We start from the raw sequence: 1,153,433 nt of genomic DNA, 5'->3' as shown, positions 1-1,153,433 counted from the left end.
AATCCATGGAGGCCCACATTCTGGATGTCAGACGAGTGTTGCAACGGTTACGAGAGAACAAGCTGTTCGGTAAGCTTGAGAAATGCGAATTTCACCGATCCCAGGTAACCTTCTTAGGTTACATCATTTCCGCTGAGGGGTTCTCCATGGATCCTGAGAAGGTTTCGGCTGTCTTACAGTGGCCCCAGCCCAGTGGTCTTCGTGCCCTGCAGCGCTTTTTGGGCTTCGCCAATTATTATCGGAAGTTCATCAGGGACTTTTCCATGCTAGCCAAGCCTCTCACGGATCTGACCAGGAAGGGCAGTAATCCCCAGGTCTGGCCGCTCGAGGCCATCCGAGCTTTTGAGGCTCTAAAGTCCGCCTTTGTGTCGGCTCCGATTCTGTCGCATCCCAACCCTGGGTTGCCTTTTGTCCTCGAGGTGGACGCGTCTGAGACGGGAGTAGGCGCCCTTCTGTCTCAGCGTAGAACACCAGAGGGTCCTCTGCTTCCTTGTGGGTTTTACTCCCGGAAACTGTCTTCCGCGGAGTGCAACTATCAGATTGGTGACAGGGAGTTATTAGCCATCGTGCAGGCCCTTAAAGAATGGAGGCACTTGCTCGAGGGCTCGGTGGTTCCGGTTCTCATCCTGACGGACCACAAGAATGTGACCTACCTCTCTGAGGCCAAGAGATTGACACCACGTCAGGCCAGATGGGCTCTGTTCTTGTCATGTTTTAATTACGTGGTCTCCTACCTACCCGGTTCCAAGAACATCAGAGCGGATGCCTTATCACGGCAGTACTCCGAGCTGTCCGGGGAGGAGTCGATTCCGACTTCGGTCATACCTCCGAATCAGATCCTGGCCGCCATTCGCACCAGCCTGACCTCTCCCCTGGGTGAGCAGATTTTGGCGGCTCAATCTGGTGCTCCCTCTGGGAGACCCAACGGCAGATGTTTTGTGCCTGAGGAGTTGCGCACTCGGTTGTTGCGAACCTACCATAACTCCAAGGCCGCGGGGCATCCTGGAAAGAATCAGCTGTCCTGGGCTGTTTCACGTCTGTTCTGGTGGCCTTCTCTACGTTCCGACATCGCCGCATATGTAGCGGCATGCTCCGTTTGTGCCCAGAGTAAGTCCCCTCGGCACCGTCCGTTGGGCCTTTTGCAACCCATAGCCACCGGGGAGCGTCCATGGTCACACCTGGGGATGGATTTCATTGTGGACCTCCCTGCATCCCGAGGCCATACGGTCATTCTCATGATTGTGGATCGGTTTTCCAAAATGTGCCACTGTGTTCCTCTCAAGAAGTTACCCTCTGCACAAGAGTTGGCCACGATTTTTGCCAGGGAGGTCTTCCGGTTGCACGGTTTGCCCAAGGAGATTGTGTCGGATCGGGGGAGTCAGTTTGTGTCCAGGTTCTGGCGCTCCTTTTGCTCCCAGTTGGGGATTCATCTCTCTTTCTCCTCGGCCTACCACCCTCAGTTCAATGGGGCCGCAGAACGATCCAATCAGGCCTTGGAGCAATTCCTTCGTTGCTATGTCTCCGATCACCAAGACAATTGGGTTGACCTCCTGCCTTGGGCTGAGTTTGCCAGGAACACGGCGGTGAACTCTTCCTCTGGGACGTCTCCCTTCATGGCCAATTATGGGTTCCAACCTGCCGTGTTACCGGAGGTATTCTCTCCCCAGGATATTCCGGCTGTGGAGGATCACCTTTCCGTCCTACGTGCTTCTTGGGTACAGATCCAGAGGTCCCTTGAGGTCTCTGCGCAGCGCCAGAGACTCCAGGCTGATCGCAGACGAGCGCCCGCTCCTTCCTACCAGGTCGGAGACCGCGTATGGTTGTCCACCCGCAACCTCAACCTTCGAGTGCCCACTCCCAAGCTGGCGCCTCGCTTTGTTGGTCCCTTCCGAGTGCTTCGCAGGGTAAACCCGGTAGCCTATGCCCTTGCGCTTCCTCCTGGCATGCGGATCTCCAACGTGTTTCATGTCTCCCTGTTGAAGCCACTGGTGTGTAATCGTTTCACTTCCTCGGTTCCTCGGCCTCGTCCGGTCCAAGTGGGCAATCGTGAGGAGTATGAGGTGAGCAATATCCTGGACTCACGCCTGGTCCGCGGTCGGGTGCAGTTTTTGGTCCATTGGCGTGGTTATGGTCCAGAGGAGCGTTCCTGGGTTCCCTCCGCAGATGTCCATGCTCCTGCCTTGCTCCGAGCCTTCCACGCACGCTTCCCTCAGAAACCGTTCTTCACTCCGCGGAGGAGGGGCCCTTGAGGGGGAGGTACTGTCATGGTCTTACCTTCTTGCTGCTCTCCTTCGTTTGACATGTGCTGGCGGCCATCTTGGTTTCTGGGTTTCTTGTAGCCTCCCACCCTGCGGCTTCTCCTTCCCACTGGGAGGAGCTGGATGCCTAGCTCATATATATAGGAGGTCTGTGGCTTCAGTTCCTTGCTTGGTCCTCCTGTGTTCACATGCTTCTAAGACTGCTGCTGCTTCTGGTTCCTGATCCTGGCTTCGTCTGACTACCCTGCTGGTTCCTGATCCAGGCTTCGTCTGACTACCCTGCTGGTTCCTGATCCTGGCTTCGTCTGACTACCCTTCTGGTTCCTGACCTCTGGCTTCGCAAGACCCTGCTTCGGTTTAGCCATCCGTTTGGACTTTTGCCTTACAGCTGGATTTTCAATAAAGCCTTCTTATTTCCACTTATCTCTTGTTGTACGTCTGGTTCATGGTTCCTTGACAAGTACAGGGAGGACGGACAGAACAGGCTGTGGTAATGTGTTGCTGTGGTAATGGAGGCTGCATACAAATGCTGCTGCTCGTTAGCCACACGCCACCCTCCTCTCATGTCTCCTCGTTATCTCCATTCCCAGAGAGATTCACCTGTATTCAGAATCATGATCCCTGACAAGCAGAGCAGAGAGGAGGATGAGGCAGCACTATGGCTCATTGTGGTGAAGTAACTTGTCCTGCTGTGTGATTAGGACAGGTTTTGTGTGTACAATAGGATGGCGGACATTTTATTTCTCCTAATGCTTGCTCCCTAGACAAAACAAGACATTCTAAGTAATGAAAGGTATTTGTGAATATATTTATTATAAAATAATATTTAAAGGGGTTGTCCGGATTCAGAGCTGAACCCGGACATACCCTTACTTTCACCCAGGCAGCCCCCCTGAGGCTAGCATTGGAGCAGTGCTCCCTTGCCCTGGGCTAGATCGCGCAGGGCACAGGCTCTTTTGTTTTCAATAACACACGGCCGAGCGGAAGCTTCCGCCTGGCAGTGTGTTCGGTGACGTCACCGGCTCTGATGGGCAGGTTTTAGCGCTGCCCTAGCCGTTTTACTGGCTAGGGCAGCGCTAAATCCCACTCATCAGTTCCGGTGACATCACCGGGGTTCCTGGCAGCCCCATGGAGAGCCCGGTACATCACCAGATCTCCAAAAAATGCCTTTGCCCTGCACGATTTAGCGCAGGTCAAAGGAGAGCATCGGAGCATAAACTGGGGGTCAGGGGGTCTGCCTGGGTGAAAATGGTGGTATGTCCGGGTTCAGCTCTGAACCTGGACAGCCCCTTTAAGTATTTTCATTTTTTTAATTCCTGGAGAACCCCTTTAAGGGCCTTGTCCGGTTTTCACACTAACAATAGTAAATCCAGATGCAAATAGTTCTATAAACTTTACTTTAACATAATTACATTGTGATACAGCATAAAATCCACACTACATACCTCCCAACTTTTTGGACAGTCAAAGGGGGACACTTGGTTTATTGTGTAAAAGTCCAGTTTCCCTGAATATAGAGATTTCAAAAAATGAATGAAATAATGAAAGAATATACATTGTTGGGTAGGAACCAGACAAACACTTACTTGATCAATATTGTAAATGTAACAATGGAAATCTATACCTCAGATCAAAAAGAGGGACATTTAAGGAGAAAAGAGGGACAGAGAGACTTGGATCCAAAATAGGGACTTTCCCTCCAAAAGAAGGACATTTGGGAGGTCTGCAACTTATCTATGCTACAGTTATATCTATTTCGTCTTTTACTGTTGATAACTGGCCTCTATTTCATGACTGAGAGGTTGTCACAGCCCTGCTCCCTGTTACTGACATCACTGAAAATATTACAACACAATAATGATATAAATACACGGTGATCAAACACGACACTCACACACCTTATTACTACAATGACGGTATACATGTTATTCCATCTATTTCTGCTGACAGCCAACCTCTATATCAGGGGTTGCCAACCTGTGGCTCTTGAGCCACATGCGGCTCTTTGCTTCTTCAAGGGTTTCTACCACTTGGATTTCACATAATTAGGTGTCAGACACTAGCGCTCCGCTAGTGTCTGCTCTGCCAAACTATCCTGCTATAATAGATTTTGGGGCAGCCGTTTACCTAAAAAAAGAACTTTTATTAATATGCTAATGACCCTCTAGGTGCTATGGGGGCGTCATTAGCACCTAGAGGATCGGTCTACCTTCTCGAAGGTAGACCGATCCTCTAGGTGCTAATGATGCCCCCATAGCACCTAGAGGGTCATTAGCATATTAATAAAAGTTCTTTTTTTAGGTAAACGGCTGCCCCAAAATCTATTATAGCAGGATAGTTTGGCAGAGCAGACACTAGCGGAGCGCTAGTGTCTGACACCTAATTATGTGAAATCCAAGTGGTAGAAACCCTTTCAAGTGCAGCTCTAGCTGTGGACCCGGAAACAGTCAGGTGGCTCCCTCTCCACCCCATGCTCAGATCTCTTTTCCTGATCGGCACTGTTGCTACTTTGCAGCTCCAGCTCACTCTCCACTACGTCGTGATGCACACAGTGTGAGAACGTAGTACGTGGAGACACGCACTATGACCTGACGTTGTGCTCATCAGGTCACAGTGAAGAGCGTGTCAGACCTGCAGAGTTGCAGGTTCCCGAGCAGGAGCCCAGTGCCTGATCAGGAGAGGGAAGAGATTTTTTTTAATTATAGAACTGAGCAAGGTGGTTTGAGCTAAGCATGGGAGGTTCTGATCTGAGCATGGGGGGGGGGGGTCTGATCTGGGCAATAGGGGTCTGATCTGAGCATTGGGGGGGTCCTGATCTGGGTAATTAGGGTCTGATCTAAGTATGGGAGGGTCTGATCTGAGCATGGGGGGAGGTCATGATCAGGGCAATTGGGGTCTGATCTGAGCATGGGGGGTCCTGATCTCAGCATGGAGGGGTCCTGATCTGAGCAATGGGGGTCAGATCTGAGCAATGGGGGTCAAATCTGAGCATGGGGGAGATCTGAGCATGGGGGTTCAGATTTAAACATGGGGGTTCAGATTTAAACATGGGGGTTCAGATTTGAGCATGGAGGGTCTTGTTTGAGCATGGGGGGCAGATCTGAGAAGGGGGAGATCTGAGCATTGGGGGGGGGATCTGAGCACTGAGGGTCTGATTTAGAGGTCTGATGAGGTTTGGGGATCTTATTTTAGGTCAGATGAGGATTGGGGATCTGATTTAGGAGTCTGATTTGAGGTCTGATGAAAAATATATTTTTTCTTTTTTTTCTCTGCGAATGAAAAATAAGAAAACATATTTTTAGCAGACCTCAGATCAGATGAAAAATATTTTTTTTTCCTCTTATTTTTCTTTGTTAAGACCTAGGTGCATCTTGTAGGGCGAAAAATACGGTGACTCGTGTAAATTAGCTTGTGGCTTCTATTTTTTTGGGCTCTTTGTGTTGGCCACCCCTGCCCTATATCATGTCTGAGAGGTTGTTACAGTCTCCTGTTGCCGTCATCACTGAACATACTACAATAGTGACAAATGGTGATCAAACATGAGATCTGCATACCTTATAATGCATTAACATTTACTTTAGGATTGAGGAAAGATATGGACAATGAGCAATGTTATCTTCTTTCTCATCTCTTATATAAATAACTACAGTGGAGGAAATAATTATTTGACCCCTCACTGATTTTGTAAGTTTGTCCAATGACAAAGAAATGAAAAGTCTCAGAACAGTATCATTTCAATGGTAGGTTTATTGTAACAGTGGCAGATAGCACATCAAAAGGAAAATCGAAAAAATAACTTTAAATAAAAGATAGCAACTGATTTGCATTTCATTGAGTGAAATAAGTATTTGAACCCTCTAACAAAAAAAGACTTAATACTTGGTGGAAAAACCCTTGTTTGCAAGCACAGAGGTCAAACGTTTCTTGTAATTGATGACCAAGTTTGCGCACATTTTAGGAGGAATGTTGGTCCACTCCTCTTTGCAGATCATCTCTAAATCCCTAAGGTTTCGAGGCTGTCTCTGTGCAACTCTGAGCTTGAGCTCCCTCCATAGGTTTTCGATTGGATTAAGGTCCGGAGACTGACTAGGCCACTCCATGACCTTAATGTGCTTCTTCTTGAGCCACTCCTTTGTTGCCTTTGCTGTATGTTTTGGGTCATTGTCGTGCTGGAACACCCATCCACGACCCATTTTCAGTTTCCTGGCAGAGGGAAGGAGGTTGTCGCTCAGGATTTCACGATACATGGCTCCGTCCATTTTCCCGTTTATGCGAATAAGTTGTCCTGTGCCCTTAGCAGAAAAACACCCCCAAAGCAAAATGTTTCCACCCCCATGCTTGACGGTGGGGACGGTGTTTTGGGGGTCATAGGCAGCATTTTTCTTCCTCCAAACACAGCGAGTTGAGTTAATGCCAAAGAGCTCTATTTTGGTCTCATCAGACCACAGCACCTTCTCCCAGTCACTCTCTGAATCATTCAGGTGTTCATTGGCAAACTTCAGACGGGCCTGCACATGTGCCTTCCTGAGCAGGGGGACCTTGCGAGCCCTGCAGGATTTTAATCCATTGCGGTGTAATGTGTTTCCAATGGTTTTCTTGGTGACTGTGGTCCCTGCTAATTTGAGGTCATTAACTAACTCCTCCCGTGTAGTTCTAGGATGCTTTTTCACCTTTCTCAGAACCATTGACACCCCACGAGGTGAGATCTTGCGTGGAGCCCCAGAGCGAGGTCGATTGATGGTCATTTTGTGCTCCTTCCATTTTCGAACAATCGCACCAACAGTTGTCACCTTCTCTCCCAGCTTCTTGCTAATGGTTTTGTAGCCCATTCCAGCCTTGTGCAGGTCTACAATTTTGTCTCTGACATCCTTGGACAGCTCTTTGGTCTTTCCCATGTTGGAGAGTTTGGAGTCTGCTTGATTGATTGATTCTGTGGACAGGTGTCTTTTATACAGGTGACTAGTTAAGACAGGTGTCCTTAATGAGGGTGACTAATTGAGTAGAAGTGTCTAACCACTCTGTGGGAGCCAGAACTCTTAATGGTTGGTAGGGGTTCAAATACTTATTTCACTCAATGAAATGCAAATCAGTTGCTATCTTTTATTTAAAGTTATTTTTTCGATTTTCCTTTTGATGTGCTATCTGCCACTGTTACAATAAACCTACCATTGAAATGATACTGTTCTGAGACTTTTCATTTCTTTGTCATTGGACAAACTTACAAAATCAGTGAGGGGTCAAATAATTATTTCCTCCACTGTATTTGTCAAAGTGTCTTTAAGTTAATGCCCCAAGAATCTTGATTTCTTTTGAAGGGTCACATAGGGAAAAAAAATGCTGCTCTTCCTGCTAAATGGAGACCAGCAACCACAGCCCTGTTACGGGAATATACTTGCATTGTTTAAAAAATATATGCAAACTTTGATATTGTTCATATTTATCAGCTTATGTGTACATCTATAGCTGTCTGGTAACACCATCATACACAAGAAAATTACTATAATACTGCTCCCTATGTACAAGAACATCATTAACTTATATAATACTGCTTCCTATTTAGAAAGAATGTTCATATAGTTACTATAACACTGCAACTATATACAAGAACATAACTACTATAATACTGCCCCTATGTAGAAAAATCGAATTACTATAATACTGCCATATATACCCAAGAATATAACTAACGATCCTGCTGATTAAAATGATACCTTTTTGGCAAAGCGGCATGACGTAGGGGTGCGTGCCGCGCTCCTCCTCCTTCCGCCACTCCCCCCTCTCTCCCTGCCTCCCCCATTTTGATGTGGAACGCAAAGCCCAGCTGTGACCTGCCGGGAGCATCTGTCTGTGGTATGCCGGGAGTTGCCCTCTGTGGAGCGTAGTAGCACTGGTGTGAAAGTTGGAGCCGGTGTGGGCCCTGAAGACGCATACCCTTACCCCGCCTAGCCGCAAAGAGACAGAGCCCGTGGTTTGGACCGGCTGAAGTATAGTCGCTCACCTCTGGTAGGTGACAGGAGTTGGTGGGGCTCCTGTGGTCCTGACGTGTAGGCGCTGCTGCGCTTTTTCCCCTCTTGACCCTGCGGTGGATGCTGGTGAATAGCCTAGTCGCGGATGTCGGTGGAGTCTGGATGCTGTGAGTCTGTGGAGTCGAAATCCCTCTGTGTGCTTGAGAGGGGATGAGATCACAGATGAAGACCTTCTGCGCCACCTGCGATTCTTAGGTGCCTCTGTGTGTATGCCTGGACGGATCTGCCCTCTGAATAAATATCATGCACTGGGAGGATTCTAGCTGGGCGACTTGACAATCTTGTCTGCTTGTCTGCTGGGTGGAACAGGCCTATTTGGGGGCTCCATCTGGAGGACAGGATCGTGAGGTCGGAAGAGGCCTCTGCTTGATCCACCGCAGATGATCTATGTGTCAAACTCTTATGTAGCAAGATCTTTAGATCTACAGTGGCTTTTGCCTGTAGCCTCCTGTGCTATTTGAACCAGACTGCCATTTGGGGTTAAATGAGCCCTCCGCCTGTATAGTGTGACCTTAAGTTTGTATAGCTGCGGGAAGGTGTTCATATACAGCAGAATATTTGCCTGTTTCTGCCCTAGCCAATATGTACCCTGTTTCTATGCTTTCCTTCTATATGTATTCAGCTTTTTTGATTGCCAGGTATCATATTCACTTGTGTTAAATCTATGTGTGGGACATTCATGTCTCTATGACTACGAAGTAAGCTGTCTGGGTCTTATAGTTAATGTGGGGTATTTCCCTTGCCAATCCGGACTACTAGTGGATCTGGTATTGGGAATCCTTCTGTGTGTCATATTGCCAGGCTCTAATATTGGTTTTCCCCCATGTGAATTGTTTGTACGGGGCCCCCTAAAATGCCGCCTAAGTACCGTAAATCAGGAGGGATGTCCTCCCGAAAGATGATCGGGGGGAAGCCCCCAGGCTTGCTTAGACAAATTTTTGAAGTCCCCTCCACCTAAAACTAGGGGAGGTATGCAAAGATCTGTTCTACAGGTTGAGCAGGGAGTGGTTAATATGGACCGGGCAGAGTTGGGTACTATAAAGACCAGCACGTCCCAGAGCGAAGGTTTTGAGAGTATTAATAAAAAACTTTCGGATATATTGGGAGTAGTAAATGTTATTAACACCTCCGTCGCAGAGATGGCCTTGCCCCTTTCAGCAGTACAAGGTGATATCACGATAATCAGAGATGAGATGGCTAAACTAAGACTGAAGGTGAAGGAACTGGAATCTACAGTTGACTCTGCCACTTCAGAGAATAGTCTATTAAAATAGAGATTAGAAGAGGTAGATGCAGACCATTTCTGGCTTAGAAGGAAAGTGATAGATTTGGAGGTTAGGCCTCGTAGATACAACTTGCGACTGGTAGGTTTTCCAGAAGGGGCAGAACAGGATAACCCTGCAAATTTTATCTAAAAATAGTTGGTTGATAATCTAGGGCCAGATCATGATGCATCTACTTTTTGCGTGGAAAGGGCCCACAGAATCCCCTCTAAAAAGCTTCCTCCAGGGGCTCCTCCTAGGGCAATTCTGGCGAAACTAGTTTGCTCAAAGGACCAGGACTGGGTACTTAGACGTAAAAGAGAAGTATTAAAGATATACTTTGATGGTAATCTGATATCAATATATCCAGATTCTTCACGAGAGACCCAAATTATAAGAAGATCCTTTTTTGATGTAAAAAAAAGATTAGATGCAGCTAAGATTAAGTACTCAATGCTATACCCAGCCAAATTGAGGGTGGTACACAATGATTTGGTCAGTTTTTTTTCTACACAGGCGGAGGCTGTTCAATGGCTGGACTCGGTGGGGTTATAAAGAAAATATTGTTGTGGGGAGGAGGGAGGCTAAGGGGAGAAGTGGCTTGGGGGGAGGTTTGGTGGATTGAAAAAGGTTGATGGGTCATGTGTTTTTCCTTATCAACCATGGAGGGAGCATTTTGGGGGTGGGCATAAGGGAAGGATTGGCTGTCGTCACTCGCTTTTCAGGTTTATGTGTTTCTCTCCTAGATGGGGGACCGGGATAATCAGTTATTTACTGCCTATGTCACGTAATATTCTATTCTGGAATGTGAGGGTTGGGAGACAGGGTGAAGAGGACGGTGGTGTTTGATCAGGTGGCCCGTCATTTGCCGGCAATTGTTGTATTATTAGAAACCCATGCAACAGTAGACAGGCTCTATACATTGAAAAGAAAATCGGCTTCTTTTGAATATCATGCTTACTTCTCCTCTTATGCAAGAGGGCAGGGGAGGGCTGGCAGCCTTTGTCCTGGGGGGCAAATCAATTCAAGTGGCCCATTTTTAGCCCCAGCCATTATTAAAAGCCCCTTTACATATAATAGGCCACTCCCATCAAACACTGTACAAAAAAAAGCCCCTTTAGAGCCCTGTGAGACAGTGACAGGTCTCACGCAGGTTGGAGGCAAGGAAGGGGTGGATAGTGTGGTCCACACCCCTATTCCACCACAGGTGAGACAAGCTGGATGGTAGTAAGGCTGGCATAAAGCACCTCCCAGGGTGTCAGAAGGGGGGGAAGTGTGTTACCTGTAGACATAGGCCTGGAGGCTCTGTCTGTGTGGTCTCAGCTGGGCAAGGCTGAGGGACCCCAAGGCTGGGAGATAGCCTGGAGTTGGGGAATGCAGCGACGCCTGGGAGGGTCGCAGGGCCATAGTCAGGCAGACTACTGAGCCCCAATCCCCCACAAGAAACAGTGGACTAAAGACAGTGGGCATACTGTGCTCTGTACAGCCAGGAGGCTGTGGGACATTGGCTGACAAAGCCGCACGAGTTCACAGGGTGTGAACTGTGACCTAGGTGAGTCAGGAAACTCTGTGTTAGTTAGAGCCAGGCCGGGCAAGTGTTTATTATTTTATGTGGATGTGACATGTGTTTAGGTGAAGCTGCAACTTCATGATGACCTGCATTGGTTTGAGTGTGTGAAATAAGCACGAGTTTGGACATTATATCCGTGTCTGGTAAAGTAACCTGTGAGAATGACCCCCTGAGAAGAGCTAACCCCCCACTGCCCCCAGATGCCCCATAGTGCTCCTCTCCCCATGGTGCCCCCCATAATGTGCCAGTAATGAATGCCCCCATAGTGCCCCCCCAAAAATGGGCAAGAAATAAATGCCCCCAGAGTGCCACCACTAAAAAAAGGGGCTGTAAGAAATGCCAGATGCCTCCATAGTGCCAGCTCCCCCCCGCAAAGAAAAAAAAAACAAAAAACACTAATACTTACCTCCATCAGCAGTGATGAGATGCAGGGCTCTTCCGGCCTGTGTCCCCCGCTGTGTGCTGCCTGGCTCAGGCAGCGCGATGATAATGACGTTATCGCGCCGCCTGAGCCGGCCTCTGATAGGCTGCAGGCATTAGTGCCTGTGGCCTATCGGAAGAACAAGGAAGGGAGACACCTCTCCTTCCCCTGCCCTGCCACAGCACAGCCATCTGTATCGCTGTCCTGAGGACAGAGATACAGATGAATATGGAGATGAGCGCTTCCACAATGGAAGGGCAAATCTCCTACTGCCCCCCCCCAGCCGCCGGAAACTAGAACCAGGGCTGCGCTGCCTGTGGTGATTGGCGGTGCGGCCCAGCAGCCATTTTTAACATGCTTTAAGACGGCCTGGGGGGCAATTGGCTCCCTGCCCCCTTTCCCAGCCCTCCCCTGCAAGAGGGGTTAGTGTCTATATTCACAGTGGGATGGAATTTCTTCCGGTAGATAACATGATTGATAAAGAAGGGAGATTTGTCTTCTTGCATGGGTATTGGAAAGAGCAGGAGATTATATTGGCGTTCATCTATATTCCTCCACCATATAAATCAACAGTTTTTTCTCTATTATCTAAATATCTAGCCACAAAAAATCCTTGTCCGTTACTAGTAGCCGGAGACTTTAATTCTGTTCCTGATCCTGAGTTGGATCGTTTTTCTACCTCTTCTGGGCAAGGTCAGACTGGATCTCCTTTGAGTTCTGTTTGACAGGAGCTGGCGCTGGTTGATATCTGGCGCCACGTCTATGGCAACAAGATAATTTTCTCTTGCTTTAGCCAGTCCTATGGGTCAATGTCCTGTATTGATCTGGCTTTTGCAAGTCGTGATATGTGTCATCAAATTGTGAAAATGAAGTACGAACCACATAGAATATCAGATCATTCCCCAGTCCTGATCTCGTTCAGAGAGGTGGATTCTCCAGCCCCAGGCAGAACCTTTAAATTGAATTTGCACTGGTTTGATGTGATAGGGGAGCAAGGTTGGATAGACCATGATATACAGGAATTCTGGGGCTTCAGTGTAGGCTCGACACATATTCATTATGTGTGGGATGCATTGAAGGCCCATATAAGGGGCATATATTTCTCTAAAATTAACCGGTATAGATTTGAACTTCATCAAAAGGAACAACAGCTGACAGAGACAATTAGGAGATTACAGGGTGTATTGGTTGCTCACCATAATGAGCAAAATATAACCCAGTTAAAAGAGGCCAATTCACAGCTTAAGATACTTTTATATAGCAAAGCTCAACATAAGCTTCTCTTCCAGGCTCAAAATCGCTTCTGCGAATCGGGTAAAACAGTTCTTGGCACGGTTGGTTGCTAATCAGAGAGAGGCTACTAGTATAAGTGAGATTAGGAATTCAAAAGGTAATAGGGTGAGATCCCCAGAGATGATTAGGGAGGAATTTGTGAAATACTACTCTTAGCTCTATCAGTTGGACATTACGCTTAGTCAGGATGATATGGATCAATATTTACAACAACTAGGGCTTCCCCAGCTAGATCTACAGGATAGGGAAATGTTGGATCGCCCTATTGATTTGGAGGAGTTGCGAATCGATACTTCCATTACTGAAATATAATTCATCCTCTGGCCCTGATGGTTTGCCGTTTGAACTTTATAGGTACCATGCTAAATCACTCCTTCCAATTTTTTTGCGGGTCTTGAATGAATCCTGTGTATCGGTTCTTTGCCCCCATCATTTAGAGAGGCAGTGATTACCTTGGTTTTGAAAAAGGATAAAGATAGATGCGATATGGGATCATATAGACCCATATCGCTCTTAAATACAGATTACAAGATCTTTGCAAAAATATTGGCTAATCGCTTGAAAAGGGTCATAGCCTCTCTGGTACATTACAATCAGACGGGATTCATTCCGGGCCGACAAATACAGATGAGTCTCTATAGGGTGTATTTGAATCTCTCTGTTGGTGGTAGTATAGACCACTCCATACTGTGTTTAGATGCCGCAAAGGCGTTTGACAGGATGGAGTGGTCATTTTTGTGGTCTACTATGTCTCATTTTGGATTGGGGACTGTATTCATAGAGATGACCCAAATGTTATATGAACAGCCATTAGCATGTATAAACATTAACGACATTGGTTCTTCCCCCATTATGATGCGGCGAGGGATGAGACAGGGATGCCCTCTCTCCCCCCTTCTTTTTGCCCTATTGATTGAACCATTGGCTTGTAAGATCCGTTTAGATAACAGCATAGACGGCTTTGGGGTGGCAGGAGTGAGCGATAAAATAAGCCTTTATGCCGATGACGTTATTTTGTTTTTGGACCAGGGATGGAAAATCCTCCCTTATGTGATGGCAGTAATAGAGGAGTTTGGTAGATTTTCGGGCTATTTGATTATTTGGTCAAAGTCATCGCTCCTCCCGCTGAACCGCAAGGTGGTAGATGCGGGGAGTGGAGTAAGGGTCCTTGCTCCTAATGAAACCCTGGACTTTTTGGGGATTAAGATTGGGGCTCCCATAAAGAGGTTTCATGAGATTAATTTAGTCCCGGTTTTGAATAAAGTTAAGTCTAAAATATGCGCTTGGCAGAAACTGATATTGGCACAGACGGATCAAATAGCGCTGGTTAAGATGATTATCCTACTTATTGTGTTGTACCCGATGTGTGCGTCCCCTGTTTGGATCGATGATATTTTTTTTTATAGACTGGAAACTCTTATTAACGATCTAATATGGGGAAGGAAGAGGGTGAGGATAAAACAAAGATATCTATGGCTGTCGGAATCAGATGGTGGGCTATCATTCCCTTTCTTTCAAGGATATTATTTATGTGCACAGGTTCAGCGTTGTTGTAATTTTACAGACAGTCTATTAGCACAATATTTGTCGCAGGTTTTGGAAAAACCAATAGAGAATATCTTTATATGTTTGGAATCTGGTTATTTGGGGGTGAGGGAGTCCCTATTGATTCTTTGGACCCTACAAATGGTTTGGAATAAGCTTAAGAGGATTTTGAAAGTCTCCTACTCCTTTGCTTTCACCCCTTTGTGGGAGAACAGGAATTTGATGGAATTCTTTAAAATCACAGATTTTGTTTATTGGTTACGTAGGGGGGTGGTTGATGTGTGTCATCTTTTTGCATGTGCACACTTTAAATCTCTTTCTGATTATAATTTCACTGAATAACCAAATAAAGGTTTTATTTGTCCACGGGAGAATGTATTCTTTGATTACTGTTATGCCCAGACAGATAAGAAGGTTAAGATAGCTATTTTATATGGTAAACTTCGAACAGCACTGCCAACTGTAATTCTATTTAAAAGCTCAAGTAAATGGGAGCAAGAGCTGCATTGCTCACCACTACAATGGTCTAGTATATATAGGAATGTAAGAAAGGCTACATTTTCTAATGCCCATAGATTAATCCAATTCAAGATCCTCCATCGGTTGTACTATACGCCAAAAACCCAAGCGAAATTTTCCCAAAATAAAGGCCGAGACTGTTGCTGCCCAAAATGTGGATATGTGAAAGCGGATTTCAGGCATTTATTTTGGGAATGTAGTTAAATAAAAAGGTATTGGGAACAAGTTTTTGTAGCTCTACAAAAGGAGTCCTCTTCGACATAAAGCCCTTGGGATGGTGACAGTGTTGCTGGGAGATTATGCTCTAGATATGGAAGTTCCGTCCCGGATCAGACAGATCTGGATGAGAGGTTTGATGGTGGCAAAAGTTATTTTAATTAGATATTGGTGTTTTGTCTCCCCACCTTTGTTAAATGAATGGATTCTGTACCTTCAACAAATTAAAGTTTATGAGGATATAGAAAGGAAACAGAGAGCGGCACGTAGGATTGCTCAGATATAGTTACTAGTGAAACTGTGTGGGTTTTTATTAGAGTTGAAGTGACGCCAATTGGGGGGGAAGGGGTGGGTGGTTATAGTTTTATTGTGTGTAGTAATTGTGAATTTACAGTCCTATTTATAATCTCTGTAGGATTTTGTGATATGTTATAGGATAGTTGACTATTGTTTTATAGTGGCTATCCTGTATTGGCTGTTTTTTCTATTATAATATGTGTTGGTTTGTATTACGAAAACAAAAAAATAAAAATAAAAAAAGAATATAACTACTATAAAAATGTCCTCTATGTACAAGAATATAACTACATGGTGGCCCACGAAAAAGTAGCTTGTCTCCAGTATCTCCAAATCAAACTGTCTAATAGTAAATCTGTCTTAGTTGTCCATAGCAACCAATCAGAGCCCAGCTTTCATTTTTTCTGAGCCCTGTAGGAACTAAAAGCTGAACTCTGATTGGTTGCTATAGGCAACTAAGACTGATTTACTATTAGGCAGCTTGATTTGGAGATATTGGAGGTGGACTACTTTTTCGTGGGACATCTTGTACTATAATACTATGTCCCAGTATATAGCATATAATACTGTGCCTGTGTATAAGAATATAACTACTATAATACTGCTCCAATGTACAAGAATATAATTACTATAATACTGCCCCCGCATACAAGAATATATCTATTATACTACCCCCTATGTACTAGAATATAACTACTATAATACTGCTCCTACAGTATGTACAAGAATATAACTAGTATAATACTGCTCCTATGTATAACAGAATAACTACTATAATACTGCTCCTTATGTATAACAATATAAGAATTATAATACTGCTCCTATGTATAGCAATAAAACGACTATAATACTGCTCCTTATGTATAAGAATATAACTACTATAATACTGCTCCTATGTATAACAATAAAACTACTATAATACTGCTTCTTATGTATAAGAATATAACTACTATAATACTGCTCCTATGAATAACAATATAAGTACTATAATACAGTCCCTATGTACAAGAATATAACTAGTATAATACTGTCCTCTATGTATAAGAATATAACTACTATAACACAGTCCCTATGTACAAGAATGTAACTACTATAATACTGCCCCCTATGTACAAGAATATAACTACTATAATACTGCCACTACGGATGTAGCAGAGTTCACACATGCTTTATGAAACATGTTATCTAAACTAAATGCAACTAAATGCGTTAAGCAATTGCTTTTCAATGGCTTTTGTTTAAAGATAACACAATGAATTAAGAAATTTGAGTTAAGAGTGTGTGTGTTACCCCTGCTTCATCTGTATGTACAAGAATATAACTACTATAATATTGTCCCTATGTACAAGAGCAGATCCTCCTTCTGTGTAATGATTGTCACCCGTCCTCCCAGTTCTCCTAGCAGGGACTCAAATATTACAAGGGAGGGAGGAGCAGAGCGGCAGGGAATCAGAAGACTCTATTCTGTATCTTCAAGGACTACTAGGACCTGGGGACAGGAGGCTGCACATAACTCAAGGTAATTCTAGATATTGGTGGTTATTACATTAGTAATGATGATTACTGATGGGGATATTGTATTTTTTCTATTCTTCTGGATTGTAGCACATGATTAATAAAAGATGATCTTCCTGCACAAATTAAATGCTTGCATCAGAAATGTGGAAAATGAGAAAACCTGTATTTTTCATGAGACCCAACTAAAGCAAAGTCAACTAAAGCAAAGTTCACAGGACTGGTCTTATCTGTTAGGCTAGAACTACGCCCAAGCTTTTTATTGTACGACTGTTCTTCTATAGAGTAATCCAAATTTTAATGTATAATTCCCAAAATATTTTTTTATATCACTCACACAGGGATTCACTTGTTAGCAGTGATTTTGAAGATTTAGAGATTTTTAAGTTATGAAAAGAGCAAGAGATGAATGGGGAGATTTATTATGGCTGTACGACAATTTTCTGACATTTAGCAGTCTCAAATTTTGTTGAAATTGCCGTTGTACAACAGAATCTGCGACTTTTTAGCCTTTTCTGATCCCATTACCACTTTACCAAAAAAGTGGTCAGCGAGTGGGTGGAAGGAGGTGAGCTGCAGGTGGAAACGCTGCAGTCCGACTGATTTAGGGCCCATGCCCACAAACGTAAGGGCTCCGTGCCCGTGCTGCGGGCATGGGCACCGACCATGGGGCAACCACGTGCGGATTGCAGACCCACTTGAATGGGGTCCATGAGCCGCATCCGATGGTCCGCACTGCAAAAAAGGTAGTGAATGCACAACTTTTTTTACAGTGCAGAGGCACGACCAGAAACACCACGGTAGCACTCCGTAGTGCTTCCATGGGGTTCCGTTCAAGTGAAGTGGTGACCCGTGTGTTGCGGTCCACAGCACGGGCACGGAGCCCTTACGTTCGTGGGCATGAGCCCTTAACAACACATGTGCCAGAAGGGTGTATGTTACACCTGAAATCTACATCAGTTTCTGGCTGGCGTAGATGTGAGTCTGGCGCACGGACAGCAGGAGATGCAACAGATTAATTAAGTAGCGGTGTTAATAAATCTCCCACAAAATGTCCAAGTGTAGCCCCAGCTTTATAAGGGCTCATGCACAGAACCGTATGTATTTTGCGGTCCCCAAAATAAGGATCTGCAAAAAATACGGATGATATCCGTGTGCATTCCGTATTTTGCGGACCGGAACAGCTGGCCCCTAATAGAACAGTACTATCTTTGTCAGTAATATGGACAATAATAGGACATGTTCTATTTTTTGGCGGAACAGAAATACGGACACACAGAAACAGAATGCACACGGAGTAACTTCCTTTTTTTGCGGACCCATTGAAATGAATGGTTCCGCATACGGTCCGCAAAAAAACCTGAATGGACATGGAAAGGAAATACGTTTGTGTGCATGAGCCCTAAGGGTCTAAAAATCTAGATATTTATTTAGTTTGTAAGCTTTCCTGGAATATTTTGTTGTAAAATCAATTAAAAAAAATCATTAAAATGGAAACAACTATTTTCAGAACTGGTGATAAAACCCAAAACACTGAAGATTTAATGAAAGCAATGTACTATAGTTACATACAGTGGATATAAAAAGTCTACACACCCTTGTTAAAATGTCAGGTTTCTGTGATGTAAAAAAATGAGACAAAGAAAAATAATTTCAGAACTTTTTCCACCGTTTAATGTGATCTATAAACTGTACAACTCAATTGAAAAACAAACTGAAATCTTTTAAGTAGAGGGAAGAAAAAATATAAAACTAAAATAATATGGTTGCATAAGTGTGCACACCCTTAAACTAATACTTTGTTGAAGCACCTTTTGATTTTATTACAGCACTCAGTCTTTTTGGGTATGAGTCTATCAGCATGGCACATTTTGACTTGGAAAGATTTGCCCACTCTTATTGGCAAAAACACTCCAAATCTGTCAGATTGCGAGGGCATCTCCTGTGCACAGCCCTCTTCAGATCACCCCACAGATTTTCAATCGGATTCAGGTCTGGACTCTGGCTGGGCCATTCCAAATTTTTAATCTTCTTCTGGAGAAGTCATTCCTTTGTTGATTTGGATGTATGCTTTGGGTCTTTGTCATGTTGAAAGATGAAGTTCCTCTTCATGTTCAGCTTTCTAGCAGAAGCCTGAAGGGTTTGTGCCAATATTGTCTGGTATTTGGAACGGTTCATAATTCCCTCTAGCTTAACTAAGGCCCCAGTTCCAGCTGAAGAAAAACAGCCCCAAAGCATGATGCTGCCACCACCATGCTTCACTGTGGGTATGGTGTTCTTTTGGTGATGTGCAGTGTTGTTTTTGCGCCAAACATATCTTTTGGAATTATGGCCAAAAAGTTCAACCTTTTCCCACATGCTTTTGGGAGACTTCAGATGTGTTTTTGCAAAATGTAGCCTGGCTTGGATATTTTTCTTCGTAAGAAAAGGCTTTCGGCTTGCCACTCTACCCCATAGCCCAGACATATGAAGCATACGGGAGATTGTTGTCACATGTACCACACAGCCAGTACTTGCCAGATATTCCTGCCGCTCCTTTACTGTTGCTGTAGGCCACTTGGTAGCCTCCCAGACCAGTTTTCTTCTCGTCTTTTCATCAATTTTGGAGGGACGTCCAGTTCTTGGTAATGTCACTGTTGTGCCATATTTTCTCCACTTGATGATGACTGTCTTCACTGTGTTCCATGGTATATCTGTAAATTTTTATTTTTATAAAAGTAAATATTGCTTTACAAACATTTGGAGTTAATTCACTCCTATCAAATCAAATAGTATTAATATTATTAGGCAAAACCGTAACATAATAATACAGTTATCAGGGAAGGAAAGGGAAGAGTGGAAAATAAAAAGATGGGGGGGGGGGGGGGAGGTGAGAAAGGTAAAGGGGGTACCAGTCAAAATATTCATTTGTGAATTATTACAATAAATGATAACACTTTAAAAAAATGTTTTGTACATTTTAACCTATCAACTTGAGAGTAATTGAGAAACTTTCTCTGGAATCAAATATTCCAACCAAGCGCTCCATATAGCCTTATATTTTTGCAAATTTTGCGCAACAGTCCATTTTAGTCTTTCAAAGTTCTGTATTTTCCAGATTTCCAGTAACTATTCTTTGACTGTCGGTGGGTCTTCTTGCAACCATTTCATGGTATAAGGATTTTTGCAGCATTTAGGAAATGTATACACAATTCGAATTATATGTCCGCATGACCAATATCAAATATGTAAAACAGTATCAATTTTTCTGTGAATTTGGACTTTGTTTTAAATACCTCTTTAACTATTTTATTTATTGCTTCCCAAAACGGGGTAATGCGTGGGCATCTAAACCAGATGTGTGTGTAATTACCCATACTTGGCATACGTTGGTAAAATTGTTAAAGGAAAACAAACAGTTAGGGAAAACCCCTGTAGGAGATGTTTTTAGAAACAATACCCTTATTCCCCTAGAAGACCTTCGTAGATTGTTTGGACGTAGGGTGAGCTCTCTCAAAAAACATGCAACATGGTCTAAGCTGCTGATTAAATGTTTTAGCGAGCAGATTGAACCTGTAGAGGATAACCTTTTGGCCTCCTTGTTGCACAAAAATACAATAGGAGATCGCCTAGTGTCCAAATGCTATAAAGTGGTCAATAAAACAGATAACTTGCCCTCGTATATAGAGAAATGGAACAAGGAACTTAATTCCCAATTCAATAATACAGAAACAGCACACATTTTGAAAAAATCCCTTACTATCTCTAAATCTTAGCTCTATCAGGAAATGCAATATAAAATAACAACTCGCTGGTATAAAACTCCGGCCCTAATGCATAGGATCAATCAGGAGATATCTGATTGTTGCTGGAGATGTAAGAGAGATACGGGTTCCATGGTATATCTAATGCCTTGGAAATTCTTTTGTACCCTTCTCCTGACTGATACCTTTTAACAATGAGATCCCTCTGATGCTTTGGAAGCTCTCTGTGGACCATGGCTTTTGCTGTGGGATGCGACTAAGAAAATTTCAGGAAAGACCAACTAGAGCAGCAGAACTTTATTTGGGGTTAATCAGAGGCACTTTAAATGATGGCCGGTGTATGCTGACTCCTATTTAACATGATTTTGAATGTGATTACCTAATTCTGAATACAGCTACATCCCCAGTTATACACTTATGCAACCGCATTATTTTTTTTTTTATTATTTTTTTTCTTCCCTCCACCTAAAAGATTTCAGTTTGTTTATCAATTGAGTTGCACAGTTTATAGGTCACATTAAAGGTGGAAAAAGTTCTGAAATGATTTACCTTTGTCTTATTTTACAGCACAGAAACCTGACATTTTAACAGGGGTTTGTAGACTTTTTATATCCACTGTATATATGCTAAGGCTGATTTCAGCCTGTAATTGTGGGAGGCGCGAAGACCCCATAAATTCTCCCCTGGACTGTCCATCCAGACGGGCATCTGTCGTGCCCCCCTCCCCCACCCCTTTTCTCTACCAGTTCTCCTCTGGGTATGCCCCATTATAGGCCTACCCACGTTCGTGGCCAAGGGCACAATTCAGGCCATTCAGTCAGCCAGACAGCAGGAGGATAGTCAATTTGTCTCTGTCATGCTCAAGTTCCATTTCCGCAGCCACGACAAATATATATACACTGTAGTAATGTGTACAGTGCTGGAAGACGTGTATATCCCACCCAGATACCTCAGCTGGGTGAGATAACTAAAATCCAGAAAGCTGCAGTGGTTTCAGCAAAGTGTAGCTTGCTGAGACAGTTTTGTCTAGATTTTGTCCTGGGATGGATTTTATTAGAACCGGTGGATAGGTTTGGTAGTGGGATCTGCCAGTCCACACCCTTCCAGTACATGTATTGTCTTTAGCTGAGGAGACCGCAGTTGAGGCCTGCTGTTGTAATCACGGAGGAATAAAACAACCCTCTGTGTATGACTGTGAGAGAGAGAATTTGGAAACGGAAACCTGCAGAGGCTCTGTGTGGTCTCAGCCAGGATGGCTGAGGGGCCACCAGGCTGTGTGAAAGCCTGAAGTTTGGGGGGCCCAGCGACGCTTGCGGAAAGAGGGTCGCACGGTCAGAGTCGGGAGGACTTCTGGACCATAATCCCCCAAAGGTACTGGTGTCTGACTTCATTATTAGGTTTCCATATTAGGTGCCCTATATAACACTAGTCTTTATAAGGTCTCCTGGGTTTCTAGGTTTTTAAAAGTGCCTGATAGATTGAAACACTGAATTAAAAATATGGTCACTCCATGGAACCTGAATACTGTTCTTACAAGTTTGTCAGATTCTCCAGCCTCTAGACTCCCTGACTAATAAGTGGCTTACTCTTAAGACCATTTTCTTAGTGGCAATATCCTCTGCGAGAAGAGTTTGTGAGCTTCAGGCTTTATCTATCCAGGAGCCCTTACTTAGAGTGTTTGAAGACAAGCTCATATTCAAGTTAGATCCCAAATGTATTTATACAGTTTTCCAGCCCAAATAAGGGTAAAAAAGCTGCAAAAAGCTCTATATCTCGCTGGATTAGGTGTGCCATAGAGGCCTATATAGGCTCCGGTAAAGAAGCTCCTCCATCCCTCAGAGCTCATTCAGTAAGATCTGTGTCTACTTCCTGGGCTGAGAGAGAGTCTGCGTCTTTAGAACAAATTTGCCACTTGGAAGAGGGCTCACACCTTCACCAAGCAATAAGCATTATAGGGTTGATGCATTTGCCAATAAGGACATGGCCTTTGGACGCAAGGTCCTAGGTGCTGTTGTCCCCCCCTAAAGTTTACTTTGTTAGTTCTCAGATTGTGCTGTCATGGAGTATTACACTCTCCTGTAATCCGGTTTCCTGAAAGTCTCCATTACAGCACATATATTCCAACCCTTTTTTGATAATTTTACTTTTATTTCTATTCTACCCCTTTTATCCTGGTTTAGTTGAAATACACTGGCGATGAGGGGAAGGGGTGGGCTGTGTTTTTTTCTGTCCTATCAGAGGAAGTCAATCTCAGGTTGTGCTGTCATGGAGATTTCCAGGAAACTGGACTACCGGTGAGTGTATGACATATATATATATATATATATATGTTTACCATATTTTTCACCCTATAAGGCGCACTGGTCCTATAAGACGCACCTAGGTTTTTGAGGAGGAAAATAAGAAAAAAATTATTTTTAACCAAAAGGTGTGCTTTTGGTGGGTTTTGAACTAATGGTGGTCTGTGGATGACACTATTATGGGGGATCTGTGGATGACGCACTGTTATTGAGGGGATCTGTGGATGGCACTGTTATGAGGGGATCTGTGGATGGCACTGTTATGGGGGGATCTGTGGATGGCACTGTTATGGGGGGGATCTGTGGATGGCACTGTTATGGGGGGTGATCTTTGGATAGCACTGTTATGGGGGGATCTGTGGATGGCACTGTTATGGGGGGTGGATCTATGGATGGCACTGCTATATATGTGTCACCCACAGATCCCCCACCCCATAACAGTGCCATCCACATATCCCCCACCCCATAATAGTGGCATCCACAGATGCCCTAATATACCATAGCTAAACCTGTGGGAGGGGGGAGGGAGGAGGGGACGGTGTCCCAGTTTAAAATACTCCTATATAGTGCCCGCAGAAGATACTCACATAGTGCTCCTCCCCATCCTATATAATGCCCCCATAGTGCTCTTCCATGTCCTATATTAGTGCCCCAGCAGATGCCCCCATAGTGCTCCTCCCCTGTCCCTATAGTGCCCTTCATAATGTGGCAGTATAAAATGCCCTTATAGACTGCCCCACATAGATGCCCCCATAATGCATCACTCCCCCCTTCCCCATAGTGGCACCAAAATGGGTGCCAGTATTAAATGCCCCTATAGTGCTCTTCCCCCCCTTCTCCATAGTGCCCCCCCATAATGTGCCAGTATATAGGGCCCCCATTAGATGCCCCCATAGTGCTCCTCCCCCCTTCTCCATAGTGCTCCCCCCATAATGTGCCAGTATATAGGGCCCCACCCCCTTCTTACCATACTGTACTAAAAATAATTAAAACAATAAACACTTATACTTACCTCCATGACACTGTGATGCAGGCATCTTACGGCCTGTGTACGGCTCAGGCGGCGCGATGTTGTCATTGCGCCGCCTGCACCAGCCTCTGATAGGCTACAGGCGCTAGGCCTGCAGCCTATTAGAGAAACGGGCAAGGGAGACGCCTCTCCCCTGCCCCACACCGTTCAGCAGATGAATATAGAGATGAGCACATCCACAATGGAAGCGCTCATCTCTCTCTGCCGCCGGAATGGTCAGTCCGCCCCTGGCTCTCACTATATTCTCAATTGTCCCGTTGCCCACCCCTTGGATCCGCCAATGCCTAGTGCTGACAGGACAAGCGATAATGTCAGATGCAGGAGGCAGAGCTCAGCAGAGAAGAGGGGATGAAGGACCTGCGATGACCTCACCATCATGTGATCAGAACAGGAGGCGGAGCTCAGCAGTGCAGTAACCTAATGAAGAAGACCAGCCATGCATGTGAAGAAGTATGGATTCAATGTAAGTGCCAGGGAAATGCTGGGAGTTGTAGTCCTCCCCTATTATACCTCCTTTTATGTAATATCAGAGTACATTACAAGAGGAGGTATGAGGACAGTACTAAAACTCCCAGCATGTCCAGGCCATTGTATAATATCAGGGTACATTACAACACCCTGGATATGCTGGGAGTTCTATACCTACTCTTATAATGTACTCTGATATTACATAACTGCTTCGACATGCTGGGAGTTGTAGTCTTCTCTTATACCTCCTCTTGTAATGTTCTCTGATATTAAATAACAATGGCTTAGACATGTTGGCAGTTATAGTCCTCTTCTGTTATACCTCCCGCAGTAATGTACTCTGAATTAGGCCTCATGCACACGGCCGTTGCCCGGCCGTAGCCGTATTGCGACCCGCAAACACTTGAATGGGTCGGCAGTCTGGAGCTGCGGTGAGAAGCGGAGGCACGGAACCCCACGGAAGCACTACGGAGTGATTCCGTGGTGTTTCTGTCCATGCCTCTGCACCGCAAGAAAATATAACCTGTTCTATTTTTTTGTGGTGCGGATGGATCACAGACCCAATGCATGGAAAGGCCATGTGCATGAGGCCTTAGGGCCGGGATGATGGATAGGGGAGGGTAGTCATCTGCCTAGGCTGCCACTTTGCTACCTATAAAGGGGGGTGCGCTCATAGCGGTCCACCTTCACAAGCCTCAGGCTGCTACTCCTCAAGCTTGTGAGGCATTAGAACAGAGCAAGAAGCTGAAATTACATCACTACAACCTCCTGTTCTGCATCTCGCATGATCACATGTGAGAGCAGGAGTGGTGATGTCCCTGGGGCCGCATGCATCAGGACTCAGCAACACAAGCAACAGATAAAACTGTGGTCTGCATAGCAGAAAATGGCGGGGGGACGGGAGGGAGGCAGTCTTTGTTTTTTTATACTGCTGGGGGCACTAGGGATGGGGGCACCAGGGATGGGTGAAGGAGATCATTATATATACTTGGCACTACTGGGGAGGAATGGAGGAGCATTATATACATACTGGCACTGCGGTGGAACATTATATATATATTGGCACTATAGAGGGAAGCATTATATATTGGAACTAGGGGGACATTAGAGCCACTGGGAGCATTATGGTTATATATTATTACTACTAGAGTACCGTAGGGGAGTTATTATTATTTGACGCTATATGTAGGGCATTGCTACGAATGGGGGCTATCTTGGGCAGTATTATCACTATTAGGGGCACCATTGCTAATGAGGGCAGCCTGGGTGTATAGTATAGTATAGTGTTTGTGGACATGGGGGGGAGCACAACAGGCACAGTATTGGGGGTAGCTTTAAGAGGTTCTCTGGGTTTTTTCATATTGATGACCTATATTTAGGATAGGTCATCAATAATAGATCGGCAGGTCAGAATAGGAAAGTTGAGATGAGTACTGGGGGCAATAAAAGGAGCATTACATCTACTTGGTGCACTATGTATGTGTGTGGGTGCTCTGTTAAGTACTGAGGGTACTAAAAGGGGCATTATACCTGGTGGGGAGCTTCTATAACTACAATGGGGCACTACATGAAACAGCATTTTACCTATTGGAGGCACTAGAGGGGCCAATATACCGTAACTACTGGGACACTACAGAGGGCATTATAACTACTGGAGCATTACATGAGGCATTGTAACTACTGGGGCATCACAGGGTTCATTATAACTACTAGGGGCACTACAGAAAGGCATTATAACAACTGAGGAACTACAGGGGGCACTATACCTAATAGGGAACTACAGGAGGACATTACAACTACTAGGGCACCACAGGAGGGCATTATAACTACTGGGACACTGTAATATAACAATTGGGGCACTATTGGGGGAGGTTTTAACTACTGGGGCACTAGGGGGCATTATAACTGTAACAGACCGTTTCAGCAGACAAGGGGTTAAAATCCGTTTAGGCGATATGCCCCTTTCCGAGAGACAGGCACAGCTACTGCAGAACACCAACCTCCCGAACTGGATACAAAATAGCACTCCAAACTGGAACCTCGCAAATAGCTGCCAGCAGACGAACAGGAAAAGCATTCAGTCAGCTTACACTCCTGGCAATCAGTCTCCAACAGCATACAGGGAATCCCCCCAATAACTAGACAAGGCTCCGTCTTGAGGGTCAAACAGTGGTCTGTGAGCTAAAATGGCCGCTATCTATTGTTCTCACCATGTGCTTCATCCAAGCAAGTAAGGCAAAGGATGCAATCCAGGGAAAGAGGGCTCCGTCCCAAGTGCCTTAAGACCCAATAACTTAAGGGACCATAATCCCAGGGCAGGAGGCTGGTAAACAGCCCCCTCCAAAACACAGTGGCGAGGTTGGTTTCGCCACACATCTCCCCCCCAGGGAAGACTAACCAGACACCTGACCTCACGCCGGTCGGTACCTGAGTTAGTCTGGCAGCCCACCCACAACCCAATACTGGACCTGTTGAATTTTGGGGCCTGGCTCTGTTCTGTAGGTCCCCAGCTGTTGAGTGTGCATCTGCTACTCCTTGCTTTGTGGTTCTCCAGCTTGGAGCTGTAGGTACTTGGTGGGCAGAGGCCGACTGTGCTCTGCCCAGATGCCAGCTCTTCCGCTGGGGTGAGGGGGGTACAAGCCAGTCCTGTAACAAGGGGGTTGGTGGAGCAGAGGCCAGCCGGCTCTCTGCCCTGATGCCAGCTCTTCCGCTGGGAAGGGATCAGTGGGTATTGCAGGCTCATCCCCTGCCCCCAGAACTCGGTTGGGAAGTAGCTGGGAAGGGGAGGGCTCGCTTACCTCCTCCTCCTGGTATCCCTGCGGAGATGGCTGGAGATCTGGTTGTTTGAGGGGGAGACCGACTGTCTCCTCTTTGGCTAAACAGCCCTGTTGCTGGGGGACAGGACCGACTGTCCCTACCCCCTGTGCTGTGAGTGCAGAGACCACGGTCCCATCTGCACAGTTGTGGGGCTTACTGTCTCCCTCTGGTACGTTAAGCTGCCGCTGGGGAATGGAGACTAGGCTCCCAATTCCCAAAAAATCATGCTGCTGCTAAGGGACAGGACCGTCTGTCTCTGCCCCCTGTAACTCCGCCTGCCGCTGGGGAATGGAGACTCGGCTCCCAATTCCCTGTACATCACACGGCCGCTGGGGAATGGAGACTAGGCTCCCAATTCCCCAAAAATCATGCTGCTGCTGGGGGGCAGGAACAACTACCTCTGCCCCCTGTAACTCAGCCTGCCGCTGGGGAGGGAGGCCGCTGCTCTCCCCTCCCTGCACTTCACACTGCCGTGGGGAATGGAGACTGGGCTCCCACTGTCCCGCAACCGTAACTTCCGATGGAGGTCCACCCAACGTGGCAGCTGACCGTCACCTTCTGCCCGGTATAGTAGGGTCTTAGACACTAGACTCCTCACGAACTTCACGTATTTCTCAGCTGGATTGGGTCCGAAGAAGTTCAGCCGCAACCACATCATACGGTCAAATTCCTCCACAGAGTATCTGTACTCCACTGCTGGTTCCATCCTGGTGCTTTTAGGGTCACTGTACTGAGACATGCATTGCCCTTAAATTGTAGAATCCACAGAAATGGTGTCTCCTGTAGCTGTCCTTCTGGCTGTAGGAACGATCCCGCTGCTTGCCACCAATGTAACGGTCCGTTTCAGCAGACAAGGGGTTAAAATCCGTTTAGGCGATATGCCCCTTTCCAAGAGACAGGCACAGCTACTGCAGAACACCAACCTCCCGAACTGGATACAAAATAGCACTCCAAACTGGAACCTCGCAAATAGCTGTCAGCAGACGAACAGGAAAAGCGTATCAGTCAGCTTACACTCCTGGCAATCAGTCTCTAACAGCATACATGGAATCCCCCCAATAACGAGACAAGGCTCCGTCTTGAGGGTCAGCAGTGCTCTGTGAGCTAAAATGGCCGCTATCTATTGTTCTCACCATGTGCTTCATCCAAGCAAGTAAGGCAAAGGATCCAGGGAAAGAGGGCTCCGTCCCAAGTGCCTTAAGACCCAATAACTTAAGGGACCATAATCCCAGGGCAGGAGGCTGGTAAACAGCCCCCTCCAAAACACCGTGGCGAGGTTGGTTTCGCCACAATAACCACTGTGGCACTATAAGGGGCATTATAGCTGGGGTCCTATAGGGGACATTATAACTTCTCAGGGGTACAATAAAGGGGCCTTAATACTACTGGGGACGCTACACTACTTATTAATGCTAGGGGCACTACAGAGAGACATTACTACTTGGTGCACCATGGTGGACATTAGAGATGGCCTTGCTGTTCGCCCGGCGGTCGTTATGTGGCGGAATTTGCTCGTTCGCTATTCACCGAATGGGCGAACATATGGCGATATTCGCGCACGCCATATTCTTTAACATTGTGAAGAACTTTGACCCATGAGACATCCGTCAGGTGGTACAGGAGAGCCAGTTGAGACATTTCAGCAAATGGACATATCTCCTACCTTATATATAAACCTGATCTTGCCGCCATTTAACATTCAGTCTTTTGCCAGTGTATGGAGAGGTTGCTGTGTGGAGCAGGGACAGACTGTTAGGGACACAAATCGCTAGCTAATAGGGTCACAAAAGTCCTTTTAAGGACTAGTATAGGTGTCCTATCAATAGTTGTGACTTACTGAGGGGTGTAATATACTTATAATCTACTTTTTAACATAGAAAGTATAGTATAGTGCAATTGTATTGTTCAGCAGTTGTGTGCGGTTCTGCTGCGATACTGCAGATACACAAACGCTAAACGCTATTGGAACAAATCATTTCTACTGGTGTTATTTACCAGTATCCCCCCCCCCCAAAAAAACTGATTGAGGCAGGGGTGTTATATACCAATAATATACTTTCTATATAGTGCATTTAGGTAATGCAGCATTTGTTTGCAGTTTTGCTGCGTGACCGCATCTACACAGAGTGACAAACGCTATTGGAACCAATAATTTCTACTGGTGTGATATACCAGTTGCCCCCCCAAAAAAACTGAATGAAGCAGGGGTGTTATATACCAATAATATACTTTCTATATAGTGCATTTAGGTAGTGCAGCATTAGGTGAAGGTGACGAATCCGATGATGACTTGTCGATGGACGTCATGTGGGTGCCCACAAGAGAGGAAGAGGAGGGGAGTTCAGAGGGAGAGAGGGAGCAGCAGATAGGGAGAAGAAGCAGGCAGAACTTACAGTGCACAGGAGGCAAAAAGCAGACTGCTAATGTATCTGGAACGAGCCATGCACAGTCACATCTGAAGCTCCCAGGACGCCGGCACATGGCTCCGCAGTGTGGGCTTTTTTTAACCTGTCCGCTGCTGACAATAGTGTTGCCATCTGCAGCCTGTGCTGTCAATGCATAAGTCGCGATAAGCCCAAAACTCACCTAGGGACTACCGCCTTAAGAAGGCACCTGGCCTCCCATCACTGAGCCCAGTAGGAGCAACACTGTCAGAACCCACAAAGCCACACTCCCGGCGATCCCCGTCTTGCCTCATCTCCTTCTCCTCTCTCCTCCCAGTTGTCCTTCACTCCACCTTCCACTGTGCCATCATCGCGTTCATCTGGGCAGGCAGGCTTCCTTGCCCCAAATGTTAGAGTGAAAAAAGATGATGACGCCAGATAACCCTCTTGCCCAACGGCTGACCGCTGGGTTGTCAGAACTGCTAGCCCGCCAACTACTGCCATATAAACTGGTGGACTCGGAAAATGTGTGGCCATTTGAACACTGCAATGGAAGGTCCCCGGAAGGAAATATTTCTCCCAGAAGGGCATCCCAGAGCTACATGGCCACGTTCAGCGGCAAGTGAATGTATCTCTGGCATACAAGGTAGGTGCCAAGATACATCTGACCACAGACACGTGGTCTAGCAAACACGGGCAGGGAAGGTACATAACTTTTACTGCCCATTGGGTGAACCTTCTGACGGCTGTCAAGCATGCAACCCGTGGCAACCGTGTAGATTTGGTGTTACCGCCACGGATTGCATGCAGGCCTGCCTCTTCTTCTCCTCCTCCTACTCCATCCTCCGTCTCCTCCTCGGCTGACTCCTCCTTTTCTGCTGCTACCGTCTATTCCGCTGCGCCCCCCAAGATCCCAGAACCTATTCGACGTGCCTGGTGAGACGTTGCCATGCTGTGCTGCTTCTGTTGTGCCTGGAAGCCAAGAGCCACACCGGTCCAGCACTCCTTTTAGCTTTGCGGTCACAGGCCGATCAGTGGCTAACCCCTCTCAATTTGACAGTTGGTAAAGTGGTGTGAGACAATGGTGCCAATCTGCTATGCGCACTGAAACAGGGCTAAAAAGAGACACGGGCCGTGCATGGCACACGTCCTGGACTTAGTCGTGCATCGATTCATTGCCAAATACCCCTGGTCTAGGACGTCTTGCGGCAGTCCAGGAAAATCTCTGGTCATTTTAGAAGATCTTACATGGCCATGGCTCGCCTTGCTGACATTCAGCGGTGACACCACCTGCCTGTCAGACGTCTGATGGAACTCCACCTTGTATATGCTTGATAGGCTTCTCCAGCAGAAACGTGCAGTTATCGACTACCTGTACGAACTCTGCGGCAGGACAGGTTCTGGGGAGATTGTTTTTTTTTTTCACCGCGCCAGTGGTTGCTCATGCGCGACATATGCATTTTTTTATTAGACTCTGCAGGATACAAAAACGTGGATGCTGCACATTTGTATACATCAAACCGATAGGAAATAAAAAATCTCTAGGCTCCAGCAGGGCACATTTTTGAGAGTTTCCCTTTAAGACGCATAAAAATGTCCCCTGATTAAAATACATATTTTTTGTGGGAATTTTGGCCAATGATTCCCCTCTGGTATATCACTGTCCATGTTGTGGGACTATTTGTGTACTTCTAGTAAGTGTTTGCTGGCTGCAAATATGAGCTGAAAGTTTTTCAGGGGGCCCGCCGCGAACTTGCGGTTCGCAAACATTTGATCGCGTTCACGCGATCGCATTCGCAAACCGTCCCGGCCGATGTTCGTCCATCACCAGTGGACATTATTATTAGCCACAATATGGAGGGCACTACTACTAATAGGGGCACTCTTGGGGATATTATTACTAATGAGGGAACTCTGGGAGAGAATTATAGCAGTTGGTGGAACTTTTATATTACTATTAATTTCTGCTTTATAGTATTTGGGAAACACTGCGGGCACAGTATTTAGAGTAGCAACAGGATAATACTGTTGGGCACTAGGGTGGGCAGGATGATAGAAAAGTGAGGAACCTAAGATGACTGTGTGCCTAACTCTGCAGAGTCGTCATGGGCCGAATGAGAAGAGGAAAGAGAATGTCTACCTTAGAGGAGACATCACCTGTGAGACACTGGATGAATAGGTATGTGGTGCTGTATAGTCCTGTATGTTTGGCAGTGCTGAATGTAATATCCATCCAGTATGTAAATTATGTCTTTAGTGCAAGGACGTGTTCATGGGGATGGTTCCTTCCGGAATTTATCAACTATGCTTTGGGGCTTGGGCCCTAGACTATTTGAGACCCTAGTAACGCCCTTCTTTGCCAGAGATGAAAGAATTGCCTAATTTGCCTCTTCTTGCTGGATAGAGTAGTGATGACCAGACTGGGTGTTTATCCCATCAAAGATCAGCACAGGTGTAATTTCCCTTCCCCCTACTCCTCTTGGTATCTCACAGCAGGGGAGAATAGTGAGCTCAGGGGCAGGGGCGCACCACCAATGAGACGAGGTAAAGCCAGGTAGGGGCAAGAGTAGGGCAGCGGAAGGGCCATGGGTAATGAGCGCTTCCATTGTGGAAACGCTCCTCTCTACTAGGGTTGTTGTGATGCCAAAATTTTGATTCGATTTCGATACCATAAAAAAGTATCTCGATACTCGATACCATTCGATAACATGCGGAAAAAATAGGAGATTTTTAAAATATTTTAATAGTTTGGACTTTTCGGACGTGGCGATATGTAATATGTTTATTTATTTATTGTTTATATATTTTATATGTAAAATTCAGAAAGGGGTGATTTATACTTAATAATTTGGTATTTTTATAAAACTTTTTTCTTTTTATTTAATAACTATTTCCCCCCTTATGAGCTAGAACCTGGGATTTTTTCATCCATTGTCCTATTCACCCTAATAGAGATCTCACACTCTCCCTGCTGCCCTGTGCATAGTACACACAGCAGTAGGGAGCTTACCATGGCAGCCAGGGCTTTAGTAGCGTGCTGGCTGCCATGGTAACCGATCGGAGCACCAGGATTACACTGCTGGGGCTCCGATCAGAAGCTGCCACTGCAACACCAATGAGGAGGAGGGGAGGGGACCCTGTGGCCACTGCCCCCAATGATTTTAATACTGGGGGGCTGAGGGGGGCGCACTGCGCCACCAATGATAATAAACCTTTAATACAGGAGGCGGGTACCGGTAGCAGAATCACATAGCTGGGACCGCACCTGAGGGGTTAACTGCCACTGATCGCGGCTATGTGATTCTGATGCCAGCACCTGTATTTGTATTAAACGTTAACTTTCATTGGTGGTGCAGTGTGCCCGCCTTCACCCCTCTTTCTTCTTATTTGCAGCAATATTGGCAGCTCTGTATTAAGGTCCATTCACACGTCCGTGGTGTGCTGCGGACCCGCAAATTGTGGATTCGCAACACACCCGGTCGGCACCCCCTATAGAAATGCCAATTCTTGTCACAACACACCCGGTCTGCAAAATTGTGGAACGGGTGCGGACCATTTTGCGGACGTGTGTATGAACCCTTACCCTGTATGTTTTGTAGCTCTGTATGTAATGTTTTCCAAGTATGTCTTTAACAGTAGGAGGGGGAAGGAGGGAAGGGATAAGGTTAAGAAATTGGCATTGGGAGCCACCGTTTCAGTTTTTACCTCAGGCAGCAGAAAGGCTAGGTTCACCCCTGCTCAGGCGAGATTATATCTCCTATTGACTCCTTCTTGAGGTGAGGTATTGTGGCATTCAGAATAGAAGCAAAGTATAGTAAACCTTGTATGAAATGCCTTTACCCTGATGATTCCTGCACCAACAATGTTACTAACCGCAATGACTGCAGATGACCTTTAAGTAGCCTGACCCCTTTGTCTCTGAAATATCATAAGGTAAGGATGTGTGGAAAAAATGATATGACTAGTGACAAAAATATGACTTTTCTTCACAACCTGCTCCTTTCACATTCCTTAATGCCAGTTCTTCCCCTTTTGAAAGGTGTTCTGTTCTATGTGGCTGACTGAATGCTTCTTTGTGCTTGACCTCACTTGCTCAACTCCACCATTCTGACAATCTCCAACTTGACTGCTATTGTCTATACACTCACGAATGTAAAAACTAAACTACTTTAGTGACATCACAATAAAAGGCAGGGGCAGAACAGCTCCCATACAGCCAAACAAGCAGCAACGGCCGTTTCGCGCTCTCGCACTTCTTCAGGCCACCACAAGACCATCTCCCCACCCACTGGCACCTCCTGGTGCGACCACAACTCTTGCAAAATACTGCACCAAGGAGCAACACTGGATCTCGGCTCTCTAATGGACATTACAGACACAGCACCTAGACACTGACAGATTCCTTATGCCCAGATTTACTAACAATTCTGTGCTTAGAATCTATCTAAAAAAGTGGTGCAAATTGGCACTATTTTAGCACAATTTGGTGCAATTAGAGTTTTAACACTTTTTCTCCGACATGCTTGACCAGGGGCTGGGCTTAGCGGAAAGAGGGGAGCTTTACAGGAAAAAGGTGTGGTCTATGATGGATCATTTTGCACCAAACTTGCATCATCATTTTGGTGTGAAATTCTGTTTTGCAGTACGCCAACCATTAGCTGGTATAGAGTCAGAGAACAGTGTCTGTCCCTGCACCACATGTATCCTCCAGCCCGAGCCCCTGTGATAAATCTGCTGCAGGTCTAGACAACCGGTCTAAACTTACGCCATCTACAGGATTAGTAAATCTGCCTCACAGCACAAGTCCTTATACCTCTATAGAGCATTAACTACACAGTATAGCATTCAATCAGACTGGAGGTATTGTACAAGGATACTAGGAAGGGAATTTATCATTCTCCATATGCCATATGTTTTCTGGCAAAAAAAAAGGTCTGCCCTCATCACTTTCCGAAAAAGGGTTCTTGATTGGGGGGGGGGGGGGGGTTGGCGAGACTGAAAACTATGGCAGCTCAGAGTTGACTGCTGACTGCTGTAGGATGAGGCCATAAGTTAAGCGAATCCTCCAGCAGTGCAAGGGATGTAAAGACCCCCCAAATGTGCTGGACATCGTCCCTTTTCTTAGAAGCAATACACTGGTAGATTAAAGGGCCGGTGCAATAATATAACCATTAACATAAGTAACAGCATTATTCACATAGGCACTTCTTAGCTTTTATAGAGGAATGCAATATATAACATACACAATAGGCTTGTGCAAATTTCACACAAATTAGCCAACATTTTATTGCATGCAAGTTTTCTACATTACAAAGAAATGAATAATGGGCTTCCTATTTCCTTTTCAGCAGAACTGGTTCCTGACCTTGGTTTTCGGCAGAAGTGTCAGACTGGTTATCCTCATTTGGCTTATATTAGTCAGAAACTCGGCAATAAGGTGCTGCAGACGTCAAAGAATAAACACTTGCACCTTCCACAACTCACTTCATACATACCTGCAGTTTGCCACTTCCTTAAAGTAACATTCCCCACATAGAAAACATTGGGTCTATGGTCAACAAATGTAAACTCCTGGACCTTGTATTATATATTTGTAATGTTATTTACAGTAGGGTTGTCACAATACCAAAATTTGGACTTTTGATACCAAGAAAATGGTCACAATACTAATACCAAATTGATACCACACATAAGAATAAATGAATAATAAAAAAATATATATAATAACTAAACACACAATAAAATACTCACACATTTACCACATGGTACTGGGCAACATTGCATTTAGTTTTTTTGGGCAAAGTATCGCTTGCCCATTATATGAGGACGTGCTTGATGGGGTTACATACTATTAATGTGAGGTACATGGAAGTCTAAATTGATAAAAACCCATGTGCCTCCCATTAGGATTAACCCCATCAATTACCTCCTCACATAATGGACAAAATGGGGTTAATATGCGAGATACATAATTGAGCTACTTACTAGTCATGTGAGGCACATGGTTTTATCAATTTTGACCTCGATATACCTCATTTTATTAGTAAATTACCTCATAATGTGCTTTACATTAACCCCATGTTGCCCACTATGTAAGGAGGTACATGAGGGGGTTACTTACTATTAGGCTATATTTACACGACGGCGCCGTGCTTTGCAAATGGCAGATCCGCAAAACACGGGTGTCGGACGCGTGCTTTCTGCAATTTGTGGAACAGAATGGGCCGCCCATGATAGAAATGCCTATTCTTGTCCGCAAAACGGACATGTTCAAATTTTTTTGAGAGGCTGCGGAGCAGAGCAACGGTTGTGGACAGCACACTGAGTGCTGGGGCATCTTTTGTGGCCCCATTGTGGACCCAAACAGTCATGTGAATGAGGCCTTACTGTGAGTAACAAGGAGGTACTGAAGTTATAACACCTGTGCCTTACATTAATAATAAGTGGCCCAATCATTACTCTCACATAATAGCAACACCAATGTTCCTTTATGCTGCTGGCAGGCCATGGTGCAGATCACAGTGACACTGCCCCTCACACTCTGCCCTCAGCCTGCTTTGGTGGTGCAGTGGCCGCCAGCTTCACAGTCTGTCCCTGACTCCCCTCCCCTCAGCTTTCTATTGCTGGTGGTGTTAGTGGTCGGCTGCGTCACAGTGGGAACAGCGGGGGGACCCACTCCTTCTTTCCCCATTGTGCAGCCGCTGACAAGAACATGGTATGCGCCGTACTGTGTGCCCAACATGTACTCTGATAGGACTTATTGTGCAGCTTAGTAATGAAAACCAGGTAATCCCAGTATCAAACCGAACTGGGTATCGAAGTATCGAAAAACTATTGAAACTTCGATATCCGGTGCAAGACTAACTTTTGGTTACAGACAGCTTGGCGGTTACTGGCACATATCTTGGTGGATTGTCTGGTATTTGTAGTAAGGTCCCTGATGGGCACTCTGCTTGATGGCTACAGGTAATGGGACACAGCTTGGTAGTTCAGTCTGTTAAAGCCATACTCACAGTATATGATGAACTCTTTGGCCTGGCACTGTCACAGTCTCTATTCACACCTTCAGGCTCTGGAGGCACATCTACCATGCGCCTCAGTACAGTAACACACTGGAAGTGGTCCACAAGCACTTGCAGGACACACAGGGCCTTCACTGGTCAGGAAGCACCCCCCCTGGCAGCAACAGTCTGACAGGGATAAGGCTCCACAAATTGCTCTGCAGGATCAGGGTTTTGCCATGGCAGCGACAAACACTGGCAGGGCCCAATTCCTCTCCACAAATCTTCTCTGCTGTCAGCTGCCATGGCAGCCTCAGAAATGAACAGGATCATGTGGCACGCCAAACACCTCATTATATAGTTCAACTCCACCTTATCATAGAGCCCATGTGGTGCAAAGCTCCCATGTCCACACATACAGTAGATCTAAAAAGTCTACACACCCCTATTATAATGTCAGGTTTCTGTGATGCAAAGAAATGAGACAAAGATAAATCCTTTCAGATCTTTTTCCACCTTTAATGTGACCTATAAACTGTACAACTCAATTGAAAAACAAACTGGAAGAAAAGAAAAAAAAACTAAATTAATATAGTTGCATAAGTGTGCACACCCTATTATAACAGGGGATGTAGCTGTGTTCAGAATTAAGCAATCACATTTAAAATCATGCTAAATAGGAGTCAGCATACACCGGCCATCATTTCAAGTGCCTCTGATTAACCCCAAATAAAGTTCAGCTGCTTTAGTTGGTCTTTCCTGAAATTTTCTTAGTCGCATCCCACAGCAAAAGCCATGGTCCACAGAGAGCTTCCAAAGAATCAGAGGGATCTCATTGTTAAAAGGTATCAGTCAGGAGAAGGGTACAAAAGAATTTCCAAGGCATTAGATATACCATGGAACACAGTGAAGACAGTCATTATCAAGTGGAGAAAATATGGCACAACAGTGACATTACCAAGAACTGGACGTCCCTCCAAAATTGATGATAAGACGAGAAGAAAACTGGTCTGGGAGGCTACCAAGAGGCCTACAGCAACAGTAAAGGAGCTGCAGGAATATCTGGCAAGTACTGGCTGTGTGGTACATGTGACAACAATCTCCCGTATTCTCCATATGTCTGGGCTATGGGGTAGAGTGGCAAGACGAAAGCCTTTTCTTATGAAGAAAAACATCCAAGCCAGGCTACATTTTGCAAAAACACATCTGAAGTCTCCCAAAAGCATGTGGGAAAAGGTGTTATGGTCTGATGAAACCATGGTTGAACTTTTTGTCCATAATTCCAAAAGATATGTTTGGTGCAAAAACAACACTGCACATCACCAAAAGAACACCATACCCACAGTGAAGCATGGTGGTGGCAGCATCATGCCAAGGGCCTGTTTTTCTTCAGCTGGAACTGGGGCCTTAGTTAACCGCCTCCGGACCGCCTAACGCAGATGTGCGGTCCGGAGGCGGCAGCGCTGCGCACAACGACGCATATACGCGTCATCTCGCGAGATGCGAGATGACGCGATATGCGGCCCGCGCATGCGCAGTTCGCGCCGGCATTTCGAAGAGGACCATTTCGTCATCAGCTTGCCAGCCAATGATCGCGGCTGGCAAGCTGATGATTTTCAAAAAAGCCAATCACAGAGCCATATATCAGATCATATTTGTAAATATGATCTGTTATATGGCTGCCTGCTCCTCTGCTGGTTCTTTTCGTCGGTTGGATGCAGCAGAGGAGCAGGCTTCACAGTGAGTACACCAAACACTACACTTTAGCCCCAGATCCCCCCCCTGAACCCCAATTAACCCTTTGATCACCCCTTTGTCAATCACTAGTGAAAGGAAAAAAGTGATCAGTGTAAACTGTCACTTTTTTTTCCTCACTGGTATTGACCGTTAGGTTTTAGGTATAGTTTAGGCCCCTTGGTTAGGTAGTTAGCGATCAGTTAGCGCCCAGCCCACCGCACCGCAGTCCGTTACTCGCTGATTAGCGTATCGCTAATCAGCATTTGTACTTTTATAGTATCTGGAAGTGATCAAAACTGATCACGGTCAGATCTATAATAGTACTAGTGTCACTTTAGTTCGCCCTCCACCCAAAACGCAGTGTTTGCCCGATCAGGCCTGATCGGTCGCCCACACGTGCGTTCGCCCACGCCCGCCCCACCGCAGTGACACAATCACTGCACAATCACTTTACACGCACTGCGGCGATAAAAAAAATCTGTTTTGATATTTTTTATCAACCGCAGCGGCCTCCGGTACTTCGCTAGCCTCCCCTTTGTAAGACAGGCTTGCTTTTTTTTTCTTGGGTAGTCTCAGGGAATACCCCTAAATTTAGTTGCCCACATGTCTAACAGGGGGTATTCTTCTGAAGAGGCCTACAGGCTTCTGACCCAGTCGGATGAGGAGTGGGAACCCTCATCTGATGAATCCAGCGGGTCAGAATACGAACCTGTAGAAAGCAGTGGCTCTCTGACCCAAAGTTCGGACGAGGAGGCTGAGGTCCCTGATACCACCAGGCGTACCCGGCCCCGTGTCGCTAGACCACAGGTTGCGCAGGATCCGCTTCAAGAGCAGCAGAGTGGGGCTGGTGCTGTCGGATTACGTGGTGAGGCATACACCAGCAGCCCAGCCCTCCCTGGACCTAGTACCAGCGCTGCCGTACAACCTGGTGAAGTAGCGAGCACCAGAAGGGCAGTTGAAGCTGGTACGGTGGCACGTGCAGTAGTGACCCCGTCGCAGCCACCGCAAAGACGTGCCCGTAGAGCCCCTAGAATCCCAGAGGTGCTGGCAAACCCTGATTGGCAGTCCCCAACTTCAGCCGCACCTGTAGTTTTCTCTTTCACTGCCCAGTCTGGAGTTCGGGTTGAGACAGCTCAGATCGGTTCGGCCCTGGGATTTTTTGAGCTGTTCTTGACTGCGGAGCTTTTAGACATAGTTGTGGCCGAAACAAACAGGTATGCCACACAATTTATCACCGCTAACCCGGGAAGCTTTTATGCCCAGCCTTTCCGGGTGGAAACCAGTCCGAGTTTCCGAAATTAAAACTTTTCTGGGCCTCCTCCTCAACATGGGCCTGACAAAAAAGCATGAATTGCGGTCATATTGGTCCACGAACCCGATTCATCACATGCCCATGTTCTCTGCTGCTATGTCCAGGGCACGTTTTGAGGCCATCCTGCGTTTCCTGCACTTTAGTGACAACACCGCCTCCTGTCCCAGGGGCCACCCTGCTTTTGACCGGCTCCACAAAATTTGGCCCCTCATAGACCATTTCAACCAGAAATTTGCAGATATTTATACCCCAGAGCAAAACATCTGCGTAGACGAGTCCCTGATACATTTTACCGGGCGCCTTGGCTTCAAACAATACATCCCAAGCAAGCGCGCCCGGTATGGGGTCAAATTGTATAAGCTCTGGGAAAGGGCCACAGGCTATACCCACAAATTTCGGATCTATGAGGGAAAAGATCAGACCCTGGAGCCGGTCGGTTGCCCTGACTACCTGGGGAGCAGTGGGAAGACAGTTTGGGACTTGGTGTCACCCTTATTCGGCAAGGGGTACCATCTTTATGTGGACAATTTTTACACAAGTGTGGCCCTCTTTAGGCATTTGTTTCTAGAACGGATTGGCACCTGTGGTACCGCGCGAACTAGTCGCGCGGGCTTCCCCCAACGGCTCGTTACCACCCGTCTTGCAAGGGGGCAGAGGGCCGCACTGTGTAACGAAGAACTGCTCGCGGTGAAATGGAGAGACAAGCGTGACGTTTACATGCTCTCCTCCATTCACGCAGACACGACAATACAAATTGAGCGAGCAACCCGTGTCATTGAAAAGCCCCTCTCAGTCCACGACTATAATTTGCTCATGGGAGGGGTGGACTTCAATGACCAGATGTTGTCTCCGTATTTAGTTTCCCGCAGAACCAGACGCTGGTATAAGAAGGTGTCTGTATATTTAATTCTATTGGCTCTGTACAATAGTTTTGTTCTCTACAGTAAGGCTGGGAGAACTGGATCCTTCCTCAAATTTCAGGAAGAGATCATCGAGAACCTCCTGTACCCAGGAGGTTCCGTGGCCCCATCCACCAGTGTAGTTAGCCGTCTACACGAGCGACATTTCCCCAATGTCGTTCCTGGTACCTCAACCCAACCGTCACCCCGAAAAAGATGTCGTGTCTGTAGCAGGAGTGGAATAAGGCGTGACACCCGCTATTTCTGTCCTGACTGTCCTGACCACCCTGCCCTATGCTTTGGAGAGTGTGTCCGGAAGTACCACTCACAGGTACACTATTAGCATAGGGATCATCTCACCAGGACAGGCACACAGGGCTTTTAGGGCCCATTCACTCACTGCTGCTGCAAACGTCTCCTTTCACATGGGACAAAGTGCATAACGCACTTCGCCACATCTTTGGGCGATTTGCGCTTTGCACATTGACCCATGGGGAAGGAGAGGTTTGTTCTATAAAGGTAAAAAAAAAAAAAAAAAAAAACACCAGTAAGCAAAAAGGTTAATGTTCAGTTAAAAAAGTTAAAGTTTATATGTTCTGTTGCAAAGTTAATAAAATTATTGCGTTGCGGCCTGTTTTTTTTTTTTTTTTTTTTTTTTTTTACCTTCCAGGTGGACCAACCGATCGACCAGCTGCAGCACCGATGTGCATTCTGACAGAAGCATTGCGCTGCTGTCAGATTACACGCAAGTCGGTGTATGCGGCGCTGCAAGACGGGATTTTCTCCTCTGCAGTAACAGATATGTTTGCCGAGGCATACGAGCTGAGGAGGAGGGGGCGTTCCTATGCTTTGGCAAACACTTTGTATATATATAAAAAAAAAAAAAAAAAATCCCGGCAATGATTTATTCATCCACATCGATTGATGTGAATGGAGAAATCTGGTTTGCCAGGGCATACGAGCTAAGTGGGTATGGATGTAGGGCGGAGCTCCTATGTCCTGGCAGACGCCTTTCCCCTCCATTTTTTTTTTTTGGCAGAGATTTTTTCATCCACATTGATCGATGCGAATGAAGAAATCTGTGCCGTTCATTTTTTTCTTTCAGCCCAAAAAAATCTCATTACCTGTATGCTCAATATAAGGAGAATAGCAGAAACTCCTAATGCTGGCCATACATGTAATGATTGCGGAGACCCTCAAATGCCAGGGCAGTACAAACACCCCACAACTGACCCCATTTTGGAAAGAAGACACCCCAAGGTATTTGCTGAGGGGCATATTGAGTCCATGAAAGATTTAAATTTTTGTCCTAAGTTAGCGGAAAGTGAGACTTTGTGAGAAAAAACAAAAAAAAAAAACAATTTCCGCTAACTTATGCGAATTTTTTTTTTTCTATGAACTTGCCAGGCCCCTCATTGGATACCTTGGGGTGTCTTCTTTCCAAAGTGGGGTCACATGTGGGGTATTTATACTGCCCTGGCTTTTTAGGGGCCCTAAAGCGTGAGAAGAAGCCTGGGATCCAAATGTCTAAAAATGCCCTCCTAAAAGGAATTTGGGCACCTTTGCGCATCTAGGCTGCAAAAAAGTGTCACACATCTGGTATCGCCGTACTCAGGAGAAGTTGGGGAATGTGTTTTGGGGTGAATATTTACATATACCCATGCTGGGTGAGATAAACATCTTGATCAAATGCCAACTTTGTATAAAAAAATTGGAAAAGTTGTCTTTTGCCAGGATATTTCTCTCACCCAGCATGGGTATATGTAAAATGACACCCAAAACACATTCCCCAACTTCTCCTGAGTACGGCGATACCAGATGTGTGACACTTTTTTGCAGCTAAGGTCGGCAAAGGGGCACATATTCCAAAGAGCACCTTTCGGATTTCGCAGGCCATTTTTTACACATTTTGATTGCAAAGTACTTCTCACACATTTGGGCCCCTAAATTGCCAGGGCAGTATAACTACCCCACAAGTGACCCCATTTTGGAAAGAAGACACCCCAAGGTATTCCGTGAGGGGCATGGCGAGTTCCTAGAATTTTTTATTTTTTGTCGCAAGTTAGTGGAATATGAGACTTTGTAAGGAAAAAAGAGAAAAAAAAAAATCATCATTTTCCGCTAACTTGTGACAAAAATAAATAAATTCTAGGAACTCGCAGTGCCCCTCACGGAATACCTTGGGGTGTCTCCTTTCCAAAATGGGGTCACTTGTGGCGTAGTTATACTGCCCTGGCAATTTAGGGGCCCAAATGTGTGAGAAGTACTTTGCAATCAAAATGTGTAAAAAATGACCGGTGAAATCCGAAAGGTGCACTTTGGAATATGTGCCCCTTTGCCCACCTTGGCAGCAAAAAAGTGTCACACATCTGGTATCGCCGTACTCAGGAGAAGTTGGGGAATGTGTTTTGGGTGTCATTTTACATATACCCATGCTGGGTGAGAGAAATATCCTGGCAAAAGACAACTTTTCCAATTTTTTTATACAAAGTTGGCATTTGATCAAGATGTTTATCTCACCCAGCATGGGTATATGTAAATATTCACCCCAAAACACATTCCCCAACTTCTCCTGAGTACGGCGATACCAGATGTGTGACACTTTTTTGCAGCTAAGGTCGGCAAAGGGGCACATATTCCAAAGAGCACCTTTCGGATTTCGCAGGCCATTTTTTACACATTTTGATTGCAAAGTACTTCTCACACATTTGGGCCCCTAAATTGCCAGGGCAGTATAACTACCCCACAAGTGACCCCATTTTGGAAAGAAGACACCCCAAGGTATTCTGTGAGGGGCATGGTGAGTTCCTAGAATTTTTTATTTTTTGTCGCAAGTTAGTGGAATATGAGACTTTGTAAGAAAAAATAAAAATAAATAAATCATCATCATTTTCCGCTAACTTGTGACAAAAAATAAAAAGTTCTATGAACTCACTATGCCCATCAGCGAATACCTTAGGGTGTCTACTTTCCGAAATGGGGTCATTTGTGGGGTTTTTCTACTGTTTGGGCATTGTAGAACCTCAGGAATTATGACAGGTGCTCAGAAAGTCAGAGCTGTTTCAAAAAGCGGAAATTCACATTTTTGTACCATAGTTTGTAAATGCTATAACTTTTACCCAAACCATTTTTTTTTTGCCCAAACATTTTTTTTTTATCAAAGACATGTAGAACAATAAATTTGGTGAAAAATTTATATATGGATGTCGTTTTTTTTTGCAAAATTTTACAGCTGAAAGTGAAAAATTTCATTTTTTTGCAAAAAAATCGTTACATTTTGATTAATAACAAAAAAAGTAAAAATGTCAGCAGCAATAAAATACCACCAAATGAAAGCTCCATTAGTGAGAAGAAAAGGAGGTAAAATTCATTTGGGTGGTAAGTTGCATGACCGAGCGATAAACGGTGAAAGGAGTGTAGTGCCGAAGTGTAAAAAGTGCTCTGGTCATGAAGGGGGTTTCAGCTAGCGGGGCTGAAGTGGTTAAGCTAGAGGGAATTATGAACAGTTCCAAATACCAGACAATATTGGCACAAACCCTTCAGGCTTCTGCTAGAAAGCTGAACATGAAGAGGAACTTCCTCTTTAAGCATGACAACGACCCAAAGCATACATCCAAATCAACAAAGGAATGGCTTCACCAGAAGAAGATTAAAGTTTTGGAATGGCCCAGCCAGAGCCCAGACCTGAATCCGATTGAAAATCTGTGGGGTGATCTGAAGAGGGCTGCGCACAGGAGATGCCCTCGCAATCAGTCAGATTTGGAGTGTTTTTGCCAAGAAGAGTGGGCAAATCTTTCCAAGTCAAAATGTGCCATGCTGATAGACTCATACCCAAAAAGACTGAGTGCTGTAATAAAATCAAAAGGTGCTTCAACAAAGTATTAGTTTAAGGGTGTGCACACTTATGCAACCATATTATTTTAGTTTTATATGTTTTCTTCCCTCTACCTAAAAGATTTCAGTTTGTTTTTCAATTGAGTTCTACAGTTTATAGGTCACATTAAAGGTTGAAAAAGTTCTGTAATGATTTATCTTTGTCAAATCTATTTACATCACAGAAACCTGACATTTTAACAGGTTTCTGTGAAGTAGACTTTTTATATCCACTATACAGTATGCCATCATTCACCATGCCCGCAGCATACAGCGAAAACCTAACAAACATTTTAAACTCACAATGCATGCAAGACATAGGTATGTTAAAGGGATTGTCTCATGACAGCAACTCTTCCCTATTCCTATGGTATAAGGAAATAAGTGTAGGACATAGGTCGGTGTCATGGGACAACTACTTTAACAGGAATAGCATTGCAACTATAACTTTACTGGCATGTTACAGTTTAAGTGCACTTCTTTGCAAGGGGTGCTGGTCCGTACTGTAGTAAATCATCTCCTTCCAAATCTGCTACATGGAAACTGTGAACAAGCTGCTGTTGCCTGATATGTAATTTGTATTATGTATTACTATGCATATTTACTATATTATTTTTACTATTTAGTACTTTGTTAGAAGCATTCTATCTGGTCAGGTTTTAGCCCTTTAGTGTAAACAACGCTTCCACTTACTGCCAGCAAACAGAGATCATACAGAGTACTTTAGGAAGTTGAAAGCGTGTTCATTGATAGTACTTTTTTATTCCTCTTTCTTTACTTCAGATTGAACAAGCCCTTCATAGATCTAATACAGAAGACTTATGATGTTACACTATTACATTTTATCTTTCCTCGGTCTTTACCTGTTTTTCATTTCTTTTTCGTTTAGGTTTTGTGGATGATTGCATCATTTTGTTTCAATGAGATATTAATTCTATCAATGAGAAAGTTCAACCAGTAACCATGAAAAACTCTGCAAGAAAACATATTTCTGGTGAGTCCAAATGAGGGCATGTTACCCTGCAAATAAGAACATCTCTCATCAGCAATCACCGTGAACTGTTTTCTTCCTCTATCATCCAGATTGTGGAATTTCATAGTTAAGGCGGCCATTTTTTTTTATCAAGTATTGAGCTATCACTTAGTCACTGGGTCACCCAGGCTTCATAGAAATGTGCAGCCTTGAATCTCTCTATCACCTCCTTCAACACAGCACTGCATGCCCCATTATGTGATCTTTCTGAATTTCATTATAAATTATTTGCAGAGAAAGTAAATTGCTGATCCTCTGCATTTAACCCCAACATGAGTGATACTGCTGATCCTCTGCATTTAACCCCAACATGAGTGATACTGCTGATCCTCTGCATTTAACCCCAACATGAGTGATACTGCTGACCCTCTGCATCTAACCTTAACATGAGTGATACTGCTGATCCTCTGCATCTAACCCCAACATGAGTGATACTGCTGATCATCTGCATCTAACCCCAACATGAGTGATACTGCTGATCATCTGCATCTAACCCTAGCATGAGTGATACTGCTGATCCTCTGCATCTAACCCTAACATGAATGATACTGCTGATCCTCTGCATCTAGCCCCAACATGAGTGATACTGCTGATCCTCTGCATCTAACCCCAACATGAGTGATACTGCTGATCATCTGCATCTAACCCCAACATGAGTGATACTGCTGATCATCTGCATCTAACCCCAACATGAGTGATACTGCTGATCCTCTGCATCTAACCCCAACATGAGTGATACTGCTGATCATCTGCATCTAACCCTAGCACGAGTGATACTGCTGATCCTCCGCATCTAACCCCAACATGAGTGATACTGCTGAACCAATGTATCTGAACCTGTCATGAGTGATACTGCTGATCCTCTGCATCTAGCCCCAACATGAGTGATACTGCTGATCATCTGCATCTAACCCTAGCATGAGTGATACTGCTGATCATCTGCATCTAACCCCAACATGAGTGATACTGCTGATCATCTGCATCTAACCCCAACATGAGTGATACTGCTGATCATCTGCATCTAACCCTAGCACGAGTGATACTGCTGATCCTCCGCATCTAACCCCAACATGAGTGATACTGCTGAACCAATGTATCTGAACCTGTCATGAGTGATACTGCTGATCCTCTGCATCTAGCCCCAACATGAGTGATACTGCTGATCATCTGCATCTAACCCTAGCATGAGTGATACTGCTGATCATCTGCATCTAACCCCAACATGAGTGATACTGCTGATCATCTGCATCTAACCCCAACATGAGTGATACTGCTTATCCTTGGCATCTAACCCCAACATGAGTGATACTGCTGATCATCTGCATCTAACCCCAACATGAGTGATACTGCTGATCCTCTGCATCTAACCCCAACATGAGTGATACTGCTGATCATCTGCATCTAACCCCAACATGAGTGATACTGCTGATCATCTGCATCTAACCCTAGCACGAGTGATACTGCTGATCCTCCGCATCTAACCCCAACATGAGTGATACTGCTTATCCTTGGCATCTAACCCCAACATGAGTGATACTGCTGATCATCTGCATCTAACCCCAACATGAGTGATACTGCTTATCCTTGGCATCTAACCCCAACATGAGTGATACTGCTGATCATCTGCATCTAACCCCAACATGAGTGATACTGCTGATCATCTGCATCTAACCCCAACATGAGTGATACTGCTGATCATCTGCATCTAACCCTAGCACGAGTGATACTGCTGATCCTCCGCATCTAACCCCAACATGAGTGATACTGCTGAACCAATGTATCTGAACCTGTCATGAGTGATACCGCTGATCCTCTGCATCTAGCCCCAACATGAGTGATACTGCTGATCATCTGCATCTAACCCTAGCATGAGTGATACTGCTGATCATCTGCATCTAACCCCAACATGAGTGATACTGCTGATCATCTGCATCTAACCCCAACATGAGTGATACTGCTGATCATCTGCATCTAACCCTAGCACGAGTGATACTGCTGATCCTCCGCATCTAACCCCAACATGAGTGATACTGCTGAACCAATGTATCTGAACCTGTCATGAGTGATACTGCTGATCCTCTGCATCTAGCCCCAACATGAGTGATACTGCTGATCATCTGCATCTAACCCTAGCATGAGTGATACTGCTGATCATCTGCATCTAACCCCAACATGAGTGATACTGCTGATCATCTGCATCTAACCCCAACATGAGTGATACTGCTGATCATCTGCATCTAACCCTAGCACGAGTGATACTGCTGATCCTCCGCATCTAACCCCAACATGAGTGATACTGCTGAACCAATGTATCTGAACCTGTCATGAGTGATACTGCTGATCCTCTGCATCTAGCCCCAACATGAGTGATACTGCTGATCATCTGCATCTAACCCTAGCATGAGTGATACTGCTGAACCAATGTATCTGAACCTGTCATGAGTGATACTGCTGATCCTCTGCATCTAGCCCCAACATGAGTGATACTGCTGATCATCTGCATCTAACCCCAACATGAGTGATACTGCTGATCATCTGCATCTAACCCTAGCATGAGTGATACTGCTGATCATCTGCATCTAACCCCAACATGAGTGATACTGCTGATCATCTGCATCTAACCCCAACATGAGTGATACTGCTGATCATCTGCATCTAACCCCAACATGAGTGATACTGCTGATCATCTGCATCTAACCCCAACATGAGTGATACTGCTGATCATCTGCATCTAACCCTAACATGAGTGATACTGCTGATCATCTGCATCTAAGCCCATCCTGTGTAATATGAGACAACCGCATATCTTGATGTGCTGACTGACATGCTGTGTTCTTCATTGCAGGAAAGATGATCTTGGAGCTTTGTGCTTCTGTGGTTATATTTATCGGAATTACTTTATATACAAGCACAGATTATTACACGTACAGGTAAAAAAGAATTTTTTTATTTATCTGATAAACTGAACATTAATAAAGTATAAAAGACAATAACATTCTTACCAACATTGCTAAATTTGGGACCTTGAAGCCCAGCTGGCACCCCTGCCGATCATCACCCCAGCTCGTACAAGAGCTGTGTTCTCTTCTCTGTTTAAGTGAATAGGACAGAGATGTCCCTCTGAAGTGAATAAGGATGGAGGTTGTAATTACAGTTGCCCGCTGCTGAAATGTCAAGAGGATAGATCATCTACATTACAAAAGCAGACGACCCCTATAACAGCCCATTCCCTTTACTGACATCACTGAATATAGGGTGGGTTCACAGTCACACTAGCGTTAGGAATTCTGTTATGGATTTCCGTTATAACATGGTTATAACGGAATCCATAAGGACAGACATGTAAGGACAGATATGTTCTTCTGCCTATAAACTTGTATTCCTTTTGCTTTCCGTCCTAATAGAAGTCTATGAGAATCAAAACGGAGCCGTCTGGGTCCCATTATGCAAGACAGAAAACAAAGTCCTGTTGATAGGACTTTGTTTTCCATCTTGCATAACGGGACCCAGACGGATCCATTATGCTTTCCCATAGACTTCTATTAGAATGGAAAACAAACGGAATGCCTTTTAAAGGCTTCCATTTTGCATTTTGTTATAACGGAAAGCCATAACGGAATCCCTAACGCTAGTGTGAACCCACCCTAAGTGATATAATTACATCGTGATCACATGTCCATGACATCCCCACTCCTTATCCTACAGTAAAATGTATTCTATCTTTTACTGCTGACAACCAGCCTCACAGACAATTAACGATAAAATGAGAAAACAAGCAAAAACACAAACGTTCTTATCAGTGGTGTACATAGTAGAAGTAAGAGCCCCATAGCAAGGATCAAACCAGGCCCGCCACACAGGACAGAAGGGTTTCTGCCTAAATTATTTTCCAATAACCCATGGGCCATTTTTCCACTGCCTCATTTTCTAAAAATGGTTCCTTTAGAACAGGAATGGCCAACCTGCGGCTCTCCAGCTGCTGTAAAACTACAACTCCCACCATGCCCTATTGTAGGCTGATAGCTGTAGGCAGTCTGGGCATGCTGGGAGTTGTAGTTTTGCAACAGCTGGAGAGCTTAAAGTTGGCCAGCCCTGCTTTAGAGGGTTTCACCTCTAGTAGAAGAGAAGATAATCCTAACTAAGATTGCGCCCACTCTGGCCCTGGGCCCCATAGCAGTCGCATGGTCTGCCGCTATGGTTGTTACTGTACGCCCCTGGTTCTTGTTTTAACACTAAACAAAAGAAGATGTGTGGACATTTCTCCGAAGCAAATTCCCACGATTAAAGGGATTGTCTGGTTTTCTGATATTGATTATCTATCCCATTTACTTGTAATTACACTGCACAATGTCAACAGCATGCAGGTAAATATTGAAGAGGACGCAGCGCTTGCATGAGTGCTGCGGCCCCTTCGAAAAGATGATTGGTTGGGGTGCCAGGAACTGGACCCACAGCGATCTCACATTGATGACCTACCATGGAGATTGGTCATCAATATCAAAAAACCACACAACCCTTTTAACACCTCAAATCTTTATCATATATGTTCTTTAAAGCGTTCCTGATGTTCCCTTTCACTGTACTAAAAGACAGATATTAATTGCCAGACATCATCTTACAATCCGGAGAAAGTATACACACACTGTGTTGATAATATACAGGGTACTTTTACTACATCAGAATTGCAGGAAACTGGCTATACAGAGCAACAGTCATGCATCGTATAGACCTTTTTGGTAAATAAACACTCAGATATGAAATGTTCCATGGTCTCCATCTCCTAACCATGCTCTTCTTATGGATAAGACCTATCAAAAGTGGTTTTGACTAGAGTTGAGCGGACACCTGGATGTTCGGGTTCGGCAGGTTCGGCCGAACTTGAAAAAAAAGTTCGGGTCCCGACCGAACTTGACCCTGAACCCCATTGAAGTCAATGGGGACCTGAACTTTTGGGCACTAAAATGGCTCTAAAATAGTCCTGGAAAGGGCTAGAGGGCTGCAAAAGGCATCAAAATGCGCTTAAGAGCATGACAACTGTTCTGCAATAGGGAAATGACTTGAAATAACATAAAATACAGAAAAATTAAAAATAACAATCTGGATCTAGTAGTAGAAGGTTGAGGAGGCGTGGATGGGTGGATGTGGCGGTGTAGGTTGACGTGGCAGTGTAGGTTGACGTGGCAGTGTAGGTGGAAGCGGCGGTGAAGGAGGAATAGGTAGCCAACACTGATTTGTGTTATTTTTTATTTTTTAATTGGGGTATCCCCAAAAATATTGGGACATATAACAAAATAAAACTAAGAATAAGTGCACTTGAGTACAAGAATGGATGGTTGAGGCTGGTATAAATGTCTATTCTGCACAAGGTACGGACAAGTCCTGTGGGATCCATGCGTGGTTCATTTTAATAAACGTAAGCTTGTCCACATTGGCTGCGGCCTGTGAGAATGCTCTCTGCCGTGCTAAACACACGTTCACACTATACACTGGCTGCAGGGCAGGTCAGCACCTCCAAGGCTGACAAAGATTTTCCACATTTGGGCCATGCTAACCCTGCCTTCTCAGGTGCTGGCGGTGCCCCAGCTGCATTGGCAACCTCTTCCTCCTCCTCTGCCTTCGCCTTGTGCTTCCACTGTGCCCCCGCTGTCAGGTGGGAATGCTATCATCAGCGTGCGCTTTTAGTCGCACATCTTCCGATCAGTAACAGATGTTTTCACTAAATTTAGTTCCCCGTCAGCAATGCAGAGCAGGGGTTCATTCACGGCAAAAGGGGGTTCATGTCACCCAGCAATACAACAGAGGATTTTGAGAGATTTAGGCCCCTGTCAGCAATGCAGAGCAGGGGTTCATTCACGGCTCTGCAAACAAATGTGGATGGGGAAATAACTTAAAATGAAATAAAATAACGAAAAATTGAAAATTATTAACCTGCAACTCAGAGAAGGAGGTGAATATGGAGTCGGAGGTTGAGGAGGCGGTGAATGTGGTATTGTAGGTGGAGGCAACAATGGAGGAGGAACGGATAGCTAACAATGTTTTTTTTATTTTTTATTGGGTTAGGTAGCCCCCAAAATATTGGGACAAATAAAAAAAAAAGAAAACAAAGAATCATTGCACTTGACTTGAGTACAAGAATGTATGTTTGATGGTGGTATAAATGTCTATTCTGCACAAGGTACGGACAAGTCTTGTGGGATCCAGGCCTGGTTCATTTTAATGAACGTGAGCTTGTCCACGTTGGCTGTGGACAGGCGGCGGCGTCTGTCTGTAATGACGCCTCCTGCCGTGCTAAATACACGTTCAGAGAGTACACTGGCTGCAGAGCAGGCCAGCACCTCCAAGGCATACAGGGCAAGCTCTGGCCATGTGGACAATTTGGAGACCCAGAAGTTGAATGGGGCAGAACCACCAGTCAGTACGTGTAGGCGTGTGCACAGGTACTGTTCAACCATGTTGTTCAAATGCTGCCTCCTGCTAACACACTCCATATCAGCAATTGGTGCCGGTTGTTACGGCGAGGTGACAAAGCTTTTCCACATGTCGGCCATGCTAACCCTTCCTTTTGAGGTGCTGGCGCTGACACAGCTGCGTTGGCGATCTCTTCCTCCTCCCCTGCCTTTGCATTGTGCTTCCACTTGTCCCCCGGCGCCAGTCGGGAATACTCTCAGGAGCGCGTCTACCAGCGTGCGCCTGTAGTCGCGCATCTTCCTATAACGCTCCAGTGAGGGAATTAAGGATGGCATATTGTCTTTGTAATGGGGATCCATCAGGGTGGCCACCCAGTAGTCAGCACACGTTAAAATGTGAGCATCTTTGCTGTCGTTGCGCAGGCACTGCAGCATGTAGTCGCTCATGTGTGCCAGGCTGCCCAGAGGTAAGGACAAGCTGTCCTCTGTGGGAGGTGTATCGTCTGTGTCCTCCGTATTCCCCCAGCCACGCACCAGTAATGGGCCCGAGCTGCGTTGGAAACCACCCCGCTGTGAACATGTTTCATCCCCATCCTCGTCCTCCTCGTCCTCCAGTAGTGGGCCCTGGCTGGCCAAGTTTGTACCTGGCCTCTGCTGTTGCAAAAATCCTCTTTCTGAGCCACTTTTAAAAGACTGGCCTGAAAGTGTTAGAGATGACCCCTCTTCCTCCTCCTCGTCCTGGGCCACATCCTCTTCCGTCATCGCCCTAAGTGTTTTCTCAAGGAGACATAGAAGTGGTATTGTAACGCTGATAATGGCGTAATTGCCACTGGCCATGTTGGTGGAGTACTCGAAACAGCGCAACAGGGCACACAGGTCTCGCATGGAGGCCCAGTCATTGGTGGTGAAGTGGTGCTGTTCCGCAGTGCGACTGACCCATGCGTGCTGCAGCTGAAACTCCACTATGGCCTGCTGCTGCTCGCACAGTCTCTCCAGCACGTGCAAGGTGGAGTTCGACCTGGTGGGCACGTCGCATATGAGGTGGTGAGCGGGAAGGCCGAAGTTAAGCTGTAGCGCAGACAGCCGAGCAGCAGCATGATGAGAACGCCGGAAGCGCATATGCACCAGGCAAGTGATGTGCGTCAAACCAGCTAGTCCCAGAGCTGCAACGAGATTTTGCCCATTATCGCACACCACCAGGCCGGGCTTGAGGCCCACTGGCAGCAACCACTCGTCGGTCTGTTGTTCTCTACCCCACCACAACTCCTGCACGGTGTGGGGCCTGTCCCCCAAACACATCAGTTTCAGAACGGCCTGCTGACTTTTACCCCTTTCTGTGCTGAAGTTGGTGGTGAAGGTCTGTCTCTGACCAGATGAAGAGGTGGTAGAAGAGGAGGAGGAAGGCGAGTAGGAAGAGGAGGAAACAGGAGGCAAAGAATGATGCCCTGCAATCCTTGGCGGCGGAAGGACGTGCGCCAAACAGCTCTCCGCCTGGGGCACAGCTGCCACTACATTTACCCAGTGTGCAGTTAGGGAGATATAGCGTCCTTGGCCATGCTTACTGGTCCACGTATCTGTGGTTAGGTGGACCTTGCCACAGATGGCGGTGCGCAGTGCACACTTGATTTTATCAGATACTTGGTTGTGCAGGGAAGGCACGGCTCTCTTGGAGAAGTAGTGCCGGCTGGGAACAACATACTGTGGGACAGCAAGCGACATGAGCTGTTTGAAGCTGTCTGTGTCCACCAGCCTAAATGACAGCATTTCATAGGCCAGCAGTTTAGAAATGCTGGCATTCAGGGCCAGGGATCGAGGGTGGCTAGGTGGGAATTTACGCTTTCTCTCAAATGTTTAAGTATGTTAAAAATAATTAACCGCAGGTATAAACCCTGATGTAGGGTATTGCACTCAATTTATTTTTTTACTCTATATGACAGCGGTATTTGTGGCCTAAATGTGACTGTATTCGATGTACGTTAAATCCAAAATGATCAGTATATGAACACATGGTTTATTTAGGCCGCAGTAAACGAATTGCCGTATTTGTGGCCAAAATGTGACAGTCACCTATGCACGTCTAATCAAAGATAACCAGTATATGAAAAAAAGATTTTTTTTAAACGCAGTAACCTAATGGCCATATTTGTGGCCTAAATGTGACAGTCACTTATGCACGTGTAATCAAAGATGACCAGTATATGAATTTTTTTTAAGCACAGTCAGCAAAAAAGCTGTATTTCTGGACTCGCAGACATGCAGATAGTGCTGCACCAGCATGACTGCATAAAATGGCTGCCGACTAGGTATTCATAGTGACAAACTGAAGTGAAAAAAAAAAAAAGCGTTTTCAACAGAAATTGGCTCAGTGCAGGCTTAGAAAAACTGTGCACTGCACCCGCAAAACACATTGGATTGATATCGCTGAGTTATAAGGCAGTTCTTAGTATTTACCCCTGATCTGTCCCTGACAGCAGCAGCATCCTCTCCCTACACTAAGAATAGCAGAGTGACGTGCAGCGCTACGTGACTCAGCCTTATATAGAGGCTGGGTCACATTTTGCATTGGCCAATCACAGCCATGCCAATAGTAGGCATGGCCGTGATGGCTTCTAAGGGCACACAGTTAAACGCTTTTTGATTGGAAAAGCAGCTTTTCAAAAAGTGCCATAAAAATCGCCGAACACGAACCCGAACTTTTACGTAAATGTTCGGGTTCGGGTCCGGGTCCCAAAAAAGCGAAAGTTCGGTACGAACCCGAACTTTACAGTTCGGGTTCGCTCAACTCTAGTTTTGACCTTATCATAGTACTTCACATACAGTGGTGCTTGAACATTTGAAGTCCTTTAGAATTTTCAATATTTCTGCATAAATTCGACCTAAGACTACATCATATTTCCACACAAGTCCTAAAAGTAGATAACAAATGAGTTAAAATATTAGACTTTTATTCACATGTCTGTGAGTAGTAAAAGTATGTGAACCTTTGCTTTCAGTATCTGGTGCAGCAATAACTGCAACTAAATCCCTGCACATTGACTTGGAGAAATTTTAGCCCGTTCCTCCCTACAAAACATAACTGTTATGATGGTGGGTTTCCTCCTATAAACTGCTACCTTCAGGTCCTTCTGCAACATTTCTATTGGATTAAAGGGATTCTGTCATGACATTTTAGACCTATAACCTAAACATATGGCCAGGTCCGTCCAAATAGCATGAATCCGAAACTGTACTTATTAAATGTGCCTGTGTCTCTATTAGCACATAAAACTGGTTTTTATAACCTGTAATTCACCTACCAAAGGTGCCCAAGGGGACGTCGCTTCATACAGGGTGCCCGGCTGCAGCCATCTCCGTCTGGTGCCCAGCGCCGCCTTCCCAGTTGAAATCGCTGCCTTCCTCACCTCAGCCCCGCCTCCACAATCTTCCGGTCCCTCTGCCAGATCCCGCGAGTGCGCACTAGGCATAACCTGAGGGACCAGACGATTGCGGAGACGGGGCTGAGGTGAGGAAGGCGGCACTATATACAGGGAGGGCGGCGATTTCTAATGGGAAGGCGGCGCTTGGCACCAGAAGGAGATGGCTGCAGCCGGGCACCCTGTATGAAGCGACGTCCCCTTGGGCACCTTAGGTAGGTGAATGACAGGTTATAAAAACCAGTTTTATGTTCTAATAGAGACACAGGCACATTTAATAAGTACAGTTTCGGATTCATGCTATTTGGACGGACCTGGCCATATGTTTAGGTTATAGGCCTAAAATGTCATGACAGAATCCCTTTAAGGTCAGGGCTTTGACTTGGCCATTACAAAACGTTATTCTTTTTTAACCATTCTTTGGTAGAACGACATTTGGCCGTTGTCTTGCTGCATGACCCATGTTGAGATACAGCCCAATGAAGGATGTTCTGACATTTCTCTTTAAAATTTGCTGGTATAATTCAGAATTTAATGTGCCATTAATGATTGTCTTGGCCCAGATGCAGCAAAACAGGCCCATGATACTACGTCTACCATGTTTTACAGATGATGAGATTAGGTTTTTATGCTGGAATGCATCGTTTTCCTTTCTCCAAACATAACACTTCTCATTTAAACCAGAAAGTTCTATTTTGGTATCATCCAACCATAAAACATTGTTCCAATAGCCTCCTGGCTTGTCCATGTGACCTGTATCAAACTGCAAATGGGCCTCATTGTTCTTTTTGGAGAGTAGTTGTTTTCTCCTTGCAATTCTGCCATGCACATCATTGTTGTTCAGTGTCCTCCTAATGGTGGGCTCATGAACATTAATGTGAGAAAGGCTTTTAGTTGCTTAGAGGTAACTTTGGGTTTCTTTGTGACTTCACAAACTATTGCATTCTTCCTTTTTGGAGTGATTTTCGATGGTCGATCATTCCTGGAGATGGTAATAGTGGTCTTGGATTTCCTCCATTTGTACATAATCTGACTATGGATTGGTGGAGTTCAAATTATTTGAAGATGGTCTTGTACCCTTTCCCAGCCTGATATGAAATCAACAATGCTTCAGAAATATTCTTTGCTTGTGCTAAAATCAAAGAAGAGCTTCGGGCCTCCGTCTGTATGGCACAAGTAGAGGATCTTTCTTTTAACAATATTCATTATTTTCCTCCAAAATAAATAAAGTATTGGTGAGCCTTGGAACCAGACTATCTGGCATTAGAAAGTCCACCCTCATAAAGCTAAAGGCAACAGAAACCAATTGATGAGAATGATCTTCTCTTGGAATGAGAATTTCCACAAAAGCCATGTGTATTACTCCCAATTTATTTTCCCTTATCACCACCACCAAACACAACTATCAGGATCTTAATTTTATCTACCACTATATTGAAAGGCAAGGAAAGTGTTTCTCTTCTCACCTGTTCACGTGGCCTCACTATTCTTTGTTTCCCACTGAATTGGACACTTGTTCATAGGCTGCTACCATCTGCTACACCACCTCACAACCACAAGGAGATGTAATTAAGAACATGACTTCATTCACATAAGCACAAAGCTTTGCCTCCTCCATATCACTGCCCAAATTGGCCGTCACACCAGCCACAGCATTAGTCATCTGAACTTTCTTCAAAATTGGGTCTAGCCTGAACACATAAAGCAGAGAACTAAAGGAAAAAACCCTGGCATACTCCAGACAAATCAGGGCATCTTTGTACAAGATATAAATCCACTCTCCAAATGCATCCAGATATATAAATATGTGTGAGTCAGTCTGTCCAAGGCTTTACTCTGTTAATGCCCATGAGGGCCTTACTGTCGGCCATGACTTCTCTTATCAGCAGGTGTTAGTCCTTATTAGTGTGTCATCTTTCACCGTACCTCTGATTAACAGTAATTAAATAACGCACTATGTCACTAATAAGCTGATAATATAGAATCTTAGCCAAGACTGAGCATGACTGTGACTAACCTAACCTCCTAGTAGAAAAATGTAATTATATAATTTCCCAGGATCAGGGCACGTAGTTCACTGTGTCACGGTTTGCTGTACGTACTCGCTTTGGTAGCTCCGGCATACTGACTGCCGTGGATTCCATGTAGGTTGGTTGCTAGGATCTAAGTGTAGTTGTGGCTTCCAGTGTACGAACTATGGCTTTTATTGGTCTCCCTGTGCCTTCACTGTTTAGTTATTTATTGTCACGATTTATGGCTGCCCTTTCATAGTACTGGCTTTGGTGGATTACGTGCTTGACGGTTATTTGTTTGGGCGTGCTGGCTGCAGTATATGTGATCTGTGAGTGAACTACTCCCTGCTGTGGTTCTTATTACTCCTGGGTGTGTCTGCTAGGTGGTCAGATGACCTCGTTACGCTGCTATATTATCCTGTGTGCTGTGGGTTTGAGGTCAGTCTGTCTTTAGCTTGACCTGCGATTATTCCTATTTGCCCTGTCTGTGCGGTCACCTAGTGAAACATCAAGGTCACCTTGTCTTAGTCCCTGCTTGATGTTTCCTAGAATTCTTGTTTCTGCCTGTTATATCTTGTTGTACAGCTCTGTCTATTTTCCCATGGACTAACTTGGGGAACAGGTATCTGCTAGTCCGATTCTTTGTCTATGTTTGTGTCACACTCGTGATAGGTGGTAGAAGATCTGAAAGACTGCCTGCACATCAGTGATCTGAGAGCTTCTTTTGGTTTCACTTTGTCTATGTGTTCCTGGGATGTCCACACCTCTTTTTCAGGTGTAGATCATGTGACCATTATTACTCCCTTCTTAGTCTGGCTTTACCCATCACTCCTTGCAGTTGTGGTTCGTTTGGATCTTGGCTGAGTTCCTGCTTTCCGTTTACCCGGAGTTAAGTGTCTTTCCTTTTTGTATTGTGTTTATTTCCCTGTCTCTTGGTGCCAGACCTGAGGCAGACTCTTGTTCCTTCAGCTGGGAAGGAACAGGTCACCTGTGGCCCAATCACTATCTTCAGGGCCTTCTATGTTTAGCCAGGCTTAGATTCCTGTGGATGAACAGTCCTACCATGGGGGTCTGTTAATTCTGTTAGCAGTCAGGGCTTTGGTTGGGATTTATTAGGCGATGACCTTCCCCCTTTCCCTAGTTTTCAGGCCTGGTACCTTCTCCCTCCCTTTTGTGTTTGGTGTGGAGTTCCCCTCCCACACCACGCCGTGACAGTTTGGCCTTTGTTGAGAGCGCTTCTGGGTTCTCTAGAGGGAGGACCAGTGGCATAGCTATCGGGGAGGCAGGGGAAGCAACTGATTCTGGGTCTGAGCTCAGTAGGAACCCGGGAGCAGTAGCAGGGGTGTGGCCAGCAGGGCCATATTTCTAATAATTGAATGTTTTTTCATTTATTTTAATATTTTCCCTGACTGAGGGGAGGTGGGGGCTGTAACGTTGCATACTTAAACAAGAGGAGAGGGGAGAGAGGAATTCTCCTACCTCTCCTCTGCTGCACTGTGTTATCTGATTGGTGGAGCAGTAGTGAATGGAAGCTGCTTCTCCACCAATCATTTCAAGTAACAAACAGAGCCCGCTCCCAGACGACAAGAAGCACCATGTGGACCCTTGATGTGACCGAATGCCTGGCTGCCCCAACTGCCCTCCCGGCCAGCCGACCGCCTCTCTTGCCTGCCTGCCTCTCATGTAGCGCTGCTGACCTACTGCTCTGCCTGTAACAGACAGTCAAGAAGCTGGAGCAACCATGAGCAATCAGCGCTGTCTGTACTGTGCCCGTCGCCCTGTACTGTGCCACCTGCCCTGTGCCCCTGCTCTGTACTGTGCGCCCTGCCCTGTACTGTGCCACCTACCCTGTGCCCCTGCTCTGGACTGTGCGCCCCGCCCTGTACTGTGCCCCCTGCCCTGTACTGTGCCCCTTCCCTTGTACTGTGGCCACTGCTCTGTATTGTGCCCTGTGTCCCCTGCCCTGTACTGTGCCCCCTGCCCTGTACTGTGCCCCATAAACCAAGCCGTGTGTATCATACCTCCCAACCGCCCCGGATCCAGCGGGACAGTTCCGGATTGTAGTGGCTGTCCCGATACAGGGGAGGTATGCCCCGCATTCTGGCATAGGAAGCTTTCCATAGGAAGCAGAGACGGTTGCCTGTGTATTATGATGAAGCAGAGAGCTGGCATTGTCTCCCTGCTTTATCATTCTTCCCCCCTTCCCCCCTGCCGGCTCTCCACACTTCATATCTGTGTGTGTGTGGGGGGGGGGGGGGGGGGCAGCCTCAGCTCTGCCTTCTCCACAGACCAGAGCAGCCAATGTCCTGCTGCTGCTAGGAACAAGGTAAGTGTGTGGTGTTTACTTTTTTTTAACTTTCTGTGAAGGGCACATAACTGGACATACTACTGGGGGCATAGGCTGTACTTTCTGCAGATCCTGTCTGGCTTTCTTCAAGGCCTGTACTCCTAATAGCTGGCTTTATCCTTGGATAGGGAAACCTCCTCTGGTATAAATCCTCTTGCTGACAATAAACTTCTGCCCCTCAGCTTTCCACTTGGCTGGATAGGATTAGCACTGCTCTGTTCTTTGCAAGGTGCAGGATAACTTCAGGAGGACACTTCTTCTCCTGGACTCAGGTTGGGAACCTGGACTATCTAGCTGCATGTTAGAAGCTGATACTCAGCTACTACCTGACTAAAGTGAACACTGGCCTCTAACACACTCTCCCTGGACTGGACCTGTCTATATATACTAGGGGGTTCTCTATCTCCCTCTACAGCTTAGGAGGAGAAACTACACCCCTAGCAGGCCTGGTACACAGGAAATAACATGAAAATATACATTACAATGCAATACAAAATACCATGACCATGTTCCAATATTAATTATGTTCCAATATTAATTATACCAGCACACAAGGTTGTGTGTGCAGCAGTATATAGTCACACCTAAATTAAAGCAGAGTTATTTCAGTGAATGAGAATTATTAAAACATAGCGTTTACTAAGTCAATTAAAATATATATAGATACCACTGGGTGAGAGACAACAAATTACATGTACCTCCACTAATAATTATCTCACGTTGAAGTAGATAAATGGGTGGGTCTTACCACGTCTTGTGGATACCACGGCTAGTGGAGGGCGGTCCAGGTAATAGATGATGACCGGAACCTGCGTGACCAAGGGCACTCCTATTAAACCCTATTGTGTCTTTCCTACCTATATATAGGGCTGGGGACTACTCTGGACACCTGCCTAGCACACATGGAGCACCCGCCCCGACAGGGGCGACCCCATACCGAACCTTTCCCTCAGTATGGGCCTAGTACTATACTTAACCCTAATTACAAAGCCCTACATGCCATGTTTTGGTCTTGCTTTCCAGACCTCATCAGGGGACTTCAACGAAGTATTCAGGGATAGCTAGAAATAAATTACAAACATACACTAAATTTAGGTCACATAAACTACTGAGTACTCACTATTAATAAGTTTGATGGAGACTCAGATTACTTACTGAAAGAAGAAGGTCGTTTTTTACATGAGAATTGTCTGTTCTCATACACTTTGCTAGTACTGTACTACACAGAGAACTACAAAGACCTCACATGTAATACAAAAGCCTTCTTTATTATGTAATCTCCAAAAAGACATACAATATATAAATATACAAAGTAATAATGGAAAAGCAGCGTAGATCAACGCTGTGAGAATGATGGCCCCACCGAGCTCTAGGTCCATATATATTACCGGTATATTAATTCATCACACTTAAAAATATATAACTGGTAAAACTGAATCGCTCCCTAACACCAGTGCTGTATTAAGAAATAGCGTCAAATTCCAATCCCTAACACCATATTATCATAAACATCAATTTCCTTTGGGGAAATAATAAAACAAAACTGCAATAGTAATGATCCAGAAATCCAGATGGCCTTCCTAGTTAGAATAATGCCGGAGGGCATAGAATAAGAGGGATGGGAATTGGGAAAGCACTGGAGTAAATGAGACATACAGACCTGGAGCCAGGAGGGGCAGAAAAACCCCGACGTACGTTTCGCCTTGCTTCCTCTGGGGGAGTATGCTTATATATTTACTTATATATAAGTGTGATGAATTAATCTGTATGAATTAATATAATATATATAGACCTAGAGCTTGGTGGCGCCATCATTCTCACAGCGTTGATCTACACTGCTTTTCCAATATTACTTTGTATATTTATGTATTGTATGTTTTTTTGGAGATGACATAATAAAGAAGGATTTTGCATTACATGTGTGGTCTTTGTAGTTCTGTTTGGTACTGTACTACACTGCGGTTTTTCCACATGGGAATCCACATTTAAAAAAAAAAAAGTGCGTATTCTGCAACGTGTGCAAGTGGTCTTATAGTCATACTTTTACCCATGCAGTCCAGCATTCTTTTACATTCATACATTTGTAGCAAACATCAAACGAACCTACACTACGATAATATGGCAGCATACGTATGCTATTTGTGTAGTGCACCGCTCATTTACAGTACATTAGATCAGCTGTATTACACAAGTAGCATAGTGTGCTGTGGCCAGGAAAAATATTTGTTTTCCACACTGAACATTTGTTTAATACCTGATACATGTGTACCTGTATAACTGCTGGCACTCTTTTTCGTGTACCCTGAGTCTGTCAGGATCCTTTAAGCAACTTACAAAACACATACAAGGACCATGTGAGGGGCTGGTGGGAGATACAGATGCTGGATACATACATTAGGAACAAAATCGTACCAAGGGGACTATGTATTCCATTTTTACCTACATCCAGGGTTCAGTCGCCAGAATTCAGTAAAAAATAGGAAAAATAATCGATAGATAGTTCACTGCGTCTTATGACATTACTTCTGGAGGAGGAGGAGAGAGTGATCCACGAGAAAAACACTTGTCTACTTTAGGAACAGATTGCAGCAACTAAAAAGTTCTCAGAAAATCCTGATTTTGCCGGCAAAGAGTTAATATTACAACAGACCAATGAGCGATTTACGTCTCAGCTTAAAGCATGGAAACACTCTCGATATTTCAGGGATACATCCAACTTTAAGGAAGGTTGTATCCTTTACTTTGGGGCAAAAACTATGAGAATACTTGAAGGGGAGACAGAACCCTCTTCCTCGGAAGGGGCGATTAAATCTGAGGGCCCCTCTCATTCAGGAGCTCAATTCCTCATTTTTTCATCTGTGAGGGAGAGATCAAGAGGGTATGGAGGCAGAAGTACAGAAGACCACGTCAATGGGGAAGAGGGGGGGTTAGGTGCACCCCCGGGAACTTATGCACTCAGGGACAGGAAGAATCCATAGAACGACAGCACCACGGTAGTGAAAGGGGTTTTGAGCAAAAAGGTGAAATAATTCAGGAGACCAGATACTCCGACGACCTACAGATCATCAATCTATCTGACAGACCCCTGAATCCCCTAGAGATGCAGGTGCTTAAGAAGGGACTTTCGTTTGTCCCCAGATGTGCATTCAACCTCTTCAATTGGGTCAAGGATTTGACCCTATTTGTAAGAAAGTTGAAATGGAAAAAGTTTTTTGCCATGCACGATAAACAACATTGCTTGGAAATGGGCAATGGCCCAGAGGAATTGCAGGGTGTACGCCTTCTGGTGGATTTGATGGAGGAGGGGAAGAGAGATCCTGGTGAAGGACTCTTCACAGATTTGAAACTCCCATCCACCAAGAATCCACCAATGGGGGACAATACACCAATGGATATACAAACCGGATTCCAAAAAAGTTGGGACACTATACAAATCGTGAATAAAAACTAAATGCAATGATGTGGAGGTGCCAACTTCTAATTTTTTATTCAGAATAGAACATAAATCACGGAACAAAAGTTTAAACTGAGAAAATGTACCATTTTAAGGGAAAAATATGTTGAATCAGAATTTCATGGTGTCAACAAATCCCCAAAAGTTGGGACAAGGCCATTTTCACCACTGTGTGGCATCTCCCCTTCTTCTTACAACACTCAACAGACGTCTGGGGACCGAGGAGACCAGTTCTCAGTTAGAAATAGGAATGCTCTCCCATTCTTGTCTAATACAGGCCTCTAACTGTTCAATCGTCTTGGGCCTTCTTTGTTGCACCTTCCTCTTTATGATGCGCCAAATGTTCTCTATAGGTGAAAGATCTGGACTGCAGACTGGCCATTTCAGTACCCGGATCCTTCTCCTACGCAGCCATGATGTTGTGATTGATGCAGAATGTGGTCTGGCATTATCTTGTTGAAAAATGCAGGGTCTTCCCTGAAAGAGATGACGTCTGGATGGGAGCATATGTTGTTCTAGAACCTGAATATATTTTTCTGCATTGATGGTGCCTTTCCAGACATGCAAGCTGCCCATGCCACACGCACTCATGCAACCCCATACCATCAGAGATGCAGGCTTCTGAACTGAGCGTTGATAACAACTTGGTTGTCCTTGTCCTCTTTGGTCCGGATGACATGGCGTCCCAGATTTCCAAAAAGAACTTTGAATCGTGACTCGTCTGACCACAGAACAGTTTTCCATTTTGCCACACTCCATTTTAAATGATCCCTGGCCCAGTGAAAACGCCTGAGCTTGTGGATCTTGCTTAGAAATGGCTTCTTCTTTGCACTGTAGCGTTTCAGCTGGCAACGGCGGATGGCACGGTGGATTGTGTTCACTGACAATGGTTTCTGGAAGTATTCCTGAGCCCATTCTGTGATTTCCTTTACAGTAGCATTCCTGTTTGTGGTGCAGTGTCGTTTAAGGGCCCGGAGATCACGGGCATCCAGTATGGTTTTACGGCCTTGACCCTTACGCACAGAGATTGTTCCAGATTCTCTAAATCTTCGGATTATGTTATGCACAGTTGATGATGATAGATGCAAAGTCTTTGCAATTTTTCGCTGGGTAACACCTTTCTGATATTGCTCCACTATCTTTCTGCGCAACATTGTGGGAATTGGTGATCCTCTACCCATCTTGGCTTCTGAGAGACACTGCCACTCTGAGAAGCTCTTTTTATACCCAATCATGTTGCCAATTGACCTAATTAGTGTTAATTGGTCTTCCAGCTCTTCGTTATGCTCAAATTTTCTTTTTCCAGCCTCTTATTGCTACTTGTCCCAACTTTTTTGGGATTTGTTGACATCGTGAAAATTTGAATCAACGTATTTTTCCTTTAAAATGATACATTTACTCAGATTAAACGTTTGATCTGTCATCTACGTTCTATTTCAAATAAAATATTGACATTTGCCATCTCCACATCATTGCATTCAGTTTTTATTCACAATTTGTTTAGTGTCCCAACTTTTTTGGAATCCGGTTTGTATTTCTAAAGGATGTTACAGATCAACTACAGATGTTGGAAGGTCGGAGACTAGGTGGGTCCAATCTATTTAGAATGGAGATGGAGGCTTTACTATCCCTTGAGCTCGACCCCTCTATTGTCATTAAACCAGCTGACAAGGGGGTGAATATCGCGATCATGGGTTGGGAACAATACAGGGAGATGTGTCTCAACATTCTAATGGACAATCAGTGCTATAGGATCCTTGACACCAACCCCACTGATAGATTTCAAATTAAATTGAGAAATATTCTAGCAACGGTCTATGAGAACAAACTTATCTGCCAGGTGGAATTTTCCTTCTTACTCCAGAAACATCCGGTGGTCCCATGCTTTTATAGTCTTCCCAAAGACCACAAAAGACTCTCCCCTCTCAAGAAGAGACCAATTGTTTCTGGGATAAGGAGCCTTACACAGGGTGTGAGCACATATGTGGATAAAATCCTGCGGCCCTTTGTGCTGGCTCTCCCATCTTATGTGAGGGATTTGATGGACGTGATCACAAAGTTAGAGGGCATACGAGTTGATGGCCACACCATGCTGGCCAGTCTGGATGTTGAGGGGCTTCACAGCTCCATACCCCAGGACAAAAGATGTGGGGCTGTAGCAACCTTTTTACGTGAACGGGGCACACATTTATGGCGACACAACAAATTTGTGTTGAAGTTACTTCAGTTCATTTTGGAACATAATGTATTCCTCTTTGATCGTCGCATGTACCACCAGCTCAGGGGGATGGCAATGGGGGGGCCCCTGTGCACCTACCTTTGCCAAACTTTACCTGGCCTGGTGGGAACGATAGGTGGTTTTCGTTGATGATGGAAATAGATGGGCCAGGCATATTAACTTAATGTGCTGATATTGTGGTCAGGGAGCACTATGGAGTTCAACAGTTTCGTGAAGGATCTGAACAAAAATGATCTGGGACTGTACTTTACATTTGAGATCCACAAAGACTAGATCACCTTCCTAGACCTGACCATTTTTAGGGATCTGAATGGTAACTTATGCACACGGCTGTTTAGAAAAGAGACCGCCACTAATAGCCTTTTACAATGGGAGAGCTGCCACCTTATGGCCCTGTAAAAAGGCATTCCCAAAGGGCAATATTTGAGACTGCATCGCAAATGTTCTAGGGTGGCGGACTATCGGGTGGCAGCAAATGATCTATAAAACCGTTTCAAGAACAGAGGTTACCCACAACAGGTTCTAGCGGGGGCATATCAGCACTCACTAGCAGTAAACAGTGACACACAGTTGGAACCGAAGATCAAAGTGTGTGATGACAAATTCAATCAGACTTGTATCGTTGCCACTTTTGATGAGGCACATGGGAACATATGTGAAGTTCTCACTTGTTATTGGTGCATTTTAAAATCTGACCCCGATGTGGGGCATCTTTTGGATGTCACCCCGGCAATCACATATCGCCGCGGCCGCAACCTCAGGGATAGGTTGGTCCACAGCTTCCAACAATCCGCTCAAACAACGACCTGGCTCAATCAACAACCTATGGGCACTTTTTGCTGTGGAGGTTGCATGGCATGTGAGGCTATTGGACCGGGTAATAGCTTCATCAGCACAGTGACACAGAGAAGGTTTGCTATCAAATCATTCATCAACTGCAAAACCAGAGGGGTCGTTTATCTGGCCACATGTGTGTGCGGCCTACAGTATGTAGGCAAGGCGATCCGGGAATTCCGGCGAGGAATTGGGGAACACCTCAATGACATCCAGAAAGGCTCGAATACCCCCATTGCACGCCATGTGACTTTGACTCATGACAGTAATATGGATGTCATAAAGTTTCAAGGGATAGAGGTGATTAGAAGATCTCCTAGAGGGGGCGACTATGACAAAAAAGTGTTACAAAAAGAGGTCCTGAGGGCCTTAATGAACACATCTCATACAAGTGTTTTGTATGAGTCTGACCATTGGGTGGGAGATAGCATGGCCAGTATATTTAATATCGGGGACCCCTATTTCTCCCACGGATTTCTTGTTGGTCGTATTCAGATGGCTCTCCCCTCTGTCACACTCATTTGCCCTGCATGAAATGACATTCATTCTTTGTCACTAGTGACCCCCTCTTTTCTGTCACATTCATTTCCCCTGTGTCCAGAGAGATGTATCACGAAATGATATTCATTTTTGGTCACTAATGACCCCCTTGATATCTGAAGTACAATTGAGTTTATGCACTGGTGTGGGGATGATAAATATATTTTTCTATGTCCGCACACACAATACATCCATCTTGGGAGGTACGGATCCCTTACCCACAGTTTCACACACAGTATAGTATGTGTGTGGTTATGTGGGGCGGATCGATGCTATTTAGCTATGTCTATGCGCACACATACTATGTGCGCTTGATCCTCTTACCTATATATGCATGTCGCCTCATAGATGCCGATATCACTCAAAATCGCCACAATATCCCTGCTGCTCTATGGGGTGACAAGAGCGTCTGAGCCGCGCCTTCAGCTTCTCCATTCGCCCACACAGGAGCTGGATCCACCTTACGGGGATTTACTTTCTTTATTTAAACAGCGTAATTTGGCAGCCATCCTAGCACCGATGCCGCCGCCTTAACACACTAGGCGGACTGTGTTGTATGTTTGTCTGTATTTAGTTTAGCGATCCTTAGCTCCTGATGAGCCCTGCGGAGAAACGAGTAGAGCTATTGATAGGATCAGGGAATACAGACTCAGTGAACTCTATATATAGCATGTATAGGGGGCTTAGCCGCTTTAATTGCTGGCAGTAGTGAAGGTGTCTGAGCATATAGAGGGGGGGATGGGGTATGCACATCCAGAGTGGTAGAAAACTAGACCACTATTAAATGGTGCTCATGTTGGAGCCCCCGATCTCTGGCTCAGCATACTCCTGCAAATAGTGTTTACTGGCCAAACAATACACAGTAGCTACTGGCCCTCCATCTGTCAGCAGACGTGTATAGTGCAGGGCCAGTTGTACAGCTACATTGTGTCTTTGTGCGCGGTGTATAAAATATCTATACTGCAACGCACAACACATTGGAGCCATTGGTACATGTCAGAAGGCACTACAGCAGGCAGACAGGGGAGCTGGATTCAGCATTTGGCTACAATGCGTAAGGCTCCTTTCACACGGGCGAGATTTCCGCACGGGTGCAATGCGTGAGGTGAACGCATTGCACCCGCACTAAATCCGGACACATTCACTTTTGTGGGGCTGTGCACATGAGCGGTGATTTTCACGCATCACTTGTGCGTTGTGTGAAAATCGCAGCAAGCTCTATATTGTGCGTTTTTCGCACGCAGGTCCCATAGACGTGAATGGGGCTGCGTGAAAATCAAGCAAGTGCAGATGCGGTGCGATTTTCAGGCATGGTTGCTAGGTGACGATCGGGAAGGGAACCTGATCTTTATTATTTTCCCTTATAACATGGTTATAATGGAAAATAATAGCATTCTTCATACAGAATGCTTAGTAAAATAGTGATGGAGGTGTTAAAAAAATAATAATAATAATTTAACTCATGTTAATCCACTTGTTCGCGCAGCCCGGCTTCTCTTCTGTCTTCTTCTTTGAGGAGAAAGACCTGTGGTGATGTCACTGGGCTCATCACATGCTCCTTCACATGATCCATCACTATGGTGATGGGCCATGTGAAGAGCGCAGTGATTTCACCATAGGTCCTTTTCCTCACAGATGAAGACAGAAGAGAAGCCGGGCTGCGCAAACAAGTGGATTAAGGTGAGTTGCTTTTTTTTTTTAACCCCTTCATCCTTATTTTACTAAGCATTCTGTATGAAGAATATGAAGGAAAATAATAAAATCTATACAACACCTAACCCAAACCCGAACTTCTGTGAAGAAGTCCGGGTTCGGGTCTGGGTACCAAACATGTTGATTTTTCTCACGTGCGTGCAAAACGCATTAAAACGCTTTGCACTCGCAGGGAAAAAAATCACGCATTTTCCCGCAACGCACCCACATCTGTTCCCTCACGTCACTCGCAACGCCCGTGTGAACCCAGCCTAAATGTTTGTAGGTCAATAGCAATCTTTTTTTCTTTTTCTTTCTTTGATTTGGATGTGTCAAAAAAAAGTTAGTTTTAATCTAGCTATTCAACATTTCTTCAGGCAGTGAATACTTCTATTAGTGATACGTAAATTCCATTATCGTTTGTGTCAGTGATTTTATTTTAAAATAAGCCCAAAAAAATTCAGAAACTCTATTTCTGACTTTTTAAAGCATAATTTAGGATTACAAGTCTTATATCCTGTTTTAAAGGTTGTCACCGCCCCGCCCCTTTACTAACCTCATTGAATATTATATAATAGTAATATAATTGCATTGTGAGCAAGTGTTCATGAGATGTTTTGAGACGATTATCTTCCAGCCATGTTGCCTTGTACTATTCTGTTTTACTAAATTTACATAGCAAAACCTGGTATTCATAGAATACACAAATACAGATATTATTATTCATTATTAAAGTGCCATTCATTCCATGGCGCTGTACATATGATAAGGGGTGTACATATATAATTTTAAAAAAAGTACAATAAGCATGAACAAAACGAGTTACAAACTGGTACAGAAGGAGATAGGACCCTGCCTGCAAAGGGCTTACAATCTACAAGGGAAGGGAGAGATATAACAAAACTATGGAGTATACAGGTTTGGATTTCTATTTACATTGTCGCCTCTCCTTTCAGTACGTCATATAAGGATATCCGAGCTGCATGCATGCCAGGAAACGTCGCAACCAAAGCAGCTGCCGTAATCCCCAAGTAAGTATCTACAATACTACTACTCATCATACCAATGGCTCTACAATCTTCCATGATGAAGGTACAGCATATACAGTGCCTTGAAAAAGTATTCACACCCCTTGACCTTTTCCACATTACACCCACAAACGTAAATGTATTTGATTGGGATTTTATGTGATAGACCAACACAAAGTATCAAGTATGTGTAAAGAAAAAAAAATTATACTTGGTCTTTAAAAATGTTAATAAATAAAAATCTGAAAATTGTGGCGTGCATTTAATAATCCAGTGTGACCAATTGCCTTTAGCAGTCACCTAATTAGTAGTGTAATTAGTGTAATTTATTTTCAGTTTAACCACAGCTGTTCTGCGAAGGCCTCAGAGGTTTGTTAGTGAACATTAGTGATCAGCATCATGAAAACCAAGGAACACAACAGACAGGTCACAGATAAAGTTGTAGAGAAGTGAAAAGCATGGTTAGGTAATAAAAAAAAATATCCCAAGCTCTGAACATTTCACAGAGCCCTGTTTAATCCATCATCCGAAAATGGATGCAGTATGGCACAATTGAAAATCTACCATGATATGGTTGTCCACCTAAACTGACAGCCCAGAACACTAATTAGAGAAGCAGCTATGAGTCCCATGGTCACTCCGAGGGAGCTGCAGATAGCCACAGCTCAGATGGGAGAATCTGTCCATAGGACAACCTTTAACTGTTTACTCCTCAAATCTGACCTTTATGGAAGAGTGACAAGAAGAAAGACATTTTTGAAACCAAGCCATAAGAAGTACCATTTGCTGTGTCCCCTACATGGCTTGTGGCAAACTATAAACATATGGAAGAAAGTGGTCTGGTCAGATGGGACTAAAGCTAAACTTTTTGACCTAAATTCAAAACACTATGTGTGTGTTTTTTAAACTAACACTGCACATCACCCTGAACACAAGGGAGGCTGCATATTAGAACAGTCTGAACTGGAAAGAGGTTTCTTTAATTCTTTGACTTACAGTGTACTATACACAATTATAGCGTGATGGTGGCTCATTATCCTGGCTTTTTTCTAACAAGTTTGTACAGCCACTAGCTGGAGTTCCAGGTGCAGATGCCACCATCTGATCGATGGGGCACTTTCACCAGAGTTCAGAGGCGCTTATTTTTTCGACTGACCTATTGACAGTCTTCTCAATCACTTTCTCTCTACTGGACTTCCTTTAGGGTGCTGTTACTTGCTTTCAGAATTTTGTTCTGCTACCAGGAGATCACCACATTGGCAACAGCAACTCTTCTGGTGGGAGACAACGAACCCTGCCGCTAACATGTGCCTATGTCACAGCATTATAAGATGTGAATATCGGTAGTTATGTATATTTTGGATAATAGAAGCAAATGTGTTAGCACATAACCCTTTTTGGTTATTTAAGGCTACTTTCACACTGGCGTTTTGGTTTCCGTTTCTGAGATCCGTTTCAGGGCTCCCACAAGCGGTCCAAAACGCATTACTTTTGACCTAATGCATTCTGAATGGATAAGGATCCTTTCAGAATGCATCAGTTTGCCTCCGTTCCGCCTCAATTCCGCTCTGGAGGCGAACACTAAAACGCTGGTTGCAGCGTTTTGGTGTCCGCCTGACGATGCGGAAGCAAACAGATCCGTCCTGACTTACAATGTTAGTCAATGGGGACGGACCCGTTTTTTTAACTGGACACAAGATGGCACAATGAAAACTGATCCTTCCCCCATTGACTTTCAATAGTCTTTAGGACGGATCCGTTTTGGCTATGTTAAAGATAATGCAAATGGATCCATTCTGAACGGATGCATGCGGTTGTATGATCGCGAGGATCCGTCTGTGCAGATCCATGACGGATCCGCACCAAACGCGAGTGTGAAAGTAGCCTAACTCCCAAACATTTTCATTTGTGACATTTGCTATCGGTAAAGCGTTTAGCGGTTTTATTGTGACGTTAAAGAATATGTTTTATGAATAAGTGCTGATAGATGGAGCAGGTATCTATAGATAATCTTATAGATTGTGCTCACACTTATAGACTTGCCGCCTAGGGCTTGCACTGCAAGTAGACAGGGTTCCAGTTAGGGCTCACTGTCCGTGTATTCTTTCCTGAACAACTTTGTGGAGAATGGTGGTATAGATGGTGTTCAGCAGTAGAAGAGAGGAGCTGATGGAGGGTGATCAGCTTTCTGCATATTGAATGTGCGGACATATTGGTCAGCATTGGTTGACATGCTGAGATGTTGGTCTGCATTCCGTACATGACAAGTGCTGAGTTGTTGAAGGCTAAAGATGCTGAGGTGTTGGTCATCATGTTGGAGAAGAGAAAGCGCACTACTGATAGATGTTATTCATGATGATCGGCTTCCTAGAGAGGAGGAGGATCTGATAGTTGGTACTCAAGAATTAAAGGGAACCTGTCATCAACCTTATGCTGCCCATACTAACGGCAGAATTAAGTAGAGACAGGTGAGTTGATTTCAGCGGTCTGTCATTTAAAAGTTAAAAGTAAGTGGTTGCCGAGAACCAAAATCACAGACTGGGCCTGGAAAAGAGTTCCCGGCCAGCTGAAAAGAGTCCTGGTTATTCATGAATTCCTGCTCTCCCGCCCACCTGCTGATGACTGACAGGCTTCTACCTAGTTTTCTCTAGGAGAGAACTGCCAATCATCAGCAGATGGGCAGGAGAGCAGGAGATTAGGAATAACTCTGACTCTTCTCAGGTGGATGTGACTCTTTTCAAGGCCTGGGCTGCAATGATTATGATGCTGGTTCTCAGCAACCACTGACTTTTAGCTCATGAGTGACACACCGCTGACATCAGCATTTCTGTCACAAATTTATGGTGCCCTCAGTTAGGTCAGCATAAGGCCTCATGCCCGGCGGCCGTGGCCATATTGCAGCCCACAAACAGCAGGTCGTCAATCCACGGCCACCGGCCATGTGCACCCCGCATCACGGATGCGGACCCATTCACTTGAATGGGTCCTCAATTCCAGAGATGCGGAATGGAGTCACGGATCACCGGAAGCACTATGGAGTGCTTCCGTGGTGTTTCTTTCCGTGGCAATTGCGGTCCCCAATGCACGGAACAGCTGCACAATGGCCGTGTGCATGAGGCCTAAGCTAGGATTTGGAAAAAAATAATGAGATGAATATAACTATATTCTATATCTGATATACATACATGTTGTTCTGCTGAATGGTACGGTGTATGAATGATGAGATATTGTGCTCAGGCCATTAATGTGATTTGTTGACTGGCCCATGAGAATTCCTCCATAATTTCCTGCTAGATGACGCTCTTTGCTTAGCTGAATCAGGAAATGGAAGGTCCGACATGTGAAGGGTCTGTGCATTGCAGCAGTATGCAGTGGCGTGTCTAGGGTGTTTGGCACCCGGCGGCGGGTCCTTTCTTTGGCCCCCGCCCAATACTTAAAAAATATATATGCCCTCTTTGTGCCCCCTTCAGAGTAATAATCCCCATTGCGCCCCCTTCAGAGTAATAATCCCCATTGTGCCCCCTCCACAGTAATAATCCCCATTGTGCCCCCTCCACAGTAATAATCCCCCTTGTGTCCCTTTCACAGTAATAATCCCCCTTGTGTCCCTTTCACAGTAATAATCCCCCTTGTGTCCCTTTCATAGTAATAATCCCCCTTGTGCCCCCTTTATAGTAATAATACCTACTGTGCCCCCTTCATAGTAATAATGCCCATTGTGCCCCCTTCATAGTAGTAATGCCCTCTGTGACCCCTCCATAGTAGAAATCCCCATTGTGCCCCTTCACAGTAATAATGCCCTGTGTGCCCCCTTCACAGTAATAATGCCCTCTGGCTCTGTGCCCCCTCCATAGTAGAAATGCTCATTGTGCCCCCTTCACATTAGTAATGCCCTTTGGCCCCCTCAATAGTAGTAATGCCCTCTGTGCCCCCTCCATAGTACTAAAGTCCTCTGTGCCCCTTCATAGTAATAAAGCCCTCTGTTCCCCCTCTGTCTTAAAAAAAAAAACGAAAAAAACCACAGTAACTACTCAGATTGCGATGCAGCACTGTATGGGCGGAGCTTAGGCAGATTTCCAGGCTGCAGGTTCCGCCCACACAGGTCAGCAACGCAATCTGTGCCTGCAGGCTGAATGGTGGAGCAGGGAGAGGTCTTCCTGCTTCACCATTCAGAGCGCCGCGGGCCTGAAGAGGGGGAGGAGCCAGGGGAGCTAAGCGGTAAGTGACAGGACCACAGCTCCCAGCACTCCAGCAATGAGCGCTTCCATCTGTATTGACGGAAGCACTCATTGCTTCTGGCACCCCTCTGAGAGCTCGCACCCAGATCGGACCGCCCCCTTCCCCTTCCTCCTACTTAGTACGCCACTCGCAGAGAAAGATAAAGCAGGGGATCCCAGTTTGCCTGCCAGCTTACCCCAAAACCTGCTGGAGCTATGAGGAAGATCGAATATTGTCTGGATGCAAATTTACTCAAGTAAAGCTGTTAAACTCAACTTATTCTCCACCTCCTACAACTCTCTCCTTTCTGGCTTTACTTGAGTAAACTTGCATCCAGACAATATCCAATCTTCCTCATAGCTCCAGCAGGTTTTGAGGTAAACTGGCAGGCAAACTGGGATCCCTTTCTTTATCTTTCTCTGCTGTGCTAGACTCTGCTTTATTCTGGTAGCTGGACTTTAGGACTGTTATGGTACCTTTTGAACTTTGGATGTTGACCTCCTCGTGATACTCTGTCTGTATCTGTAAGGAGTCATGGTGCTCTATGAGCTGCTTCCCTTCACGGGGTGGCCATTCCCCTCACTGCACCATCTTGTCCCACTGCACCACTAGTCCCTTGGTAGGAAGCAGGACTAGCCCACTTCTGCCAAACAGAGGGGAGAATGGCATAGTACATGGACAGTACATGAACATAACAGTTACATAGCAATATTATGAATGCACAGTGTAGGAGGACCCAGATTATACTATTGTTAGGCATTAGAGACAGTAGCAGGGTGGAAGTGTCCGCTCAGGGGTACTACACCTGTGAACATGGGACCATCACAGATGCCTTCAGCTGTGAAGTGCTCATAGGTACAAATCTGCTGACAGACGCCCTTTAATCCATTAAACGTGATGCTGCCACTAACAAGTTGTCCCAGATAGAAAAACATGGTGGCTTTCTTCCAAAGTTTGCAAAACATACATCCATGCGTTATATCTGGCATTGCAGCTCAGGTCTATTGACGTTAATAAGACAGAGGTGCAGTACTACACACAACCTGTGGAAGGGGTGGCACTGTTTTTGAAAGGAAGCAGCCATGTTTTTTTTTATATTCCTGGACATCCCCACCTTCAAATTATAAGTTGGGTGCTGCTACCCCCTTACATGCTGGTTGCAGATGACTAATTTTGGTACCAGCTATGATATTATTAGACTGTAAATGCTATAGATGGGTACTCTTTAGTATTGCTATGTGTGCACTAAATACTTCACTGATGTTACCAGGATCCTGATCCTCTTTCCCCTCTTCTCATTTATTTCAGTTACTCAAGAAATCACAGCGTCTTCCTGCAGCTCAGTGACTATTTCTGGACAAAGACTTCGTCTTTGTATGCTTTGCCATATGGCACCAAAGGAAGTGGTAAGTTACTGGTTTAGGAATGAATTCCCCAACATCAATGCATTATCCGCAAAAAGGGAAAATACTCATGGGTCTTTAAGGCTGGGTTCACATCACATTTTTCCCATGCCTCAGACTGATGCCATACAGTGGCATCCGTGCACCATAATTCAATTGTAAAAAAAAAAAGAAAGTACACTTTTTTTTTACCTCACTGTGATGCCTTTTTGTATCCTTTTTTGTAATGGATACGTCAAATGAAGGCATAAACGTCATGTGAACCCACCACTACCCTATTCCCACCATTCATGAGCTAAACTTTGTCCAGCATCTCTCATTTTATAACACTGGCACGGTAGTATAATATAGACACTGTATTAACCGCCTCCGGACCGCATAACGCAGATCTGTGGTCCGGAGGCAGCAGCTCTGCGCAGAGTGACGCATATACGCGTCATCTCGCGAGAGCCGTGACTTCCTGTGAACACGCGCACACAGGCGCGCGCGTTCACAGGAACGGAAGGTAAGAGACAGGATCTCCAGCCTGCCAGCGGCGATCGTTCGCTGGCAGGCTGGAGATGTGATTTTTTCAACCCCTAACAGGTATATTAGACGCTGTTTTGATAACAGCGTCTAATATACCTGCTACCTGGTCCTCTGGTGGTCCCTTTTGTTTAGATCGACCACCAGAGGACACAGGCAGCTCTGTAAAGTACCACAAAACACTACACTACACCCCCCCGTCACTTATTAACCCCTTATGAACCCCTGATCACCCCATATAGACTCCCTGATCACCCCCCTGTGATTGATCACCCCCTGTCATTGATCACCCCCCTGTCATTGATCACCCCCCTGTAAGGCTCCATTCAGACGTCCATATGATTTTTACGGATCCACGAATACATGGATCGGATCCGCAAAACACATACAGACGTCTGAATGGAGCCTTACAGGGGGGTGATCATCAATGACAGGGGGGTGATCACCTCATATACACTCCCTGATCACCCCCTGTCATTGATCACCCCCCTGTCATTGATCACCCCCCTGTCAGGCTCCGTTCAGACGTCCGTATGATTTTTACGGATCCACAGATACATGGATCGGATCCGCAAAACACATACGGACGTCTGAATGGAGCCTTACAGGGGGGTGATCAATGACAGGCGGGTGATCACCCATATAGATTCCCTGATCACCCCCCTGTCATTGATCACCCCCCTGTCAGGCTCCGTTCAGACGTCCGTATGATTTTTACGGATCCACGGATACATGGATCGGATCCGCAAAACACATACGGACGTCTGAATGGAGCCTTACAGGGGGGTGATCAATGACAGGGGGGTGATCACCTCATATACACTCCCTGATAACCCCCTGTCATTGATCACCCCCCTGTCATTGATCACCCCCCTTTCATTGATCACCCCCCTGTAAGGCTCCATTCAGACGTCCATATGATTTTTACGGATCCACGGATACATGGATCGGATCCGCAAAACACATACGGACGTCTGAATGGAGCCTTACAGGGGGGTGATCAATGACAAGGGGGTGATCTCCTCATATACACTCCCTGATCACCCCCTGTCATTGATCACCCCCCTGTCAGGCTCCGTTCAGACGTCCGTATGATTTTTACGGATCCACGGATACATGGATCGGATCCGCAAAACACATACGGACGTCTGAATGGAGCCTTACAGGGGGGTGATCAATGACAGGGGGGTGATCACCCCATACAGACTCCCTGATCACCCCCTGTAAGGCTCCATTTAGACATATTTTTGGGCACAAGTTAGCGGAAATAGATATTTTATTTTTACTTTATTTTTCTTACAAAGTCTCATATTCCACTATCTTGTGTCAAAAAATAAAATCACACATGAACTCACCATACCCCTCACGGAATCCAAATGCATAACATTTTTTATTTTCATAATATTTTCATAAAATTCGATGAACTCTCCAGGCCCCTCATTGAATACCTTGGGGTGTCTTCTTTAAAAAGTGGGGTCACATGTGGGGTATTTATACTGCCCTGGCTTTTTAGAGGCCCAAAAGCGTGAGAAGAAGTCTGGGATCCAAATGTCTCGAAATGCCCGCCTAAAAGGAATTTGGGCCGCTTTGTGCATCTAGGCTGCAAAAAAGTGTCACACATCTGGTATCGCCGTACTCAGGAGAAGTTGGGCAATGTGTTTTGGGGTGTTATTTTACATATACCCATGCTGGGTAAGAGAAATATCTTGGTCAAATGCCAACTTTGTATAAAAAAATGGGAAAAGTTGTGTTTTGCCAAGATATTTCTCTCACCCAGCATGGGTATATGTAAAATGACACCCCAAAACACATTCCCCAACTTCTCCTGAGTACGGCGATACCACATGTGTGACACTTTTTTGCCGCCTAGGTGGGCAAAGGGGCACACATTCCAAAGAGCACCTTTAGGATTTCACAGGTCATTTTTTACACATTTTGATTTCAAACTACTTCGCACACATTAGGGCCCCTAGAATGCCAGGGCAGTATAACTACCCCACAAGTGACCCCATTTTGGAAATAAGACACCTCAGGGTATTCCGTGAGGGGCACTGGCGAGTTCCTAGAATTTTTTATTTTTTGTCACAAGTTAGTGAAATATGAGACTTTGTAAGAAAAAATTAAAATAAAAAATAAATCATCATTTTCCGCTAACTTGTGACAAAAAATTTAAAGTTCTATGAACTCACTATGCCCATCAGTGAATACCTTAGGGTGTCTACTTTCTGAAATGGGGTCATTTGTGGGGTGTTTGTACTGTCTGGGCATTGTAGAACCTCAGGAAACATGACAGGTGCTCAGAAAGTCAGAGATGTTTCAAAAAGCGGAAATTCACATTTTTGTACCATAGTTTGTAAACGCTATAACTTTTACCCAAACCATTTTTTTTTACCGAAACATTTTTTTTTAATCAAAGGCATGTAGAACAATACATTTTGTGAAAAATTTATATATGGATGTCGTTTTTTTTGCAAAATTTTACAACTTAAAGTGAAAAATGTCATTTTTTTGCAAAAAAATCGTTACATTTTGATTAATAACAAAAAAGTAAAAATGTCAGCAGCAATGAAATACCACCAAATGAAAGCTCTATTAGTGAGGTAACTACATGTTCCCGCGCTACTGCTGCCTCCTCCTTTTCTAACTGAAGAGGAGGACTGAGCGCAGCAGTGCACAGCACAGGCAGAGGTAATGCTGCAGTCTGATGGAGAGAAGGGCCCCTCTGCTAATGTCCCCCGGCCCCATAAATCTCACTGCTGTGCAGGTGGAAGAAGGAGACAGAGCAGTCCCTGTTCATGAAATCCTAATGTATTCCTCACATCCCGCCCCAAAGCAGTCACCCTGACACCGCCACAGTAATAAGGGGGGGCCGCTAATATTTATTAAACCGGACACACTCTTTGACAAGAGGCATTCTGGGGCGGTAAGGTCTGTTTCCCACAAGGAAAAGTCACTTTGTGGGGTTTGTCACGTATGGAGACCAGGATACCGGTCCTATATGTGGACGGGATGCAAGCAGCAGAGCTGAGCTTCTTAGAGTAGCAGAGCCGAGCTTGTTAAATGCAGTAGGGCTAAGCTTGTTAGATGCAGCATTATAAATCATGATAACGCCCTGCGCTCCTGCAAGTCCAGAGCGGAGGATCACACTCACACACGGAGCGTGATTCCCGCAATGGACTCGCTCGTATGAAACAGCCCTAACTGATGAAAATAACTGACCGTATAACTAAAGTGTGAACTTGTCCTTATTGGGACACTATATTGTAGAATTATGAAGTCTTGCATGGTCCTGTCATTTGCCACCACGTACTGGTATTATTTGAGAATCACTGTTTGCTCAATCGATACTTATTATTATTTTTTTCTACTAATGTTATACTCACGTTAAACTTATGAAGACTGAGGTTGATTATTTTACAAAATATTTTAATACTAAATTGCATTTGTTTTAATATGCATATATTGATTGTGTTATCCCTTTATTTAGAGGAGCTGATAATGCAGGCGCTAGCCCGCACCAATCATTATCACATACCCCAGGAGATTGACAGGTAAAGCCGCTTCACACTGATGAACAATGTTTTGGGCACAGTCCCTGTACTGCGCTGTGGAATATGTTGCTTCTATGTGAATAACAGGAAATAAATTAATCTGCAATTTTCCTTGGGATCAGTAAAGTGTATCATATGGTAATCCATACAGAAACTCTCTATTTGTATATTGTCTAGTCTTGTTCGCCCCCTAGTGATCACTCTGAGAAGTGACCATGAGGAGCTTACAGGAAATGCTGTGCCTAATGTCCTCTATATGTATACATACTCATACACCAAATATTCTTATCTTACATATTACATAGAGGATGCACACTGCAGCCAAAAGCAAAGGCTATTACAATCCAGTCTGATAATCCATTAATTTACATTTACGTTTGTATTCTATTTCTGTCTGTATTCAGGCTGCAGTGTCGTCGCTGTGTTGTGGTGGGGAATGGATACCGCATGAAAAACAGCTCCTTGGGTGAGATCATTGATAAATATGACGTAGTCATCCGGTGAGTGGATATTTATACGGGGTCTCTTCTGGCTCTGCTTCTTTCATGCCATCATGGATCTTGGAGAATTTAAAATGCAGGCTTGGTAGTTGAGCGGACTTGGGGTGTCTCTATCCCAATTTTTGTTCTAGATGGATATAAACACCCTTGCTTCTATGTGGACTTCTTGCTTCTGATGCTTCTAGGCCCTGGCTCTGGATAGAAACAGTCCCCCCCCCCCCCCCCTTCTAACTTCAATTTTTCAGCCGTACTGCCATGTTACTGGGAGCGGAAGATTGATCAAACTGGTGTAAAGTAGAACTGGCAACCAATCAGATTCCACCTTTCATTTTTCACGACTCCTTTGGAAAAAGAAAGGTGTAATCTGATTGGTTGCTGTTGGTAACTTAACTAGTTTGATAAATCTCTCCCTTTGTTTCTTCCTTGACAAACAGAGCAGAATGGTATTTGTATTGGTTGCTCGGCAGTGAACAGAGGATCACTTTGCGGAGATCTGGCTGTGAGAGAATGACTGAGCATGTGTGACCACCTGCCCTAACGTCACTAAGTACCATTCATTCTGCTATACAATTTGAACACCAGATGGTGCCATACTATGTTAGTCAATGTAGCTCTTCACTAGATCGTTTTTTGACAGCATCAAAACGGCAAACAATGTTGTTATCGTTAATGACCTAAATTGGATTTACACATGCTGGGTTAAAGCCGTATGTCGGGAAGGAAGTGTTTGCCGCTCGTTCAGTGGAGGTGAAGCACTGCATTTTACATGCAGCTATCACCTCCACAGTATGAGAATGAGCAGTTGCTATTGTGATCGTTCGTCCTCATGCAGCAGCATTGTTTCTGGGCAGCAGATCGCTGTTTAGGCTTCATGCACACGACCGTTTGCCTGTGCGGCGGACTGCAAATTGCGGTCCGTAATGCATGGGCACCGACCGTGTGCCCAAGGTCTGTGGACTAGGACCGATTCACTTGAACGCACCGCAACGCACTGTTTCGGATCCATTTAAGTAAATGTTTGCGGGCGGCAGTAGAGGCACGGACCTGCTCCAGTCGTGCGCAAGAGACCTAATTCAGCATTACATACTGTAACTATAACATCCAATGATGCGTCCTCTGATGTAGAAGTTCTCTTCAGACTTTAATAACTTCTTTCAGCCGTGTCTCATTTGACACACAGACATCTTAGATTCTGTACTTTTCGATCATCCTCCCCGCTTCCTGCAGTGCCCCCAGTATTACAATGCCCCTCTGTAGTGGTAGAATATATAATGGCCCCTCTGTAGTGGTAGTATATATAATGTCCCTCCTTTATTGATTATATATAAATGCCCCTCTGCATTGATAGTATACTTAATGACCACCTGTGATATATAATGGGCCCCCCTATATATTGGTTCTATATATATAATAGCCCCTCTGTATTGGTATTGTATATAATGGCCCCAAGTGATATCTACTGCCCCCTTTATATTGGTAGCATATATTTTGGCCCCTTGTGATCTATAATGGCCCCTCTGTATTGGTAGTATATTTAATGGTCTCCTCTCTATAGTATACATAATGGCTCCCCTCTGTAGCATGTATAATGGTCCTATCTGTAGCATATATAATATATATAATGCCCCCCTCCTTTGTAGTATATATAAAGGCCACCCTCTGTGGTATAGATAAGGACTCCTCTGTAGTACATATATGCTGTAGTGCCCCCAGTACTGCCAGCATACATAAATAAATAAATAGATACTTAACTCTGTTCTGCTCTCTGCCACCATCTGAGATGCAGGCCACAGGCTCTTTCTACCTGTGCCAGTCTCCTGTGCCCCACAGTAAACTGCTGTCCCCTTCAGAGGCAGGTCGACTGCCACCTGAGACAAGATACTCATCTCTCCTCATGGCAGAAGCGGGCCTGAATGAACATGATATTTTGAGCGACAACCTCATTAACCTTTGGGCAACCAAACTCTTCTTTAGTTAACCTCCCTGGCGGTATGATTATGTCAGGAATTTTGTACCAAAAGTGGTACAATTGTTTGCATGAAATTTGGTGTTATGTATTGTAGGCCTGCAATTCTTAGTAATTACTTACTTAAACCTGACCAAACATGACTTTAGTAGACATCCCAGATGTGATAAAGTTTCAAAACAAAATCATGAATTATAATCTAATAAATAATATCATTTTATTTAATAATGTAATAAAAATAATGAAATTTGTCAAACACAGAAAATTCAATGTGACAAACTTTGAAACATGGGACTGCACAAAGTCCGACGTCACAATCAGGACAATGGAACCTGGTTTCTTTTCGGACTTTCTTTCTATTGCCATCTCTCTTTGAGCAGCAAACCACGCACATCCTGGTAGGTGCTGACTTTTTTGTGGTTGGCGGGATGAAGTCGATAAAGTGACGACCAGCCAGGCATTCTGGGTTGACAATGTCAACAGCACGACGTCCAGGTCTGTTCACAGCTACTGATGGCGTCTGGTGGTTGACAAAAATCCGCTCAACCACCTTCCATATAAAGTCAGAATGAACAAGAGGCGTGTCACTCTTTGCTCTGTGCAGGATATATGCATTCCAAAGGCATTGTTCCAGAAGATGCCTGAAGATCTTATAATATTATTTTTTTTGCTGTTTGCGCATAGCTGGATAAAATGTCATTGCCTGATCGGCTCTGTCGACCCCTCCCATGGTGTTATTATAGTCTATCACGACTTGCGGCTTCAGCACATCTTTCCCACCTTTTGTGTGGACCATGGCAGTAGAGCTATTGTGCACAGTACTCATGAGACACACGTCCTTCTTGCCCCTCTGCCAGGCAACCATTTCTCCGGTTTTGAGTTTTTTCTTGGCAAACATAGATGGCATGTCACGTCGATTAGGCCTAACGGTACCATATGCATCAGTCTTGTTTTGTAGCAAAACCTCATACAGTTCCGGAGACGTGTAGAAATTGTCCGTGGTCACACAATATCCTTGGTTCAGCAATGGCTCCAGCAGTGTAAGGACAGATGATGTGGCCATCCCATAGCCGCTGTACCTGGGGTTGAACGTCGTGCCTTTACCGGTATAAATGACCGAATTCCAGATGTACCCAGTGGATGACTTGCACAGCATGTAGGATTTGATGCCAAACCGCGCTCTTTTGGATGCAATGTACTGTATCCAGCTTAGGCGTCCCTTGTAGGCCATCAAACTTTCAACTACGCTGACGTCCCTTTCTGGCATGTAGGTCCGCTGGAAATTGGTCACAATAATTTGCCATACCTCCCAGATTTTTTTTTTTGTTTGGGCGCAGGATGCGTGGCCTCATCAAATTCTTCATTGTTTGTGAAGTGGAAATACTTCATGATGAGGGAAAACCAGTATTCTGACATCACGGTGCAGAAAAATGGAGTGGCCAGTAACTTATTGGTGGTCCAGTACCATTTCTGGAGCGGTTTCCCCATCACCCCCTGAAGAATGATGAGTCCCAGAACCTGCCACATACTCTCTTTGGTCACCGGTTCCCACTTTCTGCTTCTGGAAAATGTGGCATGCAGCGTAGTAGATTGGTGCTCTTGGTAGTGATTTGTCTCCGTGACAATTTTTTCAATTACCTCCTCAGTGAGGAATAATTGCAGGTATGCCAGAGGGTTGTCACGCTCAACATCTACCTTCATCCCAGGTGATCCAGTGAACAGGAATCTTGGGGGCGCTATCTGGTCCGTATCGCAGTCAATAGGGCACCAAGTGTGCACATGGCTGAGGTCAGGTGCAGGATCATCGCCGTTGTCACTTGCTAGATCAGTGTCAGTGTCAGATGACAAATCTCCCCACGACTCACTATCGCTCAGTTCTGCGAGCACCTCCGTGTCACTGTCACTGTCACTCAACTGGTCCAAAACCGCTTTTGAAGTAAAGTTGCGCTTTTTTGATGCCATGGTATCAATTTATTTCATGGGCACAAATTACAGTAAAATGGCAGGCAAGGGGAACTGTACAGTAATCACATGTCAGATCTGAGGTTATACAGTGTAATCCTCTCAGATTACAATGTATAACCTATTTTCTGTGTGTGTGTCACTTTTAGTGTTTATTAATTTTTTTTATTTGCCGCCTAGTTCCGCCCCAATGCGCAGCTGCTGCTCGCAGGGAACGGAACCAGGAAGTCAGATGCGCTCTCGCCGGCGCTCACAGCAGTGGACATCGCCGGATCGCCGGCAGAAGGTGAGGGGGGACTCTGCAATGTTACCCCGAGCGTGACTCGGGCTTACCGCTCCTGGCAGCGAAAATTAACCCTGAGTCACGCTCGGGAATACCGCCAAGGAGGTTAATCAATGGCACAGACATTTGTTTTATTAACTTCCTTAATGGTGTTTTATGGGAGTAAAATACAGTATTGACCTATCCTTAGGATAGTTGGGGGTATGACTTTCAGCACTCCTGCCGATCTTCTATTAGAAGAGGTGCTCCAGTGAATGCTGTGGCCCATTGACATCACGTTCATCAGTCTTAGACCTTAGACATAGCTCAGTCTCATGCAAGTGAATGGGTCTAGGCTGCAATTCTAAGCACGGCCACTATAAAATGAACAGCCCTGTACTTGGCAAGCTGTGAGGAGACGGCAGTGTGGAAGAGAGCAACCACAGCCACTTCAAAAGGCTGGTCAGTGGTGGTGTCGGGAGGTGGACCCTATGATCAGAATAGGTTATCAATATTCTAATCCTGGAAAACCCCTTTAAGGACATATGCAGTACCCCAGGTCTGAGTACTTGTATGTATGGAATTGACAGAGTTAACTAACTCTGACACAGCCCTTGCAGGAGGCTGAGGTGTGGACTGTTTAGATCCGCCCCCATCTCAGTTCAGAGTAGTCTAGTCTAGACTAGTGTTTGGAGAGAATCGCCTTCTCTGAAGACCTCATCATTTCTACAGTACTCGAGAGGGAGCGAGAGAGAGGGAGTTCCAGGATTAGGGATGAGCGAACTTCATATTTTGAAGTTAGGGTATATGCTGTATTGCGTCATGGATTCCGTTACCACGGAGCATAACGCAATTCCACGATGGAATGCATAACATAATGCCTTTAGTGGCATTCCGTTATTCATTCCGTTATAATAGAAGTCTATGGCCAGCATAATGGATCTGTCCGATTTTCGTTATGTTGGAGTCCTCTTCGTTATGTTGGAATCCTCTTGCAGAGAGAGACAGTACCACTCCCATCCTCTGTTTCAACTCACCAGGGGCTTGCGCCACATACTACTAAATCACTTAGTCTTTTATCATGGTGTTTCCTGCTCTTTTTATGAATCGCGATATTTGCCAAAACCTCATGAAATAATTAGTTCCACAAGGTATACTGTTCTATAGAACCCAGGTGTTAGACAATAAGATATTCTTTATTTAACCATCATTTAAGTTTTTGGGGGGAATTTTAAAATTGATAACCTATCCTCAGGAACCTATAGGTTCCTATACACTTGTATAGGAATGAGCCATCCCATAGAAGTGAATGGAACCGCTGTAATTACACCTGCTTGCCGTTGTAAAGGAAAGGAAGGCAGTGCTCACATGGAGCGTGGCCTTCTCTTCAAACAGCTGATCGACGGGGGTGCCAGGTATCGGACCCCCGCCGATCTGATATTGATGACCTGTTCCTGGAAGAATGCAGTGTCCCAGGAAGGAAGGGGGATTGTGTTCATATTAAAGGAATGTGGACTCACGTGGACTGTCATCCTAATGCTATATTGTAGATAAAGTAGATCTGATGAGTTGACCACTGTTGCTGGGGAAGGCTTCATACCCAAAAGTTGTGGCGCTAGTTCATTTATGTCAATGGAAAGAGTAGCCACTGACAAAGTGGTAAAAAGTGGTACTGCTATTAACAAAAAATGAATGCACAATTTATAGTAATTTTCAAGAGGAATCATCCCTTTGTTGTACCCGTTACATGTTCTATTCTTTATATTTTAATTGGAGATCATATCATTCATCACATTAACTGTATCATAATTACGATCTCTTGTCTACTTCTCATTATTCTAATCTATACAATTTCCTCATAGGTTGAACAATGGCCCGGTTCATAATTATGAGAAAGATGTGGGCAGTAAGACCACACTACGCTTGTTTTACCCAGAATCTGCGCACTTCAACTTGCAATTGGAAAATAATCCAGAGACTCTAATGGTGCTGGTGCCATTCAAGGGTCCAGATCTTAAATGGCTGAAAGCGATCCTGAATGATGAGAAGAGGGTATGTTGTTCTTGAGAGCTCTGTGGGGTTTAATACACAGCTGCAGCACCACAATGTCCCATCATTGACCTGCTACATGGTTGCTGTGTGGGTGCTATATTGACATAAGGGATATCATATATATATATATATATATATATATACTGTGTATGTATATATATATATATATATATATATATAAAATGTAGCTTGGTGCTGTCTTACTCTTGTGGCAGCGGCTTATCTCCCCGAGAAGAAAAGGATCAGACATTTGAACCCTCCCCCCCTACCCCGATCTGCTCTCTGGGAAGAGTCAAGAGGCCCTCATAAACATTAGATGGTCATCCAGTCTCACTGAAATTGGTGGGTTTGGTGAACATACTGTAGAAGCCAACATTTATGGCCAGGTTAATGGGGTTCTTGTACAGGATGCCATCGCCATTGACCTGCTGATTGGCATACTAGGAGAATAGGATACTTCCTGTGATAGCTGAGCTGTGTGTGTAGGTGGGGAGGGGGTGCAGGAAGTCTAGCAATAAAGTACACACAATGGCCACTTTATTACAGACACCAATCTAGTATGTTCTTCCTCCATTACATCATTCTCTATATACTCTCAACATTGTTGCAAAAGAAAATACCACAAGGTCAGTGGCCCCAGCTAGTCTAGCACCAGAGAAAATGCCCCATGTGAAGTTGTTCTGATAGCTCAATTTTTCCATTTTAATGTGTATTCACACTGAAAATGATCTAAGGAAATCTTGCTCACTTTATTTTGTGCTGAACACATGTTATTTCCATACAGGGAAAATCCAATCTTGAAGTTGCAGGAGAATCTATGTTTTTATTCATACGCAAATGAGCATGTTGGAACAAGGGGAAGGGCTGAATCCTTGGAGCACTGCTTTTGTAACTCCCTCATGCTCTGAACACTCCCCCCCCTTGATTTACAGGGCTAGACACCAGCATGCTGAGGGCAGAGCTGTGTCCTAGCATGTACATACCATATACACTTCTTTCTATAGCCTTACTATATTGAGAAGAGAACAGATTTCTGTGCTTAGAAAGCTAATACATATTACTGGTTTATTCACAGACAATATGTGATTATAAAGACACTAGTAAAAATCAGCTTTCTAAGTGTAGAAACAAAACATTAATCCCTATATGGTAAGACTATATCCTGGTAGTAAGTGGTCAGCCTTGCATGTAGAGATCCTACAGTCGTGGCCAAAAGTTTTGAGAATTACATAAATATTGGAAATTGGAAAAGTTGCTGCTTAAGTTTTTATAATAGCAATTTGCATATACTCCAGAATGTTATGAAGAGTGATCAGATGAATTGCATAGTCCTTCTTTGCCATTAAAATGTACTTAATCCCAAAAAATACTTTCCACTGCATTTCATTGCTGTCATTAAAGGACCTGCTGAGATCATTGCAGTAATCGTCTTGTTAACTCAGGTGAGAATGTTGACGAGCACAAGGCTGGAGATCATTATGTCAGGCTGATTGGGTTAAAATGGCAGACTTGACCTGTTAAAAGGAGTTTGATGCTTGAAATCATTGTTCTTCCATTGTTAACCATGGTGACCTGCAAAGAAACGCGTGCAGCCATCATTGCATTGCATAAAAATGGCTTCACAGGCAAGGATATTGTGGCTACTAAGATTGCACCTCAATCAACAATTTATAGGATCATCAAGAACTTCAAGGAGAGAGGTTCAATTCTTGTTAAGAAGGCTTCAAGGCGTCCAAGAAAGTCCAGCAAGCGCCAGGATCGTCTCCTAAAGAGGATTCAGCTGTGGGATCGGAGTGCCACAAGTGCAGAGCTAGCTCAGGAATGGCAGCAGGCAGGTGTGAGCGCATCTGCACGCACAGTGAGGCGAAGACTTTTGGAAGATGGCCTGCTGTCAAGAAGGGCAGCAAAGAAGCCACTTCTCTCCCAAAAAAACATCAGGGACAGATGTCATGGAACCATGAACCGGACGTACAACAAGAGATAAGTGGAAATAAGAAGGCTTTATTGAAAATCAAGCTGTAAGGCAAAAGTCCAAACGGATGGCTAAACCGAAGCAGGGTCTTGCGAAGCCAGAGGTCAGGAACCAGAAGGGTAGTCAGACGAAGCCTGGATCGGGAACCAGCAGGGTAGTCAGATGAAGCCTGGATCAGGAACCAGCAGGGTAGTCAGCCGAAGCCAGGATCAGGAACCAGAAGCAGCAGCAGTCTTAGAAGCATGTGAACACAGGAGGACCAAGCAAGGAACTGAAGCCACAGACCTCCTATATATATGAGCTAGGCATCCAGCTCCTCCCAGTGGGAAGGAGAAGCCGCAGGGTGGGAGGCTACAAGAAACCCAGAAACCAAGATGGCCGCCAGCACATGTCAAACGAAGGAGAGCAGCAGGAAGGTAAGACCATGACAGTACCTCCCCCTCAAGGGCCCCTCCTCCGCGGAGTAAAGAACGGTTTCTGAGGGAAGCGTGCGTGGAAGGCTCGGAGCAAGGCAGGAGCATGGACATCTGCGGAAGGAACCCAGGAACGCTCCTCTGGACCATAACCACGCCAATGAACCAAAAACTGCACCCGACCGCGGACCAGGCGTGAGTCCAGGATATTGCTCACCTCATACTCCTCACGATTGCCCACTTGGACCGGACGAGGCCGAGGAACCGAGGAAGTGAAACGATTACACACCAGTGGCTTCAAGAGGGAGACATGAAACACGTTGGAGATCCGCATGCCAGGAGGAAGCGCAAGGGCATAGGCTACCGGGTTTACCCTGCGAAGCACTCGGAAGGGACCAACAAAGCGAGGCGCCAGCTTGGGAGTGGGCACTCGAAGGTTGAGGTTGCGGGTGGACAACCATACGTGGTCTCCGACCTGGTAGGAAGGAGCGGGCGCTCGTCTGCGATCAGCCTGGAGTCTCTGGCGCTGCGCAGAGACCTCAAGGGACCTCTGGATCTGTACCCAAGAAGCACGTAGGACGGAAAGGTGATCCTCCACAGCCAGAATATCCTGGGGAGAGAATACCTCCGGTAACACGGCAGGTTGGAACCCATAATTGGCCATGAAGGGAGACGTCCCAGAGGAAGAGTTCACCGCCGTGTTCCTGGCAAACTCAGCCCAAGGCAGGAGGTCAACCCAATTGTCTTGGTGATCGGAGACATAGCAACGAAGGAATTGCTCCAAGGCCTGATTGGATCGTTCTGCGGCCCCATTGGACTGAGGGTGGTAGGCCGAGGAGAAAGAGAGTTGAATCCCCAACTGGGAGCAAAAGGCGCGCCAGAACCTGGACACAAACTGACTCCCCCGATCCGACACAATCTCCTTGGGCAAACCGTGCAACCGGAAGACCTCCCTGGCAAAAATCGTGGCCAACTCTTGTGCAGAGGGTAACTTCTTGAGAGGAACACAGTGGCACATTTTGGAAAACCGATCCACAATCATGAGAATGACCGTATGGCCTCGGGATGCAGGGAGGTCCACAATGAAATCCATCCCCAGGTGTGACCATGGACGCTCCCCGGTGGCTATGGGTTGCAAAAGGCCCAACGTAAGGTGCCGAGGGGACTTACTCTGGGCACAAACGGAGCATGCCGCTACATATGCGGCGATGTCGGAACGTAGAGAAGGCCACCAGAACAGACGTGAAACAGCCCAGGACAACTGATTCTTTCCAGGATGCCCCGCGGCCTTGGAGTTATGGTAGGTTCGCAACAACCGAGTGCGCAACTCCTCAGGCACAAAACATCTGCCGTTGGGTCTCCCAGAGGGAGCACCAGATTGAGCCGCCAAAATCTGCTCACCCAGGGGAGAGGTCAGGCTGGTGCGAATGGCGGCCAGGATCTGATTCGGAGGTATGACCGAAGTCGGAATCGACTCCTCCCCGGACAGCTCGGAGTACTGCCGTGATAAGGCATCCGCTCTGATGTTCTTGGAACCGGGTAGGTAGGAGACCACGTAATTAAAACGTGACAAGAACAGAGCCCATCTGGCCTGACGTGGTGTCAATCTCTTGGCCTCAGAGAGGTAGGTCAGATTCTTGTGGTCCGTCAGGATGAGAACCGGAACCACCGAGCCCTCGAGCAAGTGCCTCCATTCTTTAAGGGCCTGCACGATGGCCAATAACTCCCTGTCACCAATCTGATAGTTGCACTCCGCGGAAGACAGTTTCCGGGAGTAAAACCCACAAGGAAGCAGAGGACCCTCTGGTGTTCTACGCTGAGACAGAAGGGCGCCTACTCCCGTCTCAGACGCGTCCACCTCGAGGACAAAGGGCAAACCAGGGTTGGGATGCGACCGAATCGGAGCCGACACAAAGGCGGACTTTAGAGCCTCAAAAGCTCGGATGGCCTCGAGCGGCCAGACCTGGGGATTACTGCCCTTCCTGGTCAGATCCGTGAGAGGCTTGGCTCTAATGTCATGGAACCATGAACCGGACGTACAACAAGAGATAAGTGGAAATAAGAAGGCTTTATTGAAAATCAAGCTGTAAGGCAAAAGTCCAAACGGATGGCTAAACCGAAGCAGGGTCTTGCGAAGCCAGAGGTCAGGAACCAGAAGGGTAGTCAGACGAAGCCTGGATCGGGACCCAGCAGGGTAGTCAGATGAAGCCTGGATCAGGAACCAGCAAAGTCATATTCTCCGATGAAGCCTCTTTCCGATTGTTTAGGGCATCAGGAAAAAGGCTTGTCCAGAGAAGAAAAGGTGAGCGATACCATCAGTCCTGTGTCATGCCAACAGTAAAGCATCCTGAGACCATTCATGTGTGGGGTTGCTTCTCATCCAAGGGAATGGGCTCACTCACAATTTTGCCCAAAAACACAGCCATGAATAAAGAATGGTAGCAAAACACCCTCCAACAGCAACTTCTTCCAACAATCCAACAACAGTTTGGTGAAGAACAATGCATTTTCCAGCACGATGGAGCACCGTGCCATAAGGCAAAAGTGATAACTAAGTGGCTCGGGGACCAAAACGTTGACATTTTGGGTCCATGGCCTGGAAACTCCCCACATCTTAATCCCATTGAGAACTTGTGGTCAATCCTCAAGAGGCGGGTGGACAAACAAAAACCCACTAATTCTGACAAACTCCAAGAAGTGATTATGAAAGAATGGGTTGCTATCAGTCAGGAATTGGCCCAGAAGTTGATTGAGAACATGCCCAGTCGAATTGCAGAGGTCCTGAAAAAGAAGGGCCAACACTGCAAATACTGACTCTTTGCATAAATGTCATGTAATTGTCGATAAAAGCCTTTGAAACTTATGAAGTGCATGTAATTATATTTCACTACATCACAGAAACAACTGAAACAAAGATCTAAAAGCAGTTTAGCAGCAAACTTTGTGAAAACTAATATTTGTCTCATTCTCAAAAACTTTTTGGCCACGACTGTAGACGCTTTCCACCTGACCTCCATCTAGACTACACAGCAGCACTATACTACAGCAGTGAGAGAAATCTTTGGCTATTGTAATTAAAGGGGTATTCCCATCTGAGACAATGGGGGCATATCGCTAGGATATGCCTCCATTGTCTAATAGGTGCGGGCCCCACCTCTGGGAGAACGGAGCGGGGAAGGGGATGGCAGGAGGACCCTGGATTTCACCAGGTCCGGCCACTACCAAGCGCTCGCTCCATAGTAAGGAATGGGAGCGCACACGCTTGCGCGGCCACTGCTCCCATTTATTTCTATGGGGCCGAAGGAAATAGCCGAGCCAGCTGGCTAGGCTATTTTTGGCGGCCCCATGGAAATGAATGGAGGACTGCTGCACACGTGCAGTGCCCTCTCCACAACTTTCGGCCTCAGTTCTCAATGTAGGTGCGGGACCTATCAGACAATAACCTTTAATGTGCAGGTTTTCCTGTGAAGAGGATGCCAAGGGGAGGAAGCAGGACAATGCTTAGCTATTGCTAATGTAGCACCCCTTTGGGCAGCCATGTGTTGGAAGAGTTTATGATGGTTCTCACCTCAGTATGACGAAGTGCCTCCACCCAAATATAGGCTAGCAGGAGGGTCTTCCTCTTCTGCCAGGGGCCGGCTTGGGAAAACCCTGTCTAGCTCAGTACACGCTCACCCCAGGAAGGAGTTAACTGATAATCAGATTTATTTGGGAAAGCGTGAACAATGGTGAAGAACATAAAGTTAATTCAATAAAAGGAACAAAGTACAGATTGCAGTTCTGTCTAAGGAAAAACCCTGGTGGGCTATCTATAATGGTCAACAGTAATGGTGGTCACACAATCCTTTGGAAGATAAAGACAGTATACACTTCCCAGCTATCTACTTCTAGCACTTAGCTTACTATACCCTACTGTCTAGCAATTAACCCAGGCCGAACGTTGAGGCCCAGTTGCAGAAAACGTGGGCGCACTAATGTTGGTGCACTTACGATTGTCCTGCCCGGGGACCAGCTGGGGGCTGCAGCATTCAGAAGCTTGGATGGCAGTGCAGTTGGGGGCAAGATCCTCCTGGGATGCAGGCTTGGCTGTAGCAGTAATGCAGCAGCTGAGCTGGAAACAGGAGCTGTCAGGGCTGTGCTGTAAGTTTAATACAGCAGCTGAGCTTTCTCTTCTTATACAGGAATCACAGGAACTGTCAGGACGGTGCTGTAATGTCTGCACAGAAGCAGGGCACACTTCTATGGAGATCTCTGTCACTCCATCGCCTGCCCATGCTGCTGTCTCTAAGAAGGCTGCTCTTCTTCTAACTTCCTTAGCCTTTTCCCCTGGTTCCCCTGCTATTGGCTGCAGGGAGGAGCAAGTGTTCATGGGATTTGTAGTCCACTTCACCCTGCTTTCTCTCCAAGGAATAATCACCAAAAAATTAAACGGACTTTCGTATATATGAAAATCCAAAAGACTTTATTATAAATATATATGAACAATACATACATGCATGATAAAAGACGGCAGCACAAGGCAGGACACACAGATGAGGAGCAGGACCCAAGGAGAGGCCGGGAGATCAGTGCACAACAATAACAACAGGGAAAAAAAAGAATGCTAGCTAAAAAAGCATACCTCAAAACCTCATGACAGCAACGCCCCAAACAAAGTGCAAAGGAGGCAATTGTAGAGATTGCAACTCCTTCTGTTTTTGTGTGGGAGGTTTGGGTGGCCTTGGGCTCCCTCATTGTGGCATTGGCCCCTGGACAGTCGCCCAGAATGCCCATATTATGATCTACCATTGGGCGGGGGGTTTGACTTGCGACATCATCATTGATCAGCTTATCGGGAGTAGATTTAGTGCCGAAAGTAGGTTCTGGAACTACATAGCTCCGTCCATTGTGTAGTGGAAAGAGTTGGTTACTACCAGCTTCATCCGCTACCATGGGCATCCGCAGGGGGGGGCAAGTGCCCCCCCTCCTGGGGCCCTGAAAATCTGTGAACTGAGTTCTGCCTCTGCTCTGCAGCTGCTGCACTGCGCAGCGCCGCAGAGTGAGGAGCGGTATCTATCAGGAGCATGCACGCGCCCTGACGAATCACCAGGGCCGTGCGCGCACGGCAGTACGAAGCTCAGCCCAACTTCCGGGCGGGAAAGACATTGCGGAGCCGGAGCAAGAAGAAGAGCCGCCCGCAGTGTGCCGGCCGCTTCAGGACTCCACAACCACAGGCAGCCTGAATGAATGAGCGAGAGCGACACTAACACAGTGAGTGACAGTCAGTGTCACAGACCAGTCAGTATGACAATACTCCCTGAGTGTTAGGTGTGGGGTGACCAGGAGGTATATGAAGGGGCAATACTGCCTGGTATTATATGGACAGCAGATATGGCATCCTCTGGGCAGTACTGTCTATGGTCAATTCGACCTTCGCAAGCACCCTGACTGCCACCTGCTTGGCTATCAGTGAGTGACAGTCAGTCAGTGTCACAGTGTGACTACTGAGTCACTCCCTGACCCTGAGTGTTAGGTGTGGGGTGAGTCACTGATAGCCAAGCAGCAGGCAGGGAAGTGCCATGAGAGCCAGGCCAAGCAGGTGGCAGACAGGGTGCTGGTGAAGGATGACCATAGACAGTACTGCCCAGAGGATGCCATCTCTGCTGTCCATATACCAGGCAGTATTGCCCCTGCAGTTTCTACATTTTTTATTCGGTTATAGTGCCTTGATCATGGGTGTATGACTAATGTGGTGCATAGAATAATGTTTACATGAAAGGCACACTATAGTCACCAGGTCCAGAACAACTACAGCTTATTATATTAGTTCTGGTGAGTATAATCAGCCCCTTCAAGCTTTTTGCAGTAAACCCTGTGTTTTCAGAGAAAATCCAGTGTTTACACTACTGCCTAGGAATACATCCAGTGACCACTCCTCATATGGCAGCTACAGGTACTTCCTCTGCAGACTGGAATAAAAGTACGATTTTATTATATATCGGGGCAAGGAGGGAGAGGGGAGGCAGAGGGAGCTATAGAACCAGGGATACAACTTTGTATTACTGGCACTTATAATATACAAAAATTTCTGCGGACGCCCATGTCCGCTACATAATGGATAGAGCTGTGTAGTCCTGGTGCATATGTCCAGTGATGGAGGTACTGGCAGACAAATGATTATGGAGGGGGTGCAAAGTGTCTGACCCCCAGCTAATTTTATATTTATGGTCATACATTGTCTATCCTGAGGAAAGGCCATCGAATTATAACCCCAGAAACCCCCCAAAAAGCTCAAATCTATAATTTGACTCTTGTCTGTGCGTTCTCCATTCATTAGCAGATGGCAGAAAGCATTACATACACAATATAAGTAGAAGATCCAAATAAAGAGATGAGTGGGAGGCAATGGCCCATGCTCTATCAATTTATGATTCTGTTGACATTTCCATATGTTTTGTGGCTTAAAGAGAACCTGTCAAAACAAAAAACGTGTAATTTATACATCTGAAACTGCTATTTCTGACTTCAGTTGTACATGGGGGCTACGTTATCAGTGATTGATGGCCTTCTATATTCAGTCACTGATAATTGAACATGGAGGGCTGATGTAAGTTCATAAAAAGCAGAGATATGAATTTATAAATGATTACTTTTACTGAATCTTTTCACTCAAAACCTTATATATAAATCTGCTCAGCTTCTCCTGCTCTATAACACACTGCCTGCAGACTGCTTTGCATTTCATGGTGACAGGTCCCCTTCAAAATCTTCTATCCTTGCAGATTAAAACGGGTTTCTGGAGAAGACCACCATTAATCTGGAAAGTGAAGCCCGAGAACATCCGAGTCCTGAACCCGTACTTCATGAACGTTGCCGCTACAAAACTCATGTCACACAGTGATAAAACCAAGAAGATTTCTATAGTAAGTGCATGACATTCGGGGGTATAAGAAGTTTCCTGGTGTGAGGGGTGTTCACTGATCTCCTTTGATTGCAGAAACCTACCACTGGCCTGATGGCCATCTCTTTTGCTATTCACTTTTGTGACCTGGTTCATATCGCAGGATTTGGATATCCAGCACCAAGTAATAAAACACAGCCCATACACTACTACGATAAAACGACCATAAAGCACATGGCAGTAAGTGTCTATCTCTATCTTATAGAAACTAATCTCATAGATAAACCTTCAGTGTGTCCTGTCACCTAGTGATGGAGATCCCTAACCTAATCTCACTATAGCTGGTCATACAGTATACAAAGTAGCTCACCACTTTATTTAGTTCTGCGTTACTCTCCATAGGGGCAGTATTATAGTAGCTATATTCTTGTACATAGGGGCGGTATTATAGTAGTTATGTATATTCTTGTACATAGAGACAGTGCTATAGTAGTTACTTTCTGGTACACAGGGACAGGGTCATAGAAGTTACATTGCTGTACATAGGACCAGTCTTATAGTAGTATTTTTGTACATAGAGGGCAGTATTATAGTAGTTATATTCTTGTACATAGAGGGCAGTATTATAGTAGCTATATTCTTGTACATAGGGGCGGTATTATAGTAGCTATGTATATTCTTGTACATAGAGACAGTGCTATAGTAGTTACTTTCTGGTACACAGGGACAGGGTCATAGAAGTTACATTGCTGTACATAGGACCAGTCTTATAGTAGTATTTTTGTACATAGAGGGCAGTATTATAGTAGTTATATTCTTGTACATAGATGCAGTATTGTCGTAGTTATATTCATGTGCATAGCAGCAGTATTATAGTAGTTATATTCTTGTACATAGCAGCAGCATTATAGTAGTTATATTATTTTACATAGAGGACAGTATTATAGCAGTTATATTATTGTCCATAGGGTCAGTGTTACAGTAGTTATATTCTTATAGATAGGGGCAGTAGTATAGTAGTTATATTCTTCTACATAGAGGCAGTATTATTGCAGTTATATTCTTGTACATAAGAAGTAGTATTATAGGAGTTATATTCTGGTACATAGGGGGCAGTATCAAAGTAGTTATATTCTTGTACATAGGGGCAGTAACATAGGAGTTATATTCTTGTACATAGGCATTAGTATTATAGTAGTTATATTCTTGTACAAAGAGGGCAGTATTATAGCAGTTAAATTCTTGTACTTAGAGGCAGTATTATAGTATTTATATTCTTGTACATAGGGGCAGTATTAAAGTAGTCCAATTCTAGTACATAAGGTAAAATTATAGTGGTTATACTCTTGTACATAGGAGCAGTATAAGGTCAAGCTCATGCTTCAGTTATTTTCTTCAGCTATTGTGAGCCAAAACCAGGTTCGGGTGAAAAGCACAAAACAAGTGAATAGCTTTCTATTATACCTTATCTCTGAATAGGTTTCACTGCTGATTTTGGCTCACAATAACTGATGGAAATAAGTGACTAAATAACTGAAGTGTAAACACAGCGTTATAGTGGTAATATTCTTGTGTCTAGGAAGCAGTATTATAGTGGTTGTATAAAGTACTTGTACATAGAGGGAAGTATTATAGTAGCTATATTCTTGAACATAGGGGCAGTATTATAGCAATTATTTTATGGACATTGGCATTATTATAGTAGTTATATATTTTTTTAGATGGGGCAGTATTATAGAAGTAATAAGTTAGTAAGTTAATAAGGGGAAGTTGTATATTAGTTATATTATTGTACATACACTGTAGGAGGCAGCATTATAGTAGTTCTATTTGTGTACATAGGGGTAATATTGTAGTTTTATTCTTGTATATAAGGGTATTACATTTCTGTACATTGGAGCAGTATCATATTAGTTATACTTCTGTATATACTGTAAGTGGTCGTTCTATAGTAGTTACAGTGTATTATTGTACATAGGAGCAATATTGTAGTAGTTATATTATTGTGATTTAATTGGGGGTGTTATTATTATTCTTTTTCATAGGGGCAAAATAATGATAGTTATATTCCAATCGGTATTATATTAGTTATATTCTTATACATAGGGGCAGTATTATAGTCTTTCCATTCTTGTATATTGGGATGAATGTAATGCTGTCTAATTTGTTCTTGTAAATATTTTACCAGGTATCAGGACATAAGGTTCCCATTGAAGCCGTTGTAATAAAAAATCTTCTTCAACACAACATCATTCAAAGTCTGACTTACTTCTGAGGTTGTGGATATAAGGATTGATTCAACAATACCAGACGGGAAGGAATTGGCTTCTACCTTTTTTTTTTTTTTTTGCCTTCCTCTGGATCAACTTGCAAGATAACAGGCCGAACTGGATGGACAAGTGTCTTTTTTTTGGCCTTGTATACTATGTTACTATGTATCATAATCATAACTCATTCATGAACCATGCTGATAAATATTCCATGTTCAAAAGGTCTTAAAAACCACTGATTTAGCCACAGTCAGTTTTTTCTTTATAATGGACGGTGGATTGTCCATTCAGAAGTTTCTTACACCAACTGTTTCTGAACAGCAACGACGGCCATGTTAATAATCACTCAGCTTTCCTAGGCTCAGATCACATAATTTTTAAGAAAGAGACAAAAGAGGATGCCTCGGGATTGGCGCAGGGTCCCTCTCCCAACCAATCAGAGCTGAGCTCTGACTGTGCATATGCTGTTTAGATACTGAAGGCTAGTGTTTGATCTCTGAATGTCTGTTGTAACAACAATCAAAATGTATTGCTCCACCATTGCAAATTTCACACAGGCCTTATTAAAGGGCGTCTGTCAGCAGATTTGTACCTATGAAACTGGCTGACCTGTAGCATGTGTGCATGGCAGCTGAAGGCATCTGTGTTGGTCCCATGTTCATATGTGCCGGCATTGCTGAGAAAAAATGATGTTTTAATATATGGAAATGAGCCTCCAAGAGGCTCTGCTGTCTCTGCAACTGCTGTGTGAGAGAAAGGTTTTTATATAAAATGTGTAAATCCTGTATTACTTATTCTTAACCACTAGAGGGCAGCTAATTAGCTATGTGAGCCTCATGTACATTCTCTTTGTTCTAAAATCACTGTGGGAGGGAGGATGAAAGTTAGTTTGCAAAATTTAAATGTACCAATAAACTCAGGGATGAAGTTGGTGAATAACTCCCATCTAGTTAAGGAGCCAATTACCTTTTTCTCAAGTAACACCAGTTTTTTCTACCGAGGGGATATGATAGAAACTTTTAAATACATAAAGGGAATCAACTCGGTAAAGGAGGAGAGCATATTTAAAAGAAGAAAAACTACCACAAGAGGACACAGTTTTAAATTAGAGGGGCAAAGGTTTAAAAGTAATATAAGGAAGTATTACTTTACTGAGAGGGTAGTGGATGCATGGAATAGCCTTCCTGCAGAAGTGGTAGCTGCAAATACAGTGAAGGAGTTTAAGCATGCATGGGATAGGCATAAGGCCATCCTTCATATAAGATAGGGCCGGGGCTATTCATAGGATTCAGATATATTGGGCAGACTAGATGGGCCAAATGGTTCTTATCTGCCGACACATTCTATGTTTCTATGTTTCTACCTCATACCTACTATATAAGTGAATGTATCCTTAATAAAGTGGGAGATGAGAAGTTCTTTCTATGAAACCAACTCGTGTCCTGGTCTCATTGTGAAAGTTAGGAGTTCTCATACTTAGGCCCCCTTCACACGGGCGAGTTTTCAGCGCGGGTGCAATGCGTGAGTTGAACGCATTGCACCCACACTGAATCCGGACCCATTCATTTCTATGGGGCTGTGCACATGAGCGGTGATTTTCATGCATCACTTGTGCGTTGCGTGAAAATCGCAGCAAGCTCTATTTTGTGCATTTTTCACGCAGTGCAGGCCCCGTACAAGTGAATGGGCTGCGTCAAAATCGCAAGCATCCGCAAGCAAGTGCGGATGCGGTGCGATTTCCACACACGGTTGCTAGGAGACAATCGGGATGGGGACCGGATCATTATTATTTTCCCTTATAACATGGTTAAAAGGGAAAATAATAGCATTCTGAATACAGAATGCTAAGTAAATTAGCGATGGAGGGGTTAAAAAAATAATAATAATAATTTAACTCACCTTAATCCACTTCTGTCTTCATCTGTCATCAATAGGACCTTTGATGACGTCACTACGCTCATCACATGGTCCATCACATGATCCATCACCATTCTTCTGTGAAGAAGTTCAGGTCTGAGTACCACAGTCAGTTTTGTATCATGCGCATGCAAAACACATTGCACCCGCGCAATTAAAACTGAACAACGGAACGCAATCGCAGTCAAAACTGACTGAAATTGGGTACCTACTCGCGCGGGTTTGCCGCAACGCATCCTGACCTTATCCGGACACGCTCGTGTGAAAGAGGTCTTATACTTCTAATTGATTTGGCACCATACAAAGAAGAGGAAAATTGCTGGAGTTGCGATGACAGCTGCGCTCCCTGCACTTTGATTGACAGGGCCAGGTAGTGAAAACGTCATCACGCCAACACCTGTCAATCAAAATGCAGAGGGCGCAACAGCTGCAGAAAAAGTGGAGCCTCTACCGTAAGTGTAATGGCAATGCCCCCGTTGCTCCTAGATGCTCATTTGCATGTATTTCAACTTAATTTTTCTCAGCAATGCGGGCACATATGAACATGGGACCAGCACAGATGTCTTCAGCTGCCACGCGTACATGCAACAGGTCAGCAAGTTTCTACTGACAAATGCCCTTTAACACAGTCAGTGTTTGGTCAGTGATTTTCTTCATTGATTTTAGGCCAAATCCAGGTGTGGGTCAAATACACAGAAGAGGTAGAAATCTTTCCTTTCAGACCTGAGCGTTCGCGATGGAGCAGCTCTGTATGCGCGATTGTACCGGCGTTTGCATCTCGCATACAGAGACAAGCGAACGCCCATTGTCGCGCGTTCCCGGAAGTCTATGTACGGGAACGTGCGACAAGACGCCCCAAAGAAGCTCATGTACTTCTTGGGGCGTCGGGCGTTTTACAGCGCGATCGTACGCGCTGTAAAACGCTCAGGTGAGAACCATTCCCATAGGGAATCATTGGATCTTGCCTGTTGAGCATTTTACAGCGCGTAGGAACGCGCTGTAAAATGCTAAGGTCTGAACCCAGCCTTATGCTTTCTTTGTGAAGGCTCCACTTCTGGTTTTGGCTAACAAGCACTGATGGAAATCACTGACCAAACACTGAAATTTGATTAAGGGAGCTGGTGTAGATTTAAGCAAATCGCACAGGCCAAGGCCGGCACCTCTACATAATTTAGGCGCATTAAACACCAGTGCAGGGTTATTAAGATCGGCGTCTAAATGATCCCAACTGTTTGTTTTTTTCCCCTCCCAATTGGTAGGAGATGCTCTGGGAATTTTCAGGCTAGCAGTGGGCATGGAATACAGATGACGGACAAAAAACAGGCACACTGACCAAACACGGACATGTGAAAGAGGTCTAAGGGCTTACAGAAGTTGAGATAAAATGCAGGTCTAGGAAGTTCAACCTTTCTCATTTATAAGATGTAATGTTAGTCAAAATGTGTAACTTGAGCGTTGGCGTTTAGCAGATTTGTTGCAGACATTTCTGCATCTGAAAATCTGTTCACTTCTGAGTAGGATGGTTTCTGCCGCAGATGCATTGGTTTCTACAAGTCTCCTTCTGATGAATTAGACAGTTGCAGAAATGTCTTCAGCAAATCTGCTGTGCGTCACCATACCTTTATTCTACATATTTCAATGGGTAACCTCACCCCGCATGCTTGCCTGCCTTAATTCCTCCTCTTTTTGTATCTTGTTTACCTGTACAGTCATTGATATTTTAACAAAATGTGCACCTGTATCTCTGATTCTTTATTTTCGTAGTCAAAAATGAAAAAGTGTGGTTGTCACCAATTGGCACACATTTTTTGCATCCTTAAATTTTAATAGTGTGTGACTCTAAAATCAAGAACATACCCTGTGATCCCTCCATTTTTACCATAAAAGGAGCCATGTCCCTGATTTTGTTTTAAGCTAGCCTGTACTGTAGAATATTTTAGGTCCTGATCATTCATCACGTAACATATTCCCCTAATTCTTGACAAGGGATCCATGGGATCAGAGGATGATGGGTGTGAATTCCTTGTTCTTCTGTCATTATATTCATTCAGCATTATGTTTAGGCCTTTTTGGAGGTGGAGTTCTTCAATGATATAAATGGTAAAAAGTATAAATCTGAAGGTGTCGGCCCTTTAAAGAGTGATGAGGGGCAAGTTGCAGACAGCGATTAGGAGATTCTCAGCGATTCTCTCCGGTATGAGAATGTCCTGTTCAGTTGACAATGAATGGGGACAAAACGGAAGCGTTTTTTTACCGGTATTGAATCCCTATGACAGATCTCAATTCCAGAAAATATTAACGCTAGTGTGAAAGTAGCCTAAACTGTGTAAAGTAATTAAAGGGGTTTTCCCATCTCAGACAATGGGGGCATATCACTAGGATATGCCCTCATTGTCTGATAGGTGCGGGTCCCACCGCTGGGACCCGCACCTATATCGAGAACGGAGCCCCGAAAGTGAAGGAGGGCACACTGCGCATGCGCAGCCGCCCTCCATTCATTTCTATGGGGCCGACGAAAATAGACTAGCACTGGCTCGGCTATTTCCGTCGGCCTCATAGAAATTAATGGGAGCATGGGCTGCGCAGTACGCTCTCATTCACTTCTATGAGACAGGCGGGGATTAGCACTTGATGGTGCACGGACCCCGGGAAATCTGGGGTCCTCCAGCCACAGCGCTTCCCGCTCCATTCTCGATATACTGTAGGTGCGGGTTCCAGCAGTGGGACCCGCACCTATCAGGAAATGGGGGCATATGCTAGCAATATGCCCCCATTGTCTATGATGGGAATACCCCTTTAACATGGAAGAGGACTGTATACTGCTACAGATGGATCTGGATAGATTGGAGGCTTGGGCAGAGAACTGACAAATGTAAGGTAATGCACATGGGAAGGAATAATGCAAGTCCCCTGGACATACTAAATGGTAAAACACTGGGTAACACTGACATGGAAAAGGACTTAGGAATTTTAGTGAACAGCAAACTAAGCTGTAGAAACCAGTGTTTCTGGGTTGCATCAAAAGGGCATAGATGCCTGTGATGAGAACATAGTCCTACCACTTTAGAAATCACTAGTCAGACCACACATGGAGTACTGTGTACAGTTCTGGGCTCCAGTGAACAAGACAGATATAGCAGAGCTGGAGAGGGTTCAGAGGAGGGCAACTAAAGTAATAACTGGAATGGGTGGACTACAGTACCCAGAAAGATTATCAAAATTAAAGTTATTCACTTTAGAGAAAAGACAACTAAGGAGAGATCTAATATTTATGTATAAATATATCAGGGGTCAGTACAGAGATCTATTTATCCCCAGGATTGTGGTGCTCTCTGCCTGAGGAGGTGGTGATGGTGAACTTGCTAAAATAGTTCAAGAGGGGCCTGGATGTATTTCTGGAGGGTAATAATATTACAATAATGTCTAAAGTAGTTTTGCATGTGGGGGGCACTCCAATATCTAGAGTTGTGTATGATGATGAAGAAATATTTTGGTACACTGTATATTTATTTATTAAGAAACTAAATTAAACTAAATAAAAAGTGATGTGCGCATATAATCAAAGAATACTATTGCAATTGTTATTATTTGGATGGTTAGTTTAGGATAGAAAAAACAAAAACAGATATAAGGACAAGAATAAAAATTATAAAAATTGTAAAGTGGAAAAAGTCATTTCAAGAAGTGTCCGCTTCATAGGTATTTTCATCCACTGCTGTCTGTGAGGTAATAGTCTTTTGATTTAAATTCAGTAGATGGCGCTATTACTCTCAAATTAGAGAGCATAAAGCGATCGGAGTGATATAACATCCAATCAAAGTATTAGTTCATATTCATCATTGGTTGTTTGGTATTAGTTCATATTAGTCAATGATTGTTTGGTATTATATTATACAGTCCTCCTATATCAGCAAAATTAATTGATTGTCTCGTCAGCCGATCACCGCCTAAACAGCAGGGAAGCACTGTATTAAGGTCAGATATGTAGAAAATATGTTAGTAGTTATGTCCAATATTCCTATGTCTGCCGTTAAATATGTTGCTGCCAATAAATGCACTTGTATCCAAAAGGAAAATAATAGATACTTTGTATATGGACTTGGATTTTTCAATCTCTTTGTTGTTACATTACCCGTCCCGTAGATGCTGAATGGATCGGAAGTTGTCTGCAGCAATGTGTGCTGGTTTTCTCTGCTGTGCTCACAAGCTCCTGACGTGGGTTCAGCGGTATCTTGTCCCCCGAATGGATGCAGAAGTCCCGGGCTGTTTGTTTCCTTGGTGCGTACAGTTGACGGATTGGATGTGGAATCCTGTAGAATTGTCAAAGTTGCTTAAATATATAAAGCATGTACAGTATATTGTTAGCAACCTATTTTGTTCAATGGAGGGATCAAGCCTTTCCAAAGCACTATCTTTGGAAACTGTTTGGCTTTTGCTGAGGTAGTCTATCTCCTTAGCATGACATTCATGTTGTATCGTGCAAATTATTATGTTCTTGGACTTTTCCAGATTGGGAGCAGTAAAGGCATGTTTGCAGTGATGCCAACCTTTGCAGGGCTTCTGTCTCACATGTAATGTCTGAGTTGTATGAATTACACAGGCTATAGCACAAAAGAGCAACATTCAGGTGGAGAAACTGTTGAAACAAGATTTGAGTTGGTGGTCCGAAGTCACTGTATGTAGAGTAGATACTTGAGGTCGAATTTCTTCATCTGTATCTGGGTCTACCAGTTTGAATGTGTCGGATCCGATGTTGCAAGTCGTTAAGCGGTACAGGAATGCAGGACCCTTAAACAATGTTGTGTCCTTAAGGTGGCTCGGTGTGACGGATCTAGTTGTGTGGTATGCAGGATTATGCTGTGTGGGCACGTAGTGCCACTGTTCAGGACAAGTGGATCTCCTAATCCTTAGTACCCGATTGCAGACATAGACGTAAAAGCGTCTGGTTTTGTTGCATTCTATCCTAGGACTACCTTGCTGTCCATGTAAAACTCGACTTCCTCGATTTCCAGGTTCATTTCAGAAGTTATAAGTTCAGCCACCTGCACTGCAAGCACAGCAGTGCAGAGTTCCAGTCTTGGTATCGTGTGTTTGCGGAGTGGCATTTGCCTTGACTTAAGCATCGCAGAAGATATATAGTCTTTGCATCTTGACTTCAGTAGATGGCATGGAAGCATATGGTTGTGCTACATGAAGGCTGGTGAAAGCTTCTCAGTAGTATGATTAAGTGGTGAAAATGATTAGTGCCCCCCTATTTTTGACTGTGGTATCTTATGTACCCCCCCATATATTGTTCCTAGAGTCGCCACTGGTGTGAAGGGCTTTTCTTCCTTGCTAATTTGGAAGGTGAATGTGTCTACCTTTAATTCCCAGAGCAAACCAAGGCTCCTCTGTATGGGAAGGGAGTCAGTGCTAAGATCCAAGTCCTTTAGATCATTTGAATGGTCTTGGGGTGAGAAGGCCTCCATTAACACACAGCCGTTCGTGGGTGTGGATTTCAAGCAGTCGTCCATGTAGAAATCTTTTTCCACAAAGGATCTGACATCTGACCCATACTTTGCTTCACCCTCTCGGTCTGAATGCCTGAGACCATAGATAGCGACTGCAGGGGAAAGACCATTTCTGAAGATGTGCACTCTCATTCAGTACTCTACAATGTCTTCTTTGGGGTCGTTGTTGCGGTACCAGAAGAAGCTCAAGTAGTTTCTATATTCTTCCTCAGCCATAAATGCTACAGATCTCTGCGGAAGCGTAGAAGTACCTCTAGAAGCCTGTTGTTGAGGTCTGGACCAGACAGTAAGACATCATTTAGCGAGACGCCTTCGCACTGGTGCTCGAGTCAAATACTACTATATCTGCCCTGGTTTTTTAGGATGATACAGGCCAAATATAGGTAAGTACCTACCAACACTCCTCAGAGTCTTGAAGCGCATGTGCCATTTCTGCATGGTTGTTCTGGAATATTCTTTCCATGAAAGTAAAGAAATGCTCTTTCATCCCTGGTGTCCTCTGAAGTTTGTGCTTGAGGGAGATGAATGGACTGTAGACAAGTTCTTTGTTGTTAGGTAAGCGTTGTCTCCGGGGTTTAAACGGTAAAGGTGCGACACAGCTTTTTGACTTGTCTTTTACTATTCCTTGATCCATGATATCCAAGAACAGCCTGTCTTCTATTGACATTGCAACCCCGTTGTCTTCTCTTGTCCTGTGGAAAACTGTGCACTTCACAGGAGGTATCTGCGATAGGACAAGTCACAGGAGCACTGTGTGGCAATTCTTTTATCAGGAAACTGATGTGACATGGCTGGAATAGGGAAGGACGTCCATTTTCAAGTGTGTTGGTGAGCATACTATTGATCTAGGTTGGCTTGTGTGTTCCTCCTAGACAGACGTCTCCTATGATGACCCATCCTAGGTCAAGTCTTTGGGCATATGGAGCATTCTGGGGACTGTTAATCTGTCCTCTAGCCTTATGAACTCGCAGAATGTCTCTTCCAAGGAGTAAGACTATCGGGGCTTCTGGGTCCAGTTCTGGTATTAGGTGAGCTATACGCCTCAGGCGAGGGTGGTATGCGGCTTCCTCTGGTGTAGGTATCTCAGACCATTTGTCAGGAATGTAATTGCACTCCAGTATGGTTGTCAGTGACAAGCAGCTTTCCTCCCTGCCGTCTCAATGGTACCTGCACATGTCCTTAAGGAGTAGGGAGAACTTGGCCTTATGAAGTTGAAGGTGTCGAAGTAGGTGGATTTAGCTAAAGACCTGTTGCTTTGGTCATCTAAGATTGCATATACCTTGATCGCCTTATCTCGGTGACCGCCCGGATACACTCTGACAAGGCAGATTTTAGAGCAGGACTTCCCTCCTGCGAGTCCTTTACAGATCTCAGTACAGTGAGAAGTGACTACTGCGGTGTCTACATCAGTGTCTATCTGCTTCCCGTGATGCTCCTCTGCTTGGGGTGATACCTGAGAGGGTGGTCCAGGGTGTAAAGCCATGTTATGTTCTGTGCTACTGCATTCTGTGCATGTCACACTGACCTTACAGTTCCTGGCGAAGTGTGATGTTGTAGTGCAGCACCTGAAGCAGATGTTTTCTTTCAGGAAATCTTTGCCGTCTTCTAAAGACTTCTCCCTGAAGACTCTGCATTTTAGTAGATAATGTGGTTTCTTGTGCAGGGGGCATTCTTTGGTAAGATCTTTGAGTTTGTTCTCTTCTTCAGAAGACTTAAATTACTTATAAGGAGATCCTGTGGAGGCAATGTTAGTTTTGTGGACTGCCACTGGTATTTTATGAGGTTTGACATGGAACATGACAATGTAAAGTCAAAACTGGGATCGTTTCTGATCCTTGCCTGTTGAGTAACAAAGTCTACAAACACCACAACGGGGGAAAATGGTACATTATGAACCTTATAATGAAAACCAGCAATCCACTTCTCCTGTAGGTTGTTACAAGGGAGTTTTTGGACAATCGGGTTGACACCTCTGGCGGTGTCCAGGAATACTAGCCCTGGCAGATCTCCTTCTGCCTGAGCAACCTGTGCCTTTATTAACAAGTTGCTAAGTTCCCTGAGCTTCTGGTGACCCCTACCCACTATCCTGGGAAAATTATTAATTCTCTTAAATAAAGCATTTTCTATAGCTTCTATTGACCCATAACACTCATCAAGTCTTTCCCACACCATCTTTAGGCCTTTGCCCAGATAGTTTGTTAATGTATTTGATTCTTTTGGCATGTTCAGCAGACTCGCTTATAAGCCACTTTACCAAGAGATCTAACTCCTCACTATAGGAAAGAGCTGTCTGTTATGGTGTTTTGGAAGGAGGCTCGTCATGCCCTGTAGTTCTCGGGGCGATCAGTGAACTTTATAAGTCCTTTCGTAACCAGCTCCCGTTTAGCATAGAACTTAGCGAAGTCCATGGTGGCCTGGTTAGCACCAATACAACCTGGTGTGTTGTTGTTATGCTGCGTGTGTGGTGTATCACCATACCTTTTAGGGGTTTCTGGCTTAGGGAAGTCTGTATAATACCGTTCTGACGTGAAGAGTGTCCCTTTAAGTCGAAGCAAAGGTTGTAGCTTTCGTTCTGTAGAGCAGTAGTTATGGTCAGCATGGTATTGTTGCACACCGTCCTGCAGGAGGTACTGTGGTTCAAAGTAGCATCTTTGACACTTTGTATAAGCTGGCTGATATGCTGCATCATAATTGTCATCTGTTTTAGGATGCTGATGGACATATTCTGAGACGTGCTGGATCTTGTTGACCTAGGTCTGGCCGAAGTACTTTGCTTTCTCGGATCCGGGGGAACTCCAAGGATTCTAGGAACTCTGCTTTGGCCACTGCCTTTGCAGCTTCTTTCTCTATGATAAAAAAATTTTTAGCGACGCATGCAGGCAAGCTGTCTCTTCTTCCAGTAACGCTTTCTATTTTTCCTTTAACGTTTGTAGACATGCTGTCTCTTCAACCAGTGATGTTTGCAGGCGTGCTCTCTCTTTTTCCTTTGACGCTCTCTCTTTCTTTAGTTGCATCTCTTGTGCAGCAAAGGAATACCTTACATTTGCAGCCCCAGCTTCTGCACGGACGAGAGCAGCCTTTTCTCTTATTGAGGACTTGATAGAGCAGCTTGCTCGTGACCTGGTCCTCTATGATCATGCCTAGCTAGCGGACACTGTGTGCCTTTCCTGGCTGTTTAATGTCTCTGTAAAGACTCAGTCTGGGTAGGGACGGACTTCAGCGTGGTCTGGATCTTGCTGCACTTGCTGGGGTTTGCACCCTCACTTCTTGTGACTGTATGGCAACCGCTGCAATCTTGTACACAGGACGGTGTGTGTGATGGCGGCTTCGTGTAGTCAGATCCACTATCGCTGCTGACTAGCATTTGTTTTACTGTTCTGTCTTCATACACGTTCACACAGTGTGCAGTCTGACATTGAGTATAAACCATTCCTGTCTTCCAAATAAGAGGACTGTTTTCTGTAGTCTAACTTGTTTATTGGTCAACAGGATTGTGAATTGGTAAAACTACAAGAATACAAATGGCTTGTGTAAGTAAAACTTACAGAATACTGTAGCATGTACAGTAATACATTAACAGAGAAAGCACATGTCCAAAATGGCTGCCTATACATAGATTGCATGGCTAGCTAACAGAAATAACTCCCCGAGTGACACTTATACCTAGCTAAACAGCTCTGCATAACATAATGTCCCTGAAACAAGGTAGATCTCACTCACCAGATATACATGCACAAAGATGGAGTTTAAGAAGGAGAACTGCAAGGAACAGCTCTGCTGATGTCCTGTGGTCTGTATGTAGACTGAAGACTGGGGCTTCTCCTTCCCAGAATGCCTAGCACCTCCCACAAAGCAATAATCTATATCCACAAGAAAACAAAGGTGCAATACATTTTTACCACTGGTAGATGTTGCTGTTACCTAACTAATAACTACAGGAATACAGAAATTGCAGCAAAATGAATTATAAATGAAATAGGTGTGAACTGAAATGAATATCTCTCTGCTGGAGGCACAACATGGTCCCTCGATAGGGAAGGAGCAGATGTAATGTGATAGAAGATCTGGTCCCTGATATAGATGGAGCAGCTGTAATGTGTATGAAGATTGAAGATCTGGTCCCCCTGATAGAGAAGGAGCATCTGTAATGTGATGGAAGATCTGATCTAGAGCAGATGTAATGTGATAGAAGATATGGTCCCTGATAGTGATAAACCAGCTGTAATGTGATAGATCTGGTCCCTCGAAAGAGAAGGAGCAGATGTAATGTGATAGATCTGGTCCCTGTTAGAGAAGGAGTAGCAGTAATGTGATAGAAGATCTGACCCATGATAGGGGAGCAGATGTAATGTGATAGAAGGTATGGTTCCTTATATTGAATGGGCAGCTGTAATGTGATAGAAGATCTGACCCCCTCATAGAGAAGGAGCAGCTGTAATGTGATAGAACATTTGGTCTCTGATAGAGAAGGAGCAGCTGTAATGTGATAGAACATTTGGTCTCTGATAGAGAAGGAGCAGCTGTAATGTGATAGAAAATCTGCCCCTGATAGAGAAGGAGTAGCTGTAATGTAATAGAGGATATGGTCCCTTAATAAAGAAGGAGCATATGGAATGTGATCAAAGATGTGATCTCCGATAAAGCAGTAGCTGATGGAATGGGATAGAAGATGTGGTCGCTGATAGAGAAGTACGGTATCTGCTATCATCTCATTGTTGATCTGAGTCTCAGAAGAGAAGGAGTACCTGTCATTTGATGGATCATGGCAGAACCACTGTATGAGACCAATAAGGCAAATTACTGTACCTTACCCTAGCTAAAGCAGGGGAGAAAGTTGTACTCTGATTTTCTGTATCTTAATTCTAGCCCTCTCTTATTCCCAACTGAACCCTAATTTCAGACTCCAGCATCTGAGGGAAGGATAATGAGTTTCCTTTAATCTGGCTGGATATAAAGTGAAATTGAAACAACCAGCAAAAATATTATCACATCCACTCCCCCTACCCATCAAGGTCTTACATGCAATTACAGTATTACCCCTTGCAGTGCCAACTATTCCTGTGAATCAGCAGTAACCTTGTGTGGTCAAGTGTTTGCCTGTCCCATTAGTTTGGATGCAATATATTGATTGTAAATCTGGAAATATTCTCTGATGATGGATTGTATCCAAGCTGGGACTGTGCAGTCTAATTACCGCTGTTTTATTTGAGGTTTTAATTGGGTGATTTCAGCTGTCGGGGACCTGGCATATTCAATCATGTTTGTCACAGTCGAGGGGCGCAGTAGACTTTGACTTATGATATTTTGTTAGTTGTGGTATATGTTGAAGCCATTTAATAGCCCAGTGAGAGCCTTCTTTCCCGGAGCATTCACAGTGCAGCCTCCATTATTAAACACATATTTCGGTGGCTGACAGCGCATTAAAATTTGTGGCCTCCATTATCCGATCACAAACTGATCTCTAAACATATATCTTATTTCCTATACCACACATTTCCCTTACATGCGGTCAGGTCCATAAATATTCGGACATCAACGCAATTCTAATATTTTTTGGCTCTATGCACCACCACAAAATGGATTTGAAATGAAACAAACAAGATGTGCTTTAAATTCATCTTTAATTTGAGGATTTACATCCAAATCAGGTGAACGGTGTAAGAATTACCACAGTTTGCATATGTGCCTCCCACTTGTTAAGGAAGCAAAAGTAATGGGACAGAATAATAATCATAAATTAGACTTTCACTTTTTAATACTTGGTTGCAAATCCTTAGCAGTCAATTACAGCCTGAAGTCTGGAACGCATAGACATCACCAGACGCTGGGTTTTATCCCTGGTGATGCTCTGCCAGGCCTCTACTGCTACTGTCTTCAGTTCCTGCTTGTTCTTGGGGCATTTTCCCTTCAGTTTTGTCTTCAGAAAGTGAAATGCATGCTCAATCGGATTCAGGTCAGGTGATTGACTTGGCCATTCCATAACATTCCACTTCTTTCCCTTAAAAAACTCTTTGGTTGCTTTTGCAGTATGCTTTGGGTCATTGTCCATCTGCAATGTGAAGCTCCGTCCAATGAATTCTGAAGCATTTGGCTGAATATGAGCAGATAATATTGCCCGAAACACTTCAGAATTCATCCTTCTGCTTTTGTCAGCAGTCACATCATCAATAAATACAAGAGAACCAGTTCCATTGGCAGCCATACATGCCCACGCCATGACACTACCACCACCATGCTTTACTGATGAGGTGGTATGCTTAGGATCATGAGCAGATCCTTTCCTTCGCCATACTCTTCTCTTCCCATCACTCTGGTACAAGTTGATCTTGGTCTCATCTGTCCATAGGATGTTGTTCCAGAACTGTGAAGGCTTTTTTTAGATGTCGTTTTTGACGCTCACCAATGGTTTACATCTTGTTGTGAACCCTCTGTATTCACTCTGGTGAAGTCTTCTCTTGATTGTTGACTTTTACACAAATACACCTACCTCCTGGAGAGTGTTCTTGATCTGGCCAACTGTTGTGAAGGGTATTTTCTTCACCAGGGAAATAATTCTTCGGTCATCCACCACAGTTGTTTTCTGTGTTCTTCCGGGTCTTTTGGTGTTGCTGAGCTCACCGATGCGTTACTTCTTTTTTAGAATGTTACAAACAGTTGTTTTGGCCAGGCCTAGTGTTTTTGCTATCTCTCTGATGGGTTTGTTGTGTTTTTTCAGCCTAATGATGGCTTGCTTCACTGATAGTGACAGCTCTTTGGATCTCATCTTGAAAGTTGACAGCAACAGATTCCAAATGCAAATAGCACACTTCAAATGAACTCTGGACCTTGTATCTACTTATTGTAATTGGGATAATGAGGGAATAACACACACTTGGCCATGGAACAGCCGAGAAGCCAATTGTCCCATTACTTTTGGTCCCTTAACAGGTGGGAGGCACATATGCAAACTGTTGTAATTCCTACACCGTTCACCTGATTTGGATGTAAATACCCTCAAATTAAAGCTGACAGTCTGCAGTTAAAGCACATCTAGTTCGTTTCATGTCAAATCCATTGTTGTGGTGTATAGAGCCAAAAATCTTAGAATTGTGTTGATGTCCCAATATTTATGGACCTGACTGTATATGAGAATGTATGGTGCGCGCCGGAGCACATCCTCTGTTACGTCTTCATATCGGAACATAAGACGGGTGTCACCGGCCATTTGGTACTTGTCTCCATTTGTGATCTCTCAGTCCCAACATAAAAAAATGTGACCTCTTGCTCTGCTCCGAGCTCTGATAAGAGACACAAGAAAAGTACCATTCTCTCCCAGAAGATTTTATGGTGATTATCTACTGCTGCAACCTGCCACCCTTTCCAGAGATTTCCGCAAGTATTTTTAGATACTGATATATTTCCTACAAACCGGATTCCAAAAAAGTTTGGACACTAAACAAATTGTGAATAAAAACTGAATGCAATGATGTGAAGATGGCAAATGTCAATATTTTATTTGTAATAGAACGTAGATGACAGATCAAACGTTTAATCCGAGTAAATGTATCATTTTAAAGGAAAAATACGTTGATTCAAATTTTCACGGTGTCAACAAATCCCCAAAAAGTTGGGACAAGTAGCAATAAGAGGCTGGAAAAAGTAAATTTGAGCATAACGAAGAGCTGGAAGACTAATTAACACTAATTAGGTCAATTGGCAACATGATTGGGTATAAAAAGAGCTTCTCAGAGTGGAAGTGTTGTCTCTCAGAATCCAAGATGGGTAGAGGATCACCAATTCCCACAATGTTGCGCAGAAAGATAGTGGAGCAATATCAGAAAGGTGTTACCCAGCGAAAAATTGCAAAGACTTTGCATCTATCATCATCAACTGTGCATAACATCATCCGAAGATTCAGAGAATCTGGAACAATCTCTGTGCGTAAGGGTCAAGGCCGTAAGGCCATACTGGATGCCCGTGATCTCCGGGCCCATAAACGACATTGCAGCACAAACAGGAATGCTACTGTAAAGGAAAGCACAGAATGGGCTCAGGAATACTTCCAGAAACCATTGTCAGTGAACACAATCCACCGTGCCATCCGCCGTTGCCAGCTGAAACTCTACAGTGCAAAGAAGAAGTCATTTCTAAGCAAGATCCACAAGCTCAGGCGTTTTCACTGGGCCAGGGATCATTTAAAATGGAGTGTGGCAAAATTGAAGACTGTTCTGTGGTCAGACGAGTCACGATTCAAAGTTCTTTTTGGAAATCTGGGACGCCATGTCATCCGGACCAAAGAGGACAAGGATAACCCAAGTTGTTATCAACGCTCAGTTCAGAAGCCTGCATCTCTGATGGTATGGGGTTGCATGAGTGCGTGTGGCATGGGCAGCTTGCATGTCTGGAAAGGCACCATCAATGCAGAAAAATATATTCAGGTTCTAGAACAACATCTGCTCCCATCCAGACGTCATCTCTTTCAGGGAAGACCCTGCATTTTTCAACAAGATAATGCAAGACCACATTCTGCATCAATCACAACATCATGGCTGCGTAGGAGAAGGATCCGGGTACTGAAATGGCCAGTCTGCAGTCCAGATCTTTCACCTATAGAGAACATTTGGCGCATCATAAAGAGGAAGGTGCAACAAAGAAGGCCCAAGACGATTGAACAGTTAGAGGCCTGTATTAGACAAGAATGGGAGAGCATTCCTATTTCTAAACTTGAGAAACTGGTCTCCTCGGTCCCCAGACGTCTGTTGAGTGTTGTAAGAAGAAGGGGAGATGCCACACAGTGGTGAAAATGGCCTTGTCCCAACTTTTTGGGGATTTGTTGACACCATAAAATTCTGATTCAACATATTTTTCCCTTAAAATGGTACATTTTCTCAGTTTAAACTTTTGTTCCGTGATTTATGTTCTATTCTGAATAAAATATTAGAAGTTGGCACCTCCACATCATTGCATTCAGTTTTTATTCACGATTTGTATAGTGTCCCAACTTTTTTGGAATCCGGTTTGTAGAATGTATCTTTGTGTCTCTGGGGTGAAATTATGAGATCATGTGACACTCAAAATCTTTCTAATGAATCTCTGCCACTTTGGAGCAAACACAAGTGAAGCTTCTAGAATGTTCTTTGGGCAAAGGTTAAATGTGGGTGACGCTTTCATCTACCGTAAATAATGCCACCGAGTTACATTCAGCGCTGTCTAACAAGCCATATCCCGTAATAGACTCTTTGATTTATCTACCCCACTCAAACTTCTGCCATTAGATTTTAGATGTGACCTAAACAATCAATAATAGCATTTGTGGAGCAGAAATATCAATACATTAATAGAAAATGGAAGCTCCAGAGAGAGCATAAAACTACAACTGGAGACTTAGTTTAATAATTATATTTTCCTGGGGAAAATGATCCCAAATAATTTATAGAACCAAAATTATAGGGTGTATAGAGTCAGTATTATAGTAGTTACAATATATTCTTGTGCATAAGTGGCAGTATTATAGTAGTTATATTATTGTACATAGGGACAGTATTATAGTAGTTATATTCTTGTACATAGGAACAGTATTATAGTAGTTATATTCTTGTACATAGGAACAGTATTATAGTAGTTATATTCTTGTTCATAGGGACAGTATTATAGTAGTTATATTCTTGTACATAGGAGCAGTATTATAGTAGTTATATTCTTGTACATAGGGACAGTATTATAGTAGTTATATTCTTGAACATAGAAGGCAGTATTATAGTAGATATATTCTTGCACACAGGAGCAGTATTATAGTAGTTATATTCTTCTACATAGGGGACAGTATAATAATAGTTATATTCTTGTACAGAAGGGCAGTATTATAGTACTTATATTCTTGTGTATAGGGGGCAGTATTAAATTAGGTATATTTTTGTACATTGAGGCCTTATAGTAGGTATACCTTTGTACATAAGAGACAGTATTTTAGTAGTTATATCCTTGTACATAGAGGCAGTATTATAGCAGTTATATTCTTGTGCATAGCGGGCAATCTTATAGTAGTTTTACACACACGGGCAAACTTGTTGGTACCCTTCCATAAAAAAAATAAAAACCCACAATAATAACTGAAACAACTCTAATCTGACAAAAGTAATAATAAAAAAAAATGACTGAAAATCAGCTAATGAAAATAAGACATTGCTTTTGAATAATAGTTCAACAGAGTAATTTGTAAATCAAACTAATAATACTGGTCTGCACAAAAATAATAGTACCCTTACTTAATGTTTTGTGGCACAAACTTTTGAGGCAATCACTGCAATCAAGCGATTTCTGTAACTCTCAATTAGACTTCTGCACCTGTCCACAGGTATTTTGACCGACTCCTCGTGAGCAATCTGCTCCAGGTGTCTCAGGTTTGAAGGGTGCTTTCTCCAGACTGTATGTTTCAGCTCCTTCTACAGATGTTCAATAGGATTTAGATCAGGGCTCATAGAAGGCCACTTCAGAATAGTCCAATGCTTTGCTTTGCTTTTAGCAATTCTTGGATGACCAATGACCTCCGACTGAGACCAAGCTTTCTGACAATGGGCAGCACATTTCGCTCCAGAATGCCTAGATAGTATTGAGATTTCTTTGTACCCTGCACAGATTCAAGATGCAGATGCAGCCCCAAAACATAACAGTAGGTACAATGTTCTTTTCTTTGTATGCTTTATTTTTGTATCTGTGAACATAAAGCTGATCTGACTTGCCCAAAATTTCCAGTTTTGTCTCATCTGCCCAAAGGACATTCTCCCAGGAGCTTTGTGGCTTGTTATTATGCATTTTAGCTAATTCCGGTATCGCTTTTTTATTATTTGCTTTCAACAGTGGTTTCTTCCCCTGTTGTCTTCCATTAAATCCCCTTTTTCTAAGACAGCAATGGATGGTGTGATCGGAAACTGATCCTCCGTGACCTTGGAGTTCACCTCTAATTTATTTGGAAGTTGTTCTGGGCTCATTGGTTACCATTCGTATTATCCGTCTCTTCAATTTGTTATCAGTTTTCCCCTTGTGGCCATTTCCAGGGAGGTTGGCTACAGTCCCATAGATCTTAAACCTCTGAATAATATGTGCAACGGTAGTAACGGGAACAGCAAGCCGTTTGGAGATTGTCTTATAGCCTTTACCTTTAACATGTTTTCTATAAAAAAATTTACTAATTTCCTGAGACAACTCTCTCCTTAGCTTTCTTTGGTCCATGTTCAGTGTGGTAGACACCATGATACCAAACACAGTGACTACTTTTCATCCTTTAAACAGGCAGACTGTTACCACCAGACATCTGAGAAGCTCTGACAGACGTCTAGAACCTCCTCCTTGAGGTTCCTTTGTTTTGCTTTCATTTTCTCATCTTGTTAGCCTCTCTCAGCTGTCATGTAGTTGCACTGATTGCATACCTTTAAATCCTTTTCCCATAGTGCATCACTTTGCGGTTTATACAGCTTCCTGGAGTGTGTGCATGCTGCTCCTACTTCTGAGTCTTCTACAAGATAAGTTTTGTTCATTTATTTGTGTCTTTCTGTTTGCTGGATCCCAGGTGACCCTGACTCCCTCCGTATCTAGAGTAGGGAGCCGGTGGTCGTGTCCCCTCACTATTATAGGGTGTTCAGGTGTTATACAGTCGAGTTATGAGGATATGCGATCATCTACCATTGGGATTTTCGCATAGGCTGAGCAGTCAGGGAGAGAGCCAGGTCTGATGCAGGGCTCTCCCTTTTTGTTCCTTAGTTTTGGATCCAGTCAGTCGTATATTCATTTTGTGTTTTCTAGTTTCCTGCACACCTTCCGTGACATTATAAACCGCCAAAACCGTCTCAAGCATGGATCCGGTTTCACTTTTGACTGAACGCATGCAGGGTCTTTCATTGGAGGTAGCAGATCTCCGTAAGACTCTTTCTCAGTTTCAAGTGACCAGTTCAGCTTGCTCCATTTTCGCCTACTTCCCCATTCCTCTGGTGATGAGGAACGGAGGGTGGGGATCATCATATCGCTGCTCAGGGATAACGCTCAGTCCTGGGCCCTTTTGCTGCCGGTGGGGGCACGGCCCCTCCGTTCAGTGGATGAATTCTTTTTAGCCCTGGGTCAGATATATGATGATCCGGATCGTGTTGCTCTGGCTGAGTCTAGACTACGTCTTTTATGTCAGGGTAAACAATCCGCAGAGATATACTGTTCAGAATTTCGAGAGATGGGCAGCTGATACTGGTTGGAATGATGCTGCACTCCGAAGTCAATTTTGCCATGGTCTTTCAGAGGGATTGAAAGATGCATTTGCCTTTCATGAGAGGCCTACCTCCTTGGACTCTGCCTTGTCTCGGGCCGTTCGTATTGACAGGCGTCTTAGAGAGAGAGGAGAGATCACTCCTTCCTGTCATACTCAATCCCAGGACAGTGCGGCGGTCTCATTCTGTGCACAGGGGTCTCAGTCGCTGTCAACCCCTTATGAGCAGGAGCCCATGCAGCTGGGTTTGATTGCCTCTAACAATAGAAGATTCAGCCCTCATGGGAAGGTTTGTTTCTGTTGTGGAGGTATAAATCATTTGGCAAATGTTTGTCCCTCTAGGAGATTCAGGCAGTTTTTTGAAAGTAATAAAGAAACAAAAAGGAAAAAATCCTTTAAAAATGTTCCATATGTTACCATTGGCAAGGTTGATGCGGAAATTGAAGGTTTTCCGTTTGCTTGTAGTTCCCGTTTTGTCCTACCTGCCAGGGTGGCGCTAGAGAGCAAGAACATTTTTTGTGAGATTTTTGTAGATAGTGGAGCAGCTGTCAATCTCATTGATAATCAATTTGCTATAACTCATGGTTTCCAGGTATGCACTTTGGGAAAGGATATACCTGCTTTTGCTATTGATTCCGCTCCACTTTCTCAGAAATCATTAAAGGGCATAGTTCACAATATCCGTTTGATTGTGAGTGATGCTCATGTTGAGGATGTGTCATGTTTCGTCCTTAGCGGGTTGCCTACTCCTCTAGTGTTGGGGCTACCCTGGCTCACTAAACATAACCCCACCATTGATTGGCAAGCGAGGCAAATAAATGGTTGGAGTGACTTTTGCAGAGAGAATTGCCTCACGACATCTGTTTCTGAGGTTTCTACTAAGACTGTACCATCTTTTCTCTCTGAATTTTCGGATGTCTTCTCTGAGAGTGGTGTTCAGGACTTGCCCCCGCACAGGGAGTACGATTGCCCTATTAATCTCATCCCAGGCGCCAAGCTGCCTAAATCTCGTTTATACAATCTCTCCCAACCTGAAAGGGTCGCTATGCGTGCTTATATCTCTGAGAGTCTGAGAAAGGGACACATACGACCCTCGAAGTCACCTGTTGCCGCTGGTTTTTTCTTTGTTAAGAAAAAAGATGGTTCTTTAAGACCATGTCTGGATTTCAGGGAGCTGAACAGTATCACAATTCGTGACCCTTATCCGCTTCCTTTGATCCCGGACCTGTTTAACCAGATTGTTGGGGCTAAAGTTTTTTCCAAGTTGGATCTAAGAGGGGCATACAACCTGGTCAGGGTCAGAGAAGGAGACAAATGGAAGACGGCCTTCAATACCCCTGAGGGCCATTTTGAGAATTTGGTTATGCCTTTTGGTTTGATGAATGCTCCAGCCGTCTTTCAGCATTTTGTGAACAGCATTTTTTATCATTTAATGGGGAAATTTGTATTAGTGTATCTGGATGACATTTTGATTTTTTCTCCTGATTTCAAAACTCATAGGGAACACTTACGTCAGGTCTTGCTCATCCTGTGGGAGAATAAATTGTACGCTAAACTGGAGAAATGTGTGTTTGCAGTTCCAGAAATTCAATTTCTGGGGTTTCTTCTCTCCGCTTCTGGTTTTCGCATGGACCCCGAGAAGGTCCGCGCTGTGCTTGAATGGGAGCTTCCTGAGAATCAGAAGGCGCTGATGCGTTTTTTGGGCTTTGCCAATTATTACAGGAAGTTTATTTTGAATTATTCCTCTGTTGTTAAACCACTCACTGATATGACTAGAAAGGGGGTAGATTTTTCCTCCTGGTCGGTAGAGGCGCGTAAGGCCTTTTCTAATATCAAGGAGAGTTTTGCTTCCGCTCCCATCTTGGTACAACCTGATATTTCTCTACCCTTCATAGTTGAGGTTGATGCTTCTGAGGTGGGTGTGGGTGCGGTCTTGTCTCAGGGTCCCTCTCCCGCCAAATGGCGACCGTGTGCCTTTTTCTCGAAGAAACTTTCCTCCGCAGAGAGAAATTACGATGTGGGAGATAGGGAGTTGTTGGCCATCAAATTGGCTTTTGAGGAATGGTGCCATTGGCTAGAGGGAGCCAGACACCCTATTACCGTGTTTACTGACCATAAGAATCTGGCCTACTTGGAGTCAGCCAAGCGTCTGAACCCGAGACAGGCCAGATGGTCTTTGTTCTTTTCCAGGTTTAATTTTGTTGTCACGTTCCGCCCTGGGGTTAAGAATGTGAAGGCGGATGCCCTGTCATGTTGTTTTCTGGGAGGTGGGAATTTTGAAGACCCGGGTCCCATTTTGGCTGAAGGTGTGGTGGTCTCTGCTCTTTATCCTGAATTAGAGGCAGAGGTTCAGGTAGCCCAGTCAGAGGCTCCTGATCTTTGTCCTCCTGGGAGGTTATTTGTGCCTCTCGCTTTAAGACACAAGATTTTTAAGGAACACCACGATACTGTCCTTGCTGGGCACCCGGGGGCAAGAGCCACAGTGGATCTCATCGCTCGGAGATTCTGGTGGCCGGCGCTTCGTAAGTTGTTTCAGGGTTTTGTGGCAGCCTGCGAGACCTGTGCTTGTGCCAAAGTCCCTCATTCACGGCCATCAGGTCCTCTCCTTCCCTTACCCATTCCTTCCCATCCTTGGACACATTTGTCCATGGACTTCATTACAGACCTGCCTCGTTCCTCGGGGAAGACTGTGATTCTGGTGGTGGACTGTTTTAGCAAAATGGTGCATTTCATCCCTTTTCCTGGCTTGCCCAATGCTAAGACGCTTGCGCAGGCATTTATTGATCACATTGTCAAATTGCATGGTATTCCTTCAGACATAGTCTCTGATAGGGGCACGCAGTTTGTTTCCAGATTCTGGAAGGCTTTCTGTTCTCGCTTGGGGGTTCGGTTGTCATTCTCTTCTGCTTTCCACCCGCAGTCGAATGGCCAGACAGAGCACGTCAATCAGAATCTGGAGACATATCTGAGCTGTTTTGTGGCGGAGAATCAGGAGGATTGGTGTTCTTTTTTGTCTCTTGCTGAGTTTGCTTTAAATAACCGTCGTCAGGAGTCCTCTGATAAGTCACCATTTTTTGGTGCATATGGGTTTCATCCGCAGTTTGGGACATTCTCGGGAGAGGGGTCTTCTGGTTTACCTGATGAGGACAGATTCTCCTCGTCGTTGTCATCTATTTGGCAAAAGATTCAGGATAATCTAAAGAGCATGAGTGAGAGATATAAGCGTGTGGCGGATAAGAGACGTGTGCCTGGTCCGGACCTGAATGTTGGTGATCTGGTTTGGTTGTCTACTAAGAATATCAAATTGAAGGTTCCCTCCTGGAAGTTGGGTCCTAAGTTTATTGGGCCTTACAAAATCTTGTCCGTCATCAATCCTGTTGCCTACCGTCTTGATCTTCCTCAGACTTGGAAGATCCATAATGTTTTTCATAAGTCCTTATTAAAACCTTATGTCCAACCCATTGTACTCTCGTCTTTGCCACCTCCTCCGATTGTGGTTGATGGTAATCTTGAATTTCAGGTCTCTAGGATTGTGGATTCTCGTGTTGTCCGCGGTTCTCTCCAGTACCTCGTTCATTGGGAGGGTTATGGTCCTGAGGAGAGGATGTGGGTCCCAGTGACGGACATTAAGGCCACTCGTCTCATCAGGGCTTTCCATAGGTCCCATCCTGAGAAGGTGGGCTCTGAGTGTCCGGAGTCCACTCGTAGAAGGAGGAGTACTGTCACCACCAGACATCTGAGAAGCTCTGACAGACGTCTAGAACCTCCTCCTTGAGGTTCCTTTGTTTTTGCTTTCATTTTCTCATCTAGTTAGCCTCTCTCAGCTGTCATGTAGTTGCACTGATTGCATCCCTTTAAATCCTTTTCCCATAGTGCATCACTTTGCGGTTTATACAGCTTCCTGGAGTGTGTGCATGCTGCTCCTACTTCTGAGTCTTCTACAAGATAAGTTTTGTTCATTTATTTGTGTCTTTCTGTTTGCTGGATCCCATGTGACCCTGACTCCCTCCGTATCTAGAGTAGGGAGCCGGTGGTCGTGTCCCCTCACTATTATAGGGTGTTCAGGTGTTATACAGTCGAGGTACGAGGATATGCGATCATCTACCATTGGGATTTTCGCATAGGCTGAGCAGTCAGGGAGAGAGCCAGGTCTGATGCAGGGCTCTCCCTTTTTGTTCCTTAGTTTTGGATCCAGTCAGTCGTATATTCATTTTGTGTTTTCTAGTTTCCTGCACACCTTCCAGTGACACAGACTGGCTGATGACAAGTTTGAAGACACCTGTGATGCTAATTACAGGACACATCATAGTTTAACATATCCCTATGGTCAAATTATTTTCTAGGAGTTCCATTATTTTTGTCCAGGCCAGTTTCATTATTTTATTATAATTTTTTTTTTTATTATACTGTTAAAGTATAACTCGTATTTTTTATTTTTTTTTGGGAGTATTGGATTGTGGTGTTTAATATCTCCTTGTTGGCCCTATTTCAACTTTTCACTGTGGATCCGATAAACAACAACACACATATACGTAAATAACAAAATATTTTATTAATTCATCACATAAAGGACAAAAACCGTAGACATCAACTAAATAAATAAATAGCAGCAATAAAGTGGCGACACTGCAAGTCAGCGCCCCACCAAGGTTACAGTGCGGGTGTATCCCTCAAGCGCACGTCACTTACTAGCCTGTGCCAACCACATGGTTAAACGAGAACATTGTTCTCATACACCGGCCAGGTAGAGACGTGGGCTTGAAATAACAATATAATAATTGCCATGCTAGCTGTAATAAGAATATGAAATGGATGCAGTGTGTGGAAAATCACCCAAACAACAGCACCATAACATGCAAAGTGCATCCAACATATGACACTAAACTGCCAGCATGGAAAATACATATAAGATCAGGTAAAGGGGAACCAACCTTGAGACCCTGGTGAGCGCACCCCTGACGCGCGTTTCGCTCAGCTTCTTCAGAAGGAGCATGAACTGCTCCAATGCTCAAGTCAGGGGGGCTGCCTGGGTGAAAATGGGGTTATTTCAGTGACCATTGTGAGTTTTTCTTTCTTTAATGGAAGGGTACCAACAATTTTGTTCACGTGTGTATTTGTGTACATTGAGGCAGTATTATAGTAGTTACAGTATATTTTTGTACATAGCAGCAGTGTTATTATAATTATATTCTTGTTCATGGGGAGCAGAATTATGGTAATTTTCCAGGCATGGATATTTTCTTATTATTTCGTGTCTTTTTGCTAAAATTTTTTTGCTTTTGCTTGAGCTACGAGACAGCTCTCTAGACAAATAACCACATATTTTTGGAGGACGGTAGATGTTTATCCTATATTTCCTTAGTACATGCTGAAAAACTGGTCACAGGACATTACTGCAGACATTTTTTCTGTGGCTAGACATTTCAACACTAGTTTGATGTCGCTTTTGTGTGGTTAGAAGGTCAAGCATAGTATTTTCGCCTCTTACCCTCTTAATTATCTAGTAAGCATGGAGCTTCCTGCATGGAATCATAAGAGCCACCACTGTTCTGTGCCCAGCCAGTATTCTAATCTCTGTTTAATTTTGCAATTAATTAAAATGACACTAACCTTTAGCTTTAGGGTCAAAGCAAGGCGAGACTTTGGCAGATTTACATCTCAGACATTCTAAATTTACCAACTCTTATTACTAGCAATGAGGAAGGGAAAATCACAAAGAACATACACAATATGCAGCTGCATGGGTACCTTAAAGGGGTTATCCGAGTTATGGGAAAAAAAAATTAAAACCTCATAAAATTCATCAGGGCATACATATACATTGGTTAAGCTTGATTTCTTAAGAGAAAAAACCCATACTTACACCTTTTCATGGTTCTGTTATTGCTGTGTTTACATGCTGAGGGGGCGTGTAACAACAATGCCTGAGCTCTCCCTAATGAATATTTGTGGGCGTGAACAATCTGACCTTCCCCTCACCCTGCTCTGCACAACCTAAGTTTGATCATCTCCCAGCTCACACAGGCAGATCTTCCTGTCACATTGCAGATACAGCTACGGCTCTGATACAGCTATGGCTCTATCTATAAGATGGACATATAGCTGTATCTAAGCTATAGGTGTATCTAAACTATAGGTGTATCTAAGCTATCTTGGATGCAGATATAGCTTAGATATAGCTATAGCTTAGATATAGCTATAGCTATATCTATATGATGGACAATTATTTCCTTTTTTTTCCCCGGGGGGCGGGGGGGGGGTATTAACAGTGTAATGGGGACTTGTTGAGGGGGCCAGGGCTGTAATAACGATCCCCAGATGTGGGAGGGGAACGTGTAAACTGGCCCATGTGAGGGAAAGAGCCAGAATCATACCCTGCTGCTGGTGCTGCTAGAGAAAATCTATCAGCACTTTGGTAAGTATCGCGCATAAGCGATCTCTGACAATCGCCGAGGCTGTGTGAGGAGAGAGGGGCGGGCACCAAAGGCTCTGGCGTCTCGTTTACAGGGCCGGGCCACTCCATCAAGCAGAGAGAAGCTTGTAAACAAGACGCCAGTGCCTGAGCAGGTTGGTGACGTTGAGGGTCACATGACCCAAATGTGAACTAGCTAAACAGAGCAAAATATCTAATGTCAGTGATTTACTAAATAGTTTAATATAATACTATAAGAGTTTATTAGCATAAATGTCTTTAACTCGGATAAACCCCTTTAAAGGTAAGGGGACACTACCACCATAGAGGAGAATTACTACAAACCCTGCTGTCAATTAGGTCTCACTCACACTGGTGTATTTTAATCAGTATTTTGCATTAGTTTTTCTAGGTCCAATCCAATCCAGGAATGGAACCTACAAAGAAAAAGCCTAATGGAAAACTTTTAGTCTTCTGTGTAGTTTTCATTCGTGTTTTTGCTTAGACACCAGAATGAGGGAGGGGATCATGTGTGCTCTCCCCATCTGTAGTTCTGTTCCGCAGGCCCTGCAAAAAAGTAAGAGTATGTCCTATTCTTGTCTGCAATCACAGACAAGAATAGGCATTTCTATGATAGGGCTGGCTGTGTGCGTTCCGCAAAAAGTAGAACGGCCGATACCCGTGTTTTGTGGACCGTAAAACACGGTGTGAATGGGCCCTAAGATGTACTGCGCATGAGCCGAGGTTGAATTAAATGGTGTAGGCACAAGGTTACAGGGCCATGCGAGGGGGCGCATTGGACGCTTGGCTCTCTGAATTAAGTGGAGGGGAAGTTGTCTTGTAGAGGAGCTAATGTGCACCAACCAGCGAGGACAGGCCCTCAGTGCACTTGAGCCCTAATTTGCATATGGTTTAAAATTTTGATTTTTCTTGAATGCTGTACCAGGCTGGGGGCAATAAAGGTAGGGTTTCAATCAGCTAGGGCAAACCTACCAGACATTATTCCTGGTTTTAAAGGGTTGATCTTGCTGACAGATGCCCTTTACAACTAATATATAAGCATTACTCATCTCACTGACCCCCAGCCACTGGTCTTCTGATACAACTGTCCACTTCCTTGTCCTGGTGTGATACAGGGAATTGGCTGCAGTTGACCACTGGCCACAATGTTATTGGCTGAGTGGAGATTTCCAGCCATTTCCTGATCCTGCAACAAAAAACACAACTTTATTTTTATTTATATTATTTATTGCCATAAGTGGACGTTGAACTAAGCAAAATCAAACACATATATGTATAAAAGGCTAATACTCTAGTGGCTGAGTGCTCTCCTATAGTACAACTATTCATTAAATGAATCCAGACCGCAGAGCTGGAGATGAATCAACATACATTCATAGTGATGAAACAATATAAACCACCAAGCCTTATCCAATGAATAAAAAATTACAAGTAGATATGAATATCTAAAGCAAGAGTCCATTCATCCAGACATGCCTAATCACAATATGGATCATTAAACTTTTCAGAGCAGTGATTAGCAGACTCTGGTTTGCATTATTTCATTGTTATGAATGAATGTTCATTGATATTTCACCCCTGTGGTCTGGATTCATCCATCCTCATAGCTGTTAAATAATATGTGAAATATAATATGTATAAAGGCTTTATTGCACTACACACTAACACCATCTATTGTGATACACAAGGGTGATGGCAGGTCTGTATGGGAACGTCAAGACCTATATTTGAAGTCTCCATATATGACAATGTAGAAGCACATACATTAGTAAGATACACCTTCTATGGTATAAGTGACTGACGGAGACAGACAAGGGGGTCGTCTTCTCACTCTCTGTTGGGGGTTACTGCTGAAGAAGATGGAAAAGACACATGGAGCCTGAGAAGGAGGTTCCTACCCTTCAGAAAGGATACTTTAAGGACATTCATATTCATTAATGGACAATAGTCTAAGACTTTTCCTAAACTATTTTTGTAAGTAATCAACTTTTATGAAGATCGAAAATAAATCGCATTATAAATTTTTTATATAATGCATACACTATATTTGATGAGGATTACCAAACCAGTTATACCGTATTTTTCACCCCATAAGACGCACTTTCCCCTGCGTCTTATGGGGCGAATGCTTCCATTTGACATCGCAGCCTGCGTTGTATGAGCGGGGAGAGAGGAGGGGCTGGAGTCCAGCAACTTGTGGCGGGGCCCGTTGCAGTCACTGTACTCTTACACCGGGCTCACCACAGTATTTCTAAACATTAATCCTTAACCTGTTAATAAGTTTAACTAAAGCTGTGCTCTCCGCTGTATCAGTACTGTACTTAGTAACAAGCTTCCATAGCAGGCAGAGCAGACGGCAGCAGTAACGTCACACACTGACGTCGCGCAGCTGCTTCTCCCACTTTGCAGGCGGAGCAGGTGTGCAATGTCAGTGAGTGAATTTACTGCTGCCATCCGCTCTGCCTGCTATGGAAGCTTGTTAGTAAGTACAGTACTGATACAGGGGAGAGTGCAGTTTTAGTTAAACTTACTAAGAGGTTAAAGATTAATATTTATAAATACTGCGGTGAGCGGCGGGCCGGTGTATTGGGGGACACTGTTATGAGGGGGATCTGTGGATGACACATATATAGTAGTGTCATCCACAGATCCCCCTCATAACAGTGCCATCCACAGATCCCCCACCCCATAACAGTGCCATCCACAGATCCAGCACCCCATAACAGTGCCATCCACAGATGCCCTCCCTATAACAGTGCCATCCACCGATGCCCCTCCCCATAACAGTGCCATCCATAGATCCCCCATAACAGTGCCATCCACAGATCCCCCATAATAGTGTGGGCAGCACGCTGGCTCAGTGGTTAGCACTGGTGCCTTGCAGCGCTGGGGTCCTAGGTTCAAATCTGACCAAGGGCAACATCTGCATGGAGTTTGTATGTTCTCCCCGTGTTTGCGTGGGTTTCCTCCCACACTGGGTGGGTACTCCGGTTTCCTCCCACACTCCAAAGACATACTGATAGAGACCTTAGATTGTGAGCCCCATTGGGGACAGTTGGATGATAAAATCTGTAAAGCGCTGCGGAATTAGTAGCGCTATATAAGTGTGTATAATAAATAAAATGCACAGACCACCATTAGTTCAAAACCCACCAAAAGCAGACCTTTTGGTTAAAAATATATATTTTTTCTTATTTTCTAGGTGCATCTTATAGGCCAGTGCTTCTTATAGGGTGAAAAATGCAGTATTTTTCATATACATATTTATATTACATTTGGTGAGCCACCATACCGTATATTTAAGCTTGAAAGGTGGGAAGAGTGAACTCAAAAATAATTTTCAAGCATTAATAAGGCGGAGAATCTAAAAAGAATCTTCTGAAGGAGGACAACAAATGCCAGACATACCAAGACATGCTGATGACAGAAGCCCAGCCTTATATCTACTAGTGTTGAACGCGAATATTCAAATATCTAATTTTGTTAGCGAATATCGGCAATTCGCGAATATTTTGAATATAGTGCTATAAATTCGATATTTCGAATATTAGTTTTTTTTTATTGTTATATTTTTTTCTTTACCACTTCCCTAAAGTAGTTATTACCTGTCCTTAGGATTCCTGGCTTCCTGGCTGCTCCAGTCAGTGCCCGTTGCCGCTTCTGCCGACTTCCGTGCTCATGGAGCGTCTCCATACTAGAATGTACTGTCGGATTTGAGAATTACGTTGAAATCGCAATTTGATTAATTCAAGTTATAATAATCGAATTGCAATTTCAACTTAGCACTGCTATATTCCATATTCGTTAACTTCGTTAATTCTAGCAAGCTGACCCATTAGAAACACAGCTCTAAGTTGAAATCGCAATTTGATTATTAACTTGAATTAATCGCATTGCGACTTCAACTTGGACCTGGTTTACTATGGTTGGCTTGGTAGAATTCACGAATATGGCGAATGTATTCGTCATATTCCTCAAAACGAAGATAAAGTATTCTCCATCTTCGTTTTAGCTACCTATTCGTCAACTTCGCTAATTCTAGCAATCAAATAGGAAAGTTGACTATAGAGACAGCTAAGTTTAATTTGCTATGCGATTATATTACTTAGCTTTTTTTTTATAAATAGAATAATTATAATAATTATCAATTATTATAATTATTCTATTTATATAAAAAAAGCTAAGTAATATAATCGCATAGCGAATTAAACTTAGCTGTCTCTATAGTCAACTTTCCTATTTGATTGCTAGAATTAGCGAAGTTGACGAATATGGAGCTAAAACAAAAATGGAGAATACTTCGTTATCTTCATTTTGAGGAATATGACGAATACATTCGTTATCTTCACTAATTCTAGATATCAAACCAATAGGAAAGTAGCCTTAAGTTACAATCGCAATATGTGATTATTTAAATCGCATAATAATCGCGATAACTAGAAAAATGACGAATAGTGAACAGTTAGTTCTGCAAACAATATGGTTTAGTTTATATGCAGAATGTGAACAGGAAAACAAGACTATAGACTGTAAGCGTAATTTAGTCAGTAAAGAGAAAGAGAAAATAAGGAATATTGTCCATATGGTGAAGGTCTTTCACAGATTAGTGTCAGATCCATATATAATTGTACCAGTGAAGTTCCAACCACAGATGCTGTGATCTGTAAAGATGCAACAACTGAGGGTGTAATTTGCAATAAAGTAGAGGAAATTAGGAATAATGATGATTTTAGAACTCAGAGTGAGATGAAACACATATGTATGATCTCTGCTGAAGGAAAGGCCAATATAACAAGAGAAGACATTGAAGGTGACTTTGTGTTAGTAGACAATGACAATTCTATACACCAGCAGACATTGCATATTAAAGAGGCCAGCTTACAATTAAAATTGCAGAAGCAATTCATGAAAATATGCTAAGAAATTCGCACATATGATGCAAACCTCCATGTGTGCAGGAGTTCTGAGATTTCTGAGAGCCACACAGACAGATTTGAATTATCAATAGAACTAAGGAATTGATTATTTAGATTGTGGCTTCCTGCTAATTTTTCTAGGAGTCCAGTAATGAAACAGGTTGATGATAATTAGTCAAACAAGTGGGTTTTTCATAGTGATGTTCAAAGATTAAAAGAGCTGATTTGGTGCACTAGAAGTGACAGCATGCCCACATATGAAATGCTAAAGGAATTAAAAATTTGCAGAAAGGAATCCACATTTGGATTTATGTCCATGTTTAAACGGACATACAAAGCAGTTATTGAGAATGCCAAACCTTCACATATCATCCACATGTTTGTCAGGAAGTTAAAATTTTTTAGAGCCTTCTATATTAGTGTTGGCATCAGAGAAACAAACATTATTTCAGACTGGAAAGTTTCTGGACATTATGAGGAAACACATGAAGCAGAACATGTCTCTATCACATATAAGTGTAGAGAGAACACCGGTAGATGTAAATGATAGCCAGAACCTGACCTAAGAAGACTCAAATATCATATACATATAAAAGAAGCAAATATACTCATTATGAGGAATGTAGAAAGTTACATGTAATGTTTAGACCCTATTATATAATAAAACCAGTCACACACACAAATACACAGATACCGACTGTAACTGAACATAACTCTCAGTGTCAGCGATCTACAAATAGACCAACTCCACAGCAGGATCTACAGAGGGAAAAAGGTCAGAATTCTAAGGCAGATAATAGTCTAGAGACCAAAGGTAAAAACATTCAAAACCAGATGGGTTTTAAATGTGATTATCCTGTCATTATTGATGAAAAATGTAAGAAAATGCAGTCAATGGATTTCTTAAAGGAATTAAGAGATTTTGACATTTCTAAACCAGTCACATTGAGCAGGATATTCCAGGATCTCATCAACAAAGAAGTTATAAGAAGAGGTTAAGGCATTGGCTAGACATAAGTCTATTGGGGACAGACATATTGGTACTGGTTTTGGCCTGGATAAGGATAAGATTTTGTTTTTAATCATTAAAATTAGCTAAATAAAAGTTCTGATTAACTATAAGACAATGTATGGCATAATTTTTATATGGTATACATAAGTATACAGAGGAATGTGATACTTATTGTAAGATCAGCACATTGTAGGATAAAACATGTATTTGGATTATGGCTCCACCCTCTCTTCTTACTTTTTTACAAGGACATGTTGAGGTTGGTTCCTTATATATACAGTATGTTAAGGCAACAAGAAATAAAGTTTTAGTAGTTGTAATTCTACGGTAAAGAAGACAAAAGCTATAATTGTAGAAGTAATAGGATCCTATTCTCTTGTCTTGAGCCTGAAGACATTCCCCTCTCTATACCAGGGGAGGTCAGAGAATAGAATAATACTATTTTTGTATATTCTTTATACAGATAATATTGCTGGGAAATAAGTTTCTGTTGTATCTAATGTTGTTTTCTACTTTGATATTTTCTCCAGTAGAAATTTTCTTGAGAAGCAGTATTTGACCGAAATCGAATTTTCCTTCCTTGGCAATTTTCTCCACATTACTAAATAACTTTCATAATTGCATGGAATATCTAGTAATCAAACTGTTAATCTATGTAGCAATGTTTGACTAATAGAATAACACTAAATGTAAAGATAAAACTAACATTGTGCATGAGCATGGTTCTTCTTGTGTTTAGCCATGTTGAGAAAGCAGGTGGTTAGTTGATGGACAGGAGCACATGATGACATTTGTGATCCTTTGTCTAAGAATAGTTTAATGGTATGTCTATGTTTATGGAAAGGCCTAATTCTAGGAATTCAAGGATCTTAAGTTTATGCAAAATACAAAATAATTGTTTATTTGTGGTTGTTAAAGGAGATATTAATTATTGATATTTATGCAAATCTCGATAATTAATATTCATAAATAGGCGTAATCGTCTTGTGATGACTCCGCCTATTTATGCCTTAATAAATAACAAATCACTGCTGATTGACTTACGCTAATCACTAACTACCCTAACTGCATGCGCCTTACTGACTACCACTAGTTAATCACACGCTACACAATAGGTATAAATGACAAAGTATTTATTAATCTTACAGAATACACAAGTAATACAGTGCCAACAATATTCTACCTCTACGGCGGTGATTCCTTGCAATTATAAAGGATTTATAATGTTTATAACTATATATATCTATAACAAATGGATAGATATATATTGTTATAACAATACACCATAATATAGATACATACACTAATACAATATACTAACACGGTTCTAACTACACTACACAGCACAATCCCAAATTCCACCCCACATAGTATTCATACACACAAATATCAATAACCCACCCGCCTTACTAATCACTGTCCCTACGGGGTAAAAGGGGTTACTTTCAGATACTGCTGGGGTAAGCAGGACGGGTAAGAGACACCGGAGAGCAGGGGATGTGAACGCAGGGGATGTGAACGCAGGGGATATGAAGACTTGGGACAGGGGAAGGTAAGGGTAACCAGGGGCACAGGGGATTAGGGTATTGTATGGGGGGCAGTAAAGGTATGGGGGGGAATAGGGGAACCAAGGGACTAATGGGGGAAAATAAGGGAGAGATGATATAGGGTAGGAGAATTCTATAGGGTTAGGAGGGTGTATAGGGGGGTAGATAGGGTATAGGAGGGTGATCGTTGGTGGTATATGGGGGTAGATAGGGTATAGGAGGGCAATATATGCGTCTGATCGTTGGTGGTATAGGGGGGGTGATACTTATGATTTCTTGCTCGTTGTCCAGGGGGGGCTCGTTTGTCCAGGGATGATTCTTCAGCTGGGGTGGTCGTCCTGACTACCCCAGCATAGCGCTGCCGGACTATTTAAGTCCAGCAGCGCTCGCTCCCGAGGCCGCCTGTCCCGCGGCGCGCATGCGCACCGCCGGCCCGAACACGTGGGCCGGCCCGCGCCTCCCAGAGCGCGCTTCTAGGCGGAGGATTCCTTTGATCCTCCGCCTGTAGTCCTCTGCATACCTTGCGGTGCGATAATTATCGCGCCGGAGGTATGCAGATAACAGAGGGAGGGATGTTTGTTTCCCTCTCTCTGTTATGTTAACTATCCCCAGCAGCTGGGGATAGTTAAATACCAAAAGGCATCGGATCTCTATTGATCCTATGCCTTTTGATGTCACCAGAGGCTGGACATGATTGTCCAGCCATCTGGTGACCTTCCTCACCCCCCGCAGGGATGCAGGAGGAGGGGGGGGGGGGTCACATATTGTCTGATACTATATGTGTATGGATGCTTGGGGCACATCCATACACATATATATCTATATCCATATATATCTATCTATATACATATACCTAGTGAGGGGGGGAATCATACGTATATTCATTGATGTTTGGGGCACATCCATGAATATACACCTACACACAGGGCACAAACATTAAGCCCATCAATACATATATCTATACATATACACGGAGATGTAGGCCGAAAAGGGGCCTATATACATCTCCGTGCATATCTATAGATCCCACCTGGACGAGCCTATGGACAAGGGCTAATATATATGTATATATGTCAAGGCATATATACATATATATTTAAATATGACACTTCCCTCAACAATCCCCCTGTTGTCGGGAATACGACAATAAACATTTTGGGGGAAGGGTTGGGAGGCATTTGCCTCCTCAATCGTACCCTTGGTGACAGTTCAGGGAGGACTAAAGTAATCTGACTCTTAGATACCTAGACATCACTCATCGTGTATAACATCTCCATCCTGCCTCTCATCAAAAGGTCTCCATCCACCGAATACACCATCTTCTTCTCCTTGGATAACTTTCTTGGTATCTTATGATCTTCAGGTGACAGCCACTCCCAACGTAGTTTATGCCTGACTCCGGAATGGCTTCACCCTTGCAGTCTTTTGATCACTCCACTCAGCGACCGTGTATGGTCTTTTCTTTCTCTTTGCCAGTGTTGCTTTCCCGGCGTCAGTCCCCCGCAATGTCAGTGCCAGTCCTTTGGTGTCAGTCACTCCCAATGATTCTGGAATGACTTTACCCTTATGTAGCACCTCCTTCTGGGGTACTGACGGCCGTAGGTTGGCCTTTTAACACAATTACGAATTATCTTGATTGAAGACTTAGTTGTTCGAGAGGTTCTCCCATGGACAGATACGTAGATATTTATAAGGCAGGACAGAATTTCTGGTGAGAGGTGATGTCATAGTACCTAAATTCTAACTGCGGGAAGGAACCCCGCACTACCACCATTCAGTCCAACCCTTACAAAAAGTCACCATTGTCGATGTTAAAGTGGCAAATGCTTTGGTAATGAGGGGCCTGACCCTAGGGAATCTACTCTTCCCCACTCACACAAACAGGTCCCATCCCTCCCAATACAGCCTAATTCAATTTAGTGTGTACCCATAGAGGCTCCAGCAACCTGGCCTATCTCTCTACCCCTCCAAAGATGCCGGTAGTTAACAGACTTCCGTGTCATTGGGAAATGACTATAGGATGCAAGTGCGCGTTCAACCATAATGTAGTATGGCTGTCGCACAATTGCACCCAGAGCCTCCACGGGCACACAAGGAACTCACATGCTTATCATCAATATGAATCTATACACAGTATAACGGTTACAGGGTGGCCTAGGATACATCCCGAGCCCTTATACGAAACTCTACTATATTACAACACATATATATGTATATATATATATATATATATATATATACACACACACACACACACACATACACAATGTTATGAGGTTACAGAATGTCCATACAGTCTCTGGCTTCAGGACTTTGTTGGAGCTAAGTCCTGAGCCTCCTACGATTGACTTCATGAAGCTCTGTCTGGTTCTGGTTTAGTTGGTCCGCAAGTCTCTTGACCCTCCTGTAGATTAGACACAGTCCCGTGTACATGATGATTACCAGAACCAGAAGAACTATCACCGGGTGTATCAATAGGTTAAAGAAGGATGTTGCCTTGGGACTGTAGCCGAACAGACTTTCCCACCAGGAAACTTTGGAGTCCTTGTCCAAGGCGGTAGTGATTGCCGTTATTTTGTTCTTGTCGTGCGTCAGTTGGATGGTGGCCCGTTTCTCAGTTTCTCGAAGGTTCTAAAGTATCTCGTCTTCTCGGCTGAAGTCTAGCAGGAGGTGTTTGAGTTCTATCCCAAAGCCAAGAGGAATCCTCTGGAGCCTCACCGGAACGTCAGGGCGGATGTCGAGTCTCTTCTCTGGGGTGATTGGTGTCCTTCCTTGTAGCTCTGCGACATCTAAACCTAGGACGGGACTAAGGGTGCAATACGCTCCAGGGAGGAGTTCTCCTCTCTCGGTGCAATTAGTCCCATAAATGGTGTAAGACATATTTTGCCTCTGGTACCAGCACCAATACCCTTGTCCCAAGTATTTAGGGGAGGAGGGCATTGGGCTGGCCTTCATCTCACAGGACCCCTCGGTGCTCCAACACTGGTGTCTTAGCACCCGATCCTGACTACCTTGACAGAGGATGGCATCCTCTTTCTTCCAGCATCCCTCTGTGTCTAACAGATAAGGATGGCCTCCCTCATAGGTTAGAACGCCCGAGGGGAGCTGTGGATGAAGCACCGTCTGGTTATTTATGACAATCCCTAGGTTAAGTGCACTGTAACCCTGTCTAAGATGACCAGACACAGGAGCCAATGATGACGCAGTGCAAGTGAGATTACTACAGCCGTGCCACTGTACTACCCACCAGTTGGTGTGATTGGCTGCAAAAGGAGATATAAGAGGACTTACCCGTTGGCGGAGGTTAAATGGAAAGTGGCCGCCGTACAATGATGATACAATAGGTTTAAGGTTGCCCGAGAGTTCACTTTGGACTTGCGTACACGCCAGAGCGAGCTGAGCTCTATCCTGTTCCTCCAAGAGACCCACAACTAACCTTCTAAACGTCTCCCGTAATGCAGAAGATAGAGAGGTAGTGGCATCTATGTGCGAATGCTGCAAACCCTCTAAGACGTGGTTTACATCAAGCTGGGTCTCAAATCCTTCTCCGGCGTGTCGCGCAACATCCCCAAGTTTACCTCTCAGGACTTCCATGTCCATAGTGTTCAGGGCGCCCACTCCCAATGCACCTCCGCCTAGTCCCATGGCTATCAGATCTCTTCTTCCCCTATGATTCCTGTGTATGAGATCGTCCTTTCTTACCTCTTGCCCCGCCTCTATCCAACCTCTTATCATGTCAATTTGGTTCCTCACAAACTCCCCACATCTGTGATCCCATTGGTTGACTCGGAAGTCATCTACGGAAATTCTCCAAGTAAATAGGACGAATTTTGTCCCCGTGATGATCTTCCATGGGGATGACAGTTGAGGAGCTATAGGATCTGCCAATTGATGGATAGGGGCGTTGCAAGAGTCTAAATGCATTTTTACAGGTTGGAGACCTGTTGCTTCATAGGGGATCCTCACCACGGTTACACAAACTTGCCCTCTACCTTTGAACGGATACCATTGGTCACTTTCTCCAACCTGTAGCACTAGTTTTCCTACGGGTTTGAATTTAGACAGATAGACCCATTGTGTAAATGTCCAGCACCCTTCATCTACTGCCTCGCAAAAAGGCCATCTAAACGAACCATCTATATTGATGTCAAAGTTAATATCCCTGCCACTGGGGTCTTTCCAATCGGAAGACACATACCTACCCCGGTATTCCTCATTCATAGGGGTACCGTCCATCCATACATCCACTGTAGGGGTATCCACCCCATTGCACACCAAATCCCAACTCCAGGGATTAGTGTCCAAGGTTACCATCTGGGTATCTTGTTCCCAGTGGGCATAGGTGACGAAATAATATCCCGTCACCTCCTGAACACAATTGTCTCTCATGATGGTGATCATAAAAGATCGTATGGATGGAGATCCCTTTAACTGAGCATACCTGAGATCCTTGGCATCTGTCCGTACTTTTAAAATGGTGGCTCGGTAAAAGCCTTCCAGTTTTACCGGACCACTCTGGTCATTCCATAGGGCCTGGCCAGAGTTACTGCAGTTTAACTTTAGCATCATTATACTGGTTCGTATGTAATCTGTGGACACATGTCCCTGAACATAACTGGATTCCCTAGTGATAATCATCTGGGAATCTCTTAACATACAATAAGCTTTTAGGGTGCCCTTTACCGGAATGGGTCCTTACCCTCAGCCCATCTTGGCTATCCCTCCTTATGAAGGTAGCTTTAAGGATATACCAGCCACTATACTCTGCACCTGTGACATCCTCGGGACTCAGAACCCCCTCCTTGGTACACAATACTGTGGTAGTGTTGGCTTCCACTTGTTTGTAAGGATGCAGGTGAGGGTTCCTAGACACCCATCTTAAGGATCTCATAGGAGTAGGGTCAGAGTCCCGAAAATGTCTGAATTCTTTGAGGCAGAGGGCATGTAAATCATGTTGTATGGCAGACACATTCTCCACAGGGGTATAATGTTGAATTACACCTTGGGCGAAACTCTCCCTCTGGAAACCATACAGATACCACTGTCCTGGTGTAAAGGAAAAGTTCTCGTATGGTTTCAGGATTTTGCCCTCCAAACATTCCACCATTAAAAGGCCGGGTTTATTCATAGATATGTCAGCCATATCATTATTAACTCCCAGGCCCTCCCCCGAAGAGGTTGAGCCTGCCATCATCATGCTTACCACCAGTGCCACAAGTTGGGGATATGCCATGTTCAGAGGATTTCTATATCTTTTCAGGCTAGTCGTAACCTTGGTGAGTCTCCCTCCCGTGATCTGTTAATTCAATGTGTATGTAATTAGTTTCATGGATCCACCCTCGACCCACCAAACCCCCCCCCCCCCCCGTTTACCCAACTGTGTGAGGGTTATGTTATTGAATTGGGGAGGCTCGGGTGGCCTTGGCCTGGTCGATATGGATCCATAAAACTCCCTGTCGCCTACGTGACTTTTTCTTGGTTGTCATCGGCCTTTGCACCTTTAGCATGGTGTCACCCATTACTTCAAGGACCTGATAGGGTCCTTCCCAGTTTGCATCCCAGGGGCCGGCCCGACGGAAGATTTTCACCATCACCAGCTCTCCTACAGAGGGCATTGGTGTTTCCCCCTGTAGATACGGTCTGTGTAGCCGTATTGCTGCATGAGGCAATAACTCCTTCAGGTTTAGTTGTACCTGTTGGAGAAACAGGTCTCTGGCGATGGCGTTCTTCACTGGTTCTGACACCAGGGGTTCATTGGGCAGGCATAAGGGCATTTTGCGTCCGGTCATTAGTTCGAACGGGGTGATACCGGTACTGGTAGCCTCGGTAGCTCGGATTCCCATTAGCACGGCTGGCAGAGAGGTTACCCATGAGGAACCTTTCTCCAGTAGTGCTTTAGAAAGTCGTGTTTTTATGGTCCGGTTCATCCGCTCCACGATGCCCGCTGACTGAGGGTGGTAAGGCACATGAAACCTTTGCTTTATGTCTAAAAGACCACAAAGCGCTTTCATTACCTTACCCGTGAAATGGGTCCCTCTGTCTGACTCTATCAATCTGGGGATACCCCATCGTGACAGAACCTGTTCCCAGAGAACACGGGCAGTGGTTGTAGCCGAATCGTTAACCGTGGGGATGGCTTCTACCCATTTAGAGAAAACATCCACTACCACCAGTGCGTAACGATAGTTACGACTTCCTGTTGGTAAAGGTCCTATAAAATCTATTTGTAGTGCGGACCATGGACCATCTGCAGGAGGAACTCGCTGCAACACCTGGCTTCAGGGCTGACGCCCTTGGGTTAACCTGAGCACATACCAGGCACTGTTGTGTTACTTCCTCTACTGTGTTGGACATTCCCGGCCAGTATAATTTGTCTCTCAGGAGAGACAAGAGTTTATCCCGGCCCAGGTGTCCAAACAGTTGGTGGTTCAATCTGGTCAGTTCTGCTTGCAGATGCTGTGGAACCACGGGAAGAGGAAGCTGTTGTGTACCGGCATCATAACACAGGATCCCTTGCTGTCTTGACCAGGGATGCTGTGGAGATGTGAGGTGTGTCATTAGAAGAGGGTCTTTTGCTTGTTCCTCCTCAAATGACACCGGGCCTTTACTCAGGTTGGTACGAACTGCAATCTGGTAGGCCGGTAGCGGCTCAGTGTCTGTTTCCTGAAGGATCCCAGATACTGCCGCTAGTTTGGCCAATTCATCCGCCTTGTTGTTACCTAGCGTCAAAGGCTCATCCCCTTTCTGATGCGCAGGGATTTTTATGATGGCTGCTTCCGCCGGGTGTGCCATGCCCCATTCCCAAAGTTCTTTCAGGACCGACAAATGAGCCAGAGGTTTGTTTTGGCTATCCACAAATCCTCGTCTTTTCCATGTGTCCAGGTGCAGGGTGAGAGAACGAACTACATATGAACTGTCGCTATATATAGTTCGTTTCCCTGGGGGTTGGAGAAATAAGGCTTTCTTGACTGCCTCCAGTTCCGCCCGCTGTGCCGACATGTGACCTGGTAACTTGACAAGATTCTGGGTACCTGTGGTCTCATCCAGCACAGCAAAACCTGTGACATAGGTCCCATCCATGAAAAATCGAGAGCCATCAACAAAGATGGCTCTGTCTTCTGGATGTTTATCGGTCCTGAAAATTTGTGGCGCGTTGATGTGCGCTGGTTGGCCACAGTCATGTTCGGTGCCAGTTAGGTTCAGTAACTGGGACAGAACATACTTGGCTTTGTGGTTCACCTGTAGAATCCGGCCACTGAGATCCATAATCCACCTCCCAAATCTCTGTTGGGAGACTCCAGGGAGTGTATCACGGAGCAGGAGGGCCAATGGAGAGTGTGGAGTCTGCAAAGTGAGGGGCCTGAAGCCTACAATATGCTCAGTGGTTTTGACGGCATAGTGTATGGCTGCCAGTTGTTTGGCACACTCATCGAACCCTCGTTCAACAGGCGAAAGTAACCTGGAGAAGTATCCCAGCGGTCTAGTGTCATACCCTATCTGCTGTAGGAGGACCGCTGAGATAGACTCCGTCCCTGCATGCGCCTGTATGGCTATTTCCCCTTCAGGATGGGGGGTAGCCAATACAGGGGCAGAGGAGAGGTCCCTTTTCAAAGTAGAAAAGGCCTCTTCCTGTGTATCAGACCAACCTTTGATTGAAGGGTCTTCTCCTCTGAGGAGTTCATAGAGGGGTTTTGCTTTGGCAGCAAAATCCTCTATGAACTCCCTCATGAAATTAGCAACTCCCAGGAATTTTCTTAAATCCTGTAGAGTGCCCGGCCTAGGTAACTTTACCATGGCTTCCACTCTGGCTGCCACGATTCCTTTGGCTCCAAAAGAAATTTGGACTCCAAGAAAAGTCACCTCCGTTCTGGCCAAATTTGCCTTGTGAGGACTCAGCTTGAGTCCTGACTTGGCCAGGAGTCCCAATAGCTTTTAACAGAACCAAGTGTTCTTCTATGGTTTCTGTTTGTAAGAGCAGGTCATCCACGTATTGCAGAAGGCATCCTGGCCGTGAAAATACACTCAGAACGGCCGCCAATGCCTGGTGAAAATACGTGGGACTACTGTGGAATCCCTGGGGGAGTACACCGAACATGTACTGTTTGTCCCCTACTGTAAAGGCAAATTTGTACCTACAGTTTTCAGTGAGTTCAATAGAGAAGAACCCATTGGCAACATCTATGGTTGAGAATATGCGACTTTTGCCGCTTATTCTGGCCATGATGTCGGGAGTCTGTGCCACCACTGGAGCGGACATTGGGGTGTACTTGTTGAGGACCCGGAGATCTATGGTGAGCCTCCATGCATTGGTGTCCTTTTTCTTTACTGGCCAGAGGGCATTGTTGCATTTAGAATTGCCCTCTATGATCACCCCCTTAGTTTTCAATTCTTGGACAGTGTCCAAAATTGAATGGGTGGCTTCTGGCGGAAAGCGGTATTGGCGTTGAGGTGGAGGGTCGGGACCTTGTATGTCCACCTGAACTCCAATCAGTCTGCCACAATCGTTTTTTCCCTGGGCCCACAGATCAGGGTACTCATACACAATAGGCTCAAGATCTGGATTATGCGAGATCTCAGGCCATTTGTGTTCAAGTACTTCAGTAGAGTCATCTACTGTTGGCAATGGTGGTCCCAGAAACTGGCGTTGGATGACAAACACCTTGGATTGTCTGGGACCCTTCCATACAATACTATTTGCCAGATCTAGGATCCACCCATTTTGTGTCATTACGTCGGTTCCAATAATGTTGTCAGAACCGGGGTAATACCACATGGGGATCCTAAGGGTCGTGTGAGTGGTAATCTGGACAATTACTTCTTCTATTCTGTGGGCCTTCACCCCCCCTTGTTGGTGATCAAATCCGATCACCACACACTGAGGGCTGTTGGGATGTAAATCATGTTTGACATTGGTAATGGAAATTTCCGCACCAGTGTCAAGCATGATTTCGGCGTCCTGATTTTTGATTTTGGCTTTTATGTGGGGTCTCCCTGAAGAATCCAGTATGATAGGACATACTGGCGCCAGTTCTTTAGGGATCCCTGATCTTCAATCAATTTCTACCAGACTCCCAGTAGGTACCTGTGAGGTACATACTGCCACTTGTGGGTTCTTGTTATGGACCCTTAGTGTGGATTCCAGGGATTCCACACTCCTTACCGAACGCTCAGGGTCATTCACAACAGCCACACGTTTTGGTGTCTGGCCCTGTGAATGTCCCAGATATTCCCCCACTGGTTTGGCATAATTAGGTTTCATCTTGAAACCGTTATTATTGCCCGTTCTCTCAGGATTTGTCCGGTTATTACGTGACCATTGTGGACAATTCCTCTTTATGTGCCCGTATTGTAAACATAGGAAGCATCGAATGCTTCCTATCCTTTCCAATGGCGGGGCCGTGGGGCGAATAGTTGAATTACCCTTTGTGTGCTGTACCCGATCATCTTGAGATATATCAGGTACAGGCGCACGCTCCGTCACTTTGACGAATTTCTTATTGAGCAGTGTATCCTGTCTGCACTGCTCAATAATCATAGCAGCATCTGTGAGGGATGGTTCCCTGGCTGCGCTCAACCGGATTGCCGTATCAAGGTATGGGAATTTCTCCACAAACATACGTATCATACCCTGTGGAATTCCGACACCGTGATCCTTTGTAACCCTTCTATACATGGCTTCAAACCGACTACACATAGACAAAGGTTCGTCATGTATAGTGGGTTTGAACTTGGACAGGATATCTGGAGTGACGTCCCAATGGCCCGTTGCCAGTCTCATGAGTATGGCGAGACGTTCCTCCTTGTCATAAAACTGTCCATTCATGGGTTGTGTCCTCCCCGTTACCTCATACCTTTGGTTTAGGTGTGTAGGTAACCATAACTTGAATAACTCCATGCGATATTCGTGAGCCACTGAATACTTGTTACAGTGACCCTCGAAGATATCACATGAAGTAAACGGATCTACAATGGGATCATATTTTGGGATCTCCTTGCAAATCCGTAACAGGAAGTTTATCCTTTCCATACTGGAATGGTTAGGATAAAAATCTTCCTGTCTTTCCGGACGCGTTGGCGGACTGGAAGTGGTAAATGGCCAACCACTTTCCTCTCTCCAATCGTTGTCCTGTTCCTGGAATCGGTTGCTACCCCTATTCTCCCTGGGTGTTTGGGTAAAAGGTAGCGTCCGTTCCACCTGTCCCCTGGTGTCTACTGCCTCGGGTGTTTGATCCGTGGAAGATATTGGCGCTGTCGCCGCTGTCTCCCCATGTGCCTTTTCCGAAACACAAACCTGTTTCGTGGGCAACATGCTGTTAGTACCAGGCCGTGACAGATTCGAGATGACCTGCTGCAAATCCGCAATGGTTTGCGTTTTTGCAGCCAGGTCCTCTCGAAGTTGAACAATCATGCTATCCATAGATACCGTATTGTTCCTGAACTGATTTATCTCAGTGTACAGTCTGAGCAGTTCCTTGTCCATGTCAGAGTAGAAACTCTCCTTGTCCGAGAGTCTAGACTCTAACACGCATATCTCCCTGCCCCTCTCGGCCGTACACTGGGACTTCTCTTGTAGTTGTGTTTGTAATGTGTGCAGCTGTTTAATGTTTTCAACACAACAATTGCAGTGAAAGTTTGCCATGTTGGAAACTTCCTCTGCCTTTGCTGTGCTGTTAAGTGTTTCTAGATGTTCTGGCTTCCAAATGATATCCTCAAAGGTGTGAACCAATTTGGCTAGCATTTGGAGTCGTTTTTTTGTTTTTTTGAACACATTACGATTAATGCTGAGTTTATCGTGAGCGTATGCCTGGTCCAATAAAGTGGACCATAGCAGCTCAGTGGATTTGTAAGTGGTGGGGATGATGGGGTTGTATGTGCTATGTTTGCTGAGGTGTTGCAGTGTGGTGAAGTTCATACTCACTTTTTGACGAGAGGCCATCTTCATTGGTGTCGTTGATACTGTGTTGCTGCGTGGAGGAGGTCCTTCAATATTCGGAACGCCTTCTCCCGTTCAGCCAGACGACTTCTGTTTCAACGATGATTGTTCTCTCTTCAGTGGTGTATGTGATGACTTCTCTCCAGTTGGCGTGTAAGGGAATCAGAAAATATTAGTACACAAAGATCAGGAAAGATTTTAGATTCTCTGCTGTAGAGTTTGCTCTGTGTCCGGTTCTGATCGAGAAAAACCCGCTCTACCTGTCCGAACCTGCAGGCTATGGACGCTCAGATCCACTGACCACTTCCTTCCCACCTGATTAGTTCACAGCGTAAGCGATTTTTCCGTTCCAAAACCAACCACAGATACAAACTCACAGCAGTGGGCCTGGCTCGCCAATGTTAAAAGAGATATTAATTATTGATATTTATGCAAATCTCGATAATTAATATTCATAAATAGGCGTAATCGTCTTGTGATGACTCCGCCTATTTATGCCTTAATGAATAACAAATCACTGCTGATTGACTTACGCTAATCACTAACTACCCTAACTGCATGCGCCTTACTGACTACCACTAGTTAATCACACGCTACACAATAGGTATAAATGACAAAGTATTTATTAATCTTACAGAATACACAAGTAATACAGTGCCAACAATATTCTACCTCTACGGCGGTGATTCCTTGCAATTATAAAGGATTTATGATGTTTATAACTATATATATCTATAACAAATGGATAGATATATATTGTTATAACAATACACCATAATATAGATACATACACTAATACAATATACTAACACGGTTCTAACTACACAGCACAATCCCAAATTCCACCCCACATAGTATTCATACACACAAATATCAGTAACCCACCCGCCTTACTAATCACTGTCCCTACGGGGTAAAAGGGGTTACTTTCAGATACTGCTGGGGTAAGCAGGACGGGTAAGAGACACCGGAGAGCAGGGGATGTGAACGCAGGGGATGTGAACGCAGGGGATGTGAACGCAGGGGATATGAAGACTTGGGACAGGGGAAGGTAAGGGTAACCAGGGGCACAGGGGATTAGGGTATTGTATGGGGGGCAGTAAAGGTATGGGGGGGAATAGGGGAACCAAGGGACTAATGGGGGAAAATAAGGGAGAGATGATATAGGGTAGGAGAATTCTATAGGGTTAGGAGGGTGTATAGGGGGGTAGATAGGGTATAGGAGGGTGATCGTTGGTGGTATAGGGGGTAGATAGGGTATAGGAGGGCAATATATGCGTCTGATCGTTGGTGGTATAGGGGGGGTGATACTTATGATTTCTTGCTCGTTGTCCAGGGGGGGCTCGTTTGTCCAGGGATGATTCTTCAGCTGGGGTGGTCGCCCTGACTACCCCAGCGTAGCGCTGCCGGACTATTTAAGTCCAGCAGCGCTCGCTCCTGAGGCCGCCCGTCCCGCGGTGCGCATGCGCGCCGCCGGCCCAAACACGTGGGCCGGCGCGGTGATATGACGTCGGCCCGCGCCTCCCAGAGCGCGCTTCTAGGCGGAGGATTCCTTTGATCCTCCGCCTGTAGTCCTCTGCATACCTTGCGGTGCGATAATTATCGCGCCGGAGGTATGCAGATAACAGAGGGAGGGATGTTTGTTTCCCTCTCTCTGTTATGTTAACTATCCCCAGCAGCTGGGGATAGTTAAATACCAAAAGGCATCGGATCTCTATTGATCCTATGCCTTTTGATGTCACCAGAGGCTGGACATGATTGTCCAGCCATCTGGTGACCTTCCTCATCCCCTGCAGGGATGCAGAAGGAGGGGGGGGGGGGGGTCACATATTGTCTGATACTATATGTGTATGGATGCTTGGGGCACATCCATACACATATATATCTATATCCATATATAGCTATCTATATACATATACCTAGTGAGGGGGGGGGGAATCATACGTATATTAATTGATGTTTGGGGCACATCCATGAATATACACCTACACACAGGGCACAAACATTAAGCCCATCAATACATATATCTATACATATACACGGAGATGTAGGCCGAAAAGGGGCCTATATACATCTCCGTGCATATCTATAGATCCCACCTGGACGAGCCTATGGACAAGGGCTAATATATATGTATATATGTCAAGGCATATATACATATATATTTAAATATGACACTTCCCTCAACAGTGGTCCACAAATGAAGTATTTCAGGTTTATAACTGAAATGTATTTTATAATGCGCATTACAAAATAATATATACATATGGGTTAAATTATATCATTTTATTAATTGAAGTTAATTGGCTACATGAGAGTGTGATGGTGTAAGAGTGATGTTAGCAGCTGCTGTGCCATGTGAATAGGTGCCATATTGTGTATGTATGAATGCTATTTTAAGACTGAGCATACAATATTTTTAAAAATGAATGAACAATACGCAGTTAAAAGAGGTCATATTACTTATAATGACATGTCAGATATATTGTCGGATTATACAACATATTTCATTATCTGCTACTTGTGATACAAAAGCTAAAAGCTTTGCTAAAGGACTAAGTTCATTTCGTAGGATTAGCGACAATCATGCTTAGAGTGTGAAAACCTTCATACGAGGCTATTATCAAAATTGTTCTCCAAATTCCTTATCATGTTCTACCAAGTTATAACTGGTGAGAAAGAAGGGGAATGATAAAGAAGTCACAGCTGTTCAGAGTGAGTTACATGACTCTTCTGAAGAAGACCAAGGGATTCCTGATATGTCTGAAGGTCAAAATCTGCACCCAACAAAGTTGTGTTACCACAAGTTGTCAGAAGTGATAGATCTTGTACATGAACATCATTGGGATAATATGATATAATTCAATTTAAGGGCTGCACATCATCTACATACAGTTCTATCAATCCTATCATAGACTTTGTGAGTCAAATTTAAGATGGATAAGTGATACTATAGTATCAACACCATAATGAGACCAGAGGAATATGATGAAGAGAAGAAGATGCCTAATAAGAGATTAGTTCTTAAATCTATTTCGTTGGTATTCAATCACAGTTTACCATAAATTACCATATGTTCAGCAAATATTATTTTGGCAAATAAATATTTTAAGGACAATTAATTTATAAAGAAGAATGATGAGTCCAAGGAAATTGTAAACATTTTAGTTTGTGGGATCGAAAATAAATATGTCACCCTCAACATAGAAACATAGAATGTGTCGGCAGATAAGAACCATTTGGCCCATCTAGTCAGCCCAATATATCTGAATCCTATGAATAGTCCCTGGCCCTATCTTATATGAAGGATAGCCTTATGCCTATCCCATGCATGCTTAAACTCCTCCACTGTATTTGCCGCTACCACTTCTGCAGGAAGGCTATTCCATGCATCCACTACTCTCTCAGTAAAGTAATACTTCCTTATATTACTTTTAAACCTTTGCCCCTCTAATTTAAAACTGTGTCCTCTTGTGGTAGTTTTTCTTTTTTTAAATATGCTCTCCTCCTTTACCGAGTTGATTCCCTTTATGTATTTAAAAGTTTCTATCATATCCCCTCTGTCTCTTCTTTCTTCCAAGCTATACATATTAAGGTCTTTTAACCTTTCCTGGTAAGTTTTATCCTGCAATCCATGGACCAGTTTAGTAGCTCTTCTCTGAACTCTCTCTAGAGTATCTATATCCTTCTGGAGATATGGCCTCCAGTACTGCGCACAATACTCCAAGTGAGGTCTCACCAGTGTTCTGTACAGCGGCATAAGCACTTCACTCTTTCTACTGCTTATACCTCTCCCTATACATCCAAGCATTCTGCTGGCATTTCGTGCTGCTTTATTACATTGTCTTCCCACCTTTAAGTCTTCTGAAATAATTACTCCTAAATCCCTTTCCTCAGATACTGAGGTCAGGACTGTGTCAAATATTCTATATTCTGCCCTTGGGTTTTTACGCCCCAGGTGCATTATCTTGCACTTATCCACATTAAATTTCAGTTGCCAGAGTTCTGACCATTCTTCTAGTTTTCCTAAATCCTTTTCCATTTGGCGTTTCCCTCCAGGAACATCAACCCTGTTACATATCTTTGTGTCATCAGCAAAAAGACAAACCTTACCATCGAGGCCTTTTGCAATATCACTTATGAAGATATTAAACAAAATTGGTCCCAGTACAGATCCCTGTGGAATCCCACTGGTAACATGACCTTGTTTTGAATGTTCTCCATTGACTACAACCCTCTGTTGTCTGTCACTCAGCCACTGCCTAATCCACTCAACAATATGGGAGTCCATGCTCAATGACTGCAGTTTATTGATAAGTCTTCTATGTGGGACAGTGTCAAAAGCCTTACTAAAATCTAGATATGCGATGTCTACTGCACCTCCACCGTCTATTATTTTAGTCACCCAGTCAAAAAAATCTATAAGATTTGTTTGACATGATCTCCCTGAAGTAAACCCATGCTGTTTTTCATCTTGCAATCCATGGGATTTTAGATGTTCCACAATCCTATCCTTTAATAGGGTTTCCATTAATTTGCCTACTATTGATGTCAGACTCACTGGTCTATAGTTGCTCGATTCCTCCCTACTACCTTTCTTGTGAATGGGCACGACATTTGCCAATTTCCAATCTTCCGGGACGACTCCTGTTACTAATGATTGGTTAAATAAATCTGTTAACGGTTTTGCCAGCTCACCACTAAGCTCTTTTAATAATTTTGGGTGTATCTCATCAGACCCCTGTGACTTATTTGTCTTCACTTTAGACAGCAAACTTAGAACATCTTCCTCTGTAAAGACACATGCAAACGATTTAATAGTCATCCTTTCTAGTGGAGGTCCTTCTTTTTCTTTTGTAAAAACTGAACAGAAGTATTCATTAAGGCAGTCGGCTAGCCCTTTATTCTCTTCTACATACCTTCCGTCCTTTATTTTTTATTTAGTTATTCCTTGTTTTAATTTCCTTTTTTCATTTATATATCTGAAGAATGTCTTATCCCCTTTTTTCATAGACTGAGCTAGTTTTTCTTCTGCCTGAGCTTTAGAAGTTCTTATAACTTGCTTGGCCTCTTTCTGCCTAATCTTGTAGATTTCCTTATCTTCATTGCTCTGTTTTTTTTTATAATTATAAAAAGCTAGCTTTTTATTTTTAATGATTTGGGTCACTTCTGCTGAGTACCACAGTGGTCTCTTCCTTTTTATGCTTTTACTGACAAGTCTAATGCAATTTTCTGTTGCCTTCAATAATGCACCTTTTAAGTAGTCCCATTTCTCCTGGACTCCATGTAATCCGTTCCAGTCTGATAAGGACTCATTTATGACTAATTTCATTTTTGAAAAGTCTGTTTTTCTAAAATCTAAAACTTTTGTTTTTGTGTGGTGGGACTCTTTCACAGTTCTTATATTAAACCACACTGACTGGTGATCACTAGATCCCAAGGTTTCGCCTACAATGACATCATATACCGAATCCCCATTTGTGAATATCAAATCCAAAATGGCCTCCCTCCGGGTTGGCTCCTCAACCATTTGTTGTAGGGATAACCCCAGTAGGGAATTTAGAATATCTGTACTCCTGGTAGAACTTGCTATTTTGGTTTTCCAGTTTATATCTGGAAGATTGAAATCTCCCATAATGATAACTTCTCCTTTCATTGTCATTTTAGCTATTTCTTCAACTAGTAGATCATCTAGTTCTTTAACTTGATCAGGTGGTCTATATATCACACCTACACGAGTTACTGCATGATTAGCAAACTGCAACGTAACCCAAACTGACTCTATGTTGGCCTCACCAACTTGTATTAGGTTAGATTTAATGCTATCTTTCACATACAGGGCCACTCCTCCTCCTTTCTTGCCTTCTCTGTCTCTTCTGTATAAAGAGTACCCTGGTATGGTTATGTCCCAGTCATTTCTTTCATTAAACCATGTCTCCGTAACAGCCACTAAATCTACATTCTCAGATGCCATTATTGACCCAAGTTCATTGATTTTTTTACCTAAACTGCGAGCATTTGTAGAGAGGACTCGGAGCTTATCATTTCTTACCCTCTGTGCTTCTGACCTGTTCTGGCATTGTTTCGGGGGGCAATTGGACTCTTTTATTTTCACTCTTTTGCCCCCCCTTCCTAGTTTAAATACTCTTTCGCAAATTCTTGGAGTTGTTCACTAAGTACATTTGTTCCTTTGAGAGAAAGATGCAAACCATCTTTTTTGTACAGTTCCTTTCTATTCCAAGTAGAGCTATTATGAGAAACAAAGCCAAATCCTTGCTCTTGACACCATTTACCAAGCCATATGTTGAACTCCTTTATGTGCCTCTGCCTATCATTCTGAACATTATGCACAGGCAGAACTTCAGAAAATGAAATGGTGGATGCAAAATCCTGTACGTCATTACCAAGTGTGATAAAAGATTTTTTCACCTCTGACACTTCATTGCAAGCCAGGTCATTTGTCCCTAGATGGACAAGAACATCCACGTCCCCTTCCTGCTTTGCTTGCTTAACAATATTAATAATACGTCTTCTATCTCTTCTAGCAGTAGCCCCAGGGAGACATCTCACAAAACCATTTTCTTTAAGCTCCACACTTCTTATGATTGAATCACCCAGCAACAGCTGCTTCCTTTGAGACTTCACTTTATCTTTTTTGTCCTTGGCTGCAGTCTTGCATACATTAGACATAGGAGTCAATGGTTTCTCACCCTCTGTGCTTGAGTCCATATCCATGTTGTCCTTACATTCTGAGAGTGCTGCAAATGAATTTTGGAGAATCACCGACTGTGAGGAGGAAATGTTAAATAATATGTGATATAATATTAATTATTTAATATAAAGGCTTTATTGCACTACATACTGACACCATCTATAGTGATACACAAGGGTGATGGGAGGTCTGTATGGGAACGTCAAGACCTATATTTAAAGTCTCCATATATGACAATGTAGAAGCGTAGTGTCCCACTACGTAAGGGTGAGCACTACTAAGGGTCATGTTGCCCCCACCTCCTGTGGGAGATTGGTATTTTGTATTGCATTATAGTGTGTGTTGTCATGTTGTCTCCTGTGTACCAGGCCTGTTAGGGGTGTCGTTCCTCTTCCTAGGCAGTAGAGGAAGCTAGGGAACCCCCTAGTATATGTAGTTAGGCCAGACAGGAAAGAGTCAGTCCAGTCTAGTCCAGGAGGCTGAGGAGTGCAGTCTAGCCTACCTTAAGTGCTGAGCAAGTAAAGCTCAGAAGTTAATCCAGGGGAAGAAGTTGCCTCCTGAAGATATCTAGCATTTTGCAGAGTACAGAGCAGAGCCAAATTTATCCAGCCAAGTAGAAAGCTGAAGGGCAGAAGGATATTTACAGCAAGGGGATTTATACCAGAGGAAGGTTTCCCTACCCAAAGATAAAGCCAGCAATAGGGCATACGGGCCTTGGAGAAAGCCAGACAGGAGCAGAAGAAAATACAGCCTGATCTGTGAGTGTTATTCCCTCTGAGTATCTTGCAAAAACTTTGCCTGCCATTATTGTAAAGCCTGCCTGTTATAAAGACCCTGCATATGAAACCAACTGAAAACCTGTTTCTAGTTGAACTGTTCAGTAAAAAAGAGTTCTGGTTCACTACAACTGTGTGTACCTCAATTATTCCTACAATAAATCGGTGTGCCACCGTTACCGGCACTGGTGTCACGAACTATAAGGGATCTTGCCACCGGCACACTAAACTTACAACACCCAGGGCACCTCACCTACCACCAGGGCTGGTCCCTATACCCAGAGAGTGCCCCAGAGGATCTATGTGCCAGCCTCTCCATCACTGCTGTACGCCTGCCCAGGGTATGTTAAAAACTGTGAGTACCAATAGCAACCCTCGGTCTGTTAACTGTCCCCTGTGACCTCACCATCGCTCACCCTGCAGGACTGGCGTATTGCAGAAGCACATACATTAGTAAGATACGCCTGTATCTATGGTATAAATGACTGACGGAGACAGACAAGGGGGTTGTCTTCTCACTCTCACTCTGTTGGGGGTTACTGCTGAAGAAGATGGAAGACACATGGAGCCTGAGAAGAAGGTTCCTATCCTTCAGAAAGGCTACTTTAAGGACATTCATATTCATGCATGGACAATAGACTAAGACTTTTCCTAAACTATTTTTGTAAGTAATCAACTTTTATGAAGAGCGAAAATAAATCATATTAATATTTGTTCCTTACTCCAAATAACGCATACACTATATTTGGAGAGGATTACCAAACCAGTTGTTATATTTTTCATATACATATTTATATTACAATAGCTTCACTAATCACCAAAATAACACCACCTGGAAGAAGGTGGAACTGTGCTCAAACCCACAACAAACAAACTATCAGATCGAGTCACGTGCAGCAATTCTGACAGATCTTCTCAAACCACCCACAGGGCAGGGCGTGACAGTACCCCTCATTCTACGGGTGACCTCCGGACACTGAGGCCCAACTCTATCCGGGTGTGCCCTGTGAAAGGCGTTTACGATGCGGCTAGCGTTAACATCGGTAGCCGGAACCCACATTCTTTCCTCGGGACCATATCCCTCCAATGCACCAGGTACTTAAGGGAACCCCTAAGAACACGAGAGTCGAGAATCATAGAGATCTGAAAATCCAGATTACCATCAACCAAAACAGGAGGAGGAGGCAAAGGAGATGGGTCCGCAGGTTCTACAAACTTTTTCAACAAGGACCTATGAAATACATCATGGATCTTCCAGGCCTGCCATGGATCTTCCAGTCCTGCGAAAGTTCCAGGCCTGACGAGACGCCACCGGATTGACAATGGCCGCAATTTTGTAAGGACCAATAAATCTTGGACCCAATTTCCAAGAGGGTACCTTCAGCTTAATATTCTTAGTGGACAACCACACCAAATCACCCACACACAGGTCCGGACCAGTCATACATCTCCTGTCAGCCATCCTTTTATATCCTTCACCCATATTTTTCAAATTGACTTTAATCTTCCGCCAGGTAGATGACAAAGAGGAAGAGAAGCTCTCCTCCTCCGGTATCCCAGAAGATATGGTCCTAGAAAAAGTACTAAACTGAGGGTGAAAACCATACGCGCCAAAAAATGGCGAATTATCAGTTGACTCCTGCCTGCGGTTATTCAAGGCAAACTCCACTAAAGACAAGAACAATGACCACTCATCCTGATCCTCAGCGACAAAACACCTCAAATATGTCTCCAGGCTTTGGTTAGTGTGCTCTGTTTGACCATTCGACTGAGGATGAAAGGCCGAAGAGAAAGATAACTGAATACCCAGGCGAAAACAAAACGCCCTCCAAAACCTGGAAACAAATTGCGTCCCCCTATCAGCCACCACATCAGAGGGAACGCCATGTAGTTTCACAATGTTATCAATAAAAACCTGAGCAAGGGTTTTTGCATTGGGCAAACCTGATAATGGTACAAAGTGAGCCATCTTGTTAAAGCGGTCCACTTGTACCCAATTTCACCGTTTTCCCAGAAGAACTTGTCAAATCAGTAATAAAGTTCATGGACAAATGCAACCAAGGACGAGACAGGATGGACAAAGGAAGAAGAGATCCCAATGGTCGCGTGTGAGCCACCTTTGCGCGAGCACAGGTCTCACAAGCTGCTACATAACCTTCAACATCTTTATGCAACCCAGGCCACCAGAATTTCCAGGAAATAAGATCTACCGTGGATCTACTTCCAGGATGTCCCGCAAGGACAGTATCATGATGTTCCTTGAACACTTTGTATCGCAGTTCAGAGGGAACAAAGAACTTGCCTGGAGGACAAGAATCAGGTGCCTCCTCTTGGGCCCCCAACACTTCCGTCTCCAGCTCGGGGTAAAGGGCGGAAACCACCACATCAGCTAAAATTGGAGAGGGATCATCCGAATCCCCCCCCCCCCCCCAGGAAAGCTATGTGACAACGCATCAGCCTTGACATTTTTAACCCCCGGGCGATAGGTGACAACAAAATTGAACCTAGTAAAAAACAATGACTATCTAGCCTGCCTAGGATTCAAACGCTTAGCAGATTGCAGGTAAGCCAGATTTTTATGGTCAGTAAATACCATAATCGGATGAGTAGCCCCTTCCAGCCAATGACGCCACTCTTCAAAGGCCAGTTTGATGGCCAACAACTCTCTATTCCCCACATCATAATTTATTTCGGCGGCCGAGAGTTTCTTGGACAAAAAAGCACACGGACACCACTTGCTGGGAGAGGGACCCTGCGACAAGACTGCTCCGACACCTACTTCTGATGCATAAACCTCCACAATATAGGGTTGAGACACATCAGGCTGCATAAGAATGGGAGCAGAAGCAAAACATTTCTTAATAGCAGAAAAGCCCTGCAATGCCTCCTCCGACCAGACAGAGAAGTCAGCGCCCTTCCTAATCATATCTGTCAGAGGTTTGACAATGGTGGAATAATTCAGGATGAATTTTCTGTAGTAATTTGTAAATCCTTAAAACCGCATCAGGGCTTTCTGATTCTCCGGCCGATCCCATTCCAGTACCGCACAGACCTTTTCGGGATTCATACGAAAACCGGAGGCAGAAAGCAAGTACCCCAAAAACGGCAGCCCCTGAACAGCAAACACACATTTTTCCAACTTAGCATACAATTTATTCTCCCGAAGTATCGATAACACTTGTCTCAAATGATCCTGATGGGTCTTCATATTGGGAGAATAAATAAGTATGTCATCGAGTTAAATAACCACAAACTTCCCCACCAAATGATGAACGATGTCGTTGATAAAAAGCTGAAAGACTTCAGGGGCATTAGTTAAACCAAAGGGCATGACTAAATTCTCGACGTGTCCCTCAGGGGTATTGAAGGCTTTCTTCCATTCATCCCCTTCCCTGATTCTGATCAGATTATAAACTCCTCTTAAATCCAACTTAGAAAACACATTGGCACCGACAACCTGATCAAATAGATCTGAAATCAAATGAAGGGGATAAACGTCCTGGACAGTAATGAGATTCAGTTCCCGGAAATCTAGGCACTGTCTAAGGGATCCATCTTTCTTCTTTACAAAAAAGAAGCCAGCGGCCATAGGAGACTTAGATGGTCTAATATGACCCTTTGCCAAACTCTCGGTAATATACTCCAGCATAGCTACTATTTCGGGTTGAGAAATATTATATAACCGAGACTTAGCTCCGGGGATAAGGTTGACCGGGACAATCATACTCTCGGTGAGGGGGCAACTCCTGAGCGCCACCCTCCGAGAATACGTCCGAAAAATCGTAAAGAAACTGAGGCAACACCATAGTGGACATCCCCTGAAATAGAGGCATTAAGACAGTTGTTCATACAAAATTCACTCCAATTACAAATTTGTCTAGTTTGCCAGTCAATAGTAGGGTTATGTTTTATCAACCATGGTAAACCCAGAACCATCGGAGCGGGCAAACCTTTCATAATAAAACAATAAATAAACTCAACATGAGAATCACCCACCCTCAAATGAATATCCTGAACAATATGAGTTAGACTTCTTTGCAAGAAAGGGGCGGAATCTATAGCAGCCAAAGACATGACCGCCACCAAAGAACCTGGGTTTTCATGAAAAGGGCACCTTTTAATCTCTAAGATAGCCCCTGACAGAACTGACTGCGGAGTGCAGGGTCATTCCACTCTGAGTCAGTCACCCACCTTCTAAATTCAGAACAATAAGACTCAGCGGTACGTTCTCCCTGGCACAAACTGCGCAACCTAGATTCAGCCATTAAAACCCAGTCTGGGTCATCATAAATCAGACCCAGGGCTCCGAAAAATTCATCCACCGACCGGAGGGACTGTGAACCGGTTGGCAGAGAAAAAGCCCAAGACTGAGCGTCGCCCTTTAGCAGAAAGATAATCATCCCTACCTTTTGTTTTTCATCTCCAGATGAAATTGGCCGCAGACGAAAATAAAATTTGCAGGATTCCCTGAACCGAACAGTTATCACTTCCCCGGAAAACCTATCAGGGAGAGCGACCTTAGGTTCAAGGCTGGACTGACTCCCACCAGTAGAGCCATGCAGCAGAAAATTCTGACACAGTGCAACTGAATTACGGAGGTCAGCTACCTCCCAAGTTAATTCCTGCATGCGATCAGCCAAAGCATCCATTTTGCACAGAACAAGGGAAACAAAATGACGGTAGTGGCAGGTTATAATGTCACGATAGGTAGGGAAGGGAACAGCAGACTGAAAGACAAACTAAACAACAGGCTAGGCCCCACAAGCTAGGGAAAAACAAGGTCACCTCCTAGTAATCCCTGACACACTTTCCCTAGGCTGCTAAGCCCATGTGCATACCTCATTGGTAGATATAGACATGTCCCCGTGCCGAAGACTATAACACACTAAACAGACCCTCAGCAATTGGGAAAAAGAGTAAGAGACACCCAGGTCCTTCTACCACTGAAGGCGCTAGCATCGCCACTAGAGGCCTAGACCAAACAGAAACCAAAAGGGAAAAGAGAAGGGAAAAGACTTATCTGATACAAGAATAAGGAGCAGACGATCCACCAAGCATCCAAAGCTCACACAAGGTAGAACTATAACCTGCAAAGGCTATAGGGAAAAAGTGAGGTACAAATAGCTTAACTAATCACCAAAAGAACACCACCTGGAAGAAGGTGGAACTGTGCTTAAAGCCACAACCGACAAAGTATCAGATTGAGTCATGTGCAGCAATTGTGACAGATCTCCTCAAACCATCCACAGGGCAGGGCGTGACAACATGATGCAAGGGGAGTAGGTTACCACTGTGGCCTGTGATTGACTGCAGCAGTCACATTTCCCTACATAGACAGATGTTGCTCTCAGCATGGCAGGTAGAGAAAAAGCCAGCCCAGTAGTGTTAGACACTGAACCCAGAGGTGGGGACCAGGTAATGTAAGCTCTCCACCACCACTCTGAGAGGTCTGTTTTAGAGCTTATGCACATGGCTGTAGTTTTGGCTTTTTTGTGGATCAGACCGGATGCGGACCCATTCATCACTATGGGGCTTTAAAAGATGTGTACAGCACACAACCCCCCAAAAAATAGAACATTACTTATTCTTGTCTGTTTTGTGGACAAAGATAGGATGTTTCTGTAGGAGTAATGCGTCAGTGGAGTAGAAGATCGGACCTTTTTTTCGGCGCTGAAGCAGATGGACTCAGGACCAGCTGGTCCTGAGTCCATCAGCTTCAGCGCTGAAAAAAAAGGTCTGATCTTCTACTCCACTGACACATCTACTCATCCCAGAAACTGCAACCCACGGTGAAGGGCAAGGACCTGGCTGCAGCAGCAGATTTTTCCCGAACGCTGAACAGGATTTTTTCAGCAAAGCGAAGTATAGGCGTTGTGACTCTTCACAACCCTAAAGGGTAAGGGCAATCTACGTAAAATCACTATCGCCATAGATTACGGTATCACACACACGGCGCTGCCTCCGCTTTTTCTCTCTCTCCTTCTGTAGGAGTAATAAAAGAAATGGCGGCATGCACTTGGCCAGAATTCGTGTTTTGCGGTTCCGCAATTTAAGGCCATGTGCATGAGCCTTTACTCTTGGATAACCCCTTTAATGCCTTCTGGAATCTCATAGTTGCTTCTGGCTTCTCTCAACATCAGATTCTTTGGGCTTTGTGTGAACAATGGGCTTCAGTGGAGGGAAACACCTGCAGTAAACCACCCACGGGGTTCCTTGAAAGGGGTGTAATCCACCTGTTCCCCCAGGTGCAGATTATGCATATGCTCGGGTAGGTAGCTCCTCTTGGCAGAGCAATGGCTTATAAGGTGTTTCTTAGCAGTACCATCATCTCAGAGTAACCCATAACTCTTTTCTATGAAAAAAAACAACACATAGTTTTGGTACCGTTTTCAATCAATGCAGCTATAGTATTTACAGGTGAATCACATTTATTTAATATACTACACCTGTACCATCCACAACAGGGCCAGGATGAGGTATTTCAGTGTCCTAGGCAGAGCAGTCACATTGCATCCAGCATACCGGCCCTTCCTTTATAATTTAAAGTGACCTTACTTTCTAATTGTAGTTTCAATATATATTTATATCTATTATGCTCCCTCCATAGCTCCAGTATAAAATGCTCCTCCACCACCCCCTTCTCATAGTGCCAGTATATATGCCTCCCATAGTGCATGGTATAGATCTATAACTTTCCCGTAATACCAGAAGATAATGATTCCACTGGAGTGCCAGTATATACTGTAACATCCCTCCATGCCCTCTGTAGCTCCATTTACATATAATGCTTCCCCTCTTGGTGCCCCCAGTAGATGATGACCCCCATCTTTAGTGCCAGTTATTTATTATTCTCCCCCTTGGTGCCCCCAGTTGATGATGCGCCCCTCCTTAGTGTCAGGTATATATAATGATCCCCCCCTTGGTGCCCTCAGTAGATGATGACCCCCCTTTTTAGTGCCAGTTATATATAATGTTCCCCCTCTTTGGTCCCCCCAGATAATGACCCATTTTTTTAATACCAGTTGTATATAATGCCCCCTTTAGTGGCTCCAGTAGACGATGATCCCCCTTTAGTGGCAGTTATATATATTGATCCCCCATTGGTGACCCCAGTAGATAATAACCCCCTTTTAAGTGCCAGTTATACATAATGCCTCCCCCTTGGTGCCCCTAGTAGATGATGCCCCCCTCTTTAGTGCCAGGTATATAATACTTTTCCCCTTGATGACCCAGTAGATGATAACCCCCGTTTTAAAACCAATTGCATATACTGCTCCCCCTCTTTGGTGCCTCCAGTAAATGAAGACCCACCTTTTAGTGCCAGTTAAATATAATGCTGCCCATCCTTGATGCCCCCAGTAGATGATGACCCCCAATTTAGTGCCAGTTATACATAATGCCCCCCTTGGTGCCCCCAGTAGATAATGGTGTTCTCACCTCACTCCCATTCCCCCACCCCTGTCTGCGATGCAGGTCACAGCTTGAGCAGTAGCTTGTGTTGCCCTGTCCCGATGACATCACTGCTCCTGCACCAGGTCTTGCATGCAAGACCCAGCATAGGAGGTCACAGTCATATCTCTTGCATCAGTCTACTGCCTCATAGGCTTCTGGCCTAGCCTGCCGCCTCTGAGGCCCATGATTGTGCCCCCCCCTTCCCCATCATAGGTAGCGAGGTGGTGCCTAAGGTGGGAGCCTATTTGTTGTCCCGACCCTGATCCACAACCTTTGAAAATTTTGTCAAAATGTATTTGTCGTGATGAGGTTTTACCAATCGCTAAGTGTGAATATATCCTTAGGATATCTGCATATGTTGTGTATTTGTATATAGAGAGTCTACATAAAATCCAAATCAAAACCACATTAAAATATGCACATAAATCCACAGTGTTTATCATGGTTTTGGTGCGGTTTTTAGGCAGTTATTGTAGATTTTGGTGCAGATTCTCTGTTTATGTTAACAATTCCATTGAATTCTATGGGGAAAACCACTTTATATGAGGTGTGGAATCGCACAAACAGTTGACTTGCTACGGATTTGAAAATCTGCACAGCAGGTTAATTTCAGCACATAATACGCAAAATGTACATGAGATTTGGCAATTCTAATTCACTTTGCTGGTACTGAATTACGCAGCGTTTTTTCCACAACAAAAGTTGGTTACCAAGATGCTTTAAAAATCCGCTGCAGATACCACGCCAGAAATTGCCACGGTCTCTGCAGCGTTTGTTCACTTTGCTGTGGACTGGTTTGCAGATTAATGGAGCTAAACTGCGAGTGGACACTTGTCTCAGTTCCTAGCAATGTCTGTCCTCACACTGTGCCAAGAAAGCCATGTCTGCCAGATTTAAACTGCCAGCCCACGAACTGCAGCGCTGTTGAAAACAATAAGAGGCAGGCACCGCAAATGAAATATTGGCATGGGATATGCGCCAAAATTCCGCTAGAAAATTCCACCATGTGAACGGGCCCTTAGGACATGTAACAAAGGACTGCAGTGTGACATCTTGTCCAGTAGATGGTGCGAGAACACAAGAGAAGGGCTGTGGCCAGAGAAGCAGGTCTGGGAGGTGGAACCAGGCAGTGCTGGGAGGAAGGAGGAGGAAAGTGACAGCAGTAAGAGGCTTGAGCAAGAGAAGAGTGTGTTGTGCTGTGGTGCTCCTCACACAGAATGGGGCCTATTAGGGCTCCGGAGTAAGGAGTACAAAGGAACCGCTGAGGGCCCCAATGTAAAAGACAGACAGCCAGCAGGTCAGGTCTTAGAACACACATGGACAGAAAGGGAGTCTCCCGGCCCACAGGCACACCGCTGAAGAATGACCGTCACTGCCTGGTAGGCCTTATGCAGCAAAAGCCTCAGGGTCTGCCATGTATGGAAGCCCTGAGGCTGGGTCTCACAGGCACACTGTCAGCATGAAGCTGACAGTTTCAATGTAGTGCAATACAGCATGAATTGTACTACGTTGAAACAGGTATGTTGGAGTCCCTGTACAGAGACAAAAATAAAAAGTGAAAAACAAAACTTTAAAAAAAAGTGCTTAATAAAAAAAATACTGCCCCTTCATCAATAGATTTTTAATAACAAATAAAATTTATAAAAATAGACATATTAGATATCACCACGTCTGTAACAAGTGGCTCTATAAAAAATATCACATGACCTACCCCATTAAAAAAAAAAAAAAAAAAAGTGCCAAAACAGCTATTTTTTTGTCACCTTGCCCCAAAAAAATGTAATATTGAACGTTCAAAAAATCTGACATATAAAATGGTACCAATAAAAACATCACTTCTTACAGCAAAAAAAGAGCCTCTACAAAAGACGATCGGCAGAAAAATAAAAAATATATGGCTTTCAGAAAATGGAGACACAAAAACATGATTTTTTTAAAAAAATGCTTTTTATTTTGTAGAACTCAAATAAGTAAAATAAAAAATCAACATATTATGTATCTCTGCGTCCATAACGACCTGCTCTATCAAAATATCACAATAACCAATCAATAACCAAATATTTAAAACAGTGCCAAAACAACCATTTTTTGGTTACCTTGTCTCGCAAAAAGCATAATATCAAGCAATCAAAAATCATATGTACCCCAAAATAGTACCACTAAAACTATCACTTTTTGGGGGTTTCTACTATAGGGGTGCATTAGGGGGTCTTCAAATGCACCTTCATAAATTTTTGTGGAACACCTAGTTAGTGCAGTGGTAGGACCCCTTTGTGCCGGCATACATACATAAATCCTCTGGGTAGCCATCTTATATACTTCTGGCATATGTAAAAAAACAGTGAACTCTCATCTTCCTGAAGCCTGGGTCACCTATGATATAGATGGACACTTTTATTACCACTACTCTGTGAGGCCGGCTATAAAAGGTCATAAAGGCTATACCAGGCCCAGCTCATCCTGTTCTTTAAGATAAGATCAGCTCGCTGTCAAGCCTGGCTGGAGCGTGACGTCATTAATTTCCAGGTCTGGTTTGAGGAGAGCTAATAGCCCTTAATTAGCTCTGGGCATAAAACCAGTCCACTTTCATATTTCATTTATGAATCAACTTATGCCCTTTCTGACACCAGATCCAGGCTCTACAGAGTATTGTTAATTGGGTATCAAATATGACTAAAGGATGTGATTCTGTAGCTGACCTATGGGTGGTAGAAGAACTACAGGTCCCAGCATTACCGTGTGTGGTCTCATTCTGTATGTAAATAAATAAGGATCGCAAATATGTATTCTGTATAAAAATATGCCGATGTATCAGGGAGATACGAGCTTAAGTATAATCCTCATTGTAGGAACTGAACTTTGATGGGGTCATAAAACACTTGGAGGCCAATCCCTAGGCTTCACAGTCACTCTGCTGCCATTGGCTGACAGGAGTAAGTCTCCTGCCCATGGGAGAGTTCATAAAATTCTCACCATGGGCAGGAACATCACCAGACACTTAATTGGAAATTGACGGCATATCCCTGTATCAGAAAAACTTTGAGGGTCTCCCCTGATACATACTGAAAAGGGGTTTGCAAGGATTCAAAAAGGACATATGAACGACCATCTGAAACCCTCCAGAGAAACTAAGTATTCTTTCATCTTTTTCCCTTTCATTTGAACTGTCGTGATTATTTATATTGTTATTATTATTCTGTAGATTTATAGTCATTTTCATTAGATTTGTATGCACTGCTTTTTACCGCTTATTAAAGATTATAAAATCTAAATGGCCAAGTCTTCCATATTCTAAGCTGCTGAACAACGTACCTTGCCTTTGAAGAGACGTTACCAGGTAGTTAGTTAAATTGCATTTAGGAATTGTAGCTGGGGGTGATTGACTGCGGTTGGTCAGTAAGTGATATCCGGTTCATCCACTGATCTATGTGATAGTGAATTACCCGGATAGTCGGCTCGTAGACCTGGAACCCACGTGGTGGCAGTTACCGAAGTGTAGTGGGGGGTGTTAGCCGAATGGTAATACCCCGGTCACGTGAGGTCTCTGTGTGTGCACAGACTCCGTCACAGACCACTACGTCACAGCTGTGGGACCCGGAGCGATCGGATCTATAGTTTGTGACACCCTTGCCATGCTGAGTGACCGTGACGTGGTGCATGATGGGCTCCGATATCTTCCTGGCAGGAATATATTGACAAAAGTCTCAGCTTTTATTATCTGCTTGTATGACCAGTGTGGGGGTTAGCTCACTAGTAGGGGGCACAGCAGTCAGAGACAGTGACACAATGGCACAGTTCACACAGGGGTTGCCTGTTTTCTTTATTTTCGTCCACAAACAAAATATAAGGCCTTTACATTCAGGCAAAGATACAAAATAAATTCCTGCTCGGCTGAGCACTAACTAAACATAAAATGACCCTTTCTATACGGGCGGCCTACTACCAGCCACACGACACAATTCAAAATAAACTCAGTGTCCTTTTGTTGCTTTAGCAGACTTCAGCAGCAATGGTGAAAGCCAGTCAGTTCAACCAGTCCCCACCCAGACATGCTCATAGTGCAAACCTTTATAGCCCAGAAACGAGCTGAGATCCATCATCTGGCTGAGAGCTCTATATGAAACCCGTTCTGGACAGGAAGGGAATGAGGAGCCCCACTACCAACCTGCAACCTCATTCCATTAAATCCAGGCCCGACAACACCATTTACCAAAGTCCTCAGCAAACTGTTTTGCTAAGGCAGACCAGCTTTTCCTGGATTTCTGATATCTCACCCAGTTTCCTAGTTGAGATATCCACCTCCTGTAGCATAGTACATGGTATATGAAAGAAACCTAGGGGAAATATAACGATTCGCTACTACTTTTCCAGTCACTCTCTCACATACCCTCCCCCTTTGTTCGAACCTGTGGGGCCGAACACTTTTACTCACCAAACAGTGTGTTCTGGATAGGGCATCGGCATTCCCTTGCAGTTTGCCTGACCTGTGCTCAACCAAAAATTTAAAGTTTTGTAAAGTCAGAAACCACCTTGTGACTCTCGCGTTTTTCTCCTTGGCCTGACTCATCCATGTAAGGGGGGAATGATCTGTCACCAACCTGAACTGTCGACCCAACAAGTAATATCTTAGAGTCTCTAGAGCCCATTTAATTGCCAGACATTCCCGTTCAACAATACTATAATTTTTCTCCGCAGGAGTAAGTTTTCTACTCAAGTATGTCACGGGGTGTTCTTCTCCCCCAACCTCCTGTGACAGGACTGCCCCTAAACCAACATCAGAGGCATCAGTCTGTACAGTAAACACCTTTTTGAAATCTGGGGTCATCAACACTGGTTGTCTACAAAGGGCCGACTTTAACTCCTGAAATGCACTCTCAGCTTCTGTGCTCCATTTTACCATGGCCGACTTACTTCCCTTAGTGAGGTCTGTCAAGGGTACTGCTACACTAGCAAAGTTTGGGATAAACCTACGGTAATACCCCACAATTCCCAAAAAGGCTCTCACTTGTTTTTTGGTTAAGGGCCTGGGCCAATCTTGGATGGCTTCTACCTTATTCACTTGAGGTTTTATTACACCTCTCCCAATTATATACCCTAGATAACGTGCTTCCTCAAGACCTAAAGCACACTTCTTAGGGTTTGCTGTTAACCTGGCTGCCCGGAGGGAATCCAACACCGCCTGCACTTTTGGTAAATGACTTTCCCAGTCATCACTAAAAATGATGATATCATCTAAATAAGCCGAAGCATATCTACGATGAGGTTTAAGGATGACATCCATTAACCTTTGGAAGGTTGCTGGAGCCCCATGTAACCCGAAGGGCATGGTGACATACTGAAAAAGGCCTTCTGGAACAACAAAAGCAGTTTTTTCTTTAGCACTGTCAGTAAGGGGCACTTGCCAGTACCCCTTGGTTAGGTCAAGGGTAGAGAAATACCTTGCATGGCCAAGTCTCTCAATTAATTCATCTACTCTTGGCATTGGGTATGCGTCAAACTTTGACACTTCATTTAATTTTCGGAAATCATTACAGAACCTCACTGTACCATCTGGCTTTGGGATTAGGACTATGGGATTGGACCACTCACTTTGTGACTCTTCAATCACCCCGAGTTCTAACATATTTTTTACTTCTTCAGATATAGCTTGTCTCCGAGCTTCAGGTACCCTATATGGTTTCAAGTGAACTCGTACCTGTGGCTCAGTGACTATGTCATGTTTGATAACTGAAGTGCGCCCAGGCAAATCTGAGAACACATCAGTGTTTCTTGAGACAAATTCTTTTGTCTCCTGCATTTGAAACTTGGACAAGGATTCTGAAATATGCACACCTACAGTATTATTACAAGAATGTTTATCTTATTTGCAGACAACTCTGGGGCAACACTGCAAGGGGAACTCACTGCTGACAGAGTCTCTGTCCTTCCAGGGTTTGAGCAAATTTATATGATACAGCTGTTCAGGCTTTCTTTTACCAGGCTGGTAAACTTTATAATTTACCTCTCCCACTTTTTCTATTACCTCGTATGGCCCTTGCCACTTAGCCAGGAATTTACTTTCTACAGTGGGCACTAGCACCAACACTCGGTCACCAGGGTTAAAGGTTCTAACTTTAGCTGACCGGTTGTAGACACAACTTTGTGCCTTCTGAGCCTGCTCTAAGTGTTCTTTGACGATGGGCATGACAGCAGCTATTCTGTCTTGCATGAGAGCAATATGCTCTATTACACTTCGGTAAGGGGTGGGTTCTTGTTCCCAAGTTTCCTTAGCAATGTCAAGGAGACCACGTGGGTGTCTGCCATATAAGAGCTCAAATGGGGAGAAACCTGTTGAGGACTGCGGTACTTCCCGAACTGCAAACATCAAATAAGGTAACAAACAATCCCAGTCCCTTCCATCCTTGCTAACCACTTTTTTTAACATGCCCTTCAGTGTCTTGTTAAATCTTTCAACTAGACCATCAGTTTGAGGGTGATAAACGGAAGTACGCAGGTGTTTAATCTTCAAGAGCTTACACATTTCTTTAGTGACCTTGGACATGAAAGGAGTCCCCTGATCCGTAAGGATCTCCTTTGGTATGCCTGTGCGAGAAAACATGTAAAAAAGCTCTTTGGCAATAAGCTTAGCAGAGGTGTTTCGTAAAGGCACTGCCTCAGGATAACGTGTGGCGTAATCTAACACCACAAGTATATGTTGATGTCCCCGTGCAGACTTTACAACAGGGCCTACCAAATCCATGGCCACCCTTTCAAATGGTACTTCTATAATTGGCAAGGGGACCAGAGGACTTCTAAAATGTGACACAGGAGAGGTTAGTTGACACTCTGGGCAGGATTCACAAAACCTCTGTACCTCAGAAAAAAATCCCTGGCCAAAAGAAACGCTGGAGGATGCGTTCTCTGGTCTTTTCAGACCCAAGATGACCTCCCAGCACATGCTTGTGTGCTAGATCCAATACCAGTCTGCGATATGGTTGGGGCACCACCAGTTGCTCAACAATTACCCCACGTATTTTATCTACCCGGTATAATAGATCCTGGTTAACAGCCATATGGGGAAACTCACCATCAGCACCTGGATACTGTGGTACACCATTTACCACCTTCACATTTTCCCTTGATCGTGTCAAAGTGGGGTCTCTGAGCTGAGCAGACCCAAAATTGTCACGAGACACCTCTAAATTAGGCATATCAGGAACCTCCCCCACATCTTCAGTATCACCAGCTAGAACGGCTAGAGGAAAATTATCAACTTTGTCAGTGGTCACCCCTACTGTGGGAACCTCAGAATCTGGGTCATATGGTTCAGGGGTTACCTCAATACATACATTATCAGTCAGATTTTCTCCACAGGTTACATTTCTGCTCTGCCACAAGTCCCAGAACAGGGGAAAGTCTCTTCCCAGTATCACACTATGCATTAGTGATTTAACCACACCCACTTCATGACATGAAACACCACAGGGAGTTTCTATTGTGACCCGAGCAGTTGGGTACTCTCTGGTTTCTCCATGTATGCATAGTACCCCAACAGTATGTCCACTGTATGTCCCAAGATTTACCAGAGAGCCGTGTACCAAGGTCACCAAGCTCCCAGAGTCCAACAGCGCCTCAGCTGTACAACCTCCTATGGACACAGTACACATTTGAGGTTCTAACTTAGACACAGTTTCTGCAGAATACACGGGCTGTGCAAACAGAGAAATACGTCTGGACATATTGCAATCCATTGGCTCAGTTGTGAGGGGGCAATTAGCAACCACATGTCCAAATTCATGACACCGCCAGCACTGTACACGGTACTGTTCCCCATTTTGGGACCCTGGCCTGGACCTCCAGGTCCCAGCGGAACGTGGCCCAGCTGGCTCCCCCTTTAAGCCATCTCCCCTTAAAGCATTTCTCACATCTCTAGCAATTGGTACAGTCTTACCAGTAGACTTCAGGGACCTGCTGTCCCTGGGGCTGGCATACCTGGACGACGCTTGGAGTATGTCCTCTGTAGCACTGTACTGCTCCACGAGACTCACCAATTGGTCAGCCGTTGTAGGTCCTCCTTGTCCAATCCAGCGCTGGATCTTGGGGGGTACTGACCTGATGAACTTATCCAGGACAACTCTCTCTACAATTTGACCTGGGGTACATTCCTCAGGCTGCAGCCATTTTCTCACAAGATGGATCAGATCGTGCATCTGTGAACGGGGTGGCAAGCTCTCAGAGAAAGTCCAGTTGTGCACACGGCCTGCACGCACATGCATGTTTACTCCAAGTCGAGCCAGTACCTCACCCTTAAGTTTTGCATAATTTCTCGCATCTGGCTCACCCAAATCATAGTAGGCCTTCTGCGGTTCCCCAGTTAAGAAAGGCGCCACCACATCCGCCCACTGGTCGACTGATAACTTTTCACGCTCTGCTACTCTCTCAAAGACCATGAGATAGGTTTCCACATCATCTGTGGGCGTCATCTTTTGGAGTGAACTTTGTACCGCAGCCCGTGCTGTTGGTAACGCTCCCCGGCTTCCTGACACGGCAGCATTTTCACCGGTAAGTCGCAAAGCCGCCATTGCCTCACTCAGCACCTCCATTTTCTCCATTAATTGGCGATTCATCTCATCCTGCCTGGCCTGTGCCTGGTGATGTCGTTTGTCAGACTGTGCAAAGTTTTGCTGCTGCAACATCAGCTGTTGCTGTTGAAGGATGGCTTGTCCAAACTGTTTGCCAAAGTCCTCCATTACACCAGACGTGAAGTGAACTGGCAGGTCTGTGCAACAAACTTTTTAGGCGTTTGTCTCTTTAAGACTGCATTTTTGGATCCAACTGCCCGCATCCGACACCATATGTGGGGGTTAGCTCACTAGTAGGGGGCACAGCAGTCAGAGACAGTGACACAATGGCACAGTTCACACAGGGGTTGCCTGTTTTCTTTATTTTCGTCCACAAACAAAATATAAGGCCTTTACATTCAGGCAAAGATACAAAATAAATTCCTGCTCGGCTGAGCACTAACTAAACATAAAATGACCCTTTCTATACGGGCGGCCTACTACCAGCCACACGACACAATTCAAAATAAACTCACAGTGTCCTTTTGTTGCTTTAGCAGACTTCAGCAGCAATGGTGAAAGCCAGTCAGTTCAACCAGTCCCCACCCAGACATGCTCATAGTGCAAACCTTTATAGCCCAGAAACGAGCTGAGATCCATCACCTGGCTGAGAGCTCTATATGAAACCCGTTCTGGACAGGAAGGGAATGAGGAGCCCCACTACCAACCTGCATCCTCATTCCATTAAATCCAGGCCCGACAACACCATTTACCAAAGTCCTCAGCAAACTGTTTTGCTAAGGCAGACCAGCTTTTCCTGGATTTCTGATATCTCACCCAGTTTCCTAGTTGAGATATCCACCTCCTGTAGCATAGTACATGGTATATGAAAGAAACCTAGGGGAAATATAACGATTCGCTACTACTTTTCCAGCCACTCTCTCACACTAGCTAGTATAATCAGTGGTATATCTGTTTGGTGTTTTTTTCAGTGATTTATATGATTGTATTTTCATCCGCACAATGCTCCTGTCTGTGTAGGATGTTTTTGTGGTGCATGTGGACCGCGCTGGCATCCTCCTTTGTATGCATTACTTGCTCGGGATGGTCGTTTGCTGCGGTCCACATGCGGTGGGATTGCTCCCCCAATGATAAACACGCTACAGTGTTTGGGGTTTGAGCAGCTCCCCCACACTTGCCACGGTATTTTGTGGTTCACATGCGGTGGGACTGCTCGCCTAATGAAAGACACGCTACAGTGTTTGTGGTTGAGACAGTTCCCCCATATTGGCCACTATATTTTTCTATCTGGCAATTGAACATTCTGTTACACCTGGAAACCTCCATCACATGGTCTGATATGGGTGTGGCTTACTGTCTGGCTGTGTTCACATTGCATTAGCTGACCTGCTATGCGGTTGTGTGGAAGCTTGGCTGTGAGCTGGATTTCATCACCTTCAGACCGTGTTCACACCATAGTTAGTGCAGTGGTAGGACCCCTTGCCATGCTGAGTGACCGTGACGTGGTGCATGATGGGCTCCGATATCTTCCTGACAGGAATATATTGGCAAAAGTCTCAGCTTTTATTATCTGCTTGTATGACCAGCTAGTATAGTCAGTGGTATATCTGTTTGGTGTTTTTTTCAGTGATTTATAACACCTAAAGGGTTAACAAAGTTTGTAAAATCCCATTTGACAGCTGTAGTTTATAAAATGGGTTGTTTTCTGTTATGTAAGCGCCACAAAGTGACTTCATAACTTAATTGTTCCTTTTAAAAGGCGGATTTTGGAAATTTTCTTAAAATTTTTATAAATGACATCTAAAATTCTAATCCAACATCCCCAAAAAATAAATTGAGATTTGCAAAATTATGTGAACACAAAGTGGACATATGGGACGTGTAAAGTAATAACAATTTTATGAGGTACCACTGTCTTAAAAGCAGTGAAATAGAAATTTAGAAAATGATGAATTTTTCCACATTTTCTGTGGCTTGGATAAGTAAAAGTATTAACACATAGTGGTAATAGTCCTTAAGGTGAAAAATGGCTTGGTCCTGAAGGAGTTAAAGCCAGTGGAGTTGTGTTGTTCACCAGTGTGCAATGTTACAGGCACAGCTACACAGGACAGAGTTGTACAGCGATTCTACAGCAGAAATTCTACTGCAGATTTGTTACAGTGTTTGCTGTAGATCTACTGGATTCCACCATGTGCTGTACATTGTAAATCTGCAGCATAAATTGACTTACTGCTCATTTAAAATGATACTGTGGATACATTTCAGGCAGTTTTTCGCAGTGCATAGATAAGATTTCTTAAATTCTCATCCACCTTCCTGGTACTCAGGGGCGTAGCTAAAAGCTCATAGGCCCTGGTGCAAGAGTTCAGCTTGGGCCCCTGTCCCTCAGTGCTTGTTGGCAAGGGGCAGGGAAGCACATAGCCTTCCTGCTGCCTGAGGCAAACATTGAAAGGGCACCTCCTCATGCCAAATTCTTGACCTAACCCCTTCCCTACAGGCAGAGGTGTAAATTGACCAGTATGCACTTTCTATAATGCCAGTGTCTTATGTGGCACAAGGGTCTTTGGGCCCCTCAGGATCCTGGGCCCGGTAGCAGCTGCTACCTCTGCACCCCCTATAGCTACGCCCCTGCTGGTTCTGTAAAACCTTTGCGGCACATAGTTTAGCTATTGTCCCATAGCGTAAAGTCTTGTCATACAGGTTATCGCCACTTAGTGGCGCCAATATCCTACTGATCAAAGCAAAGATTACTATGAAATCCAATAAAGCGTTTCCTCTGTGTAAGGGAATATTTCTTAATTGCTGCTGGTTTAACTTGAGTGTCTCAGACCCTTATGATCCAGTTTCCTGCAGAAATTAATCATTTTAACGTTAAATAATCACTGGTGCCATAAAAGTTTACAGCACAAAAGACTCTGGGTCATTGGTATCACAGGTCAGACAGGTAGAATGCATCTTATCACTGGGTACAGTAAGCGGCAGTGCCCTAAAATAAGATCACTGACGAAAGGAAGATGGGATCATTAAAGGGGTTGTCCAGCACAGCCTGCTGTAACCGTTATAAAAAAAAAAAAACTCATCCTCTACCTGTGCAGTAAGCTCGCTCTGGAGAGGAGTGCAGTGTCCCAGGGGGTCAGTAGAGTATGCTGGGCTTTGTAGTGCAGATCGACTCACTAACCTGGGATCCACTGTCAGTCTTCAATGGGGCAAATACTGGAACAGGCAGGTATTTAAGAGTTCGTGACGCCAGTGTCAATTAAACGGTGACACGCCGTGTAGGATATTGTAGAAGAACGAAGCAAGCACAGGATAGCCAACAAAAACTGGAACTTTACTGAATATCAGTTATAATCATACATGGACGCAGTTGGAAGCGCCGTTCCATGAAAGACAGTTGGTTTTCCATAAGAATACAGGTGGTTCTTGGAATTACAGAATGGCCGGTCTTAGCAATGTATAATACAGAGTGTTGATTGCAGGAGATGCAGTACAGGCGGCTTGCACACTATTCCTGACTGGTCCTGACACATGTGACTTTCTCTCCAAGGTCTAATGCCCTTTATCTGGCGTACCCTTGAAGCTGTCCTTATCTAGTACCTCCTCTGTTATCTTGAGTACCTCTTGCTTTATCTGATCGGCCTCTGTGGTATTCTGTGTCTTGGCTGATGGCTTGCTTATGCTGTCTCAGCTAAACGGATGACGACTCAGGAGGGGAACCTTTTCCTTGGATCCGGAACCCGGTTACAGGGCCTTTACTACCCTCTCCTAGTCGGCAGGCTTCAGGCCTGCTCTGCTCTCACAGGCCCATAGCCTGGCCTTCACTCAGACACAGGATCATTTCTGACCTCTGCTCCCACTGTCTGACTCCTACTACTACTTCCTGACTGGGCCTTATATATCCTAGTGACCCAGAGCTGGAACTACACCCTAGCCGGCCTGCACATGCACGTTTCACAGTAACAGGAAAATACATAGCAGTACATTGACAAGATATTCTATACCAACCTCCCCTTAAATACAGGGGGAACGACAATACCCAAGTGACCCTTCTGTAGTGACGGGGTATTACTCTCCCGTACACTACATACCCCGCTGCTTTAAGCTGAGTACGACCTCGTACTCCATCAGGGCCCGCCCAACTGGAATCATGACCTGAAATAGAGAAAGACACATGCATGCATACATATATGTCAATTACACTCTTATCAGACCCAATTGGCAAAGGTGAAGTCTGGTGACAAGGGGCGTCGTTCTCTTCTTCTCAGGATAGTGAGTGGAACGGGGGCGCTGACCTGGCACAGCGGATGTTTAAAGAACCAGGATAGTCCATGACAATAAATAAGTCCATAATAAAATTAACCTCTCAGAGGCTTGCACATAGGAAGTCCATCTCTGGGCACATAGACGTGAATAAAAAAAAACGGTTATTAAATACAGTCAGCAGCACATATATAAAATGACAATACAGGACTCTGACAATACCAGGGCCAAGTTATCCTGGCAAGTCCTGCTTACCCTTTAAAATAGTGCTGACATAAAAATGTCTTTTCAACCTGAAATGGGGGTAAAAAGGGAAAATTTGTGCAAAAACTTCAAGGCACAACTGGGATTATAGCAGCAAACCGGATGTCCCAAACAAAACAAAGGCAGCTGGAAGCAGTGGTATACAATGGCACTATTATTTGGTTAGAATGCCACCGGCCGTGTGTAACTGGCAGCGAGCTTCACCAGCTCTGCCAACCGGAGGGACAAAACGGCCATTAGGGAGATGGACATGAGGAAAGGAGTACTCACAGGCGAGTGTCAAATTCTTCCTCTGATGACGAGTCGATGTACGGAACTTGCAACAACTGCTCTGGCAAGGCCGGCCACATCTGGAAACCATCTCCTCTGACGATCTTTAGAGGGGGAGGCTTGTCCTTCATGGCCTCCATTTCGGCCTCCGTCCTAGGAAACGGGAACCACCGCACGCCTCCTGCGCACCCGAGGTCCGCCACCCAATACACCCTCTTGCGTAGGGCCTCTAGTTCAGCTTTGGTGCAGGTGGTCGGAGCTACCGGAGGTTCAGGGACAGTGGCCTCTGGGGTAACGGTGGCAGCTGCTGCTTGACGTCGGGCCTCCGCACATTCTTCTGCCCGCCGGCAGCTGTCCTGCCGCTCTCTCTCCTCCTCTCGCCTTACCGCATCCGGAGGGGGATATCGTTCCTCCAGCCCCTGCAGCACGATGGGCTCCCAGAAGACATCGGGACTTAGGTAAGACTGGCTATGCAGGTGGGTGGTTCGGGCCGATTCCACTTTTACTCCCTCTGGCTCACCCGGATCTGTCCCCTCTTTCTCAGGGTCCCAGGTCTCAGCCGGCGCCTTCGGGCGAGTGACTGCGGTAGCGTAGGGGCCCCGTAGACTTTCGGCGGGGGTATACTCTACGATCTCTCCCATAGTCAAATTATGGAGATGCTCCGGGAGGTAGTGCCGCTTCACCGATCGCCGGTTCACATAAAAGTCCCGGCCAGTTCCCAACTCCTGGATGAACCCGTAGCCTTTTTCTTTGTCAAAGGACACCACGATCCCGCGGCGCCTTTCTAGTTGGGGCTTACCCGGAAAGGAGTCTCCTTGGATGGACTTGGCCATTTCTTCAAACCGCTTTTTCCGGCTGGTGTTCCTTTTAGCCACCGCGGCTCTCAATTCGTCCATGATAGCCGGCCATTCTGCGTGCCGGCGACGGATCGGTGGGGACTGAGGACGAGTGATACTCAAGTCCATGGCCTGGGCCCAGGGGGTGGCCGTCCAGGCTAGAGGGTCCCACGGCCCCAACTCGGGAAAGTCCGGAGGAGTGGCGCCCCACTCGCACGTGGCATCGAACTCCGGCTCTTCCGCGTACGCCATCTCTTCACTCACTGGGTGCAGAGTCGACACTGACTCCTCCCACACACTGGGCCGGTCTACCTCCATCTGAGGCCCGCCTCCCAGGCGTAACTCACCAAGGAACTCAGCCACGTCATCACTCCTCAAGGTGGGTGGCGCTCCAGGGCAATCGTCTCCTCCTTCTTCTTGGAAGGTTTCGGCGCCAAATATTCGCGCCTCTGCACATCCTGATGGCGCAGTAAAAAGCCTCATGGCGTCGGCGGCCATTTTAGATGTCCTGATGCTGCAATTCACTGACAGCAAGCAGGATGATGAAAAGTCCAATAAAACACAGTCCACAAATGCAATTTTCTCTCTGGGGGTAGCGCAACACAGTACAGCGCCTCTGATTCCTCCCAGGCACAATTGTAATCCACAGGGTTAGAAATAAAGGTTACAGTCTTTGCAATACGGTGGTGAAATAGTTAAAGCACACAGTTCACACTTCTCTGCACTGTAGAAGTATGCGGATCCTGTTCGTGACGCCAAAAAGAGCGATGCAGTGTCCCAGGGGGTCAGTAGAGTATGCTGGGCTTTGTAGTGCAGATCGACTCACTAACCTGGGATCCACTGTCGTCTTCAATGGGGCAAATACTGGAACAGGCAGGTATTTAAGAGTTCGTGACGCCAGTGTCAATTAAACGGTGACACCCCGTGTAGGATATTGTAGAAGAACGAAGCAAGCACAGGATAGCCAACAAAAACTGGAACTTTACTGAATATCAGTTATAATCATACATGGACGCAGTTGGAAGCGCCGTTCCATGAAAGACAGTTGGTTTTCCATAAGAATACAGGTGGTTCTTGGAATTACAGAATGGCCGGTCTTAGCAATGTATAATACAGAGTGTTGATTGCAGGAGATGCAGTACAGGCGGCTTGCACACTATTCCTGACTGGTCCTGACACATGTGACTTTCTCTCCAAGGTCTAATGCCCTTTATCTGGCGTACCCTTGAAGCTGTCCTTATCTAGTACCTCCTCTGTTATCTTGAGTACCTCTTGCTTTATCTGATCGGCCTCTGTGGTATTCTGTGTCTTGGCTGATGGCTTGCTTATGCTGTCTCAGCTAAACGGATGACGACTCAGGAGGGGAACCTTTTCCTTGGATCCGGAACCCGGTTACAGGGCCTTTACTACCCTCTCCTAGTCGGCAGGCTTCAGGCCTGCTCTGCTCTCACAGGCCCATAGCCTGGCCTTCACTCAGACACAGGATCATTTCTGACCTCTGCTCCCACTGTCTGACTCCTACTACTACTTCCTGACTGGGCCTTATATATCCTAGGGTTCCCTAGCTCCCTCTAGTGACCCAGAGCTGGAACTACACCCTAGCCGGCCTGCACATGCACGTTTCACAGTAACAGGAAAATACATAGCAGTACATTGACAAGATATTCTATACCAACCTCCCCTTAAATACAGGGGGAACGACAATACCCAAGTGACCCTTCTGTAGTGACGGGGTATTACTCTCCCGTACACTACAGGAGGAGGGTGATCGTGCTGGTGGTGGCAATGATAGGAGTAGTAGTATTCACTCTGTCACTGCCTGGGCTGTGCAGTGATAGGAGAGGAGCTCCCCTCAGGGGCCGGGCACACCCTGGTTTTGGGGCTTATGTCTGCTGATAGGAGGGGTGCCTTGGTGTAGGTGGGTTTTGGGGTGCAAAGCAGAGGTCCTGAGCGGTCAGTAATGCAGGTATTGATGTATGCAATGATGAGGCTGGTTTCAGGGGTAACAGATGGACCGTTGTACTGTAAATTTCAGCAGTTCACAAATACACGTGCTGGCAGATATAGGCACAGTTCTTATCGTACCCATTGTGTAGGCAGCTTTCCTATAGCTGTGTACTGTATAGGGGGTGTAAACAGTAGAACGTTCCTTCCAATTTTCTTTACAGATAACCTGTGCAATACTCCCAATTAGGCCAAGGGGTGCAACCATTCTCTTACACTCTCTCAGCAAGTGACCCAGCATAGACATGCACTTAGGGACAAATGACCGCTGAGGACAGTCATTGACTGCAGTGGCGCATGGTACCCCTTCCATACGGACGTTTGCAGGACGGGGACTTTGCAATGACCCAGCCGATCAATGCTAAAAGTTAATTGTTTTTCAAAAGGTAAAAATTTTAAAACTCTGGAAAGGTCATCAGTATCTGATCAGTGGGGGTCGACACCCGAGACCTCCACCGATCAGCTGTTTGAGAAGGCACCGGCAGTCCTGTGAGTACCACGGTCTAAGGGTGCATTCACACAACCCTAATTCTGGGTCCGCATCCCTTCCACAATTTTGTGGAACGGTGGAGGACCCATTCATTTCAATGGGGCAGCAAAAGATGCAGGCAGCACTCTGTGTGCTGTCTGCATCCGTTGTTCCGTTCCGCGGCCCTGCGAAAAATATAAAGCATGTCCTATTCTTGTCTGCAATCGTGGACAAGAATAGGCATTTTCTATATAGCGCTGGCCATGTGTGGTCCGCAATTTGTGGACCGTATGGTCGTGTGAATGCACACTTAGGGCTCATGCACACCACGTGTGCCAGCCGGGCTCATATTGAATGGGCCTGCAATTCGGAACGCATGGTGCGAAGCAGAGATGAGGAACCTAATGGAAGCACTACGGTGCGCTTCCATGGTTTTCTGTCCATGCCTCTGCACCACAAAAAAATACATGTTCTATTCTTTTGCAGTGCGGACAGATCATGGACCCATTCCAGTTGAATAGGTCTACATCTGTCTGCGGAAACCGCGTGGATGTTGCCTGTGCATTGAGGACCGCAAACTGCAGTCTGCAATGCATGGAACGCCCAAGCAACGGCTATGTGCATGAGGCGTTACGGTGATATGAACTCCCCCTTGCTCCATCAACACCTGAACTCAGAGATCAAGTAGAGCTTAACCCTTAACTCTGCTCTCTACCTAGAAAAAACATCTCTGAGGGTCCTGGTTAAGGGCTTATGCACACGACCGTATTTATTTTGCGGTCCGCAAAAAACATCTCTGTAAAAAATACGGATGACATCCGTGTGCATTCCGTATTTTGCGGAACGGAAAAGCTGGCCCCTAATAGAACAGTCCTATTCTTGTCCGTAATACGGACAATAAATAGGAAATGTTCTATTTTGTTGCGGAATGGACGGAATACACACGGAATAACTTCCGTTTTTTGCGGGCCCATTGAAATGATGAATGGTTTCTCATACGGTCTGCAAAAAAAACGTAACGGACACGGAAAGAAAATACATTCGTGTGCATGAGCCCTCACAGGCATGTTTTCAGCTTCAGCAATACACATTAAAGCCACGGTGCAGAATATTCAGTGCAGGCAGGAATCAGGGCTGCAAGGCTGGATGAAGGCCTGGCATGACTGGGGCTTGGAGGGAGAGGATTCGGGGTTACGAAGAGTTAAGGAGGAAGGATAGTGATGGAAGGGATGGAGGTGTGGCTAAGGGCATAAAAGGGATAGCAAGGGTGGGAAAAGGGGCCATTTTGTGAGGACAGTAGTGTGGCAGCAGCCCGTGTCTGAGCTGCTGCAGTACCTCTTTTGGTGGTTCTTGTCCCACGATGTCCGAGGTGGAAGCGCTCCTGGCACAGCTCCGTGCGGCAGCGGAGAGCAGGGAATCTGGATGGCTGCAGGCTACCGTTCAAGGTCTGGGGAGGCTGCTGCTTCAGCTCACCCCTCCAGCCGGCCGCGGAGGACAAGGTCTTCAGCGCGCCTAAGTCCAGAAATGACCCCGAGGGTCCGGCGCCGGTTAAGGAGCCTCTCTGTGGACCCTCCAGCACAAGCTGCGGTGAATACCAGGGCTTCCAGGCAGTCGCGTGCTGGGAGGAATCCTGTGGTCCGGCGGGAACCTAGGAGGGGGGTGCGGGACCCCCCCCCTCCTCTGATGCAGGCAGCGTGGGATCTGGATCTGGAGCTGGTTCAGCAGGGGGATCGGGCCCCGGTCTCCCTGCCCAGCGTGGGAGAGGAGGGTAGACTGCATCTGCTGGTCGGCGGGGTCCTGTGTGTTGCCCTGTGCTGGTTCCCTTACCGGAGCAGCGTAGCGCTGGCTTCAGGTCGGCTCTCGATGGTGAAGGAAGGGCGACATCTGGTGGCAGAGCTGCTAAAATGCAGGCTCTTGGCGCACCAGGGAGTAGCGGATAAGGACGGCGAAAAAGGAAGGGACGGGGCAAAGGAGAAGGAAGAGGAGGAGCCGCGTTTAGATGACTCAGCAAAAGGGGAGGTTTATGTGTGCTTTGAGGGGCCGCTGGGGACACACTTGAAGCACGAAGTTAGGGAAAAAATTTGGAAAGGGGAGTATGTGGATATATTTTTTTGCTGCTTCCCCTGGAGCGATTTAATTTGGACCGGGATAGGCGGGATTATAGGAAAAAGGAGGAGGAGGATAAGCGGCGTTCTCGTTTGATTCCGCTGACTTTTTCAAACTGGTTACAGGCTTTTGTGATCTTGGCCAGTGTTATCGGGGAGAAAGCGCAGGACAATTCTTTGGCACTTTTCTGTGATCTGGATGCAATAGGCAAGGCGTACCCAGTGTATGGGGGTTTGGGGTGGTTAAGGTACGATTAGCAGTTCAGGCAGCGGAAGGCGGTCCAGTCTAGTATGCGCTGGGACCATAAAGACATTGGTCTGTGGATGCGGGTTATGACTCTGGCCAGGGCTGGGCAGCTCTTTCCGGGGGGCTCCGGGGGTTCGGGGCAATCGGAGCGCTCGGCGGCCTCAGTTAAGGGACTCTGTTTTTTGTTCAATGAGGGGGGATGCAAGTACTGGGACAAGTGCAACATCCCGGAGTATGTTACCAAACTCTTTCTCCCTGCTACAACATGTCAGGTGTATATGTATTGTCATCTTGTGTAATCTAACATTGCATTTTCCATGTATTTTCTATACCTGTTTCATATATCATGCTGTAATTTCTCTGTACACCAGCAGGTGACGGCAATGTGTGATCAGGTAAATAGCCAGTTTAGTATACCTAGACTGGAATAGTTCATTCCGGTCTAGTCTCCCCTGTGTGAGCAGAAGTGGGCGGTTCCCATGTCCTGTCTCATGAGGAGGAGAAGGAAGTTAAAGGGGTATTCCCATCTTGCTACTTCATCCTCAATTGCTGCCAGCTCTGCAGATAAGGCTGGGCGGGCTTAGGCAGCTAGAGTGAAGGCCGGCCACGCTTCCTTATGACATCACGCTGAGAGCTGAGTACTGCGTGCTCGTTCATGTGAAGAGTATGACTCATCAGTCTGCAGTGTCTGAGGGGAATGGTCACTCAGAGAGCCATGTGAAGTGAGCTCAGTGTACAGTTTTACACATAAAATATCTGTCTGATCTTTTACAAACCCATTCTGTGCATCAAAAACTATAATTCCATATTATACATTAGCCCAAAAGCTTGACCAACCCCCACCCACCAGCACTGATGCAGATTTGTTTCCATTACAGCTGTGCTCCAGTTGTGTATAAACCTCACACTATGTATCTTTATAGATGCACATACAGCTCAGCTACATGTGTCTTCTCCAGTGTCTGAAAAGCTTCATATACAGCTCTGCTACATCTGTCTGTTTATCTCTTCAACCAGCACTGTGTCAGAACAGCCGCATATTCAGCTCTGCTACATCTGTTTCTCTCTTCAAACAGCACTGTATCAGAACAGCCGCATATTCAGCTCTACTACATCTGTTTCTCTCTTCGAACAGCACTGTCTTAGAACAGCCGCATATTCAGCTCTACTACATCTGTTTCTCTCTTCAAACAGCACTGTATCAGAACAGCCGCATATTCAGCTCTACTACATCTGTTTCTCTCTTCAAACAGCACTGTATCAGAACAGCCGTATATTCAGCTCTACTACATCTGTTTCTCTCTTCAAACAGCACTATATCAGAACAGCCGCATATTCAGCTCTACTACATCTGTTTCTCTCTTCAAACAGCACTGTATCAGAACAGCCACATATTCAGCTCTACTACATCTGTTTCGCTCTTCAAACAGCACTGTATCAGAACAGCCGCATATTCAGCTCTACTACATCTGTTTCCTCTTCAAACAGCACTGTGTCAGAACACCCGCATATTCAGCTCTGCTACATCTGTTTCTCTTTCACCAGCATTGATGCTGACCTGCGACATATACAGCTCTGCTTCATCTGTGTCTCTTTCACCAGCATTGATTCTAAACCGCCACATACACATCTCTGCTAACTCCGTCTATTTCCTTCACCATTAGTACTGTGGCTGAACAGCCGCTTATTCAGCTCTGCTACATCTGATTCTATCTTTCACATGCATTGATTCTAAACCGCCACATACACATCTCAGCTAATTCCGTCTATTTCCTTCACCATTAGTACTGTGGCTGAACAGCGCTTATTCAGCTCTGCTACATCTAAATCTATCTTTCACCAACATTGATTCTAAACCGCCACATACACATCTCTGCTAATTCCGTCTATTTCCTTCACCATTAGTACTGTGGCTGAACAGCCGCTCATTCAGCTCTGCTACATCTGAATCTATCTTTCACATGCATTGATTCTAAACCGCCACATACACATCTCAGCTAATTCCATCTATTTCCTTCACCATTAGTACTGTGGCTGAACAGCGCTTATTCAGCTCTGCTACATCTAAATCTATCTTTCACCCGCATTGATTCTAAACCGCCACATACACATCTCTGCTAAATCTGTCTATTTCCTTCACCATTAGTACTGTGGCTGAACAGCCGCTTATTCAGCACTGCTACATCTGATTCTATCTTTCACATGCATTGATTCTAAACCACCACATACACATCTCTTCTAACTCCGTCTATTTCCTTCACCATTAGTACTGTGGCTGAACAGCCGCTTATTGTTGCCAGCAGTTTTTGTTCACATATTTTTTTTTTTATACTTTTCTTTTAGTCATTTTTTTCCAGTAGGAAAGTTTATGGGAAAAGGCTTGAAAAAAATGGCATGGAAAAAAACGCACCAAAAGTTTTAAAAATGCCTCCCCCCCCAACCCAAATAAAAAATTAAAAAAACCTGTTTCTGAGCAGTTGCCTCATAGAACATTATTATCAGAGTGGCTCCTTTAATACCAGCACAGAACCGGGTGGCATCATTGTGCCCTTCATCGTCTAGCGAGTGCTGTTTAGGGCAGCCTGTATTCTGTAAATGGCCGGCAGGACGGCTCTGCCAGCTGCTCTGCTATTACTCCTCCACCCTTATTATACAAGGAAATTGCTTAGAATGCAATCCCCTAATCTGTAGTTGGATCCCATGGCGAGGATCCTGCGGCCTCCCCTATACACAGCGTTCAGCCTATAGCCGCACTGTTTGGCCCGATTAATTATTACTGGTTCTAGTCTTCACTGGCGTGTCGGCGGTTAAAGGGTTTCTACCACCTCATTTGGACCTATGTCTGCTCTACCTAACCATGCTATTCTTTGTGTGTAGCCGTTACACTAAAAAAACAACTTTTATTGCTATGCAAATAAGCCTCTAGGTGCTATGGGGGTGTCTTTTCAGCACCTAGAGGCTCCGTCTACTCACCCTGTATTCCGCCCCGCTCGTCCGTCAAGCCCGCCCATCTCCTTTAGATTGCCAGCCTCCATCTCATTCATTCGCTGAATTCTCGCGCCTGCGCCGTGTGCGTCTGTATTCTGCGCAGGCCCAGTGACTGAATGCTCCCTGCTCCGGCATCTCCACTGTGTCTGCGCCGTCTGTTCCTCGGAGCACTCTGACGTAATCGGCGCAGTGGAGATGTCGGCGCAGGGAGCGTTCAGGCAGTCACTGCGCCTGCGCTGAATACAGACTCACACGGCGCAGGCGCGAGAATTCGGCGAATGAATGAGATGGAGGCTGGCAATCTAAAGGAGATGGGCGGGCTTGACTGACGAGCGGGGCGGAATACAGAGGTCTTAGAATAGCATGGTTAGGTAGAGCAGACACTAGCAGGTCCAAATGAGGTGGTAGAAACCCTTTAAGGGGTTAAACTTCACTTTTATAATCCTTATTGGGGGGGGGGGGATCTTGCTGCATTGACTGAGTTCGCTATCTGTACGGAGGTCTTATAAATATAAACAGTCCATTACTCACAGCCTCTCTTGCCCATTATCATGATTGTTTGTCAGTGACACCTTTGTTTCAGGGTCAAAATCCTGGACTGTGGCAGCAGCGGCAGCAGCACGACTTCTCTCCCCGGGATCTCCTCTCTGCACTACCCTCCCCCGCCTCTCCGGCTCAGCTGCCAGCTGCTGTCACCCCGATACAAAGTTCATAGTTATAAACAGCAGCGCACCCCCGATCTCTTCACCACTCACAGAGGACATCAGGGCTGCGCTGCTGAACGCTGCCAATAGATCACAAAGCCCCTGCTCCTCCGCTAATTTTCCTCAATTCTCTCCCCTGAAGAAAGATGGGGAGCGCATGCTTGGCTCTGTAGCAGACGTGCGCGCTCTCGTGGGAATGATCGGCTGCCTGGGTGAAAAGTAAGTGCGGTCTGCGCAAGCGCGGCACATAGATGCGGCCGTGGAGCTGTGGCCGTATCTATGGGTTGCCAAGTGTAAACAATGGATAGGTGGGAAGGCAATTTAGCTAAATGGGTGCATTATAAATAATAGAAGCAATTTAGAAAAATGAAGTATGGGACCAGTGTAAACATTTGAAACCTGATCATGAAGATGAGAATACCCCTTTAAGTTAGTGTACCAGCCCCCCTGCTAGGGGTAGGCTGTGTTAGTAGGAGCTCCCAGACCAGGGATCCCAACCTAGGATCCAGCCTCGGCTGAGGCCAAGATCACTCTTCCCATCCTGAGTCATCTACCTCAGCTGGTGACAACCAAGCAACACCTCCAGAACTACAGATCTCCAAGAAGAATCATTCCCTGCGAGCAGTCCTGTGAGTACTAATCCAGAGTCCAGGAGAAGCCAAATTCCTCCTCAGCTAGTCAGGCCCATACCAAGCAGAAGACAGACAGAGCAGAAGATAAATACCTGCCAGATTCTCCAGGCATATAGTATAGGAGCAGAAGAGATATTAATCCCTGCCATACATTGCCAATACCTGCTGGGACCTAAAGACTATTGCTGTAACTCATATGGATTGCTGTTGCCATCCAGTAAAGATAAATTGGATTATATCTCCTGTCTGGATCTCATTCATTCCTCAATTACTCCTATTAACAACACTAATTTTATTGCAAGTGAGCCAGGATCCAGGAGTCCAGCAGTACCAAGGTAGGAGACACCGTTGATACTACCATATCTGCTATACAGAGACTTTATACACCTCTGGCATTCCTTACCTGGTACGTGAGTTATAACATCTTAAAGGGCCCTGCTACAGTACCTGTGCAAGCTGCAATTGGCGTCACGAACAAACTATAAACTTATACACATATCTATCCTGACCCACTGCATTATACTAGTGTCCTGCTCATTGCACAAGTGCAAGTTCAAGCATGAGTGTTCCTTTTGCGGGGGAAACCACGGAGCACCACGGTGCTTCAGGGGACGCAGGGGTAAGAGTGGGGGTGATGCGGCTGGAAAAGGGGCGGACACCAATACGGGTAACTGAGATGGAGCGTTTTCTAAATGAATACCCTGATGTGGAGGCGGCAAAGTTTTTGCTTGCTGGTTTTCGGGAGGGTTTTCCAATACCGTATATGTTGAGGGGGTTGGTGGGTCTGGGGGAAAAAATTAACGTTCTGTGGCAGAACTTCCTGGAGAGGTGACCGAAAAACTGCGGAAAGAGGTGGAGTTAGGTTGCATGGCAGGGCCCTTTCGGGACTTGCCGATGCATGAATTTGCTGGAGGCTCCGTTGGGGGTCGTACCTAAGAGGGAGCCAAATAAATTTCGCCTTATACATCACCTTTCTTTCCCAAAAGGGAGCTCGGTTAATGATGCGATCACGCCGGAATTGTGTTTGGTTGTATATACGTCGTTTGATGAGGCTGTTTGTTGGGTCAGGTTGTATGGGCAGGAGGCGCTGTTGGCCGAGGTTGACATTGAGGCGGCGTTTCATCTTTTGCCGGTACACCCGGAGTGTCAGCACTTGTTGGGGTGTTTCTGAGATGGGGGTATTTTGTTGACCGGTGTTTGCCGATAGGGTGTTCGGTTTCGTGAGCTTATTTTGAAAAGTTCAGTACTTTTCTTGAGTGGGTTGTACTCGAGCGGTCAGGTTGGGGTTCTAGCATTCATTATTTGGATGATTTTTTGTTTATCGGGCCGCCATGTTCTAATGGCTGCTCAGTGATGTTGTATTCTTTTGAAGCCATGTCTCGCCTTTTCGGTGTTCCTTTGGCGTCTGGAAAGACGGAGGGCCTGACAACACGGTTCATTTTTTGGGGATAGTCATTGACACGGTGGCTATAGAATGCAGGTTGCCTGAGGATAAACTTGTGGATTTGCGGCGGGAGGTGTCTGTGGCTTGCGGCAAACGCAAAATGCGGCTCTGCAAGTTGCAGTCCCTATTGGGCAAGCTCAACTTTGCGTGTCGCATAATGCCCATGGGGCAGATTTTTTGTAGAAAATTGGCTAGGGCGACGCGGGAGTGCGGTCTCCCCACCATTTTGATCGGGTTACCCGTAAGTTGCAGGATGACTTGACGGTGTGGGTGTCTTTTTTGGAGACGTATAACGGGCGGTCCTTGTGGATGGCGGACGGAGTGTCGGCAGCAGATTTAGACTTGTTTACTGATGCGGCTGGGGGCCGGGGTTTTGGGGCGTATCTGGGGGGCCGTTGGTGTGTGGGGGAATGGCCGGAAGGATGGAAGGAGGAGGGCTTGTTGACAAACTTGGTGTTACTGGAACTTTTCCCCATTGTGGTGGCGGTGTCCATTTGGGGTGGAATCTTTCGGGACTGGAAGGTATGTTTTTATTGCGATAATACGGGGGTGGTTGAGGCCATTAATCGCAATTCCGCTTCGTCGCTACCGGTTGTGCGGTTGCTTCACTATTTAACGTTGGGTTGCCTATCCTTGAACGCGTGGGTGGTGGCGTCTCATGTACCGGGTTAGTAACTCAATTGCGGATGCTTTGTCTTATTTCCAGTGGGATCGTTTTCGTGCATTGGCACCGGAGGCGGAGACAGAGGGGGCCAGCTTTTCACCGGAACTGTGAAATCTGCCATTCGGTCGGTTGAGGATCTGGTGAGGGGTTCTCTGGCGGCAGAGACCTGGGCGGCGTATGAATGGGCGTGGGCCCTGTGGGAGGTCTGGAGGCGGCGTTTGCAGGATTGTGGGTTGGAGGATAGCGCATTGATGTTGCTTTGGGTGGGGCACTGTAGGGAGGAGGGGTGGTCGCATTCCAGGTTGACTAAGTTTATGGCGGGTGTGGCTTTTGGTTGTCGGAGTCAGGGGGTGGGGGTTGTGACAAAGTCTTTTTGGGTTGCGCAAGCTTTACGGGGTTGGAGGAGGCGTACATCCGAGGTGGATCTGTTGGGTCAGTTGGGGGGGGTTGTATTTTGGAGGGGGAGGTTAGGCTGTTTTAGCTGGCTTTTTCGCTCGCCTTTTTTGGGGCCTTGAGGATCGGGGAGTCGGTTAGTCCGAGTAAGGGGCGGGCTGGGGGCCTTTGTGGGCAGGATGTGGAATTATTTGATGACCGATTGGAATTTTACATTAGACGGTCAAAAACGGACCAGCTGGGTCAGGGTTGTTGGGTGGTGTTGTTCCAAGTAGAGAGATCGGTCGCGTGCCCGGTTCAATGCCTCAGGTAGTTTTGGGGATGGGGTTGGATAGGGAGAGCGGGCCCTTTATTAGTTCATGGAGACGAGTCTTATCTTTCTCGTTTCCAGTTTATAGCGGTCCTGCAATCTTGCTTGCTGGGCTTGGATAAGGATCCCTCTTTGTATGGGGGACACTCTTTTCGGATCAGGGCGGCCACGGAGGATGCCATGAGGGAGTTGGGTGATGATGTTATTCGGCGCATTGGCTGTTGGGAGTCTATTCGATTTCGGTCATATGTGAGGCCTGCATGGGTATAAGGAACTTGCAGGAGGGGGGAAGGCTGGGGACAGGTGGCGGTGTTTGGTTGACGTTTTTCTTTGTTTCTTGTAGGTGTTCCACCGTGCTTGGTTTGGATTATGGGGCACTCTTACGTGTTCTGGGGAGCATTGCGAGCAGCAGTCAGGCCGGAGGGGAGACAGTTGTCATTTTTCGAGAGAGGTGGCGGTGATTCATTGGATTGGGATGCGAGGGATGCTGTGGAGTCGGGTTCTTCCTGAGTTTCACAGCTTTGCATGGTTGGATAGGCCTCCTGGTGTTTTGGTGTTACATGTAGGGGGAAATGATTTGGGGCGCGCCCCTTCAGGGAGTTAGCGGTGGACATTAAGTTTGACTTGCTACGATTGTTGGCGCAATATCCGCGACTGGTGACGGTTTGGTCGGATATTTGCTGCACCATCATTGGAGGAAGGCGAGGTCTGTGTAGCGGCTGAATAAGGTGCGAATTAAGGTGAACAGGGCAGTTGGTAGGTTTGTGGCGCGTAACAGTGGCATTGTTGTTCGGCATAGGGAGCTGGAGTCCGGTGAGGGGGGGCGTTTTGGAGGAGCGATGGGGTGCACTTGAACGGAGTGGAGATTGATCTCTGGTGTTCTGGTTTGCAGGACGGCATTGAATTAGCGCTGCGGGTGTGGCGGGACACAAGTAGGTGAGGTGTTCACCTTCTTGAGTCGTGGGCGGTGGTGGGTCCTTGGAGTTGGTGGTTATGTTGGCTCTGGCGTGGTGGGGAGGGAGTCAAAGGAGGCTCTGGACTCCCCAGGTACTGGTTTAAGGTGTGATATGGCGGGTAGCGGCCCAAGTTGGTTGCCCTTGGTTACCGGTTCCTGCCTCTGAGCTGGCGTTTATCGGCTAGCGGTAATTTAACTGAGGGCAAGGCCAGTTATCCATCATTTATGAGGCTCCAAGGACCCTCCCCGTGTTGGCATTTATGGGTTCTTGATAAGGTTTTAGGGCGGTGCCTTCAGGTGGGAAGGCCAAGGGTTAAGTTATGTATTTATGATATTTATTTGTATTTATGTTATTAATAAAAGGCTGCTGTGGCCATATAATCCACTTGCTGAGTCTGTCATTATTGGGGGGGGGGGTGAGTGTGGTTTAAGAGGTAAGCGACTTTACAATACGCCGGTCAAGTGCAGGCCGGAATCAGGGCTGCAAGGCTGGATGGAAGCCTGGCATGACTGGGGCTTGGAGGGAGAGGATTCGGGGTTACGAAGGGTTAAGGAGGAAGGATAGTGATGGAAGGGATGGAGGTGTGGCTAAGGGCATAAAAGGGATAGCAAGGGCGGGAAAAGGGGCCATTTTGTGAGGACAGCAGTGTGGCAGCAGCCCCCGTCCACCCACCCACCCCTTTGTTTTTATTTTGGCTGCTGTTTGCCTGGGTTAGGTGGGGGTCCTCGAGTGTTTCTTAGTGTTGGTGTAAGGCCGGGGGGTTGCGAGTGGATTACGGGTGGTCCGGCAGTGATTAGAGGGTGAGCTTTGTCATAGCGGCCTGGGGCGGTGGTGGGTCCTTGGAGTTGGTGGTTATGGTGGCTCTGGCATGGTGGGGAGGGAGCCAAAGGTGGCTCTGGACTCCCCAGGTACTGGTTTAAGGTGTGATATGGTGGGTAGCGGCCCAAGTTGGTTGCCCTTGGTTACCATTTCCTGCCTCTGAGCTGGCGTTTATCGGCTAGAGGTGATTTAACTGATGGCGAGGCCAGTTATCCGTCATTTATGGGGCTCCAAGGACCCTCCCTGTGTTGGCATTCATGGGTTCTTGGTAAGGTTTTAAGGCGGGGCCTTCAGGTGGGAAGGCCAAGGGTTAAGTTATGTATTTATTATATTTATTTGCATTTATGTTATTAATAAAAGGCTGCTGTGGCCATATAATCCACTTGCTGAGTCTGTCATTATTGGAAGGGGGGGAGTGTAGTTTAAGAGGTAAGCGACTCGACAATACGCCGGTCATGCAAATAAAGGCAAAACAGTGCAAAACCTAAGAAATAGGTTAACTTAAAGTCCACTTTCTGGCCAGCAGTGTCTAGTGGCACACTACAATGCTACATTATTGGAATTTTCATATAATTGGTTTTGGGTCTTTCTGTGCAGACAGCAGTCGTTGTGGCACTTCGTCCTAATTTCGCAGTCAGTCTCTACATATTCACAGGTATGATTGAACTTCCCGCTCTCCTCTCAGCAGTGTTTCCCAGAATAGACTTTTATTAGACACTGATGCAGCAAGAATGGATTTCATTAAGGCTGCAATATGGTCATTAATGTGTAATTCAGCGCATTATTAAAACTCAGTTAACCTCATTGTTGGCCAGAGAAGTCACCTTCCACCGGAGCTGGAAGTCACAAGGTTGGTCCATGATGCTAATATTTAATGGAGTCTGAGCTTCAATTCTGAGCAGAACGGTTAAAACATCAATTTACTGTTAATTGTATAATTAAGTGAAATCAACTCAACTTGCATAAAAGTCTGGACCTTACTTATTCCATCTACTACCAACTACAAACTTTCTGTAAAGCTGCTACGTGGCCTAACCTTGTTGCACCAGTATCCAGATAGGAGCATCGTGACCCATTACATAGACACAGCACCGTTCGGCATCCTAAACCTGGAACTAGTAGAGCCTCCGAGGCTTGCTGCATATATTCACTATATAAATAATTATGAGGATCTTAGCACGTATTTTGATCAAAACATATCAGCCCATCTGGCCAGACTAGGTGACCTATTATACAGCGTCAGGTTGATGTTCATTGGTCCTACCAGGGCAATAGGGGTACGTTCACATGACCGAATGTGTTTTGTGTTCTGCAAATTGTGGATCTACAAAGCACAGATACTGACAAAATACGGAACTCATACAGCCAGCCCTGTGATAGAAATGCCTATTCTTGTCCGCAATTGCTTTTAGATACTTTTCTTAACATTGCACATGAAGTAATTATTATCAAGAGCTAATTGGATACTTGTAATTCTGGATATTGGTTTTAGGGTCAACTTCAGTTGAGATCGTCTTCTGCTTAGGGGACCTGTTTCATTAGTGGTCCATTATTGTATCACAGCTTGGTTCCTTTGGAGGTTCCTCTTGTAATCTGATGGGCCAGCCTGGACCTGCTCTGGGCATTGAGATAAATTACACACCTTTGGTACCATATTTTGTGCCCCAAAAAACGCACTCCCCCCGTCTTATGGGGCAAATACTAATGAGCTTCCCAGGCTCTGTACTCACCGCTTCCTGCTATTCTACCGTCGGCTGTGTTGTGACTGCGCAAAGTGTGAGGGCGCTCTGTGACGACGCGCTGTATGCGTCGGGTCACAGCACAGCCGACGGCAGGTAGAAGAGAGAGTTGGATCCTGGGAGGCGACGGCGTCTGGAGCAGGAGAGGTAAGTTGATTTTAGGTCTGATTGGGGGTCATTCACATTGGGGTCTAAGCTGAGGTCTGATTGGGGGTCTGATCTGAGGTCTTATTGGGGTCTTATTAACATTGGGGGTCTGATTGGGGCTGTGTGCAGAGGTCTGATTAACATTGGGGATCCACACGGGGCTATGATCTGAGGTCTGATTAAAATTAGTGGCCTGATTGCTGGTCTGATCTGAGGCCTAATGAAAAATACTTTTTTCTTATTGTGCTCCTCTACAACCTGGTAATTTGGGAAAATTGCTAGTGCTGCAAGCCCTAGAGGAGTGGAAGCAGAGGAAGGGCTGATGGCTCTGGCTGCAATAATCATTCACACTGGCAATCCTCACACCAATGCTCCCTGGAGCCAGGGCAGTGATAGAAGAGGGCACCCTTTCTTCCTTTCTTCCCTCAGGGCACAGCCTGTCATGGTCTTACCTCCTTGCTGTCCTCCTTCGTTTGACATGTGCTGGCGGCCATCTTGGTTTCTGGGTTTCTTGTAGCCTCCCACCCTGCGGCTCCTCCTTCCCACTGGGAGGAGCTGGATGCCTAGCTCATATATATAGGAGGTCTGTGGCTTCAGTTCCTTGCTTGGTCCTCCTGTGCTCACATGCTTCTAAGACTGCTGCTGCTTCTGGTTCCTGATCCTGGCTTTGTCTGACTACCCTGCTGATTCCTGATCCTGGCTTCGTCTGACTACCCTGCTGATTCCTGATCCTGGCTTCGTCTGACTACCCTTCTGGTTCCTGATCCCTGGTTTCGCAAGACCCTGCTTCGGTTTAGCCATCCGTTTGGACTTTTGCCTTACAGCTTTATTTTCAATAAAGCCTTCTTATTTCCACTCATCTCTTGTTGTACGTCTGGTTCATGGTTCCATGACATTAGGACCAAGCCATGAATTCTGACGGTACAGGGCCATCCTCGCTACCTACGCTGGTTGCCAGACTTGATCAGCAGGATCACCTGTTGGGTCGGTTCGCTGTGGCGTTGCAAACCCTGCTTGAACGCACGGCTCATTTAGCTTCCGTTGCCGATGAGTCAGTTGTCGCTCCTGGGCCCGCTCCTACTGCCGCTCCGGTTGTTGCGCCAGAGTCTACCCCGACACCTGTTGCTGCGCCTGCGGTGTTTCGGGGTATGACCGGTTCTGCCCCCCTTCCACAGCGCTTTGGGGGAGAGCCAACTCAGTGCCGAGGTTTCCTTAACCAGGTGGGCATTTACTTCGAGTTGCTGCCACATGCCTTTCCTACTGAGAGATCAAAGGTGGGCTTCTTGATCTCGCTGCTCTCGGACAAGGCCTTGGCCTGGGCCAGCCCTTTATGGGAGAACAACAATCCGGTGGTTGCCGAGTTTTCTGGTTTTGTTGCTTCTCTTCGGAAGGTATTCGATGTGCCGGCTCGTGCTGCCTCTGCTGCGAAGCTCCTTATGTCCATCAGACAGGGTTCACGATCCGTAGCTGAATACGCCATTGAGTTTCGTACCCTGGCAGCAGAGGTGGGCTGGAATAATGAGGCTCTGGTCGCTGCTTTCTCTCATGGTCTCTCGGATGCCTTGAAGGATGAGGTTGCAGCTAAGGACCTACCAGTGGAGCTCGAGTCTCTTATTTCTTTCCTGATTTTGATTGACACCAGACTCAGGGAGAGACCTTCCTTTAAGGAGAGCCTGCGGAGGCCTTCTAACAGATTGGCGCCTACGTTTGCTGTCCCACCCGTGCCTCCCTCTCCTCCCACGCCTCCTGGGGATGACTTGTCTGGGGGTGAACCCATGCAGCTGGGGTTTGCTCGCCTGTCCGAGGGGGAGAGGGTACTCCGGAGACGCGAGGGCCGATGCATGTACTGTGGTCTCGGTGGGCATTTTCGGTTGGCATGCCCGAACCGTCCGGGAAACGCTCGCACCTGAGATCCTGTCGGGGGCAGATCTTGGGTGGAGTCTCCTCGTCCCCGGTTTCCCGTGTTGACAAACCACTGATTACTGTTGTCCTCTCCTGGGTCGGGGGCTCGGTGACGACCCAGGCGTTGGTGGACTCTGGTGCTGGTGGTTTGTTCATTGATAGTGTGTTCGCTGCCGCCAATTCCATTCCTCTGCAGCCTCGAGGTTCCCCACTGGCTCTTGAGGCGATAGACGGCAGACCCCTTCTGCCGCCACACGTGACTCATGAGACCCTTCCAGTGGGGATGGCCATTGGTGCCGTTCACAGAGAGTCGGTCTGTCTCCAGGTTATTTCGTCTCCACACTACTCGGTGGTCTTGGGGTACCCCTGGCTCCAGAAGCATAATCCGACTTTCGATTGGAAATCGGCCGAGATCCTCTCGTGGTCACCGCAGTGTGGGGCTAGTTGCATCCATGGGCCTGTCAAGTTGCTGTGTACTTCCTCGGACTCTCTGTTGCCTCCTGAATACGAGGAGTACCGGGATGTATTCGATAAGGTGCGTGCGGTTGCCCTACCTCCGCACCGCCCATACGATTGTGCCATAGAGTTACAATCTGGTGCCGTTCCGCCTCGTGGCAAAGTCTATCCACTGTCGGTAGCGGAGAATGAGGCCATGGAGGAGTACGTGAGGGAGGCGCTTTCACGCGGACACATTCGCAAATCCTCGTCCCCGGCAGGGGCTGGATTTTTCTTTGTGAAAAAGAAGGGCGGTGAGTTGAGGCCTTGCATCGATTACAGGGGTCTCAATCGCATCACGATCAAGAACGCTTACCCGATACCCTTGATTTCCGAGCTGTTCGATCGCCTCAAAGGGGCCACAGTCTTTACCAAACTCGACCTGAGGGCGGCATATAACCTGGTAAGGATCAAGGCGGGCGATGAGTGGAAGACCGCGTTTAACACCAGGACCGGTCATTATGAATCCTTGGTTATGCCCTTTGGGTTGTGCAATGCGCCCGCAGTCTTCCAGGAATTCATCAACGATGTTTTCCGTGACCTGTTGCAGCAGTGTGTGGTGGTCTATTTGGATGACATCTTGGTATATTCTGAATCCATGGAGGCCCACATTCTGGATGTCAGACGAGTGTTGCAACGGTTACGAGAGAACAAGCTGTTCGGTAAGCTTGAGAAATGCGAATTTCACCGATCCCAGGTAACCTTCTTAGGTTACATCATTTCCGCTGAGGGGTTCTCCATGGATCCTGAGAAGGTTTCGGCTGTCTTACAGTGGCCCCAGCCCAGTGGTCTTCGTGCCCTGCAGCGCTTTTTGGGCTTCGCCAATTATTATCGGAAGTTCATCAGGGACTTTTCCATGCTAGCCAAGCCTCTCACGGATCTGACCAAGAAGGGCAGTAATCCCCAGGTCTGGCCGCCCGAGGCCATCCGAGCTTTTGAGGCTCTAAAGTCCGCCTTTGTGTCGGCTCCGATTCTGTCGCATCCCAACCCTGGGTTGCCGTTTGTCCTCGAGGTGGACGCGTCTGAGACGGGAGTAGGCGCCCTCCTGTCTCAGCGTAGAACACCAGAGGGTCCTCTGCTTCCTTGTGGGTTTTACTCCCGGAAACTGTCTTCCGCGGAGTGCAACTACCAGATTGGTGACAGGGAGTTATTGGCCATCGTGCAGGCCCTTAAAGAATGGAGGCACTTGCTCAAGGGCTCGGTGGTTCCGGTTCTCATCCTGACGGACCACAAGAATCTGACCTACCTCTCTGAGGCCAAGAGATTGACACCACGTCAGGCCAGATGGGCTCTGTTCTTGTCACGTTTTAATTACGTGGTCTCCTACCTACCCGGTTCCAAGAACATCAGAGCGGATGCCTTATCACGGCAGTACTCCGAGCTGTCCGGGGAGGAGTCGATTCCGACGTCGGTCATACCTCCGAATCAGATCCTGGCCGCCATTCGCACCAGCCTGACCTCTCCCCTGGGTGAGCAGATTTTGGCGGCTCAATCTGGTGCTCCCTCTGGGAGACCCAACGGCAGGTGTTTTGTGCCTGAGGAGTTGCGCACTCGGTTGTTGCGAACCTACCATAACTCCAAGGCCGCGGGGCATCCTGGAAAGAATCAGCTGTCCTGGGCTGTTTCACGTCTGTTCTGGTGGCCTTCTCTACGTTCCGACATCGCCGCATATGTAGCGGCATGCTCCGTTTGTGCCCAGAGTAAGTCCCCTCGGCACCTTCCGTTGGGCCTTTTGCAACCCATAGCCACCGGGGAGCGTCCATGGTCACACCTGGGGATGGATTTCATTGTGGACCTCCCTGCATCCCGAGGCCATACGGTCATTCTCATGATAGTGGATCGGTTTTCCAAAATGTGCCACTGTGTTCCTCTTAAGAAGTTACCCTCTGCACAAGAGTTGGCCTCGATTTTTGCCAGGGAGGTCTTCCGGTTGCACGGTTTGCCCAAGGAGATTGTGTCGGATCGGGGGAGTCAGTTTGTGTCCAGGTTCTGGCGCGCCTTTTGCTCCCAGTTGGGGATTCATCTCTCTTTCTCCTCGGCCTACCACCCTCAGTCCAATGGGGCCGCAGAACGATCCAATCAGGCCTTGGAGCAATTCCTTCGTTGCTATGTCTCCGATCACCAAGACAATTGGGTTGACCTCCTGCCTTGGGCTGAGTTTGCCAGGAACACGGCGGTGAACTCTTCCTCTGGGACGTCTCCCTTCATGGCCAATTATGGGTTCCAACCTGCCGTGTTACCGGAGGTATTCTCTCCCCAGGATATTCCGGCTGTGGAGGATCACCTTTCCGTCCTACGTGCTTCTTGGGTACAGATCCAGAGGTCCCTTGAGGTCTCTGCGCAGCGCCAGAGACTCCAGGCTGATCGCAGACGAGCGCCCGCTCCTTCCTACCAGGTCGGAGACCGCGTATGGTTGTCCACCCGCAACCTCAACCTTCGAGTGCCCACTCCCAAGCTGGCGCCTCGCTTTGTTGGTCCCTTCCGAGTGCTTCGCAGGGTAAACCCGGTAGCCTATGCCCTTGCGCTTCCTCCTGGCATGCGGATCTCCAACGTGTTTCATGTCTCCCTGTTGAAGCCACTGGTGTGTAATCGTTTCACTTCCTCGATTCCTCGGCCTCGTCCGGTCCAAGTGGGCAATCGTGAGGAGTATGAGGTGAGCAATATCCTGGACTCACGCCTGGTCCGCGGCCGGGTGCAGTTTTTGGTCCATTGGCGTGGTTATGGTCCAGAGGAGCGTTCCTGGGTTCCCTCCGCAGATGTCCATGCTCCTGCCTTGCTCCGAGCCTTCCACGCACGCTTCCCTCAGAAACCGTTCCCTACTCCGCGGAGGAGGGGCCCTTGAGGGGGAGGTACTGTCATGGTCTTACCTCCTTGCTGTCCTCCTTCGTTTGACATGTGCTGGCGGCCATCTTGGTTTCTGGGTTTCTTGTAGCCTCCCACCCTGCGGCTCCTCCTTCCCACTGGGAGGAGCTGGATGCCTAGCTCATATATATAGGAGGTCTGTGGCTTCAGTTCCTTGCTTGGTCCTCCTGTGCTCACATGCTTCTAAGACTGCTGCTGCTTCTGGTTCCTGATCCTGGCTTTGTCTGACTACCCTGCTGATTCCTGATCCTGGCTTCGTCTGACTACCCTGCTGATTCCTGATCCTGGCTTCGTCTGACAACCCTTCTGGTTCCTGATCCCTGGTTTCGCAAGACCCTGCTTCGGTTTAGCCATCCGTTTGGACTTTTGCCTTACAGCTTTATTTTCAATAAAGCCTTCTTATTTCCACTCATCTCTTGTTGTACGTCTGGTTCATGGTTCCATGACACAGCCTAAGGTTGGGGCTCCTGTCTGATCGTAGTTGGGGTTGCACTTGGTGCAACAGCATGCTTCCACAGCATGCACCATCCAGCTCTGATTTTCCCTCAAGATTTATTCACTCAAGTGAGTGGGTCTGCAAGAAAAACGGCCAGGCCGCAGGGATCATCTGTGAGTGTTCTGATAAAAATGCTTCCATGTTCAGAGATTAGAACGCAAACTAGTTTAACATCACTTCAACATCTGAACAAGTCCCAACTCTTGCTAGGTGTATGGCCACTTTTACTCTGTCTGGGACATTTATCAATAATGGCGTAATGTGCACCAAAAAATACTGACATTACAAATGAAAAGTGGTGCTTTGTTTCACCTCATATATCAAAAGGCACACGCCACTTTTAAAATGAGACTTTTTAAATATGAACTTGATTATCCGCCTATTTCCCTTGATTTGTGACATTTCATAGACAATAGCAATAAAATGTTACCTTTTTAAACCAAAATGTGCCATTTCAGCCACTTGCGACTTTTAAAGCAGCCATAAATGCTTATTTTTACACAAAACACCACCAGATAAGCTGGCTTAATTGTCTGCAACAATTTGAGCCATTTCTGCAGATAAGAAGATGATAAATGAGGCATAATATGCACCAATTTGATAGCCCTGTCCACATTGACATGTATAACTTATTTCTGGTGTGATGCATTCTTTATGGTGAAAATTCTGGAGAATACAGTTAAGAATATTTGGCACAAATCAAAACCACATTCTTTTTAATGCATTTTACGCCATAATTCTGTCCCGCAGTGTCCTCTGTGTCTTCCTTTTTAGTTTTTAGGTATACTGAGGAGCTTTACTGCTTTGGTGTCAGTGTGTGGATTATGGAATGGATTGCTCAATGATAGACAGAGAAATCCTCTCTGATACCTGGAGTTGGCAATGTGCATATGGGTGATATACTGGCTTCATCTTTCTCTTCATCTGACTGCTCTGATGTCTCCTTATCACTTACATTTTCTTATTTTAACTAGAAGTCAGGGGACCATAGCCTTATACTGCCTTCCTTACTATTACATACATATTCCTTACTATTACATTAACTGTAGTCAAGCAGTGTGTGTGGGGGGGGGGGGGGGGTTAACACTTCTTGTAGCTACTATAAACAAAAGTTAATAATAAGGAGACACTAGAAGCTTCAATAAAGTAAAATAATCAACATAAATCATGCAAAGTGCTATGCCCCCTCCTTCCTGTTGCCCTAGGCACATGCCCTCATATGCCTTGTTGTAACTATGGCCCCGACCACTAGAGGTGTTTAGCTGTGTGTTTAGATTACATGCAAGCACAGCTGTTCTGCTATATATGTAGAGAGAGGCGGGGAAGGGGGGTCAGCAGGAACAATTGTTAGCCAAATGACTGCTAAAATGTATCGCCAGCTAAAGGCTATGGAGACCTTCAACGGAAATTATTTTAATGATTGCATTCTACTTATTCTGTGCTAAAAAATATATATATATTTGTGTTTATTAAAAAACTTCAGCCTCTTTCCCAAAATTATGATGCAATCTGTGTATTTGCAGAGCAGCAGGGTTCTGTTTTCATTGAATCCTGTCATCTGATGGCTCAAGTGAAACTCTTATCTGTGATCTCCTGAAGCTCATAAACACTTAAGCCATATTCTTATTGATGTGATGTATGAGCTGTCAAGAGTTCAAAGAATAGGGCTAAAGACTGAGCAGACAGCTCTGATGGATTAGAGGACTCAGGCTAAATAGAAACTGAGAGTTTGCAGATACACTTTCAATTAATACATTTAATAAATTAGCCCAATATGAGTAGACTGCAATAATAAAACAATGCCACAAACTTGTCCATGGCATTTAACATTTCTAGTCTGTCTAATGATTCTCTACACTTTTCTATGATTGTCTGGCATTAGCTCACATTGACACCACATTAAGTACCTACCATATAGAAACACAACTGCTTTTGGGGCCCATGGTCAGAGGGGACCCAGCACTGAACTGATTCTGCTTCTTCCCTTCTCATGGTCATAGAGTAGAATGGTGAAATTCTGATTACCTGCAGCCTCCACTAGGGGGAGCTCACTGCATTCAGATGTCTACAATGAACCCGCTATTAGCTGTATAAATCTCCTAGTGGAAGAGTAGCTTCTTTAGTTGGCAGTTGAGTACATGGTCTACTCCTCATCTTTTCCATCTGTTGCTGCTATTCACAGACGTCATTTGAATCTTGCTCATGAAAACATGTAGAACAGAAATGTAGGAATTTTCTTTTTATTTCCTATATGTTTTTCTAAAGTTTTCCAGAGCTTAGCAGTCCCATGACTATGTACCTTTGTAGGAGATGGAGTGTGACACCTATCTGGTGGTATGAGAAAATAGGTATCACAGAAATCCCAGACAGTCTTACATTGTGGAAACCATACTGTAATGGTACGGTAACTACAGAGAGCACAGATTTTTCCCAGTATACTGGGCTGAGGGTGGTCACTGTAGTCGTGCAGAGTGCAGAGCAGGTCAGCAATAATTTCATAATGGTATTCTAGTAGAGGACACCAGGGGATGGGGAGCCGCTTCTATTTTTGCAACCGCTCCAGTTCAGGCCATTTATCTCCCAGACAACATTGAGATGAGTCCGGTCGGAGCTCGCTATACCCAGAGGCAAATTGTTAACGAGGCGGAGAATGAAAGCGTAGGGACAAGTGACCATTAACTCTCATGGTGAGAGGACGCCTTCATCATGAATGTCTGGAACATTCCTTACCCTGAGGTTATCTTTACTTTATTTCATTCTACTTTTGCAAGATTACAGGATATTCAGGATAAAACAGATGCTATACCATCGTAATTCCAGATTTAGGTCTGATTCAGACGACTGTGACTTCTGTCCATGTGCCCTCTAGAGTACTCCCACATAGCAGAGAGACATTGCACACTTTGGTCCGTGCCTAAATCTGGCCCAAGGAAATTTTCAATAATTTCTAATATTACCAGGATACAGTAGAAGATGAAAGTAAAACTCCACCTTAAAACATTAGTATATTATGGAACTGCACTTTGAGTAATCCTCCTTTATGGGTCTATTACATCCTCAGCATTTTGTGTTTGGACAGTGCAGATGATGAGTTCACTTACATAGAAAAGGATTAAATTACTAGTATGAAGTAATCAGTCCTCATGGAATTCCAAATCACTCCCTTAGGCCAGGATATAAGTGATCTGATGTTGCAGGGTATGAAAGTACAGATGTAGCTAGCGCAAGCTTATTGCTATGGCTTAGTTTAAAAGGGTTTTCCGAGAATTAAAAACTGACGACTTGTCCTCTGCATAGGTCATGAAAATCTGTTTGAGAAGGCACTGGCACTTGTTTGAGCACAGCGGCCTTCTCTGCTACTTGGTCACCTCTCTTACCAAGGTCCTTTTTCCTCGATTACTTAGTTTGGTGGGGTGGCTAGCTCTTCGAAGAGTGCTGGTTGCTTCATCCTAGTTGCTTCTTCCATTTAAGAATTATGAAGGCCACACTGCTCTTGGGCCTCCCCACAATCTGGTCTGTGAGCTCTAAAGGCAGTTCTTTCTTCCTCATGGCATGATTTTTGCTCTGATATGCATTGTCACCTGTGAGACATTACACAGACAGGGCTGTTTCTGTCCAAATCATGTCCAGTCAACTGAATTTACCACAGGTGGATCCAAACAAGATGTAGAACCATCTCGCAGATTAAATTGGAGGCCCCCCCCCAGAGCTAAATGTCATGTGTCCATGGAAAACATTAGTTTTTCTTTTTGAATACATTTTTGAATACATTTTTAATAAAATTTCAAAAATTCTGTTTTCACCTTCTAATTATGGGGTATTGAGTGTAGATTGAGTGTAGATTTTTTTATTTTTTATTTTAGCATTAGGCTGCGACATAACTAAATGTTAAAAAAGTTAAAGGGTGTGAAGACGTTAAAGGGTGTGAAAGCGGCTGCATTATATATATCTACTGTTAGCTTCTAACATTTTTTGTGTGATTTTCATTGTAACAATTTGTGTTATACTGATATCACGTTGTTGCTACTGCACTTGACTTCACTAGTAGTGAAGTGAATAAGATTTTACCGATCAATGTGATATCCTATATGATTGTAGGCAGGGGCGTTGCTAGGCTAAAACATTTGGGGCCTGGGCCCCTGATGTTTTGTCCCAGGCCCCGAATGTACTGCCTGCCAGGCAGATACAACAGTATTGCTGTTCTTAGGACGGCAATACAATTAAATATAATGCACTGCAAGATCTGAGGGACCTGTGATGACATCACAGGTCACGTGATCAGTGCAGAGGGCAGGGGTTGAGAAGGACCTGCGATGATGTCACCATCATGTGACCAGTGCAGGAGAGGCCCGCAGTGAAGAGGAGAAGTCCTGGGGAAGAAGTTGTAGTGATGTCTGCTACATGAGGAGAAGTAAGTGAAGGGAGAAGCAGAGCAATGCTGGGAGTTGTGGCTATTTGGGAGGGATGTTATCATGAGACTAAATGTTCAGGAGTGAAGTTATTTACATGGGGCTGTTTATTGATGGTGGCTGGGGGAGGGAGTGATTTACATGGGACTGTATGTTGGATAAGGCTGGAGAGGGGGTGATGTTATTAACATGGGACTGTATAGTGATGGCGGCTAAGGGAGTGATGTTATTTACATGGTACTGTATATTGATGGCGGCTGTGAGAAGGAGTGATGTTATTTACATGGGACTGTATGTTGAAGGCGGCTGTGGGAGGGGGTGATGCTATTTACATGGGACTGTATGTTGAAGGCTGGCTGTGGGAGGGAGTAATGTTATTTACATAGGACTGTATATTGATGGTGGCTGGGGAGGGAGTGATGTTTACATGGGACTGTATGTTGATGGTGGTTGTGAGAGGGAGTGATGTTATTTACATGGGACTGTATGTAGATGGTGGCTATGGGAGGGGGTGATGTTATTTACATGGGACTGTATGTTGGAGGAGGCTGGGGAGGGGGCAATTTTATTTACATGAGGCTGTATGTTGAAGGTGGCTGGGGAGGGGGTGATGTTATTTACATGGGACTGTATATTGGAGGGGGCTGTAGACAGAGAGGGATGGTATTTACATGGGACTGTATATTGGAGGGGGCTGGAGAGATGGTGTGGTGTTATTTACATAGGACTGTATGGTGGAGGGGCTGAGGAATTACAATTTGTGAGGACACTAAGAGGAGAAATATAACTACAGGGGGTACTGCAGGGGAGAGCATTATAACAGGAGGGGGCAATATACAGTTGCAAGAAAAAGTATGTGAACCCTGTGGAATTATATACATTTGTGCACAAATTGGTCATAAAATGTGATTTGATCTTCATCCAAGTCACAACAATAGACAAGCACAGTCTGCTTAAACTAATAACACACAAAGAATTAAATGTTACCATGTTTTTATTGAACACACCATGTAAACATTCACAGTGCAGGTGGAAAAAGTATGTGAACCCTTGGATTTAATAACTGGTTGAACCTCCTTTGGCAGCAATAACTTCAACCAAACGTTTCCTGTAGTTGCAGATCAGACGTGCACAACGGTCAGGAGTAATTCTTGACCATTCCTCTTTACAGAACTGTTTCGGTTCAGCAATATTCTTGGGATGTCTGGTGTGAATAACTTTCTTGAGGTCATGCCACAGCATCTCAATCGGGTTGAGATCAGGACTCTGACTAGGCCACTCCAGAAGGCGTATTTTCTTCTGTTTAAGCCATTCTGTTGATTTACTTCTATGCTTTGGCTCGTTGTCCTGTTGCAACACCCATCTTCTGTTGAGCTTCAGCTGGTGGACAAATGGCCTTAAGTTCTCCTGCAAAATGTCTTGATAAACTTGGGAATTCATTTGTGCGAGGCATCATTCAGATCAGGCAATGCTTCTTGTGAAATCAAACCCAGAACTGGTGTGTGTTTCTTATAGGGCAGGGCAGCTGTAACCAACACCTCCAATCTCATCTCATTGATTGGACTCCAGTTGGCTGACTCCTCACTCCTATTAGCTTTTTGAGATGTCATTAGTCTAGGGGTTCACATACTTTTCCCACCTGCACTGTGAATGTTTACATGGTGTGTTCAATAAAAACATGGTAACATTTAATTCTTTGTGTGTTATTAGTTTAAGCAGACTGTGATTGTCTATTGTTGTGATGTAGATGAAGATCAGATCACATTTTATGACCAATTTGTGCAGAAATCCATATCCTTCGAAAAGGGTTTACATACTTTTTCTTGCAACTGTAAATACTGGGGGCACTGTGGGGACATTTTAAATCCAGGGAAATTAGTTTTTATTACTACTGGGGGCTCTATAGGAGGGACTTATAGATCCTCCTTATTTCTACAAAGAGCACTATGGGGGCCTTATTACTACTGAGGGGTCTGTGAGGGCTTTATTAATACTGGAGGGCTCTTCTACTAATTAGGGGCACTCTTGGGGAGCATTATCACTGTTGGGGGCACAGTAGGGGGCAATATTACTAATGAGGACACTCTAGAAGGGAATTACTATTGGTGGGACTATGAGGAGCACTATGCTATGGGGGGGGGGGGATATCTGTACAGCACAAATTTTTCTTCAGGATAGTATTTGGGGGTATTGAGTAGCACAGTGAGCAGCAGGATAACACTGTGGGGACTCCAGGTTGGGGGATGATAATTAAAATGTGAGGAAGCTAAGATGTCTGTGTGTCACACTCTGCAGAGACTAGGTGCAGCTGAAAGAAGTTATCTGGACCGATTGGAGAAGATGATGACAGAGAAGATCTACATCAGAGGAGACGTCACCTGGAGGCACCGGATGTGACAGGTATGTGCTGCTGTTTAGCGAGTACAGCAAAATGCAGTGTGCGAGGGAAGGGTCGACTTAGGCTACTTTCACACTAGAGGTAACCTTCTCCGTCAGGCTGTTCTAGCGGGTGAGTGGACATCCGGTGGCACCGTGCACAAGCGGTAGCGCGGATCCGGCAGGCTGCTCATCTGCCAGAACAGTATGAAAGTAGTCTTAGAGAACTGGGCCATATTCATTGGGGCTTGGGCCCCGGATCCTTTGAGACCCTAGCAATGCCCCTGATTGTAGGCTATGGTATTCTACATGATCCTGACATACTGACAGGACTTTTCATTACACTGACGGTTGTTTGCAGACTGTTGCAAAATAGTGTTAAAAGAATACAATAAAAATGCGATGAAATTTGAGGGGTAGGCATACCCATATTATAGTAAGGCCTAATGCACACAGCCCAATTAAATGGGTCCGCGGAAGGTGTTACTTTTTTTGCTGTGCAAACAGATCACGGATCCATTCAACTTGAATGGGTCTAGATCCATCTACGGCAGCCGTACAGATAGAGCCCGTGCATTGAGGGCCAAAAATTGTGGTCCCCAATGCACGGAACGGATGGGCAATGGCCGTGTGAATGAGGCCTGAGCCTGTATACAGTAAACTCTTAAAAAGACCACTTGAAGGAGAAAAGAAACCATGGCACAGAGGGCAACATCAGGTGTAACTGCAAAGGAGCAGAGAGAGGAAGGATGAAAACAGTGGCCCAGATTTACTAATGTAACTTCTCCAAATAGTTGTGCCGCAAGATGGTGCAATTTGGCACATCTAAGGTTTCTACACTTTTTTCAACATACTTGACAAGTGGCCTTAGTAAAACGTTGGGAGAGCTTTGTGGGAAAGAGGGAAGAGCCTTGGATGTTACATTTAACACCAACACTTTGGTGCAATTCTGGTGTAAAATCTGTCTTAAATGAAGCCAACCAATAGTTGGCATAGTCTGTCCTTGCACCACATGTATTCTCCTAGCCTGGTGCAGGTCCAGACAGCTTGTCCAAGCTTACACCATCTTTACCATTAGTAAATCTGGACCAATGTGTCTGTGTTTTTGAAGGTTACTTATAAATTATTTTGGTAGCCTTTTCTATGACCTTCTGATAATCCAGCACCTATCAGGTCCTACTGATGATGGATTTATGGTCTTTTGTGATACATACGTGTAATAAGCTTCCAAGTGACTGAACCAGGAACATAGAATGATGACATAGCAGTTGTTGTTGTTGTAATTGTCTTTGTTCCTATTGACTTGTGATCACATGACTGAACACCGCTGCTGCGGCAATAAGTACATTCGAGACTGCGTGACAACAGCGACTGGCTGTCCTGTGCTCGGACAAAGATTTATTAAAAGATATGTATATATAGATATCCAACAAACATGGCCAACCCCACTATGACACACACATTGCCTATTTTATTGAAGGATAACACATAACACTCCATTACCATTCCACATTTTGTGCTCTGGTCATCATGGAATGGTTTTATCCAGAGATAATGTGACCTGGCCCATGGTCAGCACCCATCGCGGTACCCATCAACACCCTCAGATCAGTTTATACCACTTCATCATGAGTAGAAACAATGTATGAACAGTATAAAATAACCATATAAACTATAAGTGCGTGATGTCTCTCATGTGAAGGGTCCTTGATAGATGTGGAGAAGAGACAAAATGGGAACCGATGACTCCAGTCCTTATAGTCCCTGAAACTGGAGATTTTTTTAAATTTTTTTTTTAAATAAACCATGACAAAATTAAAGAAGTTAATACAAAAAAAATATCAAAATCTGCTCCATTGTTTCCTACAGCCACATCCCCTGACGTGGGGGAATTTTCCTACAAAGTTCTAGGGCATAATGGGGATGGGTACCATTTATAAGAGATTTAATCAACTACTAATTGTAGCATTTTATATATATATATATATTTATATGCTGGGCGATACACGGAATAGATTGGGACTTTCCCTTGTCATGAATAGGCAGCTTATGGCTACATGAACTGGTGGCGTCCCCCTCCAGGGTCATTGTGTCCTCTCCTACCCTGCCATTATCCGCATTTATCATCAGCATTGTGCTTACTAATGGCTAGATTCCTGCTTCATGTTGTGCCGCAGCTCCACACATGACTGGAAGCTTGGCGTTTTTTTGACATTTTTGTTTTTCTGGGGATAGAGTCTATAAAACAGTTAATTCCCACCCACCTAAAGAATAGAAGCATGGCTTGTTGTACTCCATAGAACAAAGTGCTTTGTACAGTATGGAGATCCTCCTCTCTCCTTTTTTTCATATAAATATAAAACTAGATAAATATCTCAAGAGGCTCCACACAACTCTTATATCCTGGCTTCAGAATGTCCGAAGTCCTTCCCATAAGCCTTAACTACTGCTGAACGTCCTTCTCCTCCTACCTCCAATGCATTTCACATAAGGCCCATGGTCACACATGTGTCTGCATTCTCCTCTGAAGTGGCCGGCTCGGGTCTGAGTTTTGAGAGGACGACTGGGAGTAGTGGGACGAGGAAGCAGACGCTTTGCTGGACTTGTCGAACTGAACATAGCCATCTTGCTTCCCGCTGCTGCTGACACTGCTGTCACATTGAGTGTCCAGGAAGGAGCTGCTGTCGCTCATTGAGCCCCTCTGGAACTCACGTTCACAAAGCTCGATGGAACTGCTGCCCATGCCGAGGACAAAGCGCTGACTGTAATCGTACAGGCGGTTCTGGCCGCTCAGTGTGCTGTAGATGTTGGTGAAGGACATGCCTGTAGGCACCCGCTGCTTATTTGCTGGTCGTACATCTGGTTGGCAGTTGGATAAGGAGATGGTTGGGGTTGAGTGGTGGTCCTTGAAGGTGTTGACGCTGTAGTAGCCGTTGGTTGGGTCCTGTGGAGGAAGAGAAGCTGTCATTTCAGGATCGATAATACATCATTTAGAGGCAGCACATTCAGTGTGTATCACCTGCTGCGGTGATATTGTGGGTTTTGCACACTAGATGAATACACCCTCAGAATTAACGTCATTTATCTAATTAGTTTCATGGATTTTAGTAGCAAATTTTCAATACACTGACATTTTCAGTGGACATTTTACATTGCAGGGGTCACTTGTAATGAGCTGAGCCACTGGAAGGGTGTCCTTTTGGGTTACAGAAAGCAGAGATCTTAAACTGCGAGGGATTGATACTTGAAGTGTATTGGAATACTGTAAAGATTTGCATCATACAGTGGATTTAAATAATAAAACTGAACTATAAAGACAATCCGCAGGGACCAGCGGTATCCAGCATATCCACCGTTTCGTACAATGGTTACGCTTCTGCAAATTTGTAATATGTTATGGCACAAATTTACTGATATATCTTTCTAAAAAGTGGCGCAATTTGGCTAACTAGACTGACTATAACTTTTTCTGACTCATTCGAAAAAGGCCCAGGTTTAGCTTAAAGGGAAAGAGGCATAGCCTCTCATAGTAAGGCATTATTCACACGTCAGTGATTTCCATCAGTGATTGTGAGCCAAATCCAAGTTTGGAGCCTTCACCGACATAAGGAATAAGGGAAAGATCTTCTTCTGTGCTGTGTTTAGAGCCGCACCTGGTTTTGGCTCACAATCACTGATGGAAATCACTGACCGAATACTGACAGTGTGAATAAGGCCTAAGCACCAAATGTATCATCCAGCATGAGTCCCTGTGACAAATCTGGTGCAGGTTTAGACAACTGTTCTAGGTTAACACCACCTATAGGATTAGTAGTCTGCCTCATGTGTTCTTCACCATTTTGTATATCTATGCTTGCTGTCAGTGAATAAGCACACTATTTACATTCAGAGGTGTCAAATTTGTTACGATGTATCCAGGTAGACAATTCTATGTGAACTACTGTAAATACATCAGCAAAATTGTCTTTCCTGTCCTGATAGTTGCTACAATGTATCAGTGCAGGTAGAATGTATCAATTTGGAGTTTGTCACCTCTACTGACATGTCTGTTTTAGGGCTCCTTCACACTTGCGGAAGGACGGATCCGGCAGGCTGGTCTCCCTGTCGGATACGTCCTTCCGCTGTTTAGCCGAGCCGCCGGACCGCCGCTCCGTCCCCATTGCACGGCGGTGCACAGCGAAAGCCGCCGGACTAAAAAGTCCTGCATGTCCGACTTTTTAATCAGGCGGCTTTCGCCGTGCACCGCCGTGCTGCGCCAGAGCTCAGCCCCCGTCCCCATTATAGTCAATGGGGATGGAGCGCCGGTCCGGCGATACGGCGAAACAGCGGAAGGACGGATCCGACAGGGAGACCAGCCTGCCGGATCCGTCCTGCCGCAAGTGTGAAGAAGCCCTTAGTAAATACATGTATTCTCCATGTAATAACAATTCTGGAGCATATATTCTTATGACTGATGTGCCATTCCTTTATTATTTCTACTAGAAGTTATGAATGAATCGTCAACAGCTTGCAGTAAAGGTACAGATGGGTGTTACCAGTTGGGGGTGTGTCCCTGCACAGTCTGACACCAGTAGCACTGATTGGACAGAGTCAGACACACCCGCTACTGGTAACACCCAGCAGTAACTTTATTGCAGACTGCTGACAATTTATTTGTAAACTTCTAGCAGGAATAATACAGGAATGGCACAACATATAGTCACAAGAACAGATGCTCCAGCATTGTTATTACACGGGGAATGCAAGTACCGTAGTTACTAAAACTGACATGTCAGGAGTGGTGACAGGTAGGGGTGAGCGAATTGTGCTTTGGATCCAAGATTCAAAGTCGATTTGTTCCCCAACTTTGTTTTAATAATGTACGGAGACCTGTCTCCATACAGCATTAAAATGTATGGTTTCCGCGGAGGTAAACTTTGTTAAGTCCGAAGTCTCACGAGATTTCAGTGAAGAACTTCTTCCTTCGATTCTACAACTTTAAAAACATTTTAAGGCCTCATGCACACAGCGGGTCGGCAATCCACGGCCGCCGGCCGCGTGCACCACGCATCATGGATGTGGACCCATTCACTTGACTGGGTCAGCATCTCTGGAGATGCGGAACGGAGTCACGGAACAGAACAACAGAAGCACTACGGAGTGTTTCTTTCCGTTGTTCCGCACCGCAAATAAATATGACATGTCATTTTTTTTGCAGTGCGGACAGACCACGGACCCATTTAAGTTGAATGGGTCCGGCCCGCTCCACGGATGTTGCAATTGCAGTTCCCAATGCATGGGACGGCCGCACAACGGACTAAAACAGGTCTCCTTACAGCATTAAAATGAAGTTGGGGAATTAATCGAGTTCCAATCCTGGATCTGAAGCGCAATTCGCTCAACCCTAGTGACATGTCCTCTTTAAGCTCAAAAATGATTGTCTAGATACAATTGTAACCAAACCTCAGCTGTGAAAAGTATTAGATTAGGATAGTTTTTAGTCTCTGGGCGTAAATAGGAATGTTCTAATTCAATGGCAGCATGCAGAGACCTTGAAAACTGAAACATGCTAAGTGGACTTCATTTATCAAAGCTGTCAAAAAGAAAAACTTTTTTAGGCCTTAGAAACCAATCAGAGCCCAAGTTTAATTTCTTAAATTGCTCCGGTAAAATGAACGATGTGCTGTGATTGGCTTCCATGGGCTACAACAATAGCTTTATTTTTTTACAGTTTTAATAAATTTGTCCCACAGAAGAAATCTGCAAAATGCTGTAAATGTCATAGACTATCCCAAATCTGTCTCAGTCGCAATTAAAATGTTATAAGATTGGAACCTGCCGTGAATAGGAGAGGAGCAGTCAGTGACTGGAGCGTCCATTGTGCTTAATTAACAGAATGGGTGAAGGATCCTGAACAGATCAAGACCAGAGATGTAGAGACACAAAAAGCTCTAGAATCGCATGTCGGCCCGAGTCCCGCGAGAGCGTCTGCTGCAGTTGCTATGGAAACCACTTTGATTAAATATAACACTAATTCATTTTTTGGAGGAGATGACATTAATTATGCTTTAAACCATGTCTCTCATCTGTATGTAAATAACACCGACTGAGGGGGGAGCGGTAGGAAACTGTCACAGGGGTGATGAGGAGTAACCCGAACTTTTAATTCTGCAAAACTGAAAATGTGTCTGAGACAGATGGAGATAATGTAATATAATCTACAATATGTGTCGTGCCCGCTGACTTCTATTTATGGGGGGGAAGCTTAGCACATGATGATGAGGCTTTACAGGAAAGGGGGCATATATGGCTGAAAACCTGTCCTGACCTAATAATAATAATAAAATGTATTTATATAGCGCCACCATATTCCGCAGCGCTTTACAAACTCATAGGGTTCATGTACGAAACAAAACTAACTGACTAATATGCAACTGAAACACTCGCAAGAGCTTACAATCTATGAGGAATTGGGGGTGACACATAAGGTAGTTGATTGTGATAAGTAGAATGTGAGACATTATTGAACTGACAGGAGTGGTGCCGGCCGATCTGCTTCGGGTTTGGGACTATTAGAGGATCGATTTTAGGCCAGAGGAGTTGGTGGGGGGAGGTTTAGTCTGGGAAAAGTCATTTTAGGTAGCTTGATAAGCCTGCCTGAAAAGATGTGTTTTTAGGGCACGTTTGAAGGTGGAGAAGTTGTGAATTGACCTAGTGTTCCAGGGCAGAGTATTCCAGAGAGTAGGTGTAGCTCGAGAAAAGTCTTGAAGACGGGAGTGAGAGGTACGAGTAGGGTGGTAGATGGAGCGGAGAGCACGAGTAGGGTGGTAGATGGAGTGGAGAGCACGAGTAGGGTGGTAGATGGAGTGGAGAGCACGAGTAGGGTGGTAGATGGAGTGGAGAGCACGAGTAGGGTGGTAGATGGAGTGGAGAGCACGAGTAGGGTGGTAGATGGAGTGGAGAGCACAAGTAGGGTGGTAGATGGAGTGGAGAGCACGAGTAGGGTGGTAGATGGAGTGGAGAGCACGAGTAGGGTGGTAGATGGAGCGGAGAACACAAGTAGGGTGGTAGATGGAGTGGAGAGCACGAGTAGGGTAGTAGATGAACCTAGATGTTCTCACAGCCAGAGGCAGAATAGGTATTTCTGGAGCCCCATGCAAAGCTATGTTTAGGGAGGGGGGGGGGGCATGTTGCATTGGTAAGCCACTCCCTATAGCAATGCTAAGCTCCACCCCATAACACCATTAATATGGTGATCCCTTACGTTTCCCCCACACAGTATAATGCTGTCTTATGTATCCCTCACCCAGCATGACGCCCCCTATGTGCCCCTCAGACAATATGATGTCTCCTTTTGTACCTCCAACACAGTATGGTGCCCCCTCGTGTGTCTCTAACACAGTATGGTGCCCTAATGGGCACCCAGCACAATTTGGTGTCCCTTTTTAATGTCTCCAAAATGAACACTCACCTAGCCCATGTTCCCATGATGAACGGAACAGATCCCTCACTGCAGATCTGCTCTGGTCTGTCTGGCGGGTGCGATATAGTCACCTTATCGTGCCGGCTGGCGCCACGCCCCCAGGGTGTATGGAGGAGCAGGGAGATGACTGCTCCCTCCTTCAACACTATAATCAACTGTATTGATTTCCTGGGGAAGCGGATACAGCTGAAACATGGAGCCACTGCTGAGGAAACCTGGCTACCAGGGGGCAAAGAGGTCCCCCTGTGATCTCTGGGGCCCCATGCAATTGCATTCCACTTGCATCCAGTCTAGATAATGTTTTGTGAGCTCCGGAGCTTGCACCATTCCTCCATTGCCTTAAACTCTGAAGACAGCAGAGAGATTTGTGCTGATGTATTTAGCACACAGAGAATGATCTAGACTGGATACAACTGTAACAACCCCTCAGCTGGGAAAAGTAGTGGGACAGGATGGCTTTATACCATCTGGCTAGAAATAATGACAGCAATCCGAGATCTTGAAAATGGTGACAAATTGAAACTGAAATGACATCAATCAGCTGCAGAAGTGTTCGTTGTACAGTTATTCAGCTTTATAACTTATATAAACACCAGTCTATAATAATTCGGGCCTTCGGAGTTTTGCTCACGCCCCTTTAGCACCTTCTTTTCCTTACTGCATATTATTTGAGAGATGCTATTCCTCCGGTGACGAACCCCCTCCCTCATGGTGACCTCTTAGCTTTCTACACTATGTGTTATTACTGTTTCTGCTTGGAAGGATATAACCGGCAGGACCTTTGTCGTGATTTATCGGCGCAGTCTCTTAATTGGTTGGTAAAGTGTCGGGCCGGTGATCCGGAGCGGCTGGAATATAAGCACAGCACATGTTACTGTGTGAAGGTCGGCCAGAGGGCTGTGCTGTAAAATAGCCTACATCTTATGTCAAGTGGTTTGGAGGCAGAATACTGCGCCGTAATGTGTGGTCAAGGCTGGAAATATCATTAGGAAACAGATTGTTCTCCTGGTAACTCTGTGACGCGTCAATGGAGAGTCGCCACAATGGGAGGATGATAGGGGGGCTATTGTGCGGGTTAGCGAAGGCTACAGATATTACTGCATCAGAACACAGTCACCCTGCAGTCTAATCGGGTTCATTTATCATTCTGGAATACGCCTAAATTAAGCGTATTTCAGGCACAGAATGCAGCGCTAAAACTAGTTGCTCTGCGTTTTGCAACTAAGGACCAGTCACGCCAGATCTAAATAAGTAGGAAGGGAAAGGGGACGGTCCGGTAGGCCTATCTGATTTGCCATTCAGGCGTAGAAAAAAGTCTAAATGTAAGATAGCTCGGAAGCTGTATTAGGGCTCATGCACACGACCGTATGTATTTTGCGGTCTGCAAAACACGGATCCGCTAAAAATACAGATGATGTCTGGAACAGCTGGTCCCTAACAGAACAGTCCTTTCCTTTTCCGTTATGCGGACAATAATAGGACATGTTCTATTTTTTTGGGCTGAATGGACATGCGGACATACGGAAGCTGAATGCACACGAAGTAACTTCCATTTTTGTTTGCGGACCCATTGAAATTAATGGTTCCGCATACGGTCCGCAAAAAAAACGGAACAGACATGGAAAGCTGGCGCCTCTTCATCACTTCGGAGGATCCTCCACCAGCTATAGGACTTCATTAAGACTGGTGTCTAAAATGCCAGTGTTAATAAATGTGCCCCTAAGTGCACTCCATGTGCCAAGATCTACAGCTACTACACCCGGTTTTACTGCCATTTTACGCTGGGGTGACACTGTCTGTAGGACTGGTGAAAACAATTTTTTTGTTCCCTGTTATTAGCAATTTCCAATTCAGAGGAAACTTAAAGGGGTTTTCCAACTGTTTTAAACTGATGATCTCAGGATAGGTCATCAGTGTCTAAATGGTGGGGGTCTGACACTCAGCACCCCCACCGATCAGCTGTTTGAAGAGGTCGCTGCACTCTCGTAAGTGTTGCATCATCGGTCACATGCGCTAGTGTGATGGCTAACCTCTGGCGCTCCAGCTGTGGTAAAACTACGACTCCCAAGATGTACACTTGCTTAGCTGTTCTAAGAACTCTATAAAAATGAACGGAGCATGCTGGGAGTCGTGGTTTCACCACAGTTGGAGTCCTGCATGTTAGCCATCACTGGGCCTAGCGTCAGCTCAGTCCCATTCAAGTGAATGAGGCTGGGCGTGATACTAAGCATAGCTGCTATCCAGTTAGGGGCTGTGCTTGGTAAGCGCCGCAGCCTCTTCAAACAGCTGATAGGCGGGGGTGCAAGGAGTTGGACCGCCACCAATAACATACTATCTGCGGATAGGATAGGTCATCAATACTAAACTCTCAGTAAACCCCCTTAATTATGGCACAATGGAAAGTGCTGTCTGGGCTTCAGCCTCTGGATCTAAACCAGAATGCATCCAGTCAATGGGCGAGACTTATCAAAACTGGTGGAAAGAAAAATGGGCTCAGTTGTCCATAGCGACCAATCAGATTCCGCCTTTCATTTTTGAAAGGAGCGCTGAAATATGAAAGGTAAAATCTGATTGGTTGCTATGGGCAACTAAGCCAGTTATACTTTACACCAGTTTTGATAAATCTCCCTCAAAGACTTGAGGCAGAGATCTCTAGGATCACCCACAATGCTTTGCACAATACACAGAGCTCCCCCGTTCATGTCTTACCTTCTGAAATTCCTTTTCTTCTTCCTTTAAGACCTCAAGCTGCTTGAGAACGGAGTCCTGTTGGAAGTCTCCTCTGTCAATCTGTAGGAGAAGGATAAAGCAACTATTTAGACCGTGCTCCCTCCAGATCCTACCGGGCGGAAATAACCTCCACAGACGTGGCCGAGAGGTGGAATAGATTCTGGGCGTCAGTGGAGCGCCCTAGTGTCATCACATTATACAGGTGTACCCCAGTTTCCGGGCCCTACCTGCTTAGTTAGGCATCCTACTATTTTGGCATGCCCTTGTTGCCCTCTCTGGGGTGCAGTTACGGTATATCCTTTCTGTAGAGGTCTATGATGGGGCTGTTCTTTCTGGTGCAAAGGTGGCCACACCGACCACTAAAACCCTGCATGCACAGAAGTGCTGGGTACTGTATAGCTAAGGGTTAACTCCTCTGCCCCTCTAATGTCAGTAGAAATCAGATATGGTAATATACATTTTGTACTGGACACCACTGGGGCTGCGGAGGTTTTGCCGCATGGAAATGTTACTCATGATTGCTATTGATTCTCCAGTGCCATTCTCCTTGCTATGCCCCAGGGACTGAGCGGAGATTTAAGAGGGGGAGGGGAAGCACCCGCTGCAAGTGTCCTGTCCACAGATCGCAGAATATGAATCAGAGGAATTAATGGAAGGGCGGCGAGATTCAGGGCACATGTGCAGAGCCTGCGGCACGCTATTTCTTCCTGTTGTCGTGAACGGAGGGATATGTTTATGGAACCGGTCTCCGAATGTCTTCTATGAGACAGGTTTCATGCAAATATCAAATGCACTACATGCCATGGGGCAAATTTACAGATCCTGTAGATGGTGTCTAGACCTGCACCAGATCTATCACAGGGGCTCAGGCTGGATGATAAATGTGGTGCAGGGATAGACACCTTACTCTGACTCTATACCAACTATTGTATTGTGGGTCAGAGGCTATATTTCCCACAAACTCCTCCATAACACCATAAGGCCCCATGCACACGGCCGTGTTTCACAGCCGTGTGCGGGCCGTGGAACCGCGGCCTGGATCCCTCCTGAGAGCAGGAGCGCACGGCGTCACTGGTTGCTATGACGCCGTGCGCTCCCTGCTGCCGGCACAGTACAGTAATACACTGGTATGATCTATACCAGTGTATTACTGTACTGTGTCGGCAGCAGGGAGCGCACGGCGTCATAGCAACCAGTGACCAATGCCTGTAATAAAGTCTACAGATGTAGGAGACTGCAGGTAACATTTACCACATTACCTGTACTCAGAGAGTTATCACTGTGTTATCTGTAGTGTTAAATAGGACTGCAGGTGACATCTACTACATTATCTGTACTCAGAGAGTTATCACTGTGTTATGTTGTGTTACATAGGACTGCAGGTGACTTTTACTACATTATCTGTACTCAGAGAATTATCACTGTGTTATCTGTAGTGTTACATAGGACTGCAGGTGACATCTACTACATTATCTGTACTCAGAGAGTTATCACTGTGTTATCTGTTGTGTTACATAGGACTGCAGGTGACCTCTACTACATTATCTGTACTCAGAGAGTTATCATTGTGTTGTCTGTAGTGTTACATAGGACTGCAGGCATCATTTACCACATTACCTGTACTCAGAGAGTTATCATTGTGCTATCTGTGGTGTTACATAGGACTGCAGGTAACATCTACTACATTATCTGTACTCAGAGAGTTATCACTGTGTTATCTGTTGTGCTACATAGGACTGCAGGTAACATCTACTACATTATCTGTACTCAGAGAGTTATCACTGTGTTATCTGTTGTGCTACATAGGACTGCAGGTGACATCTACTACATTATCTGTACTCAGAGAGTTATCACGGTGTTATCTGTTGTGCTACATAGGACTGCAGGTGACATCTACTGCATTATCTGTACTCAGAGTTATGATTGTGTTGAGAAAAATGATGTTTTAATATATGCAAATAAACCTCTAGGAGCAACAGGGGCGTTGCCATTACACCGAGAGGCCCTGCTCACTCTGCAACTGCAGTGCTGTCTGTACTTGGACCAAACATGATGATGTCTTCACTGCCGGGTACAAATCTGATGACAGATGCCCTTTAAGGCTGCCCCCTATCTCTCCCAGCAGCAGCCTACGGTAACAATGTACTGCATAGACTTCACTAATTGGATCCTGGTATCTGGAAGCCTCTGACTCCAGTTATTAGGAGACCATCCCCGTGTCGATCACTTTATGTTGCAGCACGGAGCATTGCTCCCTGATGGATGTGACGTTGAGAACAGGCCGCTGTCACCTCTCGGCAATTAGGATAAACAATGTTTTGTTTTCTTCCTGATCTAGCGAACTGCGATTGTGTTTAATTAAAGTAACGGAGTGAATCTTAAAACGTAGAGCAGAATGTATCCCGCAATGGTTGCGGCACCTGCCCAGAGTCTGCAGTACCACGGGGGAGGGGATCCAATTATTAAAATCCAGTGTTTGTTTTTTTGTGAATTTATTAGTCAATTTCTAAGTAAAGAACAGAAGACGTGAAGCATGACCAAGCAACAGATAGTACAATGCTCACACAAGACAGCTGAACAGACGGATGTAGCAGAGCTGAGTTAGAGCATTAGGCACATATAACAGTGAGATAACTAAATGGTCACTCATGTTTCACACAACTTTGCATAAATCAAAAGTACAGTACAGACAAATATAAGATACGTTGTAATAGATCTCAACTATATGCCTTTTATTCCACTTATCAGCGCTCCCACTTTCCTAAACTAAGGCTACATTCACACGAACGTATGAATGAGTCTGGATATTTTCTGCAATTTTGCGTAACGGGTGCGGACCCATTCATTTCTATGGGGCTGCAAAAGATGCATATAACACACTGTGCTGTCCGCATCCGTTGCTTGTGCTGCGCCCCTGCAAAAAAAATAGAACATGTCCTATTCTTGTCCACAATTGCGGATAGGAACAGGCATTTTCTATGATAACTGCGACATGTGTGGTCCGCAAATTTCAGAACACACATGGGCCGGTATCCGTGTTTTGTGGATTTGCAAAACACAACGTCCGTGTGAATGTAGCCTAACCCTGGGTTCACACCTGAGCGTTCTGAAAGGAGCGCTCTGTATGCGCGATTGTACCGGCGTTTACAATCGCGCATACAGAGACAAGCGAAAGCCCATTGTTGCGCGTTCCCGAAAGTCTATGTATGGGACCGCACGACAAAACCCCCCAAGGAAGCTCAAGAACTTTTTTGAGCGTAGGGCGTTTTTTAGCGCGTTCAAACGCGCTGTAAAACGCTCAACTGTGAACCAGGGCCATAGGGAAGCATTGGTTTTCATGTGTTGAGCGTTTTACAGCGCGTTTGAACGCTCTGTAAAACGCTCAGGTGTGAACCCAGCGTAAGGGTCCTCTTACACAGGGAGTAAATGAGCATTGATGGATGATATACAAGTGCTATAGGTTGGGGCTACATGGCAACATGTGTTGTGCGACAGCAAGTCACAGAAAAGTCGCATGACAAGAAAATATGACTTATCCGCATTATTTTCCGTGATTTTTCTTTTATAAATGTAGCCATGCACATCCGCATATTCATTTATTACATCATGCAGGATGTTTTGTATCTTTTTCTGTGATTTTTTATTAGTTTTTAGCATACTCTTGAAGGAGTGACACCTTCAAGTGTGAATAGTCTTCTATTTTACCTTAGGAGTAGCTTTTCTAACATTCCCCCCCCCCCCCCACCTATTCCACAGGTAGGTAAAGCTATAACCAGTAGAAAGAGAGAGCGTATGAACCCTCTGCATAGAGCGCTACCTAGACCACATTTGGAAGACCTCCCCTACAAAAAGACACGGTGCAAAAACAGGCTACAAAAATGGTGGAAGGTCTGAAGAATAAAACATATCAAGTGAGACTTCATTAACTTATTCTGTATATCCTTGAAGAAAGAAGGGAAAGAGGGAACACGATCAAAACCTTAAGATATGTTAAAGGAATAAATAAGGTTCAAGAGGAAATTTTTTTATAAAAAAAAAATTAACACAAGAACAAGGGGCACAATCTAAATATAGATGGAGGAAGAGCTTGACCAATTTCAAAATATTTTTACACCGAAAGAGGAACAAAGTACCAGCAGATGTATTTGGGAAATCTACAGTAAGTGAATCTAAACATGCCTGGGATAAACATACGTCTATCCTAAGATAAGTAATAGTATAAGGACAGACTAGATGGACCATGGGGTCTTTTTCTGTCATCAATATTCTATGTTTCTAAAAACTTCAATCTTGGTTTCATCAGACAGTCTGAGAGTCTTTTATGTAATTTCATGTGTCTTTTACTGAGGAGAGGCTTCGTTCTGGCCACTCTGCCATAACTCCTAGCTGGGTGGAGTGCTGCAATGATGGTTGACCTTCTGGAAGTTTCTCCCACATAGGTTCTTTGTAGCTCAGCCAGCGTGACCATTCGGTTCTTGGTCACCTCTGTTACCAAGGCCCTTCTTGCCTGATTACTTAGGTGCTCTTAGGAACTTTCAGTGCAGCAAAAATGTGTGTACCCTTCTCCAGATCTGTGCCTTCCCACAATCCTGTCTCTAAGCTCTACAGGCAGTTTTTTCCTCCTCATGGCTTGGTTTTTGCTCTGATATTCATTGTCAGCTGTGAGACCTTAAAAAGACGGGGCTGTATCTTTCCAAATAATGCACATTCAGCTGAATTTACCACCCGACATCACACCACACACTATATAGGTAATAGAGGCTGTAGATAGCACAAACAAGTTTGTGGGGGAGAGTTTACACAGACTGTATCAGTATAGAGCGAAGGCCAAGCACCAATGGCGAACTCGTGGGGATATTGTGTATGATTTTACAGAAGAGAGGGTTGATCATACTCTCCTGTGCACAAAAGGGAGGAGATTCTTCATGGGCTAAAAGTTATCACACACTCTTCGGCACAAGAGAGAGCAGATCCTTCATGGACTGTAGGAGAAATTAGTCCAGGACTGGTACTTTGCTGATACATGAGAGCTTGAGAAGACAACATCATCCTGGACACACAGACCTAGCATGTATTACTTGGAGGGGCACAAGCACAAAAGTAAAGCCTGAAACTAGGAGCCGGTTCCAAATTTAATACATTTAATACCAGAAGGTCTGAAAATAAATGAAGGAATGAAGACTGCAGACTGAAACAGTGCAACTGTTTTTAGGGTAATTATTAACATATGCAAAAATATTTTTTTCCATGTCAAGTCCACAGCCTTTAAAGGTTTTGTCCGGGTTCACAATATTGATGGACAGGAGTTGGACCCTCACAATCTAATGTTGATGGTCTATTCTGACTTTCCCTTTAAGATGGAAAAAAAAAGAGATTTTTAAATATTAGTGGGGAAAGCCCTATGGTGTAACACTGGGTAAGGAAATGGGGGTGTTATGTAGAGACCCTCCCTAGTGGTCACAGTGCCATCGTGCAGCCCTCTAATCCCAGAGTGTTGTGCTGGCTCATTGGCTATGCAGGTCGTGCAGCTTCAGCGCCGACAATGTCAGGCTCCTCTGTTATCACAGATTGGAAAAGTGATTAAAACTATAGATAAGCTACAAATTCATCTGCAGTCTTTCTGGAACGAGCACTCATGCTGTGATGGCAATCTTGGCAGGAGAGGGACAGGTACCAGGATTACAGCACAGGGCTACAGCACAGGAGCGACAGTTCAGTCTCCTCTGTGCATTAATTTCTTGGTTCTTGAAACTTTTTGTTGAGGCAGAACTTTTTCATCAAGGCCAAATACAAAATGAGTGATGAGCTGGCAGCAGAGCCATAGTGCTGCGCCAAGAGCACATCACCTAGCAGTGCCCTCAGACATTACCCACGTAATTAGGAGACTTGCAGGCACAATACTATAGGATCATGGATACAACTGGAGGATGTGATGCATTATAGCGGGCGACCTCATAGTTGGGTGTATGAGAAGATCCTGGTAATAACAAGAGGACAAGGAGCCAATAACCTGCATAGAGTACAAACCGAATTCCAAAAAAGTTGGGACACTAAACTAATTGTGAATAAAAACTGAATGCAATGATGTGGAGATGGCAAATGTCAATATTTTATTTGTAATAGAACGTAGATGACAGATCAAACGTTTAATCCGAGTAAATGTATCATTTTAAAGGAAAAATACGTTGATTCAAATTTTCACGGTGTCAACAAATCGCCAAAAAGTTGGGACAAGTAGCAATAAGAGGCTGGGAAAAGTAAATTTGAGCATAACGAAGAGCTGGAAGACCAATTAACACTAATTAGGTCAATTGGCAACATGATTGGGTATAAAAAGAGCTTCTCAGAGTGGCAGTGTCTCTCAGAAGCCAAGATGGGTAGAGGATCATCAATTCCCACAATGTTGCGCAGAAAGATAGTGGAGCAATATCAGAAAGGTGTTACCCAGCGAAAAATTGCAAAGACTTTGCATCTATCATCATCAACTGTGCATAACATCATCCGAAGATTCAGAGAATCTGGAACAATCTCTGTGCGTAAGGGTCAAGGCCGTAAAACCATACTGGATGCCCGTGATCTCCGGGCCCTTAAACGACACTGCACCACAAACAGGAATGCTACTGTAAAGGAAATCACAGAATGGGCTCAGGAATACTTCCAGAAACCATTGTCAGTGAACACAATCCACCGTGCCATCCGCCGTTGCCAGCTGAAACTCTACAGTGCAAAGAAGAAGCCATTTCTAAGCAAGATCCACAAGCTCAGGCGTTTTCACTGGGCCAGGGATCATTTAAAATGGAGTGTGGCAAAATGGAAGACTGTTCTGTGGTCAGACGAGTCACGATTCGAAGTTCTTTTTGGAAATCTGGGACGCCATGTCATCCGGACCAAAGAGGACAAGGACAACCCAAGTTGTTATCAATGCTCAGTTCAGAAGCCTGCATCTCTGATGGTATGGGGTTGCATGAGTGCGTGTGGCATGGGCAGCTTGCATGTCTGGAAAGGCACCATCAATGCAGAAAAATATATTCAGGTTCTAGAACAACATATGCTCCCATCCAGACGTCATCTCTTTCAGGGAAGACCCTGCATTTTTCAACAAGATAATGCCAGACCACATTCTGCATCAATCACAACATCATGGCTGCGTAGGAGAAGGATCCGGGTACTGAAATGGCCAGTCTGCAGTCCAGATCTTTCACCTATAGAGAACATTTGGCGCATCATAAAGAGGAAGGTGCAACAAAGAAGGCCCAAGACGATTGAACAGTTAGAGGCCTGTATTAGACAAGAATGGGAGAGCATTCCTATTTCTAAACTTGAGAAACTGGTCTCCTCGGTCCCCAGACGTCTGTTGAGTGTTGTAAGAAGAAGGGGAGATGCCACACAGTGGTGAAAATGGCCTTGTCCCAACTTTTTGGGGATTTGTTGACACCATGAAATTCTGATTCAACATATTTTTCCCTTAAAATGGTACATTTTCTCAGTTTAAACTTTTGTTCCGTGATTTATGTTCTATTCTGAATAAAATATTAGAAGTTGGCACCTCCACATCATTGCATTCAGTTATTATTCACGATTTGTATAGTGTCCCAACTTTTTTGGAATCCGGTTTGTACATTCACAATGTTACTCCACAGACTTCCCTGCCAGGTGTAAATTGTATGCATTATTACTCCACGGCTTTATATATAGCAGCACAGGCTAAAGGGTGGAGGCTACTGGGCAAAATGCATCACATTCTGTAACATTGGTCGTCCATGACAGACAGCATCTCCCTGCTGCCGGTGGATACGGCTGCTAGAACGTTTACCTGACCCACGGCTCTAAAATCCTGGCGGGCCTGGCAGTGTCTCTTTGTTCTTTCCGGTGGGCACAATCGCCATAGTAGCGCGGCTCCAACCACTCCACATTGTGCTGTGGCCTTCTTCTTGCCTGCAGTGCCTCTGTCTGCCTATAGGGTATGCACTCCTTACGGCGCTTAAAGTGTCAGTGCATACACAACCTAATCTGCCAGCCTATAGCTAGCCATTCCCTTTGGTGCCACGCCCTAGTGTGTCTTGGCCCGCCTGGGTCAGCGGAGACCAGATCCCTGTACAGGGGTGAAAGGGTGAAGACCAGGAGGGCCACTTAGATAATACTAAACTAAAATGTTCAATACCGATTAGATACTCACGTAGAAAATTCCTGCTATATATCATAGGAGTCACAGAAAGCTAGGAATTAAAACTTAACTTTTAATCACCACATTAATATTAAATCACTTCATATACCTCTAAAGTGTAACAAACATTGATCATGATGGACCAGAAGAACACAGACATATGCAAATGTATGCAGAGGGGAGGGTGGGTAATGTGCGCTAGGGAGAAAAAATCCCAAATATGTCCCTAACTAATGCCTCAACCCACAGGAACACCCTGATGGTGGGTGGCCTGTGGTCCCGTGCCTTCCCTATCTCACCCTTGCAATGCCCTAAATATTCCCGATGCATTTCCCCAGTAACTGGTTCATCAGGGGAAAAATGGGGCAAAAAGTGAAAAGTACTAAACAAATTGGTCCAGAAAAAGCTAAACAGTAACAAACTAATAATCAAACCATCAAAAGCTAACGATAGAGTTAAATCTGGTTGTTAATACATTAAATATCCGAAGCATCCATTTGTACACACATCAATCCATACACGTGATCAGGCCTAAAACTCAAGAAACATGGATTGTAACAGTTCCCAATCTGATAGAAAATTGTGTAATAACCCAGTAGACCGTGTTAGGCAGTTAGTACGCATCCGTGAGACAATCAATTGATAGTTTCAGACATCAATACTCAAAACTATACACTTAAAATTCATAGCTGGCCAAGACACATAGAGAAACCCTCAGGTATAGATGTATACAATGCCAAACTACCTGAGGTATAGTCAAGAAAGCCTCAATCAATTAAGCCCATTACATAATTAAGCTGGGTACAGCTTGGCTCAGGACAAATAAAGAGATGTAACCTGAGAGCCCGGTATATATCTCAGCTCAATATATATATATATAGATGAAGCCCGATACATATCTAAGCTCGGTACATGTATTTAATTGCTGGCCTTAAATATATGGAGTATCCCTATAGAGCTCAACAACATTGCCGAAGGTCTATTTAAGAGGCCACAATAGGTAAAGTCTAATCCAAGAAAACTGCTGGTCACAAGGACCTCTCACGTGTACAGTGGATGTCCAGCTGCCATGGCGATAGCGACGTGGTCAACCTCTAAATGGATGTCCAACCGGGCTTAATTACTTGAGGCTTTCTTGACTATACCTCAGATAGTTTGGCATTGTATACATCTATACCTGAGGGTTTCAATTTTATGTGTATAGTTTTGAGTATTGATGTCTGAAACTATCAATTGATTGTCTCACGGATGCGTACTAACTGCCTAACATGGTCTTCTATCAGATTGGGAACTGTTACAATCCATGTTTCTTGAGTTTTAGGGCTGATCACATGTTTTGATTGATGTGTGTGCAAATGGATGCTTCAGATATTTAATGTATTAACAACCAGATTTAACTCGTTAGCTTTTGATGGTTTGATTATCAGTTTGTTACTGTGTAGTTTTTTCTGGACCAATTTGTTTAGTACTTTTTACTTTTTGCCCCATTTTTTCCCCTGATGGAACCAGTTACTGGGGAAACGCGTCGGGAATATTTAGGGCTTTGCAAAGGTGAGATAGGGCAGGCACGGGACCACAGGCCACCCACCATCAGGGTGTTCCTGTGGGTTGAGGCATTAGTTAGGGACATATTAGGGATCCCACCCTCCCCTCTACATACATTTGCATATGTCTGTGTTCTTCTGGTCCATCATTATCAATGTTTGTTACACTTTAGAGGTATATGAAGTGATTTAATATTAATGTGGTGATTAAAAGTTACATTTTAATTCCTAGCTTTCTGTGACTCCACTTAGATAATACCCTTAGGAGTTGCCCTAACCCAAATCTGTTCAGTGACACAGTGGGTCCACATCCACTGCATTACACATTTATAATAAGGCCACTTGGGGTGAATGTGAAAACGAATTTGTTACAAAATCAAGTGTTACTATGCATTACAAAGGGCAAAATCCGCAGCATGAATTGACATGCTGTAGATTTTAAATCCACACCGCTGGTTAATATCCACCACAGATTTTTTTTCTGCAGCTTTTGGATTTTGTTAAATCTGATCCACTTTGCTGATAATGTAATATGCTAGTGTGGATAATCTGGAGTGTCTGCCATGTGTGAACATACCCATTATCTTTATAATCTATTTTACTGTAGTGCAAAACACCAATGGCTATGGAAGTCACAGGATGCTGCACTGAAGACATATTGGGACCCATTGTAGAAGCCTCAGGGACTGTTCACACAGTGGATTTTTCTCTGCAAAATCCGTCATGTATCCCATTGTTTCTGCCACGGTTTTTCACTTTCAGTCTGCACTAAAATTCATGCGGCAAAATCTGCCATATGAACGGGTCCTTACATAGATAAAACTTAATCAATGTATAAATGGAAGGTTCTGCAACTTTTCTGCTTCCTGTAAGAACATTCTCATTTACATTTAGGGGGCATTTACACGACCGTATGTATTTTGTGATCCGTAAAATGTGGATCCGCAAAAATACGGATGGTGTCTGTATTGCATCCTTTTTTTTTGCAGACACTTTGTAACAATGCCCATCCTTGTCCGCAAACCAGACAAGAATAGGACATGTTCTATCTTTTTTGCAAGGCTACGGAATGGACAATTTTTTTTGTGAACCCATTGAAATGAATGGGTCTGCATCCTATCTGCAAAAAATGTGGATCGGATGCGGATCAAAAATACAGTCGTGTGAATGGGGCCTTAGAGACAGAAAACCTGAACAGAATGCAGCACACCTCTCTGTTAGGTCTCATTCACACATCAGTGAATCATAAAACGTGTGCTGTCCGTGTTCTTTACAGAAGGCATGTCTTCCCATTGATTTGCTTGTTCACACATCAGTGGTTTTCCACTGACCGTAGGTCTGTGATGTAGAATAAACACACTCATTGAAGTGTATGGATCTGTGAAAAACCACATGGATGGCAATCATGTTCTGTGATCTGGTATCCAGTTGTATCCACTTCTCAGCACTATGCGGGTAACACAATAGCAAACTAATATTTTAAAAATGGTGAAGAACTAATTCCAAAATCTATTATAAGCGTGTGGAACTGTTGACCATACAATGCCTAGGACACATTCACAAAAGGCTATGGACATCTTTGGGGAACTTTTTTAATCATTGCAATCTACTCATTTAGAGATAATTTTTTTTTTGGTTTCATTTTTATTAAAAATGTTCAACTGTTTGTCCTCTACAGCCTTCAGGTTTCACAGTTCTGTAGACTGTTCAGTCTGCTTTTCACTAAAGCCAGTCAAAAAGCTGCTTGTACTTTCCTAATTTTTTGGTAGCTAAATTCTTATCAGATGGTCAGGAGTTCAGAGATAAGGGTGGATCGAGTCATCAGAGCAGCTCCCTGACGGATTCAGTTTGAATCAGAAAGCAACAGTCTGCAGATGCACTGAAAGGGAAAGCTGTAGAGGAAAAACTGCTGAACATTTTTGAAAAAGACTAATTGAAAAAAATGCTTTAGCCCAAAAAAGTAGAATGCAATTATAAAAAACACTTGTATTCAGTGCAGACAACCATCTGAGAGTTAGGCTTCTTGCACACGACCGTATGTATTTTGCGGTCCGCAAAGAACAGATCCGCAAAAAATACGGATGACGTCCGTGTGCATTCCGTATTTTGCGGAACTGAACAGCTGGCCCCTAATAGAACAATACTATCCTTGTCCGTTATGCAGACAATAATAGGACAAGTTCTATCTTTTAACAGAATGGAAATACGGAAACGGAATGCACACGGAATACCTTCTGTTTTTTTTGAGAACCCATTGAATGGTTCTGCATACGGTCCGCAAAAAAAACGGAACGGACACAGAAAGAAAATACGTTTGTGTGCAAGAGGCCTTAAACAGACTGGACTCTACACCAATTAGGCCCCTTGCAGACAAGCGTGTCCGGATTAGGTCCGGATCCATTGTGTCTGCGATTAGGGAAAATCCGATGTTCAGTTTTTATCGCGCGGGTGCAATGCGTTTTTCACGCGCGTGATAAAAACTGACTGTGGTACCCAGACCCGAACCCAGACTTCTTCACTGAAGTTCGGGTTAGGTGTTCTGTATATTTTATAGCTTTCTTAATACAGAATGCCTACTAAAATGTGCCTTGAGGGGTTAAAAAAAAAAGTCAATTCATCTCATCCTGTTGTTCGCGCAGCCGGCATCGCCTTCTTTCTTCTTCTTTCAGGACCTGCCAAAGGACCTTTGATGATGTAATCGCGCTCACCACGTGGTGACGTCAGTGCAGGTCCTACTGAATGAAGAAAGAAATCTTCCTGCTGCCGCTACCATAGAAAATGCCTATTCTTGTCCGCAATTCCGGACAAGAATAGGACATGCTTTTTTGCGGGGCCGTGGAATCGAACTACGGATGCGGACAGCACACAGTGTATTGTCCGCATCTTTTGCGACCCCATTGAAATAAATGGGTCTGCACCTGTTCTGCAAAATTGCAGAACGGATGCAGACTCATTCATATACAGTTGCAAGAAAAAGTATGTGAACCCTTTGGAATGATATGGATTTCTGCACAAATTGGTCATAAAATGTGATCTGATCTTCATCTAAGTCACAACAATAGACAATCACAGTCTGCTTAAACTAATACACACAAAGAATTACATGTTACCATGTTTTTATTGAACACACCATGTAAACATTCACAGTGCAGGTGGAAAAAGTATGTGAACCCTTTGGAATGATATGGATTTCTGCACAAATTGGTCATAAAATGTGATCTGATCTAAATCTAAGTCACAACAATAGACAATCAGTCTGCTTAAACTAATAACACACAAAGAATTAAATGTTACCATGTTTTTATTGACCACACCATGTAAACATTCATAGTGTAGGTGGAAAAAGTATGTGAACCCCTAGACTAATGACGTCTCCAAGAGTTAATTGGAGTGAGGTGTCAGCCAACTGGAGTCCAATCACTGAGATGAGATTGGAGGTGTTGGTTGCAGCTTCCCTGCCCTATAAAAAACACACACCAGTTCTGGGTTTGCGTTTCACAAGAAGCATTGCCTGATGTGAATGATGCCTCGCACAAAAGAGCTCTCAGAAGACCTACGATTAAGAATTGTTGACTTGCATAAAGCTGGAGAGGGTTATAAAAGTATCTCCAAAAGACTTGCTGTTCATCAGTCCACGGTAAGACAAATTGTCTATAAATGGAGAAAGTTCAGCACTGCTGCTACTCTCCCTAGGAGTGGCCGTCCTGTAAAGATGACTGCAAGAGCAGAGCGTAGACTGCTCAATGAGGTGAACAAGAATCCTAGTGTCAGCTAAAGACTTACAAAAGTCTCTGGCAAATGCTAACATCCCTGTTAGCAAATCTACGATACGTAAAACACTAAACAAGAATGGATTTCTGTCACGACCCCTGGTCATGGTCGTGACTCCTTGGGAGCCGCATGCAGTTATCCGCGGTCTGGTGTTGTCGCAACCGCAGCTAGGGGCACTTAGTGGTTTGCCTCAGGTGCGGTTGCCGCGAATAACAGGCATGCGTGCGGTTGCCCTTGGCAACGTGTTTTGGTGTGCACGTCCTTCGTCTGTGTTTGTGTGCACTTCCTTGTCTGTTTGTTGTGCACGAGGTTGTATGCACTTGGACACCTCCCTTCACCTGCGGTTGTCCGCGGCAACGTCTGGTGTTGTGCATGTGGTGGCAGGGTCTCTGCCTGCTGGTTGTTCTGCAGGACACGGTGGCCACGCATGCCGTTGCCAGCGGTGACAGGTGAGTGAGTGTGTGTGCTATTCCCCTTTAAGTTGGTGTTTTCCCTTCTGTGGTGTAGGAAGGGTTAACTCCCTTCCCAGTGTGTGTGTTGTCACTGGGTGTGGTTGACTGGTGGGTGTGGCCTTTTGGCCTATATAGCCGGAGTCTCTTGCAGGCTTCAGTAGGTTGCTCTCAGCCATGCTGGCTGGAGCAGCCTCCTGTCTCCTCAATCTGCCTGGTGAGGACCATCCTTCTGGTCATAAAACCTTGTTAGTAAAACCTTTGTTACCTTGTCTGATGTTGTTTATGTGTATGTGGTTGCTGGTTTGTTGCACCTTATGGTTTCCTGGTTTCCCATGTAATGTCTGGTGTGTGCTGTGTCCTTTATGTTGCTGTGGACATCAGCACTTGTTCATGGGTTCCAGGTTTGTGTGTCTGTGGCAGGTAAGTGCAGGACTAGTCTCACTTACCTGTCATTTCCATATGTCTGTTGATGTTCTCCCTGTGTTGCTTGGCCGTTGAGACCCCGGCTCCTCCGTGCCTAGGAGGAGTAGGGCGTCTGACTCTGTCCCCTAGTACAGGGCCGACTTGAGGGCTCGTAGGGACTGTAGGGTTCCGGCGTATGAGTCCTCCTACCATCAAGGTCGGCTCATACTGATAGGAGACAGGGTCAGCGTTAGGGACGCAATAGGAGGTGACCTGCTCCCTAACTCTGTGGTCCCGGCCAAGGGGTAACCCCACCATCTCCTGGCACCGCACGGCTGGGGGTTTCCCCCACCGCCAGCCGTGACAGTTTCATGGGAGGATACCACAGAGGAAGCCACTGCTGTCCAAAAAAAACATTGATGCACGTTTACAGTTTGCACAAGAGCACCTGGATGCTCCACAGCAGTACTGGCAAAATATTCTGTGGACAGATGAAACCAAAGTTGAGTTGTTTGGAAGAAACACACAACACTATGTGTGGAGAAAAAGAGGCACAGCACACCAACATCAAAACCTCATCCCAACTGTGAAGTATGGTGGTGGGAGCATCATGGTTTGGGGCTGCTTTGCTGCGTCAGGGCCTGGACGGATTGCTATCATCAAAGGAAAAATGAATTCCCAAGTTTTTCAAGACATTTTGCAGAAGAACTTAAGGCCATCTGTCCACCAGCTGAAGCTCAACAGAAGATGGGTGTTGCAACAGGACAACGACCCAAAGCATAGAAGTAAATCAACAACAGAATGGCTTAAACAGAAGAAAATACACCTTCTGGAGTGGCCCAGTCAGAGTCCTGACCTCAACCCGATTGAGATGCTGAGGCATGACCTCAAGAAAGCGATTCACACCAGACATCCCAAGAATATTTCTGAACTAAAACAGTTCTGTAAAGAGGAATGGTCAAGAATTACTCCTGACCGTTGTGCACGTCTGATCTGCAACTACAGGAAACGTTTGGTTGAAGTTATTGCTGCCAAAGGAGGTTCAACCAGTTATTAAATCCAAGGGTTCACATACTTTTTCCATCTGCACTGTGAATGTTTACATGGTGTGTTCCATAAAAACATGGTAACATTTAATTATTTGTGTGTTATTAGTTTAAGCAGACTGTGATTGTCTATTGTTGTGACTTAGAAGAAGATCAGATCACATTTTATGACAAATTTGTGCAAAAATCCATATCATTCCAAAGGGTTCACATACTTTTTCTTGCAACTGTAGTCATGTGAATGTAGCCTAAGAGAGAGATTTGTGCTACTGCTGTGTTTGAGCGCAGCAAGTGGAGGTGGTGACATACGGTAGGACCCCACCACTTCCTCTTATAAAAAATTAATTTTTTTCTCTTAATTTTGTTTGTGTTGCTTTTCTCCTCCTCAGCACATTTCATATATGCTCCTGGCGATTTGTTTAGTTAATTATGCAGCAGTCCATTAAGTATTGCGCACTATATTATTAGTTAATTATCTCCACAACGCTCGGCGTTACACGGGGGCTGCCGCTCCCCGAGGACAGATCCTGCGCTCTTAGATTATACAACGTCTCTGCCGGGTGATTGCCATTGATTATGGGGCAGCAGGATTACGCATGAGGCTTTAGGTTTTCAGCCTCTCTTAAATTTCATCCCTCTCAACCGTACAGCGTGCAATGCATTTCGCGCGAGGAAACGCTTTGTCAGAACCGATGGTACGCTTAAATCACATTTATGCATCAGGAGGAGGATAAATCTGCCCAAGTTAAAGAGCTTCTCAGAGACGCTTTTTTCGAAGTCAGATTTATGAAACGCAAGGTGTAATTAATGCGCCGTAAAAAAGTAGTCAATCAGGCTGCGTGTACACATAGGACATCCCGAGTACGCTGTGCCCGGCGCCTGCATTCACATCTGTATCGCTGGAATGGTGCTGATTGCGATGATTCTTATCCTGTTATACCGCAATCTGTCATATCCTGTTATAGAACCTGGGTGATAAATATTCGCGCCGTGATATAATGGAAAGCGATGAACAAGAGCAAGAAGACTGTAATTTCCTGCATTTCTCCCTGTAAAAGGACCTCGTTTATCAGCCCCTGCCATACACTGACACCTCCTCCAACTTAAAGGGGTATTCCGGTTACATTAAGTCATCCACAGGATAGGAGATAACTATTAGATCAATGGTGGGACCCCCACTGATCACAAGAATGGGGGCCCCGTTCCCCCCTGAAATGAATGGAGTGGTCGTGAGGCATGCGCCCTTCATTTCTATGGGAGTTCTGGAGATAGACAGCCATTTCAGGGGCTGCAGGGAGTACGAGGCCCTAGTTCTTGTGATCGGTGGGGGTCCCATCATTAGGACCCCCGCCGATCTAATAGTTATCCCCTATGCTGTGGATAGGGGGTAATTTAATGTAACCAGAGCAACTCCAGTCAAGTATGGAAACTCCTACAAGTTCAATTCCATATTGTGAACTATAGGGGGCAGCATCCCGCTGTATAATACATCACACTGATACATTGTTTTCCATCTCACCATCAGTTGTTTGATGCTGGAATGTTCTTCTGTCTCCCTCGCATTCGTCGGCTCCTTGTGTACAATCTCCACACGGATGTCATTTTTGGCAGACACGACGCCCTTCAGATCTAGAGAATACACACATTCATTAGAGGCTGAAAGGGACAAATACGGTTCAAATAAAAAACGGGTTCTCTGACATGGTAATGGGCGGTATACTCCATACAAGAAGCATTACAGCATGTTCTGACCATTTTCAGGGACATTCTCCTTTACATCTACAGGCTGAAATCTAGCACAGTGGCAATACTTCTCAGAGCTGAGGGTTTGTCACAACTGTCTACACAATCTCCTCCGAGTTGATAATCCTGGTCCTCAGCCCCATAGACTGCAGCAACCTAAACACCATTGTCTAGACTGGACATACCGTAACTGTAACAAAGCAGAGAATTTGGACTGTATGGATTTTCAGCCAACTAGAATGTTCCCATTCACTGACAGCTAGCAGTGATCTTGATAATGGTGTGGAACTGAAATATTACAGAACTCTTTATTATAAGATGATGACTTGCTAATTACATAAAAACTTTAAGACCTCAATAAGGTCAACGATCAACTTATTACATGAACTTTCTGAATGACAGAACACACTCACTTCTCTGGTTCCGAGCGCAGCAAAATGCTACAATCGTAGCCATGAGGACCAGGAACGCCACTCCAGCACCGACCGCAACGCCAATGATGACGGTGACCGGGACAGATTCTGCAGGAGAGGAGGAGAGGATGAGCTGACACACTGATCTGGAGGCTCCGTCACATTGATTCCGGCAGTACATGAGATATTCCTGGGAATTTCCACCCAGTGCATACCATTATCCATATATTAGATCAGTAAAGGAGAGCAGCAGCCACAGCCCTGTGCTTTATTAAAGGGATTGACTACTTTGTGGCTACTTGTGACCAATGTGTATGTAAGAAGTCTATATGGCACTTGCTGATATAGACTATGTTAATATTATGTGCCACTTGCTATATTTCATAACGTATGCCCCCTTGTTAGGAAAATCTGTCCGCATAGAGGTCATGTCCATAAAATGGCCGCTGATGGAGGATCATGTGACCACACACATGACTCGGCCTCTTCCATTTACACACACTGCACCTGCACTAAACTCCCAACAGTGCTAGAGCAGACGGCAGGTGGAGGAGGCTGAGCGATGTCTCTGGTCACATGACCCTCCATCAGCAGCCATTTTATGGACAGGATCTCTGTGTGGACAGCACAAAAGACTTGGCAAACAAGGAGGATTCCCTAAAGAAATACATAAAATGGGGCAGAATTTCAACATAGTCTATAATAGTACATGCCATATAGTCATCTTACAAACAATAACCAGAAAGTGGCTGACCCCTTTAACTTAAAAAGAGATACTGGCATTTATCTCCTTTGTGGTGGCGGCCATTTTAACAAATGTGACAACAGGAAGTGCAGCCATATTGAACTGGCATTGTTATTGATTGGACAGGGGCCGCTGCCAAAACAGCCCCATTCAGAGCAATATAACTGATTTTCAGTCAGAGAAATTTCGTCTGTAAATATCCCCTTATTCTCTAGTCACATCCAGAGCTGCACTCACAATCTGGTTAGACACAGAACGTCGGGTTAGAAAGCTGGAGAGATAATACCATTCATGGTTCACACCCATTTACTGGGTAAGGGGCCATCTGCTGCTCTTTACAGTCCCCCCCATAGTCTGTGTCCAGCAGTATACACTACTTATATATTATATATATATATATAGCCCGTCCATTATAAAACGGAAGGTGACACAAATCATAGCAGGGGTCATCTGGACGCGGTGCTGGTGGTCATCGCACTGATGGACGTAGATGAATGAATGCAGATTTTTGAGAGCCCCCCAACCCAAAAAACTGAAATTAATTTTTATATAATATTAGCTTAATGACAATCACACATGTTCTTTCATTACCGTATGTTTCCCTCAGCTCAACTAAAAAAGTAACTGAAGCAAAATGCCCCCTCCATTGCACCCCTATTACCAAGAGTTCAATATCCCCCCTCAAAAATGAGCTGGAAATATTACAAGAGTTGTCTTGAATGAAATCTAAGCTATCTCAGTCTTTTTCTGTCACCCAGCTTTCCCAAGGGTCTGCACCATTTTGTAAAATCAATATCAACATCCTTCTCATTCTTTGTTTAGTCTTACTGCTCTGCCTGTTTTCATTGTCAGTGTTTACTGGTAGTTCTTGCATTCTATCCCTGAGCCCGGGTTGTCATTTTGTGTCAGTCTATACTATAGCTTAGACATTGTATTCATGAATCAGGAGGCTCAGGATTAACCAAGCTACAGATCCCTCTCAGATAGAAGAATGCTGTAGAGCTGGTAATTGTGGGAGTGATTATAAGGGTCCATTCACACGTCCATATGTGTTTTGCGAATTGTGGATCTGCAAAATGCGGACCGCACATCGCAGGCACTCTCATAGAAAATGCCTTTTCTTGTCCGCAAATGCGGACACATTCCGGCCCCTTTGAAAATGAATGGGTTTGCATCTGTTCCGCAAAATTGCGAAACGGATGCCGACCCATTTTGCGGATGTGTGAATGGACCCTGAACAGGATGAAACCATCATATAAACCCTGTGATGACCATCAGTGACACCGCTGTATTTGGGGTCCTTGGGGGATCTTTAAGGAGATGTCTTGCCTTTTGACTTGTGTTCCCATCGCCATTTGATCGCCATTACCGACTTCCCCTGTGTGATAATTAGACATCTGCATTCTGTGCAGCAAAGACATTTTCTCTTCACATGAAATGGCCTCATATTACATTTGTGTTCCCAGGAGAGCGGAGAGGAGACTGGACAAGGACAGAGCAATGGAAAATAGCGGAATTTTAAGGACTGGATAAGACGGTGACCTCAGTACAGTAAGGGCTCATTCAGACGACAAGAATAGGACATGTTCTATCTTTTTTGCGGGGCCACGGAACGGAGCAACAGATGAGCTGTCCGCATCTTTTGACTGGTTCCGCATTGAAATTAATGGGTCCGCACCCGTTCCGCAATTGCAGACCGATTCATACGGTCGTGTGAATGAGCCCTAAATATAAGTATATGCATGGCCTAGGAGAATCAGCTGTGTAGCGGGTCCTTTAAATATTTAAAGGGAAACTCTTAAAGGGGTTCTACTATGCAAAATATTCTACAGTTCTTAAACCAGCACCTGGATCTGAATACTTTTGTAAATGCATGTAATTACAAATGTAGCATAGCCAGTGAGTTATTCAATAAAATATATCTGTATAGCGCATCTGCTATTTGTTTTTTGTTTTTTTAATGTCCGGCTCACTGAGAAGGCCGCACATGCTCAGTTCCATCTTTCAATTGCCTCCTGAGCTGTGAGAGCTGCAGCAGAAAGGGCACGCCCACTGAGCTTCAGCAGAAAGGGCACACCACATGCGCTGCCAGATTGATGTAAATCTAGCAGAGCAATAAATGTGGAGATCTCTGGATCCATGTGAGGCACAAGACTAGTTCTAGCTTTGTTAGAAAGAGATTGTCATGTGCTATATGATGTCTGATTTTCACATTTGACATGAGTCATGGGATAACCCCTTCCAGATACAGTTTTCCTTCTTTGTTATCACTGTTGAATTTGCGCACATTGCATGCAGTTCCAATCCTGACCACAAGGGGTGAAAGCTGCATTTATTATGAAGAATGTTGAGAAAATCTACCTAGATCTACATACAATTGTGAGTAATATTACAAATATTTTGCTTTCATTCTAGGTTGAATACTGTAGTCACACTCAGAGCTGCACTGATTCACCATACTGGTGGCTGATGTCATGAGCAGTGTGCTCAGCAGAGAAGCTGTCCCGCGGCGCAAGAAACCATCCAATAGTTTGGATCAAATTCAGAGGTTTCATTCAGCAAGTGGTACAACGCGTTTCGGGGACAGTGGTCCCCTTCATCAGGTACAGAATGCTTGCACTGCCCCCTGAAACGCGTTGGCACACTTGCTGAATAAAACCTCTGAATTTGATCCAAACTATTAGATGGTTTCTTGCACTGCGGGACATCTTCTCTGCTGATCCACTTGTCTTGGAGTGCAGGAATTCAGCTTGGGCCCCCTTCCTTCAGTGCTTTGAGGCCAGGGGCAGGGGAGCACATCACCTTCATGCTGCCTGAGGCGAAAATTGAAATGACACCCCACCCTCCCCGTGCCAAATTCTTGACCTCACCCCTTCCCTCCAGCCAGAGGGGTAACTTGACCAGCATGCACTTTCTATAATACTGGTGACTTCTTATGAGGTACAAGGGTCTTTGGGCCCCCTCGGGCTCCTGGGCCCGGTAGCGACTGCTACCTCTGCACCCCCTATAGCTACGCCCCTGACCCTAGGCATCCCTGACCAGAAGTACCTGTGTCCTTGGCTGCACACCATCCGTTTCAAGAGGGGGGTCAAAACAACCCCAGATGAGCTTACACTAGAGTTGTGCCTACGTATAGCACAACTACACAAGGTGAGCCTCCTTATTGGAGACATTTTCTTATTATATACGTATGTTATTACCCTATGGTGCGCCTTCTTTGTGTTTCCTAGCTGAACACAGCCTGCACAACCATATGAGCAGTGTGCTGACACAGACTACCACAGTTTTTCTGCCCCCCATAATCTATCACAATCGGGCACAATATATATCTACGCAGAAAGTGACTGTGCAGAGTCGGCTGTATACTGATTTATACACTACACCTTTCACAATGCACTGCTGCAGAGCACGAACAGTCACTGAACCATCACGGGATGATAGGATTTGAGGTCCTGAGCCTAAGAGCCAAGGTGAAGCCAGCAGAATTGTGACAGCAGCTTTGGATGGAACTAGAGTACAATAGGCCTTTTTGTTCTCACATCCACATGGTAGTAAGTAAACTACATGTCTCTCCTGGGATATGTGTGTTCTACATACCTACGGACTGCTAATACTGTACAGGTGAAACTCGATAAATTAGAATATCGTGCCAAAGTCCGTTTATTTCAGTAATGCAGCTTAAAATTAGAATTTTGTGAAAAGGTTCAGTATTCTAGGCTCAAAGTGTCACACTCTAGTCAGCTAATTAATCCATACCCCCTGAGCAAAGGGTACATGAGATTTTGACTTTGGGGTTTTCATAAGCTGTAAGCCATAATCATTCAAATGATAACAAATAAAGGCTTGAAATATCTCACTTTGCATGTAATGAGTCTCATATGTTAGTTTCACCTTTTAATTTGCATTACTGAAATAAATGAACTTTGCACAATATTCAAATTTTTCGAGTTTCACCTGTATATCCTGCTCATTTGCACTGTATTTTCACCGCACAGTGGAAAGGGTTAATGAATACTGAGATACTTTTGGGACTTTCTAGCTAATGAGAAGCGGTTAAGTTTCCACAGCTACCATAGAGTTTAAAGAAGAGCATGTTTTGGAGGGAAAAAGCCAGACTTATTTACTACCAAAACCAGACAGACTGACCTGGTTTAGCTTAGGCTACTTTCACATTAGCGTTTTTTTGTGGAAAATGCTTCCGTTACCATAATACAACCGCATACATCCGTCATGAACGGTTCTGGTTGTATTATGTCTTCTACAGCCATGATTGATCTGTCATGGACACCATTAAAAGTCAATGGGGGACGGATCCATTTTCTATTGTATCAGTCTTGTGTCTTGCTCCGCACCACATCGTGGACAGAAAAACGCTGCTTGCATTTTGGTGCATTCTATTTCGTTCAGTTCAGTTTTGTCCCCATTGACAATAAATGGGGACAAAACTGAAGTGTTTTCTTCCGCTATAGAGATCCTATGACAGATCTTAATAGCGGAATTGTAAACGCTAATGTGAAAGTAGCCTAACTTACTATGTCTAAAAACTTGTTTTTGTCTGGAAAAATTGCTGTGTCATTGCCATTGAGAATCATTAAGACTATGAGAGACCAGAATTGTAACATTGTATCTGTTTGTGCTGAGTTTCTCCACTCCACCCCTCCCACTAGAAGGTTCTAGTTCAGCTAGAAACTGTATAGAAAGAGAACAGTCAGTGCCTTGCTCACATTGTTGTTCACTTCAGTTCCTCCAGTAAAAAAGCACACTTTAGACCTTGACTCTCTGGACTTATTATATCCCATTAGGGTGCACCACGTCTTACCATCCCTTCAAGAGAGCAGCAAAACGTGGTGACCCAGTGTAGCGTTTGGGCCACCCACAACCCTGCCACTGCAGATGGATGTGGCTGGTGGTGGACTGCCTCTGCTGTTACTTAAGACAGTTATGTATGAGAGGCAGGTGTAACAGTATGGTCTATAGGGAAATATAGATGAGAACAATAGACAACTGCTGTAGTAAGGCTGGCTATTCACACTATGGACCGACAGCTATCCGAATCCCTGGTACACATGCCTGCTCGGCTGAGCATACATTTGTTCTGAGTGGGGAGGGCGAAGTAAGATGTGCCTAGCAGAAACTTAGCAACAAAAGGATCAACCAAGTTGAAATCCAACTGCCCAGTCCTTATTTGTCCTTTCCCTGAGGGATCAGTTCAGCCCCAATGCATTCAGAATGGATAAGGATCTGCTCAGAATGCATCAGTTTGCCTCCATTCCGCTCTGGACGCGGACAACAAAAAGCTGCCTGGCGATGCGGAGCCAAACGGATGCGTCCTGACTTACAATGTAAGTCAATGGAGACGGTTCCGTTTTCACTATATGGTGCAATTAAAAACGGATCCGTCCCCCATTGACTTTCAATTTTTGCAGATACAAGACGGATCCGCACCGAACACAGGTGTGAAAGTAGAGTTACACAACAAATTTGTGGGTTTAACAGATATTAAAAGGTATACTTACCAACGTTTCAGTTGGCGAAATCGGGGCATCTAAGCCCAGCCCCAGGAACGCCCTGACCCCTCCTGGGAACATCAGTTAGCCATTTTTGGCCCAGGACAGTCCTCTACTGCTGATTGTTCAACAGCGGTGACATACTGGTATATGGCATGTGACCGCTACATCCAATCCCCATCCTCAGCCGTAGACTACTGAGGAGAGCGACAGGCCGGAGTGGTCATGTGCCATATACCGACATGTCACTAAACAAGCAGTGGTACGAGGCGCTGGAGACAGAGGTAGGTATAACATTTGTTTAATGAGACCATTTGGGGGCCTTGTCTGATATTTAATATTATCTAGGACAACCCTTTTAATTTACAAGATGCCTGAGGCCTTCTCACCTATGCAGATCCCATAGCGAACGTGGCATTTCTATGGAGAATAGAAACAAAAAACAAAATCCCCAGGAACCTCCAAGCCATCGAGTCACCTTCTTTGCCCAACTTCATAAGACCTCTGCCGTTACTAGAAAGCTGGGTGGCTGTCAGGACAGGGGTTCATAAACTTTCCTAGAGGGCTGAATGGCAAGTCCAAGAGGGCAGTAATGCATCCTTGGCTCCCCTAATGTTGCATATATTCCATGCAGATGTCTAGGAAAGCTGGGTGTTGAAGCTTTATGCGGATTTGTTGTAGACATTTCTGTGCCTGTCCCATTCATCTGTATAGGGCTTGAAGAAATCCATGCACATGATGTAGAAACAACCCCATTCACATGTATGGAACTGATGTTCAGTGGCAGACTATTTCTGCAACAAATCTGATGCATGTGAATATACCCTGGTAGTAGAGTATTGGTTGTCACACAGCTTTTCTAGAGTCCTGAGTGGTGAACCAGCGTGGCTGGGCACTGTTACATCTCTATTTACTTACCTGCCATACTGGAAATTAATCAGGCTGTGTGACAATTCCTGTCTTAGCAGTAATGCATGCCATATTGGCTGTCACCCAGCTTTCCTAGAGTCCTCAGTAGCAAATCTCTCTGGCAAATCTCTGCGGGCCGCAATGCACAAACACCCACCGTGGGGCATGCGATCCAGCCGTTCCGCAAAAAGATAGGACATGTTCTATCTTTTTGCGGAATGTAAGTATGAGACCAAACCCCACGGAAGCACTCCGTAATGCTTCCGTAGGGTTCCGTTCCGCACCATTCCGCATCTCCGGATTTGCGGACCTATTGAAGTGAATGGGTCCGCATCCGTGATGCGGAATGCACACGGAACAGTGCCCGTGTATTGTGGATCCGCAAATGCGGTCCGCAATACGGCCACGGAGTGCACATGTTTGTGTGCAATAGGCCTAAGGGTCCATTCACACGTCCGTAAGTGTTTTGCGGATCCGCAAAACCCGGCAACCGGCTATGTGCACATTGCCGGCACTATAATAGAAAATGCCTTTTCTTGTCTACTATTGCAGACAAGAATAGGACATGTTCTATTTTTTGGCGGAACGGAAGTGCTCCTCTGCAAATACAGCGCATTCAGGCCCCATTGAAAATGAATGGGTCCGCACCTGTTCCGCAAAATTGCAGAACAGATGCAGGCCCATTTTGCGGACGTGTTAATAGACCCTTAGGGGGTGTTCACATGACCGTATTTTGGATGTGGACCAATTAAGTTTAAATTCATGGTGTATGTTCCGTATGTTCCGCCGTCCCACAAAAAAATAGCACATATCCTATTTCTGTCCGTTTTGCGGGACCTGCAGAAGGGTAAATATGGGATAAACACGGTCGGTATTTGTGGACCGCAATGCGTATATGGTTGTGCGAAGGCCCCCTTATGCAGAGATGCATTTCTAGCTTCCATCTTGCTGCATAATATGACTGATTTGCCATTCAGAAGACTGGGAAAGCTGGGTGAAACCCCCTGATGAAGCTGCTGTATTGGTCGCCAGCCAGCCTTTCCATTCACAGACTTTTTACTGGCGATTTGTTCCTTTGGAGGGGAACGGCTCTTGAGGTACATAAATACATGAAGCCACGTTACCTGTGAATTTACAGACATTTCTAAAGTAAGGTAATGTGGGAGACTGAGAAGTGTGGGAGGTTCTCTTGAGAGTCTTCTGCCCCCGGGAGTCAGACACCATCTCGGTCACTCATCATGGTGAACACACACAGAGAACAGGGAGGGATATTCACCTGGACGTTAGGAATCCATACCTGGTTCCACACTTGCTCCTGACCGCGCGTTCCGACCTGTTTAAAGATAAAACAGGTGTCTATAGCCTGGCACGGCTGAAGTTTCGGCATGCTACTACATAAGATTCACTAAGGACTCAGCTAACGTCAATGACAAATAGTGGGGGAGGGGGGTCACTCATACACCGACATTAAATCAGCGTCAGTTCTCGGCCACCCTGAGTGGCTCTCATATTTTAGGTCCATTCCTTCTGATTAAAGGCAGAACACATTTTCCTACATTCAAGCTTTGAAAATATATAATCTACTTAATAAAAAGTGACACTCAATCAAAACTATTTAGGTTGAGCGCTCCGGACGGGAGAGATTTAGGGGTCCTGGGCGAGGGATGACATTTTAATGGATTCCTTCTCAAGGCAAAAGAGCAAGAATCCATTCGGGACGTCGGCCCGTTTTGGGCACTGAGCCTGAAAAAAAAAAAGCTAATGAATTTCCAAGTCTAAATGGCCAGAATTGAGTCAGTGAATAGCTGAAGTCATCTAAAAGTCAGAAAAAAAAGCTCTGCTGTGTCCCCCTAGATCCTCCTGATGACTCCCACACACCCTGGAGAGTTTTCAGGGGCTCCAAACCTTTTGAGAAGTAAAGATAAAGGGGTTTTGTCACTTTGGCAAATGGCATTTATTATGTAGATAATAATACAAGGCACTTACTAATGTATTGTGATTGTCCATATTGCCTCCTTTGCTGGTTGATTCATTTTTCCATCACATTTTACACTGCTTGTTTCCATGGTTACGACCACCCTGCAATCCAGCAGCGGAGGTCGTGCTTGCACATTATAGGAAAAGGCGCCGGCCTCTCAGGTGGCCGGGACCACTGGAGTGCGTATAGGTAGGTACTTTTTCCTATATTGTGCAAGTACGACCACCTGCTGGATTGTAGGATGGTCATAACCATGGAAACGAGCAGCGTATGATGTGATGGAAAAACGAATCCAGCCAGCAAAGGAGGCAATATGGAGAATCACAATACATTAGTAAGTGCATTGTATTAACTTTCTCTACATAATAAATGCTATTTTCTGAGGTCAGACAACCCTTTTAAGTCTCCTTCTGTTTCCATCTTTCTCTGGTTTTTATTAAAAACAGCATGCAGTGTAAAGCATGGAGGTTTCCATTCTGGTTGCTTTCAAGATCCCTGCTTGCTGTCAGTATGAACCATTCTTTCTTTACATCCAGATACTGATGAGTTTCTTGCAGTGTATTAGTCTAGACCAGTGCACGCCAACGTGCGGCTCTATAGCTTTTGCAAAACTACAGATCCCAGCATGCCCTGCCAGTTTAGGGTGGTATCAGGTTGAAGATCACTGGTCTATGCCTGTGATGGCTAACCTCCGGCACTACAGTTGTGGTAAAACTACAACTCCCAAGATGCACACTTGCTTGGCTGTTCTCAGAACTCCATAGAAATGAATGGAGCATGCTGGGAGTCGTAGTTTCGCCACAGCTGGAGTGCCGGAGGTTAGCCATCACTGGTCTAGGCTAATAAACTGTGAGATAGATCTATCAGCAGCACAAACCTCTCTCCTGTCCAGATAGTTTGCTACAATGTATCAGCGCAGGTAAAATACACTAATCTGGGGTCCAGGCTGTGTATTTCTAGACTGGATACTACTGTAACAAACCCTCAGCTAGGAGCAGGAGTAGGTCAGGATGTGAATTTCTGGCTTTGAATTCACAGACAGCAAGCAGACAAAATTAGCATTATTTTTTTTTAGAAAGTTGCAGCAACGATCGAGCTTTTTACTGCACCGGCCCTTTAATGTGAGACTCTCCATGTATCTCTCTGCCGGAATAATAAAATCTATACCTAGTGCACAATTTGGTTAATGCTGTCGCTTTGTGTGACAGGATCTTGACGCCTGTGACTGTGGGATCCGTATCTCGCTCCGGCAGACAGCAGAAGACACTTTTAATTTGTGTCATTTTTTTCAATTTGTGTCTTGTGTGACAGATGTCGTCCTATGTCGCTGCCTTGTGGGTCCAGATTAAGAGAACGGCCGGAGTCTTTATTAGTTTTTACTGGAGGGAAAGAAAACCGAGAGACGCAGGCGCTTTACCTTAAGTGTCTCTTTCCAAGGGTAGCCGTTGACAGCACAGACCCTTCACAAGACACTGAGCGCTCAGGAAGAGACCTGCCCTCCAACATATCTCATCTTCTATATCGGTTTCTGGGAAAGCTGGGTGATAAGTAAAGGCTGGGGCTGCTGACTCATTAGAGCGGTACAAAAGGGGGCGTGCCGTTACCCCTAGGGGGTCTGCTCTGTCTGCAACTGCCATGCCCTCTGCAATTAGATGGACAGGACCAGGCCGTGAAAACATCATAATGCCTGGCCCTGATTTCTCCTAAAGTCAAAGTGCGGAGGGCGCGGCATTGCAGAGAGAGCAGAGCCTCTGGGGGTAACAGCTGAAGATCAATTGCATATATTAAACTTCACTTTTCTGAGCAATGCGGGCACATATGATCATAGGACCAACACAGATGTCTTCAGCTGCCAAGCGCACATGTAACAGGTCAGCCAGTGTCATAGGTACAAATCTGCTGTTAAAGAGCACCAGTCAGCAGGATCAACCCTATCAAACTAGGCATACTGTCTGATGCGGTTGATCCTGCTGTTTAGTCTTGTGAAAATCAGCTACAGCGTTCCCAAGAAAAAAAGACCTCTATTCTTTATGCTAATGAGGGCTTAAGTGCACGGAGGGGCATGGCCCAAATTATGTTACGTCTCAGATTTCAATGGTATGGTATAGATAGAGAGAAGGCTGGAGAATACAGATGTGACTGTGGTACACAGACATGGATGTGGTGCATAGTAGTGTGGCACTATAGTGTGGGGGAGAACATATGAGAATTGGCGGTAGTAGAGATGACATGGATGTGGTGCATAGTAGTGTGTGTGGCACGCATAGTAGTGTGTGTGGCACTATAGTGTGGGGGAGAACATATGAGAATTGGCGGTAGTAGAGATGACATGGATGTGGTGCATAGTAGTGTGTGTGGCACGCATAGTAGTGTGTGTGGCACTATAGTGTGGGGGAGAACATATGAGAATTGGTGGTAGTAGAGATGACAGGGATGTGGTGCATAGTAGTGTGGCACTATAGTGTGGGGGAGAACATATGAGAATTGGCGGTAGTAGAGATGACATGGATGTGGTGCATAGTAGTGTGTGTGGCACTATAGTGCGGGGGAGAGCATATGAGAATTGGCGGTAGTAGAGATGACAGGGATGTGGTGCATAGTAGTGTGGCACTATAGTGTGGGGGAGAACATATGAGAATTGGCGGTAGTAGAGATGACAGGGATGTGGTGCATAGTAGTGTGGCACTATAGTGCGGGGGAGAACATATGAGAATTGGCGGTAGTAGAGATGACATGGATGTGGTGCATAGTAGTGTGTGTGGCACTATAGTGCGGGGGAGAACATATGAGAATTGGAGGTAGTAGAGATGACATGGATGTGGTGCATAGTAGTGTGTGTGGCACTATAGTGCGGGGGAGAACATATGAGAATTGGCGGTAGTAGAGATGACAGGGATGTGGTGCATAGTAGTGTGTGTGGCACTATAGTGCAGGGGAGAACATATGAGAATTGGCGGTAGTAGAGATGACAGGGATGTGGTGCATAGTAGTGTGTGTGGCACTATAGTGCGGGGGAGAACATATGAGAATTGGCGGTAGTAGAGATGACAGGGATGTGGTGCATAGTAGTGTGTGTGGCACTATAGTGCGGGGGAGAACATATGAGAATTGGTGGTAGAGATGACATGGATGTGGTGCATAGTAGTGTGTGTGGCACTATAGTGCGGGGGAGAACATATGAGAATTGGTGGTAGTAGAGATGACAGGGATGTGGTGCATAGTAGTGTGTGTGGCACTATAGTGCGGGGGAGAACATATGAGAATTGGTGGTAGTAGAGATGACATGGATGTGGTGCATAGTAGTGTGTGTGGCACTATAGTGCGGGGGAGAACATATGAGAATTGGCGGTAGTAGAGATGACATGGATGTGGTGCATAGTAGTGTGTGTGGCACTATAGTGCGGTGGAGAACATATGAGAATTGGTGGTAGTAGAGATGACAGGGATGTGGTGCATAGTAGTGTGTGTGGCACTATAGTGCGGGGGAGAACATATGAGAATTGGTGGTAGTAGAGATGACAGGGATGTGGTGCATAGTAGTGTGTGTGGCACTATAGTGTGGGGGAGAACATATGAGAATTGGTGGTAGAGATGACATGGATGTGGTGCATAGTAGTGTGTGTGGCACTATAGTGCGGGGGAGAACATATGAGAATTGGCGGTAGTAGAGATGACAGGGATGTGGTGCATAGTAGTGTGTGTGGCACTATAGTGTGGGGGAGAACATATGAGAATTGGCGGTAGTAGAGATGACAGGGATGTGGTGCATAGTAGTGTGTGTGGCACTATAGTGCGGGGGAGAACATATGAGAATTGGCGGTAGTAGAGATGACAGGGATGTGGTGCATAGTAGTGTGTGTGGCACTATAGTGCGGGGGAGAACATATGAGAATTGGTGGTAGTAGAGATGACATGGATGTGGTGCATAGTAGTGTGGCACTATAGTGCGGGGGAGAACATATGAGAATTGGTGGTAGTAGAGATGACATGGATGTGGTGCATAGTAGTGTGTGTGGCACTATAGTGCGGGGTAGAACATATGAGAATTGGTGGTAGTGGAGATGACATGGATGTGGTGCATAGTAGTGTGTGTGGCACTATAGTGCGGGGGAGAACATATGAGAATTGGCGGTAGTAGAGATGACATGGATGTGGTGCATAGTAGTGTGTGTGGCACTATAGTGCGGGGGAGAACATATGAGAATTGGTGGTAGTGGAGATGACATGGATGTGGTGCATAGTAGTGTGTGTGGCACTATAGTGCGGGGGAGAACATATGAGAATTGGCGGTAGTAGAGATGACATGGATGTGGCACGCATAGTAGTGTGTGTGGCACTATAGTGCGGGGGAGAACATATGAGAATTGGTGGTAGTAGAGATGACATGGATGTGGTGCATAGTAGTGTGTGTGGCACTATAGTGCGGGGCAGAACATATAAGAATTGGCGGTAGTAGAGATGACATGGATGTGGTGCATAGTAGTGTGTGTGGCACTATAGTGCGGGGGAGAACATATGAGAATTGGTGGTAGTAGAGATGACATGGATGTGGTGCATAGTAGTGTGTGTGGCACTATAGTGCGGGGTAGAACATATGAGAATTGGTGGTAGTAGAGATGACATGGATGTGGTGCATAGTAGTGTGTGTGGCACTATAGTGCGGGGGAGAACATATGAGAATTGGTGGTAGTAGAGATGACATGGATGTGGTGCATAGTAGTGTGTGTGGCACTATAGTGCGGGGGAGAACATATGAGAATTGGTGGTAGTAGAGATGACATGGATGTGGTGCATAGTAGTGTGTGTGGCACTATAGTGCGGGGGAGAACATATGAGAATTGGTGGTAGTAGAGATGACATGGATGTGGTGCATAGTAGTGTGTGTGGCACTATAGTGCAGGGTAGAACATATGAGAATTGGTGGTAGTAGAGATGACAGGGATGTGGTGCATAGTAGTGTGTGTGGCACTATAGTGCGGGGGAGAACATATGAGAATTGGTGGTAGTAGAGATGACAGGGATGCAGAGCAGTGCGTGTAGTACTATAGTACAAAACAACGTAGCTGTAGTGCAGACTGCTGTCCATGGTGCTGAAATTAGCAGTGAAGGGATATGGTTGTATGGGAGATTGTATGGTGCAGGGACATTGATATGGTGCACTTGAGAATGTAGGGACATGGCTGTAAATCACAATGTATGGTGCAGGGACATGGGTGTAGATAAGATTGTAGGATGCAGGGACATAGCTGTAGATTACAGTGTAGGATGCAGGTACATGGCTGTAGATCACAGTGTAGGGTGCAGGGACTTGGCGGTTGATCACAGTGTAGGGTGCAGGTACATAGCTGTAGATCACAGTGTAGGGTGCAGGGACATGGCTGTAGATCACAGTGTTGGGTGCAGGGACATGGTTCTAGATTACAGTGTAGGATGCAGGTACATGGCTGTAGATCACAGTGTAGGGTGCAGGGACTTGGCGGTTGATCACAGTGTAGGATGCAGGGACATAGCTGTAGATCACAGTGTAGGGAGCAGGGACATGGCTGTAGATCACAGTGTAGGGTGCAGGGACATGGCTGTAGATCACAGTGTAGAGTGCAGGAACATGGTTGTAGATCACAGTGTAAGATGCAGGGACATGGCTGTAGATCACAGTGTAGGGTGCAGGTACATAGCTGTAGATCACAGTGCTGGGTGCAGGTACATAGCTATAGATCACAGTGTAGGGTGCAGGGACATGGCTGTAAATCACAATGTTGGGTGCAGGAACATGGTTGTAGATCACAGTGTAGGGTGCAGGGACATGGCTGTAGATCACAGTGTATGGTGCAGGCACATAGCTGTAGATCACAGTGTAGGGTGCAGGGACATGGCTGTAAATCACAATGTTGGGTGCAGGAACATGGTTGTAGATCACAGTGTAGGGTGCAGGGACATGGCTGTAAATCACAATGTTGGGTGCAGGAACATGGTTGTAAATCACAGTGTAGGGTGCAGGGACATGGCTGTAGATCACAGTGTAGGGTGCAGAGACATGGCTGTAGATCACAGTGTAGGGTGCAGGGACATGACTGTAGATCACAGTGTTGGGTGCAGGAACATGACTGTAGATCACAGTATAGGGTGCAGTGATATGGTTGTAGATCACAGTGTAGGGTGCAGGCAGTGGTGTATCTTGGTTTTGTGCTGCCCTAGGCGAGACTAAACTCGGGCACCCCCTAATATAAATTTGACCCACCCCTTCCTGTCACGGCCAAACCCCTTCCTCTGTAAACCCCACCCTTCCTCTTTCGGCTCCACCCTTTTCTGTTTTGCATAACAATATTAAGAAATTTATCGCGATAACGATATATATATCGCAATAAATACCCGTTTAAAAGAAAAAAACACAAGGGGACGTTATACTGTATGGGGGCAGCCTCAAGGAGATGCTATACTGTATGAGGCAGCCTCAACGAGACATTATACTGTATGGGGCAGCCTCAACGAGACGTTATACTGTATGGGGCAGCCTCAACGAGATGTTATACTGTATGGGGGCAGCCTCAACGAGACGTTATACTGTATGGGGCAGCCTCAACGAGACGTTATACTGTATGGGGCAGCCTCAACGAGACGTTATACTGTATGGGGGCAGCCTCAACGAGACGTTATACTGTATGGGGCAGCCTCAACGAGATGTTATACTGTATGGGGGCAGCCTCAACGAGACGTTATACTGTATGGGGCAGCCTCAACGAGACGTTATACTGTATGGGGCAGCCTCAACGAGACGTTATACTGTATGGGGCAGCCTCAACGAGACCTTATACTGTATGGGGCAGCCTCAACGAGACGTTATACTGTATGGTGCAGCCTCAACGAGACGTTATACTGTATGGGGGCAGGGGCAGCCACAAGGAGACATTATACATACTGTATGGGGGCAGACATAAGGAGACGTTATACTGTATGGGGGGCGGGGACCGGGGCAGCCACAAGGAAAAACTAAACTGTATGGGGGCTGCCACAAGCAAATAGTGCACTCTGCACTGTGTCATAAATAAATGTGGTATGTGTGTCAGACTGTCTATGGACTCAGAGTCTCACTCTCACTGTGCACGTGCACTATTTGCTTTTTAACTCTCTCGTCTCACTCACGTTTGTTCCTCTGCCTGGACCTGGTCCTGGACACTCCTCGCAGGGTAGGGTCAGGCAAAGTGGCCATCTCTGTTCTATGACGGACAGTGTCGGTGTGTGAGGAGGGAGCCGGTCTGGAGAGACTTTTACCGGCTGGCTGTGGCTGCCGCTTGTGTTGTGAATATTTCTGCTCCTACTGCGCTTGCGCCGAGCCGTCTTCTTCGCGCATACGTAGTGGGCCGGAATATTCTGCTACGGGGGAATCCTCCGCGCCTGTGCCGACAAACCCCCAGCAGAGCCAATCAGGAGCCGAGGGGAGAGACGCACCTCCCACGTCACTACTAGAAGTGACGTGGGTAGCAAGGCCGGGTAGTTAAAAATTCCGAAAACACAGGGAGGAGGGAGGAGGAAGTAAGTCACTCCTTCACTATGCGGCGCCGGCGATTCTGCCGCTCGCAGCGGCATAGTGAAGGATCGGCAAGCATCGGACAAAGCAAGGGGAAAAACTAACTAGGCAAACAAGGCATTTTGCCGCCCCATTGGCAAGTGCCACCCCAGGCAAATGCCTTGTTTGCCTCATGATAGATACGCCTCTGGGTGCAGGGACATGGTTGTAGATCACAATGTAAGGTACAGGGACATACCGTAGCTGTAAATCACAGTGTTGGGTGCAGGAACTTGGCTGTAAATCACAGTGTAGGGTGCAGGGACATGAATGTAGATCACAGTGTAGGGTGCAGGGATGTGGGTGTAGATCTCCATGTAAGTTACAGGGACAGGTCTGCAATGTAGGGTGCCAGGCCATGCCTGTACAGCAGCAGATATGGCAGCTGTAGCTGTAACACCCCAGAGTTGTGTTACGAAACTCTTTTACCCCGCTACAACCTGTTAAAAGCATTAACATTGTCATCTAATGTAATTTCACCTCATATTCTCACAAATGTGCATTGTAAGCCTTGTTAAAGGGAGTCTGTCACCACTATATGACCATATACAGCACTTACATGGCGCTGTAGCACACCTTTGTTATTTTCTTTAGACATCCAGAAGCAGGAAAAACAACATTTATTTCCCCAGACAGCAGAAAGACAGCGCAGAAGCCAAATTCCTGCAACAGTATAGAGCTGACAAGCAGACATGCTTTTCCTGCAAGCTCCAGGTACATGATAGAGCAGAAGGTATATTCCTGCCACACATTGCCAATACCTGCTGGGACCAAAGAATAATGCTATATCTTGCTTGGATGAAAGTTACAACCAGTACAGACAAGTTTGAACTTCACCCAAAGTCTGGATCTCAATTACTGCTGCAAATCCCTCTATTACTACCACTATCCTCAATTTATTGCGAGTGAGCCAGGAGTCCAGCCGTACCCAGGTAGGAGACACCGTTGACACTATTACCACTACCATACAGAGACATTACACCACTCTGGCATTCTTAAACTGGGGCGTGAGTTATAACATCTTTGAACAGCCCTGTGACAGTACCCTGCGCACGCTGCAATTGGCGTCACAAACAAAACTATAGACTATTATACCCGCATCCTGGTCACTGCATAGACAGATGTAACGGTGGTATAGGGCAGATAGGAGACAAATTCAAGGTAAGGGTCAGAATAAGGTCCACACAATGGTTCTGTGTCTATGAATGCTCTGTAGGGCAGTCACACAGGTCCATCCGCTCACTCTCATTGTCTTCCTCTCCTTCTATTGGTGCAGACAGACCCATCTGGCTCTAAATCCCCTGCAATCTCCATGACACCATCTGACCGGGCATCCACAGCCTCAGCTTAGGTTGGAAGGTGCCCAAGGCTAATTCTGAGCAGTTCATTTAGTTCCGATTCAATCTAGATGACAGCGGCGTCTATAAATCAGAGTTTAATGAGCGCTCTCCACCTGCCTGCCCCGCCATTTAATAAAATCCGTGCTGGCTTGGAGGCCCTCCAACAAGTAGCGCATCTTTAACCCCTCACTGGCAGTGCAGGCAACTGTTACTTAACACTGTAAAACTTCAGGGAACTTATAAGGCAGAAGCAGCAGAGAAAAAACACATCTACATTTCCTCCAAAAATCTTTATCTTCTCCCTGGTTGTAAAGTCACAATTAAGAGGACCTGTAACCTCGCCTGACGTGTGTATTTTAATAACTACTTGCATTCCCCATGTAAAGCCTCATGCAGACGTCCGTGGAACGTGGTCCGTGAGATATCGGACTGGCATTGCAGGAGTGCACGGCGTCATTGGTTTCTATGATCCGTGTGCACCTGCCATGCCAGTCCGGTATCTCATGGGCCGTGTTCCACGGACATCTGCATGAGGCTTAATACCAATACTGAGACATCTCTTCCTATGACATTTATGAAGGAGGTCCAGATGAGTGTTTCCAGTTGGGGGGTGTCCCTGCACTGTCTGACGCTATTCAATCAGTGCTGCCAGTGTCACGCTGTGCAGGGATGCGCCCTCAATGGGTAACACTCATCTGTAGCTTCATTGCAAACTGCTGGCAAATCCTTTATAATTTCTAGTAGGAATAACAGAGTAATTGAACAACACATAATTATAAGAAAAGATGCCCAAGAATTGTTATTGAATAGAGTACTCGTTCTATGACCTGCACCTTTGTATTGTGTGCCTATTTGTCCAGTATGATGGGGCAGGTCATAGAACACGTTTTTCACCTCAAAAAGGGTGCTAATCATCAACAAAAGCTATTTAATTGGGAAATCTATTGGATGTTTCTATGAAAAACATGTGCTCCTTATGCAAGTATGATTTGATATTACATTACTAACTGCTCATCTTAATTTTTGCTATTTATTATTTTTTCTGGTTTGATTACGTAATTTCTCTCTTTAGGTTCAGCAGTAATATAGTAGTTATATTCTTGCATGTAGAGGCAGTATTATATTAGTTATATTTGTGTACATAGGGGGCAGTATTATAGTAGTTATATTCTTATACATAGAAGGCAGTATTATAGTAGTTATATTAATGTACATAGAGGCAGTACTATAATAGTTATATTCTTGTACATAGGGGCAGCATTATAGTAGTTATATTCTTGTACATAGTGGCAGTATTATAGTAGTTATATTTGTGTACATAGGGGCAGTATTATAGTAGTTACATTCTTGTACATAGGGGCAGTATTATAGTAGTTATATTCTTGTACATAGGGCAGTATTATAGTAGTTATATTCATCTACATAGGGGGCAGTATTATAGTAGTTACATTCTTGTCCATAGGGGCAGCATTATAGTAGTTATAATTGTGTACATAGGGGGCATTATTATGGTAGTTATATTCTTGTACATAGGAGCAGTATTATAGTAGGTATATTCTTGTACATAGGAGCAGTATTATAGTAGTTATATTCTTGTACCTAGGGGCATTATTACAGTAGTCATCTTTGTGTACATAGGGGCAGTATTATAGTAGTTATATTCTTGTACATAGGGGTAGTATTATAATAGCTGTATTCTTGTACATAGAGGGCAGTATTATAGCCATTATTTTCTTGTACATAGTGGGCTGTATTATAGTAGTTATATTCTTGTACAGGGGGGCAATATTATAGTAGATATATTGTTCATGGGAATGTAAAATCTTTTATAAGGGGGATATTTTAATATATATTTAAAAAAAAGTATCGCTAATAAAGGAATGCAGTAAATCATAACAGGTTACAAAAACATTGAAGGTGATATTTATCTAAGAAAAGTTCTCCTTTAAGGCAGAGATGAGGCTTTAAGTAGAACATGGATCAATAAGAGAAACATTATTGAGATGACAATATTCATATTTTATGTGATTTAATGTGCGGCTACAGCAGTCATTTAATCTAAAAGGTTTCTCGGATCACACTGAGGGTCATTCTGTGAGATGACGTATAGTGAGAGTTTCTGCCAAATAAGACGTTTCCTTGTGAGTGGTTACCTGTTACACTTTCTAAAACCTCCGGCAGCTGTGATTACTTATCCCCGCACAGATTCATTGGGGAAGATTTATCAAACTGGTAGAAAGAAAAACTGGTTTAGTTGCCCATAGCAACCAATCAGATTCAACTTTTTATTTTCTAAATGAGCTCTGAAAAATGAAAGGTGGAATCTGATTGGTTGCTATGGGCAACTCAACCAGTTTTCTTTTCTACCAGTCTTGAAAGATGTTCCCCACTGTTTGTGGGCAGCAGGTTCCTTATTACATAAGATGATGTGCCGCCCACGAAGGATGATTTTTTTGCCATGACTGAATGATATGATTGTCTGTTGGGTGATTGGCGGCACTTTTACACTAGACAATTATCGGGAACTAGCCTTTCTACACCGGTCATCTCCAATAATTGTCCTGGTGATCAGCCTGTGTAGAGGGACCTGTAGTTAATGGAAGTCAGGGTAAGTTAAAAGGGTTGTCGGGTTTTCTATATTTATAAACTTTCCTCAGGATGGGTCATCGATACCAGATTGGCGGGTAGGGTCACCACTTGCTTCACACCAAAAAAGGACATTCTATCCAGGCAAAAAAAGTACTCAGGGTACTTTCACACTAGCGTTTTTCTTTTCCGGCATAGAGTTCCGTCCTAGGGGCTCTATACTGGAAAAGAACTGATCAGTTTTATCCCCATGCATTCTGAATGGAGAGTAATCCGTTCAGGATGCATCAGGATGTCTTCAGTTCAGTCGTTTTGACTGATCAGGCAAAAGAGAAAACCGCAGCATGCTACGGTTTTATCTCCGGCGAAAAAAACTGAAGACTGCCTGAATGCCAGATCCGGCATTTTTCCCCATAAGAATGTCTTAGTGCCGGATCCGGCATCCAAAATACCAGAATGCTGGTATGCGCAGACCGGTAAAAATGTTAAAAAGATACAAGGCGGATCCGTCTGTCCGCGTGACAAGCAGAGAGACGGATCCGTTCTTACAATGCATTTGTGAGACGGATCCGCATCTGTATCCGTCTCACAAATGCTATCAGTCACATCCAGATCGACGGATCCTGCAGGCAGTTCCGACGACGGAACTGCTTGCCGGATCACACTGCCGCAAGTGTAAAAGTAGCCTCAGTCAGTCACAGGGACATGTCGGTCAGCTGTACTGACTGACTGGAGGTGAGAGAAGCCTCAGTCAGTTGGTGGCTGCAGCACATTGCTGTTGTCTGAGCATAGAGACACTGAAAAAACGGACACCCAAGCGTCTGTCCAGGCCCTGCGCCAGACAGAGGACATGGTACCAGGAAAACGCACTGCCCAGGCTAAAGCCGGAAGTCTGGTCACCCTATCAGACCCCCACCAATGTGATATTGATGGCCTATCCTGAGGATATGTCATCAATATATTAAAAACCTTCAACCCCTAAAAGGTAGATATCCACAAACTCAATAATATAATCTCGGCTCTGCTACATATGCATTTCTATCTGATTCTTCAAAATGGCCGATCTGGCGCTTCCTTCCTCTCCGTCTGTCCTGCACTTTCTGTAAACTAATACGACATGAGAGGTTGGTGTCAGTTTTCACCTTGAAGGCTCCTTCGTTCCTTCTACTACATTAGCTGCCATAATAACCTTACAGACAATGTAATGAGGTTCCTGTGATGAACTGTGCGAGGTGTAATATCTTACCAGGCCCTCTGGCAGCCAGACATTACACAAGTCAAACATCTTCAGTCTAAACTTCACTAACAAATTGTCTTCATTTTCCTTCCTCTTGTAGAGGATCTGTACTTGTGGAGACATTTCTAGTAAAGCATTTAAATGCCGTGGGATCCGAGTGACAGATTTGTGCAACATCCATGTGGCCGCAGGCGTCTGCGATCCAAACAAGTGTGAAATGTCGCTGACATGATGGGCCCTGGATAAACACTATCTTACTATATATTGAAAATCTTTTCTTCACCTGATGTAGATGCAGATAATTTCCCTGAGGGAAGTCTCCAAACTGACAGGGACTCTGAAAACACTTGGCTATATTGATCTTGAGTTACAGCTTTTACTCCGATAGCATCCAAAGCTGCATTCAAAAGTTTTGCTTAGGCAAGATTTAATAATGCTCTGCGGATCAGGAGTCAGAGAGAGATGCACTTCATCTTCACACCTGAGCGTTACCTGGTGCACCTTCTACGTCCTTAGGCCTCATGCACCGACCGTATGTATTTTGCGGTCCGCAAATACGGATCCGCAAAAAATACGTATGACGTCCGTGTCGATTCCGTATTTTGCAGAATGGAACAGCTGGCCCCTGATGGAACAATACTATCCTTGTCCGTAATGCAGACAATAATAGGGCATGTTTTTTTTTGCGAAACGGAAATCCGGACATACGGAAACAGAATGCGCACGGAGTAACTTCCGTTTTTTTTTGCGGACCCATTGAAATGGATGGTTCCGTATATGGTGCGCAAAAAAAAACTGAACGGAAACGGAAAGAATATACGTTCGTGTGCATGAGGCATTAGGGTACAACCACATGATGTGTGGCGCGGCTGCGCTGCTGTCGAATGGGCCACAGCGGGCTCAAGTTAACTAATTACAACTACACTGTTTGGTCGATCTGCATTATTAATGCTAATCATATTGCAGATGCTGCACAACCTTTAAAGGGGTATTCCGGTTATGTAATATCCGCTATCCTATCTATTAGATCGGTAGAGTTACTACCGCTTGGACTGCCACTGATCATGAGAACGGGGACACGCCGTGGACCCCCTGAAATAAACAGGCGTGCGCACCATTCATTTCTATGGGAATTCCAGAGATAACCGAGTACAGCGCTCATCTATCTCCGGAACTCCCATAGAAATTAATGAAGAGACCGTGTGCATGCCGGACCGGCCTCTCTCTTCATTTTGAGTGCCTCCACAGGATATGTGATCCCCGTTGTTGTTATTGGGGAGGGTCACAGCGGTAGGACCCCCACAGATTTAATATTTATCCCCCATCCTGTGGAGAGGGGATATCTTTACATAACCAGAAAACTCCTTTGTGCAGTACTAATTAGTTATTGGAGCCCGTTACTGCTTCTATGGCCTTCTGTAATCCACCACAGTGCGGACAGGCGTATTGTAACCGCTTCATGAGATCGCAGCATGTGGCTGTACCCTAAGGCTACAATCAGACGACCGTAGCGTTTTGCGGTCTGCAAAACACGGATATCGGCCGGCACTATGATAGAATTGCCTATTCATGTCCCCGATAGGACATGCTCTATTTTTTTTGCGGGGCAGCGGAAAGGAACTATGGATACGGACAGCACATGGTGTGCTGTCCGCATCTTTTGCGGCCCTATTGAAATAAATGGGTCGGCAGCACCTGTTCTGCAAAATTGTTGTCTAAGGCTTATTTCACACGAGTGATATGGCACGAGTCAGCGTCTGTTCAAGGGAAAAAAAATATTATGGCTTTGCATGCAAGTTCTCTCAGTTTTGTCTGTGACTGTGTTGAGTGATTCTGTGCAGATGCAATCCGTTTTTGGCCTCTTTCACACTACCGTATGGCTATTTCAGTGTTTTGCAGTCCGTTTTTCACGGATCCGTTGTTCCGTTTTTTGTTTCCGTTGTGTTTCCGTTTTTCCGTATGACATATACAATATACAATATACAGTAATTACATAGAACAAATTGGGCTGGGCATAACATTTTCAATAGATGGTTCTGCAAAAAACGGAGCGGATACGGATAAGACATACGGATGCATTTCCATTTGCATTCAGGTTTTTTTGCGGACCCATTGACTTCAATGGAGCAACGGAATGTTATTTGCGGCCAAATATAGGACATGTTTTATCTTTGCACGGAACAGAGATACTGAAACGGAATGCATACGGAGTACATTCCGTTTTTTTTGCGAACCCATTGAAATGAATGGTTCCGTATACGTCCCGCAAAACGGAAAAAAAAAATGGTAGTGTGAAAGAGGCCTTTGCCTATGGCCTCTTTCACACAAGCCAGTTTTCTGTTCAGATGCGATGCGTGTGGTAAACGGACAGCATCCCGACTGAATCCTGACCCATTCATTTAATTGTGTCTGTTTTTCACTCATCATCTCAGCGTTCAGGAGAAATCGCAGCATGTTCTATATTGTGCATTTTTAACACAGCTCTGGCCTCATAGAAATAAACGGGGCTTTTGTCAAAAATGGAAGCTATCCGGATGCAATGTGGTTTTTTATTGATGGTTGCTAGGAGATGTTGAGTGTTATTCTTGTTTTTTTCATGAATGCGAAAAACGCTTTTTAAACTGATTACATCAACACAGAAAATGCTTTAACACAATTGAAGACAATACTGAGTGAACTAGCATGATTTTATCCCTCAACTGACTCATTCCATATTGCTTGTGTGAAATACGCCTAAGGCTGAGTTCACACGGGCCAGATTTCGGCACGGGTGCAATGCGTGAGGTGAACGCAATGCACCCGCACTGAATCCGGACCCATTCATTTCTATGGGGCTGTGCACATGAGCGGTGATTTTCATGCATCACTTATGCGTTGCGTGAAAATCGCAGCATGTTCTATATAGTGCGTTTATCACGCAACGCAGGCCCCATAGAAGTGAATGGGGCTGAGTGAAAATCTCAAGCATCCGCAAGCAAATGCAGATGCGGTGCGATTTTCACACATGGTTGCTAAGATGACAGTCTATTCACTGTATTATTTTCCCTTATAACATGGTTATAAGGGAAAATAATAGCATTCTTTTATACAGAATGCTTAGTAGAAGGTAAATTGAGGGTTAAAAAAAAAAAAAACACATTAACTCACCTCCTCCTCTTGATCGTGTAGTTGCCGTTCTCTTCTTACTTCTTTAATCATGAGCTGCCGGCTAAAGGACCTGTAGTGACGTCACATCACATGGTCCAATCACATGGTCCATCTATAACAATTTTTTTTTTTAACCCTCAATTGACCTTCTACTAAGCATTCTGTATTAAGAATGCTATTATTTTCCCTTATAACCATGTTATAATAATTACATCTACACACCACCGAACCCAAACCTGAACTTCAGTGAAGAAGTTTCGGTCTGGGTACCACATTCAGGTTTTTATCACGCGTGTGCAAAACGCATTGCACCCGCTCGATAAAAACTGAACAACGGAACGCAATCGCAGTCAAAACTGACTGCAATTGGGTACCTACTTGTGCAGGTTTGCCGCAGTACACCCGGGCTGCATCCTGAACAAATCCGTCACGCCCGTGTGAACCCAGCCTAACAGTGCATCGGAGCTGAGATTGATTAGTGAGGGGACACAAGGGCTCAAGAGCCATACAGGATGTTCTGTCCAGACACTGAACAAGCAGGGAGGTCCTGCATCTATAGACATGAGATATTTATTTGCAGACCACCGTCAGATTCAGCTAAATGTAATGATGTCTGTAATGTACACCACTAAAATAAGCGGGATCTGCCAAGTTTATGTCCAGAGTAAATGGGAAATCAGAATAGTAAATGCAGCTTTGGGTGTAACTGAAGAACAAGACCTGATGTAACTATAGATCAGTACACAAGTAAAATTATAGCTAATAGTATTTCTTTTTAATTTTTTACTCAGCAAAAAGTTGCCAAATCTTTCTGCATCTTTTTAAGCTCTGAACCTGTTCCAAAGGTTAATAGTATTTTATCAAAGGCGGCAATCTAATCCAGCACGGTAGAGTGGATTGATCCCGAGGTGCGCTGCCAGCCGTCTAGTTATTATTCTTTATAATGCACTGGAGCTGTGGGCGCTGCTCACACCTAACGACAGGAGCGCTGTCATCTCTTATGGCGGTTTTGTCTGCTTTATCAAATGGACATTCACATTCATTTATGTTCATTCTACAACTACCATTGCATCTCACATTTGCAGTAGATAGATCCAGCAGGCTGTTCCAGCCAGGAGCAGCCTGCCGGATCTGGCTCTGCAGGACGCCGGTGGAATGCCGTCCAGCCCCATTAACTAGAATTGGGACTGTCAGAGATCCAGTTGCAATTCGGGCAAATATGCAGAGAATTGGCTGGAGAAAATACACTGCGTACAGCGGTTTTTGTTCGTCTGCTTCTTGGCATGTTTGCCAGGTTAAGGCGGGATCTCTGCCGGTCCCAATTATAGATAATGGGGCCAGCGGGAATCAGGTAGCGTCCGGCAGGGCCAGATCCAGACATCTCCGGCAAGCTGCTCCCTACCAGTGCCTGCCATGTCTAACACAATGTGAATCAAGCCTAAATCTCCCTGACTTGCGCACAGTGTCTTGGACCTGGGGGTACTACAAATTGTTAACCACCCTGTTCCTACCCTCTTGGTAGGATTGGGCTGGCCCTCCTTCCTGCCAGGAGATACAAAGGAGAGGACGCAACCTGCAGTGCTCCTGCTTCTGACACAGATTTCTTCAGAGAGAACTACTCCAAATTGCCCTCAATTAAAGCCTTGAGGTTCCAGGCAGCAGCATGAACTGCTACTTTCAGCATTGAGGACGCTGCTTCAGGTGTGGAACTACAGCCAAGCCACCCTTCACCACACAACCACTAGGCCAGTATCATCTAAGTGCTGAATTACCACACACCAACCTGCCTCCATATTCTTGCTGGTGCCAGAGAAGAAATTCACTAATGCGTGCTGCTACTGTATGTATTAAAAGTTCTATGTTGGGCTTAGAAAAAAGGACTTTGTTATGTTTAACTTTGGCCTCTTTCTTCACTACTATAATTCCACTGCACCGATTCCCAGGGAGCAGCAGCTTGATGGAGTACACCGTGAGTACAACATTTCATCAGGGCCACTACCACTCCTATCCTCCATCCCGGCTCCTCAGGGGTCGCTGCATAAGTTACAAATACCGATCTAAATCAGCAATGCTGGAGAGCAGAAAATGCTCTATATATACGGGCACTAAACCATCATAGGCAAAAAGATAAAATGAAATGTAACGTGGGCCATTTTATTTGTCTGTTAGTTAGTATAAAGATGTCAGGAGAATAAAGGATCGGGCATGTTGAATTTCAACAAGCCCAATCCTTTGTCGTCATGGTAGAGCATGCATGTGTACAGGGGAGTCAGGAGGAATATCTGTCGGCTGTTGAAGATGTATGGCCAGCTTTACAGTGATTCTGGACAGATTTTCGGATGTGTAATATGCAGTAGCGGTAATTCTGTGACCTGATAACTTGGCACGTGGTCGACTTTAGCCTCAGATGACGGTCTTTTTTATAGAATAATTGGGGTCCTTTAGGTAACTTACTGTAATGTGCAGCAGTGCGGCAGTTTTTTTTGTCAGAAAGGCCACTTCCACAGTATTTAGTCAGTAGTTTGCCCTTTTTGGCAGGCGGCCACGTGTACTCTGACTTCTGATATTTCCAATAGGAGACAGTGGTTTACAGCTGCGACCATTCCAATAAAGGACGTGTCCCTTCTTGGTGTGGTCACAGCTATAAACTGTGGCCACATGAATGGCAGCATGGCCTCCCATTGAAAACAATGGGAAGATGATTGCACATGACGACCTGACATCTTTGTGGCATGGAATCTGCTCCAATTTCTGACTGCAAAAGCCACTGTGTGAACTGGGCCTAATGGTTCCAGAACATAGAATAGGCACAAATGTATCCATTTTATACTTTTTCTCTGTAGATTACACTCCTAGTGTTGGCTCACAAATACTGATCAAATACTGACCATGTGAAAGTGGCCATGATAATCAGGAAGTATTTTGGTGGAGTATTTTTTAGTTCCATTGGGCCACCTTAACAAGATCAGTATTTGTGAGGAGGAAACGAGGAGTGGAACCTACAAAGATAAAAAAAAAGTCTATCCATGCTGTGGAACCAATCCTGATAAAAAATACTGATCAAATACTGACCATGTGAAAGTGGCCATGATAATCAGGAAGTATTTTGGTGGAATATTTTTTAGTTCCATTGGGCCACCTTAACAAGATCCGTATTTGTAAGCTGAAACCAGGAGTGGAACCTACAAAGAAAAAAAGTCTATCCATGCTGTGGAACCAATCATGATAAAAAATACTGATCAAATACTGACCATGTGAAAGTGGCCTTAGGGCTCATGCATACAACCGTAAGGGCTCCGTGCCGTGTGCACTCCGAGCTGTGGATGCGGACCTATATGGGTCTGCGATCTGCAAGACACGGCCAAACATAGGACATGTCTTATTTTCTGCGGTGCGGAGGCACGGACCCAAAAGCCCATGGAAGCACTTTGTAGTGTTTCCATGAGCTTTAGATCAATGCCTCCGCTCTACATGCCGTATCTTGCATATTGCGGACCCATTGAGGTCAGTAGGTCTGCATCCGCAGCTCGGAGTGCACATGGCAGGTACCCGTATATTGGCATGCATTATTTACGTTCGTGTGCATGAGCCCTTAGGGTGTATTCAGACAGTGCAGTTGAGGTGCAGTTAAAACTGCATGAGAAACTGCATCTGCAAAAAATACATGCGACTTCCATATGGCGGCAGTTTTACAGATCAAACACATTTCATTCACAAGTTTCACCTTTAAAAACTGTAACCGCTTCAAAAGCCACAGCAAAACTGCAGTTTTATTCACACCTCAACCGCCAAGTGTGAATATACACTAAGCAAAAAATACAGCCATATTACGGACAGGTGTCCTGCCCCGACCACGGGTCTACTGATCTGGGATGCTGTGAGTTCTGGCCAGTAGATCTGGGTCGGGATTTATAAGAAGTGCTGCCTCGCATTAGGATCAATAGTGCCACCCTGTGCCATAATGGCGGTGTGTGGATTAAATACTGCAGAGGCTATCCATTAGTCATATATAAACATAGAAAACTTAATTTTTACTTATTGTTACCAATTATTGGTAACAATAAGTAAAAGTTCAGTTTTATATGTTTATATATGACTCGTGGATCGCCTCTGCAGTATTTAATTGATTTCTGGTGATCTACTGCCTGCATCCAATGATTTGTTATCGGTGTGTGGATTACCACCTCCTATAGTAAAACTTGCTATAAAGGGTACAACTAATCACCATTCAAAGACAGCAACCAGAATTTAAAGGGGAATGCCACATTCAGGACACTAGTGAATTTTAGCTCTGCATACTACTTTAAAAAAAAAATCTCGGCTGGTCAGAGATGTCTGATGGAGAGTATGACAATGTCATTGACACAGTATTAGACTACTATAATGGATATTCCAGGCTACAGAAATCCATGGACATTGCTAAAGAGATCTCCTCCATCTTCTCAATGACCTCTGTTACAGTTCTCCTTAATCATTACTCTTTAACAGGCATCCTCAAACTGCGGCCCTCCAGCTGTTGTAAAACTACAGCTCCCACAATGCCCTGCTGTAGGCTGACACTTGTAGGCTGTTCAGGCATGTTGGGAGTTGTAGTTTTGCAACAGATGGAGGGCCGCAGTTTGAGGATGCCTGCTCTTTAAGGTAAATTAAAGTGGCGTTCCCCTTTAATGGGTGTGTTATCCATGCATATATAGAACCACTCCCTCACCTTGCTCCTTCAGCCGTATTATCTCGGTGTCAGAGCCAAAGCTGTTCCATGCAGTGCAGTTGTATATGGTTTGGAAATCGGCCCTCACGATGTTGCTGATGCTCAGTGTGGATATCACCCCTTCATCCGTGCTGACTGTTTCTACTGTGTATCGACCAGAAGTCCCCGATTCCAAGACGTTCTCTTTCCATGACCAGGCCTAAGAGAGGGAAGATAATTATATAATGTGGCTATGTGTCATATGGATCCACACAAAGAAAACAAGAACTCCAAAGCACCTTCTACCCAAGTACAGAGATCGCTTCCCCTTAATGCCCTTCTCACTCCTGACAAGGACATTGTCTAAGGGCTTGGCCTTGGTAGAGAACTCTAGGTTCTTGCTTGCACTCACAAGCAGTCCTCCTGTTGTCAGGAATTGCACAAGCGGACACCTGCCATGGAATCCATGTGGCCAGTGCGCCAAGAAAGGACATGGGAGACACCACACGGCCACCGCAGGAATTTTGGCATGGTGTCTGTGCCAAAATTATCTATACAGATACCTACAGGATGTGAAATGCAACTCTAGATATTAGAGTATGTGTCATGAATAATATAGATAATGATTATTTTACATACATTACATAAAGAGATAAACTGAGTGGGTTTTAAATACAAAATGTGGCCTTCCAGGAAAAAATCTCCCTGCAATTATTGTGTGTGGACACCACACTCTGACTCCTCTAAAAGCATCAGGTTCTTATTTTTATCTTCTCAGTATTTAAAGGGGCTTTCTGAGACATTATGACTGATGACCTATCCTCAGTATCTGATCAGTGCGGGGTCCGACACCTGGGCTGATCAGCTGTTTGAGAAGGCACCAGTGTAACACTCCAGAGGTGCATTACCACTTCTGCATCCCGCCACTATCTCCTATGGTTAACCACATGTCATCCTTTGTGTTTATTTCCAGGTCCTGCAAAATGTGTATTCATATTTCCTATTTTGTAACTGTTCAAGTGTAATATGCCTGGTTCACCAGCAGGTGGCATCAGAAATGGCAGAGCTATCTTACATAGAGTGGAACTTTCTATTCCATTCTAACATCCCCCTCTGTGGTGTGGTGGGCATGTCTCACTTGCTGCAGGAAGGGTGGAGTTCTAGTTAGAGTCAGTGTGGAGAGTAGCCCCTGCTAGGGGAAGGCAGCAGGAGCCTGTCCCTGTTGGACGAGCCCTGTCTAGACGAGCTTGAGCACCTTCAGCTCAGATGGATCTGGAGGCCACAGCAAAGAGCTTCAGAAGCCAGGAGAAGAAATTTTTCCCTGGACAAAGCTAGAGACAGACCAGACCACAGAAAGTGAAGTCCAGCATAAAGGAGCTGAGTTCTATAACCAGCCTGTTAGCACAACAGAGCCAGAGAGCAACAGACATAGCCGAGAGGAGTTTGTCTGCCATAGTTAATGCCAATGCCTGCTGGAAACCAAGACAAAGTCTGTAAACTGTTGAACGAACGTTTATTTAAGTAAAGTTGCTGTTCTACTATATACAAGGTCTGGACTCAATCATTTTTTCAAATTCCTCAATTATCCCCCTATTTGCTCTGCTTCGAACGACAATGCCTGGGGTACAGCATATCCAGGTAGGAGCACTGTGACACATGCACAACACCTTAAGGGACATTTAGGCCACCCCACACCACTTTGGCATTCCTACACCTGGGTACCATCTACCACCATATCACTAAAAGGGGCCCTGTGCCCTTGTTGCTTCACTGCAACTGGCGTCACGAATAACATTTGCTTTAAGGGACCCCATGGCCGTTGTGCGTTGCGTCGCACCAGTGCTTGCAGTAGAACTGCCTTCTCGCAGCTTTTCTTAGACCAGTGATGACACGTTCATCGATCATGTAACCTAGGCACAGCTCAGCCCTATAAAAGTGAATGGGGCTGAGAGCGATACCAAGCACAGCCGCTATACAATGTACGCCACTGTGCTTGGTGAGACTCAAACTGCTGATAAGCAGGGGTTCCGGGTGTTGGACCCCCACTGATAAAAAATCAAGGAAAACCCTTTTAATTCACTGTAAACAGCCAAACACTGAAAGAAGCATCTCTTTCTGCCTCTCTTACAGCCAGGAAATCCTAGCACTTATGACCTCATACAGGAATATTTATATCTGCAAAAAAGGAAGCCCTAGTGACTACAATGGGTACTTACAGCCCCCATAAATTCATTGCTTAGTACTTGCTGGACTTAAACCAAGAAATCAGCATTGCACCATTGAGAGGGGACTATAATAATAATCTAGCTTTGCTATCTGAGAGCCTCTTACGCTATGGACACTGATCGGATGAATGCCCCAATAGGGTTGTGACTGTTTATATAAATGTAATTTAATTACTTGTTCTCTCAAGATTATCTCTCTAAGGGTCCATTCACACGTCCTGTTTTTTTTCATCCTGAAAAACGGTCCGTTTTTTGCGGATCCGTTGTTCCTGAAAATGTTTCCGTATGTCATCCGTATGTCATCCGTTTTTTGCGGATCCGCAAAAAACGGGAACATGTATACATTTCAATTATCAAATAAAGTTGTTTGGATTTCTTTGAAAAAAAATTGAAAAAAAATTGAAAAAAAAAAAAAAAAAAAAAATTTGTTATGTGTTTCCAGGAACGGAATCCGCAAAAAACGGATGACATACGGAATGACATCCGAATGTCATCCGTTTTTTGCGGATCCATTGACTTTGTATTGTACCAGGATCCGATTTTTCAGGACAAGAATAGGACATGTTTTATATTTAAACGGACATGCGGAACGGAACAACGGAAACGGACAGCACACATTGTGCTGTCCGATTTTTTCCAGGACCCATTGAAAATGAATGGGTCCAGATCTGGTCCTGATCTGTTCCTGAAAAAACGGAACAGATCAGGAAAGAAAAAACGGACGTGTGAATGGACCCTTAATCAGTTCATGAATGTTTGTGCGTCTCTTGGCACAGAATGCACACGCTAAGTGAGATCCTGAGGCTTGTTTGTGTGTAGGTGGAAGAGGTAAAAATAGATTATACAAAGCCTCTTTTTCCCCTCAGCTATCTTCAAGCCTGCAGGCACTGAAATTGATAGAAAGAAGATCAAAGATGTTCTGGTTTTATTTTTGGAACGTACGCAACACTCTGGAGAAGCTGCTGTATTGACTCAAAAACAGGCCCTAAAATAACAGTTGCGGATGATGGGAGGCTGTTTCATGCAGGTCTAAGGTTCAGGAAGAGATGTTAAGTGGTGAAAGGCACTGCTTGACCAGAAACTTGAAATATCAGTCTGTTTACAAAAGCATACAGCTCTAGGGAGTAAGAGAAGATTATATTCACCAGGAGAAAGAAGATGAAGAAGATGTCTCCCACTCAGGAGTAAGAGAGGACAAGAGGACGTGCACCACTCAGGAGAGAACCAAAATGGAGAGTGTGCGTGCCACTCAGGAGTAAGAGAAGATGGAGAGGATGTGTGCCGCTTAGGAGTAAGAGAAGATGAAGAGGATGTGTGCCACTAAGAAGTGAAAGAAGATGGAGAGGATGTGTGCCACTTAGGAGTAAGAGAAGATGAAGAGGATGTGTGCCACTTAGGAGTAAGAAAAGATGGACAGGATGTGTGCCACTAAGAAGTGAAAGAAGATGGAGAGTATATGTGCCACTTAGGAGTAAGAGAAGATGGAGAGGATGTGTGCCACTTAGGAGTAAGAGAAGATGGAGAGGATGTGTGCCACTTAGGAGTAAGAGAAGATGGAGAGGATGTGTGCCACTTAGGAGTAAGAGAAGATGGAGAGTATATGTGCCACTTAGGCGTAAGAGAAGATGGAGAGTATATGTGCCACTTAGGCGTAAGAGAAGATGGAGAGGATGTGTGCCACTAAGAAGTGAAAGAAGATGGAGAGGATGTGTGCCACTTAGGAGTAAGAGAAGACGGAGAGGATGTGTGCCACTTAGGAGTAAGAGAAGACGGAGAGGATGTGTGCCACTTAGGAGTAAGAGACGATGGAGAGGATGTGTGCCACTAAGAAGTGAAAGAAGATGGAGAGGATGTGTGCCACTTAGGAGTAAGAGACGATGGAGAGGATGTGTGCCACTTAGGAGTAAGAGAAGACAGAGAGGATGTGTGCCACTTAGGAGTAAGAGAAGATGGAGAGGATGTGTGCCACTAAGAAGTGAAAGAAGATGGAGAGGATGTGTGCCACTCAGAAGTGAATGAAGATGGAGAGGATATGTGCCACTTAGGAGTAAGAGAAGACGGAGAGGATGTGTGCCACTTAGGAGTAAGAGAAGATGGAGAGGATGTGTGTCACTAAGAAGTTAAAGAAGATGGAGAGTATGTGTGCCAATAAAAAGTGAAAGAAGATGGAGAGGATGTGTGCCACTAAGAAGTGAAAGAAGATGGAGAGGATATGTGTCACACAGAAGTGAACGAAGATGGAGGGGATATGTGCCACCCAAGAGTAAAGGAAGATGGTGAGGATGTGCACCACTCAGGAGTTAGAGAAGACGGAGAGGATGTGTGCCACTCAGGAGTTAGAGAAGACGGAGATAATGTGTACGCCTCAACAGTAAATGAAGATGGAGATGAAGTGAGAGAAGATAGAGAAGTTGTGCAGCAGTTGGGTGTACGGGAAGATGGAGAGGATGTGCACCACATTGATGGATGCCATCATCTTCAGGCAATACAGCAGTTATACTGTTAATATGATGGGTGCTCTGGTTCATGTAAATAAAGATTACTCATTGTACAATTAAAGGTTCACAACTTTCTAATATATATTTTGGCTGAAATCCTTGTAAATATTAAGATCTCTTTGCCTGCGGTCAGTGAATGCTGATGGTTACAGTTGTATCCGGTGTGGACAATCCTCTGGCATCAGCGGCACACTTTCTTCTGGAGTTTGTTATAATGTATCAGAGCAGGTAAAATGTGCCAGTCTGGATCCAGTCTGTTTTGCTCACAGAGGATTGTCTCATTGCAGTGCATCAGAGTTCTCTCTCATAAGAAGCATCACAGGAGTGCCAAGTGTCTAGCTTCCTGATATAAACAAGATTGCTCCCATTCAATGACAACAAGCACAGATTTGGAAAATGTTGGGTAACTGAAACAAATGTTATACACAGTTACCTTTTTCTTACTCTGATTTCAAATTACATCACGCTTTAAAGGGAGTCTGTCACCACATTTGAGCATATTAGACTGATCAAATAGCGTTATCTGTGCCACCGAGAACTTAAAAACGGTACCTTTGTTGTATCTAATGGAGTTTTCTTTCAGCCAAAAATGAACTTTTAAGATTCTGTAAAATGCGCCCTCTCAAGTGCCCAGGGCGGCGTCTCAATCGTCCGAACCCCAGGCAGCACCTCCTCAACGGCTCATAACCCCGCCCTCCGTGTGCCTCTGCCCACCCATTTACTCTCCTCCTCTCCTTTTCCACTGCGGCTGCGCGGTGAAATTCGTAGAGGGCGCAGTGGAAAAGGAGAGAGGAGGAGAGTAAACGGGCGGGCAGAGGCACACGGAGGGCGGGGTTATGAGCCGTTGAGGAGGTGCTGCCTGGGGTTCGGACGATTGAGACGCCGCCCTGGGCACTTGAGAGGGCGCATTTTTGGCTGAAAGAAAACTCCATTAGATACAACAAAGGTACAGTTTTTAAGTTCTCGGTGGCACATATAACGCTATTTGATCAGGCTAATATGCTCAAATGTGGTGACAGACTCTCTTTAAACTCTAGTTCAGTGATGGCGAACCTATGGCACGGGTGCCAGAGGCGGCACTCAGAGCCCTAAGCGCACTATGAACAGCACAGGCAGCGCACTGAATGTAGGCAGGCTATTATAGCTAAATAATAAAGTACATAGAGGATATACTATATTGGACTATAGTATTCAGGTTAAATTGCTTTGTTGGCACTTTGCAATAAATAAGTGGGTTTTGGGTTGCAGTTTGGGCACTCAAAAGGTTTGCCATCACTGCTCTAGTTGCATCCAGAGCACCATCAATGCTGCTGCTTCTCCGTTACCTGAGTGCAGTGCATTTTGGGAGCACAGATGCTATTTGCACAATCAGTGCACGTGAAGTCTTATGTCTTATTATGTGCTACACGTAAACACACTATAGTCTGTTTCCAAGGCCAAGTGGCGCTGTAAATGCACCTCTGGATGCAGGTGGAACACAGTACAAAACAAGATTCTCTCATATGACATGTGCGAGCTTCATTTAAATACGGGAACAAACCAAATCTAATATAAAATCTGGGTGGTCTGAACAGGGCCATAACTAATGGAGTGTGGTTCTGGAACCTGTAGGATTCCAAAAGGTCCCTCTGACCCTTATGAGGAGACCAGAAGTAATAATTAAATATGATAGTTGGGGGTTGCATTGGGGCCCAAAAGCTTCAGGTTAGTTCAGGTGTGTGTTTATATATGTGTAATGCATGTGTATATATGTACTATATATATGTGTACTGTATGTGTAAATACTGTATGTATATATGTGTACTGTATGTGTATATACTGTATGTGTATATATGTACTGTATATATGTGTACTGTATGTGTAAATACTGTATGTGTATATATGTACTGTATTTATGTGTACTGTGTGTATATATGTACTGTATATATGTGTACTGTGTGTGTAAATACTGTATGTGTATATATGTACTGTATTATGTGTACTGTGTGTATATATGTACTGTATATATGTGTACTGTATGTGTATATACTGTATGTATATATGTGTACTGTATGTGTATATACTGTATGTGTATATATGTACTGTATATATGTGTACTGTATGTGTATATACTGTATGTGTATATGTACTGCACTGTATATATGTGTACTGTATGTGTATATACTGTATGTATATATGTGTACTGTATGTGTATATACTGTATGTGTATATGTGTAAATACTGTATGTGTATATATGTACTGTATATATGTGTACTGTATATGTGTATATACTGTATGTGTATATATGTACTGTATATGTGTATATACTGTATGTGTATATATGTACTGTATATGTGTATATATGTACTGTATATATGTGTACTGTATGTGTATATATGTGCTGTATATATGTGTACTGTATGTGTATATACTGTATGTGTATATATGTACTGTAATATATGTGTAATGTATGTGTATATATGTGTAATGTGTGTGTGTATATATCTGTCTGTGTATGTATGTGGTGTATATGTATATTTGCTGTGTGTATACAGTATATGTGTGGTGTATGTACAGTATATATCTGTGTGTATATATACACATGTAGGGTATGTTTATATACGTGTGGTTTATATCTGTGGGTGAGTAGCATTTATGTGAGAGTAGTACATGTGTGGTGTACGTTTATATATGTGTGAGTAGCGTATGTGTGTGTGTGGCAAATGTATGATATGTGTATATATATATGTGGTGTGTGTATATATGTGTGTGTAAATACATTTGGTATATGAATATATACGTGTGGTTTATATCTCCGGGTGTAGCATTTATGTGAGAGTAGTACGTGTGTATATATATATATATATATATATATATAGGTAGCATATATGTTTGGAAATTATACGTGGTATGTGTATATACAGATGCAGCCAAGCTAAACTTGATGGTTAACATGCTAAGTAAAAAATGCCAAGAAAAAGTGAATTCACTTTTCAATGGATTCCATGACTTCTGTCCCGAGATGACCAATGCCATGTGTTATCAGAGTCAGGTTTAGCGTAGCTCCATCTGCATGTATTTGTGGATATGTGTGTGTGGTGGGGCTGCATGTCTGCCGATCCCCACTGAGTAGGGTCCCACGCCTAGCTGTATATCAGTGGTGCACCATGGGTATGCTGGACTGTAGGCTGCGGGTCGCAGAGGGCTAGATGGAGCTGGTGCAGGGGGGCATGGTGAAGAAGCAGATTTTACTGTGCTAAATACAGTGTGCCATATAATGTCTTGCACAGCTTGCCTGCGCGGAGATAGGGAAACACATAGGGAGGTATAGTGCCGGAGTATAATCTATAGGACAAGAAGGGAGAAGAAGCGGGTGCCATGGGGCCCATAGGACCGCAGTTATGTTGCTGGTAAAGCTGCTGACTGGACCAGTAGTCTTGCCGTCAGTTGATGAAGTCTGTGCCCGCGCTGTTGGTCATGTGTAACTGTACACTGGTTTACTTTGGCAACACATTGGATTTCACAAGAAGCCAATTATGTATTGTGCTGCCGATAATTGGACGAATGCTTTAGGCCGGAGCTTGGACATTGGGACTGAGCAGCGGGGCGACGTCCTTGTAAGTGCAGCACTTTCTCGGAGGAGATTGTTCTCAGTGGAGTGCTGGTTTTCGCCGAGAGCAAGAGTGATAGAAGAAATTCTCATTAAGCCTCATTGAGAGACTACGTTAATTCCCCATTTTTGGACGCCGCGGACTGTTTTCGTCACAAGATCTATTGGTCTGAGAGGATCGACTGCTGTTAGAAGCCATGAAGTACTGCAGCCATTATCTGACGGAGGAGAGCAACAATGGATGGAGCAAAGTCCGTTGAGCTTATGCAAAATACAGCAAATGGCTCTTAGGAAAGCAATGGCGTCAAAAGTGCTATTGTATGTGGGAGAGGAAGCGAAGTGATTGATATGGAAATGAAGCCACGGGTCGCACCCAAAATAAAAGTGCCCTCTCTCATAGAAGTACAGACCCGCTGCCTCCATACTTACAATCCTGTCTGGGGGAGGGGTGCTACGGATGAAACACTTGATCTGCCCCTTCTCTCCGTGTAAGGCGTGTTGCGTCTGGGTGCTAGAGATGATCGGGGGACCTGCAAAATAAAACAGAATGATTCTTAGTCTTATGCAAAAAAAAAAGTGCAATTCCTCACCACTGTCAAAATCTCTGCTTACTGTCAGTGAAAGGTAACATTCATAGTTTCCATTTTGAGACTGAAAGTGCAACCTATTCCTAGTCTAGTCTTGCTGACACAGGACTTGTTACAGTGTGAGCTACCGAGAAACACGCTCTGTGTGCTCGTCCTAAACTCTGCTTACGGTGTGAAAATGCTGTTTGTCTCTGCCCGACATCATCTGTAATGAATTGTACCGACGACATTATGTCAGTACAATGCATTACAGCTGATGTCGGGCAGGGACACACAACGCTATATATCATTAGGTTACAAGAGCCCAGGACGGCAAATCATGCCACCACACAGAGCGTTTCTTGCAGTCAACTTGCTTGTCTGAAACTGGCCTTAGGCTTCATGGGATTAAAGATTATACTGACCACCAGAAACCTATTAACCATAAAATTAAGAGACACATTATATAATGGATAAAAATAGGCCACGGCCAACTTTATTAAAGAACAGCTCAATATTAAATAACCATAAAATTCCAATAATAATAAATAATAATCATAATAACCACTGATTAGGCCAGCCATAAGCTCGACCTAAATACCTGAATCTACTCGACTGCTTACCACTTATTGGCGAGTGACCTTACCCCTCCTTCTAATAAAGTGACCGTGACAAGCAACCATAAAGGGGAGGGAGGGCAAGGAAGCTGGATCCTCAAAGCAGCTTGGCAGCCAACCACCTCATCTTATATACACAATCTACCCCACCACCCCAAACCTCTCCTCCAATGCCTAACCTGTTGCTGGGGGACCCAAAACTTCCAAGCCCCAGCAACAACTGACCCATAGGATCCTTACCTAGCCAATCACCCTCCATCTTCCCTCCACCTAGCAACAAAGCTAAATTTAGCCACCTTGGCCACTGCATTTCTTGGCAGGAAACTATCTAGGCGGGAAAATCTCCCGCCAAAAAACTCCATACCAGCCCTTGGGATAATCATAATCCCATGAAGATCCCCCTAAATGGGATTTTCGGGATCCTAACATTCTCATCCTTGTCCGTTTGACGTCCAAGGAAAATCTGTCTGTGTTTCATCCGTGAAGAATCCATGTTTGGTCCGTGTGACTGTTTTTTGCCCTCCTTGTGTCATCCGTATCTCCTTCCAATGGTCCATGAAAGCCACTGACAGAACACGGATGCAATCTGTGTTGTGTCAGTGATTACAGACTCATAGACTTCGATTGGCATGTGTGGTCTGCATCACGGACCAAAGTAGTGCGCATCTCGGTCAGTGGAAAACAGTGATGTGTGGATAGCAGACGTCTGTGAAAAACGTATTGTGAACAAAGCCTAAAGGCCGAGAGTCTGCCAGATAATTGCTAACAAGCGTTCAGTGTAAAAGAGCCGCCAATTACCAGATAAATGAGAGAAACGCTCGTTCATCGGATCATTTGCATGCTGTGTAAAGGCGATCTGCTGCCGGAGTCAGTATGGGGAAGAGTGATGGCATTAGATCGCTCCTCCCAGTGTCCTTCATTGATGAGCAGGCGATTGTCGGGAAGGAATGCTTACCTCACCCGAAAATCACCTGTTCTATCATCCCAACTAAAGCGATTTTTTTATGATTTTAGTGTTCAGTGTCCTGATTCTTAGATCTAGTATAATCTTGTTCCAGCTAAAACCTGATCAACAGCACAAATCACTTACAAATTCTTGGAGAGATACAACAGAATAATATAATACAGGGAGTGGTGCCATAATTAAGCAACACAACAAGCTAAACACAGCGAGGACACAAACTCATAAAAACGGAAAGATTCTGCTCAAAGTCAGAAAACCTTGTTAATGCACTACCCCATAAATGGCCAGCAGGGGGAGCTGTGGCTCCAGCCATTCTCAGGCTGTAGAGTGCTGGCTCTTCTGTACAGCTGTCTGTATCAGAGATTGCTCATTGTTCTGGGCTTGGCACCATGCCGCCCTCTGGGGCCCCTCTTTAGCATCTTTGTGTAGTGTGTAGATACAGGAGACTCTTATTATATTGATGTAATACATTATAATTCATCTTATTCTTTATGGCACCTCTTGTCTGAAGTGTCTCAGAGGACCCTGAGTTTATCTTTCTCTCCTCCCAGAATCTTCCAATCATTGAGGGAGGTTGCAATGGACGAGAGTATATGATGTAGTACCGAAATTACTGCGCACATCTCAGCTTCTGAGTTGTTTTAATGGTCGAGGAAAATGTCAATATCATCGTCCTGTACCCCGAGTGTCAGTGTGTCATCGTCCTGTACCCCAAGTGTCAGTCTGTCATTGTCCTGTACCCCAAGTGTCAGTCTGTCATTGTCCTGTACCCCGAGTGTCAGTGTGTCATTGTCCTGTACCCCAAGTGTCAGTCTGTCATTGTCCTGTACCCCAAGTGTCAGTCTGTCATTGTCCTGTACCCCGAGTGTCAGTGTGTCATTGTCCTGTACCCCAAGTGTCAGTCTGTCATTGTCCTGTACCCCAAGTGTCAGTCTGTCATTGTCCTGTACCCCGAGTGTCAGTGTGTCATTGTCCTGTACCCCAAGTGTCAGTCTGTCATTGTCCTGTACCCCAAGTGTCAGTCTGTCATTGTCCTGTACCCCAAGTGTCAGTGTGTCATTGTCCTGTACCCCGAGTGTCAGTGTGTCATTATCCTGTACCCCAAATGTCAGTCTGTCATTGTCCTGTACCCCAAGTGTCAGTCTGTCATTGTCCTGTACCCCTAGTGTCAGTGTGTCATCGTCCTGTACCCCAAGTGTCAGTGTGTCATCGTCCTGTACCCCAAGTGTCAGTCTGTCATTATCCTGTACCCCGAGTGTCAGTGTATCATCGTCCTGTACCCCAAGTGTCAGTGTATCATCGTCCTGTACCCCAAGTGTCAGTGTATCATCGTCCTGTACCCCAAGTGTCAGTTTATCATCTTCCTGTACCCCGAGTGTCAGTGTGTCATAGTCCTGTACCCCGAGTGTCACTGTGTCATTGTCCTGTACCCCGAGTGTCAGTGTATCATCGTCCTGTACCCCGAGTGTCAGTGTGTCATCGTCCTGTACCCCGAGTGTCAGTGTGTCATTGTTGTTACCCCAAGTGTCAGTGTATCATTGTCCTGTACCCTGAGTGTCACTGTGTCATTGTCCTGTACCCAGAGCTGGTGCTACCATGAGGCAGACCAAGCAGCTGCCTTAGGGCGCACCCTAGGGGAGGGCGGAAAAATGAACCTTCTTTTTTTTTTCTTTTTTAAATCAGTTACTTGTGAGTTGCGCCGCAGCTCACAGGGTGGCACGGGCCCGGCAGCACGGCAACACGGTCATGGGGTCAGGCCAGGGGGTGTGACTGGCGAGTGGCGCAGCGGCGGCGGGCGGCAGCAGGGACTGGAGCTGACTGTGTCTGTGAGTCTGACTCCCACACAGCCAGATTGCCGTAGCAGCAGGACAGGTGGGTAAGTGATCACTGATGAGCGCACTAGCGCCAGAGTGCACGGCATAAATGTGTTTAAAAAAAAATATTACACAAACAACAATCATAAATGGAGAGGGGGGGGTGACCGTGACATGATGGGAGGGGGGACAATGTGACACAATAGGGGGTAATGATGTGATCATGATGTGACACGAAGGGGGTGATGTGACATGGATGGAGGGGGAGAATTGTGACATGAGGGGCTAATGGCTGACATGGGGGTATGATGGCTGACATGGTGGCATGATGACTGACATGGGGGGCTGATCTGAGGCATTGGGGGGCTGATCTGAGGTCTGATTAACATTGGGGGTCTGATTGCTGGTCTGACCTGAGGTGTAATGGAAAATATTTTTTTTCTTATTATCCTCCTCTAAAACCTAGCTGCGTCTTAGAGGGCGAAAAATACAGTCCCCAAACCAGCGATTGTCTGAAGCAGAGAGAAGATACCAGGACACACAGAGGAGAAGCCAGCTGCTGCAGATGGGACCAGGTAAGCTGAAACAGGGGTGGTCCTTCTGCGTGCGTTCTGTATTTTTCTCACACCCATCAATTGCAAGGGCTGTTATCGTCTGAAAGTATGAACATGAATAGGACTTGCTCTGTAATTTGCAGAACAGTTGCAAAAATTCAGCCCCAAAGAAATGAATGGGTCATAAAATGGCGGTTGTGTGCATGCGCTATTTGCCTTCTTATGGTTCTTTACATTGATTTTGCTTTGTTTGTTTTTTAATTGTGCCTTTTATCTTGCTTATTTTTAAGCCATATTTACATAAAACATGAAAACCTCTCTGCTTTCACATGGCCGAACTATTTGAGGATTTTAGCCTCTGTATTACGGCTGCAACAAACGGACAGCAATGGGTCAACTGAACCATAGAGTTCAACTTCTGGGGTGGGGAGGGGCACCAAAATGTAGCTTTGCTTGTGTTGGCAAAAATCCTTGCACCGGCCCTGCCTGTACCCCGAGTGTCAGCGTGTTATTGTCCTGTACTCCGAGTGTCAGTGTATCATCGTCCTGTACCCCAAGTGTCAGTGTATCATCGTCCTGTACCCCAAGTATCAGTGCATCATCGTCCTGTACCCCGAGTGTCACTGTGTCATTGTCCTGTACACCGAGTGTCAGTGTGTCATTGTCCTGTACACCGAGTGTCAGTGTGTCATTGTTGTTACCCCAAGTGTCAGTGTATCATTGTCCTGTACCCCGAGTGTCACTGTGTCATTGTCCTGTACACCGAGTGTCAGTGTATCATTGTTGTTACCCCAAGTGTCAGTGTATCATTGTCCTGTACCCTGAGTGTCACTGTGTCATTGTCCTGTACCCTGAGTGTCACTGTGTTATTGTGTAGTGTACGGGAGAGTAATACCCCGTCACTACAGAAGGGTCACTTGGGTATTGTCGTTCCCCCTGTATTTAAGGGGAGGTTGGTATAAAACATCTTATAATGTCATGCTATGTATTTTCCTGTTACTGTGAAACGTGCATTTGCAGGCCGGCTAGGGTGTAGTTCCAGCTCTGAGTCACTAGAGGGAGCTAGGGAACCCTAGGTTATATAAGGCCCAGTCAGGAAGTAGTAGCAGGAGAGACAGACAGTGGGAGCAGAGGTCAGAAATGATCCTGTGTCTGAGAGAAGGCCAGGCTATGGGCCTGTGAGAGCATAGCAGGCCTGAAGCCTGTCGGCTAGGAGAGGGTAGTAAAGGCCCTGTAACCGAGTTCCGGATCCAAGGAAAAGGTTCCCCTCCTGAGTCATCATCCGTTTAGCTGAAGCAGCATAAGCCAGACACCAGCCAAGACACAGATTACCACAGAGGCCGATCAGATAAGCAAGAGGTACTCAAGATAACAGAGGAGGTACTAGATAAGGACAGCTTCAAGGGTACGCCAGATAAAGGGCATTAGACCTTGGAGGGAAAGTCACGTGTAGCGGGACCAGTCAGGAATAGTGTGCAAGCCGCCTGTACTGCATCTCCTGCAATCAACACTCTGTATTATACATTGCTAAGACCGGCCATTCTGTAATTCCCAAGAACCACCTGTATTGCTACAAGAAACCAACCGTCTTTCATGGAACTGTGCTGTACCTGTGTCCATGTATTATCCTGACTGATATTCAGTAAAAGTTCCAGTTTTTGTTGGCTATCCTGTGCTTGCTTCATTCTTCCACCATACTTTACACGGCGTGTCACCGTTTAATTGACACTGGCGTCACGAACTTTTAACATCTGCCTGTTCCTGTATTTGCCCCAATTGAAGACGACAGTGGATCCCAGGTTAGTGGTCAATCTGCACTACAAAGCCCAGCATACACTACTGACCCCCTGGGACACTGCATCGCTCTTTTTGGCGTCACGAACAGGATACGCATGCTTCTGAAGTGCAGGGAAGTGTGAACTGTGTGCTTTAATTATTCCACCACCGTATTACAAAGACTGCAACCTTTATTCCTAACTTGTGGATTACAATTGTGCCTGGGAGGAATCAGAGACGCTGTACTGTGTTGCGCTACCCCCAGAGAGAAAATCGCATTTGTGGACTGTGTTTTACTGGACTTTTCATAATCCTGCTTGCTGTCATTGAATTGCGGCATCCGGACACTTAAAATGGCCGCCGGCGCCATGAGGCTTTTTACTGCGCCATCAGGATGTGCAGAGGCGCGAATATTTGGCGCCGAAACCTTCCAAGAAGAAGGAGGGGACGATTGCCCTGGAGCGCCGCCCACCTTGAGGAGTGGCGAAGCGGCTAACTACTTTGAAGAGTTACGCCTGGGAGGCGGAGCTCCGATGGAGATAGACTGGCCCAGTGCGTGGGAGGAGTCAGAGTCGATGCAGCAACCAGGAAGAGAAGAGATGGCGTGCGCTGCAGAGAGCGAGGATGAGACCACGTGCGAGTGGGGCGCCACTCCACCGGACTTTCCGGAGTTGGGGCCAAGGGATCCTCTAGCCTGGACGGCCACCCCCTGGGCCCAGGCCATGGACCTAAGCATCACCCGACCCGAGTCCCCACCGATCCGTCGCCGGCATGCAGAATGGCTGGCTATTATGGAGGAGTTGAGAGCCGCGGTGGCGAAGAAGAACACCAGCCGGAAGAAGCGGTTCGAGGAGATGGCTAAGTCCATACAGGGAGACTCCTTTCCGGGTAAGCCCCAGCTAGAAAGGCGCCGCGGGATCGTGGTGTCCTTTGATAAGGACAAAGGCTATGGGTTTATCCAGGAGTTGGGGACTGGCCGGGACTTCTATGTCAACCGGCGATCGGTAAAGCGGCACTACCTCCCGGAGCATCTCCACAATCTGACCATAGGGGAGATCGTAGAATACACCCCAGCCGAAAGTCTAAGGGGCCCCTACGCCACCGCAGTGACTCGCCCGAAGGCGCCGGCTGAGAACTGGGACTCTGGAAAAGAGAGGTCAGAACCGGTTGAAACAGCTAGAGCGCACGTGGAAAAGGGCCAAACCACCCATCTTCAAAGTCAGGCCTACCTCAGTCCAGACGTCTTCTGGGAGCCTATCGTGCTGCAGGGGCTGGAGGAGCGGTATCCCCCTCCGGATGCAGTGAGACGAGAGGAGGAGAAGGAGCGGCAGGACAGCTGCCGGAGAGCCGAGGAAAGTGCTGAGGCCCGGCGCCAAGCAACAGCTGCCATTGTTCCCCCAGCGGCCGGACCCCCTGGACCTCCGGTAGATCCGACCACCTGTAGCAAAGCAGAACTAGAGGCCCTGCGCAAGCGGGTGTACTGGGTGGCGGACCTTGGCTGCGCAGGAGGAGTGCAGTGGTTTCCATTCCCGAGAACGGAGGCCGAGATGGAGGCCGTGAAAGATAAACCTCCCCCTCTAAAAATTGTCAGGGGAGACGGGTTTCAAATGTGGCCGTCCTTGCCGGAACAACTGCTGCAGGTTCCCTATGTCGACTCGTCATCTGAGGAGGAACATGATACTCGTCTGTGAGTACTTTTGCCCTCTTGTTCATCTCCTTAATGGCCGTTTGTCCCTCCATTTGGCAGAGCTGGTGAAGCTCGCTGCCAGTTACCCACGGCCGGTGGCATCCTAGTTAAATCATGTGCCACTGTGTATCAATGCTTCCAGCTGCCTTTGTTTTGTTTGGGACATCCGGTTTGCTGCTGAATTCCCGGTTGTGCCTTGAAGTTTTTTGCACAAATTTTACCCCTTTTACCCCCATTTCAGGTTGAAAAGACATTTTTATGTCAGCACTATTTTAAAGGGTAAGCAGGACTTGCCAGGATAACAAGGCCCTGGTATTGTCAGAGTCCTGTATTGTCATTTTATATATGTGCTGCTGACAGTATTTAATAACCGGTTTTTCTATTCAAGTATATGTGCCCAGAGATGGACTTCCTATGTGCAAGCCTCTGAGAGGTTAATTTATTATGGACTTATTTATTGTCATGGACTATCCTGGTTCTTTCAACATCCGCTGTGCCAGGTCAGCGCCCCCGTTCCACACACTATCCTGTGAAAAAGAGAACGACGCCCCTTGTCACCAGACTTCGCCATTTCCAATTGGGTCTGATAAGAGTGTAATGGACATATATGTATGCATGCATGTGTCTTTCTCTATTTCAGGTCATGATTCCAGTTGGGCGGGCCCTGATGGAGTACGAGGTCGTACTCAGCTTAAAGCAGCGGGGTATGTAGTGTACGGGAGAGTAATACCCCGTCACTACAGAAGGGTCACTTGGGTATTGTCGTTCCCCCTGTATTTAAGGGGAGGTTGGTATAAAACATCTTATAATGTCATGCTATGTATTTTCCTGTTACTGTGAAACGTGCATTTGCAGGCCGGCTAGGGTGTAGTTCCAGCTCTGAGTCACTAGAGGGAGCTAGGGAACCCTAGGTTATATAAGGCCCAGTCAGGAAGTAGTAGCAGGAGAGACAGACAGTGGGAGCAGAGGTCAGAAATGATCCTGTGTCTGAGAGAAGGCCAGGCTATGGGCCTGTGAGAGCATAGCAGGCCTGAAGCCTGTCGGCTAGGAGAGGGTAGTAAAGGCCCTGTAACCGGGTTCCGGATCCAAGGAAAAGGTTCCCCTCCTGAGTCATCATCCGTTTAGCTGAAGCAGCATAAGCCAGACACCAGCCAAGACACAGATTACCACAGAGGCCGATCAGATAAGCAAGAGGTACTCAAGATAACAGAGGAGGTACTAGATAAGGACAGCTTCAAGGGTACGTCAGATAAAGGGCATTAGACCTTGGAGGGAAAGTCACGTGTAGCGGGACCAGTCAGGAATAGTGTGCAAGCCGCCTGTACTGCATCTCCTGCAATCAACACTCTGTATTATACATTGCTAAGACCGGCCATTCTGTAATTCCCAAGAACCACCTATATTGCTACAAGAAACCAACCGTCTTTCATGGAACTGTGCTGTACCTGTGTCCATGTATTATCCTGACTGATATTCAGTAAAAGTTCCAGTTTTTGTTGGCTATCCTGTGCTTGCTTCATTCTTCCACCATACTTTACACGGCGTGTCACCGTTTAATTGACACTGGCGTCACGAACTTTTAACATCTGCCTGTTCCTGTATTTGCCCCAATTGAAGACGACAGTGGATCCCAGGTTAGTGGTCAATCTGCACTACAAAGCCCAGCATACACTACTGACCCCCTGGGACACTGCAATTGTCCTGTACTCCGAGTGTCAGTGTATCATCGTCCTGTAACCCGAGTGTCAGTGTATCATCGTCCTGTACCCCAAGTGTCAGTGTATCATCGTCCTGTACCCCGAGTGTCAGTGTATCATTGTGTAATGGTGCTGTACTCTGTCAGCGCGTCATTGCTTTGTAGCCCAATTTTCAGCGTGTACTGTACCCTGTGTTCAGTGGTAGATTAAGTGCATCATAGGCCCGGGGCTGTCTGCCCAACTCGGGCCCCCTCCCTCCGTTTTCCTCTGACAATGCCACCCATTAGTTATTTGGATCCACCTATAGCATTGGGTCACTCTTAGTTTATTTTTTTCCAGGGCCACTTTAGGGTCCGAGTCCCCCATTACTCATATCAATAACCTATCCTGAGGATAGGCCATCAATATGTAATTCCTTGTAAAACCCATGTTATCTGTAGTGTTACATGTTACATAGGACTGCGGGCACCACTGTTTATATTATCTGTACTCAGAGAGTTATCACTGTGTCATCTGTGGTGTTACATAGGACTGCAGGTAACATCTACTATATTACCTGTACTCAGAGTCTGAGTACAAATAATGTAGTAGATGTGACCTGCAGTCCTATGTAACACCACAGATAACACAGGACTGCAGGGAAGATCTCTGGGTAGCGATAATATAGTAGGTGTTACCTGCTGTCTGGTGCTGCCTCCTCCTTCTTGCCGCGGTGCTCCTCTGATCTTTTTCAGCTGGGACGCAGCAGCGGCGGCAAGTGGGAGGAGGTAGGAATTTGGGACTGTCAGCAGTTGTGAGCTGCCATTTCAAAGAAGTCCAGCTAAGGGGGACAGTGCAGCTCTTGGTGCTGCTGAATTCAAAACTTGTGCATGTTAACCCAAACGCCCCTATTAAAATCCACCATTGCCCATGTCAGCTTGCCATCGTCCTGTACTTTGTCACTGTGTCATTTTCATGTACCCCCTACTGTATGTGTCACTATATCATTGTCCTGTACCCCCTAGGTGTCATGGTGTCATTGTCCTGTACTCCTCTATGTGTCACTGTGTCATTGTCCTTTACCCCCTATGTGTCACTGTGTCATTTTCCTGTACCCCTCTAAGTGTCACTGTGTCATTGTCTTGTACCCCACTAGGTGTTATTGTCCTGTACCCCCTATGTGTCACTGTGTCATTTTCCTGTACCCCTCTAAGTGTCACTGTGTCATTGTCTTGTACCCCACTAGGTGTTATTGTCCTGTACCCGCTATGTGTCACTGTGTCATTGTCCTGTACCCCCTAGGTGTCATTGTCCTGTACCCCCTATGTGTCATGGTATCATTGTCCTGTACCCCCTATGTGTCACTATATCATTGCCCTGTACCCCCTATGTGTCACTGTGTCATTGTCCTGTACTCCCTAGGTGTCATTTTCCTGTACCCCCTATATGTCATGGTATCATTGTCCTGTACCCCCTATGTGTCACTATATCATTGTCCTGTACCCCCTATGTGTCACTGTGTCATTGTCCTGTACCCCTGTGTGTCAAATTTTACTGCAGACTTGGTGAGCCTCTCATTTCCAGATTTTAGACATTAAAGGGGTTCTGCACTTTCATTTAACTGATGATCTATCCTCTGGATAGATCATCAGCTTCTGATCGGCGGGGGTCCGACACCCGGGACCCCCGCCGATCAGCTGTTTGAGAAGGCAGCGGCGCTCCAGCAGCGCCGCTGCCTTCTCACTATTTACCGCAGGGCCGCCCGCCCACTGACGTCACGACTTGTATCAACTAGAGTGGGCGCGGCTAAGCTCTGTTCACTTGAATGGAGCTTAGCCGCGCCCACTCTAGTTGATACAAGTCGTGACGTCAGTGGGCGTGCGGCCCGGCGGTAAACAGTGAGAAGGCCGCGGCGCTGCTGGAGCGCCGCTGCCTTCTCAAACAGCTGATCGGCGGGGATCCCGGGTGTTGGACCCCCGCCGATCAGAAGCTGATGATCTATCCAGAGGATAGATCATCAGTTAAATGAAAGTGCAGAACCCCTTTAAGGTCTTAATACCCCTTTAGCTGGCGTGGAAAATGATAAATGAGATGGGACGGCCCACCCTGTTCCCTGCCCACACCACGTCCCCATTTTTAGACCTGGTGTGAGCGGGGAAAAGCTGCATATTGTGGTACAAATAACCTTTGCACTGCAATCTGCAACAGCAATATGCGAAAAAGTGGCATATAACTGTTTGCAAATGACCCCCTAATTGCTTAGCAAATGTCAGTCACAGTGTTCATGGTATTCCTGTAACATATATATATCGGGAAAATACTCCAGACATATAACTCTAAGGCCCCTTTCACACGGGCGAGTTTTCCGTGCGGGTGCGATGCGTGCGGTGAACGTATTGCACCCGCACTGAATCCTGACCCATTCATTTCTATGGGGCTGTGCACATATGCGGTGATTTTCACGCATCAATTGTGCGTTGAGTGAAAATCGCAGCATGCTCTATATTGTCCGATTTTCACTCGACGCAGGCCCCATAGAAGTGAATGGGAAGCGTGAAAATCGCATAGCATCCACAAGCAAGTACGGATGCGATTTTCACGCACGGTTGCTAGGAGACGATCGGGATGGAGACCCGATCATTATTATTTTCCCTTATAACATGGTTATAAGGGAAAATAATAGCATTCTGAATACAGAATGCATAGTAAAACAGCGCTAGAGGGGTTAAAAAAATAATAATAATAATTTAACTCACCTTAGTCCACTTGATCGCGAAGCCGGCATCTCCTTGTGTCTCCTCTGCGCTGAACAGGACCTGGGGTGAGCTGCTGCATTAAATACAGGTAAAGGACCTTTGATGACGTCACTCCGGTCATCACATGGTCTTTTACCATGGTGAATCACCATGGTAAAAGATCATGTGACGTACCATGTGATGACCGGAGTGACGTCATCAAAGGTCCTTAACCGGTATTTAATGCAGCAGCTCACCCCAGGTCCTGTTCAGCGCAGAGGAGACACAAGGAGATGCCGGCTTCGCGATCAAGTGGACTAAGGTGAGTTAAAAAAATTTGATTTTTTTTTTTAACCCCTCTAGCGCTGTTTTACTATGCATTCTGTATTCAGAATGCTATTATTTTCCCTTATAACCATGTTATAAGGGAAAATAATACAATCTTCAGAACATCAATCCCAAGCCCGAACTTCTGTGAAGAAGTTCGGGTTTGGGTACCAAACATGCGCGATTTTTCTCACGCGAGTGCAACGCATGACAATGTTTTGCATTAGCGCTGAAAAATCGCGCATTTTCCCGCAACGCACCCGGCTCTTATCCGGGCAAAAAAAACTGACGCCCGTGTTAAAGAGGCCTAATAGATGCCTCTTACATGTGCCCTACAGTTGCATACAGTAAGTAGACACATGGGTTAGGAGAGCGCCATCCACCTTAAGTAAAATAGCTATTTTATTAGATTAAAACACAATGGCTGAAAAGTATCATACCTGACAGCCATGTTACTTTGCTTCAATTGTGTTTTTATTCATGGTGGACAGCGCCTTCGTAACTCATTTACATAAAATGTATGGGTCCCGAACTGGTGATCTAGTGGAGAGGTGCGGCATTTGGTGAATGCTTCTCACTTTATTTCTTACCATCACAGTTTTACACTATAGTGCGCCCTTTTGTGTTCCTATTTTCCATGGCATACACTTGCATTTATGATACATAGGCCACCATGAACAATATATGTATATCTACTATATATATATATATATATATATATATATACTGCTCATTGGTCAGCATTAGTGTGATACTAATGCGGTAGATACGAACAGGACACTCTTTTGGTATCCATCAGGCCCATAGCAGTCTCAGCATATGCACCAGCAGCATTTCCTGATACCAGTGTGAACTGAGCCTCACGTACTACTCTGTATGCCGACTGTTGGGGCAGAGCTCAGCGTGTAGAGTTTCTCGCCACTCTCCTTGCATTATGAATTATTAAGGGATAAGTGGCGGGTAACAATGCTCGTGTGTTGCTCTGCATTGTGGTGGAGTCATGTCGATGACGGGCGGCAGGGCGGAGGTCGCAGTTTCCAAGCTAGATACATGACGGCCTTTGTGTTCACTATAGATCTCTCCGCTGTTTACTGTAATCGCAGAGAAAGGCTTCATGGATTTTCTTTGTTCCTGTGTCACCTTCCTGTCACCGACGCTCTGTCCTCCCTCCCAACCTTCTGTTTAGAGGATGCCCAGTGAATTTATTACAGGCACAAGTAGTGTCTATGTGTTTATTAGCTGATGGGGAGCTGTTACTGACACTTCCCACAATGCACTGCCCATTCTGATTAACATGAAGTCACATTGTAATGGAGGAAATTTATTTCATGATAAAAAATTTGCAGGGTCACAAGGTTCTGTAGAAATATATGACTTGTCTTCTGTGGAATCTGTTAGGCTGGTTTCACACGAGTTTTGCACGCGCATTTTGCACGCGCGTGACAAAAATCGGCATGTTTGGTACCCAGACCCGAACCCGGACTTCTTTACAGAAGTTCAGGTTTGGGTTAGGTATTGTGTAGATTTTATTATTTTCCCTTATAACATGGTTATAAGGGAAAATAATAGCATTCTTCATACAGAATACACACCATGGTGATTGATCATGTGACGGACCATGTGATGAGCGCAGTGACGTCATCAAAGGTCCTTTTCCTGTGCACAGCAAAGATGAAGACAGAAGAGAAGCCGGGCTGCGTGGATTAAGGTGAGTTAAATTATTATATATTTTTTTTAACCCCTCCAGCCCTGTTGTACTATGTATTCTGTATTTAGAACACTTGCTTGCGAATGCTTGCGATTTTCACGCAGCCCCATTCACTTCTATGGGGCCTGCATTGCATGAAAAGTGCACAAAATAGAGCATGCTGCGATTTTCACGCAACGCACAAGTGATGCGTGAAAATCACCACTCATGTTCACAGCCCCATAGAAATGAATGGGTCCGGATTCAGTGCGGGTGCAATGCGTTCACCTCACGCATTGCACCCGTGCGGAAAAAAACTTGCCCGGGTGAATGAGGCCTTAGCATGCATGCAATGGTTTTTGTCCAGCCAAATCCCACCATATTTACCGGGTAGCGCCCAGATCTCTTCCGGATCTCATTATAGTCAATGGGACTGGCAGGCTTTGCAGTAATATCTGGCAATGCCAGATCTAGAATGCTGAGCCTCTTATAAAGCTAGTGTAAAACTAGCCTTAGGCTACCTGCACAGGCTGATTTTTAAAGCTGGAAAACCTCAGCGTTCATACAATACCTGCAAAGTATGAAATTTGCCAAACCTCATGTGCACTTAACTTTTTTTTCTTCTGTGCAGAAATTGACCTGCTGTGCAGATTTCTAAATCCTCAGCAAGTCAATTCTTTGTGAGGTTCTTTTGTGTGAATTTCACCCTTTTCATATTTCAAATGTTTTTATTCCAGGTTGACATAATAAAAGAGTACATATACAGTGCGGTATGATAGGTGTTGTTGTACAGCATTTCGGTCAATAACATGTCATCAATAAAGGTCCCAAATCAGAATGAAATATTGATGTTACTACGGCTACCTTCCAAGGGAGGGGGAAAGGGAAAAAAAGGAGAGGAGGAAAAAGCAAAAGGGCAAGGAGTATTGGGAACATCTAGGGAAGAAAAATCAGGGAGAAAAAAGGGGTAACGCAACTTAGAAACTACAACTTGGCACCCCGCAAACCTCAAGGTGGGCAGAACACAGCAAAAGCCCAACATAATCAACTCTCCTCCACATTTGGTACCGTACAAGTCTAGGCAGGCACATGAGGCCTTCCAGTGAGTCATCAAGCAGATTCATGTCACTGAGATTGAATGATTGCCTAATAAACCACGCGTCTGATACCAGGAGGTGAGCTGAAAACAATCCTGGATTGGCTTTTTGACCCGGAGGGGCAAAATATCTATAAAACGTTCCCAGTATGTAAAGAACTGCTTCACATGGGTCTCCTTCTTGGAAGATGCCTCCAACAAGTCCATCTTCATTAAGAAGACTTTCTCGAGAAATAGCTTAAACGGTGGGGGTGCGGGGTCGATCCAGGTTTGGAGGATGGTCTTGATTTCTACAACTGCTATCAGACATAATAATTTCCGGCTACAGGGGTACATCTAGTAATGATTGGGTCAGTGTATCCAAATATGGCCCATATAGGATCTAGAGGAGCTGCCGACATCAGATGGGTGGCAGTAAATGTGTGGACTTTGCGCCAGAAAGATTCTATCACTGGGCATAGCCACAAGCAGTGGAAAATGTCTACCTCTGCCTCTCGGATGCAGTTATCACACGATATGGGGGAGGCTTGTAAAGCTGGACTACTTTGCCGGGGGGCTACATTAGACAGCAGTTTCTGGAGATAACATCTGGCTTGGAGACAGGCGAAGAAAAGAAAATGGATATTGGGATATTTGGATTTAAGATCTTCAAGCGACAAGATCTTGTGTGCAATGTAATTTATCAGGTGACCAACCAGAGTTATTCTTCCCATGTGCCAATCATAAAAATCCATGTGGGATGAACCTGCCTGGAAACGTGGGTTTGCCAGAAGGGCCACATGTAGCAAACTGTGGGGGTACAGGTTTTTTGAGAAGTCTCATTTTTTTGCCATGCCCGCCAAGTCGACATCAATAGAATGACCATGTCAATGTTTTCTTAATATTGTTTTTGTGCATTCTTGATTTCGTACACTGATACCAGATGCAGGGTGACACCTCCTGCTACTACTACTGTCAGTCTTCACTGTAAGGCCTCATGCACATGGCCGTGTGCACACCGAATCACGGATGCGGAGCTATTCACTTAAATGGGTTTGCAATTCAGAAGGTGCGGTCTAGAATGGAGTGTCTCCATGGGGTTTCTCTCCGTGCCTCCGCACCGCAAAAAAATATAACTTTTTTTGCAGTGCAGACGGATCACGTACCCATTCAAGTTGAATGGGTCTGGATTCGTCTGCGGCAGCCGCACGGATGTTGCCCGTGCATTGGGGACGTAAACTGTAGTCCCCAATGCATGGAGTGGCCTCATTCTTATGTTCTATTCATGAAAGCTAAGAACATCTAATATCCTAAGTCCCTCTAAATGGCTGCAGCTTATGGAATGAGAGCAATGAAAAAACGTTTGCCTAAGTATATATAACCTTTGATTTCCGCTATTTTCTCTTATATTTTTGGACTTTTTGTGGTATTTTATTACATCTTGCACAGACAATCGATGACATCTCGGTCCTATTTGTTGGGCTTCATTCAAAGTTCTAGCACGTTCTACGCTCATCTCTCACAGAGAGACTATGTAAGTGTGTGTTAGAGAGAATGGTATACTATATACCTCTTCATGACCCGGGGGATCACATGCCTGGCTTCAATTACTGAAATTTGTTGAATTTCATGAAAAGTTTCCTGGAGTCGGGGGCTGCAGCGGCTGTAGCTCTCCGTGCTGGGTCCACGGTAGGCCTCCTAACACACAGTATGCCTATGCATTTTTAACTACACAGCTGTTCCAGGCATCGGGCTGCCAGCCGTGAAAGCTCTGGTAACATATGGAGAAGTGCCGGATCTCAGAACCACAATGCCATGGATGACAGAACAGACTTCATCCACTTGACGTGGGGGAAGGGAGCTGTATCCACCGGCCCAACTAACCTGATCTACATTATATAGAACTGCTCACGGGGCCAGAGATCCGGAAAACTTTATACCAATCTTATTACATATCCAGGTGTTCAAAATGAAGCAGAAACTTCTTGGAGATTACACAATTTTGTGTAAGCCCTAAAGGTTCTGTTCTCACTTAACCCCTCATACACCTCACTGCTCAATGATTTCATTCCTTTTTCATACAACATCCTTCAGTGACACTAACGCAGTTCAATGTAACCACACAGATCACACAGAGATAATGTAGTTATCAGCAGGTAATGTAGTAGGTGTAACCTGCAGTCCTATGTAACACCACAGATAGCACAGTGATAATGCTCTGAGTACAGATAATGTAGTAGATGTTACCTGCAGTCCTATGTAACACCACAGATAACAGTGATAATACTCTGAGTACAGATAATGTAGTAGGTGTAACCAGCAGTCCTATGTAACACCACAGATAGCACAGTGATAACGCTCTGAGTACAGATAATGTAGTAAATGCCACCTGCAGTCCTATGTAACACCAGAGATAATACAGTGATGACTCTCTGTTTACAGATAACAAAGCAGATGTCACCTGCAGTCATATCTCATAGATTGTAAGCTCTTGCAAGCAAGGCCCTGACTCCTAGTGTTTCAGTTGTATATTAGCCATTTACTTTTGTCTTGTACATGAACCCTATGAATGTGTAAAGCGCTGCAGAATATGGTGGCGCTATATAAATAAATATTATTATTATTCTTTATTATATGTAACACTACAGATAACACCATGATAACTCTCTGAGTACAGATAATGTAGTAGATGTTACCTGCAGTCCTATGTAACACCACAGATAACACCTGTGATACCTCTCTGAGTACAGATAATGTAGTAGATGTTACCTGCAGTCCTATGTAACACCACAGATAACACCTGTGATACCTCTCTGAGTACAGATAATGTAGTAGATGTTACCTGCAGTCCTATGTAACACCACAGATAATACAGTGATAACTCTCTGAGTACAGATAATGTAGTAGATGTTACCTGCAGTCCTACGTAACACCACAGATAACACCATGATAACTCTCTGAGTACAGATAATGTAGTAAATGCTACCTGCAGTCCTATGTAACACTACAGATAATACAGTTATAACTCTCTGTTTACAGATAATGTAGTAGATGTCACCTGCAGTCCTATGTAACACCACAGATAACACAGTGATAACTCTCTGAGTACAGATAATGTAGTAGATGTTACCTGCAGTCCTATGTAACATCACAGATAACACAGTGATAACTCTCTGAGTACAGATAATGTAGTACATGTCACCTGCAGTCCTATGTAACACCACAGATAACACAGTGATAACTATCTGAGTACAGATAATGTAGTAGATGTCACCTGCAGTCCGTTGTAACACCACAAATAACACAGTGATAACTCTTTGAGTACAGATAATGTAGTAGATGTTACCTGCAGTCCTATGTAACATCACAGATAGCACAGTGATAATGCTCTGAGTACAGATAATGTAGTAAATGCTACCTGCAGTCCTATGTAACACCACAGATAATACAGTGATAACTCTGAGTACAGATGTCACCTGCAGTCCGTTGTAACACCACAAATAACACAGTGATAACGCTCTGAGTACAGATAATGTCACCTGCAGTCTTAAAAAAGTAGTTCCTCCGCACTCGTCCATAAAAAAAAATACTTTATTTCATCTAGTTAAAAACATGTACACAAGACAGTAGTCACAAGCCTACGCGTTTCCGTTGAAGCATATCATCCTTAGCATAAAATATTACGCTTTCAACAAGCTAAAATAGCAGGTGGGGTACGTTTTAACCCTATACAATACATGTTTAACCTATGAATAGAACATATAAAACCGTAGGAACAATCCTCAATAGAAATACAATGTATCAGTATGGAGATTTAATCCCGTAAGGCCCTATTACACGGGCAGATAGAGCAGAACGCTTCCCTCCCGTCAATCGTCTGCTCGCTAGAGGAGGAGACCAGCGCTATCACATGCAGCGATCTCTTCTTCAGCATGCGGATGAGCGATCACCAATGCGTTGCTCGTCCCTGTACTGTCTCATTGTTTGCCGGCAGCAGAGCGCCTACTACACGACACGACCGGCAAAACAGGATTTTATAACACGTTAAAAGATCCAGATTCCCTGATGAATGAGTGTTTGCTTGCTCATTGGGTAATTGGCGGTCATCTTAACAATAATCTGCCCATCTAATAGGGCCTTTAAAGTGGCAACAATCAAGATTAAAGGGGTTATCCTGGAAAAGATAATGACGACTTATCCTCAGGATAGTCATTATCACCTCAGCGGGGTCCAATTCCCAGCACCTCCGCAGATCAGCTGTTATAGGGAGCCGCTGCGCTCACTGAATCTTTGGTGATCGATGCAGGCTTCCGACGGCTTTCCAAAGACAGCGCCATACATCGTTTAGTGGCAGTGCTTGGTATTGCAGCTCAGCACTATTGACTTGAATGGGGCTGAGCTGCAACTAGGCCTTATGACCAATGTACAGTGAATTTAGATGCAGAATTTAATTTCTAGTCACATATTAATTCATAGTGACGCGTTTCAGCACTCCGACGTGCTTTCATCAGACATAGTGCTGCAACGCGTCACTATAAATTAATATGTGCATCTAAAATCAAGTGCGAGTGCCGGTCCTTCCTTTACAGCTGTATCATTGGGATGCCTGCCCGCTGACACGTGCTCCGCCGAACTACTGAGCAGTGACGGCCATTTCATTCTACACAATGTACAGTGATGTCACCGGCCTCTTCTAACAGCTGAACGTCAGGGGTCCTGTGTAGGGATGAGCAAATCGACTTTTAGGATGAAACATCCAAAGTGGATTTGCATAAAACTTTCATCTAATTCTGTACGGAGCTCGCGAGACTTTGCGCAATGACTTCATAAATTAATTTGTACTGTAAAAAAAGTGGTAACTTTGGCTCATCTAAATACTGTATGAAGCTCCTGAAGTTTTATGCGAATCGACTTCGGATGTTTCATCCTAAAAGTCGATTTGCTCATCCCTAGTCGTTGGTGTCAGGCCCCTGCAGATCTGATAATAAATTACCTATCCTAAGGATAAGGGCTCATTCTGTTTTTTGCGTTCCGTATACGGAACCATTCATTTTCAAAAAACCATTCAGCTTAAAAAAAAAACAGAAGGTATTCCGTATGCCTTCCGTTTCCGTATTTCCATTTTTCCATTCCGTTCATAGATAGAACATGTCCTATTATTGTCTGCATAACGGACAAGAATAGTACTGTTCTATTAGGGGCCAGATGTTCCGTTCCACGAAAAACGGAATGCACACGGATGTCATCCTTATTTTTTGCAGATCCGACTTTTGCGGACCGCAAACTACAGAAAAAGCCATACGGTCGTGTGCATGAGCCCTAAGTCATAAATATCTTTTCCTGGATAACCCCTTTAAGGATCTACAAGGTTTCATGATTGCGGTCCCAATGTTTTGATGCTGCTGAGACGCTTCTGATACTTGGGTTCTGAATATGTTCACCACACATTGTAGTCTACAATTAGGGTCCATTCATACGACTGTATGTGTTTTGCGGATCCGCAAAACACGGACACCAGCAATGTGCGTTCCGCATTTTGCAGACCGCACATCGCCGACACTCTCATAAAAAATGCCTTTTCTTGTCCGCAATTGCGGACAAGAATAGGACATGTTCTATTTTTTTGCGGAACGGAAGTGCGGAACCGGAAGTGAAGATTCGCAAATGCGGATGCGGACAGCACATTCCGGCCCCATTTTAAATGAATGGTTCCGCACCTGTTCTGCAAAATTGCGGAACGGATGCGGACCCATTTTGCGGACGTGTGAATAGACCCTTAATGCAATTAATGCAATCCACTACGTGTGTTATACTACTATTAAGAAAAAAACTACCTGTACTGTATGAATCAGTCTGTGTTGATTTGCAAATATTTTACAGTATACATAGAACCCAAGTATCAGAAGTGTCTCAGCAGCATCAAAACATTTTATTAGGTACCATAAAAGCAGTGTGAACACTCTACAGGTGATATGGATAGAGAAAGTAACTGAGCACATAGAGGGAGGTGACTGGGACCATAAGATACATAAAGGGGTTATTAAGGCCTCATTTTTTTCCTTTTCCCTGTGTCCCCTGCCAGGCCCTGCACTGAGATCGGGAGAGTAGTCACGTGCCTGCGCCCTCTGTTGAGACTGTATTTCCTCTGGCCTCCTATGATCCTCTCTGTAAGAATTCCCTGCCGAACAATTGTGATGTCAGACCCATGTTATCTTGGAATGGGCTCCCAAACCTCAAGCAGGGTAGTAGTCCACTGCTTGTAATATCAGAGATGTGCGAGAGGCAGTGATGGCCAGTTTGCATTGTTCGCCCGCGAACATATGCGGGCTGCCATCTTTTTTTACAAGTCCGGTGAGGCACAGGTAAGCCCTCACCTGTGCCTGTGCCGCAAGCCGGTCTGAAAACAAATGCGGTCACCGTGAGCAGGCAGTTCCGAGAACAGCCCGATGAAGGACCCCGGTGGCTGTTCTTGGAACTGCCTGCTCCCACTGACCGCACTTGTTTTCAGACCGGCTCATTAGCATTCAGGAGGCAAGGGAGGTGAGAACAGTACTGCACTGGCTGTACTCACCTTCCCTGGTCTTACTGTGCGCTGTCAGGTCACAGTACAGCACAGCGGAAGAAGACCAGGGAGGGTAAGTGAATCTGACAAGTGGCAGCGCCATCTGCAGCTGGAGTGGTAAGTTTATTTATTTTTAATTGTCTGATCTGAGGTCTGATTGGATGCTGGGGGGGTCTGATAGGGTCTCATATGAGGCTAATGGAGGATGGGGAGGGTCTGATCTGAGGCTAATTGAGGGTGGGGAAGGTCTGATCTGAGGCTGGGAGGTGTGATGAGGTCTGATCTGATGCTGGGAGGGGTTTGATCTGAGGCTAAGGGGTCTGATGAGGGTTGATATGAGGCTAGGGAGGGTCTGATGGGGGTGTGATCTGAGGCTGGGAGGTCTGATGGGGGTGTGATCTGAAGCTGGGAGGTCTGATGGGGGTGTGATCTGAGGCTGGGGTGTGTGATATAAAGCTGGGGAGGGTCTGATCTGAGGCTGGTGGGTCTGATGCTGGTGGGTCTGATTTGAGGCTGGGGTATCTGATTTGAGGCTGGGGTATCTGATGGAGGCTGATCTGAGAGGCCTGGTGGAAGTCTGATCTGAGGCTGATGTAGGCTGGGAGTCTGATAGGAGGCTGATGGAGGTGTGTGTGTGTGTATGTGTGTGTGTGGGGTTAAGATCTGAGACTGAGAAAGGGACAAACAAAGGCAGAGACAATTGTGAAGGAAGAGTCAGGGACAGTGGCAGAGTCAAAGCTGGGTGAACCCCTCTCTGGACCCATCCTGGGTTTAGCTTGGCTGCCATTAATGCCAAATAAATAACTAAATAAATAACATTCTGAACTTGAAAATTAGACTGCTATGCTTGGTCAAAATGGCACCTGTACTATATGTACTATATATGCAGCGTCCCACTCAGGACACGTGGGAACTGCAAAATTACTGTAAAACAACATTATCCTACTGCATGTCATTTTGTATTGCATCCCTGTTCATAGGCTGCTCTGGTGTAATTTATACGTCCCACCACTAGATGGGGACAGCACTTAGGTCAGGCCTAGTATAGGGAGTGTAGGAAGAGAGATGGAGAGAGAAAGAGTAGTCAGTTGGCAGTAGAAGTGAGAGAGTAGCAGAGGCAATGGTTACTCTGAGGCTACACACCACACATTAGTGGGTGAAGCTAAAGGCAGAAATGAGGTAGAGCCAAGGTATGAGGCGCAGGAGAGCGTTTTCCTCCTGAGACCTTCTTAGATCCCAGAACCTACAACCAGAGGATAGCGTTTTCGTCCCTGGAGAAATTTACCAAGCTAAGGGTACTTTCACACTTGCGGCAGGACGGATCCAACAGGCTGTTCGCCCAGCGTATCAGTCCTTCCGCTGTTTCGCCGTGCCGCTGGACTGCCGCTCTGTCCCCATTGACTATAATGGGGACGGGGCGGCACTCCGGCGCAGTACGGCAGTTCGCGGTCGGACATGCAGGACTTTTAGTCCGGCGGCCTTTCGCCGTGCACTGCCATACACCGTTGCCCCCGTCCCCATTATAGTCAATGGGGACGGAGCGGCAGTCCTCAACACTTGTTGTCTTCCTCAACACTGTGCTGCCAGCCCAGGGAGGCTTTCTGCTAACCGTGAGTAAACCAATGAACTGTGTTGTTACTTGGCCCCTCATCGGCCCACCGTGCACCTCACGTTTAGCCCCTGCGGTTCTGGCTGGCTGCATATATAATGCAGGCGCAATTTTGTGCTGCAAAAATGAAGCGCAATTTCTGTAACTTACCCCTAAGTTAATTATATGTTTGACCAAATATAGCAGTAACATTTTTAAGTTGAGAATTTTGTATGCCCCGCGAACAATGTTACAAATATCAAAATGGCCCTCGGCAGCAAACGGTTCCCCACCCCTGATCTATGCCCACAACCTGGAAGTTCAGGTTGTAAACCATGGAGCGCAGTGGGGGCATGGGGACTGAAGTTGACAGGTGCACTATAAGGCTTGGTCTACACGACGACATTTGAGATGGATTTTTCTGCGACTGTCGTGTCGCAGTCGCAGCATGTCGCATGTTGCAGTGCGACACCATAGACTGCCATTATAAAAATTGTCGCGCGACATTAGTGCAACAAAATGTTGCGCCCTATCTGTCGCGCAACAAATGTCGTCGTGTAGACCTAGCCTTACACAAATGACGTTTTCTAATATCCTGCACAACCCCTCTAATCATAGAACCTTGTGGATCCATCGTCTGGATTGCCACCCTAAGGGATTACATTTCTGTACTGATACATTTCTATTGAGGATTGTTCATGTGGTATCTGTAGTTTCAAACATTCATTTTATAGGGTTAACAAGTACCTTCCGTAGATTGGTGTTAATTTATTGCAGCACGAACTCTTAACATTCACCTGCTATCTTAGCCATGACTAAGGATGATATGCTTCACTGAAACGCGTAGGTTGTGTCGACCGTCTTGCGTGCATGTTTTTAACAAGATTAATTAAAGTATCTTTTTTTATGAACGGGTGCGGAGAACTACTTTTTTTTTTTTTATAAATCTGTTTGCACCATTTTTTGCTGTGACTGAAGTGACCTGCTCTTTCCCAGCAAACATAGTGATAATGAACAGTCCAATGTTGGACTGGGGTACCTAGGGCCCACCAGTAAAATGTATTTTGGGGGCCCAACATACGGATACATCCAAATATAATAAATAATTGAACAAGTTTTTTTTTATATGAACATAGGCTGGTTGAGGGGCTGTACGTTGAATATATGTATGTAGTGCAGTAAGTCCACTGTGTTATGTGCCACTTGTGCAGGGGGTGGAAGATTAGGGGCCCACCTAGCTCAGGGGCCCACCGGGGATTCCCCTGTACCCCTGTGGGCCAGTCCGAGCCTGCGTCCATCTGATCTGCACTCACTGACAGGAGCGTCCGGCTGCGGCTGATCACCAGAGTGAGCAGTTGTGTTTTGTAATTTCTCCCCGGTGACAGCGCTCTCCTTCTATGTCGCCTGATTCCCCCCCTCCCTCGCCTGCGTTGTTTCCTTACTGCTGGTTTTGTTTTCTGCTAGCTATTTAATTGTAATTAAACTCCTGCTGTCGATAAGGGAGCGTGAGCGGAAGGAAAACAATATCACTTTGCAAGGCACGGCGAGATAAAACCAAATGGTGCATTCCTCATCCCTGCTCAATGTGATGCCACCGGCGGATCTCCTCGCCGCTCCCGCGTGCTCCTTATTGCATTATCGCAGTATGTGTGTTATTTAGGGACAGGAGACCAACTGTGATCAAGAAAATTAGGAGATGTGGGCAGCCAGGCTGACATTTCCAATCTGACTTTAATCATTGTGGGGGCTTGGGGGGGTCCTAAAGCCTAAGGTCAAAGCGTGCGTCTTTCATTTTGCACTTGAGTTGAATCCTTAAAGGGGTATGATCCTGGCGAAGGCAGTTGTATGTGGCGGCATGTGTATTGTAGCCCCGATTTAATACAGTGTTTCATTTGCAACGGTGCAACGGAATAGCTTAATTTATGTCTGTAGGAAATTTGGGGGTCATTTATTAAGACCGCCATTTTAAACACCGTTCTTAATAACCCCTGTGCTAGCGGTGGATCCCTCAAAGTTATGTAGAGGTGCCGGCCTCTACATAACTTTGGTGCATCCACTGCCGGTCTAAATATAAGACAGCTTCCTTGCTGGCTTAAATTTAGACCATTTTCTATGCCTAAAAGGCCTCATGCACACAACCGTTGTTTTATTCCGTGTCCGTTGCGCCGTTTTTCATGATTTTCGGCGGTCCCATTGATTTTCAATTGGTCCGTTGAAAACTCGGCTAATGCACCGTTTGCCATCCGCGTCCGTGATCCGTGGCTCTATAACCTGTCCTATTATTTTCGTGGAAAACGGTTTGCGGCCCCATTCAAGTCAATGGGACCGCTAAAAAACGCAGAAGCACACAAGATTGTTATCCGCGTTTGCGTCCGTTTTTCTCCTAGCATTTGCATGGCAACCCTGTCTTAGACTTTTTTTTTACATTCCTTTATGTCTGGTGTTCCTCCAAAAATAAAGGAAGACACACGGAAACAAAAACGGATCACGTAACAACAGAACCCCATTTTGCGGAACGGAACACAACAACAGTCGTGTGCATGAGGCCTTACAGGCATAGAAAATTATAACTGAGACGGTCCTGCTGTTCCTTCCTCGCCCATACCACACCCCATTTTTTAAACCTGGCGTGAGCAGGGAAAAGTCACAGTTTGCGACAGATATATGCCAGAAAACTGGCATGTATCATTTAGTAAATGACCCCCTTTGTCTTTATATTCTACAAAGCACAGATCTCATAGGACCCCCGCTGCTCCCATTATACATGTGTAAAACACTTCCATAATGAAAAGCGTAACGCCCCAGATTTCTGAGGAATTTAGATTTTTTTTTTATTAGGTAGATGAAAAGTTTTAATTAAAAAAACTGTAATAAAAAAGTCAACCACTTTATTCAACTTCTGTGTTTGAAAAAGTGGATCGTGTGCTTCCTAAATATGGAGCTCATTCTGAACAAATACATAGATTGATAAATCTTCTGCTTCCCTTCACAAAGCATATTATAAAACTATCCGTCAGCAGCCACCACTAGAGGGAGCTCAGTGCATAGGCATGTATACAGTTGCCTTTGATTTTAATAGAAGCTGTAAATAATCTCTTTACACTGAACAACTGATGGAAAATGCAGTAAATCTATGTCGGGAACAGCAGAAGCCGTTCAGTGCCAGGCCTCATAGCAGTCATCTGGTCTGCCTCTATAGTGCAGTAGGTACAAAGTATCAGTATTGACAACCTGCAGAGAGACGTTTCAGATACGACAAGGAGGTAAAGTGTTGCGACAGTTCAGCTAATACGGCCAATAAGCAGCTGGATAACAAGCTCTGGGGACAAAGTGAGCATTTGTAACCAGTTTAAAATAACCAGCTATTGATTGCTCCTTTACACTTACTATATCTTATTGATGCTCCGTCCATTGAGCAGCCTCCTAACGAGCCAGTCAGTAGCTGGAAATTGGTCATTATGTATGCCCCTCCCTACTGTGAGCCCTACTAGCCAATCATTAGCGCAGAACAGGGTCACATGACACTCCTCCGCTGTTCTAAAGAGTCTGAAGGGCAGGGCTTATTACTCCTGGTTCTCTTGACTGCCACATGAGATTCCATTTACCTTGAGCATCACAGAGAGAATACGCCCTGATGGTGCCTTAAAGGGCTTACCTTACAAACAATATTCTAAATTTTCAAACCAGCCCCTGCATCTAAGTACTTTTGTAATTGCATGTAATTAAAAATTTTGTACAGCCACCGAGTTATTCACTGAAATCTATCTGTATAGCGCCACCTGCTGTTTGATACTTTTCTAAATTCTTTGTCCTGCTCACTGAGATGGAAGCACATGCTCAGTTCCATAATTCAACTACCACCAGCTGCAGTAGAAAGAACACACCCCTTGAGAAAGGGCACGTCCCCTAAGATGCCAGCTGGAAATAAATACAGTAGAGCAACTAGAGCAATAAATGTGAAGATATCTGGATCCATGTGAGGTACAGGGCTGGTTCTAAATGTGTTAGAAAGAGATGATTGTGTACTGTAATGTGTCTATTTTCACTTTTTTACAATACTCATGGGATAACCCATTTAATCGCAGCTATTTACAATTTCTTTAGGATGTGACACAAACAGGACCCAGTATGAAGAGGAAATAAAAGGCTCCTGGCTTCTCCCGGACCACATCTGGGTATATGGTTACTAATATTATGGATGCCACTCGTTCCTTCACCGTCTCTCCGTGTGCGGTGAGCGTTGCACAGGATAAACCTCTGTAACAGTGGCGGCAGAATAGACTCATATACAACTGGCGCCAGGGAAATTGTTATTCCAGCTTTTTAATGTGAACATAAACAGGAATCTAATATTAAAAAGCTAAATCTGCCGTCCTGCTTCACAGCAAGAGATAAAGATATAAAACAGATCTATGCCACGCTCGGAGCGCAGACAAGGACCGCTGCTTGTTCGCCACTTTCCAGGACATTAAGACACAAGGTTCTCGTATAGTAGGATCACAATATGGTGTTAGTGAACATCCCTTATAAATAGAAGTCCCTGAGTCGCCTCCTGACAAACTAATGAGAAGTTTATTCATCAGTATCATTATATCTGCTTCAAGGAAAGCTGTGTGACAACCAATATGGCTGCCAAGACAGCGTCTACTGTAGCTGACACCCAGCTTGCTCACACCCCTGGGCGGAAGGGGTGAATTTATCAAGCTGGGAGACAAGTGGGATCTGTAATTGTGGTCAATTTTTCTTGAGCGTATCTGGGAAAGCTGGATGACAATACTTTTGGCCGTGCTAAGACTCATGAAGGGCAACTCTTTTAGCTACGCAAAGATATACAAAAGGGTGGACTGGGAACTTAAAATGGCCCTCGGGAAAAACAAAAGTGGCCCCATTTTGTAGTTCTGTCCAAATTTACAGAAGGAAAGGCCAACACAAGTAGGCGGTCCATATTGTGGCACATTAGACCACCCCAGAAGAGCCAAATACTAAAGTGCATCACATTATACCGCCCCAGCAACAGAACATACCTCCCTAAAAACTTCCCCTTTGTAGAGGCCAGCACCGCGGCTGCCATGTTCTGTCCTCCTACTCCAGTTGCCTCACAAATGGCAATATAGTTAAATTCAGGAGTCAAGAGGGGAGCGTCTATGGCCAGTCCACCCCTGAATATACAACACTATCAAGACAAGGGTCATATAATTGTACAAATAGGCAGTTTACTATATATTCAGGAGTGTGGACGAGCTGGGTGACAACACCATCCACCAGTATTGTCTGCCGTCCAACTTTTCTAGCCACAAGCAAACATATTTAATTTAAACAGGGTTTCCATGATTAAAGGAGTCATCCCATGAAAAATATTCTTTTTTATTCTTTTTTTAATTGCATGTAATTAAAAATTTTGCATAGCCACTGAGTTTTTCAATAAAATGTATCTTTAAAGTGCCACCTGCTGTTTGTTTTTTTCTTATTTCTTTGTCCTGCTCACTGAGATGGCCGCACATGCTCAGTTTCATCCTTCAGCTGCCTCCTGAGCAGGGATAGGCAGAGAATGGACACGCCCCCTTAGCTGCAGTAGAAAAGACACTCCCCTTGATCTGCCAGGTTGACATAAATCTAGCAGAGCAATGAATATGGAGATCTCTGGATCCACGTGAGGTACAGGGCTGGTTCTAGCTTTTATAGAAATTAATTATCATGTACTTTATGATCTATAATTCAAAATTTTTATGTTAGTTATTGGATAACCCCTTTAAGAAAACACAACTGCTTTCATCCAGAGATTATGTCATACCTGTCCATAGGTTGTGTATAGTATTGCAGCGTTTTCCTATTCATGTTGATAGAGCTGACACAAGACAGTTTTTGGAAGAAACAGTTTGCAGTAATTTTCCACCTCCAGATGTTACCACCAGGAGGTGGCACCATGGCTGGCTCCTTACCATTTACTGTCAAGGTGATTTCCCTCTCGCCAGCACCCACTCGTGGTACGACTGCTCGGCAAACATATTTCCCAGCATCCTCTTGGCGCACGTTTTTTAGTGTCAGGTAGTTGTCATTACTGAGGACCTGAGGGAAACATACAAGGTTATAAAAATAATTACAGAAAATGGCACATTCATTAAATGATGACTGTTGTAGTTTCATGGTTTGCTTCTCAGGTCTGTACATGTCATCACGTACAGATTTTGTTATTAAAGCAACATAATCTTTGGAAAGTTCTATATTTTAAAGCTAATTCTTATTTATTTGCAGTAAATGCTTGTGAAAACATCAATACAGTGCAGTATTTATTCTGGCCACTAGATGTCAGGACAGCAAAACATATTCCAGACAAGTAAAATCTCATTTTACAGCCTGTTGCAAAGAGTGCTATCAAAGACTGTCAGGAATGGGCTAATACCACATACCAGAAATTGCCAGATTATCAGACTTTCCATAGATGCAGGTAACTTAAGATCAGTGGTATCTGGCTGGATTATGAGATATTATTGAATAGCCTTGACAAATTCTACATGAAAGTGCTATTTCCCTGTTTTTTTCCAGTGTCTCATTGATCTAGTGAAATCTGGCAACCTTGTGCCTCAGCAAGACAAGAAGTTTGTTGGCCACAGTAATAGCGGTACCTGCGGTTGTAGGGGACAGGCTTGACATTCTTTTTCTGTATTTGCAATTTTAGAAAATGAATTATTTGCACTTGTCATCTCTTACATGAAGGTTGTTGAACATATTGAAATGGGAAAAAAAATTGGAAATAAAATTCTGCTTTCATACGATCGTGCACGGACTATAAAGCCGCTGACCTCAGGAAAGCGCTAAGTAATATTTTTTTGCCATTTAACTTTAGAAATAAATGTCAAAGCTTCAGCCGTGATTCTGCTCTGGCTGAAAAGTTCAGGCTGTGAAGAATCATGATCCTGAGAATGGAAAACTGTGTGAACTGGGAAGGTATTAAACATTGGGGCGGGCAGCCACGCACTGCCCCCACTGATGACGGAAAGTTACAATTCCTGTTTGTTACGTGGAGTCACAAGACCTTCTATTATTGCACTATGCAAGGGAATCCATGTTGTCTGCTGTACAATACAAATGTAGGGGCTCCTTTATTAATTGTCTTTGTACTGCTGAAAAAAAAGCATCAGAGCATGACCACCTATTCTGGATCACAGGGTGGTCGTAACCAAGGAAACTAGCAATGTATAATGTGATGGAAAAATGAATCTAGCCAGCAAAGGAAGCAATATGGACAATCACAATATATTAGTAAGGACCTTGTATTAACTTTCTCTACATGATAAATGCCATTTTGCGGAAGTGAGACAGCCCCTTTAAACCTTACATCGGGCGATCGGGAATATTTACTGTAAACCCCCCAAAAAAGATTCAGATTTGTCCAAACAGAAAGAATTCAGATCTGCCACCCCTACTGACAATATTTGGTAAATTTGTCACTTTAACCCCTTAGTGACCAGCCTGTTTTGGGCTTTAGTGACCAAGATTTTCTTTTTTCATCGTCATTTTTTAAATAATTTTTCAGGACAAAAAAAAGTTTGGGCAAGTTGTTGTTTTTAAAAGCACCATTTTGAGCTGCACATAACTTACTGTTGACAAGCTTATTTTTTTAATGGAAAAAAGGTATATTTATTAACTTGTAGTTTTTTTAAATAAAACAAACTTTTTTTAAAAACATTTGTCAAGTGGATTTTAACAGGTGATCATTTGATTGCTTCTATAATATTATATTGTCAGCTCTATACTGACAGTGCCCAGCAGGCTGCGCCATAGAGGCTGAGCCTGAAACGTATATACTATTAGGGCCTAGGCTACTATGCTAATACATTTGCACCTTGCAGTCTCATTCGTGTTGTGCTGATGGGAGACAAAAGGAGCCCCTTCCCTCTAAACCACAGCATCTAAGGGGTTAACTGGCCCTGATCTGCAATTCTGCCTATCCGGGCTGATAAAGCAGGAGCAGACACCTGACTAGGCCGCTGTAAAAAGGCAGTGGCTTAGCCTAAGGCCCCTTAATGACGGCCAATACACCTTGGCAGCAAAAAAAAACTGTCAAAGAGTCTTAATACATTATTCTCCTAGACCACTTGTGAGATGCCACTCTTGATTAATTCTCCCCTTGTCTTTAATTTCTCATTTTCAATATTTCGGGTTGCTGTCATTAAACGTAGAGACAGAAAAACAACAGGATCACATTTACAGCGAGAGAAAATCTCTAGTAATGGGCCCTGCGTTTCTCTCAGTTAGTGAGGATAGGTTTTCAGCCCCTGTATGTAAGCAAGAAGGATATTGTGGTGTCATGCCGCAGTGACCTTGCCCCTTTTCGTAACCTCTGCCCATTGTGGCGAGTGCACCTGAGACATTTCTGCGCAACATCTTCTTGAGGAAGAATGTGTGACTTTTGTAGACCAGAAAAGCATACAGTCTTTGCGAATGACCCCCAAATAGTTTTATTTACATGGAGACTTCAGCTACCACTGGGTGACACAACTCATGTCATGTGAATGGCTAAGGTTTGGGGCTACGTTTCGCATCGTAGGATGTATTGTACTTACCACACCAGAACCACGTTTCATCCAGACAATGGTAAGAGAGGGGTTACCAATCCACGCACAATGGAAGGTGGCTTCTGATCCGAGGTCCACAACAATGGATTCCGGTTCTGTGGCCATCCGAGGTCCAACTGTAAATGGAAGAAGAGTAACTTTACCCTGGGCAAGAAAATACTGAGATCACATGTGTCAGATCACATATATCAGAAAGTCGTGAGTAGGAATTGTATTGCAGCGTAGCTGGCCATGGCCGATGCTACAGTACATCGGTAAAATGCTACACATCTGCGCACATGATGGTGGGCTCTGCCCCTGCACTATGGACATTGTAGTTCAGCTCTTAAATGAGTGCCTCATTCACACGACCATGTCCATTTTGCAGTTTGCAAACTACAAATCGGCAAAATACGGAAGCAGTCAGGGTTACCGTTTGTAAAGATAGGCAACCTTTTTCCTGTGTCCATGAAAAAAAAAAAATAGACGTGTCTGTGATTTTTTGGAGGCTGGTGGTACCTCACTAGATTACTTTGGTGGTAATTATCATCATTTTACAGCTCACAGTAAATGCTGGTAAAGAGTTCTTATTGGTATATTGAGCTATACACATGTATGACTTATAACCTTTATCATTCTTTATAGTTTTCTAATTTGTCCGTAAAACATGTTAGCTGTCCGTGATTTTGGGATTAATTTTCCAGAAAAAAGAAAGTTGGCAACCCTTGACTTCAATGGGTTTGTGGTCCTCATTTTACAGACATATTCTATATTTTTGCAGTGCCGAAAGCACACAGGTGAGATATGTTAGATTTTCATCCCAGAAATCCGGAGAGAAAATCTGCAGTGTATCCACTATGTGTAAGCAGTGATGGGCAGTTCGCCCGCGAACACATGCGAGCTGCCATCTTAAATCACAAGTCCGGCGAGGCACAGGTAAGCCCTTACCTGTGCCGGCGCCGAGAGCCGCCGGGGGCCTTTATCGGGCTGTTCTCGGGACTGTCTGCTCCCGGTGACCGCATTTGTTTCAGACTGGCTCGCGGCTCAGGCACAGGTAAGGGCTTACCTGTGCATCGCCGGACTTGTGATTTAAGATGGCAGCCCACATGTGTTCGTGGGCGAACACGGCGAACTGGCCATCACTGTGTGTGAACATACCCTAACTTTCAAAATGCTTAAATTTACTTATCTGCTATTGACTGAGTTATATGATGTCTCACACTCCACTAACATCCACAGCAGCATTCATAATACTGCCATGGGGTAAATGCACACTGCAGTGCAGCTTATGCGGATTTTCATAAGGATTTCACTGCGTTTCCGCACCAAATCCGCATCAAAGTCCGTATGTGTTACTTGCTGATTTTGTTGTGGATTTTGATGTTTTGCAAAGGGTGAAGTCTGCTCAAACAATTGACAAGCTGCGCATTTCAAGATCTGTTTCCACGTGGATAATTTTCGCGCTGTGTACATGAGATTCTCAAAATCTCATCACCTTAGCTAGCACTGTATCACGCGGCAGATTTTACACATTAAAATACACGCGGAAAATCTGCACGTAATACGCACCATATGCATGTGGCTTAGCGTTTAGAAATAAATTCCTTTCCCCTCTGCCGTTACGTATGTCCCCTAAAAGTGGAACTGTTGTCTAATATCCCACAATGCAGTGCAGAACTATAAATACAGCTCTGGGTGTGACTGGAGTGTACAATCCTAAAATACGTAAAATAGTCAAAAAATGGTCTCTTTAAAGAGGGGGGGATGGGTAAATTCTTACAATAAACATCTACTGTTCTGCTGATGTTGGTGCTGCCCAGGGCATTGGTGACCTCGCAGGAAACCGGTTCTGAGAAGTAGGAGTAGTCGACCACCGTCTCATACGTTTCTTCCGTCAGTTCCTTCAGCAGTTGTCCACCTTTTGCCCACCTAAAAAACCACAACAGACAATGTGAGAGAAGGACGACGACAGATGTCACCACCACCCCTATCAGCGAAGCAACCAATAATTATAAATGAAAATATTTTTAAGGGCCATAAAGTTGAATTATTATATAATGAAAAGCTTTGCAAATTTCTAATACTTTTTCAAGAACTCTGCTTGCTTAGAACATTCACTGCTTACAGCCAGAAGCTGGGAATTCTTCCTGGCGGTCACGTAGTCCTATGGGCTTGTACAAGAATAAGTAATATTTGGAGATAAAACGCGTGCAACGACAGATATCTTATGTCAATTGTTCTCCCCCGCCCCCCCGCCAAAGATTCCATCGATGGGTTACCAGACTCCTCGTTGTCTGTTCCTGGGGTGCAGAATTGCACCGAGGATATCAGAGCCATTCTCCAGCTGCTCGGGGATAATGGAAGGAGAATGTTTGGAGGAGGAGAAGCAGTCGCAGCCATTGATAGGGGCAATTACACCCGTACATTCAGAGCTGGAGCCTCCATTAGCTGCTCATGTTATTTGATATTAGCTCAGAACATTGAGTCTTTAATGTCCGCACATTATAACATTCATTAGCCACGTGGCTACTGAGCACAATGCAGGAAATGAGAGCGCATTTATAAACCATTATAGCTGCCGAGCCCGAAACATCATAAGCAGTGAGTCTAGAGCCTGAAACAGTATACATTATGCTATAGACATTTGATATAACACTAACATAAGCTGCAGCGCAGCACACAGCATACTCCTGCTTCGGTCACTGCAAGCCACTAAGGCAATTAACCTATGGAAACCACGAGGACACAAGATCCATGCAGAATTGGCCAAGAAAGGTAAGCTGTCTGCTGAGCTACCTGCAGTGCAAGCATCTGACTGTCCTCAAGGGGGCAGTAGTTATAACCGATGCATAGAATATACAGTATATTGAGAAACTGAGCAGCAAGATGGTAATTAACAGAATGAAATATAAATCAAAATATATCAATATCTTACTGAATGTAGCAGGGGTGGCGAGGCGGCCAGCATTGCACAGGTTAATGCTTTCCCCCAGTTGTCGAAAGCGAGGCGTACTATCGGATAATTAGCACTCTTGTTAATGGCGATTAGCACTTCGCAGCTCCTCTCATAATGTTTAATTAAGAGACCTGCATGTTGAGATGCTAAACTGCGAGCACCTCTTATTTTTTTTTTTAAGGTATTGCAAACGGAAAACTGGTGAAAGTGACGTTAAAAGATGATTCTGACACATAAAATACCGGCTGCTTATCAGATATGGGGGAGCGCAGGTGACTGCCAAGACCGGTGGGGTTAGGAGAGAGGTTAGCCATCACCATTCCTGGGGTCCTGACCATGTGACATGATGATGTGAGTACAGGTCAATAAATCCATGCACATATGAACGGACGCTGCCTATGATAGTCAGTTTGGGGAATGGGAAGTGTGTAACGTCCAGGAACAAACCGTAAAAATGCGTACCCCCCAGGTTTGGGGTACTACACGTGGAATACGGACGACATACGGAGAGCAAAAAACACGGACCAAACACAGATTGTTCATGGACATCGTCACGGATGAACCATTGAGCAGCTTGTCATGAATGTCATCATGGATTTGTGAAAGAGGCCTAAGGTAGGGATAACTTTCACTAGGCAGTCTTAAATTATCACAGCAGCTCAGGTTGTAGAGGGAGTTGCAGAGAGAGCTGAGACTCTAGGTGTAATGGTAACGCCCCCGTTGCTCCTAGAGTCTGATTTGCATATATTACAACTTTATTTTTCTCAGCAATGTGGACACATATGAACATAGGACCAACACAGATGCCTTCAGGTGCCAAGCGCACATATAAAAGCTCAGACAGAGGGGGCACTACCATTCTTACATCTAGCTACTGTCTCTAATGAGAGAATGTCATCTGTGTATTTAATTAAAGGTCCTCTGATACCGTGCCTTAATAATATTGTTATGAAACTGTTATTATATATATGTGCCTGGTTGTCCAGCAGGTGGCAGTGTACCTGGCAGAGATCTTTAGTTAGAATGGAACTTACCATTCTACCCCTTCCCCTCCCTTTTGGGCAGAAGTGGGCTAGTCCTGTTTCCTACCAAGGGAGGGGTTGCAGGAAACTGTATGAAGAGTTGAGTTTTAGAGTCCAAAGGGACCAGACATGGCACAGTGAGGGGAGCGTTCCCTCCTCCTGCAGCAGGAGTCATCCAGGGGAAGCAGCTTGCAAAGCACCCCAACTCCTTGCAGTTCATAGACTGGGTATTACGAGCAGGTCAACAGCCAAAGGCACCCCACTCAGATATACCACCAGAAGTGCTAGAAAATCCAGTAACCAGACTGAAGCCAGAGATTAACACAGCAGCAGAGAGACAAAGCAAAGTATTCAGGTTTACCAGCCAGTTTACCCTTAGCCTGCTGGAGCCAAGAGAAAGATCAAGTATTGTTTAGATGACACGTGTTTATTGCAAGTAAAAACCGTTAAACTTCACCAAGTCTGGACTCTACTTACTCCACCAACTACAACTCCATTGTTGGAATAGGTCATGCATCATGCGTTCAGTAGGCGCGATCAGAATGATGCGGTGCTCAGCCAGGAACACCCCCCCTCCCCCTCCTATCTCTGTACCTGATTGGAGCAAAATAATAATTGTGAAGTGGTCTCAGCTGAGTAATGGGTTTATATGGTGGATAGCAACTCAGTGACTGCATTCCCTTGGATAAAGCTTAGGCGAAACGTACATCAAGGAGTTCTTCTCTCTCTTTCCCCCCTCCACGGGTACCAGGGTCAGTATGTTATGTGTCTGTGTTTGGTAATATCTGGTTTATACTGATACCACTTTGATTGCCACTAATGATATTTATTGAGATATTCCCAAGTTGGAGCCATTGTTTTGGACCAAAGTGTGTTTGGGATTTTTATATGTAAATTGGCAATCTTTGGCATAGGTATTAGACTCACATATTGTTCCATTGCTGACCCATCACAGATGATTGTACTGTATGCAATACTATTGGCACTTTAACATGTTTATTTTTTATTGTCAGGTACATACAATTACCTTTATTTACAGCCAGGTCCATGAATATTGGGACATTAACACAATTTTAACATTTTTGGCTCTATACACCACCACAATGGATTTAAAAATAAATTAACAAGATGTGCCTTAACTGCAGACTGTCATCTTTAATTTGAGGATATTTACATCCAAATCAGGTGAACGGTGTAGGAATTACAACAGTTTGCATATGTGCCTCCCACTTGTTAAGGGACCAAAAGTAATGGGACAGAATAATAATAAATCAAACTTTCACTTTTTAATACTTGGTCGCAAATCCTTTGCAGCCAATTACAGCCTGAAGTCTGGAACGCATAGACATCACCAGGCGCTGGGTTTCATCCCTGGTGATGCTCTGCCAGGCCTCTACTGCAGCTGTCTTCAGTTCCTGCTTGTTCTTGGGGCATTTTCCCTTCAGTTTTGTCTTCAGCAAGTGAAATGCATGCTCAATCGGATTCAGGTCAGGTGATTGACTTGGCCATTGCATAACATTCCACTTCTTTCCCTTAAAAAACTCTTTGGTTGCTTTTGGAGTATGCTTTGGGTCATTGTCCATCTGCACTGTGAAGCGCAGTCTAATGAGTTCTGAAGCATTTGGCTGAATAGGAGAAGATAATATTGCCCGAAACACTTCAGAATTCATCATGCTGCTTTTTTCAGCAGTCACATCATCAATAGATACAAGAGAACCAGTTCCATTGGCAGCCATACATGCCCACGCCATTACACTACCACCACCATGCTTCACTGATGAGGTGGTATGCTTAGGATCATGAGCAGTTCCTTTCCTTCTCCATACTCTTCTCTTCCCATCACTCTGGTACAAGTTGATCTTGGTCTCATCTGTCTATAGGATGTTGTTCCAGAACTGTGAAGGCTTTTTTAGATGTCGTTTGGCAAACTCTAATCTGGCCTTCCTGTTTTTGAGACTCACCAATGGTTTACATCTTTTGGTGAACCCTCTGTATTCACTCTGGTGAAGTTTTCTCTTGATTGTTGACTTTGACACACATACACCTACCTCCTGGAGAGAGAGTGTTCTTGATCTGGCCAACTGGTGTGAAGGGTGTTTTCTTCACCAGGGAAAGAATTCTTCGGTCATCCATTTCCGTGGTCTTCTGGGTCTTTTGGTGTTGCTGAGCTCACCGGTGCGTTCCTTCTTTCTTTTTAAGAATGTTTCAAACTGTTGTTTTGGCCACGCCTAATGTTTTTGCTATTTTTCTGACGGGTTTGTTTTGTTTTTTCAGCCTAATGATGGCTTGCTTCACGGATAGTGACCGCTCTTTGGATCTCATCTTGAGAAAGGACAGCAAAAGATTCCAAATGCAAATAGCACACTTGAATTGAACTCTGGACCTTTTATCTGCTCATTGTAATTGGGATAATGAGGGAATAAGGCCTCTTTCACACTTGCGTTGTCCGGATCCGGCGTGTACTCCACTTGCCGGAATTACACGCCGGATTCCGGAAAAACGCAAGTGTACTGAAAGCATTTGAAGACGGATCCATCTTCAAAATACTTTTTGTGTTACTAAGGCACCCAGGACGCTATTAAAGTCCTGGTTGCCATAGTAGGAGCGGGGGAGCGGTATACTTACAGTCCGCGCGGCTCCCGGGGCGCTCCAGAGTGACGTCAGAGCGCCCCATGCGCATGGATGACGTGCCATGCGATCACGTGATCCATGCGCTTGGGGCGCCCTGACGTCACTCTGGAGCGCCCCGGGAGCGGCACGGGCGGTAAGTATGCTGCTCCCCCGCTCCCCACTACACTTTACCATGGCTGCCAGGACTTTAGCGTCCCGGCAGCCATGGTAACCATTGAGAAAAAGCTAAACGTCGGATCCGGCAATGCGCCGAAACAACGTTTAGCTTAAGGCCGGATCCGGATCAATGCCTTTCAATGGGTATTCATTCCGGATCCGGCCTTGCGGCAAGTCTTCAGGATTTTTGTTTGGAGCAAAAAGCGCAGCATGCTGCAGTATTTTCTCCAGCCAAAAAACGTTCCGTTCCGGAACTGAAGACATCCTGATGCATCCTGAACGGATTTCACTCCATTCAGAATGCATTAGGATAATCCTGATCAGGATTCTTCCGGCATAGAGCCCCGACGACGGAACTCTATGCCGGAAGAAAAGAACGCAAGTGTGAAAGAGCCCTTACACACCTGGCCATGGAACAGATGAGAAACCAATTGTCCCATTACTTTTGGTCCCTTAACAGGTGGGAGGCACATATGCAAACTGTTGTAATTCCTGCACCGTTCACATGATTTGGATGTAAATACCCTTAAATTAAAGCTGACAGTATGCAGTTAAAGAACATCTTGTTAGTTTCATTTCAAATCCATTGTGGTGGTGTATAGAGCCAAAAATGTTAGAATTGTGTTGATGTCCCAATATTTATGGACCTGACTGTAGATGCTTTTTGCACTTGTGATACATGCTGACAATATCTGTGTAGGGGGGAATGCTGGTCTCATGGTTCTCACCCTCTGGTTTTATAATGTGTTTTTGTGATATTATGTCTTGATGCGATAATGTTCAAAATTGCTTATTTTTCTATACTACATGTGCGGTTTAGTTGGGTTGGTATATAGCATCTGGAATAAAGAAGCATATTTCTTCTACGTCTACTTTGGGGTGCTGTCTCCATGCTTTTGTTGTTCGGACTATGTGTTGCTCTGGGGTATTTGGACCTAAACTCCACTGTGCACCCTTTTGACACCATCATTTAGAGTGCTGTTCTTACCTGTTATATTGGGTACTGTAGCTCCTTACTGTGAAGCTCCTTAGTCAAGGCCCTCAAGGCTCCTTATTCTAAGGGCTCATGCACACGACCGTTGTTGTTTTGCTGTCCATTTTTCACGGACCCGAGTTTTTTTCTCTGATTTAAGGCCTCTTCTGTTCCGGAAACAGTAACTTATTAATTATCAAACACGAGCAATATGGGCTGGGCATAGCATTTCTACAGTATGGATCTGCAAAATACGGATGAAATACGGATGACATACGGATGTGTTCTGTGTGCGTTCTTTATTTTTTGCGGACCCATTGACTTGAATGAGGCCTCAGACCGTGATTTGTGGACAATAATAGGACATGCACTATTTTTGGGGGGAACAGAAATACGGAAACAGAATGCACACGGAGTACCTTCCGTTGCTTTTGCGGACCCATTAAAGTGAATGGTTCCACATACGGTCCGCAAAAAAAACTGAACCGAAGCGGAAAGAGAATACGTTCGTGTGCATGAGCCCTCAGGCTCATAATAATCAGCCCTGATATCTGAGGCTTCTCATTCTGCTGCTCTTTATATTGAGGCTTCTTAATCAGAAGCGCCATTCTCCTGGCTCGTAGATCTGAAGCTCCTTATTTTTCAGACCTCTGATCTGAGGCTCCTTATTATTCAGCTAATTATAGTTGGCATAAAGATCTGAGGCTCCTTATTCTTTGACCCTCGATTCTGTGGCTCCTTACTGATCAGCTATATAAATTTGACCCCTGGATCTGAGGCTGTGTATTCCTGGCACCAAATTCTGAAGCTCTTGGCCCTCAGTAAGGTTCCTTATATTTGTCTTCTTACACTGAAGCTTCTCACTCCTGGCCCTCATATATGAGGTTCCTTATATTATTATGGTTCATACTATTTGGATCTGAGACTCCTTATTCTAAGGTCTCGTTCACACGAATGTGTGCACCCCGTGGTCGTGTTGCGGCCCGCAAAATACGGGCCGCAATGCAGGAATACCATCCGTGTGCCAGCCGCAGCGGATCGTGGACCCATTCACTTAAATGGGTCTGCGATCCGGCCGTTCCGCAAAAAGATAGGACATGTTCTATCTTTTTGCGGAACGGAAGTATGGGACGAAACCCCACGGAAGCACTCTGTAGTGCTTCCGTAGGGTTCCGTTCCGTGCTTCCGTTCCGCACCATTCCGCATGTCCGGATTTGCGGACCCATTGAAGTGAATGGGTCCGCATCCGTGATGCGGAATGCACACGGAACGGTGCCCGTGTATTGCGGATCTGCAAATGCAGTCCGCGATACGGCAACAGGACATCTACGGTCGTGTGCAGGAGGCCTAAGGCTCAAAATACTTGGTCCTTGGATCTGAGGCACCTGTCTCTTGGTCCTCTAATCTGAAGCTCCTTATACTTATCCCTTGGATTTGAGGCTTTTTATTCTGCTGCTCCCTGTTCTTGGTCCTCGGATCTGTAGCTCCTTATACTCTGAGGCTGCATATTCTGCTGCTTCAGGAGATTATTACTTTGTGTAGCCAGGAAAATATTTTTCTTCTTCTTCAAACACCATTCATAATACATGAAGGCAGAATTCTTCTCATTAATTACTTCTAAAAATATTGTTGTTTTGACCTTGGGCTGCCTCCAGTGCACATGATATAATGAACACATATTGGTGGCAGCTTGAAGAATGTTTCGTAGTTCCCTGCAATCCGTTCCTCTCGCTTCTTATGACAATTGGAAGCACATATAAATTATAAAATGCACAAAAAGTAACAATGTCTGATGTGAAATTAATTGCATTGAGAACTGAGCGACTGTCCTGGCTGAGCTGGAATCTCATTTATAACAGTGCGGCGGTTGTGGTTGTACAATGCAAGTGCTGAGGCTGCGCTCAACATCACTCATAGTGCTTACTGAGGTGTCCTGGCTTAACCATCTGTTTCTTAATAACGAGAACAGAAATCTCAGTCCTGTATAAACTATATCACCCTATGTCCATGTGTTGTGTCCGATATTTCAGTTTAACCCCTCTGAAGTGCATAGAGCTCAGCTGCAATACCACACACACTTTCATACAGTGTTTGAAAAGTTATTTCTATCAGTGATTGTTGTGAGTAGAGATGAGCGAATCTCAGGTTATGGGAGGCAATACAGATCCGCACCGTTTCCGTTGATCCGTTTTGCATCCCATAGACTGCTATTATGACAGAATGAATAACGAGTGCCTCTAAAGGCATTCCGTTATGCATTCCATTATAGAATTGCGTTATGGTCCGTGGTAACGGAATCCATAACGCAATTCACCTTCTACCAGTAAACGAAGCGTGAACGAATTTCAAAACATGAAATTCGCTCATCTCTAATTGTGAGTCAAAACTAAGAGTGGCGCCTGCAGAGAGATAAGATATAATGGAAAGATTTACACCACTTCTGTGTTTTTGACCCACGTCTGGTTTGGGCTCAAAATCACTGATGGAAATAACTGACCAAAATACTGATCAAACATAGACTGTGAAAGAGGCCTAACCATCAAAGGTAAAAGTGTAACTGCCATTGTTTAATGTGTAGGGCAATTGATAATAAATATTTTTCAATTTACTTTATTTATTGATTTTTATAAAAAAAAATTATGAAGTTGTCTTTTGGGGGTGAGCTTCCTGTCTTCACTGTTCAGCGCAATCCTGCCCGTTAAAATGTGTCATAACCCCTATTTAATGTAAGATCATGTGAGAAACACACTTGTGTGCCATGTGATTCAGGACACATTAGGCATTAAAGGGGTTGTCCAGAGCTAACAAATCATGGCTGCTTTCTTCCAAAATCAGCACCATACCTATCCATGGATTGTGCATGGTATTAGAACTCCTGTCAGAGCATTCATCTCAGATGCATCACATGCGGTCTGTCTAGAATCTATCGGACGCCAGCTCTAACCTAGTACTATTCACAAATGAAGTGAGTGGGCGGAGCCTGACTAACATCTGTCAGGCTCCGCCCACCCACTTCATTTATGAATAGTAGTAGTAGGGAAGCGCTGGGGCCTGATAGACCCTGGAAACGCTCTGACATGGCCCAGCATAGTGACAGTGCCGGGCCCGTTACATGTGAGTGAAGACTGGGGGCAGTGGGGGACAATACTGGGGGCAGTGGGGGATATTGCTGGGGGCAGTGAGGGGCATTACTGGGAGCAGTGGGGGACATTACTGGGAGCAGTGGGGACATTATTCGGGCAGTGAGAGACATAACTAGGTGCAGTGGGGGACATAACTAGGTGCAGTGGGGGACATTACTGGGGGCAGTGGAAGGACACTACTCGGGGCACTATAGGGATATTACTATAGTACTATAGGTACATTAGTGGGGGGATACTATTATGACCAGAGACTAGGAGTGTAACGATTGCAGTCGCAGAGGGTGCGACCAGGCCCGGCCGCAAGATCTAGCGGCCTTCGGCGGTCTCTGGCGGTCTCTGGCATATGCCAGATCAAGCAATTCTGGTATCCTGTGCCTTTGCCCAAACTGAATACTGGAAGTCTAAATGCTAGTGTAGACGAGGCCTTACTAAAATAGACATGTCAGAAGAGGTTACAGGCCCCCGTGTGGCTTCAGTTAGGCAGTCACCCTTTACTCTGGAAGGTCTGGCAACAAGACAATCTGACATGATGGTAAGCTGCTTCTTCCAGGTGGTTGAACAGAAGACCACCTTCAAATCAAGATGGCCACCAGATACACGAAAGTTACTGTATATGGGGCTAACAAGGTAGAAGTTTGATATCCAACACCTAACAGTAGCGAGTAGAAAGAACTGATCAAGTCATATCAATGTCACATAAATTATAAGACTGTTGGTCGTCAGGGAATAACAGTTAGAATTATGTATTCGCACTTTGGTGATCTGATATATCTAAATGGATATAGGATTTTACCTGCAGTGGTTGCTGCAAGAGAGAAGTATGACCGGATCTGGTTCCCCCAGAAGATATAAGATTCCTGGTAGATAGAGAACTCTGGCCTACGGTGGTCTTCATAAATAAGTGATTGCCCTGACTGGACCTGGTCTTTACTTCCTTGTCTGCATCTGATATGGATGTGCGCAGATTCTCTTCTTTTAATGCTTCTTTCACACAGAAAAGAGGGGATAAACACAGGGAACATTTCCACCTTTACATTATTGATACTTTAGGGTTTTCAGCGTTTCAGCTATGAGAAAGGATTGTCCCTCATGAGATCAAATACAGCAGAGCGCGCCCGCTTCTGACTCGTCGTCTTTGTGCCAGTTCCCATAACAACATGAGACAGCGAGACGTGCAGGGCATATTCTCTCGTCGTAAGTCAGATAGAGGGGTCCCAGAGCGACGGCCCCTGGTTCATCGAGCCTCTGAAGTTACTAAAACTTCACAAACACAGAGGAATATGGTTACAATATACCTGGGATGGTCCTCTTAAAGGGGCAGGGAAATAAGCCACAATATCCTGCAGAGTGAAAACTATTGACTGTTATTATATCCCGAATAAAGACATTCATGTGAAGAGAAGAAATATGGGAGTCCCCATTTATATTAAAGAAAATATAAATGCCCCCCTATATTTATGGGAATAAAGGGGTTAGGAACAGGAAAAAAATGAATGTTGATGAAAGGAAATGTAAAAGGAGACAATAAAAAAAAACTAAAACATTTCAATTACTAAAACAGGAAGGTAACAAAGAAGCACTAAAAAACTATTAAGTAAAAAAAGAACATGTGAAAGATACATAAAGGCAGTAAAACTAACACTAAAATGTTCTTTTGTTATGTTAATGGTTATAAGTTTAAACCTGAAAGTGTTAGCCCTTCGAAGTGTGATGAGGGGGGAGTTTTAGAGGGTGATGAGAAGAAAGCAAATTTACTAAATATTTTTTTCTCCACTATATTCAGGGAGGAAATGTCAGATGAAATGCAGAGTGTCAAAATAAACTCCCCATTAAATGTGCCCTGTCTGACCCATGAAAAAGTGCAGCACCCTTTTAAAAAGATTGAAGTGATTTTCCAAGAGTTTTTTTATTGATGACGTTTTTATTGAACGATGGGAGTCCGACATTTGGGACCTCCACCGATCGGCTTTTTGAGAAGAAACTGGTGCTCACAGTAGCTCTACGGCCTTATCCAGCTTCGCTAGGCCATGTGATGTCACGTCCATCGTTCACATAGCCTAGGTGCAACTCAGCCCCATTGAAGTGAATGGGGCTGACCTGCGATACAATGTATGGCGCTGTGCTTGGTGAGCTGAGAGTGGGCCATTGTGCTACTTTAAGAGCCGGTGTCTTCTCAAACAGCTGAATGGCAGAGGTCAAAAATGTCGGATCCCTTATCCAGAATGATAAGTCATCAGTAAAAAAAAGCCACTGAAAAAAACCTTTAAAATAGACAAATCACTAGGTCCAGATGGAATACACCCCTGTATCCTAAGACAATTAATTAAAGTAATAGACAGACTCTTATTTCTGATATTTACAGGGATATTCTGGTTAGAGAAAGTCAGATAGAGGGGTCCCAGATATAGGGCCTACTGCTGGGATCCTCACCGATCACGAGACCAGGGACCCCCTACCCCATGTAGACCCCCTGAAATGGATGGAGTGGCTGGTGGGAAATGTGCGTTGTCGCTCTATTCATTTCTATGGGACTGCCGAAGATACAGCATGATTTAGCAGTGGCATTTTTCCCTCCCCTTCTCTATAGGGAAAAAAAGGCCTGAAAAAAAAAAAAACACCATCATTTACATGTTAAGAAAAATATGCCACTTAAAAAAGACATAAAAAATGCAAAAAATTCAAAAATTCAAAGGCTAATTCATGGAGGTTAGATTCACATTTTCTTGTGGCAGTTTTGCAGATTTTTATGCCATTTTTCTTTGGTGCATTTTTTGCTTTAAAATGCCAACTCCAGATGTTAGCTAAAAGTCTGTGGCAATGAAACGCAGGACACACATGCGTTTCATTTTTTCAAAGGGGGTGTGTTTTTTCAAGTCCATAGTGTTTTTCGTGGTTTTTTTTGTAATATAACAGGGCATTCATGTTTGCCTGCATTTTTTAAGCTGCAAAAAAATCCCAAACCAAATTTATGTGTGAAGGTGAGCTTGTGAGCTGTTTGATATAGTTTTTCCAGTAGAAACGATGAGGAAGAGGCGCACAACTGACAGCGGCACACTGAGAACTCCGTATTTACACAATGCTACAAAACGCAGCGTGTCTCTGTAATGTGAGGTGATTTGTTTGCCATGGCGGCATCAGCGAGTGCCAACTGATCCCGTCACACTGACAGCTTGAAACAAAGGTAGAGTTTCACTCTCGCCTGCTCTCTCTCTGAATTATTAATTAGTACAGGAAGTAAAGAGGTTGCTTTCTCGCAGCCCAGCGTCTGCCTTCAGTAAAGCTGAAGGGTAATCTCCCTCAGCAGTTTAGTCGGGGGCGTGTGACACAGAGCGATATAGAATATTAATCCGGCGTGGAGTCTCTATGTCCTGAACATGCTGTATGATATAATGTATCGGTCTGGAATTTTATCTATTATTGGATTTTATTATAATATCAAGGGCTGGAACAAAGAGTAGGCAGAGAAGGCAGCTGTCTAGGGCGACATTGGGGTTGCAATTTAAGGGTTACAGTATTTACATCCAATTGAAAGATGTCCCCGAGCTGATGATCATGGGGTACAATGTGCAATGGTGTTTGTCACAGGAATAGACACGCAATGTAACAGGAACCAAGGGTGGGGGTATGGCACAAACCCTGCATTAGGCACTAGGGGAACATGTCCTGACCCTGATGATACCTGCAAATACAGCTATAAGGAAAGGGACACGGCAGGGAGTCCGACACTTCCATTTCCCAAAAAACAAGCTGGTAAATAAAAACATAATATTGCAACCTATGACAGAATGTATAATAACTGGACCAGGGCGATGGACATATCCTATTTGCATAGTTGCCAACTGTCCTCAATTTGCCAGGACTGTCCCTGATCTTCAGAGGCAGTCCTGGCAAATAGTATATACAGGCCTAATCCACCACTGGCGGTCATGCTTGTACACAATGAGGCCTGATGGGGGTCTAAAAGAAAAGTGCTGATCTGAGGCCTAATGTGGGTCTTAAAGAAAAGGGCTGATCTGAGGTCTGAAAGAAAAGGGCTGATCTGAGGTCTGAAAGAAAAGGACTGATCTGAGGTCTGAAGGGGGTCTGAAAGAAAAGGGCTGATCTGAGGTCTGATGGGGGTCTGAAAGAAAAGGGCTGATCTGAGGTCTGAAAGAAAAGGGTTAATGGTTTGAAAGAAAAGGGCTGATCTGAGGTCTGATGGGGGTCTGAAAGAAAAGGGCTAATGGTTTGAAAGAAAAGGTCTGATCTGAGGTCTGATGGGGGTCTGAAAGAAAAGGGCTGATCTGAGGTCTGAAAGAAAAGGGCTAATAGTTTGAAAGAAAAGGGCTGATCTGAGGTCTGATGGGGGTCTGAAAGAAAAGGGCTGATCTGAGGTCTGATGGGGTCTGAAAGAAAAGGGCTGATCTGAGGTCTGATGGGGGTCTGAAAGAAAAGGGCTGATCTGAGGTCTGATGGGGGTCTGAAAGAAAAGGGCTGATCTGAGGTCTGAAGGGGGTCTGAAAGAAAAGGGCTAATGGTTTGAAAGAAAAGGGCTGATCTGAGGTCTGAAGGGGGTCTGAAAGAAAAGGGCTAATGGTTTGAAAGAAAAGGGCTGATCTGAGGTCTGATGGGGGTCTGAAAGAAAAGGGCTGATCTGAGGTCTGATGGGGGTCTGAAAGAAAAGGGCTGATCTGAGGTCTGAAGGGGGTCTGAAAGAAAAGGGCTAATGGTTTGAAAGAAAAGGGCTGATCTGAGGTCTGATGGGGGTCTGAAAGAAAAGGGCTGTTCTGAGGTTTTTTGGTGTTCTGACATGGGGGGCTGATCAGAGGATCTGATATGAGATCTGATGAAAAAATATTTTTTTCTTATTTTCCTCTAAAATCTGTGGTGCGTCTTATCATCGGGTGCGTCTTATAAAGCAAAAAAATATGGTAATTGATTCTACCCTGTGCTGCCAGAGGATGGCTTATTTATGACATGGCTCCCTCCTTGTCATAAATTGGGTGCATCTACCCACAGTTCATGCAGGTGGGTTTAAAAACAAATCCACCCCTGCACTGCCCTGCCACTCCACACTAGCGAGGACAGCATTAAAATGCCTTGTGCAACAAAATATTGTTACACAAGTATCACAAAAGTCTAAATAAGGGGGCTTGCGTCTTTTTTTTTTTTTTTACTCCAAACTGGCATTTGTAAATGACCCCTAGTGTCACCAGTTGTCCCAAATGCAAGCTCTGCTGTGCTAAATATTGTCTCAGCTGTAGATGGGGCAGTTGAGAATTGCTGAGCTTGATGCATAGTGGGTAAAGTACTAAACTATGCCAACGGCACCAGATATTGGAGAGAGGAAGTTCCTGAATGCACCTGACACTCAATAATGAGGCTGATATCTGCTTTTTAATTAAATTACCGCTATCAGCAGCAGCAATGTCTGGGGGAGAGAAGCCTTATATGCACCCAGTAATCAATGGATGCAACCCAGAGAAGCGAGGATAGCGGATTAAATATTAATTGTATATTGTATTTGTGTAATCAATGGTGTGCACGGCCTTCCCTGCTACCGCGATAGGGATGAAAAAGCAGTCAATTTGCTTATTTGTCTCAGATTCTGGACCTGTAAGGAAATAGAAGGGAAGCCGCTGCTCATTTTCTAAGCTTCATTTAATAAGTCCATAAACAGGATTTAATGGTGCCGGCTAAGACACTGAATGGGACGTTCCAGCTGTAAGGAAACCCAGAGCGGCGACTCATTTACAGTGACGGCAGCAGCGCCAAGTATTTTATGCTCAGGAAGGTATGCAGATTACGGAAGCGCCATTTCAGCCGTCGGCTCCTTGCACATTGTACATAATGGAATGTTTTCCTTCTGTGCCGGCAGAAGCTGCTTTACTGCTTTCCATAACGGCTTCACTTCTGCTTGTGTTGCTTGTTCAAGCATTATTTGTAAGAATCAATGATTGCTGGAAATAAAATGGCAGCTTGTGTTACTAACCTTAACGATTGCCTTAAAATTGCTGCCACTCTCCTGCCGGCCAGGGAATCACGGCTATTGTAACCCAATCATAGTGCCTAGAATATTGCTGGAATCGATAATTATATACATGGCTTGAAATTATGTTTGTGTGGATACTGGTTGGCTGTGGTAACCATTGGGGCTTAAAGAGGTTGGCCACTCTTAAATTTAATAACATATAAATGTTCTGTGCATTTCTTGTATAGTTTGTGTTTTTATTCATAACCATTTTCAAGATCTCTATTTTGTGTCAGTGAATGAAAATCCTCACACAAGTGATGGGCTGTAGTTTCAGTTTTCAATTCCATTCCTTCATTAATTTTCTATGTGTCCAGGATGCTGCTTCCTTCACTAGCTCTTGTGTAACTGAACAGCTTCCTTCCTGGACTGATTCCCCAGTCTGTGAAGGATTGTGACAGAGTGTTGACAGACACTGATGCCTAGGAATGAGTGATCCCTTCAAGTCTGCCACAAGTTCTTGGGGTAATCTTTGATTGTGCTCTGTCCTTCAAAACGCACATCCAAGCCCTTTCCACCAACTGCAATTTAAAAATGACAAACGAGGCCTTCCAAAACCTGTCCACATGTAATCTCTGATCCTCACTAGACCTCCTTCTCTCCTCTCCTCTTATCTCCATTCTCCTCTTCCCACAATTGTCTAAAAGATTTCTCCTGTGCAACCGCCAAATCTCTACCCCCAACATATCAGACTCTCACCTACAGTGGAATCCTTCAAATGAAACCTGAAAACCCACATCTTCAAAGAAGCCTACAACCTACAGTTTATCCTTACTGATTGTATGCTTTAGACATCCCTTGTAGATTGTAAGCCCTCGCAGGCAGGGCCCTCGCTCCTTCTGTACCAGTTTGTAACTCTTTTTGTTCATGCCTTTTGCAATTATTTTGTATCATGCATGTATGCCCCTTTTCAAATGTACAACGCCATAGAATGAATGACGTTTTAATAAATAAGAATAAGTCCTCTCTGTACACTGATCCACAGACTGTGTGATTTCCACCTTCCTTCCTTTACAGAGTCTGGCACAGGGGCAGATTGGCAATAGACCTTACAGGGAAATTTACTGGTGGGCCTCGCCACTGGGTTTTGGAGGGGCCTGGCTACTAGCCTCTTGCCCCAGGATTATGGGCCCTCTCATCAGCCAGGCCTCCTTTGTTCACAAAGGACTTGGACTAACTTGGACCCCTGGTCTAATTCGTGCCATTTTGGGATGTTAAATGTCTATGTGTATTGAAAAGGGTGGGACATTGTATACACTGAGTAGGGAGGTCCGTTCCATTGTCTCTCTGTGTGTATTGGCGATGTCCTTTGTCCTGAGAGATAATTGAATTACTTCTCGGTTGTCTCCAGGACAGAGGATATTGTGTATTCGCCTGCCTGTGATGATTGCATCAACCCAGTGTGAGGTAATTCTATCACGGGCAGAGGGGAGGATTTTGTGTGGGAGTGTCTGAGTGTATTGTACATGGTTATTGGCTGTTTTTACAAAACCCTGTGGGTGGTAACCTTGTTGGAAGATGTGTATAAAATGCTTGTGTGTTAAAATAAAGAGGCTGCTTTATACCTTCATGAAGTTTTGGCTCATGTTTGGGGAATGCGATAACTACACTCTTGGGGATTGCTATATCACAATACTCCCCTGAGTATAAGCTCTTGTAAGAGCTTGTTCATGGTTCCTACTCTCTGGATGTAGGAGAGCTTCACCCACTGGAAGCTGAAGCCCGGTCTTGGGTCCAGCGTGGGTGGAGGACGGTGAGACCCCCAACCAAGCTGCGGCGGTTCGTGGGGTCTGCAGTGCGTACGGTGTCAAGTGGAGTGCTTGGAGTCCTCAGAAAGCACTAGGAGAATCTATTGACGGAGGTACCCGGCCGGGGTGCCAGGAGATCCGTTACAGTGCCGATGCCTGATCTACACTCTGATACTATACAGCTTTTGTGATCCCCTTGAAGACTTGGATAAGTTCCCCCCTCTCCAAACTCTGATTTGCTGTGTACAATCTCCTCCCCCTCACTGCTGCTGTCTCCTGCATTGAGAGAAGGGACTGGCAAAGTAGAAGGCAAACACAAACAGGAGCATTGTGCTTATGGATTTACAGTCACAAATTGCAGCACAGACAGCTATGTACAGACACAGAACAAACTCCAGAGCAAGATGGTCATTTTTTTTTTAAAGAAGACTATTTCGAAAGTTTCTTCATTTTCCATTTAAAAACAAATAATAAAAAAACTTCAAAAAGACATCCAGCCTTTATTTCTGACCGATTCTGGTAAAAAAATTTAAATGTGTTCATGTATAATCGAGAATGGATCTGAATTTCAATGTTATATATAGCCCATGGAGAAGAATGGCGGTCCTCCTATCTATGTCTTTAGATTACATGGATGGCCTTTTGATTTCTATGCGAACTGTGAAATACTTAATTTAATATCCTGTGGTGGAGCTGTAGGGACTAAGGTACTTGCTTCTAGGTTCCTGCACAGATTACACTTGATCATTGGGTGTCCAGTCAGTAGAACACACTGGGATCAGCTTTTTTTTTTGGTGCGCTTGTGACAAAAAGTATCCAGAGTGGACAACTCCTTTAATGAATCAATCAGACTAAACTTATATTTTGCGCAGGTAACCATAATACATGCAAAATACTAAATGGAGACACAGAATAAGAAGAGCAGTTCCATCAACAGCTACTTGCTGTTGGTTTCCATGTACAGTAGAACTGAAAAATAAGTGAAAAGAGCTAAAACGGTCTATGGTACAACTTCTGGAGTCTCCAGAGTCCGTCACTGCTGTAATATTTTTAGAGATTATGTTACGTTTTACTTACTCAGACGATACAGACTGGTTTTTTTTTATTATGAAAACATTAATTATCATATTGTGACTACAGAAGGCAGGAAAACAGGCATTTCCAGCCACAACAATTGACATTATGAGATATCCGGAGGCGGGTGATCACATTCCATCAGACGAAAAGAGAATTGATAGTGATCATGGACTCAGCAAATGTCACTTTGAAGGTTTCTTATTAACTTGTCTTCTCATATTTAACCAATAACATGATTTTTATCAAAAAATACAAACCAGACAGAAGTATCAGCTGTTGTGCTAAGCCCCCTTTTCCCCAGGGTATGGCTGCTAAAAGTGAACAATATGAAGTTTAGAGAAATTATGCAATCTCTTCCCTGCAGTTAAGGGGTCACAAAGCGTCATAGTCCAGATGTCAAAGGGACCTTCTTATATAGATGCCCTAATAACTCTCCACTAGAGGGCACCATGGGTCTGACTAAAAACCCCACACCCAAAAGAAAATGTAAAGGCGAATTCCTGTTTAATTTAAATTAAAATTTTAATTAATTTAAAATAAATTTTAGTTACATTTTTAAAATAAAGAGAAAAGGGCACTTAGCTATACACCGCTGTTCCATTACATTGCTAAGGCGCCAATCCCAGTCCCCAGTGAACCGGAAGTGTGACATCACATCAGTGGTCATGTGCACTGTTTGCTGGGGGCTCAGAGGCTCAGACTCCTGTGTGTTATTTGCAATAGCACCGGTTTTAGGTATCTTTACCACAGGTATATCATTGCCTATTTGCATTAAATCACTCCTGCATTTATGGAGTCAGATTGGCGGGGCCTTTGTCCACCCCCTGACTGGCTCTTCTGGGGCATTTAGTGGAATCCGTTATGGACACATTTTCGGTTTCGATGTTCCTTTAGATGGAAGTCACATGATCCCTCCCTTCCACCTCTAATGATTGCATATAAAATGATAACTACACAGCAGCGACCTTAAAACCAGAATATTTTCAGGACTGGCACTTCTGTGGCCATTTAGTCGGCCCAGTTTCGCTCACTGGTTCAGCTGTGAGGTCACTTTAGATAAAAACGCCTCTGAATCCTATGTTCCCTCCTGTTCATTCCCTTTAAGCCTCATGCACACGACCGTTCCATTTTTTGCAATATGCAACACACGGAAGCCGCCCGTGTGTCTTCCGCAATTTGCGGAATGGAACAGGCGGCCCATTGTAGAAATGCCTATTCTTGTCCGCAAAATGGAGGAGAATTGGATGTGTTATTTTTTTGGGCGGGGCCACGGAACGGAGTAACGGATGCGAACAGCAACATCTTTTGCGGCCCTATTGAAGTAAATGGGTCCGCACCTGAGTCGCAAAAACTACGGCTCGGATGCGGACCAGAACAACGGTCATGTGCCTGAGGCCTTAGTTATATTTTCTTGCAGGACCTGAGGCCCCCTAATACTGCACCCACATATTGCAGTGTAGAAGGGATACTACAACAAAAAGAATATGTGTAATACCTTACATATGAAATATATATTTTAATTGATAATTAAAAAGGTGTACAGAACACTGTCAGGAATAATATATGGTATCAGTTTCCAAAAGTATAAGGGATGCCATAGAAATGAATGGGGTTGCAGTGCGACTCACACATTTGCTGCAAGTGTAACATGTGAATCTAAATAACAGCAACACTGCTGGATTGTTTTTTCGATTTACATGTTGCGGACACAGCAAACCTTGCAACCAAATTCATTCCTATGGCAGCATTGCCACGCTGCGATACTTGTGCGCGTGACACGTTTCACTCCCAAAATCACCTTGTAGCTGTACCCTTAGACCTGAATAAATCAGTGCAGCTTTTGAGGGTTCTCTCATGTGTGCCCTGTTGACCACACCGTCTTCGCCGCTAACACTAATGATTATACAGTTCAGCATGTGGACATGGGATAAACATGACGGCATCCTGTAAATTGAGCTACTGAAGAGGACGACGGAGCCTGTGCAAACAAACCAGTCCAGAAGAATATTAACCAGACGAGTTGATGGATTAATTTAATTAGCGAGCTCCATATTCAGCATTTAAATGCAACTAACTAATTTAAGGAGATTTCCAGCGCGTTTTGTTTCACGTGGAATGAACCCGCTCGGAGAAGGATAGATGCTAGTTGTTAATCCCACATGCAGCACAGATCTGCTTCTTGCAGGAATTTTATGAAATTCATGATATAATATATAGGGCATTGGCATTATTAACACACATACTCCGAGATATTTTATGCATCACAAAATCCATGAGTAACACACATTATAGAGGGGCAGGGCAGACGGTGAAACCATTCTGCAGCTCCCAATTCACAAAGTCATTAATCAAGAACCGCCCCATGGTACACACTCACAGGAAAGACCTCCTTAATATTGTCATTAATTATTATTAACAACATGAGAAAGGCGACAAGGGAGCAAAATCTGGAGCACAAACCTTCTGACATCCCCCTAACGCAGCGAGCACATCACAAGAAAACAAATGACATGGCTATTGCTAAATGGTGCCCAGGTTATATGACTATATACAAAAAGGTGTACATTATTTAGCAGAAGATGCCCAGGTTATACCAGCATGATCCGTACCACTATATATAAGATATGTAAAGTATACCAGCTGTGTATATATATATATATATATATATACATACTTATATACCAAAAGATGCCAAGATACAATGTATATCAGCTGTACATATGTGATAATATATCAGAAGATGCCCAGGTTATAACAGCATGGTTCATATCGCTATATACAAGAAGATGTATAACTCATACCAGCTGTAAATATATAATTATATACAGGAGATACCCAGGTTATACCAGCATGGTCTGTACCACTATATATAAGATATATAAAGTATACCAGCTGTATATATATATACTTATATACCAAAAGATGCCAAGGTTATACCGGCATTCTCCATATACTGTAACCATATACAAGGTAATTATAAAATACAATGTATACCAGTTGTACATATGTGATAATATATCAGAAGATAATTAGGTTATACCAGCATTCTCCATAGATACCATTATATACAAGAAGATGTAGATCTTATACCAGCTGTAAATATATAATTATATGCCGGAGATGCCCAGGTTATACCAGAATGGTCGATATCACTATATACAAGAAGATGTATAACTAATACTAGCTATACATATATAATTATATGCATGAGAGGCCCAGGTTATACCAACATGGTCCATATCACTATATAGAAGAAGATATATAACTTATACCAGCTGTATATATATATATATATATATATATATACACAGGATGGCAGCGGGAGATTAGGGAAATTAACAAGTTGCTCAAGAACTGGTGTAGGAAGGAGGGGTTTGGGTTCCTGGAGAACTGGGCCGACTTCTCTAAGGGCTACAGGCTCCATCGTAGGGACGGGCTGCACCTCAATGGAGAAGGGGCAGCTGTGTTGGGGAAGAAGATGGCTAGAAGGTTGGGGGAGTGTTTAAACTAGGGACTGGGGGGGAGGGTAATTAAATTATAGGATGGGAAGATAGTGCAGATAGAAACCGGGGGCAAGGTAGTGAGACTGGGGGAGGAATGGAAGGAGGGACTAGAACAGTTCAGAAGGAAAGGTGTAGAGTAAAAAATATACATAAACCTCTCAAATGTATGTATACTAATGCCAGAAGCCTGACTAATGAAACTGGGGAGCTGGAATTAGTGATGTGTGAGGAAGACTATGACATAGTAGGAATAACTGAGACATGGCTGGATGATAGCTATGACTGGGGAGTTAATGTACAGGGTTACAGTCTGTTTAGAAAGGATCGTCAAAACCGGAGAGGGGAGGGGTCTGCCATTAGTAAAGTCCTGTCTAAAGCCCACACTCCGTGAAGATAAAAGTGAGGGACATGAACATGTGGAGTCACTGTGGGTAGAGATACAAGGCGCGAAAAACAATAATACATTACTAATAGGAGTTTACTATAAACCACCTAATATACCAGAGTCCACAGAAAATCTAGTACTAAACGAGATAGACGAGGCAGCAAATCATAATGAGGTGGTTATTATGGGGGACTTCAACTACCCAGATATAGACTGGGAAACTGAAACTGCACATCTCATAAAGGAAACAGGTTCTTGGCAATAACCAAAGACAATTACCTCTCCCAACTGGTTCAGGACCCGACTAGAGGGACGTCCATACTGGACTTAGTATTAACCAATAGGCCTGACAGAATAACAGACGTGCAGGTTGGGGGACACCTGGGAAATAGTGACCACAAAGTAATAACCTTCCAATTATCATTCAAAAGAGCGTTTCTACAGGGAGGAACAAAAATACCAAACTTCAAAAAAGCTAAATTTAGCCAACTAAGAGAGGCCATAGGCCTAACTAAATGGGATAAAGTCCTCACAAATAAAAATACAGCCACAAAATGGGATATCTTTAAAAGCATCCTAAAATCTCATTGTGAGAGGTACATACCGTATGGGAATAAAAGGTTAAGGAACAAAAAGAAACCAATGTGGATAAACAGAACTGTAAAGAAAGCAATAAATGACAAAACAAAAGCATATAAAACACTAAAACAGGAAGGTAGCACGGAAGCACTGAAAAACTATAAGGAAAAAAATAGAACATGTAAAAAACTAATAAAAACTAGAGACTGAGAGATTAATTGCCAAAGAGAGTAAAACTAACCCTAAAATATTCTTCAATTATATAAATGTTAAAAAGTATAAATCTGAAGGTGTCGCCCTGTTAAAGAGTAATGAGGGGGGAAGTCACAGAGAGCGACGAGGAGATAGCAAAGCTGTTAAATATTTTTTTCTCCAATGTATTCACTGAGGAAAATAAACTGTCAGATGACATGCCGAATGTTGAAATAAATTCCCCATTAAAAGTGTCCTGTCTGACCCAGGAAGAAGTGCAACAGCGACTTAAAAAGATTAAAATAGACAAATCGCCAGGACCGGATGGCATACTCCCCCGTATCCTAAGGGAATTAAGTAATGTTATAGCCAGACCCTTATTTCTGATATTTGCGGACTCTATACTAACAGAGAATGTCCCACAGGATTGGCGCATGGCAAATGTGGTGCCAATATTCAAAAAGGGTCCAAAAACAGAGCCTGGAAACTATAGGCCGGTAAGTTTAACATCTGTTGAGGGTAAACTGAAGGTTTTCTGAGAGATGCTATGTTAGAGCATCTTAACGGAAATAAGCAAATAACGCCATATCAGCATGGCTTCGTGAGGGATCGGTCATGTCAAACTAATTTAATCAGTTTCTATGAGGATGTAAGTTCTAGACTTGACAGCGGCGAATCAATGGATGTCGTGTATCTGGACTTCTCCAAAGCATTTGACACTGTACCACATAAAAGGTTAGTATATAAAATGAGAATGCTCGGACTGGGAGAAAACGTCTGTAAGTGGGTAAGTAACTGGCTCAATGATAGAAAACAGAGGGTGGTTATTAACGGTACACACTCAGATTGGGTCACTGTCACTACAGTAGTGGAGTACCTCAGGGGTCAGTATTGGGCCCTATTCTATTCAATATATTTATTAATGATCTTGTAGAAGGCTTGCATAGTAAAGTATCAATTTTCGCAGATGACACTAAACTGTGTAAAGTAATTAACACTGAAGAGGACAGTATACTGCTACAGAGGGATCTGGATAGATTGGAGGCTTGGGCAGATAGGTGGCAGATGAGGTTTAACACTGACAAATGTAAAGTTATGCACATGTGAAGGAATAATGCAAGTCACCCGTACTTATTAAATGGTAAAACACTCAGTAACACTGACATGGAAAAAGATCTAGGAATTTTAATAAACAGCAAACTAAGCTGCAAAAAACAGTGTCAGGCAGCTGCTGCCAAGGCCAATAAGATAATGGGTTGCATCAAAAGGGGCATAGATGCCCGTGATGAGAACATAGTCCTACCACTTTACAAATCATTAGTCAGACCACACATGGAGTACTGTGTACAGTTCTGGGCTCCAGTGAACAAAGCAGACATAGCAGAGCCCATCATCCACGATGATTCCTTGTACCTTCTTACAATATATACAGGGAAAATCGAAAAATTTGAATATCGTGCAAAGTTAATTTATTTCAGTAATACAACTTAAAAGGTAAAACTAATATATGAGACTCATTACATGCAAAGTGAGATATTTCACGCCTTTATTAGTTATAATTTGGATGATTATGGTTTACAGCTTATGAAACCCCAAAGTCACAATTTGGAGGTACCCTTTGCTCAGGGGGTATCGATTAATTAGCTGACACTGAGCACAGAATATTGAACCATTTTGCAAAATTCTAATTTTGAGCTGCATTAATGCAATTCCCTTTAATTTGCATTACTGAAATAAATGGACTTTTGCACGATATTCGAATTTTTCGAGTTTCCCCTGTATGTATGTATGTATGTATGTATATATATATATATATATAAGGAAATGTACACCTTATCCTAGCGGTGCATATAAAATTATAAACCAGCTTATACCGATATGGTCTATATCACTATATATAAGAAAATGTATACCTTAGCTGTGCATATAAAATTACACACGAGACTATTGTCAGGTGGTCCATGTCATTATATGCACAATTGTAGCTGTACATTATGAATATATATATACAGTCATGTGAAAAAATTAGGACACCCTTTGAAAGCATGTGGTTTTTTGTAACATTTTTAATAAAAGGTTATTTCATCTCCGTTTCAACAATACAGAGAGATTAAAGTAATCCAACTAAACAAAGAAAACTGAAGAAAAGTCTTTTCAAGATCTTCTGTAAATGTCATTCTACAAAAATGCCTATTCTAACTGAGGAAAAAGATAGGACACCCTCACATGTATTCCCTCTTAAATTGGCTCAGATCTCACACAGGTATATCACACCAGGTGCACATAATTAGTAGATCGTTACTTTGCTTGTTGGATGAGGCTTGCCCTATTTAAACCTCAGACATTTAGTTTGGTGTGCTCCTGACTGTTGAAGTGAGAGTGAGCACCATGGTGAGAGCAAAAGAGCTGTCAGAGGACTTCAGAAAAAAGATTGTAGCAGCCTATGAGTCTGGGAAGGGATTTAAAAAGATCTCAAAAGATTTTGAAATCAGCCATTCCACTGTCCGGAAGATAGTCTACAAGTGGAGGGCTTTCAAAACAACTGCCAACATGCCCAGGACTGGTCGCCCCAGCAAGTTCACCCCAAGAGCAGACCGCAAGATGCTAAAAGAGGTCTCCAAAAACCCTAAAGTGTCATCTCGAGAACTACAGCAGGCTCTGGCTACTGTTGATGTAGAAGTACATGCCTCTACAATCAGAAAGAGACTGTACAAGTTTAACTTGCATGGGAGGTGTGCAAGGAGGAAACCTTTGCTTTCCAAGAGAAACATCGAGGCCAGACTGACATTTGCCAGAGATAAAGTTGACAAAGACCAGGACTTCTGGAATAATGTTCTTTGGACAGATGAGTCCAAAATTGAATTATTTGGACACAACAGCAGAGGACATGTTTGGCGTAAACCAAACACAGCATTCCAAGAAAAGAACCTCATACCAACTGTGAAGCATGGAGGTGGAAGTGTCATGGTTTGGGGCTGCTTTGCTGCAGCAGGACCTGGTCAGCTCACCATCATAGAATCCACGATGAATTCTACTGTGTATCAGAAGGTGCTTGAAGAACATGTGAGACCATCAGTTAGAAAATTAAAGCTGAAGCGGAACTGGACCATGCAACATGACAATGACCCAAAACATACTAGTAAATCAACCAAAGATTGGCTGAAAAAGAAGAAATGGAGAGTCCTGGAATGGCCAAGTCAAAGTCCAGATTTGAATCCCATTGAGATGCTGTGGGGTGACTTGAAAAGGGCTGTACGTGCAAGAAACCCCTCAAACATCTCACAGCTGAAAAAGTTCTGCATTGAGGAGTGGGGTAAAATTTCCTCAGACCGATGTCGAAGACTGGTAGATGGCTACAAGAACCGTCTCACTGCAGTTATTTCAGCCAAAGGAGGTAACACTCGCTATTAGGGGCAAGGGTGTCCTATCTTTTTCCTCAGTTAGAATAGGCATTTTTGTAGAATGACATTTACAGAAGATCTTGAAAAGACTTTTCTTCAGTTTTCTTTGTTTAGTTGGATTACTTTAATCTCTCTGTATTGTTGAAACGGAGATGAAATAACCTTTTATTAAAAATGTTACAAAAAACCACATGCTTTCAAAGGGTGTCCTAATTTTTTCACATGACTGTATATATATATATATATATATTATCACCAGATACAAAAAGATGCCTATGTTATACCAGCAATACAACCATTAGGTAAATACATCTTTATCTTTTGTGTTTTCTATGACATATTCCTCTTCTTGGACAAGGTGATGGAAGACTGGCATGGACATTAATATCAATTAACCTTTGCGTGTGGAGCAGCAGCCAGCAATGTGGCCTGTGCATTACAATATTCACTGCTTGCTTTTTCATAAGCAGAGCTGATGGATGAGATCAGAGGCAGGAGATACACAACTTCCAATCTACACTTTTTTTTTAAATACTTCTAGGTGTCAGATCTCAGCAGTGAGGACATCAATCACAGAAATGGAATCTCTACACCTAACAATCCTGAGAGGGTCGGCAAAGATTTCAGGTTTACCCCTCCTCCCAGTTGTTAGATCCTAATGAATACAGCACATGTTCTGGATGCAGAGATACGGACGGGCTTACTTTGCATTTCATACCCGACTCCGGGGTCTTACATCTGCAAAGCTATTAAACTTATCTTAAATTATGCAGCGCCTCTAAATAATGTTGGGTATTACATGCTCGAATGCTTTCAATTTATTGCATCGTCAATATAGTGTAGGTTGGACGCGGGAGTGCGCATTGAAATGACCGAACCTGCTGGAACGATTATCCGCTTGCCTATCGCTGGATGGCTGAAAATTTGGAGGCATGGCCCAGCTGCGGGGTCCTTTTCAATTTGTAAATGGGCTTAAGCTCTGTGGCAACAGGGATCTAACGTCAGGGCACCCCCTCCCAGAACAATCTGTTCCTGAGATGAATCCACTTAAAATCATGAAGAATTGGCTATAAAAATGCAGAACCAAAATCAAAATGTTCTTGAATGGGAAGGAATCTGATTGTGCAGGTGACCATAAATTTACTTATTTCACGTGGAGAACACGGCTCGTCCACCACAAATTAGCCATAAGCAAATAGTAGCCGTTCCTTCTGTCCCGCAACGTTCAGCAATGATTAGGACTATACAGAGAAGCTGTTTTCCCTCTGAAGTGACGAGCGGTACATTGTGTGCAGACAACGTCAAGCAGTTATGTTCCCTTACATAACCACGGTAAAGGGTAGGTAGACGTCTGTAACCATTATTTTTATAGCTTTAATATATTTAACATAAAAATGAAGACGTTTGGCAAATAGTATTGATTCAAAATATGACGTATTATGCAGAGCCATGTATCTCCATGGTTACAGACAACAAACAAACCCTGTGTAGTCGGATCCTCCAGTCATGGACTACTCCTTCTGCCTCCTCTACTTGCTAAACCTTCCGATGGCAAATGCAGGGGTAGAAGGCTTAATACATGGCAGACTCAAATAACTGCTGAGTTCATGAATATGGTGGAACATGTAAACCACTGTTTCCGATATGTGCCATCTCTCTTAACCACAGCCGTCTGCGTGGTTGAAGCTGCACCCCCTGTACAAGTATAAACCATCCCCTCCAAATTTCCTAGCACCACAGATCTTTTCTATTGTAGTTGGGATGCGTCTATATGTCGTTCCCTTATGATGTCATGTGATCACTACAGCAATATTTAGTCCAAAGTGGGAAGACGTAGATAGGTTTACCCAGGGCAAATATTAATTTTGTTGCCCTGTAGTTAAAAAGTTGTCCCACTAAAATTATTCAAGTTTTTTCATACAAGAACCTGAATTTGAATACTTTTGTAATTGCTTGTAATTAAAAATTTAGTATAGCTGCTGAGTTATTCAATAAAATGTTCCTGTATAGCGCCACCTGCTGCTTGTTCTTTTCCTTATTTTTCTTATTTCTCCACCTTGCTAAGGCCTCTTTCACACTTGCGTTGTCCGGATCCGGCGTGTACTCCACTTGCCGGAATTACACGCCGGATCCGGAAAAACGCAAGTGTACTGAAAGCATTTGAAGACGGATCCGTCTTCAAAATGCTTTCAGTGTTACTATGGCAGCCAGGACGCTATTAAAGTCCTGGTTGCCATAGTAGTAGTGGGGAGCGGGGGAGCGGTATACTTACAGTCCGTGCGGGTCCCGGGGCGCTCCAGAATGACATCAGAGCGCCCCATGCGCATGGATGACGTGCCATGCGATCACGTGATCCGTGCGCTTGGGGTGCCCTGACGTCACTCTGGAGCGCCCCGGGAGCCGCACGGACGGTAAGTATACTGCTCCCCCGCTCCCCGCTACACTTTACCATGGCTGCCGGGACTTTAGCGTCCCGGCAGCCATGGTAACCACTCTAAAAAAGCTAAACGTCGGATCCGGCAATGCGCCGAAACGACGTTTAGCTTAAGGCCGGATCCGGATCAATGCCTTTCAATGGGCATTCATTCCGGATCCGGCCTTGCGGCAAGTCTTCAGGATTTTTGGGCGGAGCAAAAAGCGCAGCATGCTGCGGTATTTTCTCCGGCCAAAAAACGTTTTGTTCCGGAACTGAAGACATCCTGATGCATCCTGAACGGATTTCTCTCCATTCAGAATGCATTAGGATAAAACTGATCAGGATTCTTCCGTCATAGAGCCCCGACGACGGAACTCTATGCCGGAAGAAAAGAACGCAAGTGTGAAAGGGGCCTAAGGTGGACGCACATACTTAGTTCCATTCTTTAAATGCCATTAGTGTTATCTACTGTTAGAAGCTGTGCTAGTTACAGGACATGCCCCCTGAGAAAGGTCACACTCCCTAAGAAAGGGCTCACCTCGTTGAGCTGCCAGCTTAAAATATATCTATCATGGCACCTGGAGCCCTGTACCTCTGGATCCATGTGAGGTACAGGGCTGGTTCTAGGGTTGTTAGAAAGAGATTGTCACATACAGTACTATATGATGTTTGATTGTAATTTTTTTAGAACCCATGCAATCGACATTATCTGTTTTGCAGTGCGTAAATTGCGCATACGCAAAATACAGACTTCAATGGGTCTGCATTTTGCGGACAAGTATACAACAAGTTCTGTGTTTTTGTGGAACGGATATTCGGATGTTGTTCCGCATCTGTATGTTCATTCTGCAAAAAGACAGACTATGTCATTAAAATGCAGATCATGGACCTATTGAAAACAATGGGTCTCGCAAACAAAGTGCGGGCAACACACGGATTGCATACGTGTTTTGCGGATCCTCACTTTGCGGACTGAAAAATGGAAACATATCATGTGCATGGGGACTTACATCAATCATGGGCTAAACCCTTTCTGTATTATGGTTTGTTTGTGCCCCCTGGCACCCAACACACTGAGCTCATACCATTCCAGCTTCCCCCAGCTACACCCTACCACAGTCTGCACCAGTGACAACCACGTTTGGGTCAGAGGGGCTGCAATTTCTGCACCTCATTTATATCAGCTTCACTTCCCAAATCTTTCATTTTATTTCATACATGTCATTGTCTGACCTCACGGGATCCTGTTTGGCTGCTGGACTGGTATGCCCACTGGTTTCCAGTTACAGTTTTGTCTATAGAGTGGCACATATAGCTTGGCATTTCCTATATCTGGCACAATATCTGCTAATGAGCGGCAAGAGCCTATTTTTAGCCAGCATTTAATGGTGCAGATACATCTCAGCCTCGTTGCGAGCGGCCAACTGCAGAACTCGCTGTTTAGAATGAAGTGGCTGCAATTTTAAGGCCTTTTTGTATCTTAGAGATGAAAAATGAGCGCAGTTCTCATATGAGAATAATTGTAAGATGTGGAATAAAGAGAAGCGGGAGCCGAGAACCATTCATTATATTCCTCGTTGTGTGCAGAATTCTTCTTATATGAGCTAGGATTTCTGGAGGGGGATGGAAACCTTGCATGTAGTTCTCTGGCAGCTTAATTATACCGTACCTTTTTTTTTTAAAGGAAGCAGGTGAAGGCGGCGATTAGACATGGAAGAGACAAGCTCTTGTGCAATTTGCCTTACAAACCAAACTTATTTCAGTGAGATAGTCAGGACTGACAAGTATCTCTAATGGAAGCTTACATCAACACAAGCGGTGCAGTTGTAAAAAAAGGGTTATTATGATAAATGGTGCAGTAATGTATATGAACTGCATATACGGCCAGCAATCAGTCACCCAGTTCTGGAATGAAGGGCAACAGTAACATACAAAGCACCAGATCAATGTCCCAGACTTCCTGCGCACAGTCTGCAATACATGGGCGCAGAATTAATCAAATGCAGCAAAATGAATTAAATCTCCCAATAACCGTGTAAGATTGGCTCGCCTTTTTTAATGGCTTTATGGATGATGCCTGCAATGTAGTTGACCACGTAATGAAATCGGCAACTATGGAAAAAAAAGACCATGAAAAAACTAGAAGGTGGTGATGGCCAGAAGCTATATAAAGGTATCACTGTTTTCTATTCTGAATCTTCCTCAAAACACCATCTGCGCCATATGTCATCTATACACAGCCGCTAAATCTTACCGGTACTGCGTCACTGCAGGGTTGGCTTTGGCGAAACAGTGAAATTTGACAACATTATCTTCCAGGACGGGCTGAGGCTCCACCGTGAGATTCACCAATGGAGGATCTGTAATTACAAGACATAAGATAAAGTTATTTAAGAGCCCCATTGAATTTATGAAACTACAAAATAGCAGAGCAGACAGCTCATGCGTCATTTCTCCTGTGTTTACATGGCCGCAATGAGTATGTATGAGTGAGGGAGCAGCCTATGTCCTGGCAAAAACATGCTCAGTGTTAGATAATAGCCAGGGGCGGATTGGCCATAGACTTTACAGGGAAATTTCCCGGTGGGCCGATGCCCAAGGGGCCATCTGAGCCCTCCTCACAGCCGGCCAGTGGACACTTTTTGGGGATATATGTTGTGCTGCTAGCAGTATTTTGTGATGGACTATGGTATTTGGCTTTGTTGAGGTGGTATAATGTGCCACAATATGGTAATTGCCAGCCCTGCCTTCCATTTGGACCTGACTACAAAATGGGACTACTTTTAGTATTATTTCCAGGGCCACTTTAAGTTCCCAGTCCGCCCGTGATAATAGCACAATGAGAGTGCTAGGCTACCATACAGTTAATATGTTGTAATCGTTTGCAGTGACAAAGCAGAGGTCAAAGTAACACAGTTTATATCAGGGATGGCCAACCTGAGGCTCTCCAGCTGCTGTAAAACCACAACTCCCAGAATGCCCAGAATACCTACAGCTATCAGCCTACAGCTGGGCATGGTGGGATTTGCAGTTTTACAACAGCTGGAGAGCCACAGGTGGCCATGCATGGTCTATATTTACAAAAAAAATTAAAAAATTGAAACTCCTGCAGTTCTCACACTGGCCACTAGGCCAGCATGTTCTTATCAGGTAATTTTTCTGAAGTCATCTCATTTTCATCATATGCAGGATTACAATGACAGATATCAGCTCTGTATCCACCACACAGGACCCACCATTAACAATAGGTGATATCAAAAATCATCTACTCCCTCCTGACCTCTGCACAGATCACATGCCTAGAAAACTCTCCCATAAAAGTCAATGACTCTTCTATTGTCAATTGCGTCCATGGCCCATGTGGCTGCTCTCAAAGAACAGAAAGTCTTGACATATTTTAGGCCAATTGGCTAGTGTGAAAATTGCATGAGTTTAGGATATTTAAAAACAATATATAGATACGAACGTGGAAAATTAACAAAACACACCATAAATTCTAAACAGAAATGTGTTTAACATGAAAACTTGATTTATGCAGTGTCCTGGTTTGAGGTGGCCCTAATGCTATGCTGGATTGCCAGGACATCGTTGCGGTGGCACCAAGTGTTGGAAGGGATGGTAAGGCATGGTGCACCCCAATGGGAAATAAATACAGAGAGTCAGGGTTCTGCAGTAAACCAATGTGCGTCTTTTCTGGAGGAATGCAAGTGCAAAACAATACAGGCTATGCACTGGGCCGGATTCTCCAGTCTCCTTCCAGGCAGAAGGTTTCATGCTGAGGAAAGGCCTGAAATAGCTGTTCTTTTCTCTCTCTCTCTCTCTCTCTCTCTCTCTCTTTCTCTCTCAGAAGGCTGGTACCCTGCCCAAAGGCTGGTGGACCAGGGTCTGTGGCTCAGTCGTCCCCCTGGAGCCCTGGTCAACGGGCTGGTAACCCTGGAATCTGTGGCTTGGTATCCTCATCTCAGCATCTTCTTCTGGTCACTCATGCAGTCTGGCAGAGTCTCTTCTACTAAACACTGGTCCCTATCTGCAGTCTGGCAGAGTCTCTTCTACTAAACACTGGTCCCTATCAGCAGTCTGGCAGAGTCTCTTCTACTATACAGGTCCTTCTAAAAAAATTAGCATATTGTGATAAAGTTCATTATTTTCTGTAATGTACTGATAAACATTAGACTTTCATATATTTTAGATTCATTACACACAACTGAAGTAGTTCAAGCCTTTTATTGTTTTAATATTGATGATTTTGGCATACAGCTCATGAAAACCCCAAATTCCTATCTAAAAAAATTAGCATATTTCATCCGACCAATAAAAGAAAAGTGTTTTTAATACAAAAAAAGTCAACCTTCAAATAATGATGTTCAGTTCTGCACTCAATACTTGTCGGGAATCCTTTTGCAGAAATGACTGCTTCAATGCGGCGTGGCATGGAGGCAATCAGCCTGTGGCACTGCTGAGGTGTTATGGAGGCCCAGGATGCTTCGATAGCGGCCTTAAGCTCATCCAGGGTGTTGGGTCTTGCGTCTCTCAACGTTCTCTTCCCAATATCCCACAGATTCTCTATGGGGTTCAGGTCAGGAGAGTTGGCAGGCCAATTGAGCACAGTAATACCATGGTCAGTAAACCAGTTACCAGTGGTTTTGGCACTGTGAGCAGGTTCCAGGTCGTGCTGAAAAATGAAATCTTCATCTGCATAAAGCTTTTCAGCAGATGGAAGCATGAAGTGCTCCAAAATCTCCTGATAGCTAGCTGCATTGACCCTGCCCTTGATAAAACACAGTGGACCAACACCAGCAGCTGACATGGCACCCCAGACCATCACTGACTGTGGGGACTTGACACTGGACTTCAGGCATTTTGGCATATCCCTCTCCCCAGTCTTCCTCCAGACTCTGGCACCTTGATTTCCGAATGACATGCAACAGTCCAGTGCTGCTTCTCTGTAGCCCAGGTCAGGCGCTTCTGCCGCTGTTTCTGGGGAATGCGGCACCTGTAGCCCATTTCCTGCACACGCCTGTACACGGTGGCTCTGGATGTTTCTACTCCAGACTCAGTCCACTGCTTCCGCAGGTCCCCCAAGGTCTGGAATCGGTCCTTCTCCACAATCTTCCTCAGGGTCCGGTCACCTCTTCTCGTTGTGCAGCGTTTTCTGCCACACTTTTTCCTTCCCACAGACTTCCCACTGAGGTGCCTTGATACAGCACTCTGGGAACAGCCTATTCCTTCAGAAATTTCTTTCTGTGTCTTACCCTCTTGCTTGAGGGTGTCAATGATGGCCTTCTGGACAGCAGTCAGGTCGGCAGTATTACCCATGATTGCGGTTTTGAGTAATGAACCAGGCTAGGAGTTTTTAAAAGCCTCAGGAATCTTTTGCAGGTGTTTAGAGTTAATTAGTTGATTCAGATGATTAGGTTATTAGCTCGTTTAGAGAACCTTTTCATGATATGCTAATTTTTTGAGATAGGAATTTTGGGTTTTCATGAGCTGTATGCCAAAATCATCAATATTAAAACAATAAAAGGCTTGAACTACTTCAGTTGTGTGTAATGAATCTAAAATATATGAAAGTCTAATGTTTATCAGTACATTACAGAAAATAATGAACTTTATCACAATATGCTAATTTTTTTAGAAGGACCTGTACACTGGTCCCTATCCAGCAGTCTGGCAGAGTCTCTTCTACTATACACTGGTCCCTATCAGCATTCTGGCAGAGTCTCTTCTACTAAACACTGGTCCCTATCAGCAGTCTGGCAGAGTCTCTTCTACTATACACTGGTCCCTATCTGCAGTCTGGCAGAGTCTCTTCTACTAAACACTGGTCCCTATCTGCAGTCTGGCAGAGTCTCTTCTACTATACACTGGTCCCTATCAGCAGTCTGGCAGAGTCTCTTCTACTATACACTGGTCCCTATCAGCAGTCTGGCAGAGTCTCTTCTACTAAACACTGGTCCCTATCTGCAGTCTGGCAGAGTCTCTTCTACTATACACTGGTCCCTATCAGCAGTCTGGCAGAGTCTCTTCTACTATACACTGGTCCCTATCAGCAGTCTGGCAGAGTTTCTTCTACTATACACTGGTCCCTATCTGCAGTCTGGCAGAGTCTCTTCTACTATACACTGGTCCCTATCTGCAGTCTGGCAGAGTCTCTTCTACTATACACTGGTCCCTATCTGCAGTCTGGCAGAGTCTCTTCTACTAAACACTGGTCCCTATCAGCAGTCTGGCAGAGTCTCTTCTACTATACACTGGTCCCTATCAGCAGTCTGGCAGAGTCTCTTCTACTATACACTGGTCCCTATCAGCATTCTGGCAGAGTCTGTTCTACTAAACACTGGTCCCTATCAGCAGTCTGGCAGAGTCTCTTCTACTAAACACTGGTCCCTATCTTCAATCTGGCAGAGTCTCTTCTACTAAACACTGGTCCCTATCTGCAGTCTGGCAGAGTCTCTTCTACTATACACTGGTCCCTATCAGCAGTCTGGCAGAGTCTCTTCTACTAAACACTGGTCCCTATCTGCAATCTGGCAGAGTCTCTTCTACTAAACATTGGTCCCTATCTGCAGTCTGGCAGAGTCTCTTCTACTATACACTGGTCCCTATCAGCAGTCTGGCAGAGTCTCTTCTACTAAACACTGGTCCCTATCTGCAGTCTGGCAGAGTCTCTTCTACTAAACACTGGTCCCTATCTGCAGACAATTAGGAGCTCTGGCTGCTCTCCTTATATACAATTTTTAGCTGAAGTAGAACCTTCTAGTGGGAGGGGTGGAGTGGATAAGCACAGCATAAACAGATATAATGTTACAATTCCAGTCTATCATAGACTTGTTGCAGTTGTTCCAGACATAAAAAAAATCTTCATACAGTCAAAAGGTTAGTGGGGGATATTTATCAAACTGGTGTAAAGTAGAACTGGCGTGGTTGCCAATAGAAACCAATCAGGTTCTACCTTTCATTTTCCAAAGGAACTGTGAAAAATTTGCTATATCTCCACCAGTGTGTCTCGTTTTTCCCTCAGAAACTTTGCATACATAGGTAGAAAGTCAGAAAGACTCTTGGTATTAGCTGGCTGTGCATTAACCCTTTCCACAGTGCAGTTCAGTTATAGTGTAATAAGAGTACAAATGGATATATTACAATATAAATGAAGTTCAACAACAGGAAACAGCATAAGTGCCCACAGCAACATAAAGTTAACCCTTCAACATGCACCTGTAGGGCCCTGGGTTCAAATCTGACCAAGGGCAACATCTGCATGGAGTTTTTATGTTCTCCATGGGTTTCCTCCAGATACACCGGTTTCCTCCCCCACTGTACTTTGTAGTAGCAATAAGGGCAAATGTGCATAGTCCAAAGTACTCTTGTTCCAATAGGTCATTTTCTGATGACACATTCCCTTTAAGGGTGGGTTCACATCAGAGTTATGGATTTCGTTATGGCTTTCCATTATAACATGGTTATAACGGAAAATAACGGAATCCATAAGACAGAAGTCAAAACGGAAGCCTTTAAGAGGCATTCCTTTTTAATCTGTCATAATAGAAGTCTATGGGAATCATAACTGATCCGTCTGGTTATCCAAGATGGAAAAAAGTCCTGTTGACAGGACTTTTTTTTCTGTTATGCATAACGGAAATGGGACGGATCCGTTATAATCCCCATAGACTTCTATTATGATGGAAAGTAAAACGGAATGCCTTTTAAAGGCTTTCGTTTTGCATTCCGTCATAATACAAGTCTATGGGCAGCATAACGGATCCGTCCGTTTCCGTTATGTAGGACTGGACACCTGCATAATGGAAACCAGGATGGATCCGTTCTGCTGCCCATAGAATTGTATTATGAAGGATCGAAACGGAATGCCTCTTAATGGCTTCCGTTTTGACTTCCGTCTTATGGATTCCGTTATTTTCCTTTATAACGGAAATCCATAATGGAATCCGTAACACTGATGTGAACCCGCCCTAAGAAATTGCTCTATAAGCACAGATGTAAACTATAGGGCAGGCATGCTCAACTTGCGGCCCTCCAGCTGTTGCAAAACTACAACTCCCATCATTCCCTGACAGCCTACAGCTATCATCCTACAGAAGGGCATCGTGGGAGTTGTAGTTTTACAACAGCTGGAGGGCCGCAGGTTGAGCATGCCTGCTCTAGGGGATGCAAAGGTACTAGTTGCACACAAGCCATGGGTGAGCCCAGGATCTTCACGTTATAACTTTGTCTATACTGGAGATGATCTACCAGACAAAAGAGTCCTTGGTCATGAGCAGCTTCTTAAGGCGGATTTACAATGCATAATTCTCTTTCATTGGGTAATATGATCTTTTATGTGGTCATCTCAACCATTGTTTCTGGTCAGCAGATTGTGCTGTGTGAACAGCGATCTGCTGCCCAGAAACAATGAATCTGTATGAGGTCAAGTGACTGCAGCAGCCATCACTTGTCCCCATACAGTGGAGTTGATCGCAAGTTGGCAACTATTGGGAAGGAGTGGTGCCTTCCCTATAATTGCCTGTTCTGTCGGGCAGTGTAAATTCACCTACAGCCAATCATGTGATAAGCAAAGTCAATTAGGTGTAAAAAAAACGGTGAAAATTCTATCTTGACATTTGATGTTATTCTGGTAGGAGTGAGTTCACACCAGCACTATTTCTTTCCGAAAATAACGGAAGGGCTGGATATGGCACATACCATAACTGAAACAAATGGAGCCAAACAAATCCCATTGGCTATAAGGGGGGTCATTCAATTTACATTCAGGTTTCCACAGGACGCAAGCAGGACTTTTTTGTCCACACTTTTTTGGTGGAATCTGCAATGGAGTCACAGAAGGAAACCTCCACGCAAATGTGAACAAGCCCTAAAGCTGGGCCATCATAATGCAATGTGGCTGCCAGTACAGCTCCCCATGTAGGCAATGAATCAGGGTATTTATCCTGGCATAACCTGTAAGAGTTGTTGGTCATTTGTCTGGGGAACTTAGGGGACAAACAATATGGCTACCACTGCAGCTGTCATTGGTTTTTACCCTGCCTTCCCAGAGTCATGCTTACTATTGCAGGAGCAGGGGACCTATCATTGCACAACTAGGGAGAATTCATATTACATCACCTGTGAGTGCTCAAACAGCAGACATACCGCCACCCAGCTTTCCTGGGAACATGTGTATCATACTAGGATTTTTTCAGTGTTTCTTCCAGCGTGTATTTCATTAACCCCTCACTAAGCAACATGTTGCATATAATGTGACCATCACCACTGGCGGTGTAGAGGAACATGTCTTAGCGTCTTTGATTAATACGGTTTGCATTCAGCTCTTGCCAGTCATAATAATGAGCATTTGTGACTGGATTTAATTTTGTACATGAATAATAAAACGGGAAAAAAAACTTGTTCCTCTGTATCGCCGGGAGGAGTCGGATTGAATCTAAGGAGGAGATCCTCTGAATTCCTTGTAACTTTTTGCCAGGAATAATGGGGTTAATTATAATTATTTTCCTACGTGTGTTCTTCCGTTCCAGATGCAGTTCGTAGCCGTTAATAGCATTTTTAATTGCTTTTCCGCGCAAGCAATTCAGAGCGAGCGAGATCTTTATTCGAAATCTCATTTCAAAGTCGTCTAATAGCTGTTGCCTCTTTCATCCATCCAATTAGTGTGTCCCAAAAAGAAGATGCCGTTTAATGCCCGGCACTTCCTGCACGGTCGGTTATTAGTACAGCCTGCATATAAATACCATTGTTTGGTGGAGGAGACGGGTCGTAATTCAGAATATTCCCAGATAAAGATGGACAGGATTCTGGCTCCTCGCTATACGATATATGGAAAGGTTTGGAGGTCACCCTACAGTCGCAGTGGCCATGATAATTGACCAGAGGCTCCTGTGGCTTTAGGCTGCTACCTTCCCCCTGCAGTGACCAGGACAGTTAATGGTCATCCAGCACAGTGGTGATTTGTCACCCTGCCGTTACTGGGACACACTTAATTGGACCTGGTCAGATTAAGTGCTCATAAAATGATGTGGCCCTGCAGTGCTCAAGAGCATGCATCAGGGCGTATTCTGGGTAAAAGGCTATCCTGCGGAGACTTTATATAGAAATCTGAAGCTAAAATATTAACCTTGACTGCAAATTCACTGATATCCAATGATCTGACAGAAGGCGTAAGGGAAGGGCAGGGAAAGTAACAAGATTAGATTATATAGTATTTTTGGTCTCGGAAAGCTATGTGATAGCACTATCAATAGTGGTTGTACAGTACCCCAGAAAAAGAGTTTGCTGTTACGTCAATTGGTTGTAATGTTGTAATTTACTGTATTGTATCCTTAATAGTTCTGTATGGAAATGTCGGGGTTAACTATCCTGACAATTTTAGTAGGCTAGGAGATGGATTTAAGCCTGTGAGTTTTGATAGCCGTGGAAAAGAAAGGAGCTACATATGCTCACTCCTCAAAAAACTAGGCCTTCATCCCACAGAATCATCATCTCTGGGACATTGCTACATTAAAATACTCCAGTGACAGAAAAGGAAAAACTAGAAGGTCCAGAATCCAGAAATGCAAGGCCATGCACTGTCAGCAAGGTGCTATCGTTTTAGGGTGACAGAGACGTTATTGCTGCGAAAACAAACATTGCCAATACACCATTTCATACTTTGCCGTGGATTTGGCCAGCCGTATCTTAATCCTGTACCTCTCAGTCTTGGAATTACAGACATGCTTGCAGGAACTGTAATTTCAGCCTTAGATTCTGCAGAGAAAGGCCTCCTTCACACGGTCAGTATCTGGTCAGTATTTTTGCATCAGTATTTGTAAGCCAAAACCAGGAGTGGGTCCAAAACACAGAAGAGGCACAAATATTTCTATTATAACTTTTTGTCTTTAGGTTCCACTCCTTGTTTTGGCTTACAAATACTGTACTGATGCAAAATACTGACCAATACTGAAACTTGTATATCTCATAAAGGAAACAGGTTCTTGGCAATAACCAAAGACAATTAGCTTTCCCAACTGGTTTAGGACCTGACTAGAGGGACGGCCATACTGGACTTAGTATTAACCAATAGACCTGACAGAACAACAGTTGGGCAGGTCGGGGGACACCTGGGAAATAGTGACCATAAAGTAATAACTTTCCAATTATTAATCAAAAGAGTGTTTCTTCAGGGAGGAACACAATTGTAAAACTTCAAAAAAGCTAAATTTAGCGAACTAAGAGAGGCCATAGGCCTAACTAACTGGGAAAAAGTCCTCAAAAATACAAATACAGACACAAAATGGGATATTTTTTAAAGCATCCTAAATTCTAATTGTGAGAGGTACATTCCTTATGGGAATAAAAGATTAAGGAACAAGAAAAAACAATGTGGATAAATAGAAAGAAAGCAATAAATGATAAAAATAAAGCATTTCAATCACTAAAACAGGAGGGTGCAAAGGAAGCACTGAAAAACTATAAAGAAAAAAATTTAATATGTAAAAAACAAATAAAAGCAGCCAAACTAGAGACCGAGAGATTAATTGCCAAAGAAAGCAAAACTAACCCTAAAATGTTTTTCAATTATATAAATGGTAAAAAGTATAAATCTGTAGGTGTCGGCCCTCTACAGAGTAATGAGGGGGGAGTTGCAAAGAGCGATGAGGAGAAAGCAAAGTTATTAAATATTTTTTTCTCCACTGTATTCATTGAAGAAAATAAACTGTCAGATGAAATGCAGAATGTAAAAGTTAATTCCCCAATAAAAGTGCCCTGTCTGACCCAGGAAGAAGTACAGCTGCGTCTTAAAAAGATTCAAATAGACAAATCGCCAGGACCAGATGGCATACATCCCCGTATCCTAAGAGAATTAAGTAATGTCATAGCCAGACCCTTATTTCTGATATTTCAGGACCCTATACTGACAGGGAGTGTTCCTCAGGATTGGCGCATACCAAATTTAGTGCCAATATTCAAAAAGGGTCCAAAAACAGAGCCCGGTAATTATAGGCCGGTAAGTTTAATATCTGTAGTGGGTAAACTGTTTAAAGGTTTTCTAAGAGATGCTATCTTGGAGTACCTCAAGGAAAATAAGCAAATATCACCATATCAGCATGGCTTTAGTAGGGATTGGTCATGTCAAACTAATTTAATCAGTTTCTATGAGGAGATCAGTTCTAGACTTGACAGCGGCGAATCAATGGATGTCGTATATCTGGACTTCTCCAAAGCATTTGACAGTGTACCACATAAAAGGTTAGTATATAAAATGAGAATGCTTGGACTGGGAGAAAATGTCTGTATGTGGGTAAGTAACTGCCTCATTGATAGAAAACAGAGGGTGGTTATTAATGGTACACACTCAGATTGGGTCACTAGTGGAGTACCTCAGAGGTCAGTATTGGGCCCTATTCTCTTCAATATATGTATTAATTATCTTGTAGAAGGCTTGCACAGTGAAATATACATTTTTGCAGATGACACTAAACTGTGTAAAGTAATTGACACGGAAGAGGTCAGTATACTGCTACAGATGGATCTGGATAGATTGGAGCCTTGGGCAGATAAGTGGCAGATGAGGTTTAACAATGACAAATGTAAGGTTAGGCCTCATGCACACGACCGTGCCGTTTTTTTGCGGTCCGCAAACCGCGGATCCGCAAAAAAACGGGAGCCGTCCGTGTGCCTTCGGCAATTTGCGGCCCATTGTAGACATGCCTATTCTTGTCCGCATCACGGACAAGAATAGGACACGCTATATTTTTTTTGCGGGGCCACGGAATGGAGCAAAGGATGTGGACAGCACACGGAGTGCTATCCGCATCTTTTGCGGCCCCATTGAAGTAAATGGGTCCGCATCCAAGCCGCAAAAACTGCGGCTCGGATGCGGACCACAACTACGGTCATGTGCATGAGGCCTTATGCACATGAGAAGGAATAATGCAAGTCACCTGTACATACTAAATGGTAAAACACTGGGTAACACTGACATGGAAAAGGACCCAGGAATTTTTGTAAACAGCAAACTAAGCTGTAAAAACCAGTGTCAGGCAGCTGTTGCAAAGGCCAATAAGATAATGAGTTGCATCAAAAGGGGCGTAGATGCCCGTGATAAGAACATAGTGCTACCACTTTACAAATCGCTAGTCAGACCACACATGGAGGACTGTGTACAGTTCTGGGCTCCTGTGAACAAGGCAGACATAGCAGAGCTGGAGAGAGTACAGAGGAGGGCAAGTAAAGTAATAACAGGAATGGGGGGGACTTCAGTACCCTAAAAGATGATCAAATTTAGGGTTATTCACTTTAGAAAAAAGACGACTGAGGGGAGATCTAATTAGGCCTCATGCACACGGCTGTTGTTTGGGTCCGCATCCGAGCCGCCGTTTTTGCGGCTCGGGTGCGGACCCATTCACTTCAACGGGGCCGCAAAAGATGCGGACAGCACTCCGTGTGTTGTCCACATCCATTGCTTTGTTCTGTGGCCCCGCAAAAAAAATAGAACATGTCCTATTCTTGTCCGTTTGGGAACAAGAATAGGCATTTCTACAATGGGCCGCCCGATCCGTTCCACAAATTGCGTAAGGCACAAGGGCGGCTTCCGTTTTTTGCGGATCCGCGGTTTGCGGACCACAAAAAACTGAACGGTCGTGTACATGAGGCCTTACTATGTATAAATACACTGCCTGTCCAAAAAAAAAAAAGAGTCGCCACCTGGATTTAACTATGCAAATAGGTATGAGCAAAAAAAATTCAATTTTTTTTTTATACCGGATTCATTTTCCGGATGACACCGGTGAGATGGATCCGGCATTTCAATGCATTTGTCAGACGGATCCGCCTGACAAATGCCATTAGTTTGCATACATTTTGCTGGAGCCGGCAGGCAGTTCCGACGGAACTGCCTGCCGGAATCCTCTGCCGCAAGTGTGAAAGTAGCCTAAGTGGGGAGAATTGACTCTTACTTCACAGTTTTTTTTTTTTTGCCTTCCTCTGGATCAACCTGCAGGATAACAGGCTGAACTGGATGGACAAATTTCTTTTTTTGGCTCTTATATATTATGTTACTATGCAAATACAGACTTTGGAAAGAGGGGGGAAGGTTGGCACCGTAATTTGTTTGGGGCTGAGCTTTAATACATTGGATGTCCTACAACTCCCCTTCTGCACTTTAGTAAAGAGAGCCTTATTTACTTTCTACCCCTGTTCTGGTTACCGACTGCAGCAACATTCGCCGACCACAGCACCTACCTCTCCTGGCATCCCAACTACCATCAGGAAGGAGCCCCAACATCAGGGTATGCCGTGTTCGTGGGGCCACAGCCACGGGCACATTTACGGCAGTTTAATTAAATAAAAGAAAAGAAATGACCTCCATAAATATTTTTTTTCTCCTAAAACCATCTACATTGATCCAGTGATTTTTTATTTATTTTTTATCAATTTCCATGTGGATAGTTAATCCTTCGCTCTTTCTTTCACTTCTGTAATTAAGTGAGTGCGAGAAGAAAATCGATCTGAGAGTTATTGTGAAAGAATTATAATGAGGAGGAAGTGATGGGATTTTTAGAGCAAAACAAATGAACAAAAAGTTTTGGAACTCTTAAAGTAAACACAACGTAGAGCCCCCTGGAGGGAAAACCCGACCTTCCGGTGTCAAATATGGCAATAGTGGCTGACTGTATTAGTCCACTGAGAGGACTGTCATCTGTATGAGCCTCTGTTAAGATGAAAAATAAAATATCTTGAGACCTCTCGGCACCAGATATGTTTCCTGCCACGTGACATGTACCTGACATGCATCTGGAAGTCCTCCGCTCACAGAAGGTTCTGTGTATCCTGTATGGTGCTGGGTCTTTTACTTCAGCAGGATGCACAGGAGCGCAGAAAAACACTTCAGAGAACTGGTATGAGAAGTAGAAATATCTGGCACCAAAAGATTCTCACTCCAACAAAATATTACAGCGTAGATTTACTATCATCTCTGCGCCTAGAATTTGTCTAAAAAGTGGTGCAATTGTGGCACAATTCGGTTTCTCCAATTTTTATGGCTTCCTCAAAAAGAAGATGGGGCTTAGCAGAAAGAAGGAATGGCTTTGCAATAAAAGGGCATGGTATTTATGCCAAAATTGTGCCACAATTCTCACATAAACGTCTGTCTCGAAGGAAGCCGACCAATAGATGGTCAGAGAAAGGCACCACATTTATCCTCCAGCCTGAGCCCCTCTCATAAATCTGGTGCAGGTCTAGACACCATCTATAGGATTAGTAAATCTGCCCCTATATTCTCACCACTTGGAACAGGTAGAAGCTGTGGGCTTTGAGTCAAATACAATTTGCAAACTTTGGTACCAAAAGTCCCAGAGAAGCTCCTACAGGCAGAGGATGGTGCAGGGAGCTGCTTGTTGTTCTCTGATTTGACTGTATCTCTGCCATGAACAGCACAGATATCCAGGCAATGCCAGAGATGTTGGATTAAAGGAATATTCCATATTTCTTTGGTGGCCCCAGGACAATGTTTCTCTAAAGATGGGTCCATAGGATTAACACAAGCTCTGGATTAGATTTATTATTTTTTGCCATTCAAACCGAGCAATGACTTACGCTGGATGTTGATGGTGACCGTTGTGTCCTTTCCACCTGGGACAGCCTTATTAGTGGCTCGGCATGTGACTGTCTGCCCATTCTCTATGTCGGATGGCGACACAAACAGCGTGCTGGTTATACTCTCCCGTTTTCCATCCCGTAACTGAGTCTGTAACATAGAAAAAATCATCATAGATTAAACAGTGTCACACAGGATAGGCTTAATACCTAATCTAAGCAGACAGTATCACACGTGACAGTATTAGATACATTGACTCAGCAGGCAATATCAAACATAATACGCCTAGATCCAGAGCTCTGCAAACAGCATGACACGTGATACGCTTAGATACCTAGGCTCTGCAGGCAGTATCACATGTGATAGGATTAGATACAGAGGAAGCACAGTATCATGCATGAAAGGCTTAGATACACAACTCAGTAGATAGTATCACACATGATAGGCTTATATACACCATCTCAGCAGACAGTATCATAGTCTCTGAATGTACTACTATACTAGGCAGTAGTCCAAAACCTATGGCCATACAGATGGCGTGACTACAGCTCATAAGCATACCCAGGCAGCTCATGCCTAAAAGACCCTGCTGAGAGTTGTAGTTTGACAACAGTTGGAGAGCTCTCTTCTAGGACGCCTTGTGCTGTGAGCGGCTATGTATCTGGCAGATGCGGCGCATCTCCATGTGACCAGGTGCCAGATCCTCATCACAAAGGTCTACAGTATCTCCATCTGTTTACTTTCTTGAAGAAATATCTCTTGTTCTGCCATCTGCAGCTATCTCCAGAAAAGTGAGGTCGGCGTCATGTGCTTATATGAGTGGCTGTGTACTGTGTGGAGTGGTTCAATATGGAGGTCGCCATGGAGATGAGTTATTCAAACCTGTTGAGACGTCGAGGATGAAAACACAGACTCGAGAATAAAAACTATTTCCAGAAATCACAAGAAACGACACAGGAATGTAAAAAGGTCTAAACTGGCAAATTAACCTGCATGCCATAAGGGGCAAGGACAAAGATGTCTGGAAACTTATATAAACCTCCCCGTAGTTTGGGCTACAGGGTAAATTGGTTTTCAGATTTCTTTTAACAGTTTTGCCTGGCATGCCTGGCTGGCGCCCCTCTCCCTATAAGGGTTAAAGCGTGACACGACCGTATATATTTTGCGGTCCGCAAAACACGTTACTGCAAAAAATACAGATGACGTCCGTTTGACATCCGTATTGCATCCGTTTTTTTGCAGATCCATTGTAACAATGCCTATCCTTGTCTGCAAAATGGACAAGAATAGGACATGTCCTATCTTTTTGCAGAACAACCATGTGGACATACGGAAACGGAATGCACACTGAGTCATTTCCGTTTTTTTTGTGGACCCATTGAAGTGAATGGTTCAGCATACAGGCCGCAAAAAAACTGTAACGGACACGGAAAAAGAATACGGTCGTGTGCATGAGCCTTAAAGTCACTTCTCCTGCACCACCTGTTGTCTATGGTTAGGTATCTCTGTGCTATGCTCCTAACTCAGGCATAGTTTTCAGAGACAGTCCCTACAAATTTGAACTGTCCCAAGGTAAAAATGGACAGGGCCTGTGAAAGACCTGCCCATAAGTTAGCATTCCCAGGCAGGTTTGGGGCTTTCCCAGAGGCCGAGCTGTTACATGTCAGTAAGTATGTTTCAGGAGCTTCAATTCATTGTGTCATGCTCCGCCCATTCTTGTGCTGCAAGCAAACTCGGCAATATACAGGGGTCAGAGTCTAACACAAGGAAATTGTCTTACTTGAATAAAACACATTGGGTGAGATTTATCAAAACTTATGTACTGGCTTCAGCAGTCTCAAACTGTAGGGGACATCATTGCTGCAGTCACAAAAAATTAGTCACTGGCTACAGTATGGGTAGAGGAAGGAGAAGCAGGGTTGGATGGAAGCAAGCTGGGAAGGTGAGTGTAAGTGATTTTATAATTTTATTAGGGCCCTGGCAATTGGCATTAATAAAAAATTAAGTGAACAACAACTTTAAGACCTCTGTTTTTTTACATATATGTTAGAAAAAAAAAGGATACAAAAATGTAGCACACCACATTCTTGTATCCTGCACAGTCCGGTAAAAAAAACGTATACTTTTTTTATACAATAGGAAAAAAACGGAACTCTATGGTGAACGGATGCCACTGTATGGCATAAGTCTGAGGCATCCGTTTACCTTATAAGTTTTTTGTATACGTTAAACGGATGGGAAAAATGTGATCTGAACCCAGCCTTAGAGATGCAAATTGACTGGGAAAAAAAACCTGCCAAATATTAGGGAAGTCACAGTCACTAGACACTTGCATTGTGATTTTTTGCAAGGGTTGCATGACAGTAGAGCACATCTCACATCGCAACTCCATCTGATGGCTTAATGTGACATTGCATTCTTCATGCTGCGGCACACAACACAGCCTTAGCCTAAACTGACATAGTGGCTGTTGAGGAGGACACAAACATACCACTCAAAATGGAGTTTTTACATTTAGCGCAGAACAATCCTTCAAGAAACCAATACACAGCTCAGCGAATTGGAATAGGTATGTTTACATGTAACATCTGCATGCAGAAAAGACTTAATCTAGGTGATGGAGAATGGACCTACCAAATTCAGCAAATTTCCGAATGTTACAAATATCCAAAAATCCAGAAAATGAAGTAATGCGGTACTACACCCTTATGCAGTTTGTTGGAAATTGGAAGTTCACTATTAAAGCTTGAGATCCACTACATGCAGCTAACTGGCCCATAGTATAGGGCTGACATAACATGAATAGTGATCAAAGCACTGACACCTCTGGTTATTGACCTCTAACCACAAGCAGGTGACCCCTTTGTCCAGAAATGGACACTTCACCACAAGCAGGTGATCTCTCAGACCACACATTGTCCACTCATGCCAGACTTTAACCTCTTAACACAAGCAGGTGAACCCTCTAGCCAGAAATTGACCCCTCAGTACAAGCAGGTTAACCCTCTGGCCAGACATTGACCCTTCACCACAGGCCAGACATTGACCCCTCACAACAATCAGATGACCCTTTGTACCCGACATTGACCCCACATCACAAGCAGAAAAATGACTCCACAGACCAGACATTGATCCTACTGTTAGATATTAGGATTGACTTCTCACCACAAGCAGGTGACCTATTTGTCTAGACAATGACCCCTAACCACAAGCTGGTGACCCCCTCTTGCTAGACAATGACCCCTCACCACAAGCAGTAGATCCTTCTGGCCAGAAAGTGCCCCCCACCACAAGCAGGTGACCCCTCTGGCCAGGCATTGACACTCCACAACAAACATGTGACATTCCTGGTCAGACATTGACACCCCTCAGACCAGACACTGATCCAACAGGAATTGACTTCTCACCACAAGCAGGTGACCCCTCTGCATAGATAAAGACACTTCACCACAAAAAGATGACTCCTCAGACCACACATTAATCTTTTCTTTCATATATTGGGAGTGACTTCCCACCACAAGCAGGTGACCCCTCTGGCCGGGCAATGAACCTCACCACAAGCAGGTGTCCCTTCTAGTCAGACTTAGCCCCACTGCAAGCAAGCAACCCTCTGACCAGACACAGACACCCCTCAGACCAGACACTGATCCTTTGATGTTGGGAATGACCTCTTACCACAAGCAGATGAATCCTCTGGCTGCTAGACATTGATCCTTCTGGTCAGACGTTGGGATTTATTTCTCACCAAAAAGCAGGTAAGCCCTGTGCCAGTCTCTGACTTTTACCTCCAAACTAGTTTTATCAGATTTTCTGCTATATGCTGTAATGGCATGGAGACGGTTACTGGATCCTGATGCCATACAGGGCTCTCTACATTCTATGACTCTCCAACTGATTGATGAGAGCCTCGCACCAGGATGCCAATTTTGCCTGATTGCATATTGTAAGTGCCCTGCTGAGGTGGCTGCACCTGCAGAGCCTGTGCCCTGATTACACACTCACACCTCCTGGCATTGGAGAGTCAGCTGCTGCTGACTGTACAAATCCTTCAACTAACATGCATCCTATGATAGCGACACTTTTCATTCAGTATCAAGCAGCAGACCTTATACAGGATCCTCATCTGGGCTCAGTATTTCGCGCGGATGCGATGCGTGAGGTGAACGCATTGCACCCGCACTGAATCCTGACCCATTCATTTCTATGGGGCTGTGCACACTAGCGGTGATTTTAACGCATCACTTGTGTGTTGCGTGCAAATCGCAGCATGCTCCTCTTTGTGCGTTTTTCATGTAACACAGGCCCCATAGAAATGAATGGGGTTGCGTGAAAATCACAAGCGTCCGCAAGCAAGTGCGGATGCGGTGCGATTTTCACGCACGGTTGCTAGGAGACGATCGGGATGGAGACCCGATCATTATTATTTTCCCTTATAACATGGTTATAAGGGAAAATAATAGCATTCTGAATACAGAATGCATAGTACAATAGCGCTGGAGGGGTTAAAAAAATAAAAAATAAACTCACCTTAATCCACTTGAACGCGCAGCCGGCATCAATGCTGTCTTCTTTTTTGCTGTGTGCAGGAAAAGGACCTTTGGTGACGTCACTCTGGTCATCACATGGTCCGTCACATGATCTTTTACCATGGTGATGGATCATGTGATGGTCCATGTGATAACCGGAGTGACGTCACCACAGGTCCTTTTCCTGCACACAGCAAAAAAAGAAGACAGAAGAGAAGCCGGGCTGCGCAATCAAGTGGATTAAGGTGAGTTGAATTTTTTTTAAAAATTTTTTTAACCCCTCCTGCTCTATTGTACTATGCATTCTGTATTCAGAATGCTATTATTTTCCCTTATAACCATGTTATAAGGGAAAATAATACAATCTACAGAACACGGATCCCAAGCCCGAACTTCTGTGATGAAGTTTGGGTACCAAACATGCCGATTTTTCTCACGCGCGTGCAAAACGCATTACAATGTTTTGCACTCGAGCGGAAAAATCGTGCATGTTCCCGCAACGCACCTGCACCTTTTCCCGCAACACCCGTCTGAAAGAGGCCTAAGGGCTTGTTACAATAATATCCATCCTCAACCATGAACTGTGAGGAGCATTTCAGGGACCAGGAGGAGCTAGGCATCCTCAATAAGAATATAGACATTTGCTTAAAGAGGACATGTCGCCTCTTCTGACATGTCTGATTTAGTAACTCAAGTAACCCAAGTAATAACAGTTCTGCAGCATTTATTTTATGTGTTGTATCCCTTTATTTTTCCTGCTAAAAGTTTATGAATAAATTGCTAGCAGTTTGCAGCGAAGGTCTAGATGGGTGTTGGGTGTTGGGGGTGTTTCTGTACAGTCTGACACTGTCCTATCAGTGTTGCGAATGTCAGACTGTGCAGGGACACACCTTCCACTGGTGACACCCATCTGTACCTTCATTTCAAACTGCTAACAATTCATTCATAAACTTCTAGCAGGAATAATAAAGGAAGGATACAACACATAAGAATAAATGCTGCAGAACTGTTATTACTTGGGGGATGCAAGGAGTTACTAAATCAGACATGTCAGAAGACAACATAAAGTTATGAGAATAGAGGCTCCAGAATTGTTATTACACGGAGGATGCAAGTAGTTACTAAAATCCACATGTCAGGGACGGTTACAGGTCCACTTTATGCAATTAATAGCCTCATATATATTAATATCCGCAATATCCTTGCTGAGGATGCTCAGCTCCACCTGGTCCTTGAAATGCTCCTCCTAGATCATGGTTTAGGATGGATACAATTGCAGCTAGCAGGTACTGAAACAGACATGTCAGGGGATGATACAGCATGTCAGATATGCTGAATGGCAGGTAAAACTGACCATAGAATATTATTATTTTTCATGCATTTCTACCTTAACATTTTTGTTGTTGTTTTCTTCTCCTCAGCTTGGTCTAAGGTAGGGTGAAGTTGATGGACATTCATCCTCAGTAACAATGTAGTGCACAACTCATCCACATGAATAATGTAACACGCATGTAACATATCTAATGCATATTTATAGTTAGTGCAAGGCTCGGCGATGATGTAGGAATCCTGTGTCCTCAGCGGACCCAGCCAGGCCGCCTGTTCTCTGAATAAAGCGAGGGCTTAACAAGCAGTAAATATATGTAAATTAGCGTCATACAGAATATGCTAATAAACATCCTTTCATGCACCCACTTAGCGCAGTAATTGGAGGACACTGATACCTATTACTGAGCAGGCGATAAAGTGACATAAAAGTGGAATGTGCCGCTAGTTTTACTGCTGATGCTCAGGTGTTGTCAATACCAGGGACCAGCAGCCTCCGTCACTCCAGCAGTTCTGAAACTATAACTCCCAGAATCCTCTTTTCACTTCTGTAGGAGTTGCAAGAACAGAAGAGTAAGTGTGCATGCTAGGAGTTGTAGTTTCTCAGCAGCAGGTGGTCTATAGTATGCTATATATATACCAGTCATAAAAATAAAAGTGACGTACATAATGCATACTGGATAATCTCATGGCAGTGGGATATATGAGGCATCATCCAGTGAACAGTTAGTTCTTGAAGCTGATGTGTCGGAAGCAAGAAAAATGGGCAAGAGGACAGATCTGAGCGATAAAAGCAACATGGTTGTGTCAGAACATCAGCTGGTGTGGTGTTCCCCGTATTCTGTGGTTACTACCTACTAAAGCTTCTCCAAGAAACACCAACTAGTAAATCACTTCACAATCATGTGTGCCCAAGGCTTACTTGTGCGTATGTGGAGCAAAGGCTAGCCCATCTGATCCTACAGACCAGCTACTGTGGCACCAACTGCAGAAATTGCTGGATACGACAGAAAGATGTCAGAAAACACAACGCATCATGAATTTGCGTAGCTGAAGACAGGTCAGAGTGCCCATACTAATCACTGTCTACCACTAAAAGTGCCTACAATGAGCATCAGAATTGGATAATGGATCAATGGTAGAAAGGTTTCTGGTCTGATGAATCATGTTTTTTTCTGCATCATTTGGACGGTTGGATGTGTACGTTTACCTACCTGTGTAAGAGATTGCACCAGGATGCATTTTGGAGAGGTCTCAAGTTGGAGTTGGAAGTTTGATGCTCTGGACAATGTTCTACTAGGAAGCATTGAATACTGGGATTCATGTGGATGTTGCTTACCACGTACCCTTCATGTTAATGCACTTCCCTAATGGCAATGGCCTCTTTAATCGGGATAAGGTGCTCTGCCACATCACAAAAATTGTTCAGGAATGGTTCGAAGAACATGACATCATGTTTAAGGTGATGACTTGGCCTCCGAATTCCCAGATCTCAGTCCCATTGAGCATCTGTGAGATGTGCTGGAAAAACATGTCTGATCCATGGAGGCCTCACCACACAACTTACAGGACATAAATGAAACCATTAGCAATGTTCCATCTGGACAGAGGGGGGTTCATCAGTACCGATCAGATACTGATGACCTCTCCAGAGGATAGGTCATCAGTATAAAAGTCTCGGAAAACCCCTTTAAGATAAATAAGGTTGTTAAGTAGGGGCATCCCAGACGTGTGCTGTTGGTTGTGGGGAAAGCCGGGGAGAGGGTGCCATTAAGTCTTAGGCCCCTTTCACACGGGCGAGTTTTCCGTGCGGGTGCGATCCGTGCGGCGAACGTATGGCACCCGCACTAAAACCTGACCCATTCATTTCTATGGGGCTGTGCACATGAGCGTTGTTTTTAACGCATCACTTGTGCGTTCAGTTGAAATCGCAGCATGCTCTATATTGTCCGATTTCGACGTGACGCAGGCCCCATAGAAATGAATGGGGTGTGTGAAAATCGGATGGCATCCGCAAGCAAGTACGGATGCCATGCGATTTGCACGCACGGTTGCTAGGAGACGATCGGGATGGAGACCCGATCATTATTATTTTCCCTTATAACATGGTTATAAGGGAAAATAATAGCATTCTGAATACAGAATGCATAGTAAAACAGCGCTAGAGGGGTTAAAAAATAATAATAATTTAACTCACCTTAGTCCACTTGCTCGCGAAGCCCGGCATCTCCTTGTGCCTCCTCTGCTGATGAACAGGACCTGGGGTGAGCTGCTCCATTAAATAGAGCTTAAGGACCTTCGATGACGTCACTCCGGTCATCACATGGTCTTTTACCATGGTGAATCACCATGGTAAAAGATCATGTGACATACCATGTGATGACCGAAGTGACGTCATTGAAGGTCCTTAACCTGTATTTAATGGAGCAGCTCACCCCAGGTCCTGTTCATCAGCAGAGGAGACACAAGGAGATGCCGGGCTTCGCGAGCAAGTGGACTAAGGTGAGTTAAAATTTTATTTTTATTTTTAACCCCTCTAGCGCTGTTTTACTATACATTCTGTATTCAGAATGCTATTATTTTCCCTTATAACCATGTTATAAGGGAAAATAAGACAATCTTCAGAACATCAATCCCAAGCCCGAACTTCTATGAAGAAGTTCGGGTTTGGGTACCAAACATGCGCGATTTTTCTCACGCGAGTGCAACGCATGACAATGTTTTGCACTCGCGTGGGAAAATCGCGCATTTTCCCGCAACGCACCCGGCTCTTATCCGGGCAAAAAAACTCACGCCCGTGTGAAAGAGGCCTTAGTCTAGCTGAGTTAGATGAAAATAGAGAATTGAGTTATGAAAATAGAGAAAAAATAGCTGTAATAAAGGACTCATTGACCATGTACATAAACGACCATCAAACTGTAAAACTAGTAGGATATTCTTGCTGGAGGTGTGGTGAATGATATTAAGGCCTCTTTCACACGGGCGTCATGTTTTTTGCCCGGATAAGAGGCGGGTGCGTTGCGGGAAAATGCGCGATTTTTCCGCGCGAGTGCAAAACATTGTCATGCGTTTTGCACTCGCGTGAGAAAAATCGCACATGTTTGGTACCCAAACCCGAACTTCTTCACAGAAGTTCGGGCTTGGGATTGATGTTCTGAAGATTGTATTATTTTCCCTTATAACATGGTTATAAGGGAAAATAATAGCATTCTGAATACAGAATGCTTAGTATAATAGTGCTGGAGGGGTTAAAAATAATTAAAAAAGTTAACTCACCTTCTCCTCTTGTTCGCGTAGATCCCGGTCTGTTCTTTATCTGTGGGCTGAATGACCTGTGGTGATGTCAGATCACATGCTCCAATCACATGGTCCATCACCATGGTGATGGAGCATGTGATCTGACATCACCACAGGTCCTTTAGCCCACAGATAAAGAACAGACCGGGATCTACGCGAACAAGAGGAGAAGGTGAGTTAACTTTTTTATTATTTTTAACCCTTCCAGCACTATTATACTAACCATTCTGTATTCAGAATGCTATTATTTTCCCTTATAACCATGTTATAAGGGAAAATAATACAGTGAATAGACTGTCACCTAGAACCCATGCGTGAAAATCGCACCGCATCCGCACTTGCTTGCGGATGCATGCGATTTTCATGCAACCCCATTCATTTCTATGGGGCCTGCGTTACGTGAAAAACGCACAAAGAGGAGCATGCTGCGATTTTCACGCAACGCACAAGTGATGCGTGAAAATCACCGCTCGTGTGCACAGCCCCATAGAAATGAATGGGTCAGGATTCAGTGCGGGTGCAGTGCGTTCACCGCACGCATCGCACCCGCACGGAAAACTCGCCCGTGTGAAAGGGGCCTAATAGGCCTAGTGGTGTTATGTTTTCCTTCTCTCTGGAGAGATTAATTTATGAAACAATGGCCGAATCCTATTTGCCAACAATCTTGCCCACCATTTAATGTCAGCATTCAAGAGATTGGAACAGTGGGTCCACTGTCTATTACAAGGGAGACATGAAAGGTCTTGGATGGCAGACTATTTAGGAATAGAGGTATCAGAAATTGCAAGTGTATCAAACACGTCAGCAAGATCTAAGTGTTTCCGGATAGTCATCTGTTTTCTTCAGACGGTGGAGCTGAGACTGAATGGGAACAACCATCTATAGACCATGTTTTGCTTCTCATGATAGATGCTTCTGATGTTAGCTAAATCCTGAAATATGTGAATAGTTGCGCCTGCCCAGGCGAGCGACCCTTTATATAGTTATCTCACTACAGTAGGTGTCTCCCAAAATTTGGATAAGCAATTGCCTAATCAAGACATGAAGAATTTTCCTTTTCAATCAAAAGAAAATAATAGAATAAATGAAAAATAATAAAATGAAAATAAAAGTTTACCACTGTGTTTCTCTTTTTTTCTTTTGGCATCGCAGAGCATCGTGTGAATCGGGCTTATTCACATTCCAGACAGTCAATTTAACAAAGGAGTCACGCTGCCTCACTTTGGCTGTATTTTCCGAGTCTTGATCAGGATAGGATACGTCAGGTTTTTGGTGATGCCAAACAATGAGATTCCACAAGAGGATAGTCTTTATCACAAAACAACCCTTCTGTAGATATAAAGGTTAAAGGGGTTGTCCGGATTCAGAGCTGAACCCGGATATACCCTTATTTTCACCCAGACAGCCCCCCTGAGGCTAGCATCGGAGCATCTCATGCTCCGATGCGCTCCCTTGCCCTGCGCTAAATCACGCAAGGGCACGGGCTCTTTTGTTTTCAATAACACACTGCCGGGCGGTAACTTCCGCCCGGCACTGTGTTCGGTGACGTCACCGGCTCTGAGGGGCGGGCTTTAGCGCTGCCCTAGCCACTTTACTGGCTAGGGCAAAGCTAAATCCCGCCCATCAGTGCCGGTGACATCACTGGGGTTCCTGGCAGCCCCATGGAGAGCCCTGGTACGTCACCGGAACTCCTAAAAATGCCTTTGCCCTGCGCAATTTAGCGCAGGGCAAAAGAGAGCATCGGAGCATGAACTGCTCTGATGCTCATGTCAGGGGGGCTGCCGGGGTGACAACCCCTTTAAGGCACATCAGGAGTTTTAACTACGGACTATCTTACATCCTGTTTAATGCCTACTGATTTTATACCTTTGTGATTATAATAAGACCAATTTCTATCTTGAAGATTGGTGGACCTTCACTATGTGCCTTAACCTTTATATCTACAGAAGGGTTGTTTTGTGATAAAGACTATCCTCTTGTGGAATCTCATTGTTTGGCATCACCAAAAAGCTGACGTATCCTATCCTGATCAAGACTCGGGAAATACAGCCAAAGTGAGGCAGCGTGACTCCTTTGTTAACATGAAGATTTTCCTTGAATTCCCTTAATTCTAAGGCTGTTTCATATCTTGTTCCCATAACCAGTCACTGGTTATGTTAAGGTTTTCTTGGCACATGGTAGAGGAAGCTGTTGAGGCTTCGGGGTATGTGATTAGTTGAGTTTACATGGTCTCTAAGTTCACTAACTAATAAACGACCTGGAGATCATTAGGTTATTTGAGTGCATGGATTCGTTATCATCACTGTCTTCTTCTCCTAGGGAAGTGCTGACACTTTTCAGCGGGGTAGGTTTCTCAGATTAGCTAGTGCGAGCCGAGTCAGATGAAGACAGCTACAGAGATATTTTTTAAGTTCTAGTCCTAGCAGTTGAGGCTGTATTACCCCAGTATGATATGTGGAAAGGAGGGGGAGATTAGATAAAGTACATGTTAGGCCCCATGCACACGGCCGTGTTTCACAGCCTTAAAGAGGACCTCTCACCACTCCTGACATGTCTGTTTTATAGCCTCATGCATTCCCCATGTAATAACAATTCTGGAGCATCTATTCTTATAACTCTATGTTGTACCATTCCTTTATTATTTCTACTAGAAGTTATAAATGAATTGCTAGCAGTCTGCAGTAAGGGTACAGAGGGGAGGTAACCAGTTGGGGGTGTGTCCCTGCACAGTCTGACTCTATCCAATCAGTACTGCCATTTTCAGACTGTGCAGGTACACAGTTATGAATGAATTGCTATTAGCCTTCAGTAAGGTATAGAGGGGAGGTAACAAGTGAAGGCTAATAGTAATTCATTCATAACTTCTAGTAGAAATAATAGAGGAATGGTACAACATAGAGCCATAAGAATAGATGCTCCAGAATTGTTATTACCTGGGGAATGGAAGATAAGGGCCCCATAGAAGTGAATGGTTCCTCATCTCATCCACAAAATTGTGGATGAGATGCGGAAAGCAACATACGGCTGTCTGAATGAGCCCTAAGGCTGGGCAGTAAGTACTTTCGTAGCCAAGGGTCGGTAAAACCTTCCTTAGGCTTCTAAAACCGTCATCCAGCTTAGGGTCTCCAAACTGTGATCTCCTCTGTAGAAGAGGCCTGTGGTGGAGCGGCAGGCCCAAGATGCTGCACGACCACTTGTGAATGTCAGCACAGTTCGGTCCTGGTTTTTTTTTTTTTTGTTTTTTTTTTGAATTGGCTGCCTTATTAGAACACAGTAATAACCAGTGACTCCAGCTTAGATGCACTGTCTATAGGTGTCTGAGGTAGTCTAATGTTCAATTTCTGTTTCATAAGAAGCTCGAATCTCAGCTACGTCTCTCAACCATGCTTTACATTGCAGCTCTGCTTGCTCTGATTGGTGCATGGACAGATCATTTCTATTGCTACAGGAACATAATGACTGTACACTAGAAGAACTAAACCACCATTGAGAAAGAAAGATTGCCAGGTGACTGACCCATATCGGGGAGGATCTTGAATAAGGGGGAGGAGCCTGGTGAGTGTTCATGTAATGCATCCCCGATTCATTCACTACTGGTTACGATCCCCACTTATTGGGCCCCATGTATATTTTTCCACATCATGCACACTTTTATACAGCGTCCTCCAGACTGTTGTTACTGGAGCATTAACTCTGATTCACAGTCAAAAAAATATTAACTTTCAAATAAATATGCTAAATAACTGTAGCCGGCGAAATCTCCGCCTGCAGCTTTCCATTACCAAATAAATAATAAATATAAAACCTCACACAATGCATTTCCTTCAATTCTCCCTTAAAAGCAGATTGCACTTAAACACCCTCGTCCCGTCGTAAAGCGCAGGTGGAGTCGGCACTTGTCATGGTTTTTTGTATTGATGAATCTGAGAACGATCATTACATCCAGGAAGCAATAAAGGATGATTACCGCTTATTATACCGGAGATACATTGTATCGTTCATTTGTCATCCCCTGCTGAAGTTATTACTTTTAAAAGCAGCAAAAAATTGTGAAGATGAAGCGTCGTGTAGCCCGACAGCGTCTGGAGAGTGAACCCCCAACCCACACAGGTTTTATATCACAAGGGCAGAAGGAGGCACAATATTCACGATTGAGGATAAAGTGCCCCCGTCACTAGTCTGCAGTGAACTACACGTCATCTAGATACTCTAAATGGGGGCCCCACACCCCAAAACTAAAAGAAGATGTCCTACCAAAGGGTCAGTCTAAATTCAGATGTAGAAAAGCTCACTTTGTAGGGTTTTCTGAGTTTTGTAAGTTTTTGACCTATTGATAGGACATCAGAAAATAATGCAGCAAATGTTTCCTGCAGTCCTATGTAACACCACAGATAACACAGTGATAACTCTCTGAGTGCAGATAATATAGTAGAAGTCACCTGCAGTCCTATGTAACACCACAGATAACACAGTGATAACTCTCTGAGTACAGATAATGTAGTAGATGTTACCTGCAGTCCTATGTAACACCACAGATAACACAGTGATAACTCTCTGAGTACAGATAATGTAGTAGATGTCACCTGCAGTCCTATGTAACACCACAGATAACACAGTGATAACTCTCTGAGTACAGATAATGTAGTAGATGTTACCTGCAGTCCTATGTAACACCACAGATAACACAGTGATAACTCTAAGTAAATATAATGTAGTAGATGTTACTTGCAGTCCTATGTAACACTACAGCCAACAAATAGTGATAATTCTCTGAGTACAGATATCTAGAAGATGTCACCTGCAGTCCTATGTAACACTACAGATAACAGTGATGACTCTGAGTATAGATAATGCAGTAGATGTTTTTTGCAGTCCCATGTAACACCACATATAACACAGTGATAACTCTCTGAGTACAGATAGTGTAGTAGATGTACCATGCAGTCCTATGTAACACCAAAGATAGCAAAAAGTGATTTTTGAGTTTTTTCACCAATTGATAGGACATCAGAAAATAATTCAGCAAATGTTACCTGCAGTCCTATGTAACACCACATACAACAATGATAACTCTCTGAGTACAGATGATGTAGTAGATGTTACCTTCAGTCCTATGTAACATCACAGATGACACAGTGATAACTCTGAGTATAGATAATGCAGTAAATGTTACCTGCAGTCCTATGTAACACCACAGATAACAATGATAACTTTTTGAGTACAGATGATGTAGTAGATATTACCTTCAGTCCTATGTAACATCACAGATGACCTAGTGATAACTCTGAGTATAGATAATGCAGTAAATGTTACCAGCAGTCCTATGTAACATATAACACACATTGATGACACTGTAAATTGAGGAAGGTGATAAACTGAGCTCTGCTACATCTGTAATTCTGACTCGTACTAGGTGTGGTGGTTTAGGTTGCATTGGGTTTTCCGGACATATCTCTTTTATAACTGTGATATATATTTTTTTCCATTTAGTCAAATATGATTTGTGGGCGAGATGAATAAATGACAGACGTAGCCCTGGGCTGATGGGAAGGGATATTATGGAGGCCGCGCCGCGATCCTTCCGATAAGGAGTGCTTGTCTTTCCAGCCGCTCAGCCGATTTGCAGTTGAGGAAACTCTGGGGATTAAGGACAGAAAGGCAGAGAATCGGAGGAAACATGGGGAATCTTAGATGTTAATTAGAGAAAATACTAAACAACAACAATGAATGAAAACAGGAGAAAAAACACTATAATTACCCGTGAACTCTCCCCACGCTGGAGACAGGCGCACTAATTAAAATCCTAAAGAAATTGACCTTGAGATGCCCTTGATGGAGGAATAATTAATTAAACTGAAGGTAAAGGCAATTTAATCATTTTACTCCCAATTTAAATAATGCTCTTTAATTTAACCCCTCGGTGACTTCAGATCTGAGGAGAGAGGTTCTCATTTAAAGGGATGGTGATGACCTGTCTCTCCGGCAGCCTTTTCCAGCACAGCTTCTCAATCCACTGTAACCAAAGAGACACGAGGCACAAGTTACCTCACAATGGTTGTAAGTACAATATTGGGAGGAGGGAGATGTTTTAGAAAATAAAAAACTGAAATAAAAAGGGACGTCACTTTCGAGTATAAATTTATATATATATATATATATATATATATATATATATTTTTTTTAAGATTCTGGATGCAATTAACATTTTGGTTGCCATGACTATGTCCATGTATATATTTCTATTGCAATTGTGTTGTTTACACTGCAGACTACAATAATAATGTGACTTCTTTTCTTATTTTATGCCAGAACATTCCTATTTATATAAAGGTTTGGAGCCCATGTAAGCACCGCCATGAGATGTTCATATTGGGGCAATTCTCGCACTGGTTTTGTGAAGTGAATACCAATGTTTGGACACTCTAATAAAATTTGCTGTAAACGTCTTAAACGATTGCATTTCCCCATTTAGTCTTCACTTGTAGCTGTGCCCTAAGCTTATCTGCTACCGTGAGAATTCTCTGTCCATATGGCGCAGCACTGGCCAACTGGTTGCAGCTATGTAAGATGCATCCTATAGACCTCAAGCCTTCATGCAGACGCAGCCTGGCATGGCCTTCAAAGACCCTGTGTCCTGTCCAAAAACAACAACACATAAAAGCCTGGACTGCCGCCGAGACCTGAAAGACGCAGGGGAACCCGGATAGAAAGAGCCAACGTTCCAGGCATTCTGTCGTGCTGGCAGTAGGCGGAGGAGGATGGGCGCAGCTTACCCTCCTGGGGCAATTTGATGCACAGGATGAGCTTTTTACAGATTCCTGCAGCTTTGAACTTGTCACAAAAAAAGTTACAATTTCATGAGTCGAATTTACAGAAGAATCTAAATAGTAATAATAACAGCAGGAAAACGTTGGCTCTGGATGGGACATGAGAAAGGAGTCTTATAAGAAGGACCTGCCGTAGATCACAGCCACAAGTCTATAGTCTATCTAATATAGGGGCACAATTATCAAATCAGATATGTCCGTTTTTCCATTTCAATTTTTGCGACGTTTGGTGTTCCTTGAACCTCGGCCTATGTTTAAAGGGGTTGTCTGAGTTATTTCTTTGTTCTTTGTATGTTTCTAACTAGGCAAATGAAAGGACTTTACAATTCACTTAATTTATCTCCAGTTGCTGGTTTCTCAGATTTCACTGAGGGTCACATGACCTATCATGTCAGCGTCTCTCCCTGCTCCTTACTGTGCTGGCCACGCCTCCTTCACTCCAGTCTGCTGCTGTCTGCTCTCTCCCTGGATTCTTAAACCCTTCAGCTGCACAGACCCAGGGCTAAAGGCTTTACTGAGTCGATACAGGCAGTGAGGAGACAAATGCTGGGCACAGGAGCTCACAGACTAGAGGAGTTCTGCACAAGAACAGGTAGGGGGAAAATCCTGTGTGTATCAGAAGTGACATTGTACAGCTGGGACTTGTAGTCCTACACATACAACATGCTGCTGAGTCTCCCAGCAGGCAGACATGTCACTTAAGGCAGAACTTGTATTCACTCCCTTAGCAGTGTCATTTTACAGCTGGAACTTCACTGCCTTTGCAGAGCAGGGGGAGGGGCAGAGATTGTTGTTATTGCATGTAAACAAAGGGCCAGAAGAGAACCAGGGAAATGAGGAAATATCATTTTTGGTACCTAAAACTTGCTTAGCTGAGTTATATATTGCTGCCTATCAGATTTACAGTTATATTATTATTATTATTATTATTTTTTTTTTTTTTTTTTTAAAGGTGTAAACCACATTGCACTCACGCCACATATATTATTTAAGGTGCCCCAGTTCATAACTTTGATGCCAGCACACAAAGCAAAGCCAGACTTAAAACAACCTCTAATGATAAATGCCCCCGTAGTCCCCAGTCAGTATCCTTCTCCCTCTGACAGTTGCAAACTGTGAGAGATAGGTTTTTATATACCCTGAACAAAAATATAAACGCAACACTTTCGGTTTTGCTCCCATTTTGCATGAGCTGAACTCAAAGATCTGAAACATTCTCTACATACACAAAAGACCCATTACTCTCAAATATTGTTCACAAATCTGTCTAAATCTGTGTTAGTGACACTTCTCCTTTGCCGAGATAATCCATCCCACCTCACAGGTGTGGCATATCAAGGTGCTGATTAGACAGCATGAATATTGCACAGGTGGTTGGCCAGATGAAGCGATGGGGCGCGAAACAGCCGTCGACGCAAGTCTTACCACTGGTTCGTATGTATGTCCGTCCCAAACCATTCATGTATTCAGCTTTTTTGTATCCAGTTTTGATGTATTCAGCTTTGATGTATTCAGCGTTGATGTACCCTTGTTCAGTGTATAATGTAAACTGTAGTACACATTTTTGTCCACAAGGTGGCAGCTAACCAGCTGTGTGAGCCTCTGTACATTTCTTTGTTTCTAAGACCACGGTAGGGAAAAGGTTGAATGCTATTTGCAGTTTTCAAATCTACCTGTGAACTCAGAGTGGAAGTTGCTGAAACCACTCCTATCAAGTTAAGGAGCCAATAGCCTTTTCTTAAGGAACACCCCTTTTGTGATGTCATATGTGCTATTTAAGTGAATGTATCTTGAATAAAGCTCTCTTGCTCAGGGGGATGAGAAGATCTTTTCATGAAACCAACTTGTGTGTCTGGTCTCTTTATCGAAGCAGTATGGAACGGGCATACTTATACTTCTAATTCACTTGGCACCACACAAAGAAGATGAGAATCGCTTAAGTTGCGATAACAAAACATAATAGGAGAATAAAAAAGAAAACATAACTGTTAATTGCCCATAGCAACCAAGCAGATTCCACAGGAGATCTAAAAAATGAAAGCTGGAGTGGGCAACTAAGCATCGGTCTTCATAAATCTCCCCCATACTTCCCAGTAAGTTACCAGTCAGTCTGAATTGCCCTCTGGCTGGTGTTAATATAATCCCCGGTAAGTTCCCTGCAGACTGTTAGATAATTATTGTACCACAGAGTCTGGAGCAGTGAAGAGAAATAGTACCCACTCGTACGTCATTGCTCAGGGGTAGTCTCCTCAGCTTTGCTGTATATGGGGTCAGCTGGGGGGAAGGCTCTGCGCTTCTCCCGGTTCCTTTGTACTGGAACGCGCTCATTAACAGAGAGGTTGCGCTGAGCTCTGCTTTGTGGATACTTTGATCAACTGATAAGAAAATATCAAGGCTTTGTTGTTCCTTCTCCCAGCGGCTTTAAGTATCATTACAGAAAATATATTCATAAATAATTCAGAAAGCAGAACAATTAAGACAATCAATCTATTCGTCCCGGTCACCGCATCGCTGTTGTTTTATTTCCACAGAGCACTATGATGGTTAACCCCTACCACTGGGAAAGGGGGGTACAGTACAATCCCAGGTGTGAACGAGCTCCCATCACAGGACATGATTTTACAGGTTACAACTGCCCATAGCAACCAATCAGATTCCACCTTTCATTTTACAAAGGAGCTGTGAAAAATGTAAGGTGGAATCTGATTGGTTGCTGTGGGTAACTAAGCCAGTTCTACTTTACACCAGTTTGATAAATGATCCCTATAGTTCAGTAAGTCTGTAAATACTGTTATGTCAAAGCATTTATAATTCTGCTGCCCTCTGTTAGCATACAGCAGGGAATTGTGGGAGCTAGGCTGTTAGTTAAGCTAACTCCAAGCCACTGTTGCAACCTGTGGCTATATTAACGGTGACACTAATAGTATAAAGATAATGTCCCCCAAAAATGATTGTGCTAAGCTGATACTGTGCCAGGGTTACCCCAAAGTAACAGTGCTCCCCAAAATCCTACCAATAGAAATAATTCTCTGCCAGAGCACACTTAGTAGTAATAATGCCCATATAGTGCCCATACTAGTAATCATGTTCCTCATAGCCCCCCAGTAGTAGTAAAGCTCCCCATAATACCTCCTAGTAGTAATAATTCTCCCTATAATATGACAGTACATGAAATACCCCTGCTTAGTGCCCGCAGTTGAGCTAATGTCCCCATAATGTATGCCAGTATAAAATACCCCTATATAGTGCCCCAGTAAATGCCCTCATAGTGCTCCTCTCCCCTTTCCCCATAGTGTACCTCATAATATGCCAGTAAAAAAAATGCCCCTTCTTAGTGCCCCCCGCAGATGCCCCTATAGTGCTCCTCTCCCCCATAATGTGCCAGTAAAAAATGTCCCTTCTTAGTGCCACCATATGCCCCAATAGTGCTCCACTCCCCCAGTGCCCCCAAATAATGCCCCATAGTGCCACTCTCTACTATAATGCCTCCCATATAATAATGCCCCTATAGTGCCAACAGATGCCCCATAGTGCCGCTCTCCCTTATAGTCCCCCCCCCATAATGTGCCAATAATAAATAAAAAAACTTTAGAGCCCCCAGATGCCCCCATAGTGCTCCTCTCCCCCATGGTGCCCCCCCATAATGTGCCAGTAAGAAATGCCCACATAGTCCCCCCCAAAATGGGCAAGAAATAAATGCCCCCAGAATGCCACCCCCCCAAAAATGGGGCTGTAAGAAATGCCATCTCCCCCCATAGTGCCAGCTCCCCCCGCAAAAACAACAACAACACGAATACTTACCTCCATCACCAGCAATGCGATGCAGGCCTCTTCCGGCCTGTGTCCCCCGCTGTGTGCTGCCCGGCTCAGGCGGTGCGATGATAATGTCGTCATCGCGCCGCCTGAGCCGGCCTCTGATAGGCTGCAGGCATTAGTGCCTGCGGCCTATCAGAAGAAGCAGGGAAAGGAGACGCCTCTCCCTCCCCTGCCGCAGCATAGGCATCTGTATTGCTGTCCTGAGGATGGCGATACAGATGAATATGGAGATGAGCGCTTCCATGAGTGCTCATCTCCTACTGGCCGCTGCCGCCCGGCCCTGAGGAATAAAAAATAAATAAAAAATATTTGTTAAAGATGGCCAAGCAGCCGTTTTTTTTAGGGAGTCCTGGGGGCAATTGCCTCCCTGTCCCCCATCCCAGCCCGCCCCTGGGAGCAACCGCTGTTCTACTTCAAATCAAAAGAACAGTGCCTGCCATACGCACTATATCTTGTAAGGTGCATTATAGCAGAGCTCTGTTTCTGTAGAGACACTGAACCAGCAGGAGGTGGCAGGGAGTTGTGAGGCTATGCCACCTGAGAGCTAACAGTAAGCCAGCGGACACCTGTGCAGCTTGGGCACATACCTTCATATAGCGCGGTGACGGTGCAGGCTCTGGTGTTCCGCCACTACTTCTGATGCTACATCTAATATTCACAGTTAAATGAACTCAGAGGATTTCCTGGTCTTTTTAGATAATTAAATGTCCCCAGTCCCCATCCTGACCTGCACATCCTGACCTGTTCGCCCCAATGTAATGTGTTTATAGGTGAAATGATGGGGATAATATCCCGGAGGTAACGACACTAGTGGAGTAATGCGTTCTAGGCATATTACACTATTAGCAGTGGCCGCAGCTCCCCTGTCCTGCCAGATTTCCATCAGGAAGGCAGCATTCCCTGCAGGATTCATGGCTGACAAAGCATTGAAAGCAAAGACTCAGTGATTAGCGGGATTACACTCAGCATCCACGGGTTGTAGTCATCATCAACCAACAATACAGATCACCAGTCTCTACTGCTTGTACTGGTCACTAGCCTCTACTGTTGGTTCCGGCTACTGACTGTACAGCTGGTACCAGTCACTGGTCCCTACTGCTGGTACTAGTCACTGGCCTCATCTGCTAATACTGGGCACTGTCCCCTACTGCTGGTACCAGTCACTGGCCTCTTCTGCTAGTACTGGGCATTATCCCCTACAACTGCACTGGTACCAGTCACTGGCCTCTTCTGCTAGTACTGGGAACTGGCCCCTACCACTGCACTAGTACCAGTCACTGGCCTCTTCTGCTAGTACTGGGCACTGGCCCCTACCACTGGTAGTGCTCACTGGCCTCTACTGCTAGTTCTGGCTACTGGCTCTACTGCCAGTACCAGTGACTGGCCTCTACCACTGGTAGCAGTCATTGGCCTTTACTGCTGGTACCAATTGCAGTGTCCCACATCTGTGTGAAAAAGGAACACTTCAAACATCTGCATATCTGTACTTACTGAATTATAATGTATTGTATTCCTTATTTTCTGGCTGGCAATGTCGTTTCATCAATTTGCCCCTAGGTGGTGCTGGCACCACATAGTGTATATAAAGAGGGGGGGTGTCTAGCTGTGAGGAGTATGTTAGTGAAGAGCAGTATGTAGTCGGAGTAAGAAGCAAGTCCATGGAGGAAGGAGACAGACCTAGGCCACCATGTAACGGCTGTACTTTCCTCTGGGCCTTGAAATCTGCATAAGACCAGCACCAGACAGTGAGTCTATACACAGAGATGCAAGGAGACTATTGAGGGTAACAGCAAACCAAGGCTTATAGACCTCATTAGCACCAGTGACCAGGAGAAGCTTACAGAGTGCCTGGACACAACCAGATAACTTAGGCCAAGTTTTTTTTTATCACTGACTTAACCTTCCGGTTGTTAGTGAAAAAAACATAAAAAAAACATTTCTAGAAGAGGTTCCTGGCAAAGAATGAAGCAGATGTGTTTGCCTGCCGGGGGGGGGGGGGGGGGGGGACGCCCCTAAAGAAATACTCATAAATAAATATTAGCATCTTTAGTGCCAGTGTTCTGTGAAGATAGGATTTGTATCCGGATCCTTGTCTGTCCAGAGTCTACTCCTAAAAGGACAATTCCTCATAGAAATTTGCCACTACCAGAAAACAGAACACCCTTGAACTTGTTATGCATACTAAGCTGTCCATTGATGAACTGTACCAACTGTCCAGAGACTATTGATCTTCAATAAATGTTCAACTGGTTTACAATTACTGACTCCTCATTCTTACAACTACTACTACTCTCAACATTTGCACCTAACGGTGTTGGCGTCACGAACCAGGGGCCCAGCCACAAGCACCCTAAACATCACCACATCAAGGGCACCTCAACCAACATCTGGCTGGTGTTTCCTGCAACAGAGAGCGCCCTGGGATATCTCGTGCTGTCTTCCTATCCACTGCACTGCCGACCCAGAGAGGCATCTGCTAATTGTGAGTACAAAGAACCACTACCCCCATCGGCCCACTGTGAGCCTCACGTGTTTTACCCTGCGGTCCGACATGCTGCACAATGACTGGTCTCTTCTAGTACCAGGCTCTGGCCTCGACTTCTGGTACCAGTCACTGGCTTTTACTGCTGGCACCAGTCACTGGTCTCTGGCCTCTACTGCTAGTACCAGTCACTGGCCCCTACTGCTGGAACCAATCACTTGCCTCTACTTCTGTTTCCAGGCACTGGCTTTTATTGCTGGTACCGCTGGTGCCATGGAATGAATGTAAGTTTCAGAGACATGCTGGGAGATGTGGTTCTCCCCATTATACCTCCTCCCTGCTTAGTGGGAGGGAAATATGTTATTTGACAAGGACTGTAAAAGCCTGTAAAATGGCTAGAGCAGCGCTAAAGCCACCCATCAGTGCTGGTCTGTGTTGGGCCCAGGTTCATATATGCTCGCATTATTGAGAGAAAAAAACGACTATTTGAATATATGCAAATGATCCTCTAGAAGCAACGGGGGCGATACCATTACACCTAGAGGCTCTGCTCTCTCTGCAACTGCTGCTCCCTGTCTACTTTGACAGGGCCTGGCAGTAAAAAATGTCATCACACCTGGCTATGTTAAAGTGCAGAGGGTGTGGCAGTTACAGAGAATGTGACAGTTACTGCTGTGGAGCGCCAGCGGCTGAACTGTGATCATGAGGAACTAGGTGAGTATATTTTCTTAACTTCCTGTGAAGGAGGCACATATCTGACCATTACTACTGTGAGGGGCCACATATCTGGACATAACTACTATGTACTAGCACAAAGTGGGAATAATTACTATGTGGGGGCATTAGGGGGACTGGGTGTGTATAGTTATGCTTTGGGCAGAGTTAGAGTCGTGACCTAGTATGAAAAGAATATATATACATATTGTAAACATATTCACAAGATGTTTTTTATTTGCACATATACTTTTATATTTGTATGTGTGATTAGGGGGGGGGGGGGGGGCAGGTACATCTTTGCACGGGGGCCCTTTGCTGTCTGTGTCTGCCCCTGAGTCTAAGGATAATGGTATATGAATAATATACTGTAACATGCTACATGCTGGTCACTGGTCTCTATGATTATGCTGGTTACCAGCTTCTAATGGTTATGGTGGTCACCAGCCTCTACTGGTTTTGGTGGTCACTGGCCTCTATGACTATGCTGCTCACCGGCCTCTACTGATTATGCTGGTCACTGACCTCTACTGGTTATGCTGGTCACTGGCCTCTACTGGTTATGCTGGTCATCAGTCTATAACTATTGAATGGTCATTGGCAAGCTTGGATTGGTTGATCATGTTGCCATAGAGACTAAGATAAGTGGTGGCCAGATACTTCTGGCTTGGCTGATATTCTTTAGCTACAACTGCATTATTTTCATTAAAAAAAAACAGTGTTGGTGTGAATGGAGCCACAACACCCAGATCTGTTGAATCCTAACAAATGAATACATGATGGAGATCATGCGCAGTGTCCGGTCATTGTGGGGATGCATATAATGGAACTGTTGCGCTGACGTCATTTGTTGCTGCAGCGCACAGTTGTTTCTCGCGGCCCCTTATAAGCCACAGTGTTAGATTGGCATTTTTTTTTTAGGCTCCTCCATCAGCGCTGTCGTTGTGTTCCTATTTCTAAATTATACGTCAGGGCGTTGCGGTGAGCCCACATAGCCGACCATGAAAGGCTCACATATTTAATTTCAGATTATTGAAATATTCCACTGAATGTGACTTTTTTCCGTCTCCGGAGGAACTGAATACATTTTTTTTTTCTTTGTGGCATTTTCCAAGTCACAAAAGAAATGCGAGACCTGTAATGATATGCTGGCAGCGTACAAAAGCTTTCAATTTTCTCTTATTCTCTTGGTTCAATGGAGCCACCATAGAGCGTGGTGAGCCGCAGAGCATTCTGGGAAGGTAGGTACCAGGCACGGTTCTCATTGCATTCGTAGCGAGGTCCCTACCGCAGATTGCATTTTTAATTATCTGTTTCCGCTGGCCACAGGGATTACCGAGTCGACTGTTGGGAGCAGATAGATGGAAGTAAATGTTTCTCTTGTTGGTTCAGTGAGAAAACAGGAGGCTGAATGGAGGAACAGGAGAAACACAAGGTGCTCGCTTTTATTTCTTCCCCAGAGCTACAATCAGAGATACCTGAGGGTCCAACAGAGTCCCTTACAACTACAGTCACGGCCTAGAGCACCGGATTTATGCTGCACATAAAGCAGTTAACCAGAATGATCCAATTTACTCAAATATACCTCACATTTACAACTATAACAGGCAGGGGTGCACCTAGCCTTTCTGCTGCCTGAGGCAAAAACTAAAACTGAGGCCCCCCATGCCAATTTCTTAACCTAACCCCTTTGCTACAATGAAAGCGCTCATTGCCCATGGCCCTTCTGCCGCCACCTCTTGCCCCTAACTGGTGCTTCCTGAGGCGATCGCCTCACCTGGCCTCATTGGTGGTGCACCCCTGATAACAGGTCTTATACTCCAGTCACCACCAAAACTGCATTCACAATGTTGCTGTGTGCCACTTGGAATGTGCTGGATTATGTATATTCCATTGTGCCAAAACCTAATAGCTCAGCCCCATGTGGCATCTTAGCTCTCACAGTACTCTGTGCTCTAGTGACAGGAAACCAGCAGAATTAAGGATGCAGCTTTGGTTGGTACTGGAATACAAAACATAACTCGAGGTATGGAAAGCAAAGTTACTCAGAATTATAAGTTCTGTGAAACATCAATAAAATGGGTTAAAAAAGGAGCGTAACTTTCATAAAGGTTGATTAACGATCAAGTGCTAAGTGTTCATCCACAAGAACCAATCAGGTTTTTGCTTACAATGTCCATCCTACTTTAGAAACATGAGACATTCAACCTAATTGGTTGTTACAGGAGTGTAAGTGGGTGGGACTGTGACAACCTATTGGTTATTATCAATTTCAATATGATGTTAAAATTCCCCTTAGAAATATTCATAGGTACAGTGTAGCAGAGCTGGTATTACTCTGAGACCGGGTTCTCCCAGCAGAACACAGACCCGATACACCAACAAGCCTCAGCAATACAAATGATAACGCAGCAAGACTCAGTGCTGACCTTGGAGTACGTTGCGCCATTCAGAACCTCGCCGTTCCTCATCCAGATGATGGTTGCTGCTGGTTTGGCATTGTCTGCATGGCAGGTTAAATTCAGGGGGTCTCCTGCTCGAAGGCTTACTATAGGACCACCAATAATTACTGGATCATCTGGCGGAACTGTGGGGAAAGCAAACATAAGACATCTTATTATCCAAACTCAGATTGATATGTTAGTCCGTTATTGGAGAAAACCCTTAAAGGGGTTGTCTCACTTCAGCAAGTGGCATTTATCATGTAGAGAAAGTTAATACAAGGCACTTACTAATGTATTGTGATTGTCCATATTGCTTCCTTTGCTGGCAGGATTCATTTTTCCATCACATTATACATTGCTTGTTTCCATGATTACAGACCACCCTGCAATCTATCAGTATTGGTCGTGCTTGCAGAATATAGGGAAAAGGCACCAGCCTATGTGTGCTCCCATGGTCCCTGCCACCAGAGAGGCTGACACGTTTGGCTATCGTGTGTAAGCACCACCACCAATGATGGATTCCAGGGTAGTCTGTAACCATGGAAATGAGCAGTGTATAATGTGATGGAAAAATGAATCCAGCCAGCAAAGGAAGCAATATGGACAATCACAATACATTAGTAAGTGCCTTGTATTAACTTTCTCTACATGATAAATCCCATTTACTGAAGGGAGACAACCCCTTTAAAGGGGCTAATCTGAGGCATTGGTAACAGCGCTAGGATATGCCAGCAACGCCAGATAGGAGCGGGACTCCTGAAGTGAGTGGAGAGCAGTATGCAGTCAATAGAGAGGTGGCCACATTTGCTTGGTGCCCAATCCAATAATTTGAGACTGCCGAAAATAGTTCTTGCTTGTCTATTTTTGGAACTCCTACAGAAATGAATGGAGAGAATGCCATGTATGAGCCATGTGCTCTCCTTCATGACATAGGTGCAGGTCTCATATCCTAGAGATATGATATCAAAGTCCCAGATTGTCATCTCACACAACTGCATAAATCAATAGTACAGGTGAATAAAAGAAACATTCCAATATATCAGAAAAAATGCCTTGTTCGCTAGTTATTAGCTCCTTTCTTCCTTCATCCCTTTCCCAAATTAACTTCCTGAATTCTGTGATACATCTGTTGTGAGAGACCAAGACTGGCTGCCTGCTCACTGAAGAGAACATGGCACTCTTCCCCTAGAAGTCTATGGAGAGGAGAGGGGAGGGAGCAGTGAACAGCAGGGGGAGGCAGAGAGACAATGCCATAATTCAGCAGCTAATGGTGTTATATCTCACCCCAAGTGCATAATGCATACCTATAACTGCTGAATACTTCTCTATTACGTCCTATATGCCGCTTCTGTTAGGAAGCACAATTACCTGTCTCTATGTGGAGTCTATGGGGAGACATCATTACAGCTAGTCTTCACCGACTAGCTATGAGACAGCTAAGTATAGATGAAGACTGCAGAGAAGAACATTGCAAAGGATGCCGTATAAAACTCATATAATGGCTAGATTTAGTGCTGTCACTCATCCATACACATGGACAGTTATTCTGAAAAGTTATCTGAAATGACAGGTACACTTTAAGACAACCTGCAGTTTTTAATTAGTGAGCACCATATACCAATACAAGAGTGAACCCAAACGTTTCTGACGGCGTACATGACAGCAGATGCATTAGTCTTAAAGGGGTCATACATGATTAGAGAAAACATGGCTGCTTCTTACAGAAAGAGCACCACACCTGTCCACAGGTTTTGTGTGGTATTGCAGTTCAGCCCGATTTCTGTACAACCCGTTTTCACATATCTGCCCCAATGCATCACATAACCAAAAGGCACACAAGCGAAAAGAAAAATTCTGTGCTACTTCTAAGACTTGGAAACAATGCGTCCTACTAGAAATCTGCGCTAGTTATGTGCACATGATTATTATTATAATATTTTATATACTGTATGTTTTTTTTTGTAGCAAAAATAAACATTTGGGGACCATTCAGGCAGTCTCTGTCCACAAAACAATAAAGACCTTGGTGGACCTGACAGACCCCATTATAAGTCGGTGTGGTCTTTCAGGCACATCTGGCGTCCATCGTGCAGTGGACCATTGTGGCTTCCATGGCAAATTGGAACCATAATGGACATGTGAACAGAGCCTTCTACATTCACAATTGTGGCCTAAAATGTCCGAAATGTAACGATATCTGGATAGGAAGCATCGCTCTTCCGGTCTCTGTTCTGATAAAATGTTCATTGCACTGTTCATCAAGGAAATGGTTGCGTTACACACTGATACGTCTGACTAATGGCGGCTCTAACACACGCGCCTGAAGCTTTAAAGATGATTGAAATAACGTTTCTCTCATTGTTTTCAAATTTCCAATTAAAATCCCATCTTGTACTTCTCTTTAAAACGCTTTAAATGTTGCATTATGACTATGACGGCGCCACGCCATTCCGATCTCATTATTAATTGCGCACATTTATAACATGGGGGTTTGTTGGTTGTAGACAGTATTTCAGGACACAATATTTGCTGCTTGCAACAACAGGATTTAATAACCTCTTACAGTGAGATCTTCGTCGCTGGTTGCTGGTGTCACTCAGCTTTTCCTGATTCCTGATCAGTAAATGTACTCCATTACCAGCAGTAGCATAGGCCAGGGGTTGTATAACATTGCATAAGCAGAGGCTGAAAGGTGGATGATGCTTAACTGCCATTACTGCTCCCCACCCTCTCCAGACTCTCCAGGGGATGTATTTGCTTATTTTGCCATTCTGGAATCTGGGAAAGCTGAGTGACAACCGGAGTGGAAGTTGCAATAGTCACTACCTAAACTTTTTAGGGTGCCCTCACATGTGGCAGAATTTTTCACCAGAAAGTCAGCAGGTACAATGCGTAGTAAGGGCATTTTAGAAATAATTGGCATTTGACATACTCAAAGAAGCACAAGAACTTTTATTCTCTGACCTGTTATTCTCTGTAGCCTGTACTAGTGAAGGTAATCTTAACTTCACTAAAATACAGTGACTGTATTTGTGAGTTGTAACCTCCCTTCTGATCCTCAGCTGTGTCATGTGACCAACATTCTGATCTCTGATCTGACACAGGACAGGTTACTTCTCTATTCATTCCTATGAAACTGACATTGAGGCTCCCTTAGGAATACATAGAGAAACTGGCCTTTTGCCGACACATAAGATGCTGTGTTATTTGTAGAGTCAGAGTGTTGGTCGCAAGAAACAGTCACAAATACAGTCACTGGTACGAAGATAACCTTCACTGCAGTTTACATCAGGAACCTTTCTAACAGGTCAGAGAATAATACATTTTATGGGAGTATTTATTTAAGTACAGATTGGTTATTTCCCCTCTAATTATTATATTACCTTCTATAATTCTTGTAATGTAGTGAGTTTGGGATACTTAGATGACCACCAGGCCACATTCCAGAGTGGTTAACTCACAGGACATCCATACTCCACACTGGATGTCCTTAGGAGGAGGGGCTGAAAGGTATAAACCCAAAGACAATATCTCTCCTATATTACCATGGGGTGTTGGGCATGTGCTATGTGGATAGCACGGTGACAGGAGCTCTCCCATTGTGTTGCAGGCCAGGTGATTACTATTTATTCTGTATGAGATTTTTTATATCACTTAGCCTGTGTAAGTGTCACCGCCAGATATCTGAGAAGCTCTGACAGATGTTCTTCAGAACCTCCTGCTTGAGGTTCTTTTGTTTTGCTTTCGTTTTGTCATCTCGTTTCCCTCTCTCTTGCATCCCTTTAAATCCCCTCCCATACTGCATCACTTTGCGGTTTATACAGCTTCCTGGATTGTGTGCATGCTGGATGCTGCAACTGATGCTTCTACAGATAAGTCTGTTCCTTTATTTGTGTTTTCCTGTTGGCTTGAACCTAGGTGACCCTGACTCCCTCCGTATTAAGTGTAGGGAGCCAGTGGTCATGTCCCCTCACTATTATAGGGTGTTCAGGTGTCATACAGTCGAGGCACGAGGGCATGCAATTATCTATCATAGAGATCTTTGCATGGGCTGAGAAGTCAGAGAGAGCGCGAGGGCTTTTACAGGGCTCACCCTTATGTTCCTTAGTTTGGGATCAAGTCAGTCGGATCTTCATTTGTTGTCTTCTAGTTTTCTGCAACACCATCCGTGACAGTAAGCCTATTTATTCTCATCTCTTCAAATTCACATTAATACAGCAGATTTCTACAAAGTTGTAGATTTTTGGGTGTGAATTTTTCTGCAGCATTTTCCACTGCAGAATCAATTTCCCACTGAATTGAATGGAGAGATTCTCATACAGAAAATCTGCAACACGTTATTGCAGACATTATTTACTCTGCGGAATGGCAATTCTGCAGTGGAACACAATGCAGGTATAGACAATTTGCAGCCCCATTGGATAACATGGGGGAAATCTTGACGTGACAGATTTTCTGGCAGAAAATGTTGCCATGTGTGAGGGCACCTTTAGATTTCTGAGGAGGTACACTCGGAACTCTGTGCAGTTTCACAGATGCAACTTATTGAGACTTCATTGCATCACACAGAGAACAGCTTGAGGCAAATCCCAGCTTGACAGCCGCCATTTATGTTCCCAGAATGTTATGAACACTTTTATGTTGCTTTTATCTTTATTATCTATTATCCTTACAACCTTATTTAGATAAGCCGACATCATGGAGTCCTGCCATCTGTGACACGCCTGCCGAATGTCAACCTGACTCCTTACCACATTAGAGCTGAGAGAGACAGAGGGTGCAGCGCTCTCGGGCCTTACAGTACACAGGACCAGAGGGGGTATCATGTGCATTCATGACCAAGCAATTTATTCCATTTTGTCATTGTCGTATTCCAAGAGCTAATTAATTTACTTTTTTCGTTGCTGTGCCTGTAGCTATATGAGGGCTTGTTTTTTCCTGGGACAAGTTGTAGTTTTTAATGGCACCACCTTTGGGGTACATATAAATTACTGATTAACTTTTATTAAATGTAAAAAACAGCACTGACCTTTTACATTTTTCAGCATTAACTTTAGCTGCATAAACCTTATGATACCTTAAAGGGGTATTCACATCTCAGGATATCCTCTGGGACTCGCACCTATCTCGTAAACTGATCTGGCAAAGTGAAGAAGGGCGCACCACACATGCGCGACCACCCTCTATTCATTTCTATGGGGCCGCGAGAAAATAGCCGAGCACCTATCAGACATTGTCTGAAATGGGAATACCCCTATAAGTTTTTGGGTCAGTATGATTACAGGAATACCAAATATATATATGGTATTTTTGGAAAGTTTTTCTACTTTCGCACATCATATACCATATATAGTGTGTGGGATAAATAATGTAATTGTATAATTCAGGTCAATACGGATGTTACGATAGCAAATATGTTGAGAAGATTTTATCTTTTCAGTTTTAAAACTTTTTTTCCCCAAATGCTGAGTACCCTAATGGTATGAATTTCTAAAATCACCCCGGGTACCCCTGTCTAAAGCGGAACACCCTGCCTGATAAGGGCGATCCCACTGTTTTCTGAATTCTCCCTAGAATACCCTAAACTGTATCTTTTGGGGTGTGCCAAACTAAATAGGGACAGTAGTGGGACCACCAATACCTAGACCTAGAAGAGTTGGAATCTTGCTGCACTAATCTCCAGGTATTGAGACAGATAACAGAACTATACACCACCATTCAAAGTTCTGATATATGATAATTCTGAATTAAACCCAACGAGTTTCTCTTTACCCCAAAGTGGGGTTCATCAGGGGTTGCCCCTATTTACCTTGTCATACCCCAATGGATATAGTTTAGGGTATTCTAAGGAGAGTTCCGAAGACAGTGGGATCGCCTTTTTAGGGCGGATGTTCTGCTGTGGGTAAGGGCACCCAGGGTGATTTTAGAGATTCGTACCATTAGGGTACTCAGTATTAGGAATTTTATTTTTCACTTATAATAAAGGGTAGATTTTATATGTTTCTTTCTGCTGTGAGTTTTTGATAACACTTTCCCTTTGTAGATTGTGGCCTATTGAGCAGGTTCTATGAGCAGATAGTTTGGAGTATTATTCGAAAGATGAATCTTGGGGAGCACTGTTCACTTATCTGTTATTGTTGGCAAATTTGTGGCATTTAAACCTTGCCCTGGAAATGTCCAAGTTTACTTGCGAATGCCCATTTTTAGGTGGGGCTTATATAACAAACAACCATTTTCAGCTGGCTCTGTCTCTGAAAATTAGGGGTAGTCCTTGCAAATTTGGGGCTGTGGGCAACTATGCAGCTGACCGTATATCATGTATCTCATGCATTCTGTCATGCAGACAAGACATGACCAATAAATCTGGTATGGACCATATGTATATATCAAACACATCATTCTCTCAGGATCTAAATGTACCAAAGTTTTTAGTTTGTAAAAAGCATCCTCATTAATGAAGTTGCAACTCTGCAACAGGGTCTTCAATGTCACCAGCAGATGATGCATTAATCAGGCGAATCCTGAAATACTCAATGTCGGAGAAGTGGGAATAGATGCTACATGGGTGATTGGAGGAGGACTTCTGCGAGACGTGACAGGCGACCACTGTGGACCAGCACACAATTAGAGAGAACTCATTAAAGCTCAAACGTACTGTTTGTTAAATGTCGACTACTAAAATAAGAACAATGCAAAAGATACATCTAACGTTGAGAGTCTACGATGAAACTAATGGATGAAAACTGAAAAAACAAACAAAAATACCTATAAAGAAAAGATGGCAAAAGGTTCTGGAGTGGTGACATTCACTGTGTAAAAGGGACACCACTACGTTACTGAAGACTTGCTGAGGCAAGGGTACTCATCGGGTACTCATCCTAAGAAGCCCCCCACCTCCGATGAACTGTTCTTATTAGGGGGAACTTTGCATGGCTGTTCTTTGCAGTATTTCTGATGCTCTAAATAAAAGAACGTTCCTTTAATAAACAACAGTAAAAACGATGTCCATAGAAGCCAGCCTTTAAGGGCTCATTCAGACGGTCGTATGCTATCCACAAAAATGCGGATCCCTTTTTTTTGGCGGATTAGATGCTGACCCATTCACTTCTATGGGGCCCTTTTCTATTCCACGGTTCCGCAAAACAAATGAAACATGTCCTATACTTGTCCGTGAAAATCAGGACATGGCCCTATTGAAGTCTATGGGTCCATAAAAATACTGAATGCTTTCCGTTTTTTTGCGGACAGCATATGGCCGTCTGAATGAGCCCTCAAAGGGATGTGTCATCAACAACATGCACAGATTCTGCAACGTGTGCAGGTGGCCTAACCCTCCCTGCACAGGTCACAGAGCATGCCCACAACACTCTCCTATGTAAGTCAATAAGACTTCTCAAGACTAAAGATTCCTATGGTCCATGTGGCTGCTGTAAAACATAACTGTCAATGCTGATAACGGCAGCTCAGGCTGGACTGCCGCCCCCATATATGTACAAAATATAGAAGAAAAAAAAATAAAAAAAGATCTGAAAACAAAAGAATGTGTTTTGCAAAAGGGTTTCAATTAATAAGTTTCAATTAATAGAAAAATGTATAGATTCCCTTTAATGCCCAGTGCCTTTTCATGAGACAGCTCTCACCCCTGATGGAGAGCAGATTGTTGTGGTCTGGCTTCTGGAACCCTCCAGCTATTACAGTTGATGGATACTGAACATTACCATACATATACTGTATACCGTTGTGACTGCGTGTATGTAACGACCCTCATTAACTCCACTGATGCATCCTCCATAAGATGACAAGGCGTCCAATGTGCCCTGAATCAACACCTGTTCTCTGGTAACTAATTAACACCCATTAAAAGTGCACGTTGTAGCGTGTTCCAAAATGGTGTCCGCCATCTGTTCTGCTGGAGGTGGAGGAAATAGTGTTGATTGTGTGAAAGGCCAAAAAATGATTTGAATGTTTTTTTTATTTTTTTATTATTATACTACTTTTTAGCTGCAGAAATTAATATTTTTGCAAACAAAAGTTGTCAAGGAGAAGTGGACCAGCGGCCAGCAGCTGTATCTCCTACCTATAGAGCAGGGGGGCACAACCTGCGTGGTGCAGAACATCAACCAGCTATTGGTCCACAAGAGGAATTCAGGTGCACGGATTCTGCTCCGGCCAGCGTGGTACACATAGAAACCAAGGGCAAACAATCCAGCTCCACTGCAAAAAGCTATATCTCCTTCTATACTGGATAGTCACAAATCACGGCATAAAGTAAGTGGCATTACCCCATATGCCTAAATTGAAATCTATGCCAGTTTATAGCTGGCATAGATTTCAGCTATCATTTACACCAGAAAACGGAGTAAATTACAATAAATTAGTTGGGGACTTTTCTTTTACATCTGTTTCTGACATAGAGGGTAATAGTAAATGATCCCCTAGGTTTTATATGGTGCAGTGCTCTAATCTAACACTAGGTGGAGTAAAAATAATTTCTGCGCAGATTAGGGAGTGACAAACAGTGGTGCAGTGCTGTAATCTAACACTAGGTGGCGCACTGATTATTGCATTGCAGCGTGACATTGCTCTGCAGTGAGAATAGAGCTTTCTGCCCTGCAATTAATACCTTTCCCTCCCAGCAGAAGCTGCTCTTTTATCTTCGCAGTGTCACAAACAGATGTCTGTGTGCGTTCCCTCATTTGTATGTGAATTGATGAATATTGCACATACATTATCTTGTTATCTTGAAATGGTAAAACAGTATGAGGCTGAGGTGCCAAGGCAAAGTGATTTTTTTAATCAGTTTGTGTTCATTTTGTGCGCGCGGCTATTACCAGTGAGGGATTGTATTGTGTGTAGCGCTGGCGATGATTTGTTATATTCGGCGCGCTGCTCGATTTCTCACCCCCATTTACATAATTATTCCACATTCTTATTAGGAGAGACACAAGTCTCAGACGCGTCACTCCTGATCAAAATCATCTCCAATGTTTGATGGTGTAACCCGGTCCATATCCACGCTAAGGGGCCTGACCAGAGGGTGGCGTCACAAGTAGGTTTTTGGCTGGTGTTTAGCCACAGTTAGATATTTTGTGGTATAAGCACCAGCTCCGGATGTTAGCTGAAGGTCTATGGGAAATGGAACATGCAGGACACACAAGTGTTTTTTTTTTTTTTCTTTGGGCATTTTTGTTCATTAGGTGGTGTTTTTTTGTCTTTCTTGCTTCTTTTCAAAAAGGCAGCATGCTGGAGCTCTTGGTGTTTTTTTCAGGAGTTTTGACAACAACTTCTCTATAGAGGAAAACTGCCATGAAAAAAACTAATGAAACACACTGGCCCAGACTTACTAATGCTCCTGCACCTAAAACCTAATCTAAAATGTGGCAAAAATTGGTGTAACTTTGGTGCTTCTAGGTTTCCACACTTTTCCCAACTTGCCTTAAAGTTGTGGGACTTATCTGAAAGTGTTGGAGCTTTGTAGAAAAGAGTGTGGGCTCTAAGATGCAATATTTGCACCAAAATCTGAGCTGCCATTTGCAAAAAAATAAAATAAAATAAATGCTGAAAAAAGCATACACTTTTACAGCCAAAATTAAAGACCACTGAAAAGTTTTGTTATCTGGCCTTCGAAAAAATAAAAACATCAGCAAATGTTATAAAATAACTAAACAGAATACTGTTCACCTTTAGAGTCTCCTGCAGAACCAACTCCGATGTTTTGCTGTCCCCCCGGTCGTGTTTACAAGACACTGTCACATCACTGCTGCAGCCAATGAGTGGCCTCAGCAGTCACATGTCATACTACTGACATTACAGCTCAGTGATGGGAGCCATGATGCCAGGAGTATAGCATGTAGTGGTTGAGGCCATTGATTGGATGCACCGGTCATGTGAAACCCACTAGTAAACAAAGACTGGAGATTGGAGCGGTAAATTGTGTTTTTTCGCCATTTTATAAAATGTTGTTTTAACAGTGGTTAACAGTGAGGTTCTTTATTTTTTTTAAAGGTGTTATGCTATGATTGACGTATAAAATGAAAATTAAACATCATATAGTATATGACAATTTAGCTCTGTCCTTCACATCCAAAGCTTCCCCATTCATTGCTCCAATTACTCTGCTAGATTTATTTCAAGCTGTTAACTCAGAGGACATGTCTTCTCTGCTGCAGCTTTTTCCCTAACACAGCTTAGGAGGCATGTCCTTTCTTTGCAGTTCTCTCCCTGTAAGGCCTCCTGCACACGAACGTGTGCTGCCAGTTGCCGTATTGCGGACTGCATTTGCAGATCCGCAATACAAGGGCGCCATTCCGTGGGCATTCCGCATCACGAATGCGAACCCATTCACTTCAATGGGTCCGCAAATCTGGAGATGCGGAATGGTGCTGAACGGAAGCACAGAACGGAAACCCACGGAAGCACTACGGAGTGGGGTTTCGTCCCCTACTTCCGTTCGGCAAAAAGATAGGACATGGCAGCAATAACTTCAACTAAACGTTTCCTGTAGTTGCAGATCAGACGTGCACAACGGTCAGGAGTAATTCTTGACCATTCCTCTTTACAGAACTGTTTCAGTTCAGCAATATTCTTGGGATGTCTGGTGTGAATCGCTTTCTTGAGGGCATGCCACAGCATCTCAATTGGGTTGAGGTCAGGACTTTGACTGGGCCACTCCAGAAGGTGTATTTTCTTCTGTTTAAGCCATTCTGTTGTTGATTCACTTCTATGCTTTGGGTCGTTGTCCTGTTGCAACACCCACCTTCTGTTGAGCTTTGGGAATTCATTTTTCCTTCAATGTTAGTAATCCGTCCAGTCCCTGATGCAACAAAGCAACCCAAACCATGATGCCCCCACCACCATACTTCACAGTTGGGATGAGGTTTTGATGTTGGTGTGCTGTGCCTCTTTTTCTCCACACATAGTGTTGTTTCTTCCAAACAACTCAACTTTGGTTTCATCTGTCCACAGAATATTTTGCCAGTATTGCTGTGGAACATCCAGGCAGTGGCGTACCTACCATGTACCTACCATATAGGCAGACCACGCAGCTGCTATGGGCCCGTGAGGAAGAGGGGCCCGCAGTGGAGAAGATGCCCCGCCCCCTAATTACTTCTGTCTATCTTTCTAAAGCTAATGGACCTTTGATGATGTCATCACAGGTCCTGTAAGGGAACTGCACAGTGTAAAGTGTAGTTCCGTTCCCAGGTTAGAACAGTGCATCTGCAAGGACCTGTGATGACATAATCTTCAACCTCACAGGTCCTGCAGGATGTAGCAAAGAAACTGCACCAAAAATGGTGTAGTTCCTAGTTTTGAAAGGTACATCTGCCAGGACCTATGATGACATCATCACAGGTCCTTCAACCCCTAACAGCAAGTATTAGAAGTTCACAATCAGCTCTGCATTGATCCATACAAACTGGAATGGAATGGTAAGAGAGGCCCTCCACTTCTCATCATTTACCCCCCCCCCCCCATCCATGCCCTGTTTTTACTCATTGCTCACTCATGTATAATACTTTAGACAGATAGTGACCACTACCTCATGTACCTCACACACACAGTGACCATAATGTATAACTGACCACATATTTCTGTAAACAATGCATCTATAGTATTATACCTTGTATGTCTCACATCAATACACTGCTCTGTGTGTGTGTGTATATATATATATATATATATAGGCTTGAAAAAGGTTCTAGTGTGGAACCGAAACATTGCACCACCATGGGTGATTAAAGTTCCTTTGCTCTTTTCATCGGAGTGCCGCCCATCCCTTTTTTTGAATATATATATATATATATATATACACTGCATATATTACACAGTATTATAGATGCAGTGTGTACAGATATATAGTATATCCAGCAGTGTACTGATATGCGAGGTAGGAGGTATAATAGATGCAGTGTGTATAGATTTATAGTATATACAGCAGAGTATTGATATGTGAGGTACGAGGTATAATAGATGCAGTGTGTACAGGTATAGAGTAAATACAGCAGTGTATTGACGTGAGGTATGAGGTATAAATTACAGGTCGTACCTCATATATCAGTCCACTGCTGTATATACTATATATCAGTACACACTGCATCTATTATACCTCGTACCTCACATAACAGTACACTGCTGTATATACTATATATCTGTACACACTGCATCTATTATACCTATTTTGTGTGCCAGGGCTGTTTTGTAATCCCAATCTGGCTCTGAAGGCATAAATTATAAAACGCAGCAGCAAGAATAGTTCATGGAACAAAAAGAGAGGCCTGGAATGGGTAGTGGGAGGGGCTATAAACGGGGAATGGGGGCCCAATTTCGATTCTTCCTATGGGGCCCAGTGATTTCTATGTACGCCCCTGCATCCAGGTGCTCTTGTGCAAACTGTAAATGTGCAGCAATTTTTTTTTGGGACATCAGTGGCTTCCTCTGTGATATCCTCCCATAAAATCCATTCTTGTTTAGTGTTTTACGTATCATAGATTCGCTAACAGGGATGTTAGCATATGCCAGAGACTTTTGTAAGTCTTTAGCTGACACTCTAGGATTCTTCTTCACCTCATTGAGCAGTCTGCGCTGTGCTCTTGCAGTCATCTTTACAGGACCGGCCACTCCTAGGGAGAGTAGTAGCAGTGCTGAACTATCTCCATTTATAGACAATTTGTCTTACCGTGGACTAATGAACATCAAGGCTTTTGGAGATACTTTTATAACCCTTCCCAGCTTTATGCAAGTCAACAATTCTTAATCGTAGGTCTTCTGAGAGCTCTTTTGTGCACATCAGGCAATGCTTCTTGTGAAAAGCAAACCCAGAACTGATGTGTGTTTTTTATAGGGCAGGGCAGCTGTAACCAACACCTCCAATCTCATCTCAGTGATTGGACTCCAGTTGGCTGACACCTCACTCCAATTAGCTCTTGGAGATGTCATTAGTCTAGGGGTTCACATACTTTTTCCACCTGCACTGTGAATGTTTACATGGTGTGTTCAATAAAAACATGGTAATATTTAATTCTTTGTGTGTTATTAGTTTAAGCAGACTGTGATTGTCTATTGTTGTGATCAGATCACATTTTATGACCAATTTGTGCAGAAATCCATATCATTCCAAAGGGTTTACATACTTTTTCTTGCAACTGTAAGTAAATTACAAAAGTAATAGATTTTTATGCTGGCTTATATTAAAGAGTCACTGTACTGTCACACAATTTAATTTAATTTAATAGAGAATAGTGTAACTCAAAAAAAAAATATGCCCGCATCCACCTGAAAAAAGCTGTAAAGTCACGGCCACTAGGGGTCTCACTGCCACCTAAGTTGCAGTCCAAAACCTGTTGTCAGGCAAGACCTGTCCCTAGTAAGCTACTCAGAAAACGGCTAAGAGGAAGTAGGGACATGTCAGAGCTAGCTGAGATCCTGAGCCTGATAAAATAACTGCTTCTAAACATCACAGGAGCCTCATGCTTTTCTGCAAATGTGATTTATCCATCCTTATAAGCTTTTTGAACTCCCTAGAAGAAAACAAACATAGTGGAAAATAAGGGTACTGAGGTCACTGCATACAGCACTGGTAGAAGGGGGACCTCCACTGCTTGTGAGAGAAATGCATCTAGCTGTACAGCTGAAATGGAGAATTACAGTATATGGCTGAAAGAGACTTTAGGGAAGAACAAACATAACTGTTCCTTTACAGTTATGATTGTATAAAGAAGCACAAGCATTATGCAAACTTTTTTTTTGAAAATTCAGGTAAGCATTAAAGTGGTTGTCTCACTTCAGCAAATGGCATTTATCATGTAGACAAAGTTATTACAAGGCATTTACTAATGTATTGTCCATATTGCCTCCTTTGCTGGCTTGATTCATTTTTCCATCACATTATACACTGCTTGTTGCATGGTTACAACCACGCTGTAATCCAGTGGTTGTACTTGCACACTATAGGGAAAAGTGTCTATGCACGCTCCTGTGGTCCAGGTAAACCAGATAGACAGGTGCATTATCCTATAGTGTACAAGCATGACCACTGCCGATGAATTGCAGGGTGGTCGTAACCATGGAAACGAGCAGTGTATAATGCGATGAAAAAATGAATCAAGAAAGCAAAGGAGGCAATATGAATCACAATACATTAGTAAGTGCCTTGTATTAACTTTCTCTACATGATACATGTCATTTGCTGAAATGAGACAACCTGTAAGATAACATTTAATGCTGGTACACCCCCTTTAAATTGGCTACTTCAGTGGTGCTTACTTCAATTCAGTGAACTCTCATATGAAAAGTCACAAGAACATGGAATATGCCTTATTTTAACATATTTTACTCACAGAAATATAAGCTTTGTACTAAGCTTTGTACCTGTTTGTGATACTATTAAAGAACTGCCCACCCTGAAGAGAAATTATAATAGACTGATATCAGTCTTTATGCACTGTGTATCCCAAAAGGTGGTGTATGGATAACAAACAGTTAAAATTGACAGTGTTAGCCTAGTTTCCTGGGTGATTGACTAGTCCTGCCCCCTGGCTAGTAGAGAGTCTTAGCTGAGTAGAGCTAGAGTGAAGACCTACATGTGTGAGCTCCTGCCTAGTAGTCCCAAAGAAGAAGCCTTATCCAGGAAACACCATTCCTGAGACTGAAAAGCTAACTGAGAGACGTTACCCCTGGGGGAAAGAGAACATACATTCACAGAAGGTCTAGAACCATCAAGGCTGTGCTGTAATCAGAAAGTAAGGAATCACATGTTCATGGCAATAAGATCTTATAGATGCGGAAAAGGTATATTGCTTTGGTGCCCGCCACACTAAGATCTGCACCCTGCAACTGGGAACTACAGAAAGAGTTAAGGAAAATAGATTTGCATGTCTGTCGTTATTTGCAAAGACTACAAACTGTACTTAGAGAGAAACAGGGAGTACTACTACTGCCATCATTGCTGCCTTTACACAGTGATTGGTAAAGAACACACTGTATTATACTTTGGAACTGTACTTATTACTAATATTTGTACTACTACTACTCCAGTCATCAATTCATTAAACAAAGACTTTATTTATTGCGACCAAATGGGCCTGGTCATTGACTTCGCCATCCATCCGCCATCCTGCCTTGCACCCATCTACCTAACATCAAGAGCACCCCATCCAACACCAGGTAGGGGCACTCAGAAAGCCCAAGGTGTGCCCCAAGGGAAGAAAGGTTGCACCCTCCATTCAGTGTACGGCCTAAAGGAGGCATTGAAGTGAGGAAAGCCACGACGAGCCACTACAACCCTTATCAGTGCCTGCCACAACTACCACTCCCCTCCTCCCAGCTCTCCCCCTGTGGGCTCACTGCAGCAGGGAGCAATGGATTACATGCTCAATTATGCGTGTCTCCCCAGCCTGAAATGGCTGATAATAGTGGAAAATAAATCGTATTCATCAGTGCTACAATCAGCCTGGAGTGATTGAAAACATGGACCAGTACACAGGTGAAACTCAAAAAATTAGAATAATATGCAGTACGCAGCCCTGCAGGGTGAGGCGAATGGTGAGGTCACAGAGATAGTTACTAACCGAGGGTGTTTTTGGTACTCACAGTTTTTATATACCCTGGGCAGGCGTACAGCAGTGATGGAGAGGCTGGCACATGGATCCTCTGGGGCACTCTCTGTGTATAGGGACCAGGCCGGGTGGTAGGTGAGGTGCCCTGGATGTTGCAGGTTTAATGTGCCGGTGGCAAGATCCCTTTAAGTTCGTGACGCCAGTGCCGTTAACGGTGGCACACCGATTTATTGTAGTAATAATTGAGGAACACAAGTTGCAGTAAACCAGAACTTCCTTTTACTGAAACAGTTCAACTATTTACAGTCTTTAGTTGGTTCCATATGTAAAAAGGTTGAATACAGGCAGGCTTTTTTATAAACGGCAGGCAAAGTCTTTGCAAGATACTTAGAGGGCAAAAACACTTACAGATCAGGCTGCACTTTTCCTCAGATCCTGTCTGGCTTACTCCAAGGCCCGTATGCCCTATCGCTGGGTTTATCCTTGGGTAGGGAAACCTGCCTCTGGTATATACAGTATATATCCTTGCTGTAAAATATCCCTCTGCCCTTCAGCTCTCTGTTCGGCTGGAAATAAACTTGGCTCTGCACTGCACCTTTAAAGGAACTTGGTTTCTCACGAGGCAAACCCTTCTGGTGGCTAGCTAGGAGCCTGGGCTATCTAGCTGCATGTCAGAATCTGCTCCTCAGCTCTCCTCTGGCTAAAGTCCACACTCACTTCTGACTACTCCCGCCTCCCTGAACAGGACCTGACTATATATACTAGGGGGTCCCCTAGCTCCCTCTACTGTCTAGGAGGAGGAACTACCCCTAACAGGCCTGTTACAGGGGAAAACAGGAAAATACACATAAAAACATCATATAAAATACAATGACCCTGTTCCACAAAAGGTGGGGAACAACATGGCCCAATTGACCCTTGTGTAGTGCCCACATTTACCTAGTGGGACACTACAATTGTGCAAAGTTCATTTATTTTAAAAGGTGAAACTAACATATGAGACTCATTACATGCAGAGCGAGATATTTCAAGCCTTTATTAGTTATAATTTGGATGATTATGGCTTACAGCTTATGAAACCCCAAAGTCACAATCTCAGGTACCCTTTGCTCAGGGGGTATGGATTAATTAGCTGACTAGAGTGTGATACTCTGAGCCTAGAATATTGAACCTTTTCACAATATTCTAATTTTAAGCTGCATTAATGCAATTCCTTTTAATTTGTATTACTGAAATAAATGGACTTTTGCACGATATTCAAATTTTTCTAAATTTCACCTGTATTGCGGTATATTGCAGGTACTGTACGCCCCTTTAAGGAGCAGCGCAGGCCTCTGGGTAGTTAAACAATGGCAATTTGCTCCCTTTGCCGCCGGCTGGTAAGTGCCACATTACAAGCGAACACCTTTGTGTTGGTCTCAGGATTAAAAGAGTTGATTCTACGGCTTACAAAGCCGCGTTTAATAGAAGCTGGGGTGAGTTGACGTGCCCGACGTGGCGGCAGTCACACATGCTGCGCACAAATTGTATTTCAATCAATAATTTTTCCTAACACAGAACATTTTACATGTTTTCTATTCAGTCACCGGAGCAGAAATGATTGAGACAAAAAAAGGATTTTTTTTTCTTTTTCATGCACTGAAATGAAATAAATCTGTTGTGTTATAAAGCGTCTTGTTTCCAGAAAATGAGAAATCATCATAATGAAAAGTGTGAAATATTATGACTCGGACTGGGAAGCTGAGCGCCTTTAATAATTAGAAGCAATGGAGTAAAATGCATCGTGCAGGGGTTACAGGTTTGGGTAACAGCGCTTATTTTGGGTGGATCCCACCATCATCTCTGTCTTTCCTGCTTCCCGGCAGTGAACATTCTCATTTTGTATATGTTTAAAGGGGTTCTCCGGACCTGTACCTAAAATAGCTTTTTCCACGAGTGGCTGCGGGTTCTCCCTCTGATGTCGCAGCCGGATGTGCTCCTCTTTCTTCCTGTTCAGCTGCATAATGTAGATGTTGCGGGAAGAAAGAGGAGCACGAACAGAGTACTCACCTGGTAAGTCCCCCGCAGTTTCAGCACTGCTGTTTTGTTGCTTTGGTTACATCACATCAACAATACGTGGCTTCTGCAGCCAATCACTGATCTCAGCAGTACACCTCTGTGGCCCGGGATTGGCTGAAGCTGCTGATGTGTTATCAACAGGAACCATCGGATAATGTATCCATAGCAGCCTAATACCGTCCAACACTAGGAGAACAGGGCCAACATTAGGGGAACTTATAAAAGGGCATAAGTACAGGTGGCGAATGCCTTGCTTTCCCCCAAAAGTCCCATATACAATAAAAGGACACCCATATTACAAATGGTATACATCTGAACCGCATTTTTTGCAGGTTGGATGCGGACCCATTCACTTCAATGGGGCTGTAAAAGATGTGGACACCACTCCATATCTGTTCCGCGGCCCCGCAAAAAAAATTGAACATGTTCTATTCTTGTCCGTATCACGGACAAGGATAGGACTGCTCTATTGAGGGCTGGAGGTTCTGCTTCGCAAAATATGTAACACACACAGCCAGAATCCGTGTTTTGCGGATCTGCAACAGGCCTAAGTAATGTTATGTACAGTATGTACACAGTGACTCCTCCAGCAGAATAGTGAGTGCAGCTCTTGAGTAAAAAACAGCCTATAACTCAGCATTCAGTACAGGATAAGTGATGTAATGTATGTACACAACAACTCCTCCAGTAGAATAGTGAGTGCAGCTCTGGGGTATAATACAGGATGGAACTCAGGATCAGTACAGCATAAGTAATGTATGTACACAGTGACTCCATCAGCAGAATAGTGAGTGCAGCTCTGGAGTATAATACGGGATGTAACTCAGGATCAGTACAGTATACGTAATGTATGTACACAGTGACTCCACCAGCAGAATAGTGAGTGCAGCTCTGGAGTATAATACAGGATGTAACTCAGGATCAGTACAGGGTATAAGTAATATAATCTATGTACACAGTGACTCCATCAGCAGAAAAGTGAGTGCAGCTGTGGAGTAAAAAACAGGCTATAACTCAGAATCAGTACAGGATAAGTAATGTTAGGACATTGCTGTGTCCATCACTCCGTGTAGGAGAAGGCCCCACCTTCTATTAAAGGGGTTGTCCAACAGTTTACAAGGATGACCCATGGACCCCGCACCACCACTGATCAGTAGCTTTGGTACAACTATACAGCTCTGTTTGTTGTGCAGTGGATGGCGCTGTACAGTTCCACACTACAGCAGATCGGAGGGGTGCGGGTGTCAGATAATTTTGGCCTATCAGGAGGACAGGCCATCAGTTGTAAAGGGTTTGACAACCCCTTTAAAGCTCCTTTACAGCTGATGATAGGGAATTAAACACTTAAAAAATATTCCTAAGATTTTATTAAAATTACTTTACAAATTACTTAATAGGCGTTTAATTAAGGATTTACGGTGTGCAGAGCGGTTTATGAGAAGAATGGTATCTTCTGCATACGAGAAATGAAAAAAATCGGTTAAAAATAATGAAAACACCTCAATATGCGAGACAAATAGCTTGTAAAAAGCATCAATAAAAGAAATTGTTCTTTCTAATAAAGCTTTGTGGATTGCACCTTTAAATCTGTGGCGTCGGCCTTTTACCGTTATACATAAACCTCACATGGTTGCGATCCCAGCGCCGGAGTGTAATTTGCATTTATACAGCCAGTATTAAAAAAATAAAACCACATCCTCCATTACTGCAGAATTATGAGCGAAGGGCCAAGTCCAACACTGAGGGTCCGACCGCATTGCTACACGTAACTGCAGAGATCCCTGTTGTAGCTGCATTGTTACATTGTGGTCACAGTTATTTAGGCCTCTGCACACGACCGCTGTGTGCTTTGCAGTCCGCAAATCGCGGATTCGCAAAACACAGATGGCGTCCGTGTGCGTTCCGTCATTTGCGGAATGGCACGGACAGCCATTGATATAACTGCCTATTCTTGTCCGCAAAACAGACAAGAATAGGACAGGTTATAATTTTTTTGCAGACCACGCAACGAGGCAACGGATGCGGACAACACACGGAGTGCTGTCCGCATCTTTTGTGGCCCCATTGAAGTGAATGGGTTCGCATCCAAGCCGCAAAAACTGCCACTCGGATGCGGACCAAAACAACGGCCAGTGTGCATGAGGCCATACATGTTGACGTTAAAAAAAGTGGAAAAGTTCAGAGTGGAGTTGCCCTTTAAATTTACATATATTCACACAGGTCAGGGTCTTAAAGAGGATCTAAACCCATTTTAATTTCTGACATAAAAGGAGCCGAATTCCTTTGGGTGAAGATTTCTGAGACTTGGACACACTGATTCGTGCCTTATAATAGGGGAGGAACTGTGACAACTTTAGATTTTTATTAAAAAATCATATGCAGGAGCATAAATAGAAACAAAGGGGCCCTATAGCAAAACGTGAGCAAAATTGGAGCCCCCTGCTGTTACCTACTGTACTTACCCTCCATTATAAGAGATATGTCCGCATTATTCTCTTTGCTGTGCTTGTGAAGAGAGGCAGGGGTGCACCACCAATGAGGCCAGGTGAGGCGATTGCCTAAGGGTCCATTCACACGTCCGTAAGTGTTCTGGGGATCCGCAAATTGCGGATCCGCAAAACACGGACCGCAAATCGCCGGAACTATAATAGAAAATGCCTAATTCTTTTGCACGGATGCGGAAGTGCGTATCCGCAAATGCGGATGCGGACAGCACATTCCGGCCCCATTGAAAATGAATGGGTCTGCATCCGTTCCGCAAAATTGCGGAATGGATGTGGACCCATTTTGCGGACGTGTGAATCGACCCTTAGGCAGCACCAGGTAGGGGCAAGAGGGGGGTAGGCAGTGGAAGGACCATAGGCAATAAGCGCTTTCATTGTGGCAAAGGGGTTAGGTTAAGAAATTGGCATTGGGGGCGGGGGCGCCTTTTCAGTTTTCTCGTCTGGCAGCAGAAAAGCTAGGTGCGCCCCTCCAGAGAGGGGGCGCTATGCAGATTCCAACAGCCCACAGCAAAGGGATGCAAGTCTAAGTTGCACCCTCTTAACCGACCCATGGAATGGCATATCATAAATATATATGAGAATATTTTAAAATTTGGCATCCCTGGGAGTTGTAGTTTCACAACAGGTAGATGGTCACAACTTGCAGCCCCTTATGTATATCACTTGCAGTACTGGTTTCCACCACTAGAGGAAGTAAAGAAAAAAACAAACAAAATGCATAAAGTCCTATTAACCCGCAGACAGTCGCACGTCTGCCATTCAGCCTGTGATTTTATTGGTTTCACAAAATTGTGTAGATTTATATTCCACAGTATATAACGAATCAACAGTTCTGCCCCGGCGACTCTCTAATTTGTTATCTATATATTAACGGAACCAGAAACAGTTGTAATGCTAGAAGTATATAATGCCACAATACCGAGGATTCGAGGGAATACCCCTATGGTTTGAGTGGCATAAAATAAATGTGGTAGGTTTTTGTGTAACGATGACTGACAGTCACAATATCTCATAGATGATGGGACTGTCATGTGGAAACGCGGCAGATTAGACTTCAGTGCAGTGCAATCTCAGCTCTGCGAGTCACGTAATCTCCATCCACCGTATGATCCATATTTACAGCCCAGTGGGTGATTGTACCCTTGGCATGGCTGCCGCTGAGTGCTGGACTGGACAATGCGTCTCATCTCATCGCTACTGATCTGCAGATAATTGGTCACACAGGTTGAAACAAGTCTCAGACTCGGGGGAGACGGGCAGAAAATTGTTCAGATGTAGAAACGTCAGACTATAAACATATTATAGGAATGGTTCTGCTGCAGTAATAGACCAGGAAGGACGGAGGGGATATGAGGAGATGGCGGGTTTTATCACAGTCTGTGCCTGCTGCTTCCAGATTGCTTAGGTTGCCTTAGGGCTCATGCACACGACCGTATGTATATTGCGATCCGCAAAAAAAGGATCCGCATAAAATGTTCTATTTTTTTGCAGAACGGAAATACGGACATACGGAAATGGAATGCACACGGAGTAACTTGGTTTTTGCGGTTTTGTGGGCCCATTGAAATGAATGGTTCCTCATACGGTCCGCAAAAAAACCGGAATGACCATGGAAAGAAAATACATTAGTGTGCATGAGCCCTTAATCGGTAATCTACAGCAGCTGTGGCTCCACTAAGGGCTCATGCACACGACTGTACCCGTTTTTGCGATCTGCAAAACATGGTTACCTCCATTTTTTTCTCCTACACAAATTCCCTATGCTTGTCCACAAAACGGACAAGAATAGAACATGTTCTCATCTTATTAGGCCCCATTGAGATGATTGGGTCATTTTTGGCAGAGCAAAACTACGGTCGTGTGCATGAGAACTAACGTAAACGTGAGGGTTACACATAGGTTTTTGTGGCAATTTTTTGACACAAAGCCAGAAATTGATCCAGCAGGAAATTCTTTATATTATTCATTGCCCTCCACTTGTTCGGTCGGCTCAAAAAACACAGCCAAGATTTACTAATGTGGCCGCAGCTGGAATATATCTAAAAAGTGGAACAAATTGGAGCTAATATGGCGCACCCAGGGTCCCTACACCTGTGTTGCTCTAAAATGGGGGGTGGCCTAGCACGAAGGGGTGGCACTTTTTCAGAAAGGGAACTGGCCTGTGGTGGGAAATTTTGTGTCAAAATTGTGCTACAATTCTGGTATAAATTCAGTCTTGAACTAAGGCCTCTTCCACATGTCAGTGAATCGTGGACGTGTGCTGTCTTCATGGACTGGGAGACATTTATCAAAACTACTGCAAAGGGAAAACCGGCTTAGCTACCCATAGCAACCAATCAGATTCCAGCTTTCATTTTTCACAACTCCTTTAGAAAATGAAAGCTGGAATCTGATTGGTTGCTATGGGCAACCAGGCCAGTTTTCCTTTGCACCAGTAATGACAAATCCGCCACATTGGGACACATTTATTATAGTGTTTGCGCCTGTTTTAGACTTATTTTTTAGACAGTTTTAGTCTAATTTTATCAGTTGCATTTACTAGTGAAAATGCACCTGTTTTGGAGGCTTTTGCACCTTGTTTAACTATTTGAAAGTTTTAGACTAATACAGGAGTTGTCTATTTTTTGCAAATTTTTTAAAATTAATTTATATAGGTGTGCCTTTTGTACGCATTAATTAGGCACAATAATGGTCTAATTTTTACTTTACTCCAGGGCTGTCTTATTTTTAGGCCTCCTGCACACAACCGTAGGTGTCCCGCGGATCCGCAATACGCGAGCATCGTTCCGCGTGCATTCTGCATCACGGATGTGGACCCATTCACTTCAATGGGTCCGCAAATCCGGAGATGCGGAATGGTGCGGAACGGAAGCACGGAACAGAACCCTACGGAAGCACTACGGAGTGCTTCCGTGGGGTTTCGTCCCGTACTTCCGTTCTGCAAAAAGATAGAACATGTCCTATCTTTTTGCGTAATGGGCGGATGGCGGACCCATTTAAATGAATGGGTCTATGATCTGCTGCGGCTGCCCCACGGTCGGTGTTCGTGCATTGCAGCCCGCTATTTGCTTGCCACAGCACGGCCACGGGGTGCACACGTTCGTGTGCAGGGGGACTTATTCAACAGTTTTGAGTGGTGAAGTGTGACTTCTTGCATTAAAAGTCGCACTTTCAAGGAGAGGTACAACTTTTCCCAGCATAGATGCGCCTATTTTTCATGCGCAAATAAATCAGGCTAGTCTAAGTGAATTTGAACCTGAAAAAGAACCGCCAGAGTTCAAACTAATAGCAATGAGCCTAGTCTAGTTCATCAACTGATGTGCGACTTTTCAGGAATACTCGGCAAAAGACTGCCAGACAAATCAAACACGCCTGTCTTGAGCTTGAGAAATGGCCCCCTTGTTTGTAGTCTGTAAACATGGAGACGCATAGCTCTGAATAGGAGCTGTATACATAGCATGGGAGATCTTTAATCAAGACTATTAGCAAAATGACTTCATTTTTATTTTTCACATTAGAATTTTTTGGGGAAAAATGACTGCAATAGTGGACATACTGTAGGCTTTAACCCTTACCTGGGCTGTATGCAGTATGTGAGTGCCTCTGCAGTCCATCCAGTGCAATGACAAGCATCTACGTGAGAGTCCCAAATAAATATTCCATCAAAGCTTCATGAATATAGAAGAAGACGCAGACAAACCTGTCAGTGACTAGTCTCTGACAAAAACAGCCCCATAAATCTGACTGTAAGGGCTCATGCCCTTTTTTTTTTTCTGTGTCCCATATGCGTAACCTTTCGCTTCAATGGGTCAGCAAAAAAACAAAAACGTTTCCATATTCCGCAATGCCGTTCTGCACAATAGATAGAACATGTTCTACAAGGATAGGCATTGTTACAATGGATCCGCAAAAAAAATGGATGCAATACGGATGTCACACGGACATCATCCGTATTTTTTGAGGAGCCATACATACAGTCGTGGGCATGAGCCCTAAGGAGGGAGTAGAAGGTCAACATGCGGAAAAATGGGATGCAAAATAAAAAACTAAAGTTATAACTGTATTTATTTGATTGTATACCACCGCCATACAAAGTGATGGACCATATTCGCATTTGGCCAATGGCTGGACACACCCGTCACACAGAGTGCAAGCCCCTGCTGCCGAGTGTGAGGTACAAACAGCCATAATAACAATAATAATATCTAATAAATTCCCTCCTGGTAAAACACGATCTCCTTGTAAAGCAGCAAATGTTTTCTGCCGCAGCTTATATTTCATACTGTCTTCACTAAAGGAAACAGGTTTAGAGTCGGCTGCTTGCTGTAATGAATGTAAATATATGTGACAATGTCAGTGTGCGGAAGGGCTCGTCTCCACGCATTCTACGGGATACGGGCAACGAGACGCACAGAGCCGTAATAAACCTCAGCCTGCAAGACGCGAGTACATCTGAGGCATAACAGATAAAGCATCATCATAGGAAAAATAGGACAAATAATTCTTCTCCAGGTTCAAGATTTCTGGTTGCTGTCAGTGAATGGAAATATTACACTTCAAAACCTGTTCACATGGCCAGAATACCGTACATGTCGGAAGAATCGAACATATTTGTAGTGGAATACGCGAGGCAGAGCCTTTAGATTTCTGCTCTTAATCTGCCTGCTGCTTTAATCCTATTCAGTAGGGTTAATCCACAAGCGGCTGCCCATGTGGAAACCACAGCAAGAAAGGACATGATTTTTTTTCTCTTCAGTGTGAATGTTCAAATCCACATGCAGACAAATGCTGTATTACGGCATGGATTCCTATTGAAAGCAGAGAGCAGGCGGATTGTGAGCAGCCGGTTGAACACGTTGTAATACTTCGCAGAGATGAAGGTTTGTTACAATGGTATCCAGTCTTTTCAGACTCCACATATTACCTGTACTGATATATATTTTTTAGTGTAGTACCCCAGAGGGGGCACTACCATTCTTACACCTAGCTACTGCCTCTAATGGCTAGCAAAGAATGTGATCTGTGTATTTATTTCCAAGTCCTCCGATACGGTGCCTTAATAATATTGTTATGCAAATGTTATTACATATAATGTGCCTGGTTGTCCAGCAAGTGGCAGTGTATCTGGCAGAAAATACCTTTAGATAGAATGGAACTTACCATTCCATTCTCCCCCCCCTTTTGGGCAGAAGTGGGCTAATCCTATTTCCTACCAAGGGAGGGGTTGCAGGAAGAAATAGTTGAGTCCAGAGTGGAGAAGTTGAGAAGTGAAGTGGAGAGATGGAGCTAGAAAGTGAAGCAGTGTGGTGAGGGATCGTTGCCACTCACTGCTGCAGGAGCTTTGGGAAAGCAGCTCAGAGAGCAGTCCACTCCTGATATATAAAAGGACTTAGTACCTCTGATAGGCAAGACGAAGCCAAAGACCCCTATTCAGCAAAAACGGGTCACAGTATACCTCACTCTCATAAGAAACACTAACTGAAGCTGATAGGAACCAGACTAAGGGTCCATTCACACGTCCGTTGTTTCTTTCCTGATCTGTTCCGTTTTTTGCGGAACAGATCTGGACCAGATCTGTACCCATTCATTTTCAATGGGTCCTGAAAAAAAATCTGACATTGTGCTGTCCGATTTTTTTCAAGCCAGAGATTAGCACAGCAGAGAGAGAAAGCAAAGTATTCAAATTTACCTGCCAGTTTACCCTTAGCCTGCTGGAGCCAAGAGAAAGATCAAGTATTGTTTGGTAGTGAATTTTAATTGCGAATATCGCCACTTCAAGAATTTGCTAATATTTAGAATATAGTGCTATATATTCTAATTGCGAATTTATCGCAAACTTAACACGAATATATTACATTGCCGATTTTTCGCAATCAAGTAAACAATCACTGGGGATCACGAATTCTCGAATTTGCGAATGTATGGTGAATATTCGGCTAAAAATTCGCTAAATATCGCAAATTCAAATATTGCCTATGCGGCTCATCACTATTGTTTGGATGACACAAGTTTATTGCAAGTTTATTCAAGCAAAAACCGTTAAACTTCACCAAGTCTGGACTCTACTTACTACACCAACTAAAACTCCTTTATTGCTGCAGAACCTAACCCCGGGGAGCAACAGTATCCAGGTAGGAGCACCGTGACACAAACTATTAGGGCCACTTGACATTCCTAAACACTGGGACTCGATCGGCCCTGGGGGTTGCGGCACGCTGCGTTAGCGGTAGATTTATCAAAACTGGTGTAAGGGAAAATGTATTTAGTTGGCTATAGCAATGAGTTCAGTTGGAAAATGTAAGGTGTAATCTGATTGTTTGCTGTGGGCAACTAAGCTCTTTTACACCAGTTTTAATAAATCCCATTGTGTCAATTTTTTATTTTTTTTTGCAACTGACATTTAAGTTTATTAGGTGGACCTTTTTGAGTCTCTGATGCTTTTTAAGAGGTTTTTTCTATCTCCTCCTTCATAGGGGATAATATGCCATAGTTCACACAGTTGTTTAGAAAACAAAATGCCACTAAAAACTCCATACAAACTGCATGTGACATGGTAAAAAAAAAAGTACTTTCGATGCAATTTTTTTTTCTAGTGGAAAAACGGCAGACTCATTTTTCGTGTTTAGGGACCCAAGTCAGTTTTGTAGACCTTCCTAGAATAATCTGATAATCTGGCACCTATTATATCTCATTGATGACTTTTACTGCGTGCGTCCAGATGTAGATGTGGTAGATGTAGACATATATTTGTTATTGACCCTGAGTTGTGCTTGGTAACACTTCACTGCAGCGATCAACTGCGCCTTCGAAAGACGCCATTATTATGTGCAGGGCGACTTGTTCTGCGCACAGGGAAAGGTAACCCAGGAAATGGGAAAATAAAGCGATGAGAAGTGACAGCGCGTCCCGACCATGCATAATTCATGTCACGGGGTGGAGGCGAAGGTTTATAATCTCGCCTCATAGAGAGCCCCCTGCAATTTGTAATCATTCAGGGGGGAAGGGCGACACCTCTATGTGATTAATGCAAAGATTAAAAACTAGGTGGGATCCTGAGGTGGGGGCACTTATTCTGAGGGTCCCCAAAGGCAGAAATGAATAATGGATTCCAATATATTCTCGTTATAAGCGTATTTTTCCCGGATAACGTCCCTGGCGGAGGCCTCCGGGAGCAGCTTATGTGGTCATCTCATTTTCCTCCACACAGGTCGCGGCACAAAGTTTTATTTATGGCGATTAAATTCTGAAAGAGAGAAGAGGGCGAGGGGGGAGCAGTGTTTTAGATATTATTAAATCTATCATTCACCGAGGTGGCTCCTATCTGCCGGCCGCACCTGGAATATTAGCACACCGCTTTCGTAGATACATTAAATGTCTTTCCTCTCTGCTACTCGATTCTTTCTCATAATCCTATTATGTCCTCTCAGAATCAAAATTTCCTTTTATAAGTGCGGGGTCGACTCTTGGAGGTCATTTTTGCCTTACTTAAAGGAACACTGGTCCTTAAAAAACAATTATCGAGTTCTGGTATTAATCTAACTGCAACAACAAGATTGTGCAGGGACTTGAAGAAGGTGAGGGAGGGGCTGGCACAGGAAACAGGAAGAGCAAGGGTGCACTGAATGGCTTAGACCCGCCCTCAGTGCACTGCACCAATTGTTGGCCGAAGAGGTGACCTGAACGCCTTGCATCATGTGACCTGTTTTGGAACTCGTTTAAAGGAGTCATCCAACTGTTTGTAACCTATCCTCTGGATAGGTTATTATAAATCATAAGCATCAGATCAGTAGGGATCCCAATGGTCGTGACATCACTGGCCTAGGGTAAGCAGTAAGAAAGCCGCAGCACTCACAGTAACGTCAGGTGTCGCACCCCCACCAATCAGACTCTGATGACCTATCCAGAGGATAGATCATCAGTTAGGCCTGAACAGTTGTTTTTTGCATTCGCAAATTGTGCATCCGCAAAAAAAAACGGATGCGGCATCCTTTTTTTTGGAGGATCCGTTTTTTTCCACAGATCCCTTGTAACAAATGCCTATCCTTGTCCGCAAATGTGAAAAAAGTAGGACATGCACTATTTTTTTTGCTGAAGGGAAACACAGACAACGGACGCGGAACACAAACGGATGAACTATCAGCATTTTTTTGCTGACCCATTGAAATGAATGGGTCCCCATCCTATTCGCAAAATAAACGGAAAGGAGGCCGAGAAAAACAACTGTCGTGTGCATGAGGCCTTACAAAGCGCCAGATAACTTTTTTAAGATTCCAAGTTTAGAAAAACATCACTGCTTTCTTCCATAAATAGCGCCACACCTGTCTATAGGTTCAGCCTGGTACTGCAGCTCATAAGTACTAAATTGAATGAAGCTGAGCTGCAATACCAGACACAACCTGTGGACAGGTGTGTTGCAGTTTCAAGAAGAAATCTACTATTTTTGTAACACTGTACAGTTCTTTAAAAAAAACAATCACTTTTTCTCATTTCTTTTTATATAGAATAAATGGAAAAAAATAAATGGAACTTTTCTCCTGCTGAAGTTCTGCTGCGGGTCTCTCTGGGGGATGGTTTATTTTGGGAAAGAGACGGCAGATCGCATCTAAGCCGTGAAGGTGGATACTAATTATTTGCTGAACGGCTGAAATCTACACCATGACGTCCCTGAATCCTCCGTGGGACTGGAGCTGCGGTGCTAATGATCTTACATCTAATATGTAATTTGTAATCCAGTTAGAGGAGGGGGGCTTCTATAAGGCTATTGGAAAGCCAAAACACTCGTTTCGCTCTGATAACAGCGAGGAAATGGATAATTGCAAAGGTTTTAGAGGTACGATTACAGTATGACAAAAATCACAAGACAGTGGGCTGCCATCTTGTTCTATGGAACTGGGGAAAAAAAGCCCAAACCCCCTTAAGTCCACTAACCCCAGAACCGCACACATTCATTCTGCACACCTTTTACCATTTCTAAGTGACCCCTCTTTCCTGGCCGATGATCAATATGGCTGACAATACAGCTTCTCCAGATTTCCAGACTTACTGCACATAGCTTGACCTGCAGTGTGTCAATTTATGCTGCATATTACCTCCACAGATTTCACCCTTTGCAGTGGATAGGATTAGATTGCAGTGCCCCAGACCTGGGGGTATCTGCAATTGTTTTATATGTATTCTATTATAGAAGTATTGTATTGTTTTATACATGTATTGTATTATATTGTTCAGTTGTGTTTAGGTTGTGTATTCCAGCAGAAGAGGTATGGTTGGCTAACCACCCAATTCCTCCTCTTTTGGTAGGAGTGGGCTAGTTCTACTTCCTGCCAGGAGGTGGAGCTCGAGTCCAGACAGAGCGGAGGAAGAAATGCCAGTGCTCCTTCTCCAAGGGAGCATGTCCAGTTCTTCTGTGAACACAGCTTTCAGAAAGCATCATTGTGCCAAGACAGCAGAGTGATCAACAAAATCACTTTACAGACCCTGCTGCCAGTGAGGGAAAACTGTTAGACACCCAGCACCTAGAACAACCACCAGGCCATACTAACTTCAAGCTTGTATCTCACAGTGGACACCTATATCTGAAAGTGCCATTTAATTGCCACCTAACCAGCAGCCATAACTCCTCATCACCTCATCTCCCACACCCAAATATGTCCTATGTGGCTGTGCCTTTAAATAAGACAGCTACAGTGTAAATCATGAATACCATATTTATACACATCGCATCATCTATCGTTCTCTTATGCAGTGGGTGGGGATAGAAAGGGATACTGGTGGACCCCCTAGACTTGGGACAGAGGCTGCCAGCTATACATCTCTGTCTAGTGCCCCCATTTCTGATTCAGAATTGTATACAGCGGGGTGACTGGTGAACCACTAGACTTGGTGCTGAAGCTGCTAGCTATCTTGTGCACCCTGATCCTGCATCTTAGCAGGAGAATTCCTCTTGAATACTTCATGTATTTATTCATTGTCTGGCCCAGTCTTGACTCGTCTGCGGTTTCCATCCTATAACTTTTCATTGCCGTCTCCTCAGATTTCATTTCTGTGGCTGTCGTTCGCTTCACCCCTCGTTCACACACATCCATTTCTCATTCTCCAGTATAGGACGTCATCTATCAGAGCGGTCGGCGAGGCCCCGCTGTCCCCCATTCTCCACCTCTTTCCCGTCCTCGGTGACATTACTCATTTCTTCCTTATTCTGCTCCCGGATACACATCTATCTTTCATTTTCTGATTTGCTGATATTGCACCTTCTTTTGTTATTTTTTGTATGATATATTGCTATTTTCCCACCGATCCTTGATAAAAGTACACAGACATCCGTCAAGCTCCATCTCTGTCACTGGGAGCAGCAGATTTGATTTCTTCTTGCTCTAGCTTTAGAATTGTTAGTCACATGTCGCTCTTCCCTCCAAGCATCATACAAGAGAGGGTCACGGGGGCTTTGATATAAAAAAAAGGCTTAAAGCAGAACTCTGACTATTCGTGGAGGGATATATGTTCTGTTCTGGGACCCACCCAGAATAATGAAGGGCCCACAGTATGTATGATAACTCTAACTCTGGGTTCACACCTGAGCGTTCGCGATGGAGCGCTCTGTATGTGCGATTCTACGGGCATTTGCAATCGCGCATACAGAGACAAGCGAACGCCAATTGTCGCGCGTTCCCGGAAGTCTATGTACGGGAACGCGCGACAAGATGCCCCAAAGAAGCTCATGTACTTCTTGGGGCGTCGGGCGATCGTACGCACTGTAAAACGCTCAGGTGAGAACCATTCCCATAGGGAATCATTGGTTCTTGCCTGTTGCGCATTTTACAGCGCGTAGGAACGCGCTGTAAAACGCGCTGTAAAACGCTCAGGTGTGAACCCAGCCTTAAACCCCTATTGTGCAGGTTAAGGATTTTTTGAAGAGGAAATTCTTTGTGGACGCGGTGTGGTCTCACTTTGCTAGAAGAAGATGCACCAAGCTTACACTGAAATCTGTATACACTCACCTAAAGAATTATTAGGAACACCATACTAATACGGTGTTGGACCCCCTTTTGCCTTCAGAACTGCCTAAATTCTACGTGGCATTGATTCAACAAGGTGCTGATAGCATTCTTTAGAAATGTTGGCCCATATTGATAGGATAGCATCTTGCAGTTGATGGAGATTTGAGGGATGCACATCCAGGGCACGAAGCTCCCGTTCCACCACATCCCAAAGATGCTCTATTGGGTTGAGATCTGGTGACTGTGGGGACCATGTTAGTACAGTGAACTCATTGTCATGTTCAAGAAACCAATTTGAAATGATTCAAGCTTTGTGACATGGTGCATTATCCTGCTGGAAGTAGCCATCAGAGGATGGGTACATGGTGGTCATAAAGGGATGGACATGGTCAAAAACAATGCTCAGGTAGCCCGTGGCATTTAAATGATGGCCAATTGGCACTAAGGGGCCTAAAGTGTGCCCAGAAAACATCCCCCACACCATTACACCACCACCAGCCTGCACAGTGGTATCAAGGCATGATGGATACATGTTCTCATTCTGTTTACGCCAAATTCGGACTCTACCATTTGAATGTCTCAACAGAAATCGAGACTCATCAGACCAGGCAACATTTTTCCAGTCTTCAACAGTCCAATTTTGGTTAGCTCGTGCAAATTATAGCCTCTTTTTCCTATTTGTAGTGGAGATGAGTGGTACCCGGTGGGGTCTTCTGCTGTTGTAGCCCACCCTTCTTCCCCATTCTGACATTCAGTTTAGAGTTCAGGAGATTGTCTTGACCAGGACCACAACCCTACATGCATTGAAGCAACTGCCATGTGATTGGTTGACTAGATAATCACATTAATGAGAAATAGAACAGGTGTTCCTAATAATTCTTTAGGTGAGTGTATAAGCCACATTCCCTTGATTTCAATGGAAAATCCATGCTGCTGATTTTCCTATGCGGATCTGAAAATCCTGTTGGAGGAAAAAAATAAGTGACATGTTGCGTATTGAAGCTGGAAAACTGCAGTGGGTTGGCCACGTGCACATTATTCCTGATGAATGGGGATAATTTGTGTGGACACATGACATGACAATCTGCAAATCGGTGGCTCAGCCTCAGATTTCTGCCACAGATTCCATGTCGGATTTTAGCGTCCATGAGCGTATCCATACTGCCATTGTTACTGGAGTACATGTACTGTGGCGTTCATTCCCCTAGGGACACTGTGGCTGGCACTGTTATTGAGACAGCATCACTGTAAAGGGGCACTGTGGCTGGCACTACTATGGGTGCATAGGAACTTTCCTGTTATGAGTGCACTGTGGCTGCTACTTTTATGGGGGCAATCAGAATAAAATAGTGTGAAGCTACATAAGCTCCTTCTATGTTCTCAAATTGCAACCACTATATTTCAATAGTAATGAGCTCAGATGCAGTAATGATGAATTTTTTCAAATTATTCTGCAGTATAGAGCGTGTCTTCCATCGCCTGTGATCTGCTCTCTCTGGATTTTATTTTCTGTTATTTTACCAACCAGTTAAACCCTCTTAAAATCCAAGGTTCATCATAAGTGAAGAATTATGCGACTCAGCGCCAGTAAATTGAAGGCAGAACTAAGAATATGATTCTGTACATGGAATTTCAGCTTTAATCTCACACAACATAAAGAAGGTTCGGCTTTTTTAAACCATGAAAATTGATCTTTTTTGGCTGAGAAGCAAAACATTGCAAAGTGGGAGCTCAATCTGGAGATGCAGAAAAGTTAATGTCCTCCATAGATACATTACCGGGGATCCCTGTGTCTGCATCAGGGGTGTACACAGATCTCATAGGGACCCATAGTAAAACGTATTACTGAAAAGCAGAAAATGCCATTAACAAAAAAAGTAAGTGCGGCCCCTGAGAGACTGTACAAAGTTAAACCAATTCTACAGAGACAGTAGTTACTGTTACACTCAACTCAGTTTCTTAAAGGGACAGGGTCCCTATTGAATATAAATTTACCTGTTTCACAAGTAGAATAGTTAAACTCATCTTTAGTAAAGCCGTTCCGGTGTTTCTCAGTTATCAGAGTGAGTTTGTCGCCATCCACCTATGTCCTGCTCACCGCTTCGATCTCGATAGCAATCAGGTAAACAATGAAGGGAAGGGTGCGCTCGCAAGGAGTGCGGCCTAGCCTTCTCTTCAAAAAGATGATCGGCGGGGGTGTCGGACCCCCGTCCATCTAATATTGATGACCTATCCTGAGAATACTGTAGGTCATCAATATTTAAATCCCAGAAAACCCCTTTAAGGTACAATTGCTTCATTGAAGTACTACAGAGAGAGAAGGCGGTCAGAGGGTCCAGGAACTACAAGGCCGTGTAGCAGAGTCAGTCAACACGGTATTGTGCTCGTTTATGGCAGAAAGAGACCTCACCGCCGTAAGCGGGAATACTGCCAGCGCACCCTTCCATACTTTGAGATGGTCTGGCCTATCTTAAATTAGCACCCCATAGTCCGGGAATTTTCAGAATCATTTACCAACTACTACATTGACAGCCTATGGTTCTGTTGAGAGACTTTAGATAATGGGAAGGAGTAGTACAACCTCCAATTATTACTGCTGTCCATACACTGACGGATTGCACTGTTATAAGCCTTGCTGAGCCTTGTTATTGCTGGATGTACTTCAACTGGATGTACTTCAACTCCTATTCTGCATTTACCCTGCCAAACACCTAAAATCACGGGCACACCAACTGCCACCAGGCAGAAGCCCCAATAACAGGCTGTGCCCCGATGGAAGAAAGGATGCCCCCTCCAGTCACTGCATGGCCCGAGCCAGAGGGGAGTCTGTCACTGTGGACTGCCATTTCACAGCTGAAGGTCCGTTACAGTGTATCCAGTCAGCATAATCCTCTATGGGCTACACATCCTGGACTTCAGGTCCATTTTACCTGCGCTGGGTAGAGATTTTTGCTGTTGTATTTAGCTCACAGAGGATTGTCTATTCTAGATACAATTGCAACAGTCCTCGGCCGGGAGACTTAGGGTAGGTTCACATCTCCAGTAAGGCCGGACTATAGGTTTACCTTAAGGGTAGGCCTTCATGAGGAATTTGGTGCCAGGGGCCTGGTAGAGGTAGGGTTAATGTATGGCGGGAAGCGGAGGGGCGGGTTAGCGTAGGTGGAGTTAGGTGGTAGTTTATTTAAGGGGCGGTAGCTGGGGGGCCATTTTAGAGCCAGAAAAAAAAGCGGAGAGTCAGGAAAGAAAGCACACGTGCGCACCTACCATGCAGACTGTGGAGGTATTGCTGGAGCGGTTGCGGGCGGCAGGGGAGGCCCGTGGACCAGAGTGGCTACAGGAGCTTCTGGCTGGAGTGCTGCAGGGGGAGGCGGCGGGTATAGCAGGCCCGTCGCCGCCTGCGCAACGGCCGCGGCGGGTCCGGCCGCCGGCGCGCCTTAGCCCCAGTGAGACCCCCCGGGCTCGGCGCAGGCGCAGGAGCCCCTCTAGGGACCCTTCACGGTCGGGGTTGGGGGGAGCATGGTAGCCCCAGCCCCTGGGTGTGGGAGGAATCCGCGAGCGCAGCGGAGCTCTGAAGGAGGCAGGACCCCATCACCCTTGCCTTCACCTGCGGCCGGCGTGGAATCTGGAGCTGGGTCGGCGGGTTCCTTGCTCCCCCTAGTGGCAGGAACGTCCGCTCGTCGTGGGAAAGTCTGCAGCAGGAGGACGGAGCCTGTGCCAGTAGTGGCCACTAGAGGGCGCAGGGCTCCCAGGGATCCCGGGCAGGTGTCTCCTGGCCTGGATCTGCAGGAAGAGTCCATGAGGGAGGATGACGTTGAGAGCGCACCCAGCTTGGACCTGGTTGGGGTGCAGTCGTCGGGCGGATCCAGCGCGGCAGGAGCATCCGTGGAGTCGGCGGTGAGGTCGGTTCGTCTGGAGTCCGGATCAGCGGCTGATGGGGTCACAGCGCCCAGGCAGCCAGGTGAGAACATGTGGGGCGTATTGCAGAATTTGATGGGTGGCCCAGGGGGTGTGGGGGCTGGGGTTAGTCACGGGGAAATTGTGGGGGGTTTGGGGCAGTTTTTGACGAGTTTGGCGGGTTTGGTTTCTGGTATGGGGGTGGCAGGTGCGTCTCCGTTGCCGGCATGGGGGGTCGGTGGGGGTTTAGGAGGGGCGGCTGGGGACGGGCAGTCGCGGAGTGTGGGGTCGGTGTCGGTTCAGACGCAGGTGGGAGGCGAGGAGGAGAGGCCCAAGGTTAGCGACGCGGCGAAGGGGGAGGTATATGTCTGTTTTGAGGGGCCGTTGGGGGCGCACTTGAAGCAGGACGTTCGGGAACTGATATGGCGGGGGGAGTATGTTGAAATTTTTTCGCTTCTCCCCCTGGAGCGGTTTAATCTGGATAGGGAAAGAGTGGGTGAGGGAAAAAAGGAGGATGATGAAAAGCGGCGGCATAGACTCATACCGCGTACGTTTGCCAATTGGTTGCAGGCGTTCGCGATCTTGGCAAGCGTAATTGGGGAAAAGGCCCCGGAGTGTTGCTCGGCCTTGTTTTGCTATCTGGATGCGATTGGGGAGGCATACCGGGTATATGGTGGGACTGGGTGGCTCAGGTATGACGAGCAATTCCGGCAGAGGAAAGCGGTGCGGCCTGATATTAGGTGGGACCATAAGGACATCAGTCTATGGTTGCGGGTGACTGCGCCGTCGCGTCAGGGGCAGTCCTTTCGGGGGGATGCGGGAGGGGCGCCAAGTCAGTCTGCGGTGTCGGCAGCGTCAGCGAGAGGTTTGTGTTTCCTCTTTAATGAGGGGAGCTGCAGGTTCGGCGCCAAATGCAAGTTCAAGCATGAGTGCACGACTTGCGGAGGTGCTCACGGGGCTAACCGGTGTTTCAGGGGTGGTAAGCACAGGGGGTCAGACTCGGCTGCGAAAGGGGCTGACTCCGGTTCGGGTGGAAAGGATGGAGGGGTACCTAAATAGGTATCCTAAGCGGGAAGCGGCGGAATTGTTAATACGGGGGTTTTCGGAGGGATTTCGGATTCCGTCGAATCCATTGCCAGTGGTCGTGCCGCAAAGAAATTTGCGGTCGGCTTTGGAGTTTCCGGAGGTGGTCTCGGAAAAGTTGGCAAAGGAGGTGGCCTTGGGCAGGATGGACGGGCCATTTGTGGAAGTGCCGTTATCTGGTTTGAGGGTGTCTCCGCTGGGGTTGGTGCCTAAGAAGGAGCCTAACAAGTTTCGGCTTATACATCATCTGTCTTTCCCGAAGGGTGCGTCGGTCAATGATGGTATCGATCCTGACATTTGTTCGGTGGTTTATACGTCATTTGATGCGGCTGTGGCGTGGGTTAAGAAGTTGGGGCCTGGGACCTTGTTGGCTAAGGCGGATATTGAGGCGGCTTTTCGGTTGCTTCCGGTCCATCCGGACAGTTTGCATTTATTGGGGTGTTTTTGGGATGGGGGGTATTTTGTGGACAGGTGTCTGCCTATGGGTTGTTCTGTGTCATGCGCGTACTTTGAGGCGTTTAGTTCGTTCTTGGAATGGGTGGTGGTGGATGTGGCCGGGTGTTCGTCCATTATCCATTACTTGGATGATTTTTTGTGTTTGGGACCGGCGGGCTCGCGGGTTTGTTCCCTTTTGTTGGCTACGTTGCAGTCGGTTTTTGCGCATTTTGGGGTGCCATTAGCGGTGGAGAAGACGGTGGGCCCGGCGACGGAATTAAGTTTTTTGGGCATTGTAATTGATACGGAGCGGATGGAGTGTCGGCTTCCGGAAGATAAAGTGGTTGATTTGCGGGCGGGCGTTGAGCGGGTGAGGCAGTCAGCGAAGGTTCGGTTGCGGGATCTGCAGTCTCTTTTGGGGAAATTGAACTTCGCGTGTAGGATCATGCCTATGGGCCGAGTGTTTTGTCGGCGGTTGGCGGCGGCTACGGCGGGGGTGGTCGCGCCGCATCATTTTATTAGGTTGGGGCGGGAGTTGAAAAGGGATTTGGAGGTTTGGGCTGGGTTTTTGAGGGATTTTAATGGTAGGACATTGATGATGGGCGAGGTGGTCGATAGTTTCGATTTTGAATTGTTTACGGATGCGGCTGGCGGGGTGGGGTTTGGGGCTTATTGTCATGGCCAGTGGTGTGCAGCTCGGTGGCCGCAGTCTTGGGTTGAGCGGGGGTGGGTCAAGAATTTGTGTCTTCTTGAACTTTTTCCCATTGTTCTTGCAGTAGTGTTGTGGGGGGACAGTTTCAGGGACAAGAAGGTAAGGTTTCATTGCGATAACATGGGGGTGGTGCAGGCGATCAATGGTTTGACGGCCTCGTCGCCGCCCGTGGTTCGCTTGTTGCAGCATCTTGTGTTGCTTTGTTTGTCGTTTAATGCATGGGTGGTAGCAGTCCATGTGCCCGGGGCTTCTAACAACATTGCGGATGCTCTTTCTCGTTTGCAGTGGGAGCGGTTTCGGCAGTTGGCTCCGGAGGCGGACGCGGAAGGTCTGGAGTGCCCGGGGTCGCTGTGGGGTCTGTTGGAGGTACTGTAGCGGGGTTGTTGCGGGCGTCATTGAGTGCGGGCTCGTGGGCTGCGTATGGGAAGGCTTGGAGGGAATGGGAGCAGTGGTGTTCGGGGTTAGGGATGGGGGTAGATGAGGGGGAGATACCTCTATTGTTGTTCTTGGGGCAGGGCAAGGAACAGGGTTGGTCGGTGGCGCAGCTGAACAAGTGTGTAGCTGGTCTGGCATTTGGTTTCAAGTTGAGGGGTATGGTTGATGTTACCAAGACATTTTTGGTGAGGCAGGTTTTGAGGGGTTGGAGGAGGGGGCAGCGGACAGAGGATCATAGGAGGCCAGTGTCGTTCTCGTTGCTGTTGAGGTTGGGGGGACAGGTTGGGTTGGTTTGTACTTCTGTAGGGGAGGTTAGCCTGTTTCGGTTGGCATTTTCGTTGGCCTTTTTTGGGGCTTTCCGGTTGGGGGAATTGGTGTCTAGGAGCGTCAGGGTCGCGGGGGGTTTATGCGGGGAGGATGTGCAGTTGTTTCTGGACAGGGTGGTGGTCAGGTTGCGGTCGTCTAAAACGGATGTGGAAGGAAAAGGGCGGTATGTTACTCTTTTTTCAGTCCCGGAGTGTTTTTTATGTCCGGTTAGATGTTTGCGGGTGTATAGGGAGGGGGTGTGCTTTGAGGGTGGCCCGCTGTTGAGGCACGGTGATGGTTCTTTTCTGTCCAGATTTCAGTTTGTGGCAGTGTTTAAAAAATGTTTGGTAAGGGTGGGGGTGGACCCAGCAGACTTCACGGGTCACTCCTTCAGAATTGGGGCGGCAACTGAGGCGGCTAGGTTAGGGTTAAGTGACGAGGTTATTAAACGGATAGGGCGGTGGGAATCTGTTAGGTTCCGGTCATATGTGCATTTGGGTGGGTTGTAAGTGGTGTTGGCGACCATGTTAGTGATGTGTTTTCTTTTGTTTGCGTTTTATTGCAGGCTCCGGTCCGGCGCTAGTGTGGATTCTTGGACATTCGTTCGTTTTTTGGGGGGCGTTGCGGGCCGATGTTCGGGAGAACGGTCGTCAGTTGGGGTTTGGCAGGGATGTCGCGGTGGTGAAGTGGCTGGGTTCTAGAGGTATGTTGTGGGGCGGTGTGTTGAGGGAGGTTCATCGCTTTGTGCGGTTAGACAGGGCCCCGGAGATTTTAGTGCTTCATGTCGGGGGCAACGATTTGGGGGTTAGGCCGGCTAGAGAATTGATCAGGGATATCAAATTTGATCTCTTACGGCTGTGGTCATTGTTCCCACACATGATAACGGTGTGGTCGGATATTGTGCCTAGGAAGACGTGGAGGGAGGCGAGGTCTGTGGAAGCGGTGAACAGGGCTCGCATCAAGGTGAACAGGGCGGTTGGACGGTTTGTGGCTAAGAGTGGGGCGGTGGTGGGGTGGTGGTTAGGCACGTGGATCTTGAGTCGGGTCTTGGGGGGTTTTGGAGAGCAGATGGGGTTCACCTTAATGCGGTCGGGATTGATCTGTGGTCCTTGGGACTACAGGGTGGAATTGAGAGGGCATTGGAGATGTGGAGGAACGCGCAGTCTTGAGGTTGGAGTAGTCAAGTTGCGCGTTGTTGGCGGGGGGAGGTCCTCGGAGCTGGTGGAATGGGTTGCTGCTTGAGAATGAGAGGGCCTCAATGGTGGGGCTGGACTCTCAGGATTGGGCACTCGGTTAATCAGTGAGGGCATCCATCAGTTTGGTGGCTCCGAGCTGGGTGTTTACGGCTGGAGGCAAGGTGGATGGTCCACTGAGTGGTTGTGCTGGATGTATACATGTTGGGGCTTCTAGGACCTCCCTCGGCTGGGGGAATTAATTGTTAAATTATTTGTATTTTTGTTTAATAAATAACGGCTGCTGTGGCCGATTTAAATCCGACTCAAGTCTCTGTGTCTTATTGGTAAGGGAGAAGTGAAAGGGTTAATGGGGGAAGTGTTATGGGGAGGAATGGTTGGTAGGCCCCGGTGGGGTCACCAATAATTCGCTCATGCGCCTTCAGATATTCCGTTCTGGTGCAGGAACAGAAATGCTGCAGCACCGGATCTGGCATGTGCCGGACACCACTGGCTCCCATTGAGTTTAATGGGATACAGCTGCATACAGCATTTTTTTTTTTTGTCCGGCATTTTTGTTGGAATCTGCAGGAACCTCTTTAGATACGAACCTAGCAGGTCAGGGCAGTTTCCAGCCTTTGGGTATGGAAAACAAGAATGTTCTCATTTAATTACAGCAAGCAGAGATATTGAATAGGATAAAGAATTGAAGCACAAAGCTGCCAATGATTATGAAGCACCATGCACCCTCTAGAAATCTTCAGCCACACATTGGATAGCGATGATTAAGGGTGGCTTTGTTCCCCGGTCCTGGATCGTAGCTGCTCTTGTTGTATCTGTAATAAAGAAAACACGAACGAGCCCTGCATACCCGTAGATTTTAAGGCCCTCAATAAAAATGATGACGGATTGACTACAATAGCTGTAGCCTTTACAAACAGCCTCATGTCTTCTCAACTGCTGCCCGTAAAGTGCCAGCGCTGAACTCTCACTCTTCACATCCAGAGGTGTTGCAGCCATTGTGCCACCCATTGCACATAAAAATGGCTGCCTGGCCACCGCAGGGTCACATAAATAACATAATAACTTGATGTTCTCACTGAAGGAGGACGAGGGTTCCAGAAACGTTCTGTGCACAAGACGAACTGCAAGGCCAGATAACCAGATGCCGAGTGGAGGCGTCATTACCTCCTGAGAGCAAGTCCTTGAGCTGCGCCGAGTGCCAAAAAAACAATGGTAATGGCTGCGCAGCGACCGTCAAACCCCCCTCCCCTGGAGTAACAAAGTGATCGACTCCCCCCTAATATCTCACTGTAATTATAATTCAATTATAAACACCTCGGCAGAGATGTAACTGGCGCTGCCGCCATCGTAAAACAACCGGTATGAGAGGTAATTGAATTAATGATGTCTGTTCACATTCACGAGATACAGGGAGGACACACAATGTGACAGGGGAGACCGGGACACAAAGTGTGGCATTCTATGGGATCTTCTACTGCTGCCATATATACGGCCTTCTCTGCTCTGTTTATCTGCTCGCCGCAGCAATTGCAGGGGTGAGCAGGTGTAGTTACAAGAATGGCGCCCCTATTTACTTGTATGGGACGGCTCTGTAGTATCCACAGACAGAGCCGTCTCATAGACGTGAATGGGGACGCCATACTTGTAATTACACCTCCACACCACTGCAGTTGCTGCAGCGAGCAGGTAAACAGATCAGAAAAGACAGCGCTCGTATGAGCTTGCCTTCTCTTCAAACAGCTGATCGGCGGGGATGCTGGGTGTCAGACCCCGCCAATCTGAAATTGATGACCTATCCCGATAGGTCATCAATAGTAAAAAGCGGACAATCACTTAAAGGGGCAATACACTGCAGGATATCTGCACACAAAATAATAATTTAATCTGTGGAAAACCACTCTGATCATGGCATTGATTGTTTCTGCGCACTTCAGAACCCTGCGATTTTCTATTTTTTCGTTTTCATTTTTCACTCCCTGCCTTCCCAGAGCCATACTTTTTTTATTTTTTTATTTACTTTGTTTTTTTTTGCGGAACAAGTTGTACTTTTTAATGGCAACATTTATTTAACTTTTTTTTATAGTTACCGTATGTCTATGGAGCTGTGTGGGGGCTCATTTTTTGCAGGACGATCTGTAGTTCATTTTGGAGTGTGTATGACTTTTTCATAATTTTTTATTCAATTTGTTTGAGTGGCGAAGTAAAAAAAAAGAGGCAAATCAGCCATTTTGATATTTTCTTCCATTACGCTGTATGGGATAAATATTTTTGTATTTTACTAGTACAGTCATTTTTGGACGCGGCGATGCTCATGTGTTTCATTTTTTTTATTGTTTATTTATTTTTTATTCTATGAAAAGAGGTGTGTTTTGAATTTTTATATATTTAATTTTTTATTTAATTTTTTTCAAGTTACCTTAGGTGACTGTAACAAGCAATTACCGTATTAGATTGCAGTCCTTAGAGAATACTGAATTAAGTATATTTCAGTGCATTGCTGTCATTGTCAGGCTTGCATAGAAATATACCATACTACTGATCTCTGCCATGGGAAGGTAGCCTGAGCCAAGAAGCACGCGGCTCCGGATTTTAGTGCTCCCAGACGCTGTGGTCACATTTGATCATGGCATCTCAGGGGTTAAATGGCTGTGGGGAGCAGGGTATGGGCAGGCAGACTGCTGGCACCTAAACTTATGTATTTCCAGACAACCCCTTCAAGGAGTTATAGCAGTTTACGCATATGCAGGATAGACCATCAATATTAAACCATTTGGGGTCTGACCCTTGACACCGCTGCTGATCTGCTGTTTGAGGGGGACCTGACACTCCTGCAAGCATTGCAACCTGTTCGCTGGTTACATGGGTTTATCTACCTCATATCTTATTTAAGCCCTGGACTCGCCTCAACTCTGCCCCCACCTGACACATATGGGTAGGGTTTATATTACTTTTGATCTGGGACAAGCCAAATTTACTGGTTTTGTTGGCAACTGTGCACACCGTCTACTTAGTAGGGGCGGTACAGAGGACTGCAGTGTGACAAAGCTAAAAATCCCAAGCACCGCCACTACTGTGTAGTTAACAATTGAAGTCCCCATGTAAACGCCTCAAACCGCCACCTGTATGTGCTTTGAAGGAGAGTGACATGTTTCAAAAGGGGTGAAACCTTCTGGAAAATGGATAGGGCCTATGAAAAGGTGAGTGTCCATGCCCGGAAAAAAAAATTGGCAGCACACTTCTCACACCACAAGAGCACTATAAAAAATAAAGCTAAACTCTGATTCATTGCTGTGGACAAAAGATCGTCTTTCTTTTACATAGTTTCATGAATTCCACCCTGGAGTTCTGAATCTTTTGGATAGACAGGGTACATGAGAAAATTCTGTCAGCCTGAAACCACCACTAGAGGGAGCTCACTGTATACCGGTTATACATTGAACCTAATAATAGAACAGCATGCAATAAGCTCCATCTAGTGGCGGCTGCAGGCTAGAAATGCATTAAAACACAGTTCTGAGCCCTATGAAGATATATTGTATTAGGAATTTAATCAGCCACCTATATTGTTATGTTAAGAGGTGGAAATTTGCTTGGAAGCTAAATTCTTTTCAAGATTTTACAGGTTTAGGGGGCCAAAAAGTTGAGTCACTTTGCAATTACATTTTTTTTTACAATTTTTGTATAGATTTTGTGTTATTTCATATTTGTTGCTTTATTCATCCACAGCTCTTTCCAATATGCTGCTGGTTGCCCTTGGATACCAACATCTCCCCCCTCGCCCCAACGTCGGACATGGGACCCAACAGCTCAGCTCTATACATAAGAGATGGCAATGGCTATTATTATATGCCTCATAGGGGTTGTCAGTCAGTAGATTTTTCATCCACTGTGATCATACTGTGGAAGCAGAGAAGGCGGCCATATTGATTGTTGCCATAAAAGGGTATTTTTTTACATTAAACTTATCGGGCACAGGGGTCATGCTGTAGCAGGTGTGCAGTGGGTATAAATCAGGAGCCTGGCACATCCCGAGGAGCCCGCAGCATCTCAGGGAATTACAGCTCAGCTTCAGTTTACAGGGAGCAGAGATTATTGATGCTCAGGATCACTCGGCGCTCGCCCAGTAACGTGAGGCGGCAGGGAGAATCTGGGTTATTTCTGTACAGTATTGATTGCAGAGTGGTGACAGACCCTTCTCACAGGTTCGTGGTTAAAAACCGCTGGGGGGAATCTTCAGATGCCATTAGCCGAGTCCTCTGTGGACTAAGATGGATGTCTCCGGTTGAGCGAGGTGATAGAGATGGTACTGGCATTACAGAAAACATTCATCAAGTGCCGGGCCCTGCCAGCCACCGTTTTAATCACTTCAGCCCAGTCAGTGTCTCTTGCCCGAGATTCATGTGCTGAAAGCTGAAGTCCACTCATTAAAGGTTCTGTCCAGGACGGTGGAGCGTGCATAAACCCTGCGTGTACCTTCCACCGTCTCCATCCTCTCAGCCCCCTGGCTGTAAAGAACTTCATTTGTGGAGATAATCACAATGTTGATATTACAAGGGACGCGGCTAAAGGCAAAACATAATCATTCATTCCTCGTCTCGCTGAGAGATGATGACTTTACAGTAATTCAAACAGTTTGCAACCTGAGGCTCTTGAGCCTTGGTGGTACTACGACTCTCAGCATAATGGCTATGTTGGTCGCTTTCCTCAAGCAACCAACCTGTCAAAACAGGTTTCAATAATGCTAGGTGCTAATCAATATGGCTACCTCTTGGTTATCATCCTGCTTCCTAGTTATTGTCACACAGCTTTCCTAGAAAGAGATATGACTAAGGCCTTATGCGCACAGCCGTTGAGAGGCCGTTCTGTGCATTGGGGACCGCAATTTGCGGTCCCCAATGCACAGGAAACATCTGTGAGGCGGCCGGGACGGATCAAGACCCATTAAACTTGAATGGGTCCGTGATCCGCCTGCACCACAAAAAAATAGAACATGTTCTATTTTTTTTGCGGTGCGGCGGCACAGACAGAAACACCACAGAACCACTCCGTACTGCTTCCATGGGGTTCCGTGCCTCCATTCCGCACCACAACTCCGGATTGCGGACCCATTCAAGTGATTCTGTTTGCAGGCCACAATACGGCCACGGTCGGGCAACAGCCGTGTGCATGAGGCCTTAGAGTTAGCTGGACCGAACATTTAGCAACTTGACACAGACGAGGACGACTGAAGGGCTGAACTGGGGTTACTATGATCACAGTGCGCTGTCTGCTGTGACATGTTTAGAGTATTTAACTGTAAAGCAGAACAAGGACAGAAAGAGAAATGACTCCGTGGTTAGGGAAGGGAGAATGAAAATACAATGCCGAATAGGTCAAAGGCAGCATGTGGGAGCAGGTGGGATGGCAGCTGTGAAACAGATATCATGCTCCCAGTGCACATGAACCGATGCCCAATCATAATGTGCGGCAACGCTTCACGTGTCAGGTCAGGGTGCACGAATAGCGGTCAACAAGGCAGGACATGTAATGAAATCTGCTACATCCCATGTTAGATGATGTCTTTATGTTCTGAAAAGTTATCACTTGATGGTGGACTGCCAATTGGACATACTGTAAGCATCTACAGCAGTCTACCGGTCTACACAGGCAGTCACTGATATAAGACATAACAGGTATCATATCACAACAGTCTACTGCAGTCCAATGGTCGCTATCGGACCCAGTCTACTCCAGTCCAGTGGTCACTGTCAGACACTAGTCTCCTCCAGTCCAGTGGTCACTGTCAGACCTCAGTCTCCTCCTCTCTAGTGTTCACTGTCAGACACCAGTCTCCTCCTCTGCAGTGGTCACTGTCAGACACCAGTCTCCTCCAGTCTAGTGGTCACTGTCAGACACCAGTCTCCTCCAGTCCAGTGGTCACTGTCAGACATCAGTTTCCTCCAGTCTAGTGGTCACTGTCAGAAACTAGTCTCCTCCAGTCCAGTGGTCACTGTCAGACATCAGTCTCCTCCTCTCCAGTGGTCACTGTCAGACACCAGTCTCCTCCAGTCCAGTGGTCACTGTCAGACACCAGTCTCCTCCAGTCCAGTGGTCACTGTCAGACATCAGTCTCCTCCTCTCCAGTGGTCACTATCAGACACCAGTCTCCTCCAGTCCAGTGGTCACTGTCAGTCATCAGTCTCCTTCTCTCCAATGGTCACTGTTAGACACTAGTCTCCTCCTCTCCAGTGGTCACTGTCAGACACCAGTCTCCTCCAGACCAGTGGTCACTGTCAGTCATCAGTCTTCTTCTCTCCAGTGGTCACTGTTAGACACTAGTCTCCTCCTCTCCAGTGGTCACTGTCAGACACCAGTCTTCTCCTCTCCAGTGCTCACTTTCAGACACCAGTCTCCTCCAGTCCAGTGGTCACTGTCAGACACCAGTCTCCTCCAGTCCAGTGGTCACTGTCAGACACCAGTCTCCTCCAGTCCAGTGGTCACTGTCAGACATCAGTCTCCTCCTCTCCAGTGCTCACTTTCAGACACCAGTCTCCTCCAGTCCAGTGGTCACTGTCAGACACCAGTCTCCTCCAGTCCAGTGGTCACTGTCAGACATCAGTCTCCTCCTCTCCAGTGGTCACTGTCAGACACCAGTCTCCTCCAGTCCAGTGGTCACTGTCAGTCATCAGTCTCCTTCTCTCCAGTGGTCACTGTTAGACACTAGTCTCCCCCTCTCCAGTGGTCACTGTCAGACACCAGTCTTCTCCTCTCCAGTGCTCACTGTCAGATACCAGTCTCCTCCAGTCCAGTGGTCACTGTCAGACACCAGTCTCCTCCAGTCCAGTGGTCACTGTCAGACATCAGTCTCCTCCTCTCCAGTGGTCACTGTCAGACACCAGTCTCCTGTGGTCCACTGGTCATAGTGGTCACTATCAGACACCAGTGTTCAGACAGAATGGCACTCTGGGTCATTACTACTGGTGGCCTAGCTCGGGATAGTTTTGGCTGTATTCATGGAAAGAGTCCCCTGCAGCCCCCAGTGTGAACAGGGATGTCATGGCTCAATAATTGCTCAATAGTAGATAAGCATGACTGGTACTGGCAACGCATTACGTCTCTATCCCCAGAATATCAAATCCGTTCCCCATAAGAAGTGTCATTAAAATAACTGAATTCATGGAGGAAACAAAACGTTCAGAATATTTATGGGAGATTTTATACTTTGCGCCACCTGGCAGAACGTTATATTTATTTATGTGTGATGGGATTATCGGTCAATGGGATTCCAACAGCAGATATACTGAAGATGATGGGGATGATGGGAGCCCAAGTGAAGAGAATGACAGGTTTTCCGGAAAGTGTGCAAGTGCTGACTGACACCTGTAACCAGATCAGCGTATAGGAGCTGCTGACGAGAGAACACCTCACAATAAATAGATACGGTATATAATGTGCTATACATGACTCCTCGCTCTGAAAAACCAAAATATGGCCACCATAACAGCCCCAACAGAAATTGTCACCTTGCTTTCCTACAGTCCTGAATAACAGCTAGCTATACACATTGCCCTTATCTGATTAGGTGGATTAGCCAATCAGGACACTGGGTAATAACCCCTGTAATGGCGGCCATATTGGTAGTCACCCAACCTTCACAGAAACATAAAGGGGGTCATTTTTTAAGACCAACGTTTTAGGCGCTGGCCTTTATATAACTTTGGCGCATCCGCCGTCGGTCTAAATGTAAGACATCTTCCTTGCTGGCTTAAATTTAGACCATAATCTATGCTTAAAACAGGTGCTGCAATCTGCACCAGAAATATGCCAAAAATAGATGAATTTCTGTTAGTAAATGACCCCCAAAAAGTTTAGTAGAATTTTTAAAATTGGTGACTCGGAAATATACTAAATGGAGATTTAGCAATGTTTGAAGGAACTTGTATCTAGACACTGCAGGGTCTGTACACAGTAGGTTTCTGTTTTGGTGGAACAGGTCACCATGAATAAGACATGTAGGACCCAAGCTGCAGGTGATGATGACAGGTGTCATCCCCGGGGTCAGAGTTACTACTGTGCTCTCAGGCTGAATATCATTAAAGGTACAGTACAGGATATTGCAGCCGGCGCAAGTCAACATTCTGTGTTGCTCAGGGACATCTGCGATTTGTGCATAGAAAATAAACTGGCCTGGGGCAAGACCAGCCCTCACTTATCATCAGGAGTAGTTTCTTATAATAGCATATAAAAAACTGTGGATTTTATGTTTTTAGGCTTTTTATTCTAACTGAAATATTAATTATTTTTTTTTACCATAAACTGAAATATAGATGAATATGTCATAACATATTTTTAAATCATTTTTAATTTTCCATGTCAATATCTATATTTAAACAAAAACCATAAAATCCTACAGTTTTCACACTAAGCATAATAATAGGCACCACTTCTTGGTCTGTACAGATCACTTTAATGCAGTTATCTGCGTATCATTACAGACAGAATTAGAATGACAGATATCACCTCTATGAATAGATAACACATGATCCATCATTCACAATAGGTGATAACACAGCGTATGAGCTCCCTCCTGAACTCTGCACAGGTCACAGATCATGCCTAGAAACCTCTCTCATAGAAATCAGTAAGGCCCTTCCTGTCCATGTGGCTACCGTAAAGCAATTCTCTAAATGCTGTTAAGAACAGCTTAGGAAAGATGGCAGCCCTGATAATCAAATAAATAAATCTGCAATCAAAACATAAAAAAAATGTGAATAAAAGGATACGTGTCACTATCTGTTCCCTTTAAGACCTATGCCTAATGATTGTCCTCAGCTCAGTGCCAGTGAATTGACGGTCAAGGTATATGAGACAGATTGGTTGCTGTGGATGAGAAGTTCATCCTTGTGTTGTAGAAATATTAATAGTTGTAATCTGCTTTCATCAAACTTTGTGTAAAGAAATAGGTGAATCTCTCTTCCCTCAACCACAGTCAGAGACAGACCCAGGTGTTACCATCTTAATTGAATTCTGAGCAACTCCTCTCCTCCCTGCCCAGTCTGTTTCTTTTATTTACTCACAAAAGGTGTAAAAGGGGCTGGCCCAAGACAAGGATACAGGAAGTGATGACATACAGGAAGTGATGACATGACAAAGGACAGGGAGGGGCAATCAATGTGGCTGGACAGACAATGCACACACCCCATCCCTGTATAAGGAAGGATGAGTCATGTCCATTGTCTGACCAGCCAGGTGGCCGCCCACCCCCCATCACTGTCAGCATGGACCTCATTCAATACTGCTCAAAAATGACCAGTATCTAATGAAGATCATTCTACTGGTTCTTATAGGTTTGAGATTATCTGCGAGACATTGCTACGGCTATTGTCACTATACGGTATACCGACAAGGCAGATATGCATGTCTTAAAAGCAGATATGTATCCAGAAAGGGATTGCGAAGCCGCAGCAGAGGTATAATATGTATCTCTCGTTATGCGGACTTCACTTCTCTAATGTGTGTAGACATTTAAAGGGAAGAACCCCAGTGCTTGCACTTAGTGCTCACAAACCGGCAAACGCCCCCCTACACACTGAGAACACGTCTCCAAGCCTATGAGAAGGTTTTCATACTGACGGTTTTACCACTGGTCCCCGATTCAACCAAAGTACCCTCTGCTAGAGCGTTCTTTGGCTAAATCCGACACAGGGAGACAGATGACAATCTATAAAAACACACACACATCCTAAAATAAAATGTCCGCATAATAAAATTTGAACAACACTTGTCATCCATATTGGATCTGGTGGGACTTCCTTCTGTGTCACCTGGTCACCCAGAGGCTCCTCCTCCTCCCTCTCTCTGCTCTTCCTGGCAGTCAATCCCAGAGTCAGTGCTTTATTCCATTTATAGCAGAAAAATATTAAAGTGACTGTGACTTGAATCGATTAGTGCTAGAAGTCCTTTATAGTCCTCTAGTGACCAAGATTGAGGAAGTAGTCGCTTCTACTACTACTGTCCTTGCTTTTCAATAGGCATCAGTATAGCGCAGCCAAGAGTTATGCAACGTGAGTCCCACCTATGCTTTGAGTTGTCCCTCAGGTAACTATTCCTGGTAACTCAGGACTGTCTGGTCTATATTTATCCTGGCATTTGTATGTGTTTTGTGTGAATACAACCCTATCCCAGGAGGACTGAGCGGTTTTGAGTGATTCTGTCTGATATGCATTCCCTACCCACATCTTACTTTTCGTTCTCTATGTCCCGTCTCCAAGACTACAGCATCTTGAGTTGCGCTGGACAGACTGGATGAGGGATTATTGCAGGCCCCAGACTGTGCTCAGTCCCACTGTTTGCTGCTCGCAGCTGGAGATGAAATATGAATTGCATGAGGCTAATGTATTGAGCAAATTGAAAGGGAAAAGAACAGCTGCTGTTTTTCATTAGACTCATGCTGGCACTGGAGGGGGAGGGGATGCTTAGTCCGAGAATGTAGGAGGTGGGCTCACCAGGTAGGGGGCAGTCATATAGCCTGGTGCTGAACTGGCATCTTCTGTACCAGCTCTGCATGCCAGCCTCACCCACACTGTGCCACGCAGTCAGGGCCCTGTGCTTGAGCTGTCAGACCCCACAGTCACACAATAAGCCATTACCTGAAAGTTATACATCTACTCCCCCCCCTTCGACACAAACTAATTATACAAGTGTATGGGAAAAACACAAAGATGGAACTTTTCAATAGAGAGAGAACTGATGCCCAGGTATTGACCAGTAGTGTTGAGCAGGAATATTCAAATAGCTAATTTTTATCGCGAATATCGCCACTTCGAGAATTCGTGAATATTTAGAATATAGTGCTACATATTCTTTATATCGAATATTTGGCATTTTTTTCCATCTGAACACATGATTCTTCTCTGCTTCTTGCTTGTGGGCCAATGAGAAGGAAGCAATGTCAAGTTCACAACAATACTTAGTGCACCAATTAGTAATCTGTAGTCAGACCTGCTCAAATGTGAAGCTGCACGTAGTGCGACAAAAATATTCTAATCACTGCCGATTAGCGCAATCGCGAATATATTGGAGCACTTGACCCTATCTGCATATAAAGCTATTGTAATGTTCTGCCGTGCCAACCATTTTCTCCAGTCTCAGGAAACTTATACCAGCTTAAAAAATTTAGCCAAAGTGACCCACGCCTGTATATCGCGTTACGAATTCGCATTATGCAATTTTTACATTGCCGATTTATCGTATTCAACAAGGCAGTACTTAGTGGGGATATGAAGAACATATCATTTTAGCGGCTGGTATGGACAGTGAGTGTGGTTCCCACTCTACCAACCAATCGGTTTGACTTTGGACTAGTCCTGGGGGCGTTATCCTAGCGGTCCCCTGGTTTTCACCCTTCAACTTCTATACAGGGATCTAGCCTTTCCTGCAGGGGAGCCACTAGGCTTGGAGTAGTCCCAGTGTGGCTAGCTGCTGATCCTCTCGGTTCAGAAACACCAATGCCAGGCAATACACATAGTCAGGAAACAGGTACAGGTCAGAGCAGGCAGAGTATGTGCGAATCAATGAAACAGTCCAAAGGGAGAACAGGTCAGTACGGTGAACAGGCACAAGTCAGGTCAGGCAGCAGAGATGTTTAATGTGTCCCTTTTACACACATATGTGGGACGCTGCACTTGCGGCTTGGATCTCCCATAGATTTTAATCATTATTCATGACTCGTTGGAAGAACAAGTGAAACATTTTCAAGAAATCTACAGTACGTCCAGTTGCCTTGATTTATTCTTTACAGATATACCATGACCTGGATAAATGAGATCCTACACAGACATTATTCATGACAGTTTGAATTAGCCGGGGATAATGGCCCCGTCCATGTAACGCCCTTACTCTGCCTTTTATAGACTTGGCAAGGGCGGCATAAAATGCTGAAGTCGCAAATGCATTGAGAAGTCACAAATCTGGTGGATTTGTGACTTTTCTACACCATAAAGAAGCGTAAGGGGAACAATGATTTTAACCCATAATTTTCCATGGGGAACAGTGATTGCAATAGTCATTGCTTTCAACAAGTCTCAACCTCACCCTGCAGTGAAAAGAATGGAGGGTCTCATTCGGGTTGCCATGACGACATCTCTTTTATAACTGTGTTTCTTTTTTTTTCTATTTTAAAGGGAAGACAGTCCTCACTGAACCTCACACATGTACATGCAAGAACCCCTAGACATAACCCTGAATGAAAAACCTCCATTCTGTATACTGCAGGGGTTTACAGAACGATTTAGCCCTAATAAAACATCATTGCAGATTTTCATGAATTACTTATCATTCTACAGGCCAGTATTAGAGCGGAGACTTATCAAAACTGGTGTAAAGTAGAAATGGCTTAGTTGTCCATAGCAACCAATCAGATTCCACCTTCCATTTCTCAGAGCTCCTTTGGAAAATGAAAGGTGGAATCTGATTGGTTGCTATGGGCAACTAAGCCAGTTCTCCTTTACACCAGTTTTGATAAATCTCCTCCTGCTAGGCAGTTGCCAGGATCTCAGCACGGTCCCATGTATGTTCACACACAGCCGTCCGTACCCTTTATGGGTATGGCCACACGGTCACGCTTCCTGATGCAGTTTTGGAAGACTAAAATCAAATGGATCCTAAAAGTAGAGAAAGTATAAAGGACAGATACGACTTCTCTTTTTTTGAATTCGCTCCTGATTTTGGCTTTGAAAATGGCATCAGGAAAGCTGACTGTGTGCCCTGTACCCTAAGTGGTTGAGCCCTGTAGAGATGACATCAGGGTCCTGAGTATTTAGAGGTTCGGTTATGAAGGGCGACCCCGCACCCCGCCTCATCCTGCTGCCGCTTCTCTCTGCGGCTCGTCTCTTTCTGCCTCTAGCGTTTGTTTTAAAATGCATGTGCTGCAGGAGTCGTCTGCTTCCTAATCCCTCAGTGCGGGCGATTTATTTGATTTCCAAGATGTAGCCTTAAGAAGCAGACAAAGAGCAGAATTTTCCTAGGCGAGCGGCACTTTGATAAATCTCATCCTTCTGCTTCCTTCTGACTGAACTGTAGTCAAGGTAAAACGCGTGGGGCAGAAAGGTGTGTGACTCAGAAGCTAAGATTGCTGCAAGCCTATGATGTACGACTCCTTATAGAAGTCTATTATTTCCTAGAAGATGGCATGCGCCAGAGCGACGGGAGAACGTGGAGCAATGCTGGTTGTCACGGCAGGGCACGTACGACGCCAGATGCAGTGTCCAGATGGATGGAGATGAAACAGTACAATGAAAAGTTTTAGTTTTTCACTCTTTTCAAGATCTCTGCTTGCTGTCACTAAATGACAGAATTTTTGTTTACACATAGGTATGACCTACACCTAACACAGCTGATGGGCTTGTTACAAAGTTTTCATAGATGACCCGCCTTGAACGTGTGCTGCTGCAGGATTTAGCACAAAGAACATTGTAACAAAAGGCAGCTGTATGAGTAGGACCAGGTCAGGATGGGTTAAAGGGGTTGTCCGAGATTCTAATATTGATGACCTATCATCAATATCAGATTGGGGGCGGTGTAACTAGACAATCGGCTGTTTGAAGAGGCTGTGGCAGTGAGCGTTGCGGCCTCTTTTTAGGCCCTTGATGTCATGTACATCAGTCACGTGACCTACACACAGTTCAGTCCCATTCAAGTAAATACCAAGCACAGCCACTACACAATGGATGGCGCTGTGCTTGGTAAGCTGCGAGGCCTCCTCAAACAACAGATCGGCTGGGGTTTCAGGTATCAGACCCCAGCAATCACATGACCTATCCTGACTCTGAGGACAGGTCATGAATATCGGGGGTTCTCCGAGACTTCAGTATCGGATCAGTGGGATCTGACAAGCTGTTTGAAGAGGCAGCGGCGCTCACAGTAGCTCTGTGACCTAGGCGCAGCTCAGCCACATTGAAGTGAATGAGGCTGAGCTACAATATCTGCTGTTATACAATAAATGGCCCTGTGCTTGGTAAGCATGAAGAAGGCCGAGGTGCTCTCAAACAGCTAATCGTGGGGCCCCGGGTGTCGGACACCCACTGATCAGATACTGATGACTGATAGGTCATCAGTATAAAAGTCTCCCAAAAACCCTTTAAGGGTATGCTCACTTGTAGCAGATGACTTGCAGTTAAGATCACAATAATCCACGGGGTGGATCGGGATTCGTTGTGGTTATAGGCGAAACATGATCCAGTCAGGACATCTGCATGGAGATTGTGTCCACGATGCTCCGCGTGCTGCAGATCGTTACACTAGAACTGCTAGTGGCAGTGAGTAACACCACAATCGAAACTTTTTATATTTAGAGGATAAATGATGACAATTACCAGCACAGACCACTAGGTGGTGCAGGCATTTCACTGGCATGTATCTAATAGGCAACCTGTGATATTATACAGAAGGAAGGACAAAGAAGGCCCAAATCTGACCTTAATTGAGTGTACACAGACAGGAGGTGTAACAGAGGCACAGGTACCTCATGGAACTGGAACAATTATTATATTTATATCATTACATTGTACTATTTTTGCTTCTGTCAAACCATCAAGTTGTAGATATTTTCTGGTGTAGAGCATGAAAAGAGTTTCAATAATAATCCATATGTATCAATGCATTACACTAATTATGATTGCAGCACTGTATGTGACTGGAGTATAAGAGAAGACGGGATTTGTACAAGAAAAGCAAAGCAAAAATACAGTATGTTGCCTAGCAAGCAAGACTGTGAATGGCTGAAATATGAATGATGCTCTCGATGGAATTGTATAAAACATGAGGTACACTGCAGTAACACCAGAACTGTGAACGCAGCTCTGGGAGGAACTGGAGTAGAAGTGATATGTAAGTCAAAGTGATAAGTAAGACAAAGCAAAAACTGACTGCGGTATCTCAGACTAGAGAAAGCAGAAATGAGAGTGCAGCTCTGGATGTGATTGGAGAAGAGCTAAAATAAGTGAAGCAAATGGATTTCCAAAGTCCAGCTGTAAAGTTAAAATAGTGATGGAAAATGGAATGGAACGTGAAGAATATTTCACACTGCTATTATAGTCATTATCTGGTCCGCTCTGGGGTTTACAGTGCGTTATTAGCTGGCGTGGGGTAAATTGTCCTTCACTGCAGAGAATTGCAACTTACCATTAAAATGTAACAGAGTCACACACGTTCCTCCTAAATGACTGCAATCAAAGTGAAAGTTTTCAAGTGACATTCTGCACCCGGGGACGGAGGAAACTTTCAGACTGCAGGTATTCCAGCTCTGGAGGTTTAGCTTCACATTGCAATGTGTTAATTTACCCAGGAGGGATCTGAACATTACCTCCAGCGACAAGTACTTCATCGTCTGGTTCTATGGTGGTCTTAGCGAGCTGTCGAGACAATGGCTACTTACGATGATGGTGCCGCCACTGCGTTGCTAAATCCTAGCACAAGTGTAATCTGTCTCTGCCTTACTGTTCGTCTATTCATTCCATATGCTGAGAGCTCTCATTTACCATTAAACAGAAATACACTTTATTCACATTAAATACACCTTCTATACACCAAGATGATTGAACTAAGGAAAAGTACAAGGTGTTCGGTTGCTGCAGATCATGGTGGATTTAACGCGTTTCTGTTCTTTAAGAGAAGGCACTTTCAGATGTGGGCCGGCAATTGTAAGTTACCACCTGTAGTATAATGCTGTTACAGTCCTATGAAACAGCACAGAGAAGAAGTCATTATATCACCTTGAGCTGTGACCAGTGGCGGATTATAATAGGGACGTTCGTGTCTGCAGCCATCGTTGGGTGGTCCAAAGCCGACCCAAACGCCCACATACTGCTGCGGGCCACGGGAGCACATAGTTCCCTGCCCTGCCGCCTATCACCGCCATAGGCTTCAGGCCTAGTAGGCCTGAGGCCTATGTGGTAGTAAAATCCGGGCGCAGATGTGCGTGATGACATCATCACGTGCAATGACGTCATTGAGCGCCTGTGCCGGGGCGCAGGGCTTTGATGTACGTTTGCCTGCCTCACCACCACCATTGTTTTATTGTTTTTTTTTGTGTGTGTGCCAACTTTGGGGGGCAGAGGAGGTCATATTACTGCAGGAAAAAGGAAAGAAAAAGGCGCTCATAGGGTAAATAAGTTAAAAGCCGAGCCTCCAAAGTAACAGGAAGAGTGGTACTGCTCACCTGTTGTTGTTGCACCTATTGTTGCAACTGAGCTGGAGGTGAATAGGAGTGATTACGTCTCACTGGTTGGTGCTGCCGATTCTGTCCGCGTTCCCCTTTGGTGGGGGCCAAGCCGCCGTCTGGGTTGATGAATAGGGTATATTTCCACTGGACCGGGCGTCGAACGGAGGGGTGGACTGTAGGCGCAAAGACGCAACCAGAGTATTTTTATAAACCAATAGTTTTTTTTATTGTTATAGTGACAACGCGTTTCGGGGTTCTGCGGACCCTTTTTCAAGTCGGTTGAAGGAACCGCTGGCGGAGAGAGAGCTGCTTCCAGCTCCTGGCACGTGTGGCGTCCAGAGGCAGTGTGCCAGGAGCTGGAAGCAGCGCTCTCTCCACCAGCGGTTCCTTCCACCGACTTGAAAAGGGGGTCCGCAGAACCCCGAAACGCGTTGTCACTATAACAATAAAAAAAAACTATTGATTTATAAAAATACTCTGGTTGCGTCTTTGCGCCTACGGTCCACCCCTCCATTCGACCCCCGGTCCAGTGGAAATATACCCTACATTAGTGCAGGGACAGTGGGGGCAACGGAGGCAAATTACTTAATGGGGGGGCAGTGTGGGGGCAAAATACTTAATGGGGCAGTGTGGGGGCAAATTACTTAATGGGGACAGTGTGGGGGAAAATTACTTCATAGGGGCAGTATGGGGGCAAAGAGCTAAAGGTAATTCAGATAACCAGTGTTTGTTCTGCAGCCTGTGAACGTGGACACATTTTTATACGGACCACTCACAGATGATGTCTGTGTTCTGTCTGTTTTTCTTGCAGATTCAGTCATTTGAGTGAATGAATCTTGAGGAAAATCAGAGCTGGATGGTGCATGCTGTAATTTTTACAATCATAGCAAGTGCAGAGAGTTCCTGAGGATGGGAGTTGTGTTGTGTCATGGTGTACTCCCTCAGGCTTTCGCTCCTTAGGTTTCGGTGCAGAATAAAGGTAGTTTAAAGAATGAGGCCAGGAGTAAACATATATCAGTCTTTTTACTAAGTGCAAAATATAACTTGTGGCAGATCCAACAACACTGAATACAAAGTGCAGTTTCTCTGGCACAAGATGAGGAGGTACGGTGGCTGACTGGATGAAAATAGGTTGGCACTAGCAAGCACTTTTATATATAGGTGTCCACTGTAATACAAGCTTGATGTTAGTCTGGCCTAGCGATGGTTTAGGTAGGTGACGGTGTCTGAGCAGTAGTCCCCAACCTTGCAGCAGTGTTTGTAAAGCTATATTTCGCTGATCACCCTGCTGTTTTGTCTCTCATGTGTTTTCATGAGGCAGAATTAATTAATTAATTATCCCAGGAGAAGAATTTCTGATGCCTGAGTTTCCCTCATAGGGAAATAAGATACTGTTCCTAGGAAAAGGAGCTCTGCCATGTGCTTCCTCACTCCTCCACTATCTGAACAGGAACTCCCCTCTCTCTATGTTCTCTCTCACTGGATTGGAACTCCCCCTCCTGGCAAGAAGTAGGGGCAGCCCACTCCTACAAAGAGGAAGGAACCGGTTAGCCCTGTTCCTGCCAACCATTACTTGATCTGCTGGAATAAATAGCATAGCACCACATTACATTACATAACACTGCAAATAAAACATTAAACAATTGCAGATACCCCCAGGTGTGGGGTACTGCACATGCACCATCCATTCATGGAGATCCCTTTGGATATGTACATTAGGTTTAGATTTTACTAGCTGTGTAAGGGTATATTCACAGGAGATGTTTTGAACCACACAGTTATAATTGCATTAAAAAAGGCGTTTAAAACCGCACTCAGTTTTACTGTGTTTGCTGCGGTTTTGTGATGTGGTTATTTGGCATGTATATTTTCCAGGTTACAAATGTAACATAAATGTATTTCACTTGTAAAAACTGCATGGCCAATAACCACAGCACAAAATCAAAGCAATCATGGTAAAACCAAGTGAGTTTTCAACAACCTTTTTTACCGCTTGGTCAAAACCATAAAATAAAATACTTCCCTGCAACATCTGATGCTGCTGTTTTTTTGCAACAACTCCTCTCCCCCCAAATAAAAAACTCAAAACCCATGAAAAACACACTCTCAAAAAAATCTTTGGTGGAATTCATTGTGTTTGTATGCTAGTTTACTCCTTTTTGGCACGAGTGCCCTTTTTCAACCAAGAATTGCAACTTTTACACCACCCGCATTTTATAAAAAGTGAGGGCAGAAGCAGGCTGCCAGTGAGACCACCTCGGACTATCTCATTGAACAACATGCATTCCAGGAAAGCAGTGACGTACTGTTCAAACTGATGTGACAACTGAGGCTTATGATTGGCCACCACATTTGCAATGGCCCAGAGTGGCATTACCACCTCTTTTGGGCCCCCCACTATCTTGGTTGGTGTATTGCCATTTCCTGCAATATGTCTGTATCTATTTTCTTGCATATCTTATGTTGACATGTCATGTGCCTGGTTCACCAGCAGGTGGCAGAGCTGTGTTAGATATAATGGATCCCTTCTTCCATTCTATTTCCCTCTCTAGAGAGGGAGAAGTTAGTTAGTGAACGTCAGTCTAACCTATCCCATCTTGGGGAAAGGTTGTGTCTAGCGTACCCCTCCTTAGGGGAAGGCTGTGCTGGGCCCGCAGGCCCTGCCTGTGAAGTCTACATGGTTGCATGTCCCCTCCTGGGCTTGCAATCCCGATATCCAAGCTAAGTGATTTTGAAGCCAGTTCCTAGGACTAAAGATAAAGACAGAGACAGACAGCTAAGCAAAGTTCCAGCTAGGGTTGGGCAATAAACTGATATTAATGATATACCGCGGTATTAGGAAACGTCGATATGGCGATATTGCCATTTCTTAATTACCGCTGTATTTTAGTGACATCATAGGGGCAGTCACACGTCACAGTGCTGAATGCCTTTAAAACGTCCGGCGCACATTACATCCAGCACAGTGGAGAAAGAGTGAGTCCCCCCCCACTGTGATCCGGCTGCCGCTGCACCACCAAAGGTAATAGTGGGGAGGAGGGGAGGGGCTGTGGCCGCTGCACCACCAATGAGAATTACCCTTAAATTCAAATATCGACTGCAGTTGCCAGCCGTATCACATACCAGGCACCCGGTCTCAATGACAGGAAGCGGCAATCCCGCAAACCGAGGCAATTTACCCCTCAAATGCCACACCTGATGGGTTAATTGGAACGGTTCGGTGGGATCCCAGTCATTGAGGCCGAGTGCTGGCTGTGTGATATGTCTGGCACCGCAGTCTAAATTTGTATTATGAGGTTAATTACATTCATTGGTGGCGCAGTGCACCCAAGCCCCCAGAATTATAATCATTGGTGGCAGTGGTAGCTTCTGATCAGAGCCCCAGCAGTGAAATCTCAGGGCTCCGATTGGTTACCATGGCAGCCAGGACGTTACTGCACACTTTTTTTTGGCATAAAATTTTTCTTTCGCGTGGTATTGAGTATTGCATTACCTTTTTTTTTCAAAATGTTGGTATTGTGACAACCCTAGTCACGGGGGTATAACTCCTTTAGGTCACAAAGAAATGGCATCTAGTGGCTGTAAACCCCCAGAGGCAGGAGAACAGCACTGGATAACAGTCGCTGCACTCTGGGGGCTGCTGCACAGTGAGGTCGGGGCTGAGAACAGTCGATGCACTTTGGGGGCTGCTGCACAGTGAGGCGGTGGATGAGAACAGTCGCTGCACTCTGGAGGCTGCTGCACAGTGTGGCCGGGGCTGAGAACAGTCGCTGCACTCTGGAGGCTGCTGCGCAGAGAGGCCGGGCTGAGAACAGTCGCTGCGCTCTGGGGGCTGCTGCACAGAGAGGCCGGGGCTGAGAGCAGTCGCTGCACTCTGGGAGTTGCTGCACAGAGAGGCTGGGGCTGAGAACAGTCGCTGCACTCTGAGGGCTGCTGCACAGAGAGGCTGGGGCTAAGAACAGTCGCTACACTCTGGGAGTTGCTGCACAGAGAGGCCGGGGCTCAGAACAGTCGCTGTATTCTGGGGGCTGCTGCACAGAGAGGCCGGGGCTGAGAACAGTCGCTGCACTCTGGAAGGCTGCTGCACAGAGAGGCTGGGGCTGAGAGCAGTCGCTGCACTCTGGGAGTTGCTGCACAGACAGGCCGGGGCTGAGAGCAGTCGCTGCACTCTGGGAGTTGCTGCACAGAGAGGCTGGGGCTGAGAACAGTCGCTGCACTCTGGGGGCTGCTGCACAGAGAGGCCGGGGCTGAGAACAGTCGCTGCACTCTGGGGGCTGCTGCACAGAGAGGCCGGGGCTGAGAACAGTCGCTGCACTCTGGGGGCTGCTGCACAGAGAGGCTGGGGCTGAGAACAGTCGCTGTACTCTGGGGTCTGCTGCACAGAGAGGCCGGGGCTAAGAACATTCGCTGCACTCTGGGCTCTGCTGCACAGAGAGGCCAGGGCTGAGAACAGTCGCTGCACTCTGGGGGCTGCTGCACAGAGAGGCCGGGGCTGAGAACAGTCGCTGCACTCTGGGGGCTGCTGCACAGAGAGGCCAGGGCTGAGAACAGTCGCTGCACTCTGGGGGCTGCTGCACAGAGAGGCCGGGGCTAAGAACATTCGCTGCACTCTGGGCTCTGCTGCACAGAGAGGCCAGGGCTGAGAACAGTCGCTGCACTCTGGGGGCTGCTGCACAGAGAGGCCGGGGCTGAGAACAGTCGCTGCACTCTGGGGGCTGCTGCACAGAGAGGCCGGGGCTGAGAACAGTCGCTGCACTCTGGGGGCTGCTGATGACAAAGATAAAGTCTGGAAACTGTTTAAAGAAACGTTTCTGCAAAGTAAAGTTGTGTTCAATGCTAATACAAAGTCTGGACTCAATTATTCCTTGATCATCCAAGTTATTCATCCCTTTATACTGCTTCGGACTACCACGTCTGGGATCCAAGGATATCCAGGTAGGAGCACTGTGACATGTGCATACAACACCTTCAGAGAGATTGTAGGTCATTCTACAGCACTCTGGCAATCCTACATCTGGGTACCAACACTACCATCTACAAAGGGGAATCCATGTCCCTGTTGCTTAACTGCAACTGGCATCATGACTACTTGCTCTGTAAGAGGGACATACTGTATATCGTAAAAACCTCCTAAGGGGCAAGGAATACCCCAGACGCCTGGGAGTAGTCCGCTGCACATTCATGTGACCAAGCCACTTACTGGTCATGTGAGGGATGGAAGCAGCTGGGAACAGGGCAACGGGGCAATTTTTGGTCCGAGTCAGATCCACATTTTTTGCGGATTGGATGCGGACTGTGTCATGAGTAAGGGCGCGAATTGTCTTCAGTAGCCCGAAACATGTAGACAACGACTTTGTAACTGTAGATGGATGTGATTTTACCGCAAGCAAAATAAAAAAAATTCCTTTACCGAAGTGGAGCTGGATTTCTTCAACCATATTGCAATGCGTTACCTGGGCCTGACACGGGTCCTCCGTGCTCACAGGTGAAGGTGGGGCAGGTGAGAGCTGCTGAACTTTCTTTTCTTCCATTCATTTCAATGGGCCGCAAAAAAATGCAGCGTGCTGTCTGCATCCGTATGTCCGTTCCTCAATCCCATAAAAAATTATTGTGCGTTTTGCATATAAAAATGAATCAATATTCGATTAGGTTCGACAAAAAAATTTATGCAACACGGACATAACCCGTATTTTTTGCAGATCTGCACTTTGCAGACTGCAAAATACGTACGCTCGTGTGAATGCACCTTAAGAGGTGCCAGTGATCCAGTTAGTTATATTACCATACACTGGCCATTTTTATGGGTTTCCTGTACGACCCTCTGTATCTTTTCGGTTGATACATTTTCAGCAAGTTCTGCAGCATGGGATGCGCCTCCACATGGTATTAGACAGATATCTGGGTCAAATGCTCAGACATTAGAGGGAATATGAGGCGTTCCTGGAAAGTGCTCTGACATTAGTAATGATGGTAATGGAGGCAAGCCAGGGGAGGCTGATTCTAAGCAAGTGATCATTATTTGACCTGCACTATCTGGGCTGCAATATGGATTATTCCAATGATCCTTTGGGAAGCAACTACATCGGCTAAATGGTAATAATTATGTGGAAAATAAGAGCGCGAGCAGCTTGAAGCCGTAATTACTGCATGTTGTTGTGCAATATTTTATGTCTCATTCCCTCTCACGTTCTATTCTTAAAATATTAATTTCTCCTGAAGTCATTAAACAGGTGATATTACCGTTTTCTGCTTATTTAGAAATAGGTTAATTGCTCCCAGATGGTCATATAACGAAGCGTGATGAATCTCCACATGCAGTGCACAGCCTGGGAAGCCATTAACCCCTGCAAACCTCACCTGCAGGATGCATCTAGGGATTCCTGGGGCTCTGGGACAAGACTCAGAGTTACTGGTGGCAGGAGTCGGTGGTCAATGTGGCTGCAGGTCACGGAAGGTGAGGTATATGGTATATACAGTACTTGCTATAGGTAAGACCTAGTACAGGATGTTCACTGCACATTTCCAGAAAATAAGCGAAAATATGTTGAGTCACATATACCAACAATGGTTGCCCCTAAAATAGCCCCCCCCCCCCCACTCATAAGACTCCTTAGAACATATAAATTGTGTCATCCTCAACGTTGACTGTTCTGATTCAAATTTCTTTGTTAGATCAGTTGCTGTAAAGACTGGATGACAACCAATCAGGCTCCGATTAGAGGTCCCACAGAGGTTGTCGCCCAACTTTCCCAAATGGCAAACTGGCCTGCATATGCTAATAATAGAGCAGTCAGTTGTTGTTCTGTCCAATATGGGGTAAATATGGCATTCAGGAGATAATAAGCTGGATGGCAACAAATGTGGGAGTGGAAATGGTGGACATAGTACCTTGTATTGTTTATTATTATGCATTGCTTTTCGTGTCTTTGGCCTTATGTTCCAATAAGGATGTGGAAGGAAAGGGTAAACCAGAAACCGGGTTTATAACTCTGTTCCTCCCCTCTTGGTAGGAATGCGCTGGTCCTGCTCCCTACCAGGTGGGGGAGTTCCTTTCCAAAGTTAGAGGAGAGAGGAAGGACAAGCCTGAGCTCCTGCTCCTAAGAAGGAGTCTCCAAAGAATTAAAAAGATAAAGCCTCATGTAAATCCTTGAGAAGACATACAGCAGAGTGAACTTCTACAACCGACATCTACAGACACTGCTGTGAGGTGAAGGACTATGGCTTAGACACCCATCAACCAAAATACTAAAGGCCAGTACAACCTAAGTGCCAAATTGCAGCCATCAAATCTGTCTCCATATTTCCTTACTGGTGCCAGAGAAAAAAAGTGCACTTGAAATAAGCTGCTAAAGAATGTATTTGAAGTTCTACATTGCACTTCTACATTTAATTCTGGTCTCATTCTCCAATGCTACATTTCCGCTGCATTGGACTTCATCAGGGCCAATACCACTCTCATTCTCTGCACCGGCAACTCTATTAATAGTTGCTCATCTTTCTCAGGGATGCTTATTATAATAAGAATTGCATTCCCTGCATGCCATCCCATTCAGTCTTTCAGGATTCTTAGAAAGCTGAGTGACAACCCAAGAAGCTATAATGGTGGCAAAAACTGGTTGTAACTTTGTCAGAACCAAAGCCCCCATCATTCTTCATTTGCTGCATAAAACAAAAAGACCTAAGACCATCCCTGCTTTCCCGACTGCTTGATTCCTTTTCCTCTCAGGGAAGGAATGGCCCATCAGAGTACCAGTGGATCCTCTGGTGACCCCAGGCCCTGATGCAATAGTGAGCCCCAAGGGTGAAAAAAAAAACACTGCTTTTTTAGCCAATCATGTGCCATTAGGTTCTATTTCCTTGATTCAAAATGATGCCATGCAAGCCCTGCAGGCAGGCAGTGGTTAAGGTTGGCATGGTGCCAGCCAGGAGGTAATTAGTTATGTTCCACAGAGGAATGCACACACAAATACGCCGTTGCACCCTTTTCTCCTAATTTTGATATTTTTCCAGTCTTTATGTACTAATAAGTTTTCTGTAAATCCGTATCAGAGCCACTGCTCGACAATCAAAGTCATTTATCAAAACCAGTCAGGCAAGAGATGCCGATAAATGCTTCTGCCCCTGTGACTGTGCCTTAGATAACTTTATGAGGAGATCTTCATCTGATGAAAACATCCCTTCTACTGGGGACGAGGTGACCAGGTCAATTGGCTTGGGGGCAGTGCGAACGTCACCTGGTAAGAATTGCAAGAGTTTGTGATAATGTCTCCATTTAATGAGCTTTCCTTCTACATGTAGGTTGTGAGAATTCTGCTTTGATGGAGCAAAACATGCAACAATACAAGGATCAGCCTTTAATTTACAATTAGAGGAGGTTGAGAAGCTGATAAAACTGAGTAATTGCTGCAGTGAAATGTGTCAGCTATATAGATCTACATCTGAGGACAGGTACAGGGGAGGCAGGGACATACTGGATGAGATTCCTGCTTTTTCTGCAAGTGAATTACCGTAAGTAATGTGCATCATAATGGTTCCCATGTATGTAGCAGTAGTATGCCGCCCTATATAGCAGAGGAGCACATTAAAAACATATACTTTACCTGTAAAAGATGCACACAGCACACTACCAATGATTTGTCTGCTTACTACTAATGAATCAGATGGAAAGTGCAAGAAGATCTACATACAGTGTTATCCAGCACCATTTCACTAAATTGTTTTTAAATCTTCATTTGTGTCTTAAGTGCTTAAACCTATCTTCATCAAAAATATCCTCAAATGTTTTGCTTTTGCAGAGTGTGTGTAACTACTACACCTAGCTGGTGGTGCTGCTGAATCTCACATGAATCCATCAGAGCACTACTACTGTTTCTGACATCCCTCCCTTTCCCTTCTCTCTGTGTTAGATATAACAGTAGGGTGATTGCTTACGGCAAATGTCTCTAGAGAGGAGGGAGACGATCAGGGGCGCATTGGAAACCTAAAGTGGCCCTGGAAAAAAATATTGCAGGAGGATCTAAATTGACAGTAGACAGGGCAACAAAAGTAGAGGGTCAGCAATACCATAGCGCAAAATACAACACCCAAAAGATGTCCCTCGAGTTGGCCATTAATAGCGCCTATTTTCTCTCCTCCTCTTTCAGTTGTCTCTGATTAAGATATGGAGCAGGGGGCTTAGGAGGTGAGATGCTGGACATAGTTGAATTCAGAAGGGAATGTCGCTGGCCAGGTACATGAGTAACTGATTCTCACAGAGTTAATTAGCACAGTTAGTTTATTATGTACCCATGCCAGCGACAGAGATGGGGACATGGGCTGCCCCCTGGGCATTGGCCCACCGGGAAATGTCCCTGTAAGGTCTATGGCCGATCCGCCCCTAGAGACGATGCAAGGAGGGCAGCTCACACATGTTATAAAGTAGGAAAACAGACAAAAGGCAGTTTGGAAGAGAAGACAGCAACATCCTGGACACACAGTCTTGACATCCAACAAGTGTAATTGAAGTTATGCACACATGAGAACAGCCTGAAACTAGAATCAACTTTCAAACTCAATATTAGGGGCTGAAAATGAATGAAGGAATGAAGAATGCAACTTCATTTAGATAAATTAAATACACTGAACAAAAATATAAACGCAACACTTTCGGTTTTGCTCCCATTTTGCATGAGCTGAACTCAAAGATCTGAAACATTCTCTACATACACAACAGACCCATTACTCTCAAATATTGTTCACAAATCTGTCTAAATCTGTGTTAGTGAGCACTTCTCCTTTTGGCGAGATAATCCATCCCACCTCACAGGTGTGGCATATCAAGGTGCTGATTAGACAGCATGAATATTGCACAGGTGTGCCTTAGACTGCCCACAATAAAAGGCCACTCTGAAATGTGCAGTTTGATCACACAACACAATGCCACAGATGTCACAACAATGAGGGAGCGTGGAATTGGCATGCTGACTGCAGGAATGTTTACCAGAGCTGTTGCCCGTGCAACGAATGTTCATTTCTGTACCATAAGCCGTCTCCAAAGGCGTTTCAGAAAATTTGGCAGAACCGAAAGTGTTGCGTTTATATTATTGTTCAGTGTAGTATCAGAAATTTCTGCCACATGTGAATATACCCAAAAAGTGTCAACAGATGGAATGAAAATGATTAACTTTAAGGGTACTTTCACACTTGGGTTTTTCATTTCCGGCATAGAGTTCCGTCACAGGGGCTCTATACCGGAAAAGAACTGATCAGGCATATCCCCATGCATTCTGAATGGAGAGCAATCAGTTCAGGATGCATCAGGATGTCTTCAGCTCAGTGTTTTTGACTGATCAGGCAAAAGAGAAAACCGCAGCATGCTACGGTTTTATCTTCGGCCCAAAAAAACTGAAGACTTGCCTGAATGATACAGCATTTTAATGCATTTTTCTGGATGATCAGGCATTTTTCAGACTGATCAGGATCCTGATCAGTCTTACAAATGCCATCAGTTGGCATACGTTTTTCCGGATCACTCTCCGCAAGTGTGAAAGTAACCTAAGGGTATGTCCATATCTGAAAGATGGTGCACAACTAACAAACAGAATTTACAATGGTGGATTCCCTTAGTGTCAGTCCTTATTATACTCTAGAGCTGTCACTTCTACTGGCTGTCAATAGAAAGAGACGACAAGAATGTGCACATAAATGGTTGATAATGCTATTCTCTATCATATAGATTGGCTAAAGGGTGAAGTATATAGTAGAATAGGAGACACATGGCACTTCACAATCTCTGACACATTGTATCAATTATAATATTTCTTCTACAGAAATGTCTATGTTGGCAGCAAAACGCGTCGGGCATGAAATGTTTTTCTTTTTCTTTTCCCCTCTTGTATTGATGGAATATTTAATGGAATAATCAAGTCTGGAGAACTTTCCGGTGCTCAACAGACTGTATATTTAAATGAGCTTCTTGCACTTCCTTCCTGAAGAATTCTATGTTTGGATCTCGTTGGGACACAGTGGTGGAGTATGATAAGGAATGACCTGTGTGAATCTGATCTGAGATCATTAGCCGATCGTCTCTCTCTTGTTTTTCTCCATCTTGGCCGCATTTATAATAATGAAATGCCTCTGTGAGCGCCGCGTTGTGCTTCCTGCTCGTTAAGTTAATCTGGGCCTCAGGGTTGTTGATTTCTTCTTTTGCACCAAATGTGAGAGGTATGTTAATATATTGTAATATTCTGCGCTAAATCACTCATTAGGAAAGCAGTAATTAATCAAAACTCAGACTTAAGTGTGGCTGCATTCTAAGCAGGTTTCTAAGAATTCCCAACATCACTTCTTCAGATCATAGATCGTGGTTAAGCAGCTCATACACGTGCACAGCCATACAAAAACCAGATGGCAAGGTCTGTCTACCCAACAATGAGATAACTCTACCAAAAGTCCAGAACTGACACAGCACATTGTTATTTGCCCCTGGTTTAGCTGTGCATTTTATATTTGTTATGGAGCCATACATCTTATACCACACTAAACCTAAGTGCCAACGCTTGTGCTCAAGATGTACACCAGGGAAAACTCCTGGCATATACGCTGACATTTCTAGAGGTCCCAATTAATAGGATGGAGGCCACAAGTGTGTCCTTCTGGCCTCCATCTGGTAGGTAGTGGTACCGTATGTATTCAGCATACTGTTTTTTCGTCTATGCGGGAAGTAAAAAGTAAACTGCGCTGCACACATTTTTACTGTGGGACTGTATGGCATCTGTCACAGACAATGGCAGATCAAAATAGGGGCATTTGGGGGGGGGGGGGGTAGCTCGGGCCCCTATGCTACTGTGGGACCCAGCACCAACCAAAACGCGCACATTATACAATACACTGCCTCAGCAGCAGGGTTTCCTCTGAGCTGTGCAGCCACATGGCCGTGCCCCCTCTCAGGGCCTTTGTAGGCCTGCTCACCGCCGCAGACCTGACTTCCATGCTGCCCACAAGGCCTAGCGTCAGGACATTCTGTGCAGGGCTCAAGCTTGGTGCAGCCTCTTCCCTTTGGTTGCTTCTGTGTCCTTCTCTTCCAACCGGGGTCACAGCAGCAGTGCAGCAAGAGGAAGCGGCACTAGACTTGAGCCCCGCAGAGAAAGTACATAGGACTGACTGCAGGTGACATCTGCTACCTTATCTGTACTCAGAGAGTGAACTGTGGTGTTACATAGGACTGCAGGTAACAGATACTACATTATATGTACTCAGCGATTTATTACTGTATTATCTGTGGTGTTGCATAGGACTGCAGGTGACATCTACTACATCATCTGCACTCAGATAGTTATTACTGTATTATCTGTGGTGTTACATAGGACTGCAGGTGACATCCACCACATTATCTGTACTTAGATAGTTATCACTGTGTTATCTGTGGTGTTACATAGGACTGCAGGGAACATCTGATACATTATCTGTACTCAGAGAGATATCACTGTGTTATCTGTGGTGTTACATAGAACTGCAGGTGACATCTACTACATTATCTGTACTCAGATAGTTATCACTGTGTTATCTGTGGTGTTACATAGGACTGCAGGTGACATCTACTACGTTATCTGTACTCAGAGAGCGAACTGTGGTGTTACAAAAGGGGATAAGACATTCTTCAGATATATAAATGAAAAAAGGAAATTAAAACAAGGAATAACTAAATTAAAAACAAAGGACGGAAGGTATGTAGAAGAGAATAAAGGGCTAGCCGACTGCCTTAATGAATACTTCTGTTCAGTTTTTACAAAAGAAAAAGGAGAAGGACCTCCACTAGAAAGGATGACTATTAAATCGTTTGATGCATGTGTGTTTACAGAGGAAGATGTTCTAAGTTTGCTGTCTAAAGTGAAGACAAATAAGTCACAGGGGCCTGATGAGATACACCCAAAATTATTAAAAGAGCTTAGTGGTGAGCTGGCAAAACCGTTAACAGATTTATTTAACCAATCATTAGTAACAGGAGTCGTCCCGGAAGATTGGAAATTGGCAAATGTCGTGCCCATTCACAAGAAAGGTAGTAGGGAGGAATCGAGCAACTATAGACCAGTGAGTCTGACATCAATAGTAGGCAAATTAATGGAAACCCTACTAAAGGATAGGATTGTGGAACATCTAAAATCCCATGGATTGCAAGATGAAAAACAACATGGGTTTACTTCAGGGAGATCATGTCAAACAAATCTTATAGATTTTTTTGACTGGGTGACTAAAATAATAGATGGTGGAGGTGCAGTAGACATCGCATATCTAGATTTTAGTAAGGCTTTTGACACTGTCCCACATAGAAGACTTATCAATAAACTGCAGTCATTGAGCATGGACTCCCATATTGTTGAGTGGATTAGGCAGTGGCTGAGTGACAGACAACAGAGGGTTGTAGTCAATGGAGAACATTCAAAACAAGGTCATGTTACCAGTGGGATTCCACAGGGATCTGTACTGGGACCAATTTTGTTTAATATCTTCATAAGTGATATTGCAAAAGGCCTCGATGGTAAGGTTTGTCTTTTTGCTGATGACACAAAGATATGTAACAGGGTTGATGTTCCTGGAGGGAAACGCCAAATGGAAAAGGATTTAGGAAAACTAGAAGAATGGTCAGAACTCTGGCAACTGAAATTTAATGTGGATAAGTGCAAGATAATGCACCTGGGGCGTAAAAACCCAAGGGCAGAATATAGAATATTTGACACAGTCCTGACCTCAGTATCTGAGGAAAGGGATTTAGGAGTAATTATTTCAGAAGACTTAAAGGTGGGAAGACAATGTAATAAAGCAGCACGAAATGCCAGCAGAATGCTTGGATGTATAGGGAGAGGTATAAGCAGTAGAAAGAGTGAAGTGCTTATGCCGCTGTACAGAACACTGGTGAGACCTCACTTGGAGTATTGTGCGCAGTACTGGAGGCCATATCTCCAGAAGGATATAGATACTCTAGAGAGAGTTCAGAGAAGAGCTACTAAACTAGTGCATGGATTGGAGGATAAAACATAGGAATGCAGGTAACAGGTACTACATTATATGTACTCAGCGAGTTATTACTGTATTATCTGTGGTGTTCCATAGGACTGCGGGTGACATCTACTACATTATTTGTACTCGGATAGTTATCACGGTGTTATCTGTGGTGTTACATAGGACTGCAGGTGACATCTGTACTCAGAGTTATCATTGTGTTGTCTGTGGTGTTACATAGGACTGCAGGTGACATCTACTACATTATCTGTACTCAGAGAGTTATCACTGTGTTATCTGTGGTGTTACATAGGACTGCAGGAGACAGCTGTACTCAGAGAGTTATCACTATTTTATCTGTGGTGTTACATAGGACTGCAGGAGACATCTGTACTCAGAGAGTTATCACTGTGTTATCTGTGGTGTTACATAGGACTACAGGTAACATCTACTACATTATCTGTACTCAAAGAGTTATCACTGTGTTATCTGTGGTGTTACATAGGACTGCAGGTAACATCTACTACATTATCTGTACTCAGAGAGATATACCATAGCAGAGCCAGGTCTGTTGATGATATATTACACACTATTTGTGGGCTTAGACTGCATAGACAGATTCGAATTGTAGCAAACTTTCAGCTGGAAAAAGTATTCTATTTCAATTTGTTCACAGCAAGCAGAGATCTGGGGAACTGAAACACACAGTATATTAGAAAGTTGTAGAACACTTAATTTTATAAGCTTTAACTGAAATAAGAGAACCCCTTTAATTCTGGGGTCTATTAGAAACAACCTTGTTAAACCTTCCATTAATGCATGACATTGGAGCGTCTGGAATAATCCTGAACCGTCACCCTGCGCTCCTCTCCGCCAGATCAAATACAGACTTGTGAGTGAATGCTGCACTAATAGGGTGCAAGTGATACATAACGCCAAGGTTGTTCACAATAGGGTCCCACTTTAATGAGCAAAATTACTATATTAAACTTTCCATTGACTGCAGAGCTCTTGGAGTGCACCACGTGCTCAGATGATCAAAGGGTGAAAATATTTCGAGTAATCTCATGTTAATGGAGTCATTTTGGGAAAAAAAATATCTATTTCACATGGGAAAGATGGGTATTGGAGGTGCACAGGGAGTTTCAGCTCTGGTTTGGCATTTATAGCGAAATTGTGCACTGAATAAGGACTAGATGTGGAGCTGGTGGTGGGAGGAAGGAGTCTTTTAACTTAGAGCAATGAATGAAATTCTGCTCTACTTATAGGGCAAGTCAAATTTTATGCAAATAAATCTAAATTACTGTGTAAAAAATCAAATGCTGTAACTTTCAAAAATAGATTTTTTTACGATTTTCAAGATCACTGCTCGCAGTGAGTGTTTTTTGTTTTTTTTTAAAGTATCCATGACCCAGTCAGGGTCATAAAGCTGAGCTTGCTATGTTTTCCCTGGACACTGTAACTATACACTCACTGGATTCTATAAATATTGGATTTTATTACCATGGCCCATAGCTCCATATATTATAACTTTGCTACTTGTCACTGAATATGTTAAATATCCTTTGAGCATTACAGATCATCACTGCATATACCGTAGCCTTGCACTGCATAATAAACACACCCCATCATTGGACATTATTGCCTTTTAACATTATGTCCTTAGACATTTCAAGACCCTGGCAGTTTCTGTTTGTACGTCTTCAGTTTTTATTCCCTGTCTTCCCAGAGCCATAACTTTTTTTTTTTTTCGTTCACATAGCCGTATAAAGGCTTGTTTTTTGCAGGACAAGTTGCACTTTCTAATGGCACCATTTGAAATTGCATACGATGTAATAGGAAGCAGAAAAAAAATCCAAATGGGGTGAAATTGGAAAAAAATATTCCACCATATTGGATTGCCTCACCATATTCTCCACCCCCATAAATGTTATATTTACATCTGTGTTGGGCTCATTTTTTGCAGGGCGATCTGTTGTTTTTAGTGATACTATTTTGGAGTGTGTATGCTTTGTGTATGCATTTTTTCTTAAATTTTTTGGGGGAGGTGAATGAACAAAATTGCAAATCGGCAATTTAGATTTTATTTTTTCTGGTTCAATGTTCACCATACAGGATAAAAAAAACTGCTATGTCATCACCATTGAGTATTATTGAAGCTCTAATGCAAGGCTATCAGAAACGATAACTGTAACATTGTATTTGCTTGGGCTGAGTTTCTCCACTTCACCTCTCCAAATAGATGGTAGTTCAGCCAGAAACTGTATATAAGGAGAGCAGTCAGCGTCTCTATTGCTCTACAGTTAGGGATCACTGCGTAGAAGAAGAGACTCTGCCAGACTACTTGAGTGACCAAAAGATGCTGGTACGGGCATACTCTGCTTCAGAGCCTGGATCACCAGCCTTTAGCCAGGGTACCAGCCTTCTGAGAAAGAGAGGGACAGCAAGCTCAGGCCTTTCCTCAGCATCAAGCCCTTCTTCTGCCTGGGAGGAGACTGGAGAAGCCAACCCAGTGCTTTGCCTGTATTGTTTGCACTTCAGACACAATGGTGGGCATAACTACTGTCTAGAGGCCAAGGTGGGCATAACTACTGTGAAGGGGACACACAGCAAGCATAACTACTGGGAGTGGGGACAAAGGTGGGCATAACTATTCTGAAGGGGCTACATGGAGGACATACTTACTGTGAGGGTGTACAATGTGGGCATTAGTACTGTGTGGTAGCACTAAGGGTAAATGCCCTAGATTACCCTATTATGCCATTGGGATGGCTAGGTCTTGCAGGGCCAGCACAGCGCCCCCCCCCCCCCCCCCCTTCACTAGGTATTTAACAGCGATAGTTACCATCCCTTCTTTATGTGATTATTCTTTTTGCTCTGTTACTACATGAACCTTGTTCTGGATCCAGCAGATAACATCATGCCTACATGCCAGCAACACCCTGGATGAGGTAGGACCACTTGGTTCTTTAATTTATTGCAAGGTATATTGGTACCCCTGTGTACCCTATGATAGATTTTATTTATTAGTTGGGACTGGGTGAGTATAGTTATGCATTGGGCAGAGTTAGAAAAGTGGCTTAGTGTAAAAAAAAGAAAAAGCCTTGCCTTGGGTCCTGTAAAGCCTAGCTACACCTCTGGGGGAGGGGGTTCACCCTGGTCCCTCTTCAGACTCCCAGTCCTGCTGATCATCACTTGGCCAGTCTCCATCACACTAGTTACACTTGTATTAGATCGTTAGATCCATTAATGGTCCTGTGGCTCCGTGCTGTGTGTTCTGGCCACTACTGTAAATGGCATTATTATGTCATTCAATAATGGCACCTCTTCAGACGTTTGATAATCAGGATGAATTGCTGTATGCTTGGATCGCTCTTTATAATGAAACAGCGCTGACAGCGTTTTTCACCTGTTTAGGCCGAATGCACACGGCCGTGTTCCGCGGCCGAGAGCGGTCCGTGGTATGCCGGGCTGGATTCCTGTTCAGAGCAGGAGCGCACGGCATCATTGGTTGCTATGACGCCGTGAGCTTCATGCAGCCGCTGGACTACAGTAATACACTATACGAGTGTATTACTGTAGTCCAGCGGCGGCATGAAGTGCACTGGCGCCATAGCAACCAATGGCGCCGTGCGCTCCGGCTCTGAACAGGAATCCAGCCCGGCATACCACGGACCGCTCTCAGCCGCGGAACACGGCCGTGTGCATTTGGCCTTAATGTGAGACAGTGACAGATCTCACACAGGTTAGAGGCAAGGAAGGGGTGGATAGTGTGATCCACACCCCCATTCCACCACAGGTGAGACCAGCTGGGGGTACTCAGGCTGGCATAAAGCACCTCCAAAGGTATCAGTAAGGGGGGAGTGTGTTACCCGTGGACAGAGTCCTGGAGGCTCTGTGAGTGTAGTCTCAGCTGGGCAAGGCTGAGGGACCAAGAGGCTGGGAGATAGCCTGTAGACTGACTTTGTTACAGGCTGGAAGTGAGCTGGACTACTGGCTAAGAAAGCTGCACCTGAAACAGTGTGTGAACTGTGAGGTATACTTTAGGCGAGTCAGGTTTAGTTAGAGCCCAGCCGGGCAGGTGTTTGTTTTGTATTATGTTTTGTTTTTGCTGAGGTGCCAAAAAACAAACAATGTTTGGACCTTAAAACTTGGTGTCCGTGAAGACGTGTGTGGTTGCAACCCCCGAAAAAGAGCTAACCCCCCACAGTACACTGCGCCAAAGAGACAATAATGCTGTAACCCCAGTAGCAGGAAGCTCGGTGTTGATGTGACTAAGATGCTTTCTGTGCAGTACTGTCTGCAAGACATGAAAGAAGTCTACTAATGAAATGGAAGTGAGGGGCGGTCCTGTATGCCGTAGAATGCGAACTACCACGGTCAACTCTCCCATCCCAGCTGCCCTCATATGCAAATAACTTGAGTTCTGGCTGTTTAATTTTGGGGGCGAAATAAATTATCTAGTAAAATCCACAACATTTAATGGTGTAATCATGACGTGAGTCTGGGCGATAATCTGTATGAAAAAGCTTCCGACCTGTGACGGACTATAATCACGGAGTCTGTGGCACAGATAGTCATCTCTCAATCAATGAGAGATGACAGCTCACAGTTTTTTGGCATTTGAGGTCTGCCAGGGTCCTACCACGTCGCGGCTGGGCTGCGTGCAGCAAAAAATAAACCACATCAACAAAATGCAGGCGGTTATGCTGTGTTTTCTTAGGAAATTGCCTTCATGTTTGTTGTTTGTCTTGCCCTTTGTTGGAAGAAAACGCAGCAATAGACCTGTTTCACATCTGTGGACTCCGTCACAGCCGTTCGCTGCCGAAATTCCGTCCCCTCCCTATTCGTTATAACTGGGACCAGAGGAGATCCTGCAAATATACCAAGGAGCAGCCGGACAAATATCGCTGCGGATCTCCTTAAGGGCTCGTTCACAAGACCGTTCCGGTTTTTGCGATCCGCAAATTGCAGATCTGCAAAAAACAGAAGCTGCCCGTGTGCCTTCCGCAATTTGCGGAACAGAACAGGAGGCCCATAAAAGAAATGCCTATTCTTGTCCACAAAATAGGACAGGACTCATAATTTTTGCGGGGCCACAGAATGGAGCAACGGATGTGGACAGCACACAGAATCCTTTCCGCATCTTTTGCGGACCCATTGAAATGAATAGTTCCGTATGCAGAACGCAAAATACATTCATGTGAACGAGCCCTTAGGCCTCTTTCACATGACCGTTTTTTTTCTTTTTCTGTTTACAGGCCGTTTTTTGTGTTCTGTATATGGTACATATACGGAACCATTCATTTCAATGGTTTCGCACATTTTTTTTTATGTACTTCGTATGCATTCCGTTTCCGTTTTTCTGTTCCGTTGAAAGATAGAACATGTCCTATTATTGCCTGCAAATCCTGTTACTTTGCTCCATTCAAGTCAATGAGTCCGCAAAAAAAAAAAAACGGAACACATATACGGAAATTAATCCGTATGTCTTCCGTATCCGTCATCTATTAAAAATGTTATGCCCAGACCAATTTTTTCTAATTACTGTATACCGTATATGCCTTATGGAAAAACGGAACAGAGACGGAAAGACAACGGAAACAAAAAACAGAACAACGGATCCGTGAAAAATGGACCGCAAAACACTGAAAAAGCCATACGGTCGTGTGAAAGAGGCCTAACGCAGATATGAAACAGGCCAAAATGTAGGTATTTTGTTGAAAAAAAGGCGTATGTTTTGGTGCAATTTTGATGATGCGTGTCAGCACCCTTTTCTTATTATGTCTCATAATTCTCCAGTCACAACCAGAGCGGATTTCCTGTTACTTCTTAGAATGCAGGACCTGTGATACCAAGCAACCCCTTGCACACACATTTAAACTACTTCTTCCAAACTGAAAACTGCCATTTTCGACCTTACATTTCTTCTGTGAACTTGTTTGCACAATTTTTTTTAAATAACTTTAGGCCTACATGGCCATCTTTATGCGTGACAAGTATACCATTGTAGCAGGGGAGCCGTAGAAAAAAAATGGGGTTAGCGTGACTTAAAAGTTTGCCCCACAACTGCAAAAAATCCAGCAGGGTTGGATTTTTTGTGATTCTAGGGTTACACTCTCAACAAACCTGCAAGTCGCGCTGTGACCCCATTCATTTCTATGGCTGCTCAGCTGCACAGCGATACTTTGGCATGACAGCTGTCACCCGACGAAGAACGCCATGTAGCCCTAGTCCTTAATCCGCCTCTTTCTGTTCCTGTGTAAAATGTTGGGCAGGTAAGGAGACAAGGAGAACTTGTAAAATGTAGATGCTGGCTTCTATTCAGGTTACAACCTTGTAATTCTGTATCTGACCCTGAGTGATACATTGTGTCAAGAACGCATTAACCCCTCTGTGACAGTTATGTCTACGGCCATGTGTTATATCTCTCTGCAGAACCGCTGACTGACCCCCTGTGATAACCCCCATGTCCCCCAACCAATGACAAGACACTAACGTTCAACCTCTGTCTTAGGTGATGAATGTCCCGTCAGACAAGCCCTGGTAATAGGTTCTTCCTGTCTACAAGCCAAGTTCTCATTTATGGAATTAAGATGAATTTTGTTTTGCTTTCTAGATGATGATTTGGGCTCCAGGCCTTCTATATTTAGGGTCAATCAGTTCCCCAAAAAATGGTCAAATGGATTATGATAAAGTGCATTTACCAGCAGGACCCCCACAAATCCTATCCACATATACTGCAGATATTACTGGGATATTTTTATATTATATTGTATCATTTATAATAGTATCTCCTTCCAGGTTTATATCCATTTCCTTTCAGTGACCTTTACAATTTTCCATAACTTTCATTATGAGCGTTCATGATAAGAATGCCAAAACTACAGTGAAGACTGACACAAAGATGTCACCATAGGGGTGATGTGACTGCTAGTCTGTATAACAATGCTGTACATAGGACTGCAGGTAAGGGTGGGTTCACACTAGCGTTATGGAGTCTGTTATGGCTTTCCGTTATAACGGAACATAACGGAATCCATAAGATGGAAGGGCGGATCCGTTTTGCTGCCCATAGACTTGCATTATGACGGAATGCAAAATGGACGCCTTTAAAAGGCATTCCGTTTGCTCTCCGTCCTTATAGAAGTCTATGGGAATCAAAGTCGACAGGACTTTGTTTTCCGTCTTGCATAAGAGGACCCAGACGGATCTTTTATGTTTTCCCATAGACTTCTATTAGGACAGAGCATTCCATCCTATGGATTCCGTTATGTTCCGTTATAACCCTGTTATATCGGAAAGCCATAACTGACTCCATAACGCTAGTGTGAACCCACCCTAACATCTACTACATTATCTGTATTCAGAGAGTTATCGCTGTGTTATCTGTAGTGTTACACAGGACTGCAGGTAACATCTACAGCATTATCTGTAATAAGAGAGTTACTACTGTGTGTTGTGTCGTGTTACATAGGACTGCAGGTAACATCTACAGCATTAGGGTCCATTCACACGTCCGCAATTCTGTTCCGCATTTTGCAGAACCGAATTGTGGACCCATTCATTTCTATAGGGCTGCACGATGTGCGGCCCGGATCTGGAAATGCAGACCTTCACTTCCAGGTCCGCATTTCCGTTCCCGAAAAAAATAGAATATGTCCTAAGATTAGGCATATTGTATTATAGTGCTAGTGATGTGTGGTCCGCAAAATGCGGAGCGCACATTGCCGGTGTCCGTGTTTTGCGAATCCGTGGATCCGCAAAACACACACAGATGTATTAAATGGAACCTTATCTGTAATAAAAGAGTTACTACTGTGTGTTATGTGTGGGGTTAACATCTATAAAACGATTTGTATTCAGAGAGTTATTAAAATGCCCCACACATTTCCAAAATTGAATGACAAACAAAACTCTGCTACATGCGCATAGACAATAAGTTCTGGTCTGAAGAATAAGCTTCATCTTTCCAGATATTCACGTTGCTCCTGAAGACCCAGAGGCATTGCTCACATGTCTGGGACTCCTCGGCGCTGTCTGCTCCTTCCCCAATTAAATAACACACAGCACTTGAATTAGATTTGGAATCCTCCCAAGAAATACAGGTGGTCTTTTCTCTGACTCTTTTGCAAAATACAAAAAAATGAGAGCTTTCATTGGTGTCGCAGGTGCTGCCTCTCTGATTTGTATCCGTCATCCTGATGGACATTGCACTACTTGAAAGCTACTGAAGCGACGCTGATAAAACAGCTGGCAGAGCATGGCACCGACACTGCCAGTACTGACACAATGTATTTGCATTTGGGAAGACGGCGGGATTTTGTATTTTACCCTGCGTGTCTGGGCCTTTGATAACACCTGGGCTGATGTGTGACGCGGTGACAGCGCCCTGGCCTCCGTTCACATCTAGAGATGACATCTCTGGGCCAATTCCCATTAACTGAAACATTAATGGACTCTGACAGGCAGAATTCAAAGGCTAAACTGTGGAAGGAGATGGTGGAAGTTGTTGTTTCCCTTGGATAATGAGAGTTTTCTATAAGAATCACACCTGGCACATCATTGTAGCATCTTGTTTTTTTTCTTCTTTCCCTATAACTAGACCAGCTGTCAGCGCTGGAGCCTCTGTAGACCTTCGGGCCCGGTGCTGCTGGTCGAGAGGCAGGAATAAATATTTTGCTGGCAGATTAGGTTTTCCTTTGGGTGTTTGACCAAGAACTAATTGGCTTCCTTTGCACTGACACAGGGACCGATGAGTTTTTTTTTCTTCCCCTCAAGTCTGAAATTTTCTTTAATGAAGCACTAACCTCTGCAAATATTCGAGTGGATTATACAATGCAGTGCAATTCCAATAATAGGGAACAGCAGATTATTAGAAATGCTATCTGCTAACAATAATACAACAGCAATGACACAACTTCCCTTTGGGGCTCATGCACATGACCGTATGTATTTTGTAGTCCGCAAAAAAAGGATCCACAAAAAAATACGGATGACGTCCGTGTGCATTTCGTATTTTGTGGCACGGAACAGCTGGCCCTTCATAGAACAGTCCTATCCTTGTCCGTAATGTGGACAATAATAGGACATGTTCTATTTTTCTGCAGAACGAAAATATAGACATATGGAAACGGAATGCACATGGAGTAGCTTCTGTTTGTTTGTGGACCCATTGAAATGAATGGTTCCACATATGCCCCCCCCCCCCCCCCAAAAAAATGGAATGGACACCGAAAGAAAATACGTTCATGTGCCTAAGCCCTAAAGGTGTTATCCAACGCCTAAAATGCTTCCCCATACGCTCGGGCCCCTCACGGAGGTTGTACTTACCTGGCTCCCCGACACCCGCGTTGTGTCTGACATCCATCGCTGCATCTCCCCGTCGCGCGGATGAAACCATAGGCCGTTGGAGGGCAGCCAATTGCAGGGCGAGACAGGGTGGGGAGCCTCCCTAACATCATCCCCAATGCTAGGGAGGCTTGTTCCCGTTGCAGCCTGCTATTGGCTGCCCTCCCCCCAATGTTTTCATCTGCACAGCGTCAGAAGTGTTGGGGATGCCAGGGAGCCAGGTAAGTATAACCTCTGTGAGGGGCCCAGGCGTATGGGGAGGCATTTTAGGGGTTGGATAACCCCTTTAAGGAGTCACTGTATCGGACTGTCAGGTAAGTTCCTAATAATCCAAAACTTATTAATATTACTGGAACTTGACTGGATTCTATGACTGGAACTTCACGTATTATACAGGATGGAACCAATAGTTTGAATTCATATTTCTGCAGTATCCTTATGCAGCGCCTTTTTTAGAGTCCTTGGCGTGGTATTATTGCTCTTTTATGGGAAAATATTGCCTCCGAATAATGAGGAGCTGTTTCCCTCAGATAATGGATATGTGACCAGCAGCATCGGCAGCGGGTATTGATCAGAATTTCATGAAAGATTAATAATTTGCTCTTTGTTTCCAATTGATTATTTCACTTGGCGAATTAAACAAATAAAAATCAAAGACATTGACCGAGAACCTCTCTCCTGTATTCAGAATATTATTCTACGTATATGTGTACATATGAATGACTTATTAGGATGGAAGATACCTTCCGGCTGCTACCCAACCCTTCTTCAATTACCCTCCAAATAACACTCAGTGACTTACTTCTCGGTGAAAGACCGTAGCAGCCAATTTATTAATCCAATAAATTTAAAAATATCTTTAATAATAAGAACTTAAACACACATAATAAAGTTCAATAACATTGCAGTCTAACATCGCCAAACCTACCCATCGTATAACCTCACGAATTGTGGAAGGATCCCAGAAGGCAACCCAAGCAAGCTACGTTCTTCACTCCCCACCTCCACTTGTATTGCCACCTTACCCTTGGCCGCACTAACCAGCCCAAGGGCACCAAATCATAAAAATAAAAAATTATAATAATAATATATACAGGGAGTGCAGAATTATTAGGCAAATGAGTATTTTGACCACATCATCCTCTTTATGCATGTTGTCTTACTCCAAGCTGTATAGGCTCGAAAGCCTACTACCAATTAAGCATATTAGGTGATGTGCATCTCTGTAATGAGAAGGGGTGTGGTCTAATGACATCAACACCCTATATCAGGTGTGCATAATTATTAGGCAACTTCCTTTCCTTTGGCAAAATGGGTCAAAAGAAGGACTTGACAGGCTCAGAAAAGTCAAAAATAGTGAGATATCTTGCAGAGGGATGCAGCACTCTTAAAATTGCAAAGCTTCTGAAGCGTGATCATCGAACAATCAAGCGTTTCATTCAAAATAGTCAACAGGGTCGCAAGAAGCGTGTGGAAAAACCAAGGCGCAAAATAACTGCCCATGAACTGAGAAAAGTCAAGCGTGCAGCTGCCAAGATGCCACTTGCCACCAGTTTGGCCATATTTCAGAGCTGCAACATCACTGGAGTGCCCAAAAGCACAAGGTGTGCAATACTCAGAGACATGGCCAAGGTAAGAAAGGCTGAAAGACGACCACCACTGAACAAGACACACAAGCTGAAACGTCAAGACTGGGCCAAGAAATATCTCAAGACTGATTTTTCTAAGGTTTTATGGACTGATGAAATGAGAGTGAGTCTTGATGGGCCAGATGGATGGGCCCGTGGCTGGATTGGTAAAGGGCAGAGAGCTCCAGTCCGACTCAGACGCCAGCAAGGTGGAGGTGGAGTACTGGTTTGGGCTGGTATCATCAAAGATGAGCTTGTGGGGCCTTTTCGGGTTGAGGATGGAGTCAAGCTCAACTCCCAGTCCTACTGCCAGTTTCTGGAAGACACCTTCTTCAAGCAGTGGTACAGGAAGAAGTCTGCATCCTTCAAGAAAAACATGATTTTCATGCAGGACAATGCTCCATCACACGCGTCCAAGTACTCCACAGCGTGGCTGGCAAGAAAGGGTATAAAAGAAGAAAATCTAATGACATGGCCTCCTTGTTCACCTGATCTGAACCCCATTGAGAACCTGTGGTCCATCATCAAATGTGAGATTTACAAGGAGGGAAAACAGTACACCTCTCTGAACAGTGTCTGGGAGGCTGTGGTTGCTGCTGCACGCAATGTTGATGGTGAACAGATCAAAACACTGACAGAATCCATGGATGGCAGGCTTTTGAGTGTCCTTGCAAAGAAAGGTGGCTATATTGGTCACTGATTTGTTTTTGTTTTGTTTTTGAATGTCAGAAATGTATATTTGTGAATGTTGAGATGTTATATTGGTTTCACTGGTAAAAAAAAATAATTGAAATGGGTATATATTTGTTTTTTGTTAAGTTGCCTAATAATTATGCACAGTAATAGTCACCTGCACACACAGATATCCCCCTAAAATAGCTAAAACTAAAAACAAACTAAAAACTACCGTATTTTTCGCCCCATAAGACCCACTTTTTCTTCCCCCAAAATGGGGGAGAAATGCCCCTGCGTCTTATGGGGCGAATGCTGCCACTTTTACATCGCAAGCTGCGATGTATGAGCAGAGCGGGGACTCGGGGAGGGACTGGGAGGAGCTGAGGGCCGGCAATAGCGGCGGGGCGGTGCAGTTAGTGTAGTATAGCATCGCCCCGCCGCTCCGGTATACTAATATAAGATCTCATAATGAAGTAATAGTTATTAAACATGCCCCCCAACTGCTATTACTACCTTACCTCCTAATCGCTGCTGTAGAATTCAGGCCAGGCGGGCGGGCGGCAGCGTAACTCGTGTCACGTGCCTGCGCCGCCTACTTTATGAATGAAGTAGGCGGCGCAGGCAAGTGACGTCAGTGAGACGCGCCGGCCGGCCGTCCTGCCTGCCTGATTTCTACAGCAGCGATTAGGATGAAAGGTAGTAATAGGAGTTGGGGGGCATGTTTAATAACTATTAATTCAATATGACAACTTATATTTTGTGCGGCGGGCGGGAGGAGGGGGGGGGGGGGGCGGTTCAGATTGCGATCTGTGGATGGCACTGTTACAGGGGGGGGGGGATCTGTGAATGGCACTGTTATGGGCTGGGGGGGTCTGTGCATGGCACTGTTATGGGCTGGGGGGTCTGTGGATGGCACATATATAACAGTGCCACCCACAGACCCCCCCCAGCCCATAACAGTGCCATCCACGGATCCCCCCTGTAACAGTGCCATCCACAGATCCCCCCTGTAACAGTGCAAGCCACAGATTCCCCCCCCCCCCATAACAGTGTCAGTTATCCACAGATCCCCCATAACAGTGTCCGTCATCCACAGATCCCCCCATAACAGTGTCCGTCATCCACAGATCCCCCATAACAGTGTCCGTCATCCACAGATCCCCCCATAACAGTGTCAGTCATCCACAGATCCCCAGTAATAGTGCCATCCACAGACCACCATTAGTTCCAAACCCACCAAACACACAGCACACCTTTTGGTTAAAAATATTTTTTTTCTTATTTTCCTCCCCAAAAACCTAGGTGCATCTTATGGGCCGGTGCGTCTTATAGGGCGAAAAATACGGTACTTCCAAAAATATTCAGCTTTGATATTAATGAGTTTTTTGGGTTCATTGAGAACATGGTTGTTGTTCAATAATACAATTAATCCTCAAAAATACAACTTGCCTAATAATTCTGCACTCCCTGTATATACATATACCCCTGAAGGCCTTTTAGCCCAACCAGGAGCCCCCAGCCTTCAGCTTACCGAACCTCATGATATGCACACTCCAACGTGTCATGCGTCTATTAAACATTGTATTGCCTCCCAGGATCCCCCCATTTTCTGGCCCCTGCTACGACTAAATAATCCTGCAACCTGTAACAGGGCGGGTAAACTCACATAGGTACCTCATGGCCACTGATGAGACACCCCCCCCCCCTCTAGTTTATATACAGCCTGCCAAACCCCTAACTGAACACCACCCCTCCTTCTAACAATCAGAATCCCTCACCCTTGCTTCAAAACCTTAACTCTTTCCTGCCTTCTGGCTTCTCCCTAAGTCAAGCCTCACTTCGTTACGGCTGTTCTCTTCTTCTATAGGTGGCATATCATTGTGCTGTGTGCATACTATACCGTATCTCACAAAAGTGAGTACACCCCTCACATTTTTGTAAATATTTATGATATCTTTTCATGGGACAACACTGGAGATATGACACTTTGATACAATGTAGAGTAGTCAGTGTACAGCTTGTATAACTGTAAATTTGGTGTGCCCTCAACATAACCCAACACACAGCCATTAATGTCTAAACTGCTGCCAACAAAAGTGAATAAACCCTTAAGTGAAAATGGCCTAATTGTGCCCAATTAGCCATTTTCCCTCCCCGCTGTAATGTGACATGTTAGTGTTATAAGGTCTCAGGTGTGAATGGGGAGCAGGTGTGTTAAATTTGGTGTTATCGCTCTCACACTCTCTCATACTGGTCACTGGAAGTTCAACATGGCACCTCATGGCAAAGAGTTCTCTGAGGATCTAAAAAAGAATTACATAAAGATGGCCTAGGCTATAAGAAGATTGCCCACACCCTGAAACTGAGCTGCGGCACGTTGGCCAAGACCATACAGCGGTTTAACAAGGTTCCACTCAGAACAGGCCTCGCCATGGTCGATTAAAGAAGTGGAGTGCACGAGCTCAGCGTCATATCCAGAGGTTGTATTTTCAAAATAGATGTATGAGTGCCGCCATGATTGCTGCAGGGGTTACAGTAGTGAGGGGTCAGCCTGTCAGTGCTAAGTCCATACACTGAACACATGATCAAATTGGTCTGCATGGCTGACATCCCAGAAGAAGCCTCCTCTAAAGATGATGCACAAGAAAGCCCGCAAAGAAGACAAGCAGACTAAGGACATGGATTACAGGAACCATGTCCTGTGGTCTGATGAGACCAACTTATTCGGTTCAGATGGCGTCAAGCGTGTGTGGCGGCAACCAGGTGAGGGGTACAAAGACAAGTGTGTCCTGCCTACAGTCAAGCACAGTGGTGGCAGAGTCATGGTTTGGGGCTGTATGAGGGCTGCCGGCTGTGGGGAGCTACAGGTCATTGAGGGAACCATGAATGCCAACATGTACTGTGACATACTGAAGCAGAGCATCATCCCTCCCCCTAGGAAACTGGGCCGCAGGGCAGCATTCCAACATGATAACACCCCAAACATACCTCCAAGACGACCACTGCCTTCCTAAAAAAACTGAGGGTAAAGGTGCTGGACTGTCCAAGCATGTCTCCAGACCTAAACCCTATTCAGCATTAGTAATGGACGAACATCAGCCGGGACAGTTCGCAAATATTTGCAGCCAGCAAACACTTACTAGAAGTACACAAATAGTCCCACAACATGGACAGTGATATACCAGAGGGGGATCATTGGCAAAAATTCCCACAAAAATATGTATTTTAATCAGGGGCCATTTTTATGCGTCTTAAAGGGAACCTGTCACCGGGATTTTGGTTATAGAACTAAGGACATGGGTTGCTAGATGGCCGCTAGCACATCCGCAATATCCAGTCCCCATAGCTCTGTGTGCTTTTATTGTGTCAAATTAACATAAAAGAGTCATATCTTACTTGTGTGACCAGAGAAGAGTCATATTTTCAAGCTCTGACTCATCTTAGGTTAATTTGCATATGTATCAAATCGCTTTTTATACACAATAAAAGCACACAGAGCTATGGGGACTGGGTATTGCGGATGTGCTAGCGGTCATCTAGCAACCCATGTCCTCAGCTCTATACCCAAAATCCAGGTGACAGGTTCCCTTTAAAGGGAAATTCTCAAAAATGTGCCCTGCTGGAGCCTAGAAGTTTTTTATTTCCTATCGGTTTGATGTATACAAATGTGCAGCATTCAACGTTTTTGTATCCTGCAGAGTCTATTTAAAAAAATGCATACGTTAACGTAAATTTTATTTCTACCATTGGAACTGTATGGTGAACAGACGCCACTGTGCGGCATGAGTCTGAGGCATCAGTCTTACGCATACATTTTTGGTATGCATTAAATGGATGGCAAAAATAGGATGTGAACCCAGCCCTAGTGTCAGAATAAGCCCCAGTACACAGCGGAGCAGCGTGGCGGAGAGGGGAGGCCGCTATGTACTGACAGAGCGCTACCTGGTCCTGGTGGTCAGGGATGAGGACAGTGTTTCCCAAGGATCATTTTCTACTGGGAAATACAGGGCACAGTATAATACACTACAATCTATATAATATAAAGATATTAGCCCTACCCCCGAATGATAAAACAATTAGGTGATCATTGATTATAAAAAAATATGTCTATGTTAGGCGTATTTCTGACACAGATTGTGGCGCAAAGGTCCTTAGGACCGCAATCTGCATATTTTTCCCGCCCATGCCAGGTCTAAAAAAGGATGGCGTGGGCAGGGAAAGGGATACAGTTATGGCCATGCAGATATTGGATACCACCGCCAGACATTGACCAGATAAAAGGGTATAAGAGGGCACAGTACAGGGAATGACTAGGGGGACTGCACAGGGTGTGGTAAGAGGGCACAATGCAGGGTATAAGGGGGCACAGTACTGGGTGAGGGGCACAGTACAGGGTGGGGGGGGCAAAGTCAGATGACCCTGTGATATTAGAAGGTCCTTATGGTGAATGCGGTTCATACGCCACCATAATGAGAAGCTGAGGAGAGAGACAAGGGTGTGATTATGTGGCTAGAGATAAAAAAAAATGTAACTGTCGGCTAGTACAGGCCCCAAAATTAGCCAATAGGCATTCACCTGACAGCAAAGAAATTTTGATTCTTTGGCTGGAGGTACATTAGGCGGTCACAGGATTAATATGTAACTGTCGGCCAGTACAGGCCCCAAAAATTTGGCAATAGGCATTCACCTGACAGCAAAGAACTTTGGATTTTGTGGCTGGAGGTACATTAGGCGTTCACAGGATAAAAATGTAACTGTCGGCCAGTACAGGCCCCAAAAATTAGGCAATAGGCATTACCTGACAGCAAAGAACTTTGGATTCTGTGGCTGGAGGTACATTAGGTGGTTACAGATAAATATGTAACTCTCGACTAGTACAGGCCCCAAAAATGAGGCATTCAACGGACATAAAAGGCCTTTTATGCTTCTGTATTTACCTAAGACAGGGACCATGATATGTTCTGGGTGGTGGCGGATATTTGTGGGCTGTCATGAGAAAATTCAATCAAACGTGGTTGACTCGTTGCATGTGTTGAATTCCTCCGTGCCTGAAGTGACCAACACATCTTCAAATCGCCCTCTTCTTGCATGCGCTGAAGGACTGGTACCCACAACTGTTTCTCTGTGAGTGGAAATTCCTCAGCTCCCGGCAAAAGCAGAATGCAGCATTTCTCGAAGCAAGGCCTGTAAGTGCTGCATTCTGACAGCCCTATGTGATGGTGGTAACATTTCTGCCATTTTGTGTCTGTACCGGGGGTCTAAGTACTTTGCCACCCAGTACTGGTCCTTGCCCTTTATGCTTTTTATACGGGGGTCCCTCTTCATACACTGGAGCATGAAGGCCCCCATTTGCACTAAACTGGAAGCGGTGGAGTGGCCCGGCTCCTGCTTATCATCCAGGATAATGTCGTCCTCGTTCTCCTCCCCCTCAGCCACGGACAACACGAGGTATCCCAGAAACGCTTAACGCATGCTATTCTTGCTCCTCCTCCGCCCCAGCACCATCCTCCTCTGACTCCTCTTCAGACTTCTGTTGTTGACTTGGCTCAGATGGAGTAGACCCCCCCCCCCGGGAATTCATCCAGCATTGTGACTTACTCATCTTCCTGCTCCTGCTCCTCGACGGCTTGATCAATGACACGACGCAATGCACGCTCCAGAAAGAAGGTGTACGGTATGATGTCACTGATGGCGCCCTGGCTGCGACTAACCAGTTTGGTGATCTCATCAAATGGCCGCAAAAGTCTGCATGCATCGCGCATGAGCAGCCACTGGCGCAGTAAAAAAAAAAAACTATCTCCCCAGAACCTGTCCTGCCGCAGAGTTCGTACAGGTAGTCATTTACTGCACGTTTCTGCTGGAGAAGCCTATCAAGCATATACAAGGTGGAGTTCCATCGCGTCGGGCAGTCACAAATCAGACGTCTGACGGGCAGGTGGTGTCGCCGCTGAATGTCAGCAAGGCGAGCCATGGCCGTGTAAGATCTTCTAAAATGGCCAGAGATTTTCCTGGCCTGCCGCAAGACTTCCTGGACCCCTGGGTATTTGGCAAACAATCGCTGCATGACTAAGTTCAGGACGTGTGTCATTTTAGCTCTGTTTCAGCGCGCATAGCAGATTGGCACCGTTGTCACACACCACTTTACCAACTGTCAAATTGAGCGGGGTTAGCCACTGATCAGCCTGTGACCGCAGAGCTGAAAGGAGTGCAGGACAGGTGTGGCTCTTGGCTTCCAGGCACAACAGATGCAGCATAGCAACGTCTCACCAGGCATGTCAAATAGGTTCTGGGAGCTTGGGGGGCAAAGCAGAAGAAAAGGAGGAGTCAGCTGAGGATGGAGTAGGAGGAGGAGAGGAGGAAGAGGCAGGTCTGCATGCAATCCGTGGCGTTAACACCAAATCTGCACGGATTCCACGGGTTGAATGCTTGATGGCCGTCAGAAGGTTCACCCAGTGGGCAGTAAAAGTTATGTACCTTCCTTGCCCGTGTTTGCTAGACCACGTGTCTGTGGTCAGATGTATCTTGGCACCCATACTGTGTGCCAGAGATACATTCATTTGCCGCTGAACGTAGCCTTATAGCTCTGGGATGCCCTACTGGGAGAAATTTTTCCTTCCGGGGACCTTCCATTGCGGTGTTCCTATGGCCACAAATTTGCTAAAGGCCTCTGAGTCCACCAGTTTATATGGCAGTAGTTGAAAATTGCAGAATGAAATTTGAATATTTATTTAAGCCACCAATGGTTTTCAGTTTTGTTAGGCCAATGTTTCGGTCCTCCTGGACCTTGTTCATGGCCTCGAATCTAATGCTGACCGGAAGAAGGGTGGCGAATCTAGTGAAGAGGGTGCAGATAGAGAGGATGAGGAGGGTGCAGAAGCGGAAGGCTGAGTGAGTCACTCAACCAAGTCTGGTGCGACTTTTGACATAATCGCACGCACCTTCTGCAACTTCCAACTTAGGCTGCAGCCTGGTGCACCTGCCCGACCCCTACCACCCATGCGGAATGGCCTGCCTCTTCCTCTGCCTGTCATTTTCAAAATGACCCTGTGACAAAAGTACCTATAGAAGAGCAGTATTTGTGGAAGAAGATACCGTATATAACAGCCCTACCTCAATCAGTTTTTTTGTTGGGGCAACTGGTAAATCACACCAGTAGAAATTATTTCTTCAAAGAGTGTTTTTCACTCTGTGTAGATGTGGTAACGCAGCAAAACTGCAGACAAATGCTGCACTACCTAAATGCACTATATAGAAAGTATATTATTGGTATAAAGCACCTCTGCTTCAATCAGTTTTTTTTTGGGGGGTAACTGGTAAATCACACCAGTAGAAATTACTTGTTCCAATAGCGTTTGGCACTCTGTGTGGCTGCAGTATCACAGCAGAACCGCACACAACTGCTGCACAATACAAATGCACTATAATATACTTTCTATGTTAGAAAGTATATTAAAAGTATATTACACCCCTCAGTAAGTCATACCTATTGATAGCACACCTATACCAGTCCTTAAAAGGACTTTTGTGGCGCTATTAGCTTGCGATTTGTGTCCCTAACAGTCTGTCCCTGCTCCACACAGCAACCTCTCCATACACTGGCAAAAGAGTGAATGTAAAATGGCAGCCAGATCAGGTTTATTTATAAGGTAGGGGGTATGTCCATGTGCTGAAATGTCTCAACTGGCTCTCATGTACCACCTGACGGATGTGTCATGGGTCCAAGTTCTTCACAATGTAAAAAAATATGGCGGGCGCGAATATCTTCATATGTTCGCCCCCGTTTGGCAAACAGCGGACAAGCAAATTTTGCTGCGAAACAACCAGCAGGGGTACCGCAAGGCCATCTCTATTGAGAATCAGGGGGAAATCATCAAACAGAAGGTGGGGTAGCGCAAGGTCTCTAACATCCACCAGCTCCGTGATGTTGTCATGGAGGAGTGGAAGAGGATTCCAGTGGAACCTGTGAAGCGCTAGTAAACTCCATGCCCAAGAGAGTTAAGGCAGCGCTGGAAAATAATGGTGGCCACACAAAATATTGACACTTTGGGCACAGTTTGGCCATTTCCACTTAAGGGTGTGCTAATTTTTGTTGCCAGTGGTTTAGACATTAATGGTGTGTTGAGTTATGTTGAGGGCACACCAAATTTTCAGTTATACAAGCTGTACACTGACTACTCTACATTTGTACTGAAGTGTCATATCAGTGTTGTCATATGAAAAGATATAATAAAATATTGACAAAAATGTAAGGGGTGTACTAAATTATGTGAGATACTACACACACACACATACATTATATATATGTATATATATTATATTGTGGTGATGTGGATAGTATAAGTGCTGGAAGGCGTGTATATCCCACCCAGATACTTCAACTGGGTGAGATAAACATAATTCGGACAGCTGCAGGGGTCTAAGCAAAGTGTCGTTTGCTGAGACAGTGTTGTTTACATTTTGTTCTGGGCTGGATTGGGCCGGTAGGTTTGGTAGTGGGATCTGCCAGTTCATCCTCTTCCAGTCTGTGTGTTGTCTTTTGCCGGAGGTGATCGCAGGTGAGGCCTGCTGTCAGGGCTGGTGCAAGGATTTTTGCACACACAAGCGAAGCTACATTCCCCCCCCCCCCCCCCACAACTCGGTGGGGGTGATGCAAAAAGGAGGGCGTGATGTGACATGGAGGGGGATGAGAAATGTAACATGGAGGGGGATGAGAAATGTGACATGGAGGGGGTTGAAATGTGACACAGAGGGGGATAAGAAATGTGACATGGAGGGGGATGAGAAATGTGACATGGAGGGGGATGAGAAATGTGACATTGAGAGGGATGAGAAATGTGACATGGAGGGGGTTGAAATGTGACATGGAGGGGGTTGAAATGTGACATAGAGGGGGTTGAAATGTGACATGGAGGGGGGAGAAATGTGACATGGAGGGGGATGAGAAATGTGACATGGAGGGGGATGAGAAATGTGACATGGAGGGGGATGAGAAATGTGACATAGGTGGGTGATGTGACATGAAGGGGAAGATATGTGACATAGGGGGGTGATGTGACATGAAGGGGGAGAAATGTGACATCACCCCCTGCTTTTTACATCACCCCCTTTGTGTCACATTTTTCCCGCCCATGTCACATTTCTCCCCCCAGGTCACATTTCTCCCCCTCCATGTCACATTTCTCCCCCCCATGTCACATTTCTCCCCCTCCATGTCACATTTCAACCCCCTCCATGGCACATTTCCCCCCTCTATTAATGTTGTGTAAAAATAAACATTATGCTCCTCACCTGGCCCTGGTCGTCTGCAGCAGCTCCCCTTCTCCTCTGTGTGGTGCTGTTATCTTCTCTCTGTGCTCCCAACAAGACTTTGAGGACCTTTCCCACTCAGCCAATCAGTGGCTGCAGCTGTGTCATGTGTCAGACCAGTGATTGGCTCAGCAGGAAATCACTGCCCTGACACATGACACAGCTGTGGCCACTGATTGGCAGAGTGGGAAAGGTCCTCAAAAAACTTGGCAGGACTCGGAAGCTCAGAGAGAAGATATGAAGACCACCACACAGAGAACAGATGCAGGAGGCCGGCGGCATGCAAGTGATTAATGAAAAAAAAAATATATAATTTCATTTTTCCGCCCCCCCCTTCTCAGTGCCCTAGGGCGGCCACTTGGTCTGCCTTATTATAGCACTGGTCCTGCCTGCTGTAATGAAGGAGGGATTAAACCAACCCTCTGGATGTCATTCAGTGGGGAGAGAGGACTTGGAAACAGAGGCCTATGGAGGCTCTGGGTGGTCTCAGCCAGGAGGGCTGAGGGGCCATAAAGCTATGTGTAGCCAGATCTCTTTCCTGTCTGGACTTGGGTTTGGTGAGCGGATCTGCTAAGGGTTGTAGCCTGATTCCCTGTATATAAGCTGTGCTTAGAGGTGAGTCAGGGAAAATAACTTTGTATTAGTTAGAGCCTAGACGGGCAGGTGTTTATTTTGATGCTTTTGTTTGTGCAGGTGCTGAAGTGCCAAAACAAAGCACCAGTTTGGACATTAAATCCTCTTGTCTGCGAAGAAGTATGTGATTGTGACCCGCTGAAAGAGAGCGATCCCTTACAATGGGTGAAGAATGCATGCATTAAACAAGTGTCCATGCTAAAAGGGCACAACGTTGTTGATAGGGGCAACGGAAAGTGAAAAGTCAAAGTGTTTTATGAAGAGGGCGCCAAAGACAGATACCACTGTGGCTCTGACCTTTGTAACGGACTGTGGCTCTGTACAGTGGGAGCTCTTGATAAGTGAGACCCTGAGGGAGGAATTCATACTGGGCAAAGACTGTTCCATTGTTTTGGCAGCTATGGAGTGGAGAAAGTGCTCCAAATTGTGCAGCTGGAGAATCCAAGGAAAAGTCTTCAGTAGAGTGTGGGACTCATTGTCCGGAAAAAGACAGGATTCAAGGCCAAGGAGTTTCCCATGGCAACCACTGCATTGAGGAGTCTGCATGTGATCATGGCGCCAGGAACCAAGGGCCAGGCGTTCCTAAGATCCAGAAGAAGAAGAAGATCCAGGAGAAGGATGATGACCTCTGTGAAGATGTTCCTGGAGACACCGGGACTAGAGACTGCTACAAAAATGTGTGACATTGTGGTGAATGGCAGACCAGTCCAAGCGTTGTTGGACGCAGGGAGCCAGGTGAGCCTGGTACATGCCAGCTTGGTAGCTGGGGACTATATGTTGGAAAAAATGCAAAGTGTGCTGGACAGTCACGGGGATAGCAAAAACAATCCTGTGCCTCTCACTGAGTGTGAGACTCCAGTGGGAACTGGAACTTATGAACTTGGAGTTGCAAATATGCATGGTGTAATGTTGGGCCGGGATTCCCCCTTGTTGTGGGAGTTGTGGGGAAATTGAGATACTTCTGCAGCAAGTGACGAAACTTCTGCAGAACTTGTACATATCCCTTTAAATGAAGGTGTGAGAGAGATGCACATTGAACACAATGGTTTAAGCAAAATGACCATTGAAAAAAATGGTGCAGATAAGGTGCAAAGTGAACATGTCAAGCTAACTGAAATGTATAATGAAAATGTCAAGTTATGTGAAATATGTAATTGTGGTGATGATGATGACACCCCTTTTCCTTTGCAGACTGTTATCGGGGAAAAAGCTCCCCTGTTGGTAAAATGTATATGATTTAGAAATGCTGATTGATAATGTTGTTAGCACAGAACTGAGGGAGCCCACTGTAGTAAATGTATAGGAAAGTGTAGCAGTGTTAGAGGGTGTACCACACGTATCAGGTGCGGATAAGCAATCTCCACAGAGTTCTTTGGTTAGTGAGCTCATGTGCAGTGTTGATTAAAGGGAACCTGTCACCGGGATTTTGTGTATAGAGCTGAGGACATGGGTTGCTAGATGCCCGCTAGCACATCCGCAATACCCAGTCCCCATAGCTCTGTGTGCTTTTATGGTGTAAAAAAACTGATTTGATACATATGCAAATTAACCTGAGATGAGTCCTGTACGTGAGATGAGTCAGGGACAGGACTCATCTCATGTTAATTTGCATATGTATCAAATCGGTTTTTTTACACAATAAAAGCACACAGAGCTATGGGGACTGGGTATTGGGGATGTGCTAGCAGCGATCTAGCAACCCATGTCCTCAGCTCTATACACAAAATCCCGGTGACAGGTTCCCTTTAAGATGTTGTAACATACAACATAAACCAGGCAAATGAAAGAGAGCCTGAGCGGGTTCAGGACATGAACCTGATTAAGTGGGTAGGAGTCAATATAGTGTCTGAGAATTATACCCAGGCAGTGGAAGACTGCCTGGCTGGTCTGACCATCCCAAAGGAGCATGCAGAAGAAAGTGACCATGCTGAAGCAGAGGCTTGTGAAAGAGATACCAAAGCGCTCTCATTGGCATGCTCTCTGGAAGACGCCCTTGAAATGAAGACTGAGAAAGGCTTAACAAGCAGCTGCGCACTGAAATGGAAGCGGAGCTTGAAGATGAAAGGAATCAACGTTCATTGACTGTAGCAGCTAGAAAGAACCTCGAGATGGATCTAAAAGACTTAGTGGGACAAATTGACTCTGTAAACCAAAATAGAGAAGACGCCAAACAACTGTGTAAATTGCAGGTGCAAATGAAGGATTCCCAGAGAGAGTTAGAAGACACTAGAGCATCCAGGGATGATATTTTAAGTCAGTTGAAAGAAAATTTAAAAAAAATTAAAAGTTTGGAGGCGGAGAGGATCCATATGCAGGAGGAGCTTTCTGCCATCAAAACGTGCCAAAAGGCAAGCCCTACAGGAAAGAGATGAATTGGCCGACAGACTGAGAAAGGCTACTCTCCAGATTGACCAGATCAATGCTGATCTGAATGCAGTACATAGTAATGTTCAGAAGACTGAGAATGCTCGTCAGCAATTGGATCGACAAAACAAGGAGTTAAAAACTAAATTGCAAGAATTGGAAGGCTCTATTAACTCCAAATTCAAGGCATCCATCTCAGAAGTAAGGATGACACAACTGGAGGAACAGCTTGATACTGAAACAAAAGAAAGACAGGCTGCAAGTAAACAAGTCTGTCGCACAGAGAAAAAGCTGAATCATGTGCTAATGCAACTGGAAGATGAAAGGCGCAATGCTGAACAGTTGAAGCGCCAGGTAAAAGAGGCCAAGAAATCCAAATCAGCATCTGATCCGAATGTAGCTGGCCAGCTAAGACCTGTCCTAGGTTGCTAGTATAGCTTATATGTGCATACACCTAGACCTGCCAATAGCCTTAATACAGTTCCTATGTTTATGTGTTAAAGACAAAAGCAAAGTTATTTACTGTGACATCATGTTTTGGATGTCATATAACTGTTATATTCTATGTTCACAGAAGCAGAAAAAGATAATATGCCTTTAAGATTCATTTAGTAATGTAAGGTAAGCTCAGTGACACAGCAGAAACAACAGAAAACATAGTGTTAATGTGTTGTTGCTGGGCAGAAGTCTAGACCAATCACAGCCAGCTTCTCACATAGCAAGAGTTTTCACCAATCACAGCCAGCCTCACACACAGCCTGTCTGGGAATTCCCCCAGCTCCTCCTGCTAGAATCATTATTCACCAGAGACAGGAGCTGAAGAGACATTCACTCCATTGAGAGCTGAGTTCTATGGGAACAAGATGCCAAAATAGTTCCACCAATTGCAAATACAAGTTCAATTGCAACCATACAATTGCAAATACAAATTGCAAGCTACAAATAGCAAGAATTCAGATTCCATATTGCAATCCAAATTGCATACAACCATACCACACCATACTCAACCAATATGCAAATAGTCACTGCTAAACGCATACTGCAAGTAGAACTATTAGTTAGACCTCAGATATACCTCTCAGAGAGATCATAAAGTGCTTAAATAACTTAAAGTGAGAGTACAGATACTGAAGAGAGAAATATATCAACCATTTTATGTTGAATGACCAGATTGAACAGTTGAACCACCATTTTATGTTGAATGACAAGATTGAACAGTTGAACCACCATCTTATGCATACCGCCTTTTTGTGATATCTTTTCAACACGTGTTTTGTACATGGACTATCTGCTCCGGAGGTGGCAGTGTTATATATGAAGAAAAGTAGAAGTTAATAAAGAAGTTATTTGAAGCATTTGGTGTGCTCTTTAAACCTACTGTTTCCATATAACTGTTATAGAGGAATTATAGAGTAATAGACAGTCTGGTTAGACTAAAAGTCAGAGATATCAAAATTCTTCTAATGCCACAGTGCAAAAGGCACTTCATAGTGCTGTGCCTGCCACACAGAATAGGTCTGAAGATGGTGGAGCTGCGGTATCGGCCGAGGCAGAGAAAATGAAAGTAGTTTCTACTGAACAAGTTGAAAGGGCTAATATGGATGAAGAGGCCCAGAAACACATTGCAGTGAGTAGCCAGGACCTGGTCATGAAAGACATCCGCTCCGTCACTGACGCTTTCCAGGAAGTCCACAGCCTTCTGCGGATGAAATACAGTGAGATGGACGACCAATATACAGATGCTGTCTACTTCTATGAGATGGCACTCCTGGAGCTTGCACGAATGGAGAACAATGTCCTGAGTGACTCTCTGGAGGGAATGCCAAAACAGGTAGATTAAGAATCTAATAAGGAACCCAATAACCCTAGTGCCTCCAAACTAGATGAGAAAGAAAAGGAGGAATTAAGAGTTCAGGTATATGATGCCATGTCCGAGAAGGATGAGAAGACTAACAAAGTGAATGGAAATGCCAAAGAGACAAAGGCTGACGAAGCTAAGGCCGATAAGTTAGAGTGGGAGAAGTCCTCAGATGCTGCAGAGGTCAAAGAAGAGGCTGAAGGAGAGTATGCCGAAGTGGAAAAAGCCACTGATGAAGCAGAGAACTCAGAAACTGCCGCCAAATCTGAGGAAACCACTGCTGAAGAGAAGGAAGAGAGTGGAAATGGAACTTCTGATTGTTCCAGGACTAGCAAATCTAGAACCAGAAATGCTATAAAAAAAGAAGTTAGCCAGATGTATTTAAAAGAAGCGGGGGCAAACATGCTCTGCTGATGGAGCTCCACAAAGCAAAGGAGAAAGTGTCTAGACACGACCATGGCGGTAAGCAACTGTGCGAACAGTTCAGTCAAGAGCTGCAGCAGTCCACGAAAAGGCATGAGCATGTTCGGGAGCCAAAGAATCCAAAAGTAGAGCCGGTTGATTGTATAAAAACATTTTATGAAAAGAGTTCCAGAAGCCAAGATCAAAACTCTGAGAGTAAGGAAAAAAGAGAGATACTATCTATCTGTTGATAAAACAGAGAGACAAAGAGTGCGAGAGAGCATCATCGTCGCTCGTGAAAGAGTAGAAAGAGAGTATCTGGCAATTAGATGGGCACCGGAGTCCCTTAAGCATTATCTACTGGGTAGAAAGTCAGTGTTTGTGACAAACCGAGCTCTGCTGGCCTGGGTGTGGAAGAATAAAGGGCACTGGCCGCATCTTCCGGAGGACGCGGTGCGATGTGGAAAAATGCTCAGAGCTCTGAAGAAGGGGGGGGGGGGGGAGATATGTGGTGATGTGGACAGTATAAGTGTTGGAAGGCGTGTATACCCCACCCAGATACCTCAGCTAGGTGAGATAAACAAAATCCAGAAAGCTGCAGGGGTTTCAGCAAAGACAGTGCTGAGACAGTGTTGTTTTGTTCTGGGCTGGATTTTATTTGGACTGGTGGATAGATTTGGTAGTGGGATCTGCCGGTCCAAATCCTTCCAGTCCGTGTGTTGTCTTTTGCCGGAGGTGATCGCAGGTGAGGCCTGCTGTAATCAAAGAGGGATAAAACCAACCCTCTGGATGCCAGTCAGTGGTTAGAGAGGACTTGGAAACAGAGACCTACAGAGGCTCTGGGTGGTTTCAGCCAGGAGGGCTGAGGGGCCACAAAGCTATGTGTAGCCGGATCTCTTCCCTTTCCGGACTTGGGTTCGGTGAGCAGATCTGCTAAGGGTTGGAGCCTGAGACCCCATGTATAAACTGTGCTTAGAGGTGAGTCAGGGAAAAGAACTTTGTATTAGTTAGAGCCCAGACGGGCAGGTGTTTATTTTGATGCTTATGTTTGTGTGGGTGCTGAAGTGCCAAAATAAAGCACCAGTTTGGACATTAAATCCTGTTGTCTGTGAAGAAGTTGCGACTACCTTTGAGAGAGCGTTCCCTTACTATATATATATATATATATATATATATATATATGTATATATATATATATATATATATATATATATATATATAATATAGTCATAGCATTATTCTATAAATTTTGTAGAGGCTCTATATACATAACATTATCTTATATTTGAACAGCGCCTATATAATCTGTAGATGACATCAACATAATTAGGCTGTGTGTAGATAACATTATTCTATACAAACTTTATATACTCTACGGATGATGTATTCATGATGTTATCCTGTATGTGTACATGCTGGATATATTTTATAGGTGACATATCATTAGGCTGTTTGTATACAATGTGTATATATTCAATGTCATTTTGTCATAAGATTATTGTGTACATGTACAGCCTTTATATAGTCTATAGGTGATGTATTCATTATGTTATCCTGTATGTGTACCTGCACTATTTATTCTATAGGTGACATCATTATGCTGTGTATACAGTGCAAAAATATTCTATGTAATGTAGTCATAACATATAGATGTACAGATTTTATATACTCTGTGGGTGATGTATGCATATAATCCCATAAACATGCTGTATATATTTTATAAGTGACCCATAATTATGCTGTGTGTATACAGTGCATGTTTTCATTTCATATTTGCGTACAGCGGCTATTTACTCTGTAGGTGACATATCCATTTTATGCTATGTATACAGTGCTTATATATACTATGTAATGTAGTTATAACATTATCCTATATGTATACAGGATCGATATACACTATAGGAGATGTATGGTGTATATATAACACTATCCTATATATGCACAAGGCTCTATATACACTGTAGATATTAAATTTATAATATCATATATGTTTACGTGATCTATATAATAAATAGGTGCTGTGTACATAACATCCTATATGTGAGCAGGCTCTATATACTCTATAGGTGATGTACTGTATTCATGACATTATCATATATATGCAAACGCCCTATATACATTTTGGGTGATGAATTTGTAACATTATCCTATGTGTGTAAAATGCCTATATATTGTATAGTTGATGGATTCATAACATTTTCATATACTTGTGCAATGCTTACATACCATAAAGGTGACATATTCATAATAACCTATTTGTACAGTGTCTGTATACTCTGTAATGTAGTTATAACATTATCCTATATGTGTATATACTCTATAGGTGGTGTCTTCATCACATTAATATATCTGTCTGTGTGTACACTCTGTACAAATTGTAGAAAAGCGCAAGGGGCCGTCATTGACGGAAGGTATGTGTCACTGAGGTTCCTGGCCTCGGTGAGGTGAGATCCGGTAGTTTTAAGTGTCAGCGGCAGTTAGTGCTGACTGACACTATTGATTATTTAGTATGGCTGTAAAGCCGATCCAGGCCGGCTCTGACTGAGAGCAGCCAAAGTGCAGGGTGGGTGGCTGTTCCCCACATTCCAGGCTGGGTTTCAGTCTCAGCTGTGTGGATTATCCTCTATCTGATACTGGAGCTATGTCAGTCTGGGTGTTGGAGCCTGAGAGTTTGGGCCGGGACTAAGGCTTGCTATATTGTTTGGGAAAAAGCACGTGGACTTCTGCTTCACCCAAGGACTTATGTGCTGCAGCCTGGTGTGAACAAACACCAGACTCAAGATGACTGTTTTTCCTTAAAACTGCCTTTTTGTTGTCACTTTACTTATGTGTGAATAAAACACTGCACTGTTTAAGTTAAAGACGTTGTCGTTGCCTCTGTACTGCGTCTGCAAGCCTGTCTACCAGAGCAAATCCCCACAATATATATACTCTATATCTGTACCGCACCTATATACTCAATGGGTGATATATTCATACCATTCTCCTATGTGTGTACAGGTTCTATGTATTATATAGGTGATGTAGTCATAATGATATTCTAGATGTGTACAGCAACTATATACTCTTGTGTACAGATTTTAATGTTCTATAAGGGCTGTTTCACACGAGCGAGTCCATTGCGGGAATCGCGCTCCGTGTGTGAGTGTGATCCTCCGCTCTGGACTTGCAGGAGCACACGGCGTTATCATGATTTATAATTCTATAGGTCTCTGCGTGGCCTTTTTTCCACAGAATCATAGTGACATAAAGCTGTCAGTATGATTCTGTAGAAATAAGTTCAAGCAGAGACACATAGCATTATAAATCATGATAACGCCATGCACTCCTGCAGGTCCAGAGCGGAGGATCACATTCGCACACGGAGCGCGATTCCCGCAATGGACTCGCTCGTGTGAAACAGCCCTAAGTAGCATATTCAGAACATTTTCCTATATGTATGCACCACCTCTATATTCTACTGTATACGTGAAGTTGATGTGGTCATAACATTAATCTACAGTATGTGACATATTCATAACATTATCCTATATGTGTATAGCAGTCATATACTTTATAGGTGACATATTCACAACATTATCCTATATGTGTACAGCATCCGTATACTTTATAGGTGACATATTCAGGAAATGACCTTCCAGTATATCTATTCTATGCAGGACTTAGTTGCTCCACAGGTGATGTATTGCCCTGAACTGGAGACTGCCATCGATGCACATGAAGAGGGCAATGGCAATACGCTCGGTCCACCACACCACCTACCATACCAGAACTACCCTCCTAATCCCATAGAAATAAATACGCAACACCACTGCCTGGATTTAATCGGCCACAGCAGCCGTTTATTAAATAAATACATAACATCATTAACATATAAATTAACCCAGGACGAGGGGAGGTCCTAGAAGCCCCAATAACCTCATAACACCACTAAAACCTGCGTCTCCATCTTGCCCCCAGCCGTTGAACCCAGCTCGGAGGCAGCAACTGATGGACGCGTAGTTAGTTACTACCAGCTCCTCAATGAGAGTCCAGCCCCTCCCGCGGGGCCCTCCCATCCTCAGGTACCACCATCTTCTTCCACTTCAAGGACCTCCCCCGCCTCCACGACTGCCGCGACAAAATAACAAAGGAAACCAACCCAGACCCCCCCCATACCCTAACACCAAAGGGCCGGGAGGGTGGGCGTTCGCTTGCCCTGGCCGCACTGTCCTCTCTCTCCCGCCTCTTCCCCTCGCAAGCGTTAGCCACGCCCCCACCCCCTCCCGCTCCCTTGACAACTCGCGCTTAACTGACCCTGTCTCCCACTTAACCCTTACCTCACCTGTCCCTTCACTGCCATCACCTCTTCATGAACGGCCTCCCCCACCGCTGCGCTCCTCGTCCGGCCTGACTTGAAGAGGGCAATGGCAATACGCTCGGTCCACCACACCACCTACCATACCAGAACTACCCTCCTAATCCCATAGAAATAAATACGCAACACCACTGCCTGGATTTAATCGGCCACAGCAGCCGTTTATTAAATAAATACATAACATCATTAACATATAAATTAACCCAGGACGAGGGGAGGTCCTAGAAGCCCCAATAACCTCATAACACCACTAAAACCTGCGTCTCCATCTTGCCCCCAGCCGTTGAACCCAGCTCGGAGGCAGCAACTGATGGACGCGTAGTTAGTTACTACCAGCTCCTCAATGAGAGTCCAGCCCCTCCCGCGGGGCCCTCCCATCCTCAGGTACCACCATCTTCTTCCACTTCAAGGACCTCCCCCGCCTCCACGAACGCGCAGCTTGACCTCCTCAAGCCTGCGCGTCCCTCCACATCCCCAACGCCGTTTCCACACCACTCTGGAGCCCCAGAGACCACAAATCTGTTCCCACCGCATTCAAATGGACCCCATCTGCTCTCCAAAAAGCCCCTTCACCCTTCTCCAGCTCCACATGTCGCACCACCACAGCCCCATTCTTTGCCATAAAACGACCCACCGCCCTGTTCACCTTTATCCGGGCCTTGTTAATGCTGTCCACCGACCGTGCCCCCCTCCAAACCGACAATGTCCGACCAAACCGTCACTATACCTGGAAACAGCGCCCAAATCCTCAACAAATCGAACTTGACGTCCCTAATCAATTCCCTAAACGGCCTCCTACCCAAATCGTTGCCACCTACATGAAGCACCAACACATCCGGCGGGCGATCCAACCGCGCAAAGCGATGAACCTCCCGCAACACTCCCCCCCACAACATCCCCCGAACCCCTAACCACCGGACCGTAGCTACCTCCGGACTAAAACCCAACTGGCGCCCGCACGGCCGCACATCCGCTCTAACCGCCCCCCAAAAAACATAGGAGTGACCCAAGATCCACACCAAGGCCGCCGCAACACCTGCGAACAACAAAGGAAAAAATTAATTCACACCAACACACCCCCCCCCTTACACAAACCCCAACCGAACATACGATTTAAACCACGCCGACTCCCAACGCCCGATTCTCCTAATCCCCTCCTCACTGACCCCCAACCTAGCCGCCTCAGTCGCGGCCCCAATCCGAAACGAATGCCCAGCATATCCTTCCGCCGGCACGCCCAATCCTCTCAAACATTTCTTAAACACTGCCAGAAACTGAAATCTGGACAAAAAGGAACCATCCTCATGCCTAAGAAATGGCAGCGCATCCTTGGTAATCCCCGCACCATAAGCGCCCGCACACCGCACCGGGCACATACCACAACCCGGGACCGCAAACAACACAAACTGCCGCCCCCTGCCCTCCTGATCCGTTTTTGAACGTCGAATCCGAACCGCAACCCTGTCCACCGCTAACTCAACATCATCACACCGCAACCCCCCCGCTCTCCGAACACTGCCACTCACCAACTCCCCTAATCTAAACGCTCCAAAGAACGCTAATGCAAAAGCCGCCCTGAACAACCCCAGCTCCCAACCAGACTTACAAATGATACTTAACTGCACGCCCACCCGCAACAGCAACTCAAAAGACACCGGCTTCCTCTGATCCGGCACCTTGGGCTCCCCCCTGCGCCAACCCTTCAACACCTGCCGTACCAGGAAACCCTTCGTCAAATCAGGCAGCCGCCTCAACCTAAACCCAAAAGCTACCCCTGCCATAAAACGACTCACTTTGGACACTGTCCACCCCTCCCTCTTCAAACAACCCAGCAACTCCAACAGCCTAACCTCCCCGCCCCCAACACTCGTCCCCCTGGTCTCATTCCAACACTCCCAGGTCGTCCACGCCTTACCATACTCCCTCCAAGTACCAGGACTCAGCGAATCCCTCAACAACCCCATCACTTCTCCTCCAGGATCCCCCAGAGCCACGGCGGACACTCCAGACCCTCCTCCTCCGCTTCTGGCGCTAGAAGCCGGAACCGCTCCCACTGCGAACGAGAAAGAGAATCCGCCACTGAATTAGACACACCAGCAACATGCTCCGCCACCACCCAAACATTGATCGACAAACAACGCAACACCAAAAACTGCAAAAGCCGAACCACTGGCGGGGAAGACGCTGACAAACTGTTAATAGCCTGAACCACCCCAAGATTGTCACAATGAAACCGGACCTTCCGATTCCCAAATTTCTCACCCCACAACACTACCGCCATAACAATCGGAAACAGCTCCAACAACGCCAGATTCCTCACCCATCCTCGGGTCACCCATGCCTCCGGCCACCTGCCCGCACACCATTGTCCCTGGCAATAAGCCCCAAACCCCACCCCCCCCGACGCATCTGTATACAATTCGAAATCCACGGAATCACACAACCCCCCCATAACCAGCGTCCGCCCATTATACTGCCCCAAAAATTCCGCCCACACCCTCAAATCCCCCTTTAACTCCTTGCCCAACCGTATGAAGTGATGAGGCGCCGACACCCCCCCCCGTAGCCGCCGACAACCGCCTGCAGAAAATCCTCCCCATCGGCATAATCTGACATGCAAAGTTGAGCTTCCCTAACAACGACTGCAAATCCCGCAACCTGATCTTCTCCTTCCCTATGGCCCGCTCAATTCCGCAGCGCAAATCCAGTAACTTATCCTCAGGCAGCCTACACTCCATCCGCTCCGTATCTATGACAATCCCCAAAAAACATAACTCCGTCACCGGACCCACCGTCTTCTCCCGCGCTAACGGCACCCCAAAACGCTCAAAAACCGATTGCAACGTGTGCAACAACAAAGAACAAACCCGCGAATCAGCCGGCCCCAAACACAAGAAGTCGTCCAGGTAATGTATAACTGACGTACAACCCGACACTTCGATCACCACCCACTCCAAAAATGAGCTAAAAGTCTCAAAGTACGCGCACGAGAGAGAGCACCCCATAGGCAAACACCGATCAACAAAATACGCCCCCTCCCAAAAACAGCCCAACAACCCCATGCTCTCCACGTGAACCGGAAGCAGACGAAAAGCCGCCTCAACGTCAACCTTTGCCAACAACGTCCCCCGCCCCCACCTCCTCACCCACCTCACAGCCGCGTCAAAGGAAGTATAGACCACCGAACAAAGCTCAGGATCAATACCGTCATTGACCGACGCACCCTTGGGGTAAGACAAATGATGAATGAGCCGAAACTTATTCGGCTCCTTCTTCGGCACCACCCCCAAAGGAGACACCTTCAGATTCGGAAGCGGTGGCTCCCTAAACGGACCCGCCATCCGCCCCAACTCAACCTCCCTCCGCAACTTGTCCCCCACCACTTCCCCATGCTCAAGCGCAGACCTAAGGTTCTTGTGAACAACAGGCCCCGCCGCCACCACAGAGGGAATGCGAAAACCAAAACGAAAACCGTCCCCCAACAACCTAGCCGCTTCCCGATCTGGATATCTATCTAGAAACTCCTGCATCACGTCCACCCGCACCGGAGTCAGTCCCTTTTCCAGCCCCCTCACCCCCCCGCTGCCGTCCCCCCTTAAAGCAACGGCTAGCTCCATGGGGCCCCCCGCACCCAGTGCATTCATGCTTGAATTTGCACTTCGCCCCAAATCTGCAGTTTCCCTCATTAAAGAGGAAACACAGTCCCTTTGCCGACGCAGCCGCCAACGCTCCCGGAGAGGACCCACCCGGCTCCCCCCGAAAGGACTGCCCAGCCCTAGGCGCCGCCGTCACCCTCAGCCACAGCCCGATGTCCTTGTGATCCCACCGGATATCAGGCCTAACCGCCTTACGCTGCCGGAACTGCTCATCATACCGGAGCCAGCCCACCCCCCCGTAAACCCGATATGCTTCCCCTATGGCGTCCTGATAGCAAAACAGAGCCGAACAGCACTCCGGGGACCGTTCCCCAATGACACTAGCTAAAATGGCAAACGCCTGAAGCCAATTAGCAAATGTGCGCGGAATCAGCCGATGCCGCCGCTTCTCCTCCTCCTCCACCTTCTTACCCTCATCCTTCTTCCCCCTGTCCAAGTTAAACCGTTCCAACGGGAGCAGCGAAAAAATCTCCACATACTCCCCCTTCCATATCTTTTCCCGCACCTCCTGCTTCAAATGAGCCCCCAAAGGGCCCTCAAAGCACACATACACCTCGCCACGCGCCCTGTCATCCAACCTCTGCCCCTCCGCATCCCCCCCAACCTGCGTCTCCACCGACACTGACCCAGCCGCCCCCCCCGACGCCCCAGCCCCCAACCCCGGCAACACTCCCCACCCCTGCAATGGCGACCCCCCTCCGGACCCCAACCCAGACAACCATCCCGCCAGCCCCCCCAACAACTGCCCCAACCCCTTACCTAACTCACCCATGGCCGCCCCACCCCCAGCCCCCCCCACCGGGAAGCCCTGCGCTAAAATGGGTCCCCATGCAATCTCACCAGGCACCACGGGCGCTGTGACTCCCGCTGCCGCTGATCCAGACTCCCGCCGCACCGACACTTCACTGGCATAGCTCCCGGACGTCGACGGCTGCTCCTCCTGGACCACCTGGACGACCCTCTGGACCACACTGGAAGGCCCCCGGGCCGGAACCGCGGCGTCCGTGTCGACGAGGGGACCCTCTACCTCACCGCCTCGATCTTCTCTGGGCCTGCACGGGGAATCCCCTCCATCCCATGCAGCCCGAAGCACCTGGAACTCATTCTGCCGCCGAGTGGACCGCCCGCTGTAAGAAGGCCCAGGCCGGACCACCGTTCCTGGTCCCGCATCCACCAAGACTGCCGCCGGGAGCGGGGGAGGGGGCGTCCCGCTCCTCTCGGGGCCCCGCCGTGTAGTGGGATTCCTCCCGCGGCGAGGGCGACTCACTGCAGGCCGAGCGGCCGCCCTCCGCCGCGGAGGGTCCGCAGAGGGGCTCCCTACTCGGCGCCGGGCCCGGGGGGTGCTTTCAGGGCTGAGGCGCGCCGGTGGGTGACCCCGCCGCGGCCGTGCCGCCCGTTCAAGAGGGGTAGCCACAGGAGCAGGCAAGACTCCGCACGCACCCACCTGCTCCTGCAGCCAGCCAGGCCCCCGCACCTCCGCCTCACTCCTCAGCCACTCCAGCAGCTGCTCCACCGACATCCCATGAGACGCCATCTTAACACAGGTCCGCTCCGTTCGCTTGCCCTGGCCGCACTGTCCTCTCTCTCCCGCCTCTTCCCCTCGCAAGCGTTAGCCACGCCCCCACCCCCTCCCGCTCCCTTGACAACTCGCGCTTAACTGACCCTGTCTCCCACTTAACCCTTACCTCACCTGTCCCTTCACTGCCATCACCTCTTCATGAACGGCCTCCCCCACCGCTGCGCTCCTCGTCCGGCCTGACTGAAGAGGAGGAATGGTTACAGTAAGTGACCCTGTACGTGCTGGTGATTGCCCTGAATTCTGGAAGAGGACTACATACTACTTGACCCTTATGACCCTTCGGTCAATCCCTCCAATAATAACTGGGCATTCTGATACAGGTTGTTTACTGCTGGGAGTAGTAGTGCTACAAAATCCTCTAAGATCAGTCTTTTTTTTCCAAAGATAAATGCTGTACATATGGACTGTACATAGCAGATCTTAATGCGCCCTTTACTCTCTGCCACATATCCCAAACTGCTCTGTGAGTAATGAAGGCGAGAGCACAGTAGGAGACTGTACCCGGCTTACTTGCCAGAGCGCCAAAGTCTGGATAGGCTCTATTGTTCTGCAGAGAGATGAGTCAAATATGTCTTTCATGGAGCATCTTCCATAACTGCGGGCTCCCGTGAGTCTAATTCATTCATCTGAATGGCCTTTTCCTGCCAGCTTCCTGCAATTTCATGGCGAAGAAAACAAAAAACAAAACTAAAACTGCGCTCTCCAGAACGGCTGTAATTCTGTGTCCTTGTATCATTATGGATGAATAGCGCTAACAAGCGATTTAAAAGCTTCTGTATTCTTCTCCGTCTCCCCTTGTCTCGAATAATAGAATGGTACTCTGCCTAAAAAGATTGCAGTTAACCCCTCCATCTGCAATGGGCCGCCCCCTGGGGAACTAAAGATGACCCGAGTATCCAGGTGTAGGAATGCCCGAGTGGTATAGGGTCGCCCAAAATGTCCCTTTATGTTTTGCGTCACGGTGCTCTTACCTGGATACCACTGGACCCCAGGCGTTGACTTCGAAGCAGCAAATAGGGAGGTATAATTGAGGAGTTTGAAGAAATAATTGGGTTCAGACCTTGTGATGAAGTTCAATAGCAGCTTTACTTTGGTAAACGTTCATCAGAAACAATCTTCAAACTTTGTCTTGGTCCCAGCAGGCTTTAGCATTAAAACTCTGGCAGGCAAACTCAACTCTGCTAGATCTGTTGCTCTCTGGCTCTGCTGTACTGACAGGCTTGCTGTATAACTTTGCTTTTTCTTTATGCTGCAACTTCTCTCTGTAGTCTGTCTCTTAAGTTATACCAGGGAACTTTCTTCCTGGCTTCTGAGGCTCTAAGCTGTGGCCTCCATATCCAGCAGAGCTGAAGGTGCTCTAGCTGGCTTGGCCTGGGCATGGGCACATCCAACAGTGACATTCCCAGCACTTGCTTCCTTCCCCTAGCAGGAGGTGACCTAGACTGCTACTAAACTGGTCCCCACCCTTCCTGCAGGAAATGGGACTTCTCCACAGAGTTTTTTTTGAATGGAAGGTTCCATTCTCTCTAAGTACAGCTCTGCTATATTTGCTGCCACTTGCTGGTGAACCAGGCACATCACATTTGAACATAGTTGCAAAATAGGAAATGCACAGTGTTTGGACCTGATATAAATACACATGTTGACATAAGGTTAACCAATAAAGACAGTAGCAGGGTGCAAAGGTGGTAATGCCACTCTGGGGCATTACACATGGCTGAAGAGGAAACGTTCATCATCAGCGAGGAAGATCTTGCGAGGACACCAGCAAGGGCACATGATCGATTGAGCAAACTGAGGTTCTAAGGTAATTTGGAGCTGCAAGGGGCTGGATGTCATGCCAGGTAACACACGTCATGGTTTCTAAATCTATCATTTATCTGTTGGATGATTTGTGGGTTAAGATGATGCAGTAGGTACCTTGAAGTTATAACTAAGGACGGTTTGTCTGAAACACGTTAACTGGTGTTGGAGTGTTTGGATTTTTCTACATGTTGTAAATTGGTCACCATAATAAAGAAGAAGGCAACACAACGAAATTGAAGTGCTGGAACTACATTTATTTCTTCTATTACCAAAGGTCTTACTTGACTTGCTCCGTGCACTGGGGGTTAATGACTATTACCAAGTGAGCTGGAATTCAACTATAAACAGCACCAAAATGTCATTCCTCTTTCCTCTTGTGTATCTATCTATCTGTCAATTTTCTAGTGAGGCACAATCCTGACTTTTCACTACAATATACTGCATTTTCATGGCAGGTAGTGAGTAGGCTTGTAGCTGTATAGATCACGCACATGATATGGATGACACAACACTGGTAACATCTTCTGCCGCACAGAAGGATAATAACTTGGAAGGAGTCCTGAGCACATTATCCACTTCTGCAGGTCATAATGACTGTCTCTCCTTCATTCAGACTCACAGCAGGCATCCAAGCAGTTTTTACAACCCTCATGTAGGCTACAAAGCAATAGTGCAGATGTAGTCTGCGTTTACACGGGATCTGTCATAGTACAACCCAAGCAGCATAAACAAGACACAAAATCCCAAGTGATAGCTGTAATCAACCACCATGTACAGGTGAAACTGGAAAAATTAGAATATCATGCAAAGTTCATTTATTTCAGTAATGCAACATAAAAGGTGAAACTAACATATGAGACTCATTACATGCAAAGCGAGATATTTCAAGGCCTTTATTAGTTATAATTTGGATGATTATGGCTTACAGCTTATGAAACCCCAAAGTCACAATCTCAGTACCCTTTGCTCAGGGGATATGGATTAGCTGACTAGAGTGTGACACTTTGAGCCTAGAATATTGCATTTTTTTTTTACTAAATTCAAATTTTAAGTTACATTACTGAAATAAATCAACTTTTACACGCTATTCAAATTTTTCGCGTTTCACCTGTATAACAAGAGCTAACCCAGAGGTGAGACTGTGCCATTATATGCAGTGCTTCGAATTACACCCTCCGCACAGGAAAATAGGAGTTGTACTGTGCAAATGTCACTATATCAAGATTGGTTTCTGAGTCACAATAATAATCATCACAATGTACATAAAATCTGATGTAAAACAATATTAATCACATAAATATACAAGACAGCTTATTTAATTTTGGCTAGTGGGCTGGAGCCTAGGACAGATAATCTATATCTGATTATGTTGTCATTTTGATGGTTTAGTTTGCAAAAAATTGTTGGAAAAACTGAATAAATACAATGATTACAGGGGTTTTAGGAAATTATATAAAACATAAAAATAATGCAGCACCACTCTTGACCATGGTAATGCCTAGTATTGGACAGGTGACCATTCCTGAAATCACATCTTTAGATTCAATCTTTCTCTAGAATTGGACAGGTGTGTACAGAGGCATATAGCGTGCGCAGAGGAATCGAGGTCCTGCAGCCTGCAGCCACCCCTGGGAGGTCTTCCATCCAGCCATTTTCCTATCTTATTTCACGGTGCACAGAACACTTAATACTCATTTCAGATCTCTAATTTACCATGAATACTTGTTTAAGATATGAGCGCGCAAGGGTTTTGTCTCTTAGGATATCTAGACTGATTCTAACAAACACCTTCACATCTGTCCCACCCGGGAGACCCTCTCAATGGCTGTGAATAGAGGAAAGCTCTGACCTCTCCCGGCTCCATTAATGGTCAATAGGATGATTTATGGGACAGAATGTTAGGCTGCTTCTGGGTGTGATCAGCAGCGCCCCCTACGGGGACAATTTATAGCTAACGTTACTGAGCGGTGGTGGAAATATAAAGAGTCAACGTCGGGTTGGTCTACAGAGGGGTGTCCGATGGGTGCAAAAAAAAAAAGGGCTGGGTGTGTAAGTCCCTGCCAGGCTGAATCGGATATCTGCGAAGAGTCCTTTGTCTGTTTAGTTTATGGGGTAATATCTCTTAGTTTGCTTTAGATAAAATAATGGCGCTAGAAGCACCACCATATTTTACCGGATACCTGCCAGTAAACATCCAGATCCACTTCTCATGTATTACATGTTAGGAAAATATTTATGGCTGCTGACATGGGGGGGGGGGGGGCGGCTGGTGGGGGTGACAGCTGCTCTGATTTACTGGGACATACGACGTGCTATAAAAGCGCAGCAGTGTTATTTTGCAGAACACCTTGATGGCATATTATATACATGAAATGATAATTTACATATATTATGATGAGTCCTCGTGGCTAAGCAGTGAGAAGCCCATTCATCTCCTTCCTTCTCTTCGGCTCCAAATGTGTTGCAGAAAATACCCGGACTATAACCCTTCCACTGTATTACTGCTGTGTAAAAAATGAGCTTTCGGAAGGTCTTGGGAGGCCCATCGTTTTCTATGCCGCAATCTGCCAGATTAACTGTGCCCAGTGCACTATCTGTCAATGTGGGGAGTCTGTAGCCGGTGGCATGGACAGATTGAGCTCGGAAACAGCCAAGAGGCAGCTTAGCTTAATGGGACTGAAAACATTTCTCGCCTAATGTATGAAAAATGCTACGGGCTTCTTTAAAGTTGGTGTTTTGCATTTTTATGTCAGTTTGACACAGAATCTCATTTTGCCGCCTTGTGTCTTTAATACTGGATTTATTGGCTGCTCAGACCTTAACACACTGTGAGTGCATTAAGGAGAAAGAATTTCTGGGTGGAAACTAATAGATATTCTAGAAATTATGGAATTTTCCATGGAACTTGTTATTTTCTAAGCGAGCAGAGGTTTATATGTAGATTATATATCTGTGTAGGGTGAGGGAATTGTCCATGACCTTGGTGTATGAAGGAACAGATTTATTTTCAGGCTGCTCAGCCTCTGATACACAAGCTGTTTCACAATTCCAGGTGGCTGTAGAAGATATCAGAAGAAATCCTGGCCACCTCGGATAGCCACTACTTGGATGTGGTTGGGTGACCTGTGTTCTTATGATCTCTGCAGGTCCTAAAAGTATATATCAGACATTTGTGGCAAAACCTGTCTGTGATGAGAATACCCATTTAATTTCACTTATTTTGGGCCCCATATACCACACATATACCTGTGACATGGTGACTGGAGTGTAACGAAGAGGATCCCATTGCTGTGCCAGGTGATGGGGGGAGCTTGCAGCAGCCTCATAATGTTACTGCATTGATGTGTTTCGTATTTCCAAAGGGATGTAAGACAGCAATACAAAAATGTCAACAATTGGCAGTTTTTTGTACAGCTGTCAAAGTAACAGTCCTCGGACACAGAGTCATGTCGAAAAGGGGTGCAGAGCCTGCAGTCACAACCAGGTGACTGATGATACCTAGAGAAACTTATTTCACAAAACAGGATTGTAGTGCTATAAATGGCAGGAAAGAGAGCTTTTTTTTGAGATTTATGGGCACATTTATTAAGACCGGCGTTTTAGACGCGGGTCTTATAAAGCCCCATAGCTGGCGGAGGATCCGCCCGAAGTTATGAAGAGCTGAAGGCTCCTCCATAACTTTGGCCCATCCAGCGCCAGTTCTAAATGTAAGACAGCTTCCTAGCTGTCTTACATTAAGACCATTTTCTACGCCTAAACCAGGCATAGAAAATGGTAAATAAGACGGGCCTGACAGGCCTGTCTCCTTCCCCTCCCATGCCATGTCCACACTTTTAGACCTGGCATGAGCAGGTAGATGTTGCATCTGTGTGTTAAATTACCTAATTTAGGTGTTTTTCAGTATAATAAATGACCCCCTTAGATTTTTTTTAATCTAATTTTAATTATCCATAAAACACATGATGACATGCATGAAAAAATTATAACTATACCATAACAGAAGTCATATAGCAATGGACCAGTAGTATTAAGAAAACCGAGTTACCCTGGTGCATAAATAGATTGATCAACTGAGACTACTTAAAAAGTTGAAAAAATTGTCGCAATCTCACTTGATTAAAGGGATGGTGTAGAAAATGGAGTGACAGCAGAAGACAGAAGTGTTAGAAGAAAAGATGCACCAAATAAATGTATCAAACATTGTGCAACATTTGATAAATTTGGTGCTAATTACCGCAAAGACTCCTGCAAAACCGACTTTAAAGATCCCCCTCATGATAAATCTCCCCTTATGTCAAGAGCAAATCAGAGCACAAACCGATTCATGTTTATTACACCTGTTCCTATCCCCATGATTTTGGAGTGAGTTTTAGTACCATAATTACAAGCTCTTTTACAGTCAACTTTTGCCTGGAGAGAGATTCTTAAACTTGAACCATGGATGGTGCTTGAGCAGGGTGTGAGTGCACCAGTGATGAAGAAGCTAGACGCATCGCTTATGGTAACTGGGATCGGGGACTCTTTCGATCAGTACTGATTGACCCATGCAGTCAGACCCATCTGGCATCCGGGATCGATTTCTGCACATGATTTCTACAGGAAAAAAAAATGTAAACTACAAAAAGTTTCAGCGTGCACTTCAGATGGCGGAAAATATTTGTGTTGGGACCAAAGTTACAAGGGACTTCCAGGCTAGATGGCCCTTGTAAGGGCTGGAGATGATCTGCAGAAGACTTTCAAGGAGGTCATTACTCTACAAGTAAAAAACTCAGCATTTTGAGAAAGTGATAAAAACATTCAATAGTTTTGAAATATCACCTAGTCTGACAACGCTTAGGTTTTAACAAACACTCTTTTTATACTGTGTTAGCAATCTATGCTAAACAGACCCATAGGCCTCCATTGGTGAGTGGAATAATGAAGTAGACATCATGTAAAAACCATAAATGGATACCATAACAGTCTATGGGTGACAGGTGACATGGTTGGGTTTTCCGGCGTATAGTGGAAGCCAATAACACAGTGTGGAAAGAGTCTTAGGGTTTCTTCACACAGACAATTTATCCAATGGAAAAAATCCACCATGGAAACTGTGGGAGAATTCCAAGGCTGACCCATGGATTTGCTGCGGTTTTTGCATGCCACAGGTCCACCCACAGTTGCAGCTGCATTTAATGGGGCTAATTAGTGTGAAGACACCCACTGATGTTAATGGCAGTTCTGCGTGGAAACCTCCCCAGTATGGGACATATTCATTCTTGACATGGTCTAGAAATCTGTGCAGAAATGATCCACAGTTGTATGGATGGCAGCAAGAACTACCATTGTTTCCGCGTAGATTACGTGCACAAAAAACGCCCTGTGAACAAGCCTTTGAAGTATTACATCAGGATTCCAACCTCTGGATATAAACAATAAAGGTTTCCATTCAATGACAGCCAAATGAGAATCTGCAAACATGAAGAATTGATATTGCGGTCTATTAGAAAACTGCAGGATTTTTCATCATAGGTGGCGGTACAGACCTGATCCCTGACCTTCATAGAGCACTAGAGAACAGAGGAGCTGAATACTTTACAGACTCCCTACGTCAGGCTCATACCTTATTCCACCGCAGACGCCGCTTCACCTTTTACCTTCCTGTTAAATGAGTTTTAAGTGATTGACAGGCCGTGTCTCCAACCATGCAGAAAATGCACATCAGTCACAATCAGCGTGTCTCACTTTGGTCTCTATTCCCTGACAACTCTCTATGGGGAACGTGTCATTACTAATGAGACGCTTATAGCCGACGAAACGCGCATTTTACTCTCCATATAGTTAACTGACTCAATTAAATGCGCGTAAAAATTCATTTGCGAATTATGTCAAGCACAGGAATTCTAAATATACACCCAGCGCAGAACTAGGTGGCTGGCGATCAGCAGGCTCCAGTGCCCAAAATCAAGCTCCAAACTTCAGTAGAGAACTAGATCAGTTTAGATTGATATATTTTTATATCCCAAATCCATGTCTTTCAGCCTATTCCAGCTGGATAAGTCCAGGACGCGAGAAGATTCATCTGTAGCAATATGATTTGCAGGTTGGTTATATAATTTTGTAAGTAGGTGTGATCTGTCATCTTGCAATCCGATGAGTGTGGCCCCAGGACACTGGCTCTTTCATGTCTCTGCTTCCATCTGGAAAAAGCCTCTTTGGATGAATTTCCAGAGCACAGAACTTGGCAAGACACAAGATCACCAGCTAAATGAAAGCTGGCAGCGGAGTTCAGAGGACGTACCCCGGCGAAAAAGAGGCTTAATAGGTATGTAAGTAAAGCAATTTCACTTGTCTTCTGCAAAGGGATGGAACGTAAATGTTTCTTACACAGAACATCAGTTTCTGGCAGCTGAAAAATGTGTTAACCCTTGCCCTGCATCAATGGGAAAGCAGAGCTACAGCCAAGCACCAGCATGCAACGAGACAGAGGATTACTACACTGACACATTGTTTCATGCTAAAGACACGGCTTTGAGTGGATGACATATCGCTATACACATCTCTTAAAGATGCCCCCAGGACTCCTCCATATATCACAGCCACAGAGGAAGAGCGTTTTGTGATGATAATTACAGGGTTTATGTTTTATCATGCAGATAACCATTTGGAAGTACTATTCCTTTAAACAAACTTTGCATAAATAAACAGTAAAAGCAAATATTAAAAAACTTTATAATATAGCTTATTATAGGAAAATGCCTCTTTATTCCACTTTGCATAAATAAACAGTAAAAGCAAATATTAAAAACTTTATAATATAGCTTATTATAGGAAAATGCCTCTTTATTCCACTTTGCATAAATAAACAGTAAAAGCAAATATTAAAAACTTTATAATATAGCTTATTATAGGAATATGCCTCTTTATTCCACTTTTCAATAACTTCGTCTGCTCCCTGCTACACTAATCATTCACTGTCAGTTCATTGCTAAAATCCATCTGGAGAGATCAGCCGGATTTTAAACTCAAGGAGAGCTCCATAGAGAGGGGAGGAACAGAAGGGAGCAGCTAGAGAGTGAGAGAGAGAGAGAGGCAGAGACACAGAAAGGCAAGCTGTTGCTTCTAGTAAATGCTACTGTCTCACCTCATTGCTTCTGCTTCCGAAGGTGTGCTACAAAGAGATAGTTGAGCAGGATCTCCTCTTCTCTATGTGTGTGATGTGTAGGAGCTAAGAGAAAACTGACCATTAGGGCTCATGTACACAGCCGTCGCAAATAGCGGGTCCGCAATATACGGGCATCGGCCGTTTGTGTACCGCATCACGGATGGGTCCGCAATTCAGAAGGTGCAGTGCGGAACAGAGACACGGAGTGCTTCTGTGGGGCTTCTATCTATGCCTCCACACCGCAAAAAAGCAGATTGCGGACCCCATTCACGTGAAGGAGTCCTACATCTGCATACGGCGACCCTACGGACAGTGCCCTTACATTGCGGACTGCAATTTGCATGGGCCCTGTAAGAAGGAACAAGGAGCCGTCTTTGACGGAAGATACGTGTCACCGAGGTTCCTGGCCTCGGTGAGGTAAGAACCGGGTTTTTTCCTGAAGTGTCAGGTCTGTAGTGCAATCTGACACTTCAACTGTTAGAATGGCTGTAAAGCCAATCCGGGCCGGTTCTTATTGGGAGCAGCCAAAGAGCAGGGTGGGTGGCTGTTCCCCACGGTTCCAGGCCGGGTTTTGGCTTGAATATAAAAAACCCAGCCAGCATGTTCAGGTGTGGATTATCCTCCATGACAGAGGAGCTGAGGAGTCTGTGGTTTGAGACACTGAGGGATCTGTTTGTGTGAGCCATAGGCTGGGGAAACAGGCCACTAAAGACTGCTGCGGACTCTGGGTGAAAATCATCTGCTGACCAGGTGACGTCTTTTTGCACTGTGAACTTTGTGTGGTGTGAACAGGCACCAAACTGAACACTTTCTTTTGGCTTGTTTTCTGGCTATGTGTGAATAAACACTGAACTTTGATTTAAACCTTGTTTTTTGCCTCTGTACTGCGTCCGCTTACCCTGCCTACCAAAGCGAATCCCCACATTTGGTGTCGGATGCGGGCAAACGCAGTGAGGCAGGCCTGAAGGCCGAAAAGTTTTTGTTTATCCGGGCACAAGTGCATGTCCTACATTAAGCCGGCAAGGTTACGACCCGTATCCCCTGACAAAATGGAGGCGGTCGTGAAGGCCCTCGTGGAGGCTAACTTGCAGCAGCGGGAGGCTAACAAGCAGCAACAAGAAATGAACCAGCTGCTATTGCAACATGTGATGGCGTTGCAGGCGTCAGGAGCGTCCCAGAATGTCCACGATGCCCGGAAAGCTGTCCGCGCGGCGATTCCGAAGATGACCCCCTCGGATGACGTCGAGACCTATCTGGCGGTCTTCGAAAAAGTGGCCGTGAGGGAAAAGGTTACCCCGAGACCAGTGGGCTGAGGTCGTTGCTCCGTTCCTAGCGTCCGGTCCCCAGCAAGTATTGTTTGATCTCCCCGATGATCAGGCGGCCGACTACCCGACAGTAAAAGGTGAGATCCTGGCGAGACTCGGGGTGAATGTATTGGTCCGGGCCCAGAGGGTGCATCGGTGGGAATTTAACCCGGCTGAACCCGCTAGACCACAATATTATGATCTGCTGCACCGTTTGCAAAAATGGCTGCAGCCGGACATGTTGACTCCCACTGCTATGTTGGATCGGCTGTTGGCGGATGTGTTTTGGAGGGCTTTGCCGTACCCTCTCCAGCACTGGATCGGCCAGGTGTCTCCGAATAATGCCCTGGAGATGGTCGACCTGGTGGAGCGCTATGAGGCCACCAGAAATCTACAGGGGGGTTCTTTTGGGAGGGGGCCAGTCAAACCCCGGAAAACTCCGCCCCAGACCCGGCGGCCGGTGCCAGCTAGACCCGCCCGGGATGTACCCCCTGCCGACCTAAACCCGGTGGTCTGCTGGCGTTGTCAGGAGCCTGGACACATAAGGGCGGACTGTCCCCATCGGGGGGAACCCATGGACACCAACTATGGCTTCCGCCACTCATTATATGCCAGGATGTTGTGTGCCACAGGAACTTCAGAGACTATGGACAATAGCCACCTGTGCCAGGTGGAAGTGGGGGGCACTCTGGCGGTGGCTCTGCTGGATTCAGGGAGCCTGGTGTCCCTGGTAAGAGCTGCCCTGGTGCGGCCGGCTGAGTATACTGGCCGAAAAGTCGGTGTTGTTTGCATACATGGGGACTTAAAGGAGTATCCCACCGCCCGGGTCTCTCTGTCAATGGTGGCCGGCAGGTGGATGCATGAGGTGGCCGTCGCCACAAAGCTACCATATGAATTGATCATTGGGAGAGACTTCCCCGGGTTCCCGGCACTCTGGCCGGATACGAAAGTTACTCGGGAGACAGATGTACCCCTAGCAGAGTGGCCTGACTCAGGGGGGAGGCCAGAACCTTGGGAACCGCAGTCAGAAGGACCAGCTGTAGGGGTGACCGCCACTTCGGTGGAAGAGGGGGAGACAACCCCGTTAAGTGTGATGGTGGGAGACGTAGAGGATTTGCCTCCGGGTCCTGAGCTGGCAGACCTCAATGTCTCTAGGGACAATTTCGGTACAGCACAACACCAGGATCCGACTCTATCTCGAGCCTGGGAAAATGTGGTAGTAGTTGAGGGTGAGCCGCAACAACCGGGGGCCGAATCTATGTTCCCCCGTTTTGTGGTTCAACAGGAGATGCTGTACCGGGTAAATAAACTACGGGGTGAACATATTGAACAGCTGGTGGTGCCCCAGGCATATCGCAAGCTCGTGTTGAAATTAGCCCACCAACATGTTCTTGGGGGACACCTGGGCCAGCAGAAAACGCAGGACCGGATTTTACAGCGGTTTTACTGGCCCAGTGTGTTCAGAGAGGTAGAAGAGTTTTGCAAGTCTTGCCCAACCTGCCAGATAACCAGCCCCCAGCCACATTTCCGTAGTCCTCTGGTCCCTCTCCCGATTATTGAGGTTCCCTTCGAGCGGATCGCTATGGATCTTATAGGCCCAGTACCGAAGTCAGCTAGAGGGCACCAGCACATCCTGGTCATCCTCGACTACGCCACGCGGTACCCGGAGGCGGTGCCATTGCGTCATACGTCAGCCAAACTCATAGCTAAGGAGTTAATGGAAATGTTTTCTAGAGTGGGTCTGCCTAAGGAGGTTCTAACTGACCAAGGGACCCCATTTATGTCCAAGGTCATGAGGGAACTCTGTAAGTTGCTCCAAATAAAACAGTTACGGACATCCGTGTATCATCCGCAAACGGATGGCCTGGTAGAGAGGTTTAACCAGACGTTAAAAAATATGCTGAAAAGAGTGGTGTCTAAGGATGGGAGGGACTGGGACCTTCTTCTGCCCTATCTCATGTTCGCAGTGCGAGAAGTGCCCCAGGCCTCTACTGGGTTCTCGCCCTTCGAACTACTATACGGCAGACACCCTCGTGGTTTATTAGACGTCGCCAAAGAGGCGTGGGAACAACAAACCACACCGCACAAAAGTGTAGTTGAGTATGTCACCCAGATGCAGGGACGGATGGAAACAGTGTTACCTCTGGTTAGGGAGCATATGGAGGCAGCGCAGCGAGCCCAGAGTAGGGTCTATAATCGGCAGGCTCGGGTCCGAAACTTTAACCCGGGTGATCGGGTGTTGGTTCTGGTACCAACGGTAGATAGTAAGTTCCTAGCTAGGTGGCAGGGGCCCTACGAGGTACTAGAAAAAATTGGACCAGTAGATTACAAAGTACACCAGCCAGGGAGGCGAAAGCCGGAGCAGGTGTACCATGTGAATCTGCTCAAGCCGTGGAAGGAAAGGGAAACCTGTACGGAAGACAGCCCACGACCAGGGTTCCTAGGGGAAGCGGTTTTGGCCCCTCAGTCTGAAGCAGGGGAAGCGGCTGTCACAGTGAAAATTGCTGACAGCCTCTCCTCTAAACAGGCTCAGGAAGCCAGGGAGTTCATTAGTCGGAATACGGATGTGTTCTCAGACCTCCCTGGACGCACGTCCGTAATCCGGCATGACATTGTCACTGAGCCTCAGGCGAAAGTCCGGTTAAAACCTTACCGGGTACCCGAGGCTAGGCGACAAGCCATCACGGAGGAAGTGCAGCTAATGCTCCAGCTGGGTGTCATCGAGGAGTCAAAAAGTGAGTGGGCCAGTCCGATAGTATTAATACCCAAGCCAGACGGGACATTGCGGTTTTGTAATGACTTCCGCAAACTTAATGAGGTGTCCAAGTTTGACGCGTATCCCATGCCCCGAGTGGATGAGCTTATTGAAAAGTTGGGCCAAGCCCGGTATTTTTCTGTGTTGGACCTCACCAAAGGGTACTGGCAGGTACCCTTGACGGAGGCTGCCAAAGAAAAAACGGCTTTCGTCACGCCAGAGGGGCTGTATCAGTACAAGGTATTACCCTTTGGTCTACATGGCGCTCCCGCCACGTTTCAAAGGTTAATGGATATTGTACTCCGTCCACATCGTCGATACGCTTCAGCGTACCTGGACGATATCGTTGTCCATAGCAACGACTGGGAAAGTCACTTACCTAAAGTCCAGGCTGTAGTGGACTCCCTTAGGAAGGCTGGCTTAACCGCTAACCCAAAAAAGTGCTCGATAGGGTTAGAAGAGACCAAGTACCTGGGGTATGTCATTGGGCGCGGAGTGATCAAACCTCAGGTGAACAAAATTGAGGCAATTAGGAATTGGCCCCGACCTGTCTCTACTCGGCAAGTAAAGTCGTTCCTGGGTATGGTGGGGTACTATATGAGGTTTGTCCCCAATTTTGCTACAGTCGCCGCACCATTGACAGGCCTTTTGAAGGGACGCAAGTCAGTGACGGTCCACTGGAATGAGCAGGCGGAAAAGGCTTTCTCCGCTTTGAAGTCGGCTCTGTGTGGGTCCCCGGTTTTGGTGACGCCCGACTTCAAAAGGGAGTTTATAGTGCAGACCGATGCCTCAGAGGTAGGTCTCGGTGCTGTACTATCTCAAGATATTGACGGGGAGGAGCATCCCGTTGTCTTCCTCAGCCGGAAGCTCACCCCAGCCGAGACTAGGTACAGTATAGTGGAGAGAGAGTGCCTGGCCATCAAGTGGGCACTCGAGTCTCTCCGCTACTACCTTTTGGGGAGAAGGTTCCGTCTGGTGACCGACCACTCCCCTTTGAAATGGATGAGCCAGGCCAAAGAGAGGAATGCTCGGGTCACCAGGTGGTTCTTATCTTTGCAAAATTTTAAGTTTTCCGTGGAACACAGGGCAGGCAGGTTACAGGGAAACGCGGATGCCCTATCCCGCGTACACTGTCTGGCAAGTGTTCACCCCCTCAGGGTTGAACAAAGGGGGGAGGTATGTAAGAAGGAACAAGGAGCCGTCTTTGACGGAAGATACGTGTCACCGAGGTTCCTGGCCTCGGTGAGGTAAGAACCGGGTTTTTTCCTGAAGTGTCAGGTCTGTAGTGCAATCTGACACTTCAACTGTTAGAATGGCTGTAAAGCCAATCCGGGCCGGTTCTTATTGGGAGCAGCCAAAGAGCAGGGTGGGTGGCTGTTCCCCACGGTTCCAGGCCGGGTTTTGGCTGGAATATAAAAAACCCAGCCAGCATGTTCAGGTGTGGGATTATCCTCCATGACAGAGGAGCTGAGGAGTCTGTGGTTTGAGACACTGAGGGATCTGTTTGTGTGAGCCATAGGCTGGGGAAACAGGCCACTAAAGACTGCTGCGGACTCTGGGTGAAAATCATCTGCTGACCAGGTGACGTCTTTTTGCACTGTGAACTTTGTGTGGTGTGAACAGGCACCAAACCTGAACACTTTCTTTTGGCTTGTTTTCTGGCTATGTGTGAATAAACACTGAACTTTGATTTAAACCTTGTTTTTTGCCTCTGTACTGCGTCCGCTTACCCTGCCTACCAAAGCGAATCCCCACAGCCCTTAGAGCAAGAGTATGCCGAGCTGAACACTGGTGATAAATACGGAATATGGGTCCATTCACATGTCCGCAAGTGCTTTGCAGTCCGCAAATTGCGGATTCGCAAAACACGGACACCGGCCATGTGCGTTCCGCATTTTGTGGAACGCACATGGCTGGCACTATAATAGAAATGCCTTTTCTTGTCCGTGGCTGCAGAAAAGAATAGGACATGTTCTATTTTTTTGCGGGGCGACGGAACAGAAGTGCGGATGCGGACAGCACACAGTGTGCTTGGATGAAGGAAGGAACCGGCACTCCTTTGTATTGCAATTATATCAGGTTTATTCGTCACTCATAGAAGAGGTGACGCGCATTTCGGCACATGCAAGTGCCTTTATCAAAACAATGTGAGAAGATTGTTGTTGCTCACATTGTTTTGATAAAGGCACTTGCATGTGCCGAAACGCGCGTCACATCTTCTATGAGTGGCTAATAAACCTGATATAATTGCAGTACAAAGGAGTGCCGGTTCCTTCCTTCATTCAAGCATCCGGAGTGACGTCCGCTAACCGCGCAGCCATACCTTCACGCAGTGCCGCCCTGACTATTCGTAACTAGCACACTTTGTGCTGTCCGCATCTTTTGCGGACCCATAATGCGGACATGTGAATGGACTCTACAAGTCATATGGCCAGATATATTTTCTCCCCTCTAAAGCACATAGTAGCAACCAATTACACCTCTCACGGGGTTTACACCCAGATTTTTTTTTACAGTCCTGATCAGAGTATAAAGTGAAGTAGTAATAACATGAGGAAGGGATGTATCAATGGTATGACCACCCCAGAGGAAGCAGTAATAGCTGCTAAGTTGGCTGTCACTCAACTGGAATATTTGGAGGAAGGGGCAAAGTAGCAGCCTGAGCTTGTGATGATACAGGAGTTGGATTTCAGACTACCTCACACTCTAACTGACACTGCTCTAAGCTAGAGTCTCTAATCATTGCTGTGCCCAAATGGATCAGAGATGCAGTATAAAATATTGGAAAAGATAAAGCAGCTTCAGTCTCTGATGAGACAGTATATGGATTTCAGATTACTTCACATGCCAATAGGCAGTAAAGTTAAAGGGGTTGTCCGGGTCTGCTGACAGATGCCCTTTAATGGAGCAGATCAACAAGTGGCTAACAATGAGGAAAATAAATTAGGTAAGCTCCACCCGGAGGTAATGACCTGGACCTCTGCCTTAATAGAGATTGTAAGAAGTTGACAAGATCTGTCTTTAGTTCAAGAGCTCCATCTGTCATGATATGAAAGACACAATAAGGCCATGACCTTCCTGGATGTCCTTGCACCTGTGTCCCAAGCACAGGGACATGTGTCCTTATCATGTAGTGATCTCTGCACCTGCTCTCTGGTATCAGGCATTTATCATCAGTCCCTTGCCCCAGCACAGTTCACTCTCCAACTATCTAATGACCCCTTGCATTATAAATTCAGTTGTGGTTCACCCTGGTTACGTTGGTTCTAATAACCACTTCCATCCCTCTGGACCTCTTGTTCCACAGGCCATCTGATACTGTGCGAGGCTCCATTTATGCGCCTTCCATTGATTGATCATTGTGAGCGTAATCTTTTGCTCTTGAAAGAAGCTGGTCCCAGGTGCTTATAGGTACAACAGAGCAAGTTATTATTCTGAGGCTGGAGAAGACTCATGCCACTCAGCAGCATACCAGCTCACTTGCCCCTGCTTTGCCCTTGTCAAACCATTGTAGTAGTCTCTGTACAGGTAGCATTGATTTACTGTCTGCAAGTACAAAGCTTTCTCACCAACCACACTAATTTGAGAGGTCAGCCATCAATTTACCGATGGTATGGTATACCTGATCTCCCCTCAGTAACCCTTTATAGAACAAAATGCACCACCTAGGACATGGAGAAGGCAGAAAGGAGTACACGCTGGACATAGACAGTGAAATATGTGCAGAGGATGGGTGGTTTACCCAGTGTTCTCTTCTGAAATGATGTGGAATAACCTAGCTTAAATAGATAAGACCAAGAAGACCTCATGAGGAAACTAGTAACCAGTATCTGATTATCTATTGATCTGTCTATCAACTATTTCTGGTGTTCAATAAATTATCTACCTGAATATGAAAACAAAATTTTGTAATCCCCCTTGACTTCATCACACTTATTCCACATCGCCTCCAGTGATCTGATGCCCTCAGAATAGTGGGAGTCTTCTTGCTGCTGCAGGAACCCTGTTACGGCCTCTTTGACTGCATTATCATCGGGAAATCGTTTCCCACGCAGAAATTTCTTTAGGTTCCGAAATATAAAGTGATCACTGGGAGTCAGGTCTGGACTGTAGGGTGGATGGTTAAGCTCCATGAAGCGGATTGTGATTTGTGAGCTGACATATTGTCGTGAAGCAGAAACACACCTGCCGACAACTTCCCACGGTGTTTCTCTTTCATTGCCTCATGTAATGTCTTCATTGTTGAAGCACAGGTGTCTCCAGTAATTGTGGCATGAATTCTAGTAATAAAATGCCTTTTGTAGCCCAAAAAACAGTTGCCATGATATTTCCAGCTGACTTCTGCACATGAAATTTCTTTAAAGTTGTGTTTCTATTGCATGGACTCTTACTTGGTCTCAGGATCATGGCGGTGGGTCCGTGTTTTATCATCCATAATAATTTTAGAATAGAAGTCTCCTGGATTTTCATGTCTAAATTCTCTTGGCAAAATTGCCAGCGACAAGTTTTTTGCTCAGTCGTCAACATTCGTGGCACCCACCGGGAACTGACCTTTGACGTCATCAAAACATCATAAATGATACTGGAAACTGTGCCAACTGAAATGCCTAATTCATGAGCTATGCCTTTGACCTGACGATCTTCCAAAATCATGGTCTCCATTTTACAGCACATTTCTTCTGAAGATGCTTCGACAGGTTGCCGTGAACATGGGTCATCATCTTCCATTGATTCCCTACCCCTTGCTTGGCCCAAAATTTTACTTGGTAGTAGGAAGGTGGATCATCACTAGGCTTGAGCGAATCGAGCTTCCGGTCTTACTGTAGATCCGAAGTCGATTCGTTGAAAAACGTAGCTGTTAATGTACTTTCTGTACAGCAGTAAATGTATTGGCTCCGTGTAGACAAACTTCGCTTGACCAAAGTGGTGCAAGACTTTGGTGAATGACTATGGTATTCCTATCTGTGCATTTAAAAACATTTTAAAATAGGAATCCGAAGTGGGCTTTGGTACTGACTGATACCTCAGTACCAAAGTCCACTTCAGATTCCTTGGGAATACCGTAGTCATTCACCAAAGTCTTGTGCAACTTCGGCAGAGACGAAGTTTGTCTCCATGGAGCCAATACATTTACTGCTGTACGGAAAGTGCAACAACCATGAAATTTCTAATGAATTGACGTCGGATTTGTGATGGAAATGGTCTGAACTGATGTGAACTCTGGTCAGTTGTTTGTGCCTCCTAGCTTTAAGGCTGAACAGATCCTGTTCTTTGTGGGTTTTGTGTGATGCACAGCTAAAGAATGTAAACACATCCTGAAGTAAAATGTCAGCGTTTTTGAGCTACTGTGCATGCCTGATCAGCTGCTGTTAGTATGGTCAGGAAGTTTTGCCTTATATGAATAACTAATTTACTGGTTTCGATTTCCACCCCCTTGGTGGTGTGCCTTCTTTTTCCTGTTATCTAAAAAGTCTGTATGCTCTAATAAAAAAGTGGGAATTTGTTTGAGACTGTGTCTTGTGGGTTATTCCTCCGAGCTTGTATATTGTTTGATATAATCGGGAGCCGTGCTGGGAAGGCACTCATAGATCTATGATCTGAAGCTCGATTTGCTCAAGCCTAATCATCACCATATGCAGCAATCATCCTTCCATGGATTTCTTTAGGCTTCTTTTTATCCTATGTAAGGCTACTTTCACACCAGCGTTTCGATGTCCGCCTGTGAGACCCGTTTCAAGGCTCTCACAAGCGGCCCCAAACGGATCAGTTTGGCCCCAATGCATTCTGAATGGATGTGGATCCATTCAGAATGCATCAGTTTGGCTCCGTTCCGCCTCCATTTCGCTCTGGGCCTGGCCGCGCGGAGCCAAACGGATCCGTCCTGACTTACAATGTAAGTCAGTGGGGATGGATCCGTTTGACGTTGACACAATATGGTGCAATTGCAAACGGATCCGTCCCCCATTGACTTTCAATGTAAAGTCAGGACGGATCCGTCTGACTAACAATTAGACTTCCTTTACATAGAATGCAGACGGATCCGTTCTGAACGGGTAACATCATTTGCATTTATAGGTGCAGATCCGTCTGTGCAGATACCAGACGGATCCGCACCTAACGCAGGTGTGAAAGTAGCCTAATGAAGTTCATCACAGAACAAACTCCAAATCGCTCACTTCCTTTGTAGACCCGCACTGTACTGCACTTGCCATCCTGTCACTTCCAGTGCGTTCATCAGACGGTGTGTGTTACATATCCAGACCTGCGCAGACGAGCTCAGCTCTCTAACACTGACAGAACATGCTGGGGTAGATAACTTATTGAACACCCATTCTATCTATCTATCTATCTATCTAAGAATAAATAAATCAGGGAGCACCTCTGTAAATCAAGCAAATGCTGGAGTGCCAGAGGCTGAAGGGCGATCCCTCAAGCCCAAAAATACAAAATATAAAGAAACTCTGCGGCACTTCCGTTAATGTGCGTTTATTCACCCAGTATCATGCAACCTTTCAGTCCTCTCAATGGGACTATATTTTTACTGGTTGAGAATAGTCCCATTGAGAGAACTGAAACGTCGCATGATACTGGGTGAATAAACGCACATTCACGGAAGTTTCTTTATTTTTTATCTCTCTATCTGTCTAATTCCTATATAATCTATCTATCTATCTATCTATCTATCTATCTATCTATCCATCTAGCTACAGTAGCTATCGGAGTACAGCATCTTTCTCATTCAACCTGTTACTTTTGTCCAGTCGCTCAGTATCTGACCACTGTTGTGCTGCTCTGGTTTTCCTTTCTTCTTATGTAACATTCTCTACCTAAGCCTGTGAAGTTCTTGTTGGCTGGAAGTTTTCGTCTTAGTCCCTTGTTACTAGTCTGCAGCTCCGGGGAGTGCGTTAAGATATCACAACACAAAAAGTCATTTGTTGGAAAGAAACAGCATTAATTAGAGAATGTCTCAGAGAGCCCTGTGACGTGGGTGCAATGAACAGGGCCCCCAGCAAGCTTCCTATGGTGGGCTGAAGACATGCTGACGCTTCATGTAACCCCCTTGGCTATAGGGACCGTCTCTTTAGCTAAGCAACCCCCACCTCTTGCAGCTTTGATCTGCAGACGCACTTAAAGCCCCAGTGATTCAAGCAAAAATGTTTACCTAGCATTTTACTCAGAAATCCATCATGTTTGAATTTCTCCAAACTCTGTTTAATTAACATCAGGGCTTATTCAAACAGCTAATGAGCTGCGCTGCCTGAAAAATCACCCAATGATTTCATCTCAATCAATTTTTTTCCAACTCTTATCAGCTCATTATGTTTTTTTTAGGCTTAACGCGGCACTCGCTTTAAAGTCACAATTTACATAATGAGGTGCGGCGGGTCTAGTCACCGACGCCGTGTCGAATCTGCATCCTTTCTGCAGAGATAAATATTTAGTCTCATTGCAGATATTGATTCAGCGTCCTGTATGTGGGCCCTGTGAATATCACTCAGATTAGGGTCATTTACATGAATTCTTAAATTCAACAGGTTGGCTGCTCCGGGGCCCTCACAAAGAGAGCTCATCTTAGGGACCTTTTACACCGGTCGATGGTTTGTTCTCCCCCATTCGGTGTTGTGTAAAATCAAACACAGATTGACTTGTATATTGTCAATTGCCACTCATTCAGGGTTTAAAAAAAAATAAGATTTTCTTATAGTAAGGCCTTTTATTGTTATTATATGATTATATATCATTTATTGTAGTATAGCCTTTTTATGGGTTAAATGAGAGAACAAAATAACAGATAAAAAGATTATTTAAGTGTCTCATGGGACTTGAACTTAGCAGACAACTTACCACCAATCTATAGCATTACCACATTGAGTAGTGTGTACTTCTATGCTTATAAGCTAACACGTATTACTGGTGCCTTTATAATCATATATTGTGCTGGTGAATAAAGCAGTTATATGTATATTAGCTTTCAGAGAATATCTCAGTGTGGTAAAGCTATAGTACATAGTGTATATGATATTTAGATGCTAGGACACAGCTCTGCCCTCAGCATGTCTAGCCCTGTCAATCAAAGGGAGAGAAGGGGTGTGCAGAGTACAGGGGATGTGTTTAAAAGCGGTGCTCAAAGGATTCAGACCCGCTTCCTGGTGTTCAAACTTATCATTTGCATATAATTATAAACACAGATATCTCTGCAGCTATTTAAAATACAGACAAAAGAAAGGTATTGTTTTAATCAGCATGGTGAGCCCTACCAGACAGCATGTCTGGTTTAATAGGGTTGATCCTGGTGACAGAGCCGCTTTAAAGTATTATACAGTCCTGATCAAAAGTTTAAGACCACTTGAAAAATAGCAAAAAATCATATTTAGCATGGCTGGATCTTAACAAGGTTCCAAGTAGAGCTTCAACATGAAATAAGAAGAAATGGGAGTGAAACAAAACATTTTTTGAGCCTTCAATTTAATGAAAACAACGAATAAACTGAAACAGGCAGTTTTTCAGCTGATCAAAAGTTTAGGACCACACCCCAAAAAAAAAACAAAAAAAAAACAAAACAGAAATCCAACTTCCAAACATGAACTCAGTAATGAGTAGCTCCGCCGTTATTGTTTATCACTTCAAAAATTTGTTTCGGCATGCTTGATGCAAGCGTTTCCATGAGGTGAGTAGGAACATTTCTCCAAGTGGTGAAGACGGCCGCACGAAGGCCATCTACTGTCTGGAACTGTTGCCCATTTTTGTAAACTTCCCTTGCCATCCATCCCCAAAGGTTCTTAATTGGATTTAGATCAGGGGAACACAGAGGATTGGCCAAAAGAGTGATGGTATTCTCCTGGAAGAAGTCCCTTGTCCTGCGGGCATTGTGTACTGTAGTGTTGTCCTGTTGAAAAACCCAGTCGTTACCACACAGACAAGGGCCCTCAGTCATGAGGAATGCTCTCTGCAACTGGACATAGCCAGCGGACGTTTGACGCCCCTGCACTTCCTGAAGCTCCATTGTTCCACTGAAGGAAAAAGCACCCCAGACCATTATGGCGCGCCCTCCACTGTGGCGCGTAGAAAACATCTCAGGTGGGATCTGCTTGTCATGCCAGTAACGTTGGAAACCATCAGGACCATCAAGGTAAAAAAAAATCTCATCAGAGAAAAAACTTTCTTCCACCTTTGAATCTCCCATGTTTGGTGCTCTCTTGCAAAGTCCAAACAAGCAGTTCTGTGGCGTTCAAGGAGACGAGGTCTTTGAAGACGTTTTTGTTTTTGAAGCCCTTCAGTCTCAGATGCCGTCTGATGGTTATGGGGCTGCAGTCAGCACCAGTAAGGACCTTAATTTGGGTCGAGGATCGTCCAGTGTCTTGACGGACAGCCAATTGGATCCTTCGGTTCAGTGCTGATTAAATTTTTTGGGGTAATCCACTTGACTTTTTTGTTCCATAACCCTCAGGATCATTTAGGAAATTCCAAATGACTGTCTTACTGCGTCCCACCTCAGCAGCGATGGCGCGCTGTGAGAGACCCGGCTTATGCAGTTCAATAACCTGACCACGTTCAAAAAGGGAGAGTTTAGTTGCCTTTGCCATCACAACGTGTGACTACCTGACAGAAAATGACAATGAATCCACATCTTTGCACAGATTTGGCCTTTTAACCTCTTAAGGACATAGGGCGTACAGGTACGCCCTTGTGCCCTGGTACTTAAGGACACAGGGCGTACATGTACGCCCTGTGCATTTTCGATCACCGCCGCACGGCGGGCGGTGATCGGAACCCCGTGCCTGCTCAAATCATTGAGCAGGCACTTGGAGCAAATGCGCCGGGGGGTCCGGTGACCCCCCCATGTATGCGATCGCAGAAAACCGCAGGTCAATTCAGACCTGCGGTTTTCTGCGTTTCCGGGTTATTCGGATCTCTGAAGTCCCGATAACCCGGAACAGGATGGTGATGGTGGTGTAATTTCACCCCACCAATCACCATCCAGCGATCCTGAGTGGTGATGGTGACATCACCACTCAGGATCGCTTTCTGATTGGTCTGTGGGCGGTCTGGCGGCAGTTCAAAAGAGGCAGGCGCTCCTCTCCTCCTCCTTTTGTGTTCCGGAGCCGGAGGAGAGAGGAGCTGCCTGCACGTGTCTGCTGCACCGCTGCCTGCACCCGATCTGTGCCCCCCAGGACCCGATCTGTGCCCCCCAGGACCCGATCTGTGCCCCCCAGGACCCCATCAGGTACATAGGGACAGCTAGGGAAAGTTTGGTTTAGGCAGGGAAAAAAAAGGGAAAGTTAGTTTCTGAACTTTGATTGCATCACCCTAAGTTAGGGTGTCTGGGGTCCACAGCACAGCTGTGTGACCCTAGACCCCCCAGGGGTGCTGCCACTTGCCCCCCCCCCCCACCTTTTTTGGGGTGCATTTTTTTTTTTTCGTGTACGCTGACTGTGGCCGGCACTTAGTGTCCGGCCACTGTTAGCGCATCGCACACCCCACCGCTGATCAACTTCGGACGGTTGATCAGCGGTTTTGAATTTTTTTCCCCACATTTTTTGCCCTTTTTTTAGTTAGTTTATTTTATTTTTTTTCTGTTAGTTTTAGGGTGAGTTCGTGAACACCCGTGCCCCCACACACACGCACACAAAATAAAGAGTTACACACACGCACATATACACGCAGACACACACTCCCCTATGGCCCGCCGGACGTTCTCGGCCGAGGAGGCATACGCCCAGATTGCCTCTGACTCCGAGAGTCCCAGTGAGGATGAGGATGACCCCACATTCCTGTTGTCATCCGCATCCTCCTCATCATCTAGCGATGATGATGAGCCCCCAAGGCGGAGCAAGGGGACCGCCATGTTAGGGACCCTGTGGCCCACACTAGTACGAGCAGCTCTGGGGCTCGTACTGGTTTCCCGGCCCACCAGTTAAATCCACCAGAGCCCCCTGCCGGTGAACTTGTCTGGTGTAGCCCAGAGCGATACGAGCCTGTGATTCCTGATTTTGTAGGCCAATCAGGAATCCAGATTTCCACAGTGGGCTACACTGAATATGACTTTTTTTGTCATTTTTTCAGTGACCCACTGGTAAATCTGATGGTGGAGCAGACGAATCTGTACGCCCAACAGTTCGTCGCTCAACACCCGGGCTCCTTTTTGGCCAGGCCCGGTGGCTGGACGCCGGTCAGTGCAGCCGAAATGAGGACATTTTGGGGCCTCGTGCTGCATATGGGCCTGGTCAAAAAACCCAGTGTCAGGCTGTACTGGAGTGGGGACGTCCTATACCAGGCCCCACTTTACAGTACAGCCATGACACGCTCCCGGTTTGAGGCCATCCGGAAATGTCTGCATTATTCCGATAATGCAGCATGTCCCCCCCGAGGTGATCCTGCCCATGACCGTCTGTACAAGATACGGCCGGTCATCGATCACTTTGGGGCCAAATTCATGGAGGCCTATGTACCTGGAAGAGAGGTCGCGGTTGATGAGTCTCTCATTGCGTTCAAGGGGAGACTCATTTTCCGCCAGTATGTGCCCTCAAAGCGGGCGAGGTATGGCGTGAAGCTATACAAAATTTGTGAGAGTACCTCAGGGTACACTTACAAATTTCGTGTATACGAGGGGCGAGATTCCCGGATTCAACCCCCAGAATGTCCCCCCACTCTGGGTGTTACCGGGAAACTTGTGTGGGACCTTATGTACCCACTGCTGGATAAGGGTTACCACCTTTACGTGGATAACTTTTATACCAGTATCCCCTTGTTCCAGTCCCTTGCCGCCAGATCCACGTCCGCTTGTGGGACCGTGCGGAAAAATCAACGCGGCCTCCCTGCCCACCCCCTCCAGGTACCTATCCCCAGGGGTGAGACCCGTGCCCTTACCACTGGAAACCTGTTGCTGGTCAGGTATAAGGACAAGAGGGATGTCCTTATGCTGTCCACAATTCATGGTAACGGCATCACCCCTGTCCCTGTGCGAGGTACCGCGGCAACGGTCCTCAAGCCCGATTGTATCGTCGCTTACAATCGGTATATGGGAGGAGTTGATCTCTCTGATCAAGTCCTCAAGCCATATAACGCCATGCGCAAAACCCGGGCATGGTACAAAAAAGTTGCGGTCTACTTGGTGCAGGTTGCCATGTACAACTCTTTTGTACTATCCCGAAGCGCTGGCAGCACAGGGACATTCCTCCAGTTCTATGAGGCAGTCCTCAAGGCCCTGATCTTTTCGGACCGGGAAAGAGCAGGCCGGAGTACCTTGGGAACTGTAGGTGCCCGGATCGTCCCTGGCCAACACTTTCCAGGTGTGGTCCCCCATACTGGAAAGAAGGGACGAACCCAAAAAAAGTGCAGAGTGTGTCGCAGGAGGGGGATACGGAAGGACACGACTACTCAGTGCGACACTTGCCCCGATCATCCGGGCCTCTGCATTGACGGTTGCTTCAGGGAGTATCACACTTCCATGGAGTACTAAATTTATATCCCAATTTAGCACTGACATCGGATAAAAAAAAACTGGTTCTCAGACTTGAGACACCCCAAAAAACCTAAAATAATTTATTAAAAGTAGACATATTAGGTATTGCACCGTCGGTAATAATCTCCTCTATAAAACTACCCCATGACCTAACCCCCCAGATTAACACGGTCAAGGAAAAAAAAAAAAAAAAGGTGCAAAAAAAGTTTTTTTTTTGTCACCTTACATAATAAAAAGTTTAATAGCAAGCGATCAAAAAGTCATATAGCCGCCCCAAAAAGTGCCAATAAAGCCGTCCGCTCATCCCACAAAAAATGAGCCCCCACATGAGATAATTGGATAAATTTTTTTTTACAAAAATGACCCTTAGACTTTAGAGATACCGCCAAAAAAATTTGAATCAAAAAAGATAATATAGTCTAAAACTTGACTTATCAGGTATTGCCGCGTCCGTAAGAATCTCCTCTATAAAAATACCCCATGACCCAACCCCCCAGATTAACACGGTCAAAAAAAAATAAAAAATAGGTGCAAAAAAAGATTTTTTTTGTCACCTTACATAACAAAAAGTTTAATAGCAAGCGATAAAAAAGTCATATAGCCCCCAAAATAGTGCCAATAAAACCGTCCGCTCATCCCGCAAAAAATGAGTCCCCACATGAGATAATTCGATAAAAAAAATAAAAAAAATGACCCTTAGACTTTAGAGATACCCAAAAAAAGATTTGTATCAAAAAAGATAATATAGTCAAAAACCTAAATAATTGTAAAAAAAAAAGTAGACTTATTAGGTATTGCCGCGTCCGTAAGAATCTCCTCTATAAAAATATCCCATTACCTAACCCCCCAGATTAACACAGTTAAAAAAAAAAAAAAAACGGTGCCAAAACCGCTATTTTTGGCACTTTTCCATTTCAATCCATTTTTTCCGGTAACAAAACAAGGGTTAACAACCAAACAAAACTTAATATTTATTACCCTGATACTGCAGTTTACAGAAACACCACATTTGTGGTCGTAAACTGCTGTATCAGTAAAAGGGAGGCCGCAAAAGGAAAGGACCGACATGGTTTCTGGAAGGCCGATTTTGATGGCCTTTTTTATTGACACCATGTCCCTTTTGAAGCCCCCCTGATGCACCCTAGAGTAAAAACTCCCCAAAACTGACCCCATCTAAGAAACTACACCCCTCAAGGTATTCAAAACTAATTATACAAACTTCATTAACCCTTTAGGTGTTCCTCAACAGTTAATGGCAAATGGAGATGAAATTTCAGAATTTCAATTTTTGGTAACCTTGCGTCACAAAAATGTAATATAGAGCAACCAAAAATCATATTTACCCTAAAAATAGTCCCCAAAAAAATGCCACCTTATCCCGTAGTTTCCAAAATGGGGTCACTTTTAGGGAGTTTCTACTCTAGGGGTGCATCAGGGGGCTTCAAATGGGACATGGTGTAAATAAACCAGTCCATAAAAATCAGCCCTCCAAAAACCAAACGGCGCACCTTTCCCTCTACGCCCCGCTGTGTGGCCGTACAGTAGTTTACGGCCACATATTGGGTGTTTCTGTAAACGGCAGAGTCAGGGCAATAAAGATACAGTCTTGTTTGGCTGTTAACCCTTGATTTGTTAGTGGAAAAAATGGGTTAAAATGGAAAATTAGACAAAAAAATGAAATTTGCAAATTTCATCCCCATTTGCCAATAACTCTTGCGCAACACCTAAAGGGTTAACGACATATGTAAAATCAGTTTTGAATACCTTGAGGGGTGTAGTTTCTTAGATGGGGTCACTTTTAGGGAGTTTCTACTCTAGGGGTGCATCAGGGGTCTTCAAATGGGACATGGTGTAAATAAACCAGTCCATAAAAATCAGCCCTCCAAAAACCAAACGGCGCACCTTTCCCTCTACGCCCCGCTGTGTGGCCGTACAGTAGTTTACGGCCACATATTGGGTGTTTCTGTAAACGGCAGAGTCAGGGCAAGAAAGATACAGTCTTGTTTGGCTGTTAACCCTTGATTTGTTAGTGGAAAAAATGGGTTAAAATGGAAAATTAGACAAAAAAATGAAATTTGCAAATTTCATCCCCATTTGCCAATAACTCTTGCGCAACACCTAAAGGGTTAACGACGTATGTAAAATCAGTTTTGAATACCTTGAGGGGTGTAGTTTCTTAGATGGGGTCACTTTTAGGGAGTTTCTACTCTAGGGGTGCATCAGGGGTCTTCAAATGGGACATGGTGTAAATAAACCAGTCCATAAAAATCAGCCCTCCAAAAACCAAACGGCGCACCTTTCACTCTATGCCCCGCTGTGTGGCCGTACAGTAGTTTACGGCCACATATTGGGTGTTTCTGTAAACGGCAGAGTCAGGGCAATAAAGATACAGTCTTGTTTGGCTGTTAACCCTTGATTTGTTATTGGAAAAAATGGGTTAAAATAAAAAATTTGACAAAAAAAAGAAATTCTCAAATTTCATCCCCATTTGCCAATAACTCTTGTGCAACACCTAAAGGGTTAACAACGTATGTAAAATCAGTTTTGAATACCTTGAGGGGTGTAGTTTCTTAGATGGGGTCATTTTTGGGTGGTTTCTATTATGTAAGCCTCGCAAAGTGACTTCAGACCTGAACTGGTCCCTAAAAATGTAGTTTTTGTAAATTGCTGAAAAATTTCAAGATTTGCTTCTAAACTTCTAAGCCTTATAACATCCCCAAAAAATAAAATATCATTCCCAAAACAATTCAAACATAAAGTAGACATATGGGGAATGTAAAGTCATCACAATTTTTGGGGGTATTACTATGTATTACAGAAGTAGAGAAACTGAAACTTTGAAATTTGCTAATTTTTCCAAAAATTTGTTAAATTAGGTATTTTTTGGTGCAAAAAAAAATATTTTTTTGACTTAATTTCACCAGTGTCATGAAGTACAATATGTGACGAAAAAACAATCTCAGAACGGCCTGGATAAGTCAAAGCATTTTAAAGTTATCAGCACTTAAAGTGACACTGGTCAGATTTGCAAAAAATGGCCTGGTCCTAAGGTGTAATAAGGCTGTGTCCTTAAGGGGTTAAAGGCATGTGGTCCTAAAATTTGGATCAGCTGAAAAACAGCCTGTTTCAGTTTAATCGTTATTTTCAATTAATTGAATGCTCAAAAAATGTCTTGTCTCACTCTCATTTCTTCTTGTTGCATGTTGAAGCTCTACTTGGAACCTTGTTAAGATCCAACAATGTAAAATATGATTTTTTGCCATTTTTCAAGTGGTCTTAAACTTTTGATCAGGACTGTATTTATTTTGAATTAAAGGAGCATCACTTGAAGTATATGCCGGATGCATAGGTAGTGGGATGGCCACTGTCTCACTTAGGGCTCTTTCACACTTGCGTTGTCCGGATCCGTTGTGTACTCCATTTGCCGGAATTACACGCCAGATCCGGAAAAACGCAAGTGAACTGAAAGAATTTGAAGACGGATCAGTCTTCAAAATGCGTTCAGTGTTACTATGGCAGCCAGGACGCTATTAAAGTCCTGGTTGCCATAGTAGTAGTGGGGAGCGGGGGAGCAGTATACTTACCACCCATGCGGCTCCCAGGGCGCTCCAGAATGACGTCAGAGCGCCCTATGCGCATGGATGATGTGATCCATGCGATCACGTCATCCATGCCTGTGGGGCGCCCTGATGTCACTCTGAAGCGCCCCGGGAGCCGCACGGACGGTAAGTATACTGCTCCCCCGCTCCCCAGTACACTTTACTATGGCAAACAGGACTTTAGCATCCTGGCAGCCATGGTAACCATTCAGAAAAAGCTAAACGTCGGATCCGGTAATGCGCCGAAACGACGTTTAGCTTAAGGCCGGATCCGGAATAATGCGTTATTCCGGATCCGGCCTTGCGGCAAGTGTTCAGGATTTTTGGCCGGAGCAAAAAGTGCAGCAGGCTGCGGTATTTTCTCCGGCCAAAAAACGTTCCGTTCCTGAACTGAAGACATCCTGATGCATCCTGAACGGATTTCTCTCCATTCAGAATGCATGGGGATAATCCTGATCAGGATTTTTCCGGCATAGAGCCTCGACGACGGAACTCTGTGCCGGAAAAGAACAACCCAAGTGTGAAAGAGCCCTTACATGAAGGGGACAAAGTTTTCTAGTCCTCAGATAACACTGGACATTGCATGCGGTGTCAGCACCATCCAGTCAAACAGCGGCATCCACTCTGTGATGAGTCAACACAGGTACAGTATGTTAAATGAGAGGGAAAAAGAGTAATGGCAGTAAATATAGAAAAAAGATTGCAGCACTCACCACTGAAAATCTTCTTTATTCCAAAATAACTATTAAAAGCGCCATTGGGGTACAGGATGCAGGGTAGATAGTAATTTAGTACTTATTACTTGATGCTCATCTTTAGAATTGCATTGATCAAAAAATACAGCTGCGTCCTCTCTACCCACATTTAAGGCAATTTCAGAACACTCCTGTTCTATGTCTATCTCAGAATCTATATTTATAGTTTTACTGCCATTTACTACACTTATTTACTGCCATTTACTACACTGACATGACTGAGCACCTATACCGCTGTTTTGTGCACACACTCCAGGTCCAGGAGGATGTGGTGGGAGTTGGTTGCTGTGCAGGATCTTGCGGTACAGTGTTGCAGTGCCAGTCAATGTCTCTACTCTTGCTGGAACAGAGTGATGGCATACAGGTGACAAAGTGATGGCATACATGGGGCATAGTGAGAGCGTGCAGAGTGATGGCATACAGGCGACAAGGTAATGGCATACAGACTGCAGAGTGATGGCATGCAGGCGACAAGGTAATGGCATACAGGAGGGGTGCACAACCTTTTTTGGTCTGAGGGCCACATTGTCATATCGTTCTATTTAAAGGGGCCACAAAAAAAGTCGATCAATGCTCCTGTGCATCGGCCTCAGGTGTCACCTTCAGCTGTTTCAGGAGCCGCTGCGCTCAGTGGAGCCCTGGAGAGTGCTGCGGGCTCCCGGCAGCTTTCCAAACTCAGTGCCGTACATCCAATAGCAGCTTCGCTTGGTACTACAGCTCAGCCTCATTGACTTGAACGATACTGAGCTGCAAATAGACCACGTGACCGATGTATGGTCAGCCTGGGAAGAGGCCACGGCGCTTATGGAGCACCTAGCCTCTTCTAACTGCTGCTTGGAGGGGGTCCCGGAAGTCAGACTCCCACAGATCTCATATTGATTGTCCAGAGAAACCCCTTTAATGACCATTATTTTATAAATTTAACACACTTTTTATTTTTTTACGTGAGACATAGGGCTTTTTAATGTTTTTCTAGCATTTTTCTTCTTTTTTAGTTTTATTTATAGAAAATTGTGCAAAAACTCATTCTTTTCATACTATACTGTAGGACCTTATTCTTTAATTATGCAAACAAGAGCCATTATGTAATGCAGTGTGATACAAGTTACGATGTGACATCTAATTATTTGCTACAGGACCATAATGGAATTTTTTTTTTATATGATGAACTCAATAAAGTGTAAATGTGGCTGTGGAAATGGCAAACCTCCGCCAATACAGTGTCCAGTTATTTATGAAGATGATGTCCCCCCTTCTTCTCTACGCTCTAATATCTTATTTTTCTCTTCTAAAATAGCAGAATGTGAGTGGGAATAATGGCAACTCTCATGGTTATTACGGGTAATAAGCTGCAGACTCAGAATCCAGAAGAATCCTATTTTGTTAACTCATTTTGCAGTTATTTGTGGCTGTGGTCAGATCATCTTGCACTGATCTCTTGTGGATGGAGCAACCTGCATTGATTCAATGTATCCGAATCTATTATAATAAACTGTCATGAAGGGACACCTTTATTAAAGAGACAGTAAATCCAAAATCCATCACATGACAAGTCCCTTTAATTTAAGTGAGATTTTCCTTTAAGTACTTCAGGCAATACATTAATTATCCAAAGAAATAAGTCACATACCCAGGACAGTGAGTCGGGCTGGTCGTGATCGGATGGCGGCCTGAATAGCCTGGCATTCATACAATGCATCATCCTGGAGCTCTGCACGTTGAATCTTTAAATGATGTTCGCCAGATGAATGGTCACCCTCTACAGAGTATCTGGGATAGCCTAAATGAGAGACAAGGTATATGAAACCCATTATGTAGAACTTGTGTAGCATTACATGCCTAACAACAAAGTAAGTCATTCAGCTTTTGCAGCTTGTTACTAGCCCCGAATAGCTGTGCTAACTCCAAATACACTGATCTAGATTCACCCCACCAACTTTTTCTAGGCAGTATACTCCAGTGGTGGCTAAGAACTTTGAGTATTTATTATGCAGAGTCCTGGGCAGCTCAGGATAACCCCATTCATGAACAATGGCTTTATACCATGGTGTAAGATCACCAGAACAAGACTGTGGGGTAAAGGTTCAAACAAACTCTGTTGGGACCTCTGAAGAAGGCAGATATGAATCAGGGGTGTAACTACCATAGCGGCAGACCATGCGACTGCTATGGGGCTCAGGGCAAGAGGGGGCCTGGTATTAGTTGGGATTATCCCCTCTTCTACTGGAGGTGAAAATTTGGTCATGACTCTACCCTCTAAAGGAACAACTTTTAGCAAATGAGGCAGTGGGAAAAATGGCCCAAGGGTAATCGAAAAGGGTTTAGGCATTAACGCTTCTGTCCTGTGTGGGACCTGGTTTGATCTTTGCGATGGGGCCCTCTATGTACGCCACTGATTATGAATACATAGAATTTGGTCATGTTACATTATTTTGCTCTCCCGAACTTTGACTGTGATACACTGTAACAATCTACTGGTGAAAATAGTATCAAAATATATCACTATCAAAAAACAACTAGCAATGAAGTTGCAATAGAAGTTACACATGTTCCATACCAGAAAGATCTCTTCCGACGCCTAGTGCCAGTCCATCTTTGATCCAGAGAACGACACCATGATAACCAGGGATGGCACACGGTAAACTCACCGGCCTCCCGGCCACTACCACTTGATCCTGCGGTTGTTGGGTGAAGGAAGAAGACTGACCTACAGAGAGAGAACAGTTAAAGATAATCACTAAGGTCATTTGCAAGAAAACACTTTGGTGTCTATTGTATACAGGCCACATAAGCAATTTGCGTTTCTGTACATGCAAAATGTATAATCCCAGACAAGGATGTTGCCCACAGACCAGCAAATTATGGTCTCAACTGTATTAAACATCATGTTTTCCAGCAAACAGCAGCAATGCATCCTCTTACAGAACAGACCTGGAATGGTTACATAATACACACGGCCTAAGAGAAGAGATGGATCATCAAAAACCCCACATGAGAGGTTCACCAGTTGCAGTACCTCAGACCTGGGGGATATCTGCAAATTGTTTTATCATTAATATGATGGCAAATGGTTGCCTGGAACAAGGCTAACCAGTCTGTTCCTTCTCTCTTGGTAGGAATGGGCTGGTCCCACTTCCTACCAGGACGGGGAGTTCATGTGCAGATACAAAAACAAGAGGAAGCACACTACAGAGCTACTGCAAGAGATTCTCCAGAGAGATCAATGTAATCCAACCTCAAGCAAACACTTGAGAAACAAGACAGCAGAGTGAATAGCTGAAAACTGCATTCCAGACACTGCTCTAAGGTGTGGGACTATGGTTTAGACACCCATCACCTAAGACTACTACTAGGCCAGTGGGACTATGGTTTAGACACCCATCACCTAAGACTACTACTAGGCCAGTTAAAGCTAAAGTTTAGATCTGATATAGGACATCTACACTCTCAAGTGCTAAGTTCCAGCCATCCCACCTGCCTCCATACTTCCTTTACTGGTGCCAGAAAATGCACTTTGACTCTGCTGCTATTTGATGTATACTTAAAGTTATACTTTGCAGTTAAAAAGAGACTGTTATGAATTCACTTCTGGCATCATTCTTCAAATTTAATTTCCACTGCTCAGATCCCCAGGGAGCAACGGCCTGAGGGAGTACACTGTGACACAATATCTCATCAGGGCCACTACCACTCCCATCCTCTGCGCCAGCTCCTCAGGGGCTCACTGCACATTCATAAGATACAACATTGTAGCTCTTGACATGAGACATTAATTTGAACTGTACACATATTAAAGGTCCTCTCCATTCACAGCTGTAACTTGAAGCTTGAGACAGATCTATTCATGAAAATTGAGCCTCAATTCTACTGCGCATGCCGTTTGCCCCATTTACTTGTGCAAAACTGGTGCTTATTACATCTGAAATCTCTGCCAACTCATTGCTGGAGTGGATTTCAATTCTGGTGCACAAACAGCAGACATTGGTTGGGTGTTCTGCTAGCTGGGTTTTCTTTTTTATTAAGCCCGGCGTGTGAAATGCTTTGTAAATGACCCCCTATGCATCACACCTGATGCAATATTCTGTGCAAAGTAAGCCATTTAATAGTTGGTATGAACTTAGGTTAGACAGTGTAAAGATGTACAAAATGTATCATCCAGCCTGAGCCACTGTGATAAATCTGGTGCATCTTTAGACTGTCTAGTCTAAGGCTACTTTCACACTTGCGTTCAGAGCGGATCCGTCTGGTGTCTGCACCGACGGATCCGCTCCTATAATGCAGACGATGGGATCCGTTCAGAACGGATCCGTCTGCATTATAGTTTAGAAAAAATTCTAAGTGTGAAAGTTGCTCAGACGGATCCGTCCAGACTTTACATTGAAAGTCAAAGGGGGATGGATCAGTTTGAAATTGAGGCATATTGTGTCAACTTCAAACGGATCTGTCCCCATTGACTTACATTGTAAGTCTGGACGGATCCGTTTGCCTCCGCACGGCCAGGCGGACACCCGAATGCTGCAAGCAGTGTTCAGGTGTCCGCCTGCTGAGCGGAGCGGAGGACAAACGCTGCCAGACTGATGCATTCTGAGCGGATCCGCATCCACTCAGAATGCATTAGGGCTGGACGGATGCGTTCGGGGGCGCTTGTGAGAGCCTTCAAACGGAACTCACAAGCGGAGCCCCGAACGCTAGTGTGAAAGTAGCCTAAGGGGGTAATGTATTAATGTTACTTCTTGATCTCATGTTTTTGAGGTTCCTGACATGGGTTGCACTTGTTTTACAAAATGCTGCATGCCAATTGTGAGATTCATGTCGTACAATAAGGATTTTTCAGTCTAATCATAGTAATTACAAAGGTTCCATCAGTCTGTACTCCACCACGAGACTTGAGTACACTTGCAACTTTTTACCAAAAAACACAAATGTAAATCTGGCAAAAAATGATGCTTCGCTCATAGGACATCTGACTTTCCCTTAGTAATTGTGAACTGCTGGTTATTGGGTAAGTCACACTACAAATGACGAAAATAAATCATACATTTTGCGCAAGTGCCTTCAGTGACAAAACAAAAAAAAATCACTCCACTTTTCTGGTGCAGAACATTTGATACATTACCCCTTATTATTAGAAAATCTGTCCCCATGACTTCACACAGTGCAGAATACAGAGTACATACAGGATAAAGTCGTTATTTGTATTGTAGGACCTCTGTCTGGAGGTATACTGTACATTACTCTGTGAAGTATCATGAAATGGATTAAGCCCCTGGATTCCCCTTTAAGATCCTTAAACGCATAAATTTAGCTCTGGAGTTTTTTTAACCACAGCTGTTTTTTTTTTCTTCATGGTGTTTTCCCCTATGGAATAAGTGATAAAAAAAAACACCTAAAAAAACTAAGAGCTCCAGATGCTGCATCTTTATTTTAAAAGAAGAAATGCCACCTAATGAACAAAAATGTGTCATGTGTCCTTCAGCTAATGTTTCGAAATGGTATTTTTATGGCAAAATCGCTACCAAAAATGCAAGAGCAGAAATGACACTAAAAATGCGAAACGAGCATCTCATGAAAATGAGTGGACAAAAATGTCCCATGCAGTGATCACTGCAAAAGGTTAATTTAATATTAAAGGTTGTGATTTAATGTCATAGTAGTCTATTCTGAGCACTTTGCATATCCCAAATGGTTATGTATGGGCAACATATAGTTAACACTGGCTGTCCTAGTTAAATTTCCGAGGTGACGGCTGGTCCTACTCCATTGTTAGGAAGTTTTTGCTGATAGAGCTAGAGGCAAAGTGCACTCCTGTGAACTAAGCCCAGAGAGAAGTCTGGTCCAGGAAATCTACAACCCTGAGGCTAAAGGCTACTTTCACACCAGCGGCAGGACGGATCCGACAGGCTGTTCACCCTGTCGGATCTGTCCTGCCGCTATTTCGCCGGACCGCCGCTCCGTCCCCATTGACTATAATGGAGCCGGAGCTCTGGCGCAGTGCACGGCAAGAGGCCGCAGGACTAAAAGTACTGCATGTCCGACTTTTTAATCGGTGGCCTCTCACCGCGCACTGCCGTGCTGCGCTGGAGCTCCGCCCCGTCCCCATTATTGTCGATGGGGACGGAGCGGCGGTCCGGTGAAATAGCGGCAGGACGGATTCGAGAGGGTGAACAGCCTGTTGGATCCATCCTGCCGCTAGTGTGAAAATAGCCAAAAGCTGCTGGAAAGACTACTCCTGAGAGAAAGAGAACAGAGTTTTTTTTGAGAATGACTTCAAAGGTTGTGCCTGGAAAGACAGTAAGATACCGTAATTTTATGGCAATAGGAATTTACGGTGTCCACCTCATTTTGAGATGGACTGGCCATCCAGATCTAAGATCTGCACCCTACAGCCTTGGAATTGCAGAAAGAGTTAATGAGAACGGAATTGCACGTCTGTGGTTATTCACGGCGATAGTAAAGTGTACTTAGAGTAAGATTCTGAGGATTACTACCATTATTATTACTGCCTATACACAGCTATTGAGAAATAACACTGTAATATACTTTGCAACTGTGCCTATTGCTACTATATGCACTACTATTCTCATCATCAATTCAGTAAAGAGAGACTTAATTTATTGTAAACAAATGGGCCTGGTCATTGACTTCATCATCCATCTACCAGCCCCGACATTTGCCCAACTGCCTTGTAATCATCTACCTAACATCAAGGGGTACCCCAACTAACTCCAGGCAGAATCCCTAGAAAGCCCATGGTGTGCCCCAAGGAAAAAAAGGGTGCGCCTTCCATTCCCTGCACAGCCGCAGGGAGCACTGGAGTGAGAACCGCCACCGTGAATCAACTACTAACGGAGTCGAACAATGGAAATAACTAGCGGTGAAGTGAATATGGACTTATGTGGCTAAGAGGTCTTTGAGTCTCCTTAGGCACTGGGGCAAATCCTACATCCCCCCAATAGCCATGTCACTGTGTGCAGCATGTTCCTGCCCTATGAGATTACGGCCACCATCATACCCTGCATATCCTGGTAACAGCTTTCATGTAGCATAAGATGCTGCTCTTTATACTGCTCAGCAACTGGATTTGATGTCTACAATCTGCTAATGAATTATAAATGAGCAGAACGGCGAGACGCTTTTTTTTTCATTAAAAAAACGAATTCCATTATGTAACTCACAATAGAATTTTTTTTTCCCCCAAGTTCATAAAAAACGATAATAATCTTGGTTTTATTTAAATTGTGAGCCCTCAAATGAATAATCGCGCCGAGTACAACCTAATAACATGTTTTCTGTGGAAGTATTACAGGCGAATTGATTCTCTCTTTGGGAGAGATGATTGCGGTAGGAGGTCTGTGTGTTCTGGCATTATGTCTGCCTCGAGTGTTTGACTCCAAGGCCTTTCTCTCCACCACCTTTTGATTGAGGCATTTCAAGGACGAAGATGCGACGGACAATGAGAGGCAGAAATTATCTTGTGTGATGTTTGATGCCTTTTGTACAATCACACAATTATTGATTAGCCCGGAAGAAGCATTGGTCAACAAGTCTATCATCACTGGGAGATAAAAGGCATTCCTATCATATGACGGCGAGGAGCTCATTCCACTTACGGTATGTTGTATGAGACACAAGGGATTCAGGTATTGATCCATTGCAAATATGATTCAAAGTGCAACATATTTATCAAAGCATTGCGCCATCTCTCCGTCGTGCGGAGGGTTAGCAGGCCACAATGGTCACCGTCCTGGGCAGTAAGCCCAGAGAGAAGTCTGGTCCAGGAAATCTATAATCCTGAGGCTAAAGGCTACCTATTGGCTGCAAAAATCCCCTTGTTGCCTGATGTTTTGATCCATGTGAAGGGAAAAGACAGCGGTGGCTGTGCAGGGATCTGGAGTGACGCAGGTGTCGGGGAGCGGGGTAAGTATGATCCATAGGAGGGGCCCCAGCATTGTGGGGGGACATTTTTAGAATTGCATAACCACTTTAACCCTTTACGAAAAATGTATAAAAACCAATTGAAATAAAGGATTTTTTATCCCAAAATTAGTAGAATGTAACAAAATAACAAAAATTGCCTTAACCTTTAACTTAATAAAAGTGCTGTGTAAAAGTTTGTGTCCTCTCCCAGCTTATGCATGCATAATGTGGCTGAATTCCACAGTCCTGCAGGGATGATGACATCTACTCCACCCAGATGTGAAAGAAAGATCTAAAGCTAGAAAGCTTTTAGTTCCAATGTTTGCTACAACAGGTGGTACCGTTATTGAATGTTAGGCTGAGTCTCCATGTTCCAGTTTTTGATGCCAAAGCCAGGGACATAGTTACATAGTTAATACGGTTGAAAAAAGACATACGTCCTTAAAGTTCAACCAAGGGGTAGGTGGGGATGCGAATCCCAAAAGGAATTGAGACTCAGATTTCTACACGTTTTCATAAACATTAAAGGGGTTGTTCGGGATTGGGGACTTTGGTTTAAGTGGACCCCAGACACCTAAACAGTCCATACATGTATGTTCTACCTTTATATGCATTTTGTAAAAATGTGAAATTCTGAAAAATTGGAGTCGGAAGTGAAGATTTTCTCAAAGTGGGTGACATACCGGGCCCCTTTGTGTGGAGCGAAGCCTCTTCTTCCGCTTCGCAAGGAGCCCGGTGATGTCACCGCCAGCCACACTCCTTATGCAGAGCGCACGGAGGGAAGTAACTAGGCAGCAACACACAGCACTAAGCCACGCCCCTCTGGTCCGGTGACGTCACCGGCACAGAAGCTAATTATTCAGAGCACATTGAGTGCGTGTCAGAAGGGAGGGACTGAGCGTGCAGGCGTAAGATCAGGCGGGTTTAGGGGCGTAACTAAGAAGGGAGAGGGATATGTGCGGCAGGAGGCGGAATGTCAATGAGGGGGGCGGATGCACGGAGGAGTTGTTAGTAATATGATGGACAGCTCAAACAACGCGATGCTGAGCTGCGCTAGGACCCACAAGGCAGTGTGGCAGGAAGTTACAGCACATGTAACATACATGTAAACAATCATTGGGGGAACGTCGGAGCCCTAGAGAAGTGGTAAAAATACATTAAAACATCATGGGGGACCTTGCATCAGCTAAATATGGTGAGATAACATTTTTTTTTTTTATATCCCGGACAACCCCTTTAATGTTTTTTACTTTTAAGACTTTGTCTAAACCCTTTTTGAAACTGTCCACTGTTCCTGCTGTGACCACGTCCTGAGGAAGTCTATTCCACAGATTACAGTAAAGACATTTTGACGCTTCCAGAGACTGAACTTTTTCTCTCCAATTGATGGCAGTGGCCCTTGTCTTTTGGGCGCATTTTAAATAGGACAGCTTTTCACCGTATTTTTTGTATGGCCTATTTATATATTTGTCTAGGTTAATCATGTCCCCCCTTAGACGTCTCTTCTCAAGACTAAATAACTTCACTTCTTTTGATCTTTATTCATCACTAAGACCCTCCATTCACCTTACCAGTTTAGTCGCTCTTCTCTGTACTTTTTCCAGCTTTAGTGCGTCCTATCTATGTACTGGTGCCCAGAACTGAACTGCATATTCTAGATGAGGCCGCACCAACACTTTGTAAAGTGGTCGTTTAATGCATGACAATATCCTGGTGGCCTTAGAAGCAGCTGATTGACATTGTATGCTCTAATTTAATCTACCATCCACAAGGACACCCAAATCCTTCTCTATAAGTGACTCTCCCAGTGTTACATCACCTGGGACATATGAACCACAGAGATTATTACTACCAAGATGCATAACTTTACATTTGTCCACATTGAACCTCATTTGCCAAGTTGATGCCCAACCACTCAGAGTGTTCAAGTAAGATTGTAGTTTATGGACATCTTCCATAGACTGTACAGTTCTACATAGCTTAGTGTCATCTGCAAAAATAGATATGGTGCTATTAATCCCGTCCTTGATATCATTAATAAATAAATTAAATAATAAAGGGCCCAGCACTGAACCTTGGGGTACACCACTTATAACCTGGGACCATTCTGAATAGGAATCATTGACCACAACTCTCTGGACACAGTCCTTCAGCCAGTTTTCAATCCAATTACAAACTATACTTTCCAAGCCTATAGACTTTACTTTTACCTATTAAACGTCTATGAGGGACAGTATCAAAAGCCTTTGCAAAATCCAGAAACACTACATCCACAGATGCCCCTCTGTCCAAGCTACTACTCACCTCCTCATAAAAACAAATCAGGTTAGTCGGACAACTTCTATCCTTGGTAAACCCATGCTGGTTATCACTTATAATATTATTTATAGTCACATACTCCTGTATATAGTCCCTTAAGAGTCCTTCAAACATTTTTCCCACAGCAGAAGTTAAACTAACTGGTCTATAATTACCTGTAGAGAATCTTTAAAAATTATAAACAGGGGCACAGCAATGACTGAACTGAGCTCTTTAAGCACTCTTGGGTGTAATCCTACTGGACCCGGATAGGGATGAGCGAACTCGAACTGTATAGTTCGGGTTCGTACCGAATTTTGGGGTGTCCGTGACACGGACCCGAACCCGGACATTTTCGTAAAAGTCCGGGTTCGGTGTTCGTCGCTTTCTTCGCGCTTTTGTGACGCTTTCTTGGCGCTTTTTGAAAGGCTGCTAAGCAGCCAATCAACAAGCGTCATACTACTTGCCCCAAGAGGCCATCACAGCCATGCCTACTATTGGCATGGCTGTGATTGGCCAGAGCACCATGTGACCCAGCCTCTATTTAAGCTGGAGTCACATAGCGCCGCCCGTCACTCTGCTCTGATTAGCGTAGGGAGAGGTTGCGGCTGCGACAGTAGGGCGAGATTAGGCAGATTAACTCCTCCAAAGGACTTGATTAACTGATCGATCTGCAGCTGTGGATCATTGAGCTGCTGATCCTCAATTGCTCACTGTTTTTAGGCTGCCCAGACCGTTTGTCAGTCACATTTTTCTGGGGTGATCGGCGGCCATTTTGTGTCTTGTGGTGCGCCAGCACAAGCTGCGACCAAGTGCATTTAACCCTCAATGGTGTGGTTGTTTTTTGGCTAAAGCCTACATCAGGGTGAAGCTGTCACACCAAGTGCATTTAACCAGCAATAGTCTGTTCATTTTTTGGCCATATACAAAATCAGGGGCAAGCTGCGCCTGTCACCAAGTGCATTTAACCCTCAATGGTGTGGTTGTTTTTTGGCTAAAGCCTACATCAGGGTGAAGCTGTCACACCAAGTGCATTTAACCAGCAATAGTCTGTTCATTTTTTGGCCATATACAAAATCAGGGGCAAGCTGCGCCTGTCACCAAGTGCATTTAACCCTCAATGGTGTGGTTGTTTTCTGGCTAAAGCCTACATCAGGGTGAAGCTGTCACACCAAGTGCATTTAACCAGCAATAGTCTGTTTATTTTTTGGCCATATACTACATCAGGGGCAAGCTGCGCCCGTCACCAAGTGCATTTAACCCTCAGTAGTGTGGTTGGTCAAGCTGTGACACCAAGTGCATTTAACCAGCAATAGTCTGTTCATTTTTTGGCCATATACTACATCAGGGGCAAGCTGCGCCCGTCACCAAGTGCATTTAACCAGCAATAGTGTGGTTATTTTTTGGCCATATCCCAGTCTAATTCTGTCACTAAATCCATACCGGTCACCCAGCGCCTAAATACTAGGCCTCAAATTTATATCCCGCTAAATCTCTCGTTACCGCTGTGCTGTTGTAGCTGGGAAAGTTATTTAGTGTCCGTCAAAGCACATTTTTTGTTCTGGGTTGAAGTACAATTCCCAATTTAGCAATTTCATAATTTAGTGGTTTCTGCTATATCAGAGCTATTTGAAATCTATCCCTAAAAGGGTATATAATATTCAAGGTGCACATTGGGTCATTCAGAATAACTTCACACACACCCGCTACTGTGTATTTTCAAGTCTAATTCTGTCACTAAACCCATACCTGTCACCCAGCGCCTAAATACTAGGCCTCAAATTTATATCCTGCTAAATCTCTCGTTACCGCTGTCCTGTTGTAGCTGGGAAAGTTATTTAGTGTCCGTCAAAGCACATTTTTTGTTCTGGGTTGAAGTACAATTCCCAATTTAGCAATTTCATAATTTAGTGGTTTCTGCTATATCAGAGCTATTTGAAATCTATCCCTAAAAGGGTATATAATATTCAAGGTGCACATTGGGTCATTCAGAATAACTTCACACACACCCGCTACTGTGTATTTCCAAGTCTAATTCTGTCACTAAACCCATACCTGTCACCCAGCGCCTAAATACTAGGCCTCAAATTTATATCCTGCTAAATCTCTCGTTACCGCTGTACTGTTGTTGCTTGGAAAGATATTTAGTGTCCGTCAAAGCACATTTTTTGTTCTGGGTTGAAGTACAATTCCCAATTTAGCAATTTCATAATTTAGTGGTTTCTGCTATATCAGAGCTATTTGAAATCTATCCCTAAAAGGGTATATAATATTCAAGGTGCACATTGGGTCATTCAGAATAACTTCACACACACCCGCTACTGTGTATTTTCAAGTCTAATTCTGTCACTAAACCCATACCTGTCACCCAGCGCCTAAATACTAGGCCTCAAATTTATATCCTGCTAAATCTCTCGTTACCGCTGTCCTGTTGTAGCTGGGAAAGTTATTTAGTGTCCGTCAAAGCACATTTTTTCTTCTGGGTTGAAATACAATTCCCAATTTAGCAATTTCATAATTTAGTGGTTTCTGCTATATCAGAGCTATTTGAAATCTATCCCTAAAAGGGTAGATCATATTGAAGGTGCACATAGGGTCATTCAGAATAACTTCACACACACCCGCTACTGTGTATTTCCAAGTCTAATTCTGTCACTAAACCCATACCTGTCACCCAGCGCCTAAATACTAGGCCTCAAATTTATATCCCGCTAAATCTCTCGTTACCGCTGTCCTGTTGTAGCTGGGAAAGTTATTTAGTGTCCGTCAAAGCACATTTTTTGTTCTGGGTTGAAGTACAATTCCCAATTTAGCAATTTCATAATTTAGTGGTTTCTGCTATATCAGAGCTATTTGAAATCTATCCCTAAAAGGGTATATAATATTCAAGGTGCACATTGGGTCATTCAGAATAACTTCACACACACCCGCTACTGTGTATTTCCAAGTCTAATTCTGTCACTAAACCCATACCTGTCACCCAGCGCCTAAATACTAGGCCTCAAATTTATATCCTGCTAAATCTCTCGTTACCGCTGTACTGTTGTTGCTTGGAAAGATATTTAGTGTCCGTCAAAGCACATTTTTTGTTCTGGGTTGAAGTACAATTCCCAATTTAGCAATTTCATAATTTAGTGGTTTCTGCTATATCAGAGCTATTTGAAATCTATCCCTAAAAGGGTATATAATATTCAAGGTGCACATTGGGTCATTCAGAATAACTTCACACACACCCGCTACTGTGTATTTTCAAGTCTAATTCTGTCACTAAACCCATACCTGTCACCCAGCGCCTAAATACTAGGCCTCAAATTTATATCCTGCTAAATCTCTCGTTACCGCTGTACTGTTGTTGCTGGGCAAGATATTTAGTGTCCGTCAAAGCACATTTTTTGTTCTGGGTTGAAATACAATTCCCAATTTAGCAATTTCATAATTTAGTGGTTTCTGCTATATCAGAGCTATTTGAAATCTATCCCTAAAAGGGTATATAATATTCAAGGTGCACATTGGGTCATTCAGAATAACTTCACACACACCCGCTACTGTGTATTTCCAAGTCTAATTCTGTCACTAAACCCATACCTGTCACCCAGCGCCTAAATACTAGGCCTCAAATTTATATCCTGCTAAATCTCTCGTTACCGCTGTACTGTTGTTGCTGGGCAAGATATTTAGTGTCCGTCAAAGCACATTTTTTGTTCTGGGTTGAAATACAATTCCCAATTTAGCAATTTCATAATTTAGTGGTTTCTGCTATATCAGAGCTATTTGAAATCTATCCCTAAAAGGGTATATAATATTCAAGGTGCACATTGGGTCATTCAGAATAACTTCACACACACCCGCTACTGTGTATTTCCAAGTCTAATTCTGTCACTAAACCCATACCTGTCACCCAGCGCCTAAATACTAGGCCTCAAATTTATATCCTGCTAAATCTCTCGTTACCGCTGTACTGTTGTTGCTGGGCAAGATATTTAGTGTCCGTCAAAGCACATTTTTTGTTCTGGGTTGAAATACAATTCCCAATTTAGCAATTTCATAATTTAGTGGTTTCTGCTATATCAGAGCTATTTGAAATCTATCCCTAAAAGGGTATATAATATTCAAGGTGCACATTGGGTCATTCAGAATAACTTCACACACACCCGCTACTGTGTATTTCCAAGTCTAATTCTGTCACTAAACCCATACCTGTCACCCAGCGCCTAAATACTAGGCCTCAAATTTATATCCTGCTAAATCTCTCGTTACCGCTGTACTGTTGTTGCTGGGCAAGATATTTAGTGTCCGTCAAAGCACATTTTTTGTTCTGGGTTGAAATACAATTCCCAATTTAGCAATTTCATAATTTAGTGGTTCCTGCTATATCAGAGCTATTTGAAATCTATCCCAAAAAGGGTATATAATATTCAAGGTGCACATAGGGTCATTCAGAATAACTTCACACACACGCTTCTGTGCATTTCCAAGTCTAATTCTGTCACTAAATCCATACCGGTCACCCAGCGCCTAAATACTAGGCCTCAAATTTATATCCCGCTGAATTTGAATACAATACATTGGGCCAAATAATATATTTGTTGTTGTGGTGAACCATAACAATGAGAAAAACATCTAGTAAGGGACGCGGACGTGGACATGGTCGTGGTGGTGTTAGTGGACCCTCTGGTGCTGGGAGAGGACGTGGCCGTTCTGCCACATCCACACGTCCTAGTGTACCAACTACCTCAGGTCCCAGTAGCCGCCAGAATTTACAGCGATATATGGTGGGGCCCAATGCCGTTCTAAGGATGGTAAGGCCTGAGCAGGTACAGGCATTAGTCAATTGGGTGGCCGACAGTGGATCCAGCACGTTCACATTATCTCCCACCCAGTCTTCTGCAGAAAGCGCACAGATGGCGCCTGAAAACCAACCCCATCAGTCTGTCACATCACCCCCATGCATACCAGGGAAACTGTCTCAGCCTCAAGTTATGCAGCAGTCTCTTATGCTGTTTGAAGACTCCGCTGGCAGGGTTTCCCAAGGGCATCCACCTAGCCCTTCCCCAGCGGTGAAAGACATAGAATGCACTGACGCACAACCACTTATGTTTCCTGATGATGAGGACATGGGAATACCACCTCAGCATGTCTCTGATGATGACGAAACACAGGTGCCAACTGCTGCGTCTTTCTGCAGTGTGCAGACTGAACAGGAGGTCAGGGATCAAGACTGGGTGGAAGACGATGCAGGGGACGATGAGGTCCTAGACCCCACATGGAATGAAGGTCGTGCCACTGACTTTCACAGTTCGGAGGAAGAGGCAGTGGTGAGACCGAGCCAACAGCGTAGCAAAAGAGGGAGCAGTGGGCAAAAGCAGAACACCCGCCGCCAAGAGACTCCGCCTGCTACTGACCGCCGCCATCTGGGACCGAGCACCCCAAAGGCAGCTTCAAGGAGTTCCCTGGCATGGCACTTCTTCAAACAATGTGCTGACGACAAGACCCGAGTGGTTTGCACGCTGTGCCATCAGAGCCTGAAGCGAGGCATTAACGTTCTGAACCTGAGCACAACCTGCATGACCAGGCACCTGCATGCAAAGCATGAACTGCAGTGGAGTAAACACCTTAAAACCAAGGAAGTCACTCAGGCTCCCCCTGCTACCTCTTCTGCTGCTGCCGCCTCGGCCTATTCTGCTGCTGCCGCCTCGGCCTCTTCCTCCGCCTCTGGAGGAACGTTGGCACCTGCCGCCCAGCAAACAGGGGATGTACCACCAACACCACCACCACCACCTCCGTCACCAAGCGTCTCAACCATGTCACACGCCAGCGTTCAGCTCTCCATCTCACAAACATTTGATAGAAAGCGTAAATTCCCACCTAGCCACCCTCGATCCCTGGCCCTGAATGCCAGCATTTCTAAACTACTGGCCTATGAAATGCTGTCATTTAGGCTGGTGGACACAGACAGCTTCAAACAGCTCATGTCGCTTGCTGTCCCACAGTATGTTGTTCCCAGCCGGCACTACTTCTCCAAGAGAGCCGTGCCTTCCCTGCACAACCAAGTATCCGATAAAATCAAGTGTGCACTGCGCAACGCCATCTGTAGCAAGGTCCACCTAACCACAGATACGTGGACCAGTAAGCACGGCCAGGGACGCTATATCTCCCTAACTGCACACTGGGTAAATGTAGTGGCAGCTGGGCGCCAGGCGGAGAGCTGTTTGGCGCACGTCCTTCCGCCGCCAAGGATCGCAGGGCAACATTCTTTGCCTCCTGTTGCCACCTCCTCCTTCTCGGCTTCCTCCTCCTCTTCTTCCACCTGCTCATCCAGTCAGCCACACACCTTCACCACCAACTTCAGCACAGCCCGGGGTAAACGTCAGCAGGCCATTCTGAAACTCATATGTTTGGGGGACAGGCCCCACACCGCACAGGAGTTGTGGCGGGGTATAGAACAACAGACCGACGAGTGGTTGCTGCCGGTGAGCCTCAAGCCCGGCCTGGTGGTGTGTGATAATGGGCGAAATCTCGTTGCAGCTCTGGGACTAGCCAATTTGACGCACATCCCTTGCTTGGCGCATGTGCTGAATTTGGTGGTGCAGAAGTTCATTCACAACTACCCCGACATGTCAGAGCTGCTGCATAAAGTGCGGGCCGTCTGTTCGCGCTTCCGGCGTTCACATCCTGCCGCTGCTCGCCTGTCTGCGCTACAGCGTAACTTCGGCCTTCCCGCTCACCGCCTCATATGCGACGTGCCCACCAGGTGGAACTCCACCTTGCACATGCTGGACAGACTGTGCGAGCAGCAGCAGGCCATAGTGGAGTTTCAGCTGCAGCACGCACGGGTCAGTCGCACTACAGAACAGCACCACTTCACCACCAATGACTGGGCCTCCATGCGAGACCTGTGTGCCCTGTTGCGCTGTTTCGAGTACTCCACCAACATGGCCAGTGGCGATGACACCGTTATCAGCGTTACAATACCACTTCTATGTCTCCTTGAGAAAACACTTAGGGCGATGATGGAAGAGGAGGTGGCCCAGGAGGAGGAGGAGGAGGAGGAGGAAGAGGGGTCATTTTTAGCACTTTCAGGCCAGTCTCTTCGAAGTGACTCAGAGGGAGGTTTTTGGCAACAGCAGAGGCCAGGTACAAATGTGGCCAGCCAGGGCCCACTACTGGAGGACGAGGAGGACGAGGATGAGGAGGAGGTGGAGGAGGATGAGGATGAAGCATGGTCACAGCGGGGTGGCACCCAACGCAGCTCGGGTCCATCACTGGTGCGTGGCTGGGGGGAAAGGCAGGACGATGACGATACGCCTCCCACAGAGGACAGCTTGTCCTTACCCCTGGGCAGCCTGGCACACATGAGCGACTACATGCTGCAGTGCCTGCGCAACGACAGCAGAGTTGCCCACATTTTAACCTGTGCGGACTACTGGGTTGCCACCCTGCTGGATCCACGCTACAAAGACAATGTGCCCACCTTACTTCCTGCACTGGAGCGTGATAGGAAGATGCGCGAGTACAAGCGCACGTTGGTAGACGCGCTACTGAGAGCATTCCCAAATGTCACAGGGGAACAAGTGGAAGCCCAAGGCCAAGGCAGAGGAGGAGCAAGAGGTCGCCAAGGCAGCTGTGTCACGGCCAGCTCCTCTGAGGGCAGGGTTAGCATGGCAGAGATGTGGAAAACTTTTGTCAACACGCCACAGCTAACTGCACCACCACCTGATACGCAACGTGTTAGCAGGAGGCAACATTTCACTAACATGGTGGACCAGTACGTGTGCACACCCCTCCACGTACTGACTGATGGTTCGGCCCCATTCAACTTCTGGGTCTCTAAATTGTCCACGTGGCCAGAGCTAGCCTTTTATGCCTTGGAGGTGCTGGCCTGCCCGGCAGCCAGCGTTTTGTCTGAACGTGTATTCAGCACGGCAGGGGGCGTCATTACAGACAAACGCAGCCGCCTGTCTACAGCCAATGTGGACAAGCTGACGTTCATAAAAATGAACCAGGCATGGATCCCACAGGACCTGTCCGTCCCTTGTCCAGATTAGACATTAACTACCTCCCCATAACCATATATTATTGGACTCCAGGGCACTTCCTCATTCAATCCTATTTTTATTTTCATTTTACCATTATATTGCAAGGCTACCCAAAGTTGAATGAACCTCTCCTCTGCCTGTGTGCTAGGCCTAAATATATGCCAATGGATTGTTGCAGTGGTGGCTGACGTGAAGCCTCATTCTCTGCTATGACATGCAGACTGATTCTCTGGTGACATGAAGCCAGATTGTCTGTTACGGGACCTCTCTCCTCTGCCTGGGTGCTGGGCCTGAATTTATGACAATGGACTGTTGCAGTGGTGGGTGACGTGAAGCCTGATTCTCTGCTATGACATGCAGACTGATTCTCTGGTGACATGAAGCCAGATCCTCTGTTACGGGACCTCTCTCCTCTGCCTGGGTGCTGGGCCTAAATTTATGAAAATGGACTGTTGCAGTGGTGGGTGACGTGAAGCCTCATTCTCTGCTATGACATGCAGACTGATTCTCTGCTGACATGAAGCCAGATCGTCTGTTACGGGACCTCTCTCCTCTGCCTGGGTGCTGGGCCTAAATTTATGAAAATGGACTCTTACAGTGGTGGGTGACGTGAAGCCTGATTCTCTGCTATGACATGAAGACTGATTCTCTGCTGACATGAAGCCAGATCCTCTGTTACGGGACCTCTCTCCTCTGCCTGGGTGCTGGGCCTAAATATCTGACAATGGACTGTTGCATTGGTGGCTGACGTGAAGCCTGATTCTCTGCTATGATATGAAGACTGATTCTCTGCTGACATGAAGCCAGATTGTCTGTTACGGGACCTCTCTCCTCTGCCTGTGTGCTAGGCCTAAATATATGCCAATGGATTGTTGCAGTGGTGGCTGACGTGAAGCCTGATTCTCTGCTATGACATGCAGACTGATTCTCTGGTGACATGAAGCCAGATCCTCTGTTACGGGACCTCTCTCCTCTGCCTGGGTGCTGGGCCTAAATTTATGAAAATGGACTGTTGCAGTGGTGGGTGACGTGAAGCCTGATTCTCTGCTATGACATGCAGACTGATTCTCTGGTGACATGAAGCCAGATCCTCTGTTACGGGACCTCTCTCCTCTGCCTGGGTGCTGGGCCTAAATATCTGACAATGGACTGTTGCATTGGTGGCTGACGTGAAGCCTGATTCTCTGCTATGACATGCAGACTAATTCTCTGCTGACATGAAGCCAGATTGTCTGTTACGGGACCTCTCTCCTCTGCCTGGGTGCTGGGCCTAAATTTATGAAAATGGACTGTTGCAGTGGTGGGTGACGTGAAGCCTGATTCTCTGCTATGACATGAAGACTGATTCTCTCCTGACATGAAGCCAGATTGTCTGTTACGGGACCTCTCTCCTCTGCCTGGGTGCTGGGCCTAAATTTATGAAAATGGACTGTTACAGTGGTGGGTGACGTGAAGCCTGATTCTCTGCTATGATATGAAGACTGATTCTCTGCTGACATGAAGCCAGATTGTCTGTTACGGGACCTCTCTCCTCTGCCTGGGTGCTGGGCCTAAATTTATGAAAATGGACTCTTACAGTGGTGGGTGACGTGAAGCCTGATTCTCTGCTATGACATGAAGACTGATTCTCTGCTGACATGAAGCCAGATTGTCTGTTACGGGACCTCTCTCCTCTGCCTGGGTGCCGGGGCCTAAATATCTGAGAATGGACTGTTCCAGTGGTGGGTGACGGGAAGCCAGATTCTCTGCTATGGAACCTCTCTCCAATTGATTTTGGTTAATTTTTATTTATTTAATTTTTATTTTAATTAATTTCCCTATCCACATTTGTTTGCAGGGGATTTACCTACATGTTGCTGCCTTTTGCAGCCCTCTAGCCCTTTCCTGGGCTGTTTTACAGCCGTTTTAGTGCCGAAAAGTTCGGGTCCCCATTGACTTCAATGGGGTTCGGGTTCGGGACGAAGTTCGGATCGGGTTCGGATCCCGAACCCGAACATTTCCGGGATGTTCGACCGAACTTCTCGAACCCGAACATCCAGGTGTTCGCTCAACTCTAGACCCGGAGCCTTGTTCACATTTACCCAATTTAACTTCTCTTGGACCATATCTACAGTTAGCCAGTTGAGTATATCACTGGATGTACTAACAGCCCCGGCACCACAGATATAAGTTCCTTTCTCTTTTGTATATACAGAGCTAAAAAACTCATTTTGTAACTCTGCCTTTTCCTTATCTTCAGTGACTAATCCCCCTTTGCCATTATTTAGTGGACCTACCTGCTCAGACCTACAGTAGGTTTTTAGCATTTATATATTTAAATAATTTTGGGGGGATTTGTTTTGCTCTCTTTTGCTACCTGTTGTTCTTTTTGTATTTTTGCAAATTTTATCTCTTTTTTACAGATTTTATTAAGCCCTTTGTAATCTTCAAACGCTACAGCTGACCACTCAGATTTGTATTTTCTAAATGCTCTCTTTTTGTCTTCTATTGCCCTTTTTACAGTAGCTGTAAGCCATAGGGGGTTTAATTTTACTGTTTATACTTGTTACCTAAAGGGATACATTTTTTAGTGCAATTACTCAATGTGGATTTGAAGCTCTCCCATGTATCCTCAGTATTTTGTGAAAGTAACTGCTCCCAGTCAATGCTGCCCTCAACCCAGGGAAATTAGCCCTTTGAAATTCAGTGTCTTTGTTCTGCCTGACAGAGTTTGCTTTTTATTGTGGTCACTATTACCTAGTGTTTCTTGAACAGTAACATTACCAATAAGCTCTGCATCATTAGAAATTACCAGATCCAACAGAGCATCGCCCCTAGTTGAAGCTACTACAAACTGGCCCATAGAGTGGTCCTGCGGCAAGTTGAGAAATTTTCTCCCCTTTGCAGTTGAGGCAGAACCATGACCCCAGTCAATATCTGGGAAGTTAAAATCTCCCATTATGACTACTGTACCAGCCTGTGCCGCCCGCTCTATTTGGTTATACAGTTGCGTTTCTATCTCTTCTGGTATGTTAGGGGATCTATAGATTACACACAGTATTTTTTTTTTCCAGTGTTTATCTCCCTTTGAACTTCCACCCATAAGGTTTCCACATCCTCACCATCCGGACCCACAATTGCCTCTTTCACACTTGTCTTCAGATCACTCCTCACATACAGGCACACGCCACCACCTTTTCTATTGACCCGGTCTTTCCTAAATAGTGTAAAACACTCAATATTAACAGCCCAGTCATGCGAAGAGTCCAACCATGTCTCAGCCACACCAACTACATCTATGTGTTCTTCTAGTACCAAAGCCTCCAGCTCCCCCATTTTTCTAACTAGACTTCTGGCATTTGTCAAAATACATTTTTAATTACTATTACCTGTAAAGTGAATATCCAGGATTTTTTGGGTTACCTTGGTTGATTTTTGTATGTAACAGGTTCTTGTTACCAGCAGTTCTGTTTTTCATAAATGCCCAGTCGTCTCCCTATTTTGCTCTCTAACCCCAGCCCCCTCAAAATCCCCACTGTCCCCTTCTATAACCCACTCTCTATCTACACTATCTACCCCCTTATTAGTATGACCTCCCCCCCAGATCCTAGTTTAAATAATCCTCCAGCCATCTATCCATTTTTTTCCCCAGGGCAGTTGCACCCACCTCATTAAGGTACAGCCCAACCCTACTGTGGAACCTGTAACTGACCGAGAAGTCAGCCCCGTTCTCCATGAACCCAAACCCTTCCTTCCTGCACCAGCTTCTGAGCCACTTATTTAACTCCCTAAGCTCCCATTGTTTCTCTGGTGACGCTTGTGGCAATGTAGTATTTCTAAAAACACTACCTTGGAGGTCCTGGATTTGAGCTTCTCACCTAGTTCCCTAAAATCATTTTTAAGGACCTTCCATCTCGCACTGACTTTGTCATTGGTGCTAATGTGTGCCATGACCGGCAGGTCTTCCCCAGCCCCACCCAGCAATCTGTCAATCAGATCCGCAATATGCCGAACCCGAGCACCCGGCAGACAACACACTGTTCGGCATTCACGGTCTCTGTGACAGATGACCCTGTCTGTCAGCTTAATAATAGAGTCCCCTACCACCAGCATCTGTCTGACCTTTGCTGCACTCATTTTCCCATCCTTCCTGCAGTGGTCATCCTCCTGGTTGCTAGGAGAAACGCCCTGCTGCAGTGTTGCTGGCCCTGGGCTTTCATCCCTGATATTAGCCTCCCTGGCAGTTTTCCCTCTACCCCTTCTTCCTACATTAACCCAACTGCTCACCTCATAGTCTTGATTTTGCCCTTCTCCACTCACCTCCATTTCACTGACCCCAGTCAGTGCCTGCACAGTGAGGCCTAAGCCTCTCTCCAGGTCTGCAATGCCCCTAAGTATTTTAAGCTGCTTATTTAGATACAAGATCTGGGCTTCCAAATATGAAACATGATTGCATCTAGTGCAATTGTATTCACCCTCAAAAGGATCTTCAAGGCACGCATACATTGCACAGGACACACACTTAGTGGCATTGTCCATGGACACATGTTTAAATGAGGATCAACAGTAAAGTAGGAAAACAGTAAATATGAGTTAGAATTAGACCCTGTCTGCTGTAGTTGGAGAACTAGCTAGAATTAAGCCAACAACACACAAGGAAATTCTATCAAACCTTAGTTTTTTGCTCCTTATCTTAAACTCTGGTTCTTTAAACTCCACTTAATCAGCAGCCACTTGGTACAGCAAGCCTCATGTAGAGCAAAAGCCTCATGTAGAGCAAAACAGATCATAAACAGAGGACATATATAGAGGAAAATGTGTTTGTGAAATTTCCATACAGTTGAACCTGGTTTGCAATAATCCATGCACATTCTGCAGAATTCAACCCATTCAGGAACACATTTTCAGTCGCTTACACTTCTGCAAGAGATCTGCTGCATATGAATATGATTAACCAGATTCTTGGTCTAATATTGCATTTCTGTAGATCAGAACAACGTCACAAATAGATAAAATCTGGGTATATGTTGAGGGGACAAATACCTTTTCCCAGGACTGCGTTTGCAGCAGACAGGTTAAAGTGTTAACAGGAGATCATGAGCAGGTTCTCATCTTCTTTATCATCATCAACAGAGGACGTGATGACCTTGTTTATACCACCCTGGAAAATAACCTTTTTAAAGGAGACAGATTGTCCAGGGGGATCAGGAAACCAAAGCCATCATTGCCATGAACAAGAATAAATGTCAGGAGAATGTGACAATTACAGCAACCGGGAGATCTAAAAATGAATGAACCTCTACACTCCGATGCGGCAATTCCCCTGACTAAAGTATAAAGTATCATTAATAGGGTCATTGAGGGCAAATTTACTAACACTGCCATTTTACGCCGGTCCTAGTTTCTGCCTTGCGCTGCTATTAGATTAGTCTAATTAATGATGAGATGCATCTGTGGCAGTACTTGTCCCTGGCCAGTCCCTGGCTGGCATCGTTTTTCACTAACATTTACGCCTGTTTCCTGGTGTAAATATTAGTACATTTTCCAGGGCTGGAGTCCCAGACCCGTCACAGTCCTAGATCCCGTCTTTTCCATCTGGGGGACACGGCGTAAAACTGGCTGTGTTACTAAATATTGTCGCACAGCCGGTTAGAAAAGGGGACTTGCGACTATTTTATGCCTAAAATAGTTGCAAGTCCCTTAGTAAACGCGCCCCATCATCCCAAAATGTGTAACTTATACAAAATCAGGCCCGGTGCTATCATAAGGCAGACCAAGCGGCCGCCTTAGGGCGCTGAGAAGAAGGGGCGAAAAATGAAACCTTTTTTATTTTTTCATTTATCACTTGCATGCCGCCGGTCTCGTGTGGCTGTTCTCCTCTGTGTGGTGGTCCTCATATTTTCTCTCTGGGTTCCTGAGTCCTGACAAGTTGTTTGAGCACCTTTCCCAATCAGTGGCCGCAGCTTTGTCACGTGTCAGTAATTTCCCGCTGAGCCAATCACTGGTCTGACACATGACACAGCTGCAGCCACTGATTGGCTGAGTGGGAAAGGTCCTCAAAGTCTTGTCGGGAGCCCAGAGAGAAGATACCAGGACCACACAGAGGAGAAGGGGAGCTGCTGCAGACGACCAGGGCCAGGTGAGGAGCATAATGTTTATTTTTACACAACATTAATAGAGGGGGGAAATGTGCCATGGAGGGGGAGAAATTTGACATGGAGGGGGTTGAAATGTGACATGGGGGGGGGAGAAATGTGACACAAAGGGGGTGATGTAAAAAGCAGGGGGTGATGTGACACGGAGGGGGAGAAATGTCACATTTCTCATCCCCCTCCATGTTACATTTCTCATCCCCCTCCATGTCACATTTCTCATTCCCCTCCATGTCACATCACGCCCTCCTTTTTACATCACCCCCACCAAGTTGTGGGCGGGGGGCGCCAAAATGTAACTTTGCTTGTGTGTGCCAAAACCCTTGCACTGGCCCTGTACAAAATCTAATATAAAGGGGTTCTGTGGATTTTGAAATGGGGTGGATCACACATAAAAACTTCTAGTCATTTCTACTCCTTGAGTGCTGAATTTGTCAGCCACATATGCCAGACCGACTGTGATCCCCTGACCCAAACTAACTGTATCATAGTGTTTCAGTTCATATTTAATCTCGGATCTATTGTACTGTCCTCACATAATCACATGAACCCATTACACTGGACCCACAATCGCATATGTACAGACTGTATAATAAAACACTATGATGCAGTCAGTTCACGTCAGGGGGGCCTGGGTGATGCGACCAACACATGGAATGTGTTTTCAGGGCTGTGTAAGATATACAGCCTGCCCTCTAGTGTCCTATCTACAGCCTGCCCTGTATTGTAATATCTACAGCCTGCCCTCCAGTGTGCTATCTACAGCCTGCCCTCCAGTGTGCTATCTACAGGCTGCCCTCTAGTGTGCTATCTACAGCCTGCCCTCTAGTGTGCTATCTAGAGCCTGCCCTCTAGTGTAATATCTCCATCCTGCCCTCTAGTGTAATATCTCCATCCTGCCCTCTAGTGTAATATCTCCATCCTGCCCTCTAGTGTAATATCTACATCCTGCCCTCCAGTGTTTTATCTACAGCCTGCTCTCGAGTGTGCTATCTACAGCCTGCCCTCTAGTGTGCTATCTACAGCCTGTCCTCTAGTGTTCTATCTACGGCCTGTCCTCTATTGTAATATATACAGCCTGCCCTCTAATGTTCTATCTACGGCCTTGCCTCTATTGTAATATCTATAGCCTACCCTCTAAGTGTTCTGCAGCCTGTCCTCTAGTGTGCTATCTACAGCCTACCCTCTATTGTAATATATACAGCCTGCCTTTTAGTGTTCTATCTACGGCCTGGGCTCTATTGTAAAATCTACAGCCCGCCCTCTAGTGTGCTATCTACAGCCTGCCCTCTAATGTGCTATCTACAGCCTGCCCTCTAGTGCGCTATCTACAGCCTGCCCTCTAGTGTGCTATCTACAGCCTGCCCTCTATTGTAATATCTACAGCCTGTCCTCTGGTGTAAAGTCTACAGCCTGTCCTCTGGTGTAATGTCTACAGCCTGTCCTCTGGTGTAATATCTACAACATGCCCTCTAGTGTAATATCTACAACCTTCCTTCTAGCGTAATATCTACAGCCTGCCCTCTAATGTGATATCCACAGCATGCCCTCTAGTGTAATATTTATAGCCTGCCCTCTAGTGTAAAATCTACAGCCCGCCCTCCAGCGTAATATCTACAGCCTGCCCTCCAGCGTAATATCCACAGTATTCCTTCTAGTGTACCTACAGCCTGCTATCTAGTGTAATATCCACAGCATGCCCCCTAGTGCAAGATCTACAGCCTGCTATCTAGCTTCCCATCTACAGCCTGCCCTCTAGTGTAATATCAAGAGCCTGACCTCTAGTGTAATATCCACAGCATTCCTTCTAGTGTAATATCTACAGCCTTCCCTTTATTGTAATACCTACAGCCTGCCATCTAGTGTAGTATCTACAGCCTGCTATCTAGCGTAATATCCACAGCCTGCCCTCCAGCGTAATATCTACAGTCTGCCCTCTAGTGTGCTATCTACAGCCTGCCCTCTATTGTAATATATACAGCCTGCCATCGAGTGTAGTATCTACAGCCTGCTATCTAGCATAATATCCACAGCCTGCCCTCTAGTGTGCTATCTACAGCCTGCCCTCTAGTGTTGTATCTACAGACTATATATCACTAGTCATCTGGCATGTTAAATGAACTGACAGAATGTAAGGCTACTCTATATAAAGCAATACTCTATGGGAAGCTATAGATACATTCCATCATTACAGCTGTATTACCTAGTCTGAAATAATGAGTAATGAAAAGAAGGAAGGAAAATGAATAATGGCATCAAAGCAATAACTTACATGTGGTATCTATTGGGAGATTATCACCTTCTTGAGCTCAGGTATAAGGGTACAGACAACTGTTACAGCACCCATATACTGCTAAATATGTGGTGGCAAAATAATGCTAAATAATGTGGCCATTGACCACTAAATGCAGCTGGGGCTCAGGCTATATGTGGGCTCTACAACATCTGCCCATATCCTTAATGTACTTATAAAGTCACCAGAGGAAATCGCTTTATAAATCAGTTTTTACTTTTTCTCTCCTTCACCCACTTCTGTCTTGGGTTCACACATGAATTCACAGCCACCATGTGAGAGAAGAAAAATGTTTTCTATAAAAATAGATGAGAAATTCACTACGTGACCGGAACCTGGCAATGCTTCTCTACATGACATTCACGTGGAGCTTTATAGTCAGAAAATGAGATGGTAAGGGAAATCCTGTAAAAGTGATTCATATGAGGAACAATGGCAGACATGAAGGTCGGACAGGGTCAACACTGACCAATGCGGCTCTGTACAGGCCGCCACAGAGCTCTAAGCCCACGTGTCTCTGATTGGGGCAAATTTCCAATCATGAACATTTATGAGGCTCCATAGAGTAGTTCAGATTGCTGCAGATAAGAAAAGGTCAACTTTTTATGAGGATCTCAAGACACACTGTAGGGAAAGTGGTGAACTGCCAACTATTATCTCTAGTTTTATGTATTAAACAGCAGGTGTTACTAATATTCACACTATGCAGTTGCAGTAAGGGCTACTGATATACAATGGTCACATTTAAATCTACCAGCTAGTAGCATAGTGCTTCATGAACGCCCCATAATGTCACATGTAGGAGAATCATTCAGCTGTACCAATAGTGTCATAGTTATCCATGATTGACCTCCAGGGGATAGACACCCAAGGCCTGCACCCTAGTGTCATTGATCTTTTTGGTTGGTGGTGGGGGTAGGGAGTTGGGTTTAGGAACCAGTATCATAAATATCCAGATCTGCCCATAAAGTCATAGCTTCTCAACTAATGTCATACATGTCATCTGTCCACTCTTGTCATGGTTAAAACTATCCTGGCCTCAAGTATTAACAGTATGCATTGTCCCTTAGTATGTCCCAATTATCAAAGTTACCCTACTGAGAAACATGATCTATCATCAAGAGTCACAGATCCACAGTCTCCACCCTAGAGTCATAGGTCCCATTTACATGGGTGGACGCATAGGGTAATGTTTGGGAATTAATCTTTTGTTCCCTATCATGCTTAATTTTTCAGGTAAGTTCCTGTCTACAGTCCGACCTCTAGTGTAGTATGTACAGCCTGCCCTCTAGTGTCACCACTACAGTCTGCACTCTAGTGTCTACATTCCGCCCTCTTTGTCATATAGTCTGCCTTCTAGTGTCCTACCTACAGCCCACCCTCTACTGTCATCTATAGTACGTCCTCTAGTGTCATATCTACAGTCAGTCCTCTAGTCTCATATCTACAGTCTGTTCTCTAGTGCCCTATCTATAGCCTGCCCTCTAGTGTCCTTTCTATACCCTGCCCTTTAGTGTCCTATCTACAGCCCTTCCTTCTACTGTCCTCTATTGTCCTCCTTCATGTCCTATCTACAGCCTGCCCTCTAGTGTCATTTATAGCGCCTCCTCTAGTGTCCTATCTACAACCTGCCCTCTAGTATCTGCCCTCTTCTGCCGCATTGTCCCTGTCTCAAGTGGGGCTGATTTCATAGGAAGCAAATTAGAGAAGTATGAGAGATGGATATTATCCAAGCTGATCTCCGTGCTGGAGAATAACTTCCATCCCATGCATGAGACGGTGATAGCATTGGGCAGTACTGTCAGTGACCGACCCAAGTGTGAGAAGGAGCGCTGTTGGAAGTCATTCCTCCCTGCTGCTGTTAGGCTGTACAACCAACGCCGACCCAATCGGAGACAGACTGCATTTATCGCCTACCGAGTTCCTGAGGATATCATTCCATCCAGAGGTTGAATTTTTTAAGCTGTGATATATCCCTTATTTTCTACTTTTTTTAAATGTGTACTGCCACTGTAATGCCTTTATTTTGGAGTTTTTGTATTCTTTGTGCTGCTGTAACACTGTGAATGTCCCCATGGTGAGACTATTAAAGGATTATCTTATTTATAAACCCATCAATATGTTTTCTTGAGGGTAGGGGCAAACTGTCAAACACCAAGGAAACCCACAGCAACACATGGAGAGCGCACAATTTCTAGACAAATGCCCTTAGTTAGATTTGAAACTAAGACACCAGTGCTTCAAAGCAAAGGTGCTAACCACTGAGTCACTATGCCCTGTATCTTAATATGTTGATAGGAATCCTTGGTTTGACCGCTGTGAGGATTCGCTCTGGGTAAGTGGACGCAGTACAGAGGCAAAAGAAACAGTTTGTAAATCAAAACTTCAGTATTTATTCACGCAAGAGGAAAAAAACAAGCCAAAAGTAAGTGTTTAGTTTTGGTGCCTGTTTACACCACACAAAGTCCACAGTGCAAAAAGACTTTACCTGGTCAGCAGATTTTCCCCCGCAGTCCACAGCAGGCTTTAGAGGCCTGTTTCCCCAGCATGCGGCTCTCACAAATAGATGGCATCAGTGTCTCAAGACACAGACTCCACAGCTTCTCTGTCATGGAGGATAATACACACCAGCTGAACGTGCTGACTGGGTTTTTATACCCCAGCCAAAACCCGGCCTGGAACCGTGGGGAACAGCCACCACCCTGCTCTTTGGCTGCTCCAAATAAGTACCGGATCGGCTTTACAGCCATACTAACAGCTGAAGTGTCAGACTGCAACTGCAAATCTGACACGTCAGGGAAAAACCCAGTTCTTACCTCCCTGAGGCCAGGAACCTCGGTGACACGTATCTTCCGTCAATGACGGCCCCTTGTTCCTTCTTACATACCTCCCCACTTTGTTCAACCCTGAGGGGGTGAAAACTTGCCAGACAGTGGACTCGGGACAGGGCATCCACATTTCCCTGTAACCTGCCTGCCCTGTGTTCCACAGAAAACTTAAAGTTTTGCAAGGACAACAACCATCTGGTGACCCGAGCATTCCTCTCTTTGGCCTGGCTCATCCACTTAAGAGGGGAGTGGTCGGTCACCAGACGGAACTTTCTCCCCAAAAGATAATAGCGGTGAGACTCGAGTGCCCTCTTGATGGCCAGGCACTCTCTCTCCACTATACTGTACCTAGTCTCGGCTGGGGTAAGCTTCAGGCTTCCGTCAATGACAGCCCCTTGTTCCTTCTTACACCCACTAATTCTTCATAATGTGACATCCTATCCTCATAAATGTCCATAATCAAACCGCAGAGATAAATGAATATCCAGGGTGCCCTCTGGTATTATTATTGTCTCTCTCTGAATACAGTCCTATGAAAACACAGAGCTCATCTGGCCTCAGCTGACTCAGTAATTAAACATTTATAATCTGGGGTTTATGGATCCATAAAACGATGTTCACAACGAGGTAAGCCCACAGAAGTTCCTCCATGGATCCAGCCAGTAGTAATACAGCCTTTTGTCTATGACATCTTCTAAGTACCTTTGGCTCTAGACAGCCGAGCAAGCGGGAAGCACAGCTTTTCAGAATTGGCATGTTGTGGTCTGGAAGTAGGAAAATGGTGCCCAGGCTTCCCGCCCATCCACATCCGCCCTGCATAGTAAACAGTCACAGATTTTATGTCTTCTCTAACCACAGACTATTTTTAGTTGGAAATTGACAATAAGTGCAAGGTGCTTACTGTGGCCCAAACCCATAAAACCTCTTGCCAGGCGCATCAATCACTGATAGTGATTCCACTCTCCTTCTAGCTATGCCTGGCAGATGGCCAGGACTCGCCTCTGAAAACCCAAGAACGGTGCTGGAGATTGGAAAGAGGGATACCGCAGTCGGGTAATGTATCCTGCAGATGAGACGGTTCTCCGGACAGGAGGAAATGCATGAATTGTATTAAAAGAAGATAAGGCTAGCGAGATTATAATGGTACAATGTTGCAAGTTGTTTTTTATTCTATAAGATAAAAAAATGTTTAAAATAAACATCTACTAATAAAATCTAATAAGATCAGAAAATGTTATACACACAATAACTGTGTAATTGTGTTATAGTTATAGCAGATCATGTACCAAGCAATGGCAGATTACAATAGGGTGGTTTAGGCTGCCATCCAAAATGCCCATCAATGTTCCTAAGTATCTCTATTCTAAAACTGGGACCTGGATCCTGGGGGCCCATGGCAGGCCACCATGATATCAAGGTTCCTGGGCATTTTATAGGCACAAATATCTGAGACTGCCTGGGCTGTGTCTCAGGCAGCATGATCATATCTTTGAAATTGCCTGCAGCAGGGTGCAGGCAGCTCAGGCTGCAGGCTGGAAGAGGCCTGTAGCCTGCTTCGCAGACGGCTGTGTGCAGTGGGATTTAGGTGAGATTTGTATTTCTTTGTCACTACTACTAGGGGCGCTATAACTACTGAGGCACTACAAGGGGTTTTATAAATAATTGGGCACTACATGATGGCATTATAGCTACTGAGGTCACTACCGGAGCACATTATAACTACTGGGGACATATTATAACTACTGTGTCACTACAGGGGGCATTAAAACTACTTGGAGCCCTATAGAGGGCATTATAATGCCTGAGGGCACCATTGATGGGATTGATTACTACTGGAGGCTCTCATAGAGGGGTTTTAATACTACAGGGGGTGATATTACTAGTGGAGGCACTATGGGGCATTATTACTACTGAGGGTACCGTGGGGGGACATTATTATTAGTGGGTATGATATGAAAGGTGCTGCTACTAATGGGGGCATTCTTGGGAAGCATTATCACTTTTGGAGGCAATGTGGGGCACTATTACTAGAGATGAGCGAAGTTTTGAAAAATTTTAATCAGCAACTTTGCCGAAGTTAGCCAAGAAATTTGATTTGTTATGAATTAATTGATCATGAATCTCTGTAAATCAGGTAAACCCAGGCCACTCTGCCTTAGGGTACGGCCACCCGGAGAGGCCGTGCTGTGGACGGGTTGGGGCCATGCTGTAGTAAGAACCGCATAGCCAATTAGCCCTCAGCTGCCTTTCATTTAATAATGAAGACTGCACTGTATGGTCCTTCTTCATTGTTAATCATCTCTGGTATACCCACTTCTCCAACCCCAGCGCTCTCCTGCCCTACAGGTGGGAGCCCTTCTTCTGCCATCTGCTTTTCCTCCTTTTCCACATCAGACATCTAGCATCGATAATATGTCATCATCAGGAACATCCAGCTCCTCCTCTCTCTGCATCTTGCTGACCTTTCTAGGACATGGAGACCAAGAAGGATGATTTGGAAGAAGTAAAGCCAGCAAGAATGGTCATCATTAAGACCGGGCCCCTCTAAGGGGTGCAGACTGGATGGTATTGGTTGGCACACTGGCACCGGAATAATAATAAATAAAATCCAACTTATTGGTATCGAATTACATTTAGGAATAAATAAATAAAACGGACGCCGAATAAATCTCCCTGCACTCTCCCTTTCCAATATTCTTCTATTAATCATTTTCAGCAACACTGTCCCTAGTGCATGAGCGCTTGCCACGTCTCTCCCTATGCTCAGCTCACAGGACAATGGTGGAGACCGCGCAGGATTAAGGTTTCATAGGGCTGTTACATCACAGGGGATGGCTATCTGAGGACTGGCTGGCTGCACGGCATATTGGGTGATCTCGCATTCCCGGGCTTCTTACTTTCATTTTGTAACATGTGCAGCCATCATTTTAGGAATAACCATGATGCGTGGAGAAATTTAGATTTATTGCAACTCAGAGTTTTCCTAAACTTCGGACAGAATTCCACTTCGAATGCTTTGCTTAGCTCAATACTAAGTATTACTAATGAGGGTACCCTGAGAGAGAATTACTATTGATGGGATTTATGGGAGCACTATATACTATTACTAGGGAACACAGTATTAGGGGTAGCTGCAGAATAACACCGTTGGGGCACCAGGAAGGGGGGGGGGGGGTGGTGGAAGACTGAGGAATCTAAGATCTGTGTGGCAAACTCTGCAGAGCCGAGATGTGACTGAAAGATGTTGTCATGGCGGTCTGCTCCAAATGAGAAAGAAGAGGAAAGAAAACATCTACAATAAAGAAGATATCGCTGGACATAACTGGCATGTAGTGCTGTATTTGTGTCTGTTTGGTAGTGCAGAATGTAGTATTCCTCTAAATATGTCTTTAGCATTAGGGCTGGGGGTAGTATGCTGTGCAGTATATGTTTTTTTTTTACTCTGCTCAATCTTGAGGAACAGCCCAGGGCCTTTAGGCCACTTAATCCTCCCTTGGTAATATCAGCTTCGTGTAAGGAGCCAAAGGCCGGCTCCATTTAATCTCACTGGTGTAGTTACAGGTGAAACTTGAAAAATTAGATTATCATGCAAAAGTCCATTTATTTCAGTAATGCAACTTAAAATTTTAATTTTGTGAAAAGGTTCAGTATTCTAGGCTCATAGTGTCCCACTCTAGTCAGCTAATTAATCCATACCCCCTGAGCAAAGGGTACCTCAAAATGGTGACTTTGGGGTTTCATAAGCTGTAAGCCATAATCATCCAAATTATAACTAATAAAGGCTTGAAATATCTCGCTTTGCATGTAATGAGTCTCATATGTTAGTTTCACCTTTTAAGTTGCATTACTGAAATAAATGAACTTTGCACGATATTCAAATTTTTGGAGTTTCACCTGTATGTTTTGGCAAGAAACCAATTGCATGCTGGGAGGGTACAATTTCCATGCAACACAATTAGGGTACCTGCACGCCTAGTGCAATTTAAAAACAGACATTTTCATCTACATATCTATGCGTTTCTGCACCAAAATCCGCATGTGTTAGGCCTCATGCACACGACCGTTGTGTGCATTCGTGGCCGTTGTGCTGTTTTCCGTTTTTTTTCGCGGACCCATTGACTTTCAATGGGTCAGTGGAAAAATCGGAGAATGCAACGTTTTGCAGCCGAGACCGTGATCCGTGTATCCTGTCCGTCAAAAAAATATGACCTGTCCTATTTTTTTGACGGACAACGGTTCACGGACCCATTCGACCCACCATGATCGGTGGGGATCTCAGCTGGAGGACCCCCACCGATCTAATAGTTTACTTACCGGAATACCCCTTTAAGTAGTGGAGGAGGGGATACTTTGCATAGTAATGTCATTCTGTATGTTCATCATTCTCATCATGATTATACAATTAAACTGTATCTTGTGAGAACCTTCATCATCTTCCGAGCTGTCCACGGCTGCTCAGCATTTTTGAAATGTAACAATCACTAATTAGAATTTTTGGTTGTTGCAGAGATTCCGATCTGTTCCACAATTAACCTTTCTCCATAATCCATCTCACAGTAAAAATTTATGTGACTCCATAAAATGCACAGAGTCTAAGAACGTGCCAGCCTCGCCTCCATAAAATGGCAGAGCCTTGCATTGCTCCTTATTTTCTAAGCAGAAGTTATCACTATCACGGCAGCTACCTGGCAGGAGTGTTTCTGGAACGGACTGAAGCTGCACTATGACCAGCCACCATCCCATTTTACGCGTTGCAGGCGTTTACGTGGAGTAAAAACCATCACCATTTGGCAATGTAAGGGAACGTCAGGTTTTTCAATGTGCGACATAAATTCTTACACATAAAATTGAACAAATTCATCCTTTTGCAATGCTGTGCAGTGTCAGGGAAATAGAAATAAGTTCATTAGTTCTTGAAGCTGGACTTAAAGGGGTTGTGTCGCTTTGTCAAACAGCATTTATTATGTAGAGGAATTTAATACAAGGCACTTACTAATGTATTGTTATTATCCATATTGCCCCCTTTGCTGGCTGGATTTGTTTTTCCATCCTATTTTACATTACCTGTTTCCATGGTTATGACCACCCTACAATCCATCAGTGGTGGTCGTGCTTGAACACTACAGGAAAAAGCACTAGCCTGTGTGCAGTCCCAAGTTCCCGGCCACCTGAGAGGCCCGTGCTTTTTCCTATAGTGTGCAAGCACGACCACCATTGATGGTTTGCAGGGTGGTTGTAACCATGGAAACAGGCAGTGTATAATGTGATGGAAAAATGAATCCAGCCAGCAAAGGAGGCAATATGGACAATCACACTACATTAGTATGTATAAATAATAAATGCTATTTGCAGAAATAAAGGGGTGATCATTTACGATTCCATGCAGCAGCCACTTTCAGGATCACGTTCTGTACATTGGGCACCTAGTCCTAGGATTAGAACTTGCAGCACAAACGTCTGAATCTCTTGCTACAGCTCTAGCATGCGCTGCGAGTTCTAATCCCATGCTCAATGTTACGGCACATGACCCTGGAAGTGCCCACTGCACGAATAGATTGCAGCACATCTTGGGTTAACCCTTTTAAAGGGAATCTGTCACCTATTTTGACCATATAAGACCGTTAACATAGCAATGTGCAATAAAGTACCTTCATTCCAGCATGTGTCTTCTTTCTTTTATTCAACTTTCATTCAGATGAAAATGATTTTCTGATATGCAAATGAAGTCTCAAGGTGCCCAGAGGGGCGTTATTACTCTGCTCTAGTGCCCAGTAACGCCCCCCTGCAGTGCCCAGCCCTGCCTTTCTTCCAAGCCCAGCATGCCTCCTAAGAAATAAATGTACTCCCACATACTTGCTGAACGGCGCCACCCCCTCCACTACGTCATTTAATTTATTCACTGCACCGTCCTTGCTTCCTCCTCTCTTTGCCTCCGAAATCCCGCGCAGGCGCAGTATCGCTGAGTGCCTGCGCTTGTACGATACTCCTGCTCCAGAGGGCAACAGCCTCAATAGTGTCACTGGGCAGAGCCCATTGATGTAATCAGAGCGCTGTTGCCCTCAGGAGCAGGAGTATCGTACAAGCGTAGGCACTCAGCGATACTGCGCCTGAGCAGGATTTGGGAGGCCAAGAACTTTAATGGAATAAGAGTCACGTACAGCTTCAGACCCGCGACACAAAATCCATCAGTTCTGATTTTCTGCAGCTGTCGCATTGCAGCATGTCTTGTGTCACACTGCAACACCCGTGACAGCCATTAGATCCAATGTCACGCGACTTTCTTGTTGTACGACATATGTCGTCATGTAGCCGCAGCCAAACACTTTTACATTAGCCCACAGAGGTCCTAGGGAGCTGATCACACATTCAATAATTTGGAATTTCTGGTAATCTGGCTTTTTGGTGGTTCCAAGACTTTATTATTGGTATTGGATATACAGTACTTGGAAAATGAACTGATGTAATTGCAGTTACATCCAGAAGATGGCAATATAGAGTACAACGGCCTGGAGATTTATAGACTATTCCAAGGCAGGATTGACATGAACCATTTATATCATTCTGTGTAAATCCCATCACTGGACGGGAGGACGTATCACTGCGCCCATTGATACATTAACAGATGTTGTGTTGCTGTTGGCACAGGAGCTTTTCAATTCCCCACGTACCATCATTTCACAGGGATGCAAAGATTAGACGGGTCTCATTAGGGAGATGCAGCAACTGTTCATTTAGAGAACACAATATATTGACGCGGCGTTTGATTCTGAACATCAGTCGGAGAGGCAGAGTCTCTTCTTCTCTATATCTGGTCATTTAACATCCTTCTGGGCAGATTTGTTTGGCAGTTGCGTGGTGTAGATGCCTATTGCTCGGAAATGCACTTGATCTTCCTACAAATGCAGCCGAACCGAAATGTTTCCATGTAACATATGGCATCCGGGGGCGAAAACGCACACATACGCATCCCTATATACCACGGCCCCATATCCAGCTCATTTACATGACACAGGACCCAGGTGTGCCTTCATATGTCCCAGCATATGGTCGACACTTCCAGGTATATCTGGTTTTTACCTTTCTCATAGTTTTCGAGTTATTTCCTAATTTTAAGATGTCTGCTATCAGTGATTGAGAACATTCTTGCTCACATCCTAACATGCTACTTTTCACAGTTCAGGGTTTGTTACAAATGCATCCAGTCTGGAGACTTTATATTAGAAAATTGCAGAACTTTTTGCCCACATATTGGAGGTAATTTACGAAAATTTTGGCACCAGTCTTTGGCAAAATTTTGCACAAACCACTTTTTTTTTTTTTTACTTTTTCAATGTAACATTCTAATATCACTACATAGAGATTATTCAACTCTGCCCGAGCGACAATATTTTGTTGAACTGGCATTTTTGCCCCACATTCGACACATAGGAGTGTCAAGGGGGGGGGGGGGGGGCGTGGCAGGGGCTGGGACTTACAACAAGAACGGAGCTGGGGAGAGTTGTGGCTGGAGGACCCCGGGTTTCCCAGGGTCCGTCCACCACCAGGCGCAGCTCCCCGCCTCTCCCATTGAATTAAATGGGAGGGCACAGAGCATGCACGCCCACTGCTCCCATTCATTTATATGGGGCCAACGGAAATAGCCGAGCCATCGCTCAGCTATTTTCGGCGGCTTCAAAGAAATGATTGGAGGGTGGCTGCGCATGCGCAGTGCGCCCTCCTCCACTTTCTCCGCTCCGTTCTCCTTGTAGGTGCGGGTCCCAGCAGTGGGACCCGCACCTCTCAGACAATGGGGGCATATCCTAAGATGGGATAACCCCTTTAAGTCCTGCCAAATATACCAATAGTTATCCCTGGAAGCAGGTATAAATGTTTGCAAAAAACAACTCTAGACAGGGCCTGGTCTAGCTTTTCCGCCAGGCGTGCAGAGTGCTGAATTTAATGAGAAGGCGCACGCCTCATGATAAATTAGGTGCATCTTCCGTCAGCAAAGCCAGTGCGAAAGGGGAGTAAAAGACCGACGTAAAAAGCCGGTCTTTATAAGTGACCCCCATTGAGTAAAATTTTATCTAAATAAAACCAGCAGACTTCTCAAAGTCTCTAAGACCAGATATATTTCCCATCCTAGCGCTGGCGGCTTCGAAAAATCCTCTCGTGATGTAGTAGATCTGACAGCAACAACAGGCTGTTGCTAGAGTCTAATGGTGGATAACAACTTGTTGGATCAATACCAGATCAGTAAACCAGAAGACTGGGCTGTCACTAGTTATAAGCGATTGTCGTCTTCTCCTCGGCTCAAGTGTAGTCCGCATCTTAAGTCTCTTCACCAACAAACAGGATGGAGCGTGTGATCAATAAGGGGGACAGAGCGTGTATAATTCGGCATCTTTGCTGTGGACCATGAATAAGACATCTAATCAGGCGGTTTGTAGAGCAAGTCATTGTTAATTATCTTGTAGATCTTTATAAGAAGAAATGATCTGTCAGGATTATTCAGGACTTAAAGGAGGAGGACTCTGAGATCCCGACCTGACATGAAGCATTGCCTACTGATGAGGTCCCAGTCTTGCCACTTCTAGTCACTGTTCATGTCACTATCTACAGAAACGATTAGATCGGTGGAGGTCCTCCTGCAGGAAAACGGGGACCCCGTATCCCTCGAACGAAGTGACAGGTCAGGCATGCGCAACGCTGCTCCATTCATCTCTATAGGAGTTCCAGGGACTGATGAATACAGCGCTCAGCTATTTCCAGAACTCCCATAGAGATGAATGGAGCCGCAGTGTGCATGCCCAATCCGCCACTCCATTCATTGCAGGGTTGTCCCAAGGGGTATGGGGTGCCTGTTCTGTGGTAGGACCCCAACGATCTAATAGTTATCCCCTACCCTTAGGCATAACTTCTCACAACCGGAATATCCATTTAAAGGGGCTCTCCTGGATTAGGAAAAATCCTGCTTTCTCCCAAAACAGTGCCACAGCTGTCTACAGTTTGTGTGTGGTATTGCAGCTCAGCTCCATTCATTTTCATCGCGTGTAGTGCTGTTTTTGGAAGAAAGCAACCATGTTTTCCTAATAAAGGGGTATTCGAGTAACAAGTTATGACCTATCCCTTACTGGTGGGAGTCCAATCTCTGGGACCCCAACAAATTGTAAGAATGGGGGTTCCATGCCCCCCGTTTGAATGGATTGGCGACTGCTAGTCAATTCAAAATCTCTAGGGACTGGCCAAGATAGCCAAGAGCTGTACTGGCATCTCATCATTCGAGGTTAGTTTGAATTAAATGGCAGTGCGCCTACCTGATCATCATTCTATTCAATCAGGGGACATGGGGCCCCTGTCCTACTTATCTGGCAGCTGTCACCTATGTAGTGGATAGGTAATAACTTTGTATTACCGGAATACCCCTTTAAAGGGGATGTCTCAGGATAGACCTGGATGGCATCTCATTATAATAAGCTAGATCAGGAGCCAAACCCTTGTAATCAATTACTAGAAGTGGCAACAGATCTAGGGTAGCACTGCGCCACTTTTAATTCCTGTGGCCCCTGTGTGGGCACAAGGCTGGGCATTGTCTATAATGGGCGATACAGTACATAGCCTCCAAATATTGGAAATAAAATCTGAGATTAATATAGTTTAAAACACTTTTTTCAGGCCGAGAGAAGCTTTGGCTGTCAGTGAGTGGGTTAAACATACAGGGCTCTGCCCGCACAGCTCGCTGAGAGCGGAGACAGGTGGGTAACAAGCAGTTTGACATCTTTGTACTTTACAGCTCCCTCCAGTCTTTTAGTGGTCGGAAGCCAAAAGACTCCAAAACTGTTTGCATGTTGCTTGCTAAACACTGAGAGAATCACTGCCAGGACCAGCCCAAAGGATTCACCACATGTCTCCGAGCCTTGTGATGAAGACATTCCTGTGCTACCAAGAGCAAACACCAGGGGCAGTATGTAACCGTGTACAGAAATAAAGCCATTTACTGATGCTGATATTTTATATATAAATCACACATTACATTTATTATAGATCTTTACTAAATCCTGTTTACTTTTATTGTCCCTTCAATCAGTTCTCTGAACAAATATTATATATATTATATTAGTTTTTTTTTCTTCTGTTCTCAGTGTTGCCCTCTGTTGACCAACCTGAATGAATGGGAAATGATACACATATCTGCCTCAGCTATTCCTACTGCCCCATGAAAATAACGACCATAGTACTGCCCTTATACACAGGAATATAACTCCTAGTATACTGCCCCTGAATACCAAAAAGTATACTATAATACTGGCCCTATGTACAAGAATGTACCTGCTATAATACTGCTCCTATGTACAAGAATATAACTACTATAATACTGCCTCCTATGTACAAGAATATAACTACTATAATACTGCTCCTATGTACAAGAATATAACTATTATAATACTGCTCCTATGTAAAATAATATAACTATTATAATACTGCCTTCTATGTACAAGAATATAACTACTATAATACTGCCTTCTATGTACATGAATATAACTACTATAATACTGCCTCCTATGTGCAAGAATATAACTACTATAATACTGCCCCTTATGTACAAGAATATTACTACTATAATACAGTGCCGATGTACAAAAATAACTGCAATAATACTGTCTCCTATGTACAGTACAAGAATATAACTGCTATTCTATGTACAAAAATATAACTACTATAATACCGCCTCCAATGTACAAGAATATAACTACTATAATACTGTGCCTATGTAAAAAAAATAACTGTTATAATACTGGCTCCTATGTACAATTATATAACTGCCATAATACTGCTCCTATGTACAAGGACATAACTATTGTAATACTGCCTGCTATATACAATTATATACAGTAACTACTATTTTCTCTTTAATCTCTCTTGAACAATGTTGTCTGCTCTGCATCGTGTATAAAAGTTCCTATTATAACAGATAGTATCTTTTAAGACATTGCCTCGGTGACTTCAATTACATGATTTTTACAATACTTTATCTTTTCCCATATGATATTGAGCAGATGACATTGAGTAGCTTGTCACGTCTTAACGAGCAAATGTCACATGACCTTTTAGGTGGTGCCTAGACGTGGGTGTTCTGTGCCAGTTCGCCACAGTGACATTTTGTGCCTGATTGCTAAACATCAACATAGTAATAATGGTGGCGGCTGAACGTACTGTAAGGCTACTTTCACATTAGCGTTTTTTTGCGGATCCGTCATGGATCTTCAAAAACGCTTCCGCTACAATAATACAACCGCATGCATCCATCGTGAACGGATCCGGTTGTATTATGTCTTATATAGCCATGACGGATCCGTCATGATCACCATTGAAAGTCAATGGGGGACAGATCCATTTTCTGTTGTGTCAGAGAAAACTGATCTGTCCCCATTGACGGATCCGTCTTGCTCCGCACCACCTTGCGGACAGAAAAACGCTGTTTGCAGCGGACCGTATACGGAACACAAAAACACACTCGTACACTCGCAAAAAGGCTGTATTACACAGCCCGATGTGGCCATGTGAAGCCTTCCCTCCCGACAATCACTTGCTCACTAGCGGAGGAGACCACTGCTATTACATGCAGCAATCTCCTCCGCAGCATGGGAAGGAGTGATTGCTATGCCATCGCTCGTCCCCATGCTGTATAGTAGTTTTCCGACGGCAAATCGTTATTAGACACCACGATCTGCTGCCTGCAAATGAATTTTTTTTTAAATGTCAAAAGATTTTGACTGCTCATTTGCTCGTTTATTGGGAAATCGGTGGCAGTATTAGGCCCCATGCACACGGCCGTTGTTCACGGCCGTGTGCGGGCCGTGGAGCCGCGGCCTGGATCCCTTCCTGTGAGCTGGAGCGCACGGCGTCACTGGTTGCTATGACGCCGTGCGCTCCCTGCTGCCGCCGCAATACAGTACTACACTGGTATGATCTATACCAGTGTATTACTGTACTGTGCTGGCAGCAGGGGGCGCACGGCGTCATAGCAACCAGTGACGCCGTGCGCTCCAGCTCACAGGAAGGGATCCAGGCCGCGGTTCCACGGCCCGCACACGGCCGTGAACAACGGCCGTGTGCATGGGGCCTTACACTGACAGATGATTGCTAACGAGCATTCATGCAAACGCTAGTTAGCGATTATGTGCCGATACATCAGACAGTGTAACACAGGCTTCACTGAGGGTTTGTTTGAATATAATTCGGCAATCACTGCTGCCTAATCTTGTAAACACATGAAATACTGAGGATGACTGATAGGATCAATGCTACAAGTACTGCACTAATTACTGTGGCAGGGCTACGACATGTGCAGTGGCTCCACAGTCCTGCAGCTAAGGCCTCATGCACACGACCGTTGTGTGCATCCGTGGCCGTTGTGCCGTTTTCCGTTTTTTTTCGCGGACCCATTGACTTTCAATGGGTCCGTGGAAAAATTGGAAAATGCACCGTTTGGCAGCCGCATCCGTGATCCGTGTTTTCTGGCCGTGAAAAAAATATGACCTGTCCTATTTTTTTCACGGCCAACGGTTCACGGACCCATTCAAGTCAATGGGTCGGTGAAAAAACACGGATGCACATAAGATTGTCATCCGCGTCCGTGATCCGTGTCCGTGATCCGTGTCCGTTTTTTCCTATCATTTCAATGGCAAACTTGACTTAGATTTTATTTTCATTTTTCATGTCCGTGGATCCTCCAAAAATCAAGGAAGACCCACGGACGAAAAAACGGTCACGGATCACGGACCTACGGACCCTGTTTTTGCAGACCTTAAAGAAAAACGGTCGTGTGCATGAGGCCTTAGGGTGACAGCTGCCATTTTACGTCTAAAGTTTCTTCTAGAACTTGGGGTCCAGACTGTTTAGTTCCCATTTTCCTAACCATATACAACTATAGTGAAGGCTTAGCTGAACATCCATGGGCTAACAGCAAGCGGTGATCTTAGTAAGAAAGTAGTAAGCAATGGTAATACAAAGGGGATACACAGATCCCCAAAAACTAGCATAAATATATTGATAACTCTCCAGCTTCCCTTCTATTGCAAAGCTGTCTGCCTGCAGCCACCACTAGGGGGAGCTCAGTGCATAGGAATTTATACAATTACTGGAAACTGTAATAACCTCTTTGCATTGAACTCAATATTCATGACTCTGTGTTGTGTCATTCCTGCATTTGTCCTGCTAGAAATTTAAATGGCCAGCAGTCTGCAATAATGGTTCTTCTGGGTGTTACCAGTTGGGGGTGTGTCCTTACACATCTGCTTGATGGTAGCTGGGGTGCCCATGATGTTAGGTGTTTGGATGAGTGCAAGGCAGGGCGTATACAATGTATAGTGCAATAACCGAGGTATGGTGTAGGAGTCAGGAAACCAGGCCAGAGTTAGAAAAATAAATGTCTCTCTCTACTGTAGTGCAAAATAGGAGTAGTAGTACATCCAACAAAAGCAAAACACGGTTCCAGTTATGGCCCTCTTTCCTCTGTATCTGGCTAATGTCTCTCTCAGTAGACTCTCTGACTGGCAAAAGTATACATGATACAACCTGCCAGGTCATTCATTAAAGGGGTTACCCCATGACTAATGTAAAAATATGAAAATCAAACATCATATAGCACATGACAACCTCTTTCTAACGAAGCTAGAACCAGCCCTGTACCTCACATGTATCCAGAGATCTCCCCATTCATTGCTCTGCTAGATTTATATCAATCTGGCAGATCAAGGGGAACGTCTTATCTGCTGCAGCTCAGGGGGCGTGTCCATGCTCTGCCTATCACAACTCAGGAGGCAGTTGAAGGATGAAACTGAGCATGTGCGGCCATCTCAATGAGCAGGATAAAGAAATAAGAAAAAGAACAAACAGCAGGTGGCGCTATACGGATACATTTTATTGAATAACTCAGCGACTATGCTGAATTTTCAATTACAGGCAATTACAAAAGTATTCAGACCCAGGCGCTGGTTTGAAAACTGTACAATATTTTTCATGGGACAACCCCTTTAAGTGTGTGGCGTGTCTTAGCTGTAATCCCTCCATGACAGTAAAGTCTTTATTGCCCTCAATGGTGGTTACCTTACTGACTCCAATGCCTGTCTATTCAGATTCCAAGCACTCCAATACTCTCCTTTATCTTTCTCCCCTTCTCTTCTTTATCTTTCTTTTTGTAGATCTTGCAGCAATCACACAGAGATCTGTTAGTCTCTGAATCCTGAGGCCCAAGGAGAGGAATCAAAAGTCAGGGCATCCTCCTTTCTAACTACTCCCTCCTAAGACTCTCCTAGAAGACTCTAGAGCTAGGGGTGGAGCCAGCCACCACCTAGCAACCTTCTGCATTGTGCTATTCCAGGATTAGTTAACTCTGGCCCTACTATACAGAGCTACTGCTGGAAGTATACAAGACATAACAATACATGACATAACATTGCATTACATAATATTAAATAAACCATTTGCAGATACCCCTGCTCTTGGGTACTGCATTATTGCATGGAGAATTGTCAGGAAAGGTGACGGGTCCTCTTTAACATGTATTTATGTAGCAAGTCCTTGGTAAGGTCACATTGGTTGATAACCATGACTCCATGTCCTAAAGTTTAATTCCAAGAAGCCATCAGAGATATGATTGCAGCTCTGGTTGTGAATGAAGTCCTAATCAGGCAATTGGGAAGTTATATGGAGATTTACAGGTTACATAGTCAAAAACTTTACAAATACTTATGGTCTCATAGACCGCTCACACCAGAGCTGCAGTAAACAGCTTTCAAATCGATGCTGCCGCCCCTTGGATTTTCACAGAAGAAAGGGTTAATGGCACTGTATAATTCTTCAAAACACGGCCCGAGCCTTTTTCTCGGAGAACATCAGACTGCTATAGATTTTTTATTTTTTTTGCAAAACTTCCATCCCAAATGTCACATTTCAATCACAAATTGATTGAAGGGAATGGATTGCTTTTTCAGCACTGCACTCTGTGCTACGTAGCTGCAGAAGGCGATAGATTGAAGGAGGTGAGGAAAAGCAGAGGGGGAAGGGGGGAGCGAGGGAAAAAGCCAACATCTCCTAGGAATAAAGGCACCACAGGGCGAATCAATGGGTTTAAGCCATTAGTGCCACCTTCCTTGCTTGGCACCTTCTTATAAACGAGCTTGAATAGATCATTTAGCTCAGCACAGCTCTGGCAATGCCAATGCTTTTATCCAGGCTGCGGCCGCAGAGGTGGTTTTACCGTGACGCTGCTGCCTTTTAACACCATGATGATTTCACAAATAATATTCTGTGCTGATCTTTCTTTATGTATTGTTAGAGTAGTCAGAGTTTTGTTTTATTCCTGAGATAGAGCTCCAAATCCTCTGCATAGCCATAAAGTTACATGACAAAATTTCCTCTATCTGCTGCTGCCACTAGGGGGAGCATCCTGTCACCGTAATAGTTCAATGGCACAGATTTACTATTGGAAGCGCATATGTCGGAATTTGGGCACATCTGTTCGTACACACATTTACCATGCATTTGTGCCAAAAGAACAGATGTTTCTGACATGCTTGGCACTGTTGAGAAGGGTCTAGACAAGGGGGTGAGGTTTAGAGGAAAGGGGGTAGAGTGTAAAATGTAACATATGCCAAAAAATACACCAACAGTTTGGGGCACATATTTGGCATAAACTAAGTTAAAGGGGTTGTCCCACAAAAATATTCTAGTTTTCAAAGCAGCACCTAGATCTGAATTCTTTTGTAATTGCATGTATTTAAAAATTTGGCATAGCCACTGAGTTATTCAATAAAATCTGTATAGCGCCACCTGCTGTTTGTATTTTTTTTCTTATTTGTTTGTATGGCTCACTGAGAAGGCCGCACATGCTCAGTTCCATCTTTCAATTGATCCTGTGAGAGCGAGAGAGCTGCAACGGAAAGGACACGCCCCCTGAGCTGCAGCAGAAAGGACACGTCCCCTGAGCTGGATCTCTGGTTCTAGCTTTGTTAGAAAATATTGTCATGTACTATATGATGTCTGATTTTCATTTTTTTGCATTAGTCATGGGATAACCCCTTTAAGAAATAGTAGGTGTAAAACTAGACACCAGGATTGTCATACAGCATGAGCCACTGTGATAAATTTGGCACATTTTCAGACTGACTGGAGATTTATCAAAACCGTTGTAAAGGAAAACTGGCCCCTACCGACTAATTAGATTTCCCCCTTTTTTTTCCCCAAAGGAGCTCTGCAAAATGAAAGGTGGAATCTGATTGGTTGCTATCGGCAACTAAGCCAGTTTTTCGGTGCTACAATTTTGATAAATCTCCCCCACTATGCTTACACTCATTTGGCAAGGAATCTGCGCCTAAAAGCGAGTACTGAGTTCTGCCTCCCAATTGTTTTCAGCAAGAATAAAAAAGGACATGCCCATTCTTGGTGCAGTGCCCAGATGGCACTGCTGGAATCCACCCTGTTTAGCTTCATTAGGTGGGGCTAAAAAGATAGCGGGTCCACAGGCATATTGAAAAATTCAGCATGTTAACTAGCCCTTAGGGTACGACCACATGGCGCAGTCGTGATCCGGCTGGGTCACAGCCGTTCTGCGGCCAAGAACCGTGTGGCCAAATATTTAACTAATGTAGAGCGCATTGTATGTGCGTTCCAAATTCTTAAGGGAGTTGTCAAATTTCTGAAACAGCCCCTCCATGTGCGGGCCCCTCACAGGTAATATACTTACCCCGCTCCCAGCGCCGCTTCTGGTCCCCGCACCGCCGCTGTCGCTTCTCCCTGTACATGGATGAAAACATCCGGTGTCGGGGGGAGCAGCCAATGGCAGGCGGGGACGGAGACAAGCCTCCTTAGCATCCCCTTAGGGAACAGGGAGAAGCAGCAGCAGGCGGTGCGGGGACCAGGAGCGCCGCAGAGAGCGGGGTAAGTATATTCCTGTGTTTCAGAAATTAGATAACCCCTTTAATACAGCGCGGCTATTAAGAATTTAGACCGTTTATACAGCTGCAGTCTTCATTAGGTAAATATCAGGCAGCTGGCCGAGACCCGTCTGTATCACGACTGCGCAGTGTGGTCGCAAGCTTAATGTTAGCCAGCATTAGTAATTGTTGGCCAAAGTGTGAAAAGTATGGTGTAATCTGATGAGCTCCCCCTAGTGGTAGATGCAGGGGATTTGGAGCTGTGTTTATGGGGTCACCTCTGCTCTGGCAGGGACGGATGCTCTATGGACAGTATCTGCACCGCCTGTTAGGGGATCAGTCAGCTGTGGACCGAGACATGGGAAAAATACGGACACTGTGTCTACTTATTACAGGGCGAACTGCGGAGGAGTAATAATGTATCTAAGGAGATTTTTGTTCTCGACTTTAATAGACTATCAGGAGACATTCACAAATTTAGCTTCCAGAGATCGGAAAAGCTTTATAGAAAATATTACACCAGACACAAATCCCCTGTTGGACCATTAAAAGGTAGAGGAATCTGTGATGAATGCTCCCCTGCGCAAGATCAATTTGGTTACTAAAACAGCCTTTTAACCAAGGCCACGATGAATATGAAAAGAATCGAATTAACACCAATTGCCAGAAGTGCGCTAAGCAGGCCCGATAAGAGTGACAAGGGAACATAAGGAGTCGTCAGGAAAGAAAATCACCTCGGAGCAACTGATGAGATGCTGAACTTAGGTGATGGATGCCGTATAGAAGGAGGGGGGCTGATGTAATCACATGTCGGAAGATAGGAAAATGTGGAGGAAAGTCCCACGCAAAGAGACGGACACTTAACCCTTATGACGCCTGTGTTAGTGGAGGGCTCGGCATCATCACCTGTGGCTGGGCCGGTGTCAGGAGACAGACAAGCAGCTGGATGGATACAAGGTATCACCACATGAATCATTTAGGGGTCAGTCTGCTGTACATAATTGACCTCACTCTAATGTGATTGAGATGAAATATTAATCAGACGGAACGTCTGGGCCAACGGAGCCACGATGCTGGATGCATGTATATATTCATTATGTATGACCACGTATCATACATGCAACAAAGTGACCTCCTGTTAGGTATTATTCTAATCTCAGCTCCTTAAAGGGGCTGTCTGACTTAGAAATTCCATTCTGGAGTAACAATGACATGGAAAAGGACCGCAAACTAAGCTGTAGAAACCAGTGTCAGGCAGCTGCTGCCAAGGCCAATAAGATAATGGGTTGCATCAAAAGGGGCATAGATGCCCGTGATGAGAACATAGTCCTTGCCACTTTACAAGTCACTAGTGTGGGGTTTCGCTCTGGTAGATAGGGTAAGCGGACGCAGTACAGAGGCAAAATACAAGTTCTTAACTCAAACTTCAGTGTATATTCACACTTGCGGCAGTTGCACAAAACAACACGTCACTTTGCAGTCTTTGGTGTTAATTCAAACACAATGGAAAGCTCATATTGCACAAGTCACCTTGTTGGCAGTTCTGCCTCCAGTAGCCCACAGCAGGCTTTAGGGGGCCTGTTCCCCCTCCACATGGGCCTTAGCCCTCCAGTCCAGCACAAAACCTCAGATCCCAACAAAGAGAGTCACCTGCTGAGCCCAGCTGCCTATTTAAGGACAGCCAGGTGCTGCCAAAACCCGGCCTGGACCATGGGGAGTAGTCACCCACCCAGCACTTTGACTACGCCCCAGATCAGCTATTTACAGCCATACTAGATAGCAAGGTGTCACACACATAAGAACTGGCTTACTCCACTGAGGACAGGAACCTCGGTGACACATATCTATCATCTACGATGATTCCTTGTACCTACTTACAATAGTCAGACCACACATGGAGTACTGTGTACAGTTCTGGGCTCCTGTGAACAAGGCAGACTTAGCAGAGCTGGAGAGGGTTCAGAGGAGGTCAACTAAAGTAATAACTGGAATAGGTGGACTACAGTACCCTGAAAGATTATCAAAATTAGGGTTATACACTATAGAAAAAAGACGACTGAGGGGAGATCTAATAACCATGTGTATATAATAATCGGGGGTCAGTACAGAGATCTATCCCATCATCTATTCATCCCCAGGACTGTGACTGTGACGAGGGGACATCCTCTGCGTCTGAAGGAAAGAAGGTTTGTACACAAACATAGAAGAGGATTCTTTACGGTAAGAGCAGTGAGGCTATGGAACTCTCTGCCTGAGGAGGTCGTGATGGTGAATTTACTAAAAGAGTTCAAGAGGGGCCTGGATGTATTTCTGGAGGGTAATAATATTACAGGTTATAGCCTCATGTGGCCAAATCGCCCCTGAGATGCAGTGACTAATGGCCGCACGGTTTTGAAGGTAACACCTCAAAACCTCAGAACTGCATATGGGCAGGATTTCGTCTCCATGCGGAATCTGGACTGCCTGTTATTACCTTTAGAGGGTTACAGTAACGCTAAATGGGTATCACATGCTGGGTGGAAATTACTAATGGCAGCCATTACAAGGGCTTGTCACCCAGCTTTTCACTGGTCCTATGTGGATCTGAATAGGTATGGGTTTTGAATAATGTGCCTGGAATTCAGACATACAAGAAAACTGGAAATACACCAGTCTAGACACAATCCTCTGTGAGATCAGCAGCACAAATCTCTTTTCTGTCCTGATAGTTTGTTACAATGTGTCAGTGCAGTAAAATGTATCCGTCTGGAGTCCAGGCTGTTTGATTTAGAGAGGATTGCCTAGATTAGGGGGAATGTATCATCGAGTGGCGTTTTACTGCCGAAGGATGCACCCAATTTACCAGATTGAAGTGTTTGATAAAGGTCTTTCTGACCGAAACTTCAGACGTACCGTATATGTTGCCCTAAATGTACTTCAATAAAAGCACCACATTTATAAATTCCCCAGTGCTGACATTCATAGACCTCTTTTTTCAAAATAGCAAACAATAATAGTAACCAATCAGAACACTTTAAGAAATGAAAGGTGAGCTCTCATTGGTTGCTATGGGCAACTAAGCCAGTTTTCCTGTTAGACAGTTTTTGATAAATGAGGCCCCATATCTTTGTCGTTTGAAATCTGTGTCAGCTGCTTTAGAGTTCTCTCTTCATTTGAGACAGAAAACTGGTGTAAAAGCAGGTAAATGTGTCGAGCCCACTGGCTCGCCCCCTCCTTGCCCTCACCACGCCCCATTTTCAAGAAGTGGCGAGGGCGACATACAAACACCATTACTTTGCCACAATGATGTCCAAAAAGTTTCAAACATTGGGGGACATTTATGAAAAATGGCGACGACAGGGGAGCAGCCTATAGAAGGCCGCAACGCTGACCAGCCTCCCTAGCATCGCAGGTGACACCAGGGAGGCTGGTCGCCGTCGCGGTCTGCTATTGGCTGCTCCCCCTGTCGTCAGATGTTTTGATTAACGTGACAGGGAAATGCAGCAGCGGTTGTGCAGCAATACGGAGGGACGTAGGTGTCGGGGACCGGGTATGTATCGTCTATAGGAGGCGCCCGGGCATTGTGTGTGTGTGTATGTGGGGGAAGGTGGGTTTCTACTATTGAATAACCCCTTTAAAGGGGTAGATTTATCAAACTGGTGTAAAAGAGAGCTGGCTTAGTTGCCCATAGCAACCAATCAGATTCCATCTTTAATTTTTCATAGCTCCTTTGGAAAATGAAAGGTAAAATCTGATTGGTTGCTATGGGCAACCAAGCCAGTTTTCCTTTACACCAGTTTGAGAAATCAGGGCCAAAGTTTCAATGATTCTTTTTTTAATTTTTTATAACCCTCAGCTCTAGGAAAGCCGAGACCAGTAATGTGTCAGGTAAGGCTACTTTCACACTAGCGGCACGGACCTCCGGCAGTCTGTTCAGTCAGGTGAACAGCCGGTCGGATCCGTCCTGCCGCTAGTGAACGTGTGCCCCCGGACTGCCGCTCCGTCCCCATTGACTATAATGGGGGCAGAGTTCCAGCGGAGGTACGGCAGTGCACGGCGAGAGGCTGCCAGAATAAAACTACGACATGTCCGACATTTATTCCGGCAGCCTCTCGCCGTGCGCTGCCGTGCCTCCGCCGGAACTCTGCCCCCATTATAGTCAATGGCAACGGAGCGGCAGTCCGGGGGCACACGTTCACTAGCGACAGGACGGATCCGACAGGCTGTTCACCCGACGGAACAGCCTGCCGGAGGTCCGTGCCGCTAGTGTGAAAGCAATCATCCCATATCTCATATTTAGCCCTAAGAAAATAACAGATTGGGGCTCATTACAGAGAACGATGGGGTTTCGAGAAGAGCCGGGCTATATTACTGTATATAAATTATAAGTGATAGTGAAGCTAATATCACAGGGAGCCCAGCAGCCAAACCAATAATTCATGAGCACAGGATCAATGGCAACGTGGAGGAAGACTTCAGTAACTGATGTCCGATATCAAAATAATGCACCAGGGTCAGTGGGGTTCAGCTGCGGGATGTCCAAGGAAGATTAATGCCGCCATTACATAAACGATCAGAGGATGGAGCTGGGGAGCAGTTATTGTATTTTATGTGATTTACTGGGGCAACAAATGCAATTAACAGGAAACTTATGGCCCAAATAAAAGACAGAAAAGATAGAAGTTCCACACATTATCCAGAGAGTTCAGGCCCTGGCCGAGCAATCAACATGTTCTACCACTGTATTAACACGGGTAAAGTGGGCTGCGTCATGGTATCCAGAGCTGCGTTCACAACGTCACTGGCCGGTGCTTACAATCTGTTAGCGGCGAGCTGGTAGGTGCAGCGCGGTAGTATTAGTGTATTGCTCAGTACCAGGTATAGCAGAGGTGGGACACAAAGCAGGATGGGGCAGCAGTGAGATGTTTGTTCAGAGCCAAGAAGAAAAGCCGAATGATGTTCTGGGTGTGACTGGAGTATAGGAACTTTATGAGGTAAGTAAAAAAAACATTATAACAGTTTAGATTTAAAACAAAAATTAAAGGGGTCGTCCACCCACCACTCAGAATGTCATAAAATAATAAAAGAAGTAATATTCACCCTACAATTCCCCCACCATTCCCATTCCATCACTTCTCGGGTCTCCTGGCGGTCTCTGTTCTTTCCGCTTCATCCATGATGTGTCGACACAGACATGTGACCACTTTAGCCAATCAGTGGCTGTAGGAATGAGGTCAACACTGCTGAGGTCACATATCCATGGGGACACATCATTACTGGGAGAGGAAGAACAGAGACCAGCAGGGGGGAAGAAAGGCCTTCAAATGGGAGCAGAGGGGGATCAGCAGGGTGAGCACTACTTATTTTATTATTTAAAACCCTTAGGCCCCTTTCACAGGGGGCGAGTATTCTACGCGGATGCGATGCGTGAGTTGAACGCATTGCACCCGCACTGAATACCGACCCATTCATTTCTATGGGGATGTTCACATGAGCGGTGATTTTCACGCAGCACTTATGCGTTGCGTGAAAATTGCAGCATGCTCTATTATGTGCGTTTTTGACGTAACGCAGGCCCCATAGAAATGAATGGGGTTGAGTGAAAACACAAGTATCCGCAAGCAAGTGCGTATGCGGTGCGATTTTCACGCACGGTTTCTAGGAGACGATCGGGATGGAGACCCAATCATTATTATTCTCCCTTATAACATGGGTATAAGGGAAAATAATAGCATTCTGAATATAGAATGCATAGTAAAATGGCGCCGGAGGGGTTAAATTTTTTTTACAATAATTTAACTCACCTTAGTCCACTTGATCGCGCTGCCCGGCATCTCGTCTGTCTCCTTTGCTGAACAGGACCTGTGGTGACGTCACTCCGGTCATCACATGTTCCATCACATGATCTTTTACCATGGTGATGGATCATGTGATGGATCATGTGATAACCGGAGTGACGTCCCCACAGTTCCTTTTCCTGAAATGAATCCTCACCACAGGTCCTGTTCAACAAAGGAGACAGAAGAGATGCCGGGCTACGCGATCAAGTGGACTAAGGTGAGTTAAATATTTATTTATTTTTTGTAACCCCTCTAGCGCTATTTTGCTATGCATTCTGTATTCAGAATGCTATTATTTTCCCTTATGACCATGTTATAAGGGAAAATAATACAATCTACAGAACACCGATCCCAGACCCGAACTTCTGTGAAGAAGTTCGGGTTTGGGTACCAAACATGCGTGATTTTTCTCACGCGAGTGCAAAACGCATTACAATGTTTTGCACTCGCGGGTGTTCCCGCAACGCACCCGCACATTTTCCTGCAACGCCCGTCTGAAAGAGGCCTTAGGGACAAGCCTGTTTTGGGGCCTTAATGACCAAGCAATTTTTTTCATTTTTTCATTGTTGACTTCTAAGAGCTATAACTTTTTTATTTTTCAGTCGTATGAGAGCTTATTTTTTGTAGGACATGTTGTAGTTTTTAATGGTGCCATTTTGGGGTACATGGAACTTACTGATTACGTTTTATTAACTCTTTCTGGGAGGGGGATAGGAAAAAACAGCAATACTGCCACTGAGTTTTTCCGTTATAAATTTTGCAGCATTCATTTTTCGGCATAAATAACACAGCTCTCGATTACGATTATAATGATACCAAATATATATATTTTTTTTATTTTTATGTTTTACTACTTTTGCACAAATAAAACTCTTTTTTGCACCGCCGCATTCCCATAACTTTTTATGTTTCTTTCTACGGAGCTGTGTGACGGCTCCATTTTTGCAGGACGACTTGATTGGTATCATTTTGGGGTACCTAACACTTTGATTGCTTTTTAATCCCTTTTTATGGTGGCAAATAAGCAAAAAGCAGCAATATTTTCTTATGATGTTCACCATACGGGATAAATTACATTTAAATGTGTGGTGTTTGTCATTAAGGATGCGGCGATACCAAATATGTGGAGGAGATTGTATTTTTGTAACTTTTTCAATTGAAAAGCATTTTTTTCCCAATGGAAAAAGGTGCTTCTTAACTAGAATTTTTTTTATTTAACTAAACCTTTTTAAAGGGAACTATAATAGGCGATCTTTTGATTGCTTCTAAAACACATTCCACTGTTCTTGCAATGTATTTTACTGTTGGTGCTATACTGACATCCACCAGCAGACTGTGCCACAGAGGGGTGCTGATGGGAGACAGAGGGAGTCTGCTCCCTCTGTAACCGCTTACATGCCGCTGGGGCTATTGCCCATGCATCTATAGGGGTGAAACAGCTGGGATCGTCACTATTAGAGCAGGAGAGCGGATCTCATTTGAAAGCTAAGCTGCTGCTCTCTGCTGCATGAAAGACCCATGCAGCACTTAGGCCTCCTGCACACTAACGTGTGCGCTCCGTGGCCGTATTGCGGACCACATTTGCGGATCCGCAATACACGGGCACCGTTCCGTGTGCATTCTGCGTCACGGATGCGGACCCATTCACTTCAATGGGTCTGTAAATCCAGAGATGCGGAATGGTGCGGTACGGAACACTACCCGTGGGGTTTTGTCCCGTACTTTCATTCCGCAAAAAGATAGAACATGTCCTATCTTTTTGTGGAACGGCCGGATTGCGGACCCATTAAAGTGAACCACTGCGGCTGCCCCACGGTCGGTGTTCGTGCATTGCGGCCTGCATTTTGCTTTGTGTGCAGGAGGCCTAAGCCTAAGGCCTCTTAGTGACAGCTGTAAAAAGGTGTATTGGTGGTCACTAAGGGGTTAAAGACATTCAGGTATCCTGACCAGCCCTGGAAGTATTAGTAATACACGTAATACACTTCTGTAAAGGTGGTCCTCCCGTGTTCACGTCTTAGGCAGAGTTCACATCACCATTTAGCTTTCCGTTCTTCTGATCCCTCAGAAGATGAGAGAGAAAAAACACAGGATCCTGTAAAAAAAAAAAAAACGGATCCTGTTGCATCAGTTGTCATCTGTTTGAGCCATTTCCATCTGAGATCAGTTTTTTTAAACTGAATTAAAAGTCCTGCATGCAGTACTTTTTTTTCCATCTTAAAAAACACATCTCAGATGGAAATGGCTCAAACAAATGACTGATGCAACAGGATACGTTTTTTTTTTTACAGGATCTTGTTTTTCGTTTCTCTTCTTCTGACGGATCAGAAGAACGTAAAGCTAAATGGTGATGTGAACTCAGCCTTGCCCAGCTGGTATGGGACTTGTGTGTACATATTGTAGATGGTGATTTAGGTAGACTCAGACACAGTTCAGCAAGTGTTGTCGTAGGGACTGCAGGTATCAGGCCTGTCAACGTCTGCAAACTTTTTTCTTCACATTTCTCAATCAGTGGAGGTTCTTATATAACACTTCTGCTATTTCCCGCTATTGATCTAAAGTTGTTTGTTCAGAAAAAGCTCTCGAGAAGGAAGATTCTTGGCAATTTTCAAATTGAGAAGACGAAAATAAATGTCTGCTTTCTGTATGGAAGCCAAGTCACCATCCAAGAGTTATGCTCGGTGTTTGCTGCAAAACAGTTCTAATTTTGGGCTAAAATAACAGAGTTTAAGTTAACTTTACTAAAAAGGCAGCAGGGAGAGCGAGAAGATGGAAGTGGGGGGGGGGGGGGGGAGTAGAGGATACTTAGAGAAGAAAAGTAGACGTAAACTTACTTTCAGACATCTTGCGGAACTTGTCCTTGGACATAAATCCCAGGGCCAGACCAAATTCTGAAAAGAAAGATGAATAATTGAGTCACTCACAGGATATTACTGGTGATATTACATCATATCACACACAGATATTATTAAAGGGATTGTATACAAAATGACAAAAACAAAGCTTAAAATGTCACTGAACTTTCAAAAAACCTATCAAAGGTTTTGACCAGTGGAAGTCTAGAGACATCCACTCATCACTAGCGCGCTCTCTCCTTGCTGCAGGAGTCAGGCTCAACAGAAAGTCCATGGGCCCATCCCGGTTCTGTCGCCTGCAGTGAGGAGAGCCCTCTATGTGGGCACCTCTCTCATTCTAGCGATCGGTGGGGATCTCAGGACTCAAACCCCCACCAATTAAAACCTTTGACATAGCAAATGTTTTTTGAAAGTTCAGTGACAATTTAATCATTGCAAAAAACCTAACTTATAAAGATCTCTGCTTTCTGTCAGTGGCTGAAAACTTGCTGTGACAAACTACTTTTCGCAGGAGGTTTGTGACAATAAGTCAGTGTAAACAATCCTCTGTGAGCTAAACACATCTGCAGGCACAGCATGTATTTGTGTTTTGATAGGTTGCTACAATGTATCCTCTAGAACAGGCATGCTCAACCTGCGGCCCTCCAGCTGTTGTAAAACTACAACTCCCACGATGCCCTTCTGTAGGATGATAGCGGTAGGCTGTCAGGGAATGATGCAACAGCTGGAGGGCCTCAAGTTGAACATGCCTGCTCTAGAATGAATACAATGGTAGCAAATCCTCACCTACTGTATGTATCAGGATGCAAGCAATGGATTTTCCCATTCATTGACTGCAATCTTGAAAAGGGTGATGATGTAAAGAAAAACCCCTAAAGAAAAATCTAGAAAGTTGCAGAAGTTATCCTTATACAGTAATTGTTACTGGACAAAGGCACTGGGCAGTGACAATGGCTCTGATCTTATAATAGTCCATGGACAGATATGCGGTCTGCGGTGTCATCAGTGATAATGAAGGTTTATAAGACAAGCGCCACTCGTTTCAGGACACATCACCCGACTGCTGGGAACTGCTGCTTGCAGCCTGAGATTTGTTCATTACAAAACGCGCAATGACACATTAATGAATGACAATTAATTGGGCCTTTACGACTGCTCCTGCACAGGCCTTCTTTTATGTGGACGCATTAAATTGATGAATTATCCATGTAGCGTTCCTGATCACAGCAGGCAGCCCGTTCCCCGACCATTACCAAGTCTCCACTCACTATATGGACACAGATCACTGCTGCACCTACACAATCCTAATGTGAACCATTAGCCCTACTTCCCCATCTTGAAGTAATCACCAATCATATCTGCTCTGATACCCCCCCCCCCAACTGCTGAATTCAACTGTATTGCCATCCTGAGGCAACTGGAACAGGAGAACAGAATGTGGTAGCTGGCGCTGGCCACCACAGAGGGGCAACTTCTGGGGAGGTATATTGTGCTGCTGGGGCGGTATTATGTGATGCACTTTGGTATTTGGCTCTGCTGGGGTGGTACAATGTGCCACAATATGGTAATGCTCACCTGCCTACTTACATTGGCACTGCATTCTCATACCACCCAACTTTTGAAAAGAAGGAAGAGGGATACTATGTTCAGCGTGCGAAATTCGAATTTTTTCTGCACTAGATGACGCCTCTAACTCCACCCAAAACATAACTAAACACCTAATCCCACCCAGTCCCCTAAATGCCCACAAATAGTAATTATTCCCCCTTTATGCCACCACACAGTAGTTATGCCAGCATTGTGCCTTCTTCACAGTAGTTATTAGTGATGAGCGGCAGGTGCCATATTCGATTTCGCAATATTTCGCGAATATTCGATTGAATATTCGTGTTATATTCGTCAAAATCGAATATTCGTAATTATTTCAATTATCGCGAATAATATGCGATTTAATTAATCGCGTATTGCGATTTTTCTTTTGACAGTATAAGGCAACGTTCCTATGACATTGACTATGGCTAGGGTAATATGTGTATTTTACGAAATTTCGTAATATTGCTCTAACTTCGTCTTTTAGAATATTCGTAATATTCTAAAAGACGAAGTTAGAGCAATATTACGAAATTTCGTAAAATACACATATAGATTGTAATTTAGCTAATATAGTGCTATAATCCTTTTTTTTCTCAATTTTTTTTGCCTCTTCTGAACTTAAGTTTTGTAAAATATGTACACTATTAAAAAAAATACTATAGCAGTATATTAGCTAAATTACAATCTATATGTGTATTTTACGAAGTTAGAGCAATATTAAGAATATATGTAAAAAGTTGAAATCGCAATTCGATTATTATAACTTGAATTAATCGGATTGCGATTTCAACTTAGCACTGCTACATTCCATATTAGGCTTAGCCTAATATGGAATATAGCAGTGCTAAGTTGAAATCGCAATTAGATTAATTCAAGTTATAATAATCGAATTGCGATTTCAACTTAACACTGCTATATTCCATATTCGTTAATTCTAGCCTAATATGGAATATAGCAGTGCTAAGTTGAAATCGCCATGCGATTACTTTGAGTTATATTAATCGCATTGCGATTTCAACTTAGCACTGCTATAGTCCATATTAGGCTAGAATTAACGAATATGGAATATAGCAGTGTTAAGTTGAAATCGCAATTCGATTATTATAACTTGAATTAATCTAATTGCGATTTCAACGTAATTCTCAAATCCGACAGTACATTCTAGTATATGGAGACGTTCCTATGGTGATGGGGACGCTCCATGAGCACGGAAGTCGGCAGAAGCGGCAACGGGCAAAAAAAAACAAAAAAAAACGAATATTCGATTTCGCGAATATATAGAACAATATTCTAAATATTGGCGAAATCTCAAAATCGCGATATTCGAGAAAAAAAATTGCAATTCGAATATTCGCGCTCAACACTAGTAGTTATGACCAGATGTGTGCCCCTCACAGTAGCGATGCCCAAATATGTGCTCCCTCACAGTAGCGATGCCCAAATATGTGCTCCCTCACAGTAGCGATGACCAGATATGTGCCCCCTCACAGTAGTTATGCCCACTTATGTGCCTTCTCACAGTAATATACCCATGTTGTGCCCCTTCACAGTAGCTATGCCCAGATATGTGCCCCCTGACAGTAATATGCCCAGCTGTGTCCCCTGACAGTAATATGCCCAGCTGTGTCCCCTGACAGTAATATGCCCAGTTGTGTCCCCTGACAGTAATATGCCCAGTAAAGTTCCCCCTGACAGTAATATGCCAATTAAAGTGCCTGCTGACAGTAATATGCCAAGTAAAGTGCCCCCTGATAATAATATGTCCAGCTAAAATCCGGGACTGTCCTGCCGGATCCGGGATGGTTGGGGGCTATGGATTCTGTCACTTTAGAACTGACTACAAAATGGGCCCACTTTTAGTTTATAGCCATGCCCACTTTAAGTTCACAGTCTTCCCCTTCGCTCTGTTTATTCTGAATCAACCAGTTACAATATTTAAAAAATAATCTTTGTGCAAAAACTGAAATCTCAGCCTGTGGCAAGAGGTCTGGCGTCCTACATCCCACCATCTTCTTGTGGAATGTAGTGGTCAGGAGCCTACAGGAAATATTCCTTCTGCTCAAGGACCTTTATAGACTCTTTTAGAGAGATTTCCAGAATACATTTCTTAGGTATGTTATATTTGGGTTTGGGGGGAAGAGGTAACGGGGCAGATGGTACATTTTCTGGAAATATTTCCTCAGAATGATCCTTTAGTTACATTTTATCCATGGTAATAAAATTCACCCCCATGTATTGATAATCACAGATAATTAGTGTTATGGGTCTGACCATGATGACCATTCACACAAAGTGGTTAATGCTCCTCTCATTCAGCTCATACAAAAATAATTAGAGGAAAAAAATCATTGTTTGTAAATCCAGGATTTCTGTAGACTGGTAATTTAAGGTTGTTCCCAACAAAACTATGCACGCAGCTCTGGATGTGATTAGATTATAAAATCAGTTCAGGATGGGCACGGTTTTCTTTGCAGTGAATGGATTAATTAGTAGCACGATTACAATGCCTAATTAGACTTTTACAATCTACAGGGTGTAAACATGTGCCGCGCTGGGCACAGCGAGGGGCACCTGACCCCTATTTGCCCTTTCTCGCCCATATTGTAACAGTTCTAGTGACCCAGAAACAAACAGCTCGGCCATATGTTTCTGACAATCCTGGCAATATTCCTGGGTTGACACATGACTGAATAAAAGCATAATACAGGAATAATTAGCTCCTGTCACCGAGATCTTACAGTCTAATTCTAGTGCCCTGGGGCTCAGACAAGGCAAAAACAAAGATTTAATATTAATCTGCGACAGCAAGTGCTGAACTTAAGATTCGCATCTCCTGCACTGCTCTGCCCAAGTCCCGGAAGAAATGTCTGTAGTGTTTTATTCATGATGAGATTTACTAAACCTTGTTAATCTTTAGTGCACCTGAGGGTCTGTCCAAGTGCACAGAAGATAAGGTGCGCTGCAGGTTTCGGAGAATGATAGCAGATCAGGGGCGAGGGGAATTGGAGTGGAGAAGTCTCTCACAAGTAGGTCAACAAGTCTCAAGGAGAAAGTTACAGCAGATTCACAGACCAGTGCTGTGACTGTATGCAAGGTCAAATGTAAAGGGGCCCATATACCTTTAATAGCTGTTGGCCGATCGTTTGGCCAACAGCTATCGTTCCCAGCTCCCTCATGCACATACATCATGTATACATGACGTAATATCAATAATGAGAGAAGATAAAGCCCCTGCAAGACCCCTCAGGTGGCGGCTTATCTCCCAAGAGAACAAAAGGATTAAGCAAGAAAAATTCAACTCAACCGAACTTTCTTTCCTCTGACGTCATCTGTCGGGCAGTGTCAGGAGCTCCCCATACACATTACATTATCAGCCAGTTCCACTGAAAATGGTGGGGTTGGCCAACAAAACATAATGAGGATCATCTATTATAATCCCCTACCCCAGAAAATGTAGGCAATATGGTGTTTCTATGCCACCCTGGGAAGTGGGGGTGTAGTGTGGTCGGGCCATCGGCCCCAGCACATTCACTATCAATTTTCTGGTGAAAATGATGATTGACATCTACTCCAGCCAGGGGCTGCAGTTGATTTTAATTTTGAGACACGGCGGAGGACGTGCCTCACTTATGATGAGGCCTGTCATAAATTAAGCGCATCCTCTGACAGCGCAGAGGATATCAAAGTTCAGAGTAATACTCTTACTTAGTGGCCCCCTATGTAAAACATTTGGTAGCATATTATTATTTTTTCCTCGATGGAAGTAAATAAGGAAAAATCTATAGAAACAGAACATCCTACAGTTTGTAGATATCTTAAAAATGTGCATTTTGCAAACCCAAGAATCGCCTCATATCCCTGTAGTATGTGAAGAGCTCCATAACCCAGTTCATGAACTGCCACCCCGGTTATTAGTGGAAAGCCCTTTTACTTGTCATACTTTACATACCTATAGGTGGGTGAGTAAGAAAAAAGTCTAGGCCTGTAGGATGAATCTAACCCTTTCTATTCCATATCACAGTGTATCACAAGGCGAGTCCAATAGAGCTGACACTTTTTTTTTGTAGGAACGGGATAGTTGACCTGGGTAGGGATAAAAAAAAACAACCCCAGTGGTTCTCCTATTATTAAGAGGTTGGGGATGACTTCCATAGTGGCTTTAAGGTTGGGTAGAAGCAGAGGTAGAGCTTCTGGCCTCCCTCTAAGAGTATATACCAAGGCCCCAACCTACCATACTTAAATTCCAATGAGGACTTGGTGCCAATGCAACCTTTGCAGAAACTTTAGCTACACCCCCAGATTGAGGTCCCACCAGGCAAATTTTTATTTTTTTATTGTTTTTACTTCTATTCTTGTAATAAAACATTACATATGTAGAAATATACAGTTTTGTGTACAAAACAATCATCTGAACGTCTACAATGCTTGGAACACAAAGGAACATCCTAGGAGATGACTGCTGGCATAGAAGGGTGCACTTCAGTCCAAGACCATACATCTCTTCATAAACAGCCCCCTCAGGAGGTGGCATTTCTTAACCCAGACACTTGAACAAACCCTGGTACTTTGTTCATGGCAGGAGCGGGATTCTGATTTGTTATCATTAACAACATGAATCTGACGCTTAGCCGAGTCTTGGTTCATCCTTTCAACACTGGTACTGGGCTTGAATATTAATAGTTCTCCTCTTTCCAGGATGGGAAAAATCATTCGTCGGCAGCCCGACTCCTGCAGCGAGCGAGGGCCGAGTAACTCCGGGATAAAAGAATTAATGAAGTGAGTGTACAGTATACAGAATTGTAATCTCTGCTTGATAAATTGGAACACGGATCCCTGAAGGACAGATAATTCCACCCTTTTCGAAATGAACAGCTGGCCGGAGCATGGCATCTCCCCGTTGCCTTAGGAACAATAACGTCTTTGATCTCTGAAAGCCTCTAAAGGGGTTTTCGGACTATCAGTAAGGAGCAGCCATGCACAGGCCTTGGCCTCAAAACCACAAGATGTTTTTTTACTATTTCTGTTAAAAAAAAAGTCTTCATCTCCTGATCAGTAAAGCTTGTACACAACCAGACAGACTCCTGCTCGCCACAGAAATTCCTTGTTGGCCAAAAGAGACAGCGTGAGATGGCAATAGGTAATTTCTAAACTACTGCCTGAAGCAGCAGAGCAATGTGACCACAGCTCCTCTTTACTTTGGGTTGCTTATAAAAAATGTATCACAAAATACATCAGTAACCTCATGCATTTTTTATTGGTGCAAAGAATAGAAATAAACATGGATGCCATCTGGGTGCAGACGATTTGGCTCCATTTTTTACATCATTTACTGATTTGAATCTAAAGGCTACAGGCACGTTTGCACTATTTTTTATTGTTCATTTCTAAATAACATTCATTAAAAATTCCCCATTATTTTGATTATGCAGCAGAGTGTGTACAAATCCTCCACCTAGCTGGTGGTGCCGCTACATCTGATATAAAGCATATTTCTGACAGCTCTCTCTGTTCTCACCCTTCCTTCTCTTGCTAGTAGGGATGACAACAGAAGGTTGTTCCTGTCAGATCACAGTGAGGAAGGTGAGGAAAACATCCAAGGTTTATAGCTCACTCAGGCTGTAGATAGATGTCATCCTTGTGCTGTCCGCATCCACGTGGCTGGGCCTCCAATGATAGGACATGTCCTATTCATGTGCGTTTGGTGGACAAGAAAAATTGCAATTTGTGGACCGCAAAACAGGTATGTTCATGTGCAGGAGGCCTTAAAATGTTAATACTCAACATCGCCTTTGAATATGGTCCAAAAAAAAACTGGACGCAAGAGCTTACACTTTAGAGCAGTGGTTTTCAATCTGTTACTTTCGAGTTTTTGCAAGATTACAATGCTCAGCATATTAAAACAATCTAAGTCAAGAAGGGTTTGTTGGGAGTTGTAGTTTTGCAACAGCTGGAGTGCCTCAGGTTGGCAGATTGCTACCTTAGACATCGCCATCATTTCATTTCCCATCTCCAGTACATTTCCTCGTGTCGCTGATATTAAGTGAAATATTCATGCACTTGGTTGAGTTAATGGTAATGGACAGAAATTACAACTCTGCTAGACTGTCCACCCTTCAGATTTTCAGTGACATTTGGGAAAGTGTAGGATGTGCTCTCAGGAGTCTGCCGGTTTGTAAAGTAAAATTGGCTCGTTTGTTAACGAGGCTGATGATACAATGACTTTACTATTGATACACTGATTGATGTATTGTTTCGCCGCTCCCTATAGGTGTCTTTGCTGTATTATTAGAGGATTATTTATGAGCCACGCTGCACATTACACACAAATGGAAAGAATAGTTCATAATAGGATTTTAACTGACACCTGAATATCTCTGCGGAGATAGACTGGAGTAAGACCACCCAATAGCAGCCCCCCCATGTTTTCTCATGTCTGACTTCTGGAACTCCCACCAAGCACAAGAACTATTATCCCTGGGTCCCCATTGTGAATGGTGCAGTAGTAAACACTTCATTCACTTTTACGGTACACAGATAGGAGAAAGAAAGAAGACTCGTGGACCCCTGTTCTCATGGGAATCCCAGCAATCACCTGTCTAGTGTGAGAACTTCATACCTACTCCATTCCAGTCCAGGACCTGATCACCATTCTGGCTGTCATTTTTGCATCATACAATGTAACCGGTGAGTGCCCACAGAACTCAATGGTAATTGTCGAGACGTTTAGCCCTTACATTGAAATTCTTTTAATTCGATACAGAACTGCCTTATAAAATGGAAAATGACTGAGCAAAGCCATGGGACCCACACCTATCTCCAGAACTGGCCCCCGAAAGTGAAGGATTGCACACTGCACATGTTCGGCGTGCTCTCCATTCAGCCACACTTGGCTATTTTTGAAATTCCCATGTAAAATAATGGACCACCGCTCGATTCACTTCTATGGGACTGCTGGGCCTAGCCAAGCCAGTACTCAGCTATTTTTGGCAGCCCAGAAGAAATGAATGGGATCTGTACCTATCTGACATTGGTGGCATATCCTAGCAATATGCCACCAATGTCTCTGATGAGTCAACCCCTTTAAGTTTCAGTCTTTTTCCCTTGGTACACTTTATATGATTGCCAGATAATAAAAAAGATCTGATAATTAAAAAATCATGAGATCTTGCAGATTTGCATTCTACCTCCACACATTCAGCTCATGCCTGGCCCTACAAAACATAGATCACCTTAGAGCCTTATTATTACACAAGGTTTCTATGAGTGTGTGATAATAGAGAGCATCTGATAATCTGGCACCCATCATGTCCCATTGATGCCGGATCAAAGGAACATTACTCTACTTAGCTACATGTTAATGAGGGAAGAAATCTGCTCAGTGCCAGATGGGTAGTCCTAATTGTATGGACATAAACCTGGTGTAGAACAATAGGCGTTGTTTAATGTCTTCCAGGAGATCAGAGGACGCCGCGGCGGGCCCAGATCTTTGTCCCACATATATTAAATAGCACTTAGTCTTCTTATTTTTTTTTTCCTCGGCTATTGATTTGTATTAGATTGGCTGAGCTATTATATGCCAATTAAGGTTTCAGACGCCGCATCAGTTAAATCGCCACATTTTAATTTCAATTACAGCTTTGTAAGGACGGTAGAACATCTGCTCCGAAAATACAGTGTGTACTATTTTATACTTAACTCCTTCACTTCCAGCAACGATCAAACCCACAAGTGTGGCAGAAGCTGGTGAAGTTGTTGCCATTTACCCGCCTACTATCAGACAGCCGCACGGGTGGAACATTTGGTAGGTTCTTCATCTGTCAAGTTCAGGCATCTGCCATTTACTTTAACAACACCATGGGGAAAAAAACTTTTCCACACATTAGTATTGAAGGAAAACTTTCATCAGAAAGGGGTATTTTTTAACACAATATCCACAGAAAATATATTTTCTTAGAATTTATTGTTTTTCTTTTTTTACTTCGGCAGTCCTATACCATTGAGCATGAAATACAACATTGTCCTTCTGTAGTAGTCAGCACAGAGAGATAAACCTCCTATACAGATAGGCAATCTATTGTTTAGTTTACTGCTGTCGTGAGGGGGATGTTGTCTTTTAGCATAATAGTGGATTAGTAGAATTAGAATAACAGTGTGGCAACTGACTTGTTCTGTTGATAGCCCTAGATAAAGATAAAGCATAGCATGTATCAGTGTAATATGTGATACTCTAGACTCATTCCCTTCCCTCTCTTGTTGCAGTGAACGGTTTGACTGAGGAAGTCAAGTGAGGCCGTACCTTGCTAAAAGTCCAGATAGAGGAAGAATTAAAGAGCCAGGATAGAAAATAGAATATTCAACCACAATTTATTTATTTTTTCGCTACAATATACATGTTTATGCTGAATTTCCTTCCAGTAAAGCAAAAAAAAAAACACAGCAGACTTAAAGGGGTTGTCTCACTTCAGGAAATAGCATTTATTATGCAGATAAAGTTACTACACGGCACTTACGAATGTATTGTGATTGTCCATGTTGCCTCCTTTTCTGTCTGGATTCATTTTTCCATTGCATTATACACTGCTCATTTCCAAAGTTATGACCACCCTGCAGTCCAGCAGTGGTGGTCATGCTTGCACACAATAGAAAAAAGTGCCAGTCTATGTGAGCTCCCACAGTCCCGCCCACCAGAGAGGTCAGGGTTCTATATTGTGCATGCACGACCACTGCTTGATGGATTGCAGGGTGGTCGTAACCATTGAAATGAGCAGTGTATAATGTGATGGAAAAATGAATCCAGCCAGCAAAGGAGGCAATATGGACAATCACAATACATTAGTAAATGCCTTGTATTAATTTTCTCTACATGATAAATGCCACTTGCTGAAGTGAGACAACCCCTTTAAATTACATTAATGGAACTCAGTTTTGTAGATAATGTAATTCAAGTTTGCTCTGTGTGACTTACTTTTTTTTTCTTTTAAGTTATTGAAAAAACAGGCTTTTTTTTAATGCTATTTTGCTGCTTCCAAAACGCAGCACAGCAATTCACCACTTTAGTGAATGTGCCCCCAATGTTTCAATCTCTCACCATTTTCAATATGCCTGCTTGCTGTCTGTAAATGGAAAGGTCCTTGTTTACATTCAGAAGTAGAAAACCTATTCAGACCTAACGCCCCTCACAGCTGGGGGTTTGTTACAAATGTATTTAATTTAACCCATCGCCTGTGCTGTAAATACATCAGAAGCGCAAATCACTGTCCTGATCATTTGTCCGGTGCAAGCAAAGTTTATCAGTCTAGAGTCCAAGCTACTTAGGCCTGTGCCTCGTCATAAATTAGGTGCATCCTCCGGCAGCAAAGGAAATTTCAAAGACTGGCGTATTGCGCCGATCGTTAATAAATCTTCCCCTATGTGTCTACATTACTGCCAATCTGCCCGACATGTCACCTCCATGCTAGAAAATCTGCAACTTCAGTTTACACTGATGAACACATTTGGCTCTTACACACTGCTCCTCCCATGCTGAATTTCTCGGCCTGCAGGCTGCACGGAGTCCCGCAGGCCGTTATACACTATAGGTTTCTGGCGGCCTGCAGCACCTCTTATTAATCCTCCGACCAGTTCTCCTCTTACCTGACAGTAGGAACTTACTGTAAATACTCATCACTGTGTTTTCATGCTGCCCCCACAAACCCTGAATGCTCATAAAACCCTGAGCCTTCTGAATGTGCCAGAAACACTCCAGAGAATGGGAAAATACAAAGAACCAGGTGCGAGATCAGATTTTGGATTAAAAAATATCTCAGTAGAGTAGATAGAGTTCTCACTGAACAGGAGTCACCCTATAAAGTGCGGGCTCCCCTCATTAATCTACATAAACAGCACGTATATTACTTATCCTGTACTGAGTTACAGCCTATGGTTCTTATATTATTACAAAATGATAACACAACCGCAATGCCAGGACCATAATAATCATAATCAAAAATAGGACCAAAACATACCAAACTGAAAAATGAACAGCAATTGCACAATATTAACACTGGTCCAACCACTCAAACCAAAAATACACAGTATACAAAATAAATATAGCTAATTAACCAGTTATATCAATGGCTGTCCGTGCCGTTCCACAAATTGCGGAACGCCTTTCTTGTTTTGCGGATCCGCAATTTGCGGACCGCAAAACTCACAACGGTCATGTGCATGAGGCCTAAGGCTGAGTTTATACTTCAGTTATTGTGAACCAAAACCAGGTATGGGTCAAAAACACTGAATAGGTACAAATCATTACATCACAATAACTGATGGAAATGCGAATCGGATGCCGGTCATGTGCATGAGCCCTTAAGGCCCATTTAGGTCTGTATTAGATTGGCAGATGAGCCTTCTGATTGTGGGGAAGAAAACGTTCCTTCCCGACAATCGCCTGCTCGTCAGTGAAGGAGATCACTACATTTACATGCAGCGATCTCCTCTACAGTATGGGGAGGAGTGATCGCTAATGCCATAGCTCGTCCCCATACAGTCATTATTTGCCAGTAGCAGATTGTTAAACAGTGCGATCTGCTGTCAAATGATGATTTTTGTGCCTGCATAAAGTATGCGATTGCCTGATTGTTCATCGGGTAATTGGCGCCACTTTTACACAGGCAGATCATTGCTAAGGAGCATTCTTACGAACACTTTTTCAGCAATTGTCTGACTCTGCGCGTGTAAAGGTGCCTCCGATTACCCGATTAATGGGTGAAACACTTGTCCATCGGGTAACAAGATTGTTGGTGCAGACACCTAAACCATCATTTGCCGGAGGCAGATTGTTCTGTCCAATCACGCTCTGCTGCCAGCAAGCAATTCTGTATGGGGGAAAGCAATTGCGTTAGCGGTCATTCCTCCCTATACTGTAGAGGAGATCACTCCATGTAATAGCAGCGCTCTCCTTCACTGACAAGCAGGTAATTGCCAAGAAGGAACGCTTCCTTCCCAACAATCATCTGCTAAATCTAGCAGTGTAAAGGGACCTTTAGGTCTGTCTTTTAGGCCTCATGCACACAAATGTTGTTTGGGTCCGCATCCAAGCTGCATTCTTTGCGGCTTGGAAATAAACCCGATTACTTCAATGGTTCCCCCAAAAATGTGGATAGCGCTCCATGTGCTGTCCATATCCGTACCTCTGTTCCGCGAACACATCCTATTCTTGTCTGTATCACGGACAAATATAGGACTGGTCTATTGTGGGCCAAACCTTCCATTCTGCAAAATCCAGAACGCAGACGGCCGGTATCTGTGTTTTGTGGATCCGTGATTTATGGACCGCAAAACATGGTACGGCCATGTGCATGAGGCCTTAATCTCTGGATTTCAACAACAATATTCACTGACATCAAGCAGAGATCTTAAACGCTGTGAAGAATTAAAACAGTACAAAAAAAAGTTACAATATATACAATAAATAATCTTTATGTATAAAAAACAGCAAATCAATCCATTCTGCAGTTTTATGAAGATTGGTGGCTGTAGCTCTGTCCTGTAAGCACAAAGTCTGCAGAAAACAAGTAAAGCGTAAGTGACAAGCAGGCCGCAGCCGCAGCGAGCATTCCTTGTGACAGGACCTAAATGAAATGTCATCATGCATTGACCCTCCTGCCTTCCCCTCATTCTGCGACTATCGATCTGTATTCGCTAACCAAGGACACTGAGTAGGAGCCCATGTCATAAGGGGGGGGGGCCTCTGCTTTAGTAGTTGGGACACTGGGCATACAGTATAGGATGCCGGTCCGGCTTGTGATATGACATGTCGCAGTCCTCCAAGACACGGCCTGTCATGTATTTCCAATTACAGGCAGAGGAGAAAATGTGACTTAGGGGAATCTGTGTAAATCTCTTCTAATAAGACTGAGATGTACTGTATTGTATTTGTCTTTCAAGGGGCTTTTCATCTCATTTCTTGCGGCCCGACTCCCCCTGGTAATAGCAGGAGAAATGAGTGGAGAGAGATTTAGGAAAATTGCAGCAGGCGATACAGAAATGTATTTGTAAGGGTGGGTTCACACTAGCGTTATGGAGTCCGTTATGGCTTTCCGTTATAACAGGGTTATAACGGAACATAACGGAATCCATAAGACGGAAGGACGGATCCGTTTGGCTGCCCTTAGACTTGCATTATGACGGAATGCAAAACGGACGCCTTTAAAAGGCATTCCGTCCTAATAGAAGTCTATGGGAATCAAAACGGATCCGTCTGGTTCCCGTTATGTAAGACGGAAAACAAAGTCCTGTCAGGACTCTGTTTTCCGTCTTGCATAACGGGAACCAGACGGATCCGTTTTGATTCCCATAGACTTCTATTAGGACGGAAAGCGAACGGAATGCCTTTTAAAGGCGTCCGTTTTGGATTCCGTCATAATGTGTTCCTTTTTTTTAGCGGACCCATTAACTTGAATGGAGCCACGGAACGTGATTTGCGGGCAATAATAGGATGTTCTATCTTTCAACGGAACGGAAATACGGAAACGGAATGCATACCGAGTACATTCCATTTTTTTGCGGAACCATTGAAATGAATGGTTCCGTATACGGAACGCAAAAAACAGCCTGCAAAATGGAAAAAAAAACCTGTAGTGTGAAAGAGACCTAAGGCAAAGACCAAATGGAATTTTAAAACTAAGGCCTTTTGCACAGAAACGTTGTGCATCCGTTGCGTGCATTGGGGACTGCAATTTGCTGTCCCCATCGCATGGGCAACGTCCGAGCAGTGGCTGGGACGGATCTAGACCCGTTCAACTTGAATGGGTCCGTGGACTGTCCGCACCGCAAAAAAATTTTTTTTTAGCGGTGCAGAGGCACGGACAGAAACAGCACGGAAGCACTCCGTAGTGCTTCCGTGGGGTTCCGATCTGTGCTTCCGTTCCGCATATCCGTGATTACGGACCCATTCAAGTGATATGCAGGCCGCAATATGGCCACGGGCACACAACGTTTGTGTGCAAGGGGCCTAAGTATTAGGCCTATTGCACACGACCGTATGGCTTTTTCAGAATTTTGCGATCCGCTAAAAATACGGATGATGTCCATGTGCATTTTGTTTTTAGCGGAACGGAACAGCTGGCCCCTGATAGAACAGTACTATCCTTGTCCGTTATGCGGACAATAATAGGACATGTTCTATCTTTGAACGGAACGGAAATACGGAAACGGAATGCATACGGAGTATATTCCATTTTTTTTCTGGACCCATTGAAATGAATGGTTCCGTATACGGACCATATGCGGAATGCAAAAAAAAACGAACGGAAACGGAAAAAAACTAATGTTCGTGTGCAAGAGGCCTTAGGGCTCATGCACATGATCGTATGTATTTTGCCGTCCACAAAAAATGGATTTCGAAAAAATACAGATGACGTCCGTGTGCATTCCGTATTTTGCAGAATGGAACAGCTGGCCCCTGTTAAAACCGTCCTAACGGAATGCACATGGGGTAACTTCCAATTTTTTTTTATTGAAAATGAATGGTACTGCATATGGTCCACAAAAAAAAACACGGAATGGACATGGAAAGAAAATACGTTTGTGTGCACGAGCCCTTAGGCTACATTCACACGTCAAAAAGTGAATAAGTGATTTCTGTGGGCAGGATTTAATTTCCAGGAACAGATTCCGCATAAAACGGATGACCTACGTAATGACATACGAATGTCATCCGTTTTTTGCGGAACCATTGACTTTGTATTGTACCAGGATCCGATTTTTGCGGAAAAGAATAGGACAAGTTTTATATTTAATCGGACATGCGGAACGGAACAACGGAAACGGACAGCACACATTGTGTTGTCCGATTTTTTCCAGGACCTTTTGAAAATGAATGGTCCAGATCTGGTCCTGATTTGTTACGCAAAAAACTGAACAGATCAGGAAAGAAAAAACGGACGTGTGAATGGACCCTTAGGGTGTTTTTACACATGTTTTTTGCTGCCATTTTTTTTGCATATTTAACACCATATAAAAATCACTAGTGGGCAAAAACACTATGAAAAAAAAAAAAGAAACACCTGAAAAAATGCCACAAAAAAACAGTTGGGCAAGAATAAATAAATAAATAAAACACCTGCAGTCTGTGCTGTTAAAGTGCCTGCTTCAGATGTTAGCTGGTGGTCTGTGGGAAACATATAAGCCAGGACATAAAAAATATATATATATACATATACAGTCATTTAGAAAAAACCTTTGCAAAAAAATAAATAAAAAAGCCGTAAAAACACATTCAGTATAGAAAAAGGCTTTTTTTTAAGAGATCAGTGCAAATTCATGTGTTCACACATAGTTTTTATGGCATTTTTGCTGATTTTGGTCACATTTTTTGACACACCTTTTTTTGGTCTGTTTTTTTTCACCACTTAGCTGAAAGTGTATGGCAATTATAAAACCTTGCATGCATATGTGTTTTTCAACTTAAAAACAAAAATCACAGCATGTTGTGGCAATGTTGTTTTTTTCAGGCATTTTTGCATACCCTTCCCTACAGAGTAAATGGCTCAATCCCCCCCACACCCCCAAAAAAAAATAATAATATTAAATTAAAACATGTGACAAGAAAAACAAGTACTGTATTCTGCTTTAATGGTCGAACTGGGTCCTTTCTAGATTCCCAACACTCCTGGATGTAGCCATGTTCTGTAGTTGTGCTCTGTGCTGGCCTAGTCAAACAGTCAGGGACCTAGGGGGCGCTATTATGAGCACCCATGTGATATTAGGCCTACACCCCAGGACACACATGTGGTCAGTTTGCCGGTCCACTGTAAGTTATTTTTCTTTGTGAGTCCATATAGAATTTTTAATTAACGTACATACTTTGCACTATGGAAAGAATATGAAAAATCCAGAACTTTTTCTTCCCTATTGTTCCTTCAGATGAAGAATGTCAGCGTATCCTGCAGCATGTGGAGGATGGAATCTGACAGCAATTACACTGACATACAAGATTCTCCTCGCTGCCATGTAGAACTTTTTTTTTTTGTGAAGTAAAAAGCTGAATTAGCATATTTTCCTGGCGCAGTGAGGCTGTGGAGCGGGAAAGGATCTGCCGTGACCCGATAAAGTAACACCAGGCGACTCGGGACATCGTCTGGTGCCAAGCATTGAGAAACGCTCCTCGCATTTGTGACAATAGGGGCGGGAAGACTGTCACTGTCTCATTAGAATTAAGTGCCCACATTCAGGTTTAATTAGCCCCTTGGCGGTCTTTTCAAAAGGTCGAGCGCACCGCAAATTCTGTCCTCTACCCCCCTCCCCCCACCTCTGCCCCACACCTCTGAAAAGACATTCAAACTTCTCAGAAAGAGAGGAGCTGAAAAGGGGAACCTTGTTATTTGGAAAATGTCAGCTGGGCGAGGGTGAGGAGAGAAATGGAAGTGAACTTTCCCGGCTGCGAGTTCCTGGGGGGAGTAGAAGAGCGCGCATTGCAAAAAAAAAAATGTATTTTATTTTTTCCGGGTAGAATGTCATTCGATCACGGCAAATGAACTTTTCATCCATACGAGAAGCAGAAATCTGTCAGAAACAACAATATGGCGAGATTTACACATCAGCTGCGGGCGGGGAGGCTCTGTCCACCTATCGCACTAATCTGACCGCTGGGGAAGCAGGTTAAGCCCTCATGCACAAGGCCGTGTCTGTATATCGATCCGCAAAATATGGATCCCTTAAGCATTTTTCTCCCTCTTATCAATAGAGAGGGCAATTCTCATCGGCAAGATGGGCAAGAATAGGCCGAGAGATGAGCCAAGCTTTGAACAATTTGATTCGGTAACTTTGCCGAAGTTTTCAAGAAATTTGATTAAGGCCTCTTTCACACTACAGTATGTTGAATTCAGTGTTTTGCGTTCCGTTTTTCACGGATCCGTTGTTCCGTTTTTTTCTTCCGTTGTGGTTCCGTTTCCGTTCCGTTGTTCCGTTCAGTTTTGCCGTATAGCATATACAGTATACAGTAATTACATAGAAAAAATTGGGCTGGACATAACATTTTCAATAGATGGTTCCGCAAAAAACGGAACGGATACGGAAGGATGCATTTCCGTATGTGTTCCGTTTTTTTTGCGGACCCATTGACTTGAATGGAGCCACGGACCGTGATTTGCGGCCAAATATAGGACATGTTCTATCTTTTCAACGGAACGGAAAAACGGAAATACGGAAACGGAATGCATACGGAACACATTCCGTTTTTTTGTGGAACCATTGAAATGAATGGCTCCGTATACGGACCGTATACGGAACGCAAAAAACGGACCGCAAAACGGAAAAAAAAACGGTAGTGTGAAAGAGGCCTAATTCTGAATGAATTCTTGACGAATCACTATAAATCAGGTATAACCAGGCCACTCTGCATTCATTGAACGCCCGTTGCGGATCCGCAAAACATGGATACTAACCCCCTAATAGAACAGTCCTATATGAACATACGAGTCATTTCCGTTTTTTTTTGCAGCTCCATTGAAGTGGATGGTTCCACATAATAGACATGGGGAAAAAACATATGCGCATGTGCATGAGCCCCAAGTCTGGATTTAAACACAGCATTTTAAAGCATTCTTTTCATTGGCGATATTAATCAGCTTTTTTCTTTTTAGGTTAAAAAATCTCCAGCTAGAAGTTCCTTTAGCGTTTTTGTTTGTGACATTTGCTGGGTATGTTGTTTTTTTTCCTACAGTTTTTTTCCTTGTAAGCTTCCATGTAAGACTTAGGGCCCTTGCAGACGACCGTATGCCCTCCGAGACATACGGTCCGTGAGCGCGCCATATGTCCCGGAGCGGCATACATCGTGTGCACGGGAGCGCACAGCATCATAGATTACAATTATGCTGTGCACTTCGGGCCGCCCGCGGGACTACAGTCCCGCACTCATGAGATCATATGAGTGCGGGACAATAGCCCCGCGGGCGGCCCGTTCTATGTACACCCCTATTGGCATTCCAGATTCTATGAAAGACCAGGACAGTGGGATGTCTACATTATTGTTTGCCACCTCAATAATATATAAAACCAGGAATGGCTTAATAGATTTGACAAAACACTTCACATGGATAAACTATAAAATTCCATTAGTCTGGAATAGACAGAAGCAGAAAGGTGCCGGATTGTCAAGTATAGATGGCGCTCAGTACAAACTCCAATGGTGATCTACAGTAAATGATGATGATACTCTCTCTTCTCATTGCTTTGTCCTTTGCATGGACATGATATTCTGGACTATTGGAAGAAGGATTAAAGGAACTTTAGGTTTAGGCCTTATGCACACAAACGTTGCAGCGGGTCTTCAATATACGGGCCGCCGTTTTTGCAACGCATCACTGCAAGGTACGGTGCGGAACGGAGGCATGGAAGCCCATGGAAGTACCATGGAGTCCTTCTGCGGGGTTTCTCTCTGTGCCTTCACACCGCAAAAAATAGAACATGTTCTATTTTTTTGCTGTGCCAACGGATCACGGACCCATTCAAGTTGATTGGGTCTGGATCCATAGGGGCAGCCACACGGATGGTGCCCATGCATTGGGGACCAAAAATTGTGGTCCCAATGCACGTAACGGCCAGGCAACGGCCGTGTGCATGAGCCCTTACTGAGGGTTCTTTTGCATCCTCATGTATCAGTCCCTGACCCTCCTCTGACTATCCACACAGTACAACACATAGGGACTGTATTTTAATTGAGTTTTTTCATGGCATATATAGCAGGGTCCACCCTGCGCCATGACAGCTGCTCCGCCGTCCCCATCACTGATAATTTCCGTTCTCACTAATAAATCCTTCCCTGTATTAGGGAGCAGAGAGTACAACTCCAGCCAATGTATTATTCATGGCTCTTCATCGGCTTGCATACACTGTGGTCTGTTTACAGCGTCGTTCCGGAAACAGCAGCGTCTGATCGTTAATTAGAAGACAGAATTATAAAGATGATAAAATGTGGATGATTTACACATCGGGGACAATAAAACGCGCACTGTAAACCTGAACGAGATGCTTCATGAGTCCGAGCGCCTGTGTCATCAGCACAAGCCCAGGACAGATTACAGCCACCCGAGGTAAAGGAAGACGTTTCTAAGTGAATGACAGCAAGCAGAGATCTTGAAACTTGTGAGCATTTCAGACACCAGATATAGGCCTCTTTCACACTACCATTTATTTTTTCCGTTTTGCGGTCCGTATACGGAATCATTCATGTTAATGGTTCCGCAAAAATACGGAATTTACTCCATATGTATTCCGTTTCCGTGTTTCCGTATCTCCGTTCCATGCAAAGATAGAACATGTCCTATATTTGGCCGCAAATCACGTTGTACTAAGCTCCAGTTAAAGTCAATGGGTCCGCAAGAAAAACGGAATGCATACGGAAATGCATCTGTATATCTTCCGTATCCGTTCAGTTTTTTGCGGAACCATCTATTGAAAATGTTATGCCCAGACCAATTTGTTCTATGTAATTACTGTATGCTGTATATGCCATAAGGAAAAACGGAATGGAAAAACGGAACCAAAATGGAAACAAAAAAATGGAACAACGGATCAGTGAAAAACAGACCGCAAAACACTGAAATAGGGCTCATGCACACGACAGTATTTTGCGTTCAGTATACTGGCTGCTTTTTGAGTTCAGTATGCGGTACATATATTGAACCATTACATTTCAATGGTTTAGCAAAAAATACTGGCGTCTCTGATGTGCATTCCGTATCAGTATTTCAGTATTTCCGTACCAGTGAAAAGATAAACATGTCCTATTCTTGTCCGCAAATCACGGTGCATGGCTCCATTTAAGTCAATGGGTCCGCAAAAAATTCGGAACACATACGCAAATACATCCGTATGTCTTCTGTATCCAGTTACGTTTTTGCGGAACCATCTATTAAAAATGTTATGTCCCAGCCCAATTTTCTCTATGTAATTACTGTATACTGTATATGGCATACAGAAAAACGGAACGGAAAAACGGAAACACAACAGATACAAAAAATGAAACAACGGATCCGTAAAAAATGGACCGCAAAACACTGAAAAAGACATACAGGTCGTGTGCATGAGCCCATAGCCATACGGTAGTGTGAAAGAGGCCATACTTTTAGAACTTTTCATTATACAAAGAGTAACATTTATTTGCTAAAACCAGAATAATCCTCTGCTTGTTCATCTCTGCATCTAAAATGCTGGGAGATAGAGCCTGCTGCTGTGAGGGTGGGATGACGGGCGCGCTGACGATAATAGGGCTGCTATATTAAGTAAGATGTTTCTCAGTCTTAATTGATCGTGTTGATGTCTAGTGGCTTTTTGCGTGCGCTGCCATGTTTCCTCATTTAGTTGACAGCTGCATATGAACGTTCTGTGTTAAGAACATAATTATCAAGACTGCCACAACAGGATCTATGTGATCGCAGCAGCACTGCCGGATAATGAGGAACCCGCTGTAAAAAACAGAGATCCAATCTTATATACTGCCTAACTAACTGTATATACTCATACAGACTCAGCAGAGCCAAATTTGTCATCTAGCCTCATGAACAGAGGGCAGCTAAGGCTACTTTCACACTTGCGGCAGGACGGATCCGACAGGCTGTTCACCCTGTCGGATCCGTCCGTTCGCTATTTCGCCATGCTGCCGGACCGCCGCTCCGTCCCCAATGACTATAATGGGGACGGGGGCGGCGCTCCGGCGCAGTACGGCAGTGCACGGCGAAAGGCCGCTGGACTAAAAGTCCTGCATGTCTGACTTTTTAGTCCGGCGGCCTCTGACCGCGAACTGTCGTACTGTGCCGGAGCTGCCGCTCCGGCACATAGTCAATAGGGACGGAGCGGCAGTCCGGCGGCACAGTGAAATAGTGGAAGGACGGATCCGACAGGGTGAACAGCCTGTCGGATCCATCCTGCCGCAAGTGTGAAAGTACCCTAAGGTAGTAGGTAGTAGTTACCTGCAGTCCTATGTAACAGCAGCACACATAACAGAGATAACTTGTGAGTACAGATAATGTAGTAGATGTTACCTGCAGTCCTATGTAACACCACAAATACACAGTGATAACTCTTTGAGTGCAAATAATGTAGTAGAAGTCACCTGCAGTCCTATGTAACACCACATATAACAGTGATAACTCCCTCAGTACAGATAATGTAGTAGATGTTACCTGCAGTCCTATGTAACACCACAGATAACACAGTGATAGCTCTTTGAATGCAGATAATGTAGTAAATGTCACCTGCAGTCCTATGTAACACCACAGATAACACAGTGATAATTCTCTGAGTACAGGTAATGTGGTAGATGTTACCTGCAGTCCTCTGTAACACCACAGATAACACAGTGATAACTCTGTGAGTGCAGATGATATAGTAGAAGTCACCTGCAGTCCTATGTAACACCACAGATAACACAGTGATAACTCTCTGAGTACAGATAATGTAATATATGTCACCTGCAGTCCTATGTAACACCAATAGATAACACATGGTATTAACAATGATTAATATGATGTCTTTCTGGGAAGTTGTTGGGGTACGTGGAGGGACCGTGCCCTGTTTGCCTTGAGGTCCCTCTAATGCTTGCGGAGCTCCTTAATGGCATGTTGGCGGGATGGATCACGCAGAGTCCACAAACACAACATTTATAATCATTTATATTTGATTCTTTCAATATTAGCAAAAAAGGAAAAACGCCCCTGCGATTGTTGTGGTATTTTCTGTTTACAGAAATTCTATAACGAACCCTTTTAATGCACTATTGCTATTGCTTTGTCTGCAGAATAACAGCAAATGAATGGCTAATGGGCACTTTGGCCACTGGCGCAGCCCCGGCCTCAGCCCCCGCTTTATGGAGAGCTTGTTTTCTGGTTTATAGTTATTACAGAGAACTCACTGAACTCCGCACCGAAGATCCAATGTGAGAGTAGAATTAGCAGCATTTCTGCATTTATTTTCCAACTATAGATACAGTACATATACACAAACATATGTGTACACACACAGATATACATATTATACACATACAAGCATGCACACATATAGGGGGTCATTTACTATCCAGAAATATGCCTATATTAGGCGTATTTCTGGTGCAGGTTATTTGTGCCGCTATCTGTGACCTTTCCCCGTTCACACCAGGTCTAAATTTGTGGGCATAGCTTGGGCGGGGAAGGGACAGCAGGCCCGTCTGATTTACCGTTTTCTAGGCCTGTTTTAGGTGTAGAAAATGGTCTAAATGTAACCCGGCTAAGAAGCGGTCTTACATTTAGACCGGCGGTGGATGCGCTGAAGTTATGAAGAGGTCGACGCCTCTCCATAACTTCAGTGGAGCCACCGGCGGCTATAGGGGTTATTAAAACCAGCGTCTAAAACGCCAGTCTTAATAAATGACCCCCACAGACCATGCGGCTGAGATAAATGACACACAGTATGCAGCACTAAGACTCTGTTCACATTAGCATCAAAGGCAATCCCATCAGATACCACATCAGTAAGCAGCAATATACTGATCGTCAAAATGTTGGACACCATGAAAAGTCACAATGGTCTATCAGACGTTGTTGGTATCCATTAGACAGCACCAGCTTTTATGACTCGACCCCTTCTGTCAAGTGGTTAGAATTCCTATTTCACTATTTGTACGTAACATCAGTCTCTAGAAAAGCTGAGTGACAGGCAACATGGCTACCACTTCATCAACTACTGTAGAGGGGTTGCCACCAAGCTTTCCCAGACTCCTGAACACAGAGCTATCAGCCTATTCCCTCATTGCTGCATGACATTCATTATTTAAAGGAGTTTTCCGGGAGTCTGATATTGATGGCCTATCCTCAGCATAGGTAATCAATATCTTATGAGTGGGGGTCTGACTCCTGACACCCCTGCCAATCAGCTGTTTGAAGAGGCAGAGGTGCTCCAGTGGGCGCTGCACCCTCCTCGCAGGATACCCAGCAAAGCACGGTACATTGTATAGCGGCTGTACTTGGTATTGCAGCTCAGGCCCGTTCACTTAAAGGGAACCTGTCACCGGGATTTTTGGTATAGAGCTGAGGACATGGGTTGCTAGATGGCTGCTAGCACATCCGCAATACCCAGTCCCCATAGCTCTGTGTGCTTTTATTGTGGAAAAAACCCGATTTGATACATATGCAAATTAACCTGAGATGAGTCCTGTACGTGAGATGAGTCAGGGACAGGACTCATCTCAGGTTAATTTGCATATGTATCAAATAGGTTTTTTTTACATAATAAAAGCACACAGAGCTATGGGGACTGGGTATTGCGGATGTGCTAGCGGCCATCTAGCAACCCATGTCCTCAGCTCTATACACAAAATCCCGGTGACAGGTTCCCTTTAAATGGGACTTAAGCCTCATGCAGACGTCCATGGAACACGGTCCGCTGAGATACCGGACTGGTATTGCAAGAGCGCACGACGTCATAGCAACCAATAACACCGTGCGCTCCTGCAATGCCAGTCCAGTATCTCACAGACCGTGTTCCACGGACGTCTGCATGAGGCTTTAGCTGCACCTAGGCCAGGGGGCAGCAACCTCCGGCACTCCAGCTGAAACTACAACTCCCAGAATCCTCATTTCCCTTCTATGGGAGTTACAAGAACAGACGAGTAAGGCCCCTTGCAGACGAGGTTGTCCGGATTATGCCTGGATGCGTTACAGGATGCGTTCAGTGAAAACGGAGAGATTTTGATTATGCCTGGATGCGTTACAGGATGCATTCAGTGAAAACAGGAGAGATTTCGCAAACAAAGCCATTACAGTTTTGTTTGCAATCGCGTTCAGTTTTTATCGCGCTGGTGCAATGCGATTTACTGCGTTTTGAACGGGCGTGATAAAAACCAGAATGGTTACAAACAACATCTCTTAGTAACCATCCGTGAACATCGCAATCGCATCTGCACTTGCTTGCGGATGCGATTTTTACGCAGCCCCATTCACTTCTATGGGGCCAGCGTTGCGTGAAAATCAGCAGAATATAGAACATGCTGCGATTTTCACAGCAACCCAGAAGAGATGCGTGAAAACCGCTGCTCATGTACACAGACCCATTTAAATGAATGGGTCCGGATTCAGTGCGGGCACAATGCATTTGCATCACGCATTGCACCCTCGCGGAATTCTCGTTCGTGTAAAGGGACCTAAGGCCTCTTTCACATTGGCGAGATTTCCGCGCGGGTGCGATGCGCGAGGTGAACGCATTGCACCCGCACTGAATCTGGACCCATTCATTTCTATGGGGCTGTGCACATGAGCGGTGATTTTCACGCATCACTTGTGCATTGCGTGAAAATCGCAGGCCCCATAGAAGTGAATGGGGCTGTGTGAAAATTGCAAGCATCCGCAAGCAAGTGCGGATGCGGTGTGATTTTCACGCTCAGTTGCTAGGAGACGATCAGGGTGGGGACCCGATCATTATTATTTTCCTTTATAACATGGTTATAAGAGAAAATAATAGCATTCTTAATACAGAATGCATAGTACAATAGGGCTGGAGGGGTTAAAACTAAATAAAAAATAATTTAACTCACCTTAATCCACTTGCTCGCGCAGCCTGGCTTCTCTTCTGTCTTCATCTTTGCTGTGGACAGGAAAAGGACCTGTGGTGACATCACTGCGCTCATCACATGGTCCGTCACCTGATCCATCACCATGGTGATCATGTGATGGACCATGTGATGAGCGCAAGTGACGTCATCAAAGATCCTATTCTCAAAGAAGAAGACAGGAGAGAAGCCGGGCTGCGCGATCAAGTGGATTAAGGTGAGTTAAATTTGATTAGATTTTTTTAACCCCTCCAGCGCTATTGTACTATGCATTCTGTATTCAGAATGCTATTATTTTCCCGTATAACCATGTTATAAGGGAAAATAATAAAATCTACACAACACCTAACCCAAACCCGAACTTCTGTGAAGAAGTTCGGGTTTGGGTACCAAACATGCCGATTTTTCTCACGCGCGTGCAAAACACATTACAATGTTTTGCACTCGCGCGTACAAATCGCACATTTTCCAAAAACATGACGCCTGTGTGAAAGAGGCCTAAGTGTACATGCTGGGAGTGGCAGTTCAACAGCAGCAGGAGTGCCGAAGATTGTTGATCCCTGACCTAGGCCATGTGACCGAGCAACGTTACTTCACTGATCAGTGGGGTGCTGGAATTTGGACCCCTGCTGATCAAATATTGATGACCTAGCCTGAGCATTAGGCCATGAATATAGAAGAAAAGGAAAACCCCTTTAAGTGTCTACAAAAGCTTGGTGACGCCATTCATGTGATGATTAGTAAATCTGCCTCCGTGTTTTTTTTTGTTCTTACAAACTTTTAAACTTTTATAAACAATTGCTATTTTCTACAAGTCCCATGTCTCCTCATTATACAATCTGCTGCTCCGTTTTCCCATTCACTTCATTATGTGATGAGCGGTATAACAGCAAACCTTTTCCGTATTCCCCACTAACACACTGTATATTGTACACGATAAAAAGCTTGCTGCTTACTGTAACAAATATATAAAAAATTTCATCTGATGCTGAGATTGAGAGATGAGATTGAAATCTTCATGTGATGCTCTGAGAAATAAGGTTATGCACTTGCACTTGTGTTCTCAGCCTTTGTAAATAGAGAATACACTGGCAATCCTGCACCAGGCATGTCTGAAAAAGTTCTAAAAGACAACCATCAGAATTTAGAGTGATTACTCAAATCTTCCATCAGTGTCACTTTTTTGGTTCCGGGTTATATCTTCACTGACATCATGATAGACAGCCATATGTACCGTATATGTATACCACTATAAAACTGCACACTGACTGCCCTCAAACAGTTACAGCTTAGACTACTTTCAAACTCGCGTTTGGTGCGGATCGGTCATGGATCTGCACAGACGGATCCGTTCAGATATTATACAAGCCGTCTGCATCCGTTCAGAACGGATCAGTTTGTATTATCTTTAACATAGCCAAGACGGATCCGTCTTGAACACCATTGAAAGTCAATGGGGACGGATCCATTTTCTATTGGCTTACATAGTGTTTCAGAACGGATCCGTTTGGCTCAGTTTCGTCAGACAGACACCAAAACGCTGCAAGTAGCGTTTTGTGTCCACCTCCAAAGCGGAATGGAGAAGGAACGGAGGCAAACTGATGCATTCTGAGCGGATCCTTTTCCATTCAGAATGCATTAGGGCAAAACTGATTTGTTTTGGACCACTTGTGAGAGTCCTGAACCAATCTCACAAACGGAAAGCCAAAATGCCAGTGTGAAAGTAGCCTCACTTCTGCAATAAATTCACATGCCAAATGAAATCCACAAATAGTGCAGGACAGGTGCACCAGAGGATCCTCCGGCAAGCCCTGGTTATGATACCATAGTGGGCCCCTAAGATCCAGGAGAAAAAAACATTTGGAGCTGCCTTTGGAGGCAAGCACTTGCCTCCAGGGTCTATTTCCTTTGATTCAAATCCTGTCAAACGATATTGATGATGTAGAGGTTGGGCTTGAGTCGTTCAGATCAACTCAAGTCAAAAATCTTGTAGACTGCAAATGCACACCAGTGAAACCCAAACATAGGGAATCAAGATCCAGCAAATAATATAACCCTTAAAATTAATACATTTTACTTCTATCCTTTAAAATTGGAAAATTAGGTCAATAAACAAAAAGACAGTAATCACTGAGGGTCCACTCAGATACAGTCCACAGTAAGCATCTTTAGAACACCAGGGAATGTAGAGAAGCTTTCCTTGTTATCTCTCCCTGGTCTATTTCTTAGCCCAGAGACAACCCCTGATGGTGGGGACTCTCTGTCCTCGAACCTGGGCTATTCCAACCCTCATACGTTTTGGGTTCCAAAACTGCATCAGGAAACCTGACCAATGCCATGTGGCCATACCCTTAGGGTTTGTATTTTATAGTTTACCCTTGTTTTTACCAGGCCCAATGTTTCCCTGACACCTACCTCTCAGTACAGTACATCACCCATCTCCTCATTCTTGAGGGATGAGGAACTAAAATAGGGATGGGTGAATCAATTCATTCATCCGTGAAGGAGCATCCCTCTATAGACAAAGAGCTAATGTACCGGGCCGGCAGATTAATATGGCCTCATATCTTGTGCGGCCATGACAATATCATGCATACGCCATTACTGCAAGTATTGGCGCATGCGCAAATGATCTGGCTAGTCAAACAAATCAGGGATTGGTCACACGCCATAGAATTGGTATAGCCCTCAGAAGGTACTGTGACCACTGTGCAGTTACAAGGCATTCTGAACTATCACATCGTCTATGACTGAGGAGAAGAGTGTAGACTAGCACCGATTTTTCAAAAGTGTGTAATGCTAACTCTACTGTATGCCTGTAATGGGGGCGTATGAGGGGCATCTCCTTAGATTAAAGTAATTTTTTTATTTTCTGTAAATGAAGCACATTTGTTGTAAAATGAAAAAGCAGCAATTTTCTAGTAGACTTGTATATTTCATCATGGCTGCTGGCGCTGTATGTGCTGTGCTTATGAGTGATACGGCGTCACAACCTTTGCTGAACCCGAGGATGGAACCAGAGGACTGAACACAATTCTTCGTTGCTGAAGGAAGTGTCAGTCTGTTAGGTCAGTGCGAGGACAAGACCCTCACAGTCTTTTATCAGTCCCGTCCCAAATCTTGCTGCAAAACTCTCCATGCTAATCAGCATCTGCAGCTTCTCCACATCCTTCCAGCGGTTTCTCCACGAAAGTTCCTGAATCCCCCTCCCTGTGAGCGGAGCCTTACTCTCCCCTGACGACCAATTAAATGTATGTGCGCTGCAGGTTCTGCCAGGAATATACAACATGATGAGTATACCGAGGTGGTTTCAACCTGTCCCCCAGCCCAATTCTGAGGCAGCTCCTCCAAGCACGACCTATACGACCCACTCCCCTAATACCTCTAATTGCTCCTCAGTATCTCTAGGGCTTTTCTACATCGGGCCGGAAACTAACAGAGATTTAACAAGTTGCCGGAAACTTAAGACCTGTTGTCTATGAAGAAATAACTTCTAAATTTCAGATACACTGCATCCCTTCTAATCAGGGGCATACACAGGTCTCACAGGGTCCCATAGCAAAACTGAGTATGGGTCCCCCGGCCCCACCTAATTTCCCAGTACACGTGTGTCAATCACTTCCAGTCAACGCTAAGAGCAACACCTCAGTTTTCTGACAGATGTATGTTGTTTTTTATTGAGCAAAACAAATTAAACTTAACATTTTTTATCAAAAAAGTCACATTCCACCTCACCCACTTCTGTGTCAGAAAGAGTGGAATAGGTGCTTCATAAATATGGCACTCGGTTTCTCTATGTATTTACACCAGACAGCTGGCAAAAACACATGAATAACTATGCTTCCCTTCAATTACAAAGCTGGTTACCTGCAGCCACCACTAGGTGGTTGCATTGAGCTCCCCCTAGTGGTGGCTGCCTGAAAATGCAATGTAAAATACAGGAATACAATCTACAGATTTACACCAAAACAAGAGTTTTGTCCATGTCATGCCCCTGTATACTGTTACAGTATGGTTTCTACACTGTACCATCTTGTGGCTATAATCTGTATAATATATATTTCCCATTTTTTGCCAGACTCCACTGCTTTAGGTTGTTTTTGGCACTCAATGTAGGTATTAAAGGGGTTATCCGGTTATATTTTTTCAGCTCATTCCGCCCACAGTGGTACGCAGCCAGAGATTGCACATGTGTAACCCAGTACAGACTTACACCGCAGAGTGACAACTACAGATTTACACCAGGAGCGCAGCGCTCACACAGTAAGGATACAAAAAAAAATTATGGCCATGCTGTTTTTGTAAGACTTGCCACTGTGGGTGAGATGACTGGAAAACAATCCGATATAACCGGATAACCTCTTTAAATAGAACGATCTGACCATCAGTGTACAGGGCCAGAATGCCACATCAAGCACATATGTGCGAAGTAGTGAATGATCAGCCACAATGGGCACTAGTCTACTTTCAGGTGACCATGGCCTTAACGGATTACTGTTCTGTCACTCATCTGATAGATGATTGCTTGTGTATAATATTAATATGAGGGTGGGGCAAAATGGTTGAAATTGCCCATCTCAGCCAAGTTTTATTCTAAACTGTAAGCCCCTGTCATGATCAGTGTGTGTGGGGGGGGGGCTCAACACTGAACACAGGAGGGAAGGGGAACAGTAACTGGGCCTGGAAACTAGGGAAGAAACAGGTCACCTCCTAGACAACCCTAATCCGGGCCCTGACTACCTATCAATATAAATAGACCTTGAAGGTAGGAAAAATTCAAAAGCAGGATACCTAGGCCCTGATTTTCCTATAAGGCCCTGGAATAAGTATAGGACCAGAGACCACCCATTCCTCCACGCTCAGCCAATCTCCTTCATTTCCTGACATCAGTCACCTGAGGGACCATGATAGCTCCTTACCCAGTGGCATAACTAGAAATGACTAGATCCCACAGCAAATTTTGAATGCCCCCCCCCCTTCTTTGCACCCCCTCCTGCTTGCAATCCCCTGCCCTGCAGGTAGTCAAGATTGCTCTTTCTGACCAGGCCGGCACTTGTTTCCTACACGTATATACTATATGTCAGGCCACTGTATATAATGTCATTGTATAATTCGGTTGTGGAGGTCCTGACAATAAAATATTTTAGTCTTCCTCTTAGACAGACACCTTCTGAGTTCGGGCCCCGTTGCAGACACTTCCCCTGCTTCCACCATAGGACGCCCATGCCCTTACCCTAATCTGTATTGCTATATTTTTCTTTGTAGTATTGCTATATTGCATACAGTGGACATCTTGTTACTGATGGGTTAAAAATGTTACCAAAAATTGGAAACGCCTGCTTCTGTTGCTTGTCACGTTGCATCTTTTTATGTCACAATTATTTCCTTAGCTAATAGAAAAAGGCTAATTCTGTACAGATAATGTGTGAATGACAGATGGACCAGCACAGACATGAAGAGGGTGGGAAGTCGCTGGGGAGTCCCAGTGAAGTCCCGGGCACCAGTTATTAAAACTCCAGCCCAATGCAGTGTGTACACCCACACAGGAGTAGTCTAATTGACTACTCGAAGCATCAGAGACCAGGCGTCGCTGCACCCACAAATCTGATCAGCTAAAAAACATTAATTGTTAATACATTAATTATAAACCCAATAATCTGACATTTAAAAAACTGCACCCCCAAGCCTGACCTGACTATTAGCAACTAGCTTTACCCTCTAACATTGCCCACTTTAATAAATCTCTGCCCAAACCCTGAGTTAGGCCTCATGCACACGACAGTTTTTTTTCACGGTCCGAAAAAACGGGGTCCGTGGGTCCGTGATCCGTGACCGTTTTTTCGTCCGTGGGTCTTCCTTGATTTTTGGAGGATCCACGGACATGAAAAAAAAGTCGTTTTGGCGTCCGCCTGGCCGTGCGGAGCCAAACGGATCCGTCCTGAATTACAATGCAAGTCAATAGGGACGGATCCGTTTGAAGTTGACACAATATGGTGCCATTTCAAACGGATCCGTCCCCATTGACTTTCAATGTAAAGTCTGGAGTTCTTTTATACCATCGGATTGGAGTTTTCTCCATTCCGATGGTATATTTTAACTTGAAGCGTCCCCATCACCATGGGAACGCCTCTATGTTAGAATATACTGTCGGATATGAGCTACATCGTGAAAATCAGATCCGACAGTATATTCTAACACAGAGGCGTTCCCATGGTGATGGGGACGCTTCAGGTTAGAATATACTGAAAAACTGTGTACATGACTGCCCCCTGCTGCCTGGCAGGTGCTGCCAGGCAGCAGGGGGCAGACCCCCCCCCCCCCTGTTTTTAACTCATTGGTGGCCAGTGCGGCCGCCCCCCCTCCCTCCCCTGTAGTTAACTTCTTGGTGGCCAGTGCGGCCGCCCCCCCCCCTCCCTCCCCTGTGCGGCCGCCCCCCCCCTCCCTCCCCTGTAGTAAACTCGTTGGTGTCCAGTGGGCCCCCCCTCCCTCCCCTGTAGTTAACTCGTTGGTGGCCAGTGGGCCCCCCCTCCGTCCGCTATAGATAACTCATTGGTGTCCAGTGGGCCCCCCCTCCGTCCGCTATAGATAACTCATTGGTGTCCAGTGGGCCCCCCCTCCCTCCGCTGTAGATAACTCGTTGGTGGCCAGTGGGCCCTCTCCCCTCCCTACCCCTCCTAATTAAAATCGCCCCCCTATCATTGGTGGCAGTGGTGAGTACCGATCGGAGTCCCAGTGTAATCGCTGGGGCTCCGATCGGTAACCATGGCAACCGGGACGCTACTGCAGTCCCGGTTGCCATGGTAGCTTAGCAATTTGTAGAAGCTTCATACTTACCTGAAGAGCTGCGATGTCTGTGACCGGCCGGGAGCTCCTCCTACTGGTAAGTGAAAGGTCTGTGCGGCGCATTGCTTATAGCACAGACCTGTCACTTACCAGTAGGAGGAGCTCCCGGCCGGTCACAGACATCGCTGCTCTTCAGGTAAGTATAAAGCTTCTACAAATTGCTAAGCTACCATGGCAACCGGGACTGCAGTAGCGTCCCGGTTGCCATGGTTACCGATCGGAGCCCCAGCGATTACACTGGGACTCCGATCGGTACTCACCACTGCCACCAATGATAGGGGGGCGATTTTAATTAGGAGGGGGTGGGAGGGGAGAGGGCCCACTGGCCACCAATGAGTTATCTATAGCGGACGGAGGGGGGGCCCACTGGACACCAATTAGTTAACTACAGGGGAGGGAGGGGGGGCTGGCTACCAAGAAGTTAACTACAGGGGAGGGGGGGGGGGGGCGGCCGCACTGGCCACAAATGAGTTAAAAACAGGGGGGGGGGGGTCTGCCCCCTGCTGCCTGGCAGCACCTGCCAGGCAGCAGGGGGCAGTCATGTACACAGTTTTTCAGTATATTCTAACCTGAAGCGTCCCCATCACTATGGGAACGCCTCTGTGTTAGAATATACTGTCGGATCTGAGTTTTCACGAAGTGAAAACTCACCTCTGAAAAAGCTTTTATGCAGACGGATCTTCGGATCCGTCTGTATGAAAGCAACCTACGGCCACGGATCACGGACACGGATGCCAATCTTGTGTGCATCCGTGTTCTTTCACGGACCCATTGACTTGAATGGGTCCGTGAACCGTTGTCCGTCCAAAAAATAGGACAGGTCCTATTTTTTTGACGGACAGGATACACGGATCACGGCCTCGGCTGCAAAACGGTGCATTTTCCGATTTTTCCACGGACCCATTGAAAGTCAATGGGTCCGCGAAAAAAAACGGAAAACGGCACAACGGCCACGGATGCACACAACGGTCGTGTGCATGAGGCCTTAAAGGGATTTTTCAGGATTACTACGGTAGCAGATATGCTCATGTAGTTCCTTGCCTCATGTGCATCTCCCCCATGTTTTTTTGTCAATTTGGACTTTCTTGGCCCATTTTCACTCTGGTTTGTTCCATCCTGTTGCTGTATCCAACCAACCAAACCCATGATGCACTTCTCATTTCTCTGTCACAGCTCCAGCACCAAACCAGCTGACAGGCGGTATGCCCCTGGGTTACAGAGTGACTTACTTTTTATTGTGCAGTCATTTTCTTAAAATTCCCCAGCAGGACTCAGCTCCCTCCAGCCTCCCCAAATGATACTTTCTTCTAGACATAGTATAGGGAATCAGGGGAGCTGCGGCTCATGTATACGGGGGCTTCCCTGAGCAGACTCCAGTGCTAGGACCCGCTGCCGCTGCTCACCAGTTATTTCAAGAAAAGAGGTGCCCCTGCATGTGAATCAAAGTTTCTCCCCAGCGTAAACTTGGGTAAAGATTCATTTTAACTGGCTTTATCGCACGCTCCTTCTCCTGCGCACATACAAAACAACCAAAGATTGTTTGTTGTTTCTCTGCACTTAGAATAAAAATTTAGCGAAGCTTCCAAAAATATTAGGGACCCCGACCTATCTGACATTGGTTGCATATCCTAGCAATATGCCACCAATGCAACCCCTTTAAGAACTTTATATTTTTACATTTATTTCTTTTTTATTTGTTGCTTTCCTTTTAGGTTAAAATTATCTTGTCGTGACACATTTGTATTCCAATTGCCAAAAGCTGCTGTAAAAATAATTCATCGATGAAAAGCATCTTTTTTTTTTTCTTCTGTCTCTGAGTCATTGCATGAAATCAGTTTACTTTAGTTTATCGTGAAATCTGTATTCCCTTTTGGGTAGATTTGTCGGTGCTGCCACCCTCGGGCATTCAGCAGCTCAGCTACTGAGATGGAATGAAAGGACGACGATAAAACTTTCACACAAAAAAAAACAACAACAAAAAAAAAACAAGCAGAAGTTAGACTTATAAAAAAAGACAAAAAGACACCTATGTGTTGGAAACATCTGTGCTGTTGCTGTGCGGCGGCGTGGTTAATAAGCCGTTCGCTGTATGTGACAGAGCGCATCTGGCTTCTCTCTCCAAAGCCTGCCAAACTACTAGTCGCCGACTGTCGCGGTGGGACCTGCAGACGGACAAACACTTTGCAGCTTCGGTTCCCCTGCCTCTTTCTGCTTCACGTACCGTCATTGTGCCAATCTCTAGACAGATGCACAGCTCCAGTTAGCAAACATATACAATAGCACCCCATGCATTGTGTAACTTCAATGATACAGGCCATTGACTGATGGTGGAGCAATGAGCCAGCACCCACCTGCGGGGGCTCCTTATCTGCTTACAGGATGCATGGAATCCGTGCATTTATCTTCAATAATCACACATTTCTGGTTCTTGGCTCTTTCCGAGGAGTGCGACATTCCTTGAGAAAGGCAGACCAGACGCAGTCTGCTGATGGAAAATCTCAGGATACATTTCTATAAGGATGAAGGATTTAACAAGGCGGCTGATGATCAGGATTCCTGGAACCAGTGTTCTACAGATGTTCATTAAAACCAACTTTATCGTGCCCAAATTTGACACAGCTAATTTGAGGAAGTCAAGTTATTGGTCGTTGGGCGGGATTATTGCATCATCTGTGTTGCAAGATTGTCATTTTTTCTCCTTCATTTTTGACGTGAAGCCAGCTGCAGAGGACGAGAGTGAATAAGGCTTATTACTATAGCAAGATGCTGGCGGTAATCTCGTTCCAAAGGTCGAGGAGCTCTTGGCTAAGTGACATTTACAGAATGTCATTAAGTATTTTGTTTTTGTCACCGTTAGGACCACAGCTGAATATAGAAACAGGCGGGTTGGATGGAAAATTATAAAGGGATGATGATCAAGGAGGTTCACTGCAGAAAATAACATTGCGCTCCTAATGGGAGTGGTGGTTCAACTGGACACATTTTAGTGGTTTGTGCAGTAGGAAAATGATAGGTGCCTTCTTCAACATGGACGACAGATCAATAGAATAACTACTTGATGACATGGTTTAAAGGGCCTCTGTCATCAGATTTGTACCTATGAAACTGGCTGACCTGTAGCATGTGTGCATGGCAGCTGAAGACATTTGTGTTGGTCCCATGGTCATATGTGCCCACATTGCTGAGAAAAATATGTTTTAATATATGCAAATGAGCCTCTAGGAGCAACGGGGACGTTACTGTTACCCCTAGAGACTCTGCTCTCTGCAACTGCTGCGCCCCCTGCACTTTGATTGACAGGGCAAGGCAGTAAAAATTTCATCACAGCTTCATCTGCGAGGCAGTAAAAATTTCATCACGCCTAGATCTTTCAAAGTAGAGAGGGCACAGCAGTTGCAGAGAGAGCAGAGCTTCTAGGTGTAATGATAACGCCCCCGTTGCTCCTAGAGGAACATTTGCCTCTGGATAAGTCACTATGCCATGGAATACTGTGTAAATAAGTAGAAAGCCACAAGTTTTATATAAAATCTAGAGTGTACATAACTTCTGGATAAGACAGGATGCCACTATGAGTTCCAGAAATTGGAATAAGTTGGAGTTCTAGATAAGTCAGCATGTTGTTGCAGCAACAGCCCATGGTCACCCCTGCTCTGCTCACCTGCCCCATCTTTCTGACTCCTGGAGGCACAGACCTGCCTCTTGCTCTCCACTTCTTCCAGGCAGGCCTGGCCGCCGGCGTTGCTCTGTCACTCCATGTAGGCAGCCGCCTGCTTTCCAGGTTAGGTTTCCAGGTTAGGTTTCAGCGCATGCTCCCTCCAGCTCTTACAGGGCCAGCATATGAACACCTTAATACACACCAGCCAATGGCTGAACACCTTGGAGTACTTTAGACACCCTCGTCTATGGTAGAATGCCTGATCAATAGATTCCTAGTACTCTAGTGTCCTGCTAAGATGTGCTGATTTACGTTTCTCTGCCAGTGTACCGACTTCTGACTGTTTTCCAGATTTGACCTTCTCTGCCTGTCCTGACCTTTGACTGTTTCTTGGATTGCACGTACTCCCCCTGTTCTGACCTCAGCCTGCCCCTGACATTAGTTTTGCCTGATTTCTTGTTGCTTCACATTGGTGTCTTTTGACTCCCATGGGTCAGTGGTCAACCAAACAAAGACTGTTCCAGGAAGCAGTGGACTTGTGGCTCCTCTGCAGTGGAATCCAGATCCCAGTATAGTGGTTAAGGGGTGAAAGCCAGGGAACAGCCAGGATAATGCCCTTATGAGTACCCCTAAGACAAATCTGTTTGGTTGACACAGTGGTTCCACACCCACTGCATAATAGGTATCATGTGTTCTGGATAACTCAGTAAGGCACCAGAAGTTCTAGATATCTATGACATCATGTCACTCTAGAAATTTTTTTATCATAATTGGTGGAAAACTATGTTTGTGACCTTAAAGGGGTTGTCCAGGATTTTACTATTGATTGCCTATCCTAATATCTGATCTGACACAAGCTGTTTCTGTGTAGCTCCAGCACTGAAACTACATAGCTCCATCCATTGTGTAGTGGACAGAACTGGTTACTGCAGATTTACTTCCATTCACTTCAATGGGATTAGTAGTGCAGCCAGCTCCATTCATTAAAGTGTAACTGCCATTTCACTACCAAAAATGAAATTCCTAACATATGTGATGCTGAAGGGAAGGTATACATGAAGTTTTATTTTTCAGTTATTTTTACCTTTCTGATGTCTGTATTCAGCCGACAGAGAGGAGGGGGGCTGCTTTAACTGCTCATATCTCTGGTTTGGTACCAGCTTGAGATATTTATTGATTTATTTATTGATTTATTGAATGATATATGTATTGGCTGAAAGCTGACCATCCAAGCTTTCAGACAATGCCAGAATGACAGCAATCTGTTAAGTAAGGGGAAGATATCACTAATAGAAATCGGGATGCTGTGAATGAAGCTGAAATTGAAAGTAAAAGCAGATTTTACAAGTGATTATTCCCAACTCAATTTCTAACAGTGATTTCTCCTCTGTTGCTTTGAATTTAGCTGTCATTTAGCTGCCTAGAATGTCATCTTTCAAACAAGACCAGTTGCATGTTTCTAGCTGCTACCATTCAGGAGAAAGCAGCATATAAAGGAGCCCTCCCCCTCCACTTTCTGCCCGAGCCCAGGCACTCAGGGCTGTGCTCCTCCTCCCAGTGCTCTCCCCAGCACTCAGGGCTGTGCTCCTCCTTCCAGTGCTCTCCCCAGCACCCAGGGCTGTGCTCCTCGTTCCAATGCTCTCCCCAGCACTCAGGGCTGTGCTCCTCCTCCCACTGCTCTCCCCAGCACTCAGGGCTGTGCTCCTCCTCCCAATGCTCTCCCCAGCACTCAGGGCTGTGCTCCTCCTCCCAATGCTCTCCCCAGCACTCAGGGCTGTGCTCCTCCTCCCAGTGCTCTCCCCAGCACTCAGGGCTGTGCTCCTCCTCACAGTACTCTACCCTGCACTCAGGGCTGTGCTCCTCGTTCCAATGCTCTCCCCAGCACTCAGGGCTGTGCTCCTCCTCCCACTGCTCTCCCCAGCACTCAGGGCTGTGCTCCGCCTCCCAATGCTCTCCCCAGCACTCAGGGCTGTGCTCCTCCTCCCAGTGCTCTCCCCAGCACTCAGGGCTGTGCTCCTCCTCACAGTACTCTACCCTGCACTCAGGGCTGTGCTCCTCCTCCCAGTGCTCTCCCCAGCATTCAGGGCTGAGTACCTCCTCCCAGTGCTCTCCCCAGCACTCAGGGCTGTGCTCCTCCTCACAGTACTCTACCCTGCACTCAGGGCTGTGCTCCTCCTTCCAATGCTCTCCCCAGCACTCAGGGCTGTGCTCCTCCTCCCACTGCTCTCCCCAGCACTCAGGGCTGTGCTCCGCCTCCCAATGCTCTCCCCAGCACTCAGGGCTGTGCTCCTCCTCCCAGTGCTCTCCCCAGCACTCAGGGCTGTGCTCCTCCTCACAGTACTCTACCCTGCACTCAGGGCTGTGCTCCTCCTCCCAGTGCTCTCCCCAGCATTCAGGGCTGAGTACCTCCTCCCAGTGCTCTCCCCAGCACTCAGGGCTGTGCTCCTCCTCACAGTGCTATCCCCAGCACTCAGGGCTGTGCTCCTCCTCACAGTACTCTACCCAGCACTCAGGGCTGTGCGCCTCCTCCCAGTGCTCTCCCCAGCACTCATGGCTGTGCTCCTCCTCACAGTACTCTACCCATCAATCAGGGCTGTGCTCTTCCTCCCAGTGCTCTACCCAGCACTCAGGGCTGAGTACCTCCTCCCAGTGCTCTCCCCAGCAATCAGGGCTGTGCTCCTCCTCCCAGTGCTCTCCCCAGCACTCATGGCTGTGTTCCTCCTCACAGTACTCTACCCAGCACTCATGGCTGTGCTCCTCCTCACAGTACTCTACCCAGCACTCATGGCTGTGCTCTCCCCAGCACTCAGGGCTGTGCTCCTCCTCACAGTACTCTACCCAGCACTCATGGCTGTGCTCCTCCTCACAGTACTCTACCCAGCACTCAGGGCTGTGCTCCTTCTCACAGTACTCTACCCAGAACTCAGGGCCGTGCTCCTCCTCCCAGTGCTCTCCCCAGCACTCAGGGCTGTGCTCCTCCTCCCAGTGCTCTCCCCAACTCAGGGCTGTGCTCCTCCTCCCAGTGCTCTCCCCAGCACTCAGGGCTGTGCTCCTCCTGTTAGTGCTCTCCCCAACACTCAGGGCTGTGCTCCTCCTCCCAGTGCTCTCCCCAGCACTCAGGGCTGTGCTCCTCCTCACAGTCTTCTACCCAGCACTCATGGCTGTGCTCCTCCTCACAGTACTCTACCCAGCACTCATGGCTGTGCTTTCCCCAGCACTCATGGCTGTGCTCCTCCTCCCACTGCTCTCCCCAGCACTCAGGGCTGTGCTCCTCCTCCCAGTGCTCTCCCCAGCACTCAGGGCTGTGCTCCTCCTCACAGTACTCTACCCAGCACTCGGGGCTGTGCTCCTCCTCCCAGTGCTCTCCCCAGCACTCATGGCTGTGCTCCTCCTCCCAGTGCTCTCCCTAGCACTCAGGGCTGTGCTCCTCCTCCCAGTACTATACCCAGCACTCGGGGCTGTGCTCCTCCTCACAGTGCTCTCCCCAGCACTCAGGGCTGTGCTCCTCCTCACAGTACTCTACCCAGCACTCATGGCTGTGCTCCTCCTCACAGTACTCTACCCAGCACTCATGGCTGTGCTCCTCCTCACAGTACTCTACCCAGCACTCATGGCTGTGCTCCTCCTCACAGTACTCTACCCAGCACTCATGGCTGTGCTCCTCCTCACAGTACTCTCCCCAGCACTCATGGCTGTCCTCCTCCGCCCAGTGCTCTCCCCAACACTCATGGCTGTGCTCCTCCGCCCAGTGCTCTCCCCAGCACTCAGGGCTGTGCTCCTCCTCACAGTACTCTACCCAGCACTCAGGGCTGTGCTCTTCCTCACAGTACTCTCCCCAGCACTCAGGGCTGTGCTCCTCCTCACAGTACTCTACCCAGCACTCAGGGCTGTGCGCCTCCTCACAGTACTCTACCCAGCACTCAGGGGTGTGCTCCTCCTCACAGTACTCTACCCAGAACTCAGGGCCGTGCTCCTCCTCCCAGTGCTCTCCCCAGCACTCAGGGCTGTGCTCCTCCTCCCAGTGCTCTCCCCAGCACTCAGGGCTGTGCTCCTCCTCCCAGTGCTCTCCCCAGCACTCAGGGCTGTGCTCCTCCTCCCAGTGCTCTCCCCAGCACTCAGGGCTGTGCTCCTCCTCCCAGTGCTCTCCCCAGCACTCAGGGCTGTGCTCCTCCTCACAGTCTTCTACCCAGCACTCATGGCTGTGCTCCTCCTCACAGTACTCTACCCAACACTCATGGCTGTGCTCTCCCCAGCACTCATGGCTGTGCTCCTCCTCCCACTGCTCTCCCCAGCACTCAGGGCTGTGCTCCTCCTCCCAGTGCTCTCCCCAGCACTCGGGGCTATGCTCCTCCTCACAGTACTCTACCCAGCACTCGGGGCTGTGCTCCTCCTCCCAGTGCTCTCCCCAGCACTCATGGCTGTGCTCCTTCTCCCAGTGCTCTCCCCAGCACTCAGGGCTGTGCTCCTCCTCCCAGTACTATACCCAGCACTCAGGGCTGTGCTCCTCCTCCCAGTGCTCTCCCCAGCACTCAGGGCCGTGCTCCTCCTCACAGTACTCTACCCAGCACTCATGGCTGTGCTCCTCCTCACAGTACTCTACCCAGCACTCATGGCTGTGCTCCTCCTCACAGTACTCTACCCAGCACTCAGGGCTATGCTCCTCCTCCCAGTGCTCTCCCCAACACTCATGGCTGTGCTCCTCCTCCTAGTGCTCTCCCCAACACTCAGGGCTGTGCTCCTCCTCACAGTACTCTACCCAGCACTCAGGGCTGTGCTCCTCCTCCCAGTGCTCTCCCCAGCACTCAGGGCTGTGCTCCTCCTCCCAGTGCTCTACCCAGCACTCAGGGCTGTGCTCTTCCTCACAGTACTCTACCCAGCACTCAGGGCTGTGCTCTTCCTCACAGTACTCTACCCAGTACTCAGGGCTGTGCTCTTCCTCACAGTACTCTACCCAGCACTCAGGGTTGTGCTCTTCCTCCCAGTGCTCGCCCGTCTCTTGTTTAGAATACAGAGACGGCCTGCACATGACAACTTTGTGAGAAGAGGCTGCAGAATAGGTAAGAAGCACACATTTCTGGGAGTTGTTATCAGGTAAAACTGAAAAAGATTAAATTTTAAAGCACAAAAGCACTTATACAGCAGGGTGTACTATACCATTAGGGTATAACAAATTAAACATCAGTTACACTTTAAACAATGGATGGAGCTGTGTAGTACTACTGCATAACAGCTGATCAGTGGGGGTGCTGGGTGTTAGCACCCCGCCAACCAGATATTCATGGCCTATCCTAAGGATGAGCCATCAACAGTAAAATCATAGCCGGTACGTTTAATTTAGATAACGCTATATACCACCTTAAGTTGTGGATCAATGATCTTGTCTCCATTATTTCTGGATGAGTCACGATGCCACTAACAATAATAGATAAAATCAGAGAATGACAACATCCTTAGAATACAAACTGATTCACTTGCACTGGTTATGTGTGGACCATAATGACAAGTGGAATATGGGCATCAATATACTATGATAATGTAGATGTTTCGATGAATTCCACATTTACCCCCTGCACATTTGATTGCCGCTGTGTAGCTGGTAGTGGGAATACACTGATGTGGAGTCTAGTTTTAATCTGTTTGGTGCTATTTGCCTTCAGAAAGGATAATGGTTCAGAAATGCAGAGTGGAAAGAGTGGAGATTCCCAGTAAGCCCCAGTTGGTTTTGAGGTTCTAAGCACCCCCCGCCCCATTATAATTAGAGACATTTACGGTTTGCGGTAAGACGACATAGTGGGCGGTAGGTATATAATACAAGGACTCCAGCCTCAGCTCACTGTATGGACAGCTCTGGAGATAAATGTAGACTGTTTTCCCTGACATTGCAATCACTCCTGGCAGGCACAGGTATTACTGCCCCTGGCATGTGTCACAGTGAGTGACAAAACTGCCCACAGAGCGGGTATATCATCCTATTTGGTTTTTAGAAACGATTGAAGCTGACATCGTCTTTAACTCCTCCACTGCCTGAATGCTGCAGAACATTTTGATCATGGATATCCCTGACCTCCAGACTGAACTAATGCAACTGCCACAGTATACTATATACGTGATCTGCTACTCCTAAGCTGTACCTCTGTACTTTTAAACTATTTAAAAACGTGTTCAATGTGCAGTGAAAAGTGCAACTTTCAAATATGTTGTGTGTTGCTGCTCTTTACCATTTGCATGAGTATGCTTGCTGTCAGTGAAAGGAAACATTCTAGGTAGGCTTCAGAGACTGCAGAGCTGTCTGACTCCTGGCCTAATACTTCTCATTGCGGAGAGTTATTATATACAGTTCAGAGGATAGTTTACCTGCCCTGATACACTGTAACAAACTATCAGTACAGGAGATCACTGTGCGCACAACATTGTCTAGACTGAAAACAATTGGAACAAAGCCCTCCGCTGTAAGAAGTACGGTATTATATTTACATCTGTGCCTATGTTTAGTATTCGGCTGTGAACTTCCATGGCAAAGGAAAAATCTTTTTCCCAGGATGCATTTGACGAAAAAAATAACCGAATTTATACTAGACAATAAGATGCACCTAGGATTTAGAAGAGGAAAATAAGAAAATATTTTTTATCAGACCTCTGACCCCCAATCCTCATCAGACCCCCATTCTTCACCAGACCCCCCCCCCCCCCCTCAGCCTCAGATCAGACCCCCATCAGCCGTCATGAATCACTTTTCATTGTATGTTCAATGCTGATTGCGGAATCTGAGACTCACATTCAGGTGCTCAGGGGGTTAAAAAAAAATATTAAACTCACCTCATCCACTTGATCGTGGAGAGGCCGTCTGCTCCTGTCTTGATTAAAGAAAACCTGCCTAAGGACCTGTGGCGAGTGTGATCACGTAACCCCATGATCACACTGGCCGCTGTGATGACGTTACAGTGCGCGACAAGTGTGATCACGTGATGTCTTCACGCTCGCCACAGGTTAATCAAGACGGAAGCATACGGCCTCTCCACGATCAAGCGGAGGAGGTGGGCATCATTTTTTTTCGTTGCCATGAAGCACTAGGAAATTCAGCTTCGTGGTGAATCAAATTTTTCCTAAGCTTCGAATGCTTCAATTCGCTCAACGCTAGATGTGACGGTGATGAATTGGGGGGGTGATTGACATAGATTTGACATTTGGAGCCTGTCTAGTAAATTGACATTCTACAGCAAGAAATTTCAGCGGCCTCTTTCATAAATATGCTTCAAAGCTGCGTATTTCACGGCTCCGGACACATCCACCTGTTGTAAACACCTTCACCTCCCGCCGTACATCGCGCTAATGTTCAAAGAGTAGAAATAGGGGAGATTTTCATGTTAACATGCAGGAGATAAACGCTGCAAATCGCTCTCCAATCTCCCGGCCCCCTAAAATAACTTCTCTTCATGTCTGTGCTATCATATCCATGCACCTGGCAATAACCGGCAGCGTAAACCTAGAATCAGGATGCTTTCTTCTTTTTAATTTCCATGCAATTGCGCTTTTTCCAGCAGACGTAAAGCTCGTATCTGCTGCCGCCGCTCCTCTAAATCCTGCCGTCTTTAGCACAAGGTTGGGACGCCTCAATACTTAGCAACCAGAGACCCCGGGATTAAGCTGCACATCTTTACACGGTTTCTACCGGTTAACATAGCCTTTATTCAGCTTTCATATACAGTATTACTATATAGGTTGTAGTTATAAAATGTATCTCTAAAATATATATAAAAAAATACGAGTAAATATCAGTCTTTAAGTCGTCATCTGAGATAAAATGGCAAAAAATTCCATTCATCCTGTTTTTAATGGCAAGTGGGTAGCATCCAATATGGTCACAACCATCACAGGGCTTTTTCCAGACACCATGTCATGCAGCATCATATGGGTTTATAAGGCTATGTTCACATAAAGCAGATTTGTTGCAGTCATTTCTATGACTGTTCTATATATTGGGAATGGATTTTTTTTTTAAAATCACTGTACACACTGCAGAAACCCCACTCACACATACAGACATGTTGCATTGAATCAGCCAAATATAAATCTGCCTAAGGCCTCATGCACACGGCCGTTGTGCGGCCATTCCATGCATTGGGGACCGCAACATCCGTGCAGCGGGCCGGACCCATTCAACTTGAATGGGTCCGTGGTCTGTCTGCACCAGAAAAAAATATGACATGTCATATTTATTTGCGGTGCGGAACAACGGAAAGAAACACCACGGAAGCACTTCGTAGTGCTTCTGGTGTTCCGTTCCATGACTCTGTTCCGCATCTCCGGAATTGCGTACTCTTTCAAGTGAATGGGTCCGCATCCGTGATGCGTGGTGCACGCAGCCGGCAGCCGTGGATTGCCGATCCGCCGTTTGCGGGCCGCAATACAGCCACGGCCGCCCGAAGGCCGTGTGCAATGGATTGTACGCTTTTGGCTTAAAGTTCTGAAATGCCATATGCTGAGGTGTAATGTCGCATGAAATGCTAAAACGGCTCATCGCAGCACACATGTATAAACTCCCTCGTGGCCCCATAGGTACCATGTGCAAACAAATCGCCAAGTCCATTTCTTCCAAGATGGCAGTGGTCATTTGACACGCCCACATGACCACCTTCCTGGCTGCATCCAGATGGCAGAATCCCCTGTATCTGTGCCTAAGCTGAACGCTTTCAGCATCTGCTTAGTAGAAGTTGCAGCTGGGGAGGCCTCCATATTGGAAGATATGGACGTAGTGGTCTGTTACACACAGTACAACGGACAGCAGGCGGATAGTGGGGCTTGTAATGGCATGGTAATTCTATGGCATTTTAGAAATCCCAGCAGAAAGTAGACAACCCCTTTAAAGTGTAACTGTCATTCTTTTTTTATTTTTGTAATTTATAGGGGCAGTTTTAATGACCATTTTTGTAATATACTTTAATTACTGAAATCGTACATTTCTATTAGTAAAATAGCTCTAAAGTGGCGCATTTTGAGCCTTAGCAACACTCCTGTCTTCTGTTTACATAACAGTGGAGACCTGCTCAACACTGACTGTGTTATGTAAACAGAAGACAGGAGCGTTTCTAATGCTCAAAATGGGCCACTTTAGAGCTATTTTACTAATAGAAATGTACGATTTCAGTAATTAAAGTATATTACAAAAATGGTCATTATCACTTCCCCTAAACATTACACAAATAAAAAAGAATGACAGTTACAATTTAAGGCTACTTTCACACTAGCGTTTTTGCAGGGCAGAGTTCAGCAAAAACGCTTCTGTTACTGATAATACAACCATCTGCATCCGTTATGAATGGATCCGGTTGTATTATCTATAATATACCCAGACTGACCATTCTTGTAGGAACTAAAAAATAATAGCATATTGCAGGTTACGGATCCATAACTTTAAAAAAATGGGGGGGGGGGGGGGGGGGACTATTTGCAGGGAATTTATCATGCCCTGCAGTCTAGTATTCTGCCTTCACAATGTCATAGAATACGACTTTGTGATTATTTTTTTAGGCTTATTTGCGCAGCATTTCGCATTTTTACACCACTCGCTCCAGCTTCCGGGACTGGAGACTTTAGGCCAGGTCCCGACTCCACAGATGGCCACTGTTCTGAATGGCAGCAAATCAGACTCTAAATATTCTATAGCCCAGCTCCCATCATAATGTCCAGAAAAATGTCAAGGGCTTCTTCTCACTTTGAATTAAAAAGCCGGAGATGAGAGATTTCCTGCTCATTCTTACAGTGTCAACTTGAAAGGATTGTTTATATATTTTCTGGTCTGCTCTTCAGTAAAGTCATTTAATTTCTAGAGAAACCATAACCTTTCTGTAGGGGATATTCAGCAGCTTCTAATATCGGCAGATGAATACACACAGTCAAAGCCAAAAATGTTATATATATATACACACAGATATAGCGGAGCTCACCAATATATGTGTATTACACTCCAGAGCTGAACTCACTCTTCCGGTCTCAATATCTCCTGATGTCAAAACTATTGGTTGGCACGCTGGGCACTGGAATAATAAAGATTTCCATCTTATTGGTATTGAATTATTCTATTAATCGCTTTCAGCCACACTGTCCCTAACGCACGAGAACTTGCCACGTCTCTCCCTATGCTCAGCTCACAGAACAAGGGCGGAGACCTATGTGACATCGTAGGAGATGGCTATCTGCGGATTGGCAGGCTGCACGGCATTATGGGTGATCTTGTGCTTCCGGGCTTCTTACTTTTACTTTGTAACAGGTGCATCCGCTATTTTAGGAAAGACTGATTCCTTACCACGAAGCGCAAGGAAATTAAGATTTTCTGCAAATTGAAGTTTTCCTAAACTTTAGACGGAATTCTGCTTTGAATGCTTGGCATTGCTCAACACTAATCATCATCCGTCATCATATTAAAGGGAAACCCCTCTAACATACACATGGAGATACATGGGAGATGTAATCACCAAACGATAAAAGATTTTTAATCAGGGCTATTTGCAAAGTGACAACATTTTACAATTTAGATGCGATAGGACAATCAAAAGGAGTCTGCTACCTCCAAAATCAGTTTCAAACTATGCATACTGCCATGTAGGGTTGGTGCCCAGATACCTAAACATGCCTTTTTTGTGAAAATCCATATATTTTAATTTTTTCTTATTTATATTTTTATGCAAATAAGGTTTTCGGAGCACCATGAGCAGCGCCGCTGCATTTGATTCACCTGGAGTCCCCTGCCTCATTGCTACCGGCTCTATTATCTCAAGGGCTGTCAATCAAACAAGAGGAGGAGATGTTGGGAGTCGTCACCGGAGAGCAACAGTGCACCAAATTAAGCAGCCCCGCCCACAGTGCACCAAAACCCTTAGGCCTCACACGGGCGTCATATTTTTGGCCCGGATAAGAGGCGGGTGCGTTGCGGGAAAATGCGCGATTTTTCTGCGCGAGTGCAAAACATTGTAATGCGTTTTGCACTCGCGTGAGAAAAATCGTGCATGTTTGGTACCCAAACCCGAACTTCTTCACAGAAGTTCGGGCTTGGGATTGATGTTCTGAAGATTGTATTATTTTCCCTTATAACATGGTTATAAGGGAAAATAATAGCATTCTGAATACAGAATGCATAGTATAATAGTGCTGGAGGGGTTAAAAATAAATAAAAAAAGTTAACTCACCTTCTCCTCTTGATCGCGTAGTTCCCGGTCTCTTTACTTCTTGAATGATAAGCTGTGGGCTAAAGGACCTGTGGTGACGTCAGATCACATGCTCCAATCACATGGTCCATCACAGGTCCTTTAGCCCACAGCTCATCATTCAAGAAGTAAAGAGACCGGGAACTACGCGATCAAGAGGAGAAGGTGAGTTAACTTTTTTTATTTATTTTTAACCCCTCCAGCACTATTATACTATGCATTCTGTATTCAGAATGCTATTATTTTCCCTTATAACCATGTTATAAGGGGAAATAATACAGTGAATAGACTGTCACCTAGCAACCATGCGTGAAAATCGCACCGCATCCGCACTTGCTTGCGGATGCTATGCGATTTTCACGCACCCCATTCACCTCTATGGGGCCTGCGTTGCGTGAAAATCGCACAATATAGAGCATGCTGCGATTTTCACTCAACGCACAAGTGATGTGTGAAAATCAACGCTCATGTGCACAGGCCCATAGAAATTAATGGGTCAGGATTCAGTGCGGGTGCAATACGTTCACCGCACGCATCGCACCCACACGGAAAACTCGCCCGTGTAAAAGGGGCCTTACTGCCATAAAAATAAAGGAGCATTTCTCAGGATTAGAGGAGCGGATTTTCACAAGAGAAGCACGATTATGTTTAGGGGTACCTACCCTACATGCTGCTATTGATACTTAAAAAAATGTAGGCGGTGACACCACCCCCATAAGCTATTGTGATTTTACTTACAGTGCATCGTCCTTTGCTATCTTTCTATGAAGAGTTTGGGGTGTAAGCTCATGTAATAGCACCCACTTGCTTGCTGTCACTATGGTATCTCATGACATTTACATGGTGTTTTACTTGCTTCCACCACACACAGTACAGGTTATACTGGAGCAAGCAAAATGACATTGTTATACCTATATAAAATGACGAGGAGCCAATTGTAGAAATTAGATTTGATAAAATGTCAATACATTTTTCACGCACCATCTTTTCTGAAGAGAGTGCAATGGACGCCACTGGCCCAGGAGCACGACTTAAAAAAAAATAATATATATATATATATATATATATATATATATCAAAAATATTTTAGCATTTTTCTTAAGGTCAATTAAGTAAAGGAGACTCGACGCTTCCCAGTGTGCATGAAGTAAGGCGCACCTTGCTCCAGACTTGTCTTGGCCGTGTCATCCTTATGTTGAGACCGATGTGATCAGTTGAAGGTTGCAGAAGGAGAATGACTGGGGCCTGCTGTCAGAACATGCTCCCTTTTAATTAAATATGTCAGGCTGTTCCTTTGTGACTGATGCTGCCAATTCTGCGGTGCATCTATGTGTCATATCGGCGAACATCAGTCTCTAATTAACACGTTATGTCAGGTCCAGCAATGGACTGCGGATAACACGCAGAGTGCAGCTGTCACCCAGAGCCAGGAAGGTGTCGCGCTTCTCTGTATATTAACACCCTGGTAAAAGGGCCGACTGCAAACAGTGCAAATAGAAATATTGTGGTAATTAGTGCTCCTCAGGGGCCGGACCAGGGGCTGCAAAGCTGTCCCTGCAGATTGATGACTGACAGATGATGAAGCTAATTTATTCTACATGGACAAAAGGCTGAATGCCGCTCTTCTAACGTCTCTATCGATAAGAGTGTGACACTTTATAGCCGCGCGGAGTTAATGACGCTGGGGAAGTCGCAGTTACGTTGAGAAGCTCTGTCACCCATTTACTAGATTCAGCGATAAAGGGTTAGCAGCAGGAAACACATAACACAATTAAACATGTACCAAGCTGCATGCAGCAGAGAACATTGCAGTCTACCATCTAGATCCTACATACTGAGGGAGAGGGTCTTTCCTAAACGTAGGCAGCACTGCTATGTTTTTCTGGGTGGTACCTGTTTTACAATTATTTTCCACCAGTGCATGTTAGCAAGTACGAATATGCCATATATCCTGCTTTACAGGGTGGGACACCATCGAGATGCTGCAGTATTACTTTTTTAGGAGCTATCTCAGAATCTAGAGCAGTTGACAGGTCAATGCATGTTACTATTCTCTGCTATCGGCCATTTCCGACTGGGATGAGGCCGGCTGTAGGGTGTCTATTGCTCCATATTAGACTTCTTTCACATTAACGATAGGATCGTCTGGCAGGCTGTTCCGGCAGGGGAACGGCCTGCCGGATCCGTACTAACGCTAGCACACGTGTGCCGCCAGAAGTCCGCTCTGGCTCCATGTTTGCCGTGCTGTGGCCGCATCTCCGACCAGTCCCCATTATAGTCAATGGGGCCGGAACGGACCTCTGGCAGCACACGTGTGCTAGCGTTAGTATGGATCTGCCGGAACAGCCTGCCGGACAATCCTAACGCTAATGTGAAAGAAGCTTTATCAGCCATTTCAGACAAGTGTATCCATATTCTGCTGCCATTGTACATAATTATTGATGTGTCCTCATTGATTTGCTTTTTTGCAGCCTGATGAAGGGCTCATGCCTGAAATATGGCTACTACAACAAGAAATTGCTCACCTTCGTCCTGGAGTGAAGACCCACCTTTTCTTTATGATGTGCCCCCAGTACTCAGAACCTACAGAGACATTTGAATCAATGTGTCAAAGGGAATGTGTCCCTTTAATATGTGGGTTATTGATATATCATGCCAACGGTTGGGTGATTTGCAAAGTCCTGGACTGCCCAGGTCATGACAAGATGCAGTCAACCCCACATAAATGTTGCGCTGTGTAGGAAATTTGTCAGCGACGCGTTTCGCAGTAAAGCTACCGACAATATCCATATTTGCATTATAATTATATTTCTATCTGCAACATGACTGGAGCTTAAGAAAGCTGCTGTATTGGTGGCACTTATGCACCATGACTAGGCCTCTTCATTATCTCGTGCACATGCAAAAAGTTAATATCCATGGAAGAGACATGGCTGAGTGCAGCGTTTGTGGCAGATGAAAGGCTCACTATTTCCATCACATTTCTGTCTTCTTGTATTTTCTCTTAAGTGCTGCCGACATCAAAGCTCATGTTTTGCAACTAGAAGCAAAACTCTGTCAAGTACAGCTATGCACCCAGACGCCGAGCGTCCCACTGCATTTAACATCAGCACGAGAAAGACCCAGAATCATTATCCTATATTTGCCAATGATAAAAAATGATTACTAAATACCAAGAAGAACATGGGAAGGGACGGACAGACATCCGCAGCAGTGGTGACTAATTCCAGATATCTTTACTTTTAGATTCTAGTAATGGACAGCACTGCCAATAACTCTTCATCTAATAACGGAATTGAATTGATTGTAAAAATAGTTCCAAGTCCCCTTTTTGACTGACCGTGCGACAACATTAAGTAGTACAAAAAGTTTTTAACAGTTGGGCGGGAAGGAGGTTGAGTGGGGGCATGTTAGGGGCAAATTTACTAATATGGCGTACCTGCTGGCTAAAAACTAGTTTTTAGGATTAGACACATTTCTTTAGGGTTAGCCAAATTTATGAGGAGGCACATATTCATTGCTGCCCTTAGACTGATTTTTCACAGAGGCTCGGGCTGGATGAAATTTTGCGCAAGGAGTTTTGTCTAGCTTTAGACTAACTACTGGTGTAATTTGCGCAACAAATTTAAGACATGGCATGTGACATTTTATTAATTTGTCACCAAAAAAAGCTTGAAACCAAACAAACACTCCAAAAAAAGGCCTAAAAGTCAGATATTGATGCATTGGGAGGGAATTTATAAAGCCCTGTCCTGGGAGAATTCCGGCATCTTTATCTCCGCTTTATATCCACTCTGGTTTTGGACAGTGGGTGGGAAAGTGAGTGAGGTTAGCTAAGTTAACGAGTTTTGCTCCAGATTTATCACTTAGTCACAAACTCACTCTAGTAGGGGGGAAGGTGACATAGGAAAACTGGGGTAGCACTTCTAAACAAAAGTGTTAGGCTAGGGCTACACGACGGCATGTGTCGCGTGACAATTTTTATAATGATAGTCTATGGTGTCACAATGTGACATGCGACATGCTGCGACTGTGACACGATAGTAGCAACAAATCCATCCAAGATGGATATTTCTGCGACAGTGGCGTCACAGTCACAGCATGTCACCTGTTGCAGCGTGGCACCATAGACTATCATTATAAAAATTGTCGAGGGACATGGGTGCGACATCAATGTCGAGCGAAACATATTGCAGTAAAATTGTGTCGCGCAACTTATTGTCATTGTGTAGCCCTAGCCTTAGGTGTAATGATGAACCAAATTTACCAAGCTAAATGCAACATTTGCTAAGTTTGGTAAAAAGTATGTCAACATAGGCTCTGATTTATCATGCCTTCATTCCTGAATTTTGGCTTAAAAAAGTTGTGACTATTTGCATTTTTACACCCCTCACTCCAGTTTTGAATTATGGGTGGAGAAGTGAGTGTGGTTAGCTATGTTAAGAGGTTTCACTTCAGATTTATCACTGAGACTGTTTTAAAAAGTCGTAATTATTAAACAACATGCAACATTTGTGAAATGTGGCATAAAGTACACCAACACAGACCCAAATATTCTTCTTATGATGAATTCCTCCCCTTAGGCCTCTTTCACACGACCATTTTTTTTCCTTTACGGGCCGTTTTTTTACGTTCCGTATACGGAGCCATTCATTTCAGTGGTACTCCGTATGCATTCCATTTACATATTTCCATTTTTCCGTTCAGTTAAAAGATAGAACATGTCCTAATATTGCCCGCAAATCACGTTCCGTGGCTCCATTCAAGTCAATGGGTCCGCAAAAAAACAAAACACATACGGAAATGCATCCGTATGTCTTGCGTATCCGTTCCGTTTTGGCGGAACCATCTATTGAAAATGTTATGCCCAGCCCAATTTTTCTATGTAATTACTCTATACTGTATATGCCATATGGAGAAACGGAACGGAGAAACGGAACAGAGACGGAAACAAAAATGGAACAACGGATCCTTGAAAAACGGACTGCAAAACACTGAAAAAGCCATACGGTCGTGTAAAAGAGGCCTTAGACTGGCTGCCTAGTACTGCATCAGATTTATCATACAGATACTCCACAAGGCCTCATGCACACGACCGTTTTTCGGGTCCGCATCCAAGCTGCAGTTTTTGTACCGTCTGTTTCTATACTGTCACTGTATATAATATCATTTTATAATAATGTTGAGGGGGCCCTGACAATAAAATCTTTTATTCCTCCTCCTGAGCGGTCCACTTCTGAGCCAAAGCAGCCGCTTCCCCTATAGCTACGCCACTGTAGGAAGCCATTTCCCGAATAGTCTAATTTTGTAATAAATCTGAGAACTTCTTGCAAGCAAAGTGTGATGTGCAATGATCCGAAACCTAAGACTTTATTCACACGAAAATGATAATTGACTTTTTTTTTTTAACCTGGCAATTTTTCCAATGAAAGTGGTTGAGTTCTCTAAGGACAGTCTTCCATGTAATCCTCCCCACGTGTCTCCCGCCAGCACTTTCCCCTCTCTTATCTCTTTGCTGTCTTTTGGCTTCCTGCAGTCTCTAGGGAGCGCTTTGCCCAGGTAACAGTTTCTACAAGGCATCTGTGCCAGTGGAAGATTAACAACTTCTCAGTTGCTGAAACAGATTTTATGACTAAAAGCCTGAAACTCATCGGAGGTGTCATACAATTTAAACCAGGATAGAAAGCCTAAGACTTTTATGTTATCTTTTTTATGTTTAAGTGATTTTAGCACTGGGGAAAGGTGTTGAGCTGTCACTACATGGAATTGATGCTCTGCATTTATCCTCAGAAGTTGAATTGCGACCGATCCCCATTCCCAGCCATGAGAGGTGGGCATCGGCACCAAATCAGATGTTACTGAGAAACATGCTATATTTGGGTAAAAAAAAGGATGTACAAAGCAAATAATCAAGTTTTTTATATATAAACATGAAAAAGGTAGTGGACATAAATATACCCTGAAAGGACAAATATATAGCTACAGATATGAGCAAAAATATAACTACTGCAATACTGTTCCCTATAAGCAAAACGGCAACTACTCTAATACTGTACAGACCCCTATAAACAAAAATACAACTGCTATGATACTGACCCTATGTAAAAGGATGTCAAATTTGAACGACTATGCTGGCTATTATGTACAGGAATATGATTACTATAATACTGTCCCTATGTACATGAATATACACAAGAATATACCTACTATAATACTGTCACCTATATTAAAAACTACAACTACTATAATATTGCACTTATGTACAAGAATATACTGTAACTAAGACACTGGCTGTTATGTGAAAGAATGTAACTACTTCAATACCGCTCCCTATGTCTAAGAATATAATTACAAATACCTGCAAAAATATAACTACTATAATACTGCCCCATATTTACAAGAAAATAACTACTACAATATTGCCCTATAGGTACGAGAATATAACTGCTATAATTGTGCCCCTTATGGACAAGTATAACACTGCTATAATACTGTCCCCTATGTACAAGAATATAACTACTATAAAACTGCCCCCCTATGCACAATAATATCACTAGTGTAATATTGCCTCCTGCAAACAAGAATATTACTTTACTAGCTCTTATGTATAAGAATATATCTACTATAAAACTGCCCATATGTACAAAATGTAACTACTGTAATCCTGCCCTTATGTACAATAATAGAACTACTGTAATATAATACTGCCTCTGTGCACATAAAATTAACTACTAAAATGCTGCCCTTATGTATAGGAATACAAATACTATAATACTGTCCCCTATGGTCAAAGATATACAACTTCTATACTACTGCCCCCCTATGTACAAGAATATAACTACTATTATACTCCACCTACTGTACATACAAGAACATAGAATGTAACTACTATAATACTGCCTAAGTGCACAAGAATATACCTACTATAAAATACTATTAAGACTTGCCCCTACGTATGCCACCTTTATACAAGAATATGACTAATACCGAAGCCTATGTTCAAGAATATAACTACTATAATACTGAACCTTATGTACAAAAATGTAACTACTATAAGACTGTGCCCTATGTATAAGAATATAACTACTATAACACTGTCCTCTATGTACAAGAATATAACTACTATAATATGTAATGCCCCAGAGTGGCATTACCACTTCTGCACCCCGCTACTGTCTTTACTGGTTAACCTCATGTCATCGTGTTTATTTATTTCAGTTCCAAATACCGTGCATTTCCTATTTTGTAACTGCTTATGTTCCTGTGTAATGTGCCAGGTTCACCAGCAGGTGGCAGCAAACATGGCAGAGCTACAGGTACATAGAATGGAGCTTTCCACTCCATTCTAACCTCCATTCTGCAGGAAGGGTGGGGACCAGTTTCTAGAGCAGTCTAGCTTAAGCTTACCCCCAGCTAGGGGAAGGAAGCAAGTGCTGGGCATGTCTCCAAGCCAGCAAGAGCCACAGTTTGGAGCCTCAGGAGCCAGGAGAAGATTTCCCTGGCCTAATTAAGAGAAAGACTACAAAGAGAGAATTAGCAGAGTGGAGTTTGCCTGCCAGAGTTTAATGCTAATGCCTGCTGGGACCAAGACCAAGTTTGAAGACTGTTTTCAATGACCGTTTATTCAAGTAAAGCTGCTATTGAACTTCATACCAGGTCTGGACTTAAGTTACTTCTTTCATCCCTCACTTACAACCCCCTATTTATCTGCTTTGGAGCCAACGCCTAGGGTTACAGCTGTATCCAGGTAGGGGTACCGTGAGACTCACACTCAACATAAAGGGACATTTTAGGCCACCCTATACCACTCAGCCATTCCTACACCTGGGTACTTCACATCGCTAGGGCCCCAGGGGGGCGGCCCGCTGCATAATACTGCTCCTATGTACAAGAATATAACTTCTATAATACTGCCCCTATGTACAAGAATATAACTTCTATAATACTGCCCCTATGTACAAGAATATAACTACTATAATTCTGTTGCTCTGTACAAGAAATTAAAGGGGTTGTCCGGGATTGGGGACATTACTCTAATAGTACAAGTGTGGCATACACATTACATACAAGCAGGTAGTACCTTTGGCACAGATTTCTGCAGCCCCGTTTTTATCTTTGAAATTCCTGGCCGGAAGTTACTGTTTTCTTCTCCTCAGTGACGTACCGGGTCCCTTGCAGGCAAGCAAAGCTTCCTCTTCCGCTGCTCAGGGAGCCCGGTGACGTCACTGGCAGCAAATGAATCGAGGTGAATATGGATGAGGGGCGGAGTTACAGCGGCTGGCCGACATCCCGCTAAGCCCCGCCCCTTAACCAGCTCAGCTCCGCCCCTCCAGTGCGGTGAGCTGCAGAATGAATTGAGGTGAATATTGATGAGGGGGCGGAGTTACAGCGGAGCAGAGAGACAGCTGTAACTACCTGATGCTGCGCTGCCCCAGGACCCACAGGGCAGTGCAGCCGGAAGTCAGGTAAAGATAAACAGATATATAAACAATGAGTGGGGGACCGTTGGAGCCACATAGAAGTGGCAAAAGTAGCTGAAAATGTATGGAGGTCTTTACTTAGCTGTACATTGTGAGTAAGCGTGTTTTTTTAAAAAACATTTGGTCCCGGACAACCCCTTTAACTACTATAATACTGCTCTTATGTACAAGAATATAACTACTATAATACTGCTCCTGTGTACAAGAATATAACTACTATAATACTGCCACTATGTACAAGAATATAACTACTATAATACTTCCCCTATGTACAAGAATATAACTACTATAATACTGCCTCTATGTACAAGAATATAACTACTATAATACTGCCTCCTATGTACAAGAATATAACTACTATAATTCTGTTGCTCTGTACAAGAAATTAACTACTATAATACTGCTCTTATGTACAACAATAAAACAACTATAATACTGCATCTATGTACAAGAATTTAACTACTATAAGGGCTCATGCACACAAATGTATTTTCTTTCCATGTCCGTTACGTTTTTATTGCAGACTGTATGCATTTGCGGGCACCGTTCCATTGTCATTCCGCATCACGGATGCGGAGCCATTAATTCCAATGGGTCCGCAAATCCGGAGATGCGGAACGGAACACTACGGAAGCACTACGGAGTGCTTTCTGGGGTTCTGTTCCATGCCGCCACACCGCAAAAAGATAGAACATGCTCTATCTTTTTGCGGAACGGATGGATCGCGGACCCATTCAAGTGAATGGGTCTGCGATCCCCATTCGCCTGCCCCACGGAAGGTGCCTGTGCATTGCGGACCGCAATTGGAATGGGCACGGGACACCAACGTTCGTGTGAACGAGCCCAAATACATATGGTTGTGTGAAAGAGGCCTTAGAATTCCCATACTATAACTGATACGGTATGTTATTCTGAGCAGCAAAAATGAGCATTTCTGTGTTTTATATAACTGCCTAAAGCTATAAATTGCTAAGTGATTTAATCCTCAGGAGCAGTCAGAACAAAATACAAAATGACATGTTATAAATAAGAAAGATAGATGTGCCCTGTCTGAAAGATCAAGAAGGTCCCCCCTCCAGCTAATTACTCCTGTGCCTCCTTCAATAACACAGATCCCTGACCCGACGTCATTAGATGGCCCAAGTGGCCAGGAAGCTGCAGAAGAGTCTCAGGTCCAGCAATGTCCCCACATCAGCACTATCCTGTATAAACAATGCCGTCTATTACAAGTCTTTACCCTGGTGCAGGACTCTCGGATGAATTAGATCACACGTCCCATATGTGATAGTCTTACTTAATTGCAAGAAAAAAAGATTAATTGGGTCGCACAATCTCTCTTCGGGGCTAAAGAGTAAATTAGTTGTAATGTCAGTGGCTTTGAAGCGAATGAACTTGGTTTTAATCCAAGTGCGCACATTTTCTTGTTGACCTTGGGCGAGTCGGCTTTCTGCCTGCTCTAGGCTCTAAAATTAGATGTTAGGATCTCCGTGGCCTGCATGCGAAAAAAACGTAAATAAACGTGTAATACATTTAAAGAAGTTTTACATTTGCCTCCATCCCTATCAACAGAGATTAAGTATTTGACCACAGGGTGCAGTTGAGTACCGCGTGGCTGTAATCACACTACGGGCTCATGCACACGAAAGTATGTATTTTGCAGTCCGCAAAAAAGTATTCAGGAAAAATACGGATGACGTCCGTGTGCATTCCATATTTTGCGGAACGGAACAGCTGGCCCCTAATAGAACAGTACTATTCTTGTCCGTAATGTTAAATTTTTTTGCAGAACGGACATACAGAAGCAGAATGCACACAAAGTAACTTCATTATTTTATTTTTTTTGAAGACCCATTGAAATGAATGGTTCTGCATATGGTCCGCAAATAAAAAATGGAACAGATGCAGAGAAAAAATTTGTTTGTGTGCATGAGTCCTAATTAGGAATGCACTCTTCAGTTGTTCTGCATTGTTGATAGTCGTGCAGTATTGTGGGTGCCGGGCAGCCATTAACAATGCAGATCAACTAAACAGCTCAGTCCTATTTAGTTTAATTACAGCCTGCTGCAGCTTGCGAGGCACGCAGTACTCAACCGCAGCGCAGCCGCGTTGCAACCAGTGAACGACCATGCCATGTCATTGTACCCTTATCCCTGCTGGTAGGGATGGAGGTAAATGTAGAAACCCTTTAAATGTATTACACTTTTAATTATGTTTTTTTTTCTTTTCTTGCTCGTACCCTTAGGCCTCTTTCACACGGGTGTCGTGATTTTTCTGCGTGAGTGCAAAACATTTTAATGTGTTTTGCACGCTCGTGAGAAAAATCGCCATGTTTAGTACCCAAGCTTCTTCACAGAAGTTCAGGTTTGGGTTAGGTATTGCGTAGATTTTATTATTTTCCCTTATAACATGGTTATAATAATACAGAATGCTTAGTAAAATAGGGCTGGAGCTGGGTAAAGGACCTTTGATGACTTCACTGCGCTCATCACATGGTCCATCACCATGGTGATGATCATGTGACGGACCATGTGATAAGCGCAGTGACGTCACCACAGGTCCTTTTCCTACTGCACAACAAAGATGAAGACAGAAGAGAAGCCGGGCTGCGCGAACAAGTGGATTAAGGTGAGTTAAATTATTATTATTATTTTTTTAACCCCTCCAGTCCTATTTTACTAAGCATTCTGTATTAAGAATACTATTATTTTCCCTTATCACCATGTTATAAGGGAAAATAATAATGATCGGGTCCCCATCCCGATTGTCTCCTAGCAACCGTGGGTAAAAATCGCACCGCATCTGCACTTGCTTGCGGATACTTGCGATTTTCACGCAGCCCTATTCACTTCTATGGGGCCTGCGTTGCGTGAAAAACGCACAAAATAGAGCATGCTGCGATTTTCACGCAACGCACAAGTGATACGTGAAAATCACCGCTCATGTGCACAGCCCCATAGAAATGAATGGGTCCGGATTCAGGGCGGGTGCAATGCGTTCACCTCACGCATTGCACCCGCACGGAAAACTCGCCCGTGTGAAAGAGGCCTAAATGTCCCTCTTTTTGATCTGAGGTATAGATTTTCATGATTACTTTTATAACATTGATCCAGAAAGTGTTTGTCTGGTTCCCATGTGCATATTAGAGCTCGGCTTGTATATTAGTGCAGCCCGGCTTTTCTTCTGTCTTCTTCTTTGCTGTGCAGTAGGAATAGGACCTTTGATGACGTCACCACAGGTCCTTTTCCTCAAAGAAGAAGACAGAAGAGAAGCCGGGCTGCGCGAACAAGTGGATTCAGGTGAGTTTCTTTTTATTTTTTTTACCCCTCCATCACTATTTACTTAGCTTTCTGTATTAAGAATGCTATTATTTTACCTTATAACCATGTTATAAGGGAAAATAATAAAATCTACACAACACCTAACCCAAACCCGAACTTCAGTGAAGAAGTCCGGGTTCAGGTTTGGGTACCAAACATGCCCATTTTCCCGCGACGCACCCACATCTTATCTGGCCCAAATCCGTGACGCCCGTGTGAAAGAGGCCTTAGGGTACGACCAGGGGAGAGGATCAGTATAATGCTGAATGCCTCAAACAATTGGCTTATCAAGCCACATATATCCCCTTGAAAAAAGACCCAACGGAGAATTTTAAACAGTCCCTCTCCCTCCTCTGCAAAAAAAGATTAGAACAAAATATTTTAACACAACAAGAATATAATTTTATTATGGATACACCAGGGAGACTACCCATTTTTTATTGTTTACCAAAAGTCCACAAAAATATAGTGGACCCACCAGGTCGCCCCATTATTTCTGGTATTGGATCCCTAACTGTAAATTTGTCACAGTATATAGACACTCTATTACAGCCTGAAGTAAAGAAAATTAGATCCTATATACGTGACACAACCGAAATCATTGGTATTTTGGAGGGACTGTGCGTCCAGGACCATTGGATTATGGGTACCTTGGATGTTCAGTCCCTCTATACCATCATTAGCCATGATCAGGGCATACTGGCCCTGCGGGAACAATTATCCAGAAATAAATTGTGGAATAAAGATCAGATCGATTATTTACTGGAAGGAGTAGATCACATTCTGTATCATAATTACTTCCTATTCTCTGAACAATTTTACTTACAGAAGAGAGGGACCGCCATGGGTACCAGGTTTGCCCCCAGTTATGCTAATTTATTTATGTCATATTGGAAGACTAACAATATCGATCCCAAACTGGGGGCGGACCTGGTCCTATGGCGGCGATATATAGACAATATCATTTTTATTTGGGGTGGAACAAGAGAGGACCTTGAAATTTTTGTCAGTAAAATTAACGATAATGAAAATAATCTAAAATTCACCTCCAACATTGGAAATGAAAGGGTTGAATTCCTGGATATTGTCATCTGACGGAAAGATAATAAATATATATGCAACACATTTCATAAGTCTACAGCCAAAAACGGATATATCCCCTTTACAAGTTGCCACCTACCAAGGTGGTTAACAAATATTCCTTTCGGACAGTTTCGTAGATTGAAACGAAACTGCACGGAAGACGAAAAATTTGAGGAGGAAGCTAACACTATGAAGAATCAATTTAAGGAGAAGGACTATCCGGAACCCATTATAAAAGATGCCCTTGAGAAAGTAAAAAATTTAGATAGAAAAACCTTCTTTCAATCAACACAAAAAATGAAACAAGAAGAAAATCTAAATTTTCGGATTATTTTGCCATATAACATTCAGGCAAGACAAATCGAACATATCATAAAATCACACTGGCATCATCTACACAATGATAAAACAATAGGTATGCTTTTGCCTCCAATTCCCAAAATAATATATTCAAGGGCCCCAAATTTAGGAATCCAAGTAGCTCCCTCAGTGAAAGAGAAACGTAAAAAAGGTACAACGACAAATTGGCTTCAACCGAAAGGTTTCTTCAGATGTGGGAAATGTTTGGGACGCAAAAAAACTAAATTCCCAAGAAAAACCACATCGGCCATCTCTACACAAAACTCTCACTCAATGACCATCAAACATTTCCTCACCTGCAATTCCAACAATGTTATATACCTGATCCAGTGTCCATGTCAGAGACAATATATAGGGAGGACCAAACGCACCTTGAAGGTCAGGATAGCAGAACACCTGAACAACATTACCAAGGGTTACGAAAAGCATTCACTGTCCAGACACTTCAAGGATGCACACAATCAAGACCCCGCGGGCCTCTCTTTCATGGCACTGGAGAAGGTTGAAAAACATTGGCGGGGAGGAAACCAGATTGAGAGATTATCGAGGGCAGAATCAAGGAAGATTTACGAATTTGGCAGCCTATTACCAAGAGGCCTAAATGCTGAATTAGAATTATTTGGTTTCATATAGAGAATGGGTGGTCTGTGTGGGTGTCGATGCAGAGTTGCATGTCAGGCTGTTTGTCCCAGCACTGCAACTCTCCCTCTACCCCACACAGGCCGCCCCCCTTCTTCTTCTTCCTTTCAGGAAGATAGAAAATCTCATATATGAACCACATAAGTGGATTTTATGTGCTACAATAACCGGAACCCCCAAAAAATGATAGTAGAAGCTAAAAACGCAGATTATCTAAAAAAACGCAATTTTGTCAGAAATGATCCCAAGAATAGTAATTGATAGAAGCTGTGAAGATCTGCATTTATTTATCTATTTATTCATTTTAATTATATGTTTTTACTAAATTTTATGTTTCATATGTATTATGTATATATGTTATTTTAAAGATCCTACACATAATAAGATATTAGAATGATGAGACTTGTGGTAAAACAACTTGGAAACAATGTCAAGGGGACTATACTATAAATATAGAGAACAGAATGTATACCTGCAAAAAAATGGTGCATGAAAAATTGCATATAAACTGCAGGAATAAAAGTGACATATAAAGAATAGATCCAGACCGGCTTTTGAGACATAATTGAAATCCAGACCGGTACTTGAGATAGACCGATGATCAGTATAAATTACAACCACTGAAGAGATTGGGGTATGCCACTGAGGAAGGGGACAGCGTCTCCCCGAAACGCGTCTGGCGTGATACCTTGAATAAATACCCCATCATCTACAAATACAAGTGCCCGGCAGAAAAAATAATTTTCCTACTTCGTGAGAGAGAAAAATCCTTAAGACGTCATCAACCTGCGCCTGGAAGGTACACACCTCTCCCACTGAGTCATATCCTGCCGCCAGCTGAGAGACACGTGGGACGCGACCAACTTGAGAGCCGGGACGCCGGCTTATATCGCGGACTGTGAACCTATCCAACAAGTAAAGACAGGCTAAGGTAAGCCCACACAGTGGGTTAAAACGTCCGAAGTAGCAACACCAAGATAAGAAGGGGAAATAACAAAGTACACCTAAAGATACACCAAGGACTTTGCGTTTCAATAACCGAAACTTGAAACACATGTAACAATACCCACAGAAATCGTATATACTCTGTAGAGACTGCTAAAACACAGAGGAGACAGTATTTCACTGGTCACAAATTGTTACCAAAAATTTACTTGGGCCCCCTGGATCCCGCCTTCCCACACCTTAGCAGGCAATCACGCCCTCCACCACAACACACACACAAAAAATCCACACACCTGGTAGAGTACAGTGAATGACTGTAAATACTTCCAGTTCTGAAGACTCCAGCGGCTCAGGATCAGTGCTCTGGGCAGCTGGGCTCAGGCTGGAAGTGGGCACCGCTCTGCAGGAAGGAGACCAGGGCTCGGCTCACCCTAGTGTTACAGTGCACCCCAGCACCCCACAGTATGCAGTATAGCACCCTATAGTATACAGCAACAGTCAGTATGCAGTATAGCACCCTATAGTATACAGCATCACACAGTATGCAGTATAGCACCCCCACACTATACAGTACCCCACAGTATATAGTATAGCAGCCCACAGTATACAACACCTCACAGTATACAGTAGAGCAATATAGCACCTCACTGTATACAGCACCCCAAACTATACAAGATACAGCACCCCACACTATACAGCCCCCCACACTATAGGGAACAGCAGTATAGCACTCCACAATATACAGCACCAACAGTATACAGTATACAGCCCCCCACACTATACAGGCCTCCACACTATACAGGCCCCCACACTATACAGGCCCCCCACACTATACAGGCCCCCCACACTATACAGGCCTCCCACAGTATACAGGCCTCCCACAGTATACAGCCCCGCCCCCCACAGTATACAGGACCCACACAGTATACAGCCCCACACAGTATACAGCCCCACACAGTATACAGCCCCCCACAGTATACAGTCCCACACAATATACAGGCCCCCCACAGTATACAGGCCCCCACACAGTATACAGCACCCCACTATATAGTAGTTTACAGTATATTAGCATAACAGCCTCTGTCACCTTTTTCTGATATAATCTTCACAAAAAAAGCTCCACAGTTAAGGCAAACTTCTCCTGCAACACTCCTGCTAGGACCTGTAATGACCTCATAGCCATGTGACCAGTAATATTTCTAGGTTACTGGTCACATGGTGATGATGTCATTTAAGGTCCTAGATCACAGCTCTAACACAGTACGATGCCTGGACTCAGTGCCGGCAGGCATGGCATGGCAGCACCCCCTGTGAAGCTGACAGCCTGAGACCCGCGGCAGTGGCTAGCAGGGCTCAAGAGGCAGCTGCCTTGGGCCCCCCAGGAGCAACTGGGCACGGGGCAGCTGCCCCTTTTGCCCCTTGGTAAAGACGGCCCTGGATACGACCACACAGCATGGTAGTGTCATGGTTGCAACGTGGCCACACTTCTGTCGAGTACCACACAGCCATACGGCCGCAGATGGTTCTAATTAAACTAATAACGATTGCACTGTAAGGGCTCTTTCACACTTGCGGCAGGACGGATCCGGCAGGCTGGTCTCCCTGTCTGATCCGTCCTTACGCTGTTTTGCCGAGACGCCGGACCGCCGCTCCGTCCCCATTGACTATAATGGGGACGGGGGCTGAGCTCCGGCGCAGGACGGCGGTGTGCGGCGAAAGCCGCCAGACTAAAAAGTCGGACATGCAGGACTTTTTAGTCCGGCGGCTTTCGCCGTGCACCGCCGTACTGCGCCAGTGGGGACGGAGCGGCGGTCCGGCGGCTCGGTGAAACAGAGGAAGGACGGATCCGACAGGGAGACCAGCCTGCCGGATCCGTCCTGCCGCAAGTGTGAAAGAGCCCTTAGTCGGTCTGTATTGTTAATGGCCGCACAGTATTGAATATGCCACATGGCCATTAGCGATACAGATCGACTGAACAGTGCATCTCCATTAGTTTAATTAGAGCCTGCTGCAGCCGTATGGCACACAGTACTTGACCGCAGCGCAGTTGCGCAGTTCCAACTACAACATGACCACACTGTGTGGATATACCTTAATGGAAGGTTTATGCTGATTAGATGCCACTGGTCAGTACGCACTGCCATGCTGACAGTACATTGGTCAGTGCGCACTGCCATGCTGAACGTATATTGGTCAGTGCGCACTGCCATGCTGACGGTATATTGGTCAGTGGGCACTGCCATGCTGACGGTATATTGGTCAGTGCGCACTGCCATGCTGTCGGTATATTGGTCAGTGCGCACTGCCATTCTGACGGTATATTGGTCAGTGCCCACTGCCATTCTGACGGTATATTGGTCAGTGCGCACTGCCCTGCTGATGGTATATTGGTCAGTGTGCACTGCCATGCTGACGGTATATTGGTCAGTGCGCACTGCCATGCTAATGGTATATAGTCAGTTTGCACTGCCACGCTGACAGTATATTGGTCAATGTGCACTGCCATGCTGACGGTATATTGGTCAGTGCATACCATTACGCTGATGATATATAGTCCCTATCCTATGTTAAGTACTAAATACTGAAATATAAGAGGTGCCCAGAATAGCAGCTAAGAATTGACAGCCCAACATCAGCTACCAATGTGGTGGATGGCTGCATTTATTTTTTTGCACTAGCGCCCCTGCAGGGGAAGCTAAATATTACACTTCATCCACTAGGCTCTATCAAAATTATTAAAGGCATTTAACACAATGCTCAGTTTGTCACTACTAAAGCAGGAAGAGATGGCACATAACTGGTTACTATAATGCTGCACGGTATATAGAAGAATGCCATGGAAGAAGCAGATAAGTTATTGACCAGGGGCCACATGTGGCCCTCCAGTACCTGACCTGCAGCCCCATCACTCTCACTGTCTTTATAACAGGGAGGCTATGAATACTTCAGCTTTCAGACTTGAAGCAAACGATAGGGACTTTGAGACGGGGATTTTAATTTCATTAATTATTTTCTTTGTGTCTCGTTAGTTTTTTTTCTCCCCTTTCTTCTTTTAAACAAAGAGAATTTTTTTCTTGGAACACAAAGCGTTCCCATATTGTTCCCTTTGATTAGAAGAGAATTCATTTTGTGTGTCTACGTGTCAAGGATGCTCCATTTGCTTTGTGGTGAGACTAACAAGGAGAAGTAAAATTCCATCATGTGCCTATTCTGTCAAATGTGGAACAAAGGCCTTTTTTTTTAAAGGGCCAGAGGTATGATGAGAAGGGGGAGCCATGGCGCGTAGGTTTATTATGTGTTTTCTTCTTTTATGTGGAGTAATCTGAGCGGCCACAGATGACTGTGCGCTCCTCACGTTAGTTAAAGGCGCTTTTATGTGCGACAGGCACTGTCCCTTTTGGTCGCTTTAAATTATGCAAGAAACGTGGTTTAGGACTACGGCTTCACTGAGTTATTGTGTGAGGAACACATCACTGCTGGCGGCACTGTTCCAACATTTATCAGAAACAGAGAAGAGCTGGCTTGTCTTCTTTGCACTCACTTATATCTTCCTCCCATTAAAAGGGAGTACAATATTGATGACCTAGGTTCAGGTTCGGCGTTTGGTACTCCTCCCGATCCAGCATTTGAAGAACCTTCTCACAGGACATCAAGCACAGCACCATACATTGTATAGTGGTTGTGCTTGGTATTACAGCTATTGAATGAGACATAGACCATGTGACCAATGAACTGGCCTAGGAAAAGGCTGCAGCACTCACCCGAGTACCACAACCTCTTCAAATAGCTGATCGGTGGGGGTCCGACCTTTACCCATGAAATACTGATGACCTAAGCTCAGGATAGACCATCAATATTGTACTCCTTGAAAACCCCTTTACATACTAATGTATGTAACTCATACATCCACTGGGCACATTTTCCACTGATCTATCTCTAGTCTGCTTAAAATCCAACGTGCATTTCTGCGGCAGAAATCTGGCCCTAGCATTTCTGCAATGGATTTGCTGCGGATGTGCTGCAGGTTGCGCAGATGATCTGAATGAGAATTTGTCAACTTGTCATCGGTGTGTTTTTTAGCAGAATAAATAGCATGCTACTTATTTGCACGGCAGAGCTGCCTATATATTTTCCGCTGACATGCAGAGGATGCAGCCTGGCATCAGATTTGACATGGAATCCAAGCCATAATCCATGTCAAATCCAATAGATGGGACTATAAGGAACATTTCCTTATACAACCCCAGGGGTGCACCACCAATGAGGCCAGGTGAGGCGATCGCCTCAGGCAGCACTAGGTAGGAGCAAGAGGGGGGCAGCGAAAGGGCCATGGGCAATGAGCGCTTTCATTGTGGCAAAGGGGTTAGTTTCAGAAAATGACATGGGGGGGGGGGGGGCACTGTTTCAGTTTTTGCCTCAGGCAGCAGAAAAGGCGCACCCCTGTACAACCCTTCCTCTAATTTAGAAGTGGAGCCCATGTCCCAGAAATCCTCTTATATTGAAGGATCGGCCCTTTTGAACTTCTTTTCTTGATACACCCCACACCGTACTATAAGACTTACTAGCCAAACCAGTCAGTTGGCACAGTGGGTCCACACTCACTGCCCATAACAATTGGCAGCACCTTGGGGGTCATACTCATTTGGTTGGTCAAATCCATAAAATACTGAAACGTGAACTTTGTGGAATTTGCAGTTGCTTCATATGGAGCTACAGCGTATAACATTGTGAGAAGGTTCTTGCCATGATTTACGCAGATTACCAATAAATATAGAGTTTTAATGACACAAAATTCCGCCTCTTAATAACATGCCATCCATCGTGCCGCTCTCCCTGCCATACATCACCTCCACAATAGGAGCACATTGTGCCGGAGTGCCGCACAATCTTCTCATGGCAGCTCTGCTGAGATCCATCCCCATCAGGCTATTGATCGCCCAAAAACCACGTCGGGGCTGCCGGCTTCTTTGTGTTTGCGGCTTCCAGTCACACTAAATACATTCCTTTCAGCTCAGTAACAAATGGTTTATGAGGGAGAAATGATCATTTATGATAAAAAATTGAATGTAAAAAGACCATGCGTAATTACATTTCTGAGCGCTCCGAATGCGATAACAATGTTGTGTAACATTAATGTGATTGTAAATGAGCGCCTGCAATCTAAATGGAATCATTTATTACAAATGCAAAGAATGATGGATCTCTAGGACAATTAAATATTGATGAGCTGCTTTTCTGTCATTGCCATTGTATTGTGAAGGAGAGGCAATAGGTCGCTTTATAATCTACGACTAAAGGACGGTTCTGCCATATTGTGAACTTATCCATCATGTCGAGGTTTGTCTTTCATGTCCCCGTCCTGCTTGGAGGAAAGTTGGATATAATTATAAACCGTGAATCAACTAATGGGATTGATGAGCTGCAATAACAAGATTGAATACAGAGGGGAGTGGGAGTCTGATTTCTCCATTTCCTCCATATGTTGCCATCTAAGGAGACAATGTAGGGACGTGGGGCTGTAGCCGTACAGAGGTTCCAGAAGTGCAGTACAATAGAATGGACTAAATGCTGGCTCTCGGTGGCCGGGCTTCCGGAAACCTCCTCTGTTTTTGTAACTCCCATTGAATGTAACAGTGAGGTTTAAAGGGGGTCTCCATTTAAAATGGCTGTCAGCAGCCTGTCCTAGAATGTAGGACTGGTAGCCACCGGACACAGAGCTGTATAGGGGGTAGGACCTCACTGCACTGCTCTACAACAGATTGTAATGATGTGATCCTGCCTATGATATGCCATCATGGCTGAGCAGCCTGACAGGAAAACCCACCAATTTGTAGTATATGCAAGTGCCAGAATGTAGTGTATAGTGAGACCTTGTCCCCCACCGCCTAGTTTTTTCTAGTTTGCGAACAAGGATAGGCATTATTACAATGTATCCACACATAAAAAAACGGTCTGCAAAAAAAAGGATGCCATACGGAACGCCATCCTTTTTTTTGCAGATCCGCAATTTGCGGACCGCAAAACACAACGAGATTTCCATAAACTGACAGAAAGAAGAGATTTTGGAAATATTGAGGCACTGAATTATTAGAACTTTCCATTGCCCAAGGATCAGTTTTTTTTATTTTTATTTTTTTACTGAAAACCCCTTTACGCCATAAGACTCTGAACTGCACCCAAACCTAATGCCAGAAATAAAACATCAGAAAACTAATTTTGCTCACGACCAGACAAGTGAATTTCCACGAAACCTGTTCCCCACTTCAGCCATTCCAGCTCCATCACAATATATATTCTGAATGAGTGTTCAACAGACTAAAATTCTCCTGGGCAACATATCAATATTGAGCTGCAATTTTTCCCGAGACCTGAATTCGTCAATGAAAATATTCAATTTTTTAAGAACTAGACATAAATGTAGAAGTGCCTTTTTTCTAGCGTAGCAGATGAAGTGTTCCTCCTCCCGATAATAATGCCTGAATTCCCCAAAATTCTACCTCTTATCAGCCTCCAAAAATGTCCCTCTGGTCCTACTTGAAGATGTATCCAATTGGCTCCAGGAACCGAATGCATCTTTAGATTCCAGAGTGTCTGGTGTGGAGCTATTTTCTCTATTCCCTTTAAAGTCATAAATGCTGTTATCAAAACTCAATGTGCAGCTTCCCAGAATATAGATTTATATAGAACATAGATATATATATATGTATACTTTTCCGTTATTATATGTTACACCTGATGAAATGGCCCTGCCTGCTCCTCATCCATGGTGGTAAAATACTGCTTCTACATGTGTACCTGCAGAGCTAGGAAGGTGACACCTCATATAATGAGGAGGATAGGGAAACTCACAGTTCTCCGCCTGAGGCCTCATGCACACGACCGTGCTGTTTTTTGCGGACCGCAAACCGCGGATCCGCAAAAAACGGAAGCCGCCCGTGTGCCTTCCGCAATTTGCGGAACGAAACGGGCGTCCCATTGTAGACATGACTATTCTTGTCTGCAAAACGGACAAGAATAGGACATGTTCTATTTTTTTTGCGGGGCCACGGAACGGAGCAACGGATGCGGACAGCACACAAAAACTGTAACTCGGATGCGGACCTGAACAACGGTCGCGTGCATGAGGCCTGAATAAGAAACAACCATTTACCTGTTTCTTAATACATGCTATTTGTAGTAACACTAAGGCTGAATTCACACTTCAGTTATTTGGTCAGTTTCCATCAGGTATTGTGAGCCAAAACCAGGTGCGGGTCAAAAACACAGAACTGGTGCAGATCTTTCCTTTACACCTTATCTCTGTGGAGGCTTCACTACTGGTTTTGGCTCATATTCACTGATGGAAATAACTGACCAAATAACTGAAGTGTGAACTCAGCCTAATATAAATGTTTTACAAAGGGCATAAATGTGAATGTTATATTTATTTAGCGGAATGTTCTTTAGAAAGGTGCATTCAGTTTTATACCATAAAGAATGATACAAGTACACTGAAAAAGAAATCTCACTCCAAGTTTATGTGTGTATATATAAATATGTGTGTGTGTGTATATATATAAATATAACCAACATAAAGTGTGGAGTCACTCACTCCATACATCTATTGTGTCTTGATTCTGAGTTACATCCTGTATTATACTCCAGAGCTGTACTCACCATTCTGCTGGTGGAGTCACTGTGTACATAGATTACTTATCCTGAGTCACACCCTGTAGTATACTCCAGAGCTGCACTCACTATTCTGCTGATGCAGTCACTGTGTACATACACTACTTATCCTGCACTGATCCTGAGTTACATCCTGTATTATACTCCAGAGCTGCACTCACTATTCTGCTGGTAGTCACTGTGTACATACACATACAGTATATTGCGTTACTTATGTCCTGATCCTGAATTATATGATCTATAATGATGACCCTTTACAGAATGCAAATCCAGACAACTTCTATGCAGACTCTGAAGAATGAAGGAATACTGGGAGATTTCAGTTCTGAAGCCTGCAGAATACTGAGAACATCTCTGGAGTTTAATTCAGGCTGTATCTAAATCAAGATCAGTCCAGGATAAGTAATGTAATATATATACATAGTGACTCCACCAGCAGAATAGTGAGTATAATGCAGGATGTAACTCAGGATCAGTACAGGAGAAGATGTGTAATCTATGTACACAGAGACTCCACCAGCAGAATAGAGAGTATTGCTCTGGAGTATAATACAGGATGTAAGCCAGGATCAGTACAGGATAAGTAATGTATGTACACAGTGACTCCACAAGCAGAATAGTGAGTGCAGTTCTGGAGTATAATACAGGATGTAACTCAGGGTCAGTACAGGATAAGTAATGTATGTACATAGTGACTTCACCAGCAGAATAGTGAGTGCAGCTCTGGAGTATAATACAGGATGTAAGCCAGGATCAGTATAGTATGAGTAATGTAATGTATGTACACAGTGACTCCACAAGCAGAATAGTGAGTGCAGCTCTGGAGTATAATACAGGATGTAACTCAGGGTCAGTACAGGATAAGTAATGTATGTACATAGTGACTTCACCAGCAGAATGGTAAGTACGGCTCTGGAGTATAATACAGTATGTAAAGCAGGATCAAACTATCACTTATAGGGGTAAATAATTGCACGACACTCTCCTTTTGTATAAACATTGTAATTATAGACAGTAGGAGTGTAGGTTTGACATAGCCCAGACTAATGGTAGATGGGGCAGTCTGAGTCCGGCTGCTTTTTTTGGGGTGTTCCCAATGACATATTCATGCCTTGATACAGACTATAGAAGCCGTCCATAGAGTCAGCATTATAATAATATATGAAAGTAGAAACATGTCTTTATTTTGGGTTGTGCATCACCGAATGATTGCAGCAAAGTGCAGCGCAGTCACAACGCAGACCACCCGTTACCTGCGGCCATTCGGCGCCCTGTCCCATGACAACAGTAGAGTGACATCACACAATGCGACAGAGCGAGCAGCTGGCAAAATCGTGCAGTGAAGCCAAAACCTGTAAATTCAATCAAATTTAACATTTCACTACGCAGCCAGGACCCATGAGCTGTGCAGAGAATCAGCAAGAGAGGGCAGAGCGGGACTGTGGCTGCAAGGTAAATATGATTAATGTCTTGTGAAAAATGACTTACAGTCGGAGAGAACACAACGCACAAAGGGAAATTCTTTGTTTTCCTAATGAGCAAAATTTTTTAGTTAGTAGATGGAGTATCAACAATGCCCATGACTGATATTTCAGGTAAAAGGAGTCCAGGAGTGGCATCTGTATGCGCGCTGCATTCGTGTGTGGCCAGATCCGCACCTCGGAGGAAACGCTGCCAGGACTACACAAATATCTCCTTACAGTTCTAATTGTATCCGGTCGCAGAACAAAAAAATAGTATTAAGGGTCCTCAGGGCTTTTACAATTAATGACCTATCCTCAGAATAGGTCATCAATATCAGATCGGCGGGGGTCCGACACCCAGCACCCGCACCGATCAACTGTATGAAGGGAAGGCGCGAGTTGTGCACTCGTGCTGTCTCCCGTCTCTCTTCCTGCTCGCTGCTATGTCTATAGTGAGCAGGAAAAGAGATGGGAGACAAGACGCGGTCATTGCACGCGCCTTCCCTTCCTACAGCTGATCGGCAGGGGTGCTGGGCGTCGGACCCCCGCCGATCTGATATTGAAGACCTATCCTGAGGATAGGTCATTAATTGTAAAAGCCCGGAGAACCCCTTTAAAGGGGTTGTCTAGGATTTAAATAAAAATACATGGCTGCTTACTTCCAAAAACCACCACCCATGACCACAAGTTGTGTGTGACATTGCAGCTCTGCCCCAATGACTCCAATGGATCCGAGCTACAATACCAGACACAACCCATAGACTGGGTTGGTGCTATTTTTTTTATTTTGTTCAACCATTTTAATCTGATATGAATAGGAATATAGGCGGCAGATTATCTAATCGGACTCTGAATTATTGGACAGAAATATATGGCCCTTAACTTGGGAAAGCCTTCAGGACAGGAATTTCTTCATTCGTGCACAAACACAACGGCAAGATCAGACTACACAGCGCTTGTTTGTAGTCTGTAACCATGGCGACACACAGCTGTATGTAGTGGTCAGGTTTGAGGTGGACATTTTCAAAGCTGTCATCAAATGTTGCCACTCTCCAGAAGGGATGGTAAGGTGTGGTGCACCCCAATAGGAAATAAGTCCAGGGAGTCAGGGTCTCTAGTAAACCAGTGCACTTCTTTACTGGAGGAACTCACGTTCAAAATAACACAGACAATGCACTGAGCCGGCTTCTCCAGTCTCCTCTCTGGTAGCAGGAGGTTCTGTTCTGAGGAATGGCCTGAGCTAGCTGTCCCTCTCTCTCAAAAGGCTGGTACACTGGCCAAGGGGCTGGTGGCCCAGGGTCTGTGGCTCAGTATCTCGCTGTCTCCTTGATCAAAAGGGCTGGTGGCTAGGAAGAGGGTTCTTACTTCCTTGAGCACCACTTATACATTAGGGATGCATACATGTGACTCGATCTTACAAATGAATATTTTACATAGCAGATTCTGACAGTGTAATAAAAAACCCTCAATGACATTAAGAGCGAAAAGGAACGAGGATGCATTTATAGAGAATGAATTAAAATACGACATGCAGCCGCCTCGGCAAACTCCTTTCCCTAATGTTTTATGGCTTTTCCCTCTTTTGCTGTAGAAAACCTGTCAGGAAACAGGTCCATAGAATGAGACTTATGAATCTTGTAGAAGCCCAAAGAGAAAGAATAAATTTAGAACATGCAAGATAATCGTCATTATTCACCTGTCAGAACGGCACCCCCAAAAAAACACATTATCCCGCGTAAAGAAAGACTTTGATAGTCGTGACGAATGGCGCCGGGGATGCGTTACTCATTGCTCAGATCGAATGATGCTCCTTTCTGGGCTATGAATCTCCTATTACGACAGCTTCAAGCTGAAGAGCCTAAAAATGATGTACGCCGTTATATGCCGTGAAGAGTGGATCTGACTCAAACTGTATTTCAGCGCTTGGAGGATTTTCCTTCTCATTAGAAAAACAGTCAAAGATACTTTAAGTGGTCACATAGCGAACAATACGTCAGGAGGGAGCAAGGAGTCGATGGCACATGGAGTAAAGTTTGCTGACACACGTGTTTATTAAGCAGAGGAACACCGAGGCTGCCTTGGTTGTGATCAGTGACATCACCATGCCCAGCGATGACATCACATATTCTCTCTATCGAAGTCATAGAAGGGAGTCTATTGCTCATGACCTCACCCATCATCCACGGCATGTAACTTCCTCTCTTGAGAAATCAATGTGACCATGGATTATCTGCCGGTCCATTAACTTAATATTTTGTGTAGTATTATAGTGAATTGTGTGCCCGCCTATAGCGATGTCAGTGGATGGTGAAGATGAGTTGCCAATCTTTTTAATATGAGATCTTATACACCGGCAGGGCATCAATGGTTCCCTTCAATTAGATAGCATCAGTATTAGGTTTACGATAATTTTTACTTGTAGTACAGCATATAAATAGCGAATCTACATTATTACCCCCATCATTTCCCTAATTTAAAGGGGTTGTCCAAAATCAATAAAATCTTGGGCAGACCCTGTAAGTGTGCTAAAATAACAAAGGGGATACTTTTTGTCCTATTTTGTTTCCTGCATTGCTGAATAGGTGACATGTGCACCAGGGGGGAAACCCATTGCTCCTAGAGGCTTATTTGCATATAGTAAAACATCATTTTTCCCAGCAATGCGGGCACATATAAGAATAGGACCAACACAGATTCCTTCAGCTGCCAAGAGCACGTGTAACAAGTCAGCCAGTTTCATAGGTACAAAATGGACAGATGCCCTCTAATTATGATTGCAAGTAGGCTGAATGTGACTCTCAGATGTCGTGACCAGCGTTCCCCATCATTGCGCCTGCTCCATACAATGGAATGCAATTTGTTACAAAGTAATTCCTAACTAATCGAATTTCTTGTCGAAGTTCGCCGAAGCAGCCAAATCGAATTTTTGAAATCTGCGCTCATCACTACTGACTGCACAATGTGAGGAAGGTGACGATGTCCCTGATGAGCATACACAGTATACATGTGCGGTTTGTTCAGTGTGGCGGTTCATCTGTAGTTCACCTAGGCCAATCTACACCGCAGATCAATGCGACTGAGTTTTACACAGGAGAATATTTTATTTGGATCAATTTTATATTGTAAACCCGAGGTTACTTGTGTAATGGGATGAGACTGCGCTCAATAATATCCACAACTGGCTAAAAGCTGGATTGAGAATATGGAGTCTATTGCCTTTCATATGCACAATGTTATCATCATTAGCCGTGTAGTCCATTGGCGGATGGAGTAAAGGTCACCCAGTAATTGTAGTATACAGCATGGCTCCTAAACATCAGGAGAGACTTACTAATGTAATTATGGCTGGTTTTATGTGTAACTACCTTAAAAATATGTAATGTCAGATTGCGGACACTAATACAGGGGATTATTATGTGAAATCTAAGAACGGAAATTACAACCTAAGAACATGTATCATCTGTACCTTTACTAAGGGCTCATTAACACAACCGTTGTCGGCCTGTGTCTGTATTGCGACCCCCAAAGAGCGGGTCCGCAGTATACAGGCACCGTCCATTTGTGTACCGCATCATGGATGGGGGCCCTTTAACTTGAGTGCGGTGCAGACCTTCGGATGCAGATCGCGGACCCCATTAAAGTGAATGGGTCCTGCGTCCACTTACGGCGGCCGTACAGTCGGTCTGCAGCACGGGCCCGGTCGGCACACGTTAGTGTGTATTAGCCCTAACTGTGACCCAATTACAGCCCGTTTCCTCAATCTCAAGTAACTGGACTACTGATTTAGGGTCCTTTCACGCATGAATTTTGCACTGGTGTGTTTTTGCCAGTATATAGCGCTATAGTAGCTGCATTTGTTTTTTGCAGTTATTTTTTTGTGCCATTTTTAAGGAGCTTTTTGCAGTGTCTTACCACTTGCGTTTTCTTCATGGCGTTTTTTTCCCCATAGAGAACGCATAGTGAAAACACCAAAAGGGTGACAGCATGCTGCTTTTTTTTTTTTTTAAAGAAGCTGAAAAGACAAAAAAAAAATCACCTAATAAACAAAAATACCCTGTGCAAAAAAACTAACAAAAAAAAGCGCATGTGCGTCCTGTGTGGTCTATTTCTCCTAGACTTTCAGCTAACATCCGGAGCTGACGGTTTTTACTGCAAAAAAATGCACCAAGAAGCCAACAGGTACAAAAACGCTACTAAAAATGCTAAAGTGCTGAAAAAACAAACAAAAGCAAAAACCTACGTGTGGAAGCAGCCTCCCAGAATTTTTGCCAGCCGCAGTCTCTCATCTGTCCAGTAGAGGGAGCTCATCCTTCCACTCAGTATGTGATGGATGTATCTGGTGCTGATGTAATACATTGCATATGTTTTTGTATAATGGTGGATGTTTTTCTGCCATCTGTTAGATCCATATGGATTAAATAAATTGTGTTTAATGTATTTTAAGTGTTATTTTCAAAGACTCACTTGTCGCCTTGCTGCTTTTACATAGCCGCAAGACAAACAAGCGAGCACCGCAATATAAAAATATCTACAGGAGCTCTCTACACTGTGGCCCCCTAACAAAAGACGTGTGTAGGGGTCCTGAGGCAGCATTCAAACACATTTCAAGAATGAAAACAAAAAAAGAATGTGACGTTATTTCCAGCAGCAAATCCCACAATATTTCCGTGAGCAGTATGAATATGCAATACCGAGCTCCAGATCCCAGAAAGTCGCTGCAATATGGAGCAGAGCTTCGCTTTATATCACTGGATTGCAGACAGCAATCAGTGGAGTTGGTTATCATTTCCTCATATCATTAATAAGCAGAATGTCCCCATAATCTCTAAGCATCTTCCAGTCTACAGATTTTGAATGTTGCAGTCTGCCTCCATAGCAGGGTTGCCAACCGCCCAAAAATGTCTGGACAGTCTGTAAAAATAGGTGACTTTTTTCCTGTGTCCGTGAAATAAAATAGATGTGTCCGCGATTATCTTGAGGCTGGTGGTACTTGGCTAGATTAATTTGGTGGTAATTATCATCATTTTACACCTCACAGTAAATGCTGTTAAAGAGTTATTATCATTTTCGTGAGCTATAGACATGACTTCAAATCTTTATCAATTATTAAGGTTTTCCAATTTGTCCGTAAAAATCGGTGATTTTGGGATAAGTTATCCAGAAAAAAGAAAAATTATGGTTGACAACCTTGCTCTATAGTCTGCTGACAGATTTGCAGGAACAACATAAGGAATTGAAAGTTTAGTTTTTTTTCAGATTTTAGTAAATTAAGCAGTTGTATTGTGAAAAGTCTTTGGGAGAAATTTATCTAACTGGTGTAAAGGACAACTGGCTTAGTTGCCCATAGCAACCAATCAGATTCCACCTTTCATTTTTCACAGCTCCTCTGGAAAATGAAGGGTGGAATCTGATTGGTTGCTAGGGGCAACTAAACCGGTTGTCCTTTACACCAGTTAGATAAAGCTCCACAATTGTTTTCTTCTGGCCATTTCTCCATATACGTATTTGCCTGAATGTGGCTGGATCTCCACCAGTCCCCATTATAGTTAATGGGGCAAGACGGAGACTTACAAACCTGAAAGCAGAGAGAGCTAGATCTAGTGCTAGTGTGAGACTATGATTTGCGGATTTGCGTTTCAGTTCCTTCTCAGTTTACTGCGTATTCTATTCAATGGATTATTTCTTTATTCTGTGAAAGCTGGCGGCCAACTGATGCCATTACTCCTCAAGCAGGAGATATCCGTCAGCTTTCCCAGGCTCCTGAGAGGAAAATCTACTTGCATATCTCCGCATCCATGGAGCTGCCCACCATGGTGTAAACATAAAAGGTGAGACTGTGTGAGGGCTTGTTCACATGACCGTATGGCTTTTTCAGTGTTTTACGGGTCGCTTTTAACAGATCCGTTTTTCAGTTTTTTGTTTCAGTAGTGTTTACGGTTCCATTTCGTTTTTCCGTATGGCATATACAGTATACAGTAATTACATAGAAAAAATTAGGCTTGGCATAACATTTTCAGTAGATGGTTCCGCAAAAACGGAATGGATACGGAACTCCAAAAACGGCCCATATACGGAACACAGAAAACGTTCATGTGAGCAAGCCCTAATACAGCAGAGTCATCAGGGAGTCTGAGATATCTGGGTGACCACTCTGGTAACGAACTTTTAAGAAATTTAATCCGCACGCTGTGAAAAAAAATCTGCAGCAGAAATTGACCTGTGGTGCAAATTTTAAAGGGCTATTGCAGTGCTGCACTTTTTTTTTGTGCTGGAATACCCCTTTAAATCCGCAGCATGGCAATTTACGTTAATTTCACCTGAGCGAGTTTTCCGTCCAGAGGAGTATATCCTGACTGATCTTTGCATTGAGGAAAAATTGCAGCATGTTCTATATTGTCCGTTTCACGCAGCTCTGGCTCCATAGAAATAAATGGGGCTTGCGTGAAAAACCGAAGGCCTCTAGATACATTGTGTTTTTCACTGATAGTTGCAGGAAAACTTTGAGTGTTATTCTTCAGTCTTCCTTCACACGTGTGAAAAATAGATGCAATCTGAAAGCATAAAACTGAAACGCCGAACACAATTTCAGGCAAAACTGATTCAACTTGCGTGCAAAACCATTTGTTTTTCCCTGAACAGACCCTGACTCATTCTGTGTCGCTCGTGTGTAGAAGGCCTAATACTGTGGATCTCTACCTCAAATTTCACCCTTTGCAATGCAGAGGGTGAAATATGCTGCGAATCCGCTAAAAATCCAAGACAAATGGCTCACACAGATTCAACACCTATTTTGAAATTCTGCCCCAAATAGCATTTTTTTTCATGTCTGTTCTATTTTTTTGCGGCCCATATGCGGAACCCTCCACTTTCGTGTTCATATGTCCGCATGGCCGTTTGTCAAAAAAACGTATCATGTCCTACTATTGTCCGCATTACGGATAAGGATAGGACTGTTTTATCAGGGGCCATTCTGCAAAATGCAGAATGCATGCGGCCGGTATTTGTGTTGTGTTGGATCCCCAATTTGCAGACCGTAAAACACCCAATGGTGGTGTGTACGCTGAATTTGAAAACACAAGTTCGCTCAACACTAGTCATGTACATGAGCCCTTGAGTTTAATTACTTACTAAAAGTAGAAATGTTCTTCTTGAATGCTATTCTGACCTGCTGATTTTGGACTCTCAAATACGTATACGAAGGGTTAAAATCTAGATGAGGAGCAGACGCTGTAATAATATGTAATAACGCGGTGGAGGAACCAAACCAGTAACTGGGGGAGGGAACTCCAGCACCAAAACTGAGCTGAGCCCCAATTACCTCCCCGGGGGACTCCTAGCAAATGACTTCCCTACCCAGTCAAGCGTTGGAGGCTTTTCACCCACGCACAGGCCCTTTTCTTCCCAGCTTATCCGTGCGCCGTAAGGAGCTATTTAAGCCTGCCAACTCCCATCTTAACTCTCTTTGCTCGACGGTTTAGAGTGTCTAGATCTTCAGATATTTTGCATGAGCCAGATTAAACACGAAATAGCTGTGTAATTGTTTTAGCGATGAAAGAACATATTCACTTGAATTAGGAAAACAGTGGCTGATGGCGGCAGGGACCGCGGGGACGGGGCGCGTCGGTATAAACTTCAGTGGAAACGCAGTGGGACCGTGAGGCAGGGAAGGGTTTAAGCCTGTAAGACGCGGGATAATGTTCTCCGTCGTAGATTTGTGATCTAATTAGGTTATAGAAGGCTCAGAGGCGGCCGACACCGCATGCGCATCTAGAGGGTTCTCAAAACCTATGTCTCCGCACGCAGAAACGGCAGCTCCGGCAAACATGGGGTTAAGATCTGCGGCATCACATACAAATCTGCAGAATCCTCACAAATACCGTGTCACACAGAAAACCCTGAGAACCTCACCGGCATCCATGTACACAGATCCTGGTAAAATCCCAGATTTACCTTTTTACACCCAAAATCCACACTGCCTTTCAAATAAATTCGTACACAAACGTCAACCTCATTTCACGGAGAAGACCTACAAGTATTCCTGGTGTAAAGGAAAACTGACTTAGTTGCCCCTAGCAACCAATCAGATTGATCCTTTTCTTTTGCAAAGTAGCTCTGAAAAATGAAAGGTACAATCTGATTGGTTGCTACGGGCAACTAAGCCAATTTCCCTTTTTGCACCAGTTTTGATAAGTCTCATCCACTGTTTTACATTCAGAGGTTGAAAATGTCCCGACCAAACACTTCTCCCTTTGAAATAAACATGATAGTTATGGCCCCATAGACTTCTATTGGTTCTGAAAGAGGCCAGGTGACGGCCATTACGAAAACAGCTGTCACGCGTGTGAATGAAGCATAACACAAATCTCTCCCACGATCATCTGTTTACTACTTTCACATCAGCATTTTTCCTTTCCGGTTTTGAGATCCGTCAGAGGATCTCAAAACCAGACGAAAACACTTCAGTTTTGTCATCATTCATTGTCAAAGGGGACAAAACTGAATAAACCGGAACGCTAATGCACCAGAATTCGGCACCCATTAACTTACGTCTTGTTCATTTTGGAGATAATACAACCCGACCTGTTCTGAACGGATGCAGACATTTGTATTATTGACCGGATGCGTTTTTGATGATCCCCTGATTGATCCAGCAAAAACGGAGACGTGTAAGTCGCATCACTGGAAGGTATCAGTACTTTACGAATCCATAACAAGCGGAGCGAAATACAGATAGGATCATGTTCGTGAAGCCTAATTTACACTGAAAGGACACATGTCTATTACAGGGGGTCTTTTATATTGGTTTGTTGCACATTCATCTGTATACTTAGGCCCCATTTACATGACCGTATTTTTAGTCCGCATCCGATCCCTTTTTTAGCAGATTGAATGTGGACCTATTCATTTAGATGGAGCCGTAAAAAATATGTATGTCTGTTCCGCAGTCCTGAAAAAAAGGCAGAACATGTCCTATTGTCCGTGTGCGGACAAGAATAGGCATTGTTACTAGGGTTGAGCAAATTGAACCTGACGAAGTGAAATTCGATCCGAACTTCAGGGAAAATTCGATTCACCGCAAAGCCGAATTTCCTCATGCTTTGTGGTAACAAATCAATTTTCCCTGAATGGCGGTAAAAAATATAGAAAAAGCCGTTACCTCATCCGTTTGAGTGCGAAAAGCAGGCCGACGCCATCTTGATTGAAGATCCCATGCAAAATCCCGTGCAAGATGACGTGTGATGTCACCATGCCAGCTGACGTGAGGGCATCATGACGGGCCGCGCAAGAGTTTGCGCTGGATCTTCAATCAAGATGATGGCAGCTGGCTCTTCGCGATCAAATGGAAGAGGGTAAGTATGATCTTTTTTTTTTACGTTACGCTGTAATATTAATGTCAGATGCTGCGATCAGCTATGAACGAGGCATCTGAGTGGTAAAATGACAGGGGCGGCTCAATCGCTGTTCCCTGTTATTGCGCACAATACTTACAAAGAAATGCGTTTTGTCACAAAGCAATTCATCACAAAGTGATTTTATTTTTTTCTAAAATTCGGCAAAGCAGCCAAACAAAATTTTCCAATACTTGGCTCATCACCCATTGTTACAATGGGTCTGCAAAAAAAACAAAAAAAAAAACGGATGCAACACGGACGTCATACCTATTTTTGGTGGATTCGCATTTTGTGAACCGCAAAATACATATAATCGTGTTAATGCAGCCTTATCCTATGCACCATATTATTTTATAACTATACCGAGTCCTTTATTTTGGGGTTGCAGCCATCGACACATTTTTAGGGTCTGTAGATATAGAAATATAAGAAGAAAGAAGAAAATCCCTTTATTGTCCCTCATGTGGGGAAATTTTGGCATAAATATGTCTGAACATTAAAGTTTTCTTCTTGGTCGGTGAAGTTCCCCCCGTTCCAAACAAGCGTCTGCTGCGGAGAATTAACCTAATCCCTTTCCAGTGACTAGGCTCCCTGCTCCGGCCCCATGCCTCACGTCTAATGCCACTTTAAATGAAGTGCTTGCATTATGTCCCCTAATGGGGTTGATTAGTTAAGTATTTATTATTGTTTTAACCGCTGTCTCCTAATGAATGTACCCAAGTCCCGTGTATTAGACGGTATTAATCCGGCTATAATCCATGGTTCGTTTACACTGTGCCTCCTCTCATTGGTCCTAAGCTTATTAATGCAAATGATTTTTGTCTGAACACGACTTTCTGATTACTATAAGAAATAATTACCTTCCTGCCGCCCAGAAAGAGACTGTAACGCGGAGGGATTAATCATAGTCCATGGGCACAATCCGATTCACATTATATCCTTTGCAGGGTGATGGCTGCGATGGTGTCACATGACAGGCAACCGTTCCTGACCTCGCTGCAAAACCGGCTCTGTAACCGATAGTATTACAGCTCTCCGACTGTAACAGGATTTTGCTCAGAAAGGGTGAAAAGGATTATAATGGCATTTAATTGCAAGTCAAAGAGGAGAAGGCAGAAAGTACTTAAAAAGGGGCCTCTTTGTGCAATGAAAACTTCAGAAGCTTTCTGGTTTATGATATATATGTCCATTCCTCGCCATTTTCAAGATCTCTGCTTACTGTCAATGAATGGAAACATTCTGAATTCCTTTGATCTTTGGCTCATGGTATGGTGGACGTTGTTGGTCTTCAACAATATGGGAGCTTTAGCAATACGACATCAATAGTGAACCTCTGTTTCAGCGGTGACACTCCATCCTACCCGCCAGCTTTTGTTGGTAACTACCAGTGATTGGCTATGTTACCGCTGAAGTCACGGCAATAAATCCTGGTGGGCAGGAAGAAGCGGAGCCGCTGAAGCAGAGGGAGTTCGGAAAGATGAGTGTATATTTTTATTATTCTACAAAGAGGTGTCCAGCTGAAAATACTCCTTTAAAGGGTACCTATCAGTTTCACAGACCCCCTCCACCAAAACAAACACTTAAAGGGTTTGTACACTTTCTGGCTACTGTTGACCAATATGTATGTGAGATGATTATGACACTTACTATTATTGCCTTTGTTGAAATTCTGTGGTATTTTCTATATTTCATAAGTTAGGCTCCCTTGTATTTTCTGCTGTCCACACAGAGATCTTGTCCATAAGATGGCCGCTGAAGGAGGGTCATGTGACCAGACACATCACTCAGCCTCCTTCATTCTAATACACAGCACCTGCCACTGTTGGGAGTTTAGTGCTGGTGCCGTGTGTTCGAATAGGAGACTGACTGATGTCTTTGGTCACATGACCCTCCATCAGCAGCCATTTTATGGACAAGACCTCCGTGTGGACAGCACAAACAAGGGCGCATACCTTATGAAACATAGACAATAGCACACAATTTCAACAAAGGCTATATTAGTAGGCGCCATATAATCCTCTTATATACACATTGGTCAACAGTAGCCAGAAAGTAGACACAACTTTTAAATGAGGGGGGCAGAAGCAATCAGAAGTGCTGTGCACCTTTGCTTCAGTTTGGCCATGCTCTGCTCTTCTTGAAGAGCTGAAAGTACTGTATACAGTTTCACAGAAGGTCTCCATACTTCAATCGCAAAGGGACGCAGCCCTCAGCTGACACTTTGAAAACTCTATAACCAAGTCTTTAAAGGGTTATTCCAGTAACAAAGTCCATTAGTGTCCCTGGTGAATGGATTGGCCATCCAGCACAAGCACCACTGCCTCATTCATGGAATGGAGCAGCAGTGCACATGCTTGACCACCCATTCAAACGATGGACGTGTGCCCCACCATTCTGGTGGCAGTCCAGGCAGATAAGGAGTAACTTGTTGTTACTGGAGTACCCTTTAAACGCTGCTCTATGATCTATTCTCCTCTTAGGATGGTTTAGATGGAATGAGTTAGTGATTTTGATCATCTGGTAGGAGGACATTCATCTTCTCATGCTCAAGATGTTTTGTTTGTCTTTAAACCATCGGATTACGGGAATTTTCACCCTTAATCTTCCGATGTTCCCTTCCACTGGGCTAAAATATGTGCTCATAAATGCTATTTTGATAAGTACTTTTTAAGTGGCCGGATCAAAAGAATACATACATATAAATGGGCTGTCTGGGACATAGAGGTGTATCTTCTTTAAAATAACTAAAAATGATATTAAATTCAGGATATTTTTTTTGGATCAATCTGAATAAAAGCTTTGCTGGCAGAGCTCTGCTGGTTTTATTTTTACTCAGAGAAATGTGATTATGTTTTGAGTCTTATTTTACAATTCTATCATTGCAGCTGCAAAGTGCGGTGACAGTGTGATCTTTACTGTGTCATTACCGTTGACCAGATGTACTATCTTATAAATGTCATCTTTAACTGGTGATACTGTACTTATGGCTGTGCTGTGCGCCTTTACGCGTGGACAGGACTGGAACAAGTCGTACAGATGTCCAAAGGACACAGGTCTATGAATTGCTTCTGTCCATACGTGTCCTGATGAAGTCGGGCTATGAGTTTTTATGAAATTTGATGTGAATGAAGAAAGTCTTAAATCTTGTAAGTACAATAAAAACCTGTTTTCATATCATAAACACGGTGAGCACTATGCGTATATCCTTTTATAGGACCTCTTGCTGAAGTGAGGACAAGTATTGAACAACTAGCGGATCACTCGGCATTGAGGAAAGGCTATAACATTTGGATCTGAAGTACCCGAGGGCTAAATAAAAACTGCGCAATCTCACAGACGTATATGAGGAAGGATTTCTATGCGATTGCACATCACATGCAATGACTGACTAACCATAAGTAGAGACTGCGCCAAACTACTCTTTTTTCTGTGGTTTTACAAGTGGAGTTTCGGGATTACTCTTTATAGTTTCTGCTGCATTTCACATATACTGGATTGGCTATCCGACTTCTTTATTTGTAAGACTTCAATATAATCACCTGGGGTGGACCTCATCTTCATCTTCTGCATTATCTCTAAGTCTTGCATCTTGGAGAGACCAGATCTCATACATAAATGGTGGTTTTAGGGCACTTTCCTGCACGAATAGCTGCATTTTTATTTAATGGCACAGCCGCACTTATGAGACCAATATAAAATGCCAGAGGTTTTCAGATACAATTATATGGTGAATATATATGAAGCAGGATGAAGACTTTATACTGTGCGATATCTCTGAAATGTGCGCGGAGAGGGCAGCTGCCAAAGCTCATTCTGAACGACGGAAGTGAAATATGTTCCTTCACAGGGTTCCCCTATTCTTTTTAGTAAATAATTCCTGAGAAACATCTCACCAGATTTTGAGATATGTACATACATTGTCTCAAATCACTGAATGTATATGTATGTATGCACAAATATTCTCCAATTTATATTCTTCTGCCCGGAACAAATAACTCGTGAGGAAAATCAACACATCGGAGAACCAAAGCTATTATAGGAAGGATGACAAGATTGTGCGTAGAGATGGATTGCAGGCCTCCAAAGAGCTTGCAATCTAATAATCTGAAACAAACAGTGACAGAGATTTTCCTTTTAATATTACTGACAACTCGTCGAGAAACCTCATGGACGTTTAATAAAACAAAAATAGCTACTAAGTCAGTTGCACATTCTTACCAGGTGCATATTAATGCCGACTGTGCGACCTTTTCGAAGAATATTCACAATGTAGGCTGTGCCTGTTTGGGGATTAAAGCCATTTATAGCTGCTCTTCTGCACTGCTGATCGACAGGACAAAAGCAGCAGAAAACATAACATTCGTCTATTTATCGCTTATTTCAGAAATTCTAGAAGTTTACCTCTCCTTATCTTTGTCATTTTAAATGGGTATTCCCATCTCGAGATTTATGGCAAATGAACAGGATCCACCATAAATGTCCCACTTCATCCTGAGAACGGGGGGGCCATCTTGTGAATGGAGAGGTGGTCGCCTATGCACAACCCTCTCCATTCACTTCTATGGGAGTCCAGAGACGCACATGACATCCTTGCCAAGATAGTCAGTGGTTCATCCTTGTGAAAATGTCCGTGAAGCATCCATATTTGGTCTGTGCGTCCGTTTTTTGCCCTCCTTGTGACATTCCATGGACACTGCTAGGCTGAAAATTAATATACAGAGCATTTCCTATCAACGGTCCATGAAAACCACCTTTTGCTATCCGGACCCTTAGGCCGGATAGCCTAAGAGTTCACGGGCGAGATTTCCGCGCAGGTGCAATGCGTGAGGTGAACGCAATGCACCCGCACTGAATCCGGACCCATTCATTTCTATGGGGCTGTGCACATGAGCGGTGATTTTCACGCATCACTTATGCGTTGCGTGCAAATCGCAGCATGCTGTATATAGTGCGTTCATCACGCAACGCAGGCCCCATAGAAGTGAATGGGGCTGAGTGAAAAACGCAAGCATCCGCATGCAAGTGCGGATGCGGTGCGATTTTCACGCACGGTTGCTAAGAGACGATCGGGATGGGGACCCGATCTTTATTATTTTCCCTTATAACACGGTTATAAGGGAAAATAATAGCATTCTGAATACAGAATGCATAGTACAATAGGACTGGAGGGGTTAAAATAATAATAATAATTTAACTCACCTTAATCCACTTGTTCGCGCAGCCGGCATCTCTTCTGTCTTCTTCTTTGAGGAACAGGACCTTTGATGACGTCACTACACTTATCATATGGTCTGTCACATGATCCATCACCATGGTAAAAGATCATGTGATGGACTATGTGATGAGAGCAGTGACGCCATTAAAGGTCCTATTTCTCAAAGAAGAAGACAGAAGAGATGCCGGCTGTGCGAACAAGTGGATTAAGGGTGAGTTAAATTTTTATTTTTTATTTTTAACCCCTCCAGCCCTATTGTACTATGTATTCTGTATTCAGAATGCTATTATTTTCCCTTAGAACCATGTTATAAGGAAAATAATACAATCTACAGAACCTTGAACCCAAACCTGAACTTCTGTGAAGAAATTCGGGTCTCGGTACCACATTCAGTTTTTTTAATCACGCGTGTGCAAGACACATTGCACCCAATACACCCGGGACGCATTCTGAACAAATCTGTCACGCCCGTGTGAACCCAGCCTTAGACTACAATGTGTGTGAGGGATCTGTAATCACAGAAAAATGAGGTATGCTTTCATGGGGGCCACTGATAAAAATATGGCTTAAATAATTATTTACCAGGTCAGAGATAAGAAGTACACATGAGTTATTAGTTAATGGGATTTAAAGAAAACAAAGCTACAGGTTGCAAACAGACTGATTTTTAACCCTTGTAACTCAGAAATGGTTGAACATTTTTAATAAAGACCGATTGGACCAATTGAAAAAATATATATTTTTAGCCCAAAATGAGTAAAATGCAATCAGAAATAAAAAATGTCCCTGAAGGTGTCTATAAGCCTTTAAATTATGTTTCGCTGTGTGTAGCCTATTGCCACTTATGATAATGGCGAAGCTTTTCCTTTCTCATGAAAGTTTATTTTCTGGTCATGCCTACAATGGGGTTACCGCAGACGTTAGATTTATTGGCTTTTTTCCATATAGTTAGTGTTGAGCCAAGCGAAGCATTCAAAGCAGAATTCAGTCCGAAGTTTAGGAAAACTTTGATTTGCAATAAATCCGAATTCCCTCATTGCTTCATGGCAACGAATCAAGTTTTCCTAAAATGGTAGCTGCACGTGTTACAAAGCGAAACTGTGTAGTGTAGAGAAGACAAGCTCAGGAACGCAAGATCACCCATAATGCCGTGCAGCCAGCCAATTCGCAAATAGCCATCACCTATGATGTCACAGCCGTATAAAACCATCATCCTGTGCGGTCTCCGACATTGTCCTGTGAGCTGAGCATAGGAAGAGACATGGCAAGCGCTCATGCGCTAGGGACAGTGTCACTGAAAACAACTAATAGGAGAATATTGGAGAGGGAAAGTGCAGGGAGAGTGCAGGGAGAGTGTAGGGAGACTTATCCTGCGTCAGTTTTATTTAGTTATTCCTAAATTGACTTATTCCTACATCAGGCATAAACTAAGCTGTTGAATCAAAATTTTCAAAACCTCTCTACATATAGTGATAACTGAATTTTCAAGTGACTTTCATATTTTATGGATTCGTGATTAGTAAAAAAACTAACAAAAAACAATAAACTTATTCTGAATAGACTGTAAAAATAATATTATTTCTTATCGTATAAACAAACTTTGTGGCAGAAATGTAGCAAACTACGCAGAGTTGTCATAGTCCCTTTTCATTCAGATTGTAAGGCTACATTAACATGACCGTATGTATTTTGTGGCCTTGCAAAATGCAGATCTGCAAAATATGAATCGTCTGTGTTGCATGTTTTTTTTTTTTTTTGCAGACCAATTGATTTCAATGAGTCCGTGGGCTGCATTTTGCAGCCAAGTGTAGGACATGTGACACGGATATTATCTGTATTTTGCAGACAGCAAAATACATACGGCCATGTGACTGTAGCCCAAACCTGTATAAATGCTGCATGAGCATGGTGGAGCGTAGTGCCAGACAGTATAGATGTCTGCCTATTACTGTATTAAATGCCTTTTAATGAAAAATCCGTCACTGATTAGTGCATCAGCTCAAGAGTGGTGTCAAGAATAATTATTACCATGCTGGGTTTTCTACAAGGACCTGTGTCACCCTGGATGTGTCTTTTTAGTATATAACTGCATTCTACATGACGTAGTATGTCCGGAGCATCTTTTCTCACAACTTTGCTGGTTCCGTTCCTCTGTTATTCCTCCTCGAAATGTATGAATAAATTGACAACTGGGTGTTACCATTCTTCTTGGCAAAGAGGTGTGCCTAACATCGTCTTGCAATGTCGTCACTGATTGGACAGTGTCAGAGCGTGTAGGGGCAGAAATCAACTGGTAACACCCGGTTGTCAATTTATTAATTCATTACCTGGAGGAGTAACAGAGGAACAGCATACCGCACCAAGAGAAGATGATCCATGTTTATGTTATGAAGTATACAAATATTTAGATAAGTCAGGATTGGTGCTCTTTAAGAAAAAAGTCCTATTACGGTCTAACAAGGGAATGTCCTGAAGCTGATGGAGGAAATACTTTTGGGTATTGCTATTTTTCACAATTTCTCAGCAAACTCAAGTCATGATGTTTCAAAGACAATCTCCCATCAGGTCCAAAACTCTATACAATATATAATTTATATTGCCTTTTCATTTATTCATTGCATGCGTTAGTACACAGTGCAGTCTCCCTATTACAGCATCGTTGGTCGAGAAGAGAGCAGTTTTCCCCACGGTCTTCAGTTGTGGGATTTTCCCCTACAGGTTCCAGAGATGTGTTGGAGAAGCCGCCACAGAAGAAGACAGCTGGCAGCTGCTTTAATATCTGAGTGCATCTAAGGCGAGAGGATTTGTGGTTTTATTTGTAAAAACAACCAAAATAAAGGTGTGACGTACTTTCTGCGCCGTTACTACCGACGTTTTGGCTCCAAGACTTCTAACATAACGAGATGCAAATCACATGCAAATCTATACAAATCCTCTCTACTCCGATTTTCCGCTCTGTATTAAACATGTTGTTTCCATCACATAAATTATGTACTGGAAGTAGGAAGTATCAGCTCCGAACTGAGCCCAGGTCTTAATATATCCCAGGCACATATTTATGCATTTAATTAATTTACTGTTCAATAAGTTAAATTATATGCACAGTTTAAATCATCATTTTCTCTATTAAATGGAAATGATTGCAATGTCTACGTGTTTGTATTTTTTTTTCCTCTTGCTGTAAATGATCCGTTTTCGCCTAATGGAAGGGAATTAAACAGATTTCCCTTATATCCTGATGAGACAATCTAAATTGTGACCAAGTACGGTAGTACAAGGAATGGGGCGCACATTGTAAATAATATAGAAGTGAAAATACATGTAAGGGTCCATTCAGACGTCCGTAAGTGTTTTGCGGTCCGCAAATTGCGGATCCACAAAACACGGATACCGGCCCGTGTGCATTTCACAATTTACGGACCGCACATGGCCAGCCCTATGATAGAAATGCTTATTCTTGTCTGTGATTGCGCACAAGAATAGGATATGCACTTTTTTTGCAGGGCCGCAGAAAAGAACTATGGATGCAGACAGCACACGGTGTGCTGTCCACATCTTTTGCGGCCCCACTGAAATTAATGTGTCCGCACCTGTTCCACAAAATTGCGGAGCGGATGTGGACCCAGAACTACGGACATGTGAATGGACCCTAAAGGAAAGTGTTTTTTTTTTAAATAATATGTTTTCTACTGACTGCCCCCTACTAGGGGATGTGTCATGTTAGGCTACTTTCTTACTAGCATTACAGATCTGACAGGCTGTTCCAGCCCGGAGCAGACTGCCGAATCTGGCGCTGCCGGAATGCTGTCTGGCCCTAATAACTATAATGGGGAACAGTGGAGATCCGGCCGCAACCAGGCAAATATGCCCGGAATTGTCCGGACAAATATCGTTGCGTGCACCATTTTTTTTGTCTGGCTGATTCCCAGCATTTTACGCTGGAACAGCCTGCCAGAAGGCTGTGCCGGCATCGTGAAACAACTCTTAGTGTGTCACTTATGCTTTCAGTGGGTATATGGAATGAAAGGGCCCTTGTATAAACCCAGTCATATATAGATGTGTGCAAGTTTAACAAAAATCCGAGTAAGCCAACCAATGGTTGTTATAGAGTCAGAGGCAAGTGTCTACTGCACCACATTCATCATCCAGCCTGAGCCCCTGTGATAAATCTGCAGGTCTAGAATATGGGCCTCAGAGCATATCCACAGGATAGGCCCAAAATGTCTGATAGATAAGGGCTCATTCACATGTCCGTGGTTTGGTTCCAAATCCGAGACGCGTTTTTTGAAGCTCGAGTGCGTACCCATTCACTTAAATGGGGCCGCAAAAGTTGCGGACAGCACTCTGTGTGCTGTCCACATCCGTTGCTCCGCAAAATTTATATTTTGCGGACAAGAATAGACATTTCTATAAAGGGCCGTCCGTTCCGCAAATTGCGGAAAGCACATGGGCGGCATCCGCGTTTTTCAGACCGCAAAAAACGTTTGTGTGAACAAGCCCCCAGGCCACTTTTACTATTGTGTTTTTTCCTGATCCAGCAGGGTTCAACAAAAACCCTTCCATTACTGATAGTACAACCATCTGCATCCGTTATGAACGGATCCGTTTTCTATTGTGTCAGGTAGTGTCAGAGAAAATAGGTCCTTCCCCATTGACTTGCATTGTGGGTCATGACGGATCCGTCTTACTCTGCATCCCAGGACGGAAAGCAAACCGCAGCATGCATTTTGGAGCATTCCGTTCTGTTCAGTTACGCTTTGTCCTCATTGACAATGAATGGGGACAAAACGGAAGTGTTTTTTTCCGCTATTGAGACCCTATGAAGGATCTCAATACCGTAAAATAGAAACGCTAGTGTGAAAGTAGCCTAATAGGCCCACCTCTGGGACCTACAACTATCTCAATAACGCCACCCATTCTCATGGTCGCAGTGAATACAGAGGTGGCCCGGTTCTCTACAGTCATTTTTATGGGCGTTACAAAATTAGTCAAGTGCTCTAGGCCAGGGATGCTCAACCTGCGGCCCTCCAGCTGTTGTAAAACTACAATTCCCACCGTGTCCTTCTGTAGGTTGATAGCTGTAGGCTGTTCGGGAATGATGGGAGTTGTAGTTTTGCAACAGCTGGAGGGCCGCAGGTTGAGCATGCCTGCTCTAGGCTATTTTCAGAACTCCCATACAAGTGATTAGAGAGAGCAGAATGTGTAGCTATAAACATCATTTGTATCCATAATTCATAATCTATAATTTTTAAGGGTTGTCCCATAAGGGCAACTGTGGATATCAGTATCATAGAAGTCCCAGGGTGTAATGCAGCTCCCAAAATGTCTGCCATTCTGGAACGGCAAATCCATGGATTACATGGTAACTAAATCAGTGGGGTGGACGCCATGGAACATTCCATTTTTACTGAACTTTTCTCCTAATCTCCAGGAATTTCATCAAAATGGGTTCCTCTGAGAGGACCTACATCTTTTAAGGGCTGTGGGCTCCTTCTAGCCATGGGCCCTTAAGGAATGGTCATTGCACCCCTGATCTTTAGGACTACTACACTGTAAATACCATGATTCATCTTTCTTTAAGAATATATGAATGATATTGGGAGATGTCCCCATCACCAGTGAAGAGAATATTACACATTTTAATTAGTTTTTCCCTGAAATACAGTTTGGAAGTTTTCTCTTCCTCCATCTCTTGTAGAAACTAACAAACTCACACCCAAAGAAAATTGTGTAAGAAAACTAGCACTTATTAAAAATAAAGATGGAATATGTTGGGTTGCTCTTGACGGCTCCACTTTAGTTCTTCTTCTGTATTTTATCCGTAAGGTCCATTGTCTCCCACAATAAGCTACAACAAGATCATTCACTTGCAGTCACACTGCAAGGCTGCTTAGTGATCTGTGCTTCATTAAGTCAGGAAAATGGTTATTTTAACCATTTGACTCTCCAGCAGACCTAAAGGCTTTAAGCTGCAGTCGTTCCATGCTTATTAGACTTTAAAGTGTCCTAAACATCTCTGGAAAGAATGGAAATTTTAATGAAAACTTTGATTAGATTTCTCGCTCAAGTCTTTGCCAATGTATTCCCAAAACATTCACTTTCCCTCTAATTTCCCTTGTGATCTGGACGCAAAAATGTCATTTACATAAAGCTGCTGGTTCTTAGACAATCTCCCAGAATCCCCTTTGATGTGCACTTAACCCTTTCCACATTATTATTATGCTGTGTGTGTCCTTTCAAAAGAAAAATATCTTGGATGTGACAGTCTTAAAGAAAGAAGTATTCTGAAGAATTGATGTCATAGCCATATATTTTGCACAAGGTTTAGACAATACTGGAGCAATGTACATGGCCAGCTCCTCCCTGTCTGTTTTATAACTGCTACTGCCCGGCTTCTACTAGACAGTGTAGTCATGGGATCCCAGCCCCCAGGTCTCCTGAAAGGTGGACGTTCCAGAGGTAGATCCTTTGAATATAGTAATGAGAGGTTGTGCAGTATCCCAGAAGGACTACTGCAAAAGGTTAATTACTATTAAAGGGGTTGTCCCATGAAAAATATTCTACAGTTTTCAAACCAGCACCTGCATTTGAATACTTTTGTAATTGCATGTAATTAAAATTTTTGCATAGCCACTAAGTTATTCAATAAAATGTATCTGTATAGCACCACCTGCAGTTTGTTTTTTTCTTATTTCTTTGATCTGCTATCTGAGATGGCCGCACATGCTCAGTTTCATCCTTCAGCTGCCTCTTGCGCTGTGATAGGATGAGCATGGACACGTCTCCTGAGCTGCAGCAGGAAAGACACTCCCCTTGGCTTGAGCTTCCAGCTTGATATAAATCTAGCAGAGCAATGAATGGGAAGAGCTTTGGGTCCATGTTAGGTTCAGGGCTGGTTCTGACTTTGTTAAAAAGAGGTTATCATGTACTATATGATGTCAGATTTTCATTAGTCATGGGATATCCCCTTTAACTGAGTTAAAGTTGCCTAACTGTATTGTATTGTCATGGTGATTGACCAGGGCCACCCCCTGGCAAGAAGCAGCTTGAAGAAAAGATGTATGTGAGAGACATCCTGCACAACTAGGCTCAAAGGTTTAGAGAACCCTAGTCTATGAGTCCACAAATAGAAAGCAACCATACTACCAGAGTACTCCTACTCCAGATGGAAAGAGATTAGAAGGTCTAGAACCCACAAGGCCATGGTACTGTACTCAGACAGCAAGATATTGCTTTGCTGCTGTGGAGAGCGAATACTGCTAAAGCATCTCCCTTACTTTGAGATGGATTGGCCACCCATCCACATAGAAGCTCTGTGGAGATAAACTGTCTGAAAGGACTTTACAGGCTATACAACAAACTTGTCAGGAGCTTTAAGTCTTACCTTTCCTGGACATACATTAGAAAGCAGCATGGCCAGCTGTAAAAGGAATACCACATCCCACTGAGGACATTGTGGAAAGCATAACTGTGAGTACAGCAACCTGTATAAAAGTTTCAGAACTTAGTCTGACGTTGGGGTATACCCAGGGGTTGCCTCTTGTGAAGTGTTGCCCCCCAATTTATGGATGCGTATGCCTAAGTCAGCTAGAAAAGCTCAGTGTGAGTAAAATTGCTTTGAAGAGACATCTTGGCCTAATAACTATCTTTGTAGCCTTGCAACCTCTGAGAACTGTGGAAATTGCACCTTGTGTAAGAACTGCCAAACTATGCATACTGAGAACTGTGACTAATGTACCTGAACTTAATTTTTCAGTAAACTGTTCTACAGCAAAACTGCCTCCACCTTGCCTCTACTGCTGCAAAGCACCCTGCCTTGCACCTCCCAATTCATCACCATCAAGGACACCCCAAACTACCACCAGGAAAAAGAACCCCACAACCAGGGTGTCCACCAAAAAGAATAAAATTGCACCCTTGCCATCGCTACACGACCCAGGAAAGTGTCAGAGTGAGTAATGACTATGACCACCATCCTTGCTACTATCGCTTCTCTCCTCTCTTCTGCTCTCCTCCCCTGGGCTTGCTTCAGTAACACTCTGTCATGGTCTTACCTCCTTGCTGTTCCCTTCGTTTGACATGTGCTGGCGGCCATCTTGGTTTCTGGGTTTTCTTGTAGCCTCCCACCCTGCGGCTCCTCCTTCCCACTGGGAGGAGCTGGATGCCCAGCTCATATATATAGGAGGTCTGTGGCTTCAGTTCCTTGCTTGGTCCTCCTGTGTTCACATGCTTCCAAGACTGCTGCTGCTTCTGGTTCCTGATCCTGGCCTCGTCTGACTACCCCGTTGGTTCCTGATTCCGGCTTCGTCTGACTACCCCGTTGGTTCCTGATTCCGGCTTCGTCTGACTACCCCGTTGGTTCCTGATTCCGGCTTCGTCTGACTACCCCGTTGGTTCCTGTTCCTGGCTTCGTCTGACTACCCTTCTGGTTCCTGACCTCTGTCTCCGCAAGACCCTGCTTCGGTTTAGCCATCCGTTCGGACTTTGCTTACGGCTTGCTCTTCAATAAAACCTTCTTATTTTCCACTTATCTCTTGTTGTACGTCTGGTTCATGGTTCCATGACATTAGGACCAAGCCATGAATTCTGACGGTACAGGGCCACCCTCGCTACCTACGCTGGTTGCCAGACTTGATCAGCAGGATCACCTGTTGGGTCGGTTCGCTGTGGCGTTGCAAACCCTGCTTGAACGCACGGCTCATTTAGCTTCCGTTGCCGATGGGTCGGTTGTCGCTCCTGGGCCCGCTCCTACTGCCGCTCCGGTTGTTGCGCCAGAGTCTACCCTGACACCTGTTGCTGCGCCTGTGGTGTTTCAGGGTATGACCGGTTCTGCCCCCCTTCCACAGCGCTTTGGGGGAGAGCCAACTCAGTGCCGAGGTTTCCTTAACCAGGTGGGCATTTACTTCGAGTTGCTGCCACATGCCTTTCCTACTGAGAGATCAAGGGTGGGCTTCTTGATCTCGCTGCTCTCGGACAAGGCCTTGGCCTGGGCCAGCCCTTTATGGGAGAACAACAATCCAGGTGGTTGCCGAGTTTTCCGGTTTTGTTGCTTCTCTTCGGAAGGTATTCGATGTGCCGGCTCGTGCTGCCTCTGCTGCGAAGCTCCTTATGTCCATCAGACAGGGTTCACGATCCGTAGCTGAATACGCCATTGAGTTTCGTACCCTGGCAGCAGAGGTGGGCTGGAATAATGAGGCTCTGGTCGCTGCTTTCTCTCATGGTCTCTCGGATGCCTTGAAGGATGAGGTTGCAGCTAAGGACCTACCAGTGGAGCTCGAGTCTCTTATTTCTTTCCTGATTTTGATTGACACCAGACTCAGGGAGAGACCTTCCTTTAAGGAGAGCCTGCGGAGGCCTCCTAACAGATTGGCGCCTACGTTTGCTGTCCCACCCGTGCCTCCCTCTCCTCCCACGCCTCCTGGGGATGACTTGTCTGGGGGTGAACCCATGCAGCGGGGGTTTGCTCGCCTGTCTGAGGGGGAGAGGGTACTCCGGAGACACGAGGGCCGATGCATGTACTGTGGTCTCGGTGGGCATTTTTGGTTGGCATGTCCGAACCGTCCGGGAGAACGCTCGCACCTGAGGTCCTGTCGGGGGCAGATCTTGGGTGGAGTCTCCTCGTCCCCGGTTTCCCGTGTTGACAAACCACTGATCACGGTTGTCCTCTCCTGGGTCGGGGGCTCGGTGACGACCCAGGCGTTGGTGGACTCTGGTGCTGGTGGTTTGTTCATTGATAGAGTGTTCGTTGCCGCCAATTCCATTCCTCTGCAGCCTCGAGGTTCCCCACTGGCTCTTGAGGCGATAGACGGCAGACCCCTTCTGCCGCCACACGTGACTCATGAGACCCTTCCAGTGGGGCTAGCCATTGGTGCCGTTCACAGAGAGTCGGTCTGTCTCCAGGTTATTTCGTCTCCACACTACTCGGTGGTCTTGGGGTACCCCTGGCTCCAGAAGCATAATCCGACTTTCGATTGGAGATCGGTCGAGATCCTCTCGTGGTCACCACAGTGTGGGGCTAGTTGCATCCATGGGCCTGTCAAGTTGCTGTGTACTTCCTCGGACTCTCTGTTGCCTCCTGAATACGAAGAGTACCGGGATGTATTCGATAAGGTGCGCGCGGTTGCCCTACCTCCGCACCGCCCATACGATTGTGCCATAGAGTTACAATCCGGTGCCGTTCCTCCTCGTGGCAAAGTCTATCCACTGTCGGTAGCGGAGAATGAGGCCATGGAGGAGTACGTGAAGGAGGCGCTTTCACGCGGACACATTCGCAAATCCTCGTCCCCGGCAGGGGCTGGATTTTTCTTTGTGAAAAAGAAGGGCGGCGAGTTGAGGCCTTGCATCGATTACAGGGGTCTCAATCGCATCACGATCAAGAACGCTTACCCGATACCCTTGATTTCCGAGCTGTTCGATCGCCTCAAAGGGGCCACGGTCTTTACCAAACTCGACCTGAGGGCGGCATATAACCTGGTAAGGATCAAGGCGGGCGATGAGTGGAAGACCGCGTTTAACACCAGGACCGGTCATTATGAATCCTTGGTTATGCCCTTTGGGTTGTGCAATGCGCCCGCAGTCTTCCAGGAATTCATCAACGATGTTTTCCGTGACCTGTTGCAGCAGTGTGTGGTGGTCTATTTGGATGACATCTTGGTATATTCTGCATCCATGGAGGCCCACATTCTGGATGTCAGACGAGTGTTGCAACGCTTACGAGAGAACAAGCTGTTCGGTAAGCTTGAGAAATGCGAATTTCACCGATCCCAGGTAACCTTCTTAGGTTACATCATTTCCGCTGAGGGGTTCTCCATGGATCCTGAGAAGGTTTCGGCTGTCTTACAGTGGCCCCAGCCCAGTGGGCTTCGTGCCCTGCAGCGCTTTTTGGGCTTCGCCAATTATTATCGGAAGTTCATCAGGGACTTTTCCATGCTAGCCAAGCCTCTCACGGATCTGACCAGGAAGGGCAGTAATCCTCAGGTCTGGCCGCTCGAGGCCATCCGAGCTTTTGAGGCTCTAAAGTCCGCCTTTGTGTCGGCTCCGATTCTGTCGCATCCCAACCCTGGGTTGCCTTTTGTCCTCGAGGTGGACGCGTCTGAGACGGGAGTAGGCGCCCTCCTGTCTCAGCGTAGAACACCAGAGGGTCCTCTGCTTCCTTGTGGGTTTTACTCCCGGAAACTGTCTTCCGCGGAGTGCAACTATCAGATTGGTGACAGGGAGTTATTGGCCATCGTGCAGGCCCTTAAAGAATGGAGGCACTTGCTCGAGGGCTCGGTGGTTCCGGTTCTCATCCTGACGGACCACAAGAATCTGACCTACCTCTCTGAGGCCAAGAGATTGACACCACGTCAGGCCAGATGGGCTCTGTTCTTGTCACGTTTTAATTACGTGGTCTCCTACCTACCCGGCTCCAAGAACATCAGAGCGGATGCCTTATCACGGCAGTACTCCGAGCTGTCCGGGGAGGAGTCGATTCCGACTACGGTCATACCCCCGAATCAGATCCTGGCCGCTATTCGCACCAGCCTGACTTCTCCTCTGGGTGAGCAGATTTTGGCGGCTCAATCTGGTGCTCCCTCTGGGAGACCCAACGGCAGATGTTTTGTGCCTGAGGAGTTGCGCACTCGGTTGTTGCGAACCTACCATAACTCCAAGGCCGCGGGGCACCCTGGAAAGAATCAGCTGTCCTGGGCGGTTTCACGTCTGTTCTGGTGGCCTTCTCTACGTTCCGACATCGCCGCATATGTAGCGGCATGCTCCGTTTGTGCCCAGAGTAAGTCCCCTCGGCACCTTCCGTTGGGCCTTTTGCAACCCATAGCCACCGGGGAGCGTCCATGGTCACACCTGGGGATGGATTTCATTGTGGACCTCCCTGCATCCCGAGGCCATACGGTCATTCTCATGATTGTGGATCGGTTTTCCAAAATGTGCCACTGTGTTCCTCTCAAGAAATTACCCTCTGCACAAGAGTTGGCCTCGATTTTTGCCAGGGAGGTCTTCCGGTTGCACGGTTTGCCCAAGGAGATTGTGTCGGATCGGGGGAGTCAGTTTGTGTCCAGGTTATGGCGTGCCTTTTGCTCCCAGTTGGGGATTCATCTCTCTTTCTCCTCGGCCTACCACCCTCAGTCCAATGGGGCCGCAGAACGATCCAATCAGGCCTTGGAGCAATTCCTTCGTTGCTATGTCTCCGATCACCAAGACAATTGGGTTGACCTCCTGCCTTGGGCTGAGTTTGCCAGGAACACGGCGGTGAACTCTTCCTCTGGGACGTCTCCCTTCATGGCCAATTATGGGTTCCAACCTGCCGTGTTACCGGAGGTATTCTCTCCCCAGGATATTCCGGCTGTGGAGGATCACCTTTCCGTCCTACGTGCTTCTTGGGTACAGATCCAGAGGTCCCTTGAGGTCTCTGCGCAGCGCCAGAAACTCCAGGCTGATCGCAGACGAGCGCCCGCTCCTTCCTACCAGGTCGGAGACCGCGTATGGTTGTCCACCCGCAACCTCAACCTTCGAGTGCCCACTCCCAAGCTGGCGCCTCGCTTTGTTGGTCCCTTCCGAGTGCTTCGCAGGGTAAACCCGGTAGCCTATGCCCTTGCGCTTCCTCCTGGCATGCGGATCTCCAACGTGTTTCATGTCTCCCTGTTGAAGCCACTGGTGTGTAATCGTTTCACTTCCTCGATTCCTCGGCCTCGTCCGGTCCAAGTGGGCAATCGTGAGGAGTATGAGGTGAGCAATATCCTGGACTCACGCCTGGTCCGCGGTCGGGTGCAGTTTTTGGTCCATTGGCGTGGTTATGGTCCAGAGGAGCGTTCCTGGGTTCCCTCCGCAGATGTCCATGCTCCTGCTTTGCTCCGAGCCTTCCACGCACGCTTCCCTCAGAAACCGTTCCTTACTCCGCGGAGGATGGGCCCTTGAGGGGGAGGTACTGTCATGGTCTTACCTCCTTGCTGTTCCCTTCGTTTGACATGTGCTGGCGGCCATCTTGGTTTCTGGGTTTTCTTGTAGCCTCCCACCCTGCGGCTCCTCCTTCCCACTGGGAGGAGCTGGATGCCCAGCTCATATATATAGGAGGTCTGTGGCTTCAGTTCCTTGCTTGGTCCTCCTGTGTTCACATGCTTCCAAGACTGCTGCTGCTTCTGGTTCCTGATCCTGGCCTCGTCTGACTACCCCGTTGGTTCCTGATTCCGGCTTCGTCTGACTACCCCGTTGGTTCCTGATTCCGGCTTCGTCTGACTACCCCGTTGGTTCCTGATTCCGGCTTCGTCTGACTACCCCGTTGGTTCCTGTTCCTGGCTTCGTCTGACTACCCTTCTGGTTCCTGACCTCTGTCTCCGCAAGACCCTGCTTCGGTTTAGCCATCCGTTCGGACTTTGCTTACGGCTTGCTCTTCAATAAAACCTTCTTATTTTCCACTTATCTCTTGTTGTACGTCTGGTTCATGGTTCCATGACACACTCAGAATCTTAAAAAAATATATATATATAGATAACTAGTATATTGGAGTAGAGTCCAAATCCTCCCTTTAGTAATGAAGGTTTGGGATGAACACAGTGTGTGCTATGCTCGTCTTGATGGGCTCTTCACCACCATTTAATGCAAGCCTCCTTGTAATTTTAAATTAGATGCCTCCTCCAGCAGTCCGTGTACCTGACTGAAGCCAACTCCAGCTTGTAGCTGGTGTAGATTTCAGTTATCATTTACACCAGTTTCTGGCATAAATGATGATAAATGTGCCAGAGCCGATGGACCCCCCTATGGCACACCCTCGCTCCACCTTTTCTCAGAAATTAAATTTAGCCACAACGGTATTTAAAAGGTTGAAAAACCTAGTTTTATGACTTTTTTTTTTAAACCAAAACCAAGGCATAGGGGTTGGATATATCTCCCCTTAGACTTTAGAAGTAGACATTATTGAATGAGAATGGTTTGGTCAGAGATGTTCCAATTTTAGAGTTATCAAAAGGAAACACTTTTGGGTGAGTTATCAAACTGGTGTAAAGGAAAACTATAGCAACCAATCAGATTTCACCTTTCATTTTCCAAAGGAGCTCTGAAAAATAAAAGGTGGACTCTGATTAGATCATTTTCCCTTTACATCAATTTTGATAAATCTCCCTATTTCACTGCTTTATTCATGGCAAGTCTTCTAGTTGTCAGCTGGGATACATTTGGCATGCTGCTGAATACCTTTCCATGTTAAAGCGCTCATCTAAAATTCATCAGCTGTCAACATTTCCCAGATCAATCCACAGCAGCTTAGGTCAAAGTATGCTCTTCACATGCAAGGCCCAATGTGGGTGAATGACACCGTTACCCGTCTTGTGACTGCATACCCGTGCACGTCATCATCTAGTTATACTGAACTCAAGCAGGTACCCATCGAACAGAGCATAGAACGATGTATAATTCACATACAGACGGTCTTAAAGCTGGTTTTGTGAAGATTAGATATTCACAGCTCCATAGAATAATGACAAGGGTTAATACCTAGACAGTGAGAGAAGTCGTCCGCCCTTCCTGCACGTTGGAAAATTTCCTTTTCCATTTAATGACTTGTTATTTGCTGACTGCTATTGGGAATCTCTTAATGGTGTTTATCAAATTTCCTAGTGTTGGGTCATATTGGGGAGATGGGGGACCACTAACACTAGCTTTTCAGGTCCCTCAGAGGGGCACTTTGGTTTGGCATGGATTAAAGCTTTAACCGTATGTCTTTATTATGACAATCCATCCGCCGAGCGCGATCCATAAAAAAGCGAGGAAAGGCGTCAGGCTATTATTTTATGGTTCTGCTCCCCGGTGCCACATTTGGTTTTAACGACTGTTAAAGTTCCCTCTTTTCCTGGCCACATTGCCTGAATGCTGAGCAGTTGTTCCGCCTCGTGCTGTAATAATGCTCCATTTATCTACAGAGGATAGTACATTGCCTGCCACTGTCAAGATGAGACATCCAGTCTGCAACAAGAATCACTTCAGCCCAGTTCTGAGGCTTGTAATTAGAAAAAATATAGAAAAGAAAAACGTATTTAATGCTAGGAATGTGTCCGCTCACAGTAATCCGTTCTATAACTTGGATCTTGACTAAGATGAGGAAATTGTTACAAAAATGTCTACATAATGGTGACTCTCATTATTTTCACCTATCCCCAGTAAGGCCCTATATACCCATCTTAGACATTGATGGCGTATTGCTAGGCCCACCTCTAGGACCTGCTCCTATCTCCAGAACAGGGCCCCCAAAGGAAAGGTGAGCGCAGTACTCATATCTAGTGTGCTTTCCATTTACTGCTATGAGTAGCGATGAGCGATAATTAGATTAGGCTGCTTCGCCGAATTTAAAAAAAAAAATCGCTTTGTGAAGAATTACTTCACGTCACGAAGAGCATTCCGTTGTAAGTAGTGGGTGCAATGACAGGGAGTGCTGCCCCCGTCATTGTACCCCTCGGATGCCGTGTTCATAACTGATCGCAGCATCTGTAATAACAGTGTAAAATATAAAATATGAAAATTTAAATCATACTTACCTCATCCATTTGATCGTGACCAGCCAGTGCAAATCTCGCGCGGCCTCTAATGATGTCATCACGTCAGCTGGCGTGGTGAGGTCATATGTCACCGTGCATGGGATTTCATGCGAGATAATCAATCAAGATGGCTGCGGCCGGCTCGTCACAATCAAATGGATGAGGTAAGTATGATTTTATTTTTTCTATTTTTTACCACCATTAAGGGAAAATTGATTCGCTACCACGAAGCACAAGGAAATTCAGCTTCACTGTAAATTGAATTTCCCCTAAAATTCGGATCAAAATCCACTTCACTCAACACTAGCTGTGAGAGATTCGAAAATAGCTGAGCAAGCGCACTCAGTTATTTTCAGAAGTCCCACAGCAGTGAATGAAGAGCACATGCACGACCACCTCTCCATTCACCATTATGGGACTGCTGGAAAAAGTCAACCCAGCACTCGGTTATTTTCGGCAGTGAATGGACGGTGGCCGCGCTTGTGCAGTGTGCTCTCCTTCACTTTAGGGGGCCTGTTCTGGAGATAGGAGCGAGTCCCAGAGGTGATACCCGCACCTGTCTGACACTGATGGCATATCCTAGTAGTTTGAGAAGGTAAGACAGACAGGGAGTCTGTCACCGTGATTTTGGAGTATGATAGGCAGTACTACATGAGTAGCACTGCAGATAAGGACTTCAGATCCTTTGTTCTTTTGCCAATAGATGGCAATCCAGATAGCAAAACTTGCATGCAGACATTTGATACACCATTGAAAATGCCTTAGATGGCAATACCCTTTAAGATTTTTGCAGCCCTTGGACCAGTCTGGAAATGTGGTCCTCAGACAACAAAAGGTTGTGCACCCCTGGTCTACATAGTAGCGGTGATACGTGGTCATTATAACTGTAATGACCCTACACTGCCACTGAGAATATGCCATCAGTATTGTAAAGCTGGAATACCTCTTTAAAGGCTTGTAATAAGAGGTTTACTGCACCTTTAGATGAACTTTGTTTTAACGTCAATGTTTTTGCTGGAATATAGGTATTATCAGCCATACAACCAGGGGAGGACTGGAAACTTAAAGTGGCCCTGGAAAAAATACTAAAATGGCCCTGTTTTGTAGTCTGGGCCAAATTTATGGAAGGCAGGGTCAACAATACCATATTATGGCACAATATATCACCCCAACAGAGCCAAATACCACAGTCCATCACAAAAAACTTCCACTGGTCGTCCATTAGAAGGGGCAGTGTGTGCCAGCAGGGGCGTAGCTATAGGGGATGAAGAGGTAGTAGTCGCTACTGGCCCAGGAGCCTGAGGGGGCCCTTGTGCCATATAAGAAGACAGCGGTATTATAGAAAGTGCATGCTGGTCAAGTTACACCTCTGGCTGAAGGGAAGAGGTTAGGTCAAGTATTTGGCATGGGGTGTCGTTTAAATTTTTGCCTCAGGCAGCATGAAGGCTATGTGCTTCCCTGCCCCTGGCCACAAAGCACTGAGGGCAGGGCCGTTTGAAGGAATTTGGGGGCCCCAAGCAAAATAGACATGGAGCCCCCCCCCCTCCACGCCCTCCCCACCTTACGCACGCAAAGCCTACAGGAACCACAGTATAGTCATACAGTTTAAGTTCACCCACACTTTATATAAATAAAAAAGGAGGTTTACAGTGCAAATACTGTGGATGGCACTGTTTAGGGGGGGATCTGTGGATGGCACTGTTTAGGGGGGAGATCTGTGGATGGCACTGTTTAGGGGAGGTCTGTGGATGGCACTGTAGGGGGATCTGTGGATGGCACTGTTTAGGGGGGAGATCTGTGGATGGCACTGTTTAGGGGAGGTCTGTGGATGGCACTGTTTAGGGGGGGATCTGTGGATGGCACTGTTTAGGGGGGAGATCTGTGGATGGCACTGTTTAGGGGAGGTCTGTGGATGGCACTGTAGGGGGATCTGTGGATGGCACTGTTTAGGGGGGAGATCTGTGGATGGCACTGTTTAGGGGAGGTCTGTGGATGGCACTGTAGGGGGATCTGTGGATGGCACTGTTTAGGGGAGGGGAGATCTGTGGATGGCACTGTTTAGGGGAGGGGGGATCTGTGGATGGCACTGTTTAGGGGGGATCTGTGGATGGCACTGTTTAGGGGGGAGATCTGTGGGTGGCACTGTTTAGGGGAGGGGGGATCTGTGGATGGCACTGTTTAGGGGAGGGGGATCTGTGGATGGCACTGTTTAGGGGAGGGGGATCTGTGGATGGCACTGTAGGGGGATCTGTGGATGGCACTGTAGGGGGATCTGTGGATGGCACTGTTTAGGGGAGGGGGGGATCTGTGGATGGCACTGTAGGGGGATCTGTGGATGGCACTGTAGGGGGATCTGTGGATGGCACTGTAGGGGGATCTGTGGATGGCACTGTTTAGGGGAGGGGGGATCTGTGGATGGCACTGTAGGGGGATCTTTGGATGGCACTGCCATCCACAGATCCCCCTACAGTGCCATCCACAGATCCCCCTCCCCGACGCTCACAGCAGTATATTTTAAACCAATCAGTAACTACTTTAACTTTATTCATTGCTCATTGCTGAGCTCTTAACTTGGATTATTTGGATATCTCTTACTTTGTCTTCGCTCCGGTAACTAACAGCAGGCAGCGGGGGGCGGCGCTCACTGACTGACGTCACGCGCCTGCGCCGCCTAGTGGGAGGAGCAGGCGCCTGACGTCAGTGACAGTGAGTGAGCGCCGCCCCCCGCTGCCTGCTGTTAGTTACCGGAGCGAAGACAAAGTAAGAGATATCCAAATAATCCAAGTTAAGAGCTCAGCAATGAGCAATGAATAAAGTTAAAGTAGTTACTGATTGGTTTAAAATATACTGCTGTGAGCGGCGTGGCCCTGTATATTCTAACCCCCAGGCAAGCGTCCCCGTCACCATGGGAACGCCTGGGGGTTAGAATATACCATTGGATTTGAGTTTTTGCGATCTCACTGAGCTCGTAAAACTCAGATCCGATGGTATATTCTAACCCCCAGGCAAGGGGTTAGAATATACCATCGAATCTTCTGAGTTACTCTGTTTGGCCCCGTCCAGCTCGGGGCCCCAACCAGCTCGGGGCCCCAAGCAATTGCTTGTTTTGCCTGTCCCTTAGCGACGGGCCTGACTGAGGGACAGGGGCCCAAGCTGAACTCTTGCACCAGGGCCCATGAGGCTTTAGCTACGCCCCTGTGTGCCAGATTTATCACGGTGGCTCAGGCTAGATAATAAATTTGGTGCATCTTTAAACCACTTTTGTCGATTGGTTGACTTACTGTACAAAATTTGTTGGTGCATCTTAAGCCACACCCTCCCATACCACAGCGCTCCTACGTCAACTGAAACCCCAAAGTGTCCAAATCATATAATAAATGTGATATTAAGCACATGAATTTTTTTGCACTAATTCTTCCAGAATTCAGCTTAATAAATCTTCCCCATCATTGTTTGTTTGCTCAGTAAAGTGGCCGTATCCCAGCAATTTCCCCCATTCTTCAAAGTAACCTCTTGTGCACAGAAGACTCGGCCCGCCTGTCATGCATTTTACCCACTGATACTTTGTGTGCTATCTACTATTTCTCTTTATTCTTTGGATCTTTCTTGCAAGTTGAGATAACCTTTTCTAAGCCAACATGAGACCTATATTTAGCTGATCCAGCACCACACATTGAGAGAATATGCCTCACAGGTCTGACGTTAAGCTTCTGAGGAGACAGCATAATATGCCCAAGAGGTGAGATAAAGCAGAGATAAAAGAAGGGAGATAAGCGTCTGCCGTTCTCAGGGACTCAGCAGGATGGTACACCGGTTTGTGCGTCTCTGACAACCATATACTACAGGCCATTCATAGAAACTTCTTGATGATGCTGTCAGTCTTTGGCGTTTCAAGAGGAAGAGGGTGGTCAGCACACCTAGGTTCAGGTAGTGGTGGGTGCACGTCTCCAGGGGAAGTGGTAAGGTTCCCCCAACTTACTGGAAACATCCGTCAGAGAACAAAAAGAGCGGAGTCCATTCTTTGTGATTTATTCCAAATACAACGTTTCTGCAAACTAGCCTTGACAAAAGCTAGTTTGCCGAAACGTTGCTCTTTTTGTTCTCAGTCTTTGGCATTTGTCATTTATTAGCTTTTTAATCAAGGACGGTAAAAAAATTTTACTGATGACCTATGCTCAGGATAGGTCATCAGTCTGTGATCGGTGGGGGCCCAACACCTGGGACCCCCGCCGAAGAGATGTTTGAGAAGGCATCGGTGCTCCAGTGAGTGTGACAACCTTCTCGCTGCTTTTCCTAGGTCAGTGACGTCGCATTCATCGGTCACGTGGCCTAGGAGCAGGTCAGCCCCATAGAAGTAAATAGGGCTGAGTGCAATACCAAGCACAGGCTTAATACAATATATGGCATTGTGCTTGGTAAGCTGCAAAAAGGCTGCAGTGCTCACAGGGGCACAGGTGTCGAACTTCCACGATCAGATACTGATGACCGATTCTGCGGATAGCTCATCAGTATTAAAATATTGGAAAACCTCTTTAACGTCTTTCTCAAACGCCCATTTTGCTTATCATGTTAAATCTACCAACATAGCTGGTATAATTATTATTTTCCCAGCATCAATTTATCTGACCTACAGGGGTTGTGTCACTTTAGTATATGGCATTTATCATGCAGAGCAGGCATCCTCAAACTGCGGCCCTCCAGCTGATGCAAAACTACAACTCCCAGCAAGCCCGAACAGCCTACAGGTATCAACCTACAACAGGGCATTGTGGGAGTTGTAGTTTTACAGGGCCGCAGTTTGAGGATTCGTGAAGTAGAGAAAATGAATACAAGGCACTTACTAATGTATTGTTATTATCCATATTGCTTCCTTTGCTGGCTGGAGACATTTTTCCATTTGCTGAAGTGACACAACCTTTTTAAAGACGCTGTCTCATTTAAGACAATGGTGGTATATTGATAGGATATGCCACCAATGTCAGATATCTCTAGAAGAAGACCCTCGAAGTGAGCGGAGAGCAGCAATGCATGCACGGCTGTACTTAAATTTCTATGGGACTGCCAAAAATAGCAGAGAGCTGGCTTGGCTATCTCTGGCAGTCCCACAGAGTGGTCGCTGCGCTTGCGCGGTATGTTCTTCATTCATTTGCATGAGACCTCCAATAATAGTTCCATACACACGGCTAAATTAGAAACTCCCATAGAAATGAATGGAGAATACACAATGCTTCTCCTTCACTTTCAGAGCCCCGTTCTGGAGATAAGTGTGGGTCTCCTTTAAGGGGTTCAGTCAGTATCCGCTACTGTCATGAAGAAACCATAGACGCGGGTCTGGTAAGAATTCTGCCATACTCATGAGTTGCATAGTCAGACAGAATGTATTAGTGACTGTTCCCTCCTATGTGTGATGAGTGTACCCTACAAAGTGAAGTGCCAACATAAAAACGCTCGTACTGTCTGTACTCTGCATTAATTGGTGAATGTGTCAGCCCAAGTCCTTCTACTGCTGGAAGCATGACAGATACAGAAACTATTTACGTACCCAGAAACCCTCACTAATTGTGTGACACAAAATATATATTTACTGCGCAGAAAAGTGTGGCGCTGTGCAGTGCTACTGTGCATGATGCCGATGTAGCAGAGCTGTGATTATTATATCACTGGGTGTTATCCACACATGGCTGCAGGTAAACCTAAGGCCCCTTTCACACGAGCTAGTATACCGCGCGGGTGCAATGCGTGAATCCGGACCCATTCATTTCAATGGGTCTGTGTACGCGAGAGTTGTTTTTCACGCATCACTTGTGCGTTGCGTGAAAATCGCAGCATGTTCTATATTCTGTGATTTTCACGCAACTCTGGCCTCATAGAAGTGAATGGGGCTGCGTGAAAATCGCATCCGCAAGCAAGTGCGGACGTGATGCGTTATTCACGGATGATTGATAAGAGTTGTTTGTAAACTTTCAGTTTTTTATCACGCGCGTGCAAAACGCATCAAATCGCATTGCACCTGCGCAATAAAAACTGAACAACTGAACGCGATCGCAAACAAAACTGAATGGACTTGCTTGCGAAATCGCACCGTTTTTACTGAACGCATCAGCAACGCATCCGGACACGCACATCTGCAAGGGGCCTAAGGAGTTAAAAGGGTTCTCCCACAAATAATATTGATTAGCTCTGTTAGATCAGGTGAAACACAGCACGTTATTTAAAGGGGTTGTGCAACAATGGGGGGCTCCATCGATGTCAACATCCGGTTTTACATTGCTGCAGCCAATCACTGGCTGTGGAGGTGTCTGGCTCCCCTTCACATCATGACAAATGATCACATGACGCAAGGGGAGCCAGACACCACCACTGATTGGCTGCGGCAATGTCACACCAGATGCTGACATCGATGGAGCCCAGCGGGAACATCACAGGCCTGCTGGAGAAGGAGTGAGGAGCTGGCATTGGAAGGCAGGTAAGTCATCTTCCCTTTGTACTTCCGGCATAATGGGGGGCTTACAAAAAAAATTAAAAAAAAGATTCTTGCACAACCCTTTTAAAACGGATTCTGCTATGTCTATTGAATATACAGTATAAATATTTCTGTTACATACTTGTTATGGCGCCCCCTGGTGTTCTAGTCATGATCCGGGGCTGTTGAGGAGTTGGTTATAGAGAGCTGATTCTTATTGGCTGGCCTGCAGAGTAGCAAAAATCACTCTGCTGCCGATATGTAAGAGACTGACTACTGAGCATGTGTGACCACCAGCACTGGACACGTCAGGTGGATGTTCTGGTAAGGAAGCAAAAGAACAGAACGCCATGCGGCACCATAGCAAGAATATAACATTAAAGGAGTTTTGCATTGCCTCGATATTGATGACCTGCGGTATACTCAGGATATCAGTCTGACACATGGTACCCTACCAGTCAGCTGGTTTTTTTTTTCGGTTGGCACTGGACACCACACAGTGCGGAGCTGGAAGTGGAAAGCTCCATCCTCTGTGTAGTGGCCATGCTGATGTACTACAGCTCAGCTCCCATTCACTTCCTCTCATTATCATTGGCTTTGAACATGAGGCAAAACTGAAAATGTAATGAAATACATATGATAAGCTGTAGTGTAATAAGAACATCTAATACCCTCTAATAATAATAATAATATTAAGTGAAGTAAGTTATAGTTAGTAGAAAAGGGTCTCTAATTCATGTTTGGTGAATGCCAGATGGTTATGGGATACAGAACTATCAGATAAAGATATGGCTGGTGAGATCCCATTGAACATTGCTCATGTTATAAGCTCTAGTTTACGATCACCGTTAAAGGGGTTATCCGAGACTAAAAAAATGTCCCCCATATGCCTGGGCCCCTCACACTGAATATACTTACCTGGCTCCCGCTCCCTGTGCCTCCCTGTTTTCATCCGCACACTGGGAAAAGCAGCAGCGGCGGTGCATGGACCAGGAGCGGCACAGGGAGTGGGGAGCCAGGTAAGTATATTCAGTGTCAGGGGCCCGGCATATGAGGGGCATTTTTAGTCTCTGGTAACACCTTCAAAAGAATGCTGATGCGTAATAAAATTGACTGTATGCTTGTCAAGCAAATTCATGTATCTACTGTATATTATAGTAAAGAAGTGGAGACAGCACTCGGAATATAGTCAGGGTTGGACTGGCCCACCAGAGGATCCTCCAGTGGGCCCAGGCTCTGATGCAATAGTGGGCGCCAAAGGTCTATTTATGATTCAAAACCTATTAGATTTCCTCTGGTGGGGCCAAGGAACCCTAGTCCAACCAGATGCAGATTGGGAAGTTAAAGAGGCCCTGGAAAAAAAACTAAAAGTGGCTCTATGTAGTAGGTGGGTTCAAACTGTCAGAAGACAGGCCAAAACAAGTAGGCAGGGTTAACTGAAGTAGGCGGGGCCTGCAATACTGTAGTGCAGCGCAGAATACCGCCACAGCAGAACCAAATACCGCAGGACAGCACAAAATACTGCGGCCCTCATCACAGTTTTCAACTTTATCACCATCATGAGGACAGTAATGCAGTTGAGTTCAGGAGGTGCACCTGCAGCTGTTGAGCATCAGATTATTATGTATCTGGCCTGCGGCCATCAATCTGGCTTGAGTGGCCAACTGGGCATTGGCCGGCCGGGAAATTTCCCTGTAGGGTCTATGGCCAATCCGCCCCTGAGTCCAACGTTGGGTATAGTTATGCACTTATTGGTTCTTTGTTAGACATACCACCAAATTAAAAGACAGAAGCAACAAGGGTGATGTTTTTTTTCCCTGCAACTGCTTGAATTAGAATGATGATAATCCCCAAAGCAATGCTCCTGGCTTACAGTTTGGTAGGGAGTCTAATAATAAGGAAGCAGTACACTCCTGAGTGCTGTCTCCACTTCTTGAATATATTGTAAGGACCACTGGTAAAAGACTTCAATAGATCACAGACACGTGCTGTCAACCACCCTTTGGAGATGCCTGGTATCTATATTGCCATGGACTTTGTATATCGATAACCTTATGCTAAGTGAGGTCTATATGGGATCTGCCTTAGCTTTCCCTTTCAGTAAACATCATACAACAATAGATGTTACTCAACTTTACAAGAACATGTGAAACTATAATTATGGACAGTCTTACAGGAGAATTTCCAAATCTTGTTCTAACCTGAAGGACATTTGTACAATGCTGTATATTTTTCAGAAAGCCTCAGACACGACTTAGGGTTGTTGTTGGCTACTTCTTGATTCCTGCATAAATGGCATTATGCTGACCATGCAAGCAGGGCCGTCTTTAATATTGGTTGGACCCTGGGCAAGAATTTACTTGGGCCCCCTGGATCCCGCCCTCCCCACCCGCCCGCACTTTGCTGTACTTGCTATACAGCAGCACTTACCTGTCACGTCCAGGGCCTCCAGGTGATGTCTCCTCTCTGTCATCATCTTCTCTTTTATCATCTTCTCCACTCGGTCTGGACAACTTCTCTCAGCCGCCTCGTCTCTGCAGAGTGTGACACACAGACATCTTAGCTTCCTCACATTCTATCATTATCCCCCAACTGGAGTCCCCACAGTCTTATCCTGCTGCTTGCTGTGCCCCCCCTCCCCCCAGGAGTGTAGCTATAGGGGGTGCAGAGGTAGCAGTCGCTACTGGGCCCAGGAGCATGAAGGGGCCCAAGGACACTTGTGCCGCATAAGAAGACACACAAAGCACTGAGAGAAGGGGGGTCCAAGCTGAACTCTTGCACCGGAGCCCATGAGCCTTTAGTTACGCCCCCCTCCCCAATACCCCCAAATACTATCCTGAAGAAACATTACTGCCCCCATAGTAATAGTGCTCCTCATAGTCCCACCAATAGTAATTCCCTTCTAGAATGCCCTCATTAGTAACACTGCCCCAACCGTGATAATGCTCCTCAACAATGCCCCCATTATTAGAAGAGCCTTCCCATATTATTAATACCCTCACAGAGTCCCCAGTAGAAACAAGGCCCCCTATTGTTCCCCCAGTGGTAATAAAGCTCCCTACAGACCCCTCAGTAGTAATAAGGCCGCCATAGTGCACTTAGTAGAAATAAGGCGGATCTATAAGTCCCTCCTATAGAGCCCCCAGTAGTAATAAGCACACCTATAATGTCCCCTGGATCTGCAGTGCCCCCTGCAGTTATAATCCTCCCTACACCATACAGTCACATGTAAATAACATCACCTCCTCCCCAGCCGCCTTCAACGCACAATCCAATGTAAACATCACCCCCTAAGGCTACTTTCACACTTGCGTTCAGAGCGGATCCGTCTGGTGTCTGCACAGATGGATCCGCTCCTATAATGCAGACGATGGGATCCGTTCAGAACGGATCCGTCTGCATTATAGTTTAGAAAAAATTCTAAGTGTGGAAGTTGCTCAGACGGATCCGTCCAGACTTTACATTGAATACATTGAAAGTCAATGGGGGATGGATCCGTTTGAAAATTGAGCCATATTGTGTCAACTTCAAACGGATCCGTCCCCATTGACTTGCATTGTAAGTCTGGACGGATCCGTTTGCCTCCGCACGGCCAGGCGGACATCCGAACGCTGCAAGCAGTGTTCGGGTGTCCGCCTGCTGAGCGGAGCAAAGGACAGACGCTGCCAGACTGAGGCATTCTGAGCGGATCCGCATCCACTCAGAATGCATTAGGGCTGGACGGATCAGTTTGCCTCCACACGGCCAGGCGGACACCCGAACGCTACAAGCATCATTCAGGTGTCCGCCTGCTGAGCGGAGCGGAGGCTGAACGGTGCAAGACTGATGCAGTCTGAGCGGATCCGCATCCACTCAGAATGCATTAGGGCTGGACGGATCCGTTCGGGGCCACTTGTGAGAGCCTTCAAACCGAACTCACAAACGGAGCCCCGAACGCTAGTGTGAAAGTAGCCTAAGTCCCAATACGGATCCGTCCTGACTTACATTGAAAGTCAATGGGGGACGGATCCGCTTACAATTGCACCATTTTGTGTCAATGCAAAGGGATCCGTCCCCATTTACTTACATTGTAAGTCAGGACGGATCCGTTTGGCTCCGCAAGGCCATACGGACACAAAAACGCTGCTTGCAGCATTTTGGAGTCCGCCTCCAAAATGGAACGGAGGGCCGTACGGAGCTGAACGAATGCATTCTGAATGGATCCGCATCCATTCAGAATGCATTGGGGTTAAACTGATGCATTTGGGGCTGCTTGTGAGAGAACTGAAACGGATCTCACAAGCGGATCACCAAACGCAAGTGTGAACGTAGCCAAAACATTAAGTCCCATGTACATAAACATCATTCCCCCCCCCCATCCACTTTCCACATACAGTCCCATGTCAATAACATCCCTCCCTTCAGCCCTAACATACATCCCAGTTAAATAACTACAACTCCCAGCATTGCTCTGCCTCTCACTTCACTTACCTCTCCAGTCCTGATATACAGACATCAGCATTAGGCTCCTAGTACTCCTCTTCACTCCAGTCGAATCCTGCACTGGTCACATGATGGTGACATCATCCAGGTCATCCCATCACAGCCTGTTTTGCTGATCACATGACCTGTGATGTCACCAAAGGTCCTTCGCCTCTTCACAGTGTATTAGATTCAATTGTATTGCCGTTCTGTGTACGGCAATACAGTTGTATCTAGCAGGCAGGCAGGACATTCGGGGCCTGGGACAAAACATCCGGGGCCCAGGCCCTGAATGTTTTAACCTTGCGATGCCCACTAGTGAATGGGAGTCGGGAAACGGAGCTCTCATGGGCCCCCAGGAGCAACTGGGCCCGGGGCAGCTGCCCCTTTTGCCCTGCGGCAAAGACGGCCCTGCATGCAAGCTACCATGGTAATGTAAGATTCAGCATATAGAAGAAACCGCAGCACTCTCTTGTCTTCAATTCTGTGGAATTTATTTCACCAGCAAAAAATGCAACGTTTCGACCGTAATGGTCTTTCTCAAGCAATTGCTTGAGAAAGACCATTACGGTCGAAATGTCGCATTTTTTGCTGGTGAAATAAATTCCACAGAATTGAAGACAAGAGAGTGCTGCGGTTTCTTCTATATGACGCATCCAAGGGGGAACTTCTGACTGGCTTCCAACACGTCTGGCACCACCACAAGATAAGGCTTTAATTTTTCGTTGTGCTGCTTTACGAATTTTTTTTATGTAAGATTCAGGGTAGTTTTCAGTATTATATGTACTATGGCTCACCGATAGAGCTACCACACTGATATTTTCCAGTAGTGTTTCCACTTCATTAGATTTGGTGGGCAGGCTGCATTAGTGGTGGCCTAATCATTAAAGTCTTCTTAGTTGGATTTCTTAACCTGCACCAAAGGCATGAGAAATGAGAAGCTTCTGCTGCAGGTTGTGCATTATGAAGAGTAATGTCTCCCTGCCCTGCCATTGAAGTGGATTTTAGAAATCAACTGAAATATCATTAGCTGTGGAAATTCATGAGGTGCAGCCACCGTTCTGTCACCTCGCCGTCACTGGTGTCAGGACTGCGCGCTGACCTCCAAGATACAATAAATATGAAGTGCTGCTAATTGTGCTCTATTCACATATTCACCCAGCTATTTATGTTGTGGGGGCCACATTGGGCGCAGAGCTGGTATTCAGGAATCAGGTGGGCTCCGCTGCTATTGTGCGAAGACATTTATCACCTAATTAGTGGGGGATCAGCATCGTTTTTTCCAGTGTAGCTCAGTTAGGAAATGAAGCATGCGAACAATAGCCTCATTCACTAGCGGAGCTGAAAAATTGTCTAACTTAATAGTCTATTTATTATATTAATTCTCATAGCCTGATTAATATCTTCCATGTTGTCGCCTGCAATACAATTAAAACCTGTAAGAATGCAGCGGACTGATACTGGGGAGGAACTGGGGAAGAGAGGATATGCTGAGGCTGGAAGAAAAGATGTAACAAACCATTTATTGTGAATTTTGCCACGTAACGTCAATGCGGACGGACTTGGCTTTCTAGTGTTTGGGGATATCGCACAATGGAGAGAAACAAATAGATAGCATCCTTTTATATGCAGGTGCATTCCACATGCCAGTTTCTTGCTACAGTTGGCTCCAGTGCAGAGCTTGGCTAGGGACCCGGTACCCCATCAGAATCACAAAAAGGCCTCCTACTAAATTGTCAAATAAACTTACAGGTTCGGATAACACTTGCAGAGTAACACGGAGTATGTATGAATGAGCACGCGCTGTCATCCGCACATCGATGACTCTATAAAGGTTGAATGGGTTGTCTCCCTTTAAATTTGCATGGGGCCGTATGATGGTACTTTGAATTAGCACTGGTTGACTTGTATATCGTTGATCACTGCTTATTACTGGTCCAGCGTCAGTCCATGTAATAGGACTTTAGGGTTAAATGGGTTGTCTCATCTCGACCTAACTTAGAAACAGCATAGCTTGCTGTGCTACACTTTGTTCCTAGAATGTGGTTGAGTTGTGCAATTAGTCAGCATCATTATGATTTTCCCTATTAAAGCAAGGTTCACGGTTTGGTCTATTGCCAAAGTGAGTTCCATATGTTGCTTGAACTGTGCGAGGAAAAGATGCTTCTTGGGCTTTATTCATGCGGATGTAAGGAGATTTTCCAAGTTTCATTCATGCAGATATTTGATTATTGGTCTGTGCCTATAGTTGGAAAAGGGGTAAAGGCACTTGCCTGAGTTCCAATCAAGTATTCCCTATAGTATGTGGCCATTTTGTACTGTAGCCAGTGGCTGAAGTATCACATGGTATGTCTATACACAGGGCCGGCCATGGAACTTACAGTGGCCCTGGAAAGAAATTTTAAAAAGTGGCCCCATGTTGTAGGTGGCTCCAGATTGACAGAAGACGGGGCAACACAAGTAGGCAGAGACAACCGAAGTAGGCAGGATTCAAAATACCGTTTCCCCAGATCCAAATACCACAGTGGAGCACAAAATAAGGCTGCTGCAGTATTTAGCTGTATCACTGTCCTGAGGATGGCGATACAGTTGAATTCAGGAGGGAACCTGTGGCCGCCGACCAGGTGTATAAGTACCTGATGCATCTAGCATCAATCAGTTCATGATATACCCGGCTGGTGTCCATAAGGAGGGCTCAGGCGGCCCCCTGAGCATCGGCCTACTGAGAGATTTCCATGTAGGGTCTATGGTCAGTCCACTACTGTCTATAGAGAGACATGTGTCTGATGTATAAATCACTGAATATTCCAGACATATAGACAAAATTCAATGTGCCTAGCACCTAACCAATTTGTCTGCATAACACACCAAAGGAAGCACTGTCACCCCTATCACCCCTGACCTTCCTAGAAATTCAGTTCCAAAAAATGGAGATTTTTATAAAAATCATTCCTGGGTTAGCTATTGTGTTTGCATCTGCTCCTCTCCTGGTGCTATCCATGGTCCTAAGAATAAAGAGAGAGCTGGGAGTAGAAGCCACCGCCAGCTGATATAGGTGATACCTGCTGCATAGAGATGAATGGGCTGCTTCCTCCCAATCCTAATTACCAGCCGCTTATCCTGCATTGCTCTACCTGTGAAATCCTCTGCTGATTAACTTCTTTTGGCTGAATGACTTAACCAGTGAAAGGTTTAGCATTAATTCTGTGTGAAGTGGCGAAAGCGTCTGCAAAGAACAGGCTGCCATTGTTAGCCGGAGCCCACCTGCTGGGATAGAAATTCAACTCCCCGAGAGCTTCATCTAGAGTTGGAGGAAAAGTTCTACTACTTTTTCAATCTTGCTTGAATTGGCTCAGGCACATTTATTACAAGGGATAATTTTGTGTAATTAACTGTTCATCAAAGTCTTGTTAAATGAAATGGCAGAAATGTTATGTTTTCAGGCAGCCATCAAGGCACACTGGATGATTTCATACGGCAATATTGAAAATACACATTCATTCACAAATTTTACTATATGAGTGTGATAAAATGCAGGCCCTCACCTAGTTTCGCTGTCTGATACTCAAGTCCTAATAATAAAGGGATGATAAGTGAAAAAAAAATCCTTTCTTAATCCAATAATCTAAAAATTGTAATAGTCCGGCATTTGTTTCTAGCATGAAATTGCAGGATATTATTTAAAGGGGTTCTCAGGAAATTAAGAAAATTAAAATGCTTAAATATAATTTTATTATAAATATATTCCCAAATACCTGTCACAATTTATAATGTCTTGTTTTGTCTGGGGAGAAATCATTAAAAGAAATAAAATGGCAGCTGTCCTATTAGTACACACAAAACCTGTCCTAATCACACAATGGAACAAGTCACTTCAAAACATTGAGCTAAAAAGCTGCCTCATCCTCCTCTCGCTCTGCTTGTCAGGGATTATGATCCTGAATACAGATAATAAGATCTTCAGCTGATTCTCTGTAGGAATGGATTTCATGAGGAGACAAGTACAGAGAGGAGGTGGGGATGTGACTGATAAACAGCAGCACTTGTATGCAGTCTCCATCAACACAGTCTGTCCTGTCCATTCTCTCTATACTTCATGTCTCCTCATGAACTCCATTCCTACAGATATTCAGCTGAAGATCTTATCAGCTGTATTCAGGATCATAATCCCTGACATGCAGAGCAAAGAGGAGGATGAGGCAGCTCTTTAGCTCAGTATTGTGAAGTTACTTGTGCTGCTGTGTGATTAGGACAGGTTTTGTGTGTACTAATAGGACGGCAGTCATTTTATTTCTCCTAATGATTGCTCCCTAGACAAAACAAGCCATTATAACTAATGAAAGGTATTCAGGAATATATTTATAATGAAGTAATATTTAAGTATTTTAATTTTCTTAATTTCCTTGAGATAGGTCATAAATATCAGATCACTGGGAATCAGACACCCGCTACCCCCACTGATCAGCTGTTAACGGCAGCCGTGGTGCCGAAAACTATACTGTGTATGGAAAGTAATCTGTAGTGGTTGTTCCAGGGTACTGCAGCTCAGCTCCCATTCACTTTATAGATCTGTACACTTTTTAGTTTCTGGTACCATGGCTGCCTAAAAACACCTGATAGATGAGATTGCTGGGTGTCGAACCCCCACCAATCTCATACTGATGTCCTATCCTCAGGATAGGTCATCAATATCTGTAGCCGGACATCCTTTTTAATTATAAGACTTTTTATTAATTAGAAAAGATACTTTGAGGCTCTGTACCCATACAAGTAATGTTTTTATACTTTTCTATGATCTTTTACTAATCCAGGATATCAGATGTTTCATCACCCACCATGTCCAATTAATGCAGTCACCCATGGTCCAGTGGTTGGTAATGTCACATTTACAAAATATGTTGGGTGGAGGCAAAATTGGTAAATACAATGGTGGAGATTTAACAAGGGAATTTTTACAGTCAGCATTGTAATTTGCACCAAATTTATCACGTTGCATGATGTTTGATAAATCTGGTACATGTTAAATAATTTGTACCTGTACTTTAAAAAACCTTTTGACATATCATAGTGACATGTCATAGACCCCCCACCGATCGCTAGAACGAGGAGAGATAAATGCTCACACTCTCTCTCTTCACCGCAGGTGACATGCTCTCTATGCTGTCTTGAGACAGACACTTTCCTCTAGCTAGACGGCAATATTTCTGTAGATGGCGCTTAGATTCTCCCTCCAGCTGAAGCAGAATTTCAGTAAACCTCTGATTATCCATATTAATAACATTTTGATGACATCTGCACTATTCCGTCTGTTCGATATTAAGCCTTCACTCCAAAAAAAAAAAAAAGAAATTACATTTTTGCTCATTATCTTTAATTTTTCCTTGATCATCAAGATTCAAAACTTCATTAAAAATCTGACCCGCTCATTCCTGTTCCAGAGGAATCGATGCCTCCTAATTCTTGCTGGTCTCATGAAAACAGTTTGACTCTTGAGGGGATAAGTAATATTGTAGAGTCAGAGGCACCATGAACCTAATATAGAGAGTGAAAGGTGTTTTATGAGTTTTTTGTAGTGTTCATATACTGAAGGGGCCATAGCTCACCTTGTGTGGGCTCCTGGGAAATGGGAGATTGGATCAAGGCTGAGACAGAAAGATTTTCTGCATTTTCATCCTATTCAATAAACTGCTCTTTTTGAGGGCTTCATTCCTTTTGGAAACCCTTTACCTATTGTTCTTTAAACAAGTCAATGTGTTTAATTTTACACTATTTCCCAGTACTGACTAAATATTCCCCAATGGACTCCTGAGATTCTACTTTTTCCTTAAAATTGCAGACTTTTTGGCAGTTTTGGGTTATAAATGGACTGCATGCTGGCTTATTGGGTTTTCTGTGTTAGCAAGTGTACAAACGAAATTCCACAGTAAGGCAAAGATAGACGATGCAGTACACATCTGCTACTTCCAGCTAATTTATTGGGTTGTGTATTTAATGTCCATGGAGGACCCATTTTTTGACTTGTTGAACCTGCTCAACCAGCTCCTGGAGTGAAACCTAGGCTTCAGTTTTAGTTGGAGGTATGCTTTAAGGGGGTTGGCCCACAAACAACATTTGTCTCCTGTCAACAGGACAGGTGATAAAAATGATCATTGAGGGTCCAAAATCTAGGACCTCCATCAGTCATGAGAACAGAGGCCCCAGTGTCCCCTGTGTGAATGGACCAATAGTGCGCATGCGTGATCACCTCTCCATTTGCTATCTATGGGACAGATGAACATATCTAATCACTGCATACCACTATCTACATCAGTTCCATATGCTGTGAGAGACCAGGAGTTATTATGATTAGTAGGGATTCTAACAATCAGACTTCCCCAGCAACCATACGTTAATCACCTATTCTGTGGACAAGTGATAATAAATGTTTGTTTTCCAAGATTCTAATAATCATAACCTATCCTCCGGAAGGTCATCAATATCAGAACAGCAGCGGTCCAGCCCTCAGGACCTCCACCGATCACAGCTCACCAAGCACAATGCCATCCATTGGATAGCAGATGTGGTTGATATCGCAGCTCAGGACCATTCACTTGAATGTAAAGGAGAAGATGAGGGAAAAGTCCCAGGACCAGAGCTTTCCACAATAGGAGACTTTTTTTTAAAACAAGATGGCACAATAATTCCAATGACGCATTTCGGGGTAACAACTCCTTCTTTAAAAGTCTTTGATTATGAAAAGTGCCCATATACCTGGCGCAGATCTGACAAACCCATGTGATTCATTTAAGACCTTACATCAGGCCATGCAAAATTATGAGAAAAAGTTTAATTAAAGAAGATACTAATAATACCACTACCATCAAAAGAGACTGGACATAAGAATTACATGTTTATGGAGGAGGCAATGTGTTACCTGATCATGATGGATTGACTAGGCATCAACTGGTTTAGGGCAAAGACTGTAAGTGGAAGAACTGGGATAATGAACTGAACAAGAGCTATACATTGTAGACTCCGCATTTTGAACTTTTTGAAAACATCATTAACATTTAGTTACGTAAAAAAAAAAATCTGATATAATCACTTTTCTCCTTTCACATTCTTCAATGCAGTGTTTAAGAGGCGAGATCAAGTGTAGCATATTTCTATGTATCCTGCACACTGGAAGCTCACGGCACTTATAAAAGACAGAGATGGCAGAATTCTCTCCTCTCTCTGCATGGGTCCAAGTTAAAAGAATGCCAGCCAGCCAGCACTGAAAGGACTCCAAATTGTGATCGGACTGTGAGAATAATGGGATATCTCTGATCTCCAATTACCCTGGGAAGGCCTTCTCTTTTCTCCATGAGGCTGTAGCAGATAGGATAGGGAGGGCATACAGATACATACTCCATAGCTGCTAATGGCTTCATACCCAGCCTGGAGCAATAGCTATCTCCTTCTGTTTGTCGTTCTCTGAAAAAACATGTCAGCCTGTCCATTGCTGCGGTTTTGATCAAAGCTCTGTTAGACATGTTTGTTCGTGTCTGTATGAAATGAGGACGCTCTTCACTCCATGCTGACCCCCTTACAGCACCATTATAAAGTTTCTACAGTAAAGGCTATGCAACTGAGCTCTTGCAGTTTCCCATTCCCTGTATTTATTACTTACTTATTGTTTTAGGATTATGACTGATATTATACCTTATTCAGGACCCTCTCCTGGGAAACCATTATGACACCATAATAACTAGTGCTTGTTTCTTCTTCCTTGTAAAAGAGAAGGTCCTCATGAACGTAGGGAGTCCTTTAAATGGAGCACCTTCCATGGGACCCATGGCGGGCATATAGACATCTGTGAAATGTAGGCTCTTGATCTGATGTGTTTGTTCATGTAAATTTAGTTGTAAAATAAAGCCACACACAATGACTGATACAGTTCTAGAATCAGTTCAGTTACAAGGAACATTCTTTGGATCCTGGATCCTTTGGGTGAGAGTTATTAAACTGGTGTAAAGTAGAACATAGCAACCAATAAGATTCCACCTTTCATTTTTCACAGCTTCTTTGGAAAATGAACGGTGGAATCTGATTGGTTGCTATGAGCAACTAAGCCAGTTCTACTTTACACCAGTTTAATAAATCTCCCCCTTTGTGTTTTGCAGTATTTGCTTTATACATATCTCAGCCTTTTAAAAGGATTGTCCCATTACAACTTATTCCTTATCCACAGGTTAGGGATAAGTGTCAGATTGGCATGGGTCTGATCACTGGAACCCCTGCCAGTCACTGGAATGGAGGCATGTATTACCCCATTTAAATAGAACAGTGGGCAGGCATGTTTTCTGCTGCGCCATTCAGCTCTATGGGGTTGCCAGAGATAGCCCCATAGTGGAAAGATCAATGACTTTGCAACTCATCATCCCCAACATCAGAAAATGCTGCAAATCTACCGCTGCTCATAGTAGACACAGATTTCATTTTTAGAGGACTTCTCCAGTTTGCAGCAACATCCTATAAAATATTCATTTATGAAGGTAGCAGTAATTTTGTAATGTAATGTAATTTTTTTTACCTTTATTCCTCCTCCCATTCTGGGCCGTGGTCACATGACCCTGTCCATGCAGTTCTTTCTTATTTCCTGTGATGTTATGTCCATGGGTGTGTCAATGTTAGGGGGGTGTCTATGTAACTAGCTGGGTGGGAGGAGCTTTAAACTAGCTGGGTGTTAGGTCTGGTGCTGGAGCTGTGAAGGAGAAGTGCATCATGGGTTTGGTTGGATACAACAACAGGAAGTAGTACATAGAGGTTGGAAACAAACTAGAGTGAGAATGGGTCAGGTGAGTCCAAATTAAAGAAAAAAGATTTTGAGGAAGGTGTGCATGAGGTAAGCAACTATGTGAACACATCTGTAAAAAGCCATAGTAATCCCTTTAATATAGTCCGAGATGTGCCAAATTTACTACGAGATGTGCCCCTTGATAATTTGGTGCATTTTACTTCAATGAACTGGGCACTAATTAAGTAATCTCTCCTCATGAAGAATGTTCCATCATGTATCTTCCATAGGAGCCCAAAGCAATATGTCTCTGAGACTTGTGATGATTTTGATCATTCTTACACTCTACTCGTTCCCCTCGGATGGGTTTTCATTTTTCCTACAGTATTATATTATCTCACAATGACACAATATGCTGGATTTTGCTTAGCATGGTGAAAATATTAATCTACAACTCTGTGACTAACTGGATTTTTTTTATTCTTTAGTAAATACATCACAGATTTGTATCTAGTTGTGAATAATATTTTTTCTGATTGGTTACTAGGCTACATATATATAAAGTCAAACAAGTCTGATGTTACTCTCGACTTAATCTTACCAAATCCTGTGGAGAAAGCAGACCCGGTATGTATGTGTGGTAGGTTACAGGTGAAATGTGGGTCTGAGACTTAGACTAATCCCACCTCATATCAGAATGAACTTTATAAATAATTCTATCATCTTAGATTGTATGAGTTACAGCTTAGAGATTCCCGCCACGTACAGACTCAACGGTCTGGCTATTTGATGTTAAAATACAGTCATGTCTACACAGCGCACAACTGTCTTCTTTTCTTACACTTCTTTGTGTCTAGCTTAAATATTTAACCTGTTCCGTGTATAGAGCCCCTTATCATCCTGAAACCCTCTTACAAACTAAAAATGTAGCTTTTATTGGCAGTCCTTTGAGGAAACATCATCACCAGACATCAATGTAAAGCTTAGGATGTTCTACACACACATATTATTTAAGAAGACAATTCCCCTGCTGCTCAGTTGAGGAATCGCTCTTTTATTGTTATTATACATTTGTTTCCTCGGTTCAGCTTACATAATTATATGGACTAATGCCCCTCTGTTGTAGTCATCGAGGGCCCATGTCATCTCTGTGTCATTTCCTTCCTTCTACCATTCACTCACTGAAGGAGGGTGCTTGTCATCTCGTCCCTTAAATTACAATGGTAATTTGCATTTACACCGCTCCTTTCATTCAAGCAGGAGCGCAAAACAGTTTCCAATTACACTTCAGGTGTATACAAGCAGATACCGAGGCAGCGCCTAGAAGGGGCACTCGTATGCATGACAGCCTTCCATCGGGACTGAGACATTCATAATACTGCCAATATAATTTTCCAATTATATTCACAGAAGAAGAGATTCAGAGAAGTAAACAGATTTCTAGCGTCTCCTAAACTGTCGAGTGTAGGACACTTCCCTGCAGTGGGGATAAGGCAATATGTTCTCACTGTCATCATTGACATGGAGCATTTCTCCTCTTGGTTTTTCTATCGCTTACGAAGGAGATCCCTGAGCATAAATATCTTATATTTAGCAACCTGATATGTAAAGTAGAGTAGCGGTCGATCATTTACATTACAGTACTATTAAAAGGATCTAATCATTTAAAGGGGTTTTAAAAGGGGTTTTCCGAGATTATGCTATTCCGTCACCCAGGACCCACATTGACCAACTGTTTAAGGAGGCAGCACCGCCTCCTACAGCTAACCAAGCATAGCACCATCCATTGGTTAGCGACCATGCTTGGTATTGCAGTCTACAGTCAATCTCATGAATGGGACTAGGCTGCATCGGTGAATGTAACATCACTGGCCTAGGAAGAGGAAGAGGCACTCACTGCAGCGCCTCAGCCTCTTCAAACAGCTAATGGCAGGGTTGGCGGAAGTCAGATCCCCACCAGAGGATTGGTCATCAATATCAGAATCTCAGAAAACCCGTTTAACATTTGTGGGGCTAATTTACTAATGGGATTGCACTTAGACCTTGTTGTAAAATGCACCTAATGTGGCATAAAGTTTTAGAGATTTTGACTAAAGGTCCAGTTTGAGTCCTGAAATGCATCATTCACCACCTACTCTATGCAGGTTTGAAGTGCTTAAATAAACTCAGATTTCATGGCAAGTCATGGTTTTGGAAAACTTTTTGGACTGCACCAGGTTTTTGACCCATTTTTGAAAGAAATGTGCCAAAAAGTATATTCCACTGTGCCATACTTGTTATCTTTTGGTTTTCCAGCTTGATAGGAGGGAATGGAAGCAAATAGTGCACCAAAGTTCTGGTGTAAAGTAAGTCAACAGATGCTATAATGTTAGATAAAAATGTCGTTATGTCCAAATGTATCATACCACATGAGCCAATGTGATAAATCTTTAGACTTTCTTTTTACACTGTCTGCAGGATTAGTAAACCCCCCTACACTCACCTATGACAACCAGTTTTGGTCCATGTTTGTTCAGTTTCTGCAGAGTTTGCTTTGGTGATCTGCTTTGTTTGCTTTGGTGATCTTTGGGATGTGTCATCTGTACGTCAGGCACAATAGAGTTATCTGATGTATGTAGTTAAAATACGGCTCTATTTGCTTGGTGCATTTTGTGAAAAATCATGGCAAAGCTCCATTTTGACCGCACTGTTTCCAGTAGCAAAGGGCATGAAACGCAGCCAGCCAGAATCCTACTCCATACTCATGAGGGGCAAGCATCTCAAAACAGCTGTCTACGGGTGGAAATTTGACCTGGCTATTTTCCTTTGTCAAGTTCCAAAGCTTGTTAAAAAGTCAGACTTTGACTCATGGGAAGCCACTTCCACAAGGTGGGTGTCACGACAGAGGGTAGGGATAAGTGCAATACAATAATGAGGTCAAAACACAATCCGGAGTCAGAAGCCAAGAGGTCACAACAATTCCAGGGAGGTCACAAGGTCGAGGTCAAAAACAGAGCCGAGGTCCGAACACACACAGGCACAATACAAAATGCTGGTGAGGGTAGCAAGACCAATCACAGGCAACCTGTGGCGAGCAGGCTGCCTGTTTAAATAAATCTACAGGTGAGTCACGTGACGTTGAGCGCCGATTAATTAACATCTGTGCTCAGATCCCCTGCTGCTCGTTATTTAGAGGGTGGAGGATGGCGGCCACGCTGAGGAGGCGTGTGCGGCCGAGTACTCCCCGCCCCCTGGTCCTGATGGAGACGAGGACGCCGACCGCATCCTCGGTCCGCTGAATGCGCGGGATGCCGGCGGCACTGCGAATGAAGAGCGTGCCGCCGGCTTCCCGTGACAGTACCACCCCTTCTACGAGGGGCCACCGGACACATAATCACTGGAGTGGGTTTCTCCGGGTAAGCTAAATGAAACATTTTTACCAACCTCTTAGCATGCATCTTACTAGCTGGTATCCAAGACCTCTCCTCAGGACCATAACCCTTCCAGTGAAACAAATATTGCAACTAATTCCGGACCTTTCTCACATCAAGGATTCTAGAAATGTTGAATTCTAGTTGGCCAGCAACCTCCACTGGTGGCGGGGATTCCTGAGTAGGGGACGCAGGTGATACATACTTTTTGAGTAATGCTTTATGGAAAACATTATGGATACGAAAGGAGTCAGGTAACCATAACTTAAAAGACACAGGGTTAATGTTTTCAATGATTTCATACGGACCAATAAAGAGCGGTGCAAATTTACTTGAAGGTACCTTCAGAGACAAATTCCTGGTAGACAACCACACTTTATCTTCCAACCCAAAATCCACTCCTTGCGAGCGCCTCCTGTCAGCCTCAACTTTTTGAATCTCCTGAGCTTTTTTCAGGTCCAACTGAACCTAGGCCCAGATTGTGCACAGTTCTTTAACTTCTACATCAGCTTCAGTACCCTGCGAGGAGGACGGCGAAACTGAACTAAATCACGGATGGAAACCATGATTACAAAAGAAAGGAGACATAACAGTAGACGAATTAACCTGATTGTTAATGGCGAATTCCGCCACAGACAAGTATTCCACCCACTGATGTTGATTGTCGGAGACTTAACACCTCAAATATTGTTCTAGAGATTTATTCAAACGTTCAGTTTGACCGTTGGTTTCAGGGTGAAAAGCCGAAGAAAAAGACAAAGAGATATTAAACTTATGACAAAAAGCCCTCCAAATCCTTGAGACGAATTGAACGCCTCTATCTGAAACCACATTCTCTGGAATCCTGTGTAAGCGTACCACATGATCTACAAACAGGAAGGCCAAGGTCTTAGCATTGGGCAGTTTCGATAGAGGAATAAAATGCACCATCTTACTAAATCTGTCAACAACCACCCATACTGTCAACAGAAGCTGGTAGGTTGGTCATAAAATCCATGGAGATATGGGACCAAGGTCCACTCGGGATGGGCAACGTCGCAACTCACCCACTGGACGGGACCTAGGAATCTTGGACCTGGCAAAAACCTGGAGACGAGTTCCTTGGTGGCATTAATAACCGGATGTCCACTAAACACAGAATTATGGCACTCACCTAACAGTCGGAGACGTAAATGACCGGGGACAAATAATTTATCAGCAGGGGATTGTATCAGAGCCATGTGTTATCCTGCAGTTATTTTGGTCATCAGATCAGAGGAGACCGAAGCCACAATGACACCTGCTGGTAATATAGGTTCTGGTGGAGTATCAGGAGGTTGAAAAGCACAAAAACTCTGGGATAGGGCATCTGCCTTGATATTTTTACTTCCTGGCTTGAAAGTAATACAAAAGTTAAAATGTGTAAAGAATAATGCCCACCTAGCCTGTCTGGGATTCAAACGTTTAGCAGATTCCAAAAATAATAGATTCTTATGATCCGTAAGAACAGTAATGCGGTGTTGAGCCCCCTCCAAAAAATTATGCTATTCTTCAAAGGCCCAATTAATAGCAAGTAACTCTCAGTTTCCAATATAATAATTTCTCTCAGTGGAAGAAAACTTACCAGAAAAGAATGCACAGGGTCTCCGATTAGTAAGAGTTGATTACCCCTGAGAGAGTACTGCTCCTACCCCATCCTCAGGGGCATCGACCTCAACTACAAAAGGCCTCTCTTGGTCTGGTTGCACCAATATTGGGTCATTAACAAAACACCTCTTGAGTGTTTCGAAAGCTGTTATGGCCTCCGGTGACCAATTTCCATAGATCCGCCCCCTTTCTGGTTAGGTCGGTGAGAGGTTTGGCTATCACAGAATTTTCTTTTATACATTTTCGATAATAATTCGAAAAACCCAAAAAGCGTTGTAATGCTTTAAGGGAGGAGGGTCTTACCCATTCCAGAGAATAGCCTGCATCTTCCCTGGATCCATCTTAAAGGATTGAGGTGTGAGAATATATCCCAAAAACTGAATTTCCTGTACCCCAAATATACACACTTCACCTTTAGCTAATAGTTGGTTTTACTGAAGAACCTCCAGTACCTCTCTAATATGGTTAATGTGAGAATTACAGTCAGGTGAATAAATCAAAATATCATCCAAATCAACAATCATGAATTTCCCAATAAATTGTCTAAAAATATCATTGAAAAATTTTTGGAAAACCGCCAGGGAATTACTTAGACCAAATGGCTTCACTAAATATTCATAATGGCCCTCAGGGGTATTAAAGGCTGTTTTCCACTAATCACCCTCCTTAATTCGAATTAGATTATAGGCCCCCCTGAGAATGAGTTTGGTAAACCAGTGAGCCCCAATAACTTGATTGAACAGGTCAGGAATCAACGGCAAAGAATACTGATTTTTAATAGTAATTTTGTTTAACTCTCTGTAATCAATACAAGGTCTCAATCACCCATCTTTTTTTTTTCAACAAAGAAAAATCCTGCCCCCATAGGAGAAACTGAGGGGCTAATATGACCTTTTTTGCAAACTTTCTTTCAAATAATCTCTCATAGATTGTCGTTCAGGACTGGACAAATTATAAATACGACCCTTAGGCTATTTGGATCCTGGAATAAGATCTATGGTACAATCATATGGTCTATGAGGGGGAAAAAACTTAGCATCAGACATGGAAAAAACATCAGCAAAGTCACTGATCTATGGGGGAAGAGTTTTCGACTCAGTAGTGATTCCAGCCTGAATAACAGGTAGACAGTATGAATTACATTTTAGTCCCCATTTCTCTAATTCACCCATGGACCAGTTAATGACTGGGTTATGAATCTGGAGCCAAGGCATGCCCAAAACTACCCTCAGGGGTAAATTTTTTAGTATTAAAAAAATAAACAATTTCAGTATGAAGGGCCCACAGTCAAGGTTACTTCAGGAGTACAAAATTCCACAGTTCCGCCCACCAAATGAGTAGAGTCAATGGCAAGATGTCCGGCCGTGATGATCTTCGGGAGAGAGGAGTCTTAAGGCATTGTCTTACCCAGTGGTTAGATTCTCCGCAATAAAAGCAGGCACCCCTTAGATGTCTCTGATCCCTTCTGGTCATTCCGGATAATGGTTCTTCAGGATAATTCTCTACCTTCACTTCCATGGGTAAGGAGTCTGGCTTGACCACCACCTGTGGAAACGTCAGATGTTCTTGTTGTCTTTACTTAATACACCTGGTCCCCATGGAGACGAGGACGCCAACAGTGTCCTCGCTCCGCTGTATGTGCAGGATGTTGGTGGTTCTACGAATGAAGATTGCGCCGCCTCCTCCCCGTGACAGTATCTAGCGAGATGGTTTCCTTTCCCTGGGAGATACCTCTTTGCATACAGTAACAAACTGTAAACTTGTGAAGCCTAATACAACTTTTTATGTAGATAAAACCTCTATGTGACTTGGTGTTGAAAAGATTTGAATGTGTTCTACTACTAAATAATGCTAACCATAGGGCTCAGTAGGTACCATATAAAGGCTACCTTTTTATTGGAAATTGTTGCCAAAATGTTTACAAAATCCTTTGGGAAATTCAGATTGGTTGGAACAACTCTTGAATCCTGTACACATTTGTCTGCATTTGCATGCATCTTTTATATTATTGTTGGTTGGACATTTATAGCAGCACTTTGGCTCATTTATGGCTGTCCATTGTAAAAATAAAATAATAATGCCGTCTCAACCCTTCTTGCCTTACCCATTGTAAATGACAAGTGTTGCTCAGACTGACGACTGTGTGCAGGTTCTGCGGTGCCGTATACACTTCTTGTGTACACTCTGACTACATTTCTGCTCTCTATTTGCCCCTTGAGCAATTGAATGTAATGTTTTAACAACTGGAGCCCGGCCAGATCTGACAAATGCTAGAGCAGAAGAGACTGATAGAGATCTCTCATCGCTAGCAGGGTCATTTAGTCCAAAACAACTGTTTTGTCTGTATCGGTGGAAACATCCGCTCTCTCCTCTCTTCATCGAGCTCCTAACACTAATGTTTAACTTAAAAACTTAAGAGGCAATAAAACATCTTTAGACGTTTAGAGATAGGAGATTTCAAACACTCCACCGAGGCATGGAAATCCATTACAATGGGAGTTACTTATAGATATCAATGTAATACTATGTCTCCTCCATATGATGCTGTGCTCCTACCTAACTAATAGTATGTTAGATGAAATTTGACTGTAGACTGCAGCTGTCTCTTGTAATCAGAGGACCCTATCTCAGAATGGGGGGCCCTCTGAGGCTGGCTACATATCCCCCTCAAAAGTTTTAAATGAGGCACAGATGGGAGGGAGAAGGCTAATCTTCTGGAAAAGAGTTTAATTGTCTACCCACATTCGTAATTCTAGAAAACGCTTCAGCTCCTGTGTGTAATTACACTTTTCCATCTGTCTATCAGCCGAATCTCTGCGCTGCATTTCTCTCTTCCTCACAGCCGGGCAGGAGGGTGGGGGGGAGAGAATTGAGGATGGAAGAAGGAGAGGTGTTTTGGAGATTTAAGAATCTTTACGACATAGATCCTGGTTAAAAATAATACTCAGGGAAGACAAATCCTCCTCACAGGCCCACTCCAGCTCTATTAAAAAAGTCATGCAAGCTCTATGTTCTCCATTAGTGTGTCAGTGCAGGATATATACATGGAGCGTCTCCCTGTTGTTGCTTTTGCTGCCATATATATTGAATGTCTTCCCTGCAGCACACCGTCCCTTTATACTTTCATTTCCACCTTACTCCTTGTGATCCTTTTGTCTGCCCAGTCTTGGTGGATCATTTTTAACTGTATGCATATTGGAAATAAAAAGTTAAAGGGGGTTTCCCAGGAGTTCAAAATTGATGGCCTATCCTCAGTATATATCAGATTGGTGGGGGTCTGACTCTAGAAGAGGCTGCAGGGCTCCGGCCCTCTCATAGCCTACCAAGCATAGTGGCTGTGTTTGGTACTGCAGCCTAGGCCCATTCGGATGAATGGGACTAAGCTTTGCCTAGGCCATATGATGGCTAACCTCCAGCACTCTAGCTGTGGTGAAACTACAACCCCCAGCATGCTACATTGATTTCTATGGAGTTCTGAGACCAGCCAAGCAAGTGTGCATCTTTGGAGTTGTAGTTTTACCAAAGATGGAGTGCCGGAGGTTAGACCATGTAACCGATGAACATGACGTCACTAGCCTAGCAGAAGATGACCTCGCTCACTGGAGTGACGCAGTCTCTTCAAATAGCTGATAGGCGGGGTGAAGGGAGTAGGACCTCCACCGATCTGATATTGATGACCTATCACAATAGTTTACCCTAGGAAAACCCCTTTGATGATCATCGCTACTAGGTGACACTATTACATTGTGACGGTTTCAGCACTCTGGACAGCGCCTTTTTCCAGTTCAATCCCTTAGGCCTTATGCACACGAACGTATTTTGTTTCCATGTCTGTTTCGTTTGTTTTTTTTTACGAATAGAATGTGGACCAATTCATTTCAATGGGTCCGCAAAAAAATGTGGACAGCACACCGTGTGCTATCTGCATCTGTACGTCCGTTCCGCAGCCCCACAAAAAAGATAGAACATGTCCTATTCTTATCCGTTTTGCAGACAACGATCGAATAATGGATCATGATCATTGTTACAATGGATCTGCAAAAAAAACGGATGCAATACATATACGGACATGTGACTGTAGCCTTACAAAGCTGGGATCCAGTCATAATGTCAGACTGTATCCAATTTTTATGTCCATGCTACCAAATTATTATCAGAAGCCAGGCTCGGACTGGCCAACAGGGGTACAGGGGAATCCCCTGGTGGGCCCCTAGTCTCTGACCCCTGCACAAGTGGCACATAACACAGTAGACTTACTGTACTACATACATATATTCAATGTACAGCACCTCAACCAGCATATGTTATAAACAACTTGTTAGATTATTTATTATATTTTAATGTATCTGTGGGCCCCTAAAACAAATTTTACTGGTGGGCCCTAGGTACCCCAGTCCGACACTGCCAGAAGCATTCTTCACCGCAGGAAATTGTGTTTCTAGCAATTTCCCAATGTCTGTCCCAGAGATGGAGCCAGCAGCTGAGCTGTACTCATGTCACCACATCCGTCCGTGCCCCTGTATATGTGTGAGATTGTGAAACAGCTATTTCTGCATAATGTATGTACCTAAACTGTCATTTGGCATTCTGGGCACTAGAGGCCACTGTTTTGCAGCTAGAGCCAGCACACTCTGAGATTTGAATATGCAAAACTGATGATGACTCATGCTGATGACTCATGCTGCTGCCTGTGAGTGAACCAGGAAGTGTGTTGCTCTGGCATGGTGGAAGGATTGTGCTGTGAGGGACTGAATACGATTCCATCCTGGCTTGCAGATGTCTGGCAGTTAATGGACACTCACAAGAAGGAAAGTAGCTGTTATACCCTGACTGAATCCAGCTCTTCTGAAAGAGAGGTTGTCCCAGGAAGACCCGTTCAGTGTGTGGACAGAAGGCCTCATCATCAAGCAAGAGGTTGGTGGCCATCCTTGGTAGGCTGCATCCTCGGGCCCAGAACGGACGCAGGTCAGTACACCTAGTTACTGATTGTTATATTGTGTGGCGCCTGAAGATACAGAGACTAGCTTAGGCCTAGCATTAGTTAGTTAGTTAGTTAGGATTAGATCGTTTTGCTAGGCTGTACTGTACTGTACTGCAGCGCAGTTATTGACTTGCAGGCTCTGCTGCGTTTGCCATCGGCTGGGGGTGTCCTCTGTAGCGGCACAGCACGACTTGCAGGCTCTGCTGTGTCCGCCATCGGCTAGGCCTGTCCAGTGGGCAGGGACGTTGACTGTGAGTCCGGGGATATAGCGTTTTCTATGCATGTTTGTAATGTTCTTATGTTATTACTCGTTGTCTAAGTAAAGTTTCTGTTCTTGCATAGTAAGCTGGTGTCAGTGTCACTTTCCTTGTCTGTGACTTCGCTGTATTCTGGGGAGCGCACCCCGGTACACGGCTTACATATGTGTACGGCGCACTGGGTGTGATGTCACTTACGATGACATCATTCACAGCTGCATTGTGTGCATGAGGCCGGAAGCAAAAGTTGTTTTATAATTTCTTATTCACAAGTCACTTCATCTTATGAAAGCCGAATCACTATTTTAGCAGAAAACCCCTTTTACACCATGATAAGATTTCTTTTTCCGCTTTCCTATCACTTTAATGACTCGCGATCTGGAAACCTATTTGCCATAAAGAATGTTCCTATTTAATCAGTATAAATCATTTTGCTTCTAGTTTCACCTTCACGAAAAATCCCCAAATACATTAATCATCTGGCTCAGGACGACAAAATGTCCTTTCCACTTCATTTACATTTGAAACATTTTGAGCTGCTCTGTTGGAAAGGTAACCATATAATCTAAACTACAGAATAGATTAAAATAAGGCTTTTTACCTGGCAACATCTCCTCACGGAAACATAGCCATACAGTCTCACAGCTACATCCGTTTTCTGCTGCCCTCACCCCCTCCGCTATGGTCTCAGCTACACTTTATTGTCTGACCTTCTCACTATGGAGAAATTCCCTTTGTCGTATTGAAGTATTCAGTCCACATACAAAGTGCTCTGCTCTCATCTCCATCATTGTCGGTTTACCTTGCACTTACTATACCAATGTGTCTAACGTCATCCGTTTAACCAGGTGTGGCTGGGGCCGTTCTGCGGCGCCGAAATGGAGATGGAATATTTTTCTTTGTGTCCTGGAATGTGAAAGCGATGGGGCGTGTTTGAATTGCAGTTCCATAGCATTCCCTGCAATTATAGGTAATTTCAGCACTAGAATAAACGGACAGTGCACCTGGTCATATCTATAGCACTGATTGTCTCTCCCGCCCATCATGTCACTTTAACTATGGCAGGTTGCCATTAACACATCTGTGGCCTCTTATGATAGGGTGTATATGAAGCATTGGCTTTCAGAGCAATAGGTACACTGGGAGCATCTACTCTGTGAGGAGAAATGACCGTCCAAGTGTTTTAATGGGGGTAGCCCATCATTAATGTATAAAATGAAAATATATGACCAGCTCTAGGACCAGCCCTGTACCTAACATGGGCCCAGAGCTCTACCCATTCATTGATCCAATTGCCCTGCTAGATTTATTTCAAGCTGACAGCTCAGAAGGCGTGCCCTTTCTGCTGCAGATCCCTCCCCATCACGGCTCAGGGGAAGTGTATTTTCTGCCACAGCCGATGGCAGTTGAAAGATGGAACTGAGCATGTGCGTCCACCATAGTGAGGTGGACAGAGAAATTAGACAAAGAACAAACAGCAGGTGGTGCTATACAGACACATTTTATTGAATAGCTCAATGACTATACTAAAGTTTAAATTGAATGCAATTATAAAAGTAGTCAGGTTTGAAAACTGTAAATGTTTTTTTTTTGTGTGACAACCCCTTTAAGGGGGTGACAGAGTAATGTCCCATTTGTACGTAAATGTAGTAATGCATTTTTGCCCCAGTGACTGGTTTTATCATATAAAGACAGCCCCCAATGATCAACTGAATCTGGTGATCACTAATGTCTGTGTACCTGACTCCTCAGACCCCCCCCCCCCCCCCTCCATCTGTTTCCCCAAGGACAGTTAGATCTGGCCATTTGCCCACCATACAATAGAATGGGTGACCATGTCATACATAGTCAGCCCCAGTTTGTCATGACAAGAGACACTCTTGCATAGCAGCTCTCAGTTCTGTCTCAAAGAAATGGGGTCTATGACATCTGTATTCCCTAATAGAGTATGCCGACTTAAAGGGGAGCTGACAATCACTGTCACCTCACTCACCTGTGGCTGCTCCGTTCCCAGTCGCTTCTGGTCCCCGCAGGACAAATAAGCAACTAGTTCCTGTGACCGCTGGGGCCACTCTCAGGCTTCAGCTGTCACAGCGCCTTGAATGCTACAGTATATCACAGCAATCACAAACAGACACTCTACCTGCAATAGATTCAATCTACAGTACAATCTAAGAACATACAGATGTAGCAGGGGTAACACACACACTCTTAACTCAAATTTCTTAACAAAAGCCATTGAAAAGCAATTGCTTAACACATTTAGTTTAGATAACATGTCTCATAAAGCATGAGTGTTAACCCTGCTACATCCGTACTTCATTTACATTTAAAACTGTCCATTTATTGGTTAAAATGATGGACGCCAGAGTTGACAAGCACGTGCAATTTTCTGCAGCAATCAAGCGTACATTATGTGGACAGTTAACACAATGCGCAATGGAGTGGTGTGTACTCTGTAATCATACACGTTTTAAATAGGAACCCATTCTGGATCATGTTAAAACATCTTTAATTTTGTGGCCGACATATCTAATTATATTGAAATGACTTCTGTTCCATTGAAATGATATTCACGTTGCATCACACACGTTGCGTTAGTGGATTTCTTAGTCAACACGCAGCGCGAGAATTACGCAGATGCCGAGGCACTTATTTAATCATATTGATTTAATGTTACATGCCTATTGTGGGTAATTTGTGGTCACATTAATAATGTGAATCATTTTACGATTGCACTCTCTTATACTGCATGTGTCTCCGTCAGTTATGGATCAGATCATTTATGGTCCTGGATCTTAGGAGAACACAAACCCTACAAATAACAGAGACGATTGTAACGGGTTTATTTCTTAGTGGGCTTTGGATAATGAATGCAGCGTACCGTACATTAAAAACTACACCCAACACACGTGGCTGTGATAACTCCATTTCCTTGTGGATTTTATTTGCACTTTAAAGGAAACCTACAAGAAAGCTTATGTAAAAGGCCATTTAATGAACATTAAAAGTGGAAAAATTGTTTCGCTTGAAGTAATACACTAAAGCCTAAGCTTTGATTCGTGATCTCCTGCCAACGCCTCTTGCTCTGATGCTAACATGGTTATTTGAAGGTTGTATAAAAAAAATCTTGCTAAAAAGTTCCTGCGTCTTGTAAACGACAGTCAAGGACATCCAGCATGGCCAGGGACCCTTAATGATCCGGTATAGCGCACATACAGCGCTCTGCCTGATCGGTGAGAGACGTGCATCTGCACGCACATCTCTCTCTGCCGATCTGTGTGATCAGGGCAGCAGGAGAGCGCATGCGGAGGAAAGTCCTACACTGTACTGAAAGGAAATGAAGACTCCAAGTACAGCTTAAGGACCTTAGCTGATGTCATCAATGGGAGGAGCATAACCAGAACTATACAGCCAGCACTAGTGCACGGAAATGTGAGTTTTTATTAAAGACAAGTGTGTGTATGTGTGTAGCAGAGCTGCATGTGTGTACCAGAGCTGTATGTACATACCAAAACTGTATGGATGTATCAGTGCTGTATGAGTGTAACAGAATTGTATGTGTGTAGCAGAGCTGTGTGTGTGTGTGTGTGTAGCATAGCTGTATGTGTGTACCAGAGCTGAATGGGTGAAGCAGAGCTGTATGGGTGCATCAGGGCTGTATAGGTGGAGCAGAGCAGTTTGTACGTAACAGAACTGTATGTGTGTAGCAGAGCTGTATGGGTGAAGCAGAGCTGTATGGGTGTAGCAGAGCTGTATGTGTGTACCAGAGCTGTATGTGGGTGTAGAAGAGCTGCAAACTGTGTGTGTGTGTGTTGCAGACAAATACTTAAAAATAATCAGAACAAGAAGCATGGCAGGACACAACAGGGCAATGACAGGAGACACATCTATTTGAATAGGTACACATTTGCTGGTTGCTACAATTGTCAGCAGATGACACACTAAGGGTAATAGGAGCTGACTAACACTACCCCCCTACACTACACCCTAAAGTTACTGACCTTGACCCCTCGACTTCAGTAAACCACTGATACAACCATAATTCAAGTTACCATGTGGATACTACTATGGAGGGAGCTGTATTGTCTGAGAGAAGACTGGACATGGAGAGAGAAACATGAACAAGCAGTGTTGTCATGAGGTCACCAGACCACAGAAGTCCTAGGCGTTGATGGCACAGATAACGCTGCACAGAAGTACGTTTTAGAGAAGTTGTTTCACATGGTTGTCATAGAAGAGGTCTTCACTTTACTAGATCTCACTTTTTCAGTATTTTAAATATTACTCTTTAGAGATATCATCTTCAACAGTATTTTTTCGGTTTATTTAGAAGTTTTAGGTCACAGAACTTGGCAGATGCAACATTTGCCTTTATAATGTAGGACCTGAAATAATTGTCCTATATATCAAGAGATGCTATGAATAATCGATATGTTCTACTATAGCAACCCAAATTGTGTACTTTGTCTAAACACCAGCAAATCAATTATTTAGTTTTCCTTTGTGAAAGGGAATATTGATTCCATGTTCTGCATTCAAGCTTTTTGGTAAAGTGCTGTAAGATACATGGATATTGCTGTTTGAATGAAAATACAATCTGTGCATTGGAAGTAACAAGACAGCTCCCAGGATTCATATCATCGTATGCCTCCACAGCTAACGGGGCCATTACTCTGCCATCTCGTCCACCTGGGGAAATGTGGCTCACCTCGCCAGTGCCAGTTTAAAAAGGAACAAATTGGCACGGTGACAACCACTGGATTGTTCAACTATACGTCCCAAAAAGGGAAAAATGTATTTACAGATTTCTATGACAGTAAAATGAGCGTGATGGGTTTAATCTGCTATCCACGGGACATGACAGAAGCCAAATTATCAAACATTCTGGATTATGTAATAGTCATGATGAAGTCATTAAAACTGTTAGTTTAATAGTACAGACGATCTGGCGCTAGAGTTAGGAAATATTCAAAAATGTGTTTCCTAATGATTTGCCTTTGCTGCGCGGAAAGCATCTGTCAGTCTTTCCGAATCTTTCTGTTTCAGATTCCAACTCTTCGTTCTTTTGGAACCTGACTTAGGGCTACTTTCACACTTGCGGCAGAGTGATCCGGCAATCTGCATGCAAACGGACAGCATTGCAGTATTTTTAATGCCGGATCAGGCACTAATACATCTCGATGCAACTTCTGCGGTACTTCCTACGTCCAAAACGCCGTTCAGTGACTGAACTGAAGACCTTCTGATGCATCCTGAACGGATTTCTCTCCATTGAGAATGCATGGGGATAAAACTGATCAGTTCTTTTCCGGTATTGAGCCCCTAGGACGGAACTCTATGCCGGAAAAGAAAAACGCTAGTGTGAAAGTACCCTTAGGCCTCTTGCCAGCGAACACATGCGGGCTGCCATCTTTTTTCACAAGTCCGGCGAGGCACAGGTAAGTCCTTACCTGTGCCGCGAGCCAGTCTGAAACAAATGTGGTCACCGGGGGCAGGCAGTTCCTAGAACAGCCTGGTGAAGGCCCCCGGCGGCTGTTCTCGGAACTGCCTGATCCCGGTGACCGCATTTGTTTCAGACCGGCTCGCGGCACAGGCACAGGTAAGGGCTTACCTGTGCATCGCCGGACTTGTGAAAGTGCTGCCTAGTGCTGCGAGAACTCTAGAAGGGTCAAAACTGCAGACAGATGTCCTTTAACATTCACCTAGCGTCAGCTGCTGGGTGTAGCAACATAGCAGAGTCCAGATAGCGGAATAGTGGAGTTCAACAGGCCACTGGCAATACAACTGTGCAACTGTCTCACCCGCCTGTCAACCTCTTTGCCAGCAGAATGGCAGCACCTGGCAGAAGGTAAGTTTGTGACAGAATCATTGTGTAGCCTCACATGGTTAATGCATACCCTGCCATTTTATTCTCTCCTTCTGCTTACATCATCCTCATGTTATGTTATGTTACTAAGTCCTTGTATAGCGCTCTAGAGGAACTCAATCCGATCAAAGCGCTTGTCGACGGCTATATTGGTGGGCCCCTACGTCATCCTACACAAAAAGCCAGGTCTTAACCAACTTCCTAAATTCCAGGTAATTTGATGTTGTTCTAATGTGTTCTGGGAGGGAGTTCCAGATCATGTAAAGCCTATACTATAAAAAATAATCATAAATAATGTGAGTAAAAAAATAAAAAGTAAGCAATCCTGAAAAGCACAATTCAATGGTGATATTACACAGGACGAGAACGTCACTCATCTTACTTGGGTTGCAATAGACAACAATATAGTTGGCCGCCCATTACGCAATAGGGGGGTAATTAATAACGTGTTTTATTGTCCGTCCTGAGGCATAGATCTGCTACAGGTTTGACCAAATCTCAGGAAATATTTTATGGTCGCACTGCAGCTACCCAAGTACGGTATATTACTAAATCACTTTGAGAGGGAAGAAGCAAGATGTGAGCAGAAGAATGAGAATCGAAATCTTAAAGGGTTTGTCTAGAAGTAGAAGCCACACCCTGGCTATCCTGACAAGCGCCTTGGCCTCCTCACCGGATACCATGCCCAGTGCCATACACTGTTTAGTGGTTGTACTGGGTATTGCAGCCCAGACTCGTTCAATTAAATAAGTTGCAGACTTTCCATGTGACCAATGACTTGATGTCCTTGGCCAAGGAAGAGGACACAGTGCACAATGGTGGTTGGACCCCCAGTAATCTGATATTTATAACCTACCTGAGGTAGGTCATAAATATTTAACTCCAACAAAACCCCTTTAAAGTGCACGGACTATAGAACATGCAAGTTCTGAATATCCGATTGCCCATAAATCTGAATATTTTGAAGATCACTTGATAATATACAAGACAATCAGTGAGCAGTCCAGTGAACATCAAGGTGTCTCTTCAATAGCCAAGTAAAGTTTTTGGTCCTTCCCACAAGTTTAACTGGATTTCCTTGATGTTTGCTTGCAGCCGTGAATCTTGTTCTGGCAGCAGCGGTCGGGTTGAGCACATGATTTATGGGGAAGTCATTTGTCATTTGAGCTGCTTATGATCTTGTTCTTTATTGGTGGTGCTTAACGTGCCTGTCTGTGTCAGCACAGTTACTGGGGATGTGTGATGCTTTCTAATTAGACTTTGGAAGATAAAAGATCCCATTTCAAAGCCACTCTGTACCACTGTGCCTGCCAATCCCACCTTAGGGACAGTGTGTCTAGGCATCTACTGTTAACCCTCTCAGCGTCACTGCTGTGCACTGTACGTTCATGTATCCAGGATCTTGGGAAAAGCTCATTATGTTATTGACCTTATTGTATTGTAAGATCATGGTGCGTAATTCACATGAATACCCAACCAGTGGCACTTGAATTGGGAATCATACGGGCTGTTAGGTTGAGTTTACAGTAGACATAGAGGATATCTGCTGCATACAGATGTTGCTGTTCACATCCCGTGAAAATTCACTGCGACAGAACAGAATAGGTATGCCGTGGAAGGAAATATATGCAGCAGGCCCAGAAAACCTCTAAGTGTGAGTGGAGTTTCGAAAACCTTACTCACATATATGCTACTGGACTGTTGGGGATTTTCGGTGCAGAATCCAAGGCCAAAATTGAACAAGAAATTCACCACATCTGAATGTTGCCCTATAAGCCTCCTAGGGTGGCATGGTCTCTTTTGGGCATGTCATGTTTTTTGTGTGTATTTTGCATTATAACAAGGTTTCAATAGAAGTAAATGGTGGTTTGATAACCATTTTGCCTAAAAGGGGTATTACCATCTAAGACAATGGGGGCATATCGCTAGGAATGAGGTCCTGAGGAGTAAGGAGTTATGAATGAGGTCATCTTTAACCCCTTCCCGACATGCCTCGTACATGTACGGCAGATGTCAGGTATTTAAAGATGGCGCCCACTCTGGAGCGGAGCTAGCGCCATAGTTACTGGGTGCGGGCTGTCCACAATCTGCGGTAATGCCATTCGCGGACATTTCAAATGTGACTACAGAATCGGAGAGGAAGAAAACCTGGACGCATGCACTTCGTTGGCCGGAACGCCTCCCCTGGGTGGAGATCGGGGAACGCGTTCCCTGTAAATAATGAGCCAGAACCTGTGTTAGGCTACTAGGCTTATTACTTGTATATTACAATTAAAACCAGCAGGTGGCAGTAGTGAATTGTAATATAGTAATTAGTGTTGAGCTAATTGGGTTCGGATTGCTCTATCCAAACTCGATTCATTTGAAAACTTTGTTTACAATATCTCCAACGTAGTATGCTAAAATGTACGGGCTCTGCTGAGGCCTTGAAATTTTTGCTGAAAATAATGTGAGGCTCGCTTCGTCTCGTATCTATGACGTTACACTTTGGTTATGGGCATAAATTACTGTTTCAAATTCTGAAGCTGAACTCGGCTTCGTTAATGAGATTTCGAAAAAACTGTAATTTATATAATTTATATGCTCATAACTGAAGTGTAACGTCATAGACACGAGCTGAAGCAAGTGTTATTTGCAGCAAGATCTTTAAGGCATCATCGGAGCCCATATATTTTAGCGCGCCGTGGAGAAGATATTATAAATGAAGCTGTTTTGGACAGAGCAATCCGAACCCAATTTGCTCAATCCTAATAGTGATCTATGTATAGGGTAATGGAGAAAATTCCATTACTCTATGCAAAATGCAATCTAATGATTACATGTTGAAGTCCACTTGGGGACCTTAAAAAATAAAAAAATAAAAATATTCTCATTACCCCCCTTTCCCAGAAATAAAAATAAAAATACATAAACAATAAAAAAAAATATACTATTAAAATATATACGGTGAATGGCTTAATTGGGGAAAAAAAAAATGGTTGATATACGTCATACAATCCCCAAATGGTATTAACAAAATGTACAGATTGTCCTACAAAAATCACATCTCTGTAAACATAACTATAAAAAAGTTATGGGGGGGGGGTCAGAATTTGGCGATAAAATGAAAAATTTTTTTTTCAGTATCAAAACAATAGAAAAACTATACAAGTATGGTATCGCCGTAATTATACTGACCTGGAGAATGAACAGCACAAGTAACTTTTATTGCATAGTGAACGCCGTAAAAACTAAACCTGTAAAACAATGGCGGAATTGCAGTTTTGTTTCAATTTCCACTCCATTTGGAATTTTTTCCCGCTTCCCATTACATGGCAATATTAAATGGTGCCATTAGAAAGTACAATTTGCTCTGCAATAAGCAAGTCCTCATGTGGCTATGTGAACCAAAAAATAAAAATGCTATGGCTCCAGGAAGGCAGGGAGTGAAAAGTGAAAACACAAAAGGGTTAAAGACCAAATTTAAAAACACAAATAAATCCTAAACTTAATGCTTAGGAAATCATTGGTTAACAGATATGTTCTCAGGACTGACACAACCACCAGATAAAACTGGAGCAAACATATTATAATTTTACAGGTATCACCCTACATATCAGGGAAACAATGGAATAGAAGCTATGGTCTGAGCGCTGTCCTTACCTATTCTAGGCCAGAAACAAAAAGGACATTTAGTTATTGGGAAATGAAGAGTTAATGAAGCATAAAATCCCTGCAGAAATCTGTCGGAAAGTGTTTTATTATAGTGTTTAGAGTGTGGGCTTCCTATACTCAGGCGCACAGTGGATCCCCTGCGGCGACATCTCTGTGTGAATACAGAGCGAGACAGAAAATAAGGAAGAGGAGATTGGGTTTGCCAATTATTTCACCATTTAGTGCATCCTCACACAGGATCCGAGCAGCTACAAAACAGAGCTGCGACGGAGGCAAGGCTCTGCATTTCAGGGCGATTACTGAGCTATAATGTCTCCTGTCCCATTCCTCTTCGGTCTGCTTCCTGCGGACAAGGGGGACACTATCCCATTCACCTGTATGTCAGCTCCACATCTTTCTCCTGTAGAGACTATCAATTGCTAATTCTGGATCTAGGGGGCATGCTGGGATAAAGTTTTCACAGGCACATCATGCATTAGGCCATGTACAAGTCAACCTGTCAGTACCAGAAAGAGTTAAAACGTTATATATATATATATATATATATATATATATATATAAAATCGGTACCAGAAAGAATATAGAACAGTGATGGCGAACCTATGGCACGGGTGCCAGAGGCGGCACTCAGAGCCCTCTCTGTGGGCACCCGCACTCTGGAAAAAGTCTATGGTGTACAAAATGCCTTAGACTTTTCCTGCCATTCATCAGCGCAGGCGCACTATGAACAGCACAGGCAGCGCACTGAATGTAGGCAGGCTATTATAGCTAAATCATAAAGTACATAGAGGATATACTATATTGGACTGTAGTATTCAGGTTAAATTGCTTTGTTGGTACTTTGCAATAAAGAAGTGGGTTTTGGGTTGCAGTTTGGGCACCCGGCCTTTAAAAGGTTCGCCATCACTGATATGGAATGTTATATATATACTGTGTGTGTGTATATATATATGTCTAGGAGGTAGTGTTTTTTTTTTTTTTTTACTAAATCCTTGGCAACTCCTTTAAACCTTTCAGGATCAAGCCCTTCAGATGCATGAAATACACAGATGCCTGAATTTTCACAGCAAAATCTCACCTTTTGGAATGACGAGTCCTAGTGATTGATTTTTTTGTTCATACTTTAATTAATGTTTCCCTTTTTTGAGTCACAGGTGGGGCGTTATTGCAGAAGCAAGACCTGTATCTTTTCATTTTTTTTTTTTTTTAAATTGGGGAGAATATAAAAAAATAACATGACAAATAGAATTTTCCTTCAGACTATGAACATCTTGAGAATTTTTTTGTATCATTGCATTTTACACATTTTGGGCTAAAAATCATGTTTTCAATTGGCCTTTATTAAAGTTTTCAGTAGTTTTTGTTCTGCAGCCTTCTTTTTCAGTGAATCTACTGCTGTCAGGGAGCTTCGATGTGTAGCCCTTATCTGTGAACTCCTCACAGCTCATAAAAAAAACTCATTCAAGCCATATTCTTATCAGTTTGATGAGATTGTAACTACAATGAGTGTTTATGAGTCATCAGGAGTTCAGACATAAGGGCTACATGTCATGCTACTGTATCAGAGCAATGCCCTGATGGATTGCAGTCCAATTAAAATAAAAATATATATATATTTGTAACCCAAAACGGGAACAATATAATGGTAAAATAAAAATTCCCACCCCTATATGTTCACAACCATGACAGTTTGTAGAACAACATAATTCTCTCCTTTTCATGTTGTTAGTGCTACAAATATAATTGTGGCTTTTGGGAGTTTACCATAATGTGACAAAGTGGTAATGCTGCGTACCATCCGCAGGAGACAACGCCCGATTACCATCAGAGACCACAGGATTATGATATACGAAGATTTCTCTGCTGAAGTAGCAAGGAAACGCAAGGCATTCAGCCCTATATGCACCAAGCTATATCACAATAATATCCGTTTCCAGCTTATCTTCCCAGCCATACTCAAAATACACCACGCCCAGGGAGGCACTTTCACCTCTAACTCCCCTAAAGCGGCAGAAGAGGCCTTAAACATTGCCCCTGAACTGGCACGCCTTCCCCTGGGAGATCCCCATCACGCTCACAAAGAAAAAACAACAGTCGCCAACAGAGAGGTCGCTCGATGAGATGATCTGAGGGCAGTTCCAAAAGTATCAGAAGAAGGGACTCAGAGTAGCTAGTCAGGTTTTCTAGTCGCTGATTTTTTTGTCCTCTAAAAAGGTCTAGGAAATGCATGCTCGCAAGAAGACGCAATGCTAGAAACTGCGTCAAGCAGTGGACTATTAAGTCTTCAGAATAGGTTGTATTCTATTTTCAGGGATAGATAACTTACAAGATCTGAGCCATGAGGTTTAGCTAAACAGTCTACTACTCAGTGGTGTAGCAGGGAGCTCACTATGGTAGAAACAAGAGAAGTCCTTAACTAAACACAGGGAAGATAAATAACACTTTGTCTTCAATAATATCGGGCATATCCTGAGCTTTAAGTTAGCTATTGTTTATGTGGTTATCTGTTCCCCCCCTCTCCCCCCCCCCCACATCCTCACCCCTCTCTCCCTTCTATGCTTCTTTCTTTTCTGCCTTCTGTTCTTTTTTGTTTTTTGAGGACACGCGACATCCCAGATCTAAATGCAGATAATTTTGCGGAATGTAAAGGGCAAGGCATTCCCCACAAAAACGCTCAAAATTGTTGAGGCATCTAAAACGCCTGAGGCCTGATATGGTCCTCATGCAGGAAACCCACCTGGAGGATAGGGACTTCTTCCGATTGCGGAAGTTCTGGGTTTGTCGTGTTTATGGTTCCTCAGCAAAAGATCATAAAGCGGGGGTGATAACTCTACTTCATAAAAAATTTCCAGGAAAGGTACTTACCGAGACACATGATGAGGATGGCCCCCAATTGAGATAACAAATCCTTCTACCTCCAACTGTAGAATCAGCTACATTTAGATGAGTCCTCTAATAGGATTGTAGGTGACCTTAACACAGTAGCCTCTGTTCAGATGAATCGTCGGAGAGCGGATGGTAAAGTAGGCAGCCGAAAAATCACAGACACAGTCTTACTTCCTTTTATGACTGGTATGCATGATATATGGAGCTAATTACACCCAGATGACAGGGAGTACACACACTTTTCCCATGCATATCAGGCATGGTTTCACATAGACTACATTCTCACTAGTGCAAATATAACAAGCTGGATCTCTATTGCAGAGATTCACGAGTTAGGTATAAATGATCACTCACCCATCTCTATTTGCTTGCAGAATGCCCACCCAAGAGGCTCGGACTTTATATGGCGCTTTCCTTCATTCCTGGCCAAAGACAACAATTTTAAACAAACTCTACAAGGTTGGTGGTTGGAGTTACGAGATGATAACCCCCTGGGCGTTTCAGATGTTTCGACCCATTGGGAAACAGCAAAAGCTGTACTAAGGGGGAGGATAATAGGTTATATCAGCAATTTATGCAAAACAGTCTCCCAACAGTTCCTAGCAGTTAGCACGGAGCTAAGGAAAGCCTATACTAACTTTCTATGGTCGGCCACCACTAGTAACAAAAAAGCTTGGCTCGCAGCCAGAAGTGATTAAGAGTGGTGGATTGATAGGACGGAAACCATTCACAGAACGGCATATCTGGCAGATCTGTTCCGCTTTGGAAATATGCTAACAAACTTAGCCAGGGGCGGATTGATCCCTACAATAATCACTTCCCTTAAGGACAACAGAGAAGCTACCCAGACTAACCCTAAGATTATTAACAAAATCTTGAGGGAATATTATGCTAAGTTTTACAAAGACACACCAGGCAATGGCGAGGCAGGCATCAAGTTCCTATCATCCATTAAGCTACCAACTCTAAACAAACAATAATAAGAAAACCTGCATTCAAAAATCACAGAGGAGGAGATTATAAATACAGTCAAATTACTTCACAATAATAGGGCACCGTGCCCAAATTGGTTTACGGGGGAGTTTTACAAAATGCTACAGGCCCAGATAACCCCTACTCTGGTTGATTATTATAATCATCTACTACAATCAGGAAGGTTTCCCAACCACATGAATGTAGCTTACATAACATTGATATTGAAACCACACAAGGACCCACAGGATCCTAGCTCCTACCGCCCAATCTCGTTAATTAATCAGGACATAAAGATTCTTACAAAGATTTTAGACTGGTTGGGAGCTTTGATGCCAACATTAGTGGGCCGTTCACAGGTAGGATTTATAAAAGGTAGGTCGGTAGTCGCCAACATCAGAAAGGATTTGGCCACCTTGGACTGGTTCAGGCATCGCCCCTGGCTAGATACGGCCCCCATAATGCTGGCCTTAGATGCGGAAAAAGCTTTTGATAATGTCCGATAGGACTGGCTGGGGGCGGTGCTGGACAGGTTTCAGGTTTTGGGTGATTTTCACACCTACCTAAGGGGGCTTTATACAAACCCAAAGGCAAGAGTACATACTGGCGGCTTTCTATCCCCTACTTTTCCTCTACAAAAGGGCACTAGGCAGGGTTGTCCTTTATCCCCGTTGCTGTTTGACTTAGCTTTATAACCCTTGGCCAGGCTCCTGGAAGACTCAGAACTGTATTTGAGCATTAAGGTGGACAAGAAAGAGGTCAAACTAGCGTTATATGCTGATGACCTGTTAATATTCATGTCTAATCGCCAGCAACATTTGGGCTCATTGATGGATTGGCTCAAACATTTTGGCTCCCTCTCAGGGTATAACTAACTCCACTAAGAGTGAAATCTTGGAATTGAATACTAAAAATCCCCCTCACTTGTGGCGGACTAATGGGTTTGCCCCTACTTCAGTCAACCAACACATAATGTACCTAGGGCTGAAAATTGGCAAATTACCTGACTCACTGTACAACCTAAACTATCCACCACTCATAGGAAAGATAGTAGCTCAGCTAAAGAAATGGAACACACTTCCCTTGTTTTTTTTAGACACTTGATCAAAATGGTGAGTTTCTCCAAATTATTATATCCTCTCCAAACTCTCCCAATCCTGCTAAAACATGTAGATGTCAACACTTTACTTGGTCAGGCAAGTGCCTCCGGATATCCTTGCAGAAATTGATGTTATAGAAGCTGGAAGGTGGTGTGAAGTTCCCAAATATAAGAGGATACAATCTTACTTGTCTTATGAGACACATATTTGACTGGCTACACAACACAGATCACTTCTCTAACAGAGATCTGGAGCTAAATTTAGTAGAACCCTCGGGCCTGGTGTCTTTTCTACACTCTAATTTAGCTGCGCTCCCCCCAAAGGTAAAGAATTCAGTGTTAATAAGAGACATGGTAGTGGCTTGGAAAGTAATCAGGAAAACTTTTGGTCTACCCCACTCAATGTCCAAAATGATGCAGCTATGGAGCCATCCAGAGTTTCCTCAAGGGAAACATGTGAGATTCTCTGGAGATTGGGTCTCTAGGGGGATAACTAAGCCGGAACATCTGATGCACATGGGGGAGAAATGGTTGTCTCCCAGGGAATTGAAGGAAAGATATAATCTCCCAGACTCTTATTTCTTACATACCATGCAAGTACTAGGATTTGGCAAACACAAGGTTCGAGACCTATTGAAGGAAGCAACCACAAATTCCTTCGATGATATAATAGGAAACTCTCCACGATTGGTGTCGCTCTCTGATCTTTACAGAGCCATGTCCGGAAATTTCATGAGAGCGGTGCCATCCAAACTCTTCAGTAAATGGGAACATATAACAATGGATACTGAGATCGGGCACAAAATCCTGGAGGGGTGGACAAAGGTTCGCCAATGCGTCATAAACGAGAAATGGCGAGAATCTTTCTTCAAAATGATGCATAACACCATTTATGGTTTTAACCTTCCAGCCTTTCCCAAGTTCCCGGATCGCATCCCCCATTGTCCTAAATTCAACAAACCGGCCACGGATTTTTGGCACGGCATGTGGTCATGTGCTCAGGTTTCAAAATTCTGTGAAAATCTGATTATGTATGTTAAAACGCACTGGTCAATTGCTCTCTCCGTTGAACTGCAGACATTGCTGTTCCATTATATTCGTCTACCATTGAACCAACCCACATGCTCGACAATTGTTCCTCTTTTTCTCCACTCAGTATTGCTGGTAGCCAAGAGAATCCTTTTATACCAGTGGCTTTCCAGTTCCATGCCAGATATGTCTGCAGTGGCTTTGGAACTGAAATTACTGTTGAGACATGATAGGATTGAGGCTGAAAGACATAAAGAAAGCTCTGGTACCAATTTTTTTCGAAAAAGGAAGACTTTCCTCATTACACATTTTAGTCCCTGCGAAATATCGAAGTTGGTCAAGCCGTTCCAATACACCTCCTGGTGGTATTTCACTTCCTCTCTAAAAGGCACCCTAGGTGCTCTCCAAATGTAACTTTTCTCTCTCTCTCCCCTTCCCTAAATTTTCCTCTCTCCTCCCTTTTCTTCCAATTGTTTTTAAACATTATGATATTGTGGTATGGAATGTATTCCTCGTCAGTGATATCAGGACTTGTTGAAATGTCAGCTTTTATGTATGTAACACCTCTGTCTCTATCATGAATTGTTTTCAATAAAAAAGAAAAAAAACAGACATGTCAGGAATGATAACTCAAAGGAATGCTACAACACAAATGCCTTTGAGGTACATTTATTAGTCCCTTAACCTGATTTTCAATAATAAAAAAAAAAAGTCTCCTGGGGCCTGCGATTGTATAGTGGAATAGATTCCCGTCTAATTATGATTTACCCTCATTATTAGCTGCATTCACCCTTCCTTCGTATCTCGTCTCCCGACCTCTCTTCTTCCTATCTGGCTTGATTTGAGTTTCACTGTTCCCTTTCTTCTTTTGTTGCTTTCATCATCAGAACTATTTGTGAGTGATCCCTCCTAACCAATCATATAAAGATGTTATGGAATAAAATCTGCCTGCTCAGCTCCCCTTTCATCCAGATAAAGCCGTCCATTGTGAAATTATACCGGAGTCGGCTGTTTTATTAAAGCCACTAATGGAGAATATTGTCATAGGTAAAGAACAAACGATGTGACGCCGCGCATTACACGGATGCTGCTTTGGAACGAACGTATGTTAAGTTGTACAGACATCAACAGTGTATTCCAATGAAATTTACATCTGTGCCCTCTGATAATCTGCCAGATTTACGTAGAGGCATGTCTGCTATAGAGATCACTAAACTCAAGGAGTGAAGCATTTAAAAAGGATAAATCAAAATAGGTCTACAACATTTACTTGAAAAAATCCCAGCCGCTCTAGAGGCAGCGGCAGATGTGTGTTAGATTACGTTCACACTTTATTTCTCCATTAAAGGGGTTGTCTACTTTGATATTGATGGCCTACCCTCAGAATAGATCATCAATATCAGGTCGGCAGGGGTCCGACTCCCAGCACTTCTGCTGATCAGCCACGGCGCTAGGGTGTGCGCTGCAGATCCTTGCTAGACCAGTGAGCTCCCATTCATAGGTCACATGACCTAGGCGCCACTCAGTCCCATTCAGGTTAATGGGGCTGAGCTGCAATAGCAAGCACAGCTGCTATACAATGGACAGCACTGTGCTTGGTGAGCTGCGAGGGGGCCACAGCGCTCACTGGAATTGTGATCTGATATTGATAACCTATCTTTTATTAGTGGGCTCTTCTGGGTTGATGATACTTGCTGCTCACCCTCCACTCACATCATGCAGTCTCACACACACATATTGAGAGTGCAGCTGCACCCGTCTGGCATTGACTTCTATGTACTGTCTGGATTTATGGGAGAACATTTACAGAGAACCTTCAGGATGCTGGAAGATGGGGAAGGTGGCACATTCCCCACTGAGATATATTTCAAGTTTTTACTATAGTCAAAGATTTACTATAATGGGATCCGTCAAATACTGCTGCACACAGAGGGATTTCTCCACCGGAAAGCTGGCACTCACGCCGGAAACCTGCCGCAAATCTAGTAGATCCCATTATAGTGAATGGGGAATCGGATCTGGCAAGCCTTGGCGGAGTCCAGATATGGAAATTCCAGTAGTCTGCTTCTCTGCCGGAACAGACTATTGCAATGCCACAACACAGATGTGGACGTAGCCGTACCATGATAAAATCCAACTCTCCTATTAATTAAGCAAGAAATCATCATAAGCACATATCTAAGATGCCTCCTTTTTAAATGGCAGTTGGTCCAAAGATTAACTGACCACAATGAAATTTGCCTCTCTAACCCCTCTCCATCAATTGTTATCAATAAAGACCATGTCAGGCCATAGTCAACCACGTAGCTGACCAAGTAATGCATGCACAGGCTTAGTCCACCACAGTAGGAGCCACTCTTACGTGGAACCTTCTGTCTGGGCTAATAGAAAGGGGTCCCCCTCCATGATTTCCATATGGACTAATGGGGCATATGGACTGGTGCTGTGCTTATCAGACAAACATTTTTAATTAACCAGCCGTTAATATCAGTAATCACACTTTAAAGGAATACGCCGTGTGTATTAGAAACTGGGATAATTGTTAAAGGGTTTTGTCACATTTCTAAGCTAACTGTATACACATGATAGGGTGTAAGAGTCTGATCAGTGGGGGCCCTACTGCCGAGACCCACACCAAGAGTGAGGGTCTTGTGTCTCCTTGAATCGAGTGGTGGTGATGTGCACAGTCGCCCTACTCAATCGGGTACATAACAATCAGATACTCTCAGTATTACTAATATTGGGAGCATCAGGTACTTATGCACCTGGCTAGAGCCCCAGGTATCCTTCTATATCCAACTGTATCGTCATCCTCACAGTTGAATACTGCAGCGAGGACAGCAGTATTTTTTGCTGCACTGTGATATCTGGTTCTGCTGGGGCAGTATTTAGTGCTGCACTGTGATATCTGGTTCTGCTGGGGCGGTATTTTGTGCTGCACTATTGTACTGCTACTGTAACTACTTTTCTTACCACCACCTACTTATGTTGGCTCTGCCTTCTGCCAATTTGGACCCAGCTAAAACTTGGGGCCACTTCTAGTTGTTTTTTTTTTCAGGGCCACTTTAAGTTCCTAGTCCGTCCCTGTTTATTACCACAAGGGGTACACTGACTTAAGGTTCAAGCCATCCCTCTCCTACATCGGTCAGGCAGCAAATACTGCACTCTATTATAAGGGTCAGCTCCAAAATGCGGCTTCATTTTGATTTGACCTTCTTTTAATCTGGATGGACCCTTTTTGACTCCTTCTCTATAAACGCCTGTGATCACCACAGTTTCATCTATAGGTAGTTTTATTGCTTTATTGTGTTTGGTTTTACATATATAAAACTCTGTTTTAGAGGCTATTAGTGGTATTGTGTCACTTTCTAAGCTGCAGTCCTTTTACCAGTGAACTTTTACAACTTCTGTCAGAGAAATGAATGGCTCGGATCCCATAACTGCATTTTTTTTTTCAGCTGAGCCCAAATCTGTTGTCGTCTTGCAGCTGGGATTTCTTAGTAAATAAGCCCAAAAGAACACTATGAAAGGAGGGAGGAGGGGCTGAGGCGCGGAGCGTGATTTGATACAAATTGCTTGAGATGGGGAAGGAAATGTTTCTACAGATGAGACAGGGAGGGTGGGCAGATGGGACCCCTGAGGGAACTGCTCCCTGTCACTGAAGATGAGGCAGTGTTTATCTACTCCAGCCATGGCGGACACACAGCACATGAGACCAGAGATCCAGGACAGACGATGCTCTATTTTCTATTCTCAGCTCCTGTCCTTGGTCCCCTCTTGTAGTACTCACCAAAGGACAGTAGAGGGCACATATCTGTCACGGGCGAAAGACCAAGTAATGGATGCAAAATGAAGTCTAAAGTCCTGTATGCCATTAGAGGCACACAAATAGCTATATCTAGTGTAATATATACCTGGAACAATCCACAAATGTCATTCTGATTCAATTAGATTGAAACCACTTAGACCTCATAATAATAATACATCTTATTTTTTTATCATAAAAAGGTCAAAAATAGCTGCTACAAGTCAACTGTCTCGCATTTTAATAACAGAACGCAGCCCCATACTTTTACAAATAAAAGGGGGAGATTTATCACACTGGTGTACAGTAGAAATTGCTTTGTTGCCCATAGCAACCAATTCGATTGCACCTTTCATTTTTTACAGGTCCTTTGGAAAATGAAAGGTGGAATCTTATTGGTTGCTAGGGGCAACTAGGCCAGCTCTACTTTACACCAGTTTGACAAATCTCCCCCACAGTGCTGGGTGCCGGATTATCAAATGATTTGGATTGTCAGTCACAGTAAAACATGCATATTGAGGCCGCTTTCACACAGTGCTCGTTCAGTGTTAGATCAGTGTTTTCCATCAGTGACTGTGAGCCGAAACCAGAAGCAGCGCCTACACAGAGAAAAGGTATAATGGATAGATTTGCGTCTAGTCTGTGTTTTTGACCAACATGCTGATGGAAATCACTGACCAAACACTGAGGCCTCATTCACATTTCTAATATTTTTACAACCAACGGTCAGCACACATACCCATTGATTTTCATGTATTTGTTCACATATCAGTAATTTTAACTCACCATTGGTCAGTGGAAAAATCACGGAGACGCGCACTACTTTGGTCCATGATGCAGATCAAAAATGCCCATTGAAGTCTTCAGGTTTTTGAAAAATCACGGACACAACAAGGACGGCATCAATGTTCTGCTAGTGTTTCACACCCCTTTGGTAGGTGATACTCAGGAAATTAAATTTCATGCTAGCAGTGTCTGTGGAACACGGATGGCACACGGAGGGCAAAAACCAGACACACGGACCTCTTCACGGATGAAACATGCACAGATTTTCCATGGGCACAGAAATGTGAACGAGGCCTGAGAGTCTCAAAACGGCTTATTTCCATCTTCAGATTTTGGTCTTATTACATTTCAGATTATTTTGTCGACCTGACGACAGATTCTGGACTACCAGAATGTCTAGACCATGGGTCAGCAACCTTCGGCACTCCAGATGTTGTGAAACTACAATTCCCAACATGCTCCATAGTTCTGAGAAGAGCGGAGCAATCATACATGCTGGAGCATTCACAACAGCTGGAGTGCCACAGGTTGTCTACCCCTGGTCTAGACCATGGTTTCTCAATCTGTGGTATGTGGACCCCTTGTTCTGCACACCACATCTCGCATGCTATGTCCATTACCACGCTTTTCTATAGACATTACCCGACCGTCCTTCCTTTCAAACCCCCCCCCCAGCAGCTGGAGGGGAGCAGGCTGTACTGTGTACTGTGCAGACTTTGGAAGCGGAGAGTATTTCTTAGCACCAATGTGAAGTTATCAAGGCGATATGGATAGCAGAAGACATGACATGCCTGATGTATAGGTTAGGACAGCTCGATGCTGAGAATGCCAGAGTGTATTAATCTCCCGGTGGTGCGATTGAACTCAAGACAGACTTAACATCAGCAAGGAGAGATCACAGATATGATGGCTCTGGCAGAGGGAGCTATCAGCTGAGATCAGAACGGAAAACAAGGAGGTCGTTTCAGCGCCTGGTGCATCATTAGAATGACTGGTTGCTCGAGGCAGGGATGAAATTTTTCATGAGACAAGCCAAAGGCTCTCCTGGGAAAGTTCTAATGTCCACATTCTTTTACATAGATTATTTGTAGCCTGCCAATAAGTGGACAGAGGATCGGCGCTCGCTATATCTATCTGTCTAGTAGTAAACTGCGCCTTGCAATCCAGCCCCCGGCTTTGCCCACAATCTACAAATGCACAGTCCAGACAGAGGAAGCTTCTTATACCTGAGCTCCAACATGTCACTGTGGTGTATAGAAATGAGGGCAGGCTAAGGGAGGATTTACAGCTGAAAAATCTGATTTAACTTCTCTCCATCCCTCTCACCACAAAGGCAGACCTCCCATGTGTCCCATTTTGGAGGGACAGTCCCTTTTTTTTTACACAAGTCATGACCGTCAAATTGGGTGCATCACATACAGGCGATAGCAAACACAATACTTATTAGACATATTCAGTTTTTTTACGGCACCTCTCCATGGCAAAATAGTTTTTAGCAACAGACCAGGTAGATCTGGAAACTATTTCCGACCAAACCAGTGAAACGCCATTAACTAAGGCACACCATCTGGCTAAATCTGTTTTTATGGTGTGTATAAATTGGACATTCTTCTGAGAGCCCAGGTCATTCCCCCCGACATGTACAATGAGAATGAAGGGAGAAGTACAAAGATTCTGTATGTGGGTTACTTCTGGGTAAATCTGGGACCAACGGAGTCCCCTGATGCCCCTCCATCTCACTTGTACTTGAGACAGAGGGAATCCAAAGTTGCGGCCGTAAGGCCACACAGCTGCTCGCTTGCTGGCCCAGTACATGAAAGGATGTCCCACGAACCACACCAGAACCAGCAGTGTTCCTAAAATTACAAAAGGTTGGGACGAACATCGGATTTGTATCGGTTAAATTTCCAACCACCAACATTTTTTTTTTAATCTCTATTTCAGACAAACCATATAGAAGAGCCGCGGTGGCAGCTCCTATCCGAAAAGAATGTGTAGTGAAAAGGCATTTTTACAGCCCTGCCCAGGTAAAACAGGCTGCCAGAATGCGGCGGAATTGATTTAAGAAAAGAGCTGAGGTGTCCCGGTGAATAAATAGTGAGCCTTTTGTTGGGAGTCTGATACTTAGATATTGACAGAGGTTGTAAACAGGGCAGCAACTGCCTCCAATAGCGTATAACGGGACCATACGGCCATTTCCCTGCTGATCCGCTTTGGATTTCGGCAGCCAAACAAGTATGGAATCAGAAAATAGGAGGATATCATCTTTTTGTAAACCGCCTTGCAAAGCAGTCCGTTGTGATATTAAGTCGCTAATGCGAAAATCCCCCAAAAAACAAAAGGGTAAATGCAGAACAAAAAAGGAGTGTTTCGGAAGAATCAGCACACACACCAATTGGTCTGCGTTTGTCTGTTTTTGTGCAGGAGGATTTTTTTCCAGCCCTGAACAATTTTCTTAACCAAGAAATGGGAATGTACTCCCTCCCATTCCATTAACTGACACAGATAGGCTAGTGTGGGTAGAGTCTTAGCGGCTAGAGGCTCCTTGAGACTGCATGGCCTTCAATAGACCTAGAGTGGTGATGACTCTGATATGATGATCCCGTATTCCCTGTTCCTTGTATGCAACATCGAGCCATCGAAGCTAGGTACTGTAATAGGATCGGAAGGTGGTAGGAGCTATAGATTGCTTCACCAGGTTCAACAATTCTCTGAAACGATGTTCCAAAAGCAGGGTGGCACTGTAGTCTGCAGAGCCATACTGTGAAACTTGGTCATCTGGAAGCGGGACAGAGAGTCTGCTAAATCATTGCGTACCCCTGGAACATGTTTTACCTTAAACTAGGGATTTAGCTCTAGGCAACGAAGGATAAAATGGCACAGTAGGGCGAGGACTGGGAGAGAGGATGAGGTAGACCTATTCAGGACATATACCACGCTAATATTGTCTGTCTAGAATACTATGTGTCTTTTTCTCATCTCCTGCAACTATGGGATAGAGCTCTAGACATGTCAGATTACGGGGCAATAGTAACCCTTCCCAAGACAGGCCATGTTGTAGCAAACCATTTACCCTGAAAGTAGCCCCCCATGCCTGTGCTGCCCGCTGCGACTGTAAAGAGTTCTAAATGGGTATTTGGGATCTCAGGCTCCTGCCAGCAAGAGGTGCCAGTAAATTCTGACAGAAAGGAGTGCCCCACTGAAAGGTCCTGCTTAATAGATTTTGTAATCCTTATAAAATCGTGCAGCTGCTTTACGCCCTTAGTAGCGATGGACAGCCTGCAACAAAATGCTGTGCCCATAGGAAGCACCCTGCTGGCAAATGTGAATGGAATATCATCCTATCTACATCGATTTCGATGCCTAAGAATATACGGACAGTTAGTGGACCCTTTTATCTCACCGATATGGACCCCAAAATAATTGAGCAAGCGACGGAAAGTGTTTAAAAATTTAACGTTACCTCCTGACTCCTCAGAGACAACCCATTGTAAGAAAGAGCTAAATATTACAAAGTAGCAACAGGATATGTAGCCTCCTATTTGTAAGCTTATATCATAGTAGTAGTGTCCCTGGAAAAACAGCGTAGGAGGTGGAAGCATTCATGGTGAACCGCCAAGAGACGGAAAGTCAACTCAACGATGGATTTTTCCATCAATGTTCCTTGACCAGCTTGCCTCGATATGTGTAGTGCCCTATCAAAGGCGTAATGAACTTTAGACTCAACTGATTGATTTCCGATTGCAATAAAAAAAAAAATTGCAACCACCTCTGGATGATCTTTGGTTGAATTCACATTGTCAGCAAAAGATGGGTCAGCGCTGTGAGTGAAGGGGGTCCAAAACCCGGATGTAAAGCCGTTACACAATACGGCTGCTTCCCTAGTTTTAGGATAATGGGCGAGTCTCAGTTCCAATCCTTAGGCAGTTCACTGGCGTGCTCCCTACGAGAGGGAGGAGGAGCCACCGATTTTGCTATGGCCAGCTTTGCATTCTCAAAGCCCCACACTGCTAGGTGTGATCCCCCGCAGTGGGAAGATTCGTGTCTAAAGTGGCAGGGGGTGTACTATCTTGGGATTGGCTCTGCAGGCTGATGCTCCGCTGTGTGCACCGGCCCTCCCTGGAAAGGTGTGAGATGCAGGATGACTAGGAGTCATTACCAGAAGCCACAGGTTGACGTCCTGGCTATCCCAAGTTAAATCATGTCACGCTACCGTGACCAGCGGAACTGCTTGTCATATCTAGCCCAACATGAACAACCGTCCACCTTGTAAGCTCCCAGATCATGTCAGGTAAGAAAACAATGGGGGGGGGGGGGGGGGGGCAATTCTGGGAAAAACTTATAGAAGCCTTGAGCCAATTCCCGATGGTTTGGGGGATTAGCTTAGACTTATCTACCTCCGAGTCACCTGGACGTTTAAATGGTTTATCCAGATTCTCTGTCTGGTGGGACTAAAGAATAAACATCTACATACTGTTAGGCCAAGATTTTTTCTTTTACTTCGTCAGCCAGCTCAGCGGCAACACCGAACAAGCAGGGGCCCCCGAAATAGCGGAAGACCGGCTCTCGCTGTCTGCCAACTGTTCGGGCACCTGGGTAGCAAAAGAACAGTTGGAATTACCAGAAGGGGAAGGGGGATGTGCTGTACATTAGCTGGAGAGGCAGAAAACTTTCCTAAAATAAGTGCTTTTCTAATGTTCTGTGTACTATCGGTAACCGCCCCCTCCACGCTGAGTCCCAGTTGCACTCACCTAATGAACACTCTGGTCCGTGATCTACTTTTGGGCAAATACCAGCTGAACTGGAGTCGCGATGTCTGTGATGTCCCTCGTCGTGGCAGAGAGATTCTTGGGAAGGCTCCAGCGAATGAGCGGAAGCCGGCGTGAAGCGGAACGGTGAGCAGGTAAAGCATTGTTGTGGAGGCTGGACAATGGTGAGTAGAGATGAGGTTGAGGCCTAGGGGATCTGGAGTGGTGGGGAGCAGAGGAGCGACAGTGGGAGCTATCTGCGGTTGATCGTCTTGCTTATGATACAGGTGCAGGGATGGGGGTTATGAAGGTGTAGCTGCAAGGCTCACAGACTCAGGGGACATACTGTTAACAGTGCTGAGATGGGCTTACATGGGGATCAGTATACAGAGGGGACTAGTGATATGCGTTACAACTGTCAGCTCACTTCTGTCCTTAGGATGGGACTTCCTATAGAAGAGGCTTTGTAAATTGCTGCTGCCTCAGACCTATTGCTGGCAGTGCCAGGGTTAATGAGGACAGGACTGTGCAGGAGTGGGGGGTAGCTCCTGGATGCAGCGGCTGGCTGGTGAGCGGCCCTGCACTTCTGAACCCTGGGCACAGAAGGAGAGCTCTGGAAACATGGCAAGAGGCAGGGGGCTGTGATGGAGGATGATTGATGTGAGGAGCGGGCTCTGTCTGCTGGGCTCTGTAAGGGCTCATGCACACAACAGTATGGCCTTTTCAGTGTTTTGCGGCCCGTTTTTTATGGATCCGTTGTTCCGTTTTTTGCTTCCGTTTCCTTTCCGTTCCGTTTTTCCATATGCCATATACAGTATACAGTAATTACATAGAAAAAATTGGGCTGGATTTAACATTTTCAATAGATAGTTCAGCAAAAACGGAACGGATACGGAAGACATACGGATGCATTTCCGTATGTGTTCCGTTTTTTTTTGCGGACCCATTGACTTGAATGGAGACAAGCACTGTGATTTGTGGACAAGAATAGGACATACGGAAATACTGAAATGGAATGCACATGGAGACACTTCATTTTTTTGGGCTGAACCATTGAAATGAATGGTTTAGTATATGTAGCGCATACTGAACTAAAAAAACGGCCAGTATACCGAACGCAAAATACTGTCATGTGCATGAGCCCTAAGTGTGAGGAATGTCAGCAACTACTCCAAAACTCCCACCATCCCGTAAAGACTGGTTTGGGGGGGTTACTACGCCTGATGGGGAGGGGAGGAGGAGAAGTGCTCCTGTGTCTGCCTGTCTCTTCTAGAAGGCTTCTTGCCTCTTGACCGCTGAGCCCTGTTTACCTCAAGCGTTGAGATGAACGAGAGCATCTGGACCTTGCTGGTGACACAGGTGGTGGGGATGATGCAGGGAGTGCAGAGGGTCCCATGTCTTCATGATTCTTGTCACCTTGAAACTGAAGCTGCAATGCACTTTGTGCTGAAGAACTAACACTGAAGGTAGGAGCTAACCCCTGCCTCCCAAGAGGGCTGACCAATAAGGAGAGGGAAATCAAAACTAGGTTTTGACTGGAATATGTGACCCAGACATGACCCCTGCCTTGCTGGATGCTAGGGCTAGTCATGACCTCCATGGCCTCAATACAGAGACCCCGAAAGTCACTGGGTCCCTCTTTGTTCCATAAATGTCCCTCTTTTTGATCTGAGGTACAGATTTTCATTATTGCATTTGCAATATTGATCCAGAAAGTGTTTGGTTGTCTCCCTTAAACATATTAGAGCCCTCCTTTCATTATTTGATGCAATTCAAATTTTAACATTTTCTATATTCAGATAATTGTTGCACATTTCGTACAAGAAAACTATTGAAGTGTACAGATATGCAAGAAAAAAGGATCTTTCACACAATGAACCATAAGTGTTCCTCTTTGAACGTCCAAAAAGTTGGGAGGTATATTACTAAGGCCTCTTTCACACTACCGTTTATTTTTTCCGTTTACGGGCTGTTTTTTGCGTTCCGTATACGGTCTGTATATGGAACCATTCATTTCAATGATTCTGAAAAAAAAAACGGAAATCACGTTTCATGGCTCTATTCAAGTCAATGGGTCTGCAAAAAAACGGAACACATACGAAAATGCATCCGTATATGTCTTCCGTATCCTTTCAGTTTTTGCGGAACTATCTATTGAAAATGTTATGCCCAGCCCAATTTTTTCTATGTAATTACTGTATACTGTATATGCCATATTGAAAAAACGGAATGGAAAAATGGAACGGAAATGGAAACACAACAGAAACAAAAAACTGAACAACGGATCCATGAAAAACGGACCGTAAAACACAGAAAAAGCCATACGGTCGTGTGAAAGAGGCCTAAGAAGCAGTATAAGGGCTTGTTCACACGACCGTATGGCCTTTTCTGTGTTTTGCAGCCCGTTTTTCCCGGATTCGTTTTTCAGTGTTTTTTTTTGCGTAATACCTTTTTTACGTAATACCTTCATAAATTTATTAAATGTTTTTTTACAGTACAAATAAATTTATATAGTTATGAATTTATGAAGTATGAAGCAATAACTTCGGCTCATCGGAGCCAATACATTCTAATACTGTACCGAGCTCCTGCTCCGTACAGTATTGGAACAAAGTTTTATGTGAATCCACTTTGGATGTTTCATCCGAAGCTGATTCGCTTATCCCTAGTTGTGGGTAGATGTGTAATCACATCAGTTTACTATTGATTAGCGGGCCCCCAACTTTCTTGTTAGGGATGACGTATTGAGTGACGCTGCGATATAATGCCATTATCAAGTACGTTTTTAGCTCTGGATTAGCATTCCTTACTGAAGCATTTACTAAAGTTTATTATGTTTAGGAGATTTAGAGGATGGATCCTTCACATACTAGTTTTTTTGATAATTAACTATACTGCTCCACTGAATATGTTGACCCCATCTAAAGATAAAACCTATGTCTGACCTTTCTGCTAAACATAATGCTGCAAGTCTGCATAGCACGTAATGCGCAGGATGACCTGTCATGAGACTCTCTTGATGCACTTTAGGCTGGGTTCACACTTGAGCGTTGCGCAAACGCGCGTTTGTGTGATTCACTACAGTGTCCTATGGCCACAAACGCCCCAAAAGTCGCTCATGTACTTTTTGGAGCGTCGGGCGTTTTACAGCGCGATCGTACGCGCTGTAAAACGCCCAAGTGTGAACCATTCCCATAGGGAATCATTGGTTTCTCCTTGTTGAGCGTTTTACAGCGCGTAGGAACGCGCTGTAAAACGCTCAGGTGTGAACCCAGCCTGAGAGAAGACGGTGATTAGCATTAATCTGCTAGAGGCTTTATTAATTAAGCCCCGGTATTAGAGACCAGGGACTGAATACACCACAGTGAATGGGAACTTCCTGCCCTTGTCGACACACACGGCTATTTAGTGCAATAACTTTTGCAGATTGATTTTATAGAAAACATTTCTATATTCTAATTGGAATATAGTTTGTATCCTGTCGATATGCCCAGCCTCGGCCAGTCAAAAGGAAAAGTGGATTGATCTTCATATAAAAATTTGTTACAAAGCAGGAATAAAGTGCGGTGTTACAGGACCCAATAAATGCATAATTCCAAAATGTAACCATCTGTGTGTTTTGGCTCAGAGAGAGAGATCCCATATGGTAATATGGACAGTTGTCTTAGGGCTCATGCACACGAGCATACCAGCTCAGTGCCCATATTGCGGGGCCTAAGGCTTCTTTCACACTGGCATTCTGGATGTGTCACGTGTGCATTGCAAGAAAACCGCGCGAGTAGGCACGCAATTGCAGTCAGTTTTGACTGCGATTGCGTTCCGATGTTCAGTTTTTTCCGCGCGAGTGCAATGCGTTTTGCACGCGCCTGAGAAAAAACTGAATGTGGTACCCAGACCCGAACCCGGACTTCTTCACTGAAGTTCGGGTTTGGGTTAGGTGTTCTATTCATTTTATTATTTTCCCTTATAACATGGTTATAAGGGAAAATAATAGCATTCTTAATACAGAATGCTTACTAAAATGTGGATTAAGGGGTTCAAAAATTAAAAAATGAACTCACCTTATCCACTTGTTTGCGCAGCCGGCATCGTCTTCTTTCTTCGTCTTTCAGGACCTGCCAAAGGACCTTTGATGACGTAATGGCGCTCACCACGTGGTGAGCGTGGTGATGTCAGTGCAGGTCCTGCTGAATGAAGATAGAAGATTCATTTGATTCAGGTCTCTCTTTATTTCTGTCAATTTTAGATGAGCGTGTCCAGTGCAGAAAACTTTCTCGTAATGGACAGATCTCTTTTCACAGGACGGATTTATAATGCTGTGTGCCTCTCATCTCGATTGCACAACCCACAATCAAAAGATATTAAACAGTGAGGGTCTGTAAAAGAATCCCAAAAAGAATCACAGAAAAATTCAACTTCTTTCGAATTCAAACTTTCTAGAAAATGATCAAAGTGATCAAATTCCCAAAGTTTAAAATTGATCCGCTCATCTCTATGGTGCAACCCTTTTTTTTGGTTGTATCACAGGACCCTAAAAAATGCTCAGTGGTCTACCTGTATTTTGTTGGGCAAACAACTATAGTAATTTAACATGAATATCGAGATTATTAAAGGGGTTTTCTGAGATTTTAATACTGTTGAACTAGCCTCTGGATATACCCCTTTTTTCTTCTATCCTCTGGATAGGTCATCAGTATCTGATCTGTGGACGTCTAACAACCGGGACCTCTGCTAATCAGCTGTTTAAGAAGCCATCGGCGCTCCTGTGAGCGCCACGGCCTTCTCTCAGCTCTTCCTAGGCTATGTGATGACACATTCATCGGTCACAAGGCCTAGGCGCTGTTCAGCCCAATAGAACTGAATGGGGCTGAGTGCGAGACCAAGCATAGACGCTATACAATGTACGGTGCTATTCTTGGTGAGCAGATAGAAGGCCGTGGCGCTCACAGGAACACTGATGCCTTCTCAAACAGCTGATTGGCGGAGGTGCCAGGTGTCAGACCCTCACTGATCAGATACTGATGACCTATCCAGAGGATAGCTCATCAGTATAAAAATCCCGGAAAACCCTCTTAAGGATACATATTATTAAGGCTTTATATTGATGTTGTAAGATAATCTTGAACCAGCAGATTTTAGCCACAGACCTTCTACAGTTATGAAACTTCTAATGATTTTTTCACATGCCTCATGTCTGGAAATAAATATTTTTTTACAATTTTCCAGAGTGCACTGCAAACTAAATGATAGACACAAGTTTGTTGCAAATGCGTTACTGTATTATTGGAGGTCTACCTCATCTTTAGGGGCCATGATCCCATGGAGAGTCTTAGGATTTAGGTAATTACAAATTAGTCAGAATTAATCAGTTTACCGCTGCATCGATTAACCAGACTTAAATTAAAAGCCGCCGTTACTGCTGGATTACGAGGCGTAGGATCAATCCCAGAATGAACATTGACTATTCCCTCGAAGAATAGGAACACCTCAGTCGATCATAAATTCTTGTAAAGCTCTAACTGAACTTGGAATCTTCCAGATACAGACTGTCCTAAGGAAACGTAAATGCCCGAATATTGCACTGCTTATAAATAAAGAATCGCACTCTCCAAAGCTTTCATGTCTGGTATACTTACAGATTAACCTCACCCCTTTCTCCATATCTGCATTTCACAGCCGACTTCACTGGAGCTGAACTAGTTACAAAACTCAGGAGTGTTGTGCAAATATCCGAAATATCAGCCAACAAGGCAAAATAAATTTAGCTATCGCTAGAATTCACCAGAAAGGTTAAAATTGGGTTCATTTCTCATCAATAAAGAAGTCATTAATATTCTAGCAAACGCTGCGTAAGCGCTAACCGTCTCATTGGATGCCGACTCGTAAATGTATTAATACGAGATCAGCTCCTGCTTAACCCTGTCAGCGAAATACCAGTCCTACTATAAATTGAGCAAAGGTTTTTTTTTTGCTGCTGAAGATACAGGGCCTCATCAACATATGGATTTTCTCAGCTCTGCTCAAATGCTCCTGACAGACCTGGCTGAAGGATATGCCTGTCCAAACCCAAGTGGGATCATTATCAGCTCATTCAATTAGACTAATTCATCAGTGAACCACAGAAATAAATTACTTAAAGTCACTACTTGTAAAGAAGTGGTTAACAGAAATGGATTGAGGGATAATAGTCTCTATTATTTGCCTCAGCACCAGATTTCAAGACATTTATTGGCTTTAGTCAAGTCAAGTCAGCTTTACTGCCATTTGCACCTGGGTATATAGCGGATTACTATTATTTCGTTGCAGGCAGACCGTAAGGCATAATTGGAGAGGAAGAAAACAAGAAAATACAGGATTATCTATCTATATATCTATTGTCTATCTATCTATCTATCTATCTATCTATCTATCTATCTCATATCTACCTACCGTATCTATCTCCTATCTATCTATCTATCTATCTGTATTTATCATAAATATTTTTTCATTTTTATTGATTTTGGAGTGCTGCCTTTTTGCTGTTTTGTATATTGGGCAATCGTTTAGTCCCCTCAGGCGTGCACCCATTGTGCTAAATTAATTTTGGATCTAGTGCTGCCAGATTTTTGCTTCCTATCTATCTATCTGTCTATCTATCTTTTAATAAGATGGGGAATGGACTTGTAAAGCAATTTGGGGTGTTATGTAGACATTAAAGGGGTATTCCAGGACTTTGATACTGATGACCTAGTCTTAGGAGTGGTAAGCAATATCAGATCGGTGGCGGACCCACTCTCGATATCCCCACCGAGCAGCTGGCTGAAGGGTCCGTGGAGCTCTGCGAGTTCTGCATCACTAGCATTGTTTATCAGACGCTGTACCATTTATAGTGGCTATGCTTGGTATGATTGTAGTTCCGTTCCATTCAAGCTAATATACCTGGAAAAAATTGAAAGGGGATGCAGTGTTCGGCCCCTTCAATCTGCTGATCATGGGGATGTCAGGAGTTTCATTCCCACTGATATGATATTCAAGACTTTTCCTAAGGATAGCTCATCAATATCAAAGTCCTAGAAAACCACTTTAATTATTAAGTGTAGAACTTAAAACGATTTATACTGATATTGTAAAATAATCTTAAACAAGCAGGTTTTAGCCACAAACCTTTTACAGTTTGAAACTTTCTCAAATAGTTATTAGTTGGCTTACAAAATGGTATTAAAGCAATGTGGACAATTGTTTCATGGTATCTTCAGTATCTTCAGTGGTCACTTGTTCATTGCTCAGATTACTGTCTCAATACTAAATAATATGATAGACATTGCACTTGTATTATTTTCTTTGAAATTCCTCTAGAATTAGTTCAAAAGGTATAAAACAAAGCTGAATATGATCATATGCACCCAGTATGATGTCTCGTGTAGCTGTAGCAGCGAGTATCCAGACCTTTTGATCAGGAGATCCCAGCAGTGGTGTGTAACAGATAAAACAGTAATTCACTGAATGTGAGAAATGTAGCAACCACATCAATGTATGAACCACATCACCTGGATACAGGTAAGAAAGCTTCACTCAAACTCCTGATTAAAGGGGTTTTCCGACATTCTTGAACTGATGACCTACGCTCTGGATAGGTCATCAGCATCTGATCAGTGGGATCTCCGCCGATCAGCTCTTTGAGAAGGCACTGGCTCTCGTAGTAATGCCGCAGCCTTCTCTCTGCTAGCCAAACACAGCGCCGTCCATTTGATAGGGTTTGTGCTTGGTATCTTCAATGTCTAGGCCTTGCAACCAATGAATTTGATGGCACATGGGATGGCCTAGAGAAAGCTACAAGAAGGCCATGCTTCTACTATTGTACCGCTCTTTTCTTTTATAAACTTTTTAGTCTCTGATATCTTGTCTGCAAACCAGCTACTTAAGAGAATCATTTCTATTTCTTAAGAGATGCGTACTGATCTGTAGGTGGCCAAACAGTTACCACCCACCATTACTGCTTGTTTTTCTCGGACCAGCAAATGACGGAGAACTGCTAGTTAGGGTTCATTCACACGTCCGTAGTGTATTGCAGACCCGCAATTCACCTGGCTGGCACCCCCAATAGAACTCCCTATTCTTGTCCGCAATTACGGACAAGAATAGGACATGTACTATTTTTTTCCGGAGCCGTGGCCCGGAAGTTCGGGGCCGCTCTCCGGAAATGCGGATGCGGAGAGCACATAGTGTGCTCTCCGCATCTCTTCCGGCCCCATAGAGAATGAATGGGTCCGCACCCGTTCCCGATATTGCAGAGCGGATGCGGACCCATTTGCGGACGTGTGAATGGACCCTTAGGCAGTACAGAACAGATCGGCAGCAATAAATAGCATTTTCTTATTACAAAGCCGATATTATTTGTGAAACGCTTTTATTTCTTTGGGTGGAATATCCGCACGTTTCTGCACCTACATCAAAATAAATGAGCCTTATTCACACGAAGAGAGTCCCTTCAAGAGCATTTGACAGTTCAAAGTTAAAGGGAATTTCAACGGCGTGACATCACAGATGAAAGGCAGATAAGATGAATGTAGGATCTGAAAGGGAGATAAAGTGTGTGCATGAAAGGGACCATCCCAGCTGTTTACAGAAAATGGAATATTTGTAATATTATGAGCTGCGTGGGTTGTGAATATCTTGAAATAACTTCTGCAATGGCAAAACGTAGCTACGAAATCATTTTTCTAGGTGCATGGCAGACAGACCTGACACCTTACAATGAGTGGTAAAAGGTGCTTTCCAGTCTTCTGTAACTTTCTAATACACTTGTGTTTCAGTACCTTATTAATGTTCATCAGTGGATAGTTCTTTTTGTTTTGTTTTTACTTCCATAGTCTGAAAACCAGTCCCTAGCTAGTCCTGCTCCCAGCGGGGTGTGTAAGGCCACTTTCAGACCGAAAAATAGTTCTGCACAACACCCAGACCTCCTGCAGTTCACCACCATTGGAGCCTATTACCGCTGTCTGGAAGAGGGGTTTTTATATTAATTGGACATAGTCAAGACAAAATGTAAATGATGAATGTTTTCATTCACTGACAGTGAACAGTTTCTTCTAAAATGGTGGAGAAATTAAACATATTTCGGTACTGATTTATTGGGGAACATTTGCACAACAGAGAAAAAAATATCAGCTGTTTAAAAAAGAAAGCAAAACGGTCCATTTTTAACAGCCAACAGTTCATGGACGCCTTTCTGAAAAACGGACAATAAACCAGCCCCATTGAATTGTATGCGGCTGTTAGTCTGTGAAAATGGACAAAATAGGATGTTTTTCACTGTCATGTGAATCCACTCTTAATAGCGTCTAAGATTGTAGACATTGCAAACTCACACTTGAGTGCCCTTCACACATAGGGTTAGATTACTTATATTGTGTCTCTATGCAAAAATTCCAGCTCCAATGCTGCATGGAAGTCTATGGGAATTATTAAATGCAGTATAAGGCCTCATGCACACGACCGTAGTTTCCGTAACAAAATGTGGATCTGATGCTGAGCCATTGATTTCAATGGGGCCACAAAAGATACCGGCAGCACACCGCGTGCTGTCCACATCCGTATGTCAGTTCTGTGGCCATAAAAAAATAGAACATATCCAATTCCTGTCTGTTTTGCGAACAAGAATATACATTTTTTATATACTGCAGGATCTGCAGAAGGGAAAATGCGGGATGCACATGACCGGGCCGGTATCCAGGCTCGGACTGGCCCACAGGGGTACTGGTGAATCTCCCGGTGGGCCCCTGAGCAAGGTGTGCCCCTAGTCTCCCACCCCCTGCACAAGTGGCACATAACACAGTAGACTTACTGCACTACATACATATACTTAATGTACAGCACCTGCACCAGCCTATGTTCATATAAAAAACTTGATAGATTGTAAAGGGGGAATTATTAAAGAAACTCCTCAGTGTATTATTATAGACCCGATCAGAGCTGAGATGACTTCTAGCTATAGAGGAAAGCTACCAGTATCCTCCTCTCCCCAGGACCTACCTTCTCAAAGTTGCTACAGGGACCCCCATATTCAATCATCTGGTAGCATCTGCTGTGTGATCAGGTAATATTTGAATGTATCCGTACGGTGGGCCCCTAAAATACATTTTACTGGTGGGTCCTAGGCATCGCAGTCTGACACTGCAGGTATCTGTGTTTTGCGGATCTGCGATTTACAGACCACAAAACGGATACGGTAGTGTCCATGAGGCCTAAAATTCATTATTTTTTACTGGTATTTTTTTCATCGCAACTTTCTCTAAATATGCAATTTTTTGTCTCATTTTCTGGCATTTCTGTTCCATAGGAAAAAGAGAAAGCGATAATGTGATTTATTTAACAGAGTTTTTACAGTGTTTTTTTTTATAACTGTCTTTCATAGTTATTTAGAGAATAAATAACATTAGAGAGGGATATATATTTTCTTGTAGAAAAAAAGCATGGCTTGCAAAAACAAAAAAACACCATAATAAAATGCTAAAACAAACTATTCATGAAAGAATAAAAAACACTAAAAACGACAAATAAAATTCAGCACAAGGCAACTCAAACTAAAAACTTAGTGAGGCAGCACTCTTTTAGATGCCACAAAAATTGCAAAAAAAAGATTTTGTGTGAAACCACCCTTAGACCTCTTTTACACGGTCAGTATTTATTCAGTATTTTTAAGCCAAAACCAGGAGTGGGTCCAAAACACATACCGTATTTTTCGCTTTATAAGACACACTTTTTTTCCCCCCAAGTGGGTGCGTCTTATAAAGCAAATACTAGTGAGCCCTTCCATTATTAGGTGCCGGGAGCAGGGAGCAAAGTGCATCAGGACGTAGTGTGTGCACTATGACCTGACGTTGCACACAGTCCGGTGACAGAGCAGCGCAGGCTGGGAAGACAGCAGAGCGCGACTTCTGCCAGAGGTGGAGAGGAGCTGCGGCGCAGGACAGGTAAGAGGAGGTTTTCATTTTAATCTAATCTGAGGTCTGATGGGGTCTAACATTGAGGGCTGATCTGAGGTCTGATGGGGTCTGACAATATGGGCTGATATAAGGTCTGATGGGGGTTTGACATTGTGGGCTGATCTGGGGTCTGACATGGAGGGCTGATGTGATGTCCTGATAAGGGGGCCTGATCTTATGTCCTGAAATGTATGGGGGTCTGATCTGAGGATCTGATATGAGGTCTGATGAAAAAATATATTTTTCTTATTTTCCTCCTCTTAAACCTGGGGTGCGTCTTATAAAGCGAAAAATACAGGTATATTTCTATTATACCTTTTCTCTGTAGGTCCAACTTCTGGTTTTGGCTTACAAACACTGACCAAATACTGACCATGTGTAACAAGCCTTAGGGCTGTTTCACACGAGACCATTGCGGGAATCACGCTCCGTGTGCGAGTGTGATCCTCCGCTCTGGACTCGCAGGAGCGCACGGCGTTGTCATGATTTATAATGCCATGTGCCTCTGCTTGACCTTATTTCTACAGAATCATACTGACAGCTTTATGTCACTATGATTCTGTGGAAAAAAGGCCACGCAGAGACCTATAGAATTATAAATCATAATAATGCTGTGCGCTCCTGCAAGTCCAGAGCGGAGGATCACACTCACACACGGAGCGCGATTCCCGCAATGGTCTCGCTCGTGTGAAACAGCCCTTATGGTGCATTTCTCTCCGTTTTTTTTTATCGATTAGTTTTCTTCAAAACCAGAACACTGCAGGCATTTTGCTGTGATTATGAAATAAATGGTGAAAAACTCAGGACAGAACTACAGAAAAGGCTCATGGGACTAAACCATCAGAGTCTCAGCTTAACGAGGGGCATAGTGATCCCATTTAGACTTTGGACATCTCTGCATTTTTTTTTTGCTTTCATCACATAACTCCACTATAGATTCCATCGCTGTGCTAAATGCAGACTACTGAGCGCATGACGGCCAGAAACTTGTAGCCTCAGAACCTTAATGGCTCCCATAGCCCGATGCGCTCTCCACCCTGCACACAAATAACAGCAAATGGATGACCCGCTTCTATATTGTGCTTGTTTTGAAGCCTATCATACTCACATCTAGAGCTCAGCCCACGTCTGACTTGAACCCTCACAAGAACCTTTAACATTCCTTACAAAACATACCCATGGCTCAAAGCGTAACTTGCTCCCAGCCAAATGGTTTGATCGCTTGGACGGCAGCAGCATCCAGTATGCACAGCGCCTGCGAGCTCTCTAATGATCTGTATTGAACACGTAGCGGTCCTGAACCGATGCCTCTTACTTCACAATTAAATGAATTCAGCAAATCGCTTGAAAAAGAATCAATTCTACTTATCCACCCCGACCCTTCGGTGTCAAATGTCAGATGTTTCTTTCAGGGATTCTGACACAACAGCAGTATCTTCAAGCATTGAAATAATAATGGTTTTGTTCTTTGTTGCTGAAACTATAGGTTTTTTAAAATAATACATTTCTTTCCGCTACAGAGTTCACATCGGAACATGACCTCCACAACATTCTCCCCACCGTATGATCAGACAAGAATTACATGTCTCTGGTCCATGAAATGTTAAACCACCTGAGTGGTTACTTGATGTGGCCTTACTCAATGAAGCGTCAGATGTTTGTAACCTACATGCTATCGCTCTGACCAGAGGGTAAGGTCATGCCATTGCATTTCAATGGTAACGCTTAGTGATGAGCGAACTTTGGGCTCGCCGGGTTCGGCCGAACTTCAGGTCAAAGTTAAGGTTCGGGACCCAAACTTGACCTGAACTCGAACCCCATTTAAGTCAATGGGGAGCGGAACTTCACTTTATTTTTTTCCCTTATAACATGGTTATATAAATTGGAAAATAACATAATACTTAAGGCTACTTTCACACTAGCGTTTTTGCTGGATCCGACAGGGTTCAGCAAAAACGCTTCCGTTACTGATAATACAACCATCTGCATCCGTTATGAACAGATCTGGTTGTATTATCTTTAACATAGCCAAGACGGATCCATCATGAACTCCACTGAAAGTTAATGGGGGTCAGATCAGTTTTCTATTGCGGCAGATTGTGGCAGAGAAAACGGATCCGTCCCCATTGACTTGCATTGTGGGTTATGACGGATCTGTCTTGCTCCGCATCTCATGACCGAAAGAAAACTGCAGCATGCTGCGGTTTGCTCTCCGGTATGAGGACGCAACCAAACGGAACGGAATACATTTTGGAGCATTCTGTTCTGTTCATTTATGTTTTGTCCCCATTGACAATGAATGGGGACAAAACAGAAGCGTTATTTCCTGGTATTGAAAGTAGCCTAAGACGGAATGCAAAAGGGACACCTTTAGAAGCGTTTCATTATAATAGAAGTCTAGGATCCGTTATGCTGCCCATAGACTTCTATTATGACGGAACGCAAAATGGAATGTCTCTAAAGCGGTCCTTTTTGCATTCCGTCTTAAGTATTATGTTATTTTCCGAAATAACCATGTTGTAACGGAAAATAATATAGTAATTCATAAATCGTCTGAACCCCGAACCCGGACTTCAATGAAAAAGTCCGGGATCGGGTGCCCGAAGTCGCAAAGTTCGGTACGAACTTTGCAGTTCAGGTTCGCTTATCCCTAGTAACTCTATAAATTCTTGTGCACTGATCTCCTCCTAGTGGCAGCTGCACACAGCCAATTTTATCAAGTCCTGAAGGGAAGCAGAAGATCGAGATTAATACGGGGGGATTTATCAATGTATTTATACCGGTAAATATGTTGTTCAGAAAGACCATCATATTTATGAAGCTCTTGTTCCACTTTTTCCAAGTGTGACTTTTTTTTCCTTTTTATTTTACTCCACAAATAAAAAAAATTTAAAAAAAAATGTAAATTTGTCAGAAATCCGACTGGGTTGGGATCTGGGGACTAACGCAATACATGTCTCAAATGTTGTTCCACTGACCCACGGTCTGTGGAAAACCACTGATGTGTGAATAAACACAGGGAAAATGCGGGATGCACATGACCGGGCCGGTATGGAAAACCACTGATGTGTGAATAAACACATTAAGCCCTCGGTCCTTAAGCGGTCCATGTGTTGTCTGCCTTGACCCGTGACCCATTCACTTCAATGGGTCCGTGGTCCGCATTTTGCGGACATATTCTATCCTTTTGCCGAATGGACATACAGATGCGGAAAACACAGATGATCCGTGTACTTTCCGCATCCATATGTCCGTTCTGCAAATATCTGATTAAATTATGAAAATCATTGCTTTTTGCATTCTCTTATATATGAAATATATGCTTTTTTTTTGTTGGAGCACTTTTGTACAGCACCCCCTCTAATAGAGTAAAATTTAGAGCTGCAGCTAACGATTATTTGAATAATCGATTAGTTGCCGATTAAGTTCTACGATTAATCGGGAAAAAACGACAAAATTACAAAACAAAGCGGTTTATATGATTTTACTTGAAAAATTATGTTCAAAGGCCATATTAAAACAAATTGTGGATGGCACTGTTATGGGGGGATCTGTGGACGACACTATTATGGGGAGGATCTGTGGGTGGCGCTGTTATGGAGAGGGGGATCTGTGGGCGGCGCTGTTATGGAGAGGGGGATCTGTGGGTGGCGCAGTTATGGAGAGGGGGATCTGTGGGTGGCGCTGTTATGGAGAGGGGGATCTGTGGGTGGCGCAGTTATGGAGAGGGGGATCTGTGGGCGGCGCTGTTATGGAGAGGGGGATCTGTGGGTGGCGCTGTTATGGAGAGGGGGATCTGTGGGTGGCGCTGTTATGGAGAGGGGGATCTGTGGGTGGCGCTGTTATGGAGAGGGGGATCCCTTTCCCCATAACAGTGCACAGATCCCTTTCCCCATAACAGTGCAAAGATCCCTTTCCCCATAACAGTGCACAGATCCCCCCTCCCCATAGGAGTGCCATAGACAGATTTCCCCCTCCCCATAACAGCCCCGACCCTGCTGCTCACAGCAGACTAATCACTCACTGTATCTTTATTTTACCTTACAATCGTGACGCTCCAGTAACATAACAGGCAGAGCGGAGGGCGGCGTAACGTCACTTACTCACGTGACGCACCTGCTCCGCCCACTTTATGAATGAAGGAGGCGGAGCAGGCGCGTCACATGAGTAAGTGACGTTACGCCGCCCTCCGCTCTGCCTGTTAGTTGTTACTGGAGCGTCACGATTGTAAGGTAAAATAAAGATGCAGTGACTTAAAGTAAACCGCCCGCCCGGCGCCAACCCGCATAGCAACGAATCGGCGATTATTCGATAACTGGATTCGTCGACAACGAATCCAGTTATTGATTATTATCGATTAATCGTTGCAGCCCTTGTAAAATTACAGTTTTATTTTATTTTTTTGCATTTAAAAAAAATTTAATTCTTTTCTTTTTTAAATACTTTTTAGTAATTTTCAAGTAATTTTGTTGCTTATGTAGCACTAACATATTCTGCAGCGCTGTATGTGCATGGTATCATTGTGAGGATAGCAGTATTATCTGGATTTGTTGTTGCTGTGTGTGCTTTATTGGCATTTAAGTGTGTCATGTAATGAAGTCCATAACCCTTGCACTAGGATTTCTGTCAGCATTACAGTGAAGAAAATCTAAGTACTGCGTGCTAGTCCCCAATGCCTAGTCTGGTTCAGCATGATTAGTCTCAGAGTGACATTAGGAATAGGGAGCGGGTCCTTCCTCTCTGCTCTGTTCCCTCTCTGCTCAGAGGGTGGAACGTGGATCTAGTATATGTGTCATCCTCCGCACTCCATGACATAATTATAAACTCATAAATAATACAGCACAGCGAACGGCTGCCAAGCAGGTAGCAGTAGGATGATTTAGAAGGAGCGTCATCTGAATTATTTTGCTGTGGCAGATTCATCCCATTATTTACGCATTTTCAATCACAAACTTTACAGATTTCTGCAAACTTATTTAAAAGCGTATTCCCAGAACAAGGTGTCACAAGGTAAGCATACTATAGTAGGCAGATCATTTTCCACACACTGGGATAAATTAAAGCACACTGTGTTGTGCATCTTGAAGAGATTCTGTGCCAAACAGGACCTGGGTGACCAGATGACAAAAATATCAGCCCTATGAGAGCAAATATGGCTGACAGGAAGTAGCTGCCTGCCAGCAGTTACTCGCCGTGCTGTAAATTGAAGGGAGCAGAACTCTGAGTAAATATAACTGAGCTTACAAGACACAGTGACTGACCATATGGATTTGGGAGCCAAGGCAAGCTTTCACAGGATTGCCTGGGCTCCCCCCAAAAAAATCTATGCAAAGCAGTAACAGTCTTTTACTGTTCAAAGGTTTGAAAACTTTTGATATGTCATAGAGACGTATCAAAAGTTTTTTTTCATTGGGGATCTGAGTACTGAGACTCCCTAGAACAAGGGGAGAGAAGTGCACGCAAGATGGACTCAATAGAAAATCTGTCTCACTTTCCCATCTCGATTCCATCCCCTGCAGCAAGGGTGGAGGCTGTTTTAGGGATCAGTGGGGGTCTCAGCACTCAGACCTCCAGCAATCAAAACTTTTTATTGCTCTCTATGATATATTAAGAGTTTTTTGAAAACTCAGCAACCCTTTAAATTAACTATTTTAGGTTTACTCCAACCCTTGTTCCTGGTATAGGACCAAATTTTACGTCCAAAGCAAGCTTCTTGCAGTAGATCCAGCACCACTTCTGGTGTCCTGCCTTTGGCTGCAAGGAGAAAGACACTGACCATGCGACATCGTGATTGTTATGCCTGTGTACACAACCATAGAAGGTGAGCACAATAAATGGTGGCTTTAACAATTATTCAGAGAATTTATGCTACAACACTTGAAGCCATCCTCCACATTTTCTCTTCATTGTGATCATTTTGTAATCTCGGTAGTGCATCCTTGACACCAAGCAACAATATAAAAAAAAATAAAAAAATAAAACACAGCAAGCAGTTCAAATGTATCATCACCCATTGTTGCAAATTGTCGTCATTTTTGTTTGTCTGTGGATAAAGTAACCATGTTTGACATTGAGAACATCTGCATCTACCTAATCATCTACCTTTTTTGTTTCTATGAGAATACAATCCCTATGTATTGCACCTGCCCAGGCTTGCGTTTCTTTAGATCGCGCCTTTATTACGTGTTACATAAAAGCTGCTTCCTATGCCTTGTTGTGCATTGATGTCCGCCATTCCTGCACATTAAGGTGGGAGCAATGTTCTTTATGTTTCTGCTGCAAGTTCAGAGAAGATTAGAAGTGCAGGAGTAAACTTCTTCGAGTCGCAGACAATTTGCACAGCTCATCATGTTTATCTGTAAGACAGGTCTAGCTAATTTTCTCCACAAATACGCGAGCTGCAGCTTTCAAAGGTAAACGAGTTACTGTACAAGCTAAGCGCTCCCGGTGCTTCTGTATATTTCTAAAATGATGGATTGTGTAAGAGACACATCACAAGAGACAGATTTGCTGCACGTCTGGAGAACAAAATCATGCACTTGGGAAAAACAAAATGCTCTTCGTAAACTACAGTATTGTCATTAGGAGCTGTAAGGAGCTGGCGAGGGACCAAGGTTGTGGCGGAGAATGCTTCAGGGGTGTTAAGAATTTTTTACTGGAGTTGTAGAAAATAGGTTTTTATAGAAATGTATAACATAGTTAGTGCAAAACAAATGTGTGCATAGAAAATGACAACCAAGCGAAGCACAGGAATCCGAGTAAAGTAACTGGTCATGTTCGTGGCATGGCATAAAATAATAGTAATATATCAAGAAGTGGATTGACTCTAAAATTTGGAAATTTGACACTTGTTTTTCAAAAAGTTTTGAGAGAGAGAGAAAGAGAGACAGACCAGAATCAAATTAGAGGGCTGAATCAGACTCAAATCTAAAAAAATTCAGGAATCCAGGAAAAGATATTGAAGATATCCGATACCCAGGACCCCCACCGATTAGCTGTTAGAAGAGGTCTGGCGTTCCGTTACCTTTGAAAGCTGCAGCTAGCGTATTTGTGGAGAAAATTAGCTAGACCTGTCTTACAGATAAATATGATGAGCTGTGCAAATTGTCACCGGACATCGGTCCCATGGCCTAGTTGTAGCTCTCCCCATTCAATTCAATGGGGCTGAGCTGCAGTACCAACCACAGCCACTATACAATATATGACGCTATGCTTAGAAAGCTGCAGGAGGCCACAGTTTCCTGAAACAGTTGATTGGCAGGGATGCCGGGAATCGAACCCCCACCTAAGTGATCATGATGACCTATTCTGAGGATAGGTCAACATAATTTTTTCCAGGATAACCCTTATAAGCTACCAGGGTTGGACCTTTAGTTAGTTTCGTACTATATTTTTGCAATGATAGGCCCGTTGTTCGTAAAAGGTGGCTTTTAGGTGAGAATGTAATATTTCTTCTACTCCTTTGTAAGGTTAGTCCAGTATTATGTAAATTAAGCTTAATTATTGCTTAATGAAAAGTTCTGTAACTTTCTAGGGATGTTTTCTATCTTTAAGTTTCTTGATGCCGTTATAGAAAACCAAAGTCAGGAGAGGATTCAGTCTTTCAGTTTTTCTTTTTTATGTGTCCTCCTTTTATGATCCTTTCCTGGCTTCAAAAACTGCATCTGAAAACCTGAACATAGAAACCCAGCCTAGTATATTTCGTTTCGGTTCCCAACCGAGCTCAAGATCTCCTAGCTGAGAGTTTGATATAATTGTGCAAGTCAGAACACATAGACAAAATTGGAACAGCTCACTTCCATACCAAGCACAGGTCCATGAGCTTAGGGCTGGCTCTCTGAGATTCGTTCAGTGCTCCATAAAATCATTTAAAGTCTTTATTCGATATTGGAACACATACAAAGATTAAAATTCCAGTTTGCTTACACATTTCAGGTGGTCATATACCCTTAACTGAACAAGTGTAGACAATCATCTGTGAGCCGACCAGCAGCAGAAGAACTCTCTTTCCTGCACTGAGTTCCTGGCTGTTAGTGCTAATAACCTTTACACTCCATTAAAACTTTATGGGGCTGCTGGAAATAGTCGAGTGCAGTTCTCGGAGAACAGTTACCTCTCTAATCAAAGTCTATGGGACGGATGAAGAAAGTCTCATAGACTTTGAATGGAGAGAAAATGAGCATGCTCAACACAGGGCCCCCATTTTTGTGGACAACCCATTTAAGCTTTATTTTTAATAACAGAAAATTATTTTAAATCCCACCACATCACTGATCAGCCTAAGCTGGGTTCGGTCAAGCAGAACAAGACAATGCCAGCTTGTACTGGTGGCTTCATAGGGGGCACGTTTGATGGCTCTAGAGCCATGGTCTTGGTCTTATTTTGCAGCCAGGAATCTCATGTTCTTTCAGGCCTGGGCGTCTCTGTATCACGCGTGCCATCAGTGGCAGTAGATATCTGTACTATACCTGGTATACTTGATACCATTAGCCTGGTATGAGGTAGTATTTCCTTCTTGGATAAAATCAAAGTAGCTGCTGAACCCAAGCAGAAATGTCAGGAATATGTCCTTTCATAATAACCCTGTGTGATGCCTTCTTGGTGCCATCATGAAGGTTTATAAAATTGTATTAGCCTGCATTGAAATAGCAAGTTACACCACAGGATCCTCGGAGACAGATACAGTTTTAAAGAACTTCCTATTACTAAAGGTGCAAACTGAGCTTTTTCGCTTCATAAGAAATCTAAAAACCTATTTATTCACAAGAGCGTAAAAATGTATTTCTCATTGAGCTGCAGCCCACACCCGAGCGAGACGCTTCATTTTAAGATTTCCTGCAAAGGATTAACACTGTGAGGTAAATTGAAAAAGGCTTTTCTCCAACTTGACGGACCATTTGGAGACCTGCTGCGCCTTTTTTTCCTCCTGGTAACTTGGCTGCACAGGCGAAATGAAGATGAATTCTGGCTGTAGCTGCCATTGTTGCAGAAGTGCTATTAAAGGTATTGATTGATTTGGGGATGCGTTTGAATCAGTGAGCAGACCAGCTAAGGTTGCTATGTAACCAAGGCTGAATCCCTGCCTCTATATAGCGCTTTAAAGAACGCACATGAGGGAGCCCTTCAAGGGATTAAGTATATATATTTTTCTTTACACTTTCTTACCTTTGTACTTGTACGTGCCAAATCAATCTCTTCCCTCCTTACTTTAAAACCTTTTTTCTGTTGCCTCGTCCTAATGAATCTCGTCATGGAAGAGCTTGCAATCCATGCCCGTTTCCTCCAGCGTTTGGAGAAGAAGGAAATACATCAAATAGATTGGATCTAAACTGAAGCCATGCCAAGCAGGCAAGCAATTATTCAATGCTCTTCTCTCCAAGAGCATGCCACATCTGCTACTTCAAATTAACTTTAGTGGGTTAGTGCTGGGAGTTTGGAGTATGGACAGGTTAACACTAGACCTTTTTTTTTTTTTATCCATTGTCCTATGAAAACAACGTATCTACTATATACAAGATATGGGATAAATGATTGATCTGCAGAGGTCTGACCACTGGGACTGCACTGATCACGAGAATGGAGGCCCGGTCTCCTCCGTTTTTAAGGAGCGGTGGTCATACAAGCACTTGTATTTAGCTATCTCTGACATTTCCATACAATTGAATGTAGCGGCGGACGTGTCTGCTGCTCCATTCAAATAGGGAGCATGGGCCCCTGTTCTGGTGATTGGCAGGGCCCCCAGCAATCAGACATTGTCCCCTATCCTGTGGAAAATTCAACATTTCACTACCTATTCTATATATATATATATATATATATATATATATATATAGATGTTCACCAAACATTAAAGTGCACCTGTACTTTCAGATGACTTTTCAGAATAAACTGCCATGTGTGTTTACATGAGTGATAGCATTATTTCTGGCCATTATATGGCTTGTATCTGGTATCTTATAGCAGTTTTTTTCTTCGGAGTCTCCATCTATAATTCTGTTATCCTAAGCTTGTGGGTGGAGACTAGTTGTAAAGATGTCTCCTATACACAGTGCATGGAAAAAACAGGAGATTCTGCTCTTTCATACACATAGAAGCAGAAGAGCATGGAAAACATTATAGACATGCTCTGAGCAGTATGGATGTGAATCCATTAGCTGTGAGACAGCAAACCATTTACTATTTGCTGCTGCAGCCTCTGCGCCTCCCAATCTCATTCTGCTGCTCACTCCCTCCTCTCTCCATAGACATCTGTGGACATCTGTAATTTGATCCTGCAGTGAGCTGTCAGTCTCTCCTGGTCTGATAAGACAGATTTAGCAGAGAATTCAAGGTGACTGTTAGTTTGAGAATGGTGGAGGGGGCAGCTGATACGTAGAGGCATTTTCTCTGATAAGCTATATTGCAAAGTTTCCTATATTCACATGTACTATTTAGTTAGGCAAAGCTGTATGAAAATGTAGTCACTATTTAATTTACAACTTGCCGATTCTTTATGCTCAGTTAACAATCAGTGAATACCTCATCGCATTTTCTTAGTAAAAATGTTGGCAACTACAATGCTGAATATTACACGTTTAACTATATGATCGATAAGAAGTATATGAGGTCTCAGGCACAAACGTAAGCAGGAGACCTATATGAGTGGGTGAAATGCTGGTTCTGTGATTAAAGGCCGCTCTGGATACTTTAGGCCTGTGAATGTTGCACATAACCCTTAATTACACACAAGTTTTCCTCCTCCTGACTATTTCTGGAAGGGTCAGAAAAGAGTGTATTCTGAGAATTTCTCACATTTCTTCTGTTCAGATGACACGTAGCGGTAAACAAATATTTAATATAATATTACCTCCACTAAAGGCTTTCATTTTATTTCCTACTGTAATATTACCACTGGAGGGCTCTCAGATGGAGACCTGGGAACAATAAACACTCAGGGCTGCTGGGGATGCTGCAGTGTAAAATGAGTACCTTTTATGTGGCTGAGACTTTGAGGGGACGGGACCCTCCTTTTAACATGGGAAATAAATGTGGTTCACGTGAACATTTGTGTTTGCTTGCTATAGTCAATTTGCACAGAGCTTCCTTTTTTTCTATGCGCCATTATTTCTTGTAAGGCTACTTTCATATTAGCGTTTTCAATTCCGCTATTGAAATCCGTCATAAGATCTCAATAGCGGAAGAAAACGCTGCAGTTTTGTCCCCATTCATTGCCAATGGGGACAAAACTGAACGAAACGGAATGTACCAAAATGCATTCTGTTCCGTTGCGCTCCCATCGCGGACAGAATAACGCTGCAAGCAGCATTTTTCTGTCCGCGATGTGGTGCGCAGCAAGACGGATCCATACTGGCACACAATATAAGTCAATGGGGACGGATCTCTGACACAATAGAAAACGGATCCGTCCCCCATTGACTTTCAATGGTGTTCAAGACGGATCTGTCATGGCTATAGAAGACATAAGACAACCGGATACGTTCATGACGGATGCATGCGGTTGTATTATTGTTACAGAAGCGTTTTTGCATATCCATGACGGATCTGCAAAAAAACGCTAATGTGAAAGTAGCCTAAAGTTATAGCGGGCGTAAACAATCATTCTTTTATGAGAACTTTCTCAGATACACTCACCCATATTTACTAATGTGACTGCACGTCGACATAAATTGCACCAAAAGAATCATTTAGGTTTCACCCTCTAGCTATAAACAGTGAATGTTTCCAGTCATTGGTAGCAAGCAGAAATCTTGAAAACATTGAGCAACTAAAGCTCAAAGGGTTGGAACTAATATGGTCCCTTTACATGGAATGACGATCACTAGCGGAGGAGACCAGTGCCATTACATGCAGCGATCTCCTCCAGAGTATGGGGAGGAGTCATCGCTAATGCCATCGCTCGTCGCCATACTGTTTACACAGCACGATCTGCCACTGGGAAATGATGATCTTTTGTGCTGAACAAAACATACAATTACCTGTTGATCCAGCGTTTTGCTCATTCATCGGGTAATCGACGGTGCATTTACACCGCCAGATCATCGCTAATGAGCGTTTCTAGTAACACAGGTTATCGATGATCTGTTCAATTGTCGGCCCGTGTAAAGGGCCCTATAGTCCTGGCATTTGTGTCAGATCATTTGCACAAATGGCTTTTGCAGTTTTTACACTGCTTACTGTACAGTGGTGGTCCAACAGATTTGCTTTAATTTTATAGCTTTGTAGCTTTAATTTTCTTGTGCATGGACAGGCAGGGATGCCACATTTTTATTAGGCGGGTTGTGCCTTTTTGTAGGACCTCACTCCAGTGCATTGTGGGCTAAGGCTATGTTCACATCTGCATCTAAGGCTCTGTTAGGGGCCTCAATTACAGATTCCATAAAAAATGCCATAAATAATAGCGCAACTTCCTGTGCTAATTAGTGCATTAAAATGCAGAACTCTCTGACAGAAACCTGACAGACCCCCATTATAGCCAAAATCGGTGTTATTCGTTTCCATCATCGAACAAGTAAGGCACCTCCATTGTTTTCGTTGTTCTGTTTCTATAAGGGAGCAGAACAATGAAATAAGAAACAGTTATGTGAACAGAGCCTGAAATCGGGTATGTTTTCCCTTAGGTCTTAATTAATTCTCCACATTATGCACAATTTTTAATTAAAGGAATTTTCTACAGACCTCATGTACATCTTCCCCATGCTTTTTGTTTCTATTTGGCCTCACTTTGATTGGTTTCCATCCTGTATGTAGCACTGCCTGTTTCTGCATCCAACCAAACCCATGATGCACTTCTCCTTCCTCTGCCACAGCTGCAGCACCACCTCCAACAACACCCAGCTAGTTTATAGCTCCTCCCACCCAGCTAATTACATAGACACTCCCCTATCACTGCCCCTAACAACACCCAGCTCGTTTATAGCTCCTCCCACCCAGATAATTAGACACTCCCCTATCACTGCCCCTAACAACACCCAGCTAGTTTATAGCTCCTCCCACCAGCTAGTTACATAGACACTCCCCTATCACTGCCCCTAACAACACCCAGCTAGTTTATAGCTCCTCCCACCCAGATATTTACATAGACACTGCCCTATCACTGCCCCTAACAACACCCAGCTAGTTTATAGCTCCTCCCACCAGCTAGTTACATAGCACTCCCCTATCACTGCCCCTAACAACACCCAGCTAGTTTATAGCTCCTCCCACCCAGATATTTACATAGACACTGCCCTATCACTGCCCCTAACAACACCCAGCTAGTTTATAGCTCCTCCCACCAGCTAGTTACATAGACACTCCCCTATCACTGCCCCTAACAACACCCAGCTAGTTTATAGCTCCTCCCACCCAGATATTTACATAGACACTGCCCTATCACTGCCCCTAACAACACCCAGCTAGTTTATAGCTCCTCCCACCAGCTAGTTACATAGCACTCCCCTATCACTGCCCCTAACAACACCCAGCTAGTTTATAGCTCCTCCCACCCAGATATTTACATAGACACTGCCCTATCACTGCCCCTAACAACACCCAGCTAGTTTATAGCTCCTCCCACCCAGATATTTACATAGACACTCCCCTATCACTGCCCCTAACAACACCCAGCTAGTTTATAGCTCCTCACACCCCGATAATTACATAGACACTCCCCTATCACTGCCCCTAACAACACCCAGCTAGTTTATAGCTCCTCCCACCCAGATATTTACATAGACACTGCCCTATCACTGCCCCTAACAACACCCAGCTAGTTTATAGCTACTCCCACCCAGATATTTACATAGACACTCCCCTATCACTGCCCCTAACAACACCCAGCTAGTTTATAGCTCCTCCCACCAGCTAGTTACATAGATACACCCTGCCCATGGACATAACATCACAGGAAATAAGAATGAGCTGCCTGGTCATGGACACGGTCATGTGACCACAGCCCAGAACAGAAGATAGGAGCAATAAAGGTAAAAAAAATACATTACAAAATTACAGCAATCTTCATAAATGATTATCTTAAAGGATGCTAATGCAAACCGGAAATCTACAGCATGCTCTTTTGTTCTTTTAATTTGCACAGGAATTCACTTGTCAGAGATAAAATCTGTATTTAAAGCCACCCATTAATACTCGCGGATTTACAATGATGTGAGTCAAGAAGCATTCATAGATATGCATGATAGACATGATCTGTGGATTCATTGTGCCCAGCTGATACGAAGGTAAGGGAGAGACCCCTCCTCATAACCCATAAGGGAGCTGCCCCAGGAAAGAGTTGCCCCTTCAAGCTGTGTCTCACATGTTCACGCTCCCACGGTCCAATCCGTTTGGATGAGAAATGACGCCAGGTGCGACTGTATGAAGAATGCAGGGCCATCCACTCCTAGTGGATGCCATTCATCACACACCTTTATCCAGCAGCGCCCGCGACACAGCAGACCGGCTCATCCATCATTCATTGCTGGAATTACGGCAGGCTCTAATGACTATGATTTGGTATTCACGTACATGTCCCATACAGTAGATTTTCACAAGTGAGCCACTGTCATTGCCGGCGCGCCTTCCTAGGACATTAATTAAGGTTGCTGGAGGAGGACATTTCTCACAGGCTGAGGCATGGCGGACTTCCTGTGTTAATTCCCTGTTTCCTGTCCTATAGATTGACTCGACCTGAGCACTTTTTACCGACTGACTGGGGATAATTCAGCGTTCGATGTGCTGGCATTCCGCGCCGTGCATGCAGAATGCAGCGAGTGTCTCTGACTGAAGATATATTGGTCAGCTGTGCTCCATTGAGCCGGCGTCTCTCCCATTCAATGCCTTTTGTTTCGTTTCATATCGAGTAGGAACAGCTTCCTCTCTAATTCTTGTGCTGTCTTCTATGAATAGCTCTCGCTTTCTCGCCCTCTCCTGCTATCTCTGCCAGTTTCAATATCTTCAATTAAAAATTGAAGCCTGTACAAGTTTCACTTGCAAATGGGGCGGCACGTAAATCACCGCCCGGGCTTCTGAATGATGCTGCTGATTGGCATAAAGGGCATAATCATAGTCCTACCTCTCCTCTAATTGTTGAAGAATGCTGGCCTACAATTTTCAACCAATTTTTGATGTCTTCCATTCAGATGGTTCAAATGCCACCTCGAGGTTGGCGCTTATTATACAGCAGATAAATAGCGATGGCTTGTCGCGGAGCTGAATTATCTGCGCCAAGATGGTTAAATAGGCTCATCAGCACCAGATACAATTATTTCAGGCTTCGTTTCTTGGCGTATAAGTAATTTTTATGTTAGTGCACTTAAGATTAGTAAAAGCTTCAGTCGTTTTTTCTTTCAATGGTGGCTGATGTAATGCTACACTTAAAGGAACGAATGATTTCAGCCCATCTATGTACCCATCACCTACTATGCAGAATGGAATGGACAATCAATTCCACCCGTGCCACCCATTTATTTTTCATGTAAAATTAAAAAAGAAAAGAACTATAAGTGCTCGGTATTCGGGCTGGACAAGCGCCGATTGACAATAAGCAAATCAATCTGCATTCGTCTGCTTCGGCCTGTTACACAGGCCCATGCAAAGTGAATGGGAAAGAATGATTGTCAGCATGGAAGCACATCCCTTATTACGTGGGGAGACGTGCTGCCGATAATTGTGAATCTTTCATCCTGATTTGCTCGTTTATTGGCTGATCGGTGGGCCAGTCTCGTTTATTGGCTGATCGGTGGGCCAGTCTCGTTTATTGGCTGATCGGTGGGCCAGTCTCGTTTATTGGCTGATCGGTGGGCCAGTCTCGTTTATTGTCTGATTGGTGGGCCAGTCTCGTTTATTGGCTGATCGGTGGGCCAGTCTCGTTTATTGGCTGATCGGTGGGCCAGTCTCGTTTATTGGCTGATCGGTGGGCCAGTCTCGTTTATTGGCTGATTGGTGGGCCAGTCTCGTTTATTGGCTGATCGGTGGGCCAGTCTCGTTTATTGGCTGATCGGTGGGCCAGTCTCGTTTATTGGCTGATCGGTGGGCCAGTTATCAGGATCGAGCATTCTTATGAATCGGTCCTTAAATCTCTTCCTCTTTTGTGTCTACAACTCCTATGCAGAGCTATGTGTCTCCATTGTTACAACCACAACGGATCAGATTGCTGAATCACACACAGGTTGTTTCCATTTTCTGGTTACCATTATTTCCGTAGGATATATCCATAGAAACACATAGGCCTGCATAAGAGCTGTATAGGCAGAACTGGGAAAGACTATTTGGAAAGCGGCATTAAAGCACAAAATAAAAAATTGTCTGCTAAAAGCTTTTTCACACGTGCGCTTCCGAATGCCGTTGTTCTTCTCCATTATGGGAGTAGAACAACGAAAATAACGCAAGTGACTGATTCAGCGTATAACTGATCTGAACAGAGCCAAGCAGACTAAAATGGGGTCCAATCGGGAGTCCTCCATTCAGTACTTTTCTCTGTGCTGCTTTTGGTGGGATCTTGAATGAGTTCTCCCGCTCAGGTTTGGGAACCCCTTTTGATTCTGCCGCTCTCCACACATCAGGTGACCAGTGTTCCCTTGTAATAAGGCTTCCGCCTCTACTCTGGATACGTGTTCTGTGCCAAGGAAAACACACATATTTGCTATAACCTTCTGTAAGAGCGAAGAGGGCAATGTTGTTATTGCTTATCTGAGCTGCTGACAGAAACATCCACATCGAGCTGCGAGATGGGAGATGTTTGTTCCCACATGTATTTGCTTGTAGTATGTGTGATACTCTGCCCTGGGGCCTAGTCTGTCGCTCAAATATGTTTTGTTGGCAGTGTATTCATGTTACACGGGCTTCTGTGTAGCTGATTTGTTTGTGCTTGATACAGGGCGCGAGTACACAAGACATAGAATTATACTACGTGACAGGGCTCTGTAATGTGTTCCAGAAATGATCCCTAGTGATTTCCTCACCTCCACGTGGTAAAGAGCAAGGAGTTACCAATCCACTAGAGGGATTCTTATAAGCAAATTATAAAGTCAAGAAAATGGACACCAAGAGAAGTCACTCTGTAATACGCATTATTCAAAGGTCTGTGCAAAATAGAACAAGGTTGTCTTACTTCTACCGGCTCTCTAAACCGTAAACCGCGAATACCATTGCTCTTCACGCCATATGCTGGCCGTTCTTGGTTACTGCACCTCATGAGTCTATTTAAGTGAGGAGCTGCAGTACCCGAGAATGTCCACTATGCAATGTACGGAGCTGTGTCGTTCCAGCAGTATATGTGGTTTAGGAGCTGCAGTACCCGAGAACGGCCACTATGCAATGCACGGAGCTGTGGCGTATCGGCTGTATATGTGGTTTAGGAGCTGCTGTACCCGAGAACGGCCACTACGCAATGTACGAAGCTGTGGCGTTCCGGCTGTATATGTTGATATAGCTTGGGTTGGACGGCACTCCTCTTGTGTCGTTCGGTACGGTGCTCAATGGTAATGGAGGTAATGTAGTAAAAAGTAAACCACGGCACTCATATTTGTAGTTATAAAGATTTATATTTTCATTTCATTTATCATTTCATTTGTTATTTCATTTTTGTCAGCATCCAGGAATAATATATGCAAACTGGCCAATGTTTCGGTCCTAACACTGGACCTTGTTCACGGCCTTAGTTGTATGCAGCATGTTGCCTGTGGGATGTTATATGTGGTTTAGGAGCTGTATATGTGGTTTAGGAGCTGCAGTACCCGAAAAACGGCCACTACGCAATGTATGGAGCTGTGGTGTTCCGGCTGTATACGTGGTTTAGGAGCTGCAGTACCCAAGAATGGCCACTACGCAATGTACGAAGCTGTGGCATTCCGGTTCCATGCGGGGTTTACTTCCGGAACCATAACTGCTGCTAACAGCTGATCAGTGGAGGTGCTGTCCTGACCCCCACTGGTCTTATATTAATATGCTATGGATATGTCATCAATGCTAATTCTGGAAAACTCCATTAATGGGCACACTTACGAAAACTGTACGCCAGTTTTTTTGTGTATAAAAGGCACAATTTTGTGTACAAGTGGCCTTTTGCTAAAAAATGAGCAACTTTTCAAAATTGTCAAATACACCTGAAACTTAAAAGGGTGGGGCTCATTGGCCCGTCATATTTACCGTAATTTATGATAGAAAATGATCACTGAAATCTATGGCAGCTATGTTAGTACAAGAGGATGCATCTCTTAACAACCTAGACACATCTTACTCCAACAGACCATTTATGAAATGCCAGTTTGGTCTTGGGGCCTCAGTCGCAGATTCCACCAAAAATAGAGGATAAAAAATTCCTGCATGTACATGCAGACGTGGTTGGCTGGAAATAAACTGAACAGACCACGTTATAGTCAGTGGGGTCTGTTCAGCTTTGTTTGTATCAGTTATGTGCTGAATCTGGAACTTCCATTATTAGAGGAACTGAACAACGGAAACTGCGATTGCTGAAGTGAATGTGGCCCCTAGCGCTTGGGAACAGCACGCCCTGACAACGTGATCAGCCTTCCCCACCTTCGCCCATAGATTGCCTACTTCTCCTGCCTCCTTGTGGATGTCTCTTTCAGGCTCGCTGTCTCCTTTGCTGGGCCTGTCTCTTTGTGTAACAAGGTCTAACTGGGTTGAACAGAGATGGTAGCTGCTGACGGCTGGAGTCAAATTCTTCATTATTCATCTCTCATGATCATTGAATTCATGCATAAAGAAAAAGAATTCCAAGTATTTTTAACCACATGGACTGGAACATAAATTGCATCTCCTCCCCGAAGCCCTATTCAGTCCATGCCAGCCCCCAGTTCCGCAGTCACTTGCTCCACTTTTAATAACTGTGCATTAACCCCTTCTGCATCCTGACGGCTCCACCGACGCTAGACAGCTATGGCTGCTTTCCTTCTACAGCACTTGGAAGGTTAAGCAAAGAAATCTTGCTCAATTGGCAAAATATAAAGGCTCTTCTAGGAACCTTCCAGTCTTGAGCAGAGAGGAATCTGCCGTCCGTGTAATGAGCGGGATTTGACACTTCCAGTTGGAGAGGTTTGACAGCTGTAATTTGATGCAGTTATTTTATTTTTTTGTAAAATCTCGTCGCGCTCTCGTTCCATACTGATTTGACTGCCACAAGGTTTTCATTTTATTTATTTATTTTGTGGCAATTTTTTTTGTTCTTTCCTCCCCTCGCCGCTGTGTTGTTGTCTCATTACCCTCAGTCTCTTCTGCTTGTGTGTAAGCGGTTTGTTGCCTGCTTATTTCCCCGTGGCTCGATTCCGGGGTACCCAGGCGTCACGTCCATCTACATCCTATCCCCGGGAGCTAAGCTGGTTAATTTCTAACAGGTTACCAATCTCAGTCTCGGAAATATGCATAACACCGCCAAGGCAGACATCCACGGGACTGTGTTAATATCAGCCCTCGCCAAATGAAATCACGAGCTTGCTCCTCTAGCCCTCGTCTTCCCATCTTCTCCTAATCTTTCCCTCGCTCCTCCCCTCCTCTCGTGCTTGATGTCCTCGGGCCGTTGAGATCTGCTCCGGCTGCCACCTTCCTCATTATTCGCCTTCGAACATTACAAAAAGGAACATAAATAAATCACAAAATGGTCATCGCAGCGGCAGATAAAGCGATAAAGACTTATGAAGGTCTGTGTCTCCTAGGCCTGGCTGTACTCATTTATTTATGCTAATATCTGTAGAGAGGGATCTGGAGATAAGCGCTTCCATCGGAGACCGCAGATACGGCGCCCGACAGGTGTCACTCACACAGCAATGGCAGGCACAGAAATCGCTGTGAAGTGAGGGGATGACCAGCCCAGTGACATGCCTCAGTGGGGGATTATAAATGATATCACTAATGCCGCTCTATCATCTTTTACTGTCACAAATGTATTGCTCTCTGGAGGGGTTAATATTATCAGCCATGCATACAGATTTATGCTTCCACATATCTAACCCTTCCATGCCGAGCTTGCTTGCTACTAAATATTTGTAAAAGGTTTTCTTCCTCAGATCCCCCCCAAACAGGGCCTAGCACATCTCTCAGCCCTGGAGGACTCTTGTTGGAGAGGAGTCCTTACGGATTTTATTGGAAAGGCTGTAAAGGTGGGTACACATCACGTTTTTTCCCATCTGTTAAACGGAAGCTTCAGACTGATGCCATACAGTGGCATCCGTTCACAGTTCTATTGTAAAAAAAAAAAAGTCTTTTTTTTTTCACCATTTTAAAAAAGTATAATTTTTTTAACACTCTGCAGGATACAAGAACGTGGTGTGCTGAGTTTTTGTATGCTTTTTTTTCTAACTTATGCATCAAATGGAGGCGTAAAACCTCCATTTGACACATACTAATACTTATAATAATACTTATTTTTGCATGCAGTGGCGCTGCAAAAAAAAAAAAAAAAAAAAACACATTTACAATGCCCCATATGGAGCTATACCTCCATATAGTACAATATCATCCCCATAGAATGTAGAGGCTTCAAACCTATACATTTCACCAAATTTCAAGATCTTGTTTAGGACACGTGATGTGTGTGATGATCAGTCATTACACCCTTATGTCCATCAGCAGAACCGACCAACCATAGAGAAAAGTCAGATTTGTATAGATTTAATATATTGTAGGTCCCAGCCGGCAACACCTGGCTTTTCAAATATGGGCTTTTGCTGTATTATCTTGCGTGTTACATAAATGTGAATAAGATGTGTAAAAATCTCATTCACACTTTGATTGTGAAATCCTCCATGTTTTCAAAGAGGTGATACATCCTAACTGTAAAGTGGTGGACTTGTGACATAAACAGAAATCAATCACACTTGCATTGTTTTTAATCTTTTTTTTCTGCACCCGATCCTACCGTTGCACGTTGCTTGTGTTCATTCTGTAGTTTTGGCTTGGGGCAGGGTTGGGCTGACCCATCAGAGCAGCAGAGGATTCTCCGGTGTGTCCAGGCTGTAACACCATAATGGGCCCCTTATTAAACAGGGCCCCTAAGCAGGCATGGGATTCAGCCAGTTCCCTCCGGTTCTCCAGATACGGTTGTTAAAATTAGAACTGGATCGGAAAACCATGTTACCGGCTGAGTCCCGATTCGGTGCTCTGGCAGTGGCAGGGCAGCTGGAGATGCTCACTTCCATTGCTTTGCACGCCGCTGATAGTTTAGCTCCTTGGGGTGGTATGTGTGTGTAGTGTATATATGGTGTATTTATGTATGTGTACCATGTATATGGTGTATTTATTTGTATGTGTGTCGCATATATATGATATATGTGTATGTAAACGTGTTGTGATGCCGCATGTCGCCGTTGAGTAGGGAACCTGTTGTTAAAATTTTGAATCCCACCCCTGCCCCTAAGGCCCAGTAGAAGATAATTTGGATCAGAGTTTGGAACCAATAACCACCAGGTATCCTATTAAACCTTATTAAAGGGGTTATCCAACCCCTATAATGGGAGGGGGGTCATTATAGGGGATGGATAACCCCTTTAATGATAAGTCCTAAATGTACAATGATCATAAAAATGACTTACAAGTGTACATGCATATGTCCTGTATACACAAAGGGCCCTTAGAATAATTTCTTCTGGTGGGCTCAAGGAAATTCCGTCTGACACTGTTTACGGGTCTTAGATTGTCCCAACTGGGACAGGAACTATCGTTCCCAGGTTGCCCTGTGGATCACCCACTGTATGTGTTGTTAGTACTGACACCATGTTCATATAAGGTTGCCACCATTTCCAACAAAAAATACCGGCCAAGTATACACTGGTTTGGGGGTGTGGCTTAACAAAGGATGGTATTTACCACCAATGGTTTGATCATATTGAGTTTTACATCTTTTAAAAAAATAAAACAATTTTTTTCCTGTTGTTTTTCATATAAATGTGGCCTAAAATAACATTCTAGCCTCATGTATCAATAGATGTAAAGTGAATTTCGGGTCTCTGTATGGAGGCCATGGAGGTCATGACTAGCCCTAGCATCCAGCAAGGCAGGGGTCACGTCTGGGTCACATATTCCAGTCAAAACCTAGTTTTGATTTCCCTCTCCGTATTGCTCAGCCCTCCTTTTGAGGTTTTTTTTTGCTCCTACTTTCAGTGTTAGTTTTTTCAGCACAAAGTGCATTGCCGCTTCAGCCTTTCAAGGTGACAATCCCTCCCACCTTCCCCATAGTTTATGCCTTTGTTTTATGTTTTCAAAATATCTGTTTGTTATTATTGAAAAAAATAAAATAAAAAAAAATAATTAATGCCAGAATACATATACTGATACTATTTTCTATATTGTACTGTTTTGTCACAGATTTATACTGGGGAGTTAATAGTGAGACGTGGTGCCCCACGGGTTCATCTCTTGGTTGGAGACTCTTGGAAGTTGGGTTATAGTATCGTGCTCGCAGCGGCTCTCTGCGGCAGGCATACCGTTTTCACGAGTAATGTGTTGTTATTATTCAATAAAGCTATGGCCAGTTTAAATCCCACATGGTGTGTCCGCTTGTTCTTTCGGTTGAGCCACAGCTTTAGTAAAATCTAGTAGGCCATATAAGCATTGCTTTTTGCTATTGCCTGTATGTGATGCACCCAATTCCGCGGTCATGAATGAGCTGTTATGGTGAAGCAAATATTCAAAAACCCAGGAAAAATTTCTCACCTCTATTTCACTGCTGACCCTGAACCGTGCAGCCATATGCAGCAGCCCAGTTTTCCCTGGTTTGTTCTGTACAGCTAATAGAAGACAATGGTTTCTGACTCCATATACAGCTGTGTCAGTGCTATGACTGAAGAACGGTGGGGGGGGGGGGGTAACTCCACGCATTGGCCAGTATGCTTGGGAAAACCCCTGCGTATTTAACTTTAACCTTCTCTATTAAAGGCAAACATGCTAATCATTGAGCCACAATCAGGGTGGCCCATCAGGAGGCATTCATTTTATAGTCAGTGCAGTCCGCCAGGTGGCGTTCATTTTATAGTCAGTGCAGTCCGCCAGGTGGCGTTCATTTTATAGTCAGTGCAGTCCGCCAGGTGGCGTCCATTTTATAGTCAGCGCAGTCCGCTAGGTGGCGTTCATTTTATAGTCAGTGCAGTCCGCCAGGTGGCGTTCATTTTATAGTCAGTGTGCAGGATCAGCCTACCAGGCATTATGGGGTTGATCCTGCTGACAGATGCAAAATGGAGATATATTACAAAGTTGTTTTGGGATATGATTAGGGGGAAGAAAGTTAGTCCTGGAAAATCCCTTTAACATTCGTTTTCAGTGACCAATGTTAATAAATCAGGCTGTATAATACATAGAAATGGATGACCGGCACAAACTCAGGTGAAGAGGTGGTGGGGGAGGGACATTCCTAGCTATTTCAATATTCCTAGACATCAGAGTTTGGCTTATATCTGTCTGTCTGTCTGGGGGTAAAAGTTAAAAATGATTTCCAACTAAAATATGTTCCTGCAAATCTCACTTGTAGAAGTGATGGGGAAAACATCTGATTGCTGCACAGTAATGTAATCAGCCGCAGGACTTGCCATGTAAACGGCTCTTGGGAAGAAATAAAAGGGAGTCAATCAATGTGATTTACATGTCGGATAAGTCGGAACATTTTATGTTCCTGGTGTCAAGCGCATAGACAATGAATTTTCACATAAAAACGTTCTGCCTCCATCACAATCCATCAGTCTTCGTTAACGGTATGAAATATATCATAAGCGCTAAACAATTTGGTGGCAGGCCACGATAAGCCGAGTCTGTTTTCCTGGGGACTTGCATAACCATTTGAATTAATTTAATTTGAAATATCAAATTAAATTAAACTGTAGACGGATCCCTCAGGGGGAGTGTATTTCATTTGCAGTGTCTTTTGATGGAGTATTTTGTGCCAAAAGTTTTGCATTCCGCATCTGGCTCACAATCTAAATTTATTACATTTGGTTTGGAAAGATTTGTAATAGAAACTGAAATTAGAAAAAAAAAACTTGGGAAAAGGGTTTGTGAAAGTCATATTGAGATGTGTTGTGGGAGAGTAGGAGTGACGGCTTTAATTATTTTTTTATTTTTTTATCTAAAGTGGAAAAAACATTCTCTCTTCTGATGTAATGTTTTTCTCTCTTCTTTTTTTTTAGCAGGTTTATTCTGTACCCCAGCCTGGCAAGTGTCCTCTTCCACGGGGGCACTTCTCTCTTTTTCTCATGGGAGAGACGTGGCAGATGTGCAGTCGATCATTGATCTTGTAACGTGTAAGTGTTGATGTTCCCATGGACACATTAATCATGCACTGTATTTTCACACATTTTCATTTCATTTAATAGAGAATGGTGTAACTAGCAAATTTCTAAAACACTCCATTTAAAAAATCTGCCTGCATCCACCTGAAAAAAAAGTAATGGCCACAAGGGGTCTCACTTCCATCTAAGGGCGGGTTCACATCAGCGTTATGAATTCCTTTACGCTGGGTTCAGACCTGAGCGTTCGCGATGGAGCGCTCTGTATGCGCGATTGTACGGGCGTTTGCAATCGCGCATACAGAGACAAGGGAACGCCCATTGTCGCGCGTTCCCGCTGAAGTCTATGTACGGGAACGCGCGACAAGACGCCCCAAAGAAGCTCATGTACTTCTTGAGGCGTCAGGCGTTTTACAGCGCGATCGTACGCGCTGTAAAACGCTCAGGTGAGAACCATTCCCATAGGGAATCATTGGTTCTTGCCTGTTGAGCGTTTTACAGCGCATAGGAACGCGCTGTAAAACGCTCAGGTCTGAACCCAGCCTTAATGCTTTGCGTTATAACGGAAAATCACGGGATTCGTAAGATGGAATACAAAACAGAAACCTTTTTAAAGGTTTCTATTTTCAATTCCGTTATTTTCCGTTATAACGGAAAGCAATAATGGAATTCATAACGCTTATGTGAACCCTCCCTAAGTTGCATACCACCACCTTTTGTTAGGCAAGATCCGTCTCTGGTAAAAGAGACTCAGAAGACGGCTGAGAGGAAGCGGGGGCATATCACAGCTAAGTTGAGATCCTGAGCTTGGTAAAATAACTGCTTCTACTCTCTTTCTGAACATCATAAGAGCCTCCTGTGTGTCTGTAAGCAAACATAGTGGGAAGTAAGGCAAAGGATGTCACAGCAATACAGTGCTGGCAGACTTGAATAGAAGGGATACGCTCTCTGCTTCTGAATGAAATGTATCTAGCTGTGCAGCTGAAACAGTAAATAAGGCTAAAAAAAGAAAAACACTAGGGAAGCCCAAAAATAACTGCTTCTTCAAAGTTATGATTGTACAAAGAAATTGCAGCCATTATGCAATTTTTTATTATTATTTTTTAACTCAGGCACCCTTTAAGGGAACCTGCACATGGGTGTGGTTAAACATGCAGGAGAGCCGCACGAATCTCAGTGTGGACTTCTGTGCTTTTCCGCACAAAAACTGCACCAAAACCCACATTTTTTGCAGATTTGGTGCTGTTTTGCCGTAGATCTCACTGTTCCATTGAAAAAGATTAAATCTGCACCAAAAATCGCAAACATAATTGACATGCTGTGGATTTCTAAATGTGCATGGCAGGTCAATTTCTGCACAGAACGAAAAAGTAAGGTGTACATAAGATTTATGCTGCGGTTTTTCTGCATAAGAAACCGTGCAGTATCTGCAATGTGTGCACTTAGTCCTAGGCTACCTGCACACGTTACGTATTACGCATGGATTTTTGCGGGGAAAAAACACAACATAATACAGTACCAGCAAAGTGAATGACATCTGACAAATCATTTCCATTCATCTGAATGGGATTGGTTTGGCAGCAAGGACATGGATTTCTGCAAGCCCCATTCAGTTGCATGGAATTTCTGCAACAAAATCTGCTGCATGTGAAGACTTCCTAATGCTTGCCTTTTACTCTACCAGCTTCAGCATGTGTCAGTGCTATGCATATGCCTGGGCCCTTGGGACTTACTACAGCAGCCAGGATCTGAAGAAAAATGGCAGATGCAGCCTGCTTTAAAGAAAACTAAATTATCCCAGAATTTCTGTTCCTGTTTGTGAATAGTTATGAAGGGAAAATCCCAATGTTAACCCTATAAATCTCATAGTATAAATCGACTGCAGTGTGCAGATACTTTGCTCCAGTCACAACCAGAGCTGCACGTCTGATATTTTCACGTTATCTAAGAAAATTGCATTATGGGAGCTTAGATAACAGCTGCTTTGGTAAAACCACCCTGTTAGGGCCCATGTCTGGGCAACATACAGTTTTTCCCCATTTCCAAAGCACATCAGCGCAATTGTGAAAGCGGGCCTGGATATAGTTTGAATCAAATACGGGAGTCAAGATCACAATTTCCATAAACCAATCTTGAGTTAAAAAGGTTTTTCCAGGACTTTCTCATTGATGACCTATCAATATCTGACTCTCAGCACCTAATCGGTGGGATCAGCTGTTTTTACAAGTTCTGGTGCCAGAACCAGGAATCGGGACGAAGCAGCTCTGTACGCCGTGTAGTGGCCGTGCCTGGTTACTGCAGCACTGTAAATGACCCCTACACAGGGTATGGAGCTGTGTAGTTCCAGTAAACCTCTTTAAAAATGAAGAATCCCTTGTTCAGGACCCCACTCTATTATCCAGAGCGGATGGCAGGTAAGAAGAGCTCCTCCTTCTCCAGAAGACCCTGTGTTCATGTATTATATGGACATCTCACTGAGTTCAGAAGGGATTGTGTAATGCTATATTTCCCCTGTGGTGGAGGTTACAAATGACTGAAGACTTGCTGCTGGGGCTTACCATCCAGGACCTTTCCTACAAAAAGGGACTGTCCTACCCTTTTTAACCTCCATAGAAATGTGATACGTTCATTTATAAACGTCAAAAGTGTAAGATAAAAGTTTCAGGCAGATTTGTATTGGAGACAAGAAATCCATGGCCACTTGCTGTTTAGCAGTCCGTTGATCGTCTTTTCCATGATGGGTCTAGAATATTTTTAACGATCGGTATAACATCACAAGTAGTCTTTGATCTATAAAATATTTATGGAAAACTGCAGGACAAATCCTAGTGTGGTTCATGTGGATCAATATATCAATATCAGAATTATTTATTAAAGGCTGCCCAATATCTTTATAGAGTGAACATTTATCTGCTTTGATCTGCTCCTCCCAAAATGAAAGCGAGTGAGCAAGCTAATAACGCCATCCTTGCTGCAAGAGAGGAGGTGCAATACAGTATTTCATTTCATGCAAGCCCTATGTCTACCCTGTGCATGGGTTTCGTGGTGTAGACCACAAGACTTGCAGTCTAAAAGAAATATTCTTAAAGGGGCTTTCCAGGCTCCTGATACTGATGACCCTCATATCCAATCCGTGATGGTCGGACACCTCCCCCTTCCACTGATGAGCTGTTCCCCGCAGTCTCTGGTGCTGGAGCTAGCACTTTGAATGGAACAGGAACCACAGATGCATTCAAAGTGTAGTGGACATGGTGGGTTACTGCAGCTAAACTGCTAATCACTTCAATGGGAGCTGAACTACAGTAACCCAACATAGCCATTACACTTTGATTTGCACATCCAAATCATTCCCCAGCTAATGGCTGACTGCCCCAGAGTATATAAGGCACCTTCCCTACTGGGAGAATGTCTGAGCTTTAGGTTCCTAGTTGTAGCCCTAGTGAACATGTGCTTATTCCTGTCTGACTGCCCGTGTACTGAAACTTGCCTGTTAACTGATTCTGACTTTCAGTTGCCTGTCCCAACCTCAGACCTGTTTTACGTATACACAAGAACTCTGCCTTCCCAGACCTCGGCCTGTTTCTGATTATGAGCATAACCTGATCCTTGGGTGGTTTGTACTGGTGTCTTTGACCCCCGTGGTTCAGCTGCCAACTACACCAGGACTATTCCAGCAGCTAGCGGTCTGGTTAGTCCACATCCCTGTATAGGAGTTAAAGGATAAATACCAGGGGCCTTCCAGGGCAATGCCCATAGGTCCAGCTCTATTGCCAAACCACTTAGATGGCACAGTGGGTGCATGTTCACTGCCCTGTTACACCCTTACTCTGATACATTTTCGTGTGAGCATCGTCAATGAGAGAAACTGTAAGCAACCTTAAAGGGGTTCTCTGGGAATAAAGAAAATGCAGATACTTAAATATTATTTTATAATAAATATATTCAGAAATACCTTTCATTAGTTAGAATGGCTCGTTTTGTCTAGAGAGCAATCATCACTGGGAACACTGCTGGGCAGAAGCCTCTGCAAATGGCTTTTATTATTTAGACAAAATTAATAGAAGGCACTTACTAATGTATTGTGTCCATATTGCCTCCTTTGCTGGCTTCCTTCATGTTTCCATCACATTATACATTGCTCATTTCCATGGTTACGACCACCCTGCAATCCAGCAGCGGTGGCTGTGCTTGCACACTAACCCTGCTTTCACACCTGAGCGTTTCTCAAACGCGCGTTTTACGCGCGTTTTTGTAGCGCGTTTTTATGCGCGTTTTTTGTAATAGTAAACGCGCGTTTGACGCTCGTTTGTGTGATTGACTGCAGTGTCCTATGGCCACAAACGCGCGTCAAAACGCCCCAAAGAAGCTCAAGTACTTGATTATGCGTTGGGCGTTTTACAGCGCGATCGTACGTGCTGTAAAACGCCCAGGTGAGAACCATTCCCATAGGGAAGCATTGGTTTTCATGTGTTGAGCGTTTTACAGCGCGTTTGAACGCGCTGTAAAACGCTCAGGTGTGAACTTAGGGTAAAGGAAAAGGACTGGCCTTTCAGGTGGCCGGGAGTCTGGTAGTGAGCATAGTCCAGCACTTTTTTCTAATGAGTGCTAGCACGGCCACCACTGCTGGATTGCAGGGTGGTTATAACTATGGAAATAAGTAGTGTATAATGGGATGGAAAAATGTATCTAGCCAGCAAAGGAAGAAATATGGATAATAACAATAGCTTGTATCAACTGCATCTACATGATAAATGCCATTTGTTGAGGCGAGAGAACCCCTTTAAGGAGATGAAGTTAACTTCCTGGCTTAGTTAGGAAAAGTTTCTATGTGACCTTCTGTGTACTCCTTCCTTGAACGTAAAAAATATATTGATACGTTCTTTCACTGCCCAGCTATTCATTATTTATGTGATGTTCTTCTCATCAGCCCCTAATGCACTAACAGCAAACTCATATCTTGGACTCCTATAATTTTGGCAATAAATTTTACCCGCTTAGTGTTTTTCTTATTTGCTTATGTTCTACATTAAGCTAAACATAGTAGAACAATAGTCACTTAAAGGGAGTCCGTCACCACAAGTTGACCTTATACACTGCTTACATAGCGATTTAGCACAACTATACATGAGTCAAGTAGTACCTTTGTTCTTTTGTGCTGACGTTCGCCAGAAGCAAAAATGCTGTCTTCATCATATGCAAATGAGAGCATGCAAGTGCCCAGGGGCAGAGTTCGGGCTGCAAGTGCCCAGGGGCAGAGTTCGGGCTGCAAGTGCCCAGGGGCAGAGTTCGGGCTGCAAGTGCCCAGGGGCAGAGTTCGGGCTGTAAATGCCCAGGGGCAGAGTTCGGCTGTAAGTGCCCAGGGGCAGAGTTCTGGCTGTAAGTGCCCAGGGGCAGAGTTTGGCTGTAAGTGCCCAGGCCGCTCTGCCTTCTTTCCACATAACTGCTCCCCAGCCTGTTGCTTGGCCCACCCCGTAAGCCCCTTGCGTCATCCAGTGTACTGGCCGAGATCCCACGAGTGCGCAGTTCACCACTGGGCCTGGGCTGTAATGACCATTGTGGGCAGCAGCATCGCTCCATGCAGTGCACATGCGCTGGCAGGATCTCAGTGGTGTATAAGGTCAAATTGTGGTGACAGACTCCTTTTAAAGTAACACTCCAAACAAAACAGTTTTTTAGGGAGCCTTCACATGATTGTATGTATTTTGCGGTCTGCAAAACGCGGATCCACAAAAAATACAGATGACGTGTGTGTGACATCCATGTTGCGTTAGTTTTTATTGTGGACCCATTGTAACAAGGCCTAAAAGTCTGTATTTTCTGTTTGCATATACATTTTTATTTTAAGTCCTGAACATGATTATGGGGACGACCATCTTGCATGACCTGTTCTTAACAGCATTTAGAGATATGCTTTACAGCAGCACCACAATAGTCTGGAGGCTACACTTTGACTTCTGTGGGGGAGTCCTGTAGGCACGCACTGTGACCTGTGCAGCGGTACTTGTACAGGTAGGGAGTAGAAAAGCTTAGACAATCACTTATTGTGAATAGTGGATCTTGTGCTATCTACACAGAGGTTTTATCTGCCATTCGAATCCTGCCTTCATTCACCGTAAAACACGGACAGCGGCAATGTGCGTTCCGCATTTTGTGGACCGCACATTGCAGGCACTAATAGAATATGGCTATTCTTGTTCGCAATTGCGGACAAGAATAGGACATGTTCTATTTTTTCGGGAACGGAATTGCAGACCCGGAAGTGCGGGTCCGCAATTCCATGTCCGGGCAGCACATCGTGCTGCCCCATAGAAATCAATGGGTCCGCAACGATCTGTTATTTAGCGGCTACTCATCTGCACACCCTAGTACAAGGATCAGCAACCTTCGGCACTCCTGCTGTTGTAAAACCACAACTCCCAGCATGCTCCATTCATTACTATGATAGGTCTTAGAAGAGCAGAGCAAGTATGCATGATGGGAGTTGTAGTTTCACAACAGCTGGAGTGCCGGACGGTGCCGACCCCTGCCCTAGTATGACACCACGTTCACTAATCTTCACTTCACTGTAAAGACCTGGAGTGGGGGGGCTGCATGGACCTACGCTACCGTGATGTGCCTGAACCCGGGTTGTCTCATCACTACAGCAGCATGCCAGGATTTCAAAAGGGAAACCATGACACAATTTACCATGAGGAAAGCAGTATCTTTCCAGCTCTTTTCTAGCATACTATTCAGAACTTCCATTGTTACATATGAGAAGCAGATGAAAATCTGTTTGGATAACAATCATTGTCTTTATTCTCATAGAGCAACTTCTACCTATGAAAAGAACTTGGTCTTTCAAAATCCTAAACTCATCTCCCTCCAAGATAGGTCTGGATAATTTGTAGTCTCTTCCTTTTGTAGAAGTGCACTCAAAACCTTAACTAAATGCTACGTAGACAGAAGCACCATTGTCATTCCTCCTTTCATCATTCAGATAAATGTTCATTATCAAGCTTGATATTTTATGAAGTTGCTCATAAAAGTGCTGTGTATAAAAGGGAAAACATGATTAATCTGCACGTTCAGTTAGAATGGCTTGGAAAATATTTTTAAGAAGTGTTTTTCCTCGCTTAATTATAATGGCTGTAATATATTCTACATGGAGTTACTATATTCTAATTGAGCTCCATGCTCAAGATTTCCTATGCAGGTTCTTTGTATACGGAGTAAATGTTTCTACTCAGAGGTCAATAACTTGACAGTGGATGTGACCAGATAATGCTGGGCACAGTGGCGTAGCTACAGGGGTCGCAGCGGTCGCAATTGCGACCGGGCCCCTGAGCCAGGGGGGCCCACGGCCCCCCCACCGCCTCCTATTCAAAATGTTATCTAATAGTGTCGGGGCCCGGGGCAGTGCGCACGGCGCAGCGCAGTCTCTAGTAGGCAGGCACTAGGCAGCTCAGCTCACCACGTGTGTCAGAGGGGGCGGCGCCGGCCGCGGAAGCAGACATGTGAGGTCTGAGTGACTGGGAGCCGGAGGCGTGGTTTCTCCCAGTCAGATACTGTCAGAAGAAGCAGCAGGCGGCAGTGACTGTGCGGCGCGAGGTTAGTTTTCTTGACTAGCCTCGGCTCGGCCCTACTCTCTCTGACTCTGAGACTAGTGACAGGCGGCGGCAGCGCAGTGAGCAGAGGCGCTAGCTAGCCCAGCTTGATGATGGGATGGCCTGGGAATCTGGGATCTCTGAGTGGCAGGCGGCGGCAGTGCAGAGTCCAGCCCAGCCCATGGGTTAAGATCAGCTTGATGATGGGATGGGAATCACTTTTGATGATGGGATGGGATCATGGGAATCACTTGATGATGGGATGGGATCATGGGAATCACTTGATGATGGGATGGGATTATGGGAATCACTTGATGATGGGATGGGAATGGGATTTGGGCGGCATTATGGAATGGGATCATGGAGTGGCCAGTGGGAGTCTGGGACTCTCACTCTGAATTCTGTGGGAATCTGTCTCTGAAGTGGTTACTGGCCACACTACTCACTGTGTGTGTGTGCCAGGCCCAAGGGGCAGGCCGCAGGCAGGCAGTGTGTGGGCCTGCACCAGGCAGGGGCACTGGCGACTGCTGTTACTGTGAGCCAGGAGAAGCAGTGCACTGCAAGCAAGTGTGGGTGCATGCCACTGTGCCAGCCTGCCAGGGGCAGGCTGCAGGCAGCGGCCCAGGCCCCCAGCGTCATCTGTTGCTGACTGGCGCTGGGCACTTAAATTAATGACAGTGTGTGTGTCTGTGCCAGGGGGCAGGCCACAGGCTGACAGTGTGTGCGCCTGCGCCAGACACTGGCCCTGGGGTAGGCAGTGACTGTGAGCCTTGTGTGCAATAATGCTGGACTGACCCATACATCGGCTATATACGATATTACCAGTCCGTCCGTATATAGCCGGTTGATGGGTCAGTCCAGCATTATTGCACACCATGTGCTGTCTGAAGAATTTTTTCACTGCACATCTATCAAATTTCGCCCTGAATTTAATTTGTAAATATATTAGCAATTAAAATCAGGGTCTGATGGTGTTATGAAACGGTATTGAGGGTAGGGGGGGCCCAAACTGAACTCTTGCACCAGGGCCCATGAGCCTATAGCTACGCCCCTGGCTGGGCAAGTAATGGTACGTAATAATTTAGTTCCCTGTATGAAGCTATAATAATTGTAATCTTTATCTAACACCCCCTTACAATCAGATGGAACATGTACAAAAAAAAATCAATAATTCAGTGACAATAGGAGATGGCCCTGCTCGTGAGAGCTTACAGTCAATGAAGAAGTAGGGAGGCACAAAAATTGTAAAGTTGTACAATGGTCCAGGCATGTTAATAAAATAGGGGGATATATATAAAGCTGCATGAGCCAGTCTCCAGCTAGTATTTGTAGTGTTTCAGAGAGGCTGGGGTGTGGTAGATACTGTTGGATGAGAGGATCAAGATCTGGGGAATAATGTTAAAGGAGTATGTTGGCTGGAGAAGAGTTAGATTGGAGGATGTGAGAGGCCAGCTGGAAAATATATGTCTTTAGGAGGTGACAAAAACTGTGGGAGATGAGAATTAACCTAATTTCTTGGGGTAATGCATTCCAGAGAACTGGTGCAGCTCGAGAGAAGTCTTGGAGATGGGAGTGGGAGGTTCAGATTCATGTTATACATTGTGTAGACACATCCAGTGGTCATGACCGCTAGGTCCATACAGCGCTAGAGCCATTGGACGAAGTGGTCAGGTGACCACATCACAGGAAGTTCGCACAATTTTTTATTGCTACCTTCTTCAATTTTTAATGTGCTTGTACTCCTAGATAATTATTTTGGCTCTATCGTAACTGTCCACATATACAGGGAGTGCAGAATTATTAGGCAAATGAGTATTTTGACCACATCATCCTCTTTATGCATGTTGTCTTACTCAAAGCTGTATAGGCTCGAAAGCCTACTACCAATTAAGCATATTAGGTGATGTGCATCTCTGTAATGAGAAGGGGTGTGGTCTAATGACATCAACACCCTATATCAGGTGTGCATAATTATTAGGCAACTTCCTTTCCTTTGGCAAAATGGGTCAAAGGAAGGACTTGACAGGCTCAGAAAAGTCAAAAATAGTGAGATATCTTGCAGAGGGATGCAGCACTCTTAAAATTGCAAAGCTTCTGAAGCGTGATCATCGAACAATCAAGCGTTTCATTCAAAATAGTCAACAGGGTCGCAAGAAGCGTGTGGAAAAACCAAGGCGCAAAATAACTGCCCATGAACTGAGAAAAGTCAAGCGTGCAGCTGCCAAGATGCCACTTGCCACCAGTTTGGCCATATTTCAGAGCTGCAACATCACTGGAGTGCCCAAAAGCACAAGGTGTGCAATACTCAGAGACATGGCCAAGGTAAGAAAGGCTGAAAGACGACCACCACTGAACAAGACACACAAGCTGAAACGTCAAGACTGGGCCAAGAAATATCTCAAGACTGATTTTTCTAAGGTTTTATGGACTGATGAAATGAGAGTGAGTCTTGATGGGCCAGATGGATGGGCCCGTGGCTGGATTGGTAAAGGGCAGAGAGCTCCAGTCCGACTCAGACGCCAGCAAGGTGGAGGTGGAGTACTGGTTTGGGCTGGTATCATCAAAGATGAGCTTGTGGGGCCTTTTCGGGTTGAGGATGGAGTCAAGCTCAACTCCCAGTCCTACTGCCAGTTTCTGGAAGACACCTTCTTCAAGCAGTGGTACAGAAAGAAGTCTGCATCCTTCAAGAAAAACATGATTTTCATGCAGGACAATGCTCCATCACACGCGTCCAAGTACTCCACAGCGTGGCTGGCAAGAAAGGGTATAAAAGAAGAAAATCTAATGACATGGCCTCCTTGTTCACCTGATCTGAACCCCATAGATTTACAAGGAGGGAAAACAGTACACCTCTCTGAACAGTGTCTGGGAGGCTGTGGTTGCTGCTGCACGCAATGTTGATGGTGAACAGATCAAAACACTGACAGAATCCATGGATGGCAGGCTTTTGAGTGTCCTTGCAAAGAAAGGTGGCTATATTGGTCACTGATTTGTTTTTGTTTTGTTTTTGAATGTCAGAAATGTATATTTGTGAATGTTGAGATGTTATATTGGTTTCACTGGTAAAAAAAAATAATTGAAATGGGTATATATTTGTTTTTTGTTAAGTTGCCTAATAATTATGCAAAGTAATAGTCACCTGTACACACAGATATCCCTCTAAAATAGCTAAAACTAAAAACAAACTAAAAACTACTTCCAAAAATATTCAGCTTTGATATTAATGAGTTTTTTGGGTTCATTGAGAACATGGTTGTTGTTCAATAATAAAATTAATCCTCAAAAATACAACTTGCCTAATAATTCTGCACTCCCTGTATATGTAATTATTGGGTCACACTTTTGCAGAATCTGAATACATTTCTGTGGGTATGGAGATAATATTCTGTGCCATTTTATCTCCTCTTATTCACATGTACCACATGGGAAGATAAATCACATCAATTTAATAAAAAGACCTTAAGACCAAAATGTAACTTTAGTTTTACAAAAAATCTGATTAGTACGGCAGTCTAGATGTTGGAGATGGAGTCTGGTATTGTGTAGGTGCACCTAAACTGCTTCTCCCCTTCCCTGCTTATAGGCATAGGGGCAATCAACATAAAACGAAATGCTTGAGTCACTTGATACAGGTTGGTTACTATGGATACAATGCAACCACAATCCTTTAAGTTTGTCAGACAGCATGTTCTGAACTAATCAATTTTCTTCAGGTTACTCTGATCTTCAGCTGTAGGCAGGATGGGCAGTTGCTATTAAATATGTTACATAGTTGGTAAAGTTGGAAAAAGGCACAGGTCCATAATGTCCAACCTATATTTCTACAGTGTTGATCCAGAGCAAGGCAAAAACAAAACAAAAGCAAACTTATATTATTTGGTGTTAGGAATTTTCTTCTTTGTATCCTTTGGAAAATATGTTTATATATGAAACAAATGAGCTTGGAAAAGACGTTGGTGGTTGGGTAGAAGGTTCAGATTTGGGCCCAAGCATCTTTCATACACATCCCCCTTTTGTTCCTAAAGTTGCCCTCATGTGGAAAGGAATCGGATTTGGTCTGGATTTCCAAGTCTGTGGGTTTCTACAGCTCTCCATCTTTCTGCCTGACTAACTGTGTTCAAAACACATCGCTTGGAAAGACTCAGGAATGATGTGTGTAACATAGCGTATAAATAAGCCCAAGAGGATCACGCAGGAGCTGGCAGCTCGGTGCCTTCAATGCCAGGGCTGAAATGTGTGCACTGGCTGAGGTGACAGGGTGAGGGGGTGGATGGTTAGAAGTTTGTAATGTGATTTGTATTGATGGCGATCAGAGCCATCTTGATCTGGTGATGTCCCCTGGTTTACAATGGTCTGCAGATATCCATATGTTGCTGATAAATTCAGGCGCCCATTGTGTTCCATCTGACAGGCTTCTATATAGAAATATATGTATAAAAAAAAGCATAAGTACAGTAAGTGCTTATCGGGGGGCTCCACCCTGCGTCATGGTCACTCATGTCTTCTGCCATTTATACCACCACTTATACAGATACTGTAGCACAGCACATTTTTTAGCATTTGATAATAAAAAAAATCTGCCTTCTGTGGCATGTGTCACATTTGACTCATCCTTCCATCATAAGCTGCTCCCTCTAAGACTTTCAAGGCTAAATTGAAAAAGCTATTGAACAAATACTAAATTAGGAGGCAGTCATTAAACCCGGGTGACAGGCTGTCAAGGTGTACAATGCCAGAGTGCTTTCTCTTCCAATATCTAATTTACATAGACAGACAGCAATGTTGGTTGTAAGTGGAGGAATGAGCTGCTAACAAAAGAAAATTTACGTTTTAGATCAGAGACTCATTATGTTAAAAGTCATGTTTAACTTTGTAATTTTAGAAATACCTACGTGTGATCTGTACAGGAACCTGGGAGGTGTTTCAGGACATTGGATCTTCAAGAACATCAAGGTCAAACTTGAAAGCTTTGTAGATGTCAACAAATAATGGCAGGAAAGACAGGAGGTGGGACAGGGGATGACAGGAAGGAGTCCAACCTAATTCCCGTCTTACTCAATCACACGGCGCTACTGAAGCTTGTCCGTCCCACCACCCTAACTCCAATGACAGAACCCCATTCCATGCTTTCTAAACCAGCAGCATTGATGACCGATTTTATGAAGACCTGATTAAAGCTTAGACAATTAATCAGCCAATCTCTCATTTTAAATTGTAATTATCTATCTGTAACACCCCAGAGTGGTGTTACCACTACTGCACACTGCTACTATCTCTAATGGGCTAATATAATGTCATCTTATGTATGTCTTTCCAGGTCCTCCACAATGTGCATTCAGAATCTTATGTAACTGTTTATTACATGTAATGTGCCTGGTTCATCAGCAGGTGGCAGCGTAAATGGAAAGCTATCCTTAGAGAGAATAGAACTTACCATTCCATTCTCCCCCCTTTGGGCAGAAGTGGGCCAGTCCTGCTTGCTACCAGAAGGAGGCGTGGCAGTTCTAGTTTGTTCTGGTTAAGACTCCATGTTGGAGCTGCCAGGATTCTAACCTACTTTTTGGCTAAACATAAGTCTGACTACAGAGTGAAGTGCAGCATAAAGAGGAAACAAAGACACCAAGTTAGCTTGTCAGTACAGCAGAGTTAGAGAAATATATAGCATAGTTGAGTTTGCCTGCCAGTTTAATTCTAAAGCCTGCTGGAACCAAGACAAAGCCTGAAACTGTTTGGAGAAATGTTTATTCAAGTAAAGATGAGCTGCCATTGAACTTGATCTCAAGGTCTGGACTCAAGTTATTTCTTCAAATACCTATTTATTGCTTCAGAGCCAAAGCCTGGGGTTCAGCTGTATCCAGGTAAGAGCACCATGACACACATAAAGAGACATTTTAGGACGCAACATACCACTCAGCATTTCCTACATCGGGGACGCGATATATATAGCGTCCTGGGGGAGGCCGTCTGTTGCATATCTATCTAATATATCTAATCTACCTTATCTATCTAGTAATCCAATGCTTGTTCCTAGCACATACCTGTGGCTTGGGGTCCATTCAAATTACCATATTTTCTGTCCTCGTCCAAACCACATTTTTAACCGATCAGATGCAGACCCAATCATTTAAATAGGGCCGCAAAAGATGCAGACAGCTCTCCATGTGCCATCTGCATCTGTATGTCCAGTCCGAAGCCTTGGAAGAAAAACAGAACATGGCCTTTTCTTGTCCGTTTTACGGTTTTCTGAGTTATTTTTATGTTCTTTGTATGTTTCTAATTAGGAAAATGTAAGGCCTTTACAATTCACTTACTTTATCTGCAGTTGCTGCTTTCTCAGATGTCACTGAGGGTCACATGACCTGTGATGTCACCTTTTCTCCCTGCTCTGAAGAGGTTTCCTGCACAAGCCTGAGAGCAGATGTGTGTCTGTACACGAGACGTCACTGTGCTGGCCACTCCCCCTGCACTGTCGCCTGCTCTCTCCCTAGATTCTTCAGGAAAAACTTTAACCCCTTCAGCAGCACAGACTCACGGCTGAAGGCAGTGAGGAGACAAATGCTGGGCACAGGAGCTGACAGACTAGAGGAGTTCTGCAGACCATTGCACAAGAACAGGTAGGGGGAAGAGCCTGTGTGTATAAGAAGTGACATTGTACAACTGAAAGACTTTTAGTCCTACACATACAACATGCTGCTGAGTCTCCCAGCAGGCAGGCATGTCACTCAGGGCAGCTCTTGTATTCACTCCCTTTGCAGAGCAGAGAGAGGGGCACAAATATTCATCAGGAAAACTTCAGAGATTGTCGTTATTGCAGGTAAACAAAGGGCCAGAAGAGAACCAGGGAAATGAAGAAATATATTTTTTTTTTGCCTAAAACTTGCTTAGTTATATATTTCTGCCCATTATATTTATAGTGCTATATATTTAAACCCTTTAGAGGGTTTGGCCATTTTGTAATAAAAGTTGTCAAAATGCTGTAGACAGTCATATAGGCTCCATATATGCATGCATGACTGTATCCTGTCCACCAGCTGCGGTGGTAATAGAGGCCACAATCAGAATCCCCTGTATCTGCACATGTGCCGGATATATCCATTTGCCATTCAGTGCCTGCTCAGAAAAGGAGGTACCCAGAGCATCCAGAGGAACTGGCTACTGGCATCTTGCAGGTCAGGGGCCTGTAGGGTGAGAGGTAAGTATGCTTAGGAAGCTGGGATCCTCCATTAGGTAGGTTGGGGGACGATATGCAGTATGCTTATATGGAGCAAGCATGATGCCGACCCCTTTAATATTTCAGTATGGGCTGATTTCCGTGATCGGCCAGTAATCCAGAATATCAGATAGCGGCACCCATCAATGTCAGATGAATGGAACTTTAGGGTTGCTTACTATTGCCCTCCTAACTTTTCAATCTCTTTCCACAAACAAAAGCAATGCAGATTTAGTCCCAGATTACTGTAAAATCCCATACATATTTGAGTTGCAGAAACTAGCGTCATGTCTTTTCCAGTTGACATTTCACACACAAAATTGTATCGGCTTGCCAGAGGGGCTGTCAGTCTCAGTCGGGGTCCCCAGACTGCGGGGTAAAAGGAGCTGGAGATGTCCATATGCTCACTGATATTTCCAGAGCTCTAATTAACGGGAAACAATTTAATCTCCCTGTTATCTGGAACATGTGGCCGGTCCTGTAGTGAAATCTGCTTGCTTTCCTCTTGAAGGCCATGTCATTCTGTCTCCTGTCTACACACCTGTGAAATGACTGAGGCCGAGGGGGACTTAGTCAGGCCCCCTTGGACTTCACTTTTATGGCCTAGTCAGAAAGATAAGTTTAGATAACGTAAGAAAAAAAGGGCCCATATATATCCAGTGACACGCGTACAGAATATTATTAAATGTAAGTACTTTCAGCAGAGTACTTGGTCAAGGTATTCCCCTAATATAATGAGGCCTAAACATGACATACTGCTTTTAGAATTTTGCAGGGTTGTGTGTGTTATATGAGCTGCTGTGTACATACATGATATCACTTATCCTATATTATATTTCAGAGCTGCACTCACTGGTAGGGTTACTGAGTACATGCATTACGTATCCTGTACTGATCCTGACTTACAGCCTGTATTTTACTCCAGAGCTGCACTCACTATTCTGCTGGTGGAGTCAATCCGTACATACATTACATTACTTATCTTGTACTGATCTTGAGTTGTATTCTGTATTATACTCCAGAGCTGCACTCTCTATTCTGCTGGCAGAGTCTCTGTGTACATACATTACTTATCCTGTACTGATCCTGAGTTGTATACTGTATTATATTCCAGAGCTGTACTCACTATTCTGCTGGTACAGTCACTGTGTACATACATTACCTATCCTGTACTGATCCTGAGTTACATCCTGTATTACACTTCAGAGCTGCACTCACTATTCTGCTGGTACAGTCAATGTGTACATACATTACTTATCCTGTACTGATCCTGAGTTGTATTCTGTATTATACTCCAGAGCTCCACTCACTATTCTGCTGTTACAGTCACTTTGTACATACATTACTTATCCTGTACTGATCCTGAGTTGTATACTGTATTATACTCCAGAGCTGCACTCACTATTCTGCTGGTACAGTCACTGTGTACATACATTACCTATCCTGTACTGATCCTGAGTTACATCCTGTATTATACTCCAGAGCTGCACTCACTATTCTGCTGGTACAGTCAATGTGTACATACATTACTTATCCTGTACTGATCCTTAGTTGTATACTGTATTATACTCCAGATCTGCACTCATTATTCTACTAGTGAAGTCATTGTGTACATACATTACTTATCCTGTACTGATCCTGAGTTGTATTCTGTATTATACTCCAGAGCTGCACTCACTATTCTGCTGGTACAGTCACTTTGTACATACATTACTTATCCTGTACTGATCCTGAGTTGTATACTGTATTATACTCCAGAGCTGCACTCACTATTCTGCTGGTACAGTCACTGTGTACATACATTACTTATCCTGTACTGATCCTGAGTTATATCCTGTATTACACTCCAGAGCTGCACCCACTATTCTGCTAGTGGAGTCACTGTGTACATATGTTACATTACTTATCATGTACATACATTATTTATAATTTCAATGTACTAACATTCCTGATTCAGTTGCATTTTACCTACACACACAACAAAATACAGAAAGTTACATCCTGTGTTATACTCCAGAGCTGCACTCAGCATTCTGCTGGTAGAGTCACTGTGTACATACATTACATTACCTATCCTGTACTGATCCTGAGTTACATCCTGCGACAACCACTGCTAAAGCTATTCATTCATTGGCAAAAAATAAGAGACACATGGAGCAAGTTCAGGTGCAGCTCTTTTCTTTTTAGCCAGTTGTGAACGTGAACATTTCCAAGTTGATTGCCAGCCGTGACCAGTCCAATCTAAATATCCATGTAGGCTGGAGCTCTTCATGGTCACTTGCTTAAAGGGAATTAAAGGGGTTGTGCCACTTCAGCAAATGGTATATATCATGTAGAGAAAGTCAATACAAGGCACTTACTAATGTATTGTGATTGTCCATATTGTGTCCTTTACTGACTGAATTCATTTTTCCATCACATTATACACTGCTTGTATCCAGGGTTTACGACCATCCTGCAATCCAGCAGCAGTGGCCGTGCTTGCACGCTATAGGAAAAAGTCCTGGACCGTGCACACTCTCCTGGCCCCAGCCACCAGAGGCTTCCGCTTTTTCCTATGTTGTGCAAGCACGGCCACCACTGCTGGATTACAGGGTGGTTGTAACCATGGAAACGAGCAGTGTATAATTTGATGGAAAAATGAATCCAGCCAGCAAAGGAAGCAATATAGATAATAACTATACATTAGTAAGTGCCTTGTATTAACTTTCTCTGCATGATAAAGGCCATCTGCTAAAGTGACACAACCCCTTTAAGCTGAAGAATGGGTGATATATAAAATGTTCTAGTTCATTGAATAGAAATCCTGGAGCCATGGGGTACATCTGGCCCTCAGGATCCCAGGCTCCTTTGCTGCACAGTCAAGTTGGTGTAAGCTTAGAGCAGCTGTGTAGATTTTCACCAGATTTATCACAGACAGGGGTGTAGCTATAGACAGGGGCGTAGCTATAGGGGGTGCAGAGGTAGCAGTCGCTACCGGGCCCCGGAGCCTGAGGGGGCCCAAAGACCTTTGTGCCACATAAGAAGACACCAGTATTATAGAAAGTGCATGCTGATCAAGTTACACCTCCGGCTGGAGGGAACGGGTTAGGTCAATAATTTGGCATTGGGGAGGGAGGAGGGGAATTTTCAATTTCAATTTTAGCCTTAGGCAGCCCCAAAGCTATGTGCTTCCCTGCCCCTGGCATCCAAGGCCCCACCCTTTCCATTGAGCCCCACCTCCTTGTCATGCATGTCGGAAAATAATGTACAAACCCTAGAAGCACCAAATTGTGACACTTTTTGGGAGCAGATTAAGTAAATCTGGGCCTATGTGTATAAGTGAATACTCATCCATCCAACCTTTCCTTGAACAGTTGCTGAGATCTTGACATCTTGAGGCTCTACAAAAATAAACATATTTTTTTCGGAAACGGCAAATCTTGATATTTTTTGTAGATGGAAATTTGAGATCAGACAACGGCGCCTCTAGGTATCACTTTACCTGGATGGAAATGAAATGATGAGACTCGGGAATCCCTGCTGGGGTCTTAAAATATGGATACGGCTTCTAATCTACACTCGCTCTGGCGGCCCTCTGAGGGTTAACCGTATGCTTTTTGCCAGCGATTGTTTGAAGATCTCTGCACCTGTCACTGCTTTATGCTTAGTGACGTCGGAGGCCACAGAAATGTTCTCGCATTGAACGCCAGAGTCGGCAGCAGGCCGGGCGACCTGAGACAGGGGTTAAAATATTGCGCTTCATGATGGGATTAATTAGGCTGCTCTTTCGCAGCCCAGCAGAGAGGGGTTGTACAGGTTGTTTGCAAGAGAGATCACAAGCCCGTGTTTGTGTGAGCTCTGTATTAATGTGTTCTGCAACACACATAGAAATCCCCTTATTATCTCCCTCTGTTGTGTCTGCTTCAGCCTGGATGCATTATGCTGCCCTGCGCTCATCATTTTTACATTTGCCTGCCTTCCTTCACATCTCGTCTCCGCGTATTCTAGGAAATAGGCTGAAATAATTCTACACAATTAGCAGCGGAATGACGATGCATTGTCCCATCCTACCTGGCGCTTCCATAATGACCGCAGGATGAGATTACCCATGCAGAGTAGAAGCCAGGATGGCTCCTCTTTGATTGTTTGTCATGGTGGGGAATTTTGAGAACCTGGATGCATATTTTTGGGGTGGGGGATTTGCTTGCCTTTTCAGTAAAAATGATTAATGGCTGTTGACCAATTCATGGGGTTTTAAACACAGTAAGGCCTCATGCACACAACGGCATGTATTTCGTGATCGGCAAAACGTGGATCTGCAAAATACAGGTGACATCCATGTTGCATCAGTTTTTTTTGCAGCTCCACTGACTTCAATGGGTCCCTGGTCCGCATTTTGTGACCAAGTATAGAATATATTCTATATTGTTGTGGAACTGACATACAGATTCGGATCATAAAGCCTAAAGGCCGGTTTGCTAACCCCATGTGCCAGATTTACTACAATGGCTCATGTTGGATGGTAAGTCTGGCACGCATTTAGATTGTCTAGTCTAACCTTATACCACCTATTACTTGTTGTACTTTGCCTCTGAATTTTTTTGTGCCAATTTTGGCAACCACATATTAAAGAGGTTGTCCCATGAAAAATATGCTACATTTTTTAAAGAGGAGCCTGGCTCTGAATATTTTTGTGATTGCATGTAATTCAAATTTTTTAGAGCCACTTCAATAAAATGTATCTATGTAGTTACCGCCTGCTGTTTGTTCTTTTCCTTATTTCTCTGTTCCCCTCACTTAAAGGGGTCGCACATGCTCAGTTCCATCCTTCAACTGCCACCAGTTCTATGTTCTGTTAGAAGCTGTGACAGCTACAAGGAGAGAGTTGCAGTAGAAAGGACATGCCCCTGAGCTGTTCTAGGGAGAGAACTGCAGCAGAAAGGTCACACTCCCTGAGAAAGAACAAACCCTGTGAGCAGCCAGCTTGAAATAAATCCAGCAGAGTAATTGGAGAAATTAATGGGGGGGGGGGGGGGGGGGCTTTGTCATATGAGGTACAGGGCTGGTTCTAGCTTGGTTAGAAATAGATCGTCATGTGCTATACCATGTCTGATTTTAAATTTATTTTTATTTTTTTCAGATGCAGTGGCGGCCGGGGAGTGGGGTAAGTATAACCTACATTAGGTGCCCCTTTAAGCCATGTCCCCTTTGTCATTAAGTCATGTCCACTTTCAGACTAAGCCAGAATTCGTAAATCTGCTGTATGAGTTTCAGGCAAAGCATTTTTGGTATCGTATGTTATTGTGTGTATATTTCTGGTGTTTTGCAGACCCATAAAACCGCTTCTCACATTATAAAACTTGTCCTATTAAGTCCATATTGAGAACAAGAATAGTCATTTCTATTGGTGGGAGTGAGGAAAAACACGCAATACACAAGGAATGTATTAGTATTTTGTGGATCCATCATTTGAAGACCAAAATACGGACACGGCGGCGCGCATGATGCCTTAGACTGAAATATATTAGTGACTATTATTATAAGACCCTGCTATCACCACCAAAACATCTGTGCTGGATAGTAATTTGTCAGATATAAGCAGCCCACCCCCTGTTGTTTGTGCTTCTATCGGCTCTGTCAGCTCATATTCAGGTAATGAATTCAGGTCAGCACACCGCCGAGCGCCAGGTAACGGCAGAGTTTTCTAGAGAACAATAGCGCCATTGTATGCTCACATGCCTTTTCACCCTTATCAGCCTCTTCTTCATCCTTAGGCCTTATGCACATGGCCGCCTGCCCGGCCGTGGCCGCATTGCGGCCCACAAACAGCAGGTCCGCAATATGCGGGCACCAGCCGTGTGCTTGAATGTGTCTGCAATCCGGAGTTGCGGTGCGGAATGGAGGCACGGAACCCTCCACACCGCAAAAGAATAGAACATGTTCCCAACGGCTGTGTGCATGAGGCCTTAAAGTGTTTACTCCTTCCTTTGGTTTAGCTCCTTCCTATCACTGGGAGGCAGTGGGAGCCGGTGACAAACATCTCATCCGCCACTGACAGCTCCTATCTTATAATATAGACCTGCCAAAACCGTTACAATAATGACAGCTTTTTGCAAAATAAGTGCACTCCTACTCACGCCAAGAAGCTAAGATGAGAAAATGAGTATTCTGCGTAATTTAACCCCCGTGTCCTCCGTGAAGCGGCCATGCAGGCATTAAACATTCCCCACTTCTTTCATGTGTGAAGCGCTTAACCCTTTGTTAAATATTATTTGAATGTCCTATATCATTTTTCTGTGCACGGCAGGATAAGGCCTTCACATTCCATAAACACTGAAAGCAATGGGGAAATGACCAGAGCGCCCTTCTTTCCTCAGATAATGGTCAAAGTGTTCAAACTGTCATGTCCCAAGGTAGAAGGGCAAGATGGCAAGAACCATGAATAACATGGAGGGTGGGGGCCCGCTGCTTTGTGTACAGTACACGGAGTACTGTCCGCATCTTTTGTGGCCCCAAGTGAATGGGTCCGCACCCGAGCCTGAAAAACGGTCGTGTGCATGAGGCCTTTGGCAGAGGTCTTTTTTGAGGGTTTGTGGTGTCTATTTTTGTGTGTGGGAGATGTGTGTGTTGGGGGAAATATATATAATTGTGCTGGTAGTATAAAGCGTATATAGTCTTTGTGTGTGTACACACGTGGACATAATTGTTGGTAGCTTTCTGTTAAAGAGAGAAAAAAACACAATGGTCAAAATAACTCAAAACTAGCAAAAGTAATAAATAAAAATTTGATTTGAAGTAATGAGAATCAGACATTGCTTTTGAATTCTGGTTAAGCAGAATAAATAAACTAAATAAATAAAATAAAACAAACTAATGAAACTGGTCTGGACAAAAATGATGGTTCCTCTAGAAAAGATTGAAAATAATCTGACCATAGGACATGTCGTACTTTTTTTCCAGCCGTCTCTCGGCATGTTTGCCGTGCTGCCACCAGAACTCAAAGGGGCCGGAGCGGTAGTCCGAGGGCACTGCGTGCACTAGCGGCAGCACGTATCCGACAGGCTGTTCAACCACTGGAACAGCCTGCCGGAGTTCCTTGCCGCTAGTGTGAAACTAGCCTAAGGTGTGTCCTGTATTTAGCATCACAGGTGTCCTCAAACTTGTAATCAGTCTGCCTATCTACAGGGTGAAAAGTAGTCACTGTGTTGTTTGGTATCATGGTGTCTACCACACTGAACATGGACCAAAGAAAGCTAAGGAGAGAGTTGTCTCAGGAGATTAGAAGAAAAATTGTAGAAACATGTTAAAGGGTTTCTACCACTTAGGTGTCACATATTTGGCTGTCAGACACTAGCGATCCGCTAGTGTCTGCTCTGGCCAACCATCCTAATATAATAGCTTTTGGGGCGGTGGTTTGGCTAAAAAAACTACTTTTATTAATATGCTAATGAGCCTCTAGGTGCTATGGGGGCGTCATTAGCACCTAGAGGCTCCGTCTACCTTCAGAAACTGCCGCCGCCGAGCGCGTCCCTCCAGCCCGCCCATCTCCTCCTGAATGCGATCCTCGTATGTATTCTGCGCATGCGCAGTGAATGTCTGACCGCTTCCTTGCTCAGACATCTCCACTGCGCCTGCGCGATGACGCCATAGTGCTCCGAGGAACAGGCGCAGTGGAGATGTCTGAGCAGGGAAGCTGTCAGACATTTACTGCGCATGCGCAGAATACATACGAGGATCGCATTCAGGAGGAGATGGGCGGGCTGGAGGGACGCGCTGGGGGCGGCAGTTTCTAAAGGTAGACGGAGCCTCTAGGTGCTAATGACGCCCCCATAGCACCTAGAGGCTCATTAGCATATTAATAAAAGTAGTTTTTTTAGCCAAACCACCGCCCCAAAAGCTATTATATTAGGATGGTTGGCCAGAGCAGACACTAGCGGATCGCTAGTGTCTGACAGCCAAATATGTGACACCTAAGTGGTAGAAACCCTTTAAAGGTAAAGGCTATAAGACTATCTCCAAACGGCTTGCTATTCCCGTTACTACACTTGCACATATTATTCAGAAGTTTAAGGGCTATGGACTGTAGCCAACCTCCCTGGAAATGGCCACAAGGGGAAAACTGATGACAAAGTGAAGAGACGGATAATACGAATGGTAACCAAAGAGCCCAGAAGAACTTTAATAGAGTAGAGGTGAACTCCAAGGTCAAGGCATATCACTGTCAGATAGCACAATACGTCACTGTCTTACAAAAAGTGTACTTAATGGAAGACAGCCGAAGAGAAAACCACTGTTGAAAGCAAATCATAAAAAAGTGAGACTGAAATTTGCCAAAATGCATATTGACAAACCAAAAGGTTGAACGCCCTTTAGACAGATGAGACAAACCTATATGTTCACAAAAGCACACAAAGAAAAGAACATTGGGGGAGATTTATCAAACTGGTGGAAAGTAGAACTGGCTTAGTTGCCCATAGCGACCAATCAGATTCCACCTTTCATTTTTCACAGCTCCATTTGAAAATGAAAGGTGGAATCTGACTGGTTGCTATGGGCAACTAAGCCAGTTCTACTTTACTCCAGTGTGATAAATCTCTGCCAATGTACCTACTGTTCAGGCGGGGTACCATGAAATCTCAAGACTATCAAGGCATTCTGGAACGAAATGTGCTGCCCAGTGTCAGAAAACTTGGTCATGTGTCCTCCAACAGGATAATGACCCAAAACACACAGCTAAAAACATCCAAGAATGGCTAAGAGCAAAGCCCTGATCTAAATCCTATTGAACATCTGTGGAAGGAGCTGAAACATACAGTCTGGAGAAGGCTCCCTTCAAACCTGAGACACCTGGAACAGATTGCTCACGAGGAGTGGGCCAAAATACCTGTGGACAGGTGCAGAAGTCTCATTAAGAGTTACAGAAATCGCTTAATTGCAGTGATTGCCTCAAAAGTTTGTGCCACAAAACATTAAGTAAGGGTACTATTATTTTTGTCCAGACCAGTATTAGTTTGTTTTTAGCTGATGTTCCGTACATTTTTATTTATTATTAATTCTGTTAGTTTCAAGTTATTTCACTGACCATTGGGGCCTTTTCTTTCTTTCTTTTAGGCTCCATTCACACGTCCGCAAAAGATGCTGACAGCACACCGTGTGCTGTTCGCATCTGCACTTCCGTTCTGCGGCCCCGCAAAAAAATAGAACATGTCCTATTCTTGTCCACAACCACGGACAAGAAAAGGCATTTCTATTATAGTGCTGGCCATGTGCGGTCCGCAAAATGCGGACCGCACATGGCCAGTGTCCTTGTTTTGCAATTTGCAGACGGCAAAACACTTGCGGACATGTGAATGGACTCTAACAGAAAGGGACCAACAATTTTGTCCACTTGTGTATATGTGTATGAGGGTTAGATGTATGCCCGTTAAATTATCATTCGCTTACCGTATAACTGGCTACAAAATTGCACAATACAAAATGAATCACCTTTTCTGGGTATAGAAATTAGGTGTAATGATTACTATTTGCATTTTGTAGAGAAATAATGACACATCGCTCTGTATTATGACTACACGTATAATGTGAATTTTTGAGCTGCCGGGGGTAATTAATTTGGTTCTGCGGCAATTACTTGCTCTGCCTTAGCTCTTCACAAATCATTCTCATTCAGTGTACCATTTCGGCTCTGCGCTTGTCACACTGTGTCATATTATGCAGCTTGGTATAGGCAACTGTGTCATTTTTTAGGATTATGGGCCTGAAAAGGTAGCAGCCCATAGATTATAATTTTCTTCTTTTGTATAGGTCAGAGGGTTACAGGCTTTACTAGAGGATTCAGAACCGCTCCTACATAAATCTTGTTTTCGGCTTTTCATGGAAGGACAGCGCGGTGCAGAACATGTGCAGGACCCAGCAGAGAGCAATATAAGAGGGGAAGAAACGCACCCGGCTCCTGTAATCCAAATGATCTGCAAGAATATCCATTGTATGTACGCTGAGCTCCTGAGATGAAAGCTTTTATTCATATCTGCTCCGCCTGACGTTTACTGGATTTCATTGTACCTGGCCTAGATTTACATGTAAATGCTTATTGATGGCCGATAGGGGACCCTGTTTGCAGCCCCCCAAAGTATTTCTAATGGGATAAATGGATAAATAAAACTATAATGTATCATTCTAGATTCTTACACCATCCAACACATGAGATAGCTGTATGCCCCGATCCTCCCATACACACGCATGCTCGGCATGTCTTCTGAATGGGAGAGGGGAGAAAGCCACTGATCTCCCTGAGAAGAAAAAAAAAATCCTTGGATTTCAACATGTCCAAGCTCTCTACCCCCTGAGAGTCAGGAGGCCCCCAAGGTAATCCCACTAATATGTATGATCAGCTTTAATGACATGGGTGTAAATAATAAAGGTTTTTGGCTGTGTGGTCACTAACAGTCACTAGAGGGAAGGTATAGTGTCCTTATTTTTCCAATTTTGGCAACAGGTTCTCTGGATTTTGAAAGGTGGTTGCCCACTCTTACAGCAAAGCTTACTCATATAATGAAAATGTTTGACATATTTTGAGTTTTGGTTACTCATTCAAGTTTTCTGCTTGCTGTCAATGAACAGAAATATGATCATTAAAGAGGTTTTCTAGGGATTTCATATTGATTGATCTTCAGGATGTGTCATCAATACCAGATTGTCAGGGGTTCAACTCCCAGCACCAGCGCCAACCAGCTGTTTGAAGAGGCTGCTGTGCTCCCCCGAGCTACAGTGAGCACTGTGGCCTCCTCACAGCTCGCCAAGCACAGCCCCGTACAGCCTATAGAACCTGTTCTTGGTATTGAAGTTCAGCCCCTTGCACCATTCATTTCTATGGTGCTTTGTACATGAGCGGTGATTTTCACCATTCACTTGTGCGTTGCGTGAAAATCGCAGCATGCTCTATATTGTGCGTTTTCCTCACAACGCAGGCCCCATACAAGTGAATGAGGCTGCGTGAAAATTGCAAGCATCCGCAAGCAAGTGCGGATGCGGTGCGATTTTCACGCACGGTTGCTAGGAGACGATCGGGATGAAGACCCGATCATTTTATTATTTTCCCTTATAGCATGGTTATAAGGGAAAATAATAGCATTCTGAATACAGAATGCATAGTACAATAGCTCTGGAGGGATTAAAAAAAAAAAATATATATATAATTTAACTCACCTTAATCCACTTGTTTGCGCAGCCGGCATCGCTTCTGTCTCTTTCTTTGCTGATTGCAGTCAAAGGACCTGTGGTGACGTCACTCCAGTCATCACATGATCCATCACCATGGTAAAAGATCATGTGACGGACCATGTGATGTGACCGGAGTGACGTCACCACAGGTCCTTTGACTGCAATCAGCAAAGAAAGAGACAGAAGAGATGCCGGCTACGCGAGCAAGTGGATTAAGGTGAGTTTAATTATTTTTTATTTTTTTAACCCCTCCAGCGCTATTGTACTATGCATTCTGTATTCAGAATGCTATTATTTTCCCTTATAACCATGTTATAAGGGAAAATAATACAATCTACAGAACACCGATCCCAGACCCGAACTTCTGTGAAGAAGTTTGGGTTTGGGTATCAAACATGACGATTTTTCTCACGCGCGTGCAAAACGCAATTACAATGTTTTGCACTCGCGCGGAAAAATCGTGCATGTTCCTGCAACGCACCCGCACCTTTTCCCGCAACGCCCATGTGAAACCAGCCTAAGACTCCTGTTCTGGACTCCAGGCTTCCTACACTAATGCCTTGAAAATCCATTTGAGATGAATTTTTCTGCGACTGTCGTGTCGCAGTCGCAGCATGTCGCATGTTGCAGTGCGACACCAAAGACTGCCATTATAAAAATTGTCGCACGACATTGGTGCAACAAAATGTTGCGCGACAAATGTTGCAGTGTAGTTGTGCCCTATCTGTCGCGCGACTTATTGTCGTCGCGTAGACCTAGCCTTAATGTGGACAACAATCGGAGATGGTGAATAATAGAAACACAAAGTGTTGTAGTCATTATACAATCGATTACTTCTATGTTTTTATCTGTTTTTAGAAGAAATAAAGGTGGAAAATAAAAAAATCCCTGCACCCTCTCGGTCCAGCTGTGCCGCTCTCCGATCTCTCAGCAGCTGCAGGGTAAGATTGATCAGCAGTCTGGGGCCGTTTTATGACCGAATACAAAATGGATCTGTTTTATGAAGTGCAATTCTATTAACAAGTTATTTAAGAGTTGACTTCCGCTGTAATCCAGTTGTAGCCAGAGGCAGAGGGGCCACGCCAGGAGACTGCAGATAACTCACTCACAAACAGAGCCTCTGACCGTTCTACCTAATCATTTCTTACATCCACATCGCCGCTGCCGTGATGGAAGGAGACAGGTTTGGAAGGCATGCTGGGAGTTGTAGTTTTACGACATCTGGAGAGCCACAGGTTGGAGATCAGTGTTTCACACAATGGTGTTTAATGCAGACTGAATAAGCAGCGGCTTCTCCTGAAATAATTATTTCTACTAATGGTTATAGTTCATGTATCCAGGCTAAGCTGATTGTGTTTGCTTTGTATTAGTGAATTTTAAATGCCTAATTTAGGAGTAAAAGCCATATTATGCAAGTCTCACATCCTGATTAGGCCCCGTTCACATCACTGCTAGTTACTTCCATTGTTCCGCTCTGTTGGAGGAACAAAAGAATGAAAATAACGGAAGGGCCGGATTCGAAACATAAATGAAACCAATGGAGCCGAACACATCCCATTGAATATAATGAGGCTTGTTTGAGTTTTGTTCAGGTTTTTCAGCAGAATCTGCTATAGCGGCCGAGAACAGATCCCCAAACACAAATGTGAACATGCCCGTACATGGCAGCAGACTATCAGAATTCTGGTGCTAAGGGTTAATGCTAAGGTTTACTGTTAAAGCTGTTAAAACATTTACTGTGATGCTAACTATGCACTATGAATTCCAAAGGGCCATGTCTATCGGTAGGAAATAGTTAACTGGCAGTTCTTAGTGTTAAGCCTCATGCACACGTCCGTGGAACACGGACCATGTGATACCGGCCTGGATTTCTTCTGAGTACAGGAGTGCACGGCGTCATTGGTTGCTATGGCGCCGTGCGCTTCCTGCTGCCGCCGCAGTACAGTAATACACTAATGTATTACTGTACTGCAGCAGCAGCAGGAAGCGCACGGCGTGCACTCCTGCACTCAGAAGAAATCCAGTCCGGTATCACATGGACCGTGTTCCACGGACGTGTGCATGAGGCTTTAGTTGCCGGGTAGTGGGCTGGCCCCACCCCTGGTTAGTGAGTCTTCTGTAAGCAAGCCTGAGAGAAGACCTGTTCTGCTGCTGCTGCCAAGAAGGCCAAGACAGAAGCCTTGTCCAGGGAGACACCATCCCTGTGAGACAGTGACAGTTTTTAGAAGAAAACAGTAAGGCCTCTTTCACACGAGCGTGTCCGGATAAGGTCCGGATGTGTTGCGGTAAACCTGCGCGAGTAGGTGCCCAATTGCAGTCAGTTTTGACTGCGATTGCGTTCCGTTGTTCAGTTTTTATTGCGCGGGTGCAATGCGTTTTGCGCTCGCGTGATAAAAAAATGAATGTGGTACCCAGAATCGAACTTCTTCACAGAAGTTCAGGTTTGGGTTCAAGGTTGTGTAGATTGTATTATTTCCCCTTGTAACATGGTTATAAGGGAAAATAATAGCATTCTGGATACAGAATGCATAGTACAATAGCGCTGGAGGGGTTAAAAAAAACTTTAACTCACCTTAATCAACTTGTTCGCGCAGTCGGCATCTCTTCTGTCTTGTTCTGTGAGGACTAGGACCTTTGATGACGTCACTACGTTCATCACATGGTCCATCACATGATCCATCACCAGAAGAGATACCGGCTGAGCGAACAAGTGGATTAAGGTGAGTTAAATATTTTATTTTATTTTTTTTAACCCCTCCAGCCCTATTGTACTATGCATTCTGTATCCAGAATGCTATTATTTTCCCTTATAACCATGTTACAAGGGGAAATAATACAATCTACACAACCTTGAACCCAAACCTGAACTTCTGTGAAGAAGTTCGATTCTGGGTACCACATTCATTTTTTTATCACGCGAGCGCAAAACGCATTGCACCCGCGCAATAAAAACTGAACAACGGAACGCAATCGCAGTCAAAACTGACTGCAATTGGGTACCTACTCGCGCCGGTTTGCGGCAACGCATCTGGACCTTATCCGGACACGCTTGTGTGAAAGAGGCCTAAAGGTAACACATGGATATGGCTGAAGACTTTACTGCACGTGTTTGGGTTATATTGCTTATATTGCTTTTGGAGCCCACCACACTACTTAGATGGACTGGTCACCTGATCTGGGACTGTACCCCGCAGTTGGGCATTGCAGAGAAATATTGAGAGTGATTGCATGCCCTGTCATTTGGGAAGATTGCACATATCTGGAAGAACTGCTATCACAGCCATCTTTGAACACAGCCTTTGGAAAAGCCTACTCCGTGAAATACCTGACAACTGTGCCTACTGCTTGTATCTGCACAGTGACACCCATCATCTATTCAGTAATTATTTTACTATAATCAAACAGGTCTGTTCATTGGTCTCCATATCCTGCTTTGCCCAATGCTGCTCAGCTTACATCGAGGGCACCCCAGCCACTACCAGAAAGGAGACCCCAAAATTCATGGTGTGCCCCAAGGGGATAAAGGATTGCACCCCTCCACACAATATTCCCAGTGCTGGAGCAGGGAATGGCCACCATAAGGGCTATGAGTATGACCACCGTCATTGCCACTGTCATCATTCCCATCCTCATCACCTCCCCACACATCCCTTGGCCACATGGTAAAAAAAACTGAGCATGCTGTGATTTGAAAAAAACATCATTGACAAAAAACGCACCTCAAGGGTTAAAAAAAACACATTTGCCCTGCATTTAACATGTCCCATAAACGTCCATTCAACATCTCGAGTTGGCATTTTTTGTCTCAAAACACGGCAAAACACCAGCTAAAAAAAAAAAAACATGCACCAAAACCACAACCAAAGGCCTCATGCACACGGCCGTTGTTTTGGACCCGCATCTGAGCCGCAGTTTTGGCGGCTCGGATGCGGACCCATTCACTTCAATGGGGACGCAAAACATGCGGATAGCACTCCGTGTGCTGTCCACATCCGTTGCTCCGTTCCGTGGTCCGCAAAAAAAAATAACCTGTCCTATTCTTGTCCGTTTTGCGGACAAGAATAGGCAGTTATATTAAAGGTTCTCTGTGCCGTTCCGCAAATTGCAGAACGCACACGGACGCCATCCGTCTTTTGCAGATCCGCCATTTGCAGACCGCAAAACACACAACGGTCGTGTGCATGAGGCCAATGAGCCAAAAAACCTATGGGGGACATTTATGAAGATCGGTGTATTGTACGCTGGCACTGATTCCTCCTGTGCTGTTGGTGAATAGGCAAAATATATACAGAGGCGCACTCTCTCATATATTTGGCGCATCTTTCGCCCGTGTGACACACTTAAATCTCCTAGCTGCCATATGTTTTAGTCTTCCTTCCATAAAACTGTCGTGAAGAAAGATAATTGCTCCCCGCTCATGGCGCTCCCCCTTTTCTCGCCACTTCTGAAAAGTGTTGTGAAGGAGGAAAGGTTGCACATTTTGCCACACAGACGGCGTGCGACTAAATATGGGACCTATTTACGTGGCGTAAATAGGTTAGTAGATGTCCCCCTATGTGTCTATGTGTAAACCTACCCGTACTAGTTTTTTTCTGCTGCAAGGAAGGGGGATTCATATTCCAATTTTAGCCTTTTTCGGAAGGCATTGGCTGCCAGCTGTCTGAAGCTGCTCCTTTCCCAGCGTCCTCCTCTCTGTTGCTATCCAGAGATAACGGCGCGCTCTGTTATTAGGCCTGACAGAGATCTGTTTCCAGCAGGAGAATATTCCCTGGCACATGAGGTATCATCACAGACAGGGGCCACTCACACCTAGCCGATAATAACCGACTTTCTAGAACTCGCTCACGCTGTGATGCGATGGAGAAGACATACCACAGGCAGGTTATTATTTTCCTGATGCCCCGGCCCACTCCCTCACTCAGCACTTACTCAGCACTGAAAATCCACATTTTGACAAATTAAGCAAACGTTCCCTTGTCGCCTTTTGGGAATTGTAAATTGGACGGTGACAGCGGCCGTGTAACTATCCTTCAACAGTATATGGCGCCTTTATTACTGCTGTTATTTATTGGCTGTCAGGCTGCTAATGCCTGCACATTATATCATTTCTATACCGTGCTGGACAAAGGGTTTTGTAATCCTAATCCTAATCTACCACTGTGGTCATTGACGGTTAAAGGGGTTTTCTGGGACTAGAATATTGACGTCTGTTCAGACTCAATACCTAGGCTGAAGTGTGAGGAGACAATATGGCTCCTGTATTGACCAGTACGTCACCTCATATCTTGTCAGACAATGTCAACTCAACTAATCAGGTAAGTATGAAGATGACGTCTGATTTACGTCCTGTCGCACAGCTACCCATTACATTGCTTCTGTGAGGCATCTAGAATAAGGGCTCATTGGGTGATGTTCATGTCCGTGTGCTGTCTGACCCGTTATAATCAATGGGCCAATTCACATGCGTGATTTTCTGCACGAACCATCAGTCTATGCAGAAAAAAATCCCAGCATGCAGCATCTGATTATGATATTTGTGCAAAAACTGGTCACACATGGGCGCCATCCGTGTGTGGTCCATTTAAAAAACACGGATGAGTTTTAGATGACTGGCCTGAAAGAGTTAGATACATCCAACAGCTATATAACTACAGCCAGAACTCTAATGGAGTGCTGGAACTTGTAGTCCTCACAGCTCAAGGTTGTGGGTTCTGCTCACCAGTCATCTCCAGTTAGGGCTCATTCACACGACCATAGTTTCGGTCAACATCTCTGATTCACATTTTTTACGGATCGGATTCGGAACCATTCATTTCAATGGGACTGCAAATGATGTGGAAAACACACTATGTGCTGTCCACATCTGTATGCGTATTCCGCGGCCCCACCAGAAAAAGATAGAACATGTCCAGTTCTTGTCCATTTTGCGGACAAGGATAGTACATTTCTACAGAAGTTAAAAAATGAATGGTGGCATACACTTGGCTGGGATCCATGTTTGGTGGATCCTCGATTTGCGGACCCCAAAACATGGCCGTGTGCATGAGCCCTTACTGTTTCTAGATTTTTTTATATCATCGAGAAATGAAGATAAGAGCTCATCACCATAATATACTACTGAGTGGTGAGGATTACTGATGTGGCCGAGGACGCGGCGCTGGCCTGCAGAGATGAAGCTGGTTTATTAGTACAGCTATCAGTAGCATTAGGCAGGCCTTAGAACAACTCCGCGTCCTGCTGCGGCAGCGTTGTTCCACCAGACGCCCTGACTACTCCGCTTATATTATTTGTACACCCACTAATTTTCTTGTAGAAAAAAAGAGGCAGAAAACTAATTGGAGTCGCTCCTTTAACAAGAGGCGCCCTGCGGAGACGGTTTCCCAAGCAGGTGAATAAGAGACATTGGAGCAGGTTTCTAATTGTATTTGTCTCACTCATTATAATCAACAGTCAGATCTGGCTTTATTTACCAGGGAAGGGGGGGGGGGCTGCCGAAATCAGGGGCCCCAGTCTCACAGACTGGCTTCCTTTTGAAATAGGTATTTTATTTGATGATCCATGAGAGCAAGGAACAGATGTTCCACAGAATCTTACAGGAGATAATGAAGTAGAAACCTTGTTGTGGAGGAAGCAGAAATCTTTTTACTAACTACTTGATAACATTTATAGGAGGTCCACCTGCAGTACGCCCTAACCTGTTTCCATCTAATAAGGAATATTGCAATAAATTTGAAACCATATTGAATAAATGTTCAATGGACATTATTGTTCTAAGTATTGAGTATCTACAAAAGTCTATCTCAGAGACCCGTGACAAAATTGCAACGATTGAGGCACAACTTGTTTCTACCATCTCTACACAGGAATGGAATGATCTAAAGAAGAAGACCGAGAAAATACTGGAGGACCATAGAAAATATATTGAACAAACAAAGCGGGCCAAATTCACCCGAGATACAGAAGATTATCAATTAAATCGCATTTATCGCTGGCAATGGCAAGAATCGGAATCTCATGGTTATCAACAATTTGGGGATTATGCTTCCTCCTCGTCTGGGAGCGACAGGTCCTCACGGCGCAGACCATATCGTTTTTTTTCCCGGCGAGGCCACAGAACCAGAAGACGCCCGCAAGGATACGCAGGGGACGACACTCCCGACAAACCAGAACCCTCAATGATTCTGACCAGGTCACAGGTACTAACCTAGTTATTAATATTTCCTCTAGGACTCTGTCTCCAGCTGAATACAGTGTTTTGTCAAAAGGACTGTCTTTCTGTCCAAGAGACTCTTTTCAACCATTCACATTTATGCAGGACTTGAACAGGTTTTTTAGGTCTCTTCGTTTGAAAGTACACTTTAAAGATGATCGTATTGATGAATCTGTATCACCACTAGTGTCTAATCCTTTGTCCATAGCTCATTTAGGTTTGAGGAACAAAAGCAATTTTATGCCCCCTAAGGTATCACATGCAGTTGAGGCCTTCATCAGTTTGGTAGATAGTGAGGTTCAGGCGAATATTGACTCTTTTAGGAAGGGTCATTATCCGTCTCACTCAAATCTTCCAAACGTTGAATACCTTGCGTTACAATTACTTAGAACTGATAAGTCGATTACAATTAAACCAGCTGATAAAGGTGGAGCCATAGTAGTTATGGATACATCTTACTACAAACAAGAGATTAATAGGCAGTTGGCCAACACTGAAACATATGAGCTTACATACAATAATCCAACTTTTACTATACAAAAAGAAATACAGTCATATCTTGATTATCATCTGGGGATTGGCACAATCGATCAAGCCACGTATAAGTTTTTACATAATGATTATCCTATAATGCCAGTTATATATGTGTTGCCTAAAATACATAAGAATCTTCAACAACCACCTGGGCGCCCAATAGTGGCGTCGACTGACTCCTTGTTGGCACCACTATCTATTTATTTGGAAAGGGTCCTTACTCCTCTAGTACGGAATACAAAATCATATCTACTTGATACGTCACATTTCTTACAAATTATCCTCTCTCTAGGCACAATTCCCCCTGATGCACTTTTGGTCACCCTTGATGTCAGCAGCCTGTACACCTCCATCTCCCATGATGGGGGAGTACAGGCTGTTCGCAAATCACTGGTGACCACGACCCTTACCAATGACCAACAAATCTTTTGCATTGGATTATTACAATTTGTTCTACAAAAAAAATTCTTTATGTTTGGGGATCATTATTATATTCAAAAGAAGGGTACGGCAATGGGGGCGAATGTGGCCCCCCCATATGCCAACCTCTTTATGGCCCAGTTTGAAGAGGATTATGTTTATCCACATTCATTATTTCGAGCCCATGCATTAACATGGCGCCGATTTATTGATGATGTTTTTTGTATCTGGACTGGAGATAGGGAGTCCTTCCAAACTTTCTACACACATATTAATCATGCGGTTAAGGGTCTCCAATTTACCGCTCATATTGATGAAACCATAATTAACTTTCTTGACACCTCTGTAACCAAGGATTCCACTGGTTCCTTGAAAATTGATATTTACACTAAACCAACAGACCGGAATACGTTACTTTTATATTCAAGTTGTCATCCTAGGAACACTAAAGCCTCATTACCTCGGTCACAGTTTACTAGGGTGTCAAGAATAGTTAGTGATCCAATAGTGCAAAAACAACGTTTGATAGAGATGTCGGATAAGTTTAAAGCACGTGGGTATCCTCGTGGCCTCCTAGAGAAGGAGATTAAATTGATTACCCAGGGGACCCAGGAGTTGAGACCTCAAAGAACACAACATTGTACACCTAGAATTCCACTGGTAGTGACATATCATCCATTTGTACCGAAAATTCAGCGGATTATACAGAAACACTGGCCGCTATTGAGTAAATTCTACCCTGATATTAAGGAATTCAATAATCCATTTAGAATGTGTTACAAACTTACGCGATACTCTTATTAAAGCGGATATTGGCCCTGAGAAGAAGCCATTAAGACAGACTATGTTGTCCAGTCCAAAAATGGGCACTTTTCCCTGTTTAAATTGTGCACAGTGTACACATGTCATGAAGGGGAGTACCTTCACGCATCCACACACGGGCAAGACATATAAGATAACAGGCTTTTTCACATGTGCTACATCCTTTGTTATTTATCTCATCAAATGCCCATGCGGCCTCGCTTACGTTGGGGAGACATCCCAATGTGCGAGAGATCGCATCAGTAAACATAAATCTGATATTCGCTGTAGGAAAACAGAACTTCCGATACCCCATCATTTTATTCAGGCCGGTCATCACATAAGTCAACTCAGATTCCAAATTATCGAACATATTCCCTTATCACGTCGAGGCGGAAATCGCAAACTGACACTTCAAAATCGTGAATCATATTGGATCCATGAATTAAAGACACTAGCTCCCTTAGGTTTAAATCGTGATTTTGAATTTTATATACAATGAATTATAACATTTTCTTTTCTTTCTTTCCTATATGACTATTGCAGACTAAATGATAATGTCCGAAGGTAGGATTATTATCTATTATTTTTTATGGAACTACAGTTTCTTGATCATGCTCGTTTGATTTAATTAACTAATCTATTAATATTAATGTCAATTAATATATTTCAAATATGAACATCTAATATACTAATATACCAATATAACTACATGTCTGTAATTATTATTATTTGTCTATTGATTTACTGATTATGTCTGTAGTCTGCCCTCCGATACTGGGTTGATATCTAATTATATATATTTTGACCGAGTATTCTAAATGAACTTTGTGTAATTCTCGCATTAGGAGTCGATGGTCCTGTTTTTTTGACCCGACCTCTCCCTTTTTTTGGATGTTTCAAAAAATTCTATATATTTGCGATTTTTTCACATATTGCGATTTTTCACTATTTGCGAATTTTTACCAATTGCGATTTTTTTCTTACCTGCGAATTTTATGCAGTTGCGAATTTTTCTCCTTTGCGAATTTTTTTGCGAATTTTTTCCGATAACCGGACTTCCGTTATTCCGATCGCGAATGCGGACTTCCGGTTCTATGACGTCCTCCCAGTATCGCGAGACCAGACACAGTACAAATACCGGACATGCGCAGGCCACCCAGCGCAATGCCACTCTCCTCTAACCAGTTTATCTCAAGGTATGTAAGTGATATGTACGTATGCAGTTTATTTTGTGAATTATTCTCTATGTGGGTTCAGTACTTTTTCCTTCATAAATCAATTACTGAATCAGTTTTCATCTAGCAGGTTATACTATTGTTGTACTGACACCCATATAGACGTAATGATTTAATTTGCAGCTTCTCTGTTTTCCTTATATACAAATGTTTAGATTGTGATTGTTCCATGGAGCTTCTATACCTGATACTATATTCAATACACCCATAACCATACTATATCTTTATTGTGAATATCTCTGATGTTAATTTCTGTGGTTTCATGTACTTGCTTTTACCACTTTGATGGTCCTTAATGTTTTTGAAATAGACTATTCATTGATTAATTTCTGTGAGTACTATCCCACTGTCAGTTCATTGATCGATTGATTCTTTATATGCAGTTGCAGCTTTGATTATTATATCAGTATTGTATTATACTATGCATATAGATATACGTAAGACTTGCCCCTAGATGTATATATATATTTTCTCTTTAGTCAAAATTTTCTAATATTATATTTTTTTTAAAATTATTTCCATATTGTACTGATTGTATGCTATTATAATTAATAGGCCGTGACCAAGGTCCGGGAGGACCGAAACGTTGGCCCATATAACTGACGTCTATTGGTGGCAAATTCTATATAATAAATATTATTATTTCATTCATTTCAATTCGAGTGCCGTGAATTATTCTATGATATTATCGGAGGTAATCTCCATCACTGAGCACCGAAGATACCATTTAGTGGAGTGCCAGCCATCACTTCTATTTATCACCTGCAGTACGCAGACCTGCAGGGTATTGCGATTGTGAGGTCACGGTTACTTAGGCAAACGAGGGTTGCTCTGGGTTACTCACAGTTTTCTTGAAAGACCCTGGGCAGGCGTACAGCAGTGATGGAGAGGCTGGCACAGGGGTCCTCTGGGGCACTATCTGTGTATAGGGACCAGGCCGGTGGTAGGTGAAGTGCCCTGGATGTTGCAGGTGTTTAATGTGCCGGTGGCAAGATCCCTTTAAGATTCGTGACGCCAGTGCCAGTAACGGTGGCACACCGATTTACGATAGGAATAATTGAGGAACACGATGTTGTGGTGAACCAAAACTTCCTTTTACTCAAAACAGTCAACTATTTACAGTCTTTTGGCAAAGTTCCATAAGGCAGTAGCAATTATAAGCAGGCTTTGTAAATGGCAGGCACAATGTTCTTGCAAGATAATCCTTTATGTCTTTATCCCAAGGCCCGTATGCCCTAATGCTGGCTTTATCCTTGGTAGTAAACTCAGGTATACAGTATATATCCTTGCTTTCAGTAAAATCCTTCTGCCCTTCAGCCCTCAGGTTGGCTGGAAACACTTCTGCTCTGCTCTGGTTATGGGAACTTCAGGTTTCTCTGAGGGGGCAACTTCTTCTTCTGATGGCAACTAGAAGCCTGGGCTGTCTAGCTGCATGTCAGGAGGGTGCCCTCAGCTCCTCTCTGGCTAAAGTGCACTCTCACTTCTGTCTCTACACAGACTCCTGACTACACAGACCTCTCTCCCTGAACAGGACCTGACTACATATATTAGGGGTTCCCTAGCTCCCTCTACTGTCTAGGAGGAGGAACTACACCCTAAAAGGCCTGACAGATAAACAGGGAAATTGCACATAAATAACACAGCAGTATACATTAAAATGCAATGTAGAATACAATGCCACTGTTCCACAGGAGTTGGAGAACAACGTGGCCCAATTGACCCTTGTGTAGTGCCCACATTTACCTAGTGGGACACTACACACCGTGCTGCCGTGCAGCACAATTTAGGGCCTTGGGACATGTCCTGCACCTGGTCTCTGGAATCACATGGCATTGGCTTACTCATATTTGCCAACAGTCCCGAATTTGCAGGGATTCTCCCTAAGTTTCAGAGGCAGTACCAACAAATTCGGACTGTCGCGGGTCAATAATGGGCGATGCTTATGGTTGGATTTGGGCATTCGTGAGGGCAAGCATGCATAGTAACCTAGGGCAGATCCGTATGACTTTGTGTGAAGAGGAATTTTTGGTTTTAATTTGTAAGAAGAGTAATTTCTGTTTTGTGCCTTGGATTACAGATTAGCTGTATGTCATATAAAGTTTAAGGGGGTCATGTATCATGAGGATAATATTTAAAGTCAGCTTTGCTTCAGTGTGCGTTGGAGTACTGTGTACCAAATTTATCAAATGTTGCAGAAAACTGGTGTAAAGTAGAACTGGCTTAGTTGCCCATAGCAACCAATCAGATCCCACCTCTTATTTTTCAAAGGAGCTCTGAAATATGAAAGGTGGGATCTGATTGGTTGCTACCTCTGCACCCCCTATAGCTACGCCTCTACCCATAACATCTTGCATGTGCCTCTCCATTAATAACCCTGCTGGTCGCTTTCATCCCTGTTTCATTCCTTCCTGCTGTGTACAGGACCATGGTAGATCTGACTACACGTGTGTCCACCAGTGACAGCACCGCTGTGTGGACGTGCACAGTGCTTTACAATGGAAGCAGCAGGGGCACCGATGGAAGGCAAAAATAGCTATATCTTGGTAAATAGATATTTCATTGGTAAAATGCTGATTGTTTTCTATTAGGATTAATTTAATTAGCACGTTGCTATGTGGAGCAACCCCAGTAAGAATATTTCACAGTTCTGTGAGTGTTTCTAGACTACAGAATTCTCATTAAAAGGGTCTTGTCCTCCACTAATTGCAGGGAAACATCCTCATTTACAAGCCTCAGGCTTTTCCTTCAAGTCCTATTGATCTCCGAGACCCTTTGTGTCTCCCCTGTGATAGGTTGAAGTCTGATTCTTATAGATGGACCCAGCCAGGACTCTGGTGTCAGAAATGGGAAAGGAGGACAAGCCTGGGATATGGTGTCCTTGCATATTCTATTTCTGGTTTCTCCTAGGTCACTCTCACCTCGCACAGAGATGTCAAGGTGGGATGGATGAGGAGGAGGCCCCCACCTTGTTATAAATGAAATAACGGTTTGGTCTAACCCTCCCCAATGAAAAACGCTCTCATAAATCACCCTGTCTGTGTCTGGCAGAAACCTAGCAGAAATAAATTGAAAATACATTGCAGAGATCTGCGGAGGGGGCCAAGCTGCTAACCCTATAGCTACTTCATCTGGTAACTTGATTAATCTGCCGCATGGCTTTGCTTTTATTACAGCATCGTGAAACATGACTCCTTTAATTGTGATTAAATGCTAACTTCTATCAACTCAGACAAGGTAATCCACCTATAGGTATCTTGATAAGAAAATGTTTTTAACATGGGGCTGCAAATTAAAGACTTTGTATATTCTACACCTTCTCCCTCGGCCCGAAGGGTCACCGGGGAGATGCAGGTTGTATGCTAAAGCAAAACAAGCTATTATAGAACGAGTCTGCTGTCATATGTACTAGAGTGCGGTTATACAGATGATCTTATTATGTACTGCTACATGGTGAATGTGCACTAGATGGTTACGTGCCGTATTCCTGCTCCCTGGTGTGTGGATATTTTAGGTGTGTTGTTTTAGAAGACATTAGGCGTCTCCTGTGCTCACTTTTCCTGTCTATCAGCATGAAATGGTTGCACAAACCATTTCACCCATTCCAAAAATGTAGCTATTCTAGAGCATCCCTGTGAAAATAAATACATTTTCTGCCCATTTCATGATAAATATAATAGTCTGAGTGCAAGGAACCATATTGACTTAATGCGATAATTCGGCCGTACACAGGCAGCTGTTTGTTCGTTGAGCTAATTTACTAGCAAACTGCTGAGAACTACAGACCACAATCAGGTTACTCTGACACACCAGCTCTCTTACTTCACACCTCGAAAACTTACATCAGAAAATGACCTATCGTTTAATTCAACTTTATTATATTTTTAAAGACTTTTTGGTAATACTTTCTTCAAGTGACTTGATATTAAAAAAAGCCACTGAGCCTCATAGGTTGTCACTGTTCTGCAGAGATCACTTCTAGGCAGTCATCTTATTATCATCCCTATATATCTTAAAAGGGTACTCAGCGGATTCCGTGATCCTGGCTGGGATCACATAACCACGTGAATGGCTGCAAGTTCTTCCTCTGAGGTTGGAAGTGGATGTGCTCCTCCTGCTGCATAATGTGAATGTTGTGGAAGTAAGAGGAGCACATCCAGTCATGACATCAAAGCCCACCTCCAGTCAGGTGGTCACGAAGTCCTAGCCAGGAACACAAAATCAGGCAGGCAGTGGAAGAGTAGGTACTGCTCAAAGTGTCTTCTCTCCACAGGTCATACCGCCCAAGTTTTTGGAAGATCATCTAATTATAATAATATATAATAATAATATACAATGCAGGCTTTAATATACAGAGAGGAACCAGAAAAAACATTTTCTGGATCAATATTGTAAATGTAATAATGCAAATCTATACTTCAGATCAAAAATGCGATCACGTGGCCGTAAGATATCTCTATACTTCTGCCGGCAAGCGCACTCCGGCCGCGGCAGGGTGCCATAACAACTAGTCACGTGACCGCCTGTGATGCGATCGCGTGAGTTAATAAGAGTCGTGAATCTAAAACATTTTTAAGTAACATCAGGGGGTCTTTTCTTATTTGAGACCACTCGTACATCACTATATCCGCCTTCTTTTAGTGTGCCCTGAATATATTAATGTTTTTAAACAGAATAAAGATTTATGCAAATGAGGCAGCATCTGGGGACAGTTCTACTCCCATTGGGCCATCCATAGATGCTCTTTTTGGAGTTTTTTTTTGGGTTTAAATACCTGTTGTGTACCTGGCATTATATATTGAGTCTTTTGTAACCTGATGAAGGGGACTTAAGTATCCCTGAAACGCTTAGTTTGACTTGATAAATTAATACTCAAAAAAGAAGAAGATTTCCATCTTTTACTGCAAGTGTCCTGGGCGGTGTTTTTGCGCCATTTTGCGGTCCTGCTATATACAAATCAGATCAGAAATGGACATTTAAGGCGCAAAGAAGGACAGAGGTACTTGGGTCAAAAAGAGGGACACTTGGGAGGTCTTGCACTAGTTAGTAGAAAGAGGCTTTTTAGGTACAGGCCCAAAGAACCCATTTAATTCAGTAAAGCAGACAACTTTAAGAAATTGGGCTCATCCTGGACTGTGAACCCCACTGAGGACTGAAGGTGAGTTTTTGCTAGACTTTTTCTTATGGTGCAGTAATGACCATCGCATTTTCATTTCATCTCCTGGATCCACTCAGGTCTCTGAATGGTTGGCCACTATGATGGACTGACCAAATGGCCTCCAGAGAAAGCCAAGCAGGAAACAAAATGCCATCAATGTCCGTCCTCAGACAACCCTTTTAGATGGATAACTGGTTTTTTTACTCATAATTTCCAGAAAGTGAAGCTTTGATATGTGCAGCTGCATCCAGGATGTGGTTTGCAGTTTGCGGTACAGATCATTGCTGTGGATTTCGGCTCTTTGCGGTCTCACTTTATGGACGCCTTTAAATTCTACAGTAATGCAGAAATTAATTTGGGGTACTCAAAGAACGAAAGAACTGGCTCTGTGCAGTGTCAGCTTAACACTAAATTCATTTACTTCCTGCTACCTGCTAATAGACTGCCACTTTCATGTAGGAAAATCTCATTTTTCTGTAAGCTGTTGAGATACCACAAGTGCCTAACTGAGATGAGGAAGAAATTAGATTAATCTGCAGAGGAGATTTGTCTTGAAAATTCATGTATAAGCCGAACCTATTAAGCAGAACGTTCAATTTGGTCAATTAAATAGTATTACTATAACTAAACTGCCGAGCGCATTTTTCACCATTACAGATTAATTACCATTCTCTAATCTTTGAGTTATTGCGTTCCTATGTAAATATGTTACTTAGAACAACTCAATTTCTGACATTTGAATCCAACACAAAATGTTACTGTGGAATAATTCAGCCTTATTAGTTTATAAGCAGATGATTAGCATAACACTTTATCGATGGTCTCTGTATAAAGTGCGGCCTCAATGGCTCTTTAGTCGTGCTCTGCCTCTCCCTCCATATATTTAAATGTAATCATTTATCATAATTAATATACGCGGCTTCAGTGGGTATTTTTAATTTATTACCCCAGCAGAATAAAAATGGCAAATAGATTTTTTCTTTTCAGAGAGAGCTTTTAAAGAGTCCCAGCTGTCGCAGCGGGCGAATGTATGACTGTAATAAAATGGGTTGGGGGGACAGAGTGGAGGCGGGCAGCCAGAAGAAATATACATCTCATAAATAAAGGAAACTGGAGCATGTTCGGAGCAGTAAAGATTTAATGATACTGGGCTACAGAAAACCCAGTCCAAGGCTGTCCTCTTAACCATTACAGTGCTGGGAGAGTGCTTCAGTAACGTCACACGTCACCTGGCAATCCAGGAATTCAGCAGCTCCACTGCAATATATGTTCTGGCCAAATTACCAACCCTATTTAGTTTTGCTACAGGTATCTTAAAGAGGACCTATCACCTCTTGTTACAGGCAGTGAGTGTGGACCCACTGTGCCAAACAACCGGTTTGACATTGGGTTAGTCCTAGGGTTGTTATCCTGGTGGCCTCCTGGTTGTCATCCTTTGACCTCTTATACAGGAATTTATTCTTTGCTGCAGGAGAGCCACAAGGCCACTAGCTCTTAGAATAGTCCCGGTGTGGTTGGCTGCTGACCCTCAGGGTTCAGAGACACCTGTGCTAAGCACCGAGGGATCAGCAATATTTGTAGTCAGAAAATAGGCAGAGGTCAGGGCAGACACAGTTCATGCAAATCCATGAAACTAATCTGAGATCTGGGCATGGAGCAAAGGGTCAGTATGGTAAACAGTCATGGGTTAAGTCAGGCAGTGGAGGGTCAGAATTGGTAGACAGGCAGAGTTCAGTACATGAGCAGAAAGACAGGAACAACACACATTCACTTGGAACTAGCAAGCTGGAACAACCTAAAGCTCAGGCTCACTCCCACTGGGGAAGGTGCCTTAAAGGGGTTCTCTGGGAATTAAGAAAATGAAAATATGAAAATGAAAATACTTAAATATTACTTTATAATAAATATATTCTCAAAACCTTTCATTATTTATATTGGCTAATTTTGTCTGGGGAGCAATCATTAGGAGAAGCAAAATGGCCGCTGTCCTATCAGTACACACAAAACCTGTGCTAATCACATAGCAGGACAAGTTACTTTACAACATTGAGGTAAAGAGCTGCCTGATCCTCTCTGCTCTGCTTGTCAGGGGTTATGATCCTGAATATAGGTGAAAAGAACCTTAGTTGAATCTCTGGGGAATTTAGTTCATGAGAAGACATGAAGTAAAGAGAGGACGGACAGGACAGACTGCGGTAATGTGGGGCTGTGTTAATGGACACTGCATTTAAGTGCTGCTGCTCGATAGCCACAATCCCATCTCCTCTCATGTCTCCTCATCATCTCCATTCCCACAGAGATTCACCTGTATTCAGGATCATAACCCCTGACAAGCAGAGCAGGGTGAGGCAGCTCTTTACCTCAGTGTTGTGAAGTTACTTGTCCTACTGTGTGATTAGGACAGGTTTTCTTTGTACTAATAAGGCGGCAGCCATTTTATTTCCCCCGATGATTGCTCCCCAGACAAAACAAACCATTCTAACTAATGAAAGGTATTTGTGAATATATTTATTATAAAATAATATTTAAGTATTTACATTTTCTTAATTCCTGGAGAACCCCTATAAATACCCTGAGACCACCAGCCATAGGCTGTGGAAGAATAAAGGGCCAGTGAGCGTGCGCATGTCCCACCTAAGCTTCCCACCAAAGCTGTTGCTGAAGCCCAATATATTGAGTTATTGTCAGCGGCAGTTGATATTTTCTCACTACCAAATACACACACTGTAGGAGATTCATTGTTCCCCCACCCACTAAATTGCGGGACCAAAAATTAACAATTTTTTTGCAAGCTGCAATTTTTTATTCAATGCTATGCCTGACAAGCAAATTGCTTTACCTGTGTCTGTTGTGTCTGTTTCTGGCATATAGGGGGAGGTTTATAAAAGCTGATAGAAATTAAAACTGGCTTAGTTGTCCATAGCAGCCAATCAAATTTTACCTTTCATGTTTAAGAGCTCCCTTGAAAATTTTTATTTTTAATCTGATTGGTTGCTATGGGCAACTAAGCCAGTTTTCCTTTAGGGTCCATTCACACGTCCACAATTTCGTTCTGCATTTTGCGGAATGGAATTGCGGACCCATTCATTTCTATGGGGAAGCACGATGTTCTGCCCGGACACGGAATTGCGGACCCGCACTTCCGGGGTCCGCAATTCCGGGGTCCGCAATTCCGTTCCCCCAAAAAATAGAACATGTCCTATTCTTGTCCGCAATTGCGGACAAGAACAGGCATATTCTATTAGTACCGGCAATGTGCGGTCCGCAAAATGTGGAACCCACATTGCCGCTTTCCGTGTTTTGCGGCTCTGCGGCTCCGTGGATCCGCAAAACACGTTGCGGACGTGTGCATGGAGCCTTACACCAGTTTTTAAAATCTCTACTATACTCTTTCCTAGATGCACCAAAATTATTATGAAGTATGCACCTTTAAAATGGGGTTACCCCATGAATTATGTAAAAAATGAAACTCAGACGTCATATAGTACAATCTCTTTCTAACACAGCTAGAACCAGCCCTGTACCTTACATGGATCCAGAGATCTCCCCATTCATTGCTCTGCTAGATTTACATCAATCTGAGAGCTCAAGGGGAGTGTCCTTTTTTTCAGGGATATGTCCTTTCTGCTTCAAGGATGGAACTGAGCATGTGCTTCCGTCTCAGTGAGCAGGACAGAGAAATTAGAAAAAGAATAACACCAGGTGGCGCTATACAGATAGATTTCATTGAATAACTCAGTAGCTATATCGTTTTTTTTGTGGGAGAACCCCTTTAAGTAAATTTATAGCATTTTATGCCAGCAGACTTTGTACAAACTGACATATGAAACACACATTTTCAAATTAAATTTCCACTTATACTTTTGCTTTTGCCAGATGATATATTTATTAAAGAGGACCCGGCACCTCTCCTAACGTGTCCATACTGTAGGTGTCAACTGTTCCCAATTTGCCGGGGCTGTTCCTGATTTTCAGAGACAGTCCCGACAAATTTGCATTGTCCTGGACCAAAAATGGGTGGGGCGTAAGTGGGTGTTGCTGGGCTGGTTCGGGGCGTTCCTGGGGCCTGTTCATATGCCCTGATTTTACCAACTGAAATTTTGGTAAGTATGCATGTCTACTTCTATTCCCCATGTAATGACAATTTTGGAGCATCTATTCTTATGACTTTGTGTCTCATTCCTTTATTATTCCTGCTAAAAGTTAAGAATGAAATGAAGGTCCGGATGGGTAGGATTACTAGTTTGGGGTGGGAGTTCCTGTACCAATTAATGCTGCCAGTTTTCAGACTGTGCAGGGGCACACCCCCAATGGGTAAAACCCAATTGTACCGTCACTGCAAACTGCTAGTAATTCACTCATAGCTTCTAGCAGGAATAATGAAGGAATGGCACAACAGAGAGCCATAAGAACAGATGTTCCAGACTTGTCATTACATGGGGAGTGCCAAGTAGTTACTAAAGCAGACATGTCAGGAGAGGCGACAGCCTGTTTTAAAGGGGCATAAATGAGTTGGGGGTCTGGATAAAATACTTTTCGAAGGCTCCAGTCCAGCTACTGACCTTGTAAATTATCAGCCAAAACGCTATCTGTTCTTTACGTTGTGTAGCATTTGTGATTGAGCTCTTGTATGAATCCTTGTGACACATTTTGTTAAGGAATGTATCACAACACCTTCGCTGAGTGTCATTGGAACAGACGCCTCTACGTGACTGAGGATAGAGAGGGAACAATTTCACACTCCCGCTGTCTGCTTTGAGTAGACATGGAAGGTTTACAAGAGCTGTCACCGTACGTGTTAAAGGGAAGTGCACAGAAGCTGCCGGCTTGAAATTAGCTCTTTGTAAACGTATCCAACACCTTTCACCGTAACATTTAGAGGGAAAAATGCATTGTCTCTAAAGATCAGGTAGTAGCCAGAGCCTCCCCCCCAGCCTCCCCTCCAGCCTCCGAGTGAGTTATCTTGTACAGCAAGCCGGCAGGATAAAATGCCGTGTTTGGGAAATTTGCATGCCTGACTAATGTTTTATGCATGACGCTGCTCATAAGCTAAAATGTACATGCACGCGGCAGCAAATTTAGGTAAATTATGAATAAATTAAATCTTATCTAAATAAACAAGTGTCTTTTTTAACAGAAATGCAAGCCCATGAATATTTAAGTGGACATGGATAAATCCTCTTCACGCAGCGTTACTTCAAAGGGGATTTTCAGACGATCAGATTACAACGAATCTGAGAAAGCGCCTGCGATTGCCAAGATGGAAAATAAGGCGGAAAATAAGGAGATGCAAGATGGTGGGAGTGAAGTGTGGGGACGACGAGAAGGTGTGATATAAAGTACATCCTGGCCTGGATTTATTACAGTGCTCGCCTATAGAAAACAAATTGAGCTTCAGCGCCCATGCTCTGCTACTTCATTCATTCAGGGGAACAGCCCCCCCCCCATTTTTGTGATCGGTGGGGGTCTCGCATTTGGACAGCTGTCAGATACTTACACCCTATTGTGTGGCAATGTGGGTATACCCCTTTATGGTGCTCATTTGGCAGACAACTATCTCTCCCCACTCTTGCTCCACGTAGATCCATGACTTGTGTTTTCAATGGGCCAGAGACCCCGTGAACTTTAGACGGCTGGATGACAATTGTCTAATGTGTATGGAAGCCTTTAGGTTACCACTGGAAATCGTAATATTCCTGCAGGGACAGCAGGTTTGCAGTTTCATATGTTATGTACCAGACCAAAGATTATTCCACACAGCAGAGGAGACCTATACATGTAGCTCCTTATATTAGCCTGGTTGTGTCAAGGTTTCAGGGCCATTGAAATCTGCTTGAGGACCTGCAGTGTCCCACTATGTGCTATATGTGGGCACTTGAAACTTTTGTTGCTAACTGTCTTATTCAATGTATTTACATGTATTGTATTTCCTAATATCAGGCTGGCATTGTCATTATATTCGCTCTTAGGTGGCGCTGGCGCCACATATTATATATAGTTTGGGGTTTGTTAATAAAGTTAGTTGAAGTTTAGTAATGTAGGAAGCAGAGAGAGGAGAAGCAAGTGTATGGAGGAGCAGAGCAGGCTCAGTTCAAGATGTAGCTGCCTTTCTTTCCTCTGGGCCTTGATCAAGCCTGGAGAGGACAGACCAAGTAGTCACAGCAGCCCAGCACAGCCAAGTGAGTCTATGTACGAATATAAAGCAAGTCTAGTGAAGATTAGAGCTGAGTCTAGCCAAGGGACTTCACAAGCACCAGTGACCAGGAGGAACATAAAGGTACCTGGACACAACTGGATGATTAGTGCACAGAATTATCCTTTTTCACTAAATGCCTTCTGAGACATAGTGAACCTGAATATTTCAGGAGAGCACCCTGCATAAAAAAAATGTAGCAGAGAGTTTGCCTGCCACGAGGGAGAAGGCCCTTATTGGATTGCTCAATAGAAATGAAAGAAAACCATTATATTCAGTACCTGAGTGCTAGAATTTGGACTTTAAATAGAAATATCTAAGAAGAGAACTTTTGTCCTGCCTTTAAAGTAATAGCATTAAGAAAACTCCTCAACTGACAATTGCCAGACCTGTTATAAAAATCACAGCTAAATTAACATCTGAATTATTACCTTTGATATATAAATTAACTGTACCAACTGTCCTGAGACTATTGATTCAGTAAAAGTTCAACTATGTTTTTACTACAACTAACTCCTCATCCTTTCTACTACGGTGCTGGCGTCACAAACACAGGGGCCCAGCCGCCAAAGCACTGTAAACACATATACCATCAAGGGCACCTCTGTCTGGTGTTCCCTGCAACAGAGAGTGCCCCAGAGAATTTCATGCTGTCCTTCCCCCTACTGTACTGCCCGCCCAGGGAGGCTCTGCTAATCGTGAGTAAATGAACTACTACCCCCATCGGCCTACCGTAACTCATGTGTTGCCCCTGCGGTCTGGTACGCTGCAGACCTCCAACCATCTTGGAGATACACACTGTATTGGATCCATGGGTTATAAATGTGAAGGAGTCACTTTTATTGCAAGGCAGCCTGATAATGGCCCACCAGTGTAAAACTAACCAAAGCTATGCCATCTGTCCTAACTGCTCCACTATAATACTGCAGCCTCTATATCATAATGCTGCCCCTATAAAATACCGCTGCCTCTTTATAATACTACAGCCCCTATATCTTAATGCTGCCCCTATATCATACTGCAGCCCTGTTATAATACTGCTACCTCTTTAAAATACTGCAGCCCCTATATCATAATGTAGCTCCTATATCGTAATGCTGCCCCTATATAATACTTCTTCCTCTTCATAATACTGTATTCCCCTATATCATAATGCAACTCCTATATCATAATGCTGCCCCTGTATAATACTGAAGCCCCTAGATCATAATGCTGCCCCTATATCATACTGCTGCTCCTATATAATACTGCAGCCCCTATATATATAATGCAGCTACTATATCATAATGCTGCCCCTATATAATACTGTAACCCCTATATAATAATGCAACTCCTATATCATAATGCTGCCCCTATATCATAATGCTGCCTCTTTATAATACTGCAGCCCCTATATCATAATGCTGCCCCTATATAATACTGCTGCCTCTTTATAATTCTGCTCCTATATCATAATGCTGCCTCTTTATAATACTGCAGCCCCTATATCATACTGCAGCCCTGTTATAATACTGTTACCTCTTTATAATACTGCAGCCCCTATATCATTCTGCAGCTCTGGTATAATACTGTTGTCTCTTTATAATACTGCAGCCCCTATATCTTAATGCAGCTCTTATATCATAATGCTGCCCCTATCTAATACTGCTGCCTCTTTATAATGGTGTATCCCTTATATCTTAATGCAGCTCCTATATCATAATGCTGCCCCTATATAATACTGCTGCCTCTTTTTAATGGTGTATCCCCTATATCTTAATGCAGCTCCTATATCATAATTCTGCTCCTATATCATAATGCTGCCTCTTTATAATACTGCAGCCCCTATATCATACTGCAGCCCTGTTATAATACTGTTACCTCTTTATAATACTGCAGCCCCTATATCATAATGCTGCCCCTATATAATACTGCTGCCTCTTTATAATTCTGCTCCTATATCATAATGCTGCCTCTTTATAATACTGCAGCCCCTATATCATACTGCAGCCCTGTTATAATACTGTTACCTCTTTATAATACTGCAGCCCCTATATCATAATGCTGCCCCTATATAATGCTGCTGTCCCTATATAATACTGAAGCCCCTATATCATAATGCAGCTCCTATATCATTCTGCAGCCCTGGTATAATACTGCTACCTCTTTATAATACTGCAGCCCCTATATCATAATGCTGCCCCTATATAATGCTGCTGTCCCTATATAATACTGAATCCCCTATATCATTCTGCAGCTCTGGTATAATACTGTTGTCTCTTTATAATACTGCAGCCCCTATATCTTAATGCAGCTCCTATATCATAATGCTGCCCCTATCTAATACTGCTGCCTCTTTATAATGGTGTATCCCCTATATCTTAATGCAGCTCCTATATCATAATGCTGCCCCTATATAATACTGCTGCCTCTTTTTAATGGTGTATCCCCTATATCTTAATGCAGCTCCTATATCATAATGCTGCCCCTATATAATGCTGATGTCCCTATATAATACTGAATCCCCTAAATCATAATGCAGCTCCTATATCATTCTGCAGCCCTGGTATAATACTGCTGTCTCTTTATAATACTGCAGCCCCTATATCATAATGCAGCTCCTATATCATAATGCTGCCCCTATCTAATACTGCTGCCTCTTTATAATGGTGTATCCCCTATATCTTAATGCAGCTCCTATATCATAATGCTGCCCCTATATAATACTGCTGCCTCTTTATAATGGTGTATCCCCTATATCTTAATGCAGCTCCTATATCATAATGCTGCCCCTATATAATACTGCTGCCTCTTTATAATGGTGCATCCCCTATATCATAATGCAACTCCTATATCATAATGCTGGCCCTATATAATACTGAAGCCCCTATATCATAATGCTGCCCCTATATCATACTGCAGCCCTGTATTAATACTGCAGCTCCTATATCATGATGCTGCTCCTATATAAAACTCATGCCTCTGCATGTCATGTGCCACCCTCAAATTTTAAGTGCTGTTTCCTATATACTGTAACAGTTGTACAGCGATACATTTTTTAAACCAGCACCTGGATCTTCTGTAATTTCTTGTGATTAAAAATGTAGTATAGCCACTGAGTTATTCACTGTAATCTATCTGTATAGCGCCACCTGCTGTTTGTTCTTTTCCTTACTTCTTTGTCCACCTCACTCATTTCCATCCTTCATCCACCAGTCATGCCTTCTGTTAGAAGCTGTGACAGTTACAGGGAGAGAGCTTCAGCAGAAATGACACACCCTCTGAGCTGTTATAGGAAGAGAGCTGCAGCAGAAAGGACACACCCTCTGAGCGGTGACAGAGATAGTGATGCAGCCTGAAGTAAATCCCAGAGAACAATTGGAGCAATGCATGGTGAGACCTCTGGACCCATGTGAGGTACAGACTGGTTCTAGCTTTGTTGGAAAGAGATTGCCATGCACTATATGATGTTGAGTTTTCATTTTATACATTAATCATGTAACAACCCATTTAATGATAAATTTGGGACACCCCAATTGCTTATCTCTGCCCGTGTCATACTTCCATTACAACATTTACGCCAAGTTCCATGTGCATGTTGTATGAAATTGTATGAAAAATTCCAGAGAATAAAAATGATTGCGTTGGGTTCTGTTTACAGCTGCGTCAGGTGTCTGAATGCAGACCCGCTATATCCACTGTAGATCTGGTAAGAAGGAAGCCATGATGTCAGTGTGAACAGAGGTTTAGCCTTAGGCTACTTTCACACTTGCGTTGTTAATTCTGGTTTTGAGATCCGGCAAAGGATCCGTTTAGATTTTGCATATCAGGATGCATCCATTCTGTTAGGATGCGGCTGTGTGAAATCAAAACGGAAAAAAAAAGAATCCGTCACTTAATACATTGAAAGACAATGGATGACGGATCCGTTTTTTTAGGCTCCTAAAAAGACGGATCTGTCACCATTGACATATATTGTTTTCAGTTGTGGATCCATTTTTATGACCAGACACAAAACTGCAGCTTGCTGCAGTTTTGTGTCCGGTCACAAAACGGAATGCTGCGGGAACGGAAGACATCCTGATTAATCCTGAATGGATCTCTTTCCATTCAGAATGCATGAGGACCAAATGGAAACTTTTTTTTTTCCGGTATTGAGATCCTCTGCCGGCTCTCAATACCGGAAAACAACAACGCAAGTGTGAAAGTAGCCTTATATAGTTATTAACATCACAATTATCAATAACAGCAGATGAAATAGATACCATAGGACTTGCACATGAGTTATTCCTTAGGCCTTATGCACATCACCGTATGTATTTTGCAGTCCTCAAAAAACAGATCCGCAAAAAATACAGATGACGTCCGTGTGCATTCCGTATTTTGTGGAACGGAACAGCTGGCCCCTAATAGAACAGTACTATCCTTGTCTGTAACACGTACAATAATAGGCAATAATATTTTTCTGCAGAATGGACATACGGAATGCAAAAATATGTTCATGTGCATTAGAGGAGTCTACTGTATATGATGCATCTATAGACAGGTCTGACTCCTGAAGATGACAATTATTTGCATTTTAAAGATGACATTTTATAAGTGAAGAAGGAATTGAAGAGAATGAAGTAAAACGGCAATAAATGTCCGAGGACAGTCTGAATCAATAAAGATAACATAAAGTCACCATCACTCTATTCTCTGCATTAGTGAGAGATGATTTAATCTAAAACTGCGGCTGATATCTTCTATTCATTCCAGCGCTCACTCACTGATTGAGACAACCACTTCGTGGACATGGAGACATTTATACTGCAAATACGGTACAGGGCCACCACGTCACCATTACCAGAAAGGACCATAGACTCAGAGAAGATGCTTCCTGCTTGTTTGGTGCCTGCACAGTCACCTAATGAGAGAAAACTTTAAGGCTATGTACACCTTGTTTATGATTGCATTTTACTCATTTTTGGCTAAAAATCTAATTTTCAATTGCCCTTTATTAAAAATATTGAGCTGTTCTGTCACAAAGAATTAATAGTTTTCCTAGCTGTGTGACTGGTACTTTTACCGTTCATCTAATAAGCCTTAACTCTAAACTACTAACACTTAAAGTATAATAAGAACTGAGCTATAATGAGTGTTTATAATGTCAGAGAGCAGAGATAAGGAGCCTGTCAGCTCCCCAACTGACAGAAAATCCACAGGCTGCTACTAGAGCATGTCAGCTATATACAGAAAAAGGGCTCCATATTTTTAATAAAGACCAACTGAAAAAAAAGTTTTTTAGTTTAAAAGTACAAAACAATAATAAAAGAAATTGCCGGCAAAGGTGTTCATAGCCTTTAACTGTCCCCTGCATCATAGGGTCTCAGCTAAGCTGTTTGAGGTTCGTTTGTCTATAATTTTGCTGCCTGTATCCATTAAAAGGTTTTTCCGTAATTTTTATATTGATGACTAGGGATGAGCGAATCGACTTCGGATGAAACATCCGAAGTCAATTCGCATAAAAATTTGTATTAGAGTTAAGGCTTATCAGATGATCGGTGAAAGTACCAGTCACACAGCTAGAAAAACTATTAATTCTTTATGACAGAACGGCTCAATATTTTTAATAAAGGGCAATTGAAAATTTGATTTTTAGCCAAAAATTAGTAAAATGCAATCATAAACAAGGTGTACATAGCCTTAAAGTTTTCTTTCATTAGCAGGAAGCATCTTCACGGACTCTATGGCCCTTTCTGGTAATGGGGAAGGTTCTGCTGTCCATACATACATACAGACATAGTGCTGTGATGTCACAAGTTCACAACAATACTTAGTGCACCAATCAGTAATATGTAGTCAGACCTGCTAAAATGTGAAGCTGTATGTATTGCCCCAAAATATTAGCATCATTAATTGTGAATATATTGGAGCACTCTATCTGCATATAAAGCTATTGTAATGTTCTGCCGTGCTGACCATTTTCTCCAGTCTCTAGCAGCTTGAAAAATGTAGCAAAAGTGACCCACGCCTGTATTGTGCGGGCAATGCAAGTATATTACATTGCCGATTTTCGCAATCAAGAAAATAATGACGAATTCTAGAATTTATGATGAATATTCGCCCAAAAATTTGTGAAATATTGCGAATTCGAATATTGCCCCTGCCGCTCATCACTATACAGGATACGTAATGTAATGTATGTACACAGTGACTCCATCAGTAGAATAGTGAGTGCAGCTCTGGATATATAATATAGGATGAGTAACTGAAGATCAGTTCAGGATACGTAATGTATGTACACAGTGCCTCCAGAATAGTGAGTGCAGCTCTGGAGCATAACGCAGGATGTAACTCAGGATCAGTACAGGATAAGTATGTACGGTATTTACTAAGTGGCTCTTCTGTTAATTCAGTACTAAACTGTAAAATTTTGAGTTGGACAGAATATTGCAGCATGTGGTGAATTTCTATGCTGTGATGCGATCTTATCATAAAGAATCCGTAACTGATCAAGCAAGAATGGACGCCATGACCCCAGTGTGAAGAGGCAGCATTGTGCAGTCACAGTATACAGCTGTCTGTGCAGCAGTTCTAGGCATACAGTAGGAAGGGACATCTGATTTGCCTGAAGACTATATATATATATATATACACAGCGGCTTCTTCATGTAAACTCCTGCAAAAGTTGACATTCTGCACGTAGCGCCCACATCTCTGTCAGGAAACGGAGCGCTAAAATCTGATTGGTCGCTGTGAACACCTGTGTTATTTTTTTATATAAGCTGCAAAATATCCAAAATCCACCTTTTTTCATATAACGTAAATGTAAAATATTCACAGCTGAAGGTGATTACAGTGATTATTATCATTATCAATTATGGTATTCGGAAAAATGAGTGTTTCTTAGTGATTAGCCAAGATTACTTCTCCCAGGGAGTTGGATTAACCAGTCACTCTGATCCGACTTAAAATAAAATGTTTTTTTTTTTTTCTAAATTGACATGATTTGATTATCACCTTAAACTATTGCAGGTAGATGATTAATGCAGAGTAAAATGGGAATAGACAGTCTAATTAGCTAATAACTGTTGTAACATGATAGGTTAATGAAAGGGTTAATTGAGACATTTAAATCCCCGCACATATAGGAAGAAGAGAAGGATAATATTAACATTAATGGAGCTGTGAATGGAAAGGTCAGATGTCACAATAGGTCAGCAGTGTCAAGATGGGAGAACAAGATAGATTTCTATTAAGGGCCCTGCAGGATCGGGTTGCCAGGTCAAAAGATTGCGGATTAATTATGGCACATTAGGGGAAGTTGCAATAAGGAACATAATTGGCTCCGGGCACTTCCAGTAAAATATAACATTTGATTATTAATTGTGCTGCATCGGTAAAGAAAGGGTGGGGGTCATTCATCTGTATTTTTGTCATTGCTGGCGGTGTTTTCCTATCATTAATCCCATTTATGCTACAATGTGACTGAGAATTTCAGAGCGTGGAAACGATTGCTATTTCTTTTCTTTTGTTGTTGATTACTTTTTTTTTCAACTTTATCATAATAACAAAGCAATTAAACCCCCCATCCCTCCAATAAATCCCTATTGGAAAAAACAGCAACCCCCATCTCCATGTATATGTATACAATAGTTAGTGTTGAGGGAATCGAAGCTAAACAAATTGACTTTGTTCCGAATTTGATTTGCCGCAAAGCCAAACTTACTTGCGCTTCATGGTAACGAATCTATTTTTTGGCAGTAAAAATAAAAAATATATGAATATACAGACGTGGACAAAATTGTTGGTACCCTTTGGTCAATGAAAGAAAAAGTCACAATGGTCACAGAAATAACTTTAATCTGACAAAAGTAATAATAAATTAAAATTCTATAAATGTTAACCAATGAAAGTCAGACATTGTTTTTCAACCATGCTTCAACAGAATTATGTAAAAAAATAAACTCATGAAACAGGCATGGACAAAAATGATGGTACCCCTAACTTAATATTTTGTTGCGCAACCTTTTGAGGCAATCACTGCAATCAAACGCTTCCTGTAACTGTCAATGAGACATCTGCACCTCTCAGCAGGTATTTTGGCCCACTCCTCATGAGCAAACTGCTCCAGTTGTGTCCGGTTTGAAGGGTGCCTTTTCCAGACTGCATGTTTCAGCTCCTTCCAAAGATGCTCAATAGGATTGAGGTCAGGGCTCATAGAAGGCCACTTTAGAATAGTCCAATTTTTTCCTCTTAGCCATTCTTGGGTGTTTTTAGCGGTGTGTTTTGGGTCATTGTCCTGTTGCAAGACCCATGACCTGCGACTGAGACCAAGCTTTCTGACACTGGCTAGTACATTTCTCTCTAGAATTCCTTGATAGTCTTGAGATTTCATTGTACCCTGCACAGATTCAAGACACCCTGTGCCAGACGCAGCAAAGCAGCCCCAGAACATAACAGAGCCTCCTCCATGTTTCACAGTAGGGACAGTGTTCTTTTCTTGATATGCTTCATTTTTTCGTCTGTGAACATACAGCTGATGTGCCTTGGCAAAAACTTCGATTTTTGTCTCATCTGTCCACAGGACATTCTCCCAGAAGCTTTGTGGCTTGTCAACATGTAGTTTGGCATATTCCAGTCTTGCTTTTTTATGATTCGTTTTCAACAATGGTGTCCTCCTTGGTCGTCTCCCATGTAGTCCACTTTGGCTCAAACAACGACGGATGGTGCGATCTGACACTGATGTTCCTTGAGCATGAAGTTCACCTTGAATCTCTTTAGAAGTCTTTCTAGGCTCTTTTGTTACCATTCGGATTATCCGTCTCTTAGATTTGTCATCAATTTTCCTCCTGCGGCCACGTCCAGGGAGGTTGGCTACAGTCCCATGGATCTTAAACTTATGAATAATATGTGCAACTGTACTCACAGGAACATCTAGTTGCTTGGAGATGGTCTTATAGCCTTTACCTTTAACATGCTTGTCTATAATTTTCTTTCTGATCTCTTGAGACAGCTCTTTCCTTTGCTTCCTCTGGTCCATGTCGAGTGTGGTACACACCATATCACCAAACAACACAGTGATTACCTGGAGCCATATATATAGGCCCAATGGCTGATTACAAGGTTGTAGACACCTGTGATGCTAATTAGTGGACACACCTTGAATTAACATGTCCCTTTGGTCACATTATGTTCTGTGTTTTCTAGGGGTACCATCATTTTTGTCCATGCCTGTTTCATGAGTTTATTTTTTTACATAATTCTGTTGAAGCATGGTTGAAAAACAATGTCTGACTTTCATTGGTTAACATTTATAGAATTTTAATTTATTATTACTTTTGTCAGATTAAAGTTATTTCTGTGACCATTGTGACTTTTTCTTTCATTGACCAAAGGGTACCAACAATTTTGTCCACGTCTGTATACTTACCTAATCCATCTGTGCGTGAAGAGGCTTTTGCGGCCATCTTGATTGCAGAAACCGTGCAAAATCTTGTGATGTCACCATGTCCAGTCAGCGTCATGACGCCATCACCGCGCAACATTTTGCGCGGTATCTTCAATCAAGATGACCGCAACAGCCTCTACACGAGCAAATGGATAATGTGAGTATTTTTTTTTTTACCCTGATTAACCCCTAAAAGGCTTAAATTGTAGTCTCAGATGTCGTGATCAGTAATGAACAGAGGTTTGCCACAAGGTTTGCACACCTGTATTTGGGGATTTTCTGCCAGTCTTCTCTCAAGATCTGTCAGGTTGGATGGGAACTGTTGGTGGACAGCCATTTTCAGATTTCCAAAGATGTTTGATTGGGTCCAAGTCAGGACTCTGGCTGGCCAACTGAAAGACACAGAGTTGTCCCTAAGCCACCCATGTGTTGTCTTGGCTGTGTACATGGGGTTATGAAGGTGAACTTTCAGCCCAGTCGAAGGTCCAGAACACTCTGGATTTGGTTTTCATTAAGACCAGTCTCCCTGTCCCAGTCACTGAAAAATAACCCCACAACATGATACTACCATCACAGCAGGGATGGTATTTCTGCCACCATCATGCTTCACTGTAGGGATCGTATTGGGCAGGTGATGAGCAGTGTCTGGTTTTGTCTAAACATGACGCTTAGGCCTCTTGCACACGACCATATGGCTTTTTAGTATTTTGCGATCCGCAAAAAATACGGATGACGTCAATGTGCATTCCATTTTTTGCGGAACGGAACAGCTGGCCCCTGATAGAACAGTATTATTCTTGTCCATTATGCGGACAATAATAGGACATGTTCTATCTTTGAACGGAACGGAAAAACGGAAACAGAAGGCATACGGAATACCTTTTTTTGCAGATCCATTGAAATGAATGGTTCCGTATCCGGAACGCAAAAAACGGAACGGAAAACAATAACATTTCTGTGCAAGAGGCCTTAAAACTGAGGCCAAAAAGTTTAATCTTGGTTTCATCAGACCAGAGAATCTTGTTTCCTTACAGTCTGAGAGTCCTTTAGGTGCTTTTTTGCAGACTTTCATGTGTGTTTTACAGAGGAGAAGCTTCTTTCTGGTTACTCTGCCATAAAACTAATCATGGTGGAGTGCTGCAGTGATGGTTGACCTTCTGGAAGTTTCTCCAATCTGCACACAAAAATTGCTTAATTTGCTGTTTTCGTGCACTTTTGTGGTTTTAGAGCCTTTTTTTTTTGTGGAAGAAAACCACAGAAATAAGATAATAATGCACTTAGTAAAGTAGATGCAAGCCTTTTTTTTTTGTGGTAAGAATCCAAGCTCCAGATGAAAGCCTAAAGGTAATATGAAGTGCACGACACACAAGGGATTCTTATTTTTCTTTTAGCTACTGACATTTTTGTTAATTAGGTGGAGTTTTTTGTGTCTCTAGGGTCTGTTTAAAAAAAAAAAAACACAGCATGCTGAAGCCTCGGTGTCTGTTTTTGTGGCATTTTGACATCAACTGTCTAAAGGACCTAAAACATCAGATTAAAAACGGTTGTTCACACGGTGGTTTAGACTATAATTGCCCCTAAAGAAATGCCATAAAAACATGTGGTATGGAAAAAACACAAGAGGTTTCTTGGGTATTTTTTTAATGATCCAAAAAACATCAGACCTAGGGTGCCTTCACATGTGGCAGAAAATTCTGCAAATGACAATCAATTCTATTCACCTGAATGAAGCTTGTAGAAATCCATATGCTGAAATTAATTTAACTGAAGTTTCTGCCACAAAATCTGCCACATGTGAACAAATACTGTATGTGTGTGTAAGGGCCCTGAAGGAGAATGGCATGGTCTAATCCTTTAAGCCTCAGCAAGGTATAATGGGAACTTGGTGCCATCTGCAGTGTCCCAGGGGGTCAGTAGTGTATGCTGGGCTTTGTAGTGCAGATTGACCACTAACCTGGGATCCACTGTCGTCTTCAATTGGGGCAAATACTGGAACAGGCAGGTGTTAAACAGTTCGTGACGCCAGTGTCAATTAAACGGTGACACGCCGTGTAGGGTATGGTAAAAGAATGAAGCAAGCACAGGATAGCCAACAAAAACTGGAACTTTTACTGAATATCAGTCAGGATAATACATGGACACAGGTAGAGCACAGTTCCATGAAAGACGGTTGGTTTTCCATAAAGATACAGGTGGTTCTTGGGAATTACAGAATGGCCGGTCTTAGCAATGTATAATACAGAGTGTTGATTGCAGGAGATGCAGTACAGGCGGCTTGCACACTATTCCTGACTGGTCCTGACACATGTGACTTTCCCTCCAAGGTCTAATGCCCTTTATCTGGCGTACCCTTGAAGCTGTCCTTATCTAGTACCTCCTCTGTTATCTTGAGTACCTCTTGCTTTATCTGATCGGCCTCTGTGGTAATCTGTGTCTTGGCTGGTGGCTTGCTTATGCTGCTTCAGCTAAACGGATGATGACTCAGGAGGGGAACCTTTTCCTTGGATCCGGAACCCGGTTACAGGGCCTTTACTACCCTCTCCTAGCCGGCAGGCTTGGGGCCTGCTTTGCTCTCACAGGCCCATAGCCTGGCTTCCACTCAGACACAGGATCATTTCTGACCTCTGCTCCCACTGTCTGAACACTGCCGTTACTTCCTGACTGGGCCTTATATAACCTAGGGTTCCCTAGCTCCCTCTAGTGACTCAGAGCTGGAATGACACCCTAGCCGGCCTGCATATGCACGTTTCACAGTAACAGGAAAATACATAGCAGTACATTGACAAGATATTCTATACCAACCTCCCCATAAATACAGGGGGAACGACAATACCCAAGTGACCCTTCTGTAGTGACGGGGTATTACTCTCCCGTACACTACACATCTTCTTATTTTTCACTTCCTGTTATTTATATTCTATACATTTCCTCAATCATATAAAAATTGGAAAACCTCAGATTCATTTTGCAGTTGTCTCTTGAAAGGTGAATTAAAACTTTTCTCAGCGTTCATATGACAGATTAAATGTCAGGAGGACAGAACGGACACAAGTTATGCAAGGCATTTCTTTCCTCGTCTCAAGGAATATTACAGTTCCCTGATTTCACAGATCTTGTCTGGAAGATCATTTTAATCATCTTGGCACCCATATTCTCCACCCCTGTCATTCTCTCCGCTCTGCTCTTGCTCCCCGACATGACCTCTTTGGTTTGCTTGTTCTCATCCAGTAGCTACCCAGCCATCTACAGTATGATTCACCTGTCAGATCTGTCCAAGAGGCAAATATCACAGGGATCATTAGACAACTCAACACTCGAGAATATATTAAATATATCTCCATTACATACAACTTTTCACTTTATTCCTTCTCTGGAAAAAATGGAAGCATGTATCACTAAAGCAGGGGCGGACTGGGAGCTTAGAGTGGCCTTGGAAAAAATGTTAAAGAGGCCCCATATTGTAGGCACGTCCAAATTGACAAAAGACGGGGCAACACAAGTAGGCAGGCACAATACAAGTAGTTTGGACAGTAATGCCACAGTGCAGCACAAAATGAGACCCCAGCAGAACGGAATACCATAGTGCAGCACAAAATACAGCCACCCTCACTGGAGTACTCGACTGTATCACCGTCAGGAGGATGGAGATACATTTGTGTCCAGAAGGGCACCTTTGGCCACCAACCATAACTACCTGATGCTCCTAGCATTAATTATTACTGAAAGCATCAGATAGTTAGATACCTAGCTGGCGGCCATGAGGAGGACTCGGGCGGCCCCCTGTGCATCGGCCTACAGGGAAATTGCCCCTGCGCTAAAGACCTGAGTATTTTATATGTTATAAAGAAAGACTGTAGGTGTAGGTATTTCCACAGGACTTTTAAACAGTGATGGCCAGTTCGCATTGTTCGCCCGCGAACATATTCGGGCTGCCATCTTTTTTCACAAGCTGTTTACAAAAAAGTGCAAAATTTAAAAAAGTCAGTGTCGTCTAAAGGTCTTTTTATGACCTCTTGGGGGACATATTATGTAGCAGAAATATATAAAAAATTAAGTAAAAAAAAAGAATTCAATATATAAAAGAAAAAATACCCACAACAACCAAAACCATTGCCATTATCGCCCTATTCTCATGAAACTCTACATATTGTATAACAAAACAACCATCACAAAATAGGGAACTAATAATAATAATTTATTTTGCTGTCAGTTTGCGGGCTGCCATCTTTTTTCACAAGTCCAGTGAGGCACAGGTAAGCCCTTACCTGTGCCTATGCTGCGATCCAGTCTGAAAACAAATACAGTCACCGTGAGCAGGCAGTTCCGAGAACAGCCCGATGAAGGCCCCCGGTGGCTGTTCTCGGAACTGCCTGCTCCCGCTGACCGCACTAAGGGCTTACCTGTGCCTCGCCGTACTTGTGAAAAAAGATGGCAGCCCTGTTAAACCACTGAAAATGTATTAACCTTAGAATAGACACACACCTAGTATTCATCCACACAACTCTATTGCCACTGGACAGGAAGGGTTTAATACCTCCTTATGCCTCACTCACACATCAGTGTTTGGTCAGTGATTTCCATCAGTGATTGTGAGCCAAAACCAGGTGCGGCTCTAAACACAGAACAAGTGCAGATCTCTGCCTTAGGCCCCATGCACACGGCCGTTGTTCACAGCCGTGTGCGGGCCGTGGAACCGCGGCCTGGATCTCTCCTGAGAGCAGGAGCGCACGGCGTCACTGGTTGCTATGACTCCGTGCGCTCCCTGCTGCCGGCACAGTACAGTAATACACTGGTATAGATCGTACCAGTGTATTACTGTACTGTGCCGGCAGCAGGGGGCGCACGGCGTCATAGCAACCAGTGACGCCGTGCGCTCCTGCTCTCAGGAGGGATCCAGGCCGCGGTTCCACGGCCCGCACACGGCTGTGAACAACGGCCGTGTGCATGGGGCCTTATACCTTATGTCTGTGGAGGCTCACAATCACTGATGGAAATCACTGACCAAATACTGTGCGAATGAGGCTTATCTGTAGTGCTCTACATGTCGGCACACAAGTACAGGCACCCTGCACACTGATCCATATTGTCTATGATGCCTATGACCTTGTTCTCAGCTTAAACTACCCTAGAGTCCAAAATGAAAAAAATATATTCCCTGTTAGATTTTTCCTCTGTTCTGCTCTATTCCTGATCCCAGTTGAAAAAATAATGCAAAAACTGCACTATGGAAATAAGACAATTATAGACCAGGAGTGCACAACCTTTTTTGGTCTGAGGGCCGCTATTGTCACATTGATCTGTTGCAAGAAATGTCGATTGGCGCTCATTTGCATCTGCCGAATGCAGAGTGAATGGGGAGGAATGATCACTACCACAGTCATTCCTCCTTCATTTATATTGATTATCGGTAGCCCATCCCTGATTACAGAGGCAGATGTGCTGACAATAACTCTACATCTTTGATCTGATGCAGATCAGCCGACAAACTAATGATTCCTTTTTATTGCCTGATCAGGCAATGTGGGGCTTAAAGGGATTTCCCGGTAAAAATTATTTTTTTGAAAGGGTTCCTGCAGCATGGCCCCTGAAATAGAAGATTCATACTTACCTGCTCCCCGCTACTCCTGTCCTCCACACTGTCCCCGCTGCCTCCATCTTCCGGTCCCTGTGCTGTTTGCACCTGGCAGTGCATGAGCATGGTCACATGCACCTCTCCAGCCAATGACTGGTTTTAGCGGTGATGTGGCCACAACCAGCAAGTCAACACTGAAGCCAAACACTGACTGGAGCGGTGCATGTTACAATGCCCATACACTGCCAGGTGTAAACAGCGCAGGGACCGGAAAATGGAGGCAGCAGGGGCAGTGTGGAGAACAGGAGCGGTGTGGAGCACGAAAATATTCATCTTTTTAGTGATTTAGCACACATGGTGATTCAAATGGTTGGAACTTTTTTATTTGTTGGGCTTTATAATCAAATTTTTTTTTATTTGGAGGAAACTACAAAACATTGCTAAAAAGATTTTTTTTTCAAACTATAGCTTGTTATTCTTTAAATATGCAAACTGACAGCAAAATAAATTATTATTATTAGTTCCCTATTTTCTGATGGTTGTTTTGTTATACAATATGTAGTTTCATGAGAATAGGGCGATAATGGCAATGGTTTTGGTTGTTGTGGGTGTTTTTTCTTTTATATATTTAATTATCTTTTTTTACTTAATTTTTCATATATTTCTGCTACATAATATGTCCCCCAAGAGGTCATAAAAAGACCTTTAGACGACACTGACTTTTTAAAATTTTGCACTTTTTCCTCTTTTATTTGTAGTTTCTAAAAATTTTGTTTTATTGTTTTTTTCTTTATAATTGGTTTATTACTTTTTATTATTTTTTTACATATATTTTTGACACATAATATGTTCCCTAAGAAGTCACTTCTTTATTTTGCACCTTTTCCTTTATATTTTTTTAATTTTCTTTTATTATTTTTTATTAATTTTTTTTAACGATTTTCTATTATTTTTTTTATATATTTTTGACACATAATATGTCGCCAAGAGGAGTTTTTTCATTTTTTTTCTTTTATTGGTATTTTGTTATGTTTTTTAGGGTACTTTTACACTTGCGTTGCCTGATCATTTAGAAAAATGCATTGCAATACCGGATCCGTTTTTCCAGTGTCATCAGGCAAAATGGATCAGGTATGTGTAAGGCCGATTCATTGGCCTGTATTTGTGGGAGGGGCTTGGCCACCTACTTCAACGGCCGGCGCCCTCCCACAAATGTACGTAGTGCAGAGTCCTTGGAAGCGTGCGCTCGTACCTGGCAGTCGTTTGGTGGATCGGGTAAGTGCAGGCAGGAGTGCGGTGGTCGGCCCTTTGGTACGTAGGGGCCGCCATACGCTGCGTCTGGTTCACCCCTCCTGCCGTTTTCTACATGCGGCACCTTGTCAGCCGCCGGGGGGGGGGGGGAATGGAGCCACGCTTACGGCACCCCCCTCCTTCGCCGCCCAGGCTCACGCTCGGCACCGCTCTCCGGCGGGGGGCGGAGCCAGTGGTCACATGAGGGCCAATTCCCCGCCCGCTCCCGCCCCCCTCTTCTCGGCCGGTACACAGCCTGCGCTGCCTCGCTCCCTCACCTAGTGGGCAGCGCAGACAGCTGTGGAGCGCCGACACACACACTTGCCAGGGGGCGCATTTTCTCCCCACGCGGTGGGGATGCCCAGCCGGCGGGGGGCGGCCCCTCGTGGAGCAGGGGGGCACCCCCGCACTGGGCACCCCATCAGGGAGTGGTGCGCCCCCCACGTGGCACGTCTCACACAGAAGGGGGGAGGCACGTCTGATTAGGCCTCCCCCCTATGCCAGGGGGCAACTCCGTTTCCCCACGCGGTGGAGGTGCCCAGCCGGCGGGAGGCGGCCCCCCATGGAGTAAGGGGGGCACCCCCGCACTGGGCGCCCCATCAGGGACCGGTGAGGCCCCCCACGCGGCACGCTTAGCCTCGGCAAGATGGGGCCCTCGTCGCCAGGGGCCCCCCTGGGCCGACCTCATGCCTGAGGGCTGCGCTGCTCCCCACGCGGCAGAAGTGCTCAGCCGGCGGACGGCGCCACCCAGGGACAGAGAGGGCCCCGCACTGAGCACCCTGTCAGGGACATGCGTCAGCTCTCCACGTGGCACTCGTCTCATGTTTGCGGGGGTTGCCAGCCGTTGCCAATATCCATCCCCACGTGGTTCATGGTACCAGGGAACTCCGCGTTCCCCACGCGGTTACCATGGAACACGGCGGTGCAGGCAACGGCTCGCTCCCCGCTCACATAAAGTCTGGCACGGGCCGCCGTGCCGCCTAGATAGGTAGGGGTTTTTTCCATCATCAACGCAACACAAAAAAAAAAAACACACCCTCTCCCACCAGTCACCATACCTCCCCTCACGTACACGTCCTGGCATCGAGCCTCACGCATTGACTGGTTCTTTTGCATTTGTTCCGTTGTTGTTTTCCAGGTTCTGTACAGTGGTTAGTCTGAGAGAAGTTGGTGGGATCTCAATTGATTTTTCCTTGGCTACCAAGGTAGTGAGGTACACGTCGGGGGATGGGAAGTGCTTGGCCTCAGGCCGGGGTCTCATGTGTTTTTTTTTTGTCAACGTACAGGTCATTTTTTCATTTCATTTCACTTCCGTGAAGTCAGTGCATAGGGATTCTCAGTTGGTAAGTACGTCGGGTCTCCTTGCATGGACTCCCGGGTGGCGGTTCCTGGCCATTCCTTCACGGCTCTTCTGGTTCAGTGTGCATACCTCACGGCAATTGTTCACTTTTCTGTGCATGGTTAGACAGCTGCACGGGTGCCGGCGACCATCAGGCTAGCCGGTCATGTTACGTTACTCTTTCCACAGCCGCTATGTCACGTGCTTCGGACATTGTCGACGCGTCGGTGGACGAGGTCGTGGCACAGACATCCGAGAGGGGCAGCACACCGTCCCTACGTGCTTGGACAATTCCTAAGCTGATGGCGGAGTTGACAAAGCGGGGCGTCCCTTTCCCGGCAACCGCTAGGAAAGCTGAACTATATCGGCTGTTGAGAGACTCCCTGGCATCCAGCGCCAATGATCCCCCTGCAACTACGATGCAAACATCGCTGACTCAGATACACGTCATGCTAAACAGTTTGACGTCGGCCGTCACATCCATGCAGGCGAGGTTGGAGTCCATCGAGGCTCGCAGCACAGTTGCACCAGTTTCCTCCCTCGAGGTTCCGGTCGCCTCCACCTCCGCCATAGCAGACATTCGTTCTGCCCAGTCCGTCCCTAACGTGACTCCCTCCCACTATGTCCCGCTCAACATCAGGAAGGACATCCTGGAGGGTAGGGATGTCAATCTTGCGTCTCTACTGATAGCATCTAGGGACCTCTCTGATAATAGGGTTATAGCTTGTGGAGAAGTGTCAGTGGTATTAAGGAGCCGCGACCACCGGCTCAACCGCAAATTGTCCATCCCGGAATTCGTTATGGCATTTAGTCTTTTCAGGGATGTCATTTGCACTGCCAGGCCGGACAGGAGGGAGGAACTAGACCATTATCTCTTCAGGGTCACAGAGTTGGGTCATAGGTATGGAGGAACCGCGTTCTACGACTACCACTGCTCATTTGCAGCTAAGGCGGCAGCGGCTCTCTCCCAGTTTCAGCACGTCACTGACTGGTCCAACCTGGACACTGAGCTTTTCTGCAGACACTTTGCAGGTCTGAAGGCTCCCTCCTGTTCCGCCTGTCAATCTATCTTCCACTCGGTTGAGTGGTGCGACAAGTCCGCCGTCAGCACGGCGTCCTACCCCTCCAGCTCGGCAGCTGGTCCTCTTGAGGTCTTCAGGCCCCCCAGCTCAGTAGACAAGCTGGGCCGGCCCATCATTCAGCTTGGTAGGGCACAGATATGCAACAACTTTAATTACGCCTCTTGTAATTTTGGGCAGTGCCGGTTGTTGCATATCTGTACCAATTGTTTCAGGGCCCACCCCCGAGTAGCTTGCTCATTAAAATCCGTAAAAAGCTACATGAGTGTGGTCAATATCAGCCGTCTACAAGAATTCTTGCAAGGTCACCACAACCCTGGGTTTGTTCAGTTCCTGGTGACAGGATTTCACGAGGGTTTCCACACGGGACTGATCACGACTCCAGAGTCCACACACGAGTGCAAAAATCTTCAGTCAGCCGAAAGAAATCCCGCCTCGGTAGACGCACTCATAGAAGCCGAGTTGAGCAAGGGGTTCTTAATCGGTCCCTTTGGTGTGCCCCCTTTTCAACGCTGGAGAGTCAGTCCCGTGGGGGTAGTCACAGGCAAGTTCAGCGGGAAGGAGAGACTCATCATCGACTTATCGGCCCCACACGGCTCCCAGGTCCCCAGTCTCAACTCCCTCATTCCTTCGGAGGAAGTGGGCATGAGATATGCCTCAATAGACCAGGCTATCGCTATCATCATGAAAACGGGCCCAGGGTCCTGGCTGTCCAAAGCCGACATATCGGATGCCTTCAAGTTGCTTCCCATCATGCCAGCCCTCTGGCAGTGGCACGGCATCAAGTGGAAAGGCCTGTACTACTTCTCCACTAAGCTCACCTTCGGTTCCAAGAGTAGCCCCTGGCTCTTCGATCAGTTGGCTCAGGCACTCCACTGGATCCTGGAACACGTAGTCCTCTGTGAATTTGTCATCCACTACCTGGATGACTTCCTGCTGATTGAGAGGCCAGGGGCACTCCCCCTAGGGCTGGGCAAGTTACTCAGGTGCTTTTCCCAATTAGATGTCCCGGTGTCCCCCAAGAAAGTAGAAGGCCCGGCCACAGTCATCACCTTTCTTGGCATCGAGTTAGATTCCCAGCGCATGCTAGCTAGATTGCCGGCGGACAAGTTAACAAGGATTAGAGGAGTCATTCACAGGTTCGCAGTCACGACCGTGGTCACTAAGGCGGACCTTCAGTCTCTTCTGGGCATGTTGAACTTCGCCATGCGCATCATCCCACAGGGCAGAGCTTTCATATCCCGCCTACTCGCGCTCTTGAGTTCTGCCCCAGAACAGGACAGCCCGGTGTGCTTGGACAGTCTAGCCCTAGCGGACCTCCACATGTGGGATCATTTCCTGAGCCACTGGAACGGGGTCTCCTTATTTGTACCCGAGCTGTCGTGTCAGTCACCTACAGTCTTTTCAGATGCAGCTGCGGCTCAGGGTTTGCCGCCATTTTCGGCACCCACTGGGTGGCAGACGCATGGCCTGCCGAGGTGGGACAAATCCCAGGCTTCCTCCAGACCTCGGCGCTGTTCGAGCTGTACCCCATTGTGGTAGCCGCCCACATTTGGGGCAAGGTTTGGGTACGTCAGTCTGTTCTGTTCGTGACTGACAACACAGCCGTAGTGGACATTCTCAATAGTGGACTGTCGAAATCTAGCCAAGTCATGTGTTTTCTCAGACGGCTAGTGCAGCTCTCCCTGCAACACCACTTTCATATTTTTAGTGCGCACGTGCCAGGGGCGCAGAACGGGGCTGCTGACGCCTTGTCGAGGGCTAACTTCTCCCGTTTCTTCCAGATAATGCCAGAGGCAGATGCGACAGGCGCCACCATCCCTCCTCTCGAGTCCTTAAGGCTAGTGTAGCCGACCACCTTGGGACGGCCCACGCTCTAATACGCCATTCCCTCTCGCCTAACACGACCAGGGCGTACAACACCGGGTGGAAGACGTTCTGCAAGTTTCGAGGAGAATGTCCTCAGGAGGACTCCAGTTTTCCAGAGTACATCTTGGCGTTCATCGGGTATTGCCACTCTGTACGCAAGCTCTCCCACGCTACAGTGAGGTCATACCTGGCGGGAGTGCAACACTTTCTCTCTCTTGGCCACCCCGAGCTAGCATCAGTGTTCACCTTACACACTGTCAAAGCCGCCCTCAAGGGTTTGAGCAAGTGCGGGCCTCAAAGCCAAGTACGCAGGCAGCCGGTCACCGGCCCTCTTTTCCGCAAACTGTCTGATGCCTTGGACGGTAATCCTTTCGGGGTTTTGGCCAGCCTGGTACTTAAATCCGCCATCTACTTGGCCTTCTACGGCTTCCTGAGACCTGGGGAGTTCACCTGTTCACCAGGCAGCGACAATTTCCTCACGGTCAGCCAACTGGTCCAGAACTCCGACGGGTCCACTTTGCTCCTCAAGACGTCTAAGACCTCCCAGTGCGGACCCCCTGTCCAGATATCCTACTTTCCCACAGCACATCAATGGTGTCCCGTCACGGTGCTTCGTCGGTTGCGGTCCGCCTTGTCCGGGGCCGGACCGAACAGTCCTCTGTTACCCTTCGGGGTGGTGCCGCTCACCACCCAGCAGTTCATATCCCACGTCAGGTCACTAGTGGCCAGCACGGGTGGCGACCCTGCCACCATTTCGGGTCATTCGTTCCGCATAGGCGCGGCATCCGCGGCCTCCAAGAACCAAGTGCCTGCGCATGTCATACAGAGACTGGGGCGTTGGCACTCGTCTTGTTTCAACCGCTACATACCACACCCTGAAACCGAAATGTCGGCAGCCTTTCAAACTTTAGCTTTGTAACGTCTTTGCAATAAAACACTTCTGCCTACCAGTATGTCTTTTGCCCTCTTTCAGGCGTCCCTCCACGACACGGTCACGGCACAACTCTGACCGCTTAGGGGTAGGGTAACTCAGGTAGGACAGACACGTACTTGGTTGCCACGACCACAAGTGTAAGGCCGATTCATTGGCCTGTATTTGTGGGAGGGGCTTGGCCACCTACTTCAACGGCCGGCGCCCTCCCACAAACGTACGTAGTGCAGAGTCCTCCCTCCCACCCACCCTTTTCTCCTGTTACTCTCAAAGGGGATGCCCTCTTTCAGGCGTCCCTCCACGACACGGTCACGGCACAACTCTGACCGCTTAGGGGTAGGGTAACTCAGGTAGGACAGACACGTACTTGGTTGCCACGACCACAATTATTTTTTCTCATTTTTAAAGGTCTGCACATGCGCAGACCGGAAGGACGGATCCGGCATTCCGGTATTTTGAATGCTAATGCATTCCTATGGAAAAAAATGCTGGATCCGGCATTCAGGCAAGTCTTCAGTTTTTTTCGCTGGAGATAAAACCGTAGCATGCTACGATTTTCTCTTTTGCCTGATCAGTCAAAATGACTGAACTGAAGACATACTGATGCATCCTGAATGGATTACTCTCCATTCAGAATGCATGGGGATATGCCTGATCAGTTCTTTTCCGGTATAGAGCCCCTGTGACGGAACTCTATGCCGGAAAAGAAAAACGCTAATGTGAAAGTACCCTTATTTTATTTATTTATTTATTTTTAATTTTATTTTTTATTATTTTTTAATTGTAATAATTTTAAACTGGGGAACAATGAAATTTTTTTTGCACTATTTTTGCACTATTTACACCGTAACTGGGTCCAAACTGCATAGCGGACATTGAGAGTTATGCCACATATCTGAGGAGACGGCAGAAGTGCTGATAAACCGCTTCTGCATTCTCCTTGGCTCCTCCGCTAACAGCAGGGGACCTGATCTGTTCCTGCAACACTTTGCTTTGCGGCGCTCCGAGCAGAGACACAGCTAATCTCAAACCTTTGCCCTGGGCCAACCCTGTTATGGACGTATATGTGATTCTCAGATAAAATTTAGTTTTCAGAGTAACATAACGTCCAAGCAGGGACTGTAGGATTTCTTGACATATGCACCAAATGTTGACCTCAAATAGTTTGAACCTCCTAAGTCCCTCATTAAAATAAGTCAAGAAGCTCTTAACCCGTTCTAACCATGGCACATGATGTGCAATGGGGAGGCCTGCCCCTGGGGCCCTCTATATAACGCATCCCAGGTGTAGGAATGCAGACTGGTATAGTTCAGCCTAAAATGTCTCTTTATGTGTGTCATGGTGCTCCTACCTGGATACCGCTGGACCCCAGGCTTTGGCTCCGAAACAAATAGGGGGGGAAATTAAGAGATAAAAGAATAACTGGAGTCCAGATCTTGAGATGAAGTTCAATGGCAGCTTTACTTGAGTAAACATTTTTCCAAAACTGATTTCAAGCTTTATCTTGGTTCCAGCAGGCTTTAGCTTGAAACTGGCAGGCAAACTCTGCTTTATCTGTTTCTCTCTGACTCTGCTGTACTGACAGGCTGGCTGTATAACTCAGCTTCTTATGTATGCTGCACTTTGTAGTCTGACTCCAGGTTATGCCAGGGAACTTTCCTCCTGGGTCCTGAGGCTCTAAGCTTTGGCCTCCATGGCCAGCAGAGCTTAGGGTGCTCTGGCTGGCGTGGGCACGTCCAGTAGAGACATGCCCAGGCACACCCTTCCCTTAGCAGGGGGTAAGCTAGACTAACTGGAACTTCTGCCCCACCCTTCCTGCAGGAAGTAGGACTCACCCACTTCTCTCCAGAGGGGGGTTAGAATAGAATAGTAAGTTCCAGTCTATCTAAGTATAGCTCTGCCGTGTTTTCTGCCACCTGCTGGTGAACCAAGCACATTACATATGAACAGTTACATAACATTAGAAATGCACAGTGTATAGGACCTGGAAATAGATGCATAAGATGACATGAGGTTAGACCAATAGAGATAATAGCAAGGTGCAGAAGTGGTAACACCACTCTGGCGTGTTACAGATGGAGACGGCATGAGTCTGTTATGTGAGGGACTCTTACCCTCGACTCGAGGTAAATATTTCAATATAGCTTGCTCATTCCCTCAGTATATAATAGGTTGCATAAACATTTATATTTAGTAGACAAGAAATAACAAGTGCAGAGAGAGGGAGACGAGTGCTTCACTCCCGAGCCCTCGCTGCTGCGAAATCCTTTCATGTTTGTATAAAGCAGCAACAGGCTTGAGTGAGTCAGTCTTACATTCATGGGTGCCTCAGCTCTGATATGCAGATGTGAATGCATTTCAATTCCATCTAAACCCCAGCACTGATTCACATCTCACACCCACCATGTCATTATTTCTGGGACCATTTCTCTTGTTCTGTACATGTGACTGACAGAACTACATCTGGGGTTTTAATGTTTGTTTTTCCTTCTTAAATGTTGCCCTCACTGATTGTCTTAAAAGACAGTCTATTATAAGAATGTACTGGCATGCGTGGAGGTTGGGAGTAGTTGTACTCACAGATCAGACACTCCCTGAGGCATGCAGTGATGGGAAGGGGACACCTTTTCTTCGCTTCTGGGTACATGCTGGAGTTTGGGGTTCTATCTATCTGAAAGTAGCCGTAGGGTACTTTCACACTAGCATATTCTTTTCTGGTATTGATTTCCGTCCTAGGGGCTCAATACCGGAAAAAAACTAATCAGTTTTATCCTAATGCATTCTGAATTGAGAGCATTTCGTTCAGGATGCAACAGTTCAGTCCCTCTTACATTTTTGTCAAGGAGAAAATACTGCAGCATGCTGCAGTTTTCTCTCCAGTCAAAGATCCTGAATACTTGCCGAAATGTCGCATCCGGCATTAATTTCCATTGAAATGTATTAAGTGTTCCGGCAAAACGGAAACGGTTTTCCGGTCTGCGCATGCCCAGACCTTTAAAAATGCGAAAATAAATAAATACTGGGTCTGTTTTTCCGGATGACACCGGAGAGACAGATCCGGTATTTCAATGCATTTGTCAGACGGATCTGGATCCGTCTGACAAATGCCATCCGTTTGCGTTAGGATTGCCGGATCCATCAGGCAGTTCCGACGATGGAATTGCCTGCCGGAATCCTCTGCCACAAGTGTGAAAGTACCCTTAGTCACACTCAGGTCTCCTTCCAAAGCTACTATTCAATCTCATATACATGGAGATGACTCTCACCCTCAGCAGGGATAGGGTGCGAGCACATGCCCAAACTCCCTGTAGTATCAGAACAGGGCCCTTTTCTTTATCAAGTAAGCCCCTCCTATGTGAGCTATGTACTACACATAAGGTCCTGCCTATACAATCATGTGACCACAGGTCTTTAGGCAGCAACAAAGAAATAATGCCTTACAGTAACTACACAGACAGAATAGCTCTGTGCTATACTGGCAGTGATATCAACAATGCTGATGATCATCAATAATTAATGAAGGGGCAATGGAGTCAACTAGTTTTAAGGTGGGCTCTTTTCATACATTACTCTTACACTGAAAATGAGTACCAGAACCTGTTAATTTAACATAGAGATGGCGGTTCTAGAACCTTAGACATGTCTTAGCCATAAGACATAAAGTAGAACGGCCACTTGGATGTTGACTAACTATCCTAATTCCATCGTTATCAGCACAGAACAGGAGTAATTTGTGTGAAAAATCTATCCCATTGGGTTCTTTCTGCTCCCAGCTTTCCATGCATTATTGCATTATTTGGTCTGCCAGGGAAACATTGAAGAGGATGCAGAGCTTTCATGAGGGACACTGCCCCTGACAACAGCTGATCGGTGGCAGTTGGAACCAATATTGATGACTTATGATGAGGATAGGTGGTCAAAAGCTGTAGACTGGACAACCCCTTTATATGATAGAAAGCATTACTGAATAATTATTCTCAGATAATATTCACTTTTACCACCAAAAAACAGTTAGACCCCCCCCCCCCCAATGCAGAATCTGCATGTCTCCTTTGTGTTTCTGACAGTCTAAAGAAGTAAGAGAGGAGGCTGTGAAGAAACTGGAGTCGGGGAGCGTCTGCTCAGGGCTTGAGTGCCAGATACTTTGCATAAGCAATTAATCATAGGCTTAGCGACTTCATTTTTTACGTCACTCACACATAATTTTCTTCATTTTTACCTTCTGTGCCTTCAATTGGTAGACGTGAAAGAAGTGACAGCTCTAAATAACTATGGGCTGGAGAATAATACATCAGTCAGGAATACGTCCATATTTCCCTGCTTTCTGAAATATTCAGGACCATTTGATTTGTATAGGTTAAGTCTATATACTGTATGCCCACAGGACAGCAATGGAAGCACACTGCAGTTTGGGCACACTACCAGGAGACTGACACACACATTGTACTAACAAGGCCGCAGCAGCGCTCCATAAATCAAAGCTGACACCAGTTCCCCAACTACAGTCACGAATAGAGGCTTCTTAGCGCTGGCGACCTGCAGAACTTTTATTCATTCTGCCTTCCAAAACAATGGATGAATATCAATCCAAATCGATCACATTTACTGTAGTAGGAGCACATCTGTCTTTATTCTGCATAGTGGGACAGCTTGATGTGCATGGCTGCCCCACGCCGCGCTCCCTGCAACAAGCTTTGTGATCCTTGCATCTACTGGGCGTCACGGATTCCAGAGTCCACAGCTCGGTTTGCCATTCATCTAATGAGGAGATGGTGGAGGGGGCGAGGCTTAGATAAAATATTATATAAAAAAATCTATTATTCTTAATCCAACAAACTGCAAAACCATATAAAGGAACTTGTTTTATGTATATAAAGCACATTTAACATACAGGTGAAACTCGAAAAATTAGAATATTGTGCAAAGTTCATTTATTTCAGTAATGCAACTTAAAAGGTGAAACTAATATATGAGACTCATTACATGCAAAGCGAGATATTTCAAGCCTTTATTAGTTATAATTTGGATGATTACGGCTTACAGCTTATGAAACCCCAAAGTCACAATTTTGAGGTCCCCTTTGCTCAGGGGGTACGGATTAATTAGCTGACTAGAGTGTAATACTCTGAGCCTAGAATACTGAACCTTTTCACAATATTCTAATTTTAAGCTGCATTAATGCAATTCCTTTTAATTTGCATTACTGAAATAAATGGACTTTTGCACAATATTCAAATTTTTCGAGTTTCACCAATTCTTCAAGTTCTTCAATTCTTCGCCATTTTCAAAATCTCTGCCCAAATTTCTTCACTGAATTTAGAGGCTAGATCCTGTCCTGGCTCCTTCCTCTTTAGATAGACGCTCTGACACACTTAAAGACTTATGCACCACTATGAGCTAGACATGATCAAGAAATGCTTTTATTGATTGGACGTAAAGGACAGTGTTTCCATTCACTAACAGCAAACAGTTCTCTTGAAAATGTACATGAAGTGAAACGGGTACATTTTAAGTCCTTCACTCTACAATTCTGGCTTTACAAAGTTGCCAAATAGGAGTTTTGTGATTTTTTGGGCTTATCTGCACAAAAAGTTGCGACTTGAAGTTTTACACTCGAGTTTTGAAAAGTGGGTAGGAAAGTAGAGATGGTTAACTTTTTGAGCTGGTTTAAAAGGGTTTGTCGGAGTTATATAAAGACTCAGGCAACCCCTGTAAATGGCCTAAACTAACCAATGGATACTCACTAACAGATACTCACTAAACAATCGATAATAATTAATGGATACTCACCTGTTTCCTCCTCTGCTTCTTCCTGCACTGTGCTCCGGTCATCAAGGCTGCTACTTGTGCTTTCTGGCTGCAGCGGTGGCATTCTGTGCACGCAGGTCAGCGCTGCAGCCAGTAACTGACCTTAGAAGAGATCCTGTGCACCGCTGAGACCAGCGACTGGCTGCAGCAGTGACTTGTGCAAAGAATGTCACTGCTACAGACAAGAGGATGACATCAGCAGTGAGTGATCCAGACAGCAGCAAAGAAAACAGGTGAGTATCCATTAATTTGTTATTTTTTGCCATTTACCGGGGTTGCTCGAGTTTGTACATAACTAGGACAATTCCTTTAAGGATTTCTAAGAAAACATAACAATAAAAGTCAAACTGTTTCCAGTAGGGGAGTGGCAGAAAAAAACTGGAGTAGAATTTTTTAGAAAAAGTGATAAGTTTAAAGATGCACTAACCTTATAAATTTGATGCAAAGTACAACACAGACTGAAGCAGAGCTGCTTATCCAGGACAAATGGCATTTGTCCTAGATGAACTGTTTTATTTAACATGAAAGTGATGTCCACCACATCCAATGCAGATAAAATGACAAACATGAAGCAACATTGCAAATCCTTGACTAAAAATCTCACACTTACTGTCTGCCGTTTATATGCAGACATACAGTTAGGTCCATATATATTTGGACAGAGACCACATTTTTCTAATCTTTGTTCTGTACATTACCACAATGGATTTTCAACAAAACAATTCAGATGCAGTTGAAGTTCAGACTTTCAGCTTTAATTCAGTGGATTGAACAAAATTATTGCATAATAATGTGAGAAACTAAAGCATTTTTTATACTCAATCCCTTCATTTCAGGGGTTCAAAAGTAATTGGACAAATTAAATAATTGTTAATAAAATGTTAATTTCTAATACTTGGTTGAAAACTGTTTGTTGTCAATGACTGCCTGGAGTCTTGAACTCATGGACATCACCAGACGCTTTGTTTTCTCCTTCTTAATGCTCTGCCAGACCTTTACTGCAGCGGTTTTCAGTTCCTGTTTGTTGGTGGGCCTTTCTGTCTGAAACTTAGTCTTTAACACGTGAAATGCTCTATTGGGTTCAGATCAGGTGACTTGGCCATTCAAGAATATTCCACTTATTTGCTTTAATAAACTCCTGGGTTGCTTTGGCTTTATGTTTTGGGTCATTGTCCATCTGTATTATGAAATGCTGACCAATCAGTTTGGCTGGATTTGAGCACACGGTATGTCTCTGAAAACCCCAGAATTCATCCGGCTGCTTCTGTCCTGTGTCACATCATCAATAAACACTAGGGACCCAGTGCCACTGGCAGCCATGCATGCCCAAACCATCACACTGCCTCCGTCGTGTTTTACAGATGATGTGGTATGCTTTGGATCATGAGCTGTACCGTGCCTTCACCATACTTTTTTCTTTCCATCATTCTGGTAGAGGTTGATTTTGGTTTCATCTGTCCAAAGAATGTTCTTCCAGAAGTGTGCTGGTTTTTTAAGATGTCTTTTAGCAAAGTCCAATCTAGCCTTCTTATTCTTGAGGCTTATGAGTGGCTTGCACCGTGCAGTGAACCCTCTGTATTTACTTTCATGCAGTCTTCTCTTTATGGGAGATTTGGATATTGATACGCCTATATCCTGGAGAGTGTTGTTCACTTGGTTGGCTGTTGTGAAGGGGTTTCTCTTCACCATGGTAATTATTCTGTGATTATCCACCACTGTTGTCTTCGGTCAGGCGTCTAGGTCTTTTTGAGGTCACCCGTGCTTTCTTTCTTTCTCAGGATGTACCAAACTGTAGATTTTGCTACTCCTAATAGTGTAGCAATTTCTCGGATGTTTTTTTTCTGTTTTCTCAGATAAAGGATGGCTTGTTTCACCTGCATGGACAGCTCCTTTGACCGCATGTTTACTTCTCAGCAAAATCTTCAGAATGCAAGCAGCACACCTCACATCAACTCCAGGCCTTTTATGTGCTTAATTGAGAATGAAATAATGAAGGACTTGCCCTCATCCTGCCCATAAAACAGCCTTTGAGTCAATTGTCCAATTACTTTTGGTCCCTTTAAAAACAGAGTGCCACATGTAAAGGAGCTAAAACTTCTAAACTCTTCATCCAGTTGTAATGTGGATACCCTCAAATGAACTTTATGTCCATGTCCATTATATAACTATAACTTGAATATATTTTAGTAAACAGGTAAAAAAAATAATAATAATTGTGTCAGTGTCCAGATATATATGGACCTAGCTGTATGTGTGTCCATGGTTACAGACTACAAACAAACCTTGTGAAGTCTGATCCCGCAACTGCCTATTAATTCTTGCAACCTAACGAATGTGTTAGCGAGATGTAGCAGACAGATGGCATTGAATATGACTGCATGATCAGCCTGTCCACAATCAGCATTCCCTTCTTAGTGAGCACCAGGAAGGTTGGACTTCCACACAGGAGCATGGTTTTTCTCAAGGAGTACAAGTTTTCGTAAAATTTAACATGTATAGTGCAATTATCAATTTATCAAAAAAGGTCTCCTCTCGCATTCGACCAACAGTCAACAGCGGTGACTTTTCCATAGAACTGAAATGTGACATTGCCTCCTTCAATATTCTATAAAATGAACGCAGGTATTTATCACAGTAGTTATTTTTTACTGAGTTTGCTGACTTGTCAAGTTATTTATGATTGTTTCTTCCTCCTAATGGCAGTAGCTCCAATAGATAAAAGAGATTGAGAGATTCTAGTCATTTAAAAAGAGCGATATAACTCAAGCAGCTGAAGATACGAAGAGCGAGAGCGATTACAGAGTGGGGCTGTCTCATTATGACTCTCATCCCTCTCTGATCCTTTTAAAACACAACATTGCCACTATTAGAAAACCATTTCCAGGGACAAAATCCATTTTAATCTGGAATTGCAATGATAAAAGTGCTGATCAGAAGTGCTGGAGGCGCTGGGAGAATGACTTGTGGAGAATTTCCAGGGACATTAGTGCAGGGATAGGACAGTAGTTATGTAGGAAGGTACATTCAGCCCCGAAAAATAATCCTATTAGTCTTTTATTTGTCCCTTTCTGACAGAATTTAACTCAGCCATTTCTTCTTATTATTGGAAAAGCTGAATGACTACCCGGTGACCACCATTATCCAGATTTTCACCCAGCTTTTCCAGACTGTAGAACAGCAGTTGAGACTAGGTATACGCTGATCTCTTCCGATTATAAGTAAGATGTGGATTGGAAAATGTGTAATAACTCAAGGACATAGAGGACGACTCAAGGGCATAGAGAATCTAGGTGCCTCCATAAAGTGCTGCATTACAGAGGTTTTTATGAATACGTCTGTAATACAACGTCCGATCTAAGACGGTATGATTTTTCTAAATTCCATATAAACTCAAAAGAATAAATCAGAGGATTATGGAGGTTAAAGGGGTTTTCCATTTTGCATCAACGTCCTTTAAAATATTCACTTATAAAAGTATCAGTAATTTTGTATTTTGTAATGTATAGGTTTTACTATTATTGCTCCTACCCCCCGTTCTGGGCTGTGACCACATGACCATGTCTATGCAGCTCTTTCTTTATTCATGTGATGTTATGTCCATGGGCAGGGCAGTAATAGGGGAGTGTCTATGTAACTAGCTGGTGGGAGGAGCTATAAACTAGCTGGATGTTAGGGGAGTGTCTATGTAACTAGCTGGATGGGAGGGGCTATAAACTAGCTGGGCATTGTTAGGGGCAGTGATAAGGGAGTGTCTATGGAACTAGCTGGGTGGGAGGAGCTATAAACTAGCTGGGTGTTGTTAGGCCTGGTGCTGGAGAAGTGCATCATGGGTTTGGTTGGATACGGCAACAGGAAGCTCTACATACAGGATGGAAACAAACCAGAGTGATCGACATACATAGGGAAAATTTGTTAAGAGTCCAAAATGAAAAGGAAAAAGCTTAGGTAAGATGTACATGAGATAAGAAACTATATGAGAATATCTGTTAAAAATCAGAATAATCCTGGAAAACTCCTTGATGAATGGGCTTGTACACTTCTATAGGAACCTTATCACAGTGCCATGTGTGTACCAAGTCTTAGTACATCTGAGTCATAGCTGCCAGCTTTTCGCAACTGGGATCTGAGAGGCAGGAGAATGATTTTCAGGTGCTGACTCAATTCTTTTTTAAGACAACATCTCCTTTTTATAAGTCACATTCCATTTTGTGCCCTCTCTGCAATGTACTTTTGAATATCAGGGCTGAATCTGAAGATGCAGCAAAGCCCTCTATGCAATGGCTTTTCCCAGAGTCTGGCGGGTCTCCTATTTTTTCACAAGACTCCAGAAAGAGTCGGCAAGTATGATCTGAGTGTGTGAGCCTTATATTTACTGGTGATCTTTTCCTTTACCATTTAGAAAGATACTAGGACATGGCAGAAACTTCCTGGTTGCTAATAGCAAGTCCATGGTCTTCTTTGTAATTGGCTGCATTGTACATGCAATTTGACATATACTCAGGAAGATGGTGCCTTTCCTGTTGTGAAGTATATGGGCCCCAAGACTTATATTCTAGAGCTATGATGGGTGTACATTGTTGTATCATTAGTCAGTATATGCATGGTGATCATACGGCCTTTAGTTCCTCCAACGTCCATTTCTGTGCAGAATATATTTGATTCCCAGATTGTAAGAGAAATGATAGCCAAACACCTACACTTCCTCGCAGCTGTATTCCTCGCACTTAAGGAGAAAATGAGTCCATGCAAGCTATTTTTACATGGATCCCTGTTGGTAGTAACCTCTTGATTTATACCCTCATATGCCTGATTAGCGTTATGCAAGACTGGGTTGATTTTTTTTACACTGTAATTAAATGAATTTCTAATTAACTACGTGCAGAATAAAAAATTGGTTGTCCCATCAAGTTAACCCTGCTGACATCCAATCATCGCATGATTTGCCTAATTTTTTGGCCGCATGAATCCTTTCCACACACTGGTCATTATTTAGCATTTGTGTAGACCTCAAGTTGGGGGGTTTCTGGTCATTTAGTAACTAGGATATGCCGTAAGTGCTGTGATGTCTGACCTCTTAGGGAACTTTCACACTAGCGTTTTTCTTTTCCGGCATAGAGTTCCGTCACAGGGGCTCTATACCGGAAAAGAACTGATCAGGCATATCCCCATGCATTCTGAATGGAGAGTAATCCGTTCAGGATGCATCAGGATGTCTTCAGTTCAGTCGTTTTGACTGATCAGGCAAAAGATAAAATCGCAGCATGCTACTTTTTTTTTCCGGCGAAAAAAACTGAAGACATGCCAAATCCGGCATTTTTCCCCATAGGAATGTATTAGTGCCGGATCCGGCATTCAAAATACCAGAATGCCGGATCTGTCCTTCCGGCCTGTGCATGTGCAGACCGGTAAAATTATGAAAAAAAATACAAGACGGATCCGTCTGTCCGCACGAGAGACGGATCCGTTCTTGCAATGCATTTGTGAGACGGATCCCCATCCAGATCCGTCTCACAAATGCTTTCAGTCACACCCAGATCGGTGGATCCGGCGGGCAGTTCCGACGACGGAACTGCCCACCAGATCACACTGCCGCAAGTGTAAAAGTAGCCTTAGATCCCGCTGAACTAGCCTAAGGTTGTTTACTCAAATTTCCCCTAAAATGTCCATATTCTGTAACGTTGCTTCATTTACTGCAGACACACTGGCCTTGGCCATGTTACCTTTTGCAAATCTCACAACAGGAAGTGCCACCATATTGCTTTTCACATTTGAATAGAAAATCTCTGAATAAAGATGGACATAATGACCAAACTTTAGCTGCTGCTGTAAGGTCTGATTTACTAATCTGTGTTCATATTTGAATCAGCACTCCTGGTAAAACAGATACATTAAATTATGTATTGTGTTCGTGCCTGAGAGGGTGGAGCATGACACAGTGAGTCTCTCTTTGGTGCTCCACCCCTTTTAGGACTTGCACTCAGCATCAATTTTCCTATGATTTTACTGTTGATTGATGGACTCATTATGGTCACATAATAAAACAGCCAGAGTGCCACCATTGTGCTGTATTTTCTTGGCATCCGCATGATGACACTTTATCAGTATGTTTCCAGATAGAAATAATACTACAACCTATGTAACCCTGTAATGTAGCACCACATTCAGAGGTCTAATTGACTGCTTTCACTGTATGAATGTGTATGGAGACAAAGCTGTCAATCACTAGCAAGTGGGCGGAGAAAGCAGGACTCATGGGTTCCTCATGGGAGTCCGGGCAACAGTCAGGGTATATTCATACAAGGAGGATATGCTGCAATGAAACCCCTAATGAAATCTGCAATTAACCTATGTACCATACTGCAGCAAACCCTATACAATGTGTGGGACCTTTTGTATTACCCCATCTATCCTACATGTTGTGGGTTTGTAACATCAGTCAATTAGACATTTAGATTTTAACTATAAAGCAATAGTTGTTTTCTATCCCAAGATCCAACCCCAGTCCCATGAAGGAGCCGTCAGTGCTTGTATACCCCAGGCAGCCTTCTGATGTCACATGGTCTCTATGGACAAACCTTGATGCCATCTTTGTGTGATAACTCCCACCCCATCAATCATTAGTACAATCTACAGGCTTGGGTTTCCCCTGGATCAGTGTCTGTGATAAACGTACATTGTTACACCATTCCTCTTAATAGGAGCCCGCTTTCTATGGTTCAGGAGAAATGTACACAGCTTATATCTCTAATTGCTAATTATACTGGAATATTCTGAGTTGCTGTTTCCTGTGATTTAATTTCACCTAATTAAATTGTGTTAAATGTATTAAGATGTATTATTATTCTAATTGTCATAATTACTTAGTTCCTTCTGTGCATATGTCTTTGCATTAGATAATGTGGACACTATAAGGCTCATCTGATGAGCTGGAATTATTTCTGGATACGTTAGGAAACTGTACAGGTCCTGAGATCTTTAAACATTAAGATTTTAAAATGAGTGGTATTACGGAAGCGCATGTGGATCCGCTGCGCCACTGAACAGATTAGCTTTGGGAGCTACTCCTAAGGACATTATTCTGGCAGCCCCCTGGTCTTCACACTTTAACCCCTATATAAGGATCTGGACCATCAGGCTGTTACCTCTTGGAACAGTCTTTGTTCAATGAATGCTGATCCACTAGGGTCAAGAGATACCAGTGAGGAGCACCGAAGGATCTGGCAAAACCATAGTCAGGAACAGGCAGAGGTCAGATCAGACAGCAAAAGGTCAAATCTGGTAACATGCAGAGATCTGTAGGCAAACAGGACAATGTTGCATTTTTTTTTTTTACAGGAAACTAGCAAACTAGAACCTATTGCTCAGGCACCTGTCCCAGTGGGAGGATAACCAATATTCCCCAGGTAAGGATGTCATAGCCTGGTAACAACAGTAGGTGTGTGTACGTTGAGCCTTTAAAAGGCTGGGAGGAGTGCGCATGCATTCCCTAAGGACATTAGGAGAGGCTGCAGGCAGGTTGCATAGGCCTAGTAAGGACATGAGCAGAGGAGGACACCAATAGGCACAAACCACCAGAGAAGCAGAAGATGATGGGTGAGTGATGAGGTGCCATTGCTCGCCAAGAGCAGAGGAGCTCCAGCAGTGGGGACTGTGTACATAAGAAACAGATTGACACCAATCTCTACTGGTAGCATTTCTGAAAATCAAATAGTAAGACCAGAATAATAAAATGTATTACCGCTATATCTCATTAATATAGTGACCTGGCCCAAATAGTAGACTTTACTTTTCCCCTAAATACGCCCTAGAAGTCAGATCAGTGGGTAACTGGCTAATAACAACCTCCTTGAGCTTGCGAATGGGGGTGCCAGGCCCCAGTTTCTGGTTTAGAACTGGCTGAACATGCCCAGACACTCGTCATTAAAGTGAATGGGAGAAATGAAAAAAAAATATGAAAATGCTCACGTTTATTTTTATGGCATGTTCAGACCCTTTTGTAATGTATTTTACCCAACAGGTTGATCTGGGTCGTGTTGTCTACATTGTACTTTATGTACATAACACATAGAAAAGGAGCATTAGGGTATGGCCTAACGTAAGTATCAGAAAATGTATGACAGAAGTGAAGCAGTAGTGTCAGTGAAGGCCCTGGACTCTAGACATGGAGTTTGCAGGTTTACAGATATGTCCAGCCTATCTTCTTTAGGCCTCATGCACACGACAGTATTTTTTTGCGGACCGCAAAAAGGGGTTTCGTTGTCCCGTGATCCGTGTCCGTTTTTGTTACCGAGGATCTCCAAACATGAAGGAAAGTTAAAAAATATCTAAGTTTAGTTTGCCTTGCAAATGATAGGAAAAAAACGGACGCGGATGACAATCTTGTGTGCATCCATGTTTTTTCACGGACCCATTGACTTGAATGGGTCCGCAAACCGTTGCCCATGAAAAAAATAGGACAGGTCATATTTTTTTCACGGACTGGAAACACGGATCACGGACGCGGATGACAAACGGTGCATTAGCCGAGTTTTCCACGGTCCCATTGAAAGTCAATGGGTCCTCAGAAAATCACGGAAAATGGAACAACGGACACGGGACACAACAACGGTCATGTGCATGAGGCCTTAGGGTAAGACCACACAGTTAGGTTTTCTGATGCAGTTTTGGAAGCCAAAACCAAGAGTGATATTAAATGAGTTGTATCTGTCTTTTATACTTTCTCTACTTTTATGATCCACTCCTGATTTTGACTTCTAAAACAACATCAGGAAACCTGACCAGGTGGCTATACCCTAAAGAGCATGGGCTGGACATATCTGTAAACCTTGGAACTCCGTGTTTGGTGTCCAGAGCCTTTATTGACAGCCCTGCTTCACTTCTGAGATACATTTCCAGAAACGTAGGTTAGGAAAAACTCTTAGTATACGTCATTAAGGTGATTAAAATAATCAAATTGTCCATATTCAAGGCAGAGAACTGCGCTTATACATCCACCCAGGACCCAGCTAACTGCAACTCACCAATAAATTAGATGGAGTAATATCTGTGCTTTTTCCCCAGTTAAATTAGTTCAAGGGAACTAATAAGACTGTCGCTTTTTTTTAACAAAAGACTCTTTTGTGGCTGCCTATCTGTGAATTCATGGCCGAAATGAATAGACCCGACATCTGCTGAGAGCAGATAGAGTTCAATGTCACCGATCACTGCTAGTGCTCAGGGGCCAATTGTGAAGCGGTTTATTTGTCAGCGGTAAAGCCATTTCCCCCAAAAAAATTTAGTTAAATTAAAATACTGAAAATAAAAAGACAGCACCTTGATAATATCTTCCTGACAAAAGCAGGGTTTTATTGTTTTGGCCATATAGAAGTTTTGTGGATGTGTCGAAAGCTGCATCTTGAAGCTCCCAGGACTCCCTGTCACCCGCCCAAGCATGTAATGAGTTCAAAAAGATGTTTAATGTATGCGGAAAATGTGTAAACTGATAGAAGATAAGACTCATTGGCGAGAAAAAGAAAACCGCTAATCTCTCATCTCTGTACTTGTGTGATCCTCGTTACAGCTTGTGCACACTCATGGCCGTGACTTATTGCCGCTGTTTTCTGAGCTGACTATTCAAATGCCAAGCTTTGTAAATCTCCCTTTATCACCACACGTAGCCCCATGAAGAAAATCATTCCTTACAGACTCCAAGTTAACATTCAACGCCAAAAGTACTGGCGAATGGTGTAGACATTTGAGCTTCCTGCATGACTGCTGAGTATCCCTCCAGACCATGCTCTGCTTCTGCTGTGCATGCCGGTCATCACCGGGTGGTTGTATGAATCAATTGTTTGAGCAGTCAGGCATTTCTAGTGATGCCACGCTGATTATTATTGAATTACTGATATATCTCATTCTCGTCTCTGGCTCTATTAAAGCACTCGTAAATTTGCGTTAATCAAAGAGAACAAACAATCTTTTGTAATTCAGATATTCACCATGCTTCAGAGCTCAGGACTTCAGATCCCTGGACCCGGTACAACATGGAAGCCGTTTCCTTGTTATCAGGCGGATCGGTTATATGACAGCAGAACTAATGCCATTCTGATGGGGGTAACTGAGTGTACAGACAGCCAGGAGCGGGCAGTGTCTGGCGAACAGTAGAGATATGTTAGTTTTTCTGGTTAGTTTTTGGGAGCGTTCTACACACAGATTTCTGCAAATCCTATCCAGATGAATGTGTCATCGTTTTTTTTCTGCAATTAATATGCTGCGTGTGAATATACCCTTAAAGAGTCACTGTACTTTCACTCAATTTAAATTAATAGAGGATGTTGTAACTACCAAATCTCTAAATCACTTCATTTAAAAAATCTGCCTGCATCCATCTGAAAAAAAAAAAAAAAAGCTGTAAAGGCATGGCCACTAGGGGTCTCACTTCCACCTAAGTCCACTGCTTGTTGTCAGTCTCGTCCCTAGGGGTGTGTCAGAGCTATCTGAGATGCTGAACCTGATAAAACAACTGCTTCCACACTGCTTCTGAACATCACAGGAGCCTCCTGTGTGTCTGTAAGTGATTTATCTCTCCTTATATGTTCTGTGATCTCCAGAGCTAAAAACAAACAGAGTAGGACGTAAGGGCAAGGCTGTCACAGCAGTACAGTACTAGAAGACTTCCAGAGAAGGGAGACACCCCTGCTTCTGAATGAAATGCATCTAGCTGTGCAGCTGAAATAGGGAATAATATGGCTGGAAAAAACATTAGGGAATCCCAAACATAACTGTTCCTTCACAGTTATGCTTGTACAAAGCACAGCCATTATGCAACCTTTTTTTTTTTTTTTTAAACTCAGGTATGCTTTAATGTACATTGGGTATTATTTATGACTGAACAGTTGTTTTATCGATATTTTGCACCATTTTCCAGTTCTCCTATCAACCCATTTTTTGGATAGGTTGGTGGTTCCCAATGGGCAGAGCCAATGATCATTGGGTCATACCACCACATCCTGTAGAGGGAAATCCATCATAGCTACTCACTTAATTCCATCCAAATCTGTATTGGAAATTATTTCTATGAGCCTTTGTAATGCTGAGCCCAGTTTACCTCTTTTGGTGATCTGAAGGCATTGTTTTCTCCTTCTCCATTAATGGATGTGGTTTACTTGCTGATGCAGTCTACGGCTGCTCATACTGTGCCCTGCTGCTTGTCCAGGTACATTTCATGCACTAGGACTGATACAATCAGGGGATTAGCCTGCAGCTCCTTTATGTCCCCATTACCAAGGAGGAGATTATAAGAATGCCACGTTAGAATGATTTAGTATGCTGCGGCGCTGACAGAATGAAGTCACAGAGTCCAGTAAGTTCACTTTCCCCTGGGGCTCCTGCTCGAGTCTATTACATCTCCGCTCAATCAATTTTCCCTGGTTGATGGGATAAACATGTTGTCACTGTCACCACGCCACAGTGACACCTCAACATTTGTGAGGTTCCTAAAAATTGCCATGCATGGGATTGATAGTAAGCAGTATCTACATACCCTAGAGGCAGCAGATCTGAAGCTGTCTATAACCAGACAATTAACCCCCCCTATTAGATCCGATATGCACAAAGTGGACAGAAATGACAAGCCCTAATGAGCTGTTCCTGGATTTGATTGACCATCAATATTAATTCCCTTAATATCATGACGTGATTAGCCATCACCTGCTTCCAGATGACAAAGATGTGAAGAGCGGAGGACATGTGGTAGAACAGAGAACGGAGAGCAGGACTCTTATTAGGGATTATTATTAGATGATTATCGGCAGACTTCCTATTAGATGGGTTACAGCACATCTGTATTGTGTCTGAAGAGCTGTCCAAGTAGACTTTAGGAACAGAAAGCAAAAAACGGAGTGAGACAGAAAAGGAGGGGAATGAAAAATTAAAACCTAGGAAGTGAATAGTGGTGGAATAGAAAGACAAGTGGCGATGGGGATAAGGAAGCGCGCCAATGAAACACCTAAAAGAGGCAATCGGAGATCAGGAAGATGTTGAGGTGATAGGCTGCAACCCACAGAACCCAAAGAATGGCACGTCCTCACCAGGAATGGTGGACCATATGTCAGAACAATAAAAACAAGTGTATGGGGCTCCACAGTATGTTTTCCAAGCAAATAGAATAAAATGGTACAATTAGTATAAAAAAGAGCAATCTTATATTTTAGCTCATAAAAGCTATACACATAGGAGGCATACACAATGATTAGAATCATAACCCTAAAACATACGCTAGAAATCATAGGTCAGTTGAATCGAATATGTCACTTACTTCACTAGGGAGGGGGGTGTACAAGATAAACTCAATGATCAATGGTTGTCCACTCCTGACTGGTTCACTTAGTGGTAGAAACAGACAGCAGTAGGCCTCAGTACAAGAATTGGGGCCACTTGTCAACAGTTAGTATTTCTAAAGTGGGGGGATGTGCCAGTCTCCAAGTTAGGCCTTATTCACACATCCGTGAATCATGGATGTGTGTTATCCATGTTCTGCTTGGACAGCACAGATTCCCATTGATTTTAATGTATGCATTCACACATCCGTAATTTACCAAGGTCTGGAGGTCTGTGGTTACTTGACAGAAGCATGCCCTATTTGTGTCCATGTTTACGGATTCCTTACACCCATGGGTAAGTAAAAAACAGACACAACACGGATGCCATCCATGTTTCACAGATCGTTGCTTGGAAATACTTTTGAATTTTCAGCTGAGCATTGTCCTTAGAATATGGTTGACACACAGTGACCAAACACAGATCCTTCGCGAACATCCTTTATGAATGGACCACTGACGATCTTGTCAAAGATGTCCTCATAGACGTGTAAATGAGGCCTTATGACGAAGGCACCTAATGATGACATCTTTAAGAGACGTATTGGTTTTGATATAAATGTTATACATTTGACCCAATATAACTGTCTTCTCAGATTATTGCGGTCACCATAGAAGAACACGGTGCGTTATTAATTTAGTCATTAACAGATTATGTTTAATTAAAAAATCAATCCTCAAATATTGCATTTCATGAGCTGCCCTACATTCTTGGCACTGATGATGGCTGAGGTCTTGCCTGTTCTGCTCCGTCTAGACGCCCTGGATCCAACACATTATTTCTCCCTTACATTGCAGAACATAATCCTCTGCGCCTGAAAATAAAAATCAAATTAAATAAAGAAGACAGGGTTTATATGCACCTTTCACATTCGCCTCTTGGTTTCTCCGACAGCAATCAATTCCTATGAAGTGATGTATATAGCCGGCTGTGTGAAGGTGGGTGGGTAGGGGGGGGAGTGAAATAGCGGGATATGCTTTTATTCTCTGCTCTTTGATGGCCCCAAGCAGAAACGAGGAGCGGCCTTTTAAATGTTAATCAAGTCATTTGCAAAACATGCATTTTGACGACAAAAGAAAAAGACATCTTTGCTTTGAACAAACTAAGTGGATCTATTCAATTTATAAGCTATTGCCTCAACCTCGAACCTGTTGTCCTGGTTATTGATGTTTTAATGAGCTCTGAAGCTATTTTTATTTTCTGATCGCCCGGTAACCCTTTGCCTTTGGCAGACCCATTAGAGAGCTAATATACTAAGATTTGTCAGGGTGACTTCGGCAATAGGGCATCCACTGCATCTAAAGGACAAGAAGGTTTCACTATCAGTATTAAAGGAGGGCTGAAGAGGGACAGACCCAACAACCTGAGCCTCCAAGAAGACAAGAAATGGATTTCAGACTACCTCTGACACCACTAGACAATGTAGATCAGCTTGAGTCATTCATCAAAGTTACTTTTTACACAATTGACCCGTTAACACGTGTTGAGACACAATAATCAAATTATTTACAATTGGTCACTAGGACCAGTGGTTGTCTCTTGGTTTACACGTGTTACTTATCCTTATGTCTAAAATGTAACATTTTTTTCTTGTCACTAAAAACTTACTACCTCAAGCTGACACTCATTAAAATTATCAGCTGTGTCTGCAATACCGCTTGTAGTTGCCTAGGTTTAGCAATGGGGCTGGCTGGGGGACCTCACTTCTTGCTGCCTAGCATACTCCTCTGTTTGCACACGGAGTCTACCGTGCTGTATGCCAAAGCTACTGCAAAACAACTGATTGATGGGGGTGCTGGGAGTCACATCCCGATTCCCCACTAATCCTAAGGATAGCCAATCAATATAAAATTCTGGAAAAAAAACCTTTAGGGGGTCATGGAGGTAAGGAATTGAATGCATTTACATGACTGTAGCCATTAGGTGTAGTTAAACTGCCTGGGGAGAGGTATTAAAGCCACATTGTAAGTGGCAGACAAAAGATGTCACATACCTCCACCTCTATTTAAGCTTGGTTTCTCCAATTTAACATACTGAACTTCTGTTGTCTGCCACTTACAATGCGGCTGTAACATCTCTCCAGAGGCAGGTTAACCACACCTAATAGTTTCAGCAATGCAAATGCAATCAACATCTCCATGACTGAAGCATGAGTCACCAGTATTTAATGTGGGAGACTTCTAGTGCAAGCCATTCTAATTGAAAAAGCCAGGCGGATGACTTGCAAAACGTCTTCAAGAAAATATACATATATACCATGAATTGGATGAATGAGAACCTTCACAGACAGATTTCAAGAAGTTTTCTTGAGTCAAACCAGAAGTGGATAAAGTAGGAAGGAGAAATATTAGTCCTTTTTTACATTTCTCATTCTTTTTGATTCCACTACTGGCTTTTTGGTCCACGGAAACTGCATCTGTGATTACAGCCTAACACCCATGATTATAAAGTAAGATAAAAAAGAAGTCTGATGGTAAAGATGAAAGTCAAGATGATGTCACCCTGTTCTATTTTCATTTGTATCATGTAATATTGATAGTAAGAAATGTCAATGTGTTCCTGACTGTAAAAGCTTTGTCTATGAAGTTCTACCAGTATTCAATGGTTAATGGAATGAGTTATATCAAGACTTCTGTAATTGTGCCGGTTACAGTGTTTTGGCGGGAAATCTATAATGCAATATTTTAGAGAGAGTCCATTAAACAGAACATAAGTCATAGGTGAAAAGTCATTATCAGAGATTTTATAGCAGCGGCACTCAGCTCCATAATGGCCTGGGCATCTATACATGTCCTCATTCAACATAGAGCTATTAAAAACTTCGACAACAGCCCTGCGGGAAATAAATTGTTAATCCGAGGAACTGCCCAAGTTCTCAGAGCTTTTGAGAGTTCAGTGCAAACATCTCTGTACTGGTGAGGAAAAAACATGGTGGTGGTTCTCAGTTCTCCTCTATTGCCATCCACATATGGCCAATCTCATAAATAATGAACAGGATTTTTATTATAAAATCCATTTTCTACTAATAGAGCTTTCCACAAAGCTTGATTATACTGCTGGGAGGAATTGACTTGTCTTCACAGACCTGTGCTCGTCAATACATTTCCGTATCCTCTGCTCAAGCTGGCTTCTTCTGGGCTTGTACCTGCAGACATCATACATTAGGCCGAGACTCTACAACTACTTATGCTGTTCAGCCTGTTGGAATGCTACACCTCGGCATTTGAATTGACTATTAGGGTACGGCCACACAGCCAGGTTTCCTGATGCAGGAGTGAATAAAAAAAGAGAAGTCGTAATTGTCCTTTACTTTCTCCTCTTTTACGATTTACTCCAGAATTTTCACTTCCAAGACGGCAATAAGAAATCTGACCGTGTGGACGTACCCCGAGGGTACATCCACACATACACAAATTCTGCGGATATGCATGTGGCAAATTGGCAGTGTTATACAGTACCAGCAAATTGAATGTGATTTTAATAAAACCCACTGACTTGCACTGTGGGGTTTCAATCTGCAGCATGTCCACTTGGAGTGGTTGTGATCCTGCAAGCGTTGCTGCTGTGAAAACCAACCTATTTTGGACAGTTTTTGCAGTGTTTTTTAACTCCTGTTCTGTTGTGGATTTTCTGCCATGAAAAATCAAACCCTTTTTTTTTTGGGGGGGGGGGGGTTATTATATATTTTTTGTCACATTTTAGTTGCAATTTTTTCAGACTTGTCTTTCCTATGAGAAGCCTATGGGAAAATGTCTGCAAACACACCACACTCAGACAATGCTGCGATTCTGAAAAAAAATGCCAAGAAAGTGTCTTTAAACGTTGCATCAAAAATGCAGCATTTTATAATTTCTTATTGGTTCTAACATTTTGGCACATCATAAAAGAATTGGCAAAAAACTGACAGCAGTTTTGGAAAAAAAAGCTAAGTCTGCAAGCTCCCTACACCCCTCTGCTTTGCAATTTGTATACATACAATTATCCTATTTCCCACACTTTCCCCTAAAAGTGGGGGAAATATGGCAGTACGTGCTTCCATTATGAAAGTGCTCACTAGTACACAGTAGGACCAGGGAGCTGTGGATACAGCGCTCCTGGTGCTGGCTGTACTCACCACTCCCTGGTCTTCTGCTGGCACCACGCACAGTGCTTTGACCTGACGTCACACCGCGTGAGTACTATGATCTGACGAAAACCAGGGAGCGGTGAGTACAGTAAGAGCTTCCTGGATCTGCGAGTGGCGGTGCCGTCTGGAGCAGGGGAGGTAAGTTATTTTATTTATGCCTGTTCTGAGATCTGATGGGGGTCTGATCTGAGGTATGATGAGGAATGGGGGTCTGGTGAAGATTGGGGCTATGATCTGAGGACTGATGAAGATTGGGGGGTCTTATCTGAGGTCTGATGAAAAATATACTTTCTTATTTTCCTCCACTAAAACCTAGGTGCATCTTATTATATGGGCAATATGGTATGTCACCCCCAGCGCCTGTTTGTGTACAATGTGTTTTGCATCCAACAGTAATAAGCCATGAATTGTGTATATACGTGTGTGAATGTAGGTGTTCTTTGCCAACAGAAGGCACATTCGCTTTGGATCCCAGGGATTTCTTGTTACATTATAGTTGTGAACCCTTTAAATTATACGCTGTATATGACAATGCATACTGGGGGGGGGGGGGGGGCCATATTAAATGGGTTGTCCCACAAAAAATATTCTACAGTTTTCAAACCAGCACCTGCATCTGAATACGTTTGTAATTGAATGTAATAAAAAAAATGTGCATATCCACTGTGCTCTTCAATAAAATGTATCTGTATAGCGCCACCTGCTGTTTGTTTTTTGTCTTATTTAGTTGACCTACTCACTGAGATGGCCGCACATGCTCAGTTTCATCCTTCAACTGCCTCCTGCGCTGTGATAGGCAGAGCATGGACACGCCCCCTTAGCTGCAGCAGAAAAGATACTCCCCTTCAGTTACCAGCTTGATATAAATCTAGCAGAGCAATGAATGTGGAGATCTCTGGATCCATGTGAGGTACAGGGCAGGTTCTAGCTTTGTTAGAAAGAGATTGTCATGTACTTTAAGATGTCTCATTTTGATTCTTTACATTAGTGATGGGATAACCCCTTTAAATTATTGCAAAGTAAAAATGAAGTTGCTCATAGTCACTAATCTGGCTGCTGCTGTCCCTCAATACATTAGATGTTAGTTTCTGTAGGCTATTGCTCTACTTTCCTTTTTCACCAGTTTTCCCCCAGTGGCTCGTGCGGTATATTAGCGTATGGCAGATATAGGTTAGCTCTAGACTAATCTTGCTTTATTACAGATAAGTTATCATTTTCAGGACTAGTTTCTTGTACAGATGTAACATTAGCAAGCAGATAGAACTCATCATTTGTGGATCACTGACGAAGACAAACTTCCATTAAAGCGAGATTAATATTAAGACGTATGACATCACAATCAGCCATGTTGGAGCAGGTGCTCACTGCCGCGCATCTGTCTTACAAGTCAGGTACACAAACCCTTAGCGATTCTATGTCAATAGCACACATGATTTCTTTTTCTATGCAAACAGCTCCGTAAGCCCAGTCTTATTGACACGGTTCCTGGCACCTGTTGCTAGTGCTTCAAAAAAAAGGCAAACAGACAATTGGATTTACCAAGTGCTCGGGGGAATTAGACATGTAAACCAGGGATGTGTGATCATATTGTGAGATAGAGCCCCTGCCGGACAGTTTCTTCACACGGGCTTGGAAAAAAAGGCCTTTTGATTTTCCTCTTTTCTCTAGATGACAACAGGAGAACTGTGATCTGACAGAGATTCAGACACTTTAAACAAGTGAGGAATGAATTACAAACCTTCCTCTCCGGTTCTGGGCAGTGGTAATTGGAATTTTATCTCTGATTGGACATGGCTTGCATAGGTAAAATACAATGCCCTTGCAGGTGGTGCCAACTTAAGCCTAGGTAGCGTATGATGTAGCAGCAATGGTGGTCTGCTTCTAAGTCATGGGTAGAATACAGTGTGGCTGTAGTGGTGGTGGCTGCTGATGTATTGGGTGTTATACAATGCCCTGCAGTGGTGGTGCCAGCTGAAGTTAGGGAGATTACTATGGAGGGCTGCAATGGAGGGGGCTGCAATTATTGTGGTCTCAAAAGCATATTGTGGGGTTGCAGTGATGGTGGTCTGGGAGGTGCACGTGTCTATTTTCCACCATTAATATTAAAGCAATTAACATAGTAACATAGGGGGTCATTTATCAAACAGAAATACGACTAAATTAGGCATATTTCTGGCACAGATTGCAGTGCAAAGGCCCTGCGACTTCTCCCCACTCACGCCAGGTCTAAAAAAGTGGGTGGGAAAGGGGACGGGCCAGAGGCTTGTCTCATTTACCATTTTCTTCACCTGTTTCAGGCGTAGAAGGTGGTCTAAATGTAAGACAGCTAGGAAGTTGGCTCACATTTAGAAGTGGCAGATAATCCGCACCTCTTCATAACTTCGACGGATCCACTGCCAGGTATAGGGGTTTTTAAAACCAGCGTCTAAAACATGAATTCTAAGGCAGAAATATATTGTGTCTGGAGTTTAGCAACAATTGTGCAGACAGCCTGTGTGATTAATCCCATAGTTTGTAAGGCTAAAAAAGACATCTGTCCATCCAGTTCAGCCTGTTAGCCGGCAAGTTGATCCAGAGGAAGGCAAAAACCCTGTGAGGTGGAAGCCACTTTTTCTCACTTTAGGGGAAAAAAAATTCCTTCCTGATTATTATTAAGGTATTACTATGGCTTTTTTTCAATTTGGACTCACCTAACCCAACCTCACTCTGGTTCCTTTACATCCTGTATGTAGACCTTCCTGTTGCTGTATCCAACCAAACCCATGATGCATTTCTCCAGCACCAGGCCTAACAACGCTCAGCTAGTTTATAGCTCCTCCGACCAGCTAGTTACATATACACTCCGCTATCACTGCCCCTAACAACACCCAGCTAGTTTATAGCTCCTCCCACCAGCTAGTTACATAGACACTCCCCTATCACTGCCCTGCCCATGGACATAACATGGACATAACATCACAGGAAATTAGCTGTATGGACTTGGTCATGTGATCACAGCTCAGAACGGGAGATAGGAGCAATAAAGGTAAAAGAAATACATTATGAAATGACAGCAATCTTTATAAATGGGTATTTTAAAAGGTATTGATGCCAACTGGAAAACCCTTTTTATTAAAGGACGGTGACGTATTATCTTGATCAAGGTACTGCCACTGTGGGGTCAGAAAGATTTTATTTGTTGCCCCCTGAGCTTGATGGAAATGTGGCTTTCCAGCCTTGCATCCTATTTAATTTCATATTGAAATAATGAATGCAGCGAAGTAAGAGGGGCCACACAACATAGCACATGTATGTGCGCTATGTGTTATTTGCCTGGTCTACATGTGCACTGCAGCCTCGTGCTATTACCCAGGTGCACTGAGCACAATCTCGCCGTCCTTTTCCCGATAAATCCTCCGCTACCATTAACAGCCAACATTCTCAGTATACAAGACCCCTTATCACAGACAAGATGCAGATACGCTGCACGCCGCCTGCTAAATGTTAATGAACTGGCTATACATAGTTTCATTTATTATAGAGATACACATCAAAATATTAGATAAATATTACTTTGGAACCAATAACCCATGCACACACTGCTCACTCTAGCATGTAATGGTTGTTCTGCAGATGAAATTGTATCCGGATTATAAGGCAATATTGTATTGTTGTCATCTGAACATGAATTCTAAGGCAGAAATATATTGTGTCTGGAGTTTAGCAGCAATTGCGCAGACAGCCTGTGTGATTAAACAACGCATTCACTGCACAGCTATGTCATGAATCATTTATTTCACCGAGGCCCATCATTCCAGCATGAGAGCACATCAGCCTCGCTGTACTGAAACAGTGGGGCCGGAGCGGGATCACTCCCTCGCACTTCCAGGGAATACAACTTTTGTTGCCTTGAAAGATTAATATAGTGCTGGCAGGTCTTCAGAATCCACCGGTGGGCCGGAGCCACGCACTTCTACCTTCTCTCCATCTCTTATCAGCAAGCATTTGATATTTGAACGTCATAAAGGGACATTGTTCCTTGGACCCACCAGAGGAAATTATTTGTCGAAGCCCAACCCCTGTATCATCAATAGACTCTATGGGTGCAGTGATAATCAGCGAGTGATAATCTGTTCTGTTCATCTGAATGGGACTTGCAGAAATTGATTTATTTCTAATGAATGGAACTGTTTTTCAGTTGTGGTAATTTTTGCAACGTGTGGGTGCCCCCTTAGAGTTTACTGATGATACAGGGGTTGGGCCTTGAGAATAATCTCCTGTGGTGTCCAAGGAACCCCATTCTGATAAAAGAAATAGGCCCTAGTGGCAAGTGATTGTCTCCAAAGTCAACTCCAAATCATTTTCTTCTCCTGGACCTCTGGGGCCCACTATGGTATTAGAACCTAGGCCAACTGGGGGGATTCTCTGGTGGGCCAGTCTGGCACTGTAGAGTGGAGTCCGCCCAGAACAAGTCAGACTGGAACCTTCCTTGTATTACGTGGTGGACCATTCATCTAAATGGCCGCCATGCAATACTACATTTCCCCTGCAGGTTGCCTGGCTAGCTGAGGCTTACTCCCAAAAACTATTTGCCAGGAGCAGCCGCAATGTAACGATGACGCAACTCCTTTAAACACTGTATCATGAAAACTTCATCACTCTTCAAATAGATTTTGTGTATTAAGCCTCATTCACATGCCAATGTTTTTCACGGACGTGTGCTGTACGTGTTCTCCACGGACAGCACATGTCCCCATTCACTTTAATGTTTGTATTCAGACATCAGTGTTTTAGCACGGCCCGTGGGTCCGTGTTTTTAGCACAGATGCATGCTCTATTTTGTCCGTGCTCACGGATGAATCACGCCCATTATAGTCTATTGGTACATGAAAACCACGGATGCCATCCGCGTTGCATCCGTGTTTTCCGAACCATTGGGGAGAGTGTTCAATGTCAGTGAAACACGGAGGCATCACTGACCACCTTCTCACGGATTTGAGAACGGACGTGTGAATGAGGCTTGACAGTTTTCAAGATCTCTGCTTGCAATCAGGGAATGGAACTGTTTGAACTGTTTCAAAGCCCCTACTGACCTGATGTCTTGTTACACGCTAGCAGTGTAAGGCCTCATGCACACGACCGTGTTCTGTCCGCATCCAGCAGACTACAGAGCATGTCCTAATCTTGTCCATTTTCCAGATGAGAATGGATCTGTAGTTTGCGGATCACAAAATGGATCTGGTCATGTGCACGTAGCCTAAAGGAAAATTGAATGGTAAAAGGATAATAAAAATACGAAAAGTAGTACTTCTTATCCACAGCAAGAAAAAAGCAACTATTGGCTTCCTGCTTGAAGTTTCCTTCTGAGATGATTCGTTTTCTTGGCCCATTTCACACATCTAAGAGCACTACTCCCACCAGATATGAGCTCATATATATTCTATTCTCTTTCCCTATTCATCCTGTAGCCTCCGCATTGAGCGTGCTCTGTTCTCTTTGTATCCTGATAATGCTCTGCGCCTTATTTTTAAAGAGAAGTAAAATGACAGTATCCTTCATCCCAACTCTCCGATGTGATCTTAATAACTTCATTTTGTGTTAAAATTGCAGTAAATCTGTCCCTGTAGGCATGCATCGCTAATAGACAGGATTCCTGACAATTCCCTGACTGGAGACATTTTTATGGTTACTGTTATAGGAAGAAGTATTTCTTGTATTTACATTGTTACATTGTTTTATTACACCACAAAACATGTTGTGTGATAATCGAGATATGTGCCACTTATGGGGAAGGACATCCAGCCCACTGTTATATGATTGCATTGCTCCAGGGCATCCGATATACAAAAAATTGGCTAATTTGCAAATAGTCCTGATTGAGATCTCCTATGTAGTCCTATGTGTCTCCATGGTAACAGACTACACACCCTGTTGTAGTCTGATCTTGCAATCATGTGTTAGGCTACTTTCACACTAGCTGGATCCGGGAGGGTTCAGCAAAAACGCTTCCGTTACTGATAATACAACCATCTGCATCCGTTATGAACGGATCCGGTTGTATTATCTTTAACACAGCCAAGACTGATCCGTCATGAACTCCATTGAAAGTCAATGGGGGGGGGCGGATCCGTTTTCTATTGTGTCAAAGAAAACGGATTTGTCCCCATTGACTTGCATTGTGGGTCATGCGGATCCATCTTGCTCCGCATCCCATGATGAAAAGCAAACCGCAGAATGCTGCGGTTTGCTCTCCGGTATGAGAACGGAACGGAATGCATTTTGGAGCACTACGTTCTGTTCAGTTACGTTTTGTCCCTATTGACAATGAATGAGGACAAAATGGAAGCGGTTTTTTCCGGTATTGAGACCCTATGACGGATCTCAATACCGGAAAATATTAACCCTAGTGTGAAAGTAGCCTTACTCCGACTGTCCCTTAGGGCTCATACACACGAATGTGTGCCACCCGTTCTGTGCATTAGGGACCGTCCGTGTGACTGGCGCAGACGGATGCAGATTTTTTGATGTGCGGAGGCACTGGAAGTGCTCGGTGGGGTTCCGTGCATTTGTTCCACACTGCACCTTCTGGATTGTGGACTCATTCAAGTGAATGTTTGCAGGCAAGAGGCATTTATACAACAATATGTATTTAGCGGTCCACAAAACATGGATCCGCAAAAAATATGGATGACATAAGTGTGATGTCCGTGTTGAATCAGTTTTTTTTGTGGATCCATTGTAACAATGCCTATTCTTGTCCGCAAAACGGGCAAGAATAGGACATGTTCTATCTTTTTTCAGGGATACGAAATGGTGTGCTGTCTGCATTTTTTGCAGACCCATTGAGATGAATGAGTCTGCATCCTATCTGCAAAAAATGCGGATCGGATGCGGACCAAACATATGGTGAATGGGGCCTTACTTCTTGATAACCTATAGATAGCAGAAGAGGGAGGAAAGGGAGTGGAGTAAGACATGAACACCACAGGACTACACATGGCCTGACTGTAGTCTGAAACCATGGACATACATAGGTCTGCACTGGAACTGGAGAGAAAAATGGAGAGAATGCACTGGAGTAATACTAAAATGGTCTTCAAGTGGTTGTGCCAAATTTTGAAATTATCCTCTATACACAGGACGGGGATAACTAACAGATTGGTGGAGGTCTGACTGATGGGACCCACACTGATCCTAACAACAGGGGTCCTGTACCCACAACCTAATAGAGCTTCAGGTCAAGCATGTGCTCTGCTGATGCTTGAAAGCGGCTTTCATTGTTCTGGATTAAGGGTCACAAATCTGCTTTGAGGAATGCTGTCTCTATTACTTGTCAATTTTGGTTTTCCGTTTGTTTGGGGTCCCTGACCCACACCCCTTAGGTGTCATGCCGATCCGGTCATTTTCTATGGAGATAGAGTACAGTGCTCGGATATTTCCGGCGGTCCCAACAAGAATGAATGGAGCAGCAGGGGGCATGCTCGATTTGCCACTCCATCAGATCCAGGGAACAGGACCCCTGTCTTGGTATTGGCAGGGGTCCCACCAGTCAGTTAGTTATCCCGTATCCTGTGGACAGAGGATAACTTCAAAACTTGGCACAAGTCTGAATATCCTTACATATGGGTGAAGGAAATCCTATCTATAACTCTGTTGATGCCGGATTATTCATGTTCTATATTATTAGAGGTTATAGAAAAATCTATAGAACACACTTGTAAAGGTAGAGGACCTTCAGGAAGACCTAAAGGTTCAAACATTCTTCTCATATAATGATATTATAAGTGTTAATGTAGAAATAACAGACTCTGATAATGACTGTGCAGAGTTTAAATATCTTCTCTGACAACCAGGTTTTAGCCACATTTACAGCAGTCTGGATTATGCTTGTGTGCTGTGTTATACCAGAGGGTGTTCATAATCCCCATTTATTAGTATTTCTATTTATCCAGCACAGAAGCACATTTTATTTTGCAGGAAGCAGGTTATTATAAGCCGTCCACCCTCCCCCGCTGCCTGCGCGTGTTTACAGTAATCTGAACTGTAATAATTAGAGGTTCCCACATCTTTTATAGCAACATAGCATCTTTAAATTGATCGCCACAATATCTCAACTGGGCTTTGCAGAAATGCACAAGGTCAGCAGAGCTATCTGGCTGCTGAATAATTGCTTTTATCAAAAATATTAAGTAATTTTTACAGTTTCTTCCAGAAACAATATTTTATTGTTTGTATTTTGTCAGATGAAAAAAAAAAAAAAAAAAAGATAAGTAAATAAAAACGGCGACATGAGATCCATCAGTCTATAATAAATAGCTGTTTGTTTCCGGCAGTGATTACAGCAGCTGGGAGGAGTGCGGGAACTGAGCTTGTCCACCAGGGGGAGCCTGTCACATGAATGTAATGCATATTAACACCTTCTGATAATGACTTCTCTCAGTCGTCACCACTACACAGGGCCGGTGCAAGGATTTTTGCCAACACAAGCGAAGCATTTGCCCCCCCAAATCTCATCTCACAGCCCCAATCAGACCCCCAATGTTAATCAGACCCCCCCATGTCAGACATTAGCCCCCATCCATCATGCCCCCATGTCACATTTCATTTCTCCCCCCTATGTCACATCAGCCCTCCATGTCACATTTCTCCCCCTCCATGTCACATTTTTCCGCCCTCCCCCAGGGTGCACCCTAAGGCAGCCACTTGGTCTGCCTTATGGTAGCACCGGCCCTGCCACTACAGTATATGTGGTGCGTCAGGAAAGCGATTTACTGGATATCCAGGGCCTTAGCAGAGGGCAGATCAGCCCCGGTTAAGTTCACTGTGATCTCATTTTCTGTTAAAATGCAGTATGAACAAAAAAAATAAAAATATGTCCCTTGAGAAGTCTGTGGAGGAAACTTGTTACTTGGAGAGATCTTGTGATTAATGTTCTCACTGCTGGGCACTATGGAAGCTCCTGGCAGACAGTTCTGTATGTGCCAGGCTCACAACCAAATAACAGATTAAAGAAGGAACGCGGATTGAAGGCCAAAGTGTCGTGATAACAAAACAGACGTGCGCAGGCACAAAAAATAGTGTCATTGAATTTCTAACCTCCAGAAAAAAAGGGCTGCTATAGAGAGGCGCGTAACCTGTCGTGAATGTTAAGAGGGTGCGCTAGACCGCCAAATCGTACAGCAGTCACAGCGCAATCTGTATCTGCAGGAGCTCAAGGCTACTGGCACTGTATCGGTTAAATTAGGACCTCTATGATAGGAAAACAGCCATGCTGCGTTAATTAGAGGACTGCACTTTGTGACCATACTCATGTTTTCGGCTATATGTGACAACTGACAACTGATGTAATAAAATATCCGCGTCCATCATTTCTTTAATCTATGGGGGAGATTTATTAAAACTGGTGTACAGTAGAATTGGCTTAGTTGCCCATAGCAACCAATCAGATTTAACCTTTCATTTTCCAAAGGAGCTGTGAAAAATGAAAGGTGGAATGTGATTGGTTGCTATGGGCAACTAAGCCAGTTTCACGTTACACCAGTTTGATAAATCTCCCCCTATATTTTTGGTACTGGTTCTATATTCAGGAACCAAAGACAAATGGGCTGTGAATACTAGATGAATGCCTTTGCTCACACTTCCCTTTGCCAGTTAAAAGGGTTGTACGGGAATAACTACATTTTCACTAGTACCCACAGCATCCCTCCGCTATGGGATGAATCATACTTAAAGTGGTTGTCCCACAAAAAATAATCAGCAGTTTTACAACCAGCACCTGGATCTGAATACTTTCGTAATTGCATATAATCAGGGCTTTTTTTCTAGCGGAACGCTCCGGAACGGCGTTCCGCCACCTTTTGACATCGCAGCCTGCCATGCTCCAGCATCGCAGGCTGTGATGTATCAGCAGGGAGGGACTGGGAGGAGGAGCTGGTTCATTCATAAAGTAGGCAGCGCAGGCACGTGACGTCAGTCAGTCACGCTGCCGCTCGTCTGCCCGGCCGGCCTGCATTACGATATAACAGTAGCCCTGTGAGTAGGATATATTGAATGTTATACTACAGAGGGGGCAGCATGAATCATTATTAATTGAATTACACATTTTATAACTGTACTGGAGTGGCAATGGGGGTCTGTGGATGACACTGTTATGGGGTGGGGGGGGGTCTGTGGATGACACTGTTATGGGGTGGGGGGGGTTTGTGGATGGCACTGTTATGGGGTGAGGGGGTCTGTGGATGACACTGTTAAGGGGTGGGGGGGTCTGTGGATGGCACTGTTATGGGGTGGGGGGGTCTGTGGATGGCACTGTTAAGGGGGTGGTCTGTGGATGGCACTGTTATGGGGTGGGGGTATGTGGATGGCACTGTTATGGGGTGGGGGGGGTCTGTGGATGGCACTGTTAAGGGGGTGGTCTGTGGATGGCACTGTTATGGGGTGGGGGTATGTGGATGGCACTGTTATGGGGTGGGGGGGTGTCTGTGGATGGCACTGTTATAGGATGGGGGATCTGTGGATGCCATCCAAAGATCCCCCATAACAGTGCCATCCACAGATCCTCCACCCCATAACAGTGCCATCCACAGATCCTCCACCCCATAACAGTGCCATCCCCAGTGCTCTGGTCCTGTGTGCCGGTTCCTGTGCGTCCATCTTCCAGTTCACAGTTTGTTCACTTTCTTCCAGGCATGGGCATGATTACCTGTTCTGCTGCAGCCAATGACTGGCTTCAAGCGGTGATGTGGCTCTTGTGGACACGTCCCTGCAGAAGCCAGTCATTGGCTCCAGCGGAGCAGGTGAAAAGTTACTTATTCCCAGACAACCCATATGGCTTCTTTCACACTAACGTTAGCAGAGCTCTTTGAAACCGACTTTGCCGGATGTTACTGTAGTGCCTGCCGGCCCCATTGACTATAATAGGAACCAACACAGATCCGTCTGTTACCGGCAAATACTTAGGGATTCGACCAGATAAAAACCGCTGCACACGGTTAAATGGGGAGATTTACTGGTGGAAAGGGAAACTGGACTAGTTGCCTATAGCAACCAATCAGATTTCACCTTTCACTTTTCTTTTTTTTTTAATGAAAGATGGATTCTGATTCTGGTTGTTTGGGTCAAATAAACCAGTTTTCCGTTGCCCCAATTTTGAGCCAGAAACATCAGAAAATCACCTTATTCCACAAGGGTTAATATATATACAGTAAAAAATTAGATTTTCCCTGGGATGTCTGCAGCAATGCTTAGTGACCTGTCTGCTCAGAGATCCCAAATTTATGGAGAGTGGCCTTTGGAGAGGTCACGCAGGGTGGCACATTGACCTCTAGTCAATGGTGGCATAAAAAAGTTGCAAATTGTGGTGCACATCATATGTGGGCCATAATGTGTGGCTTTTGAAGCTTCTCACTACTTTTCCAAAATTAGCAAGGGGCGGGGCTTAGTGTGGTCCGCCAGATTTATTATAACTCACACTAGAAACTGCCTCCTGCGCAGCGGGATCAAGGCTGAGAACAGTAGTCTTGCTAAATGTCCCTCAGTGTGTCATTTTTCTTTTTTCATAAATTACATTTGTATATATGAATTGCTCAATGGTTGTTAAAATTGAAAAATGTTCAATAAATGGCTTTTTTTTAAGAACTCCCATAATCATTGTACTTTGTTAGGCCTCTTTCACATGTCAGTGAATCACAGATCTGTGTTGTCCGTGGTCTTCATGGACTGCTCATGTATCCATTGACTCCAATGTGTGCATTCACACATCACTGGTTTTCCATGGACTGTGGGTCGGTGGTGACAACACAGAAGCATGCCCTATTATTGTCTGTGATTACGGATCCCTCAAGCACATTATAGTCTATGGGTTAGTGAAGAGCACTGACACAACATGGATGCCATCTGTGTTTTGGACCATGGCAGAAGATGCTCTGGAAATTAACAGTCTAGCAGTGTCCATGGAATACGAATGACACACAGGGCAAAAAATGGACACACAGACCAAACACGGATCTTTCACGGACATCTTCATGGATGTCCACTGACCATCTTGAGATCACCGTCAGGGACGTGTGTAAGAGGTCTTAGGCCGTGTGCTCCCTGCTGCCGCCACAGTACAGTAATACACTGGTATAGATCATACCAGTGTATTACTGTATTGCGGGGGCAGCAGGGAGCGCACGGCGTCATAGCAACCAATCCAGCCCGTGGTTCCACGGACTGCTCACGGCCGTGAAAAACAGCCGTGTGCATTCGGCCTTACTTTAACATTATGAAAACTCTACCTCCATAACCTTAAAGGGGTTGTCCAGCCAGTAAATGTATTCTTTTTAAAAAAAATCTGAAGTCACACTCATCTCATCGATCCCCCGCTGGTCACAGCTACAGCAAGAGGAACCAGGGAGTAGAAACCAGTGGCAACCACCCATGAAGCTTTGGAATGGGAGTTATGGGGGTTCAGTGGGATGAGTATGACTTGTTATTTCAGACAACAAAAATTTATCATGACCAACCAAGTATTCAGCGGGTATCCTACCAAAATCTATCTAATATGCGCAGGCGGTTTTACAGTAAATGCTTACAGGACTAGGTTTTTCCTCTTTTTACAACTGCTGGGAGATTGTCCTCTGCATCTTCCATTTACAAATACGAAAGCAAGAAAGAATACATTGGGAAGTCAATGCACTAAAACAGTTGGGAGCGTCATTTGCACTAATCCTACTACATAAGGGTGTAAGAGGTTGCAGCAAGTGAGGTCCCAGGCTGCAGTGCGACATTGTGCTGTACTTCACCCGGCGCTGGTGGGAAGCTGGCACATCAGAGGCCATCAACAGTTGAGAATTAAGAGGGAACTTTCCAGATAATAGTCCTGTGTACTCTCAGCCCCCCTTTCGTGTGAGCTATTTCCACCACATGGGATCGTTTCTGCAGCGATTGTTGTGTGGGGTAAATAAATGCGTTTTTTACTTGAAAGCTTACACAACATTACGTGAGGCCATTCCAGCCTAATGATTCACTCAATTCCCCAGGTATACAGAGAAGCAGAAAGAGCTGATTCTAGGATTCATGTGGTAAGGGCCTTGGCTATTTTTTCTTCCTTTTTTTTCTTTGCAGTGTGTTAAGTAGGTGGACCCCTCCCAGACCTGACCTCAAATGAGCTCAGCATATTGATAGCTCAGCAGTACTAGACCATTATTCTTACTCGCCTTCTCGTTGTGCTGGGGTAGACAGTGCTTAATTTCAAGGATGTTACCTTGGCTGGAAGACAGCCCAGTAAAATGAGCTGTGTGACTTTGTACAGACGAGAATTTTTTTTAGCTTAACTTGTTCCACCCTGGGATATAGCCAATGGTGGCACATGATAGAAACATCTAGATGTCATAGCTTAGATCTGCAAGAGGGACAGACTCTACCCAACATGCAATGACCTTAGTATGCAGGGACAGGGCAGCTACTATGGGTCCATCTGCAGGAGGATCTAGGGCAGTGATGATTAACCTCCAGCACTCCAGCTTTGTTGAAACTATGACTCCCAGCATGCTCCGTTCATTTCTATGGAGTTCTGAGAACAGCCAAGCAAGTGTGCATCTTGGGACTCATAGTTTTACCACAACTGGAGTGCCGGAGGTTAGCCATCACAGGACTAGGGGAAGAATGGTGTGGCAGAGAGATGAGGTGTGTAGGCCTACTTTCACATTATGGCTGCACATACTCCAAACATACCCATTGGTTATTCACCCGACAGAAGCCAAAGGTATGTCCTTTTGGTCTCCTTGGGACTGTTATATGTCAGTATACGTGGGAACTGAAAAATTACTGTGAAACGGCATTATCATATTGCATGTCATTTTGTATTACAACACCTGTTGTATCCCTGTTCATAGGCTGGTCTGGTGTAATTTATACATCCCACCACTAGATGGTGATAGCACTTAGGTTATATAAATACTTAGGTCAGGCCTAGTGAGACGGATGATGAGAGAGAGTGTGGAGGAAGGTAGAGAAAAGTGAGGAGATGAGAGGAGCAGAGTCAGTTGTTAAGCTGAGGCTACACACCACAGATTAGTGGGTGTAACCAGCTGCAGAAATGAGGTCGAGTCAAGATATGAGGCGCAGGAGAGCGTTTTGCTTCTGTGATCCTCTTAGTTCCTACATCCTACAACCAGAGGATAGTGTTTTCATCCCTGGATGAAGACCAAGCTAAAGAGAGACATCTGTGATGACAGCCACTACTAAAGGCTTAATGGGCACCTTTGCACATGGTGGAGGACAATCTAGCTACAGGCAGCCTCACCATACATTATAGAAGACAGATTAGCTACCTGTTTTAAGGGCTTGGAAGATACAGAAAGTAATAGGACTAAGCATACCAATAGGTATTACAGGCAACCTCACCAAATAACTCTGGTTTACAAGGGATCTGAAGCAAAGTCACCTACCAGAAATACTTATACAGAACCACAGCCTGAGTCAAAACCCAGCCAAACCTATTAGCAGTGGATCAACAGAATTCCTCTAAATTGCAAAAGACTGTTTTCTGTCTGGATGTGTATGCCGCAACTGGAACCAACCTCAGTAAAAGTTGTGAGTTGTATCCTACCACTGTCTACTTCATTCTTCAACACTACTACAACTGGTTGTACCACCATTAACGGTACTGGCGTCACGACAAATACCACCAAGGGACCCAGCCGCCACAAGCACCCTAAACACCACTGCCATCAAGGGCACCTCAACTTCCATCTAGGCTGGTGCTTCCATACCACAGAGCGTGCCCCGGAGGATTTCTTGCTGTCTTCCTCAACACTGTGCTGCTGGCCCAGGGAGGCTTTTTGATAACTGTAAGTAAACTGATGAACTGTGTTATTATTTGGCCCCTCGTCGGCCCACCGTGCACCTCACGTGTTTCCCCTGAGGTTCCGGCTGGCTGCAAGTATACCTTGTTATTTTTTGGAAGCCTATAGGTGATGGATGCCACTATTAGCCTATAAAGTGTCCTCTGTCAGAGGCCTATTTTGGGAAATCTTTGTGACATATAGCCCCCCATAGACACTGCAAATTACTGCGTGAGGGAGAGGGAACAGCACAGAGTAAAGGTTTGGAAAACCCTGATTGCTCAAGATGGAAGGAGGAAAAGGTGAAATCACTTAATATATTCATAGCCTGTCTACTTCCTAATTTATTGCTGTTGGTTATGGTTGTAGATAAGTGGAGCCCTATTCAGCACTTTGCTGTGTTTACTCCCAAAACTTGGCATCTCACAGGGTAAGGAATGTTCTCAGTGATCATTTCCATCTCTAGAAGTATGAATACTGAGGGAATGAAGGTTGTGCTTTCTTAGGCCTCTTTCACATGGGCGAGTTTTCCGCGCCGGTGCAATGCATGAGGTGAACGCATTGCACTCGCACTGAATCCGGACCCATTCATTTCTATGGGGCTGTGCACATGAGCGGTGATTTTCACGCATCACTTGTGCGTTGGGTGAAAATCGCAGCATGCTCTATATTGTGTGTTTTTCACGCAACGCAGGCCCCATAGAAGTAAATGGGGTTGCGTGAAAATCGCAAGCATCCGCAAGCAAGTGCGGATGCGGTGCGATTTTTTCGCGTATGGTTGCTAGGAGATGATCGGGATGGGGACCCGATCATTATTATTTTCCCTTATAACATGGTTATAGGGGAAAATAATAGCATTCTTAATACAGAATGCTTAGTAAAATAGGGCTGAAGGGGTTAAAATAAATAAATAATTTAACTCACCTCATCCACTTGTTCGTGCAGCCCGGCTTCTCTTCTGTCTTCTTCTTTGCTGTGCAGGAGGAAAAGGACCTGTGGCGACGTCACTGCGCTCATCGGGTCCTTTTCCTCCTGCACAGCAAAGAAGAAGACAAAAGAAAAGCCGGGCTGCACGAACAAGTGGATGAGGTGAGTTTAATTATTTTTAATTATTTTTTTAACCTCTTCAGCCCAATTTTACTAAGCATTCTATATTAAAAATGCTATTATTTTCCTTTATAACCATGTTATAAGGGAAAATAATAAAATCTACGCAACACCAAACCCAAACCCAAACTTCTGTGAAGAAGTTCGGGTTTGGGTACCAAACATGTCGATTTCAAAACGCATTAAAATGTTTTGCACTCGCGCTGAAAAATTGCGCATTTTCCTGCAATGCACCCGCATCTTATCCGGCCCAAATCCATGACGCCCGTGTGAAAGAGGCCTTACTCTTGATTTACAGCAGTTAAAGGGAAAGCATTGATGGGTAATTATTTATGACCAAACTCTTAATGTGAAGGCCATGGCAGTTCATTCCATACACTACCTGCCGCTTTTTATGGCCAGGTCTCTCTAATTCTCAAGAAGATATGGTGGCTTTAGAGATGTTGCATTATTCTCCCATTATAAAGACAATAAAAGTGTTGTCGGCAACTTTATTGGTTTACCATCAGCTCCACACTTGTCTTTACTGGAATTACAGTCAAAGACGCATTAGAAAGTATTGACCTAGTTTGGATTTATGGGCTGAGATTGACAGATCAGCAGCCCAAAATCCTTTAAGGAAATGATTTTTCTTACATGTCTGTCCCCCGCCCCCATCTCCCCATTTCTATTGACCTCCGGCTTCAAGGAAAGCATTAACACTTCCTATTATAATCACAAATCAACCACCTAGGGAGAAGTGTTTGATGGAGCAGAAGTTAATTAGAACTTAGAGTAGTAATTGAAGCCATCTACACAGTGCAGAGCGGCTCATAGGTATTCACTCCACTCGGTACAGTCATCATTGATACTGGTGCTCAGAAGGTAATAACTGTATTACTTCTCCACTGATAGTAGCAGACAGTGAACATTACTTAGTGGTCCTTCATATAAAGCCAGGAAAGCAACTAGTGGGACATCACATTTGTAGGTGTCAATGAGACCATAATCACTGCACAATGTGTCTCTAGATATTGACTTAAAATGACCTAATCCACCATTTCTCACCATGAAGGTTGTGGCCTCCAAGGTCTAAATGAAGCAGGATTGTGTTTTTGTTAAGTGGTTCTCAGAAATTTAGCACATAGAGCTAATTAGTCGGCAACACATTTGTGTATCCATTAGGATCTGAATGTTAATTTTCCTTTGTTCTTTAGTCAATTACGGCTTCTATAATGACTTGCTGCTCAAACACTGTGTTAACTATATAACTTTTTTTTCAGGGAGGACAAGTTTACTGTGTGGTAATTTTGCTCTAAATAACTCTTTACCAGTAGAAGTCAACCACAAGCCGTGTGCCAATCTACGTGTCCTCCTCGCAGAGATGAAGGCCGGGAGCATTTTCACCTGTCACAGTAGATAGTAATACACATAGATAGTAATATTTCTTTGCTCAATTATAGCTCAGGCCACATTTTCACATTTTTTTTTATTAGTGACCATAATTATTAAGTCTACCAGAAGTAAAATCCCCATAATCACACAGGATGGATTCGATGTCAGTGACAGATGGGGACACTGCATCACAGGTACTTGAGAAAGGAAAATGAGTGCAGATATATGAAGAAGAGGTCTGTGCTATGCATGGTAAATATGTACTATGGATTTAATTGTGAATTTATACTTAAAGGGGTTGTCCCACAAAAATATCCTGCAGTTTTCAAACCAGCACCTGGATCTGAATACTTTTGTAATTGCGTGATTTTGCATAGACACTAAGTTATTCAATAAAATGTATCTGTATATCACCACCTGCTGTTTATTTTTTTCTTATTTCGTTGACCTACTCATTGAGATGGCCGCACATGCTCAGTTTCATCCTTCAACTGCCTCCTGAGCTGTGATAGGGAGAGCTGAGACACGCCCCCTGAGCTGTGATAGGGAGAGCTGAGACACACCCCCTGAGCTGCAGCAGATAAGACACTCCCCTTGAGCTGTCAGCTTGATATAAATCTAGCAGAGCAATGAATGTGGAGATGTCTGGATCCATGTGAGGTACAGGGCTGGTTCTAGCTTTGTTATAAAGAGATTGTCATGTACCATATGATGTACTATACATGAATATCCCCAGAAAGGCGTGATCCACATGAAAACTGATCTGTGCAGTCTGGTGTCCATTGAGTACCTTAAAGAGGATTAGTCGCCTCTCCTGACATGTCTGGTTTAATAATTACTTGTATTCCCAATATAAAAATTCTGGAGCATCTATTCTTATGACTCTATGATGTGCTATTCCTTTATTATTCCTTCTAGAAGCTATGAATTAATTACTTGCAGTCTGCAATGAATGTCCAGATAGGTCTTACCAGTTAAAGGGATGTCCCCGCACAGCCTGAGGGTATCCAATCAGTGTTGCCAATGTAGGCAATGTAGTGTTGCCTGTGCAGGGACATTCCCTCCAAATGGTAACATCCATCTGGACCTTCATTGCAGACTGCTGGCGATTCATTCATAAATTCTAGAAGGAATAATAAAGGAATGGCACTTAACAGAGTCATAAAGATAGATGCTCCAGAATTGTTATTACAAGGGGGATGCAAGTAATTAATAAAAATAGATCTGTCAGGACATAAGACAGACATGACAGGCCCTCTTTAACTAAAAATAGTTCATTTTGTAGGGATTCATTGTCGAATCTTCCCCAATCAGTATCACAAATGAGCCACTAAATACGTGTGGAATTCAGCAACTGCTGTCCATGGTGCTGAAATGATACTTGCAGCTATGTCTGCTGACATTACAGTAAGGTCTAGTTCACATTTTAGTGATTTGGTCAGTGATTTACACCAGTGATTGTGAGCAAAAACTAGGAGCTGGTGCACATTTTACTATTATACTTCATCTCTATGAAGCCTCCACTCCTGGTTTTGGCTCACAATCGCTGATAAAAATCACTAACCATATCACTGAAGTGTGAACTTGGCCTTACGCCACTTTCATATAGTTAGTGTTTTTTTTTTTTTTTTTTTATTATTTCTTTGACCTGCTCACTGAGATGGCCGCACATGCTCAGTTTCATTCTTCAACTGCCTCCCGAGCTGTGATAGGCAGAGCATGGACACGCCCCCTTGGCTGCAGCAGAAAAGACACTCCCCTTCAGCTACCAGCTGGATATAAATCTAGCGGAGAAATGAACGGGAAGATCTCTGGATCAGTGATTTCCATCAGTGATTGTGAGCCAAAACCAGAAGTGGAGGCTTCATAGAGATGAAAGATTTCCAGCTCTTCTATGTTTATGACCTGCTCCTGCCTTTGGCTCACAATCACTGATAGAAATCACTGATCAAACACTGACTGTGTGAAAACATCCCAATGACCACCTATTAGATCTACCAGGTCCTTACCCCAAGTCTAAGCTCCAATTTATGTATTATAGTGAGTGGCTAAATTAGACTTTCTGGCTCCTTCCAGTACATGTTCTTACTCATCTGTGAGATGTGACTGATCAGATATGAAGTGAATGTCTTGGAACAAGAAAGTCCACAGGATTAACTGCAGCTATAAATGAGTCGTCTGGGATTTTATTACATGGAGTATACAGTAAACATATGGTCCAAGGGGGTTAGGGGAAACCTTCTCAACTGGGAGAGTTAATACATCTTTACTTTGCCGTGCCCTTGCCCTCAGGTCTTGTACTATTCCATATACTGTGTGAATCGGGTTTGAAAAGAAGGATATTAATCACAGACACTCCTCCTCGTAGCTCAGCAATATCCCCTGAGATTAAGTTGATATGAGACATGCTTCAGCGATAACGCTTTTTAAAGTTCTCTCTCGATATTGAAACGTTTAACTATCCCTGCAGTGGGTGAGACAAGACTGGCACTTCGTGCCTCATTACTCCTTCTATTTTTTACCAGGAGAGGGGAGAACGCCTGGAACATCAATTTAGAAATTAATCTAAGGCACAAATAAAATTGATACTTCCTAACGCAAACACTTTTATGGCCTCTGTATCCCTTCCAGGAGGCCTTGAAGTGAATGGACTCCTCAGTGGCGTCTATAGCGGGATATTAATGTGACTTGTCCTGTTTCTATAATATATAGCAGCTGCCTCTTATGCCACCATTCACTAAGATTATAGAAGCAAAAAGCACTACCGGAGGAGAGAAAACTATCTTGGCAAGTTGTGGAGGATTCAAAATAAGGCTACTTTCACACCAGCGCTTTTGTAGGGTACAGCAAAAACGCTTCTGTTACTGATAATACTCCCGTCTGCATCCATTATAAACGGATCCGGTTGTATTATCTTTAACATAGCCAAGACGGATCCGTCATGAACTCCATTGAAAGTCAATGGGGGACGGATCAGTTTTCTATTGTGTCAGAGAAAACGGATCCGTCCCCATTGACTTGCATTGTGGGTCATGACATCGGTCATGATGTCTTGCGCCGCATTCCAGGACGGAAAGCAAACCGCAGCATGCTGCGGTTTGCTCTCCGGTATGAGAACGGAACAAAATACATTTTGGAGCACTACGTTCTGTTCAGTTACGTTTTGCCCCCATTGAAAATGAATGGGGACAAAACGGAAGCATTTTTTTCCGGTATTGAGACCCTATGACGGATCTCAGTACTGGAAAATATTAACGCTAGTGTGAAAGTAGCCTAAGTCTCTTGGTTCTATAAACCTTCATAGATCTTCTGTCCCTTTGCACCTTTGATCTTCATTTACCTAATGAATCTTGAAACATGAACTAACAAAGAGGTTCCTCGGCTAAATTAGTTATGACAAGGAGTGACCATTACTTGACTGATGTCAAGCTGCTGTCATCACAATGACTATGTCGTTTTGAGCTGATCATCTGAGTGGTATGTGACAGCCTGGTTGCTAGGAATACATCGTAACACCTATAGTCCTTTCAGTGGGGTTGTCAAGCATCATGTTCCTAGCAACCAGTCGGTATATATTTGTATAACAATTACAAAACATCAGTATGGGTTTAGCTTTATTTGTGGGAGTGTTGCAGTAATATACATGTAGTGCTTCACCATGGCTTACTTGCTACCAATCACTGGACCACTGTGTAGTGGTCTTCTTTTCTACCTTTTACTGGACCATGGACTGTGCAGTAGTCTACGTTGCCCCCTACCACTGTGCAGTATTCTTCCTTGCCCCCTACCACTGTGCAGTATTCTTCCTTGCCCCCTATCACTGTACAGTAGTTTCCTTGCCCCCTCTCACTGTGCAGTAGTCTTCCTTGTCCCCTCTCACTGTGCAGTATTCTTCCTTGCCCCCTACCACTGTGCAGTATTCTTCCTTGCCCCCTATCACTGTACAGTAGTTTCCTTGCCCCCTCTCACTGTGCAGTAGTTTTCCTTGCCCCCTTTCACTGTGCAGTAGTCTACGTTGCCCCCTCTCACTGTGCAGTAGTTTCCTTGCCCCCTCTCACTGTGCAGTAGTTTTCCTTGCCCCCTCTTACTGTGCGGTAGTCTTCCTTGCCCCCTACCACTGTGCAGTATTCTTCCTTGCCCCCTCTCACTGTGCAGTATTCTTCCTTGCCCCCTCTCACTGTGCAGTACTGTTCCTTGCCCCCTCTCACTGTGCAGTAGTCTTCCTTGCCCCCTCTCACTGTGCAGTACTGTTCCTTGCCCCCTCTCACTGTGCAGTAGTCTTCCTTGCCCCCTCTCACTGTGCAGTACCCTTCCTTGCTATCACTGTGCAGTAGTCTGCCTTGCTATCACTCTACAGTAGTGTTCCTTGCTGTCTATCACTGGAGCACGGACTATTTTACTACTTTAATCAAATTTTTGCAGTAGTCTTCAGAAACTATGAATTCAAGATGCTGATGCAGGTTGCTGCCAGAGTTGAAGGGTAAATGTGAAGACTTTAAACGGAAAGTGTCATCAGAAAACTGTGTATTGTTTGAGACTTCTTGTTTTGTACAGGTTTCTTTTCAGTAGCCATCTCCTTATCAACACAGGCAGGTTTACAATGACAGATATCACCTCTGTATGGAAAACAACAGATCCACCATTCCCATTTGGTGATTTCACAGCTTATCTACTCCCTCCTGACCTTAGTACAGGTCACAGAGCAGACCTAGAAAAATCTCCCATAGAAGCCCCGTCCATTGTGTCTATGACCCATGGTGACTGCCCTCAAAGAACAGGAAGTCTTGATATAGAATTAGGATTTTATTTTTTAATATTTATAGTGATGTGGAAACTTTAAAAAAAACAGCATAAAACATAAAAATATGATTTCAAGAGATCATTTTCAGATGACACATTCCCTTTAAAACTCGTTGGCCAGTCTTACATGATATTATTAGGTTACTCAGAACCATTGGCAGTGACATTTTACTGAAGTACTGGCATAAGGATTTTTTTAAGCAAATTTCTAATATTTACTAGGTTTGCAGTAATAGCCATAATTATTAATAATTCCACGGCTATAATATTCAGCCATTCTTAGAGGAGGGTCTTTTCAATATTACAACGGCGGTTAATAATGAAAATCCCCTTTCTACTTCAGATACAGGGCTGAAGAATGTGAGATCTAAGGAATACGATCCATGTGTCCTAATTATGTCCCGTCCCCCCCCCGCAAATCGCAACGTATGCAAACAGACTTCTGATCACTACACTTTAAGAACATGTTTCTTATGGGACATTCCTGAGGTGAAATGCTCTGTAGCACAAATTCATTAGCAATAAGTTCTGGTTGGCAAGGACCCGAGGGAAATAGATGACAGTATGGAATAATCATCCAGCTTCTGCTGTAGATCATTACCGCCCTGACAGCTACACCTCAAAGAAAAAAAAAGCAGAGTCAACCAAACAAAATAAGGCCACAAAAGTGAATAATACAATTAGGGCTCGTTCATACGAACGTGGGCTTCCCATTGCCGTATTGTGGACCGCATTGGGCGCCGTTCCGTGGCCATTCTGCATCATGGATGCGGACCCATTCATTTCAATGGGTCCGCAAATCCAGAGATGCGGAACAGAAGAATGGAATGGGACACTACGGAAGCACTACGGAGTGCTTTCTGGGGTTCCGCTCCGTGCCTTGGCACCGCAAAAAGATAGAACTTGCTCTATCTTTTTGCGGAACGGAAGGATCGCGGACCCATTCAAGTGAATGGGTCTGCAATCCCTATGCGCCTGCCCCACGGACGGTGCCCGTGCATTGTGGACTGCAATTTGCGGTCCACAGCACGGGCACTAGCGTCACACGTTCGTGTGAACGAGACCTAAATGAAATGAACCAAGGCGACTTGAAATAGTCTGTGCATGCCCTGAGTATAATGTTACAGCAAGCTAAAGCGTGGTCGCATACAGAAGAATAGGCGTAAGGTAAGGGAGGTCCCAGAGCATAGTAACATTTCCTCAAGACCTGGGATTAGCACTCAGCAAACAAAGGATTTCATTAATTAACATAAGGACAATTATTTTGGTATTAAGTGGTCTGTAGGGTAGCATATAAGAGTAAACACTGCAGTAACCACAAACATTACCATTGCTAGAGCTAATATGAGATGTGCTGCAACAGCTGTTCCTGTTCCCCCGCACACTCCAGTCATTTGTAAATGCTGCTCCTATCTGCAGCATTAAACAGGTTCCCGGGGTCCCAGGGGCCCATGCAGAGACTGATCTGTGTCACTAGCTCTTCTCCCACATCTATGAGGTGGCCGATACGATGTCTCCGCTAAGTGCAGCTCTGCCATCACCACATTAGTGCCGCCTCCTGGGACAGGAATCGTGGCAGCCTGTATTATTGCTCAGAATTACAGCAATATTGGTGTTCCTTTGTGGTACTCAATTATTCTGTGCTTTGCAGAGATTCAGGTGTTTTTACACAGGTTTTGAAGCCAAAGCCTGGGATAGATCGTAAATTGAGGTGATGTATAAGGCAAGACTGAGGGGTACACTTATTATACCCCCAACGCCACTTTCTGCCATTAAAAAGACCCACATTATGGCGTAAACCACGCTTTCGAGGGGTTTGGTATTTCCTAAAAGCGGGCGGCACAAGGTCTATGCAGTTCGCCACATAATTTACTCCAGAAAATTGGCATAAATTATGTGTGAAAAATGTATGCCAACTAGCTGGAATAGATTGCAGTTCTGGTGCTGATGCAGTGGTGACAGATTCAGACTCACGCATGCAAGTGGGTTCTAACATCAGGCTAGGATCACGTGCCCAATGTACGGTGGCCGCGGGATAACCCCTTTAAGGATGTGTGCGATTTACACTCGCATCTGTATGAATGTCCATGTTGCTTCCGTGTGGTTTCTGTGTATCCATTTTTTTGTACATCCGTTTTTCTTATTCACAAAAAAATGGTGACCTGATCTTTTTATTCAATGGCGACCTGGTTTCAGTGTTGTATAACAACAGATGCATGAAAAACGGATAGCACATGAATGACATTCAGGTGTTTTTTCCGTATGCTTTTACAAACTTTAATGGTCAAGTCTGGTCTGCAAAACAGAATAGGGTATGCAGTGATTTTCTCGGAAAGAACATACGGTCTGTTACAAAACGGATAAGTGAATAGATCCATTGACTAGTATGGGTCTGAGAGCTGCCTGCAGTAAAAACGGACAGTACATGGACATGTAATACATTTACATACAAATACATTCACGTGTGTGAATAAGGCCTAATACGGTGTGATATTAATAATGAGCTCCCAGGCTCGTCTTCCTCCTAAGACATTTGTTTAGTTGACCATTGGACAGTCATCCCCCATCATCATAGATTGAGAAGTACATATACACAGTCAATAATATCCAGAGTAACCCGCATGTGCAGCACGGACAACAGCTAGATGGGCTGAGAGTGACTCAAAAAGGTCGTGGTAGGTTGTCCCAGGTATCTGGAGCCATGCTGACTGCAGTGCATCCCACAGCTGCTGGAGGGTGCATGGGGGAGGATCCATAGAGAGAGCACGACGATCAAGGTGGTCCCACAGATGCTCAACTGGGTTCAAGTCGGTGTGATTAGGGGTCAGGGTAGTACTTGGATGTCTTGATCACGCTCTTCCAACCAATGTCAGACATTTCAAGCCGTGTGACATGCTGCATTTACTTGCTAGGAAGACAATCAGCATGTATGGGTGCACGTGATCTGCGAGGATGGATTCATACCCAAATCAGTTGAGAGTGCCTTCCACATGAATGAGTGGTCCCAGAGAATGCCAAGAAAACATTCTCCAGGCCACAACGCTGCCACCACCAGCTTGTGTCCTTCCAGCAATGGTTGTAGGGTGTTGGTTCTCTGATGTTTCTCACCTGACACGCCAACGTCCATCAGTTCAATGAAGCAGAAAACGTGACTCATCGCAAAAGCCAACCCGCTGCCAATCAGCGGGGGTCCAATTCCGATACTGCTGCGAAAATTAATGTCTTTATGCTGATGCAACTTCATTATCAGAGATGTAGTGACCAGCCATCTGCTTCAGAGCTCCATATGGAGTAGGGTTTGTTGAACTGTTGTTTTCGACACCTGTCTGGTGGCTCCTGGTTGATTCTGGCAGTGAGCTGCTCCATTGTAGCGTGTCGGTTCACCTTCTCACATCAATGGCACATGGTGCGCCACAGTTTCCACGCTGCTTATTCTCAATGGTGCCATTATTCCACTTACAATACACTTTTACCACAGTAACATGAGAACAGTTCACAATCTGCACAGTTTCAGAAATACCGCCACACTTGGCCTGAAAGCCAATAATCATCTCTTTTTACAACTCTGATAAATCGTCCCTTTTACCCAGGACAGGACGAGGGATATGTCTGCAGACAGCCTGTCACACACCTCATATACCCACCAAGCCAGCTCGCCACACGGGACTTCTTCATGAGCTCCGCACTGCTGGAAGTGGTCAGAATAATGCGACTCCACTGTGTATTACTATCATTAAGAGACTTGGGATAAAATGTGTTTTAAGTGAAAGAAGCACCTGCGGGTATAATAGCTTCATAAAGTCCTGTCAGATTTACTTCTGCTGGGAACAAATATAAAATGTTTTACTTTAATGCAATGCAAATTACGGAAATGATATTCCTTCAAGTTAAAGCCTTAAAAATAGGAGGCAGTGAAATGTGGAGAAATTGTGAGAAAGGTTACACCATCCCCAGCTGTCAGAATTCCCGGCCTCATAATGGGAGTAGGTAACGGATCTCAGCATCCCAGCTAGGCTCTGTTTTATTGCAAGTAATATTGCCGTCGTTAGTTTGCCATTCACGGCTCAGTGTTAAACTCATTTTTATAAGGAAATTAAGTTACAATCCCCAATTTAAGTCACAGAGCTCAGTAAATCATGTCAACGTGTTGAGGCAATGCATGAAAAACCTCTTCATGGGAAATCCATTGCCTCCTCAGGATGTAAAGAAGAAGGGTGCATCTTTTTTTATTTCTATTAGACAAAATGGATGGGGGTGCGGGGAACATTGATCCTTGTGACAAAAATAAGTGAAGTGCACTAAAGTTAATGGTAAGAATTGGTGGTCATTTTGTTCTGATGCAGAACACGCCAACATTCAAGCTGAGGACGTCTGAAGTAGGGTACTTTATATAAATTGAATGGAATAGAAAGCTTCAAAAGGTTTCCTGACTCGAAATATGTATGTTTCTCTTCAGTTCCTCATTTGATATTCTTGGGATGAGAGACTGATTCATATAGGTGAAAGATAAAGTGAGCATTCCTCATGATTTACACAATGCCCTGCTGTATATTCTGGCTACAAGGGACCAAGTTCTGCTCTCGTTTGGCTGTGAAATGCCAAACGATATTTTGTTTGATCAGGAATTAATAAAAAAAATAAGCATTTCTTTATTACACCACTGTTGTAGGGATAACAACTGACATTTTGGAAGAGATACATGATATACTCCTACAGGTTCATATGCTGGTCATAAAACATAGCGATAGACCAGAAGCAAAGTACAGGAAGGGAGGGCATGAAATGATACTATAAACAAGGGTCCAACATCTCACCCAGAAGAATGCCCTATATTCCACATATAATAGTTTAGTAAATGTATCTTGATTTCACTTCTCAAAACTGTAGCTGACCATACATATTGGACAGTGCAATTGGACTGCAATTTTCTTCCAGATAGCTATGTATAGATTTAGGCAAGGATGGGAGTTATGGTCCTCTTCTTTCACTACTCTGGCAATGGTGGCTGTCTACTGTGGGATACAGGAATTTGAAGGCATGTCTGGCCAGGACGTGTCCAGTGTGAAGGGTGTGTTAAATGTGTTCTTCACAGCAGTAAGGTCTGTATGACTGTAGTTGCAGATTACCTTACTGACTCCTATGCTTGGCAATGCAGATTCCAAGTCCTCCTTTTCTCTCCTTCTCTTTCTGTGGATAATCCACATGTCTCTGAAGCTTTCTTGGGTCTGAGAAGAGGGAGTATGAGCGTCCTTCCTTTCTGAAATGTCTCTAAGCACTCCCAAAGGGCTCATTAACATAGAAACATAGAATGTGTCGGCAGATAAGAACCATTTGGCCCATCTAGTCTGCCCAATATACTGAATACTATGGATAGCCCCTGGCCCTATCTTATATGAAGGATGGCCTTATGCCTATCCCATGCATGCTTAAACTCCTCCACTGTATTTGCAGCTACCACTTCTGCAGGAAGGCTATTCCATGCATCCACTACTCTCTCAGTAAAGTAATACTTCCTGATATTACTTTTAAAGGGATTCTGCCACCAGGTTTCACCCCTGTGAGCTAAACATATGCTGATGTTCAGGGCCTCATCACGATTCCTAATGTGGGCTTCTAAATGTGATCTGTAGCCTTATTTTGCTAAAAAAACAACTTTTACTAATCTGTCATTCAAAGAAATAAGGTGCCCAAGAGGATGTCAAGGGATCTAAGCTGCCGGCCGCACCCGCTGCCGTTCGTGCCCAGCAGAGCCCTGTGCACACGCGCAGACTTCTCCATTTGACTTCTTACAGCGAAGTGCGCATGCGCCGGCACTTCGCTTAACCCCTGTATGCGCGAGATCTTACAGCAGGAGGAGGGGGGAGGGAGGGAGAGCGAGAGGCGGCACAGAGGAGTAAGAGGAGGCGCAGAAGTCTGGAAAGGCGGTGCTGGGCACGAATGGCGGCGGGTGCGGCCGGCAGCTTAGATCCCTTGACATCCCCTTGGGCACCTTATTTCTTTGAATGACAGGTTAGTAAAAGCTGTTTTTTAGCAAAATAAGGCTACAGATCACATTTAGAAGCCCACATTAGGAATCGTGATGAGGCCCTGAACATCAGCATATGTTTAGCTGACAGGGGTGAAACCTGGTGACAGAATCCCTTTAAACCTTTGCCTCTCTAATTCAAAACAATTTCCTCTTGTAGCAGTTTTTCTTCTTTTGCTACAAGAGGACATAGTTCACACAAACGTGTGAAGCCCGTGCCTGTGCTGTGGACCGCAAATTGCTGTCCGCAATACGGCAACGGGCAGCACACGTTAACTTAGCTGGGGCAGATTCTAGGTCCCCACCCGACTTCCTGCAAAGGGACGAGCCAGGGTTATTTAACCTGGGTTTGCCATCTATACACAACTACATAACATAGCAGTACAATACATGACAACATTGCATTCATACCAAACCATTTGCAGATACCCCCTGTTTTGTGCACAGTCTAAATGCACTGTATGCATCAGGCAATCTGAGAAGAGGTGCAGCGCTCTTAGATTGCAGAAAAAAATCTGGGGAATTGATGGATTTGCAGATGAAAACAAGGTCACAAGGTAAGTTTTCTTTTTGTTCTCCTGTTAATGGAGGGTCATTTCAAACAAACAGCACAAAGTAATTAAACCCCTATAAAAACACAACAATGAAGCACAGTTGTACCACTAACCAGATCATCACGATCAGCAATCCCAACATTTTCTGCACAAACGAGACGTGATGTAACCAAGAAAAAGTAACCAGACAACAAATATTACCCACCACATGCCATATTATTCCTTTGTAATACACCGTCCCCCACGGCATCACGCGTTTCACAACAGCTTCAGCAGCGGTAGTGTCACACAATAACACTGAGCATACCCCTTGTAAGAATGCCAACACCTCACCAATGACATCTAGAAGTAATGAGATCAGCAGAGGCGCCACTCCATGACCTCACGCAGATCCCCCTCCCTGCATGTCTCATTTTACAAGCTTGGGATTAATTAAACATAAAAAGAACGTTACTTATAACAGCCCACGAGGGAACAATATCACAAAAATAATCATAAAAAAATCCACACTGAGTGCGTTGGGCTTATGATATATCACAATAGGAGCTTATGTTTTGCAAATAATATCCTATAGATCATCTTTATGGTGCTGAGACAAAGTCTGTGATGTTCTAATCGTTGGGAGAACATTATAAAGATGAATGGATTACATTTAATGAGAAAAGATTACCATCCAGACTTGATGAACAATCGGCCTAACCACACAGTCTGTTGATGTGCACACAATTCCCTGCTTTATTTTTATTTTATATAAACTATTTTGGAGGATTTTTTTTTTTTCTCTCCCGTCCTCATTTCAAGGATTTTCCACAGGCGCTCAGTTGTTTTTGAAAACAGTAAAAGCTCCAAAGAATTGTTAAAATTTTTGGCTTAAAAGTTTTAATATGTTCCGAACATGAAAGTTGGAATGTTACCAGTGAAAAGAACAGACTTGTTCTTTCCTCATGACGTACATCTATTTAGCCTGATAATGGCGTTTTAACCTTGAGTTCATCTTCTCCAGATCAGTCAATGTAAAATAGATGGGCGGCTTATAATGCACTTTTTGTACAGAGATTATTTACTAAATGTATTTCAATGAGTGAAACAATGAGCACCACTTAGGTACGTCTGAACGCAGCATGGCAATGTTACTCATGGAGGCTTTCAAATAGTGATCTCTAACTCCCAAGCACAACATTGACCTTGGGAGCTACAAGCTAAACTCTGCTTACCTAAAAGTACAATGGGCTTATTATTATATTATATTCAAACCAGTTGAATTTTGCTGGTTACAAGAAATAGTGTGTCTATAAATGTTTATTCTGCCAGATTCTGCTCCTGCAAGTGCGGAGCTTCACTGTGCAGTGCTCTCTGCTCGGAGCGGTCAATACCGAGAGCACATCATAGCAAAGTGCTTGAAGGATCAAAATCTGGCAAAATAAAACTTTATATTCACACTACTCCTGATAAAAAAAAGGCCCCACAAGGTACAATATGTTTGCCCTGCTCTTAGCAGCGCCTAATTAGTGCTGTCAGAAGTTTAGCATGATCAAAACTGATGACAGAATCCATTTAAAGCCCAACTCCACACACATAATGGTGTGATGGCAGATATCTGTCTAATGTCCAATTTACATACACCCAACTAGAGTCCTGGATGGTGAGTATGAGGAGGCCAAATACTTTCCCCGGCATTTTTTCAAACTTTCCCCAAGGATAGCTCCAACACCTTTAGGGTCCATTCACACTTCCGCAATTTCGTTCCGAACCGCACATTGCCGCTGTCCGTGTTTTTCAGATCCGCAAAACACGTTACGGACGTCTGAATGGAGCCTTAGGCCTCCTGCACACGAACGTTTTATTTTTTCCGTTTAGGGGCCGTTTTTTGCATTCCATATACGGTCCGTATACGGAACCATTCATTTCAATGGTTCCGCAAAAAAAAAAACTGAATGTACCCTGTATGTAGTTCCGTTTTTCTGTTCCGTTGAAAGATAGAACATGTCCTATTATTGCCCGCAAATCACGTTCTGTGGCTCCATTCAAGTCAATGGGTCAGCAAAAAAACGGAACACATACAGAAATGCATCCGTATGTCTTCCATATCCGTCCCGTTTTTGCGGAACCATCTATTAAAAATGTTATGCCCAACCCAATTTTTTCTATGTAATTACTGTATACTGTATATGCCATATGAAAAAACGGAACGGAAAAACGGAACAGAAACGTAAATACAACGGAAACAAAAAAAAAGGAACAACAGATCTGTGAAAAATGGACAGCAAAACACTGAAAAAGCCATACAGTCACCACCCTGGATCACAAGCACGGCTATATCGCTGTTTGTCAATGCATTAGATCTCAGCTCAGGGATCGTCACCAATAATATCTTCTGAAGCGTTTTTTAGATATCAGAAGATTAAAAACACCTTTTTTTTTTTTTAGCAGTTACTTGCATCTCCCTTGTGATAACAATTCTGGAGTATCTATTCTTATGACTCTAAGTTGTGCTATAACTTTATTATTCCTGCTACATATTATGAATGCATTGCTAGTAGTCTGGTCCAGCTGGGTCTTACCAGTTGTGAATGCATTCCTGTACAGCCTACACTATCCAATCAGTGCTGCCAGTGTCAGTATGTGCAGGGACACACCCCATTTGGTAACACCCATCTGAACCTTCACTGCAAACTGCTAGAAATTCGCTGATAACTTCTAGAAGGAATAATAAAGCAATGGTACAACATACTGTCATAAAATGATGCTTCAGAATTGGCATTACATGAGGAATGCAAGTAGTTGCTAAAACAAACATGGCAGGAGAGGTTACACGTCCTCTTTAAGAACAAATGCCACATGTGATGGAAATGCTGTGGATTTGCCGCAGCAGATTTTCATGCAGGCAATCCGCTACAATATACAGTACCAGCAAAATGGATGCGATTTTAGGAAATCCCATCCAAACGCTGCATTAAAAAAATCAGCAGTGTAAATTGACTTTCGTTGCACATTTGTAATCTGCAGCATGTCCATTTATGCTGCATATCTCCACTGCTGATTTCACCATATGCAATGGAGAGGATGAAATCCCCGCCATTTCCTAAGCAAATATTACATGTAGTACATGCAGTTTTTGCCACTGATCCACAGAAAAAAACCTCAGTGGACTTTTCCAATGTATTTTCATTGACGTGGATGTACCCAAAGTAAGTAGATAACCCATAAGCCTTCCATATATAAAAGATAATTACTGAAGTAACACCATGTGAGCAGTCACAGGCACTTTGTGCCCTTTAAGATGGTCTGAGTGCTGTTATAAATATGTACGGTGGACCTGCTCCCTACACTGATGAGTGTTGTTACAATGATGCCTCTGAAGTGCCAGGATACTTAACACTTCAATTTTACCCGATAATCAAGTGCTACAGTGCTGAGTGCCGAGCAACATCTCCGCTTATTCCCACATCTCTAATCTGACCTTTTTAGAGAATAATATAACTCACGGAGAATTAGAACATTCTTCCTTTCTTAGGCATTAACCTTTTAAAAAATGCTTGCAGAAAAACATTGCATTAGTAGGATCTGTGTGTATAAAGTCTATGACAAATCCCCCTCGCCAGTCTAACCAGCGTCACCGGCCAGCACCAGTGCTTCCTGCGTGTGTCAATCAGAGGGGCATGCTTGTTCCTGCGTGTGTCAATCAGAGGGGCATGCATGTACCTGCGTGTGTCAATCAGAGGGGCATGCATGTTCCTGCGTGTGTCAATCGGGGGGCATGCATGTTCCTGCGTGTATCAGAGGGGCATGCATGTTCCTGCATGTGTCAATCAGAGGGGCATGCATGTTCCTGCGTGTGGCAATCAGAGGGGCATGCATGTTCCTGCGTGTGTCAATCGGGGGGCATGCATGTTCCTGCATGTGTCAGAGGGGCATGCATGTTCCTGCGTGTGTCAATCAGAGGGGCATACATGTTCCTGCGTGTGTCAATCAGAGGGGCATGCATGTTCCTGCGAGTGTCAATCAGAGGGGCATGCATGTTCCTGCGTGTGTCAATCAGAGGGGCATACATGTTCCTGCGAGTGTCAATCAGAGGGGCATGCATGTTCCTGCGTGTGTCAATCAGAGGGGCATACATGTTCCTGCTAGTGTCAATCAGAGGGGCATACATGTTCCTGCGTGTGTCAATCAGAGGGGCATACATGTTCCTGCGTGTGTCAATCAGAGGGGCATGCATGTTCCTGCGTGTGTCAATCAGAGGGGCATACATGTTCCTGCGTGTGTCAATCAGAGGGGCATGCATGTTCCTGCGTGTGTCAATCAGAGGGGTATGCGTGTTCCTGCGAGTGTCAATCAGAGGGGCATGCATGTTCCTGCGTGTGTCAATCAGAGGGGCATACATGTTCCTGCGAGTGTCAATCAGAGGGGCATACATGTTCCTGCGTGTGTCAATCAGAGGGGCATGCATGTTCCTGCTAGTGTCAATCAGAGGGGCATACATGTTCCTGCGTGTGTCAATCAGAGGGGCATACATGTTCCTGCTAGTGTCAATCAGAGGGGCATACATGTTCCTGCGTGTGTCAATCAGAGGGGCATACATGTTCGTTCAATCAGAGGGGCATGCATGTCCTGCGTGTGTCAATCAGAGGGGCATACATGTTCCTGCGTGTGTCAATCAGAGGGGCATGCATGTTCCTGCGTGTGTCAATCAGAGGGGTATGCGTGTTCCTGCGAGTGTCAATCAGAGGGGCATGCATGTTCCTGCGTGTGTCAATCAGAGGGGCATACATGTTCCTGCGAGTGTCAATCAGAGGGGCATACATGTTCCTGCGTGTGTCAATCAGAGGGGCATGCATGTTCCTGCTAGTGTCAATCAGAGGGGCATACATGTTCCTGCGTGTGTCAATCAGAGGGGCATGCATGTTCCTGCGTGTGTCAATCAGAGGGGTATGCGTGTTCCTACGTGTGTCAATCAGAGGGGCATACATGTTCCTGCGTGTGTCAATCAGAGGGGCATACATGTTCCTGCGTGTGTCAATCAGAGGGGCATGCATGTTCCTGCGAGTGTCAATCAGAGGGGCATACATGTTCCTGCATGTGTCAATCAGAGGGGCATGCATGTTCCTGCGTGTGTCAATCAGAGGGGCATACATGTTCCTGCGTGTGTCAATCAGAGGGGCATGCATGTTCCTGCGTGTGTCAATCAGAGGGGTATGCGTGTTCCTACGTGTGTCAATCAGAGGGGCATACATGTTCCTGCGTGTGTCAATCAGAGGGGCATACATGTTCCTGCGTGTGTCAATCAGAGGGGCATGCATGTTCCTGCGAGTGTCAATCAGAGGGGCATACATGTTCCTGCATGTGTCAGTCAGAGGGGCATGCATGTTCCTGCGTGTGTCAATCAGAGGGGCATGCATGTTCCTGCGTGTGTCAATCAGAGGGGCATGCATGTTCCTGCATGTGTCAGTCAGAGGGGCATGCATGTTCCTGCGTGTGTCAATCAGAGGGGCATGCATGTTCCTGCGTGTGTCAATCAGAGGGGCATGCATGTTCCTGCGTATGTCAATCGGGGGGCATGCATGTTCCTGCGTATGTCAATGGGGGGGGGCATGCATGTTCCTGCGTGTGTCAGAGGGGCATGCATGTTCCTGCATGTGTCAATCAGAGGGGCATGCATGTTCCTGCGTGTGTCAGAGGGGCATACATGTTCCTGCATGTGTCAATCAGAGGGGCATGCATGTTCCTGCGTGTGTCAGAGGGGCATACATGTTCCTGCATGTGTCAATCAGAGGGGCATGCATGTTCCTGCGTGTGTCAGAGGGGCATACATGTTCCTGCGTGTGTCAATCAGAGGGGCATGCATGTTCCTGCGTGTGTCAATCAGAGGGGCATGCATGTTCCTGCGAGTGTCCTTTTTCTGAACCAGTGCCACTCTTATGCATAGGTTGCGCCTTATATTGCAGTTTAGCCCCAACAATGTTGAGTCCAGGCACAGGCTATGGACAAAGGAGGTGCTGTGCCTGGAAAACAAGTAGTAGATCTTTTTTTCTAATCACAGACAGCCCGTATAAATATTTAGGGAGTTGCTTAATATTTAAGAAAGTCTATGGTCTTCTTATAGGAATCAACTACAGACCGATAAGATATTCTGCAGCTGCAAGGAAGCTCCAGGCAATTTGATTTCTCAGCTGCTTTCCTGCTCCAGGTCCAGATCGTTCCTGTTTGTAGCAGGAGCAATTGTCTAATGAACATAGATTAGGAAGTTATACAGAATACAATACTCAATCTAAAACTAGCTCAAGGACCTCCAAGCTGGAGGTCCTGCTCATACACAGTCCGAGAGGGCGGCCATGGGAAAAAGAAATCACAAGACAAAGTGCCACAAGGAGTATGTGCAATAATTAATGGTTTCCTACTTGTAATTACGGCAAATCTTAGAATGGAAACATGAGGTATCCATGGCTCAAATTCCTGCTATTGAGAAACATTGCCTGCGGTATATTTTTGTCCCATCTACTCGAGACCTAATGTATTTTGCTCATTGTCTTCCTTCTGGTTTAACCTTGCCTTACAGAGTTCACCTCTACGTTCCAGGCTGACACATATTAAATACAATTGATACTTCATATGGAGCACGTTCCTTCTGATCTCCGGCCTAACTTTAAACCGGCTACTGGCACGTTTCAAGGAATGTTCTACCTTCGAGATAGCTGGGTAAGACTGTCAGGACTTTGAATCTGTTCGATGTCTTGGCGAGATTGAAGTGTGTTGTACCTAGTTTACTTGGAGTTTTCGAAGAAACTAGATAATCTTCTTGTCATCACATTCCATAATCCCTGGCCGGTGCCAGCCACAACAAGGTCTTTTGATGATACGGAGCATCTTCTTTCTTATCTTGGGGAAAAAATAATTTGCAGTTCTTTAGACACCTGTACAACTATCATTTCTACATGGATCTCATCTTCCTGGGACTGGAATAGATTTCTAGAGGATCTGCTGCTCTGCACTGTGGGTGAATGTCTAAATGTCCAGGCAGCAGATCACAGTTGCATTTACTAGGCGAGATTTACTAAACGAAATGCACCAGAATTCTGGCTCAGTTTGGTGTACATGCCTGGATCAGTGTTTTAGACACTCTTTTGTAGCTCAGTAGACAACAGGGCATGGCTTAAAGGGGTTCTGCAGTTTTCCTCTGGATAGATCATCAGCATCTGATCGGCGGGGGTCCAACACCCTGGGACCCCTGCCGATCAGGGCGCTGGCAGTAGTGCTGCAAACTTCTCGCTGTTTACCGCAGGCCCAGTGACGTCACCACTAGTATCAATGGCCTGGGCGGGGCTAAGCTCCATTCAAGTTAACAGAGGCCCAGGCCAGGCCATTAAAACTAGTTGTGACATCACTGGGCCTGCAGCAAAAAGGCTGCTGCGCTACTGTCTTCTCAAACAGCTGATCGGCAGGGGTCCTGGGTGTCGGACCCTCGCTGATCAGATGCTGATGATCTATCCAGAGGATAGATCATCAGTTTAAAAAAACTGCAGAACCCCTTTATAGTGTTTCGACATGCCACAAAATGATGGTACAAAGGTAAGCCAACAATTGAGTGGTCTAAAGTTAGACAAAAGTGACTAACGTCTAGCAAAACTCACCAAATTTGTCATACAGCTGCGATATCTTTGGATAAGAACATCTAGTAGATTTCTGTGAAGGGTTGAACCAATGTGCACTTTTTAGCCCCTGGAAACAGTCATTGCCTCTGATTGGAGGAGAGCTGCAGATGGAAAAGGCTCTCCACCTTATTTGCCATCCACATGTAGAGTCGCACAGAACCCGCAAGACTCTGTTTCAAGGCGCAGAAGAGTGCACACCGGTTTAACCCTTTATGGCTATCTTATAGACATCCCTACTTAAAGAGGCACTGTCAGAATGATCAACCCTATTAAACCAAGCATACCACCTGGTAGGGCTCATCATACTGATTATAACTAACTGACTTTCTTTTGTCTGAATGTTAAACAGCTGCAGAAAAATCTGTGTTTGTATTTATACGCAAATGAGCAATTCTGAGCACCATGGGCGGGGCTAAATCATTTGAGCACTGCTTTGTAACGCCCCCTCTACTCTGCACACTCCCCCCTCCCCTTGATTGACAGGGCCAGACATCAGCATGCTGAAGGCAGAGCTGTATCCTATAGTTGTCTCCCAGGATGTACATATCATATACACTACATACTATAGCACTACCATATTGAGATCTGCTTAGAAAGGTAATATACATATTGTTGATTTATTCACAAGCACAATATATGATTATAAAGAAACCACTGATATGTGTTAGCTTATAAGCATAGAAAAACCCTTGTTCACTATGTGATAATGCTATAGCTTAGTGATAAGTGGTCTGTCTTGTATGGAAAGAGCCTAAGTACAAATCCCAGAGGAGATCTGTTATGTTATGTTTTTTCTCATTAAATCCCATAATAAAAGGATATACTATAATAAATAAAAATAATAAGCCTTGCTATAGTGAGAATAATGTTTTTTATAATTAGAAATTTAAAACATATTACTGGCTTATTCACTGACACAGTATATGGTTATAAAGAAAGCAGCAATATGTATTCGCTTTCTAAAAACATTATTCTAAATATAATAAGGATATAGGGTATTATTTATTAAGACTGGCGTTAAGACACGAGTCCCTTTAGCTGGAGGTGAATGCGCCAAATTTATGTAGAAGCTCCGGCCTCTACATATACATAACTTTGGCGTATCCACTGCCTGTCTAAATGTATACCAGCTCTCTTGCTGGCGTAGATTTAGACCATTTTCTCCACCTAAAGCAGACGTAGAAAATGATAAATAAGATGGGCTGCAAGCCCGCCCCCTTCCCTGCCACGCCCCCTTTTTTTTACCTGACGTAAGCGGAAAGCTAACACATATTGCTGGTATCTTTAGAATCATATATTGTGCCTGTTAATAAAGCAGTAATATGTATATTACCTTTTTAAGCAGATCTCAATGTGGTTATGCTATAATATGTAATGTATATGATAAAGAGATTTCCTTTCTAAGCAAATCTCAATATGGTAATGCTATAGTATGTAGTGTATATGATACGTACATCCTGGGAGACAACTATAGGACACAGCTCTGCCTTCAGCATGCTGATGTCTAGCCCTGTCAATCAAGAGGAGGGGGAGTGTGCAGAGCACAGGGGGTGTTACAAAGCAGTGCTCAAATGATTCAGCCCCGCCCCCTTGTGCTCGAACTTGCTCATTTGCTTGTATAAATAATAAAAAAATTACATTTTTTCAGCTATTTAGTATACACACAAAAGAAAGGCATAGTTTTAATCAGCATGATGAGCCCTACACAGCAGTATGTCTGGTTTAATAGGGTTGATCATGCTGACACAGCCTCTTTAAAGCATCATTGACTCATGGCTGCAGCTAATGTCAGGTAACATGTCTTTTTATACATATACATTATAATCCATTAATCCTTCACTTTACAAGTTACCTCTTACAATCATTCCTCTTGACAGTGGCGCCAGCACATTGCTTCACTCAGTAACTATCGTGAACCGTCGCATGTAGTTGGGATTAACAGGCAATCGGCAATGTGCTCCTCAGTGGTGATGGATCAGAAGGTCTCCTGTGTGGTGGATCAGTGGTTGGCATTAGAGGAACAGCCAGGGACAATTTTACATTTCCCACTGTACGCCAGGTTTAATTAACTGTCCTATTTGTAGTGCTGTATAGAGCAGAATATAAGCCCCTGGCACTGTTTTTAATAATAAACAGGAGCGTCAAAGGCTCTGACAGCAATCCTGGATCATGTGTAGAGCATCCATTTTCATATGAATGGTCTCAGATACAGTAGCTGGCTGTATTTTATTACTACTTGCCAATTTTTTGTTAATATTTTGAGAACTTCAATGCTTTTAATTGAAAATTAAACAAACTGTCTTCACATAACTCCTGTGTCTCCATGGTTACAGACTACAAACAAACCCTGTGTAGTCAGCCTGTAGGCCTTTAACATAGATAGATAGCTAAATAGATCATTACACAGACTTCTAATGAGTCGTTCCCATCTCTATACTGCTGCTGCATATTACAGGTGATTATTTATCATCAGGTGGTTATGCATTTTTCATAAGAGCCTCAAATCAATTATTTAAGTATTTGGGTCATGTGATATGTAGCCATTGATTTGTGGCACATAAATGAGTTTTATAAATAATGATAATGCAGGATATTTTCAGCATTGCCCTGAACGTTAACCTTGAGCACTGTAGTTGGTCATCGCTAGGTGTCCCCTATCAATGTACAGTCCTGTTCGCATTATAGGGGTTAAACGGAATGAAGATGAGAGGATTGGATCTAACAATAATTTATCGGTAATAGCCGGCAGCAATTATCTGGCTGAGGGTACAGATGTATCTGAACATCTCCCAGATTACCGTTCCTGATCATTAACAGCACCTTTGTTGATTCCCCGCGCATGATAAAAGTTTCTGCCATCTGATCTCCTTGTAAAGAATTAGAACATCTTGGGCGTTAATTGCTGCTGGCCAAGGCGGTTTATGATTTCGAGCCTATACGTGAAATGCATATGAAAACCGCAGTAAATTATGGAGCAAATGTTGAGCAGCGCTAAAGGTGCTTACATTGGGGAATGATTTCACTTTATTGCTACTTCAGTCTCTGCAGATGGATCGGACTTGCCTATAAACACTGGTGCTAACACTAGAAGGCTGCAGGCATCTGTCGTGATTTATCTATTGGGCCTCACGTACACAAACTCATATTAAAGGCTTTTATAGGCCACATAACAATCCAGTGGCTGAAAGGATAGGGGAAGGTTGACCATGAACATGTGGAGAAATGCTAATGGTCCTAAGGCGGTTTATAGTATGGTAGGGCCACCTACTCTCCGCAACCCTCCCTGGACGTCCATGGCCTAGAACACGCTCTGTGTGATCTTTCAACACCGCACGGACAGTCTTATTTATCCTGTGGATTGATGGGCACGCAAGCTGCTTAACTGATATTGCAATCTGTGCTTCAACAGGGCTTACTCCCAACTAATCTCCTTAAAGGATTAATGTGTAGGAAGAAAGCAGACCATTAAACACATCTACGTGTTATTCTCAGCGTGTTTCATCCTCGTCTGCAGCTTTGCTCTGTTTCAAGAAAAAGCGCAGATCTCAGCATTGTCGCATTTATGTTGTTCTTGCAACAATCATCCAGCTCGTCTTTATCCTCAGCGATTTAACTCCCCCCATCTGCTCCATTTTATCCTGAGTCCAGAATTACCCTGAGTATCTGTTTCTCTCTGAAATCGGCGCAGCCTCAACTCTCCACCAGGTGGCGCTGCAGCATTTTTAGTTTGCAGTGCAGCAGCACCTAGTGGTGAGCTTAGGTGCTGCAAGCGGTATACAATCGATGGAAGCATAAAGTTGGCTGCAACGAAGATTGATTATGCAGAGCCGCGCAGGAACCCTGTCTCTGGGAATCCATGCTGGTTAGATATGATCAATTAAATTATCCTATGTAACACACAAAAACAGTGCCTCATAGGAGACACAACCGAATTATCAAAGCGTTATCCATGCTGATGTAAATAAATCTTTATTATAAGGCTTACGTGATTGAGGGACAAGCGGCAATGTGTCACCAGAAGGATTTGTCTATAGCTGTGACATAGCGGGGTACAATGACAGCCTCTGACAACTTTATCTAGACATCAATCTTTTCTACAAACTGGTCTGAGCAGCAACTGTGCTCTTCACTTTGCACATCTTCTGTGCTATGTTAACAGTAGAATAAAGAAGTCTCCAAATGTTCCATAATAGAGCGTTGCATTGAAAAGAAGGCTTTTCTGTGAAATTCGGCAGGATGTTCGAGCGGTCCCAAACCACCGGGAAGATTGTTTGCCGGGCCGCGGTAAAAGGGCCCATCGCCAACATCGTGATTGCGCCACAGTAATAGCAAATTACATATCTGCAGCAGCAGCGCTTCACTTACCGCTGCTGACTCTAACAGCCGGGTTGGTCCCGCCCCCCCCATCAGTGCCGCAGTGGAAGAGAGGAGGGCTCCGTGATTTAGTCACTCACTTCAGGTAGCTCCCCCTCCTCCGGGCACAGAAGCCGAAGCTGCAGTACTTTTTCCCCCCAGCGCCGATGTGCCCGCCCCCAGTCTTCTCAGGGCCAGCACAGCTTTGGCTGGGTCTGTGGGCGGCTGCAGATTAGAAGTGTCATTGTGGCAACTACGAACGCAGCAAGGAGGAGGACTAGCAGCAGCCAAAGCTCCATCAATAGTACAGAAAACTTTATTATCTGTTACTTGATATGTCAACACCCAATCAAATGTTATGTACATTTCTTTACTATGCCGAAAAATTAATAAAAATTAATAAAAAAAAGAGAGTTGACACAAAGCTCCATCAATAATATATTTTAATGAATGTTGAGGGGAAGCAGGACAGGGTAGTGGGACGTGTGAGTGAGAGGCACTCAGAGCAGCGGAGAGACTCACTGAGGCCAGCAGCAGCCATTTTAGTCAGATTACAGCCATTCTGCAGTTTTGGCTCTAATCTGACTGAAATGGCTGCTGCTGGCCTCATTCTCTCTCTCTGCCCGCTCTGCCTCTTTTTTCACAGGTGCCCAGCACAAAGTGTGTTTGACCCTCAAAATGGTGTATTATATTAATCGCGCATCAAGTGTTTCAATATCAAAATGGTGGATTGTTATTAATCCTTCTCTTCACAGGTGCCCAGCCCAGCACACCGAGTTTTTGAACCTCAAAAAGCCCTGCCTCAGAACCCCCCCCCCCCCCCGGTCCCTGGGAAAATTGTCTTGCATGAAACTGGCGCAAAAAAGGTTGGGGGCCACTGCTCTGTTCGGTAGCTTTTCCGTGGATCTGTCATTCCCCAGGGCTTTGCTGCTTGTGTTAATTGGCATGTGCGACTTAGGTGTTGAGTCTCTTATTCTGACATCTGATGTTCGATGACGGCCTTTTTGGTGTAGAATATTAACACAATGTAAACCTGGAGGATTTAAGCTGTCACTGTGACATTCTCATTACAATCATACCTCTATTCATTCCTTACTGCTGAACAAGTAACAGAAAATGCACAACGTCGTGATAAAAAGGTCTGTCCAGACGCACCAATTTCATACTTTGCACTTTTGTCATCATTTCAAAATTATCCATATTCACAGTCTATATAAAAGAGAGGAGAGATTTTGTGCTGACCCCAGATGATATGAAAGCAGAATGTCAGCAGTGACCAGACCATGGCTGGTCGTGTTTTCCAGCCTGGGTAATTCCTAAGGGGCACTGACCTGAGTGGGATTACATAAAAATGGCACTGCAATTTGGAACCACTTTAAAGACAATTTTCATCTTTCAGTGCTATTGTCCACTTTATATCTTATATCTATTGAATTATTATATATAGAAAGTGACCTTCCCTTTCTAAATACATTACATTACTTATCCTGTACTGATCCTGAGTTACATCCTGTATTATACTCCAGAGCTGCACTCTCTATTCTGCTGGTGGAATCACTGTATACATACATTACTTACCCTGCACTGATCCTGAGTTACATCCTGTATTATACTCCAGAGCTGTACTCACTATTCTGCTGGTGGAGTATCTGTATACATACATTACTTATCCTGCACTGATCCTGAGTTACATCCTGTATTATACTTCAGAGCTGCACTCACTATTCTGCTGGTGGAGTCACTGTATACATACATTACTTATCCTGCACTGATCCTGAGTTACATCCTGTATTATACTCCAGACCTGCACTCACTATTCTGCTGGTGGAGTATCTGTATACATACATTACTTATCCTGTACTGATCCTGAGTTACATCCTGTATTATACTTCAGAGCTGCACTCACTATTCTGCTGGTGGATTATCTGTATACATACATTACTTACCCTGTACTGATCCTGAGTTACATCCTGTATTATACTCCAGAGCTGCACTCACTATTCTGCTGGTGGAGTTTCTGTATACATACATTACTTACCCTGTACTGATCCTGAGTTACATCCTGTATTATACTCCAGAGCTGCACTCACTATTCTTCTGGTGGAGTCACTGTGTACATAAATTACCTATCCTGCACTGATCCTGAGTTACATCCTGTATTATATTCCAGAGCTGCACTCACTATTCTGCTGGTGGAGTATCTGTATACATACATTACTTATCCTGCACTGATCCTGAGTTACGTCCTGTATTATACTTCAGAGCTGCACTCACTATTCTGCTGGTGGCATCACTGTGTACATACATTATGTATTCTGTTCTGATTCTGAGTTAGGCCTCATGCACACAACCGTTTTTCTGGTCCGCATCTGAGCCGCAATTTTTGCGGTTCGGGTGCGGACCCATTCACTTCAATGGGGCCGCAAAAGATGTGGACAGCACTCCGTGTGCTGCCCGCATTCGTTGTTCCGTTCCGAGGCCCCGCAAAAAAAATATAGCATGTCCTATTCTTGTCTGTTTTGCGGCCAAGAATAGGCATGTCTACAATGTGTCGCTCGTTCCGTTCTGCAAATTGCGGAAGGCACACGAGCGGCTTCCTTTTTTTTTTTGTGGATCCGCGGTTTGTGGACCGCAAAAAATTACACGGTCATGTGCATGAGGCCTTACAGTGAATCAGAATCTCTCCAATTAGAATTGAGAGAATTTAAGAACTGCAGTTATTGGTAACAATCTGTATACGGTGTAGAAGACTATGTTGGCGCCATATTATCCAAGAAATGAAGATCATGAACCTGTACGACTGGAGGGAAATGTTATTCTTTACTGCTGCACTACAGGTGCCATCAACATGCAGATGACATCACAGATGACATCACAGCAGAGGACAAAACACAGATTAGTACCATTACATTGGGCTCAATCTGCTGCATGCACAACTGCAAATCTGTGGCAGATATCCAAGGGTCAGCAGCAGATTTCTGTTGCAGATTCCACGGCAGATTTTTCAGATGGAAAAACCCACCATGTGTATATACCCTACGTGTACAAATCCTCTTCCATATTGTTCTCCATGTGACTATACCCATGTTGTCCGTCATGTGAATATACCCTAAGTATACAAAATCTTCTTCCATGTTGTTCTGGAGCCACAAACCCGCTTCCTAGGACCATGATATGTGAAGGTCTTGAGATGACGTCTGAATGTTTGTGCTTCCCACCTCTCTTTATGTTAATATGCTTCACCACATCTGAGGAAGTGTTGAGGCCTGAGTCCCAGAGATTAGCATCAACCATAAGAAGCTGAAATTACAACTTTTTACATATTTGACATGGGGGCAAATTTATTCCAGTGGAGGCGCACGTGGCAAGATCTTGATACATTGGCAACTCCGCGTGTTAATTACATGATTAGCAGTTAAATTACTGTTGGTCTTTTTTCTGGTTTATCTGCTTGAGAAATGCGGTTGTTTAAGATAATGAGCTTCAGTGATAGGATGCAAAGATCAATTTACTCTCCAGATCTAGGAGTTGAAGTGTGGCATTGCGTGTAACGAGGTGACATTTAGAAATCCTTTATTTTTAAATTGAGGGTCGAGTCGTCATCAGGCTGCATTGTAAACATACACTCAATTTCTTGGAGAAAGAAACCTCTTGTCTCTAGTTTCTACCGTAATTAGATTGCTAGTAGGGATGAGCGAACTCGAACTGTATAGTTCGGGTTCGTACCGAATTTTGGGGTGTCCGTGACACGGACCCGAACCCGGACATTTTCGTAAAAGTCCGGGTTCGGGTTCGGTGTTCGTCGCTTTCTTCGCGCTTTTGTGACGCTTTCTTGGCGCTTTTTGAAAGGCTGCAAAGCAGCCAATCAACAAGCGTCATACTACTTGCCCCAAGAGGCCATCACAGCCATGCCTACTATTGGCATGGCTGTGATTGGCCAGAGCACCATGTGACCCAGCCTCTATTTAAGCTGGAGTCACATAGCGCCGCCCGTCACTCTGCTCTGATTAGCGTAGGGAGAGGTTGCGGCTGCGACAGTAGGGCGAGATTAGGCAGATTAACTCCTCCAAAGGACTTGATTAACTGATCGATCTGCAGCTGTGGATCATTGAGCTGCTGATCCTCAATTGCTCACTGTTTTTAGGCTGCACAGACCGTTTGTCAGTCTCATTTTTCTGGGGTGATCGGCGGCCATTTTGTGTCTTGTGGTGCGCCAGCACAAGCTGCGACCAAGTGCATTTAACCCTCAATGGTGTGGTTGTTTTTTGGCTAAAGCCTACATCAGGGTGAAGCTGTCACACCAAGTGCATTTAACCAGCAATAGTCTGTTCATTTTTTGGCCATATACAAAATCAGGGGCAAGCTGCGCCTGTCACCAAGTGCATTTAACCCTCAATGGTGTGGTTGTTTTTTGGCTAAAGCCTACATCAGGGTGAAGCTGTCACACCAAGTGCATTTAACCAGCAATAGTCTGTTCATTTTTTGGCCATATACAAAATCAGGGGCAAGCTGCGCCTGTCACCAAGTGCATTTAACCCTCAATGGTGTGGTTGTTTTTTGGCTAAAGCCTACATCAGGGTGAAGCTGTCACACCAAGTGCATTTAACCAGCAATAGTCTGTTCATTTTTTGGCCATATACAAAATCAGGGGCAAGCTGCGCCTGTCACCAAGTGCATTTAACCCTCAATGGTGTGGTTGTTTTTTGGCTAAAGCCTACATCAGGGTGAAGCTGTCACACCAAGTGCATTTAACCAGCAATAGTCTGTTCATTTTTTGGCCATATCCCAGTCTAATTCTGTCACTAAATCCATACCGGTCACCCAGCGCCTAAATACTAGGCCTCAAATTTATATCCAGCTAAATCTGTCCCTAGTGCTGTAGCTGGGCGAGTTATTTAGTGTCCGTTCAAGCACATTTCTTGTTCTGGGTTGAAATACAATTCCCAATTTAGCAATTTCATAATTTAGTGGTTCCTGCTATATCAGAGCTCTTTGAAATCTATCCCAAAAAGGGTATATAATATTGAAGGTGCACATAGGGTCATTCAGAGTAACTTCACACACACCCGCTACTGTGTATTTCCAAGTCTAATTCTGTCACTAAATCCATACCGGTGACCCAGCGCCTAAATACTAGGCCTCAAATTTAATTCCCTCTAAATCTCTCGTTACCCACCGCTGTACTGTTGTTGCTGGGCAAGATATTTAGTGTCCGTCAAAGCACATTTTTTGTTCTGGGTTGAAGTACAATTCCCAATTTAGCAATTTCATAATTTAGTGGTTTCTGCTATATCAGAGCTATTTGAAATCTATCCCAAAAAGGGTATATAATATTGAAGGTGCACATAGGGTCATTCAGAATAACTTCACACACACCCGCTACTGTGTATTTCCAAGTCTAATTCTGTCACTAAACCCATACCTGTCACCCAGCGCCTAAATACTAGGCCTCAAATTTAAATCCCTCTAAATCTCTCGTTACCGTTGTCCTGTTGTAGCTGGGAAAGTTATTTAGTGCCCGTCAAAGCACATTTTTTGTTCTGGGTTGAAGTACAATTCCCAATTTAGCAATTTCATAATTTAGTGGTTCCTGCTATATCAGAGCTATTTGAAATCTATCCCAAAAAGGGTATATAATATTGAAGGTGCACATAGGGTCATTCAGAATAACTTCACACACACCCGCTACTGTGTATTTCCAAGTCTAATTCTGTCACTAAATCCATACCGGTGACCCAGCGCCTAAATACTAGGCCTCAAATTTAATTCCCTCTAAATCTCTCGTTACCCACCGCTGTACTGTTGTTGCTGGGCAAGATATTTAGTGTCCGTCAAAGCACATTTTTTGTTCTGGGTTGAAGTACAATTCCCAATTTAGCAATTTCATAATTTAGTGGTTTCTGCTATATCAGAGCTATTTGAAATCTATCCCTAAAAGGGTATATAATATTGAAGGTGCACATAGGGTCATTCAGAATAACTTCACACACACCCGCTACTGTGTATTTCCAAGTCTAATTCTGTCACTAAACCCATACCTGTCACCCAGCGCCTAAATACTAGGCCTCAAATTTATATCCAGCTAAATCTGTCCCTAGTGCTGTAGCTGGGCGAGTTATTTAGTGTCCGTTCAAGCACATTTCTTGTTCTGGGTTGAAATACAATTCTCAATTTAGCAATTTCATAATTTAGTGGTTCCTGCTATATCAGAGCTCTTTGAAATCTATCCCAAAAAGGGTATATAATATTGAAGGTGCACATAGGGTCATTCAGAGTAACTTCACACACACCCGCTACTGTGTATTTCCAAGTCTAATTCTGTCACTAAATCCATACCGGTGACCCAGCGCCTAAATACTAGGCCTCAAATTTAATTCCCTCTAAATCTCTCGTTACCCACCGCTGTACTGTTGTTGCTGGGCAAGATATTTAGTGTCCGTCAAAGCACATTTTTTGTTCTGGGTTGAAGTACAATTCCCAATTTAGCAATTTCATAATTTAGTGGTTTCTGCTATATCAGAGCTATTTGAAATCTATCCCAAAAAGGGTATATAATATTGAAGGTGCACATAGGGTCATTCAGAATAACTTCACACACACCCGCTACTGTGTATTTCCAAGTCTAATTCTGTCACTAAACCCATACCTGTCACCCAGCGCCTAAATACTAGGCCTCAAATTTAAATCCCTCTAAATCTCTCGTTACCGTTGTCCTGTTGTAGCTGGGAAAGTTATTTAGTGCCCGTCAAAGCACATTTTTTGTTCTGGGTTGAAGTACAATTCCCAATTTAGCAATTTCATAATTTAGTGGTTCCTGCTATATCAGAGCTATTTGAAATCTATCCCAAAAAGGGTATATAATATTGAAGGTGCACATAGGGTCATTCAGAATAACTTCACACACACCCGCTACTGTGTATTTCCAAGTCTAATTCTGTCACTAAATCCATACCGGTGACCCAGCGCCTAAATACTAGGCCTCAAATTTAATTCCCTCTAAATCTCTCGTTACCCACCGCTGTACTGTTGTTGCTGGGCAAGATATTTAGTGTCCGTCAAAGCACATTTTTTGTTCTGGGTTGAAGTACAATTCCCAATTTAGCAATTTCATAATTTAGTGGTTTCTGCTATATCAGAGCTATTTGAAATCTATCCCTAAAAGGGTATATAATATTGAAGGTGCACATAGGGTCATTCAGAATAACTTCACACACACCCGCTACTGTGTATTTCCAAGTCTAATTCTGTCACTAAACCCATACCTGTCACCCAGCGCCTAAATACTAGGCCTCAAATTTAAATCCCTCTAAATCTCTCGTTACCGTTGTCCTGTTGTAGCTGGGAAAGTTATTTAGTGCCCGTCAAAGCACATTTTTTGTTCTGGGTTGAAGTACAATTCCCAATTTAGCAATTTCATAATTTAGTGGTTCCTGCTATATCAGAGCTATTTGAAATCTATCCCAAAAAGGGTATATAATATTGAAGGTGCACATAGGGTCATTCAGAATAACTTCACACACACGCTTCTGTGCATTTCCAAGTCTAATTCTGTCACTAAATCCATACCGGTGACCCAGCGCCTAAATACTAGGCCTCAAATTTAATTCCCTCTAAATCTCTCGTTACCCACCGCTGTACTGTTGTTGCTGGGCAAGATATTTAGTGTCCGTCAAAGCACATTTTTTGTTCTGGGTTGAAGTACAATTCCCAATTTAGCAATTTCATAATTTAGTGGTTTCTGCTATATCAGAGCTATTTGAAATCTATCCCTAAAAGGGTATATAATATTGAAGGTGCACATAGGGTCATTCAGAATAACTTCACACACACCCGCTACTGTGTATTTCCAAGTCTAATTCTGTCACTAAATCCATACCGGTGACCCAGCGCCTAAATACTAGGCCTCAAATTTAATTCCCTCTAAATCTCTCGTTACCCACCGCTGTACTGTTGTTGCTGGGCAAGATATTTAGTGTCCGTCAAAGCACATTTTTTGTTCTGGGTTGAAGTACAATTCCCAATTTAGCAATTTCATAATTTAGTGGTTCCTGCTATATCAGAGCTATTTGAAATCTATCCCAAAAAGGGTATATAATATTGAAGGTGCACATTGGGTCATTCAGAATAACTTCACACACACCCGCTACTGTGTATTTTCAAGTCTAATTCTGTCACTAAACCCATACCTGTCACCCAGCGCCTAAATACTAGGCCTCAAATTTAAATCCCTCTAAATCTCTCGTTACCCACCGCTGTACTGTTGTTGCTGGGCAAGATATTTAGTGTCCGTCAAAGCACATTTTTTGTTCTGGGTTGAAGTACAATTCCCAATTTAGCAATTTCATAATTTAGTGGTTTCTGCTATATCAGAGCTATTTGAAATCTATCCCTAAAAGGGTATATAATATTGAAGGTGCACATAGGGTCATTCAGAATAACTTCACACACACGCTTCTGTGCATTTCCAAGTCTAATTCTGTCACTAAATCCATACCGGTGACCCAGCGCCTAAATACTAGGCCTCAAATTTAAATCCCTCTAAATCTCTCGTTACCCACCGCTGTACTGTTGTTGCTGGGCAAGATATTTAGTGTCCGTCAAAGCACATTTTTTGTTCTGGGTTGAAGTACAATTCCCAATTTAGCAATTTCATAATTTAGTGGTTTCTGCTATATCAGAGCTATTTGAAATCTATCCCTAAAAGGGTATATAATATTGAAGGTGCACATAGGGTCATTCAGAATAACTTCACACACACGCTTCTGTGCATTTCCAAGTCTAATTCTGTCACTAAATCCATACCGGTCACCCAGCGCCTAAATACTAGGCCTCAAATTTATATCCCGCTGAATTTGAATACAATACATTGGGCCAAATAATATATTTGTTGTTGTGGTGAACCATAACAATGAGAAAAACATCTAGTAAGGGACGCGGACGTGGACATGGTCGTGGTGGTGTTAGTGGACCCTCTGGTGCTGGGAGAGGACGTGGCCGTTCTGCCACATCCACACGTCCTAGTGTACCAACTACCTCAGGTCCCAGTAGCCGCCAGAATTTACAGCGATATATGGTGGGGCCCAATGCCGTTCTAAGGATGGTAAGGCCTGAGCAGGTACAGGCATTAGTCAATTGGGTGGCCGACAGTGGATCCAGCACGTTCACATTATCTCCCACCCAGTCTTCTGCAGAAAGCGCACAGATGGCGCCTGAAAACCAACCCCATCAGTCTGTCACATCACCCCCATGCATACCAGGGAAACTGTCTCAGCCTCAAGTTATGCAGCAGTCTCTTATGCTGTTTGAAGACTCCGCTGGCAGGGTTTCCCAAGGGCATCCACCTAGCCCTTCCCCAGCGGTGAAAGACATAGAATGCACTGACGCACAACCACTTATGTTTCCTGATGATGAGGACATGGGAATACCACCTCAGCATGTCTCTGATGATGACGAAACACAGGTGCCAACTGCTGCGTCTTTCTGCAGTGTGCAGACTGAACAGGAGGTCAGGGATCAAGACTGGGTGGAAGACGATGCAGGGGACGATGAGGTCCTAGACCCCACATGGAATGAAGGTCGTGCCACTGACTTTCACAGTTCGGAGGAAGAGGCAGTGGTGAGACCGAGCCAACAGCGTAGCAAAAGAGGGAGCAGTGGGCAAAAGCAGAACACCCGCCGCCAAGAGACTCCGCCTGCTACTGACCGCCGCCATCTGGGACCGAGCACCCCAAAGGCAGCTTCAAGGAGTTCCCTGGCATGGCACTTCTTCAAACAATGTGCTGACGACAAGACCCGAGTGGTTTGCACGCTGTGCCATCAGAGCCTGAAGCGAGGCATTAACGTTCTGAACCTGAGCACAACCTGCATGACCAGGCACCTGCATGCAAAGCATGAACTGCAGTGGAGTAAACACCTTAAAACCAAGGAAGTCACTCAGGCTCCCCCTGCTACCTCTTCTGCTGCTGCCGCCTCGGCCTATTCTGCTGCTGCCGCCTCGGCCTCTTCCTCCGCCTCTGGAGGAACGTTGGCACCTGCCGCCCAGCAAACAGGGGATGTACCACCAACACCACCACCACCACCTCCGTCACCAAGCGTCTCAACCATGTCACACGCCAGCGTTCAGCTCTCCATCTCACAAACATTTGATAGAAAGCGTAAATTCCCACCTAGCCACCCTCGATCCCTGGCCCTGAATGCCAGCATTTCTAAACTACTGGCCTATGAAATGCTGTCATTTAGGCTGGTGGACACAGACAGCTTCAAACAGCTCATGTCGCTTGCTGTCCCACAGTATGTTGTTCCCAGCCGGCACTACTTCTCCAAGAGAGCCGTGCCTTCCCTGCACAACCAAGTATCCGATAAAATCAAGTGTGCACTGCGCAACGCCATCTGTAGCAAGGTCCACCTAACCACAGATACGTGGACCAGTAAGCACGGCCAGGGACGCTATATCTCCCTAACTGCACACTGGGTAAATGTAGTGGCAGCTGGGCCCCAGGCGGAGAGCTGTTTGGCGCACGTCCTGCCGCCGCCAAGGATCGCAGGGCAACATTCTTTGCCTCCTGTTGCCACCTCCTCCTTCTCGGCTTCCTCCTCCTCTTCTTCCACCTGCTCATCCAGTCAGCCACACACCTTCACCACCAACTTCAGCACAGCCCGGGGTAAACGTCAGCAGGCCATTCTGAAACTCATATGTTTGGGGGACAGGCCCCACACCGCACAGGAGTTGTGGCGGGGTATTGAACAACAGACCGACGAGTGGTTGCTGCCGGTGAGCCTCAAGCCCGGCCTGGTGGTGTGTGATAATGGGCGAAATCTCGTTGCAGCTCTGGGACTAGCCAATTTGACGCACATCCCTTGCTTGGCGCATGTGCTGAATTTGGTGGTGCAGAAGTTCATTCACAACTACCCCGACATGTCAGAGCTGCTGCATAAAGTGCGGGCCGTCTGTTCGCGCTTCCGGCGTTCACATCCTGCCGCTGCTCGCCTGTCTGCGCTACAGCGTAACTTCGGCCTTCCCGCTCACCGCCTCATATGCGACGTGCCCACCAGGTGGAACTCCACCTTGCACATGCTGGACAGACTGTGCGAGCAGCAGCAGGCCATAGTGGAGTTTCAGCTGCAGCACGCACGGGTCAGTCGCACTACAGAACAGCACCACTTCACCACCAATGACTGGGCCTCCATGCGAGACCTGTGTGCCCTGTTGCGCTGTTTCGAGTACTCCACCAACATGGCCAGTGGCGATGACACCGTTATCAGCGTTACAATACCACTTCTATGTCTCCTTGAGAAAACACTTAGGGCGATGATGGAACAGGAGGTGGCCCAGGAGGAGGAGGAGGAGGATGAGGAAGAGGGGTCATTTTTAGCACTTTCAGGCCAGTCTCTTCGAAGTGACTCAGAGGGAGGTTTTTTGCAACAGCAGAGGCCAGGTACAAATGTGGCCAGCCAGGGCCCACTACTGGAGGACGAGGAGGACGAGGATGAGGAGGAGGTGGAGGAGGATGAGGATGAAGCATGGTCACAGCGGGGTGGCACCCAACGCAGCTCGGGTCCATCACTGGTGCGTGGCTGGGGGGAAAGGCAGGACGATGACGATACGCCTCCCACAGAGGACAGCTTGTCCTTACCCCTGGGCAGCCTGGCACACATGAGCGACTACATGCTGCAGTGCCTGCGCAACGACAGCAGAGTTGCCCACATTTTAACCTGTGCGGACTACTGGGTTGCCACCCTGCTGGATCCACGCTACAAAGACAATGTGCCCACCTTACTTCCTGCACTGGAGCGTGATAGGAAGATGCGCGAGTACAAGCGCACGTTGGTAGACGCGCTACTGAGAGCATTCCCAAATGTCACAGGGGAACAAGTGGAAGCCCAAGGCCAAGGCAGAGGAGGAGCAAGAGGTCGCCAAGGCAGCTGTGTCACGGCCAGCTCCTCTGAGGGCAGGGTTAGCATGGCAGAGATGTGGAAAACTTTTGTCAACACGCCACAGCTAACTGCACCACCACCTGATACGCAACGTGTTAGCAGGAGGCAACATTTCACTAACATGGTGGAACAGTACGTGTGCACACCCCTCCACGTACTGACTGATGGTTCGGCCCCATTCAACTTCTGGGTCTCTAAATTGTCCACGTGGCCAGAGCTAGCCTTTTATGCCTTGGAGGTGCTGGCCTGCCCGGCAGCCAGCGTTTTGTCTGAACGTGTATTCAGCACGGCAGGGGGCGTCATTACAGACAAACGCAGCCGCCTGTCTACAGCCAATGTGGACAAGCTGACGTTCATAAAAATGAACCAGGCATGGATCCCACAGGACCTGTCCGTCCCTTGTCCAGATTAGACATTAACTACCTCCCCATAACCATATATTATTGGACTCCAGGGCACTTCCTCATTCAATCCTATTTTTATTTTCATTTTACCATTATATTGCGATGCTACCCAAAGTTGAATGAACCTCTCCTCTGCCTGTGTGCTAGGCCTAAATATATGCCAATGGACTGTTGCAGTGGTGGCTGACATGAAGCCTGATTCTCTGCTATGACATGCAGACTAATTCTCTGCTGACATGAAGCCAGATTGTCTGTTACGGGACCTCTCTCCTCTGCCTGGGTGCTGGGCCTAAATTTATGACCATGGACTGTTGCAGTGGTGGCTGACGTGAAGCCTGATTCTCTGCTATGACATGCAGACTGATTCTCTGCTGACATGAAGCCAGATCGTCTGTTACGGGACCTCTCTGCTCTGCCTGTGTGCTAGGCCTAAATATATGCCAATGGACTGTTGCAGTGGTGGGTGACGTGAAGCCTCATTCTCTGCTATGACATGCAGACTGATTCTCTGCTGACATGAAGCCAGATTGTCTGTTACGGGACCTCTCTGCTCTGCCTGTGTGCTAGGCCTAAATATATGCCAATGGACTGTTGCAGTGGTGGGTGACGTGAAGCCTCATTCTCTGCTATGACATGCAGACTGATTCTCTGCTGTCATGAAGCCAGATTGTCTGTTACGGGACCTCTCTGCTCTGCCTTGTGCTAGGCCTAAATATATGCCAATGGACTGTTGCAGTGGTGGGTGACGTGAAGCCTCATTCTCTGCTATGACATGCAGACTGATTCTCTGCTGACATGAAGCCAGATTGTCTGTTACGGGACCTCTCTGCTCTGCCTGTGTGCTAGGCCTAAATATATGCCAATGGACTGTTGCAGTGGTGGGTGACGTGAAGCCTCATTCTCTGCTATGACATGCAGACTGATTCTCTGCTGTCATGAAGCCAGATTGTCTGTTACGGGACCTCTCTGCTCTGCCTGTGTGCTAGGCCTAAATATATGCCAATGGACTGTTGCAGTGGTGGGTGACGTGAAGCCTCATTCTCTGCTATGACATGCAGACTGATTCTCTGCTGACATGAAGCCAGATTGTCTGTTACGGGACCTCTCTGCTCTGCCTGTGTGCTAGGCCTAAATATATGCCAATGGACTGTTGCAGTGGTGGGTGACGTGAAGCCTCATTCTCTGCTATGACATGCAGACTGATTCTCTGCTGACATGAAGCCAGATCCTCTGTTACGGGAGCTCTCTCCTCTGCCTGGGTGCTGGGCCTAAATTTATGACAATTGACTGTTGCAGTGGTGGGTGACGTGAAGCCTGATTCTCTGCTATGATATGAAGACTGATTCTCTGCTGACATGAAGCCAGATTGTCTGTTACGGGACCTTTCTCCTCTGCCTGGGTTCTGGGCCTAAATTTATGAAAATTGACTCTTACAGTGGTGGGTGACGTGAAGCCTGATTCTAGGCTATGATATGAAGACTGATTCTCTGCTGACATGAAGCCAGATTGTCTGTTACGGGACCTTTCTCCTCTGCCTGGGTTCTGGGCCTAAATTTATGAAAATTGACTCTTACAGTGGTGGGTGACGTGAAGCCTGATTCTCTGCTATGATATGAAGACTGATTCTCTGCTGACATGAAGCCAGATTCTCTGTTACGGGACCTCTCTCCTCTGCCTGGGTGCTGGGCCTAAATTTATGACAATGGACTGTTGCAGTGGTGGCTGACGTGAAGCCTGATTCTCTGCTATGACATGCAGACTGATTCTCTGCTGTCATGAAGCCAGATTGTCTGTTACGGGACCTCTCTGCTCTGCCTGTGTGCTAGGCCTAAATATATGCCAATGGACTGTTGCAGTGGTGGCTGACGTGAAGCCTCATTCTCTGCTATGACATGCAGACTAATTCTCTGCTGACATGAAGCCAGATTGTCTGTTACGGGACCTCTCTCCTCTGCCTGGGTGCTGGGCCTAAATTTATGACAATGGACTGTTGCAGTGGTGGCTGACGTGAAGCCTGATTCTCTGCTATGACATGCAGACTAATTCTCTGCTGACATGAAGCCAGATTGTCTGTTACGGGACCTCTCTCCTCTGCCTGGGTGCTGGGCCTAAATATATGCCAATGGACTGTTGCAGTGGTGGCTGACGTGAAGCCTCATTCTCTGCTATGACATGCAGACTAATTCTCTGCTGTCATGAAGCCAGATTGTCTGTTACGGGACCTCTCTGCTCTGCCTGTGTGCTAGGCCTAAATATATGCCAATGGACTGTTGCAGTGGTGGGTGACGTGAAGCCTCATTCTCTGCTATGACATGCAGACTGATTCTCTGCTGACATGAAGCCAGATTGTCTGTTACGGGACCTCTCTGCTCTGCCTGTGTGCTAGGCCTAAATATATGCCAATGGACTGTTGCAGTGGTGGGTGACGTGAAGCCTCATTCTCTGCTATGACATGCAGACTGATTCTCTGCTGACATGAAGCCAGATTCTCTGTTACGGGACCTCTCTCCTCTGCCTGTGTGTGTGCTGGGCCTAAATATATGCCAATGGACTGTTGCAGTGGTGGCTGACGTGAAGCCTCATTCTCTGCTATGACATGCAGACTAATTCTCTGCTGACATGAAGCCAGATTGTCTGTTACGGGACCTCTCTCCTCTGCCTGGGTGCTGGGCCTAAATTTATGACAATGGACTGTTGCAGTGGTGGCTGACGTGAAGCCTGATTCTCTGCTATGACATGCAGACTAATTCTCTGCTGACATGAAGCCAGATTGTCTGTTACGGGACCTCTCTCCTCTGCCTGGGTGCTGGGCCTAAATATATGCCAATGGACTGTTGCAGTGGTGGCTGACGTGAAGCCTCATTCTCTGCTATGACATGCAGACTAATTCTCTGCTGTCATGAAGCCAGATTGTCTGTTACGGGACCTCTCTGCTCTGCCTGTGTGCTAGGCCTAAATATATGCCAATGGACTGTTGCAGTGGTGGGTGACGTGAAGCCTCATTCTCTGCTATGACATGCAGACTGATTCTCTGCTGACATGAAGCCAGATTGTCTGTTACGGGACCTCTCTGCTCTGCCTGTGTGCTAGGCCTAAATATATGCCAATGGACTGTTGCAGTGGTGGGTGACGTGAAGCCTCATTCTCTGCTATGACATGCAGACTGATTCTCTGCTGACATGAAGCCAGATTCTCTGTTACGGGACCTCTCTCCTCTGCCTGTGTGTGTGCTGGGCCTAAATATATGCCAATGGACTGTTGCAGTGGTGGCTGACGTGAAGCCTCATTCTCTGCTATGACATGCAGACTAATTCTCTGCTGACATGAAGACAGATTCTCTGTTACGGGACCTCCCTCCTCTGCCTGGGTGCTGGGCCTAAATATATGCCAATGGACTGTTGCAGTGGTGGCTGACGTGAAGCCTCATTCTCTGCTATGACATGCAGACTGATTCTCTGCTGACATGAAGCCAGATTCTCTGTTACGGGACCTCTCTCCTCTGCCTGTGTGTGTGCTGGGCCTAAATATATGCCAATGGACTGTTGCAGTGGTGGCTGACGTGAAGCCTCATTCTCTGCTATGACATGCAGACTGATTCTCTGCTGACATGAAGCCAGATTCTCTGTTACGGGACCTCTCTCCTCTGCCTGTGTGTGTGCTGGGCCTAAATATATGCCAATGGACTGTTGCAGTGGTGGCTGACGTGAAGCCTCATTCTCTGCTATGACATGCAGACTAATTCTCTGCTGTCATGAAGCCAGATTGTCTGTTACGGGACCTCTCTGCTCTGCCTGTGTGCTAGGCCTAAATATATGCCAATGGACTGTTGCAGTGGTGGGTGACGTGAAGCCTCATTCTCTGCTATGACATGCAGACTGATTCTCTGCTGACATGAAGCCAGATTGTCTGTTACGGGACCTCTCTGCTCTGCCTGTGTGCTAGGCCTAAATATATGCCAATGGACTGTTGCAGTGGTGGGTGACGTGAAGCCTCATTCTCTGCTATGACATGCAGACTGATTCTCTGCTGACATGAAGCCAGATTCTCTGTTACGGGACCTCTCTCCTCTGCCTGTGTGTGTGCTGGGCCTAAATATATGCCAATGGACTGTTGCAGTGGTGGCTGACGTGAAGCCTCATTCTCTGCTATGACATGCAGACTAATTCTCTGCTGACATGAAGACAGATTCTCTGTTACGGGACCTCCCTCCTCTGCCTGGGTGCTGGGCCTAAATATATGCCAATGGACTGTTGCAGTGGTGGCTGACGTGAAGCCTCATTCTCTGCTATGACATGCAGACTGATTCTCTGCTGACATGAAGCCAGATTCTCTGTTACGGGACCTCTCTCCTCTGCCTGTGTGTGTGCTGGGCCTAAATATATGCCAATGGACTGTTGCAGTGGTGGCTGACGTGAAGCCTCATTCTCTGCTATGACATGCAGACTGATTCTCTGCTGACATGAAGCCAGATTCTCTGTTACGGGACCTCTCTCCTCTGCCTGTGTGTGTGCTGGGCCTAAATATATGCCAATGGACTGTTGCAGTGGTGGCTGACGTGAAGCCTCATTCTCTGCTATGACATGCAGACTAATTCTCTGCTGACATGAAGACAGATTCTCTGTTACGGGACCTCCCTCCTCTGCCTGGGTGCTGGGCCTAAATATATGCCAATGGACTGTTGCAGTGGTGGCTGACGTGAAGCCTCATTCTCTGCTATGACATGCAGACTAATTCTCTGCTGACATGAAGACAGATTCTCTGTTACGGGACCTCTCTCCTCTGCCTGGGTGCCGGGGCCTAAATATCTGAGAATGGACTGTTCCAGTGGTGGGTGACGGGAAGCCAGATTCTCTGCTATGGAACCTCTCTCCAATTGATTTTGGTTAATTTTTATTTATTTAATTTTTATTTTAATTCATTTCCCTATCCACATTTGTTTGCAGGGGATTTACCTACATGTTGCTGCCTTTTGCAGCCCTCTAGCTCTTTCCTGGGCTGTTTTACAGCCTTTTTAGTGCCGAAAAGTTCGGGTCCCCATTGACTTCAATGGGGTTCGGGTTCGGGACGAAGTTCGGATCGGGTTCGGATCCCGAACCCGAACATTTCCGGGATGTTCGGCCGAACTTCTCGAACCCGAACATCCAGGTGTTCGCTCAACTCTAATTGCTAGCTGTGTTGTTCAGCAACTTTGGATTGTTACATATTACCCTATATTTCCTATAAAACCAGTCCAGGTGCTGTGTGCATAACTTCGTACCTCCATCACACTGAAATACAATGGTGGACAGTTTTGAAGAACCCATGTGTCCACCAGCCAAATGAGACCTCCAGACAGTGGAGCAGTGGGCTTGCATTTGATGCTGTCAGATTACGTTCTGCTCCATGGATGAACAAACAGGTGAACATTCTCCTTGATATCAACCATTACAGTTCTTCAAAGTGGACAAACTGTACCATCTGCACTGCAATAAAGTGACTGTCCTGATCTACATAGTGGCAAAGATCTGGGGCCTCGCTGTAGAGTATCCCATTTGCACCACCAGTCTCAAGCTTGGGTCACCAAAAATTAGCCCAAAGTCCAGTAAGCAGCAATGAGATGAGGAAATGTTCTTTTCTCCTCTTTTGAAGTCTTGTTTTTCTTCTCTTCCAATTTTTATTACAAGGAATTTTTAACACCTGGAGTGAAGGCTACATCCTGATCTCTTGATGGTTGTGGTGCATTCATGGTTCTTATTTTCCAATCTCGGAACGGATTTCACAGCTCGGTGGGAACATGTAGACAACCGTATTATTAGTGAGCGGGTTTTCATGCAGTGAATTTTATTTCGACTGATTCCTATTTCACTTGACAAGCACAGGCACGCAGGCTTCCACCTCAGGGACACACAGCTTTATGACACAACGCGTTCTGGAGGTGACACCAAACTGTTAATGTCACTTGGTCAGAACTGGCACCATGTCCCAGTTATTGATCACTTGGTGATTGCTGGACTATATCTTCCATGGACAAACACGTGATTCCTGGCATATTATACTACTGTGCTTTGTCTTTACGACGTTTGAATTGCAAGGCTAAAGCTATGGAAGTAAAGCTAGGTGATACATCATTATGTCAGTGATATATTGGGAGAAAGGGATGTAATAATAACTAATAAAATAACAGACAAGATGCAATTTACTAACAATGAGAATTGTTATTTATGATGACCACCTTAACGTATATATGTAGGTACACATGGACTCCACCAGCAGAATAGTGAGTGCAGCTCTGGAGTATAATACAGGATGTAACACAGAATCAGTACAAGATAAGTGATGCAATATATACTGTATACACAGTGACTTCACCAGCAGAATAGTGAGCACAGCTCTGGAGTATTATACAGGATATAACTCAGGATCAGTACAGGATAAGTAATGTAATGTATGTACACAGTGACTCCACTAGCAGAATAGCGAGCACAGCTCTGGAGTATAATACAGGATGTAACTCTGGATCATTCCAGGATAGTTAATATGCGTGCATAGTGATTGCAACAGCAGAATAGTGAGTGCAGCTCTGCCTTATAATACATTATGTAACACAGAATAAGTACTATAATGTCAAAAATACAGACTGTAACTCAGGATCAGTACAACATAAGTAATGTATGTACACAGTGACTTCACCAGCAGAATAGTGAGTGCAGCTCTGGAGTATAATACAGGATGTAACTCAGGATCCGGACAGAATAAGTAATGTATGTACACAGTGACTTCACTAGCAGAATAGTGAGTGCAGCTCTGGAGTATAATACATGATGTAACTCAGGATGAGTACAGGATAAGTAATGTATGTACACAGTGACTCCACCAGCAGAATAGTGAGTGCAGCTCTGGAGTATTATACAGGATATAACTCAGGATCAGTACAGGATAAGTAATATATGTACACAGTGACTCCACCAGCAGAATAATGAGTGCAGCTCTGGAGTATAATACATGATGTAACTCAGGATCAGTACAGGATAAGTAACGTATGTACACAGTGACTCAACCAGCAGAATAGTGAGTGCAGCTCTGGAGTATTATACAGGATATAACTCAGGATCAGTACAGGATAAGTAATGTAATGTATGTACACAGCGACTCCACCAGCAGAATAGTGAGTGCAGCTCTGGAGTAAAATACAGGCTGTAACTCAGGATCAGTACAGGGTAAATAATGTAATGTATATACATATTGGCTTCATCAGCAGAATAGTGAGTGCAGCTCTGGAGTGCAATGCAGAATGTAACTCAGGCTTAGTATAGGCCAAGTGATATATGTTGAGATTATATATGTAAAGAGAGAGCGGCAGAAAATATCAGGTTATAAGCACACATTTATGATGAAATTGAGCCTCAATCTTGGATTGTAGGAGAAATGATTTGGTTGCGTTTTCAGTGCATTTGCTGCTGTATTGTCAGGTTGCTTGGATTCAGATACACATAGCGTGTATTGTACAATTACACTTTGATACATGGCAATCATATTACTCATCCGAATCACATCCCCAGAAACATTTGCTCCAAACTATTCAAATCAATGCATGAAGTGATCCACGTTCCAGGCTTTTTCCCTCCGCTGACACAATTTACAGATTGCCTTCTTGTAAAGTATCCTGCTCAATAGCCGCCTGCAATGTGTTTACTGCATCCCAAGTGCTTGTTTGTAATTCCCCTTTGCATTAGGTTTAATACGAGGGTAGATGAAAATATGGTTTAAGGGCAAAAGAAAGTTTTAAGAAAGGGAAAGTGAATATTGGAGTTCAGAGCAGAACTGTGAAAATAAAATCACTGAGCTCAAGTTATTACAAAGTTGTAATTTTCCTCATGGAGAAAGTATAGATAAAAGACATTAAAAATTGAATGTGGAGCCTGTGAGGCATATTATTCCCGTATTCGAAGCCTTCCACTTGAAGAGTTTTAACAAGTCGACTGAAATTCTATTTTATGAATCTTAACTGTTCAGAGACTGCAGACTGTTAACTCTTGCATTACTGTCCGCCCTCAGTGCAGCTTTATGGCCTCCATGTAATGTCGCTGCCTTTCTGGCGAATGCGTCATTTCATCCTAAGTAATGATCTCCAACCTTGGGCTCTTTAGCTGATGCAAAACTACAATTCCCAGCACATCTTGACGGTCACTTGACAGGAGTTGTAATTTCGCCACATGTTGGCGGCTACCAACCTAAGGTGACCCTACACTTCTTAGTATCAGGAGTGGCCTTTATGTCTCTCTAGTCTCAGAAGAGCAGGAGATCCATTAACAGAAGAATTACATGGAAATCGAATTCCTTTGCTGGGTGACCGGAGTATATTCTCTCCCCTGATCGTTTGAGACGCGGGTTCACACAGATCTTGTGAATGTAGAACTTGTCAGAGAGGTAACCAATGTGTAGGGGTCATGTATAGCCTTCATGTGGAGGGAGTCAGTCTGCTTCACCTGGAATTTCTGCTTAGGATCCTCTTAAACCAGTGACAGGAGCAAGTCGGGAGTCAGTTAGTCAAATGCAGCATTCATTAAATGAACAGCCTTCTGAACGCCATCCTGCCACTTATCTGGTACTAATCCACAATTACTGGCTGCATTATTCTCCAGAGCTGCTGTGTACATACATTACATACGTGTCCTGCACTGATCCTGAATTACATCCTGTATTATACTGCAGAGCTGCACTCACTATTCTGCTGGTGGAGTCACAGTGGGCATACATTACATACGTGTCCTGTACTGATCCTGAGTTACATCCTGTATTATACTGCAGAGCTGTACTCACTATTTTGCTGGTGGAGTCACTGTGTGCATACATTACATCTCTCATAATGTACTGAAACTGAGTTACATTATATATTAAACCTCAGAGCTGCACTCATTATTCTGCTGGTAGAGTCACTGTGTACATTTATCACATTATGTATCCTGTACTGATCCTGAGTTACACTCTGTATTATATTCTACCAGCAGAAGTAATGTAATATAAGTACAAAGTGACTCCACCAGAGTAATGTATGTGCACAGTGACTCTATCAGCAGAATAGTGAATGCAGCTCTGGAGTATAATACAGGATGTAACTTAGAATCAGAACAAGATGAGTAATGTATGTGCACAGTGACCCTATCAGCAGAATAGTGAGTGCAGCTCTGGAGTATAATACAGGATGTAACTTAGGGTCAGAACAGGATGAGTAATGTATGTGCACAGTGACTCTATCAGCAGAATAGTGAGTGCAGCTCTGGAGTATAATACTGGATGCAACTTAGGATAAGAACAGTATGAGTAATGTAAGTACAAAGTGATTCTATCAGCAGAACAGTGAGTGCAGCTCTGGAGTATAATACAGGATGTAACGCAGGATCAGTACAGGATAAGTAATGTAACATATGTACACAGTGACTGCACCAGCAGAATAGTGAGTACAGCTCTGGAGTATAATACAGGATGTAACTTAAGATCTGAACATTGTACACTGTACATAATTTAATTACAAGGTGACTGGATTTTTCATACAGATTAATTATATATGTAATTTGAGCACACTAAGGCTAATATAGATTTAGTGTTCACAGAGCAAAAACTCGGACTAAATGCATCTGTGTATTGAGTTCTGTGCTGAAGAGCGATCCTTCTCTTCCCATTTCCAGATACATTAAGCAGCAGCTAATGAGTTTACATAATGTGGGGGTTCCTCAGCTCCATTGGTGGTGGTAAGACAGCGCAGCCTGTACCCGCATGGCTGTCTCTCACCAGAGGGTCTATCAATGTAAAGGTAAGTACACAGACGTTATTCCTGAGCTGAGGCTTAATCTGATCTCACCTTGTTTTCTTTCAGATTTAGGTTACGTATTTTGTTTCCGTGTCCGTTCCGTTTTTTTTTTTTGCGGATAGGATGTGGACCCATTCATTTAAATGGGTCCTTAAAAAATTCGGACAGCACAATGTGTAATATCCGCATCCGTATGTCCGTTCCGTGCCTCCGGAAAAAAAAAATAGAACATGTCCTATTCTTTTCCGCTTTAGGCATTGTTAAAATGGATCCACAAAAAAAAAAAATGGATGTCATACAGATGTCATCCGTTTTTTTTTGTGGATTGCAAAACACATACAGTCGTGTGCATGTATCCTTACGCATACACACACAGAACATGTTCCTGTTCATCTGCACAGGTAACTGTCTCATTACAGGTAGGTTAGACATTGTGGAGCAGAGCGGCGAGGGGTCAGACACGCGCAGATGTTATATTGTGCCTGTAATTTTCATCGCTTCACTAAAGAGTGGCCAATTATATAGTCAAACAGATGTAAACCACATTCTCCATGGGCGGCCTGCAGAATGCAGTCAGGGCTGGGGAACTTACACTTTAGATTCATATTTTAACATTCATATTTTCAGATTCTATATGGAGCTAATAACCTGAGAATCTGCGCCTTATGAGTAAAATGGCGCTAATTGTAATCAATGGCGACATCCATAGGGATGAAATAGGCACAATGCATACAGTGTGTTATTGCCTGCTATGTGCCTAGTGTAGGGCCTGACGGACGGATCATGAGGCAAATATTTAAAGGGATTGTGTCCTCAGAAAATCAAGTTTTTAAATTAAAGATATTTTTGGGAATTTTATTTTCCATGTCACTGTATACTTTTTAAAATAAATTGTGCGGTTTTCACGCTGGCCACTAAGCCTCATAATATGTAGAGACTTCAGGGGTCATTTACTACACTGAAATACGCCTAAATTAGCCTATCTGCGACTTCACCTGCGTCTAAAATTGTGGGCATGGCGTGGGAAGGGGGCGGGCCGACAGAAAATGGTAATCTGCATATGTTCTCTGCGCATATTGTATTAGATAGAGCAGATTCCATAGCGTGATGCATTCCTGATATGGCGCCATTATCACAGCCTTTCTCATCACTCCATTTCTAGTTCAAATATTTATTTTACTCACTTATATAGCGCTTTTCAGACATTATCAAAAATTCGATTCGGCTGCTTCGCTAAATTTTACAAAAACATTGCTTTGTGACTATTTACTTTGTCACAAAGTGCATTTCTTTGTAAGTATTGGGTGCAATGACAGGGAGCGGCGATTGCACCCCCCCTCTCATTGTACCTGATCGCAGCATCTGACATTAATATTACAGCGTAAAATAAAAAAAATTGAAGATTGAAATTGAAATCTTGTGCGGTCTGTGATGACGTCATCACATCGGCCGGCTTGGCGATGTCATACGTTCACTGCACAAGGGATTTCGTGCGAGATCTTCAATCAAGATGGCGGCCAAAGGCTCTTCAACATGAAATGGATGAGGTAAGTATGATTTTTTCTATTTTTTACTGCCATTCAGGGAAAATCGATTCACGATTCCACGAAGTACGAGAAAGTTCGTCTTCTCGGCAAATCAAATTTTCCCTGAAATTCGGATTTAATTCCACTTCGCAGAGTTCGATTCGCTCAAAGCTAATAAGCATGACTCACTGTCCCCAGTGGAGTCTAAGTTCCCTATCGCTATGGGGGAGATTTATCACCTCCTTACGCCGGAAAAATGGCTTTAAAAAGTCCCAAGCTGTGTGTTTGTGACTTTTTAAATGCAAGTGCCTGTTTTTACTCTGCTTCTTGTCAGTGAATGGCTACGTAATCTATTCACATTCAGAAGCTGAAACCCTACCATACCTAGTATGTCTCACAGCTCAGGATGTGTAACATTTGTATCTAGTGCAGACATGAGATGAACAGTCTGATCTCCAGCTGCACTGGCACATTGTAGCGAACTATGGGAGAGATTAGTTTAGTTTACAGGGGATTGTAGACAAAAATAGATAATATTCACAGCAGATATGTCTGCAAATGTCGCAACCATTTGAGTAGGGTTTGCAGAAATCCATGCACCTGCTGCAGAAACAACCATTCTCAGCTGCAGAAATGTCTGCCCCATGTGAACATGGCCTTCCAGTTCTGCCCCCTTATCTTCCCTCTCAGAACAGGGCAGATCCTTGGCTTTAGGCCTCGCTCACATTTCCAGTTTTCACAGACGTGAGCTATCCATAGTTTTCCTGGACAGCACGATGTGTTCGTTCGCACGTCAGTGTGAGGGGGCATTCACACGACGACTGTATCAGTCTTCTGGTCTGCAAATACAGATGTGGTCCGTGCGCATCCCGCACTTTTTGCAGGACCCAGTGAAAAAAACATCTACAAAATGGACAAGAATGAAACATGTTCTATAATTTGTGATTCAGCCGTGTTCTGTCACATTTTTTGTGGCCCCATAGAAATAAATAGGTCTGTGTGCAATGAAAATCGGACACGGACCGAAAATATTGTACGGTCGCGTGAATGCACTCTGATGCGGAGCAAACACGCACGTTGAAGTGAAACCACGGACACAATACAGATGATATCTGTGTTTCACAGACCACTGGAAGGAGATGCTCTAGAAAGCAATTTTCAGCTGAGCAGCATCCGTGGAATAAGGATGACACACCGAGGGCAAAAAACGGACAGGCGGACCAAACATGGATTCTTCCTGGAGGAAATACGGATGGATTTTCCACTGATGTCAAACGGATGTTGCAATGTGAATGAAACCTCCGGTTGGTGAATAATAGGAATGTATTGCCAGGGCTTTCTGCCCTCTCCCCTCCCCGCTCACCCGGAGCTGTCCAGCCGCTGAATTTGGCCTGACCTTGCCTGAACTGTGTGCAGTGACAAGTTTGGCTCTTTTTCTTTTTACCTGTAGGAGTTCAGCGCTCACCTCCAGAGTCGGGGAAGGGAGTTCTGACATGTAATTACTTTCTGCTTCTGGTATGTGTGTTTATGAAAATGTTAATGCAGGCATAATAACAGGCTTTTTGTGCATGTGGGTGGGGGGTGTCAAAGCCCCTCATTTATCACATCCATCAATCCATCATGTTCAAGTGAAGGTTTCTCAGAATTTTAGACTCTCACTCCTTACACTTTTTATTCACTGTCTTAAAGGGAACCTGTAACATTGAACATGGTGTCTGAGCTGCAGGAAGCACATTATAGAGCAGGAGGAGCTGAGCAGATTGATCTACGGTTTTATGGGAAAGTAGTCAGTATAACTTATAATTTATTCATTTATATCTGTGTATATTCTCAGCTTGGAAGCCAAGGAGGCAGTCCTATCAGTGACTGACAGCTATCTCTGTATACACAGTCATAGAGGGGAGGCTGTCAATCACTGATAGGGCCGCCTTCTTGATTTCAAAGCCCAGAAGGAGCAGGAAGTTAAATGAATGAAATACAAGTTACATTGCATTTTTTCCAATAAAACCATATATCAATCTGCTCAACTCCTCCTGCTCTATAACATGCCGCCTGCAGATTATTTTGCATTTTCATGGTGACAGGTCCCCTTTAAGGCCCTATTAGATTTTCAGGCACAATTATCAGGGACAAACATTCATAGGATCGCTCCTCCGATTATCTGATAAACCAGCAAATGCTTTTTTTCATCAGGATGAAAGATGCCTGATTATCGGCAGCACATCTCCCTGTGTAATCAGGAATAACCAATGGTACTGAACATGGAGGAACGACTGGGTAGCGATCACTCCTCCCCATTCATTTAGCATCACCCAGTGTAATAATGCGGTGCAAACGAGTGCTTATCCACGTGCTTATCTTCAATCGTCAATGGTCCTGCCTGAACATTGGACAATCTAATAGCGCCCATATCGCATGGTGGGAATGTCTCTCCACCCTCAAAGTCATTAACCCCTTCCTGCAGGTCCATAGCCAATTAACATAAAATATTGTACCATGTTCACTTCTGTGTATACTTAGACCTGTCACCAGAAAAATGGAGATTGCTTAGGAGTCATGAGGGACGGTCCTACTCAGTGATTTGATAGAGGGAAGGCTGTCAATCACTGAGTAGGACCGATCACATGACTCCTAAGCATAGAAAAAGCAGAGATTTAAATGAATGAATTACAGGTTATACTGAATCTTTCCCTACATGGTGACAGGTTCACTTCAAGGTGATAGAACCTGCACCCTTTCGGGTACTTGTGTGGCATTGGGCTTACTTTTTACGTAACACAACTTCCAAAATGTTATACCAGTTACATCCACCCTCAGTGTCCCTGTGTGTGCACCCAACCGAAATGATAAAATAGGGAATACGTCATTTTTGCCAATGCACAAAGCTGTTTTCTGGATGCGGCATGCATGATTGGCCCTAGACTTCTAGTCCCTTCTTTTTTGAGAGGTTATTCTATAGCTAAGCTGTCCGATCTGTATTTCAGAGATACAGCGCACTTTGTGAAACGAGCAGACTACCTGTATTTAAAGGCTGCTTGGCAGATACCAAGTAAGAACTGGCAGCGGTGCCCGTATTGTAAATGTTCCCAGTATCTGTACAGGCCAGGGGAGTTTTTGAATGACTCTCCTCTATTAGCTCAGCATTTCCAGTTTTTGAATGGACTAAAAGGGAAGTTTTCCAAGGGATCGTGGTCGGTTACTGCCAAAGAAAGCTATGTAAGGGAAGTCTCTGGCTTTAACAGGGTTCAATGGACTGGAAAAGGTAATCAACAGCGGATAATAGCATTAGGTAGCAAGGCAGTAGAACATCTCGGCAGTGCGATTGATGGTTACCTAGCAACAACATTTACAAAGGTCTGACAAACCAGAGACAAACTCTGTCTGGATTTCGGGCTCACTGCCTGTGTCTGAGATTGGAACGGCTCTCCTGTCAATTAGGGCCGTGATTCGGTCTTCTTCAAGAACAGGACATGTAGTCACCTCGCTCTACAAGCCGCAGTCTGTGTCTTACTGGCCCTTCATCAGTCCACATTGTTCATGTTATTAAGCATAGCGAGCGCTTGTTGTTCATTGTAGCCCTGGAAAATGAAGTGTACGCTGCGTCCCTTTAAATGTTACACACAGCCACCAGAGCCATTAGAAATGGTGGCCATGTGGGATCATGATGCCAGCTGCATTTAAATAGTATGCACTTCTCATCTCTAAAAGGGAGACCTGCAAATGGAAGGGAGACCTGCAAATGTTACTCACCTGCTTCCCGGTGCTCGCTCCCTGTTCCTTCTCCCCCAGGCCTGCGATGCCCCGCTGGGCTCCGGTTTGACATATTGGTCACGGTGGAGACCGGATCCCCATACATCAGGGATGCCCAACCTGCAGCCCTCCAGCTGTTGCAAAACTACAACTACCAGCATGCCCTGATAGCTGTAGGCTGTCCAGGCATGCTGGGAGTTGTCATTTTTCAAAAGCTGGATGGATGCAGGTTGGTCATCCCTGCCATACATCATGTTGACCATTTGTCATGACGTAAGGGAGCCCAGCAAAACATTGCAGGCGTAGAGGAGAAGAAGCAGGGGACCAGTGCTGGGAAGCAGGTAAGTAATCTTACCATTACAAGTCCGGTAAACTCTGTGAGTGAGTGTTAGTGTGTGTGTGAGGGGGAGGGGGGGATTTGACCCCCCCCCCCCTCCCTTGCACAACCCCTTTAGATTATTCCAATTTCTGGTGCTTGTGTGTTATCTATGATTTATTTATTTATTTGATTGTGGCATCTGTGACATGATGATGTAGTCTATGGCATAAGTGATACGATTGCACGTTCAAGAGTTCCTTAAGGAGTTAAAAACAAAAGTTGTACATACCCCAAAATTATAGGAATAAGTAAGAACTACAGATGGGCACACAACACCCAGCTCCATAGATGGAAATATAAAAAAGTTTGTGGTGTCAGAATATGGCAAAGTATTTTTTATTTTTTTCAAAAGTATTAAAACACAAAAACAATATAAATATATATGTAAAGCAAATGTCGTAGCTGCAATCGGAAAAGGTTGCATTAACATATGTAAAAAAGATTGTTTTTTGCATGTCAAAGATGTATTAGCCTACTTTCATATTAGCAGCAGCCTTCTCCGGGAGGCTGTTCCGGCAGGTGAACAGCCTGTCGGATCCGTGCTGCCGGAGATCTGCTCCGGCCCCATTGACTATAATGGGAGCAGGCCGGAGTTCCGGCGACAGCACGGCAAACATCCTGAGAGGCGGCCGGAATAAAATTACGACATGTCGAAGTCTGCTGCTAGTGTGAAAGTCGCCTAAATGACCAAAATCCACCGTCTAATGTTCAGCATGTGAATTGTTTCCTGGCGTCTCATCCAAAGTTTATCCCTGCGGTCTCTGTACTGATGCACTGGAGCCTCCTGGTGACTCATTCATTTAGAATCACATGCTTAGTGCATCATGTAGGACTATGGCATTACGTATGTGCATATCATATAAAAGGTCACTCCAGAGCAGAATACACAAATTTGTCACTTCGGTAAAGAATTTATGACAATCCGCTCTCGTAAGTGTATCTTAATCTGGAAATTTAACCCACTTCATCTGTTACTTTGTAGTGTCAGTTAATCAATCAATTCCAATTATCTGCAGACAACTTCACACTTTTAATTTCCATTTCCTTACTGAAGGAAGACAGAATATGAGAGGACGGGATAGAGAGAACCCTATAAATAACATTGTGACTGCAATTAATAGCGTGCAATTTACCATACACAGCTCCAATAGGGATTCTTAGTTAAATAATCTCCAAGCCAAAAATGCAAGTTGATATGTATTGAGGAGCCAAGAACATCCCCTGCCCATACATGTCATAGTACCTGAGACATATCACATCTGTATCCACTAATAGGACCGACGACAGCGGCTTTGTACTTCACTAGGGTTAAAGGGAACCTGTCACCAGGATTTTGGGTATAGAGCTGAGGACATGGGTTGCTAGATGGCTGCTAGCACATCCGCAATACCCAGTCCCCATAGCTCTGTGTGCTTTTATTGTGTAAAAAAAACAATTTGATACATATGCAAATTAACCTGAGATGAGTCAGAGCTTGAAAATATGACTCTTCTCTGGTCACACAAGTAAGATATGACTGTTTTATGTTAATTTGCATATGTATCAAATCGTTTTTTTTTTACACAATAAAAGCACACAGAGCTATGGGTACTGGATATTGCGGATGTGCTAGCGGCCATCTAGCAACCCATGTCCTCAGCTCTATACCCCAAATCCAGGTGACAGGTTCCCTTTAAGCTCCAGAATTATTTTTTTTATGAGAAATATCTGTGGACCTTGGGACAGCGCATTGGACAAGGATCCATTCACATTTTAACACGTGGCAGATTATGTTGAAGAAAAATTCTGCAACTGCTAATGAGTTCCACTCAGCTTAGTGGAGGAAAGCATGTGAATTGTTTGTAAACTCTTTTCACATGAATGGAACAACAAAATTTGCCGTGTGTGAATCCCTCCTAATGGTGCCTGTAGTTTAGAGAGCGAGTCCTGTGGTATGCCAGTGGTTATGTTGGCTCACCTTAAGCAAAAAAAATATCGGTATCCCAATCTGTCTTCTCCTTTAACTTATTTAACTAAAGAAGACCTAATGTAGAACATGGTGTGGGGTTGTCTACTACTATGTTCCTCAACTCCAGTCCTCAGGGCCCACCTACCGGTCATGTTTGCAGGATTTCATTAGTTTTGAGCAGATGATATAATTATTGTCAATGCATCAGGACTTACCACAGGTATTCTGGTCAAATCATGACTGGCAGGTGGGCTGAAGTTGAGGAACACTGTTCTACTACATGCAACCAATGCATTTTATACTCAGATGTTGATGTGAACAGAAAGTTTAGAGAGTGGTAGAACGTAGAAGTCCTCCATTCTAGGCATCAGCAGGGGATCATAGGCTCAGACCTCACTGATTTCACACAATTGTGTCTATGATGACATCTATGACAATATGGTCAGTGGTTGTTCGTTTGTGAAGATGTCCATGAAGAACCCATGTTTGGTCTGTGTGTCTGTTTTTGCCCTCTATGTGTCATCTGTATTCAAAGGGACACTGCTAAGCTGTGAATTGGTTTCCAGAGCATTTCCTAGCAAGAGTCTGTAAAAACCACAGACCAAACATGGATGGCATTCTTTATGTCTGTTTTCATGGTCCCATAGACTATAATGAGGGATTTCTAATCACGGACAAAAATAGGGCATGCTTCCTCGGTGTCACCAGGGACCCACAGTCCTTGGAAAATAACTCATGTGTGAATACACACATTGAAGTCAATGGATTTGTGAGCGGTACATGACGTGTCAAAGAAGCCTTAGGCCGTATACAGCTGTGGTCAGTTGAGCTGCTCCTTTGATTAATGTTAAGACGGCTGTAGGTTCCTCGCCTATTGACTGAATGAAATACATATGTGATATTCTCCGCAGATCATTGTGACCACGTCATGGCTGTGACTCCCCTTCCTGTAATGACTCTATGAAACATTTATAGATGACTTTGATTTTGTAGCTCAGATATTTAACACTGTTTTGGACGTGATCACCGGTCTCCAGCTGGTCATAAACAGAGCAGTAATGGGGTCTTTAGAAAAGGGCTGGCACTCAGGTTTTTGGATGAAGCCTGTTCAATAACCGTTCTCTCTTGGAGCCTGTTACTTGAACTCATTTGGAGCGAATCACAGTGTGGCAGTGGCTTCAAGCTGAACCTCTACCAAATATCTTGGCTCGGGCTCCTGGCTTCCCTGCTTTAATGTAGAGGGGGGATTTCATAAACACATTTGCCACCACAGGGGTCTGCATTGTTATTTTCTGCTACTGGAAGGACTGGCGGAGTATGATGACGCTTTGGAGAAGGCAGTGAACGCTACTAAGAATATCATTTAGGGAGAGCTTCACATTTGCACAGCATTTTTATTGTACTGTTTCAATGTACATTATTTTGAGCTGTTTTGTGTTGCATCTCACTCACCTCCGCAGCTCTATTCTGAAGGCTCCTGGCTTCGAGTTCGAAAATTGCAGCGCTTTATGACAGCTAAATAGGACCGCATAACTGCAGACTATAGGAAAACTGCTGTTTGCAACTACCTGTAGCCATAGCCTTAGATGTGACTAGAGAATATAGCCCAAAATCAGGGCAAAATAAATAAAAGCAAGTCTTTAGACTAAAACATTGACCTTCGTCATCACAGTAGGTGCTGCTGAGTAGAAGCCAATATAATACTGCATACGTACTCCACCTTCCAAGGGGTAAATGTTTCGTTTTCAGTCAATTTCTTTCTGTCAACCTCAAGCTTCTGTTATGTTCTTCTGTGCTGATAACCGGTGTTGAGCGAATCAAAAAATGTCAGGGAAAATTTGATTGGCCACAGAGCCGAATTTCCTCATGCTTCGTGGCAGCAAATCGATTTTACCTGAAATGGCGGTAAAAAAGAAAAAAGAAATCATACTTACCTCGTCCATTTGAGTGCAAAGAGCCAGCCATCGCCATCTTGATTGAAGGTACTCCACGAAATTCCGTGCGCGGTGACGTATGATGTCACCACGCCGCCTGACATGGTGACGCCATCATGGGCTGCGTGAGATTTCCCGCTGGATCTTCAATCAAGATGGTGGCGGCTAGCTCTTCACGATCAAATGTATCAGATCAGAGGTATGTATTATTATATATATATATGTATTTTTTTATTTTACACTTTAATATTAAAGTCAGATGCTGCGATCAACTATAAATGTGTGATCTGAGGGATACAGTGACGGGGAGCAGCGCAATCGCCGGTCCCTGTCATTGCACCCGCTACTTACAAAGAAGTAATTTGTCACAAAGCGAATGTTTTCATAAAATTCTGCGAAGCAGTCGAATCTAATTTTCCAATCCTTCGCTCATCTCTATTGATAACCAGAATGGGGCACATAAAAATCATAATTTTACCTACAATTTTGCATCCTTGCAAATGGTGCAAGTGATATCAGATGAGTGTCATAGTCACAGATGATATCCAATATGTGATAGTGAGTCCTGGATGTCTCCATACATGTATCTGCAAATAACTCCGTTTATCTATTGTATCATTGTGTCAATGACTGTATCGGTGAATATTTGGGCTGTGGATATTTCCTGCTGACAGACCAGGCGGAACGGAAGAGACGGGAAGTCTCAGGATAGTGGAAATGGTTCAATCCAAATGAAAATTACTGTAGCTTCTTACAACAAAAAATAATGTTGAAGGGGGTTTCCACCATTTTGATATCATTGAACTGTCCTTAGGGTAGGTCATCAGTATCAGGCCAGTGGGGGTCCGACACCCGCCATCCGCACAGATCAGCTGTTTGCAACAACTGTGGGCTCCGAAAAACAACATAGTGAGAGGAACCTTTTTACTCCAATAAATGTTTACATACTTAAAGGGGTCTTCTGGCATAGGTCATTAATATTTAAATGAGTTGAAGAGAATGGCAGTGCACCATGCATGTGTGGCTTGCTCTCCATTGTCTTCTATGGAGACAGTGCACACTTGGCTATTATCAGAAGACCCACTGGAGTGAATGTTGGTGCATTCTTATTCATTTTGGGGGACGCAAAATAGGAGCGGGACTGGATCTGACATTGGTTGGATATCCTAGAGATATGCTAACAATGTATGAGATGACACAATGCTTTTAAATAGTGATGACCTAGCAACTCCCAAACCCCCCTCCAATCAGCTGTTGGAGCTTTGTGAAGCTCAGTCCATTCAAGTGAATGGAATTGAGCTGCTATACCAGGCACAACCACTATACAATGTATGGCGCTGTTCTTGTTATGCTCTGAAAGGCTGAAGCACTGGGCCAAGTACTGTGGCTATTGACTGAAAAAAATACTTAATTGGTAGTTGTACTTAGAACACTATCACTGACGCCAACTACCTAAAACATAACTTTTAATCAAAATATATTAAAAATACACACATAGAGGTCCCTCACGTGGGGACTGGTACACATACAGAACAGACAGTAAGAACCAATTAAAGGACCAGGCAGGAGAGGATGTTAACGGTGGTGCACCAGGGCCAGAACCATATGGGTCCCTAATGTGTCCCTAGGGTGTCCCTGCCCTAGTCTCAGCCCAGAGATGCACCCAGATGGTAGGAGCACTCCGTCCCCGTACCTAGACTACCTGTCCTTAAAATGCCCTTACAACACAATGACCCATATGGATGTCTGAGTCCTGCAACAATAATTAACAATAGTTGTATTAAAATTTTTAGTCTTCATTTCTTGATCCAAATAGATGCCTGGGTCAGTCAATATAAAACAATGATTTACATAAGTTGTTATAAATGTATAATCCAAGTACTGTGGCCCTTCAAACAGCTGATTGTCAGGGGCCAGACCTCATAATGTTCACATATTAAAGGGTTTGTCCCCCCTCGCCATTTCCACAGCCCTAGGTGGCTTGGTTTACGGAAGCAGCCGAATGGGCCATCGCACCATTGTTTCCGTAGCTCCCTGCTCGGCTGTTTCCGTAAACCCGACCACCTAAGGACTGGCGATTAGCTGTGGAAACAGCGAGAGGGGGCAACTCCTTTAAAGGATAGGTCATCAATATTTGATTCCCAGAAAACCTTTTCAAAAGCCTCCCTAGATAAATGTACATTTTGATGAGTCTACGCATTGTCTAGTCACTCTATATACACAATCACCTGAGCTCTGCTCTTTCTAACAGTGTTAATGTATTCTGGCTCAGTGTACACAGATTTACAGAATGAATAAACAACGGGCCGCACACAACAGATTAATATTCTCTGTGCCGTAGAGTATAATGATATCACGAGCTGCTGAGGAGCTTCATGCTTCAGACGGGGAGGCGAGGCCACCAATGTTGTATTGTATAAGCGTAACACTCCTTAGTATCATGGATCAGTTTATGGAGCATTTATACTGATATTTATGTTACTATACTATATACAGTATATAAACACAGTATAATAGATCCATTATGCCTTACATGTCAGCTGAGTTAAATGGGATGTCCAGAGCGGAAATATTGCATAAAAAGGGCTCAGAGTGGGGTAGAAAAATCAAGGAAGTGATACTCATCTCGTCGATCCCCCAGGCTACTTTTCTGACACTTACTGGGTCCCTGTTTGTGGTCTTTACCTTCTAGCTGTGTCTCAACACAAAGGAAACGTCAGCGAATGGCCGCACAGCCAATCACTGGCCACAGTGCTGACCCGCCTCAGCTAGTGATTGGCTGAGCAGGCATCTCCTGGCACGTCCTGTGTGTTGAGATGGGGCCAACAGCGTTACAAGAATGCATGGTGCAAGAGATTGCTTCATTTATTACGTTTAACCCTCTTTGAGACCTCTGTATACAATTTTTCCCCTCTTGACAACCCCATTTAAAGTAGAGAAAGTCTCATAGGTAAAAGCAAAATGAAGCTCCCATCATGGTACTGGTAGAAAACTTATTTCTCCCTTAAGAATTGTAAAGGTGGCCACTTCCCTTAATTTTATAACAAAGACTATAAAAACATGAAAAAGCATAATATAGCATAAAATTGAATATGAAAACATGAAAAAAGCATGAAATAACATAAAATAGAATATGAAAACATGAAAAAGCTAAATATAGCATAAAATGGCATATAAAAAAAGATGATAAAAGCATGATATAACATAAAATAGCATATACAAACATGAAAAAGCATAATATAACATAAAAAAACATGAAAAATCTGACAATGCATTTTGTCCATCTTGTGTACATAGGGTGTTATATAATTCTGTTCATTACTGTAGCAACAAAAACACACACAAAAAAAAATAAACATTGTATGAGAACTGCATACTGGGTGGTCTGCACAGTGTAGACAGGGATGCTGGTTTCTAAGGAGGTGTTCCAGCTATAAAGCTGATCTCCTAGGCAAAGGTTCCTGCCACAACCCAATGGTCCTCTTCCAGCCGGTACTCCCTGCTCTGTGCTGGGAAGCAGGTGCCGGATAATATAGTAATTAGTATGCAAGACTCCGTCCACGCCGACCGCGCTGATCACTCAATTAGAGTTAGCTAGGCCCTCACAAGTTTGCCGTAGTTAATTACATTTTTATGAGAGATGCCAACTCCTAAGCCAGGAACCGAGGCTTTAAAGTTCTGCTGTATCTTATCTCCACGTCTGTCCGTCTGTGCCAGTGCAGTGTCTAACCCCTGACTCTCTCTTGTAGCTAACTTCAATTTAAGGTTACCAAATGCAAATGTCCCAAATGCTGCATACGTCTGGAGGCTTAATAATTCATGTAATGGCGTACGTTAACAGCGACATGTCTGGAATTACTTATCCCCTAAATGAGGAACTTTGCTGCTTCATGCTTTAAATAGATAACCTTCTAATCAAGTGAAATGAAATGAAAGGAAAGCTAAGTGCACACTGCGTCGGTACTCATGGCCTAACCTATATGCCCGGAAATTCTCAGGTGTATGCGTTACCATAGGCCTCATTCACCAGTTAACAAAGCCAAAACCAGTCCCGTACTTCACAAGGATCCAAATCTGTCCTCATTCATTGCTCCAATTGGTCTGCTAGATTTATTTCAATCTGGCAGCTCAGAGGGTGTCTGCTTTCTCTGGGGGTGTAGCTCTCTCCTTGTATCCGTCTCAGCTTCTAACAGTAGATACGACTGGTGGCATTTGAAGGATAGAACTGAGCAGGTGTGACCACCTCAGCGAGGTGGACAGAGAAATAAGGAAAAAAATAAACAGAAGGTGGCGATATACAGTTGACACTATGATTTTATTTAGTGGCTATACAAAATTTTTAAGTACATGCAATTACAAAAGAATTCAGATCCAGATGCTGGTTTGAAAACTGTAGAATATCTTTTGTGGGGCAACCCCTCTAAAAATCAGATACAGACAGACACATTTAGTACATTTTAACACATGTACAATACAGTTTTGTGAAAATGTTTAGACGCCCTTGGTGAAGTTATATATTCTATTAATTTAGAAATTAAGTTAAAACAGAATTTACAAGGAACCATCTTAAAGTGGTTTTCTGCAAATTAAGTATTGATAGACTATTTCTAGAGCAGGCCTTCAATATTTGATAAGTCATGCATCAAAGGAGTAAAAGGGCCATGCGAGAGTTGTGTCCCCAGGCTTGGGCTGTCCCCCAGGGGAACATGTAAATCCCTTAGACGGCCCCTGAGCAAAGGTAGGACCCTAGTCCACCACCCCCTGCATAAGTGGCACATGATTGCACTGCATAGGGACAGCCAGCTTACAGAATCTCAACCTGCCTATAGTCATATATGGAGTGAGTACAATATATTATTCTATGTGGAAAAGACTTCTAGGCACAGAGGCAGGTCGGACCTGCCCCCCATATTCAATCATCTTGAGCGCCTTGCTGCTGCCTGCCGCTATGTGAGCAGTTATTATTTGCACGTAACTGTACATTAGGCCCAGGGGAGTAGCTAAAGGGCCATGGGCCTTGGTGCAAGAGTTCAGTTTGGGCCCCCCTTCCCTCAGTGCTTTGTGGCCAGGGTCAGGGAAGCACGTGGCCTTAATGCTGCCTGAGGCAAAAATGTAATTCTTGACCTAACCCCTTTCCTCCAGTCAGAGGTGTAACTTGACCAGCATACACTTTCTACAATACCGGTGTCTTCTCACGTGGCACAAGGGTCTTTGGGCCCCCTGAGGCTCCACCTCTGCACCCCCTTTAGCTACGCCCCTGATTAGACCCACAGAGTAATTTTTACTGGTGAGCCCTTGGCACCCCATTTGGACACCGTGTCCCCCCATCATTCTTTATACTGTACAGGAACAGCACCACACATATGGCCATGACTGTACCTGGTGCTGCCACTCCGTCCCAACCACTTGAGCTGCAGTACCAAGACCAGCCACCACCGCCTGCGCTCCCTTTCCATGGGAAAGTTGTATCTGCCCCCCTCTATTCGGATCTAGTCCCAAAATGTAGGGGTAGACGTAAACCACAAACATGACCACGCCGGCGAGTCCCCCAGATGCAGCATCTTTATGGTGTATCATGTCAGAGCTGTTAATGAGAACTAATTTACTCTCATATTTATTTAACCCATAGTTTCACTAATAACATTATTCATGAAAACATCAAGTCAATTGCACAAAGTGCTTTGTTTCTACAACATTTCAATCATCTTATGAACATGCCGGGAGAGCGAGCGCACAGCTGTGCCGAAAAATAAGAACGCTTTTCTCCTCATTTTTTTTTTTTTCCCTCTTGTCGGCATGCGTTTAGCACTCTAATTCTGCTTTAACAAAAACGGTAAGTGACATGCATCCTGACCTGCGCTAGTGGAAAGTGAGCTTCAGCGTGAAATGTTCCACTGACCCTTAGCGATGAAGTCGGCTTGAACTGTTCTTAACATAATTATTAGAGCTACTGGTAATACATTATCTTGATGTATAAAGACTATAATTCATCTTCTGTGTCTAAATATGTGTAGTGCTCTTTTAAATGCCAACCAATTATAGCAGAGGCTGCAAATTCTGCATGACCGGCCCTTACCAAGCATCGTGTTAGGCAGCGCGGCTATTTTTACCAGCTCAAGATTCAGAAATTCTAAGAATTGTTAATGTCAGACACTAAGATTCTTAGTAGACAGTCGGTGCCCCAGGGTAGATCAAGTCGCATTAGGCCACGACCCTGCAGGTACTGAGCCACGTTCAGGGGCGTTCCACCCACATGGGCCAAGCAGTGCTCATGCTCCACAATAACCTTCCATACGTGGCCATTAATGGTCATTTAAGCTTGTCCAAGACAGCATCAGCCAGAACTCCACAAATGTCTAAGTAGATGTGCCCACGCCATTGCCGAAGATTTGTATGACATGATGGGGGAGATTTATTAAAACTGGTGTAAAGGAAAACTGGCTTAGTTGCCCATAGCAACCAATCAGATTCCACCTTTCATTTTTCAGAGCTCCTTTGGAAAATGAAAGGTGGAATCTGATTGGTTGCTATGGGCAACTAAGCCAGTTCTCCTTTACAGCAGTTTTGATAAATCTCCCCAACTGTATCTCCAATAGAACTATAATGCGGCCATAATAAATTCTTAAGACTTACAGACAGCGTCTAAATTCTACTGACATGTTGTCTGTTTTAGTGACTATCACATTCCCCATGTAATAACAATTTTGAAGCATCTGTTCCTATGAGCCTGTTGGGCCATCTTTTATTATTCCTGAATGAATTGCCAGTATTTTGCAGTGAGTGTCCAGCGGGGTGTTACCAGTTTGGAAAAGGGGAGGGGGGATCCCTGCACAGTCGGACACTATCCAATTGGTGCAGGGACACACACCCCAACAGGTAACACCCAGCTGGACCTTCACTGCAAACATCTAGAAATTAATTCATAACTTCTAGCAGGAATAATAAAGGAACGGCACATCATAGAGTTATAAGAATAGATGCCCCAGAATTGCTATTGGGCTACTTTCACATATGCGTTTTGCATTCCGGTCTTGAGATCTGGCAGAGGATCTAAAACCCGGAGCAAAACGCTTCAGTTCGAATTAATACATCAACATTCATCCATTCTGTTCGGATGCGGTTGTATTAAATCAAAACTGAACCAATCAGATCCGGCACTAAAAACATTGTAAGTCAATGTTTTTTTTTGGGAATCCGAAAAAAAATGCATCTGGCACCATTGACTCAGGCTTCTTTCACATGAACGTGTGTCCCCTGTGGCCGTGCTGCGAACCGCAAATTGCGGTCCGCAATGCACGGGCACCGACCGTGGGCCAGCCTCATGCGGATCGTGACCCCATTCACTTGAATGTGTTCCGCGATCCCTCCGTTACGCCAAAACATTGGACAAGCTCTATCTTTTTGCGGAACAGAAGAATGGAACACCACAGAAGCACTCCGTAGTGCTCCCGCTCCGTAGTTCCGTTCCGCAGCGCTTCTCTGGATTTGCTGACTCATTCAAATGAATGGGTCTGCATCCAGGATGCGGAATGCACATGGCCGGTGCCCCATGTATTGCGGACCTGTCAGATGCGGGCCGCAATACGGCCACGGGGGACACACGGTCGTGTGAAAGAGGCCTTTTCATTGTTTTTAGTGCCAGATGCGGTTTGTTCAGTTTCGCAGACCTGACACAAAACTGCAGCTTGCAGAGGTTTTGTGTCCAGTCAAAAATGAGAACAAACCAGAACAGAAAGCATCTATGACAATAAATGGGGACAAAACAAAAGCGTTTTTACCCCGGTTTTAAGATCCTTTGCCGGATCTCTAAACTGGAATGCAAAACGCATACGTGAAAGTAGCCTAACATGGGGAATGCAAGTAGTTACTGAAACAGACATGTCAGCGGAGGTGTCAGGTCCTCTTTAAGCAAAATGCCCAACTGGGAGAGCAGCTCCCGTTCTTCTAATCAGTGGGGTCTCGCAGGCCCCCACCAATGTAATGTATGGTCAGGCCTTGTATGGATGTGATAATGGGATTCATATATGAAGCTTCCAGCTTCGAGCAGACTGCTGCTCCTCATCATAACTATGTTTTCAGTGTGAACAGCAGCTTGTCCACCATATGTGACCAGCCTAATTCCCTGTAACAAGGTGTCATGGTAACAGACGTCCTCCTCATCCGCGCCTTACCTTGTGAACTATGTAGAAGATGCCATCTCTGCAGAGCGGTCATGTGTATTGACTCCTGTTTGACATTTTTTATTGAATTCTCCAATTAAATATGTTAATATTGGCGGTCATGTATTGTTAAAAATAATTTGCCTTCATTCAGAATTCTATACTTATATCTATCCCTGTCCCCCTGGAGGTTGTCTCTATTGACTTAAAGGGGTTGGCCACCTTTTGGGTTTTTTTCTCAGCCCCATCCCCTCCAGAGCAGACTTACCTGCTCCCTGCTGTTTGGTCCCGGCTCCTTCGCGCACCGGCCTCGGCTGACAAGATAAAGTTTAGTAACTCATAAGAAGCGTTGTGAAGTTGTCAGGCTTATTGGCCACACACTTTGGTTTAAAGGAAGTCAGTTACCTCCAAAATCAATTGCAACATAAGCATACCACCGTGTATGGTATGTACCCAAAGACGTAATCATACCTTTCTTGTTTAAATCCGATCTTCTAATCTTAAGAAATACTTATTTTTATTTTTATTCAAATAGGGTTTTTTGGTCACTCTGCCAATCAAATAAGAAGGGAAGGCGCTGGGTGGTGTTACTGGCAACGGTGCACTAAATGGAGCAGCCCTGCCCACAGTGCACCGAAAACCTTCTGTGCATGAAAATTAAATGAAGCCGTTCTCGGGATCAGAAGACCTAAACTAAAAGTTATGATAATGTTTCAGGACACCTACCTAAGGGTACTTTCATACTTGCGGCAGAGAGACCTGGCAAGCAGTTCCGTCGCCGGAACTGCCTGCCGGATCAGGCAATATGTATGCTAACTGATGAGACTGATCAGGATCCTGATCAGTCTTAAAAATGCCTGATCAGTCGAAAAAATGCATTGAAATGCCGGATCCGTCTTTCCGGTGTCATCCGGCAAAACGGATCCGGCATTTCTTTTTTTCACCTTTTTTTCAGTCTGCGCATGCGCAGAACGGAAGGACGGATCCGGCACTAATACATTCCTATGGGAAGAAATGCCGGATCCGGCATTCAGGCAAGTCTTCAGTTTTTTTCGCCGGAGATAAAACCGTAGCATGCTGCGGTTTTATCTTTTGCCTGATCAGTCAAAACGATTGAACTGAAGACATCCTGATGCAAACTGAACGGATTAATCTCCATTCAGAATGCATGGGGATAAAACTGATCAATTCTTTTCCGGTATAGAGCCCCTGTGACGGAACTCTATGCCGGAAAAGAAAAACGCTAGTGTGAAAGTACCCTTACATGGCGGTATGATCACTCTGAAACTGATTATGTTGGTGACAGACTGACTTTAAGCTAAAGTGTGCATGACAACAAGCCTTACAATGTGACAACAGGGCTTATGGGTTTCCAAATTTTATCTTGTTCTAATAATGAAAAACTGTTAGAGGACTGTATACAGTAGACCATTACTACTATCAGACAATTACTAATTGCACAGTTAATATCCTGCCTTAACCCCTTAGTGACCACCAATACGGGGCCTTAGTCTAAGTGCCGCACGGGTCTCTTGCGCTGCGGAGAACATGGGCTTGTCTCTCATGATCGCCAGACTCCGGCTCTAATGTCCAGCAGAAATGCTAAGCCGGGCTGTTTGAACTCGTAGATGTCATGGTCAATAGCACCTGTGGCGTGTAAGCAGAGAGCGGACTTTCTCTGTCTCCCATCGGCACCCCATGAATGAGATCGGGGGTAGGTATAGCACTGACAGTAAAATACATTGCACTGCATGAATAGTGCAATGTATTTTAGAAGCAATTAACAGATCACCTATTATAGTCCCCTTGTAGGACTATTAAATGGTTAAAATAATGTAAAAAGTACACTTTTTTCCATTAAAAAGAACAAAAAATGCTTTTCAATGGAAAAAATAGCAAAAACAAAATCCACATATTTGGTGTCCCAATGTCCCTAACTACCAGCACTATGCAATTATCATGTTATTTTTCCCATACAGTAAACTCCTCAAAAAAAAAAAACACAACAACAACAGAATTGCTTCTCATTGCCAAAATGATACCAATGAAAACTTCAAGTAAGGCTCCATTCAGACGTCCGTAACGTGTTTTGCGGATCCGCAAAACACGGACGGCGGCAATGTGCGTTCCGCATTTTGCGGACCGCACATTGCCAGCACTAATAGAATATGCCTATTCTTGTCCGCAATTGCGGACAAGAATAGGACATGTTCTATTTTTTGGGGGAACGGAATTGCGGACCCAGAAGTGCGGGTCCGGAATTCCGTGTCCGGGCAGCACATCGTGCTGCCCCATAGAAATTCATGGGTCCGCAATTCCGTTCCACAAAATGCGGAACAAAATTGTGGACGCGTGAATGGACCCTTAACCCGCAAAAATCAAGCCCTTACACAGCTCCATAGAAAGAAAAATAAAAAAGTTATGTCTTGGGATGCAGCTATGCTAAAACATTTTCTTCTATATATACAGTATATATATATATATATATATATATATATATATGTATTTGGTATCTCTGTAATCGTACTGACCCAGATAAAAAAGTTAATTTTTCTTTTTTTTTTTGCACTTTATTTGCTAGTTATGGGTGTAGGTATAATTTAATGTGATAAAAGTCCATCAGAGGATGATGCAGACATTTACATCTCTCAAGCTGGGCCATGGAAGACGGTGTTGGGTTTCTGGCTGAGATTTCCCTTAGGATGCCCCTAGAGATGCTTCACCTTTATTCTACATGAGGAACCAGTAGAGGATTGTGTTTCATGCCTGTGACCCTATAACTAATCAGCGACCTGTGCTGTAATTACGTTTGCAAGATGTTAGGAGGAATGATGGCATGTAAATACGTGTAAGAGGCTTGGCGTTTGTGAATGAATTCTGATACAGTGCAGTCTCTCCATTAAGTGAGAACCCCTGAAATGCAGCACTAAGTGGCATCTCTGTGTTGCCACCTGCAATGATGGTTGATTACAGCGTTCTTCAAATGACCTTTAATGACAAGAATGCACTCCCCGGCTGTCATGTTACTGTGATTAAATGCAATTGCACTGCAGATGACTTGCTTTGATGGTCACATTCAGCTACAGCTGTGTCGATTCCTTGGACTGTTCCCAAACTTGAGAGCTACGACTTGTCAGAATGTTGAATGGATTGAATATGTGCTGCGTGAAAGTTCATCTCTGTAAAGGCATTATTGTCTCATGGTGGGCCTGGATTATCAACCAGCTGCATTTGCTTAATTCAGGCCTGAGCCTAGTTAATATGGAGACCAGTAGACCTGAACATATTGTTCCCAGAGACATTTCTAAAAACTTGTGGGAAAAAAAATCTGGTGATTTTAGGCTAAATTCATATCTGCGGTATTCTGCTCCATAGAAACATAGAATGTGCATATAGTGCACTCCGCCAGATTCCCAATCCGGCGGCTTTCCGGCATAAATACCCATTTTTATGCCAGAAAGCAGCTGGATCCCCGTTGGATCCCATTATAGTCAATGGGGATCCGGTGGTCGGTGCCTGGAGGTATCTAATTATGCTGGATATGTTAATTACCTTTATCACAGATGTGAACCTATCCTAGTTTCAGCATCAGATAGTAGACAGGTCTAATGTGGATGGTAATACAATCCCTTCCTCTTCTAGTGTCCTTACAATACTAAAAAGAGCTGGCAGTGGGAGGACAGATCAGACTACTCGTGGTTTGTTTGTAGTCTGTAACCATGGAGACATACAGTATAGGTCTGTGTAGAAGCTGTATTAATAAAACTGTAGATTTTGAATTACGATGAATTGAAAAGTGATGATAGTGCTCACAGTCTTGAAATATGTAGGGAATTTAGCCTTGGAGTAATATTTGGATCCCCCTGTAATGCCTCATTCACACAGTCAGTATTCAGTCTGTGATTTCCATCAGGAATTTTGAGCCAAAAGCAGGTGCGGCTCTAAACACAGAACAGGAGCAGATCTTTCCCTTAGGCCCCATGCACACGGCCGTTGTTCACAGCCGTGTGCGGGCCGTGGAACCGCGGCCTGGATCCCTCCTGAGAGCAGGAGCGCACGGCGTCACTGGTTGCTATGACGCCGTGCGCCCCCTGCTGCCGGCACAATACAGTAATACACTGGTACGATCTATACCAGTGTATTACTGTACTGTGCCGGCAGCAGGGGGCGCACGGCGTCATAGCAACCAGTGACGCTGTGCGCTCCTGCTCTCAGGAGGGATCCAGGCCGCGGTTCCACGGCCCGCACACGGCTGTGAAACACGGCCGTGTGCATGGGGCCTTAGGATGCAGTGTACGTAATCCGCTGAGTGAAAGAGAGCCAAGCCCAGTCCCGGCAGCAGAGACATGGAGCATTAACATGATTAATAATGAAAGTGCAGTATCTGTGGATCACTGCAGCTGAGTAATGGATTTAAGGTGCTCTTGGTTTATGTGACCCACCCAGTCACAGAAAGGAATACAAAATGATATAGGATAAACCAGGCACTCAAGTATGGAGTAAATTGATAAGGATATTTATTCCCACAATAACAGTAAAATATAACAATAAAATTCACCAATAAAATTCACTAATAAAACATTATAAAACACTTTAAACCGTAATAGCAGCAATATAGGACATATCCAGGTGACACCGCGCTCACAGCGAATTTCCACAGATCCGGACGTAGGAGAAAGAAAGACTACTGGCCAGGTAAAACTTAGCAACAGAGTTGCTCAAATCGGTGGGACGCCACCGCTGTGCAAATTCAGTATTATCGAAACCAAAGAAGCGCTTATAAGACTTTGCTACCAATTACGTTTTTTTCCTGCGTTTTCCTTGTTTTCTGAACCCAACAACTTCAGTATCTACAAGCCACATATGCCCAATGCTGCTTTATATCCATTAATGCATATGTCCATTGCTGCTATCTAGTGCACATGTCCTATATTGCTGCTATTACGGTTTAAAGTGTTTTATAATGTTTTATTAGTGAATTTTATTGGTGAATTTTATTGTTATATTTTACTGTTATTGTGGGAATAAATATCCTTATCAATTTACTCCATACTTGAGTGCCTGGTTTATCCTATATCATGATTAATAATGCTCCGTGCCTCTCTAATCTTTTTACTACAAAATCACAGTGAGATAAAGTTTTCATTGTGATTTTGTAGTAAAAAGGTCACAGAGAGGCACGGAGCATTATTAACCCTTTCATGACCAAGGGTCATTGATGCCCCAGTGTCCAGGTCAAAATTTTCAAATCTGACATGCGTCACTTTATGTGGTAATAGCTTTGGAACACTTTTACTTATCCACGCCATTCTGAGATTGTTTTCTCGTGACACATTGTACTTCATGATAGTCATATATTTGAGTCAATATATTTCACCTTTATTTATGAAAAAATCCCAAATTTACCAAAAATTAGGAAAAATTCACAATTTTCCAAATTTCAATTTCTCTGCGTCTAAAACAGAAAGTGATACCTAATAAAATATTTATTACTTAACATTCCCCATATGTCTACTTTATGTTGGCATCATTTTGGAAATGTCATTTTATTTTTTTAGGGCGTTAGAAGACTTAGAAGTTTAGAAGCAATTCTTACAATTTTTAAGAAAATTTCCAAAACCCACTTTTTAAGGACTAGTTCAGGTCTGAAGTCACTTTGTGGGGCTTACATAGTGGAAACCCCCATAAATGACCCCATTGTAGAAACTACACCCCTCAAGTTACTCAAAACTGATTTTACAAACTTTGTTAACCCTTTAGGCGTTCCACAAGAATTAAGGGAAAATGGAGATGAAATTTAAAAATTTCACTTTTTTGGCAGATTTTCCATTTTATATATTTTTTTTCTTTAACACATTGAGAGTTAACAGCCAAACAAAACTCAATATTTATTACCCTGATTCCGCGGTTTACAGAAACACCCCACATGTGGTCGTAAACTGCTGTACGGGCACACGGCAGGGCGAAGAAGGAAAGGAATGCCATACGGTTTTTGGTAGGCAGATTGTGCTGGATTGGTTTTCTGAACGCCATATGTTTTTTATTTTTCTGCCGATCGTCTTGTGCAGGGGCTCGTTTTTTGCAGAAAGTGTTGAGGTTTTTATTGGTACCATTTTTGGGTACATAGGATTTTTTGATCATTCATTATTACACTTTATAGGGCAAGGTGACCCAAAAATTGGCTGTTTTGGAACAGTTTTCATTTATTTATTTTTACAGAGTTCATCTGAGGAGTTAGGTCATGTGATTGTTTTATAGAGAAGATCGTTACGGACGTGGCAATACCTAATATGTATACTTTTTCTTATTTATTTAAGTTTTACACAATAATAGTATTTCTGAAACCAAAAAAATGATGTTTTAGTGTCTCTATAGTCTGAGAGCCATAGCTTTTTTATTTTTTGGGCGATTGTCTTAAATAGGGTATCATTTTTTGCGGGACGAAGTGACGGTTTGATTGGTACTATTTTGGGGGTCATAAGCCTTTTTGATCGCTTGCTGTTGCACTTTTTGTGATGTAAGGTGACAAAAATAGCTTTTTTGGCACTGTTTTTTTTATTTTATTTTTATGGTGTTTATCGGACGGGGTCAATCACGTGATATATTTATAGAGACGGTCGTTACGGACGCGGTGACACCTAATATGTGTATTTTATTTTATTTTTTCATTTTTTTATAGGAAAAGGGAGTCTTTTTTTTTATTTACATTTTAATTTATTTATTGATTTATTTTTACTTTTATTATTTTCACTTTTTTTTTTATCAGTTCCCTCTTGGATCTTGAAGATCCAGTGGGGCTGATAGTTGTACTATACTTTGCAATGCTCTTGCATTGCAAAGTATAATACTTCCAGACTGCCTGTAGGTGGCAGCACTGGACACCTTTGCCATGGCAACCGGACGCTTTTGCAAAGCGTCCGGTTGCCATGGCAACCATCGGGCGCTGCGATCACAGCGCTGCAGCCCCGATGGTGGAGAGAGGGAGCCCCCTCCCTCTGTTAACCCGATGGATGCCGCAACCGCAGCATCTATCGGGTTACAGGAGAGTGTCAGCATAGAGCTGACACTCTGCTGATGGCGGCGGCTCAGGAATGGAGCCGCCGCCATCACACACACAGAATGGGGAATCGGGGGGTAGGGACAATATTGAGGGAGGCTGGGGCAGGAGGGGCGGCCAGAAAATTAATGCAGGGGGCGGGGAGGGGGCGGACCGCATGCCAATCAGGGCAGGAGGAAGCACATGAGCGCCGGCTGGGAACAGATCAGCGAGGCACAGATCGGGGTAGGGGGGGACCACAGAGGGGCACCAAAGGCTTGGAGGATCGGGGGGCATGAGGAACACTATCGGCTTTCAGGCTCTGATCTGCAGAGCGCAGATCAGAGCCTGAAACCGGCATTTTTTCACTGCCGCGATCCGATTGGTTAGTCTGCACAGACTAACCAATCGGATCGATTGCCGGCAAGGGGCCACTCCGATTGGTCCCTTGCCGGCATTACTGCACTGTATGCTGTCCGTGACAGCATACAGGGCAGGGGCAGAAGCTTTAATCCAAGCGCTTTGCAGCGCTTGGATTAAAGAGCTGCCAGAACGTTTATATACGTGGTAGCTGCACGGGGTATGTGCAGCTATCACGTATATATACAGATTGCGGTCGTGAAAGGGTTAATCATGTTAATGCTCCATGTCTCTGCTGCCGGGACTGGGCTTGGCTCTCTTTCACTTAGCGGATTACCTGCACGGGATCCGCTCGTGTGAAAGAGCCCTTATACCTTATCTCTGTGGAGGCTCCAATCCTGGTTTTTGCTCACAATCAGTGATGGAAATCACTGACCAAAACACTGACGTGTGAATGAGGCATAACTGACAGTAGCTTTCCCTTTAACAACACATCAAAGGAATCGCTAGTTAAGACATTTTCAAATATATTCTTTGAAAAAATCTAGATAACGGAAGTCCTACAGGCTGTAGGACACACATAGGATTGTAGTGGAGGTAGAGTTTATGTTCTGCCCAGCAGGGATAGAAAATTATTCTAGTTCATTCTGCCAGAGTCTTGGTATTTCTCAAGTGGTTAGTGTGGTTATAGCACCATCTAGCGGTTTTAAGTTGTATTACACTTTGCTTTTTCTGTTACAACGACTACTGCATTGTGGGTGGTGCAAAGCATCCTGGGAAAGAGAACCCTCCAGTCTCCAGGACACATCAGCAGAGCTGTCCTATGCATGTCTCCTTCTCAAACTCCACCATCCTTGTAAAAGCATATCTGGTGAGAGATCTACCTTTGTTTCAGGGACATCATGTTATGCAGAGCTGTTCAGCTAGTTGTAATTGTTACTCAGGGAGTTGTTACTACTGTTAGCTAGACATGTAATCTTAGGTACAGGCAGCCATTTTACCATGTGCTTCAGTGTTAATGCAAATGTTGTAGTACATGCTATTTATACATTTATACTTATACATGCTATTTGTATTCTTATAGTTTTACCAATCTACAATCCTGTTTTACCAATAAACAATTAGACTACAAAGAACAGTCCTCTTATTTGAAAGACAGGAATGGTTTATGCTGAATGTCAGACTACACACTGTGTGAATGTGTATGAAGACAGAGCAGTATATACATCAAGAAGGATGTGTGTTTCATCTTAACATACTCCTACAACATTCCCCGTCTTAGTTCTGGCTTGTGCCTTATACATTCAGCTCCCTTTTAAACTACGTGTTATCAAAGGGTTTACTAAAAGGAGCCTCTCATCTTCCCATAGAATTGTATGACTCCCAGACAATGTATTGTTTTCAATATAAAAAAAGCTCTGCACGCTACTCCATTCTTGTAAATTACTGATGGAATCATTAATGAGTAGCCAAGGATGTCATACGCAGTTAGACATGGATGAAACAATGAACTTTAAAGCAGAAGACTGAGGACAGGATGAAAGGTTCAGTAGAATACATCAAGATCCAGTAAACACATCTTCATCGCCCACTAGACCCCCGCAAGGCCATGGAGGAGGGAGAACATGGAGAGATAAGATCAGCGGTGAACATTCCTGTGGCCGCAAACACTCCAAAAAAGCCTGTGCTACAAAGAAAATACAAAGCTTTCTCATTATTGCTTTCTGCAGCCCGAAACAAGATCTTGTTATCGAATTATCACCTCATCCTCCAATAATGTCCCTGCTCAGATCAAAGATTCATATTAATTAGTTTTTTCCAGACAGCTTTTTCCACCTGCTACATGGAAGACAGGAGGGGCTGACCCGGTGTCCTCAGGGAGATGTGGCTTCTCAAATACAATGCAAGTCGAGGAAGACCGACCTAACCCAGCGAAACAGTCCTGCGGGACCAAACTTGTTGTCACCATCTTTAGAAGAATTCCATCGATGTGCCTATCGAGTCCTGTAACTGCAATTCTCTGCTTTTTGTGTTTAATAACAATATTTTCACACATCTGACTTGCTGAAAATGAAGTGAAAGCATATGGTGCACTGCAAATGGCCGCAGAAGTCTCCGATGGAGCCGCGGGATCCCCTCGCTGTCGGATTTCAATCATCACATTTAGGGGTTTACTGTCTGAGCAATCTGGAGTTACTGAAACAGGCCATGTAGAACATAGAAATCAAGTTAAACTGGTTAAAAGGGGCTTTCTGAGAGTACAATATTGATGGCCTATCCTAAGGATAGCTCATTGATATCAGATAAGGGGTCGGCACCTCCCCCGATCAGCTGCTTACCAAGCACAGCGCCGTACACTGAATAATGGCTGTGCTTAGTATTGCATCCCATTCATATGAACGAGACTGATGAATGTGGGGTCTCTGGCATAGGAAGAGGCCACAACACTTACCGGAGTGCCACAGCCTCTCCAAACAGCTGATGGTGGGGGTGCCGGTGTTGAATCCCCTACCGATCTAATATTGATGACCTATCCTGAGGATAGATCATCAATATTTTACTCCTTAAAAACCCCTTGAAGGGGTTTGTAGTTATTGCCCTAATGCATTAAAAAGAAAATTAATCAATCTGGCAAAATTCTTGATTACAAAAAAATCTATTGTTTTGCGTATACAACTCCTATACAGACATATGTGTCTCCATGGTTACAGACTACAAACAAACCCTGTTTAGTCTAATCTTGTAGTCATGTGGCACACCACCACCCCGTTACCTCTTGTACTATCTGTAGTTTATCAAAATGTTGGAAGGGAGGCAGGGGCGTAAGACATGACTGCAGGATCAGACTAAGGCCTCATTCACACAACAGTGAAAAATGACGATGGACATTTTTTTTAGAACCAATTAAAGTCTATGGATTCTTTTTAACAGCCAGTGAATAGTGGCCGTCAAAAGATAGTACATGTCCTATTTTTGGCAGTTTTTACGGCCAGTCCATTTTTAATGGCTGCACAGACATGGTGCAACCATCTAAAGACCATTAAAAATGGCTACAAGGGCCTTTCAGGAGTTAAAATAAAAGAATAAATAAATTACTTCATCCACTTCAATGAGCGGGGACACTCGCTCTTCCAATCCTCGCTCTTCCGTGGATGCAGCAGGACCTGACACTCCCAGCGTAATAGCATCACATGATCACGCTGGGAGTGCAGGTCTTACAGCATCCAGTGAGGAGCGAGTATGCCCACACATTTAATTGGATGGGTCTATTATCTATACGGGGAGGAGGATAACTATGGAGGGCATTATCTATACTGGGTGCACTATGGGGGGCTATATATATAGTGTGGGCACTATAGGGGGCATAATCTATATTGGAGGCACTCTGGGGGGTTCATTATCTATACTGGGGGGCACTATAGAGGTAATTATCTATACTGGGTGCACTACAAGGGGCATTATCTATAGTGTGGGCACTGTTGTTAATGGCCATTTTTAACAGCTGTTAAAAAGTGATGCAAAACGACCGTTAAAAACAGATAAACGGCCACAGAATGGATGCACACACTGATGCAAAATGGCCATGATAAACTGACAGTGTATCCGTTTTTAAAGGATATCTATTTTTTTTTTTATGCCTTGTTTATGAATGTAGCCTAACAATATTTTTTTTGGCAGTCTAACCATGGAGACACCTGGAGTGTGCATGGGAGCTGTATACACCAAACGGAAAGAGGATTTTAATTATTTGTAGGGTTTTTATCTTAGATGAGCTATCACAATATAAAATGGCAAAGGTGTACATACCCTTTAAGCACATGTGACATTTATACATAAAAAGCCTTGGTGTATATCCAGCAGAAGCTGCAGCGCGGTCTCTTCCTTGCGGAGAGGTAAGTCTTCCATTTGACTTGGTGCTAACCGTCCGGGCTGCTGCGCTGAGGCCATTTTTAACACTCCTGTCCAGAGACCGCTCGGGGAGGTGGCCCCTGCTGGGCCGTGTTTTACCATGATAAATGGCCACCACAATGAAGTGAAAGGAAGCCGGGTAATTTCTAAAAGGATTTATTATTTTTCTTGTAGAAGTTAAACAGGATTGATGCTTTAAGGAGGAATCTCCCTGCTGGGAATGCAGCCATGTTGTACTTGGATACACCGCCAGCGGCACATCATTTTCATTACAAATCACCACGGTTTAGGGTCTGAGGAGTGAATTATGAGGAATTAACAGACTGGTCTAAAGTAACTGTGACACACTCCATACGATGGGGCGTCCGCCAGCGCAGAAGGAGTTAACGGGAAGTTGCGAAATGAAATGCTTGCTGTTCTTCTGCCTGTGGAGGTGTTAAACAAAGCTCCTCATCCTCATCAATATTAATACCTTAACTTAACCAGGATGCGAGCGTACGAAACAAGGGAGCGGCAGATTGAGTTAATATTTAATATTCTTGTTAGGATGCGGAGATGCTAAGTACAACCCTTGTTATTCTGCATATAACCCAGTCACTAAGCAAATGTTTTCCGAAATCAGAAGACTTAACCCTTTCTCACCAGGAAGGGAAGAAGTTTCATGATTATGGAAGTCAAACTTCATCAACATCGGCTATCGGGTAATTAAAGGGGGTTTCCAGCTTTATAGGAAGTTGGTAAAAAGTTCAGCAACTTTTTAAAGTGTTTTGTGCTTCAATTTCTCACCATTTGCAAGATTTTTGCTTGCTGTCAGTGGATGAAAAATCTCCTTTAAAGGGGTATTCCGGTTGTTAGAAGTTATCCCTTATCTACAGGATAAGGGATAGCTATCATATAGGTGGGGCTCCTACTATTGGGACCCCCACCGATCACCAGAATAGGGGCCCCGTAACCCCTGCAGCCCCCCTGAAATAAACCGAGTGGCCGGTCAGGTATGTGTGCAGCCGCTCCATTCATTTCTGTACTCATCTATCTCCAGAACTCCCATGGAAATGAAAGGGGCAGCCATGCGCATGGGCAACCAGCCTCTTTGTTTCTTTCAGGGGGGCTGCAGGGGTACAGGGCCCCCGTTCTTGTGGTTGGTGCGGGTCCCAGCAGTAGGACCCCCACAGTTCTAATAGTTATCCCCTATTCTATGTATAGGGGATAACTTCTAACAACCGGAATACCCCTTTAAATCCTGAGGCTGACCTGGAAAGAGTCTGCAGCAGTCATCGAAGCGCCATGACCTTTTCAAATAGCTGACCAGCGTTGGGTGCCATAAGTCGGACCTCCACCAATAAGATGTTAATGACCTATCCTGAGGATAAGCCATCAATATAAAAATCCCAGACTTTAATGTGCCCCGCTGCATGACACATGTCTGCTGAGCATTTTTCTAATCTGTTGTGCATAATACAGATAACACACTATGTACAGTGCAGTTAAAGGACAACTCCACCCAAAATTGTCTAACAGTTGCTTGTTTTTTTAAGGTGTCTTAAGATGGTAAACATTTTATTCAGCTTCTCCACAACTTTTAATCATAAACCGGCATCTGATCAACAACTTGCGATTTGATGCCCAAACAAATTGTGACCTTAAAGCCACCAGCAAGGACGACAACTGGGAAATTTTGATAAAATAAAAAAGAAAGATGACAGAAAGAAGCACAGACAAGAAGACATCCAAGTACTCGGCTATTATACAGAAAGGTTATCATTGTATTAATAATATTTCATCTGCCGGAGCCGCACGCAGATAAGCAGGGAGTCCAGAAGTGCGCCTCGATGGCCTGAAAACGTCTTTATCAAAGAACAAGTCACCTGAAAAACACTTCAGACTGAGCACAGGAGGACGCTGCATGCGCACAATGGCAGTATCTCTGAATGCGGGAGCAGGGAAGGAGCACATTCTTAGCTTAGTCTCTGCGGTGCTAAGGAAACCAGCGCAGGAGGTAGAGATGCTTTGTGCCCATGTAGGCGTGTGCTCCATTAAATCCCTATGAGAGGAGCAACCTGGAGCACGGGGTCCCAGTACCTGGGTCCAATAGGGAAACACAAAGGGGGTCATTTACTATCAGAAATACACCTATATTAGGCTTATTTCCAGAGTGACTGCGGATATGCGACTTTTTCCCGCTCATGCCAGGTCTAAAGAAGTAGGCGTGGCGTGGGAAGGGGACGGGTCGGCAGGCCCGTCTCATTTATCATTTTCTATGCCTGTTTTAGGCATAAAAAATGGTCCAAATTTAAGCCACCAAGGAAGCGGTCTTACATTTAGACCGGCGCTGGATGCGGCAAAGTTATGTAGAGGCCGCTGCCTCTACTAAATACTAAAAAGCCGGTCTTAATAAATGACCCCCATAGCTGGTACCTATTTTAGTATCTCTATTTAGTAAAAACTTGTATTTGTTAGAACATAACAATTCCGGAGCATCTTTTTGTCAAGTCCTGTGTTGTGCTGTCCCTCGGTTATTCATCCTGGAAATATAAATACATTGACAACTGTGTGTTACAGCTTCCCTTGTCAAAGTGTGTATCAGGGAGGCGAGGGGCACACCCCAATGACAAGGGGCAACTGTCCATTCATTCATACATTTAGGCCCCTTTCACACGGGCGAGTTTTTCGCACGGGTGCAATGTGTGAGTTGGAGACGGGCTGCGCGATCAAGTTGATTAAGGTGGGTTAAATTATTATTTTATTTTTTTAAGCCCTGTTGTACTATGCATTCTGTACTATGCATTCTTATAACATGGCTATAAGGGAAAATAATACAGTCTACAGAACAACTAACCCAAACCCGAACTTCTGTGACGAAGTTCGGGTTTGGGTACCAAACATGCCGATTGTTCTCACGCGCGTGCAAAACTCATTACAATGTTTTGCACTTGCGCGGAAAAATTGCGCATTTTCCCGCAACGCACCCGCATCTTATCCGGGCAAAAAACATGACGCCCGTGTGAAAGAGGCCTAACAGGAGCAATGACAGAGAGAAAGCACAACACAAAGTTACGAGAACATATATACTCTAGCTTTGCTTATTTTTATGGTAAATGCAGGTATTTAATAAAACAGACCTGACACAGGAGAGAGTGGAGAATTCCACATAGGACAGCTGACTGCTCCATTTCAGAAAACTATCGGCTGAGGAGAGCCGAGCGAGTAGTTCATGGACTCAGAGGCTTTCTATGGGCCCTTACAAAGCTTGAGAGGCCAGGAGAGCCGATGAGGACCAAAGTGGCACCAAACTAAACTGAGCGCTTCTTCCCTTAGGTTATAAAAACACTCTTTAAAGCTGGGTTCACAAAAACTGGTGTACAGGAAAACTGGTTTAGTTGCCCATATCAACCAATCAGATTCAGCCTTTCATTTTTCACAGCTCCTTTGGAAAATCAAAGGTGGAATCTGATTGGTTGCTATGGGCAACTAAGCCAGATTTCCTTTACACCATTCTCTTGATAAATATTCCTCATGGTGAATTTATCCACAGATTCAGATTTGCCACAAATCCACAGAGAAATCTCAGCAAAATCTTCCCCCCACAACATTAAGGTCTCAGGCACACGGCTGTTGCTCGGCCATTCCATGCATTGGGGACCGCAATTTGCGGTCCCCTATGCCCGGGCACCATCCGTGCAGCTGCTGCAACGGATCCAGACCCTTTCAAGTGAATGGGTCCGCATCCGTGATGGGGTGAGCGCGCGGCCAGTGCCCGTATATTGCGGACTCGCTGTTTGCGGGCCACGGCCAACAACGGCCGTGTTCATGAGGCCTAAAATGCATGAAATCTGCTGTGAAAATCCACAACATAAATTGACAGGCTACAGCAGGAATCAGCATCGTCCGATACCCCAGCTGTTCTGAAACAGCTAAATCATGCTGGGAGTTGTAGTTTCACAGCAGCTGGAGTGCTGAAGGTTGCTGATCCCTGATTTGAAGCTTTGCTCTGCAGGTCAGTTTTTGTGTGGAATAATTCAGCAGGTTGAGATTTGTTAAAATTTCATCTGTATGCCCAGTACTGCAATCGACTGCAGATTATACCTGCTCAGATCTGCGCCTTCCCTTGCGCTGCGTTTTCCGGGATGAGGACACGTCACAGCGCCCTCGTACTGCCTCTTATAAGGAAAATATAGCAGTGAGGATTACGGGGCTACCCGGGTATAATGGTGAACCGGTATACACCACAATCCCTATCAATGGCATCAGGACGGACAGAGCTCAGAGTGAATTAGATCTGGATCATGCAGTCCGATGTGCGCACCCTGGAAATGACACTGACGATCCGGCGGTGTGTCTGTAGCACCTGCTTCCACTAGGATCCTGTCATTGACAAAGCCCTTGAGCTGTAATCTACGAGAGTCCTGACATTCTGCAAATACCCCACAAACGGCAATGGTTTAATACATTTCAATGATTTAACAGCGGTGGGGAAAACGCCCACTCTACCGCTCAACCGCAATCGACTGCCTTCTCCTGGCATTGATGGACTATTTCTATACAGTTTCATCACTAGTATATGATGCTGTGCGCTCATGTATGTATACTTTTACTGTGGACCACTCAGTGCCCTTTAGGCCTCATCCGCACGACCGTATCCGTTTTTGTACAAATTGTGGATCCATGTGCATCCCGCATTTTCCCTGTCTGCAGGCCCCGCAATATGCTTATTTTTGTCCACAAAACGGACAAGAATAGGCCATGTTCTGTTTATTTATTTTTTTGCGGGGTTGAGAAATAGAAATGCAGCCACATTGAAATGAACGAGTCCACATCGGAGATCGGATGCTTACCGAAAATACGGTTGCGTGCATGAGGCCTTAATGTAATGAAAAGTTGTCCGTCCAGGGAGACAATGTAACATTGACATTTCCTCCCTCCCTCGCATAATATCTTACATTAATTTTCTGATGGCCAATTTTCAGCGCTAGTGTGGGAGTCACAGATATTACTCCAGCTCATCAGAGTGCCTAATAAGGGTCCCGGTTATCCAGTGCTGCGGCTGGCTTGGGCACTGCCAATGCTAATTACTCTAATTGCTCAGCACGTTATTATTTTTCCTGGGCTCAAGTGCAGCTGTTTTGAAGATTGGCAGCGGATGTTACATTGCTGCTAATTTTCTATCCATTTTGCAAGCTTCCAGTAGGAATTCTTCTAAGTGCTTTTCTGGTTGCAAGGGAAATAAGAGGGAATGAACTAATCATAATAAAAATGCTTACTAGGGGCGAGAATAGGCAAGGGCAGTTACAGAACATGGCGAGCAAGATGGCTTTCCTTAACCACTCTAGACATCTGCACGAGCGCTGTACACAATACCAGTTTACCCGCACATTGTCAGTACCTGTACTGTATGCCACCCACCATCCATGATTAGGGCATGCTCATACTGTGCATAGTGGTAAGTCATGATGCATAGATGTGCACTCAGGGTTAAAGGGCTTGTCTGGAATTTTCCAAAATGTGGCTTTGAGTAGACAAGATGATAAAATAAAAAATAAAACTAATACCAGTTCAATCCACCATGTCTCTAGTTATCACATTATTGACATGACCACTGCAGCCAGTCACTAGCCTCATCAGTGATGCTTAAGATGTCATATTGGAAGAATCCATGGGGGATTAAACATGTATTTGCTCAAATTTAGTATCCTGATCCTGAATTAAAGCTTGTATTATACTGTACTCCAGAGCTGCACTCACTATTCTGCTGGTAGAGTCTCTATGTACATACAATAATTATCCTCTAGTGATCCCGAGTTACATCCTGTATTATACTTCAGAGCTGCGCTCACTATTCTGCTAGTAGAGTCACTGTGTACATACATTACTTATCCTGTACTGATTCTGACTTAAAGCTTGTATTATACTCCAGAGCTGCACTCACTATTTTAATGATTGTCATTGGAAAGAGTCATTAAGCTTGTTGATGGACATCCCCTCACAGTTTATCTAAGCTCCCATAATGCAGGAGGAGAGGCATTTAGTTTTTCCTACGGTACTTTAGATGAAGCTGTTTGCAGACAGTGAGCAAGCATGGATTGGAATGCTTGGAGATTTCACCTCTGAAGCCTCTGGAATACAGAGTGCTGCTTTGGAGTATAATACAAGCTGTAACTCAGGTTCAGTACAGGATAAAATAATGTGCGTATCATCATTACTTTGATTTTGTTAGCCATTAAAAGGTATCAAACCTGCAATACTCTTATTTTGTTTCTCTTAATGAGAGCACTAAACTAGGATAATTAATGTAATGTATCAGCAGAATGGTGAGTACAGCTCTGGAGTATAATACAGGTGTAACTCAGGATCAGTACAGGATTAGTAGTGCAATATATGTACACAGTGGTAACTGCATCAGCAGAATAGCGAATGAAGCTCTGGAGTTTAATACACGCTGTAACTCATAATCAATATAAGATATGTAATGTATATATATATAATATATATATATATATATATATATATATATATATAGCAAAGAAAATCTGCAGCACTCCTTGAAGTATAAAAAATGTGTAGTTTTATTCACACATGTCAAAAATAAGACAACGTTTCAGTTCTCTCACAGAACCTTTCTCAAGTCAAGTGAACATAAAGTGCATAGGTGCTAGTATAAGTACATCATCACATTGTAATCAATTAATCATCAACCAATACAAAATCAGTGCACTCCCATATTTAAGGCTTGTTACAATTCATTCCTTATCTCTATGTGCATAGATAGAGACTACTCACAGTGCTTCTTCAATCATGATTCCTCATCACCATATTTAATACATAAAAGTGCATAGAATAAAGTGCAAAGTGCAATATAAGTCCTATATCCTAAACTACCTTGCTGTGGTTACATGCGGTGGAACAGAAGGAGATGGCGTCTGAACTTGTGTGGAGGCACGCCACTACTCCGCGTCTCTCCCTCCTCAGTGCGCATGTGTCAATTCCTTCCCCACTGACAACGCAGTACATAACCTCTATGCGTCATCCGAAGGCAGAGACCTAATGTCATGACGTCAGATTCACTCCGTCAGCTGCTACCCTGCACGCATGCGTGCCAGTACACCGCGGCAGTAATCCACGCCCAGTCATAGATCTTTTCCGCCATTTTTCTTTAGGGCAATCATTTGGGCATTGTCTTGCGCCTTTCACTCCTTCTGTTCCCTCTTTCCACTTACCAACCAGCAAAGGTAAACACCCGCCGTTTTTTATACTTCAAGGAGTGCTGCGGATTTTCTTTGCTGTTTCAAGTCCTGAATCGAGGGACCACCGCTGGCACCACACAGCTACAGCTGTATAACGACAGGAGTGCTGCCTGACCTTTTCTATGGATCTATATATATATATATATACATACAGGGTGGGCCATTTATATGGATACACCTTAATAAAATGGGAATGGTTGGTGATATTAACTTCCTGTTTGTGGCACATTAGTATATGTGAGGGGGGAAACTTTTCAAGATGGGTGGTGACCATGGTGGCCATTTTGAATCCAACTTTTGTTTTTTCAATAGGAAGAGGGTCATGTGACACATCAAACTTATTGGGAATTTCACAAGAAAAACAATGGTGTGCTTGGTTTTAATGTAAATTTATTCTTTCATGAGTTATTTACAAGTTTCTGACCACTTATAAAATGTGTTCAATGTGCTGCCCATTGTGTTGGATTGTCAATGCAACCCTCTTCTCCCACTCTTCACACACTGATGATGTGTTTCCTTCTTTATGCACTGAAGCTGGCACGTTCCCTGAGTTTTTCCAGCAAGATGGTGCACCACCACATTATGGGTGTCAGGTCCGAGCATTCCTAGATGAACAGTTTCCTGGAAAGTGGATTGGTCGTCATGGGCCAGTTGAATGGCCCCCAAGGTCTCCCGATCTGACCCTCTTAGACTTTTATCTTTTGGGTCATCTGAAGGCAATTGTCTATGCTGTGAAGATACGAGATGTGCAGCACCTGAAACTACGGATACTGGAAGCCTGTGCTAGCATTTCTCCTGCGGTGTTGCTATCAGTGTGTGAAGAGTGGGAGAAGACAATCCAACACAATGGGCAGCACATTGAACACATTTTATAAGTGGTCAGAAACTTGTAAATAACTCATGAAAGAATAAAGTTACGTTAAAACCAAGCACACCATTGTTTTTCTTGTGAAATTCCCAATAGGTTTGATGTGTCACATGACCCTCTTCCTATTGAAAAAACAAAAGTTGGATTTAAAATGGCCGACTTCAAAATGGCCGCCATGGTCACCACCCATCTTGAAAAGTTTCCCCCCTCACATATACTAATGTGCCACAAACAGGAAGTTAATATCGCCAACCATTCCTATTTTATTAAGGTGTATCCATATAAATGGCCCACCCTGTATATACACACACATACAGGTGAAACAAAAAAATAAATAATATCGTGCAAAAATCCATTTATTTCAGTAATGCAAATTAAAAGGAATTGCATTTATGCAGTTTAAATAATCCATATCCCCTGAGCAAAGGGTACCTCAAAATTGTGACTCTGGGGTTTCATAAGCTGTAAGCCATAATCATCCAAATTATAACAAATAAAGGCCTGAAATATCTCGCTCTGCATGTAATGAGTCTCATATGTTACAGTAGTTTTACCTTTTAAGTTGCATTACTGAAATAAATGAACTTTGCACAATATTCTAATTTTTCCAGTTTCACCTGTATGCTAGTAGAGATTCCCGTTGAGTTTATCTGTGCATGATGGGAGTAGAAATGATCTGGTGTACAGTATATCTGGTTTAGGCCACTTTCACACTAGCGTTTCTATTTTCTGGTATTGAGATCCATCACAGGATCTCAATAACGGAGAAAAACGCTTTTGTTTTGTCCCCATTCATTTTTAATGGGGACAAAATGGAACTAAACAGAACGGAAAGCTCCAAAATACATTCCGTTCCGTTTGGTTGCGTTCCCATGGCAAAACGGAACATGACACAATAGAAAACTGATCTGTTCCCCATTAACTTTCAATGGAGTTCATGACAGATCGGCCTTGGGCTTTGCTTGTGTTATTTAGAAATTCCATAAAAGTGTCACAATACAACTTATCAAACGTGTTGCCTTTTTACCTTTAGTTATTACTTTTAGTTTCAGCGCAGATGACACGTAGACGGAGGATGATTTTATATTTCATGTACTGCCCATACCTTCTGTGCGCTCAGAAAGGGAATTAATACCTGGGAGTCCTGCTGCTGTTTATTCAGTGGCCTTCTGTGTCTCGGCACGAATATTTCCTTTGTTTGCCTGGCCAAGCTTTAAGTGACAGTAATGCTAATGAGGTTTAGCAACGCAATCTGCCACCCGTAATTCCTGCGTACTAACACTTCATCACATCTGGTTCCGCAGCATATTTTGCTCTTCTCTTTTTAAGTAAGGGCTTAACCCCTCTCACTGTTGGCAAGGTGTAGGCTGGCAGCAAAATGCGCAGAAATGAGACACAAAGGAAGCCGAATGCTGTATTAAAACAGCTTGGCAACAGTCTGATAATACGGAGCATGGTGGGTGCCTACAGTGTGACATCCATCAGCAGATCCTAGCTTTAAGCCACAGGAAATCATTATCGAGCAGAAGATACTTATGCAGAGACAATATGGATACTGGTTTATAATAAATCCATGTTATAACAAAGGACAAGGCACCAGCCAAATATCACGTATAGAGTTCACAGCCAATGTAATTATTGTGTAAGGCAGTGACTTGAAATCCCTGTGGGAGTACAACCCTTCCAGCTTCACGGTCAGTTAAGTCAATGGTCATCTGGAAAACAAACACACACAAACTATCCGGCGAGTGGTTCGTAGCACATTGTTCTAGCACAAAAATTTAAATGGTTTATATCGAGAAAAGATGACTCCGAAAAGAGAAGGGGAGATAGACAAGACCGTCAATAAAAGGTAAAATGTACCCAGCAAATGCTGCCAAGAAAATTCACAACTGCCACCTAGAAATGATATGTAAACTGTAGGGCACAGATGGCTAACCTGCAGCTCTCCAGCTGTTGTAAAACTACAACTCCCACCATGCACTGCTGTGGCTGATAGCTGTAGGCAGTCTGAGCATGCTGGAAGTTGTAGTTTTGCAACAGCTGGAGAGCCTCAGGTTGGCCATCCCTGCTGTAGGGTCTGACCATTAGATGACTCTGATCATACAGTATAAATATGATGCAATGGAAAAACAGTCTTTACAAAGCGTAAATTCTGACCCTCCACCCTTATTAGGTGGCTGTGATCATTGCTGCAGGTTAAGCAATGCTGGTCACTGTCCCAGGTTAGGCAGTCTTAGTCATTGTCTCAGGTTAGGCAGTCTTAGTCATTGTCTCAGGTTAGGCAGTCTTAGTCATTGTCTCAGGTTAGGCAATCTCTGTTATTGTCTCAGGTTAGGCAATCTCTGTTATTGTCCCAGGTTAGAGAGTTAAGGCTACTTTCACATCTGCAGCATTGTGATCAAGCTGCCAGTTCCGGCAGGTAATGCTGGGAATCGGCCGAGCACAAACTACAGCGTGCAGCGGTTTCTGTCCGGCCATTCTCGAAATTTTTGCCGGATTGCGACCGGAGTTCTGCCAGACCTCATTATAGTTGATGGGGTCAGTGGACATTCCGGTTGCATCCGGCATTGTCAGATCAGAAGAATTCCGTTAGGCTGTTCTCTGCCGGAACAACCTGTCGGAATAGCTGCCGCACATCTGGCACTAGACTGAAGTGTGTTTGGTTGGGCAGTCCTAGTCATTGGCCCTGATTTATTATGCCTTTATTACAGAATGCTGGCTTCGAAAAGTCACAAAATAGGCCTTTTGTGAAATGTTGGGGTCACTTGCACAAAAATTTTGTGAGTTTTTCAATTTTTATACCATTCTTTTGAAATGTGGGTGTGGTTAGCTATGTTAATAATTTTCACCCAGATTTATCATTGAGACTTTTTAAAAATTGCTAAAAAAGTCACAATCTCCTTCCAGTTCGTGGGCAGAGTAGGAAAACTGGAGTAGCTTTCCTAAAGTGTTAGGTTTAAGAATAAGACACATTTATTAGACATACATTTGATAAATTTGGCATAAAGTACAACACAGGCTCAAGATAAACTTCCGCCAAATATTCCCCCCCCCCCCGTGTCTCCGGTTAGGCAGTCTGGGTCATTGGCTCGGGTTAGGCAGCCAGTTGTCATTGTGCTAGATTATAGCCAGTTCATAAATCATAGTCTCCATAATGTCTGTCACATTACTGCAAGAGTAAAAAACCCTTTTCCTGAATATTCTTCTATATACGGCGCATCCTTCAGATAGAGATTGAAGTATAAATTTCTTTATGATAACACTAATAACATCCGGAAATACAATTTCTACTGTTCAGTGCTGTGCTGTTGCCAGATGCCTAATATTTGATTTAAATTAATATGTAAGCACTGGATTTCAGAGGATTATGGAGCAATAAAATGGTAAAAGGACTGATAAAAACTTGATGAACACAAAATCTTATAATACAAGTTTTATTAACAGTATAGACATTTAAATAATTGCAGCTGAGAAAAGAGATAGTGAGGAACAGCGTCCTCAGCGGCAACACAATTTCCAGTCATTGTAAGGAACAGAAAAAGATACAAAGTAATCAAGAGCACCTGGAAAAAACGTTACAATGTACGAAACCAATATAATAGGGACAATGTCCGTCACCGGTTCTGACTCTGCATGGGGTTAGCTGGTACTAAGGGTTGGGGGTAATTCACTTTCTTAAAGTGGCTGAGCCAGATTGCAGAATGAGCTGAATAAAAGAACTAAAAATCTGATCTTATTATACAGATTCTCTTTTGTATATTACAGAAGCTTGAGGAGGATCTGTCACTTCTCCTGACATGTCTGTCATTCTCCATGTAATAAGAATTCAGGAGCATCTATTCTTATGACTCTTTATTGTGCCGTTCCTCAAATATTCCTACTAGAAGTCTATGTATGAATTGCAAGCATTCTGCAATAAAGGTCTACCCAGTTGGGGGGGGGGGGGGGGGGGGTGGGGGGCCTGCACAATTTGCAACTTATAGCTTTGATTGGATAGCATCAGATTTTGCACAGACACCTTCTCAACTGGCAACACACAGAGGGATCAATTTTGCATAGGTCTAGCAATTCATTCATAAACTTATAGTAGGAATAACACAACAAATAGTCATCAAAAGTGATGCTCGAAATGTTATTTCCCAGAAATGCAAGTAGTTACTAAAACAGACATGGGGGAAAAGGGTCTCTTTAAGATGTAAAGGTGCCCATACACATTAATCTAAGGCTACTTTCACACTTGCGCTTTCCCTTTCCGTTATTGAGATCCGTCATAAGATCTCATTAGTGGATAAAAACGCTTCAGTTCATTGTCAATGGGGATAAAACTGAACTGAACGAAACGGAATCCTCCAAAATGCATTCCGTTCCTGTTGGTTGCGCTCCTGTCGCGGACAGAATAATGCTGCAAGCAACGTTTTTCTGTCCGCGATGTGGTGCGGAGCAAGACGGATCCGTCATGACTCGCAATGTAAGTCAACGAGGACGGGTCAGTTTTCTCTGACACAATAGAAAACGGATCCGTCCCCCATTTATTTTCAATGGTGTTCATGACGGATCTGTCTTGGCTATAGAAGACATAATACAACCGGATCCGTTCAAGACGGATGCATATGGTTGAATTATTGCAACAGAAGCGTTTTTGCAGATCCATGACAAATCCGCTAAAAACATTAGTGTGAAAGTAGCCTAAAGCTGATCAAAACAATGTCAATGAAAATGAACATTTGTTGGTTGAAATTCAGACCATTACAATCTAAAACTAAGGCTACTTTCACACTGGCGTTTTGGTTTTCGTTTGTGAGATCCGTTCAGGGCTCTCAGAAGCGGTCCAGAAATGATCAGTTTTGCTCTTAATGCATTCTGAATGGAAAAGGATCCGCTCAGAATGCATCAGTTTGGATCAGCTTGGCTCTGTTCCGCCTCCATTCCGCTTTGGAGGCGGACACCAAAACGCTGCTTTGGAGTGTAATACAGGATGTAACTCAGGATCAGTACATGTCAAGTAATGTAATGTATGTACTCCACCAGCAGAATACTGAGTGCAGCTCTAGAGTATAATACAGGCTATAACTCAGGTTCAGTAGAGGATAAGTAATGTATGCACAATGACTCCACCAGCAGAATAGTGAGTGCAGCTCTGGAGTATAATACAGGATGTAATTCAGGATCAGTACGGGATAAGTAATGTAATGTATGTACACAGTGAGTCTACCAGCAGAATAGTGAGTACAGCTCTGGAGTATAATACAAGATGTAACTCAGGATCAGTACAGGATAAGTATTGTACTATATGCAAACAGTGACTCCACCAGCAGAATAGTGAGTACAGCTCTGGAGTATAATACAAGATGTAACTCAGGATCAGTACAGGATAAGTATTGTAATATATGCAAACAGTGACTCCACCAGCAGAATAGTGAGTGCTGCTCTGGAGTATAATACAGGATGCAACTCAGGAGCAGTACAGGATAAGTAATGTAATGTATGTACGGATTGACTCCACTAGCAGAATAGTGAGTGCTGCTCTGAAGTATAATACAGGATGTAACTCAGGATCAGTACAAGTAATGTAATGTAAGTACACAGTGACAAGATAACATATAGATTTTAACTATGGACTGTTGAAAAGTGTTATTCAAAAGCTGAATTTACCTTTAGATCCTTTCCTCTCCTCTGTTTGATAAGTGTGTGCATTCAGCAGAGACTATAATTTAATATAAGATGAGCTGTCCTTGCATTTTTATTATGTGCAGGCATTGACAGTGATGTCAAATTGCAGCATCAATGAATAAGAAGCCTTGAGCTGCATTAAACTGAGTGTTGAGATAAATGTGTATGTTTCCAGGGTAGATTAGATGGGTTCTATGCAGTATTTGATTAGACTTGGCAATGTAATAATCCTTACATTAGATATTAATCAAGGTCTTGGTTATCTATGACTTAGGTACGGTCATATGTAAAAGGTTAGACAGAAGAAGTAGGGGACAATGGCAGTATGTAACAGTGGACCATATAAGAATAAATAATTATTTCATAAAAAAACTTAAAATATAAAATAAACTTAAAAAGTTAACATCTCCAGAAGAGCAGATTTATTTTTTACAATCTTCAATTCATTCTGAATTAAGTACTGAATTCTGCGCATTGTCCGGTAAAGGCATGGTACCGGTCTAGTGGTCAGGGCCTCTTCATGTTGGCTTTCTATGACCAGCTTGTCGTTGTCAGGATATTACTTTCATCTACCTGGGTCATGAAGGCATGGTACTGGTCTAGTGGTCAGGGCCTCTTCATGTTGGCTTTCTATGACCAGCTCATTGTTGTCAGGATATTACTTTCATCTACCTGGGTCATGAAGGCATGGTACTGGTCTAGTGGTCAGGGCCTCTTCATGTTGGCTTTCTATGACCAGCTCATTGTTGTCAGGATATTACTTTCATCTACCTGGGTCATGAAGGCATGGTACTGGTCTAGTGGTCAGGGCCTCTTCATGTTGGCTTTCTATGACCAGCTTGTTGTTGTCAGGATATTACTTTTGGCTACCTTGGTCTTTGAGGTACAGTATTGGTCTAGAGGTCAGGGTCTATTCATGCTGGTTTTCTATGACCAACTCCTCATTGTTAAGATATGCAGTGTCCCACAAATGTGTGTAAATGGGACACTTTAAACATCTGCCTATGTATTTGCATTGTATGGTATTTCACATTATCAGTCCGGCATTGTCATTCCACCCATTCGTCCCTAGGTGGTGCTGGCACCACATAATATATATATAGTTGGGGTGTGTCTAGTTGAGAGTGGAGAGGAAGTGAGGTTATGTTAGTCAGAGTGAGAGAGTAGAAGCAAGTTCATGGAGAAGAGAAATGGGCCTAAATCAACATGTAGCTGTTTTCCTTTCCTCTGGGCCCTGATCAAGCCTGGAGAAGACAAACACAGCAACCAAGCACCATGCAGTGAGTCTATGTCTAAATATGAAGCAAGCCTAGTGAGGGTTACAGCTGAATCTAGCTTATGTACCTCATCAGCACAGGTGCCTGAGAGCAACTTTCCAAGTGCCGGGACATGAATGGATAATTAGTGCGCAGAACTGTCCTTATTCACTAGAAGCCTTCCGGGATATAGTGGAAGCCTAAAAACTTCAGGAGAGCATCCTGCAAATAATGTAGCAGAAGACTGATGCCTGCTACGAGGGAGAACGCCCTTATTGGATAGCTCAAGATAAGTAGAAAACAGCATATTTAGTACCAGAGTGCTATAGTTGGGACTGGTATTGGTCAAGAGATCAGGGCCTCTTCATGCTGGCTTTCTAAAGAGCATTACTTCGTCTACCTGGCTCATGACTTTGACAGTCCTTATGGTCCTAGCACTCACTTTGATTCCTTCACTAGCAGGCGTTTCGGCTGCCTTGGGTTCTCTGGATGATATCCTGTAGTGTCTCAGAATTATTCTGCTCTGGTGGCACAACGTATGCTAGAAACACTGTGTAAAAATAAGACAATGAATAAATAATAAAGTCATTCTAAGATGAAACCACAGACCTCAAATTGATTAAAATGATCTTTACAGAGGAAAGGAAGCTTCTAAAAGCCTGCCATTTGTCAGAGTATGGACAGAACAGGCCATTTGCAGCTACCAAGATCCATCTTGCTGGAGAAATAAAGGGATTTAATAGGAATCAGGGCATGATCTGGTTTACAATTATATCCCTGCAGGTTGAAGGCTTCCCCCACCCTCTGACCTCCCATCACAACGCTCCTGAGGCAGATACAGTAATTGTGGGCAGTTACTTGCGCTTTGGAAATCTTTTCTCCTGGGAAATGCACATTAGCTATGAGGTAAGAGCTTTTCAACTTGCCATTACTAGCTAAATTATTCCATTAAACATTTGCTACAAGCATACCGTAAGGGCCAGCACTACAGAACATGTGTAGAGGACGTGAAGAAGACATCAGAGATATACATAGATTAGAGAGAGGCAGCACAAGAAGTGAGAGAGGCAGCTCAGTAGGGCCTTTCCATGGTGCAGGTTCACACTACCACCCGCAACAACAAATCTCAGGCACAAAGGAGAGGGGGAACCATTAGGGTATGTTCACACACAGTTAAAAACGCATAAAATGTGAAAAAACGCATTTTGGTTTTGATGCAACTACAAGTTTTGCAGATGATACAGATTTGTTTTAACGTGTTTTCTGTGAAGACCGGAACTGCATTGAAAACCACATCGAAACCGCTTGACATTTTTTCTCATATGGCTTCGGTGTGGTTTTAACCGCATATCAACCAGTACATGTGAAAAGACTCTTAATCTCTTGGTGGTTCCTCCTCTTTATAGTGTCTATGGAGAAGAGGAGCTTCGCTCAAGTTCTCATATTCCATTGTAAACCAGCTGAATCTTCTCCACGTAGGCCTCATAGCATCTGCCATTGTGGTGAGCATGGCTGCACAGCTGAAAACTCATAGGCCCATTGCTAGTAAACTGCTTCTGATGACACAGTCTGCCAAATATCATGGTGTTGTGCCATTTTGGGACCATACACACTGCAAGTAAAAGTAGTCCCTCAAGTTACAATGTTAATTTGTTGCAGGACCATCATGGTAAATTGAAAATATTAGAACTTGAGACCATAACTTTAAGGAAAACTTGTAACTGGCTCTCAAATCCCTCAAAATGTAACCCAAAAATAAGAAACAATCAAGTTGAACGATAACTAATACTGATAAAGCAATGCCTAAGGACAGCTGGAAGCTGTAAATCACGTCAGCAGCTTCCTCAGGGAAGGACCACATGGTGTGGTTGTGTTGTGTCGCAGCTTCAGTACAGTACCACTGCCTTCTAATTGAGCTAATGAAGACCACACTGTTTAGTTGGTCTGCATTGTTAATGGCCATGTGGCACCTTCAGAACTGCATAGCCATTAACAATGCAGACAAGTAAACAGTGCGGACATTAGTTCATTTAGAGCCCCCTGCAGTCCGTACTCGACTGCGTCGTATGGTCATGCCCTCAGAGTGGTGTTTCTATGAAGTAACATTGAGTTCCCCTCCCGTGGTGTCATAAGGAGCAGCTCATCCTGGCACAGGTAAAGAGCAGCACAAAACATGTAGTACCGCACTGTACTGTACCAGTGGAGAAAGTGAAAACCTCATGTTAAAAACCCTCCTCCATGCAGTCTTTGAGCGCTCATTCAGAATGGACGGCACCTGTACTGGGCACTGACCCATGAAAGTCAATGGGTACATTCACCTGAACGACTTTCCACAAAGACAATCAGTCAGTTCAGGGAAAATTGCAACACACTTTGCACAGTGCGAACCGATTACCAACTTTTTGAATTGCTAATATTTTTCTAAGATAGAAATGACGAGATGGAAAACACAATTTACATAATGTGCTGTATAATGTTACTTATCATGTAAGTACCACCTGATTGCATGCCGATCACTGGGTGCATGAGCCGTATGTGTCACGGTGCTGTACTCTACTGGGAATGCTTCATAATACTGAGCTCCTGTGGCGGAGGGAGTACATGAACTCCTGCAGGATTATTCCTAGCATCTAGTGACCAGATAGCTATTCCTCCATCTGTCATTCTCAGTCAACCTTCTCTCCTCATCGCTCAACTTCTGACGTCTTATCATTATAAATTGTGCTGCAGCCCTTGGATCCTGTTTACTGTGTGCAGGTTTAATAAAGCAGCGTCTCATTTTATATTAATTCCAGGTCTCCTATTGTATAATGATTCACTGCCGCCGTTAGATCTGGAATATTCACTGCTATTTGATTTCGCTCCTGAAAGTCAAATCATCATCATTGCATGGACCTGTCATGGAAGCTTCACTACGCCTTATATCTCCCTGCAAAAGAGTATATGCTAATTGTACAAAATGCAGTCTTCCCCTGCCCATCACATCATAGCACGACAGCTTCACAATGCCTGCTGGTGGGCGGCAGCGGCGGTCACCAAACATACAGGGCAGATTAGCATTTTACTTTGGGTTAATCTGCATACTAAAGAGATTGAGTATTGTGTCGATCCCCAGAACTGCCCCCGAGGAGCTGACACCCATGCAGAAATCCAGGAGGTCAGTTTAGACATAATTGGAGCTTGGGAATGTGTTTTGTGAGAAATATAGGTAGTCAAGGATGGACACATCATATCTGCAGCCTATGCAATTTAAAAAGCTAATTGCTACCTTTGAAAAAATGTTTTTTTTAAAAACTCTCCTTTTTATTAGATCAAAAGCATGGCTCTACACTCATTTCCCTCAATATCTACCATTTATTTCTGGAGTGACATACCAAGATATTCTAAAGTGAAGTGAATGAGGTGGTCCATGGCTAGTCATCAAATGGCATTTGGAAAATAACGGTCCCATAAACAGTACTGGGGCTCTCTACTGTCTGCCCCTGATAACATCAGCAGGGGCGGATTGGCCATAGACCCTACAAGGAAATTTCCAGGTGGGAAGATGCCCAGGGGGCCACCCATGCTCTCCTGATGGCCGCAGGCTAGTTAGATATTTATCTGATGCTCATCTGCTGATGTTGCCCTTTTCGAACTCAACTGTATTACCATACTCAGGATGATGATACAGTTAAATACTGTGGAGAGGGCGGCAGTATTTTGTGCTGCACTGTGGTATTTGATTCTTCTGCGGCGGTACATTGTGCTGCACTATGGTATTGCAGGAACTGTCTACTTCTGTTGTCCCTGCCTACTTATGTTGACATATCTTCTATCAATTTAGTCTCGCCTACAACACGGAGCCACTTTAAGTTTTTTTTTTCCAGGGCCACTTTAAGTTCTCAATCTGCCCCTGAACAGCAGCATTGCATATTCCTACTGCTGGGACTTTGTACCTACCCAAGATACAAGTATAAGACCTCTATATAATGTAGATGAGTTCCTCACATTATGTATAATAGATTTTGCTCCTACAAGATTTAGAGATCAGAACATGCTAAGTCTCCCTCCTACCTGTCTCCAAGTCCCCAAACACTGATCTCCTTGCAGTCCTAATAACCTCCTAATGTATTCCTTGGGGTAATCCACACTGATAATGATCCCTAGATATCACATGTAGATATCTTGAGCAGGACATTATAATTGGGAATCTTGAATGACTGGAGATAGAAGCCATCCTTCATTCTGTCTCTTCTAATCCCATTATCCCATTATTTTACATAGCACTTTGTGTTCATTACATCTCTGCTCATTGCGGTTGTATGATATAAGCTGATTTGTGATCTCTTGTGTTATATGATGTATTGCTGTGCAGAAAGCTTCACGTGCCCTGCCCAGACATCATTTATAATTGTAGTCAGGACTCCTCATGTGTAACACTCATGTATAATTTACTGTGTCACTTTCCATCCCATTGCCCAGTTTTTATTCCTTCTTTAGTGAACACCCCAGTCCTTGTCTCCAAACTGAGGACAGAGTTTCTAGGGTAGAAAACTACTTGATCAATTAGAGTGTTAAGCTGACCAAAACTGTGACACAAACGTTTGCTGAAGTGGCTGACTTTGGTTATTTTGATTTTGGTTATTTTTTTATTTTTAATGATCATTTGAAGTGGCGGTGTCACAAATAATGGGGACAGAAGGGACACCAGAAAGACAACAAAAGGGAGAGGACAAATAACTAGGCCTCAAGGCTAGGGAGAAGGAAAAGGTCACCTCCTAGGAAACCCCTAGAACTGGCCCTGACTCTTGTCAGTATGTATAGACCCTGAAGGTGGGAAAATACATACGCCGTAACCTAAACCCTAGGAGCCCATAGATGCCCTAAAGGTAGTGAAAGGGAATGAGACTACTGGTTCCTTCCCAGGTGAACGAACTAGCGTCTCCCTGAGGCCTAGTAACAACAAGCACAAGGGAACAACCAAATACAAGAGCAGTACAACTTATCTTATAGAAAATGGATGAGCAGGAACACAAGCAAGGCCCACACACCAACTCCTCCAAATCCAATCAGAGAATATCAACTGCATGGTATGAAGTGTGAAACCAAACTAAATAGGGAAGCAGTAATGACCGCAAGCTGCACCTGACAAAAGGTGTGGTCATTACCAAACAGCAACACTGAGAATCAAGAGACTGTCAGTTAACCTCAAGTGTGCAGTCAGTCTCTCTGATCTTCTAAACTCTGTCACAAAAGGTACCGTGACAGGCAAGTGGCAGACTTCTGGAAAATGTGATCAGTCGGGCTAGAAAATTTCAGCCCTAGACTGCCATAACTACATGTGTATGGCATGGCCAGCCATATTTGGCTGACCATTTGCCTCTTGGCCAAACTGTAGTGTATTCAGTTATTAAAAAATGGACTCATTATCTGGCCAGTTTAGTTGTGTTGCTGGTGAGATCTTTCGATGAATGACTTGATCTGCGAAATTACGGCAAGTCATTATCTTTTGTTTATGGCAGCTTTTGGAGCGGAGAATAAAGTCCTGCAACTTCATGCTGCTTTTATGCAATTTTTTTAAAATTGGGATATTTAGCTGAGTATATACAGTATATTTTGGAAATACTTTTTGAAAAGGGGTTGTCCTAGGTCAGAAAATATGGCTGTTCTTTTCCAACAACAGCACCAGACCTATTCATGGGTTGTGTCTGGTATTGCCGCTCAGCTCCTCTGAAATGAATGTGGCTGAGTTGCAATACCACACACAACCTATAGACAGTTGGGGCGCTGTTTTTTGAAGAAAACAGTCATATTTTGCGGATTCTGGACAATCCCTTCAAGGAAAAATGCATCATTGCGATGTGAGGTTCTTTCACTTGAACCTAATGGGGAAAAAATCTAAGTCTTCCAATTAAATTCCATATTATCAGTTTAAAGGAATTTCATTGTAGTATTTTAAACCCCCTTAATGTCTTTATAACTACTGTACACTTGGATGCCTCTATTTTAGTATTCACATGCATGATGTGCTAGATAGAACTGGAAGCCAAACCAAACATCTGACCGCGTATGTACTTCCGGCAATGAAACTGTCCCGAGTCTTATAAATGTTCCCTCTGATCTCCTTTGCCAGAGTTTTAATGGACCGGCTAATGTGGTCAAGTCCCTTTACCCACTAACATCTCCTAGAAACCAATAGGTTATATATTCTGTCCTTATAAAGAAGCTTCATAAAGTCTAAGCAGAAACACAAGGGCATAGATATGAGGATTTCACTCTAATTAGATTTGTTGTCTGCAAATAAACGGAATGATTTTCTCTTCTTCTAAAGTGTTAGAAGTTCATTAAATGTTGCAATTAAAATCTGCAATATTTACTCCGAAATCCGCATATTAGCTGAAATATAACATTCAGTTCTCTGTCCGCCTATCAATAAACATTTTCTATCATGACCTAAACACTCTCCTGCAGCTCATGAGGAAAATAATGAGTCTTTCCTTCATCGCAGGCCGTTTCTTCTAATTGTGAAAAACGGAGAAGCCGGGTGGTAATGATTAGAGAAGACGCGGCACACGCCTGCAAAAATTTCACCTGCAAACCAGAACCTAATGAATTGCTGCTCAAGAGAGATTCCTCCTCACAATTAGCTCAGCTAATTTAGTATGAAGTCAAGGAAATTATCATACCGTCCATTCAAGTGCTCACAAGTTCATTTGACCTTTATTTAACAGGAGAAATGGGAATAAGACACAGCGGGTCAATTATAAATGGTAGTGACTACTACACACCCACAGAAGTTCATTATGTGTCCATCTCACAAGCTGACTTTATGAGGTGCGGATCCGAGCTCAGTGCCTATAAAAAAGTATTTAGCCTTTTTTGTACTTCATCATGTTGAGGTTTAAACATTGAATCACTGACAAAAGAAAAAGCTAAAAGAGTCCAATCTCTACCAATGATACAAATAGCAAATACAGGAATGGAAAGCAATTCATATCTATATGTAATCCACATAACACCGAGATATGTAGCAAGCCTACATGTAATCTACATATCGACAAGCTATGATCCAAAGCTATATGTAACCTACAACAAGCAATGATCCAGGTCTACATGTAAACTACATATCAACATGGCATGACCCAGGTTTACATGTAAACTACATAGCAACATGGTATGACCCAGGTCTACATGAAATCAACATATCAACAAGCTATGATCCAGATCTACATGTAATATACATATCAACAAGCTATGATCCAAATCTATATGTAACCTATAACAATCTATGACACATGTAATCTACATATCAACAAGCTGTGATCCAGATCTATATGTACCCTACAACAAGCAATGATCCAGGTCTACATGCAATCTACATATCAACAAGCTATGACCCAGGTCTACATGTAATTTATAACAAGCTATGATACATGTAATCTACATATCAACAAGCTGTGATCCAGATCTATATGTACCCTACAACAAGCAATGATCCAGGTCTACATGCAATCTACATATCAACAAGCTATGACCCAGGTCTACATGTAATTTATAACAAGCTATGATACATGTAATCTACATATCAACAAGCTATGATCCAGATCTAGATGTACCCTACAACAAGCAATGATCCAGGTCTACATGTAATCCACATAACACCAAGATATCATCCAAGTCTACATAAGATCTACATATCAACAAGCTATGATCAGGGTCTACAACGTGATCTACAACAACCTTTGATCCAGATCTACATGTGATCTACAAGCAAGGACAATGAGGTAGCCTCTTTTGATTGGGTCCCTACTGTAATTTGGCACATCACCATGTGGTGACCACTAGCCTAACAGCAGGGGTGCTGTTAGACTGATGGGTCTCCCTACCTGCAGATAATGTCTTGCGGCTGGCGTGGTCACCATGTGGTACTGCGTCAAATTAGAATAGGGATCCACTGTTTGTTTTGATCAAAAAGTATACAAAATGCCTTAAGAACATGGTTATAAATGATGCTAAAAAGCAATAGATCAATGTATGGCATGGGGACGTGCAATCCATGTCCTCTGATAGCATTTCATATGTAATCTACATAGCAACAAACACGGATTCCAGTCTACATGTAATCTATATATCAACACACAAGAATCCAAGTCTTCATGTAATTTATACAGCACCAAGCAATGATCCAAGTCTACATGCAGTCTATATGGCACTAAACTATGGTCCAAGTTTATATGTTATCTATTTAGTGCCACGCTGTGATCCAAGTCTACATATAATCTGCAAAGCTACAAGCAATAATCGAGGTGTACATACAGAATAATCGACATATCTACAAGCTAGGATTCCAGTCTACATGTTATCTACATATCAACACACAAGAATCCAAGTCTAAATGTAATCTACACAGCACCAAGCAATGATCCACATCCACATGTTATCTAAGTAGCCGGAAGGAATGATCCAAGTTATGGTCCAAGTCCACCATTGAATAGACTCACATTGCTTGTGCTATGTAGATAGCAGATACACTACCAGCAATGCACATCATGAGAAGACTGTAGCCTACAAGCAGTTTACATCACACCATACAATAAGCAAACGTGAAAATGACCATCACAATGCCATCCTACATGGAAAGTCTGTTCTACACAGGACCATGCAAAATATCTACACTATCTACAATAGAGCAACCATTCAATAACTGATCTGCACAGTACCATGACTAGCACTCTGATCACACCCGTACGCATGGTCTTCATATGTCCACACATCACTGAAACGTATGTCTGTTCTGAACGGAGCACGTAATAATCACTGAACGTTACACTTACAATCATGGCTGCAAGTTCTGGGTTGTTTTCAGAAATGAATCCTCCGAGGAGCGTCCAATATATGCAAAATAATTCATTATTACTGATAAACTCATTCAAATAGCTATTAAAAGCGTTCAACTCCCAGCACAATAACAGAGCTCATTACAATTAGACATTCCTCCGACTCCATCCGAATGGCAAATCATGGTGACAATTATAAAAATGTCACCCTGGAAGAAAGGGAACCAAGGCTGTGACATCATGGCTGCCATAGGGCATGTGTTTGACATCACCGCATGTGAAATAGAAGTCTATGGCCAGCAAACCCCTTGTTTTAGCGGGTTGTAAAAATCGGATTATATGGAAAGAGGTAATCACAGTAAGGGCTCATGCACACGACCGTTGATGTTTTGTGGTCCGTTTTTCTCTGATTAAGGGAGCATTCACACGAACGTGTTTTTCTTCCGTGTCCGTTCCGCGTCCGTTCCGCAATTTTGACGGACAATGCACGGACCCATTCATTTCTATGGGTCTGTGAAAATTGCGGTATGCCTTTTATTCTCATCCGTGTGCTGTCCGTTCCGTGTGTTTTAGAACATGTCCTATACTTGGCCGCAAATCGCGGTCCGTGGCCCCATAGAAAGTCATTGGGTCCGTGAAAAACGGATAGCACACGGAAATGCATCCGTGTGTCATCCGTTTTTAACGAACCCTTGGACTGAAAACATTCTAGGAAACCCCATTTCATTACCCATCCGTTTTTTTTGCGGACCGTGAATAACGGATGACACACGGAAGCACCACGTCCGTATTATACGGACTTGCGGAACGGAAAAGGAAAGATAACTGAAGACATACGGAACACACGGATCCGTGATTTACGGACCGCAAAACTAACACGGTCGTGTGAATGCTCCCTTAAGTCCTCTTCCGTTTCCATTATTGCACAAAGCATATCCGGATGGTGTCCGTATTTGATCCGTTTTTTGCGGATCGTATACAGAAACAGTAACTAATTCATCACCAAACACATGAGCAATATGGGCTGGGCATAGCATTTCGACAGTATGGATCCGCAAAATACGGATGACATACGGATGTGTTTCGTGTGCGTTCCGTATTTTTTGCGGACCCATTGACTTGAATGGAGCCTTGGACCGTGATTTGCGGACAATAATAGGACATGCACTACTTGTTTGAGGAACGGCCATGCGGACAAACGGAAACGGAATGCACACAGAGTACCTTCTGTATTTTCTACAGCCCCATTGAAGTGAATAGTTACTCATACGGTTCGCAAAAAAAAAAAAAATGAACGGAAGCGGAAAGAAAATACGCTTGTGTGCATGAGCCCTAAGTCAGGGTTCTCATCAGCACTGACAATTTTCTGCTCGGTTAGAGGATTTGGCATATAACTGAACCAAACGCAGCTGAATGACCCCCACTGACTGGGGTCTGTTTGGTTTCCAGTCGTGGAGTCACTTTTTTTGTCCGCTCTTTTAGATGAAATCTGCAGTGGAAGGCAGCCGCCAACGCAGATGTGAACATAGGCTAATACACAGATAATTCTTTATCATATTTCTCTTTGCTTTGCTAATAAGGCCTCATGCACACGACCGTATTTTTGGTCTGTGTCCGATCCGCATTTTTTGCAGATCGCACATGAACTCAATCGTTTTTGTCACCGTATCCGTGCAGCAGGGCTGCAAATGATAGAACCTGTCCTATTCTTGGCCATTTGCGGACAAGAATAGGCTTTTTTACAGTGGGATGCACATGCGTATTTTGCAGATCAGCGATTTGCGGACCACAATATGGATACGGTTGTGTGCAGGGGGCCTTACAGTGAGGCAAGTTTCAGATAAGCATATTTGTGATTATGAGTCTTCTTCAGCAGACCTGTGGTCGGGCAAGGACACTCGTCCATATACATCCCCACCAGCTCTAACGTGGGCCTGCTTCTATTAGGCTAGGGCTACATGGCCAGGATCGCTGAGCAGCAGTGATCCCATAGAAATGAATGGTATCGCCGCAGCAGTCGCAAGAAATCCAAAAGTCCATGTTCTTTCTCTCAAAAATTATTGTCTAGACTGGATACACTTGTACCAAATGCTCAGCTACGATAAGTATTAGGTTCAGTAGTGGATATCAACCTCTGGATGGAAACAAGTGTTCCCATTCACTAACTACGAGCAAAGATCTTCAACATTAAATATGAATACATAAAGGAATTTTATTATATAATTATTTTCTGGGGTTTTCTGGTTTGCATCAACATCCTTTAAAATAATCATTTATAAAGGTAGCTATAATTTTGTAATGTAATTATTTTACCTTTATTGCTTCTACCTCCCGCTCTGGGCTGTGGTCACATGACCGTGTCCATGTCCATGCAGTTGATTCTTACTTCCTGTGATGTTATGTCTGTGGGTGGGGCAGTGATAGGGGAGTGTCTATGTAACTAGCTGGTGGGAGGAGCTATAAACTATAAACTTTGGTTGGATGCAGTAACAGGAAGCTCTACATACAGGATGGAAACCAATCAAAGTGAGTCCCAATAGAAAACATAAGCATAAGGAAGATGTACATGAGGTTTGGGGAAAATCCCCTAAATGAAATATGGTGCACGCTGTGGAGAATTTACTATGACCTAAGGAGAGGCCAAATAAAAATAAATTTAAAAAAAAGCATGAGGAAGATAAAAAAAAGCATGAGGAAGATGTACATGAAATAAGCAACTAAATGAGCATATCTATTAAATACCATAGCAATCCTGGAAAATCCCTTTAAGCTAGATTAATGTAAAACTCAATAACACATTTCATTCTATGTCCAAAGTATATAAAAGTAAAAATATATATTTGTACCGTGTTAGCCAGTAAATATAAGTTAAAAAAAGATTGAGATAAACAGATCTTGACAAAAAGCTTTCGAGGGTACTTGGGCTTCTTCGTCAGGCGTCTCTTAAGACAGTGTCTGAAGAGTCACATATTTCTACACCAAAGTACCTAGGAATAATGAGGTAGTATGTATGTCCTTAGGTGTAGAAACATGTGAACCTACTGTCTTAAGAGATGACAAAGATGCCCAAGTAGCCTCGAAAGCTTGCAATTTTGTCATCATCTTTTCGGTCAGCTATTACAAGGTATCAACCACTGAGGAATCTCAATTTTTTTTGAAGTATATAGGAAATGTTCATTTTCCATGCAGGTCCCCCATTATGCCCTGTATTATAACCCATATACTGAAATAAAATAAGGCAATGTTCCATCCAGGATCTGCTCATTTACACCTGAAGGGGCAAGTTTTGGATTCTATCGAAGCAAACATAACTGATCACTCTGTGATCGGAGGGGTTATTACTGGTCGTACGTTCATGGCCTGAGCTCCTGGAAGAGTTCTTCCCATTTGTAATTGGTGCATAAATCCAGCATTTCTTGGGACTTCAAACATTTGACGGCAGGCTAGTTTAAACGGATTAATTCTCAAAGAAGAACACGAGCTGGGCTAATGCTGAGACGCACGTTTCCTTTGTGTTGTATAATGGAAAACTGAAAAGACAACAGGCTTATTGGAGGCTTACTGTGGTAACAGCCTACACTTAGAAGATCATACATGCCATAATCTTCTTATTCAATAAGTCTGCGTCATTATATGTAAAACAGAGGGAATTAGCCAGTCACAGAGCATCGTGGGGCACGCAGGGTTACTCTGCTATGCTGAGACGTCCAGCCAGCCATGACTTGTGCAATAATGTCATTATTTCCAGTTGCTGTAGATTCTACCACCAATACACCTATATTGATGTAGGCATCAATCAGTCACATCCCTGGTTGTTTCATGAATCCAAAGCCTGGGCATGGCACCCTTCCACCCCCTACCTGTGATCCATGGACTTCTCCCTCACCCTATTGTTTGCTATCGATAGAGATGCTCTGAAGGAGGTTAATCAACTCAAGGTCCTGGCACTCAATAGCAAAGGGGATGGCATCAACCATGGCTGGGTTCCTCCTTCTCTGTCTATGGTACATATGTCCTATTTTTATATTAAGTGTGATTTTTTTTTATAAGCGCTTTCATTCCTTACTATATCAGATGCAGAGTCAGCATGGTTTGCGCGAATATGATCAGTTCATGCTAGATTTTAGCATCATCATCAGCCTCTTGCAGGGAGCTTGCCATCATAACTAGAGGGTATACCAAGAGCCTTTCCTGATTTAGAAGCTATACTTGACCTCCAACTATGTGCCGTATGGGCACACTAGCTTTAACACAATATACACAGACAATATATACAGTGGTCTGAGATTACAGATACAGGTTATATGGTTACAACAGGGTTAAGCAGTGTAAAAGTCATTTACGGGTAAGATGAAAGTTCCTTTGAGATGTTCTTTGCTGGAGTCCACATGAAGGGCCGTGATCTCAGCTATTTCCTGGGTCCCTCTAATTTGTAGGATGTGACCCCTCTTCAGAGAAAGACGCGCCTTCTTGCTGGGACCAGACATTTAACCTATAGCCGGCCCCTCCCCTCCCGTCCTCAGGGAGGGGTCCACTCCCCCTCTTCTGGGCTGGTAGCAAATGACCCACAAAATTCTTTAGGGTTCATAGCTCCAGACCAGAGGGTCACAGGGAGATGGTTCTGGGACCAATGGACCTGCCTGGGTTCTGGCTACAAATAGAGTCCAAACCTGGTACCGTTATGTGGTTTCTATGGGGAGATATGGATACCTTCCTCCCCTGACCTTGTCCCATTAAACAAAGACCATGGGCACGTACCTCGTGGCCACCGGGACACAAATATGTATCAATATGTATCCGGTTTGCGCCTGCGATCGCCAGGTGATTCATAATTCCTTATGAAAGGTAGGTGCCAACATGTCTAGGAGGGCTCATTGATCCTGGGCAAGGGCGGATACCCCATGCTGGGGGTTTTCCTGCAGGATTCAGCTTGGCTCCAAAGTGGTGGACTGAGGTGTGACCTTCTCCTTGAAGCCGGGACCCCCTGGGGCTTTCTTCCTTGCCAACTGACACTCAGATGGCTGGGGGGTGGAAACTAATTTTGCATGTACACTGAACATGCCAAGAGGTGCATCAAATGACAATCAGGGCTGGGGGCTTTGAAGCAGGGCCCTCCTGTGGAGTTCACTACCTCCGCTATCTGTCAGCAAATGGGGGTGTGAGGACATGGCTGACAGTAAATATTAATCCATATTCCTCACAATGACACATGACAGAATCTTATGATGAATTTGTACATAGAATTTCTATACATTATTCAGTCATTTGTAGATGTCAATGAAGAATAATGCCCTAATTTATCAAAGCTGGCATGTGTAACCCCAGTATAATAAATGTAGAAAAATAGATAGGTGGCACTCACCAATGTAAAATAAACTAAGTCCTTTATTTTCTCCAAGGGTAAAAGTAACAAGGCCCGGGGTAAGACAGGTCCCACACAGTGTACAAAATGGCGACGGCCGTTTCGCGCAGCACATGCTTTTTCAGGCCACTGACTTTCTTTGGGACTAAAGCAGTGCCGCCTTCACCTTATCTACCTATTTAGCGTGTGTTACCCCAGCATCTCCATAGAAGGTATGTAATTTATGACGAGGTGCAGGCTCTCCATGCACCAGAATTAAATCTATTGCAGCTCGAGCTGCCGTAGATTTCAGTCATTATTTACACCGGTTTCTGGCATAAATAATGATGAATTAGCTGTGGCCAACAGACTCACCCACGCCCTCATAATGCCTAGACTTGGCGAGGGCGATGTAAAATGAAGACTGAGGCTAGAAAAGTCACCAAAGCGGCGAAAAATTGGCTAACCTGGTTGATTTGCGACTTTTCTATACCAAAAAGAGACGTAAAAGGAACACGGCGACATGTGTAGCACAACAACTGTGTCATGTCGCGCGACATTCAGATCGTGCAACATTTTTTTGCAATAAAGGTAAATGGTGTCATACTGCGACGCCAACCTGGATGGATTTATTTTTCGACTGTTGTTTCGTAGTATGTCACAGTATGTCGCAGTGCGAAACCATTGACTATCATTATGAAAAAAGTTGCGTGACTTTTCAGAGACAAGAAGTCGCGTAGCCCTAGCCTTATTCATCTGCAATGGTTGTAAAAAGCAGAAAGGGTTTGTATAACATATAAAAAATTGAATGACCTAAGGCTACTTTCACACTTGCGGCCGAGGATCCGACAATCTGGATCAATCTGACAAATGCATTGAAATACCGGATCCGTCTCTCCGGTGTCATCCGGAAAAAACGGATCCAGTATTCATTATTATTATATTTTTTTTTAAAAAGGTCTGCACATGCGCAGACCGGAAAGCCGGATCCGTTTTGCCAGAACACTTAATGGCGGATTCGGCACTAATACACGGCATTCCGGCAAGTGTTCATTATTTTTGGCCAGAGAGAAAACTGCAGCATGCTGCAGTATTTTCTCCGTCCAAAAAACATAAGATACCGGAAAACAAAAACGCTAGTGTGAAAGTACCCTTAGCGGTCTCATGCCATATACTACTGAGGCCAGTGGTATCAACTGTATATGGGCACAGCGTCACTACAGCTGAGAAGATGACGTCATGTCATGTGGTGGGGAGGATCGTGGCGGCAGCGTGGAAGTGGTGGGGCCTAAAATGGGTCTACTTTTTTCTTAAATTATTTCATGACAATTTTTGGCTCGGGGAAAATTCCTTAATAAGTCAGACAATCCCTCTGTGCTCAGCTGAGCGTGCATGTATCCTAAATTTGGAAACACCACTGGCAGCAGCTTATCTACCCAAGAACAAACGGATGGGGTAGTCCTAATCCAGCTGCCGTCAGGGGAGAGTCAGTGCACAGTCTATGGGGGAGATTTATCATTTCGTTTGCATCTGAAAAGTGGCATTAAAAAGTAGAAAACTGTGTAACTCTTTAAAGAATAGTTTTAAAGATAGTTCGCAGGGGCGCAAGAGGACGTGGCCAGACGCTGAAAAAAAAACGTATCTTTATTCACTCGAAGCTTTCTGGCACAAATAACACCAGCAATCTAGATTTCCGGTCAGGTGCACGGACTGCCGGAGGATGCACCTAATTTACGTAGAGTTCTGCACGTCCTTCGGCAACGCAGGGGATATCAAGACAGATGCAGAAAGTGCCGTTCTTGCTAAATCCCTCGCTAGGCATGTATTCACACGTCCGTTTTTTTTTTTTTAAGATTTTTGACTACCAGCCGTCAAATAATAGGACTTGTCCGATGATGTCCATATTCACGGCCCCATAGCTCCCATACATTTCTTTAATAATGACAGTTTTTAAGAAAGGCACTCGTGAAAAAAAAAAACTGCAGTGAAAAATGGTCCATGGTGCGTTTTTTTTTCATCATTGTTGAGTGAATACAGCCTGTGACTGCACACGTACACGGCTGCGAGTACAGCTCTCTCCCTCCCTCTTCGTTTTTTTCTTCCTGGGAACGACTCTGCATCTACATACTGCATCTTAAATTGGCAATAAATAAAGTTGAAAGGCACTAACATCCATGGCCTAATCATGTTGAAAGCCTTCGTCACTAGCTGCACAGCCCAGGCCGGGCACAGCACGGTACATTAAACAGAAATTAATGCCCACTTATAACCGAGTGTCACTTACAAGCTCATCATGGCTCCTTACAAGCAGAGCTTCCACATAAACACAGCGCGCCCTTTTCTATTAGCCTTTACTCCCCGTGACAAGGCGGCTCAGATACCCATCTGCCTATTACCGCCGTATCACAATGTCCTTTGCCTCCTGCCGCTCAGATGTCTGCGCCATGTAGGTAACCTGCCTGAATAAAACATGAGCGGGCCCATATAATTGGGGCTAATTACAATGATCAGATTAATGGCCGACCGGGCGGTATGTATCGGATATTGCTGATGACCTCCCGGCTAACAATGTCCTGTTTTGTCTTCTGTCACCAAGACGGGAACAGGAGCACAAACAGATCATTGCCGCTTAGAGGTGACAGGTCACAAAGGCCTCCTCAGAAACCGAGCAGATCTTGAATAAAAGGTAGAAAAAGCGTACGCCCAAAATGAAGCTCTTTGTGTTTCCTCCTTGTGAGGCCGGGCCCTGAATTTCTCCGTTAATAGAGGTTTCACACAGACGGCTTTTCCTCTCACAATGGAGGGATAATAACGGCATGGTTATTGAGAACAGAAGTTTTAAGTCAAGCTTTTTTCTGTAGCTATGGCGTCTGTGGCTCGTGTTTAATTAGAGATTACGCCAAGGAGTTGAATAACTGGGATGCTAATGAATTAAAGGCGGTCAGAAAAAAATAAATAACATTTCGTCTGAGAGCGGATCCCTCTCTGCCGCTTCTGTCTGGCAGCCTTGAATACATTTGAATTGCATTGTGTTCTTGTTTGGATCAAAGGGTCTGCATAAATGGCTGTTATTATTATTACTATTACTTGTGTTATTATCTGCCGGCTCCCGGCTGTCATCTTCAGATTTGTCATTTTCCCCTACAGTTTTCTGCAGTTTTTTCGCTGCAGCCTCTGCCTAAACACAAAGTTCATTTTCTTCTATTGTTGTCTGCATAAGTCGTAATAACGCCTGTACAAGCGTCATAGACGCCTGTTCAGGCCATTTTACTCCCTGGAAAAAGACTGCGTATTTTACACATTTGGTCTTTTTCTAGTCAGGAGCGCTGTATCAGAAGCTGCCAGGTCTGGTACATATGAAGCCCCGCCCCTCTCCAGAGAAGCCCCGTCCCCTCACAAAGAGACTCTCTCTCACCAGGAACATCTCTAGAGTCTGGACTAAACACTACATTGTGGTTACAGGACCTGTCCTGATGTCACAGTCCAGTCTATTGTACAGTTTTCTGTGTGTAATGTGCACACAGTAGTTCTATATGTGTAATAGACATGTAGCAGAGCTATGTGTGCATTGTGTATATAGTAAACTATATGTTTAATGGGCATGTGGTAGAGCTGTGTATGTAATATGTATATAGCAATGTCAGGCGGGCGCTGTGTATGGCAGCGTCAGGTGGGTGCAGTGTATGGCAGCGTCAGGAGGGCACAGTGTATGGCAGCGTCAGGTGGGCGCTGTGTATGGCAGCGTCAGGTGGGCGCAGTGTATGGCAGCGTCAGGTAGGCGCTGTGTATGGCAGCATCAGGTGGGCGCTGTGTATGGCAGCGTCAGGTGGGCGCTGTGTATGGAAGCATCAGGTGGGCCCTGTGTACCGCAGCGTCAGGTGGGCACTATGTATGGCAGCGTCAGGTGGGCACAGTGTATGGCAGCGTCAGGTGGGCGCTGTGTATGGCAGCGTCAGACGGGCACTGTGTATGGCAGCGTCAGGTGGGCGCTGTGTATGGCAGTGTGGGGCGGGCCCTGTGTATGGCAGCGTCAGGCAGGCCCTGTGTATGGCAGCGTCGGGCGGGCCCTGTGTATGGCAGCGTAAGGTGGGCGCTATGTATGGCAGGATCAGGTGGGCGCTGTGTATGGCAGCAGTGGTCTTATGTTTAGTGTATGATGTTGGATAAATGTTAAATTGTCTACATTTATTTCTGCATGGAGACTAGCAATGGTTTCCCTGCAACTGCAAAAATATCAGCCTCATAACGTTATGTGGGCCTATGCATTACATATATATGAATTCGTACTCCTCCTCGGCTAAAAATACTCCTCAAAATTGTTAAAGGAGTATTTTTACTCTTCTGGAAAAAATGTAGTGGGACCTCTGGTTGTCTGCTTACTTTTACTGCGTCCCCTTAAAGGGGTTGTCTAGGATTAGAAAACATGGCTGTTTCCTTCCAAAAACAGCATCACCCCTAGCCACAGGTTACGTGCAGTATTGCAGCCCTGCCCCATTAACTCCAAGACACAACCCAAGGACAGGGGTGGTGCTATTTTTTATTTTTTTTTGGAAGAAAGCAGCCATTTATTCTAATTATGCACAACCCTTTTAAAGTGTAACTGTCATTAATTTTTTTTTTACTTTTGTAATGTATAGGGGCAGCGATACTGACCATTATTCTAATACACTTTAATTACTGAAATTGTACATTTCTGTTAGAAAATAGCTCGAAAGTGTCCCATTTTGAGCCTTCTGTTTAGATAACACGGTCAGTATTGAGTAGGTCTCCACAGTTATGTGAACAGAAGACAGAGTTGTGTTGCTAAGGCTCAAAATGGGACACTTTATAGCTATTTTTCTAACAAAAATGTACAATTTCAGTAATTAAAGTGTATTACAATAAAGGTCAGTATCGCTGCCCCTAAAAATGACAAAAGTAAAAAAAAGAATGACAGTTACACTTTAAGATTTATCTGAGCAGTCATGTGTCTGTATTGGGTCCTGTCTGTAATAATATATGGTTCAATTTACATTAATGTTTTTCTACATGGGTACACTACATACCGCATACAAATAAAAAATGCGCCATGTGTCCTTGGATGACAATATGGTGACCAAAAATTGCCCATAGAAGTCAATGAGATCATAAAATAATCACATTTCTTATATGGTTGAGAGAAAACATGTGATTTGAATCCATATCACGGATGCAGAGGGCAGCAAAGTATCGGTTCTATGATTTCTTTGCATTTGTGCGGATGTATGGTGATGTGAATTAGCCCATAAACTTACTCTGCTATTCAGCTCACCTATAAGTGCTGAGGAAAGGGATGTTCTGGTCCTACGTAAGTATTTTTTTTCCGCCATTTCTAAGATCTCTGCTTGCTATTGGAGAATGGGAACATTCTTGTTTACATCCAGAGGTCACAAACAGACATAAACATATAACTTCTCACCTCTGAAGATTTGTAATAGTTGTATCCAGTCTATGCAATCCTCTTATGAGTAGAGATGAGCGAATCGACTTCGGATAAAACATCCGAAGTCGATTCGCATAAAACTACATTCTAATTCGGTACGGAGCAGGAGCTCCATACAGTATTAGAATGTATTGGCTCCAATGAGCCAAAGTTATTGCTTTGCGAAGTCTCACACAATAACTTCATGAATTAATTTGTATTGTAAAAAAACATTTCCCGAACTCGGGTTCGGTTCCAAGTGGTACTTGGTTGTCAGAGTCATTCAGGTTTTTATTGTAAAATCTCTGAACGCGGTACAGCAAAGAGCTGTAGGACTACAACTCCTAGCTTTCTGCATGCTGAGAATTGCAGTTTCCCAAAAGATTACAGACCTACAGTTTGTAGACTATTGCCTTGCACTGTCTGAGAAACCTGCATATGAAATAAGGCTTTTTGTATGGATGAATCAGATTGAAAAATGCAAAGTCAATAAACTGAAGGGCAGAGTGATCTCCTCCAGTCACCTACATGATACGTTGTGGCGACTCTTCAGCATCTCCCTGCACAGACGCACTCACCGCACTGTATGGTTTATGTTTTATCTCCCCCTCAGCCTTCTCTTAATGGGAATGAGAAGTTAAAGGGCTTCTGTCACCCCACTAAACGCATTATTATTTTTTTGTCTACTTATAATCCCTATCCTGCCATATTGCCATACATTATGTTATTAATAACCGCACACACATATACAGCGGCAGTGTACAGAATCGCACACACATACAGTCATGTGAAAAAATTAGGACACCCTTTGAAAGCATGTGGTTTTTTGTAACATTTTTAATAAAAGGTTATTTCATCTCCGTTTCAACAATACAGAGAGATTAAAGTAATCCGACTAAACAAAGAAAACTGAAGAAAAGTCTTTTCAAGATCTTCTGTAAATGTCATTCTACAAAAATGCCTATTCTAACTGAGGAAAAAGATAGGACACCCTTGCCCCTAATAGCGAGTGTTACCTCCTTTGGCTGAAATAACTGCAGTGAGACGGTTCTTGTAGCCATCTACCAGTCTTCGACATCGGTCTGAGGAAATTTTACCCCACTCCTCAATGCAGAACTTTTTCAGCTGTGAGATGTTTGAGGGGTTTCTTGCACGTACAGCCCTTTTCAAGTCACCCCACAGCATCTCAATGGGATTCAAATCTGGACTTTGACTTGGCCATTCCAGGACTCTCCATTTCTTCTTTTTCAGCCAATCTTTGGTTGATTTACTAGTATGTTTTGGGTCATTGTCATGTTGCATGGTCCAGTTCCGCTTCAGCTTTAATTTTCTAACTGATGGTCTCACATGTTCTTCAAGCACCTTCTGATACACAGTAGAATTCATAGTGGATTCTATGATGGTGAGCTGACCAGGTCCTGCTGCAGCAAAGCAGCCCCAAACCATGACACTTCCACCTCCATGCTTCACAGTTGGTATGAGGTTCTTTTCTTGGAATGCTGTGTTTGGTTTACGCCAAACATGTCCTCTGCTGTTGTGTCCAAATAATTCAATTTTGGACTCATCTGTCCAAAGAACATTATTCCAGAAGTCCTGGTCTTTGTCAACTTTATCTCTGGCAAATGTCAGTCTGGCCTCGATGTTTCTCTTGGAAAGCAAAGGTTTCCTCCTTGCACACCTCCCATGCAAGTTAAACTTGTACAGTCTCTTTCTGATTGTAGAGGCATGTACTTCTACATCAACAGTAGCCAGAGCCTGCTGTAGTTCTCGAGATGACACTTTAGGGTTTTTGGAGACCTCTTTTAGCATCTTGCGGTCTGCTCTTGGGGTGAACTTGCTGGGGCGACCAGTCCTGGGCATGTTGGCAGTTGTTTTGAAAGCCCTCCACTTGTAGACTATCTTCCGGACAGTGGAATGGCTGATTTCAAAATCTTTTGAGATCTTTTTAAATCCCTTCCCAGACTCATAGGCTGCTACAATCTTTTTTCTGAAGTCCTCTGACAGCTCTTTTGCTCTCACCATGGTGCTCACTCTCACTTCAACAGTCAGGAGCACACCAAACTAAATGTCTGAGGTTTAAATAGGGCAAGCCTCATTCAACATGCAGAGTAACGATCTACTAATTATGTGCACCTGGTGTGATATACCTGTGTGAGATCTGAGCCAATTTAAGAGGGAATACATGTGAGGGTGTCCTATCTTTTTCCTCAGTTAGAATAGGCATTTTTGTAGAATGACATTTACAGAAGATCTTGAAAAGACTTTTCTTCAGTTTTCTTTGTTTAGTTGGATTACTTTAATCTCTCTGTATTGTTGAAACGGAGATGAAATAACCTTTTATTAAAAATGTTACAAAAAACCACATGCTTTCAAAGGGTGTCCTAATTTTTTCACATGACTGTATACAGTGGCAGTGTACAGAATCACACACACATATACAGCGGCAGTGTACAGAACTGCACACACATATACAGTGGCAGTGTACAGAATCGCACACACATATACAGTGGCAGTGTACAGAACCGCACACACATAAACAGTGGCAGTGTACAGAACCGCACACACATACACAGTGGCAGTGTACAGAATCGCACACACATATACAGTGGCAGTGTACAGAACCGCACACACATATACAGTGGCAGTGTACAGTACTGCACACACATACAACGGCAGTGTACAGAACCGCACACACATATACAGTGGCAGTGTACAGAACCGCACACACATATATAGCGGCAGTGTACAGAATCGCACACACATATACAGTGGCAGTGTACAGTACCGCACACACATATACAGTAGCAGTGTACAGTACAGCACACACATATACAGTGGAAGTGTATAGAATCGCACACACATATACAGCGGCAGTGTACAGAATCGCACACACATATACAGTGGCAGTGTACAGAACCGCACACATATATAGCGGCAGTGTACAGAGCCGCACACACATATACAGTGGCAGTGTACAGAACCGCACACATATATAGCGGCAGTGTAGAGAACCGCACACACATATACAGCGGCAGTGTACAGTACCGCACACACATATACAGTAGCAGTGTACAGTACAGCACACACATATACAGTGGAAGTGTATAGAATCGCACACACATATATAGTGGCAGTGTACAGAATCGCACACACATATACAGTGGCAGTGTACAGTACCGCACACACATATACAGTGGCAGTGTACAGAACCGCACACACATATACAGTGGCAGTGTACAGTACCGCACACACATATACAGTGGCAGTGTACAGAACCGCACACACATATACAGTGGCAGTGTACAGTACCGCACACACATATACAGTGGCAGTGTACAGTACCGCACACACATATACAGTGGTAGTGTACAGTACCGCACACATATACAGTGGAAGTGTATAGAATCGCACACATAACAGTGGCAGTGTACAGAATCGCACACACATGTACAGTGGCAGTGTACAGAACCGCACACACATACAACGGCAGTGTACAGTACCGCACACACATATACAGCGGCAGTGCACAGTACCACACACACATATACAGTAGAAGTGTACAGTACCGCACACACATACAGAGGCAGTGTACAGTACCGCACACACATATACAGCGGCAGTGTACAGTACCACACACACATATACAGCGGCAGTGTACAGAACCGCACACACATATACAGCGGCAGAGTACAGTACTGCACACACATATACAGTGGCAGTGTCAAGAGTAGAGATGTTGCAATACCGATTTCGATACCATAAAAAAGTATTGCAATACTCGATACCACGCGAAAAAATAAACAAAAAAAGCCACATGCATTCGGAATTTTAAAAAAATGGCAAATTACGCAGTTTTATTTATTTATTTCTGTTCTGGCGTTCACCGCATAGATTTTTTAAAATATTTTAATAGTTTGGACTTTTCTGACGCGGCGATATGTGATATGTGTTTTTATTTATTGTTTATATATTTTATATGTGAAATTGGGAAAGGGGGTGATTTATACTTAATATTATTATTATTATTTTTTTTTTTTACACTTTTTATTTAATAACTATTTTCCCCCTTAGGGGCCAGAACCTGGGATCTTTTAATCCCTCGTCCTATTCCTCCTAATCGAGATTTGTGCACACAGCAGCAGGGAGGTTACCATGGCAGCCGGGGCTTCAGTAGCATCCTGGCTGCCATGGTAACTGATCGGAGCCCTGCAATTACACAGCTGGGGCTCTGATCAGAAGCTGCCACTGCCACTGCCACCAATGATTTTAATACTGGGGGTTTGAGAGGGGTGGGCGGACTGTGCCACCAATGACTTTAATGGGATGGGGGTGGGGGAGGGAGCACTGCGCCACCAATGATAATTAACCCTTAATACAGGAGGCGGGTACTGGCAGCAGATCAGTGGCAGTTAACCCTTCAGGTGCCGTACCCGAGGGGTTAACTGCCGCTGATCGCAGCTCCCTGTCACAGGCAGGGTGTCGGCTATGTGATTCTGGTATTACACCGGTATTTTGTGTTGGGTCCAGATTTTAAGTAGCAGGCTACACAGAGCGCCGCCCAGAGATGTCCCACTTAATATTATTCCTGGGCGCCGCACCGTTCGCCCGCCGTGCCCCATTACTGTCTCCTGCTCCATATGCTAATTATAATCAGAGCAATGGGGAGGAGACATCAGCTTCTCTCCTGGGCGTTCCTTCTCCCTGCGCTGCGATTGGACAGCGCTACAGCCAGGGAGGAGGAACGCCCACTAGAGAAGATTATGTCTCCTCCCTTTTGCTCCGATGTGAGCTGGCGGGGCGATCCGGGTAACTCCTTCCCTGCCAGACTGTCCGAGAAGTCCAAGTAGAGGCGGCGGAGTGCCGGGAGCGCCCCGGATAGATGGAGGAGTGGACGATGTGCGGCAGGAGGCTGAATATGTATGAGGGGGGAGGATAGATGGAGCAGTGGACGATGTGTGGCAGGAGGCTGAATATGTATGAGAGGGGGGATAGATGGAGGAGTGGACGATGTGTGGCAGGAGGCTGAATATGTATGAGGGGGGGATAGATGGAGGAGTGGACGATGTGTGGCAGGAGGCTGAATATGTATGAGGGGGGTGATAGATGGAGGAGTGTACAATGTGCGGCAGGAGGATGAATATGTATGAGGGGGGTGATAGATGGAGGAGTGGACGATGTGCGGCAGGAGGATGAATATGTATGAGGGGGGGATAGATGAAGGAGTGGACAATGTGTGGCAGGAGGCTGAATATGTATGAGGGGGGCGGATAGATGGAGGAGTGGACGATGTGCGGCAGGAGGATGAATATGTATGAGGGGGAGGATATATGGAGGAGTGGACGATGTGCAGCAGGAGTATGAATATGTATGAGGGGGGAGGATAGATGAAGGAGTGGACGATGTGCGGCAGGAGGATGAATATGTATGAGGGGGGATAGATGGAGGAGTGGACGATGTGCATCAGGAGGATGAATATGTATGAGGGGGCGGGTGCAGGGACGAGTTGAAAGACAGTAGAAACCAGGAGATGCTGTGCTGAGTCCCACCGTGCAGTGCGGCAGGAAGTCATCCCACACATAAACGTCAATGTCAACAATCTGTTGGGGACCGTAGGAGCCATGCAGCAGTGTAAAAAATACCTAAAAACATCGGGGGGAACCTTGACTCGGCTAGTAATAGTGAGTTAACTATTTTAAAACCCCTTTAAACTAGCTGTAATTAGCGATGTGCTAATGTCAGCTGAACCTAACTAGCCTATTCCTACTTTTATCTATGCCCCAGTTACGCCAGAAATATAACTTTTGTAATATGCTAATTAGCCTCTAGGAGCGGGGGGGGGGATTCTTGCTCCTGCTCCTAGAGGCTCTGTTCTCCCACCTCTGGCCACGCCCTGCTACACTAGATTGACAGGGCCAGGCAGCCTTCACCTCCAACTGCCAGCCCTGTGCGCTGGGGAAATCTTGCGCCGTCAGGCGCAGTGAGGAAACCGGCAGCCGCCGAACGCCCTTCACTCACTGCGCCTGCGCCGAATACTGAAAGGGACGGCGCATGCGCTAGATTTACACGGCAGACAGGATCGGCAGTAGGAGACCCACATAAGATATATACATGTATACATATGCAAATGCATACTATACATACACAGATATATACATGCATCATTACATACACATGGCTATATGCATGCATATATAGCTACATAAACATTGTATACACACATACAGTTATAATTCATATACACATATATACGTGCATACATATATACATCAACATATACTGTACTTGCATACATATAGACCCACAAACACACAATTAAGTACATGCAGACGTACATACATACACACATACAGATATATACATGCATGCATAAGTACATACATATGGTTATATGCAGGGATACATATGTACATACATACCTTCATATATGTAGAGTAAAGGGAAAGGATCCCAGCAACATGTCCTAAAATCTTCCATAGGCTTTTAATATGATCACATAAAGACTGAAGATTTTAGGAGGTGTTGCTGGAATCCTTTCCATTTGGTATTTCACATCTGCAGCCGGAAGGGCTTTTCTCCATGCACCATCCCATCCAGTCACTGAGTGGTGAACAGGACTGGTTTCTAATTTTATAGTAATAATATACATGTCATGCAGAAATAAATGTTTGCACACCCAGGTACATGTGCACATCGATACACACAGGTCCATTTTCCTCATCCTCCCCACATGTAAGGTTCTGAGCATTGAGTGAAACTGGTGCTTTATGATACCATAAGCTGGGAAAAGTGGAATGAGAGGTTTTAATAATGTGTTCTGCTTGGCAACCTCTCCCCCCACCGTTCTCTGGGACGGGCTGTCAGTGGGGATTTATAAGGCGCTTATGATTTTAAGATCGTTGGCAGCTGTTAACGCTGGGAATCCGCTGCCTCCGCAGGTAACTGTGTAAATGGAAGGTTTAAAAAGTGGTTATCGAGGGCTACATTCCAGCTGCTAAAAGGGGACTTCACACTGGGGCAGCTGAGCACGTTACCAAAGAGGTATATGTTCCTAAACAGGATTGTGTCATCTGCACAGTGGGGACAATTTACCAGTGTCCTATGTGAGATACAGTCATTTACTGCAGAAGTTTACAGCCACACTGGAAGCATGGCTATTGAATCAAAGGGAATGGGGGAGTCCCATTTATTTCTATTTTTGTGAAAATTAAGATTTGTGGAGATCCCTTTTCCTTCCTTCATATCTTTTCAGACCCCCATATATACAGTTTACAACCTGCTCCTATTTTCAGACTTTTCTCACATGGACATGTCCTCCCAGTAATATACCTGCTAGATGTGAGGTCTGTGTGTACAGGATGCTGCTGCCTTCACTAGCTCTCTTGTATCAGTACAGCTTCATTCATTTACTAATTCCTCCTTCTGTAGCTCGTCAGAGGCACTTATGACATACTGTAGATGCTGAGAAATGTGTGATTCCCTTTTCTGCAGTGGGTGTTCTTCTTTCCCTATGCAATTGTACATATCCTATGTGATTCTGCCGATGCAAACTGCCTTTCTCCCCTCCCATTTTTCCATGTATAACCTCCTCCCCCTCCCTCCCTGCTGCTATCTCTAAAACTCAGAGAAGGGAGAGGGAGAGCCCTCAGGAACAGTAGGAGTGCTCTGATGGATCTGTCAGATTTAGCAGCACTGCCAACTAGGTGAAGGAGTTACACACATTTTGCAGAAGCAAAATATAGAACTTTTTAATGAAGACTATTTAGAAAGTTACTTAATTTAATATTTAGAAATAATTTGAACAATTGAAAAATATTCTAGTGCAAAAGTCTCTCTAGCTTTTAAAACAGAATTTCTTGTGTGAATTCTTACCCGATATCAGTCTTCTGATTTATTTTATTTTTTTATAGAAGAACTTGAACTTGCAGAAGAACAGAACCTTGCCTGGGCTATTGCATGGCAACAGTCCAAGCATGGGTCAAATGACAACTTGAGATCACCATCTTTATGTGTCATCTGCTGTTGTCACTGAGAAATCCTTCAAGACCTCTTCTTGTCCCCTGTAGATGTTGGATGGCTCTTGCCATACAGTCATTTATCTCTCTCCCCTCGGAGCTACTGCTTCCTGTGATATCTGTGATATGTTTTCCTGGAGCTAGATTAGAATATTCAATAGAAATATATTATATACAAATATTCAAATGAACATGAAAGGCTAAGGGTGGTCACATCCAGTCTTTTCTTTAACTAACGCTTGATTTGAAGGTATTACACCACCACTGATAACATGGAGCAAGGATTTGCACATTTGTTTTCTTAAATTGCTGTTAACATTTTTTTGTTTCCCAAATGACATTTGGCACCTCTATCCAGGGCACAGGGTGTAATTACCAAGATGTGACATCTGGTGTATTTATGATCACACAACAATAGAAATTACCGACAAACAAGAGCCCAGCGTGTGATGTCCCACAGCCTGAAACTGCAGCCATAGTTTCACATGTCACTATCCTATTGACGGTGTAATTTGGGGTTTGGTGAGGCAGCTTCTAATCATCGCCATCCTGTGTGCGCTGCACATGGCATTCTGATGACTGGGTGGCGTTTTTCTTTTAGATTTGCAGCCGCCTTACAAATAGGCATAATTGGTGTACTGTACTCTGTTGCTCAATACATTAATTGAAGTTCATGCGTCACTGTGAATTAACATTTCCTTAATTTAATGGAACATTATAAAGTACCCACATATCCTGCCAGCCGTTTGTTCCAGATATGGTTCCATGTTCAAGTAATTAAACAGAAGTTCTGTCTAAAATACCAACAATTTAAGTCCTTGACTTGTCCTCTCCTGTCAAATGGACAATGGCTATTATTACAGTTTTCAAAGAGGTTGGTATCCAGCTTTCTTAGATCCCCGAATGACAAATCTGACAATAGCATTACACCTCCCGTTCCCATTTCACAGTATAAATACACAGATCTACATTATAGTGAATGGCCGACTTTTAATACCATATTATTAACATTAACATATTCTATGTTGATTGATATCTTAATACAGTATTGTTAAATATATTTATAACAGTTGTATATAGAGCTCCAAATCCCCTTCACAGACATAGAGAAAGGGGTTATTCCATAAGTTATGTGAAAGTCAGACAATACAATACTTCAGAACCAGCCCTGTACTTCGCATGAATCCTCATTTATTGCTCCAGTAGCTACTACTAGATGTACTCCAAGATGGTGGCACGTCCTTTCTCTAAAGGCATATTCTCCTTCGGCAGCTCTGTCCCTATCACAGCTCAAGGGACATTCCCATTCTCCAGGGGCATGTTCTTCTGCTGCAGCAGTCTCCCTATCACAGCTCAGGGGGTGTGCTCTTTCTCCAGGGGCATGTTGTTCTGCTGCAGCAGTCTCCCTATCACAGCTCAGGGGGTGTGCTCTTTCTCCAGGGGCATGTTCTTCTGCTGCAGCAGTCTCCCTATCATAGCTCAGGGGGTGTGCTCTTTCTCCAGGGGCATGTTCTTCTGCTGCAGCAGTCTCCCTATCACAGCTCAGGGGGTGTGCTCTTTCTCCAGGGGTATGTTCTTCTGCTGCAGCAGTCTCCCTATCACAGCTCAGGGGGTGTGCTCTTTCTCCAGGGGCATGTTGTTCTGCTGCAGCAGTCTCCCTATCATAGCTCAGGGGGTGTGCTCTTTCTCCAGGGGTATGTTCTTCTGCTGCAGCAGTCTACATAATACAGCTCAGGGGGTGTGCTCTTTCTCCAGGGACATGTTGTTCTGCTGCAGCAGTCTCCCTATCATAGCTCAGGGGGTGTGCTCTTTCTCCAGGGGTATGTTCTTCTGCTGCAGCAGTCTCCATATTACAGCTCAGGGGGTGTGCTTTCTCCAGGGGCATGTTGTTCTGCTGCAGCAGTCTCCCTATCACAGCTCAGGGGGTGTGCTCTTTCTCCAGGGGCATGTTCTTCTGCTGCAGCAGTCTCCCTATCACAGCTCAGGGGGTGTGCTCTTTCTCCAGGGGCATGTTCTTCTGCTGCAGCAGTCTCCCTATGACAGCTCAGGGGGCATGTCTTTTCTCTGGTGGCTTGGCCCTCTCTTTCTACCTGTAACTGTCCCAGCTTCTGTGGTGGTTAAGGGATGGAACTGAGCATGTGCGACTACTTAAATGATGTTACTGAGGTGGACAGAGACAGCAGGTGGCTCTATACTGATACATTTTGTTGAATAACTCATGGCTAAACTAAATGTTTCATTACATTCAACTACAAAAGTATTCAGATCCAGGTGCGGGTTTCAAAAATGTAGAATATTTTTTGTGGGACAATCCCTCTAAATATTAGAATTCTGCTTCTCTCAGGCACCACTTGGGGGAGCTCTCTACATAGTGTTTATACATTGAACTGAATGTATAACGCACATGCAGTAAACGCCCTCTAGTGGTAGGGACGGAAAGTCAGAATGGTATTTAACTCTATGCAGGGCATTTGGAGGTCTACATTAAGAAAAACGGAGAGCTGACTGCAGTAAACATACATTATTAAATAAACCGGTGAAGAATATTGAATCTAAAAAGCGGCATTATGATGAAAGGTAGAGACTGACTTTAAGGAAAAGTTGTATGACAACTCAAGGAGCGATAGGTTCAACCTTTCCAAAATGTGGGTGCAATGATATTTGTAGAATGATATTTGTCAATTTTTTTCCCCCCTAAATGTAATTTTCAGTGAGCATATCATATAAGAGTGTCATAAGACAGATGAACAAATGCTTGTCTTCATTTTTCAATATATTCATGAGATTTAAAGGAACGTGATATTGCAGGACGAAGTATGCTGTCTAGTGAGGCTCACATAAATGAAATTTGCCAGGTAATATCCAATGGAAATATGATCATGTAAAGCGCAGCTTTTATTACACCAGGAGGTGGAGGGTTAAATATCTCCACATGTTTCATATTAGATTCAGCGGGGTAACTCGGCCATAAGACCTGACCTTACATACAAAGGGGAATTTTCTGCCTCATTTCTTTCCAAATTGATTACTGTGTAAGTCGGCATTGTGAGGTGGAAATGACAACATTATTATACAGTAGAGATTCCTTCCCAGTTATCACCGCTGCTGGTCATGTGCTTAAACCAGTAAGGATGATGACAGACTGTCTGTGGAGTAATCTAGAGACCATGCTCGCGATTATACAGAAGAGGTCACGTCAGTATAGCGGCTGCTATCCTGATCACATTGTGTTGTCTTCACTGCACTATTATAATGCCCAGTACCTCCTCAGGGTAATACCAGACACCGATTTTATTCAGTTTTAGCTTTACTGCATTGGGGCTCAGCTATTACCAGGGACTCCAACTTAGCTGCATGGTGTATGGGAGTCTACAGTAGTCTTAACTCCGCCTCCTGTCTCATTAGCATGCCTCATTCAAAAATCTTTGTCCTGAAGCTCTGGAAGTCCCTTTTAAGATGATACAGATACAATTTTAGTTGACTGATTTGGGGTATTTTTCTAATTTATTAGGCAGTGGGAACTGTATGTGACTGCAATAAACTTGTTACTTAGAATAATGTAGCGAGAATAAAATAAAAATGATGGTGTAAAGTAGAACTGGTTTAGTTGCCCATAGCAACCAATCAGATTCCACCTTTCATTTTGGACAGCTCCTTTGGAAAATGAAAGGTGGAATCTGATTGGTTGCTATGGGAAACTAAGCCAGTTCTACTTTACACTAGTTTGATAAATGACCCCATATATTTCCATACGTGGCCTATCAATTAGGGTTTTGAGATGTTTTTTTCCACCAACCATCTTTAAAATGGGGTTGTGGTACAATGCTTGTTTAGGGCCAAGGCTCCTTCACAGTTTTGGATGGAGCTATGTTGCAGTTCCTTCTGTACAAGTGGATTTAGACAAGCACACTGCCCTGAAACTGCTGAAGAGGCTTCTCATACCCCTTTGTTTTCAAGATCCGCAAGACTATCATCCATCATGAAGTATGCCATCAATTTTTCTGGCATGAAACCCAATTTAAGTAGGAGACCCATATAAAGACTGACATTTTCACAGTGTCCCAAGGCCACAGACATTCATTGACAGACCGTGGTCATGTACTTGTATGCAGCACATCATCACTTCTGGTCTGGACTGGGAACACTATGCTTTTTTTTCCTTTAATCACTGTCTAGCCATCCCATAAATCTTATTGAATGTCAGACTTTAAATATTGATGACCTATCCTCGTGATAGGTGATCAGAATCTGACTGGTGGGAGGGTGACTACCGTCACCTCCACAAGATCATCTGGAGCCCAGTCTTGTAGAGTGTATGGCACTGTGCATAGTATAGTATGAAGAGGCTCTTGGTGACCAATCCAGAAGATAGGCAATCTGGACAACCCAGTTCTTATGCCAGTGCTGGACCATGTTTCTCCACTGTGATTTTCATGGACCCGTAACATTAAAGAACCAGAGACTCAAGTATGTGAGGGCACTGGCTGAAGGCAGAAAAGTAGTCCCATATATACAACTGGTAGCTTCATGTTATGCTACGTTCACATATGCATTTACAAATCCGGCAGGGGACTCGGATGTGCGCGGCATTATCCAGATGCCAGATCCGGTCAATTCCAGCAGACAATTCCTCTGCCAGAATGGTAAATGCATATGTGAACTTAGCTTTACAAAACATTTCCTCATTAGGTGCTTGTTGTCACAATATTCCTAACAATCTCAGTGTAATTACTGTTTTCCTTTCCTCTGTTTTTGCAGCTTTTTTACTCATTAAATCTGCACCGTTTGTAAAATGACTAGGCTTTCATTACAAAACCATTAATTAGCACATTTTTTAATCGTCTAGTTTGAGTACATGACAGCTTTGAACTTGAATTTCACATTACAAGTGTGAGAAACCCCAGTACAGAGGAGACCTTGTGCTATGTCTGAAGACTTGGTCTGTGTGGACGGGATTACTGCTGCTTCCAATTGACAACTTGTCATATGTCTTGTTAAGATATTATTAGCCATTAGTGGTAGAGGTCTAAAGAGGGGCTTCTGCTCTGGAACTCCCCTTTTAGCTTTGACCTCATGCCAGCAGATCTTTGGTATTAGGGGGCATCAAAATCACTCACTGTAACCAGAAGATGCCATTCGATGTCCACATCACTATAATGGATCCCAAGGAACTGCACAACTGCATACAGCTGATGAGGTGGACATGAAAGCTGAGACTTCTTGAAGGTGGACACACCATTTGAGGTCACTCCAGGAACTATCTCCCAAGATAAAAGAGTTTCTTGTAGAGATTATACCCCTTACCAATCTATCCACACCCGCTGTGGTCATGTGAGGTCATCCATTGTACAGTGGTCTGGACCTGGATCCGTAAGATGTGCCGGGCATAGACTGCGTAGGTCTGTGTAGCATATTAATAGAGTCATTATTGCTCCTCAAACTTGGTGCCCTGCCCCACCACTACTGTTCAGCCACTAATCAAATAATCTCAACATTGCCATAACTGTCCTGTAGGCTTATGTGTGATGGCCCTATGACCCTAACACTGATGCAATATGTCAGACGTGTGGTTTTTGGTAGTGTATTATCCATTGGAGATCGGACTTGATGGCTTTCATTCTCCCAGTGAGCTCAGAAATGTCAGTGAGCAGCAGAGATAAGGGAGCCTGACAGATGGAAACATCCTGTTGTGTCGTTTGTCTCTGAAGTTGTCAGTTTGGGTCTACAGGTCAGAATCTAGTTTTTTTTATTATTATTATTATTCTTTATCAGCTAGACCATATGCCTCAGAGAACAGTGTAAGGCCCAGCAGGCGACAAGTATTTTCATGTGGTCAATGAAAAGCAGCATACGCTCCTACACATCTTTTTCTTTTGCTAAACCTTCCTGAACCTTGCCACTTCAAAGAGTGAAACCAGAATGCTCTAAGCTTTCTCCCACATTTCCCTGCTACCATTCCTTTTATTGCCAGTGTTCAGAAGAATGCACAAGCAGCAACTCCTAGGCAAACAATGAGTTTTGTTGTGTCAGTATATATGAGAGGGACATGATCTAAATGCAGCGTTCAGAGCACCGGCCACTGTGATATCTCCAAGCATACCAGTTCCCTCCATCCGAGGCCAATGGGAACGTGCTAGTTACATAGATACTCCCCTATCACTGCCCCGCCCATGGACATAACATCACAGGAAATAGAAAAGAGTCACATGTGCAGGGTCATGTGACCACAGTCCAGTATTATTATTGGACCACAGTATTATTATTGTTTCCGGAAGATAAACCATTACATCTCAAGATCAGTCCGATCACTGGTAGAATTAATGGTGGTGGGGTGCTATTATTTAAAACACCTGGCAGCAGATTTGTACCTATGAAACTGGCTGACCTGTTACATGTGTGCTTGGCAGCTGAAGGCATCTGTGTCAGTCCCATGTATATATGTGCCCGCATTGCTGAGAAAAATGAAATTTTAATATATGCAAATGACCCTCTAGGAGCAATGGGGACGTTGCCATTACACCTACATGGGACCAACGCAGATGTCTTCAGCTGCCAAGGGCACATGTAAGAGGTCAGTCAGCTTCATAGGTACAAAACTGCTGACAGATGCACCTCAGAAGGGGTTGTCTGATTTTTAAATATCCTACTAGGGAATTTTAAGTTCAAAGATGAGGGAGCGGGTCCAAGTTCAGGAACAAGAATGTCTCTTGTTCTGGAGGACCTGGCATAACTATATGAGACATGGACAGCCCACTGATTTGAATAGAACATTGTAATGCTTTATTTTCCCTGCGGTGGCGCTGTAGGGGACTCTAACTGTCAGAGTCTCCCACACAGAAGAACACCCTGGTATCGGCTTATCATCAGTATATAAACTGGTTTGCATTGACATCCTTTACAATAATCATTTATGTAGGTCACTGTGATGTTGTAATGTTCTCTTTTCCCTTTATTGCTCCTGTCTTCTGTTCTGGACTGTGGTCACATGACCCTGCACATGTGACTCTTTTCTATTTCCTGTGATGTTATGTCCATGGGCGGGGCAGTGATAGGGGAGTATCTATGTAACTAGCTGGTGGGAGGAGCTATAAACTAGCTGGGTGTTGTTAGGGGCAGTCATAGGGGAGTATCTATGTAACTAGCTAGTGGGAGGAGCTATAAACTAGCTGGGAGTTAGGGGCAGTGATAGGAGAGTGTCTATGTAACTAGCTGAGTGGGAGGAGCTATAAACTAGCTGGGCGTTGTTAGGGCCAGTGATAGGGGAGTGTCTATGTAACTAGCTGGTGGGAGGTGCTATAAACTAGCTGGGCATTGTTAGGGGCAGTGATAGGGGAGTGTCTATGTAACTAGCTGGTGGGAGGAGCTATAGACTAGCTGGGTGTTAGGGGCAGTGATGGGGGAGTGTCTATGTAACTAACTGGTGGGAGGAGCTATAGACTAGCTGGGTGTTAGGGGCAGTGATAGGGGAGTGTCTATGTAACTAGCTGGTGGGAGGAGCTATAAACTAGCTGGGTGTTGTTAAGGGCAGTGATAGGGGAGTGTCTATGTAACTAGCTGGTGGGAGGAGCTATAAACTAGCTGGGTGTTGTTAGGTCTGATGCTGTGACAAAGGAAGGAGAAGTGCATCATGGGTTTGGTTGGCTACAGCAACAGTAAGTGCTACATACAGGATGGAAAGGAACCAGGTCAGGAGACTCCTTACTGACAAAAGAGGATGTATATTAAAAAGCATAGTGATCCCGGAAAACTCTTTTAAGGATCATTTGTGCTAAAACTGAATGTCAATCAGCTCTTCTGTGCTTGCAAAGTTTTATGAGATCAATCAATACCATCCATCCTATTGGCACATGCAGATCATCATATACCAAGTTTCATTTCACACTGCACCTATTCACTGTTATTGCACACGCATGAACAGTCATAAAATTTTAGCCAAATTCCTCAAAATGGAGAATGCGATATAAAATGCACCTCTGCATCTTTTTTACTATGGCCAGTTAATGGCAGATATATATATGCACTAATAAAAGTGGTCCATTTTATGACTGTTCTCTGCCATGCCAAATGTCAAGGTAGGCAGCAAAAGTATATACAATTTGGCGCACACCATGTAACTAGCTACATATTTCCAGTGTTTTCGACTGTATGGTTGTGGTAATGAGCATTGCACCTGGAAGGTGCACGGATTCTGGATCCGGTCTATAAACCTGCCACGTGCCGTTGTGATGTTACATACAGTGCAGTGGATCTGAGATTTAGTGCCGGGAAAGGTTTTGTCATTTCTGTACCGAGACAAAATAAAGAAGCAGCTCTTCATAGGGCGCAGGAGGATAAAAGTAGAAAATAAATGGATTGGAAAAGAAGAGATTGAAAAGTGCTTGGATGTTGTAGGATGCGCGCCATCTGATGTGCCCCTGGCAGGAGAGGAGAACATCTGGAATATTAATCTTAAAGCTCACAGTAAGCAGCACAACTACCTGGGGCCACAGCTCCTTCTGTCTCATCTCCTGAGGCCAAGCTGTTGGAAGCCCCTTCATATCTTCTAGACAGCAGCCTTCCCTCTATAGCTTGCCTCACAAAGCTGTGCTAATTCTGTCCAGCATCTGTATCAATTCTGCCTCTGCCAAGCAGCTGAACAGGGTCCTGCACCCGGCGCTGGAAACCCTTTGTATGCCATGTGCTCTGACCCACTCAGTTTCCAGTTAAAAAAAAAAAACTGATATCTGTATGGTCCTCAGCAAGGAGAAATTATTTCCCTGTCAGTCATGTTACCATAATAAAAACCCTTCACCTCCACCTATAGACAATTGCTCAGTTGTCCAGTTCTGCTAAATGCATTTTTCTGCCAGATGCATGCCCCCACCTTTCCCTATTCTGTTCCCACCTGCCTGGCCATCTCTATTGCTTGCTTTATGAATAAATTATAGTTATTTCAACTCTTTATGGGTTACAGATGGCATAGGAAAAAAAATTTGGGGTGGATTTTGACCATATCATAACCATGTTGGCAATAACCATATCCATAGCAGCTGCTATGGGTCACCCTCGGGTGCAGGACTTCCTTAGGTTCCTTTGTTGGAAGTGGGGGGCATGGAAATAACCTTTTGCTATCTAATTCTGCTTTGTGTTCACCTTTTTTCAGAAGACATGCTATATGACTCTCCCTTCGTCCTTTGGTTACATTACTACAGTCAATATGGTGGTAGGGGACACATTTAGTGAAGCCTTCTGAACTCTAGCTATGGAGCCCTCTGAACTCTAGCTATGTTCCTGAGCCCTACCTTCTATTTGAAGACTCAATGACCACCAGCTTTATATTCTTTTTGAGAAGACCCAACTGATTGACGGTAACCACCAAAATATTTGCCATACTTTCAGTTACAGTCCTAGGGAACAATATGGAAGTCCTTAGCTGGATGATTTATGTCTAGGTAACACTTTAGTCCAGAATAGCGAGTTTATTACACTTCTCTTCACCAAATCACCAAGCAAATTTCAGTATTTTTCTTAGACCACAGTTCCTTATGAAGAAAGGCAAAAAATGCATTTGTCTTAGATGCCTTGCGTCTACACGTGTATAATCTCCGCCCATGTATGTTCTGTGCAGTCAGCTTTTTCGTACATTGGAGGGATTGTTCTGAATAGAAAACTATTTCTGTCTTATTTACAACTCTCACTTAAAATAAAAAGCAAATTATTACTGCTTTAATCCTTTGAGTGCTTTTATTGGTAAACCATTAGAAAGCTTTTTAATTTCAGACGCCTACAGAGATTAAAAAAAAATGCTTAATTCATGTTTTGATGGCGAGCCAATAAAACTGTAACATTTTGCTTGTTTCTAGCTCAGAACAGGAAATTGCTCTTTTCAAACAATGAAAAATATACAATAAAGTAGAGGTGTTGCTCTCTTATTGGGAAATGCAAGGGGGGTCGCAGTGGGGCTCATGGACGGACATTGATGTTGTTTTACATTTTATGTTTTTTTTATGGTTTATAAACATATATTTATTACTCTCTGCAAATTTGATTTTATTGCATGTATGTCCCTAGAATCTAACGTCAAAACAGGCAATTCTTGGGAACATGTGGCAATTAGGGCAGAATTTTCTTAGACTGTTTATTACACAATAGCACAGTTGTCCATTTCTGCTATGGGTATCATTCTGTTAATATGAGCTCTTTCACTTGCCTGATCATCTCTACTAATCAATGCATGTGTAGCCTTCAGATCAACCCTCTAATGTGATCCATAAACAGCCATTGGAACTAAAGCTACAACATCTATAGGTTGCAACTAAAGCCATATAAACTGCTGCAGGGGTAGATGCTGAGTTCCTTTTAGTGGCACATGTCCCGATCTATTGATTGACATCGATTCAGCTCTTCAGATTTATGGTCCCATAATTGTTTTCCGTTTATCATCAAAGTAAATCTAGGTCATAAAATCTGCATTATGCAAAATACACCCTCCATCTCCCCGGTGTTTTCACATAGCAGTTGTTGAACTTTATCATTATTCAAAATAATTAAAGAGAAATGTCCTCAAAATACAATTAAGTGAAGTCTTCTGCAGCCAGGGGAGACGAGACGCAAGGAAAACAGATCTTGTCCTCTGATAGAATGAATTTGTTTTCAACAAATTTAGACTGTGCAGTGCTAATTTTATACCTGCCATTTTAATATCTTTGTAGTATGCTTTACAGATTAAATATAGATATAATCTACACAGAAAGCTTTGTAACATTGCATTATTTATCCTAGACTCATCCGGAGTTACATCCTGTATTATACTCCAGAGCTGTACTTCCCATTGTGTTGGTGGAGTCACTGTGTAGATACATTACATTAAATATTCTGTACTGATCCCTAGTTACATCTTGTATTATCATTCAGAGCTGCACTCACTATTCTGCATGGGGAGTCACTGTGTACATACATATTATTACTTATCCTATACTGATGCTGATTTACAGCTGCACACAATATTCTGGAGTCACTATGTACATATATAACTTATACTGTATTAATCTTGGCTAACTTTCTGTATTATACTCCAGAGCTGCACTCAATATTCTGCTGGTCCATGCACTGTGTTTATACATAAATTATGCTGTTCTGATATTGAGTTAATTTTTGTATTCTACTCCAGAGCTGTACTCACTATTCTGCTGGTGAAGTTACTGTGTACTTACTTTATATTACTTACCATGTACTGATTTTAAATTACTTACTGTATTATACCCATGAGCTGCACTCACTATTCTGCAGGTAAAATCACGGTGTTTATGAATTATATTAGTTATCCTGTACTGACTTTCAGTTACAGATTTATTATGCTCCACAGCTGCACTCACTATACTGCCAGTTGTTTTTGGAAACAGTGAGCAAGCTTGTAGACAGACTCTGTCCTAATAGTTTTTGCTATATCCTGATATACCCTTCTCAGTAAAAAAACAGACTCTGGACAAGCAGGGACTGCGGAGAGAATTCAGCTCTGAAGACTGGTTGAGATTTATTTGGAAGGTGTAGAAATATCAATAGATAAAACACCGAGAGTAACTAATAAAGAGAAATGCCATTATTCATGAGGTATGATCACAGAAAAGTCATCTTGCTATCTCAGTGATGGATGTCCTATCTTCCAACTCCATATAGTGAATGGGAGGCTGCATGGTCCTATTGTTAAACACTTCTTATGGGGAATTTATCAAGTCGCTTATTGTTCTCAGTAGAGCGTTGAATGTGTCACTGATAAAAATGACTCAATATCAAACAGATCCACGAGATACACAGGATATGGGGCAAAATTATCCTATAGAAACAGGATGTGCCCATATCATATGTTGTAGTCAACATTTACATTGTTAAGGATCGTGACCTAATGCTAATAATGTGATGGCCTCATCCTTGTCTTGGGGTGAATACATTTATCACACGTGCTCCAGACGAGGCTTGTCCGATGATGACTGTAAGCCAGATGTGCCATCAGCATCCAGGGTAATCCCTTCTTCCTAATGACAACCTCTATTAATTGGTTAATTAATTACAATCTGCAACCACAATGTTGTCTATTTATATGATAACTGCTCTTCAGGAAGAGCACATGCTTATATTATCATCCAGAAGACCTGGCTTCTATGCTGTGCACCATGTATATTTTAGGATGGTAAGAAAAAATTCAGAACATGCATACTATGGCAGTGTAATGTATAACATATGGCTAATAAGACCATAATAGATAAGCTTAAAGGGATTCTGTCAGCCCGATTTTTGATACTGAGATTTTGGTATCCTCATATTAGTCTCCATTATCTCATTAAAAATATACTAGTTTTATCCCCACCTGTCGTTTCATTTTTGATAAAAACTGTTTTTATGTATATGGTAATTACCTTCTTAACGTGCCCAAGGGGCTGTCCCTCTGTGCCCAGCCGCGCCCCTGATCTCTGAGCCCAGCGCCGCCCCTCTGTAAATTTATTTACTCCTCTCTGGCCTTTTTTTTTTCTCAGTGCGCCGTAATCCCGCGCATGCGCCGATGTCACATACATCCAGGCCTGCGCGGTGCCCTAGCAGCAGCCTCATCGAGTGTAATCGGCGCATGTGCAGGATTACGGCACACTGAGAAAAAAAAAGGCCGGAGAGGAGTGAATAAATTAACAGCGGGGCGGCGCTGGGCTCAGAGATCGGGGGCGCGGCTGGGCACAAACGGACGGAGGCACAGCCCCTTGGGCACTTTAGGAAGGTAATTGCCATATACATAAAAAATATTTTTATCAAAAATGAAACAACAGGTGGGGGTAAAACTAGTATATTTTTAATGAGACTAATATGATGATACCAAAATCTCAGTATCAAAAATCGGGCTGACAGAATCCCTTTAACCTAAACCACACATTTTCCCTATGTACACCCGGAGTCATCTGAGACAGGATGGCTGTTAGAGAGGACGAGTATACCTAGTAAACCAAATTGTCAGACGTCACGTCACTGTCCTGCCAATAGTAACGGGAAGAAGGCGGGTTGGTAGAAATCCAGGCTGTGTTTTTATTCAATCAGGTTTTTCTAAAACCTAGTATGGTTGGTGTCTAAATCTGACTGACATGTGAGACAACAGTTGGATAAAAGCATATTGTGTGCTTTTCTCCCAACTCCATCATAAAACTGCACACTTGGCTTGCACAATGGGGCGAGAAGAATAAGCCACTGCCAAACATCTCTGTGCCTTCTAGGCGTCTCTGAAATTCCTGCAGATACATTCCTCCAGAAACAAAAGGATCAGGCATGTGAAGTCCAACATGCCTGCCCCTCCTTCCATCTGCCGTCAGGTGGGTCGCATCTAGTTCATAGTGTGAAAGTCCGTGAGTGTATGGCCAGCTTCAGTTTCCTACAGAGTTTAGGGTGGCACCTATCAGGACAGTAAATAGCTGGAAGAAGTGACAAGGTTGGGTTACACATGGCTTACCATGCTTTATATTGGGCTACAGATTCCTTACCGACTGAATATTGCAACCCATTGATTAAATTATCCTCCCTTTAATTCACCTCAGCATTTTGCTAAGGAACCGTATAGCAAAAGAAATCCTCTCTGAATAATTCAAGTGCCATGTCGCCATAAATAAAGCTTACAATGAATAGCCTAGGATTGTAAGATTATCTGCTTTTATTGCATTAATAAGTATCGCAAGTCCCCACTGGCTTCGCTTTCTAAGCTGCTGTGACAGAAGGAGATAAAAGAAAGGGAAAAAGCTAATAATTAGTTTGTTACATAGTACAGATACATTGTGTCAATTCTGCGGCAAGTCAAAGTCTCCTCTACAACATAGTTACACCGCCCTCCTTGCTGCTTAATGTCTGAACAGCCTTACAGATGGTGTAAATTGCTGGGATGTACCAGACTGTTCTGGTCAGTATCCATGTAGGGAAATACACCGTACAGTGGTGCACCAAGCCCCTTTATTTCCATATTACAGACCAGTAGGCACTTCACATGTGGCGTGCCATTGTAGCACTCGTGGCCGCTAAGGCCATGGAATGAATGGCTGCAGCAGTCATGGGGCCAAGCGACGCAAAACAGCGGAACTGCAGAAGAGGTGAGTGTTTTTTCTTTTTATTGGGCACAGATTTCAAAGATTGGGTTGGTTGGCTCCTAGGCTGGACAGCCCCTTTAATCTAAGTGTGTTGTCAGTTTAGCCTCGAATGGATCTCATTTAAAAGGATGTTATCAGAAATTGACCTATTGTTTAAATCACATTTTTGTGTTAGATATATATATATATATTTATATATATATATATATATATTATTATTTTTTTTTGAATTATTGGTGAGTTTTTTTTATTTTTATTTGTAGATTTAATAAAAATGTACATAATCCTGCAATTTTCGCACTGCCCACTAGGTCGAATAATAGGCCATGATTTTCTGTTCTGTACAGGTAACTTTTCAATAGCAATTATCCCTATCACCACTGACAGAATTACAATGACAACTAACACCTTTATATAGATAACACAGGGTCCACCATTCACAATAGGTGATATCACAGCTTATCTACTCCCTTCCTGACCTCTGCACATGCCTAGAAAATTTTCCCCTATAATCAATGAGGTCCTCTTCTGACCATTGTGTTTAAGGCCCATGTAGCTGCTCTCAAAGAAAAGGAAATCTTAACATATTTTAGGCCTAGTGGGCAGTGGGAAAACTGCTGGATTTTATTTTATTATTATTATTGTTATTTTTAATATAGTGACATGAAAAAAATAAAAAATCACCAAAATTCTTAAAAATGTGTTTAAGCTAAAATGTGATTTAAACAAAAAGCCATTTTCCGACGACACATTGCCTTTAACAATTTTGTAAGAACACTATAAAATTCTGAATATGGCTTCAGTGATGCCACAAATGAAGCTTCCCAGAAATCACTGCCTGAGGCCCAGCAGGAGCGTAGACATGTTATTTCTCTTTTCTTACAGTCCAATAGCTGGCCTGCTCTGCAACTTCACTCTACCATGGTCCAAGAACTCTGAATGGAGAGCACCTCTGCATGACATGGGTCAGGTCCCTCCGTCTCCAGTGGCAGCGCTCGGATTTATTAGAGCTGTCTAGCTGTAGAGCACAATGCATACAAGCATTACGATGCAAACTAAAGCCACAGCAACAATAATCCCCCATGCAGCTGTCTCTCATTTCTCGCCTGTTATTAGTATTTTTAGAAGCAGCTATTTCCAGCAAACAAAAGCTAAATTACTGCCTTGTAATTTAACAATTCTGATGCCACATCTCGGAATGATATAATTTCCCAGCCTTAGAAAATGAGCTTGGCCTTATCATCCACCATCCATTCTGCTTGTCACCGGACATTTGTGTTTGCGTATAGTTAACAGTTGGCATATAGTGAGTGTAGAAAACAACATGGCCGCGGACAGGCACATATATCAATGCCCATGATGGATTGCTGTAGTTTGGGAGCCAGCCGTGGAGAAAACACAAAGCGCCTGGTACGCTGCTTTCTTCTCCGATACATTTACACCCCCTGCTGCCCGTAATTATCTTGGTCTCGTTTTCTTTATTTGCATGCATGTGATGTCACCAGGAGGTTTCTAGCAATTAGCACTTTATTATGCTACAGATGCAGATTTTCCATTATATAGATATAATTGGTAAGCATTAATTGGTCATCTGATTAGTATCGTTCCAGGCAGGTCAGGCTACTTTTAGAATATGTGCCATTATTGGACGGATGTCTCATTGGGCATGTTGGAAAATAAATAGTCAGCTCCTTAAGCATTTATTATGTAGCACCAAGGGGGGGAAAAAAAGCGAAAAGAGAAACAAAAAGCCCCTTACATGGCAAAAAATGGAAGAGGAGAGGAAAACATATGTACATCTGCCATGCAAATCAACTTATACCAGCCAAAACCAAAGAGATCCATCTGTGGACAGTACTGTTTCAGGGTTTTTGCCCCTCATCAGTACAAAGCAGGGTACTGGTTCGCTGCATGAGAATAAGTCTTCATATACCACTGTGTGTCTTCAATGAGAAACAGTACTCATTTGAGCAGGGTCTATGGCGTCTTATCCAGCTATCCTGTAGGGCCAATTCCCGAAACTGTGTCTACAGATGGGTGTTTATGGCTTGGAATACTTGTTTCTCATGGAGGTTTGCCTGAAAATAAGTCTCCATACACCAATGTGTGTCTTCAATGAGAAACTGTTTCCCCCCCCCTGAAATACAAGCCACATAGATTATCTATTGTCTTCCTGCTCCAAAGACAACTCTCCTCCATCAAGGTGACTGGGACATTTGTCACCAGAGGATAAATGAACTTTTGAGAAAGGTTGGAACAAAGAGTGGTTCTCCGAGTGTTAAAAGCTAACAATGGAGGAAGGAACAGATATCTTTATACTGACGCATTTTGAGGTTCAATGACATCTCAAGAAGTTCAAGTTCTCTACAGGCTTTGACCTGATGCTCAGTTTGGATCAAGCAGTCCATAAAATCTCCTATAACTCCATTGTCATTGAGTATTACACTGTAGACCGAATAACTCTTGTGCTGTATGGACATTCCTGGAAGTTTCTAGGCTGCTCAAGGAATTCAGCTTTCTAATGTCGGTGAACACATCTTTTTGATGGAAGACTGAAGACTCAGTGTGAGCCATTGCTTGAAGTAGGAAAGCGCTGAATGATAAAAACCATAACTGTTGTTCTCCCTGCTGTTTGTGACTTACACTTGTATGCCCCGGGCTCCTTCTAGGCCTTTTATGTAAACATAGGAAATGTGTGTTTTACTCCCAAATTAATTGTGCATCCTAATTACCTGCGACAGCCACATTCTGACAGCTGTTACTCTCCCCAGCCAATCGCATTTACAAATGCATCTCGTTAACCCCTTTCTACCACCCAATTTTCAAGTGTATTTTCAGCCACGGACTCTATGGTTAACTTCTGTGTGGAACATAAATTGTCCTTAAAAGTGCTGAACAGATTAATTTGGTAACACAGACCAGCAAGTGGTCTTCAGACGTCTCCCTCCAGTTACCTGACCTATAACAACATTTTCGTTCTCCCTATCAGCAGCTTTATTAAGTCATGTTATCTGGACTTCTCTGTGTGAGAACTCAGCAAGTACTTTCCATCTTGTCAATTAGACTCGGAACCTGCTCTGTTAAGTAGGAACACTCTGTCTGGTGGTAGAAAAGTTCTCTCTCTAAAGTCAGTCAGTATATAAAGCAGTAATTAGGAGCAGTCAAGAAGATTTCATGGATGGAATTAGACTTGGTTCTCATCTAGGTAAAAGGCTTGTCTTTTATGCCTCTTAAATGTAATCTGGGAGCGTCTGATGTCCTTTTATAGCGGCGCATTTCGAAATGTCACAAAATAATGATGCCGATATTGTACAAATAATAAAAACTTGTATAAAGTTTCCAGGGAGAACTTAAAAACCTTCCTAAAACTCACAGTCCGAAACCATGCAGAATGCGCTGGTTATTATGAATGTTCTAGTCCTTTTCTACTGTACTCTCAACACTTTAATTATAAGAAGTCAGTGATGTGTATCACAACTGTATATCTGATTATGCTTATTTCGTTACCTTAGCTTCATCTTTACACACCAATGCTAAAATACTGTATAATGTAATACATACTAAGTCAGTCTAGATATTGTCATAACTTTTGGTCTGCTGATGAATAGACCAGGCAATAACGCAGGGTAGCACTCCATCTTAAATGGGCATAAGGACATTGTATAGCTGGGGTCTTCAATATGGGACATAGCTCCCTCGCATGAATGGTGCATGACCAAGATTTCTCTAATACCAAGAAATATGTAAAGGCATTGGTAGCTTTCTGCGGTAATGAAAGCCAGGGGGCTACTTGGGGTTAGCCTCAATGAACAATTCCATAAAAATAACATAATATCTGGGAAATCCTATTCAGAGGGGAACTGCAGTTTTAATAATCCTCTGACCTGTCATGGGGATATATAAAAAAAAAGTGTCCCAATGGGGTTTTGGACCAAGAGTTTGAGTAAAGAAGTCTTCGAGACGCTTGTGAGATCCATGCTCCTTCAGCTTCTCCCTATGAGCTAATGGTGGCAGTCCTGCCATATGATCCAGTGGGGCCATCTTCTGACATGTTTCTATTCTTAAAAGGTACTGATTCTCCATGTAGAGACCCAGCTGGTGTAAGGAGTCATACTGGCCATGCTCCCTGGGTATACAGCTTTGCATTTTCTTTTCGTTCTGGAGGAAAGCTAATTTCAGTAATCTCTGAAAGCGAACATCGAAGCAAATCTCCTATGCTTAACATAAATCTGGATTGGCGGTAGACAGCAGAATCATATTTTTTTTCTTAAGGGAAAGTAGACGTGGGAAGTGGGAAAATAAGAAAATTCAGACATCTGGTTCTTAATCCAGTCTCCCTCCCGTCTGTAATCCTGCATAGGGTAGACATCTGCTGTGAGTGGATTCCCTCCCCTTGGTGAAGATACAGTTCCCGGCGCCCAGTAGCGTGGCCTCTGTAAGCCCCTCAGACTTAGCTTTGTCAGCAGGGTATAAAACAGAGAGGATAGAAAGTAATTACACTTTTATGATTTAACCAACAGCCCGGCTAGGCAAACATCTGCACTGAAGTTATGCAGTGGCCACCACGGGTCCATGAAGAATGTATTATATGCTTGTTCTTTACTTCACACGTCCATAATAATGGGTACGGACCCATTCATAAGGGGCAGGAATGGATGCGGACAGCACACAGGGTGCTGTCCGCATCCGCATTTCCGGAGCGCACCACCGATCTTCCTGTCCGCGGCTCCGGAAAAAAATAGAACATGTCCTATTCTTGTCCGCAATTGGATGGGGGGTGCCGGCCGGGTGTATTGCAGTTATTATCTACTAGGGATCCATTGCAACATTTTAATGAAACATTAATAAAGGTTGCCATTCGGCTTTTTTCTTTTGTGTTCATCACTAAGACTACTGTCACACTTGCACTTTCCCTTTCCGCTATTGAGATCAGTCATAGGGTCTCAATAGCCGGGGGAAAACGCTTCCGTTTTGTCCCCATTCATTGTCAATGCGGACAAAACTGAACTGAACAAAACAGGATGCACCATAGTTACATAGCTAATACAGTTGAAAAAAGACATACGTCCATCAAGTTCAACCAAGGGATAGGTGGGGACGCGAATGCATTCCGTTCCGTTTGGTTGCAAGCAGACTTTTTCTTTCGGCGATGTGGTGCGGAGCAAGATGGATCCATCATGACACACAATGTAAGTCTATGGGGACGGATCCGTTTTCTCTGACACAACAGAAAACGGATCCGTCCCCCATTGACTTTTAAAGGAGTTTATGACGTCTTGGCTATTTTAAAGATAATACAACTAGATCCGTTCATAACGGATGCAGGTGGTTGTATTATCAGTAACGGAAGTGTTTTTGCTGATCCATGACGGATCCAGCAAAAACGCTAGAGTGAAGGTAGCCTAAGTAGTAATGCAGGTCTGGTAAATGAATGGAAGCATGCATGATCTAGCCATAATTCCATCACAGAAGACAGAGCCATTTAAAGAGGACCATTCATTACAATAAAAAATCTAAACTAAGTATACAGATATGGAGAGCGGCGCCCAGGGATCTCCCTGCACTTACTATTATCCCTGGGCGCAGCTCCGTTCTCCCGAAACAGGCTCCGGTATCTTCAGATTTTCGGCTCAACCGGGAGGAGCCTGCTCTTGTTCTCCTGGGCGTCTCCTTTTCCCTGGCCAATCGCAGCACTCAGCTCATAGCCTGGGAGAAAAAAACCTCTCAGGCCATGAGCTGAGCGCTGCGATTGGCCAGCACTCCAGTCTGGGAGAAGGAGACGCCCAGGAGAACAAGACCAGGCTCCTCCCGGTTGAGCCGAAAATCTGAAGATACCGGAGCCTATACCGGGAGAACGGAGCGGCGCACAGGGATAATAGTAGGTGCAGGGAGATCCCTTGGCGCCTCTGTCCATGTCAGCATACTTAGTTTAGATTTTTTATCGTAATGAAAGGTCCTCTTTAAAACACAGATGTAGCAGGAATACATATAAAGTATTTGTAAGAGTAATAAAACCCACATGCACTAGCAGAGATGGGTATATTGCTCTGACGGTTTCCAAAGCCAGAAAGGATCAGAGCAGAGACAAGGATCTATCAAATTACAACTAAAACTTTTCTTCATATTGATGCATGAAATGGTTAAAGGGGTTGTCCAATAAAAAATACTTTTTTAATTGCATGTAATTAAAATTAAAATTTAGTACAGCCACTGAACTATCTTTATGGCGCCACCTGATGTTTGTTATTTTCCTCATTTCACTGTCCACATCAGTAACCTTGCTGAGGTGGTCGCACATGCTCACTTTCATCCTTCTAATGTCCCCAGCTCTATCTACTGTTAGGGCTGCATTACAGCAACAGATTATCTGTCCAATATCTGTCCAATCAGACCAATAGTTGGTGTGTATAACAAAAGATCTGTGTGTAAACGCCCATCTGATCAATGATTGGTCAGAAAATCTGTTGGTGTAATACAACCCTTAGAAGCTGTAAAAGTTACAGGGAAAGAGCTGCCCCAGAAAGCACACCCCTCCTGAGAAAGGACAGACACATGCAGCTGTGATAAGGAGAGAGCTACAGCAGAAAGGTCACACCCCCTGAACTACCAGCTTAAAAAAAAAAACATGAAGAGCAATTGGAGCGATGAAAGGGAGATCTCTGGATCCATGTGAGGTACAGGGCTGGTTCTAGCTTTGTTAGAAAGAGGTGTCATGTATTATATTGTGTCTGATTTTCATTTTTTTACATGACTCATGGAATAACCCCTTTCCCAAAAAATTGAAAACTGCAGGAAAGGTGCTGACAATAAAGTAACCCACCGGTTCATACTCCCTACAGCACGGCTGCTCGGATCCTCCCAGATGCGATTTGATTACATGACTATAATGGTATTGTGTCCATATAGCGCACGTGACAACTACTGACCTCAGTGGTCTTATTCCATATACCGTTGGCCCCAAGCCAGTGACTGACTGCAGCATACGCACCATATGGGGACATGACCACTGCAGCCAATCATTGGAGTATCAGACCGGCAGCACTAGAGCAGAGGGGCTTTGAACCGGTGACTATACCTTATTTTTATTACTTCAATTCCTTCCCAGCCTGTTGACTTTTATTTATTTTTCAACTCGGAATAACCCCTTTAAGGATAGTCATACAATATCCTCACTGTTTTATATTATTTATTACCTAGTATTACAGCATTATTTCCTTATGAGCCAGAAGAGATTGGGTGTATCTGCCATTTGTGCTTAAGACAAAACTTCCTGGGTACTTCCTCCCGAAAAGTTAGTGCTACTTAGGACAATGGGAAAGTGAATGATCTGAATGATGATAATGGACGCTCTGCCCTAATAGCAACGCTGTAAGCAGCAGACTCATGCATAAAGCTGGGAGTTTAATAGCCCCCTAGGTGTTCAATCAAAGGATCTTCTTGTAGGAACAATCATCGTTAGAAGTTGTAAAGGAAGAGGTTACAAGTAAACGCTGCTCAAAGAAGAAAGAAAAAAAATGGACTATTAAATACGCATTTTGCTTTCCGAGCGACCCCGGTGTCTGGAACCAATTTATTTTTTATTGCCACTTATGTTAAAAAGATTCAGGTAATGTACACTCTGTGTAGAAGTAATTTGGTTACAGCAGATCCTCTGGCCCACAGAAGAACTTTCTCCCCGCTAATAAAATATTTAAAAATATGCCATCATTAGGTTTTAATGTTAACCCTGTATGAATGAGGAGCCACTCACTGGTAACACCTCCGCTTACTCTCCTAATTACTCACTTCACTTACTCTATTGGGAGGATGCTTCCCCTTCTGTTCCTCGTTTACTATGTACCAGGGATGATCATGTGTTACTGGAGCAGGGGAATTCTGCAAACCAGTGCCATATGGAATCCAATGTGGGCTTTTGGCTTGTAGTATCCCTTCATGATTAACTGCATCTCAGTTTAATTTCTGTGCTGTACAATATCCAAGTCTGGCCTGTAGGATGTTAGGGTTGAGGAAAGATGGAGAACGGCTGCATCTATGGAGAATAAGAATACTCTAGCTAAAGTCTTCTTGTATTCTAGGAAATTGTCAAGTAACAAATGTATAAATATAAGTGGAAATAGTAACTTCCTTTCCAGCCTCCAGGAGAGAAGCTGATCTCAGGGACCCTGATGCTGGAAGTCTACCTGATCAGTTGTTATCTTCATGGAAGGAGCTTGTATATGTGCGTGTTTACCCTGCACAGGTGCTTAGTCAAGTGTTGGAAGGATGTACTTTGTAATCAGTGGGAGTCCATTATTTTCATCGGACACCTACACTCACCTAAAGAATTATTAGGAACACCTGTTCTATTTCTCATTAATGTGATTATCTAGTCAACCAATCACATGGCAGTTGCTTCAATGCATGTAGGGTTGTGGTCCTGGACAAGACAATTGCCTGAACTCCAAACTGAATGTTAGAATGGGAAAGAAAGGTGGGCTACAACAGCAGTAGACCCCACCGGGTACCACTCATCTCCACTACAAATAGGAAAAAGAGGCTACAATTTGCACAAGCTCACCAAAATTGGACTGTTGAAGACTGGAAAAACGTTGCCTGGTCTGATGAGTCTCGATTTCTGTTGAGACATTCAAATGGTAGAGTCCGAATTTGGTGTAAACAGAATGAGAACATGTATCCATCATGCCTTGTTATCACTGTGCAGGCTGGTGCTGGTGTAATGGTGTGGGGGATGTTTTCTGGGCACACTTTTGGCCCCATAGTGCCAATTGGCCATCGTTTAGATGCCACGGGCTACCTGAGCATTGTTTCTGACCATGTCCATCCCTTCATGACCACCATGTACCCATCCTCTGATGGCTACTTCCAGCAGGATAATGCACCATGTCACAAAGCTCGAATCATTTCAAATTGGTTTCTTGTACATGACAATGAGTTCGCTGTACTAAAATGGCCCCCACAGTCACCAGATCTCAACCCAATAGAGCATCTTTGGGATGTGGTGGAACGGGAGCTTCGTGCCCTGGATGTGCATCCGTCAACTCTCCATCAACTGCAAGATGCTATCCTATAAATATGGGCCAACATTTCTAAAGAATGCTATCAGCACCTTGTTAAATCAATGCCACGTAGAATTAAGGCAGTTCTGAAGGCAAAAGGGGGTCCAACACCGTATTAGTATGGTGTTCCTAATAATTCTTTAGGTGAGTGTATAGTCCTCCAAAGTCCTGAGCCATTCTGGATAAAGCTAATGGCTCCGGAGCTAAGACTTCTGATACACTTTGACAAGCTGGATACCTCCATGCCCGACCATTTTCAGATGCTTAACAGAAGAAAAGTTGGTGTGACAGCGCCCATTACGTTTCCTGCAGTTAACAGCCAGCCACTGTCACCTTCGTTTGCAGTGGTGTCAGGAACAAGGAACCTGGACTGCTATGGACCGTGTGGTCTTTAGCAATGAATCCAGGTTTAGTTTGGGATCTGACGATGGTCAGGTTCGAATATGGAGGCCTAGTGGTGAGCTCTTCAATCCTGCCTTTGCTGTAGAGTGACACACTGTGCCAACTACTGGTGGAATGATCTGTGATGATCTGGGGAGCCATCACATATGACAATCAGTCACCCCTGGTAGAGATACGAGGGACGCTAACATCACATATGTTGCCTCTCATGGCAGAGCTTCCAACTAGCATTTGTCAGCAGGATTACACTTATCCACACACAAGGGTTTCCAGGAATGACTCTGTCAGATTTAAGATTTATCACCAATGTTCCAGATTTATAGCCAATCAAGTATTTATGGGACCACCTATGAGTGTGCAGGATCTACAGGCCCAGCTGCAACATCTGTGGGCAAATCTGCTGAAGGATACCTCTATGCCCAACCGTATGTCATCTTGTATCCAGGCTGCAGTTGGACCAACAGGGCACTAGAGCCTCCTTTCAATGATACAGTTTACCCCAATAAACGTATCCTTTTGCTATAATATTGTAATCACTTACATATATCAGAATTACATCCACACATAGAAAGTTTCACTTGATTCCAACGTCTCCTTCTTGGTGCATTAATTTTTTTATTTATTTTGTCAGCGAGTTTAAGAGAATCAGCAATGGAAACACTGTGACCTGTGGTTATTAGGACTATGAGGACAGCATGGCCCCATCCAAGTCTCAGTAGTCATTGGGTCAGGCTACTTTCACACTCGCGTTTTGGGCGGTCATGGATCTGCCAAAACAGATCCGTTACAATAATACAACCGCATGCATCCGTCATGAACTGATCCGTTTGTATTATCTGTAACATAGCCAAGACGGATCCGTCAAGAACTCCACTGAAAGTCAATGGGGGACGGATCCATTTTCTATTGTGCCAGATCGTGTCAAAGAAAACGGATCCGTCCCCATTGACTTACATTGTTTGCCAGGACAGATCTGTTTGGCTCAGTTTCGTAGAGCGGACAGCAAAACGCTGCAAACAGCGTTTTAGTATCCGCTTTCAGAGTGGAATGGAGACTGATTGGAGGCAAACTGATGCATTCTGAGCGGATCCTTTTCCATTCAGAATGCAATAGGGCAAAACTGATCCGTTTTGGACCGCTTGTGGGAGCCCATGACGGATCTCACAAACGGAAAGCCAAAACGCAAGTTTGAAAGTAGCCTGGCTTGTTTAGAGAGTAAGGTGAAGAGAACAACTACTCCTCTAATCATCCGATACATATGGAGGGATCCCACAGGCAGCCCCAGGATGGAACCTTACATTGGGTGCTCAGCCCCCTGCCTCTTCTCTTCCATCTTCTCCCTGTAATTTCATCTGTTCACCAAGCAGAGCTATAGCAGACAATTTGCTTAGATTATGGGTATTCTGACAGTCTTAAACTGGAATCAATGCAGTGTTCTGCTCTTCAATAGTGCAACTCTTCCTTTCTGTTCTCTCTTTAATGCAGAGACGGCGAGGACCATTCATTTCATTTCTATACAAAATGACAGCTCTAGATTCCCAGTCTTTGAGAAAGAAGGAAACTCTTACATGCAGCTTTTAGCACATATGTGCCTGACTGCTCTTTAGTTAGATCAAGCCACTTTGTGATTTAATACAATTACATTTTTTTGCCGCTTCCTTCATAAAAGAGCTTGCATTTTACAGTCACAGAAATGGAAGTGAATTCTCAGCGACAATGCCATTATTTAGGACTAGACGAAAAATGTTTCTGAAGGTCGAAGGGGACAGAGCATAAAGCTCTCAGCACCCTCTGTTTCACTTAAAGGGGATGTCTCACTTCACCGAGAGGCATTTATCATGTAGAGAAAGTTAATACAAGGCACTTACTAATGTATTGTGATTGTCCATATTACTTCCTTTGCTGGCTGGATTCATTTTTCCATCACATTATGCACTGCTCGTTTCCATGGTTACAGACCACTCTGCAATCCATCAGTGGTGGTCATCAGTGATTGTGAGCCAGCAGTGCTCCCGTCCGTGCACTGCTTCCTCCCATCCACACCCTGCCCACTTTGGAATAGTGGCGAGGGTGTTGGAAAATCCTAACAAGTTGCAAATGTCTCAAAATGGCAGATGTTTAGTACATGACTCTCATTATATCCCCCTATAGCCCTTTACCCGACTGGCTGTCTGCCCATAAGGCTACAATATATAGGGACGAAGCATTTATGCCACTTTAATGGCATATAAAAGTTGCAGATTATGGTCCCTGGCATATTTGTACTACAATTTGTGACTTTTTATACTTCTTGCCATGTGTTCAAAGTGACAAAAAAGAGGTTGGGCTTTGTGGGAGAAGCGAGGTCAACTGCGACCTGACAGATTTACTATGATTTACGTCAGAAACTGGAGTCAATTATAGCTCCAGTCTTCTCCAGCTCACTTTCTAGCGAATGGACTTCCAGAAGATGCAACAAATTTATTTCACTCCAACGGATTTTGGAAATGCCAATCTTAGTAAATCCGCCTCATTGTCTTCATATCACGCATAAGGTCCAAACGGAAGATGATCCAAGCAGCAGCTACACAGCACAGCCTCTGTGCGTCTCGTCAGAGAGCAAGGATTACAATATTTGATCATATTCCTATCATCTCCTACCAGCCAGATGCACTATTACTGTTAATGTGGATAGCAGACGCTGCCGAGCATGAGGATTGATCTGTCTTAATGCTGCTTTAGCTGGTGGTGCTCTTGAATCTCATGTTTGAAGATTTGCTTGTATGGATGCATCATTAGGGTTTTAGAGATCAGGATATTTCTTTGATTTGCATCTTGTAAGACACAGAATTTTTATATCAATCACAAACTACTTGGAGCATATGCCTGTTCATTCCCGTGTTTCTTCACCAATAGGAATATAGTAGTAATATTATAATTGTCACCTTCTATGTGAGGTTAGATTTCTTGTCTCATTCTTGGGTGTTAGTCTCTCTAGGATGATACTACTGAACCAAATACTTCCCTAAGCTTTGCATGGGAAGGAAGTGGGGTGTTAATGGACTTCTCCAACTTTTACTAAGTGATGGACTGTCCTCAGGATAGGCCATCACTCCTGCTGATCAGTGGGGGTTCAACACCCTCCTGATCGCTGTGTGGGTGTAGCTCCATTGCCAAAACTAAACAGCATTTTCAACCTTGTAGTAGAGGGAGCTTGTTAGTACAGTGCTGCTACAATATCACTGAAGGCATGAGCTTTGTCCATTAGTATAGTATCATAGTAAAGTTGTGTCCACTACACAGTTGACAGAGACATGTAGTTCCAGCGCCGACTTCCAAAGGTTAAAGTTAAACTTGACCAGGTGTTGGACCCCTGCCAGTCAGCTAGTGATGGCCTATCCTGAGGATAGTCAATCACCTAAGGCCTCTTTACACTGCCTGATCTTTAGGCAGATTATCATTAACAAGCGTTTGTACGAATGCTCGTTAGCGATAATCTCTTGGTGTAAAGGTGCTGATGATTACTTATGCGAAACGCTCTTACATCGGGTAACAGGATTGTTGGTGCCGACACCTAAATCATTGTTTGCCAGCAGCAGATTGTGCTGTCTAAACAGTACTATGCTGCCGGCAAACAATGATTCTGTATGGGAACGAGTGATGGCATTAGCCACTGATGGTCTCCTCCACTGACGAGTAGGCGATTATCAGGAAGGAACACTTCCTTCCCGACAATCATCTGCCCCATCAAGCCCTGTAAAGGGGCTTTTACTGAAAGCTGGTCAACCCTTAAATGTTTCTTGACCTCTGTAGAGCCTATTTGGGCACATCAAGGACCCTTTCTCCTTTTTGAGTGGGCATAAAATGCTCCTTCTGTTGCTATTGGGCTATTGCATGGTTGTCCGATGGTGAGGTTGGTTCTCTTCCAACTTGTCCAGGACTCCTTAATAGCAAACACAAGAATCTGGAGTAGCTGCTGAAACACCCTTCACTGCTACAAGGGATGGTGGATGAAGAGATGAAGCACTGGGCAAGTAGCAGAGAGGTCCAGCATTTGTAAAACTGGGACTCTTTATTTATATCCATTACAGGAATATTCCAAAAAGCATGGTATCAATCTGACACATTTTGACCTAAGAAAGGTTTTAATCATAGCATAGGTTTTAATGACGCACTGGTCACCCAATTTCTAGGTTAGACCCTCTCAGGTGTATATAATTTTGCGACTGGGGCTCTAAGCAAAGTGTATTTCACGCACTGGACCTACATATTGACATATTAAGGAAGCAGAATTTTCTAAACCCCGGCGCTGTTCATGTCACTATTCCATGCAGTGCGCAAAAGTGTGAAAAATCACTCTTAATTCAGTTGTTTCCTGAACAATTAGAGGCAGAACAGTGGCGATTAATGGCAGTCAGTACAGCAGAATTAGGATCTGATTTTTAAATAACCGCAGATGCGTATCACAATTACAGATCATTTCACTGGGTCCAAACGCTAATCTTGATTACTTTTTATTTCATTACATCTCATGAAGACATTTTATTATATGCAGCAAATGAACAGCAGCCAAGAGGCGGGCAGAAATGCCATAGCAGAGCTGAGTTCTTGTAACTATAAGCATCCATGATACGTGAGACCTAGAGAGATGGACTGATAAGGAAATAGACCGATTGATGGTAAAATGGACCACTTGACCCGTATATTATGGGTGGTCTCTATTTTGTCTGTATGTACTTCTCAGATAGCGTCGTGTCTAAGTGGTTTGGGAATGGTGAAGGCGAGGACTATTAAAAAGCCACAGAATAGTCTCCTGTTTTCTAGAATAGCTGCAGATCGAAGTTGTTCCCTTTCCACTCTGAAATGTACTGCCTTTAAATGGAAAACCACAAGCTTTAAATGCCTTCCGCCCACTCCTCCGGCTCTAGATAGGACTGGAAGGGAAAATCGAAGTTACAGTATTAGATCAAAATCCCTTCATGTGTTCATTAGCTGACAGCTTTAATTATTACTAAGCCCTTTTAGGTGGCTTTTCTTTTCCTCCTTTCTCCTTCTTTTATGACAAATATTCTGTTCTACTGCTCAGGTCCTAAATATTATGTCTTCTGAAATATTAGTTCAGGTTTCAAGCTGAGCAATTGGATTAAAGAGGGTAAAAAATCAGCTCCAAGCTCTTAATCACAAATTGTGCTCAATGACATTTCTCCGATCAGTCACCTACAGTACTGTGCAAAAGTTTTAGAAAATAGAAATTTTGAAGTGTCAATAGTTTATTTTTATTAATTCACTAAATGCAAAGTTAATAAACAAAAGAGAAATCTAAATCATATCAATATTTGGTGGGACCAAAACATCAATTGTTCTAGGTACACTTGCACACAGAGAATTCATTGTACAGTCACTCAGAATTGAGAAAGCTCGTTGGAAGAATGAGTGAAACGTTTTTTCAAGAAATCTACAGTACGTCCAGTTGCCTTGATTTATTCTTTACAGATATACCATGACCTGGATAAATGAGATCCTTCACAGACTTGCACACAGTACTTGAAGGAGGTTGGCGGAGAGTTTGTTCCAAACATCTTGGAGATCTAATTGCAGATCTTCTGTGGATGTAGGCTTGCTCAACTGCTTCAGCCTCTTCATGTAATCCCAGACTCTGTTGAGATCAGGGCTCTGTGGGGGCCATCTCATCACTTCCAGAACTTGGTCAAAGTTGGGGGTTTGTTCATAATTAATAATGTCCTCAATGCTGAGAAATACAGGCAGATATTTATCCATCTTGCATCAGGGTGGTATTTGATTGGCTCCAAATTTATTCTGCAGCAGGACAACAACCACAAACAGTATACAGCCAATGTCATTAAGACCTATTATCAGTATAAAGAAGAATAATCAGTCTTAGAAGTGATGTTATGGATCCCACAGAGCCCCTGATCTTAACATCATCAAGTTTTTCTGGGATTACATGAAGGGACAGAAGGATTTGAGAAAGCCTACATCCACAGAAGATCTGTGGTTAGTTTTCAAAAGATGTTTGAAACAATCTCTCTAGTAAATTGTTTTGAATGCAAAGGGTGGTCACAGCAAATACCGATTTGATGTACATTTTTGTTCATTCACTATGCATTTTGTTAGCTGGTAAAAACAAACTAATAACAATTCAATTTTTTAAAGAATTCTTACTTTGCAGCATTTTTTTCCACATCTGCCTACAACTTATGAACAGTACTGTATATACAGAAATCACAGATATACAGAGTTCTGCTTATACAACATGTAATCGGACAAATGGGAAGGGAAGCTAAATACACTGCGATACCAGGTGGATTTTAGTATGGAATGCAACTTAGAATTCATGTGAAAAAGTTGCTGTATGAACATACCCTTAGAGTGTATGTCTGCAAAGTTTAAATCCAGCAATCCTGCAAATACTTTACTTATTGTATTGATCTCAACTCACAGGATGTCCTCTGCTCCAGGAGATTTTCATTGGTTGCTACTTGGACGCTGTGTTATAAGTATGCCCCCACCTACTTACCTGAGTTTCTATGAGACAATACACTCTTACACTCTTTTATTGTACTCTGAGAGCTTACACTATTGTGTGCAAATTACTGCACAGTCCCTGAAAACACTATATAATTTAAATTAGATTACAGACAAGCAACATATAGACACTGAATCAGCAGAGGATACAGGTAAATGTGAAGTCACAACCAAGGAAAAGAATTGTCAATGCAGCTCAAAATGACAGATCCACCAGCAGCCACCATGGCCATAGACTCATTGACTTTCATGGGAGAGTTCTGTAGGTATGCTCTATTGCTCTGTGACCTGTGCAGAGGTCAGAAGGGAGTAGATAAGCTGTGATATCACCTATTGTAAATTGTAATCCTGCCTGTGATGATAAAGAGGTGACTTTAAAAAGTTACCAAAATAGGAAGTTACAACATATTATTGGGCAGTGGCCAGTTTGAAAATTACACAATTTTAGAAATAAAAAAAATAAAAAATAAATAAAAATGTGGACACATGGGAGATTAAAAATATCACCATAAATTAGTTAAAAATGTGTTTAACATAAAAATGCAATTTAAACAATAGATCACTTTCTGATGATGCCCACCCATTCATTGCCGTCTTGTAACTAATGTTCCAGTGCTTAGGTTATCTGGTAAATGTCTGAATAATAATAATCTATATGCTGCCTCCACCAGTGGGTTGCATTGTGATATAAAAGTTTGAGGGTTTTTTTTATCCATAGAACTTAGAAGACTCTTATAGTCACCATTGTATTGTTACAATATGTTCAAATCAAGACAATATAGACAACAGGTATTGTAGATAGCGGTGCCACAGTAGGGGAAAAGCATCCACAGGCCTCCTCCCTGCCCCCAAATCATGTAAGACGTGCAAGAAAGGAGTTCTACAAAGACATCTTGATTGCATGTTTTTGAGAGAATAAGAATCTTTGTCCGTTTTTGGCATCTAAAATTGTGTTTTCTTTTTATCTCTTGATTGTCACAGGGGAGAAAAAACCTTGGGACTCCTTCCAAACAGATGGTTGAGAAAGAACATTTATTCTCAGTCTGTCAGTGTATCAGCTCTGCGAATACATCCGACAAGCTCCTAACATATAATAGGCAGAATATCACATGTGCATCTATTAGCGAGGGAACAGATTTCAGCAGCAGAAATGAACAGTTTACGCTAACTCAAGGCTGCAGTCCAGAAACCGGACCATAAAACACAATAAAGCAAGAATACAAATCCATATTTTTGTCAATTGCCTTCTACCGTTATGTGATTGTTGATATCCTCAAGTCCCATCCCTCCCCATTTACCTTGTTAACTGGCGGCCATTAATTATGATGGCTTTTTAATAGTTTTTTTTGTTTGCAGTTTTTTTCCAATTATTTGATTGTGATAACATGAATGACGTCTGTGTATTTATTCACTCTCTGTGAAGTCAATTGATTTCACATTGGAAGCAGAAGAAAGCCTGGGATGAGAAATGACATTATAGATTGCGAGGCCACAGATTATTTGAAACTATTTAGTTAGCAGAATCTCCAAGTGTCCATTACTTCTATTAGCTGAAGAGCTTTATTGCTTGATATTTGATGTTTATTAGAAAAGCTCCGAGTTTGAATTTAAGAGGAACTAATGATACTCCAATAAAGGCCTCGGTTCAAAGCAGAAAGCGCTGCAATATGCTGACCATTTGAATATGGAAATTGTGGCTTAGCGGATTAAATCCCTGGAAGGTTCACTGTACTCATTTCACAAGTTTAATACCTGCCCTTCGGTTCACATCTCCCTCTATTTCGTGCATGAAAAACAGGAGCAGCGCGTGGCCGGTTGTTGTTGTTGTTCTGCAATCTGTACATTGCTATCTTCAGAAGATATGTTGGCGAGCCACCAGAAGATAGGCGATAGAGGAAGCAGTTACCGGGATGTTTATCTTATCATGTAGGAGGAAACGAAGCCTTTTAAAAAGCCATCTGTATTTTACTTGTGAAGTCCTCGGAGGACATGCTGCCTGATTGTGGCCGCTTTATAGTTTATTGGACATCAAAGCTCCCTGCTCTACACTATAATATCACACTGACTGGTTTACACACATCAATGCTTTCGTAATGGAGTTGGAGTCTATGAAAACGTTCTAAACATATGGAGAGCAATCAGCGGGCAATGCTACTTATACACTTACTAAGGAAGCATTTAAAAGGGTCTACACAACCACTTCTTGATGCAGTGACTACTCCCATAAAAATGAGTGGATCATCTCACATATGGCCATGCTGGATCACCAAAGTGAGAACTATTCTTCACAGTCGTTCTCCACTTTCATTAAACTTTTGATATGCTGTAGGGACATTTCTAAAGTTTAGATCGATGGGGGTCTGAGTGCTGAGACCCCCACAATCAAAGGATGAGGGGAAATAAGCACATGCTTAGCGTGTTCTTTCTCCTCACTGCAGGACAGATAGAGAGACATCAATATGGGCCTGTCTTGCACCCATCTTCTGCAGCAAGGAGAGAGAGTGTGCTAAGCGTATACTCCTCTCCCTTCATTCTAGAGATTCTAGATCTCTAGAACGAGGGGAGAGAAGCACACACTTAGGGCGTTCTCTCGCCTCCATGTAGGGCCTGAAGGAAGACGGACTCAATAGAAAATCTATGGGCCCTTCTTGCTTCCATCTTGTGCAGCGAGGAGAGAGAGCATGCTAAGCGTACACCCCCTTTTATTTCTTTCTAGAGATTATGGGTGTCCCAGTGCTCAGGCAACCACCGTTCTAAAGTTTTGATATGTCCTATAACGTATCAAATGTTTAATGAAAGTACAGTGCCATTTTAACGGAGAAATGTGGTATCTTAATAGAGCAAATGGACATGGTCTATTCAAACCAAAAATCCCCTCATAGTTATATATTATTATTGACTGCATTGTATTGTCAGTGACTTCAGCATGATGGCAGTGGCTTATATATATTGACTGGAACTTGAATGCCATAGTTGTGGCGTGAGTGCTGTGGTCATGCAATGGAGAGGGCTTGAGTGTGGCGGTGACCAGGACTTAAACTTGATACTGTAGATGCGGCTTTATAGATGTAGCTTGAACATGATTGTCATGGTTTGAATACAAGGGATAGTGTGGATGATGGATGTGGCAGGTGCCAAAAAGACACTCTTTTGGGATACATTGGCCAATGAAGGATCTGTGGAACTTTTCTGCATAGAAATATGTCCACCCTTACTTTTCCACAAATTTAAGGTCTCTGGCTTCTCATGATATACAGATATGCTAGTAAAATTCTTGATTGGAGGTCACACACATATATATATATATATATATATATATGTATATATATCAGACATCTCCAGACAATATATTGCAAAATCATGTTTTTTTCAAATCTCATCTCAGGATATACTGGAGCTCAGGTACAATGGGGCCATGGCTTAGGTATGATGGGAAGGGCTTGGTAATAATGGAAAGGGCTAGAGTATAATGGAAAGGGATTCAACATGATGGCCAGTTCTTGGGCACGATGCACAGTTCTTGGATACAATGGCCAAGGGTTTGAGTACAATGACCAGAACTTGGGTAGAATGGTGGGCTTGGATGGACTACCTGTTTTCTGCTCTCAGGTACTGAACCTTTGTGGTTGTAGATTCTGTGATATTTCAGTGTTATATTTCCATACGAGAGAACTTAAGACGGTTGATATTTAAATGGATTGATAATGTAGCCCAGTGGATCTAGTTTGCCAGGCTGATGTGGATTATTAAAAAGTGTAATTATACGCAATTATAAAATGAACACTATTTCTTGCTCGGCTGAAGATTTAAAAGTCATTATGAAACCATTAAGTCATCAGACCTTAAAAAACGACCTCTATTGCTGTCCCTTTTGTTAATTTACCGTACTCGTTTTATTCACTCTCCATTTCTTGCTTTATTTTCAGGGTTCCTGACTGATCTGCACAAAGCCCAGCTGCTTTCTCAAGTTGCACTGATTCATTTAAATCATCCTGTTAGTTATAACACATGACAAAGCACCAAGAATTCTCACTTCTGAGGTTGTTGGATAGAGAACAGTTGCTTATTCGGGCTCATATTCATGAAGTTAGTATTTCCAATATTAAGTTAATGTGATAAATATGCAGAAAGCAATGGTCGAAATGGCAATGGTCACCTCCCCGTATCTACAAGTATGCAGATCTAGTGGCTGATTTGTGACTAGTTTTGTCACATGAAGGGGGACATTTATCAAGGCTGTCGTTTTAAGAGCCGGTCTTGATTCACTCTTGATTACCTTTGTTGATGTTGCAGGTCTCTCATGAATTTATCGTATTCCGTGTGAGACACACCTAAATCTACAGCAGTCTCCTAGCTGCCCTAGGAAAACTGGGGTGAATGAAGACAGATGTGTATGCCTTTCTGGTCCGCCACCGCCCACCCTCGCAACGCCCTCTTTTTCTGGCATTTCTGAAAAGTTGGATGACATTTGCGATTTTTCCAGGCCAGAATTCTAGCGTAAAAGTCATCATGAATGCACCCTGAAATGTCTGCAAAAAGAGATGGCTGATTTAACATAGTGGGCATCCACACCTATTTGAGATGGGTAACATTAGTATTTTAGGATTAAGCATTTATTCTACTACAAACTTACTAATGTAAATGTAAAAAATATATATATGATTTCTAAGGATTCTTCTTTGGAACATGGGGAACCCTACTGATGGAACCCCTTGTGATCAGATGTTATTGCCACAGGCCCCTAACTGTGTAACGTATCACCTGTCTAAATCAATGGGCCATAAGATTCACACATGTTTCAAGACTTCCAGTTCCAGAGATGTTCCTCAAAATTGCTTTCTGACCTAGCTATTAGACTAGGGTCCTAAACTGGTGGACCCTGCCTCTATTATTTGATTAAGCTCAGGCCTATTCACTTCTAAGGGGCTGAGCTGCTCCTAGGCCACATGTCATCGCTGGCTTAGGAAAAGCAGTAAAAAAAATCCCAGAAAACCCCTTTAATAAAGCATATGGAAAGGGGTGTATAAGGGTGCATTCACACTATTGTATTTTCAGTCTGTGTCCAAACTGCATTTTTTGTGGAAAAAAAGGAAGCAGCACATGGATATCATCAGTGTGCTGTCGCATCCGTGCCGCGGAGCCACAAATTACAGAACATATCCTACTCTTGTGCGTTTTACAGACAGTGGGGCACGTGAAAAGCGCGTGGTGCACAAGAACTGCATCCATATTTTGCAGATCCACAATTTGCGGACTTCAAACTGGATACGGTCATGTGAATGCCTCCTAACAGTGTGATATCACAGAAACTAGTTCTGTAGTTCATCTGTCGCACCACAATCTAGCCATTTATCGGCTTTCTGTAATCATATGTACATCCCAGAGACTTGTTTCTGATAAACTTTACAAACCACCTGTAAACTGCAACTAAGGGAAGCGCACGACAAATTCAGAGCATCAGCCTTATCACGTCATCAAAAGATCGGATCTCGTGATAACATACGTTATCAGTGGTACACTTGCTTTAGAATTCAGCACCATGATCCTAAAGGCAGAAGTGAAGTCTAAGCTGTAATAATTTCATAAAATGGGAGACATCCTTATAGCTATTCTTTATCATGTTAATGAACAAAACGTATTACTTATTGTGCGGCTGATGGGCAGAGAGCATATTCCCCGGTAATAATGATCGTAGACACCTCTGCGCCTGCAATATCTATTGTGGAAATGCTAATAACTGTAATTAAAGGGCTAATAACATTCCGAAATATATAACGCTATAGAAAGTACAGTAAGTATGTCATCTCATAATCCGATTACGTCTAATGAAGAGCAAAACAGTCTAAAAGGAACCCTAAACCTAAAGCTCCTCTGTCACTTTCTAATATAAACCTTCTATCTGTTTGCTCTGTTCTCTATTCTTTCAATGAAAATGGCAGTGTAAAGAATGGAGGTTTTCATTTTGGTTCTCATAGCTATGTTCAGGGCGTTTTATATGCCTCCTCCTTTCATTGGTCTTACATTTATCAGCATTCAATACATTACATCTGTTACGTTTGATACATATTTGATTTTAAGGCATATTGAAGTTCTTTCACTGGATGCAGCCATGCCAACCATAATGGAAACCCCCATTCTTTACACTGTTGGTAGAAATAGAAACAATACTTATATTGAAAAGTAAAATCTTATTTATTTCAAAAGAACAAAAGTTTACTTTAAATAGGGTCTGTCATGGTAAAGGACGCAACTGGTCTAGAAAATTGGATCTCTGTATCTTTTGTGAGCCACTTTCATCAGTCTTGTAAATGTGCTGGTCATTTGCTTCCACGCTCCTGCAAGCATTAACATTACTGACACTTCTTATTCAGACTCTTTTATTCCAGGACACCAAAGACTGCGATAAATGACAATGACAAACATTTGTAATGTGCTTTTCTAACAGGTACGCAAAGCACAGGGAAGTGGTGTGGCTGGGGCAACTCCCTGGGAAGTCAATGGCTTAGGTCAGTACTAGGAATGCACGATATATCGCCAAATAAATCGTATCGCGATAATCGACGATTACGATATGGCGATTTGGCAGACCCAAAAATGCTGTGGTTACCTATAGACAGAGGGAGGAGGGGCTGGGGGCCGGCATCTGTATTAGGAATAACAGCGGGGACCGGTGCAGTTCCTGTATTTTAATGCACCGGCCCCGCTCACTGTTGTATAATATTATCTAACATGTAGGCATTGTTAAAATATAATAATCCTGTATAATCCAGCTGTATTACTTACAGCTAAATTCCGTGGAAGACAGGAGGGAGGAGGCAGGCCGGGAGGGCGGGCGGCGCGTCACTCACTACATTATGCACCGGCGTAGCCTACTTTATGAATGAAGCAGACGGTGCGGGCGCGTGATCCACAGATCCACCATAATAGTGTCATCCACAGATCTCCCATAACAGTGCCATCCACAGATCTCCCATAATAGTGTCATCCACAGATCTCCCATAACAGTGCCATCCACAGATCCCTTCCATATTAGTGCCATCCACAGATCCCCTCCATAACAGTGTCATCCACAGATCCCTGATAACAGTGTGTCATCCACAGATCCCCCATAATAGTGTCATCCACAGATCCCCTCCATAACAGTGTCATCCACATATTACAGTGTCCTTTGTAATATGCTAGGTAGGCATTTAACGGTATACCAATTTGTTTACTCCACATGTGAAATCTTACGCCACATAAAAAAACAACAACATATATTATGTGGTATACATTTTCACATGGGTGGCATATGGATTGCATATATGACTGTATGGTACACCATTACATACATCATCCTGGCTATATGCTGAGTGTAATGGCAAAAACCTTAATTTTGATATTTAGGGGTCACCAATGCCCACCTTGGCTTTAGCTCCGTGAGATGCCATACTTCCATCATGACCCTTATGATCATTTGTACATGCATTACATGTTGTTTCTTCCCAGTCTATTTAGGAAATTCTTTGAAGACGGGTGATATTACCTCACAAACGAACGATGCACTATGTACCCGCTAGGACTTAACATGAATTAATAATAAGGATGAATAACTATTCCTATTATCTACACTATCTCTTGCAAATATTCAAAAGGCAAATGCTCCTGGAATTATAAGATTACACCAAGTATGGAAATCCCCAAAAGATTAGGTAGTAATTTTTCCCCGTTTGCCTATTAACTAAACCAATGATTTAACGCTGCATTAATGCAGCTGCATTGGTGTGCGGTTGGCAAAGGCTGTTAATTGAAAACTGATAAACTGCTTTGGGGTCACTTTGAAGGGTCAGATCCATCCCCCATTCTATAAAATGAGAGAAACGCTATAGCTCAGTTAATAATTCAGGACCCTTTATCTTATCCAATGAAAGTTAATACATTATTAACGGTGCATTATCCAGTGTCTGGATTTATTGTATAGCATCCAATAACCAATGTGCCCGGTTTGGAGGAAGTCGGGCACAGGAGGTCCATAAACCGTATAGAAGCTGAGCTACTTATGGTTCCTGGGCTGATTGAAGCCTCACAATCCAGTAACTGGGTGGAGTACTGCAAATGTCTGTACAGTATATTATATACCAGGTGCAATGGAGAAGGCTGTAAAGTTCTGGTGGCTTCCAGTAGATTCTACATACACTCACCTAAAGAATTATTAGGAACACCATACTAATACGGTGTTGGACCCCCTTTTGCCTTCAGAACTGCCTTAATTCTATGTGGCATTGATTCAACAAGGTGCTGATAGCATTCTTTAGAAATGTTGGCCCATATTGATAGGATAGCATCTTGCAGTTGATGGAGATTTGAGGGATGCACATCCAGGTCATGAAGCTCCTGTTCCACCACATCCCAAAGATGCTCTATTGGGTTGAGATCTGGTGACTGTGGGGGCCATTTTAGTACAGTGAACTCATTGTCATGTTCAACAAACCATTTTTCCAGTCTTCGACAGTCCAATTTTGGTGAGCTCGTGCAAATTGTAGCCTCTTTTTCCTATTTGTAGTGGAGATGAGTGGTACCCAGTGGGGTCTTCTGCTGTTGTAGCCCATCCGCCTCAAGGTTGTGCGTGTTGTGGCTTCACAAATGCTTTGCTGCATACCTCGGTTGTGACGAGTGGTTATTTCAGTCAACGTTGCTCTTCTATCAGCTTGAATCAGTCGGCCCATTCTCCTCTGACCTCTAGCATCCACAAGGCATTTTCGCCCACAGGACTGCCGCATACTGGATGTTTTTCCCTTTTCACACCATTCTTTGTAAACCCGCATACTGGATGTTTTTCCCTTTTCACACCATTCTTTGTAAACCCTAGAAATGGTTGTGCGTGAAAATCCCAGTAACTGAGCAGATTGTGAAATACTCAGACCGGCCCGTCTGGCACCAACAACCATGCCACGCTCAAAATGGCTTAAATCACCTTTCTTTCCCATTCTGACATTCAGTTTGCAGTTCAGGAGATTGTCTTGACCAGGACCACAACCCTACATGCATTGAAGCAACTGCCATGTGATTGGTTGACTAGATAATCGCATTAATGAGAAATAGAACAGGTGTTCCTAATAATTCTTTAGGTGAGTGTATATGTATTGTGTATTTTTTATTACACAAGTTTTTTCTTCAACTCAAAACGGCATGTTAAGAAGTGCATTAAAATAATGGCACTGCATATTTGTTAAGTGCCACTAAATTACCAGCTGACAGTCACAGAGTGCAGAAAGAAAAATGACATGAGGCGGCAATACCCAAGACGCCCGTCCAGAGTGACCCTAGAAACATTCATCTCTCCGCAAAGGCAATCTTGGCCATTCACTTCCATGCATCTCTTTCAATCCGCTGTTTAAATGAAATTGAAAGACACATAAAAGATGTGTAGAAAAAAAATAAATGTATGTGAATAATTCAGAAGACGTGTAAATGACAGTTAAATAGCAGAGAAAGGAAGCAAGCTTTTCAATGCCACAGCCTTCCTTTGTCTGACTGACAAATAGATCTCGCCTGGCGACTGTCCTTGCAGTGTAAAAGTCACAATGTGATTCTCTGTTGTGATTGTGCAGTTTCTATGGAGGGAAAGTGAGACAAATATGATATTCATTGCCTGGTTTAGTAATCAAACTCCTCCAAACACCTCATTCAAAGTGTAGGTAGCCACAGAACAACATTTCACAGTTTGCTTTACTGTTATTGCGCCTTTTTATGTCATTATCTAGATTCCTATTCAGAGATGAGATGACAATGGAGCTCCCTCAACGTTGGAAGCCAGAATTCTGAATTTAGCTTTAAAGCCTCTTTCACGCGCCTGTGTGTGTGATGAATGTCCGTGACAAGACCGTCAGTGTTTCATCCCTAAAGATGTCTGCGTCCATTTTGTGCTCTCCGTGTGTCATCAGTATCTATGTGCACTTAAAGGATTTCCAGAGTATCTCCTACCAATGGGCAGTGAAAACCACTGACAGAACACAGATGCCACCCATGTTCCATCAGTAACCAAAGACCCATCGATTCCAACTGGTGTTCTGGGTCAGCGTCAGAGGCCCTTGTTTGTTCAGTGACCCACGGTCAGTGGAAAATCTCTGATGTATGAATAAACACATTAAAATGAATGATACGTGTGCTCTCTGCGAAGAACATGGACATGGTCTGTGATTCACTTACGCGTGAAAGAGGCCTAATACAAATGGAAAAAGAACAACATCATAAACTCAAACTCATTACAAAGTTACTTAAATAGCTTCTGTCACCCCCAACCCCCAATTTTCTGTTTTTGACTTATTATATTTGTTAATGCAAGCAGATTCCATATATGCCCCTCTTACCTCGGGCAGAGCAGTAATTACAGTAAAAAACTTACTTTTATTATATGGAATTTCTTCACTACCAGCCAGTTGGGCGGACTTGCTGGTAGCTGCCGCATCCTCTGTTTGAAAAAACGCCCCCTCCTCCACTTGATTGACAGGGCCAGCGAGCGCTCTCCTCCTCTCGCTGGCCCTGCCTGCAGCCTCAAATCCCGCACCGTACTGGTCGTCATTCGGCACAGGAGCTCTGAGAGAAGGACGGCCGCTCCTTCCTCAGTGCACCTGGGCCGATTACGTCAGCCCTACATCCGGAAGAGAGCGGCCGTCCTTCTCTCAGAGCGCCTGCGCCAAATGAAGACCGGTACGGTGCGGGATTTGAGGCTGCAGGCAGGGCCAGCGAGAGGAGGAGAGCGCTCGCTGGCCCTGTCAATCAAGTGGAGGAGGGGGCGTTTTTTCAAACAGAGGATGCGGCAGCTACCAGCAAGTCCGCCCAACTGGCTGGTAGTGAAGAAATTTACATATAATAAAATAGGCCTGCACAAAATATCGCCATATCGCAATTGCCAATTGGCCGACCCAAAAAGGCTGCAATTATATTACCATCTTTTTCGCTTTATAAGACAAACTTTTCCCCCCTCCAAAAGTGGGGGGAAAACGGCAGTGCGCCTTATAAAGCGATGGTTGACTTTTTACGTGGTTGACACGGATGTATCGCCGGCCGCTATGCTGCACAGCGCGGCCGGCGATACATCAGTTACAGTATGGGGAGGGAGGAGGGGCTGGAGGCAAGTCGCTATTTTAATGAACAAATGTTCTTTTATTTATTCTATTTTATTTATCTGTTCTGTGCAGTGCTATTAAGAAAATGGCAAGTTTTGTATTTTGTACTTTTGCAGTAATGCAAATATGTTATTTAATTTAGTAAAAGATGTTTTATTTTGAAAAACACTGTGCATTTCAGTTCTTGAGTTAAGCATAACTACATTTCACAAAATTCTCATATCGTGCAGCTCTAAATAAAAGTATGTTTTTTACTGTAATTACTGCACTGGCCGAGGTAAGAGGGGCATATATGGAATCTGCTTACATTAACAAATATAATAAGTCAAAAACTGAAAATTGGGGGTTGGCGGGTGACAGAAGCCCTTTAAAGGGTTGGAAAACATTGGATTTTGACATTGATGGCCTTTCCTCAGGATAGGTCATGAATATCTAATCGGTGGGGGTCTGACTTCCGGTACCCTTACTGATCAGCAGTGAGTGCTGTGGCCTTCTCCCAGCTTACCAGGCAGAGCGCCGTACCCTGTATCGCACCTGTACTTGGTATCGTGCTCAGCACCATTTACTTAAATGGGACTAGGCAGCGCCTAGGCCATGTGACTGATGAATGTGACGTCACTGGCCTAGGAAGAGGCTGCAGGACTCATCGGAGCTCTGTGCCCCCTTGAAACAGGTGATCAGCTGGGATGTCGGAAGTCAGACCCCCAGTGATTAGAATCTCGGGAGAACCCTTTAAGTAACATTGTAACGAGTTTCAGTTTATGATTCTGTTTTTTGCCATTTGTAATAGGCCTCTTTCACCCGGTCAGGGACATGTGCTCTCCATATTCTCCACTGACAGCACACGCACCCATTGATTTAATGTGTTTATTCACACATCAGTCGAACCCCCATGAGCAGATGTCAATGACCTATCCTGAGGATAGGCCAACAATATGAAAATCCTGGAAAACCCCTTTAACATTTTATGTAGTCGATTGTGAGATGTTGTAAAGTGTGTCTAAAAAGTGGAGTTTTGCTTTAAATATCTTTTAACCAGATATTGCACCTGGATAGAAATATGGTAGGCACAACATTTTGGGTTGGTCACACAGCATGGATGCTCTGCTTTTTTACTGAACACTGAGTGTGGTGTCAAAATCAGACCTAAATGGCGTACACAGCAATTTTCTCTATAAACCAAATGTGAATTGGCCCATTACCTATATTGGGTCAGTGTCCCGTCCGTGTCCTATCATTTCTACACTCAGACAGGATCTACACTCAGACGTGGACATCATCCATCTAAATGAGACAGTATTTAAAACATACAAGACTCCAATATGAATGCATCCTCCTTCCATCGGGACAATCTACTGCTATCAAGTCAAAACCCGTTTTGTTATCATGCGTCAACCTATACTCTATACTCTTTTATTTTTTCCATTTCTAAGTTGTAGTCTATGCAGCAATGTCATTAAATGAGAAGGTGATGGTTAATGGGTTGTTGCATCCCGTCCTCATTTTTATATGTCCTCCTTGTCTATAATTTACAGTATTATAAGATCCAACCTCTGCTCCACAAAACCTTCTGAGCACTTGTTAAGTTGCCTGGGGGTGATGATGGAAATAAAATGCCATTTTCATGTTCCCGTTGCTCTAGCTTTGCCACACTAACAGTAACAGAACAGATTTCAATCTGAACTTGAAATTCACTGCCAAGAGCTGGACGCGGCGTCACAAAAAGAAAAAAAAAAAAATATGTACCTAATTGATCGATGTCTCCATCGGGTTTTATAAATATGAAATGAAAACAGTGCTGCAGCCAAGCTTGCTCCAGGCATCAATCACAGAGCTCCCCCCTCCAAGAGGGGAAAAGACGTGGCAAAGACATATATTTTCCCCTTACAATGAGATGAGGTGAGCCGCCTGACGGAATCATTATCGTATTAGCACGTTCAGGGTGCAATGTGCTGCAGAGCTGCAGTCATTTCTGTCACCTCTGAGAGTCCTCTTGGATGGGATGTAATAGCGTCATTTACCGACAATTAGGATTGTAAATCAACATTACCATCTGGATCTTTACTTTGTTTTTCATTGTTTTGCAATCAATCAGGGAAAAAAATGGGATTTGCCTCTGCTTTACAGATTTAATTTTATCTTTTGCCTTAATATTCAGTACTGAAGATAATGAATTTTTGTTAATACAGTGTCTGTGCGAGAAGACGTTGGTGGAATGCAGTCCACAGTGATGGGCTCTTCTGTATGTCGTTTGGAGAAGGACCTGCCTATAAGACCCATAAAGTGATGATCTAAGACAGCATTCGTCAAGTTCTCCAGCGATTGGAAACTACAGCTTCCATCATGCCTTGACGACAAGTGGCTGTCCGTGCATGTTTAGAGTTATAGTTTTGCACCTGTCATCACAAAATGCAATCATAAGGCACCATGCTACAGAGCAGGAGAAGCTGAGCTGCAGCTTGGGAAAACTGATTTAGGGGGCGTAGGGGGCACTTTATGTATTCACTGAGTCCTCAGCAACCAACAAGTTCAGAAAGAGCTCATATAACAGCATTTCCACCATACAAAGGACTTTAAAGGGAACCTGTGATCAACTTTATGCTGACCTCACTGAGGACATCATAAAGTAGTGACAGAAATGCTGATGTCAGCGGTGTGTCACTCATGAGCTAAAAGTAAGTGGTTGCCGAGAACCAGCATCATAATCATTGGAGCCCAGGCCTTGAAAAGAGTCAAATCTACATGAGAAGAGTCAGAGTTATTCCTAATCTCCTGCTCTCACCCATCTGCTGATGATTGGCAGTTCTCTCCTAGAGAAAACTAGGTAGAAGACTGTCAGTCATCAGCAGGTGGGCGGGAGAGCAGGAATTCATGAATAACCATGACTCTTCTCAGGTGGCCGGGACTCTTTTCCAGGCCCAGTCTGTGATTTTGGTTCTCGGCAACCACTTACTTTTAACTTATAAATGACAGACCGCTGAAATCAACTCATCTGTCTCTACTTTATAATACCGTTAGTATGGGCAGCACAAAGTTTATGACAGGTTCCCTTTAAATGAGTTTGTTGGGTATCATGTGAACTCTCTTCGAAGCTCCAGATATTCTGTCTCCTTCATATGGTGAATCACTGGTCCTGTCTTACAGGTAGTAAACAGGTTAATCAGTGTTCAGTTTGGCACCTTTTTCCAACAGGCCTCTTCTGACTGATGGATTTTTTTAATAACTTATTTGATACAGTAAAGACCCCTCCTCCCTGACCCTGTCCTAGCAAATTATGTCCTGAGACTGGTCATTTCTCATCATTTCCTAGGTGTTGCTTCGGGCGTCCTCATGTCTAACTGCCGCCTCTGATAAGCGCTCTGTAAGGCTGGGGTGAGAAGATAGCTGTGGGGCTGGAGGCTTCTGTGAAGCTCTGCTCCCTGTGAATAATGATTGCTTACAACAGCGCTGCACACATAACCCTTCACATCCCATAACAGCCACATTTTTATTACACTAAAAGTGTGTTTTCTAATTTGAATTTTTTGTGTCTTCCATGTATTTCAATGAAGGCTTCAGCTGAGAACGATTATGGTGTCCTAAGTGTCGGGTTAGTTCGGACCTATGGATGACACTTATCACAAGTCTGATTGGCATACAGCAATTTCCTTCAACTGTTCTGGACTTTGCCTTCAAATGATGATCCAAAAAAAAAAGTCAATCTCCGACCCTTTACTGGAGGTCATGGGCCAAATGGTAGGGAGCTGACTCTCGCTAACCTTAACCTTAAATAATGGATCACCAAGACTACACCAATAACCTCTCATGTAAAAATATGTTTTTAGGCCAAGTTCACAAATTTCAGTAGTGTGCCAAAAAACATGCAACTAAACCACACAGGTTTTTTCACCAAATAGCTCAGGTTTTGGGATACTGTTACTAGTTGTGTGTTTTTGTTACATCTGAGACACAATTTTACAGGTTTAAACTGTAAAAAACCACATGCCCAATAACCAAAGTGGAAAACTGTATTAAAACGTAAATGTGTTGTAAAAGTCTATAAGTCAGCACATATCATAAGTCTCTGGAGAAGTCAGATGGTATCTTCACTTTCTTCTCAACCTCGAGATTATATGCTTGTAGTAAAAACATTAACCTTTATTATCCACAATTCTTTCACATCCTCAAGAGCGCTAACAGATTTTAGCACTTGTCCTGAGATTCCTTTGTCGGTCTAATTTTCACCTCTCCTGAGGCCAAATCTCCATCTCAGTTTTTGTCTGACTGGAATGTCACGGCGATAATGATCCTTTTGGTCTCGCTCCAATATAACGCAATTCGCGTTCTCCCCTTTTCTTGCAGATGGCTGTGTTGTCCTCACTCTTTCCCCACCCCTCCCAGCTGTCTGCTTCAATAAATGAAGGGCTGTCCTTTCGCTTTCTGCCTCTCCCGGTTCCTCCACAAATTAAACCTTCCTGACAGATTCTATCTGCCTCTAGTTCTCCATTACTCTCTTTTGCTGGAAGTTGGGCATTGCATTGACAAACGTGTCCTGACACACTCACTGTCTCTATATTCAAATATGTTTTCCTGCTCATCGACCCTAACTCCCCGTCTCTTTATGAGTTTGCTTGGCTGTGACAATCCCATGGCGATACCCATCTGCACTCTCTGTGGTCCAAGCCTCTCCTCAAAGATGTGTTTTGGCACATTCAACTCTGAATGCGCCAAGTCCAAAGTCCCAAGCAAGCTGGCAGTTTTGGCTCAACCAGGGTATGGCCTTATATTATACGGCACACATGTCCCCTTATTTCTATTGTACATTCTTGCCAAACCAACAGATTGTTTATGTTCTCACTCTAGATCTGTCATGTGCATTCTGCAAGGGGAATCCTGATGGAACTGCCCCATGAAAAGGCACACAGAAGGCTCTGCTTAACCAAAAACTGCACAGTCACGAGAACGCATGCATTTTGGATATTTCATCATTTTAGGATTACACCCTTTGAAGTCACTAATATTCTACTGTTGCAAGCAGTCTGCAACACTTCTTAGTTCTTTTTGGCCCAGGATCACATTGTTAGATTGACTGCATTTTCCAAGATATACAGTAGCTAGTATTGTTACATAAACTTATAGAAGACCTTGCTTCTCCTCTAAACCTTTTCTGAAGCTTCAACAAAGACTAGCAGTACATCCGGTGTACCCTTCAACTGCCTAAAGGTCCTACATGTGAATATTCTATGTAATTTTATTTATTTTTTACAAAAAAAGGATGGATTGTTTCTGGATATAATTTTTGGAAGTCACTCCATGTATTCTACTTCCTGTCCACACTCTTTAACTTCCTCCTTTGTGCGGAATTTTAGCAAGGCCATACAGCGAGTTGTCCAGCTTTTACTAAGTGACTAGGGCCATCTCTAGCTGAGTGGAAGGGGTCAGACACTCCAGACCTCTGGTGATCAGCTGTTCAGGTGTACATCTGTCGCTGGAAGTTGGAGTCAAAAGAACAGAGCTCCATTCTCTTCTAAGTGGACAGAGCTGTGTAGTCCTGGCACCAACTTCCAGCGTCGGAGCTACAGCCGAACAGCTGATCAGCAGGGGTGCGGTGTGTCGAACTCCGTCAATCAGCTAGTGGTGGCATATCCCGAGAATGGGCTATCACATAGTTAAGGTTGAACAACCACTTTAAAGACTTCATCACATATGAACACTGATGGGCACTGGTCAGCCATCTTTTCTCACTTGCAGCATGTACACCCATGAAGTCAGGCGTTATCAGATAACTGCTCATAAAACCAAAGCAGGATTGTGTTCCTTAGTCAGACAAAGTATTGCCGCTTTCATTGAGTGAGTGAGCAAAACGACGGCGTTGTGTGCTCTGACGGATGCTATCTGGCAAGCGTTAGCACAGTTCTCAGTAGATTTATTCCACGTGAGTTCTGCTCCGCAGCCAGCAATCTCTCCCTTTCCACACATTGACTAGTGTCACACTGACAGTATTTGCTTTAGGGTTGGCCCAGAGAGATTTTCTCTCCTCAATGAATCCCGAACTCAGCAAACCTACCGGAGGCGGCCGTAATTATCTTAGAGATTCTGGCAGCTGAAGCCTGAAGTCACTTTATTTCCATCACCCTTGAGTATCAAATAAGATTTCAAGATATTTTCAGCGAAGATTGTGAGGGCTGGCAACTTTCTGTCTTATTCTACGTTGCTTGGTGGTCGTGCTCAATCTCTGTTAATATGGTCTGCCTCACCAAACAAGACTGTCCCATCGCGGGACAATATTCATTTTTATCCACTTACACCAAGGTATCTCAGAGCGGCACCCGCAATTCTGCTGGTTGGTATTAGAAAAAATTGGTTAGTTTTGAGACAGACACCCCCTAAAAACCAAGTGGACTTCCTATAGTTCCGGTATGGGGTTATATTTCCTGCATCTGATCACTTTACAATGACTGTTGTGAAGATGACGATTCCCAGAATGCAAATCACCTGACCAACCTCAGAACAAACAAGGGATGCTGGGAGATTACATCTCTAAAGCATGCAGAATTGTGAATGCAGCTTTCTCAGGGTCAGTACAATATAAGTAATGTATTTACAAAGTAACTACTATGTAGATTGGTACTCTATGTAAAATTGTGCAGATGCTAAAGGTGCCCATACATCATCAATAGCTGGCCGGCAGCTATCTCTCCCAACTCTTCTCTGCACATGCACATTCTTGGGGAAAGAGGAGAAAGACATCACCAGCTGATGGGCGAAAAAATAAAATTTGCCCATCCTTCTCTCCCCCAGCATCATCTGTCAGGGGAGAGTCGTGATATTAGATTGTTGGCTGATTTGACTGTATATGGGGGCCTTAAAAGGGATATGTCATGAAACATAGTCTACTTTTTTTAAACCAGCTCCTGGATATGAATACTTTTGTAATTGCATGTAATTAAAAATGTTGCATAGCCACTGAGGTATTCAATAAAATGTATCAATATAGCGCCACCTGCTGTTTGTTCCTTACCTTATTTTTGTCCATCTCACTGAGAAGGCCGCACATGCTCAGTTTAAATCTTCAACTACAACCAGTCATATGGAAGAGAGCTACAGGGACAGAGCTACAGCAGAAAGGACATGCCCCCTGAGCTGCCAGGCTGAAGATAATCTAGCAGAGCAATTGGAGCAGTGAATGTGGAGATCTCTGGATCCATGTGAGGTACAAGGCTGGCTCTAGCTTTGTTAGAAAGGTATTGTCATGTGCTGTATGATGTCTGATTTAAATTTTTACATCAATCATGGCATAAACCCTTTAAGGATTGCAAGGCAACTATGAGTTAGGCCTCATGCACACGACCGTATGTATTTTGCCGTCCGTGTGCATTCTGTATTTTGCGGAATGGAAAAGCTGGCTCCTAATAGAACAGACCTATCCTTGTCTGTAATGCGGACAATTTTTTTCCGGAACGGAAATACGGTCATACGGAAACAGAATGCACACGGAGTACCTTCCGTTTTTATTGAGGACCCATTAAAATGAATGGTTCTGTATGTGGTCCGCACAAAAAACAGAACGGACACAGAAAGAAAATACGTTTGTGTGCATGAGCCCATAAAGAAATCTGAATGGTCACTCTGGATCCCACTGGTATCATCTTCTGATACATCTACATGATATACATCTAATAACTCTTTACTGGTTCCCAGTCTTCTGGGACCCCGGAATATGGCGCCACACACGTGTCAATGTCACTCATAAATCCTTCATTGCATTGAGCTCTGTCGGCCTGTGATATCCCCCATTAAACAACCTCATGGCTGACACAGTTCTCGATTCAGCCTACAGTCCAGGTAGCACATAACACAATGTTGCTTCCATTTTGTAGTTTTTGTTTCTGTGTCATTTCTCATCACTGGATCAATGTTGCGTTCCTAATACAGCCCCATGGTGTTGGTGTAGCTCTCTGCCCCTCTCTTGCTCATTCATCCTTTCCAGATCGCTATCCCTCTCTTGGCGAGAGGCATCGGAACATCAGAACCCTTTCATCTAACGCAGCCTGTCATTCCTCCCATGTCTCGCTGTCTCCTCTTATTTCCATCAGCCCTCTTTCCACATGTCTAAGCATTGGAAGTGACATGAGCTTCCAGGGGAGCCTCTGCTGAAGGAATTCAGCAGCTAAACTTGTGCGGTTTGAGGAGCCCACATTGGGACATTCCTGCTCGTTTAGGCTCCGTATAGACAGAAAATGCATTAATAATTAGCCTCTTTCCTATTTTTCTGCCTTCTGATGATATCAAAGGTTATGCCATGTGGAATTAGACACCTGATCCATAAGTAAGCACTTCTAGAACCAAATACTGGAGAAGTTCATCTGATTTCTCCTTTGATACAAAGGGCATACCTTGTGGCACAAGTTAACAAACCAAACAGAAGCGTTAGCACTGGTGTATGTTGAATATTCTGCACAGGCTGTCTTCATCATGAAACACAATGCTGTTGAGAACGCCAGGCTTACATTTCTGTCTCCATACAACAAAAGCCTATTTGATGTGTGTAGGATGGCACTGCTGCCAATCACTGGCAGCCCTGGCTGTGTCTTCAATAGATACGACCACTTTTTATTTTTTGTTTCTGCTCTTGCTACTATATCATCTTAATGTCTTCTTCCCTTCCCTGGGTCTGGAACAATTGTCACTATGTGGTTCCTTTTATCTCCTTCCTTCTTTTTAAATTCTTGCAGGGACATTTTTAAGCTTTCATCGCCTCTCCAGTCCGGTATTTATGTCCCTTTATTCAGTCTCTCGGCTGAGGCTTGTCCTTTAAGCCTCATTGTGCATGAAGACTATCAGTAACCCTACAGGATTTACATAGCTTCATGTTGTACACCTCCATCGGGAAAAGCCAAGGAACAAATGTTACAAAGATCAAAGTCTGGCGGTACCTATAGCTTATTAGACCTGTCATACCCCGTAGTCTCCACATCGCAGCAGCCCCCAGAACACAAAGCTTGGCTTTATACCTAGACAGAAACATCATGTATCCATTGTTATAGAGACAAAGCTCAGTATATAGTTCTGCCACATAGAAAGGAACATGCTGAAAAGACTGCCGGCTTTATTTTACTGTGTAAGAGCCCACTCAGCGACATGCTCCTCTGCTGGTAATGACATCTAGTCATGCCAGTTTCTAGTAAATAAAGTGATGGCGTACCACTAGGAGATGCCATTTCTTTATGATCAGCTGGGGTTCAGGCTTTGGGACCCCACTGATCCTGAGAATGAAGAACGATTTAGCATAGCGTCTCCTTCTAGGTTTTCCCTGCACACTCCCAGCCATCTACACCAGCCGACTCCATTCACTAGAATAGTGGGTGGTCGGAGCGCTGCTCTGCAGGAAAACACAATGAGGGTATGGCCACATGTTCAGGTTTTTAAAGTCAAAACCAGGAATGGAATGGATTCAAGAATATCCATCCTTCATACTTTTCTTTTCAGATCCATATTTGATTTTGGCTTCCAAAACTGCATCAAGAAACCTGAGCGTGTGGCAGCACCCTGAAGGTAGAAGTCCGAAAAGATCAGCACTCGGTTCTTCTTTGCAAACTTTCACAAGTTTACTGCAGCATCCAGCATTTGAAAAAGGCTTGTGATTGAAACCTTAGATGTGTCAAACTGCGCCAATTTAAGACCCTCATTAGACAGATTTTTGGCCCAGACTCAGTAGTAACTCTTGGCCAAAGTGTATACCACCAGATATGTTTTCTTTTTACAAAGGGGGTCAGTAGGCAAGGTAAGTCACTGTATAAGGGCGGATTTGCCATAGACAGGTACATTTCCCAGTGGGCCAATGCCCAGGGGACCGCCTAAGCCCCCCTTCACGGCTAGCGAGTGGAAGTTTTGGGGGAGGTATTTTGTGCTGCTGGCAGCAGTATTTTGATGGGCTGTGGTATTTGGCTTTGTTTGGGTGTTACATTGTGTCACAATATGGTATGGCTGGCCCCACCTACTTGTGTTGGCCCTGACTTCCATCAATTTGTACCCGCCTATAACATGGGGCTACTTTTAGTATTTTTTCCAGGGCCACTTTAAGTTCCCAGTCTGCCCCTGTCACTGTATGCCTTCACAGTGGCATGGGTGTGAGCCTTCCATTAGAGTTATACACTCACCTAAAGAATTATTAGGAACACCTGTTCTATTTCTCATTAATGCGATTATCTAGTCAACCAATCACATGGCAGTTACTTCAATGCATGTAGGGTTGTGGTCCTGGTCAAGACAATCTCCTGAACTCCAAACTGAATGTCAGAATGGGAAAGAAAGGTGGGCTACAACAGCAGAAGACCCCACCGGGTACCACTCATCTCAACCACAAATAGGAAAAAGAGGCTACAATTTGCACGAGCTGACCAAAATTGGACTGTTGAAGACTGGAAAAATGTTGCCTGGTCTGATGAGTCTCGATTTCTGTTGAGACATTCAAATGGTAGAGTCCAAATTTGGCGTAAACAGAATGAGAACATGTATCCATCATGCCTTGTTACCACTGTGCAGGCTGGTGGTGGTGGTGTAATGGTGTGGGGGATGTTTTCTGGGCACACTTTAGGCCCCTTAGTGCTAATTGGCCATCGTTTAAATGCCACAGGCTACCTGGGCATTGTTTCTGACCATGTCCATCCCTTCATGACCACCATGTACCCATCCTCTGATGGCTACTTCCAGCAGGATAATGCACCATGTCACAAAGCTCGAATCATTTCAAATTGGTTTCTTGAACATGACAATGAGTTCACTGTACAAAAATGGCCCTCACAGTCACCAGATCTCAACCCAAAAGAGCATCTTTGGGATGTGGTGGAATGGGAGCTTCGTGCCCTGGATGTGCATCCCTCAACTCTCCATCAACTGCAAGATGCTATCCTATCAATATGGGCCAACATTTCTAAAAAATGCTATCAGCACCTTGTTTAATCAATGCCACATAGAATTAAGGCAGTTCTGAAGGCAAAAGTGGGTCCAACACCGTATTAGTATGGTGTTCCTAATAATTCTTTAGGTGAGTGTACATTAGGAAATATTTCCAACCTATGCCGTACATATGTCAAAAAGCGAAAACGAAATGTGCGCAGTTCCGTGTCTGAATACAGGACAGTGACATGTAAATTCTGGGAAGCAGCCATCACATTAGCACTCGTTCGACATTTAAGAGCTGTAAGTGGAGCCTAATATAATAAAAGACAGTGCCGCAGCTCGGGGGTTGGAGAGGTCTCTTCTAAGGGTTCTTATCATGGCATGAAAAGTCCTTTCAGTAGTCAGATAAGGGGCAAGGTGAAGTGAGCGGGTCAGTGACTGAGGCTGCTCCCGCAGCGGACTCGTTATAACGTTGCTTTGCTGTGGAAGTTTAAGGCTCCTTTTTTGCTAGTCAGAAGAAGTCGCAAACTGCTAGGAAGCAGATGGTAAAAGTGAAGTTCTCCAGACTGAGCTGATGGGTTTCACCTTCTGCAGGGTAATCTAGCTCCACACCAGCAATTATTCCAGCCTGGGATCGCTTTCATTAGGCCATCCATTCTGTTGCCCATAAAACAATGTAGGAGGCTGGCAATCACATCTGATGAATTGTCTCCCTTCCCTCATCTCTTTTCTGCAGGCCGCAGTTACACTGTGACACTTTTTACTTCCCCACAAGCATTATTCTGTTTAACGACATTTATAGCGGAATGTGAAATTCTCTCTCCCAGATGCGGGGAGCTTCTATATAATGGGCAAGCAGCTGCCCGGGGAAGCGATCTGCGTGCTGGAATGGGCGCGCAGGCTGCAGGTGACTCACTCCCTGGACTAGTTAGCTCACAGATTGCTAATATCCGGCAATGGAAAGCCGTAAAGAGGCAACAAAGATTCTAATATACCGTCGGATCTCTCCATCTATTCAGTTGCTGCTGTCTGCGCCAAAGCTAATCCTGGCACCCGTCATTTGCATTCCTTTTTAAACAGATGTTTGTGGCCCAGGTCTTCTCAGTTTCTAAACAAGAGGGTAATTAGTTAAAACGATTTTACAAGCAGTTGATCGTAAACCCTTTTTTAATGTACACCAAGCTTATTATTTACTCAGCGCCCGGATTTTGACACTATGTGAATAACACATCAACACGTGCAGTATTAAAGGCAAAACCGTTCAGCTAATTAAAGGGGGAGTAGAATATTGATGTCCTTTAAAGGGGTTGGTCCAGATGTTGATATTGATGATGTCATCAGTATCTCATAGGTGGGGATCCAACACCCGCCACCCCCCCTGATCAGCTGTTTAAGGGGGCAACAGCACTCCGGTGAGCTTTACGGCCTCTTCCTACACCAGTGATATCACTAGGCACACTAGGTACAGCTCAGTCCTATTCAAGTAGATGGCTCTGGGCTGTAATACCAAGTGCAGCCACTATACAATGAACAGCGCTGTGCTTGGTATGCTGTAAGGAGGCCGCTGCGCTCATCGGAGCAGTGCCGCCTCACCAAACAGCTGATCAGTAGTGGTGCCGCCAACCAGATATTGATGACCTATCCTAAGCCTAGGTTATCAATTTTCTACTCCAAGAAAAAAAACCTACAGCTGGTTTTGGCCACATGCTGGTGATGCAGCGTGAAGTCACAGCCCTTAGGTGGTCAGTCAGGTGCTGTTTTTGAAAAAAGAGGCAGCCATGTTTTTTTTTTTTTTATCCTGGACATCCATTACAATATGGCTGCATTATCACCCAAACTTATCACCCAACTTTCCAAGACATTGGTTGTCATGACACATCCTTTACTCCCATAATAGTCTCTAAATAAGCAGATTTTTATAAATTGCAGGAAAAAAAACGTCATATAGATTTGTTCTTTTACGGCCCCAGTGTGTTTGCATAGAGCGCAATCTCGCATTCGTAACTTCCTATCCTATAGATGCCTCATCTATGTGAAGTTTCTTCTGCCTTGGCTCATTACACCGCAATGGGTTGCTTGGAAATTTTCTAAAATTAACAAAGAAATTTATTAAGGGGGAAGGAGGGAGGCGCTCTGCCAGAGCTAGCGGCTTCCTATGCAGAGAGATCTGGCCCATCGCTGCTCACACTCTTAATATAAATGCTGCATCCAGCAGCTTCTTGGATTAAACTGGCCTAGAATGGGTCCCTCTAGACAGCAGCAAAGTACATGGAACAATAATTTATTACAAACTAAACTCTATTTTTCCTGACTTCTCATTAAAGTGTTTTCTTTCTGTGCATAATAACAACGCTTGTCCTGGCTATTAAAACTAATAATGTGTAACAATATATCCTTTAAGAAGAAAAATACTGCTAAGACTCCCGTGCCTGGAGCTACAACACGGATAAAGATTCAGGAGGCTTGGTTGCGACCACATCTCGTCCGATGGCAGCTTGGTTCTGCGGACAACTGGTTCTGCAGACTGTAACGGGTTCTGCACTTCACGCGTCAATGAAAGACCGTTACTTTGGTCATGTGACTTCATAGGAATGGAACGTTTGCAGGTTCGGGTAGGTTTGCACCTCCATTTAACTGATCAGGACCCCATTGACTATAACGGGATCCATCTGCTGTCCAGCAAACGTGCCAGTTTTCAGAACCATTAGGGCAAGGGTCGGAAACCATCAGCACTCCAGATGTCATGCAGCTACAACTCCCATTATGCACGCTGGCTCGGCTGTTTTTATAACTATCCCAGCAGTAAATTGAGGTATAGTGACGGGGGTTGTGGACACCTGATTTGGGGTATAGTCAGACGTTGTGGTGTGGCTAAAAAACCTAATCTAAAAAGAACTTTGATGCAAAATGATGTGCGGTTTTCAGATGCGGTTTCTGTGTGAATCGCAATATCTGAATACACCCTAAGGCCGCTTTCACACGAGCGTATTGAACTCAGTCCGTATTCTGGCTCTGGAATACACACAGATTCCAGATGATATACTATCAGTATTGAAGCAGTAATTCATCAGAATTTATATGCGTATTCTTTCCTCCCTGCATTTTTGATGCACTCCCATAGACTGTAATGTGCGTATTTGGAAACAAATATGCATACAACTCGGACATGCTGCAGATTTCAAATACTGCCGGAAATGATAAGCCCATGTATAATAAAAGGGGTTCTCCGGGCTTTTAATATTGATGACCTATTCCAGTACATAAAATTCAGACCAGATACGCATTGGAAATACACTCGTATGAAAGAAGCCTTAGGCTACCTTTACATAGTCAGTATTTGGTCAGTATCTTGCATCAGTATTTATCAGCCAAAACCAGCAGTGAAACCTACAGAGAAAAACAATACTGGAAAGATTGGTGTCTCTTTGGACCGACTCCTGGTTTTTGGTAAAAAATACCAGACTGGCTGTGTGAAAGTGACCTCCATTTAAATGATCAGGTAGGATGTTCTGGCAGACAACAGCATGGCGGAGTTCACCGGATCCGATCTAGCCGGACACTGCTGTTCACCGCCAGACCCCATTGACTATAATAGGAAATGGGCGCTTTCCGGCATATGTGCCGGTTTTCATGCAATGGTCTTCGTCTGACCTCAAGCCGACATTTTGATGGAAAGCAGACAGATCTCCGCTGGATCCCATTATAGTCAATGGGGTCGGTCAGTGAATGGCAGTATCTGGCTAGGCTGAATCCGGTGACCTCCAGCAGGCTCTTGTCTGCCAGAACAGCCGGGGGATCAGTTAAACCGAGGTGTGCACCTACCCTAATTCTTATGGTCAGCTATGTGGCCCAGCAGTGACTGCCACATAGAGATGTCTCTGGCCTTACACAAGTCTGAACCTCTACACGGCGCTGGGGGAACAGGATGGAGAAATGTGGTCACCTCTCCAGCATGCTCCAGGATGGGCAGATCTGAGATCTGCTGTGTGGCCTTTGGATCTGTTTCATGTGAAACAATTAGCGGCACAGTGATTCCCATCTACACAGTTGATAGATTGCAAATACAGCGCTAAGAGTGTGGGAATCACAGAGAGATCCCTGGTTGGCATGTAGCACTGACCAGCTGGCTGTCTATTCGTAGTCAACAACAGTGCCTGTTCAGATCTGTAATATCTGTCACTTTTAGCGGTATTATTAGAGACAAGCGCTTCCGTGTATCACACAGATGGGAATCTCTGCCCGTTGACTAGTCAGCCAACTACGCACACCAAGGCTCCTGCTCGCTAAGCAGAAGTAGAGCGTGTTATTGTGACTCGCCATATGGTGTAACTCTGCTGTCAGTAAAAACTCTGCCGGTTTCAGGACAGATCCCATGAGACTGACATCGCACTTCAACAGGACTTTTACTTCTAGGGGCACATCCTGCTAGTATCACAATATAGTACAACTGGGGTACATGGGGGGGGGGTCGTCCTACCATGAATTATTTAATGCATAGATCAAAATAAATCATCAATGTTAGTCATTAGTCATTTATATACATGTGAATAAAACAATCCAGTGAAGAGTTAACACATTAAGGGCTCATGCATGCAAATAGCGGCCAGCAATGCACAGGCACTGGCCATGTGGCCATCATTTGCGGATGTGGTCCGATCACTCAGTCCGCACAGCAAAAAAAATGGAACACGTTCTATTTTTGGGGCGGTGCAGAGACATGGACCGAAATCCCACAGAAGCGTTCCGTAGTACTTCTGCTCCGTGCCTCCACTTTGCACCTCTCCCTATCTTACAGACTGCTGACCTATTCAAGTGAATGGGTCCGCATCCGTGATATGGAGCACACATGGCCGCTGCCCTTATATTGCGGACCCGCTGTTTGTGGGCCACAATACGGACACAGGCTACACACATGAGCCCCAAAGCATGAGCCACATGAGCCCTGTTCATATTTCCAATAAAATTTCAATTTTTCTGTGCTTTTAGAGTGGAGTGCTGGATCATCCTATGACCAACATCAGTGACTTATAATGAAGTCTATAAGGTTTCCATCATAATGTCCATCATGTTGACATAGCGTGCTCCGCTATTTTCCTGTTAAATATTAGGGAACTTCCGACAGAGGATCCAAATGTGAATAGTGCCTTACATATGTAGCATGGCACCACCTGGTTTCCAAAATGTGCATATGTGCATAGCAATACGTTGAGCTGAGTGCTGGTGGACATGCACCCTCAATCACTCTCCCAGAGGCCGGTTCTCTGTTCACTGTAAAGCAGCCAGTAGAAATAGCTTTCTATCCGGGTCCAGACCCTCTGTCTGTGTGGGAAGTAAGAAAGGACTATTTTGTCAGCTGCCAGAGGGGGGAGGAGACTGATACTGCCTTACTAGCAGCACAGATTAACAGTAGCACCAATGGGTCAGCTGCACCAAGGGGAAGAAAACACATGAGTGGCAGCCTCAATAGGAGATACAGAATGAGCTGAATGCTGCTTGGTGAGCCATATTACTCCCAGGTTTACCTGTAACTAGTATGGGGAAGGAAGCTGGTGTAAATCAAAGAACAGTCGCCATGAGACCCCTGTTCTCCTGGCAGGTGAGAGTCCCAGTGTTGAGAGGCACATGGAATCTAACTGAAAAAGTCATATAGGAAAGCAGACCTTCTGAACATTATGTGAAAGCAGCATTATTAATAAAAGGGTTAAAGTTACTGAAGCAGAATCCATATACCACCATGTAGCGGTGCCACCTGCTTCCAGTTTCCAGGACAGATTCCGATTTGAAGGAAGTGACTTGCTATTACTATTCACAATGCGGATATGTATGTTTGTATCTCTTGTTTGCACTGTGTTTGCTTCTGGACGCATCCTATAAATCTGCATACTGTGACCTGTCTTCTCTGCACCTTTGCCCTCTCGCTTTCTCCATCCAAGATCATTAAACAAATGGGCAGGATGGAAGGGAGCCCTAGATTTCCCCATGTCATGCACTGTGGCGGGTTGATGAAGCCTTGTAGCGCGAGGTCTACATCTGACAGAAAGATAATGATACCCACAGCATCTATTGTGCTTTCCTCAGCAGCACGTTCTGTCTCCCAGGCTCATTTCAGGCTTCATTTAATTAGGTGTCTGCTCAAGCCAGGGCTTTTAAAAGCTTTCGAGATGCCACCCATGGCTGTAGGAGCTTTCTGCTACTGTAGTAATTGGGTTACTGTGGGTTACAATGTGGCATCCATCAAGGGTACAGAGAGATTCTCTGGTGCTGGTAACCCATTCACTGCCATTGCTCACGTAGGCTGAACCACATTTTACTAGTTTGTACAATGTGTAGGGGATAAGATCTATCATACCCAAAACTGTAACAAAGACCGTTCCGAAAGCCAAAGAGGAGGGAGCTGGAAATAATTGGTGTGGGCGCACATGATAAAAAAAATGTCCTGCAAGATGGAAGCTTCTGTTGGCAGAAGAAGAAGCTGCTGTAAACAATTTAATGGGGAATTTCATATTAGCACATTTTGTAATTTACTGGTTATTACTTGTCCAAAATATGAAGCCAAAATATTACCCAGAGATCCAGTGCTGAATAATAGGTACCATACTTGACACTCTTGTTTTTGCGGGTAATGTAATGTGTATTTGCGGGTAATGTAATGTGTATTTGCGGGTAATGTAATGTGTATGTAGACAGTATTAATAGTATGTTGCTGGGTAGTGTCACACTGTATGTGGCTGTGTGTTTGGTGACTTTGTGTTGGGCAGTGTTATATGTTGTTCAGTTGGGTGGTACCACATGTATGTGTGCTGGGTGGTTTTATATGTAGTTGTCTTGATAGTATTAGTACATTGTTGTGCTGAGTAGTGTTTTATGTAGTTGTGTTGGCACTTCCCTTGATATTGCTAATTTTATGTAGCCTTGTTGAGTAGTGTTATATATTGTCGCCAGCGGTAGTATAAGATGTAATTGTCTTGATAGTATTAAAGGGGTTGTCCACACTGTTCCCGAAGGTAATAAGTTGCCCTATATGAGAGCCTGGGAGGAGGATCTGCAACAGGAATACTCACCCTCCAGATGGTTTCAATGTTCCCAAACCCTTACGAAAGGATCGTGGCAAGTTACACTAGCGGAAACCTCAATTAAAATTCTCCACAGAACCTACATGGTCCCTGCCTGACTCCACCGGTTATATCCCGAGATATCCCCTATGTGCATTAGGGGTTGTAATGAAGAAGGGTCAGTGCTACACACTTGGTGGTCTTGCCCTGTTGTTAAATGTTTCTGGGTTCAAATAACAAACCTGTTATCGTCAGTGCTAGACTGTAACTACCCACTGACATTACCTTTATGCCTTTTGGGTGACAAACCTTATTGGTTAACCTATGCCAGATTCAAACTTTCCCAATTCATACTACTAGCAGCTAGAATCCACATTGCTTTTAAATGGCGATCAAACTCGCTCTGCTTCCAAGCAGTTTTAGATAGGATCAATAAAATTCTACTATGTGAAAAATTGTCAGCTATTCGCACTAACATATTCTCCACTTTCGAGAGGGTGTGGGAACCTTGGCTATCCTCTTCCCATTCCCCAGATTTACGTTATAGTATCTTCCTATGAATCCTATATCAATATCATAACCTAATGCAGGGTTGATGGATTGATGTGCTTATTCCTCAAGTTCGGAAGTAAACCATTGTTATCCTGATATATTACAAAATGTGATAATTGATATGTATACCTCCAAGAGATGTAATTGTTCTATGTAACATATTCGGTCAATCATCATTGTAAGTTTTTGCATACTTATACAAAATAATAAAAATAAATGTTCTTTGAAACATAAAGGGGTTGTCCAATTGATAAAAAATGTAAGCATGGTGTAAAATAATACGGATCCCCCACTGCTCTTCCCCTAAAGCCTCTTGCACACGAACGTGGTGTGTTTTGCGGTCCGCAAATCGCAGATCCGCATAACACGGATGGCGTCCGTGCGCGTTCCGCAATTTGCGGAAAGGCACGGACAGCCTTCAATATAAATGCCTATTCTTGCCCGCAAAGCGCAGACAAGAATGGGACATGTTATATTTTTTTAGCGGGGCCACGGAACGGAGCAACTGATCTTTTGCGGCCCCACTGAAGTGAATGGGTCCACATCAGAGCCGCCAAAACGGCGGCTCGGATGTGGACCAAAACAACGGCCGTGTGAATAAGGCCTTAGGGAGGGTCGTTAAGGCGAGTATGACCTTTTTTCTCTTATTTCACACTATTTTAAAAACACTTTAGCCAATCCACAAATTATAACCAGTCATAGGTATATGTTTTTAGGTAACAGTATATCTTCCAACGTTGGGTTGTGTCAAATGTACTTGTGTTGGGTAATATATGTACCTGTGCTTGGTACTACTATATGTTCCTGGATGGTGTCATATGTACATGTGTTGGGTAGTATTATATGTTCACATGTAGGGTAATATTCAGTGGTGGACTGGGAACTTAAAGACCACAGGATAGATCATCAGTATCTTATCTGTGGGAGTCAGACACTTGGGACCCCACCGATCTGCTGTTTTGAGAAGGCATTGGAGCTCGCAGTAGCGCTGCCCCTTCTCTTTGCTTCTCCTAGGCCAGTGACGACACGTTCATTGGTTATGTGGCCTAGGTGCAGCTCAGCTTCTTTCAAATAATGGGGCTGAGCGTGATACCAAGCACAGCCGCTATACAATGTACGGCGCTATGCCTGACAAGCTGTGAGAAGGCAGTGGCGTTCACAGAAGCGCCAGAGCCTTCTCAAACAGCTGATTGGTGGGGATCCAGAGTGTCGGACCCCCACGATCAGATACTGATGACCTACTGAGAGGATAGGACATCGGTTAAAAAATCCTGAAAAAGCCTTTTGAAGTGGCCCTGGAAAAAAATGTAAAAGAGTGTCACAACCATGTTTATGGCCGTGACTCCTTGGGAGCCGCATACAGTTGCCCGCGGTTTGGGTTGTAGTGTCAACCACAGCTGGAGGCATAATGTTGTTGGCCTCAAGTGCGGTTGCCGCGGACAACAGATATGTGTGCGGTCCCCTTGGAGTTGTGTGCGTGTTTGTATGCACTTTTGTATGTCTGTGTGCACTCTTTTTATGTGTGGTGTGCACTTACATCTTCCCCTCACTGTGGTTGCCCGTGGCAACGTTTGGTCGTTGTGTGTACATGTGGTGGCAGTGTCCCGGCCTTCGGGCTGACTCCCAGGACATGAGTGCCACCCATGTCGTTGCCTGCGGCAACAGCCACAGTGTGTTTCGTGTTTTGGACACTTCTCCTTTTAAGTTGTGTTCCTGGTGCTGGAAGGGTTAACTTCCTTCCCAGTGTGTGTGTGATCTCACTGGGTGTGTCCGACTGTGGGGTGTGGCTTCTTGGCCTATATAGCCTCACTGTTAGCACAGGTCTGAGGGTTGCTTCAGCCATGCTTAGCTGGAGCAGCCTCCTGTGTTTTCTACCTGCCAGTGAGAGCCACCCCCTGTGGTCATAAAGATATTGTCACATTATGTTTATGTCATGTTGTGTGAGATGTCCATGTGATGTTCTGTTGGGACCTTCCTTTGTTATTTTGTGCAGCTTATGGTTCTGGATTCCTGTGTGCACAGGGATCCAGTCAGCAAGGCTGTGGCAGGTTGGTGGAACTACTTAGTTCGCCTGCCATATCCGTAAGTCTGTTTGTGTTCCCCTTTTCCCAGCAGCTTGGCCAGTGAGACTCCTGCTCCTCCGTGCCTAGGAGGAGTAGGTCGTCTTACCCTGACTCCTAGTCCAGGGACCGGACGGAGGGTGAGTTAGGGATCCGAGGTTCCAGAGCATGGGTCCTCCTACCTTAAAGGTTGGCCCATGCAGGTAGGAGTTAGGGTCAGGTTAGGGACGCGTTAGGAGGTGACCTGCTCCCTAATCCTGTCTTCCTGGCCGAGCAGCCTAACACCATCTGGCATCGCACGGCTGAGGGTTTTCCCCATCCTCAGCCGTGACAAAGAGGCCCCATGCTGTAGGTGGGTTCAAATTGACAAAAGGCAAGGACAACACAAGTAGATGGGACAAGCAATACCGTAGTGCAACACAAAATTCCACCCCAGCAGAACCAAACACCACAGTGCAGTATAAAATACTGCAGTATTCAACTCTATCAAAGTCTTGAGGATGGCAATACTGCTGAGTTCAGGAGGTCACCTACGGCTGCCGGTCAAGAGCATAAGTACCTGATGCTTATAGCATTAATCACTATTGAGACCATGAGATTGTTATGTATCCAGCTGGCAGCCATGAGGAGCATTGTCCCACTGGGAAATTTCCCTGTAGTGTCTATGACCAGTCCGCTCCTGGTAATATTAGTATGTTCCTATGTTGGGTAGTGTCATATCTATGTATTTTTAGACAGCATTATACGTTTATATGTTGGAAAGTGTTCCACGTACATGTTTTTGGGCCTCATTATGGCATGTTCACATTTTTGCTGGAGGCTTGGTCCGTTTGGGACCTCCAGATTCCGTCAAAAAGGGTTCTGAATGCAGGACTTTTTTGACTGGCAAAAAAGAAGGATCGCAAATGGAAAATGAACAGACCCAATTATAGTCAATGTAGTCTGTTCAGTTCCGTTCTTTGCAGTTATGTGAACCCAGCCTTATAGGCTCCTATGTTGGGTAGTGTTTATATACTTGATGATATGTCCTCTTGTCCTAGTTTACTACATGCTTTGTATCCCACTTGTGTAAAGTCCTTCTACATTTCTTTTCCCATGTGTATGTGACCTATAGAAAGCCCATTAAAGTCTCCTTTATTTCTCCTGTCCATGCAGATGCGGCTGTCATGCCGTCCAGCTCACAAATGACACTTCTGTCTTGTCTCTCGTTGTTCTGCCACTACATAGATCAAACACCTTGTCTCTGCACACTCAGCCTTGTTCTGCTGCTGAGACGTCTTCCAGTGGTGTGGAAAACCTTGCAGCGCCATTACCCCCGCTTCCAGCCTAGCACTCTATTCATCTGGTGGCACAGCAGGGCTTACGCTCACTTTGTCAATTTAAAAAAAATATATATATGACAAGAATGGAATTTTTAAGGACAAAATGGTTCTGAAATTTTATTATGACTCTGACAGCAGTCTTTGATGCTTAATATTTGTCACCGTTTTTCAGAGCAGAAGTCAAGTTGTGGCAGCGACAGCCGGATTGTGCAGATTACACCCATCCTTTATGTGTGACACATGAAAAAGTTATGGTTTCCATATAATAGGAAGTTCATAGTTGAATACCTGCTTGCTTTAAATCCATTTAATGCTGACATAATAATTGTATGCTAAGTACCTACCACATACTATTTCCAGGCATTCCTATCACGACATCTGATGGACCACACTGCATTATCCTCCTGCACAAGACTGGACAGTCCACCGGCTTATTACCCGTGGATGGCAGTTAAGTACCCCACAGACATACAGTGAGGAACAAAAGTATTTGAACACCCTGTGATTTTGCAAGTTCTCCCACTTAGAAATCATGGAGGGGTCTGAAATTCACATTGTAGGTGCATTCCCACTTTGAGAGACTGAATAAAAATTTAAAAATCAGGAAATCACATTGTATGATTTTTAAAGAATGTATTTACTTGCACTGCTGAACATTGCTTTGTTTGCAATTACAGAGGTCAAACGTTTCCTGTAGTTCTTGACCAGGTTTGCACACACTGCAACAGGGATTTGGCCCCCCACTCCTCCACACAGATCTCCTCTAGATCTGTCAGGTTTCGGGGCTGTAGCTGAGCAACACAGAGTTTCAGCTCCCTCCAAAGATGTTCTATTGGATTAAGGTCTGGAGACTGGCTAGGCCACTCCAGAACCCTGGCTGTGTGCTTTGGGTCGTTATCATGTTGGAAGACCCAGCCACGACCCATCTTAAATGCTCATTTGTTGCTCAAAATCTCACAATAAATGGCCCCATTCATCCTCTCCTTAATACAGTGCAGTCGTCCTGTGCCCTTCACAGAAAAGCACCCCCAAAGCATGATGTTACCACCCCCATGCTTCACAGTAGGGATGCAACTCATCCTTCTTTTTCCTCCAAACAAGACGAGTGAAGTTTAGACCAAAAAGTTCTACCTTGGTCTCATCTGACCACATGACTTTCTCCCATGCCTCCTCTGGATCATCCAGATGGTCATTGGCAAACTTCAGACAGGCCTGGACATGTGATGACTAGAGCAGGGGAACCTTCCGTGCAATGCATGATTTGAAACTATGACGGCGTAGTGTTCTACCGACAGTGACCTTTGAAACTGTGGTCCCAGCTCTCTTCATATCATTGACCAGCTCCTCTCTTGTAGTTGTGGACTGATTCCTCACCTTTCTTATCATCAGTGATACCCCACGAGGTGAGATCTTGCATGGAGCCCCAGTCCGAGGGAGACTGACAGTCGTCTTTAGCCTCTTCCATTTTCTAACAATTGCTCCAACAATTGATCTATTTTCACCAAGCTGCTTGGCAATTGCCCCGTAGCCCCTTCCAGCCTTGTGGCGGTCCACAATTTTGTCTCTGGTGTCTTTTGACAGCTCTTTGGTCTTGCCCATGGTAGTATTGGCGTTTGACTGACTGTGGGGTGTACAGGGGTCTTTAAAGAGCTCAGACAGGTGCTACTAAGTTAGATTAATGAGTGGAGTAGAGGTGGACTTTTTAAAGGCACAGTAACAGGTCTTTGAGAGCCAGAATTTTTACAGTTTCTCAGGTGTTTAAATACTTTTGTTCAGCAGTGCAAGAAACAGAAATTCTTAAAAAATCACACAATGTGATTTCCTGATTATTATTTTTTTTATTCTGTCTCTCAGAGTGGGATGCACCTACAATGTGAATTTCAGACCCCTCCGTGATTTCTAAGTGGGAGAACTTGCAAAACCGCAGGGTGTTCAAATACTTCTGTTCCTCACTGTATCTTAAGACAAGGCCAGTAATTACTACAGAAAAGGAACAGCATGAGAGAAGGTCCTGGCTCCAAACGTTACTTTCTCTAAGACTTAATAGCCAAAGTGACTTTGCATGAGACAGCTTGTTTCCAGCCACAAGAAGCTATCGCTGAGAGGATTAGTAAAGCTGCAGATACACTGGCCTCTTCTGCCCTCAAAAACCAGCCTCTGGAGTTAATATCATGTCTCCGAGAACATGTATAGAGGGACCTGTAAACATAAACTAGAATTCCTCACCTTCTCTGCAGGTCTGCCTTTCACATGAACCCTGCTAACCTTCTCCATCTGAAGAAATATGTGCTGGATTTTCCAGCATTAACCTCCATAACACAAGTTAAGATATTAGTGGGGAACTGGGTGAACTAAGGCCTCCATTGCAATGCTTTATTGGAAAAGAAGAACAGGTTGGACCAGAGGAGATAAGACTGTAGCTAAGCAGTGTAGTCTTAGGCTGGGTTCACACGGGCGTTGCGGGTGATGTGCGGGAAAAGATGCGGGTGTGTTGCGGGAAAATGCACGATTTTTCCCCGCTAGTGCAAAGCATTTAAATGCGTTTTGCACGCACGTGAGAAAAATCGGCATGTTTGGTACCCGAACCCGAACTTCTTCACAGAAGTTCGGGTTTGGGTTAGGTGTTCTGTAGATTTTATTATTTTCCCTTATGGCATGGTTATAAGGGAAAATAATAGCATCCTTAATACGGAATGCTTACTAAAATGTCCATTGAGGGGTTAAAAATAATAAACAAATGTAACTCCCCCCATCCACTTGGTCGTGTAGCTGATCTCCTCTTCTTTCTTCTTGACCAGGGTAAAGAACCTTTGATGATGTCACTGCGCTCATCACATGGTCCATCACATGATCCATCACCATGGTTGACGTCACCACACGTCATTTTCCTCCTGGTCATCAAAGAAGACAGAAGAGAAGGCAGGCTGCGCGAACAAGTGGATGAGGTGAGTTTAAAAAAAATGTTTTAACCCCTACATCCCTATTTTACTAAGCATTCTGTATTAAGAATGCTATTATTTTCCCTTATAACCATGTTATAAGGGAAAATAATAATGATCGGGTCCCCATGTGTTGTGTAGTTTTATATGTAGATGTGTTGTGTGGTGTTATATGTAGATGTGGTGTGTTATGTTATATGTAGATGTGTTGTTTAGTGTTATACATGTATGTAGATGTACTGTGTGGTGTTATATGTAGATGTGTTATATGTAGATGTGTTGTGTAGTATATGTAGATGTGTTGTGTAGTATTATATGTAGATGTACTGTGTGGTGTTATATGTAGATGTGTGGGATAGTATTATATGTAGATGTCCTATGTAGTATGTCCTATGTCGTGTTATATGTAGATGTGTTGGGTAGTGTTATATGCAGACATATTGTGTAGTTTTATATGTGGATGTGTTATGTGGTGTTATATGTAGATGTGTTGGGCAATGTTAGATATAGATGTGTTTTATATTATTTTATTTTCCTGTGTTAGGTGGTATTAATATTTTGAGCAGTGTGTGGTTTGGGTAACATAGATCCATTTCCTTTTAGTTAAAGGGATTTTCCGAAATCTTCAGGATAGGTCATCAGTATCTCATGGGTGGGGGTCCAACACCCGGGAACCCCGCCGATCAGCTGTTTGAGAAGGCACCTGTGCTTGCAGTAGCGCTGCAGCCTTCTTGCTGCCCTTCCTAGGCCAGTGACATCATGTTCTTGTAGCCTAGGCAGATCAACCCCATTTAAGTCAATGGGGCTGAGTGCAATATCACTCACAGCAGTGCCGGTGCCTTCTCAAAACAGCTGATTGGTGGGGGTCCCGGGTGTCGGACCCCCGCGATCAGATACTGAGGATAGGTCATCAGTATAAAAATGTTGCAAAACCCTTTTACGAGGTGATGGGGTAATGTCGGTGCTGTAATGAGTGGGCATGTCAGGTATTAATAGTTGCCACACTGCTTTGGTATGTTGCATTGTATAATAGGATCGTGGTGTCACTATAACAGTATAGAACGTCCACGGTCCAGCGGGATGGCAGGCTGATCGGGAGACCTTATCTCTCGGCACTGTGTGACTACCCGCCGGCTGATTGGTATGCTCCAGTACACGCACATCAACTGTAATCTTTATCACTTCTCTTTGTGGAGTGGCGTGGGTGTGATCCGAGCGCTGAAAATACTGTCCCTTCCAAAACATTGGTGTGACACTCGGCATAATCGGTTCAAACTCTGCTCATCCAATTGAGGGAAAACCACTCGCAGTAGTTTTTTTTATTTTTATTGTTTTCCCTTTTAAATACACAGAACTGTGGGCGGCAGCTTCGGAAATGCTTATTAATATTTCGATTTATTCAAGTCATTTCAATTTGCATCAAGTCAACACCATCTAATAAAATAAAATGCAAATAAACGCAGGATTTCTTCGGGAGAAAATGCGGCTGTAGATAATAGGATTATAATTTGTCTACATTGCATTCTCTCTACTTTTTATTATTTTTTGTTGCTGTGCAAATGTGAAAAGCAGCAAGACTACAGGATTACATTGAACCAATAATACCTTATTTTGTACAGCGGTTATCAGCACATGCAATGTATCAATGCGGGGGAGGGGGAGCCTTTTGGACAGGTGATTGCTAAGGAAAAAATACATTGTACATAGTTCATATGAAAAATATAAAGAGATGTGAACTAAACTACTAAACTCTACTGTGTGTCTGTATAATCAAATTTTCTAGAGGATGGTTGAAGGGAGTCTGTCAGCAGTTTTAACTATGCTAAACTGCTGAGAGCACTAAGTAGGGGCCAGGGAGAGCAGGAGAAAAATACATTTTGTGGAGCATTTACCATCAGGAGCAGTGTGAATATGCCAGGTTCTGCTCCTGCAAGTGCCCTGGAGGTTGTCACGAGGGTGTCAAGAGCCACGCCTGACTCCGTTGTACCCGGGGTCAGGAGGTCGCAGCGGTTGGCTGCACGCTCTATGTCAGATAGGGAAGTTTCCTTATTGTAGCTTTCTGGGTTTGCTTTACAAACCTTTTTGGCTCACTCAGGGATCCGTAGCTCCTTCTCTCAGCTGTTCCTTGTCCAGCACTCCCAATCCTCCTTATATTCCCCTCTCACACTTCTCTGGTTGCCAGATATAGAGCTTCCTGCCTGGACATCTATTCTGACCCACTGGAGCTGTGTTGCTGCGTTCTCTGAGTGTTGCCTTAGAACGCTACCCTCCGGATCCCTGTTGGACCTTTGTGGACAATTGTTGCCGTCCACCTGGGTGTTTGTGTTTGTCTGTGTTTGTCTGTCCTCTCCCTGGTGTTTCCCTCTTAGTGCAGTGGTGAGGACTAGCGATCCCACCGGCCCGTTCATTATCTAGGGCTCATTTCAGGGAAAGCCAGGGTTTAGGCACGTGATCGCCGCACGGGTGAGGAACCCGTCTAGGGACGACAGGGCAGGCAGGTACCAGCTGCAAGGTGAGTTAGGGGTCACCACCTTTCCCTCTCCCTTGTGCAGGGCTTTCCCTGTGTTCCTCCCTGTGCGTGTTGCCGGTCATTACATTATATCTGGCCCTTATTTTTGTGTAGGTAAAAAAAAATAAATAAATTTTTTTTACTTAGAATCCAGTATGGATCCAATTGCTGCTCTGTCCGAACAATTTCATGGCCTGTCTTTGGAGGTGGCAGGATTGAAGGCGTCGGTCCTCCAGCAACAGCAGCAATTACAACTGACCGCAAGCCCAGCGGTTGCTACTGGTAACCAGGTTGTTGCGGAACCCAAGGTCCCTCTCCCTGACAGATTTTCTGGGGGAAGGGACAAGTTTTTGACGTTCCGTGAGGCCTGTAAACTATACTTTAAACTGCGTCCTTACTCCTCTGGTAATGAAGAACAGCGGGTGGGTGTTGTTATTTCCCTGCTGCAGGGGGACCCGCAGTCCTGGGCGTTCTCTTTACCTACTGATTCCCAGGCTCTTCGGTCAGTGGATGAGTTTTTCGAGGCCTTGGGTCTCATATATGACGACCCTGACCGAGTCGCACTGGCTGAATCAAAATTACGGAGACTCCTACAAGGAGAGCGGCCGGTAGAGGAGTATTGCTCTGACTTCCGTAGGTGGGCTACGGATACCCAATGGAACGACCCGGCTCTCAGGAGTCAGTTCTGCTCTGGGTTATCCGAAAGGGTTAAGGATGCGCTTGCGCTGTATGAGACCCCCTTTTCCCTTGATGCAGTTATGTCCCTTTCTATCCGTATAGATAGACGCCTTAGGGACAGGTTGAAAAAACCGGAGCCATTGATAACCCCTCCCAAGCAGCAGTTAGTCTGTACGGACTTAGATGAGCCTATGCAGCTAGGAGGAACTACTCGTCAGGTCCGTCCTCCTGAGGTTCGCCGTAGGCGTGGGGGTTGTTTTTTTTGTGGGGAGAGGGGTCATTTCATTAACGTCTGTCCTTCTTTCCTCAGAAACCAAAAAACCGTCGGAAAACTACTAACCCCAGGCTGTGTGGAGGATGTCAGCCGGGGGGTATACGTTTCCTCCATACGTACATCGCAATTTTTGTTGCCAGCGGTTATTGTTTTTGGTGATAAGACAGAGACTGTTTCTTTCTTTCTAGACAGTGGAGCAGGGGTAAATTTGATAGATGCCCATTTTGCCCGCACTATGGGTTTGTCTCTCTGTACGTTACAGAGACCTATTCCCATATTTGCTATAGATTCTGCTCCTCTGTCTCAGAGAAACCTCACCCACATCGTTCATAATTTACACCTTCGGGTAGGGGACCACCATAACGAGATGCTTTCATGTTATGTTCTGGAGGGGCTTCCCACTCCGGTGGTGCTGGGCCTACCCTGGTTGGTAGCGCACAATCCAGTGGTGGATTGGCAGGCCAGGGAGATATTGGAGTGGAGTGAGCCGTGCAGAGAAAATTGCTTAAATAGCAATTGCTTAGTCGCCTCCATAACTACCCTACCTACATTTGTTTCGGACTTTGAGGACGTTTTTTCTGAAAAGGGTTGTCAGAAGTTACCACCTCATCGTCCTTATGATTGCCCGGTTAACCTCATTCCCGGCGCAAAATTACCCAAGACCAGGTTATATAATCTTTCAGGTCCAGAGAGACAAGCCATGAAGGATTATATCTCCGAGAGTTTGGCTAAGGGACACATCAGACCCTCTTCTTCACCCGTGGCTGCAGGGTTTTTCTTTGTTAAAAAGAAAGATGGGGGCCTGCGTCCTTGCCTAGATTTTCGTGAATTAAATCGGATAACCATCCGAGACCCATACCCTCTTCCTCTCATTCCTGACCTGTTTAACCAGATTGCGGGTGCTAGGTGGTTCTCCAAACTCGATCTTAGGGGGGCCTACAATCTGATTCGTATCAAGGAGGGGGATGAGTGGAAGACAGCTTTTAACACCCCTGAGGGGCATTATGAAAATCTAGTTATGCCTTTCGGCCTGACCAATGCTCCTGCCGTCTTTCAACATTTCGTTAATGACATTTTTAGTCATCTAATCGGCAGGTTTGTGGTAATATACCTAGATGATATCTTAATTTATTCGTCTGATCTGAAAACACATGAGGAGCATGTCAGACAAGTACTACAGGTCCTACGGACGAATGAATTATATGCTAAAATTGAAAAATGTGTTTTTGCCGTTCAGGAGATACAATTCCTAGGTTATTATTTATCTGCGTCAGGTTTCCGTATGGATCCTAGGAAGGTCCAGGCAATTTTGGATTGGGATCTTCCTGAGAACCTCAAAGCACTACAACGGTTCTTGGGCTTTGCGAATTTCTATAGGAAATTCATTAAAAATTATTCGGTGATCGTAAAACCCCTTACTGACATGACTAGGAAGGGGACTGATTTTTCTAAATGGTCTGACGCCGCTAAAGTTGCTTTTTCCTCTCTAAAAGAGAGGTTTACCTCAGCACCTGTACTAGTCCAACCTGATGTCTCTCAGCCTTTTATTGTTGAAGTCGATGCATCAGAGGTGGGAGTGGGGGCTGTGCTGTCTCAGGGTCCGTCTCCTGGCAAATGGCGTCCTTGTGCTTTCTTTTCTAAAAAACTATCTGCAGCGGAACAGAACTACGATATTGGCAATAGGGAACTGTTAGCTATTAAACTTGCGTTTGAGGAGTGGCGTCACTTTTTAGAGGGGGCAGTCCACCCCGTCACTGTGTTTACGGACCACAAAAATCTGCTGTACCTCGAATCAGCTAAGCGTCTCACCCCTAGACAGGCTAGGTGGTCGCTATTTTTTACCAGGTTTAACTTTGTGATTACCTATCGTCCTGGGGTAAAGAATACCAAGGCTGATGCACTATCTCGTTGTTTCCCTGGAGGGGGTAATGTGAGTGATCCGGTACCCATTCTACAAAGAGGAGTAGTTGTCTCTGCGGTACACTCTGCCTTGGAGGGGAAGGTGTTAGAGGCCCAGGGGGACGCCCCGGTCTCTTGCCCTTCAGAGAAGTTGTTTGTACCGTTGAACCTACGTCTCGAATTATTAAAGGAACATCATAATTCGGCACTTGCTGGGCACCCGGGTAGTAAAGCAACCTTAGAGCTATTGTCTCGTCGTTTTTGGTGGCCAAGGTTGCGTCAGGATGTATTGGATTTTGTGTCTTCTTGTTCTACCTGTGCGCGCGCAAAAGTTTCACATACACGTCCTGCAGGGTCTCTATTACCACTTGTCATTCCCAATAGACCATGGACACATCTGTCTATGGATTTTATCACTGACTTACCTTTGTCTGCGGGTAAAACTGTGATTTTGGTAGTAGTGGACAGGTTTAGCAAAATGGCACACTTTATTGCGTTACCCGCACTACCTAATGCTAAAACTCTTGCTCAGGTATTCGTCAGTGAGATCGTGAAGCTTCACGGGGTCCCCTCCGATGTTGTTTCGGACCGGGGAACCCAGTTTATTTCTAAATTTTGGAAAGCTTTTTGTTCCCGTTTAGGGGTTCACTTGTCCTTTTCCTCAGCTTTCCATCCTCAGTCGAATGGACAGACTGAGCGTACCAACCAAAACCTGGAGACATATCTAAGATGTTTTGTGTCTGAAAACCAAGAGTTGTGGTCGTCATATTTACCGTTAGCTGAGTTTGCCATAAATAATCGCCGTCAGGAATCCACTGGCAAGTCACCTTTTCTTGGTGCATATGGTTTTCATCCCCAATTCTGTACTTTCAAAGAGGGGGGGTCTTCTGGGGTTCCCGAAGAGGAACGGTTTTCGTCATCTCTTTCATCAGTATGGCAGAAGGTGCAAGCTAACTTGAAAAATATGGGAGGTAAATACAAATGCATGGCTGATAAGAGACGGTCGCCAGGTCCGGACCTAGGAGTGAATGACTATGTGTGGCTGTCTACAAGGAATATCAAGTTGAAGGTTCCCTCTTGGAAACTGGGTCCTAGGTTTATTGGTCCTTACAAGATTGTAGCCATCATCAACCCCGTGGCTTTTCGCCTGGAGTTACCTCAGACTTTTAAAATCCATAATGTCTTTCATAAGTCGTTACTCAAAAAATATGTTCCACCTCTAGAACCGTCACCGCTGCCACCCCCTCCTGTTGTCGTGGATGGTAGTTTGGAATTTCAGATATCCAAAATTGTTAATTCTCGTCGGGTCCGCCGCTCTCTCCAATATCTGGTGCACTGGAGAGGTTACGGTCCCGAGGAAAGAATGTGGGTTCCTGCGTCTGAGGTAAACGCCGACAGGCTAGTCCGGATTTTTCATGCCTCTCATCCTGAGAGACCTGGTCCTGAGTGTCCGGAGGCCCCTCGTAGAGAGGGGGGTACTGTCACGAGGGTGTCAAGAGCCACGCCTGACTCCGTTGTACCCGGGGTCAGGAGGTCGCAGCGGTTGGCTGCACGCTCTGTCAGATAGGGAAGTTTCCTTATTGTAGCTTTCTGGGTTTGCTTTACAAACCTTTTTGGCTCACTCAGGGATCCGTAGCTCCTTCTCTCAGCTGTTCCTTGTCCAGCACTCCCAATCCTCCTTATATTCCCCTCTCACACTTCTCTGGTTGCCAGATATAGAGCTTCCTGCCTGGACATCTATTCTGACCCACTGGAGCTGTGTTGCTGCGTTCTCTGAGTGTTGCCTTAGAACGCTACCCTCCGGATCCCTGTTGGACCTTTGTGGACAATTGTTGCCGTCCACCTGGGTGTTTGTGTTTGTCTGTGTTTGTCTGTCCTCTCCCTGGTGTTTCCCTCTTAGTGCAGTGGTGAGGACTAGCGATCCCACCGGCCCGTTCATTATCTAGGGCTCATTTCAGGGAAAGCCAGGGTTTAGGCACGTGATCGCCGCACGGGTGAGGAACCCGTCTAGGGACGACAGGGCAGGCAGGTACCAGCTGCAAGGTGAGTTAGGGGTCACCACCTTTCCCTCTCCCTTGTGCAGGGCTTTCCCTGTGTTCCTCCCTGTGTGTGTTGCCGGTCATTACAGAGGTGAAGTGCTCTCTGCTTTGGGCTGTTTTAGGACCTTCTGCTCTGTTATGAGACACAGCTGTAGCATCCAACCAGGAGGCCTCTACAGCTATCAGAGAGTAGGGAGGCTGTGAAGAAGTCAATGCTCTGTCTCCAGTGCACTTGCAGGATCAGAATCTAGCAGAATAAAAGCTCATATTCACAGTACTCCCGATGATAAAAGCTCAGCAAAAGGTATGTTCGTACTTCTCTTCCCAGCCCCTTTCCTAGTGTCAACAATTTAGCCTGATCAAAACTGCTGACAGATTCCCTTTAAAGCAGTTGTTCGGGAATACATAATTTATAACAGGTGCCAGCAGCCTGCCTTCCATACTGAAAAGATCATACTTATCTGTTCCCTGCCGGTCCGGTCCTTTGAGCTGTCTCCATCTTTCAATCTGGGATTTATTTCATTTCCTTACTCTCAGGCATGGGCTTGGCCACCTGAACCTCTTCAGCCAACTGTTCTTGTGGACACATTACTGCTGAAGCCAGCGGTTGGCTGTGGAGGGTCAAGTAACCATGTCTATACGAGGAGGAAGAAAACAAACTCCAGACTGGAAGATGGAGATGAGCAAGCCAGCGTGGAAGACTGGCGTGGTGGAGAGCAGGTAAGTATGATCCTTTCAGTGGGGAAAGCAGGCTGCCGGCCCCTGTTATAAATTATGTATTCCCTAGCACACCCCTTAAAGTGTCTAAATTGTTGGAAATCTAATATTTTATAAATATAACAGTAACGTAAAATAAGTAAACAAGAAATCACAATGTACTCAAAGTTCTCTGGATGCAACCTGCATTGTAAAGAATTCATTTTGGTTGTCATGGTTATGTCCATGGTCCTGAATCTCCACTGTGATTCTTTTTCTGTCTCTGACCTGTACTACTGTAACATCCTCCTCTACCACTCTCGCACCCCTCCAACCTATCCTCAAGTCCGCTGCCTAGTTAACCCACCTCTCCCCTCGTTTCTCCTCTATCTCCCCCCTCAGCCAATCCCTTCACTGGCTCCCCATTGCCCGGACAATTTAGATCAAAATACTAACTACTACATATAAGGCCGTCCACAACCTGTCCCCTCTATATATCTCTGACCTGCTTTCTAGATACATCTCCACACGTAATCTCCGATCCTTACAGGACCTCCTCCTCAGTTCCCCTCTCATCTGTTCTTCACGCAATCATCTACAAGATGTCTCACGTGCGTCTCCCCAACTATGTAACTCACTCAGACTCTCCCCCAACATCCAAACCTTCAAAAGTAACCTGAAAACCCACCTCTTCAGGAAAGTCTACCACCGGCAGTAAGCATGCTGCCACCACATAGCCAGAACCACTGTGTCTACCTTGTAGATTGTAAGCTCTGAAGACCAGGGTCCTCTCAACCTTTTGTACCAGTCTCTTGATAGTTTCATGCTTATTGTATTAGGTATGTGTTAGGCTGGGTTTGCATCACATTTTTGCCATCAGTTTAATGTATACATTGGGAAAAATGAAGATACACCAGCGTAACAAACCATGCTTTTCCATCCTCAGGAGTCCGGTAAAAAAAAAAAAGTATACGTTAATGTATACAATTTTTTATTAAACGGAACTCTATTATGACAGATGTCACTTTCTGGCATCGGGAGGACGCATTTATTTAACGTATACGTTTTTGTGTATCTTAAACGAATGGAAAAAACTTGATGTGAACTCAGCCTAAGGGTACTTTCACACTTGCGTTGCTGGATTCCGGCAGGCAGTTCTGTCGCTATGCAAACGGAAACCATTTGTAGATGGATCCGGATGAGGATCCGTCTCACAAATGCATTGCAATACTGGATCCGTCTCTCCGGTGTCATCCGGAAAAACGGATCTGGTATTTATTTTTTTCACAGATTTAAAGGTCTGCGCAAACGCAGACCGGAAGACCGGATCCGTCAATGCGGCAATTTTAATGCCAGATCTGGCACTAATACATTCCAAAAAAAATGCTGGCATTCTGGCAAGTGTTTAGGATTTTTTACATGATGCTGCGGTTTTTTCTCCGTCCAAATACCGTAAAAGGACTGAACTGAAGACATCCTGAACCGATTGCTCTCCATTCAGAATGCATTAGGATAAAATCGGTATTGAGCCCCTAGGAAAGAACTCAATACCGAAAAACTTTGACGCAAGTGTGAAAGTACCCTAACCCCTGTACACCGCCAAGGAATTAATGGCACTTTTAAATAACGAATATACGCATGCTATACATAATAATATATACTTTTTAGAAAAAGATATCTATAATAGATGGAGCGAAAACACATTTACATGTATACATGGCTCTGGACATGGCCATGCCTGCTAACAGTGGTCAGGAATGGTCTTAGACCTTGATCCTCGGGGAAGGGACTAATAAGACATTTAGCTATTCGACTACTCACAATGCTGGGGATGCCAATATATTCAGACCATTATGTAGTCTCTTTAAGAGGTTCTCCAGGGGTACGACACAACTGAAGACCAAATGTGCACTCATTTTGCAATATCCGCGGCAGCAGCCACCACACCAGTCCTGACAGATATCAGCACATTATAGAAAGTGTTGTTATGTCAATCCCACAGAGCCCATTTTATCCCCCCCTTTTTATCTAGTATCGCATGCGGCTACAAATTCTAGGCACTAATTCCAGGCCATAAACTGTGGCGATGCTTTACTTGCTGAATTTCCCCACGGGTTCTTTCATGGTTGGTCTTAATGCAGGTCCATAATGAGTCACATCATTCCCTACGCGCACCTCCACATTTTACTCATATTAAAAGCCACAGCCATTTGCCCAAGAGGAACGTAAAGAAATGTGGGGTGGGGGGGGGGACTGATACTTTCCTCTGATCTTTACAGAAAACATGACAATTGGTCCCGGAGAAATACAATGCTATCTGTAATCTTTCATTCTCTTCAATTGACTGTCAGGAGACCACCTTCCTAACAGCAGCTTGCTGCTGAATTTGCAGACCTGTCAAGTACCTCTCATTGTGAGATGACTTTTTATCATCCTCGGTCTACCGAGAGCTCACACTTCTCCCAGGTTTTTCTATTAAAATGTCTTTATTTGGAGAATAAACAGCACAAAATCAAAGCCTCATGCGCGCTCTACTTGGGCGCAGTCATTTCTAATCTTCTGGAATTATGATGGCTGACTGTGAAGTCAGAGTCGGCCTGACCCAACTTTCCTGTTTATGTGAAAGACTCATGAATGTGTAATCATTTTTCGCTGCCTTCTCTCATCCTCGGTGAAAAATGAACAAAACAGATATGGAAATGTGCCTGGAATAATATGGCTAAGCGTTGAGTTGGGGGAGTTGGGTGGGTCACTAACCCAACAGCCAGTCATGATCAAAAAGGTTCAGAGGTGTAGCTACAAGCTGCTGGACTCCTGAACCAGGGCTCCTGCATATGTGGCACTAATGTCGTCTTGTGCTCCTTTCAGCTCCTCCTGTAACTGCTGCAGCCCTGTGACTACGCCACTGCAGCTCATAGTCCAATCTTTGCGGCAGATGTTCCTCTTGTCCTCCTCAAGCTCAGAAATGGTCACAATGGTTGCAATGCTGTTATTGCTAAGGTGGCCAACACAAAGCACGGTAGGAAGTATGCCTCCAACTAAGGAAGGAAGAACTACTGTATACGTGTAAATCAAGATTTTTATCTTTCACTCTTCTAACCAAAATACCAACCACCTAAACTACATATAGGTAAAGTGGATGTAGAGCAGAAGAGCTTGATGGGCACACAAAATGCCCACTGCAAATGCTGTAAAATTCTTAAAGGTGCCCATAAACACCTTCAATAGCTGCGGGTCAAGTGCTATATATATGGGAATCTTCCTCCAGATTCCCATATATATATATATATATATATATATATTTATGCTCAGGTTGGCTGAACATGCCTGTGGTTTCACGAGAGGAGAAAGCCACTTCCAGGCACCTCTAGCAGAACAAAAGGATCAGGTGATGAAATTCAACTTACCTGATACTCTGTTGTGGGAAAGTCGGGAGGCTCCATAGACATTACTTTGTAAGCTGACAACAGTCTAATGTGTACAGGGTTTATAATGTAGAGGCAGACCATGATCATCTCAGCCTGGAGTCCTTCGGTCTACATAGCATGTGATACAGACACAGAGGACAAGTATATGGTCTACATAGCATGTGATACAGACACAGAGGACAGGTATATGGTGTGGTCACTGGTGGCATGGACATGCCCTGCTGACACAACCTTTAATTGTGGAACTGCATGCATCAGTATGACAAGACATTGGCTGGACTCCAGAAGAACCTCATGTCTGTTCCTTTACATACAAGCACCTTATCTCTGAAGCTGCAGCCTGGTACCTGTCCACATCCCGCAGTCGTCTACAGTAGCTGCAGGTTGGTGGCTGAAGCTCAGATGCAGACGCTGCTGCCATCAGGAGGTTCTTACGTGCAAATAAAGAGCTGGCTGAATATCCTGCCGGGTGCAGCCCTGCGATAGCAATCAGTGTTTTCACGCCCTCCTGACATATACACAGGGTCTCATTCATGGGGTTATCCAAGCCCCTGTCTGCAAACATCAGGACCTTCCACAGGAATGTAAGTGCTTGTGACTAATCAGAGCTGTTACCATCACAGGGACATTGGGAAAACTACTGTACGTGACCTGATCATCAGTAATCTACCACTGGCATTACCTAGCATGTAGCAGAGCTGACTTTGTTCTCTCGGGGACTTCTTGCAGGAAGTAAAATGCTATGCATGATCCACCGGAATTTGTAGCAGCTCTCCATTCTGGTCGCCTCCACGTGCTTTAGTAGGGGTTATGCAAACCCGTGGACTAGGATTACTTGCAGTCCTATGCAAATAAGGTTGGGGCTACACAGTGTCACACAACAGCAAGTCACAGAAAAGTCATTTGAGCGACTTGTCTTTTTCAGAACTGTGATTTGGTCGCGATCAGTGACGGCAGAGTCGCGTGCAACCTGAGATTTTTGTGACTGCTGCAGTCACGTGTTGCATCACAACCCCACTGCCCAACATTAATGCGATTTTTGAAGTACGCCATCGCAGTCTTCAGCCAAATACACTACAGATTCAAACAGCAGACTGGGTCGGCTCTGCTACATCTGCACCTTCTTTCAGCATAATCACACACACAGTGGTTCCATATTTGCACCTTTGTCAATCTCATTTTCCTGACCGATAAAATAAATCGCTGTGATGTTATCTCTCGCTTGACACAACATGACGCTTCTCTCTTTCCTGACTGTCTCTGCAGCAGGTAGATCGTCTCTATTACAAGGAGGTAATCAGTGTCGGGCCGGCTGGCCCCGTCTATACAAACAGTCACATCACGTGAGCCGCCAAGCCGAGACGCTCTCCTCTCAAGCTGACATCCTGAGATGAGTTCAGGAATTGAACAGACGTTGTGTACGTTTTAATTATCCCATAACAAGACTAATGCACCGACGCCATGTCTCCCGAAGCAGAAATCAGGCGATGATCAAACTGGTGGACCGCTCTCAGGACACCATGGGAGGGTGGAGATTCTGGGAACCTCATTTAAATCCTGTCCGCCTGCTCGGGGCACATCCCTGTGTACAGGTTATTGCACAAGCCCATGCACCCTCCTCATTAGGCCTCATGCACATGGCTTTATCCGTTTAGCAGTCCGCAAATCGTGGATCGACAAAATACGGATACGGTCTGTGTGTACTGCCAGCATTTGTTTTGCAGAACTATTGACTTTAATGGATCTGTGGTCTGCATTTTGCGGATATATCTATATTCTTTTTGCGGAACTGACATACTGATGCAGAAAGCACACGGACGATCTGTGTGCTTCGCGCACCCGTATCTCTGCTCCGAAAAAAGATAGAACAGGTCCTATACTTGCCTGCACAATGCGGACCACAGACCTATTGAAGTCAATGGGTCGGAAAAAAAAAAATGCGGATGCAACACGTACAGTATCCGAATATGGCGGTTCATGTAAAATACATACGGTCGTGTGCATGGGGCCTTACGGTGGTGTCTATAAGTCTTGCAGCGGGCTATGAGCATAGTCTGACCCTGGACTGTGTTGAGGGGGAGCCTGCCAACACTTCAGCCGCGGTAGCCATATAATAGAGCGTGCCATTTAACAACGAGCGACTGCAATGACAGTGTTAATATTGATGAACCGGCTTAATGTGCGCCATCCATTATTAATACAGATATTCAATATTGAGAGAGAGCATTGGTGACAGTTCACACTTCCCAGCCAGAGGGCTATTTTCTTTCGGATCCTCCGGTGTTATATCTCTGTGGCACTCAAGCCCTGCCACGGTCTCTTTTCAGATCCCGTCTGTCTCTTGCTGGGCCGTGTCCTCCCTGCATCTTCCGAGCTGCCTTTTTACCTTTCCCCCCCTTACCTGCGTCTCTTGAAGCTGCTGGGTCTGCGGCTCCTGTCCCCGTCCCTCCTTTTCATCGCTGCTCTCTCCTTGTTGCCCGTTCCTCTTATTTGATCTGATGCCTCGTTTTATCTCTCTTTCTGTTTCTTGTCTATTTTTGACACATTCTGCCTGCAATCCTCTATAAAGCGGAGGAAAGCTGGATGAAATGGTACGGAAAAAGTCAGATCTGAACCTGGGAATGACAGCATCGATTTTCCTTTCACTAAGGGGCGATATGTGCTTTCTCCGGGGAGACAGGATTGTGGTGTGGTGCGCTGTAATTGGGGCACACAATGTGACAAGAAGAGTAAATCTCATCATCCCCTATTCCTTCCATGCAGTGCCCTCTGCACCAGGGTTATCTCCAGGTCATGACGTACTCGCCAGGTGTCTTCTTCTCTATCGGCATATATAATGTCTGCTCACCAGCTACATCACTGGGTCCTCTGTCAGAGCCCGCAGAACCGACCGCTCAGTCTAGTATGAGTCTCTAACTCAACAGTCCGAATATCCTTCCCATCACTACACACAAGCATGGCGGAGCTCCCACCTATACTGGTGTTACTGTATTACCGCCATCTTACTGCTACTGTCTATACTAAGGCTCTGTTTAAATGTGCATCATGGTATTAATTACCGCAATAATCCAACACACAAATCTAACAGACTGACTGAAAAGCTATAATCAGCTCCCCTGTGGTCCCATTGTGGTGCCTGCAATGCCTAAGTCATGTGATCCAGTCAATTCTTACTGAACTTGTGACCGAGGCTCCAACATGTGTGAACAGAGCCTAACCTCATCGTCCATATTTACTCCTCATATACTGCCACTGTCCATACCTACCCCACTAATATCTATACTTACCTCATATACTGCAACCGTCCATACCTACCCCACTAATATCTATACTTACTGTTATATACTGCCACTGTCCATACCTACCCCACTAATATCTATAATTACCCTCATATACTGCCACTGTCCATACCTACCCCACTAATATCTATACTTACCTCATATACTGCAACCGTCCATACCTACCCCACTAATATCTATACTTACCTCATATACTGCCACTGTCCATACCTACCCCACTAATATCTATACTTACCTCATATACTGCAACCGTCCATACCTACCCCACTAATATCTATACTTACTGTTATATACTGCCACTGTCCATACCTACCCCACTAATATCTATACTTACCCTCATATACTGCCACTGTCCATACCTACCCCACTAATATCTATACTTACCCTCATATACTGCCACTGTCCATACCTACCCCACTAATATCTATACTTACCTCATATACTGCCACTGTCCATACCTACCCCACTAATATCTATACTTACCCTCATATACTGCCACTGTCCATACCTACCCCACTAATATCTATACTTACCCTCATATACTGCCACTGTCCATACCTACCCCACTAATATCTATACTTACCCTCATATACTGCCACTGTCCATACCTACCCCACTAATATCTATACTTACCTCATATACTGCCACTGTCCATACCTACCCCACTAATATCTATACTTACCCTCATATACTGCCACTGTCCATACCTACCCCACTAATATCTATACTTACCCTCATATACTGCCACTGTCCATACCTACCCCACTAATATCTATACTTACCCTCATATACTGCCACTGTCCATACCTACCCCACTAATATCTATACTTACCTCATATACTGCCACTGTCCATACCTACCCCACTAATCTATACTTACCCTCATATACTGCCACTGTCCATACCTACCCCACTAATATCTGCACTTACCCTCATATACTGCCACTGTCCATACCTACCCCACTAATATCTATACTTACCTCATATACTGCCACTGTCCATACCTACCCCACTAATCTATACTTACCCTCATATACTGCCACTGTCCATACCTACCCCACTAATATCTATACTTACCGTCATATACTGCCACTGTCCATACCTACCCCACTAATATCTATACTTACCCTCATATACTGCCACTGTCCATACCTACCCCACTAATATCTATACTTACCCTCATATACTGCAACCGTCCATACCTACCCCACTAATATCTATACTTACCCTCATATACTGCCACTGTCCATACCTACCCCACTAATATCTATACTTACCCTCATATACTGCAACCGTCCATACCTACCCCACTAATATCTATACTAACCTTCATATACTACCACTGTCCGTACTTATCCCACTCTCCGTATTTACCCCTCATAGTACTAATGTCTATACTTACCCCACTGTATACATTTACCCTCCCAAACTGCCACTATCTACACTTACCCCACCGTCTATACTTACCCTCCCAAACTGCCACTATCTACACTTACCCCACCGTCTATACTTACCCTCCCATACTGCCACTATCTACACTTACCCCACTGTCTATACTTACCCTCCTATACTGCCACTATCTACACTTACCCCACCGTCTATACTTACCCTCCCATACTGCCACTATCTACACTTACCCCACCGTCTATAATTATCCTCCCATACTGCCACTATCTACACTTACCCCACCGTCTATACTTACCCTCCCATATTGCCACTATCTACACTTACCCCAACATCTATACTTGCCCTAGTGTACTGCCATCTCCCCTACTTACCCTATTCTTCTGCCTTTACTTATGGTTGCCCCAATGCTATTCTTCACTTGTGTGAAGACTTTGGACTATCCTCCAGTCATTAATGGCTCTGTCTCCCGAGCTCCATGCTGCATCCCAAATATAACTTGAGAGCATTTCCCTGGACTAAGTGACCTCTTCCAAGTTCCCCACACATACAGTAGTCTACATATTTCTTCTTCATCCCTGTATCTCCAGGGGTGCGGAGCGCCAGATTTTGCATTTCCTCCTTATTCAGCAGCCACAATGGAGGTCACTCAGCAGACGGTGAGGTTATTATTAGTTTTTCTTACCCTCATCGACTCCTAAAAGTGCCTGTTTGTACAGCCTGCTAATGCATGGCATTTAAAGCACTGGTCTCAGCGTTCCTGCAGACGGCGTGTTAACCTTCTCACTGATTATTTCTACGGATTTTTATTCCATTCATGTTTTACAGGCAAAATGCAGCTTTTTCTGCTAATCTCTTTTATGTAATAGATCTGCGCTGAGTGAACGCGCCCCGATGATTGACAGAAACAATGGCCACCGACGATAGAAAGACTCTTTATACCTGACACTGTTACCGCTCTATATACTGTGCGGCAATGACACGGAGCACAGCCTGAAGGGGGTCATTTACAGTGTGAATAATGGAATAGCAGTATGCTTTTGTCAAGTCAAGCGTTATTCACATGTATGACAAAGGTCTCCGTGGAAATGAATCTATTAAATTCCATATTTACGGTGAGGAATAACATACCAAAGCAGGCTAACATGTTGGGGACTGTACATATCGGGGATACTGTATATATCAGGGATACTGTATATTGGGGATACTGTATATCGGGGATACTATATATCAGGCAAACTCCACATATCGGGGATACTATACACATCAGGGACATTGTAGTTATGGGGAACACTGTATATACAATGGATATTCCACATATCGGGATACTGAACATATCACAGGTACTCCACATATCAGGGGTAATGTACATTTTGGGAATACTGCACATATCAGGGATACTACACTATATTTCGGGGATATTCCACATATTGGGGATACTGTATATAGGGGATACTGTTGTAGATATCCGGGATATTGTATATATCAGGAATAATCTACATATAAGGGGATACTGTACATATTCTGGATACTCTGGATATCCAGGATACTGTAATTATCAGGGATACTGTAGATATTGGAGATATTCCACATATCGGGGATACTGTGTATATCAGGGATAATCCATATATCCAGTATACTGTACATATCAGGGATACTCTATACATCAGGGATACTCTATGCATTAGGGATACTATATATATATATATATTGAGGATACTGTACATATTAGGGATACCATATATATATCATGGATACTGAATACATCGTGGATACTGTATACATCGGGGATACTGTATATATCGGGGATACTGTATACATCGGGGATATTGTATATATCGGGGATACTGTATATACGGGGATACTGTATACATCGGGGATACTGTATACATTGTGGATACTGTACATATCAGGCATATTGTAATCATCGGGGATACTGTATATATTGGGGATACTGTATACATCGGGGATACTGTATATATCGTGGATACTGTATATATTGGGGATACTGTATACATCGGGGATACCGTATACATCGCGGATACCGTATATACCTGGGATACTGTATACATTGGGGATACTGTACATATCGGGGATACCGTATACATTGGGAATACTGTATATATCGGGGATACTGTACACTGGTGTATGGGTAGCAGAGAAGCGGCTGATATTAGTGCCACATATGAATGTAAATCTCTCAGCACTGCAGATACGTGATATAAAGTGGCGATCGTGGGGGGAAAGTAGCTTTCTACACCACCTGTCACTCATCCTATTGAAGAGACTACACCCCGCCTCTCCAAAGACTAAAATGGCTGATAACAGGGAGTAGTAGATTTTAGGCACCAAGTCTATCATCAACCATTGGAAATGAAGCACAATAGCAAACATAATAACCAGATATCTACTGCTTTACAGGTTTGGAGGTTGTTTAGCAGGAGGAAAAAAGGACTGCTTCCTTATTTTGGAACAGAGCAGCCATGTTTTTCCAATGCTGAGGAACCACTTTAAAGGGATTGTAACTTTTTACGTAAGATACGCATTAAGTTAATTAATTTACACGGTCTTTGGGGAAGAAATTCCACCACATGGAGATCTGTAGCCAAGTTATTAGATAAACGCCATGGAAAAAGAATCATTGTAGTCTCTATTTGGTCTGAGCACCACCAAACTTCTGTCATCCCCGATATCAGGGCAGCTGCCACAGGCACAGTTCCCATGGCCGGATTTCGGTGCCATCATACAGACTGGCCACCAACAGCTTCCATTCATCTCACTGGGCCATTCCTTCTACTGCATGAAACCCGATTAGACGGAAACATAACAGCAGAATATCGCTAAGTGAATGGAATGGTAAAGCCCCATGTTCAGTTTCTGACTCCTGGCTATGGAGACCATGGCATGGTATGGAGAGGAGCAGGACCCCGTGCAGCCATTCCTGTGCATGGAACAGATCCATTCCAGCCCTGAGCTGCCCTAATAGCCCGACAGTATTTCTATTGCTAATGGAGCGAGGCTTCTTCTGAGTAACACATTATACTAATGATACATAAATTGAGATGTGCACATGCAAACAACCTTCTCAGAGACACCAGAAAGACCATTTTAGCATAGGAACGTAGACATTGAGCAGCACATATACAAGATCTGACCTGATGTGCTGTAACCCATAGCAACTGAATCTGCCCCTGATTGGTAACTGACGGCTGCGGCGTATCCGTGTTCAATAAATGTCACATATAATGCTTCATTCACCCAAATCCAAGGCGCCAGTGGCCACTGTAGCTAGAATGAATAATAGGTCCATTATAATATATTGCTGGCTTTTAACTAGTCTCCTTTTCAGGAGCTCTGAGGAGCTTCAGAAAATCTCTCATTGCCAGTACTACAACCCTCATCATGTATAGTGAGTACGTGAGTTTACGCTGCAAATAAATCTACCTTAGCTGAACTTCAGGACTCAGCAAAGACAAAACCAACTGATACCCCAGACCATACAGCGCTGCCACGGTAGCAGGTGTAGAAGCTGCCCCCAGGTCCAGTTCATGACAGATGCTAGAGAAGGGAGAGGAAGGGTTAAAGACTGAAATAAAACGGAGCTCGATGCGACGGAGGAGAAAAAGGAACAGAGAAATGCTAGAAGATGGAAGAAAACCCAATAGTGACTTAGACCCTAGGATTTTCTAAACCTGTAGATGCTGAGAGGGAACCTAACTATATGGGGTTTTTAGGGTTCCCTATGATTAGTTATTATGCCCCCAGCACAGAACTCACAGTCCCAGCTAAGCGTTCCTTCACCCAAGGCAAAGGTTCAGATCACTGCCCTAGAGCTGTAGTTAAATAGCGTGCCCATGGCAGAGTGGCTTATTGGCTTCCCCCTGGCACCCAGCACCTGGGACACCTTCTTCATACCTGCAATGGATTGCATCCATAAACAGGACTGGGCCGATGATACATCTAACCTGGCCTCTCCCCGACTGGAACTGCGCGGTCTTTACTGTAAAAGCGCACACTCCATAAATAGACTGACATGGAGGCTTCTGAAGATTGATCAGACAGGGAAGGAGAGCAGAGGAGATAGAGAAACCGCTGCTTCAGATAGGGATGATTGACACTACTAAACATCCGAATGAATACAACAGGCACATTTTAGATGCGATTCCTCCCCCTCCACCTCCTTTCCCCCGGCAGCAGATCCGCGGGCACATTAGGTCTTTCTAGAGATGCATCAGTTATTAATAGGAGCTATGAGATCTTTACATCCGCTCGGGAAACACAGAGCCGACCGTCTGACCTTCGCAGACCATTTGTAAAGGCAGAGAGGGGCCGCGTACGTCGAAGAGCGAGAGCCTGGGAAATGAAGGAATTAGACCGGATCCCTGAACAGGTGCCAGCATCCCGGATGAACTTCCAGGCTGAGGGGTGTGCTGTAAAGTGATTTCAAGCTGAATTCAAAGCAGCGCTCAAATCCTTTTGTTCTCAAGGGGATGGCAGAGCATCACAAGATAAACGGCGATGCCACTGAGCAAGTTTGCCTGTGTCAGATCTTGTTACTGGGTTCTGGGGCACCGCTGATCATGACCCAACGCTCCTCAGAACCCTGGTTGGCAAAAATACAGTAAAAGAATGTCATGCTCACAACAAGTTTACATTGAACTTCTTATTTTACTGCCCCCAGAGGTTCCTCATCACTCAAAGTGCCTTCACAGTCCAGGAATTGTGTTTTTCTGGATCTGATGGATCAAAGGAAAGTGAGATGTCACAACCAGTTTAGTTTACTGTATGGAGAACACAACTAGCAACCCAACAGCTCAGTCCTAGCTACAGCGGCGGTGGCAGCAGCTCCCCCGTCGCCAGCATTACATTGTATGTGACACGGTATTAAATATACATGCGAAAGTTATAGATCCACTATATTAAATCCCAAATACATTCACAGAGGTGACAGCACTGCTTATTCATTCCAGTGTCAATATCGCACTACACTTGATTTCATCTCATCTCTCTTTGACGTTCCTCAAGAAGACGGGTTTAATCTTGCTGCCTTTTTAGTGAGGTACAAAGTAATAGAAGGAGAAGCAGAACCTGACAACAGTTTCATTAAGTGTTTACCAAGCAGCCACTGAACTTCTCCAGTGCTCCACACATGGACCCCCTGACCAGCAAGGAGATGTCTGCATGTCAGCGGGAAGTTGAGATATTCAATAAATCTTAGATTTCATTTCACCTTACTCAATAGCATGTCCTCAGGCCCGAATGTCACTGTGCTCGGTGGTATGTCTGGAAGCTGGCATAGGCGGGCATCCAGATATCACATAGAGCTGTGACAGTGAAGCTTACAGTTCCATATAGCAATGAACGCAGGAGATATGCACATGTCCATGAAGCTCGGTCTGTCTGAAGAAGCTGAGATGGTTAAAGCCTCATGGGCTGCAAGTGATGAGATCTGTTACACAGAATGGGCAAATAACTAGACACCACTGCTAGATTTTAGCGCCAACTGTGAGGTCTCTGCATGACAAGCCATCGTTCTGCCAGAGATGGGCGAGCAGGCTGTGGGAAGCAGGCATAGAGGACATGATTCTCTCTATCCAAACAAGCAGTGTTATTTCACAGGCGGCAGAGCGAGGGCCACTGGTCCTCCTGCCAGCCTAACCAGTCCCTCATAACTAGCAAGAAAGACTCCATTCCTCTGCTCTCAGCACACAGCAGCAGGGCATGGTACCCACCAGAGCTGCATCCTCCCTGGCACCCTGTCCTCCACCTGCCTTCCAAGCACCCATGGAATATCCTCTGGGGGCCACTATATCAGGGTCCTGCTCAGCACCCATCTCCTATCATCATGCTGTCTGGCTAGAGCTTGTGCTTGACCCCATGAACTTACTATGACCAGTATGTCCATCTCGGTGGACTTACCGCCTTCTGCAGCCTGTGTCCACATCCCACTACAAGTGGCTGTAGTAGTACCAGTGCCTGCTGAGAGTTATCCTACATGACTACTACAACTCATCCTGCGCTGCAGGTCACTTCTATGTTGTCTCCTATATAATATCATAAATCATATTGCTGGCACCTGGCAGCACCTTTCAGTGATGTCACCTCCAGGTCTCACAGCCCAGGGTCTGATGGAATGCCAACAGGTGACTGCCACCCTAAAACTTGGACCTCACCGCAGACACAGCACCCGAGTGACAACTAGGACCAGGGTCCAACCAGACACATCGTGTACAGAAGCCCGGGGCAGACCGAGCTCAGCAGCCTCCAGCCCGTCCGCACAGCAGCCCGCTTCCCGCTCCGCCGAAAGTAAGTGACGCGCGGTGTCTCCTACCTCTGCCGAGCAGCATCCAGGTCAGGAGCAGCAGGTCCAGCCGGAAAGACCTCATCCCCAGCAGCATTATCACCGCGGCAGACGGAGCAGAGCCCGACCGAACCTCCCCCAGTTGGGCTCCACGTCCCGGTGTCTCGTCCTGCGAGCTCAGATCGCCTCCAGCCGCCTCGGCTTTATAACGGAACACATGCACTGGATGTGCAGCTGCATCCTCTCCCCGACTAGTCTCAGGATTCTCACAGCTCCGCTCCTCCCTCCTCCAGGCAGAGCCCGACATGGGCAGGAGGGGGACTGGCAGAGCCAAGTAATGGGCGCGCAGCGCTGCCAGTCACCCCCTCACCTGCCCCCCTACATCATTCACTCCTCACCTGCCCCCCTACATCATTCACTCCTCACCTGCCCCCTACATCATTCACTCCTCACCTGCCCCTCTACATCATTCACTCCTCACCTGCCCCTCTACCTCCTTCACGCCTCACCTGCCCCTCTACATCATTCACTCCTCACCTGCCCCTCTACCTCCTTCACTCCTCACCTACCCCTCTACTTCCTTCACTTCTCACCTGCCCCCCTACATCCTTCACTCCTCACCTGCCCCTCTACATCATTCACTCCTCACCTGCCCCCCTACATCATTCACTCCTCACCTGCCCCCCTACATCATTCACTCCTCACCTGCCCCCTACATCATTCACTCCTCACCTGCCCCTCTACCTCCTTCACTCCTCACCTGCCCCTCTACCTCCTTCACTCCTCACCTGCCCCCCTACATCATTCACTCCTACCTGCCCCTCTACATCATTCACTCCTCACCTGCCCCTCTACCTCCTTCACTCCTCACCTGCCCCTCTACCTCCTTCACTCCTCACCTGCCCCTCTACCTCCTTCACTTCTCACCTGCCCCTGTACCTCCTTCACTCCTCACCTGCCCCTCTACCTCCTTCACTCCTCACCTTCCCCTCTACCTCCTTCACTCCTCACTTGCCCCTTCCTCCTTCATTTCTCACCTGCCCCTCTTCCTCCTTCACTCCTCACCTGCCCCTCTACCTCCTTCACTCCTCACCTTCCCCTCTACCTACTTCACTCCTCACCTGCCCCTCTACCTCCTTCACTCCTCACCTGCCCCTCTACCTCCTTCACTTCTCACCTGCCCCTTCCTCCTTCACTTGACCATCTTCCTTCTTCGCTTCTCACCTGCCCCTCTACCTCCTTCACTCCTCACCTGCCCCTCTACCTCCTTCACTTCTCACCTGCCCCTTCCTCCTTCACTTGACCATCTTCCTTCTTCGCTTCTCACCTGCCCCTTCCTCCTTCACTCCTCACCTGCCCATCTACCTCCTTCACTCCTCACCTTCCCTTCTACCTACTTCACTCCTCACCTGCCCCTTCACTCCTCACCTGCCCCTCTACCTCCTTCACTCCTCACCTGCCCCTTCCTCCTTCACTTGACCATCTCCCTTCTTCGCTTCTCACCTGCCCCTTCCTCCTTCACCTCTTACCTGCCCCTTTACTTGCACCCTCCTCCTTCACTTACCTGCCCCTTCCTCCTTCACTTGCCCCTCTCCCTTCTTCACTTCTCACCTGCCCCTTCCTCCTTCACTTACTTGCCCCTTCCTCCTTCACTTACTTGCCCCCTCCTCCTTCACTTACCTGCCCCTTCCTCCTTTACTTGCCCCTCTCCCTCCTTCACTTCTCACCTGCCCTTCTAACCATTCATTTTCAGCTGCATTTGACACAGAGATCCATATATAAATCTCACCTGCCAGCAGTCACATGTTATGTTGAGAGGTAAAGGGTGATGGAATGGCGGTAGCTGAGCATGGTGCAGGTGGTCATGAGATGCCTATCACTATACAAACCTATAATTCTACGTGTTGATGCCCTTAGACTCAGCACCGGGGAGTAATTGGGGAGTAAGAATTAGAAATGGGGCTCTGGCCTGCAGTACCGCATTTCATCACTGGCATGATGGAAAGTTTCCATTCACTCCAATAGAACAGCGCCCCCAGCACCAAGCTCTCAGTCAGCGGCTCTTTTATTAAAACGAAGGGCACAATAACATTCAACCAGTTTATATTAAAGCTCCCAAACATGCTGTAATAGTTAAATTACAGTCAGGGGACACCACAGAGGAGATATTGGAGGAAATGTATTATTACTGTCTTAGAAAGGGTTGTCTGGGTTCTGAATATACACTATATGGGGGCAAGTTTTGGGGCACCTACACAATACACCAACAGCAGCTTTTATGACATCCTATCCTAAATCTATAGGCATTAATATGGAGTTGGTTCCCCCCTTGCAGGTAAAACAGCTTCTGTGAAGGCTTTCTACAAGATTTTGGATTGTGTCTCTGGGAATTTTTGTCCATTCATCTAGAACAGTATTTGTGAGGTCAGACACTGATGTTGGATGAGAGGGCCTGGCTCAGAATCTTCATTCTAGTTTATGCCAAAGATGTCTAATGAGGTTGAGGTCAGGGCTCTGTGCGGCCAAGTTCTCACCCAAACATGCTTTATGGGATTTGCTTTGTCCACTGGGGCACAGTCGTGCTGGAAGAGAAAAGGGCCTTCTCCAAAGCTGAAAGATGGCAATTGTCCAACATGTCTTGGTATGCCGAAGCAGTAAGATTTAAAGGGCATCTGTCAGCAGATCTGTACCTATGACACTGGCTGACCTGTTACATGTGCGCTTGGCAGCTGAAGGCATCTGTGTCTGTCCCATGTTCATATGTGCCGGCATTGTTGAAAAAATGATGTTTAATATATGCAAATAAGCTTTTGGGAGCAACAGGGGCATTACTGTTACACCTAGAGGCTCTGCTCTTTCCACATCTGCCACGCACTCTGCGCCCCCATGGCATGCAACCCCATGGCATTATCCCTCCTCCAGAAAACTTTCCAGTTGGCACAATACAGTCAGGCAGGTAACGTTCTCCTGGCATTCGGCAAAACCAGATCCATCCATCAGACTGCCAGATAGGGAAGCGTGATTCATCACTCCACAGAACACGTCATCACTCCATCCGCTACTTGGCATTGTGCTTGGTGATGTAAGGCTGGCGTGCAGCTGCTCGGCCATGACGTTCCCGGAGCACAGTTTTTGTGCGGATCTTAATGCCAGAGGAAGTTTGGATTATGCACTTACTGAGTTGGCAGAGCATTGGCGACACTTATGCGCTATGCGCCACAGAATTTAGGGGCCCCGCTATGTAACTTTAAGTGGCCTCCACTTCGTGGCTGATTTGCTGTGGTTTCTAAATACTTCCACTTTGCAATAATAGTTGATGGTGGAATATCTAGGAGGGAAGAACTTTCACGAACAGACTGGTGGCAGTAGTGACACCCTATAACAGGACCACGCAAGAACTTAGCTCTTTAGTAGGAGCAATTCCTTTACAAATGTTCATAAATGCAGACCGCATGGCTAGGGCCTCCTCAAATGAGGGTGATTCTGCTGCCTGTATCCTATGCTGTGATGTAAAGGATGCATTTGAGGAGGTGGTCATATGGGTAAATCACGTGACCTCTCTTTCTCTGCCATGTTGGGTGCTAAAGGTTTGGCAGTCTGTTTATATATGGCATCTATGAACAGAGAGGAACCTCTATGGCGTACTGGTGTAAGCAATGGACTCTTTTAATATTGCATATGCCATTAGAGGTCAGATCAGTGGGGTACTGGCACTTGGCGCTTCCACTAATCAAGTGCTTTTTGCAGCGCAGGGGTAAAAAACTGTGGAATGTCCGTGGCTGGGAATGGGAGCTGGGCTGCAGTACCCCAACACGGCCACTGTTCAGTGTATGGTGCCTTCTGCTTCCTACTCTGTCCACTGTGGGACTAGCAGCTGCCAAAAACAGCTGATCAGATCCACACCCACCTGATATTGATGACCTATCTGAAGAGTGGAAAACCCTTTAAGGCTAGGTCTACACGACGACATTTGTCGCGCCACAATTTTTATAATGATAGTCTATGGTGTTGCACTGCTACATGCGACATGCTGGATTTTTCTGCGACTTTCGCGTCGCAGTCGCAGCATGTTGCATTGCGACACCATAGACTATCATTATAAAAATTGTCGCGCGACATTGGTGCAACAAAATGCCGCATGACAAATCTTCCAGTGTAGTTGTGCCCAAGCTGTCGCGCGACACATGTCGTTGTGTAGACCAAGCCTTAATCACACATTTTTTATTTAGACAGCTTAAAACTAGAACAGACAGGCAAGAGATACACCAGGTTCATCACAGTAGTTTACACTGTGTCATGCGATTAGTGCATCCCACCAAACATGTTAGACACTGTGCCCTTCCTTATGCCACCTTTTAGTTTATGGCACACATTGGCACCATTGTTTACCCCATGCTCCTTCTACTAAGGCTAGTTTTACATTAGCATTGCAAAGATGTTCCCTGCCGGAGCTCTCTAGGTCTGGCGTTCCCGGACACTGCCTGAATGCCCACCGGCCCCGTTAAATATAATGGGGAATGGCATAGATTCGGCCGCAGCCCGAGAATCAGCCGGACTAAAACCGCTGAGTGCAGTCTGTTCCCTGACGCACTTTTATAATGCTAGTGTGAAACCAGCCTAAGCCAGACGACTGTTCACTAAACTAAGCCCTCTAGACACCGTCTACTAAGGTACAAATAGTGCTTAAATCGGGACAAGGCTCGTACACCAGTTTTTTTTCCTTCTTTTTTTGGAACAAATTGGGACAGAATTCTGGTGCGTTTAGCTTAGTAAGTTTTCCCCCAATGTATTCATCATCTTCTGACAATGCATTTATTCAGATTTCACAATTTAGAAAACATAATCCAAACGTGCATAGAATAAATCCAATTGTGTCTACGTACAGTATGAAGTGTGTATGACAGGGTGCCTGTGGTTGGTACACCCCCAAATGTGTACGCCCCAGAGCACACACTGTAAGTATGTAGTGCCCTGGAGCAATTGTACTTTGCCTCTATTGCTTCTTTGCAAAGACATCACCTCCCTACTTTATTGCACTTTGAAGGGTTAACTTACCCTGTGATTTATGCTGTTGTGTGCACTTATACTGTTTGCACTCCATTTATTGTAATATGTCCTTTTCATTTGTGCTATATCTGCAGAGAGAGAGGGTTAATGCACAGCCAGCCAATACAGAGAGACTTTCTACCTATGCAAAGTGTTGGAGAAAAAATAAACAGACACACTGACCTTCTGACTCTCTGGTTTAACTCTGCTGCTTATGTCGTAAAAAGTGGTTTACGTGTGGAAAAACTGCTTAGTCATTCCCATAGACTTGCATTGACGCTTTATACAAGTCTATGATAGACAGAAATTGTACCGATGTTTCTGTTTAGGCTGCGCTTCTCCGCTCCACTCCTCCCACTAGAAGGTTCTAGTTGAGCTAGAAATTGTATATAAGAACAGTCAGAGCCCCTAGTTGTCTGCAGGTAGGGACCAATGTTTGCATGCCAGTCTGCATGAGTGATCAGAAGAAGACGCTAAGATGTGGATGCTGAGCCACAGACCCTGGGTTACCAGCCCGTTAACCAGGGCTCCAGCTCGATAACTGAGCCACAGACCCTGGGCCACCAGCCTTTGGCCAGGGTACCAGCTTTCTGAGAGACTGAGGGATAGCTACCTCAGGCCTTTCCTCGGCATGAAACTTTCTTCTGCCCAGGTGGAGACTGAAGAAGCCTTGTACCTTGCCTGTATTGTTTTGTAGTTGAGTTTCTCCAACAAAGAAGCACTCTTGCAAACCATGACTTTTTCCTATTGGAGTACACAGTGTTTTACCATCCTTTCTGGAGAGCAATAACACCTGGTAACATCTCCTATGGATATGCAGGGTCTATACTATAGGCCCAGATAAAAAATTTATTGACAGGGTCAGGTGTGATGACGTTTCCCCTGCCTTGTTCCTGTCAATCAAAGTGCAGAGGGCGCGGCAGTCAAAGAGAGAGCAGAACCCCTAGGTTTAATGACAATGCCCCCGTTGCTCCTAGAGGCTCATTTGCATATATGAAAACATCATTATTCTCAGCAATGCGGGCACATATGAACATGGGATCAACACAGATGCCTTCAGCTGCCAAGCGTACATGTAAGAGGTCAGCCAGTTTCATAGGTACAAATCTGCTGACAGATGCCCATTAAAAGTCTGCTTCCAAGCTGTCACTTTGTGTTTTCTTTGAATCCCGTCATCTGAAGGCTTATGTGTCGCTCTTATCTCTGATCTCCTAACCTCATAAACATTTATTTAAGTGATATTCTTATTGCCTTAAACGTGTCCATAGCGTTTAAAGCTCAACAAAACCTATTCACAGCCACTACTTCATGCTGTCAACAGTTTTGCATGGTCAAAACTGCTGATAGACTCCCTTTAAAGGGGTTTTCTGGGATTTATATATTGATGTCCTATCTTCAATATCAGATCGTTGAGGATCCGACTTCAGCACTCCTGCTAATCAGCTGTGGCCTTCTCCTAGGCCTGTGACATCATGCTTTTGGTCACACGGGCTAAGCGCAACTCATTCTCATTCATGGGCCTGAACTGCAATGCCAAAAACAGCCATTATACAGTGTATGGCGCTGTGCTTGGTATACACCAGAGCGACGCAGCCTGTACAAACAGCTGATCAGCCGAGTCGGACCCCCACCGAACAGATATTGATGACCTATCATGAGGATGGGCCAGCAATATCGAAATCTCAGCCAGCACCTTTAATGGTTGGACAACCCCTATAGACCTACTGATGTTCTGGATGCTGTAGGCATCTCTAAAGAACCTCATTCCAACATATAATGTGATGCAATATTTTCCCTTGTCTCCAATGTTTTTCACCTTTCTGGACAGCCATGAGTTGCAGTAGGGCCCTGTAACTTGTGACCTCTGTGGCCCCTGTATCCATACCTGTACTACAGACTGGTCAGTGTCGGCGTCTTGCGCTGCAGGTGGATCTGCGTGCACGCCCGTCTTGTCTGGTTGTTACTTGCTACAGGTCAGGCTCACCATGCCTGGGCAATCTGATATTCATATAGTGAGTGTAGGTCCTGGCTGTGCCCAGCGGAGAGGCAGCTGTTGGTTTGTCCGTGGTCCAGCCAACGCTATGTGGCTTTCGCCAAATGGAGTAAAACGTAGAATCATGTATGCAGAATCCCAGTGCAGTCACACAGAAGTTTCTGCCTTCTGCCAGCTCGTCCCGGGAAATGGACCAGTTCTGAGAATGCAGCTCCACAGATGTATCCAGGCAAATCTATGTGAAACCGGAGGAGGTTCCTGCCGCTGTCTGCACTGTAATAAATGGATGATTGGAAGTAACATGTAGTAATTACTGTTTTGTTTATTGATTTTTTTTTTCTGTATTGTTTCCATCAGGAAATTGAACCAGCCGTGTAATTCTGGAACGTACAGCGTCTCAGGCATTTGCTTGTTGTATCCACTGCTCCATCTGAGGAGGCTCAGAACGACGGCGACCTTAGAATTTAGATCAGCCTAGAATATGATTCACCTATAAGGTGTTCCGCAGGTATAGACCTTCATGCAACATCTGATAGTTACCGTTTTTTGCGTTCCGTATACGGAACCATTCATTTCAATGGTTCCGCAACAAAACGAAATGTACTTTGTATGCATTACATTTCCGTATTTCCGTTATTCCGTTCAAAGATAGAACGTCCTATTATTGCCCACAAATCACATTCCGTTGCTCCATTCAAGTCAATGGGTCCGAAAAAAAAAAAAAAAAAGAAACACATACGGAATGTACTCTATATGTCTTCCCTATCCGTTCCGTTTTTGCGGCACCATCTATTGTAAATGTTATGCCCAGCCCAATTTGTTCTATGTTATTACTGTGTACTGTATATGCCATATGGAAAAATGAAGCGGAACCGGAAACACTGCTGAAACAAAAAACGGATCTGTTAAAAACGGCCCGCAAAACACTGAAAAAGCCATACGGTCGTGTGAACGAGCCCTTAACTTGTAGATTATTTAGGCTATCAGGTCAGTATTGTCACCGTGTTTGATGTTTCAGAGAATATTGGAAGTCTGGCCACTCTCCAGGGTCTGTTCCTTTGTCCATCACAAAGCTGGGACTGGGGGCTATGCTTCCTCTAAGTGAGCTTTATTAGCACATTACTGTGTCTGAGGCCGTCACAGCGCTCACCTTACTTCCCGGATCTTGGACACATGTCCCGTCATTAGAAATCCTGCCATGTCCATTGAATGTGACAGGAATCCATGATCTCCTTGTTGTGTCCTATTATCAGGATTCCGGTGTGAAGGAAACCAGGCCAGGAACCTCTTACATCACATTGCGGATTGTACAGTACAATGCTATTATTTTTACTTCAATTATATGATTAATGAGCGATTATTTTGTTTCTTGGCTGACAATGTAGTCGTGTGTGCTCATACTTAATAATTAGTTGTGGTTTTCTCAATATGCACATTGTCAATCATACCCGCCACCCGCATGACAAGTTGCTGGCCTATGTGGCGCAGAGGAGAGATATCCAGAGTTCCACCACTGCGTGCACACCTTGCTGAGGATACCGACTAACATGCTAGGAGGCGTTGGAGTCAAGTGGTTTGAAGCTGTGAAGATTGGACCTAGATGAAGAAGAGGTTGATTGGGCTGGCTCCCGGGGCCATGCAGAGTGCAGGCCACGTCCTCTGCATTTTTAATTTTTACTATGGGAGCAGACAGTGGCGCCATTGACCAGTGATGAGCGGCAGGGGCAATATTTGAATTTGCAATATTTCGTGAATATTTGGGCAAATATTCGTCATATATTCGAGAATTCGTGATCTCCAGTGATTTCCAATTGCGAAAATCAGCAATCGGAAAATTTGCGATATGAAAATTCGCGATCAACACTACTCCTAAAGTCAAAGATATTGCAGCCTTCTCATTGGCCCACAAGCAAGAAGCAGTGAGGGATCATGGGTTCAGATGAAAAAAAAAAAAATTAGAATATTCGCTGATACGAATATATAGCACTATATTCTAGATATTCTTGAATTCTCAAAGTGCCAATATTAGCGATAAAAATTCGAGATTAGAATATTCGTGATCAACACTACCATTGACAGGGTCCTCCACACCTCCCTATCCACTGCCTACAACTTCTAGGGCCCACTGGTTTCTCCTGCCCCATGAGTGTCTGGAATTAAACATGAACACAGCCCTGGCACACGCCTCGCAGCCAAATGTAGTGTCCCACTAGGTATGGGTGGGCACTACACAAGGGTCAATTGGTGTGCGCGTTACTCCTACTCACAAGGAACAGGAATGTCATATTTAATTCTGCATTTAATGTATGTTTTAATGTGTTTTTACATGCAATGTACCCCTGTGTGATGCAGTAGCAGGCCTAGTTGGGTGTAGTTAGACATCCCAGACACTAGAGGGAGATAGGGAGCCCCTAGTATAAATGTCCAGGCCCAGACAGGGAGTGGGAGTGCAGAGTCAGGAGTCTGAGAAGACAGAGGCCAGTAAGCCTGCTCCTGACATGCAGCTGGATAGCCCTGGCTGCTAGTGATGTCCAGGAGGCTGTTGAGAAGCTCCAGCCTGCCTGAGAACAAGAGAGCCTAAGTTAGCTCTGAAGAGATACCCCAGTTGCAGGATCCAACCTCCTGGGAGAAACCTACAGTTATCCACCTGATAGGAGGAGGCGACCCAGGGTAAGCAAAGTGACCCTGAAGGGCAGAGGATCTTTAGAAAGCATAGCAAGGAATCTAATACCCGAGGAAGAAAGTAACCAAGGATTTAAGCCACCCTTTTAGGCATCCGGGCCTTGGGAGATGTAAAGCCAGAGCAGGAGTTCTAGAAGGGACACTGTACATTGATTCTGAGAAAGGTACAACCTGCTGCCGAGTGCTTGTGGAATTTACCCTCAGCGTATCTTGCATGACTATTGCCTGCCATATTGTGAATGAGCCCCCTTGTGGAACTGTAATATCAAGACTGTGCTACACCTGCTGTACAAAGTTGGATTGTCCAGTAAAGTTTACGTTTGGTTCACTGCATGCTTGTGTACCTTCATCATTCCAACCACCAACCGGCGTGCCACCGTCCAAAGGCACTGGCGTCACGAATACCACAGGGACCTTGCCCCAGGCACACAAAATACCTGTAACATCCAGGGCACCTCCACTACCATCAGGCCTGGTCCCTATCTACAGAGCGTGCCCCAGAGGAACTGTGTCTACCTCTCCTTCACTGCCACGCGCCTGCCCAGGGTTCTTCAAATATAGTGAGTACCCTCGATTGCCCATAACTGTGACCTCACTTCGTCATACCCTGCAGGTCTGGCGTGTTGCATAAATAATTCCTCTCTGCCCACTGTGGTTGAACCATGCAGACTGATTGGCATTTTCTGCCCTTTCTACTGTCCTTAGCTGGGCAGCGCTTACGGTAACCAAACTGAAGTAACTGACATGGCAAAATTACATCATTTAGGGCTCATACACAAGACCGTATGTATTTTGCGGTCTGCATAAAACGGATCCGCAAAAAATACGGATGACGTTTTGCGGAATGGAACAGCTGGCCGCTTATAGAAAAGTCCTAACCTTGTCCGTAATGCGGACAATAATAGCACATGTTCTATTTTTTTGGTTACGGAATGCACACTGAGTAACTTCCATTTTTTTTTTGCAGACCCATTGAAATGAATGGTTCTGCATACAGTCCACACAAAAAACGGAACGGACATGGAAAGAAAGTACGTTTCTGTGCACGAGCCCTTTGGGGGCTGCATTTTGGGCTGCATTTTGGTTTCAGTTATTGGTTGATTAATTGCTCAGTCCTAGGATGGAGTATTGAAAGGGATGTTCACATCTGGGACATTGATGGCATTGCACACCAATCAGGGTCCCACCTCTAGGACCTGCTCCTATCTCCAGAATAGGGACACCGAAGTGAAGGAAGAGGAGTTCCGAAAAGGGCCAAGCGTTGGTTCGGCTATTCCCGGCAGTCTCATAGCAGTGAATGAAGAGGTGGCAGTGCTCTCCATTTTAACACTATAGGGCTTATGAAAATAGCCAAGAGACTATTTTCGGAGAACCCATAGCAGTGAATGGAGAGCAAACTGTACATGTGAGGTGTGCTCTACGTCACTTCAAGCCCATATCGATCTGACATGGATGGCATGTCCTAACAATATGCCATCCATGTCCCAGATGGAAATAACCCTTTAAAGGCTATGGCCACTCTTGGGGCAATTGCAATCTAGTCATTTCGAGCTAAAAATGTTCAGCCATTTTTGAGATACAAGGATTAAAAACATTTGCAGACTGTGGCTCAGCTGACGGCTCATGTGAAGCCTTATCTTTGACCTCCTGACCCCATAGCTAAACTCTCATCAAACCGATAAGAATATGACTTCGGCCTGTATTACACCGACAGATTATCTGACCAATATCTGTCCAATCAGAGAAATAGTTGGTGTGTATAACAAAACAGGTGTGTAAACGGCATTGTCGGTCTGGGGTACCTAGGGCCCACCAGTAAAATTTATTTTGGGGGCCCACCGTACGGATACATTCAAATATAATAAATAATCTAACAAGTTTTTATATGAACATAGGCTGGTGGAGGTGCTGTGCATTGAGTATATGTATGCAATGCAGTAAATCTAATGTGCTATGTGCCCCTTGTGCAGGTGGTGGGAGAATAGGAGCCCACTTTGCCCAGGGGCCCACCGGGGGATTACCCTGTACCCCTGTGGGCCAGTCCGAGCCTGGTAAACGGCCATCTGACCAATGATTGGTCAGAGAATCTGTCAGATAATCTGTTGGTGTAATAGAGGCCTTAAATGAGTGTTTATTGACATCAGGAGGTCAGAGATAAGGCTTCACATGAGCCGTCAGCTGACGGGACTGAGAAGTGCTACTCTGCAAACAGACTGATTTTTAACCTGTGTATCTCTAAAACAGCTAAACATTTTTAATGAAGACAAACTGAAAAGAATGATTGTTTAGCTCAAAATGAGTAAAACGCACTAATAAAAATTGTCCAGAAGGTATCCATAGCCTTTAAAACCCCATCCGAATGTGGCAGAGATGATTCACATGGAGGTCAGGGCATGTTACGGCCTTTCAGATCTACAGTAAGTCCAATCTGTTGTGAGCTTTCATATATTTTTATATGTGATATGTATATAAACTGTGTATTGCCGAGATTTATCCGTTTACTTTTATTCGAGATTGCCTCATTTCCTGCTATCTCGCTGCATTTCTCTCTATTGATATATATAATGTGGCGCTGTGCTTGCACAATTTAGTTACACTGACGTCCCTGGAGTATTTTAGGGTTATACTTTGTTCCTTTACTGCGGTGAATGTAATAAGAAATTGATGAATATACGGAGAGCATAACAACTGCTTAGCTTTATGTATTTCACGTGTGAGTCGGTGAATTTTCTGCAAGAAAAACCCAGTGATTATTACCTGAATCGTTTGAAGGCTTTGACTGAAGTGGTCACCGTCACAGGTGAGAGCAGCAATGGGGATCTTTTTATCTGCTGAGTTTTTCAAACATTTTTACACTCTTTGATAGTTTTTGCTAATGCATCCCTAGTGCATGACCTGTTCCCATTTTCATACACCCCACGTGCCTTCATACGGAATTTCTGGCCTTGTTGCCGACAATTTCCTACATGAACGATGGAAAATGATTAAATGCTGTCTTTTTTGTAATGGTGTTTAAGGACAGTTTTTTTTCATTTTTTGCTCCCTTGGGATTTTTAATCACAGCATGCTCTGGCTGGGTCATTTTTTTCAAAGGTTTTCTCATACACTTATCTATAGGAGAAAAAAAATAGAAAATTGCAAGACAGATGTTGTGTGCCCAAAAGCATCTCCCCCCCCAAAAAAACATAGTGGGGCAGTACCCTAAGGCCTCATGCACACGACCTGTAGTTATGGTCCGCAAGAACTGCGGCTCGGGTGCAGACTCATTCACTTCAATGGGGCCGCAAAAGATGCGGACAGCACTCAGTTTTGCAGGACAAGAATAGGCATGTCTACAATGGGCCGCCCGTTCCGTAAACTGCGAAAGGGACACGGGCGACTTCCGTTTTTTTTGCGGATCCGCGGTTTGCAGACCGCAAAAAAAGGCGACAGATAGGGCACAACTACACTGCAACATTTGTCGCACAACATTTTGTTCCACTAATGTCGCGCAACAATTTTTATAATGATAGTCTATGGTGTCGCACTGCGACGCGACAGTACGCAGAAAAATCCATTTAAAATTAGATTTTTTGCGACTGTCACGTCGCAGTCGCGGCATGTCACATGTCGCAGTGCGATACCATAGACTATCATTATAAAAATTGTCGCACGACATCGGTGCGACAAAATGTCGCAGTGACAAATGTCGTCGTGTAGACCCTATCCTAACAAAGGAGATGATTAGACCTTGAGCAGAACAGTAGATACAGGTGTGATTGTCATTTACAGAGGACCTGTCACCGCTCCTGACATCTGTTTTAGTAACTACTTGCATTCTCCGTGGAATAAGCAATTCTGGAGCATCTACTCTTACTGTTCTGTGCTGTGCCATTCCTTTATTATTCCTGCTAGAAGTTTTGAATAAATTGACAGCAGTTTGCAATGAAGAATCTGAATCCAACACAGTTGGATTTCTTGCGACTGCCGTGCGTGGCCACGCCATTCATCTCTATGGGATCACCGTTCGCCGTGTAGCTGTAGCCTTACGGATGACCCGAGACGTATCCTGACATATCTGTTTTAGTAACTACATGCATTAACCATGTAATAACGACTCAAAATAATCCATTCTTTTGGCTTTATGATGTGCCATCAATTATTCCTGCTACATGTTATGAATGAATTGCTAGCAGTTTCCAATGAAGGACCAGATGGGTGTTACCAGTTGGGTGTGTGTGCCTGCACAGTCTGACACTGATCGCAGGGACTGTGCAAGGACAGCCCCTCCCCCAACTGGTATCACCCACATTCTTCATTGCAAACTGCTGTCAATTCATTCAAAATTTCTAGCAGGAATAATAAAGGAATGGCACAGCATAGAGCCATAAGAGTAGATGCTCCAGACTTGTTATTACATGGGGAATGCAAGTAGTTACTAAAACAGATATATCAGGATACGTCACGGGTCCTCCTTAAGGCTACAGATACATGCGACCAGGATAGCTGAGCAACGATGATCCCATAGAAATGAATGGGATCACCGCGGCAGTGGCAAGAAATACAACACAGCTGGATTTCTTGCGACTTCTCATCTCTATGGGATCACCGTTGCTCAGCCATCCTGGCCGTGACACGTGTCCCTAGCCTAACCCTCTGTGACTTTTAGTTAAAGGGCTCAGATAGGCCCTGTCATCACACATTATTATAGTATTTGTAGGGTAGGCTTGTCAGGGAATGTGGAGGCCACTAACTTGCTTTGTTCCATGTCCCAGTTCTATTTGTGGTAATTAGCGATGAGCGAATCGATTTCTGATGAAAAATCCGAAGTCAATTCGCTCATCCCTAGCGGTAATGTCAGTTTCCATTGAATGTGGTAGTTTATGGAAACTACATCCTACTCCAACCACTCGGCAGCACACGTCTCTCCATGCCGTCCATCACTCCGCTTTGTAGGGCCCTCCGTTCCAAGCTTTATTCTGCACGTAAGGCCTTATGTCTACAACAATGTGTCATGCTCGTTTGCATTAATTCTGTTGTTTTAGCATAATCAGAAGGCGATTAGGCAGAGGTCGGAATCAGCTGTAATTAGAACAAATGGTATTTATCACGGCATTCATTTATTGCTGCCATTAGTCTAGCCTTTGTTAGTGTCATCTGAGCTGCTCTTAACCTTATTTGTATGAGCAATGTGGCTGGAACGGTTGTAGGACCTTCAAAAAATTAATGGTGTGAGGCCACGTAGCAGAACAGCTCAGCTGCGAATGCTGCACGGAACGGCCTGCAATTAGGTCATATTGAGTTAGCAGTGTGTAGGGTGTGTGCTAGGGCGGCACAGGGTGTGATTGGGGGGGGGCGCTTACAGAGAAGCAAATGTTTAAATAAAACACTTAGCAAATATTACTTTTGAGGCCGCTTAACTTTCAATTAATCTGATGCGCTCTGCCAGGTCCCGTGGTTTATAATTTGTATCAGGGGTAACACACTTGATTACATTTTTGAAGCAGAAATGAGAAAGGAAAACTCAGCTCTGAAGACTTATCAGCAGCTTAATAAAATAGATTGCCTGTGGAATTGACTGCAAGCAGCAGAGAGGAGTCGCGGGCTACACAATACTGTAGATATATAGCTCCTGGAAAGTCATAGGCTGCACACATAGGCTTCGTGCACACGACCGTTGTGTGTTTTGTGGTCCACAAATTGTAGATCCGCAAAACACGGATGGCCTCCGTGCGCGTCAAAACGGCACGGACAGCCTTTAATATAACTGCCTATTCTTGTCCGCAAAGCGCGGACAAGAATAGGACATGTTATAGTTTTTTTTTTGCAGGGCCACGGAATGGAATAACGGATGCGGACAGCACACGGAGTGATGTCTGCATCTTTTGCAGCCCCATTGAAGTGAATGGGTCCACATCCGAGCCGCCAAAACTGCGGCTCGGATGTGGACCAACACAACGGCCGTGTGCATGAGGCCATACAGCTTATACGTGCTAGGTAATAAATATGAATACCACGCCTGTAGAACAGATCACATGTAGAGTATGGAAATTTTGCCCCCCCCCCCCCCCAAAAAAAAAGAACTCCCCCTAACAGACCAAAAGTTTGGACACACCTTCTCATTCAAAGAGTTTTCTTTATTTTCATGACTATGAAAATTGTAGATTCACACTGAGGGCATCAAAACTAAAAGGTAGTCACTTGAAATGGTTTTCACTTCACAGGTGTGCCCTGTCAGGTTTAATAAGTGGGATTTCTTGCCTTATAAATGGGGTTGGGACCATCAGTTGCGTTGTGGAGAAGGCAGGTGGATACACAGCTGATAGTCCTACTGAATACACTGTTAGAATTTGTATTATGGCAAGAAAAAAGCAGCTAAGTAAAGAAAAACGAGTGGCCATCATTACTTTAAGAAATGAAGGTCAGTCAGTCCGAAAAATTGGGAAAACTTTGAAAGTGTCCCCAAGTGCAGTCACAAAAACCATCAAGCGCTACAAAGAAACTGGCTCATATGCGGACCGCCCCAGGAAAGGAAGACCAAGAGTGACCTCTGCTGCGGAGGATAAGTTCATCCGAGTCACCAGCTTCAGAAATTGCAGGTTAACAGCAGCTCAGATTAGAGACCAGGTCAATGCCACACAGAGTTCTAGCAGCAGACACATCTACTGTTAAGAGGAGACTGTGTGAATCAGGATTTCATGGTAGAATATCTGCTAGGAAACCACTGCTAAGGACAGGCAACAAGTAGAAGAGACTTGTTTGGGCTAAAGAACACAAGGAATGGACATTAGACCAGTGGAAATCTGTGCTTTGGTCTGATGAGTCCAAATTTGAGATATTTGGTTCCAACCACCGTGTCTTTGTGCGACGCAGAAAAGGTGAACGGATGGACTCTACATGCCTGGTTCCCACCGTGAAGCATGGAGGAGGAGGTGTGATGGTGTGGGGGTGCTTTGCTGGTGACACTGTTGGGGATTTATTCAAAATTGAAGGCATACTGAACCAGCATGGCTACCACAGCACCTTGCAGCAGCATGCTATTCCATCCGGTTTGCGTTTAGTTGGACCATCATTTCTTTTTCAACAGGACAATGACCCCAAACACACCTCCAGGCTGTGTAAGGGCTATTTGACCATGAAGGAGAGTGATGGGGTGCTGCGCCAGATGACCTGGCCTCCACAGTCACCAGACCTGAACCCAATCAATATGGTTTGGGGTGAGCTGGACCGCAGAGTGAAGGCAAAAGGGCCAACAAGTGCTAAGCATCTCTGGGAACTCCTTCAAGACTGTTGGAAGACCATTTCAGGTGACTACCTCTTGAAGCTCATCAAGAGAATGCCAAGAGTGTGCAAAGCAGTAAACAAAGCAAAAGGTGGCTACTTTGAAGAACCTAGAATATGACATATTTTCAGTTGTTTCACACTTTTTGGTTATGTATATAATTCCACATGTGTTAATTCATAGTTTTGATGCCTTCAGTGTGAATCTACAATTTTCATAGTCATGAAAATAAAGAAAACTCTTTGAATGAGAAGGTGTGTCCAAACTTTTGGTCTGTACTGTATATGAAGGACTATAGGACTGTATAGTGTATATATGGGGATTATAGGGCTCCATAGTGTGTATATGGGGTGTTATAGGGGTGTATAGTGTGCATATGGATTATAGGGCTGTATAGTATATATATATACAGGGAGTGCAGAATTATTAGGCAAGTTGTATTTTTGAGGATTAATTTTATTATTGAACAACAACCATGTTCTCAATGAACCCAAAAAACTCATTAATATCAAAGCTGAATATTTTTGGAAGTAGTTTTTAGTTTGTTTTTAGTTTTAGCTATTTTAGGGGGATATCTGTGTGTGCAGGTGACTATTACTGTACATAATTATTAGGCAACTTAACAAAAAACAAATATATACCCATTTCAATTATTTATTTTTACCAGTGAAACCAATATAACATCTCAACATTCACAAATATACATTTCTGACATTCAAAAACAAAACAAAAACAAATCAGTGACCAATATAGCCACCTTTCTTTGCAAGGACACTCAAAAGCCTGCCATCCATGGATTCTGTCAGTGTTTTGATCTGTTCACCATCAACATTGCGTGCAGCAGCAACCACAGCCTCCCAGACACTGTTCAGAGAGGTGTACTGTTTTCCCTCCTTGTAAATCTCATATTTGATGATGGACCACAGGTTCTCAATGGGGTTCAGATCAGGTGAACAAGGAGGCCATGTCATTAGATTTTCTTCTTTTATACCCTTTCTTGCCAGCCACGTTGTGGAGTACTTGGACGCGTGTGATGAAGCATTGTCCTGCATGAAAATCATGTTTTTCTTACCTTGCAGACTTCTTCCTGTACCACTGCTTGAAGAAGGTGTCTTCCAGAAACTGGCAGTAGGACTGGGAGTTGAGCTTGACTCCATCCTCAACCCAAAAAGGCCCCACAAGCTCATCTTTGATGATACCAGCCCAAACCAGTACTCCACCTCCACCTTGCTGGCGTCTGAGTCGGACTGGAGCTCTCTGCCCTTTACCAATCCAGCCATCTGGCCCATCAAGACTCACTCTCATTTCATCAGTCCATAAAACCTTAGAAAAATCAGTCTTGAGATATTTCTTGGCCCAGTCTTGACGTTTCAGCTTGTGTGTCTTGTTCAGTGGTGGTCGTCTTTCAGCCTTTCTTACCTTGGCCATGTCTCTGAGTATTGCACACCTTGTGCTTTTGGGCACTCCAGTGATGTTGCAGCTCTGAAATATGGCCAAACTGGTGGCAAGTGGCATCTTGGCAGCTGCACGCTTGACTTTTCTCAGTTCATGGGCAGTTATTTTGCGCCTTGGTTTTTCCACACGCTTCTTGCGACCCTGTTGACTATTTTGAATGAAACGCTTGATTGTTCGATAATCACGCTTCAGAAGCTTTGCAATTTTAAGAGTGCTGCATCCCTCTGCAAGATATCTCACTATTTTTGACTTTTCTGAGCCTGTCAAGTCCTTCTTTTGACCCATTTTGCCAAAGGAAAGGAAGTTGCCTAATAATTATGCACACCTGATATAGGGTGTTGATGTCATTAGACCACACCCCTTCTCATTACAGAGATGCACATCACCTAATATGCTTAATTGGTAGAAGGCTTTCGAGCCTATACAGCTTGGAGTAAGACAACATGCATAAAGAGGATGATGTGGTCAAAATACTCATTTGCCTAATAATTCTGCACGTAGTGTATATATATATATATATATATATATATATATATATATATATATATAGGATTATAGGACTGTATTATACAGTCCGCTCCCCCTCATTGGCACATTTCCCCCCTCCCATGCTCCCCCCATTAATGTTGTGTAATAAACATTATGCTCGCAGCTCACCTGGCCCTGGTCCTGTCTGCAGCATCTCCCCTTCTCCTCTGTGTGGTCCTAGTATCTTCTCTCTGCTTCAGACAATCGCTGGTTTGAGGACCTTTCCCGCTGAACCAATCACTGGCCTGACACGTGACACAGCGGCGTCCACTGATTGGCTGAGGTCCTCAAACTTGTCGGGAGCCCAGAGAGAAGATACCAGGACCACACAGAGGAGAACAGGAGCTGTGGCTGACGCTGACTGACCTAGTCATGGAAGCAAAAAATAAATAGCCATGCACAATTTCACTTTATAGTTTATAGTGGACACTTTATAGTCTTCGCCCATAGGACATACATGTAAATGACTTTATAACAATTCAGAAGTCATCCCCATGGGATGCAACTGCTACATACGTGAGTCATGTCCATCCATGTACAGACGAGAACTAATGTAAATCCCTTATATGTATGCTGACGGAGTGCATTAGAGGGCACAGCCTGGTATATTGGATGCACACATAGTAATACATAGTACATTACGGTAACTTACCCTTCATGCTGCTCTGTGTGAACTGCCTCCGCTCCTCAGCCTTCAGGTCCGTCTGTAGCTGCTACTGTAGACCCGCGCTCTGCGCATGAGCAGCTTGCTCTTTTGTGAGGGAGCGCAACAGAGACTTTCTCTGCCCCAGGTCTTTATAATAAGATCCGACCCCCCCCTGACCCCATGACCATGTTGCCGTGCTGCTGCTTTGTGAGTGAGGGCAGGGGCCGCACGGCACACATGCAGTCTGGGGTGGGTGGGCAGCCGACGGCGCTGCGGTGCAACTTCGCAAGTGATTTCTTTTTTTAAAAAGTTTCATTTTTCTGCCCCGGGCCCCCCCCCCTTCTCTGCGCCCTAAGGCAGCTGCTTGGTCTGCGTTATTATAGCGCCGGGCCTGGTAATGGATGAGACTGGCTGTAGAATAGGTACATGTAGACCATGGCCATGGATGAAACAGGCTGTAGAGATTACATGTAGAGTATAGTCATGGATGAGACTGGCAGGCTGTAGAATAAATTACATGTAGACTGTGAATATGGATGAGATTACATGTCGAGTATGGTAATTGATGAGACTGACTGTAGAATAGATTTCATGTAGATCATGACCATAGATGAGACAGGCTGTAGAGAAGATTACATGTAGAGTATGGTAATAGATGAGAAGATTACATGTAGAGTATGACCATAGATGAGACAGGCTGTAGAATAGATTACATGTAGGAAGATTATAATGACCAAGGGTGTTTACTCTGGGATAACTTACATTTTGATTTACAAAGAAAAAGGGGGGTTAGTCAGCACCCCCCAATGCTCAGGTGCACGCTGCCATGGCTGAAAACAGAAAAAAAGAGGAATGCAGCAGCACCCTGCAAATCAGATAAAGTACAATAATGCCATAGTCACAAAAATTATTATAGTGCTAATGCTACGCTTATTTATAAAGTGAGATGCTTGGCAAATGCATTTTGTACAAAACCATCTGAGCCCGTCTGCCGTATGTCAAGGTGATCTCTGTGTCCTAACACTAAATACTACCTGTTATGCGCCAAAATGGCCGCCATAAAGTTCAGTGAACCCTTGCTTTTCCTGTTTTCTCTGCCGCCCCTCCCTCTCCTCCTTGATTGAAAGGACCAGGTTCCTGCATAGTCCCCTCTCCTGACCCTGTCAATCAAGAAGAAGAGGGAGAGGCTGACCGAGGAAGCAGGAAGACTAGGGTGCACGGAGGGCTTGGATCCACCCTTAAATTCTCATTTGCATATGGATTAGAAGTACTTTTTCTCCGAGATTGATACAATAGATCTTTAAGTGAAAGGTATCATTACATTCAGATGAGCTACTCCTACAAGACATTATGCCTGGTTTAAAAATGAATTTCCTGGTGATAGACAACTCCCGTTAAAGAGCTATTCCCATCTCAGACAGTGGGGGCATACCACTGGCCATAGAAGTGAATGGAGCGGTGGCCGCACTTTCGCGGTGTGCCCCTATTCATTTCAATGGGACTTCCAAATATAGCCAGGCATGCCGCTCGGCTAATTTCTGTGCTCCCATAGGAATGATTGGAGGGCAACCGTGCATAAGCGGTGCACCCTCCAGCACTTTGAGGGCTCCGTTCTAAGGATAGAGGTGGGACCCACACCTATCAGAAATTGGGGGCATATCCTAGCTGTAGCATAGGTTACATATAGCCTAAGTTAAGGGACTGTTTGTGAGATATCCTGCGTGCACAGTGCAAGGTCTCTGGAGACTGTACCTGTGCATCTCGTGCCGTGTGTACACAGACTGCGAGATCTCCCCTTGGATTCCTAGAGGCTTTAAGGAATCAGCTTGCAGAGTGTGTATAGTATTGCATGACTTCTACCAATCGCTGCTTTTCTCTGGAGGGAACCTGTTTACTTCTGCTTGATCAGCAGCCCTTGCAGTCATTGCTGGGACTCATTAGACTGCTGTGCACCCTCTGGGAACAGTACTGGGAATACTCCTGAAGGGCAGCCAGTCAGATCCTGGATTGAAATGCAATGTGGGGGCGTTCGGGATTAAAACTGATCCCAATATCACCAGGAGAATGAATTATCCCTTATAACTCCAGTTTATGCCACTGATTGATGAACCAGTGCCTTGCTGTATACAGCCATAGTGATGACTTCTTTCCATTATACTTTATGTAATGGAATATTTCCACAGCCCCGCAGGTGTATAGGTATTCATATACTCAGAGTCCTGACACCAGATGGGTATGTATGCACCTGTAGCATCTATGTCCTTCTGCCTTCAGATCACAGAAATAATCAAACACTGCAAGTTCTGTAATCTTCTAATATACTTATGTACTTTGTATTTCAATTCCTCACGGTTCTCAAGTGTCAGTGAATGGAAACATGAATTGTTTGCATTCAGTATGGTGACCGCCTCGCTTACACAGCAGCCTATGTTCACATATTGCAGTAAAATTCTGCATTACTAGCAAGAATAAACCCCACTCATAACTGACTCTGTCCCAGTCCTTTTAGTTGACGCTTTGCCACCTAAGGGTGTGGAGTGGGATGATGTGATGGCACAGTGATCCCTTGAAGAAGGGGCTGCAGCAGAGGCATACACAGATCTCATAGGGTGCCATAGTGAAACTTAATATAGCCCCCCCCCCCCCCCCCCAGTTAGTGAGCACAGTTGCGTCAGCCCTTCCATGCAATGTAGAATACAAAGTGGAACACCCCAGGTTTTTTATTAATTTAGTGTTTTTTTTTATAAAACTGTAGAAATTTTTATAAAGAAAGTCACCCTTGGCATCACCCATTTTATTCAACTTCTATGTCAGTATTGTGGAAAATATGCTTCAAAAATATGGCACCCATTCTGAACAGCATATTTCTCACACCAGACAACTGAGATAAATAAGTTGATAGATCTCCTGCTTCCTATCTATTACAAAGCTGCCTGCCTGAAGCCACCACTAGGTGGAGCTCAGCATGCAGGAATGTATGTAGTTACAATTGATTGAATTAAAATCTGTACTGACGTCCCTCTAGTGGTGGCTGCATGAAATTGCAGTATTTTTACATAAGGAAAAGCCCTCCTCCCCCAAGGCCCCATAGCAGTCACATGGTCCATTAAAGGTATGCCACATGGCTGAAATGTTCTTCCAAGCATGGTGACCTTTCCACTCCTTTAGTTGTCACCCACAAGAGGTGAATACGTCCGTGTAATACAGGGCAGTATGGCGGCATCATAGGGCTCCACAGGTGGCCCCTACAGCTCCGTTCTTTATGCTATACTATGTAGTACTGCATGTTTTTGTGCTGTGTGCATGAGGCCTAACAGAATATTATACATGATGCTCCTCTGCTTTCAGCAGCACAAGGGTTACTGAGGCACCCATGCCTTGCCAGCTGGGAGTTGTAGCCGCCTGCGGAGTAATTAGCTGCCATACTTCATGCCTCTGATTCGTTTAAGGTTGTTTGCTCCACACCTGCGTTCAAGGTTAATTTGCTGTTATGTGCTCCCCTTCATGGCTTCAGTAGAGGGCCAGAGGGAGCAGTGTTTAGCTGGCAAAGCGAGCAATAACATCAAACAGCCGCCTAGCAGGGACTTATTACAAAGCTGGAAAGGGTGCGTGCTGCACAGGGCATGGCAAAGAACAGCTGCTGCTGCTTCAGGGTCCTGGGAAAAACCTCCAGGCATTTACCCCTTGAAGACTCCGAGTGACCTCTGCCCGTCTTATTCCTCATAGGGCACTGATTCTTTCCATCCACGAGGAGCTTCAGACACATCTCTATAATTGCAGATCATAAATCCGTACAGTCAGATCCCCTCGTTGGGCTCATTTGCCCTCATTACACATACGGTATGCAGATTGTGATTGCTGAAGACTTAACAGACCAGGGTAATGTTCTCAATTTCACCTCCATCCTGAGAAGGTTCTCTCCAAGGTGCTGAACCTCACCGAGTCGGCTGCGGATGAGGAACTCACCAGAGGACAAATCCAGCACCTGTTCAAAGAGCAGCCTCCCATGTAAACAAAATCATTGGCTTTTCACTTTTTTTTTAAAGTTTTTAATAAGTAGAAAACAAATTTGGGTAATTGTTGGGTGATGCTTGGATTCCCAAAGCATTAGCGGGTTCAGATCTCTCTGTTAACCCAGCCATAAATTAACAGTTGTTATGACTAATGAAGCCTTTTCCAGCATCAATATCCTGCACAAAAAGGGCTTTGATATCCGAATGTTACAAAGGCTTACATGAAAGCAGAGTTATTATCACGAGCAAATGAAGGCAGAGAAGTGGCTCTCAGGTATGATAAGGTTGATTAAGTATCCTCATGCCTCAGTGAAGATGAGTCACCGACGTCCCCTTGAAAACCAACCGTCATGTTCTTCAAAGTGCACAAGCCCAGCCTTTAAGTATGACAAGGTTAATACCTCATATTTCTAGCCCCCTCCCCATTCCTCCACCCTCCGCCTGTATCTGCTAATTACAGAGAACTTATCTATATGTCCACACACACACCGAGAGCAGCTCATGTCCAGGTTGACTTTCCAGAGTAGACCAGACTCGTTACTGCTCTTATTGTCTATATTTTGCATAGATTTATTGTAACTGTGTATGGATTACCATATAGTGTAAATACCAGTGAATTACTGTACATCTAATGAAGGAAAATCCAGCTAATCTGGCAGCTGGATTTTTGGAAATTCTGCAGTTTTGATGAATAGGACATAAGTGCCTTTTTTTCACTGTTCTTCCTTCTATGGGCTCAGTGTCTGGAGGTGGATAGGTGTCCTTCTCCACAGCTTCCTGTTTCAGGAGGGATTCACATGCTGGGCAGCAGAGTCTAACGGGAACCTGTCACGTTGAACATGGTGCTTGAGCTGAAGTCCAGGAGACGGTCCTATCAGTGATTGACAGCTATCTGTGCATACACAGTCATAGAGGGGAGGCTGTCAATCACTGATAGGACCGCCTCCTGGACTTCATTGCCCAAGTTACATTCAATCTTTTCCATAAAACTATATATCACTCTGCTCAGCTCCTCCTGCTCTATATGCTGATTGCAAATAACAGTGCATTTTCATGGTGTCAGGTTCCCTATTAAACGGGTTGTCTGATTTTGAAGCTGACATCCTCTGGGATCCTAACCTGTGCCCCTTAACATAAAAAAAAACACTCACTTGTCCACAGTCCTGCTGCTGCTCCATTCTCCACTCCATCCAGTCCCTGCAGGACCAGGCTTGGTCTCGAGACCACTGCTGCCAATCACATACCTTTACCCTGTGTTTTGTGTAATACTTCCCAGAAGTGATGTATACACTGTAGGACCAGTCAGGTGAATGGTGGGCACAGCTTAGGACCCCAGGGGGTTATCAGATGTGCAGCGTCCCACTCAGGAAACGTGGGAACTACAAAATAGCTTTTAAACTGCATTATCATCTTGCATGTCATTTTGTATTGCAACACCTGTCGTATCCCTGTTCATAGGCTGGTCTGGTGTCATTATACATCCCACCACTAGATGGGGATAGCACTTAGGTCAGGCCTAGTGGGAGAGATAAGGGTGGAGCAGGTTAGTTGAAGTAGAGAGCAGTGAGGAGATGAGAGGAGCAGAGCAGTTTGTTAAACTGAGGCTACACACCACAGATTAGTGGGTGAAGGCAAATGCAGAAATGAGGTAGAGCCAAGGTATGAGGCGCAGGAGAGCGTTTTTCTCCTGTGACCTTCTTAGATCCTAAAACCAGAGGATAGCGTTTTCGTCCTTGGAAGAAGATAACCAAGCTAAAGAGAGACATCGGTGATAACAGCCATTACTAAAGGCATAATAGGCACCTTTGCATATGGTGGAGGACAATCTAGCTACAGGCAGCCTCACCATACTTTGAATACAGATTAGCTACCTGTTTAAGGGCTTGAAAGATACAGAAACAAAAGGACTAAGCATACCAATAGGTATTACAGGCAACCTCATCAAATAACTCTGGTTTACTAGGGACCCGAAGCAAAGTCACCTACCAGAACTACTGATACAGAACTTTCAAGCTAAGCTAAACCCAGCCAAACCTATTAACAGTGCATTAACAGAATTCCTCTAAACTGCAAAGGACTGTATTCTGACTGGATGTACTGTATATGCCACAGCTGGAACCAACATCAGTAAAAGTTGTGAGTTGTATCCTACCACTGTCTACTTTATTCTTACCATTGGTTGTACCACCATTAACGGTACTGGCGTCACGACAAATACCACCAAGGGACCCAGCCGCCACAAGCACCCTAAACACCACTGCCACCAAGGGCACCTCAACCTCCATCTAGGCTGGTGCTTCCCTACCACAGAGCGTGCCCCGGAGGATTTCGTGCCGTCTTCCTCAACACTGTGCTGCTGGCCCAGGGAGGCTTTTTGCTAACCGTGAGTAAACCGAAGAACTGTGTTGTTACTTGGCCCCTCATCGGCCCACCGTGCACCTCACGTGCTGCCCCTGTGGTTCTGGCTGGCTGCAGATGGAAGTTGGGAGAAAGAGTAGGTAGGGTGCTACATATAATCCAATGGACACAGTGAGGCTGCTTTACTAAGACTGGTGTTTTATATGACAGTTTTAGGAAAAAAGTGCCCAGGAGTAAGATGCGGCAAATTTATTAAGAGACACAGGTCTGTTAATAAATTTAGTGTACACCAGAAATGGAACTCTATGCCAATTTGGTGTACTCCCAGCCAGTCATTGAGCTAGAAATTCAAATCTTCACTAGCTATGACCTGGCATGAATTTTTACTATTATACATATATGTAAATCTGTCAGGACAGGGGGGGAGAGGGGGGGGGTGTTTAGGACCCATTCCTGCTAAGCCCCACCCACTGTTCTGGGCACTTTTGAAAAGTGATGGGAAAAGTGAAAACCCCCCCACAAATTATAGCGCTAAGGCTACTTTCACACTAGAGTTTTAGTTTTCCGGAATTGAGATCCGTCATAGGGACTCGATACCGGAAAAAAATGCTTCAGCTTTTCCCCCATTCAAAATAGAAGTGAACAGAACGGAGTGCTCCAAAATACATTTCGTTACGTTTAGTTGCGTTCCCATATTAGAGAGCAAACCGTAACATGTTGTAGTTTGCTTTCCGTCCTGGGATGCAGAGCAAGACGGATTCGGCATGACCCCCAATGCAAGTCAATGGGGACGGATCCATTTTCTCTGTCACAATAGATAACGGATCCGTCCCCCATTGACTTTCAATGGAGTTCATGATGGATCCGTCTTGGCAATGTTAAAGATAATACAGCCGGATCCGTTCATTATGAATGCAGACGGTTGTATTATCAGTAACGGAAGCGTTTTTGCTGAACCCTGCCGGATCCAGTAAAAATGCTGGTGTGAAAGTAGCCTAATGCGGCATGCACTATAAATTGTGACCTTTTTTACACCCCGATAGTGTCAGAAAACGGTTGATAAATGTCCCTCATTGTATTCTTTTTGTAGTTATGTCTGGTATCCAGGCATGAACATGGACAGCTCTGTAATTTTTGGATTATATTATTCCTTTTGTTGCCTTGAAGAAGAAAGACCATCAATCTCCTGCAGGTCTTGGGTGGGTGATGGAGGAACTTAGTTTTTTTCTGATATGTTCTAGAGCGACATGATGTAATGTAATTTTTGTGCGTGATTTACCTTTGAGGGTTAGGTAGCGCTGTTCTTACGCCGGTCTCATGTGCCTGTTGGTCAGAAACAACCGACTAAATACATTGCATCAAATACTAGTTTTTCATAAACACACATAAAACTATGCCCAACATGGAAATTCAGTTTCGAGTGCAGTTAATCCCAATTCCCTCTCCTCCCCCTCATGAAAACTTGCAGAAAATCTGTCCTCACCTAATATTCTCTCACAGCTGAAGATCTGCTACAGTTGTATGCAGTATGGACAATCCTCTCCAGTATGCCATGTGCTGATATTAAAGTCTATCATGGAAAACCCTCCCAACCATTCATGATTGGCGCATTCATCACCTAGAGATACCCGTTTTAAAGAGGGGGCATGCACCTTTTTAATGCGGACTTGATAGGAGCACATTATGTATTCTAATAATACATAAATGAGAGATTACGGCGCGCGGATAATTTTATTCCTGTTACCACTAACAATATCTTTGGTAGGCGCTGCACATAGGAGTGTAGAGCCGCAGCTTTTCATTTCTCAGCCTGAGATCTGTGTGCCAAAACCTCCCACACTGGCCCCCTGAGACAAACCTGACACAAGTTTCAGAGCTTGTACGACAGTCTGTGCGGCGAGCATGGGAGACACAATTATAATGTAGGAGAATCACAGACGTGACATGGCTCTTCCCACAGGAGCTTCTATCAGGGGAAGGATTACAAACTTATGTCATGTTTAGTGCCGAGGTCCTGATTCCCAGCAAGTCCTGAAATGTGATCAGACGGGAACGTTCTTCTCACCCAGTGGTAATATTAAGATGATAAGACACATTTATTATTAGTGATTTTTCTCTCTCTGCTATTAAATGCTGTGCCTGTGGAGAAATTCAACAGATTATACAGATGCAGCGTAGGACTAGTACACTGGAGTACCAAAGGATCCTCTGGTGGGCCCTGGCTCTGATTTCAAAGTGAAGCCTAAACATGAGTGGGCTGTGAACTTAAAGTGGCCCTGGAAAAAAACTAAGTGGCCTCATGTTGAAAGGGGTCCAAATAGAAAGAAGGTGGGGCAACACAAGTAGATGGGGGCAACAGAAGTAGCTGGGGCTTGCAGTACTGTAGTGCAGCACAAAATACTGCCCAGGCACAACCAAATACCATAGTGCAGCAACCTCAGCAGGAGCAAATACCACACTGCAGCACAAAATACTGTTGACTTCACCAACTGGAGGACATCTGTGGCCGTTCGTCAGGTGCATAATTACCTGATGCTCCTAGTATTAATTAATGCATAGAGTATCAGATAGTTATTTATCCAGTTGGTGGCCATAAGGAGGGCTTGAGCGGTCCCCTGGGCGTCAGCCCACTCTGAAGATTTCCCTGTAGGGTCTATAAAGGCCCAGGAGAAAAAGCCCCATTTGAAGCTGCCTTTGGAGCAAATTACTTGGGGTCTATTTCTTTGAATCAAAACCTATTAGACGTAATGATCATGTAGGGGTTGGTGCCGAGAATAATTTCCTCTCGTAGGTCCAAAGAACCTCAGTCTGGCACTGCACAGATGGCGTGTTGCCAATACAGCATTATGAACGCCCTGTTGACCCCAGTCCCATCTTTTTTAGCCCCTCAATCTGATTCTTCCAACCCAAGTGTTAACTCCCCATCCCTCCTCCATTCCAGGTGTTCCCTTCCCATCCCTCTTCCGTTTCATGTTTTAACTACCCATCCCTCAACCGTTCCAGTTGTTCCCTCCCCATCCCTCCTCCATTCCAGTTGTTTCCTCCCCATCCCTCCTCCACTCCAGGTGTTCCCTCCCCATCCTTCCTATGTTCTCTCCTCTTCTGGCTATCAGCCATAGGACAGAGGCCAAATTAGCGCATAAGTGGACTTAATTTTATTTATACTAACATTGAACATTTATTTACACATCCTAAGGAGTCAGGATCAGTGGTGTGGACCAAACATGGCCCTTTTCACTGACCATCGGTAAAAGATGCCTGGAAATATCCATTTCAGCTTAAGCAGTGTTCGTGGAATACAGATGACACACAGAGGGAAGAAAGCAGACACACGGACCAAACACGGACCCTTCATGGGAATCTTAACAGATGAAGCACTGACCTTCTCGTCACAGATGTTGTCATGAACGTATGAAAGAGGCCTAACTACACACTATGAGATGAGGCTGCATTGAGGCTTTGTGACAACTCCTGTCATACAATGCACTTGTGTAGCATCATCCTAAAACCTTCCAGACGTGCTAAATATTCATTGCAATGACTGCTATATACATACACTGCTGCTCAGAATGTCGATTTTATGCATATACTTCTGCCATGTTGAATTTTCCCACCGGGATCCTTGTGTTACTTTATTGTAAGTGTGGTGAAGAATATAAATGTTCTAGATTATATCCATTACTTGCTCATCATAAAAGGTCATACATGCCTCCTTCAAATACTGCAAGATATATACGGCCATTAAACTATGGAACCTGACCTGAAATAAGTAACGGTAGACACAGATAGCAGAACAACCCTATGTTTAGTACCCCAGAACAGAGTCACTGCAAAGGGTTATTTGATGTAATGCTGCATAGTTAAGTGAAATGTTCTAATGTACTGTATTTGTGTACCTAAAGACATTGTATGGACAAGTAAGGGTTAACCACCTTGGCTCTTCCTCTTAGGTCTAGGAGATGGATTTGGTCCTCCCCATGGTTAGTCAGAGTGTGTGTAAGTCTAGCTGTGCTACAGAGAGGATCTACATGTTCAAGCTTATCAGAACTAGGCCTGAGCTCAGAGAACCTTCATATATAAGACGTTTGCAACCAAGAAAAGGTACTTTATCACCAAAAGTGCTCCACAGAGGAAAATCAGAAGGTCCAGAATTTACAAGGCTGTATAGTGGAGTCAGTCAGCAAGGTATTGTGCATGTTTATGGCAGTGAGAGAGAGAGAGAGAGGTAGCACTGCTATGAGAGGACACTTTGAGACAGTTTGGCTAGCTGTATCCTAAATCTGCACCCCTCTGTCTGGAAATGTGCAGAAGCCTCAGGTTCTGCAGTGAGAGAAAGACTTTAGAAAAGGAAGAGCGAAGGAGTACTACAACCTCAATCATTGCTGATGTCAAAACATTGCTTATAGGGAGATTTTGGAACGTGGAACTTTGCCTTGTTACAGATGAACTACTGCACTTTAGTAAAGACTTATTTATTGCAATCTACTGACCTGGCTACCGACTGTACCATTCACCAGCCACTGCATTCACACTCCTGCCTTGAACCCTGCCAAACCCCATCAGTGACACCTCAACTCCAGGGTGTGACCTGAGGGAAGAAAGGATGTGCCTTTCAGTCACTGCTTGGCCCAGGGAGTGTCAGTGTGAGGATTGCTGCTGTGATTAGTGAGTACAACTTGCCACCGCCACAGCCACTCCCATCTGCTCCCACTGGGCCACTGCACATGCAAGGACAGCGACTTGGCTCCTTGGTGCTTGTGGCTTTGTTCACATTTCCATTTTCCACACAGTTTCCAGGGACAGCACACATACTCATGTGTTTGTGGGTCTATAGGTCTCTATAGGTCTATATGACATCTGTGTTTGGTCAGTTTTTTTTAACTGACCACAGTTATGAGATGCTCTGGAAATTACTTTTTAGCTGAGCAGTCTCTATGGAATTCAGATGACACATGGATGGCAAAAATTAGGGGAACATGGGCCCCTGTTCTCGTTATCTACGGGAGCCTCAGTGATTGGACCCCCACCAATCAGACGCTTATCTCTTCTGCTGTGGACAGAGGATAAGTTGTCAGAGAAAAAGCTCTTTACCAGCTTCTTGTCTGTTGACTCTTGATTGTCTTTCCTAGCAGAGACTCCAAAGACCAACCATAACTGTACATGTGTAGGTCGGCAGAGTGTTACCAACATGACCGAAAGAAGGCAATGAAGGAAATTTACTATGCTAAATACCCCAGTATTCTCGCTCAATTTGCACAAAAAAAATGGCATACATGGCTTGTGAAACATGTGTTTTACACACTTTTGGTGCCTCACCCGACAAAGTCATGGGTTAGAGAGAACGAGGCGTGTATTACTGAGAAGAGGACAATTGTTGTACAAATTAGGCCAACCAATAGGTGGTATAAAGTTAGTTGAAAGGGATATTTTACGCTGTAAGAATTTGACAGGATTCGTAAATCTGCACTAGCTCTCATTCTAGATCCCATATACTGGTTCACCTGTTACACTATTAGATGCGTTCAGAGGCTCGCGCTGCTGCTCTCAGGCGGTACATACCTCCTAATTGCTCTCATAGTTGTTGGCTCCCTACAGATTCTTGGACAGTCGTGCTCTGCGCTCACTGCGTTGAGGCCACTCGGGGGAAATGTTCAAAACAAGGCCTATCCTTTGAGAGGAGATGAGATTGCTCAAGCCTCATGGGGTCTTTCTGTTGCACATGCTGACGAGCGAGGACCCCTGATGGGGGATATGAATTCTGCAGAGAAACGGATTATTAAAGATCTGTTGTGTTTGTGCTACAGTTTCCAGTTTTACAGCCTTGGGACATTTCACCTATAGGTACTCATCTATAATTTCTCTCTCAGCAACTCAACTTCACTGGCATTAAATTACAGCACAATGTTTTCATCCTTCGTGCTGGCCAAATAGGCAGTATAACCCGTGGTTATCCTCCATGCCAGCTGCCCGGGTAATGGCTTACCTAACTGCAGACACGTCCTTAGAACACAGTATGTTACAGCTTAGTGCATTTTTCGTTATTACAGAGCGCAATAATTGTGGCTCAGCGGTTAGCACGGCTCCTTACTGAGCTGGGATCACTCAATCTGCTTCAAGCTTTATACATACTTTATGCTTGTATCTTATTCTTGTGCTTGACTGGAAACACTCTGGTGTTTCCACTAAGATGCCAATTAGCTCCCCATGATGCTGGTATATGTACTGTGATTTGGATTTTGGAGAAATAAATTGAGGCCCCAATGAAGACCCAAATGAGTTCATGAGCTCGCTGCTCCAAATGCATCGAGCCCCCGTGGAAGCCAATGCAGTGGATGGGAGTGGTATTGGCCCTGATAAAATGTTGTTGTGTCATGGTTTCTTACCTTAGGCCATCTTTCCCTGGGGTCCGGTGCAGTGAAAAGGGTTATGATGAAAGAACCAGACAGAAATGTTTGAACCAATAACGTCTTTCTTTACTGAGTGCAAAAAATGGATAGCAGCACATTCAGAAGAAGCTCATACAGTTTGTCTTCTCTCAGATGATGGGGTATGGTGGCTGGCAATGTAGCTGAAGATGAAACTCAGAAATGTACTAGCTGACAATGTCTTTCTCTGTATTCCCTTCCCTATGACTTTACTCTGGCACCTGTACCTGTCTATGGTATGATGCAGGCTTCTAGCTATGCCTGTCCTGAATTGGTGATGGTGTCTTGATGTGTTTCCCACATCTTGCAGTGGAGTCTTGATAGCTTGATCACTCTGCTGACACAAATACGCCAAGGTTTACAAATCTTCCATGGCCTAGGACCCTGCAGTCTCTTTGAGGCAATAATGTCCTCCAAGGTGAGCCGCCTCTGTGGTCCACATGGCCTGGAGGAGCAGGAGATGGATAGCATGCTCCCTCACTCCTAACTTTCTATATTCTTAACTGACTCCAACTAGCTCTGCCCCACCCATAGTAGTGTAGTGTATGAACACAGGTTACCAGACCCAGACTTTAGGATGCTTGCTTTATTTTCCAGCTAGGCAATACACACACTAACCGAGCCCCTCTCTGTACACTGGTTCATAACATAATATTGTTACACCATACAGCCAGCAGTGGAGTGCATCACAGCCTGGCGATTGGGCAGCTAACAGCCAGGAAGAAGGAGACACCCCTGGTGAAACACGTCTCCTCCTCCCTGTACCGATGGTAAGGATTTACCTACCAGGCGGGAAAGCAGAACGGGGGGCACAGCGGGGGAATGGAGCAGCGCATAGAAAAAAATAATAAGTGATATCCCATGCCATCAATATGCCCTACACTTCCAAGTATCTATATGGTAATGTCAGGACCCGTGGAAGGTCCTTTTTAAAAGAGCAGTGTATTTTACAATGGCTAGTTCAGGGCCCCAGGGGGGTGGAACACCAACTATAATTATAGTCATGTACCCATCATTGGATTTCTTGTGACTCCCGTGTTACAGTAGCAGTCACATTAGTTGCAATTGCTTGTGATGTAAGCAGCGGTACACTGTGATCCTTGGCCTTGCAATGAGTTTCGCGGCCAAAGTTTCCATATAGTCTCAGCCCAAGGCCTCATGCACACAGTCATATTTTTCATCTGTGAGCTATCCACATTTTTTTCAGGTAGCACACTGACCCATTCATTTCTATAAGGCCATGCACACTCCAGTGTTTTTTGCGGATCCATTAAGCCACTGGCCAAATTATAGAACATCTCCTATACTTGTCCATATTGCAGATGAAATTAACTTTTTCTATTGATGGGGGACAGAAAAATGCAGAATGCACACAGAAGATATCTGTATTTTTCGGACTAAAATATGGATATGGTGGTGTGCATGAAGCCTAACCAGGAAAACTAGCATACCGATGAACAACATAAATACAAATGTTGGGAGTTGTAGTTTTGCAGTAGCTGGAGAACCATAGGTTGCAAACCTCTGATGTACTAAATCCATATAATCCTATAGAATGTTTGTGTCTGTGTATAGGCATCATCATCTCATACATTTTACGATTTTACGTTTGCCCTTTAATTTACCTGCTAATCACTTGCAGCTAATTAATTTATTACACTCTCCAGAGAGCAAGTTTCAATTATTTCTTACAGTTATATATATTGACGGATTAGCATATGTCTAATGTCACAGAAGCTACAAAATGTCAGCGCTAAATGACACGTACCCGTTAATCTTTACACATTATGATCTCTCTAGCTATCTAGTCTTGCTGTAATGCTGCCACCTTGCAGCATTCATAATATGATTTATATGATTCTTTAGTTTTTTTTTTTTTGTGGTTATCACGTAAATCAGATTAAAGGGGCTATTTCACTTCAGCAAATGGCATTTATCATGTAGCGAAAGTTAATACAAGGCTCTAACTAATGTATTGTTATTATCCATATTACTTCCTTTGCTGGCTTGATTTAATTTCCATTGCATTCGCAGATGGCCCTGAGTAGCTAGTGCAGATGATGGGAGTGGGAGTGGCCATAATTAGGTATTGTGTCACTGTGTATTTCTTTAGGACATCGCTCTCTGGGGATCAGTGCCGTGGAAAGGTAGTTTGAAGAATCAGGCCAGAAGTAAAACAGTCTTTCTTTACTTTGTGCAGAATGGAACTTTGGGCACATCCAGCAATATTAAGTGCAAAGTAAAAATTCTAGAACCAGATGAGGTGGTATGGTGGCTGGTTAGATGAAAATTTAATAGCACTAGCAGGCACTTGTGGATTTAGGTGTCCATGGTGATACAGGCTTGATGTTTGTCTGGCCTGGTTGTTAGCAAGGTGATGGGTGTCTGAGCTGTAGTCCTTCACCTGCAGCAGTGACTGTAAAGCTCTAATTTTGCTGATCATGTCTTATAACACTGATGCTTTCTGGAAGCTGTGTACTGGTTTCTGAAGATCTCTCACAAGAGAAACTGGATACAGTAGCAACTCTGACATGTACTTCCTTCCTCCACTGTGTCTGAACTGGAACTCCCTGACAGGAAACAGGACTAACCCACTCCTACCAAGAGGGGAGATACAGGGAAATTTAGGCCTGTTCCTGCCAACAATTGCCAACCATTACCTCTCCTGGTGGAATGAACAGCCAAAATAGGAAATTGTAGATACCCCAGGTCTGGAGTACTACATATTATACACTGCTGTATGACCACCGCTACAGTGCAAGTACAAGGTGGCCAGGATGGGAGCTGCAGAGCATGCCAGGTTGGGAGCTGGCCACCAGAGAGGCTGGCGCTTTTTCCTATAGTGTGCAAGCAGGACTACTACTGCTGGAAATGAGCAGTGTATAATGTGATGGAAAAATGAATCAAGCCAACAAAGGAGGCAATATAGACAATCACGATACATTAGTAATGACCTTGTATTAACTTTCTCTACATGATAAATGCTATTACATTTAAAGGGGATTAGACAACCCCTTTAAATGTAAAACCTTTGATAGCAGGCGCTACCCCGCACTGAATTACTTGCCCTTCACATGTATGTGCTGTGGCTATCCATACGTTTCAGCATGGCTGGGCTCACTGCCTGATAAGTATCTGGATGTAACATTATCACCCAGCCATTCAGATATGAGTACAACAGCCGCTGTGTCCACTGAGAGCAGATGTGCATTAAGATCCATTTGGCCTTTCTGTACTATTCATTTATAGGATTTCATTAGATTGTATCTTCTGAGACCCTTGTAACAATGAATAGATTTCCTTACATTCCTTTGTGACGCTGCTTTGGAGTTTGTTAGTGTAGATGGAAACTAGGCATGATTCTTCCACCGACATCTCTGGACGTCTACAAGGACAATGAGCTGTATGATGTCCTTGATAAATGATTGTTAGGAATCATAAGAAAATGACTCCACAATAGCGATTAATGATTGCCTTGATTGTTTCAGGAAAATGTTCTCTGCATCTCAAGGAACTAGAAAAGAAGTACAATGGATTTCTATCAAGACCTGAAATACTCGTGAAGCGGCCCCAAGACGGAGAGCTGGGGGGAGGATGGGAATGGTAGCAGATAGCAGTACGAGTGGTTCAAGGCGGCTGTCCTCAGTCTGGAGTCCCCTGGGGCCGTGTAGTGACTGGAGGGCACACCCTTTTTTTCCCTTCGAGCACACTCTGGGACTTTTGGTGTCTCCAGCCTTGTGATAGTTGGGGTGCTCGTGATGGTGACTAGCTGGCAGGGTGCAAGGCAGGAGGGCAGGTGCAGGACTGGAGTTAATGACCATCCTCGTTTTGTTGCAATAAAGTCTCTCTTCAATTAATAGATAATGGGAGTAGTAGTTCATACAGCAGCACAAGGCACAGTTCTGATGTATGTCGCAGGGTAGGAGTCCCCCAATAGCTGTAATGGTGGTGGTAGTAGTAGTCTTCCCTGGGTCTCACTCTAAACACACTTGTTTTTGCAATTCCGTTCTTATTGACTCTTTCTGCAATTCCCAGGCTGCAGGTCTAATATCCGGATGGCCAGTCCTCAGAGGGTGGTGGGTGTCAATTAACCCTTTCCACAGGTAGTAAAGTCTTTATACTATAAACAAACAATACCTTACTGTCCAGTGCATACCTTGATGGTTGTAGACCTTCTGTGAATGTCTGTTCTCTTTCCCCCAGGGGTAACGTCTCTCAGTTAGCTTTTCAGTCTCAGGAATGGTGTTTCCTGGATGAGGCCTCTTCTTTGGGTCTACTGGGCAGGAGCTCACACATGTAGGTCTTGACTCTAGCTCTGCTCAGCTAAGACTCTCTACTAGCCAGGGGGCAGGACTAGTCGATCACTCAGGAAACTAAGCTAACACTGTCAGTTTTAACTTATTGTTGCCCATATACAACTATTTGGAATACATAGTGCATAGATGTAGTGTCCCACTAGGTAAATGTGGGCACTATGCAAGGGTCAATTGGGCCACGTGGTTCTCCTACTCCTGAGGGGCAGTGGCAGTGTATTTAACAGTCCATTTTAATGTATTTTCATTTGTATTTATGTGTATTTTCCCTGTGATGTGTGTTGCAGGCCTATTAGGGTGTAGTTCCTCCTCCTAGACATTAGAGGGAGATAGGGAGCCCCTAGTATAAATAGTTAGGTCCTGTGCAGGGAAAGGGTCTGTGTAGTTAGGAGTCTGTGTGGAGACAGAAGAGAGAGTGCACTTTAGCCAGAGAGGAGCTGAGGGCCTCCTCCTGACATGCAGCTAGACAGCCCAGGCTTCTAGTTGCCACCAGGAGGCTAGTGGATGCAGTCCAGCCTGCCTGAGGATATTGAGCCAGAGTTAGCTCAGAAGATTGTTACCAGGGGAAGAGTTTACCTCCTGAGGGAAACCTGCAGTTCCCATAACCAGAGAGCAGAGCAGAAGAGTATTCCAGCCAGCCTGAGAGGAGCTGAAGGGCAGGAGGATTATTTGGAAAAGAAAGGATATATACCTGAGGAAGTTTTCTACCAAGGATAAAGCCAGCATTTGGGCATACGGGCCTTGGGATTAAGACAGACAGGAGTTCTGAGGAAAAGTGCAGCCTGGTCTGTAAGTGTTTTTACCCTCTGAGTATCTTGCAAGAACATTGTGCCTGCCGTTTATGAAAACCTGCTTATTATTGCTACTGCTATGTGGAACTAAACCTAGACTGTACAAAGTTAACTGTTTCCAGTAAAGGAAGTTTTGGCTCACCACAACATCGTGTTCCTCCATTATTCCTATTATCAAATCGGTGTGCCACCGTTACAGGCACTGACGTCACGAATCTTAAAGGGATCTTGCTACCGGCACATTAAACACCTGCAACATCCAGGGCACCTCATCTACCATCAGGCCTGGTCCCTATACACAGAGAGTGCCCCAGAGGTCTCCTGTGCCAGCCTCTCCATCACTGCTGTACGCCTGCCCAGGGTCTCCCATAAACTGTGAGTAACCCAGAGCAACCCTCGTTTGCCTATTAACTGTGACCTCACAATCACAATACCCTGCAGGGCTGCATACTGCATATTGAGATAAGTGGTTGTCTGAGCTTTTACTATTGATGACCTATCTTCAGGATAGGTCATCAATATCAGATCGGCAGGGATCCGACACCCGGCACTCCCACTGATCAGCTGTATGTGGAGACGGCTTGCGCAATGCGCACTTGCCCTCTCTCTTTTTTCTTCCCGTCCACAGCTGCAGTCTATGGTCTTTGCCATAAACAGCAGCGGTGAACAGGAAGAGAGATGGGAGACAGCATGTGCTCACTGTGCGAGCCGTCTCCTCATACAGCTGATCAGTGGAAGTGCTGGGTGTTGAATCCCCGCCGATCTGATATTGATGACCTATCCTGAGGATAGGTCATCAATAGGGTTAAGCGAACCCGTGGAAGTTTGGGTTTGCCGGGTTCGGCCGAAATTCAGGTCAAAGTTTGGTTTCGGGACCCGAGCTTGACCCGAATTTCACCCCAAACCCGGACCCCATTTAAGTCAATGGGGACCCGAACTTCACTTTATTATTTTCCGTTATAACATGAATGCTAAATAAAATGTCTATTGAGGGGTTAAAAAAAAAAAACTCACCTCATTCACTTGTTTGTGCAGCCGGTATCATCTTTTCTACAGGACCAGTGCGGTACATGTATGGCGGGCTGAACAGGCGGGTGCAAGAGCTGTGCCCGTCTGATCAGTGGCAGGGGTCCGGCAGTCACTGATAGCCGTACCACTACTGTATGCGCCAGCATCGGTGAAAAAACTCTGATTCCAGTGCATTAACCCTTGATGTGCCGCAGTCAGGTCTGACTACGGCACGCGGGATGTCTGTAGAGGGAGGGAGCACACTTGGGGTCCCCACGCTGCTGTGACAGGGACCCGATGGCAGGGAAGGCAGCCCGATGCCTTCCTTAGGCATCGTGGCTGCCTTCCGTGACAACCTGTGAGACTCAGCCCCCTGGATCACACAGGCAAGCAGGCTGAAGTGTATTACACTGTGTAATACAATCACAGCCAATGCTTTACAATACAGAAGTATTGTGTTGCATTGTAAAGGGGATCCGACCCCCAAAAGTGGAAGTCCCAGAGTGGGATAAAAAAGAAAGTTAAAAAAGTAAAAAAAAAAATACATTTTGCGTTTCAAGTAAAAAAAGCGTCCTTTTCACAAAATAAAGTAAATATTATTATTTTTTTAATTAGGGAAAAAAAGAAAAGTAAACATATCAGGTATCACCAGTCGCCATGTCTGTATTGACCGGATCTATAAAAATATCACATGATCTAACCCCTCAGGTGAACACCGTCAAAAAATAAAAGTGCAACACCAAGCGATCAAAAAGGCATATGACCCCAAAATAGTACCAATCTAACCGTCACCTCTTCCCTTGAAAAATGCTTTTATTGTGTTAAATGTAAATGTGAAAAAAAAAAGAGTAGGTATCGCCGCGTCCGTAACAACCTGCTCTATAAAATACTACATGACCTAACCCCTCAGGTGAACACCGTAAAAAAAAGTTAAATAAAAATGGTGTCAAAAAAGCCAAATTTGACACCTTACATCACTAAAAGTGTAATAGCAAAAAGTCATATGGACCCCCAAATACTGCCAATCAAGCCATCATCTCATCCCGCAAAAATTATACCTACCTAAGACAATCGCCCAAAAAATAAAAATAAACTATGGCTCTCAGACTACGGAGACACTAAAACATAATTTTTTTTGTTTCAAAAATGATATTATTGTGTAAAACTTAAATAAATACAAAATAGACATATTAGATATTGCCACGTCCATAAGGACCTGCTCTATAAATATATCACATGACCTAACCCCTCAGGTGAATACGGTAAAAGAACTAAAATAAAGACGGTGTCAAAAAAGCATTTTTTTTGTCACCTTACATTACAAAAAGTGTAATAGCAAGCGATAAAAAAGTCATTCACACCCCAAAATCATACTAATCAAACCGTCATCTCATCCCGCAAAAAAAAAAGGAGACCTTACCTAGGACAATTGCCCAAAAAATAAAATAAAAATGGCTCTCAGAATATGTTGTTGTGTAAAACTTAAATAAATAAAAAATAGTAACATATTAGGTATCACCGTGACAGTAAGAACCTGCTGTATAAAAATTGTGTCAACAAAGCAATTTTTTTGTCAACTTACATCACAAAAAGTCTAATACCAAGTGATCAAAAAGTCATATGCACCCCAAAATAGTACCAATCAAACCGTCATCTCATATAAAAAAAAATATGAGACCTCAACATAAGACAGCCGCCCAAAAAAAACAAAAAAACTATGGCTTTCAGAATATGGAGACACTAAAAAATCTTTTTTTTCCAAAAATTCTATATTATGTAAAACTGAAACAAATAACCAAAACAAGTAGTCATATTTGGTATTGTCGCATCCATAACAATCTGCTCTATAAAAGTACCACATGATCTAACCTGTCAGATGAACATTGTAAATAACAAAAAAAAACAGTGCCAAAACAGCTATTTTTCGTTACCTTGCCTCACAAAAAGTGTAATACAGAGCAACCAAAAATCATATGTACCCTAAAATAGTACCAACAAAACTGCCACCTTATTCCGTAGTTTGCAAAATGGAGTCACTTTTTGGGAGTTTCTACTCTAGGGGTGTATCTAGGGGGTCTTCACATGTGATATGGCAAATTAAAATTATCCCAATGAAATCTGCCTTCCAAAAACCATATGGTTTCCTTTCCTTCTGCGCCCTGCCGTGTGACCGTACAGCAGTTTACGACCACATATGGGGTGTTTCTGTAAACTACAGAATCAGGGCCATAAATATTGAGTTTTGTTTGGCTGTTAACCCTCGAAGTGTTAAAGAAAAAAATGGATTACAATGGAAATTCTGCAAAAAATTCCTTTTATTCTTGTGGAACACCTAAATGGTTAAGAAAGTTTGTAAAATCAGTTTTGATAACCTTGTGGGGTGTAGTTTCTAAAAGGGGGACATTTATGAGTGGTTTCTATTATGTAAGCCTCACAAAGTGACTTCCGACCTGAACTGGCATTAAAAAGTGGGTTTTGGAAATTTTCAGAAAAATTTCAAGATTTGCTTCTAAACTTCTAAGCCTTCTAACGTCCCCCAAAAAAGAAAATGTAATTTACAAAATGATCCAAACATGAAGTAGACATATGGGAAATGTAAAGTGATAACTATTTTAGGAGGTAACACTATCTGTTTTAAAAGCATATAAATTTAAATTTAAAAAATTGTGAATTTTTCCCAATTTTTGGTAAATTTGGTATTTTTTTATAAATAAAAATGAAATATTTTGACTCAAATTTACCACTGTCATGAAGTACAATATGTGATGAGAAAACAACCTCAGAATGGCTTGGATAAGTAAAAGCATTTTAAAGTTATCACCACATAAAGCGACACATGTCAGATTTGCAAAAAATGTCCTGGTCCTTACGGTGAAAAATGGCCGGGTTCTTAAGGGGTTAAACAAAAAATCACAACATTTAACTTTTTGGAAACAATTTGCAGTGATTCACTGGGTCACTGGACATGACCGAAAGCCAAGAAAACAGAAGGGAACATTAACACTTTAGGGACCAAGTCAGTTTTTTAAGGAACAGAAATTACTTAGTTTTTTGCCTTTTTCAGCCATATCTTTTATCTATTTGAGGTTGTGTTTTGTAAATGATTGGTCATATGTTTTAGGCATCATTTTCATGTAATTATATCATATATAAATAGCATTTAAATGATATGTTTACTGTTACAATGAGTAGAGGGCATAGCTTTATCGTCATGAAGAGTATGAGGATATATAATTATTATGTCTTTTATATGTTTTTAGCAACGCTGAAATTATTTAAATGGGTTGTCAGAGTTAAATATAAATTCTGCTGCTGTAAATATCTGCTTCCTGCTCTGTACTCCAGTCCTCTACACCACTTTGGTTTCCTGGCTGCAGCAGTGACATTACATGCACACAGGTCACTGCTACAGCAAATTACTGACCTCAGCAGTAATATCCTGCAAATGCTTCCCCAGCTGATGGCTGAGGGTCCCTGGGTATTTAAGGCACCCTCTACAGGCAGAGGGTAGCGGAGCTTTTAGATTCCCTGTCACCAGCAAAGGTGTTAGGAAGACTTGTGCTTCAGCGATTCTCTTGCATTGTTCAGTGTGTGTGCCCACCTGTGTTCCTGCCATGTACCCATCCTGCCTGTATACTCCTAGCCTCACAGTTCAGTTTTCAGTTCAAGCCTCTGCTTAAGTTCTCCTAGTCTGTCTGCCCTGTCTGTGCTACAGTATTGGTACCTGCCTGCCCTGTTCCTGCGTCCACCACAACCCTGCCCACAATATCACCTAGAATCTCTGCTTCAATGTTGCCAAATATTTGCAGTTCCAGTAGTAGAGACTGTCCAAACTGCTTCTTCAATTTTGGCCCTTCCACAAAAACCCACATAAATCAGTATACTGTAAGTGACTGTTCAGACTGTACCTGAAGTTTTGGTGCATTTTGTTGTGTTTTCTATGCTTAGAGTCGCTGTTGCTTGCACCTGTGTTCCTGACTCCAGTGGGTCAGCTGCCAATTATAGTGGGACTACCCCAAGAGGCAGCAGTCTGGCTGCTCCCCTGCAGTGAAGTCCAGATCCCTGTACAGGGGTTTAAAGGGCGAATACCAAGGGAGCGCTAGAATAGTGCATTTAAGGTTTAGCCCAAAGCCACACCAGCTAGTTGGAACAGTGGGTCCACACTCGATGATCAGTAAAATGTCACATCAGAGATGCAGTACTGGAATGTAGAAATGGCAGGGGACAAAGGGGGTGAATATGGGACCCCCACTGGTCAGATACTAATGACCTATCCAGAGGATAGGTAATCAGTATACAAATCTCGGAAAACCCTTTAATAACACTTATAGGTTCTACAGCTTTCTAATATAATTGAGTTTTATTTATTTACCATTTCCACGATCTCTGCCTACTGTCACTGAAACAATCTCCTCCTGGTGTTTTACATACCAGGGCTGCGGTTTGTTATGGTGTCACCAGTGTAGGCAATGCTCTGTGAGCTAATTACATCAGCAGCATTGAAATGCAGTCCTGGGACATCAGATTTCTTATGGTACTGTACATGACCCTCAGGGATCAGTCATAATGATTTGTGATGTTCTGTGTGTTCTAAATCCTGATATGGGCTGCTCGTCCACCATCAGCACCTTTGCTCAGTAATGGTAATTACCTCTTACATATGGTGATACAATGGTGAATTAAAGAATAGTCCTTGAAGATTCATTTTCAAGTTGGATAACAGCTCTATTATACTCCAGTATACTTATATTCCTCTCCTGACATGTCTATTTTAGTAACTCCTTGCATCCCCCATGTAATAACAGTTCTGCAGCATCTATTCTTATGACTCTATGATATGCCATTTTTTTTGTATTCCTGCTAGAAGTTTATGAATGAATTGCTAACAGTTTGCAATGAAGGTCCAGAATGGTGTTGTTTGGGAAGGTTGCGCAGTCTGACCCTGGCAGCACTGTTTAGATAATGTCAGACTGCGCAGGGACACCCCCCCAGTTGGTGATAACCATGTGAGCCTTAATGACAAACTGCCAGTAATTCATGCATAATTTCTAGCAGGAATAATAAAGGAATGGCAGATCAAAGAGTTATAAGAATAGATGCTCCAGAATTGTTATTACACGTGGGTGCAAGTAGTTACTAAAATAGATGTCGGGAGAGGTGACAGGTCCCCTGTAAATGACAATCACATCTGTATCTACAGGTTCTGGTTAAAGTCACGACAGTGTCTTTTTTGTGAATGTCTCTTGCATTAAAATGCTGGTCCGTCATTAGGAGGTGTTAGGTGGGGGCACTGGGGCATTGGAGTCTAATGAAAGTATTGTACCCCAGCAGTGACAAATACTGGTAGCGTTCATTCTATAGTGACTGTAGAGGTCACTGGAGAATGAATACTATTATCAGTATATTATATCAATAATATCAGTATATCATATAAAATATGTTATAAAGCAGTTGACTTTTATCATTGAAATCTAAATTTACATTTAGGAATCAAATAAATGTAACTGTCAGGACAGATGCTATGGATAAGGTCATGTATCAGGCAGCACCTTCTGGGACAGTCTGAGCGAGCAGGCTGCAAATGGACATGATACTCTCCTCACTTAGTGTATTCCAAGACCGCCAGTGCTATTCATCAAAGCATTACAGTGAAGCTCTGCCTTTTGGACGGCTCTGAAGCTATCATTTACAACATGTGTCCCTGAATTATGGTTTATCGGGGCACTTGATGTCCTGTAAATGGGATAAGGGCCTTTTATGGAACAGCAGACGGTGCTAAAAGTAGAGTTTAAGGGCACAAATGTAGTAATTGAATGTATCTAAGCTCTATGGAGCTCGCTGTCTGTGATTCACGTCTCTTATCATTGCTTTATTTCAACGCTTCCGCCAGCATGGGTAATAACATCGCTGCTTCAAATGTTTATAATTTGCAGAGTTGCAAATATTATTGTCCTCTGAGTTTTGAAGAAATCGATGCGGGATGTCAGACTTGTGTATAAGCGATCAGATTTATACGTCACATTTTAGGTATTTATTGCAGTTGTTTCTTTTTTTGTACAGTGCACTTGTATCTGTTCTGAGTAGACTCAAACCATTGATTAGATTACTGTAAATCTCATGCTCTGTTAGATATGGACGATATATACTGTTATAATAATTAGGTTTTTAGGCATTTTCTTTACATGAAATAGGAGGAGGGGATGCAGTAAGTGCTATGCGTGTTATGCCAGCCGCTCAGCTGTTTCTGTAACGCTGCCTTCCTGGCTGGAGTTACGGAGATGGTACAGAGATGGGACAACCCCTTTAATATATAAATATAATGTTCTTGGAACCATGTGTCTCTCAAATGATATAAGCTAAAGTAACCATATGAAGCAGCGGTGTCTGTCATGCACTATAGAAGGAGAAATAACTACATAGGAATAGCGCTCTGCTGATACATCAAACCTAGTGATGCTAGCAAAATCCTGGACACAGACCTCACATCCAGCATGTTGTTATGGAAGTGGTCCATGCCCACCACCATTTAACTTTCCCCAGGATGCTGTTCTTCTTTTAGACTTTTTAGAATAAGCTGATATGTGAAGAGGAGTAATAGCACTATATCTCACCATCATGTGTCTTATAGTGATGTCCCGAACTATTCGCCGGTGAACAGTTCACGGCGAACATAGCTTGTTCGCATTCTCCGCGGCGGGCGAACATATGCGATGTTCGGTCCACCCCCTATACATCATCATTGAGTAAACTTTGACCCTCTATCTCACAGTCAGCAGACACATTCCAGCCAATCAGCAGCAGACCCTCCCTCCCAGACCCTCCCACCTCCAGGACAGCATCCATTTTAGATTCATTTGGAAGCTGCATTCTCAGTGAGAGGCGGGACAGTGCAATTTATTATTTTTCTGTGATATAATCCCAGTTGCAAGCCAGTGTGTGTCTGGCCCACAGACTGTACTGTGGCCACTTGCTGCTAGGCCACCACTGATACCGTTACAGGGTGTCACTCACAAATACCTTGCAGATAAAAAAATTATATTTATTATTTTTCTGTGATATAATCCCAGTTGCAAGCCAGTGTGTGTCTGGCCCACAGACTGTACTGTGGCCACTTGCTGCTAGGCCACCACTGATACCGTTACAGGGTGTCACTCACAAATACCTTGCAGATAAAAAAAGTATATTTATTATTTTTCTGTGATATAATCGCAGTTGCAAGCCAGTGTGTGTCTGGCCCACAGACTGTACTGTGGCCACTTGCTGCTAGGCCACCACTGATACCGTTACAGGGTGTCACTCACAAATACCTTGCAGATAAAAAAATTATATTTATTATTTTTCTGTGATATAATCGCAGTTGCAAGCCAGTGTGTGTCTGGCCCACAGACTGTACTGTGGCCACTGGCTAGGCCACCACTCATACCGTTACAGGGTGTCACTCACAAATACCTTGCAGATAAATAATTTCTATTTATAATTTTTCTGTGATATAATCGCAGTTGCAAGCCAGCGTGTGTCTGGCCCACAGACTGTACTGTGGCCACTGGCTAGGCCACCACTGATACCGTTACAGGGTGTCACTCAGACATACCTTGCAGATAAAACAAATTCTATTTATTATTTTTCTGTGATATAATCCCAGTTGCAAGCCAGTGTGTGTCTAGCCCACAGACTGTACTGTGGCTACTTGCTGCTAGGCCACCACTGATACCGTTACAGGGTGTCACTCAGAAATACCTCGCAGATAAAACAAATTCAATTTATTATTTTTCTGTGATATAATCGCAGTTGCAAGCCAGTGTGTGTCTGGCCCACAGACTGTACTGTGGCCACTGGCTAGGCCACCACTCATACCGTTACAGGGTGTCACTCACAAATACCTTGCAGATAAATAATTTCAATTTATAATTTTTCTGTGATATAAGCGCAGTTGCAAGCCAGTGTGTGTCTAGCCCACAGACTGTACTGTGGCCACTGGCTAGGCCACCACTCATACCGTTACAGGGTGTCACTCACAAATACCTTGCAGATAAATAATTTCAATTTATAATTTTTCTGTGATATAATCGCAGTTGCAAGCCAGTGTGTGTCTGGCCCACAGACTGTAATGTGGCCACTGGCTAGGCCACCACTCATACCGTTACAGGGTGTCACTCACAAATACCTTGTAGATAAAAAAACTCAATTTATTATTTTTCTGTGATATAATCCCAGTTGCAAGACAGTGTGTGTCAGGCCCACACAGACTGCACTGTGCCCATTGCCCACCACTTATATAGGGTGGCACAGTACCTTGCACGCATAGTACCACTTATCTAAAAAAAAATGACAGGCAGAGGCAGGCCACACCGCAGGGGCCGTCGTGGTCATGGTGCTGTGATTTCCACTGGCCCTGGAATAATGTCCAGTGTTCAAAGGCCACGTACCCTGAACCCAAAAAATGTGGAGAAAATAGTTGACTGGCTTACACAGGACACCTAATCTTCAACAGCTTCTGCTAAGAACCTTGACGCACCATCCTCCTCCAGCTCAGCTTTGGTCACCTGCTCTCAAGTTACCACTCGCCCGCCGCCACCACCGCCACCACTACCACCACAGCCACCATAGCCGCTTCACTTGATTCCTCAGAGGAGTTATTTACACATCAGTTGGATGAAATTAGTGATGCGCAACCATTATTGCCAGAGGATGTAGATAACAGGGATATGTCTCAGTCAGGCAGCATTACACACATGGACGTACAGTGTGATGATGATGATGTTGCACCCGCTGCTGCTTCCTTTGCTGAGGTGTCAGATACAAGTGAAGCGGTTGATGATGACGATGTGTCCGTGGATGCCATGTGGGTGCCTGCTCGAAGAGAAGAAGAAGAGGGGGAAAGTTCTGAAGGGGAGACAGAGAGAAGGAGGAGACGAGTTGGAAGCAGGGGGAGGTCGTTGCAAGGAGCTAGTGGCACAGTCAGACAGCATGTATCGGCACCCGGGGTCAGCCAGACAGCACGCCAATCAACGCATGCTGTTGCCAACACCAGAATGCCGTCATTGCAAAGCTCAGCAGTGTGGCATTTTTTTGGTGTGTCTGCCTCTGATAACAGCAATGCCATTTGCAACCTGTGCCAAAAGAAACTGAGTCATGGGAAGTCCAACACCCACCTTGGTACAACTGCTTTGTGAAGGCACATGATCTCACATCACAAACGCCAATGGAGTCAACACATGAGTACAAGCAGCACACAAACTCAAAGCCACCATCCTCCTCCTGGTCCAGCATCTTCAGCCACGTCAACCACTGCTGTCCTCCTTGCCCCCTCTCAACCACCCGCCACTCCGCCTCTCACCTTCAGCAGTTCCATCTCATCTGCCCACAGTCAGGTGTCTGTAAAGGAAATGTTTGAGCGTAAGAAGCCAATGTCACAGAGTCACCCCCTTGCCCGGCGTCTGACAGCTGGCTTGACGGAACTCTTAGCCCGCCAACTTTTACCATACCAGTTGGTGGAGTCTGAGGCCTTTAAAAAATTTGTCGCTATTGGGACACCACAGTGGAAGGTACCCGGACAATTTTTTTTTCAAAAAGGGCAAACCTCTACTCAGTGATTGAACAGGAAGTCATGGCATCTCTGGCATACAGTTTTGGGGCAAGGGTCCATCTGACCACTGATACCTGGTCTGCAAAGCACAGTCAGGGCAGGTATGTCATGTACACTGCGCATTGGGTCAACCTGCTGACGGCTGCCATGCATGCAATGCGTGGCTCTGCAGCGGAGTTGGTGAAACTGCCACAACTTGCAGGCAGGCCTACTGCCACCTAGTCTACTCCATCCTCTTCGATAACCTCCTCGGCTGAGTTCTCTTCTGCAGCAGCGTCTGGCTGCACATCAACTGACTCCTCCCAGCTCCCCAGGGGCTATTCCACATCCCGGATACGACAGTGTCACGCTGTCTTGGGGATGACTTGCCTGAAAGCAGAGAGCCACACCGGACCAGCACTCCTGTCCGCCCTGAACGCACAGGTCGGATCAGTGGCTGACCCCGCACCAACTGGAGATCGGCAAAGTGGTGTGTGACAATGGAAGCAATTTGTTGGCGGCATTGAATTTGGGCAAGTTGTCACATGTGCCGTGCATGGCACATGTGTTGAATCTCATCGTACAACGCTTTGTGTCTAAGTACCCAGGCTTACAGGACGTCCTCAAGCAGGCCAGGAAGGTGTGTGGCCATTTCAGGCGTTCCTACGCGGCCATGGCGCACTTTTCAGCGCCGAAACATGCCAGTGAGGCGCTTGATTTGAGACAGCCCGACACGTTGGAATTAAACACTCCTAATGTTCGACCACCTAATGCCGTCAACGAGTATTTGTATGACCGGGGTGCTAGGACAGCCTCGGCGGAGCTGGGAATTTTTTTGCCATGTTACTGGACGCTCATGCGCAATGCCTGTAGGCTCATGCGTCCTTTTGAGGAGGTGACAAACCTAGTCAGTCGCACCGAAGGCACCATCAGCGACCTCATCCCATTTGTTTTCTTCCTGGAGCGTGCCCTTCGAAGAGTGCTGGATCAGGCTGTAGATGAGCGTGAAGAGGAAGAGGAAGAGTTGTGGTCACCATCACCACCAGAAACAGCCTTCATCATCATTGCTTGCCGGACTTGTGGCAACGCTGCAAGAGGAGTATGAGCAAGAGGAGTCAGAGGAGGAATGTGGCTTTGAGGAGGACGAAGACCAACCACAGCAGGCATCCCAGGGTGCTTGTTGTTGTCACCTATCTGGGACCCGTGGTGTTGTACGTGGCTGGGGGGAAGAACAGACCGTCAATGACATCAGTGAGGAGGAGGAATGGGAAATGAGTAGCTCGGCATCCAACCTTGTGGAAATGGGGTCTTTCATGCTGTCATGTCTGTTGAGGGACCCTCGTATAAAAAGGATGAATGAGAACAACCTATACTGGGTGGCCACGCTACTAGACCCCCGGTATAAGCAGAAAGTGGCGGAAATGTTACCAAATTACCGAAAGTCAGAAAGGATGCAGCAGTTCAAAACCAAACTAAAAAATATGCTTTACACAGCTTATAAGGGGGATATCACAGCACAATGGGAATCTAACTGGGGAAGAGGTGAAAGTAATCCTCCTCCTACCACGACCACGGCGGCAAGGACAGGACGCTTTACAGATGTGTTGTTGATGGAGGACATGCAGAGCTTTTTCAGTCCTACACATCGCCACAGCCTTTTGGGATCCAGCCTTAGAGAACGACTCGACCGACCGGTAGCAGACTAGCTCGCCTTAACTGCAGAAATCGACACTCTGAGGAGCGATGAACCCCTTGACTACTGGGTGTGCAGGCTTGACCTATGGCCTGAGCTATCCCAGTTTGCAATAGAACTTCTGGCCTGCCCCGCTTCAAGTGTCCTGTCAGAAAGGACCTTCAGTGCAGCAGGAGGCATTGTCACTGACAAAAGAAGTCGCCTTGGTCAAAAAAGTGTTAATTACCTCACCTTCATTAAGATGAATGAGGCATGGATCCCGAAGGGACTGACAGTGGGGGATACGTTTGACTAACAAAAGGCCTGATGACATGCCTTGGCCTCAAAATGGTCCCCACTCTGCTGTATTTAATGTCTGCATACCGGATGACTTTCGTGAATTCTCCGCCACCAATTAGGGTTCAAGCCTACAGCAGCGGCTGCAACAATACCTAGTTTTTCTGGCATGTGTACATGCCTAATTTTTCTGGCCTCTGGTGCTGCACTGTGGCTGCAAAAACAAAACAAAAAAAAAGGCACATACATGTGTCAATTCCCCTTTGTGATCGGTACCTTGTTGTGGTGAAGGGGCTTGCGTATCACAATGAAGCGATCATCACCTCTATGAGTGTGTTGGCAATGTTGCCACACCCCAGATGATAAGGCCGTTGCTTCATTATGATCAGACTAAAAGCGATCGGCTAGATAATTTTTCATAGAAAAAAACATTAATTTTCATTTTTTTATTTTCTTTTTTAAGTTGTATGGGTTTTTAATACATAAAATAAAAAAATCATAATAAAGTCTCATAATAGTTTATTAGAAATAATGCAGACAATTTAAAAAATCTCCATCAATTCCAATACAAAGCAAGTACAGAGCTCAGAACTAAATTATTTCAGGATGTCGTAATGGTTCGTTAATTCGACAATGGTTAATCAATTCGACACACGTCCCTGGATAGGGGACGTAACAGGGATTAAACTGATAGGAATAGTACTAGTTAAGACACCACTCATATAGGGTGTCACAGCACATTGCACAGTGCCCCAACTTGGGAGTAAGAGGACCGACCAAGCTGCTTTTTCCATCTCCCGGTTCCTAAAATCAATTCAGTTTGGTGTATCAGAGTTTGGTCTATCACTGTGAAGGCAGTCGAAGGTACCCGGCCAAATTTTTTTTTCACAAAAGGCAATCCCTGATATGGGACGTAACAGAGATTAAACTGATGAGAACTACAGAAAATACCACTCATATCGGGTGTGACAGTAAATTGCACAGCGGAGACGCAGTGACCGTGGATTCAAACAAAGGGGAGGGAGCCAGAGTTTTTTTTAACCATCTCCCCGTTCGAAAAATCAATTCAATAAATAGAACCCCAGATTGGGGACGTAACAGGGATTAAACTGATGAGAATAGTACTACAGAAAATACCACTCATATCGGGTGTGACAGTAAATTGCACGGCGCAGACGCAGTGACCATGGATTCAAACAAAGGGGAGGGAGCCAGCGTTTTTTTAACCATCTCCCCGTTCGAAAAATCTATTCAATTCACCTTTTGGGGACCCTTGTTGTTGTACGTGGCTGGGTGGAGGAAGAAACCTTCAATGACATCAATGGGACATGGCTAGCTTGGTATCCAACCTTGTGCAAATGGGGAGTTTGCGGTTGGGCAAATAGACTGTTTGCGGTGGTTTGCGGTGCATTAAAAGGGGAGTTTGGTCTGTCAATGTCTGTGAAGTGGGCGTAACCCTTACACTATCTGATCGATACAACATCATACCTGATCGTATACACAAACTGGATGTTTTAAACCACGTTGTTCAAAAAAAATTTGGATTGTTAGGTGATTTATGCCCTTTATGGATTAAAACCCAACTCTGCGTCAACTATGTAATTTTCCATGGGAGTTTTGCCATGGATGCCCCTCCGGCATGCCATAGTCCAGGTGTTAGTCCCCTTGAAACAACTTTTCCATCACTACTGTGACTAGAAAGAGTTCCTGTGGGTTTTAAAATTCACCTGCCTATTGAAGTCAATGGCGGTTCGCCCGGTTCGCCCGTTCGCGAACATTTGCAAAAATTTGCGTTCGCCGTTCACAAACTGAAAATTTTACGTTCGCGACATCTCTAAGCACAACACGGGGCAAGGATTGATGCATTTCAACCCCATAGGATAATATGGAGGTCTATAAGCTGCGTATTTTCTGGCAGATTTTTGTATGAAAGCACCCTTGAACTCCAAGAGACCAATGCTCCCCTTCATCCCCCTTCCCCGACACTTGCCATGCCATTGACTGTTCAAGTAAAAGCATATGGTCCTGGTTTTCACAGGACCAACATGTCACCTCTCCTGACATGTCTGATTTAGTAACTACTTGCATCCCCTTTGAAATTATAATTCTGGAGCATATATTATGACTCTGTGTTCGCGAACGGAAAATTTTATGTTCGCGACATCTCTAGTGTCTTATCACTTGCATTGTTTAGCAGTTTTCCTCTCTGGAGGTTCCATCTTTAAAGGGACGCTAAACCATGAAAAACAAGGAAAAAGAATCATAACAAATTAAGGAAAGTTTGTCTGTAGTCCCTTCTGCAAGATGCTGCAGTTAAACAGATATCCCGCAGTCACAGAAGTGTCTATTTCCTCCCTGCCTCTCCATCTTTGGCTCGGGACAGGCTCTGTGCATTAGCATGAGCTCCCAGGCAAACAAGAGGTTTGGGAAAGGGGTGAGACTGCATTCACTTTAATGGGCATTCAAAGCACTGCAAAACTTCCCAGACTTCTTACAAAACCTCCCCTGTATGCGTGCTGGGATACTAGACAGTGAGAATAAAAAGAGAGAAGAGGAGAGCAGAATGTACAGGCTCCTACAGACGGGGTTACCAGAGGGAGAACAGAGAGTCACTCACCTGGTAGTGTTGTGCTAAGCGCACAACCACTCAAGAATGCGTAAAAGAATGAGAAATCTTTTCTGCTGCTTCCCTTCCCTCCGGTCTCAGGGATCCCAGGGAGTACAGATAGCTGACCAAAAGAAGACAAGGGGAACTCTGATGAAGACGTAAAGAAGAATCATGTGGTGTCCATATGCATAGAAGAACGTGCTTTATTGATGACGATTCAGAACTAGACTGGTCCCTTGGTCCGATAAGTACATACTAAACAGTACCAGGCCACTGACACAACAGAAAGTAAGACCCAGCTTTCCCATGTGCCTAAATGTCATGTTTGCCTATATAGCCTATATAGCCAGGGGGATTTTTCAATGTTTAGGCAAATTTGGCATTTATCAGTGTTGGAAACCTAGGTTACAAGTCTTGTGGAGTTCAGACTGTTCAGATAATGTTACCCTTACATTGTGCAAGTAATCCAATTTTCCCAGAAACCTAAAAGGCCTAGCTATGGCACTATTTAGGACAGAGTAGAGTGCTTTATTTTGGTAGATTTAGTATACTGCAATCTATTACAGATCCACATGATGGTAACCTAGCTTTCCCTGGGGGACAAATCTGCCAAGCTATGGCACTATTTAGGACTGAGGAGAGTGCTTTATTTTGGTAGATTTAGTATACTGCAATCTATTACAGATCCACATGATGGTAACCTAGCTTTCCCTGGGGGACAAATCTGCCTAGCTATGGCACTATTTAGGAGTGGGGAGGGGGATTTATCTTGCTAGATTTAGCATTCTGCTGTCTAATACAGCTTCACATGGTTGTAACCCAGCTTTCCCGGGTTTCTGGAAGGCAAATCTGCCTTGTTATGACACTAATTAAGAGTAAGCAGAATTATTATTTTTTCGGTAGACTTATTATTTAGCAGTCCCTACTACGTATATAGCGCCAACATGTTCCACAGCGATTTACAGGCATTATCATCATTATTTTTTTACCCAGCTTTTCTGGAACCCTGAATGACAAATCTGTCTAGCTATGCTACAGTACTGATTATTTGTCACTGGGATTCTTACTCAGCTTTTCCAGGCTCCTGGCTAGCAAATAAAACTAGGTATTCTACAACACTGGGGATTCACCAATTCACAAACAGGCTGATCTGGCATTCTGTAGTCTGGGAAAGCTGGGTAACAATCTATGTGAGGCGGTGACAGGGTCATATTAGTTATATAAAATACACACAATGCTACCCTGATATGCTGTGTGCATCGTCATATAGTACCAGGGCAACATAATCTGTTTTTACCAATGCCGCTGCACAGTGTTGTCACCCGGCTGAATGACAAGTTGGTCCAAGTATGTGAAGGGATTTAACACTACATAACTAGGCAAATTTGGAATTCAGCAGTCTGGAAAAGCTGGCTAACAACCTCTGCAGAGATATAATGGAGGCCAAACTTGGTACATACATTCTGTATATACTATATCCATAAATATACAGTAGTATCAGCGCACCCTTCAGTATATACAGTACTATATATGTACTTTCATCTCCAGCACACCATCATATGCTACATAGCTTTTCAAAGCTGCTGAAAGAGAAATCTGCACAACTATGCAGTGAAGGGAAGCGTTAACTCTGAATAACTGGGCAGATTATTCAGCTATATGTACTATGCTGGTACTATGTATGTACTACAGCTGGCACTATGGCTGGTGCTATTACCAAATCTATTTTGCACTATTAGTAACTAGTAGATTCCTATCAATAAAATGGGCATGCTCGCTGTGTAAACAAAACTTATGTAGTCTAAATCCAGACCCCTGCTCCTAAAGTTCCTGGCTCGCGTTTACTATCATCATGGGGAAGACATGTCTGCAGCCTGGGAGAATAATGGAATGGTTTTCTATTGTATTTCTCATGGTCTGCAATAGTGATATCTGACGAAACGAGAGCAAATAACAAAGCTTGGTGGTCCCTTTAATTCTTAGTTGTCACTAAGCTAGAGGGTGACGTCTAGCTGTTATGATGTGTCCTATAGACAGTGTATAAAAAAATATATTCTGCTCCTCTACCATTCTTTTTTTATATTCAGAGAAGCTGATGAGCATGAAAGTCATTATAGATGCAGCGGACCAGACCGCAGGGGCAGTTTGTGAGTGGACGGTGGGCTGATAGGGGTAGCGGTTGTACTCACGGTTTTGCAGCTCTCTGGGTCGGGGTGCAGTGACGAGGAAGACAGCACTAAATCCTCCGGGGCACTCTCTATTGCAGGGAACACCAGTCAGATGGAATTTGAGGTGCCCTTGATGGTAATGGGTATGCTTAAGGTGCTTTGGTGGCTGGGACACAAATGGTGTTGCTGCGAGGTAGTCTTTACATTTTTCAGTGACAGCCCACATGAGTGCGAGGAATTCCATCTGAAAGGAACTGTAGTTCTGGTCATTTCTCTCGGCACCTTTAAGAGATCTGCTGGCATTAGCAATTACTCTCTCCTTACCTTCTTGCATTTGAGACAGGACAGCTCCCAGGCCTTTCTTACTGGCATCAGTGTAGAGATGGAATGGCTGTTGGTAATCTGGATAGCCTAAGACAGGCAGTTCGGTCAACTTCTTCTTCAGGAGTTAGAAAGCAATATCTGTCTTCATTCCATTCAATTGGTATCTGGGCTTTCTGGTACTTCTTGGGATGTCCTTTCATGAGTTCTTGTTTCGGTTCAGAAATCTGGGTGAAGTGAGGGATGAAACGTCTGTAGTATCCTAAGAAAACGTCTCACTTCTTTTACTTTGGTAGGAGTAGGCCAATTCTGGACTGCAACTATCTTTTCTTAATCTGGCTTGACACCTTCAGAACTGACAATATTTCCCAGGTACTTGACTTCTGGTTTCAGTAGGTAGAACTTAGAGGGTTTGATCTTGAGTCCATGCTTGATGAGGACTTGAAAAACTCTTCAAGATGTTTTAAGTAGTCTTCATAGGATTTAGAGTAGATGATCACATCATCCAGGTATAGCAAAACAGTTTCAGAGTTCTTGTGGCCTAAACAGCGTTCCATTAGTCTTTGGAAAGTTCCAGGTGCATTGCAAAGTCTAAAGGGCATGTAGTTAAATTCAAATAGGCCCATAGGGGTAGTAAATGCTGTTTTTTCACAATCTTCAGGAGCCATGGGTACCCACTGGTTAAATCCAGTCTTTGATGATTTTTTAATCCTTCATCTCCTGGATCATCTTTTTCACAGATTGATACATAGTTGGTGGTATAGGCCGGTGCCTTTCTTTGATTGGAGGGTGTGAACTGGTAGGGATGGTGTGCTTAATTACACTGACCTCTCTATAATCTGAAGGATGTTTACTGAAGGCTTGATAATGTTCCTTCACGACTTTTAAGATTCCTTCAATTTGTTCCTCAGATGTAGAAGTATCTCCCACATTGAGTTCTTTCCACCATAATGTATTTGGAGTATGATCTTGAGCAGGGATGGCCAACCTGAGGCTCTCCAGCTGTTGCAAAACTACAACTCCTATCATGCCCGGACAGTCTACAGCTATCAGCCTACAGCAGGGCATGGTGTGAGTTGTAGTTTTACAACAGCTGGAGAGCCGCAGATTGGCCATGCCTGATCTTGAGTATTCAGCCTCGGAGTAGACTGTTAAGTCGTAGCTGCAGGTACACTGGTAACATCTTGAAAAGTGACTTGTAGCAACTGAGCAACAGGGTAGTGCTTGGTCAAGGTTATACTGCTACTACTTAGGTTCAGAAGACGAATTGGCACTTTACCTTGAGAAACGTTCATTAGGCTTCTTGCAGCTCGGACTAGAGGATGGTTCTCTAGGTTGATAGGTTCTACTAGGGCTTGGTAGTCTTCACCTTGAATTCCAAGAGCAGCTTGGCACCTTAGGAGTGTTTCAGTATTGGGTTTCAGTATCACTCGTTGGTTACCTTTGATGCGAGCACAGAAAATCTCTCCTTTCTCATTAGCAAATTTCTGTTGTGCACTTAATACATAGATGGTCTGTTGTATCACCTTTTTGGTGAAGCGGTAGGCATGGACTTATGTAAATCTTCAAGCATTTCAGTATAACAGTTCCTAAAGAAGTTCATTCCTAGGACTACTGGAGGTTTGTAATCTTCCCTGACTTGCACAACGATGATACCTTGTTGGGGTAGTGTGGTTCCTCCCACTTGAAGAGTTGTATCCCAGTACCCATGCACTGGCACAGGTTTGCCATTGCTGGCTATAATGCTCAGCCAGGATTCTGGTGGCTGTGTGAGCTGGTTGTGGTCCCAGTATTTCTCAAATGCAGTTTGTTGGATAGTTTTGACTTGAGATCCAGTGTCCAATAAGGCAACAAAGGGAACCCCATTAATTCGGAGAGCCACTTCTGGACAGCGTCCTACATATCTGGGCATCGAGCTGGGATCTTCTGGACCTACTGCTCTACCTCCCGAGGGGCGGTCCTTGACCTCGGGGGTTGACCTTTTAAACTGCCAGTACATCCTTTCTGTATGGCCTAGCTTGTGACAGTATCTACAAATAGTATTTGAACTTAGGTGCTGTGCAGCTAACATCTTTAACTGGCTCTTTAAGGTTTCTGTCCTAACACCTTCAATGAATTGTTCTTTCAGCGTTTTATCTTGATCCTCTGCTTCATGGGCGTCTAACCTGTATAACAGCTTGTAAGGCTTCCTGTAAGGATAATGCAAAGTCTCTGAGTGACGCACCAGGCTGCTGTAGAATCTCAACTTGACCTCTGACACAGTCCTGAGTTCAAAAGTGGTGTAGAGTCAATCAAATATCTGCTCCACTGTTCTTTTCTCTGAGCTTGGTCAGGATTTCACTTCTCTGAGGGCGGCTCCTTCCAATTGTGCAATGAGGATTTCCATTTGCTGTTCTGCTGACACAGGGTGCAATCTGAATACAGACAACATTTTTTCTTTAAATTCTCTTAAAATATGAGCTTCCTCCTTATCACATTCAGTCGATAGCCAGTCACATAATATTTGCTACCCGCCTAAAAATTGCTTCTTGCTGGAAATCTGGTAACCTCCCTAATATTAACAGAATTTTTAGAACATTGGGCAACAACTGTTTATATGAAGGTTTATGGGCATCCTCTCGGAACTCTAAAGCTTCTTTTCAGAGAAATTGGGAGGTATGGCTTAATCACAACAATTGTAAATTACCTTCTAATGCTGCCATTAGACTATAAAGTCTTATATTCCACAAAGCTATGTATATGTGCATATAATACTCTATCTCGCTATGTATATACCCGGTCAGATCATTCATGTTGTTACTCTACCTTTCCAAACACTGTGTACTGATACCTATAGACTCTATATGCTTCTCTCCTTTAACTTTGATTAAGTTTTGCATATTGTGTATGACTTACATTTGTACTGTAACCTCCTATTATATATTTTCAATAAAAATGATTGTTCAAAAAAAATATATATATGAGCTTCCCCAGCATATCATGGGAACCAGGGTGCTCCTAGAAAATAAGGCATTGTTAAGGACATGATGCTTGGTGCTGCAGCGGCTGGTGCGGCGCCGGAACTAGCTGCGGCTGCTGCAGGAAACCTGCTAAGGTCAGGCTGCTCACTATCTCCTTGTTCAGACATGGCAGTGACAATCTTTCAATATAATGCAGGTTAAATACAGTTTTACACGCTTTTTACGTTGGGTTGCTGTGGGCAACCGCTACTTTGTAGGTGTCTGGCCCTTTAAGAGTCGCTGTGACAGCGTAATATAGAGGAGTATGGTGCTCTGTAAGGCAGATTGTAATCCCAAACAGTCCTTATTAAGATTATTTTCCTCAACTGCACTCACTCTGACATTCATGGATTATTCTCAGGCTGCAGGGGAGTTAGAACACAATTATTTTTTTCTTTCAAGGTCAAGCTGCTTTCACTTTCTCTATGGGTACAGCTGTTTTTTTTGTCCTCTTAGGAACTTGCACTCAAACACTTTTGTTCCTCTGTGGAGGCAGGCTGTTTGTCTCCCTCAGTATGTGGAGAGCAAAAACAAGATGGCTGATTAACCCCTGTTTTACCACCAGCAAATAAAAATGTATGCAAAAATCATTTACAGCAAGGCAGCTTTTACAGTGATTCAGATTAGTTCCCAGAAGTTGCATAAGGGGCAGTTTTCTATGACAATCAATCTTTCTCTCTTAGTCCATCCCTCCATCATGGAGAAATATCTCTGCTGTACTGTATAATAATATACAGTCGTGGCCAAAAGTTTTGAGAATTACATAAATATTGAAAATTGGAAAAGTTGCTGCTTAAATTTTTATAATAGCAATTTGTATATACTCCAGAATGTTATGAAGAGTGATCAGATGAATTGCATAGTTCTTCTTTGCCATGAAAATTACCTAAATCCCCAAAAAACCTTTCCACTGCATTTCATTGCTGTCATTAAAGGACCTGCTGAGATCATTTCAGTAATCGTCTTGTTAACTCAGGTGAGAATGTTGACGAGCACAAGGCTGGAGATCATTATGTCAGGCTAATTGGGTTAAAATGGCAGACTTGACCTGTTAAAAGGAGGGTGATGCTTGAAATCATTGTTCTTCCATTGTTAACCATGGTGACCTGCAAAGAAACGCGTGCAGCCATCATTGCGTTGCATAAAAATGGCTTCACAGGCAAGGATATTTTGGCTACTAAGATTGCACCTCAATCAACAATTTATAGGATCATCAAGAACTTCAAGGAAAGAGGTTCAATTCTTGTTAAGAAGGCTTCAGGGCGTCCAAGAAAGTCCAGCAAGCGCTAGGATCGTCTCCTAAAGAGGATTCAGCTGCGGGATCGGAGTGCCACCAGTGCAGAGCTTGCTCAGGAATGGCAGCAGGCAGGTGTGAGCGCATCTGCACGCACAGTGAGGCGAAGACTTTTGGAAGATGGCCTGGTGTCAAGAAGGGCAGCAAAGAAGCCACTTCTCCCTAAATAAAACATCAGGGACAGATTGATCTTCTGCAGAAAATATGCTGAGGACTGGGGCAAAGTCATAGTTTCCGATGAAGCCTCTTTTCGATTGTTTGGGGCATCAGGAAAAGGTTTGTCCGGAGAAGAAAAGGTGAGTGCTACCATCAGTCCTGTGTCATGCCAACAGTAAAGCATCCTGAGACCATTCATATGTGGGGTTGCTTCTCATCCAAGGGAGTGGGCTCACTCACTCAATTTTGCCCAAAAACACAGCCATGAATAAAGAATGGTACCAAAACACCCTCCAACAGCAACTTCTTCCAACAATCCAAAAAACGTTTGGTGAAGAACAATGCATTTTCCAGCACGATGGAGCACCGTGCCATAAGGCAAAAGTGATAACTAAGTGGCTTGGGACCAAAACATTGACATTTTGGGTCCATGGCCTGGAAACTCCCCAAATATTAATCTCATTGAGAACTTGTGGTCAATCCTCAAGAGGCGGGTGGACAAACAAAAACCCACTAATTCTGACAAACTCCAAGAAGTGATTATGAAAGAATGGGTTGCTATCAGTCAGGAATTGGCCCAGAAGTTGATTGAGAGCATGCCCAGTCAAATTGCAGAGGTCCTGAAAAAGAAGGGCCAACACTGCAAATACTGACTCTGCATAAATGTCATGTAATTGTCAATAAAAGCCTTTGAAACGTATGAAGTGCGTGTAATTATATTTCACTACATCTCAGAAACAACTGAAACAGCAAACTTTGTGAAAACTATTTGTGTCATTCTCAAAACTTTTGGCCATGACTGTACTTCTGTATTCTCTCTAGGAATACTATATTCTGACAGATGGCCTTTCTGTCCTTGGTTATGGTTAGAATCTCTCCACCTAATGCAAGGGAGACTAAAGCCTGATAAACGACAGTTACCTTCCTTTGCCAATATTCTCCCTCCCTCTCTGAGTTGCCTGGTTCTTCTGTAATCTTTCCCTTCTATGGGCTAGTACATGGAACTAACTCTGGAGTTTTGATACCTCTCCAGGATGGCTGCTGAGGTGCAGCTTTGTCCTCAGACATCACACACACACACAGACACTGACATCCTTCTCCTTCGTACTGTGTGAGAGCGGAGTCAGCCCTGGGAGGCTTGTTAGAACCTCCCCCTCCCTATGCAACTTTATTGCAACTTATATACAAGCACAATTTACAAAGCACAATTTAAATGAAACACAATCACAGTATTAAGCAGTGTGTTTCAGGACACTGCATAGAGAAGTTCTATATCAGTAGTTGTGAGGCAGTAAAACAGCCACTTATAGGAAATTACAGTCTAATCCCACGCATGAATATCACCAACAATTGATTGAATATTGCAGAAGGGGCCAAAATAGAGGGATACTTTCAGACAACAAATTCAGATATATAATAGGAACCCAAAATTGCATAATAGTTTTCTATTGCATCCCAAAAATACACAAAAGTTTAAGTAATCCACCAGGCAGGCCAATCATATCAGGCATCCGTTCCCTCTCTTCTAATTTATCACAATATATAGACAAACTCCTACAACCCCTAGTAAGGACGATTCCATCATTCATAAAAGACACTATGGACATCATCAATATCCTTAAAAAAATCACCTTTGAGGAAAATTGGGTGATGGGAACCATAGATGTCACGCTCTATATACAAGTATAGAACACTCACAAGGAATGGAAGCGTTAGAGAAACAATTGACTCACAATAGCAAATTACATAGAGATCAGATCTCCTTTCTCCTGGAAGGAGTCAATTATATTCTCACTCACAAGTATTTCGCTTTTGATTTGGATTTTTATATTCAAAACTGGGGTACCGCCATGGGCACCAGATTCACCCCCAGTTATGCGAACTTCTTCATGGCCCAGTGGGAGGAGGATCATATTCTACCTAGACTAGGGACGGATCTGGTGCTATGGCGACGCTACATCGATGATGTTATTTTCATTTGGATTAACTCCGATCACTCATTAGAGGAATTCCTACAGGACATCAACACAAATGATAGGAATCTTCAATTTACCAGTTCAATTAGCAAGATGAGAATAGAATATCTGGATTTAACAATAACTACGGATCACAATAAATTAGTATGTAGCACATATAATAAACCTGTCATGCGTAACAGTTATATCTCATTCACTAGTTGCCACCTACCCAGGTGGCTCTTGAATATCCCTACCAGCCAGTTTAGAAGGATTAAAAGAAACTGCTCAGATACAACTCAATTTGAATGTGAAGCTATGGAGCTGAAACAACAGTTTACAATGAAACAATATCCCGGTAGGGCAATAGAGAGATCCCTAAATAAATTTAGGACCATGAATAGAGAAGGGTTCTTTATACCTAACCAAGAGAGATAAAAAAGACCATTACAGAACGACAACTGCCGTATCATTTTACCATTTAATGCCCATTTCAAATCAACAGAAATAATTATTAGGAAACACTGGCAGCATCTTTTAGGGGATAAAATCATTGGAGCCACATTAACAGATCCACACATAGTGTACACCAGGGCACCCAATCTAGGCCTGAAAGTGGCACCGACGGTGAACAATAGAACCACCCCCAACAACTGAAATTGGCTCAGTTTTAAAAGTTTCTTTAGATGTGGCAGATATTGGAATTATCAGATCACATCTTTTCCGAAAAAAAAACCACACAGGTCCAATCGACCCAAAATTCCTTTAAGTTTATGATAAAGGACGGCCTGATCTGTGACTCAATGGATGTGATCTATCTCCTTGACTGTCCCTGCCGTAAACAGTATATAGGCAGGACAAAAAAAGGTTTTGAATCCCATTCAGTGTCACACCATTTTAAAAACTTTCATAATAGTGACCCTTCCCTACTAAAATATGTAGCATTTGAAAAGGTAAAAAAGTCATGGAGGGGCGGAAACCACATTGCGAATATGTCACGTACCGAATCAAGGAGGATTTTTGAATTGAACACCATCATTCCATTAGGTTTAAACGCCAAATTTGAATTATTAGTTTTATTGTGATGACTCTCTGGGGTGGATGTCGGGTGGTAACAGAAAATTAAGTGTCCAGCTGTGTATCAGCACCTCAATCTCTTCTTCCCGTCCGACCCCCACCCCCCCATCTACTGATCATCTTCACACTCCTTTTTAAATATGACACTTTTCAAAATATATTTTTCAAAATATGATATTTTCCAAAATATGATATTTTTCAATCCATACTCAGGTGGTGCAGTTCCATCTCTACTTTTACACTAGTTACAAGTGGAACTGCCATCTATAGTAAGTCTTACTGACATTCCCATGCAGATAATGGTATATGTGATGTGAAAACTCATAAAAAACGCATTGCAACCACATATGCGTTTTTTTGTTTTTTAGTGCATCCAAACCGCAGATGCGATGTACTACATAATGTTTGCTATAATGTACTACGTGATGTTTATTTCACCTTTCCAGCCATACTGTGATATATGTAATCAAATTGAATAGGGTATAACTGAGTCCACTATATATTTTTGAGATGTGGTTCTAACAAATATGCCATTCCAGGTTTTCAAAAAAATCCTGTTAGACACTCCCTTTTAGGGTTTAGCCGGCTATAAAAAGGTGCATTTGCCATCTGCTGCTGACCACTGAGGAAGGGGCAACGCATATGGTACCAGCAGCCACTGTCAACTTTATCCTTGGAATCAAGCAGCTTCTACAATTTTCATTCTGTTTTTAAGCTTGCAAGCTAAAGTTGTACAGAAGCACTAATTCCAGCAATAATATTAACCCTTACAAAGAATTATATTTTAATAATAACCTTACATAAATGACGTACACACATCAATCACTGCGGTAGAACTACCAACATCTAAGGCTAGCCACTGATGGGTGGGTGGGGGGGAATCTCCCTAAACTCACACCCTAATCTACAACTTAGCCCAGGGACGGCCCCTAATGGTGGGGACTCCCTGTCCTCGAGCCTCGGCTAGAGCCTCCTACTGCACCCTCGAGTAGTGATGACTAGAGTTGAGCGAACACCTGGATGTTCGGGTTCGAGAAGTTCGGCCGAACATCCCGGAAATGTTCGGGTTCGGGATCCGAACCCGATCCGAACTTCGTCCCGAACCCGAACCCCATTGAAGTCAATGGGGACCCGAACTTTTCGGCACTAAAAAGGCTGTAAAACAGCCCAGGAAAGAGCTAGAGGGCTGCAAAAGGCAGCAACATGTAGGTAAATCCCCTGCAAACAAATGTGGATAGGGAAATGAATTAAAATAAAAATTAAATAAATAAAAATTAACCAAAATCAATTGGAGAGAGGTTCCATAGCAGAGAATCTGGCTTCCCGTCACCCACCACTGGAACAGTCCATTCTCAGATATTTAGGCCCCGGCACCCAGGCAGAGGAGAGAGGTCCCGTAACAGAGAATCTGTCTTCATGTCAGCAGAGAATTAGTCTGCATGTCATAGCAGAGAATGAGGCTTCACGTCAGCCACCACTGCAACAGTCCATTGGCATATATTTAGGCCCAGCACCCAGGCAGAGGAGGGAGGTCCCGTAACAGAGAATCTGTCTTCATGTCAGCAGAGAATTAGTCTGCATGTCATAGCAGAGAATGAGGCTTCACGTCAGCCACCACTGCAACAGTCCATTGGCATATATTTAGGCCCAGCACACACACAGGCAGAGGAGAGAGGTCCCGTAACAGAGAATCTGGCTTCATGTCAGCAGAGAATCAGTCTGCATGTCATAGCAGAGAATGAGGCTTCACGTCAGCCACCACTGCAACAGTCCATTGGCATATATTTAGGCCCAGCACACACACAGGCAGAGGAGAGAGGTCCCGTAACAGAGGATCTGGCTTCATGTCAGCAGAGAATCAGTCTGCATGTCATAGCAGAGAATCAGGCTTCACGTCAGCCACCACTGCAACAGTCCATTGTCATAAATTTAGGCCCAGCACCCAGGCAGAGGAGAGAGGTCCCGTAACAGACAATCTGGCTTCATGTCAGCAGAGAATTAGTCTGCATGTCATAGCAGAGAATGAGGCTTCACGTCAGCCACCACTGCAACAGTCCATTGGCATATATTTAGGCCCAGCACACACACAGGCAGAGGAGAGAGGTCCCGTAACAGAGAATCTGTCTTCATGTCAGCAGAGAATTAGTCTGCATGTCATAGCAGAGAATGAGGCTTCACGTCAGCCACCACTGCAACAGTCCATTGGCATATATTTAGGCCCAGCACACACACAGGCAGAGGAGAGAGGTCCCGTAACAGACAATCTGGCTTCATGTCAGCAGAGAATTAGTCTGCATGTCATAGCAGAGAATGAGGCTTCACGTCAGCCACCACTGCAACAGTCCATTGGCATATATTTAGGCCCAGCACACACACAGGCAGAGGAGAGAGGTCCCGTAACAGAGAATCTGTCTTCATGTCAGCAGAGAATTAGTCTGCATGTCATAGCAGAGAATCAGGCTTCACGTCACCCACCACTGCAACAGTCCATTGGCATATATTTAGGCCCAGCACCCAGGCAGAGGAGGGAGGTCCCGTAACAGAGAATCTGTCTTCATGTCAGCAGAGAATTAGTCTGCATGTCATAGCAGAGAATGAGGCTTCACGTCACCCACCACTGCAACAGTCCATTGGCATATATTTAGGCCTAGCACACAGGCAGAGGAGAGGTTCATTCAACTTTGGGTAGCCTCGCAATATAATGGTAAAATGAAAATAAAAATAGGATTGAATGAGGAAGTGCCCTGGAGTCCAATAATATATGGTTATGGGGAGGTAGTTAATGTCTAATCTGGACAAGGGACGGACAGGTCCTGTGGGATCCATGCCTGGTTCATTTTTATGAACGTCAGCTTGTCCACATTGGCTGTAGACAGGCGGCTGCGTTTGTCTGTAATGACGCCCCCTGCCGTGCTGAATACACGTTCAGACAAAACGCTGGCTGCCGGGCAGGCCAGCACCTCCAAGGCATAAAAGGCTAGCTCTGGCCACGTGGACAATTTAGAGACCCAGAAGTTGAATGGGGCCGAACCATCAGTCAGTACGTGGAGGGGTGTGCACACGTACTGTTCCACCATGTTAGTGAAATGTTGCCTCCTGCTAACACGTTGCGTATCAGGTGGTGGTGCAGTTAGCTGTGGCGTGTTGACAAAAGTTTTCCACATCTCTGCCATGCTAACCCTGCCCTCAGAGGAGCTGGCCGTGACACAGCTGCCTTGGCGACCTCTTGCTCCTCCTCTGCCTTGGCCTTGGGCTTCCACTTGTTCCCCTGTGACATTTGGGAATGCTCTCAGTAGCGCGTCTACCAACGTGCGCTTGTACTCGCGCATCTTCCTATCACGCTCCAGTGCAGGAAGTAAGGTGGGCACATTGTCTTTGTAGCGTGGATCCAGCAGGGTGGCAACCCAGTAGTCCGCACAGGTTAAAATGTGGGCAACTCTGCTGTCGTTGCGCAGGCACTGCAGCATGTAGTCGCTCATGTGTGCCAGGCTGCCCAGGGGTAAGGACAAGCTGTCCTCTGTGGGAGGCGTATCGTCATCGTCCTGCCTTTCCCCCCAGCCACGCACCAGTGATGGACCCGAGCTGCGTTGGGTGCCACCCCGCTGTGACCATGCTTCATCCTCATCCTCCTCCACCTCCTCCTCATCCTCGTCCTCCTCGTCCTCCAGTAGTGGGCCCTGGCTGGCCACATTTGTACCTGGCCTCTGCTGTTGCCAAAAACCTCCCTCTGAGTCACTTCGAAGAGACTGGCCTGAAAGTGCTAAAAATGACCCCTCTTCCTCCTCCTCCTCCTCCTCCTGGGCCACCTCCTCTTCCATCATCGCCCTAAGTGTTTTCTCAAGGAGACATAGAAGTGGTATTGTAACGCTGATAACGGTGTCATCGCCACTGGCCATGTTGGTGGAGTACTCGAAACAGCGCAACAGGGCACACAGGTCTCGCATGGAGGCCCAGTCATTGGTGGTGAAGTGGTGCTGTTCTGTAGTGCGACTGACCCGTGCGTGCTGCAGCTGAAACTCCACTATGGCCTGCTGCTGCTCGCACAGTCTGTCCAGCATGTGCAAGGTGGAGTTCCACCTGGTGGGCACGTCGCATATGAGGCGGTGAGCGGGAAGGCCGAAGTTAGGCTGTAGCGCAGACAGGCGAGCAGCAGCAGGATGTGAACGCCGGAAGCGCGAACAGACGGCCCGCACTTTATGCAGCAGCTCTGACATGTCGGGGTAGTTGTGAATGAACTTCTGCACCACCAAATTCAGCACATGCGCCAAGCAAGGGATGTGCGTCAAATTGGCTAGTCCCAGAGCTGCAACGAGATTTCGCCCATTATCACACACCACCAGGCCGGGCTTGAGGCTCACCGGCAGCAACCACTCGTCGGTCTGTTGTTCTATACCCCGCCACAACTCCTGTGCGGTGTGGGGCCTGTCCCCCAAACATATGAGTTTCAGAATGGCCTGCTGACGTTTACCCCGGGCTGTGCTGAAGTTGGTGGTGAAGGTGTGTGGCTGACTGGATGAGCAGGTGGAAGAAGAGGAGGAGGAAGCCGAGAAGGAGGAGGTGGCAACAGGAGGCAAAGAATGTTGCCCTGCGATCCTTGGCGGCGGAAGGACGTGCGCCAAACAGCTCTCCGCCTGGGGCCCAGCTGCCACTACATTTACCCAGTGTGCAGTTAGGGAGATATAGCGTCCCTGGCCGTGCTTACTGGTCCACGTATCTGTGGTTAGGTGGACCTTGCCACAGATGGCGTTGCGCAGTGCACACTTGATTTTATCGGATACTTGGTTGTGCAGGGAAGGCACGGCTCTCTTGGAGAAGTAGTGCCGGCTGGGAACAACATACTGTGGGACAGCAAGCGACATGAGCTGTTTGAAGCTGTCTGTGTCCACCAGCCTAAATGACAGCATTTCATAGGCCAGTAGTTTAGAAATGCTGGCATTCAGGGCCAGGGATCGAGGGTGGCTAGGTGGGAATTTACGCTTTCTATCAAATGTTTGTGAGATGGAGAGCTGAACGCTGGCGTGTGACATGGTTGAGACGCTTGGTGACGGAGGTGGTGGTGGTGGTGTTGGTGGTACATCCCCTGTTTGCTGGGCGGCAGGTGCCAACGTTCCTCCAGAGGCGGAGGAAGAGGCCGAGGCGGCAGCAGCAGAATAGGCCGAGGCGGCAGCAGCAGAAGAGGTAGCAGGGGGAGCCTGAGTGACTTCCTTGGTTTTAAGGTGTTTACTCCACTGCAGTTCATGCTTTGCATGCAGGTGCCTGGTCATGCAGGTTGTGCTCAGGTTCAGAACGTTAATGCCTCGCTTCAGGCTCTGATGGCACAGCGTGCAAACCACTCGGGTCTTGTCGTCAGCACATTGTTTGAAGAAGTGCCATGCCAGGGAACTCCTTGAAGCTGCCTTTGGGGTGCTCGGTCCCAGATGGCGGCGGTCAGTAGCAGGCGGAGTCTCTTGGCGGCGGGTGTTCTGCTTTTGCCCACTGCTCCCTCTTTTGCTACGCTGTTGGCTCGGTCTCACCACTGCCTCTTCCTCCGAACTGTGAAAGTCAGTGGCACGACCTTCATTCCATGTGGGGTCTAGGACCTCATCGTCCCCTGCATCGTCTTCCACCCAGTCTTGATCCCTGACCTCCTGTTCAGTCTGCACACTGCAGAAAGACGCAGCAGTTGGCACCTGTGTTTCGTCATCATCAGAGACATGCTGAGGTGGTATTCCCATGTCCTCATCATCAGGAAACATAAGTGGTTGTGCGTCAGTGCATTCTATGTCTTTCACCGCTGGGGAAGGGCTAGGTGGATGCCCTTGGGAAACCCTGCCAGCGGAGTCTTCAAACAGCATAAGAGACTGCTGCATAACTTGAGGCTGAGACAGTTTCCCTGGTATGCATGGGGGTGATGTGACAGACTGATGGGGTTGGTTTTCAGGCGCCATCTGTGCGCTTTCTGCAGAAGACTGGGTGGGAGATAATGTGAACGTGCTGGATCCACTGTCGGCCACCCAATTGACTAATGCCTGTACCTGCTCAGGCCTTACCATCCTTAGAACGGCATTGGGCCCCACCATATATCGCTGTAAATTCTGGCGGCTACTGGGACCTGAGGTAGTTGGTACACTAGGACGTGTGGATGTGGCAGAACGGCCACGTCCTCTCCCAGCACCAGAGGGTCCACTAACACCACCACGACCATGTCCACGTCCGCGTCCCTTACTAGATGTTTTTCTCATTGTTATGGTTCACCACAACAACAAATATATTATTTGGCCCAATGTATTGTATTCAAATTCAGCGGGATATAAATTTGAGGCCTAGTATTTAGGCGCTGGGTGACCGGTATGGATTTAGTGACAGAATTAGACTTGGAAATGCACAGAAGCGTGTGTGTGAAGTTATTCTGAATGACCCTATGTGCACCTTCAATATGATCTACCCTTTTAGGGATAGATTTCAAATAGCTCTGATATAGCAGAAACGACTAAATTATGAAATTGCTAAATTGGGAATTGTATTTCAACCCAGAACAAAAAATGTGCTTTGACGGACACTAAATAACTTTCCCAGCCACAACAGGACAGTGGTAACGAGAGATTTAGCGGGATATAAATTTGAGGCCTAGTATTTAGGCGCTGGGTGACAGGTATGGGTTTAGTGACAGAATTAGATTTGGAAATGCACAGTAGCGGGTGTGTGAAGTTATTCTGAATGACCCTATGTGCACCTTGAATATTATATACCCTTTTAGGGATAGATTTCAAATAGCTCTGATATAGCAGAAACCACTAAATTATGAAATTGCTAAATTGGGAATTGTATTTCAACCCAGAACAAGAAATGTGCTTGAACGGACACTAAATAACTCGCCCAGCTACAGCACTAGGGACAGATTTAGCGGGATATAAATTTGAGGCCTAGTATTTAGGCGCTGGGTGACAGGTATGGGTTTAGTGCCAGAATTAGACTTGGAAATACACAGTAGCGGGTGTGTGTGAAGTTATTCTGAATGACCCAATGTGCACCTTGAATATTATATACCCTTTTAGGGATAGATTTCAAATAGCTCTGATATAGCAGAAACCACTAAATTATGAAATTGCTAAATTGGGAATTGTATTTCAACCCAGAACAAGAAATGTGCTTGAACGGACACTAAATAACTCGCCCAGCTACAGCACTAAGGACAGATTTAGCGGGATATAAATTTGAGGCCTAGTATTTAGGCGCTGGGTGACAGGTATGGGTTTAGTGCCAGAATTAGACTTGGAAATACACAGTAGCGGGTGTGTGTGAAGTTATTCTGAATGACCCAATGTGCACCTTGAATATTATATACCCTTTTAGGGATAGATTTCAAATAGCTCTGATATAGCAGAAACCACTAAATTATGAAATTGCTAAATTGGGAATTGTATTTCAACCCAGAACAAGAAATGTGCTTGAACGGACACTAAATAACTCGCCCAGCTACAGCACTAGGGACAGATTTAGCGGGATATAAATTTGAGGCCTAGTATTTAGGCGCTGGGTGACAGGTATGGGTTTAGTGCCAGAATTAGACTTGGAAATACACAGTAGCGGGTGTGTGTGAAGTTATTCTGAATGACCCAATGTGCACCTTGAATATTATATACCCTTTTAGGGATAGATTTCAAATAGCTCTGATATAGCAGAAACCACTAAATTATGAAATTGCTAAATTGGGAATTGTATTTCAACCCAGAACAAGAAATGTGCTTGAACGGACACTAAATAACTCGCCCAGCTACAGCACTAAGGACAGATTTAGCGGGATATAAATTTGAGGCCTAGTATTTAGGCGCTGGGTGACAGGTATGGGTTTAGTGCCAGAATTAGACTTGGAAATACACAGTAGCGGGTGTGTGTGAAGTTATTCTGAATGACCCAATGTGCACCTTGAATATTATATACCCTTTTAGGGATAGATTTCAAATAGCTCTGATATAGCAGAAACCACTAAATTATGAAATTGCTAAATTGGGAATTGTATTTCAACCCAGAACAAGAAATGTGCTTGAACGGACACTAAATAACTCGCCCAGCTACAGCACTAAGGACAGATTTAGCGGGATATAAATTTGAGGCCTAGTATTTAGGCGCTGGGTGACAGGTATGGGTTTAGTGCCAGAATTAGACTTGGAAATACACAGTAGCGGGTGTGTGTGAAGTTATTCTGAATGACCCAATGTGCACCTTGAATATTATATACCCTTTTAGGGATAGATTTCAAATAGCTCTGATATAGCAGAAACCACTAAATTATGAAATTGCTAAATTGGGAATTGTATTTCAACCCAGAACAAGAAATGTGCTTGAACGGACACTAAATAACTCGCCCAGCTACAGCACTAGGGACAGATTTAGCGGGATATAAATTTGAGGCCTAGTATTTAGGCGCTGGGTGACAGGTATGGGTTTAGTGCCAGAATTAGACTTGGAAATACACAGTAGCGGGTGTGTGTGAAGTTATTCTGAATGACCCAATGTGCACCTTGAATATTATATACCCTTTTAGGGATAGATTTCAAATAGCTCTGATATAGCAGAAACCACTAAATTATGAAATTGCTAAATTGGGAATTGTATTTCAACCCAGAACAAGAAATGTGCTTGAACGGACACTAAATAACTCGCCCAGCTACAGCACTAAGGACAGATTTAGCGGGATATAAATTTGAGGCCTAGTATTTAGGCGCTGGGTGACAGGTATGGGTTTAGTGCCAGAATTAGACTTGGAAATACACAGTAGCGGGTGTGTGTGAAGTTATTCTGAATGACCCAATGTGCACCTTGAATATTATATACCCTTTTAGGGATAGATTTCAAATAGCTCTGATATAGCAGAAACCACTAAATTATGAAATTGCTAAATTGGGAATTGTATTTCAACCCAGAACAAGAAATGTGCTTGAACGGACACTAAATAACTCGCCCAGCTACAGCACTAAGGACAGATTTAGCGGGATATAAATTTGAGGCCTAGTATTTAGGCGCTGGGTGACAGGTATGGGTTTAGTGCCAGAATTAGACTTGGAAATACACAGTAGCGGGTGTGTGTGAAGTTATTCTGAATGACCCAATGTGCACCTTGAATATTATATACCCTTTTAGGGATAGATTTCAAATAGCTCTGATATAGCAGAAACCACTAAATTATGAAATTGCTAAATTGGGAATTGTATTTCAACCCAGAACAAGAAATGTGCTTGAACGGACACTAAATAACTCGCCCAGCTACAGCACTAAGGACAGATTTAGCGGGATATAAATTTGAGGCCTAGTATTTAGGCGCTGGGTGACAGGTATGGGTTTAGTGCCAGAATTAGACTTGGAAATACACAGTAGCGGGTGTGTGTGAAGTTATTCTGAATGACCCAATGTGCACCTTGAATATTATATACCCTTTTAGGGATAGATTTCAAATAGCTCTGATATAGCAGAAACCACTAAATTATGAAATTGCTAAATTGGGAATTGTATTTCAACCCAGAACAAGAAATGTGCTTGAACGGACACTAAATAACTCGCCCAGCTACAGCACTAGGGACAGATTTAGCTGGATATAAATTTGAGGCCTAGTATTTAGGCGCTGGGTGACAGGTATGGGTTTAGTGCCAGAATTAGACTTGGAAATACACAGTAGCGGGTGTGTGTGAAGTTATTCTGAATGACCCAATGTGCACCTTGAATATTATATACCCTTTTAGGGATAGATTTCAAATAGCTCTGATATAGCAGAAACCACTAAATTATGAAATTGCTAAATTGGGAATTGTATTTCAACCCAGAACAAGAAATGTGCTTGAACGGACACTAAATAACTCGCCCAGCTACAGCACTAAGGACAGATTTAGCGGGATATAAATTTGAGGCCTAGTATTTAGGCGCTGGGTGACCGGTATGGATTTAGTGACAGAATTAGACTGGGATATGGCCAAAAAATAAACAGACTATTGCTGGTTAAATGCACTTGGTGTGACAGCTTCACCCTGATGTAGGCTTTAGCCAAAAAACAACCACACCATTGAGGGTTAAATGCACTTGGTGACAGGCGCAGCTTGCCCCTGATTTAGTATATGGCCAAAAAATGAACAGACTATTGCTGGTTAAATGCACTTGGTGTGACAGCTTCACCCTGATGTAGGCTTTAGCCAAAAAACAACCACACCATTGAGGGTTAAATGCACTTGGTGACAGGCGCAGCTTGCCCCTGATTTTGTATATGGCCAAAAAATGAACAGACTATTGCTGGTTAAATGCACTTGGTGTGACAGCTTCACCCTGATGTAGGCTTTAGCCAAAAAACAACCACACCATTGAGGGTTAAATGCACTTGGTCGCAGCTTGTGCTGGCGCACCACAAGACACAAAATGGCCGCCGATCACCCCAGAAAAATGTGACTGACAAACGGTCTGGGCAGCCTAAAAACAGTGAGCAATTGAGGATCAGCAGCTCAATGATCCACAGCTGCAGATCGATCAGTTAATCAAGTCCTTTGGAGGAGTTAATCTGCCTAATCTCGCCCTACTGTCGCAGCCGCAACCTCTCCCTACGCTAATCAGAGCAGAGTGACGGGCGGCGCTATGTGACTCCAGCTTAAATAGAGGCTGGGTCACATGGTGCTCTGGCCAATCACAGCCATGCCAATAGTAGGCATGGCTGTGATGGCCTCTTGGGGCAAGTAGTATGACGCTTGTTGATTGGCTGCTTTGCAGCCTTTCAAAAAGCGCCAAGAAAGCGTCACAAAAGCGCGAAGAAAGCGACGAACACCGAACCCGAACCCGGACTTTTACGAAAATGTCCGGGTTCGGGTCCGTGTCACGGACACCCCAAAATTCGGTACGAACCCGAACTATACAGTTCGAGTTCGCTCATCCCTAGTGATGACGGATAGGGTACTAGCCTAGTGGTAGACTACCGAATGAACATACAGACATACAAACGAAAGGATGAACTTTGTATACGACCCTAATGATACTGATACTTATCAAGAGATACAAAGTACATAAAAAAATCTAAAAACACACCCTATTACGATAGTGAGATACATACACTAATTGTAACGAAAAAAAAACAATGCGTTTCTCCCACGGTGTGGGATCATCAGGGGGTAGATGAAGACAAATAATCAAATCAATATTAGAGATAGCGGAGAACCATAATATAATGTGAGCTCCGTGGAGCGGGTGTAGAGCACCGATTCTGATACACCGGTGTCACTCAATGTATGATACTTAATAGTTGGACCCACGGATAATAGTGAGAGGAGGAGAGAGGCCGTCCAGTCCTGCGACCCAAGAATAAGAAAATATTTACTTACATACAGTCATGAATACAGGGGAGCCTCTGTGGAAGAAAAACATAAACAATTGTATACTGATTTTCGTGATCCACAGACTAAAAATTGGCCGCCACCAATTAACACCTTGATCACATAAATAACTCACTCTGTCAGCGGAGTGCCAGTTATCAACTTGAATCAAATATGTTAAACAGATGTGACATGGGGTGCTGGAGTGGCACAATAGGGCACAGTTACATTGCCCAGCAATTCAAACGCCGGGCCAGATCATAGAGTTGTAACCTACAGCTGTGGGAAAGGAAAATGCTAATACCAGCAGTATATACAGTTTCAGACAGAGGCCACCACCTTGAGATCCCCAAGAAATACAGCGATACCTCAGGATTGACTGCTAGGTGGTCAACAATCTAGTGGACTAGTCCCTACTTCAAGTTACCTGCATTACACAAGAAACATATTCAGTGAAGCCAGTCTTTCTTGGAGTAGGGCAAGAAGGCCCATATCTTACTCACAGTCGGTGTCCGGTCCTCCATATCGGCTCCTCTTCTGGTCCAATACTATGTACATCCATATATCCCCATTTAAATATCCCTCCTGGCTTACCCTACGTCGCTCTACTAATGATGTCACTTCCGCTAGTACCTGATGGTGATGATGATCAAGTGCGTGCGTTCCACCTTGGAACGCACGCGGAGGAGACAGCTTCCGGCGGCTATACACGATGTAGCAATTGCCGTGACTAGATAGATGCTGGTCTGTGGAATGCATTATGCCACTTCCGGTAATTGGGACGCATCACTCATCCGGTCTATGGACCGCAGCGCTCCACAACAGCCACAAAGCCCAAAACAAGGCCCAGTGGGCACCGCTGGCTAAGGAGGCAGTGGCCTACATGAGCCATAGAGGCACAATTAAATAACTGCCCAAGTTTGTCCTATCTGAAACGACTGAGCACGCACCAAATAGGGTCCGACAGAGGGGAGATCATACATAAGGATAATAGTGAAAGACAGGCCGTCAAAGATAAAACACAATATTAGTGCCCATTCATGATCAAGAAAGGGCATTAGCAATTTCAGTGAACCAATTTATGTTCACTGTACAAGATAATTTAGCAATTAAGGTGCTTCGTGCACCTGGCTAAGTTAAAAGGACAATTAAGTTACTGATGGCCTCGCAAGCTAGGGAAGGGGAGGAGAGGCAAAGGGGGTGAGAGGGGGGAAGGGGGCAGGGACATCCAGCAAAGGGGCATGGTGGCCAGCTAGAAAGGATGATGGAAAAATAGGGGAAAGAAGATAAGCTAAGCCGGGGAGGTCAGAGGAAGCAAGAAAAAGTTAGTCTTTCATTTAAACCATGGGGGGACTGGGAACGGAACCTATGGATCCACTCACTCTCCTTCTGTAGGATCCTCCTATCTCAGTCACCCCCACGGGGAGAAGGGGGTACCAATTCCAGGACTGTGAATTTGAGGGATCTTGGGTCCCCCCCATGGAAATCATTCACGTGGGTGGCTACCGGTGTCACGTCCTTCTTGACAACATCATTGACATGCTCCAGTACCCTCCTTCTCACTTCTCTCACTGTTTTCCCTACGTAGTCCTTGGGGCATGGACATTGACATAGGTATATAGCACCTTTGGACTTGCAGTTAATGAAGTCACGGACATGGAACGTCCGACCAGTCGCCGAGCATGTAATGATCTTAGCGGTGGACATGTACTCACAAGCCTTACACGTGCCACATTTAAAAACACCAACAGGCTTACGATCTAGCCATGTACCTGCCCTCGCGGGTGGTGTATAGTGGCTACTAAACGATCTTTAAGACTCCTGCCGCGTCTGTAAGAAACGGTGGGATGCTCAGTGACTATGTCGGACAGATCAGGGTCCATCCGTAAGATAGGCCAGTATTTACTAAGCACCTGCTTGACTTCACGATTAGCCACATCAAAATCAGAGATAATCCACAGAGGCTTGGGGCAGTCCGTAGTTCTGCGTTTAGGGACTAATAGGTCAGCCCGGTCACTCGCCAACGCATGCTTAAAAGCATCTCTCAGTACCGGTTACGGATACCCCCTGGCCCTAAATCTCTCTTGCAAACCCCTTGCCTCACTGAAGAAGGACACGCCATTGGAGCAGTTCCTCCTCACCCGGAGGTATTGGCCTCTCAGGATGCACCTTTTGAGAGGGGCCGGATGATGAATACTCCAGTGAAGCAAGCAGTTTGTGGCCGTGATCTTCCTATGGATGTTGGTAGATAGCTTATCACCTACCTTGGTGACTCTCACATCCAGAAACATGATGCTCTCTAAGTCAAGTTCGAAGGTAAACCGGAGGCCTATTTCGTTTCTATTCAGATCCGAAACAAATCTCTTAAAATCCGCTGGTCCTCCCTTCCACACTAGGAACACGTCGTCAATGTAACATGTCCAGAATTGGATGTTATTGGACCACCAGACGACATGATCAGGGAAAACATGGGTGTCCTCCCACCAGCCCAGGAAGAGGTTGGCATAGGTAGGGGCACAAGGGCTACCCATAGCTGTCCCCCTGAGCTGGTGGTAGAACCGTGCATTGAATAAAAATAAATTATGGCTCAATGTAAACTCCAATAGTTTCAAGATAAACTCATTATGCGAAGCACATTGTATTCCCCTAGTGCGAAGGAAGTACCCGACAGCTGCAAGTCCAAATTGATGTGGAATGGAGCTATATAACGATTCAACATCGATACTAGCCAATAAGCAATCTGGATCAAGATTAAGGGTCTCAATCTTGTTGAGGAAGTCCATTGTGTCCCTCGTGTAGGCAGGGAGGAACACAACGAACTGCCTCAACACTTGACCCAGATAAACCCCACAATTCTGAGTCAGTGAATTAACGCCCGAGACAATCGGGCGGCCTTTCAGCGGAGTCGTACCCTTATGAATTTTTGGTAGCCCATAGAAAGTGGCTATCAAGGGTTTGGCAGGCAAAAGAAAGTTAAATTCTATTGGACTGATGACTTTTTTATTAAGACCAGTTAACAGTACCTGTTTCAAATCCTCCAGAAAGGACGGGGTCGGATTAACAGGTAAAATCCTGTAACCATCCTTTTCCTTGAGGAGATCCAGGCACATACGCATATAAAGGTCGCACTCTAAGACCACCAAATTGCCGCCCTTGTCGGACGGTTTGATGACGATAGTCTCGTCCTTTTCGAGCAACCTCAGTGCCTGCATTTCCACAGAGGAAAGATTGAAGGATTTGGGGTTAATCCGATCCAACCATTCAAGATCGGAAGTGACCATTTGGAGGAAGATATCAACGTGTTCGTAATTTGCAGGGGTGGCATCCTTTTACTTTTTGACCTTAGTGTAGTAAAGGGACCCATACCGGGATCACAGTTATGCTCCCTGCTCAAATAAGTTAAAGTTTGCAAATGACCGAAGTCCCCTTTGTCCAGGCCCAACCTATTACACGTCTCCCTGTTTGATGCCTTAAAAAACTTATGCCACTTAAGTCTTCTGCAGAAGAGGTGGAGGTCCTTCGTCCAGGTAAAGAAGTTGTACACCATTACAGCGCTCCAGCCTGCCCATCCAAGGCAACTCCAACCTCCTCACTGATCACATGGACAGACTCTGATCACATGACCTGATCACGTGGGACGAACTGGAAGGTCCTTGACACTACAGCGGGTTGAGACACCGCACACCACTGTATACCACCGCACTCCAGCCAGAAACAACTGGAGTACTACCACCTGACACAGCAATCCTCAAGAAGCGTAAAGTAGTACATGAGTAGCACTGCTTAAGCTGTAATGAACTGTCTTTAGACCCTAACTGTATATCAAATGCTTGTCTCTACACTATCACTGTTGGAGTGAGATGCACTCCTACTTGTCCAATAGCTGATACCCCATTATTTGTGGATAAACAGGGAGCAGTCAATGGTGAGATTATTTGGGACCTGGCTTTTGAGCAAGTCCCATAACCATCCAGTTTGGACATTGATTGTCTCCACTAATTGGACTGCTACACTTTGCTGCATTTCTTGCACACAATTGCTGCATCTCTTGTGGGCATTTTGCCCCATATTTACACCATTTGGTGCCCCTTTTTAGTCTTTTTATCCTTTTAGCTGGATCCACCATTCTTATATGCCATATTATGTCCGTTACACCATCCTGGTACTGTAATAAATAGTTTTGCTTTTATATCTTCAATTGAGTCCATCTGGTTCTGGCTAACCGAGTGCCCCCTTACCAATTTATCCAATTCTTTTTCTTTGACCCGACCAGGGGTAGTGTCGAAAGGGTTGCGCACCGAACCACAGCTGGTACGAGAGGTTAGAGCCGCTTATACTCCCCCTTTTTCTCTTGTTATCCAGAAATACAGGCATATTTCTTGCGTAGAGTGCGGCGCAATGGTTAGTTGCGCCCTAATCTGCAACTTTTCTCCGCTCACGCCAGGTCTAATTAAAAGTGGGTGTGGCATGGGCGGGGAAGGGGTTGGGCCGGCTGTTTAAAACACAGATTTTAATAAATGACCCTCAAATTTTTTAATGTTATATCAATTTGGTTATTCTGCAATGGTAAGAAATAGTGTCACCTTATGTGTACTGAAACCACCAAGAGTGTGCCTCTAATATGACAGTACCGGGAACACTTTGTGCGCCACTGTGGAGATTTGGAGGGCAGCGTGGAGATTTTAAATTCTAATATGCGAATTACAAGTGTAACTTTGTGAGTACAATAAACCTTCTTATTGTTATATTTTTTTCTTTCCAACTTCCCTAAAGTTGTTCTTACCTGTCATTTGGATTCCTGGCTTCCTGGCTGCTCCAGTCAGTGCCCGTTGCCGCTTCTGCCGACTTCCGTGCTCATGGAGCGTCCCCATCACCATGGGAATGTCTCCATATACTTGTCACCACCAGACATCTGAGAAGCTCTGACAGATGCCTTTCAGAACCTCGTCCTTGAGCTTCCTTGTGTTTTGCTTTCATTTTCTCATCTCGTTAGCCTCTCTCAGCTGTCATGTAGTTGCACTGATTGCATCCCTTTAAATCCCTTCCCAGACTGCTTCACTTTGCGGTTTATATTCCTTTGTGGTTTATATGCTGATCCTACTTCTGAGTCTTCTACAGATAAGTTTTGTTCATTCATTTGTGTTTTTCTGTTTGCTGGATCCCAGGTGACCCTGACTCCCTCCGTATCAAGTGTAGCGAGCCGGTGGTCGTGTCCCCTCACTATTATAGGGTGTTCAGGTGTTATACAGTCGAGGTACGAGGATATGTGATCATCTACCATTGGGATTTTCGCATAGGCTGAGCAGTCAGGGAGAGTGCCAGGTCTGATGCAGGGCTCTCCCTTTTGTTCCTTAGTTTTGGATCCAGTCAGTCGGATATTCATTTTGTGTCTTCTAGTTTCCTGTACACCTTCCGTGACAATACTAGAATGTACTGTCGGATTTGAGAATTACGTTGAAATTGCAATTCGATTAATTCAAGTTATAATAATCGAATTGCGATTTCAACTTAACACTGCTATATTCCATATTCGTTAATTCTAGCCTAATATGGAATATAGCAGTGCTAAGTTGAAATCGCCATGCGATTACTTCGAGTTATATTAATCGCATTGCGATTTCAACTTGGACCTGGTTTACTATGGTTGGCTTGGTAGAATTAGCGAATATGATGAATGTATTCGTCATATTCCACAAAACTAAGATAACGAATGTATTTGTCATATTCCACAAAACTAAGATAACAAAGTATTCTCCTTCTTCGTTTTAGCTACCTATTCATCAGCTTCGCCAATTCTAGCAATCATATAGGAAAGTTTACTATAGAGACAGCTAAGTTTAATTCGCTATGCAATTATATTACTGCTTTTTTTTATAAATAGAATAATTATAATAATTATCAGGTATTATAATTATTCTATTCATTAAAAAAAAAAGCAAAGTAATATAATCGCATAGCGAATTAAACTTAGCTATCTCTATAGTAAACTTTCCTATATGATTGCTAGAATTGGCGAAGTTGATGAATATGTAGCTAAAACGAAGATGGAGAATACTTTGTTATCTTCGTTTTGTGGAATATGACGAATACATTCGTTATCTTCGTTTTGTGAAATATGACGAATACATTCGTCATATTCGCTAATTCTACCAAGCCAACCATAGTAAACCAGGTCCAAGTTGAAATTGCAATTCGATTATTATAACTTGAATTAATCGAATTTCGATTTCAGCTTAGCACTGCTATATTCCATATTAGGCTAAAATTAACGAATATGGAATATAGCAGTGCTAAGTTGAAATCGAAATTCGATTATTATAACTTTAATTAATCGCATTGCTATTTCAATAGGAGAGTAGCCTTTAAGTTAAAATTGCATATTAATCACGATAACTAGAATAATGACGAATATTCGATTTCGACGAATATAAAACAAATATTCTATTGAATATTCGCGAATTTCGTCGAAATCTAATATGGCACCTGCCGCTCATCACTAACATATTTGTGACTGTGCTTCACTATTCTGCTACCCCTTGGTTTTTATAGGTTTGGATGAGGGGAGGAATTTTATGACTACTTACATTTTGTCCCGTGCTTGGATCTGATGGTGTAAAACCGCATGGTGTGAAAGAGGACCTCAGGAATATCTGCAGCGTGATCCTATTTTCGTACAATTATTTGGCTTATGATTGTCAGTGGAGAGTGTTGTATGTCAGCGAGATCCGCAAACAGTTATCTATTGTGCATTGCCAGCTTCGGGTAGCCGTGCACTATATCAACCTGCTGCTGAAAAAACTGCCACAATGCTTGCTCGGGAGCATTCACCATTCATGATTTGGCCTTGCAGTTAAGTGTAGTTTGAAAAGAACAGACTTATATAAGGATCACTGCTTGGATTTTCTGTTAGCTCCATTTATTTCATTAGGTGAATGAAATGGGTTTGGCTTTATACCCTGATGATGAATAAAGTACAATACCAGAAATAACATAATACACCATTATTGAAGCTGCCTTAAGCTGCTGATATAAATCTGTCCTGGCCTTTACCATGAAGCCAGCACCTAGAGGAGACATACATGGGATTTGGCAGACCTCTTTTATTTCTAGCTGGAGGTTCCAGGAAATGTTTTATTTATTCTTCTGAATGTTACATTATTTACTCTGGTTACTTTACTAGAGGAAGTCTAGTGGTCCCTTATAATAACTGCACACCTGGGGGCTGCACTGTTCTTTAGATGTGACAGGAGGACATTATGAGCTCGGGTTTCAGGCACCTAAATGCTTCAAACTACAGACGTGGACAAAATTGTTGGTACCCTTTGGTCAATGAAAGAAAAAGTCACAATGGTCACAGAAATAACTTTAATCTGACAAAAGTAATAATAAATTAAAATTCTATAAATGTTAACCAATGAAAGTCAGACATTGTTTTTCAACCATGCTTCAACAGAATTATGTAAAAAAATAAACTCATGAAACAGGCATGGACAAAAATGATGGTACCCCTAGAAAACACAGAACATAATGTGACCAAAGGGACATGTTAATTCAAGGTGTGTCCACTAATTAGCATCACAGGTGTCTACAACCTTGTAATCAGCCATTGGGCCTATATATATGGCTCCAGGTAATCACTGTGTTGTTTGGTGATATGGTGTGTACCACACTCGACATGGACCAGAGGAAGCAAAGGAAAGAGCTGTCTCAAGAGATCAGAAAGAAAATTATAGACAAGCATGTTAAAGGTAAAGGCTATAAGACCATCTCCAAGCAACTAGATGTTCCTGTGAGTACAGTTGCACATATTATTCATAAGTTTAAGATCCATGGGACTGTAGCCAACCTCCCTGGACGTGGCCGCAGGAGGAAAATTGATGACAAATCTAAGAGACGGATAATCCGAATGGTAACAAAAGAGCCTAGAAAGACTTCTAAAGAGATTCAAGGTGAACTTCATGCTCAAGGAACATCAGTGTCAGATCGCACCATCCGTCGTTGTTTGAGCCAAAGTGGACTACATGGGAGACGACCAAGGAGGACACCATTGTTGAAAACGAATCATAAAAAAGCAAGACTGGAATATGCCAAACTACATGTTGACAAGCCACAAAGCTTCTGGGAGAATGTCCTGTGGACAGATGAGACAAAAATCGAAGTTTTTGCCAAGGCACATCAGCTGTATGTTCACAGACGAAAAAATGAAGCATATCAAGAAAAGAACACTGTCCCTACTGTGAAACATGGAGGAGGCTCTGTTATGTTCTGGGGCTGCTTTGCTGCGTCTGGCACAGGGTGTCTTGAATCTGTGCAGGGTACAATGAAATCTCAAGACTATCAAGGAATTCTAGAGAGAAATGTACTAGCCAGTGTCAGAAAGCTTGGTCTCAGTCGCAGGTCATGGGTCTTGCAACAGGACAATGACCCAAAACACACCGCTAAAAACACCCAAGAATGGCTAAGAGGAAAAAATTGGACTATTCTAAAGTGGCCTTCTATGAGCCCTGACCTCAATCCTATTGAGCATCTTTGGAAGGAGCTGAAACATGCAGTCTGGAAAAGGCACCCTTCAAACCGGACACAACTGGAGCAGTTTGCTCATGAGGAGTGGGCCAAAATACCTGCTGAGAGGTGCAGATGTCTCATTGACAGTTACAGGAAGCGTTTGATTGCAGTGATTGCCTCAAAAGGTTGCGCAACAAAATATTAAGTTAGGGGTACCATCATTTTTGTCCATGCCTGTTTCATGAGTTTATTTTTTTACATAATTCTGTTGAAGCATGGTTGAAAAACAATGTCTGACTTTCATTGGTTAACATTTATAGAATTTTAATTTATTATTACTTTTGTCAGATTAAAGTTATTTCTGTGACCATTGTGACTTTTTCTTTCATTGACCAAAGGGTACCAACAATTTTGTCCACGTCTGTAGATATGAGATAGATAAGGTAGATAGATAATTAGACATTACATAGATAGAATACATGGATGGATGGATATATAGATAATTAGATATGCTATAGATAGATAGTAGATAGATAGATGAATGGATGGATATATAGATAATTAGATATGAGACAGGTAGCTAGATAGATAGATAGATAGATAGATAGATAGATAGATAGATACAGTAAATAATTAGATATGAGATAGAATACATGGATTGATGGATATATAGATAATTCGATATGAGATGGGGGACTGTATGTTGAAGGCGGCTGTGGGAGGGAGTGATGTTATTTACATGGGACTGAATGTTGCGGGGGCTGTGGGAGGGAGTGATGTTATTTATATGGGACTGTGTGTTGGAGGTGGCTGGGGAGGCATTGATGTTATTTACATGGGACTGTATATTGATGGGTGTGGGAGTGAGTTTTGTTATTTACATGAGACTGAATGTTGAGGGGGCTGTGGGATGGAGTGATGTTGTTTACATGGGACTGTGTATTGGAGGTGGCTGGGGAGGCAGTGTTGTAATTTAAATAGGACTGTTTGTTGATTGCTGTGGGAGTGAGTGATGTTATTTACATGGGACTGAATGTTGAGGGGGAGTAATGTTATTTACATGGGACTGAATGTTGTGGGGCTGATGTTGTTTACATGGGATTGCATGTTGAAGGCGGCTGGGGGAGAGGGTCATGTTATTTACATGGGACTGTATTTTGGAGGGGCTGTAGATAAAGAGGGATGTTGTTTACATAGAATTGTATATTGGAGGGGGCTGGAGAGAGTGTGATGTTATTTACATGGGACTCTATGAGGGAGGGAGGGAAATAGTGTTATTTACATGGAACGGTATGGTGAAGGGGCTGAGGAATTATAAGGGTACTTTCACACTTGCGTTGTTGGATTCCAGCAGGCAATTCCGGCAATCTGTATGCAAACGGATACCATTTGTAGACGGATCCGGATGTAGATCCGTCTCACAATTGCATTGCAATACTGGATCCGTCTCTCCGGTTGTCATCCGGAAAAAACGGATCTGGTATGTATCTTTTTCACATTTTTAAAGGTCTGCGCATACGCAGACCACAAAACCAGACCCGTTTTTCTGGAATGCATTTCAATGGAAAATAATGCCGGATCTGGCATTCCGGCAAGTGTATCTGGCATGCTGCGGTATTTTCTCCGTCCAAAAACCGTACAGTGATTGAACTGAAGACATCCTGATGCATACTAATCGGATTGCTCTGCATTAAGAATGCATTAGGATAAAACTGATCATTTTTTCCGATATTGAGCCCCTAGGACGGAACTCAATACCGGAAAAGTTTAAAGCAAGTGTGAAAGTATGATAATTACTGAGGACACTAAAGGGAGGAATATAACTACAGGGGGCACTATAGGGGGCATTATAAATACTTGGGGCACTTCAGGGCGAGCATTATAACAAGAGAGGGATATACATACTGGGGGCACTGCAGGGGCATTTAAAATACAGGGACATTATATCCATTCTTATTACTACTGGGGGATCTATAGCAGTGACTTATATATCATCCTTATTTCTAAGAGCACTATGGGGGGGCCTTATTACTACTGAGGGGTCTGTAGAGAGCTTTATTACCACTGGGGGAACAATGGGGGCCTAATTTCTACTGGGGGCTCTGTAAGGGCATTATTAATACTGGAGGGCTCTTCTACTGAAGATGAACTCTTGGGGAGCATTGTCACTGTTGGGGGCACTGTAGGGGGCATTATTACTAATGAGGGCACTCTAGAAAGGAATTACTATTGGTGGGACTATGAGGAGCATTATTACTATTGGGGGCACTCATTTTCCTTCAGGATAGTATTTGGGGGTATTGAGGAGCACAGTGAGCATCAGGATAACACTGTGGGGACTCCAGGTTGGGGGACGATGATAGAAAAGTAGGAAGCTAAGATGTCTGTGTGTCACACTCTGCTAAGACTAGGCCTGGCTAAAAGAAGTTGTACAGACCAAATGGAGAAGATGATGACAGAGAAGATGTACATTAGAGTAGACATCACCTGGGAGGCACTGGATGTGAGATGTATGGGCTGCTGTATAGCAAGTACAGTAGAATGCGGTGTGTGAGGGGAGGGTTGGCTTAGAGAATTGGGCCATATGCATTTGGGCTTGGGCCCCGGATCTTTTGAGACCCTAGCAATGCACCTGCCTGGGGTTATCTGCAATTGCTGTGTTTTATATGTAATGTATTGTATTTTCTTGGTTATACCTAGAGATGAGCGAAGTTCTCGAAAATTCAGTTCGGCTGCTTTGCTGAATTTTGCAACAAAATTTGCTTTGTGATCAATTACTTTGTCACGAAGCACATTTCTTTGTAAATAGCGGGGTGCAATGACAGGGAACAGTGATTGCACTGCCCCCCAACATTAAACCCTTCAGATGTCACGTTCACCGCTGATCGAAGCATTTGAGCTCTATTTTAAATCATTTGAGAGCAAAGAGGCTGCCACGGCCATCTTGCTTGAAGATCCAGTGCGAACACGTCGGCCGGTGTGGTGATGTCATATGTCACAGAGCACGAGATTTTGCGCTGGATATTCAAGCAAGATGGCTGTGGCAGCCTCTTCGCGCTCAAATGGATGAGATAAGTATGTTTTTTATATTTTTGTCAGCATTTGAGGGAAAATTGATTAGTTACCAGAAAGCACAATGAAATTTGGCTTCGCAGAGAAATACATTTTTCCTGAAATTTGGATTAATGTCCACTTCGGGAACTTCAATTTAACACTAGTTATACCAGCAGTGGAGAAATGGTTGGTAAGAACAGGGCTAAACACCCTGTTCCTCCCCACGTGGTCGGAGTGGGCTTGTCCTGCTTCCTGCCAGTAGGGGGAATGCCAATCTAGTGTGACAGAAAAGAGAGAGAAAAGGGGCGTTCATGTTCGGCTTACAGGGGAGTGAGGAAACACATGACAGAGCTCCCACTCCTAGGAACCACACAGCCGGGGCAACTAACGAGGCTTCGTAAAAAGCATTTAAAGGCCCCGGAGTGGCTTAGCCAGTCTCCAGACCTGAACCCAATCGATAATCTTTCTAGGGAGCTGAAACTCAATGTAGCCCAATGACAGACCCGAAACCTGAAAGATCTGGAGAAGATCTGTTTGGAAGAGTGGGCCAAAGTCCCTGCTGCAATGTATGCAAACTTGGTCAAGAACTATACAAGATCTCATCAGGGAAAATACCACTCCTATCCTCTGTACCAGCTCCTTGGGGGCTCGCTGCATAATTTGGTGTCACGAACAGGATGGGCCTCCATGCCTTACTACTATTAGCCTAAATGAATGTGTGAAACCCCTAAAAGTGACTTTATTGCAATATTGCAAAGATATAAGAATTTATTTGTTGCTGAATGAAAATTGTGAAACGGTGCCAGTTGCGATGCTTTGACATAATAGGGGTTAACCTGTCTAGAAAATAACAGTTCCCCAGTGGTCTGTTATGATATGGCGAGATGAGGGTGAAATGCTGGCTCCAGTCAAGAATATTGAGGCGGTCACAGAAGCACGGCTCCAACAGCTTAGAACAGCTGCCCACCTGCAACTCAAGGCCTGCAGGAGTCCACTCACAGGACTTTCCACTATGTGCCTCTGCCTAATCCCAAGTTGGAACCTTTGACTCTTTGGTTGTTAGATTCCCAAACTTTTGTTGTCCTGCTACTGGCCTGGCCACTGAGAGCCCCAACATCAGCATTTGGGCCACCTATGTGCTTCCCGGGAAGTTATTGCCAGATCAACAGGCTTCGTACCGGGAGGCACACAGCCCAAGACTGCCCCCTGAAGCATATCTGCCACCACCGTTGGAACCAGAGCTTCTCCACTCCTTTGCTTCGGCCATATCATCTGGGCTGAGGAGGCGCTCATCCTGTGTGCAAGCAACCAGAGCATCTGCAGCACCCCATCCCTGCCAGAGCTTCTTCCACAGAATCCTCAGCATCAGGATGCCTTCTGATCCATCTTGGAGAAGAGAGAGGAGAAGGGAGTTCCTGTTTGGAAAGTGAGGGTGTGAGGAAGCACATGTCAGAGCTCCGAGGAACCGTATCTTAGGCCGATACGGGAAAACTCACAAAACAGATATTATTCTCCTGTGAGAACAACTTAATCGTGCCTCAAGAAAACAATTGAGGGACAAGACAGCAACATGGCAGCAGAGTGATCAGCGAAATACAGCTTTACAGATGCTGCTGCAAGGTGGGGAACAACAGCTCAGACATCACCATTTACCTCAGACACGAAAACCTACCTAAACCATTGCTAGGACAGGTAAACATTAACCCTGTACCACAGTGGACACCTGTATCCACAAGTTCTTGTGCAACGGGCGCCTCACCCCAGGGCCTCTATATCGCGTCCCAGGTGTAGTAGGAATGCCGAGTGGTGTAGTGCTGCCTAAATGTCTCTTTATGTGTCACAGTGCTCCTACCTGGATACTGCTGGACCCCAGGCATTGGCTTCGAAGAAAATAATAAGGGGAATAATTGAGGGATTGGAGAAAATAACTTGAGTCCAGACCTTGAGATGAAGTTCAATGGCAGCTTTACTTTGAATGAACGTTTCTTCAAACAGTTTACAGGATTTGTCTTGGTTCCATAGGCTTTAGGATTAAAATGGCAGGCAAACGCAACTTTGCTACATCTTTCTCTCACTCTGCTGTACTGACAAGCTGACAGGATAACTTGGCTTCTTCTTGATGCTGCACTTCACACTTTAGTGAGACTTATCTTCAGCCAAGGAACTAATCTCCTGGCTCTTGAGGATTCCGTGCTTCAGCCTCCCTTGCCAGCAGAGCTTAAGGTGCTCTGACTGGTGTGGGCATGTCCAGCAGAGACATGCCCTTGCACTCCCTTCCCCTGTTTAAGGAAGACTACACTCTCTTCTAATTAGTCCCCACCCTTCCTTTAGGAAGTAGGGCTAGCCCACTTGCCTACAGAGGGGGTTAGAATGGAACGCTCCATTCTAACTAAGTACAGCTCTGCCATGTTTGCTGCCACCTGCTGGTGAACCATGCACATTACACGAACAGTTACATAACATTAATATAGATGCACATTGTTGAGTGACCTGGAAATAAATACACAAGATGACATACAGGTTAGACCATAAAAGATAGTAGCAAGGTGCAGAAGTGGTAACACCAGTGGGGTGCCTGGGGGGGTTGTGGGGGGGCCGTCCACCCTGGGTTCCGGCTCTCAGGGGGGTGCAGTGAGCGCTTCCATCAATATAGATGAAAGTGCTCATTGCTGGAGGGCTGGCGCGCCCACATACTGTGGCGGGGCACGGGAGCTCATAGTTCCCTGCCCCGCCGCCGATCACCGCCTGAGGCCTTTGCGGTAGTGAAATCCCCGCGCTGGCGTGCGTGATGACGTCTTTGCGCGTGCCTGTGCCGGGAAGCAGCAGCACAGTGAAGTGTGCGCACCTTCCTCTGCAAGCAAGCGCAGGTGAGAATTTAGCTTTTATTTTTTATTTTTTATTTTTTTTTTACGTGCCAACTTTGGGGGACAAGGGGGGGCACACAGGCGGACATGTGGGGAAAAAATATCATGGTGGGATACTGTGTGGGGGCAAATTATTATGGGAGGGATTACTATGTGGGGGCAAATTAAAAGGGATTACTATGTGGGGGCAAATGATTATGGGAGGGGTTTATAAGTGGGGGCAGTGTGGGGGAAACTACTGTGTGGGGACAATTACTGTGTGGGGGCAATGTGGGGGAAACTACTGTGTGGGGCTAGTGTAAGGGAAACTACTGTATGGGGCAGTGTCGGGGACACTACTATATGGGGCAGTGTGGAGGAAATTATTGTGTGGGGGCAGTGTGGGGGAAAGTACTGTGTGGGGGCAGTGTGGGGGAAATTACTGTGTGGGGGCAGTGTGTGGGAAACTACTGTATGTGGCAGTGTGGGGGAAATTATTGTGTGGGGGCAGTGTGGGGGGAAACTACTGTATGGGGGCAGTGTGAGGGAAAGCTACTGTGTGGGGGAAAATACTGTATGGGGGCAATGAAGGGAAATTACTGTGTGGGGGCAGTGGGGGGGGGAACTACTGTGTGGGGGCAGTGTGTGGAAACTACTGTGTGGGGGCGTGTGGGGGAAATTACTGTATGGGAGCAGTGTGGGGGAAATTACTGTATGGGAGCAGTGTGGGGGAAACAACTGTGTGGGGGTAGTGTGGGGGAAACAACTGTTTGGCGGCAGTGTGGGGGAAATTACTGTGTGGGGGCAGTGTGGGGGAAATTACTGTGTGGGGGCAGTGTGGGGGAAATTACTATATGGGAGCAGTGTGAGGGAAAAAACTGTGTGGGGGCAGTGTGGGGGAAACAACTGTGTGGGGGGAGTGTGGGGGAAATTACTGTGGGTTAAACTACTTTATGGGCAGTGTGGGGGAAATTGCTGTATGGGGCAGTGTGGGGGGCAAATTACTATATGGGGGCAGTGTGGGGGCCGTGTGGGGGAAATTACTGTGTGGGGGTAGTGTGGGGAAAATTACTGTGTGGGGGCAGTGTGTGGAAACTACTGTGTGGGGGCAGTGTGGGGGAAATTACTGTATGAGAGCAGTGTGGGGGAAACAACTGTGTGGCGGCAGTGTGGGGGAAATTACTGTATGGGAGCAGTGTGGGGGAAACAACTGTGTGGGGGAAGTGTGGGGGAAACAACTGTTTGGCGGCAGTGTGGGGGAAATTACTGTGTGGGGGCAGTGTGGGGGAAATTACTGTGTGGGGGCAGTGTGGGGGAAATTACTATATGGGAGCAGTGTGAGGGAAAAAACTGTGTGGGGGCAGTGTGGGGGAAACAACTGTGTGGGGGGAGTGTGGGGGAAATTACTGTGGGTTAAACTACTTTATGGGCAGTGTG

The 1,153,433-nt window shown here is 44.3% G+C and overlaps 2 protein-coding genes across 3 annotated transcripts; one reads left to right on the top strand and one right to left on the bottom strand.

The window, feature by feature from the left end:
* Positions 1-69,416: 69,416 nt before the first annotated feature.
* On the top strand, positions 69,417-97,464 carry LOC122926747 (CMP-N-acetylneuraminate-beta-galactosamide-alpha-2,3-sialyltransferase 4-like). Its single transcript, XM_044278221.1, has 8 exons — positions 69,417-69,488; positions 75,012-75,109; positions 79,119-79,182; positions 79,587-79,682; positions 85,735-85,924; positions 95,071-95,211; positions 95,286-95,429; positions 97,378-97,464. The coding sequence occupies exons 1-8, from the start codon at positions 69,445-69,447 to the stop codon at positions 97,462-97,464; spliced, it is 864 nt and encodes a 287-aa protein (XP_044134156.1). The 5' UTR covers positions 69,417-69,444.
* A 103,153-nt stretch (positions 97,465-200,617) lies between these two features.
* KIRREL3 (kirre like nephrin family adhesion molecule 3) lies at positions 200,618-1,063,843 on the bottom strand. 2 transcript variants are annotated; one of them, XM_044281769.1, is made up of 17 exons: positions 1,063,673-1,063,843; positions 558,432-558,488; positions 505,920-506,069; positions 504,993-505,142; positions 368,364-368,521; positions 342,946-343,096; positions 329,618-329,723; positions 298,952-299,100; positions 297,181-297,308; positions 294,556-294,682; positions 265,418-265,518; positions 256,697-256,895; positions 235,434-235,469; positions 226,976-227,083; positions 226,339-226,448; positions 209,420-209,500; positions 200,618-202,192 (listed from the first exon to the last, which is right to left on the bottom strand). In XM_044281769.1, exons 1-17 carry the CDS (start codon positions 1,063,737-1,063,739, stop codon positions 201,749-201,751), a joined length of 2,322 nt encoding a protein of 773 aa, XP_044137704.1. In that variant the 5' UTR covers positions 1,063,740-1,063,843; the 3' UTR covers positions 200,618-201,748. The 2 variants fall into 2 exon arrangements, with proteins under 2 accessions (XP_044137704.1, XP_044137705.1); XM_044281770.1 differs by lacking the exon at positions 235,434-235,469.
* Between the last annotated feature and the right edge of the window lie 89,590 nt (positions 1,063,844-1,153,433).

Source organism: Bufo gargarizans, chromosome 2 (assembly GCF_014858855.1).
Source record: "Bufo gargarizans isolate SCDJY-AF-19 chromosome 2, ASM1485885v1, whole genome shotgun sequence".
NCBI lineage: Eukaryota > Metazoa > Chordata > Amphibia > Anura > Bufonidae > Bufo > Bufo gargarizans.
This window is presented reverse-complemented; position numbering and strand designations above follow the sequence as displayed.

Excerpts from the sequence above, each read along its gene's own strand:
- LOC122926747 (XM_044278221.1), top strand. The coding sequence starts at position 69,445 with ATGCCAGGAAACGTCGCAACCAAAGCAGCTGCCGTAATCCCCAA. Across the intron at positions 75,110-79,118 it reads ATATGGCACCAAAGGAAGTG|AGGAGCTGATAATGCAGGCG; the intron begins GTAAGTTACTGG and ends CCCTTTATTTAG. Across the intron at positions 95,212-95,285 it reads AAACCAAGAAGATTTCTATA|AAACCTACCACTGGCCTGAT; the intron begins GTAAGTGCATGA and ends CTTTGATTGCAG.
- KIRREL3 (XM_044281769.1), bottom strand. The coding sequence starts at position 1,063,739 with ATGCTGCTGGGGATGAGGTCTTTCCGGCTGGACCTGCTGCTCCTGACC. Across the intron at positions 209,501-226,338 it reads CCAGCATCAAACAACTGATG|ATTGACAGAGGAGACTTCCA; the intron begins GTGAGATGGAAA and ends CTTCTCCTACAG. Across the intron at positions 202,193-209,419 it reads AAGAAAAGGAATTTCAGAAG|GACCCAACCAACGGCTACTA; the intron begins GTAAGACATGAA and ends CTTCCTCCACAG.